We start from the raw sequence: 1,153,433 nt of genomic DNA on the forward strand, positions 1-1,153,433 counted from the left end.
GTCTGAGGGACAGAGCCACACCTAACACCCTTTCTAATCCCTGAATTGCCCCAGGCTGTAGACTCTACCAGGGGTTTTTTCAGTGGACAAGCCTTATAAGCAGCCAGCACAGAGGCTGCAGGAGGTGGGGCTCGGCGAACCTTGGCCTTTTGTGGACCTCAGCTCAGTGTGGGTAATAGTCAGCCTAGAGGTATGTCTTGGTATTTCTTTGTGCCCCTGGGCTCAGCAGAGGCAGCCACAAACTCTAGATTGCTTGTAGCTCCATGAAGGTTGCTGAGGGCCAGTCATAGGCAGTGTCCCCCACTGGTCTGTGCCAGGGTCCCTCCATGGAGGCCCAGGGCTGACACATCCAGTGGCAAGCTATGGAGAGCATCAGTTCAGGACCTAACGACTTGCTGGTGGTGTGTCCTAAGGAAGGGCTCATTGCACAATGGGCTCAGCTGAGGCGATCTCCACTTTCTGGGATCAGCACCAGCACAGTGGCTCATTACACTGGAAAGGGTGGAGCTTCACAGTCAGCTGGTCCGAGTGCTGGATATCCTTCCCAACCTTCCACAAGGGGAAAAGAGAGAGGCTTGGAGCATGAACATTTAAAGTATGGGTCCCCACAAGCCTATTGTTTGGTCTGGTTGAGGGGTTTAGCCCTTTTGGGGGAGGGCACAGTCAGCCCAAGGGGTAGACTCTCTCAATCTAATTCCCTGAGACCAGGGGCTCAACAACTAGAAGAACTTCTGCAGAGGGTACTGTTGGCCCCATTCAATCTGAGTTTGCTCTTCACCTTGCTGGGGAGAAGTCAAATTTGAGTATCCAGCAGTTGCTGAAGGATTAAGTTGTGTAGTAGGGGCCACTTTTCCCATACTGAGCTATTCACCAAAAGAAACCTGAAGAAGGGGGTACCACTAATGTTGTATTCCCAATCTCACCTGTCCTACCTCACCAAGCTTGCAAACTGTAGAGGGTTATATTGGACGAGGCCAGACTATATTATAGTCTTTCTACAGAAGAATATGGGAAGACAAGGCAGCAGCAAGAGGAGTTGGAGCAGCTAAAAAGTGGAGGCAAATTTTACAGAGCTTGGGGTTTTTATGAAGCTGCTGTCATTTCTAAGCAGGAGAAATCTGATCCTTATACACAGAATGCATCCACCCACACTACCCAGGCACAGAAAATGCAGACACAAACAGGGAACAGAGCAGTAGTTCCAGACAGGTAGCCCAGATTACAAACAATGGCTGATGCAAACCCAAGAAGACCTAGAACCAACACAACCAGTAGTGGTGGCTAGCCTGAGTTAGTTACACAAGCAGTATGCCCAAAGGAGGAGTCCAGCAGGCACCAGACACTGTGGAGAATAAATATGCCCAACAGGACAGACACTGCACAGTGTCTAAATACATATGCTTCAGGTTGATCCTTAGAACAAGCCAGCCTGAAGAGATAACAACACCCACAAATTGCCAACTTATTCAATACTCACAAACAACAGGAGGAAAATTAGTACCCTCAAGAAGTGTTCTAGAGCAAGAAACTCAGGTGGTCTGGAGATCAGTACCACTAAGCCCAACTTCCTCATAAAGACACCACAACAAATTTCAAAGTCAGACAGCACTACCTAATACACAGACAAAATGGGCAGACAAAGAAATATGATCCAAATGAATTAATAAGAGAAATCCCCTGAAAAAGAACTAAATGAAGTGAAAGTAATCAAACTATCAGAAACAGAATTAAAAATAATGATTTTTAGGATGCTTAAAGGTCTTAGAGCAACAATGAATAGTCACAATGAGAACTTAAAGAAATAACAAGCATTAAAAAGGACATTGAAATCATAAAAAAGGACAGTCAGAAATGACAAACACAATATCATAAATGAAAACTGCACTGGAAATAATCAACAGCAAGCTGGATAAAGCAGGGGAATGAATCAGTGATTTAGAGGACAATATGAATGAAAGCACAGAAGAAGAACAGAAAAAAGAAAAGAGGCTCAAAGAGACTGAGGAAACTCTAAGAGACAGAACTCTGTGACAACATAAAGAGAAACAACATCCACATCATAGGGGTACCTGAAGGAGAAGAGAATAAACAAGGAAAAGAGAACCTACTTGAAAAAAATCATAGCTGAAAATTACCCTTACCTGATGAAGTAAAAAGTCACACAAGTTCAGGAAGCACAAAAAGAGTCCCATTAAAGAGGAACCTAAGGAGGTCAACACCAAAACACATCATAATTAAAATGCCAAAGTTAAGAAACAAAGAAAGACTAGTAACAGCTGCAAGAGAAAAGCAGTTAATTACCTACAGAGCAGCCCCCATAAAGATGACATCTGATTTCTCAACAGAAAAACTTGAGGCCACAAGGAATTGGCAAGAAATATTCAAAGTGATGCAAAACAAGAACTTACAACCAAGACTACTTTAATCAGCAAGGCTATCATTTAAAATAGAAGGAGAAATAAAAAGCTTTCCTGTCAAAAAAAAAAAAAAAAAGGCTAAAGAAATTCATTAAAACCAAACCAGTACAGCAAGAAATGTTAAGGGGCCAGCTATAAAAAGATTAAATGAAAAAAAAAAATTAAAAAAGGATTGTATGATTAAAAATAAAATGGCAATAAATAAGTACATATCAATAATAACATTTGATATAAATGGATTAAATGCTCCAATCAAAAGACATAGGGAACCTGTGTGGATAAGAAAACAGAACCCATACATATGCTATCTATAAGAAACCGACTTCAGAACAAAAGATACATATATACTGAAAGTAAAGAGATAGAAAAAAGTATTTCATGCAAATGGAAATGAAAAAAAAGCTGGGGTAGCAATACTTATATCAGACAAAATAGCCTTTAAAACAAATGCTATAGTAAGAGATAAAGAAAGTCATTACATAATGATAAAAAAAGCAATACAACAGGATATAAGCATTGTAAATATTTATGTGCCTATTATAGGAGCACCTAAATATATTAAGCAGATTTTGATGGACATTTTTATGGGCAAGACCAATTGCAATACTATAATAGTAAAAAATTTTTTTTAATTTTTATTAATTTTAGTGGAGTGACATCAATAAATCAGGGTACATATGTTCAAAGAAAACATGTCCAGGTTATCTTGTCATTCAATTATGTTGCATACCCATCACCCAAAGTCAGATTGTTGTTGGTCACCTTCTATCTAGTTTTCTTTGTGCCCCTCCCCCTCCCCCTTCCTCTCTCCCTCCCTCAACTCCCCCCCCCCAACCACCATACTCTTGCCCATGTCTCTTAGTCTCATTTTTATGTCCCACCTACGTATGGAATAATGCAGTTCTTGTTTTTTATGATTTACTTATTTCACTTTGTATAATGTTATCAAGATCCCACCATTTTGTTGTAAATGATCCGATGTCATCATTTCTTATGGCTGAGTAGTATTCCATAGTGTATATGTGCGACATCTTCTTTATCCAGTCATCCATTGAAGGGCTTTTTGGTTCTTTCCATGTCTTGGCCACTGTGAACAATGCTGCAATGAACATGGGGCTGCATGAGTCTTTATGTATCAATGTCTCTCAGTTTTGGAGGTATATACCCAATAGAGGGATTGCTGGGTCATAAGGTAGTTCTATTTTCAGTTTTTTGAGGAACCACTATACTTTCTTCCATAATGGTTGCACTACTTGACATTCACAACAACGGTGAATGAAAGTTCCTTTTTCTCCACAGCCTCTCCAAAATTTGCTATTACCTGTCTTGTTAATAATAGCTAATCTAACAGGTGTGAGGTGGTATCTCATTGCAGTTTTGATTTGGATTTCCCTAATAACTAAAGAAGATGAGCATCTTTTCATATATCTGTTGGCCATTTGTATTTCTTCCTGGGAGAAGTGTCTGTTCATGTCCTCTTCCCATTTTTTTATTGGATTGTTTGTTTGTTTGTTGTTGAGTTTTTGAGTTCTTTGTATATTTTGGATATTAGACCCTTATCTGAGCTGTTTGAAAATATCATTTCCCATTTAGTTGGCTGTCTGTTTATTTTGTTGTCAGTTTCTCTTGCTGAGCAAAAACTGATGTAGTCCCATTAATTTATTTTTGCCTTCACTTCCCTTGCCTTTGGAATCAAATTCATAAAATGCTCTTTAAAACCAAAGTCCGTGAGTTTAGAACCAACGTGTACTACTATGCAATTTATTGCTTCAGGTCTTATATTCAGGACTTTGATTCATTTTTAATTAATTTTAGTACAAGGGGACAAACTGTAGTCGAGTTTCATTCTTTTGCATGTGGCTTTCCAGTTTTCCCAGCACCATTTGTTGAAGAGGCTTTCTTTTCTTCATTGTGTGTTGTTGGCCCCTTTATCGAAAATTATTTGACTATATATATGTACTTTTATTTCTGGGTTTTCTATTCTGTCCCATTGGTCTGAGTGTCTATTTTTCTGCCAATACCATGCTGTTTTGATTGTCGTGGTCCTGTAATATAGTTTGAAATCAGATATTGTAATGCTCCCAGCTTCTTTCTTTTTCTTTAGGATTGCTTTGGCTATTCGGGGTTTTTTATAGTTTCATATAATCTGGTGAGTTTTTATTCCATTTCTTTAAAAAATGTCATTGGAATTTTGATGGAAATTGCATTAAATTTGTATATTGCTTTGGGTATTATGGACATTTTGAATATATTTATTCTTCCTATCCAAGAACAAGGAATATTTTTCCATCTCATTGTATCTTTTTCAATTTCCTTTAACAATGCTTTTTAGTTTTCATTATATAGGTCCTTTACATTCTTTGTTATGTTTATTCCTAGGTATTTTTGTTGTTGTTACAATCGTGAAGGGGATTTTTTTTTTTTTTGAGTTTGTTCTCTAATGTTTCATTGTTGGCATATAGAAAGGCTATGGACTTTTGTATATTAATTTTGTATCCTGCGATCTTACTGTATTGGCTTATTGTTTCTAGTAATCTTTTTGTGGAGTCTTTGGGGTTTTAGATGTATAGGACCATATCATCTGCAAAAAGTGATACCTTTACATCTTCTTTTCTGATATGGATGACTTTTATTTCTTTATCTTGTCTGATTGCTCTGGCTAGATTCTAGCACCACGTTAAATAAGAGTGGAGAGAGTGGACACCCTGTCTTATACTGATTTAAGAAGGAAAGCCTTCAGTTTTATGCCATTTGATATGATGTTAGCTGATGGTTTATCTTATATGGCCTTTATCATGTTGAGATATTTTCCTTCTATACTCAATTTGTTGAGTGTCTGAAACATAAAATTTGTTGTATTTTATGGAATGCCTTTTCGGCATCTATTGATAAGATCATGTGGTTTTTGTTCTTTGTTTTGTTGATATGGTGTATTATGTTAATGGTTTTATGTATGTTGAACCATCCTTGAGATTCTGGGATGAATCCCACTTGATCATGATGTATTATTTTTTTAATATGTTGTTGTATTCGATTTGCCAGTATTTTGTTTAGTATTTTAGCATCTGTATTCATTAGAGATATTGGTCTGTAGTTTTCTTTTTTTCTGCCGTCCTCGCCAGGTTTTGGTATAAGGGTTATGTTGGCCTCATAAAATGTGTTTGAAAGTATTGCTTCTTCTTCAATTTTTTGGAAGACTTTGAGTAGAATAGGAACCAAATCTTCTTTGAATGTTTGATAGAATTCACTAGTATAACCGTCTGAGCCTGGACTTTCATTTTGGGGAGGTTTTTAAAAGTTTTTTCTATTTCCTCCCTGCTAATTAGTCTGTTTAGGCTTTCTGCTTCTTCTTGACTTAGCCTAGGAAGGTTGTATTGTTCTAGGAATTTATCCATTTCTTCTAGATTGTTGAATTTAGTGGCATAAAGTTTTTCATAGTATTCTACAATAATTCTTTGTATATCTATGATATTTGTGGTGATTTCTCTTCTTTCATTTTGGATTTTGTTTATTGAGTCCTTTCTTGTTTTTCCTTGGTGAGTCTTGCTAAGGGTTGGTCAATCTTGTTGATCTTTTCAAAGAACCAGCTCCTTGTTCTATTAATTTTTCTATAGTTTTTCTGTTCTCTATTACATTTATTTCTGCTCTGATTTTTATTCTCTCCTTTCTTTGGCTGGTTTTGTGTTGTCTTCGTTCTTCTTTGTGAAGAATGTTCCTTAAGGTGTGAAGTTAAGTGGTTCACTTGGGCTCTCTCTTTTTGTCCATATAGACCTGAAGTGATATGAACTTCCCTCTTATCACTGCTTTTGCTGCATCTCATAGATTCTGATATGTCGTATTGTCATTTTCATTTGTCTGTATATATCTTTTGATCTTTGCACTTATTTCTTCCTTGACCCATTCATTTTTTAAAAGTATGTTGTTTAGTTTCCACATTTTTGTGGGTTTTTTTCTCTTTTTTGCAGTTGAATTCTAGTTTCAAGGCTTTATGATCAGAAAATATCCTTGGTACAATTTCGATTTTTCTGAATTTGCTGATCTTATTTTTGTGGCCCAACATATGGTCAATTCTTCAGAATGTTCCATGTACACTAGAGAAAAATGTATATTCTGTCACTTTGGGATGAAATGTCCTGTAGATGTCTATTATATCCAGTGCTCTAGTGTTTTGCTTAAGGCCAATATATCTTTAATGATTTTCTGTTTGGATGAATGATCTAGAGCGGTCAGCGGTATATTGAGGTCTCCAAGTATGATTGTATTTTTGTTAGTTTTTGTTTTAAGGTCAATAAGTAGCTGTCTTATATATTTTGATGCTTCTTGGTTTGGTGCATATATATTAAGAATTGTTATGTCTTTTTGATTCAGTATCCCCTTAATCATTATGAAATGACCATTTTTGTCTCTGAGTACTTTTGCTGTCTTGTAGTCTTCATTATTAGATATGAGTTTTGCTACACCTGCTTTTTTTTGGATGTTATTTACTTGGAGTATTGTTTTTCAGCCTTTCACTTTGAATTTGTTTTTATCCTTGTTGCTTAGATGTGTTTCTTGTAGGCAGCATAGAGTTGAATTTTCTTTTTTAATTCATTCTGCTACTCTGTGTCTTTTTATTGGTGAGTTTAATCCATTTACATTTAGTGTAATTATTGACACTTTTGGGTTCCCTATTGCCATTTTATAAATTGCTTTCTGTTAGTTTTGTATCTTGTTTTATTCTTCTCTTTTGTTTTTCTATCTTTTGTTTTTGTCTTGTTGTATTCAATACTTTTTTCCTCTGTTGCTATCTTTTTTAAGTCGTGTGTTTCTGTGGTGGTTTTTTTTCAAGGGTGGTTACCATTAAGTAATGAAAAGGGTTCCTACCATATTCATTGTAGTACACTATCTTATGAGTACTTCTGCACTCCATCATCCTTTGTTACTCTAAATCTTCATCCTCTCCCCCCACCCCTTTTTTTTGGTTTTTGTTGTCACAGTTTAAATTTGGTTTTATTGTGTTCTTGGTGGAACTTTTACTTGTGGTTTTACTTTGTTCTTTGTATCCAGTTGGAAAACCCCCTTTAGTAATTTTTGGAGTGGGGGTTTTCTGATGATAAATTTCCTCATCTTTTCTGTATCTGTGAATGTTTTTATTTCTCCTTCATATTTGAAGGATAGCTTTGATGGGTATAGTATTCATGGCTGGAAGTTCCTGCCTTTCAGGACTTTAAATCTTGGGGTCCTCTCTCTTCTAGTTTGTAAAGTTTCTGCTGAGAAATCTGATGATTATCTAATAGGTCTTCCTTTATGTTGTATTCTTCTTTTTCCTGGCTGTTTTGAGAATTTTTTCTTTGCTGTTGTTTTGTGCCAATTTCATTATGATGTGCCTTGGAGTAGGTTTGTTGGGGTTAAGAAAACTCGGTGTTCTTTTTGCTTCTTGAACTTGAGGCTTTAGTTCTTTCCACAGGCTTGGGAAGTTCTCATCTATTATTTGTTTGAATATGTTCTCCATTCCATTTTCTCTCTCTTCTCCCTCTGATATACCTATTGTTCTTATGTTATTCTTTTTGATGGAGTCAGACAATTTCTGTAGAGCTTTCTCATTTTTTTAAATTTTTGAGTCTTTTCTTCTCTCTGTTGTGCCTCAAGTTGCTTGTCTTCTATTTCTCTAATCCTACCTTCTATCTGGCCTGTTCTATTAGCTTAGCTTGTTACCTCATTTTTCAGTTTGTCAATTGAGTTTTTCATCTCTGTTTGATTTGTTTTTATAGATTCAATTTCCTGGTGATATATTCTTTGTGTTCATTGAGTTGTTTTCTGTGCTCCCTAAATTGCCTTTCTGTGCTTTCTTGTATATCTCTGAGTATTTTTAGGATTTCTATTTTAAATTCTCTGTCATTTATCTCCAAGGCTTCCAATATATTAAATTTTTTCTCCATAGATTTTTCCTCATCTATCTGTGCTACATCTCTGTCTTTTGTATCCATGATATTCAATTTCCTTTTCCTTAATGGCATCTGAGGGTGGTTTTGTTGATATTACTAATGAGAATTAATAAGGAATAAAAAGTAAAAAAAAAATGAAATTTATTATTGCTCTTTTTTTCACTCCACTCTTTTTCCCTCATTCTTGAGAAAAAATTGTGATGAACTGTGAATTATATTGTGCTAAGAGAACAAAAACTACCTATAACCGAAGGCCTGTGTTGGGGAGAAGTGATAAAGTGGCAACAAAGGAGGTATGTACCCACAAAATGCAAAAAAAGAAAAAATTTGGATCAAGAATAAAATGACTTGCTTGTAAGTGATGGTTGACTAAGAGATATAATGAGAGAGATAAGAGGGGAACAGAAAAAAGGGAAAAAATAAAAAATTACTATTGTATTAAGTGGAGCAAAAACTGTATACAATGGAGAGCCAGGGTTGGGAACACTGCTAATGAATTAAAAAGCGAAGTAAAAGGCACCCAAAATGCCACAAAGATAAATTTGAGTCCCAAATAAAATAATTTGTTCGTGATTGAGATTAAATGAGAGGAAAAGTAAGGAGAAAAGAAGAAACTAATATAGAGGGAGAAAAAAAGAAAGAGTAAAAAACAAAAAGCAGAAAAAGAAAAAAGAGCAAAGAGAGAGAGAGAGAGAGAGTTAAGGGTTTTGGAGTGCAGCCCTCATAGAGAGAAAGGAAGAAGAAAAGAAAGAAAATGGGAAATGTAACACTTATGGGTAGTATAGTTCAAGAAAAGGAAAGAATAAGATGGGCGGAAAATAAAACGACCAAAGTGGAAGAAGAAAATAATCAAGACAAGAAGATGAAAGAAAGAAACAAACAAACAAAATAAAATGGAAAATGTTATAAAGTCTGTGGATTTTTCTTGATTTTGAGAGGTTATCTTCTTGCTTTTTCTTTTCTCACCCTCTTCCTGGTCGGTGACTCTGTACCCCAGGCACTACCCCTGTGGCACGCTTTGGTAGAGATTTGCAGTTGATAAGCCTCTATGGTGATGTCATATATTAGGCTTCACTCTTGTTGGCAGTCGAGGCTCGTTAGCATTTGCAGGCTCTGACAATGAGAGAGTCTGTTTTCACGGAGCCTCTCTCCTAGTCTTTCCTTCCTGAATTAGCAGCCTGATGATCCAGCTATGAGGTTGCTGCTGCCTCTGCCTGGAGAGTAAGAGGATCAAAGAGTTGGCAAATCCTCACTCTATCCCCACTCAGCGCAAGGCTCTGGTTAAGGCTCTGTCAGTCATAGCCTCTAGCATAATCAGGCTGGGTTGGGAGCCAATTGCTTTCAAGGCACCTTTCTGTGAGCCTCCAGGCATTTCCAGTATGCCTCAGCACTCTGTAGGACCACTTTCCCCAGGCCTTTAGCACTTTGTAACCTGTTTTGGCTGGTTAGAAAATGCCCTAGTCGCTGTTTGCAAAACAGGAGTTCTTACAAGCTGCCAAATCCTCTCTTTAATGTATAGCCCTGTGTATGAAAGCTCTACCAATCAGAAGTTGCCCCCATCTGTATGTGCATAGCCAGAGGCACTGAAAAATATCACGCCTCTTGTCTTAGATTGCTGAACTGAGAGAGATCTTGTCAGTTAGAGTCACATAGGTCAGTTGGGAGGAGAGCAGACTGTGGGTTAAGCTAATCCTTCCCGGGTCTGTTAGCTTGAATGGCTGAGTGAGGTGCCCCACCCACCCGGAGAAGTTCGGGTGTAGGTAAGTTCGCTTTCGCGCACTCCCCATGCACTGCTGTTCAGTGTGCAGGAACCACACCAAGACTCTGGTCACAGACCATGGAAAGGCCTAAGACTCTGCCCCTCTGGGAACACGGGCACCAACTCCCGGGGCACTAGGAGGAACCTCTTGCACACTATCTGCACTTGCTGACCAGGATATCGGGGCTAATGGCTGCCACCACTCGCCCGTCTTTGTCTGGGTTTGGTGCAGGCGTTAGCTTGTGTTGGCTGGGTCACCACAGGCACAGTGTTTCCTTGGCTTGGACATCTGTGCCACTGCTTGGTTCAGATGTCTGTGCTGCAGCCTGGCTCTATTCACCCACTTTGCCCACCTTAGCTCCTATTCTCTCAGTTCCAAGTGAAAGCAGCCCTTGCTTAGGTTAGTGAGGAAGGTGGAGTATTCCTTTCTCCATCTTATTTCCTTCGGGGTTGATTATATATTTAGTCAATTTTTCGCTCGATCATACCTTCATGTTCAGTGTGGGATTTCTAGATGCTCCAAGGATAGATTTTTCTGTCACTGGTTGAAGAACTTGTTGAAATTTTGGGGAGATTTATTGGTATCGCTCCTCATGATGCCATTTCTCTGACGTCACTCAAACATTTTAATACACTACTAACATCAATGGATTGATTCCCCAGACAGAAAATTAACAAAGAAACAGCAGACTTAAGGGACACACTAGATCAGAGGTCGGGAAATTTTTTGGCTGAGAGAGCCATGAACGCCACATATTTTAAAATGTAACTCTGTGAGAGTCATACAACAACCCATGTACATTACGCATTATCCAATAAAAATTTGGTGTTGTCCCAGAGGACAGCTGTGATTGGCTCCAGCCACCCACAACCATGAACATGAGTGGTAGGAAATGAACGAGTTGTAATACATGAGAATGTTTTATATTTTTAACGTTATTATTTTTTTATTAAAGATTTGTCAGTGAGCCAGATGCAGCCATCAAAAGAGCCACATCTGGCTCAGGAGCCATAGGTTCCCGACCCCTGCACTTGATCAACTGGATTTAATTGATATTTTTAAAACCTTTCACTCCAAAGCAGCAGAATATACATTCTTTTCAAGTGCTTATGGTACATTCTCTAGAATAGACCAAATGTTAGGACACAAAATAACTCTCAGTAAATTTAAGAAGATTGAAATCATATGAAGTATCTTTCTGATCACAATAGCATGAAACTAGAAATCAACTACAATGGAAAAACTGAAAAACATTCAAACACTTGGAGGTTAAATAGCACATTATTAAATAACAAATGGGTTAACAATGAGAACAAGGAAGAAATAAAAATTTTCTAGAAACAAATGAAAATAAACATACAATAACCCAAAATCTATGACACATGGCAAAAGCAGTTGTGAGAAGGAAGTTCATAGCATTACAGGCATACCTAAAGAATAAAAAAAAAAAATGCTCAAATAAATAACCTAAACCTGAACCTAAAGGAAATAGAAAAAAAATAACAAATAAAGCCCACAGGAAGTAGAACAAAGAAAATAAACAAGATCAGACTGGAAATAAGTGACATAGAGGCTAAAAAAAAAAAATACAAAAGATCAATGAAACCAAGAGCTGGTTCTCTGAAAAGGTATAAACAAGATTGATGAAACTTTAACCAGATTTATTAAAAAAAGGAAAGAGGACCCAAATAAATAAAATTAGAAATGAAAGTTGAGAAGTAACAACTGACACCACAGAAATAGAAAAAAAAATGTAAGAAAATATTATGATCTATATGCCAAAGAATTGGACAACCTAGGCAAAATGGATCAATTCCTAGAAACATACAATCTTCCCAAACTCAATCTGAAAGAATCAGGAAACCTATACAGACTAATTACAGCAAATGATATTGAAATAGTTATCAAAAATCTCCCAGCAAACCAAAGTCTTAGACCAGATGGCTTCACAGGCAAATTTTACCAAACATTCAAAGAAGAACTAACACCTATCCTTCGCAAGCCATTTAAAAAAATTTAAGAGGAGGGAAGATTTCCAAGCTCCTTTTATGAAGCAAGCACTATTTGCATTTCAAAACCAGATAAAGATACTACAAAGAAAGAAAACTATAGGCCAATATCCCTGATAAACCAAGATGCTAAAATTCTAAAAAATATTAGCAAACAAGATAGAGCAATACATTAAAAAGATCATACATCTACGAAGCGAAATAAGTAAATCAGAAAAAAACAGGAACTGTATTATTCCATACGTAGGTGGGACATAATAGTGAAACTAAGAGACATTGATAAGAGTGTGGTGGTTACGGGGGGGAGGGGGGAATAGGAGAGGGATAGGGGGTGGGGAGGGGCACAAAGAAAACAAGATAGAAGGTGACAGAGGACAATCTGACTTTGGGTGGTGGGTATGCAACATAATTGAATGACAAGATAACCTGGACTTGTTATCTTTGAATATATGTATCCTGATTTATTGATGTCACCCCATTAAAAAAATAAAATTATATTTAAAAAAAAAAAAAAAAAAAAAAAGATCATACATCATGATCAAGTGGGATTTATTTCAGGGAAGCAAAGCTGGTATAATATTCGCAAAGCAATAAATATGATTCTTCACATATTCAAAATGACAAATAAAAATTACATGAATATATCAATAGATGCAAGAAAAGCTTGATAAAATTTAGCACCCATTTATGATTAAAACTCTGAGCAAAGTGGGAATATACTTCAACATATATAACAATCTACAACCAACATCATAATCAATGAGCAAAAATTAAAAGCAATCCCCTTAAAATCAGGAACAAGACAGGGATGCCTCCTTTCACCACTCTTATTCAAGACAGTTCTGGAAGTTCTAGCCACAGCAATCAGACAAGAAGAAGAAATAAAAGGAATCCAAATTGGAAAAGAAGAAGTAAAATTGTCATTATTTGCTGATGACATGATACTGTATATAGAAAACCCTCAAGTCTCAGTCAAAACACTACTAGACCTGATAAATGAATTCGGCATGGTGGCAGGATATACAATCTATATTCAGAAATCATTTGCATTTTTATACACCAACAATAAACTGTCAGAAAGAATAATTAAGGAAACAATATCCTTCACTATTTTAACAAAAAAAGTACCTAGCAGTAAATTTAACCAAAGATATAGGACTTCTACATGGAAAATTATAAAACATTGATAAAATAAATCAAGGAAGATACAAACAAGTGGAAGCATATACTGTGTTCATAGATAGGAAAAAAAGAAACATTAAAATGTCTATACTACCCAAAGCAATCTATAGATTCAATGCAATTCCTAATAAATGCCAATGGCATACTTCAAAGATATAGACAAATATTCTAAAAATATATATGGAACCAAAAAAGAACACAAATAGCCTCAGCAATCTTGAAAATGAAGAATCAGGTCTCACACTTCCTGATATCAAGTTATATGCAAGGCCATTGTACTCAAAACAGCTTGGTACTGGCATAAGAACAGGCATACAGATCAATGGAACAAAACAGAGAACCCAGAAATAAACCCATGCCTTTATGATCAATTGATATTTGACCAAGGAGGTAAGAGCATATAATGGAGTAAAAACAGTCTCTTTAATAAATGGTTTTGGGGAAAATGGACAGGTACATGCAAAGAAAATGAAACTAGACCACCAATAAACACCATTCACAAAATAAACTCAAAATGGATAAAACTTAAATATAAGTCATGAAACCATAAACATCTTGGAAGAAAACATAAGCAGTAAACTCTCTGATATCTCTCATAGCAATATTTTTGCTGATTTATTTCCACAGGCAAGTGAAATAAAGAACAGGATGAACAAATGGGACTATATCAAACTAAAAAGCTTTTGCACAGCTAAAGACACCATTAACAAAATAAAAAGACAGCCCACACAATGGGAGAACATATTTGCCAATATATCTGATAAGGGGTTAAAAACCATAATTTATAAAGAACTTCTAAAACTCAACACCAGAAATGTAAACAGTCCAATTAAAAAAATGGGCAAAAGAACTGAATACACACTTCTCTAGAGAGGACATACAAATGGTCAATAGGCATATGAAAAAATGTGCAATATCACTAATCATCAGAGAAATGTAAATTAAAACCACAATGAATAACCACCTCACACTGTCAGAATGGCACTCATTAACAAATCAACACAGAATAAGTCCTGGCAATGGTGTGGAGAAAGGGGAAGCCTCCTGCACTGTTGGTGGGAATGCAGACTGGTGCGACCACTGTGAGGAACAGTATGGAGTTTACTCAAAAAATTAAAAATGGAATTTCCTTTTAACCCAGCTATCCCACTTTTAGAAATATACCCTAAGAATACCAAATCACTGATTCAAAAGAAGATATGCATCCCATGTTTATTGCAGCATTGTTTACAATAGCCAAGATCTGGAAACAGTCCAAGTGTCTGTCATTAGACGAGTGGACTAAAAAGCTGTGGTACATATACACAATAGAATACTACACAGCAGTGAAAACAAAGGAAATCTTACCTTGTGCAATGGCATGGATGGACCTGGAGATTATTATGCTAAGTGAAATAAATCAGGCAGAAAAAAAAGTATCATATGATCTCACTTATATGTGGGATCTAATGAACAAGGTGAACTGAGGAACAGAATAGAGGCAGAGGTGGAGTCACAGGGAGCAGAGGGACAGTTGTCAGAGGGAAGGGGGATGAGAGGACAAGATCAGAGAAGGTGAAAGGATTATTGAAAATATATATACATTAGACACAGATACAGATAACAGGCAGCAAATCCCAGAGGGATGGGGGAGGAAGTTAGAGGGAAGGGGACAAAGGGGATATAATGGGTGGGGGTGAGAGTATTATACAGAGTGGGACACTTGAATCCATGTTCACACAATAAATTAAAATTTTAATAAAAAAATAAATAAAACAAAAATTGTTATGGGCATGGAAGAAAACATTTCTTTAGGAATATTGAATTACTCAATTCAAGAAGGAGATATTATTTGGTGAACTGACTTGAATCTTCTTCATGTAATTAGAATTGTTTTATTTCCAAGTTTTGTATACATAAAGCTTATAGTTCTGCCAGTACAAACTGAGCCTAAGGTTTGACTTCTAAAGTGCACTTTCAAATCTTCAATTACTTCAAAATCCCTGGAGTCTCTATAACTCCAGTCTCTAATACTTTTATTTTAAAGGAATTGTGTGTACACGCTTTGTTCATTTAAGAATGCAAGAAAATCAACTAAAAAGATGTTCCAAGAACTTTACAGCTGAGAGTACTGAATAATATATCTGGATATATTGATCAAATAATGAAAGAGAAAAACATGGCCACCACTTTTTAATCTATTGTGAATTTGCCAAGTTTTGTTTAGAAAACATTTCTAAATGTTTCAGAAAACTTGTTATTTAGCCTGTTTGATGCTGTTTCAAATTTGCGAACAAAAGATAGCAAAATAGTGATGTTTGTAAGACTCTCCTGAGATTTAGGCCAAAAGCAGTAAGTGCTACCTAGTATCACTGAAAGAGTCATACCCCCACCTCCCGAGTTAGCCCCCGAATGCTGAGTTAGGAGCTCATAAAAAGGCTCAAAACACAGACTTCACAGATTTGGATGCAGATGAAAATATTTTTCAAAGTTCTACAAGTTTGCTTTTGCAAGAATATTTTTAAATTTCTTTGAATGTATGAAAAATAGATTTGCATGCAAGGTATAAGTAGGAAGGGCTTAAATAATACAGATCTACTTTACTAATTAAGGACTTAAAAACAGTGCTCACGGTTAATCTTAACTTTCAGAGAAGATTTCCCCCAAAGGATTGGACTCATTTGAGGCTATAAATCATTTGTACTTTATTTAACTAGACTGTGACTTTCTTAAGAATTATTGAAATGCTTGAAGTGCATAAAAAATGAATGATTCATTTTTAACATCATAAACATAAGAAACAGAGTAATAATGATCAGGTACTCTACTTTAATACAATATTTTTTGGCTTCAAAATTTTGCACAGAAGAAAGAATAGCCCATTCATTATACTTCCCAATATCGTTAGACCAAGAAAGATTCTTTATATACTGTGTTTTACACTTTCTTAAAATTTAATAACTGCAAAAGAGCAAAGGAATTAAACCTAGAATAATGCTGTGATCATCATAGTTTACATTATCTTCTTCGCAAATTCCTTAGAAGCCTTTCCAATAATCTTAGGTTATGAATAACCTGTGTACACAACTCTGCCACATTCTCATGAGTTAGGTATCCTAATTGGATGTCATTTAAGGAACTCTATATGAACAATTCTTGTTTAATCATGAGGGAAGCCCTGGGGGAAAAGTAGAACTTCTGTTTACTGTTGTCTATGATGATCTCAAATGAGGCCTCTGATGTTTATTTTCAAATTAAGTCCAAAAATGTAATTCTAGAGAAATTAACTCACATGATGTATCAACTAATATATAGTTCTTAAATCTACCCACACTATTAAGAACTGTGATATAAATTTAAGTAGAAACAAAAATGTGATTATATTATCATTCTTTATTCTCTACTTTTTAATATACTGATAATCAGTCTAAATTTTATTAAATGATTATTTTTTGCCCATTAAATCATTTTTTTAAAATTCATGTTTTCTATAGATTCAGCCATTTATCAAAATATCCTTGCAAGTACTCTAGGCGTGAAAGAACTAAGGATGGAGGATATTCATTGACTATATGCAATTCTCACACTAAATTCTGGGTGGGCACTCAGATATGCAATGTACCACCTCAAAAATGAAGATTTGGTATCATATTTATTAAGAGAGAAAATGAAGAACAAAAGTTGAATAGTGGAAATTTCAAAATGAAACATACTGAGTAAGAAATTAAAGATACAATCTAATTCAGTGATTTCAAAGTAGTAAGCACCTGAAAAAATTCTTTGATAAACATTATTTAGGCATTTTATAATATAAATCAAATGTTGACATTATATAAACTTTTCCTAAGGAAAGCATATTATTAAGATGTTTCAGGGAAAAAATAGAGATTAAGAAAGTTCTCTATGAATTGGCTTTAAAAAAAAGCATTAAAATTTTTATTAGTCCAAAATTATTACCTTCCAAATATACCAACAAGGCTTTAAAGTATCTGAGCTAGATTCCCCTTGACCAATGACCTATTTTTCAGAATCTTCCCACAAGTCCACCAAAACTGAATCTTGACTCCCACTTAAGTTTGAAAATGCAGCAATTGCCAGGAACACTACTATAAAACACAGTCACAATGGAAGTACTTTCTTTGCAGTCAACTTAAACAGTTAAACATTTTTTTTACCTCTAGAAAACATCAAGAAAAGAGATTCAACCAAGAGCTGATTTTAAAAATCTTAAATTGTATAATTAAAGTTTTTTTAATAGGCCCTGGCTGGTTGGCTCAGTTGTAAAGTGTTAGCTTGGTGTGTGGATGTCCTGGGATTGATTCCCAGTCAAGGCACACAGGAGAAGTGCCCATCTGTTTCTCAACCCCTCCCTCTCTTTCTTCTCTCTCTCTCTCTCTCTCTCTCTCTCTGTCTTCCCCTCCTGTAGCCATGGCTGATTGCAGCAAAGTTGGCCCTGGGCACTGAGGATAGTTCCATGGCTTCTCTCTCAGGAGCTAAGCAAAGCTCGGTTGCTGAGCAACAGAGCAACACCCCAGATGGGCAGAGCATCACCCCCTAATGGGCTTGCCCAGTGAATCCCCATCAGGGCATATGCAGGAGTCTGTCTCTCTGCCTCCCTGCCTCTCACTGGGAAAAAAAAGTTTATTTTAATATATTTAAAGTGAGATATACCTTTTTAAAAATTGTTAGTATTTTATTAACATTGAAGTGGGTTTGTTTGTTTTTTTACTAATTGAATTTATTGATATGACATTTATTCACAAAACTATACAGGTTTCAAGTGTACAACCCAATAAAACATCATCTACACATCACATCGTGTATGTACCCTTTGTCCCAAGCAAAGGTCCTATTCTCCCTGCTACCCCACTTTTGCCCCAATCTTTAATGTCTTAAAAGATACTGCATATGCTACAAAGTACTGGGACTAAGGCAAGTAGCCTCATCAAATAACAAGACAGATCAATTAAAACTATAAACACATGCCCAAATATTTACTTTCCCTTTGTATATGTCTTCAGTTTCATTTGAACTTGGTACTGGAAAGCACTTATTAGACAGTTTGCCTGTGAACCTGATGTCTACAGCACTGATTCTTCACCATGCAGTCAATCCTAGGAGAGCCTTTTATGCATCTTCTCTTTCCCTGAATGTCACAGGAAACCATCACTAATTACACTAACAACAGCCTGATTTCAAAAAGCCTTGAGCTGTTTTACTTCAGTTGTTTCAATCATTTACAGCCTTCCTGTTCCTTTCTCTGCCTGTGAACTGTGAGATCTGTAGCCAGCTCCTCAGTGCCACTCCGTCCAGAAAACTTCTTCCTGACTTCCTGAGGGTATTCCCCTGTGTCCATTCATCAGATCCAGGTTCTATCTCTGGTTTTCACTCCATGCTATCAGTCAATACAATCATTCGCTTCATTCAGGATATTTAGTTAGTTAGTTAGTTAGTTAAATTGTTGGTTTTGCTTAATTCATTGGTTGTTTTGGGGGTTTTGTTTTGTTTAGTTTATTTAGTCAGTTGTTTGATTTGGGGGCTTGTATATTTTGTAGATTGGAAACAAGTCATTATTTTATTAAAATATGTACAGAGGTTGGGAAGAAAATAACCACACTGAACTGTGACAATGTACAATAAAGCAAGTGCCACATACAAGCTCAACTGTCATTGGTTTCCCTGACCCAAGAGAGATGAAGAAGAGAGAAAGCCACAGAAAAGACCTTATAAAACACACAATTTTCCCTCTCTCAGTGAAAGTTGACCATGACATCTGAACCACTAAAGACAGAAGAAGGACATTGAGTTCACTGAGTGGAAAGGTGTTTTTTTTTCTTTTTGTTATGTTTTGTTTCATTTGTTTTTTGTTTTCTTCTTCTTCTTCTTCTTCTTCTTCTTCTTCTTCTTCTTCTTCTTCTTCTTCTTCATCTTTTTAAGAAACTCAATTCTTTTAAACTCTGGTGTCTTTTAAACAGTTGTCCAAACCATTAGGGAAGTAGTGGTCTACCAGCAGCTGAGCTCTACTCTCCACTAATTTTTATCCTGAAATCAGAAGTCTGTCTCTGACACAGCCAACCAAATTCATGGACAAAATCATACTTCAGATATAAACTGCTTTATGCAACACATTCTATATGAATGGGTTGAATTGGTGGTTGGATAGGTAGATGGATCACAAACACAGAAACACACAGGCATACACACATTTCTGCATGCAGATGTCAGAAAGGAAGATGGAGTCCCACATGGCACAAAATATGTTGTCTGGGACACTCACTGGATGTCATGACCCTGATGCTGCTCTTCACACAGCAGTGAGTCTACCACCCTAACCATCCTTGAGCATAATAGTGTGTCGTTCTTAAAGCTAGTGCTCCTTGGGCCTGCTAGCACGTTCCAGCAAGCACCATTACATAGAACTCCTATGCCTGACCAGGCAGTGGTGCAATGGATAGAGTGTAGAACTGCGATGCGGAAGGACCCAGGTTCGAGACCCCGAGGTCGCCAGCTTGAGCATGGGCTCATCTGGCTTGAGCAAAAAGCTCACCAGCTTGGACCCAAGGTCACTGGCTCCAGCAAAGAGTTACTCGGTCTGTTGAAGGTCTGCAGTCAAGGCACATATGAGAAAGCAATCAATGAACAACTAAGGTGTCGCAACAAAAAACTGATGATTGATGCTTCTTATCTCTCTCTGTTCTTGTCTGTCTGTCCCTATCTATCCCTCTCTCTGACTCTCTCTCTCTGTTCCTTTTAAAAAAAAATTGGAAGAACTCCCAGAAGAAGGTGTTGAGGTCCTGAGTGGCCATGAGGAAGAGGAGCTGGATACAGGTGCTGATACGAGCCTTGTCCAGGACCTTCAGGATGGTCATATCAGTGCTGAGCAAAATGAGGTAGTAGTTGGATTGCAGAAATCTAAAAAATCTGAATGGTTTTCTCATCTCAGTGATCATCCCCATCATATTTCCAGAAAATGACTTTGAGTTCTGCTCTCTTGATCATGGTGATCTTCCACTGGTTAGTTAGTCCATGGGCAGCCACCACCATGGTTTGCTCATTCACCAGGGCACTGCTGCAGAGCAGAAATAGCCCTTGTACAAGTTGCCACTGTGCACCCTGCTGGTCCTCCCATAGGAATCCACCTTTCATGGCCAGCACATTCCCTAGGTGTATGGAGCAGTGACATTCTTAACTTAGCCAGAGACTATGAAGAAAACACAAACTCAGTAAGATAAACTCAGAACATCTCATCTGAAGGAGAGTGCATCACTCGATGAGGAAAGCACAGATCTGGAAAGGTGGTCTCCATGACTGCAATGATCATCTAATCTGTCCTATTTTTCACTTTAAATATTAATCAACCACTTGACATGGCTGGCTATAAAGTATAGGGTTAAAATTTGAGGTTTTTTTAGTCCAGTAAAATCTGGATTTCCATTTAGGTACTTACTATCAATAGGACTTTCTGGACAAGTTGACTAATCTCTAAATAGCTTCAATTCTCTTGGCTGTAAAATGGCTGTAATAATAACAATCATCACATAGCATTCTTGAAGAGAAAAAATAAGAGGATATACATAAACAGTTAAACTCAAAATATCTTTATAAACATGACCACAATAATAAAACATATTGTTCTCTGGCAACAAGAATGGAGAAGGTAGATTAGTATGTACAAGAATTCAGTCAAGGATTTTTAAAGCCTTTTTCTTACTATAAGGAGTAAAATGGGGGTTGAGGGAGATCATCTGCAGTTTATTTTGAAATACATAAAATTGACACAGCATAGGAAAAACTGAAAGGAAATGCCAATAATTGTTCTTATGGGCTTTTCCCCTACTTTTCTGCATGCTTTGTATTTTCTATTAGTGTGCATGTCACATTTTCATAATAAAATATTACCATCATTTTTCAATTTTATTAAGTTCTATGTTTTTCTTTTAATACAAGAGTAATATTTTAAATAGAAACTCAAGCAGATGATCACAAAAATGATAGTATTATATGTGATTTATATCACTATGTCAATTAAAATACAAATTGAAACCTATCATAGAAGCCAAAATATTAGATTTATTGTAGACATTTTTAAACAGCTAGTTAAAACAATACATAAAATCAATGTACTCTTAAATGAAAAAAATATGTTACTGATTTTAAAAAACACAGATATAGACTTATGGGTATGTACACATTTTTTATGGAAAATAAAAAATAAGATTATATTTGTATGTATATTTTTACTTGAATTCACAATTACTTTCCTAAATTTTTCTATCTTCTATATTTTTTACTTTATTATAAGATATATATTGATTTGCTTTTTTTAAAATATAATAAGCATCTTCCCCAAGCCACAACTAAGCAAAGAAACAAATGATCTAATATGTTAAAAAAGAATTCATCAGTTTAATCTATCTCAATATGACTGGTGTGTGTCTCTGCCCAAGAAAACAGGGTTCTGGGAATGTCTAACAGAAATTCTAAAAGTGGAACTAATAGCTTGGTAATTTCTATACCATGGCATAAATTTAATCTTTTTATACAAGTATTCATTCTACAAATGCCTTATGTTCTGAGGTTGCATTCAGAAATAAGAGTATCCTAATCTGAAAAGATTTACTAATAAACTTACACCATTTCCTAAGTGACTCTAGTGTCTAGTGACTTCTGTGAGCACAGGGTTTTCTTTGATTCGGGGACATCTGATGACACTATGAATATCATTTACAAACTGAAATCAAAGTTGTTTAAAACATATTACAAAGTCTTTGAAAAATTAGACTGGTCAACAATATGACTAGAGAAAATGGAAAGAATGATAGGAAGAAGAAAAAATGATGACTGAAAAGGATTAAAGGAGACATTTAGGACAATTAATCTTCAGGACAAACAACTGTCTTAATGATTACAATATACAGTCAAATATGAAACATTAAAGATAATGTTTTCCTATCCTTTTGTGTGAAAAGTTATACCAATCAAAATTAAGCCTTGATTTATCCTCAGTCATAAAAAGACAGTATACATAATATTGCATAATATATAGTTTCTTTTTTTTTTTTTTTTGTATTTTTTCTAAAGTTGGAAACGGGGAGGCAGTCAGACTCCCGCATGCGCCCGACCAGGATCCACATAGCATGCCCACCAGGGGGCAATGCTCTGCCCACCTGGGGCATTGCTTTGTTGCAACCAGGGCCATTCTAGTGCCTGAGGCAGAGGCCATGGAGCCATCCTCAGCGCCCGGGCCAACTTTACTCCAATGGAGACTTGGCTGTGGGAGGTGAAGAGAGAGAGACAGAGAGGAAGGAGAGGGGGAGGGGTGGAGAAGCAGATGGGCGCTTCTCCTGTGTGCCCTGGCCGGGAATTGAACCCAGGACTCCTGCACGCCAGTCTGATGCTCTACCACTGAGCCAATCAGCCAGGGCCTATAGTTTTATATTTTTAATGTTTATTTTATTGATTTGAGAGAGAGAGGAAGAGGAAGAGAGAGAAAGAGAACAGGACCATCAATCTGTTTCTGCATGTGCCCTGAAGGATCAAACGAGCAACTCTGTGCTTTGGGATGATGCTCTAACCAACCAAGCCTCCAGCCACGCAGATAGTTTCATTTTTTTTTTAAGTAGCTAGAAAATATTTATTCAAACTTGAATATTCTTCAGAGAGAGTGTGGAGTAATTCTAATTATCGGAGGAAGAAATGTCACAGGGAAATAAAAGGCAGATGTTTCCCTCAGGAGCCTTCCTTTTGGCTGTTTTCATTTCGACTGGAAAGTCAAAGATATCATTTTAGAATCTTGTCTAATTTTTTTAAATTAATTTTAATGGGGTGATATTGATAAATCAGGATACATAGGTTCAGAGAAAACATCTCTAGGTTATTTTGACATTTGATTATGCTGCATTCCCATCACCCAAAGTAGATAGTTTCATTTTTTAAAGATGACATCATAATCAAAATTTTGTCTTTGACTATTTAGGATGGATATTTTTGTCTGTTTTAAGCGATCTTTTCTTTTTTTTTAAGATGTCAATTTTTTATGTGTTATAAAGACCATGAGCATATTATTTTTATAATTATAAACCTTAACAAAAGACAAACTCCCTTTGAGGAAGGAAGAAAGGATAGGAATGGAGTTAAACACCAAAGGCCAATAACTTAATCAATAATGCCTCTGTAATGAGACATTCATTAAAACCTAGAGAAGAGGTTACACAGAGCTTCTGAGTTGGTGCACACTTCAAGGTGCTGGAAGGGTGGCTCACTCAGTGAAATCACAAAGCTCTGTGCCCCTTCTCCATATCTTGCCTTACGCATCTCTTCTACTAACCTGTTTCTGAGTTGTATCCTTTATAGTAAACCAGCAACAGTAAATAAACTTTTCCCGAGTACTGTGAACTATTCTACTAATTATCAAACCTGAGGAGAGGAGAGGATCACAGAATCCCAGTATTTAGCTGGTCAGTCAGAAGTATGGGAGGCCTGGAGTTTGTGATTGTCTCTGAAGTGGGGATAGTCCTGTGAGACTAAGCCCTTAACTTGTGAGGTCTGGCACTAACTCCAAGTAGTTCGTGTCAAAATTGAATCAAATTACTGGACACCCAATCGATATCTAGGTAGTTAGAGAATTGGTAGTGAGTGAGGTAAAAAAAAAACAAAAAAAACAAAAAACCACACACATTTGGTGTCAGAAGTGGTGATAGTCAAGACAATGTTTCTCTTTAATTAGGAAAATAGTTTTGACTTCACATACTTTGAAATGGGTCTTAGGGACTCCCAGGCTTTTATGAAACATACTTTGAGAAGCTTCGCTCTATTGCAAAAGCAACCTTCACTGTTCTGCAAAATAATAAAGAACAATCGTTGCACAGAGATGAATGTGGAACCTTTTCTAGGAGGAGAAGCAGAATATTTAGAGACATTCTCAAGTGGAACAGCCACAACCTTTCTGAGTTTATAAAATAAGTAAATAGAATGCTATACATTTTAGAACCTATTCAGAATCAATTTAGTACATAAAAGAGCAGAATTTCATTTTTGAGTAAAGCAGCAATGGAGAAGCACAGTGGCAAGGGAGGGAGAAATTAATGCATGTGATGACTATTTTGTAAGCAAAAGGAAGACCATGTCTCTGCTAAATTTTCTGTCTTGTTCACTACATCTGCTCCTTAACAGCAGAAAATAATTTTTTTTAATTTTATTTATTCATTTTAGAGAGGAGAGAGAAAGGGAGAGAGAGAAACAGAGAGGGAGAGAGAGAGGAGAGAGAGACAGAGAGAGAAGGTGGGAGAAGCTGGAAGCATTAACTCCCATATGTGCCTTGACCAGGCAAGCCCAGGGTTTCGAACCAGGGACCTCAGCACTTCCAGGTCGACGCTTTATCCACTGTGCCACCACAGGTCAGGCCAGAAAATAAATTTTATTTACTTGTTAATTCCTACACCAAATGCAATAATTAGTATATAGTCAGGATTCAAAAAACACCAAATAAACAAATAAACAAGCAAAATATTCATGTGGCTATTGAACATTTGTTTGAATTCAAGATAGGCAAAACAGGAATTCATAGTTAAACTGAAAAACAGAGTTGAGATCTAAAGTAAGACCAGAAAAAAAAATGGTATAGGTAAGAAAATTCAGAGTACTTGGGAATTTCTTCCTCCTTTCATTTTTCTTTGTATTTCTTCTCAATGCACCCTACACAGCTTTTATCCTTACCTCAAGCCGACTGCTTTTAGTAATTTTGCTAATGGATTTAGGATTTAATGTTCGTAGATATATGAACAGTATACATAGGTCTAATTGAAGTTCTGAGCTCCCCTAGAAGTTCAAACTTATAATCATACAGATAAGTGAATTGCTGGTGCTGGTTAGAAAGCATAAAAGAAGGAATCACCTAATAAAATTGGACTGCTTTTGCCATTTGCAGACTGCATAAATTTTATGTTAATTATCCTCTTACATCAGATAACTCACAGCTAAAGTTGAATTAATAGTCTGTATTCTACTTACCTTAGAATTTTATGAAAAGCAAAGTGTAAAGAGAATAAAATAAATGATAAAGCCCTAAGCAAACTGAAAGCATTTTTATCTTTCACACTACCTAGTGGAGAAAGCTTAGTGCACATCTAGAGCCACGCAACAGGTGATAGAAGATTAAAGTCACACAGACAATACCTCCCTTCCCATCTGGCATAGTCAGAATAAAGCTTCACTACTCTCACGGCCCAGGACATTTTTGCTGATTTAACTCTACCTTCTCTCTCTTATGCTGTCCTACCATCCAGTAATATCATAATCAGAACAATAATAAAGAACTCAAATCAATCTCTCCATGTGAAAGATTTAGTAAAGAAGGAAAAAGAGAAGATAGCTTCTCACGCAGCACACCTTATCCCACCCTCACCACACACACACACAAACACACATACACACACACACACACACATATACAGGACTTTCTCCAGAGACCTAAGTGTTGTTGATTAATGGCTACTGTTTTTTTCTGTGGGCAAGGGTAGGAACAGGGGGAATGAGAGAAGCAACAACTTTCCCCCATATATACTACTACTTCAGTCCATTTGATTTTAAACAATAGATAGAAAATAAACATGGGAAATGTATGCCTTGAATGAAAGGCCCTTACCTCATACAAAACTGCCCAAGCATAAAAATATTTAACATGGCTGTAAACACCAAAAAAATCAGAATAGTCAGATACTTTCCTAAACTAGCTGTGAACAGCCATATGCTATTAAATTATCATTCACAAAATAAAACTAATAAATTTAGGATATTCACCTTGAAAAGAATAATAGAAAAAAAAACACTTTTTATTGCACAATAATATTTTTTGAAACAATAAAAATATTTATCTATTCCAAAACAACATCTGATGCAATTAAATGCAAAGACATTCTATTTTACTTCCTGAGAGTTGGCATTTATTCAAATAAAATGTAACATAATTCCTCTTAAATTGCTACTCTTTCAAAAATGAAAGAGCTAGAGATGTTATTCACTCCTAGAAATGAAATATTTAATCATTTCATGCAAATGATTGCATCTTGAATCCAGCATAATAAAATAATATGAATGCATTTTTTAACACAGTTGGTTTAAACTTTTCTTAAGTCTTAAAAGTTGTGTGCAAGTGACATAATCTTAGTGGTAAAACTGATGTAATTTCTGGTTTGACATATAATACAAGAGTGATGCAAACTGGGAATCTACATCCATTCCCCAAAATTTTATTTTCTAGCATAGCCACTGCTAGCTGGCTATGCAAGAAGAGTGTCAGCTCAACAAAAATTCAAAAGGGACACAAAACTTTAATTTCTCAGATGTTATATAGCATTGTGCTCTGTAAACTTCATTAATATTTAATATAAAATCTTTAATCATTATATTGTTTGAATTCCTTTGATAATACTAAACTTTGAATATAAAAGTCAATCACTCTTTGATTACCAGTAAGAGACTATAGATTGAATTTTGTAAGTTTAACAATTACACTTTAAATTTCCTTGCTAAAACTCATATTTACTATAATAAGAAAAAAGATGATTATATCTTAATAGGAACCTTAATGAGTGCTGTAAAGTAAGCAAACATATACTATGTGTACAAGTAAGCTAAACAGAATAACTACAAACATTCTCATTGGAAGTCATGGACTTTTGCTTCATTAGATCCAGATCCCAGTAAATCATTGCTCTTATACAAACAAGCTGGAGAAGCTGCAAAATCATAGTGTCTCTTGCTCTTTATCTTTTAACTCATCACAAAATTGAGTACACAAAGAAGCTTGGATGAACAAAATTCTAGTAGAAGAATTTTGTGTCTTGTAGGAGAAAAGACCTGAGGCTATTGCTATCCCTAGAACAATAACAGGAAGATAAGGTAAGCAGCCCAACCATTAATAAGCACTTAATGGCAAAGAGTGAGTAAGTATGATAGATAAACACAGGCAGACGTAATACAGGACTGCATCCTCCTGAAAACTTTTTCTCCTAGCCTCTCTGAGTGCTCATCTGCCTACATTACCAATAGGCACAGGCAGGGGAACAGATCAGGATAACTGCACACTTCTCGGAAAAGATATAAGCCATTAGACAACAGAGCTGCATAGAGTTCTGGAAGAAAATAACCACCATCCTAGATTTCTATACCTAGCAAAATTATCTGTCAAAATATGAAGCAACATAAAAACTGTTTTTCAGAAAAGTAAAAGCTGAGAAAATGTGTTGCCAGCAGACCTACAATAGGGAATTACTAGAGGTAGTTCTTCATGCTGAAAGAAAATGTTACCAGATGGAAACTTGGATCTGTAGAAAGAAGACAAGTTCTAGAAATGGCAAATACATGAATAAATATGAAAAACAGTTTGTGTTATTTGTTAACTAACTTCTTTAAAAGATAATTAAGGAGTGAACATAAAATTCACTAAAAAGATTTGAAAATGATGCTCAAATATGAAAATGTTTAATCTCACTCGAATCAGAGAAACTGAAATAGATATAATACTAAGCTATCATTTCTCATGTCAGACTGTCAAAGATAAATAGCAAGACAACACAGTCTGTTGGCAAGGTTGTGAAGAAATAGACACTGATGCATTACTCATGAGAAATAAATTTGGAGATAAATTTGGTAATATACTGATATTTAAGAAAAACTACATATACACTTATATTTTGACTCAGCAATCTTACTTGTAGGTATTACCCTGAAGATACTCTTCCAAGAATATGAAAATATATACACATAAAGTTATTTATTGTAACGATTTTTGTTTTTGCAAAATATTGTATAAAACCAAATGCCCATATCTAGGAGAGTGGTTGAATAAATTATGATACATTTATATAATGAAATACCATGCAGCTATAAAAGAATGCAAAAACTTCTCTAAAATGATTTGGAGTTATTTCTAGGGTATATTGTTAAGTGAGAAAAGCAAGATGCAAAGGAATTATCTGTAGCATTCTGTACTTTATGTAAGAAAGAAGGTAAATCTAGGATGGTTATAATTTTTAAAAAAAGATAATAATAAATAGGTGAAAATATGGAGAAATGAGTATCCTCACAGAACTGCTAGTGAGAATGTAAAATGATACAGCCACTTTGGAAAAACAGTCTGGCTGTTCCTCAGACAGTTAAACATCAAGTCATCAAATGATCCAGCAATTCCATTTCTTATCATATATCCAAGAGAAATTAAAACATATACCTACAAAAACATTTGGACACAAATGCTCATAGCAACATTATTTCTAATAGTCTTAAAGTGGAAACAACCCAAATGTCCATCAACTCATGAGTGGATAAATAAATTGTAATTTAGCCATTCAGTGGAATCTTATTCAGCCACCAAAAGAAATGAAGTACTGATCTGTTCTAATACAGATGAACTTTGAAAATATTATGTTTAAGTGCAAGAAGCTAGTTATCAAAGATCAGAGAGATTACTGGTAATCTAGGTCTGGGGATATGGAAAAATGAAGAATGACTGACCATGGGTACGGGGTTTCTTCTGGGGGTGATAAAAATTGGGTTCTAAAATTGATTATAATAATGATTGCACATGCTGTGAATATTCTAAAAGACCAATGACATATACACTTTGAATGTATTTCATAGAATGTGAATTATTTGTCAATAAAGTTGTTATAGTAAACAAAGAATAAAGGAGATACAAGAAAATATACATGTATTTGTTCATTTATGCAAAATAAATACAGAAAGGATAAATCAGAAAATAAAGAGATTTATACCTACAGAGGGTTGGTAGAAAAGAGTAGAAAGAAGAGAAAAATTGGAAAATAAAAATGATGGTGGAGATAAATCAATATTTTCTAAAATTGATTGATTGATCGATCTTATCCTGGATGCAAACATGTGGTTTCTGCCTATAGGCTTATTCTGCCTTGATTGGAAATATGTATGTTTTATTTTAATTATGCTAGAGATAATATTGATGTTTTTCAAAACATTTTAACTTAAATTCCTCTAATTATTAAATCACTAATATATGAATATTTTCCATATTCTCTGATGTAAGAGAAGAACACTTCTAAATTACATAATAAGTGCTTTTGAAACCAGTACTTAGTAAAACTTATTTGATATATTGATACTCACTGGTGAACAAGCTGGCATAAATCCAAGAAAAAAAGTGAAATCCTGATTAGATGAGATGTAAGGGAACAATATGTGGAAGAATTGTAAACTTACTGTTTAAAATTAAATCTGTTAAAGAGGTACTTGGTGTTGTATTGCTGTTACCTTTCATTTAACTAAGGGTATAGGGTAAAAGTACATTTCTTTTATTCTAACCTATGGGCCCCGGTCAAGTGACTGAAATTCTATATTCAAATAGCTGGGTTTGAGGAGAGGGGAGGGAAAGGCTCAAGGTAACTTAACAAATTCCATTTACTGAAGGCACATTCTAAGCTTCATTTTCAGCTCAGACTCCCGAAACTGACTTAGTTAATTGGGACAATTAAGAATCACCAAGGGTGTAATTGCCCCTTTCGTTTTGCTTTGGGAGGAAAGAGAGTGATTTATCTCTGAAAACAAGAGCCTAGGGGCCTGCAAAGGAAGGGTATGAGAGCATATGAGGAATATCAGGAAAATTCTTTCGTAATCAACTCGAGAAATGATACGCCTTCAGCTTCTCTCTAGGACAATAGAAATTATGGGATGTCTGAAACTGTTTTAAAAATATTACAACCTATGTCTACTTTGACAAAAGCAAAAGAGCCTGTTATCCATCTGTATCAGCTGCTACCCTTGGTCAGTGCTAGAAACATGTACGCACACACACACACACTTACACTCACCAGGATGAATAAAAAAAACTACTCTTAAGGCTTCAGTAATTGCAAATCTGATATTAATGGCATTAATTCATGGAGATATTTGAAAATGTAAACTTTACATTTTTTTTTATAATCGAATTTATTAGGGTGACACTGGGTAACATAATTACACAAGTTTCAGGTACCCAATTCTACAGCAAATCTCCCTGTACACCATATTGTGTGTTCAGTCCCCCAATTTTTTATTTATAATTCTATTATTTGAGCATATTTATTTTGTTTATTGTTACTGAAAATCACTACAGTCCCTTAAATTTTCACAGGTGGGCGGACCACATGAACATGGAAAAGATGAGGAATCCACGGCCGAATTAGCTTCCTTCATATTTGTTGTGTCTACTTAACACCAAAGTACAAATTTTAGTCAGATGTTCCACTATTTTGTCTACACGAGGCCAGACATCTGACTATGAAATCTGCCCATATCACATTGTTCTTCTCAAAAGGAGTGTTTTGCTGGATAAGAATAAAATATTATTTTTTATCTTCCATTTTGAAAACATTGAAATGCCTTCAAGTCTTTTCTTCTGGTATCAATTTCAATTTTATTTTAGGAAATTATGAACCATAAAACAACAGGTTTGATAAGATTTGTCTCTTGATTTGTTAGACCAAATTAAAATAATTTAAGTAAAAAAACAAGAATGATTTTTTTTTCTATGAGCACTTTGAGGGCTTCATGCAAGCTATAAATTTGAAAAACTGGCATAGGCATTTAGTATAGCCTTATTCTGCCTTGATCTGCCTAGTTCTGACCTTGATCTGAGCAGAAATATGAGAGATGCCCTGTGTTGAGGTATGAAAAATGACATGAGAATAAAAGAAAAGAGTAGATCCATATTAGCTATGAAAATAGAGGAAAGGAAAGTGTGAAATTGGAAAAGGTAAAATTTCTGCAGTCCTCCCTCCTGCCAAGTCATCTGTCCCCGTGATAGGAGACCTTCAAGTGAACTGTTTGAAGGCCCACAGGCAAACCGTTTAGTCTGTTCATGAGAACTGCTCATCTCCAGAGAAGGCTGTATTTAAATTTCTAGATCTGTATTCAGGAAATGTTTGATGCGAAAAATGAAGTTTGCTATTAAGCCTTGGTCAGTCTGTCATAACTTTGCTATATTTTAAGCATCATGTTGAATTTAACAAGAACTAAAAATACGTTCAGTATCACTGTAGGCACATGGCACCACATCACTGCTTTTATGGAGATCCCCTCAAAAAATATTAATATAGAACCACTGGACTTGTTAGTTGGTTCAAGCTTTTCCCCTACTAAAATGGAACACAGAATTTTTAATAATCATGATTCAACCTATGCTATACAGAGTATGTAGCCTCCAGGAAGTCTAATTTGAGTGCCACTGAAATCACGGCTCTTGTACCAGCCTAAAGTCTAAAAAAACAAGCATAGAGTAAATTTGTCTAAATGTCTCAGCTAAAATCCATGTCATTAAAAATCCTCAGCCATTAATACTTGGGCTCAGATTCATTTATCAGAATATACAGTTTGCATTGTTTTTAAAGAAAGAGGGAGACAAACAGGAAGGGAGAGAGGGGGGAGGAGAGAGATGAGAAGCATCAACTTGCAGCTGCTTTGCTTTAGTTCTTTATTTTCATATTGTCCTGCAGTGGGGACGTGTGGGAGGAGGCACTCAAGCCGAGCCAGAGAACTCTTGCTCAAGCCAGCAACTTTGGAATCATGTTGATGATACCACACTCAAGCCAAGGAGCCTGCACTCTAGCTGGCGACATTGGGGTCTCCCACCGGGGCCCTCAGCGTCTGGGATCAGTGCTCTATACTGATTAGGCTACAACTTGCATCTTAAAACATGAACAAATGAGATGTGTGATGAGGACAAATAATGCTGCAGTTACAAGCAAGAAAGATCATTGAGAAGAGGGGCATGATGAGGATGGTAATAAAAGAAGGCATATTTAGGGTAATATTATCAATTTAAAGTGGAGGAGATAGGAAAAAAGGATTAAACCACATACACCTTCACAGGACTGGCTATATTTTCTTAGCTCAAAGTAGATTCTTTTCTTCACTGAAGTTAAGAAACTAAAAGTAACCTAAAATGAAATTATTCCTCTAATATAGTCTTAAATCCTCTAAGTGGAGATGTTAGATTTTGGTGCCAGTTGTAGATTTAAACCAGTTGGCTTTTAATTTTCTTTAAAGGCAAAATGTAAATGATGACTATGTTTTTGAAAATCACTTATCATGCACTCATGTCATTTCATTTAATTTTGTGGGAAATCAATATATTTCTAATTTTCAGGAAAAAAACAATTTAAATTTGTGTCAGCCTGCCCTGATTTGAGTAGCTGGCTTTAAATTCTGCTTTTGAGATATTGGTCTTTAAAAAAAAAAAAAGGAAACAGCCTACTTAGACAATAGAACTACAAGGATTACATTCCATTTTTAGTCTCCTAAAGAATAAACCAAGTTATTACAGTCACTGATTGTTGTAGCATAAGAGAACATAATCATTCAATGGGATATTGTCAGTTCCTGAGTTCATCTTCTATTGCCACATAATTCTTAATTATTTCACTGGGGAACAAAATTTTTGTTGCATCCACAAAAACACTTGTTCTTACCTAATTCGAGTATGCTGATCTCAAATCTGACATTAGTTTTTCTCTGTAAGATACAATTTTTTTGCAATTCAAGATTTTAGGTTTTCATCATATTGTAAAATTTTCAACATTTAGTTTAACATAATGAAGTAGAATGTCTTCTTCGGCATCATCTTTGTGAAAATACAATAATTTATATAATGCAGTAATACACTAATACACTAAAAGATATGATTGCATCAGAATTTGTCTACAATTTCAAAATAGAACATATTAAAACACTTACTGTAATCATAAAATTTGCGCAAAACGCCTTGCCAGGCAGTGGCGCAGTGGATAGAGTGTCAAACTGGGATGCAGAGGATCCAGGTTTGAAACCCTGAGGTTGCCAGCTTGAGCGCGGGCTCATCTGGTTTGAGCAAAAGCTCACCAGCTTAGACCCAAGGTCGCTGGCTTGAGCAAGGGGTTACTTGGTCTGCTGAAGGCCCACAGTCAAGGCACATATAAGAAAGCAATCAATGAACAACTAAGGTGTCACAACCAAAAACTGATGATTGATGCTTCTCATCTCTCTTTGTTCCTGTTTGTCCCTATCTATCCTTCTCTCTGACTCTCTCTCTGTCTCTTTTAAAAAAAAATGCATTTGTAGCTCTTGTGTTTGTATACTTGTTGAGGACAATCTCGTTTGATGCTCCAGCAGTAGTCTGCTCATCACTAACAGCTCCAAGATTTTCGGGAAACTTATCAAGGTGACTGTTCAGGAAATGAATCTTAACGCTCATGTTACATCCAATGTCACGAAAGCCAACAGCATCCTTTGAACCAGAACTTCATAGTTTTCTGTTTTTTCATTGCCAAGGAATTTTTTTGTAACTGCCACAAAAGACTGCCATGCTGCTTTCTCCTCCTTATTCATCTTCCTGGCAAATTCTTCGTCACATACGAAGGTTTGAATTTGAGGTACACCTGCTTTTATCTTCTCGAAAGACAAGGTAGGAAAAGCAGAAATAATATGTTGAAAGCATTCACTTTCTCTATTCAAAGACTGAACAAACTGCTTCATTAAGCCAAGTTTGATGTGAAGTGGAGGAAAAATGATCCTGTCTCAATTAACTACAGGTTCATTCATAATATTTTGCATCCCTACTTCCAGAGCTTCTCGTTTCAACCACTCCTTCTGTGTCTGGTGTTTCTCCTGAGCTTGGCTGTCCCACAAACACAGAAAGCAAGGATACTTCCTGAAACCTCTCTATTGTCCTAGCAGGAAATTTACCATTTTAAGATCCACATAAATGATCCAGTTATGTTCCTCATACTTCAGAAAGTCGAGGACAATTTTTATGTCATTATAATCTTCTCACAGATGAGTTGAATAACCAATTGGAACCGCTGAAAAGAGGCAATATATGTACGTGTCACAAATGATGAAATATTGTGCCTTTGATGTTGAAGTGTGTAACAGCCACATATATAACAGAAGGTGTCAGGACTATTCTTACCTTTACGCCTACTCAAAGAAGCCATGATTCAATCTTAAAACAAAATAAGAGGGTGTTTTTATCAGATAATAATTTTTTACATTTAAAAACAACTACAATTATGTAAAAGTGATGTTTATAAAACATTAATTGCCTTGTGGTTATGTTCAATCCAAGAGTCATTGCCCTTTAACTCCAATTTAAAAACCAATGCATGCCATTAACTGTAACAAAAATAAATTAAAATTGCATAAAATCAAGAGCATGAACCAAAATATGAATTTCAGATTTGGAATCAGAGATGCAGAAATATATAGAAACAGTTCTAAAAGCTCATGCAACAGAAAATGGAAAAAAAAAATTGTTCCCCAGTGTTTTCATCTATCTTTTAAAGCAGTGCAATCTCCAACAAAATTTTCTTCATTCTTGTGATGAAATATGAAATTTAGCTTGCCATTATTAAAGAGAAAAGTTTTTTTTCTCTACCAATCTTAGATTCTCAGCTGGGCCTTTGTGACAAAAGGATTAACAATAGAAAAACAAACAGAAGTTTAATAAGACTATCTTATACACGTGAAGACATTCAGGGATGAGTAAGTCAAAGGGGTGGCTAGAACTTGGGTTTATATAGTATCTTTGCAAAGGAACAATACATTTTTGGAGAAGTGACACAACAAGAAAAAAAGACCTTAAGTCTTCACGGACAGCAAATTGTGGGATGGCAAATATATGGCAGGGTAATTGTAGATAAAGGCTAGTTAATAACGTCGCCAGCAAATAAAGATTGTCTCTGGCAATTAATTCAAGTGGTTTCCAGTAGAGATGAGGGGAAGGACATGTTTGTAAATTTATGTCCTGTTTTTAGACAAATAAGGAGGGGGCTGTGAGTTTGTTTGTTTGATTGATTGGTTTTTGGGTTTTTTTCCTGAAGCTGGAAACGGGGAGAGACAGTCAGACAGACTCCCGCATGCGCCCGACCGGGATCCACCCAGCACGCCCACCAGGGGGCGACACTCTGCCCACCAGGGGGCGTCGCTCTGTTGCGACCAGAGCCACTCTAGCACCTGGGGCAGTGGCCAAGGAGCCATCCCCAGCGCCTGGGCCATCTTTGCTCCAATGGAGCCTAGCTGCGGGAGGGGAAGAGAGAGGCAGAGAGGAAGGAGAGGGGGAGGGGTGGAGAAGCAGATGGGCGCTTCTCCTGTGTGCCCTGGCCGGGAATCAAACCCGGGACTTCTGCACGCCAGGCCGACGCTCTACCACTGAGCCAACCGGCCAGGGCCCTGATTGATTGTTTTTAATCGCTTCTTTTCAATTGCCTTCAGCTCAAAATAATACAATGACAAAGTTGCTTGTTTTGGGGTAGCAAATTCTGCTATCCCTCACATCTCTGAAGTCTTTTGAACAATAAACTTATTGTGTGATGTCATCTATACAAAATCAAGGATGTGGGGGGAATAAGAATGTTGCAGTTATATTTTTCTTTTATTTACTGAAGAGTAACCTCTGCCAACACTTTAACAACTACAATATCTGTACTTTGAGGTTTAAAATAATCTATTTTCAGTTGATGTGTTTTACTAATTATATGAGGGAATGGTTGTCTGGAGTTGCAGTTAAGTATATCTAACAGATGTTAAGTACTTTAAGAGAAGGGGATTGGCATTATTGAACATCTACTACGGGTCAAACATTAAAACTGGCACTTTAAGCATTCATCTTAATTTTCGCAACCAGCCTGTGAGATAGGTTTTTGCCTCCATTCTATAGAACAAGAAATTGAGGCTCAGAAAAGGTAAGTAGCTTGCTAAAGATCTTGGGTCTAGTAAATAGTAATTAATCAATCAGTATTGTGACTCAGGACTTTCTGATATTTATAGCCTATGCTCTTTTTATTACATTGTCAAAATCTAGTGAGTACAGGGTTCTGATAATAATAAATTATGATATTTTTTAAAGGTGAAATCTAATAGGAGATAAAAGTTTGTCTAAGACATTTTAATTGTTTAGTTTAAAAATACTAGGATACCAGAATATTCAAGAGATAAAATATAACATCAATTTGTAATTTTCTTTTTTTTTTGGGGGGGGACACAAAATTTTTAACATATTTTTATAAACATATAAATATTATTTGAAATGTTCTGTTTTCAGCTGTGGAAAATTACTAGCCAGCTGTTGCTGATCAAGTTCTTTCTTCATGGATACTTAATTGGACTACAATTTGAAGCCACCATTGTTATTTAGATGTGGCCAAATGTCTAAGAACTTGTCAATGGAATGTGGGTGAACTCAATTGCCTCATTTCCAGGTAAGGTGCATAAACCTACCTGGATAGTAATACCCAGTACACCTTAGAAGGCACGTGTTTAAGATAAAAGTATCTCTGTGAACCTGAAACCCACAAATAATTGCATGGGACAGAACTCAGAATTTTCACCACTGCTTTCACACCTTTTCATTTAAGTAAGAAATAGACATCTGTTGTATGAATTAAAATGACTCAATGTCCCACTATTCTCAGGGTAGCCCCAGTTTACACCGCTCATTAAAAGCTCTTTCTTTCTTTCTCAAAATACTCTAGGTTGAATAATAAACATGGTCTCTGTAGTATTAAGCTACAGAGATGTATACATTATGGAAAATCATATTACCTTAACTAAAACATTGGTTTATGTTTCTTTTATTCAGTTGATTTTTTTTAACATATAATAGCTAAGTAGACTATTTTTATTTTAAACATAAAAGGAAAGCAAAGGTATACACAATAAATTGTAGTTCGTTTCCTTATATATAAGACTCTAGACCCATTATGTTACTGTCAGGAAGTTAATGTATAATTAACTCCTTGGCAAATATAAGTCTTGGTATAAGACTGGCATATAGTAGTGTTTGTTTTTTTTTGTTTTTTTTTATAAATTTTTATTAATGTTAATGGGATGACATTAATAATTCAGGGTACATATATTCAAAGAAAACATGTCTAGGTTATCTTGTCATTAAATTATGTTGCATACCCCTCACCCAGAGTCAGATTGTCCTCCGTCACCCTCTGTCTAGTTTTCTCTGTGCCCCTCCCCCTCCCCCTAACTCTCTCTCTCCCTCCCTCCTGCGTCCTCCCTCCCCGCACCCCTGGTAACCACCACTCTCTTGTCCATGTCTCTTAGTCTCGTTTTTATGTTCCACCAATGTATGGAATCATGTAGTTCTTGTTTTTTTCTGATTTACTTATTTCACTCCGTATAATGTTATCAAGATCCCACCATTTTGCTGTAAATGATCTGATGTCATCATTTCTTATGGCTGAGTAGTATTCCATAGTGTATATGTGCCACATCTTCTTTATCCAGCCTTCTATTGAAGGGCTTTTTGGTTGTTTCCATGTCTTGGCCACTGTGAACAGTGCTGCAATGAACATGGGGCTACATGTGTCTTTACGTATCAAAGATTCTGAGGTTTTGGGGTATATACCCAGTAGAGGGATTGCTGGGTCATAAGGTAGTTCTATTTGCAGTTTTTTGAGGAACCACCATACTTTCCTCCATAATGGTTGTACTACTTTACATTCCCACCAACAGTGTATGAGGGTTCCTTTTTCTCCACAGCCTCTCCAACATTTGCTATTACCCGTCTTGTTGATAATAGCTAATCTAACAGGGGTGAGGTGGTATCTCATTGTAGTTTTGATTTGCATTTCTCTAATAACTAATGAAGCTGAGCATCTTTTCATATATCTGTTGGCCATTTGTATTTCTTCCTGGGAGAAGTGTCTGTTCATGTCCTCTTCCCATTTTTTTATTGGATTGTTTGTTTGTTTGTTGTTGAGTTTTATGAGTTCTTTGTAAATTTTGGATATTAGGCCCTTATCTGAGCTGTTGTTTGAAAATATCAGTTCCCATTTAGTTGGCTGTCTGTTTATTTTGCTATCAGTTTCTCTTGCTGAGCAAAAACTTTTTATTCTGATGTAGTCCCATTCATTTATCTTTGCCTTCACTTCTCTTGCCATTGGAGTCAAGTTCATAAAATGTTCTTTAAAACCCAGGTCCATGAGTTTAGTACCTATGTCTTCTTCTATGTACTTTATTGCTTCAGATCTTATATTTAGGTCTTTGATCCATTTTGAATTAATTTTAGTACACGGGGACAGGCTGTAGTCGAGTTTCATTCTTTTGCATGTGGCTTTCCAGTTTTCCCAACACCATTTGTTGAAGAGGCTTTCTTTTCTCCATTTTGTGTTGTTGGCCCCTTTATCAAATATTATTTGACCATGTATATGTGGTTTTATTTCTGGGCTTTCTATTCTGTTCCATTGGTCTGAGTGTCTATTTTTCTGCCAATACCATGCAGTTTTGATTATTGTGGCCCTATAATATAGTTTAAAGTCAGGTATTGTAATGCCCCCAGCTTCATTCTTTTTCCTTAGGATTGCTTTGGCTATTCAGGGTTTTTTATAGTTCCATATAAATCTTCTGATTTTTTGTTCCATTTCTTTAAAAAATGTCATAGGAATTTTGATGGGAATTGCATTAAATTTATATATTACTTTGAGTAATATGGCCATTTTAATTATATTTATTCTTCCTATCCAAGAACAAAGAATATTTTTCCATCTCATTGTGTCTTTTTCTATTTCTCTTAGCAATGCCTTGTAGTTTTCTTTATATTGGTCCTTTACATTCTTTGTTATGTTTATTCCTAGGTATTTTATTTTTTTTTGTTGCAATCGTGAAGGGGATTATTTTTTTGAGTTCGTTTTCTAATATTTCATTGTTGGCATATAGAAAAGCTATGGACTTTTGTATGTTAATTTTGTATCCTACGAACTTACTGTATTGGTTTATTGTTTCTAGTAATCTTTTTGTGGAGTCCTTTGGGTTTTCGATGTACAGGATCATATCATCAGCAAAAAGTGATACCTTTACTTCTTCTTTTCTGATATGGATGCCTTTTATTTCTTTGTCTTGTCTGATTGCTCTGGCCAGAACTTCTAGCACCACGTTAAATAAGAGTGGAGAGAGTGGACAACCCTGTCGTGTTCCTGATTTAAGGTAGAAAGTCCTCAGTTTTATGCCATTTAATATGATGTTGGCTGATGGTTTATCATATATGGCCTTTATCATGTTGAGATATTTTCCTTCTACATCCATTTTGTTGAGAGTCTTAAACATAAAATTGTGTTGTATTTTATCGAAAGCCTTTTCTGTGTCTATTGATAAGATCATGTGGTTTTTTTCTTTGTTTTGTTGATATGGTGTATTACATTAACTGTTTTACGTATGTTGAACCATCCTTGAGATTATTGGATGAATCCCACTTGACATGATGTATTATTTTTTTAATATGTTGTTGTATTCGATTTACCAGTATTTTGTTTAGTATTTTAGCATCTGTATTCATTAGAAATATTGGTCTGTAGTTTTCTTTCTTTGTGCCATCCTTGCCTGGTTTTGGTATGAGGGTAATGTTGGCCTCATAAAATGTGTTTGGAAGTATTGCTTCTTCTTCAATTTTTTGGAAGACTTTGAGTAGAATAGGAACCAAGTCTTCTTTGAATGTTTGATAGAATTCACTAGTATAACCGTCTGGGCCTGGACTTTTATTTTGGGGGAGGTTTTTAATAATTTTTTCTATTTCCTCCCTGCTGATTGATCTGTTTAGGCTTTCTGCTTCTTCATGACTCAGTCTAGGAAGGTTGTATTGTTCTAGGAATTTATCCATTTCTTCTAGATTGTTGTATTTGGTGGCATATAGTTTTTCATAGTATTCTACAATAATTCTTTGTATATCTATGATGTCTGTGGTGATCTCTCCTCTTTCATTTTGGATTTTATTTATTTGAGTCCTGTGTCTTTTTTCCTTGGTGAGTCTTGCCAAGGGTTTGTCGATTTTGTTGATCTTTTCAAAGAACCAGCTCCTTGTTTTATTGATTTTTTCTATAGTTTTTCTGTTCTCTATTTCATTTATTTCTGCTCTGATTTTTATTATTTTCTTTCTTCAGCTGGCTTTGGGTCGTCTTTGTTCTTCTTTTTCTAGTTCCTTAAGGTGTGAAGTTAAGTGGTTCACTTGGGCTCTCTCTTGTTTGTTCATATAGGCCTGAAGTGATATGAACATCCCTCTTATTACTGCTTTTGCTGCATCCCAGAGATTCTGATATGTCGTATTGTCATTTTCATTTGTCTGTATATATCTTTTGATCTTTGCACTTATTTCTTCCTTGACCCATTCATTTTTTAAAAGTATGTTGTTTAGTTTCCACATTTTTGTGGGGGTTTTTCTCTTTTTTGCAGTTGAATTCTAGTTTCAAGGCTTTATGATCAGAAAATATGCTTGGTACAATTTCGATTTTTCTGAATTTGCTGATCTTATTTTTGTGGCCCAACATATGGTCAATTCTTCAGAATGTTCCATGTACACTAGAGAAAAATGTATATTCTGTCACTTTGGGATGAAATGTCCTGTAGATGTCTATTATATCCAGTGCTCTAGTGTTTTGCTTAAGGCCAATATATCTTTAATGATTTTCTGTTTGGATGAACGATCTAGAGCCATCAGCGGTATATTGAGGTCTCCAAGTATGATTGTATTTTTGTCAGTTTTTGTTTTAAGGTCAATAAGTAGCTGTCTTATATATTTTGTGCTTCTTGGTTTGGTGCATATATATTAAGAATTGTTATGTCTTTTTGATTCAGTATCCCCTTAATCATTATGAAATGACCATTTTTGTCTCTGAGTACTTTTGCTGTTTTGTAGTCTTCATTATTAGATATGAGTTTTGCTACACCTGCTTTTTTTTTGGCTGTTATTTGCTTGGAGTATTGTTTTCCAGCCTTTCACTTTGAATTTGTTTTTATCCTTGTTGCTTAGATGTGTTTCTTGTAGGCAGCATAGAGTTGAATTTTCTTTTTTAATCCATTCTGCTACTCTGTGTCTTTTTATTGGTGAGTTTAATCCATTTACATTTAGTGTAATTATTGACACTTTTGGGTTCCCTATTGCCATTTTATAAATTGCTTTCTGTTAGTTTTGTATCTTGTTTGATTCTTCTCTTTTGTTTTTCTATAGTTTGATTTTGTTTGTTTGTATTCCATACTTCTTTCCTCTGTTGCTACCTTTTTTAAGTCAAGTGTTTTTGTGGTGGTTTTTTCAAGGGTGGTTACCATTAAGTAATGAAAAGGGTACCTACCATATTCATTGTAGTACCCTTTCTTATGAGTATTTCTGCGCTTCATCGTCCTTTGCTACTGTTAATCTTCATCTTTTCTCCCCTTTTTTTTCTTTTGTTGTCACAGTTTAAGCTTGGTTTTATTGTTTTCTTGGTGGAGTTGTTACTTGTGGTTTTGTTTTCTTTTGTTCTTTGAATCTGGTTGGAAAACCCCCTTTAGTATTTCCTGGAGTTGGGGCTTTCTGATGATAAATTCTCTCATCTTTTCTGTATTTGTGAATGTTTTTATATCTCCTTCATACTTGAAGGATAGCTTTGATGGGTATAGTATTCTTGGCTGAAAGTTCCTCTCTTTCAGGGCTTTAAATATTGGGGTCCACTCTCTTCTAGCTTGTAGAGTTTCTGCTGAGATATCTGATGATAATCTAATAGGCCTTCCTTTATATGTTGTATTCTTCTTTTCCTTGGCTGCCTTGAGAATTTTTTCTTTGTCATTGGTTTGTGTCATCTTCATTATGATGTGCATAATATTTTTTGGGGTTAAGAAAACTCGGTGTTCTGTTTGCTTCTTGAATTTGAGGCTTTAGTTCTTTCCACAGGCTTGGGAAGTTCTCATCTATTATTTGCTTGAGTATATTCTCCATTCCATTTTCTTTCTCTTCTCCCTCTGATATACCTATTATTCTTATGTTATTCTTTCTGATGGAGTCAGACAATTCCTGTAGGGCTTTCTCGTTTTTTATTATTTTTGAGTCTCTCTTCTTCTCTCTGTTGTGCCTCAAGTTGCTTGTCTTCTATTTCACTAATCTTATCTTCTATCTGGGCTGTTCTATTAGCTAAGCTTGTTACCTCGTTTTTCAGCTCGTGAATTGAGTTTTTCATTTCTGTTTGATTTGTTTTTATAGTTTCAATTTTCTTGGTAATATATTCTTTGTGATCATTTAGTTGTTTTCTGATTTCCCTAAATTGCCTTTCTGTGTTTTCTTGTATATCTCTGAGTATTTTTAAGATTTCTATTTTAAATTCTCTGTCATTTGGCTCCAAGGCTTCCAATATGTTAAATCTTTTCTCCATAGGCTTTTCCACATCTATTTGTGTTACCTCTCTATCTTTTGTATCCATAATATTCGATTTCCTTTTTCTTATTGGCATCTGAAGGTGGTCTTGTTGATAGTGTTAATTAGAATTAATAAAGAATAAAAAGGGAAAAAAAAAAGGAAAACACTCCACACACAAAAAAAGTAATAATTTATTATTTCCCCCTTTTTTCTTTTTCTTTCTTCTCTTCCCCTCCTCTCACCTCCTTAGGGAAATATCATGATGACCTGTGAATTATATTATGCTAAATGGAACAAAAACTGCCTATAACGGAGGGCCTGATTTGGGGTGAAGAGTTCAAGGGGCAAAAAAGGGAGTAGGGACCTACTAAATGCAAAAAAAAAAAAAAAAAAAGGAGAAAATCTTAGACAAGCATAAAATGATTTGCTTGTAAGTGATGGTCAACTAAGAGATATAATGAGAGGGATAAGAGGGAAACAGAAAAAAAGGAGAGAAAAAATAATAATATTTAAAGAAGAAAAAAATAAAAATAATAAGTAAAAATCTGTTGTATTAAGTGGAGCAAAGACTAAATACAATGGAGACTTTGGGTTGGGAGGAATGCTAGTGAGTTAAAAAGCAATGTAAAAAGTACCCAAAATGCCACAAAAACAAACAAATAAAGGAAAACCAAGAACAAAAGCAGGAAAAAAAAAGAACAAAAAAAAACCAAAAAAAATTGAGTCCCAAATTAAATAATTTGTTCGTGATTGAGGATTAAATAGGAGGAAAAGTAAAAGGAGAAAAGAAGAAACGAATAGAAAGGAAAAAATAAGAAAAAGAGAGAAACAAAGGAAGAAAAAAAGGAAAGGAAAAAAAAAAACAAATAAACAAAAGGGGAGAGAGTGAGAGTTAAGGGTTTTGGAGTGTAACCCTAAAGGAGAGTAAGGATGAAGAAAAGAAATAAAATGTAACACTCATGGGTAGTGTAGTTCAAGAAAAGGGTAGCATAAGATGGGCAGAGAATAAAAGGACCGAGGTGGAGGAAATACAAATAATAATAAAGGCAAGAAGAAAGAAGAAAGAAACAACAACAACAAAGAATTAGTGGAACAAGTTATAAAGTCTGTGGATTTTTCTTGATTTTGAGATGTTAACTTCTTCCTTTTTCTTTTCTTTCCCTCTTCTTGGTCAGTGACTCTGTATCCCAGGTTCTGCCCCTGTGTCACACTTAGGTAGGGATTTGCAGTTGATGGGATTCTATGTCAATGTCATATAATTGGCTTTAGTCTCGCTGGTAGTCAAGGCTTGTTGGCGTTTGCAGAGTCCAACAATGAGAGAGTTTGCTTTCCTGGAGTCTCTCTCCTAGTCTCCCCTTCCTGAATTAGCAGCCTGGTGATCCAGCTATGAGGCTGCCACTGCTTCTGTCTGGGGAGTAAGAGGCTCAAAGAGCTGGGAAATCCCCACTCTATCCTCACTCAGCGCAAGGCTCTGGGTAAGGCTCTGGCAGTCAGAGCCTCCAGCGTAATCAGGTGGGGCTGGGAGTCAATTGTTGTCAAGGTGACTGTTCAGTGCCTACCATTCAGTTGGACCACTCAACCCAGGCTTTCCACACTTTGTAGCCTGTTTTGGCTGGGAAGAAGATGCACTATTCGCTGCTTGCTGTATAGATCTTAATATCTGCCAAGTCCCTCTTGTTAGGTATATCCCTGAATATGGAGGCTCTGTCAATCAGAAGTTGCCCCCGCCCCTTTAGCGAAAGGCACTGAAAAATATCATGCCTCTTGTGTTGGATCGCTGAACTGGGAGAGATCTTATCAATTAGAGCCCTGTGGGTGCGTAGATTTCGTGGGTTAAGCTAATTTCAGTGATTGGATCCGCAGCTGTGCTCCAGAAAGTATTTCAGGCTGCCTGCGTGCCCCTCCCCCAATGCTTGATTGTTAGCTTGAATGGCTGGGTGAGGTGCCCCGCCCACGGAGAGAATCTCTCGACTAGGAAAGACAGGCTTGGCGCCCCTCCCGGACCGCGGCACGGGGCGCGCATGCGGTTTCTCAGTGCACGCCGGTGGCCGGGACTCTCCGGACTGCAGCATGGGGCGCGCGCACGGTTTCTCAGTGCACGCCGGTGGCCGGGACTCTCCGGACCGCGGCACGGGGCGTGGGTGCGGTTTCTCAGGGCACGCCGGCTGCCGCCAGTGCCCAGGCTGCCGCTCCCCGAGTGTGGGCGGGCAGCTGCACGTGTGGGTTGACTCACCACAGGCATACTCCCTCCTCGGCAACAGTCCTTTCGCTTTCAGTGTGTGTGTGGAACTCCGGAATGCTCCGAGGATAAATTTTTCTGTTTCTAGTTGATAAATTTGTTGAGATTTTGGGGAGATCTGACGGACGCACTGCTCACGGCGCCATTTCCGTGACGTCACTCGAGACATATAGTAGTATTCAATTAAATATTTATAGCTACAACTATTATAATTATTTCTATTATTTTCATATTTTTATTCATTATTTCTAATAATCTTCTGATAAAAATATGAATTAGTATAAACCTTTTGAAAAGTAATCTTATAAAATTAATAAATGTTCATTCATTACCTGTGTTAAATAATCTCATTTTCAAGAATCTGTTCGAAGATGGCAGAGTGTTGAGTGAGAAGCCAGTTTGTGCAGAGTTTGTGCAGGGAGAAGGAAGGAGATGGGGAACAGAGGTGAATAAGTCTGGTGAGCTAGAAACCTGTGATTCTAGGAAACTCGGATAAGTCAGTAGCTTTGTGAGCACTGAATGTGAGTGGGTTTTGGAGTCCAGTGTGTGTTTTTACTTGCCTGCCGGGTGCAAGCTAGGATTAAAGATGATGGCCCATCAAAAAAAAAAAAAAAAAGAAAGAAAAAAAAAAAAGAATCTGTTCCCTTACAGTAAAAATGTGTGATCTCTAATTTAAAAAATTTTATTTATATAAGAGGGACTTCTAAGTTTAAATAATTGAGAATTTCAAGAATAAATTTGCTAGAGGCAACACTGCATAAGGGATCAAAAAAGTTTGAAAGAGATTTGTTTCCCTGTGCTGTTCATCTCTTAATCATACCTCCCCCTGTGTCTTGACTTTACTCAGTAGAGACATTCTAACTACAAAGCCAGGGAGATGGCCACCAAGAATCTAGATCACATCCTCACAGTTCAGCAATTACAACATAATAAATCTGTCTCCTCTGACAGGTCTAGCAACAGTCTCAGGTCACTGGATTTGGTACTCATGATCATTTCTGAACCATTCTCTTCTAAGCCATGAGGATGGGTTATTCTGATTGGCCAACTTGATGTGGTTTAATGGAGTACTTGGATTGGCAAGCTTGATTTGGTTTCCACCATCCTGGTAACAGTGTTTAGGCTAAATAGACCCAAAAGTGTCACATTGAATGAGAAGAATAGTTCCTAAAAGGAAGCCAGGATGGACAGATAGACCATTCAATAACATTCCACAAAGTGATAGATGTTCATTACATTATCACTTATGTTAGTAAAAATTTCTAACAATTTTCTATCCATCAATAGAGGAATTACATAATGATAAATTATACATCTATAAGATTATGCAGGCAATTAAATAATGGCTTTGATAAACATTTAATGATTTTAAAAATATTAATGATATACTATTGTGATATTAAATCTTATAACACCTAAGTGCCACAGAGCGCCCAGATATTTGGTCAGTCATTATTCTGGGTATGTCTGTAATGGTGTTTCTGGATGAAATTAACATTGAATCAGTAGACTGAGTAAAGCAGATTTTGCGCCCCAATATGAATGAGTTCCAACCCATTGGGATGCCTAAATAGAATTAAAAGGTTAGAGTGAAGGAAAAGATACTTTCTCTGCATGACTGTCTTTAAGTTGGAACATCTGTCTTCTTCCATCTTCAGACTCAGACTCCACTTGGAACTTTCTCCATTAGCTCTCCTGGCCAACTGCAGATCATGGGACTTCCCAGTCTCCATGACTATGTAAGCTAATACCTTATAATAAATGAGTTTCTGGCCGTGTTTTTCTGGGGAACTCAGACTAATACAAAACTTTTAGTGGAAAACTTAGAATTTAATAGCAGTCTTTCAAAACATTTCATAAACTTGATATTTCATCTTTTGTTTCAACAAGCTTGATCTATTTTATATGAATAAAATGATGATCATATTCCTCTTTATGATGCTGAAGTAGACACATACACATTTTTAAAAGCATTTTGAAAGGCAAAATGTCAAATGGAGTTTAAAAAGTAAAAGGTAAGTTAAATAAGAAATTGTCTACTTCTGCCAAATGGAAAATTAGAGAGGTGCTCTCTTCCTCTGACTATAGAAAAGTTAAATTCAAAAAATACTTGAGGTAAAATGGTAGAAATATAATGAAGTAATGTTTAATTTCAGTTTAACAAGCATTTATTGTGTACCTATCCTATGGTGATACTGTGCTGGGCCCTGAATGTGTAGGGATAATAATGGCCTTGAGGAACTCACTGCCTGTGTTCACATGAAAATAAATACATAATTTAACTATACTATACTAAAGCCAAAGTTAACAATGATTAAGGATGCTAAAGAAGCACTGATGAACTCAGATTCCTTTAAAATGATTGGGTACTCCCTCTTCAAGGGTGCAATGACTGAGCTGAATTTTGAGCACTGGGTAAGGATGGGAATAAAGAGACTAGAGAATATTTCACATAGGATAAAGAGCATAAACAAGGCCACTGAGGAATAAAATATCATCTACTGCATGAGGAGCTAATTCAGTATTCTTGGACTTCAGTTGTGAAGAACAGTTGACATAAAAGGAAAAGTAAGATCCAGCTAATTGCCAACTTTATACAATACACCAAAGAAATGGAGTTTAATCTGGTAAATTATGGAGAATAGCTGATAGACTATGGTGGAATAGCAGGTTTAGTTAATAGTCATTTTAGATAGCAATGTTGGTAGCAGTATGGCTGGTAAATTTGAAAGGGGCAAACAAAGCCTTGAATATAGTTAGCATTCAAATAGAATATTTCTGGGCTTTAGAATGGGCATCATGAAGGCATACTAAGTAGTGGTAGCAGGGTTAGAGAAGAGGTGACATAATCAAAATACAATTGGTGTATCACTAACATTCACAGCTTGATTTTTAATAGAGTAATGAGATAAGTAATGGTAGAAAACAAAAGTAGTTTAGGATGACTCCTGGGTTTCTATATTGGTTGACTTGGTTTATAGCAACTTCATTAACTGGTTAATGGAGGAGCAGAATTTGGATTGAGGAGTGGGGTGAGGGAAGAAAATTAGTTTAGTTTCAGACCTATCAAATTCAAGGAGTATATTGAATATATTCTTTGAAAGTTATTTAGTATGGCTGAAATTCTAAGGAGAAGTTGAGACACAAATTTATAAACTGTTCGTGTGTAGATTTTACTCCTATCTCAAAGAACTGATACGGAGAAGGCAATGTAGAGTGGGAATAATAAGAGCTTTGGCACACAGTGAAGTAAAGTGTGAGAGGAGGGCATAAAAGAAAAGTTGTCAGAGGCAGAAGGAGAGGCAGGAAAAAGTACTGCAAAATTATCTAAAAGAATAGTTTCAGGAAATAGGTAGTAGTATAATACTGTGGCCAAATAGCTGACTTGCCACTAAAAATTTCTATTCCTCTTTCCTTAGTAGAAAGTTGTCACTGGATACCACACCAGGACTATATTTCCCAGACTCAAGTGAATTTTTGTGGTGCCACTTCACTAGTTTTCATCAATAATTTCATGCAAAAAAGAATTTAAAAGAATATATATTATCTCTTTAAGAAAACACACTTGTGACTATACACTGTCACTTCCAAGAGCCAAGGGCCCCAGTGTCTTGGCTGATGGCAGAGCAACAATAGGGAAGGAGCCACAGTCCCTGAGTCACCACTTGGAGGAAAGTCACCCTCAATTAAAACATCCACATCAGACTAAGAGGTGAGCAAGAAATAAATTTCTATTGGGTTCTAAAATTTGGAAGGGACTATTTGTCATTACAACTAGTATTATCATAAATACCATAAGTACTGAAAATTGTCCGTTTAATTTGAGCACTAGGAAATAATTGAGAACACAGGAAACAGTGGGATAGTAGCTACACAGAGATGCAAATGCAAGGAAGGATTTTGTTCTAATATTAGAACCAGAAGGAGATTTAATTACGTCTTACAGGATAAGCAGAAGAATCTGCTCAAGACAGAATGAGAGGGAATCAGTCATGAAGCAAAGATTATGGAAGAAATCCTAAGTCAGACCTTGAGTAGAAGGATAAACACCTCTTCCTCTGACTGTAAAGAATGAAGGAAGAGAGAACAGAAAGAACAGATACTGAAATAGGTCAGTCTGAGGGATACTTTAAGATTCTCATTAAATTATAACTATAATATTTATTAAGCATGAAAGTTTTACACATTTTGGCAATCAAAGGCTTGTGATAATACTTAAAAATGTGCAAACCTCATAATAAAACACATTGGAATCTGTACATCGTCATTCCCTACATAACATTACTAAAAAGGGAACCTTTCACATTCAGTTTTCTTTATCTTGCTCATTTTTATTTAATTCTCTTTTGAAAGTGATGTATATGATAAAGATCCCTTCCTACAAAACAACATTACCAAAGATCTAACATCAAATCCTGTTCAGAGAAGAGGATTGTGTATTAAAAATAATTCTGTCTAGCTTAAGATGCTTCTTTCTGACTGAGAGCAACATGACAAGGCAATCTGATGATTCTTCTTGGTAGTTTGTAATATTTCTGGCTTACAGATATATTTATCTCGACACAGCCCCACTGTTGGACTAAATCTGAAATAACGAAAATAAACTAAAAATGTCCCCAACTTCTGGAAATGATTGAAATAAATGAGCAGCTGGAGGACAGAAAGAGATAGAGGAGAAAAAGAGAAAGAAAAGCAGTGCTCAGTGTCTTTGGGATAGTGTCTGAAAGAAAATTTCCATGTATTATTACATTTTCATTATTTGACTTTTGGTAATTTATACAGTAACTATGTTTATGTGATTGGCAAGAAACCTTCTTGTTACATGAATAAGATCTGAGATCATGAAGCAACTTTATCTTGTCTTAGACGGCTCCTCTAAATACTCTATGAGTTTTCTTTTTCTTACTAGATTAAATTTCAAGCTGTTCTAACAGGTTTTCAAGTCCCTTTCAGTCACTAGAAAAGTATCATTTCAGATATGAAAATAAGCAAATCCATGAATCCAGGACAATTTTTAACATCCTTCAAGTTAAAGCTTTCTCCCTGCAGCTCAGATCTGATTCAGGCACGAAACCTTCAATAGCAAAGCATGGCACAGACATCTTCCTCCCTCTCTCTTAACTCCAGCTTCCTGAGCCTCACCAGCCAGCACCAGACGAAGCAGGGCAGGATCTTTGGGGAAACTACACACTGTTAGGGTACAAATATAGTTGTGATATGACATTAGTTTCTTCTAGATGCAGGCCACTGTCCAATCACCTCTCACTTTCATGGAGCAAGCACCCTTGTGAGGTTGTTTGTTTGTTTGTAACAGTGGACAAGAGAGCACACCCTGTGCTATGTCTCCGAGGTAGACCACATCACTTCTTCAACTGATTTTAGGCTTCTCTCTCCCCTTCAGCTGGGGGTCATTAGATGATCCTTCTCACTTATTTCTTCCATAGGTCTTTCTGTTCTTCCAGGCAGTATACATGAGCTATCTCTGGGCCCAAGAGAGAACTCACTTTTTCTTATCCAGCACTTTGGTAGAAGTGCTACTTCTCTCAGAGTACTCATTTTTCTCTTTGCTATCAGACAGGGACTCCCACCTATAATCTCCTGATAGGAGTGAGACAGCAGTCCCCCCACTTCCAGGACACATATATCAAGCCCCTAGCCCCAGGTGGTTCTTCCTTTAAAGCCCCTGACAATCCTTTCCTAGAAAATTCTCTCTCTTCTGAACCTTGTCTTAAATCCTTCTATAAACTTCCTTATAAAACCTAGTTTTAGGACAAGTCCTGGCTAAATCAATTTAACCAGAATCCTGGATATCTGATTACCCTTGATATCTGACTGAGTTATTCATCCTCCATCATCCCCCAGGTAATATCTGATCATCTCGGCTTGTCTTCAGCAAAGAATTTTTTTAGGTCAGTTTAGCCAAAACCCCAACCACCTTTCATTTCTACTGTTTCCTGCTAGTAATTTTCCATCCACTGACCCTGGCTCCTTGCTTATAAATTTCTACTTGTCCATGCTGTATTCAGAAATGACCTCAATCTCTCTCCCCCAGTATAAAATCTTATTGTAGTGATCCCTATATATAAAACAATAGTGTTGAATAAAGACTGCATTAGCATCTTTAACATCTTTAACAAGTGTCATAGAATACCTTTTTCTTTAACAGTAGTAGATGCTAGTACTAGCAGAAATGATTTATCCCTGGCACCTGATGCATATTTAGCCTCTCCCTTCCTTAAGGATATGGAGGTACTTGGCACTCCCTCTCCTCTTAAGAAAGCAAACAAGGACAGAAAGAACCCCGTTATGGCATCTTGTATATTGTTTTAACCCCCTTTCCACACTCCAGACTAGAAGTTCCATGAATACAGACCTTATATGTGCACTGTTGTGTTCCTCAGTGCCTGACAGAGTCCCTGGTACATAGTAGGTGCTCAATAAGTAAATACTTGTTAGATGAATTAATTATGTTCTATTTATTTATTTCTGAGGCACAGGGGAAAAAAGATTCTCCTTTACATGATTGCCCAAAGCAAACATTAGCAGCAAGAAAGTATGGTTTGGTTTAGGTATAGGACTGTTTATTTTTGCTTTTGCCACACAATGATAAACCCTTATATAGACTTGCATTAATTAGAGAGCTGTCCAATATATTTTCCATTATTAGTATCTGCTTAAATGAGATGATATTTAATTCCATGATTTAACTGACAGAGGAAACATTAGAGATAATCTAGCTACTTGATTTAAATGGCAAAGAATAACTGACTTTTGCAAAATCTCAAGAATAGTTGGTTCTTGGCAGGGTAGAAAGCAGAAGGCAAAACCCAGAACAGTGCTCAGTCCCATGCCAGTATGTTCCTTTCATCAAACACAAGGAAGCATCCATATTACCTCATAGATTACTTGCAAATCAAATCAAGTTAAGGTTTTTGTTTCAAAGCTAACAAGAAGCACTTTATAGATAGACCTCATCATTTACAATTTTATTAGAACAGTGGAGCTATTTTTTAAATGCATGGCTTACTCGTACAATTCCAACCAAACTGGACATATTATTTAACTGAGTCTGAAGCACATAAAAAGGATTTATTTTTCCAAATCTTTAAGGTAATTATTTAAGATAGAAGTCTGATCTTAGAAGAACTGTGTATTTCTTTTACTTTGCTTCCAGGTACTATCCTCAACAAAAAAATTACATTACTATACACCTAATAGCACAGTTTTTTTTCCTTCCACAGATTCTCCGCAGAAGCGATGGCAGAACTGGAAACCTGCTGTAGCAGTGGTGGGTTATTGCTAGCTTTTGTTCAAGGCAAAGCTTCTTTCTCATCCCCCTCTACTGGATTATAAGCAATGCATAAACATTTTACACAAGGTTGTATCTTCTCAAAACACCTAGCATAGAATAAATATTCATTAATATATTTATTGAATGAATGCAATAAAATTGAGTTTGTATAGTTTATTTCTTAAAACTAGTATTTCATCTTCTTTAAGTATTATATTGTCAATTTAAAATTTTAAGTTTTAAAAGTTGATGAAAAATCACTAATAAATTCAGAATTATTTTAATAAATAAATTCTTTTTCCCAAATTTTACTTTTTTACCATTTTATAGTATTCCTAGACTTATCCTTAATGTACCAACTAAAGAAATTACTATCCTTAGCAAGACTGCTGAAAATTTTTTTGAACATATGAAGCTCATACCAAGTTATTAATACATGATGACTTTCAGAACTCATACCACAGAACAGTTTTTCCATTCAACAGCCTTGAAGGAGGGAAACATTTAACATGATGTTGGAGACATTGACTTTTTTCAAAATCAGCTGGATTTGAATCTTTGTTCTTCCCCTCACTAGTTTATGATATAGGCAAAATAAATAATTCTCTAAATTGTAGTTTTCTTTTTATTGATTCCAGCGCATCGGCCTCAGGTGCTAAAAATAGCTCAGTTGATTTAAGCATTGGCCCCAGACAGAGGTTGCCGGCTGGATCCCAGTCGGGGCACATGCAGGAGTCTGTCTCACTATCTCCTCTCATCTCACTTAAAAAAAAAGTAACTTAGGAAAGTAAGCCCTGTACATATTGACCATGTTGCCTGGTGTACCAAAACATTTTGTTGAAATATTTGGTCATGATTATCAAAATTTAACTATTTTTGTTTACGCTCACTGTATGTTCTTGATTGAAAGGTAGCAAATCACAAAGGATCATGTACAAATGATTCCATATTGGTATTCTGAGCATCTCTGTATATGAGGAATCATGACAGGAATGTGAAGGTCCCACAAGTAAAGCTTAAGAATGTATGGTTTCAGATTCCAAGATGGCAGCCAAGTAGACAAACATACAAATTGCCACCTCCCAGGACCAAACTGAATTACAAATTAATTTAAGTACAATCATCATGAAAAACCAACTTTGGACTAAAAGAACAGAACACAGAAACCAAGGAGCACAGAAGAAACCACACCGAGACTGGCAGGAAGTACAGGGATGTGGTGGGGTTCCCTTGCTCCCAGGAATGAGGGGTGGCTGAGAGTCCAGAGGGATTCTCATTGTGGGGAGAGAGGCCCTGAGAGGTGCCGGTCCTCAGTCCCAGGACCAGAGCCCCAGCCTAAAGACCCAGAGACTGAAGGAGACAGCTTGACAGCATTGAGTGGGGAGAAGAACGTGATTTCTGTCTGCAAGAAATGGCTTGCAAGGAAGTTGCAGCCTTAAAGGGCCAATGCAGAAAATCTTGCTCACAGCCACTGACCTCAGGGACGAGGAGAGCTGAGAGTACTGGTCTGGCATGAGGACGGTAGGGTGATGGAGGCACAGGGACACAAATGATAATGGGGCGGAGAATACTTGTGCTGAGTCATTCTCCAATATGGAGGCAACCATAGACAGGGGGAGGGGCACTACCTCTGTCCAGTACAAGCGTAGCATAAGGTAAATTTGCCCACCTCCAGGAAGCTCTCCAGCTTCAATCAGCACAAAAGGTCATTTGAAAAGGAGGAGGTAAAGGGGAGGGGCAGTGGCTCAGGTTTCCTGGGACACCTGAGCTACACCTCCCCCTTCTGATACGGAGAATGCGCCCCACCCTCAGAGAGTAGCTGGGAAGACCACACCTTCTGGTCTCAGAGGTCACACTAACTGCATTCCTATGGGCTTACCATACATACAGAAAAAGAAAGAAAGAAAAGGAAAAAAAGGCCTGGATAAAGTTTCAAGTGGGGCCAAAGAGCAAGATATGCCCAATACCCCTGTCCTAAACACAGAAGTTCCTGGCTGGGCTCAGCAAACAAAGAGCAAGGAAATTAAGACTTAAGTAGCTCAACTTGTTAAGGAGAAATAAAATCTGAGCAACAAGCAGAGGCTGAGAGATAAAACCCTGGAGGAGGGGTTGCACTCCATATGCCAACCCCAGCAGCCCAATCCCAACAAACTTGCCAACCACATACAGAAAAAATAGAAAGACAGAGAAATATAATCCATATAAACCAACAAGAGAAATTCCCAGAAAAACAACTAAATGAGATGGATGTAACCATATTACCAGATGCAGAGTTAAAAATATTGATTGTTAGGATGCTTAAGGATTTTAAAGCTACAATAAGTTTTAATAAGCACCTAAATAAATTAAAAGCATCAAAAAGGAATTGGAATCATAACAAAGAATCAATCAGAAATGACAATTACAATATCAGAAATGAAGACTACACTGAAGGAATCAACAGCAGGCTGGATAAAGCAGAGAATCGAATCAGAGATTTAGAGAAAAGGATAAATAAAAACACAGAAACAGGGCATCAAAAAGAAAAAAAGCTTAAAAAGTCTTAGGAAACTGTAAGAGAACTCTGTGACAATATGAAGAGATATAACATACACCATAAGGGTTCCTAAAGAAGAAAAGAAAGAACAAGGGATAGAGAACCTGTTTTAAAAAATTACAGCTGAAAACTTTTCTAAACTGATGAAGGAAAAAGTCACACCAGTTCAAGTAGCACAAAGAGTCCCAGTAATAAGGAGTCCAATGATGCCTACATCAAGACATATCATAATTAAAATACCAAATTTAAGAGATAAAGAAAAAAATACTAAAAGCAGCAAGATAAAAGAAGTTAACAATAGAGAAGCACCCATAAGGATGACATCTGACTTCTCAACAGAAACACTTGAGGCCAGAAGGGAATAGCAAGAAATATTCAAAGTAATGCAAAACAAGAGCCTACGACCAAGACTTCTTTTTCCAGCAAAATTATAATTCAAAATTGAAGGAAAAATAAAAAGTTCCCAGACAAAAAAAAAAACTCAAGGAATTCATTACAATCAAACCAGAACTGCAAGAAATGTTAAGGGGCTTGCTGTAAAAAGAGCAAAGAAAAAAATAATCGAGAAAAAGAGGATTATAGATTTAAAGAATAAAATGCCAATAAACAACTACATATCAATTATAACCTTAAATGTAAATGGATTAAATGATCCAATCAAAAGGCATAGGGTAGCTGCATGGATAAGGAAACAGGACCTGTACATATGCTGTTTACAAAAGACCCACCTCAAAACAAAAGATACACATAGACTGAAAGTAAAGGGATGGAAAAAATATTTCACACTAACAGGAAGGAAAAAAAAAGCTGGGGTAGCAATACCAATATCCGACAAAACAAACTTTAAAACAAAGGCTATAGTAAGGGATAAAGAAGGTCACTACATAATGATAAAAGGAGCATTATAACAGGAAGATATAACTATTATAAATATATATGCGGCTAATATAGGAATACATAAATATATAAAACAGACTTTGATGGACAAAAAGGGAGAGATCAACAGCAATACTATAATAGTAGCAGATTTTAATACCCCACTAACATCAATGGAGAGAACCTCCAGACAGAAAATTAACAAAGAAACAGCAGCCTTAAATGACACACTAAATCAACTGGATTTAATAGATATTTTCAGAACCTTTCACCACAAAGCAGCAGAACATACATTCTTTTCAAGTGCCCATGGTACATTCTCTAGGATATACCACATGTTAGGACACAAAACAAGTCTTAATAAATTTAAGAAGATTGAAGTCATATCAAGCATCTTCTCTGATCACAACAGCATGAAACTAGAAATCATCTACAATAGAAAAACTAAAAAACATTCAAATACTTGGAGACTAAATAGCATGATATTAAATAATGAATGAGTTAACAATGAAATCAAGGAAGAAATCAAAAACTTTATTGAAACAAATTAAAATGAACATAAAACAACTCAAAATTTATGGACACAGCAAAAGCAATCCTGAGAGGGAAGTTCATAGCATTCCAGGCATAACTTAAGAAGCAAGAAAAAGCTCAAATTAACAACTTAACTCTGAACCTACAAAAATTTTTAAAAAAAAGCAAGTAAAGCCCAGAAGAAGTAGAAAAAAGGAAATAATAAAGATCAGAGCAGAAATAAATGACATAGAAGAAAAAAAAACCCAATACAAAAGATTAATGAAACCAAGAGCTGGTTCTTTGAAAAGGTAAACAAAATTGATCAACTTTTAACCAGAATCACCAAGAAACAAAGAGAGAGGGCTCAAATAAATAAAATTAGAAATGAGAGTGGAGAAGTAACAATTGATTGTAAGAAAATACTATGGATTGTAAGAAAATACTATGAAGAACTATATGCCAAAAAATTGGACAACCTAGATAAAATAGATAAATTCCTTGAAACATATAATCATTCAAAAATCAATCTGGAAGAATCAGAAAACCTAAACAGACTGATTACAACAAATGAGATTGAAACAGTTATCAAAAAACTCTCAACAAACAAAAGTCCTGGGCCCAATGGTTTTACAGGCAAATTTTACCAAATATTCAAAGAAGAACTAACTCCTATCCTTCTTAAGCTATGTCAAAAGATTCAAGAGGAGGGAAAACTTCCAAACTTCTTTTATGAGGCAAACATAATCCTTATTCCAAAACCAGGCAAAGACACTACCAAAAAAAAAAAAAAAAAAACCACTATAGGCCAATATTTCTGATGAACTTAGATGCTAAAATTCTCAACAAAATATTAGCAAATTGAATCCAGCAATACATAAAAAAATCATAGTGGGATTTATGATCAAGTGGGATTTATTTGGGGGAGGCAAGGCTGGTACAATATTCACAAATCAATCAATGTGATTCATCGCATAAACAAAAGGAAAGATAAAAACCACGTGATAATATCAATAGATGTAGAAAAAGCATTTGACAAAATCCAGAACCCATTATGATCAAAACTCTCAGCAAAGTGGAATACAGGAAACATAACTGAACATAATAAAGGCTATCTATGACAAACCCACAGCCAACATCATACTCAATGGGAAAAAATTAATAGCAATCCCCTTAAGATCAGGAACAAGGCAGGAGTTCCCCCTTTCACCACTCTTATTCAATATAGTTCTGGAAGTCCTAGCCACAGCAGTCAGACAAGAAAAAGAAATAAAAGGCATCCAAATTAGAAAAGAAGAAGTAAAACTTTCATTATTTGCTGATGATATGATACTGTACATATAAAACCCTAAAGTCTCGTCAAAAAACTACTGGAACTGATAAATGAATTCAGCAAGGCAGCAGGATATAAAAATCAATATTCAGAAGTCAGTGGCATTTATATACACCAACAATTAACTGTCTGAAAGAGAAATTAAAAAAAACAATACCCTTCACTACTGCAATAAAAAAAATAAAGTACCTAGGAATAAATTTAACCAAGCAGGTTAAAGACCTGTACTCAGAAAATTATAAAACATTGATAAAAGAATTGAAGGACGATACAAATAAGTGGAAGCATATACCGGTTCATGGATAGGAAGAATAAACATCATTAAAATGTCTATATCACCCAAAGCAATCTATAAATTCAATGCAATTTATAGATAAAATGTCTAGATCACCCAAATCAATCTATAAATTCAATGCAATTTCTATTAAAATACCAATGGCATACTTCAAAGATATAGAACAAATATTCCAAAAATTTATATAGAACCAAAAAGAACACAAATAGCCTCAGCAATTTTGAAAAAAAATAAATAAAGTGAAGGATATCATACTTTCTTATATCAAGTTATACTACAAGGCCATTGTACTCAAAACAGCTTGGTACTGGCATAAGAACAGGCATACAGATCAATGGAACAGAACAGAGAACCCAGAAATAAACCCACACCTTTATGAACAACTGATATTTGACAAAGGAGGTAAGAGCATACAATGGAGTAAAGACAGTTGCTTTAACAAATAGTGCTGGGGAAATTGGACAAATACATGCAAAAAATAAAACTAGACCACCAACTTACACCATTCACAAAAATTAACTCAAAATGAATAAAAGATTTGAATATAATAAAAGACTTGAAACCATGATCACTTTGGGGGGAAAAAACAGGCAGTAAGCTCTCTGACATCTCTCACAGCAATATATTTGCTGATTTGAAATAAAGGACATGATGAACAAATGGGACTTTATCAAACTATAAAGCTTTTGCACAGCAAAAGACAACATGAACAGAAAAGACAATCCAGACAATGGGAGAACATATTCGCCAACACGTCCAAGAAGGGGTTAATAACCAAAATCAATAAAGAACTTGTAAAACTCAACACCAGGAAAGTAAACAATCCCATTTAAAATTGGGCAAAAGAACTGAATAGACACTTTTCCAAAGAGGATATACAGATGGACAATGGGCATATGAATAAATTTTCAACATCACTAGTCATTAGAGAAATGCAAATTAAAACCACAATGCAATACCACCTCACACCTGTCAGAATGGTGCTAATTAACAAAATAACGCATAACAAGTGCTGGCAAGGGTGTGGAGAAAAAGGAACCCTCTTGCATTGCTGGTCGTATGCAGACTGGTGCAGCCACTGTGGAAAACAGTATGGAGATCCCTCAAAAAATTAAAAATCGAACTGCCTTTTGACCCAGCTATCCCACTTCTAGGAATATATCTTAAGAATAACAAATCACTGATTCAAAAGGATATATGCACCCCCATGTTTATTGCAGCATTGTTTACAATAGTCAAAATTTGGAAACAGCCCAAATTTCTATCAGAAGATGAGTAGATAAAAATCTGTGGCACATATACACAATTGAATACTTCACAGCCATGAAAAAGAAGGAAATCTTACCCTTTGCGACATCATGGCTGGACCTGGAGTCTATTATGCTAAGGGAGATAAGCCAGGCAGAGAAAGAAAAATATCATATGACCTCACTCATATGAGGAATCCAATGAACAATGTGAACTGAGGAACAGAAGAGAGGCATAGAAAGCATGAAAGAGTCCAGAAGGAAAGCGGTCAGAGGGAAAGAGGATGAGAGAAGGGGATCAATGAAAGGAAAGACATTAGTGAAAGTATATACACATAAAACAGAAAGATAGAAGGCAGAATAGTAAATCATGGAGGGAAGAGGGGGGATGTGGGGGAGGGGGCATAGGGGTATCAAGGAGAACACAGTGGGGGAGGAGAGGGAGGGAGATATATTTGGAAAAACACTTGTAACTATGTATACACAACAAATTAAATCAATAAAATAAATAAAACTCAAAAAAATTAAAAAAGAATGTATGGTTTCAAATGGAATATTCACATGGACAGTCAAGTACAGGTGGACAGTGATAGCAATAGATGTCAAAATCAGTATTCTGAGAAATGCTATGGCAATTTAGGGGAAAAACTGGTTCAAATAGGACTTCACCTGGAGAAGTGGCATAAGATCTGGGTCTTGAAAAACTAGTATTAATTAGGTAGAAAGCAATAGAGAGAATGAATGGCCTTGCCATCTGAGGGAATCATGTGAGGAGCTTGAAAGAAAATACAGGGAGTATTCATTGAAGTTCCTTATGTTTATAGAGTGTGGTGGCTGTTGAAAGTAGAAAAGTCAGTTGATGGACAATCACAGAGTTGCAAATGTCTTACTAAAGGAAGATGGCCTTTATTCTGAAGGCAATCAGAATCCATTGCAGGTTTCAGAAGTAACGTTTCAGTAATAAAAGACAAATAGAGAAAGAAAAACAATTTAGGGAAGAATTTATTAGAGTTACAGCATTAGAGAAATTAAAGGGTGGTGAGGGCCAGAACCACAGCTGTGGCAAAGGAAGTAGTGGGACAAGCTGGACTCAAGCAATAGATTTAGCAGCACTATATACTTCTCTGAAAACTGGCAATTAGAAGAAAAAGGAAGTCATTTACCTTGCTTTTCTATACAAATTACATTTTAAGGTAAGCAAATAGCCCTGAATAATGTGATAAAGTTAATTTTTGAGATGAATTGGAGCTAAAACATATGGTGGGCATGATAGAATTATAAATTACATTGTGTAACCCTTGATAAAATAATTAATTCAAGAAGTAATCATCGGTGGATGAAACCATTAGAAGAAAAATCTGTTGGAACTTTCTAATGAAATGTTTCAACTTTCTGGTTGTCCCACTGAAAACCAAAAACCAAAAATGTCATTCTTCCTGATATGACATAATACAAAACCCACAGCATCTTTGGTTAAGTGTCTCAGCCAAAGAACTGTGTACCTAAAGCTATCCAAGCTTCTAAAGCTGACTTCCATTTATAGAAATTGTGGAAGATAGAGGAGGAAGTTAAATGACATCACAAGAAAGCAAAAAGACAAATCTTAAATGTAAGAAATTCTACAAGACAACAATAAATTCAATTTTAGTAATAAGTACATTACATTAAAATGAGAGAGAAATCCAAAATGGCAGCAGAGTAAATAGAAACTACACTCACCTCCCCCCACAACCAAACTAGAATTACAACTAAAGTTTAGAACAATCATTCTGAATAATCAACTGAAGACTAGCTGAAGAGAAGTCTTATAACCAAGGATTTCCAGAAAAGCCACATCAAGACTGATAGGAAGGGTAGAAAAGCAAGAAGGGCTGGTCCATTTCCCATGAGTGGAGGCTGAGGTTCCAGAGGGGTATCTAAGCTCTGAGGAGGAGGGTGGCCTTACCTCTGAGAAGCATGGGGTCTAAACCCCAAGCCAGGATCCTCTGCCCAAAGCATCAGAGCTGGGAAGAGGTGCCCACATTACATCTGGCTGTGAAAAGCAGCAGTGTTTCTCTCTGTCAGGGAGAGACGGAAGTCTACTACAGACACAGGTGACCATTTAAAGGACCAATGCAAAGAATTTTATTTGCAGCCACTCACCCTGGGCTCCAGTGGCAGGAGAATGGAGAGGACCAGGGTCATGTAAGGAGAGACTAAGGTGTGTGGCTCTGGTGAGAGAACTGAAAGGACAGCCTCCGTGATCCCTGTGCTGAGTTGTTCTCCCATACAGGAGACACTATCTTCAGTGCAGCATCAGCCTGGGGGAAAGCAATAGCCCTTCCCTCTAGACTCACTCCTGCCCCACCCTGTGGAGCTTACACCCTTCTAAGGAATCAACTGTCTTGGCCAGTGTGTCGAGGACTGGGGAGAGTCAGGAGGTGTCAGTAACTGATTTGTGTGACTTTGGGATGGGGGCCATTTTCATCACTTTCCCGTGAACCTGACTGGCACATTTTTCTCACAGGAGAGTGACTAGAACAACACACAGGGCTCTGCCTGACCCATCCACTGAGCTCTAGAGTACCCACCTACCTGACTCTTAGTGTCTCCACCCCACTGAGATCAGGGCAAAATCTAGAACAGTCTGTGTTGTGTAGCTCTAGAACAAGGGCTATTTTTTCCTCACATCCCTGACTAGAATGGAGTCTTTCCTTCACACAACCAAATCTTGATCTATTTAGGTCTGGTAAACTTTGCTGGCTTCACTCTGAAAACTCCCTAAGATCTTTCCCAACATAAAAGTGTGCAAGCACACAAAAATGGCAGCTAGACTTGGTATACCTGGAGACATTTGCTGAGTAGCCTCAAACCCAGCACTGGTACCAAATTTGAATCTGTATCAATCTGGTGAACACCACTTGCACCTATCTGGTGACTCACTGTGAACTATATCATGCCACTAAAGTATCACCACAGATACTTTTAGTGACTGAGTCTAATAGGTAACTGGCAGACCAGGGAAAATGGAGGCAGATCTTGTGGTGCCTTGGTACATTTATTGACTTGCCCTAGGTCCAGTACTGGTAAAAGTCATCCTTGGTGTGCAGCTTGGTCCTTCTTGCACATACTCAGGCCCAGCAGAGGCAGCCACAAACTGTGGATTGCTTGTAGCTCCAGACAGGTTGCCCAGGACCAGTCTCAGGCAGTGTATGACATTGTCCTGCACCAGAGTCACTCCCAAGAGACCCCAAATTAACATACCCAGTGGCCCAATTCAGACATCAGAGCAGGATACAATTAGCTTCAGAAGCAGCAAATCCAAAGGGAGAGCTCAGCAAACACCACACTCAGCTGAACTAAATTCTGCTTTGTGTGGTTGGCACATGCACAGAGGCTCACACTCCATGGTGATGGTTTAGCCTCACAGTTGGCCAGTCTGAGTGTCAGTCCCGCATATGAAAGAGCCAATAGCAATCAAGACCCAATTACCACTAGAGGGTTCCCATAACACATACAAGGGACATTCCTGGAGCACCCACTTCATATGATCAAGGAGAGTGCACCACTGGATGTCACAGGACTCCTATTACGTAAGATCACCCCACAAAGACTGAGAGTCATAGCAGATCTATCTAATACATAGAAGCAAACACAAAGAGGCAGCCAAAATGAAGAAGACAAAGAAACAGGCCCCAAGTGAAAGAACATGAAAAAAATCTCAAGACTTGACCTTGAGTAGTGAACACACAATGCAATATACAGATGATGTATTGTAGAATTGTGTACCTGAAACCTGTGTAATTTTATTAGCCAATGTCACCCCAGTAAAGTCAAGAAAGAACTAAAAGAAAACATAAAACAAAAAAAAGAGCAAATGAAATGGGGGCATGCATTTATCAGATATAGAGTTTAAAGTAATGATTATAATGATGCTCAACAGCATAAAAAGGGACATAGAACCCATAAAAAAGGTCAGAAATGAATATCATATCTGAAATTAAAAATACACTGGAAGAAATACACAGTAGGTTCGATGAAGCAGAGGACTGATTCAGTGATCTGGAAGACAAGGTAGAAGAAATATCCAATCAGAACAGCAAAGAAAAAAAAAACCTGTGATACACTTGTAGCAATATTTTTTTCTGATATACCACTCAGGCAAGGAAACAAAAGAAAAAATAAACAAATAGGTCTACATCAAACTAAAATGTTTTTCACAGCAGGAAAATGATCAACAAAATAAAAAGACAACCACTAAAGGGAGAGCATATTTTCAATCCATCTGATAAGGGATAAATATCCAAATATTTATAAAGAATTTATTAAACTCAACACCAAAAATAAATAAATAAATAACACAATTAAAAATTGGAAAAGGACCTGAGTTGACACTTCTCCAAAGAGGACTTACAGATGGCCAACAGACATATAAAAAGATGCTCAATGTTACTAATCATCAGAAAAATGCAAATTAAAACCACAATGAGATGTTATTTTACACATGTCAGAAAGGCTATCTGTCAATAAATCAGCAAACAAGTGTTGGTGAGGATGCGAAGAAAAGAGAACCTTCGTCTACTGTTAGTAGAAATGCAGATTGGTGCAGCCACTGTGGGAAACTGTAAGAACTTGCCCCCAAAATAAAACTGCCTTATTACCCAGCAATTCCACTTCTGGGAATATATCTAAAGAAACCAGAAGCACTAATTCAAACTAATATATGCAACCCTATCTTCATTGCAGCATTATTTACAATAGCCAATATTTAGAAGCAGCCCAAGGGCCCATTAATAGACGAGTAGATAAAAAAGCTGTAGTTCATTTACACAATGGAGAACAACTCAGCCATAAAAAACAGACATTTTATCTTTTTTTTTTTACAATATGGATGAACATGGAGAGCTTTATGCTAAGTGAAATAAGCCAGTCAGAGAAAGACAAGTAACATAAAATTTCACTTATATCTGGAATCTAATGAACAAATTAAACTATTGTAAAATACAAAATAGAAATTCACCCATAGAAAAAAGATTGATAGCAGTCAGAGGGGAGGGGAGTTGTGGGGCTGGATGGAAAAGATGAATGGGTTTAGCAAAAAAAAAAAACAAACAAAACCCTCATAGACACAGATAACAGTAGGATGATTACATAGGAAAATGGAGGTGGGGGGTGTAAAGAGGGTATAAGGGTGATAAATGGAGATGGAAGAAGACTTGAATTGGGGTGCTGAACACACAATACAAAACACAGACGATGTATTATAGAATTGTACACCCAGATCTATATAATTTTATCAACCAATGTCACCTCAATAACAATAAAAAGAAAAAAGGAAAAATCAAATAAAGTAAAAATTACCTGAAGAAATATCTTACATTGCCCTACTGTGCAATATATAATAAAGAACATATGCAAAATATAAAACAAAAAGAGAGAGAGAACCGGATCACAATAGAGGAAGCACTAAAAGAATCAATTATGATTTGTAGAGGTTGTTTAGATTTTGATTCAAACTAATCAAATGCAAAAAGGCATTTTGTTTTAAAGTCTGGCAAAGTTTATATGGACTGATTACTAAATGATACCAAGAAAATATTATTTTTAACTAATTATATGGGATAAAAACATTGTGGTCACATAGAAAAAGGTTCACATTTTGTGGAAATGAGTACTGAAGTATGTCAGGGTGAAGGAATAGGAAACAGAAAAGACAGAGAAAACCCAAATGGCAAAATCTTAATAACTGTGAAATCTGGAGAATGGCTATATTGACGTTCCACTATAGTTCTATTCTTTGTGTATTCTTGAAAGTGTTCATGAAAAAAAAAAAGAAAACATTTTTGCTAATTATATAATTTAATGCTTTAAGTTCCATGTCTAGAAAAGCAGATGATATTTTCATGGACATTATTTTTCAAGAATATTTTCTCATTTCAGTAGTATGTGATACTCTGATCTGAAATGTTTTTAAAAACCTTATTCTCTTGCCTGACCAGGTGGTGGTGCAGTGAATAGAGCGTCAGACTGGGATGTGGAAGGACCCAGGTTCGAGACCCCAAGGTTGCCAGCTTGAGTGCGGGCTCATCTGGCTTGAGCCAAAAAAAGCTCACCAGCTTGGACCCAAGGTCGCTGGCTCGAGCAAGGGGTTCCTTGGTCTGCTGCAAGCCCGCGGTCAAGGCACATATGAGAAAGCAATTGATGAACAACTAAGGAGTCCCAACGAAAAACTGATGATTGATGCTTCTCATCTCTCTCCGTTTCTGTCTGTCTGTCCCTATCTATCCTTCTCTCTGACTCTCTCTCTGTCCCTGTAAAAATAAATAAATAAATAAATAATTTAAAAACCTTATTCTCAGCATATGTTGACCTTAACTAAGACAGAATTATTGTAGGAAATATAAGACAATTAGACAAAGGATACAAAAGAATATGGGGCCTTAAAACTGCATCAACATAGTTGTTGCTATAATTACTAAATCAACATTGTCTTGATTCTCATTTTGTTATAGACATTAATCACTACATTAGCAATGGTGTTAGATGCAAGAGAAAAGTGACCAATTTTAATGCCCACATGACAATTTTTAAAAACTGCATAACAGAAGTACTTAATTACATCTGATTCCTCTACTGCCTGAGGGTTTCCATCTATTTCAAGGGCAGCAATATTCTAGCATCTTTCAAATGATTACAGGTAAATTGCCACTGAATTTTTCTTTGTTGATTTTGGCCATTATATATTCTTCATAAAGAACCAAAATGCATCTTTTGGTAAGTCTTAGCAATCTGAGTAGTAAATGTTCTTGCACAATCCTCAAGTAGAAGATAAGCTAAACCACAAACTAGATATTTTCCCTTAATGTTAACACAATAATCTGGAATTCCAAAGATGATGAATAACCAAAAATGAAATCTAAGTGTTAGACTTTACATAATGGAATATAAGGTATCTTTGAGATAATTTTCACCAATTAATTACTTTTTAATGCATTCTAATTCAGGTAGTTGCAATTGTTAAATACTATACAAATACAACTTATTAAATGCCTTAGCAATGATGATATTATTCTCAGACTGGCATAATCAATAAATTATTGTTAATTTATTAGCCATATTATTATCTTACAATTATGCAACACTTGACAGCTTACAAACTACTTATACATATATTAACTGACTTTCATCTCACAAACAAGGAAATGTCTTCACAGAGGACTGAAAGTTCTGTTTGTCGGTTTACTGCTGATCGGAGTGAGGAGACTGAGACCCAAATTTAGAACTTGTAGCCTAAAGTTCAGTCAGTCACGCTTTTATAGTATTGGATGCCCAACATAAGGAACAGTCTTTGACACAGCCAGTACTCTAACACAATCAGAGACAAACACCTAACCTAATTTGTGGATTACAAGCCAAACAAGTGAAATTGTTCATAATAATACAAACCAAGAATTTGGAAGTAGGCCCTGGCTGGCTCCATAGTAAAGCCTCAGCCTGGCATGTAGATGTCTTGGGTTTGATTCCCAGTCAGGGCATACAGGAGAAGAACCCATTTAAAAAGCTCAGCTGCTGAGCAACAGAGCAACACCCCAGATGGGCAAAACAGCCCCCCCTAGTGGGCTTGCGGGAGTCTGTCTCTGCCTCCCTTCCTCTCACTGAATAAAAAGAGAGAGAGAGAGAATTTGTAAGTAGTCCCAAAACAGAACACGATGCATTTCTAAATTAATTTAAAAAATAAAAATACTGACTTAATCTGTTTTATTCTCTGTGTCCTTAACTCCATAAAATATGTAAGGAAGGAAGAGGTTTGTTAGGTTAAGGTTGTTAAATTTCTGTAGTTCTTGTAAGATACAACAACGGATTCCTAAGGGATTATAATAATTGGCAAAATAAAGTACAAGTAATATGCTGCATTTTGCAATATACTTTCTCACTTAGTTTTCAAGACAATCCTAAAGGGTATGTATGTTATTTTTATTGTTCTCCATTTTACAGAAAAGGAATCAGAGTCTTAGAAAGATTAATAATTTTTTCATGCCAAACAGTTAGCAGGACTAAAGCCTAGCACTGTCAAATCTTAAAACCCACATTCCTCACCACAAAACTATGCTTTTTCTCCCTTTTTCATCCCTCCTCACAAATAGTAGTAACAGCACATTCCAAACTTTTCAGATAGAAAACTTCTTCAAATGAAATAATTTATTCATTTATTTAATACATTTATTTGTGTTGAGCCTCTTTCTTGTGCATAGAAATATATTACATGGTTTCTTCTGTACAAGGTTTGCTCTGCATTTGAAAACACATACACACACAACACAGCACAATACTACTACTACCAATAATAACTCCTCATTGCTGAAATTGTACTGTGTGTCCAGTTAGTTAAATATATCCCATGTGGTAACTCATTTTATTCTCACAGCCTCGTGATAGTCAGATCATTCCATTTATCATTGAATACTGTGTTGGCTTATATTTCAGGGTAACACTAAGACTTTCTCTTTTCTGAAGTGGTATGATAATAGTTTATTTTATAATAAATTTAAACCCAAATTGCAATTTTAAGGAAGTCATTTTACAGATATTATTACTTTAAATAATTCTCAATTATGTAGCTTTGTAATTTCAATAAAAAATCATTCATTCATTCAATAAATGTTATTGAAGTACTTAAATAGTATATATATGTACAGCTTTGGGCTAGTTGCTATTAACAGTACTCAGTACAACATAAACACATCCAAGGATATTATAATCTTGTAGTATAATGATCAAAGCTGTTTGTGCACCATCAAAAATGATGTAACATGTCATCCTCCACCTTGTTTCTCCTGTGTCTACCTACCACACCCACTCATATATGGGGCCGTTAACATTCCCACAAAGCAGACTCAGGCTTATAATGTTTTCTAAGATAATCCTAAAGCATATTAGATGACAGAGACCTTGACCCACCAATTGGCAGGTCTTGGTAAGCATTTGCTTCCTACATCTAAATTTTTATGGCCAGGCATATATTTATTTAACATTTATTAGGCATTTATTATTTACCAAGAACAGTTCTAGGCCCTGACAACACAACAGTGAACAAAGCAAAGCCCTTGCCCTGATAGAGTTTGCATTCTAGTATAGGGAAACAAAAAATGCATAGTGTAACACTTTATAAAAAAAAGGGGAGGCTATAGAGAAAAACAAAAAGGATGAGGGAAAAAGAATGAAATCTTCTCCAATAAGATGAAATTTGAGGAGATGCTTGATCAAAGTGAGGGAATAAACCAAGTGGACATTGGCGGGAACAACTTTCCAGGCAAGGGATGTAGTATGCACAAAGGCCTTGATAGAAACACGTTTGGCTGCAGCTGGATGAGCAAGAGCAAAGTGTTCAGAGATGAGAGTGGAGCTGAGCAGGAATAAAACCATGGCTGATCACCTCCTGTTGCAACAAGGGCCCTCTAAAACCAAATACAGGCTGGAGAGAGATGACATAGAGGGGAACTCAGTGTGCACATAGGCCCCAAATAACACCCCCAGAATCAGAGTTGTCTCAATTTAATTTTGTGGTCTGCCTGCTTTTTTCCCCACTCAAAATCTAATTCAAAACAGTGAAATAGGAATAGGGAAGAGACAGGAATATTCTAAAGGTATAAAAATTAATTAATTAATCCATTATTAATTTTTATTTAGAAAATTAAATTTAATGGGGTGACATTGATCAATAAGAGTACATAGGTTTCAGGTAAGCTTCTCTATAGCATTTGAATTGTTGATTGCATTGTGTACCCATCAGCAGGGACCCACCCTTCAAGTCTGCATGGTTTGAATGGGGTCCAAATACCCTGCCTCACTCTTATTTCCTTTTACCTGTACCAAAACCTCCAACAAAGGGCTCTGCTATGTTGAGTAATTTTCCATAAAACAAGCCCTACCTCCCTAACCTAGCTGTTGATATCCACCTCCCATTCTCTACTCTTCTGTAGGCCTCATATCAATTACAACCTCTAAATTTTATTGTGAAACTCTTGTCTCCCTTAGGCACTGAATCTACACTACCTGACTGCCCTCCAGGACTGATATTTGAAGTATAGTGAGTCTTCCTATGTCACAATAGAATAAAGACAAGTAGCAAATTCATGTAAACAAAGTGTAATAGGCCATCACTCCAGTTGAGTAATTGGTAAAGGCTTCATAGAGTAAGTGACCATAGAATTGTCTTTGTCCTTCTGTCTATTCCAGCTCACTCAGCTGAGACCACTTGTGCCAACAGTTCTTCCCTGTCAGGTGGCTCCTGTTTTTTTCCTGATCCACAATCAATCGAGGCAGAAAATGTGCAGAACCCTCTCGTCAAATTCCATTGGTTAATGAAATTAAATCTCAACCAAGAACTGGAATATGAAGTCTTTCATTTTATCCTCTTTGCCCCTCACTCTTTACCCCTAACAGTCCCAATGATTTTGATAAGACATCCATTTAATTCAACATGGGTGCCACATAGATACATCAATGAGACCAGTGCTCCTTATCAGAGAATTATAACTTACTAAGCTGGAACCAGGCAAATATGGTTTCTTTAGTCCTTTATAATGCCTTGGTGTGAGTGATGTGAATCAGTGATAGATGAAATACCTAGTAATGTCCATTGAATGGCCATTCATTGAATAATATTGAGTAATATTATTCAACTTAAATCCTTAGTAGTTATCTTTCTTCCTCAGTGTAAGAAACTGTGTTTTATTCATTTTAATTCAGGTTAGTTCTTGACTCATAAATGATACTCAATATATGCTTAATGGATTACTGACTGAATTAATTAAATAATATAAAACCAGGTGTAGGATATGAAGTGCAGAGCTGAAGCAGTGATCTCTCAACTACAGAATTCCCTATCTGTACACGGAGTAGATATCTACCTTGTTTCTTTACTGTGTTACTTACCTACTTACCCTATCTGGTAGTTCAATTTCTTTATAGGACTGAATTCCACCCTAAAATCCAGCTACTGATTTGGCTCTGAAGGTCAACCAATTTTTAGTAACCGTTCTTTCACAGAGTTGAGTCATTCTTTGTATTCCCATCTCTTTAGCAAACTGGATTGCTCTTTTTCAAATATTTCTCAAATCAACTGCAAACCACAAGTCTTCAAGGTTGAATGCCCCCTGGAATCTGGTGGGACTTCCTGCACCTCATCTAAACCATACTTGGTTTTGTCATATCTTTGAATACTAGGCCTTAGATAATTTTTGCTGCCTCCTTGGTCAGTATCTCTATCCATCTTGTGCTTTACAAAGTGGATAAGTACCAAGGCTCAGCATTGTTTTCTCTATCATGTTTACTCAATGTGGAGGAATGAGCATATTGTATGGGGTCCTTGAAAGATGGACAGTATTTTGTTAGACATACATTTAAAGGTGTTTCAGAAAAAGAAATGAACAAGGATACAGAAACAAAAAACCCACTTGATTTCCTTAGGAAATGGAAAAGAGTCCTGTTTGGAATTTAAGATTTATTTTAGAGATTAGATAGAAATGATTAATGTGATATGAACATAGATGACTGACATAAACTTAATCCTCATATGTATAGAAATCTTGCATATGAATAAAAATTACCACCAAAGTGGATTATGAGCTTCTCTGTACATAGGATGGAACATTTTAACCTAAATAAATTAATACATTTTATAAAATAGGGTAGAAATGGAACATCTTTAAGTATGGGAGACATTCACTGGCCAAAGATTTGAAGATTACAGTTTTGGTGTAGGGTGGCAGCTAGTATAAAAATGAAAGGTGCTAAGTATTCAAAGTATACAAAGCAAAATAGATGAGTTAGACAAGACCTTCCCCTCAGCAGGTCCATTCTCCCTGATAATTCAAAATGCACAGGTGGCCCTGTGGGGGCCCCTAGTGTTCCTTAAAAATTAATTCAGTTCAGGATATTGAGGGCGCAGAATTTAATAGAATAAGCCTGCATTCAAATTTTGGTTCCTTTATTCTCAAGCTATGAGACATTATGCCATTTCTATAACCTCTCTAATATTATTTTCTCTTTTGTGAAATATAATACCTACCTCAGAGGTTAATAGAAAAAATAATCAAAGTAAAAGTGTCCAACACAGCACTTGGGACATAATATGTGCTCAGAGAATGTCAGGGTATTTATGCCCTCTTAAAAGAATATATTCTTGTTCCCACTAGGATGGTGATCACATCTGCTTTTACTATTAAATAAAGGACTAAAGAGGAAAAGTGTAATTTTGCTGTACTTTAACAATTATATCAACATTAAGAAGACTATTAATAACCATGTCATCAGTTCTAAAATATCAGAATGGTGGAATGAGAAGTAAATGAGAGAAATAGGAAAAAATACATGAGGTAAATAAGAGTCTTTGGAAAAGATCTAAATGAATGAGAAGTCCAAAAAAGTTGTTAAGGCTAATAATATATTATCCAATATGACCCTTCTTCCTTACATAAATTTTTTTTTATTCTTTTCTGGCACTTTTCAAGTCCAATTTCTTTTGTGTGCTGAGAACCTACTCCATACTCCATACTGTGTGAAGGACTCAGGAAACCTCAGCAGACAGAATGAAATCCCTATCAGTGGGAAAAGACGGCTATACATTACAATGATACGTGTAGGAGGTAATTACAAGGTGCTATGAGACCAGAGATCTGTGGCGCCTGTTTTTTCTTGAGGAATGAAGGATACTTCATAGGGGAGGTGAGAACCAAACTGAGCCTTGAAGACTGAGTACAAATTAGTCAGCTAGGTAAGAATATTTCAGTTATAATAAATAACTATTTTTTCTGTTACCCACCCAACTGTCATTACTTGTAACACACACATGCACACACACTTAAACCTTCTTTACCATTATATTGCTTCTCTTATTTTCCAGTAATTTAAATTTATTGATGGAGAAGAATATCTATTTATCAGAGACATGATTTATATCAATTATTGAGAATTCTTGGGGCTTCAAGCAGCAAATTTCATTTAAAAGATGATAACAGGTAATTGCTTCTTGTGATTGCAGCATCACCAGAAACCACTGCCTTTCACAGTAGGCCTACTGAACTGATATTAAATAAACAAGGAGATCACAAACTTAAGAGTATATCAGAATCTTTAGAGAAACAACAAAAATTCAGATGCACATTTCCCTCCAACTACATTTCTGAAACCATATCTTTGCCCAGACCCATTGAATCAGATTTTCTGGTGATAGAGATTGAGTTTGAGAAACTAAGAAATAAAACTCTCCATTTAAGTTTATAGCTTTCTTGTTAAGAAACATATACCCAGCCTGACCAGGCAGTGGTGCAGTGGATAGACTATCAGGCTGGGATGCAGAGGTCCCAGGTTCGAAACCCCAAGGTTGCTGGGTTGAGCAGGCTCATCTGGTTTGAGCATCGCTCACCAGCTTGAAGCCAAGGTTGCTGGTTTGAGCAAGGGGTCACTCGGTCTGTGGTAGCTCCCTGGTCAAGGCACATATGAGAAAGCAATCAATGAACAAGTAAGGTGCTGCAACAAAGAATTGATGCTTCTCATCTCTCTCCCTTCCTGTCTATCTGTCCCTATCTGTCTCTCTCTTTGTCTCTCTCTGTCTCTGTTACAAAAAAAAGAAATTTATACCCATATAAATTTCCATTTGTGTTTTCATTGAAACAAAATTTTTCTGTTGTGTAGACAAGCCCTTAGAGAATGGGTTTTGATATTATCCAGAGAAACAAATTTTTTAATATTGATAAATTAATGTTCAAAATCTCTAAACCATAGTTGTTAACTTAATGGAATATTTTCAAAGTAATTTTAATTTTATCTAATGAAAAATATTTTGTGTTTACACTCTCTTAATAATAGTGTCTTCTTTTACATAATTTCTAAGTACAAGAAATATAAGTAATTTCTAAAAATTGTCAGAACAGAATTTTCTCAGACTACAAATATTTATTTTTGTATCAGATCTCATTATTACAATTTGCTGAGTCAAATTGTAAAGGTTTGTAAAAAAAACCAAGCAAATATAGGTCATGTAATTTTGTTGTACACTTGAGTATTTTGAAAAAAAAATAAAGAAGACAAATTATAAAGAAATTTTATCTATTAGAAGTGGCAATCCAGATGGGGATGTAACTTAAGATGAGCCATTCTGCTCTCATTGTTGCTAAGTAATTTAATTATTTTAGTGAATGATTCTATCCTTTTATATTCTGAAACTTTAGGAAAATAGCATAAAGAAATTAGTGAAAATTCATCCATAGAGATTTAAAGTAGAATTAATTAGGCAGTATTTGGAATTGGTGTGACGTTTCTGATTTTTTTCCCCATAAAATGTATCATTATCTGTGCATTAGCTTTCTGCTACTATGTAAAAAAAAAACCCAAATACAACAATGTGCTTAAAACAACACACGTTTATTGGTTCAGTGTCTGAGGGTCAGGAGTCTAGGCTTGGCTTGGCTCAGAGTCTCATAAGGCTATAATCAAGATGCTGGCTAAGATGTGTTTTCATTTGGAGGATTGACAGGCAGAATTAACATCCAAGCTCATCCTGGTTGTTGGCAGGATTTATCTCCAAGAAGCTGTATGACTGAGGACCCACCTGTTACACGCTATATGCTGAAAGACATGCTTAAATCCTAGAGATCATTGTATTTCCTACCCGTGTGATCCTCTCCATAGAGCGTTTACAACATGGCATTTGTTCCTTCAAGGCTAGCAGGAGAATCTCTCTCTACAATCTGCTAAAATGGAGTCTTACATAATGTAACATTATTATGAAAGTGACATCTCAACACCTTTGCCATATTTGATGGCTTAACACAAGCCCTCTCCCGCTCAAAGGGAGAAGATGATACAAACAGAGAACTAAACAGGAGTCACCTTGAAGTGTGTTTTCCCAAATTAGAAATTTCATTGCCTGTTTTTAATTTAATGACTTATTGTCATCTCTGTCCTAGAATACATGTCTTGAGATCAGGAAAAAGTTCAAATAATATTGAGTGGAAACTCACTTTTTATAAATAAAATCTAGCCACAGAAACTGTCTTAATGTTTTTTTTTAAAGTTAGTTATTGATAAGTAAATAAGGCAGAAGTTTAATTCTCACACTACTGTTGGCCAAAACAAACCATCAGGGCAGCTTCGTTCTAGTCATTCACACATCCTGGTTCTTTCTATCTTTCTACTATATCATCTCAAAGGGATTATGCTGGTCTCCTTGGGAGAAATAGGACCAGGGGGTTGTGCACTTTCCAGAAAACAGGAGGAAGGAAAGAGTCAAAGTTCAAGGCAATAACTTCTGTTCAAATCTTGTTAGCTCAAAGATAGTCACAAGATCCACCACAAGGAAGCAATAAAATCTAGCTGCTGGCAGTACAGCCTTGAGCCCAGGACAAAAGGAGAAACAAATTATGGGGAACAAACCATAACCTCCTATATCAGTAAAACAGTTTATAAGAGTTTCTCATTAGGATAACAAATGAACTTCAAATTAAAGCTGCTAATGACCTCGATTATTGCACCACACCTGGAATGCAAGTATGAGTCTCCTTTGAAATGCATGTATTTGCTCACTTACAAAATAGAATTAACATGGGGTTTTCTGTGTTTGTTTTATGCAGATGAGTAATCAGAGCATGGTGTTTTTCAATATTGCCTTCTTGAGCTTAATAAGCTGCTTCTAACATGATAGTTGCGCAAACTCATATCACAATCTTCCATTTTGACCAACACAAAATCATTTTCTTAGAAAATACAATAAAAAATGTTTCTTTTATAAAACTGTAGAAAATTCTCTTCTTGAATTTTCATGGCTTTTAATTTTCAAATTCTTAATTTCCCAAATTGTACCTAATTGTGATTTACCAAAGTATTAAGTTCTTCTTTTACTACTCTCATTAGGCCTGTTATAGACAGTATGAGCAAAATTCTTTCTCTATATGCAAAATGTCATGTGGAACAAATTGTGCCCTTTATAATACAAGTTTCTGGAAGAACTAAGCAAGAGGTGTTTTTTTTTTCCCAACACAGCAAATTATTAATAGTTTTTCTCAGACTGAATATTTAACCTCCCTAAGTCACTCTACATGTTTTAGGTGCTAATTATAACAGTAAAATGTCTTTTAATGTAGTGATTATATACTCTAAGGAATCCTGATTCCACAGAAAGAATAATTTTAAGGTATAAGGAAGTACAAAGGCACTGTTTAGGACTGTAGATGAAATATAGTACCCATGTATGTATTAGTGTACTTATACGTTAGCCACAAAGAAATGGCAACTATGGCACAGGAGCAATAACAAAAGAAGGAATCCAGGCACAGCACACTTAAAAATCCATTAGTATTCAATCTAATCCCAACACACCCCCATTCATCACACACATACACATATACACCATGCTGTCTCTTACCTAGTCCTTTGTTCAAACAAACCTTCCTGTATGCCTTTGCCTTTGGGTACTCTGTTCCCCAAGCTAACTTGTACCCCTTTTTAGTACTCAGTTCAGCTATTAACTCCTCTAGGAGGTCTTTCTGGGCCCCCAAGTTTGTATTAAGTGCTCCATCTCCTACATATTTATTTGATTACATTTACTAATGTGTTGATCTCTTTTGGGGTTTCCTCCTTACTAAATTGGGAAGCCCTTGAAGGTAGCAATGTATTTTATTTCTCTTTCTAGAAAGATGCCGAATGCTATCCCTGGTAAATTAGGCAACTTAGTAAATTGGTATTAAAAAATAAATTAATGAATTAAAAATATAATATCTGTGACAATATTTAATGCCACATCTTTGAGTTGAAAGTATACTAGTTTAGGAGGCCTATGTTATCCAGAATTATTGTCAACATTAATTGCAACATATATTTCAATGTTCTGTATTACAAAAGAGGAAAGAAGAAAGTTATGTTGGTTCAGCATGTGCAGATATTTTTATGGCATAAATACACAGTTTCATCTATTTCGCCCACTCAACAAATATTTACAGAGTACCCACTGTGTGCCAGCAATAGAGACACACAGCAGAAAAAAAGAATAGATAACAATCCTTTCATAGAACAGAGGGTGTGGGGTAGGGGGGAGGTAGAGGGAGGATGAGACAAATAGTAAAAAAGAAAAATTAGTAAAATATATTTAATAGTGCTAACTGCTAAGAAGATTAGCTGGAAACATAGATATGAAACCTAGAAGTAGGGGTTGAAATTTTAAACTGAAGAGGTATTACAGGTCTTACTGAGAAAATGAATTTGAGTAAAAGACCTAAATAAAGAGGTGACAGCTGTGCACTGATATGTGAAGGAACAAATGATAGTACATGCAAGATAAGAACTGAGAAATTTATTTTAAATTTACCAACATGGAGGTTATTGTGGCCTTTCAGTGAAGTGGTAGAGATGAAAATTTGATTGAAATGTGTTCACTATAAGGTAGTTTTAGTTCATTTATAGATGAAACTAAAGGTCAAACATATTAAATAATTTGTCTAAAGAACTCATAAGATTCAAGGTTGGGATTCTAATCCAAGCCAAATCTATTTCCCCAAGAGTCCTCCAAATTAGCAAATTGTTCATTGGCTCTTTTGGCAATTGTAATAAGTTATTTGGTGACAGCTCCACTGCATAGTAAATAATTTTAAAATAATTGATACATAACTGAACATTATTTTAAAAATATAATTTAACTAAAAAGTCATTAAATGAATGACTACATAAAGATATAAATACCGATTCCAGATATTCCAAGATGGCGAAGGAGTAGGCAGACATTTAAACTGCCACCTCCCAGGACCAAATTGGATTACAACTTAATTTAAGAATAATCATCTTGAAAAACCAACTTTGGACTAAAGGAAAAGGACTCTATAACCAAGGACCACAGAAGAAATCACACTGAGACCAGCAGGAAAGGCGCAGATGCAGAAGGGCTGCCCCGCTCCCAGGAGCAAGTGGCAGCTGAGGGTCCAGAGGGACTCTCACTGTAGGAGAGTCACCCTGAGAGGTGTGGGTGCTCAGCTCCAGGCCCAGAGCCCCATCCTAGAGCCCCAGAGCCTAGAAGCGGTGCCCAGACAGCATTTGTGGTGAAAAGAGCAGGGTTTCTGTTTGTGAGAAAGAGATGTAGCTCTCAGAAACATGGACTCCAAATTAAATGCCCATGCAGAAAATCTCATTCACAGCCACTTACCCAGGGCTCCAGTGGAGGGAGAGCTGAGAGGACTAGAATTGCATGAGGCGAGTGTAAAGTTGGAAGTCCATTGGAGAGACACTGTGGGGGATAGCCACAGGTACCCCTGTGCTGAGTTATTCTCCAGTACTGCAGTCATCATCTTTCTTGAGTGGAGCAATCCCCTCTGAGCAGCATCAGCCTGGGGGAAAGCAACTGCTCTACCCTCCGGAGTCTCTCTAGCCCCAGTCATGGAGATGGGTCATTCTGAGAAGCCAGGAAGCAGGGTGTGTGTCCATGACTCAGTTTTCTGGTGTTGAGGCTGGAGCTTTCCCCATTACACTCCCGAGACTAAGACTGGTGCTTTCGCCTCATGGGGGCCCCAGTAAAAACTGTCCAGGCTGCGAGCAGACCACACCTCTGGATCTCAGAGGCCACACCCACCAGATTCATGGGACCACATCCTACTGAGATCTGTGGAAAAAATCTGGACAGACTGACACCTAGGGCCAGGGGGCAGAGCCACAGGCCCTAGTCTCTACCAGAGGTTTTTTCAGTGGCTGAGCCCAACAAGCAGCCAGCAGACAGAGGCTGCAGGAGGTGGGACTCAGGGAAATTTGGTCTTTTAAGCAGACCTTCCCCCAAGCCCAGTGTAAGTAAAAGCCAACCTAGGTGTGCAATTTGGTATTTCCCTGTACACCTGGGCCTAGCAGATGCAGCCACAATCTCTGGATAGCTTGTAGCTCCAAGAAGGTTGCTGAGAGCCAGTCACAGGCAGTGTTGCCCACTGGTCTGAACCGGGTTCTTGCTAAGGAGGCCCAGAGATGGCACATCCAAGGGCCAGCTGTGGAGAGCATCTGTTCAGGACCTAACAACCATTGCTAGAGTGGTATCCTAAGTAAGGGACCCTCACACCTGGAACAGCTGAGGTGAGTTCCACACTCTGTGATCAACACCAGCACAGTGGCTTATATGCATTGGATGAGGTGGAGCTTCACAGTTAGCCGGCCCAGGTGCTAGATATCTTGCCCCACTGGGCTAGGTTCCATAGGGGAAAGGCAGAGAGAGCGTTGGCACATCGGTATTTAAAATCTGGGTCTCTGTGAGCCGATTGTTTGGTCTGGTCGAGGCGCTTAGCCACTTTCAGGGAGGGCACAGTCAGCCTCAGGAGAAGACTCTCTTAGTCTTCCTTCCTGAACCAGGGTCTCACCAGAGGTAACTTCTGCAGAGGAGACTGTTGGCCCCAGTTGATATGAACTTGCTGCTCACCTTGTTGGGAAGAAATAAAATTTGAGTATCCAGCAGTGGCTGAGGGATTAGGCTCTGGAGTAGGGACCACTTTGCCCATACTGAGCTCCTGACCAAGAGAACCCTGCACTAATGTTGTATTCCCAACCTCAGCTGTCCTAACACATCAAGCTTGCAACCTACAGAAGGGTAGGTGGGATGAGGCCAGTCTGAACCCAGACTGTAGTCTTTCTACAGAAGACTCTGTGTGAAGACCAGGCAGCTGGAAAAGGAGGTGGAGCAGCTGAAAAGTGGAGGCAAATCTTACAGAGCTTGGGGATTTAACAGAGCTATTGTCATTTCTAAGCAGAAGGAAGCTGGTCCTTATACAAAAGATGGCCTCTCCCAGGAATAGAAAATGCAAACACAAACAGCAAAAAGAGCATTAACCTGCAGACTGCTAGCCCACAGCAGGTTACAAACAACAGCTGACACCACCCAAGAAGATTTAAAACTAACACAATTGGTAGTAAGTGGCAGATAGCCCCAATCCTAGACTCAGTTAGCTACACAAGCAGCATGCCCAAAGGAGGAGTCCAGCAGGCACTAGACACTGTGAGAACAAATATAACCAACAATACAGACAATAAACAGTGTATATTATACATGATCAAGGTTGACCCTTAGAGCCAGCCATCCTGAAGGGATAATTGTACCCATAAAAGAACCAACTGCATTCAATGGTCACATACAACAGTAGGGAATATAGTACCCTCAAGAAGCATTCCTAGAACAAGGAAAACAGGTGATCAGGAAGTCAGTACCACTGAGCCCATCCTCCTCATAAAGACACCACAAAAATTTCAAAGTCAGACAGTGCTACCTAATACACAGACAAAATGAGCAGACAAAGAAATGGGACCCAAATGAATCAACAAGAGAAATCCCCAGAAAAAAAACTAAATGAAATGGAAGTAACCAAAGTACCAGATGCAGAGTTTAAAATAATGATTCTTAAGAGGCTCAAGGATCTTAGAGCAACAATGGATGGTCATAATGAGAACCTAAATAAAGAGATAGTAAGCATCAAAAAGGACATTGAAATCATAAAAAGAACCAGTCAGTAATGACAAATACAATATCAGAAATGAAGACTGCACTAGAAGGAATCAACAACAAGCTGGTTGAAGCAGAGGATTGAATCATTGACTTAGAGAACAAGATAAACATAAGCACAGAACCAGAGCAGCAAAACAAAAAGAAGTGCAAAAAGTCTGAGGAAACTCTAAGAGACCTCTGTGACAACATGAAGAGAAACAACATCCCATCATAGGGGTTCCTGAAGGAGAAGAGAATGAAGAATGAACAAGATATAGAAAACCTGTTTGAAGAAATCAGTGGAAAATTTCCCTAAATTGATGAAGGAAAAAGTCACACAAGTTCAAGAAGCACAGAGTCCCATTAAAAAGGAACCTAAGAAGGCCAACATCAAGACACATCATAATTAAAATGCCAAAGCTAAAAGACAAAGAAAAACAAAACAAAACTAAAAGCTACAAGAGAAAAAGAGTTAATTACTTACAGAGGAGCTCTCATGAAGATGACATCTGACTTCTCAACAGAAACACATGAGGCCAGAAGGGATTGGCAAGAAATATTCAAAGTGATGCAAAACAAGAAACTTCAACCACGACTTTTTTCCCCAGCAAGACTATCATTTAAAATTGAAGGGGAGAGTGACATCAGAGAAATGGCACCATGAGGAGCACTTCTAAAACCTCTCCCCAAAATTTCAACAAGTTCTACAACCAGTGACAGAAAACTCTATCCTTAGAGCATGTGGAAGTCCCACACACTGAACACAAAGTTATGATCGAGCAAAAAATTGACTAAATATATAATCAACCCTGAAGGAAATAAGACGGAGAACGGAACACTCCACCTTCCTCACTAACTTGAGCAAGGGCTGCTTTCACATGGAACTGAGAGAAAATGGGGGCTGGGAGCATGGAGGGAACCAGTCTGGGGCACAGACATTCAAGCCGAGGAAAGAGTGTGCCTGCAGCGACTCAGCCCATGCGAGCTAATGCCGGCACCAGACCCCGGCAAAGGCTGGTGACTGGTGGCCTCCATTACCCCTGATATCCTGGTCAGCGAGTGTGGATGGTGTGCAAGAGGTTCCTCCTAGTGCCCAGAAGTGGGCACTTGTGTTCCCAGACAGAGGGGCAGGGTCAGAGGCCTCTGTGTGGGCTGTGACCAGAGTCTCAGGGTGGTCCCTGACCCCCTAACAGTGCATGGGGAGTGCGTGAAAGCAAATTTCCCTATGCCCAAACTTCTTCAGGTGGGCACGGCACCTCCACCAGGCTAACAAAGCACATTCCCCGGAAGAAAAAATACTGAAGCGCTAGGGGGAGGGGCACGCAAGCAGCTTGCAGTCTGTCTCTGGAGCAGATCTGCAATCCAATTGCTGAAAGTAGCTTAACCCACAGTCTGCTCACCTCCCAACTGACTTACACAGCTCTAATTGACAAGGTCTCTCTCAGATCAGCGATCTAAGATAGGAGACGTGATATTTTTTAGTGCCTCTTGCTATGCACGTAGGGGTGGGAGCAACTTTCTGTCAGCAATACAGAGTGAAAAACACATTGCTATGGAACAAACCTCAGAGAACACTGCAGAAGTTAGACAGGATAGGCTGCAGGCTTTTTAACAAGGAAGAAGCCTGTAGGAAACAATCCCACGGAACGCTAAGGCAAATTTAACTAGATATACCTGGGGAACTGAACAGAAGTCAACATGCCCCCCTACCTGCTTAAGCTGGTGGCTCTGATTGGCAGAGCTTTCTTTCTCAGGGCTTTACATTAAAAGGAGGGACTTGGCAGCTTTTAAGACCTCCTGTTCTACATGCAACAACTAGGGCATCTTCTTCCCAGCCAAAACAGGTTACAAAGTGCAAAAAGCCTGGGGAGAGTGGTCCCACAGAGTGCTGAGGCATACTGGACATGCGTGGAAGCTCATAGAAAGGCACCTTGAGAGCAATTGGCTCCCAGCCCTGCCTGATTACACTGGTGGCTCTGACTGACAGAGCCTTACCCAAAGCCCTGTGCTGAGTGGGGATAGAGTGGGGATTTGCCAGCTATTTGAGCCTCTTACTCTCCAGGCAGAGGCAGCAGCAACCTCATAGCTGGATCATCAGGTTGCTAATTTAGGAAGGAGAGATTAGGAGAGAGGCTCCAGGAAAATGGACTCTCCCATTGTTGGAGCCTGCAAATGCTAACAAGCCCCGACTACCAACAAGACCAAAGCCAGGTATATGACATCCCCATAGACACTCATGAACTGCAAATCTCTACCTAAGCGTTCCACAGGGGCAGAGCCTGGGGTACAGAGCCACCGAACAGGAAGAGGGAGAGGAAAGAAAAAGGAAGAAGATAATCTGTCAAAATCAAGAAAAATCCACAGACTTTATAACTTTTTCCACTACTTTTTTAATTCCTCCATCTTCTTGTCTTTATTTTTTTTCTTCTACCTGGGTCCTTTTATTCTCTGCTCATCTTATTCTTTTCTCTTCATCTTGAATTACATTACCTATAAGTGTTACATTTTCTATTTTTTTTCTTATCTTCTTCCATTCTCTCTATGAGGGTTACACTCCAAAATCCGTACCTCTCTTTTCCTTTTTATTTTTTATTTTTTCTTCTTTATTCCCTTTTTCTCTTTTTTTCTCTCTCTTTTAGTTTCGTCTTTTCTCCTTTACTTTTCCTCTCATTCAATCCTCACTCACAAATTCTTTTATTTCGGAATCAAATTTTTTCTCTGTGGCATTTTGGGTGCTTTTTACTTTGCATTTTAACTCATTAGCATTCCCCCCAACCCTGGCTCTCCATTCTATCTTGTTTTGTTCCACTTAATACAATAGTATTTTTTTTCTTTTTCTTGTTTCCCTCTTATCCCTTTCATTATATCTCTCAGTTGACCATCATTTACAAACAAATCATTTTATTCTTTATCCAAATTTTTCCTTTTTTGCATTTGGTGGATCCCTACCTCCCTTTTTGCCCCTTTATCACTTCTCCCCAACTCAAGCCCGCCATTATAGGTAGTTTTTGTTCCATTTAGCATAATATAATGTACAGTTTCTCACGGTATTTTCTCAAAGAGGTAAAGAAAAAAGGGGGAAAAAATAATAAAATTTTATTTTTTTACTTTATATTTTTTTACTTTTTTCTTCTTTATTAATTCTCATTAGTGTTATTAACAAAACCACCCTCAGATTCCATTAAGGAAAAGGAAATAGAATATCATGGATGTAAAAGACAGAGATGTAGCACAGATAGATAAGGAATAATCTATGAAAAAAAATTTAATAGATTGGAAACCTTGGAGTTAAATGACAGAGAATTTAAAATAGAGATCCTAAAAATACTCAGAGATATTCAAGAAAACACAGAAAGGCAATTTAGGGAGCTCAAAGAAAACTCAACAAACACAAAGAATATATTACCAAGGAAATTGAAGCTATGAAAACAATTCAAACAGAGATGAAAAACTCAATTCATGAACTGAAAAATGAAGTACCAATAGAAGACAAGCAACTTGAGGCACAACAGAGAGAAAAGAGACTCAAAAATTAAAAGAAATGAAAAAGCCCTACAGAAATTGTCTGACTCCATCAAAAAGATGAACATAAGAATAATAGGTATATCAGAAGGAGAAGAGAGAGAAAATGGAATGGAGAATTTATTCAAACAAATAATAGACAAGAACTTGCCAAGCCAGTAGAAAGAACTAAAGCCTCAAATTCAAGAAGCAAACAGAACACCAAGTTTTCTTAACCCCAATGAACCTACTTCAAGGCACATTATAATGAAATTGGCACGAACCAGTGACAGAAAAAATTCTCAAGGCAACCAGGGAAAAGAAGAATACAACATATAAAGAAAAGCCTATTAGATTATCATAGGATTTCTCAGCAGAAACTACAAACTAGAAGAGAGTAGACCCCAATATTTAAAGTTCTGAAAAAGAAAAACTTCCAGCCAAGAATACTATATCCATCAAAGCTATCCTTCAAACACGAAGGAGAAATAAAAACATTTACAGATACAGAAAAGATGAGGGAATTTATCATCAGAAAACACCCACTTCAGGAAACACTAAGGGGGTTTTCCAACCAGATAAAAAGAACAAAACAAAAGAATATCACAAGTAAAATCTCCACCAAGAACACAATAAAACCAAATTTAAACTGTGACAACAAAAACAAAGAAAAGGGGGGGGGGAGAAGATGTAGATTAACAGTAGTAAAGGACGATGGAGTGCAGAAGCACTCATAAGATAGTGCACTACAATGAACATGGTAGGTACCCTTTTCTGTACTTAATGGTAACCACCCCTAAAAAAACCACCACAGAAGCACATGACATAAAAAAGGTAGTAACAGAGAAAAGAAGTATGGATTACAACCAAACAAAAACAAATGATAGAAAAACAAAACAGAAGAATCAAACAGGATACAAAACTAACAAAAATTTATAAATTGGGTATAAGAAACCCTCAAGTGTCAATAATTACATTAAATGTAAATGGATTAAACTCACCATTAAAAAGACACAGAGTAGCAGATTGGATTTTAAAAATCCAACTGTAGGCTGCCTACAAGAAACACATCTAAGCAACAAGGATAAAAACGAATTCAAAGTGAAAGGCTGGAAAACAATACTCCAAGCAAATAACATACAAAAAAAGGCAGGTATAGCAATACTCATATCTAATAATGCTCACTATAAGACAGCAAAAATAATTAGAGACAAAAATGGTTATTTCATAATGATTAAGGGGACACTAAATTAAGAAGACATAACAATTCTTAATATATATGCACCAAACCAAGGAGCACCAAAATATATAGGACAAATACTGATTGACCTAAAAACAAAAACTGACAAAAATATAATTATACTTTGAGACCTCAATACACCGCTGACCGCTCTAGATCATTCATCTAAACAGAAAATCAATAAAGAGATATTGGCCTTAAACAAAACACTAGAGCAATTAGACATGATAGATAACTACAGGACATTTCATCCCAAAGCAACAGAGTATACATTTTTCTCTAGTGTACATAAAACATTCTCAAAAATTGACCATATGTTGGGCCACAAAAATAAGATCAGCAAATTCAGAAAAATTAAAATTGTACCAAGTATATTTTCTGATCACAAAGCCTTGAAACTAGATTTCAACTGTAAAAATGAGATAAAAAACCCCAAAAATGTGGAAACTAAACAACATACTTTTAAGAAATGAGTGGGTAAAAGAAGAAATAAGCGCAGAGATCAAAAGATCTATACAAATGAATATGAAAATATGACATATCAGAATATATGGGATGCAGCAAAAGGAGTAATAAGAGGAAAGTTCATATCACTTCAGGCCTATATGAACAAATAAGAGAGAGTCCAAGTAAATCACTTACTTCACACCGTAAGGAACTAAAAAAAAAGAACAAAGACAACCCAAAATCAGCCAAAGAAAGAAAATAATAAAAATCAGAGCAGAATTAAATAAAATAGAGAACAGAAAAACTATAGAAAAAATTAATAGAACAAGGAGCTGGTTCTTTGAAAAGATCAACAAAATTGACAAACTCTTGGCAAGACTCACCAAGGAAAAAAGAGAAAGGACTCATATAAACAAAATCCAAACTGAAAGAGTAGAAATCACCACAGACATCATAGATATACAAAGAATTATTGTAGAATACTACGAGAAACTATATGCCACCAAAGTCAACAATCTAGAAGAAATGGATAAATTTCTAGAACAATACAACCTTCCTAGACTGAGTCATGAAGAAGCAGAAAGCCTAAACAGACCAATTAGCAGGGAGAAAATAGAAAAAACTATTAAAAACCTCCCCAAAAATAAAAGTCCAGGCCCAGACGATTATACTAGTGAATTCTATCAAACATTTAAAGAAGACTTGGTTCCTATTCTACTCAAGGTCTTCCAAAAATTTAAGAAGAAGCAATACTTCCAAACACATTTTATGAGGCCAACATAACCCTCATACCGAAACCTGGCAAGGATGGCACAAAAAAAGAAAACTACAGACCAATATCTCTAATGAATACAGATGCTAAAATACTAAACAAAATACTAGCAAACCTAATACAACAACATATTAAAAAAATAATACATCATGATCAAGTGGGATTCATCCCGGAATGTCAAGGATGGTTCAACATACGTAAAACGGTTAACGTAATACACCATATCAACAAAACAAAGAACAAAAACCACATGATCTTATCAATAGATGCAGAAAAGGCATTTGATAAAATACAACACAACTTTATGTTTAAAACACTCAACAAAATGGGTATAGAAGGAAAATATTTCAACATGATCAAGGCCATATATTATAACCAACAGCTAACACCATATTAAATGGCATAAAACTGAAGGCTTTCCTTCTTAAATCAGGAACAAGACAGGGCTGTCCAATCTCTCCACTCTTATTTAACATGGTGCTAGAAGTTCTAGCCAGAGCAATCAGACAAGATAAAGAAATAAAGGGCATCCATATTGGAAAAGAAGATGTAAAGGTATCACTTTTTGCAGATGATATGATCCTATAAATCAAAAACCCCAAAGACTCTACAAAAAGATTAGTAGAAACAATAAGCCAATACAGTAAGGTCACAGGATAAAAAATTAATATACAAAAGTCCATAGGCTTCTTATAGATCAACAATGAAACATTAGAAAACAAACTCAAAAAAATAATCCCTGTCATGGTTACAACAAAAAAAAAAAGAAAACCTAGAAATAAACAAAAGAAAGAATGTAAAGAACCTATATAACAAAAATTACAAAGCATTCTTAAGGAAAATCAAAAAAGATAAAATGAAATGGAAAAATATTCCTTGTTTTTGGATAGGAAGAATAAATATAACCAAAATTACCATATTACCCAAAGCAATATACATATTTGATGCAATTCCCATTAAATTCCAATGACTTTTTTTTTAAAGAAATGGAACAAAAAATCATCAGATTTATATGGAACTATAAAAAAACCCAAATAGCCAAAGCAATCCTAAGGAAAAAGAATGAAGCTGGGGGCATTACAATACCTGACTTCAAATTATATTATAGAGCCACGACAACCAAAACAGCATGGTATTGGAAGAAAAATAGACACTCAGTCAGACCAATGGAACAGAATAGAGAGCCCAGAAACAAAACCACATATATATGGTCAAATAATTTTTGATAAAGGGGCCAATAACACACAATGGAGAAAAGAAAGCCTCTTCAACAAATGGTGCTGGGAAAACTGGAAAGCCACATGCAAAAGAATGAAATTCGACTACAGTTTGTCCCCTTTTACTAAAATTAATTCAAAATGGATCAAAGACCTGAAACAATAAAGTACATAGAAGAAAACATAGGTACTGAACTCGTGGACCTTGGTTTTAAAGAGCATTTTATGAATTTGACTCCAAAGGCAAGAGAAGTGAAGGCAAAGATAAATGAATGGGACTACATCAGACTAAAAAGTTTTTGCTCAGCAAGAGAAACTGACAACAAAATAAACAGATGGGCAATTAAGTGGGAAATGATATTTTCAAACAACAGCTCAGATAAGGGTCTAATATCCAAAATATACAAAGAACTCATAAAACTCAACAACAAACAATCCAATAAAAAAATGGGAAGAGGACATGAACAGACACTTCTCCTAGGAAGAAATACAAATGGCCAACAGATATATGAAAAGATGCTCATCTTCATTAGTTATTAGAGAAATGCAAATCAAAACTACGAGATACCACCTCACACCTGTTAGATTAGCTATTATCAACAAGACAGGTAATAGTAAGTGTTGGAGAGTTTGTGGAGAAAAAGGAACTCTCATCCACTGTTGGTGGGAATGTAAAGTAATACAGCCATTATGGAAGAAAGTATGGTTGTTCCTCAAAAAACTGAAAATAGAACTACCATATGACCCAGCAATCCCTCTACTGGGTATATACCCCTAAAACTCAGAGACATTGATACGTAAAAACACATGTAGCCCCATGTTCATTGCAGCATTGTTCACAGTGGCCAAAATATGGAAACAACCAAAAAGCCCTTCAATCGATGACTGGATAAAGAAGATGTGGCACATATGCACTATGGAATACTACTCAGCCATAAGAAATATAACATCAGTCATTTACAACAAAATGGGTAGATCTTGATAACATTATACAGAGTGAAATAAGTAAATGAGAAAAAACCAAGAACTGCATGATTCCGTACATAGGTGGGACATAAAAACGAGACTAAGAGACATGGACTAGAGCAGGGGTCCCCAAACTTTTTACACAGGGGGCCAGTTCACTGTCCTTTAGAGAGTTGGAGGGCCAGACTATAAAAAAAAACTATGAAGAAATCCCTATGCACACTGCACATATCTTATTTTAAAGTAAAAAAACAAAACGGGAACAAATACAATATTTAAAATAAAGAACAAGTAAATTTAAATCAACAAACTGACCAGTATTTCAATGGGAACTACGCTCCTCTCACTGACCACCAATGAAAGAGGTGCCCCTTCTGGAAGTGCGGCGGGGGCCGGATAAATGGTCTCAGGGGGCCGCATGTGGTCCGCAGGCCGTAGTTTGGGGACCCCTGGACTAGAGTGTAGTGGTTACGGGGGCGGGGAGGAAAGGGAGGGAGAGGGGTAGGGGTAGGGGTAGGGGCACAAAGAAAACCAGATAGAAGGTGACGGAGGACAATCTGACTTTGGGTGATGGGTATGCAACATAATTGAATGACATGATAACCTGGAGATGTTTTCTTTGAACGTATGTACCCTGATTTATTGATGTCACCCAATTAAAATTAATAAAAATTTATATAAAAAATAAATAAATGAAAATAAAATAAAACTGAAGAGGAAATAAAAAGCTTCCCTGACGAGAAAAAAAAATAGAAGAATTTATTAAAACCAAACCAGTACTTCAAGAAATGTTATGAGGCCTACTATAAAAAGAGCAAAGCAACAAAAAAGAAATCAAGAAAAAGAAGATTGTTGATTTAAAGAATAAAATAGCATTAAAAAGTACATGTCAATAACATAAGGTAGCTACATGGATAAGAAAATAGGACCCATACATATGCTATCTACAAAAGACCTACCTCAGAACAAACGATACACATAGACTGTAAGTGAAGGGGTGGAAAAAAGTATTTCATGCAAATAGAAATTTAAAAAAATGTAGTAGCAATACTTATATCTGACAAAGCAGCCTTTAAAACAAAGGCTACAGTAAGGGATAAAGTAAAGAAGGTCACTACATAATGATAAAGGGAGCAATCTAACAGGAGTGTATATCCATTGTAAATATTTATGTACCTAATATGGGAACACCTAAAAAATAAAACAGCTTTTAGTAGATATCAAGGACAAAATTGACAGCAATACTACAATAGTAGGAAATTTTAATACCCTAACATCAATGGATAGATCCTCCAGTCAGAAAATTAACAAAGAAACAGAGGCCTTAAATGACACTCTAGATCAATTCGATTTAATTGATATATTCAGAACCTTTTACCCCAAAGCAGCAGAATATACATTCTTTTCAAGTGCTCAACGTACATTCTCTAGGATAGACCACATGTTAGGACACAAAATAAGTCTCAATATATTTAAGAAAATTGAAATAATATCAAGCATCTTCTCTGAACACAACAGCATAAAACTAGAAATCATTCAAAATTTATGGGACCCAGCAAAAGCAGTCCTGAGAAGGAAGTTTATAGTATTACAAGCATACCTTAGAAAGCAAAAAAAGCTCAAATAAACAACCCTGCACTTGAAATAGAAAAAGAACAGCAAATAAAGCCCACAGGAAGTAGAAGAAAGTAAATAATAAAGATCAGAGCAGAAATAAATAAAATAGAGGCTGAAAAAACAATACAAAAGATCAATGATACCAAGAGCTGGTTATTTGAAAAGTTAAACAAGATTGATGAACCTTTGACCAGACTCATCAAGAAAAAAAGAGAGAGGAACCAAATAAATAAAATTAGAAATGAAAGTTGAGAAGTAACAACTGACACCACAGAAACAGAAAGGATTGTAAGAAAATATTATGAAGATCTATATGCCAAATAATTAAACAACCTAGGTAAAATGAATCAATTCCTAGAAACATATAATCTTCCAAAACTCAATCTGGAAGAACCAGAAAACCTAACCGGGCCAATTACAACAAATGAAATTGAAAGAGGTATCAAAAAACTCCCAGCAAACAAAAGTCCTGGACCGGATGTCTTCACGGGAGAATTTTGCCAAGCATTCAAAGAACTAACACCTATCCTTCTCAAGCTATTTCCAAAAATTCGAGAGGAGGGAAGATTTCCAAGCTCCTTTTATGAAGCAAGGATTATCCTCATTCCAAAACCAGATAAAGACACTACAAAGAAAAAAACTATAGGCCAGTATCCCTGATGAACATATATGTTAAAATTCTCAACAAAATATTAGCAAACCGAATAGAGCAATACATCAAAAAGATCATACATTGTGAACAAGTGGTATTTATTTCAGGGAGGCAAGGCTGGTACAATATTTACAAATTAATAAATGTGATTCATCATATAAACAAAAGGAAGTAGGAAAAATCACATGATTATATCAATAGATGTAGAAAAAACATTTGATAAAATCCAGCACCCATTTATGATCAAAATTCTCAGAAAAGCGGGAATACAGAGACCATACCTCAACACAAAAAGGCCATATATGATAAACCAATAGCCAACACCATACTCAATGGGCAAAAGTTAAAAGCAATCCCCTTAAGATCAGGAAGAAGGCAGGGGTGCTCCCTTTCACCACTCTTATTCAACATAGTTCTGGAAGTCTTATCCACAGCAGTCAGACAATAAGAAGAAATAAAGGCATCCAAATTGAAAAAGAAGAAGTAAAATTATCATTATTTGCTGATGATATGATACTGTACATAGAAAACACTCAAGTCTCAGTAAAAAAAAAAAACTATTAGACCTGACAAATGAATTCAGCAAGGTGGCAGGATATAAAATTAATATTGAGAAATTAGTAGCATTTTTATACACCACCAATAAACTGTCTGAAAGAGAAATTAAGGAAACAATACCCTTCACTATTGCAACAAAAATAAATAAATAAAATAAAATAAAGTACCTAGGAGTATATTTAGCAAAGGAGGTAAAAGACTTGTACTCAGAAAATTATAAGACATTGAAAAAAAGAAATCAAGGAAGATACAAACAAGTGGAAGCATATACTGTATTCATGGATAGGAAGAATAAATGCCATTAAAATGTCTATACTACCCATAACAGTCTATAGATTCAATGCAATTCCTATTAAATGCTAATGGCATACTTCAAAGATATAGAACAAATATTCCAAAAATTTATATGGAACCAAAAGAGAACACGAATAGCCTCAGCAATCTTGAAAATGAAGAATAAGTTGGAAGGTATCACACTCCTGATATGAAGTTATATGACAAGGCCATTGTAATCATAATAACAGCTTGGTACTGGCATAAGAACAAACATACAAATCAATGGAACAGAATAGAGAACCCAGAAATAAACCTACACCTTTATGGTCAATTGATATTTGACAAAGGTGTTCAGAGTATAGAATGGATTAAAGACAGTCTCTTTAATAAATAGTGTTGGAAAATTTAGACAGGTACATGCAAAAAAAAAACGAATCTAGACCACCAACTTATACCATTCACAAAAATAAACTCAAAATGGATAAAAGACTTAAATCTAAGTCACGAAACCATAAACATCTTGAAAGAAAACAGAGGCAGTAAAATCTCCAATATTTCTTGTAGCAATATATTTGCTGATTTATCTTCACTGACAAGTAAAATAAAGGACAAAACAAACAAATGGGACTATATCAAACTAAATTGCTTTTGCACAGCAAAAGACACCATTAACAAAATAAAAAGACAACCCATACAATGAGAGAACATATTTGCCAATATGTCTGATAAGGGGTTAATAACCCAAATTTATAAAGAACTTCTAAAACTCAACAACAGGAAGATAATCCAATTAAAAAAATAAGGAAAGGAGTTAAATAGACATTTCTTCCAAGAGGACATACAGATGGCCAATAGGCATATGAAAAAGTGATCAACCTCACTAATCATCAGAGAAAAGCAAATTAAAACCACAATGAGATACCACCTCACACTGTCAAAATGGCACTCATTAACAAATCAACACATAATAAGTGCTGGAGAGGGTGTGGAGAAAAAGGAACCCTCCTGCACTACTGGTGGGAATGCAGACTGGTGTTCTTATTCTTTAAAAGTGTGTGTGTGTGTGTGTGTGTGTGTGTGTGTGTGTGTGTGTGTATTTACTTTGCTACAGATAACTTATGGTTTTATACAATCATGAAGAGTCTGAGAATTTGGAAAGAGTTAGACATCAGTTTCCAAAGATAATACATCATGCAGATATAGTAGAAGGAGCTTTAAAAAATTATTTTCTTATGGAAAAATTTAAAAAATAAAAATATGCAAAGTTGTATAACAAATTTCATGAGCCCACCACTGAGCATCAAAAATTACTAACTCGTGGCCAATTTTGTTTTCTCTCTGTCCTAACCCACTTCCCTCTCCTCCTGTCAGGTTATTTTGAAAGAAATAGACATCAGATTATTTTATCTGTATATAGTATGAAGAAGAGAGTTATAAAAATAAGCAATTCACATGGTTTATTTCCATGATAACAAGATAAATCATTTAAGTTTATCATCTTTACTTGACAGTACCCAAGTTCAAGGTCTACAAGAATAATGGAATCTATTTTGGATGACCATATGGACTAGGGCAGATTGAATCCTGGAACACACTTTATTTCTATCTGCTCTTCAGCTTACACTTCTGGGCCCTCCATATTTTGGTCCTATCTTACAAATACAGATTCTGTGCTCTGGTCTGTTCAGTCTGCATTTCTCAGTGTGCATTTCTGTCACTCTCTTTCATTAATGCATCATTTAATGCCCTGTTTTTCTCTCTCAGGTCTAGAACACCACTGTGCCTCATTTGAAACCAACGATTATTTGCAGTTCAAGTGCAACCTCTTTCGAGAAGTCTTCCTGGAATAGTATGAATCACAGTGACCCTTCCATTTTTTACCCATATTGCTTAACTATAAGTAGTTTGACCTTCATCATGTAATATTTTATTATATGTACTCTTCAATGCACAAATATGGTTAAAAATTTCTGTTGGAAAGGATTTATAATTTATAATTGATTGAGATCTTAAACTTCATTGCTCCTGCCCCAGAACTGGTTATGTAGTATGTACTCAATAAATATGTATTCATTTATTAACAGATTTAGTGGGGTCAAATATATATATATATAGTTATTTGGCACTGGAAGTACCAGATTAAGTTTCTTAGCATATAATATATTTACTTAAATGTGGAATTTGCTTAAGTCTATCCAAAGAGAAATTTACAGCATCTCAGCAAATTTTTTAAAATCAACTCTATTTTAAACTCTTTAATTTTGAGATTTACCTAATCATGATTATAGTCCTAAAATAGATTTCTTTGTTATTTATTTCTTATAAAATCCCTGACAGTCATCTCTTTAAGAAGTACCAGGAACACTTCAGTGAAGACTGAATGTTCTCTCTTATTTCAAGAGAGTTCATCATAAATGCTGAGTAGGGGACAACCTCAAAAATAGCACTACTCAATCTATTTCATTTATATTGCAAAGTAATCAAAAATAGAATATTTTTATGTGCTGAATCAATCTGATTTCCCTATATAATTTGCCATTCATTTTTTTTTCTTTTTACACTTAAGCCTGTGATTTTAATAGTGATTATTTACGGTAACAAACATGTGAATGAAAGTGATGTGGAATTTGTGATTATTCTATTTGTCATTATTCTATTCATAGAAATAGTATGCTACTCTATGAAAATTTGGTCCTAAAATTTACTCTATAGTAAATTTAGGAAGAAAATAAGCTGGATATCTTGACAGTATTTATTAAAATATCTTGAGTAGGTGTTGACAACCTTTAGAGCTTATCATTTCCTAGACTATTTCTCAGCTGCAGACTCTTTTATAGCATGCTGACTTTTGTTCACCCTGTTCTCCCACATATTTCTCGTACCTAGTATGTATGTGTCCCTAATTACTTGTTGGGAAGAATTATTGAGGTTGTGTTAATTTTATGAAAGAGCAAAAAGGAAGATTCCTCTCTATGATAATATTTGGCAGAAAGTATTATACAATCCAAGTGAACAGATTATACCCCAACTTCAACTTTAATCTCCAATAGGAGAAGTCAAAGGGGAATGAGGGGGTTTAAGTTCCCCTCTCTAACTCCTCTCAGATACTGGAAGGTCTGAATACCAACACTAAGCAACCTCAGGTCTCAGCCCTTAGAGGAAGTATAGAAGTAGCTCTGTGGCTCAGAATCATTAAAATAAATGATACCTAAAATGTATTGAATGTCTACTATGTGTTACTGCTCTGCATACTTCTCAAGCATTATCTCATTTTAACTTAATCACAAACCTATCAGGTGGATATCATTTTATCCACCTGATGTCCACATTGTAGCTGAAGAACTGAGAGCTCTGGAGCATTAACCTAGAGCCACCACATTTAGCATTTCTTTATACTGCTTCTCTTTTATTTCAAGACCTTTTCTCTAAATAATTCCTCTCCATAGGACCTTATCTTGGCAATTATTCTCCAATGTATGTCTTGACCTGTATCCCAACCTTTTGTGGCAAGTTTTCAAAGCCTGCTCTTATAACTGCTTATGTAAGCTCATTCATTTTCCCATTATCTTAATGTAAGCAGTAGCTTTTTGTGTTACCCTTGCTCCTACTTCTCTTGTACACTGCTTGTCTTCTAACAAATAGGAGCCCTCCAAAACATGAATCTCAGTCCTAGAACTTTAAGTTAGCCTTCTCTTCCCTGATTGAAATAAAAAACGAATGTCTGCATTCGACTTTGTCCTTTGTCATGATACAAGCAATCTGCACACCCCATCCTCAGAACTAAGCTCCATACCTTAGCCTAATCTTCTGGACTCACATCTACGTGTCTAGCTCCCATTATGAACTCTTGTGGTATCACCTGGTTCTTAGTGCCTCATCTCCTTGGGGTTCAGCCAGGATGATTTTTCTCCTCAGCTCACTCAGCTTCTATCCTCACAAAGGGAAAAGTCACTGCCTGAGTCTGACAAAGTTTTCTTCCCTTCCCCTGCCCCCACCAAGAAATCTGTCTGGTTCCAAACATCAAATGTACAATACTTTAAAATTTAATATTCATTCAGCAGACGTATTACTCTTGAATAGAAGTATGAGTTGGCACCCAAAATTGTAATACAATTAAAGCTATCTTTCAGCATCCTTCGGTGTCTCCCAAATAGATAATATCTAATGAATCAACACAGCAAGGTTATCCTTAGATACAAAGAACAGTGGGGAAATGTGAACTCAACTCCCATTGGTTTTTCCTTTGGCACTTTCTCTCTCCATTATGTCCCCAATGCACAAATAACAGTTCAGATGCTTCAAGCTTTGGCATCTCAATCAGCTCTGCTTCCTTGTTGTACCACCAAATTAATTCATTTCTTCTTCTCCATTTCACTCAAAACAAACAAAAAAATACCCCTAACTTTTTCTCAACCAGAGTCCTTTGACAAACAAATCTGCACTACCATGGCAATTACTTATACCAGCTTTATACTATATCCTTCTTGCTAAGAACTATATATTTAATGAGCACAGTCAGAGAGCAAACCCCATAAGCCAAAGGAAGGTATTTTAGTTCTGAAGTTTCAGAAATGTCATAAAAGATAAATTAGAGTCAGTGAGGTTTTCTTTATGCCTCTAAATAACACCAACTAAAAACAACTATTTTTTGACCTTTAAATTATGTTTCCAAATATCATATAAACTCTCCCTTGTGTAGAGAAGAAAAATATTTCTTGAGCACTCTAAGCTTATGTACTGTGAGTTTTATGTATGCAATTTCATTTAATCCCTATTAAGAGACCTGATCCATGGGTATAATTATCCTTCATTCTTTAAACAAACTGAAGCTCAGCAAGTTTTGGTAGATCTCAAATTTTTCCAATTAAGTAATAGGCCCAGAAATATAACCCAGGTGTGCCTACCTCCCAATCATGCTTCTTATGCACACTGCTTAATTTAACCTATCCAACTGATTGGGTATATTACCTAAGTGATTGCTATATATTCTTCACATATGTGTCAAGAGCTTGTTCTTTCACTCACCTTTTAATAATAAAAGCTCCAGGAAGTAAGCACCTTGTCTTATTGTTTTATATGCCTAGTGTTTAGCACACAGCATGAAACATGCTGGAAGCTGTAGCAGGCAGAATGATGGTCCCCAAAGTTACTCATACCCTAATCCCCAGAATCTGTAAATATGCTACATTACATGGTAAAGAGGACTTTGCAAATGTGGTAAGATTATGGATCCTGAGATGGGAGATTATCCCAGATTAACCTGGTGGACACAGTCTAATCACATGAATTTTAAATGTGAAGGACCATTCCAGGATTTCCTCAAAGGGGAAGATGTAAAGACAAAAGAAAGATTAAAGGGTGATGCGACAATTTTAGCTTTGAATTTGTAAGGAAGAAGGGGTCAAAAGTCAAAGAATGCAGTCTCCTCAAGAAGCTGGAAATGCAAGGAAATATATTCTCCCCTAGAGTTTCTAGAAAGAAACATAGTCTTGATTTTAGCTCAGCGTGACCAGTGTCAGACTTCTGACCTATAGAACTGTAAGATAATACATTTGTATTCTTTTAAGCCACTAAGTTTGTGACAAATTTGTTACAACTACAGTATAAAGCTAATATAGTGGCTTAATATTTGTAGAACAAATAAATGAATTATTCTACAGGTTGACCTTGTTTTCATAAATGGGATACCCATGTCATGGGTCAAAATTACAAAGCTCTAACTTTTCTTTGGTCTTTTGTAAGTTGAGAGCTTTCCATGGAACTTGTTAAATGAGAATTTTGTGACTCAGGGAGATTTACATCTATTTATTTTTTATCTATCATGTATTTCAAACAATGTTCAAAATATATTTGTCTTGGGTAGATATAACCAAAGATTCACAAGGGCCCATATACTAAGAGCTACACACTTGATTACACTTGTTTTTGCTCTACCTGACCTGATAGTCATGTAAAACCAAGTGCTATATCAAGTTGATTGCCTTTGTCCCGAGAGAAGAAACTCATTTATTTCTTAATAGTTTCCAAATGGTTCTAAACACAAGAACAAGCTACATAGAGAAGAGTATTTGAGATTCCCAACAACATTCTCCAGTGGACACTATGATCTTCAGACATAGTAGATCACTCTCTTCCTTGCCCTGGAAATAAGAGCACTTTCCTTGTGAAAGGATAGTCTTTGTCAGAACATGCAAGACTCTATAGACACTTCTGCACATTTATTTCCTTTTAACCAGAAATTTTAAGTGAAACAATCATTAAAATATACTGCTCACAAATATTAGGGGATATTTGATCACTTTGTATTCATTTTGAAATATCCCCTAATTTTTGCGAGCAGTATATATTCTCAAGTCCCTAGATATAACTAAAAAGGTCAAAAAAGCACCCTTTTAAAAAACCACAACAGCATGTTATCTAGCAAGTGCAAAACAACCAAAACAAAAGAGTCCATAGGTGAATTTTCAAAGCCCAGGATCAAATAAGAAGGCATATCACACAAACACTTAAAGGAAAAAGTAAATTTATCCAAAGACTAAGGGGTATTTTAAACCTGTATACAAGCTTGTATGTATGTTTTTTCTTAACATCTTAGGTTTGTCTTCTGAAATTCCAGAGACAGAAGTTTTGAAAGAAGGAAAGAGAAGAAGGAAGATACAGAAGGAAGAAAGAAAAGAGAAATAAATTGTAAAAAAAAAAAGAAAGGAGGGAAAGAGATTTAGACAGTTGTATAAAGTAAAGGATATCTTATATACTGTTTTCAAAAATATACCTGGTATGGTTTTCTTGTGAGAATTGCTCCCAAAACTTTTCAAGCTGCTGTTCTATAGTGAGTTTAACACTCAATTTTTATTTAAACTTTAGCATTTATCACTCTGTATCTATATCACCCATTATCAGACTGTCTATAATAATACTGGCTCCATTTAGAGGTGTTTTTTTTTTCTTTTCCAAGTAAGAGGACAGGAGATAGAGAGACAGACTCCTGCATGCACCTCAATCAGGATCCACCTGGCATCCTCCATCTGGGGCTGATGCTCTGCCCATCTGGGGTCATGCTTGCAACCAAGCTACTTTTAGCACCTGGGGCAGAAGCTCCACAGAGCCATCCTCACACCTACAGCAATGCACTCAAAGCAATCAAGCCATGGCTGTGTGTGTGTGTGTGTGTGAGAGAGAGGGGGGGTGGAGAGGGGTAGAGAAGCAAATGGTCACTTCTTCTATGTGCCTTAACCAGTAAACGAACCTGGTACATCTAAATGTTGGGCTGACACTCTACCACTGAGCCAACCAGCCATGGCACATTTAGAGGTAATTTTAATCTTTAGTTATCAATGCTATGCATACATCTCCCCAAACAGGCAGAACAAAATGATCTGTTATTGAGAATTCTCCTTCGGGTATTCAAAGGTTATGCTGAATGAAAATAAAGCTGATGTTGTCAAGTACAAAATGAATACATGGAGAGTAATTCCAAAGAAAAGAAGAGCTGGATTTCCTGTGACTGAAATATGGGTAAGACAGAAGAGTAGCTGTTGTTCCACAAGGGAAAAGAGCCTTCCTAAGCCAAGAAAATCTGATGAGAGAGTATGGCACCTGGGTGCTGAGGGAGCTGATCATAAAAAGCTGAGGCCTTGGAAGCTTTGAGAAGGATGACAAAAGACTCACAGATTCTTAAGGAAAGTGTGACCATATTGGATCCTCATGGCTACCACTACCAGACATGCTGCAAGTCTGCTGTGCCCAAAGACAGAGCCACAGCTCCACCCCGGAGATGCATATCTCATTTACTCAGTTACTCAGTGTGTCCTCTTGAAGTATATTTCTTAAATATCAAAATGCCATAGCAGTTAATAAGTCATGTTGCTTATTTCCTCCACACCACTGCCAGCTGAGGCAGAAGAGAGCAACCTTGGGCTTCAGAGCTCCCAGAGGTGTTAGTCCATGACCAAAACTTTCTTCTCCTTTCCAGTACCTCCAATGAGGTGCCAATGGGACCCAATGTCAATGAACTGAAACACTATCTCTGTGCCGTTGCAAGACTTCTGCAACATGGTTGCTCCAATCACACACACACACACACCTACCCCCCTTTCTCTCAAGATGCATGTATACATTATAGTGACTGGTCTAGAATAAACTCCCCAATTAGCTGCCTTGCAGTACCTAAAACATCTTTCTCTCAGCACTCAGACTTTGTTGTTCAGTCTAGCTTACTCCATTTAATCCTTCTTCATTTCACTCTTAGAGGTTTCCATCTTTTTCTTCTTGCAATTGTATTTCCACTGGGTTCACCCCTTCATTTTCTGCCAAAACTGCATATGTCCAAACTCAGAGTTCAATGGTGGAGTAGAGTTATTTTCAGATAGACCTTCAGCCTCCTTCTAAATCAGTGTGTATGTTTGGTGTGGGGGTTAGGGGTGTGTCCTAAGGTGGAACTGTGCCCAACATGTTTATGGAGATGAAAGAAAGAAAGAAAGAAAGGAAGGAAGGAAGGAAGGAAGGAAGGAAGTAAGAAAGAAAGAAAGAAAGAAAGAAAGAAAGAAAGAAAGAAAGAAAGAAAGAAAGAAAGAAAGAAAGAAAGAAAAGAAAGAGAGAGAGAGAGAAAGAGAGAGAGAGAAAGGAAGGAAGGAAGGAAGGAAGGAAGGAAGGAAGGAAGGAAGGAAGGAAGGAAGGAAGGAAGGAAGGAAGGAAGGAAGGAAGGGGAGAAGGAGGGAAGGAGGGAAGGAGGGAAGGAAGAGGAGGAAGAGGAGGAAGGGAGGGAGAAGGGAGGGGGGGAGGAGGGTGGAAGGGAGGAAGAAGAAAAAAGGAGACCATTGTGGTTCTAGTTCTAGCAGAGTAAATAAAAAGAAAATGCAGTTGCCAAGAGACTGAGGAGAAATCAACTGAAGAGAGTGTGTATAGCAAAACTCATAAGGAGTTTTGCTGTGAAGAGGAGCTAAGAAAACTCTATGACACTGTTTGCCCACCTGAATAGCTTTCCACTCTGACATGTGGATTTATTTACTGGGTTTGTTTTATCAGTTTTTACCATGTTGAGGGAATAAAGATTATGGGAATCATTAGTGCTGTTTACCAAATATTTCTGGTTCTTTTTCAAGCACATAGTAGTATTAAGCTTGCTTTCTCAATATGTGACCTGCTGTGGAGTTGATGTGTGTCACCTCCGTATGGAAGCTTCCAGAATAAGTGCAGAATTCAGTATATTCTTTTTCCTCCTGCACTGGCAAACAACAGCCCTCAAAATGAGGTCTGTTCCATCAGCTTAGGAGTAAGGACACATGAACCAGGCTCTCCAATCAAGTCTTGATGATAAAATCATGTGAATAAGAAATAAACCTTTGTCGTTGAAAGCCAATAAAATCTCAGGATTGTTTGTTAACACAGATTAGCCTAATTTAACCCAACTAGCACAAGAATGTATCAAGTTTACTTATATTTTAACAATATATAGAAAAGGAAGAAAATTTAAAACCTAGTCTGCATTCAAGTTATCTTCATAAATAACCTAAAATAAGGTTAACACTATATTAATCCAACCAACTGTAATAAATTACAAAAAATTACATTCAAATGTTATCTCCTAAAGCCAGATAATGTTCTATATATGCTGTAGTTGATCGATCTATCAATAATTGAATGTAACCCCCATACAAGTGATAGTTTTAGGAAACGATCATATTGACTTCAAACTACATGATCTTCAGTGAGAATAATAACAAAATGTCATAGAGTATGTGTGTTTTGTTAGTTCCTTCAGGCTCTCCAGGATCATTTGAAGGCCTCTTCTACTCAAAAGGACAAGAAAATTATGTATTATGTTTACAAGCAATCACTGAAGCAATCACATTGGGGTAAAATTAGATCTTTCATCTCTTAATCAAAACAGATTCAGATTATTACAATGTAAATATTCCCTGAAACCAACATTAAAAAAAGAATAAAATACAACATTGACCATTTTTGGATGATCTTTTAAATAGACAGACATGACCGTGATTTGCTCGTGTTGAGTAGAGAAAAATCTTGTCTTTTGTCACCTTACAAATGGACTCTATCTTAATTATTTTAAAAGATACACACAGAGGCATGCATATTATTACAATGGATTTTCCATCCTCGGCTGTTAGATTGTGGTGTTCATTTTTGTGGTCACTTTGATGCTGCCTAGAGCTTTTTAAAATCATTTCCTGGCTGATTTGAAACCATTTCCTTTTACCATTTTTTCATCAAGGATAAAGACAAACAGTATTGATGTTCAATCATTACAACCCCTTTAACTTTTACAAACAATTTCCATTTATAGTATAAGCTAGCAGATTCACACCGTGGGAGTCTGTTTCTTTTTATAATCTCTAGGGCTTTTGCCATAGAACCCACTCCATGGAACCCATTTGCAAATTTTCTGCTTTGTGCTAACTCTCTGGCTGCTTAGTCTACAGAAACTTTCTAGTAGGAGAACCAAAAGACCACGAAGCCCTCATAGCCTCTATGGGTGGGCAGCAATGTGGACAGTGGGCAGAATAGGAGAGCTGAGTGTGTTTTGGCAGAGAGCCACATCAAGATCAGTTCTTGGCTACATTGAGAGCTACAATGTATTTATCTGTGACTGAGAGATGTATAAATTATAAATCCAGCAAAAGTGCTTAAACACAATGGTCCCCTTGTAAAAATTAATGATTCTATAGATTTTATTTGACATTGTTCTTATATAGATAGATATATGACCAAACCCTAGTGAAAATACCAACTTAAAATGCAGGTGTGATACTTACTTTATCCTCTTGGAAAATCATCTCATAGCTTTTCTAATAACTCACTTTCAAGATATTTTTCTTTCAAAATTCTTCTCCCTTTATTTTTTATTTTCCATCTTTAAAATTGGAGATATAGTGGAGGAGAATAATCTTCATTTCTCCTCTGCATGAGATTATGTTCCTAAGTGTCTGAGTGGTATTTATTGTTACAGATAGAAGCTTGAACTGCAGACCAAGATTGTCTGGGATCCCTTATTCTCCGGTCATACAATTTTACTAAGTGTCTTTGCTCAATATCTATATGTGTTTCTGTGAAAACAAAATTATTTAACAAATGTAAAGAATTTAGAACAGACTTGGTACATAGTAACTGCTATTTATTTGTACCTCATTGTTACTCATATAAAAAGTAACAATTCATTGAAGAGCATGTACTTCTAACACAATCAGTAGCAAGAAAAAGTAATTAAATTATAGTGGTAGATTTATACTGAGGATCCCTAAATTTCCCAGAATATAAGATAATTACAGACCAACTAAGAGAGAGTCACTACTTCACTAAAGAAGTTAAATGGTACTCCATACTTGTCTTTCCTTATCCACCTAATTAACCCTGATCTTTAATGTCCACATCAACTTTCACCACAATCCTCTGGACATGAGGCTGGGAAGCTCACTGAAATAAAGGCTTTGTTTGCACAGACCCATCTTATCACAATTCTCAGAGTATATAAAAGGGGCAGCAGAGGCACCTCTAAAGACGTATGCACACTTGAGAGTGCAACAATCCACAGAATAAAGTCAGCAAACAGTCCCCATTGAAGTAAAATTACTATCTAGACACTGTTCCGGAGCTCTTCAATTGGGGTACAGTTAGAAGCAAAATAGTATTATAATTTTTTATTCTGAACCTCAGTTCATTTGTTGAGTCATTAAATTAATGAAAAATGAGCTAAGCAAAGACAAATGTTGAGACTTCCACTTTCAGTAGAGAAAGACAGCAATTAGTATCATTTCTATCATTGAAGATAACTAAAAACTATGGGTAAAATATATCTTAATTCTTTTAGCTTAGATTCAAAGCTTCATTAACCTAAGTTTGTTGTTATTTGGAAGAAAGAAAGTCACTAAAACAGGACTGTGCTTTTGCAGACTACTTGCGTTGTTAATGCCCAGAACCCCAAACTTTGGATCTCTGATAAACCAGGCCCCAACTTCAGCCCCATAAACTGAAATTGAGAACTCAATGGATAGATTTTTACCTAAGGTTAGAAGCTGAAGAGAGAATTTATAAATTGAAAATAGATAAGAAAGAATTATCCAGAATATGTACAGATTGACAAAGAGATGTAAATACAGAATAGAAAGTCATAGAAGAGACAGTGAGCAGAAGGATAGGTCAGAGAGAATGAAAAAAAAGCATTTTTTTAAAGATACAACTAATTACCAGAACAAAGGAGAAACATCAATTTACAGATTCAAGGATCTCAACAAATCACTTGCTGGGTAAATAAAAAAAATCCATATTTAGAAACATCATAGTGAAATTGTAGAAAATCATAGATAAATAATATTGTCTTTTCTCACAATGTGCTTACTATCTAAGAAGTTAGGGGTCAGGGTGGGAATACAACAAGGTATTTATAAGCCTTGTTTTATGGTTCTGTTTTATTTTGATATTGCACAATCAAACTTTACACACATGTCACTGCTTCCCTATTTTTTTATGTGCAAAAAGAACAGTTTCAATTCTTTAGTTAGCTCAGAATACAATAGATCTGCAGGGAAGGTCCAGCTCTCCTGGTCTCCTTCAGTTCCCCAGGGACAATCAGAGCAGCAAATGTAAATCTGAGAAACTTAAGAAGCCCTCATCAGTTCTCAACAGCATAAAAGTATCTCACAGACTCATTTTCACATCAGCAGTCCAAAAGGGGGATTCTACAAAAAGATCTTCACACACACTATAACCATTTTGAAGGAGAAGCAAAGGTGGCATTTGTCTACCTAACAAGAATTCAATACATTTTTCTTAACATGACACACTGAACTTAACAAAGCACACATTCAAAATGCATGTAATATTTTTATTCCAAATAGAAAATAAAACAATGTCTCATAAATTCTTCTATCTTAGCACTCAGAAGAATTCTGCACAAGGAAACTGGTTGTACCTCTTGTATAGTATACTTATTACAGTATAATTTTATCATTCTTTTGCTATCCAGTGTTTTAATAGGTAGCATGATATAATGGATCCAGCAGACTCAAGTTCTAGTCCCAATTCTGTTATTTATTAGCTATGTAGCCTTATATGATTTTCTTAGTCTCTCTGGGGCTCAATTTCCTTGACAAGATATTGGTACAGTAAAAAGCAATGGGAATGAATATATGACATATACTGCTAACCCACTACTTCAAGATAATATCCTTCCCCAATACTATATAATATCTTCAATTATATATCAGACCCTGGAATCATACTGCTTAGGTTAAAATTCTTGTTCTTACACATCATATAATGATGAGCAAGTCAGTGAATCATTCCTGTGCTTTAGTTTCATCTATGAAATAAAAAATAATTATGGCATCTTACTTTTAAGTTTGTTGCAAATATAAATAAGTAAAATATGTAGAGTGCTTAGAACAAAGTTTGGCCACTAGTAAGCACTCAACTATTATTATTATCAATAGTAACAATTCCTATTATAGTGGCAATTTCATGTAGTTTGACATAATATTTATGATCTTGCCACATATCACCTGTGGGCACCTGGCCAAAGAAGAGCTAGTGAATCTCTTCCTGAGAATTCTTTTAGTTGGGACCAAGAAAAAGATAGTTGATGCTAAAAGATATAAAATTCAAAATCCATTAACAGCAATGTAAAGAGAACCAAGGAGAAATAGGTGTGGGTGGAGAAATTAAGTTTACAAACAGAGCAGAGATGTAGTATCCTAATGGATTTTAAGATCAAATTCTATCCTGCTTTCTGCAAAGCTCAGATGCAGTCTCAGAGCTTGTTCACTCTGCAATAACCCAACATACCCCCTCCCTGCCCCCGCCACCAAATTAATCTTTCTGATTAAACTTTTTTCTAATAAGTTTTCTCTTTCTTAGAACAGAAGATCTTCTACAAATATACTGTGTTCACAAGCTTTAAATTATCACATCTATGTGGAAGTATTTTCTAACTTATTAATTAAAGGAATGAATATAATGTATATAAAGATTTATTCAAAGTATCTGACACAAGAGAAAATATGAATTAATGGTCACTTTTACTCTAAGTTATCAGTTATACATACATGTTGTCAAGACATAGGATATTAGAGGGTGATATTACACCATGTGAGATGAAAATGTGATTCAAGGCAATTGAATAAAACCTCTGCTTGGCCATTATTTTGTTAGACTTCCCAGAAACCCCATCTTCAAGTTCTAGCTCTGTGAAAGTCTCCCAATTCCAACCTTCTTTAAATAACATAATCAAGTCTTAATTTATGAAATGTAATTCATCCAACACCAAGTTGTGCTTACATTAAGGCTGTGTTCCAACTCATGTGTATTAGAATTAATCATTGCATTTAGCAAGGTCACTATATAGAAGGCCAATATTATATTTCAAAGCACTTTTATGTTTATATGCCAGCAACTAATATGTATAAAGTACATTTTAGAAATGACACATTTATCATGGCAGCATGAAAAATAAAACATCTGGTAAAAAAATATACAACTTTAAGTTACCACCATCTCTACACAAAGACTACATAATATTTTTGAGAGAAATTAAGGCCTAAATAAATGGAGGGATATACTATGTACATAATTTGGAAGACTCAATGTTAATTCTCCCCACATTGATCTAAAGTGTCAATATATGTCTTCTTACCCCCAAAACTCAGTTATATTATATGAAAATGTGGTAACTTTTTCTCAGTGACCAAGAATAACTGAGATAATCTTAAAAAAGAACAAAGGTAGAGTACATATAGGTTTTATAATAAAGCTATAGTATTTAAGACAGTGTGCTACTGGTACAAGGATAGAGAAGGTCTAGAAGAGAAAGCCCAAAAGCAAATCCAGACATATAAGGATTCCTGACTTACAACAAAAATGGTAATGCAAAGTAGTGGAAAAGGATAGGCTTTTTCAATAAATGGTCCTGAGCCAATTGCAGAATCATATGCAATCAACTGAATGTTGACTTTTAACATTCATATGTGCAAAAGTAAATTCTAGATGAATTATTAATCTAAATGTTAATGGTGAAATAATAACACTTCTATAAAATAATGTAAGCAAATATCCATAAAACATATATTCATAACTCATAGACACAGTCTAGTGTGGTGCAAGCCAGAGAGAAAGGAGGGTAGGGGTTATGAGTAAGTGGGCAAAGTGGCGGGAACGAGGAGAGAAGGAGACATTGCTAGGGGCAGAGGGCACAAAACGCAGTGGGCAGATGGTGGTCTGTAGAATTGTGCACTTGAAACCTGTATGGTGTTGTGAACCAATGCCATCCCAATAAATTCAATTTTTAAAAATAATTTATAATAGGAAAAAAATCTCCTAAACAGAACATTTAAAAATTAATAATTAGAAATAAAATTTAAGTAATTCTGTTTATCAAAGGAAACCTTTAAAATATTTTAAAGATTAGACAAAGATATCAGCCTAAATCAGTGGTTCTCAAAGTGTGCGCCCTAGATTTCCAGGTGTGCCCTATGGTATTCCAGAGAAATATATGCCATTTGGGGACCAAAAATCCAAAAGGGGTTTTGGAGTTTAGATTTTAGGGGGACAGAAGTGTGGGGAATTGGCTGTAAGCTGACAATCTGTCCAACCTCCCACCTCACTTGCCTGATTAAGTTGCAAAAGGCTGTTAAGCTATGGTGCTGGATCGTTTACACTACCCTACCTTGTTCCCCGGAAAGACTGGAGGCAAGTTTCTTCTATCCCTTGTTTGGTGGAAAGTTAAGATGATATGTATGGTAAGGGTTTTCTGCACTCAACACAATTAAGAGTAAAAAGAGAAGAATTCTTCAATGTATTGATGAGAAAATGAGAATTTGTCTTTTAAATATATGCCCAAACATTGAAGAAATCGCTAGGACACATCAGGCTCACGTTTTTCATAAACACAAGAATAAAAAAACTTAACACATTCATGCCGGGACCTGCTGAATTTACTCAATCTTACTAAGAATGTATCTATATATATATAGATAACTTTTTTGTTATTTTCTTATTTTTAACCCCTCTTTTTTATGAATTCTAAAGAGCATAATTCAAAAAATGTAACATAAAAATGTTTTTTAATGTCTGAATAAATTTAATTTTGTTGTATTTATTTTTTTAATTACCATAAAAGCATGCTTGGACTTTATATTTTTTTCTTTAATATTTGACTTAATTGTTATAACACATTTCTCAGAAATTTGTATATAGTGCACCGACAATTATTTGTAGGATTTTAAATGCACCCTGAATTCAAAAGTGTGAGAACCACTGACCTAAATGCTTATAAACTACAAATGACACAAGTCAAATATAAAGAATGTCTCAGAAAAATGAACAAGTCTAAGACATTTTATAAAAAGAGATATACAAATTGCCAGTAAATACAAGAGAACATACTATTCTCATTAGTCATCCGGGGAATGCAAAGTAAAACACGAAAAACACTATACAATCCAAATTAAGTCAAATTTAGAATAGTCAAAATTAAGAAAATTGACAAAACTGATACTGAAGATATGAAAGAACTGGAAATCTTGCATAGTGAGGGGGAGAAGGCAAATTAGAAAAAAATGTTTTGACTGTATGACAGTAGGAGAAAGGAGGGAACTTTGAAAGTACTGGGCATATGCTATTTCTTGACCTGCGTGGTGGTTACTCATCCAGCTGTTTTCTTGTGATCTGTGCAAATAACAGCATGAATGTTCATTGAATATTTTTTTATTTAGAATTTTTTTACTAGCCAAGTATTTTTGTGTGTTGATTAGGTACTTGATAGTATTAATGGTGAGTTGAATTTTATTCTTTTTTTTAAATGCCAATATCACAATGGTGAAAACTTGATCTTCCCCAATAAATACAGTATATTTTTTTAAATAATATAATAAAAATTAAAAATACACAAGAAAAATATTCTACAGCTAAATTAGAAAAAATATATATGCCGATGTTTATAGATAATATTACTGCATTTTATCTTCAGCAATGCTAATCATTCTCAGGAACCGCATTTGTGGGGAATCTCTAAGAAAAGGTAAAAATAGCTGATCAAACATGCTTTCCGACCTCTGAGATAAATTAGTTAACAAAGATGTATTGGCTCCTTATCATATAAAACATGAAATACCATAGCAGTGTTTTTCAATTGCCAGACCACTAGAAATTTCATGCCAGTCCACGAAAGAGTTAACAAGCCTGACATTGTAAAGAGAATTCAAAGAAGCATAGACTTAGAATCTTCCTAGGGGATTTGAAATCTGATAGAGAAACAAATAACACTTATGTACTTTTTAAAAAGTAATTTATCAATCCAACTTATTAAACAATTATATTAAATAGTATATGTAGCAAAGGGGAAGAAATTATACATAGGGTCTGTTAAAAGAATACTTTCTAGAGTAGGTGATTTTAGCAAGGTTATGAAGATTACATTTAAGGGACATTAAACTCCAAAGGTTAATTTTTAGATAAGTTTGGAATGCTTAAAATTAAACCATCATTGAATAAAATGAATGTTGGAACCTCAGTAAGGTTAGGAGAGTAGAGAACCACTGTTGGTTTTAAGCCAAAAAATGATTGGTTTTCTCCCTCAAAGAAAAGTTAAGCACTCTTTCCTCCCATAACATGTAGTTTAGTCCAATTCTGATTTTAATTGTAGTTTCCTCTTTCTATGCTTTTCTTGCTCATTAGATAGTATCTAACCTTCTAGAAAATAGGTATCAATCAACAGTCCTCTGTTTCTCTTAGAACATCCAAATTACAGCCTTACACATGGTAAGCACTCAATAACTGTGTGTTGAATAAATTAATCAATCAATAACTAATCAATAAAGACAGGTGAAAAAGATAAAAATGCCCATTAACAAACACAATAAATCTAGAGTTGTGGCTCTAATTAGTTGTGACATTATGAAACTGAAAAAGAAATAATTGGAAATCAAACATTAAAAACAAGCCAAACAGTTTCCAAGTGAATATCAGAAAAAAGACCCCAAGTTATCTAGAGCAGCTGCTAGGGAACTTCAAAGCAGTCAACAGAGGCAGCTTAAAGAATTTTTGGCTCCTAGGTTGGTAGCAGGTATTAAATGCTTCGTTTATTGAGCACTAGTTCCTTTAGGACCACATACATTAGTATTCATGTACTTTTATCATAACTGCATTTACTTTCTTTTGGAAATTAATAGGTAAATCTAGTACTGTAATTAGTTTGGGAAGTCATGAGATAAAACATGCTCTGTAAGAAGAGGCAAATTATATACATTCAACCATTTAGCTATATTCTGCTTCGAATAATTACTACTAAAAATATGCAAAAATACACAACAAAAAGAGAAGCATTCTTTTTTCTTATAGCTTTTAACCAACTTAATTATCTTTAGAGTGGCTTTTGGTGTATTTAAATGGAGAAGCATTATTGTGCAGCTTTTGTAAAACAGACCTGAGTAAATTGTCTCCTTGACCATGATGAAGTTCTTCACCCAGTATAATATCTAGATTTTATTAGGTACTCAATAAATGTTTATTTTCTTTTTCTCCCAGGTATACTAAACCAGGTAAAACACAAGTTAATATTGTAGAGACCATGTAAAGATTTGTATTTTCCACATGGAATGTTTGTTTTAAATAACCTTGACCTTACTAAGCAAAAGGTATTATGTATATTATATTATTTAATTTTTATAATAATTAAGTTATGTTTTACAATTAAATTACAAAAATTCACTTAAATTGTTATGATAATTATATTATTTTTCGTAGCTTGACATGTAATCCTTCTCATCTTTGGCATCTTTAACTTCCTGGAATCCTATACTAAATACATTGCAAATAGATGTACTCTTTTTAGGAAGTCAGATGCATTATCCTACATTACCAACAACAAAACAACTACTGCAGAACCTTAATCACTCTAATAGAACTAAATTAACAAGGAGAAATCATTGCTTTACACCATGGCTTAAAGTTATGCAGGATATATATAATAGGAATCTGATGAAAGTCTAGTATCTGTATTACCACACACATGTACATATATAGACAACAGAATCAAATACAAAGTGTCTTAGAATAATAAAATTAAGTATGACTGGTTGAGTATTGCAGCCAATATGTAACTGTAAATACCAAAAAGAGATCCACAGGTTATACTTTTAGCAGGAAAACTAACACTATCTAGATTTCTGCTTTGGCTTTCATAGGACTCAGTGCACCTCCATAGTCAGTAATATAAAGTCATAATTGTACAGGTTTCTAAATGTCATAAGTCTAATCTGTTTCTCACCTAATTAGCCAAAATGTTAGAGACTAATTCCATTGGTGTTTTGAAATAAGTAAATACACAAATAAACAAATAAGGAGTTACTAGGAAAATGAGCTAAATTACCTCCGAGAGAATTCTGAAGTCGTATATATGCCATGTTTTCTCCCAGGTCAAGCATTTTCTTTAATGTAATTATTCATAATATGTATAGCAAGAGCTTCATTTATTATGTTCAGTAAACAAGTTTTAAATATTCTATTAAAATGCAAAGTTTTAAATTATAAATTATTTCTAGTTATTAATAGGAAAAACAGTATAAACACTACCATTCTTGCCCATGTTTATAATAGTGCCATCTAACACAACTGTCCAGTGCAACATGAGCTTTGTCTAAGCAGAATGTCAGTTATGTGCAAAGTTTCTTTTTTCCCCCTCTTCTTTCTCATTCCTTGACAACTGTTGTTTGATGGATGCTGTGTGATGGAGAATGTGGTGTTTGGTTGATGTGTGGTGAATAAGGAGAGGACTGCATTTTTAAATAAACAACAGAAATTTCTTCCTGACAAAAGAAATAAACAGTAGAATTGAACTCTCTGAATATACCTGCAGTAGATAAACAGACCACAACCATAGAAGTAAAACTTTGATTTCTCTATGACAAAATGTATCCAATAATCACTCAATGAGAGAGAATCCTTAGGTAGGAACAAATCTCAAATTTATACACATCCCTGCTGCTACTAGAATTCAAACCTCAGAGGATCCTTACTTCTGTCATGAATATTGAGTCTACAACTGAAAATAAAATACACATGGAGTTAACCATTTCTGAAAGATACAATGGATACATTGTGTGGCACCATTAGGGAGGCAGGAAGACCTTCCTGGGAAAACTGTGTTTATAGTCCATAAAGAATGCCTGCTTTAAAATAGTCACCCTAAAATTAAGAATAGTAAGAGTTCTCCTACAGTACATGAAGGCCAAGCCAGACTCACAGAGAAAATTTAAACTGCAATGTTTTTTAATCTGAAACATTTTGAGTAATTTTGAATAATTCCTAGAGTGGATTAATAACTTTAAGCATTACATGACCAAGAAAGACTCAAGAATTATGCATCTGATTTCAAGGTCAGAGGAGATTCATGGAAAAATTGCAGAAGATGCTGTTTGGAAATTAACTGTGAAGGGTTTCCAGATCTAGCCTTCCTTGAATTCAATAAGGAACCTCCTCCCCACTCCCAACTACCTTCCCAATACATTCCAAAGCACTTGAAGCCTTCTAAAATTATATTTTATCTAATCCACTAAAATGTAATAATAATATTTTCACTTTCAAAAACCATGTTTTTTATATTCACCAATGCATCTCATAAGAGGTTAATATCTAAAATTTATAAAGAACTTCTTAAACTCAACACCAAAAAACAAACAATTAAAAAATAGGCAGAGGACCTAAATAGACACTTCTCCAAAGAGGACATACAAATGTCCAATAGACATGAAAAGAGGCTCAACTCAATGTTGCTAATCATCAGAGAAATGCAAATTAAAACCACAATGAGATATCACCTCGCACCTGTAGAAATGGCTATCATCAATAATTCAACAAACAACAAGTGTTAGTGAGGATGTGGAGAAAAGGGAAACTTCATGCACTGTTGGTGGGAATGCAGACTGATGCAGCCACTATGGAAAGCACTATGGAGTTCCCTCAAAAAATTAAAAATGGAATTTATTCAAAGAAACCCAAAACACTAATTCAAAAAAAAAACCATATGCACTCCTCTGTTTATTGCATCTTGGCTATTATTTACAGTAGCCAAGATTTGGAAGCAACCCAAGTCTCCATCAGCAGATGAGGGTACATTTGCACAATGGAATACTACTTGGCCATAAAAAGGAAGGGAAGTTTATCATTTTCAACAGTGTAGATAACATGAAGAGCATGATGCTAACTAAAATAAGGCAATCAGAAAAAGACAAGTACCATATGTTTTTACTCATATATGGACTATAATGAACAAAGTGAATTAAGAAGCAAAATAGAGAGACTCATCTAGAGCAGGCTGGCAGCTGTCGGGTGGGGAGATGTTGAGTGAAGGGGATGGAGGAAGTGAGCAACAAGGACAAGGAAAAACAAAAAAAGGAAACCTCATGGACACAAACAACAGTATGGTGATTACCAGCAGGAAAGGCGGGCTGGGGGATGTTGGAGAGGGTACAGGAGGGATAAATGGTGACGGACAGAGGTTTGACTTGTGGGAGGCGGGGTAAATACACAATACAGTGTACAGAAGATGTGTTATACAATTGTGCACCTGAAACCCGTATAATGTTGTTAACCAGTCACCCTAATAAATTTAATTTTTAAAAAACAATCTTTTCTATAGGACAGGGGGTACTAAAGAGCAGATGGGCACTCCCACATTCATACATGTGTACATGCATATACACTTGATCTTAGCCAAAAGGCCGAGAAGCAATGCACACATGCGTATAAAAGCAACAGAGATAGCAAACAACTGGTTTTTCTGTTCTTTGCTGACCCAGGACTTTCATTCAGAATATAAAATGGAAAGCAAGATCAACATATGCAATATCCAGGATAAAAATTAAATTAATGATGTTAAAAAATAGTATTTCTTTTCAATCTAAAAAAATTGCAACAGTGTAAGAAATACTTAAGTTGGGTTTTTGAAAACCTACCTTTTAATCCTAAGATTGCTTTTTAACTTTTTTTTTTAATTTGACAACGACAGTGAGAGAGTCAGAGAGAGAGGGACAGATAGGGACAGACAGACAGGAAGGGAGAGAGATGAGAAGTATTAATTTTTTGTTGTGGCTCCTTAGTTGTTCATTGATTGCTTTGTCATCTGTGCCTTGACTGGGGTGCTACCTCAGAGTGAGTGACCCCTTGCTCAACCCAGCGACCTTTGGTCTCAAGCCAGCAACCATAGGGTCATGTCTACCATCCCACACTCAAGCCAGCAACCCCATGCTCCAGTTGGTGAGCCCATGCTCAAACCGGATGAGCCCACACTCAAGCCAAGGATCTCAGGGTTTCAAGCCTGGGTCCACCACATCCCAGTTCGATGCTCTATCCACTGAGACACAGCCTGGTCAGGTGCTTTTTAACTTTTGTCTAATTTCAAACTTTGAAGTAAAATTATATAGAGCTCCATCTGTCATCAATATCAAATGCATCTTGTTTTGTTTTTCCACTAATAGGATCTTGGGTATTCTTTGCTCCAATCTCTTTCAGGACTTGGAAAGTATGTACATTTTTGGCCTAATGAGAAAGTCTCAACTTAGAAATTGCCATCAACAGCATGCCTCAGAAATTATCTTTGAACTGCTCAATATTTGTTACAGTTGGAGCCAAGAAACAATGGTTAGTAATGTCTTGTGAGTATTTTTGGATTTTCATAACCACATTACATTGTATAGAATCTAGTTCAAAAGTTTTTGGAGAACCTTATTTTTACATCACATTACTCTATATTTGAGATGTAACTTAGTGATGCAATTTTCAATTTGCTTTTTTAATGATCCTTCGGCATTTATTAAATTTCAAACCTTTTTTGTTTTTTATAAATAAATGTATTCCTTCTATTTTTACAGTCAATGCTTCTATAACCTCAAGTTTTTCTCACTTTAAAAAGAATAGATAAAAATGAGGTGGTTGCCAGGGGGAGAGGAAAGAGGGTAGGAGAGTGAAGAGGGTGAAATATGTGGTGATGGACTTTGGGTGATGGACAAACAACACAATCAATGGTTCAAATGCAATAGAGATGTTCTCCTGAAACCTATGTATCCTTATTGGTCAATGTCACCTCATTAAATTTAATTTCAAAATAAAAATAAATGCAAAGAAAAACAGATTATTTTGGCCTGTTTGTAACATCTCTTACTCCAATGGTTTCTAATCATCTTTGAATTCTGTTACTGATTATATTTGAATAATCAATGCATTCCACTGCTTTCTCATCTATAATATGTATGAACTAAGTCAAATATAAATAGTCTTGTTTTTAGACTTTTCTACAATACCTTTGACATACCCAGACATACTTGTATAGAAAAGCAATCTTCAGAATTGATTGTTTCCAGTGCTATCTATGCTATGCCTTTGGTAGTATCTTCTGGATTCCAGGGTTATAACTGTGTCAGAGTTGGCTCCCTGGACATCTCGAGAATTCTTGGAAAGCAAAGGTTATAGACACATAGAAGTTTAGAGAGAGAAGACATTGTCTTTATTAAACCCTTCATCTTTCTGATGAGCAGACTAAGGCCTTAGCAGCGACAGGACATGCCCAGTGTCTAGGCTCCAGTTGATAACAGTGGAAGGCAGGGATTTGGGTAGCATTCCTTGCCTTGTTTCTGAGTTGAAGTCTAGCAAGTTAGTTAACTAGATGGTACCTTAGCCTCTTTAATTTAAAATTACAGTTTTGTGCCTGTTAGGGAAGATGTGTTTAATGAGTGAACTTTAAAACTACTTAATTTACTTAGAGAAAGAAATAATTGAACATGAACTAATGAAAAGGTTAGGAAAGAAATGATACTCAACTCTTTTCTGCCAGAGTTTAGCTCATCTTTTGCTAATTACATATCGTTCTCAAGCCTTAGTTTTCTCTTTAGAGAAATGACACAAAAAATACCTGATTAGGTTTTTCTGGCATTTACCAACCAAGAAAAGAAGTGACATATAAATACATAAAAACACAACATGCTAAGCATGTGCTGACCACTTACACAATTAGATTATTACATATAAAAGTATTTTATTATTCCACATGAAAAAATAGACTAACCTATGTGAATTTTTATGAAATTACCTTTCTAGATTATTTTATGTAAATTTTCATATTGACTACATTTACTTTCAAACATGCTTCTCCAGAGACAAAAAAAAGGGGGTGGGGAGAGAATTATGTGAATGTGGTATATATGTGTTTACATACATACACATGCAGAAACAGAGACTCCAACTTGATCTATAAACGTAGGACTTTTTTTTTTTTTTACAGAGACAAATATTCAGCCAAAGAAAGTGACAGATAGGGACAGACAGGAAGGGAGAGAGATAAGAAGCATCAATTTTTCGTTGCAGTTCCTTAGTTGTTCATTGATTGCTTTTTCATATGTGCCTTGACTGGGGGGTTACAGCAGACTGAGTGACCCCTTGCTCAAGCCCGTGACCTTTGGGCTCAAGCTAGCAACCATGGGGTCATTCATGTCTACAATCCTACGCTGATCAAGCCAGTGACCCCATGCTTAAGCTGGTGATCCCATGCTCAAGACTTGTGGTTTCAAACCTAGGTCCTCCACAACCCAGTTCAACACTCTATCTATTCCACCACCACCTCGTCAGGCTAGGACAATTTTTTATGTGAAATACTTCCACTGATCTCCAAGTTTTATAGATGAATATCTTGCATGTCTCACAGATAACTACTACTGGTGGTTATCATTATTCTACCAGTTTTCTGCAAATTTTGTAAAAACCTCACTAGAACATGATGACTAAAAATATTCAATCACTAAATGTGGGGGCACAAAACATGAGGGTAAGAGTTGTTGGGTTGCCTCAGTTCTGATCATCCTCACTCATTCTCCATTTCAGCAGCTCACTCTCCTACTCCACAGTCTACCTAGGTATTACAGACTAAATTGTGTTCCCCCAAAATTCTTCTGTTGGAGCTCTAACCGCTAATGTGACTATATTTGGAGCTAGGGTCTTTAAGGAGGTAATTAAGGTTAAATGAAGTTATAAGAGTAAAGCCCTCATCTAATGGGACTGATGTATTTATAAAAAGAGGAAGAGAAACCAGGGATGGGAGTGCACAGAAGAAAGTCCAGGTGAGGACACAGAGAGACGGCAACCATCTACAAACCTATGAAAGGCATCAGGAGAAACCAACCCTCTTGGCTCTTTGATCCTTAACTTTCAGCCTCCAGAACTGTGAGAAAATAAATGTCTGTAGTTTAAGCCACCCAGTGTGTGGCATCTTGTTATGGCATCCCTGGCTGACTAATACATCAGGCATGACCTTTCAAACCATAAGGTCTAAACACTTCTTCCACCGCGACAGATTTGGTTTCTAGTTTACCACTTTTTCACTCCCATACCTTACTCTCTAAGTTCACTAAAATCTCCAAGGCCCAGTGGTGGATTTTTCTCCTCGCTTTAGTCTTTCTCCACCTATTCATATGATAGGTCCAATCGGTAGGAAGCTTGCATATGTACTATGTGACAGTTTGTAACACATGCTAGCAGAAATAAGGGAGGAACCTATGAGCCTTCTTTTCTAAAAACCTCTTACCCATTACCCTTAACTTCTTTCCTTGCTTAATGTTTTACCCCATCTGCACTTGCCTTACTGGACCCAAAACCTGAATTGATAGCACTATTTCATTTCTCCTCTTTATCACCTATTCCAACAAAAACTGCTTAAGACGATCAAACCCTGCAGATTTGTGCTACCTATGTTTCTGTTCAATTTCCTTTCCCATTTTCCTCAATTTCAAACATTTCACTTTCTTCTTCAAACTCCGCAAGTGCTATCACCTGCTTCAGGCTTCAGCAAATGACTTTGCCTCCTGCTTCCCTGAGAAATACAGAGCTTCAGGATTCACCTTCCCAACAGCCCAAAAGGACATGAGAATTCCTGAAGTACCTCCTCAGTGTGTACGCCGATAAATCTATGGCTTATGTACGTCGTGCATTAAATTAGATTTCCCATGAATAACAAGCAAGTACATATTATTATTAATATGGCAGACATTATATTAATAATCATGCATACACCACTAGGTTCAATAAATCCTAGTGAACAGGTCTAATATTGTCCAATGGTAGTTGTTTAAAAGGGGCAAACTTTTCCATTCATTCCTGCATCCTAAAGGATATTTTGCTCAGTCTTTCCCCCTCTGCTTTTTTCACTAACTTTTTAAATATCTTGATATTATCCTGTCCCAAGCAAGAATTATTTCCCATTAATAAAACAAACAACAAAAAGCCTCAACCCTAAAATTACTTCCAGCAACCACCTTATTTCTTGTTTTCTTTCACAGCCAGACTCAGCAGAAGACATCTAAAGTTTGGTCTCGTCAATTCCTCCTCACATAGTCATAAAACCTTCCCCTAGAACCTGGCATCAGCACTACTATTCTACTAACCAGGGCTGAGCAAAAGTTTTCTGTAAATGCCAAGATAGTAAACATTTTATGTTTTGCAGGCCATATATTTTGTGTCACAGCTACTCAGTTTTGTTGTTATATAAAAACAAATATTGACAAAACATACATGATATTAGCTGTATTCCAATAAAACTTGTTATGGACATTGAAATTTGAATTTACTATAATGTTCACATATAGTAAAATATTATTATACTTTTGACTTTTTAAATAATTTAAAAATATAAAAAAGCTACCTGATCAGGCAGTGGTGCCTAATCTAACTCCAGGATAGAATATCGGCGTGGGATGCTGAGGACCCAGGTTCAGAACCCCAAGGTCACTGGCTTGAGCACAGGCTCATCCAACTTGATCATGGGCTCACCAACTTGAGCGTAGGGTTGTGGGCTTGAGCATGGGATCATAGACATGACTCCATGGTCACTGGCTTGAGCCCAAAAGTCGCTGGCTTGAAGCCTAAGGTTTCTGGCTTAACTCTAAGGTCACTGGCTTGAGCAATGGGTCACTGGCTTGGCTGGAGCCCATCGGTCTACACACATATGAGAAAGCAATCACTGAAAAACTAAGGTGCTGCAACTATGAGTTGATGTTTCTCATCTCTCTCTTTTCCTCTCTCTCTCTCTCTCTCTCTCTCTCTCATTAAAATTGTGTGTGTGTGCATGCGTACACATTCTTAGCTTATGAGCTGCACAAAAACAGTTGGTAGGTCAAATTTTGCCCATGGGCAGTAGTGTTCAAATTCCTGTACTGATCTTATTCTTTCCAGAACTACCAATGAGCATGGCGTCACCTACAAACTAACAGGTATTTGTTTCCACTATTCTTATTTTTTTATTATTATTATTATTTTTTTACAGAGACAGAGAGTGAGTCAGAGAGAGGGATAGACAGGGACAGACAGACAAGAACGGAGAGAGATGAGAAGCATCAATCATTAGTTTTTCATTGCACGTTGCAATACCTTAGTTGTTCATTGATTGCTTTCTCATATGTGCCTTGACCACGGGCCTTCAGCAGACCGAGTAACCCCTTGCTGGAGCCAATGACCTTGGGTTCAAGCTGGTGGGCTTTTCCTCAAACCAGATGAGCCTGCACTGAAGCTGGCAACCTCGGGGTCTCAAACCCGGGTCTTCTGCATCCCAGTCCAACGTTCTATCCACTGTGACACCACCTGGTCAGGCTGATTCCACTATTCTTACTCCAACTGATTTCTCTCCAGAATTGTTCTTCAAATCAATTCTTCCAAAACTCTTCTCTTCCTCACATTTATAACATAACTCTTCTCCATGTTTTATTTTTCTCCTGTCTAAACACTTTTTCTCTGATTTCCTTTCTAGGCCTCTTAAATGCCAGGGTCCTCCAGGCTTCTCCATCAGCCCCCTTCCTTCACATTAGGTCATGTACTCTTTCACTAGGTGATCTCACTCATACCCATGGCCCCAACTATAATGCACATACGATTGTCTCCCAAATCTATGGACTCATCTTTAATCCTTGATTTCTCTTCTGAACTCCAGACATGGATATTTTTATCTAGATATTCCAAATACATTCAAATGTAACTTTTCCTGGGCTGAAGCAGGCACACACCCATAAAACTTTTTGTTAATGAACAAACAAATATCCATCCATTTGTTCAAACTAAAAAACAGCCCACAAATTGTTCTACCTAGATGTCCTTGTTACTACTTTCTCTCGCCCTCCCTCATTCACACCCCCCCCCCACACACACACACACACAGCACTCACCAGTGCCATAGAAACTACCTCAAAATTTCTTATATCTATTTACTTCTCTCCAGTCCCACTACCTTCGTTCAGGTCTTGATTGTTCCTGTCCTGGAGTACTTTGCTAGCCAGTTATGCTGGTTATTTCCTATCATCCTTCTACCTCAAAGACTTTCTCTACATTTTTCTACCCTTCTCTATGCCCCAAGAGGCTAAACACTACTTACTGCACACCTACCTTTCCTTCTCTGGAGCTTCTTCTGGGTTCAGTTTCTGGTACTAGGCAGAGGGCAGGAAGCACTTCCTACTGTTGTGGTTCCCTGGGTGTTTTGCCATCCTTTGTTAATTCCCTTAACCCTGTCAACCCCCATTTAAATAGTCCTTCAGTAATCCCTCTACAGTTAAACCCTTTGAAAGTGCCATCTGTTTCCTGCCAAGACTTTAACTGAAATACAAGCTAACTCATATTCCTGGTTCCAGTATATTCCTATCCATTACATGCTACCACTAGACTAATACAGCTTAGTCACAAATCTGATTATAGTTCCTCAATGACCTACAGTGGATTTCAAGTTAAAGCCTAGCTTAGTTCACAAAGTCCTTCATGATTTGATCATATCTATCAACCTAGCCTTATTTTTCACACTACTCTTACCTTCCATAAATAGATAACTATTTTGCTGCTGTTCAAAAAAGTCATGGTGCCTGACCAGGCGGTGGTGCAGTGGATGGAGTGTCGGACTGGGATGCAGAGGACCCAGGTTCGAGAGCCCCGAGGTCCCCAGCTTGAGCGCAGGCTTGTCTGGTTTGAGCAAGGCTCACCAGCTTGAGCCCAAGGTCACTGGTTCAAGCAAGGGATTACTCGATCTGCTGAAGGCCCGCGGTCAAGGCACATATGAGAAAGCAATCAATGAACAACTAAAGTGCCACAACGAAAAACTGATGATTGATGCTTCTCATCTCTCTCCGTTCCTGTCTGTCTGTCCCTCTCTCTGACTCTCTCTCTGTCCCTGTAAAAAAAAAAAAAAAAAAAAAAAAAAAAAAAAAAAGCCATGGTATTCATTCCTTTTTTTCTTTTTATTTTATTTTCTCTTAATGGAATTCTTATTTTCTCTCCCTTCAGCTAGCTAACTCTTACTTCTTTAAAATTCAGCTCAAGTGTCCCCTCTTTGAAGGTCCCCCAGTCTCACCTATATGCCCACCAATGTATATACAGTAGTCCCCCCTTATTCACAATTTCACTTTCCATAAATTCAGTTACCCATGGTTGAGTCCAAAAATATTAAATAAAAAAAATTCAGAAATAAAGAATTCTTAAGTTTTAAATTGCACACTATTCTAAATAGTGGAATGAAATCTCTGGCTATCCCTCTTCTATCCCATCTGGGAAGTGAATCATCTCTTTGTGCAGCATATACATGCTCTATATACTTCCCACCCATTGGCCACTTAGTAGCATATAGGTTATCAAATCAACCATCATGGCATCTCAGTGCCTATGTTCAAGTAACCTTCATTTTTCTAGCCCCAAAGCACAAGAGTAGTGATGCTGGTAATTCAGGTATGCCAAAGAGAAGCCATAAAAGGTTTTCTTTAATTGAAAAGGTAAGTACAGTACAATAAGGGATTTTCAGAGAGATCACATTCACAGAAGATTTACTACAGTATATTGCTACAATTGCTCCATATTTTTATTAGTTATTATTGTTAATCTCTTACTGTAACTAATTTATGTACTAAGCTTTATCATAGGTCTGTCTAAGGATAAAACATAATATAGAGAGGTTTGGTAGTATCCATGATTTCAAGAATTCACTGGGGTCTTGTGAAGTATCCCCCACAGATAAGAGGGATTACAGTATACCTATAATATTTTTATTAGTCTTTAGTAGTAATTGTGGGTTAATATTTGTCCTCCTTCTATTATGAAACTTGAGAGCAGAGAACATAACTTATTTTCCTTTGTAGATCTAAGCTACAAAGCAGAGAAAGCCCTTGACTAGTATATCCCCTCTTTCCTGCTACCAAAAAAACAAAATAAGAGAAAGTTCTTGCTCTCTTTTTTGATCACTGTTATAAATTTCCTAAATATTTCAAAATTCTTATCTAGGACCTTAACACTTTGATGTCACTCTACAAAAAAATAATCACCAGTTAGTCTTCTCAGATTAGATTCTAAGAAATAATAGTTAAAAGAGGCTCTCTGAAGATCATATTCTTAGCAGCCACTCCTCTTGCGATAGCTAGATTGGTTTCTTTAAAGGCACATGACCAAAAACAGGAGTCTGAGAGCAATAGGAAGACATACTCAACATACTCAACAGAGCTGAGCAGGCCAGACATGTACTAGAAACGTATTTCCCAGTTTCTGACCTTGGGATTTTCACAGGGGTGTGTGTGTGTGTGTGTGTGTGTGTGTGCGCGCGCGCGCGCGCGTGTGTGTGTGCGCGCGCACGTGTGTGTGTATTTACTTGTCTTTAAGAGACTTGAGAGTCAAGTCGTTAACAGAAAGCAGGCACAAGATACTTTTAAAACATTGATTCAGTCACTGCTGTTATCACCCTGGTGTTTCACTGCATGACTTAATTAAAGAGAAAGAGACACAGACAGACAAACTGACAGAGACAGAAAAAGACAGAGAGAAGCTGACACTCACTGGTAATGTGATACTGTTGTCATTTCTTGAATGATTGATCTAATTGTCAAACTCTTCCTCTTTTTATAACAAGAGCACTTTCCCCTGTATGGAGAGTTTCCACCTCAGGCAGCAAAGGGGTGCAGCTGTGCTGCAGGGACCCTAACCATCATTTTATCACTTTCCCTCAGTCGCTGAGAGCTACTCACACCCTCATATTACATGCATGATTTTGGTTTAAATCACCATGGTAATAACTCACAGAGTTCAATAGAAAAAAAAAACTAACAATGAAAATGAACACTGAGGAAATGAGGGTTTTGTGTACTAGTTTCAATTAAACTGCTCAAAATAAATAAATACACTGTGCTTTCTCGAGTCTGTGTGTGCTGGTCTTCTTTGCCTGTAGAGATTAAGGACAAATAGGTAATAGAAAGAAAAACAAATTTACTGATTTCAAATATAGTTCAAAAATAAGAAAGCTGGTCTGCAGAGCAACAGGGGATATCAGAGCAGTGACAGAGCAATACTGTGAACCTTAAATGAAAACAAATGTTTATTTTTTAAAAGAAAAAATTTTCCCAACAGGTTAGAGTTAAATATAAAACTAGTGACTAAAATAGAGATAAAAATGCATAGGAAATAGTTAACTATGTTCTGTAAGTACAATCATGACAATATTAACGCAGGAAAAGTCTGTCTTTTAGTATTTTGGCAATAGCCTGATAAAGAACCAACAGGAGTTTTCACACAGTACCTTGAAAGCCTGTCGGATCCTTGGGGTTTCTGCAGCCAATGAAAGTTTGTCATGATGATGTAATGCTCCTGAGTTGTGCTTCAGCACCGAATATGTGGTCACCGGGTATCATGCCTGAGATATAGGTAAGTTTCTGGATCAAATCTTTCTTTCCAGCCTGTTCCCCTGCTTAAACTAATTTCAGCAGAGATCATTTGTTTCTTGTTTATTTTACTATGTCTGAACAATTTTTTTAATGTGGGCTAGGGTTATTATGGAACTGTAAAGACAGCTGGTAAACAAAATGATGAAATCTTAGAGTCAATTTTCTTCTATTATTAGTATAAAGGCTTTTAATCTTCAAGCATTTCTCATCACCTCAGAGGGAAAGAGCAGCAAACAAGGTTATGTTGTATTTGTTTAGGGAACTCTAGTCATTTAACAAGCAAGTTTTACTAGAAAGATATTTTCAGGAAAATGGAAAGATTTCTTTTTAAGGATTCACACTGACTTTAATATATTCAGTGAGTCCCATTGAACTGTAAGCAGGAAATAAAGTTTCAATATTTATTTTAAGTAGAGAATATATATGTCTTGCTCTCACAGAGTTTAAACCTCAAAGAAAGACAGAAATAGAGAGCATTCATTATTTTTTCAATATTTAATTAAGTTAAAAACAATTTTAAAAAGAAAAATTAAACTAAAGATTTAGTGACCTTTAGTGGACTAATAGTTATATTAGGTTAAATGAAGAAAAGTGAAATATAAATAAGTAAGCAATTCCAATACAAAGATGTGTAGGTACTTCTTCATATAAGCATCATTTTAAAACTTGAAGTACTTTTAAAGTTTGAACTGAGCAACTGGCACACCGAACAGAAATGTACTTTTTATTTTCTTTCCATCGTACCCTCTGCAGAGGTAGACAATTTTAAAGAATTCTTATCAATATCAGTTACACTGTATATATTCAAGCAATGTGAATTATAGAGAAATAATTAGTCAGATAACTCAAGATTTAGAAAAAGAAAAATTAGGGGTGCTCGTGGGGAAAAGAGAATGATTTGGGGAAGGGACCCCAGAGCGAGGAGGAGATTAAAGAGGCAGAAACAGAGATACCGATTGAATTATCCAGAGTGTAGCTGTCTTTCAGGTTAGTGTTACTACTGCAGCCAGATTCCGGGAAGAAAATCTAAAACAAGATTGTGGAAAAGAATTATCTTCAGCAATGAGAAAGAGCAGAAAATGTTGTGTTGTGAAATTTCTAACAGGAAAAAACGTTTGTCTTATTTTATAGAACGTGGTATCTAATGGGGGTGCTGCATGCTTCCTTTTGTTAAAAACTTCCCAGCCCTCCAGCCTGGGGGCTGCTCTGCTTCCCCCTCAGCTGAGCTTCCAGGTGCATACCACCTCCCACCCCACTGTCATTCACTCTACCCTCCCAAAGACTGTCTTCTCTCTCCCACACTTCCTTCACCCTGACATGAAACTATCCTCCTCTCTTCTGTTCCTCAGTTAACTAATTTTTCTCCCAAATCAATAATCAAAATCCCAAATATTGGATATTATAAAGTAATCTGCATTTTTTTTTAATTTGACTGGTCAGTGAACAGTGTGGACAAGGTGGAGAACAATGACAATGACAGGAAATAACCTGGTTTCTGACACAAAATGTATTTGGCTTTGGGGCCTTGGGCTACATGAAAGCCTGACCATTACACGGAGCTTTGGTGCAGCATGCTGTAGCTCATTAAGCTCAGTTCCCTATTCTCACAACGCCCCGCTGGAAGGAGAAAGGGCTTCCATGTGGAGAAGAGCACAACTCATTAGTCCCCAGGCAGGCCTTGGGAAAGGCCTAGAAGGAATCTGCTGGGGTTCTGCTTGATCTAGGAAACCTCTTTGATACTCACTCAGATTCAGCTATGCAGCAAAATTCAGGAATTTTTAAACCTCTGTTTCATAGGGGTGGTACTGCTCAAGGAAAGGCCTTAGACATGATCTGAGCACTGGTGGGGATCAATAACATGCCCTTGTGCTTCATCCTGAGCACGACGGAGCAGCTATGGCAAAGACAATCCACGGTAGATCTCTTTGTTCTCATAAGATCAGAAAGTTAGTCCAATTGCAGCAATCCTGATATCAGAAGATTACATCTATCCAAAAGACAGCAAAATCTGACAAGCAAGAAAATAAGTTTGGCTGCAAAAAATCTATTAGCATACTCCACTGCATATAACAAAATAGTTGTTAATTTTAAGAACTAGCTTTTATAATATCTTTTTTGCCCTGGCCATTTGGCTCAGAGGTAGAGCATTGGCCCAGCATGTGGATGTCCCAGGTTTGATTCCTGTCAGGGCACACAGGAGAAGCGACCATCTGCTTCTCCACCCCTCTCCCTTCTCTCTCTCTCATTCTATCTCTCTTCCCTCCCACAGTCATGGCTGGATTGGTTCCAGCAGGTGGGTCTCAGGCACTGAAGATGGCTCCCTGGTCTTTGCCTCAGGCACTAAAAAAATGGCTCCATTGCTAAGCAATGGAGCAACAACCCCAGATAGGCAGAGCAATGCCCCCCTAGAGGGCTTGCTGGGTGGATCCCCACCGGGGTGTATGCAGGAGTCTGTCTCTCTGCCTCCCCTCTTCTCACTAAAAAATAAAAAAATAAAATATCCTACTTTTTATTTCATCTGAAAAATCATTTTTTTGTTAAGTTATTACTACTTTATAAATAGAAATGGTCTAGGTTTCTTTAGTTTTTTATCTCACTTATTTATTGATAGAGATGGGGACACATCAGTGCCACTGTTAAAAGAAAAGAATGATAGTTGTCAAGGAAAAAAGGAGTTAGCTATGTCTCCCCAATGTGAATATTGGGAGATGGTGCTCTCCCTAAATGCATAGAAAATGTGGATGTGGGGGCATATGTGGTGAGGAAGGATGAGAGTTTAGTAGTTATACTCAATTAAAACTCCACAGTGAAGAGCCACTGGGCACCTACTATGTGTCAAGCACGAGTTGAGATGCTAAGTACACAGAGAAGGAGGAAGCACATTTCTATCCTTAAAAAAACTTTTGGTTTCTCTTGAGTGATTAAGTGTTGAAGAATAAATGGGTATCTGTTCAGCACAGGAAAGTATGAGTGTTTGATAAAGGAGGGTGGCTATATGTTCCAGTTTGCACAAGATGGTCCCAGTTTATGCCTCTTGTCCTGGTAAAATTATCAATAGCATTTTTGTTCATTTTCAAAAGTTCCCTGGTTTGTCCCTTATAAATGAACAATTAAAAGATGTAAAATATGCCTGACCAGGCGGTGGCGCAGTGGATAGAGAGGACTCACATTTGAAACCCCAAGGTCGCCGGCTTGAGTGTGGGCTCATCTGGTTTGAGCACAGGCTCACCAGCTTGACCATGGGGTTGCGATATTGAGCGTGGGTTTATAGACATGACCCCATGGTCTCTGACTTGAGCCCAAGGTCGCTGGCTTGAGTAAGGGGTCACTCGCTCTGCTGGAGCCCCCCATATGAGAAAGCAATCAATGAACAACTAAGGTGCTACAACGAAGAATTGACGCTTCTCATTTCTCTCTCTTCCTCTGCCACACACAAAAAAAGAAAGATGTAAAATATAAGTTACAGGAAGAGGACCATTAACCTGGGCAAGAAATTATAAGGCCCAGACCCAAGGCTGTGGTCATATGTTAGAGAGGAACAAACAACACTCACTTTCCCTTCTTTTAGAAACAGCACACCCACTTCCTTTGGAAGAATTTCTCCTGTTCCTTTGAGAGATGTCTCTGTGGGTTGGTAAATTAAGGGCCCTCTGCTTTTGCCAAGCCAAGGGGTGAGCATGTGACCAATGAGCCATTGGCCAATTCTCTCCTGGAACTTTCCCCTTAAACAGAATGATGGGATAGAGAAGAGGGAGGGAAGCTTGGAGATCACTCAGTCTAGCAGCAGCCCACTTGGCAATGCCAACAAGCAGTTCCACCTACAAAGACCCTCATAACGGTGTGACCCCTGTCATCTCTGAGTCCATTCTTCAGCCTGCCTTTCATTCTCTGAGTTTCCTCATAGCCCTCCAATAATTATCTTTTTGGTTTAAGGTAGCCAGAGTTTTGTTGTTGCTACTCACACCCAATAAACCCACACTGAAACCATTGTTGCCAATATGCTGTATTGGCGGGGAGAGTGAGGTGACATAATTACCTAGCTAGCACTTGAGCACTTTTCTTTTTACTCTGTATCTTAACCATTATTTTGGCAAGTGAACGGCATACCATAATCTCCGTCTGATGTTTTAACATAGTTTGTAAAAATGCTGTATCTAATTCATTGCTCCAATCACCATCTACCAATATATACACAGAAATGGGTTTGCTTTGTAAAAGGTAATTGTTAGTGTTAAATTTGAAGGTCTTTGCTTCTTTCTGCTGCTGAGAGTTCAGTTGACCAAGATTTCTGTTTCCTTGCCTCTTGTCATAGTTCCAGTACTACTACTCATGGGAGGTAAAAAGAAAAGGCTAAGAGTTCATTTAAAATAAACAAAACAAAACTTCACAAACAGCTCTTTCCTTGGAGGTTATTTGCCACTGAAAGGAATGCGTGTGGGTGACCAGAAGTAAGTTTTTATTTGGGTATTGTTCTCCTTTAAGCCATCAGAGGCATGAAGTGATGCCCCTGCAGTTCTTACACAGCTAGAGGGTACTGAGCAGAGATGCAACACGGGCGGAACACACTGTCCTCAGGTCGGGGGACAAATGAAAACTGGGGAGGGCAAGACGACACACTGCAATTGGCTGGCTTTTGATGCAGCATACACTCTAACGTCCTGGAATATGGAATGCAGGAAGTCTCCACAGATGCACTCTGCTGCAGTTCTTGAAAGGCAGGAACAAATTTAAACTGGGTTTTGTAAAAACAGATGACATCATTCCTGCATACTCTGCAAAGCTGCAGCCCCATTGGAACATTTCTCCCTTTCCCCCTTTGCTCTTTATGTGTCTGACTGTGAGGCTCCAGGTTTTTCGTTTGTTTGTTTTTTGTTGTTGCTGTTTTTTATGCTGCACATTCAACTGGCTAAATCTTACAGAGAATAACCTTTCATCACTTGCCTCTAAAAATAATAAAATCCAAGAAAAAAAATATAGAGGCATGTAAAAGTTCATTTAAACTCACATTCAATCTCCATGTGGCTGTTATCTGGAGGAGACATGACAGCACAGAGGAAGAATTCTAGTGATTTGAAGGAAACAATAACAACATGCTGTATTGGGGACTGTCATCATGGAAATTATTCACTGATTTATTTTGGGTGGCCTTCATTGGACAGTGCACAGTGTTTTTGATGGGAGAAAAGGATTTCCATTTAGGGGTTTTTCTGGGTTTGCATCGTTAGCTGTAAAAGTAATCAGGGATCTGTTATAGCTAAGATAGTCAGCTAAGGACTATACCAAAAGTTTTTTAAAACACAGAAAAAAAATCTCTTTCAAAATATTGTTTAAAAAGCTAGACACCTAGAAATACAATAGTGAATCTTCTTCAACATGACAAAATTTAATGAAAATTTTCTCATAAAAAAAATACTTTTTATAGTTCTTTATAGCTATAGTTAATCATACTATATGTATGTATATTTGAAAGTTGCTAAGAGAGTAAATCTTAAAAGTTTCATCACAGAGAACAAAAAAATTATAACTGTGTGATATGTTAACTAGACTTACGGTGATCATTTCACAATATCAAAACATGTTGTACACCTGGAACTAATAAAATGTTACATTATCTCAACTTAAAAGTAAATAAATAATAACAAAAACAGGTTTAATCACAGTCTTTAGCCAAAGGCTGTCCCACAAAGTTCCCTATTCATCAATGTCAGTGCTGTAAGAGCAATTCAATGGATAAGAATTTTGAGAGTCTACCATGGCTTAAAGCCTACCTGATTTTCTCAATACCACCCCCAAAGCCCAGACCTAACTATTCACCTTCCTGAAAGCAAGTTCCACAGCTAATTCTGAAAACTACTTTTCTTTATTGAACAGACTATTAAAGTCTTTTCAGTTTAATTTTCTTCAATATTATTATCAGATGGCAGACAAAAAAAAATGAATAACTACAAGGATGAACTTTATGTTAAAAGCCATATAAAAGGAGCCATATAAAGTGAGTTGTAGGCATGGCACCGTACACCCCTCAAACTTGCAGTGGTTGATTTAGAAGGCAGAGGCAAGATGACATTTGCATTTCTCTCTGAAATGAAACCAGCCCAAGGAGAATCTAAAAGAGAAATGAAGAAACAAGTCTGTATATCCATTCCTGCCCTCCCTCTTGAACACTAACTTATATTCTTGTGTCCTGTGTTGTCCATAATACCTTTGACTTTTAAATCTTAGAGGTCATCTTTGAGAACCCCATTTTTGTTCACAACCTTATGAATTAAATGATGGCTACTGTGTAGACACAAAAAAACGTTGTATACCATCAATCAAGAGCAATCTCTAAAATAAATAGAGATGCATTTACTAGTCAGAAAATGCAATAGACTAATTAAATAAGCATTTCTTTATTATCAAGGATGATATATTTTATTTTCTTTGCCCTCTTCTTTGAAATTTCCCTCTCATTCTAAAAAGATAAAACCCTAAAACAATTGAATAATTTTATTAATTCAGTTATCTGAAATTTTTTCATTTTAGCTCTTTTTCATGGAACTAAAGGCAATTTTCTCTTTTTATTTTTATTTTATTTTTTTTTTCTGTTTGGGATTATTATGTATAGCATTTGCTTCCCAGGCTGGGAAAGAGAGAAATGAGAACTTTCCAGGATTTCTTTACTTTTTCTGTTGCCTACCCTGAAACACAGGAGCTAAAAAACAGAACTAGAAGTCAGGGTTGTGGTGGCTTCTCAAGCCCTCCATTGGCCCTGAGCTAAAATAATAATAATAATAATAATAATAATAATAATAATTTTTTAAAAAGAAGTAAAAATAGGAGCATTATTTGAGAATTTCTAAGTTCAACTTCTGCTTTGAATTCTCTTCCTGGTATGTGCATGCTAGAAGTTTTACATCAAAACTGTCTATGGGATTTTCTTTCAAAATACTGTATGTCTTACACTTAAAATAGAAAAATTTGGAAAAATATTTGAAGATTAAGGAATCTAAATTCAAGTTGCTCTTGCTGTATAATCTAAGACAAGTTGATGTTATTTAGAAGATATAATTGAAATTCTACTATCAATTAAATTTGACTAAAATTTGTTACAAAAGAAACACATAATATTAAGGCAATTGTATCTATCCACTCCAATTAATGAGGCAAGGAAATAAAAAGATATTGCGAAAGGCATGTATGGGGTTCAAAGACAGAAAATCTCAGCAAAGTCTGGGTTGTAGCACATGGCTTACATTACTTTCCAATGGCTTCCCATCTCTTTCAGAGAAAGCTCAATACCCTTACAAAGACCTGAATTTCCTTCTACACTGATACTCCTTCCTGTGTAACCTCAACTTCTCCACTGTCTTTCTCATTCAATCAATTCCAGCCACACTAAACTTCTTGCTATTTATTGGACAGTCCAAATATATGTCAGCCTCGGGACCTCTGCATAAACTAATTCCTGTGAGCAGAGCAATGTTCCTCTAGATTGTCACGTGCTAGCTACTGCATTTCTTTCAGATCTCTGCTTCAAATATCATCTTTGCAGTGAGACTTTCATTGACCACATTATGTGAAATAGTAGCCTCCATTATCAGTCAACAGTACTTGCTATTTCCAGTATCCTTGATCCCCTAGACCTCTTTATTTTTTCCAGAGCGCATGTAAACACCTGACCTTCTACATATTTGATGTTTTGTTCGTTTTCTGTCTTCTCTCACTGAAAGGCAAGCTCTAATAAAGCATGGACTTGGCTTTCTTTCTGAAAGTCTACAACAATGCCCAGAATAAAGTGGAGACTCAGCAAATATTTATTGAAGAAATAAATGAACAATGAATAACCTTCCAATTTTTAAATCCTAAGATAATTTTTTATTTCTAAGACCTCTTTTATTTTTGTGTCTTCATAGAACAATCATACTTACCTTTGTTCCTGAACTTTAACTCAATGGAGTTATAATTAGGCATATTTGACATTAAAATATAAAGCTACAGGTTTTTTTATATTTAAAATTGTACATTGATGTGACTTTTTTTCAAATATAATCCTTTTTTGTTCCTTCATTATCACACATACTACCTTATCTTTTCTTTCTTTACTTTAAATAGCAGTGCCCATTGGGATGTCCAGTAAATTCTCACTCAATAATTTTCTGTATTGGATTCAATCTGTGTCTCATTTGGCTCCAGCACAAAAAGCACTCCTCCATCTTCTCTTCATTCTTAATGTTTTCCTCATTCCTGTCAATGTCTTTGAAGCCCCTAAAATTTTTTAACTTCTATCTACAATGGTCCTACATTTATTTGCATATTGCCTTTACTTTTCCTGCTGGGAACTCTTCTCTCTGAGTTTAATCCAAGTGTAATCTTTGGACAAATACGGAGGACTAAGAGTTGTCATGGAAGAATTCACACAACAATGTTTGAGCAAAGTCATTCCAGATTTTGATGAGTCATGTAAAAGATTAGCTTCAGATCAAGCTAACTTGTTTTTTTTTCCTTAATAGTAATAAGTAAGAAACATATATATGTTAAGTACCGAACTAAAGGTTAACTTATTTTTACTGTGTTTCTGAACTTTTTATGCTTTTTTAAAACAAACATAAAACTCTTTTTATAGAGCTCTAAACTTTAAAAAAAAATTAGGACATTATATTTTTTCATCTTCTATAACTTCACAAACTACCACATGCTGATAAAATCCTTTCTTCCTACTCTTAACACCCACATGGCTCTAAAACCAGTATATTAATATTGCTGTCCCATAGAACTTTCTACAATGATGGAAATGTTCTATGCTTGCACTGTTCAATATAGTAACCACTACCTATTGTGGCTGCTGAGCATCTGAAAAATGACTAGTGCAACTGAGAAACTGAGTTTTTCATTCCAGAAGAGCGTCCTTCATGAAGATAAATTTTCCCTACCGAACATGGAAAGAGTAGCCAATACACAGCCAATATTACAATTTATACCTATAGTATATGCACCTACCAACTCCTTTTCTTTTCTTCTCTTGGTCACATACTTTATTATATCACATTTTTCAGGCAAATTTCTTTTTTTTTTTTTGTCCTTTTTTTAAATTAATTTTACTAGGGTGACATCAATAAATCAGGGTACATATGTTCAAAGAAAAAATGTCCAGGTTATCTTGTCAATCAATTATGTGGCATGCCCACCACCCAAAGTCAGATTGTCCTCCATCACCTTCTATCTAGTTTTTTTTGTGCCCCTCCCCCTCTTACCATAACCACCACACTCTTATCAATGTCTCTTAGTCTTGTTTTTATGTCCCACCTACATATGGAATAATGCAATTCTTGTTTTTGACTGATTTACTTATTTCACTTCGTATAATGTTATCAAGATCCCACCATTTTGTTGTAAATGATCCGATGTCATCATTTCTTATGGCTGAGTAGTATTCCATAGTGTATATGTGCCACATCTTCTTTATCCAGTCATCTATTGAAGGGCTTTTTGGTTGTTTCCATGTCTTGGTCACTGTGAACAATGCTGCAATGAACATGGGGCTGCATGTGTCTTTACGTATCAATGTGTCTGAGTTTTGGGGGTATATACCCAGTAGAGGGATTGCTGGGTCATAAGGTAGTTCTATTTTCAGTTTTTTTAGGAACCACCATACTTTCTTCCATAATGGTTGTACTACTTTACATTCCCATCAACAGTGAATGAGGGTTCCTTTTTCTCCACAGCCTCTCCAACATTTGCTATTACCTGTCATGTAATAATAGCTAATCGAACAGGTGTGAGGTGGTATCTCATTGCAGTTTTGATTTGCATTTCTCTAATAAATAATGAAGATGAGCATCTTATCATATATCTGTTGGCCATTTGTATTTCTTCCTGGGAGAAGTGTCTGTTCATGTCCTCTTCCCACTTTTTTATTGGATTGTTTGTTTGTTGTTGAGTTTTATGAGTTCTTTGTATATTTTGGATATTAGGCCCTTATCTGAGCTGTTGTTTAAAAATATCATTTCCCATTTAGTTGGCTGTCTGTTTATTTTGTTGTCAGTTTCTCTTGCTGAGCAAAAACTTCTTAGTCTGATGTAGTCCCATTCATTTATTTTTGCCTTCACTTACCTTGCCTTTGGAGTCAAATTCATAAAATGCTCTTTAAAACCAAGGTCCATGAGTTTAGGACCTATGTCTTCTTCTACGTACTTTATTGTTTCAGGTCTTATATTTAGGTCTTTGATCCATTTTGAATTAATTTTAGTACAAGGGGACAAACTGTAGTCCAGTTTCATTCTTTTGCATGTGGCTTTCCAGTTTTCCCAGCACCATTTGTTGAAGAGGCTTTCTTTTCTCCATTGTGTGTTGTTGGCCCCTTTATCAAAAAGTATTTGACCATATATATGTGGTTTTATTTCTGGACTTTCTATTCTGTTCCATTGGTCTGAGTGTCTATTTTTCTGCCAATACCATGCTGTTTTAATTGTCATGGCTCTATAATATAGTTTGAAGTTAGGTATTGTAATGCCTCCAGCTTCGTTCTTTTTCTTTAGGATTGCTTTGGCTATTTGGGTTTTTTTATAGTTCTATATAAATCTGATGATTTTTTGCTCCATTTCTTTAAAAAAATGTCCTTGGAATTTTGATGGGAATTGCATTAAATTTGTATATTGCTTTGGGTAATATGGCCATCTTGATTATATTTATTCTTCCTATCTAAGAGCAAGGAATATTCTTCCAATTCATTGTATCTTTTTTGATTTCCCTTAACAATGGTTTGTAGTTTTCATTATATAAGTTCTTTACATTCTCTGTTATGTTTATTCTTAGGTATTTTATTTTTTTTGTTGCAATCGTGAAGGGGATTATTTTTTTGAGTTCGTTCTCAAATGTTTCATTGTTGGCATATAGAAAGGCTATGGACTTTTGTATCTTAATTTTGTATCCTGCGACTTTACTGTTTTGGCTTATTGTTTCTAGTAGTCTTTTTGTAGATTCTTTGGGGTTTCTGATGTATAGGATCATATCATCTAAAAAAAGTGATACCTTTACTTCTTTTCTGATATGAATGCCTTTTATTTCTATCTCTTGTCTGATTGCTCTGGCTAGAACCTCTAGCACAGGGGTCCCCAAACTTTTTACACAGGGGGCCAGTTCACTGTCCCTCAGACCATTGGAGGGCCGGACTATAAAAAAAACTATGAACAAATCCCTATGCACACTGCACATATCTTATTTTAAAGTAAAAAAACAAAACGGGAACAAATATAACATTTAAAATAAAGAACAAGTAAATTTAAATCAACAAACTGGCCAGTATTTCAATGGGAACTATGCTCCTCTCACTGACCACCAATGAAAGAGGTGCCCCTTCCGGAAGTGCAGTGGGGGCCGGATAAATGGCCTCAGGGGGCCGCATGTGGCCCGCGGGCCATAGTTTGGGGACCCCTGCTCTAGCACCACATTAAATAAGAGCGGAGAGAGTGGACAACCCTGTCTTGTTCCTGATTTAAGGGGGAAAGTCTTCAGTTTTGTGCCATTTAATATGATTTTGGCTGATGGTTTATCTTTTATGGCCTTTATCATGTTGAGATATTTTCCTTCTATACCCATTTTGTTGAGAGTTAAACATGAAATTGTGTTCTATTTTATCGAATGCCTTTTCTGCATCTATAGATAAGATCATGTGGTTTTTGTTCTTTGTTTTGTTGATATGGTGTATTATGTTAACCGTTTTACGTATGTTGAACTATCGTTGAGATTCTGGGATGAATCCCACTTGATCATGATGTATTATTTTTTTAATATGTTGTTGTATTCGATTTGCTAGTATTTTGTTTAGTATTTTAGCATCTGTATTCATTAGAGATATTGGTCTGTAGTTTTCTTTTTTTGTGCTGTCCTTGCCCGGTTTCGGTATAAGGGTTATGTTGGCCTCATAAAATGTGTTTGGAAGTATTGTTTCTTCTTCAATTTTTTGGAAGACTTTGAGTAGAATAGAAACCAAGTCTTCTTTAAATGTTTGATAGAATTCGCTAATATAACCGTCTGGGCATGGACTTTTATTTTTGGGGAGGTTTTTAATAGTTTTTTCTATTTCTTCCCTACTAATTGGTCTGTTTAGGCTTTCTGTTTCTTCTTGACTCAGTCTAGGAAGATTGTATTGTTTTAGGAATTTATCCATTTCTTCTAGGTTGTTGAATTTAGTGGCATATTGTTTTTCATAGTATTCTACAATAATTCTTTGTATATCTATGATGTCCGTGGTGATTTCTCCTCTTTCATTTTGGATTTTGTTTATATGAGTTCTTTCTCTTTTTTCCTTGGTAAGTCTTGCCAAGGGTTTTTCAATTTTGTTTATCTTTTCAAAGAACCAGCTCCTTGTTCTATTAATTTTTCTATAGTTTTTCTGTTCTCTATTTCATTTATTTCTGCTCTGATTTTTATTATCTCCTTTCTTCGGCTGGTTTTGGGTTGTCTTTGTTCTTCTTTTTCCAGTTCCTTAAGGTGTGAAGTTAAGTGGTTCACTTGGGCTTTCTCTTGTTTGTTCATATAGGCCTGAAGTGATATGAACTTCTCTCTTATCACTGCTTTTGCTGCATCCCATAGATTCTGATATGTCATATGGTCATTTTCATTTGTCTGTATATGTCTTTTGATCTCTGCACTTATTTCTTCTTTGACCCATTCATTTTTTTTAAAGTATGTTGTTTAGTTTCCACATTTTTGTGGGGTTTTTTCCCTCTTTTTTGCAGTTGAATTCTAGTTTCAAGGCTTTGTGATCAGAAAATATACTTGGTACAACTTTGATTTTTCTGAATTTGCTGATGTTGTTTTTGTGGTCCAACATATGGTCAATTCTTGAGAATGATCTATGTACACTGGAGAAAAATGTATACTCTGTTACTTTGGGATGAAATGTCCTATAGATGTCTATCATATCCAGGTGCTCTAGTGTTTTATTTAAGGCCAATATATCTTTATTGATCCTCTGTTTGGATTACCGATCTGGAGCCGTCAGCAGTATATTGAGGTCTCCAAGTATGATTGTATTTTTGTCAGTTTTTGTTTTAAGGTCAATAAGTAGCTGTCATATATTTTGGTGCTCCTTGGTTTGGTGCATATATATTAAGAATTATGTCTTCTTGATTCAGCATCCCCTTAATCATTATGAAATGACCATTTTTGTCTGAGTACTTTTGCTGTCTTGTACTCAGCATTATCAGATATGAGTATTGCTACTCCTGCTTTTTTTTGGATGTTATTTGCTTGGAGTATTGTTTTCCAGCCTTTCACTTTGAATTTGTTTTTATCCTAGTTGTTAAGATGAGTTTCTTGTAGGCAACATACAGTTGGATTTTCTTTTTTAATCCATTCTGCTACTCTGTGCCTTTTTATTGGTGAGTTTAATTCATTTACATTTAGTGTAATTATTGACACTTGTGAGTTCCCTATTGCCATTTTATAAATTGCTCTCTGTTAGTTTTGTGTCTTGTTTGATTTTTCTCTTTCATTTTTCTATCTTTTGTTTTTGTTTGGTTGTATTTCATACATCTTTCCTCTGTTGCTATCTTTTTTAAATCATGTGCTTCTATGGTGGTTTTTTCAATGGTGGTTACCATTAAGTAGTAAAAAAGGTTCCTACCCTGTTCCTTGTACTGCACTATCTTGTGAGTACTTTTGCACTCCATCGTCCTTTGCTACTGTTAATCTCCATCTTCTACCCCCCCCCTTTTTGTTGTTGTTGTTGTCACAGTTTAAATTTGGTTTTATTGTGTTCTTGGTGGAGCTTTTACTTGTGTTTTTGTTTTGTTCTTTTTATCTGGTTGGAAAACCCCCTTTAGTAATTCCTGGAGTGGGGGTTTTGTGATGATAAATTCCTTCATCTTTTGTGTATCTGTGCATGTTTTTATTTCTCCTTCATATTTGAAGGATAGCTTTGATCGGTATAGTATTCGTGGCTGAAAGTTCCTCTCTTTCAGGACTTTAAATATTGGGGTCCACTTTCTTCTAGCTTGTAGAGTTTCTGTTGAGAAATCTGACAATAATCTAATGGGCTTTCCTTTATATGTTGTATTCTTCTTTTCCCTGGCTGCCTTGAGAATTTTTTCTTTGTCATTTGTTTGTGCCAATTTCATTATTATGTGCCTTGGAGTAGTTTTGTTGGGGTTAAGAAATTCGGAGTCTGTTTGCTTCTTGAATTTGAGGCTTTAGTACTTTCCACAGGCTTGGGAAGTTCTCGTCTATTATTTGTTTGAATATGTTCTCCATTTCATTTTCTTTCTCTTCTCCCTCTGATATACTTATTATTCTTATGTTATTCTTTTTGATAAAGTCAGACAATTTTTGTAGGGCTTCCTCATTTTTTTTAATTTTTGAATCTCTTTCTTCTTCTCTCTGTTGTACCTCAAGTTGCTTGTCTTCTATTTCACTAACCCTACCTTCTATCTGGCCTGTTCTATTAGCTAAACTTGTTACCTCGTTTTTCAGCTTGTGAATTTAGTTTTTCATCTCTGTTTGATTTGTTTTTATAGTTTCAATTTCCTTGGTAATATATTCTTTGTGTTCATTGAGTTGTTTTCTGAGCTCCCTAAATTGCCTTTCTGTGTTTTCTTGTATGTCTCTGAGTATTTTTAGGATTTCTATTTTAAATTTTCTATCATTTAGCTCCAAGGTTTCCAATATATTAAACTTTTTCTCCATAGATTTTTCCTCATCTATCTGTACTACCTCTCTGTCTTTTGTATCCATTATATTTGATTTCCTTTTTTTTAATGGCATCTGAGGGTGGTTTTGTTGATAGTATTAAAGAGAATTAATAAAGAATAAAAAGTTAAAAAATAAAAAAGAATAAATTTAAAAAAATTATTATTCCCCCCACTTTTTTTCCCTCTCCTCTCCTCTCCCCTCCTTCTTAAGAAAATCTTGTGGTGAAGTGTGAATTATATTGTGCTAAATAGAACAAAAACTATCTATACTGGAGGGCCTGAGTTGGAGAGAAGTGAGAAAGGGGCAAAAAAGGGGTATGGACCCACAAAATGCAAAAAAGGAAAAAATTTGGGTCAAGAATAAAATGATTTGCTTTTAGGAGATGGTTGACTAAGAGATATGATGAGAGAAATAAGAAGGAAACAGGAAAAAGTGCCACAAAGAAAAATTTGAGTCCCAGATAAAATAATTTGTTCGTGATTGAGGATTGAATGAGAGGAAAAGTAAAGGAGAAAAGAAGAAACTAATATAGAGGAAGAGAAAAAAAAAAAAGAAAGGAGAAAACACAAAAAGGAGAAAAAAGAATAAAAAAAGCCTGACCTTTGTGGGCGCAGTGGATAAAGCATCGACCTGGAATGCTGAGGTCGCCGGTTCAAAACCCTGGGCCTGCCTGGTCAAGGCACATATGGGAGTTGATGCTTCCTGCTCCTCCCCCTTTCTCTCTCTCTCTCTCTCTCTCTCTCTCTCCTCTAAAATAAATAAATAAAAATTTTAAAAAAAGAATAAAAGGAGAGAGAGAGAGTTAAGGGTTTTGGAGTGCAACCCTCATAGAGAGAAAGAAAGAAGAAAGAAAAGATAATGGAAGATGTAACACTTATGGGTAGTGTAGTTCAAGGAGAGGAGAGTGTACGACCGGCAGAGAATTAAACGACCAAATTGGAAGAGGAAGAAAATAATCAAGACAAGAAGATAAGAGAAACAAATGAACAAATATAATAAAATGGGATAGGTTATAAAGTCTGTGGATTATTCTTGATTTTGAGAGGTTATCTTCTTGCTTTTTCTTTTTTCTCCCTCTTCCTGGTCAGTGACTCTGTACCCCGAGTTCTGCCCCTGTGGCACGCTTAGGTAGTGATTTGCAGTTGATAAGTCTCTATGGTGATGTCATATATTGGGCTTCAGTCTCGTTGGCAGTCGAGCCTCATTAGCATTTGCAGGCTCTGCCAATGAGAGAGTTCATGTTTCCGGAGCCTCTCTCCTAGTCTTTCCTTTCTGAATTAGTAGCCTGATGATCCAGCTATGGGGTTGCTGCTGCCTCTGCCTTCGCATTTAGTGTGGAACTTCTGGAGGCACCAAGGATAGATTTTTCTGTCTCTGGTTGAAGATCTTGTTGAATTTTGGGGGAGATTTATCGGTATCACTCCTTACGGCGCCATTTCTCTGACGTCACTCGCCAAATTTCTCAGAAAACTAAAACTACTTTGACAGCCAAGTCTCAGGTCTTGTTAACAAAAGAGTACATGTTTATCAATAATATAAGGAATTCAGGATTCACATTAACTTTGAGTTTAGAATCTTAGACACTGACTCAGCTACTGCACTAGTGGAATGTATTCTATTTCATTCCTTTGACCACATTATACAGGTTCTTATAGGCCATGATATTCAGATTTAGAATGAGAAGAGAAAGTGACATTGAGACCTTGATAGCCAGATTTGTGAAATATCACAAATGTTTGATTACATAAAATTTAAATTCTCCCATTTTGTCAATGCATTATTATTACCTGTGATATCTGACATTAGTTGAAAGTTCTCAGCATTCTTAGCAATACTGTGGAGAAAATATTAAATTACAAGTTTATCCAAATGAATTCACTAATTTAAAATATGTTTATAGCCTGACCTGTGGTGGTGCAGTGGATAAAGCGTTAACCTGGAAATGCTGAGGTCACCGGTTCGAAACCCTGGGCTTGCCTGGTCAAGGCACATATGGGAGCTGATACTTCCAGCTCCTCTCCCCTATCTCTCCTCTCTCTCTCTCTCTCTCTCTCTCTCTCTCTCTCTCCTCTCTAAAATGAATAAATAAAATAAAAATTAAAAAAAGGAAAAAAACAGTAAAATATGTTTATAAAATTATATATGATATATTTGATTCTTAAATTTTCAATATTTATATTACATAACTCTATATTATGGGTTATATCAAAATTTTATGTATATTTGCTTTCTGATATTTTATGTAAGACTGCTTTTTTATTATCTCTAGACACTAACCCTGCAAATAGTTTATTCAGTGTTGCCATGCCAGTGAATAAGGTATAAGCTCATAGCCAGACAAAATATGTTGAAAGCCTAGTGAGGAAAAACACTTGCCCACAGCTCCATGGTACTTGTTCTGCAGATCAATATTTTTGAAATAATCCCTAAACAAAACAAATTTAAAAGACAGCAACCATACTATCCTAGGAGAACTATAATACACATTGACATATTAAAGATTCTGAGTTTGGTAACAAATAAACCATTGGCTTTTCTTAAACTCAGTGTTTCTCTGTGAATTTGGCCTTAGACCATTTTATAATTCTCACCTGACATCTCTTAACAGCCTTTGGAACTAATGTTCCAGGGAATACATGTAGAGAAATGCTGTTTCAGCATTAAGGTATTCGTAGGTATAAATTTGTTTCCAAATATGCTGGCATATTTTAGATCTAGATACTTTCAACAAATTCAGAAACGTTATTGATTCTACAGATTCTAGATTTGAGGTTTCCAAGAGGTGGATAAGACCAACAATTGAATGAATGAGTGAATATAACTTCCACTTAGCATGCCTAGAGCACCCCCCTTTCCCCACTAAAAACTTTTCTCACAGTTTGTGGTTGCTTAGCTAAGAGGCTTTAAATATATTTGGGATCACAATTGCTCATCAGGCTACCAATTTTTCATTCATTGCAGACGCAATTAGTTATATGATTATTCCCTAAAATGCTCTTGTTCCCCTATTGAAAATACCTGGTGGGTCTGCTACAATTAACAGTTCTCAGAACCAGTAGCACATTGAAGTTTTATGATTTGCCTTATATTTAGCCCTCGTAGGTGATTTAGTTATGTCTGTGTAAGGACTGACTCTGAAAATGCTGTGTTGTGAAAAGGAAAAGTATCTTTGAAAGTCAAAAAGGCATCATTAAAATAGTTTTTCCTCAGGAGCTTAATGGCTCCTTCAAAAACAAATAATAAGTAAAAAGGAAAGGATATATGAGAAATCCAGATTTTAGAATTTTACAGTTCTGAGTTATGTTTTATCTACCTAAAAACTACTATCTTCAGAACACTTACATATCTGATTCTCTCAGAGAATACCTTTATCGGTTCCACAAATTTTTTTCTAGTGAAGATTTCTATCCATGCTTTTAATTTATATTTAAGTTATAACCAGGTTATGGCAAAAGGTTGTATGAGACAGTACTATATAAAAGATAAACTTCAAAGTCAGACATATGTTCAAATCCTTACTCTAACAATTATAAACTGTATAACCATGGAAAGCTATTCAACTTTTCTGAATGTCAATTTCTCTATCTGTAAAATGGGAGTTATAGCACCTACAACAAATAATCAAGGGAATTCGATGAGATAGTAAGTGGAAAGCACTTAAAACGAAGTCTGAAAAAATAGAAAAATGTGCTAGGAAATGAGCATTACTACTCAAAATCAGAGATTTCCAACCGGGTGCCCCAAGAATTTTTTAAAACATTCAATACCTTACTATTTAGTCAGGGGTACTGAACTCTTTTTCCTTACATTGTCAAATAAAAAACATGAAAACAGCCAACACAATAGCCATCTAGTGTGAATAAGTCAAAATTATACATACTTTTTTGCCTGAATGAAAAAAATGTAATATTTTTTGATGTGCCACAGAATATTAGTAATTAATTTATGTGTGCCATGAAAAAGGTTGAAAATCTCTGCTCCAAGCTACAATTTCAAGTAGAAAAACTTTCAGAATTACTTTTATCTCTATATAAAGTTTCTAGAATACAATAGTGAAGTATCCATTTCTTTAAAGTATAAATAGATACCATATTGACTACATTCCTTAGTTAAACAAATGCTCAAGTGACTAAAGATTGGGAAGTAAGAGTAAGTCCCGGCCACTGAAAGGTTAAAACCAAGTTGGGCCACAGCCACAGTGCAAATCATAACAGCACATCACAGCAAGTGTACTACGAGAGATGTGTGATGACAGTGGTGCGGGAAGACAGAAAGGGTGGCAGTTCTGCCCTAGTAAGTACCCTTGGGCTTCCCAGGGAAGAAAGAAGAGGCTCTGTGCCCTGAACTGGGGGTTTGGTGGGTGGAAGACAATGGAAGTGTCAGGAAGTAGATGTCCAGTGGAGCTGGAGAATGCACGAGCGTGGCTTGGAGGAAGGAGAAGAACAGGTTCAAAAGTGTCCATATACAAGGTTGGAGAAGTCAAAATTGATCAGACTGGAAAAAGAAAAAGTAATTAAATTACTATTTGCTATGACTGGCTTTATACTGGATGCTTTGCCTGTGCTTTTGCATCTAAATCATGTGACAACACTATGAGATAAGTAGCATTTATCTCTGTTGTGCAGAGGAAGGAAGTGTTGCTTTCAGAAGTTAAGTGAGTTACCCAAAGTTACATAAAAAGAAATGGAAGAAACTTGGATTCTAGCCCAGGTTTGTCAGCTGACAGAGCCATGCCAACCTCTATTTTAAGCAAGGAGAACCAGCAGGGGTCCGTAAAGAAGTGACTTCCAAAAACATTGTTTTTGAAAAGGAAGTACAGTGACAGAATGTAAACTGGTGGATTGGAGGGAGATGATGCTGGGGATTGGGAGGCAACTTTGAGGTCATTACAGCTTTGCAGGAGAAAGATGAGGAAGGCCCAGCCTCTGTGAGCCAGCTGCTGTGCAAATGGGGGGGTGGGGGGGTGGGGAGAAAAAATACTTGGAAAGACTCAAAGAAGCTTAGTTACCAATTGGATTGAACAAATCTCAGAATAAAATCTCTGACCCAGATGTGAGAAAATTTATGTTCATTGGAAAAATAGTGAGCTACTTCATTAAAAACGTGTTAAGTTAATTTAGAAGAGCTGAACTATACTGCTAGTCCATGACTGGTCCACCAGAAATTTCATGCCGGTCCATAAAAGAGCTAACCAATTTGATGTTGTATGAAGATGATAAACCCATTGATCTTGGTTGAATTCACTTATGCTCAGGGTGACTTCTGCCTTAGTGGTCCCTGAAATAATTTTATTTTCACCGGTGCCCTGATCTAACATGTGGTCCAAGATCAACAACTTATCATATCACCTAAAAGTTGGTTAGAAAAGGTAAATTTTATGCCCTCACTCAGGACATTCTGGAGGAATCTGCATTTTAACAAGATGTCCAGATTTAAAAAAAAACAAACACTAATCTAGGAAAATTGAGAGTAATAAAGGAGGAAAGTGTCAGAGTAGAGAGGCAATTTTCTTTAAAAAATAGGCTCTATCCCTGAATTTTGACCATGCATCTACAATCTTTCAAAACCATACTGGTTAGCATTAATTTTATTTCATATTACTTTCATCATGTTAATTAGTTTCTAGAAGAAGTAGCAGCCACAGGTGCTGACATTGCCAAGATGTAAAAGGCAGATGCTCCTTCAAATTCAGTGTTTTATAAAAGACTGCCAACTCCAAGCTGTAACCGAGTGATTAGGTAGCATTTGATCTGCTCACTTGGAATGTCAGCAAGGAGAATGCTTACGTAAGCTCTATGCTGTCTCATATTGTCCTTCAGCTGCTAGGAAAACAGAATCCCAAAGAGAGTTTATTTTATCATTATGATTGTTTGGAACAGGACAGAGCAAAAAGATCTTAAAATATTTCTGAACTTTCAATCAGATCATTCAACACATGTGTATAAATATGTGTGTAAGTTTACATAATGTTGAGAATATCTTGAACACCTTTCTGACTTTACTCTTTTTTCTCTCCTGTTATTGTTCCAAAGTCCCTAAATTGCACTCAACAATTCATGGGAATTAGAGTCAACATGAGTAGGTCTGGGAAAACCTGGAGGGAGAATAAAAATGACAGATTTCAGAAAGGGTACACCAGCTAAAAACCTTTACCCAGGATTTGCCATAGAATTCTTCTGAACCCCTGGCAGTGATTTATACCATATTCTTCTCATCTCATCTACTCAGTGAACACTGGCATCCTTCGTGTAAAGATTTGATCCTTTAGACATTAAGGGCAAATTAAAATATTACCACTTTGCTCAGTAAGAAAAGCTTAAATCCATCTTAAACTTTGGTGTAAGGCAGAGATGTTCATATCCTCTCTCTGGTCAATGTACTCACTTTCCTGTGATGGCACTGTCTTGAAGAACTAAGGGTTTCTATTGCTGTCTTCATACATTTTTCATTACCAAAGTTTTTTGAGAACATGCTATGTTCAGGCACTGTGTTAGGCTGTGAGACACAAATATGAACAAAGTCTCCACTGCTCACATGAAGCTGACATTCAAATGAGCAAAACAGATAATGAACAAATAAAAATTACAACCATAACGTATGGTCTAGTTGTGATAAGTAGCCATGAAAAAGCATAATAGTGGGAAAGAGAACTATAGGGATGCTGTTTTAGATAGGGGGTTCAGTCAGACTGCTCCAGTGAGTTGATATTTGAGCAGAGACCTTAATAAAGTAGGGGTTAGATTTGATTTAAGAGGAGAAGTGTTCCAGGAAAGAGAAACTGCAAAGGCAAAACCACATTAGGCATGTTGGGAAGTGGCAAGAGTTAAATATGGCTGGAGTAGAGACTGAAAAAAATGGCCAGCCTGGTATCAGATCATGGAGGTCCTTGAAGTACCTTGAAGGTAATAAAATAAAAACTAAAGACAAAATTTTTTTTATTTACTGAAAGGAGCAGTAAATGAAACGTATATATATATATGTTTATATATATATATATATATTAATCAGTCTAATCCTCACAATAATCTATACTTGGATATCATCTTTATCTTTTAAGAAAACTGAGGCTTAGAGGAATTAATCAACATCAACACTAAGTATTAGAGCTGGGATTTGAACTCAGGTTTGTCTAACATAGGGGCCATTGTACTTTCTACAAATGTTGTCACTATAAACTGATTTCTGGAATCAAAATTTACATACAGTTTATTGGTGGAAATTCTGTGAAGTTCAAGTACAATAAATATGGCTGTAGGTACTTCTAACTATAATAGAAGGATAGAATTATATTTTCTAGTTATTACCACAATCCAACTTTATTTTGGTCACATTTTTCATACTCTTAACACAGTAAGTTCTCACTGAATGTTCAAATCTACAATAATTTTGTACTGGCATTTATTAAGCTGTAAAATAGTCAAATGTGGATAACATGTAGTTAAGCCCTCATCAGACTCAGTGGACAATAAGCCATGATGCACAGCTGTGAAGATATTTTCATTTCAAAAACACTTGATATTAGCTACTATATTTGAGATATAGATGTTCAAAATAGTTGGTACTTCCTACTGCTTTCTAATTTACATCATCTTTGCTAATTTGCACACCTGCTTTTCTAAATTTATTTCACAATACATATATTCACTCAAGGAGTTTGGATCCAATTATACTCATCCTTTCCTATTTCATTCTCCCACCCAAGAACCCTTTCCAGTCTCTCTCTATTAAAAGCTGGCTGTTCCTTTCACGCCCTGCCCTTCTCATTGGAGCATATAATATACTGTCCTGCCTATGTAATAAATTAACTTTCAATATATACATTCTACTTCACCAGCTAACCAAAGACAGTTGACTTTGTCTTCTAAGTCTCTGAGGACCTGACTTTGCCCACTGGCCACCAGAGATTACAAATTTTAGATAGATTTTGAGACTTTTTAATTACCAACCTTTATTTCTGTGAAGTCAAATTTGAATGTCCTGTTGACCACAATATTTTTTTGAGTCCTTCAGTTATTTGAATAATTCCTAACACATGCACAACTAATCACCTTAGCTACAAGATAGCGTAGTTCTCAAATCTGTTTACAAGCATTTCCTTGGAAAAGCCCTGGAATCTGAGTGACCTGAAGCACTAAAACCTAATTGAGCTTTTTAAAAACAGAAAAACAATAAAATCCACTTAGAATAAAAATAAACCAGGTGTTCTCCCTTCTTCCAAAGACTTCTGTCCTAGAAACTGGCACATTGTAGAGCCAGCTCTTTTTAAGAAAGCTCTGCTATATGGGGTAAGTTGCTGTAAAGTAAATAGGATAGTTTTGTTTTCCATTAGCCATTGGTGATAATCTTACCCCAAATATAACCATTCTATGAACATGTCAATCAAGTTCTGTTCAACAAAACAAATTTTTTAACAAGAATTAGACATTTCTTAATTCTGCTTTTCACTGCAAATGAACCTAGTACCGGAGGTCATGTTAAGCAGGTATAAATTATATGATATAAAAGGTTTTTATTTGTTTTCAAGATGACAGTATCCAAAATACCCTATGTTTTCCAACAGTTTGTTGAAGTGCAGAAGCTAAAAACATTCTGGGCTCATAAGAACACCGCAGTGTCTCAAAGTCTCCAGAAGCACTCAGAATGACAGGGCTTTTAACCAATAAAATGAGAGATTCAAGGAACACATTGTCACGACTCAGCAAATAATAAGAAGCAGGTATAAGTATGACATCATTGAAAAACATTCTCATTGGCGGTGTTTCTGTGTGCTGGTTACTGTTCTATTTGTGGAAGCAGCAGCCTTATTCAAATTAACCTTTTCACACAGAGGGGAGGAGGGAGGTGGTGAGTAATACTCTGCAGTCTTTTCCCTGAAGGTGATGTGCTCTCAAATTCGCTTTACATTGCCTTGGAGCAGGCAAAATAAAAATAAATTCAGCTGTGGCAGTGTTTCACAGGGATAATAGCTGCTTGAATTAGATCAGGTCAATGAAAAGGAATGGGTTAGAAGCTGCTGCAGAGTTAAAACAAATTTTTGAATTTTCTCTTTGCTTTTATTCCTTCTCCTCTTATTATTTCTCCATGTGTTATTCCTAGACTCCACTGCTGCACAGACTAAACTTGGTATCCCTCCAATCAGCCATTGAAGGGAGGGATTTCTCTGAATACTAATGCTGCGAGTCTGTGTTATCTGGGGGTCTGGCAGACAGGTCAGATTAACGCATGGTTTTCTGGCATTTTAGAAATACTCAGGAGTCTGAAGCTGATGAGATAATTTAATCACATTTGCTGTAGTCTGTGAGGAACTGTCACTCTCTATCCGGTTACTGTTATATAATATAAGGCCTCCAGCTACATCAGGCATTCATGGGAAAGCCCACTGTTTTTAACTGTTAGTACTTTACTTTAATTCAGGACAGCTCCAATGAAGGGGCAGTCCATACATCCAGTCCCCTTCTAGATTGGTCTCTAGTCCTTTGTGTATATCTTTGCTTAAATTAAAATGCTTTGGGTCTTTGGCCTTAGTTTATGCCTTCAAACTTGTTTCACTCTTCTTGTCATCTACAAAGATCATTCAGGATATAAACCATGAAAATCCTGGTTTTTAGTAAATTTGCTTTAGCCATTTCTGTTTCCAATATTTATATAGTTTTCCTTCCCTTTTACCTCTTCCTTCCTACCTCAATACTCCTCTACTTGTCAGAGACAATTTTTAAAAATGTGAGTGAAAAACATTTATAGAAATTTGACAATAAACCTATTGTCCCTGCTAGAATATGGGCTGTCTTAGTCTGTTTGGGCTCCTTATAATAAAATATCACAGAGTAAATAGTTTATAAATAAGAGAAGTTTATTTCTCACAGTTCCAGAAGTCTGAGATCAGGGTAAGGTGAGGGCCTCTCTAGAGGGCCCTCCTTTCATCGTCAGGTGGTGGAAGAGGCTAAGGAGGGACATCTTTTATAAGAGCACTAATCTCACTCAACAGGGCTCTACCATCATGATTTAAGCACCTCTCAAAGCTTCCATATCCCAATTCCATTACTGTTGGGGGGGTTAGAATTTCAACATATGAATTTGGGAGGTGGAGGAGACACAAATATTCAGACTGTATCCTGGTGTTAGGCAACAATGGCTGCATTTCAGGTCAGAAACAAGTCACCACATGCAAAGCTTGCTAGCTCTCTTTGCTCCAAACTTAATACTCCTTGCTGCACTGTTACATGTCCTTAAAGAGATGTTAACCTGTGAGATCTTCGTGCTTCACTGGCCACTCCACTGAGAATATGTACAAGCTTGTCCTCAAACGCCAATGGCAACATTTCCAGAATGGCACTCAGGTGTTGATCCCATTTGGTCTCTGTGTACTTGTTTTGCCTCTCTAACTTACAAATCCTTTAAATGTATCTGGGTGTTGTAGCTGTTGTTGAGTTCTGAGAGAAACTATACAAACTCAGAAAATGGTAGTTGGTATGAAGAGAGACACAGCTCTCTGTTTCATCACTGCTGAATAAACAATGCAGGGGACAGTGGAATGCTGAGAAGCCCTGGGAAGTTTGTTGGCCAATGGGGAGCAAGTGTGGGCTGGGGCAGTGGGCAGAGCAAGGCAGGAAGTACGAGGTGCAAACTTTGTAGGTCACTGCCTCTCTCAGGACCTGGCTCTGCCTGAGCCCTGCCAGCCTTCAGCCAGAATTCAGTGAGAACTGCTCAGCTTTTTCATGGGTAGCTGTCGAATTCCCGTGAACCAGGTGTCTGGAGCAGATTCAGCATAGCTTTCTATGTCGCCAAAATCCTGCCTTCCACTTTCTGACTTCTTGCACCTTTCCCTGCCTAATCCCAGGCCTTCCTTTGAAATGAGGCTGTTCGTGGCTTACCTTGGCAAGCCATTCTGTTGAGAGGAGCTCAGAGGTTGCCGGCTTGACCTGGCGCACTATGCATTCTCAGTTTATTATGCCTGAATGCTGCATTGTTCCCTGCTGAATGAAGTTTTAGAAAATGACTTTCAGATGTTAGATTCACATTCTGGTGCTGTTTTACCCCCCTTGCCATTTATAATCTCATAAAACTCGTTATCTTTATTTGGCTCTGGACAAAACTGAAGCGACTCATAAAATAGCATCCTAGATGAGAAAAACTGATATCAATTTGAAATGCTTCAGTTTAAGACCACTACCAAATAATTTAATTATTGCTTTTCCACTGTAGTTACCTTTTAGTTTGTCTGTCTGCTTCCTTTGCTGTAACTCTCAAATCTATCGGGTTATTTTAGGCAGTGCCTGCAAATTGCTATGACCTTCTTTATCTGAACTCTGATCAGAAACCAGTCTAGTTCTCCCTAGGTTTTTTTTTTTTCCTCCCCCCATCCCCTTCAAACCAGAAAAGTAGCTGCTGAAAGCAGAACAGTTGCCATGGCAACCTCTTGGCAGCTTCCTCAGTGAGTAACAGTGTTGATTTCCCGAGGAGGCTGGGTGGGAGGGGGTGGAGCTCTGAGGAGGTAAAGGAAGGTTACTGTGCACTTAGTTAATATGCAAAACCACTTACACAGTTCTGGATGTGCAGTGAATAAGTGCAAACAGAGCCGTGCTTGACCAGCGAACATGGACTTTACACACTAGTTCATCTGTCCAAGGGTGCAGATGTTGGCTCAGAAAGAAATTTTGCAATTGGACAGTAAAGGACACAAGAAGTACTACTGCAAGAGGTTAAACACTATTTTTGTGATGGTTGCCTAATATGGAAGAAATAAACAGAAGCTGAGGTGTAATTGCCTTGCTCCTCTTTGCTTTGTTCAAAGAAAAACAGCAATCTAAATCAGAGGGATGGTGTTTTCTCTGAAATCTAGCACACTGAAGTTCAAGTTTGCATCAATTAAACTCTATGTAAGATAAACCAATATGTTCAGATATAAGCAAGTATAGCCTAATTTGGTTTATGCTTGAACAAAACATACGGCTCAAGTAGCATCTTTCACCTCCGAGTTTTCAGACAAAGAAGCAGCGTATAGTAACTTAGGGCTTGGAGTGGGGGCGGGTACTGTCAAATCTCTCTTCTCCCTCCCTCTCTCCCTCTCTCCCGGTCTCCCTCTCTCCCATTTTCCTCTCTCTCCTCCTTTAACTTGGATAGATTCCTGTTTGTTTCCTGGGGACTGAAAAGGTTGGAAATAAATCCCCAGGAAGTGCTGGGGAGACTCTAGTGCAGCGTTGTTCTGGCAGAGGTCACCTGCATGCAACTCGCAGACTGGCTGCAAGCTGAGGAGGCGAGCAGCCAGCCCCTCAGCCTGGGGCCTGTAACTCTGCATGTGGAAGAAGGGCTAGGCGGGTGGACAGCCTGCAGCAGGAGCTGAGGTCTCCCTCCCCAGCAGGTGTCACTAGGGATTTAAAGCTTACCAGACCTTTGGGACAAGGCCTAGGAAACAACCAAGTAATGATTAATGAAGCTGACTTTTAAAATATTTTTGAGAGGTTATATGCGAAATAATTCGAAGATCTCTTTCCAAGGGAAGTAAAAATGACAGCTACAGCTTGGTTTAAATGATTTTTGGGCTATTTTCTCTAAGGCTCTATCTTCATTTCTGAGCACCCCGTTCCAAAAACCAGACATGGACATAAAACTCATGAAAGGTGCACTGAATCCAACACCATGGGGAAAATACACACGCAAAACCAAAGTATGTGGAATAATCTATTATTATAGCAAAGATTCCTGTTTACAAAATGAGCCCCCAGCTTGTAACATTTTGTAATGTCAGGGTTCAGATTGGAGTTCACTGTAAAAATGCAGAGGCCCCAGAAGTTCATGTATAAGTGAGGTCAGCTTGTATTTTATCAATGGTTAATGTTTTTTTTTAACAAAGCCATATGAAGACTATTTGTACTTAAAAAACATAAATAAATAAACTGCATTGAAAATGTTACCCAATTTTGGCACTCTAGGAATGTACACATACCGTATTTTTTTGCTCATAAGATGCACATTTCCCCCCCCCCAAAAAGTGGAGGGGGAAATGCCTGTGCGTCTTATGGAGCGAAAAATACAATATTTTATTAGATATTTTAACAGACCATTTGGTTCAGAATATTTTTTTCTTATTTTTCTCCTTAAGACCCTAGGTGTGTCTTATGGTCAGGTGCATCTTATGAAGCAAAAAATACAGTAATCATTTTTTTCTCAGAATTAAGAGCAGGCAAATTTTGTCTTCTCTGAATACATTTTTGCTGTTTCCCTTTTTGCCTTGTCTTCTTGGAAGCTCAATATTAACTTTCATGGTGAATTTCAGTAGCTTCCCTTGCTTACACATTCTTCTGCAATTTCTCCTCCATGCACCTTACGTTATTTAAGTTATGGCTTCCTACCTTGATTCCCATCATGTTATAGTTCTAATACATCTGTACTTTTTATTGTGTATATTACCTCTTATTCATTTTGGTGTGATGTGCCCACTTAGAAAGAAGGGAAGGAGGAGGAGAAAGGAAAGAAGAAAAAAAGAGAGAAGGAAAAGGAACAAGTAACATGACTTTATTATCAACACTCAACATCTTATGATGAATTCATTCATCCCTTTCATGATCAGTTATCCCCTAAAAGGTAGAACAAGACAAACGGAACCCTCCAGGCATTTTCAATGCTATAAGAGAAGAGAGCTGGAAGCAGAAGAGTGTGCACAGAAGTACACCTGCTTCAGGGCTTGGTTGAGAACCATCAGTGAGTATTTATAATTCTCTTAAAGCACTTTACAAAGCTGTAGTTTTACTTGCAAACTGTCACATAGATAATAATTCTTCCCATCTCATACATTAGAAAAACTGAGGCTCATGGATATTGTCACTTAATCACACAACATATGTAACAGAATTATGATGAGGAACCAGACCCGAACTCACATCTTTGCTGCAGGTAATAACTCCAGCCTGGGAAAAATGAAAGAAAACCCAGGGCATGCAGAGACATCATGCAAAAGACCCTGTTTTTCTGTTCTTTCTCCTGGGGATGCCCTATCACACAATACCACTGAGGAAACTCTCCCACAAATAAAAACACCACTCTGCAGGTAGGAATTGTGGCAGAATTTTATTAAGATCTTAGTTGGTCATTAGATTTATTTCTGCTTTATGAGGGAAAGAATAAATGGCTTTAGTAGTATAGATGTCTACAGACCCATTTTCTAACCACAGCTCTAACCATTTCTCTAATCACTTAACTGATGTTTTAATGAGAACTATTGTTTTTATGCATTATTTATAAAGGACCACCATTACTATTAATATCACTTAGGAAAGATTCTATAAAGAGCTTTGAGATTACAGATGCAATTAATAAGAAGCCACATTCTCTATGGTGTGAAAAATATCAGATAAGCATGATATTAGACACATTTGATTTTATAAAAATGTTATAAAGGGTTGTAAGTGGATTTTACATGCCCACAAGAAATAAAAACATGAAGATTTATGTTTACAATAACTTATCCTTCTCTATATGGAGAGAAAATTGATGAGTTGAGGGGAATTTTCATATACCTCTGATCTCACGAACATGACAATGAAATGAATATATTACCTCACATTTCATGGAGGTCATGCTTACCTGAAAGGTCATATTCATAATGGATAAAAACAAACATATTTATACTTTAAAATAGAATATAGGATGATGAAGAAGTGGGAATGTTGTCATAATTCTATGACATATTGTCATAATTCTCATGGGCCTCATAGTATATTTGAGAGCTGAGCACACAGAAGTGGGGCAAAGACCCCTTTTACATGTTCTCCTTTTAATGACATTCCCATTGAAAGCATCTTCTCTGACCTCCAAAGCTGCCACTGCCTACCAGGCTTAGAGCCATAAGCTCACACTGTCTCTTTGTTAAGGAGGGATACATTAGAAGCAACGTGAGCATAGCCAGAAGAAGCAAAGCCTTGGCCTCTGACACTTCCATTCTATAAATGGAAAAGGAAGACTGACTGTGATCTCATCACCTTCAAGGCGAGGATGCTGTTCTGCCTTCTAACGAAGGGATCACCTTAGCCGAGTAGGTCAATTTACTCATCAGCATAGGGAGTCCTGTGTTTTCCAAGAAAGATCACACTGCTTTACTTGTGTTCTCTGAAAGGGGACTATTCCATAGGCTACATCATCAAATGTGAGGTTATATATATTTGGAATAACAACACTCTCACATGCCCTTCTAAGACTTTTGTTTCTGAGTCTGTTTTAAGGATTTGCCAAACCTCTTTTTTTACCTGGCATTCAGCCTCATTGTAGGACTAAAGGGCATATGTCAAATAGATAACCTGAGAACATAAAGGATGAGTCCATCTGCTACAAGATCTTGGTGTACCTGGAAAATTTTTAAGGGTTCTGAGAAACTTACAAGACTTTTTATATGTGCGTATAGATTATATTTCTGATAAAAGCCTTAATCTTATTGAAATAGTAAGAATCATTTTTTCAAGACATGTGTAGGATTTAGTTCTTTGAAAGTCTATAATTTAATCTCACGTTGGCCAGGTACATATTTTAATAGATGTAGAAACAGAAGCACAGGATTTAAGAATGGAGAAAGTCATGGAGTAAGAAATAGAAGGATCCAAAATAAAATCCAAACAGCCCTGACTTCTAGCCCAATATTGGTCTACCCATTAATGTATGCTCTTATTAATTAGTAAAAACTCAAAATACCTATGAAGGACTACTCTCATGGAAACATGGTGTGAATCTTTTGCTTATGTCTTATCTGGATGAATTGATTTTTCTGATTTATTAATGCAAGATCCATGGGTTATTTCATTGAACTTCATTTGCTTTTTTACTTGTTTTGCTCTTTTCCAAATTATGGCTCAGTCTGTAATAGCAATCCACATTCACAGAAGTTTTAGATTATGCCAATTTCTTCCTCATAGTTGTAGTAATCAAAGGAAAGCATCTTATTTACATTAAAACATCCATGAAGTAACCACTGAAAACCGATGAGTATTAAAACAAGATAGTCTTAAATTTCAGAAGACACTTTCTAACCAGCTTAGGTGATGTACACGGAGGATTTGTCTGTGGAGGTTGTAGTCTGCATTGCCTCTGGTATATATAATTGGGTAGGTTGGGAACCAGTATGCATATTGTTAGTTTCTAAAGTAGAGGAACTTTGTTCATTTTAAGTCTTTTGGGACACTTCTTAATGAATATTCTTGTTAAATGATTAGAATATGTCATTAACAATCAAAACACATTTGTGTTTTGCTGTAAGAAAATCCATGAACATACTGAAAATCAAAATATTAGTGTAGAGATAACAGACTACTAGTATAATATAATTATAAAATATCACACGAATCATACGGATAAAACAAGCCAAGGAGAGAAACATCCCCAGAGGAGCTAAATGCCTTGCCCTAAGTCCCCAGCATCCAAGAACAGACCTGAAACCACAATGAAGGTATCATCCTCTGGGATCATCTTCATGTTATCACCCTTTCTATTCAGTTTTGATTCTTCATTTCATTTCTACTCTTTGGTTTTTCTTTTTATTCTGCCCCGTAAGTTATTGTTCCTGTTTTCTTTTCTCTACATACTGGCATGCAGTCACCACTAGATTTAAGTTTTCATCACACTGTCTCTCAGAAGAGGTACCTCAGCACACTGAGGACAGGCTGGTGTGCAAAGAAAGATCTTATCATCACCCGGTAGCTGTTGGGAACCTCAGACCATCAGCACGCTTTCCTCTTTCAGTCCCCATCCTTGCAGGGGGATCCACAGAAAATTATGGCAATAATGTATGGTATTAATACTGAGGAAATACCGAGATCTGATTGCTCAGATTCAAAAACTATATAAATATAGCAAATAAAAGCACTGGATTTAAAAGTCTTCCCACCAAGACAGCATCTTAATCACACACTATCTGTTTAAGTGTGCAAAATCTTAAGGATGATTTTTCTACTAAGCTGTGAGCTCTGAAGACGAATATTAAATTAGGATTTGGGAAGGCAAGTGTGCTCCTTCATAGAAAAGCACTTTTAACATTTAATTATGAAGTTGCTTCATAAAGGAGCTTTGAGCTTGTTGCCATTAGAAACTGAGTCATACTTGTCAGGGCTGTGGTCAAACTGCAGTTTCCACCCCCTCCTTCCCCCAACCTCCTCCACTAATTGACCAACCTTACTAAGGTTGACTGGGCTGAACTTTGAGATGGTCTGGGGTGTTCAGTGGCTGTGCTGTGCTTCTGAAGGTGTGTGCACAGAAAAGACATTATTTATGAAGGCAGAAGACTTCGCTGACAAGAACTTCTGAGGAAATCTCTCAGTTGCAGAAGATAGCAATGTTTGGTAGGAACAATTTTACATCTGCTTGAAGAAAATGTCAACAGAGTTGCCATTATTTTCAAACTGTTGTGAGAGATATTGAATTATTGTGCAGGAAAAATATTTTCTGTACCCACCAAGAAGATTGCAACAATCTTCCAAAATGGAAAATGTCTTACAACCAAGCACGTAGATCAAAAATTGATTTATGTGAGCCATTGAGTTTGTACAAATTTTGACACTATTCATTTTATAGCCGTATTCCATTACTTTGGCAGAAAAAAAAATGTTTGTCTGCTTCTAGATTCCAGCTAATTTTGTAAATGTATGTATAGTTTGTATTTCATTTAAAGCAATTTAATGTATTTTACAACAAAATATATAACCTAGTACTTACTTTATTTCTATTTATCTAAGACAAAGACTAATTTTTTTACTAATAACTATATTCAGATCCAATTTTTAAATGCCTTTTATCCCTACCTGTCATGCCAACATGCTTTAATATTCCATGTTTTAATTTAATTCCATGTTTTAATTTTTATTGTTTCAGGTTTTGAAGGAAAGAGGAACCAGAATAACTTTTCACATTTCCCTCTAATAACAACACTGTAAAACTATTCCTACAGCCCACCATGCAAGGCAAATAGCATTTTCAGCAAGTGACATTTCTCCCAGGAAAACTCATAAAGTGCAGTGAGAAACCAACTGCGTGTGGGCTTCTCAAAGTGATACCTAAAGAAACATAGAGAAGAAAAATTTTAAACTTATTCTTAAAAAGAAAGTTAAAAGACTTAAAATGGGCAGGAAAGTAAAATACAGCAAAGTATGAATATATAAGAATGTGGAGGTAGAAGTCAAGGAGAAGCATAATGACCAATCATATAATGACCAATCAGTAATGGATGACAGATTTTACCTGTCAGTCATAGGAAATAGTGCCAGACCTACGAAAAGTACAGTATTCTCCCTTATCTGAGGTTTCACTCTCTCGGGTTTCAGTTACCTGTGTCAACCATGGTCCAAAAATATTAAATGGAAAAATCCAGAAGTAAAAAATCATAAGCTTTAAATTGTGTGCTGCTGCTCTGAGTAGCCGATGAAATCTTGTGATAATTGCCTCAGCTCCATCCACCTAGGACAGAACTAATCCCGTCTCATATGCTTCTGCCTGTTCATTAGTCACATAGTAGCCACCCTGTTCATCAGATTGACTGTTGCCCTACTGTAATGCTTGTGTTCAAGTAATCTTTATTTTATTTAAGAATGTCTCCTTCATCTCACTTCATCTCCTCACGTAGTTTATCATCTCACATCATCACAAGAAGGGTGAGTACAATAAGATATTTTGAGAGACCACATTCATGTAAGTTTTATTACAGTATATTGTTAAAATTTTCTTGTTTTATTAGTTATTACTGGTTAATCTCTTGTGTGCCTAATTTAGACATTAAACTTTATCATAGCTACGTATTCATAGAAAACGACATAGTATATATAAGGATCGATACTATCCAAGATTTCAGGCATCCATTGGAGGGCAGGGGTGTTGGACTATTATTCCCTGTAGTTAAGGGGGAACCAGTATAGTAACTCTCTAAGAACAGCTTCAAAGAAAGTGATATGCACTTGAATTTCTTTTCCCCTATTTTCTCAGTTTTTATGGTATAGTATTTGACCTGAAAATGCCAGTGCGATTTCTACACTCAACCCAACCTGTTTTCAAAAGTCTGTGAAGGCCCTAGCTGGTTAGCTCAATGCGTTAAGAGCGTCATCCGGCAACGACGAGGTTGCAGGTTTGATCCTCGGTCTGGGAACACACGGGGGGAGCAACCAATGAATGTACAACTGAATAGAACAATAAATGAATGCTCTCCTTCCTTCTCCCCTCACTCTCTCTTCCTCTCTCTGTCTCTAAAAAATAAATAAATATAATAAGCCCTGGTGGGATCACTCGGTTGGTTGAAGCATCATCCCAAGGGCAGCGGTTGCCAGTTCGCTTCTCCGGTCAGGGCACACACAGGAGCAGCTCAGTGTTCCCGTCTCCTTCTCCCTGCCTCTTTCAAATAAATGAATAAGTAAACAAGTGAATAAGTGAATAAATAAAAAAAAAATTTTAAAGTCTATTAAAGAAAGGAGTGTTTAAAGATAGAGGTGTTTAAAGAATAACTTTCCCTATGATTCTCACAGACTGGCTGCAAACCAAAGGCTCTTTCACTGTTGGGTCTGACCACATCTCCTAGGACATTTGCTGCCATCAACTTGCAGAAAACTAGAGAAATGACCAGAGATTGTGTTTTGGTCTCAAGATCTACTTCCTTATCATATCTCTTTCACTAGCCTCTTCTACCACACCCATATTGGTACAGCCTGTTTACACTACCATAGGATACAATCTATGTAACAGACTTCTAAACTTCTAGTGTGTATTTTTATATTACTTAAGAGTAAATCAGGTAATAGTGCAAGCTGTCTTCTCTGACCATACCTTTTGTCAGCAATCTAAAGGACAGATTTAAGTAAAAAATTGTTTCCAGTTGTTTTAGAGACTTCAACACTGTGACCAGTAGAAAGGAAGTTGGTTATTAGACCCTCTACCCAGAGAAAATATTAGACTATACCAAGTTGTAGTAATGGCTCTGGAACCTTGTGCAACTTTCTTAACTGCTCTGAGCACCTATCTTCTCATCTATAAAGGAAAATGAGAATCACTTGTAGCTTTGTGAAGATTCATACTAATTTATATGACCCATAGTAGGAATTCAATTAATGGTAACAATCATTCATATACTTACCAACCTTGCAGAATAAAGTTTTTTATTTATTTTTATTTTTTTACAGAGACAGAGAGAGATAGGGACAGACAGACAGGAACAGAGAGAGATGAGAAGCATCAATCATTAGCTTTTGTTGCTACACCTTAGTTGTTCATTGATTGATTTCTCACATGTGCCTTGACCATGGGCCTTCAGCAGACCGAGTAACCCCCTAGCTCGAGCCAGCAAACTTGGGTCCAAGCTGGTGAGCTCTGCACAAACCAGATGAACCTGTGCTCAAGCTGGCGACCTTGGGGTCTCGAACCTGGGTCCTCCACATCCCAGTCCAACACTCTATCCACTGCGCCACTGCCTGGTCAGGCAAAATTTTTTTTAAAAAAGATTTGCATGCCCATTTTCAACCCTAAGGGTATTCCACAGTGCATGGTAGCAGGAAACATTACTGCTAAGATTCATTCCTTGTCCCCTTGAGCACACCAAAGGTCTGGTGTTCTGGACTTAAGATAACATCCTTGTACATCATTCAACCTTCATAGACTTGCATCTGTTCCCATATATTTGCCCAATCCTTATATTCTTTTTGCTCATGAGAGTAAGTCCAAGCTTCTTAACATGGAATTTAAGAGTCCTTAAAATCTCAGTCCAAACAAACTTAACCACACTGTACAATGCCCATTATGTACTCTATGCTCTTACTCTATTGAGCGTACTATGGAACAACCCCCTGATATATTGTCTTGTGTTATGTCTTTTTCTTCCAGCCAAACTCTCAGACTGTCATATCATCCACCTTGTGTTCATCGGTGACAGATCTGATGTCCCCATGCTTGTTTATTTTATATTCCTCAGAGAACACTTATGACTAAAGAAGATGTCAACAAAAATTTTTTCTTTATTTCAAATTGTTAAGAGAGATACTGAATTATCATACAGAAAAAAATATTTTTCTTACCCACTAAATGTCAGAACACATTTTACCATCATAAAAAGTTAATTTTGGAATGTTTGATAACATTTCTTTCATCTAGAGTTCTAGCCAAGAACCTAAGCACAAAGAAATGAGCCAAATATATTCTATTTAGAGTTTATAAAAGGAATAGTATAGCCTGACCAGGCAGTGACGCAGTGGATAAAGCGTTGGAATGGGATGTGGAAGGACCCAGGTTTGAGACCCCGAGGTCGCCAGATTGAGCGTGGGCTCATCTGGCTTGAGCAAAAAGCTCACCAGCTGGGACCCAAGGTCGCTGGCTCCAGCAAGGGGTTACTCAGTCTGCTGAAGGCCCATGGTCAAGGCACATATGAGAAAGCAATCAATGAACAACTAAGAAGTCGCAACGTGCAACAAAAAACTAATGATTGATGCTTCTCATCTGTCTCCATTTCCTGTCTGTCCCTGTCTATCCCTCAAACTCTCTCTCTGTCTCTGTAAAAAAAAAAAATGTTTTTTTAAAAAAAAGGAATAAGCCCTGGCCGGTTGGCTCAGCGGTAGAGCGTCGGCCTAGCGTGCGGAGGACCCGGGTTCGATTCCCGGCCAGGGCACACAGGAGAAGCGCCCATTTGCTTCTCCACCCCTCCGCCGCGCTTTCCTCTCTGTCTCTCTCTTCCCCTCCCGCAGCCAAGGCTCCATTGGAGCAAAGATGGCCCGGGTGCTGGGCATGGCTCTGTGGCCTCTGCCTCAGGCGCTAGAGTGGCTCTGGTCGCAACATGGCGACGCCCAGGATGGGCAGAGCATCGCCCCTGATGGGCGTGCCGGGTGGATCCCGGTCGGGCGCATGCAGGAGTCTGTCTGACTGTCTCTCCCTGTTTCCAGCTTCAGAAAAATGAAAAAAAAAAAAAAAAAAAAAAAGGAATAGTATATATAAAAGGCATAGGTGTCTAGTATCAACTGAGTTAAAGAGTGAAAGGACTCCCTACCTCCCATTATAGTTTAACATCCTAGTTCTGGAATGAACTATCCCCAGGGGGTATTCTAAGAGGAAAAGAGTGAGTCTAGAACCTGTTTAGACAGGGTAAGCTGACTCACCAATACATGGAATTTGGTACTGAGAATACGTGATGTCTTTAATTTCTCCAACCAGTGTTTATGCCACTAGAACACTTTAGGAAGCAGTGGGGAAAGATGTGCTGCCTCTTCCTAGAGAAAGCAGCTAATGTCATTTCCCCACCAAAGAAATAAAGAAAGCCAAGGAATAAGCACTCTTCCTTAATAATAATATCATTATGTAAAATGGATATTAAAATGAGATTTCCTATGTCTTCTTTGGCTGAGGCATGAAAATAACAGATGTTCCATTTCAAAGTGAGATTTGAAAAAATAAAGATGGCAGAAAATTAACTGTATAACCCTTGAGATGATAGCATACCTTTGAAAAAGATAGAGTTGAGATCAAGTGAGATGGAATGAGGAGAAATTTTGGAGAGAGCTATAGAGGAAGGGTGTGGTGCTAATCCTCTGTCTCAAGTCAAAAGACAGTTTTAAAGGAATGACTGGAAGGATTCAGAATGTTTCCTAGGCTATTGGGGGGATACAGTGAATTAGTACCTGATTCTTGCTTAGAAACATAAAGTGTAAGAGATGGGCTGGCAGATACCTTTGTGGAAGAGTGAAATAGTTATTTCTGAATTGAGATCAGTATGTAGACCCAGAACTTATTGGGATGGGGATAGGGAGATAAAAGAGAGGAAGTGGGCAATGAATGCATGAAAGTTTCCATTGGACCAGATGTGGCCAAATAAGTGAAAGGGCAATTATGTGGGATAATCTTAGGTCCTGATCTAGAAAGTTATCCAAAGTAAGAAGAGATTATACCAGAGAGAATCTGGCAGTATCACCAGATTCCTAGAGCTGAGGGAACAGAAAATGACCAACCCAAATAAAAATAGAAGCCCTCAGCTATTTTTCCAAGCAAAGGAAGAGATGCTGGGGAAATGTGGTAAGTTGGAGGAGGGGAGGCTTTGAGGAACCCTCAAGAGCACCTATAATAAGATGTGCCTGTATTAAGCATCCACCCAGACCAAAGGAAAACACTACAGGGCTCACAGCAGTACCAGGCATGGAAGGAATAGCATGCCCCGATCTCTCTCTCCTAATTTTCTCCTCCACCAGCTCTGACCTGAAGTGAAAAGAAAATCTCATTGACAGGAGGAGGTGGAGCAGTAGTTTTGACATATTATGAAGAAGGGTATTCTAATTACCAAATTGAGAGTTTTATGGCCCTAAGAATAAATTTTTAAAGTCATAGTTCCTACCTAATTTTCATCCAAGAGAAGGAAAGGGACTAGTCCTACAGAGCTCATGTTAAGGAACTCTGAAAAATAATCACAGTTATTTTATGATTACATCTCCTGAGCCACATTTGTTTCAATAAGCTTTTTTTATTTTAATATAATATTTTACATGCCTCTCTGCCCACTTTGATATCCTTGGTAATGCTACTGTGTCTTGTTCATTTCTTTACTCTCAGTACCTAGTATAGTGACTGTACATGGTTACCAGTAAGTGTTTCAAGATAATACAAGGGAGAATACCATGACTACATGGGAAGAGGTAAAGAGAATTATTGAATGTGAATAAGGGAGGAACCACATTCTATTGGACATATTAAAAAGAACTCACAGACATGGTCCAAGTTAGATTAATATCCTTCCACCAGGTCTATATTTAGACTAACAGAATTTGAGAAAAATGTAATAGTGGGAGAAAAAAAAATTAGAGATATAGAGATGCAATTAGTCTCCAGAATTTAAAGGAATAACCATGCTATAGATAGCAATGTAAAGATATTTATAATCATTTTATAGTATATAAGTACAGAAGGCAAGAAAAGAACCACAATAAATTGGAGAGGCTGAAGCCATCAGGTTACTGGCAGATCCTGAAACAGAAGCAGATAAAATTTATTCAAAGAATGTAGACTGGGAAACACACCAGAGGTCCCCCAAGGGCATAGCTATATGCATCATCCAGAGGATGCTGCTAAATCAGAGGTCAAGTCCAATGAGGAGGGCAGTGTCTACCTAGAGCTTTTAGACTGGGTTTATTTTCCAGACATAAAAGAACTTTGCTTCTTCAGTCATCAACTTTGCAAACAAAAGAGAATTGCTCGCCCAGATAGAAAGATTTATATTAAATAAAATTGTAAGGACAAAAGACTAAGTTCAACTATGGAGAAGAATCCAAGTGGAAAAGAATGAAATGAAATAGCCTGAAAGATGGTTTTGGCTATGTCAAATCAGCTGAGTTAAATAAGATTGATAGTTATCTATTCTTCATATGATTAGTTACACCCCACATTCTCTAACTCTGTTAAAATGCATGATTTTGTTTTGTTTTGTTTTGTTTTCATTCAGATGGATGATTCTTGGGTCTTTCTGAGAAGGATGCTACCTCAGATAATATGAGAAAGGCAAGGTTTTTATCAGTGGTGAAATCTATCATGGGAAATGTTCCCAATCCTTTCAACTGGAGGTAATAAAAAGTTACTTCAATGAAGTAAAATGATAGAGACTGTTAGAATGCCTCTTTTTATAAGTTGCCTTTTGTCACAAAATAAAATTTCTCAGGATATTAGTTATAAACATTTTAGAATGATTTAAAGGGAGCCAGTTTGTATGATGGAGAAATAGCAGAAAAATTGAATGTGAAAACTCTGGAAATCTAAAAGAATTTAGGCACCAAGTAGAAATGTTGTCTACTTTTTTGTTGCATTGGATCTTTGCTGTGAAGATTAATACGGACTACAGGCTAGGAGAAAAATATAAATCACTAGAAAAGTCAAGAAATAAAAACGTATTGAATGATGGTTGGCTCAATGGTAGAATGTCGGCTTGTCCTGTGGAAGTCCCAGGTTCAGTTCTCAGTCAGGGCACACAGGAGAAGCGACCATCTGCTTTTTCACCCCCCCCCCTTTCTCTCTCTGTCTCTCTCTGTCTTTCTCTCTTTCTCTCCCACAGCCATGGCTCAATCAGTTTGAGCAAGTTGGCCCTAGGCACTGAGGATGACTCCATGGCCTCCGCCACAGGTGCTAAAATGGCTCAGTTGCAAGCAACAGAGCCCAGTCCCTAGATGGGCAGAGCATTGCCCCCTAGTGGGTTTGCTTGGTGGATCCTAGTTGGGGCACATGCGGGAGTCTGTCTCTGCCTCCCTGCCTCTCACATAAAAAAAAGTACTGAATGACTGTTTTGTGCTGTATTTTATATAATTTACCTACTTTAATTTCCATGAAAGCCCTATAAGAGATTATTATCATCATACTGTTGAGGAAACATGAGACTCAACAGGTAAAATATTTCAAGGCAATATATGTAGAAGAACCAAGATTCAAATACAACTTCTCCAAAATCAAAGACCTTGCCTTTCCCAACACCAAAACATTTGGGAGTACAAAGTGCAAACAGCAAATGAAATAGAAAACCACAAGTCATGTTTAAATGGTTAATTTAGAAAAAATTATTTTTATAATAATGAAATCAGGTTAAGATAAATATAAAAGTATCTTGAACTACAAAACAAACTTTAAATATAATGAGTGATGTATAAGACCTGGATGTGGTAAATTACAACTGCTCACAAAAATATTTTATTGCTTCATATTCATTTTGAAATAACCCCTAATTTTTGTGAGCAGTATATAACACTGTACTAAAAGACTTTAATTAGACTTAAATTACTGAAAGACAGCACTGTACAACTTTCAATTCATGCTCAAAATAATCTAGATTATTTATTCAAACATCCAAAGCCAATGGATTTTTTTAACTTGATCATATTGAAGTTTATATATAGGAAAAATATATCCAAAAATAGGCAAGAAAATTTTAAGAAAAGAAAACAAAATGGAATATGCCTAACTAGATTTTGAATATTTTTAAGGTACAACAAATAAAACAGAATTATATTTATGTGAGAAAAAGTTCGAGAGATTAAAGTGGGCAAAATGAAAGTTTTAATTCTATTTTTAATAATTTATACAAATTTTATGCAGAAAAACCCTACAAGCTTTTTTCTATGTTTATAAAGATTATTTAATAAATACTTTCAACTCAACTGATTAAACTATGAAAGAACAAAGAGTAATCCTGTTAAAAATGAAAGTCAGTCATATGATGTCTGTGATTAAAAACCCCCAGTGATTTCCCATCTTTCCCAGAGTAAAGGATTCTTAGTGACCTTAAAGGCCCCATGTAACTGGACCCACATGTTCTTCATGACTTGATCTTGTACTTCGCTCACCCTTCCATCATTCTGCCTCAAACACACTGACATCCTTGCTGGTCCTAAAACAATACATAAAGGTTCTAATTACAAGGTTCTTGCATTTGTGGTTCACTTGCCTGAAATGCTTCTTCCCAAAATATGGGTATGCCTGCCTCTTGATCTCTTCACATCTTTACTCAAATATCACCTTCTCAGTGATAACTTGCCTTATTTCCCTGAAATTATCAAAGTTCTAAGAAAGAAAATACAGGTGAATATTTACATAATTTGAAAGTAGAAAAGACTCCTTAGCAAAATTAACAAATTACTACTTAATAAATTTGACTACATAAAAATTGAAAACATTTTTATTCCAATTATGATAGGTAGAATAAAATAGCAGGCAACAAGTAGAAGTAAGATGTGCCAAACAAAGCTTAATTTCTTTCCTATAAAAAAACTAATACATATGAGAGAAATGCCAGTGTAAAAATGGGCAAAGAAATAGGAAAGAAAATTCTTATACACACCAAAAAAACAAATTCCCAACATACTTTACAAATATTCAGCATCACTGATAAGGAAATATATGAAAATTAAAATAACAACATCGTATTGCCAAAGGTAAAAAGAATGATGATAATATACAGCATTGTCAAGAATGAGGAGAAAAAGACCCTTTCCTACACAGCCAGTAGAGGTATAAATAAATACAATCTCTCTCAAGATCAAGTTGACAATGTGATTTTTTAAAATATATTTTAAATGTGCTTACCTTTTGACCCAGGAATTTCACTTCTCGAAATTAGTCACAAGGAAATAATGGGAAACAGGTGGAAAGATTTAACTACAAAGATATAGTGAAATGGCAATGTGCAACCTTAGAGGAAATAAGGAATGTAAGAGGAGGCGATGCTGGGTGTTTTTGTTTTTTCTTTTTTTCTTTTTTCTTATTATTGGCGGGGATAGAGAGAGGGGATAGCTGAGGTGATTATATGTAAATAAGCCTTAGGTCTTCTTTTTCCTTTAAGAACCATCTGGAAGTGGCAGCCGTGTTGCATCTTTACTAAAGCTAGAAGTAGTGGGCTTAAGCTTCCACATAGGGATTTCAATTAAATAAAAGAAAGTATTTCCTTACAAGAAGATTTGCAGATGTTGGCACTGAGGAAAGGGGGTGGTATAATCACATTCCCTAGAGGATTTTTACCTCAGAATTTTTTTGTCAATTTAAGATGATTTTTTTGGTTTATGCCTTAAGAAGAAGGTTTATTGTCTAACTTCATGTTCAGTCTTCTATTTTTAGTTATACTTTAATGTTTGATCAGTCCGCTGTGTGTTGTGTGTTATGGGTTTATATTAGAGTAACTTTCACCTTATTTCATTAAAATAATACTTAGAATTACTACTTATTTCCCAAATAAAACAGGTAAAAATTAGGATGGGGTATTCTGTCTTCAACCCACCAGCTGCCATGCATCACATAATCCCAGTACTATTTGAAATCCTTTTGGTGACCTTAGCTTTTCTGAGAAAATGGTAAGTCTGAAATCAATTTATCAATCCTCTGAAAGGACAAAGATATTACAAGTCCCCTTTTCAGTTACAGCAGGAGTAAATTTTTAGTTTACATAACTCATGTAGGTTGATTATTGCTATTAAAGTAGTTTTACTGAGTACTGATTGCTAAGATTATAACAAATATTAGACACAATTCTATGAGAATATAACAAAACTGAAAACAAACATTGGAAAGATCTGATATACAGAGGAAATCTCACAAATATGGGAAAAAATATTTGTCCATGCTCAAGAAATAAAGCAGAGTATCAAAACTGTTACAGGAATAAATTAACATTAAGTCAATTCTAATCATTTTTCAAAGTAGTACAGATACATTTACCAAGGGGAAAAATGAGCCTAAGGAGAAAAGAATATAAATTGCTTATATGGAAAGTAGAAGGGATATTACTGTATTATTTATACCTTAAAGAATTATATGTTCATATTTAATAAACATCAAATATTCTCATTTTTCAAACAAACAAAATCTGACATCATTTTTCTAGTTGCATTGTAGATGCATGCCACAAAATAAGGAATTCTGCAATGAATGCCTCCAATTATTTCTATCTGTAGATTTTTCAAAGCACTAAAGAGAAAACTAAAATGAGTACTATTTGAAAGAATACTAGGAGAGCACACCCTTTCCAAAAGGAAAAAGAAGACTTCATTTGTGGTTTCCCATTTAACCTAGTTCACCTTATTTTAAAGCAATATGTATTTCTTCCTTAAGTCTCAACCTTTATTATCCTTTTAAAAATGTACTCTTAATTTTATTACTTGGTCATAATGGGGCTTATCTTGCTCATAAATCTAGGTATCTGGCATATCAAGGTCTTTTTTATCTACAAATCAGATCCTTCTCTTGGCTTCAGGAAAATTTTGCTCCTCAAATTGCCTGATCTCCAACCTGACACTATTCCTCTACATTCTAAATTTGTGTGATTGAATTTTTCAAAGCAGTCTTTAATCCAGCCTCCTCCCAGTTAGATGAATTCATTCTTGTTTCTTCCAACTCTCTACTCTCACATTCTCAACTGTTCCACAGCGTCTGCCTATGTCCCCTCCTAGGTCGGTGTTACCACGTGATGCTGAGCCTCTTTTTCAGAGTTTCATAACTAATCTGTGCAATCTTATTTTCAGGCCTTTATGCATAGTCAAATTTTCTTCTCAAATATTCTAATATGACAACTATCGTACATGCAACACAACAGTTTAAGTTTAGCCATTATATAAGTACTTACTAAATTGAGTATCTATCTATTAATCACCTGATAAATTGGTAGAAATATAAAATAAATTCCATATTAGATAGGAATCCATTTGGTGAGAGTAATTATAAGTAGCTCATAAAAGTTAAAGAAAACAATACGTTAATATTCTTTACAGTCCTGATTTTCTGTCGCCATTTCTTTCTGTCTCCATTGTGAAGTACACCCCATTTTTCTTCAGTGTCAGAATTAATCACCCCAGACAGCACCATAATCTCTTCTTAACATATTAAACTTATGGTGAGGAATCTAAAAGACCACTGGCTGTCTCAGCTTCCCATTCAAACTCTTGTTATGAAGTCTAGTGGATGCATTCATCCCTTGCTTACTAAATCCTCTAACTCAGAAGTGTTTGAAGTTAGCACACTTTGGAGTACATTATGAAACTCCAAACCTTCTATCACTCCATTTCCCCAGATTTATTTATCCTGTCTATCAGATAAATGGTGTTTATATTACTTTCCTGAATACCTACTTTAATTTCACAATGGACCTGGCTGGGACTAAAAGGGTGTCTTTCATAGGCCATCCAACTATTCTATGAGTGAGATGCTTTAGGATGATTGGCTATATGACAAAACCAATAATCCCATGAGCAAGCAGCACATTGCCTGATTTCATTCACTAAAATCAATTGTGTGGCCAGAGACTTGTTGAACAAAACATTCTGGTGAAGTAAAAGGCATCTGTTAAGTCGACAATCAATGGTGCTTCCAGAAGTAGTATAATAGGTAGGAAAAGCAAATCTGTATTTTGAATGGTTTTTTTGCTCCTAGTTGGCACAAATACTTGTTGGAAACTGTGTAAAGTAATCAAACTACCAGGAGTTCCATGGAGGTCCTAGCCGCTTTGCTCAGGGTAGACTAATTCTACTGAAAAATTGAGCCCTCGGTAATGGTGATAATAAACTGAGCTTAATGTAGAGAAATCCTAATTCCTATGACTGTCATAACAAATTACCACAAATTTGATGGGTTAAAACTGTTTTCCAACTGCCAGTCTGCATACCTGTCCACCATAAATTTTGTGCCAGTCCATGAAAGAACTAACTATCTTGATACTGTATGAAGATTATAGACTCAGTGATCTTAGTTAAATTCGCTTATGTTCAGCATAATTTCTGCCTTAGTGGTCCTTGAAATAATTCTCCTATTTTCACTGGTCCCCAAGTGAAAAAAGTTAAAAACCACAGCTTTAAAACAAAGGAAATTCCATCTCTCACTCTTCAGAGGCCAGAAATCAAGGTGTCAGTAAGGCCTGTTCCTTCTGAAGGCTCTGGGGGAGAATCTTTTATTGCCTCTTCCAACTTCTGGTGACTCCATTCTCTGCCTCTATCTTCATGTGGCCTCCTCTGTGTCTGTGCCTTCTCTTAGTCACTGGGTTCAGAGTCCATTCAGATAATTCAGGGTGATCTCATCTCAGGATCCTTAACTTACATCTGCAAAGCCCCTTTTCAAATAAGGTTATATTCACAGATCCTAGGGTTGAGAACAAGGATACAGCTAGTGCTCGACTTACCACCACGACTGGTTCCAACAGACCGGTCGTAACACAATTTGGTCATAAGTTGAGTAGGCTATATGTACAGTAATATGAAATGATGTTATAAAAATATTTGTCATATTTTATCATAATTTTCTTTCATTATTGTTATATATAATTATTTTCTTCGTTCATTTTATGCCATTTGTATCATCTCTACACCATTTTGTTTCTTATTTTTACATTCGTCAGGTTTAAGTAAAACACTGCATTACCAGTACAACTGGTTTAATATTTGCAAAGACAATTTCCTCTTGGGAGACATCTTGGGAGGGGTTTATGAAAAATATCCAAGACACAAAACACAAATTGCTGTACCGAGTCTGGGATGACAGTTGAAATGGTGCACGCGGAGATGGCAGTGCTGCCAGAAGCTGGTCCACACTGTCGTACGCCCAGCTGGGTGACGCTTGCGCTGCCAGACGTGATGTGGAGCAGTCGTGGCTAGCCATTGTGGTGTAAAGTCGAATGGTCGTAAGTTGCATAGGTTGTAAATAAGTCGGTCAATATTTGTATATCTTTTGGGGGTCACTATTCAAGCCATTATAATAGGTTTCATTACTACCACCATTGCTATATCATTCATGAGACCACTAAGCAAGCACTGAAAAGAAGGGGAGAGGAAGCTGACTGACATCTAAAAAGTTGGTCATATTATCTTATTCTACTCTTAATAGATTCTTAATGAACATCTAATTGTATACAGGTACTAATATTTTCCCACACTCAGTATATCCCTATGGTATATCCACATACCTCTATCAAAATAGTCTTGTTACATTCAGATTTGTAACCACCTGCTCAAACTGTTGACCACTACCTATTGGTTTGTATTCTGTTTTTTTACAACCCTCTTTTCCTTATTATTTTTCAGTTTTATTGAGATATAATTGTCATACAACTGTTTTTTTAGTTTCAGGTATACACAAATGATTTGATACATGTATATATTGCAAAATTATTACTACAGTAATTTTAATTAACATCCATCACCTTATATAGTTACCATTATTTTTTTTTATGATGAGAACTTATAAAATCCACTCCTGGCCCTGGCTGGTGGCTCACTGGATAGAGTTTTGGTCAGGCGTATGGATGTCCCAGGTTCAATTCCTGGTCAGAGTACACGGGAAAGGTGACCATCTACTTCTCTTCCCCTTCCTCAATCCCTTCTCTCCCTCTTCCCCTCCCACAGCCAGTGGCTCAGTTGGTTTGAATATGTTAACCTTAGGCACTAAAACTAGTTCAGTTATTGAGCATTTGTCCTGGGATCACTGGATCCCAACTGGGGTGCATGAGAGAGTCTGCATCACTATCTCCCTTCTTCTCACCTTAAAAAAAATCTACTCCTTTTGCAACTTTCAAATATACAATACAGTATTATTAACTATAGTCACCACGTTGTACATTATGTCCCTAGAACTTACCTTATAACTGTATATTTTTATCTTTTGACTACTTTCACCCATTTTTCCCAAACCCCATAGTTTTTCTTATTTTTTCTTATTTTATTGAATTTATTGGGGTGATATTGGTTACCATGATTTGTGTTTTAATTTAACTCAATCCATGACTTTTCCTGGGAAAATCAAACAATAGGTACCTTCTTTTAGGACCACCACTGAACTGAGTGGTGCAATAAGTAGCAGTAGTTCTACCAAATGCTTGGCCCCAGGAAATCAGGAAGAAGTTTCTGTAAAACAGTGTCTATCTATCTATCTATCTATCTATCTATCTATCTATCTATCTATCTACCTATCTATTTATCTTCATATCCTATATATCTATCTATCTACCTATATCATGTCTCTATCTTTCTTTCTGTCTGTCTACCAATTTATCTGGTTTCTCAAGGTATTAACTCGTCATGGAAATCCACCCATGAGTCCATTCCTATGATATTGAGAGAGAGAACACCAGGGCAGCAGGAAGACACACCTGGGGATGATGAGCATTATCCTTGTGCAAATTCACTTGTGCATTCAAGATTAGCTTAGATCCATTCCTGTATATATGTTCCTATATGTATATTCTACTTGATGAGTGCTTTATAATTTAGTGGATGAGCTAATGATCACCTCATGATGGGAAGTTCAGTTCACAATATCAGGCATTAAACAATTCAAGTCATTTCTCAAAATAACAGTAGTTATTGGATGAAGAGTCCATAGCTTTTATTTCAAAAACAATACTAGGGGTCTTAGCTGTTAACTTACTATTGGGGCTCCATAATGTACCCCAATCTGTCACAAACTGTTTAAGATTCATTGAATCTGCTGGGTCATATGGGCTGTGTGATAGAGCTGATTGCCTCGCAGGCTGGACTGATTGCCAGGGGCTATATTGATTTGAGTTAGTAAGGAGACAACATCTGGAACAGCAGCTGCACTTGGAGGCATCACCTAATTAAGCTTATGATAATCCACTCTCATTCTCCAAGACCCATCTGTCTTCCCCATCAGCCTAATTGGAGAGTTAAATGGAGCTGTAATAGAAATGACCACTCCCTATCTCTCTAGTCCTTGACGGTAGCATTAATCTCTGGAATTCTACAGGAATGTGTTATTGCTTTTGGTTTACTCTTTTAGTGAGGAAAGTGAGTACCACAAACTCCATTCCAGTTCCTTCCTCTCATAACTCTTACTTATGAACCAAGAAGCAAAAGTGAGTAGCCAGCTAGTTGTCATATCTTTTCCCAGAACACACTCAAAAAATTGAAGGGAGAAAGAGGACATGTCTGCAGGTCACATAGTGCCTGTGGTGTAATGGACTTAGGGCAAGGCTCCATTTGTTACCTGACCACTAAAAGTTTCTTCTCTGATCACTGAACCCACAATCCCTTTTTTCTTTATGAAATGTGTTATTTTGGTGGCATTATCCAAATACAGGTGAAAGATCTACTTATATTCCTTTCTTACAATATATTTACACCAGAAAATGACCACAAACCTAGAAATACTGATAATGACTATATTTTCCTTTTGGTAAGTTCTGTCAATAGACAGGGAGTTCTTATTTTAAAAAAATGTATTAGAAACTTTGTGAGTTTCCCCTACATTTCAGATCTATAGACTCCATGATCAATAAACCAATGTGAACCACCCATGTGTCTCTGTTAGATAAAGCGCAACTATAGAGCCGCTGGAGGCTAAGTGTCTGACTGGCTGGTGCCCCTGCCCTCCTCCTCCCTAGGATCTTCCTATCTCCACTGTAATCAGTCAGACCATTTTAATATTAGTATCTTCCAACAATATGCCCAGCCTACAAAAAAAAAAAAAAGCCAGGCTCATATTTTGAAAATATGCTAGTGGTTCCTTCTTTGAAGTATTTCTCAAGAATTTAATAAGGAGAGGGTTTTCTGTGCCTATTTAGGGAATATAGAAAAACTTGAGATTCATGTTATAAATCTAGCCTTTTTATTCTTTTCTATATATTATAGCAAATCATTTACAGTATCTTACTTTTCTTTAGTACAATCGCCATTCACTACAGCTTCCTGTCAGTCAACTTACCTAACAATTAAAATTTCCTTGCCTTCTAAATAAATTCAGATAATTGCATCTAAAAAAAGTCATACTAACTTAAGCTATACATTTACACTCTTCAGTAAAGCCTGTTCAGAATTTAGTCCCACATATTTTCTCCTGTGTACATTATAAGATAAATTAGTAATTATATTTATTATATTGTATAATCTGTTTCCAAGGTAGACACTGTAATTGAGTGTGTTAAACTCCAACTCTAGTTACCACTTTGAGATAAATATGGGGAAAAGAGACTTAGGACCTAAAGAGGACAACAAGCTCATGCAAGGGAGTAATAGCCCCTTAAGGCAAAAAAGGTTGGGGGGATCTAATTTCGCTGCTTTGGTTGCATTGACTGTCAAGGGAAGTTTAAACAATTCAGAGTTTGTGTATATTACAAATCCTCTCATAATTCTCATTTCAATATTCAAGGTCTTGCCTGACCAGGTGGTGGCGCAGTGGGTAGAGCATCAGATTGGGATGCCGAGGACCCAGATTTGAGACCCAGAGGCCGCTAGCTTGAGCGTGGGCTCATCTGGTTTGAGCAAAGCTCACCAACTTGGAACCAAGGTCCCTGGCTCGAGCAAGGGGTTACTCAGTCTGCTGAAGGCCCACAGTCAAAGCACATATGAGAAAGCAATCAATGAACAACTAAGGTGTCGCAATGAAAAGCTGATGATTGATGCTTCTCATCTCTTCATTCCTGTCTGTCTGTCCCTGTCTATCCCTCTCTCTGACTCTCTCTCTGTCTCTGTTAAAAAAAAAAAAAAAGTCTTACTCTGACCCATTTAATACTTGAACTTTCCCAGAAGAAACCTGGAGATAGGGTATATTAGCTAATGTTTTCACTGGACAACCCCTGGACAAACTTGTCTTGTTTGGGAGGTACCTCAGCTGTACCGCTCTAGGAGTCAGAAGACTCTACTAAGCATCACCAGAGTCCCTTGAATTTAAGTTGTGACTTGGGAATTTAATATTTAAGCTTGTCATTCTCTCTTGTGAAAGCCACCTCATGGGGCTATCAGCAAAGACTCTCCCACCCCGTCTTCAGTTTCTTCATGCTCTTAACGCAACAGCAGCAAACTAATACCCAAAGCCTTATCTTCGCTGTGCACTTAATTCCAAGTAATTGCAGGAAAATGGACTGCTTCACCACTGCTTACCACAGTCTGTCACCTTTCTGTCACTGACACGTACTGCAATTTCACTGCTTTTAGTCCCAACTATGCCAGAGAACAATCCCCGATTTCCTCCTTTTCTCTTAAGTCTGGTGCATATGAGCTACTCCTGGAGCCAAGTTCCATAACAGCAAGGCTCTTTACTTCCAAGAATATAAATATACTTATTTGTAAATATGCAGTCTTATTTTGTTATTTAAAGATAGAAACTACATATAGCCTCTTATTTGATATTTTGTCCCATTATCACTTTTTCTATTTTTTTCTAATATTGTTTGACTAGTATGGGCAAATGAAATCTCCTGTCATATTCTATTAATTGTTTAAGCCAAAATATTTTTAATTTTGAGGTTTTTTATGCCTTTGTTTAGGAGATATCTGCATATATATTATGTATTTGAATATGTAAACAGATAAAATATATATAATACATTTAAAGATAATATTCTCCTATTCTGTTTATTCTGTAATTTTTTATTTTTACCAGGAAAACATAACACAGTTTAGAGTAGTTTTCTTTGTATAATGATTATTATTATTACCTGTTAAACACTAGGTCTTTTCAAAAGTGACTGTTATTTTAAAGCATATTGATATAAACTAATTACTTTGTTTTGTATTTTTATAATTTAGTTTGCTTTGCTTCCATTATCTACTTTTTTCTTCTAAATTAATGACTGCAAATCTTATACTTGTTTTTACTCTTTAAACAAATTTGTTTTCCTTGGTGTGTCTTATTAAAGCCAATTGGCAAAAAAATCCCAGTATTTTTATTTTTCCAAGCATTCCCTACACATTTAGAATTAGTGTCTATTTTCAGTACTTTCGTTATCCTCCCTAACCACAGGATATATTTCTTCATTGTTTTTCTATTTGAAACTTGATTTTATTACTTGGTCCCTCTCTGGCAATTAACTTATTCTGATTGAATTGTTGCTCTATGTCACCTGAGAGAAAGCAGCACACCTCTGGTGGCCCAAGTTATTTCTTACCAAAGCACACAATGTGGGAACTTGAAGTTATTGAGTTATTTTAGCTACAAACATTTTGAAGCTTTTACTGTATAAAGTATATTATATGTAGCACTCTAGAGGGGATACAGGAGAAACAATTTCCGTTTTCAATATATTTATAAATTTATGAAAAAATATCTAAAAGATGTAAAATCATTTTTTAAAATGTTAATCAGTCCCAAATGGTATAGTTTATTCATACATTGATTCAGCACACTTTTTCCAGTGCCTACTCAGTGCTAGTCATTGAGCCAGGTTCTAGCAGTACAATAACATCATGGTACCTGGGCTAATGGCCATGGAAGTATGTTCTGGAAGGCTGATTGAAAGTGAACAAACATGACAAGTTAGAGTACTACAAAGAACAAACATTAAATGCTCTTGGAGCAGGCAACATGGAAACCCAATGTAATCATGGGGCTTAGAAAAGGCTGCCTTGAGTTAACAGTGTTGACACTACAAAGATTAATAACATTGGAATGGCAAAGGAACTGGAATAGAATACAAGAACTGATTGGGTACTAATTAAAGGAATACTCAAACTGGGGAAGGAAAGGTTTTTGGACAGAGATAAAGCCTAAGGTGATATATAGTTCAATATTTTTCAATGAAAAATATTTTTCTAAGCATTAGCTATGTTCTCTGTGAAAAATTCTGTGTTCTAGCAAGGACATGTTAGTTGTAAATACCTGAGGAACATAGTCCAAGTGGAAGAAATAGCTTAGCCAAGAATGGAAGACAAAACTGTAAGTGGGGATTAGTTTGGTAATAGAAGTGAAGCTGATGGGTAGCATGAAATGAAGTTGCACAGAGATGAGGAAAGTCAGTACAAATAATATCTAAGAATGTGTGTTCTATAAGGTATGCATAAAAAGAATGAGAGTTAGAGGAACTGGAGGCTAGAAGGGGAATCCTGGGCACAATAAGAGTTTTATTGCCTGATTAGCTTAGGATGGCAGAGGCTGTTGGTGCCCTGCCCCCACCCCCCTGGTATCACCAGTCCCGTTTCCATATGCAGCACCTGCTACCTGCCATAGCATTTATAACTCTCTGCCCTAGGACTTTCTGTGGCCACAGGAACATGTCTGACCTAGCCAGACATTTAGGGAACTTAATACCCTTATCCAGGTGTTGGTCTACGTCAATTGTAAAGCCAGTAGCTGTGGCCACCATCACAGCCGCTTGGCCCATGCAGGTTCGCATTTGATTCGAACAGACGGTAATAAAACAATGGAGCCAAGAACTGGTGGGCCATTACCTTTAATCCTAGCTTGCACCCGGCAGGCAAGAAATACACACAGTGGGAAAATACTTCCCTTTCCATTCAGGGCTCCCAAAGCCATTGACTTATCTGAGTTTCCTAGAATCAAAGGTTTCTACCTCACCAGCCTTATTCACCTCTGTTCCCCATCTCCTTCTCTCTGCACAAACTGGCTTCTCCTTCAGCACTCCGCCATCTTGGCTGCTTCTCTTCTCCTCCATGTGGCCTTTCTCTGCTCTCCTCCAGCATGGGCTCCTCTGTCCCGTTTTATAGTCTAGAAATTAAAACCTTTAATCAAATGTACAAACAAGGAAGTCTCTGATACAAAGTCACTTATCTGAGGCATAATGGGATTCCTCATGAGAGTGCACCACCCCCTATCATGCAACAGTCAAGGGTGTGTGGAAAAGCTTAGTCTTAAAACTAAGCCTTAGGCTATAAGCACCCTGCCTGCTTACAGCCTGTTCCCTACACCCAATGCAAACTATAAGCAAGCAAACATATATATCATATTTACAAACTTATTTCACAAACATTCCACCCCTTTTGCTCACTTTACAATCTAAACCACAGGTATCTTCTATGATGGTCACTGTGCAAAGAGTGGGGTACATTTCATAAACAGAAAAAGTACAAACTACAGCAATAGGATTAACAAATCAAAAGCTATTGGTGAAATGAGAAAGCTGTCAGCAGCATCGAGAGAGGCAAATCTTTTCTCTCTGGCAAAATAGAGGCCTGAGTTTTGTCTGCAGACAGCACAGTAGCTGGTACCAAAGGCTGCCCTGAGTGGGCATACCAAACCTTATTGGCCAATACACCAGCATCTGCTGGTTCTATATGTAGTAAAATAGGAGAACTCATTATTGGCCATAAAGAAATTATGAAGGTGCCCTTCATAATACTGTGCCCCTGAGCACTCAAGGTATAATACACTTCTACCCTAGGTGGCCAGGTGCTGGTTGCCCAAGGAGTTAACTGAAAGTCCACTTCTAATACCTTTGCCCATAAGGACAGAGGAGCTCATGCTGGAGGAGAGCAGAGAAAGGCCACGTGGAGGAGAGGAGAAGCAGCCAAGATGGCGGAGTGCTGAAGGAGAAGCCAGTTTGTGCAGAGTTTGTGCAGAGAGAAGGAGATGGGGAACAGAGGTGAATAAGGCTGGTGAGGTATAAACCTTTGATTCTAGGAAACTCAGATAAGTCAGTGGCTTTGGGAGCCCTGGATGGAAAGGGAAGTGTTTTTCCACTGTGTGTATTTCTTGTTTGCCGAGTACAAGCTAGGATTAAAGGTAATGGCCCACCAGTTCTTGGCTCCATTGTTTCATTACCGTCTGTCCGAATCAAATGTGAACCTGCACTGGCCAGGTGGCTGTGATGGTGGCCGCGGCTACTGGCTTTACACCAGGAAAAGACAGAAATGGAATGCAGAGTACCACAGTTCTCTCCTCCCAGCAGCGCAGGACAACTTTGGAGCATGTTACCAAGTCTCTCGTAGCAGCTGTCTTCTCTTCTTTGTCTTACTTCCCCAGTCTTTCTGGGATTTACCTCCAAGTAAGTTGTTTATACCAAATCCTTGTGTTATGGTCTGATTCTGAAGGAAACCAAACTGAGGAAATTGAGGAAGAATAAGGAGTGTTTGGAGATGGTGACACGGATTTAGTCCCTTATCGGCTATCCAACCTATGAGTTAGTTGCCCATCCCCATACTGTACACCCAACTCTATTTTTTCCTAGTAACAAAAATGCATCTTCTGAGTTGCACTGTTTATCCACTCAATGTAGAATTGTGGACCACAAATGCTGAGAGTGACAAAGAGACATGATTCTTAATTTACAAAATTTAGAGCTTTATATAATTGTGTCCCAGTTACTGAGCTCAGGTTGTTTTGGTCACCATCTCACAGAGAATCAGCACCAAGCCACCAAGACACCTCTGCATTAATAAGGACCTAAAAGACACTTAGTCGGACCACTCACTTAAAGGTAAGGCAACTGGGGCACAAGGAAGAGAAATGACTTCAGCAAAGTCATACCCTTGGTGAGTAAAGACCTGCAAAAAAGAAGATTCTCTGTCTCTTGGTCAAGCGCACCCTAGCCCACTGCTGTCTGCCAGCAGGGAAGAGAAACCTTCAAAACAATGGGAAAGTGTTGTTTTACCATATGTGTGGAAATGAACTAAGACTATTCTGAAGGCAGTTGTTCATAGTTCTAACGAAAGAGCAGTTTTAAACACAAAAATCACGATTGATACAATTCTAAAACTTTTCCTTTTGGCAAGTGTATTTTTTTCCTGGATTGAAAGATAATAGAAGTTAATGTGTAAAAGAAGCAGTTCAGTAGCCTCAGGTAATGATAAAGTATGTATCTAAGTGACCTTTGTTATTTAATACAAACCAGACTGTTCAGCTAATACACAAAAGCAGCTGTTAGTTACTTATCAAAACACCACTCACCAAAATTCAGAAATGAAAATCAAAAAGAAGAACAAGGTTCTGATCTAGAAAAAGGCAACCATAGCACCCAGTGTTGCACTGGAGCTTGGTAGATGTTAATACAGCTGTTCTGTAAAAACTAATTTAGGTCCACAAAATCAGATGTGTATGTGCATCATTTGCATTTATCTACAACCAAAATTAATTTTCATATCAAGGTCATAGGCCCCCAGGTGACAAAACTTAATTTCCATTCAATTATGACTTTCTGCCATGGTTGCAGCTAAATTTCTGGGGGCGCTGACAAAGTACCAGGACATGAGTGGATGCTCTAGATAGCTTTCTATCTTTTTATCAGTCTGCACATTTTCCTGCTATACCAGACCATCAAGCTACATGAGGTCTTCCAGCATTCTGTGCCATCTTTACACCACTCTCAGCAGCATAGAAAATGGTTTACCTCTCCTCGTGCCACCCTGAGGAGTGTGGGGGCCCTGGCAGGTCCACCTGCCTGGACATTGGTCACCACATTTTGTCTGTTCCTGAGCCATGCCATTTCCCCAACCCCCGCTTAGGAAAGGTGGCACCAGGCTCTCTAGCAGGGGTAGTCAACCTTTTTATACCTACCGCCCACTTTTGTATCTCTGTTAGTAGTAAAATTTTCTAACCACCCACCAGTTCCACAGTAAATGGTGATTTATAAAGTAGGGAAGTAACTTTATAAAATTTATAAAGCAGAGTTACAGCAAGTTAAAGCATATAATAATAATTACTTACCAAGTACTTTATGTCATATTTTCACTAAGTTTGGCAGAATAAATCTTCATGAAACAACTTACTATAGTTAAATCTATCTTTTTCTTTATACTTTGGTTGTTCTGCTACTGCCCACCATGAAAGCTGGAATGCCCACTAGTGGGCGATAGGGACCAGGTTGACTACCACTGGACTAGTTGCTTGAATAGAGGAAGTGTTATGAAATAATAACTGCAACAATCAAAAGTGAATATTAATCAACAATTAGTATATAAAACCAGGCCCTGATCGGTGGGTCAGTGGATAAATCACCACATTGACATATGAACATCCTGGTCAGGGCACATAGGAGAAGTGACCATATGCTTCTCCTTACCTCCTGTCGTCCTTCTTTCCCTCTTCCCCACCCATACATAGCCAGTGCCCTCACTGGCTTGAGCATTGACCCCAGGTGCTAAGGATAGCTTGGTTGATTTGAGTACATCAGCCTCAGGCACTAAAATTAGTTCGGTACTTGAGCATCAGCCCAAGATGGGGTTGCTGGGTGAATCACAGTTTGGGCACATGTAGAGGTCTGCCTCACTATCTCCCCTTCTTACAACTAAAATTAAAAAATGTATAGATAGATAGATAGATAGATAGATAGATAGATAGATAGAAAGAATATATATGAACATGTCTCCAGTGACACTGATGCAAATTTTAATTCTTATTTTGCCTTTTCATGTGTGACATAAGATTTAAAGTATGATTAAAATTGAGACTGGTGAATGACAGTCTCTGAAAATCCTAGGCCTTTTCCAAAAGAGCATGGCAACAGCTGCAGAAATCTCAGAGAGAAGCAGTACTCAGAATCTTCCACTGAAAGAGAAAAACTCAATGCTGATTTTACTATATTAAACTTTAATACAGTCTCATCCATAACCACACTGGTACTCAACTTTTCATCTTCCCAAAAAGGTAAGACGGGCAAGTTTCAGTCCTTTGATTAGTAACGGACCCAGACCCACAAAGCAACACAACGGCAAATCTGGAACCATAGTGCAGGTGTCTTTACTTAAGTCATATTGTTTGTTTATTTGTCTGCTTGTTTTATATGCTTGTTTTTCTTTTTCTATTTATTTTTATTTTTTCTTTTGAGAGAGAAAGAGAGATGCGGAGGAAGACAGAGTAAGAAGCATAAACTCTTAGTTGCTTTTACTACAGTTGTACATTGAGTTTCTCATATATGCCTTGACTAGGGCTGTGCCAGTGTCCCCTTACTCAAGCCAGCAACCTTGTGCTTTTCATGCCAGCAACCTTTGGACTTAAGCTGGTGAGCTTTGGATTGTGTGGATGATTCCCCTCTCTCAAGCCAGCAACCCCTCATTAATGAGACCATGCTCAGAGCCGGCAACCTCGGAGTTTTATAACCAGCTACCTCAGTGTTTCAGGTCAACACGTTATCCACTATCCCACCAGTCAGGCTATTTTTTCTTCTTGTTTTTACTCAAAGGGCCATGCTGATCTTAGTGTTCATCATTATCAGAGACTTGAGTTATGTACCTTAATTTTAAAGCTGTTGTTCTTGACTTCTTTAAGAGGAGCTAGGTGTCCTCTCAGTAGACGAAGACAGTAAATTGGAACCTAAGAAAATTTTATTTGAAATTTATCGAAAGAAATTTTCTCCTCAGTATATATCAGCAGTTAGTGGACAGTTAGTTTTCCTGTGTACGTAACAGTCTTATTCGGCAAGAAAGCATTTTTTAGAAAATAATTTTTAGACTTGGGACACAATTTTAATTAAGTAAAAACCATTCATTATAATAGAAGCTACAAATAACTGCTCTGTTGATATTTTTCTCAGGTCAAAAATAATTTGGCAAAACACCTTCCTAAAATCATATCCATTTTTGGTCTCAATACATCATGTAGTTGAAAGCTAAATGAAATTCTGATGAGTAGCCTGCTGCTAAATGATACAACATAAAAGCTTAAGTGCCATATAATTGATAAGCAACTAAAAACTCCATTGGTCTATATACCTTAAACAAATGAGTAGAGTCCAAAAACAATGACATACCTCATCATTAATCTCAAAATTATACTCTAGCACATTTAATGGGATGTTTGTTGTTGTTTTTTCCCTTTGTGTCCAAACACCCTCCTTTATCAGGCTTGATGTCTCATTATATATATATTTAGCATCTACTTGGGACAAGTTACCATGCTAAATATTATAGGTTCTTAAAAGGGATAATAAAAATTGTCTTTTCCTTAAAGTTTACTAAATATGTATTAAAGATGTATCTTTAGAAAGCGCTAAATTTCTAAAAATAAGTTCTAGACATTACAATAAGCATTCTGATAGAGGCGAAAGTAGCCGATTCTTATAGACACCAATCTTTCCTCCTTACACTCTTCTTTTCCTTGGCCATCTCTGGCTAACAACCATGGTCACTACCATTCTGAGTGATAAAACTGTTTCCCCTTAGCTTGATTGCCCAATTATGGTCATCTTATCTTTTTGTCAATTACTCATAGTATAAACTCAATAAAGCCTGAATATTTAAATGTAGTTTATTAGCAGGTAAGAGATAACTAAAGAGGGGTAAACACACACACACACCAAACATAGCACAGGATCCCGTAGCTTAGAACGTATGTATACCTCCAGCTTGGGGAGTTGGCTCCCTGCTTAGCTCTTGATCTCACCTTTAAAGAGGCCACCTTTAAACTTTCCCATTTTGGGAGCATCCTGAAGGACTTCCAAATTCAGGGAGAAATAAACAGAATGATCATGAACTCATATATCTAGCTTTGAGCTCAGCTAGATATATGAGTTCAAATTTCAATTTGCTACGTATTAGTGTAGATTTAAATAAGTAAAATCTATCATAGTTTGGAAAATAATAATAATGTTTTCCTCACTGGGTTGGTTTTGGAATTAAGAAACAAGTACTTGGCACAGTACAGAGCATAAGTGCACAATACATGGTAATTATCATCATCATTATAATAGTGTTCATTTAAAAGCTATGAAAAGTAGCAAAGCTCGAAGTGAATGGAGTTCTCTCTCTACTTTCCCAAAGTCTGATTTCTTATTTTTATTTTCTTTCTTTTTTTTTTTTTTTTTTTGTATTTTTCTGAAGCTGGAAACGGGGAGAGACAGTCAGACAGACTCCCGCATGCGCCCCACCGGGATCCACCCAGCACGCCCACCAGGGGCGACGCTCTGCCCACCAGGGGGCGATGCTCTTCCCCTCCGAGGCGTCGCTCTGCCGCAACCAGAGCCACTCTAGCACCTGGGGCAGAGACCAAGGAGCCATCCCCGGTGCCCGGGCCATCTTTGCTCCAATGGAGCCTTGGCTGCGGGAGGGGAAGAGAGAGACTGAGAGGAAGGGAGGGGGGGTGGAGAAGCAAATGGGCGCTTCTCCTATGTGCCCTGGCCGGGAAACGAACCGGGGTCCCCCGCACGCCAGGCCGACGCTCTACCGCTGAGCCAATCGGCCAGGGCCTCTTATTTTTATTTTCTATCTCAGCATCTCCTCACCCTAATCAACTGACACCAGGAAATTCCACAATCCCGCATAACAGACTGAATGGAAATAATTGAATTACAAATGCATGAAAAGTTAAATAATAATTAATGTAAGAGATGGTTCGAGGCTTCACATGATTAATTGGTAAACACAAAATATTAGACCAGGTTTGAGAGAGAGATATTGATAAATGTGATGCTTTTGAAGAAGGCTCTTTGGTCAATAAATGGGGTGGTTGTGTCCTGGTCCAGTCTAAGAACAGTGACTAAGTGAGGTGTGTCTGAAACAAAGCCTGGGGTGAAGAGATAACATTTTTGCAGCAGGCCCTGTAATGGTGAGTAATAGCCCACATCATCATACCTAAGGACAGGTAAAGTCAATGTCTCTGCTTGCTGCCCTTTCTAAGGAGTCTGTCGGACGAGAAGCCCAGAAGTAAGAATTATTCAGTGTAAAGAAGGTTTGGGTTAATATTTATAAGCTTCTGGAAAATATTATTAAAAATGCTGCTTTTTAATATGTTTTATTGCAACTAAGGGATAATGAGAAAGAAATAAACACACACAAACCATGGCACCCAGTGGTGTGGTTTGCATGGTCCTCGGGGGAAGGAGTGTTTGCCTAAGTGAACCAGCAGCTCAGCTGTCCATTTCAGCCTGTCCCAGCCCAGCCCAGCCCCACGGCTCCTAATGATTATCTGCCATCTGTGTTCTCAGCCACACCTATCTGGGCAGTGACTGACTCAGCCTAGCAGAATTAGAAGATTTGCCCCTGCCTACTCGCAAGTGGGGTCTGGAAATTGTCCATAACTGTCTTAAGTCATAGAGCCTGGAGGTCAACAGAATCCTCTGTGCCAGGAAGAATATTACATTTCAGGTTCCCTAACTAACCCTCACTGTCATGGCCAGCTTGTCTAACTTCCCTCTCAGTTCAAGCTTGTAGTGCCTGGGTTTTCTATAGTTTCTTCCTCGGGGTGGGGCATTGGGAACCTGATTCTGAGCATCAGCCAGCCAACTTGGGAGTTGAAACTTCCTCACCTAGCAGGAAAAAGTAGAAGATGGGGGGAGGATAGGGGAATATTAATTCCCGAAAAGAAAGAGGCAGGAAAGGGGAAGCAGTGCACTAGGAACTTAGCCAGCCAGACTGTGGTTTCAGGTGGGAACTCAATCACAGTGAATCTGGAAAGTAAAAAATGCACACTACAAAATACAAAACATAGAAAATCAAAGATGAAGATAGCAAGGAAGGTTTCAGGTTAGTGAGCACTTGGTTACCTGGGTGATTTCTCCACACATGTTAGCAAGCTCAGGGCTACAGTGAAGAAGCTTGCGTTTTGTACCTAGGGCAGGGTCAGAACAGACAGGAAGTGGGCGTTGGCTGTATTCTGGGAGTAGAGATCTTGGGTACTCTTAAAAAGAACTGGGTAAGTCTGGGATTGACTTTAACAATTTTGTGGTGTGAAAACAGCAACACTTTTCATTAATTAGTCTTTAAATGTTGACATGTTTCTCTACCGCTTTTGGCAAAGCTGTCTTCTCACAACTTTTTCAGTGTAGTAACTAATGCACATAATGGTTAGAAGAAAAAACATAAAACTACACAATGCTAGGTTAGTTTTTATTGCGGCCTGGACATTTTTTGAAGTAATAAGACCACCAGTCACTAGGGTATTAGACATAATGAGACCCTGACACCCAGCACAATAACCCAATCACCAGAGTCCCTGGTCCCGGACAAGGGGTGGAGCTCCTTCACAGAGAAGCCGGCTCCGCCCCCTCTTCCGTGAAGAATCCTTCAGCGCTTCCTTCAGTAGTCTCCTATGGCTCTAGCCTTTATATTTTTCCCTGCCGCACCACTTCAGCTCACCTTTCCTCTGAGTCTTCCACGGGTGCCTTTCTGCATGCTTTCCCCTTTACAGATCTCCTTTTTCTAAGCACAAAGTTCTGTGTTTATAGAACGTGCCCCCACCTCCCTCATTTCCTGGCAGGTTAATTGTATGCTGACTTAGTCAACATTCTCTCTCAAAGTACAACTTCTTCCACTCACTTATTTTTTAATTGAAATATAGTTGACATATAACATCATATTAGTTTCAGATGTACAACTTGATTCAATATTTGTATATGTTGCAAAATGATCAACTTAATGAGTCTAATTAACAACCATCACCACATATTATTACAAACTTTTGCATATGTGTATGAAGAGAACATTTAAGATCTACTCTCTTAGCAACTTGCAACTATATAATACATTATTATTAACTACAGTCACTATACTGTACATTTGATCTCCAGGACTCATTTATTTTATAACTGGAAATTTGATGCATCCATTTGTTTATTGGTGTTATGTTCATTTGGGCCTATCTTTTGCTTTAGCTTGTCATAATGACCTCTTCTCTACAAACTTACCTCAGTACCTCAGACATATGTCATTAATGTCTCAAATATGTTACACTACTGAGCACCGGTCAAATGTCTCCAGCAAGGTTATTGTGGCTACAAATTTTGGAAATTTTGAGTGACCTGATTCCCAAAGACAGAACTTAAAATTATAGCACAGGGCAGAACAACCACCCACCCTTCCTCCTCCAACTTCAGGGAGCTTTCCCCATTGATGCAATTATTTATGGTGAACTTCCGCCTGAGCAGGCAGTGGCACAGTGGATAGAACATTGGACTGGGATGCAGAGGCCCCAGGTTCAAAACCCCGAGGTCACTAGCTTGAATGTGGGCTCATTTGGTTTGAGCAAGGCTCACCAACTTGAACCCAAGGTCACTGGCTTGGGCAAAGGGTCATTCGCTCTGCTGTAGCTCTCCTGGTCAAGGCACATATGAGAAAGCAATCAATGAACAACTACGGTGCGGCAACAAAGAATTGATGCTTCTCATCTCTCTCCCTTCCTGTCTGTCTGTCCCTTTCTGTCTCTCTCTCTGTCTGTGTTACACACACACACACACAAAAACTATTTCAGGAAATGTCTACTGACTCCCATCTACCTAGTCAGGAAATAACTGAAGATACTCCTTTGCTATCCATGTACAAAAAAAAAAAAAAAAGGAAAGGAAAAGAAAAAATCTCCAGGGAATAAATTATTTTTAAAAGTACTTCCTATGTTTTTTTTTAAAACTACTCATCACAACTTTCAGGATTCATATGTTTTCCTCAAATATAATTATAGTTGATGAAAACCAAATTTAAAATAAAAGCTTTTTGTTTTTGCCAACTCTTACCAGCTGTTTCAAGCTCCTCGAACCCATTCCGAGCCCCATTCACACCCATCCCTGGATCAAGCTATTTGAGGAAATCCTGAGAAGCCTCATGATCTAGACTCACCTGCTCCCAATGCGTCAGGGCCCAGCTCTGTGCTCTCTTTCAGCAAACATTAATTGGAGAGAGCGAGAGAGAAAATTTGTCAGAGATAGAAAGAGAGATGTTCCTGCTTTCAAAGCATTTACTATATAATGGAAATACAAGAGTTTACATTTACTTTTACTGAAGTATCAAATGTCTGCTATTTACTGTGCTAGATATTTACCTCCATTATATCACTTAATATTTGTAGGTTTTATTCAATAAAATAGAGTTTATTATTCCCACTTTAGAAAAAAACAAAACCTGAGACAGAGAGATACTAAAATAGTTGCATAGCAAATCTGAAAAGTAGTTTTGTTTTGGGCCCATGGTTGCCTGGATTTTCTCAAATAACCCATTTTCCCACCACCACCACCACTTCTCATCTTTCCAATTTATCCCCTAGTACCCCATACTCCATCAATCCTTTGGTCTCCCCCACACTGATAATCTGTTGTACCTACCACTTTTTCACTCTCCCCCACCTCTCTTCATCCCTCCTTACCTAGCGTAAATAAAATCCATGGTCAGTCATAGAAGGACTCCTTTGCAGACACCTCCAGTTTCCTTGTGGTTTGCTTCCTTTGCATGCTTACTTGGTAAAACCCCAGGCCTGCTTAACCTCAACACTCTGCCTCCTCTGTGTTTGATCCCTCCCAGCTGTTCAAGGCTGGAGACAAACATACAGCCAAGAGCACTGGTTTCTTGTGAGGCATAAACTTCAGGTCAGCCCTTAATGGTGTGCACTTTTGTGATTGCAGCAACATGTGTTTAAATGACTGGCTAGAATGTAAACTGAATGAAATAATTCCTATAACTTCCCAAGTTTCCTAAGATGAAGCCTAGCTTATTGGCTGTAATTGAATTAAATGATGAAGGCTATTTCTTTTTACTTTCCTGAAGCTCTCTTTTTCTTCCTGGTAACATGTGAATGTTACTTTTAGAACCAATGCCCACACCTCTGCTGAATTAACGAAAAGGGAAACTCAAATGGCTATGACAGAGTGTGAACAGTCTTTCTCTTGGCTAACAGTGTTGCATACATGTGTCATCAGAGAAAAATTGGCTTATCACCTACAAGTGTCCTCACATCAACAGTATTTTTGTCCTCAGCTTCTCAGGCTCAAATTCTAACGTTTTCAGGGACTCAGTGCAAATTTAAGTTCAGTGTAAACTCATGGTAACCAAACTTGAAAACAACTACAAACAGGTCTATCTCAAAGCCCCCAACACTGAAATTGGTATAATCAGTTTTCTTCCCCTATATAGAAAGCAAAATCATAAGTAAAAGTTTGATTTGTGAACTTGTTTTCAGATGAGGAGAAGTTAACTGAGTTGAGTGTATAATGCCCTTTGTACGAGGTGGCCTGGGGCCTCCGATGCCACAACAGCTTGCCAATGGGACTGCAAGTCTGACCCTCAGTTGGCCTCCATCCCTCTCTCCTTGGCACCATACTTAGATGAACACTTGTCAATATTAGGCTCCGTGATTTCCACAATAATAAATATCTCTCCCTCTAATAACGTAAACTCATTCAATCTGGTTACTGTTAAATCTCACAGACGTACAAAACATTCTGTCTGTTAAAGATAACTTGTTCTCCCCACCCCCACCCCCACCCCGCACCTTGCTCCATAATGCTTCTGTGGGCGTGGCTAAAGTTTCAGCCTTGATCCTGCCCCTGCTTCCCCAGCCCCACCTAGAAAACATGACTTGTTCTAAGTCAGAGTTTTATTCATCACTTTCATAGGTAAAGAGTCAGAGTTCAATTGTATACCACATATTTATAAATCCTGAGGGAATCTCTCTCTCTGCAACCTCCACACGCCATCAGTGGGGGATTCCAAAATAAGGAGGAGGAAAGAGTGACCGGAGGTCTGTCTTGGGAGGTACAAAAAACCAGGCAGGATGTTTATATTTCATTTCCCTTCTTCACCTATACCTAGGGCTGGTACATCTTGATGTGTGCCGGTAAACTGATTACAGAGGAAAATTCAATTAATGGTAGTAAAGATCCCCCAAATTGCTCTGCTGTCTGATATTTTTTCAAAGAGTTCTCATTACAGTGAAATGTCACTATTTAATCCGTGTCATTCTGTACAGCAGAAAACCTGTAACAAGCAAACTTTTATATTATCTTGTCTTCTTGATTCAAAGGGAATCTAAACCATCTCTGTCATCAAGAACATCTGTGATACCCATTTCACTGCAGTGTAACACTCAAGACATCAAAGATACTGTGTTCTCCGCTTTGTCTTTTCTGCGCTCTCAATTTATTTTCTTTGAAATCTGGTCAAAAGAATGTAGCTCACTGCCTCCAAACTCATTATTAGCACAATAAGATCATTTTCACAGAATGCGGTAACTATGGATAGAATTCAAACTACTGATGTCTATATTAAGATCATATTTTTCAACTGAAATAGTCTTTTTAAAAAAATTAATTAAAGAACACCCGTTAATTCCTTTGAGCATTTAGGGTTTTTTTGACATAACTCATTAACTCTTCTGACCCGCCCTCATCTTTTTAACACGGTGAAGGTGGTCGTCAGAGTAGCCGGAAGTGCTTTTTCTACTCGCCCCACACAGATGCAAACCTCAGCCTGGCACCCTGGCTTCTAATTGTGGATGTGCACACCTCTGCTGAGACACCTCCTCTCGCAGGAGGCGGCACACAGTTTCTGAGGGAAATGCCACCAAGGTGATTTTCACCATCTGTCCAACATTTCTCGGGTAGCATCATGGGCACATGTTGGAAGGAGGGGGAGACGATGCTTCCCCCACGCTGCTCTGTGCTATTTTTTCCACCCACCCAGCCAGTAAGCTGCAGAAGTCTCTGGCAAGCGGCCACTTTCAGTTTTCTCAAAAGCTGAGAGAGTGTTTCCCCTGTTTTTTGTTTTTGTTTTTTTTGTTGTTGTTTTTTTTTTTAAAGGCAAATGCTGCCTTGTTCAAGCTAATCATTACTAAGAGAATGAGAATAAGGAATCCAGCCCAATGCATTTTATGCCTAAAAAATAAGCCTGGGCAGCATTCTAAATGCTTCAACTTCTCTTTTCCAGAGGACAGGAAAGGAGCAAAGAGCACAGCAAATGGGCTCTCCTCCAAGGGAGCCGCCTACCTTCTGACACTCTGGGTACAAGAATGTGCTATTTCTACTCCATGCAGGAACTCCCAAGTGCAATGTGACCAAACCCAAGTACCAGGTGGTTATCCTTGAAAAGTACCCGGTTATCATCCACTTACAGCAGAATGCATCTGCTTTTAACAGAAGCTGATCTGAAATTGTTGACTATTTCTCTTGACATCTCTGACCTGGGTTCTGGGGCTGCTGTTGACATGTACACATTTTGAGGGGGGGGGGGGGGGCTGGCTATGGTGTTGAAGCAGGAGTATTGGGGCGCTAGTGTGGAAGAAGGCTTGTAAAAGAGAACTCCAGGAGTAAGAAAAGAGGTCCAAAGGAAGGTGAACCAACTAGGAAAACCACTAGTTAGAAAACGTGTCTGGGGAAAAGTTAATGAAAATACCCTTTCCAATGGACCTTACGTTACAATTGTTATGCTTTCTTTAAAAAAAAAACTTTACTATTAGTGTTACACTTTCATCTGCCCCAAATAAAGCTGTCCACTTTTATTTTCAAGAGGACACTTGTTCATTTCTTTCTTTAAAAAACTGTATTGGCCCTGGCCAGTTGGCTTAGTGGTAGAGCGTCGGCCTGGCTTGCGGAAATCCCGGGTTTGATTCCTGGCCAGGGCACACAGGAGAAGCGCCCATCTGCTTCTCCCCTCCCCCTCTCCTTCCTCTCTGTCTCTCTCTTCCCCTCCCGCAGCCAAGACTCCATTGGAGCAAAATTTGCCCGGGCGCTGAGGATGACTCTGTGGCCTCTGCCTCAGGCGCTAGAATGGCTCTGATTGCGGCAGAGCGACACCCCCAGATGGGCAGAGCATCGCCCCCTGGTGGGCGTGCTGAGTGGATCCCGGTCGGGCGCATGCTGGAGTCTGTCTGACTGCCTCCCTGTTTCCAGCTTCGGAAAAATACAAAAAAAAAAAAGTATTAAGTGATGTGAGATTAATAAAATACTCCAATTTTATTGCTAAAATACAATCAATAAAACACGGCAACCACACTCAACCAAAATGGAGAAAATAAAACAAGATTCTTAGGGCAATCATGTGTTACTTGTAAGCCTTGATTTATCAAATGAGAAAATAGGTCAAGAGGTTTCTAAATTTGTTTATAATGTTAACATTCTTTTTTTTTTTTAATATTTTATTTATTGATTTTTAGAGAGAGGGGAGAGAGAGAGAGAGAGAGAGAGAGAAGGGGGAGGAGCAGGAAGCATCAACTCCCATATGTGCCTTGACCAGGCAAGCCCAAGGTTTCGAACCGGCAACCTCAGTGTTCCAGGTTGACGCTTTATCCCACTGCGCCACTACAGGTCAGGCTTGTTAACATTCTTTTATAGTCCTTTCTCTTTTTTTTACTACCTCTGCTTTCTTTAGGAATCTCTCTCTCTCTCTCTCTCTCATTCTCTTTTCTCTTTCTCTTTTTTTTACCTTCTATTCAACATTTTCTTATTCTGGCTTTATATTACTTTCCTGGGCAATTCTTTCTATTCCCATGACTTTGATTTTCACGTATAGACTATGATTCTCAATTGTAAATAGATAAAAGATAGATAGACTTACTTCTTAATCAATCTCCAAACTTGATGTTCAGCTTTCTACCGAACATCTCCGCCTATCTGTCTTAAATTGATGTCCAACTTTCATATGTGAAATTAACAGTTCTTTTCTATTTTTGTATCTCCCTAAATAAATAATAATACTATCTACTCAAATACTGAAATCAAAGAGTGGAAATTTTTCTCAGTAGCTTGTATCACCATCTATTTGGTACCCTGAATAATCCCCTTTTGGGTTTTTTTTTTTTTTTCATTTGTTTGTTTATCAGCATTTTTATTGTTTTAATTTTTTAATTTTCATTTTTAATTTATTGTGTTGACATAGTTTTAAGTGTCCCACTCAATATAACAATCTCTTCATCCTCTCATATCTATATGCCTCCAATCCATCTTCCAGACTGCCAACAGAATGACCTTTTCAAATTCCAGCAATATTAATTCATTCTCCAAATTTGACACATTTAACCACAAGTTTGTTGCTGCAACCACCATCTTAAAATTTACCAGTGAATGCCATCACCCAGGTTTGCTTCTTACTCTGGAATACAAATTCACTAAGGTCCTGGCTATGTGCCAGAGGAACTGAAAACTCTAGGATAACATCATCTTGGAAGTTCATTTTACTTGATGGCAACAAATTTAAAATATCACTTTAGTATTAAAACTAATAGAATACAGAATAGAATGCAAAAATATGAAAGTTCAAATAGATTTTTCACTTTGTTGGCCCACTTCATACTATGCACCCAAAACCTATGTTGGAGGGTGAGATACTGTTTGTTCTTTCCTCTTTTGAATACTTTGGAATTCCAGAGTCAAAATTTTTGAGAAGTACTATGACTGCAGAAAAGAATTACGACACCTTAGTATAATGTTTGCAATTCATCTGGTATACACATATTATCTCAATGGTTTCAACTTCTCCTGCTACCCTCCCACCCAGGAACTCAACCATAGCAGGTTACCTTTATGTTACGTGCTATGTTGTTTCATACACAAAAGCATGAGTTAGACAGTTACCTTTATCTTAACATGCTGTTATTTCACACACAAAAAAACATGAGGTAGACACAGGTATAGAATATGGGGGAACAATGAATCATTCGTGATGATATAAACTTAGGGAATCTGGTTGAGTATAGAAAGAAATGATATTGGCAAAAGGCTAGAAATAAAAATTAGAACCAGCTTGTAAAGAGGATAATCCCCCACAGTAAGATTCAGTCTTCTGGGCCATGGGGAACCCTGAAAGTTTGAAGTGGAAGAATGACAAAATCATCTATCTTTTATAAGTAAAAGCTCTAAGCTAAACTACATTACAATACCTCTGGATTGTAACGTGGTGTATATGGTTCAAAGGCTGGAGCAGACACTCCGGGTAGTCCAAATGAAAGGTGAAATGTTTAGCCATCACTGAAGAGTTGACTCGTGGGAATATAAGTGACATTTTCACTCTAAAGGTTTGAGGTTAAAAACAAAATATTCAACCACAACAGGAACCACAACAATGATTCATTTGATAAACATCCTGTAGTAGATGTTTCAGATACCTAATTAGTGAAAGCACATTCAGTCTTCCTAACTCCAATAATTAAATTTTAAGAAATGAAACAGATCACAAGGCACTCGGCCTAGCAGTTTCAGGCATCTTTGGCATTGCATGCACCGTCTGTTCCTGTTACTTCGGATGCCCCTAGCACCCCAACCCTATTCCAACTGTGAAACCAGTGACTGTATTTCAAAACCCAGGTCAAAAAACATCTCTTTAAATAATGCCACTACCACCATTGCAATTGCATCAGGAGCCTCCTTCTCTATGTACCCAGAAGTTCTGTGTACACGTAGCCATTATGGCCTCTACTCTCTGTAATAGAATTATGTTTTTGCATATTTATCTCCCACTGTAGACTGTGAGCAACTTGAGAGTAAGGCTGCACCTTCTTCTCCTCTGTATCATCAGCAACATGCCCAAGACCTGACACAGATTAAACATATTAGTTATTAGATAAATCTGTTCAAGATTGAAAACTCCTAAAGAAACCAGCCTCAATACTTTGTTACCCCTCATGTATTCATATATATGTCAAAGGGAATGCAAGGACACACAAACTCATTTCAAAATCAATGTCTATTTTACAAGATTAAATTCTGTCCCACTGATACCTATTTCTTATGAGTAGTAATGTCATTAACAAACATTTTATATTTGATAAAAGGTTAAGTAATAATCATGCAAATGTTCAATTTTAAGTTTTTAAATTTAATTCTCCAATAACATTCTGTAAAGTGTGCAAAAGAGGTTTTAATACTCTTACTTTATAGATTTGGTAGCTGAGAATCAAAGTGAATATAAATATTCAGATTTCACTGCTAACCTCTATTAAAATGCTTTAATACATGCTATTAAAGGATTTTTATTTAATATAACATGTCAGGATAATAATATTTAAGGAGATGAAGATAACTTTGCTTGATTTTTTTCTCTTTTTTCATGGATGTGCCTCACTACTCCAAAAGAGAGAAATACTTCTCATAAAAAGAATAACTTTTTTGGCCCTGGCCGGTGGCTCAGCGGTAAAACATCGGCCGGACGTATGGAAGTCCTGGGTTCAATTCCTGGCCAGGGCACACAGGAGAAGCACCCATCAGCTTCTCCACCCTTCTCTCTCTCTCTATCTCTATCTCTATCTCTCTCTTCCCCTCCCGCAGCCAAGACTCCATTGGGACAAAGCTGGCCCGGGCGCTGAGGACAGCTCCATGGACTCTGCTCCAGGCTTTAGAATAGCTCCAACTGCAGCAGAGCAATGCCCAAGAAGGACCAAGCATCGCCCCCTGGTGGGCATGCCGAGTGGATCCTGATCGGGTGCATGTGGGAGTCTGTCTCTCTGCCTCCCCATTTTGCACTTCAGAAAAAAAATAATAACTTTTTTATTATAAAAAGAAAATGTAAATAAAAATTTATTATTATTAATAGATTAAGATTTTATCTCATTTTTCTGTACTACTTCACATATGTATTTTTTAACTATTTTCTTCTCTTTTTCCTCTGTCTGTTGTAAATATAGTCAACTAAAATATTACATCACTTTAAGTCATAAACCTAAGTCACAAATAAACTTTTAAATGAACACAGGGAAATGAAAAAAATAAACTATTACACTTCCTTTTTTTTTAACTATAACACTTTCAAATACATGCTATGCAGAGTAACTGAGATAAACTATTTATGTGTGTTATATTATAAACAATGTTTTCTGATTTTGCTTAGCAGCACCTACTCCAAATAGCCACATGCACTTTGTAACATGAATTTAATGTCTCTTCTCAAACAAGAGGAATGAAAGCCCAATTCTTGCTCTAATCCATAGTGTTAAAATATCCTCCATGGCCCTCAAAGCTCTATGATGCATCTGCCTTCATGAGTTTGGTAAACACCAAAAGTGACTGTCTTATGAAAAAATTGGGGAAGAAATGGTCATTGAATACATTTTGGTTTATTGCATCTGGACTTAATTATGATATAATTTAAAAGCATGTACATATAGAAGGTGACAGAAGACAATTTGACTTTGGGTGAGGGGTATGCAACATAATCAAATGTCAAAATAATCTGGAGATGTTTTCTCTGAACATATGTACCCTGATTTATCAATGTCACCGCATTAAAATTAATAAATTTTTTTAAAAGTATGTACATATACATATATATGTACACACACACACACATATATATACTCTATAATACTCAGAAGAGGGTTAGAGAACTACCTCTAAACCTTCAACATGACATATTGTAAATACAAACTTTTTCACAAACTCTAAATAGAAGAGAAAATATGAAAGAGAATATGGTCAATAATATAGTCAATAGCAACTTTGCACAATGATAGATGGTTACTAGACTTAGTATAATGATCACATTGTAAGAAATATAAATGTCTAATCACTATACTGTACACCTAAAACTAAAAGAATATTGTATGCCAAATATACCTTAATAAAAAAACTTTAAAAAAGAAAAACTATTTTAACTGAAATTCAAAATATAAAATATTAAGAGTTTATATCTATATATGTCTTGAGCATGGAAAAGAGATTTGGAGGCAATATCTCTGAAGAATTTTTCAGAATTGCAAATAAGTGATAAAACCTACAAAGCTTAGATAAATCAATCTACTGAACAATCTTATATTGTATAAGTTTTCCTTTTTTTGCAAAGTAAGTTTCACTTTTTCTCAATAACCTTCATATTGTGGGTATAATTCTACAAGCTTATGAAATTTAGACAGTTTTTAATGTAGCTTCCTGTATTAGGGACTGGATACAATCAGTTATTGGACATGTCCAAAGTGCCATGTAGCATTTTATGTGATTTGCCAACATAAGCTAATTTAAATGAGGTGATTATTCTTAGTCATGTTTTATAGATCTGAAAATAAGGTTCAGGAAAAAATTAACCTACTTGCTTATATTCACACAACTTTTGAAATTCATAGAGGTCAAATTTGAACCCAGATCTTTATGATCTTTAAAACCTAAATCTTTTTCATCATGTTTTGTTGTTTCTTAGAGGACCAACTCAATAGGCTGTATGTACTTTTTCTTAGAATGCATTTTTATCTATGGGTTATATTTGATATAGCAGCATTTTTACAGATATGTTCCTTGGATGGCACTTAATTTTAATAGACTTCTTTTATATCTGCTGAAAATTGCATGAAAAGAATAGAGAATTCTCATATATTCCCCTCACCACTTCACCACTTTAGTTAACCTTCTTATCAACATCTTGAATTAATGTTGTACATTGATTACAAGTGATGAGTCAATATTGCTGCTTTCATCAGAGTTTTGTAGTTTTCCTCACAAATCTTGTACATATCTTATAGATTTATATCTAAGTATTTCTTTTGTTGTGGCTAACATAAACGGTATTATGTTTTGAATTTCAAATTTCAATTGCTCATTACTAGTATATACGTAAGTAGTTGCCTTTTGGATATTAAACTTGTTCCTGAAACCTTGCTGTAATCATGTGTTAGGGTGACACTTTTAATATTATAACAGCCTGACCAGGCAGTGGCGCAGTGAATAGAGAGTCGGACTGGGATGCGGAAGACCCAGGTTCGAGACCCGAGGTCGCCAGCTTGAGCGAGGGCTCATCTGGTTTGAGCAAAAGCTCACCAGCTTGAGCCCAATGTCACTGGCTCAAGCAACGGGTTACTCGGTCTGCTGAAGGCTCATGGTCAAGGCACATTAAAAAAAAATTAGTTAATATTAAAAAAAATTTTAAATTAAAAAATATATATTATAACATATATTTGTCATAAAATGATCTGAAAATGCTCATAAGGTGACAAGCTACCTTATTATAAATGACTCTCTTCTCTTTTCTTCTAAAAAAGTGTATTCTAGATTTGAGATTAAAATTATTTTATTCATCTGTCTTCAAATAGAATATTTAGCCAGCTGAATTTAGTAGCTGAAGGATTTCTGTATACATTTTGTAAGTTATTTTTAATTGAATGTTATCATACATTTCCAAACTATCATGCATATTCAAAAATAAAGGAATTGCATTTAATTATTACACATGATGAATCTGCATGGGCAAATATGTTTCTGGAAGAACTTGCAACAATAATACTCTTTTTCATTGCTTACATAATATCCCCCAAGGCACTGTCGTGTTCCTCTTGCTGTGGAAGAGGCCTGTGCTGGAACTGTTGCCACTGCAGAAGTAGTTTTCAGGGTATGCAGTGTATAGTGCCGGTCAGAGTTGCCAGATGATAAGATCGAAATGGCCAGAAAATCCCTAAACAGTCTGCAGTGTCTTGTGCAAAAAGGTTTTGTCTCACTGATGGCTATAGCTATTCTTATAAAACTTGTGAATACCAAAAGAATAGCTTCATCAAAGTGAGCCTGTGATTTGTTCACATGTTTTGTTTAATGAGCAATCCCTTGTCTATAAACTAGGTTGGTTTACAGCAGTCCAGGCAAGAACTGGGGAATCAACATTTCTTAATGCTAAGCAAAGGTGCCCCATTATCGTTGGCAAAGACTGTATACTCTGTTATCCTGATCCACTCCTGGAAAAAGAAAATGATTCTATTGCATGTTGTCAACCTACCCAGAATGGAAAAAATTTAAAGTTCTGGCATCATGAGTAGATGCTCAGCACATTATTGTATATAAAAAATATTTTGTTTATATAAGTTGCATTCTCAGAAATTAGATACCCTCAGACTTAGGACACTTCTTGGAATCAAATGTCAAAAATATTTATTGAACAACATGTAGATTCAGAAAATTATTTAGAGCTGTGAGAGCTTGAATTAGTATGAAGACATAACATGAACAAAACAGTTTCTTTCCACAGTCCATCCAGTTCAAGCAATAGAACAAATATACCTGAAGGAGTCAACGATCAAGGTCAATTTTATGTGGCAGAGACTGAAACTGCCAACAGTTTGGCATGACAGTCTGGATGCAAAACAGAGTCAGTTACAAGGAAGCATGCAAGTCTACTTGACCGTAATTTTCCATTTAGAAAAAGAAAAGTTGTTCAAAAACGCATTTCGATATCATCTTATTCTTCTGTACACTGTGCAAGGTATAGTTTGGCTGTTGTTCTTGTCAGTTTTTTTGTTTGTTTAAGAACCCATTCTCCAGGAAGCACATGATGAAATTAACTGGGGCTCTCTCCCCTTCCCATGTTGCCACACAAACTCTTCCAAACTTAGCATTGCTCTGAAGGAAGATGATTATCTACAAGATACATTATCAACTAAAGTAAATTCATTTGTAACTCCTAGATCTTGTTATACTATGAATTCATCTAGTAAACATAGCTTTTAGAATTTTAACTTTAATACTTTATATTAATAATTCAGGCAAAAAAATTAAATGTCTTTTGAATATTTGATTGTAATAGGTTAGATGCTTTCTGCCAATTTTTCTCTGGAGTGTACAGACCTAATATAATTATGAAAACCAATAACACACACAGAGAACAATAACAAAATCATGTTTCTTAATAGTAGACCATCTTCATTCACAGATTTTAAATTTTGGTTGACTCTATTTACAAGCATATAACGATAATTCCCATGTCCAGGGTCTTGTATTGAATTGTGTGTTCTCTAAAGATGTTATGCAGGGAAGAGGCTGTTCCTTAGGAGGATCCAAGCTGGCTGCCAAGCTTCCATGTCCACTCTACAGTGTCCCATCATGTCAAATTTTGGCTTTCCCAGGAGATATTTCCAAAGATATAACATTGGAAAACCGCCCCTAGGAATAAACAAGCCAGGAGACCCCCAAACTTGTACATGCAATATGGCATAACATAAAAAACCTGCTATTTGGAGGAAGAAGGTTGACTTCAAACGTAGCCTCACAATCTCACTGCCACTGTGACCTTGGGTACATCCCTTAACCATTCTGAATCTCAGTTTACACATCTGTCCTATCTCTTTAGGTGATTATGCAAAGTTAAGATCAAAATAAGGCACTGTTAGAGATATTTAAGAGATTAAAGGAAGATGTGACAAGGGATTGGCATATTTCTTCATCCTTTTCCTTGGTTTTGAATTGCTCAACAAAATATGTTTTGAATGTCTGCTAAGTTCCATGATAAGCACTAGAGATTTACAGATAAGGTGACAGGGTCCCTGCCATATAACAAAATAACATGATCTGACTTTAGTTTATGAGGATCCCTCTGGCTGCTATTTTGAGAATGTGTGATAGAGAAGTAAAGGTAGAATCAGAGATACCTGGTTTACAGACCATTGTATCATTTCAGGCAAAACTATCATGGTGCCTTGGACAAGGATGGTGGCAGTGGAAGGGAGGAGAATTCAACTAGGATGAAGACTGATAACTGAGCTTTGGGTTTGCATGGCAAAAGAGGATTGGTTTCTTTGTGGCAGAGACAAAGTTCAATCAAAGCAGGTAACTGAGAGAGAGTTACTTAAAAGAGAATGAGAAGTCTATAGAGCATATTGGAAATATTTGGGAGGGAAGTCAATAGGAGAAGGAAAAGTAAGAGTGATAAAAGCACCAGGTTTAGGAAGACTTGTTTTGGAGGCAATGAGTAAAAGCCTGGCAGGTACAAATACACAGTATGTCCATGAGGTTGATCAACATGGGTGTGATGTCTCAGAATCTCTCATTCCAGCTACATAAGGCAGAAAATCTTTTGTTTTCACTGTTACATCCATCCAAAACCAGCTGCTATTCATTTGGCTAGGAGACTAAGTAAAACATAGTGGATCTAAAGAGGACTGAACTGAAGTAAAAGAATCCTAGCCCTCCAATAGAGTTTTTGTTAGGTAGATGAGAAGGAGGAGGAGTATATACAATTATACCTATTATTTATTGAGTACCTACTCTATTTCTGCCACATTGCATTCTCAACAAAAACCTAAAATATAGACACAATCATCTTCTCCTAAAGATGAGAAAAGTATGACTCAGAGCAATTAAATAACATATTCATCTACCTATCTTCACACAGTCAGTAAATGGCACAACTACAATTTGTCTCTTTCTCCTTTCCCATTATGCTTTGGAGGACCATGGAAGCACATCTCTTTTTAGAAGCTGAAGAGTTGGAATTAGTTGGAAACCCAACATTGGGAAGAGTGGGGAGACAGGACTAAACTAGTTTTATAAGAAATGGAACTAAATCCGGCTCAGCTGTGGCTTTTGGCCTTGACTCAGCCCTCGCGGCTTCCACAGGCTCAGCCATCGGTTGTTAGTGCGTCCAGGCTGCTCTCAGGGACCTATAAAAACATTGCAAGGTAACAGTTACCTGTAAATTTTGAAATCTAAAAGAAATCATTGTTCCAAATGACTCTCCAAGTGTTAGTAGGAGCAAGTAATTTTCTTTAATTAAGACTGTCATCCTAGGCTCTTGCTTCATCCAAATTCTCAACCGTTCAAGTCTGACAGCAATAAGAAAATGTGGCTACCATGCATCACCTCCACCTTTTTTACTTTTTACTTCTTTACTTTTACAAGCAGCTGTGCACACCATGGAGCTCAGGGAAACACAGAATTATTGCCAAGCACAGGTTAGACCTGTGAACCCTGAGTACTCAAAACCATGAATAACAAATCCAGACTCAGGGAACTTTATTTTGTCTAGGATTTTACTCTTCAAGAATGTGTTTTTCAGATTGCTTAGGGACATAATGCTTGTTATCTATTTTTTACCTTGGTTCAAAGTTTTTGTTTCTGAAAGCTATCCTTCTTAAAAGTTCACACAAGGATAGTGTAACTTCGATGGTGAGTTCCAAGATCAAGAAGCCAGGAATATAGCAACTTTATTTTGCTTAATACATAGTGACATTTCAACTAGCAACTCTAAAGGGGCTTATTTGTTTCATTGTTTATATTATTTTATAAGATGTTCTGCATTACTGTACTTTTTAGTGTGTAATTCTCTGAGTACAAGGATCTAATATATTTAACTTTGAATAGCTTCACATGTTAAAGATTCTCAATACTTGATGATGGAGATTCAGGTCATATTAAAACCATTCACTAACAATTGGAGCACTAGTGTTTGGTTTCCTTCATTTTTTTGTTTGGCCAACTTAAAGAAGGTCATGAAAATTGATAAAGCACAAAAATATAACGTTTATATTTAAAAGGCTAAACTAAGAAACACATATTAACTTATGCATTAACTACCAAGTGTCCTGATTTGGAAAGACAGTTTTGAATTCAAATACTCTGTTCCATTACTTTCATTTCAGTCAAATCAGATTGTCATAATATACATTCTAGTTTTGAATTCAGACACTGTCAATACCATAATAGGAGTGAAAAGGGACAGAGATCTTAAATCAGACAAGTTAAATTGTCATTCAAGCTCTGCTACTAATTTCTCTGTGACCTTGGAAAGGGGACTGAACATTTCTGAGCTTAATATTTTCTTATCCATGAAGTGATACAGTTGGTCTAAATGACCTCTAAAATCCTATCTTATTTCTAAAATAGTATCTATATGTAATACTTTATGGGAAAATAATACATAAATACTATTTCAAGAATGAAACCCATTATTTTAGAACATAATATGTCCAGCTTTTACTAATTTGCTTTTCCAAAATATATTATTGTCATTCTAGTCCAATAGTGACTCTCTTTCAAGTTGTCTCAAATTTTTTTATATAATATAGTTTCATAATTTTTAACATACAATACACAAGGTATGAAAAAAACACTCTATAGAAAAATGTATAGGAGAAAGATAATATTCCTCAGACATGGATAGCTATGAATCTCATCCAAATAGACAGGTAAAATAAACTTAGGGAGAAGAAAACTGACATTTAAAATTGGTAGAAATACAAGTATTTTTGCAGAAATAACATCTTATACTTCCACAGCAATCTGTCTCCTTTTCTTTCTTCCAAACACATGGAAAAAAGAAAGGCATTTCAAGTTACTGATTAACTTTAACAGACTGATCTTTGATTCTGTCTAAGGTCCAGTAAACTTGACAAGATTTCCTTCTACCAGAGACAAAAACTAAAAAAGAAATTGAACATTTTTTTAAAGATTAAATTCTCTGTTATCTTGATACATCAGCCCGAATCACATTGGATTGAACTATTTTTTTATTTGTTCTTTTCCCAGAGAAACTGGGAACTTCTGAAGGAGTTTTCTTAAATATAAAACTATATTTTATTATCAGGATAAGCCATAAATTTCCATGGTTTATGCTCTTTCTTCTGATATTTTCCACTCTAGAATGAAAGGTCTTGGATTGTGGGCAGCTGATCCTATCATCACTGGAGCGTTTGCATATTGTCAGCCTTGGCTATGGGTAGAGGTGAAGGGGATAAAACTTTAAGCAGGGGAGTCACTCAGACTGCAAATGGAAAAACCTTGATCAAGGAATCAAAATGAATACACCAAGTGACAACGAGTATAAAGCCATATATGACTTTATAATGCTTAAGAGATTAAAAATATAAAAGGGTGTAGACGCTATCTACCATTATTGGACAACTACTCTGTGAGAGGCAGCTTGGTTCAATCTGGGACAACACAAAACTGAACAAGACAGCACTTTTCTCAGATGGTTGATACGACATAAACCACAAACTCACTAATTTAAGACACAATGTTATTTAGTGCTACTACTATAGGGATATAATACTCTGTAGGTGTACAGATTGCTAATATTTGAATCATCCTTAAGATTGAGAGGATTGGCCCTGGCCAGTGGCTCATGGATAGAGCATCGACCTGGCATATGGACATCTGGGTTCAATTCCCAGTCAGGGCACACAGGAGAAGCAACTGTCTATTTCTTCTCCAACGCACCCTCTTCCCCTTTTTTACCTCTTCCCTTCCCACAGCCAGTAGCTTGGTTTGAGCATAGCCCTGGGCTCTAGGGATAGCTGGGTACTCAAGCATTGGCCCCAGATGGGGTTGCCAGGTGGATCCCGGTCAGGGCGCATGCAGAAGTCTGCCTCACTATCTCCCATCCTCTCACCTAAAAGAAAAAAATAATGTTAAGAGGATTGTGTCAGGTATGGACAAATGGGGAGGGTGTTTCAGGAGAAGGAACATTCTAATAGTCTCTGAAGAGAGCCATATTTGAGGACCAGCACTTGACGCCATATAGGATGCACGGGAAAGGAAAGAGAGCCGTTTGGAAAGGAAGGGCTTTGTGCAGTATGAAACAGGAAGTGGCTTAAAAGATTTGGGGGCAAGAAGATGATGAGACATGATTAGACCAGTGCTTAATTAAGGCAAATAACCTGAGAGCAACATGCAGAAAGCCTTGGAGAAGGGAAGACTGAAGGCAAGGAGATATGTTAGGAGGCTATTTCACTGGAATTGTGAATAACAAATGCACATTATTGCTTCCTTATCCCTACCAGCCTAGGAAAAAAGTGAATCTTCAATGTGTCAGGCACAGTGTCAGACACACAATGTCCAGGAATAAAAGTTAGGGTTCCTTCCTCAGTTTCTCAGTCTTGTTAGAAAGATATGGGTTGGTCTTTTTTTTTTTAATTGAAACCCCCAACTTTTATCATGATCAATTTGCTAATGACTTGAAAACTCCCAACCTAGTCTTTCTGCCCAGCAGACTCATATGCACACTATAGATATGTCTGCATGGACATTCCACAAACTTGTTAAATGGACACATCCTAGATCGATCTCACCTTCCTCTCTGACAATGTAGTTCTCCTATTGTCTTTCATCATTCACTCAGTTTTCTAAGTCAAAAATCTCAAAGATATTTACTATTTCTTTTTCACTGGAATTCTATATCCAAATGATTAACAAGTCCTGCCAATTCTTACTCAGAAACTTCTCTTGAGTCTGTCGTCTCCTCTCCTTTCTACACTGTTGCCTTCCTGCTTCAGAGCTCCACGAACTTTCACCTGGATTATTATATTGATTTTCTATCTGACCTTATTGCAAGCTCGTTTTTAAAGCCATCTTCCACATAGCAATCGAAAGTATACTTTAAAAAAAAAATCACTCACTTCTTAAAATTCCAGATATTTACATATGCCTAAAAAACAAAACTCAAGTTCCTGAGTATGACATGAAAGAACATTTTAAATATAACTGTAATACAACTTCCAGCAGCTAATCCACATAATACATGTTTCAGCCACATTGAATTTATCACCATCTTTGATAAACTGCCACAATAGAAGATTATCCTTTTTTGGCCATGTACATGCTATTTGCTCTGCCCCAACTGTCCCCTTTATCTCTTCTAAGTCTGGATATCTTTTCTTCTTTTTATTGTATGTATTGGGGTGACACTGCTTAAAAAAATTATACAGGTTTCAGGTGTACAATTCTCCGACACATCATCTGTGCACTGTACTGTGTGTTTGCCACCCACACACACCATTTATTCCCCTGTCCCCTCATCTGCCTCCCACTACTTCTCCTCTCTCATGGCAGTTACTCTGGACATCTCTTCTTCCTTCAAGAACCATATCTAAAATCAGCTTTTCTTCTCTGACACTGCCTGAAAAATTAGGTTCTCCTTATAATCATAAAGAACATTGTTTCTACCTTTATTTTTGCATATATTCCCATTTTATTGTAACTTGACGTGTTTATATGTCATAGCTCTTCCAACAAGCTCAGGAGTATTGGCTGGATTTCATTGTTTTTTTATCTCTCAAGTCTCAAATTAGCTTGGTAAGTGGCACTTATTCAACAAATGTTTGTTGAATGAATGACTGATTATCACTAACACTGTTGAATACTGTACAAATAAGTAATCATGTATTAGGATTAACCACAGTGTAGACTAGGACTATACACAAATTTCATGGAGAAGATGCAGGAACTAAATCTCATAGAGATTTAGGGACTCATCTGCAAGGAATATTTTGAAGAAAACATAACTGTATTCTGTTAACAACATGGCTTTGATAGCAAAGAATCAACTAACATTCTTAAGGTAGTGTAAAATCAAGACTTGTGGTGGAAGAGAAATTATTCATCCTAGTCCTGTGTATCTTCTTTGTAGAGGTGGTAATTGCAATTTTGGACTAGGAGGAAAAATATGAAAGGATCAGGTATAGAGAGAGAAGAGTATTTGCATAATCCATGTTGATGTTCAAATTTTTCCTGAATATGCCACAGTCAAAACATTTCTCATTTTGAATATAGTTGTAGTGTTATATTTTAGTTTCTGCTTAATTCTGTTATGTTATATCATTGATATTCTTTAATTGTATGCAATCAAGGAGACGGCCATTTAATAATAAGAATACTTTTCAGCTGATTAAAAGACCCAGTTTTTCTAGGTATTTTGTTTAAATAAAAGATAAAGTTGGAAACAACCTCAAAATGCCTTTTCTGTTTTATGCACTTCTTTTCCCACTTATTTGAGGATGTAACAGTGCAGATTTCAGTTACCTACCCATTCTTGAAATGGTTTTCCTGATGAAGTTAAACTGATATCTTGGCATGCTTGTTAAAATTACAACAATATTCATCTTAAATTCAAGATGTTCTTCAGAGTATTTATTCATTTTACTAGTTTTGAAGAACTGGTTATAAGATAGTTTGAGAGAGAAAAAATGCCAGAGTCTAAAATAGCACTCCACTCCAGTAGAGAGTTTACACATTTTGTTCCCAGATACCTAATGGAGATTTAAGAGTCAATTCCAAAAAGTAATGTGCTACAAGGTACTGTGGGTCTCTGAGTAGTGAACTTGGGAAGAGCTCAAGTGTTAGGGAAATGGGGACAAGGACACTTTCTCTTTTTCATCCCCATCAGCTAGCCTCAATTAATCACACAGGCTGGTTGTTTGGTTGTTTGGTTGGCTGTCCTCATAGTGTTTTGGTTTCTTCCACATAAAAATTTAAAAGATCCTGATTTTTATAATATATTTAACTAGCCCAGTGTCAGAAACCCTGAATCATGGATTCTAGGTTCTAAGAAACATATTTGTATTGTTCTGTTTTTTAATTCCATTAAGTAGTCCAGGACCTGCATAGCGTCTTCTTTGAATGAGTAGAATGAATAAAATGGTCAAAACTTTTTACATTTATGTGAATGACCAATAGGATCTTGAATACACTGTCTTATTCAAGTTATTAGTGCATGTATATTCTTAATTATTGGGAGCTGCATGAGATAGGATAAGGGTATTTATGGGAACTTAAAACCACATTTATGGCCCTGGCTGGTTGGCTCAGCGGTAGAGCGTTGGCCTGGCGTGCGGGGGACCTGGGTTCGATTCCCGGCCAGGGCACATAGGAGAAGTGCCCATTTGCTTCTCCACCCCCTCCCTCCTTCCTCTCTGTCTCTCTCTTCCCCTCCCGCAGCCAAGGCTCCATTGGAGCAAAGATGGCCCGGGCACTGGGGATGGCTCCTTGGCCTCTGCCCCAGGCGCTAGAGTGGCTCTGGTCACGGCAGAGCGACGCCCCGGAGTGGCAGAGCATCGCCCCCTGGTGGACAGAGCGTTTCCCCTGGTGGGCATGCCAGGTGGATCCCAGTCGGGCGCATGCGGGAGTCTGTCTGACTGTCTCTCCCCGTTTCCAGCTTCAGAAAAATACAAAAAACAAAAACAAAAAAAAAAACCCACCACATTTATGAGGGATTCTTTATCTTGGATGAAAGTACATAATTACTGAGGAAGATTTTGAATTGCTTCATAGGAGAAATATACAATAAGAGAAACAGGTTAGAGTTAGGAGTAAGATAAAGCTAACATTTCAGTTCTTTATTACATAAGGTCCTACACTGGTAAATGAATGAGTTTGCCTAAGAGACAATATACTGTAGGTTTGTTATTCCCCACTCCACAGATGGCAACATAGGAAAGTTTAAACAAGAGAAGTGTGTGGGTATGCATAATACAAGATTGGTGACTGCCAGTCAAACCCATGTGGCTATGGAGGCCCCAAAAACAGTCACACTCAGCTGGGCCCATTGCAACAGGATCAGCAAATAGGGTCAAAACACTAAAGCTGAAAGGAGAGCAGAAAGAACTGACTGAGAATGATTTGAGGCGGGGGATATCTTGGCATTGTTGTGACTTTGCATTGATTACCCAACACAGAAATGGTGGGAGATGACTGCTCTGAGCATTTTGTACAATGGGAAGTCCATCTTCCATTTCTATTCCATTTAGGTCATATACCTGAGAAGGGATTAATGGTTTCCAGAGGCAGTTCAATGGCAAGATCTTTAGCCCTTAACATAACAAAGTATTCCTCACTATCACTTAGAAATTGTCCTGTTGGGGAAGATCTAGAAAGGAGTCCCTAGCAGACTCTAAAGTAAATGAATACAAAAGCTATTAACTATGCAGGGTTACACAAAGGATCAGAAGAACCTAGAGAATTAGGTAGAGTCTCTCAGAAAATTTTGATAGTTCTACCTATAAACTTCCAAGTATTATTTACAATATGCATGGTTGAATCAAGTCCATATAAATCATGCTCTATAATGGAAGAACCCAATTGTATATTGTTAAGAAACTGAATTATTGGCCCTGGCCGGTTGGCTCAGCGGTAGAGCGTTGGCCTGGCGTGCGGGGGACCCGGGTTCGATTCCCGGCCAGGGCACATAGGAGAAGCGCCCATTTGCTTCTCCACCCCCCCTTCCTCTCTGTCTCTCTCTTCCCCTCCCACAGCCAAGGCTCCATTGGAGCAAAGATGGCCCGGGCGCTGGGGATGGCTCCTTGGCCTCTGCCCCAGGCGCTAGAGTGGCTCTGGTCTGGGCAGAGCCACCCCCCCGGAGGGGCAGAGCATCGCCCCCTGGTGGGCAAAGCGTCGCCCCTGGTGGGTGTGCCAGGTGGATCCCGGTCGGGTGCATGCGGGAGTCTGTCTGACTGTCTCTCCCCGTTTCGAGCTTCAGAAAAAAAATACAAAAAAAAGAAACTGAATTATTGCCTGACCAGGTGGTGGCGCAGTCGAAAGAGCATCGGAATAGAATGCGGAGGACCCAGTTTCTTTTTTTTTTAATAATTTTATTTTTTTAATGGGGCAACATCAATAAATCAGGATACATATATTCAAAGATAGCATGTCCAGGTTATCTTGTCGTTCAATTATGTTGCATACCCATCACCCAAAGTCACATTGTCCTCTGTCACCTTCTATCTAGTTTTCTTTGTGCCCCTCCCCTTCCCCCTTTCCCTCTCCCTCTCTCCCCTCCCCCCGTAACCACCACACTCTTATCAATGTCTCTTAGTCTCACTTTTATGTCCCACCTATGTATGGAAAAATGCAGTTCTTGTTTTTTTCTGATATACTTATTTCACTTCGTATAATGTTATCAAGATCCCACCATTTTGCTGTAAATGATCCGATGTCATCATTTATTATGGATGAGTAGTATTCCATAGTGAATATGTGCCACATCTTCTTTATCCAGTCATCTATTGATGGGCTTTTTGGTTGTTTCCATGTCCTGGCCACTGTGAACAATGCTGCAATAAACATGGGGCTGCATGTGTCTTTACGTATCAATGTTTCTGAGGTTTTGGGGTATATACCCAGTAGAGGGATTGCTGGGTCATAAGGTTTCTTTCTTCCATAATGGTTGTACTACTTTACATTCCCACCAATAGTGTATGAGGGTTTCTTTTTCTCCACAGTCTCTCCAACATTTGCTATTACCTGTCTTGTTAATAATAGCTAATCTAACAGGTGTGAGGTGGTATCTCATTGCAGTTTTGATTTGCATTTCTCTAATAACTAAAGAAGATGAGCATTTTTTCATATATCTGTTGGCCATTTGTATTTCTTCCTGGGAGAAGTGTCTGTTCATATCCTCTTCCCATTTTTTTATTGGATTGTTTGTTTGTTTGTTGTTGAGTTTTATGAGTTCTTTGTATATTTTGAATACTAGGCCCTTATCTGAGCTGTTGTTTGAAAATACCATTTCCCATTTAGTTGGCTGTTTGTTTATTTTGTTATCAGTTTCTCTTGCTGAGCAAAAACTTCTTAGTCTGATGTAGTCCCATTCATTAATTTTTGCCTTCACTTCTCTTGCCTTTGGAGTCAGATTCATAAAATGTTCTTTAAAACCCAGGTCCATGAGTTTAGTACCTATGTCTTCTTCTATGTACTTTATTGTTTCAGGTCTTATGTTTAGATCTTTGATCCATTTTGAGTTAATTTTAGTACAGGGGGACAACCTGTAGTCCAGTTTCATTCTTTTGCATGTGATATGATCCTATACATTGAAAACCCCAAAGAATCCACAAAAAGACTACTAGAAACAATAAGCCAATACAGTAAGGTCGCAGGATACAAAATTAACATATAGAAGTCAATAGCCTTTCTATATGCCAACAATGAAACATTTGAGAACAAACTCAAAAGAATAATCCCCTTCATGATTGCAACAAAAAAAATAAAATACTTAGGAATAAAAATAACAAAGACTGTAAAGGACTTATATAATGAAAACTATAAACCATTGTTAAGGGAAATCGTAAAAGATATAATGAGATGGAAGTATATTCCTTGTTCTTGGTTAGGAAGAATAAATATAATCAAGATGGCCATATTACCCAAAGCAATATACAAATTTAATGCAATTCCCATCAAAATTCCAAGGACATTTTTTAAAGAAATGGAGCAAAAAATCATCAGATTTATATGGAACTATAAAAAACCCCGAATAGCCAAAGCAATCCTAAAGAAAAAGAATGAAGCTGGGGGCATTACAATACCTGACTTCAAACTATATTATAGGGCCACGACAATCAAAACAGCATGGTATTGGCAGAAAAATAGACACTCAGACCAATGGAACAGAATAGAAAACCCAGAAATAAAACCACATATATATAGTCAAATAATTTTTGATAAAGGGGCCAACAACACACAATGGAGAAAAGAAAGCCTCTTCAATAAATGTGCTGGGAAAACTGGAAAGCCACATGCAAAAGAATGAAACAGGACCCAGTTTCAAAACCCTGAGGTCTCGGGCTTGAGCACAGGCTCATCCGGCTTGAACGTGGGTTCACCAGCTTGAGTGTGGGGTTGCTGGCTTGAGCGTGGGATCATTGACATGACCCCATAGTCACTGGCTTGAGCCCAAAGGTCACTGGCTTGAGCCCAAGCTCTCTGGCTTGAGCAAGGGGTCACTCAGTCTTCTGTAGCCCCCAGGTAAAAGCACATATGAGAAAGCCATCAGTGAACAACTAAGGCGCCGCAACAAAGAATTTATGCTTCTCATCTCTCTCCCTTCCTGTCTGTCTGTCCCTCTGTTTCTCTCAGGTTACTCTTCTTCCCCCTTTTCCACCACAAACATATGTAGCCTATTAAATTAAGCCATTTTGAAATTTGCAGAGCACTACAGAGAAGGTCCGAGTATTTGCTGAAGGAAAAAGGGTGGGGTATTATGTGACTGTTTTCTTCTTTTCTTGGATTATTTGATTCAAAGTACTTTTCTCTTTGTTAAAGCAACTAGATTTAACAGTTTTTTTAATCTTATAAACTAAGAAATTTATTTCTAAAATGTTAATCAGCTTTTATTAATTTCAATTGTGATTTATTCTATAGTTGTGGAGTTCCTAGTCTGTGCCAGGCACCGTGTTAAGTTCTGAGAATATATCATATTAATGAACAGGACCAACATAATTACTTTTCTCTTGAAATAAATATTTTCCTTTTATTTAATTACAAATAAATTTTACCTTTTCTTATATAGTGCAAAATTTACACCCTGTTATGTTGTTCAGCCTATTGAATTTTCTATTTGAGTGAATGAGTTTAATGGAAGCTGAGATATATAATTAAAGAGTTGCTAACCTAGAAGTTTCATCAAGAGAAATCACTAGAGCACTGTACCAAGAAACAAAAAGTGAGAAAAAAGATATAAAAGTCACAGTGAGGAAATTCCGGAAGAAGAGAGTTGAAGCAGATGCAATATTTTAAGAGATAATGTCTTAGGAATTTCCAGAACTGATGAAACACATTATATTTAAGGATCAAGTTTAAAAAGAAATTAAATCCACACTTAAACATATTTGAGCATAACTATAGAAAACCAAAGAGAAAGAATTCTTAAAAAGCACCCAATGAAAAATAGGTAAATTACCTTCAAAGAACAACAATTAGACTGGGATCTGACTTCTTAACAGTAATCTTCCTCACATGACTGTAGAATAGTTTCTTCATGGACTAATCTGAATTCTATACACAGCAGAAGTTTCATTTAGAGTAAGACTGAAATAAAGACACTTTCAGAGAAACAACTACATTAAAGAATTTTTTTAATTTTAATATATTTGTCCATAGTTCTAACCCAAATCCTATTAATTTATTTCAATGAAATAATAGGACAAACATGAAAAGATGTATATACAATGCATTATTGTTACAAGTTTGCTTACTTTACCAAAGATTTGGAAACAAGTGAAACGTACATCAATAAGGAATTATTGAAATAAAATATGATGCATTCATAATTTGCATTAAGAAGATTATATAGTTCTTTGTGTACTCAAGCAGTAGAGTAATACAACAAAAAGAAAAAAAAAGAAGTATAAAGCAGGCACTGTAACAGTATATTTCATATAATCCAATATAGATTAAAATTTTAAATTTCTATTTGCTGTAAATTTACATATCCAGAAAAATCTAGAAGGGTGTACGTATATAGTCATCACAGCTGGGGTGCAGAGTACAAAAATTTTTTCACATCTTCTGTTTTATTTGCATTTTTTACTATCATCATTTTCATTTGGTAAAACAAAAGCTTTGTAGTAAGTATCCCTATGTATTGAGACCTTTAATGTAAAAATTACTTTTACGCAGCTAACCTCATGATGTTTTAGATCTGGACTACTTAGCTCATTTGAGTAGGTCATGGTGTTAATTAAGCCTGCCCTGAAGTTTTGTTTCTTGTGTAAGTCAATTAGATCTGCACAGAGAATAAAGTGACTCTTTTGTGCGTTATCTATTAGCCCAAGGAACCAGGCTTTCAAATCTTTACCTGAGTGTCCTGGCAAGAGACATTGTGAGGATGTTGCAGGCAGAGCATAGAAAAAGAAAAAAAAAAAATCAAACTATGTGAATCCAAAGGGTAGTGGAAGTCAGCATAATTTTTACCCACAAAAATGACTCATATCTTACTTTCTTTGAAAAATCTATCTTTGGTATTCCCAGACAACCACATTTTCCAGGTTACAGTAAGTCAAGTCAAAACAAACTACATTAAGCAAGAAACTCTTATTTCTTACTACTCCCTTTCCGTTTGCCTTATTGCTTTCTCTCACTTTCTCTGCTTGAGAGGATTTCCTCTTTTTCCTCTATATCCTTTCTCATGACAAATGACCTCAGGAAACTGAGACTGACCTAACCACTATTTCTTGCCTCAAAAAGGAATTTTAAGGTTTTTGTTCTGTTGAGGGGCACCAACAGTTTTAGTACTGCATTCTTTTTTTTTTTTTTTTTTTTTTTTTTTTTATATAGTTTTATTTTTTTAATGGGGTGACATCAATAAATCAGGATACATATATTCAAAGATAACAAGTCCAGGTTATCTTGTCGTTCAATTATGTTGCATACCCACCACCCAAAGTCAGATTGTCCTCTGTCACCTTCTATCTTGTTTTCTTTGTGCCCCTCCCCTCCCCCTATCCCTCTCCCATTCCCCCCTCCCCCCCCGTAACCACCACACTCTTATAAATGTCTCTTAGTTTCACTATTATGTCCCACCTACGTATGGAATAATACCGTTCCTGGTTTTTTCTGATTTACTTATTTCGCTTCGTATCATGTTATCAAGATCCCACCATTTTGCTGTAAATGTTCCGATGTCATCATTTCTTATGGCTGAGTAGTATTCCATAGTGTATATGTGCCACATCTTCTTTATCCAGTCATCTATTGATGGGCTTTTTGGTTGTTTCCATGTCCTGGCCACTGTGAACAATGCTGCAATAAACATGGGGCTGCATGTGTCTTTACGTATCAATGTTTCTGAGTTTTTGGGATATATACCCAGTAGAGGGATTGCTGGGTCATAAGGTAGTTCTATTTTCAGTTTTTTGAGGAACCACCATACTTTCTTCCATAATGGTTGTACTACTTTACATTCCCACCAACAGTGTATGAGGGTTCCTTTTTCTCCACAGCCTCTCCAACATTTGCTGTTACCTGACTTGCTAATAACAGCTAATCGAACAGGTGTGAGGTGGTATCTCATTGCCGTTTTGATTTGCATTTCTCTAATAGCTAAAGAAGATGAGCATCTTTTCATATATCTGTTGGCCATTTGTATTTCTTCCTGGGAGAAGTGTCTATTCATATCCTCTTCCCATTTTTTTATTGGATTGTTTGTAAGGTCGCAGGATACAAAATTAACATACAGAAGTCAATAGCCTTTCTATATGCCAACAATGAAACAACTGAGAAGGAACTCAAAAGAACAATCCCCTTCACGATTGCAACAAAAAAAATAAAATACTTAGGAATAAACATAACAAAGAATGTAAAGGACTTATATAATGAAAACTATAAACCATTGTTAAGGGAAATCGAAAAAGATATAATGAGATGGAAGAATATACCTTGTTCTTGGCTAGGAAGAATAAATATAATCAAGATGGCTATATTACCCAAAGCAATATACAAATTTAATGCAATTCCCATCAAACTTCCAATGACATTTTTTAAAGAAATAGAGCAAAAAATCATCAGATTTATATGGAACTATAAAAAACCCCGAATAGCCAAAGCAATCCTAAAGAAAAAGAATGAAGCTGGGGGCATTTCAATACCTGACTTCAAACTCTATTATAGGGCCACGACAATCAAAACAGCATGGTATTGGCAGAAAAATAGACACTCAGACCAATGGAACAGAATAGAAAGTCCAGAAATAAAACCACATATATATAGTCAAATAATTTTTGATAAAGGGGCCAACAACACACAATGGAGAAAAGAAAGCCTCTTCAATAAATGGTGCTGGGAGAACTGGAAAGCCACATGCAAAAGAATGAAACTGGACTACAGTCTCTCCCCCTGTACAAAAATTAACTCAAAATGGATCAAAGATCTAAACATAAGACCTGAAACAATTAAGTACATAGAAGAAGACATAGGTACTCAACTCAGGGACCTGGGTTTTAAAGAGCATTTTATGAATTTGACTCCAATGGCAAGAGAAGTGAAGGCAAAAATTAATGAATGGGACTACATCAGACTAAGAAGTTTTTGCTCAGCAAGAGAAACTGATAACAAAATAAACAGAAAGCCAACTAAATGGGAAATGATTTTTTCAAACGACAGCTCAGATAAGGGCCTAATATCCAAAATATATAGTACTGCATTCTAATCTGACAGTTCCCAGGGTTGCAGTTTCACCCTTCAATGTCACACAAGTAAAGCATGAAAACATTTTTTGGAGGCTTGTCTAGTATGGAACATGCCATATAAGCCTACAGCTTCATTCCAATCTGAATATATCACTGTCAGTTTATAACCAGATTCATGGAAGGAATCTGAGCAACTTGTTGGATTGTTTATATTGAATATATGAAAGAGGTTGGGGTTCTACGTTCCAGCACATCATTGTGAATGGCATACTAAGTCAAGTTCTAAACAAGTCATTTCAGAATTCCAGATATTGTTTTTGTCACTGGAAAAGATATCTAGCATATGATTACATTGTAAGGAGAAACAAGATCTTATATCAATCTCCATGTTTCCTTTGTATTTGTAATTGTCCTTAGCAACGAATAATTTTTCAGTGGTCTTTGGTTTTTGAAAGCCATTTTATACATTTATAATAGTTGTACTACTAGAAGTGTTTACAGGGAATTTTTTTCCTACAAAAAAAATTCTATTTTCTAACATTTAATATTCTGATAACCAAGAAGAAAAATTTTAAGGTTCCCAGAAATTTATGACTTGAATTTTTCCTTTTAGAAATCCCTGAGTATTTCTTGAATGCATTCTTCTGGGAAATATAGAAGATATATATGTGATTCTAAAAATTCTCAAAACGTTTTATATATGCTGATTGCTAGCTAGATAATTAATTTAAAGCAATAAATTTTTATGGAAAACTATTTGAGATAAAAGTGCTGAGAGAAGATTTATTGTCCATTATTTATTTGTGAAACTCTCCTTCTTGTCGAAGTTGGTTAAGATTCCTTGTTACAGAGGATTTTAATCAGGGCAAACATACATTCTGGTATCTGAAACAGTCCTAGTTGGTTTAAGTTTGTTGTCCTCATGTAATTATTGATAGCATCCCTTTTTATTATCTGAAGTTTGAAAGAAGAATTTTATAAACACTCTAATTTTAATAGTTTAATATCTTTCCCTTTGTTATTTTTCTGAGAAAGTCTGACTACAAGAGGAGGAGACTATCTGACCCGGCTGTGGTTCTCTCCCGGGGGCATCTGCTAAGGCTCAGCCAGGGCTACCACATTGCCCACTCCTTAGGGTGCCATGCACATCATAATCTCTATGGCTATGGCCTCCACTCCTTTTCTTGTATCTTGTTGGCAAAAACATATATTTTTATGAATTCAGTTAAATTAAATAATTCAACTTTGTATTTTTTTTCTCATATGTGCTACTCTGCCCAAACCCTCCACTCAATCTTATATGATGAACAGTGTCTATCATCTCTTTTATTTTTCTTAATTTAAAATGTTTCATTCAATTACAGTTTACATTCAGGAATATTTTATGTTAGTTTCAGGCATACAACACAATGGTTGAGCAATCATATACTTTACGAAGTGTTCCTCCCCACATTTCCACTGTCCATGTGGCATCACACAGAAGTCATTATCATTTATTTATAGGAAAATTTTTTGAATGTTTCCAGACACAAAATTCAACACACAAACAATGTCTGTGTTTTGTTCACATGAGTAAGTCCAGGTTTAAGTGGGGCATAACAATCTTACAAGTTCTCTTAGGTTGTTCTGATACCTTGGGACACATCTGGCTAACAGATGCACCAAAACTAAGTCAAGAGAAAACACAGATGCTAACAGGTACAGTTCAAAGCTATGCAGCCTGATGTTGAGTGTAGTTCCCAGGGAATGAGCTTGGTGGTGTGACTTGCACTGTTCTGGGTGCATGCTTTCTCTATAATGGTTCACTGCAAAACAAACACTGAAATTATAAAAGGAAAAATATAAAATGTTGGAGCAGAAAAATAACGTAAATAAAAGATCAGAAGATATACTACCCAACAAATCAGAGTTTGAAAAAGAGAATACACTGGGGGGTGAGGGGCAAAAGAGGATATTATCAAAAATTAGTTCAAGCAAATTTTTTCAAAACTGAATAGTAAGCGTTTGCAAAAGAAATCTCAACAAAATAAATGAAAAATACCCATTTAATGCAAATTTCCACAGAGCTTTAGGAATAAGCAGAATACAGTAAGTGCTTTCTGAGAGAAATAGATTCTGAACAAATGGATCTGAAATCAGAATATCACCAGACAACTCTACAACCACACATCAAATTAGAAGATGATGAAGCAATGCCTTCAAATTTCTGAGAGAGATTTTTATTCAACCTAAAATCCTGTTCTTAACCAACCTATCAATCAATGTCAAACTATCAATCAAATCCGACAGTATATTTAAATATTTTCAGATATGAAAGCCTTAAAAATTTATCTCTCATTTCTAGAACTTACTGTACAATGAAAACATAAACTAAAATAAGAGGAAGGCACTGACTCTTCGCAATAAGGGACCCAGAACAGGAGCTCGGAGGAGCTCGGGCTGACTGCTATGCTGTAGCTCTAAAGAGAAACTAGCCCATATTGGAACAGGCAGATGGAGGCTGCAAGAATGGATGCTTGCGAGGGCGAGAGGGTAAAATTGATAAAACACCAAGTGTGTTTGACACTGAGGAAACTAGAATTCAGAAGGGTTTTTATTGATCCTTTTGAAGTTGGGGAAATTGATATAATGATTGTGATATCTAAACCTAGGCAAATTAAAAACATAGCAATTACTAACTAGGAAAAACAAAAATTGCACGAGAGATAACATAATTATATTACTTGGTCAGCCCTGAACATTATGAACATAGTTATGGTAAGATAAATGATCCAAAATTTAACAAGCTCATGAGTAACACTATATTAAAACAATAGAAAGGATACATAAGAAAGAAATATATAATAACTAAAATTGACAAGTTAAGAAACAGGATTATAAAATATACGAAAGTAAATTCCAAAAGATATAGCCAATAGCCCTGGCCAGTTGGCTCAGTGGTAGAGCGTCAGCCTGGCGTGCAGAGGTCCCGGGTTCGATTCCCAGCCAGGGCACACAGGAGAAGCTGCCATCTGCTTCTCCATCCTTCCCCCTCTCCTTCCTCTCTGTCTCTCTCTTCCCCTCCCGCAGCCAAGGCTGCATTGGAGCAAAGTTTGCCCGGGCGCTGGGGATGGCTCTATGGCCTCTGCCTCAGGCACTAGAGTGACTCTGGTTGTGGCAGAGCGACACATGGGCAGAGCATTGCTCCCTGGTGAGCATGCCAGGTGGATCCTGGTCAGGCTCATGCAGGAGTCTGTCTGACTGCCTCCCCGTTTCCAACTTCAGAAAAATTAAAAAAATTTAAAAAAAAAAGATATAACCAATAGAGCTTGTGAAAGAGCACACAGGTATAGGAAATTTTGGCCTCGGGGACTTATTTTTTAATATTGGTCTTCTAAGGGCACTTTAGTGTTTAAACTCTATACATGTATCAGTTGGAAAAAAATCAAAATATTAAAATAGAATAGAAATGAATTAAGAATTAGAGGGAAGGAAGGAAGGATGGAAGGAAAGAAGGAAGAAATTCCATAAATATATTTCATTATATCAATCAGTTAAAGGGTACGTAGAGTCAATTCTATAGATTCTGGAAAAAAAAAACCTGTTAAAATTTTATACCCACTGCAATATAAATAAAGGAAGATGAGAACAAGGGTAGTGCTCTCAACTTGAAAATTCAGCGTTTTGGTCACAATCATAGCCAATGCCTCAAACAAACAAAAAGTAATAATAAATCTATTATTGTGATAAATGGCCACAGCATATTGTTAAATAAAAAAATTTTAAGTATGCTTTTATTTATATATGTATATATGTGTGTTTGTATGTATATATATATATAATCAAACAAGAGATATAAAATTTTAGAATTATAGATAACTTGTATCTTTTATTTCTGATATATATTGTAGTTTCCTGCTATTGCAAATTTTTCTACAATTTTAAAAAAATTATTTTATATATATGTAATCTTTATTAGTACCAACCTTATTTTGAATATAGAAACTTTCTTATTTTTACTTTCTTGAAAAACATGTTATAACCTGTTTATTCTTTCTTCCTTCTGTTTATTAGTAAATATATTACAATTATTACCCTCAAAATTGGATTAAGATATTTATTTTACCATCTTTATTTTTCTGCACTCCAGAGAAGAACTGATCTCAGGGAAACCTGTGAAATTTAAAAAACTGTTTTCAATGGCTTCCTGACTTTTTTATGCCTCTCCTACAGGGTCCCGTTGGACTCTCTACAATTTTTTCTTTCATACTAATTAAGCAAGACAGGTCTGCTAAAACTGTTTTGATTTGACTTTTCATTAAGTAAGGTCTTTGTTTTTTACAAAAAGCTGTATACCTCCCAAGTTGATGCTGCCCAAGATTCTGACCTAGGACCTAGTTGATCCAATAAATACTCAGTTGCTCTTAGACTGTGAACCTATCACATCTCATTCATACCTGGTGTTAGTACTGTAGAACAATTCCATTTATTTATTTATTTACTTACTTATTTTTAGCGAGAGAGAGAGAGAGAGAGAGACAGCGACAGACAAGGACAGACAGAAAAGAAGGAGAGAGATGAGAAGCAACAACTCGTAGTTGTGGCACTTGAGTTGTTCATTGATTGCTTTCTCATAAGTGCCTTCATGAGGGTGTGGGAGAGAGGGCTCCAGGTGAGCCAGTGATCCCTTGCTCAAGCCAGCGACCTTTGGGCTCAAGCCAGCGACCATGGGGTCATGTCTATGATCCCAGACTCAAGTCGGCAACCTTAGGATTTCAAACCTGGGTCCTTGGCATCCTGAGTTGATGCTGTATCCACCATGCCACTACCTGGTCAGATTGCGGAAGAGTTCTTAATGGAACTTTAATTAATATACCTAAACTAAATTATTGATATTGTCCATTTTCTTTTTAAAATATGGCTGCTGCCCAAAGCATACTAAAATTTTTCAGCTTTCAACTGTTCACCAGTATAACCACAAACTTTTGTTCCTGCCATGTTGAGTCTTAAGTTCACCCTAAAGTAGATAACATTTCTTCCCTTAGCTATTTTAATTACATTGTCTTAGCTATTTTAATTACATAATTAAATTTTGTGTTGGAACTAATGAAACACTATATAAAAAGAGTTGTTTCTATGAAAACATTTGTGAATATCTTTAAAAGACTGCATAAAATTCAGTGTTAAAAAATAATACTATCAAATTAAATCTTAACCTAACTATAATACTAGTTTACAAAATAATACTACACCATTATTTTGCAAGTTTCTTTAGTTTTTCACTTTACTTTTAAAAAATACAGACAATAAAGCACATACTATGCATTGTGTAGGTGGTTAATATAAGAAAAAATAATATGACATATCAAAAGATCAATAAAAGAATGTAAAATTGTTTTAAAGTAAAATATTAAAAGACATATTTTAATTCCCTCCTATAACCAAATTTTTATTTGGTTAATAAATCAACTTCTAGACCAAATTGCATTAGATAAAAGAGCTCCAACTAAACATAAAAATTATTTATTTGTGTATCTGTCTCCCCTACGGGCATGTTAGCTCCTTGAGAGCAAATATCATATATTGGTCTTGTTATTCTTTGCTCTCCAGGCAAAAATAAATGTTTGCCTCCTAAAAATTTCAACAGCTCCTCCTTGGATAAATAGTATACTGTCAAATTCTTTATTTTTACATTCAAAATTTTTTATGAAATTTTTATTAAACTCTGTAAATCCAAATTGAAGCCCCTTGGTAAACTGTTCTGCTGGACTGCCTTCAAAAGAAACAAAAAACTATTTATCTGCCTTTCCTTATGTGGTTCTTCCACTTGGAATGCTCTCTTACCAATTTCAATATCCCATCCAACCATAACCTTAATTGAGACAGTCAGTCAATGTGAAGTGTTCCTCCTCTGAAATTACTTCCCTGACTCTTTCCAACTGACTTGGTGATTGGCCGTTTTCCTATTTTGGTATTGAAGCACAAGTCATGATAAGTCAGATCCTGTGGAAAATTTTGGAACTGATGGAAGTCCCATACATTGAACTGAGAAAATTGACGGGGCTCATAACTAAATGCACAAGTTCGGAAATGCCGTTGAGCAGCTGAGACACAGTACCTAGCAACATTATAAATAAAATCATGTTTCATACAAGAGCCAATCCAAGACTTTCAAAAGCTCAGAGCACAAGAAGGATAATCACAGGTGAAGAAACATAGTCATGAATATGGGCAGAAGGCTGCCATTTTCCTTGATTTGTGTTGTGAGTTCACAGACCTCAACATAGCTATAGGACCATGCAATATGTGTGACTGCTCTCCTCCCAACCTTGGTTGGGCAGGGTTAACAGGCCAACTTTGGTATGTAGAGAGTAATGAAAAAGATAGATCAAAATAGGTTTATACATACCTGTGAGCTGGCAGACAGGCAGAACTTGGAAGTCTCATCAGTACATAGTGGATACCAAGGGAACACTGGATGCAACACCAACAAAAATACTTTATAACGAGAGCACAAGAAACCAGCTGGAAACTGGGTCCCATGTCTGGAGTAGTGACTTAATTTTAAATCAGGAAGAACAGAAAATTAAAAGGAAGGCACTGGAGCTACACATAATTCTTGCATTAGAAAATGCTCAGCAAATGGTTAGATTGTAACTTGCATGGAGAGTTCAGCTAGATATTATGATCTTGGCTGATAATATTTTGTGGTTTAGCTAACATAAATATTAATAACCAGTCTCCTAAAATAGGTTTTAAAATACAGCAGGCTTTAGAATCTTTTTAACAGGTTTTGGTAAGCAGTTGGGTAAAGGAAAGCATAATTTTATTGAGCTGAGCACCTCTTGAGAAGACTTTTTATTCACAATAACAATTAAGAAAAATTTGTCAGTTACCAAGTCAGCATGTTTTGGGGCTAAGCATATGGATTTCCAGAGAATGTAGTTTTTTATGACTAGAAAAAAATCTAAGTCAACTACTCTTCAGACTTATTAACTGTTAATTAAGAACTTTAAGGCATTATTTCCAATTTGTTGCATTGGTGTTTTAAGTTTATTCATTCTCTATTTTAAAATATTGTCATGTAACTCAAATAATTTTGTAAAGAATTCATTTTAGCACAATTCTTTAAATGCAGCAAAAATCTACCTTTCTCTTCCATAAAATATTACCTGGTTTGGGACATGTTTTTCAGAGCTACAAATCAATTTCACTTATTTGATTAAAGAATTTCAAAAAATTAAGTGTCAATTCTATAGTTTGGTTCTTCTTGTTTTGTTTTATTGAATCTATTTCTTAATGTTAGTTTCTGCAAATCTTTTTAAACATTGGCAGGTGACAAATAATATACTAATTAATAATTACTGAGTACTTATTGTGTGCAAGAACTTATGCTGAACACTTTATTTCCATTATTAAATTTAATCACAAACTTTCATCAAAGATGTACTTATATTCACCATTTTGCAAATAAAGAAACTAAGTTTCATTTAGGGAAAGCCATTTGCCTAATATCATAGAGGTAGTAAGAGGTGGAGCTAGAAGTTTTAACCCAGGTTTCAAATTTTTAAGTTATACATTTAACCACTATAATGTGAGTGTGCAAGATACTTAAATGTTCTCTCTTTTCTTCATCCCTTTATACAAAAATGTTCTTTTCTTTTACAGACATTTATTAAATATTTAGTGCATTAACCAATGTACAAGGTATTCAAAAGAAATCAGAAATGGCTAAAAATCAATTCAGTGCTCAGAAGGTTATAGTAGATATTACATATTTTCCAATTAAAATGACATCTTTTTTTTTTAATGACATCTTTTTAAATAAAAAAATAGTAAAAGGTTGGATGCTTGGCCCTCAAAGTTAGCTTAGGAAATTCAGATGTTGCAGGAAGGAAATGAAGGGGCTCTCATCGCACTTCACAGAAAGTACCTTGAACATTGTGAAGAACAGAATCCCGTGTGTATTGAATACAAATGGGGTTTGTGTCATTATCCTTGGCTGTGGAACATATTTTTAATATGTTTTTCTATGTGATAAGATTGTACGTTTTTTAAGTGTTAAAACTCTTTTTATATTTCTGTACTGCCACAAAGCCCAGTGCACTGTTGTGTCACTCAGGATTGTATTTAATTGAATTAAGATATGATCTCTTATCAGTATTTAGTCTTTTTTCATGAAATACTTGGGAAATTTCTCATTTTTCTTTTGTCCACAACACTTAGGCCATTCTAAAGAAAAGCAAGCTAGAGTTTGCCCATAATTCTGATTTCCAATGCAAAAATAGCTCTGTCCCTTCTTTCTTTCTCAAAAAAGGGGTTTGTATGCCATATATATGAGATAGAGCAGACTCCTATATGCACCCCAATCAGGATCCACCTGGAAACCCCAGTCTAGGGCCAATGCTGAAATCAACTGAGCTATTTTTAGTGCCTGAGGCTGATGTGCTGGTACCAACTGAACTACCCTCAGTGCCCTAGGCCCATGCTCAAACCAACTGAGCCAATGGCCAGAGGGGAAGATGGAGAGAAGGGGGAAAGAAGCAAATGGTCGCTTCTCCTGTGCTCCTTGACCCAGGATCAAATCGGAGACATCTGCACTCTGAGCCAATGCTGTATCCACTAACCAACCAAACAGGGCCCATATGCTTTTCTTATATGATTCTAATAGGATCTCCTCATTACATTGAGTTATTAATCAAAAAGATTTTCTGATAACCCATTTTGATAAGAAAGTAGACATTTGAAAGATTACACTTTAAAGTTATATATAATCTTTTTAATGTAAAATATCACTAGCAAAAGACTCTTCAGACAAAATATATACCTTTATTAAAATATACATTCAACTGTATAGTAATGTATCTTTTTTCTTTGCTATTTACAGTTAGTGATAGAGACAGGTCACCAATAGTTCAAATTCTTGAAGTACCATGCTACAGCTCTCTGAACTGCTTGTTCAGAGATTATGTTTGTTTGCAAGATTATGTTACAAGTTTGAGAATCAGTTTTCTATTGATATTTCAAAGATCTATTCTAAACAGATTTCCCAGAGAAAACACAATTTCTTTAGTGTGTTTGATTCTAATAATTGAAACTTGTAGGATCACATTATTAATGTGAACAATGTATGTTTTCAATGTTTCATATATTTGAACTACAATGAAGATCTTCAATGTGATCATTTATAATTTTATACAAATAGAATTAACTTCTTTAAACTTAAACTAATAACTGCATTTTTTTTCTTTATTCTGTAAATTCTTCATCTTGTGTTTTTAATTTGTTCAAATTAAGCTTTAAAAACATCTAATTCAGGGAGTTAGGGGTCCTGGAAATTGGTGAAGAGTCAAACATATAAGCTTCCAGTTATAAAATAAATAAGTTCTGGGGATGTAATGTATATCATGGTAACTAAATTTAACTATACTCTATTGTATATTTGAAAGTTGCTAAGATAGTAAATTTTAAAAGTTCTAATCTCTAGAAAAAATAATTTGTAATTATGTGAGGTGCTGGATGTTAACTAAACTTATTGCAAGCATTCTGCAATATATACATATATAAATTTATTTTGTAATCCACCTTAAACTAATATAAAGTTATATTTCAATTACATCTCAGTAAAATTGGGAGGGGGGATCTAATTCAATAATGAGTCAAGATCTGTGAAATACTCCCTACAAAGGTATTTGCAGTTTATTTGTAGAGCAACAAAGTAGCAAAGCAAGAATTATATATTTTTTTATTTTTTACCATTGGCTAAGATGATAAAGTGATTTGCCCTGAATTAAGAGATCTTTATAAAATAAGAAAGGAAGAGTTGAATAGCATATACCATAGTGGTTTGAAAAGTGAACAGGCTATATAACTTAATGAATGGAATCTTCTTTCTAAAGTGGTAGAAAGAACATTCTGCATGGCAGGTCCTAAAAAAACAGGACTACTGCACTTCCCTGTCCCATACTGTGTGCTATGTATGACTTACATAAGTTTGTAAAGCAGAACAAAAGTGTCAGCTAGTATATTATCGTTGGCAAAGAGGTTGATGCCAAATGTTTAGAAACTCTTGAAAAATTGCTAACTGTTCCTGTTAAAATGCAGAAGGTTAAATGAATTTCCATTGTATTGGGTTGTAGTTTGTTTTGTTGTCCATAATTCTATGCTTAGTGAGCCTGCTGCCTCACAAGAAAAACCAACTATAGCTTAAACCATCACTTCTCACCACCGGTTCTTTCATTCTCATTCTAGAGTCAACAGTTTGTATTTACCTTGTTAGAAAATTAACAATGAAGCTCATACTCCTTGGATCTGTGGACAAAGGGAAGAGATAATTTGTATAGATTACCCAATTTCCTGTGGGTGAATGGGATAACAAAGAGAAGAGAAGAATAAAGAAAGAAAATACCAGAGTAGCCAGAGACAAATGTACCACTCAAAAGTGGTTGCCTGGAATGCAGGGAATGAAAGCCTGAGGTAATTGTTTAAAACTGAATGAGTCAATTGTTTAATCCTCTTTTAAAATATTTGAAAGGGCTATAACTTCTAAGTAAAGTCAATGTTTTTATAACCAAGATAACCGGAGTAGTACAAAGCCCTGACTTCTTCCAAATACACTTGAAATATAATTATTGTAATTAGTGTTATAAGGCTTGTTGAGTAAACCACATACTGCAAAATTTAAAAGATATTCTAAAATAGGAAGAAACATATTTAGGCTGATGAAAAGAGAGGAGACATTCTTTCTTAATAATTAGATCCTTAGATTTTTATCATGGTTGGGTTCCATGGTATAAACTTGAAGTTCTGGTTAATAAGAGGATCATAACCAAGAACAGGCAATAAAGAAAAAGAAGAGAAAAAGATCTCTTCATTATGACTATATTCAGATGTCATAAACTTGCATCTCCTGTCATTTCAGCATCAGATATTATTTAGGAGACAATGGGAAACCCAGTTTACTGCATTTGGAAGCTGTTAATTACCAGTGACAGAGTTCATACTTGACAGTTTTGTCTCACTATTCTAATCCTAAAATCTACAATCTGGAGGAAAGATTCATCCTTTTTACAACCAGCCCTGGTTCTTCATTTTTAGTGTGGGCTTCAAACTCAGCTAAGTATGTCCTCACCTTCTCTGCTCAGTAATGAGTTTCAGTCTCTAAACTTATAAATGACAAATACAAAGAACCAAGTTCTTTTTCTCTGTCCATGTGAGGGTCAGAAAGTTGCACGGGCAGGCCAAAGGAAACATCCTTAATCACACATGGTTACCAAAGCTTTATGTGTTCATATGGGTCCGAGAATGAGTTTGTTGAGTCAGAACCGGTAAACATCATTTTTGGATAACTTTTTCTTTACTCTGTACACTTGGGTGGGAAGAAGTTCACACACTGCAGTGCCCACATGCCTGGGTGGCCCTCTCACAAACCTCAATCTACATCTTAGCTTCCGGGAAAACCGAGTAAATATCAGGAGTGAAGATTCCAGTTGCCTTGGGAAAATGAGTTTTTTTTTTCACTTTACCTCAGATTTGGTTACAGAGAACTTTATCCGGAAACATTTTCTGATGCAATAAAACTGACAGTTCTTTTAATTATAAATTTATTAAGTCGGTCTAATTTGACAAAATGTATTTAGTGATTTGTCTCCTCTCCATTCTGAGCAAATTTGCTGTCAGTCTCTGCCCCTCAGGAATTCACTCTCTAGCTAGCATAGATGATCACTAGGGAAAAACTTCTAGAATATTTACACAGCAAAATATAACCAAGGACCAAAATAATATAGGGCAGCTATGTCAAGGTCAAGGGAAGTTCACTTTCTAAATATAACAATAAAGAGAAAATGGGAAGATAACTTTACAGTCATTTTCTGTCATCAGCATATGCCTAGTGATTTATTTCAGACTGGAGCTGGCTTTGTAAAAAGCCCAACAGTCAAAGGGCTGGGAAGATCTTTTGAAGTCTGCAATAGCAGTAATAAACTTGAAAGAAGTTGCTAGCAAGATGCCACACAGACCAAGGTAGCCGAAATATCCCAAATATGCAGCAATGGTGGTACAACCATCCACCCAACCACGAACTCCCAGTCCCTCCGGATGCCACAGAAACCTGGGTTCCTGAGTCATCCAAGTCATAGCCAGATTCATGCACAAAATGGGATCTTTAACATATTTTTAGACATAAAAATCACTTAAGATTTAAAGAAAAATGAAAGCCACTCAATTTATTCCTCAAAACAGCAGTGAATTCACCTCAAATGGTATGGTGAAATTCCTAAGGATCTAAATGATTTTAGTAAGAAAGATTTTGTGGTTTACAGACTGAAATTTGGGAGAAATAAATTGAAAACAGTAAGTTAATAAGGGACTCCAGAAGAGGTCTGACAGATAAATTTGCATTTACTAACAAAGTGTTTTTAAAAGAATAAGCAAACATTTTAATACTTCCGGTGTGCCAGACATTTTGCATACATTAGCTCAGTTTTTACAATACTAAGCAAACTCCCTATTCCACAGATGAAGTTTTAAAACTTGTCCAAAGTCAATATCTATAGTAAATAATAAAAGTAGGGTTTAAAACCAGGGTTGTATCATTTCAGAGCCATTCTCAGGAGGGATGACAGTGGAAGAGACTGTGGAGGGAGGCCCTGCAAAACCTCCCTTTCCTTCCTATCATATCTCCATGCTCCTGTGACCTTTCTCCGTTCAGCTTTTCAAAAACAGTGACATATATGTAGTCTCCGTGTTGTCTTTGGAAGGTATTTCTGCATCCAGTCATTCAAGCTTTGCTGCACTTATGCACTATTCGAAATGTAGTCTTTGGAGACTCCATTTTTTTTTTTTATCATTTGCCACCTGACCTGTATTGGTCCTTGGGAATGGTTGGCTGACACCGTAGCTCTCTGCTTCTGGAACCTGGGTGCTGGGACTGCCTTCGTGGTGGTAGCTGTGGTTCCCTACTATAATTAATCTCCTGTGTCCCCTGGCTGGGAGGAAGGCATTTTAAACTTCCTTTGCCAAGAAGAGTCGCTTCCTGCTTATACTTCACCAAGCCGAATACAGATTTTCACATTGCATAGAATCATAACATTTTCTGTTTTTCACCATTATGCATCTCAATAGCAGCTGCAGTTCATCAGCATTGCCATTAATTACTTTATTCTACAAGCCAGTTTGTCTTAGATCCTATCAGGAATCATAGCGAATCATAATTATTTTAAAAGCAATTTTTGTTGGATAATTAATGCTTGATTTTACCACTAGTACTGTTTATAAATCCGATGAGGGGAAATACATTTAAAAAGAAGTAGTGTTCCCTTCAAAACTCAATGTGCCACCGTCTCTTTGCCACCACCTGGTCTTCCTCCCGGGTGGAGAGAATACAGGCTCCCCAGCAATAGACTGCAACCTGCCATCTACATGAGACTCTCCAGCAATAGACTGCAACCTGCCATCTACACGAGACTCCCCAGCAATAGACTGCAACCTGCCATCTACACGAGATGACTCTCCAGCAATAGACTGCAACCTGCCATCTACACGAGACTCCCCAGCAATAGACTGCAACCTGCCATCTACACGAGATGACTCCTCAGCAATAGACTGCAACCTGCCATCTACACGAGACTCCCCAGCAATAGACTGCAACCTGCCATCTACATGAGACTCTCCAGCAATAGACTGCAACCTGCCATCTACACGAGACTCCCCAGCAATAGACTGCAACCTGCCATCTACACGAGATGACCCCCAAGTCAGTTCTCTCCAGCAAGATCTCTACTCACTCTAGATTTGTACTAGTGTTTGCAAAGAGATAGATCTCCTGGATGTTCCACACACTCTTCAAACTGAATATTCCTAAAAAGTGAATTTCAAAACCAGCTACCTCTTTTATAGTCCTGATCTTTCTTACTAGAACCCTTTCTAACCCATGTATGTAAACCAGAAATCTAAGAGCTTAATAATCAATCACTGCAGTCTCTCCTGTCGATTCCATCTCCTGTATAGCTTTCAATCAACCCCCTTCTCACCTTCTCCTGCCACTTCTTTTGTTGGCAACCTCATTGCTGAACATGCTGGTCGTGCTTCCTGTCGCCCCCACCCCCCAGACTTTTCCCATCTTCCTTCTTTTTTATGAAAGAAGCCTTAGTCTGTTTTTTGAACAAGGGCTGCCAATAAATGGACCACAGCAAACACACCTGTGCCAAGAGTCTAGCCAGTGATTAATGAGGTCACTTAACTCAGAACATTTTGTTCAAAAAAGGTAGCGGCATCTAGCAGATTAATTCCGGCCATAATTTGGATGTGGAATATGTGAGGGACTGGCCGATCCATAGAAAGAAGAGAGCAGAGCGGACATGCTGAGTGAAGCCAAGAAGTTTGTGTTAGACAAACAGAGAAGTTCGTCCTCGGAGGTGCTGAATCATAAAGGGATTGACGACTGCAAACCTGGCACACAAGTACACATAAAAGAACACCCATTTTTATTAAGAAAAGTCATCTCCATGTCTTGCAGCCAGAAGGAGGTGGCTAACACGGATAGGTCAGAGCTTTGCAGTCACTGTCTCTTTGTGGGGCTGTGGGAGGTCGGACAGCCCCTTCCGGGAGGGAGGAGCAGGCATCCACGTGCAGCCAGGATAAAGTGGACACTGCCTTGGCCAAAGCCAGACTTTGTTGATTTGCTTTGGAACAAGTCCAAGGAAGTAAGAAATGCAAGTAAAAGTCTCCCCAGCTCCCTATCTTGCTCCCTGCACTGCCCTTTCTAGAATGATAGGTGCCAATTCATTAAAAGTAGTTACTTTTAAATGGAAAATATGAAATTTCTAAGATTCTTTCAAATTACTTGTATTTCCTCTACCCCTAACCCCCACCTCTCAATGCCCATGCACTGGTTTGTCAATAAAGAAATTAAAAAGCAAAAATAAAATTACTAAATAATAGAAAATGAAACTCAAGAACACCAGAGCTGGATGACTACCTCTCATACGGTCAGACAGTCGCTTCGGGGAAGCACACGCTCTGGTCCCAGGTTGTCTGGCTGAACGCAGATAAGGCAGCACAGGGCAACCATATGACTTGGCTTCAGGAAACCCTTTCTGTTTATAACCGGTATTCTGAGACCACTTAAAATCAGATCCAAAACTAATAGTTCCCAATGCTGAATTGCAATGTCAAACTGAATTTTCTGACTTGCCAGGTTTCTATGGTTAAAATTAATGCCCTAGTTGGCAAAGAGTGTCATACCAGCAATTGGAACCATCTGAAAGGAGCCAAAACAGTCTGGATTTTCCTGACTCCTGGGTACCTTTGAATTACATCTCTGCATTCATCTGTCTTCCCCCAAGAATGGAATGAGGTACAGGCTAGTCATAAGGATTTAACCACAACATTAGATCCAATAATGTGCAAAATCAGAGCATGGAGGAAAAAAAAACACTATCAAAAAGAAAATAACTGGAGTTGTCTCAGGAGTATGGGGATGAGCTTCATGAGAATATGTAAACATGAATTTTACATTTGCTTAACAAAGGAGTACAACACATGATTTGCGATGATCTAGCCAAATGCACCCCAAGCTTGAGATGAGAAAGGCAGGAGAAGAAGCAATGGCTGTCACCTCTGCAGGCACATTCAGAACTCTATGGTACCTTGCAACCAGATGTGACTAACACAGAGAGGCCTGGCCTAGGCTTGCAGGCAACGGACCTTTAGAGAAAATGTGAATTTGATTACAGGGATGTGAAAGACGGAGGGTCCATGAGGACAACCCTTCCAAACAGTAGGTTGGAATCTACACTCTGTGGGCAACGGCACCTAGGTCCATTGTCTCCAGCCGGATCTCTGCCCTGAGCAGCTTTCTGTGGTTCCAGGGATTTACTGGGATTCATTGTGACCCAGTAACAATGAAGAGCCAGACCACCAACGGCCAATATGAAAAAAAAAAGGCGTACAGGTGATACCAGGGATAAAGATCGTTAGAGCACGCCTCTATCCTTCTCTTGATATTAAAAATAATCTAATAGAAGTCCATCTTGGGAACAAAAACTGCTTTCCTGACTAGGATTTTCAGATAGTGAAAGGAGACAGCTGTTAAAAACCACATAGATTATGCAGGTATTAAATAGAACAGCAGCACGCAGGCAGCCACAGCATTTCTAATGCTATGCAGTAAAGCCTTGCTCTCCTTTACCTGTGCTTTAGGCTCCAGAATGATAAGGGAACCAAATTAGCAGGCTGTCCAGTCAAGTTTGTCTTGGCAGGGAAAAGACTAATATGCAAAATATCTTCTAGGAATTGGAATAAGGAAAACTAAAGGAATGAGCTGTTGCATCGAGAGGAGTGTGTAACCACAGAGGAAAGCAGGAACTGTGTGAGACTGGGTTCATGTCCTCGATGTGAGATTAGCCAGTCTTGATCACTTCCATGTCTGGTTTGCATGTGAAGAGATCCCCTTTTTCCCAAGGCAAGCTGAGTTATTCTAACTAGAAGTCTCAGGTTATCACCTCTTGCCACATCTTTTACACGCTGGTCTTACATTCTTTTATCTTCAGTGTTTTCCTACTCCACTTTACCTGTCATGAAACTTTTGAATAATATTTCTAAAACAAAAATCCACTCAAGTTATTCTGCCTTCAAACCCATCCAGTACATTCAATGTGATTCTGCAGACTCTTCCGTTTCCACTCTTCGCACCCTGCTGCAGATGCCGTTGGCTCCGGTCACAGAACCATCTCAAGAACCTCAAGTGTATCAGCTCAATTGCCTTCATAAAGTTAGACATTGTTATTTTCTTCCCTCTTATCACCTCCTTCCCTTGACCTGCCTAATTCTACCAACTAGTTTCAGTGCACTCTGAATTATACAGGGCTCAGCCCCATAGATCACTGACTTGATAGGGAACTCTTCACTGACTAGACCTCAAAAAAGACGTTTCTCTTTGTTTGTTCTTCTATAGCTCTCTGCTCTCTTGGTTGGGGCACTGATTACACTGTTGTCTTTATTGACATTTCTGTATCATCCACTATCCTACAATCTCCTTAAGAGTAAAAAGAATATCTTTAAATATTTTTAAATCCTCAGCACCTGGCAAATTGGCTAGGGTGTTATAATATTTATTGAAAGATTGACTAGTGATCATTACCTATTAGATGTCAACAAATGTGAGGGCCAATAGCTGAGGGAGAGCTTTGGATCACTACAGTGAGCTCTCTGTGTAGAGTTAAGGTGCAAGTCATGCCCCACCTATTGTAGCTCATCTGTCTGAGCTTCTCAGACATTCTTCAAATGTAAGTTAAATTTGACTCCCTTCCCTCAGGCATAGTCCTATGATTTGGAATACCTCCTATCTAAACACTTATTGGGAACTTTATTGTCCATAAACATGATCATTACTCTCTAATATAATTTATTTATTTTATTTAAATGTTAGACAGTAAAACTGAAGTGTTCGAGCCAGACTTTATGTGGAGAGTACCTCTGCAGACCCTGTAGCCTCCTAATTCTGCTTATGTGTCTATTTTTTGAAATATAACATTGTTAAAATTTCCTTTTAATATTTCACTGAGCCTTTATTGAGTGTATAATAAGCCAGGCATTATTTTTATTCTGACAATTTATTGGATGTATGACAGGGTCAATAATTTATGCACTATCAGTCAAGAATGAAAGAAATGTAGTTTTTTTTATTTTTCACTTTTAATTTAAATTTTTTCTCAAGCCATCACACCGCTGGGTAATGGGAAAAAAGAACATGACTGTTGAATAACAGTGTTATCATTTCTTTTGGCAGTCACTTTGGAGTAAATTCTCAGCTTTTCTTCTCCACCTCCATTCCCAAGATGGCTCCTTGACATAGAAGGGGGTGTCGAGAATATGAATTACTGATATAGAAGGCATCTTTGGGCCATGCCCAGAGGTCCCAGATATGAATGGCCTTTGGATTCTCATTGACCTCTACAGTAATGTCTTGTCTGGATGTCCTGAGGGCCCATGGTTCTAGAGTTTGGTTCGTTAAGCTCATCAGTTCTCACACTGATTTTAAGAGAACACATTGGCTCGCTCTGGCACTGTGGGTTGAGTACCAGCCAACTCCTTCGTCAGCCTCTAGTTTAGGCCATCTACCCTGCAGCCTATGCAGTGGGGTCACTTTTTTCTTGTCCTCACAGCTGACTCATGGATTCTCCATCCATGTACATTCTATGTCCCTACTGGTCAAACACACATGGGTTTCTTCTATGGCACAAAAAAACTCAAGAATGTGGAGAGAGAAGAAGAGTAGAGAGTCTGACTCCCAGCCTCTATTTGATCCCTCTCTCAGCTCAGCCACTTGTGAGGACATCCTCTAGGTCAGGACAATGCTTGTCAGACCACAGCAGGCTCCCCTGCCCAATGCATCGCAAACAAATATTTTTGTAAAATAAAATAAAAATTGATCACTACAAATATAAAATAATGAAGAGGCACACAACACAAGCCCCACTTTCTAAAAACTATTATTTGATTCAACAGGCACAAAAATAGTTGTCTTAGTCAGTTTGGGCTTCCATAAGAAACATACCATAGACCATGCAGCTTATAAACAACAGAAATTTATTTCTCACAATTCTGAAGGCTAGAAGAGCAGGGTCAGGGTGCCAGCATGTCAAGTCCTGGGGAAGCCCTCTTCCAAGCAGTTTCTCATGGTGTCTGCAAATAGAGGAAGGCAGAGTGGATGCAAGCTGTCTCCTGGTTTTGATTAGGGCATGAATCCCATTCATGAGCTCTCCACTCTCTTAAACTCATCTCATCCTAATTACTTACCAAAGGCCTCACTTCCTAAAACCATCATATTGGAGGGTTAGGGTTTCAACATATGAATTTGGAGAGGACAACAACATTCAGTTCATAACACTAGTCTAAGAAATTGCTATAAAAGTCTTAAACGCTTGCTCCCATTTCAGAACTCATCCAGAGGTGGAGTGCAGGCCCACACCTTCTCAGGCCCATTCTTTCAGTAGTGTAGGCTTGGCATGTGCCATGTGGAACCAAACACTCTTGCAGAGGTAGTCTTTAATTCTCACAGGGCAGTGTCCAAGTCTCACTTTGCTGGATTCTGCACAGTTTCTCTTTTATAATTTTTCCAGCAGCCTTCAAACACCACGCCCAATCATACTGGCTGTCACCACACCCAGGGTTTTAGCCTCAGGGGTAAGCCAGGACACCCTCCTTTGACTGCTCTGGGCTCTCCCAGTGTCTATTTCTCAGACCAGGAGCCTCTGCACTTTCCCCTTACATTTGGGATTTATACAAAAAGCTCTCTGTGTTTGCTTTTGATATGTGAACAGGAGGGATTTTTTTCCTTTTGCTTTTTCTTCTTTTTTTTCTTTCTCTTTTTTTTCTTTTTGGCATTTCAGAAAACTATTTTCACTCTCTAAAAGGCTCAACTCTCTTGCTGGCATTTATTTTAAAAGTTGGCTTTGGGAGTCAAAGTTGATCAATGCCCTCTTTGTTCCAGATGGTACCCGCCCTCCTTCTGGAAGGACAACTGCCATTGACAAAATGGGTGGGGAGCCTCAGAGGCAAAAAAAAAAAATTGTACAGGATATGAAAATATTTTATAAAGCCTCTATTACTGACATATGGAGCAATAATGAAAGATTTTAAAACTTTTAGTCACTATTACATTATATGTGTTTGATAATTGCATTAAGCATTTATATATTCCTTTACTTTATATACTCATTTCACAATGAGAGAGGAAGAGTTTCCATGTTTTATATCTTTATATATATGGAGCCAAAACCAATATTACTAGAGAAAATAAAGTTATAAGATTTATTCAGTATGGCCTGACCAGGTGGTGGCCCAGTAGATGGAGCATCAGCCTGGGATGCAGAAGACCCAGGTTCAAAACCCCGAGGTAGATAGCTTGAGTGTGGGCTCATCCAGTTGGAGCGCAGGCTCACCAGCTCAAGTACGGGGTCGCTGGCTTGAGCCCAAGGTCGCTGACTCAGCTGGCCCCTGACTCAGCTGGTCGCTGACAAGGCATCACTGGCTCAGCTGTAGCCCCCTCCCCCAGTTAAGGCACATATGAGAAAGCAATCAATGAACAACTAAACTGATGCAACAAAAAATTGATGCCTCTCATCTTTCCCTTCTTGTCTGTCCTTACTTGTCCCTCTCTCTGTCTCGTTGTCTCACTGTCTCTCACTCTCATTAAAAAAATTAAAAGGACTTATTCAGTATGCGTGTGTGTGTGTGTGTGTGTGTGTGTGTGTGTGGGTGTGGGTGTAAACAATTGAGAGAGAATTGCTTGTTCACTGAGGGATCCTTATACACTCTGGAATTTTAACCTCACATAACAATTAATCTCTGCTTTATTCCCATGAAAATTGAGTTGCCCAGAGAAAATTGAATGGTTCTTTCTCAATACTCTATGTTTTAAAAATTATAATTTTGTAAAGACACCTGCAAAATTACATTATAGAATTCAAAATAACCATCAGAAGAAACCAGAAAATCTAAACAGTATTTATATATTCCCCTACCTGTTATCAGTTATTTATCATGACCAAATGAATAATTCTAGTCATTTGTTTTCTATCTCAATAGTTCTTATATACTTGAAAGTCGCTGAAAAAATCAATTCTACTTGTCTTAGACTTATCTCTTTAAAATCTGTAGTTGAACTCTGTTCATACTCTAGACTTTTTTTAGCCTTGTTCAAATTCCTTTTACTATTTGAAATTTTTGCTCAGGGCCTGAAATAATGAATAAATCAAATAAATATTTAACAAATTAATTAATTATTGGAAGTAAAAGCTCACCTTTCTCAAACTTTTATTGTCACTGTCCCTATTCCCATTGACCCTCCATGTGTGTGCAGTTTAAATTAAGCTAACAATGAAAAGATTTAGGAAATGCAGTTTTTTTAAAAAGTTCTAAACAAATATTGTTACATATACCTACAGTATTTCTCAACAATGTGTTTTCAGGATGTTGGTCAGAGTTCAGGTAGGAAATAGAGATCACGGTCAAATTTATATTTGGGGAGGATTTAATTTTAATTAAGGCATTACTTTCAAGGAGTATGGTCAGAATGCAGGGAATCTTCAAAAGATAGTGCAGTACCACAGGGCTGGTCACCAGGGGCATTGTTACCGTCCTCAGGCTAAAGGAAACCAGTGTACCAGAACCTCAAGACAAAGAAAGCTTACATAAAGAAAACTTAATAACTCACCATCCTCAGCAGGCTCTACCAAAAAAAAAAAGTAAAAACCAAGCTAAAGAATACAAACATATATTTCTGTCACAAAATGAAGTAGCATTTTAGAAGACATAGAGTTTATTTATCTTTTCCACTCACTACTTTTTGTCTCTCGTTGACAATATTATAAACATTGTGTGACTGTCAAGCGACTGAGCCAACCCAAAGAGATCCCTGCAGAAAGCCTGGGGAGCGAATATCCTGTCTTGACTCTCCGTTCTCCCTCTGATTGCCTTCCTGCTAGTGTTCCCCTTGGCAGACTCCATCGGAATTCAGAGACCAAGGCAGCCTTCTGCTGTTGATCAAGGGTCTAGTCTCCAGATAGGGTGCGGAAGGGTGGAAAGTGAAGCCAGAGGGATAAACACAAGACATCTAACACACTCAATTTGTTGCCTTGCAATTTACACATAATTGCATGTGTGCTCTTTAAAATAGTTTATGCACCTGATGTGTGCACAAAAAGTATGCAAGAGCTAACAAAAAGATATATGCATGCATATCAAGAGTAATATAATTTGTCTCATATTCTTCTCATAATTCCTGTAGTAACAATACTAAATACATTTTATGAGTTCTTATCATGTGCCAGGCACCATATATTATCAAGTTTGTACTAAGTATGTTGAGCTTTGTGGCCACCAGCCATAAATTGCCTCCTTAAATGTAAGGGGTTTCCCTCTGAGGGCCTTGCAGCCCAAGGTAGAAACCAGAGCTGAGTTACTCAGCCTCAGGCACATTGCCTCTGTTAGGCCAGCGAGACTCATCCAAGAGAGATGGGGTTTAGAAGACAGTGAGGAGGAAGGGAGACTACTTCAAGGTTCCCCTTTCCTGTCATGCATGATGAGAGGCCTGGTAGAGGCCAGATGGACAGGGTTCATAGCAGTAAGCATCCTTGCTTAGCTTGTAGTCTTCATGCCCAACAAGCATGTGAATTCAATTTTTTTCCTGGCTAGAAGGCCACTGTGTCTGATTTTCTGGCCCTCCCAAAGATTCTATAAACTATCTTTAATAATTTTGCTTTCGCCCTGGCCGGTTGGCTCAGTGGTAGAGCATCGGCCTGGCGTGCGGAAGTCCCGAGTTTGATTCCCGGCCAGGGTACACAGGAGAGGCGCCCATCTGCTTCTCCACCTCTCCCCCTCTCCTTTCTCTCTGTCTCTCTCCTCCCCTCCCGCAGCCGAAGCTCCATTGGAGCAAAAGATGGCCCGGGCGCTGGGGATGGCTCTTTGGCCTCTGCCCTAGGTGCTAAAGTGGCTCTTGTCGCAACAGAACGATGCCCCAGATGGGCAGAGCATCGCCCCCTGGTGGGCGTGCCGGGTGCATTTTGGTCGGGCGCATGCAGGAGTCTGTCTGACTGCCTCCCGTTTCCAGCTTCAGAAAAATACAAAAATAAAAAATAACATAATAATAATAATTTTGCTTTCAAAAATAAATGAGTTTTCTTTCTACCAAAACTAGCTAAATTAAGTTTTGTTGTTTGTAAAAATCCTTTTATAAAATCTGGGTGGCACATACTTTCAACAACATTTTAATGTAATCCTATTGTTGGCTGCAAACATGGCACCAGGTGTTAGACCGGTAAAGTCAGACCGGACCTCACCAACCTCAGTATTTCAATTCTGGCTAAGAAAGAATTCAGAGCCAAGACTCAAACTATAAGAGAGAGTTTATTTAGAAAGTCACATAGGTAGAAGTAGTGAATTATAGTAGAAGTAGTGAATTATAGGAGAAATGGGCTCAGGAAACAAGTTATTACAGAGGCAAGAAAGGGTCCCTTGAAGCTTAGGAGAGGAAGGGGAGGAGGTAGGAAGGGTGTAGGCATTCTAGCACTGGATCATATAGGCTTTTAAAGGCAGGAATTTTAGGGGAGGTCCCAGGGAAGTATCTCAATAGAATATTCATCAGCTTTTCAGATGTGTCCTTTTAGGACATGGTCAGAACCAGGGCAGGGGGTCATTAGTCAATTCAGCTGGTCCTGATGTCAGCCATGGCATCACTTCTCTGGTTTTGCTGCTTTTCTGAGCCTGGAGCTGAAACACAACTGAGGCCTATTTATTTTTTAAAGGTTAATACTTAAGGGAGTGGTGGTGCAAAAGACCACATAGGAGTCACATGAGGCCACTCTTTGGCCCCCTCTTCCTCCTCTAAGGGGCCTACCACATGACTAGCCACATGCCAGGGGAGGAGAGGTCAGAGGAGGGTCCAAATTGCATGACCAGCTATATGAAAAGTCAGGGGGTCTAAGTCACGTGACCAGCAATATACTAGGGGTGGAAAGGTTACCCCAGGGGTGAGGTCCTTATTTTCCCCATTTTGCCTGTTGTTAGGCACCTGTGGCTTTCTGACCTGGTGACCCTCTGTGCCTGACCCATCATCCTTGTTCTGCTCATGTCTATTTAATTGCCTACCACACTATGAGATATTGTTGTCAATAAAGAAACTGGAGTTTGGAAAAGTTAAGATCTCAGCATTTATATGTGTCCAAACGGTCAACCACAGAAATCCACTCCCTGCAATAGCCTGTCTGCTCATCTGCTAGCTAATTCACCTCCAGCATCAACAACAAACCTCTCAAAAGAGAGGAGTCCTGAAGGAGACATTTTAGAAAGAGGCAAGCAGATAATTATCAGTTGAGAGGCATTTATAGATTTAATTGTGTCTATAGAAAAATAATAAAAGAATTGGATTATTTTCCTATGCAAGTAGTTAAAAAAAAACAAGTGATAGTCCTGGCTGGTGGCTCAGTGGATAGAGCATTGGCCCAGTGTATGGACATTTCAGTTTCAATTCCTGGTCAGGGTACACAGGAAAAGCAACCATATTTTTCTGCCCCCTTTATTCTCCCCCCCCCCCTTCTTTCCCTCTTTTCCTCCCACACCAGTCATTCAATTGGTTCGAGCGTGGCACCAGGTGCTGAGGAGAGCTTGCCTGATATGAGCACACCAGCCTCAAGTGCTAAAAATAGCTCAGTACTCCAGCACTGGCCCTGAATGGGGTTGCCAGGTGGATTCCAGTCAAGGCACATGAGGGAGTCTGCCTCACTATCTCCTCTCCTCTCACCTAAAAAAAAAATTAAAGAGCAATGTCTGGGTATGACAACTACACCAAATCATAAACATTAGTATCTTTCTTTTGTTTTCTCCTGTCTTTGAGCATCTTTAAATATAAAATCCAGATGTCATCTAGACCAGTGGTTTTCAACCTTTTTACACTTGGGGATCTGTGAAAATAGAATTATTTCAGGAACTGCTAAGGCAGAAATCACCCTGAGCATAAGCAAATCTGACTAAGATCTTTGGGTCTATAATATTCATACAACATCAGGGTGGTTAACTCTTTCGTGGACTGACACAAAATTTCTGGCAGACTGATCCACGGACCAGTGGTTGAAAAACACTGCTCTAGACCCTTTTTGGTACTTGGAGCACAACATATATTTGATGCTACCTTCATTAATTCTTCCACAGATGACTGGCAAAAATTTCCACAAAACTCTCCTCTATCCACTCTATTTTGCTTCCTGAATTCAGGCTCTGCACACAAAAATCACCTCCTTCACCTATTTTCACCTTCCTTCCCCCTCCCCCATCCAAGAAAAAGAACTTTAGTGGAGATTTGTAGGCACAATAAAGAGTTATATCACATATCATGAACCTTTCTCACATCTTGTCTTTTCTTCTCTTTCTCTATCCTCTCTTCTCTCCTTTTTTTTTAACAGATTGTCCCAAGTTCTCCAAATCATGTTCCCTTTGGAAAAAGAGAAATAAAGTCTTTTTCCTTACAATAAACATATATATTCAAACCCATTAAAATGTTCAACAGAACAAAAGATCACCATCTGCTTAATGAGGCCCACTGTGCTCAGAAGATAATAATAAACACAAGTCAAAGGAACCGAACTAAACAACATGAGCATACATTCCTCTACAAGTACGAGTAAGACTAGTAACACTAGCGATCACTAAGGAGGGAGTGGGAATCCTGAGGGGATGTGGGCCAAGGGAGGAGTCGCTGGGGTTGGGGACAAGGGCTAGGCTTCTTCCACATCTTTATGAGCTCTTTCGGAAGGAAAGTCTCCCCCCCAAAAGACAATTTTCAACCTATTTCTAACCTGGAAGCCAATCTTTGTTGTATGTGGATCTATGGTAACAAACAATTTGAGAAGAGACAGCAAGAAGGATAAACTCTATGTCAACATAAGTGGTTTTCTTTGAAAAAAAAAAACCCTATATATTTCTAGAGACAGATTCATAAAGAACAGGCTGACAGTTGTGGGGAGGGGGGCAGGCTGGATAAGGGGGTGGAGTAATTGAGCAAAAAAAGAGAAAAAACTCATGGACATGGACAAGTGTTATGATTGGCATGGAGGGTAGAAAGGGGATAATTAGTGAGGGATGAAGGCTTGACTTGAGAGGATGAACACACAATACGGAGTACAGAGATGTGTTATAGAATTTGGGCACCTGAAACCTGTATAATAATGTTAACCAGCGTCATCCCGATAAATTCAATTAAAACATTTTATGAAGCAGTCCACAGATTTCACTAGCATCTCAAAGAGTCCATTGCAGGAAAATAATCTCAGCAATGCCTCCTCTTTAATGTAAGACAGCCAGATGCAGATAATAGCTTTGCCATTGAACTGACAACTTAGACCTATTTTATAAGTGTGTCAAACTATAGAAATCTAAAGTAATGAAACTGATTTCTCATGCCACATACAAAACCCATTTCATTACCTTGTAATCACATCTCACACTATGTGAAGCCAGAGCATAATAAACATCCATAAATCACATTACAGAGCCTTGACACTTTACACATTCATATCTTTTTAACACATCCAATGGATATTTTCAGATTTCTAAAAAATGATTTTTTAAAAAGTAAAACTAGTAGCTATAGTAATACTGTTTAAAAGGGATTATCAGGATCCTTGACTATGTTATATTGTTGCTTCTACTCCTGGTGGTTTAACAAACTGTGGTTTTTAAATATACAATTTAATTTGCAAAAGGAATTGAATTAGAACAACCAGTTAAAAGTGGTATTTTGGGGAGAGCGGAGGATGCTAACAGTTTGTTAGGTTTACTTTTATTGTAGGTCCATGTTGGTTATGTGCTTCTATTTTCCTCTTTTTATTTTTAAATAAAAGGACTAAAATATAGTAAATATTCAAGGTGCTCCTATTGATTTTTTCTTTGGCTCTTTGGAAAAGGACAAATTTCTCAAGTGCTCATGGGTTTGCTCTCTTTCTTTTAAAGGCTTAGTTATCATGAAGTTTAAGTTTTCTGTTGAGGTTTCAAAATGGACAGTAACCAAGAAGCCACGGTGTGCCCCTTAGGTGATTTTACTTAAAAAGAAAAAAGTCCCAATGCTTTAGAATTTCCCTCAAAAACGGTAATCATAAACATTTGCAAGAGGGTATTTAAATCACTCCTGTTTTTAAAGTGGAACTGGTAAAGGTAAAAATAATTTTTAAGTGGGGGATTGGGAAGGATAACATTTTACAGCTTATCTAAACCCAGTATCTCTCTCTAAATTGACCAGTCTGACACTAAGAAGTTCTGTCTCACGGGCATGAAGGAATGACTCCCTGCGTACATCAGGGGCTCGATGCCCCCTAAAACCAACCTGTGTGTGGAGGCCACGCAGCCATACAGTGGGAATTTCTACAGGGCAATCCCAGAAAACTCTCAGACCACTTATTTCCTTGTAGCAAGAGACCCGAATCCTGGCTGCTGAAATCTTGGATGTCTTATATTAAAACACGTGACTCTCCTTAACCTGAGAGGCACCTGACCTTTCAGGATAGAGGCCTTGGAGACTGAAAAGCCGGAGGGGAAACGCACCCCTCCCAGGACGGCATCAGAATGGTTTGGCGCTAGTTCACTAACCATAAGTGGCAGGAAAACAAATCTAACCCAACAAAATAAAAATGTGTTCAGAGTTTTGGGCATTTATATTCTGTAGCACTAAGGGTGGTCAGAAAGAAGCAAAACCCCATCTTGTGATAAAGCAACAAGGAATTTTAGATGTGGTTTAGCCAGATAGGAAATGATAAATCAGCCACCTGTATGCCACAGATGCCAAGCTCTCTGACTCTCCTTGCTCATTCAGAAACAGAATATACTGCTTGTCACATGCTTCACATAAAATCCTTTGAAAAAGGATTTCATTAGAGAGTTCACAATATAATGAAGCAGACATTTATTGCTAAAATGATTGCTGACCTGGCTCTTTAGTTATTTTGGTTCACATTAAGATACTCTTAGCTTCAGGCTTCAAAAGCATATTGAGTGTAAAGTAATGGGCAGCAGTGCCCTGTGTTTCCAGAGGTCATATGTAGAGCAACCCCAGACCCAAGGAACACATCTTAGAATCCTAATGTAAGTGGAAAAAAGGGTCTTTGAACAGTGAGGAAAACACTTGTTACAAAACTCAGACATTTTCTTCTGGTGAAAGGAAAAAATGGATAAGGTCTTTGGAATATTGAATTCCAGTTCTCTAATTTATAAATGTCAAGAGTCTGACCATCAGTAAAATTTATTAGTAAGATGCAAATAATATCGCCATATAAGATCTCAATAAAGAGTTAATAAGATAAGACATATAAACATCCACCTGAAACATAAAAGACACATAATAAATGGTAGCTATTATTTTGAAGACTAGGAACTTCTTTTACTCCCTTCTTCAAATTAAATAACAATATTAATTAAGGAAACAGATTAGAAGCCAGAAGGATATTCACACCATAAAAAGGAACAGTTGAAAGAAACTAAGTAGCCAGAAAAACAGCAGAGGCATAGTATTCCAAACCCAGCCCCGGTCCTAGCAAAAAGCCTCTACTCATCACTACCCCTGAAGGTGCATTGCCTGCGAACATGGAATCAGTGTTAATAATGATGACAGCTAAACGTCAAAGAAAGATTAGAAGGATTAATTTGAATATAAGTTGTAGAAGAAGGCAAAGGACGTAGGCAATATATTCTTAAATGACTTCTATGAAATTATTATCAATTAAAAAAAAAAACTATTGCTTCTTCAAGTGATCAATTTCAAATTTAAATTATACCACAGTATGATACACTGTTGTCTTGGGTTTGGCGACAGAAGCACTTATACATACATATACATATACATATACATATACATATACATATACATTTATATGTGTATATTTATGGAGCATGTATTAGTATAATTCCTGTGGAAGGTAATTTGACAATATCTATGAAATTACTAATGCACCTATACTTGACTCAAAAGTATACTTCAGGATGCATACCACAAATATACTCTCAAGTATGTGAACTTATGCTATGCCAAAATTACTCTTTTCAACAATCTTTGCAGTAGCAAAATAAAGTTAATTAATTGTGTACTAGTTAAATAAATTATGACATCTATTAAATAGAATACTTTGCACACATTAAGCAAAAAAAACGTGGAAACTCCTCAAGGGCTGTTCAAAAATAATTTCTAATATAACTTATTGAGAAAAAGAAGTAAAATTATGTATAAGATACATTAGTGGATGGAGAAAATATACATGCATATGTTGCTTATATATGAATAAACTATCACCAGAAGAATACACCAAAAATTAGCAACATTTGTTATACCAGGTGGGTAGAGAACTAAGTTGGAAGAGAGATTTTTTTTTTTAAAAATTATTCAGTTTTTAGCAGGGGTCTCAAACTGAACTCAGCATGTGGGCCGCAGAGCAAGATAACAGCCATTCGGCGGGCTGCACTAGGTCTACAAAAGGCAACTGTTACACAACACTTTTCTCACTGCAGTTGAAAACAAAAAAAAAATCAGTACAAAATTGTTTGGCGGGCCGCATGCGGCCCGCGGGCCGCGAGTTTGAGACCCCTGTGAGAGAGAGAAGGAGGGAGGAACAGGAAGCATCAACTCCCATATGTGCCTTGACCAGGCAGCCCAAGGTTTCAAACTGGCAACCTTAACATCTCAGGTCGGTGCTTTATCCACTGAGCCAACACAGGTTGAGTGGAAGAGAGATTTTTATTCTTTCGTACCTCTTGAAGTTTGAACCATGTGAATGTATTACCTATTGCAAAACAAAAACAATTTTTTGTTTCCATAGTGTACAGTGTGAACAAGGCCTACAAGAGGAGATTGACCGTGGAGGATGTTAACTGGGGGTAGTGTCACATACCAGGTCAGACACATGAAGTAAGGGAGGTACAGGTTTGTTGTCGCTGTCAGTAGGAGCAAGGCATCTCTGCAGCCTCAAGACTGTGAAGAACGTGTCAGATATAGACGTTATTTAGGAAGGAAAGCTATTGATCTAGGGTGCATTTTTATTATCTTGTTCATCTTACAAAACAAGATGAAAAACTGTTTTGATTTTTTTTTTCTATGAGCCTACCTTTGTCTATAATTTCTTTATGCCCTGAAAATCTATTACAGGGGAGGCCTGGCAAATATATTTTTTCCAAAACGTGTTTAGTAAGACAATCGTCTAACAAAAAGATCCACTAGAAAAAGGGTTCTGTGATAAAATAGGTTTGAGAAAGCCCGAGTATCATTCTCCTTGCTTGGATATCCACGAGATGCAGATGTGTTTGCAAAGTTATTTATACAAAAAGTCACTTTTTGCTTTTAAGTCAAATACCTATTAATAGTCCACGGAAACTAATATTCAAAGTGCAGGTTTAGAGGAAGTGGCCCTTGTTAGCTTTCCCAGATTTTGCCATCATGTTTTCCATGCGTAATAATTGAGCCACAGCTTCATAAATACATATTTTTGAAAGAAACAATGACATGTTTCAGTTATATTACAGCTTAATAAAGGTTATGGGACTTAGAAATTCTGGTTATTAAATTTTATTATCACTTCATGGTATTTTCAGGACAGTATTATTACATGGAAGTAATGTGTTTCTAATGTAAATTTCTGTTGGTTGATTGATATGATTTTTTATCTGTTTTGTTCACTGTTATATGTTCAACTCCTAGAACAGTGCCTAGCATATAGAAAATAGTTAAAAAGTTTTTGTTAGGTGAACAAATTAAAGCATGAATAGATTACACTAATTAATATACTTTATAATACAGTAATTATCTAAGAAGTAAGTACACAAAACTTCAAAGCTATACTCAGAATTTATGCTACCTCAAAGGGACAGTATTGTAGTCATTATGTTTGTTATATAGACGTTTTTTAAAAAGGAATTTGTCGTTTAGTAAGGTCTAGATATTAGAAAGACACTTGTATGGCATTTAGTGAACAAATGTTGAATAACTGTGTTTTCTTCTGGCTATCCCCTAATCTGCAGCAACTCTTAGCACCTTGGGACTGACCTGGTTTGAGTTTGTCAGTATCTAAAACCATGAAATGTGTCAGAGTTGAGATCATATCAAAGTCAGACAGTGCCCAAGCAGCTTAGCATATCACTGTCAACTGCCAGAATGAGGGTTTGCTGAGTCATCCTGGCATCCTTCAGGGAATAGGAAAATATTATACAACCTCTCTGGCCCTCAGTCATCCCTGGGGCAAATCAAAGTTGGGTAAATTAAGTTATGTGGCTATTTCAATCATGAAATACTTACTTACTGTCTACTAGGATCTTAATTGAGTGCTGGGTAGTAAATGAGTCCATATTGGTTCCCTAATAACAACAAAATTTCATGAGTGGTTACTATATCCTGAGAGTTGTGCGAGAACTTTACATATCTCATTCAACCTCACAGCAACCCTCTGAGGTCCTTCCCTACTCTATCATACTTTACAAATAAGGACACCATGGACACAGGAAGTTATATAGCTTGACCATGGCCACACAACTAGAATGGCAATTTTGAACCGAGGTTGACTAACTCCTAAGCCTATGATCTTAACCTCTGAATAATAAAGGAGTCCAGCCTCCTTAAAATAAGCCTATACGTCAACATTTTTACATGAGGAGAGCTAAAATTTGTTAAACATCTTCTGTGCACAAGTCCGAGGTTTTATATTTTTTCTATGGTGTCTCATTTAATAGAGCTATATAATGAAGTAGTAGAAGACAAGAATTAGGAGCACGCCTGACCTGTGGTGGCGCAGTGGATAAAGCGTCGACCTGGAAATGCTGAGGTCGCCAATTCGAAACCCTGGGCTTGCCTGGTCAAGGCACATATGGGAGTTGATGCTTCCAGCTCCTCCCCCCCTTCTCTCTCTCTCTGTCTCTCCTCTCTCTCTCTCTCTCTCTCTCTGTCTGTCTCTGTCTCTCCCTCTCCTCTCTAAAATGAATAAATAAATTTAAAAAAATTAAAAAAAAAAAAAAGAATTAGGAGCACAAGATGAGTTACCTAAAGTCCTGAGTTCAAATCCCAGCTCTGCCACTTCCTAGCTATGTCGTTGAGCAACTTACTTCACCTCTCTGTGCTGCAGTTCTCTCAGCTGTAAAAGGGGGAAGTACATACCTTAGAGAATCAGTATTATTATAAGCAATCAGTATTATATATAAGCTAATATATAAGCAAAACACTTAGACCATAGTTGGCATGTAAGCACTATATGTCTTAACTACTTTTTAAATTTAGGTAAAACAATTTAAATAAACAACTAAAAACACTTTTTTAAAAAAAATCATGGAGGTAAATGGAAGGACTGGAGAAAAGCAATACTAACTGACTTCTCTGCCCTCCACCCACCAGGGGATGTTTTGTAGCCAGTATCCTCACCTCCCAACCTTATTTAAATAGGATGTCTCTGGACCTCAGGTGCTTCTGGTCTCCAAATGCACCCTCTACCATCATCCTTCCGAGATTTTCCAAATACTTTGGCTCAAGCTCTCTCCGAACTCAAGGCTACTGCTTGGTCTTGTGGGGAGAACTCTGGCCCAGAACCGACATATTCTTCTATTATACCTGAAAATGGGGTTTGGGTTAGGTTCACAGTCTCATATAAACATTAGGGAAGAGAAAGTAAAAAGAATTGAGTTTACAAAGTGTTAAGTGAAATACATTATGATTGCTGCAGATTAAAATGAACGTATACCAGTAAAAGAAGCTATTACCAATCTTAAAACATTGCAGTTTCCTCCATATCTGCTAAGACGAAATACCTTTTGAAAGGATGACCATTAGGATTGTGTTTCTGAGTTATTTGTGCTATTTGTTTTCTAGAAGATTCTGACGATTGCTATATGATTGCACATATAAAGGATAAATTATGAACTAGCTTGTATGAAATCCTCACTGCTTTAAAGTACTTTATTAATCATTTGTTATAATAACCACCTTAGCTCATCACTGTTCTGGCTACAGAACTCCAGATGACCTACAGCGAAGTTAAGAGGTCTTACAAGTCAAAGTCATTAGTCTGGCTGGTGTTAACACCATTCCCTGCTAAAAGTTCCAAGGCTGTTATTCGACCCTTGTTGCCTCTTTCCACTGTTCTATGCTACAACTCTAACTTCTCTGGCCTTAAACTAACCCTGTCATCTTACAATGCATAATAACCTGTCAATAAAGTTAAAACTGTACTTCAAGTTGTTGTTGATCGATCCAGAAATAATTATTGTTGACTGACTGAAATGTTTACTGGTTTGCTAACTACTATATATGCCAGCCTCATTCTGACTTGATCTCATTTGTTGTTTTGGGAGCCTCTGTAATTCTAAAGTTTATTGCTATAAATTCTGAGATGATTTAAGAACATTTAGTGTTGAGTGAGAAGGACCTCTCTCTATAAGGACTTTCTTAGTCTATTTTTGGTGGAACAGAAACAAATATTTATTTTGTTATGGTGTGTTATATTTCATAAAAGGTATATTTTATAACAATGTAATATAGTTTATGACAAAGTTTAACCTAATTAAATATAGTTTATAACAAAATACATATTATTTTATAGTTGTTGTTTTTTTTCAACATAGTTTAAAGAAAATATTGGCACACATAGAGACTTTATTGGGAATCTTGACTTCATCTTGCTTGACCTGGACTAGAATAGGAAAGATAAACATTACAGAGTAAATACATTCTTAGTAGGTAGAGCCATATTTATCTACATCACTAGTAGTTGATGAAAGAAGCACTTAATACATACGTTTTGGTGGTAAAGTGTTTATATATCAAATCACTATGTAAAATTACTGTCAATTTAGTACTTCAATAGTAAAATATCCAATCTACAATTCACTTAGCAAAGTAAGGATTATACTTTTAGACAAATACAGCAGGTTTTTTTTGTTTTTTTACATAAAAACTAATTGCAAAGTTAAATATTGTTTTAAAACAGAACCAGTAAAAATATATTATTTCTGGCTAGGCCTACTACTGGTCAATAGAATTCTATTGGTTATAGTGCCGCTGACACTGTGTGTCTCAGCACCCGTGAATTGTGGCCTTCTGTGAATGCAACCCTGAGCCTACTGTGGAGCACAGAAAGCTTACATGCATAATTACAAAGTCTCCAGTAATTACAGTTTATCTCTGCATACTTTTGCACATTTTATAATGGAGAAAATATTTGCTGGAGGTAATTCTCATCAAAACATTATTTGCAAGACTGTTCCTTACACAGTTCTTTCTTAAAGCATATTACTGTGTTCCATAAATAACAGTGTTGAATATTCCAGTAACCTTGAAACGTAGTCAAGTGGGAATATTATACTCTCTTTTTCATACAGTTTAGGAAAACTAAAGCCTCTCCTGGTTTTACCATATTGAGTTAGCCAGGCTTATTTCTGGGCTTCCATAGAAGTTTGTCATCCCCCAAAGTTTGTGAACTCTATGCTAATTGAGATTATATTTTAATTATCTTTTGAAATAATACTTATTAATGATTTTCTTGGTAGAAAGCTTAGAAAATACAACATATAGAATAAAAATCTATCAGCAATTCTACTAAAACTATTTTGGTATCTTAAAGCCTTTTTATGCTTCTATTTAATGTTTTGAATATTATTGCATATCTGAGTTACCTGTAGATTATGTTAAATGTAGATTCTGATTCATAAGGGCTTGAGAATCTACATTTCTATCAAGCTTCCAGGTGACATTGAGGCTGGTGGTCCATGCATCAGACCTTGAATATCATGCCCTATATTAACGTCTGCTGTATTAGAATGCAGTATAAATGCTTGTAAAGCCTTTGACAATTGTTCTAAATATATTATATTATTAGTGAAATTTTTTTCTTTATTTAAAATTATCCTGAAATGGGGAATTGATGCATACATTAGTGGTTATGATGATGTTCTCATAACTAGAAAAAAAATGTTTGGTGATTCAAGAAAGGACATGTAAGACTCTTCTGAACAATCTGAACAATGTTCAAAGACAACTGGTGAGGAGTACGTGGTTGGTGAAGACGGCAGATTTTAAAAAGGAAATATATTAGTTAATCTCGGCCAAGCAACAGAGGTGTACGGGTGATATTAAAGACAAAAAAGCACAGAGGCGCTGGCCAGTTGGCTCAGCAGTAGAGCATTGGCCCAACGTGTGGAAGTCCCAGGTTCGATTCCCGGCCAGGGCACACAGGAGAAGCACCCATCTGCTTCTCCACCCCTCCCCCTCTCTTTCCTCTCTGTCTCTTGTTTTCCTTCCCGCAGCCACAGCTCCATTGGAGCAAAGTTGGCCCGGGCGCTGAGGATGACGACTCCATGGCCTCCACCTCAGGCACTAGAATGGCTCCGGCCTCAAGAGAGCGATGCCCCAGATGGGCCGAGCATCGCCTCCTGGTGGGCATGCCGGGTGGATCCCGCTCGGGTGCATGTGGGAGTCTGTCTGACTGCCACCCTGCTTCTAACTTTGGAAAAATAAAAAATAAATAAAGACAAAAAGGCACAAAAAGTAAGGTCTGGATAAATGCAAATTTACGACAAGTTAGGAAGACTTGAAAATGGGGAAAAGATACAAGAGTTGCCCAGAAGGCTGGGCTTTTTTGCTACTGTACTCCCTTAATGAAATGTTATCTCCTAGAGCAAATCACTAATGGCATTTGATATGCCAGCTACTGCGCTGGGTACACTCAATATTTATCAAAGGGTCATGGTGCTTTAAAAGGATTTTGTAATATTGCTTTTCTTCTACTTTATGTACAGATCCTTTGATTTAATACAATTTATTTTATTGCAGTAAGGAAAGTGACATTAGTATAGGTTGTCACCTAGACATAGAAATAATTACTATTAAACATTAAATATTGACATATGTGTTTCTCTGATAAGATTATTCTTGAATGATATGATGTGAATGAATGAGGCATACTGTTGAGCCCATTTAACCACTTAGCTTGCTATATATGTTTGTAATATGCTTGAGCAAAATAGAAGAATTATAATATCAGTTAGAATTGTATAGATATTTTACCTACCAGCCTAAGAACTAGAAATAAATTTACTCTCTTATAGTTAACAAGATCTATTGAGTAACTACTATGTAACTGATAAAGTACTAGGGAAACAGAGATGAAAAGTGGTCTTCCTCTCTACAACATAGCAGAGGAAAAGCTTCAGAAATAAATGAAAGCAACAGTTTAATAGCTGTGGTAATATTATGGGTGCAGAAGAGGGGAACTAATCACTCCTACTTGGGAAGAATCAAGTGTAATACCAAGACAGCATGACAGCTGAGAAGTAAAATGTGGATTTCTATTGTGGTTCTTCTGTGTGTCATGCATTGTGCTAAGAACTGCAGGAAATGAGGTGAAATATATAAGTTTAATATTTAGTCAATGATGTTTATAGGGTACATTATTCAATGTAATGTACTAAGTTATACTATATCTGTTTTCAAAAAGTTTATAGTCTGGTTTATGAGACAAGACATACACTTGAGTGTGTGTCTCTAGGTGTGTTAACACAAAAGTTTTTAAGTGCTAAATGAACATAGTGCAAATAAGTGATAAATAAGGGGGAGAGCAGTATGAACTCACCTGATCCAGGAAGGATACAGGGTGATGGTAGAACTTGAGTAAGACCTAGGTCCGTGGAAAGATGACTATTCTCATAGGAGAGAATGATAAGGCAGATGCATGGGCACAGGATTATATCACACAGGAAATATCAAGTGCAAGAAACAGAAAACCTAAGACAAATCGGATTAAGCACTAAAGGAAATTTGTTGTTCGTAGAACTGAAAAGTATACAGGCAGGGTAGGCTTCAATGTACTCTATCCAAAAGTCTTTGTCTCATTTCCTTGTGGTTCTCTCTGCTCTACCCTCAACTATATTCTACTTTGTTCCAGGTTGGTTTTTCTCAGAGTAGCAGAAATGGCTGTGTTGTATCAGGAGGCAAGAATGAAGGGTCACAACATTCTGGGAGTAATTCTTGAGATTCATTCATACTGAACTAACTGTCTCAGTCTATTTGCTGTTCTTCAACTTGTCCTTGTTCAGAGGGATGAAAGGTTCCGACTAGATTAGCACTGGTAGGGTCATCTTCTCAGGGTACACAAAAATTTTCCAAATAGAAATAAGGGGACTTTTCAAGGGCAGGGCAGCAAGTCTTCGTCAGCTTTATGTCACCAGCAACCAAAAAAACAGTAGGGACACAATAGACGTTCAATACATCGATGCTGTTCAATAAGTCAATGTACAAAAGAACTTTAATATGGCTATGGTAGGCACAACAAGAAAGAGATACTGAAGTTAAAAGCCCATTGTACACTTGAGGCCTGGGTTGAAAACAGTTTGGTCAAGGGCAGCATTTTCCAAAGTGTGTTCCAAGAAATACTAGTCTCACATGATGTTCTTGGAAAAAGGGTTAGTGGTCAAAACAGTTTGGGAATTGTTGCATTCAATGTCCCCCACACATGCTTCTGAAGTTTGTCATATGTATTAAGCTGTTATACACATTACTTTACAAAAGAAAAAAAGCTAATGTATTTTAACCAAGCAGTTTTCAAAATTATCTGGCATATGCCTATTCCTCAAGCTTCTCCACATAAATTTTATTAATATTTTCTGGAAGGAATATATTGGTTTCTATAAGGAAATTTATCACTTGTTCCAGCATGAGAATGCCAAGAACAGTTCTCTCTGGACCTTTCTAACAGCAAACATGACATTGCTCTTGTTTCTCTCATGTACTGTCCGCAGCAGTTGGAAGGAATTCCTGGGTTTCCTCAGGAATGGAAAGGACAGGGCGGGGCTCCTGGTCCCAGGCAGTCCTCCCCCTAAACTCCCTTCCATGAAAGGTAACTAAGTCATTCCTAGCCCCAGCCCACCCCCACACCCATCCCCACAGAGGTAACAAAATGTGAAGTAAATCCTGCCACTTCCCCGGATCACTGTAGCTGAGGCAGACCATCAGGTCTGTGGTGTTGGTAGACTGCTTACACTGATTTAAACCCAGTGCAACAATGCTGCGACCATCCGGTCTTCTAATTCTCTGCTAACTGTGAACAGAGGAAAGAAATTACTCTTGGACAAAAGTGACTCTGGGCCCTGGCCGTTTGGCTCAGTGGTAGAGCGTCGGCCTGGCGTGCAGAAGTCCTGGGTTCGATTCCCGGCCAGGGCACACAGGAGAAGCGCCCATCTGCTTCTCCACCCCTCCCCCTCTCCTTCCTCTCTGTCTCTCTCTTCCCCTCCCGCAGCTGAGGCTCCATTGGAGCAAAGATGGCCCGGGCGCTGGGGATGGCTCCTTGGCCTCTGCCCCAGGCGCTAGAGCGGCTCTGGTCGCGGCAGAGCAACGCCCGGGAGGGGCAGAGCATCGCCCCCTGGTGGGCGTGCCGGGTGGATCCCTGTTGGGCGTATGCGGGAGTCTGTCTGACTGTCTCTCCCCGTTTCCAGCTTCAGAAAAAATACAAAAAAAAAAAGTGACTCTGGCCTGACCATGCGTCGAACTGGGATGCAGAGGACCCAGGTTCGAAACCCCTGTCAGGCTCATCTGGTTTGACCACAGCTCACCAGCTTGAAACCAAGGTCACTGGCTTAAGCAAGGGGTCACTTGGGCTGCTTTTGCCCCCCACCCCCAGTCAAGGCACATATGAGAAAGCAATCAATGGACAATGAAGGAACTGCAACGAAGAATTGATGCTTCTCATCTCTCTCCCTTCTTGTTTGTCTGTCCCTCTCTCTGCCTCTCTCTGTCTCTGTCACCAAAAAAAAAAAAAAAAAAAAATGACTGGCTTTATGTGTGTAACTCTAAAAGAGACTCCTTGCTAAGAATGCCATAAGTTGCCAAAGCATTGAGAACTGAGACACTGAAGTGGCTGGTTTGAAACCCCAGGCTGGCCTGGCCAAGGCACATACAGGAAGCAATTATGAGTGGAGACTTCCCTCTCCCCTCTCCCTCTTCTCTCCCTCTTCTCTCTCTAAAATTAATAAATAAAATCTTTAAAAAATAAAAAGGATACCAAAGTTATAACTAATACAAGAAAAGGCAGTTTCCAACTTGTCTTCTCGCTGTTTTTTAAAGCAATAAATTGAGATTATAATTTTTATTATGGAAAATTTTCAAACATAAATAGAAGCAGGAGGATTGTATAAGAAAGCATCTTTGTACTCAGAACCCAGCTATCCATCTCTAACGAACAAAGTATACATGTATGCCAAAGTATCTTCAGTGCAAATAGCATATATATATATTTTTATATAAATATATATAAAATTACATTATCACACCTAACAGAATTAATAATAATTCCTTAATCATCTGATACCTAGTTTATATTCATAATTCCAAAATTATCCCAAAGGTATATTTATACAGTGTTTGTAGTCAAGTAAAATTAAAATGAAAACAAAGTGCTCACATATTTGGTTCTTATCTCTTGTGCATCATTCTCAATTCTTAGTCCCCTTTTTATTTTTTTTACTTTTGTCATTTTTTACTTTTTTTTCTTTTATGCTTGATGTACTTTCAGTATACTTGCCAGGATTTAGTGTTCTAATATAATTAAAGGACATGAAAACATCAAATAGGTAGATCATCTTTTAAAATTTGGGCAGAGTCTATACAAAGTTAAATGAAACTTAAAGTTTATCTTTCATATTTTGAATGTCACTTAAAACAAACAAGAGATAAGCTAAAGGCCTGACCAGGCAGTGGTGCAGTGAATAGGGCATTGGACTGGGACTCGGAGGACCCAGGTTCGAAACCCCGAGGTCGATGGCTTGAGTGCAGGCTCATTCGACTTGAGCATAGACTAAACAGCTTGAGTGTGGGATCAGAGACATGACTCCATGGTCGCTTACTTGAGCCCAAAGGTTGTTGGCTTGAAGCCCAAGGTTGCTGGCTTGAGCAAAGTGTCACTCAGTCTGCTGTAGCCCCTACTACCCCCGTCAAGGCACATATGAAAAAGCAATCAATGAACAATTAAGGTGCCGCAACAAAGAGTTGGTGCCTCTCATCTCCCTCCCTTCCTGTTTATCTGTCCCTGTCTGTCCCTCTCTCTCTGACTCTCTCTGTCTCTGTCAAAAAAAGAAAAAAAGAAATAAGCTAAGGAAGCATCGGTTCTCAGTAATTATTATATTTTATAATTTTATATTTACAATTTATTACTCCTATAGGTAGGACAAGACTCCACCAAAAATCTACTGATTCCTGAACATAACACTCATTTTGCATAAAATAAGTCAAAACTTTAGGAGCTCTCAAAAGGTTTGCCTATATCCATCCAGAGTTCTTAATTCATTATAAATTATTAGAGTTACATTACCCATATATGTTTTCTTTTTCATATGACATGATTAGGAAGAAACTTACAAAACAAAATCTAAAGATGATTTTCAGAAGCAGGATCCAGCCTTTTAAAAAGTTTTGCTCGTTAGCCAGCCCTGTTTCAGAAAAGCTACAAGCTAAATAGGTCATTTAATTGGCAAAGACAGTAATTTTCTTTATTTAGAAGAGATGAAGTAAGAAAGATAAATTGTGAAGAGAATTAGTAACACAATCTTACAATTGCAGGTATTTCAATTGATTAACTATCAGATCAAGTATTTTCCTAAATTCAGCAAACCAACTCAATCTGTCTTTTGACATATTCTTTGCAATGTGTTAAGGCTTTTGGCACAACCAAGAACACCAAACACTGACTATTAGTTTAGGTTTGATTTGTATGAAATTACTTTACATACAGAAATTACACATTTCTTCATAACTCTGACACCCAGTGAGTCAAAACTCTTTTTTTTCCCCCTTTTTGCTCAAACCTTTCACCCACCCAACACCCTTTTCCACACCAACAGCTGTCAGCCAGCACTCTATGGCTCTGTCTCTATTTCGCTTGTAAATTCATTTTGTCCGTTAGATTCTACATATGAGTAAAATCGTATGGTACTTGTTTTTCTCCTACTGGCTTATTTCACTTAGCATAGTGCTCTCCAGGTCCATCCATGCTATGGCAAAGTAAGATTCTTTCTTTTTACAGCCAAGTAGTATTCCCTAGTGTAAATGTGCCACATTTTCTTATCCACTCATCCACTAATGAACACTTGAGGTACTTCTAAATCTTGGCTATTGTAAGTGATGCTGCAATAAACATAGAGGTGCATATATTCTTTTAAATCAATGTTTTGAGTTTCTTTGGATAGATTCCCAGAAGTGGAATTGCTGGATTATAAGACAGTTCCATTTTTAAATTTTTTAAATGTTTATTTTATTAATTTTAGAGAGAGGAAGGAAGAGAGAGGGAGAGACAGGAACATCAATCTGTTTCTGTATGTGCCCTGACTGGGGACTGAACCAACAACGCCGGTACTTCAGAACTATGCTCTACCAACCGAGCTATCTGGCCAGGGCCATTATTAATTTTTTGAGAAAACTCCATACTGCTTTCCACAGTGGCTGCACCAATCTGCACTCCCACCAACAGTGCAGGAGGGTTTTGTTTCTCCACATCCTCATCAATACTTGTTTGTAATCAAAACTCTTTTGTAATAGCCAAGAGATGCCAGAAAGTCTGAAATAGGCACACAATTATTTATAAAGATATCTCTATTATTTTCTTCCCAATTTGTTACAACTGTGATACTTCTTAATGCTCTGACCTTTAATTGGAAGTTCTTCTATAAGTCATTTCTTTCTAACATTGGTAAGAAATTTTCTCCTCCTTTTAAGTGCAAATTAATTATATAAAACATTCATCATTACCAGATGGGAGATTGTTTGGAAAAGAGAGATTGCATACCCTCAATCTCATTTCTTAGGACATCTTAAAGGAATTTTTAGTTTAAAACTCTGTGCCTTCAGTGAAACAAGCAAGAGGGATAAAGCTGTCAGTTTTCTAGCCACATAGTATTTGCTATTTTCCAGTGTTGATCTTGATAAAGAACCTGTGCTTCATAAACCATTGAAAAACTAGAATTTAACTGGCTGGCAGAAGAACCATGGCATCGATATGTCTTTAAATGGAGGTCAGGGAGAAGTTAAATTATTGACCGAATGGGTAAAAATCTTTCTCCTGACAGATAGCCTAATTTTTTTAGTACATCTCCAGGCAAAATTGTGTGGCTACATTCACTTAAATCATTTTATTTCTACATTTTGCTTCATACTAAAGGAGGATGGGCAAGAAGAAACATCGGTGCTCGAAAAGGGCAGTTATATATAGGTAAGAACACCTTCCTTGACACATACTATTTTCAGAGAAGAAACCATCTCTCCTGCAAGAGAGAGAAAACCAATCATGTTGAATGTACACATGAGTCATCTCATGGTTTTATTCATCTCTGCTAATAGGCATATATCTCAAATTCTGCAACTATAATGGCTTCTGTCCAAACAGGCTCTCACTACATACATGAAGCTTTCTTGCATCTCTCTCTCTCTCTTTTAGGTGAGAGGAGGGAAAATAGTTAGGCAGACACCCACATGCTCCCCAACCAGGATCCACTCGGCAACCGCCATCAGGGGGCAGATGCTTAAATCAACCAAGCTACTTTTAGTGCCTCAGGCTGACCCCATCAAACAACCAAGCTTTCCTCAGTGTCCAGGGCCACACTTGAACCAATTAAGCCACTGGCTGTGGGAGAGAAAGAAGGAGAAAAGAAAGAGAGGGAGGTGGAGAGAAGCAGATGGTTGCTCCTCCTAAGTGCCCTGACCAAAACTCAAACCCAGGATGTCCATACACCTGGACATTGCTCTATCCACTGAGCCACTAGCCAGGGTGCCTTCCTCTTTTTCATAACCAAAGATTTGTGGGTCATGAAATATAAAGCCTTTGGCAAGAGGGACCTGAATGGTAGGCTGACTGTTTTGGCTGGCAGCCTAGGTTTGGGCTGTGCCCAGAGAAGGAAATCTCAAAGGAATACAAAGTTTGTAGTTCAGGGAATAGAGTAGGCACTTCTTGACACAGTAAATACTGTACTTATTGAACCAAACTGATTATATATAGTATCTTATTTTCTACTGATAAGGCAGACATTGTATTTTCTTAAAGGAAAAAAGAAACTAGATAAATGAGAAGTAACAGATTATAAAGTTCTTAGTGAAACTAGGGTTGGCATAAAAAGGTGATGTCAGTACAGGTACTTCCACTGGTTTACTAGTGAGCAAGGTATTATTGCAAGAAAAACTCTGGAACTGAAGAGGGTCAAATGGAAGACCTCCTCCTGACAAAAGGGCTGTCCTGGGCTCCATGTCAGTCAAAAGGTGGAATATGTATTAGAACAGGAAAACTGTGTCTTCAAGAACTAAGCAGAAGAGACAATAAAAATAAATTTCTATGAATAAATGAAATAGTGTTACAGGGAGATTATTTTTCTTCTGTGGTAACTTCATTCAATTTCCTGAAATTTAATATCCACTGGAGCTCTCTATTCTTGGGAGAACCACAATGATGCCCAAGGAAAGCTTCTGGGCTTTCTAAGACAGAGGTGGTCAAAACGATAAAGGTGTATTGCCCCCTTTTCAATGTGCTATGGCAGACACTGCTAATAGTTACCTGATTATTTTTGCTCAACCCTTTTTCCTTTTGAGAGAACGCTGGTTTGTTGTTGTTGTTGTTCTCTGGCTTGCCATGTGTGTAATTAAAAAAAAACTATTTTTTCCCAGCTGTACTAGCACCAGGGGACAATGTGATGAAGCAATGGACACAGCTTCACCACTGGGCAGAGCTTTGGGGAGAACACGCAAAGGCGCAGAATCAGGCAGTGCACACCTTTCGGTCCCGCCCTTTGTCTTTCATGGAGTATGCGCACTACCCCAGTTGGGGCCATGAGGTGAAAGCCCATACTGTCTCCGTCCTTTCTGGCTGCTACTGCAAATACCATAGACTGGAAGGCTCATAAATAGCACAAATGTATTGTTCACAGTTCTAAAGGCTAAAAGTTCAAGATCAGAGTGCCAGTATGGTCAAATTCTCCTGAGAGCCCTCTTCCAGGTTGCAGACTGCCAAGTCGTTGTATCCCTACATGGCAGAAGTGGCAGTGGCAGGGAGCTCTCTGGGGCCCCTTTTATTAGGGCACTAATGCCATTAATGAGTGCTCTGCGCTCATGACCTAATCATTTTCTAAGGCCCTGCCTCCTATTACTATCATCAGGGTTCAACCTATAAATTCAGCCTATGGCACAAATATTAAGAGAAATGGCAAAGCTGAAAGCGAGAAATAACTAACTCCCTGGTGGCATTGTAGAGTGCTATACCAGTCCTGGACCACCTGACTCTAATTTTCTTATGCTAAAATTTAAAAACCTTAATCTATTTAAACCTAGATTTTATTTATTTTTTTAAACCTAGATTTTAGAAATTTCTGTTGCTTGAAGGCAACCACAATCCTCAAGTATATTTTATCCATTAATACAATGTATTGCACACATTAGCTCATTAACATGTGATAATAGAAAATCCTCTGGTGTAAGAATTATTACAAGACCAAAGGGAACTACCTAGCATCAAATCTCTTCTTTAGCTTGAATTTTTCTCTCCCTCTTAAATCACAAAACCCATTTCCATTCCTCCCAAGTCTTTCTGGCCTGTCTTCTCCACCTGCACCTCCACAGCCCTCAGATCAGACTTTCCTCCCTGCACTGTCTGAGAAAAACCTCCTCATTCCTCTCTCTACTCTCAGCCTCATTCATTTATCCATGCATGCAGTGACTCTCTTGGATGTCCCGCACAATAGATGTTGGAGAAAGAGTGGTGATGTCGATAGATGTGGCTCGTGTTTTTAAACACCTTGGGTTCTTTCAACTTGGGGTCATCAGCGATCCTCCAAAAATGAATATATTATCACATTGCTTCCCATTTCAAGTCCTAAAATAATTTTCCATAACCTATGGATAAAACTAAAAACTTAAAAATTTTGTAAGTCTTTCAGAATGCTGCAATATGCTAACTTTTCAACCTCATCTTACCACCTATCACCTTTTTCCTCCCAAATTTCTTATTTTCAAGTTCACTGAACTGCTTGCTAGGTAATGTATTTAAAGCGCCTTCTGCAAGGCTAGCAAAAATAGGCACTTCGAAAACGTGGCTTGCTTTCCTCAGCCCTTCCTCAAACACACCAGACACTTTTACACCTTCTGAGTTTGCATATAATTTTGCCTGAAATTCCTTGTGTACTTTATCTCCCACAAGATCTATTCAGAGTTCAGGATTCAGCTTCAATCCCGTGAGCTCTCTAGGGACCCTCGGTAATGTGGAGAGTGGATTGTTATGCTTTATACCTTTCTTCCGCATCCTAGAACAGAGAAGTTTCTAAAAATGTTGAAAAAAAATACTTACAAGTGCACTTAATTCACTCCAAATAAATTAGTTTTCTGGTAGTTGACCATTAGTATTAAGGGAGCTTCTTTAGAACTGGCTGTGTGAGAACTTGACTGTAACAGGCTCCCAGTAACCAAAGGCAGCTAAAATGTTCCACTGTACAATTGTCTGAGATAATGATAACATCTAATACAGCAAGTGCAACTTTGCAGCAAGTTGATTTAACTAATTCAATATTTATTAAGCACCTAATGTGTGAACCTAAGTGGAGTTGTCCACAAAGTAGACAGATTAATATAAAGCAGGGGCTTTCCTGGGGAGTTAGGAGGAAAGAAAAGGTGGAAGTAAAATGAAGCAAGACAATGAAGAGTATAGATAAGAAAATAAGTTATCAAGAAGCTCCAAAATTTAGATTAGATATGGAAAGAAACAAAAACCCAAAGATACTAAAAAAACTGGGAGAAAAATCAAGATATTAAGCATCTCTGAATGCAGAGTCAGTGTGGTAGATGCAATGAGTGAACATGCAAGAAGAAGAAAAGACTGTGATCAGGAAATTGAAAATATGATGTGAAGGTTTTAGTGCTGAAACAATCTCTGGGAATGAATGAGAACATCCCCTGAGCTGTCAGGGGTATGGAGTGGAATGAGATTGCCAGTTATTGACATGAGGAGGACAAAGCACCGTGAGGCTAGAACACTGAGTTTGAGCTTGCCCACATGGAAAGAAAAGTCATCTAGAAAAATGGCTGCTCTAAGGGTAAAGATGGGTAATGTCAGCCAATGAAGGATTCTCTACATTGGTAGAAGGTCACCTATGGGGGAGAAGGGGCATAGAACATAGTCAAGCCGAATAGTTTAACTGTCATAACGATAACAACGATAAACAAACGATATTTACACGATGATGGGGGAACAATGTTTTAAAGCATTACTGAGGGTTCTCTCCTTCACAATATCACTCACACAGAGGTACCAAAGCCTACTGCTGAAAGAAAGAATGATTCGTTTTAGTTGAAAAGGCTAAAGGAAATTGTGTTCTTGGGAGAAAACTAAGTCTGAATCAAATCAAGAAGGTGTAATAAGTCTTCTACAAATATGATTAAGATGATGGAATTTTTCTTCATTGTGGAATAAGATTTCTTGAAAAATGTAAAATACTACAAGTAAGTTGAATAGTGAGAGGCTGGCCAGGGATGAGAAAACCCAGAAAAAATCAGTTTAAAATATATGAAGAGAATAGATCGCCAGAGGAATTCTCATTTTTAGCAAAGATGATGGGTTGTAAGGCACAGTGAACTCCGGGGCAGCAAGATTTTGAGGAAATGCTGGGAACAAGTGCTTTGAGGACCGGCTCAGGCTGAGTCTCAGGTATGTCCTAAAACAGGAAGTATGAGCCTTCTGTGGCTTTTGTTTTGGGTTCATAAGTGAAAATGGTTGAGAAGTTGTTGTGTCTTTAAAGAAATTCTACCCCTGGTAGACTGGAACTGAAATTACAAAATTTTAAGATTCTCATGTCCTGGTAGAAACCTCCCAATCAGATGGGTGACTTAAGCTTTTGAAGGACTATGTATGCTACAGCCTGGACTGAGTCTCACCTTGGGGATGCCGCTGCCAGTACTGGTCAGAGGTCAGGTCCAGGAAATGCAGGCTCACTCTCCAAGCCATAAAAAAGATCAGAAAATTAATTGTTGTGTCTAAAATATGGGAAGCACAGAAAAATATCTATTAAAAAATTAATATGAACTATAGGTTTTAACTTTCTGTGAGAAATTTTGATAGTACATTTTCAAATAGCTGTAAAAGATTACAGGAAATACTCGTCATTTTTTTTAACTGCCCTGTACCTGAGACACTTATCTACTTGAGTGAGTTCCCATTTTGTGAGTTAGAGTTAGAAACTCCTGTTAGCTCCTCTTTTTTCCAGTCTCCCTTGCAGGTCAAGAACATGCGTAAGTCTTAAACACAGCCCATGAGAGCCAACTTCCCATACTTTATGCTAAGATCTGGAGTATGAAATGGCATAGAAACTTTTCTTGGTGGGGAGGGGGTAGGGAATGGGGTTGCTATGGCAGCAAGATTAATTTTCCCCATGCTCCATGCTGGCAGTGCCAGCATTTTGGGCTCCAGGGCACTGTGCTTAGTGGCACTGGAAATGTGTTCTGACCCAGCCAATTCTACATATGATTTATGCCATTGTTCCTGACTATACATGCTCTGTCCTGGACTTCCATCCCCACATGAATCTTACCCAATACACTTTCAGTAAGTTCAATTTCTCCTTAAATCTGATAGATTTCGTTTTTTATCCTGGCAAACAAAAATTCTACTGATATAGCTGTTCGATGCAGAAGCAGAATGCTGAAAGTAACAGAGCCTAAAATGAGGAGTTGGGTAACAAAGAGGGTGCTGTACATGGTAGTGAGGAACTTGCCGAGGAAGTTAGTGACTCTTTTTGTGAGGTTATGAAGCAGTAGTTTAACTATCTGTTGCTCTTGAACACAGATCATGAGCCTAAGGAGACTTTGGTATTAGAGGAAATGGTAGGAACATAAGTGGAGGGATTTCTGGAAGCGTCCATGGGAAAGAAACAAGTTAAGACTAAGGATGGAACATCTTAAAAAGGGAGACAGGAGATTCAGCAGCAGCAGATAAATTCAAGCCAAAAGCAAGCTTCATCTTTTAGGTCCGTCGTCAACATTTTTTATAAAGTTCTTTCTGTCTGACAAACTGAAAAACCCAGATGGCCGAGATTGGATTATGAGTATTGCCTTCCCACCCAAGGTTATTATTTTAAATTGCCTCAGGGCAGAGGTCATTAATCTGAGGTCTAGGAGGACTGGCATGATGTAGAAGTCCCTGGCATGGAGTCAGGAATTCTCAGGCTCACAGTCTATTTCTAGAAAAGATCATTGGCTGTGTTATTAGCCCATGGAGTTGACTGGAAGCACCTGAAGCCTACTGAGTTTTTACAGGAATTATATTACCAAAGAAAGCCCAAGGTTAATAAACAATAGCCTGCGGCTACTTGGTCACTAAGGTAATTCCCAGAGTCCCTAAACTCCCACCAACAAGATACAGAATACTAAAGCTGTCCAGTCCTCAGAAAGAGTATTTTCCCCAATATTTATCTTCAATGTTGCCATAAAGGAGAATTATAAGGTCTATCGGAAAGTTTTGTCCATTTTTGGAATAAAACAAAATACAAATTTTTCTTACCGTCAATAAACTTTATTAAATAATATAATTGCCATTATTATTAATGATTTCTTGCCAGCGTGAGGGCAATTTGTATATCCCATTTTTGAAAAATGTTTTATCTTTTGATGCGAAAAATTAAACCAGTGCTTGTTTGATAGCTTCTTCATTTTTGAATTCTTTGCCCTTCAAAAAATTTTGTAAGGACAAAAACAAGTGATAGTCAGAGGGTGCTAAGTCCAGAGAATATGGTGGATGCGACAGACATGCTTCTGTAGCATTTCTTCCTTGTTGAAATTCATAAAAATTACAGTGGCGTAAATGAACTTTATCAGTAGCCATGGGTACACTATCGCTGCTCACATAAAACTAAAGTGAATCAACTTTGTTTTAGTTAATTTGCTATGTCAATATGTATACATTAAGTGATAAAAATAGAGAGGCACACATGCGCCAAATAAACATGTGCTTACGTGTCAAAACTTGTTGTGATAGAAACGGACAGAATTTTCCGGTAGACCTTATATTTTGGCCCAGATAGGGTGACTGCCATAACAAATAGACTCAATATTTAAATGTCTTGAACAGAATAGAAATTTTACTCTTATTTGTGTAACAAGGTTGAGCACAAGTGAAGAGGTAGATGGCACTGCTTTTTATCCATGCAATGATTCAAGTATTCAGGCTGAACGAGGCTCTACCATATTCAACACAATCTTTTAAGCTTATTTCACCAGGTAGTTCCACTTCAGTGAAATGGAAGGAGGAAAAAAGACCTGTAAGCACACGTGCCAGTGGTTTTATCAACCTGGAAGTGATGAATGGCACTTCCACTAATATTCTATGGGCTGGAACATAGTCTACATGGTTACAACAAAGTGCAAGGAAGACTAGGAGAAACGGCCTAGCTCTGTGCCCTGAAAAGGAAGAGTCAGGACCTGGAGAGCAGCTAGCCTGTCTGGCATAACAAAGAGAAGAAAGACCATTCTTGAGAGCAAAACTAGGGCTGTACAGCTGGGTGACCGAATATCTGACTCGACTGCCAGTTTAGGAAATCCTTGCTACTCTCATCTAATAGGATGTAAATGATTTGGACCCATGACTGTAGTCCGTTGCTTATATTGTTTCCTTTTCAGAATCATAGTTGCTTTTAGAGGGGATTAAAGGGAGAATTTACTCTATTTTATATTACATATGCTAGTGACGAACATTTGTCTTTAGCCATATGTACACAGACTGTAATAGAAGTTAAAAATAAAAGCTCAGAAATCTTGGGTGTGGAACTGGGTGTATTGACTAATGAGACTTTGGGCTGTTTCCCTGTAGGGAAGGGATGGTCTTATTTTATATAGATGTGATCACTTTTTACCAAGTGTTAATGGGTATATATACATATTTAAATGTTGACTGGGCAAAGGGTGGACCTGAGGAGGCATTTTCTATTGTCAGCCCAACATCAATTCTCCTGTTTCCTTCATTGTAACAGAGCTAAAATTTTGTTCAAGTAGCCCATTCCCTTCTTGACTTCATTCAGTCAATCATATTCATCTCATGGCCTTTGCTTGTAGTATAGGGAAGGGCATGTGATACAATTCTGGCCAATGAAACATTAGGGGAAATCAGCTGGTTGGCTTCAGAAAAAGATTTCATTACTACTATTAAAAGATTTATAGGAAACAAAGAAACTTTTCATCCATTTGACTTTGTTATGCATGAATACACTATCTGGAGCTGTGCCAACATTGTAGGACCATGAAGGGAACTGGATTGAGGCTAAGTCAACAGGAGGGTAACAGAACCTCAGTTACAATCATTGTATCATTAAGCCTTAATTAAGTGGCTTTCAGCCACTAAATAAGAGCCTCAAGACTTCTTATTCTTAAGAATAATGCATTTTTATTAGTGTTTAATACATGTGGTGTCAGGTTTTCTGTTACTTTTAGCTGCAAAACCCCGTGATAAAGATCCTTTGTGCTGTTGAGTCCCGTTATAGTCTATTACACATGGGAACCAAGGTTTAGTGCCCTGTCATAGAAAATATATTGTTTGTATCAGATAAGTGTGCACTGTCCTTGAGAGATGAATATAGTATGGGAAGCACATGTCACTATGTGTGTGTTTCATGAGGGTGACAAATTTAGTTTGATCCAACTACATTTTCTCAGCTAGTTTTCCTTGTAACTGAAAACACATATTTGATAGCCAGTTGGCTGGTGTCAGTGGTATAGTGCTTGGTCATGAAATGGATTGAAGTTATGTCAGAGTAGAGCATATTGTCTTGGCCTCATTAGGATGGTGAGCTAACCATCAGAAGTTATGCTCACTCTGAGAGAAAACTTCATTAGAAGCCCTATAACATGGTGGGAATTGAGAATTCTCCTTCAGGTTCTATTTTACACTTTGTTCTATTGCTTTGGAAAAATGAATAGCAGAAATAAGGCTTTGCAGATGTGGGAGGATTACAAGGTATTTTAAGACCCAGTGTTCTTTGTTTTGTGGTTTGTTTGTTTTCGTAGCTGGACATTTTCTATGAATGCTTCTGATGTTACTGCAGAGGATTTTCTTCTCATTGTATTATATTATACTCTACTTCCACCTTTCAATTATTGTGCATATATAATGATGAAAATACCTACTATAAATAATGCATTGACTTTTTACATCTTCTTTCCCACAAAGAGAAAAATTCAAGCTGAGCTGCAGGGAGAACCAGGTGGCAGCTGCAGCAATATCTCAGTAGACAAAGATGTATGGATTGTTTGGAAAGAAACAGCTTTGCCTCCTATTGAGATGAAATGGGAGGAAATATACATAGTAGCCACACTGATGTTCCACAATTCCACCCTATCCCACTTTTTAAAATTTTTTTATAAGACTTTATTAATTCATTTTAGAAAGAGAAAAGAGAAAGAGAGAAGGGGGGAGAAATAGGAAGCTTCAACTACCATATGTGATTTGACTAGGCAAGCCCAGCGTTTCAAACTGGCGACTTCAGTGTTCCAGGTCAATGTTTTATCCACTGCGCCACCACAGGTCAGGCCAACTACCCCCATTTTTTTTAATGTGAACTGTCTCCTAACTGAATATGTGGAACATGCAGGAATGCCAAGAACAGTCTTCCTTTGCTTTTTCTTCTTTCTCTAGAGTTTAAGAATCCTCAAGGAGATAATGGAGGCAACAGTATGAATTTTCACAACTTTGGGCAAAATAATGTGATAGTTCTACTTCTTGAGGCAGGGCAATAATTCAGGAAAATCTTTCCTCCCCTTATTTTTGAGGGATGGATTATTCTGGAAACAATATGAGATTTGAACTCGAGAGACCTGGGATGAAGTGCTAGCTTTCCATCTATGAGCTTTATAACTGTGTTTAGGTAGCTCTACCTATCTCTAAAATAAAGACAATCATGGCCAAATTATTCATTCATTGATTTATTTTCTCATATTCTCTTTCAGAACATTTGAAGCAGAGTAGAAAAAATTATATATGTCATAATCACCTGAGGCTAATGAAACAGAGCTAGAAAATGAGAAAAAAAGAGAGACAGAAAAAGTGTGGTAACTATAAAGGTTGATATACTATCCATAAATATTCATCACATTAGAATCTGAGGTTCCTGGCCCTGGCCGGTTGGCTCAGTGGTAGAGCGTCGGCCTGGCATGTAGAAGTCCCAGGTTCGATTCCCGGCCAGGGCACACAGGAGAGGTGCCCATCTGCTTCTCCACCCCTCCCCCTCTCCTTCCTCTCTGTCTCTCTCTTCCCCTCCCGCAGCTGAAGCTCCATTGGAGCAAAAGACGGCCCGGGCACTGGGGATGGCTCCTTGGCCTCTGCCCCAGGAGCTAGAGTGGCTCTGGTCACGACAGAGCGACGACCCAGATGGGCAGAGCATCGCCCCCTGGTGGGTATGCCGGGTGGATCCCAGTCGGGCGCATGCAGGAGTCTGTCTGACTGCCTCCCCGTTTCCAGCTTCAGAAAAGTACAAAAAAAAAAAAAAAGAATCTGAGGTTCCTAGAAGCCAAGACATAAAGGGAAAAATGAGGTTACATATATTTAGTTTTCATTAAGGAGAGTGGATATCAGTTCCTCTGAGGATAGATAGCATTTTCCTGGTCTTGCATTCTCAAAAACATTGAAACCTTATAAGGATAATAATGCTCAGGGTTGTTAAATACATTAAGTGTATATAAAAGTCTTAATTGCAAATAATTATTTGATATTAATTAGTATATAAATATTCATTAAACATTTTTCTAGAAACTGAATGTGAAAGCAGAAAGCAGAATTTTAACATCTTAATTCTTTTCAATGTAAAGCACTTCCGTAATATACTCTATGCTTTCCTGTCTTCTCAAGCAGATCACACAGGGTATAATACCACTTTTAGAAGGGATTTGAGAACCAATGACCATAAATATCAGTGATTGTTGTCTGCAGTATCTATAGCTGTAAATGTATATGTGAAAAAAATTATGCGGCGTATCGGGATGAGTGAAAGGACTACTCCAGTAGGTCTGACACTTGCTTTCTAAGGGGAAAAAAATCACTATTTATTTGCCTTTAAATAATTTGACTGTCATAAGGATAGAGTGAAAAATGTGAAGCTGTCAAAACCTTGGGCAGTATCACACAGATGCTTTTCTGTAAAACAAATGAGTGAACCTAAAGTTGAAGCAAGCCGCCTTCTCCCAAGTGATTTTCTTGTCCCCCAGACAATCTCTGTGGTCCTCATGTCTCTTCCCACTCAATGCCATGCAAAGCACTATCTTTCATTTCTGCATCACAACTCAGTGGTCCAGGGATGTCTTCCTGTCAGCTTAGAGTACCTCTCCTACTTCATTTACCCAATTTGAGGATGTGGTGTGTTGAAGGAGTAGTCTTCAGTACTTTTAAGAAGTTGTCTGAGGGCAAAGGGTAGTAGCTTATTCCAGTTGGTCAACATTAACAACACCTAGCAATTGCATATCAGTTTAAAGGCTCACAGAATACTTCTTTATACATAGTTTCATATAGTCTTCCCAATTACTCTGTGAGTTAGTTATTATTTCCTTTTGCAGATAAAATAAAACATTCTTGGACCTGAATCCAGCCTCTGCTCCTTGTCAGCGATGGGAGCTCAGGCAAAGTATTAAATATTTTTTATGAATCGATGACCTCACCTATAAAACGGGAATAAAGTACCTCTATTACTGGGTTCTGGTGAAGACTGAATGACATATCTGTGGAGCACCCTTTGGAGTGTCAGATGTAGAGTGACGTCTGATATAGAGTGATGACTATTATTGTTACCTGAACAGAACTCTTGCAGCTATAAAAATATTATTCATTATATCATAAAATGTTATAAGTCATTGAGAGTCACAGTCCTGGTCTAGTCAAATCTTTTCTCAGGTAATATTATTTTCTTGATAGTACTTATTTGTAATTTGAATTTGTGAACGACATTGGTTTAAAAAAAGAGTCCCCAAACACAAACCTATTTCTCCTGAAGAAACTTGTAAAATCTAGGACCCTTTCTATGAAGCTACCAAAGGTGATTAAATCTAGGGGAAAACACTTGTAGCTCCAGCCATGGTTGGTTTGTGCTCTTCACTCAGTGGGCATATGCAAGGCAGCTACAATAGAGGACTATTCATTTTAGTTCCTAATATTCTCGTATTATAGGAACCTTGACCAGTAGTGCACAATACTTTTTCATATTTGATTCATCGCAGTGGCATCGAATTATCCTGTAGGTGTCTTCCAGGTTATAATTGCCAAAATAGCCCAGCTTCTGCAGGTTGATAAATTCCTTAAAGGTGATTTTTTTTCTGGAAACAAGCCACAAACTTTTTTCAGCAGCCTCCTAATGTACTTTGTCACTAGCTATTTCCGTCTCTAATAGCACAGTTTATTTTAAATTTTCAACCACAGCCTCAAGAAAACACACACCCTGCGGTCACTGTGTCTGCTGAGATAGCCCAGCCCCTTCAGCCAGCACTAGGTCAGGCTTGGGGTGTGCTTTGATCTTTTCACTGAGAAGCACATAGTCTCTGTGTCAAATATCACCAGTGGCTCTATTTCACAAGTGGCTGTACCCAAGTTGGCATGAGGATTGGGCAGGAGTTAAAACTCAAGAGTCAGGGATAGGTGTATACAAGTAAACACTAAAAGCCAAGCATGCTTGTGCCAAAGGAAAGTTGTAATACAGGCAGCAAGATAAGATATCGAACCAGAGTCCAGGCAGGGGTCAGAGGACAGGGACCGGCTAGCTAGCAGTTAAAACTGCCATCCCTTTAATAACACGGTTCACATTGGACCACCTGTGAATAGAACATATTACAGACAGGAATATGCAGTGTCTCACAGAGGCCACTTAAAGCAGAGATGACTCAGGATGCAAAGATTTGAACACTCACTATTTTAAAGCCTCATTGGTTTAAAGCCAGTTCGTTCCAGTTTTGATATAACCATTTCAACCAATTTTGGAAATTTTTAGGTTTGAATAGGTTTCCGTTAAATTTTTACCAGTTTTGAATGATTTAAAATGCTTTGTCAATTTGTCTCAGCAACCTTTCGCTTAAATTTCATATTTTTAACACATGATTATGATAACTTAATAGATGATTGGTTTAATGCATTTTCATGTGTCTTGCATTCTTTAATGAATACTTAAACAAACCATATAAATTGATTAAATAAATGAACAAATACTCTGTGTTTGCTCCCTTTTAATAAGACATTGCTGTTCCATGGTAATAAAGGAAAGATCTGTTAGCATTTTATTATATAGATGTCAAGAACAATGAAGTGCAATGGATGATTAAATTCAATGAAGGATTAAATTAAACATGAGATTACATATAAAATCACATATGTTAGCTACTTGGTTAATATTAATTCCTTTTAGAGAAATGAGAAACTCATTTTTATCACAAATTGACATGGTTGTTTTTTCATATACCACAGGCTCACCAGTTTTGGCTAACTTTTCATTTTGTGTTGAATTCTACCACTCTTGTTTGTATGGTGTGGAGAAGGGGGGGAGTGGATAAAGAAATAATCTTTAAAATCTGTGAGGTTTTAGGTTATTTTCTTTATTTCCTTAGCTCCAGTTAGAAACAGCCTCTGGAAAAAGGAGCTCTTTCCAGTTGACCTTATACTGATTCCAATGCACCTAACACTAAACCTCTAGCCTTCTGTCCTCTTCCTCCTGGCCTCTGTATGCAAAGGAGGGAGGTGCACCAGACGATCCCAGGCTTGCCTCTCCCCATAGGATATGCTGTGGACAAGGAGGCCAGCTCAGTTATGCTCTAATGCATTCTTTGCTTGAGCACCTCTATGTGGTAACTAGCTAGATGAAGAGGCAGAGGATAAAGAGAAAAGAATAACCAAGTTACAGGGTCAGGTGCGTGAATGTGGAAGAAGAGACTGGAATTTACTAAAAAGAAAGGGTGTGAGGTGGGAAGAGAGAAAGATTGATACATAGTTCTAATGTGGTGAAAGAAAAATACATGGTTTTATTTGCCTACACTAACTTCTTTGTAATTACAAGGGTACAAACAATATGGGCCACAAATATCTATAAATAGAAAGAATGCTGAGAATGAAAATGAATGTTGGGTGGGGAAGCCTGGGTGACACAAGTCAGTGAGATAACCTGCTTCAGCAGCTGCTTGAGCATATATCTGAACGAGGTTCGAGAAGGTGTGGAAGAATACCAATGGGCTATTATAAGTATCAAGTATGCAGGGCTGCATATTTAATATTAAAACAACATAGATGGTGAGCCAGAGTGTAAATAACAACATTAAACTGAAAAATAATTAGTAAACAAAGACACGTCAGGAAAATCAGTGCAAAAATAAGATTAAAGATAAATATTGACAAAAATGTAGAGGCAAAAATATATAAAAAGTGATATAAGGTGGACTTAAGTACTGCTTTGTGACAGGAGTGAGTTAGAAGTGATCACTCTACCCTTCAATTTCTCTTTCTAGCAATTATCTGTTAGTTGCAATCTTATGATTTTACCAGGGCTTTCAATCTCATAAATATTTTCAAATGGCACATTCCATTTGTCGTCTTCTAGAGTGTATTTTAGTATTTAAAAAGAAAGTGCTTATACATTAATTCAAAATCTTATCCAAATGATATATCTTGAATTACCAACTACCAATTAAACTAGATGTGCCCTTAGATATCACGCCTTTGTGCCCACCAGGTCATCATTATTTCTTTCCTCCATGCTAAGAGAAGCATGATTTCGTAGCGAGCAGAAATTTTCTGATTTCAACCAATAAAGGATCCTAACTTAGCCACAGAGAATAAGTCATGATTGGTGTAAGTCATTTATAATAATCTCATTCCCTTTTGTTCATGGTTCAGTCTGGAAGTGACATGTGAACCAGAAATGTGGCATTTCCAATCTACCATTAAAAAAGCATACGGTAGTTAATCTTTTCCTGCCTGTGATACTAACGTAAAGACACAATGCCTGGGGATGTGGCAGCTATCTTGCAAACATTAGGCAACAAGTAACAGAAGTATGACAAAGTTGAAGGACGAAGACACTCAGACTCCCAGGTGTTCCCGTTTCATAGCTGAGGTTATTTCAACAACTACCGAGTATCAGACATGCTCTATGTGTAAGCCACTATTTAGCTGGATTTTCTGTTACTTGAACCTAAAAGTATTTAGTCTCTCGGTCATCTCTGGACTAAGCAATCAAACTCTAACCTTCACTGTCTCTTTCAGACCACATTTGTTCAGTCGTTCGAGAAACTATTTAAATAAGCCATCTCACACTAACATTATAAAAATAATGTAGCACATTCTCTTGTTGTCACCTATCTAGACAGCTTAAGCATAACACATTGTTCTACCAATATTTTCATCTGTTATCACGTTCTCCTAGAGATATAGAAATAGATATACAAGAAAATTAAAATATAAATAAATTCAGTAAAAACCTAAGTGTATGAATACATACAGATATTTAAAAATAACGTTTTCATGTTGACTATGGATTAATCACTTTATAAAATTTTTTAAAGAATTTGTAGTCATAGCTTTTCAGAGAGCCAAAAGGCCATACATATGCATCTACTTTATCTTGGAAGCAAACGAGAGAAGTAAAATGAACTATAAGTGGTCATTCAACTAGACAGTAACAAGCAGAACCAGAGTATAATTCTTCTTTCAGGCCAAAGCTTTTTTTTTTTTTTTTTTTTTTTTATACAGATATTTTCTTTTCTTTTTTTTAATTTTATTTATTTATTTATTCATTTTAGAAAGGAGAGAGAGAGGGAGAGAGAGAGAGAGAGAGAGAGAGAGAGAGAGGAGAGACAGAGAGAGAAGGGGGGGAGGAGCAGGAAGCATCAACTCCCATATGTGCCTTGACCAGGCAAGCCCAAGCCCAGGGTTTCAAACCGGAGACCTCAGCATTTCCAGGTCGACGCTTTATCCACTGCGCCACCACAGGTCAGACAGGCCAAAGCTTTTAACTCCATCATACTGACTTCCAAATGAAGACATAAAATCTCTGCCACAAGTATCAAAATCCGTTCGCATGAAAGCAGTGGCCAGATGTGTCCTTTGTTGAAATGCATCGCTTTGCCATCTTCAATGCTTCCATAGTTATTTCTTGTTCTTTTTCTTATGCATTATACTAATATTTCTTCTTTGTTCATCTTTCTTATTTTCTCTCTATTTCATTTGTTTCCTCTATTATGATTATTTAAACTTTTTCTTCCGTCTTCTTCTGATTGCCCATTTTTTATTTTACTTACTTCCTTTTACTTTTATCTCCATTCTTCCACCAAGTCCAAGCTTCTAGTCACCATCCCACTCATCCATTTTGTCTTCTAAACATAAACTTACAGAAGTTTAGCAACTCATTTACTTTCATGGGTTCTTTTTTATTTTTTTTCTCTGATATAATCTATTTTGATTTTTAATCCCTTCTCTTACACTTTTTTTTAATACACACTTTAACTTTGTATTTATTATTTTGTCCAATGTATCCTGTCATTTTTCAATGTTAGTCAAGCAGTAATATTCATAGTTACCTGGGCCTGACACTCTTGCCAATGCCACTGCATTCTGCAGTTGATGAGCAGACTTCTGTCAGGAGTGGAAAGTAAAGATTATGCAAATGCTGAGTGGCTGGGGTGGAGGCGAGGCAGTGAGGGTAAGCGAGTGGAACCCAGAGATAGGACAGCAACAAAGGAGAGAAACAGAAGAGAACACAAACAGCACGGTAGCCTACATTTCAGAACCATCTTACTTCACACACACAGACAGAGGGGAATGGGCAAGAATCAAAGTTGTTAGGACTGACTACAGAAGGAAAGCACAGGAAACCGAAAGAGGAAGGCGTAGGAAATCCCCAAATTAAAAGCATCTGGCTTAATTTAAGAACCAAACTTGAAGAGATCAGTGCTGGGGCTGAAAGAACCTCAGTTAGAGGTTAAAGATAAGAGGCGTTGGTCAAGGTCTCTTGAGTGTTTGATCAACCTGTGTTACCAAACAAGAGACACAACAGGGTTCTTTTGTAGTGTCACTCATCCAGTCTGCTTGTTAAGGAGGAGGACATTGAACCAACAACCCTGAGCAGGAGGATATTAATTTTGTCGGATACATAATTTATATCTTTCATAAGAAAGGTTCAATGCTCTTAATTTTGTTGTGATTACAGGTTTTGTTGTTTTGTGATCCTGTGGTAGAAATCTCACCCTTTGGTGAGAATGGAAGCAATGTCTCTTCCTTCCACATTTCCAGAAATCTACCCCACCAGGGAATTTGTATATATCAATATATTAAAATGAACACTACCTGAGAGTCTAAATATTTTTCTACAAAAGAAGTTTCAAAAATAATAGAAATTTAAAAATACTAGTTGAAAATAGAGTAATTTTTTGTGCATGGGGGGGTCTAAATCTCCTTGTCCTTTCTCTTATAATGACATCAGTTACTGAAGTTACAGCCCACCTTAAGTCCAGGATGATTTTTATCTCAGAATGTTAACGAATTACATCTGCAAAGACCTTATTTCCAAATTCTGAAGTTACAGGTATGTGTGAATTTGGGGAAGGGGAATACTATGCAACGCACTACAGGCAGTAACAATTTTTTACAATATGGCTCAGCACAGACTAACAAATATGCAAAAAACTCTTATTCAACCACTTTTTCCAAATTCTGCTAGTCCAGTTTAATGAAGCCTCACCAGGGTGCATCCAAAATTCACTAATGTCCCAAACTGACACCCATGTTCTGTCCTATAGACTGCTCCCACACAAATGGTGGCCTCCTAGTTATAACGCCACCTGTGTTTCCATCATGGCTGCTCCTCTGCTCCAATGAATGCCTTGGTGAACAAGACAAGAAGGAACTATTCCTTCCTTGTATCTATCAGAACTTTTGCTGTTTTCACAAAACAGTGAGCTTTGTCTACTTCTACTTTAAGTTAATTAGAGCAGACCAAAACCTAATTCCTAGTCGTCCAGTGTGTCCCCACTCTTTAACTCCCGCAACCTTTGCAAGTTTTTGCCTTTTTCAGCACATACGCTTTAAGACTCTAGGGAGTGAACCCTGTATCCTGATTTCTGAAGGTGAGGTTGCAGAGAAGTTAGTCAAAATGCTAAGTGAACCCTCCTAATTTTTTACCTCCCTCAGTCTCATTTGGCACTTACTTAAAGGCATTTTATTTGTTCTATGCCTTCTGACCTCTAGACATGCCTGAATATGTACACAAATTAGACTAAGAACTTCCATAAAAACACAGAAACTCCACTGTAGATAAGTTTCCTATTTCCTTTCTCTCCACAACAAAGAATATACAAGAAAATATCCCACTTGTTTATATTTAAGGAGCAGCTGGTTACAAGGTGGTATAAAAAAGATGGGTAGGAGAGACCTACTAGCTAGCTAGTACACTGAGTTGCATAAATGTTCTTGTGTCAATGAGATCTCTATGAGTCTAATTTTGCCTTCAGTGTATGGAAGATTAACATGACACAAACAAAGAGTATGAGGCACATACCATCAAGCCATGGTCTCAACAGTAGAGAAAAAATTATATTGCTTATATTTTTAAGTTCTGAAATTAGACTTTTAATTCTCTCTCTAGAAAATAATTCATATTAATCAAATTGGAAAGCACTTATAAATCAAAATGCCAATTTATATTAATTTACATAGAAAATATAACTGCCAGATGAATTGTACTGCTCACTTTGACTACTTGAAATAGTACCTTCTCAATAGAAATATCTCTTTGAGAAATAAAATCAAAATTAGAAGATAACTTGTGAGGCCCTGGCCAGCTAGCTTAGAAGTAGAGCATCCGCCCAGCTTGTGGAAGTTCAGGGTTCAATTCCCAGCCAAGGCACACAGGAGAAGTGACTATCTGCTTCTCCACCCCTCCCCCTCTCCTTTCTCTCTATCTCTCTCTTCCCCTCCCGCAGCCAAGGCCACATTAGAGCAAAGTTGGCCTGGGCTCTGAGGATAGCTCCATGGTCTCCACCTCAGGTGCTAGAATGGTTCCAGTTGCAACCGAGCAACACCCTAGATGGGCAGAGCATCACCCCCTAGTGGGCATGCCAGGTGAATCCCAGTAAGGCACATGCGGGAATCTGTCTCTCTGCCTCCCGGCTTCTCACTTCAGAAAACTTTTTTAAAAATAAAATAAAATAAAAAGAAGATAACGTGTGATTCTTGAATGAGATTTAAAAAATTAAAGTCCTTATGACATACAGCAACTTCTCTACCTCAAGCTTACATATGCCACACAGAATAAAATATTTCTCAGTTGCTCCATAGTGGGCTAAAGTAATAATAGAATATGTGCTTTACCCAACTATTAATTTTCAATGTTCTTTATTATTGTACAAAAGTTTAGGGGACTAAAGTTGGGTTTAGTGTCAGAATTTTCAGAATTATTACATAGCTCCCTTCCTGATTTCCAATGCCTTTTTAGCTTTTGGTTGCCCTGCTGGGAAGTTAGGAAGGTATTGCTGTCTTACCTGTGACACACTAACATGACTCATTTTAGTATGGCATTACAGTTTTGGAAAAATACCTTTTCCAAAAGGCTATATTCATTCATTTGTATAGAATTATTTGTCTGAATTATTTTCATTTCCGTCAAACTAAAGGGTACACACTCTTTTTAGAATCTGAAGTCTTGTGTATTTGACACGTAAGATCTCAAGGACAAATGTAGACACAGTGGTTTGCATTGTACTAATTCCTAGGAAGAACACAGCTGAGTGAGATATGCAAAGCACTGAGAGTCAAGATATCTGGGTTCTGCTCTCAGCTGTGCATCAGGGTGCCTGAGGCATAGGAACTGGGGGAGCTCGTTTTCCATCCCTCCTACTAGCACATAGTAGTTACTCATAGTTGTTGAATCAACAAATCTTTAATGGCTTCCTTAATTTTAAAAATTTTTACAAAATCTGGTAAATTAAAATCTAGATTGGTGAATAACTTTTTACTGATTTGTTTTTTCTCTAATAGTAAGTTTTCATTTATTCATTCAGTGAATATTCATTGCAAACAGGCTATTTATCAGGCAAGGTTCCTGACTGTGGAGAATTAATTAATATTAATATTTTCAAGCTTTTTCCTCCTAATCTATGTCTTTCTTTTCACCACGCAACACTCTAAATCCACATATGGCCTTCTCTCTATTCTAGTATTCCAATAATCTCTCTTTATAACCAACTCCCTTTATGTTTCCTTTTCCTATCATTGCCCCAAAATTATTTCTCTCTGGAACTCACATGTGTTGGAGTTTTTTTCCTCAAGAAGCCTGCCTACTGCTTTTTAATCCAAGTTCAGAAGTTCAGGAAAAGCAGATTTTAAGAGGGAAGCAAGAGTTTGAGTAAGAGACCCTGGTGCCGCTCTACCTTCCTAATCCTGGAACATGCATTGCTCACATGTGCAACAATAGAAAGTCACCCTGGCTGCTGTATCCTAGGGCTAGATTACTCCAGGAACTCAGAGAGCGCCCCGATCGCCTCCAGTTTACAAACACCCCCCACCCCTACTCCTCTCCCCTCAAATCCACCCCCACCCCTACTCCCCTCCCCGCAAATCCCCCACAGGGAGGCTGGGAAGGAATCCAGCCAAACATCCTGCCGCCACACATGTGTTCGCTCACACTTCAGCCCCCGCAGCCTTCACAGGTCGCTGCCCTGACAGGGACCTCCTGGACCACCCACAGGGCCCTCTCTGCCCTGAACTCCTGGACCTGCCTACCTTGCTCTCTCCTTCTCAGTCATGCCTGAACGTGTGCAGTCTGTGCTCCACGTATTTCCACCAATGTCATGATAAAGGAGATGTTAAAGAGAAGAACGGTTTTAAATGTTATAACATTTTTAAATGTGAGGAAGAACAAACAAACGAAGTGCAGCAGCAGCAGCAGTGTGTTCCTGAGAATGAACAGGACAGAAGCACAGGAAACTAACGGGGGCTGGGACTCTTTCAAAGCAGGTGTTGGTTGTGAGCCTACCTAATGAGACTGCAGAATGTCTACAGACAGCTTCCCCGGTCACAATTCACCAAGACCCAAGAAAACCAGAAGAATCTCAGGTCACTAAATTCTTGTGCTTAACAGTTTTCTCTGATCCAACCAATTTGCCTATCCCAGCATGCTAACATACTCTCTCCAGTATTTTAGGGCAGGAGGAAGGTTAATGGCAAGACTGGGGTAGAGTTCAGGATTTTGTAATGAATCCACAGGAAGTCTAAAGGATCAGGAGAGTATAGCCTTAAGTTGACTGTCCCCAATGATCACTGTGAGCTTCTCCCCTTTTGCTCTGTAGTTGTATTCATGTCCCTCTTATGAGCTGCTGCTCTACCTCAGGTGGGTGAGCACAATCAAGCTCCATCCTCTCCTCCACAAAAGTTAAACCACAGCTATAGAAAATTATGTTTTTCAAAATATAACAGCTGTTTCTCTATGTAATCAACTCTTAATCAATAGAATACTTGATTTTTTTAAAATTTTTTTTATTCATTTTAGAGAGGAGAGGGAGAGACAGAGAGAGGAGAGACAGAGAGAGAGAAGGGGGGAGGAGCTGGAAGCATCAACTCCCATATGTGCCTTGAGCAGGTAAGCCCAGGGTTTCAAACGGTGACCTCACCATTTCCAGGTCGACACTTTATCCACTGCGCCACCACAGGTCAGGCAGAATACTTGATTTTATAGATGCCTTCAGCTCGCTATGGGGCTCTTGGCTGTAGGATCAAATATACATAAACTAGTGTTTGACCCCTATGAGCTCTGCATGTTCCAGTTTAGAAATCTGTCACAAAGAGATAATGGGGGTGAGGATAAAGATAATATGTGCATGAGTATTTACTGAAGCATTTTATATACTTGCAAAATTTGATGAATAAGCCATATATCAATTTGTTGATAAAATAAATTCTTGTGCATACATATATATAAGACACTAGGCAGCCATTAAACTGTACATCTTTATTTGTGATACAGAAAGTCTCCTGTGAGTCGCTGTCAAATGCAAAAAAGAAACAGAACACATGTATGATCTCACTTATAAGTTTATACTAGCATATCTGCCCCCTCCACACACACACAAATACACAGAAAAATGTTAACCACAGTATTGACCACTCCCTGTGAATTTCCGAAAGTATGAAATTTCAGATGATTTCAAATTATTTTTTTCCTGTATTCTTTAAATTTTCTACAGTAAAATAGTTTTCCTTTTTTTCTTCTTCTTCTTCTTCTTCTTCTTCCACCTCCTCCTCTTCCTCTTCCCCTTCCTCCCCTCCTCTTCTCCTCCTTCTTCACCTCCTCCTCCTCCTTCTCTTCTCCTCCTTCTCCTTCTCCCCCTTCCCCTTCCCCTTCTCCTCCTTCTTCGCTTCCTCCTCCTCCTCCTCTTCTCCTTCTCCTTCTCCTTCTCCTCCTTCTCCTTCTCCTCCATCTCCTTCTCCTTCTCCTCCATCTCCTTCTCCTTCTCCTTCTCCTTCTCCTCCTTCTCCTTCTTCTTCATATCCTTCTCCTCCATCTCCTTCTCCTTCTCCTCCTTCTCCTTCTCCTCCATCTCCTTCTCCTTCTCCTCCATCTCCTTCTCCTTCTCCTTCTCCTACTTCTCCTCCTTCTCCTTCTTCTCCTTCTCCTTCTCCTCCATCTCCTTCTCCTCCTTCTCCTTCTCCTCCATCTCCTTCTCCTTCTCCTCCATCTCCTTCTCCTCCTTCTCCTCCATCTCCTTCCCCATCTCCTCCTTCTCCTTCTCCTCCTTCTCCTTCTTCTCCATCTCCTTCTCCTTCTCCTTCTCCTCCTTCTCCTTCTCCTTCTCCTCCATCTCCTTCTTCTCCATCTCCTTCTCCTCCATCTCCTTCTCCTTCTTCTCCTTCTCCTACTCCTTCTCCTTCTTCTCCATCTCCTTCTCCTCCAACTCCTTCTCCTTCTCCTCCATCTCCATCTCCTTCTCCTTCTCCTTCTTCTCCTTCTCCTTCTCCTCCTTCTCCTTCTCCTCCATCTCCTTCTCCTTCTCCTTCTCCTCCTTCTCCTTCTCCTCCATCTCCTTCTCCTTCTCCTCCTTCTCCTTCTCCTCCATCTCATTCTCCTTCTCCTCCATCTCCTTCTCCTTCTCCTTCTCCTCCTTCTCCTTCTTCTCCATCTCCTTCTCCATCTCCATCTCCTTCTCCTTCTCGTTCTCCTCCTTCTCCTTCTCCTCCATCTCCTTCTCCTTCTCCTTCTTCTTCTCCTCCTTCTCCTTCTTCTCCATCTCCTTCTCCTCCATCTCCATCTCCTTCTCCTTCTCCTTCTCCTCCTTCTCCTTCTCCTCCATCTCCTTCTCCTTCTCCTTCTCCTCCTTCTCCTTCTCCTTCTTCTCCTTCTCCTTCTCCTTCTTCTCCTTCTCCTTATCCTTCTTCTCCTTCTCCTACTCCTTCTCCTTCTTCTCCATCTCCTTCTCCTCCTTCTCCTTCTCCTCCATCTCATTCTCCTTCTCCTCCATCTCCTTCTCCTTCTCCTCCTTCTCCTTCTTCTCCATCTCCTTCTCCTCCATCTCCATCTCCATCTCCTACTCCTTCTCCTTCTTCTCCATCTCCTTCTCCTCCTTCTCCTTCTCCTCCATCTCATTCTCCTTCTCCTCCATCTCCTTCTCCTTCTCCTCCTTCTCCTTCTTCTCCATCTCCTTCTCCTCCATCTCCATCTCCTTCTCCTTCTCCTTCTCCTCCATCTCCTTCTCCTTCTTCTCCATCTCCTTCTCCTCCATCTCCATCTCCTTCTCCTTCTCCTCCATCTCCTTCTTCTCCATCTCCATCTCCTTCTCCTTCTCCTTCTCCTCCATCTCCTTCTCCTTCTCCTCCTTCTCCTTCTTCTCCATCTCCTTCTCCTCCATCTCCATCTCCTTCTCCTTCTCCTTCTCCTCCTTCTCCTTCTCCTTCTCCTCCTTCTCCTTCTTCTCCATCTCCTTCTCCTCCATCTCCATCTCCTTCTCCTTCTTCTTCTTCTCCTTCTCCTTCTCCTCCTTCTCCTTCTCCTCCATCTCCTTCTCCTTCTCCTTCTCCTTCTCCTCCTTCTCCTTCTCCTTCTCCTCCTTCTCCTTCTCCTCCATCTCCTTCTCCTATTCCTTCTCCTCCTTCTCCTTCTTCTCCATCTCCTTCTCCTCCATCTCCTTCTCCTTCTCCTCCATCTCCATCTCCTTCTCCTTCTTCTCCTTCTCCTTCTCCTCCATCTCCATCTCCTTCTCCTTCTCCTTCTCCTTCTCCTCCTTCTCCTTCTCCTTCTTCTCCTTCTCCTTATCCTTCTCCTTCTCCTTCTTCTCCTTCTCCTTCTCCTCCTTCTCCTTCTCCTTCTCCTTCTCCTCCTTCTCCTTCTCCTCCTTCTCCTTCTCCTTCTCCTCCTTCTCCTTCTCCTTCTCCTTCTTCTTCTTCTCCTTCTTTTTTATTTTAGGACCAGGGAAGAAAGAGTCCTAGCTATCTTTATTTTGAGAATAGGAAAAGGAAAAGTATATAGGCTTTAGAATTGGATGGTGGTGGGTTCAGATCCTGACTCTCACTTACTGGTTACATAACCCTGGACAAATAATTTAACTGTGCTAAGCCTCATGACATTCACTTTTACCATTACTGCTTACTTACCCCAAGGGTTGCTTCTGGACAATATGAGATAATAGTGGTGAAATGCTCTGAAATAACTTCCCATGTGTCTTTCTATGAGCTCCCTTTTTATGCTGCAGCTTTTTCTTCCACCACCAGGACTAGATGAGAGAAGCTGAGGCTCATTACCTCAGAAGAAAGGGAACATAGAAGAGAATTGTTACAACAATATAGTAGAACTGGCAGTCACCTTTTTTGTCTTCAAATTCTAAGTAAATTACTAAAAGTTTTAGAAGAGACAAAAGACTTGAAAACCAAAGTCTTACTTTAAAATTTTCCTTTTATGCTTTTTTATGTTTTCACATTATCAGTGTTACTCTTGAAATAAGGTACCTTTAATTTCAAAAGGGAGCAGTTGAACCTCAGACTTCCAAATAAATCTCTAAATAAATCAAGTTTAATTACTTGTCACAAAACACTTCTCTTACTCATTCACAAAACATTTTATTTTCCAGGCATTTTCCTAGGTGTTGGGAATGTAGCAGTGAAAAAACAAACAAAAATTCTCACTTAATTATTAAAATTTACTTTATAAAATAAGGCATGCATTCTTATAATACATACATTCATGTAAGAAGAGGTATAGACCTGAGAAGATGTGAAGTAACTGGAACTCATATAATGCTTGTGATGGATTCTAAACAAGTTCAACTTCTTTAGAAGATATTCAATAGTATGCTGCAAGGTTTAATATCTAGGTACTCGGTGACATAGAAATTCTACCCTTAGGTTATTCCCAAGAGACATAACTTACACATATATATCAGGAAGCTTAATAAGAATGTCTATAGCAAAAATGCTCTTAAGAGCAAAAAACTAAAGACAACTCAAATGTCCATAAACAGAAGAATGGATTAATGAAATGAAGTATTTTCAGACAATGACAAAAGCATATAAGCTACAACAACATACACTATTATGGATAAATCTTTGAGAGGTGATCGTGGCAGGTGGCATTTTCAAAAAATGGCCACAATAGTATTTCCAGTTCCAAATGCTCTCTCAGTACCTTATACCACTACCCTCCCTAAAACTTTCCACATCAAGAGGTGCATGCAGTCCATGGTTCCTCCTTTCGAATTTGCGTGGGTTTTTGTGACTACCTCAATTTATACAGGACAGAAACCATGTGACTTCTGCGGACTGATAATAAAAGGCAACATGGTTTCTATCCAACCTTTGAAACCCTGAGCTACCTTATATGGATTCTGAAGGCTCTAAACCCCAAGCTGGAGAAAGCCCAAGCAAAGATAACACAGAGATAGAGAAAGATGCCCTGAGAAGCTCTGCCAGCTTCAGTCCCGGTAGCTCTAGTCTTACCAGATCCACGCACCAGAAATGCGAGTGAAGATGTTTCAGAGGTGACTCCAGCCCTAGATGTCATATGACTCCAAACACATGAAAGACCTTGAGCCAGAACATCCCAACCATGCTTCTCTTGAATTCCTGATTCCAGAAATGCCATGAGATGTCTGTTTATGTTCATTAGCTATGAATGATGATTGCTATTTTAAGCCACTGAGTTTTGAAGTGACACAATGATAGAGGACCAGACCGACGATGCTGGGTGAAACCAAAAAACAAGTCTTAGAAAAATTCTTTCTTTGTGCTCAAAACTAAGTGACACAAAACAAAAAATTAATTTTTCAAAAATTAAATAAGTACTATATATATATATTTTTTTTTTTTTTTTAACAGGGACAGAGAGAGTCAGAGAGAGGGATAGACAGGGACAAACAGGAACGGAGAGAGATGAGAAGCATCAATCATCAGTTTTTTGTTGCAACACCTTAGTTGTTCATTGATTGCTTTCTTTTTTTTTTTTTTTTTTTTTCTGAAGCTGGAAACAGTCAGACAGACTCCCGCATGCGCCCGACTGGGATCCACCCGGCACGCCCACCAGGGGCGACACTCTGCCCACCAGGGGGCGATGCTCTGCCCCTCCGGGGCGTCGCTCTGCCGCGACCAGAGCCACTCTAGCACCTGGGGCAGAGGCCAAGAAGCCATCTCCAGCGTCCGGGCCATCTTTGCTCCAATGGAGCCTCGCTGCGGGAGGTGAAGAGAGACAGAGGGGAAGAGGGGGGTGGAGAAGCAAATGGGCGCTTCTTCTGTGTGCCCTGGCCGGGAATCGAACCCGGGTCCCCCGCACGCCAGGCCGACGCTCTACCGCTGAGTCAACCAGCCAGGGCTTGATTGCTTTCTCATATGTGCCTTGACCGTGGGCCTTCAGCAGACCGAGTAACCCCTTGCTCGAGCCAGTGACCTTGGGTCCAAGCTGGTGAGTTTTTGCTCAAACCAGATGAGCCCGCGCTCAAGCTGGCGACCTTGGGGTCTCGAACCTGGGTCCTCCGCATCCCAGTCCAATGCTCTATCCACTGCGCCACCACCTGGTCAGGCAATGTGTTTTAATTTTTATATTGGTATCTGCTTTTATCACATTAGACTCAATAATTATATGATTTCTACTTTGACTTGAGCACTTGAATGTGTTTTTGTTTTTTTTCTAGATATAATATTTGATATATACATTTGTTATATATATAAAACAAATATTATATATATATAACAAATATATATATATCAGATATACTCTGCTATTTATACTCTTCAAATCTTCTAGGCACTTAGTTTGGTCTGTTAGAAAGGTGAGTTAAGAATTTGTACTGCTAGGATATCTCTACATATTTTTTTGGTAATTTTTAAAATTTCTGCTTTATTACTACTTTTCTCTTGTTCCAGGGAGAGAACAAATATTTATGCCTGTATCTTTACTGTGAATTATAAACCTTCTTTGTTTAATATATGCTTTTTTGGCTTGAACCCCATTATATTTTATACTAATATCATGACCCTTGACTTCTTTAATTTTTGTTGTAAAGTTGATCATCCTTTTATTTATAATCTTTAAAAATCAGAATATTTTAAGTATGTTTCACATATAGCTTAGATTTTTTTAGCTCAGTCTGAAATCTTTATCTTTTCATAGAGAGTAAAACCTATTTGTATCTATTAATGAGTGATATCTTAATCCTGTCATTTATTCAGTCAGTTAATATTTGAGTGTCTTCTATTTGAGGCATTGTAGCTGGAAATTCAGAAATAATTATGACAGATAGATAGATAGATGTACCATCTCAAGCATCAGGAAAGTGAGTGAAGGAGTTAGTTCTATCTATCATCTATCTATCTATCTATCTACCTACCTATTCATCATCACTTCTATATTTCCACTTCTGTATAGCTTGCAATCTAATGAGAGAAGAGAAACTAAGCATGCGTTTTCAGTTTTATAGCTTATTTATTTAAGCCCTTACTGTATGGTCTATATTCTTTGTGTCTCTGTGTTTGTGCAGTTTTTCTATTATTTAGAAATTTTGTATTTTTATATTAGTGGAAACTTTATATTATAACAATATAATAGCCTTAGTTTTTTATTTCTTTAGCAAGTACTTATTAATTTTATATTATGAACAATGATAAAATTAGCGTGCTTTTTATTTCCTCTCCCCCTTCATATTTTGTCTTTGTTATGTTTTTCAATGTTTAACAGTATCATTACATTTGCTGACACTTCTATTACTTGATCTGTCAACTGTAATTGATACCATTGATTCTCAACTATCACAGATGAAGCAACCAACCAAATTACCCTAATTCCTATTTTTCTCTACCTCTCCAAATTGTCATTAATTATATTCTTTCTAAACTATTAAGCCACAGACACATATATTTGATCTATCACCACATCCCCTCACATGTGGTTCAATCTTTGCCTATACTTAAACAGATCCAATGCTCGCTGCCTGTGTACCAGCCAAAGTTTCCAAAGTCATCAAAAATGGTTAATTGGGACAGTGTTTTTTGTGTTCCTGCATGTTGAAAACAGCCTGGACAGACTTTAGGTTTTTTTTAATATGTGAAGTATAGTTTGGCTGGATATTTAATCTTTGGCTTACACATTACTCTATGAATATTGTATGAGTGTTCAAAATACTGACAGTTTGGTGCATGCTTTTTATCTGCTGGAAAAATTTGCTTAAATTTACATATTTTTACTTCTTAGAGTATCTTTTCATAATGCTGTAGCAGTTGGACTTTTGGCTGGAGGTCATGAAGTCTGGAAGGCTACCCTGGGGGGGAATTTCTCCTGTACAAACACAAAAGAAGACTATTTTCTGCAGCTTTGGCTCATCTGTGTGACTGTGTCACCCTACCTCTTCTGTTTATGAGAACCAAATAGATCTAGAGGGCTTCTGCTGTCGCCCTGCTCGGCCCAGTTCCTGACCTAGTCCTGTAAACAAGTGATGTCGTGTTTACACTGTAGGGAGAGTCCTTCATTTTCAGGAAGTGGTTCAATCTGAGCTCTGGCATCCTCTGGGCTTCTGTCCATTTGCTTCTGTGACTTTTAGTCATTCTTACACGATTTTGAAGCCAGTAGATTATATACACACACACACACACACACACACACACACACACACATATATAATTTCACAAACAAATATAGTTTTCAATGTCCATTTTTTTTTATTTCTTAGGCATTTGCCTTTTTCTTAGGAGAAGGGGCAAAAATGCTGAGTTTCACAAGCCCCTTTCATGTCAAATATTTCAATGTACTTTCAAGAACTGAACTCAGTACGAAAAAAAAGGACTGTGGGTTACAAGATCCAGAGCTTGTTATTTTCAAAGCATAGATGCTATACTATCAACTACATTGTAGAAAATCTTATGTGATGATTCTGGAGCAGTTTTCCTCAACACAAAGGAGATAAAAGAATTAGATGGCTGGAATGAATTGATTTGTAAGACACATGACTAGATCACACAGAGGCCTCTGAGAAATGTCCAGAACTCTGTCTTAATTTGGAGTCTAAATTATGAATATGATTGCAACACAAAGTCCGCATTTGGGAGAGATCTCAGAGCAGAAGGACTATGGTTTAGCTTCCCAAAATCTAAGTTGGGAAGATGAGTTTTAGAGCAGGTCTCCAACACAGTACCCAAAGAATGGGAAAGAAAAGCTAAGGAAGTTGTTTATGTAAAAAGTACCCATGGACATAGAAGTAGTACAAGCAAGAGAGAAAACAAAAATGTGTAGTTCTGAGACCACAGGCCATGGATGAAACATGAGCATCAGTAACAGATGTCAAGGCACTACCACAGGGATCAGACAGATGAACTAACTTTCTTGGATGTTACAACTTCAGATGACATTGCTTGAATCCAACAACCCTACCCAATGCCAGGATGACACAAAGGCAGCAATATTCCTCCTAACACAAGTTATTCCAGAATAGGATAAAGGAAAGGAAGGGAACAGTCAGCCAACTGAATATTTAACTTAATTTGGCTACAGATAAGTTGTAAATGACTGACCCATCTTGAGTTGCTCAGATTATCTTTCTGCCATCTTCAAAATAAGAGTTATAGAACTAAGTTAATTTCACTTGTAGAGAAATAAATGCTATTAGAATTTTGCACACGTAGATTAGTGATTGCAAACTTTCTATATCTGCTACATATGAGGACTTGTCTGAAATTCTCAGAAGTATTCAAAACATAACGGCACTATGAACTAACTCACTTCTTAGACTAAAAATGGAACAAGTCAAAACCATGATGCTATGAGATAATTGTATAGAGGAATCAAAAGTTTGGCCCACCAAACTGTGAAATTAATTTCATTGAGCAGATATTGATAGTCAGCAGAGGAACAAAAGAGAGTGGCATAGAGTTTTGTTTAAGGCCATCAGCTCTACTCGGAAATGCCAAAGAAATACTCAGAGGGAAGGCTGATTTTAGGGACTCCACCTTAGCCATCAATGTACTGATAAGAGTATGTTTGAAGAGTTTGACTTTGGAAGAAGATACAAGATCCTATGTCAAACTGGGAGAAGCCCCTGAAGAGTGGAGACACCATGACAATACAGACCCCAGGACTGATGGATATCCATCAGCCTCTAAGCCAGACTTCTAGGACATAGTGATGGGACTGTCACTATGCCTGGGAACCAGTGGACATCGCAGGAGACTTATATCAGGGCCCTATATGTGATTAACCACAACACTAAAAGAAAACTACCCTTAATTACCCCAGCTTTAGGGAAGGCCCTTCTCTAGTACTGACAAGTTAGGAGGAGAAAGCTAGCAAAAAGACATTCTGAGGAAAGCAGTGATCATTCTGCAGTGGAAACAAGTGACAGCTTCATCCATGACCCATGAATAACTCCATAATCTTAGAGTTTCTGAGAAGTATATTATGGATAAAGAAAATTTAAACAGAGACCCAGCTATGGTACTCTTGGCAAAGGATCCAAATACTTATTAGGGGAATGGAAAAAAAGGTAATTTTGAAAATTTAACCAATATTTATACAATTTATATTTGCAGTCATTCTTAAGTTCTTAAGAGTCTTAATTTCTAGACTCTATTTACCTAAAGAACAATATTTATTACCTCAAGGGAGTTACAGATTCAATATAGAACAAAAAATCACCATTTTAAGTTTGAAATAAATTTAATTTTCAAAATAAAAAATTTTTAAAAGGAGATCTTTAAAAATTTAGAGCACACAAACAGAAAGGTAAATTGACAAGGGTCATGTCTAGAAACCCAGGATGGTTGGTAATAAGTTCAGGGGGATCCCAGAGCAGAAAATTCATAGTTAGGCCTCCCCAAATGAAGCCCACAACATTTCAAATATTCTAGAGAAAATTGAAATCCAACAAAGAGTGAAATGCTATTAACTAACTTGGCTGAATAAGTCTTTGGACTCTTGGACTTTTGAGGTCCCTGACCTGAGTGTGGTGTGGGGAAAGCCAATGGGGACTTGCACTGAGAGAACAGGTGGACTGAAGGGGACCTCATGTTTAGCAAGGAAAATAAAGAAAACGTGTTACCAACTGGAGGCCCTTGGAGGGGTATGGACTCAGTAGTGGATACATCCGACACTAAAGTCCAGGCGGGTCCAAATACAACTTGCTGGACCAAATGACCCCAGAGGATAACACTTGGATCAGATGGCTCATCCCCAGGCTAGACCAATATTTTTATCAGTCCCTCCTTCAACCCCTTTCTAACCCGAGTTGTAATTCAATCCCTGGCTTTAAAGAGAATATGGGGGAGAATCGTGAACTGACTGATTTAATACCTTAAATTGACAATATTGAGTTCAGGAAATTACTAGATAAATTTGAATTGTCAATACAAAAATTTCTACCATCAAAGAAACTGGTATTTCTTCCGAGATCAGACAAGATCAGGCACCTTCATGCTGGTATGGCTGTAGACATGAGACTGGTATTTCTTAAAATGTAAGTAGATTTAGTTATAATTGGAAAAAAGACAACATTTTTATTTTTTTTATATCCAGAGTTTATGAGAAAACTAAATGCAATATATATGTTGAGAATGACAGGTACATAGCAAACATTTAATAAAGTATTGCTGTTGAGTATTATTATATCTCTCCACTTTTATTTGAATTGTATACTTTGGTTCCATCAACTTTTAGGTCTTAAGAGCCTTCCATAAAAGCAAACACCTTTAAAATGTCCTGTTAGTTTATCAGGAAGCACAAAAATACTGGCAAATAAAATCTGTGGCTCTTAGGGATATAATTAGAGGAATTTGGTGGTAAAGGTAAAGAGTAATGTTTGAGAGGGGAGCATTCTCGAAAAAAAACATCTAGTTTGTAATTTTGTCTGGAAAGGAAAACAAGCTCATCTGGCTCCAGTCACACATGAATTATTTGTACCAGGATGACATTTAAATAATTGAACATGAGAAACTTAGCTTAATATTCCTGCCAACCAGACTGTATTGAAAAACTGTCTTGGTAAATCTGGGATTGGAGTAAATGTTTTGGGTGGTCCCGTAGGCTATTTTCACCACATTGTAGGAGTCAGTGGACTGCTTTCCTCTTCATTACAGGAGTGTCCTAAAGCATCTATTTATATGCCAAAGTCAGGCCACCCTCTTTCTTGACAAATTCTGCCAAAAGTGAAACATTCTTCCCTTATTAACTTCCCCTTTTTATTCCCTAGGAGTGTCCCCACTCTTGTTTGTGTTTGTCCATCCCATCCTTTTCTTTTCAACGTGCATTTTTAACACATTGCTAAATAATTATAGATTATTTTTTATTCCTAATATTTTTGGTTGGTTACTTTTACCAGCATATATGGAGCTAGCTGTCTTTATGCTTCATGTCATTACTGTAATGATTTCAAATCACACTGGAGGTAGGTTATATCTGTCAAGTCTATTGCCTGATTCACATATTTATAAGCTTCAATAATTTCCTAGTCAAAATTTCTTCCTGTTTCCATTGACTTTCTTTTAGATTTGGGGATTTTTCTTAAGTTAAGCCTTATATAGCTTTACCTATTGACTATAAGTGCCTAATTGCATTTGATTTTTTTCTAGTTGGAACTACAATTTTAAATGTAAATGTTGATATAAAAATACCCAAAATAATGTTTTTTTCATACTATCTAAGACTTATCCATCAGAACTATTAATCTTCCATCTTTAATCTTCTCTCAGACCCTAAAGCAAATTCCCTATCCATACTTGTAATTACTTAAATGAGTTTATATATATTTATATAACTAACTGTAAATAAATCTATCAGCTGTTTTAAATCCTAAAATGAGTAATCAGGGACCAAGCATTACTATTTTTATTATAGTGTAACTGATTAATAATGATGTCAGGAGTTTGGTTTTTTAATTCAAGAAAAGAAAGCCATCTTATTTAAAATATTAATGCTACATGTATAAGTGTGAGCTTTTTCATGTATGTTATTTGAATGTGAAGAATTCCTTCAACATGTATTACAAAGTTAATTCATTCAATAATTAATCCAGAAAATATTTATTGAGTGCACACTTCTAATATTTATTGAGTGTGAATACAATAGTAAACAAAACAGACAAAAATATATGTCTTTCTGAGATTGCAATCTAGTAGGTAGAGTTAGAAAATTATATATAAACAAATTATGTTTTCTGTGATGTTGCTATATGAAGAAAAATAAAGTAGGAGATAGAGATGGATGTAATGCAGAAGTGTTTGCTATTTTGTGAAAGGTTGTCTGGGAAGATCTAACTAACATGGAAACTAGACACCAGAGGTGAGGAAATGTGACAGGCACAGAGCTAATGGCAGGGCATGCAGAGTGGAAGGAACAGTGAGTGTACAGCCATGGGGCAGTGTGATGGTGTGGTTAGCAACTCTGAGGAGGTCTGAATGGGTAGAACACTCCGATGGAGAAGACCGAGAGGCGGAATATGAACAAGTGGCAGGGAGCTCTGACATAACTGCTTTGGGAGTCTTTATAAGGACTTTACTTATAAAAAGCTAGAAGGGACACCGTTGTGAAAGTGTTGAGCCAAGGAGTGACTTAGGTTTTAAGAGGTTCCCTCTGGACAGTGTCCTGAGACATATCTGTAAGGAGAGGAGGATAAAAGCAGTGGGTCAACTAAAGAGGCCTCTGCACTTACTCAGAGGTGAAGGGTAGTGAGAGAATACCAGGTTCTGGATATAATTTGAAAGTAGAGTTAATATGACATGTTGACTAACCATGTGTGAACTATAGGAGAATGAGCCAAGAATGATACTAAGACTCTTACCCAGGCAGTAAGGGTAAAAAGGAATTGCTATTGCCAAGATAAAGAAGACCACAAGGAATAGGTTGAGGGTCAGGCTGAGCATGGATATAATCTGGAGTTCAATTTTAGACAAGTTAATTTTAGGTGCCCATTTATACATATATATATGAGCACAGCTATAGAGTAGATAGTAGAATATATAAATATGGAACTAAGGGCATCTTAAGATACACATTTGAGACTTAATCAGCATATAAATGGCATTTAAGTTCATCAAGACTGGCTGAGATCACTAAGGGAAGGGTGGAGATAGTTAAGAAATCCAACAATGAACATGGCCACTCAACCCTGGAAAAATTAGGGAAGAAAAAGAAAAGAAAGGATGTGAGAATGTGTGTTGTGGAAGGCAGGGAAAGAAAATGTTTTAAGGAGGAGATAGTTAAACTGTCACTTTATTTACCAGTCAGTGTCAGGATTAAACTTCATCTTCTCGACCTATCTGTGCCAAGTGCTGCTGATAGGTCCAGATGACGAAGGCTGAGCCTTTATCGATAGATTTAAACACTAAACATAATTGTTGTTGACCTTAACAAATGCAGTTTTAGTAGAGTGGTGGGGATAACAGTCTTACTGAATTGGTTTCAAGAGAGAATGAGAGAGGAGCAATTGAATACAGAGAAAAAAACAGAGCACTTCTTCACAGACTATTGTTATAGTGAAGAACAGAAAAGCGGGGTAGGAGCAGGAGGAGACTGGGTGGTCAGGAGAATGGTTTTAAATTTTATTTTCTAAGACTGCATAAATTATAGCATATTATATGCTAGAATGAATGATTTAGTGGAGAAGGAAAAACAGGTGATGTTGAAGTAAGGAAACAATTACTGGGGCAATATACATAAGTGAGTAAGAAGATAAGGAATTGAATGGCAAAGGTGAAGCTACTGGCTTTAGATAGTAGCCTTATAGTTTGTTCATGATATGAGGTGGAAGGAGGGGCTGTAAGGAGATGGGTTTCTGGGGTGTGAAACATAGATGTGCAACTTTACTCCTGGGGGCTTCTGTCTTCTCAGGGAAATAGGAATCAAGGCTATCCGTGAAAAATGGGGATGGAAAACCAGGTGTTGGGCTAGGAAATGTCCGAGGATTGTTGGGCAGCACTTCCATCCCAAAGGAACATTTTGGAATTAGGTTGCTTGGGAAAATATTTCCAGAGTATTCAAAAGTGTCTTTTGAAAAACCAGGTGAGTAAATATTTTGGGAATGCGTTGTATGCTATGTTGGCCCTGTTTTCCAGAGTAACAATGTGAATTAACAGGTTAACAGCTACTTCAGAATCCTCTTCAAAGAAAGATGTTTGTCATTGTGTAACCAAAATTTCCCCAAATGTTTGAGAGCATAGAATTCTTTGTGTAGCATTACCTAATAGCATCCTCCAGAACAATGTTCCATGGACTGCAGTTTGGAAAATCATTGCCACAATTAAGCATCACCAAAAGTACTCATTCAGTCCTCAAGACAGGCTCTGTCTGCATTTGCCACTATTCCATCTACAAGGGGCAAACTCTTGTCTAGATGCAAAATGTAAGAGTCTTTAAGTAAACAATTATAGAAGTGCTCACTAATCTTTTCCCTGAAGTTCCTCATTCATGAGCCGTAATGAGGGTATAAAAAGCCTTCAATGGCAATTCAGTCTAAAGGGAAGAATGTGCTGGGATCCAAGAACTCAAACCAGACGCGACAGGGTAGGTAATTTTGGCATGTCTTCAACACTTAAGTATCTAACTGTTCACAGACACATTCCCTCCACCAGATGTGGGTACAGAATACACAATGATTAAGGGGACTTGTCTGAAGTCCGTCAACCTAGGGACAAATCTCAGTTCCATCTCCTACTAGCTGTGTTACCTTGGAAACAAGTGAATGTCCATGGAACTCATTTTATCCTTTGAAAAAAAAAAATAGAAGAAGATATACCTACCTCACTGGGTATTGTGAGGATTAAATGAGAAAAAAAAAAAACATGTCAAACACTTTAGCACATTGATTTTTACATGTATGTTGTAACAAGAGAATGCACTAAGGGATAAGGAGCAGGACTTTTCTAAATTAAAAGTCCTATGAAATTATAAAGCAGCATTAGTTCTTTATTAACGATGTGGCAAAGGAAATTCAATTTAAAATGTTCTTAAACAAAACATATAACACAGATATATTTGGTTCTTAAAAGTAAGGAGCCAATCTATTGCTCATTACCAATCCCAGTATTTTGATAACAGTCTGCACCAGAGGCTTATCAAAATTGTACTGCATTATTGCAGAAAGGAATGGCTTTTCTGCTGGGTATAATAATAGTCATAAAATAATATTCTTTTATATCTGTGATCTAGCATTTCCTTTACAAGCAGGTATTACTCCTGATGGGAAAATAAAGGTTACAGACGGGTTAACTGACTTAGTGAAGGTCAACAACATGGCACAATTATTCTGTACACAGAGCAGCAGGAAAGTCTATTTCTGACATATTTATTACTCAATGGTTAAGATGTTGGCTTAATGTTTTTTTTTATTCAAAGGTCCCTGACCATTTAAACTCCTCTCCCTTTAACTTAGATGTGTTTTGCTAGCTATTAATGCCCTTTAAGTACCTGCGTTATGCTCACTTTAAGATCTGGACCTACCACTTTTTAAACAGTTCTACTTTAACACAATTCCAAGATAATTACAGCAATTGTTTTTTTTTTTTTTAAACATGTTCAAGTTAAAAATAAAACCTTCTCTTAGATTTGAAATTTTAAAGAATTAAGAGTGCTTGCTTATTGTAAGAAGATAATTCTTAGACGTTGTGACACTAAGACTGAGAAATACACTACCATTTGCAGATAGGCTTAAAATGTGTTTGAGTGTGCCTGCTATTAACCTCGGTGCTTGATCCAGGACCAGTCTCAGAAGTAGAAGCTAAAAAACCTGAAGTCTAGAGTTTATTGCCAAATCCTTAGAGAGTTGCCTATCTCCTTTCTAACTTTGAAGCTTCTAGATAAAATGGCCAAATATTTCTTTGCCCCTTGATTACATGTTACTAAATAGAAGTAATATTTATAAGTCCTGTTAGGGTTAAATTATATAAATATTAGCACATGATTGTAAGAGATACAGATTCCAAATGTGGATGTGCATGAATGGACACAAGTCAACACACATGCACAATACGAGATAGAATTACGCATGGAGCACGTCTAGATTTTCGCAGCAGACCCAGCCATATGTTTTTTGTCTAGGCGGCTGCCCAGGGAACTCATGCATGTGGATAACAGTTCTACAGGCAAAAAAAAAAACATATAAACAGTGAGTATAACTCACATGAAACAAAGAGGCATGCTAATAGCAAATTGTATCATTATAAAACACTACTCAACCAAACTCTTTTGAATGAGTAATTCTGATAAATTAATGATATATTAATATAATCACCCCAGTGTAAAATATGAGGCATTTGATCATGAAGTATTGCATAACATTTAGCACTGTAAGATATGAGAGTCACATCCTCTCCCTGACTTTTGTCTACACTTAGCTTTTTTTATTGAATTTATTAGGGTGACACTGGTTAACATAATTACATATACAGGTTTCAGGTGCCCAATTCTACAGCACATCTCTGTACACCATATTGTCTGTTTGCTTCCCCAAATTAAGTCTTTATCCATCCCCATTAATGCTCCTTATATCCTCCTCCACCTTCCCTCGTCCCAACAATCACCTCATTGTTGTTTGTGTCCACGAGTTTTTCCTTTTGACCTTTTGTGCTCTATCCTTCCACCTCCCTCACCCAGCCCCTCAGTAACTCCCCACAATAGCTGTCAGCCTTCCCTCTTTGTACGAGTCTGTCTCTATTTTGCTTGTTAGTTCATTTTGTTCATTACATTCTGCATATGAGTGAAATCATATGGTACTTGTCTTTCTCTGGCTGGCTTATTTTACTTAGCATAATGATCTCCAGGTCCATCTATGTTGTTGCAAAAGGAAAGATTTCCTTTAGTTTTATGGCCATGTAGTATTCCATTGTGTAAATGTACTACAGTTTTTTTATCTACTCATCCCCTGATGGGCACTTGGGCTGTCTCCATATCTTGGCTGTTGTAAATAATGCACAGCCCTGGTCAGATAGCTTGCTTGGTTAAAGCATTATCCCAAAGCACAGAGGTTGCTGGTTTGATCCTCTGTCAGAGCACATACAAGAACAGATCAATGTTTCTCTGTCAGGGCACATACAAGAACAGATCAATGTTTCGCTCATTCTCTCGCTCTAAAATGAATAAAAAATACATAAACGTTTATAAATAATGCTGCAATGAACATATGGGTGCATATATTCTCTCAAATTAGTATTTCACGCTTCTTAGAATAAATGCCCAGAAGTGGGATCACTGGATGAAAAGGCAGTTCCATTTTTAATTATTTGAAACAATGACATACTGCTTTCCACAGTGGCTGCACCAGTCTGCATTCCCACCAACAGAGCATGAGGGTTCTCTTTTCTCCACATCCTCGCCAGCACTTGTTGTTTGTTGATTTATTGTTGATAGCCATTCTGATAGGTGTGAGGTGATAGCTCATTGTGGTTTTAATTGGAATTTCTGTGATACACTTATTTTTATTGTAACCTTCCTAGAGTCAGCCAGGACAGTACTGAGCACTATGCCAAATAAACAGCGGTTAAAGTCTACAATAATATGTTGTTTATTTGGTCATTGCAATAGGAAAGAACTACTTCCAGCCTCAAAGAAATAAAAGGATTTAAATTCTTTTTCCTTTTATGAAATAAATAGAATGTATACTCTCTGCTTAGTGTGGGTGTAGGGTGGGTAGTTTAATAAAGCTGGAGAATTTTATTCATGTAAGACGATTCTTTTTATGTTAAAAGTAAGCCTTATGTTCTACCTGATGTTTTCTCCTGAGAAAATACAGTCACTCTGTTTAATTCAATGAAAAAAATATTTAATAATTGATGAGGATTTGTGGAGTTGAAAATTGTAAGCAAGGCAGTAATTCAATATAACAGCTCTAAAATAACTAAATAGACTTCCTCTGTTGTATTTATTTACCCTTTTTACAGCACCTATCATCTTAATACTTAGGCATAAAAATACCAGACATAATATGAGGATGAAAATATAATGATTCCATCTAATTTTTCTCTCTCAGTGAGTTGAAATATAGACAGTGTTCAGCTGTACATTTATCCCCCCATGTTACACTGCCTAGTTCCTGGGGCTAAAGAATGCCTCAGGTACAGTAAATATGTAGTGGCTGATCTGAAAGAAATATGAAGGCGTGACACTGTGTTTTAACTTAAAAATAAGTCGCTAGTTTAAATACAAATATGCAGATATACAGTAGGTATTCAAATAACATCATTTCATTCAACATTGTTTCCTTATAATGTTAATGAGATGTCACAGAAATTTAACTATTGTTTATATCAATTAGCCTATGTTAAAATGAGTTTCATGGCCCTGGCTGGTTGGCTCAGTAGAGCGTCAGCCTGGCGTGCAGGAGTCTAGGGTTCGATTCCCGGCCAGGGCACACAGGAGAAGCGCCCATCTGCTTCTCCACCCCTCCCCCTCTCCTTCCTCTCTGTTTCTCTCTTCCCCTCCTGCAGCCAAGGCTCCATTGGAGCAAAGTTTGCCTGGGCGCTGGGGATGGCTCTGTGGCCTGTCTCAGGCACTAGAATGGCTCTGGTTGCAGCAGAGCAACGCCCCAGATGGGCAGAGCATCGCCCCCTGGTGGGCATGCCGGGTGGATCCCGGTCGGGCGCATGCAGGAGTCTGTCTGACTGCCTCCCCATTTCCAACCTCAGAAAAATACAAAAAAAAAAATAATAAGTTTCATTATACAGTTTCATTTAAAGTCACAGAACCTATTGTCAATATTAAATAAGGTCTTATAGTTGTAGCAATACCTAATGCCCATGTGTTCATTTTTTCTTGTTCTGGTTTTATTCTCATTTTTTAAGAAACCATGTCTGTAATCATGATCTTATAATTTGTTGAGATTCTGAAACCCATATTCATCTGTTGAGTATGTTGAGGTTATTCAGCTCTTTTTCACCAATAAGAAATATATGAAGATGATTTATACTATAACAATTAACAATACATTATACAAAATCTGTATAATTATAATTTTGAAGATAAGGTAATATTAAAACAACAAATGCCTCAGGGTCTTCATCTTTGCAATGGGAATTGTGCTCACTCCCAAATATATTACATATTGAGTCCCAGCTACATGCTAGGTACTTTTCCACATAGTGGGCTTCAGCAGTGAACATGAGAGAAAAATCTTCTCTCCTTATGGAAATCCTACTGTAGCAGAGGCAGGCTGTAGATAGACAATAAGCAACAAATAGAAAGCAAAATATATAATATACTAGATGAGAATGTCAATCAATTGGTGCCAATCCAACGCCTACAGGACTCCCTAGTTTAGGTGAACATGTGGTGTGTTAAGAAAGAAAGTTTATGCAGTGCAAACAGCTCAACAGTGGTACCGACACTGCTGTGAAAACAGCACAACTGTAGAACAGCTCTGGGGTCAGGCCCCTCTCCAGCTGGACAGCTCTGCTCCGGCAAAATACCTTCTGTGTTTTAGCTCAGCCAGGGAAGGGCAGTGTCCTTTCTTTTATGCAAAGGGAAAGTGGGCTCCTGAAGCCAGAGGGGAGAGGGCTTATATGAACAGGAGTCACTACCCTGGACCCTGATTGGTCCATGCTCATGCAAATGAGGACTCCAACTCTTCAAAGTTTTATTGGTCCAAAAGTCACTTTCCTGATTGGTCAGAATAGAGCCACTTTGATTAGAATTGTGCAGCTCTGATTAGATGGGGAATGCCTCAGTACTATTGGTTGAAATAGGATTTCAGGAACTCCTTTATAAGGGCTGGCTCAAATGGCAAAAACACAGTGCAGGAAAGCAGTTCAGTGCAGAGGCAGGCAATCCAGTGTTGACTTCTCCATGAAGAGCGGTTTGCATGAGTGGCCCCTGTACAGAAATGGCTACTAAACCTTGTTTTTTAAAATTTGAGTCCCCCCCCCCCAAAAAAAATGTAAAAAATAAAATTTTAGCTCAGTTAGCCACTAGGAGCCTTTCTTAGTAGGTGACTATTTTTTCTCAGGGTTCACAGTAACAAGTGTCATATACAAAAAGATGAAAGTAAAGAAGCCTCTGAAGTGCTTGTGGGGCTTGCAACTTGGGGTAGTTTGGTGAGACTCACACTGAGAATGTAAAAACATGAGTACAGATTCATAGATTTCTTGTGAAGATTAAATTAATTATGTGTGATATACTTTGAACAGTGTGGCACATAGTAATGGATTAATAAACATCAGTTTATAGAAGAGGGAGTGAAATGTCAATTTATAAATTTTGGGTTGTTTGGAGAAAGGCTTTTGTTTTCCCTGCAGTGACTTTCCCTTATTAGCCATGGCCATTTTTATCTGGAATTGAGGATGAAATTGCATTTGGATTTTGCATAAAAGGTTCAAAAAATTAAATTTGTGAACTGGATAAAAATTAAAAACTGACAAACACAAGTCTTTGTGGGTAAATTATAATTTGTTCATGTCTTTAAGATGAAAAAGAGATAGAAGAAGGATGAGGATGAGCCGGAGGAGGAGGAGAGAGAAAGGAAGAAGGGAAGAAGGGAGGGCAGAAGGAAGGAGGGAAGGAAGGAAGAAGGAAGGAAGGAAGGAAGGAAGGAAGGAAGGAAGGAAGGAAGGAAGGAAGGAAGGAAGGAAGGAAGGAAGGAAAGAAGGAAGGAAGGAAAGAAGGGAGGAAGGAAGGAAGGAAAACTCTTTAATAAGTCTTTTAAGTATAAAGTTGTTTAAGTCATAGATACAGTTTATTTTAACTTTATATGCATTCTAACTTAGAAGATAGTCCAGGTAAAGCAGATGCATATCAAATCTAAGAAAATACTAATCTTTACTAATTGAATTAACTGGATCTAAACATTTTTATTGAGCTACTCTATAAAAATCTTATATATTTCTTTAGATTATTTTTCTTGACAAATAGCTCTATTATTTTAGTAGGTGACTATTATTTAGGTATTTTTAGTAGCAAACAAACACTAAACAATATTTGTATTAAAGAAGCTAATAGTTCTAGCTAACACAAAAGAAAAATAATTACTGGGCACCCACATGTACTAGGCTGTTTGGAACTTTTCATTTTCCATTAAGAAGTTTGGAGGACTTGTTGTGTGTTGGACGCTGATTTAGATACTGGTGGGATTACCGAGAAGTGGTTAGACACAATCTTGCCAAGTCTCATAGGGCTTACAGTCTTGTACAGGAAAAAATATACCATATCATTAGTTCTTCAAATCCTTATAAAGAGTGTGCCATTCCAGTTGTACAGGAAGGAAAACTCAAATCAAGAAAAATTAAGCAAACAGTTGAAGGTCAGTCAAGTGATGGGACCCGAAATCACTTTGGGACTTTTGTTTCACAGGTGTAAACTCACACTGCTGGCTCACTAATATCTGGACATAAAATACAAATGCAGTTTATATTTACTTTCTGATTGTGATCTGCTTATCCAGCTTTTAAAAATTAATATTCACTTAAGAAAAAAAAAAATAAATAAAAAAAAAAAATTAATATTCACTTCTAAAAAAATGAGAATTGATGGAGTGGAAAGATGAGCCATAATCAGAGTACGTGACCAGGTGAAAATAAGCTGAGACTCACAGTTTGAGTTAGGTAAGTCTCCCATGGATAAATCTGAAACTGACTACATTATGGTTTGTATACTTTGATGAGTATTTGTGCTTTTTTTTACCACATTGTGCAGAAAAGTGCATGTTAAAAAACATTTTAAAATCATTTTTTGTGTGTGTGACAGAGACAGAGACAGACAGAGAGAGGGACAGATAGGGACAGACAGGAAGGGAGAGAGATAAGAAGCACCAATTCTTCACTGTGGTACCTTAGTTGTTCATTGGTTGCTTTCTCTCATGTGTGCCTTGAAGGGGGGGGGGGGATGGCTACAGCAGAGCAAGTGAACCCTTGCTCAAGCCAGTGACCTTGGGCTCAAGCCAGTGACCTTGGGCTTCAAGCCAGCAACCTTTGGGCTCAAACTGGTGAGCCTTGCTCAAACCAGATGAGCTCAAGCCAGTGAACTTGGGGTTTCCAGCCTGGGTCCTCCGCGTCCCAGTCTGACACTCTATCCACTGTGCCACCACCTGGTCAGGCACAAAATCATTTTTTTTTTTGGTAGTTTATGAACTGATGTCCTTAGAATGACGGTGTCAATAACTTGTAAGCCTATGGTATCTATGGTATATTTTTCTTTTCTAGATGCCTGCCAGCAAGAATTCAATAGAGAGCTTCAGTAAAATAATGGTTTGTAATTTAATACTAAAATATTATTTAAAATTACATAGCAAAAAGGCAGACACTCAGTTTGCTGTCCCAAATTCCATCAGGATGCCCTTCTCTGTGTATACTCTCCTGTGATTAGTCCTCATAAAGCCCTGTGGTCCAGTTCTGGCCTATGAGATATAAGCAGATGATATGGGTGTGGCTACTGAAAACCTTCCTAAAAGAAATAGACTTGACCTTTACCTTAGTAAAAATTTGCTTAGTCTTCTTCCATCTTCCTAATGTGGAAGGGGAAAAGAAGTTACATAAAGAAGGGGAGCAGAAATAGAAATTGAACTTGGGGCTGTAGGGCAGTAGAGAGCAGATGCCCAGTCTTGATCTGTAGTTGCCTGCTTTTGGATTTCTTGTTTATTGGGGAGATGGGGTATACTGAAAATATGTATCTTAAGGAGACGTTAGTCAAGTGTTCTGTTGTTGGCAGATGAAAACAGAGCAATACTAATCAACACAGTGATCTTCCTTTCTCACTTCATGCCTTCTTTCCTCTTTCCCTGTTTTCATTTCATGTTATTTTATTCCTAAGTTTCTCACTAGGTTTTAATTCTCTCTATTCTTCTCCATCAGCTCTCTATTTTAGTTTCCAATATGGTAGAACTAGTTATCTATTTAGATGACTTCCAAATTTAACAAAAGTAAAAAGAAGCTAGTGTTCCTGAATTCCATGCTTTTAAGAATAGAATTCTTTTCTTTTATTACTAAGGCTTGAAATATGAGAACAGAAATTACTCATTTTCTGTTTCTTGTACCCCTTTCCCAAAGTAATAATTTGTTGAACTTTAGAGTCTGAATTTCTAAGGTACTCCACAGCTGTTCCAATGTTCATTTCTTATTGTAGCCAGACTTCCATCCTCTCAGCCAGGCTGTGGCAAGATCAATTTGGTTCCTAGAGTGAAGTTCAATCTTACCAATAAAATAATTACAATTCCAGCCATTTTTGTCTACCAATTTAAAGTTGATTTTTTTGTTTTGTTTTGTTTTATTTTAATTTCAAAGGACCAACCACCTTAGCAAGAATAGGGAAATGGCACTCTCGTGTTTGACAGAGTCATGGTAAACTGGTAAAATACTTTTGAAAAATAAATTGGCAGTATGTTTCTAAAACACTAAAAGCAAATTCATAATCTTTGTTTCAGTAACACAGCTTAAGGAAAATTATCTAAAAGAAATATATATATATGTATTTAAAAAGAAGCTATTTCCTATAATGTATATATAATTGCAAAAATTTGGTAAACTCTAGTGAAGATAATAAATAAATAGTAGCAATTAACTATTAGGAAAAATAATGATTGTTAAGAGTTAAGACTTTATGTCAAAATCAAAAATGTTAATAAAAATTGCAATAAAAGAATAAACCCCAAGTCAGAAAGTCGTTACCCCTGGAGGGACGGGATAATGATATGACTTGGATGACCATAATGTAGGACTTAGTATTGGAAATAATCTATTTTACAGCTAGACACAGGTCACAGGAGCATACCTTAACATATACATCAGTGGTCCCCAACTCCCGGGCCGCGGATGGTACTGGTTTGTGGGCCATTTGGTACCGGTCCATAGAGAAAGAATGAATAACTTACATTATTTCTGTTTTATTTATATTTAAATCTGAACGATGTTTTATTTTTTAAAAGTGACCAGATTCCCTCTGTTACATCCATCTAAGACTCACTCTTGACGCTTGTCTTGGTCACGTAATGCATTTATCTGTCCCACCATAAAGGCCAGTCCGTGAAAATATTTTCTGACATTAAACCGGTCTGTGGCCCGAAAAAGGTTGGGGTTCACATACATGAGGTATGTCATTAAAAATATTTCATTAAATTATTTTATTAAAAATAAAAATATATCATCAATCTTTTGAAGAAACTTGTAAGTACAACCTTTACCACATAGTCTTTCTTAATGTTTTCAAACAGATATAATTTCATTCAGAGTATTTTAAATGTACTTCATATTATAGTTATTCAATGGTTTTATCAACTCATCTTCATATCCTTATAATACTAAATAAAGCTTGTGCTCTGTGTATAGCATAAAATTAAAGTAATATTCTTTGAACTAAATATACTTTAGCTAAATTACATTATTTCCATGGAAGTATAATTTTGATTTATAAAATTTAAAAAGGCAATTATAAACTCAACACCAAAAAAATAAACAATCAAATTTAAAAATTGATAGAGGAGCTAAGTAGATATTTCTCCAAAGAGGACATACAGATGGTCAATAGACATATAAAAAGATGCTCAATGTCATAGATTATCAGAGAAATGCAAATTAAAACCACAATGAAATACCACCTTACACCTGTCAGAATGACTATCATCAATAAATCAATAAACGACTGTTGGCAAAGATGTGGAGAAAAGGGACCCCTCATGCACTGTTGGTAGGAATGCAGATTGGTTCAGCTGTTATGGAAAACAGTATGAAGTTTCCTCAGAAAAAATAAAAATGAAACTGCTTTATGACCCAACAATTCCACTTCTGGGAATATATTTGAAGAAAGACAAAACACTAATTTGAAAAAATATATGCACCTATGTTCACTGCAGCATAATTTACAGTAGCTGAGATGTGGAAGCAACCCAGATACTCATCAATAAATGAGTGGATAAAAAAGTGGTGCTGCATATATATACGATGGAATATTATGCAGCCATACAAAGAATGAAACGCTACCGTTTCTGACAGTATGGATGGACCTAAAAGGAATAAGTGAAATAAGCGAGTCAGAGAAAGACAAATAACCACATTATCTCACTTCTGTGTGGAATATAAAGAACAAAGTACACAAACAGAATTGAAACAGACTCATGGATACAGAGAACAAGCTGATGGTGGCCAGAGAAGGCATCGGGGCGGGAGTAGGAGAAAGGCTGGAAAAGGTAAAGGAACTAAGAAGTACAAATTGGTAGTTACAAAATGGTCATGGGTGTGTAAAGTACAGCATAGGGAATACTGTCGATAATACTGTAATAACTACATATGGTAGCAGGTGGGTACTGGAAGTATCGGGCAAGGAACATTTTGTGAAGTATATGATTGTCTACCAGGTGTCCTCAAACTAAGGCCCGTGGGCTGCATGCAGCCCCCTGAGGCCATTTATCCGGCACCCTGCCGCACTTCCAGAAGGGGCACCTCTTTCATTGGTGGTCAGTGAGAGGAGCACTGTATGTGGCGGCCCTCCAACGGTCTGAGGGACAGTGAACTGGTCCCCGGTGTAAAAAGTTTGGGGACCCCTGGAACCACTATGCTGTACACCTGAAACTAACATAAACTATTATTAAATGTAAACTGTAATTGAAAAAAAAAAGGCAAGACTAGCTATAGTTCAAATCTGATGTCTCAATTTATTATATTTAAAATGCAGATCATCTCTATTTATTATAGCTTCAACATTTGCCACCTAACAACTTGCAAAGTACCATTTTAAAAAACAAATTTGCTAGGAATTTTTCCTCTGGTATTGAAAATTTTAATTTTAATACCATATAATTCTAATTTTAAAAGAATAGAAAGCAATATAACTAAGTAATTTAAAATATTTAAAAAATTTTTTAACCACATTTTACATTCAGTACCATTTTGTAGCAGTTTCAGATGTCCAGCAAAGTGGTTGGAAAACCACGCACTCTACAGAGTGGTTCTCCCCCAGCCCCCACTGCCCCAAGTATCCACCTGGCCTCTTACCCCATTACCTTAATATTATCAACTATTTTCTTCATGCTGCAATCTGCATTTCTGTGGCTGTTCTGCAACTACCCATTTGTGCTGCTGAATCCCTTCACCTCTTTTACTCTGTCCCCCAAACCACACCCCTCTCACAACTATTTATATTTGTGTGACTGTTTCTAATTTGTTCACTAGATCCCATGTATAAGTGAAATCATATGGTATTTTTATTTCTCTTACTGGTTTATTTCACTTAGTATAATATTCTTTAGGTCCATCCATGCTGTCACAAAAGGTAAGAATTCTTTCTTTTTTACGGCTGAGTAGTATTCTATGGCGTAAATGTATCATAGCTTTTTTATCCACTCATTTACTGATGGGCACTTGGGTGCTTCCAAATCTTGGCTGTTATAAATAATAGTGCAATGAACCTAGGGTACATATAAAAGATAGAGCAAAAATAGGTTTATAATTGTGAGTACCTGAAACACCTAGTTTATTTTTGTATTATTACTTATTTATTATTATATTATTTTCCATATGAATAACTGTAAATACACTTTTGCCCCACCCTGTATTCTTTCAAATTAGTGTTTCAGGTTTATTCAGATATGATCTCAGTAATGGAATCCTAGGGTCAAAAGGCAATTCCATTTTTAATTTTTTTGAGGAACTTCTACCCCATTGATTGAATGATTTTAAATGATTAAATATGACAGGGACAATAAAATTAGGGGAAAATGCTTCAAATATGATACATTCTTGTATGTAAAAACTTCTAATGTGAAAGTCTGCTTGAGGAGTGTTGCCAAAATCAATGTTCAAAGGGTATTTCTTGATACATTGGAGTTTTGCTTCTTATTTTCAATACATGCACCCAAACAGAAGAACCAGGTTCTTTATTACATTTTTATTTTGTATATAATTATTATTTAACAAGCATTCATCCATCACGTGCTCTGTGTGAGACAGTGTGAGGGGTAAAAGATAGGCTAAATGAATGGTTAAAGTTCAGCTCTTGTTCTCAAGGTGTTACCTGTGACAGGGGAGCCAATTAATATCTAATGAAAACAGAAAGGTGTTAAGTAACTAAAGACTAAATGAAGGAATTAAAATTTTGTGGAAAATCTGAGGGAAATATCATTCAAATACATGTAAAAAATTGAGAACCAGAAAGAAGAGATGAAAAAGCAGCTGGTCAGTGGTTGAAGCACTCTTTCCATTATACCAAAAGAAGCTTTAAGAAGTGAAGGATGCCCTGACCAGGCGATGGCACAGTGGATAGAGCGTTGGACTGGGACTCAGAGGACCCAGGTTTGAGACCCCGAGGTCGCCAGCTTGAGTGCAGGCTCATCTGGTTTGAGCAAAAAAGCTCACCAGCTTGAACCCAAGGCTCGAGCAAGGGGTTACTCAGTCTGCTGTAGTCCCATGGTCAAGGCGCATATGAGAAAGCAATCAATGAACAACGAAGGTGTTGCAACGAAAAACTGATGATTGATGCTTCTCATCTCTCTCCGTTCTTGTCTGTCCCCATCTATCCTATCCCTCTCTCTGACTCTGTCTCTGTAAAAAAAAAAAAAAAAAAGTGTGAAGGATGATGTTTTGGTGAGGGATGGAATATGTATACTTGTGTGTGTGTATCATGGAATCATTTGGGAAAGATACCACAGGAGGAAATGAGGAGGACCAACAAGAGAGGGTATCTAGGATGGAGAGGGCATGGCAGGGTGTCTGCATGGGCTGGAAGGCGAAGTATGAAGCTTGCAAATCTAAGTGGAGCCCTTAACGTCATGGTATTGCATTAAAACTAATTTGTGCTGCTTCGAGTTTTTAAATATAGGTATGCTATGACTAAGGTTTTGCTGTACGTGAGGGGGTATAAATGTGAGAGAAGGAGGGGCCAGAGGTTCAGGGCTCAGGATTTGGTAGGGGATGTGGTACTGGATACGGGACACTTGAATGAAAGTGACTATGAAGGAACTTGGAAAAGAAACACATTTGTGGATATGATGGAAATGTTTAAGCTAGAAGAACCAAAAACTGTATTGATTGCAACAAAACAAAGTTATGAAATGTCATTTTCCCCTAATTTCCAGACAGTTCCTCATTCATATCAAAACATGTTGTTTACCTTGTAATCACGTAATTTCACCAGCTGTTTGCATTTGTAGCAAAGCTTTTACATGCCTTTCTCATAGTTAAACCGGAAAATTCCCTTTGCTGTACATTATTGCTGAAATATGACACATGAAAAAAATAGGTTTTGAAAACCTAATACCTGTAGTACATATTCACTTCTGGTCTAGGAAAAAATCAAGATTATATTATTTAATTTATTTAAAGCTCTGGGAATTACTTATTTTCACATCTAGTCAGTTCTAATCATTCAACACAGCTTTTATTTCTGAAAATGAATTCCATTCCTCCCACCCCAGCCCAGAAATATATTAGTGTTAAGTCATCCATGCAATTTTTGACATCACTAATCCAAAGGCTTAAGAACAGATATTGAAGAGCATCTTTTACCTTAGAAAAATCAGGGTGGGGTATAGGTATACTCTTAATACTGTAAAAGGTTTTTCTACCACTGATACTAATTTTTCAAAAAGAATATTACCACTGGTAGGTATACAAAGATTTGGCAAAAGTTTTTGGGTGGGAAACATTTACTATTACATTAACACTTAAAAGGGCCAGTTGTAAAGTATTGCTATATAATTTACAATGAATTGGACATATTATATGCTTTTGGGATGCTTATATATGCTCTTCTCTTTTCTGGTCAGAATGTCAGGTACAAGAAGTTCAATAAATGTACCATTTATAAGAAACACAGAATACCAACTTTTATCCTCTTTACTACGACATTCTTTCAGGCTTTGCAATAATAATGACTAAGTAAATGAAGTACATATAGTTGGGGAAATGGGTCATCTTTAACTCAAATCAACTTGGTTTTAAATAGAATGGAAGTATCAGATAGAATTGGATTCAACAACTACTTTATGAAATTTTATGATTCTGTAATTTCAATACATTGTCTTATGCGGTCAGAATTATACATGCTTGGTGAAATAATTTTGCCATTTTTTTCTATTTATATTTGCTCATTTTTCACATACTTGCACACACATGCAAATAGAGGAGAAAAATTTAAACATGAAGATATGTGCATATTTTTGCCAGGGTATGTGTACTTTCTCTTACTTTCTCCCCTCTGTTCTGACCTTAGTTTGTTTAAACCTAAGTTCTGCACAGATAGAATGATATGAACTCAATTGAAAATGCATGCCTGTGCACATGCACACACCCATACATAATTTCCCCTAGTACACTCCCAATAATACATTATTTTTTCATTGTTTTTGCTATTTCACACCCATTCCCAGTTGACACAATGAAGTGATTGTCACGTTTAAAGCTGTATTTTTTTCTTTCTCCCGGTTTTCTTTATACTGGGGAGTTGCCTTCCTTTAACATTTGTACTCTTTTTTAAACTCTGCAAATCTTTTTACTAACACTGATGTATTTTCTTCTTTAAACCATACTATTCAGATTCTAGATACTAACCTTGACCTACCACTAACTTCCTATCCCTCTGGAATGGAGTCTTGTATTTTATTTTCTATTTTCCATCATTATATATACACGTCCGTGGCCACTGCCATAGGCAGATATTGCAATTTGGAATGTTTTTCCGCGTGCAGAAGCCTTGCTGTAGAATATATTTATGGTCAGCCCGCCACTCAGCGCTCTTTGAGAAAGAGCTGTTAGTACAAGTGCTGCCACGATGACATAATTTCTTATAGCATCTTTCCATTCTTCAGTTAAACACATTTCCGTCACTCCCTGCCTCTCTCCCAGCCCCACCTACAGGGAAGCATTACAGTGTTTCTAGTAGAAGCAAGTTTTTCGTTTTAATATTGTTCATTTGTTGATATTCTACCGTTTCCAAACTTGTGTCTTAATGTTGTTTCTATCCCGATGTAGTGGAGCTTAAAGGACTGTTTACCCGGTGCCCAGGCTCAGCCCAGGGGGTGGGATCCAGAGCTGCTTTTTCGGGAACAGAGACCCACACCCCAGTGACACACCTTCAGGTTCCATTTTCCTTCGGAGTTCCTTATTCCCTCGCCGCACCCACACTTTCAGATGTGGCCTCCCATCGCCTTCCCGCTCCCGCTGCTTTCCTCCTCTAAGGACACTTCGTTTAAGGAGTGGTCCACAGTTTTCAACACTTTTATACTTACCTCATTTGTTTTTCGAAACCCTAGGATCATGTCAGAGACCGCTTCTCCTAATACTGTTTTATTTGTAAGACACAGGCCCACTGATTCAACCTGGCAGGACTAGAAGTGGGCTGTGTAATCATCCTCCTGTCTGGACCACCTTTCCCATCTTCCTCACACGCAGAATGTGGCAGGAGGCGGAGGACGCACCGGGCAGTACTGTACACTGCCTTTGTTTTCATTGATAACGCACACAGGGCCTTTAGAAGTGTTGGGAAAATGCCACACAAAATGTAGAACGCGGCTTTTTCCTGGCTAGAATCCGATTCCTCGCTCTCATTTCCTGTTTCTCCGCCTCTCCCTTGTTTCTCTTCTCATCCCACTTCATGTCATATTACTGCAAATTTTTCTCTTTCAACATAAACTTCCCCATAGCGGTCTTCCCATCAACGGGGCGGTTTCCCACGCGGGGCGTGCTCAAGGGAACCGTGCAGGGGTGTCCTGCACACCTGAGAGCCCCAGCGCGCTCACCTAGGTTTGCAAGAAAGTGGCGCAACGTAATCCCAATTGATGACCGCCGCGCACGTCCACCCACTGCCCCCGCCCGGCAGTCCCCTTCCGCCTCGCCTCCTCCCCGCCCCCGCCTGCCCCGGGCTCGGAGCTGAACTTGCGCCCTTCGGTCACCGCGGGAACGGCCGGGCCGCGCCGGTGCCTCCTCTCTGCTGCCCCAGAATCCCGCGGATTCGCTCCCCTGGGCACGGGGGCGGGGCGGGAGGGCCGCGGGCCAAGGCGTCAAGGACTCGGCTCCGGGCCGCTCTGCTCTCGGGGCTTCCTTCTGGGGCGCAGAGCGGCGGACCGGGCTCCCCTTCCCCGCCGCCCCTACAGCCCCCGAGGCCTCGGCTGGGGTCTGCAGTTACTGCTTCCCTCTCCTTTTGCAAGTTCGCCAGCTTTCCTAAATAACTGGCGCGGGTGTGCGCCCCTGCTCGCGGGGTTCCGAGACGCGGCGAGCGTCACCGCCTCGCCCCCATTCATCCCTCTAAGGTGAAGCGTGGAGCGGGAGAACGCCCCCGCCTCAACCGCAACGTGGAGCGCTCCCGAACCCAAACAATGATTCCACTTCCTTCCAATCCCAGCCCTCTGCCCGCCCCACCCTCGCGCGCACCCAGTGGTGAGCGTGCCGCCCGCCCGGACGGCCCAGAACCGGACCTCATTGTTGCCCCCCGCGGGCGCCAGCCAGGGCCCGGGGGCGGTCCCCAGGAACTGCCGCGCGGCCAGCCCGCAGCCTCTGCCGGCCGCCCGGGCCGGCTCCGCCCACACCTTTACAAGTTAGCTGGCGGGCGAGCCGCGGGGACAGCGTGGGCGCCCGGGCCCCTACAGATACGTCCCTCCACCCCCGGAGCGAGAGTGCTGGGGGGGGTGGCGAAAGGGCTCCGGGCTTTATTTGTCCCCGAATTCTCTTCCTAATGCTGCCCAGCACGCTCTGACACAAAAGAGGGGACTTTCTCGCAGCTCAGCGCGAGTCCTCGCCCGGGGAGTTGAAATCCGGGGGTTCCTCCCGCCGCGAGGCCCCGCGGGCTGTCCAGGGCCCGCGGCTCCCAAGGCGCGATGGTCATGTGTAGGCTATTTTGGGTGCCGCAGCAAGGTGGTGCAGGTGAAAGGCAAGCGCGGCGGAGGCCGGCGGCTGGGGGCGGGGGCAAGGGTGGGGCGGGGTGGGGCGGGGTGGAGGCTCCGCGGACCCACCCCCCAGCCCGGCGGCCCGGGCGGCGAGGCGAGGGCCAGGCAGTGGGTGTTGCCTTCTACCTCCGCGAGCGGGGAGGGGTTAGTTTCCCACAGGGGATTTCAACCATCACACTCAGAGCCCGCCTCCTAATCCTCGGGCGGAGCGGCTCCGGGGCCCCATTTTATGGCAATAAAGCGATTTAGCGCCTGCTGAGCGCGCCCCTCCCCGCCGCCGCCCCCGCCCTCGGCCCCACCCCGGGGCTCGCCCGCAGCGGCGGGGCTTTGTTTCTGGGGAGGAGGACCCGGAGCTCTTTTGTTTGGGGGTTTGGTGTTTTCACCCCCTGCACCTCACCCCGCCCCACCCCACCCCCCTCACGCCTCTCCGGTTTCCTGAGCTGCGGGCTGCAAGGCAGGAGAAGCGGCGTCTTGCAACCCCCTCGGCGGGGCCCCGGGGTAATTCGATGCGGGCCTGGCGAGGCTCCCCACGCTAGACCCGGGCTCGCGTCTCGGCAGCCTCCACCCACCGGCCCACCCTACATTTAGCGCGTCATGTGATCCGGGTAAGTCATTTGCAAGTACAACAGTTCCCTGGGTTGCCCCCCATTCATTTCCTGAGAACTGCAGAGAGCAGCTGAGAGGCTCTGCCTGTGCGTGTGCGAGTGTGCGAGTGTGCGTGTGAGTGTGCGCGGGTGACGCCGTGTGTGTGCGAGAGTGAGTGTGTGCGCGCGCGTGTGAGAGAGAGAAAGGGAGAGGGGGACTCTGTGAGGGAAAGAAAACAATTTCTCCTGCTCTGCAGCTTCTGTTCAGGTCTGTGCCGATTCCGTTTCTTATCAAAATAAACAACCCCCCTCCTCTTTTTTTTTCTTGCCATCCCAAATCAGACCGTATTCTATTAACATGTTTTATTTTCCTTCTGTCATCTGCTCAAGTTAAATCATTTTGGTTCGTCTGTGTTCTTAAAGGGGGGAAAGTGTTGGGAAGCGGGATGGGGCCCAGGGAGGGCGATGCTATTGCAAAGCAAGTAGCGTCTGTCGGATTCGTGGAGAAGAAAGAAGGAGCCACCCCGGGCCAATATATATATATTTAAATAACTTAACAAGTAACATGAATTAAGTCAATGTTTTTCTATCCCTAGTAGAATTGTTTGTAGCAGTGTTTGCCTGACAGTTGCCAAGGATGAGAAATAAAACACCAGGACTGAATTGGGGAGGGGGTTGTGGAAGTAGTTTGCCCCCAAGAATAGAGCGAGTTGGGTGAATAGCTACCGCACCGGGGCTGTGTGGGCTGTGGGTGTGCGCTGGAGCGAGTGGAAGGGAAGGGGTTAAGGCGGAGATGACACTGCTGGCGTGAATAGTGGTCCTGGTGCTACATTCATTATTGTCTCTGGTCGTAATGATGTGTAACTGTCACTTGCTACAGTGCCTTGTCCGTGGACGTAGCCACGGGCTGTCCCGTGGCTGTTATTTTCAATTACGGGGGACCTGGACGGAGTTGACAAGGGCAACTTTGCACGTCCACCCTGGTCCGCCTAGCCGGCCTGGGAGCCACTTCTTGCCTTGCAAGCTCGCTCGTAGGACTCGGACTTGACCTCCGCGACGTTAGTTGGTGTTCTTGTTAGATGCTCCCCTACGGAGAGAATCAATCCTTTTGTTAAGTAGAGAACTGCCTATTGGAACTTTGCAAACTTTTATCTTGGGGGAAAAGGGTGGGGTGCACTCAACAGTTCAGTTTCGAAGTGTATTTGCTTGGAAAAAGTATCAATTCCTTTGTTATATGCCCTGCAGCTTCCCAACCCCCTTCATCCTGCGCTTCGAGTTTTGCATACTTTAATAGTAATAGCCTTAATTCAGTTGATAAAAGCTGACTGTGTTGAGTTAAAGAGTATTAGTACAACGGAATGTGTAATCTGGATAAACAGTTTGTGTGGTTAATATTGTCAGCTCTCTAATTTAACTGTACAGATGGTTTAAGTATGTTTCTCTATGAATTGTTTTAAGCAATTCCAGTGGCTAATAGAATTCTCGGTGTAGCACTCGGATATTTTATTTTTAAATCAGCTTTAGTATTCTCTCAGTTTCCTGTAACACCGGGGAAATGAGCAACTCTATTTACATTTAGTGCATGTGCATCTAGTGGCTTTGGTAGACATCTGCCAATCAAATACACGTCATTTTGCAAATCCACCTAACCGCCTCCATGCCCTTTTCTTACTGGAGGATAGAGTTGTTTAGACACGTAAATGCTTTTACATAAATTTGGGTGTTTTTTTAAAAGGCAGTAGCCTGTGATGGGAATAGGAGTGGTCACTTTGAAGAGTGGGTGTATACCATCTTCTAACAAATGCCCTTTGGAATTGGCATTTAATACAAACAGTATTCTTCACCCCCTCCGAACCCCCCCTCCCAAAAAACCCACCTAGTTGTGCTATTTCAGACTTCATTCAAATGTTGTTTACATAAAAAAAAAAACAACGTAGGGATTGGTTATGATAAAGGGGTGTGCTTTTAGGCTGGAATATTTGACTGCAGAAGCTTTGTAGAAATAGGATGTTGAAGGACAAATATTTCAGTTGCATAAGTTATTCTTTATCGCTGCAGCCTGCTCAATTTGGCGACTGCCTGGAGTATATTAAACTGCTTTGAATTGAGGAGAGAGAAATTTGAGGATACAAGAATAGGCAGAAATTTGTAATGTATTTAGGAAAGAGGTTTATTATTCTACCTTCTAATTACTATTATGAAATATACTTAAGCTGGTAAAATTTGGAATATTTCCACATAAAATTTTTATGATTTATAAACTAAAACTATAACTAATATAGCTGTATCTGGTAAACAAACCATTCTTGAGGGGTTTCTGTTTATTTGTGAAGTGCTTCAGTTATTTATTAATGCATATTTAAAAGACACTTTGGTCAGCCAAACTTTATTTTAGAATGCTTTGTCTTACTGTTTATTAAATGGAAATTGTTGTGCTAATGAACCCTTAATATTTTTTTGCTCCACGAAGTTCCTTTTCAACAACTGAATGTCATTTGGAGAAAACTGGTCCTGGTATAGCATTCGAGACCTTGACCTTAGCAACTCTTGGCTGGTGGTTGTTTACTACAGCTGCAGCCTATGTGTGTACAGAAAGGGAAGAGACTGCAAACCCTGGTGTGCTCTCTCCCCAGGCCAAGGGGAAAACAAGCGAGGATGCTTCGTGGTCATTCCCAAGAGCACGCATGCAGCACATATATTAACAGCAGTAGTTTTCTGGTCACTTAAAAATTCGTTCTTCAGGGATTATAGTACTTCCCCTCCTCCTGTGAAAGGTAAACATGGACTTCAACAGACTCAGAGTGAGTTTAAATGTCATATCATGAAACAGGCTGTTATCAACTTAATGAAATAATTTAGTGGTAAATATAGATTTTTCTTTTTGTATTTTAAACCTATGCAAAGACACATAAGTGTGTCTCTAAGCTTAGGCTTCTAGGCCTGTACTGAGCAGTGAGATAATACTGTTAAGGTTGAATATGTAAAGGTCCTGGACATTTTCACCATTGTACAAAATGGAAAGTGTAAGATTTCATATATTTGCAAATTAACATTAGAATAATCACATAAGACTGGGGGTGTCAAATGGTTTGTTTTCTTTATATTGTGCGAGAAACATTCTTAGAATGTCACATTAATAAACTAGATGTAATTTAATATAAAATAGTTTTTTTCCTACAAAACTAGAGATGGCACAAACTCATTTGAAAAGTTTTTCTTGTTTAGAAAAGTTTCCCAACTTGTGCTGCTTCCGTATTGATTAATGAACGAGAGCTAAAAATCCCCAGTTTCATTCAGAATGGATACCATGGTTATCTTTTTCTTTTAGAAAACGACTTACAGTTTTGTAAATAATTCCTATAATAGGTTTCAGCAGCTTACCTCTATCATTTACATTTTGAACATACCATGTGATAGTAGAGTGGAAATATCTGTATCTTGCCGAATGCTTGTTTATTTTCCATTTTAAAATTTATGTTTATTTGTTTTCAGTCTATAAGTTATGCACACAGCTTTCAGTCTTAAGTATGTACAAAATGTAAGAGTAAAAATATTAAAATTAAATCACTGGCAACACCCTATAACCTCAGACTTAACTCATCCACCACAACCACCCCTCCCAAAATCAAAATGCACATAAACAGATGGGCCTTGCCCTGTGCCCAGAAGGTCAACAGCCTTAGGCTCTATGAGCCCTGCTTGGTGGTTTCTAAATCCCAAGCCTGTCCAGAGGACTCTCTGACTTCAGCTGGCCAGAATTCATTTTCAAGGCATAGACCAGCCACACCCCATCTGATGTCAGCTTTTGAGTTTTGCGGTGGAGAACACATGCTGTGGATTAAATGGTTACTTTCTCTATATATTCTCAGTAATTGTGTTACAAAAGGATTTTTCGGTTTTGGGTGCTTATTGTCATAAAAGTGGCTACTTGAGTAGTCATATTGCTTCATAAAAATTTGTTTTGGTCTAGCAGTAGATTACAGGATAGTCACCCAAAGAATTCTGTCCTGGATGGTCTTTCTTCCCCCACATTTTCCCCTCTACTTAAAGTGGTACTTTTATTTTATTGCTAATTCCATTGTATGTGTTTTAAAATATTAGTACAATAATTGGACTGGTCCAAACAGTATTGCTGTCCAGGTACAGATGGACTTGCAGAAAGCCCTTGCTACTTGCTGTACTGCTGCAGGGAAGGTGAGAGGGGAAAAGGAATGGTAGAGCTTCCGGATAGTTTTCCTACTACCCTCAGAGACTATAGAAGCTGCCACTGTTACTGGTGCTGGCGGCTGGCCTAAGCACCCAGGAATTGTGTTCCAGGTGCTACATTCACCATGTTTATCAGTATACAGCAGTACTCCCTTATCTTTAGGGGATATGTTTCAAGACCCCAGTGGACGCCTGAAACTGAGGATGGTATGGAACACCATGTATACTGTTGGCTCCTATCCATCCATATCTTTTCACTTAAAGCGCTTATGGCTTCTCTTTGGCATATCTGAATTATTATCATCACTGTTCTTGTGCTACAGTGACAGTATTAAAAAATAAGAGTTACTTGAACGCAGGCACTGTGAGACCATAACAGCAGACCTGACAACCTGGAGGGCGGGCTACTAAGGGACTAAGGGTCGGGAAGCATATACAGTGTGGATATGCTGGATAAAGAGATCAGCCACGTCCTGGGTTGGAATGACTTGGATGTTGCGAGATTTTGTCATGCTACTTAGAATAGTACATCATTTAAAATATTAATTGTTTATTTCTGGAATTTTCATGTAATGCTTTTTGACCCAGGATACTGAAACCTTAGAAAACAAAACCACAGATGAAGGGCCCTACTGTATATGGCTTTTCACAATAATTTCTGGAATGGTATATCAGTATATACTATGTATAATATATTTACCATTTTATATATGTATATATATGTGTAGATATATGTATAAATGTGTTTTTATATTTATCTATATTTGTACATATCCACAAACCATATACATTATGACTAAGAGTTATAGTAAAGAGTCCCCCCCCCACTTATAGTAAAAGGGGGGGGGACATACTGTTTTTTTCAAATTTTGTATTTAGTAATATTATTCTTGCTCTTTTTTGAGATTAATGAGCAAAGTCATCATAAAACATGGAAACAACACTATCCCCCAAAAACCAAACCAATAAACCTAATGGCAACCATGATGGATTACTGTAAAAAAATGAAATAAACTGTAAAGAATACCTTCTTTCATTGTATAGTTAACTGTCTGTTGAGATTATATAGCCTGGAATTAGTACTGATTCAAGTGGCAGAAATAACAGTTTGAGTCGAGACTCTTGCTTACTAACTCTGGATGACCTTGGTGAAACTTCTTAACTTCTCTGAGCCTGTAAGATGGGAAGAACAATATGTAGTTACTCTCTGGTGAGTAAAATGAGATAATATGTCTAAAAATTACTTTGTAAAAATGTAAAGTACTGGTTGTGGCAACTGATTGACAGAAAAACCACTCCCTACCTACTTCCTACCCTCTGCCCTAAAAGACTTGAACTTTCCAGCTTCTCAAAGTGAGCATATAAATTACACTTATATAGAAAGAATTTCTGAGTGTGGGTAGAAAACTTCTGGCAGTCAAAGGTCATGCATTCCATTCCTGTCTAACCAGAGATTTGCTCTGTGACCTTGAGAAAATCACTTTTAAAAAGTTTCTATGTAGCTGGTATAAAAGTTGCTATGAACATTATATAAAGCAGGTGAAGTATTCTGAGTTTTTCAAAAGAAAAGAAATACATGAAAATATAGTTCCTATGAACAGTTACAGAACATTGAAAATAAAGATCAACAATGATTATTTAGAGATTGTAAATCTCTAGTCTACTTCTTTAATGAGTCAACTAAAACTTCTATCAACAGGTCATTAAAAATGCCCTTAATTTTTTTATAGACTCATTAAATTTATGCTGTTATACTATAATTTAGAACAGTCTATTGAACTGAAAGTCCCCAGGTAAGCCAAGATTCTGTTGATTAAGCTATGTCTGATTTATGGCTTCAAGTTCCTTGGTAAGTCTCAAACATTGTAGTGACACAACATATGCCCAATAGAGAAATGTAGATGATGGAGATCTTGAATGGGTATTTGAAAATTTTTGAACACGTTTTATTTATATGCACACAGTTTTCTTCCATGTGCATTTCTCAAATTTTAGAGAAATTTGAGAAAATTAAGGAAAATATTAATTTATATAATTTCTCCCTAGCCACATTTTCTCCTTAGGAAACAAAACAATTTTTTTTTTTCAGACTCTGCCTAAGCACTCTGTTCTTGCAAAAGCAAAGAACAAACTCAAACTTAGCTCATCAACATAACTCATTTTAGACTCTTTCCATGTCACACATAAGCCTTGCCTAACTTCTGTTCAGTTGTAACAGTCACTGTTAGACATCACTTTTTGTGTGACTCTTATTTATCATCCTTTGCTTTAAGAATATACTGGGTTCCAGTCTGTATTCTTTGGCCCCAGAGCACAATTTCTGGTGTAATTGCTTCTTGATTTGCCTTGTCCTCTCCTGATAATAGGCCCCATGAGAGCAGGAAATGAATCTTCTTCATAGTTACTTTACTGGCTTCTAACACAGTGCCTAATACAATGACTGATTATATAGTGCTAAAATACTTATTGAAAGAACAAGTTGAGGAATGCAGTCCATATGACAACGCTTTCAGTAGCTAACTGCCAAAATCATGGTCATTTCCTACCTAAGTCTTTTTATCTCTAGGTAAATATATTCAACCCTATTAGCAGTTTCACAGTTCGCTACATTTTCTAAAATTTTTTTTTCTTCCTGCAAAATGAAACCTTGTAGTAGAGTCAAATAATGCTGAATTTGAAACCTCTAACCAGTTGTTAGCTAACTGAACAAATTAATTCTCCACGTCTTAAGTTTACTTATTGGTAAATAAAAGCGAAAACAAGAATAATGTCAACATCGCAGACTGTTTTTGAGGATTCAAATTGTGATAATGTTCAGAGAGCATCTAGTTTATAGAACCTTGTACATTCTGAATGCTTGATTATAAGTCTGTTCCAGTAGACTGATGCCTCTTTTAGAAGAGCCATTCAGAATGAATAGTAGCAACACAATAAAATAGCTACTCTTTATTGTGCAGCTACTATAATACAGAAGTTAGGCACTGTGCTTTTCATGTGTTAGCTTATTTATATGTACTCAAGTAAACAACTATGTATAGTTGACTTTCAAATAATTGAGACTTCATTTTATATGTTGAGACACCTAAAGTACCCTGTACACACTGACTTTTGGCTTATGAACATCAGCTCTTGAATACCTTTTTTATTTTAGCTGTTGTGTGATGTTGCTCTCTTTCAAAGGACATTGCCCCCAACCCCCACACCCCCTTGTGACTTTGCTCCATTTGAAAAAATATTTGAAAATTTTACTTTTGGCCTTTCATTAATAAATGAATAGAAAAAAAGGGAAAATTAAAGTGCTGCTTTTAGTTATGAGAAACAGTTTATTCATCTGATAGACAGTTGAAACAAGAAATCATTAGGTATCCTGAGAAGGGAATCTTTACTGAAAATGCTTAATGGAGTTAGCCTGATAAATTGTGAAAAATAATATCACGGATCATACAAAATGCTATATATATCTATTTTATTGTGTGTGTGACAGAGACAGAATCAGAGAGAGGGACAGATAGGGACAGGCAGACAGGAAGAGGGAGAGAGATGAGAAGCATCAATTCTTTGTTGCGACACCTTAGTAGTTCATTGATTGCTTTCTCATATGTGCCTTGACCTGGGGGCTCCAGCAGAGCGAGTGGCCCCTTGCTCAAGCCAGTGACCTTGGGTTCAAGCTGGTGAGCTGTGCTCAAACCAGATGAGCCTGTGCTCAAGCCTGTGACCCCGGGGTTTAGAACCTGGGTCTTCTGTGTCCCAGTCCGACTCTCTATTCACTGCGCCACCTCCTGGTCAGGCTATACATCTATTTTTTGATGACAGTATTTAAAAGAGTGTATATATTGAATAATTACAGATTTTATAAATTTTCTTTAGGTCTTTTAAAACATGTTTGGCCCCTTATACATATTATCAAGTTTTTAGGAATGCATTGTATATATACACATGTTGGTTAAACAAGTGTATTAGTTTTGCTCACCTTGTACTTTGCCTGATTGGTGCATGAGCAAGAGGCAGCACCATGTGTGTATAGTCTGTGAAAGGCTGCGGGGTCTTGTCCTCAGGGCGGCAGATTGTGGGATTGCCTGCCGCCATTGGGATGCCCTGACTCCTTGCTTGTCCGCTGTTGCAATGGCCCCCCATTCTCTGGCTCCACAGTTCCTTTACCGTCTGCCCTAATCCAATGGAAACCTGCACGGCCATGGCCACCGGCCTTACCACACAAAAAAAGAGATTCCTTTCTTCTTCTTCTTTTTTTTTTTTGTCACAGAGACAGAGAGAGATAGAGGGACAGATAGGGACAGACCGGAAGGGAAAGAGATGAGAAGCATCAATTCTTCGTTGCAGCACCTTTGTTGTTCATTAATTGCTTTCTCATATGTGCCTTGACCAGGGGCCACAGAGAACCAGTACCCCTTCCTCAAGCCAGTGACTTTTGGGCTCAAGCCAGCGAGCATAGGGTCATGTCTATGATTCTATGCTCATGCCAGTGACCCCATGCTCAAGCTGGTGAGCCCATATTCAAGCCGGCAACCTCGGGGTTTCGAACTTGGGTCCTCTGCATCCCAGTCTGACACTCTACTCACTGTGCCACTGCCTGGTCAGGCGAGATTTTCTTTTTCTTATTAAGAAATACTTATTGAGTACATGAGTATGATACTTTGATTTCTATTTTATAGAGGTGGAAACTGATTTTCACCAAAGTAATGCCATCATGGTTAATAGCCAGTTAGCTTTAAAGAAAAGATTTGAACTCTGGAAAGCCTTTGAACTTTTGTTGTGTTACCCAACATCTCTTCATTATTAAATAGATTTTCCAGAGTTAGTCTTATTATATAGAGTAAAGCAGAAAGTGAGAGTATTATAGTACAGATATTGTGTATAATCTAGATTATATTGACACACTACATTTACTAGAAAAGCATTAACTGCATTATTTTATTGTAGATTATATAGACATGCTGCATTTACTAGAATATAGTACATTGACTAGGACAGAAGTCGGCAAACTCAGTCAACAGAGCCAAATATCAACAATACAGTGATTGAAGTTTCTTTTGAGAGCCAAACTTTTAAACTTAAATTATACAGGTAGGGTATATTGTTATTAACTTAATTAGGGTACTCCTAAACTGTCCTTTGTGCCCGCATGTGGCATTTTGTGGAAGAGCCACACGCAAGGGGCCAAAGAGCTGCATGTGGCTTGCGAGCCGCGGTTTGTCGATCACTGGACTAAGATATTTTCTTCCATACAGAAGCCAGTTCTGTTTGCTAATGTATGTACTAAAACAAATTATGAGACCTAATCCAACAAATTTTGAAGGCAACTGCTACAGGATGTTTTATAGTGATAATAGTAGACCAGTAAATTCTGGCCAGTATGCATTTTGCTATTTGATAAAGCAATTAAAGTCAGAGGCATAATAAAATTATAAAAAGCATCTTATCTCTATAAAAAATGCCTACTTATCCAATTGACCTACACTTACGTAGCCTCTACTGTGTATCTGGAATTACATATGAAAATGGGTAGGATCTCATCGTTAATGAGCTGACGCTCAAGTAGGGAAGGCAAGACTTCTGTAGAAAATTAGAGCACAAAGTAATTTGTGATAAATGGACCAAGTTCCTTTAAACAAAATACATGGGGAAAAATTGCTTCTATCTGAGATACTAATGCTTTCAGGAATTGAGAAAAATCCTTCATGGAGATAGTTGATAGTTTACTTTTTATAGAAAAGAAAAGCAAACCTGTAAGTGGAAGAAAGTATATTAAAAAGGTATTTTGGCAACTGGGGTAGTTTCACACCCCCTTTACTGTAATTTTTTTAGATGACTTTATGGTGTTTTGGTTAAGCTTCTGTCATTTTCCAAATCACACACATAAAAATTTTTTTCCAGAAATAAATCATGTGATATACTTGCCTAGTAGGACATGCAAGGTTTAGGGAAAGTTTATTTGGGTGAAACAAAATAAAATGATTGATTAATAAAATTTTAAAAATATACTTTATATAATATTATCTAATGAATTTTTTCATATTGATGAAGAGATTTGATATATGATATTTTATTTATAAGTGATGCAAATATTAGTCTTGATCAAAAACCTTCAAATAAAGGAATAAGAATTTTTATTTATTTATTTATTTTACAGAAGAACAATGGAAGGAAACACTTGAAAACTGCTCAGTTTTACAGAAGGTCAAAGTCAATTGTTGTTTATCAGAGGTGTTGCTTGAAGGCACATTTAGAAAGAAAGTCTGCATTCAATTCATTAGATATCTAAAGAGTGAAATCTCCTGGATGTGTATTAGCTTTTCTACACACAAAAATATTTTATTTTGAGAGATTATAGAACAAGGAAGAAATGAACTCTTAGTGAGTCTATAAAGAACATTGTTGGAATGATTTTACACTGAGCTCTCTATTGGGATTATACAAAGGCTCTGGCTGAAGCAGTTGAGTTTTATTTATAAAGGGCTTGGTAATTAAGACAATTTAGAATACTTACGAAGTATGGGCAAGTAAAAAATTAGTGCATGGTCGTTTACAGAGTGGTTTTAGTTTAATCTTGACAATCCTACAAGATAGATTGAACATGTTACTATTTTATTGATGAGGAAAATTAAACCAAAGTAGGTAAAGTAACTAGACAGTGTGCGAGTCAAAACCAGAACCTTGATTTGCAACACCAGTAAAATATATATTTTTCATTTTATTCTACTGATCTCTTCCTAACTTTTACTTAGTCTTAATAAGCCAAAATTTTGAAAGTCCACATTGTACAAAAGAGGTGCCACTATCTAGTGTCTAGCTCATATGAGATGTTTATTAAATATTAATTGGGTGAATTCTTCTCTTCTTCCAAAATGCACTGTATAAAGACATTAAAAAAGCCCTACATTTGTATCAGCCCAGAGATATCAACTTAACCCTGAAATTAGAGAAATCCATAATTCTTTGAGGAAAATTAGGGAGATGGTTCATCTCTTACTGTGACCAAGACTTGTGCTGAGAATACAAAGGTAAATAAAACATAGGCTTTATCCTGAAGTGTAGGCAGACCCCGGAAAAAGCAGTGCAGCTAAGCCCAAAGGAAGGGCCATACTGGCTATTCTGGATTAGTTTATTTTCTTCATTTTAATCTTTAATGTATCTAAAAATAATACCCTGGATATTTTTAGATTTATGTTTTAGTATCTTTTAAGTATTTTTATCCTACCAGAAAAGCTTTTTCCATGTAAGCATGTAATTTTTAAGTTTTTTTCTTACAAAAAAATGTATATCACACATTTATTGTACTTAAAATGTGTATGATATACATTTTAAAAGCATTATCTCTTTTAATGTTTAATACCAGCTCAAAACTGAGCATTTATGGTGTTTATTTTTTATTTTAATGTCTTGAAGATCTAACTGGCTTAATCAAATGATTCATGAGTGGGGCAGCATCTCATCTAGCAACTGCAAAGGTACTACTACTTACGGTATTTAAATGTGAGATATATATATATATTGTGATATATATATTATTAAGAAGCAGGGAGGCAGAGGCAAACTTCCACATGTGACCAACTGGGATCCACCTGGCAAGCCCACTAGGGGGTGGTGCTCTGCAAGTCTGGGCCGCTACTCTGTTGCTTGGCACCTGAGCTATTTTAGTGCCTGAGGCAAAGGCATGGAGCCATCCTCAGCGACTAGGGCCAACTTTGCTCCTTTTGAGCCATGGCTATGGGAGAAAAAGAGGGGGGTGGGAAGAGGGGTAGAGAAGCAGATGGGTACTTCTCCTGTACCCTGACTGGGAACTGAACCCGGGACTTCCACATGCTGGGTCGATGCTCTTATCTGCTGAGCCACCAACTAGAGCCTGTATGGACATTTTAATGATGTTAATTCTTCCTATCCATGAACACAGTATGTGTATGCTTCCACTTGTGTGTACTTTCCTTAATTTCTTTTTTCCATGTCTTACAATTTTCCAAGTACAAGTCTTTTACCTCCTTGTTTAAATTTATTCCTAGGTACATTATTTTTTTGTTGTTGTTGTTCTTGCAACAGTGAAGGGTATTGTTTCATTAATTTCTCTTTCTGACAGTTTATGTTGGTGTAGAAAAATGCTACTGATTTTTGAATATCAATTTTATATCAGATCACCTTGCCAAATTCATTTATCAGGTCTAGTAGTTTTTTTGGCTGAAACTTTAGGGTTTTCTATGTACAGTATCATGTCATCAGCAAATAATGACAGTTTTACTTCTTTTCCAATTTGGATGCCTTTTATTTCTTCTTCTTGTCTGATTGCTGTGGCTAGGACTTCCAGAACTTTGTTGAATAAGAATGGTTAAAGGGAGCATCCCTGTCTTGTTTCTGATCTTAAGGGGATTACTTTTGATTTTTGCCCATTGAGTATGATATTGGCTGTTGGTTTGTCATATATAGTCCTTATTATGTTAAGGTATGTTCCCTGTATTCCCACTTTGCTGAGAGTTTTAATTATAAATGGGTGCTAGAGTTCAACAAATGCTTTTTCTGTATCTATTGATATTCCCATGTGGTTTTTTTATTCTTCATTTTGATTATGTGATGAATCACATATTTTATTGCTTTGTGAATCTTGCACCAGCCTTGTCTCCCTAGAATAGATTCCACTCAATCATGATGGCCCCTCATCTATCACAGGGATTAGGTTTCATAACCCCCCACGACAGGCGAAATTCCTCAAAGTAGCGACCTTATGTTTATTTTATTATTTATATATATTTTGAGGCTACGGTTGCAGAGCCAATCAGCACTCAGGATACAGAACACAGTGCTCTGGTTGGTTGCCTTCAGCCAATAGTGTGCTGTGTACGATCTCACGTGGGCGAACTAGCTGAAGCAGAAGCAGCTGTAGCTGTGTTTTTCGTATGTGGAAGTTTTTGTCTACTCATCTGCTGTACGTTACATATTTTATATCGATTTAATATTCTTTTAATATGTTTTAACTAATATTTTTTATATTATTTTCAATTTTTTAGGCTAGACAATGCTTATTTTACTGTAAAAATAATTAAAATAATAAATATATAAAAATACTGATATACCACAAAATCTCATGATATAGCGAAGAATCGTGATACAAAATTAGATATACATAATTTTAAAATCTGCGATACAGTGAGATTGTGAAAAGTGATCCACGATACGGTGAGGAACAACTATATATCCTCCTGTTGGATTGCTCCCTTTATCATTATGTAGTGATCTTCTTTATCCCTTACTTTGTTTTAAAGTCTGTTTTGTCAGATATAGGTATTGCTACTCCAGTTTTTTTTTTTTCATTTTCATTTGCATGAAATATTTTTTTCTATCCCTTTACTTTCATTCTATGTGTATCTTTTGTTCTGAGGAGAGTCTCTTGTAGACAGCATATATATGGGTCTTGTTTTCTTTTTCCTTTTTTCTTCTTTTCCAAGCGAGCTGAGGGGAGATAGATTCCTGTATGTGCCCTGACTGATCCACCCAGTGACCACTGTCTGGGGCAATGCTCTGCCTATCCGGGGCCACCCTCACAATTGAGTAATTTTTAGCACCTGAAGTGGAGGCTCCTCAGAGGCATTCTTAGTGCTTGAGGCCAGTTTGCAGCCATGGCTGCCGGAGGGGAAGAGAGAGAGGGAGATAGAGAGAGAAAGGAGAAGGGAAGGGGACAAGAAGCAGATGGTTGCTTCTATGTGCCCTGACCGGAATCAAACCCAGGACATCCACACGTCAGGTCAGTGTGCTACCACTGAGCCAGCTGGCCAGGGCTAGGTCTTGTTTTCTTATCCATGCAGCTACCCTTTGTCTTTGGATTGGAGCATTTACTCCATTTACATTTAAGGTTATTATTGATATGTACTTATTTTTTTTCTTTCTGCTTCTTGTAGCAGGCCCTTTGACATTTTTTACAATACTGATTTGGTTGTAATAAACTCCCTGAGACATTTTTTTTTTTGTCTAGAAGCCCTTTATTTCTCCTTCAATTTTAAATGTTACTTTTGCTAGATAGAGTAGTACTGGTTGTAGGTTCTTGTTTTGCATCATTTTGAATATTTCTTGCCGATACCTTCTGCCTAAAGTTTTTCTGTTGAGAAGTCAGATGTCAGTTTTATGGAGGTTCCTTTTTGGGTAATTAATTGCTTTTCTCTTGTAGCTTTTAGTATTCTTTATTTGACTCTTTAATTTTGACATTTTAATTATGATGTGCCTTGGTGTAGGTCTCTTTGGGTTCCTCTTTAATGGGACTCTCTGTGCTTCTTGAACTTGTGTGACTTTTTTCTTCATCAGTTTAGGGAAGTTTTTAGCTATGATTTCTTCAGACAGGTTCTCTATCCTTTATTCATTCTCTTCTTTAGGAACCTCTATGATGTGGTTGTTGTTTGTCTTCATGTTGTTGCAGAGTCCTCTTAGAGTTTCCTTAGTCATTTCTAGCCTCTTTTCTTTTTGCTGCTCTGCTTCTGTGTTTTTGTTTATCCTGTCCTCTAAATCGCTGATTTGATCCTCCACTTTATCTAGCCTGGCGTTGATTCCTTCTAGTGCATCTTCATTTCTGATATTGTATTTGCCATTTTTGACGGTTTCTTTTTTATTATTTCAGTGTTCTTTTGATGCTTGCTATCTCTTTGTATAAGTTCTCATTGTGATCATCCAATGTTGCTCTAAGAACCTTGAGCATCCTACTAACTATTATTTTAAACTCTGCATCTGGAAGTTTGGTTATTTCCATTTTATTAGTTATTTTTCTGGGGATTTCTCTTGTTGATTGATTCATTTGAGTCATATTTCTTTGCCGATTTTGTCTGTGTATTAGTTAGCTCTGTTCTGACTTTGAAATTTGTTGTGTTTTTATGAGGAAGATGAACTCGGTGATACTGACCTCCAAACCACCTAATTTCCTTGTTCTAGGGATGCTTCTTGAGGGTACTATTTACCCTCCTGTTGTATGTGGGTATTGAATGCAGTTGGCCCTTTCATGGGTGCTGTTATCCCTTCAGCCTGACTGGCTCTAAGGGTCAACCTTGATCCTGTTTATTAGACTCTGTACAGTGTCTGTCCTATTGGGTGTATTTATTCTCCTCAATGTCTGGTGCCTGCTGGACTCCTCCTTTAGGCATGCTGCTTGTGTAGTTAGCTGAGTATAGCATTGGTGCTGTCTGCCACCCACTACTGGTTGTGTTAGTTCTGAGTCTTCTTGGGTTGGCATCAGCAGTTGTTTGTAATGTGCCATGGCCTACTAGTCTGGAGCTACTGCTATATTCATTGTTTGTGTCTGCATTTTCTGTGTAGTGTGGAAGGGGCCAACCTGTTTGTAAGGATCAGGTTTTTCCTGCTTAGAGATGACAGCAGCTCTGTGAAAGTCCCAAGCTCTGTAAGATTTGCCTCCACTTTTCAGCTGCTCTCTTTCTTCTTGTAGCTGCGTGGTCTTCCCACAGAGTCTCCTGTAGAAAGACTAATGTGGGCTCTGGCCTTATCCCACCAACTCCTCTGTACATTACAAGTTTGATGGGTTAGGGCAGCTGAAGTTGGGGATACAATGTTTGTGGGACCCCCTACTTCAGGGGTCTTTTGGTCTAGAGCTTGGTATGGGGAATGTGGCCCTTACTCCAAGTCCTAACCCCTCAGACACTACTGGATACTCCAATTCTTTTTTCCCCAGCTAGGTGAGTAGCAGGTTTAGATTGGGTGGGGCTGACAGTCCCCTCTGCAGAAGTTCTTCCACCTGGGGAACCCCTGGCCTCAGGGAAGACCAAAGAGAGATCGCATCAGGAGCTGACTGTGCTCCCTCAAAAGTGGCTAAGCCCCTTAACTGGGCCCAGCAGTAAGCTCCAGGGAACCCACACCTTTAATGACCATCTTCCAAGGGGCAACTTGGCCCAGCTGGGCATGATGTCCAGGATCCAGGCTGGCCAACTGTGAAGGTCCACCCTGTCCAATGCATGCAAAAGCCACTGTGCCACGTGCTGACCACAGACAGAGGAACTCGCCTTACTTGGGCCTGATGTCTGACAAGCCCTCCCTTTGGACATTCCTCCAGCAAGGGTCATTAGGTCCTGCTCTGATGTTCTCCACAGCTGGACACTAGATGTGTTGGTCCTAGGCCTTCCTGGAGGGAACCCAGCAAAGAACAGTGAGGGATACCGCCTGTGACTGGCCTTCAGCAGCCTTCTTGGGGCTACAAGCAAACCAGAGTCTGTGGCTGCCTGTGCTAAGCCCAGGTGCATTTGGAGATACCAAGCTGCAGACCTAGGCTGGCTTTTTTTTGCACTGGGCTTTGGGATGGGATTGGTGGGAATCAGCAAAAGAGCAAAGGTTCCCTGAGCTCTGCTTCCTACAGCATCTGTCTGTTGGCTGCTTGTTGGGCTCATCCACTGTAAAAACCTCTTGTAGAGTGTAGAGCCTGAGGCAATTCAGGGATTAGGAAGGGTGGTGGGTGTGACTTCCACCTCAGGCTCCAGGTATCAATCTGACCAGACCTTTTTCATAGACCTCAGTAGGATGTGGCCATCAGTAGTCTGGTGGGTGTTCCCTCTGAGGCCCAGAGATGTGGTCTGCCCGCAATCCAGACAGAGTCTCCTACTGATGTCTCATAAATCAGAAGCACCAGTCATATTATCAAGAGACTGTGGGGAAAGCTCCTGCCTCAGCGCCAGAAAACTGAGTCACTGACAGCATCCCCTGCTTCGTGGCTGGTTTTTCAGCACAGGCCCAGTCTCCATAGGGTGAGGCGGTTGCTTTTCCCCAGGCTGATGTTACTCACGAGGGACTTCTCTGTCCAAGAAAGATAGTGACTGGCCTTGGCTGGTTGGCTCAGCGTTAGAGCCTCGGCTCTGCGTGTGGAAGTTCTGGGTTCAATATCCAGCCAGGGCACACAGAAGTGCCCATCCACTTCTTCAATCTTCCCCCTCTCCTTTCTATCTCTTTCTTCCCCTCCCATAGCTGAGGCTCCATGGGAGCAAAATTGGCCTGGGCGCTGAGGATGGCTCCATAGCCTCTGCCTCAGGCGCTAGAATGGCCCCAGTTGCAGTGGAGCAATGGCCCAGATGGGCAGAGCATCGCCTCCTGTTGGGCATGCTGGGTGGATCCTGGTCAGGCGCATGCAGGATTCTGTTTGTCTGCCGTCCCCGCTTCTCACTTGGGGGGTGGGGGGGAGAAGGAAAGATGGTGACTTTGGTATTGAAGAATGACTCAGCACGGGTTCTGGTAGCCATTCCCCATAGTGTCTCATCCTGGGCCACCAACTTCACAATCACCTCACACAACTCTAGTCCTCTCAGCCCTCCCTCCGCCAGAGCCCAGAGTAAGTGACTGTGAATGAGGTTTGCTGTGCTGGCCCTTACCCAAAGGAGGCAAGACAAAGCCTACATCTCTGAGAATACTTACAGACAGAAACCTTGTCTCTCTTCAGCGCCAAATGCTGTATTGGAGCCTCTTCTAGGTTCTGGGGCTCTAGTCTAGGGCGCCAAGTCTATGGCTTAGGACCCTCCCTTCTCGGGACAAACCTTCCCACAGTGAGAGTCCCTCTGGACTCTCAGCCGCCACTCGCTCCTGGGAACGGGACAGCCCTTCTGCATCTCCGCCTTTCCTACCAGCCTCAGTGTGGCTTCTTCTGTGATCCTTGGTTATGAACTCCTCTTCATATCATCCGAAGTTGGCTTTTCAGGGAGATAGTTCTTAAATTATTTGTTAACCAATTTGGCCCTGAGAGATGGAAGTTAGAACATCTGCCTACTCTGTTGCCATCTTGGAATATCTCCAAATAATTTATTTTTTATATAAAGTTATATTTCTAAGATTTTCATATCACTTCTTAATTTCTGTTAATGACTACTACCTATTCTTTTAAATTTTAATCACAATTATTTTAAAGTCTTGATTTAATAGTTTTACAGTTTTTGCCATCTCAGAGTCTGTTTATGTTGGTAGCTTTATCTCTTAACAATAGATAGCTTTTTTATTTGATTTTGTGGTTTGCAGTGTTTTATTGATTTCATGATGTTATATATGAAACAATAGTAGAGATGAGGTAATTACTATATAAGAAATGAACATGCCTCTTCCTCTGTGTGGTGTTTATAGAGGGACGGATGGATAAATTTGGTCAATGTGCTGAGTTACTGATTTCTTGTTGCTGTAGAACTGTCATACCACTAGAGATGCTAAATTCCCTCAGAAATGCATTGCTTTTATCTTGATACTTCTGTGAGACTTGAACCGCTACAGAGTTTTTTTTCTCGGTTTTCCTGACTCAACTCTTAGTCAGCCTTCAACTCCAGTGACACAAGGAGCCTCTTTCTGTGCTTTGGTCTCTACCCCAGGATGGGTGCCGTTGTGGATGACAAATGGGTGGGGGTTTTAGTTCCCTTGCACCAGCTTTCAATTCAGTCTTAGACAGGCCTAGTGTACTTAAGCCTGAATTGGCACTTTTTTACAGGATATCTGACCCTTTTTTTTTTTCGGTATTTTTCTGAAGTTGGAAACAGGGAGGCAGTCAGACAGACTCCGGCATGCGCCTGACTGGGATCCACCCGGCATGCCCACCAGGGGGCGATGTTCTGCCCATCTGGGGCGTCACTCTGTTGCAACCAGAGCCATTCTAGCGCCTGAGGCAGAGGCCACAGAACCATCCTCAGTGCCCGGGCAAACTTTGCTCCAATGGAGCCTTGGCGTGGGAGGGGAAGAGAGAGACAGAGAGGAAGGAGAGGGGGAGGGGTGGAGAAGCAGATGGGTGCTTCTCCTGTGTGCCCTGGCCGGGAATCGAACCCAGGATTCCCGCATGCCAGGCCGACGCTCTACCACTGAGCCAACTGGCCAGGGCTGTCCCTTCTTGTAGCAGCTAAACCCCTGCCTTGTATCATTGGAGGCAGGCTTTTGTTTCAGTGAGCTTCCTGTCGCTCCATCATATGACCAACCTCTTTTCTTGAGTCAATACCAAATTCTGGGCTTGAGTGAATTTCTTGCCTTACTCCAGGGGCAGGAGAGTTTTTCCTAGTGTTTAGTGCAGGGTCAGATGTGTGTGAATCCTGTCCATCACCCAGCAGGTGCTATTATTATTTGAACCTGGGAAGAGGCATAGGCAGAGGATTTCCTATCCCCTTCTCTCTCTCTGTTCCCTCTCCATCCCCTTCCCTCTCTCCATCCCTTTCCCCCTCCTGTTCCTCCCCTCCCCATCCTCATGCCCTTCTCCATGCCTTTCCCTATCCCCATCCTCTTCCCCTTACTCTTCCCCATCCCCACTCCCTGTCTCTATCCTCCTCCCCCTCCCTCTCCTCCCCGTTCCCCCCTCTCTACCTCCTCCCCTCCCCTTCCCCTCCACATCCCTCTTCTCCATCCCTCATCCCCATCCCAGTCCCGCTCTCTATCCTCCTCTCTGTCTCCCTCTCTGTCCTCTTCCCCTTCCCAACCCTTTCCCATCCCTTTCCCCTTCCTCTTCCCTTTCCCAACCCCTTCCCGACCCCATCCCCATCCCCATCCCAGTTTTCCCTCCCTCTCCATATCTCCTCTCCCTTCCTCCATCCCCTTCTCTCTCCTAAGAGCAGATATCTTTTTTCTCTCTGGCAGCAGTCTACCTTCCCCTGGATGGGGCAGGAGTATTTATGGCCCTTTTCCTGTGGCAGATAGTTTTTGCTTCATTTGATAGTGGAGTTTGGGATGTTAGCTGATCCGTCCCTGTGTGTCAGCACTTCCAAGGGAGGCTCTCTTAGGTTTCCTGTCCTTTTCAGTCTTTGTCTTAGCACTTGGAGGAGGCCTGCGCAGAAGAGCAGGTGTCCTTGCATCTCCTGGGATACTAAGTGACTCTCCTAGCCCTCATTCAGCTTTTAAGAATTTGTTAAAATAGCAGTAGTTTTCTTCTTTATCTACTTAAAAATTACAATAAAAATTATTGTAGTAAAAATCAACTAACAGAAATTGACTTTTAAACATACAATTCAGTAATGTCAACTATATTCACATTGTTGTGCATCATATCTTGAACTTTTTCGTTTTGCAAAACTGAAACTCCTTACTCATTGAACAACTCTCCATTTCTTTCTCAACCTGAGCCTCTGGTAACCACCATTCTGCTTTTTGTTTCTGATCTGCATTTATGACTCTTCACTCTTTTTACATGATCATGGGCAAAGGCAATGTCCTATTTCTGTGTGAAGAAGCTTGTTACCCATTGGAACACAGATCACCTGGTGATGCCAACTCTTTGATATATACCATATATATATATATGTATATGTATATGTATACACACACACACACACATATATATGACTTCATAAAGTCTTCATCTTACATTCTTTCTGGATCTGTTTAGCCTTAGAGGTGCTTAAATTTCTTTTTATTTTGGAATATTAGTTGAATTTTATGTTTTTTTTATTATCTATTATTAGTAATCTTTTCCTACTTTAGGTGACTTATAAATCATTTTATCAGAGGATTTGTTAATATTGAACTATCCTTGCATAAAGGAAAACTCCTGCTTTTTTGTATTTATTATTGTATAACTTTGCTTGATTCTGTTTGATAAGTTGGAATGATGTATAGAATATATATGTCTGTAGTCACAAGTGGGATTTGGCCATATTTTTCTTGGTGTTAGAGTTTTTAATAAACATGTTGGTGGATGCATAATTTAATTTAGAAAATATTCATGTCTTTTTATGAGGTTAATTGAGACTGTCCCTTAAAGGCTAATACTTATGTGTGAATCATTGGATCATGGCTTTTGCCCCCCCTGCCCCTGTGGTAGATATATAATTCTTCTAATCCATTTCTTCTGTGTATTTGTTCATGCAAGCTTTACATTTTTTTTTAATCAGCTTTTTTTTTTGAATCAGATTCCCGCATTGCACATTTCCTTAACAATAAAAGAAAAAATGTTTGAAATAGAATTTAAATATGGCATTATAGTTTTAGATGTACAACATAATGATTTGATCCATGTATGTATTGTAGTTACCACAGTAGGTTTAGTTAACATCTACCACCACACATAGTTACAGTGCTTCTTTTCTTGTGATGAGAACTTTTAAGGTTTATTCTCTTAGCAGCTTTCAAATATAAAATACAGTATTTTTAACTGTAGTCACCATGCTGTACATTTATGCCCAGGACTTATTTATTTCATAACTGGAAGTCTTGCCCCTCCCCTCAGGGCAACCACCAAGAATCTATAGCTTTCTCTCTGTATTTCCTATTTGCTTTATAGTTTTAAATTTATTGTCTTAGGATAATATGTAGTATTCTCTAATATGTAATTATATTTCTACTATAACACATGCAAAACTCGTTCTTTCTTATTCTGAATAGTATTTTTAGTGTTTTTATTTTCTTATATATTCTCCAAGTGTTTTGGCTGTGTGTTTTTTTTTTTTTTTTTGAATTAAAAAAACCTTTTGGATTAAAGAAAAGATTTCTGCTGTTTTCTTCTTTTTTATGACGTTTAGCTTATACTTTGTCAGTTCTCTATCCTTTTATCCCCTCCTTAGTTTTTATTTTTGTTTTTTGTATTTTTCTGAAGTTGGAAAACGGGGAGGCAGTCAGACAGACTCCCACATGCGCCCGACTGGGATCCACCCGGCATGCCCACTAGAGGGTGATGCTCTGCCCATCTGGGGGGTCGCTCTGCTGCAACCAGAGCCATTCTAGTGCCTGAGGCAGAGGCCACAGAGCTATCCTCAGCACCTGGGCAAACTTTGCTTCAGTGGAGCCTTGGCTGCGGGAGGGGAAGAGAGAGAGAGAGAGGAAGGAGAGGGGGAGGGGTGGAGAAGCAGATGGGCACTTCTCCTGTGTGCCCTGTCTGGGAATCGAACCCAGGACTCCTGCATGCCAGGTCGATGCTCTACCACTGAGCCAACCGGCCAGGGCCTCCTTAGTTCTTTTAAAATATCTCCTTTGACCATGAAGGCATTGAAGTTAGAAGTGTTGTTCCGAATATGTCCTTTATTGTATTCTGTATGTTTTTATGGAGGAATTATTCTTATTTTCATTGTTTCTAATATTTATAATTTTTCTTCATAATTTTGTTATTGTAATTTAATTTGTAACTTTATTATTGATTTCCTCTTTGATTCAAGAATTTCTAGGAATTTGTTTCTAAATTTCTGAGTGTTAACTATTTAGGTCTTTAATTTTGTTATTGCATTTTAATTATGATTTATATTCAAAGACTAATTTGTAAAAAATTCTGATATTTAAAAAACTGGTTCTTATACCTAATTATATGGTTTATTTTTACAGATGTTCTATAGATATTTGAATAAAGTATTTTCTCTATTGAGAAATATAATTCTATTTATTTATTTATGTATTTTTCTTAAGTGAGAAGCAGGGAGGTAGAGATAGATTCCCACAGGTGCCCAACCGGAATGCACCCAGCAAGACCACTAGGAGGCGATGCTCAGCCCATCTAGGGCGTTGCTCTGTTGCAACCAGAACCATTCTAGTGCCTGAGGTGAAGGCCATGGAGCCATCCTCAGCACCCAGGCAAACTTTGCTGCAATGGAGCCTTGGCTGTGGGAGGGGAAGAAAAAGGGAGGGAGAGAGAGAAAGAGAGAGAAAGAGAGAAAGAAGAGAGGGGGAAGAATGGAGAAGCAGATGGGCACCACTTCTGTGTGCCCTGGCCAGAAATCGAACCTGGGACTTCCACACGCCAGGCTAATGCTCTACCATCATTCTATTTGTAATCTCTTAAATTGAGTTGATTGATTTGCTTTAAATTACTCTATATTCTAACATTCTGTTAAATTTGGTTAATTCAAAAAGTGGTATGTTGAGTTCTGCATTCTAATCATATTTTTATATATTAACTTTTTTTTTTTTTTTTTTTTTTTTTTTTTTTTTTTTCATTTTTCTGAAGTTTGGAAACAGGGAGAGACAGTCAGACAGACTCCCGCATGCGCCCGACCGGGATCCACCCGGCACGCCCACCAGGGGCGACGCTCTGCCCACCAGGGGGCGATGCTCTGCCCATCCTGGGCGTCGCCATGTTGCGACCAGAGCCACTCTAGCGCCTGAGGCATAGGCCACAGAGCCATCCCCAGCGCCCGGGCCATCTTTGCTCCAATGGAGCCTTGGCTGCGGGAGGGGAAGAGAGAGACAGAGAGGAAAGCGCGGCGGAGGGGTGGAGAAGCAAATGGGTGCTTCTCCTGTGTGCCCTGGCCGGGAATCGAACCCGGGTCCTCCTTACGCTAGGCCGACGCTCTACCACTGAGCCAACCGGCCAGGGCTATATATTAACTTTTAAAAAAAAATTTTTATTAAAAATTGCATAATATATTATAAAACTTACTATCTTGACCATTTTTAAACATACAGTTTAGTAATGTCAAGTATATTCACATTGTCGTGCCACAGATGTCTAGGACTTTTTCATTTTGTGAACTGAAACTTTAGGTTCAGACATTTCTCCATTCCCTTTTCTCATCCCCTGGCCACCAGCATGCTGCTTTCTGTATCTATGCGTTTGTTTTTGATAGCTCACAGAAGGTAGAATCATATCTTACTTTTCTGTGTCTGGATTATTTTACCTGGATAATGTCCTCAAAGTTCATCTAAGTTGCAGCATGTATCAAGATTTCCTTTTTTTTTTTTTTCTCTGAAGCGAGAAGCAGAGAGGCAGAGAGACAGACTCCTACATGCGCCAGTCTGGGATCCACCTGGCACGCCCACTAGGGGGTGATGCTCTGCCTATTTGGGCCATTGCTCCATTGCAACCAGAGCCATTCTAGCGCCTGAGGTGGAGGCCATGGAGCCATCCTCAGCACCCGGGCCGACTTTGCTCCTGTGGAGCCTTGGCTGCAGGAGGGGAAGAGAGAGATAGAGAGGAAGGAGAGGGGGAAGGGTGGAGAAGCAGATGGGTGCTTCTCCTGTGTGCCCTGGCCGGGAATCGAACCCGGGACATCCACACAGCAGGCTGATGCTCTACCACTGACTCAACCGACCAGGACCAAGATTTCCTTCTTTTTAAGGAAGATTTACTATTTATCTACTATGTAGCACATAAACATGGGCATACAAATGTCTTTCAAGTTCCCTGCTTTAAATTCTTTTGAGTATATAACCAGAAATAGAACTTGTGTATATTTAAATTATACTGTGTTTAATTTTATAAGGAATTGCTATACTGTTTGCTGAAGCAACTGTACTATTTTGCATTTCCACCAGCAGTTCACAAGGGCTCCGGTTTCTCTACATCCTCTCTTATGCTTGCTATTTCTTTTTTTTTTTTTTTAAATAATAGCCATTCAATTGAGTGTGGAATGATATCTCATTTTGATTTTGATTTGCATTTTTCTAGTAACTAGTGATGTTGAGTATCTTTTTATGTTTTCTGGTCATTTGTATATCTTCTTTGAAGAAATACCTATTTTATTCCTTAGCCCATTTTTTAGTGGGATTTTTTTTTTCTTTTTTTTTCTTCTTTTTGTATTTTTCTTAAGCTGGAAACGGGAAGGCAGTCAGGCAGACTCCTGCATGCGCCCAACCGGGATCCGGCACGCCCACCAGGGGGCGATGCTCTGCCCATCTTGGGGCATCTCTCTGTCGCGACCAGAGCCACTCTAGCACCTGGGGCAGAGGCCAAGGAGCCATCCCCAGTGCCCGGGCCATCTTTTGCTCCAATGGAGCCTCGGCTGCGGGAGGAGAAGAGAGAGACAGAGAGGAAGGATAGGGGGAGGGGTGGAGAAGCAGATAGGCGCTTCTCCTATGTGCCCTGGCGGGGAATCGAACCCAGGACATCCGCACGCCAGGCCGACGCTCTACCACTGAGCCAACCGGCCAGGGTAATTGTTTGTATATTCTGGATATTAACCCTTTATCAGATATGAATGATTTGCAAATATTTTTCTCAATCTGTGGGTTGCATTTCCACTCCGTTGATAGTATCTTTTGAATATACAAAAGCTTTTAATTTTGCTTTAGTCTAATTTTTTGTTGTTGTTGTTGCCTATGATTTTGGTGACATAGCCAATAAATCATTGCTAAATGCATTAACATGAGCTTTCCCTCTACATTTTGTTTTAAGTTTTATTTTTTGATGTCTTCATTAAATTTTTGATAGCCTTGCTTGTAACCTGTGTATTCCTTGGCAAATACAACTCTATGACTCTTTTTAAAGTTACTCATCCTTTTTGTATTGAGTGCCATTAAAATTAAATTTATCCTAGACTGATATTAACATTGTCATTATTTTTTCTTTTTGAGGAAGAGTTTATACCTGATTTTGCCATACTGATCCACTTATTCTATATTTAGTTTCCCTTTAATAAGTTTTTAAATATATGCAGTGTTTTTTTTTAGTATCTAGGTTTTTTTTTAACTTATTACCTTGGACGTATAGTAGTCACATTTAAATAAATAACAACTGTACCTGTGTTTTCCTTAATTACAATATTTTAGTCACTTCTTTGCATAGTTTTCATTACTTCTGTGAATTTTATCAAATTGATAATTATTTCTGTTTATTTCCTGTGGGACTCCCATCAATTTTGAAGATACACTGTAGTATATGCCATATGACTAATGGTCAATATTCCTTCCCTAGCTTCATGTTTATAGCTACCGTTAGCTCAGATAGTGCTGATGTGTGAGAAAGAAAACGCACCATTTTCTTAAGACAACTCTGACAAAAAATTGCTATACTGCTATCACCAGAGTGTATTACTAACAAATATAGAAATCTCTGACGTCGATAATGTGAAGGGCCCTCTCTTAATGTGATGTCCTTATTTGGAAATAGCTTGCTGTGGTAAGAATAAGAAAACTAGATTTTTTTCATTATGTCTTGTAGTAAGGTCATTGCCTTTATTATTATTATTTATATTTTCTCTTTTGTAAGATTTCCTTATTTTGATGCCCTGGTTTGGTGGGGTACTAGGGATGTTTTATTCTAAGAATATGAGTCTGTGAATATAATGTACTTTTAGCATAGTTAACAATTTGCTAGAGATTTCTATATTAATAGTAGTTCATTGGTCTCTTTAGGTAATAATGCAAACCTTAGACAGAAAAATTACTGTAGCTCTAATTATAGTTAAAAGATGTTTTGAAATTGTTATCACAGTTTCTGACCTTAATTTGAAAATCATAGCAATCTTTGCTCTCCATATGGTTAAAATATTTTCTGAAAAGACTTTTAAAAAGTTATAAAATTTTGCCTGATCAGGTGGTGGTGCAGTGTATAGATCATCGCCTGGGATGCTGAAGAGCCAGGTTTGAAACCTGGAAATTGCCAGCTTGAGCACAGGCTCACCAGGCTTGAGTGTGGTGTTGCAAGCTTGAGTGTGGGTTCATAGACATGACCCAATGGTTGCTGGCTTGAGCCCAGAGGTCTCTGGATTGAAGCCCAAGGTCACTGGCTTGAGCAAAGGGTCACTGGCTCAGCGGGAGCTCCCTAGTCAAGGCATGTATGAGAAGGCAATCAATGAATAACTGAAGTGACTCAACAACAGGTTGATGCTTCTCATCTCTCTTCCTCTCTGTCTCTCTCTCGCTAAAAAAAAAAAATTATAAAATTTTAAATTGTATAGTGGAACAATCAGTCATGGAAATAAACTTATTCTCATTGAGTATTTATAATGTGCATAGGATTATATTAATATCCTGTCTTTGAGCTGCCGTACCAAAATGCCATAGAGTGGATGGCTTAAACAACAGAAATTTATTTTCTCACAGTTCTGGGGATTAGAAGTCTCAGACCAGTCGATGTCCAGCAGGGTTGATACCTGGTAAGGTCTTTCTTTCTGGCTTGCAGGTGGCTACCTTCTTGTGTCTTCTCATGGCAGAGAGAGAGAGAGGGAGAGAAAGGGAGAGCGATAGTTCTGGTGTTCCTTCTTATGAGGGCACCAGCCTTACTGGATTAAGGAGTACCCCTATGACTTCATTAAACCTATATTTATCTCCTCTGAGGCCCTATCTCCAACTATACAGTCATATTGGGGGTTAGCTCTTCAACATATTTACATTTTGGGTAGACACAAATATTAGTCCATAAGAGATCCAAAGCCTAAATCTTGAGAAATAAGGCTTTAACTCTTTGTTAAGTTTTCTATAAGGGGGTGTTCTTAATAGTTTGACTTTCTAGCACTCAGGTAAAATTACACATGCTTTAAAGCATCCGTGGCCATATATAAAGGCTCATCAGAGTCTTTTCAAAATTACTGTGTGAACAAAAACTGTTGGCTTGTGAGCAAGGATATATAACTTTGGGCTTTTTTTCCCTAGGAGTAAAGGAATGATCTCCAAAGATACGTTGTTGGTCGTTATGTAGAATAATTTGTAGGGTTCAGCAAGAAACTGCGGTCTAAACTTCTGGCTATGCCTCAGTGATAGCTTTTCAAACAGGATCTTAGCAAAGAGAAGGAAATAAAGGCTTTACTTTTTCTGCTTTTCTCTTTTGGGGGTTTATTTTATTTGATATAAGGTAAGAAAAATGAACACATATATTGAATGCATAATGCATTGGGTTGAATAGTGGCTCTGAAAAAGCCACTAAATCTAAATCCCAGAACATGTAAATGTTACCTTGTTTGGAAAAAGGGTCTTTGCAAATGTAAATAATGTTCTTGAGATGAAGTCATCTTGGATTAGCTGGGTGGGCCTTCAGTCAAATGATAAGTGTCCTTGTGGGTGTCTGAAGAGGAGAAGGCAGTATGAAGATGGAGGGATAGAGTAGAGTGATATGGCCACAATCCAAGGAACATCAGGATGCTAGCAGCCACCGGAAACTGGAAGAGCCAAGGGAGGAGTATCTCCTAAAGCCTTCTGAGCGAGTGTGACCCTGTCATCATCTTGAGCAGGCGTGGCCAATATACGGCCCGTGTAATGAATGTATGCGGCCCGCGAATAAAAATTTAATATTCTCCACTACTTTAAAATCTCAACTACTCAGAAGTGGAAGCATCTTTGATTATTGGAAATCGAGATATTTAAAAAGATAGTGATACGCAGAAAAGAATTTCACGTGTGACTAATCTAGGGTTAACTTCCAATAATCGGTTGAATGGATTTGCGATACTTCTTTATTTTAAAAAAAAATTCCATTATAAAGATTTACAACTTTTGTACTCGTCTGTACTCAGTATGAACTGTTTGACGTTTAGCAGTGATGTGAAACCCACGTTCTTTTAGGCGGAGTTTGCCAGTGCGCACCCAAGGTCAAACAATTTGTTATTTTTGTGGTCAAGTGTCCTGAATCAAGTGGCATTGTAGCATAGACAATAGCTGCAGTTGATAACTGAAAATGTGTCCAGGCTGTTTGTAAAACGAAGTAATTGTTTTATTTGTGATATAACCCCTTAAAGCTCATTCTATTAATTAAATATTGTTTTGATTGATTGTGATACAGTTTGGATATTTATACGGTATATAATTATATTTTTATTAAAATATATTTTTATTAAAATAATATTGTATATTAAAATTTTTTCACTCACATTTATTCATAAACAAATTACATAATAAAATTTTGTTTACTTAAATGAATCGTTTTTATATTTAACATTTTTTAATTTTAATATTTCGTCCAGCCTGTGAAAAAAAGTTTCCTTTCTAATCTGGCTCGGGGGCAAAAGCTGTTGGCCATGCCTGATCTTGATTTTGCCCTTTTGGCCTCCAGAATGGTGAGAGAATGATTTCTTTTGTTAGCCACCAAGCTTGTAATAATTTGTTAGGGCAGCCAGAGGAAACCAATCCCCTTCACTATGGGGAAGGCATTCTGCTGGATGCTTAGGGGTACAGAGTTGAGCAAGACACGGGTTTCGCTACCAGAAATTCAAAAAAAATTTAATTAAGCAAATAAAATTGTTACAATAAATTGTTTAATAAAAATTTGTACAGAGTATTCTGAAAGTGTTGAAGAGTGCAACTTTGTTAATTAACTTTGTTAATTTGGAGGATTCGTTGAGGAAGAAACTTTGCATCTGAGTTTGGTTGAGAAGGAAGAATGTGCTGGGAGAAAGGGCCTGGAGAAGGTGGAATGTGTATCAAATAGCCTGTCCTGCTTCTGTCCCCCCAGCTGTGAGATGAGCACTCTATCTAAAATCTCAGTAATTGCAGGTATTATGAGTAGAGTGGTTTCCTGAAGCCACATTGTCAACCTGAAGCTGCTATATTTGAGACTCTAGCAGTCAGTCTCTGTAGTAAATATAAAAGATATTTGAAAAATCACCCTCCATCCATGCTTCATAACTTATTCTTTGGCTCATACCCTTTGGCAGCTTCGAGCGTAGCGTGAAGTCAGTGGCCTACACATGAGGCCGTAATTATAAAGAACTCTTTATACTCTTGTGATGGCGTGGTCAACAAACTTGTGCATAAAGGGCCTAAAAGTAAATGTTTAGACTTTGCCAGCTTTATAATGTATCTGAGTGTGTGTGTGTGCATGCGATTTTTTGTGTGTGTTTGTTTAATCAAACACAAACACACATACAGCCCTTAAAAGTATATGGAGTTTACAACTTTTAACAACATAAAAGCTATTCTTGGAGATCAGGCCTTATAAAACAGGCTATGGGCTCTAAAGTCTGCTGACCCCTGTTTGTGATATGATAAGATATAATATTAGGGATCCTTTTTGCTTTTGAAAGGAGATTTAAGTATTTCTGCTATAAAGAACATATTAAATATGTGTAACTTAAAATCTGAGCCAGGCTATGATTGACTGAAATTTATGGTTTTCTAATCTTAAACAAATATTTAAGTTTACAGATGACCAGAAAGGTGCTTAAGTTTTCCTTAATATCTTTGCTTTTTAATAAATAGAACTTAGCGGCCCTCTTAGTGCAGCAGGCAGCCCATCAGTCTCATAAATGGAACTTAGAAAATATATATTTTCAAAATCCAAAAAGAAAGAGGAAGCATGCCCTCTTGATGATTAGTGTGCTAGTACTTTAAAAGACTCCATTTCTAGTATCTTGTAACACTTTCAAAAGGCGATTGCTTTTTCATTGGCACAGATATTTTCTCTATGCGAAATGTTGTGTTTACTTTTAAAGACACTGCAGAAAACTTGTGTTCTTCAGGGTGAATGATTAAGTGGACATTTAATATCATCTCTTGAAAGAGCTTGTTACTAGATTGCCTTCTCTTTTTTAACTCCTAGCTCCTGAACAGTCTCAACGTGATTGGCACTTTAAAAACTGTCAACGGATTGTTTCAGGATTATTTTAAATTCTCTTAAGGTAAGGTGGTATAGATATCTCAAAGATGACTTATTTTTAGTGCCTATAAAACAGTGACAGAGTGGATATAATAAAAACTTTACACTGCACTTAAAATGGAGAGAGTCTGAAGGATATTTCAAAAGATGTCTGACAACCTAAACTTTGATTCATACTCCAGTACAGTTTCCATGTGTTCCTTTCCCCTCCCTGCTGAGTACATAGAGTTCAAGTGAATCAATACTATTTGCTAAGGCAAAATTTTATTCTATTGGATTATATTGGATACAAATTATATTTTAGAAGTGAGTCTCAAATATAGAATTAGAATACTTACTAGTTAGTCTCTTCTGCTTTGTGTGGTGCTAATATGCTATTTCTGGACTACAGGCCCCTAAGCCCTTACCCTCAGTGTCATTCTTCTTAGTTGTAGCAACATCTGTCACTCCACTAACTTCTTTCAAAGGAAAACCCCGAGCCATTTTAAATTCAGACTAACTGTAGGATGGTTTGTGAAACCTGGCAAAAAGAATTAGAATCCTGTTTCTTCCTGGGCCTGCTTAGTTATTGAACTCTAGCACATATCTGTAAAATGGGAATAATGTCTATTTTGCATTTGTTGAGAAGATGAAAGAAGCTGTGTGCAAAGCATCATCACTGTGTCTGGCCAGTCGGTAGTAACAGGTATTATTATTAGACACTGTTCCTACTCTCCTACTAGAGGAAAAGGCGGAACACATTGGATGGCTTCTCAAGTTAAGCTGTAATCGATGTAGTAGAGGGGAAGAATGGTAATTCCTATTACAGGATCTGAGACTGCTCTGTGGAGGGATGGGAGGGATGGCGTATGAGCCGCACATTGTTGGGTGGGTTGCTTTGGAATGGGTGGAGGGAGAGGAAAGGGCTGTCTAGGCGCAGGAAGCAGCTTGAGCTCAGGGTGAGGCAGGAAGTGCTGGGTGTGTATAGGATTGAGGTCCACTGTGGCTGGTTTAGCCCACAGAAATGCTTTCTTTGGAAGTATGTAATGCTTTCATAGATTTAAGCCAACAGAGAAACATGAGAAATTTCACTTAAAAATTCTAGATTTCCTATTTTTATATTTAAGATATTTTAATATAGTTCAAGTCTTCCATTATTAAAAAAATGTCTTGGTTATTATTGCCACTTTATTCTTCCATATGATTTGAATAATTATTTTGCTCTCCTAGAGGTATGGCAATTATTTACAGTTAATTCAAACCTTATTTTATGTTGATTTTCAGTAAAATTTAGCAACTTTTATGATTTGAGTTGTATAGACATTTTATATATAAGGTCTACCGGAAAGTTCTGTCCGTTTTTGGAATAAAACAAAATACAAATTTTTCTTACCGTCAATAAACTTTATTAAATAATATAATTGCCATTATTATTAATTTCTTGCCAGCGTGAGGGCAATTTGTATATCCCATTTTTGAAAAATGTTTTATCTTTTGATGTGAAAAATTGAATCAGTGCTTGTTTGATATCTTTTTCATTTTTTAATTTTTTGCCCTTCAAAAAATTTTGTAAGGACAAAATCAAGTGATAGTCGGAGGGTGCTAAGTCCGGGGAATATGGTGGATGCGACAGACATGCTTTCTGTAGCATTTCTTCCTTGTTGAAATTCGTAAAAATTACAGTGGCGTAAATGACCTTTATCAGTAGCCATGGGTACACTCTCACTTCACACATAAGACTAATGTGAATCAACTTTGTTTTAGTTAATTTGCTACGTCAGTATGTATACATTAAGTGATAAAAATAGAGTGTCACACATGCGCCAAATAAACGTGCTTACGTGTTGAAACTTGTGATAGAAATGGACAGAACTTTTCGGTAGACGTTATATTTGTACTTGTTCTCTAAATGGTCCCCCTTGACTCTTTCTGTTTTCTAATTAGTGATTGCTAGTGTGTTCTTGTAGAAAATCTCCATTGCTTTAGATTGATATTTTTTATGTTAAAGAAGCATCATTTTCTTTTTCCACTAAGAATTATAAATAAGAATAGATTTTGAATTTTATCAAACTTATGGGCATCATATGATTTTCCTCTTTGACAGTGATGATTTAGATTATAAAAGTTGCTTTTTAGGAATAAATTCATAAGTTTTTATGTTTTTTTGTGCTCTGCAATAATTCCTACAGCATGAGAATGATCTTTTAAAAGTTCTTTTAAAATATTTTATTCTTTATAGGTTGAGAAACTTGGTTTGTAAGTACTGTATATATATTTGTTTATGATTATTTGTTTTTCCCCATCCTGCATCCCATCAGGTCTGTTTTGTAGTGATTGATCCAGTCAGATTTTCTGCTTCTTTTAAGTCAGTATTGATTGATATTCATCATTTCCTCCAAAATAATTTTGTGGCTATTTTCAAGTTTAGTAGCATAAATTTAAACATATTTTTTAAATCTCCATTTTGTACTTAAAGCAGTTTTTAATTTCTTTATTTTTATATTTTATATCTTTAAAAATAAACTAGTTTATGACCTATTATTTAAAAACTATTCAAGTTTAGTACTTATTTTCTGTTGTATAGTCTAATGCAGGGGTCCCCAAACTTTTTACACAGGGGGGGCCAGTTCACTGTCCCTCAGACCATTGGAGGGCCGGACTATAAAAAAAACTATGAACAAATCCCTATGCACACTGCACATATCTTATTTTAAAGTAAAAAAAAAAAGGGGGGGGGGGAACAAATACAATATTTAAAATAAAGAACAAGTAAATTTAAATCAACAAACTGACCAGTATTTCAATGGGAACTATGCTCCTCTCACTGACCACCAATGAAAGAGGTGCCCCTTCTGGAAGTGCGGTGGGGGCCGGATAAATGGCCTCAGGGGGCCGCAGTTTGGGGACCCCTGGTCTAATGGTACTAAGTGATTGGATTTTACATTTTGTTACTCATTTTTAGTTAGAAAATCTGATACATAAATTCTGCATTTTAGAACATATTAATTTTTTTTGACATGCTGTATGAATAATTTAGATAAAATTTTCATGTATAGCCCTGGCCGGTTGGCTCAGCGGTAGAGCGTTGGCCTAGCGTGCGGAGGACCCAGGTTCGATTCCCGGCCAGGGCACACAGGAGAAGCGCCCATTTGCTTCTCCACCCCTCCACCGCACTTTCCTCTCTCTCTCTTCCCCTCCCACAGCAAGGCTCCATTGGAGCAAAGATGGCCCGGGCGCTGGGGATGGCTCTGTGGCCTCTGCCTCAGGCGCTAGAGTGGCTCTGGTCGCAACATGGCGACGCCCAGGATGGGCAGAGCATCGCCCCCTGGTGGGCAGAGCATCGCCCCTGGTGGGCATGCCGGGTGGATCCCAGTCGGGCGCATGCGGGAGTCTGTCTGACTGTCTCTCCCTGTTTCCAGCTTCAGAAAAATGAAAAAAAAAATTTTTTCATGTATATTTAAAAACACAGTGTACTTACTCTCAGAATAAACTTTGATCTGAGTGTGTTAGCTTTTGTTATTTGCAGCTGCTTGAGTAGTTGGAGTCATTAGGAACTTTGTGGTCATCTAATTTCCTAATAGTATTGAAATACTGATCTAAAGAGATTCTAAGAATCCCAGAATGACCTAGACATGGATGAATTATTTTTATTGTTATCATAAGCATATATTCAAGAAGATAAGAGATATACTTTAAAATCATTTATAAAGAGCCCTTTTATGATCTCTATTGAGGGTTAAGCAACATGATATAGTTCCTTAGACAAAAAATGCCATAGTGAAGAAGTAGAGCATTGAAAAAATGAGACCTAATAGAACATTAAAGATTTAGCTAGCAATTTTTATGAAATAAAAATTAAAGGAACATATGTATAGTGTGTAAGCCTAAACTTTGTTACCACGACAAACCATCTAACATATCGTGTGTCTAAATATGTTTTTTTTTTGTCTTAACATTTGGTTATTTCTTCTGAAACTTAGTAGGTTGCATTTGCTATGACCATTTATTGGCTGTAGAATCTAAAGGCCCATTTATGAGCATGCTCAGTTTGCTTTCTTCTCTTTGTTCCTCATCAGGTCTTTCTCTGACCAAGTTTAGGAGCACCATCTTTTAAGCACAGGGCAAGTCTTACCACTTTTGCGTGGCTTTCCCTGATTTCTGGTTTCTAATACATGGTTTGTTTCTTTAAACTGCCTTTTATTCTTTAAATTTATACATATACGTAGACAACCTCACACTTGTACAAGTAGAGGTTAAAATAATCTAAAAAGTGATGACATAACATTCTTATTTATTCTTATTTCTATGGAAACAGTATTAAATTAAACTTATTTCTTTATTTTACCTTAGTGATACTGTGGTAAGTTTTCATTGGAAAGTTTGGAGAAAACTTGCGCAGAAACTCGACCCAGAATATTTGCTCTTAGACATTGAATCTTGAATACACGTTTGTTCCATAGAGATATCGTTATCCTTTTTTCCTTTGAGTGGTTTTGAATTGGAACTAACTCTCTTGTCAAGACTACACTATCATAATCCATAGAAAGAATAAGAATGTCTTTCTTGGATTGTTTGGCTCAGCTGTAATGCAGTGGTCAGTGGGGAGACAGATTTGAGTTGCTTAACACCTTAATGTCTTTAGAGATAGAGAAAAATAACCTAACAATATATACTTGTGTTCCAGAAGATGTCTAAAAATCATCTACTTAGCATAATGCAGTTGTCTGTTTTCTATACATATTTAGTTGGATATGATTTAATTTATAGTCTTGATACCTCAGTGGAAGGTACAGAGCTCCTCCTATGAGCAGTTTTGTAAGTATTCATTAATTTCATCTTTAGAAAAATGTCATTGTTGCTTATCAATAAGATGAACATTTTGAAAACTTTTTTTTTTTTTTTTTGCAAAAGAGAGAGAGAGAGAGAGAGAGAGATAGACAGGAAGGGAGAGAGATGAGAGGCATCCATTCTTCGTTGTGGCACTTTAGTTGTCATTAATTGCTTTCTCATCTGTGCCTTGACCTTGGGGCTCCGGCTGAGCTAGCATAGCAACCTTGGACTTCAAGCCAACAACCTTTGGGCTTACCGAGGAACCATGGGGTCATTTCTATGAACCTATGCTCAAGCTAGATGAGCCCATGCTCAAGCCAGATGATCCCATGTTCAAGCCAGATGAGCCCATGCTCAAGCCGTCAACCTCAGGGTTTCAAACCTGAGTCCTCAGCATCCCAGGCCGATTCCTATCCACTGCGCCACTGCCTAGTCAAGCCATTTTGAAAACAGTTGAACATTTGAAAATTGGAAAAAAAAGATTTATATTTTGAAATGTAGTGTTGAGTAAAAGAAATGAGAATTCAATTATAATTGTACCCTAAATTAGCCTCTTTTCTTATGTTAGAAACAATTATTGTCTTTCTGTAGCAAAGTATATTAATTATGATTTCACCAATATTAAAAATAATAAATTTTTCAGGCCCTGGCCGGTTGGCTCAGTGGTAGAGCATCGGCCTGGCGTGCAGAAGTCCCGGGTTCGATCCCGGCCAGGGCACACAGGAGAAGCGCCCATCTGCTTCTCCACCCCTCCCCCTCTCCTTCCTCTCTGTTTCTCTCTTCCCCTCCCGCAGCGAGGCTCCATTGGAGCAAAGATGGCCCGGGCACTGGGGATGGCTCCTTGGCCTCTGCCCCAGGCTTTGAAGTGGCTCTGGTCCCAACAGAGGGACGCCCTGGAGGGGCAGAGCATCGCCCCCTGGTGGGCGTGCCGGGTGGATCCCGGTTGGGCGCATGCGGGAGTCTGTCTGACTGTCTCTCCCTGTTTCCGGCTTCAGAAAAATACAAAAAAAAAAATAATAATAATAAATAAATAAATAAATAAATTTTTCAGATAATTAAATGAAAAATTTATGTTAAATATTTGAATTCAATCATAGTGTCTAAGATTAGAAAAACTTGAAAGAAGCAGCTGTTTAAATACCTGTATTGTTAAAGCATTCTCAGCTATCAGTTTAGATAGTTACTTGTTTAAAGCTCTGCAAGCATTTTCTATGTACAGATGAAATAGATGAAGCCTTTAATAGCTAGTAAGCAAAAAATGTGATCATGATATATATATAAATGACTAGTGAGTGCCGTGAGGACAGGAACAATATTTTATAAATGGCCTTGAATTCCCAGTTACAGTGGTCCAAGCTAAATAGAATAGGGATTCAATTAACTTTTGAAATTCAGTTTTATTATTTCTTTTTCAGACTGACAAGAAATTGCTATCTCATAATTACCTTAATTTTATTATAATAAGAGATGACGCTAAGAGCATCAGTGTCTCAACTTGAATTTCTCTTTTTTTTCCCCTCTTCTGGCACACTCTGTGTTTACACCTGGTATGAAAGGCATTTTTCACCCCCTCTCACCTTGCAAAAGCGTATTCCTCTTTTGGCTTTGGGGATAACACAGTGTTTTTATTATTTTATTTTCAGTGCTTGAGTATCGAATTGTTTGAACAAGCACTTCAGCCTTTGATGGAAAAGGTTCTCTTTCAGAAGCTCTGTTTCTTTAACACGTTTAGGTTGAAGGCCAAGTAATGCTGTCCCTTCCACCTGCAAACTTGGTGAGAGAAGCCAGGAATTCATTCTGTGTCCTCATTTTATATGTATTAATGAATTTACTCTTTTCCCAAAGACCTTTTCTCTCTCTTCTCTACCTTTCCTTCTTTTCCTTTGCCTGTCCAGTAATTTTTTCCTTTTGTGCATAAACTTAAGATCAAATTATCATCTTATATGATGCTTCTAATTAGACTGATTCAAATATCATAATGATATGATTTTATTGTTCTTAGCTTTGCTTCCCATTTTTCACTTCATTAATCAGATTGGTATTTTAAAAATATTAAAACAAATAGTTTACAATAATGGGGAAAATTAGAGACAAACTCAACTCTTTTTGGGGGGTTATAAAACTCATATAGTTGTATTTCTAGAAAACACTTGTATTTTAAGAATTCTGAAATGACTAAATAAGTCACTATTTCCTTTGACAGTGTATCTCCTAACCTTTCTTATAAATGATCAGAGATGCATAATTGTGTCTCTAACATTTTTTTAGAGATTTATAAATACTTTCATTCAATATATGTTGTATTTATTAAGTTAAAGGACAGACCTCTCTTTCCAGCACTGAAACAATCATTGACTTATGCTATACTTGGACCTGGTAACTATGCCTTACTGTCTTAAACAAAAGACAGACATCCAACAAATAACTTCGAAAATTAATTAAATTAACAAAAGTAGGTAAAGTGCAACAAAGGTACACAGTGCTATTGTGGAATCTATGGGGCTTAAAGGGGCAATTAACCTATGTTAGTAATGTTTCCTCATCAGGTTTAAAATATGAGAGCTTAGCTACTTTGTATTTTATCTCACAGTCACCATTGTGTTATGGTTTCCTGTGGTATTCTATTTTATATTGCTAGTCTATTGCTTCTTAAAATAAATCTAATGAATTTAGAAGTTGATAGATTTAATTAGAAACACTATGTGTAGGTTCATGAACTTATATACTAAACTAGGAAAATGCTTTCATGATAAAAAGTATTGACTTCTGAGACTATATACTAGCTCTAGCTCTATTATATTTACAGTCTGTGGTACTGGAAAAATGACGGTGCCAGGAACAGAAATTAAGAAGTTGAGAAAAATGTAGGGGAGCTAGAGACAAATACAATAAAGAAAGAAAGTGGGGTCCTGGTCATTCAAAACTTCCAGCATGTAGATTCACTGAAACCATGTGATATTGGGCAGTATTTAATTTTTCATGATCCAGAGGACACACAAGTCAAGAAATTTGGGTACCATATTCATCTTTATGAATCTCAATTTGTGTGAATGTGCAGAAGTGTCACAGTGTAATATTATGGTTGAATACCTGCCGGATAACAGAGCGTGAGTTTAATCAGTCACTGAAAATCTCTACCTGTCCACAGAGGAATACTGATGCAGTACTCAAAACTGTCTAGAAACAAAATGTGCAGATCATTCAAATAAAGTACGGGCAACTGTGACAACTCATAAGCCTTGCAAAACACCTTATCTGGGAAATTTTGGAAGTTCTTCTCTTATTGTACAGTGTATGTATGTGTTTATGTGTGTATTTTAATAACACGATAAGATAAATTTTATAACCCAATTTTGGAAAGGTAATTATTCCACTGGGAAGAATTGTTCCAATCTTTCTCATATTAAATTCACTTTGTAGGATCTATTACAATGTCATATTTTAGCTAACTCTATCTACTTCTAACAAAACTATCCTTTGTCTCTAAATCACTAGGTAAACTGTGATGCTATGATAAAATAAAGTAGGTCTCATATTGTGATGATGGATTACTTGTGTAATCATTGTACTTTATTTGATAGCATCTTAGAAGATCAAGGCTTTTGAAATTAGACAAAATTGAATGGTGGCTCACTAATACATAGTCATAGTGATTTTGAAGTTGTCTTTTCCATTTTTGATCATTTCAAGGAAGAGAAAACATTTTCCTGTTTTTGATTGTTTTCCCTCAAAAAATCTATAAAGTCAAACTAAAAAACACATTGTAACACAGCCTAATACCTCTAATGATGCTGTGGAGTTTGTTCTTCAAAATTCTCTGTGGGGTGTACCTAAGCTGTTGAGGAGACTGCCTGCTTGATCGGGACCACTAAGAGCCAGTATCTCCCTGCTCCGACTACACTCTGCTGTTTTAGATGTAAAGTACCTCTGAACAGGCATTTTCCAATGTTGTGTTGTTGATGATATTTCTTAGCACCTAGGCTGACATCTTTAAAATCACAAAAATTTTAAATCATATCATGTTTTATTTTTTTCCCTTTTCATTGAATTGATTGGTGTGACACTGGTTAACAAAATTATACAGGTTTCAGGTGCACAGATTTGCAATACAGTACATCATCTGTGTACTGATTGGTGTGTTCACCATCGCTAGTCAGGTTCAAGTCTCTGTGCATCACCATTTATACCCACTGTCCCCTCTTCCACTTCATCAAACGGAAATCGTTGGTTTAATTTGATACCATGACAAAACCCTCTGATGACCAGCTTAAAGGATACTCCTATATTTAGTAATCTCAAAAAAGTTTAAATGAAAAATTTGACAGAATGAAATTGTACAGTATCCTAGAATTTGTTTCTTTATAAAACTTTTAGAAATTACAATTAAAAAATATTTATTTAGAAATCATTTAAGATTTATAAGTTGCTGAGAGCTACGGTTGTGAGCGTCTCAGCATGAAGGCATGTGCCACCCTCCTTGCCCCCGAAGTGCCTCAGAATCCAGTGTCTGTGGTTGAGTTTGTGCCGTGTATGCCTTTGGGACTGTTGTTAGAACGTGTGCGTGTGTGTGTGTGTGTGTGTGTGTGTTTTAATTTTCAGTTTAAATCCACACTTATTTTCTTCCCCCAAAAGGGCTCACTGGCTGTCAGGGCCATGCTGGGTATTCCACAGAAGGAAAGAAGGTGGACACAGTCCCCACCCACATGACTAGAGGGTGAAACGGTTGAAATTACAGGAGATGAATTTTACAGAAAGGGAAGAAGGAATGTTATAGAAGTACATTGGAAATGCTTCCCTCGTACCCAGCACCTGGTATCTTCTTTGTTTCCAAGATCTGCTAAACAAGTTATTTCGAATTTGTGGGGTGGGAATACATTGGTGGCCAGGCTAAAGGAGTAGCTCTGAGCATCGCAGATTCTGGCTGAAGACCAGCATTTTGATCTGACGGTCTCATGTAGTATTCTTCTTTTGTCAGAGGGCACTAGTGTATGGTTTTGAGCAAAGTAAGATTTGTATTGTGAAGGTTTTAATGTTTATGGGGGTTGATGAAGGTCAAAATGATTTCTCTCAAACCATTTATAGAATGATGTTGGGTATCTAGGTTGAGTAATAAAAAAGGAGTCATAAAAGTAGACGTTCCTAACCTTCAGAAAGTAAACATGTTAATGAAACCTCACTCATTTACCTTAAAAATCCAGGCTTATGTTGTATAACTTGGTACCACTGTAAGGTTTTGGAAATAGTGTATTCTATGTGAACTTGTTTACTGGTTTGTTTAAATACAACACTTTTTTATGTTTTGAACATTATTACTTAATTATAGTTTAGTGCCATATAAGTTAACCTGGAAAAATATTTTCTAAAAAATTAATCCTCTGATGAAGACACTTTGCATAAAAATTTATAAACAAGGTTAGCAAGGTCTGATTTTCACAGTAGTGCTTTACTATGGTATTGACTAAATATCTGGGAAGTATGCATTCCCATCTTGTGGCAAAACCCATGTATGAGATTTGATATAGCCATTCGTTATTCAGTATACAGATCTCTAAGGCATTAGGTCTAAAGAGTCATAGAAGCTTAAAGGAGCTTTAGAAATCTTCTGTCATCTGTAGACAAAAGTAAAGTGACCTGCACTAGGTTTTAGAGCTTGAATGCAATAAACTCAGAGGTCCAGACAGAAATTTCGCTCTCAGGCAAAAGTTATACCCGAAGGTCCTAGATTTCTGGATTTGGTGGTGGTGGTAGTGGTAATAATAATAGTAGTAATTATTGTTACTGTTTGATTAGCAAAGCAGTTTATAATACCAAACTTTTTGTCAGGATGTAAGCAATACTGATGATTGGTAATTACCTGGACCATTTCTAGCACTTAATTAAAATGGACTCACTGTCCTCTCATCAGTGTGTAATTGCAGATTTTGAGTAGTGAGTTCAGCATTAGCCATGTATAGTATACTGAATACCTGAATTAGTATTATGGCTGAAATGGTGACATTCCTGGGACCAGGATTTCTGGAATTCTGTGAGGAGGTGAATGGGACAGAGGGAAATTTAGAGCGGCAGTGTCTAAAGATCATTTGATACCACTGGCTAATGGTGGCCCATAAGATTAGTTTAGCTGGTTGGTTGCTACATTTTTTAGTTTTCTTCCTTTTTTGGATTTATATGTATTATAAAGGGAAGAGAATAGAAAATTGAATTCTGAATATTTGCATGGTAAACCACTGAATTTTGAATATTTGCATGTTGGACTAATACATGCACCTAAAGTCAAAAGGAATATTTCAGAAGACACATTTGAAGATGCATTTTATGGAGTTGGGGCCTGCAGTATGCAGAAATAATGAGTTGCTGCCTTAGATAAAAGTTGCTTTTCATTCACACACATTTAAATCATAAAAGCACATGAATATATGTATAACATACTTATATTTTAAAGTATGCTGTGTGGTTAAATGTTTGTGCAAATAGGGAAAACTTACAAATGTGTTAAAAATGTTGGGATGTAGTGTCTGAGTCTTGTTAAGCAGCAAATCTAACAGCATATGTAGCATTTGGATCTTTGGGCCAGGATTGTGATGCTTTACAGGTGTCTGAGATTTAATAGTGGTTTTTAGAAATTTGCAAACTCCATTGTTACATTTACAACTCAACCAAGTTGTAATTTGTGCCTCAGTTTTCCTCTTTTCTGAGAGAAAATCAAGGTTGTTGGTTAAAGGAAAAGGTCAGAGCAACTTAGGTATTTGTGGAGCCAGCAAAGATGGGTCCACATTCTCAGAGTTAAAGTTTATTTGCAGATGTTTGTAGAAGGCATGCTCCACTGTACTTTCTGAAAATGCCATATCTTCATGTGCACTCAATGAGGTGAAAGGGCAACAAAAGAATTTCTTGTTTTACACGTCGTAAAACCCTTGAAAAACTACCAGTTTCGCCATCTTTGAACAATGGCTCTTGGAAACTTTGCAGAGACAAGATTGTTCTGACCTTGGTATTTTATATGTTTTTTTTTTTTTAACTGAAGTTGTATTGCCACAGTGTGAGCTAGGTGTTTTCTCTCTTTAAAGAGTTAGAAGAGGAAGAGGAGTAAATCAGCCAAGGAAAGAGATTTGGAATTTGAACCCAGAAATGTCTGACCCGCTGTTTCTAGTAAGTCCAGGTTTTAACTCTTCTTGTCTTACCTTTCACATAATGAATGAAGTTAAATGCCACAAGCTGTACGAAGCCCTCAGTTGTTCCCCAGCTTTCTGGCACGCTCTGGGCAGGCTTTCCTCTGCTCTGCCACTGCACCCAGGAGGAGACGCAGGCTGAGAAAGGGTATTCTAGCCTCCTTCCTTCTCAGTGCATTGTGATAGCCACTGAGTGCACGGGAATGTTTTCCTGCTAATAAACAGTAACCGCATGTGTGAGCCAAGGATAAAAGGAAAATGACATTAGTAGAGGGTTTTTCTTTTTTTTTTTTTTCCCCCTGCAGGTATAACCTACTTAGTTTCCTAGGAAACAGAAGCATGACTTACAAATATCAGTTTGGAAAAACTTGAAGGAAATCCTACGCCATTGATTCTGCCTTTAAAGTAGTTTTTTTTAAGAGATAAAGTTCAGTTATTGAATCCTCCCTTTTTTTCAGAGTACTCTATTTATTTATTTATTTCTTAAGACTTTATTCATTTTGGAGAGGAGAGAGAGATAGATAAAGAGAGAAAGAGAGAGAGAGAGGTGGAAGAGCAGGAAGAATCAACTCCCATATGTGCCTAGACCAGGCAAGTCCAGGGTTTCGAACCCGCGACTTCAGCGTTCCAGATTGACACTTTATCCACTGTACCACCACAGGTCAGGCCAGTCATTGAATCTTTAATGACCATGTTTTATTTAGAATGCATCTTGCATATTAGCCAGTTCTGTGGAATTTGGATTGAGGTGCATTATGATTGTAATATTTGATTGTGATATTTTCTATGCTAGAAAAATGGGGAACCTTTTTTTTTTTTTAATTCCTGTGGCTGGTTGTAGTCTTGTCAGTGATCTTACGATTTTCTGAGCATTGTGCTGGATGCCAGTGATAAGGACAGTGGGTGCAAAGGAAGCTAAGTAATTTAAGATAGAGCTTAGAGTTTAGTTAGAATTATTCTATAGGAAACTTTCAGAGTTGTTTGAACCTGGTACCTTTCAGTATCACCAATTCAGATAAAAAGTGGCTTGAGTTTTATAACTAAAAGTGGAAGAAGAGAACTTCTGAAACAACCTCTGAGCACCTGTCAGCAAATTAACATGACTGAGAGGAGCTGCTTCAGGGTGTGTGTAAACGCTGGGCCTTTTTAAATGGTAGAGGTAGCTGAGGACATGGTCGGAATCTGGGTGGGGAGAAGACTATCATCCTCAGAGGATTCCATGAAGGTGTAAGAGATACAGGGTGTGTTTCTGGGTGGGGGGAGTGGGGCACTGTGTGTCCTTGATATCACAATACCATGCTGAACACAACCCAGCACATCCAGCTCCCAGTGCAATTCTGCAATCAGATACGAGGCCTGGCACAGACCGTTCCTCACTGTAACCCGTGTTCAAAACCGTATCTCCAAGTCACTAAGAATAGTTAGGTTTTTAGTAGGTTCTTTGTAAGGAACCAGACACGTGTAACACAATTTATAAATATGGCCTTAAAAATTAGAAGAAGAAATATGGCACAGAAAATGTCTGTAACAAAAGTTCAGCCATCTTGGAGGATTTATTCCTTGAGGATTCTAGATAATTGAGGTTTTACTGAATACAATTTCATCATAAACCCCTGACATTTCTAATCTGGAATCTCATGTGGGGTTTTTAAGCATATCTCAAGAAAGACATGGATCTGAATAAAAGGGAAATGAACTGATCTTTGTTCTACCTGGAGATTTAAAAAAATGTGAACTTAAGCTGTAGGATGTATGATCAGAGTCTATAAAATGTGAACTTTATTGAACAAATCTCAGAAATGGAAATTAGAACTGAGTTTTCCTGAGAAGTCTGAAAGAGTAAATCTAAAGCAGCTGAAAGGAAATACCGGTAATACTGCATACCGTGAGTAGAGTAATTGTAGAACATTATTTATGTTGAAGTGTTTTATGCTGAAAATGCCTAATTTCAAAAATGTTTTCAAAGTATGGCCAAATTAATAAAATAGTAGCTCTAAAAGCTTTTCTTTTTAGGGGCAAGAAAAAAGAAAGTTACCAAGGCCCTGGCTGGTTGGCTCAGTGGTAGAGTGTCAGCCCGGCGTGTGGATGTCCTGGGTTCGATTACTAGTCAGGGCACATAGGACAAGCGCCCATCTGCTTCTCCACCCTTCCTCTCCCTCCCTCCCTCCCGCAGTCATGGTTCAACTGGTTCAAGCACATCTACTCTGGGTGCTGAGTATGGCTCCACGGAGCCTCCATCTCAGGTGCTAAAAATAGCTTGGTTGCGAGCATGGCCCCAAATTGGCAGAGCATCAGCTGCAGACGGGGGTTGCCGGGTCAATCCTGGTTGGGGTGCATGCAGGAGTCTGTCTCTTTATCTCTTCTCCTCTCACTTGGAAAAGAAGAAAAAACAAACAACCCCCCCAAAAAAATCCATTCACTGCGTCCTTCCTTATGTGCCAAGGATTGTGCTTCAGACTGCGGATTTCTTGCCAGTCCTTTCCCCTTAGAAATGTACAAGGTGGTGAGAAGAGATAGCCCATGTCATATATAATATAAAGGAAAGTGTAGAGTGCTGTGGAAGCCTGTTGTGTTCAGAGCATTTCTTCTCCATGAAGGCTATGTATATATGCTTTGTAAAGCTAGGAACTAATGTTTTCTCAATACCTGCAGAATGTATATTTCATAGTTATTAATAATAAAACCACTGCCCTTGCTTTCTCATCTGCCACGTGATTAAAGTATAGGCAAATTTGAATGAACAAGATTTTAAACTTGTGTTTGCATGTATTTGTCTGTGACAAATAAATATATTTATGAGTATAGTATACGTGTATAAAAGATGTATTTAAAATATATAAAATTATATAATCAGATTTATAAAATATACTGATTTAAATTCTTTTTAAAATTTATTGATTTTGAGAGAGAGGAAGGGGAGAGAGAGAGAGAAAGCAAAAGAGAAATAGAGAAAGAGAGAGAAAGAGAAATGTTGATTTCTTGTTCCACTTATTTATGCATTCATTGGTTGTATGTGCCCTGACCGGGATTGAACCCGCAACCTTCTTGTATCGGGATGACTCTGTAACCAACTGAGCTACTCTGCCAGATTTAAATTCTTGAATATATATTTCTGTAATTTTAATATGGATTATCTCCGACCTATTTTTTTCATTGTTTTCACCAATATACTTGGTGAGCTTTGAAGTATTTGGGAAAACTAGTCCTCTAAGGAAAGAATAACTTGCATATGTTTGTAATTAGTAACTTATGTTGAAATTGGAGTGGTTTAGATAGTGGGTTGCTATTTGAACCAAAATAATGCTCATTTACATTCTTTTGTGTTTTTCTTTATTTTACCTACCTAGAGAAATTGGCTTGAGGTATAATATATTGATTATAGTCCCTCTCACTATATACAGGTTTTAGATTCAATTCTTAAATTTATTTTCTTTTTTGCATGTGATGATGTATTTTGGAAAACATTAGAATTAGATTTTTTTTTTCTTTTCCAAGTGAGAGGAGCGGAGATAGAGAGACAGACTCCTGCATGTGCCCTGATGGGGATCCACCTGGCAACTCCCATCTAGGGCTGATGCTCTGCCCATCTGGGGCCATGCTTGCAACTGAGCTATTTTTAGTGCCTGAGGTGGAGGATCCATGGAACCATCCTCAGCACCTGAGGCTGATGCACTCAAACCAATTGAGAGGAAGAGAGAGAGAGAGAAAGAGAAGGGAAGGGGGAAGAATGAAGAAGCAGATGGGCACTTCTCCTGTGTGCCCTGAACGGGACTTGAACATGGGACATCCACATGCCAGGCTGACATTCTACACTGAACCAACTGGCCAGGGCCAGAATTAGAATTTAAGCTCTAAATATTCTTTAAAATTTGAGTCTAATTCCCTCATGTTATTTATAAGCAAATGTTAATGACTAGATTGTAGTTATTTACAGTTTACAAAGTTGTTTTTTATTAACAAGAACTCCAGCTTTGTTCCTTTCTATGATCTCTATATTGAAATTTCTTTATTCTTTGTGTCATGTTGTTGTTATTATTATTATTATTATTAATTTATTTTTTGAGAGAGAGAGAAAGGAAGGGAGAGAGCGGGCGAGAAGCTTCAACTCATAGTAGATTTCACTTTATTTGTGCATCGATTGCTTCTTCTATGTCCCTTGAGCTGGGCTGAGCCAGTGTCCCTTGCTCAAGTCAGCAACCTTTGGGCTCAAGGTGGGAAGCTTTTTGGGATCATGTGGATGATCCCTTGCTCAAGCCACTCATCCTGGGCTGAAGAACCCGTGCTTAGAGCCAGCAACCTTAGGGCTTCGAACCAGCAATCTCAGCATTCCAGGGTGATGCTTTTATCCACTCTGCCCTCACTGGTAAGGTGTGCGTCATGTTATTTTGGATATTTATGTCAGTAAAGGCAACTTAAAAACACAAAACAATGGAATTTCTATGGGAACTGGGAGATTTAGATTTGTGTAAGTGTCTCTGTCAAATATATATATTGGTTAATAAGTGGGAAGTAATTGTAAGAACTAACAGGCACTAGGTTTGATTTTCATAGAGGTAGTGGAGGGAAGAGGAACAGATGGACCTATTTTTGATGAGGGAAGAACACGAGCATGGGCAAATGAGGAAAATAAAGTTTTGTGCTAATGAAGAAGTAGGAAACAAGGTATATAACCCAGAAGTAGCCTTTCTTTCCCAAGTTTTTGGGTATACTGATCCCAGTCTGTCCCCAAAGGTTGATATAGTCTCCTAAAGATGTTGCTGGTGACTTTTTGTACCTCACTAGAGCAAGTGAAACAACCACAATCATTACTACTGCTCTCCAGGTTAGTCCTTAGAGGCACTTCACTTAGGCTGGTGGTGGTAGATTGTGGAGTGCTACTTTGCATTTGGGGGTGTTTAATGGAACTGTTTGAGTATGGCGGCAACGTGGTGGAAATATTAATGTGAAAATCAGCTTAATCTCAACAGCATGTGGGTTGGATTTAATGGGGAGAAATTGGAGTCAAGGAGACGCAGTAAAAAGTAAAAATTTTGGGCTAGCCTAAAATAAGGAAGTCTTAGAATGGAAGAAACACTTACATTTAAGAGCATTTTATAAAGTTGGTTGTTTTTGTTTTTTTTTACACTTCTGAGAAATCAAATGTTGAGAAAGAGAAAGGGTTCTGATGTTTTAGTATTGAGTGTTTGCACGATTGGGAGATGTCATTCACACGAGCACATTGCAGGAGAATTGATTTGCAGAGTCTGATTTTGATAATGGTCCTATTACACATATGAGCTGGTAGTAGATCCTTTGAGTAGATATATGTTTGTATCATCGGAATTATGGGACAGGAGCTCAGGTAAAATCTTTGAGTTAGAAACGGTTTTGAGAATAAAGTTCTGGGTGAAGCTTTGAGGCCATGATTTGATACATTGCAGGGAAATACAGTTTGCCTTTCTTCAAACATTGCCATTTCAACACTTCCCTCCAAGTTTATATTTCTGCTCCACTGTTAATTAGCGTTTCCAAACTATGTGATTTAACTAAATTAATATGCGTTTAATTATGAGTAAAGAAAATGAACTCAAACTGGTTTTAATAATAAAGGGAACTTTTGTTGCCTGATAATAGATAACAGTCCTCAGGATTAGTTTGATTTAACATCTCAGCAGTATCAGGAAGGACGGATCCAGTTTCCATCTCCTTGTCAGTTTTAACGTCAGTCTGGCCCCTCCTCTCAGGTGTGCAGGAGTGAGACGGAAGGTATCTGGTTTTCCAGTTTTAGTGTGACAACTTGTCTGCTGGCACCTTTCTCAATATGAGGAAGCTTCTTTCTCAAGTACCACTTGTGACAAAGACACCATGATTGACCATGACCATGGGTTTTCTGATTTATTAAGTTCTTTAATTTATTTCAGTAAAGTTTTTATAGTTTTCAGAGTATAGGTTTTGTATTTCTCTTGTTAAATTTATTCTTAATGATTTTATTATTTTTGATGCTACTGTAAATAGAGTTGTTTTTTTAATTGAGGTATAATTGACATTTAACATAATTAGTTTCAGATATACAAAATAATGATTCAGTATTTGTATATATTGTGAAATGATCAACACAGTAAGTGTAGTTAACATCTAGCACCTTACATAGTTGCAGTTTTTTGTGTGTGATGAGAACTTTGAAGATTTCCTCTCTTAGCAACTTTCACATATGCAATAAATATCACTAACTATAAGTAGAATTGTTTCCTTAATTTTATTTTTGGATTGTTTCTGCAACTAAGTGGACACACAGTTGATTTTAGTATATTGATTTTGTATCCTGTATTCTTGCTGAACTCATTTATTAGTTGATTTTTTTTTTCATTTATTAGTTCCAATCGTTAAAATGAATTCCTTAGGAATTCTCGTATACACAGAATCATGTCTTCTGTGAATAGAATTAGTTTTACTTCTTCCTTTCCGTTCTTAATGGCTTTTATTTCTTTTTCTTGCTTAACTGCCTCAACTAGAACTTTCAGTATATGGTTGAAGAGAATTGGTGAGAATAGACATTGTTGTCTTCATCCTGATCCCAGGGCCAAATTATAAAGAGAACTTCATTCTAGTCTTGAATTGTTAAGTATGATACAATTTTTTTGGTAGATGTTGTTTATCATGTTAAAAATGTTTCCTTCTATACCTAGTTTGTTGAATGTTTTCATTGTGAATGTGGTTTGGATTTTGTCAAATGCTTTTACTGTATCTATTGATGTGATGATGGTGATTTGTTTTTTAGTTTATTGATATGGTATATTACATTAATTGATTTTTAGCTGTTAAGCTACCCTTCCTTGTATACCTGGGACAAATCCTAATTGGTTATGATCCGTAATTCTTTTTATATTTTGCTAGTTTTGGTTCATTGGTATTGTGTTAAGGATTTTTATATCTTTATTTGTAAGAGATAATGGTCTGTAGTTTTCTTGTGATGTCTTGGTTGCAAATAATTCATTTTTAAATGCCTAGATATTTAGATAAATTGGAATAGTCGACATGTTATCAGTGACTAATCTGGCATTTCTTTATGAGCTTACCTAAATACACACATATTAAATACGATGGCATGTGAGTGCACAATCATCATATTTTGGAGAAGTTTGGGTGGGGAGGGGGATTGGAAAGAGACCATAGTAGAATGGCAGACTGTATTACATTCATGAACCTGGTGTGTTTTCTGCTCTCTACCTATTTGTTTATGTATGTATTTATTTGGTGAAAGTGTTTTTTGACTCTGTGTGTATGCTTCTAGAATACACTTACCCCATTATTTACCTGAAAAGCAATGACTATATTATAGTATGAATAAAGTAAAATGAATTTTTTTTGGAGATTAAGCTCAGATTTGTATTTAGGGTTTAGTACTTTTTTGATGATTAATAAGAACATGAGAATTTTATAAATGATAATTTCACAGTTCCACCAGAGGTAGTAGAATAATTTGTTGTACAGTTTTCAAGAGCTTGAAACACAATTCAGTTGCTTACAATACAATACAAAAATTAAAGCCTGTTGTCTTGGAGCATCCCAGTGTGGGTACAGTTGAAGTTTGCATATTTAATCACAATGCACTGTGAATGATTTTAACATTTCAAAGTGCTCTCTCATTTGTGATCTAATCTGGTCATTAGCAAAGCCTTGTATAAATGGTAGAATTAATATGATTTTAATTTGTTAGACAAATTCAGTCATTGAAAGATCTTAATGTTGCAGATCTATAGAGTGGCTTTGGAAAGATAGTAATTTAGATGCTTATAATCCCTGCCGTATGACACTTCTTATAAATCAAATTATGTCCATAAAAGTATCCTCTAATGACTATATTTTGATTTCTGAATGGCCCTAGTCTTTTTCTTTTTGCCTTTTGGAATGCTAGAATAGAAAGATAGCAGGAACATTGTCCCCAGCACACTTGTTTCTATGGTGGATTCATTCCTCTGAAGCAGGGGTCTCAAACTCAACTCAGCATGTGGGCCGCAGAGCAAGATCACAGCCGTTCGGTGGGTTGCACTAGGTCTACAAAAGGCAACTGTTACGCAACACTTTTCAGTGTCACAAAACGACCAGAAACTGTAGTTCGTGGATTAATCTGCGGGCTGCAAAAAATTGTTCGGCGGGCCGCATGCGGCCCGCGGGCCGCGAATTTGAGACCTCTGCCTGAAGGATGGTATTTATCCTTAGTGGGCTTTCTAGTAGGTTTGCCAAGTAGTAAAAATTGCATGGTCTTTGGGACTGAGCTTTTGTGTAATTCTTAGCAAATTTTGCCCCTTAGGATCTCACACTTCTGAGAGAGAGAGAACGGGACCATGCTTTTGCCCAGCCTGTAGGATACCACTGCCTTCTCCAATTACTCTTCCTTGTGAAGTTTCTAAGAACGAGAGTATATCATTGAAACTGCCCCGGGTCAGGCCCTCACTAGTGTTCTCCTTGTTAGGAATGCCCCTGCATGCAGAACTGGCAGTTCTTTCTTTTCTCTCACTAACTAGTTGTGTATTCGGCAGGGCTTCCTTGATAGCCCCGTTCTAGCTTCCTTTGTCCAATGGTCTGAGAAACACCACTTAATTATATTTTAGTTCCTTATGCTTTACACAGGTTTTCATTTGATGCTAACGACTGAAGAATTCTCTCTGATTTGCAAATTACAAAAAAAGAAAACAAACCCCCTGAAGCTCAGGAACTTTAATGACATGACTCGAAGCTGACACACACCAGGACTAGAAGCCTGACTTCTGCCAGTTTACAAACTCCTTGAGAACAGGGAGTACATTCTAATCACTGTTTCAGCCCCAGCACTTAGCAGGTCCTGGCACAGCTGGAGCCTTGACAGGTGTCCTATAAATGTTGGTTCCCTGCTCCGTACCTTACAGCGGCCCCAACTCTGCCACCGAGATTGCTCCGAGAAGGTTCTATACACAGGAAACCTCAGGCTCTGTTCTTTAGGGTGTAGGGGCTTCAGCTGCATTGAGGGGTGAGAAAATCCTTCCAAGATTTTTATTTTAATACCTTTTCTGCTGTTGTGTCTGTAGCTGACATAACTTCTGACAGAGGACCTGTATCAATGATCACTTCAGATGCACTTGCCCGGGTTTCTGCTTTTATGCACTGTGATGTCACAATTCATGTGGCTGCTGCTTTGTGCCTGAACTTGTCCTGGGTCTTGCTTTCTATCTACTCCTTATTCAACTAGTGGTATTACTAGAATTAACTCCAAATGAAATTATCGCCAAACAATGTCATAGTTCTCCCCTAGCATTTTCAGGTGTGTGTAAGTAAAATGTTCTAGACAGTATGTATGTTTTGGAAGACACAGGGAAAGAGGTATTATAGATATACATCTTTGAAACGAAATGCTAGCAGGTGATCATCAGCCTCTTCTCAGGCTTAAAATATCAGTGATTTCTTTAGCACATAATCAATTAAAATTTTTGATTTTTAAAATTTAAACCACTTTTATATTTACATAAAATATTAATAAATAGCTCAGTATATTTTTCATAATTTTAATGCATACATTCAGAAACCAGGCTGAAAGTAAAATTTTTCTTAAAATTTTATCCTCCTTGAGGATAATCATTGCTTAAATTACTGTTTTAGCAGGCACTGCAATCTCTATTTCAATATAGATAATTGGCTTTTTGCTTGGAAAATGAATGATACTGTTGTGGCATTGTACACCAGGTTTACCAGTAGTATGTGTTATAAGCAGAGTCCTGTGGCTAACCCCAGATGACTAAATCAGAGCTTTTTCTTTTCTTTTAATTGACAAAGTGTCTTTATTTTTTTTAACTTAAATTTATTTTTTAAAGAGAATGGAAGGGGAGGAGAGAGAGAGAGAGAGAGACAGAAACATCTATGTGTTTTCTGTATGTGCCCTGACTGGGGATCGAACCAGCAACCTCTGCGTATTGGCACAATGCTCTAACCCAGTGGTAGTCAACCTGTTCCCTACAGCCCACTAGTGGGCATTCCAGCTTTCATGGTGGGCGGTAGTGGAGCAACCAAAGTATAAATAAAAAGATAGATTTAACTATAGTAAGTTTTATAAAGATTTATTCTGCCAAATTTAGCGAAAATCTGACATAAAGTACTTGGTAAGTAATTATTATTATATGCTTTAACTTGCTGGAACTCTGCTTTATAAATTTTAGAAAGTAAAGTTACTTCCCTACTTTATAAATCAACATTACTGTGGAACCGGTGGGCGGTTACAAAATTTTACTACTAACAGAGATACAAAGTGGGCAGTAGGTATAAAAAGGTTGCCTTACCCCTGCTAACCAATCAAACTGTCTGACCAGGGCCTAATCAGAACTTCTGAAGGTGGGGCCCAGGGATTGGTATTTCTACAGGCTCCCCATTGACTGTGGTAAACTAACTCTAAAGCAAGAAACCCAGTGGCAAGTAAATAGCAGCCAAGAATTAGAGTCCCAACCATTTAAGGCTGCTTTGATATTTGTATCTGGAAATAAGGATGAAAACAACAGTAGTTACCTCAAAGAAGTGTGAGGATTCCGTGAATTATGTAATCTTATTAGCGCAGTGTCTGGTATATAGCAGGTGCTCGAGAGGTGCTGTTGGAAGCAGGAGCAGTCAGTGATGCGTGCTGCTACTGTCATTGCACCCAGATGACGTTGTACCTGATAGGACTCATAATCCCTTCAAAACAGGGATGCAAGAGTATTACCAGAAAAATAACTTTCAGGAGTTATGACATCGGTGCCAGACACTGGCAAACTGTGGCCCGCAGCCTGTTTTTGTTTATTTGTTTGTTTGTTTGTTTGCTTTTTGTATTTTTCTGAAGCTGGAAACGGGGAGAGACAGTTAGACAGACTCCCGCATGCGCCCTACCGGGATCCACCCGGCACGCCCACCAGGGGGCGACTCTCTGCCCACCAGGGGGCGTAGCTCTGTTGCCACCAGAGCCACTCTAGCGTCTGGGGCAGAGGCCAAGGAGCCATCCCCAGTGCCCGGGCCATCTTTGCTCCAATGGAGCCTCGGCTGCGGGAGGGGAAGAGAGAGAGAGAGGAAGAGAGGGGGAGGGGGGAGAAGCAGATGGGCGCTTCTCCTGTGTGCCCTGGCCGGGAATCGAACCCGGGACTCCTGCACGCCAGGCCGACGCTCTACCACTGAGGCAACCGGCCAGGGCCCCGCTTCCTGTTTTTATAAAGTTTTATTGGCATACGGTCACCCATTTGTTTAAGCGTTGCCTGTGGCTGCTTTGAACTCTGGCCCACAAAGTTGAAAATATTTCCTCTCTGGCTTATTGGAAAAGTTTGCTGACTCCTGCTCCTATACCAATGTGGATTCTTTGTTGAAAGCTGTATCCATATTAATTCATGGTACAGAGACAATCCGGTGTTGGTAACAAGAGAGTGATGGTAGCAGTGGCTGGTTTTCCTGCTTTTGGCTCCAGTGTTTCTATCACACCTCTTGCTTCAGGTATTAAAAGCCCTTCACTGGGCCTTTCTACCACTGCCTTCTCATTCCACCAAAAATCAGTGACCGGGTCCTGTATCATCTTAGCATCTGGGAAGCCGTTTGGGTGAATGCTTTGGAGACTCAAGACACAGGTGTTAAAGTCCCTACAAATAGCAACATGGGAACGGGGAATAGTGTATAGAGAACACATGGACAGACATAGTAACACGCCCAGGTGGGCTTCCTTATTGCCAAATTTGAATTCACACTGAATTCTATTGTAGAACATGTTATCATTCATCTCCTACCATTTTTAAATTAAGAACCAGAATCAAATCCAACTGACAGACCAGAAAAAACAAAATTGACATAAAATTGTAGAAGGAACTCGTTAACAATCACCATCTGATTCTTTAAACGTAAAATTCTGAATGGAAATGCATGATGAAATTTGAGGTTACATTTCACAAATTAAGGTCAACTCATAGAACTTCTGTCAACAAGCTTGGTCTCATGGTCATAGAAGCAACAGTTACTTGAAACATTTTGGTATTTTCTACCTTTTAACAGAAAAATCTCCTTTCAAAAATACTAGTTATATCCTTCGTGCATGCGGCTCTGCTGTTGTCATGGGCTTTAGTTGGAAAAGAAGCTCTGGATTGTAAGTTTCATATTCAGTTCTTAATATAATTTTATATGTCCCTTGGGACAAATGATGAGCTCGCCCCTTTTTTGTATATGTGAATGAAAACCTGACAGGCATCTACTAGTCTTCATCAAATGTGTTTGGAGAGTTTGAACAATGACAAGGCTGTTCAGTTCATGTAGGTTTGTTTCTAGATGCTTTCTCTTGATATTTCTTTCTTCTGAAGTGTTTTATGTTTTTCTTCTCTCCACGCGTGTCTCATTCCTCCTTCACTTGGCCTCCTAACTCCATTTCTGCCCTTATCTTGCTGTTTTAACTGGTGATGGTGTATGGTGTACCCCCTGAGTCCAATGCTTATGCATCATAACTAGCACAACATTTAACTTTAAAAAAAAAAAGCTTCCTGCCAAACAGTAATTAAAAGTCTTTTTATGTGCCTTTGATTAATATTTTTAATAGCTCGCTGACTCTCCAATAAGGAAGGGGAAAGAAACCCAACCCCTGTTTTCTTGGACTCTTTGTGTTGTTGCTGGCTCAGAGTGTTTGATTGTTTGATGCAGTGATAAAATTCCCCCGGTGTTTCCGACTCACTCTAAAATTGGCATACATGCACAGTATTCTTTTAGGCTTTATTGTTTCCTAAACCATCTATTTAAATACTGCTCTAAAGCTTAAAAAGCTTAAACGGAACACTGTTATTGTGGCTAAGAATAATATGTGTAATGGAGCAGTAGATTACAATTCATTACCATCTTCTTAACCACGCAGAAGCCAGCATTCCTACAAACACTCAGTAAGTCCTAGTGATCATTAACTTTTGTCAGTACCGTGGTAAATTTATAATGGTTACTTGTGGTCATTTGTTAGTGGAGTGGTGAGAAGTACTTGACCCTGAAATCCAAGGAAGCCTTTTTAAACACTGATATTTGGGGCAGAAGCAGAGGCATCCAAAGCACAATTATCAAGGGGAAATCGATTGCCTGTCACTAAACAGAGCGGGCAGTATTATCTAATGCAGTGGTTTTTACCCTTTTTACACTCGGGGACTGGTGACCCAGCCAGAAACAAACATGCCGCAAAGTTTTTCTGCGTATAACAGTGAAAACATGCAGAGCAAGCGGGTGCTTGGTTTTCGAACTCCTCATGTTTGATGCATTGAATGCTACCTAACTTTGTCCAAATACTTTTTGCCTATTGCACATGATTTGTAAATGCTCTGCACGATGCAAAAGTTGTTTGAACGAGCCTGCAAGTTCCAAAGTTATCTAAGACAGTCTCAGTAGTATCTATTTTTATCCATGATACAGGCTGATAAGTGGCAATCACTCTGAACATTAAAGCGAATTCAGCTAAGATCATTGGGTCTGTAATCTTCATTCAGCATCAGGATGTTGAACTCTTTTGCAGGCCAGCATGAAATTTCTGGCATACTGACAGTTGAAAAACACTGATCTAATGCACAGTTTTGATACATCTGTACCAGAGTGAGGAGCTTTTAGTGTATTTTTTTATATTGAGGTTTCTGCGAACTTGAGACATGTTTGTAGCCCTTTTATAGGTTTTAATGGGTGACTTGACTGTTATTCATTTTCCTTTTATTGTTTATCAGAAATCTTTATATTTTTTCATTATCCTATATTTTTATTGAATTACGAGACATAACACCACATTCACCAAGTGAACTGAATTAAATTTTTTTTTAATAATGAACTTCACAGACTTGTTCTATGACATTAAAATAGATAATTTTGTCATTTGAATTATTCTGTTACACTTTATGATCCTGTGCTTATGTTCTTCTCCTAAAATTCCCATCTGCCACTTCCTCTCTACTATATTCCCTCTTCTAACTATTCCAGCTCTCAAACCCTCATTTCTAGTTCACATGCCATCTGCTCCAAGAAGCTGTCCTGCTTTCCAAAGTCAAAGCAAATGACTTGTTTGCATTTTCATTTCTGTTCTCTTAGAGCTCTTTTACCCAGACTTCTGTATCACAGTTACTTCATTAGTTTTTAATGTTAGGCATTTTATATTAGGCTGAACCATGTGAAATTACAATGGCTCAACTATTTTTGAGTGTTAAAACATAGCAAGTTCTTGTGGTTGAACCTAATTCTTCAACATTGCATAAACTTTTGAAAATAAACTGTGGTCTGAGTTACTTAAAACTCATCTTGGACTTGGATTTATGTATCTTTCTATCCTTGAACACTTATAGAATTTTGTACATACAGGTATGATGTAGTCAAGAAATATTGAAATCGGTTGGACTATTTAAATTACTATTACTCTTTATAAGACGCTAATATTGATGATCTAGAAATATTGCCTATTACGATTGCCACACCCTTTAAAATCCATGATTTCTGAGTTCACTGTGTGTACTTTGACCAACCAATTTCAATATTATTGTTAGAAAGCTAAAGTTAAACTCTTGTCTCAAAGTCACTGTTTCTTATGTTTTCAATATACTGAATTGTGTGTTATGTGCTATTGAACTGACTCAAGTGATGTCCGTGGTGTCTTGTACTCAACAGCCCCGCTCAGCTGCTGTAGACTCATGGCTGTGGTTTCTTTCAGAAAGTCATTCTATCTCAGATTCGTTCTTCCTCTTTTCCTGCTGCCTTCTGTTTTTCCCCAGCATTGTTGTCTTTTCCAGAGAACCCACACTTCTCATGACGTTCCCAGAGTAGGACAGCTTCAGTTTTGTCGTTTCTGTCTACAGCCAGGCTTAGTTACTCTAGGACCCGCTTGTTCTTTCTGGTGGTCCAGGATATCCTTCGAGTTCTCTTTCAACATCGTATTTCATATGAAATCAATTATTTTTCTATACTGTATTACCTTTGTTGAAACATTTTTATTTTACTTTGCCTATATTTGCCTTATTTTGCTTTACTTAATGCAAAAGTAATTTTTTAAAATGTTTTAATTGTCTTCTCTCAGTATTTTTTTATCAACCTAACTCTTGGCTGAAGGTCTGTCCGTGTTCTGCCTGCCCAACAAAATGTTCTTTGACTTTCTTTGTTTAGCCTGGAAAAAAAAATCCTTTGCTTCTTTTTGAAGTGGTATTCTGTGCTTGCGAAGGGTCCAGTTAAATCATAGGAGATAAAGGTTGTACTGACAACCCTGGACATTCCCTGTCCTTTGCCAGAAATAGCAAACTAGATACTCATCTTTTACAGAAATATGTGCATGTTCCTTCTCACTAAAAACATCTTGTATTGGTTATTCTTAGAGGAGCTGGAAGTATAAGTCAGCTTGTAGTGTGGAATCTGGAATGGGGAGGATAAGAAGTAGGGTTGGAGGGGAACATGTATGGTATTGAACGAATGGAGAAAATTGTGTTTTTTAATTGAAAGATTTCTTAGTTTAAGATCTCTTAATCTTTTTCTTAGCTACTTACAGTATAGTATAATTTCTGCAAGTCATGTTTTTTTAAGTGCACTTTGACTTTTTCTTAGCTGGAAGGGTTTTACATGAGAAAAGGTAATTTTGAAATAGAAAAAATACTCAATCTGTGAATATATGGAAATATTTTACAGCATCATATATAAATATGTTTTTGTGAATTTCTTTTGTCCTTGAATCAACAGTTTTGCAATATGATACTTCTAACGAGGTAAAAATTCTGATTGACTATTTTATAAGCTATTAGACAGGTGTAGACATTTTTTATTTTTAGACAGACCCCGTTGGTTGAGGGTGGTAAGCATGAGAGAGTAGTCTGTAGAATTGAAGTTGGTAGTTTTAATAATTAAAAAATATGACTGTGATATTTTCTGGCAGGAATGGAGTAGGTGAACAAGTTATTGTACATCATATATGTGTTTCTGCTTATTCCAATGAATAATTAAAGAGATGACATCAGCTCTTATTGATTATGGGTTGTAAACTCAAGAGTAGAGATAAGTATATTCCCTGTGCACATAAAATTCATAGTTACTGTCTGTTGAGTTGATAAATAAAATATCTACTAGTGTTTAATACTGTATGAAAGCTCTGAGGAACACAGAAAAAAACATAATATTAAATATTGTTCTTGAAGTTGTAAATTAGAAGTAGAGAACAAAAATCAATGTGTATTATAAAGAATGATTAGTACTGAACTCTGTAGTAAATTTTTAATAAAAAGACAGATGAGTCAGCAGTAGTGATAATGCCATTTTCTAATTACTGAATACCTACTTTGAATCATTTATTGTGCTGAGTGTCTTACATATACTGTCTCAGTGAATCTTCATGAGAAGTGGTGGTTATTGTGTTATTTTTCATGAGAGATAATTGCGGTTCAGTATTTTTCCCAAGATCACCTAGGAATTAAGGGGCAGTGCCAGTTTATAAGACCTGTTCTGTTCAACTCTGTGACTACTTTGCTGTTTAATTGCTTTTCTATATAGTTCTCTAGAATTGGCTGGACCAGGAGTGGTCCAGGGTAAGTAGTTGTGTACCAGAGGCTCTCTGGACTCCTACAAATCCAATAGAAGACTTGGAACTCTTCCTAAAACGGAAGTGTAACACAGACACTGCTGTCAGTGGATCTGGCTCCTGGCTCCACACATTGATATTGGTTTAGTGCTGGGAAAAGGAAATTTGTAAAGTGACTTTAAGGGGCTTCAAGCTGATCAATTTCCATTGTAGGGAATACTTTACGTATACTTAGAACAGTTTTTAAAAGCAAAATGAAGTATTAAACATGGCTGCCTTTTGTGTTTGAGCTACTTCAACTTGGAAACTCATGTAATTGATAGTTCTCTGTCTGCTGGTCTTCTAGGTCCATCACCTGGGGTGATTTTAGAAAGACTGTATTAGTATCTTATAAGAGGCAATCTCCAGAAATTCTTAGGAGGTTTGTAATGGGGTTTATTTATTTATCCTTTTTTTAAACCATCTACCCTTTTTAAGCATAGAGTTCAGTAATTTATATTTACTGATGCCCAACAGACATACAGAACATTTTCATCTTGCAAAACTGAAACTCTATACCTTTGAAACAACTCCTCATTTGTCCTTCCTCCCACCCCATGCTAATAATTTTGTTTTCTGTTTACATGAATTTACCATTTTTCGATATTTAACTGAAATCATACAGTGTTTGCCTTTTTGCTACTAGCTCATTTCACTTAGCATAATGGTCATCCATTTTGTAGCATGTGATACCATGTCCTCCCTCTTAAGGCCTGAATAATCCATTGCAAACGTATACCACATTTTGTGTATCCATTCATCTGTCAAGGACATTTGTGGTACTCCCATCACTTAGCTACTGTGAATGCTGCTGCTATGAACTTGGGTGTGTCAGTATTTCCTAGAGACCCTGCTTTCAAATCTTTGAGAATTAGGATCTCTGGATTATATATATGGTAGTGGCGTTTTAAATATTTTGAAGATATGCCATAGCATATTGCACCATTTTACATTGCCACTAACAGTGCACAAGGGGTCCAGTTTCTCCATATTGTTGCCAAAAGTTGTTCATTTCTTTCTCTGTTTTATGATTTGGGGGATGATAGCCATCCCAGTGGATTTGAGGTGGCAAGAAATCTTTTGTAAGCCCACTGGTGATTTTGAGATGTGTGTGAACCGCTGTCTTAGCAGATCATTGTGTTTCAGACACTGCAGCAGTGCCAGCTTTAGAAATCAGTATGAGAATATAGAACTTTCTCTCTGGTCCAGTACTTTTTCAAACGTAAAGGTTTCTGCAGAAAAGCTACCTTACCCAGTTAACTAGTTGTATTGAATTTAGTTTCCTCTAGCTCAAAATTTTTGGCTTTGTGATTTTATCTTGCACAATTTTTTCCCTGTGGGAATATTTATTATTATAATTTTTAGTTGTGATAAAATGCAAGTGACATGAAATTTATCATCTTAAACCCTTTTAAGTGCACAGTTCAGTGACATTAAGTGCATTCAGATTTTGTATAACCATTATCACCATCCACCTCCAGAACTTTTTTTCCATTTTGCAAAACGGAAACTCTATACCCATTAGACAACAATCTCTCTTCCCTTCCCCTCCCAGCTCCTGGCAACCACCATTCGGCTTTCTGTCCGTGCATTTGAGTACTCAAGATATCTCATAAATGAAATCATACAGTTCTTTTTTGTGACGGGCTTATTTCAAATAAAAACCTTGAAAATATTTTGTGCAACATTTAAAAAATGTTTACTTAATAAACATTTACTGAGTACAGTTTTTTGGGAGGGAATGCCTTAGATCACCGCGTCTAGGATGCATATTCTCTCCTCTTCACACACTATTTACATGTTTAAAGTCAAGTTTAGTGTAAAATAGTGTAATTGACTGAGTTTTTGTTTTTTGTATGTAAAGTAATAGTACATTTTATAATTGATGGGCACTTATTTTCAATGACAGTGAGGTAGGTGATTTCTGTAAGGGAAAATGATTACCTAGAAAACATTCATTTAAGGATGTCCTTACTGTTCCCAGACTTTAAATGTTTTAATTTAACTAAAGAACAGAAAAGCTATTTGGTATCATTAATCAGTACATTCGAATCATTACTCTGAATGATTATGCTTCATTTATTTTGTGTCAGAATGTTTTCCACACAATAATAGAGAATAAAAGTGTATCATTAATTACACTTGAGCAGCTCATACATGTGTGGGTATATATATTTCCATATCATCACACAATGAGAGACATTTACTATAAGAAAGAATCCTTAGGTAAGAGTTAAAGATTTAAATAATGATATTAAATTTATACCACTTTATAATTTTAAGTAATAAGTAATGCTTGAAAAAGTTTGGAGAAACATTTTCATCTGTCTGTGTCTTCTCTTTCTAAATGAAAAGCATTTTTAATTACATGTTTTTTTGTTTTTTGTTTTTTACTTTTGGATGTAAAAGTTACGTGCTTTTGAGAAAACTGACTTTATTTTTGAAATGGCATTAATTTGCAGAGCTTCACTATGATGGGATTTCTGAAAAAAACTTAATGACTGTAAAAAAGTAGAATTCTGTGCCTAGACTTTGGGATTTGCTCCTTTACGGTAAACGTGAATCCCATCAGTCTGCTCTTCCAGGTAGCAGAACGCCGTGCCCCTCACTCACGCTCTTCCTTTGCCCCTGGCTAGCTGGGCTCCAGTCGGAAAACCACAACACAAATGAACAAAACCCAAGTGCAGAATATAATTGCAATATTATAAAAACACAGGTATCTTGCTAAGTACCAAAGGCAGAAGAAGTTAGCCAGCCCCCAGTGTGTTTTATCAGCTGTGCTTAGTTTTCACAATAAAGTAGAGGACTTAATTTGTACTTCAGTAGCTTCTTTAAAAAGACTAAGTGTGTCTCTCTTTTAGATGAAAAAATGTAGGTACAGGAAAAATGTAAGCAGTTTAAGTGAGGCTACAGGAAAAAGTGGGTGGAGAACAAAATTTTAGAGATTCTTGGAGAAAGTCATAGTCTCTGTCTGAACTCTGACCTCTTTGTAACAAAGCCAATGTAATTTCAACTTTTTTATTTTTCAAGCACCAAACCATTTTCAAATGACTTCTTAAACTTTGCTTCAGCTTATTCTTAGAGTGATTCTGATATATCATTTTCATTGAGATTTTGAGTAATCTGTCAGATCTAGGATTTGGGAATTCTGATGATTATGCCCATTTCGTTTTTACTACATCACACTTGGCTATTCACTAATAACTTAATCATGTTTCCATTTCCTGCTCCCCAATTATGATATCATTCATTTCAGTATTTTAATGTTAATTTTTATAGTTTCAATTTTTACCACAGTCTGTGATTTTAAAAAACTATTGAAGCCCAAATCCTTTCTGTATGGATAGCACCATTGATTTTAGAAGGATGGGAAAAAAGAAAAAAAAGAGATTTGCCTGACCGGGCAGTGGCGCAGTAGATAGAGCATCAGACTAGGATGCGGAGGACGCAGGTTCAAAACCCTGAGGTTGCCGGCTTGAGCGCAGGCTCACCAGCTTGAGTGTGAGGTCACTGGCTTGAGTGTGGGATCATAGACTGGGTGCTGGCTTGAGTCCAAGGTCGCTGGATTGAGCAAGGAGTCACTCACTCTGCTATAGTCCCCATCAAGGCAATATGAGAAAGCAATCCATGAACAACTAAGGTGCCGCGACCAAGAATTAATGCTTCTCGTCTCTCTCCCTTCCTGTCTCTCTGACAATCTCTCTGTCAAAAAAAGATGAGATTTAACATTAAAAAATGATTTATGTTAATATTTAGTGAGAAACAATATTTCATGTATTGTTATGTAAAAAGTCACATTTAATATAATTTAAAAATCTTTTTAAAAATTCTCTAATAGTTTTATGGAGGTATAATTCTTATACCATAAAATTCACCCATTTAAAATACGCAATTCAGTTGTTTCTAGTACATTCACATGGTTGTGTAGCAAATACCACAATTTTAGAATGTAAGAATACCTACATTTAAAAGTAGAGGTATTCAGCCTGACCAGTCAGTGGCGTAGTGGATAGAGCATTGGCCTGAAACACAGAGGACCCAGGTTCGAAACCCTGAGGTCGTTGGCTTGAGCACAGACTTATCTGGCTTGAACACAGGCACGGACTTATCTGGCTTGATCACAGGCTCTCCAGCTTGAGCGTGGGATCATAAATGAACCTATGGTCTCTGGCTCGAGCCCAAAGGTCGCTGGCCTGAGCAAGGGGTCACTCACTCTACTGGAGCCTCCTAGTCAAGGCACATATGAGAAAGCAATCAGTGAACAACTAATGTGCAGCAGCGAAGAATTTATGCCTATTCTCTGTCTCTCTCTTTCTGACTTTCCCTCTCTGTTGTCTTTCTTTCTCTTTGTTTTACCAAAAAAAAAAAAAAAAAAAAAAGTAGAGTTATTCAAGGACTTCGAGGTTGTTTTCAGTTTTTGGATGTTACCAGTAGAGGTGCTAAAAATGTTTATGTGATTGTAACAAAATAACTAATCTTCAATTAATGTCATAGTCATGTGTTTGGATACCTTTAATTATACTGTAATTATTTTTCAGCTATTTAGAGATACTTTATGCCAGTGTGCTGAGTTAGAAAATTTCAGTAAATATAAAATCCTGTGTGGTTTTTTTTTTTTTTTTTTTTTTGGTTATATCAATAATTTTTACTGTTTCTCCATTCTTCATTCATTCATTCATTCGTGAAGGGCTGGACAGACAGGAAGGGAGAGAGATGAGAAGCATCAGCTTGTAGTTGCCGCACCTTAGTTGTTCATTGATTGCTTTCTCACATGCGCCTTGATGGGGGGCTATAGCAGAGTGAGTGACCTTTTGCTCAAGCCAGCAATCTTGGGCTCGAGCCAGTGACCTTGGGTTTCAAGCCAGCGACCTTTGGGCTCAAGGCAGAGACTATGAGCTCATGTCTATGATCCCATGCTCCAGCCAGGGACCCTGTGCTCAAGCTGGTGAGCCCCTGTTCAAGCCAGATGAGCACACGCTTAGGCTGGTTTTGAGCCCGCATCCTCAGCAGCCCAGGCCGACACTCTATCCACTGTGCCGCCAGCTGGTCAGGTTTCTTCATTCTTATTTTTAAAAGTTTTTCATTTGGAAAGTCAAGTGGATGATGTTTGCTTAAACGGTTGAGTTTCCCATATTATTGTAAGGACCATAAACGTGTGTAGTAAGTAGGTTAGATTTCTGTTTAGTTCACATGGATCCTAGGCAGAAGACTTATTATTTATTGGGCAGTGGTTCTCATTATTTGATGCTGATTACAATCACATGAGTATTTAAAAATATTAGTAACTTTGCCTACTCTTCAGCAATTATAACTTAATTGGTAATTTATTCTGGCATGGGACCCAGGTGCCAATAGCTAGCAAATTATTGTTCCGTAGAAGTTCCTCCCCTCCCCTCCCCTCCCCTCCCCTCCCCTCCTCTCCCCTCCCCATTCATTAAGTGTCCACTGTCTGTTCCAGCACTGTTTTATACCCCGAGGATATAAATAAAATTTGGAGTTCTTACATTTGAGTTGGCAAAAGATGCATAATAAATATTTGTTGAATTGAATAAAATCACAGCTGAGCCCACTTGGCATACTGCTGTGCTTTGCCTCAGATCTGTTGTAGAAATCATGCCTTTTTGATATCCAGGAACATTCCAAGCATTGTCTGTCACTTCCTCATTGTCTATTGACTTCCTCTTTTATATATTGAGGAACACCCCAAATCTAGCCAGTCTTAATTCATCAGGATCAAGTTGGTTAGCACTAGTCATTTAGGTCTCACATAAATCACCAACTCACCTAGATGCCCCGTGCACCCCCTCAACAACTGAGTTTTGGGTTAGATGATAGAGACAAGGGACACCCCGACTTGTAAGTCAGAGAAGGCTCTCCAAAGAGGACTTGTGCAATTTGACCTCAAGGTCTTAGAACCTAGGCTTCTGCCAACCCCACAGTGTACTTGCTTTTCCAAGACCAGGGAAGGAGAAGGCATGGTCTGATGCCGTACTAGTTTATAAATTCGCACTGGGTTAATCATCTCTCCTGTGCTCCCCTATAGTTGCTTGGAATTTTCAGAGTTGATTGTACTTATTGAAATAAAAAAAGAAAAGAGTACTTAGAAGTAGTAGCACAATGTTTACACGTATGCCTGTGCATATGCACACTCACATTTAAGAACAAGAAACAATAGTAGAAGAAGCAATATTTTCTTTTAGTGTTTAATCAGTGATTTTTTTTAACTTGGATATTTTTTGGTTTTCCAGCCCCTTAGTATGAAGAAAGTACCTTTTGAATATAAGTAAATAGGTATGTGTTGCTGGATTTTGTATCTTGCTGTGGCGCTTCTAATGTAAATATAAAGTGAGGGAAGAAAGAAAGACTGCAAAGTTTAATAAGGCATTCCTTCTGGTTGAGTCTCTGATGACACTGTTGGCGTTATTAAGTTTATATATGCAACAGTGAATACTAATTAGAATTCACATGTAGTGGTGAATAGTATTAACCAGTCAAAGCATGCTCCGTGTGTGTGTGTGTGTGTGTGTGTGTGTGTATATATATATATATATATGGAAGAGAGAGAGGGACAGACAGACAGGAAGGGAGAGAGTTGAGAAGCATCAGTTCTTTGTTGTGATGCTTTAGTTGTTCATTGATTACTTTCTCATATGTGCGTTGACTGGGGGTCTACAGCAGACCCAGTGACCCCTTGCTCAAGCCAGCAACCTTGGGTTCAAGCCAGAGACCATGGGGTCATGTCTATGTTACCACGCTCAAGCTGGCGACCTCGTGTTCAAGCTGGTGAGCCTGCACTCAAGCCAGATGAGCCCGCTCTCAAGCTGGTTATCTTGGGGTTTTGAACTTGGGTCCTTAGCATCCCAGGCCGATGCTCTATCCACTGTGCCAGTGCCTGGTCAGGCTAGGAAAATATTTTAAGAAATACATTATACTTTTACTTTGTAAATTGAGGGGAAAACAGTAGTGTTAGGCTTGTTTGCTGGCTTAGCAGCTGCAAGCACTTTGCTTGTTCAGTGCATGTGGCAGCGCCACATGTGGATAGTTTATGTAAGGTTATGGGTGCTTGTACTCAGGTTGGATTGTGGATTGCCTGCCTACCATCGTGATGGCCTGAAAAGAGGTTTTCCCCTGCCTGACTGCTCATCCACTGTTGCGAGAATCTATTAAATGGGAACGGCCCGGCGATTTTTAGCTCTGCAGTTTCTCTACCGTCTGCCCAAATCCAATGTGGACCTGCATGGCCTCAATCACCAGCATTACAGAAATGAAGTGATAAGTTTAATTTTTGAACTTTTTATTTTAGAAAGAATTTATGGTATTCTTTGGACATGTGTATTGGTGTGTGCTTTTAAAGGATTTTGTTTGGAAACTATAAGTATACCAAAGGGGCTTCTTCTGTGTGACCGCTATTAGAACAAAGCCTGCAAATTTCAATGTCATTAAGTAAGCAGCTGGTGCAGCTGAATTCAGTGGAACAGGCATAATTATTGACTCTTTTCTCTAAAAAATGGTCTGAACAAAGCATTTCCTTAAGCAGCAATGAGCAGGACTTGGAACTTCCTATGTCTCCAGAAAGTCTTAGAAGGTTTGTGAAAGTGCAAAAGTCAATATTATTGCATGTGGTTTTTTTCCTCTACCTCCAACCCATGGTAATTGGCTTCATTTAAAAATCTTGTATCATAAAGTCATAAAATCATATGAGAATCTTTAAGCAAAAACAGCAACAAAAACACAATCAAACAACAACAGAAAACCACAAATAACCAGTTAAGTACATGCTCATATCAGCTACTCTTAAGTAATAGTTTATAATGTCACTGCGGTGTGATAAACATGAATACTGGCTAATTTAAGAAAAAAAGAAAGTTTCAAAAATTGTGGCTTACATTGTAGTGATTGTGTGCTATTTTTACGTGTTATTTTGTATCTTGTAAATAGTTAAGGGGAGTAATCTTTTATATAAATATATATGTCTTCTATAAAGATCTTGGAAATGTTAGAGATCAGAAGTTGTCCAGAATTCATTCATGCATTTCTTTTTTATAATAATCATGCTTTCATTAGTTTTCATCATAATCATGCTTCAGTTTTTCTTAATTTTTTAATTGAGATATAATTGACATATTAATTTCAGGTGTACATAATTATATAATTATTTATAATTAATGTGAATTGATCACAAAAAGTATGGATAACGTACATCACCACAGTAATTATAATTTTTTCCTGTGATGAAAAATTTTAAGATTTACTCTTAACTTCTAAGTATATAATACAGTATTATTAAGTATTATCACCATGCTGTACATTACATCCCCAGGGCTTATTTATTTTATAACTAGAAGTTTGTACCTTCTGACCTCCTTCACTGATTTTGCTAACCCCCCCTTCCTGCCTAACCTGTCTTTTTAGTGAGCATCTGCCCATACCAGTCACTCCATTAAGTGCTAACAGGTACAAATGAAAACCATGATGATAGGCAAACAGGTAAGTAAGAATACAGATGGGGTATAATTTGATGAGACACAGGAAAGTTACACAGATCTGCGTTCATCTGTTTTATTTCCAGGAAATTTCTAAATTCTGGTTACATTTCCTTTGTGAGAGAGTTTGAGGGTTCATAAGGAGGTTTGAACACTGTCCCTGCAGTCTGTAATCTACTCAATTTTTTGGTAGCTTGTCTAGTTGTTCTGAGGGGAAGGAAAATTTAGGAGATGTTTTTTATTAGATTACATTGTGTTTTAACATCTGTTAATATATGAAAAATTTCTCACTTCCCACTGTTACTGATTTAAAATAATAAAAATCACCATACAGGGTCAGACCCAGGGCCATTTAAGGAGAGCCTTGTCTCTGGTAGTACCATGATGTGTCTCTGGTAGTCTCCTTCACATAGTCCGCTAAAATCTTAAATTTTTTTAAAGAGAGAGACAGACAGACAGGGACAGACAGACAAGAAGGGAGAGAGATGAGAAGCATCAACTCATAGTTATGGCACCTTAGTTGTGCATTGATTGCTTTCTCATATGTGCCTTGATCAGGGGGCTTCAGCCGAACCAGTGACCCCTTGCTCAAGCCAGTGACCTTGGGCTTCCAGCCAGTGACTTTTGGACTCAAGCCAGCAACGATGGTTTCATTTCTATGATCCCACGCTCAAGCTGGTGAGCCCATGCTCAAGCCAGTGACCTTGAGGTTTAGAACCTGGGTCCTCAGTGTCCCAAAGCTGACACTCTATTCACTGTACCACTACCTGGTCAGGCTACATCTTAATTTCTTTAAACTCCTGGTTTCTGTTGAATCCATGATACTTTGCTATCCAGTAACTTTTTAAAACTTTATAGAACTTAAAAAAATTTAGTCTCACAGATTAAGGAATTATGTTTAAGTGAGTTTACTACCTGCCATTTGCAACAGTGAGTTTTCCTTTTTTTTAATCTTTTATTTCTCTCAGACTTTAATAATCAAGTTTTAATTAGATACAGCTGAGTGTACTACTGCCAGAATTAGATGGCTATGTTGTGTTATAAAATTCATGGCAATTATCCCATAGATTATTTGGCATACGTTTCTAGTCTGAAACACCATATTATTTTTATATAGCCTTTCTCCATTCTCATGATCATTAAATTGTAAGTAGGTATCATCTTTAACATGCATTATTTATTAAGGTCTGATTGGCTAATACTATGAAGAGCATTATAAGTCTGTAAAGGTAATGTATGTTTTATTTCAGTTCTATTAGTGTAATGTTTATATTTTTATGTATGTTAAGAGTGTGAGCCCCACCTGACCTGTGGTGGTGCAGTGGATCAAGCATCAACCTGGAATGCTGAGGTCACTGGTTCAGAACCCTGGGCTGCCTGGTCAAGGCACATATGGGAGTTGATGTTTCCTGCTCCTCCCCCCCATCTCTCTTTCTCTGTCTCCTGTAAAATGAATAAATAAATAAAAATAAAAATAAATAACTTAAAAAAAAAACAGTGTGAGCCTGACCTGTGTTGGTGCAGTGACCTGGAATGCTGAGGTCACGAGCTCAAAACTCCAGACTTGTCCAGTCAAGGCACATACGAGAAGTGAAGTAACTACTATGAGCCGATGCTTCTGCTCCTCCCCCCCCTCCCCTTTTCTCCTCTCTCTCTCTAAAATAAAAGAAGCCTGATCAGTGGTGGCACAGTGGATAGAGCATCAGCCTGGGACACTGAGGTCCAAGGTTCAAAACCCCGAGGAGGTCACTGGCTTGAGTGCGGGCTCATGTGGCTTGAGCATGGGATCATTGACATGACCCCATGTTCTTTCTCCTCCTTGAGCCCAGAGATCACTAGTTTGAAGCTCAAGGTTGCTGGCTTGAGCAAGTGTTTGCTGGCTCTGCTGGAGCCCCCCAATCAAGGCATGTATGAGAAAGCAATCAATGAACAACTCAAGTGCTGCAACTATGAGTTATTGCTTCTCATCTCTCCCTTTCTCTCTCACAGAAAAAGAAAAAAAAATGTGTTAGAGAGGTATCTTGTATGAGTTGTTCATATGACCTTTGCGCCCATTTTCTAAGTTTTTAAATAACTTTCTACCCATGATTGCATAAACATAAAAACATGTTTTTTTTCCTGCTGTGAAATTAATTCTGTTACTTATCCATAAGGGAAATGCTAGATCCACTCAGACTCTCAGTCTCCTGCATTGCCCACAGGGGGAGTTTTAGAACTTCATTGCCTTTCTCATTTCTTCTCCCTACACAGTGCCATTCTCACTCTTACAGATTATTGTCTCTGTCACCCAGACAACAGGTACCTGGAAGTCTAGCACTTCCTCATCTTCTCATTTGACCAGTTTGGGGACCTAGCGCTGTCTAGCTGCAGCCGCCTCCCCTTCCTTCTCTCTCGAAGGAAGGTGACTTCTTTTGGACTGGGGCTGTCCTGACATTGTCCTCTTCGACTTTGGTTCTTCCTGGTTTTACTGAGGTTAGTGTCTCATCGTGTCTCCCATGTCCATTTTCATGTCCATTGACGACTTCTTGGCTTAAAAAAATCTCTAAAGTTATATCATCTTATTGAAATAAAAGCTTCTTCCTTTACTTTGTTCCATGCTCTAGAAAATGCTGTTACTTTTCTTTCCCTTTAAAGGAGAGCTTCTTAAAAGAGTTCATTTCTAATGCTTCATCTTCCAATCCACACTCCCAACTCCAGGCACTTGAATTTCTGAACCTGCTATCCCATCTCAAATTACTTTGGCTAAGTGGTCCTTTAACTACTAAAAACTGATGGTTTTATAAGTGGTGGTGTTTGACCTTACTTCTACACTCGCCTTGGTTGACTACTTGCTTCTTTAATTTCCTTCTCTTGTCTCCTATATCATTCATACTCCTGCATCTTCCTTTCTGTTTTAGCCTCCTGTATGGGTTTCTTTTTTCTTTCTTGCCCCTAAAGTTGGTATATGAGTTTTATTTTTCTCCCTCCTTTCCAGATTGGTTGTTCTTTAGTCTGCCCACTTATTTCTGCATCTTCAAATTCAACCTGTGTAGTAGTGTATTCTAAATAGACATCACTACTCTCTCGTTTTATAGATCTAGATGTTCAACTTTCTTTTTTTCTTTTTAATTATTCATTTTAGAGAGGAGAGGGAGAGACAGAGAGACAGAGAGAGAGAAGGGAGGAGGAGCTGGAAGCATCAACTCCCATATGTGCCTTTGACCAGGCAAGCCCAGGGTTTTGAGCCGGCGACCTCAGCATTTCCAGGTCCATGCTTTATCCACTGCGCCACCACAGGTCAGGCAAGGGAGAGAGAGAGAAACAGAGAGAGAAGGGGGGAGGAGCTGGAAGCATCAACTCGCATATGTGCCTTGACCAGGCAAGCCCAGGGTTTCAAACCGGCGACCTCAGCATTTCCAGGTCAACGTCAACTTTCTATTAAATATCTCCTTCTGGATTTATTATAGCATTTCAAACTCAACATGTCCACAGCTATGTTATTTTTCAGTTCCTCTAAAATTCCATCATTGCCCTTTTTATTGCTGAAGCTTTGACCATCAGTATTAAATCCCTAAACCTGGGAATCACTCTTGACTCATTGTTATCCCTCATCCCTTATATCTGTCATCAGTCACCAAGTCAGGCTTATTTTGCATTATCTGTATTGTTCTTCTATTATTTTATAGTCAACCATTTTCATAAAATCATAACTATTCTCTTTCCTTCCTATATTAACTGCATTTATTTTCTAAACTTTTTGGAAAGATAACATACTGAAATGTGGGTATGGTGGTATCGTTCTTTTGTTTAAAATATATGGAATCATTATATTCTACCTACCTACCTACCTACCTACCTATCTATAGATTCCTTTTAATTTGTGATCTCATTTAACCTGCCTCTCATGGTGCAGCTCCCGCCCTACCTTGCCGTCTTTTCCACAGTGTGGGAACATTCCGTATCCAAGACCTGGGGCACTTGTTGGTGCTGCCCTCCTTTTGCGTATGTCCTCTGTCCCGATCGTGGGCGCTCAGTCTTCAGGCCTCACGTAATGTCTCACTGACACTGTCAACTCACCCTGCTGCTCTCCAGACCAAGTTAGTTTTGTATTTTCCCGACTTTTAACATTGACTTATGCTTGGTCTAATGGATAGCTAGTGTTTGTTAGCAAATCTTTCTATCCCATTAAATTTTGATGGCTGTAGGATTAAAACCTTCCTTTTTTTTTTGTATTTACAGTCCCTATTATAGTACCTGGTACATAGTAGGCATAATATTAAATAGGAGCCTTCTCGACAGAAGATATAAGAATGAGTATTTGGTCCGTTAATAAAAAAAAAAGTTTTTAAAGTAGAGGAATATAAAATGTTGTCTACACCCCTGGCTGGATGGCTCAGTTGTTTAGAGCAGTGGTTCCCAACCCCCAGGGCCACGGACCTGTAGCGGTCCGTGGGCCATTTGGTACCAGTTCACAGAGAAAGAATAAATAACTTACATTATTTCCGTTTTACTTATATTTAAGTCTGAATGATGTTTTATTTTTAAAAAATGACCAGATTCCCTCTGTTACATCCGTCTAACTCACTCTTGACACTTATCTCGGTCACATGATACATTTATCCGTCCCACCCTAAAGGCCGGTCCGTGAAAATATTTTCTGACATTAAACTGGTCCGTGGCCCAAAAAAGGTTGGGGACCACTGGGTTAGAGTGTTGTCCTGGTATGCAGAAATTGTGGGTTTAAGTCCCAGTTAGGGAACCTGCAGGAACAGATTAATGTTCCTGTCTCTCTCCCTTCTTCTCTTGCTAAAATTAATAAATAAATTAAAAAAATTAAAACAATGTCTACATATTTCAAGTTATTTATTCAAACATAAAACTTATAAATATATAATTTTTGGTGATTCTTTGATACAAAACCCAGACTTTTTTTCCATTATGGAATTACAGATGCAGTTCATTGTTATCTCTTTTGACAAAGTCACACCTGTAGTGAACTATTATTTTCAATATATATCTTTAAAGTAAAATCTTAAAAATGCTTTTGAAGGTATTTCTGTTTTAATTTTTCCCATTGTTGTACAATTGTGATGCCCACATCATATTCAATGACAGCTTTAAAAAGTTATTTAATTTTGGCATAGTCTTTGAAAAGGTTCAAAGTATTCAACTTATTTTTCATAGCAACAGTTATTGTGCTTTTTTCTTTTCCTATTTTAAGTAAAACGTTATTTAATCATATCATGTGATTATAATCAGGTATCACTGCACAGTCAGGTTTCGGATCGGAACTACTCTTACAGCCGCTGCGGCTTCTGGGGACAGCCGCTGTGACGCGCACTCAGCCCGCTCTGGAAGCAGCTCACATTCTGCGAACAGTCCAGGTGCATCGGTCAGCATGATTTACAAAGGGAACGGAGAGCATAAGTTAATCTGGACAGTTGGTTAAGTGGAAGGTGGTTAAAAGCATTCTAACATGTTCACAGATTGATGCTAAAAGGATGGTTATCTCTATTACTTGGCATTTTTGTAACGAAAAGAGCTTAATATAAACTTGTACGCTTTCCTGTGCATTCTGGCCTCCACAGCATTTATAAAAATGTTAAATACGACCACTTTGAGCACCTGTCTCCTGAAGTCCTCATGCTTATACATCTGATTCTTTGTCATTTGTCTACTGCTTTAACCATGGCTAAGTGTAATGTTTAAAACTGGTGTTTTGTTTGTTTCAGTTTCTTCGTTGCTGTCAAGTAGTATGTGTTCAACCATATTCTACCATTAATTCCTATTTGCTTTCTCCTTAATATGTCATTTTCTTTAATATTGGAAAGGCTTTCATTTGGAAAATTCCATGGTTGGACACCCTGTTAGCAACTCTATCCTTCTGTAGAGTGGCTGGTTGTAGTTAAATTTTACACTTGAGCCAACAATTTGCAAACTCCACTTTGAGACTTTTTTTTTCTTGAGAAGCAGGGAGGCAGAGAGACAGACTCTCGCATGCGCTTGACCAGGATCCACCTGGCAAGCCCCCTCTGGGGTGATGCTCTGCCCATCTAGGACCGTTGTTCCATTGCTTGGCAACCGAGCTATTTTAGCACTTGAGATGAGGCCATGGAACCATCCTCAGTACCCAGGGCCAACTTGCTCCAACAGAGCCATGGCTGTGGGAGGAGATAGAGAGAGAGAAGGGAGAGGGGGAGGGATAGAGAAGCAGATGGTCACTACTCCTATGTGCCCTGACTGAAATTGAACCTGGGACAAGCACATGCTGGGTGACGCTCTACCACTGAGTCAACTGGCCAGGGCCACTTTGAGTCTTCTATGGTGTGTAATGCTATTCAGGTTTTTGTTATGTCTAGCTTAATAATTAGGTTTAGACACTCCCTTAAATTAATCACTTTGATTTCGTTCCTGCAACCTGTTTCAAAAGATAAGGTGGTATTTGCAGTATTCTTAATGCTTTTCCTAATAAAAACCAAGCACACTGTTACTTAGTTTCTGATTTCCCCTCCACCCCCACCCCATCTCTCTCATTTTAAGTAATGCACTTGCTTTGCAGAGAATTTTACTTTATGTCCAGCCATTTTAACTTTTTAAGCAATATTTTTAATTAGCTTTAGAGCACTTGCAAGGTTACTCTCAAATTCTTTCTTGGCAGGCCCGACTATTAGTTTGTACTTGACCTGCTAGTCTTGAGCATTTACCTATAATCTTTGATAGGGCTCTTATTCCAGTTTTTGAAAAGCATTTAGCTATTTATTTTTCTTCCTACCCTGTCCTCTGAGCCACTACCCAGGGCCTGATCATTTTGATCCTTGGCAGATGTTTATCTTGGGCAATGGATAAGGTCTTTATAATGGACTTCAAAGGACCTATGGTTTATTTTCTTAAAGCTGCATATTTCCTTTTCAGGAATAAAGCCCCATTTTTAAGAGTTGACTAGTGACCTGTGGTAGCCATCTTCCAGTGCTGGAGTGGAAGTACGGTCTGGTTTGCAGGCCTCTTTTCCAGGGGGCTGCTGTCTTTCATTTTTCAATGTTAGCTAAAACTCTGCCGCCTGACACTAAGAGGCCTGTGCTGATACCGCATTGCCATTATTCTTGGTGTTTTCTTTTCACTGTCTAGAAAACTGTGAGGCTATTATTTAAAAGGATCTTAAGAGCAGTACCTCATAATTTGACTCCACAGGCTCTTTCAATATAATGTGTATATGATTCGGTAATGGCTACATTTCATAATAAAGGAAATTATTTATGGATAAAGAAAAGCGTACTGGATTATTAGAGGCAGTAGCTTAGGAAAGCAATTGTTCAAAATACTCACCGTCTGCTTCAGTAGTCTTTTTGAGAATCACAGTCCAGTCTGAAACCCATACACACAGGCATCTGCATTTCCTCTTCATAGTCTCATCTTCTCAGTATCTCCTCTCATTCTACAGTCTGTACTAGACCGTGGGTGTAGATGGACTGTATCATGTACGACAACTCACATTTTTTCTCTGTGCACCTACCTGCGTCCTGTAGGCCTTGCAGCCCCTAGACTGCCTCCCCTGATCCCATTCTATTATATCTTGGTCTCTAGGGCGTCTTCTGTGTACTGATGAGTCATTCTATCAGCTGGTTAACATGAAGAGTCTTCTCTATTTCCGTCTCCTGCTTGCTCATATCCCATCTTCATAAAACTCTGAGAGGGCCTCATCATTGCTAATTCTCACTCCTGATTTAGGAGTTAGATAGTTAGATCTAGTAAAAAACAAAAACTCAGGGAAGAACTTTAATTTCATACATCTAGACAGATTATCCAGAGCTTTCTCTATTGTCAGCCCTTGAGCAAAGGGAGAATATCCCTTCAGGTCCCCCCTGGTAGCTGGGGTCTCCGGCTCTGTTGCTAATGTACTTTCTCCACATCACTCCTACACTGCTTTATGGGTTCAGAAGCTGGGGCTTTCTCCTGAGGCAAGACAGGACTTAGTCTCTATCCCTGGTTGCTGTGCATATTCATTGCCTTAGCCTTACCCCATTTTACGGGAGACCATATAGCACCAACAATACAGATATCCTCATTCTCAAGCTAAGAAACAGAAGTCTTCGTGCAAATGGATACCTGAGGGCTACCAAATTTCCATGTCATCATTTGGACCTGGATAGCTTTCATTTCTTTTTAGGTCCTTAGAAACTCTGTATGTAAATGAGGGTCCTGATAAATTACTGTATAAATTATAATAATTTTAAGATAGTTAATTGAGTATTTCACATTTGAATTTCTCACTTTGAAAAAAATATATTTTGAATACAAACAAAATTTACTATTATAAACAGTATATAGTATATGCTGATATGTAGGTAAATCAGATATACACAGTAGTATAAAGTGTGTGCATAAGATATGAAGTAGTATGATACTTGAATGAGTATGAATCAAACAATAGTATGATGCACATATGTGTATATATGGGTGTATATATACGTATGAATCAAACACAAGTAGTGCATACTTATGAATTAGGTAATGTTTATGATTGTATATGTGTATGTGTGTGTATGAGTCCAACACAGTACTTAGTATAATGTGTATGTGTGTGTGAGAATCATACACAGAATACTATAACGTGTGTGTGTAGGTAAGAATTAGAGCCAGGCAAGGACAATGTATGTGTGCATGTGTGTGTTTGTGTATAATTTGGACACGTAGTATAATATGTATGTTTGGTTGTGTGTATGTGAATCAGATTAGTATTAACTGGAAAACATAATACAAATAAAATTTATGTTGGTTTCTAAATGATAACACCTACATGACTTGGTACAATCATATAACCTTTCCAGCACCATTAGTGAAATCCAAAATTTTTATTAGATCTGACTAAGGTCCTTTAAGGCTCTGAATTTGATGGTTACTGCAGCCACTATCACAAACTATTCCATCACTATGTGAATTATTTTATTTGTAATGACATTTATAACTGACCTTTGAGCATTCAGAATCTCCATTGTATCATTGTTTATTAGCTTCTGCAAGAGAGAGACATAACTCTAATTTCATGGTTATTTTTTCTGAACTATGCCCAAACTGATCTTGGTTATAATGGTTAAGGGACTCTAATACTTCCCTGGCTGTACTATCAAAACCAAATCTTCTCAATTAATATAAAGAAAAGATTGCAGCAATCTCTGTCTCATCTAATTAAAGCTACATGGATGCATAAAACCTAACTAAAAAGGATGGAGTGAAATTTTTGAAGTATTCATTGTTGGCAGTATGTAGATAGTACTTGTCACGTGCTAGAAACTCAGCAAATAATTGTGGAGTGAGGAAATCGTATGATCAAACGCACTTTTAAAGTTCACTGTCATGCATGTGTCCACGTGTTCTCTGAAGATTTCTTTATGATGTGTCGGTGGTTTCCCATCGTCTGGGTTGCAAGGTGCCAGTGCTGTGTAGCTGCTGTTGTAAGTGTGACGGACAGTGAGAGGACTGAGGGCTGGTGGGAGTTGAATGTTAGTGCTTTTCTCTCTTTTGGAAACGGTGATTGCACCCCTTTTAGAAGAACCATCTTAAACCAGTGAACCAAATTATTTCATTAGCTCTGTGTCCATGGAATCATATGGGAGCCTTTTTGCTGGGCATAAATCTTCTGTCCATAGGGCACTGAAGCAGTTAATCTAAATGCTCTCTTTTGGAATCAAAGTGCAGTGTGGACATAGCACTGAGTTATGATACCGGAACATCAGAAAGGTCCACCTTGTCTCATAGCGTATTCTCTTACTGGCATGTAGTAACTATAAAAGGAAGCAAAACACTCTTTAAGAGAAAATTAAAAACATTTAAAGAAAATTTGGTAATCTAATAGAGACTCTTAACACCATTTTCATCGCATGAACGCCTTACACTTGAAAAATTTTTTTTCAGAATCCACTTGAGCACTAATCATTGAAGCTTGCTGTGAGGGCAAAAAAAATGCCTTTAAAGGTCCTTGGTCATTTGAGGCTGATTAGATGTAGTGATAATGAATTCTTTTTTTGATACCTTATTTTAGCCTCTTTACTTGTGGAAAAGTAGACACAAGAAATATGACTTTAAAAATTTGGCTGATTATCAGTTATCAGAGATACTCTTTAGGAAGATATTTGGTTCTAAAATGTATGAAATACGGACATGTTATGTAAGGTTGGTTTACATACAATTTTGATATCCATGAAGTTTAGACTCTGGATGCTTGGTTGGCAATAGGTTAGCTCTTTGGGTCCAAGGCCTCCTTACAGTATTTTGACATTTTTGTATTAGGTTTGTTCTGAATCTAACCTTAGAAAGGAGACTGCTTCCATAGTCAAAATGAAACTAAATATTTATATTAGGGGATGGCGGGGAAAGAAAAAGAAAAGTCTTCCCATAGGAGCAGACTGCATGCGAGTTCTGCCAACTGGCCTGTGTGTGAGAACCAGTGAAATCATCAGGCCAGAGCTATTTTAATCCGCGGACATGGTGCTCCGAGGCAGCTGGGGGTGCTGCAGCGGGGAGGCTCCGGGACAGGGTTTCAGGAGCAGAAAGTTGAAGTATTCATTATTGTTGGCAGTATGTAGATAGTACTTGTCACGTGCTAGAAACTGCAAGAAAGAGACATAACTCTAATTTCATGGTTATTTTTTCTGACTGGTTTCCTTGCTGACTGACAGCATCACCATTTCACACGGGCTGGGACTCGGACAACTCCAGGAGGCACGTGGGCTATTGTAATGGTGACCAACTTTTTTACAGTGAAAAGGAAGACAAAAATAATTGAGGAAAACAATATCGTAAATAAAAGAAACATTTTATTCATTGTGACAATAATATACTATAATATGATAAATGCATAATAAAAACATTTATATTTTGTATTGTAATTATGCTTACATACTTATTAATTTTTAATAATGATTGTAAGAAAAAAGGACTCATTTAGATACAAATACACGCAATGGATTGACTCTGCATCGATCGTATATGGACATTTACAGATTAGTCTTCCAATATCAAAAAGGAGGACATGTAGGAGGATACTTTTTGAGGGAGGACGGAACTTACAAAAGGACAACTGTCCTCCCTAAAGGAGGACAATTGGTCACCTTGGTAATGGCCCATGCAGGAGGAGGGAGAAAGGATTTGTCGTTTACAGGGTATCTGAAGTGGTGTCTCAATATCAAGATGCCGAGACTATTTAACAGAGTAGGTAGCTATTAGTAAGGCAAATGGTGATGGCGGAAAACTACAGATGAAATTTTTTTGTTTGTATCGCAAGACAAATTTTTTTTTCTTTTACTCTAAAAGGTTCAGAAATGCAAAGCCTGCCCTTTTGCTGACAATCTTATAGGAGGTTATGAGCAAAGGGGGATGCACATCATATATAATTATCAGCATATTGAAAACCATATTGAACAGAGATTATATAGAATAGCCGCCGTGAGAGAGAAAATGCTGTTAAATTGCATTTCTCTGAAAAACAAAAGATCTCGCACATGTTAAAAAAATTTTTTTTGTAACCTGAAATTAATTTTTGTTTCCTGATTTTGAACTCTGCCTTGTGGGCTCTGTCACCTAAAGATCTTTCAGAAAAACATAAATGAATATTTGATTAGAGATCAGCTACCGGATGCTATTTTAACCACTTCTGAAATGATCTAAAAGTGTACACAGGGCTTCATCCTTTCAGAGACTTAGAAATCCAAATACATCAACCAAGAGGTGATACATTTAGAGATAATGAAATAGTAAGTGTTGAACATATAAAATCTTAACTCTTTTTCAGCTTCACTGATATGGTAGTTTAAATTCAAAAAGCGGAGGTATTCTCTGAGAAGTAGCTTCCTACCATAGTGAGTGAATCAAAGCAGACACTCTTCAGCATGAGTGCACTCAGGGGTCAGGACTATGAAAGCTGCCATGATTCGACCCTGGTTGAGCAATGGGAAGCCAGAGACAGGAAGCTGTCTTGTTTATTAGAAGAGGGGTAACCACAGTCTCAGACAGCTGAGGAAGACTGCTGCCACTTTCATTCTGAATAGCAAGGCCTAGTGCGGGTGGGGGGGGGAGGGGAAAGAAAAAGAAAACGGAAGGGGACAAAGTATTTGGTACAGGTGTTTATAAATTACTAAACTTTAGAGTTCTCTTGTTTACATCTTAAGTTTTCAGTTGGAAAGGTATTTCTTATTAACAGCAGATAAAATTTTAACAAAGTTCTCATAAAGTCAAGATATGAAAGAGTGCATGACCTTGATTCTGCGGAGTTTAGGAATTCAGAATAATACATATAACTTTAAGATAGGTGAGTATGTCCTTCAAACTGCTCCAGAAGAGATTAATTCAAAGATTACCATGTTTCAACAGGGAAAAAAAGGTCAGAATTTCCTTGGGATTGCTGGAAAGGTGGTGGTGGTGAGGTTGCAGTATAATTTTTAAATTATTATTTGATATAATTTGGGCCATCATTTGGGACATTTTTAATTACAGATGAAGACACTGAGACCCACAACTGTGTCTTTCCTACCTGAAGTCTCACAATCTGAGAAGTATCTGGAAATCAGATGAATGAATCTAAGTGAAAGTTACTGTATGTTTAATAATTGACTTGCCACTTTGCAAGGGGAAATTAAGGAAAACTGAAATATGCTTATATTAAAGCTTTTTGGGAAATAACTTATTTTTCTTCTGATACTAGAATGTACATAATCATGAAATTTGGTGTACTTTTTAAAAGCTGTGTTTGAAAAACTCACTCCTGGCTTATTGTTATGGGATCTTGGGCAACCTACTTAAAGTATTTGAGGCTAAATTTCTTAATTTGTAAAATGAATTTGATACAGATCCAAAAAGGACTGTTGTGATGTTTTGAAAGAATAGATCTGAAATGCCTAGTATGGTGCCTGATATTTGTGTGTGTGGAGAGAGAGAGAGAGAGAGCGAGAGAGAGAGAGAGAGAGAGAGAGAGAGAGAGAGATAGCAAAATAAATTGTGGACTGCTTTTGTGATGACTAATAATGTTATTTTGTAGTACTTACTATACCTCAAGGCCCTCATTGGAAAGATCCATTTTTATTTGTGTCGAAGTATTGGACCACATACAGTAACTCAAGGGCCAAGGTCTAGATTTAGCCCTCTGACCTCACCCCTGTATACTAGAAAATAATTTTCTTTCTGGTGGACTAAATAAACACTCTATCAGGAGTAAAGGTTAAGAAGTTAGATCTTGTAAATAGGGGTCAGAGAACATTGCACAGAGAGTAGATAGATAATAGGAATAACAATGCCAACTTCTCAATAGTAGGTTTTATTCACGGTAATTTTATTAAGATCTCCTCTCTTCACTCTTGGCTGAGTACAGGTGTACATTGTTATATGTGACTTTTGCATATAGTATTTATATAATGATAAAATTATAAGTTTCTTTATATCTATTTCACAGATGAGGAAACTAAGGCTCTAAGAATCTTATCAAAAATTCCATAGTTAAAGAGCGGCTGAATTAACTGTGTTTCAGTTATTTTTCTTTTCCATGTCTCCCTATCTCTCTTTCCATCTGATTCTTCCCTCGTGGCCTCCTTCCTTTTCATGTTTCATCTTTCCCTCCCTCTGCAGACCACCATTCCCCTCTTCTCCCTCATTTCCCTTGTGTATAACAAAACTAACTTTTAAGCAATTGCTCTCCCTAATAACTTTTGAATTTTTATACCAATTTTAAAAGCGGAAATATCTTCTTTTCAAAATGTTGACTCAGGTTGCCGTTGCGGTTTGTGGCGGTGATTCCATTCGCCTCCCCTGCGTGTCCACGACTAGCTATAGGAAAAGTAATTTATCTTGTTTAGAACTTGGAGGTGATCTGTTAATCTGTCATGGATAGATAACTTGAAAATTATCTTTTTCATTGCTAGACATTTCAACTTATACATAGTGAGTGCTCTGGTTTTAACAATGATCATAGTTGCTGCTATTTCAATTGCTTTGCTTTAAATTTGTCTTTTTGAAGTACAAAACCAGCTGTAACCTGTTCATTGATGGTGGTGGTGGGATTCCAGAAAATAAGTAGACTGTTTTAGAAGTAATGTGAGGAAGCTGGAGTTCCCTCCTGGTCCTGGGGTTGAGGTGGAGGAGGTCAAGGGCAGCCGGCCACTCAGCCCAGCTTCTCCCTGCCTCTTCAGCTGGTGTCCTGAGGTCTTTTGTTCCTACTGACATATGCGCACAGCCCCTTTACCTGCCTGCTTCTCCCTGCCTCTTCAGCCGGTGTCCCGAGGCTTTGTGTTCCTACTCACGCATGCGCACAGCCCCTTTACCTGCCTGGCTTTCTTTTCTTTTTAATTAAAAAGATCATGTAGAAGTAGCTTTATGAAGAGAAACAGAAAAGTTAAAAGTTCAAAAACAAAAAAGGTTGAAATTAGATGCTAGACTATGTTTTTAAAATTCCCTCATCAGGAACCAACAACTTGGGCTTGGTTGCTAATCGTACTCTGTGACTCCCTTCCTCTCTCTCTCATGTATGGCTCCCAGCAACTTCGGAAAGTAATTCTGAGTTCTTCAGTTATACAGAGCACTACACCTTTCCCTGGCTCTTGTGCCCAGACCCAGTTCTGGCTCTCTTTTTCTTTATCTAAAGCTGTGATGGCGAACCTTTTTATAAAAACCGCCCATTTTTGCAGTGCTGGTCAACCTGGTCCCTCCCGCCCACTATTGGTTGCTCCTCTATGCCCACCATGAAAGCTGGAATGCCCACTAGGTGGGGGGGGGGACCAGGTTGACCAGCACTGCAAAAGTGGGCAGTTTTTATAAAAAGGTTCACCACACGGATCTAAAGATTCATTAATATCTTATTACTCCAAGACTTCTCTTTTCCCCTTCTCCACTGGGCCACACGATGGAGGGCGAAGTTTGCAGGATTATTTTTCCACTGAGAAGAATTTCACTCTTCTGCTCTCCCAAAGAAGGCAGACATGGCTTCTAAATATTTTCCACTCCTGTTTCACATGTAGAAATAAAGCCAAAACAAATTATGGTATTCTTGGCTCTTTGGTTAAATAGATTTTGGAGGAGTTGCAGTTTATTGTAGCTTTAGAATAACACTTTCGTTTGACATTGTAGTTGGGTAACACAATTTTTATTTACACAGAATACTTTTCTGAGCCCGTTTGTAGACCAAAGCATGGCAAATACTTGAAAAAGTTTCACTTCTGTCCTCTGTGTATAAAACTCTTTCTGGTAAATAGGATTCGTATATCAATACAATCAAAGGGATATACTGCATAGTTTTACACCTAGTACCGTGTAAGTTGGATTTCTTACTTATCACACAGCATATGCAGTGTTATTAATCTTTACTATAAGTAGAATGACAAGTGAGCAATAAAAGCAGGGCCTTAACAAACTACCAGCAGACACACAGGAAAAAATATCCCCTAACAGATGCTTCAGAAAGAAGTGCCAGTCAGTGAAATTTGGGTTACATGTGTGTTGCATAACTGATGTGCTGGTGTGTATGCTCAATATGGTCTTCACTTCAAGTTCCAATGTGGGCTCTGTTCTTCTCTCCTCCGTCTCAACTTCCCCTTCCTTCCTGCCTCCCCCATATGTCTCACAGCCCCTAAATCCTACAAAGACATTTTCACTGGGTGGGAACTGCTTCACTCTTTCCTTTTCTTTACACTTTTCAGGCAGGTGCTGCACTTGTCTGTACCTGTGGCCCGAAGCACACCTATCTTGCCCTGAACTGGTTTGAGAATAGTCCTCAAAGGGGATCAGCATGGCTTGTACTCTGTCCCTATTTCCTTAGCCTCTCTTGTCCATCTCTGCAGTCCACTGTTGCTCATAGGTTTGTTTTAGCTATCGTTACCTGTGTCTGCTTAGCCAGTGCATCTCGGACTCGTTCCTGGGCCTTAACCATGCATGTATCTATCCATCCTGGTTCTGGGCTTGGTGCTTTTATATCCAGTGCTTACTGTCCACCTGCTGCCTGGACCAACTGTGTTTGGGGAAAACTGCTGCTGCTATTTTCCTTCTGTCACCGTTGCTCACCCATAGTCTGTGTGTTTAACAGAAAACCTTCTGTGGACACACGTTAGCTATCATGGGCTGAGTCACAGTGAGCTCTGCCTGCCGAGGAGTTAAGACTAGCCCAGAGGCAGAAGAAACTTGTTATGTCGGCCTGGGGAGTAGATTTAAGGGAGTGGATTGTGCCTGTAATTCATCTCCGTACTCTGGTGATGGGCCGCCTGTGCATTGCGATAGAGACCAGACCTATGGGACACGCTTTGTTGCTGTCTGCTGCCTCTTGTAAAGAACCTAGGAGGTACAGATTGAGTCTCTGCAGATACTTGATGGCAAAGTAAATGCCTTGCATTGATTTATGTTATTGTGACCCATCAGCACAAGCATTATTTTTTTTTCTTCCTCTAATAAATTGTTCTATAACCAGGGTTTTGTGTTTTAAAGACGTTTAAGTGAATGGAATAGATTTGAGAAGTGGAAGTCTGAACTTCCAACTTATTTGAGTTGAATCTATGAGACATTCTGGTAAGAGAATAAAGGGCAGAATTTGACTTACTAAAATTTCAAGTTAACTTTCACTTTTTTTTTTCAAGTTAACTTTCTGAGGTAGTTTTTTTTAACAAGATTTTTCTGACACTTAAAATTTTAGTAGTGTTGTCAATGACAGGTATCCTGGGACCGAAGAAGTTTCATTCACTGTTGCACATCTTGCTAGGTGCTCTTGAGCAAGAAATTGAACTTCTCTTCCTCTTAATTTCCCTGCTCAGAAATGTTAATCACTGTAATTACTCCCAACTCTCTTCATAGGGATGGCAGGAGTTTCTACTGTGATGTTTTGGAGTGGATGTCATGTGTAAATACCAAGTACAATATAATAGTGAAACTTACTATTTTTCTTTAAATGCCATATCTTTGCTCACTAATTTAAAGTTAGGGTAGATGTGCATTGAAGATGGTCAAGCTCGTGAGTCCTTTTTCTTAATAAGATCATAGATTTATTCCTTTTGTTTTATTTGGAAGACAAGGAACAAACAATTCCATCAACAATAGGAAGTACACTGACCACCAGCGACTGAAAGCCCTGTTGTTAACCGAGGCAGCAGAATACATAGGTGCACTAATATGTTAAAAACACCAAAATTATGTGAACGGAGAGGCAGCACATCATGAGAATGGCGCTGTCAGCAATACCTGGATTCTGATTTTGAAGCTATTTTTCATTAGCTGTGTGCCTCTGGTTGAGTCATGTGCTGTTTTCTTACTTGGAAAATGAGTTCTTTGAATTTGCTAATCCCAAGGTTCCTTTGTGTTCCCTCATCTTGAAAAAGCAAGTGTCCCCTTCTCTGCCCTTTGTTGCCAGCCTCACCCTTCGGAGTCTCAGGGTCAGGTCTTGGGCTTGGCTTGGTGCCAGGGAGTTGTTGCAGACCTCAATGAGCTGACTCTGTGGAACAAAGTGACTGATGAAAATCTTCAACTCCTGAGGACAGGGCTTTTGGCCAAAGCATCAAGTTAGATGACCACTCTGAGTTCGTTGCTTTAACTTCTGTTTGACTACCCTGGTGGTTGTCAGTCTTTGTGTCTTCCCTTTTTTATACATAGGGAAATGGAGAGAGAGAGAGAGAGAGAGAGAGAGAGAGAGAGAGAGAGAGAAAAGAGAGAGAGAAAATATTTGGGAGCCAGACATGGAATCCTTGTCTTCTGACTTCAAATCCTATGTTATTTTTACTTGATCCTAATTCTCTCTCTTTTTCTCTTTGGGAGATGGAGTTTGGTGGTGAGGGGTGATGTTTTTGACCCTCTGATGTAGATGGTTGAGTCTGTCATATTCCTCAGTTCATATTTCACCACCCTTGGGACCTGGAAGCCTCCTCTCCCGTTTCACTCATTTTGCCCCCTGTATTTTCAGCCCCCACTTCCACTCCTCTTCCCGTGGTCATGGCCTGCTCCTCACCGCCCGCCAAGTGCACTTTCCATTGCACCTGAAAGTGTTTCTGATGTACGGGGGTCCTTGCAGAATTGTCACTGGTGTTTGTATGTGTGCTTAATTTTTATAAAATTCTGTGCTGTAAAATTCATTTCTTTTTCTTACAGCTTTCACTCAATACTATGTTGGTAAGTCATATCTGTGTTGCTGTTAGCTTTCACTTTCGCCTAGTATTTTATGATATTCACGTACGCATTTTACTTTACCATCCTTACTGTATATTTCCAGAGCCTTGAACAGTTCCAAACTTGTGTCCTTATGTTAATGTAGGACACACACATACTTAATTTTACTACTTACTGCCATATTTTTATTATTTTTTCCAGAATGGCTGTACAAGTTTAAACATCCACCAGCTCTGTGTAAAATTTTCTCTTTTCCTAAATCACTTTAAAAACTTTGTGCTATTCTCCTTTCTAATTTTCATCATTCTTATATATATAAAGTAATAGGTTGTTATTTTGATGTGCGGTTTGTTTGGTTTCTAGTGAGGTTCAGTCTCTCTCCCATTATAACATCCGTTGCCCTTATGGAAATTCACACCCTCATTAACTCTTACTTTAGTTATGGAGCCTGTGCCTCTTACTTCCCGACCTCCCTTACTCAGCACTGCCAGCTTCATCCTTCTAAGACTGTCGAATTGTCAAATTGCCGCATGGTCCTCTGCACAAAGTCTCTATGGCTTCACAGTGTCTGTGGTATAAAGTAAACTCTTCTTGTGCGAGTTGCCGCCCACCCCAGCCCCATGTGCTTGGTTTCACAGGATATTTGAAGTTGCAGCCCGCAGAGCTCCCGTGGCCCCTGATCCATGCTGGGTCTCCACACTGTGCACAGGAATGCCATCCCACTTCTGTCAGGGGTCTTGTTTTTTAGTTTTGATATTTATCGAACTTTTGGATGTGCATAATTCTAATAGTCAATTTGACCAACAGCATTTATTTAGAAAAAGCATTTATTCCACACATAAATGAAATTATATGGTATTTGCCTTTCCTGACCGTCTTATATCATTTAACATAATAATCTTCAGGTCTATCCATGCTGTCTCAAAGGGTAAGATTTCCTTCTTTTCTTTTTTTAATGGCCAAGTAGTATTCCGTTGTGTAAATGTACCACAGTGTTTTTTTTTGTTTTTTTATTCCCTCATCCACTGATAGACACTCAGGCTGCTGGGTGAAAAAGGTGAAGGGATTAAGCCAAAAGAAAATGATAATAATAGCTACCCCATAGACAGACAACAGTGTGACGATTACCAGTGGGAAAGGGGCTGGAGGAGGGAGAAGAGGGTAAAGGAAGGATCAGTGGTGATGGAAGGAGACTTGACCTGGGTGGTGAACACACAATGCAATATAGAGATGATAGCTTATGGAATTGTATCTCTGGAACCTATGTACGTAATTTTATTACAATTTCACCCCGATAAATTCAGTGAAAAAAAAGAGCAGTGATTCTTTGCTTGTTTCTTTTTTCTGTTTTTTATCATTCCGTGAGGAACTACTCTTAACTGTTTTACCTGGTTTTTTTGATTTTTAAACTTTGCATCTCTAAATAACTTGTATACATTGTTTATTTTCTTTCTTTTTATTTTCTTTAGTATTAGCCCTTATCAGTGGATGTCCCAATATGTAATAGGAGGATTTAGCTCCTTTAGCCCCATGCTTCACCAAATTCAACTTTCTTGTTTCTCCAATGTAGTTACCCCAGCTTTGGCAGAGTAATGTTAAGTGTTCCCAATTACTTGTATGAGATGCTACTCACAGCTGTGCTGTATTCAATGACTACTTTCCCTTTGCTATAAGTTTTAGTGTTTGCTTCAGTCCTCCATTGTCTCATTCTCTCTGCATTCAGATTCATGAAGAGTTCTCTCAGGTTCCCCTTTGTGGAGGCTCAGCTCGGCTGTGCCTTGTACACAGCCTGTCCTGCAGACTCCACACAGCCTGTCCTGCACACTCCGCGACCATCCTTTCTTCTCTCCTGTGCCCTCTGGCTCCTCTGCTCGTGGCTCCTCCTTTTTTGTCTGCTCCCTTCCTTGCTACGCACATTCTCCTACCTGAGGAAACAGGTTGTAGGAGATAAACTTTTTGACATCTAGCATGTTTAGAATATCTTTAACTTTTACACTTGATTGATAGGGTAATTGAGTCTGGAATTTGGGATTGCAAAGGATTTTCTTTTGGGATTTTGAAGGCAATCTTCTACTCTGGTTTTCATTTGGATGACATTCTCACCCCCCCAGTACCTTTTTTTCCCCCCTAGTACTTTTATTAGTGACCTTTCTCCCTCCACTCTTGCATTTTCTCTCTGTAATCTCGTGGAAGTGTCTTATTCTGAGTGCTCTGACTTTCTCAGTGACGTGCCTTTGTGTGGTTCATTTTCATCAAGTTCTGTAATGTACTCAGCTGGCCCTATCATTTGGAAGCACAAATCCATGTTTTTCTTTCTTTCTTTCTTTCTTTCTTTCTTTCTTTCTTTCTTTCTTTCTTTCTTTCTTTCTTTCTTTCATTTCTTTTTTAAGTGAGAAATGGGGAGGCAGAGGGACAGACTCCTGCATGCACCCCAACCAAGATCCACCTGGCAAGCCCCATATTGGGTGATGCTCTGCCTATCTGGGACCGTTGCTCCGTTGCTTAGCAACCGAGCTGTTTTAGCACCTGAGACGAGGCCATGGAACCATCCTCAGTACCCGGGGCCAACTTGCTCCAACCAAGCCATGGCTGCGGGAGGAAAGGGAAAAGGGGGAAGGGGAGTGGTGGAGAATCAGTCACTTTTCCTGTGTGCCCTGACTGGGAATCGAACCTGGGACATCCACACACCTGATTGATGTTCTACCACTGAGCCAACAGGCCAGGGCCATAAACCCTTGTTTTGGGAATTTTTTTCCCCAATACAGAAATCTCTTGTTATCCAAAATAATTCATTTACTGAGTTCAGATAGAAAGCAACCAGGTAGAGACATGTCAGAGGACCCAGGGGTATTATTTTTTCCAAAGATGACTACTTCAGGTTCACTTCATCATCTAATAGTTCTTAAATCCCAGGAACGAGAGGAATGAGAGTTTGAGGTGTAAGGGGTTTCTGTTTTGTTGATCCTGTCCTCATCTCCATTTTCCATTTTCTCTTGAACTCCCATAGCCTGAAATTCTGGGTTAGAATTTCCATTTTTATTATTTTTCCCTTCTCTGTTTTGTTCTGCTATCTAAAAGATTGTGTAATCATAATTTCCCCACTCTTTTATTTAATATTTTATTTATTTATTTATTTATTTATTTTTTTCTGAAGCTGGAAACGGGGAGAGACAGTCAGACAGACTCCCGCATGCGCCCGACCGGAATCCACCCAGCACGCCCACCAGGGGCGATGCTCTGCCCATCCTGGGCATCGCCATGTTGCGACCAGAGCCACTCTAGCGCCTGGGGCAGAGGCCAAGGAGCCATCCCCAGCGCCCGGGCCATCTTTGCTCCAATGGAGCCTTGGCTGTGGGAGGGGAAGAGAGAGACAGAGAGGAAGGTGCGGCGGAGGGGTGGAGAAGCAAATGGTCGCTTCTCCTGTGTGCCCTGGCCGGGAATCGAACCCGGGTCCTCAGCACGCTAGGCCGATGCTCTACCGCTGAGCCAACCGGCCAGGGCTAATATTTTATTTTTTAATTTTTAAAAATACTTTCTTGTTTTTTTTTTCAGACTTTATTTCAGAGAGAGGAGAAGCACTAGAGAAAGAATGGGGGGTGGGCTGGGAGGTGAGCAGGAAGCATCAGTGCATAGTAGTTGCTTCTCATATGTGGCTTGACCTGGCAAGCATCAATACTTTATTTACTGCACCACCATAGGTCAGGCAATTCTTATAATAATCCTTTTAAAATAGTCTCCCCCCTCCCCCCCCCCTCCAAGTTAGAATCAGGGAGGCAGTCAGACAGACTCCCGCATGCGCCCGGCCGGATCCACATGGTGTGCCCACCAGGGGGCAATGCTCTGCCCAGCTGGGGCATTGCTACGTTGCAGCCAGAGTCATTCTAGTGCCTGAGGTGGAGACCATGGAGCCATCCTCAGCTCCCGGGCCAGTTTTGCTCCAGTGGAGCCTTGGCTGCAAGAGGAGAAGAGAGAGAGACAGAGAGGAAGGAGAGGGTGAAGGGTAGAGAAGCAGATGGGTGCTTTTCTATGTGCCCTGACCAGGAATCCAACTTGGGATTTCCACACGCTTGGCCGATGCTCTACCACTGAGCCAACCGACCAGGGCTTTGTCCTTTTCTTTTTTGAATGCGTTAATAATCTTTGTAATATCTGGTTGGAACACTAACCAGCTTCTTGATACTCTCGGCTGGTCTGTGGGCTTCTCAGCAGGGTCACCTGTCTGGGCTACTACTTGTTGAGACTGATGTCAGGGAATATCTTGAGGCTTGATTCTGGGGCTAATTAGGTTCTCCGTAGAAAGGCCTTTCAGACTCCTGCTCACAGGTAGGTGTAGGGCAGGCTGCAGTTTGCAACCTCAATAAGAAGAAAAGTGGACATCTCACACTCTGCTCCCTCCCTCCCTCTGTTCGCTCCTTCATTCTGTCCTCAGTATGATTCTTTCTTCCACATGGAGTCCCCAGTTTCCCAGTACAGGCCCCGTGTTTGACCCTCGCCGGAGAAGAAAGCCCTGTCTTCCAGGGTCGTGGAAGGTGGTCCTCTGCGTTTAGTAAGGTAGGGTATCTGGAGATCTAACTCTTACCGGGATTGTCAACCCATCTCCCTTGTTTTAGCAAATATTTCCCTCATTTCTAGAGTCATATGGAGGGAACAGCTTCCTAGATTCTGGGAGGGGTTTTTGGTTTGTTTTGTTTTTTGATGAGTCTTATTTCTTCTCAGTTTTTCTCTCATTTGGTTTGACCTCATTCAGCTTTCTAGGGCTGTTCTTCCTTCCATCTGCTATATGCCTTCTTTTTTTTTTTTTTTTTTTGCTGTTAATAACTCACATTCTATGTCTTTAAAAAAAATCTATTAACTCTAATTTTGAATTGGGGAAAGAGTAAAAGTCAATGTGTATAATGAATTTGCTCTCTACACAAAAGTCATTGTCTTGTTGACGATTTGACTTATTCTACTGTCAATCATGTATGTTTTATCATATTTTATCAAAATTTTCTATTGTTTCTTGTTTTTTATGTCTACATTTTTCTTATGTATTCTAGATTTTAATTTCTTATTGAATTTGTATTCCTTTTTTTTTTCATATATTTTTGAGGTTAAAAGCGGGAGGCAGTCAGACAGATTCACACATGCGCCTGACTGGGATCCACCTGGCATGCCCACCAGGGGGTGATGCTCAGCCCACCTGGGGAGTTTCTCTGTTGCAGCCTGAGCCATTCTAGCACCTGAGGCAGAGGCCATGGAGCCATCTCAGCGTCTGGGCCAACTTTGCTCCAATGGAGCCTTGGCTGTGGGAGGGGAAGAGAGAGAGAGGAAGAAGAGGGGAAAGGGTGAAGAAGCAGATGGGTGCTTCTCCTGTGTGCCCTGACCAGGAATTGAACTTGGGACTTCCACACGCCGGGCTGATGCTCTACTGCTGAGCCAACTGTCCAGGGCTTGGATTTGTATTTTTTTTTTTTTTTGTATTTTTCTGAAGCTGGAAACGGGGAGAGACAGTCAGACTCCCGCATGCGCCCGACCGGGATCCACCTGGCACGCCCACCAGGGGGCGACGCTCTGCCCACCAGGGGGTGATGCTCTGCCCCCCGGGGCGTCGCTCTGTCGCAACCAGAGCCACTCTAGCGCCTGGGGCAGAGGCCAAGGAGCCATCCCCAGCGCCCGGGCCATCTTTGCTCCAATGGAGCCTCGCTGCGGGAGGGGAAGAGAGAGACAGAGAAGAAGGAGAGGGGGAGGGGTGGAGAAGCAGATGGGCACTATTCCTGTGTGCCCTGGTCGGGAATCGAACTCGGGACTTCCGCACGCCAGGCTGATGCTCTACCACTGAGCCAACCGGCCAGAGCCTGGATTTGTATTCTTATGTAAACTTTTGGCTACATATAAAGGTCTATTTTCAAAATTTTAACATGTTTTTAATTAAAAAATTAAAATAATTTTTTTTATTGATTTGAGAAAGAGGGAGAGAGAGAGAGAGAGAGAGAGAGAGAGAGAGAGAGAGAGAGAAAAGCATCAACTTGTTTCATTTAGTTGTGTGCTCATTGATTGCTTCTTGTCTGTGCCTTGACCAAGGGTTGAACCTGTGACCTCTGGTGCACTGTGTCAACACTGTATCTACTGAGCCACCCAACAAGGAACAAAAGTTTTAACTTTCTAAAGTTTGAGTTAGATATTATATTGCTGGACTTTATGTTATGTGTATGTGAGAGTTCTAATATGTAAGTATTACAATGATTTAATGCCTTAAAGTTGATCTCACTTTTTAATTACAGTTCTTGAAAGAACACCTATTATGTAAGCATATGATTTGTGTAAGTTGCTCTGGTTGAAAATTATAGAAACCCAGCTATGGCAGAGGCTAGTTGTCCCACATTATCTGTTTTATTCCTCTTCTACGATAATAGAATTTTTACTTGTGTTCATTGCTACCCAGAGTGAAGATGACGTTATCTAGCTTCTAGATGTGGCCAAGCAAGTTCTAGCCAGTGAGATGTAAGTGGATTAAGTGGAGGTATGGTATAGCAGCTTCTGTGAACACACCTTCAAAGTCACCTAGTACAGCTTGACCTGTGGTGGTGCAATGGATAAAGGGTCGATCTGGAACACTGAGGTCACTGGTTCAAAAGCCTGGGCTTACCTGGTCAAGGCACATATGGGAGATGATGCTTCTTGCTCCCTGCCCCCCCCCCCCCGCTCTCAAAATGAATAAAATCTAAAAAAAAAAGAAAGAAAGAAAAAAGTCACAAAGTCACCTAGTACATTACATCTGCTCCATATCTTCATCCTTTATTTGTTTCTGTTGTGTGGACTGTGGATGTAATGGCCAGAGGTCTAGCTGCCATAGTAAACCAATGGGGTCAACGTCAGACTCTAGGCATGGTGGTACTCTGCGCTGGAATGTGATGGATTCTGTAAGAGCTGGGGAAGCAGAACTTTTGTACCAGCCTTGGACTGCTTAATTATGCAACTATGCACTCTGAATGCAAGAGATAGACACTGCAGTCATGTCTACGCTTACGTGTCTCTTTAAGTTTGCTGACATCTGCAGCTAAACCCAGTTGTAACTGATCCATCAACTCAAATTTGCGTAATCAGAAACAGGTTTATGGTCTTTTGACTTATGGAACAGGTTCATCCAAATGGTGCTGATTAAATTATATCATTAGTCCTTTGTTTTTCTATTCATTTTAAAGTTTTGTTGTTTCTGCTTGCTTCTTCTCAGTCTATTAAAATGTGGCAATAGCATGGCTTCCTCTATCATAAGAACATTTTATGTTTCCAGGAAGAGCAGACACTTTTTCTGGATAATTTAACAGTTGGACTGGTCACTCATTCCTTAAACCAATCAAGGTGACCTCAGGGGATAATGGGCAGATTGGTTACCTTAAGGTCATAGGTCACGCCTAGGCTGGAGGAGAAGGGACATCTTACCCAGACACATGGACTAAGCAGACTTTCTGTGGGGTGAAGAAGGGCTGTTCAGAGAGGATGCCTGGAAAATAAATATTGATATATGTCCAGTTGCAGTACATACAGTTAAGCTTCATACTGCTATACAGTAATTCTTAAAACCCATATATATATACACGTATATGTGTGTGTATGTGTGTGTGTATGTTAATTTCTTGCTTTTCTTTCCGTTGAAAACAGTGAGTGTTCATGTGAATAATTTATTAGAGAACCCATGACAGTAAAGAGATAAGAAATAAAGTTAATATCTGTAATGGTGTAGTAAGAAAGTATAGAGTAGTCTTTGCCTATATACAACTCAGTATTAAGATGATCAGATATAAATTATCTGTGGTAAAGAAAATAAAAAAGAAAAAATAATGTTTGTAAATAGAGATCATTCTGTTAGTGATAATTAAACATTGCTTGTTAGAGTAGTTACAGTGTATCTGAGCAAACTGGCTCAACTATAGTCCAAAAGCTACCAACCTTCTGTGATTTATTTTTAATTTGTAATCTCTTAAGAGTAACTCTTCTTTTTCTCCTGTGAGCCTCTCTAGAGGTTACACCCAATGTCATAGTTGACCCCAGCTTCTTTTTTTCAGGTGGAAAATAAATCTCTTAAGAGCCCCTCAAAATATATGGAGTATGTTTTTTCTTTTGCAAAACAAATGGGAAAGCATATTTATTTTTAATACGTACACTGTAAGTGGTGGTGTAGCCTGTGAGCAAATTAGGTACTTCTGTAAGCTTTTTACAGATGTATGATATATAAAAGCAATGCATATTTAATGTATATAATTTGAAAAGTTTGAACATATATTCACGATATCATCATGTAATTAAGGTAATATATCCATCACCTTCAAGAGTTTCCCTTTGCTTTTTGTTTTTTGCTTTGTTTTGTATGTTTTTTGTGGTGAGATCACGTAAAATGAGATTTATCCTTTCCACCTATTTAAGTGTATACCATCGTAGTGTTCACTATAGGTGCTGTATTGTATAGCAGATATCTAGAACTTACTCTTCTTGTATAAATATAACTTTATACCCAGTGAACAACAGCTTCCTTTCAAAAACCGTTTAAAAATTTAGTTTTGTGGAGAAGATGAGGCAGGCATTTAAAAAAATAAACTTTATTTAACAAAAAAGTTTTAGAGTTACAGAAACAATGTGAAGATAGTTTAGAGCAGCGGTTCTCAACCTGTGGGTCGCGACCCGCGGGGGTCGAACGACCCCTGTGTTTTGGTCGTTCGACCCCCGCGGGTCGCGACCCACAGGTTGAGAACCGCTGGTTTAGAGGATTCTTATATACCCCACACCTAGTTCACCTATTACTAACATTTTATATTTATATGGTCTGTTATAATTAGTGAACCAATATTGATGTTATTTATTTATTTATTTAATTTTACTTTCTTATGACAGAGAGAGAGGGACAGAGGAGGGGACAGATTGCGACGGACAGAGAGGAAGGGAGAGATGAGAAGCATCAGTTCTTCATTGCGGCACCTTACTTATTCATTGACTGCTTTCTCATATGTGCCTTGACGAGGGGGGTGGAGTCTCAGAGTGAGTGACCCCTTGCTCAAGCCAGCGACCTTGGGCTTCAAGCGAGCAACCATGGGGTCTTGTCTGTGATACCATGCTGAAGCCAGAAACCGCGCACTCAAGCTGGTGAGCCCGCACTCAAGCTGGATAAGCCTGTGCTCAAGCCTGCAACCTAGGGGTTTCAAATCTGGGTCCTCTGGGTCCCAGTCCAACACTCTATTCACTGCGCCACCATCTGATCATGCTATATACTGATATGTTATTAAACTAAAGTCCATCCTGGACTCAGATCTCTTTAGTTTTTACTTCTGTCCTTTTTCTGGTCTTCCCCCCCCCCCCTCCAGCATTTCTCACTACACTTTGTGGTCATTTCTCTTAGGCTTGTCTTGGCTGTGACACTTGTCACATTTTCCTTATATTTGATATTTGACAGTTTGTAGAGTACTGGTCAAATATTTTGTAGAATGTCTCTCAGTTGGTATTTGTCTAATGTTCTTCTCATGATCAGTCTGGGGATATAGGTTTTTGAGAAGAGGATCATAGAGGTAAAGTGCCATTCTCGTTACATCAAACCAACAGAGGTACATAGTGTCAAGCCCTGGCTGGGTGCTCAGTTGTTCAGAGGGTTGTCCCGATACACCAAGGTTTTGGGTTCAGTCCCCATCAGGGTGTATACAAGAATCAACAAATGAATGCATAAATAAGTTGAACAACAAAATTGATCTCTTTTTCTTCCTCTTCTCTCTCTCCAAAATCAATAAATAAAAATAAAAATAAACAACAGAAACCAAATGACATCACTGTTGATGATAGGATTTGTCAGGTTTCTTTAATGTAAAGTTACTCTCTTTCCTTCCTTCCTTACTGTTGCTCTGTGGAAAGATGTCATGTAAGGAGTGGGGAGTTAGCTTCACTTTCTTGAGGGTAAACTGCACAGAAATTGTTTGGAATTCTTCAGCTTATGAGTTTTGACTATTCTTATTTGTTTGCTTGTCTATTTATCTATTTGTCTATCCCAGGGGTCCCCAAACTACGGTCGCGGGCCACATGCGGCCCCCTGAGACCATTTATCCGGCCCACCACACTTCCGGAAGGGGCACCTCTTTCATTTGTGGTCAGTGAGAGGAGTAAAGTATGGTGTCGCTCACGTACAGTACTACTTCCGGTGACGTGGGACATATGCCTCATGGCTCTGGAAGCGCGTCCTATCACTTGTTAGGGCTAGCAGTGACAAATATGGATCTGGACATTGACCATCTCATTAGCCAAAAGCAGGACCATAGTTCTCATTGAAATACTGGTCAGTTTGTTGATTTAAATTTACTTGTTATTTATTTTAAATATTGTATTTGTTCCCGTTTTGTTTTTTTACTTTAAAATAAGATATGTGCAGTGTGCATGGGGATTTGTTTATAGTTTTTTTTTTTATAGTCTGGCCCTCCAACGGTCTGAGGGACAGTAAACTGGCTCCCTGTGTAAAAAGTTTGGGGACCCCTGGTCTATCCTATCCTATCCTACCCTACCCTATCCTTCCCCTTCTTTTTACTCTTACCCTTCTCCCTCCCTCCCTCCCTCCCTCCCTCCCTCCCTCCCTCCCTCCCTCCCTCCCTCCCTCCCTCCCTCCCTCCTTCCTCCCTCCTTCCCTCCCTCCCTCCCTTCCTCCCTCCCTCCCTCCCTCCCTCCCTCCCTCCCTCCCTCCTTCCTTCCTTCCTTTCTTCCCACTTGAGGATTTTAATTTTATTCCTTGGGTTATAATCTAATGTCATATTATTTTGTTGCTCAAATTGTTCTAGTTTTTGTCACTGGAGACACTTTTAGTTGGCCTTTGTATCCCTTTGACAAGCCCCACTACTGTGTTTTTGTTTTTTTAGTGTACTTCTCTACTTTTCTGGCACTATAGGAAGCAACATACTCATCTTGTATTTCCTGCCTCTGTCCTAGACTCAGCCATATTTCCAGGAGACTTGGTTTCTGTGATTGGAGAATGAAATTTGAGTCCAAGATCTGGTGCTAGGCGGGCCTGTTGCTGCTAGGGTGTTGCCTGTTGCTGCTAGGGTGTTGCAGAGCAGGTGTTTTCAGATCCCATTTCCCAGATGCAGAATCGGAGACTCCGAACAACAATGCTAGTAAAGGAAGAGGGTGGAGGTTGGTGGTGGTTAGAGTATGGAATCCGAGGCCTTGTTTCTGGTAATTTTTCTTCCATTCCTTTGCAGTTTGGGGATTGATAGGTTTTTCTCTCTGATATTTTTGTGAGGTGGTTTATTTTCTTAGGCACCTGATGAGTCATTTAAGGGCAAAGAGTAAGAGAGTTTTCATTACTGTTCTGACTATAGAGGTTATTCATTGATTGACCACATCTTTTTTTTTGTAGTTTTGCCAAAAATGCATGGAAATGAATCATAATCTGCTAAAGAATATTATATATTATTGGTGAAAATAAGAACAGAAGCAAAATTTCTTACAGGCTTGTTAGTAAACATAAACCCTTTAGAAGTGTTTAATGGAGTTAATGCTCTCCTGCTTCTTTCAGCCTAAACAGGGATTGATATGAGGATATGGTGATTTACCTAACTAACCACTAGATCCACTGCCCACGTTTTACAATTTTAGTCTTTATTGAAAACATTTATATATATATATTTTGTGTGTGTGTGTGTGTGTGTGTGTGTGTGTGTGTGTGTGTGACAGAGTCAGAGAGAGGGATAGATAGGGGTAGACAGGAAGGGAGAGAGATGAGAGATGAGAAGCATCAATTCTTTGTTGTGGCACCTTAGTTGTTCAGTGATTGCTTTCTTATATGTGCCTTGTCCAAGGGGCTACAGCAGACTGAGTGATCCCTTGCTCAAGCCAGTGACCTTGGGCTCAAGCTGGTGAGCCCTGCTCAAACCACATGAGCTCGTGCTCAAGCTGGCAACCTCGGGGTCTCAAACCTGGGTCCTCCGTTTCGCAGTTTGATGCTCTATCCACTGCACCACCGCCTGGTCAGGCTATATATATATATATTTATTTTTAGTGAGAGGAGAAGAGGCAGAGACAGACTTCTGAATGTGCCCCAACCAGGATCCACCCCCTGTCCCTGTGCCCCCCCTCGTCCCTGGCAAGCCCACTAGGGGGCGATGATCTGCCCATCTGGGGCCCTTGCTCTGATGCAACCAGAGCCATTTTTTAGCACCTGAGGTGGAGGCCATAGAGCCATCCTCAGTGCCCAGGGCCAACTTGCTCTAGTCGAGCCATGGCTGCAGGAGGGGAGGAGAAGAGAGAGAGAAGCGAGAGGGGGAGGGGTGGAGAAGCAGATGGACGCTTCTCCTGTGTGCCCTGACTGGAACATCCACATGCTGGGCCGATGCTCTATCACTGAGCTAACAAGCCAGGGCAAAGCAAATATTTTCTTAAATAGAGAAATACAAACCTTTGTCAGGAAACTTCCTAGGAGTAAAATTTAAACCCACCATGTCTTTTTTATAGTATAAACTACTTTTGTCTCTCTCTTCTTTTAAGTTTATTTTAATTTTTTTTTTATTCATTTTATTTTATTTTATTTTATTTTATTTTATTTTTTCGATTCCACACCAAAGCTTTATTGTCTAGCTTGGCCAAGCGGTGGCAACTCCGACAGAAATCTGAGGGAGAGCACCTATTTATTCATTTTAGAAAGGAGAGAGAGAGAAGAGAGAGTGAGACAGAGAGAGAGAAGGGGGAGGAGCTGGAAGCATCAACTCCTATATGTGCCTTGACCAGGCAAGCCCAGGGTTTTGAACCGGCAACCTCAGCATTTCCAGGTTGATGCTTTATCCACTGCACCACCACAGGTCAGGCCTACCTTTGTCTCTTTGTATTAAGTAATTAATCATTGCTTTTAGAAATGGGAGTTTGGTATCTTTTACTGGTTATCATTGTCAAGGACCAGGATACTTATATACTTTGAATTCACTATGTTTTGGTAAAACATCAAGAAACACTGAAATTATTGCATGTACTTACCCACTCACACACACATTCAAGCTAATTTCCATTTCTTCTCTGTGTTTGTAGGCTAGTTAAGATGAATTTTTTAATTGTCTCAGTTTCATTGCCCCTGTTTTATCACAGACAGAATGACCCTCAGTCACGCTACAGTGAGTTATCTTTTTCTTGTCCTCCTTCCACACGCCCTTATTTAGTCATCACTAAACATAGTCTATCCTTTTGAAGCATTTGAGTGCATTAATTTTTGATGTTTGAAATGGTTTAATTTGTCAAAGGATGAGGGTCTTAATTTTTTTTCCCATCTGGCCATTAGCAAGATAATTAGAAAAGCTTGAGTGGTGCTGGACCCTTATTTCATCCAGTCTTTCAAGTTTACAGACTTAATGAAAAAATAATATTTCATGGAAGGAAGCTCAGTTTAACCTTGTGGAGAGATTTTTCAGTCAATTAGTCAGACTCTACCTATCATGCATGGACTCTTATTTACCTTCTTCTTTCATCTTTCTCTTTTTATTTCCTTCTGTCTCCTTTTCTTCCTCCCCCTTCCCCTCCCTCTCCCCTCCCCATTCCCATTCTGTTTCTCCTTCTCCTTCTTTGGATAATCTTTTTTTTTTCTTCTGAAGTGAGAGGAGGGGAGGCTGAAGTGAGAGGAGGGGAGGCAGAGAGACGGACTCCCATATGTGCCCAACTGGGATCCACCCGCTAAGCCCACTAGGAAGTGATGCTCTGCCCATCTGGGGCGATGCTCCATTGCAACGGGAGTCATTCTAGTGCTTAAGGCAGAGGCCATGGAGCCATCCTCAGTGCCTGGGCCAACTTTGCTCCACTGGAGCCTCGTCTGCAAGAGGGGAAGAGAAAAGAGAGAAGAGAGAAAGGAGAGGGAGAAAGGTAAGAGAAACAGATGGGCGCTTCACCTGTGTGCCCTGGCCAGGAATCGAACCCGGGACTTCCACATGCTGGGCTAATGCCCTATCACTGAGCCAACCGGCCAAGGCATATTTGGATAATCTTGAAAAAGATCTTGAACAGTCTTTGTTGTTGTCTGAATTTCTGATTCTCATCTTGCTTTTTTTTTTTTTTTTTTGCATTTTTCTGAAGCTGGAAACGGGGAGGCAGTCAGACAGACTCCCACATGTGCCCGACTGGGATCCACCCGGCATGCCCACCAGGGGGCGATGCTCTGCCCATCTGGGGCGTCGCTCTGTTGCAACCAGAGCCACTCTAGCACCTGAGGCAGAGGCCAGGGAGCCATCCCCAGCGCCAGAGCCATCTTTGCTCCAATGGAGCCTTGTCTGCGGGAGGGGAAGAGAGAGACAGAGAAGAAGGAGAGGGGGAGGGGGAGAAGCGGATGGGCGCTTCTCCTGTGTGACCTGGCCGGGAATCGAATCCGGGACTCGTGCACGCCAGGCCAACGCTCTACCACTGAGCCAACCAGGCAGGGCCTCATCTTGCTTTTTTTCTTCTTAATTCACTGTGTCTCCAGTCTTATCCAGAGAGATCATTGTGCCTTCTCAGTTTTAATTAGTGCCTCAGTTAATGCTTTTCTCATATTCACTTAAATGCTTTATGAGTTCCTGTTCTCTGAAGCATAGATCTTATCTGTTTGATTGAATGACACATCGCAAATATTTAATGTTGCATATTTACGAAGACCTTCTGAATTATTTTATTACCCTTTGGACATCCTTATCAAGTTTTAATTGATATTAAGACTCAGCAATTCATTGTTTCAGTCAGTTCAGTTCAGACTGTAACTAGGTTTTTTACAGCCCTAACTCCCACAGTGTTTAACAGGGGCGAATCAAAACAGGATACTGTCCTGCCCTGACCCCTGACCCGCACCCCTTTTTGGTGTGTGCAATGTCAGTATAAGTCAGTTATCTGGGGAATTTCATTGCCGTATCTTTGATTTCGGATTCCTTTTCCATGAAGTTGGACTGTGGATGTTGGTGATCTTGATGAGTTTCAGGAAATAACAGTTGCCGCAGTCAATTGAATTAAAGCTTCTGTCCTCCCACTCATCAAAATTTTAGCCCATGTACACAGCGCTTGCATCTGAGAATATCAGTATCTTAACATGAATGTTCAAGGTCATTTCTATTTGATAAATATTTATTAATGATCTCCTGTATACAGTGTTCCCTCTGAGGCCTAGTACTCACTGAAAGGCACTTGAGGTAAGTTCCTCCACTTCAAGGCCCATGAGTGGCACGAGGTATTGTAGGGGTTCAGAGACGGTAGAGAATTAGACATAATTTATTTGAGGAAGTTGCTTTAGAGCTAAGTTGTGCAGATGGGATTTCTGTCAGAGGTGATTGAGCTGAAGGGAAAGATGTGAACAAAGGTGCGAAGGAGCAAAGGGAAGCCCAGCAGTTGAGTATGGGTGACGTGTACGTGGTGCGGAATAATTTTCAAGGCGCGGTTTGGGGTTATAGTGTGAATTTTATCATTACAAATGGAAAAGATCTCAGTTGAGAGTCATTCTCAGAACTCATAGGAACGTGGCAGCTAACAGAATGTGGAAGGTCTGGGTAGAGGAGGAGGGGTCGAGGGTGATGTCAAGCTTTTAAGTCAAGGAGACTTTGGAGAGGAATAGGATATTGTGTTTGGAAATCAAAAGAGCTGGTTTTCATCCTAAGCTGCTTTGCTAAGGCAAGCATTATCATGATACTTGGTATAAACATTTTCGAGTATCTTAGCTACTGAAAACCTGTGTTGTATGACAACATTGCATATAGGGTGTATGTTTAAGGAGAGGGGACGGTTCCCTAGAGGAATTGTGGAAAAATGCCTATCACTACTACAGCTTTGTTCCATAGTACATGTTTTGTGTCTAAATGAGGTATTCTAAGAACCTCTTATTCAATCATAAGTGGTTTGAAACATAAGTGGTTTGAAAATAAGGGAGAGAAGTTACCTGAATGTTCGTGCTGAGTTCTAGTCCATTTCATTCCTAAAACTCTTCTTGGCTTGATGGAGCGCCCCTGACCCCCCCCCCTCCCCGACCCCGCCCAGGTCTCTCCATGTCTGTCCCAGTCCAGAACTGGGATGCTCAGTGCATCCACGCACAGCATCACTTGTTTTTTCTGCAGTAGTGGGTGGTCTGTATTACACAGTCCAGTGTTGCGTACACAGGTGGCACGGACACACCTTTCTGTCTCCCCCTGTCTACGTGATGGCATGAATCCTTCTGCTTGGGTGACTGTTGAATGTTTAACGCTTGGCACTATGCCTGGTACATGGTAGACTCAAAAAAAAAGAAGTGAAGTGGTGATTTGTTCCCGTAGTCTGTGGTAGATTAAGTTTTCAGAGACATGCATGATATTCTGAATGCTGTTTTTACTAAGGAGAATTTGAATTAAGGGACCTATATGTTTGGTTTACCATTTTTATGTTTTATTATGTAGTCAAAGTCTTTTATACAAAATGTCTGTTTAAGACCACACCCAGTTTTTGACATTGCTTTTTCCCCTGTGAGAAAAAGTTTTTCTTGGCCCTTTGCACATATGAATGTATTTTAGATCAGCTTATAAAGTTCCACAAAAAACAAAGCAAAATAAAAAAACATAAGTATCACTTTTGGATTCTTATTGGGATTGCATTGAATTGATATGATTTTTTTTTTTTTTAGATAAATGACATCTTTAAAATAAAATAAAATTCAATCTTATAACTTGGTATCTCTAGTCATTTATTTAGGTCTGTTTAACATTTCTTGATAATTATTCAGGTCAAATATATTTTATTTAGTAGGAAAACAAGAAAATTTTTTATAATATATCATGTTAATTTTGCCTAAACGTCTCCTTTTCTAGTTTTATTGACATATCACTATAAGTTTAAGATGTACAGCATAATGGTTTGACTTACATATGTTGTGAAATGATTATTGCTATAAGTTTAATTAGCACCCATCATGTCATACAGAAACAACAAAATAATAGGAAAAAATGTTTTCCTTGTGATAAAAACTCTTAGAATTTACTCTCATGCATTTGTTTTTTTGGACAAGCCATAGTACACAGTTTATTCACTGATCACTATAAGGTACTGTTTACATTGAATTTTTGGATTATATATCATGTGTGAAAGGTTTGGGTCATTACAGGGTGTTGCTGTATGTAAACCACAGTTTTGTGTGGTCAGCATGGCCATCTTTGTCTCTGCCCTATGAGTCCAGTGATGATCCAAGCTGAGGCTAAAGGTAGATACAGAATTTCTATCTTTATCTTAACTGTATTACATTTTAAAACCTAACATTGTTCCTTTATCTTTTATTTTCTTGTATTTCCAAAAGCATATTTTTGTAATAAATCTTTTGGAAGGCCAAAGCATAATACTTGCTTTATTTTTAAATTTTTGATTATTTATTGATTGATTTTAGAGAGAGAGGAAGGGAGAGACAGAGACTTCAAGTTGTTGTCTACTTGGTAGTGCATTCACCAGTCCCTCTTGTACGTGCCCTGACAAGGGGTCGTACCTATAACCTGGGCCTGTCGGGATGACACTAACCAACTGAGCTACTTGGCCCGGGTCCTGGCATTACGCCTTTACTTTTAAATTTTTACAGAATTATGTTTTATTATGTAGCATTTTCCAAATATAGTATTAGAAATATGATTAAGCTAGTTTGGCAGATAGACTGATAAATTAAAGCATTGAGATATTGTTCATTGATAATTAAGCAGAATCAAGGAGAAAGTATCTCTTAATTAAAAGATTATATTAAGTTAAAATGAAATTGTTGCTTTTACAAAACTTCTCCAGGAAAGTATATAACATGCTAGTGAGTACTTGGCTATATTTTGAAAAAAAATAGTAATATCTGTTTCAGGTTAATGTTCTTTTATTATATGTGGATGTTTAAATTCTAATAATGTATTTTTTTTCCTCTGGTAGGTTATCATCCCTCAGTTTTACATCTTCTAAAGTAAACTGTAAATTTAGCTTGCACAATCTTAATGACATTTCCAAACACATCTCTCGAAAAGAAACTTAAAAGAAATACTGAGATTTTTATGTTAAACACCATGACCCTCTTTCGTGTGACCACACAAAACTTATGTCAACTATTTCTTTGTCCTTAAGTTAGACCTTCAGCAAAAACTTCTCTCCAGGATTGAGGTTTTTAATGATGTGAACCTTATTGTTAATATGACCATTTTATATTAATCATACATAATCTTTGATTTTTTGGAATAGAATGGTGATTAGAAAGACATTGGCTCTCAAATAAAGCTCAACTGTGACGTGGACCAGCTGCAGATTGCCCCGGGTCTTCTCCACATAAAGTACGATTGTACCTTCTTTTCCCTCTGTTCACTGCTTTGGTGGTGGATGACGAGGCTGTGAATTCCTCAAGATCAAAGATTATACCGTTTTATGTCTAGAGGCCCAGCATGTAGAGCAGTGCTGGGCAGCTCTATGAGCTTAATAAATGTTGGTTGACTGACTAAATTATGTATGTACGTGTGTATATATGGCAAAGTTTTTTCAACAGACAGGTTATCTTTCGAGTACATTATTTTAAAATCAATATAGGTTCATTGGAGATCACCATCCCCCAGTACAGGAAGGTTTCATCTCCCTGTGTCCCATCACCTAGGTTCCGCTCAGTGGCAACATCTTCTTGCAAGACTGTAGTACAATATCAAAACCAGGACATTGGTACAATTTGCATTCCCTCATTTGTGTGTACTTGTGTGTTTAGTTCTATGCAGTTTTGTAATCTGTGTAAATTCAATTAACCACGACCACAGTCAAGATACAGAATGGTTTCATCATCCCCACAGGCCTCTCTTGTGCTACCTTTATGGTGTGTTCCCTCCTCACCCCACCCTGTTTTTGGTGCTTTGTATTTGCTTATGCATTAACTAGGGCTTGTAAAAGAATTAATTTTTTTGTCCAAGAGGCAATGTTAGCATTACCGGTAGGTTATTTCTCAGTCTGTTGGTCATCCCTTACCCATGACTACTTTAAATATTTTTTTGTTTTAAAGAAGCATTATCTTAAAGTTGGTTTCCCCAAAGTTATCAATTGTCAACATTATCATAATGGGAATTTACTCCCATTAATCAGAACTTATAGACCACAGGATACGATCACATCAAGAAAATGTATGAAGTTGCAAGACATAAATAGTATACTAAAAATAGGGGATCCACAGCCTTAATGAGTTAAACGTGGACACGTACATTTTATAAAATGATCTTATGAGCAAAAAGTTGATGGCAGTCTTAGGTGCAATGAATTGGTGTATCCAGTGGGTTTTAATTGGCGTATGGGCGCCTTGTGCATAACTGAAGCTGTAACGATGGATCATGAATAGGCCTAGCATGTCTAAATGTGAGACTGCATGTGTTAAAGCAAAACTCCATCCCTGGGAGTGAATGCAGCAGCCTGTGCAGAAGATGTAACCACCATGTTTATAGAAGGAGGGAGGGAATTTTTAACATAGACGGAGAAAAAAAGTGATTATATTAAGATTGCTCAGGCAGTTAGCATCTGGATTCAAAATCAGGTCTGTTTTACCCAAATCTTGTGTGGGTCTTGATGCTGATTCACTTGAATTACTAGTCTAGGTATCTTAAAATCACTGTTGTCCAGAAAGAGCTCAGGTAGTGGGTGTGGCCAAATGTGTGGCCTCGGGCATGTGCTGGAGAGAGATGCAGAGTGAGAGATCCACTCAGATCTTTGGATGAAAAAGACATATAAGCCCTTGGAGTCAACTTGATCTTGGAGTCCAGTAAAGTTTTACCTGTTTATTCTCTTGATGTGCTCATGCACTTTTTTTTTTTTTTTTTAGGAAATAGTTGGGAGTTCTGAAAGTGAACATACTTTACATAAAGATGAAAATAGACAGCATGACAGAACTGACACTTGGGCTATAAATTCATTAATCTGAGAACTTCCCTTACCTTCTTATTCTTTCACATTTTATTATGCTGTAAAATAAAGCCATGGAAGTGTCTTTGGAATTTGATCATCAGGAGCGAACGGACCTTCTGCTGATTCTGCTTCTTGCTTTTCTTCCTCCCCTGCCTCCTCTTGCCCCACCCTGAGCCCCTGCTGGGTAGATGCTAGCATGAAAAACCTGTCTTGTAAAGAAAAGTGTCTAGGCGACACTCCCCAGGCCTTGGGGTAGAAAAATATTGCCACCTCCTCGGTTTTAAAAACCTTCAGTCTCTCTTGAGAACACCGTGTCCCTGTTGGGCGTGTTCCTGTGTGTGTGTGTGTGTGTGTGTGTGTGTGTGTGCACACTGAGTGGATCTGGGAGTCTGCTGGTGGGCACAGGGACACCACGTCTGGGTTAGTGTCAGGCAAGCCTTTTTAAAATAGCTTGTTTTTCATTTTTTGGAACAAAGCCTCCCTGTTCCAGCTTATTAACAATCAATTTTTAACTCTTGCAATTGATACTGTGGGAAGTTACAAAAGCCTTTATCTTTGAAGACTTTAACAATCACTTCAGAGGATTTATCTACAAACGGGAAAGAAACTGATTTACCAGTAATACAAAATCATAGGCCATAGAATATTTAACACTGAGAGAATACATTGTGGACATGACAGAAGCGGTCTGAGTGTAACCTGTGAAGTCTCAGTGAACATGCATTTCAAGATGGGTCATAGGAAGTTGAGGAGTGCTGGACATTGAAGAAAGGAGCATTCAGAGAGGCAGGCGCTGGGCTTCGGCTATATGTTAGGTGGCTAACATGCCCTAACTTTGAGGGGACATGAGGTGTTCTGGATTCAAGTCCTTCCACTTTACTAGATTTGTTAATTCAGGTTTGAGTTCCTTCTCTGACTGAAATCCTGTCCTACACTGAAGTTGTCAATACAAATTAAATGTTTATTAAATAACTCTATAGACTACAAAACTCTATACAGATTTGAGTTACTGCTGTTTGATTACCAGTATTAGAAATCATTTTTTTTTTTAATTTTTGTTGATTTTAAAGAGGGAGAGGGAGCGAGACAGAAACATCAGTCTGTTTCTGTATGAGCCCTGATCGGGGATTGAACCTGCAACCTTTGTGCATGGGGACGATGCTCTAACCGAGCTCTCTGGCCCGGGGCAGAAATCAAACGTTTTAATTTCTTTTGTGTACAATTTAAAACTGAAGAAGAACATCTGAAATATTTACATTTTTTAAGAGAGTGAAATGATACTGAAATACCACAGTCAGCTGATGCCTTTATGATGAAATATGTATTCCTCTTTCAACCCATGAGGTATGAATTTTTAGGATGATTACAATCTTCTTCAGCTTTTCTAAAAATATGCGAGAGAAAGATTTATTACTTCCAAAGAAGGACTATGTACCAGCTTTTTGTTTGGCTTCAATTCGACTTTATATTTTTCTAAGCAAAATAAACTAATGGAAACAAACAAGAAACAAAAGCCATCCCAGGACCTTCCCTCTCTTTCTGCACCACCTGTGTCAGCTGCTCCACTCTCGAGCACATCCTGTCATCCTCTCGGCCAGGCTTCCACTAATCAAATTAGTACAAATACATGTATCACCTCCAGCTGAGATCTGCTCTGGAATGAAGGGGAAGATGCTCAGCACTTTGTAACAGGGATCGCATGAAGCCATTTCCCCCGAACAAGTAATATTTGAGTCCAGATGTGGAGTGAGCTGTGGCATAAACAGGCCTGAGAAGCACAGCAGAGGTATATGGATTGGGATAAAAATGAATTGCTAAAAATATGAAGCCAGTGTATATAATGTGCCTTTTTATGGTATTTTACTCTGGAAGCTTAGATAAAGCTGATTCTGTGTTATCCTTAATACAGTGACTTGCCCAGGCATTATGCTTTGTCCAACCTGAGATATTTTCAGAAATAATGCTCTAAGATTTCAAATACATCTCCCAAATGCTTTGCTTTGTAAGAAACGGAATCAAAGTAATGTGCAAAAGGTACTAACATAAGATCTAGGTGAATACTTTTATAAATCTGTATGGAGAAAAGGTTTCTAGACTGACACCAAATCCAGAAATCCTGAATAGATTGATAGGCTTGACTGAAACATTAAACAATAAAAAATTTGTAAATTTCAGTGCCAAACCAGTGGGTCAAGAAGTACAAAGTAGAATCATTTTTTTTTCTTCTGCTTTCGGATTGGGTAAGAGTAAAAAGCTGGCTGTGGCCAATGCTGTGGCGGCCGTGGTGAGTGGGCGTGTACAAGCACTGAGGAAGCAGGTGTAAACGATAGTTTTCTATGGAAGGTAGTATAAATATTGACAACATGAGTTCACCCCTTGGTCCAGAAATTTTACATCTAGGAATTTATTTCGAAAGTGCAATTATGAATATGTATGTGCAAAGATTTGGCTATAATTATGTTCACCAGAGTTATTGTTACTAAAAGTTGTGAAGCAGTCAAAAGGTGCAGCAGTGATAATAGTTGAATAAATATGGCTCATTGATATAAGGAACACTAGGCTACTATGACTAAGAAAATATTTCTTATATTATTGATAAGTAAGTTGTGTACCAGGTATTTCCAACTGAGATAAACAGATTACAAAATGAAATTTATGTCCATGATATGCAGCAACATTGTAAATTTGCTCTGTTAGATACTTTGCTAAATGCTTTACAGTGATTATCTCATTAAAGGATCGCAACATTCCTCAGAGTAAATATTACTAACTCCATTTTACAGATTAGTAAACAGAGTCATCATGTCATGTGGCTAAATAGCTCAAGATAACAGCAGTAGGAAGTGTGGAGGCCGAATTTAAAAAGCAGCTTCCAGACTTGTACTTTTGAGTCTGTGTGTGTATGGAGATGGGCGTGCACCCAGTGCGGTCGCAGTGCTTGTACTTACTGTGTGCCACCAGCATTTCAAGTGATTTCAATCTTTCTGTTTATACCTTTATGCCTTATCTGTTTGGGGGTATGTATGTGGTACTTTACTGATCAAGAAAAAAAGCAAAACTATTTTTATATGTTTGTATTAAACAATAAATAGTGATTTTTAGAAGGGCAGGCAGCACTAGTTTTAATTTGTATGTGTGACAGATGAAGAAAAATGTACGAGTGATTCACATGTATAGTTTGCATTCTCAGTAACAGTCATGAGGTGTTGCATATTGGAAATGAGCAAATGATGTTTTTTGAGGTACTTTTTAGGGTAGATAAAAAAACTGAAGGTTAAAGAAAAAGCGAATTGAACATTAAGCATGTATATTAATTTAAAAATGTGAATACTTTTTTTTGAAAATTAAAAAGAAATAACGTGCCTGACCTGTGGTGGCACAGTGGGTAAAGTGTCGACCTGGAACGCTGAGGTCGCCGGTTCAGAGCCATGCACTTGTCTGGTCGGGGCACATGTGGGAGTTGATGCTTTCTGTTCCTCCCGGACCCTTTCTCTCTCTCACTCTCTTCTCTCTAAAATGAATGAGTGAATAAATAAATAAATAAATTCCAATGGATTAAAAAAAAGAAATAATGTTCTATCACAGTAATTTTATTTTTATTAAGAAGACATCAGGTATTTGCTGAACACCAAGAATTTCTAATAGAGAAGAATGTGACACGCAGACTTGACAATCCAGTTGTGGAAACAGAACTCAGGGAATAGGTAGTCTTTGCTACAATATACAATCAGGTGGTAGCTTGTAAACTTAAGGGGAAAATAGAGAGTTGGGTCCGTAGAGAGTTGTGAGGGTGGGGTGGTATATAAAATGGGTAAGGTTGGCTAATTTTCAGGTGTCTTTGGGAAGGTGTGTGTGTGGCGAGAGTAAGCATTGAGTTGACACTGAACCCTGGTGGGTCGGAGCTGAGTGAGTGGCAGGAATAAGAATGGGCAGAAGCGTGCAGGTGGTCAGCTCAGTAGTGGCCAGGCAGGGGCTGGGGGAAGTAAAGTAGGGGCAGGCCAGATTCTAGAGAGCTTCCGTTGTGAAGCGCTTACGGAGGAAGTTTGAGAGATACATTAAGGCTTTCAACAAAGTTTAATTATATTTGTTTTCCAAAAGTTCTCTTTAGTTTTCTATATTAAGGGAACAGTCCTTTAATCGAGAAGAATGTGTGCCTAACAGATTTGGCAGTACCTATCGCACATCACGGGTTTTATTTTCCATTGTCAAGCTGTATTTTGGTAATATATGAACAGTGTTCATGGAATTTGCATAAGAGGTAGGGAAGCTGACCAGTCTGATTGGGGTTCTGCACGCCTGTGAAACAGAGTTCTTAATTAGGAAACTCTGGTTTGGCTGGGGCTCTGCACATCATTGATTTGACTTCACACCTCAGTAAAAAGGTTTCTTCTATAATAACTCCTAAAGAGATTTATTCTTATTTGCCTAAAATAATGAATAGAAAGAGAAACATGAACACTTGAGTTTGTTGCTTAGCCTGACATTGTAAGCAGCTTGTTTTATCTGTTGAGATATGGGGTGGGGTGAAAGGTTTACAGTTGTGAGTACATGAAACACAGAGTTCATTCTTGTATTGTTATTTATTAATTGTGTTATTTTCCATATGAACAACTGGAAAGCTACGTTTGCCCCACCCTGTATATGATTATAAATAAATGAAAATTTAAAGACATGCACATTTTATTTAGAAGATTTGTACTTAGTGGGATCAAGTCTTGTGGAATGCTAAATTACCAGTTAAGTAAACTTTGAAATGCTTTTTAAAAACCTTTTTAATCTTCTTTATAAAGTTTTTGTTGATTGATTTGAGAGAGAGAGAGAGAGAAAGGGTTGGGGAGGAGCAGGAAGCATCAACTCATAGTAGTTGCTGCTTGTATGTGCCTTGACTGGACAGGCCTAGAGTTTGTTTTTTTTTTTGTTTTCTTTTTTTTAGATTTTACTTATTTATTTTAGAGAGAGGAGAGAGGGAGAAGGGGGGATGGAGCAGGAAGTATCTACCCCCATATGTGCCTTGACGAGGCAAGCCCAGGGTTTTGAACCAGCGACCTCAGTGTGCCAGGTCGATGTTTTATCTACTGTGCAAAGAGCCTTTTTAATCTTTCATTGCAAAACGGAAGAGCATCTTTAAATCTCTTAGTCTGGAAAATTGAATATTATTTTTTTGTCAGTGACAAATATTTTAGTTCACTTTGTTAAGTAACAAATATCACTAGATCTTTTGCTGTGACAGTAAAAATGTCAAATATTAAGTAATAAGTTTATGTTCTATTAACTTTTATTGTTTCATAATGTATTTATATGTGAAAGAAAGTTATCTGTGACTTGACAGGTAACATATTAAGGGCATATACAAAAAGTCATAAATTTTGGTGTGGTAAAGATCATATCTCTGACCAGGTGGTGGTGTGCAATAAGCGTGGGCCTGAAGAGCTGAGAACCCAGGTTCTAAACCAGGGGTCTCAAACTCGGGCCCGCGGGCCGCATGTGGCCCACCCACCAATTTTGTGTGGCCTGCAGACTGGCCCGCAGACTAATCCACGAAGTTTGATTAGTCTGCGGGCTGCACAAAATTGGTGGGCGGGCCGCATGCGGCCCGCGGGCCCGAGTTTGAGACTCCTGAAACCCTGAGGTCACTGGCTTGAGCCTCTGCTCATTCGGCTTGAGTGCAGAGTCGCAGGCTTGAGTGTGGGATCATAGACATGACCCCATGGTCGCTGGCTTGAGCAAGGGGTCACTTGCTTGGCTGGAGCCCCTCCCTGTTCAAGGCACATATGAGGAAGCAATTGGTGAACAACTAAGGTGCCTCAAGTATGAGGTGATGCTTCTCATCTCTTTCCCTTCCTGTCTGTCTCTGTCTGCCTCCCACCATGCAGAAAGATCACATCTCTTTCATAATAATGATGTAAATCAAGTTGATAATTTTTATTAGTAAAATAATGAACACTTTTGTTGTGCCTCACACAAAAACTAGATTATTACCAGTAACATACATCTCCTCTAAAAAAAGTAAGAGAGCACCTATGATGATAGATTCTCATAAACCTAGAATTAAGATTAATCCAATTCTCTGCACCTGAGATTCTCCCCCATCAAACTGAATCATCCTTTACTCGATATTATATATACAGTGTATTGTTGACACGACTGGTCATTCAGTACAAAGAAGACACCAACTCTTTATTTGTTGAATATAAATTTAATGTACAAAGCCATTTAGACAAAAGAAATGACTAGAATGAAACTTAAATTGCGTAAATATCAAATACAATAGCTAGACTGGTTGAGTAAGTAAATATGGGGAACTGGTTAAGAGAAGCAGCAGGGAGAAGGTGAGCAGGAATTTTGAAAGAGCAGAGAGGTGGGGATTGGTGGACACAGGAAGGTTTCCTTAGAGAAGGAAGGGTGAAGTGTTGGAGTCTGAACCCATCAAGACCTCCAGGGCTGTTTGACCTGATCTGTGTACTGTAGTTCTAGGGTATAGCATAGTGCCTTGTACATATTGGGTTCTAGGGTATAGCATAGTGCCTTGTACATACTGGTACACAATTCTTTTCTTCTTCTTCATCCTCCTCCTCTTTCTTTCTTTTTAAAATTACTTTTAATGCCTTTTAGATATTAAAAAGCGTAGAAAGTAGATTTTAGTGTAGTGTAGTGGTTCAAAATTCAGTTTGAAATTGGAGAGCTTGAAGTTGAGTCCTACCATAATTACTTGTTTACACATCTATGAGGTTAGGCAAGATCTTTACCTTAAAGTTACAGTTTCCTCATTTGTAAAGCGGTATGGGAAGATTATTTCTATCCAAACTTGTGATTTTTATGAGATAAATCTTGCAAAGCCTTCAGCACTGTATTGGCTTAAATGTTACCCTTAATTTAAGTATGAGACAGGGAGCTAGGGCAGAATGCTGCTTTTGTGGTTTGCATTACCATGTAAATGTTTCCTTTATGGTCTGCCCTAAGCTTCTGAGATGTGATGCTAAGTGCCTTGAGTATTGTCTGTAGAATACAATTATTTTCTCTTTAAATTATATTGACTGGAAGTGGGCCAGAGTCAGGGAGGGTGTTGGGGGTGAGCAGAGGACAGCCAGGTTGTTCTGGGACAGTGGGACTATCCAGATTTCTTTGTCCCTTCCACATGTAGGATTTAAAAATTTTGTTAAAACCCATCTTAGGTAGTGTGAGATATCCCTTTCTGTTGAAGGGGTTTGGTGTTTTACTGGGCCAGAGACTGATAGGAGTAAAAATACAGTCTGACCTGAGTAGAGGAGCAGAGAGGCAGTCACACAGGAGGGAAATCTCACAGAGCTGGACCGAGTACAGTCTGACCTGGGTGGAGGAGCAGAGAGGCAGTCACACAGGAGGGAAATCACACAGAGCTGGACCGAGTACAGTCTGACCTGGGTGGAGGAGCAGAGAGGCAGTCACACAGGAGGGAAATCACACAGAGCTGGACCGAGTACAGTCTGACCTGGGTGGAGGAGCAGAGAGGCAGTCACACAGGAGGGAAATCACACAGAGCTGGACCCAGGTACTGACCAGTCCTCCCAACTTTCTCCAATGGCTTCTTTTTTGCTTTATCCCAATAGACAGCCTTTCCAACTTCAGTGGACTCTATTGTTGGTCATTTTCTTTTCTGTTTTCCTGATGGCCAGTACGCCCTCTCCCACAGTGCAGAACACGCTCGCCGGCCCCACTTTTCAGCCCTGCCTCGGCTTCATTCCAGTCCAGACGTCTGTCTCGGAGGGTGTCCTGACTGACGGTTTATGTTTGGCCGTCAGTCTACCCAGGTAATTCAAGACAAACAAATTACTTAAAACATTGTAAATATAATATAAAAAGATATACTATATGGAGTTACATGGAGAAAATTCACATTTATTTATAAGAAAATACAGAATTTCAGATAACAGACCCATCTGTAGGTGAACCTGCCACAGCCCCTCTGTTTCTCCCTCTGTTTCCTTCTTACACTTCTGTCCCACTGCCTTTCACTTGGTTCTGGTGCTGCAGTTCCCCATGGTCTACAGCAGGGGTCCCCAAACTACGGCCCCGGGGGTCACATGCAGCCCCCCCCCCCCAGGCCATTTATCCGCCCCTGCTGCACTTCCGGAAGGGGCACCTCTTTCATTGGTGGTCAGTGAGAGGAGCAGAGTTCCCATTGAAATACTGGTCAGTTTGTTGATTTAAATTTACTTGTTCTTTATTTTAAATATTGTATTTGTTCCCGTGTTTTTTTTGTTTGTTTGTTTTTGTTTTTGTTTTTTTTTTACTTTAAAATAAGATATGTGCAGTGTGCATAGGGATTTGTTCATAGTTTTTTAATAGTCCGGCCCTCCAATGGTCTGAGGGACAGTGAACTGGCCCCCTGTGTAAAAAGTTTGGGGACCCCTGGTCTACAGGTAAGATTTAATAAGCCATACTGTAGATTAAGTTACAGAACTTAAGTCTGAGGGAACCATCATTTTACTTAGGAAAGGAGCTAACTTCCCAGAGATGATTAAATACAGGCTCTTCCAGAGGCTGAGACTTAACCTTCTGTGCAAAATAGATGTGCTTAGAAAAATATGTGAGAACAAATACTAAGAGTTATACTGGGCACACAAGATGGCCAAACCCGTTCATAGATCTTCCTAAATACTGTAAACCAAAATTAGTTCTAGACTGTAATAAAGAATTAGAAGCATTTATTTGAGGTAAAAGAACTTCAGCTGGGAGACACAGATTCTGGTAACAAACTAAATTTTGTTTCACTGAGACAAAGGGAAGGCTGCCTTTTATAGTGGAAGTTCCCACCTAGGTTCTCCAGTAGGTTTGTTTCATGTAAATGAGTTATCTGAACTGCAGTTCTGACTGGACGAGGCAGGTCTCAGTCTATTCCAAGGAAGACAATACCAGGGTTTGCCTGCATTGGATGACTCAGATGTCTGGAACAAGCAGAGCCTATTGCAGGAAGCCAAGTTTTCAGTCTGAGGTTCTTCCTGGTGTACAGATGACATGAGAAACCCCTGTCAGCAAATGGGCCACTAGACTCTTTATTTGTAAAAGTTAGGCCTTTATTGACCAGAGAGTGTCCATCTTTGTAAGATAAATTCTTACTTGGGGTTCACAGTACTTACCTTAGAAATCATGAGTGATTTAGACATCAAAGAAAAAAGTGAAAACATCTGGTCCAGTATATTCTGACAAATTATTCCTCGTATAGCTAGTCTGACAAAAGAGTAAATGGATCAGGAAATATACCTGTACTTATTTTATGATCTTAAAGATAAAGTATCTAGTTATAAACATTAAATAGGAGACATGTTGAAAATAAAGTAGGTGACCAATCATAATAAATTTTCTTGTCATATAGTTAAGCAAGTCTTCCATTTCCAGAAGAACAGATAGAAGCACCTGAGGAAAAGCAAATCTAGTGGGTCTATATAAAGAAATATATATATATAAAAGTACTGGTTTTGTATGGTTTGTAAATATTTAGTTTTTAAAGTTTTTGGAGAAAGTATGAAGTAAAGGATCAGAACTTGATTTAAGCCCTATTTCCATCATTTATTACTGATTGGATGGTCTTCATAAAACCTCGGACAAGTAAGACTTCCAACTTGAGCTTCGGTTTTCTCATATATAAAATGCAGTTACTAAATTTGTCTAGTTGATAGTTTTGTGCTGAATATAAAATGATAACTTTGTAAAACATCTGGCAAGGTGTCTAGGTAGTTAATATACAATAGTATATTAGTTTTAGGTGTATAGTATAGGGATTAGACATTTATGCACTTTATGAAATGATCTCGATAATTCTAGTAACTGTCACCATACTTATGATATTACATCCCTGTGACTTATTCTGTTACTGGCAGTTTGTACTTCTTAGTCCCGTCACCTTTTTCGCCCATCCTCCAACCCCCTCCACCCCGGATGTTAACTATGAATCCTAATAATAACAGTGATAATTGCAAATTCCTCTTTTATACATCATTCATTATTGCTGGTGTTTTGCCAGAGCTTTGTAGTTGGTCATGTATGCCCCTTTTAAAGTATTTTGAAAATGCTTTTTCATTATACTTTTTTTAATCATATTTCTTTTTTATGTTTATTTTGTTTTATTTTAGAGAGAGAGGAAGTGGGGTGGGGTTGGGGGAGAGAAGAACATCGACCTGTTCCTCTATGTGCCCTGACTGGGGATCAAACTGGCAACCTCTGTGCTTTGGGATGATGCTCTAACCAACTGAGCTATCCAGCTAGGGCATATTATATTTCTCTTAAAATGATGTGATGCTCTTATCTTTTTTTTCTTACTCACTGTTATTTTCTGCAGCACCTGGCAAAATGCTTTTTATTTTGTTAAAATTTTTCTTTATTGATTTTTGGAGAGAGGGGAGAAAGAGCGAAAGAGAAGGAAAGTGAGAAAGGGGGAGGAGCCAGGAGCATCTCCTTGTAATAGTTGCTTCCTGTATGTGCCTTGACCCGGAAAGCTCAGGCATTCAAACCGGCCACCTCAGCACGCCAGGTCGACACTTTACCCACTGCGCCACCGCACGTCAGGCGCAAAATGCTTTTTAAAATTCTGTTAACATGAAGACTAATTGAACATTTTAAATCTTGAAGCAACTTCCACATAAGAGCCGTGTTTATTATTTATCATTTTTAGACAAAGTCTAAGAGTGACCTATTAATCTTTATATTTTTAATAAACATTGCCATTTGAAATGTGTTTATCAATATTAGTTTTTAAAATAATATTAGGAAATAAAAATGTGTATAGAATATCTAGTTTCTCATAGAAACATTATGAAGTTATGTCAGTAATGCAAATTAGGATGGGGAGAAAAACTTACTCAGACAACCACAGCACGCTTGCCCAACAAATGTTTTTATGTATTTTACTAATGCTTCTTTACATGCAGGTCATATTTACTTAATGTTGCTTTTCCCGTCATTTTTCTTAAATGTAGTAGTTTATAATGGCAGCATAATAATCCATTACATTGTTTTATCATAATTGGCCATTTCCTTGCAGAGAACTGTTTCTGTTTCTTAGGTTACAAATGTTGTTTCACTGAGTTGTTCTTTCTTCTCCTTTCTTTTTTTGTAGAATTTATTCAGAAATGTTATTACTGGGTCAGAGACGCTCAACTATTTTCACTCTTAAAACACAAGTGCCTTTCATTTGGATTCTGGTAGTTGGCATTGCTAAAGGCATTGATGGGCAATCTTTTGAGCTTGGTGTGTCACAATTCGCCAAAAAACCGAGCATAACTTGGGTGGTGTGTCATAATTTTGCAATATTTGTAGTTTAAATAACAAAAATGTATAATTGTAATATATAACTGTATTTAAGAGACCCAAAAGTAATTATTTAACTTACCTGCTTAGTGACTTCTTTGTTCATCTGTCAGTTGGTTTCTTTTGTTGGTCTTGATATTATTTAACTTGTGTGGGGTGCCGTGAACTAAGATAAGTGAGGGGGAGGGGGAATTCTTTAACTAACCTGCTTATTAGTGACTTTTTTGTTGCTGAATTTCATTGGCTAAATCTTCAGTTGAAGGTTGGTATTTTGTACACTTCAAGCCCAAGCAAGCGCTACTAACTTCATCTGTCAATCTGTTTCTTTTGTTGGTTTTGATATTATTTAACGCTGAAAATAAGGTCTCACAAAAGTACGTAGCAGGAAAAATTGTGAGTAAAGCCATTGCTATATTTTTCAAGGTGCTAAAAGTGTCTGGTAATTGGTTCCAGGCACTCCAAATGACCTGTTCGTAGTGGCACTCCCCTTGATTCTCCAAGCGCACCTTTCCAGATTCTCAAGCTTTGACCTCAAGTCGACAAACACCTGAGCCCAGATGTTGTCTTGAAATTCTGCAAGTTGCATCTTATGTAAATTAAGATGGCTGCCGCTATTTCTAATGGTGGAAACGGTACCCATAGCACAGACCCTTGCCTCTCCCAGCCTTCCCCTCACTTATCTCAGTAATGATGGTCAATTAGAAGTCCACTACACCCCAGAATAGTAGATTGGATGATGGTTGCTGTGGTTATGTGGTTGCTGGTAATGGCGATCACAGGGCCCCCAGAGATGCGTCCCCCACAGCATTCCACTGCTCCCTGCTCCACTGTGGGAAGTGAGGTCAAAGATCCCCTAACGTTCTAACCGGAAGTCCCAGAACTAGACACTTTGTGCTGGAGTTCTGTTGTTTTGGTCTACAGACCTCCGGCACAGAGTGTCTACACTACAGCAAATGTTTTATCCTTGGCTACTGCACCTGGCCGTGCAGGAGCCGAGGATGAAATGTCCTTCTCGGCATGCAGCCCCATACTTCTCATTGAAAATGGCTATGCGTGTCAGTGCTGACACGTGTGTCATAGGTTCGCGATCATGGGCTAAAGGCAATGTATGACTAAGGTCATTTCTATCACTTTGTAGCAATGGATATAATGGGGGTTTGTTTTTAATTGACTAATTTAATTGAGGTAATATATATAATGCACTTTATATATATGCAGGAAAGGAGATGAACTTAATATACACTTAGCTCCTGATTGAAAATAGATGGTCACATTGTGTAATTTTCTGGAATTCATTTTATAGTTATAATAAAGTATGCATTGTTAGAACTAATTTAAAGAAAAACTATTAAAAAATTTCCCCATTGATTTGAGGGAAAAGAAGGGAACGGGAAAGGAGAGAAAAAGAGAGATTGAGAGTATGCAAGTGAGTGAGAAGCATCAGCAAGTTGTTCCACTTAGTTGTACCATTTTTCAGTTGTGTACTCATTGATTGCTTCTCGTATGTGCCCTGTACAGGGATCGAACCCACTAAGTCATCTGGTCAGGGCCTAAAGGAAAACTCTTTAATGCAACTTGTTGATTTTTTATATGATGAATTTGTATGCTCACAGTCGAAACTATAGGAAAATTTCAGTCTTTGAAGTTAAAAAATAAAAGCACCTTTAAAAAGTATTTCCTGCTTATAGATCCAATTACTGATTATTTGACTTAATATAACATTTGCATTAAACTCATTTCTATCTGAAGCCACAGTCACCAAATGTAGAATTGGAAACCACTGTTTTAGTTTTATGAGCATTTAAAAATAGCCTTAGGGGATCTTTATCTTGAGTTTTATTATTAAGGCAAAGGACACAAAGCCTTTCTCCTTAGCTCGTTCTCTTTTTTACCTAATTTGTAAGACAGATTTTAGTATTTACTAACATCCCTCCCCCTAGGACAAAATGTTGGCATGCTGGATGAATAGGCACAGAGGAGTAAGGGAATTTCCTTGTGCTGTATACTTAGATTTCTTTTTTTTTTTAAAGAAAGTGTGGGAACTAAAGACAAAAGAAAGTAAATATGAAGGAGGTGAAGGAGAAACACATGAAGCATGGAAGGGTATACACACTGAGTTTTCATTGCCTACACATTTCTTCTCAAATTCTTCTGTGAATTGTAAAATTGGCTATCCTTTAGATTTATTGATACACAGTTGATTTACATTTTTGGCCACATTAATTCTGTATCTCTTTTTCTTTGCTCTTTTCTTCAATCTGTTTTATTTTTAAGAAGAGCACTGTGTGGCTCTCTGGCCTTTCTGCCCTGCTGTGCTGCAGCCTGGGCCCCGCAGCTGCCCCGGGTGAATGTGCATGTGAATGTGCACCGTGCACCTCAGTGGCCCGTTTCCTGTCAGAAACCAGAGGCAGGCCCCAGCTCCTCTAGATGTCGATTCACACAGGAAAGAACCTGAGAGCATCTGAAAGTTTCAGAGGCACATGACTTCCTTGCAATACAAGGGGGTCCCTTCTTTCCTTACTCTGTGGCCTCCCCTGGGCCTGAGATTAGAGTGGTTAGAAAATTTAAAAATTGATGTAACTATATTCCAGGCACAAATTGCAGAAGATTAGAAATGATGTTCAGAATCAACTGGATCGAAATCAAGGTGAAAAAATACTGATATTTGATTCCATGTCAGAGGATTAATTTTTTTTTGTAGTAAAATATATATAACAGTATTTACCATTTTAACCATTTTTACATGTTTATTTGACAAAGTTGTAGCTTTTCACACTGTGCAAAGAACTTTTCTAAAGGATGGAAATTCAAAGATGAATAGGACCTGATTCTTGTCTTTAAATAGCGAAAGTGGAGTTAAATCCTTATATTTTCACATAACTGTATCTAATTTGGAAATAAGTTCATGTGTATGTAGATTACAAAGTTGAACACTATTTCTTCCTTTATGAATAGAAGAACTGTAAATATTACTTTACTTTTATTTTTCAATTTGGTAAAATGTACATTACATAAAATTGACCTTATAGCCTTTTTTAAGTGTACAATTTAATGTGGTTTTTATTCACTGTATAATTTAAATTTAAAGGGGAATTATCTTAAGTTTTATTAGAGAAGGATGAAGCTAAAAAAGAAGTTGATTTACCAATCTTTCACTGTTTCTGAATTGAAGTGACTGGTTTTTTTTACTCTTCTGCCTTTTATTTTTTTACACATGTAGTTTGGTATTTGAAGATTGCTAGATTCTTTTAAACCTATTTTTCCTCTAACATAGAGATTTTTTTATTTTCTCAATGTCAAAGCAAAGATAACTTTTTCATGGGTTGTATTTGCAACCTATGTGCAATCATAGTTAAATGATTTTATAAAAATAAAAATATGAAATTGACTTGTGGATACATTTCAGGTGGCACGAATTGTGATTCTTAATAAAGTCAAGTTTTGAGTAAGGGTAACCAAAATTCAGCTGCATTATTGGAAAAATCATAGCAAATCTAAATTATTTAAGAAATAATGTTTGCATTTTTCTATCATGAACTCTAAAGGAGTGATTATGTATGGCAGTAATCAGAGTAGATGCCTGATACATCTACTTGGTCTCTTCATTTAGCTATATCTGCAGTCATTTGGTTACTCATCAGATCAACCTAATTCATTTCATTTTGCTTTAACGATTGATGATATAGATATATAATCAACAATGTTTTGTGTTTATGACAATGGCTATTTATGAAAGGCAGAGCATAACTTGGTATCTGTATTCCCTTGTGTATCTCTCATGATCAATATATCATATGTTAGTAAATTATTACTATGGGCTAGGTAGGCCTAAGACAATAAAGTACCAGAACCTTTGCATCTATTTAGACTAGCCATTGATATTTTAAACTGAAAAAACCCAAGTATCCAACACGTGTAGCTTACCAGTGTTGATATCAGTTACTTGCACAGTTATGAACTTTCAAAATCACTTTGAAGATGCAGCGGTAAACGGGGTATCAGATGTATTTGGACACTTTATCCGAGTGAATTAGCAACAAAGATTCTTTAATTGGATGATAGAAGTAGCTGGAAAGGAATGGTATTTGCATAAAGGCATTTCTTTGTGCCACCTTGGATTTTTTTTTTTTATTATAGAGGTATGGTTTAATCTTACTCAAGTTATTAAACTGCTTTAAGCTTCTTTCCAAGTATCACAGCCAACTGGAAGGATTTATTTCCTTACTTGTACTAAAACACTGCTGTCAAAGTAAGCAGGGCAAGCAGTAGAGATACGGTCCCCTTGTGTTTTCAGTTTATTTGCATTTGTCATGACTTCAAAGGTATTTTAAATTCCCAAAGGAGTTTTCTTGCTTTAAACTCTTTTCTATAAATTGTTACCTGAAAGAGTTTGTAAGAGATCAAATTAAATGTCAGCCCAGTAAATAGAAGATATTGTTTCCCCTCTGAGCTATGTTATACAGGGAGATTTCTTCTGACTTATTTGTGTTTAGATCTTAATGTAGTTAGGAATATAGCAAGTTACTAAAATTTGATAAGTGTCAAGAGAGGAGGTGGGTGCTATTTTTTGTAGAGTCTCAAATATTTGAAGTCGATTGAAGCCAAAATGATTTAATTGGTAAAAATCTATTTGATTAGTTGCAGTTTCTCCTAATTTATGATGTATTAGAAAGGTGTTTTAATTTGTTTCTTCCTTAATAGATTTTATTCATAAAAACTGTAAGGTATTTTCCTGCCGAGGAAGAAAGAAGGGCGTATTCACTAAGTGCGGAATAGTAAAAGCTTTATTTAGTAGAGTGCATCCCAGACAAGGTTCTCTGATCCGCAAAACGGGCCAGAGAAGTTGTGCCGTCTCCCCTATTTAGGGGTAAGTTATAGGGTTGGTAGGGTGAAGGCGAGTTGATATGACGTGGCGAAATTTCATTGGCTGACAGTCATTCTTTTTCAAAGGGCTCCTGGGAAGTTTTCTTTTGGCGGGCATGGATGTGGGTGGTTCCAGCCGAAGTTCCCAGGCCGGGTTCCTCATGTGACCTTCCCCCATTGCCAACTGACCTCACATTCCGACCTTCTATGTTAGATAGGGGTGCTGCTATTCATCAGGCTACTTCCTGCTGGTTAGGGGCGTCAGGGGAAGGTGGTGGCTCTGAGGTGAGTCACGTGTATGGGTGTAGGAACATCTGTTTGACCGTGACTCGAGAAACCTCGCGGATGCGGCCCTGTGAGAATCTAAGAAAGAGGAGCAAATATGAGTAATATGCTGATAATTAGAAGAGGATTTAGGATAGGGGCAGCCCAGGTGAGAATGGGTGGCTGCTATCAGGAGTTAAATGGGTTGTAGGAGGAGAAATTCTTGTGCAGTTTCTCTTGCAGAGGGTTGAGGACATTGATGTTTTCTTTCATCAGGCCAGTCTCATTGAACAGCATTGCTCCGTGCTTTAAACTCACTCTGGTGGCAGGTTCCCGGTGGGAGGAACAGGAGCAATAGGGGGATGGCGTGCGAAGGGGTAAGGAAGGGGTCCCATCCACTCCCATAACTAGGGGGTCAGGAGCCCTGCAAACCCGCGTGAGTGCCAATGGCCAACGGAAGAGACCTGATGGGGGAGGGGCTTAACAGACCTGTGAGGGAACTAGAGGTCCAGAGTGTGATGGCAAAACAGAGAAAGTAGCCCCCATGTCCACAAGAAATGAGATGGACTTACCCGCTACCTGCAGTATTACCCTGGGCTTGGCGAGGGTGATGGGGGTCTCTGAGTCCAGGCAGCATCAGTTGTCCATGAGGCCGAGGCGATGGGCCCGCCTGGCTGGCCTGGCCTCCCATTTGGGCGGCTTGTCCTCCACATGGAGGTGCCGAGGAAGAGCCTGTTGCTTGAGTGACCGGGCTGCTTGAGTCAGGGCAGGGCTTAGTGGGCGGCCTCGGGCAGAGGCCCTGCCGGGCCCAGTGACCTTCTTTGCCACATTTCAAGTAAGCTCCTGTGGGATTCCTCTTTATGGCCCAGACTTGGGTCGGGCACCTCCTATGCCTTGCCCCTGTTGCTCTGCCGGCCTCAGAGCTACCACAAGAGTCAGCGTTTGGAGAGTTACCTTCTGCTGCATGCAGATCTGGTGAGTAGCCTCAGCCTTTTGCTACTAGCCATGACCATTAAAAACCTTAAATGCCATGTTCACAGGTCTCGGATAAGGGTTTGGATGTTGAGAATAAGAAGAGAGGGGGCTCCTGGGGAGTCCAGCACTAAGATCCAGCCAGAAATGCAGGAGCCAGAGGCAGGACAGGGCCAGGCCTTCCTGAAAGAAGATCGGGGTTGGGCCGTGGGGTCAGGAGCCCTGCAAACCCGCGTGAGGGCCAGTGGCCGGTGGAGGAGGGCCTGACGGGGGAGGGGCTTAAGAACACCTTGGACAAGGGAAGGGCTCCTGGCTGGCAGGGGAGGGGGCTTCCTGGAGGGAAGAGATTCAAGCGGAAGAGGTCCACAGAGGGACCAGAGAGGGGTCCAGAGAGAGGGATGCCCCCAGGGGTCGGGCAGGAGGGGGAGAGAGCTGGGGGTCAGTGAAAAAGGAAAAATCAGGAGTGGAGGGTTTAGCTGAGGTTTCTCTGGCCCAAAAGGGCCTGCGCCGTAGAACAGGCAACACAGAGATTAGGACGGGAGCGCAAATACTAGAAGTCCTGAATGTAAGAGATCTCCAACTATTTCCTGGTTCTTTGGCAATAGTTAAATTGGTGAGGGTGTTAAAATCGAAAGTCCCTTCAGGAGGCCACCTGGTTCGATTATCCACTGGGTTCTGTGGCCCGGCCACATCAGAGAAGATCAGTTTCTTCTTCTTTAGGGAGGGAGAGATTCCGGATAGGCACTCCAGGAGTGTTTTTGAGTCAGGTTTGGATTCCTGTGCCTCTGTGGCCACCCTCAGTCTTTAGAGTGATCAGAGATAAGAATTGGCATCCCCAACTCAAACTCTGGCCACCATACTGTTAGATAGAGTGGGAGTGACCAGGACATCTCCACAGGCGCATACGCACTCGGAATGGATAAGAGGTCCCTGACACAGCTGCGATTGCGGACAGGGAGTCTCAGCAGAAAGAATTGAGGGGAGACTGGAGGCAGAGGACTTACTGTACCACGTGCCAAAGTGGGTGGGAGGTCGGAGATCCTGTTCTTCCTCGGAAAGGAAGGGGAGAGGAGTGGTCCCTTGCGGACTTCAAGCTCCTCCCGGGTTTTGGCACCAAATGTAAGGTATTTCCCCCACTGAGGAAGAAAAAAGGACTTAGCTACTGAGTGTGGAATAGCAAGAGCTTTATTTAGTAGAGTGCATCCCGGCCGAAGTTCTCTGGTCTGCAAAACGGGCCAGAGAAGTCATGTGCCTCCCTATTTGGGGGTAATTTATTGGGTCGGTAGGGTGAAGGCAAGTTGATACGACATGGCAAAATTTTATTGACTGATAGACAGTCATTCTTTTTCAAAGGACTCCTGGGAAGTTTTTTTTGGTGTGCATGGGTGTGGGTGGTTCTAGCCAAAGTTCCCCCATTGCCAGCTGACCTCACAAAAACAAAATTTGGCTACAATAAATGATTCTACCTATCTCCCAAGGGGAGAGAGACAGAGATGACAGGAAGGGAGAGATATGAGAAGCATCAACTCATAGTTGCAGCACTTTAGTTGTTCATTGATTGCTTCTCACACGTGCCTTGACCTGGGGGCTCCAGCCAAGCCAGTTACCCCTTGTTCAAGTAGTGAACTTTAGACTCAAGCCAGTGACCCCATGCTCAAGCTGGTGAGCCTGTGCTCAAGCCTGCAACCTTGGGGTTTTGAACCTGGGTCCTTAGCATCTCTGGTCTGCTCAGGCAATACTAACTTATTGATAGGATACTTAAGGCCAAAGAAGATGAAATATATCAGGGGACCAACTAATTTGTACCTATAGAATTATGGTTTTGGTCAAAAAGATTTTGCATTACTTGTATTTATTATGTGTTCTCTCTTTTTTTTCCCTCTTGATTATACTCATTGATGCTGCTATCATCATGTATTTTAAAAGATCACAAGGAAGTTTTTGAGCCTGACAGTGATTCATATATTCTTTTATTTGGTTATTGAAAACAAAAATTCTGTGCTTGTGAGCTTAAATATATAAACCATTTGATGGCTAACCAGTGCACTAAATTATGGATTCTTTATTATTTTCCTGGGTATGTGAAGGTGGACTTCAGAAAGTATTTTTTCTAAATATGATTTCCCTGAACTATGACCTTGTTAGTGGTTAATTCTGCAAAGCACGTTTCCTCTATAACTTCCCCACGTCCCATTAGATTATGGGTCTGCCATTAAAGCCCTACATATGAAGCCTGACCTGTGGTGGCACAGTGGATCAAGCCTTGACCTGGAATGCTGAGGTCGCTGAGGTCGCCAGTTCAAAACCCTGGGCTTGTCTGGTCAAGGCACATATGGGAGTTGATGCTTCCTGCTCCTTCCCCCCTTCTCTCTCTCCCTCTCTGTCTCCTCTAAAATGAATAAATAAATAAAAATAATTAAAAAAACTAAAAAAACCCAAAACCTTACATATGACAGTGCATCTTTGGGGAACTACCCAAGTTTTCATATGAACTTTTGGGAGTACTGCTGTAGCTCTGACTGCTGATACATGGATCTGAAAGTTATAATACAGAGGCAACTTGATATTTTAGAGTGTCAAAGTTGGAATAGAGATTTGATTGCACTGGTGGGGACAACCTTAGGTTTTAGAATCTCTTTTCGAGTTATCTTTTCGGGGCTCTCTTAACTCAAGCTCTGTTTTTACATACCACTTCATTGTCTTTGAGATTCCCGGAAGTAAGCTTTTCTCCTACTGTCTCACAATCAACACTGATGCTTCTGACCACAGTTGCTGTTTTGCTGTTGTTGTTTTTTTTTTTATCCCTTACTGTACTGGGTTAAATGCTGTCCTCCCAAAATTCATATCCTTCTTGGAAGCTCAGACTGTGACCTTATTTGGAAAGAGGGTTGTTGCAAATATAATTGATTAAGATGAGGTCATACTGGAGTAGGGTGAGCCCTAAATCCAAAATGACTTTTGTCCTTTTAAGAGAAGAGACACAGTGCCAAAGTCATACAGAGAGTACACCGTGTAATAATGGAGGGGAAGATTGAAGTGATGTGTCTTTAGGCCAACGAATGCCAGGGATTGCTGTCAACACTAGAAACTAAGAAGAAAGCATGGGACACCTTCTCCCCTATGGCCTTTAGAGAGAGTGTGGCTCTGTCAACGCTGATTTTGGGTTTCTTGCCATGAGAACTATAAGAAAATGAGTATGTGTTGTTATAAGTTTGTGGGACTTAGTTAAAGCATCTTTAGGAAACTCATACACATGCCAGTAACCAGAGGAGTCCTGAGTTGGTCTTTTCCAAGTCTTCTTTTTTTTTTTTTTTTTGAAATTTTTCTGAAGCTGGAAACGGGGAGAGACAGACAGACTCCCGCATGCGCCCGACCGGGATCCACCTGGCACGCCCACCAGGGGGCGACGCTCTGCCCCTCTGGGGCGTCGCTCTGTTGCGACCAGAGCCACTCTAGCACCTGGGGCAGAGGCCAAAGAGCCATCCCCAGCGCCCAGGCCATTTTTGCTCCAATGGAGCCTCGGCTGTGGGAGGGGAAGAGAGAGACAGAGAGGAAGGAGAGGGGGAGGGGTGGAGAAGCAGATAGGCACTTCTCCTGTGTGCCCTGGCTGGGAATCGAACCCAGGACTTCTGCATGCCCGGCCGACGCTCTACCACTGAGCCAACCGGCCAGGGCCATCCAAGTCTTCTTGATGCAAGTATTTTAATAATTTTAGGGTTACTCAAGGGTTAATACTACTAGAAGTGGTACAAAAGTGGAATATAAAATAGGGGAAGTTATAAATAATTACAAGAACAAAACTATGGAACTGTAGTTTAAATAACTTGTTGAAACAGTTTAGTAACTTGTGGGAAAGTGTTTTCATTCTTCAGCGCTATTCAGAGATTCTAACTTACTTAGTGTGGGGTGGGGCCTGGGCATCAGTATGTTTAAAGCTTCCGAAAGCAATCTGGATAACCTGTGAAGTTAAGGTTAAGGATCATGGGTATAGAACAAGAAGTAAGCCTGACCAGGTGGTTGCACAGTGCATAGAGCCTTGGACTGGGGTGCAGAGGATCCAGGTTTGAAACCCTGAGGTTGCCAGCTTGAGCATGGGCTTATCCTGCTTGAGCATGGGTTCATCAGCTTGAGTGTGGGATCATGGAAATGAGCCCAAGGTCGCTGGCTTGAGCAAGGGGTCACTCACTCTGCTGTAGCCCACCTGTCAAGGCACATATGAGAAAGCAATCCAGAAACAACTAAAGTGCTGCAAGAAAGAATTGATGCTTCTCATCTCTCTCCCTTCCTGTCTGTATGTCCCTATCTGTTCCTCTGTCTCTCTGTCTCAGACACACACACGTGCGCGCGCGCTTGCGCGCGCGCACACGCACGCGCACACACACACACACACACACACACCCATAGGGTCTAGAACAGTGGTTCTCAGTCCTGGCTGCACATTGGAATCACTTGGGTGACTTAAAAACCTACTGGCTCTGTCTTCAGAGATGCAGATGGCTCAGAGGGAGTTTTAAAAGCTCCTAGAGAATTCTATTGTGTAGCCAAAGTTGAGAAATATTGGTCTAAAAGTGTTTATATTCCAGTGAATAGCTGGGGTATTTATAATTTTCAACTTTTTGAGAGGTTTATTTATTTATTTGTATATGTAATAGATAGATTTAGATTAATGGTAAATTCAACAACACAAGAACACATTCATTATCTGATTCTCCTCTTTTTTTTTCACAAAATAAGGCTTTTTCTCTTTAAAAAAGAGGGCCAGTAAGTTATGTGTGTGTTGGTGGAATTGTGGGTTAGTGGGATTTTTAGATTTATCCCTCTCTCTCCTATTCTCTGCACCATTTCCTACTCTTGGAAAGCCTATTGTGTGACCACATAAAGGAAATGATTGAAGTGTAACATTGAAAAAGTATAGAAAGTGAACAGATCTACAGTGGGAAGGAACAGAAGAGGAAAATGCCCTCTGGTAGAAGTGCGGAGGCAAAGAGGTGCTGTGGTGACTAAGCATGAGTGTGAAGAATGCTCACTGAGTCTGTTTACATGTGTGTGATGGACATAGGTACAGTTATCTAGCTAGCCAGGGGATAATTTTCCTTAGCACACACAAATATGTACAAGTAATAAATTATGTTCTCTTTCTGAAATTCTTTTTGCAGTGACTGTCACCATTGTATTATGTGATGTTTTCATTCCTCCAGGTATGCGGTGTACATTGTCTGTGTACATTGACATTTGGTTTGTGTCTGTAGTGGTGTTGACCAAGTGGTGTTTTAATATTCTGATGTTCCTAAGTGTCTTATTTCTAGGCCTCCATTATTGCCATTTCTTACATAGTGACAGTGTATTTAAATTAAAATGTCTAAGGAGTCATAAAAACATCAGATTTAATGTAGGTTTGTTTCACGTATAGAGCTTGGAATAAACGCCACTAGCTTGACTTTTCCTTGTGTGCTGGTTTCACTGTCCAGTTTGTATGTTTGCTAGCTTCCCGTTGACCATAAGTACCTTTCTGTTTTGTTTGTTTTTATTTCTGAACTCCACTACTAATCTGGATGCTACTCTTCAACTCTTTGAAACATATGGTCTAGCTGGTGCTACCTTTGAGGAGACCTCACTGTTGGTGAAACTCTTTGAAGTTGGTTTCTGCCATGTACACTTGATGGCTAATTGTTAGAAGTAATAATAGTCACAGCTATCTGAACTTCTTGTACGTCTACTAAGCCCTCTTGCACTATTGTACTTAATTTTCATACAAATCTTTTGAGGTGGTTGATAGCACTTCTGTTTTATTGATTGGAGACTGAAATTGAGTATTGTAATTCAGATAAAACCAGTGGCATACTGGTAAACAGCTTTCTGAAAAACAGCCCTGATTTGTTGTATTGCTGATTTCCTTAATATAAATATACCAATCATGATGGATATCGAGCTACAAAAGTGTAGTTATGAGATTGTGTAGAGATAACAAGAGTCAGCTTCTACAGATTACTAGTTGGCTCCAACCCTGCTCTGGGTTTGTACCAAAGTTAATATTTCTATTGTATTATCCATCTTTCCTTCCTCCCTGCCTTTCTTCCTGCCTACCTGCCTGCCTTCCTGCCTACCTGCCTGCCTGCCCTCGTACCTGCCTGCCTACCTGCCTACCTGCCTGCCTGCCTGCCCTCCTACCTGCCTGCCTGCCTTCCTACCTGCCTACCTACCTGCCTACCTACCTGCCTGCCTGCCTTCCTACCTGCCTACCTACCTGCCTACCTGCCTGCCTGCCTGCCTGCCCTCCTACCTGCCTGCCTGCCTTCCTACCTGCCTACCTACCTGCCTACCTGCCTGCCTGCCTGCCTTCCTACCTGCCTACCTACCTGCCTACCTACCTGCCTGCCTGCCTTCCTACCTGCCTACCTACCTGCCTACCTGCCTGCCTGCCTGCCTGCCCTCCTACCTGCCTGCCTGCCTTCCTACCTGCCTACCTGCCTGCCTGCCTGCCTGCCCTCCTACCTGCCTACCTGCCTGCCTGCCTTCCTACCTGCCTACCTACCTGCCTACCTGCCTACCTGCCTGCCTGCCTGCCTGCCCTCCTACCTGCCTACCTGCCTGCCTGCCTTCCTACCTGCCTACCTACCTGCCTACCTGCCTGCCTGCCTGTCTGCCCTCCTACCTGCCTACCTGCCTGCCTACCTGCCTACCTGCCTGCCTGCCCTCCTACCTGCCTGCCTGCCTGCCTGCCTTCCTACCTGCCTACCTACCTGCCTACCTGCCTACCTGCCTGCCTGCCTGCCTGCCTGCCCTCCTACCTGCCTACCTGCCTGCCTACCTGCCTACCTGCCTGCCTACCTGCCTACCTGCCTGCCTGCCCTCCTACCTGCCTGCCTGCCTGCCTACCTGCCTACCTGCCTACCTGCCTGCCTGCCCTCCTACCTGCCTACCTACCTGCCTACCTGCCTGCCCTCCTACCTGCCTGCCTGCCCTCCTACCTGCCTGCCTGCCTGCCTGCCTTCCTACCTACCTACCTACCTGCCTACCTGCCTACCTACCTGCCTACCTGCCTGCCTGCCTGCCCTCCTACCTGCCTACCTGCCTGCCTACCTGCCTGCCTGCCCTCCTACCTGCCTGCCTGCCTGCCTTCCTACCTGCCTACCTACCTGCCTACCTGCCTGCCTGCCTGCCTGCCCTCCTACCTGCCTGCCTACCTGCCTGCCTGCCCTCCTACCTGCCTGCCTACCTGCCTACCTGCCTGCCTGCCCTCCTACCTGCCTACCTGCCTGCCTGCCCTCCTACCTGCCCTCCTACCTGCCTGCCTACCTGCCGGTCTGCCTACCTGCCGGCCTGCCTTCCTACCTACCTACCTACCTACCTACCTGCCCTCCTACCTGCCTGCCTGCCTGCCTGCCTGCCCTCCTACCTGCCTGCCAGCCTGCCTGCCTTCCTACTTGCCTGCCTTTTAGCCTGCTTTCCTGACCTGCTGCCTTTTTTCTTCCTGCCTGCCTGCCTTCCTTCCCTCCCTTTATCCCTTCCTCTCCCTCCTTACTCACCCCAGGCATTCATTTAACAGAATCTCCTGTATCACTATCTCAAGAACATCATGTCCTATTTTTAGCCTCTTATATTTTAATTTTTTTTCAGAGACATGGAATAATCATCAACTGTCAACTTTCTTGACCCTATTGCCTTAAACTGAAGTACCTTTAATAGAATAAGATTTATTATATTAAGTCATCTCTTTTTTTTTCTTGATAAGAAGAGTGTGAGTATGCTATCAAGTTAAATATCTGATCGTTCATATGTGACTAGCAATTTTATAATCTTGTTGGTAACAAATTAAACTATTTTACTCATGACACCGGCTATTCTTTTTGAGTTTAATTCAAAATGTGTTTTTTTTTTTTCCTATGCCTCCTTTTTCTCTGCATATCATTAACCTGAAACTACCTTTCTCTAAGATAGAATTTGCTTGACACAGCTATGTGGTAGCAGACTGGGAAGTGTTCTGGATCTTGATGATAATGAGAAACCATGAAATTCGTCTGCCATCTTTCTTCACAATTGCAGAGGAAGTGGCAGGCTTCAAAATCTTCTCTTTCCTTTATTTTATATAAAAATTTATTATTATTATTATTATTATTTTCTTATTAAGTGAGAGGTGGGGAGGCAGAGAGACAGACCTCTGCATGTGCCCTGACCGGGATCCACTCGGCCAGCCCCCTACCAGGCAGTGCTCTGCCATCTGCGGCCACTGCTCCACTGCTCAGCAACCGAGCTATTTTAGTACCTGAGGCGAGGCTATGGGGCCATCCTCAGTGCCTGGGAGCAACTTGCTTAAACCAATCAAGCCATGACTGGGAAGGGAAGAGAGAATGAGAGAAGGGGGAGGGCTGAAGAAGCAGCTGGTTGCTTCTCCTGTGTGCCTTGACTGGGAATCAAACCTGGGACTTCCACACACTGGGATGATGCTCCAGCACTGAGCCAACTGGCCAGGGCCTATTATTATTATTATTATTATTTTAATGAGGGGAGAGACAGAGAGAGAGATAAGAGGGGAGAAGAGCAGGAAGCATCAACTCTCATATGTGCCTTGACCAGGCAAGCCCAGGGTTTCAAACAGGCGACCTCAGTATTGCAGGTCAACGCTTTATCCACTATACCACCATAGGTCAGGCCCTTTCCATATTTTGATGGAAGAATCTAAGCACTTATGTGATCTTCTCTCCCTTCTCTATTTCTACCTTATTATAAATCTCAGAAAACCCATGTCTTAAGAGTTTTGCTTATCCTTTCTCTGGTTATAACACTGACTTCCTTAAAAATTGGAGTGCATTCTTATTTATTTGTTTATTTTTATTAAACAAAAGGCAAGGAGGCAGACAGACAGCCTCGCACGTGAGTCCCGACTGAGATCCACCTGGCAAGCCCTCTTCCAGGTGATGTTCTGCCCATATGAGGCTGCTGTTTGTTGCTCAGCAACTGAGCTATGTTTAGCACCTGAGGCAAGGCCATGGAGCCATCCTTAGTTCCTGGGGCCAATTTGCTCTTAACCATTCGATCCATGGTTGCGATAGGGGAAGAGAGAGAAAGGAGGGAAGGGGAGGGGTGGAGAAGCAGATGGTCACTTCTCCTGTGTGCCCTAACCAGTAATCGAACCTGGGACTTCCACATACTGGGCCCATGCTCTACTGCTGAGCCAACAGGCCAGGGCTGGAGTGAATTCTTAATCACTGCATTTTGTTCAATATTCTACCCATGCTAAGAACTTCAGTGTATGTGGTGGGCATCTGTGCAGTGCTGCTGCTCTCTTTGTAGGACTGGTGCTGTAGTGATTAGGGGCCCATCTTCTTTGTTCAGAGGCGTGCTGATATGCTGGCTCAGAGTAGAAACTATTTGAACCCATCACTGGCATGGACTACTTGCCTTTTTTGCATTTCTTTGACATTATAAAGTTGCTTCAGGCCATGAATACTGCGCAATAAAAAAAATTATTAACTAAGATTTCTGAAATATCATGAATAGATATTTTAGTGGATATAAAAGTGAGGTTCGTAGTCTCCTTTGCAACCCAATTCCATGTGAGAATGACCTTGTTTCAAAGGCAGTCTGCATTTTTCTTTAGCAGCATGTCAAGCCCTTGAAGACATGGCCACAGGCTCCGGGATTTCCCACTCCACAAAATGTCATTTTATGTTTGATCCCCAAAGAGTATGGAATGGTTGAGATTTTATGACTGCCTGACACTTATATTTAACACGCTAGCCGTGACACTGAGCAGTGCGGGCAGATGGGCACAGGGACCACAGATAGAGTTTATGTCACTATTGTAGTGGAAGCTGAAAGAAAACTTAAGAGGGGTTCAGGGTAGTTTGCAGCCTAGATTATTATTTTGCTTCTGTTGAGGAAATAGTTAAAGGTGTAGGTGAGTGGATTTTATTATAAAATTGGAAGCATTTTCCACAAGAAAATAATATTCCCAGACTAGAGAATTTTTATTTCTTGGTCCAATGGCATAAACATTTGCAAAGTTTTATTGATCTGTTTCCTACTTTTATTTAAACATATAGTTCTTTTATTGCAAGGACTTGTAAGTTTAAAAGACCTATTTTGAGTAAGCGTCTTGACAGAGAAATCTAATTTTCAACGTGAACAACATAAACAGAAACTACTTTCTCTCTAAGATAGTTCTATAATAATTGTACTGATTTATGACAAATATATTTGTTATCCAAAAAGAGCACAATGAAATGGAATTTAATTACTTTATAGCCATCATACAGAGAGGTAATAGAATAGGAATAAAAATACATCTTTTTTTTAAATTCTCAGCTTTTTGTCTAATATGAAGTGTAAAGATATATACACTTTTTGTAATTTCTATTAGGTGAATAAAGCATTCATGGCATTGGTTGTTTTTTTAATCAGTAAAAAATAAAAACATAATGTACCTTTTTAAAGTAATAGGTTTTGGTGAATTTTCTATGACAAGACTAGGATATTGCCTAAATATTTGAGTGTTAAGGAGTTAAATAATTTCCAGGGAAATGGAAATGAGATGTCTGGTAAAAACTACATTTGTGAACGTTTTGAACAGTGACCCATTCCCAAAGGTGATTTTGCCTTGTTGAAATTATTATGTGTGTGGATTTATTTTGCATACCTTTTCAAAAGTAGTGTGCTTCCCCTTAGGGCGTTTTGGCATCTTAAGTCACTTTTGCAGGAGATAATTAGCCATGTATCATGCATAAGAAAGCACAATAACTGGAATGAGGGGCTGGAGAGGTAGGGAGAGCCTGAAAAATTTCTAGTGAGCAAGATTTTGAAAATGAAGAATTCATTGGTAGCAACATTATAACTAGTGTAACATTGGTAAACTGCCCCTGAAGTTTGCTTACTGAAGATGTTACCTTTATACTTTGGAACAGGAACATTAATCTGTTCCTGTATGTGCCCTGACATAGGTTCGAACCGGTAATCTTTGCACTGCCAGGTGGTGGTCTACACAGCTGAGCTGTTGGGCCAGGGCATTATGCTTTTTTCTTTTTTTAAATTAACAAAAGTAAAGAGTAATAAGTAAAGGACTTTGAAAGGTTCTCTCATGGCCTTGGTTGTTTCAGCGAATCTAATTTCTCACGTTCTCCTATGACAGTGTTCTGGGAGGTGGCACAGCGCCAGTAGGCGCCTCTGAAAACTCCGGGGGCCTCTCTCTCCCCGCACCTCCCAGTCCACAGCAGAGTCAGCAGCGTCCCTTTGCGACCACATTGGCGTGGCCTGCTCCCCCGTCTCGTACCCCCTGTTTGCTTCTCCTCTGAGGGCGGATGCTCTGTGACATGCCAGGGCTTCTGCTTTGCCGTGCCTGTCACTGCTCTTTGGCCAGGTACTTCCAGCTCAGACCGTTTGTTTGAGATGTGTGTGTAAGGATAAATATAAATACATGTGTGTTTATCCTTTCCAGTTCTTTAGACAGTTGCTAGCTTATCTCAGGAAAAACTCTTTTCTTCTTTATCTTCTATTTATAAGAGAAAGGTAATAAGCTCATTTCTGCTATTCCATCGCTTTTTATGGCAGTGTTGATCCTGTGTGTGTATATAGTCTATATTTAGTAAATAGATAAAAACAGAATTTCCCAATAAAGAGAAGAGTTAGAAATAAAATCAAGATGAGATCTCAAGTAGGACTCAAGGGACTAGTCAGGGTCAGGGAAGTTCAGACTTCCTGGAGTTGCATGAATCATCTGTGTTGACTTACATTTTTAGGTTAAGGACATTTATTTATTCACTTATTTTTAGTTCATCTTTTCACCAAAGTGCAGTCACATGCAGAAAGTGCACATACTAGAAGTGTACAAATAGATGAGCTACCACAAAGTGAACATATACACTCAGCGACCACCCAGACTTGGTCATAAAACACTATCATTGGCTGTTTCCAAAGAGTCAACTACTATCTCAACCTCCCTTGCCACAGACAACTTTCTGACCCTGAACACCACAGGAGTATATTAGGTCCTCTTGTCTGGCTTTTGTTGTTCAACACTGTGTTTTCTTTTTTTTTTTCATTTTAATAATTTTATTTTTTTAATGGGGCGACATCAATAAATCAGGATACATATATTCAAAGATAACAAGTCCAGGTTATCTTGTCGTTCAATTATGTTGCATACCCATCACCCAAAGTCAGATTGTCCTCTGTCACCTTCTATCTAGTTTTCTTTGTGCCCCTCCCCCTCCCCCTTTCCCTCTCCCTCTCCCTCTCTCTCTCCCCCCTCCCCCCCCTAACCACCACACTCTTATCAATGTCTCTTAGTCTCACTTTTATGTCCCATCTACGTATGGAATAATGCAGTTTCTGGTTTTTTCTGATTTACTTATTTCACTTCGTATAATGTTATCAAGATCCCACCATTTTGCTGTAAATGATCCGATGTCATCATTTCTTATGGCTGAGTAGTATTCCATCAACACTGTGTTTTCAATGTTCATTCATATTGTTCTTTTTCATTGCTACATCGTGTTCCACGATATGAATTTATCAAAAAGTTTCTATGAATTTGTCCATTTTACTGAGAGTGGGCATTTGGGTTTTTTTTTCCTAATATTTAGCGACACTGGAAATTTATAAATGCCTTTAAGTGCACATATGTACATATTTCTTCATGTCATAATCCTAGAAGTAAACTTGCTGATTCTTGAGAAATATATTTTCATGTTAGGAAATGTTGCCAAACAATTTTCCTAAGTGGCTCTACCAGTTTAGGTGTTCATCGATAGCATGCAGATGTTGCAGATGACCTGTATTGTTGCCATCCCCGTATTTTATTGCCTTTTTGCCATTCCCTTGGCCGTGCATCAGTGTCCTATGGTAGCTTTAGTTTACATTTTCCCAATGCTAATGTTGATGCACACCTTTCATAGATATGTTAATGGCTGTTTGGCCATCTTTTGGGAGGAACTTGTCCAAGATCTTTTGGTTCATTTAAAAAACAAAACAAAACTGGTTTGTTGGCCATTTTCCTTTTTGTATATTTCTAAAATGGAAGCAAATCCTAAATCCAGTAATTCATTTGGTGAGGAAGATGAATATTATGGAAAAATGACTCAGATAAAAGTATGTATTTGTTCATTTAACAAATGTTTATGACCATCTTTTTTTGTTCCGTATTTCATAGTGGTAAAAGACAGTATGTGTCTCTAAACAGTGTGGTGGTCTAGGTTGTTAAGTACAGAGATCTCAAGGAGACTTGGATCAGGTGTTTCGTGAATTAGGGACAGGAAGAGAGTGCAGTGAAAAAAGCATAAGTAGGGACGTATACTAGTTTTGAGTTTAAGAAAAGACTTGCCATAAAAGAAGAAAGAGTGCCAAGATTTAGATGAAAAGTAGGTGTCAGCCAGATGAAAATTAGGATGAGGATTAGTGTTTCAGGTGGAGGCAATAGAACCCTGTTTGAGAGATGGCACTTCCTGGGGAGAGAGAGTGTGCATTTGCTTGAATATGGGGAGGGGAGAGTGTTTAAAAAGTCTTAAAGTCCTCATTAATTTATTTAATGTCCCAGACTCCATATAAATCACGAGGGCATAAGGGGGGTTACAATTATTAACAACAACAATAATCACAGTAACTAATATTTACTGAGTGTTCCTGGTGTGCTGGGAACTCTGCTAAGCACTTCACCTGCATTGTTTCATTTAATTCCCATAGCCACTCTGTGACCTTGGCACTGTTTTATATTTGAGAAAATTGGGTCCTAGAAGGCTAAGTGACTTCAGGCAGCTGTAGAATGCCTTTGTGCCCACTGAAAACTGGATGTATTGAGACTTCGGAAATAGCATAAAGAATTACACATACAATTGTAATTGCATTGAGGAATACAGTAGCATTAAGTTAGATAAGGAGTTAGCTATGGCTCCATATATCGTAACAGTAAGAGGTGGAAGATACTAGAATAGATTAGAAGAACACACGTTTTCTAACATTGTTTTAAATTACAGGTAATTAATAAGAGAGTATGTATATTAGATGTGATATACTAATATAATATATAAATAATTATATTTAAAGATTCTTCTAGCCCCTATGGTAATGAAAAGGCAATAAACTATAGTAGTTAATAACAGAGAACCTAGTGTCAAAATCCTGGGGTTTGATTCCTGTCTCCAGCATTTATTATTTAACTACCCATGGCAAACTCTTAATCTCCATGCTTTATTTGTAAAAACATTGTCTTAAATCCCTACTATACTCATTTCAAAATTTGATGGTCCTGGGAGGAAAAAAATCCAAATTTGTTTTTGCTCTGTTTCCTGAAAGTTTTAATGTGCTGAATAAACACTAACTTTTAAAAATAATTATTTGCAGACTGAGACCTTGTAAAGTACATTACTTTTGGGCCTGTAGAAAATTTTTTGGATTGCACTGAAGGCACTGAAAATAGGAGGTTGTAATTGAAATGTCAGCAAATATAACTTTTACAATTCCAGTTGACGCTACTGGAATATTAAATATACCTGTTAAATACAGTTTTTCTTTCAGTGTATAAATTTTCATATGCATCCCGTATCTCTCCAGCCATATTTTCTATATCAATAGTCCCCTGTAGCAATTTTATCTTTGAAGACAAACTATTCTTGTTCAATATTTGAATAGTGATAATGAGTTTTATTCTATAAATAACAGCCTCAGTACCCTAAACTACAGCCTGCATAACTTTACCATTTGCAAGGACTACAGTACTTTATATTCCAAATAGAAATTTTAATGTTTTATTCATTAACAATAAACAAACGCAGAACACAAAGAAAACTGTTTATTGGTGTAGAAAGGGCAAATCTATCACTGTGGTAGTGGGGTGCCTGGATCCACTGAGGGGGGCAGGCCTGAGTTGCAGAAATGCAGTGTTCCAGGAGTCTTCTAGAAGAACATTTTGACCATGCAAATTATATTTGAATCAGCAATCTAAGTGGCCCAAAGCTGATAAGAATTCCAAACTCTGGAAGAATCCTTGGATATCTTATTTCATTCAGTCTAAGAGGTTCTTTTGTCTCTTCAGAAAAGTATACTAATTTCAGGTGTGCGGTTGAACATAGCCTGCTGACTGCAATTAATTCATTCTGACCCTCTTGGTTTAGCTTAAATCCTGTGATTTTTGACCTGTATTCATAATATACTGTTTGTTTAATACAAGTTCTCAAAAAAAAAAAACACCCAAAAAAAACAACTGCACCTAGAATTTATGCGTCCATAAGGAGCACCATGCTTTATTGTGTGAATTTATGTCCCTCCTGGCACACCATTGAAAAGGGCCCAGATAAATCTCATCCCTCTCTGGTTTGTAATTTCCTTGCCCTCCTAGATATTTTAACTCTGAAGGCACAACACATATCATAAACAGGCTGAGAAGTGGGTAGTTTTTTACTCTTTACCTTTTTGTCGGAATAGTGGTATGGCCAGTATTTTAAACTTTGGGAGATTCTGTACATGAGTCTTCATTTCACTAGAATATGACTGCAGGGCCACTGTTTTTCAGATGCTGAGTAGCGCTGGCCCTCTGAGAGAGTGCATCAATTGTCCCTGCCTCTTCCAGCCTTATTTTGGCCGGCCTCATAGTTCTTTTTCAGCCTCCTGGCTCCTGGTAGTATTTAGATTTGTAGCTCCCTGAGTTATTGGGCCCAGAGCTTCTCAACTGGTTCACTGTGGATTGATTGGTACTTGCTATGCTGAGATAATACTGATTTCCTTAGACATTGAGGATGATTGAACAAAAACAGACACACACACACACACACACACACACACACACACACACACTAAAAGATAAAAAAAATCCCATAGACACGAATAACAATGTGGTGATTGCAGGGATGGATGGGGCTGTTGTAGGGAAGGTATGAGGGCATAAATAGTGAGGGAAACAGACTTCACCTGGGGACGCTGATCACGTTACAGTGTACAGATAATGTATTGTAGAATTGTGCACCTGAAACCTATATAATTTTGTTAACCAGTGTGACCCCAATAAATTCAATTAAAAAAAAAAAGAGTTGGTGTGATAAAGGTTGGGATGCACTGAATTGGCCTGGCTTTCTGGTAACTACAGATCTGGCCTGGTCTGCGGAGAACTGTCAACTCTTAAAGGCCTTCTGCAGACTTAGAAGAATTAAACCCATGTGCTCTTTAACCAGGTAGCTCCTATCTCTGATGTCAAAGGTTTTAATTTGTCAGCGGAGCAATGTCTGTTGAGCATAGCGCTGCTTGTGTTGCACGATAAGGATGGGCCCCAGGCGGGCAGTGTTCTTGTTCACGGAGTACGTCTGACTGGAACCAGCAGGGTAGGGATATTTGGTAGAGATCACATGATTGACAGCATTATCTTTACATGTAACTCCGTGAAAAAATGGGGGTTAATATAGGTTATAATATGTGATTGTTTTTCCGGTGCTGCTACTTGTTTATGAAGGAGCTGCAAAAGTCCTTAAGTGTACAGTGAATTCTTTCACCACTTTTATATATTATAAAAGTTATAAATTCTGCTAATCAAATATGTATATTTCTGCCTGAGGAGAAATATACGAGGAGCCACAGTAAGACGCAGAACAGATGAAAATGTTTTTGTCAGTAGGTTTGACATTTAGAAATTCAGGAAGATTGTTTGGCCTTTCTGAATGCTGCTGTGACATAATATACTGTCTGTGTTTAGCTTAATGATGTATATATTATCTAATACATTTCTCATCCACACTGGGGTGGGTATGTGAGGCGAAATAGGCTACATTTTATTTTATCAATTTAAATACAGCTATGCTCCAGGACATAACAGTGAATGCTGGGCTATATTTCTGGTCCTCTGGGAATCTTTTAGTTTTAATAGGCTATGAGGATTATGGAAAGCCCTTGACACTTGGGTTCAGGCAAGGCTGTGTGTGAATGACTGTACTTTTGGAAGGCATACACCGCACTTTTGAGATCACTTTGCAGAGTTTTTAAAGAGCTGAAGATTGATAATCTAGTGAGATGAAAACCAGGTACCCACAAGCATTGGATACATTCTGTATAATTATAGCTTTCCAAGGAGCTAAAGATTGTGCTTAATTAACAGTACACGTTGTTTATATGTTGTACATGTTGTTACATTTACATCCAGATACATTAAATACTAGATTAAACAAAAAAACCTCTCTTTTGGGAGGTTAGTGGACAAAGTTGACCTGTCATTAAGGTCTATACAAAATACAATTAGAGGCCAGGAAAATTCTCAGTGTGTTGTACAAGGCTTTGAAATGTGGGACCTTGACCTACTGTTCAATCGAAATATAATGCAAGCAGCTTAAGTTACTTTAGAGTTCCTAATGTGATTAAACCATGTATTATTTAACCCAGTATATCCAAAATATCACTAATTTAACATATAATCGTTATAAAATGATAAATGAAATATCTTAATTCTTTTGGCAAAATCTGATGTGTATCTCACCCTTACAGAACAGCCTAGTTTGGGCCAGCCCCATTTCACATGCTCAGTGGGCACCTGACTGATGGCTACTGGAGACGCTGCTGGCCGTTCTTGGCTTTTCGTCTCTTTAGTCCTGAGAGCATAGATTTTATACTGTTCCAACTCCTACTTCCATGGTAATTTTTTTAGTATGCTGAAGTATGTGTTTTCTGAAACCTTGATTCCTCTTTTGTTTCTAACTAAACCAGGGGTTTAGTTCAAAAGAGGAGGGAGGAGGGTAAGCCCTTGTTGACTCCATGAGTGAGCGATTCAAGTTCATAGTAAAAGATACCAAAGCATGGACTTCCTATTAATGAAGGGAAGCTGTTAAAGAGGCAATAAAAGAGAGACTGTAGAAGTTATTGAAGATCGAAGTCCGACTAATTCTGGAGTGGATGTGATATTGAGTAATCAAGTTTTTAAAAACAGAGCCAAATAATGTCCAGAAACAGGAACTCTGGATACTGAAGTTTCAGAGTGATCTTACCTCTGGACTTGAGTGTATTTGAGTCATATAACTAGGAAAATTATAAACCCCATCTTCTGTGCCTCCTCTTTCTCTGTAGAGGGGGAGTATAGCACGGCATATTTATATGTGTTTTCTAGAAATATTTTTGCCTTTAGTAACTATTTCCTTGTCTTAAATCATAATTTAATAATATAGGATACCCAGACAGGTTTATGTGTTTTTTGTTTGTTTTCTTGATCTTTGGGCTCTGACAGATTCTATGGCCTGGTAATCTCGCTAGTTCTGTGTATTACCAATAAGAAAACAACTAATTTAATGACTACTATTTTTATTAGTGCCTTCTGCAAATTGCATTTTTTAGATTCTCCCGGCACAACAAACATTATGCAAGATAAGCATTATTTTAGCCATTTTTGTGGATGTTGAAAAACTGAATTTTCGAGAAATCATGACTAGGCCATGGCCATATAACTGAGAAATAGAAAAGCTGAGATTTGAATTCAGAGTTGTAGAATGCTAAATCTCATTTAGCATCTGGAGCTGAGTAAAGTAATTTAAGGAAGCTTAATCGCCTCTGATGAACTCTACAACTAACGTTCATGGCATTACAAAAACAGGAGGGCTACTTTCCAGTAACTTCTGAGGCTCCTGGGCATTCTGGGGGCATGTGGGAACCATCTTGCATCTCTGAGAAAACCCACATTAACAAGAGAATCTCTGGTAAACCAGAACTCTGCTGTACCAGACGAGCATGGAGAAATGGGAGCACTAGGAAGACTCAGACCGTCTTTGGCTCCTGGTCAGAACTGGAACGAGAACACCAGTCTCTTCAGTGGCGGCTTGGATCCACCAAGTGAACCCTGCAGGGACGATATGTGCGATTTCGGTGCCTGGTGGCACTCCTGAAAGGTGGCCACGTCTGTAACTGTAAAACTTCGTCCTGAGGGAGCACTTTCGTCAAGCTCCCAGCGCAGATGTGTCCGGCGAGAGGCACTATGGCATGAGGAAAAGAGGATGGACTTTGGGATCAAAGTGTGTTTAAAATCTGGCTGTGCAGTTCAACAGCCATCAAACTGTTTCTTTGCTTGTAAGGAGGAGGTCATTATCTCCTCCTCACAGTGAAGATTACCTAAGATAACGTGTAAAGCACCTGGCACCCTACTTGGCACATACCTGAATGATGGATTATATTTTTACTGCTCAGATACCATTATAAATAATATGCTCCTTTAAATTATACAAGACAAAGTGGCAGATACATTTCTCAGCATTCCAAAGGGCTGTGGTAGAACTGTTGGGAAAGAAATGATTTACAGTCACAGATAAACTCTGTTATAATGCAGTGCTTTATGGAACTGTGCTTGGAAGAGAAGTCCTCCCTGCTCACCTTCAGAATCTCAAGGGCATCTCCAGAGAACCATTCTGTTACTGGTGTGGGAACAGTGGAAATATTTCACCCCATCGTCCGTTTTTTTCTCCTAAGCATTTCTCTTTAGGTAACATATAATAAAGATATGTGGCATAGTAAGTTGAAATTGAGGTATTAGTTATCCGTTGTATTCCCACCCAAAGCAGGTTAGGAGCCACAGGGAATGAGAAGTTTGTTTAAATTTCCCGAGTTCACTAATTCAATTAGAACTCAAACTCTGCTAACCAATATTAATGTATTCTAATTCATAGCAGATGCCTTGCAAAGCTATGCATTTTTAGCATCTAGGATTTGTAGGACCCACAACTTTATAAATAGAAGGAGACTTAAAGATCTTTCATTTCATAGGTGTCAAAGCTGAGGCCCAGACAGGTTAGCTATGTTACCAGTGGGCACATCTGAGTTAATGGCAGTGTTGCAGTATAGTAAAGAAAGAGGGACCATATTGCTTTCTCCATCTAATTTGACATGAATCTCACGAAGTAAATTGTGTTTAGTGTCAGCTGTACAAATTCAACATGTTGCTAAGAACATTAAAACTTCAATCAAAATATATCATATAATTTGGTTAAAAACTGCTGCAAGGTGTAAAGGTAGTTATTCAGGAGAGTTGGAGTGCTGTTCTAGCTGTGTTTCAAGTGACTTGCCTACATGGGACCGAGAGTGGCTCCTGCATGCAGCCCCCTCTTAATAATTGATGTGTCTCTGGGGATTAGCTAACTTTGAAGTGACTCATGCATATACAATACTGGACACTACCCTGTAATTTGGGTAATCTGTGTTTCCACATCTGTAAAATGAGAAGGTTAATACTACGTACCGCACGGGTTTGGAGGAATATACAAGCAGGGTAGTTAGCATTTAGAGCACTTTTTCGCAAATTTAATTCTATGTATTTGCTGATTCTGTAACCACGGTTACTCCTCGTCCTCCTCTTCTGCAACTGTTGAGAGTTGAAGCCACATTACTAAGAGAACAGTTTGAATTCAGGTCTTTGACCAGCAGCTTTCCCATGCACTACCTCCCAAGATGTAGTTAGTCACCTTCGGGAATAAGTTGAGAGAATTTAAAGGATTATCCTTTTAAAATCAGGTGTTTTTTAATGATACTATATTTAAACTAAAATGTATAAATATATTTCCTGTATATGTTGGGAAAATACACGTGAGCACTTAACTGTCTTCCTCCCAATGATTAGTTGATAGTTATTTTACTTGTGAACATTTCTTAAGAATTAGAATAGAGATTAATCTATATATTATTTATATATAGAACTTATCCTGATTTTAGTACTTTAGTTTTATGTATGTCTCCAAGTAGGTTTTTATGACTGCAGTTGACTAATTTTTGTTTTGAATTATTTTTCAAAATGCTTTTAATACTCATTGGTTGCTAACTTATTTTTCAATGTCATTTGAATTTTCTGGAGTATTTTAAGAAAGATAAACATACTCGTGTAACTTATGTATACTTTAGCAATTTCTTACTGGTAAGTTTTTCCATAGATGCTAGGCTGTGTGTGTGTGCATGCATGTATATGCATACTGTCTATGGGAATATTTTTGTTGACTTATGTTTGAATAATAAGTATTTTAAAATATTTGATCTGTGACGGTCAGAGATGGCAGAAGTAATCTTAAATTATGAAACATAACACAGTTCATGATAAAGGTCTTTTAAAGTCATGTTTTTGTAGAATTAGCTTTTTTAAATCATATTTTAACATTCCTGATTTAACATACATAATATAAATCCCTATACATTGTAAGACAATTGTGTACCTAAGATACTAGAAGTTACACTTTCAGGATTGTATTTATTATTTACTTAAAATGAATCTTCTCTGCACATTACAGATGTCTCTTCCATATAAAGCCCCTCTTTGTGGCATAGGCTGGCTAGTGTAAATATACCAGTTCTAGGATGCTTATTTATATATGTGTGCATGGGTGTGCACATGCTTGTTCTTAATGTATTATTCATATTTGTACATATTGTGTGCACATGTATGTATTCATAACTGAACACATATGTATGAATGTTCTCAGATTCAGATTTAAACATACCAATTCTTAATGCATCTGTTTCCTGAAATGCCTTTTCTTCCTCATTTTTTAAGACTCAGCTTTGTTTTACCTTTTCTATGAAGCCTCTAGGGGTTCCCTCAACTTTCTACTGTACTCTGTCATTTTACCAGTGCTCCTGTGATTTATTAAAAATATCAGCTTGGCCTGACCAGTCTGTAGCGCATGGATAGATTGGGATGTGGAGGACCCAGGTTCGAAACCCTGAGGTCGCTGGCTTTAGTGCAGGCTCATCCGGCTTGAGCACAGGTTTACCAGCTTGAGCGTGGGGTTGCTGGCTTGAGCATGGGATCATAGATGTGACCCCATGGTTGCTGGCTTGAGCCCAAAGGTTGCTGGCTTGAAGCCCAAGGTCGCTGGCCTAAGCGTGTGGTTACTCATTCTGCTGTAGCCCCCCAGTCAAGGCACATATGAGAAAGCAATCAATGAACAAGCAATCAACGAACAACTAAGATGCCACAATGAAGAACTGATACTTCTCATCTCTCTCCCTTACTGTCTGTCTGTTTCTATCTCTCCCTCTCTCTGACTCTCCCTGTCTATGTCAAAAAAAAAAAAAAAAAAAAAAAGAATATTAGCTTGATATAGGCTGGAGAATATGGACTTTGATTATCGTTTTAATTGTAAAATGTGAGTATTAATCCTAGGTTATTGGAATGGCTATGTTTTTACATGAGTTTATTAAATAATATCTGTAAAAGTCCTGGTCAGTGTTAAACATATGGTAAACGTTTAGTGGATGGTTGAAATTAAACTGCTCACAAAAATCAGGGGATCAGGGAACGTGCGGATACTCCAGTACTTTCAGCCTTTTGTATAGTGCATTTTCACCAATGAAATAAAAGCTGGTTTTGCATCTCATTTGCATAATCAAACAACTTTGACATTTTGTTTGCTTTTCTGATATTCCTATTTAATTTAAAAAAAATCAAATGCTTCTTTATCATTTCATATTCATTTTGAAATATCCCCTAATTTTTGTGAGCAGTATATTTTATATTTGTCTCACCTTTGTTGTCTCTGAGCTTCTTTAAATCAGGTACTGTTCATTTTTAATATCCTCACTTCCTGGCATATTGGCAATTCGTGGATGAATTAGTAACAGAATGTTTACCGTGCAATAAATACCACTGTTGTAAATCATTGGACTTGCATCACCTGCTAGCAAGTGCTTGGATTCTATTTGAGCTGACCTCCAATTTTGTTTTGGTATTTTTCAGTTTTTAAAGATTTTTTTTCCCCTTATAAACAATCTACTTAATATATCATTTGTCATTCTCAACAAATAGTTTTTTGATTTTCTGGTATTATTTACTTATGAGAGGAACATATGGTTATGCAATCCATTTGACAGTCTACTAATTTGCTTATCATTGAGAAATACTAATTAATTATGTATTTCTTATGGCAGCCAGCTATCTGCTACAGACCATATTATGAACTGCACAGGGCAGTGATTATGATGTCTGAATGCACAAACTGGATTGATGAGTTCAGCAAGTTGAAACTCTTATTCAATAAGGCACTCAGCAGCCCATGAACTATTCATTGAAAGTATCAACTCTGTGTTTTGGTACCACTATGTCAAAATGTTGGTTAAACAACTATATTCAGTTCTTTGATCTGTCTTTCAAATTATATTTTAAAATCTTCCCATGTTAAAACTTCTTTTGGTTCAGATATGTGAAGAGATTGACTATAAAAGTATCCTAAAAATATACCAAGCCTTATATTTTCTAAGTATTGGTAAATATTTTGAGAAGGCAAATTTCAGTTAAATGTCAGCCGTAATTAAGTGTGTGCCATTTGTTCTTCTGCTCAGGTTTTACAGTTTGACGGAATGTTTTCTCCACAATTTAATAAATGTTTGTTTTATTTCACGCGAATTAATTCAAAACTGGGTAAGAGCAACATATTTTAATCAGCTATTGTTGTGATGGACTAGAAAATAAACTTTCTTCCTAAGTAAACTGCTTGTTGTGCATGTGAATGGGATTTATCTTGCTTAGCATTGGCAAGCTATACGTGGAAGCCAACAATTAATAGGAAAGCTGACTATGTATACTCTGTAATAAACAAGGTAAATTATTTTCCTTGAACATGTCGTAGATCTTTAGTATATAAAATTTGTAATTGCCCCATCATATATATACACCTAGTAGTATACTGATAGCATCTATTGAAGTGAAGTAATAGAGAAATTCTTAGGCAGTGTGAATAATGCATTTTTAATTGGTGCCAAATATGTATTTATCATGATTTTATTTTCCGTTGTTTGCGCATCTGTGCACAAATCATACAACCACATTATAGTTAACATAAAGTGCTAGGGAGAGTCCTGGGATCAGTAAATAGCTAAGCACTCTTATTAATAGATTTTAACATTTTAGCATGATGTTTTAAAACACTTGCTGATAGGATTCAGAGAAGACTATGAGTGCTCTTCTATGGAAATGCAAACTTGCATGTGGCCAAGTTCCTTTTGGCAGAATGTAGTTATATGTGAAGTAGTTTTACGTGCAAGTACAGATTGCACATGTTCATATTTTTGTTGCAATCTAAATCACATAAATTAGACATATGAAGACAGAATTTAATCATCTTGTTAGTCCTTTGCAATACAAATCAGATTTTTGACTGTGCAGTCCCGATAAAATGGCAATTACACTTGAATATAAGCATAGCATAAATTATGTTTCAAACCATTATATTGAGTATGGTGTATGTAAAAGAAACGTTCAACTCATTTGCTATGGTTCCTTTCTTTTAAATGTTTATTTGTTCTCTGCATAGAATAATGGAGTGTAATGGAATCTGAAAACAGATTAAAAGCGTAATTTCCTTGTCGGTATGCTTTGCTTTACCTCCTTTCTTTGAAAATGGGCTGTCTGTTCATTGAACTCTGTTCTTAAATGATTTTTCAAGCTTCTGGGCAAACCTTCCTCCAAATGGAACCTGAAAGTTTGCTCCTTCTTTGTTATTGTCTGCTTTTTTTCTTTTTAATTGTGGAGGATTTTTTTGAGTAGAAGCATATTTTCAGGGGAACATAAAAGTAGACATAGGGAGGAACAGTTTAATAAATGGAGAATTTTCAGTAGATTTGTATATAAAAACTCCAAGGAGATTATTGTTAAATTTGGGTTCTTAATGACCTCTGCATTCCCTTTTTCATATTTCTATTAGCTATTTCATCATTGAATTCCCTTAATGGAAGAGTTATAAACACCGTGTTGTGAGACCATCGGGTGGAGGTGCTGAGAAAAGACACATGGATTTCCATTGAACACATGTCATTCTCTATATAGAAGGAAACTTGTGTTCACATACTTCTTATTATAGTGTAGGCCATTGGTAGACTATACTAAGGTCTGTGTATTCCCAGGATCTTCCTGTGAGAAACACACGATCATTATTAAAGGTGGTAGTGAGGAAGTGCAATTTGGGCAAGAGTAGGTTGTTGCTGTTCCTAGTTCTCAGCAAAGTTTAAGTGGAAAGAAGTCAGGACACTTGATATATATGTGTATATATCAAGGTAGGTGTGTGTGTGTGTGTGTGTGTGTGTGTGTGTGTGTGATTTTATAAATCATATAAATGCAGGGAGTAGGAATAGAACTGATGTCTGTTGAACATCTTATATGTGCCAGGCAGTCTGGTGTGCATGTTGTATACATTTTCCTTTTCAATATTCCTAGCTCGCTCCCTCCCCCAACTAGGTTTTATTATACCAGTTTAATACAGAGGAAAGGGGAGGGTGTGAAAATTAAACAACTTACCCCCAAGTCCCATTCTCCCCAAATGTTAAAGCTAGTGTTCATTCTGTCTGATGTTCACACCTGGATCTTTTCCATCACAACATTCAGCCTTCTTACACATGGGGTGAGGCGTGTCATTCATCCATGTGACATCCTGAAAGTCTGGGTGTGCAAGTGTTCTTGACGTTTTCTTTTTGTCATCTGGATTGACTGATGCGTCAAAGGAGGGGTGGAACTGTGTGCTTGTTTTGTCTCAAGGAAGGGAGGTAATGCTTGAAAGTAAGGGTTATCATTTATTATAAAATATGTCCAGGTAATAATCTGCATTGAAGTTTTTTTATCTCTTTTTAAAAATTCATCAGATCTTTGGCCCTGGCCGGTTGGCTCAGCGGTAGAGCGTCGGCCTAGCGTGCGGAGGACCCGGGTTCGATTCCCGGCCAGGGCACACAGGAGAAGCGCCCATTTGCTTCTCCACCCCTCCGCCGCACTTTCCTCTCTGTCTCTCTCTTCCCCTCCCGCAGCCAAGGCTCCATTGGAGCAAAGATGGCCCGGGCGCTGGGGATGGCTCTGTGGCCTCTGCCCCAGGCGCTAGAGTGGCTCTGGTCGCAATATGGCGACGCCCAGGATGGGCAGAGCATCGCCCCCTGGTGGGCAGAGCGACGCCCCATGGTGGGCGTGCCGGGTGGATCCCGGTCGGGCGCATGCGGGAGTCTGTCTGACTGTCTCTCCCCGTTTCCAGCTTCAGAAAAAAAAAAAAAAAAAAAAAAAAATTCATCAGATCTTTGCTATGATCATCTTGTGTCAATAAATCTAATGGAAATTGGATTACTTATTATAAAAATAATTTCTCTATGGATTCCACCTACCCTAACTGAAATGATGTCTATTAAAAGTTTGAACATTCTTAAGAATTATTACTTTGCAATAAGTAATTGTGAATCATGAATTTATATGTATTTTATATGTAGATATTACTTAGAATATTATATTTTGTATTCCAAAACAGAAAATAAAAACTATTCTTTCCTATTTATTGTGAGAGGCATATCTAAAATCAGATATCCTCATGGACTTGATTTGCTGTCTACCAATGGCCTATACTAAGAAATATGTGAACACGAGTTTCCTTCTCTATAGAGAATGACAGGTTCAATGGAAATCCCTGTGTCTTTTCTCAGCAGTAAGATGTCTTATGCTGTACAAGTTAGAAGAGATACATAGTGTCACCTGTCACCTAGCAACAAGCTTACTGCTTTGTGTCTTTTCACTTTAAGTCAAAATAGGTATGAAAACCTAGTACTTAGATTTGCATTTATCTCTAGAAATATTTAGATTAACCTTCAAATATCTTTAGTTCCCAAGATAACTCACAACAGATAAAACCGAAGTAACTTTACATGAGAAAAGGCAAGTTATATATCAGAAACCTTTGATACATAGCAAGGCCAGCATGGATCTGTTCTGTAATATCTCAAACTTAAGTGCCTGTTGAGTTCCCTGACCAGCTTTAAAAAGTACGGTAACTGAAGTGAATGCGTATATAAAAGTTTATTATTTGACTTTTAAAAATCATTATTTGAAAACACAAGATCATTGCTAATGAAGCAGTGATTTGTAAAGCAGAATCTAGAAGACAGAATTCCAAATGGAATTGCTGTATCAGCACCAGAATTCAATTTACTCAAAACAGAGCAACTCAATTACCTTTGTGTGGAGAGTGGAATACCCTGACTGGTCAGATGTCTATAAACACATTTATAACCTGTTTCTTCTCTGTTTAAAGATACATTAAGGGATTCTCAGAGGAACTAGAACTAATGAACTTATGAGTCCTGAAGTATTTACAGTGTATTAAACACCAACCTTTAAAGACTGAGAACTTAATACGTGATGAAGATCTAGTACCCTATTACTACAGGGTGATATAAGGCTTGTATTCTGAGGTAATCATTCCAAAGTAATTCATTCATGGAGCTTGGGGAGCATCCACTTTCATTCTGGCCAAGGTCATTTCTGTTGTTCAAGGTAGTCTTTTATTTTATTTTATTTTATTTTATTTTATTTTTAGAGAGAGACAGACAAGGACAGAGAGGAGAAGCATCAACTCATAGTTGCAATATTTTAGTTGTTCCTTGATTGCTTTCTCATATGTGCCTTGACCAGGGGTGGGGGGTGGGGGGCTACAGCTGAGCCAGTGACCCCTTGCTTAAGCCAATGACCTTGGGGTTTCCACCTGGGTCCTCAGCATCCCAAGCCAATGCTCTGTCTACAGCACCACCCTGGCCAGGCCAATATAGTCTTTTTAAATTTTTTTAAAAGAAGCTGGCTGACCAGGTGTGGCAATTTTACAGAAAAAAACAACAGTTAAAAGGGAAAAACTTAGAAAATCATTCTCTATTGCTTGTATCTATTAAAGAGAAACAGGTGTAATTAGAATTTCTCAGACTCTTCACTAAAACACAAGCATTTACCAGTGGTTCAAGACAGCAGTATTTTTTTGGTCTAAAAGTTCACCTAAAATTCTTTCCAAAATATAAAAATTTATGCTTTTTCTTATTTGTCATTTTTTTTCTATTGAAATAAGTGACCAACACTTTGCTTTTCTTCCCTTGACAACTGAGAATTGTTTTGAAGCAAAGAAAGGGAGTACCAAAACCGTTGGTGATGAATTTTTTACCACATTGACTTTTAAAACTTCCTGGCCTTGGGAAGGTTTACTTGATAATTTCACATACCTATTTGGAAAAGCTAAGTAATCTTTTAATTAGGAAATTGATATTAACTGTTGTAGGAAATTTGCCATTTTCCTATTTTATATTGTGGCCTGATTGTGATGTGGATTTGGGAAACAACATAAAGGCCCCGTAGCATGAATAAGATAAGAGATTCATCTGTTCTGCTTTGTGGTCTTGATTTAGGGATTCTTTTTTTTCCCCCTGTTTAATACCTGGGCTGTTGATTAAAGAGTGACTGATTGCTGTACAGACATTAGTTTGATTAGGGTAGGTGGAGTAGACAAGACAGGTTATTATCCCTGCTGCTGTGGAGAAGGAAATTGGGCCTCAGAGAGGTCGAGTGATTTGCTTAAGATCACACAGCCCAGGGATGGCAAAAGTGAGACTAGGGCAGGTCTTCTCAAGTCTACACTGTGTATTTATTGTCATTGGTGCTACTTAAAGTGTTAGGGGTATAGGATGGGAGCTGCAGAGGCAGAGCTGGTCTTGAGTGCTTGCTGAGGCACTTGCAGTAAATGGAAAATAGCATTGTAACAGGCTTTCCCCAGATTGAAACCAAAGAGCTGTGTACTAAGATTTGGGACTAAGGGCATTTATAAGGACCCTGACATTATTTAACTTGTTACCTTGAGTACAAAATCGACCTCTTATGATCATCATCAAATGGATCTTAAAATAGTTCCTGTACTCAACTCATAGAACTGCTTTCAGAACAAGTGATATCATTGGGTTACCTTGTAAAGCGCCAAATGCTGTGAAAATGTGTGATACTGTATTTAGTTCAAATAATATAGTGTTTTAGCAGACTAATTGTACCTAAAAAGACAAATGACATAATTAAAGCTCTAATTATGATACTTGGGTAAGAGCTATTCACAAATGATATAAAGGAAGTTTCCCTTACTTGATTTTCCTGTCATTTTTCATTATTAGCTTTGCTCTTTCAACAGCGTCTATTGACTGCCTAAATTGTGTATTGGGGAAGAGATGTGGGAATGGCATTGTGCTAACGGCACTTGTTTCTTCTCCTGGTGGGAATATAAGTTGGTGTGGCCTGTTTAAAAAGCAATTTGGTGATATACTTTAACAGCCTGAAAAGAATTCATATTATTTTGATCCAGGAGTTATATAATTATATTCTAAGGAAATAATGAACTAGAGCAGCTAAGTATAGGATGTAGCATGACTGGGTAGGGGTGAGTGGTTGAAGTCTCCCCTGGGCTTTAACTCCCAGTCCCCGCTTTCTGATTAGAGTTGTTCTGAAGAGGGCATCCTTCCTAGCCACAGTCATTCCAGCTGGCAGAGACCCGGGTGAATACAAGATGTACACAGAAGGGCGGGTAGTTGTTGCTGGTGATAGCAATAAATCGTATCAGACAGTGGAGTATCCCTACAATGAAGTACTATAAACTAGATTAGCACTAATAAATCGACTCATATCAAAATGCTCATGGGGGTATTAAAATATGGAAAAAAAACCCCACCAAAATAACACAACCACCTTTGAGATCTGAGGAACCAGAATGTAGATTAAAAGCCAGTTTTGAACTACTGGGTACATTTTGCTAAGAAGTTGGAGCTGATTGGCTTAGCTATAGTTTGAAGAAAGGACAGTATGTGTTTGGTAAGAATGCGATTGTTGCCTGACCTGTGGTGGCGCAGTGGATAACGCATCGACCTGGAAATGCTGAGGTCGCCGGTTCGAAACCCTAGGCTTGCCTGGTCAAGACACATAGGGGAGTTGATGCTTCCAGCTCCTCCCACCTTCTCTCTCTCTCTCCCTTTCTCTCTCCTCTCTAAAAAATGAATAAAGAAAAAAAGAAAAAAAAAGATTAAAAAAAAACAAAAAACAAAACAAAACAAAACAAAAAAACCCAAAAAATGCAATTGTTTAAACGACTTCTAAATTCTTTCATGTGATTCTGTATTATGGCTTCATAATATAAAGTAGAAGAATTATACTCTAAATTTCAAGTGAATATTTCTAGTTTACCACTATTGTATTAAAATATTACATTTATATGATATTGCTTTTTAGTAGCATTTCTAGTGGTAGTAAAAGCTCTAGTATATGTTAGGAGGTGTTTTTTGAGACATGAGACCTACAAGAGAGAGACATATAGAAACAGATATATATTTAAAACTGGAATAAAATTAAAAACGAGGTCCGCTCACAGGCCAAGCCCATGGAACTTGTGAATGCTGCATTTCCTTTAGGGCCTTATGAGCAAGCGAGCTCTTCTTCTTCTTCTTCTTTTTTTTTTTAAATGAGAAGTATCAACACATAGTTGCTTCACTTTATTTCTTCATTGATTGCTTGCTGTATGTGCCTTGACCGGGCAAGCCCAGGGTTTCGAACCAGTGACCTCAGCATTCCAGGTCAAATGCTTTATCCACTGTGCCACCACAGGCCAGGTGAGCTCTCTTCTTTTGTTCGAATGTATGGAAACGCATGCAGAGGAAGCCTGGCCCAGCACTGCGGTACAGACATTGGCTCAGAATGTCTAAGGACTCCAGGCGTGGCCCCTCTTGAGTGCAATTTCAAATGAAAAGAATAAAAAATCTCAACTGCATCTAATAAGCTGGCTTAAGCAAATGCCAAAGAAAATTTGCTTCATGAAATGGAAATTCTGAACCAAATTACATAATACTCAGAAAAAAACAAATAGGGAGACTTACAAGATAGATCCAGATGGGACAAATGGTGCATTTTAATCAGAACTCTCCAATCCAGCAATGTTGAATTATATTTGGGAAGATCCAAGTGGTCCTGGAGATTTGGAAGCTTTTAGAGACCATATAAATCAGTGGTCCCCAACCCCGGGCCATGGACCAGTACCAGTCCATGGGCCATTTGGTACCAGTCTGCAGAGAAAGAATAAATAACTTACATTATTTCTGTTTTATTTATATTTAAGTCTGAACAATGTTTTATTTTTAAAAAATGACCAGATTCCCTCTGTTACGTACATCTAAGACTCACTCTTGACGTTTGTCTCGGTCACGTGATACATTTATCCGTCCCACCCTAAAGGCTGGTCCGTGAAAATATTTTCTGACATTAAACCGGTCCATGGCCCAAAAAAGGTTGGGGACCACTGATATAAATAATTACTTTATATTTGTTTAATTTTTTCAGAGGTGACATGTATTTACTTAGATGAGTTTATTTTGGGTTTGTTTGTTTTTTTTTGTATTTTTCCGAAGTAGAAGCAGGGAGGCAGTCAGACAGACTCCCCCATGCTCCCGACTGGGATCCACCCGGCATGCCCACCAGGGGGCGATGCTCTACCCATCAGGCCGTTGCTTCGTTGAGGCTGGAGCCATTCTAGTGCTTGAAGCGGAGGCCATGGAGTCGTCCTCAGCGCCCGGGCCAACTTTGCTCCAGTGGAGCCTTGGCTGAGGGAGGGGAAGAGAGAGATAGAGAGGAGAGGGGGAAGGGTAGAGAAACAGATGGGCACTTCTCCTGTGTGCCCTGGCCGGGAATCCAACCTGAGACTTCCATACGCTCTACCGCTGAGCCAACCGGCCAGGGCTTAGATCAGTTTTTAGAAGTTAACTTGGATATTGGCCAACATGGAGCCACTGAAAAGTGTCTCATTAATTATTCTGAACATTTGTATCAGCTGTAATGAGATTAGAAAGAAACATTTCCTCTGGGAAACAGAATGAGTAAGAATCTCTTAGTTGCTGAGAAAAATGGAATCAAGTGCTCCAGTTGGAGTATTAGTGAGTCCTCTTTCATATAGTAAATTCACTTTTCAACTGCTTTCTGCTGTGTGTTCTCCTCAAGCTTCTCTCTGTTGCATCTGCCCTTCTTTTCTTTTCTTTTCTTTTCTTTCTTTTTCTTTTTTGTTTTCTCCCTGATACTTGTCCAGATTTTCATTCTCTTGTCCGGGATTTGTCTCAGTGTCCTAGCTGGTGTTTCTGCCTTTCTTCCCCCATTTCTTCATTTTGCCCTTCACATAGCTGCTAAAGCTTGAGCAGGAAACCAGAATGAAATGAAGAAAAAAATATTGCTCAGCTGTTATTTTTATGTCACTCTGCTAATTAAGAACTTAAAGGATTGAAGAATTAGGATATTCTCTGTTTTTTCCCCCAATGCAAGGACTTATCAACATGTGGAACATTTTCTCATTGTGTGTTTTTGTCTGGTTTATTTGCAGGATCAATGTGACTCTAGAAACAAATGGATGAATGAATATCCATATGAAGAGGAAAACAATTAAGGTTGGTTAGTCAAGACTGTATGATTACAGTGAAAATCCAATTTTGAACCTGACTTTTGAACAGGTATTCTCCCATTAGAGCACCACCTTGTCTGAATATGAGAATGGTCAGCGCTAAGACAAATGCTTCTATCTGTACTATGTAATTTTTATTTTTATTCCCTTAAATATAAAGAAATTTATGAGGAGGCAAACTGTTTGTGCAGGTCTACCTGTCTTCAGTTTCCAGAACTCACATTGGTATTTTAAGAAACTATTTTCAGCTAGATATTAGAAAATGGTATATACCAACTGATACAACCGATCATGGGGACAAAGGCAAAAAAAGTAGTCAAATTGTATTTAATATACAGAAGTTCCTACAAGCATAATCCTAGTACCAACATTGTATGGTACATGAATGCTCTCAGGTGCTGTACCCGCAGTCTCAGCTTTCCTGAGAGGAGTAGGGTGATTGTGAAAGGATTTTAACTTTGGTTTCTCACAGACACGTAACAATATGAATGAGAAGAGGAAAGATCCAATGAATGTCAATAGTAGTAATCAAATGCTGGGTATCACTTTATTTGTGGTAGTTATTTGAGCTTTCCTTGTACTACATACTGATTTTAATATACAAATCGTAGGTAATGTTAATACAATATGTGAGACTTGCCTTCCTTTCATAAGGTTTATATACACTGAACAGGCCTAGTAGACACGCACGTGCCTTGTAATTCTTCATATAGCTGCACAACCACATAAAATTTCATCCTCTCCTTCCCCCAACTACTTCTCCTACTTTTAAACTAATATGCATTGTGCCATGTGCTTTTCTACCAGCCTGCCTTCACAGTTACTAACAAGTAATTTTTCAGGTTCTCTCTTTCACTTACTACTGCCTTCCTCCCTCCTCATTGCTAAAATTGCTCCTTTCTGTCTAGTACATGCTTGTATCTGGAAAATTTTCAGATTTCTAGAGGGAGTGTTCATTCAAAGGTGAAACAAGGGAGACTTCTGGGTGTGATTGTAATGTTCTTTTTCATGACCTCAGTCTTGCCTGTGTGGGTGCCCTTTGTGAAAATTAACTGTGCTGTGCACTTATTTGTATGTAGATCAGTAGTGTGTTAGTGAACGGGCTGGAGGGGCAGGGTCAGGAGGCTTCATCTGTAGGGTTTGTCCGTTCTGTGGTGTAAAACTCCACTAGGGCTCATTTCATAGGTTTAACAACTAGCTTGCAGGAATCCTTAATATTTAACAATTGGCTCTCGTGAGCTGGGGTTGAGCTTGCTCTATCTTGCACACCATTGGTAATTTCATTTATAAAGTAAAGTCAGACAATTTTACAGATCTCCTTAAGACACATAGGGCAAAGGTAGTAAATTTAAATTTTCCTGGTTCATCCCTATGTAAATATGCAAACCTTCACTCATTATCATGCAAACTGTATTTATCTCTTTCTTATGTATGCTGATATGTTACTTTATATTTTTGTTCAATTGTTATTAAATTTTTATGTTTCAATGGATTATTGTTAGCTTTGTAAGTTTATGCATTTTGACAGTGTCATTGTTCTGTAACTAATTTTATGGTAACTGAAGGTGATGGAAAAGGGAATCACTGTGTTACTTCTTTCCCTGAGGATAAACTCTGAAAATATTACCATGATTGACTGTAATATTTTATATGTGATTCACTCTAAATGATTGTGCCAGCTTATGTAACTCATGAGTTTATGTCTTTATAGAGGAAGGAGCAGTGAGTATTTCACTGAATATGTTTGTACCATTGAATTATTTTCTTTCTGTTGCTGTTTTTTATATTTTGGATTCATCCATATTTTCAGTCATAGATGCCTTAGAACAGAATGCATTTGATGCTTATTTTTAAGGCAGTTTGAATCTGGTGCTATTGGGTTTAAAAAGTTTTGATTCTGGGAGAAAATTACAGAGTTTGAAAATTTATCTTTCCTAAATATCTCAAATATAATGACAAGGTCAGTAAATTTTTTCCTGATTATAGAGAAGATCAGAAAATACAAGAAAGTATGAAGAGGAAAATTAAAATAAGTTTTAATAACCAGACAAAACCACTATTAATATTTGTAAAAATACTTCTGATCACATAATGTGAAAGTATGTGTGTATTTCTGTGTAAATATATACACGAACATACATAATTTTTAAATGCCATCACTTTTTTAAAGATTTAAATGTACAGAATTGATTATAGTTTGTAGAACCATATCATCATTGACTTATGCAAAATCTTTTTTTTAATCATTTTCTTTTTAAAGTTTTTAATTGAATTTATTGGAGTGACCTTGGTGAGTAAAATTATACAGGTTTCAGGCGTACAGTTCTAATAAGATATCATCTGTAATTACATTGTGTGTTCACCACCCCAAGTCAGGTCTCCCTCCATCACCATCTGTTCCCCTCTACCCGCCTCGCCCGGTATTGAGATGAAGTTTAAAAATGTTAGCAGTGAAAGCAACATTGCCACTGTCTACATAATTGAAAAGGGATTTGAAGATGGCTCATAAAACTATTTTGTACTTTTCCAGTTTGCCAGTGGTGGTAAAATCTTGCCAAGAGTCACAGAATATCGTACTGTGCCTTTGTGCTTAGGTTTTACATTTTAAACAGCCTGAATAGCATTTGCAGAATTTCTGTTGTGGCCATACCAAGAGGCTCACTTCCAGGAGCCACTTCATCTGCCTTTCTCTTAAAAACAACAACTAATATATATATATATATATAAAACATTAAGTTCTTTCTTGTATTACTTAATGTAGTATATATATATTACATTAAGTTCTTTCTTGTATTCAATTCTTAAGTTTTATCTTTTACTCGGTCTCATTGCACTTGAATTTGTCCATTTACCGCCTGCCATTAGAAAACATCAACTAAATTCTTTTTTTTTTTTTTTTTTTGTATTTTTCTGAAGCTGGAAACGGGGAGAGACAGTCAGACAGACTCCCGCATGCGCCCGACCGGGATCCATCCGGCACGCCCACCAGGGGCGAAGCTCTGCCCACCAGGGGGCGATGCTCTGCCCCTCCAGGGCGTAGCTCTGCCGCGACCAGAGCCACTCTAGCGCCTGGGGCAGAGGCCAAGGAGCCATCCCCAGTGCCTGGGCCATCTTTGCTCCAATGGAGCCTTGGCTGCAGGAGGGGAAGAGAGAGACAGAGAGGAAGGAGGGGTGGGGTGGAGAAGCAAATGGGCGCTTCTCCTATGTGCCCTGGCCAGGAATGGAACCCGGGTCCCCCGCACGCCAGGCCGACGCTCTACTGCTGAGCCAACTGGCCAGGGCCTCAACTAAATTCTTAAAAATTCCCAGTCATCCATTATTTCTTGCTCACAAATATCTGCATAAAATCTGGTCTATATAATCTCTTAAGTGCATTTCAGCAGTTGCTGCCATTGTGAGTGAGGTGGCTTCTTTGTGGACATGGCTCCACAACCTGGCTTTCTTCCACTTGTTTTCTAGCCATTGCGGTGTGTTTACACGTGCTTCTCAGCAGCTGGTTTAGAGCAGATGTCCAAACATGTGCATACATACACATTTGTGTCGCTTATCATGGTTCACGTGAAAACGTTGCTCTGTGACTACCTCTGATGAGCAGCTCCTTAAACCATCCAGTGTAGCAAAGGGTGACTGCTACTTCTTGTGTTTGGAATCTAAAAGGACAATAGCAAGACTTTCTAAGAAAGCTTTAATTCCCTATTGAAAAGGAAAACTTTGTTTCATAGTGATGGACACATATAGTGTGGTTACTTTAAATTTATTTTTCATGAAGGTCTAAATCTTCCCCCTTCACACAGGATAGAAAGATTATAGTGGCAGCCGTGCAGCCTTTCTTCCATTTTGAGCTAAGTAGACACAGTTGCTCAGAAAGCCCCAGTGGCGGAGGTGAAACATGTCGGCAGACGTTTATGTGGACGGGCTGCCTACTCTGTAAACATGAATCAGAAACGCCAAGTCAGGGCTCTGCAACTCTCCGTCTGTGTGATCTGGACCAGTGACTTCTTTCTGAATTTTACTTTTCACATCTCCAAAGTGGAGCTAATAACACCTGTCCTACCTATTTCAAGAGTTGTTATGGGAGTGAAAGAAAATATGACATATTTGTGAAAACAGTTTAAAGTTGTAGAATTCTAAAGGTTTGTGTGGTATTGATACTATTATTTTTACAGCCTAAGATAGAGATTCACGACTTTGTAGTGTGAATTTACATCATGATGTCAACACTTCTAGAATTGGAAGTGCCCTCAAAGGTCTCTGACTCTCTAGCACAGGGGTCCCCAAACTACTGGCCCATGGGCCGCATGCGGCCCCCTGAGGCCATTTATCCGGCCCCCCACCGCACTTCTGGAAAGGACACCTCTTTCATTGGTGGTCAGTGAGAAGAGCATAGTTCCCATTGAAATACTGGTCAGTTTGTTGATATAAATTTACTTGTTCTTTATTTTAAATATTGTATTTGTTCCCATTTTGGTTTTTTTTTTTACTTTAAAATAAGATATATGCAGTGTGCATAGGGATTTGTTCATAGTTTTTTTATAGTCCGGCCCTCCAACGGTCTGAGGCACAGTGAACTAGCCCCCTGTGTAAAAGTTTGGGGACCCCTGCTCTAGCATGTGCTTGGTTTGTGGTGGCCTTCTGTAAGAGTTGGTTATCTCAGCGTTACATTGAGTACTCCTTGGACTTCCCTACTGCATGTGGGCATACACTTATATATAAAAGTTCTTCCTCTTATTGAGCCAAATCAGTAGTTTTGATAACGATAGGAATTCAGCTGGTATATCATATATTTATTCATGTATCAACCTAAATTAGGTCACTCTTCTGTCAAGTCACTTCACCTTTGGTGTGTAATTTCTCTTATCTGGGAAATTGGAACAAAATGATATACAGGGAGTTGAGAAAGATTATGCAATAATTGAAGTAGAGTAATGGCTTCATTATTTGAAAAGATAATGCATTGCTCATTTAAAAAACATTAAAACGTGCAGGGCCCTCTCACCTCCCTGCCCCAAACCTATTAACATCTGGTGAACATTTACAGCATCTCTGTGTGCATATATACAAGTAAATAGAAGCAGTTTTATTGAAAAAGAATATTTATACATTATATTTCTAAAGAAGAGTTATTTTTTACTTCGCTTGTAATATATATGTGGAAGAAATAGAAAATTTAAAATGAAGGACTATAGGTGGAAAGAGACTTTGCATGGGGGGCGATGCAGTGTGTAGAGATGATGTTATATTGAGTGGGACACTTGAAACTTAAGTCAACACAATAAATTTAAAAAATAAAATAAATGAAGGACTATATATATTAATTTCTAGTTGATATCCTTTCACCGAAGTGATGCTGTTTTATTTAAGAGTTAAGGGAAAAAAACAAAACAAAACCCTAATTTTGCAAGCTCTGATAATTTTTTTCTTTTTTTTTTTTTTAACAGAGACAGAGAGAGTCAGAGAGAGGGATAGATAGGGACAGACAGACAGAAACAGAGAGAGATGAGAAGCATCAATCATCAGTTTTTTTTCTTGCGACACCTTAGTTGTTCATTGACTGCTTTCTCATATGTCCTTGACCGTGGGGTTACAGCAGACAGAGTAACCCCTTGCTCAAGCCAGCGACTTTGAGCTTTGCTCAAACCAGATGAGTCCCGCGCTCAAGCTGTCAACCTCGGGGTCTCAAACCTGGGTACTCCACATCCCAGTCCAACGCTCTATCCACTGTGCCACCACCTGGTCAGGCTAATGACATTTCTTTCTAACTACGTTTCTCTCCTGTTTTACTTCCTTTTTAAAAATGAGGTTTTTACTCTTTATTTCTGATTGTTAATCATAATTATGGAAGCTATTTCATCCTAATTTTTATTTTTGTCAGAAATATGAAAACATGGGTTTAATATTATCTGGCATCTTGTGTTACTGTGAAAGCTGACACCAAATGATATTTCACTCATTCTTGTTTTGCTTTTTGATCAGACATCCATGGACTATTTTTAGTAAGCTAGAAGTTAGTAAATTCATTGATTTTTGTCTGGTTTTCACCATGCTGTATTAGTTTTTCTTGGCTTCTGCTGTTGAAGTCTGAGAAGTAGTCTGTTTTTAGTCTTCAGATTTTAAAATTATAATTAAAATATATTTTCTATTTGTTTTGTTTTCTTCTTTAGTTACTCTAAAAATATGTATAATGTTGCACCTTGGTTTTCCATATCTGTGATCTTCATCTTTAACTTATTTTTCTTACTGTGCTTTTCCATTAAACCTTTTTTTTACTATGTTTTCAGTCAAATTCTTTATTATTTTTTCTTCCTAAAGTAGCTTTTCATCTCTGTAGTGTTTTATTTTTTGTAGTCCATTAAATTTTATTGTTTTACACAATAATGCTTTTTAAATGTAATTTTTAAATTCATTTTAATTTTTTTGGGTGACACTTTTAACAAAATTATATAGATTTTAGGTGCACAATTCTACAGCACATCATCTCTACACTGTATTGTGTGTTCACCGCCCCACGTCAAGTTTCCTTCTCTATAGTATTTTATAGCTCTGTCAGCTTATTTTCAGCTATTTCAGTTACCTTTTTTTAAAAAATTTTTATTTTTTTTATTTTTTACAGAGACAGAGAGTGAGTCAGAGAGAGGGATAGACAGGGACAGACAGACATGAACGGAAAGAGATGAGAAGTATCAATCATTAGTTTTTCGTTGCGTGTTGCAACACCTTAGTTGTTCATTGATTGCTTTCTCATATGTGCCTTGACCGCGGGTCTTCAGCAGACTGAGTAACCCCTTGCTGGAGCCAGCGACCTTGGGTTCAAGCTGGTGGGCTTTTGCTCAAACCAGATGAGCCCGCGCTCAAGCTGGTGAGCTCGGGGTCTCGAACCTGGTTCCTCTACATCCCAGTCCGACGCTCTATCCACTGCGTCACCGCCTGGTCAGGCTCAGTTACCTTTTATATTATATCATCTGAACCCTTGTATTTCTTCCTTGAACTTTTCTTTTTTTAAAGAAAGACTCTTTTGTCTGTAATTCTGTTTTGAGTCCATGACGTGTTATTTGTCTCAATTCTTCATCTGTTTCCTTGGGTAATTTCTCTTGTGATGTTTGGTCTTTTGCTTACGTTTCTCTCTTACTTTTTGGTATTTGCAGCTTTTCTGCAGAGTCCCCTTGTGGACTCTCTGCTTGTTATGTATCTTTAAATGGGGCCAGTAGTTCCTGATATTGCAAGTAGCACTGTGGGCAGGGGCAGGGACATTTTGGCTATGGGCTAGATGGGTCCAAATCTTTGATCTGAGCATATTTCAAAAACTCTCTAAATAAAGCTTGTCACTTCTAGGGTCTTCCCTCTGTTCCCATTGTACCGCAAAGCCTCTGGAGTTAAAGGTTCCCATCTCCCTTTCTTTCTGCCACTTCTAGTAGACCCCTGATGATGGAGCCTGACGGCAAAATGTGAATGTTTGCTCTCAGTACCATTTCTCTTCTTTCAATGGATAAGCCTTTATTGACTGTGTCTTGATTGAGGTCTTATGTGTCAGCTTCCAGGGCCTTCCAGATTTCACAGGCTGTGGCCAAGATGCTCTGAGATTTAAAGGAAAGGTATAAAATGCCTTAACGTTGCCAGTTTTTATTAAGCTATATTTTGGATGCATTTAAGGGACCCATAGAGAGAATTGAGTGTACATTAGCATTTAAGAACTTGGTTCTCTATTCGGGCCTCCTGGGTTTCGATCCTGACTCTGCCAGGGCTTCAGCTGGCATTTATATCTCATTGTCACCTCTGTGATGTGAGGATGAAGGTGACGATGATGATAATGCTTACTCCCTAAGGTTGTTGTGAAGATTAAAATGGGAAAAATGCTAACACAGTTGCCTATTGCCTAGCAGTTACTAAGTGCTCAGTAAAATGGCCAATTTTATTATTTTAAGGCATGCTATGTTTAGAATGTAGTTAGTTTGGTTTTAGGGAGAATTTGCAGCTCAGGCCAGTATTTGTATATTTATTTTTCCCTTGACTGGAGGTATGCTGGGATGGAACAGGATGCTTGGGGATACCAGGTATCCTATTTCATGTCACCTTCTCTTTTAGGGTCTGACTGGGGGCTTTCAAATTGTTCTATGTTTATAAGAAATAGATACATATGGCTTTCTTAAAAATTTTTAAAAAATATTTTAATTTTTTTTATAAGGGAGAGGTGGGCAGACAGAAAGACAGACTCCTGCATGCACTCTGACTGAGATCCACCCAGCAAGCCCCCTATAGTGTGATACTCTGCCCATCTGAGGCTACTGCTCTATTGCTCAGCAACCAAGCTATTTTTGCACCTGAGGCGAGGCCATGGTGCCATCCTCAGCACACGGGGCCAATGGGCTCAAACTATTTAAGCCATGGCTACAGGAAGAGGAAAAGAGAGAGAAGAGGGGTAGGGGTGGAGAAGCAGATGATCCCTTCTCCAGTATGCCCTGCCTGGGAATCGAACCCAGGAATTCCGCATGCCGGGCTGATGCTCTACCACTGAGCTGGCTTTCTCTTACAGGAAATAAAATCCTTGAAGACATTGGCTGTGCTGTGGTAGTTGGTACATGCATTATTTTCCTCACATAATGTTGACAACTTCTCTTGTATTAGTGAATTTGTATTGTATTAGTCTTCTTTAGAGAAAAAGAACCAATAGAAGAGATATGAGGTATATATGATTTATTGTCACATCATTAAGGAGACTGAGAAGTCCTGTGATCTGTAGTTCCAAGGGCCTTAGGACCAAGGAAGCCGATTATGTAAATCAAAATCCAAGGACAGGAGCAGGCACAGATCCCAGTTTAGGCAGCAGGAAGGGACTGCATTACCCCGTTGTCTCCTTTTGTTCTGTTAAGGCTCTCAACATTAGATGACGCCTGCTCACAACCTGGGAAGGGCAATCTACTTTCTGAGTCCACTGATTCGAATGCTAATCTCAACCAGAAAAACCGTCACAGACATACCCAGAAATAATGTTTAATGTGGGTACCCTGTGGCCCAGTCAGGCTGACACAGAAAATCAACCGCTACATCTATCCTCTACTGTTATTAAATCTAGCAGTCATATTTAGCATTTATTATTTGTTAGACATTGGGCTACCAAGACAAACTATATTTAGACCCTGTCTTCAATACTTCATCATCTCCGGGAGGTAAATAACTTACTAGAATTTAATGAGATTAGTGCTATATTATATTTCATAAAACCATGGTTGACTTCACATATGTAGTGACATTTGACCTGGGCCTTGAATGGCAGTATCACGTTGACTGGGAGAAATGGGAGCAACTAAGAAAAGTTACAACCTTTTGTTTAAAAAACTTTCTTAGTAAATGGAAAATTACATATACTTTTTCCTTTGGACACAAAAGTGTCCTGCAAAATTTCCTCTTGGAGTTCAGAGTAAATGGGATATCTGGTGATCTCAATATATTTCAGCTAGAATCTTTTGAGGCTCATTTATGTGTCCAAATGATATTTTGCTCTTTCTCCCTATTGTTCCCCTCCCTGTGTGTCTCTGTCTGTTTGCCTCTGTCTGTCTGTCTGTCTCTCCCTCCCTCCCTTCCTCCCTCCCCCACCCCTTTGTCTCTCTGTCTCTCCCACTCTCCGCATCTCCCTTGCTTATGTTCTCTTGGGCTCACTCTCTTCCTTGCTCTCACACTTTCATTCTCTGGTCACTTGATTATAGTATTTCATCAGCTAAGCTTTAGGTCATCATATTTAGAATACATGGTCAAAATAGTTTATATAATACATATTTTACCAGAAGATTTTAAGTGATCATAAAAATGAAATAAGCATCTTTTAAATGTAACCATTTTAGTTAACAATTTGATTTAATGAGAATATTATAGTATTAAAGCAACATAGTAATTGATTATTAAAAGCATTTATTAAAGTTTAATATCTATCTGGTTAATTTTCTGTATCAGCATCTGTACATTAAAAATAATAATAATAACCTCCTTCTCCTCTCCCAAGCTGTGTTAGCTGAGAATTAATTTCTTACAATTCTCTAAAGAGACTTGTGTTTAATAAAATCCTGAATAATTACTGACTCAACAATGAGTGCAGTTCTTTTTCTTATACATAATTTAATCCTTCAGTATACTTTACAGCCTAATAGAAGTAAGATTCACAAATATTCTAATAGAAGAGTCAATTGATTATTAATATTCAACAGCTTTGTGTTCTTGGAACTAGTTTTGGTACTAAATTCTGTGTCAGTCACATCATGCCACCAAAATAAAGGGGTGCATTTGCCTGCAGCCATCAAAGCCCTATAAGAAATGAACAGGAGCTTGCAGCACAGAAAGTATAGGTTTATTTTCAGGAAGTGGCCCACATCTGTCAACACAGGTGAGTGCTTGCTCAAAGACCTGGTTCCCCTGACTGCTTCCAGGGCATGGGCTATATAGGGAAAATCATTAATCATGGTGACTAAGGGCCATTGGGTCTGGCCATGGTCTCTATTGATTGGTCAGTACTTGGGAAGGGGTGGTTGATTGGTGCATCTGGTGCTGAGGTCAGTCGTGGCCTCATCATAGCTTTGTCTGATTTCTACTCTTTTCTGGGCCCAGAGCTGAAACATAACTGAGGCCTAGATGTTATTTCTAGTTTGATTGAAACTGTGTTTCTGGGGTCAGCAGACTCGAGGCTTGTTCTTACGATTGTTTGATGCTGATCACAATCTCTTTGTATTGAGGGCTTAGTGATTAAGCGAGTGGTCATACAGGGGAGGAAAAGGCAAGTGAGCCAGGGTGCTGGGTGAGGCCAGTTTGAATCAAAAGGGGAGAAAGGAGAAAAAGTCATATAAAAGAAATGACATTTCTATGCAGTTATAATCAGAGAAACAAAACTGTGGAGACCCGCAGGGGTCTCCAAACTTTTTACACAGGGGGCCAGTTCACTGTCCCTCAGACCATTGGAGGACTGCCAAATACAGTGGTCCTCTCACTGACCACCAATGAAAGAGGTGCCCCTTCCAGAAGTGCAGTGGGGGCTGGATAAATGGTCTCAGGGGGCCGCAGTTTGGGGACGCCTGCTAGAATACGTGATTTATCAGAATTTGGTGTCATTTAATTGTAGAAGCTAGTTTAAGCAAGTTGCTTCTGTATATTTATTGCTGGGCCTGACACATCGTAGGTCAGGCAGCCAAAAAGGCAGGTAGAGGAGGAAGTATGAGAATGCAAGGACAAACCAGAAACCGGGAGGGTGAGCGGGCCTCCACGCAGGTTCTTGGCCTATAAGCCTCCAACGTCAGGGATGCTAGGGAGTCCGGGAGAAGCCGGCAGCACCCTTCACCGAGTCCAATGCGTCATGGCTTGTGATCACATGCTGATGGACGTCCTGTGGGAGCTGCAGGAGCTGTGGGCCAACATGTCCCTGCGCCAGCAAGGTGAGCCAGCACATCAGTGACAGCGTGTTGAGCTCCGCCTGCATCTGCATTGACCTTCTGAGTGTGAAATGAATGTGACTGCTGCTGCTCGTCTGCCTTCTGCATCTCGCCAAAATGTCTCTTATCCGCCAGGAGCTATGGAACTGTGCAGGGATGCCAGTCCTGGGAAATGCAGGTTGAGCTCAGCTAGGTTGTGACAGTTCATACCCACCACTGAGTCCCACACACTGCCCAGTCTCTCCCTTCTCACGCACAGGTTGTGTGCCCCACTCTGCCCTCCACCTGAGTATCAAAAATCATTACCTTATTTGAGTCCTGTTTTCTTAATCTTGCTAATCATCTCTGTGGACCTGAAGCCCAGCCCCGGGGACCCAGGCTTGCAGTGGAGATGAGGGCCCGCACAGAGAAGGCTCATCTGTCCTGGAAAACCAGCTCTGCTCATCTCTTGAGAAACTGCAGGGTCATTTGTGGGCGCGGGTGGTACTTGACTCCGGCGTTGGCGTCAACAGTTGCTGAGACCTTTCTGCCCCTGGACTTTTGTGCATCTTACTGTTGTAGACCAATTAGGCTCAGGCCAGGATCATGTGGCCGCAGGGAGCACAGGATAGACAAACAGACCAGAACAACTGAGGGTTTTGATGTTATACATGGTGGAGATGTGTGAATTGTCTTGACATTAGGGGCTTGTCCATGTAGTACAGTTTGGAGCAAAATGATGAGTGAGAGGAGATCAAGAGTTTATAGTCAGCAAGGTTAGCGGTGAGCTTGACAGGCAGTAACTGGAAGACAGTCTCTGGAGGACAGTTAATAAGGAGGCAGGAATTAATTCAGACGAGGTGCATGAACCAGGAGGCACTAACACAGGAGAGAATGGTGGAAGGTTAGAGGGCAAAGGGCAATGTAAGTGGCACTTCCCAAGAGGAAACGGGCCGCGCCGAGACAGGCGGGGTCATGGGCAGCCGCTCTGCAGCAGGCTGGACTGGCTTCTTGTCTCACATGTCAACTCGTCTGTCTTGGTGAGCTTTCTGGAAGTCCTTGTTGAGCCATGGTACAGGCTAGGAAATCTTGTAGGATGGGCTATCCTGGAGCAAAGATAAAGGGAGCGCTTGGAGGGAGGTAAGTGAAGGTAGCCAGAGAGGCGTACTGCCTCTAATGATTCCAGGAGAAAAAAAACAAAAGCTTTTGAAATCAACCTGGTTTAAATTCCCAGAATTCCATCCATAGCCCCAGAAAAGGATATGACTTTGTTTTGTAATTTAGAGTAAATTCAGAAGTAGAATTCAAATCAGATAGAGAATAGGATAATTAGATGGCTAAAAAAAGGACCAGTTACTAACTGTACCAGTTTGTATTTATACTTTTTATATCTGTGCGTGTGTGTATGAGAGAGTGAGTGTGGGAGAGAGGTGGAGGGAGAAGAGGAAAAAGAGATTTTCTAGTTTATGGGTAAGTGCTTGATAGATTATTCTGATCTTTCATTAGTTTTTTTTTATGTAATTATTCAGTTATTTTTAAAATAAATTGCAAGTGTAATTCACATTTCTTAAACACCAGGATCATGTGACTTAAGACAGTTTTTTTCAAGTGTTGATTTCTCATGGGGTTTAATGTTGCCGGACTATGGATGTATGCGAAGGACAGAAAATCTTATCTGAAGAATGTATCTCATTTATGCTTGTAAACTCCTCTCCTCCACAATATGCTCATTTTAAATAAGAGAAAGTAGAGGGAATAGGTGGGAGTCTAGCTGCCGGACCAGATTTGTGTCCATCTGTGACAAACTTCATTAGTCTTTGAAATACCAAGGGACTTTCCTAAAGTTGCACAGTAGTTAGTCGCAGAACTATATACATCTGTTCTCTATTTTGTAACATTTATTTGTACAGTTTTTCTAAAAGTTCCAGTTAGAAGAAAATGTCCCAGTAGGGAAATTAATGTGGAGATGGTACTTGTGACAATATCTGTGTAGGAAGAGGAAAGAGTGAGTTAATTACGAGTAAAATTTCTTCTTAAAGCAACTTAATAATAGATTTATGTTTATAACTTCTGGTTCTATACTAGGACTTAAATGTATCTTGTCTAAGTAGGTAACTATTGCAGCCCTGGCTTATCTCTCAACTCTCCCTACTGAGTTTGATGAAAATGACAGTATCAGATATTCCGAGGTGCACCTGGCCTGCTGGGCAGCTCCACAGCCCAGTGCTGGCCAGCGTGGTGCCAGTGGTCAAGGGGAGGCCAAGAGAGAGAAGGCGAGAGATTTCTGTGTTACAGCTGAGGGTGAGAATTAAACTCCCTTTCCTGGTCCTAATCAGTTTTACAAGAGATGCTTATTTTTTGTTCTGCCAGAAACAAATAGGAATTTAATTTTAAGGGAAAAGTCTCTAGTGGTTTTGAATGAAACAGGGAATCTCAATCTTATTTTGTCTCTAACTCTAAAATTCAGACACTGCTAAAGCCCCAGGAGAAAGTGCTAGTGACAGCAGTCACTTTCTCCACATTGAAGTGTGTTGGCAGGGCGGACGGGAAATCTAGGTGGGAGCAGGGGTTAGCTAATTATCATTATTTTTTTTGGTTCAATTTTGTTAAGGAGTCCAGGATGCAAAATCTGTGCTTCAAAGAGATGATGCTATTGTTGGCATCAAGAGCAGCTTCTGTCTGGATAATCTTATCAAGCAATGCTGACAATTTCAGACATTTATCTTAGGAATGTAGAAATTTGGAGTTGGATGGTACTATAAGAATTATCTCATTCAGCTGGATAGTATAGTATAAGTAGGAAGAAAAAGATCAATGACAGCGCAGCTCCTCACTCAAGGTTACATAGTGCACTACAGGCTGAGAGTTTGGGAGAAACACGGGTGTAAGGAGATTATGGTTGCAATTCACAGATTTTAAGAGCCAATTTAAGCAAGTAGGTTTAACTTCTGCCCATTTCTAAATTTAAAGCAAAAGGTAACATATCTTTTTAATGAATGTTTTAATAAATGGATGGATGGAATCTGAACGGAAAGAAAAGAAAGAAAATGAGAAGACATCTCTGTTACTTTTTCCTTCCTTGAGAAACTGTTAAAGAGTATGATCCTGTATGATGGAGGACAAAGAGAGAAGATCCTGGAAAAGTGACAGGTGGATCACACAGAACCTGAAACACTGAATATTTCTTTATTAAGGCTGACTTTTTCAGTAAATAGTAGTCAAGGGAAAAGGTCGGGTTTACAGGAGTTAATTATGTGGACAGTGGCAAGGGAAGGGTTTTTCTAAACAGCTACCCTAGACAGCTGTGCTGATGACATGGCAGAATGTTCTGGATGTGCTGCTGAGGCTGTGGTTAACTATAATTACACATATGAGGAAAGAACTCTCATATGCTGAGTGTATTTATAATTACTGGACTACACATTGGTGATAGCCTAACTTTTTGATATTGAGGTATCTAGCAATGTGGCTTTTTAAAAAAATAGATAATGTAGTTTAATTTAGTAAATTGAATATTCTAAGAAATTTTCCTCTTTTTCTTATGCTTTGGTATTGCAAATTGAGTTTTGATTCTTATGTTAAAATAATTGTGTTGTGTGATGACTCGGTAGTTGTAGTAAAGCAATTCCTACCCAACTAACAGCCATTTTTTACAAAATCAGTAATTTTGAAAATTATTATTTAATCAATTCAGTGAATGTTTTCTAGTTGAAAAGTAGGTGTAGATGCTTTCTTGAAGTTATGTATATGATAGATAGAAGAAATTGCATGTAATGAAGATGTAAGTATAAGATCTGATAACAGAAAGAGACCAAACTTAAGAAATAAAAGTTTTCCAATTTTAAAAACTGTGTGTGTGTGTGTGTGTGTGTGTGTGACAGAAACAGATGAGAGACAGCGAGAGGGACAGATAGGGACAGACAGGAAGGGAGAGAGACGAGAAGCACTAATTCCTCATTGCGGCACCTTAGTTGTTCATTGATTGCTTTCTCATATGTGCCTTGATGGTGGGTGGATGGGGCTCCAGCAGACCCAGTGACCCCTTGCTCAAGCCAGCGACCTTGAGCTTCAAGACAGAGACCTTTGGGCACAAGCCAGCGACTATGGGGATATGTCTATGATCCCACGCTCAAGCCAGCGGCCTGCACTCAAGCTGGTGAGCCCGTGCTCAAGCCAGCAACCTCGAGGTTTTGAACTGGGTCTTCTGTGTCCCAGTTTGGTGCTTTATCCACTGCACCACCTCCTGGTCAGGTTTAAAAACACTTTTTGTCCCACATATGAACATCAATTTCTTTGCTTTTTGTAATGCTTTTCATCATGTGTTAAGTGCATGTTCATTAGCTCTATATTGTTTCCTTTTGCTTGTTTTGAGGCATCAAATGAGCAGTGCTATCCTATGTGTATGTTTTTGTTTTTGGTGATTGGCTATTTTATTCAAAGTTTTTGTTTTTAATATTCATCCACTTTACTGCATATAGGTAGGACTATTCATTTCCACAGCTGAATAGAATTCTAATACATGACTATACTGTAATTTATTTATTCTTCAGCAGTAGACATATCTATTCTTTCTAGCTTTTTGCAGTTTTGAACAATGCTTTTATGAACAGTCATTTAAATGTGTCCTGGGGTACAAGTAGAAGAGTTTCTATGGTGTACTGTATTTTTCGTTTCATAGACGCACCTGATCATAAGACACACCTAGGGTTTTAAGGAGGAAAATAAGAAAAAAATTTTCTGAACCAAATGGTGTGTTAAAATATTTAATAAAGTACACTTGTTTTTTGCTCCATGCATGTGCATTTTCCCCTCCACTTTTTTGGGGAAAAAAGTGCAACTTATGGAGCGAAAAATACAATATATACCCAGAAATAGAATTGGTGAATTGTAGAGTATGCACATTTTTAATCATACTAGATTATGGCCAATCGTTTTCTCATTTAATTGCAAATCTTAAATAGCACTTATTAATAATTTTATTTTCTGCACATCCTTACCTACTCATGGTGTTGGCTGACATTTCAAGTTTTGTGAGTCTATTGTGTGTTAAATAGTGTCTCCTTATGCCCTTAATTGCACTTTCCTGTCACTATTTATATGTTTAGTGGTTATTTGAGTTTCCTCTTCTGTGGAATTTTTTTTTTCACTTCTTTTGCATTTTTGTTCTATTGAACGCTGGTCTTTCCACTCCCCCAACCCCCATGGGGTAGATATTCAGACTTGATTAACTGTGTTGAAAATATTTTTTCCAAGATTATGGACTTTTGTTTTATTTTCTGTATGTTGCTTTAATTTTTAATTTTGTTGACTATATATTTGTCCTGTGGTAAGTGCTTTTTCTATCCAATTTGTTATGATAATATTTTATGCCTTATTGAACTTTGTAATATTTTATATAGGATATTTGCATCTACTTTTCTAATTGGGATTGGCCTGTAATTTTTTTAATAATCTAGCTGGTATTTTGTATCAATGTTACACTCTTTTTCTGTTCTTTGAAAGCATGTAAATAATTAGAATAATCTACTCCTTACATATTCAAGACTACCAAACCTACCTGAGACTAGTTTTTGCTTTGTGGGTAAAATCTGAACTTGAAATTTAGTTTCTTTAATGGTAGTAGACTATTTAGGTTTTCAGTTTATTCTTGAGTCAGTTTTAGTAAATTCTATATTTCTATAAATGTCTCCATTTATTTTGTTTTCAAATTTATTGGCATGAAGATTTTATTCATTTTCTAGGGCTGCAATCACAAAGTACCACAATCTTGGATGGTTTAAACAGCCGAAATGTATTTTCTAATATTCTGGAGGTTTAAAGTCCCAGATAAGGTGTTGATAAAGTTTATTTCTTCTGAGGACTTTTCCTGGGTTCATAAATGGCTGCCTTTTCTCCCTGTTCCTTTACCTTGTCTTTTTCTGTGTACCTCTGAGTTCTAATCTCTTTTCTTATAAAGACAGTAGTCATATTAGATTAGAGTCAAGTCATTTTATTATACATTTTTCTCTCAATAACATCATTAAACGTTCTGTCTCTAAATAGTCACATTCTGAGTATCAGGACTTCAACATAAGAATTTTTGGGGCCCTGGCCGGTTGGCTCAGTGGTAGAGCGTCAGCCTGGCGTGCAGAAGTCCCGGGTTCGATTTCCGGCCAGGGCACACAGGAGAGGCGCCCATTTGCTTCTCCACCCCTCCCCCTCTCCTTCCTCTCTGTCTCTCTCTTACCCTCCCGCAGCCGAGGCTCCATTGGAGCAAAGATGGCCCGGGCGCTGGGGATGGCTCCTTGGCCTCTGCCCCAGGCGCTAGAGTGGCTCTGGTCGCGACAGAGCAATGCCCCGGAGGGGCAGAGCATCGCCCCCTGGTGGGCATGCCAGGTGGATCCCCGTAGGGCGCATGCAGGAGTCTGTCTGACTGTCTCTCCCTGTTTCCAGCTTCAGAAAAATACAAAAAAAAAAAAAATTAAAAAAAAAAAAAGAACTTTTGGTATACACAGTTGGGCCTATAATAAGGATATCCACAGTTGTCCATTGATTATATTTTTAATCTTGTTGTATATGTGCTTTATCTCCCTTTACATTTCTATAGGAAACTTACACTTACGAAAAAAAAATGATCTAAAGAAAGGAATAATAGAAACAGTTGCAATGAGGGAGAAAAGAAGAGCAAGTCTTTAGTTTTTACTACTGTATTCCCCATGTATAAGATGCTCCCATGTATATGACACACTTTAATTTTGGGGCCCGAAATTTGAGAAAAAAAGTATTACTTAAAAGTTATTGAAATCAAGTTTTATTCATCATAAAATTTATACAACTCCTCGTCACTATCAAAACACCCATCCATTAGTTTGTTCTCATCTGTGTCTGATGATGAATCACTGTCTTCATATACTGCCTTGTCCTCAGTTTCATATATGGCATTTGAAATGCCACAACCATTGTATAAGATGCACCCAGTTTTTAGACCTAAAATTTTTTGAAAAAAGGTACATCTTATACATGGGGAAATATGGTAAATGAGTAATTTAGTTAGGACCAGACAGAAAGGTCAGTTTTGGTGCCATTTTACAAAGTACCTAATGCATTATGATATTAGAGTATACATAGTTCAAGGTACTTGAATTCATTCCATTAGCATACCTTGTAAAAATACATAAAAATATATATATTAACCATAAAACCACAATTAGCAGTTTGCAGATGTTTTTATTTTTGTTATTTACCCTTAATATTATTAATTCAATAATATGTTTTGGGGATGATGTTGACTATTTATTTTTTAAAAGAAATTTCAAGTTGTACTAAATTCTTGTGTTTAGAAGGGGAATGGTGGTAAATACAATGGTAGGGTCCTCCTGAAGCAGTTTGTAGGATTGACCCCTGGTCAGGGAATTTCAGGAAGAGCTTGATGTTCCTGTCACTCTCTCTCTACCTCTCTCTCAAAAAAAAAAAGAGAGAGAGAGAGAGAGAAAGAAGATAATAGGTAATGTTACACTTGCCTGGTCTCAGATATTAACAGAAATGAGTTTGTCGATATAAGAAACGTCCAAACCTGTAAGAATTTTTGTGAGTTTGCTTGAGCCAAACTGTCAACAGTTGCTGGGAAGCACAATCTCAACGGATTGAAAAAACGCCCTGGAAAGTGACAGTTTCACTGCTTATTTTATACGTCAGAATCAAAGGGGAAGACAACAGGGGTGACAGGAAACCACTTCTGATAAGGTAGGCAAGCAGGAGAAAGCAGAGTGGGGAAATTTCTGAGATTGAGTAGAAAGTAAAACGAATAGATACATACTTCTTTTACCCTGGTAGGTACAGGATAGTTAATAATCAAGGCAGCAATAACAGCGAGGGGTGTGGTCTCCTGTTCTGATGGGAGACTGTCAGGGAAAGAAGATTACTCTGCTATTTCAAAGGCTTGTTATGGTCGTGTTAAAGGTATATTATCATAGATGCAAAAAGACAAAAGACAAGCTCAATTAAGGTAAGCATAGACCTTTGTTAGAGAAAAATACTGCCCTAGGACATGACTACCCACCATGAACTTCTTTTAGTCAGGTAGTTTTAATTTCAGACTATCCTGTGTGGTTACTTTAGGTCTCCAAGTCTGCAAGGCCACTATGCAGGCCTCCCTTGAGCTTGCCAGGTTCAGCATGAGGCCCTATTTTCATCCACAGGGTGAACATTTTTATATAGAATGTCTTTCCAGGCCCTGGCAGGTTGGCTCAGCAGTAGAGTGTAGGCCTGCCATGTGGATGTCCTAGATTTGATTCCCAGTCAGGGCACACAGGAAAAGGGACCATCTGCTTCTCCCTCCCTCCCTCCCTCCCTCCCTCCTCTCTCCCTCCCTCTCTCCTTCCCTCCCTTTCCCTCTCATTCTCTTTCTCTTCCCCTCTTACAGCCATGGTTTAAATGTCAAATGGTTGGAGCAACTTGGACTGGGAACTGAGGATGGCTCCATGGCCTCATTCAGGCCCGGAAATAGCTCAGTTGCTAAGCAACGGCGCAACAGCTCCAGATGGGCAGAGCATTGCCCCATAGGGGGGTTTGCTGGGTGGATCTTAATGTGGGAGTCTGTCTGCTTCCCCGCTTCTAACTTAAGAGAAAAAAAAAAGTCTTTCCAAACTTTTTGTGTATTTTTATAAGGATAAAGGGACTTCTAGAATTATAAGGTTACTTTTGCTTTATACACTACGTATGTAGGTGATTGGACTTTTAGATTTTTAGATGAGAATACTTGATTTATTAATGAAAAAAATTGTTTTTTCAGTAAAAGGTGAAAAATTTATATGCTTTGAAGATAAATCAGAGTATGAGAATCAAGACTTTTTTAATGAGCACATAAAGAGAATGTTACAATTGAAATGTTTAGTTCTTAAGTTTCACTATTTTCTTTTACTGAATTATTGGGCAATTAACAAATTAATAGGCTGTGTAGAACTCCCTACCCAGGACCTCTGGAGAGGCAGAAAACTTGCATTGTGTTTTTAAAGTTTATCAGCTATTCAGCAGCAAAAGATGTAAATCAGTTTTATGTTTCCTCTTTATCCTTGTTCTAGTCTCTGGCTTTTTCAATTTGATTATCCCTCTTAATTTCTTTCTCAACTAGATTTCATTGTCAAGCAGTTTTAAGAAAATATCATATGTTTGCATTCTTTAAAATATTTTATGCTGGAGAATGTTAATCAGCTATTTTTATGCTCTAAAGTCAGGTTGATTTAATAAATAATTGGATCATACTTTCACTTAGAACTGTGTAGAAATATAGTGCCAAAGTACTTCTTGCATCGAATGTTCCTCAAAGAACAGGCTAGGCTGAATCTGCCCCCAACCCCCCAATCCCCACTGTGAGTGAATTGCTCTTTTCTGCTTGAATACCTGCAGAATTATATATATATATATATATATATATATATAATATATATATAATTATATATATATATTTGAAGTTCAGTGACTTAAGGATATAACTTATTTTAGATGATTCCCTATCAATATTTTTTTTGTGGAACACTGTTATTTCAACTTGTTCTTCATGTTAGGGAAAATTTATACTATTTTTATAGTTAGTTTTTGTTTGTTTGTTTTTTGTCTACAAGATCAGCAATTTTCAGTTTGTGCTTCACGTCTCCTATCTGTCTTCTTTGTATTGCCTGGAGTTGAAGTAAGCCTTTATTCTGCATCAGTAATTCAGTGTTTAGCCACATCTTCGCATATTTAGCTGTGTTTCCTCATTCCCTTGCTATTTTGTTTATTAGTACTGAGTTGATACAATTTTGGTCTTCAGTATGTTTTGATGGCTCTAAAATAATTTTTTTTTTAAAAAAAGCTTAGTTTTTTTATTTATTCATTTTAGAGAGGAGAGGGAGAGACAGAGAGAAGGGGGGAGGAGCTGGAAGCATCAACTTCCATATGTGCCTTGACCAGGCAAGCCCAGGGTTTGAACCGGCAACCTCAGCATTTCTAGGTCAACGCTTTATCCACTGCGCCACCACAGGTCAGGCCTAAAATAATTTTTAAGTTTCTCTTTTTAATATTATTTCATTTTTGATCACCTGTGTTCTGATAATCATTTTTATGGAAGTCTTCCTTTAATGTGAAACTTTGTTTTAGGTTGTATCTCTTTAAGAGTGAGTACTTTTTTCTCCCTTGCCCAGAGTTTCCTTCTTTTCCTATCTCTCTTGTATTCCTTCCTTATTTCTTTCTTTCTATCCTGTGACATGTTCATACAGTTAGTTCGTTTCTTCTTTTCATGCGAGTAGACATTCTGTTTGCTAGGGCATATTGTTGGTTAATCTTTCTTCCCTCCTTTCATTCTGTATGTAGTTGAGACCTATTTTCCCTTGGGTGCTACATTTTGAGATTTAATTTTTGTCCCTTTGATTTTGCTGTAATTTAATGTGAAGGGTGAAATGGGGCTTATCCCAAGGAAACAGAGGAAGGAAAGGGCTCTGCTGGGTTTTGTGCAAGTTGTGTCAAATGTCCTGTGTCTTCTGTCCCCATTTTGACCAGGCATGGACACTAGTGCCCTTTCAAAGACCATGCAGGTATAACACATCCTTAGAAAGGCATGCAAACTGTTTCTGTACCTTTTAGCTCAGTGGCATGAAGCCATTCCTTAGGGAGCTTGGTGATATTTCATAGGGAATGATTTTTTTTTTCTAGTACTGATATAAATCCATTTCTCACATGGGAAAAATACACACGATCTTCAGTGTGCTCCAGTGATTCATTAAGTCTTTAGAGTGTGGAAGGGCAGCGGCGGGTCATGTGAGGGCAACATTTCAGCCAGGAGTCTGTCACCTCGTATCGATCCATTGTTTCATTTATGTTCGAAGTAGCACACTGTAGCTGTGATTATTGAGAATTCCATCGGAGACATACAAGGTGATAAAATTAAACTGAAATTTATAAAAGTTAAAAAAATACTAACCTGAGTATTATCAACCACATTGATAATTTTATTGATAGGATTAATTATAGAGAGTCAAAATTTGAATACTATTTTTAAAACTTCCCTTTCATTTTTGTAGATTTGTATTTTACCACAACTATAGGATTTTGTTTTATATTTATTATCATGTATGCAGATACAACACTTAGTGACTAGAGTGTTGTTTTCTAATTTTAGAATCTTTGATTATTTGAGCATTAAGGAATATTAATGGCATTGATTTTTTTTTACTTTAATTAAATATTTTTTTAATTTTTTAGTTATAATTGATGTACAATATAATCTTAGTTCCAGGAATACAAGCCAGTGATTAGATATTATATAACTGAGTAATCATCCCAGTAACTCCAGTACCTTCTGACACCATATATAGTTATTACAGTGTTATTAACTATATGCCCTATGCTCTCTCTGTGACTATTTTTTAATTACCAATGTAATCCTAATCTTTTCACCTTTTTCACCCAGCCCCTCAAACCGTCTCCCATCAGGTAACCAGCTGTCTGACCTCTGTATCTATGAGTCTGTTTCTGTTCTGCTTGTTTACTTATTTTGTGTTTTAGATTCCACATATAAGTAAAATCATGTGACATTTCTCTGTCTGACATTATATTCAGCACAATACTCTTTAGGTCTGTGTTGTTGCAGATGGCAAGATTTTATTCTTTCTTATAGCTGTATCCATTGTATGTATCACCATTTCTTCTTCATCCATTCATCTAGTGATGGACACTTAGGTTGCTTTTATATCTTGGCTATTATAATAATTCTGCAGTGAACATTGGGGTGTCTTGTCTTTTTGAATTAGTGTTTGGGTTTTACCTAAAGTATTTATCTACTGGGTAAAGTATGCTGGGTACTTTTTTGTCTCTTTTATATAGCCTTTGTTTGGAAGTCTGCTTTGTCTGGTATAAGTATTGCTACCCCAGCTTTTTGCTTGTTGCCATTTAAATATAATATTCCATCCCTTTACTTTCAGTTTCTGTTTCTTTTGATCTGAAGTGAATCTTGTGTGGACAGCATATATAAGGGTCTAGTTTTATTCATTCAGCCTCCATAGGTGTTTTGATTAAAATATTTAATTTATTTGCATTTAAAGTAAGTATTGATAATTGCTATGTTTTTATTGCAATTTATTCATATTTAAATTTTTCTTCTTTTTCTTCTTCTTCTTCTTCTTCTTCTTTGTCATCTTCTTCTCCTCCTCCTCCTCCTTTTCTTCTTTCTTTTTCTCCTTCTTTATTCTTTCTTCTTCTTCACGCTTTAACATTTCTTTTAAAACTAGTCTGGTACTGCCTGACCAGGTGGTGGCGCAGTAGATAGAGCATCAGACTGGGATGAGGAGGACCCAGGTTTGAGACCCTGAGGTCACCAGCTTGAGTGCGGGTTCATCTGGTTTGAGCGAGTCTCACCAGCTTGGACCCAAGGTCGCTGGCTTGAGGAGGGGGTCACTTGGTCTGCTGAAGACCCACGGTCAAGGCACATATGAGAAAGCAATCAATGAACAACTAAGATGTCGCAACAAAAAAACTAATGATTGATGCTTCTCATCTCTCCGTTCCTGTCCGTCTGTTCCTATCTATCCCTCTCTCTGACTCTCTCTCTGTCTCTGTAAAAAAAACAAAATAAAAACTAGTTTGGTACTGATGAACTCTTTTAGCTTTTTCTGGTATGGAAAGCTCTTTATATGTTCTTCAATTCTAAACGATAACTTTGCTGGGTAGAGTAATGTTGGTTGTAGGTTCTTGCTTTTCAGCAGTTTGAGTATTTCTTGCCACTCCCTCTTGGCCTGCAAACTTCTGTTGAGAAATCAACTGACAGTCTTACTGGAGCTCTCTCGTAGGTAATTTTCTGTTACTTTTAAGATTCTTTCTGTGTCTTTAATCATTGGCATTTAAATTATGATGTGTCTAGGTGTGCGGCCCTTTGGGTTCATCTTGTTTGGGACTCTGCCCTCTCTGGACTTGTATGTCTATTCCTTTCACAGGTTAGGGAAGTTTTCCATCATTGTTTTCACATAGCAATTCAATTTCTTTCTCCCTCTTTTCTCCTGGCACCCCCGTGATGCAGACGTTATGCTTGAAGTTGTAGTAGAGGCTCCTTATCCTCATTTTTTAAGATTCTTTTTTCTTTCTGCTGTTTTGATTTATTTCTTCCAAATCTCATTAGATCATCTGCTTTCTCTACTGTACTGTAGATTTGCTGTAATATATTCTTTGTTTCAGTTAATTCATTCTTTATTTTTGATTGGCTCTTTTTTATGTCTTCCATCTCTGTTTTTATGTCTCATGGGTGACGTTCTCACTAAGTTTATGTACTCTTTCTCTAAGTTAATTGACCATCCTTTTAATCAATGTGTAGAACTCTGCATCTGAAGGATTGCTTGTTTCCATTTTATTTAGTGTTTTTACTGAAGTTTTGTTCTGCTTTTTCATTTGGGACGTGTTTCATTTTCTCCTTGTTTTGGTTGTCTCCCTGAGTTTGTTTCTTTCTACATATTAGATAGAGCCTCTATGTCTCCTGACCTTGGTAAAGTGGCTTTTTATAGTAGGTGTTCTGTAGGGCAGTGGTTTTCAACATCAGGGCAATTAACTCTTTTGTGAACTGGCACAAAATTTCTGTCGAACCAGCACCAGTCTGTGGACCAGCAGTTGAAAACACTGCTGTAAGGTCCAATGGTGCAGCCTTTGTGATCACCTGAGGTGGGGGCTCCAGGTGTGCCTCTCGTCTGGGCTATGCACCTCCCCCCTTTCATTGTAGTAGAGCCTTGAGTGTTTCTGGCACCTCAGTGGTGATCCCTCTTGTTTCTGTAATGGAACATTCACAAAGAAAATGTGTCAGGATAATGAAGAAAGTTTTTTTTTTATTGTCAGAATTTTTTTACCCAGATAATCCAAAATTCACAATGTTAGGAGAGGCTTAAAAATCTCATAACAATTATTATGTTATTTTTAACAGGTTTCTGTGATTTTATATACTCATACCTATTGAGTTCTGTTTTTCATCTTTTTCCCCACAGTGATCAGTCCAGAATTTTAAGGTATTTTTGTCATTACAACTTTTGGCATTACAACGATTACAGTTGACATTTCTTTTCCTGAGAGTTTTTCTGTACCATTCAATTTGATTGATTGCATAGCACCAATCATTTGGCTAGTGTCATAATGCAACCAGTTAATTAGTGAGTGGAAAAATATCAAACAAAGAAAAACTTGTAAAAACTTTTTTTTTCCTTTGCATTATCTGAGCAGGTAAAAAAAAGAAATCTGTTTGCTCTGTTCATAGGTTATATTGCCACAATGAATATCATATTTTTATTCCCATCAGTAGTTACAAAACAATCTATTGGAAAATTGGTGATGAAGAAACCGTCTATTCAGTATTAATTATTAAGGAATTCCCTTGTTTTGACTTTCAAGAGATATTCACCATATATTTTATAATCCCGGGCCTTAGAGTAATCAGCTTCATAGTTTACAGTTTAGCAACTTTTCCTAAAAATTGTCATGGAAGTAGAATTAAACTGGAAAAGAGAGACGTAGCCCAGATATATTGTATATGAATCACATTGTTGCCTAAGAACAAGGGTCCATAGATTTCCTAGTCTCTTACAGTACATTACTGGGCCCTCCTTACAGGCTGGAAGCTTATCAGAGGCTCTGTCTGCCATTTGAGTCCCGAGTTTTCTTAAGGAAGTTCACAAATTTGGATTGCTTTATGTCTTCCCCCCAAATTATTAACCTCAATATAAAACCCTCAAGTGAGCCTGTGTTTGATTGCTTATCAAAAATAGTCTCTGGCACCTGACCAAACGGTGGTGCAGTGGATAGAGCATTGGACTGGGATGTGGAGGACCCAAGTTTGAAACCCTGAGGTCACTGGCTTGAGCGCGGGCTCATCTGACTTGAGCGCGGGTTCATCAGCTTGATTACAGTGTCGCTGGCTTGAGCTTGGGATCATAGACATGAACCCATGGTCTCTGGCTTGAGCCCAAAGGTCTCTGGCTTGAGCCCAAGGTTGCTGACTTGAGCAAGGGGTCACTCGCTCTGCTGTAGTCCCCTGGTCAAGGCACATATGAGAAAGCAATCATTGAACAACCAAGGTGCCACAAAGAAGAATTGAAGCTTGTCATCTCTCTCCCTTCTTGTCTGTCGGTCCCTATCTGTCCCTGTCTCTGACTTTCTTTCTGTCTCTGTCAAAAAAAAAAGTCTCTGGCAAGTGAAGTATTTGATTTATAATGCTTAACTTCTTGATTCCTTACTTGATTGAACTTTTTTATTTTTTTGGCAAGTATTTTTATTGATACATTACATATTTTTAAAAATAGTGCAGTTTTTTCCCTTGCCAAGGTCCTGATAACTTTATCATTTTGTGGTATTTATGTTTATACTTCTTTAATATTTACAATCAGTACAATTGTAACATTGGAAACCACTAACGACCCTTTGGTTTTGCAAGGATACCCTCCCACATTTGGTATTAACTTTTTTTGCAGTTTATGCAATTTTGTTTAAAAAACATTCCTCGTCCTGCTGCTACCACCTGCCCTTGATTTAACCCACTAAAAATGGGTACTTTTGACAGCATCTGCACTGGGAAATGCTTTCCAAATAAAACATTTTTTAGAACACACAAACCATTTACTTGGGCACATCTAAGAGCTAAAATATTTGACTCAGCTGCTAGTATGTGTTTTATTGGCTAATGTTTCTACAGTGTTTTCACATTTGTATAGGCTAGTGGCCAAGTTGTCCGACAGTCTGGTACCTCTCGGGAATGGAAGTGGGTGTGTGTACAGGGAGTTGGTAGCACTACATTGCTCCTGTGTGTAGCCAGTTGGCATATGTTAGAACTGTCAGAAGTTGATGCCATCAGCCTGGTAACATATAGATACTCTCAGCTTCCTCAGTCTGCTCAAAAAGGCTTCAGATCCTTTGTGGCTTTTATCCAAGGAAATCAGAATTTGTAGAATAACTTAGTTATGTTGGATCTAAGGTAAATAAGACATTTAGTACAACTGAGATCTATGTCATGATTGTATAAAGATATGATTTTAAAAAACAATGTTTGCTGGCATTTATGGTTTATGAAGTGCATTGTCATGTGTTTTCTCATTTGATCAATCAAAACACTTGTGAGGTAGATGATGTTATATACATTTTAGAGATTAGAAATCAGTCAGAGAAACTGAAAATGTTGGTGCCATGGGTTTAATTCTCATCATTGGGTTCTAGCTTCAGTATTCTCTCTCACTGTGGCACATAGGAAATCAGGCATGGTTAAAGGGAGGGAGACTGACCTAGTGTAATACAAAATTGTATCAAGTACGTCTACGTCAAATTAAGGACCCAAGACTTCCAGCGTCAGGACTTCATTCAGCAACAAGCATTTGTTGATCCTCTCTAAGCACTATGGGATATGTAAAGTTTTGCTTACATGAAATCTGACATTATAAATAGTCTCTACATGATGAGAACAAAAATGGATAAGTGAAAATGCATGTTTGTGGATTATCTAACAGATTGACATAAATAACATTGTGTGTGTGTGTGTGTGTGTGTGGCATTAGAAGGAATAAGATGTGATGGTGGCCCTGGGAAGAAGATTTTGAGAATGGTTTGCTGTTAGTTAACTGAGATCAGTGGTGGGCTTCTGTTGCACGTATGCACTGAGTACTTTCTGTAGATGTGCTTGGTAAGCCAAGCAGTGTGCTGGGGACTGTGGATATTAAGATAATTAAGACATAGGGTTCAGCCCTGAGGAGGAATTTATAACATAGAGAACCCTTAAAACAGTAGAGGAAATGACTCTTTCAGTTTTGTAGATGCAAACGGCAGAATTTTTTCTCCCCAAAATTCAGGTTTGAAGCTCCCCTCATCCCCCTAGTGTGATGGTATTTGGAGGTGGGACCTTTATAAGGCAATTAGATCAGGAGGGTGGAACCTTCATGATGAGATTTTATCTTTAGAAGAGATGTGAGAGATCTCCTTCCCTGTGTGAGGACACAGCAAGAAGATGGCGATCTGCAAGAGAAGAAGGGAGGCCTTACCAGGAACCAAATAGACCAGCACTTTGATCTTAGACTTCTTAGCGCCACCCCCAAATTGTGAGAAACTGATTTCTGTTGTTGAAGCCACCCAGTCTGTGATATTTTGATATAGTAGCCTGAGCTGACTAAAACAGTAGAGATAGGAGGCATCTTTGCAGACCCAGATTTGAACAAGGGCTTCAAGGGTATGTAGTTCTGTCACTAAATACAGAAAGGATACTTCTCCTAAAATAAACTAAAAGTAGGCATGCCCTAATGTGTAAAGGGAATGAAAACAATTCCAGTGATTGTACATTGTTGGGGGGGATTGGAGGAGTGCTTAGAAGCTAATCTGGGACCTGTTGACAGAAATCTTCTCAAAAGTAGGATATATTGGAGGGAATTGCACATGTAGTCAGTCCAGTGGCTTTTAATTTTTTTCTGCATTTGTATCTTCCTAAGTTGAATTACTATAGTCAGTATACATTTTCATTATTCACAGTAGTTGTCTAGGATGTGTCCTAGAATCTCTGAGAAGATAGATTTGCATTCAGATCCTTCATTGATTTGGACTCATATCTCAACCCCCTACAGCTTTTCCTTTACTCTCTCTAACCCCCCCACCCCCCCACACACACATTCATGCATGCTCACACGCAGTGAGGGCCCTAACTCAGCAGAAGCCCAGTGTTTCCCTAGGATTAGAATCTTCCAGCTCCAATATGGCAGAATTGAGAATAGTTGCCATAAGCCTTGGGAAGACTGAAAATATAAATGTATATCAATATAAATACATATATTAATAGGGAAAAACCATCAGTTTATATGTTTTATAAAAATTTAATTCATTGCTGATGGAAGGTAATATTTTATAGAAATACAATTCATTGTTGATGCTGCTGTAAACTGGAAGGGAAATTGTTGTCAGCTGGGAAATCATTTAGGGGCTATTTAAGACTCAGTCACAGCGACCGGCTACCAGAAATTTCACGCTGGTCAGTAAAAGAGTTAACCACCTGATGTTGTATGAAGATTATAGACCCAGTGACCTGAGTTGACTTTGCTTATGCTTAGGGTGATTCCTACCTTAGTGATCCCCCAAATAATTCTATACTTACCTGTTCTCAAAAGTCAAAAGGTTGGATACTACTGAGTTAAATATGATGATCTGAATTAAGGCTTCAACATTAGAGATAGTAAACATAAGTGTGTGAAGAGATATTTCAGAGTTGGCATTAATACAACTTTTGGATTGATCAGGAAGTGAGAATGAATAATCAAGGGAACTCCTAGATTTCTTATTTGGTAGTAATAATATCACTAACATGCACAGAGAAAGTGGAGAAGAAAAGAAAGGTTTTGAAAGTATGCGGTCGGGAGAGAAATAAGTGAGGAGGCCTTTATGAACTTTCTTGGATATGTTTTTTTATTGATTGATTTTAGTGAGAGAGGAAGGGTGAGGGAGGGAAAGAGGGAGGGAGAGAGAGAGAGGAGCATAGATCTGGGGATAGAACCAGTAGCCTCTGCACTTCGGGATGACCCTCCAACTAACCAAGCCATCGGCCCAGGCACTTTCTTGGATACTTTTAAGCAAATCTAGAGAGCAGTTGTGATAGAGAGTAGAGATCTTGAATTCAGGAGAGAGGTGGGAGCTGGAGACGGATTGTTTGTATAGAGAGGGAATTGTGGCAGTGACTTGAATTTCCCAGGGAAGGTGTGTAGAAGGGAGAAGAGGGGCAGACTGAGGTTTGGGCTTCTCAGGCTCCTGCTGGTGGTACTGAATCATCAACCAAGTCTATTATCTTGAGGAGCATGCGGAAATATTCTCTACATTTTGCCAAGGATGTTCACAAAACATTCTTTTAGGAATGTTTTCAAGTAAGTCTTTTACCTAAACAAATATTTAATAAGGCAAAGAAAGGCTCAAAATTAGGGTACTCATTATACAATCAATTTACTGATAGCACAGATGATAACATACACAGATTTTGCTCTTGGGTGGCCTGAAATAGAACCATATCAAGTAATCAATTATTTGCATTGAAAATATTAGGTAGCCTGACCAGGTGGTGGCACAGTGGGTGGAGCATCAGACTGGGACATGGAGGACCCAGGTTCGAAACCCCAAGGTCGCTGGCTTGAGCGCGGGCTCATCCGGCTTGAGCACGGGCTCACTAGCTTGAGCGCGGGGTCACTGGCTTGAGTGTGGGATCATAGACATGACCCCATGGTCACTGGCTTGAGCTCAAGGTCAATGGCTTGAGCAAAGGGTCACTCACTCTGCTGTAACACCCTGGTCAAGGCACATATGAGAAAGCAATCACTGAACAACTAAGGTGCCACAGTGAAGAATTAATGTTTCTCGTTTCTCTCCCTTCCTCTCTGTCTGTCCCTATTTGTCTCTCTCTCTGACTCTCTATTAAAAAAAGAAAAAAACAACAAAATCACAATATCATGAAGTAAAAGCCTGGCAGACTATAACATGCGGATATATGGACTCAGACACACAGCAGCCTCAGGTCATTTAGAGTAGAGACACTTCAGTAGACCCTAAAGTTATGTATGTGTACGGTATTGCCTAGTCATTGAGGTTCATAATTATTGGTTTGGGTCATCAAGAGAATGTTAACTAATGTCTCTGACTTTTATATAAAATATATTAGGGATATTTTAATCCCGAATGGTTAATATTGTTTATTTTGAACTTAAAGTTAAAAGAAATAAACCGTTACCTGTCCAGAAAACTAATCTCTTTAAAATACAGTATTCCAAGAATACTACAATAAGTGAGGCTTATTGAGGAAAGAAAAGAGATCTCTCTTATGACCTGCTTACTCTTTCATAAAAATGATGAGACTTAGAGTTGGTACACAGAATAATATACCTTAAAGGCTGCATGGCTTTATTTAGAACTGAAGCCTTCATAAGTGTTTAAAGGAAGGAGGGATCTATGTCTTATACCTTGCTTACAAAGCTGATGGTGGCCCTGGCTGGTGGCTAAGTGGATAGAGTGTTGGCCCAGAGTATGGACATCCTGGGTTCGGTTCCTGGTCAGGGCGCACAGGAGAAAACAATGATCAGCTTCTCCCCACCTCATTTTCTTCCTTCTCTCCTTCTTCCCCTCCCATAGCCAGTGTTTTGATTAGTTGAAGCATGGCTCCAGGTGCTGAGGATGGCTCTGGGGGCTGAGGATAGCTCCATTGGAGCTTGTCAACCTTGGGTGCTAAAAATAGCTTGGTTGATTGAGCATCAGCCCCAGACAGAGGTTGCTGAGTAGATCCCAGTCGAGGTGCATGTGGGAGTCTGTCTCTTTATCTCTCCTCATCTCACTCCTTTTTTTAAAAAAAAAAAAGAAAGCTGATGGCTTAAGGCTCATTCTTGGTGGATGGCTCCAGAGCCTCAGGAAAATGTGTGATATTTTGTTGTTATTTCAGTTTTTGTTGTTGTTTTTCACTTCACTTTGCTTTAGAACTAGGTCTCTGAAACTCACATTCACACATTATTCACCTCATTCTTCTGTCTTTGCACACATCCAGACTTGATTTTTTATATAGGACTATGTAATACAACCTCAGCTGGCTCCTTCGTGTTGACATTTCTGTGGCTCTCTGCCTGGCTCAAACTCATCCTCTCGGTTTTGGTGGCTACATAACCTCATTTTAACCTGCCATTCTCAGTGCAGCCTGTTGGGCCGTCACCCTCTCTACCTTTTGCTCCTTCACTAGGCCAGGAAACTGATTCCCAAGTGTAAAATGTATTAAATTATAGACTTGGAAAATGTCACATTTGTATTCATAGGAGTTTATCAAAAAACAAAATTAGTTTTTGGCCTTTCTAAAGAAAATTAACTCGCCTGACCTGTGGTGGCACAGTGGATGAAGCGTTGACCTGGAATGCTGAGGTCACTGTTTTAAGGCCCTGGGCTTTCCTGGTCAAGGCACATATGGGAAGCAGCTGCAATTTGATGCTTCCCACCTCCCCCCACCCCCTTTCACCCCCTTTCCTTTCTCCAAAATCAGTGAATATAATCTTAAAAAAAAAAAAAGAAAACGAACTTGTCAGAATTGAATATTTTAATTTTTTTCATATGTATTATATGCCATTGAGTAGGCTCCATCCAATTCTTGGTGACTCTGAGTGAGTGATGACAACAATGTCCTGTCCTCAGCAGCCCTGTGCACTCTACAGACTCATGTCTGTGGGTCTTTATGGAGCCAGTCCATCTCATACATGGTCTTCCTCCTTTCCGGCTGCCTTCCATTTCCCAAGTATTACTTTCGTTTTTAAAGAACTCTGCTTTCTTATGATATGCCCAAAGTAAGACAATGTTAATTTTGTAGCTTTTGCCTCCAGTGATGTAGCAGGTTTAATTTGCTCTAGGACCCACTGGTTCATTTTTCTGGTGATCTGGTCCAGGGTATCTGAAGGGCTCTCCCCCAAGGGCATATTTCATGTGAATCAGTTTGATTCCTGCCAGCCTTCTTCACTGTTCAGCCTTCACCTTCACGTGCATTCGGAATACAAGGATGTAGGTGAGCGAAGCCTTGGTCTCTAATGACACACCTCTGCTGTTGCTGCTCTTTCATAATGCTCCCATTGGTGCCCTTTAACCATGTCCTGGTATTTATGTTGGTCAATATCTATAAGAGTTTTTATAAAACACATTTATAACAGTTTTATAAAACATAGGTAACAATGCGTAAGATTTTATATAAGCTCCATCATTTTCTTTCACTCATTGTGGGGTAGTTAGGTGGCTAAAATTACTTAGAATTTTTATTAAAGTGGAAAAGACAGATAGACATTACAAAATATTTACTAGCGTTCCACTGTATTTCCTGAGCAAATTGCTGGGGGTATAAATTCAAGGTCATTGTGTTTCAGTGCTGGGTATAAGACCTTAGGGTTTACTTTCTCTTGAAAAGGTAAAGGATTGTGAAGGATCAGGGGCAATGTACGGAATTGACTGTTTTGTGTGTCACTGAGTGAAAATTGTATTTTGGCTCAGCCCTTTAGCACATGGAGCAACAAAAGGCCACAGAGGTTAGAGCTGCTTTCAAGCTCTCCTGAAATGAGAATTGGCTACCATTTTCTTACAAATCCCCAAGAAAAGAGATTCCATGACCCTGGCTGACTGTGCATTTCTGAACTTCACAATCACATTGTCAGGAGTTCTTCCTAAAGCTCATTCCTAATCCTTCCTCTTTCATTTACTTTCTTTCTCTGGTCTTAGATTTTTAAAAACTTCTACTGTTTTTTTTCTCCTTCTAGTTTATCAAAATGATAATACTTATTATGTACTCATTAGAGAAATATCAGAAAACATAAAAAGACATCAGAGACAAGCAAATCTTCTATAATTTTAATTAGACTCAGAATAATGAGACAACTTCCTATATGCCTTTGTATTTTGATTTCTATACTTAAGAATATATAAAACAAACCTGTGTATATCAATAGACATATTTCTACAGCTTTTCAAATGACCCTTTGTACTATTTTATTTTAAGGCTTTATGATAATTTATTTAATCACTATCCTATATTTGGACATTTAGTTTGCTTCCAAGATTTAGTAATTACAAACAGTAGGGAAATGAATATTCTTTTGCACATCCTTAATTATTACCTTAGGATCAATTCCAAGAGTTAGAATTGCTAGAGTGAAAGGCATGTGCATTTTATGGCTTTTAATATTTTCTGCCAAATTGCTCTGCAGTTTTCAGCCCAACCGATTACAGTAGGAGAGTGACCTGTTCTTAATTAATTTACATTACAGCTACATCACAAGAACTTGGAAAAGATAGTTCACTGGCATGAGATGGTCATTTCTGAGCTTGAAAAGCATGCTATGATAGTGGCTTGATATCCATCATCCCTTTTCTCTATTGAAATTGCTGCTACTTTCATGACTTTTGGTTAGTGTGACAAATTTTAATATATTTAGTCTCTTTTGAAAAGAAAGGATGAATAGTGAAAAGAGGAATAGGAGTTTTGGAGCAAGGAGTAATCATGCATGTGAGTGTTCTCTGCAGTTCCTACCCCAGGGACATTGAATCAGCTTCCGTGATGTTTCTTTGTGAAACGCGTGCAGCAGGATCCATAAACAGCCGTGTACATATGAGTGCAAGATCTCTGCACAGGTGACCACTAGTTTTCCCATTTCTCCCATTGGGGTCTGTGAAGCTGATCAGTCTCTCTCTGTATAGGAGTGTATGGAAGTAATTAGAGGCTGGGAGCCCTGTGTATGTCAGTGAGAAAAATCAGGCTAACACAGTTTCTAAATTTTGTGGAAAAATGAAGAAATAGTCCACCAAAAATAAATTAGACTTTTAAAATGATATTTTTTATGGAGACTTGATTAAAAGTATTTCCCCCTTTTTATTTATCTGAAGTAAATATGTGAGAGAGCTATTGTCTAGGGAAAGTGCACTCTGTATGGTGGCAGCATTTATCCGTTAAAGTCTGAAGATACTTTGAATCACAGCACTGCTTTTCGTTGTAGTTTGTTGTGTTTGTAACCTAGCCATGTTGAGGGTATTTGATCCTGAGGCAAAAGCCTTTCAACTGGTATGGTATCAAGTCACAGCGGTGCCCCACAGATAGGTTACAGGTGTGCCTGAGGTATTCATCCCCTGAGCCTTTGGGACTGTCTGCCAAGGACAGCCTTGTGTGATGACTCCACAGTGCAGTAGAGCCATTACCTGTTCATTCGTTCCACAACGTAAAACAGTTGTGAAGCTCTGCTGATAGACTGGTTTTGGCCTTTGGCTTCATTAGAATATTCTCCGTCGGGTTGAAATCAGCATTAATGTGTCCGATCATCCTGACTCAGCCTGCTGTAGATTCTTCTGATACCATTCTAGGAGACTTGAGATATCCAGAAAGTTTGGAGGTACACACGGGAACCACAGTTACCTAAGATTCTCATATAGCGCTTCTGAAATTCAAGGGTACTTTTGCTCTCCTCAGTGCCCTTTGCCTCGGAAAAAAGACCTAGGCACATACAGGAAGCAACTACTATGAGTTGATGTTTTCTACTTCTTCCTCCTCCTCTCTCTAAATCAATCAATAAAAAGAATAATAAAAAATAATAAAAGATTCCTAATTCGTTTCTTTCTCTTGTGCCTGTATCTGCCCATCAAAAAGTATTCCTCATTTCTGTTACTCTGCTGTAGATCATTTGCATTTCTTTTTGAGTCTTTGTTAGAATTTTCATTTCTATGCTGACATTATTAGTCTGTTCTTGTATGTTGTCTACTTTTTAAAATTAAAACTCTTAGTATATTAATAATTTTAAAAATTCTTGGTCTAATTATGTCAACATTCTTGCCCTGTCTGACTCTGGTTCTGATGTTAGTGCTGTCTCTATTCACTGTTTTCTCCCTTTTACTATGCCTTGTAATTTTTTGTGGGAACATGACCAGGCTATACCGGATAAGATGGACTATAGTAAGTAGGCTTTTACTGATGTAATGGTAAGGTGTTGGGGGAGAAGTTCTGTAGTTTTAGGCTAGTTTTCTCTCTGGGTCAGCCTGTGCCTCTTGACTGTGTGCTTCTCCGTCTCTCTATTCGTTTAAATGGGTCAGGATGTCTAGATGGGGTTCAAGTTGTATAATTACTTTCCCACAGGTAGGCGCTAACAAGGCCTGCCCTCAGGGGAAACTTACTTCCCTTCCCTTCCCCTCCCCCTTCCCCTTCCCTTCCGGTTTCTTTTGTTAAGAGAGAGAGGGAGAGGGAGAGAGAGAGAGACAGAGCATCAATCTGTTCCTATGTGTGCCCTGACTGGGGATTGAACTGGTAACTTCTGTACTTCAGAATGGTGCTCTAACCAACTGAGCTTCCTGGCTGCTCTGGAATATTTCAAATGGAAACTCTCCCGCTGATGCAAGTATGAGGGGATTTTTCTCCAATATTCACTGGAAGAATGTGCTGCAGCTCTTAGAGATAAAACTCAGAAAGTGTGGGCACCCTGTAGAAGTGCATTCCCCTGGAGCTTTTAGCTCTCAGGCTTGTCCACCCTGAGCCTCCAGTAATTCTTCGATTACAAATCAGGTTTCTCTGCCCCAGCCCCATTCACACAGAGGTTTTTGATTTGGGAGCTTCTGAGTTGTGATCTCTGCATTCTCATCTTTCTCTACAGTTTCTCGGACAGCAGTTTGCCTCACTTCTCTCATAGATCTAATATAAGTTGTGGGTTTTGTTTATTCAGCTTTTTACATGTTGCTATGATGGATTGGCAGGCGACTTTAAGCTTTTTACATGCTGGACCAGAAACTAAAAGTCTCTGAGGATATTTTTAGTTCTTCCAAAAATACATGGTTGAGAACCCAGTTCTCTTCCTCTCAACTCTCTAGGAATTTTCTCAAATAACAATTCCAATATTGTCATCTAATCAGAGACTGTGGCCTTAACAATTAAAGGCCCAGGGACGTAGGAATTCTGCACAAAGGGCAGAGAATATAATTGTTTGTGGTGGGTAGTATATTTTGTTTAACAATCTGAAAAGTATAACTCTTTTTCTTCTATACTTTTTCTAGTTAAGAACAGAGAAGATTCAGTTTTTCATAGGACTAAAATATTTTTTTTTTAAAGATAGGAATCTTTTAAAATATACTCATTGGCTTTCATTTGTAGGGGAATAAAAATGTATATAGCCCACTGTTTCCTTTTTTAGGATGATAAATTCTTAGCACAAAATAACAGAATAATGCATCCATTTTTCTAGAACTTAAAAAACAATATATAGCATTTGCAGATTACATGGCAATATATCAGCTCTCTGTCTAAGGAAGATCTTTGCAAACATTAGTTGATAGCCCACTTGAAGCAATATAACAATTCAGTGCATCAGTTACAAATATAACTTAGACTAAGTTTCCTTTAATATCACCTACTTTTTTTTAGATTATTAGTAGTGAATTTTTAACTGTCCCATGAACACACATGCAGCTCTCTGTGCATCTGGACACGTGCCCTCTGCTGGACAGAACTGACTTCTTGTGTTGAATTTCTCTCACGTTGTTCTGTTAACCCGTTTGACTTTTTTTACCTGAAATGTGGAACCCAAGTATTTCTTTTAATTATAAAAATAATATATGAAATTCATAAAAGGTGAGGAAGTTTGTAAAAGGCAAAATGGAAAATACCACTCCACATTATTTTAGCTCTGTCTCTCTCTCTCTCTCTTTCTCCCTTTTCCTTTCCCTCCCTATGTTTAAAAATATGGAAACATATTCTTCTGTTGTTATCTCTTTTTCACTTAATTATGCTCGTTCATCTTTTTAAAGACAAAAAGCTCTGTGTCAAAAATTTCATGAATAAATATTATTCAGTGGTTTGTATGTTCCATAATCCACTCACCCACTTTCCTATTGTTTGGCATTTAGATTGATTTCGTTTTTTTAATACTGTAAGCTGCACTGTGTTACACACTTATGTATATGCTTGCTCAGTCATTTTCTTAGACTCGCATTTGTTATTCATTATTTTACTGGGATGCTAGTATACCTTGAGGTTTCTCATTCATTTTTTTTTTCTAGCTCTTCTTAGAGGGTAGTAGGCTGTCAAGTAAATGTTGAAAGAAAAAAATTGCACTTTGCAGTATTTGAGGCTGTTGTTCTTGCAGTTTTATACATGCAGAAGGGGGTGATGGCTCATAATGTTCTCATCTTTAGAAATGAACATGTACTTATGAGCAAGATAAACTTTACTGTCTTTGCCATTTTAAAATCTAGTAGCAATATCTTTGGTTTAAAGAGCATTTATCTGATACTGTGTTGAAAAATAATGCTTCTAAACTAAATCTCTTCATATTTCATTTAAATAGCCATAGAAGCGAATTATATAATAGGTAAATATATTACATGATATTATAATATTGTATATATATAGTACATGACCATATATAATATATAATATATGTATTATATATATAGATATTATATATGGCCACACATAATATGTGACATACATAGTACTTTAACTTCTTTATAAGTGACTTTTAATCCTTATGTACAGGGAGACTTAACTTAAGAATTTTCCTTTATCTGACTCTTATTCCTTAAAATGCAGTCAAAATTTTCTAAGGTGCCCTGGCCGGTTGGCTCAGCGGTAGAGCGTCGGCCTGGCGTGCAGGGGACCAAGGTTCGATTCCCGGCCAGGGCACATAGGAGAAGCGCCCATTTGCTTCTCCACCCCCACCCCCACCCCATTCCTCTCTGTCTCTCTCTTCCCCTCCTGTAGCCAAGGCTCCATTGGAGCAAAGATGGCCCGGGCGCTGGGGATGGCTCCTTGGCCTCTGCCCCAGGCGCTAGAGTGGCTCTGGTCGTAGCAGAGCGACGCCCCCTGGTGGGCAGAGCATCGCCCCTGGTGGGCAGAGCCGGGTGGATCCCGATAGGGCGCATGCGGAAGTCTATCTGACTGTCTCTCCCCATTTCCAGCTTCAGAAAAATACAAAAAAAAAAAAAAGAAAAAAAAAAAGAAAAAAAATTTTTTCTAAGGTTTCCTGATTCCCTTAAAGTTTACCTGACATCAAAGATCAGGGAGAGTTTCCTTCTGACTGGATAAGGTGAAGTTGGTTAAGACTTAGACCTAGTTAGGGGAACTGTTTCCCTCTGTCGCAAAATGTGTTTGGCAGCAGAGTGGCAAAGAGCGGTGCCAGGACTGTCGCTTCCGGGCGAGGGCTCATGGGCACAGAGAGGAAGGGTGGCTGGGACTGGCCCAGGGTGCCAGAAACACGTCATGTGAGTTAGCAAAGGGAAGGCTGCTTTCCAGCCGTGGTATTGATGTCATTCTTTGAGGGACAATTCTTAAAGCAGAAGATTTTTTTTTTTCCTTTTCCTTTTTAGGGTATATGGAGGTCAGGGATACTGAATTTGAATTATATTTGTAAATTGTGCCAGGCCCATGGAATATTTATATGGTGATGTTAACCAGTCATCTGGAATGAATTTCTGGATATTGAGAGAAAGAAGCCAGCGCTGATCATTCAAAGTTGGGTCCCCGTAATTAGATCCTGAAGTCTGGCTGATAATATCACCTGCCTGTTTTTTTAGTGGAGATACAGCTGAGATTGTGACTGTTCATTTTGTGGGACAGACTCTGACAGTGAGGACCTGTAGTATCCCTGGCCCCTGGGCAAAAAGGCCAGTGACACTCCTCCAGTTTTGTGACTTACTCAAAACTTCTCACTCTCCCCTCCACTAACCAACCCCCCATATTTTCAAAAGGATTGGGTAGAAGCTAGAGGGATACTAATGCAGGTTGGGGTCTACTGAGATGATAGCATAGATTATAGATAGAAATCCATATTTGTATTTTGAAATTTTCTAGTGATACATTAAAATTTTTTAAATGCAATAAAATTAACTTTAATAATATATTTTATTGTATTTAACCAAGTATAACAAAAATATTTCAACATGAATCAATTAAAAATTAACGGGGTATTGTACCTTTTCTTTTTCATATTAAGTCTTCAAAGTCCATTGTGTATTTTCCATATAAAGCATATCTATATTTGGACTAGTGACATTTCAGCTGCTTGATAACTATAAATGGCTGGTGGTCACCCTGACACCATAGATACAGACTCTGCATATGCTAGTGGAAATGAATTTGTGGTTTGCCTTTCCAGCATGTTCTCCCATCTTCTAAAAACATTTCTTTCTTTGAATTGGAAGTAAGGTGTTCTAGAGACCGACTACCCCTCACATCCATTATTTATTTATTTTTTTGTATAAAAGCATTCTTTTTTTTCTTTAGCAAGCATATTGCTGCAATTTGGTTAAAATAACCTGTGGTGATTTTAATTTGTTCTTTGGTCCCATGCAACTGACTCCTACAGTTACACAGGATGTGTTGTTACCAAAGGACGTAGATTGCATTTTATGTTACTTAAAAGACAACATTTCTAACAAAACTAATCAAGTACAGGCAGATTTATATTTCAGTTTATATTGTGAAATACATATTTTGTTCTTGATAGTGGAGTCAGTCCTGGTTTCTGTGAAGAATAGCAAACTATAAAATATCATCCAGCAAATCGGATGTAGAGCCAAGATTGAAGACTGTGTCTTCTAGTTTCTTGTTGAAAGTTACCATATATATTTGGATAATTACAGTTTCTTACTTTGGGAATTTTTTGAGGATAATTTGGGAGGTTCTCCCTGGCCATGTCTAAGAATGAGTCCAGAGATCTTCACTGAGTTGCTATGTAAATATTGAAATTCGTCCATTTGTTTAGGCCCTGTAGCTTGAACTAATGAACCAATTTGTAGCTCCTTTCTGGAATCTTTGCACTTGTGGGAAAATTTGGATGTGCACAAAGGGGAGAAGGAATTCAAACCAAATAATAAAACCATCTTATAAAATATTGCTAATTTCCCAGCAAGTATATTCTAAACTATGAATTTTCTTTATATTAGGCATTTTCTTTTATGAGGTCGTGCTTGTACTAACAGGGCAATGTAATTCAACATAAAAGTAAGAGTCTTTCCTAATGAGTTCATACTAGTAATTATAAAAATGCTTCATAAATGGGCACTTCCTGTCCTTCTTCCTTTCCCCCTTGTCATCTGGCAGTTTCCGAGGGCATTTGGGTTGCTGAGGTGGTGGGGGAGCGCGGCTGGGACGTGGTGGGAGGGGGCAGGGAGACTGCTCACGGACTCCCAGGGCACAGCACTGCCCACACAGAGAGTTATTGGTCTTAATGCGCAGATTGCAGATGCTGAGAAGTCCTGGTCTAACAAAATATCTGACTTACGGCCATGGACTTCTTACGTATTTATTTTCTCTATGAGCAAATTTATTTTAGTTATACTCAGTATCGAATAGCAGAAAAAGATAATAGAAACTTCCTGGGTACAATCAGTTATATAGGTTCACAATGATACTGTTTCTATTTTTATGGGGCAGGTTTATTAAGAGGCTGGCAGGAAGTAACAAGGCCTGAGTAAATACTGTGCAGTTATATAATTCCTTAGTAAAAATATAATTCAGATTTCTGTTAAATGAATTTTGTTCCTTTTCTGAATTTTATTGTGTTAAACTAGCTGTAAGAATTTTCAAAACGTGCAATACATGACTATTTAGTCAGGGACACTGACCTCTTTTCTCTTAGATTTTCAAACTAAAAAAAAAAAAAAAAGACAATTGGCAACACAAGAATAACCATCCAATATAAATGAATCCAATTTATACCTATTATTTGGTCAGAGCAGCAAAAAAAAAAAAAAAAAATTACTTTTGGTGTGCTGCAGAATTTTAGTAATTAGTTTATGTGTGCCATGAGATGAAAAAAGTTGAAAATCACTGTGTTACACTAGCATTTGAGAAATACCCATACAAGGGGAAAAAGAAATGGTGGATTTCATCGATTTACATACACACCCTGTGGGGATTCTGAGATGGGATAAAGCTGGTTGATCAAGGAGGAAGTGGAGAGATAGGTCGGGTATTCGAGCAGCGTGGGAAGTGACATAGAGGGGTTAATAATACTGGCTTCACGTTGCCCTAAACACAGGCTAACTTTAAACTTTTAGCCTCTTGGATTTATTTTATCTCCTATGTGATTCTTCTGTTTCCTTTCTTTTTTTTTTTTTTTTTGGTATTTTTTTAAAGTGAGAAGCAGGGAGGCAGAGAGACAGACTCTCGCATGCAACCGACCAACTGGGATCCACCCGGCATTCCCACTAGGGGGTGATGCTCTGCCCATCTGGGGCATCATTTCTTTGCCACCAGAGCCACTCTAGCACCTGAGGTGGAGACCATGGAGCCATCCTCAGTGCCCAGGCCAACTTTGCTCCAATGGAGCTTTGGCTGCAGGAGGGGAAGAGAGAGACAGAGAGAAAGGAAGAGGGAAAGGTGGAGAAGCAGATGGGAACTTCTCCTGTGTGCCCTGGCTGGGAATTGAACCAGGGACATCCACACACCAGGCCGACACTCTACCACTGAGCCAGCTGGCCAGGGTGATTCTTCTGTTTTCATCAAATAATTTTGCAAGTTTTTCACAGCTCAAATTACAGGCCACTCTGTAGGTCTCTTCTTCAGTAACATCTATATTAACTAGATTGAATAACAAATATCTTTCTTTAACACAGTGTATTTCTGGCCAATTATGTGACATGGAACCCTAGTATAAGGCTGGTTACACTGCATCAGAAGCACTGGTTTGCTCAGAAGGGCTGTCAGACACTTCATGGTTGTGTCCTTAGATGTCATGGGGAGGCAGGTTGTGTCCCTCTGATATCAGGCTCCATCTTCACAGTTTTAAACAGATAAAATAGTTCACTGTTGTTATTCATCCTGAGAAGTATATACTAATTATGTAGATCAGTCTTCTATTATCAGTATTTTTAACAACTCTTTCCTTTTTGCTTTTGTTATATAATAGTTTATATAGACTTATATAGACTATCTAACACATAAAACTCAGTGGATTCTGCAGGGAGTCACACAAAAATCAGATTATGACATTTGTTCCTAAAAGTAAATTTGGGAAGAATGGGCAAAATAATATTACAATTACTATTAGTAATTTAAATGATTTAATAATAACTATAATCGTTCAAGACTTGTAACATGCTGAAGCACTTTTATATACATTTTCTTGCTGAATCCTTAAAACAGTTCTGTGAGGTAGAAAGTTATCTGCATTTTACAGATAAGAAAACTGAAACAATGAGAACGTTATACAAAAGCCTGGGCTGTTGAGTTGAACCCAGGAAGTCTGTTCATGTGTCCCATGTTCTGGACAGTATTCTAACTTACACTTCTGTGCAATTGTGAATGTGTACAAAAAAGACAAGACACGGAAGATGGAGTGCTTTTAAAAAGGTAAAAGCTAAGGTTAACCGAATGCTTGGAGATGAAATTGAGTCAAGTAGAAATAAATAGGGAATAGCATTGCCAAAAAAAAGAGTCAAATTAGTTTAGAATTTGAATTCTATATAAAAATTAATTATTACGACTAAGGACATCATGTGGGAAATCTGGAAAGAAATCACAGCTAGAGGTGGGTATACTGGAAATTTGACAGAATTCATTGTGGGTTGAACTTGTGCGTGTTTGGCCATTGGCGACCGATTATGTCTTCACTGCATTCCCAGGATACAGGGCGTTCGAGAAAAAAATAGGAAATGCATGGCAATTTTACGATGTGTCTGACACAGGTGGCCACACAATTGTTGGTGTAATCTTTTAATAGCAGTTACTGTTGTTACACCTTTGACAACATGACAAACACGTACATAATGCTTTTTACTAGACAATACGTCTAGGATGAAATAAACTATGAAATTAATTTTCTTCTACTTTTTTTTAATTTAGCAAGGGGTAAGGGAGAGGAGAGAAGGACAGACAGGGACAGACAGACAGGAAGGGAGAAACTAGGCAAAACATAGTTCACGTGTTAAGTAGTTGACACATTTTTCTGACCATCGAGGAGAAACTTAAAGTTGATCATTCTCTTTTTTGTTTTTGTTAGAATAGTCACAATTTTTAAAAAAATAACTTGGATTTTTATTTCTCCTCAGAATTCTTTTACTCATTCCCAACTCTTCAGTACCATTTTTGCAGGCTGTACAGTAGACAAACACTTAACAGCCTGTGTCTTAACAAGGTAATTCAGTTTGCATTTGATAAGGAGCCACTTGACATCATAATAGACCAAGAAAGGTGGAAATATAGGTCAATAGTCATTTCCTTTGTTTCCCACAGAAAATAAATGACTTAATATTTGATAATAATCTTCATTCTCTGTAGGCACTGAAGACCAGTTATGTTTCCATTCAGTGTTCTGTGTGTTTTTTCATTACTATCCGTACAATTTTCATAAAGGGAAATGGCCAATGACTGTGTTAATGTTCAATATTCTTAAACTTGTACTTTAGCAAATATCTATTCTGTTGTGTTTTTATTTAAGTTTTGATAACTGTGACAGTCTATAAAACTGATAAATCCTAGAGACAGTATTAGTAAAAGCAGAGTTAACTCTTTAATAGCTAATAAATGGACTTATTTATATAGTGGTTGTGTGTGTGTGTGTGTTTGCTTTATTTCAACCAAACTTAATGTGTTTTCAAGTTTGGATAAATTTGACTTTATGTATCTATTATAAGACTTGAATATCCTCAGCTTAAGAGAACTCTTCTTCTATATGTAAGCAAAAGTATACTGAAATTAACCAATATGCCCAAATATTCACATACTCTTGAGTGTGACAGGTCCTATATAACAGTGGTCCCCAACCCTTTTTGGGCCACGGACCAGTTTAATGTCAGAAAATATTTTCACGGACCGGCCTTTAGGGTGGGACGGAATATATCATGTGACCGAGACAAGCATCAGGAGTGAGTCTTAGACAGATGTAACAGAGGGAATCTGGTCATTTAAAAAAAAATAAAACATCATTCAGACTTAAATATAAATAGAACGGAAATATTGTGAGTTATTTATTCTTTCTCTGCGGACCGGTACCAAATGGCCCACGGGCCGGTATTGGTCCACGGCCCAGGGGTTGGGGACCACTGCTATTTGGGATATTGGGAGAATATTTGATGTGGTTGGTTTTTCTTCCTGGGCTTCCTGCATTAACCTTCCTGTAAAACCTGGGAAAAATCAGTACCGTCCTTGACACTCAGCTCGCCTCTGAATTAACTACCATTCTCCCTCATCAGTCATCAAAGGCTGTTCATTCTTCCTATGATCTGTCTCTCAAGTATCTTTCTTCCTCTTCATTCCCACTGCCCTACCTTAGTTTAATCCCTTACCACCGCTCCACCGGGCTGTTGTGGTAGCCTGTAGGCTGGTTGCTCTTCCTTCTGCATCAAACCACATACTTTGTTTTTGTTTTTGTTTTCAGATGAGAGGAGAGGAGATAGTGAGGCAGGCTCCTGCATGCACCCCAACCAGGTTCCACACAGCAACACCTGTCTGGAACCAGTGTTCGAGTATTGAGCTATTTTTCGTGCCTAAGGCTGACACAGTCAGAACAACCTAGCTATCGTCAGCGCCCACCCCACACACGTTCAAACCTATCTAGCTGCTGACTGCAGGAAGGGAAGAGAAAGAGCAAGGGGAGAGGGAGCGGGGAAGAAGCAGATGCTCACTTCTCCTGTGTGCCCTGACCAGGAAGCGAACCCCACACATCTGTACACGGGCTGACACTCTATCCACAGAGCCACTGGCCAGGGCCTAACTGCATATGTTTATAAGCCATCTTCCAAATTAAATCTAGTGCTATCATTCTAAACACAAAGCTTAAACACATTATGCTTTCGCTTTAATAAGCCTTCAGGATTCCTCAATGCTGCCAATTGGGTGATGCTTACACATATTTCTCCCCCATTTTCCTCAGGCTTCCCTGAGGCAGGAGCCTCTTGCACTTGCAGCCCTAAGAACTAGCACATAGTAGGTGTTAAGTATTTTTGAATGGATGAATAAATAAATTACCAAAACATTTAAGATCCTTTGCTGTCTAACCCCAAGTCACCTGTCTTGTCTCATCTCCAGTTCCTTCTGCAGTGAACACTCCGTTTCAGCCATACCAAGTCCTTTTCTGGTTTTTAACCTGGCTTTTATTATCCATTCTCTGGCTTGCCCCTGTTATCTCACACTGTGTCTCACGGCTCACAGATGTGGCGTAGCTAGAATGAGGTGATTGTGGCACAGCAGTGATTTTCCCTGTGTGTTTATGGAGAAACTGGGCCTACTCACAACTCCCAAGTATATGCAGCTCTTTAGAATATGACAAAAATAACAATCTATTACAATTTGTATTAATTCTGGGGTTTGAAAGTATTATTCAGAAGATGAGATCACATGTCTAAAACATTAGTGTAAATTGTATATTGCTATGGTAATATAGAACTTTGTCAGCATAGGAAATAAAATGACATTCGCTCTCAGGAAAGAATAAGTTACTGCACGGCACACTCAGTTTCACCAGTCTCAGGAGAGTCACAGTTCCACAGTTCAGTGTGAAATACTTATGGGGGAGGTTGGGTTTTGACACCGAAGGCTGGTATTTCAGAACGAGGTAGGTATGGGTCACTGAAACATATGAATGGGATTTAAGTTGAGAGTCCCAGTGGCTCAGTAGTTTGGCTCCTGGTTCTGCCAGGGTTGTCATTCTCCGTGCTGCAAAGCTCTGAGAGATAAAAGGCTGCACCAGAACAGCCAAGTCTGTATTTGAGGTGATGTTTGTTTTGCAACATTTGAGGTCTATGCCCTTTACTAAATTGACTTACCAGTGTGAGGGTAAGTGAGCAGAGAGAAATATGCTTTTACACTAATCTAAGTGATAATAAATTAAAGGCAATGTCCAACTGGATCTCTCTTGAGTATAAAATGGAGAAGATGAAGTTCCTATATCATCCAAGTACATGAAACTATTGTTAAAATAGTGAGTGAGCCAGCAAGGATATGAGTATCTTCAAAACACTGGGTAGCAAATGTGATTACCATAGATTTCTCTGGATGTTGAATCAGCATGGGACTAACTTGCTAAATTAATTATGAAATATTTAAGGATAGAAACGCATAATTTTATCAAGCCAAGGAAATATATTGAAAGCTTGATTGAAAGAGTCGAATAACTTTGAAATTAGGGGCTTTTTTGACTACCCCTCATTATTACTCCCTAAATGTTGATGTGCACCAGAGACCAGAAATTGTGCATTTAGTTCAATGACTAAATAAGCTCAGACCTGAGAGGAATGAGAGAGAGAGAGAGAGAGAGAGAGAGGAAGAGAGAGAAGAGAGAGAGAGAGAGAGGAGAGAGAGAGGTGGTTAGGAGCTCAACTTGGGTTCAGACTCATTTGGTTTGCAACAGAGCTATACCACTTACTAACTTTGTGACTTTGGACAATTGAACCTCCTGTGTCTCAGGTGACTCATCTTCACATAATATAGCATTGACGTTTGACGTCTGGGCTTGCTGGGAGCACGGGTTCTGGTCTAAAGTAAATATGCATGTAGTAGGTGTTAGGTTTGTTTCCAAGAATAATTAAATGATTGTTGTTTTTTGCTATTACGTGATTTTTTGCATAGCAAGAAATAACTGAAACCATTGACTGAGTATAATTCTAATCTACTGTTACAGTAAACATGACTCAAGAAAGAAGAGAGGTTAACTCCTCTAAGAAGCTTTTTTTTTTTTCTTTTTTCTTTTTTAAGCAAAAGGCTAACGTCCTTGTAATCTCATTCCTTTACTTGCTATGTAGGAAAATGTACTTAAGGATGATACTTTTAACCAGTTGGCACACTTGCATTATAAACCTTTAAGAAACTTCTATGAATATGAAAATGCTTTAATCGGCCCTGACCAGTTGGCTCAGTGGTAGAGTCTCAGTCAGCGTGTGGAAATCCTGGGTTTGATTCCAGTCAGGGCACACAGGAGAAGCAACCATCTGCTTCTCCACCTCTCTACCCCTTTCCCTCAGCTATGGCTTGAATGGTTCAATCAAGTTGGTCCTGGGTGCTGAGGAAAGCTCCATGGCCTCACCTCAGGCGCTAAAATAGCTGCAGTGACCCCAGGTGGGCAGAGCATTGCCTTATAGGGGATTTGCCCGGGGATCCAAGTCAGGGATGCATGCAGGAGTCTGTCTCTCAGCCTCCGCACCTCGCACTTAATAATAAAAAAAATGTCTTAATCAACTTGGTGCAGTGAATCCTAATTGCTACTCATGTCCCTTACGTCACTGTTTAACATAGCACAGGTGTGGGTGGGATGATTCACATCTCATCACCTGTAGCCAAACAGAAAATTTAGGATGGATACATATTTTAAATGAAAGTAGCCCCATACCTTTAGAAATCAAAACACCAGTAGATGTTTTTTAGCTTATGATAGAAAGCCTTGTATAAAATAAGTCCTAATGAATATTTTTTTGACAGAGACAGAGAGACAGAGATAGGGAAAGATAGGGACAGACAGGAAGGGAGAGAGATAAGAAGCATCAATTCTTTGTTGTGACACCTTAAGTTGTTCATTGATTGCCTTTTTATATGTGCCTTGACTGGGGGGCTACAGCAGAGCAAGTGAACCCTTGCTCAAGCCAGAGACCCTGGGCTTAAAGCTAGCAACTTTGGGCTCAAGCCAGGGACCACAGGGTTAAGTCTGTGATCCCACGCTCAAGTCAGTGACCCTGTGCTCAAGCTGGTGAGTCCACGCTCAAGCCAGCGACCTCGGGGTTTCCAGCCTGGGTCCTCTGCATCCCAGTCCAGCTCTGCACTGTGCCACCACCTGGTCAGGCAGGCCTATTGAATATTGACTGCCTGACTCTGTCTTACTCCAAGTGTACAAACTAGATGACCCACAATCAGGAGGAGGAGTAGGAAAAGACATGCATTATGGAAGTACGAGACCACGTTGTACTGGCTAGCTGAAAAGTCACCCCCGTTCTATGTTTTTATGAGATAATGATCATTGAGCATCAGTCTCTTTCATTCCTGCCATATTTCATACATGATAGTTTGATTTGGTAAGATCAATGATAGTTGTGTTTATACAACTTTTGACAAGGAGTACTGTATCAGTTGGACAATTGTGTTGCAAATCTTATTGGCCAAATAGGAACATCCAGAGGACTATTCTCAATCAGTTCACATGTCAACAGCCAGCTAATAAATCTAACGGTAGCTTTTACTTCAATAAAATTTACTTGCACAAAATAACTTAAGTATTATATATACGCATGTATATATACATGTGTGTATGTATATAGACACATAAATTATATAGGGTTGTATAATATCAAAATGTTTGCTACAACATAAATATACAGAGAGGATGATGTTACTACAACTGATGACTCTGTAATTTTATTTACCTCTGGGGAATCAATTGAGCTATTGATTCCACAGCAAATGTGTTTTGATTAATATCATGGCAGGATGTGTTTGACAGCAGTTTCATATTATTAGAGTTTATTACATATTTAAAATCCACAGTCAACTGAGATTGTATATATCTGATTTTAGTTTAGAGAGATAAATCTATCAGTATTTTTTCTCAAGGACTGTATCCTCAATGCTGTATAATTTCCATGCTGTCTGTTAAAACCATATACCTTTCTGCATGGTCTGGAATATGTTGTGATGCTCAGTGCTTATGTTTATTCTAAACAGGGTTAGAATCATGAATTCAGAGATTAATATGCTTCATATATATATATATTTACAATGTAGCTTTCAGGCATTTATACAGATCGAATCTGCACTAATGGAAAGAGTTTAATAGTTAAGTAGTGGTTCCTTAGTTGTGAATATTGTTATTCCTGGCATTTATTATGTCTGCAGCCCTGGATGATCCTGGAAAATCAAGGAAAGAGAACTATTTCCAGGGAAAACTTAATTTCTTAAAATTTTTTTTGAAAATATTTTTTATTTTTTCACTTTCACATGAAACTAAAATGTATACCCTGTCTTTAGCACATGTAGAATTATTCAAGAATAACAGTAAAAAGAAAACCATCGTGAAAATGCAGGGATGTTTAAATGCACTCAGTGGAACATGAACCCAGTCAGATTTTCGTGGTTTATCGATTTTTAACCTCCGACACTCTGGTTGGCTTGCATTTTTTAGACTGATGAGTTTATCACAGCCAGTGAGGAGAATGGTTAAAGTATACCAGCTGTAAATTGGCGCAGAAGCACTAAATGGCACATTAGCCTCTAATCAGATTCTAACAGTTCATTAAACCTGCCCTTCCAGAATCACTCTTTGTTTTTTCCCCTCCTTTGCAAAGAGTCTTCCTTCCTTTTCCTCTGAGCAAGATCTCCTCTGGGGTAGGAAGCAATCTCAACTCCTCCTTCACTGTCTACCCACCAACAGCCCATGGGGTGCTTTGTTACAGGGGAAGTTGAGGGCCAGCCGCTGCTGGAGGGCTTTCCCGAGACTGGGTGGGTGGGGCAGGCCCAGCTGGCTGCCTCCACCCCGGGAGCAGGGACACAGGAGCATGAGAGGTCCATGCCTGATGTGTCAGCAACCTACCAGCCTCCATGAAAAGATTTTAAGCTTGGAACAAATTTACCCAGCTTGCCAGAAATACCAAACTTCTTTCCGCTCTGAACTATCTATTAGGATGCAAAATCCTAAAAAAATATGGACAAATTAAAAGCAAAGGATTAAAACCTAGTATCCTGCAATTTTAATAATATTGTACATTTCTAAGAAAAAAACATGATAGTCATTTTTTTTTTTGTTACCTAATAGAATTAGTAAATGTTCATTAGTTAACTCTAAAATAAACTTGCTTTTCCTTCTTGTTGATTTTTCACAGCAAATATCTGTGATAAGAGAACCTATAAATTTTATTTCTTAAGAGTATTTTACTTAAACAAAAAGAGGAGTCAGAAATAGAAACAAAGCTTCACTATACTGCACTCTGTTGGCATTATTTAGTAATAAAAACATTTAATTTATGATTTATTGATGTAGAAGTTGTTGTTATTTAACTATAGGGAAGAAAGCAGCTGCTATATGAAAGGCTAAAAACCTGAGGTCTAGGAATGGTATTAATCTTTGTCACCAAGTAGGCAAAATATTTAGAAATGGATCTCTTTTTCTTTTAATAAGACTACATAGTATCATATGTTACATTCCATAATGGAGCAAGGGAACCATTCTAAAAACTCAGTCAGATTTAGTCATTTCAATTTTCTAGTTTAGTCAATGTAGGAGGGTGAAGTTGGCATTCTAAACATGTTTTAAGACATGAACTTGATTTTGGCTTTAAGCAAGCACTGATACGAGGCTTTCTGACTACCTTCATAGGTTATTGACTTCAGAAAGAACCCCAAAGCAGTGAAAATTAGTAGAAAATAGTCTTGATTTATTCTCTATGTTAATATAGTTTGAAATTTTACTGAGCCACAATAGAAGTAAACTTTTCCTTTCATGAGGTGGCTGACATAGCACAACATATACCAGAATAAAAAAACTAATCCTTTATTCTTTGTTTATGACTTCAGCTTACAAATTCACTCTTAATCTAAGAATTATGTTAGTTGTTTTTAAAGATGTTTGGGGTTTATATGTAAATATTTTCATTTGATACCAAAATTTAATTTATCTATAACTGTATTACCTTGTATTTAATAATTTGAGAATATGTAAATTTCTTTTATCTGTTTTCTTTTTTATGGGTTTCTCTACGTAGTACAATCTCCAGAACTAAGGGAGAAAAAAACTGGCCTTTTATTTCCTTTCGCTTGTGCAAAAGTGTGATGAATTGTTCCAGCCCCATATAAATTAATGTAAGGTTTCCTTACGCTGGTTTATTAGTCTGACCTCCAACCCCGAGGTCAGAGACTCAGACTGATTAATTCAACTTCTTAGTCATTATTTCCAATGAAAGTTTAGAATGAGAAGATAATTGATAGTGCTGATATTCTCATTTCATTATACCTCATTGTTAAAAAATTAGGTTAGCAGTACTAAATGTACTACAATGAAGGCCGAGTCTACCAGACATCCTCTTCTGAATGCTTTCAAGCTGAATTTTCCTCTCTCTCTTTTTGATTCTCAGAATATCAACACCTTTGAGAACAGAATGTTAATGCTTGATGGGATGCCGGCAGTCAGAGTCAAAACAGAACTTTTGGAATCTGAACAAGGGGTAAGCAGAAGTTTCTGACGTCGCCACACCCCCTTCTCTTTATGATAGTGGCAGTCACTTCTAGAGAATCTGGACGTTAGCAGAATTTTTCACTTGCCTAAGCTTTATTCTCTTGAGTGAAATCATCTGAGACTGTGGTTGATTCTCACTCATTTGCAACCTCAAATATTACTAACTTGGAAAAGATAACTTCCTGAAATTAGGAAGGTTTAGTGATCTTATAAGAACCATATGGCTTTATATAAATTTGTGACTGTTTTGAAAAGTTAATGAAAATCCAAAGCTAAGAGAGTATTAAAAAAAGAATCGAATGGAAATATAACATCAATGTCAAATTAGCTTGGTTCTTTCTTAGGAAATTACAGCGTCTACGTATGGGAATGTTACTGTTTGTTGGATACATTTCTCTTTTGATATTTGAATTAACCCTTTCTCATGCCATGAGGAGAGGGGACAGTTCATAAAACTGCGGTAACTGAGTTTGAAAAGAGTATAAAAGCAAAAGAAAGCTTATTTAACAGTGTATAGCCAAATTGATGGATTAATGTATGGCTATTAAAAATATAAAGGGACAGGAGCATAGCTAGATTTCTTAAAAATGATGTTGGAGACTTTATTATTGTGAACATTTATAGCCTCACCAGTAAATTCATGAGAAGGGCAGTGTGCTTGATGTGTGGTGGCGCAGTGAATAAAGCAATGACCTGGAACACTGAGGTCGCCTGTTCGAAACTGTGGGCTTGCCTGGTCAAGACACATATGGGAGTTGATGCTTCCTGCTCCTTCCCCCTTCTCTCTCTCTCTCCCCCCCCTCTCTAAAATGAATTTAAAAATATACTGCTAAAAAGGGCAGTGTGATCACTTGCAGCATCAGCTGACCACATTTTGTATTTCCATGAGCAAGCATTGCTCTTTATGTGAGTGCACACTACCTACCTGTCTTATCAAACCTCCACCGCTGGGATAGGCCAGGCACCAGAAAAAGGGACATAAATTACATAAATACTTACTCTTAACCTTCTTAGTGTATTTGTTATTCAAAAACTCAAAACTAAACATTAGCATTATTTTGTAATTGAACAATCAAAATAAAACTGAAATGTGAATAAAATTTCACTGTTATAAAAATCAGCATGTATAAATTCATCTGGGATCACATTTGAAGGGTTAGAATACTTTTATACTGAAAGGTTTTTTTTTAATTTTTAGTGAGAGGAAAGGAAGCAGAAACACTCTCACATGCACCCTGACCAGGATCCACCAGGCAAGCCCACTAGAGGGCGATGCTCTGCCCATCTGGGGCCCGTGTTCCATTTGTAACAGGAACTGTTTTTTAGCGCCTGAGGCGGAAGCCATGCAGTCATCCTCAGCACCCAGGGCCAACTCGCTCTACTGATAGCTGCAGGAGGGGAGGAGAAGAGAGAGATAGAAGCTAGAGGGGGAGAGGTGGAGAAGCAAATGGGAGCTTCTCCTGTGTGCCCTGACTGGGAATCACACCCAGAACATCCACACGCCGGCCTGACGCTCTACCTCTGAGCCAACCGGCCAGGGCTGTACTGAAAGTATTTCTAATGAGGACATCTTAAGTCATGGATCTAGATGCTTGCTGGGTCTCCCCAGGACCTCCCTCATTCCCAAGCAATACGTGGCAGGAAGTGTGACATCTCAATATATACCGGTATTTCTCTTCTTTAGTGCAAGCCTGTGTTTGAAACACACCATTTTCATGTTAGGGTATCATTTCACCTTTATGTTCAGTGTTGATTGTCATAGTTCTGAAATGAATTTTGTTGACTATGTCAACCCATAACACAACTCCACAGTTTTACACATGACATAATGACTGATCACACAGAGTCAACCCAGGACTTAGGCAGTGAGCATCATGGAAGACTGTGTGGCAGTTATTAGTACTGTCTGTTCAGTGGAGATGAACCTTCTGCGAAAGCTGTGTTTTTACCTGGGTTTTCCAGCCTTACTCATTAAGTTAAATTCTGCATCCTCTAAACTAAGTAGTTCTTACCCTTTTTTTTTTAACTTAACCACAGGAAGATTTATTATATTTTAGTTGTGCTTTTTAAAAATTTAAATGCATTAGCATCATTTTAATGGAATACATTTCTGCAGAACCCATGTTTAAGTTGAACAAATGATATAGACCATAACATTTCATTCAGAGAGAATATAGTTTTTTTCCACTGCTGATGGAAAAGTGAAAAAGCGATGTATTTCACAATGTTGTGTTTTATTTCACAATACATATATTCTTCAGCTTGAATACTGGTAAATCCACTCAAGTCATGCATATTGGAGGAAGCCAAAACACAGAAAGAAGGTGGTAAATACTGCCTGGGCCACCAGAGAAAACCAGGATAGTATAGTACTGTCACCAGCCCTGGGACTTCAGTGATGTCTAAATACTTCTCTCCCTTTACTAATATTTTTCACTTTTAAAGTAAGGTTTGCATGAAAGATTTACATACAAGAAAAAAAAAGGAGCCAATATTCCCAGAGGTTTTACACTGTAAATAAGAACATCATGTTGCATTTATAGAAAGTATTTTTCTGTCCTCAAATAAGGAAAGGAAAAATTGTAGGTACATATGTTTTACTTAATGCTTGTTAATTGAAATCAATTTCCCTCCTTGTGAATGGAACTGATACTGATACTTTAACCCTAATTTAGATTGCATTTTTCGGAGGGAAGTAGAAGCGTGATTTTTTATTTTTAGTTTTTTTGTCTACTTTTAAAATACATGACAGATTTTATTCTGTTTTACAGTAAAGCTTCAGGAGATGCTGCCAGCAGTGTTTAATGAAATGTATTATGACAACTACTCTCAGAAACAATAATTTATCATTAGTAATTTGTAATACTATAAGGCAATTCTTCTTTAAAATTGGAATTAAAATCTAGAATTTTTAGTGAACTTTATTTTGATCACCTTACTAAAGTTTTTCATCAGCGATAATGGGAGTGATACATGCATATAATTTCAGATTCTAAGAACTAGTTTTAGAGAAGGGGTGCTAGAATTCTGAAGGTCTTTTTGTTTCAGTCTTTCAAGATTCTTTCCTCATTTACGGTTAAGGCTACTTGAAGTTTGATTCTTCATAAGAAAATGATAACAGTGGTGAGATTAATCACGTGTGGTTGTGGCTTTTGCAAAAGATGAGACATGTTCGTTACAATGAACAAAAAGTTATAGAAATGCATCGAGGCGTCACAACAGTGAATGAGAAAGCCCGAAGTTGGTGCATTGGTTGGCCTCTGAAATTGTTCTGGAAAACCTAGTTTTGAGACTGTTTATAAGACACAGACATTAACTTCCAGTTTCTCAGTGAGGAAGTCGCCCGCCTTTCAGACTGCAGGCAGCATCGTGAACATAGGCTGCCTTAAGTGGACCTCCTGCGTTCCTGCACCCTGAAGGCCTCTGTTTGTGCTCCTCACCTTCTTCTGTAAATAGGCCCTTAGGTCTTTTGCTGTCAGCTGGTCGCTACAGGTCCCTCCATCCCTCCAGGGAATTCAGGACTAAATGAGCACATTTTAGAGCTTCAAAAAAGACTGTGAAATAGGCCTCGGTTAGCCACTCGGCCTGTATATGTGGTCATGTTTCTTCAATCAGATTGTGAGTGCTTAGAGGGCAAAAAACATGTCTTATATTTTTCTGGTAGTTCTTGGCAAGTGGTAAGTGCTCATAACTTGCTTTATTCAGCTCTTCGAGGCATTACAACTGGCCTGGTGAAAAATATGAAACCTGTCAATAGCTAGTTATAAACCTGCTCTATCTACCTAATGGGGTTGTTGGGAATATAAAAATAAAAATTAGAGGCCCTGGCCAGTTGGCTCAGTGGTAGAGTGTCGGTCTGGCGTGCAGGAGTCCCGGGTTCGATTCCTGGCCAGGGCACACAGAAGTGCCCATCAGCTTCTCCACCCCTCCCCCTCTCCTTCCTCTCTGTCTCTCTCTTCCCCTCCCGCAGCCAAGGCTCCATTGGAACAAAGTTGGCCTGGGCGCTGAGGATGGCTCCATGGCCTCTGCCTCAGGTGCTAGAATGGCTCTGGTTGCAACAGAGCAACGCCCCAGATGGGCAGAGCATTGCCCCCTGGTAGGCATACCAGGTGGATCCTGGTCGGGTGCATGTAGGAGGAGTCTGTCTGACTGCCTCCCATTTCCAACTTCAGGAAAAAATAAAAAAATAAAAAATAAATAAAAATAAAAATTAGAAATACCTATGTTATTGGTGGCAAAGGGGAAATCTTGTACCCATGTGACCTGGATAGATACTCTGGCATAGTGATGCTGACCCTGTACCTTCCTTCAGTTTGGCGTTCTCTGACTCTTGCATCCTAGTTTTTTGGTTCCTCGATAGATAATTATTGTAGTCTCTGGAAATGTGACTTCAGCTTTCTTCAGGCTTGTTGGTAATACAGTGCATGCTGCCAGGCAGGCCATTGGAAGGGCATGCGCTCTTGTGATACACTCCTCAGCCCCGCAGGGAACGTTAGAATGACTTAGTGACCTTTGGTGCTTGTGTCCTGCCATTACAAGAACTTCCCGAGTGCTGTCAGCCATTGAATGTTCTGACATGTTATTAAGCAGAGGACTGAAACAGGGAAAGCTTCCTGGACCTGTTACACCCAGAGGTAATGAAGGCCACTGCCTCAAAGACGTGAATGGGATTGCATCCCTGGCCTTGCAGTTTACCAGGTTGAATGACTTTGGAAAGTGACTTCTTATCTGTGGGCCTCTTGGTCCTCCTCTGTACAGCGGGCCTGTTGGACACAAGGCCTTCCCAGGGTCAGCCTGACATTCTGTGACTCGGCTAAGGGGCAAGGAGTGAGAGAAAGCATTTCTAATTGTGAGTTTAAAAGTCCTGCTGCAGTGAAGCTGCCTGTGTGTGGAAGTAGAAGTGCCTAGACTTTAAAGTGAGACAGAACTGAGGTCAGATGCTTGCTCAGCCCAGCACCGTGGTGGCGTGGGTCACACTAGGGCCTCGTCTGCTTATTTCTCTTCACCTGGGAATCTAAGGGAACTACCCAACCTCCCAGGAGCCTTCTGCATGTGGTGGGTACTGAATAAATATTCTGCTTCTGAAGAAAAACAGAGATAGAAAGGGCTCCATTGTTTCAGTTGCTGTTGCTGCAGTTTTCAGAAGACATTTAGTAGAAATTTCAACATCTATGGTCATTTGTAATTCTAAAAGTAGATTTAAGGTAAATCTAAAGTTGGAGCTCTTACTTTTTTAATTTGAATTTTTATTTAAGTATATCTAGTGATATATTTTACGTTTTGATTAGATTTTGTGAAAAATGGAATAAAGAAGCCATAAATTGATAATTCATTTAACAAAACATGACGTAAGAATTTGGTGTGAGGATGGCATTTGGCAGTTCATACACTTTAATGATACTTATGGGTATATTTACAGCTGAAATGATTAAATGTCTGGGATTGGCTGCAGAACAAAAAAGACTAGATGGAGACAAACAAGGTTGGTGATGATTCCATCATTACTGAACCTCGGTGATGGGTACAAAGTGACCGCATCTGCCTAATTTTGTGTATGTTTGAAATTCTTTAAAGTAACATTTTTTTTTTTTAAAAAAGAGCTTTCTCTAAACACACACACACACACACACACGCACAGTTGTTAGGGGAAGGCGTGAAAACATTCCTCAGTCACCCTCGCTGTTTTCTAAGACCTGAAGAACCTGCCATCCTGCAGGAACTGGCTGGCCAGAGCCTCTCCACCAGCTACAACAGTGTGAAAGCCTTTGGTTACTTTGTCTCTCTTCTCTTGCAGGGGTGGGTGTCTTCTCTACCTTAGGCCAGTGAATACAGAGTGGTGGCAAAAGTGTGTGTGGGAGAGAGAGAGAGAGAGAGAGAGAGAGGGCATTTTTCAATTTTCAGTGCTTCAGGCAGGCAGTAATTATGAGGTAAAAGACCCCTCTGTGTTCATTTGGGGAGAGCCTAATGTCTCTGCCATAACCATGGAGCTGGGAGGGGTACAGGGTGGTAGCAGACAGGTATAAGTTCATTTGTATTACCCATGGTTTACTAGCAGAAAATATTCCTAGTCAGACTCGAGATCCCTCTGACCTCCCTAACTCAGGGACGGACAAAAGAGAATAATGGCCCTTTGGTCCCCTGGAGGCAGCTTATAGTAAGTGGCTCGTGCAAACCCTTCACAGGGCATTCATAGCCAGTGATGAGGACATTTCTCTATTACAGAATACTGACTAGCACCATTAAGCCAACTACATTGTAACTTCCTTAAGAGCAGAGCTTATACAGATGTACCTCCTTATTCATCATCATCCCAGCACAAGGAGTTTCTATAGACAGATCGGCAGGGCTCAAAAAATAGTGATTAATTCAGATGCTGTTTATTGTGAGGGCCAGTGTCATATTATGGAAATGAGAGGATTTTAAGATAGGTGCTATTTTGGAGAAGACACCATTCCTTAGGCTTTATTAAAAAAATAGAGGCGGTAAGTTTTGTGGCTGTAAGTAGGCGTGTGCTATGAAATGCTGCTTTAAGACAGTTGCATTGTCTGACTTGTGGTGGCGCAGTGGATAAAGTGTCAACCTGGAAACGCTGAGGATGCCGGTTCAAAACCCTGGGCTTGCCTGGTCAAGGCACATATGGGAGTTGATGCTTTCTGCTCCTCCTCCCTTTCTCTCTCTCTCTCTCTCTCTCTCTCTCTCTCTCTCTCTCTCTTTCTCTCTCTCCCCTCTCTATAATGAATAAATAAAATCTTTAAAAAAAAAAGACAGTTGCATTAAAATCCAGTAGCTTGGTGGGGGGGGGGGGGGGAGGACCCAGTAACAAACATAGCTTTTTCTGTTCCTCAGTAAAGCATCATGTTTAATTTAGCCAAGATTTAATATACACCTGTGTGTGAAAGTTTAGTAAGACAGTGTTACTTCAGTGACCTTATCGGACAAGAAAAGGCATTATAAAGATGCCACTTGCATTACCCTTTAACAGAGCCTCAGGATCAGCTCCGTACTGTATAACAACAGCCAACACAGCTAGTATGTGGGTAGAATTATCTTATACATATAAATTTGCTTATCGTTTCATATTCTCTGATGGCCCACTGTTTGAGATCTTTCGATTTGTGGTGCAGTCTTTGCACAGCACTGCCTGGCTTCAAGGAAAAACCTGCAGAATTTGTGTTACTGCTAACATGAGACCCTTTTTTTTTAAAGAGTAATAAATATCTGCACTTGCAAAACTCATATTTCAGGGAAGAGCTATCCTCCACTAGAGGAGCAGAGTTGGACTGATTTTCATAATGTCAGAATGGCCAATAAATGTATTAATAGAAAGAATTGAAAATCAATGAGCTGTGAGAGTAATTACAGATAGAACCCAAGGGAAATATAGCAGGCAGGCAACCCCTTTCCCTCGGGGCCTGCCCTGGGCAGGGCTGTGAAGTCCATAATTCTGCCTCCTTCTTTCCCGTTAGCAATGCGCTTTCTGCGTCAGCCTCATTCTCCTCCACCCACTGCAGACACTGACCCGCCGCATGGTGATGGTTCAGGGCACCAGCAGATGAGCGGTTCTAACTGCAGCCTCATTACTTGAGAATATAAAATGCGATTCTTTCCAAGAGCACCATATTTGCATTTTTGTAGGGTCAGTGCTTTGTAAAAAAGGAACACTTCTTAAAGAAATTTCATGTGTCGAGTAATTTGGGAATTTTGATTTTGGGGGAGATTAACCTTTTCAGATAGCTCAGCTTAGGCATGACTTTGTTCTCTTTCATTTACTAGTCCTTGTCGTAGAATAAAACAAAAGTCTGGACCACGAGGCATGTATTTCTCTATCAAGATGCGTTTTCTTGTGCTAACATTTGCATAGTGATTCCCAGTTCATAAAGTATCTCACAAAAATATCTTATTTAACCCTTGGGGGACTTTTGCTTCTGATCACAAGGGACTAACTGCTATGGGAATTGTTCTCCCATCATAAACAATTAGAAAACCAGACAAAATATATGTCATGTATTTCACATATTGTGTGACAGGCAGGTAAGGACTGTGACCCTGGAGAGTAGGGCCAGAGAGGAGGCAAGCTCTGTGACTGCCTCCGAAGCCTGCTGGAGGGCAGAGCAGAGAGGAGAAGCCAGACGAGGCCCAGCAGTCACAGCGAGTCAAGGGGGCAGGGATTAGAATTTGGAGAAGTCAAGGCAACTAATTTTTAAGGGGAACAGTAACAGAGGAAGGAGTTGTACAAGACAGGGCTCTCTCTGGTGATCGTTAGAGTGGTCCCCGGACGGGTTTTGCTGTGTAATGATCTGCCTGAGTGTAGAGGAAGGCAAAGAAAGAACATGGGATGCAATAGGCTGAACAATTCTTTTTTTTTTTCCTGAAGCAAGAAGCAGGGAGGCAGAAAGACAGACTCTCACATGTGCCTGACCAGGATCCATCCAGCATGCCCACCAGGGGGCCATGCTCTGCCCATCTGGGGCGTTGCTCCGTTGCAACCTGAGCCATTCTAATGCCTGAGGTAGAGGCCATGGAGCCATCCTCAGTGCCCCGGCCAACTTTGCTTCAGTGCAGCCTCGGCTGTGGGAGGGAAACAGAGAGATAGAGAGGAAGGAGAGGGGGAAGGGTGGAGAAGCAGATGGGTGCTTCTTCGTGTACCCTGGCCAGGAATCGAACCTGGGACATCCACACGCCAGGCGATGCTCTACCACTGAGCCAACCGGCCAGGGCCTGAACAATTCTTGAAGCTTCACATAAAGTCCACAAAAACCATAGTGGAGAAACCTTCATCCATGAGGCTTTTGGTGGGGTCTCAGAAGAGTCAGAGCTTAGTAATGAAGCTGAATTAGTCCCAGGATAGTCTGGTCTGGCCCTTGCCATGATAGACCTGTGAGGTAAGCTTGGAAAGGCTCAAACAGATCTGCAGGTTACATGACTGTGCCAGAATGAAATCCCACACTCGAAAGGAAGATAGCAAGGTCTGGCCCTTAGTAATGTAAAACATCACAGTGTCTGGCAGTTGATCGTGATTGATCAGACTGGTCAGACAGAGAGAGAAAAAATGAAAAAATGAACAGAGCCGCAGTGAACTTATTTCTAGTCGTCTAATACAAGTACAGTTAGATTTGCAGGAGAAGTGGCGGGTGGGGGGATCATAAAAATATTTGAATAAGTCATGGCTGGACATTATCCAGAGGTGACGAAAATTGTAAACCCACAAATCCAAGATTTTAATGAGCCCCAAGCAGAAGAAACCATCTGTCACAGGAAAGCAACAAAAGATGATAGAAATGTGAAATCTGCACCAAATAATCAAATCAGGTCCTGGCCGGGGGGATTAGTGGATAAGCACCATCCCTGTGCAAGGAGGCTGAGGGTTAGACCCCCGGGCAGAGCACGTACGAGAAGCAACCAGTGAGCACACAACCAAATGGAACAACCAAGTGAAACAACGAGTTGCCCCTTGCTCTCTCTCTTCCTCTTTCAAATCAATGGAAAAAAGTTTTAATAGCATAGTCAAAATCATGAAATGGAAAATAGAATGGTGATTGTTAGGGTTAAGTGAAGGGTGAAATGGAGAGTTCTCTGATGGATATAGTTTCAGTTTTGCAAGATGAAAAAGTGCTAGCGATTGTAAATATAGTCAACACTACTGAACTATCCAATTAATGGTTAAGAGGGTAAACTTTATGTGTTCATTACCACAATTTAATAAACAACAAAAACAAGAAAACCAGGAAACTGATGATTTATAACTGTTGTAGAGCTAGTGTGGATTACTAAAAGAGGACCTTAGCAGAAAGGGCTTTGGATAGTTCAAAAGGGAAGTAACTTAAAAAAACCTACTTGTTATAGGAACAACCACGTGTCAATAAATGGCCCTATTTTTACTTATTACGGACCCTTTTTAAATAAATGTTGGCTTTGACAATGCCCTTCTTCTGACTCAGGAAGGAGAGTTTTATATGAAAGGTGAGGTTCCTTGTCTCTAGCCATCCCAATCCTGTTGATTGCCTGTGCACAAGGCCTGTCCCTAACCAGGTCAAACCGGAATTCTTATATCTGATAAAATTATTCTTATTCAGAAGTTCCAGTATATTTAAAAAACCAGTCAAGTAGAAAATAAAAGGCATGATCATATTCTCTTGTAATAAAAGTTCTTTAAAAGAATATTTTCTTTCAGGAGCATAATAAATCTATAATAAACATTCTTTTAAACAAAAAGTAAAGGATAGAAAAAGATATATTATGTATACACTAAATAATGACACCAAAACTGTGGTGCTTGTATTAATAGTTCACAAAATAGACTTCAGAAAAAGAAATATAACCGGAGATAAAATGGAACATTTCCTAGTGATAAAGAGGGTCAGATTCATTGAAAGGGGGCATAATAGTCCTAAATGCTTTTGTACCTTAGGATACCCTTGAGTAGATATAATATTATCCCCTTTAGTAAATAAAACTGCAGAGAGCTTGTACGTCCAGGACGACACCAGCAGTAACGGGTAGAGCTGGGTGGAGTCCATTCTGAATCAGAATCTTTTCGCTGTTATGACTGTGATCGAGTGACTTTCTTTGCTGCTCAACTGAATTGTGGTAGTTATTGTAACTAATGATCACATTGGAAATGATCCTGATATCAAATGATTCCCATTAAAAATTTAATAATGTTTAAGAAGGATTTAAGCAGACCTCATGAAAAGTTTTAGATCAGTTCTCCAGTAAATGCAAATTGGTATGCAGAGGTCCAGCAGCCATGCCCACGCTCGCCCGCAGTAAAAACTCTTTAAATCTTTTTATCTCAGTTGTGTAAGATTTAGCAGATATATCTTACAGCATAAGATATGTTATTAAAATATAAAATAATGTTTTAAATTATTTAAATATAGGTAAAAATGTGAATACATCATAAACTTCCCTGGTTGTCACATGGACAATTTTTAAATTTTATTGTGTCTATTAATTACAGAAATCAAATTGAGCAGAGTTGACAACCACATATTATATTTATCTTCTAGAAAATTTCTCTTTCTGCCACAGTATTTTGGGAACCCAGAATTTCAAAAATATGTAGAACAGAGAGATGCCAACCATTGCTTTTTAAAGTTATTATCATTGCTTTACAAGTTGTGTCAGAGTTCTCACTGAGGAAAATGTATACGTTGTTACCAAGGCACACTTAACCTGGTTGCAAGTTTGGTCAGTTTAAGGTCTTGCTGAGTGGTCATTTCTGTGGCCTGTGGAAAACATGAATCTGTTTCTGATCCACTGGTCAGACCTTTTACTAGCCTAATGGAAATACTGTCAGGAGATTTTCTTAGTAAAGAGATACGTTCTTCTCAGCAATTGTAAGTAAACTCTGATGTTCACATGACTCATAGTACCCGTGATCAATTCTGTTTCCAACTCTCAAACTTGAATTCCTTTGCTGTGTTCTTCTCATAACCAATTATATTTATTTCAATGAAGCGGTGAAGATGATGATTGGGATTATTCAGTCTTAAAGCTCATGCCTGCTAAACAAGACAAATCTTATTCTTTAAAAGTAAGATAAAGTGGCCATGGCTGATTGGCTCAGTGGTAGAGCGTCGGCCTGGCGTACGGGAGTCCCGGGTTTGATTCCCAGCCAGGGCACACAGGAGAAGCGCCCATCTGCTTTTCCACCCCTCCCGCTCTCCTTCCTCTCTGTCTCTCTCTTACCCTCCTGCAGCCGAGGCTCCATTGGAGCAAAGATGGCCCGGGCGCTGAGGATGGCTCTGTGGCCTCTGCCTCAGGTGCTAGAATGGCTTTGATTGCGGCAGAGCGACGCTCCAGATGGGCAGAGCATTGCCCCCTGGTGGGCGGGCCGGGTGGATCCCGGTCGGGCGCATGCGGGAGTCTGTCTGACTGCCTCCCCGTTTCCAACTTCAGAAAAATACCAAAAAAGAAAAAGCCAAAAACCAAACCAAAACAAAACAAAAACATAAAAGTAAGATAAAGAATGTACTTTTCTAAGATGTTTTTAAATCTTAGGTTATATATTTTTTAAAAATTTTCAACCTGAAAGAAATTTATGCAGCTGTGAGTGCAAACTCTCCAAACCCCTTGGGTAAGTCGGTTATACCAAGGTAGTAGAACAAGTCTCCTGAGTCGTTCCAAGTTTGTTTGTTTGTTTCATACAAAGTTGAATATTCAAACCATTTAAAAATGGATTGTTGTCCTGGCCAGATAACTCAGTTGGTTATAGTATCATCTGGAAGCACAGACGTTACCGGTTCAATCCCCGGTCAGGGCACATACAGGTACAGATAGATGTTCCTGTCTCTCTCCTGCTCTCTCCCTTTCTTTCTCTAAAAATCAATAAAAATTTTTTTTAATTTCTTCAGTCTTTTATTGTCAACTATTTTGCAAAGTATCATTATTTTCCTAAACATCATTATTGATATTATAAATAAATATCAACAATATAGCAATACCCTTAATGCCTATTGTTTTATTAAGCCATAAAATAACTAAAGAGAAAATTATCTCTTTTTATTCAGGTGACATGACTATATGTTCTCATTTGCTTTCATCTAAATTTTATTTTCCATTATAGCTTCTGATTTCTACACTGACATTCCATAAATACATATAAGAGGAGATTTTGCCTTTATTGTTTTGGGATTATTTTCCTTGGCTATATTTACATTTTTATGCAGTGTTGATGAACTACAGGAATGTTTCTGAGAAGGATATGAAATATTTTCTTATATTTAAGTTCAGGTATAATAAAGAATATAGCATTCAGCTAGAATAAATTATATACATAATAATTAGCATACATAGTACACTGGTATTAAGCAATCAATAAAATGTGCGTACTCTTTTGATATAAAATATTGTGAATGTAAATTATAATATATATCGAGTTAGTCACATAGATACTGAAAAGAAAGTCTAACATTAATAATGCTCCAAACTTACTCTGTTCCACATGATTCCATTATAAATTTAAAAATGGTACTGTTCATCTATGTTTATACAATAGAAATAATATGTATTGATATTGTTTTATTATATACCTACTTTGCCCATAATTTATACTTAAAAATGTGTCCTTAGTTCTGTGTTGTTGGACTTTACTCTATTTTATCACATGTAATTGATTTTCAGTAAGCACAAAAAACTAGGAACAAACAGAAAAGTATTTTATTTCAAAGTTTTATTACCATAAAGATAAAGTTATATTGCCATCATCCAAAATTTTTATTTTCTTGGAAAATGATCTTTATAAAAAGTATAAGAGAACTAAAAGAGGCAAAATAATATTTGATATATAATATGGCCATATCCTAAGTTAATAGTTTTTGCTTGTTGTTATAAGGAAAATACTGTATATTCTTATGCTATAACATTTTGAAATAGTTGTGGAAAAAAGTTACTAAGTGATTGATATTCGTAGTTTTTAATTACATGACTTATCTAATCTTTATGCTTGAAAATGTCTTAGTATTATAAGAGACCTATGACCTTTTTTAGAATAAATTGTTTGCTAATATAGTGAAGTTGTTCCAATATGATCTGACCTTACTTTATGTAGCTGACATTATTCACCCAACCTTCACAGTTTACCATTAATCCGTGTGTGTGGTGGCCTTTGAGATTGCCTGACATCATGACTTTTTGTTAAAGTCCCATATTGTGCTTCCAGTCTCCTGTAGACAGAATCTTTAAAAATAGCAAACAAACAAACAAATCCCCTACAGTTTCTAGACTCTCTTGCAACTAGGATATGGACTTGTTGCCAGTAAGGTACATTAAGCACTAGAGAGATGCAAGGCTTCCTACTCATGAAAAGACTACTTGCAGTATCGGAAACTTCCGGCTCTTTGGGAGAGGAGGCTGTGACAGTCTTTCCGGCCTCAAATCCTGGAAGATGGTAGTAGTAGTGCTATTTTCATGAGCAGGCATCTGTGATGCGGTTTGGCTTTCTTCCACCCAAATTTTTTTCTGGCTATGTAGTATTCAGTTCTGGTTTTCTGACCTAATAGAAGGTTTTTGGAACTACAATTCAGAAACTATTGTAATTGTAGTTTTTGGAACTAAACTAACTAGTTCTGAAAACTACAATATAAATATCCACTTAAATTAGTGAGAGGAGTCTATTGTTTATAGTAGATGCAATAATGTATTCACTTTTCTGCTTAAACTGAGTCAGACCTCGATTACTCCCTGTGATTAAGCATATGAATACTGGAGCTAGACTGCTGTATTTATGTCCTGGTTTCAACATTCTTTCTGTACCTGAGCAAACTACTCTGTCTCTCTGTGTCTCAGTTTCTTCATATGTAAAAAGAAGATTATAATAGTGCCTACCTCATGAAGTTTTGGAGAAGATAAATATATATAATATTTATTAGTTCCTGGCTGTTGCTTTAATTTATTACCCTCTCTCTCCCTGTTGTTTATTTAAGTGATGGTTATCCTCCAAGTCCCAAGATAAAAATCACTTAGTTATGTTCTCATTGATTTCTCTCTTCTCTGTACTTTTATTATATAATCACTACCCACCCAGTTTAGCACTTACTTGAGCTCAAATTGCATTGTGTATCTTAACTCTTAGCTTGATTTTAAGTACATTTATTTGTTAATTCAGTTTCAAAAGAATCATTTATGGTGTAGGTTGTTAGGGATCAAGGTAGACAATATCCTGACTTGAAGGAACCTCAGTTTATTTGGCAGATAGTCCTAATATTGAATTTCCCAATAAGAATAGCCATAGAGTGAACCATTTGTGGACACTTCTATGTGCCTGGTCATTTATGTCATCTCATCTAACACTCCTGGTAATCCTGTATTGATCATCTCTTTTTCACCAGTGAGGACAGTTGTAATTAACATAGGTTAAGTAACTTCTGGAAGATTACCCAGCTTCTCAGTGTCAGAACCAGCTGTGTTTGAATTTAAAAAAAGAAGAATGATTTTCTGTGATACTAAGCTGCTGTTGAACAAATGCGAGTTATATCCTAAATGAAACAGTTATAGAGAATTATTGATTTTTGCAAGTCTTAAAGAATTTTTCTCATTATTTTATTATCACTTTTTCTGAAAGATATTTAATGACATAATGTTGTTCTTGGCTTCACTAAATCTGATTTGGCTAATCTTGCCTTGCATTTGCTGCTGTTGGAAATGGACCTCTGGCTTCTTCAGAGTTTGTCGTCTGAAGAAAAATGATGGCAACAGTAAAACTTTGCTTCTTTGTGTACCCCTTACATAACTCAGAGCACTTCATCGTGTATTACCATTTGAGGTGTGTATACAGTCAATGAGAAAATGAGAGTGTTGTGATCACCATTTTCTCACATGAATAATGTGACCCCTTGTGTAAATCCTAGAGATCATCAGTAGCAGTTGTGAGATTATAACCCCAGGCTTCTAACACTTTAACTGCCCACATCTTTCAGGTGCCAATATGTATACAGGGTCGGACTTCTAGCAGAGCTGTAGACAGCCAAGATCCCCAGGCGTCATCATGAATTTAAGTGGTGTGGTATATGTTAGTGTTGGGACCAAGAAGGACTGGCTGGTTGATATAGCTGGGGATGGGGCTGAGTGACGTTTCAGTCTGGGGAGGAGGTATAAAGAAGATGAAAGGACATTCTTGGGTAGGTGGAGATGGTGCGGAAAAACATTGGTGGGAATGGGGCTTCTTGTGAATAGGCTGCCACCTGAGAGCAGATTTTTCAACGTAAAGGAGGGTAAAATTCAACCTTTTGTTTGGAGAATAGAACGCAGTTACTTGTAATATGACAGGTTTCTCTCCTTCCCCCCTTCACCTCTTCAGTTGTATTATACCCCAGTTCATGCTGTGGTACTGAATTTTTTAAGCCTGTTTAGCTGTTCCAGCATTCATTTAGATAAATTTGGAATTACTGATATTTGTTAACATAAAAGCTGTGTTAAAGGTAAGTGGTAAGACATTTGAGTTTCATGCTTCATACCCTTTCAAATTCTTTATTCCATTTCATTTATCTAATATGATTTCATTACAATTCAGTAACACTGTGGGAATAATCCATGGGATTACTTTGGGTCCATTATTTCTATGGACCTGGAGAGTTATTTGAGTGCCGCTCTGTCATATTCTCAGTTAGAGTCTTAAAATGGTGTGATTGTGATTCTAGAGACTTCATTTTACTGTAATCATACAGCATTATAGTTGTGCATGAATTTCGCCTGATTCTGCGTGGCTACTATTGCTTAGGTAACTCAAGCAGAGAAACCAGATGAGCTTGAAACTGAACCATTTATTATATGTCTTTCATTAGTTAGAATGACTTAGTCTAATTAGCTTTGCAAAATAAGTTATCCTTCTGTAACACTTTTTTATTTCCCAATCATTTATTTATTTGGTCATGTACAAGAAAAACTGAAGGGGGAGGCATTGAACAGATATACGTGGGAGGACCCTGAAAATATAAAGTTACGTGTACAAGTTTTTGGAATTACACTTTATTATATACTGATGTACTTTATTAGAAGAGTTGGCTATGCTCTCCCTGAGTTCTAGTGTACATCTCTGAATCTCTTTAGCACACTTCAGAGCTTTCTTGTGCATTATAATTTGCTATTTAATCAATTCAGTGTATTAGGTGTGATATGGTTTGATAAGTATTTCTAAGGGATGTCCGGGGAATGTAGGTGTCCTAGCATGACAATGATGATCACATTATGAGCCTTGTTGAATTGGTGGAAGGATATGTCCATCTCAGGACTTGTGAACCTGGGGAATAGATAGGAGCAGTTTTCTAAGTGTGGTCTCTGACCGTGGCTGCCAAATCTCTTGGGTTCTTACCCCAGACCTACCAAATCAGATTCTCTGAGAAGAGGAAAAGACAACCTAGGTGTTCAACAAGTTCTCTCTGTCCTCCTTCTGTATTTTGGAGAACCGCTGATCCAGAGTGAGGTCATGTGGCTTCTGGTTCATTAGAGACTTCCTGGCCATTGTGCCGGGCTCGTTAGAGGACTCAGTGGCCACTGCTGTCTGGAGACATCTTAGTGATTCTTAGTACCCAGATTGGTTAGTAGATGCCTGTAAATTCTGAATGTGGCATGAAAAAAAATATATAAAACTCAGAGCCCTGGCCGGTTGGCTCAGCGGTAGAGCGTCGGCCTGGCATGCGGGGGACCCAGGTTCGATTCCCGGCCAGGGCACATAGGAGAAGAGTCCATTTGCTTCTCCACCCCCCCTCCTTCCTCTCTGTCTCTCTCTTCCCCTCCCGCAGCCAAGGCTCCATTGGAGCAAAGATGGCCCGGGCGCTGGGGATGGCTCCTTGGCCGCTGCCCCAGGCGCTAGAGTGGCTCTAGTCGCGGCAGAGCGATGCCCGGGAGGGGCAGAGCATTGCCCCCTGGTGGGCAGAGTGGCGCCCCTGGTGGGCGTGCCGGGTGGATCCCGGTGGGGCGCATGTGGGAGTCTGTCTGACTGTCTCTCCCCGGTTCCAGCTTCAGAAAAAATACAAAAAAAAAAAAAAAACCAACCCTCAGTGAGAGTTGTGAGGAAATAGCACATTAAGTGCAGTTAGTGTGATACTGATAATGCTGGGCCCGCTCCCTCCGCAGCCTCTGAGTGTTCCTGTGGAGCCACTGAGTTCCCACTGTCAGGTGCGGCGTTGTATTGTCAAGTCCTCAGCCAATTACCAGTGAATCGTGAGAAATGTACTTCACTATCTTTGAAGAAGGAGTTCACATTTTAGTCGTTGACATTTTATTTTACCTCTTCTGTACTAAGAGCGTGAATGACTCATTTAGAAGTTAAAAAATACTTGAACTGTTTAAAATATTGATGTTATAAGTGCCATAACTTAGAAGAGGAAGCATGAAAATTGGCATTTAAATGACGTCTCTAAAGACTCCACGTCTTTTGCACAGAATGAGACTCGCTGCTGGAGTGAGACTGTGCTGCCAGACCAGGAGTTCGGCTCTGAAGGCAGGCAGCAGCGTGCTGTGCTGCCAGACCAGGAGTTCGGCTCTGAAGGCAGGCAGCAGCGTGAGCCCCAGTCACCCTGCGGGGCGGGCCTCCTGCGTGTTGGCTCTGCGCTCCTGTCCCACCAGGAGCCCGAGCTCATGATTTTTCTGGGGTAACTTTTTCTAATGACTCACCTGAAGCAGTATATATATATTTTAAGTTTGTACGGAGGCCTTTTGGATGGCCTGAATGAAGTCTTGCACAGGATCTATGACAGTGCATAAAGTAGGTTGTTAACAAATGTTTACTTTTTAAAAAGTATTTATTCAGCCTGACTAGAAATCTGAAATTGTATGTGTGTGTTCCTATGACATGGTGTCGAGATACTGCTGCAGCCCAGTTCTGTCAGCTCTGATGTGGATGGTCTGTAGGGTCCACCCTTCTCCTGGCTGTAAGGGAAGATGGATTGCCTCCCCCTATCAGCTTTATAAAATGAGCATATTTTGTAAAGTTTTCCAAGACCCATGCCACACTGTTCTCCTCTCCTGTTGCCTGTCATTACCTACCCTTTCTATAATTTCTCTTTGGCAGTGCTGATTGCCTGCCTTTGTCGCTCCTTAGCAGTCAGAGTAGATACAAAAGTTGAATGTTAACATAAGAATCAAGACAAAGGCCCTGGCCGGTTGGCTCAGCAGTAGAGCGTCGGCCTGGCATGCGGGGGACCGGGGTTCGATTCCCAGCCAGGGCACACAGGAGAAGCGCCCATTTGCTTCTCCACCCCCCCCTCCTTCCTCTCTGTCTCTCTCTTCCCCTCCCGCAGCCAAGGCTCCATTGGAGCAAAGATGGCCCGGGCGCTGGCGATGGCTCCTTGGCCTCTGCCCCAGGCGCTAGAGTGGCTCTGGTCGTGGCAGAGCGACGCCCCGGAGGGGCAGAGCATCGCCCCCTGGTGGGCAGAGCGTCGCCCCTGGTGGGTGTGCCGGGTGGATCCCGGTCGGGCGCATGCGGGAGTCTGTCTGACTGTCACTCCCTGTTTCCAGCTTCAGAAAAATACAAAAAAAAAAAAAAAAAGAATCAAGACAAATACTCTGGGGAGTAGTTTTTTTAGGTGACTTTTTATTGTTTTAGGATAGACAAAGAATTGTCTCATAAATATAGTGGGAGGGGTGCCTAGCTAAAGGAAAGAGAAATAATATTTATTTAAACATTTAAATATTGGTTTTTTAAAATATGCTTCTGTCTGAACTAAGAAAATGATAGTTTTAACTTGTTTTCTAAAATAGAAATAACATTAATAACTTGAATCTCTATTTCACTTTTTCTTTTAATACTTGGAAAGTGACATTTTATTCAGCCACAGACCTAGGTAACTTGGGAATACTCTGCAGATATGGGATAAGTGGGGGACTTTTACTTTGTTAGCAAAACAGCAACATTTTATAATTTCTAACACTGATATATTATTATGCTTGGCTGCAGTCAGCTCGAGGTGAGAGCAGTATTTCTGTTGTTTGGATTTTTTAGGTTATTAGAATTATTAAGGGAAAACCTGGCAAAGCCTTTGTTAAGCAAATATTTCAAAAATTTTTTACAATAGGTTAGCTTCTGGCCTTTGCCGGTCTTTTTTACGGATACAGAGATATTATTAAGCCAACTTCAGTCATATAGTGTACTTGAAATACACATTTGACCTATTATGACATCAGGGGAATATTTGTAGGATTTCTAAAATATACCATAGAAAGGGGAAAGAAAAAACAAGCATACAACTTCCACCCTCAATTCATATTGACACATTTAAGACAAAGATGGGCAAGAATAAAGTACTTTTCAGTGTATACAGAATATAAAGGTTATATCAGTATGAACGGAAAACAAAAACTAGGGAATAAATTTATTATATATGGAATACAGGGGGTCCTCAGATGCCACACAGTTCCATTCCTACCACAGCGACAGAACCCGAATTTTGGTGTAAGTTGAAACATACCCTGGCCTAAGTTACTTACCTTTCCTAACACAGTTGTAAAATCATAATCTAGGATATAAAAACGCAACTAAGCTGCAGAAAAAGGAAAAGGACATAAATATATATATTGTACTGTACACTGTACTGTGTTAACAGAAAAAATGACAAAAATGGAGTGCAAAAAAAATTCTTTACCTTTATTCCTGTGGTTGGCTGGCACACTGGAAGGGGCATTGCAAGGTGGGAGAGAGTGACCTATTGGGAGGGGGAAGCTGGAGAGGCAGGAGACCCTGCAGAAGGTGCTGGAGATACTGGGTCAGGAGAATCAGGATTGCCTCAGGAACATGCAGGAGACGCTGGAGATGATTCTACCTGTACTACAGGTGTTTCATCTTGAGAAGCAGCTCATGTAGAGGGTACAGGATTTGTTGCAGGCCTCTCTACCTTCTTAAAGAATTGTTCCAGGATAGTCTGGAAGGTTGATGACTTCTTCTCTTCCAAAATCTGCCTATAGCATTGCAAGGCATCCATAACAGCTCTGTAGACCTTACTGAATGTGTCATCGCTGAACTTTTGCCAACCCATCCTCTACCATAGAAAAATCTTCTGCTGAAACCTTGGTAGTAAATCTCTTGGGTTCTGGGGTTTCTATCTCTTCCTCTTCACTCAGCTGCTTCTCCAGCTGAATGAGGCTGACAGCTCCTCCCATGTGATGCCAGTAGCTCTGTGACATCCTTCGTGGCAGCTCTCCTCTTCTTTGAAGCACTACCGTCTAAAGACTCTTGACTTTCACTTAGGAGCCACGATGAGGGCCAAAAAGTCACCAAACAAAGCAACACAAACGGAACACTTGCACTTTTAGCAGTCCAAAATGGGGTAAGTAAGCGTACTGGGGGACACCAACTCCCTCACTCATAAGCCACCTTACTGTGTATTCTTCCACCACGGGCAACCAAAATAGTTCACGTACATAGTCCATAAGTATGACACTAATGGTGTAAGCCAAACGCTCACATCTCCATTTTTTAAAGTTTTTATGGGAGAGAGTGTCGTAAACTAGATACATCGTATGTCAAGAATATCATAACCCGAGGACCCCGTATAAATGGAAAATAAATGGAAACTTGGTATGAAAAAAACACAACTTCATACAACAATGGAAATCCCTCAGATTTGTTGCACTTCTCAAAGCACATGACTTCTCTATGAAAGAAAAGATTTTATGCAGTTAAAAACATTATTCTAGGGGGCCAAATATTTAGTGGCAGATGATTTGACTTTGGGTGGTGGGCACATAACGTAGTGTACAGGTAATGTGTCATAGAAATGCACACTTGTACATATCTGGTGTTAGTAACCAATGTCAAATGTAATTAAAAAAAACAGCATTCTAGTTATTGGTCCTGCAAACGCATCATAGGAAGCCCACAGATTCTGAAGCTGCTTTTTTAAAAAATAACTTCTAGATGTGATTGTAGAGGTTTACTATTTCTTTTGATTTTTAACAAATGATGAGGATACTTCCATCCTCCTACAGGTAGGGTATAGTAGAGGACAACTGAAGTGACTTTGAAAGACATGGTATCCAGGAATCTTACTGTGTGGGTTTTCAGTATGTGTGTTCTTTAGTCACTGGGATAGGTACTTTTAAAATATTTGCGTTACTTTTAAACTTATCAAGTTAAAACCCTTGAGTTTTAAGATACTATTGAGGCCTGACCTGTGGTGGCGCAGTGGGATACAGCGTCGACCTGGAATACTGAGGTCGCCTGTTCGATACCCTGGGCTTGCCTGGTCAAGGCACATATGGGAGTTGATGCTTCCTGCTCCTCCCCTTTCTCTCTCTCTCTCTTTCTCTCCCCTCTCTCTGAAAATTGAATAAATAAAATCTTAAAAAAAAAAGATACTATTGAATTGACAGGGCAGGTGAGACCTGTGCTTATTAACAGATACTTTTTGTAGTCTTTTAACATTTGTGGTTACATTTGGTTCTACTTACAACATTTTCAGTTGAAGCAATTAAATATCAGAATATGTAAGTGTCCATCAGACATGAAAACCTAGGAGTATTCCTCCCACTATACAAAGATAATAAAATGTTATCTTAAATGTATTCTCTGCTATACATGTGAGATAGGAAAACATATTAATGTGTCAGTATTCATAACCACTTCTTTGTGCCAGCTTTTTATTGTGGGCTTTTGTTATACGAGTCTGGGTAACGCCAGAAAGATGATTTTTTAGAGTGGTGCTGAGAGTAGAAGTGGAGAAGCGGAAAGCTTTGCTTTCTTCTGGAAAGGGCAGAGCCCTTGCTGCCGAGTGAGAGAGTAATTGATTTTGAAAGCGTGTGCAGGGCCGGGGGCAGAGAAGTGGAGCCTACGAGCCAAAAAAAGCTTTGGCAAGTTTGGATAGAGAGTTAAAAAGTTTGGTGGATGGGGAGGAATAGATCGGCCAAGTTTTTCAGATTTTGAAAATGGGGAAAAGGACATTTTAGAAGTTTGTATTTTACAGTCACATTTGATTTTTTTTTTTTGTTTGAGAGACTTAACATTTAAGTATTAATTGAATACTAGACTGAAATTTTCTTGTGACACATGTCTATGCCTGGTCCATAAGATGGCTCACCTCCACTTACATTACAGTGTATATTTAAATATAAATGTGCACACGTGTGCACATATACTCACAACACTACATATACAAATAAACATATATGTATTTATATATATTTAAATGTATGTTATATGTCTCTGCACATACAAATTTATACATATACACAGAAATCCCAGATATGTGTATGTATTTGTATATAGGAATATTCATATGATTTACATATTTTTTTGCATAAATAAATTTGTATGCTCAAACACCAGATACTATCCACGATATTGACTGTGCTATTTTGTTAAGAAAAAGCTCTTCCAGCTACTTTGTTTTTGTAATGAGTTTGCAGGGGACGATGCCGACAGTGGAGCGTGGTCGGAGACGGAGTGTGTCCTGGCGGGAGGGCCCTCCGTGGTGTCTGGGGTCACTGCTGTGGCTGCCTGGACTTCCTTTCTTGCCGTACATTGAGCAACGTTAAGGGAGAAGGACTCGGAAGAGATAAGGAATTGATCGTAGCAGTCAGTTTAGATGGCTTTCAGATGAGGGTGGAGGAGCTAAGGACATTTCAAAGTCTGTTGGAGGGCAACCCTGATGGACCAGATATGCCTCATGTCAGGAGTGACAGCAGTCGCTTTTCAACACTGCAACTCTTTGGGGAGTTATTTTGCTTTTCATGGTGTATTGATTACAATACCCAGGATTCTGGATGCATTCAGATGGAATGTTAAGGATTAATTCAGGACAGTATGGTGTATTATGTTAATAATGTCGTTAGAAATCAAGTTGAGTAATATGCAACAATAATTAGTCAACAAGATCATTTGACCCATTAGGGCAAACTGCAAAGTGAAAACAGCCAATTTTAATTTGTTGTGGAAATTTTAAATGTTTAGGGAATTCATATCTTTAAAAAAAATAGGTTCATTTGGTGACTCTGATCTAGATTTAGTATCTGGAGAGAGACAGCTTTCTTTCCTCTGCCAAGATCAGCAGGGTCAGCAGAGAAAATGCAGGTTGTCTCTTTTATCTGGAGAGGTTGTGGACATGAGTCGTTACAGTATAGTCAGTGTTCAGTCTTGCTGTTGTAGTCAGAACTCTGTCATGGGGTCAGAATTCTGGGGCATTGATCCTATTTGTGGATAACTGCTCTAGAAATTTTCATGGAAATTCTTGGGTTGATCCTCAGTTAGGAGTTTTCTGCATTAAAGTTCTTTTTGAAACACCAGAACTTACTCTCTGAGTCCTCTGTCAATTTTGAGGTTTTCCTAAAAGCAATCCTTTGTTATCTGGGAGCCTCCTGCAATATGGACTGCACTCGCGGGTTAATTAGAGAGACTTCCATTGTCTCTCAGAAGCTCAGAGGAAAACCTGCTTTATTTGTTACTACGAACAGTTTGGTTACAGGACACCTGTTTAGCCTGTGGCATTTGGCTGGTGTTCTCTAGAACCTGATTGGTTTCAGAGTAGTCAAATCAACTATCCAGAAGTAATGGCCTGTTGTAGATCTTCAGGACTTTGGCAGCCCAGCTCAAAGGAGAGGAATTAAGAGGAAATCAAGCAGCATTAAAGAGTGTAACAGGGGTAGGGTTTAAAGCACATCAGTGGAAAACCTCAACAGCAATTAAGGTTCCCTCAACAATTCTGAAGTTCTGGCAGGAGAAACCCAGCGTCTAGCCAAACTCAGGATCAGATGGTAGGAAATAAGCCCTTGTTGGATAATTGTTTTACTGGCAGTCTTTCTTTTTTCTGGTTTTAATTGTTAAGTAGCTCTTTAAATATTGTCTTTGTATTGGGTAAAGAGCTTGAATCCAAACAAGTTTGAATCATATGTAACTCACTCTACAGAGTCTGTATGATTCTTTTTGAGTCTATTTTTTTTATTACCAAGTATGAAACTGTACTTAAAATCATTCTATGTTAGAACTATTGTACATTACTGAAGGATGAGATGAAAAAATGTACCTTAGGTTGTAGTTCATCTATATCACAGAGTGGAGAATTGAATTTTTCTAGGAGCAACTTAAAAGATAGAGCAATAGAAACAGTTGTAGAATTCCAGGAAAGGAATTTCAAGGTGGCAACACATTGCCATGGAAACAAAGATTTGAGTAGGAATGAGAAGTAGGAGAGGGAAGTGTATTTGGAAAAAATGAGGGAAGGAAAATAACTTTTAAGTTCAAGTCACTTATAACAGTGTTTGCCAAGTCAGCATTCACTTTTGTACTGCTCATTTTGGTCCTTTTCACTTAGTCTTGGGAGTAAAAATATATCCACACAGATTTTTAACTAGACTAAGCATTTAAAGATTAACTGCTCTTTAACTAGGCTAAGCTTTTTAATGACAATAAAACCCTTAGAAACTTAGGGGTCAGAAATAATACATTTTTTATTTCTCACTTGTGCCTTCACAATGGAAAAGCTCAACAAATGTTTATATTTTTCATTCAATTTTATTTCTAAAATGCCTTCCATTATAAACTAGTCATGGGGATGAATTAAGGAATATAGTTAGTAATATTGTATTAACTATGTATAGTGACTTATTAAAGTGATCTCTTTGTAAGTTATATAAATGTCTAGTCACTAAGTTTTACACCTGAAACTAATATAATATTGTGTGTCAACTGTAAATGCAAAATATTTTTTAATTATAAAAATAAAAATAATAGCCCTAGCCGGTTGGCTCAGTGGTAGAGCGTCGGCTTGGCGTGCAGGAGTCCCGGGTTCGATTCCCGGCCAGGGCACACAGGAGAGTGCCCATCTGCTTCTCCACCCCTCCCCCCCTCCTTCCTCTCTGTCTCTCTCTTCCCCTCCTGCAGCCAAGGCTCCATTGGAGCAAAGTTGGCCCGGGCGCTGAGGATGGCTCCATGACCTCTGCCTCAGGCGCTAGAATGGCTCTGGATGCAACAGAGTGACACCCCAGAGGGGCAGAGCATCGCCCCCTGGTGGGCAGAGCATCGCCCCCTGGTGGACATGCCGGGTGGATCCCGGTCAGGCGCATGCGAGAGTCTGTCTGACTGCCTCCCCGTTTCCAGCTTTGGAAAAGTGAAAAAATAAAATAAAAATAATAAAAATAATAAACCAAAACACTTTAAATTATTTTAAAAAATGCTTTCTGAGTATCATATGCAAGGCATTGCCCTATGTGCTGCAGGGACACCAACTGCAAAATACATACTCTCTGGTATGAAGAGTTTACATTCAGAAGCGGAGTGAGATTTAGTAGCTAATGTGAGTTTTAGATATAACAGTTTACATATATTATTTATTTATTCTGGTGAACCTAGGTCTTTTTGTTCTTTTCTTTAAAGAAACTCAGTCTTACCCTCATGCACTGTTAGTGGGCATGCTGATTGGTGCAGTCACTGTGGCAACCAGTATGGAATTTCCTCAATAAATTAAAAATGAAATTGCCTTGTGACTCAGAAATTCCACTTTTGGGAATATATCTGAAGAAAATCTGAAATGCCAATTTGAAAGAACTTATGTACTCCTATATCCATTGCAGTGACATTTATAGTAGCCAATATTTGGAAGCAGCCTAAATATTCATCAGTAGATGAGTGGATAAAAAAATGCCATGGTACATTTACAAATGGAATACTATTCAGCTATAAAAAGTAATGAAATCTTACCTTTTGTTTTGGATGGACCTAGAGAGTATTATGGTAAGTGAAATAAACCAGTCAGAGAAAGACTAGTACCATATAATTTACTTATATGTGGAATATAATGAACAAAATAAGCTAACCAGCAAAATAGAAATAGTCTCATAGATACAGGGAACAGACTGACAGATGTCAGAGGGGATGGAGCTGGGGGCCTGGGTAAAAATGATGAAGGGATTAAGCAAAGGAAAAAACTTATAGGCACAGACAACTGTATGGAATTGCAGGAGGAAAATGGGGTGGGAAGAAGTGGAGGAGGGCCGAGGGGGGTCAATGGTGGTGGAGGGAGACTTGGCTTGGGCAGTGAACACACAGTGCAATGTACAGGTGATGTATTGTAGAATTGTGCACCTGAAACCTGTATACTTTTATTAACCAATGTCATTCCAAAAATTCAATATAAAACATTTAAAAACAAAACAAAACAAAACAAACTCAGTTCTGAGAAAAATATGGCAATCATTAAAATAAATACAATTAAATGACAGAGTTTAACTTGGTGCCCAGTATAAACAAAAGGCCAGGCTCTTAATTATATCTAGATGTTGCTATCATATATTTATGTGATAAGCAATATGGGCAAGTACAAAAAAATGAGTATTTAAAAATAAGAGATTTCTGGCCCTGGCCAGTTGGCTCAGTGGTAGAGTGTTGGCCTGGCATGTGGAAGTCCCAGGTTCAAGTCCCGGCCAAGGCACATAGGAGAGGCGTCCATCTGCTTTTCCACCCTTCCCGTCCTCCTTCCTCTCTATCTCTCTCTTCCCATCCTGCAGCCAAGACTCCATTGGAGCAAAGTAGGCCTGGGTATGAGGACGGCTCCATGGCTTCCGCCTCAGGTGCTAGAATGGCTCTGGTCTGCAATGGAGCAATGCCCTAGATGAGCAGAGCATCGCTCCCTGGTGGGCATGCCGGGTGGATCCCAGTCGGAAACATGCTGGAGTCTGTCTGACTGCCTCCCCACTTCTAACTTCGGAAAAAAAAAATAAATAAATAAATAAAAATAAGATATCTGAGCATGTAATGATTATGTCAGAGAGAATATACTTGTTCTTAGTATTGCTGAAGTATAAAGAATAAGGGGATAGTGTGTTTGAAATTTACTCTCAAATGTTCAGGAAAAACAGATATGTTTGTACCCCCGTGTACAATTGTGAATGTGTGTACAACTGCTCACAAAAATTAGGGCACATTTTATTGCTTCATATTCATTTTGAAATATCCTCTAATTTCTGTGAGCAGTATATATATCCATATACACATTTGTATGTAAATGCATTTACACACACACACAGATGTCTGATTAAGCATATGCGTGTGATCATGTACAAATACATTTAAAAAGGACAACTTGAATCTAGGTAAAAGAGATTATGGGAATTTTTTGTATCTTGTATTTTTAATGTACATTTAAAATTATTTCAAAATAAAAGCTAACCCAAAAATGCAGAGAGGAGGTCATGAGAGAGTGTGCCATGATAACCCTTAATAACCCTTAATAACATTACCTGCATTTCTCCAATTGAAGAACGAACACAAAGATGGGGGTTCTTTCTTTTCTTTTTTTTTTTTTTTAATTTTTTATTTATTCATTTTAGAGAGGAGAGAGAGAGGAAGAGAGAGAGAGACAGAGACAGAGAGGAGAGAGAGACAGGGGGGAGGAGCTGGAAGCATCAACTCCCATATGTGCCTTGACCAGGAAAGCCCAGGGTTTCGAACCGGAGACCTCAGCATTTCCAGGTCGACGCTTTATCCACTGCGCCACCACAGGTAAGGCCAAAGATGGGGGTTCTCCACAGTGATTTCCTCCAGCCTTGTTTCAGTTTTCAGAATCATGCTTATTGTCAAAGGCCAATGAAATAATTTCACTTTTATGATCATTGTAACCTTATATTCATTTTTTTATTGAAGTAAAATTCATTTTCTCATTCAATGTAAATAATAGTTATTGCATGCCCGTTGTGTGCACTATTCTAAGTGCGGTGGCGGTGCAAGTTAGTGAATATGTGTCACTTCAGAGCAGCTCCTGGGGCTGGAACAGACTGCACAGCTCTCTGGCAGTGGAGTTTCCGTCAGGCTGAGAGTCCTTGAGAACAAGTGCCCAGTCTGCTTGTGGCTCCTAGAGCGCCCAGCAGAATGATGCGTGCAGGGACGTTGGGTCTGTCTGGGATGCAAGCCGGGGGTTTGTGCTGGTGGACCCTAGAAAATCATCAGGGCTATCGGTACAAGAGAAAGGCCTTGAATGGGAAATTCAAGGGATCAGAAGCAGAAATTAGAAATAAGTCAGAAATGGGGTTGAAAGTAGGTCAGAGGAAAGTGGTCTGGGTGTAGGCTGTGACCGTGAAGGTGCGGTGGGCCATTTATTGATGTTGGCAGAAGCGAGCCTGACAGCTTGAAGACTCAGGGCTGAGCTGGCCAGGGACCAGCAAGCATTAAATATCAATGTAGTTAATTCACAGATACACAGTGTAAATGGTTTCTTACAAAACATTTAACAGGGCTCTCCTTTTTTTTTTTACTTACTTTTTCGTTTAACCAGGAAAATGTTTATAAAGTTGTTTGAAATGCAATAAAAAATTTGACTTTCCATATTTAGAAATTTGGCATATGCTACTTATGCTGTAAACTACAGTGTGTCCATAAAGTCATGGTGCACTTTTGACCGGTCACAGGAAGGCAACAAAAGATGATAGAGATGTGAAATCTGCACCAAATAAAAGGAAAACCCTTCCAGTTTCTGTAGGATGATGTGACAGCATGTGTACATGTGCAGATGATGATGTAACACCGTGTATACAGCAGAGCAGCCCACGGCCATGCCAGTCGAGATGTGGACGGTACAGAGGAAAGTTCAGTGTGTTCTGTGGCTCGAAATTCGAATCCGTGACCAAAGTGCAATGTGAATATTGGTGCGTTTATACCAAAGCGCCACCACATAGGAATAACATTACTCGGTGGGATAAGCAGTTGAAGGAAACCGGCAGTTTGGTGGAGAAACCCCGTTCTGGTAGGCCATCAGTCAGTGATGAGTCTATAGAGGCTATATGGGATAGCTACCTAAGGAGCCCTAAAAATCTGTGCGTGAGCCCACATCGAACTGCACTGAATAGGTATGAAACTGGGGGAGTTTTCCTTTTATTTGGTGCAGATTTTACATTTCTATCGTCTTTTGTTGCTTTCCTGTGACTGGTCAAAAGTGCACCTTGACTTTTCGGACACACTGTATTAAAATTAGTGCTACAGTGAAAACGACAGATGAAAATGTATTGTAGGTAATAGTAACTCATATGTAAAAATGCTTCCTACATAGAAATATTTTAAAACTGTTTTCTTTTAAATGTATGAAAAACATGGATTCCCCCCTCCCCCAAAGTTTAAATCTGCTGTTTTGCTCATTGTCAGCATCCAGTCCGGCCCTTCCCTCTTTTTTTGCTCTGTGAGAGGCACAGCGGGTGAGAATTATCTTGTGGTTAACTTACACCAGCGGAAGGTAAAGTTTCTCTTATTCGTGCTTAGAGCCACAGAATGCTGCTTCTGTGGGCCTGCCTGCTGACCGCCAGTTCAGTAAATCAAGGTGGATGGAATGCAGACCCCGATTCATAGCTGATGATGAAAATATGGCAAACATGAGGAACAACCCAGGTTCCTGCAGCTGGACTGCGGCTCTCAGTTGTGGCCTCAGCTGGTTTTTCCTAGAACTAGTTGTACCTAAAGATTTTCTCAAAATCGAAGCCCTAAACTTACTTGGTAGATTGAAAATTGATGATTCATTGATGCATCAGGCAGGAGAGAAGAAGTGATATGAAGAAGAAAGGAAAGTCCATGAAAATGCAAGACCATGAAAATGCAAGATAGGAGTAGTTCAGCTGTGCCACAAATCCTGCTGTCCTAGTATTAAGTTTGGTGCTGAGAGTACAGTGACGACACAGTCACTGCTGAGTGCTCAGTCTGGTGGGGAAGACAGACATGTCAGAGAAGCAGATGTTATGCTCGTAGAAGATGGAGCCTCGCCTGGGAAGGAGATTGGGGAAGGATTCTTGGAGAAGGGCTTGTGAGGTTTTTTTTTTTGTTTTGTTTTTACAAGGACAGAGGAGAGTCAGAGAGAGGGATAGACAGGGACAGACAGACAGGAATGGAGAGAGATGAGAAGCATCAATCATCAGTTTTTCGTTGCAACACTGTAGTTTCTCATTGATTGCTCTCTCATATGTGCCTTGACTGTGGGCCTTCAGCAGACCGAGTAACCCCTTGCTTGAGCCAGTGACCTTGGACCCAAGCTGGTGAGCTTTTGCTCAAAACAGATGAACCCGCACTCAAGCTGGCGACCTCGGGGTCTAGAACCTGGGTCCTCTGCATCCCAGTCCAATGCTCTATCCACTGCGCCACTGCCTGGTCAGGCAGGGCTTGTGAGTTTTAATAGTTAATGAAGTAAAGAAGTGGGGGAAGTCTATTAGAGAGAGAGAATGACTTTATCTTAACTAATGGATATCTACAATACCCTATTTCCAAATTAGATCATAGTCAGAGGCACTGGAAAATATGTTGAAGTACTTTATTATTTTTTTTTACGTTTTATTTATTGATTTTAGTGAAAGAGGAAAGGAGAGAGAGACAGAGAGACAGGAACATCTATCTGTTCCCGTATGTGTCCTGACCGGGTATCAAACCGGCAGCCTCTGTGCTAACCAAACGAGCTATCTACAGGCCAGGGCTGGATGTACTTGAACATATCAGTTTGGAGGATACAATTCAATGCAAAACAGTATCCATAATGAAGTATTTAAATTTATATTTTTCCTGGATGTTGCTTAAAGGGGGCCACTCAGTGGGAACCTGTGCTTGTGTGCTTATACACCATGGCGAGTTTTCTTACAAGATCACATGAAAGAAAAATGGGCAAACTTCAATTTCATAAACTTAGAGAAAGAACACTAAACATTAACAGTGTTAGTAGCCTTCGTTAAGTAAACAATTGATAGAATTTTTCTGAGAAGTTATTTTAGAAACTACCTTTAGGGTGTAATTGTGAAGAAGCAGTGAGATCTTAGGCCTTCAGAAGATACTTCCGTGGGAAAAATAAAATATCCTAAACACATCCTCTCCTAAAATGTTTTACCTTACAGAAGTATAAAAGGCACAATAACATTGGAACAAACTATCGGGCTTCTGGTATACAAAATAAGAGTTTACTTAAAAAGTTATATTTGCTTTGAAATAAAGTGAGTCATCGAAAGAAAGCACAAAGCACAGGGTACATTTCTGTGATTCAAAACATAGGGAACGCAGGTTTTGCTATACTGTTTATATCATTTGTCATTATCTGGATATTTTTCTTCTGAAATTGCTGATGTAGTATTTGTTACATTTTTCAAAAATCTGTAATTCTTCATTTAGAATAAGTGAGTGAATGTTCGCCCCTTCATACAAATTCACTACATATGCACCTTTTTAGGAACATTTCTCTGAACTTGAAAACCCCTCTTCTGGGTGTCTCAGTTGCTGACTGCAGGACACGGTGTGGTTGTTAATCTGCCTCGTGTGTGGCAGATTTGAGACCTTGAATTGCATTGAATTGAATTTTCAAAGATTATCCTGAGGTTCAACTAAATTTATATTATTAGCCTGGGGTCATTACTTCTCTCTTATCATCTTATCTTTACCTTATGACCGAAAGCTAAAATAGCTTCCTAATGTAACTTTTTAATTTTAGTAAACCAAGAGATGAAAGATTTTTTCTAATGTATTCATCCACCATACCTTATCTTCTTAACTATTAGAGGGGACTTTTTTTATTGAGTCAAGAGTTTGCATTCATTGTCATATAGTTTAGTATTCCCATTAGATAAAAGTTTTGTGGCTAAGATTTATGTTGCCTTAATTCAAGTAGAACAACCTGTAGCTTTAGTTTATTAAATAATATTACGTTTGTGTTGTGATTACAAAATTTTGCCTAATAAATTTAGGCATTTATTAGAACCCATGATGACTAAAATCAGGATTAAATCTGCTTTTAGTTCTAGCAAGTGTTTAAACTTGTAATATTTGTGATTCCAAAAACTACAGTATGTTAAACTTGTTCTCAATCTGCCCACCCCCACCCCCACTTTTTTTTTTTTTTGAGAATAGTATTAAATAGATGGTGTTACTGTGGAGAGAACATAGATACTAAAAACAAAACAAGCTTGGAAGCTGAGCAGAGTGCAGGAGACCTAGTACAAATGAGGAATGAAAAAGTCTTGAAATTTAATACCAGCCATATACCTAACTTGTTTAACTAGTGTGAGTTCCTACTTACCCATTCATAAATGCTTATCCACTTATAATAATTCCTATTCTCATATTACTGAGCCATTGGATGTATCCAAAGGAATAAAGTTTGAAAATTTAAAATTTATAAATTAAAAAGAACTGTACAGTGTGAGGTGATGATACACAAAATAATCTAATTGAGAAGATTCTTGTAATAATAGATCAAGGAGGAATGAAAGCCTTTTTGATTTCAGCAAGCCATTGAAGAAAATCAAAAAAGGAAGTTTCCTTTAAGTCACTTGATAAGATGGAAGAATGTGGACTGAATGAAAGCAACACTAAGTAGATTCAGAAACTGTTAGACAAAATATCAATATTCAAAGATTTTTTTTATTTTTTAGCAGAAGTAAGTCATGTCTGGGACATTATGGGTGTTCAGGCATGCTGATAGATGACAGACAATTGGCTGGATCTGACAACTCTTAAACTTTCTTGACTTTGTGCTGGAAGTACTACATCTGATCTGCTAAGGCAACCCCCAGTGGGAAATGGAATCTCTTCTGATACAAGCGCCAGGACAAGGAGGAATTTGGAAACCATTCCATGTAAGCATAACTGAGGTAACAGTATTTAGTCCACAGAGGAATGGGCATATGAAGGGACTCAACAGATTTTCAGATTTTTGAAAGATTATTATAGATGATCTATATTTTATTATAAGTTCAGAACTTTGCACAAATGCTCTTTGCAATTCCTTAGTCAGTGAAGGTTAAAGGTGTTCTTTTAAGTTTACCTTCCAAAGATTTTGTAGTTCCATGGAAGAGCTCATGTGTGAGTTCTGAGTCTGCTAATCAAGGACGTATTTATTAATGATTTGCTTTCCCTTGCACGCTGAGCTTTGGAAAAGGGAAAGCTGTGTATGATCTTACGCTCTGCCATGGCCACAATGCCAGCACAGCTTACACAACTGCGCCCCGTGTCGCCGTTTATTTAATAAATATTTTATTGTGTCTTTATCATACCCCAGGCACTGTTTCAAGATGTGGGGTTAAAGCCATAAAGTAAACATACAGTAACAAACTTAATTACTTGGGGAGTGGGGAGACAATATAGAGATCGACAACTAGATAGATATCAGCTGCTCAGTGCTACAAAGGAAAGTGAAAACACTTAAGGAGGTTAAAGATGGGCAGGAGGGTGATTATAGATAACACTGCACCAAGACCTGAAGGATGGGGTGAAGCTAGCCAAGCAGATACCTAGAATGAGATCATTCCAGTCATGTGGGAAGCTAGTACGTGGGCCTTGAGAAGCAGTGTGCTTTTGTGTTTGAGGAATAGTAGAGAGACCATCGTGTCTTATCTTTTCTGCCTCTTGGCAGAATAGAGAGAGAGTGATGTGGGAAATGGTGTAACTAGAGAGAGGTTGGTGGTTGGTCGGAGGAAGGGAGGGGGTAGATCATGTGGGTCATTGTCATGATTTTGACGTTTAGTCTCAGGGGGAGCCTTGAAGGCAAATATCTCATTCAATGGGGGGAATAGAGGTACTGAATGACTAGCAAAGTAGAAGAGGCCCAAACTGTTAATGAGGAACCAGGTGTTAGTATGGTCTTTGCCATCCAGTGCCTCTGTCTTTAGCAAGCTGCTGCACTGCTGTGGATATTGATGGATTATAATTTTAAGAATGAAATAGGTGACCTATAAAGGATCTTTATGTTTCTAGTTTTTTTGTTTTTGTTTGTTTGTTTGTTTGTTTCTGAAGTGAGAAGTGGGCAGGCAGACAGAAAGACTCCCACATGTGCCTGACTGAGATCTGGGATCCACCCGGCATGCCCACCAGGGAGCGATACTCTGCCCATCTGAGCCGTTGCTTGCAACCAGAGCCATTCTAGTGCTTGAGGCATAGGCCATGGAGTCATCTTCAGTGCCTGGGCCAACTTTGCTCCAGTGGAGCCTTGGCCTGCAGGAGGGGAAGAGAGAAATAGAGAGAAGTCCCAGGAAGCACCCTGGCCAGGAATCAAACCTGGGACTTCCATACACCAAGCTGATGCTTTACTGCTGAGCCACTGACCAGGGCCTCTAGTTTTCGTTTTTTTTCAGTGAGAGGAGGGGAGATAATGAGGTAGATTCCTGCATGTACCCCGACCGGGATCCACCTGGCAATCCCTTCTGGGGCCAATGCTCCAATCAACTGAACTATCCTTAGTGCCTGAGGTCAGTGCTTAGACCAGGGGTCAGGAACAGATGTGACTGTTTTGATGGTAGCATCTGTCTTGCAGACAAATCTTTAATAAAAATAATAATAACGTTAAAAATATAAAACATTCTCATGTATTACAATCCATTTCCTACCGCTCATGTTCATGGTTGCGGGTGGCTGGAGCCAATCACAGCTGTCCTCTGGGACAACACCAAATTTTTATTGAATAGTGAGTAACATACACGGGTCGTTGTATGGCTCTCACGGAACTACATTTTAAAATATGTAGCATTTATGGCTCTTTCAGCCAAAAAGTTTCCCGACCTCTGGTAGACAGACCAAGCCACTGGCTGTGGGAGGTGAGAGGGGAGAGAATGGGAGAGAGGGAGGGGGAGGGAAGCAGATGTTCACTTCTCATGTGTGCCCTGACCAGGAATCAAACCTGGGTACACCTGCACGCTGGGCCAAGCATCTTTATGTTTTTGAAATTCTTTGATTAAGTAACATTCTATGTTAAATTTTGAATTAAAAAAAACTGTGGGAACTGAGGAAGGTAGAGAAATAAATGTTAAATAAGGAAAGTTTCATGAAAGAAAGCATGTCTGAGCTGGGCTTTAAAACTGGGCAGCCTGACCTGTGGTGGCGCAGTGGATAAAGCGTCGACCTGGAAATGCTGAGGTCTTCGGTTCAAAACCCTGGGCTTGCCAGTTAAGGCACATATGGGAGTTACCGCTTCCTGCTCCTCTCCCCCTTCTCTCTCTCTCTCTCTCTCTCTCTCTCTCTTCCCTAATATGAATAAATAAATAAAAATAACTTAAAAACAAAAACAAAAACTGGGCAGTTTTGAAATCAGTCAAGCCAAGAGGATGGGATAGTTCAGACACAGAGAGTGCTGTGTGGTGGGAAGCCGACATGCTGAGCACGGAAGACCTGAGGAGCCATAAGGAGACTGGTACAGTAGGATGAGGGAGGCCCCGAGAGAAACTGAAGTCAGATGTAAGATGTGACTATACGGAACACCAGGCAGGGAGGACAGACATGTGCCTAGTAGTGAAGAGCCATCAAATATTTCAGAGTAAAACTAACCGGCTGATGTAACAGTTTAGGAAAATAATATGGATTTTTGCTTCCAGTGATAAATATATTAGTTCAAAGCAACCACATCCTTAACCCTTTGAGTAGTACAAACGTTCATGTATGTCCTCGTGCCTCCTGACCATCCAGAGTACCTGGAACGAATTTCATTTTTTGAAAACAAAACAAAACAAAAAAAAACTCACTCTTGGGGGTCAGCGAGCATGAATAAAACTCACTATTCAACGGGTTAATAAGTATAACTTTTGATGCATTGGTAGGAATTAAGTAGTGGACTGTTTCTAAAGTGTGTGTCTTCTTCATTCCCTGTACCTAAATAGAACAAATGAGAAAAAATGAGAACTGGAATGCTGATTGTTCTGAGGGCTATCCGCATATCAAGAAGCAAGCGATGAAGAGAGAGGCTCTTAGCTTGAGATAGTCATTAAATTGGAACATTTGAAATGGACTAAAATGTCTCCAGGTCATTAGCACCCTGAATCTCGGCTGAAGCAGGCAGAAGTCCTTTTAGTTCTGATAATAGGTTTGCAGGACTTTAACAAGTTAAGATAAAGCAGGTCACAATCACTTATCACCAACTTTATGAGGAGGCAAGCTATTTTGAGGGAAAGTTAGCCAAAATAATGGAATTGAACATTTAAGAAGTTCAGATATTGGAATTACCAAATATATAAAACAGAATAGCTTTATATCATAAGTAAATGAAAAAGAAACATACAAGTGAAGAAATAATGAAAAACTATCGGACATGTTTAGGAAGATCTGGAAAAAACTAAACGGAAGCTCTAAAAATGGAAAATATTGTTGAAATATGAAAATGGAATAAAGTAGTTAAGTAAGATAAATCAGAGAGAATTGGTAAACTGGATAATATATGTAAGAATGACTCAGAAAACAATACAGAGAGAAAAGAAATGGAAACACAAAAATATCTATAGATGTGGACTGTTCTCAGACTTCGCAAAGAGGGAAGAGTGAAGGAGAGTCACTACTTGAAAACATAAACATGGTGGCTGATACATTTTTGTAATTGGTTAGATACATGAATTTAAAGATTCAAGTTGTACGAAATATCCCAAGTAGGATAAACAAAAATATTTGTAAGGAAAATCTACTTTAGTTTTTTCCTTTTGGAGCATTTGTGGACTAAAACCTGGAGTTGGGAACATAGCTAACAATTTGGTTACCATAATTATGGTGTATGAAGATGGCTTGAATTATGATATAATATAATAATGATGAGGTGATCAGCACACATTTTCTCTTTTTTTTTAAGAGAGAGAGAAATACAGGAAAAGAAATGAGAAGCATCACTCATAGTTGCAGCATTTCTTAGATGATTGATTACTTCTCATGTGCCCTGACTAGGGGGTGGGCTCCAGCTGAGTCAGTGACTGCTCAGGTCAGCAACCTTTGGGCTCAACTGAGCAATGTTGAGATCATGTTGAAGATCCTGTGCTCAAGCTGGCGACCTCAGGTTTTTGAACCTGGGATCTTAGCGTCCCAAATCGAAGCTCTATCCACTGTGCCACTGCCAGTCAGGCACAATCAACACACATTTTGAATCAAAATCCAATGTGAGAAATGAATGACCTGATTTGAGGACGAAGAAGAAGATCAATTTAAACGTGACTTTTAGTCTGGATTTTATAACTAGAACATAGGAGTTGAGAAAAACAGGGATGTTAAAATAATTGCGGGGAGAAGATGTTAGATTTTAGATAAGTTAAGTAAATTTGGAGGCATGGTGACATATTGTAATAGAAAGTTCTTGAAAAGAACCTATCTTTATGAACATTAAAAGTTTTATGTTCAATCTGAATAAAAATGCATTACGCAATCCTAAAGTTATATATCCAGAGTTAGGACAAGGATCTTTTCAGTGCAGTATTTCAGCATGTTCCCTGCTTTGGTTTATTACAATGTATAATGAAAAGGAAACAATACAATATAAATTCAGCCACTAAATTAACTGGGAGTTAAGCCTCTGGAACTGAAATTTTCTTGTTAACATGAAATAACAATGGCAAGAGTATAGGAACTAATGCAAGTAGAAATTCTTGGGCTTGGGCTCACATGTGTTGGTTTTACCCCTAAATGTGTATTTTAAAGCTCTTGTACTGTTACCTACCCAGGTGACTAATTTAGCCATTCAGTGCTTACCCATGGTGAGAACATATTTTATTATAAGAGTCTCATGAAAATTTAAAAAGGTAAATGCTGCCTCAGATTTCAGCTAGGCAGCAAAGATCGAAAGCCTTTTACTTATACAAGTAAAACAGTAATTTGAAAGTCAGAGGTGACTGAATAACAGAAGAGAATGTGAATGGCAGGTTAAATATGAATAATAAATGGATTCCTTCTAAAGAGGAAAAAAATTTCAATACCTTTAAAATCATAAATGTTTTTTTTGTTTATAATATTGCATTAAATAAGAATATATTAAGAACAAGCTTAAAATAGTTGTGTAATAGGTCTCTTACAGCCATACAAACAAAACAGATAGGTAAATGAAATAGAATCAATATTTTAGAAATCTACGAAACTCACAGTAATGGCAATCTGTGATGGAGGATGACTTTTTGCCAAGTGTAAACTGCTGTAAACCAGTGGTTGGCAAAACGCGGCTCGCGAGCCACGTGTGGCTCTTTGGCCCCTTGAGTGTGGCTCAAAGGCCAGCTTAGAAATACCCTAATTAAGTTAATAACAATGAACCCACCTATATAGTTTAAGTTTTAAAAATTTGGCCCTCAAAAAGAAATTTCGATCGTTGTACTGTTGATATTTGGCTCTGTTGACTAATGAGTTTGCCGACCACTGCTGTAAACTGAACGCCTGCTGACTGCTGAAGCACAGTTGTTTTGAGTCTGACAATGCTGGTCCACTGGCTCTGTGTATTCCGGCTACAGCCTCAATCTGAACCGCGGGAAACCATCGTGATGGCTCCCAGAGCTGTCATTTGGCTTATGCTTGGCTCACAGGCATCATTGCTAAGTTCGCCTCCACTTTTCCCACCAAATTTGTCCTGGATGTTAAAGTGGTATATCTCAATGTCATGCTAGTAAAATAGTAAACACAGGTACAAACTCAAGTACCAACATCGCATGGCAGTCCTATAGTAAAATGATCCAGAATATACTTGTAGTAATTCTTAAGAGCACTAAAATGAAGTGACATTTTCTTAGAGATAGCTGGGATTTCTAACATTACGTTTTTTGGCCTGTTTAGACCCAAATTTTACATTGAGCTAATGGAATGAAAATTAAACAAGCTGAGTAATAAACAAATACACATGAGAAACTACCTTTTCATCTGTTAGTAAAATTAATAAAGTTAAATTAGCACGTTTTTCTCTCTTCTTGATGAAAATAGCATTTACTATATTTTGAATGACCCAAGATAATAAAGAACTTCAGAGACTTTGGGGGGGAGTGATTGTTACATAAATCAACCTGCACATCCCAGAAAACAAATTCGTTGCGTCTGTGGTAGGAGGAATTGTAGGTTAGTGGGTTTTATTAATGATGGTTAATAGCTAAAATTAACATATAGAACCTTTGAACATGATTGGCACTTTTTTTCCTGAAGTCTGTAATTGAGATTATTTTGATTGCTTATTTTGATTATTGAGTCTAATTTCTAGCCCTGTCTTTGCCTTTACCTGCTCTCAAAACATTTGCTTGAAGGTTGTTGATTGCCGATGTTGTAATTGTTTAAAAATACCTGGTTGTGGTCACCCGTGATGGGGACCCCTGTCTTACATTCTCTAGTATATCTTTTGCTTGACCTTGTTATACATGCTATAGACCAGGGGTCTCAAACTCGCGGCCTGCAGACTAATCCACATTAGTCTGCGGGCCGCACAAAATTGTTCGGCGGGCCGCATGCGGCCCACGGGCCGTGAGTTTGAGAACCCTGCTATAGACTGAGCCCAAGAGCAATAGAAGATTTTGAAACTGCTGGAGCATCAACATTCCCACACATTCAATTGTTAAAGTTCAGTTGATCTACGTATTTAAGAATTGTATGAATTGGTATGTGGATCGTGTAACTTTTAAAAATAATTATGCAGGCCTACTCTTGAATTCGACTTTAGGTATAAGCCTTGTTATTCTTCATGCTAACATGAAAACCTTAGGGAGATGGCCAGATTTTTATTCCTTTAGTGCAGTGGTCGGCAAACTCATTAGTCAGCAGAGCCAAATAGCAACAGTTCAACGATTGAAATTTCTTTTGAGAGCCAAATTTTTTTAAACTTAAACTATGTAGTTAAGTGCATTTCTTATCGAGGTAGCGCCCGCACGTGGTATTTTGTAGAAGCGCCACACTCAAGGGGCCAAAGAGCCGCAGTTTGCCAACCAGGACACTAGAGTATTGTCAATTATGATGTCAAATTTATCATGACCTTTTATTTTCCTGTGCTGCTCTACTTACAGGCTTATCGTGTATTTGTGGAATGTCACACTTAATAAGATTTCAGACTCTGTGGTTCATTTTAGTGTTTCTTGCCCATGTCTTGATGTGAAAATCACTTCATCACTGTCTCAGCGTGTTCTGGCACACACAAAGGCCACACACAGACAGCATCTCCTTTTAAAAAATGGTATTGCTTTAAAAATTAATGCATCAATTAGACATCAGCCAAGTGAGAAGATAACTTCTTTTAGAGCATGTTACTTAAAACTCTTGTTAGCACAGATGAAAAAGTATAATGTCTTGATGTATGGACCAATTTTTTTTCTTTAAAAATTATAAAAATAATTTTTCAGCGGCATATGCAGAGGAACTGATCTGAGTGAAACAGCTGTGTCTTACTAGGATAAACTAATGAAGATTATATGGATAGATGCCTTAGAGATTCTCTAAAAGAAATAGCATTTAAAATTTTTTAAGTTCATCTTGTGTGAGAAGTTATTTTAGATTTATCCTTGTGTTAGAATTCCACCAATGATCTAATTCCGGTTAGATCGTCATCTTGTTGAAACTAACAGGACTATTTAGCGAGTGGATCTTTATTACTATACAATTAGAAAATATCTTTGAGAATAATATTAAAAGGATAGGAAAAAACTTTAACATTTGGATTTAACGGGATTATCACCATGTGCTGAGAAAGTTTCTTCATTGTTTGTATAAGAACATTTTCAATTGTAACGCGAGGTTATCATGCTGAATAAAGGAGCGCCGGAAGTAATACTGCAGTGAAGTCCTAGGAGAGCGCAGGCTCCGGAGTTCGGATTATTTTCACTTTCTGGCAGTCCTGTGAGCACGCCTGTGAATGTGGGCAAGTTGCTTCGGCTTCCTGAGCTTTGGTATTGCTCCTGTGAACATGGAAAGATACTCTCCTCATACCTCCTCCCAGGGCCAAATTTTAGAAATAATTGAGAGAACATATGTCAAAGGTCCTGTTCCAATGCCTGACAATCTTGAATTAAACGAATTAGGTGGGTAAAGTGACTAAGAAACACAGTGCCTGTCACAAAGTGGTGGAGTATGAAAACCTTTTATCCCCCGCCTCCTGCGGCTTCTGAATCTCCTCCCCTCTAGCACTCTCTGCACTCCTTCCCTCCTTCCCTGCCACCTGACCTGACAGGAGCATTTGGATAATAAAAGCCCAAGCAGGTTTTTTTTTTTTTATCTTACTCTTTGAGTTATCCTTTATATGATATTTAGTTAGGATTATGTGTCAAGGGCCTTAAAACAAACACATTATAATATAAGCACTCTGGATGACTAAGTCCTATTCAGTACCTATGATCTCATATGACTACTATGGATTTCTACTGAAAGTATTTACAGATATGTAAAATGAATTTGTATTTTTTAGCCTCAGGAAAGTTTATTTAATTCTTTAAAAAACTCACCTTTGAAATGATGGTGGAAAAGAACATTCCAGCTTCTTCATCCCCAATTAATGATTCTTTTTATTTTTTTAAATTTTTTAATTGATTTGAGAAAGAGGAAGGTGGAAAGGAGGGGGGAGAGAGAGAGAGAAAGAAGCATCAATTCATTGTCCCACTTTGCTGTTCCATTTAGTTGTGCAGTCATTGGTTGTTTCTTGTATGTGCCCTGATGTGGGATCGAACCTGTGACCTCAGTGCTCTGGGATGACACCCTAGCCACTGAGCAACCTGGCCAGGGCCAATGATTTTTAAAATGTTTTTCATTATTGGGTAGACCTGATGAGATTTGTTTTCCTGTTTCAAAACTGCAAATGATACCTTTACTTTAGGAAGTCCACTGACCCCCGAAGACCCTGTACTCAGAATGAAGAACAGGTATACGGAGAATTCTTTGCTGATCATTATTGCTTTGCTGCATTAGAAAAGTTTTCAGTTGAGGCCAGGGAGCAAGAAGCCATTAGTCAAGGATTACTGTCACTGAGAAGATTTGTGTTTTACATTTTGGGGAATGTTTTAGGACTGAGGACCACATATCATTTATAACCATCAGTCCAGAATGAGTTATCCTATAATTTGGGCTAATATATACCCCCAACTCAGCCCAATACGTACTTATACACACAAACACCCTTAATAACAGGTTAATGATGTGAAGGTAATGTTTCATGCTGAGGGACAAGGCGGCCTGAAGATATTTCTATGGCAACAGAAAGGCCCCTACAGATATCTGTCTTCTTAAGTTGATGCTGTTTATTAGAGAGACTGCCTGTTGTACAGACTGTAATTATCATCAGGTAAAGAAAGGTTGTTGAACGTGGGTGGACCACTTAGCAGAAGCTTTCTGACTGATTTGTTTAGCACAACTTTGAAATGAATTTCAAAGGAATAGTAAGAACCTGAGATCATTGTGCTACTTGTCTCTGTAGGTGAAGCCATAGCTAATTATAGGATGTTTGCCTAGTGCATATGAAGTTTTTGAACAGACAACATAAACAGCAACACAAAAACACAATTACAGTGAGTGGTCTGTATTGAATGGTTTTAGTGTGTATGCATTTATGCTGTTTAGAGAATTCTATTATTTCTTTCATGGGAAAAAGACTTCAGTCAAAACGGCCTTTATATTAATCAAGTTGTCATTGGTGTGTTTTTTCAGGGATAACAGTCTATGATTCAGAATTTATCTTCTGTTTCTACAACTGGGACTCAAACTTCCAAGATTTTTCTTGGTTCTTGGCATAAAATTTAAAGCAGATGGGCCAACAGAAATTTCATTCTGATTAGGATGTGTGTGGAATGGTTTTTATGCCTGCATTTATAGTTATGAGTAGCACACCTACTAAACCAGTACAATGTTCTTACTGAAAGAAAAACATATAGACCTTTGACTGATTTCGGCAGCACCCGTGAATTTTCTTCACTTTTCCTCAAAAATGAGATTTCAATTGTACTGCTGCATAAACCAATTTCTTACTATGTATGATTAGTTTTCCTTAGAAGTTAGAAACCAGTGGTTTCAGAGTCATTAATCTATATATTTAATGAGGTTTTTCATGACTAATGAGGTAGTTGCGTAAGACGTTATTTGAAAACCATGTACTCATGCCATTAAGATGCCTAAACCTTGAATAAATGAATTTCACTGAAGTTTAAAATTATGCAGTAATTTGTTACATTGAAAAAATGTATTAAGAGGCTTAGGATATGTTTTTATGCTTTATAGACACTGTTTTAGGAGTTACTGTGACTAGCAATTAATAAAACTTAGTGGAAAGAGGTGGTTAGGAATGAAATCATTTTGCCTTTGAATATTATGGAGTAGCTCGGATACAATTGTGTTTAATATGTGAGATCTAATTAGGTACCACCCCTTGGGCTAATTGTTGCCTACTTTGATAGTTTGACTTTCACATACTTGCTAACCACCCCCCCTCCATGTGATTAGATCTCTAATCAGTTTATTGAACAATCTGAATTTGGTAAAGTATAAAAAAAAATTTTATATTTTTTCTGTTTACTAGGCTCTCATTTTTATGCCTTGATATCTCTTCTCAAAAGTTTTGTATAGATTATCGGTGCCTTTTGGTTATGCAAAGAGAAAAGCTTTGAACTAATTCTGGTCTAGAAGAGGCAGAACTAGGGCCACAGGGGGCAGATAAAAGTGGTCTTATATGATTGTAGAGAACAAATACCAGTTCATAGAAGGGTTTGAAAATCATCCTAAGAGCATTAGAGAACTAATGAGACATGAATGTTGTGACATCATGAGATTTGCATTTTAGAATGATTGCTAATAGGTTGGGAGATAATAGATTAGAGAGGGCAAGGAGAAAGCAGGAAGGTTTCTTTAACAGCTATTGCAGTAACCCACATGGGACATGATGGTGGCCTGGGATAGCACAGTGTAGCTGGTGTGAATTGACATAGACAAATTAGAGAGCAGGTTGGGATGTGAAGTCGTCAGCATTTGAAAACCAGTGGCATATGGAAGGTTGAAGAAGAGGAGAGAGAGGAGTCAAGAATGAGGCATAAATTTCTGTCCTGGGATGCTAGGTAATTTGATATTGGTCTCTACTGGGATAGAGAACACTGGAAGGAGGAAGACCTGCTTAGGAAGAAGACAATGATAGATTTAGTTTTACATGATGGGAGGTCTGAAGTGCCCAAGGGCCAAAATAAATACATATGAAGATGGTAAATGGGCATTTGAGCTCTCAGGAGATAACTGGCCATCAAAGACAGATTGTGCTTGGAAAGCTGAATTTATCACCAGAGCTCTTTTTCATTCAAAATAAGAATAAGGGGACACTGTTCTTACTGATATATTGCAGGGTGTGGGTTGGTAGAGTCAACATTCATTTGGGGCAGTTCCCTCCAACCCCCCAGAAAGGATTTATTAGATGTTTTCAATATGCTATAAATTTGGTATCCTCTCTGTCCACCATAACTTAGAAATGTCAGGGTAAGTTTTGCCATAGGAAACACATGTAGAGCCTAAGTGTGGCTACCATGTCAAAGACAGACATGCCAGATCTAAAAGCAACCATTAGTTTTGCAGGCCTGTTGACTTTAGAGACTAGATATGAAAAATGATAAAAGCCTTTGCCTCGGAGGAGAACATTTTGTATTATGAGTTTAGAATTTTTCAAATGATAAAACACAGAAATTATAAAGTGAAAGTCTTCACTATTATAAATGCTGTGATCTGTTATTCTCTTGGAGGGAACCAACCATTAGCCATTGTGTTATAGCAAGAGAAAATGTTAGTCCATCATTTAGGGTACATATATATGGATTTAATGAATCTCCCTGAAGAAGAATTGTTAGGTTTTAGGGTGAAGATAAAATGTGAAGAGAATTGCTATTCTAAAGAAGAGCGTCTGGATCTAGAAATAATCTTATTAGACATTAAAATGCTTCAAGGAAGAAGCAAATTAGATGGGGGATGAAAACTCATATAAGATCTAGTTTATACTGTTCTAATGCTTTTTATATGAACTACTCCTGCATAGATTAAGCTGAATATACCACATTTTTACTGTCAGCTTTTAATAATGTCTCGGTCAAAGACTCGAGTGCTCACCAACTCTAGCAGGGTTCAACAGTCATCCTCCTCATATTGCTTGCACATAGTAGACTTTCAGAAAGATTTAATTTTCTTCCCACACATTTGCATTGCTTTAGAAAAAAAAATTCTATTTTTCAGTGTGACAGTTTGATTTCATCAGAAACTCTTTTCTCATCCAAGTATTTAAAAATCAGTTGATTAGAACTATTTGTTCAACCTAACCTGCTCTCTGAGTTATCATGAACATAAAGGCAGCAGCATGTCTTGCCTTACAGCAAAGAATTTTGATACTAATTTTTTTTGTAATGGGAAGCATGCTTGGGATATAATGCCTCAAAAACTCATCATCCATTGCAGGTACTTTGTATTCTTCCCACTTACCAGAATTCTATGTTAATTTCTCTTTGACCTTTTTGTTATGATCAAACTTCTGATCTAGGGCTGCAGACTGTAACCTAATATCAAACTATCTCATTGTCCATTTCCTCCATTCCAGTTAGAGCGAGCAGTCTTTTACTGTTCCCCGTCATTTATTTCTCCCTGGTGCATCCCTCACGTTCCTCTCATGCCCTAGGTACTGCCATTCCCTCTGGGAAACACGGCCCATAATTCACTCAGTAACCTTCCCTTCAATGTCAGCATCACTAACCAACCACTATGAAAATATGAGAATGGCTGGCATAGATTAAAGCACCTAATTTCCTCTCCTAATGTTTCAGGTCTTAAATATAATTTCATATGGGAAGAGTTCCATTACCCAGACTAAATGGACAAGAGAAAAATTGTGGTATGTGAAAAATATTACCTGGTTGGCAGCCTGAGATGTTGGCCTGAGATTACTCTACACTTTTGCACGCCATTGGAAAAATTGCTCACTCTGGGTTTTAGGCAATTTGATTTTTGTTTTTCACCGTGTAATGAGGGCACAAGTGTTCTAAGTTCTTTAGCAGTTTGAGGACTTATTAAAGTAAATTCCTTTATGACCCAGTAGTTAGGCTGTAAGTAACCTCAGCCATATAGAATCTGGGAACTGAATAAAAAGCAAGGATTCAGCAGCAAAGAAGCAGCTTTGTGTTATCCAGTAATGATGACACTTGTGTGGAAATGTTGAAGAATCACAGGACTGCTTCGACTGGTACTGTGTGATTCATAAACAGGGAATAACCACACGGAAAGAAATACTTTTGTTGTCAGTTTTTATAATAATGCCAAAATATTTTAGATATCAACCAAGAAATGTAGGAAGATTAAGAGGGAAAAGAGATAGAAGAATGAATTAAAAGAAAATCCATTGTAAATAAAGAAAACCATTACTTTGTAATCCTCTCAATACATTCTGACATTTGATAGAATTCAACAGCCATTCTTTATAAAAAATACCAAAAAACAGGACTTAGTTAATATTTGAATAGGTATTTCTTCTAGCCAATAGTTAATATATTTAATGGAAAAAAAAAACACTAGAGTTCTTTTAAAATCAGAAAATAAACAATCTGCTAGCACAATCATAATTATTGTTTTAGAAAATCTCAATGTGTACATGGAACATAAAGGAAAAGAGTAATTCTAGATAAACTTAGAAAAAAGTTTTATTATTTTCAGAGAATCTGATTAAATGCCTCAAATTAGAGAGATACGTGGTTGGAATGAAATGACTTGACTTTAGTAAGGGCGCTGAAGTAAATAGCATCTCTGTGTTTCATTAATAGCTAAATGAAAAGTATAATGGCATTTATAGTGGCAACTTCGAATGAACTAACCTAAAGGTAAATTTTCAAAGAATTAAAAAGGAGATAAGGAGAGTTCAGGTGAGTGAGTCTCTTAGATACCCATAGGTTCTAAAGACCTTGCTCTCTGCATAGTCCTTAGAGAACATTCATTTCTTTGCCAGTATGGCTAGCCCTGTATATGTGTGTGTGTGTGCCCGGCATGTGTGTGTGGTAGACATCTGGAAAGTGAAACCGGTTTTATAGATTTTGAGAAGTTTAAATGCTAATTAATCATTACTGGCGTCTCATTGTCTCTTTAAAATTATCCATTTTCTTGCAAGTTATGCTTTCCACGTTCCCTTCCCCACTGACTTCTCAGGAAGTTCAGTGAATGGGAGGTTTTGGCAGACAGCTGGGAAGGTTAAAAGAGGGGAGAAACTAGGGTTCTTTTTCCCTTTACCTGTATCTCTGTCTCCATCTCCATCTTTGTCTCTGTCTCTTACTTGGGCAGCACTTTTCCGCAGTGGATGTGGCTCTTGATTCCCCGAGGCAGCTCCCAAGGCAGCCCCTGCTGTGCTGGCAGCTCCCTTTGAATTGAGCCACCCTAGACTCTTCAAACAATCATTTTCACCCTTTGTCTTTCCAGTCCTAGGGATAACAGTGGCTTCGGGGCTTTTTGTTGTTGCTAATATGGGTTACTTCACTAGTCCCCTTTTGGCTTCTCAGCTCTGTTGTCACCCATATTAAATTTCCTGTCAAAATACCCATAACGGCACCTGTTTCTTGACTGGACCTTGATTTACAGACACACTATTGTGTTTTTCTTTGTACTTAAAATTCTATGTAGAACAATATCTGGCATATAGCAACCACTCAATATTGTTGATTGAATGTGTTCCAAAACAATGAAGCTGAGGGAAAATTAACTGGTCAAATTATTTTTAGATATTCAGTCAACGAAAGCTAATGAAAAGATCTGCCCCAAACACATAATTAAATTAGATCACATGGATAGTGTTTATTGAGTCATTAGCAAAGAGATTGGAAGGTGCCTCTCTCTCTGACCCAGTGCTAATTGGAAGAGGAACGCAGAGGCGTGGGTATCAAGAGTGCCTTTCAGAATGAGATGTCTGGAAGCCAGGTTTGGGGCTCATCAGGAGTCAGCAAAAGAGGAAACAGCTCAGAGTATTTTGTGTTTCCTTTCAGAGCTCTTTCTTCTGAACACAGTGTATATCTGAATACATTTACTTTGTCAGCAAAAGTGGTTGATTGCAATTATCTTCTTGTTTTTTATTTTAACAAAAGCAAAATATTAATTTAGTGAAGATTGTGGTAAGGAGTCTCTTCACCACACACATTTCCATCACTGGGAATGTAACCAAGGTAGATGCTGCATTGTATCCTCACAGGGGTCTCTGCAAATAGGAAGAACTCGCAGATTGCATCTCACAATCTCTACTGATCTGTAACTTCCTTTTTTACTAACGAGAATTGCTTAGACATCTTTTTCTAGCAATTCACAGTGTCATTCCGTTCATTTCGATGGCTGCATCATACCGTATTGTATGGAAGTAGCCTGGCTTATCTGTCAAATTTCTTATTGATGGGCATTGGCTTTTGGCAATGGCCTCTATCCTAGCAATTGCCAACTTTAAATAAAATAAGAGTTTGACTGTTTTGTGGGCGGTGTCTTTTGCCATAGTTTTATAATGTTAGTATTTTATATAAACATTATCTTCTAGAGTAGATAAAAACCATAGTGGCTATGAAATTTCTGCAGTTTTCAAATATGCCATAATGTATGATATATGTGGATATTTTATTCTGGCATCTTTTAAGATCTTCACTGAAAGTTCTTTTCAAAATCAGTTTTATTACTTGAGAACAGGATTATTCTTTTGCTGTAAGGAGTTTGAATTCATCCTGAAAAAGTACGATCACTATTTTCTAATAGGTTTATTCTCTTTTTCCCTCCAATGTTGTCCCATTATTTTTATGGGTTAGACCAGAGTAATATTTCAATTATAAAATAGCTCAGAAGAGATTTATGTTCATGAAGAATTTGTAAATTTTCAAATAAAATATCTAAATCTAAAGTGTTTGAATTCATAAGCTAATGCCATTAAAACAAACTGGCCCATAAGACAAATTCTTGCCACAGAATTGCTTCTTACTTCTGTATAGAAATAACATACTGTGAACAAATGCTGCTGAGAAATGGACCATGCATAGCATTAATGAGGAAATTGTGTTCTAAAAGGTTGGCAATTACATGGGAAATTACTTCAACTTTTGATTTGATATTTTAATTTAATAATTCCGTATTTTAGGCCCTGGCCGGTTGGCTCAGTGGTAGAGTGTCAGCCCAGCATGTGTATGTCTTGGGTTTGATTCCTAGTCAGGGCAGACAGGAGAAGCACCCATCTGCTTCTCCACCCCTCCCCCTCTTCCCTTCTCCCCCTCCCTCTCTCTTCTTCTTCTGCAGCCATGGCTCGATTGGAACAAGTTGGCCTCAGATGCTGAGGATAGCTCCATGGCCTCCACCTCAGGCATTAAGAAGAGGTCAGTTGCTGAGCAGTGGAGCAATGCCCCAGATGGGCAGAGCATTGCCCCCTGGTGGGCTTGCTGGGTGGATCCCAGTCAGCGCACATGCAGGAGTCTGTCTCTGCTTCCCCTCCTCTCACTGAATATAATAATTATTATAATTATTATTATTATTCAGTATTTTAACTTTTTGTTGGAAGATAATCATTACATTGTTTAGGAGTTTCTACATGTTTATTCTGCCTTACTCATAAGAAAGAGACAAACAATGCAATGATGCATGCTTAGCAAGAGAAACTTTTTTAGAAGCAAATGTAGGTAAACTAGAGTTTACTTGTTTCTGTTTTTCTTGTCATCTACATGTACAACAGCAAGTACCTCTTTAGAAGAAGTCAAAATTTGATGTATATAAGTAGGCCAACTTTGATTATAATTGTTTTGAAAGTGTATTTGTCTAGAACTCCTCATTCCCCATGTTCTAGCAGGCGTCCCCAAACTACGGCCCGCGGGCCGCATGCAGCCCCCTGAGGCCATTCATCCGGCCCCCCACCGCACTTCCGGAAGGGCCACCTCTTTCATTGGTGGTCAGTGAGAGGAGCACTGTATGTGGCGGCCCTCCAACGGTTTGAGGGACAGTGAACTGGCCCTCTGTGTAAAAAGTTTGGGGACCCCTAGAGAACTGTATTTTGAGACCTTCATTTCAATTTTAAGTTTCATATTTAAGGTAGAACTCATTCAATTACTACCACATGTTTTCATATAAAAAATTATTGAAGAGGTGACCTTTATTTGTCCCAACTTTAATGTATTCAGCTGTTCAGAGGAGAGGAGATGGTTCTTATTCTAGGTCATTCTACACAAGTGGGATTTTAATCCTTATATAGCAACAGTGTGAGAGGCAATCTACATTTTCTGAAATATATGAAAAAATATTTTAAGTAACATTTGATTTTTAATATAAAAATGTGAATCTTTTGACCAAAGTTTTATTTTTCTGATCTTTCCTAACTTACCTATACCCATAGAAATGTATTTGAATATATGTGCATCTCCTAAAAAAAGTAGAATGCCTTGACACAATATTTTTTGCTTTCAGCTTTCTATTGGAAATATTTTTTGTTTTTATCCATTTACCTTTTTTATTGTTCATGTGAAAAGAAGGGTTGGAATAGCCTATGAAAACGCATTACATATTTTGGTATTTCAGCTATAAAGTTGGAATGAAAATTATTTGAGATGTTCGCAAGGGATTTGAGAACTTTCAAAAGATGCTTATATTTTGTTTATTTTCGTTTTCAACATTTACATCATCTTTTAAAGTGTGAAATTACTAATTTCTTTTGAATTCTTTCATTAGAACAGACCATTAGGTTGTACATTGTTAAAATCTATTAAAGTAAGTGCCCATTAATTTAGTAAAGCTTTCACTAGAAAATTAAAATTAAAAATGAAGATTTTAAAAATTAAAAGCATTGGATTGTACAAGGTTAAAATCTGTTAAAGTAAGTGTTCATTAATTTTTAAAGCTTTCACTAGAAAATTAAAATCATAGTCATCATTGTTTAAAATTAAACAAAAATTTCTCCACTTTAAAGTATGTAAAGAGCCTGACCAGGTAGTGGCACAGTGAATAGAGTGTCAACCTGGGAGGAAAAGGACCCAGGTTCAAAACCCCAAGGCACCCAGCCTAAGCATGAGCTCATCTGGCTTGGGTGTGGGTTCACCAGCTTGAGCACGGGGTCACTGACTTGCGCATGGAATTATAAAAATGACCCATGGTTGCCTGACATGTGGTGGCACGGTGGATAAAGCACTGACCTAGAATTGCTGAGGTCACCGGTTCAGAACCCTGGGCTTGCCTGGTCAAGGCACATATGGGAGTTGATGCTTCCTGTTCCACCCCCCCTTCTCTCTTTCTTCTCTCTAAAATGAATAAATAAAGTCTTAAAAATAAATAAATAAATAAATAAATGTTAAAAAAAAAATGACCCATGGTCACTGGATTGAACCCAAAGGTCAATGACTTAAAATCCAAGGTCACTGTCTTAAGCAAGGGGTCACTGGCTCGGCTGAAAACCTCCCCCCCCCCATCAAGGCACATATGAGAAAGCAATCAATGAACAACTAAGGTACTGCAATGAAGAATTGACACTTCTCATCTCTCTCTCTTCCTGTCTGTCCTCCTCTCTTTCTCTCACCAAATAAATTAATAAATAGATAAATAAATAAATAAATAAATGTAAAGAGTTAAAAATAACTCAATGGGATTAAAAGGGTTAATTTTCATTTATGGGACAATCCTATTATCAACCTAATTTTTCTCCCTATTTTTAAGGAAAGAGTATTAGGGGTTATACTAGTCAGAAAGTTTTAGCAAACACATAGAAACATTATAAGGTAAACTTCTTATTGCTTGGTAGAAAGAGGCATTTTTGGTGATAACTTTTGAATTACATCCCAAAGTGAGGCTGGTAAAGTCTGCTTCCTTATATGAAACAGGATATAAAGAATTCAGTTTAGTGGGTGGGAATGAGTTAAAGGTAGTGGTAGTCAACCTGGTCCCTACCGCCCACTAGTGGGCATTCCAGCTTTCATGGTGGGCGGTAGCGGAGCAACCAAAGTATAAATAAAAAAATAGATTTAACTATAGTAAGTTGTTTTATAAAGATTTATTCTTCTGAACTTAGTGAAAATCCGACATAAAGTACACTATATGGTAATTATTATATGCTTTAACTTGCAGTAACTCTGCTTTATAAATTTTATAAAGTTACTTTTCTACTTTATAAATCACCATTACTGTGGAACCAGTGGGCAGTTAGAAAATTTCACTACTAACAGAGATACAAAAGTGGGCGGTAGGTATTAAAAGGTTGACTACTCCTGAGTTTAAAGGAAGCTTATCATCATTTATCTGATAATAAACTACAAATAAGACTATCCACACTACCCTACTGCGGCACATTTAAAGAGAAAGACTTTGTGTGTTCTCTGCTTCAGATATATTGAAGGTCAGTGTATGTCTGATAAATGAATATATTATATATTAGCTATATTCTTTTCTGTGTGTATGTGTGACAGAGAGAGTCAGAGAGTGGAATAGATACGGAACAGACTGGAAGGGAGAGAGATGAGAAGCATCAGTTCTTCGTTACAGCACCTTAGTTGTCATTGATTGCTTTCTCATATGTGCCTTGACGAGGAGGGTGGGGTCGGCTACAGCAGACTGAACACGTGCTCGAGCCAGTGACTTTGGGCTTAAGCTGGTGAGCCTTGCTCAGACCAGATGTGCCTGCGCTCAAGCTGGCGACCTCAGTGTTTTGAACCTGGGTCCTCCATGTCCCAGTCAAACGTTCTATCCATTGCGCCACCGCCTGGTCGGGCTATACTAGTTATATTTTTAATTTAGTCCCATAAACCATTACTTATAGGAAATCTCATATGAAGCAGGACTAGAGATTTATAGTTTTAATTAATTTTTTACTTTTTTATTTGGAAAAAAATGCAAACCTATTTTGTGTTAAAAAGATTCCCTCACGACCTATTTAAGTGTGATTATTTTATAATTCCTTTTATCGTGCACTAGTCTAAACAAAAGTAGAAACCTGACATTTTATTGAAATATTTGTTTAACTTATTTTATTCTTGACCCAACTTTTGTAGATTTTTTTTTAACTGCACTATCCTTGCTTATACTTTTTAAATACATAAAATGCCTCAGAAACTTTTTGATACTCTTGGGTTCTCCTGGATAAAAATAATCTCTCAAAACAATATTTCAATGTGTATTACCTTTGATGCTCTTCATTCCTTCACTCTCCACAGCAAATTCATAGCTTCTAAATATGCCTTTTATCTGAAGCCATCTTCGCATCCCTGTGCGTTCATATTCTGTGCTTATTGCCTCTTGACACGTCACTCTGATTTCCGTTCTCACTCCCTTGCACTCATTCTCTGCATAGCAGCTTTCTCTTGCAAACTTAAAACAATTCAGCATCTATTTCTCTCAGAATAAAACCCAGTTATTATTCATAAGGCCCTTTCTTATTCCCCTCTTTAAATGTCAGTTTTTTACCCACACAGCTCCCTTCCTGTTAAGCCAGTAGCCACAGCCACCATCACCGCCCCCTGGCCCATGCAGGTTCAGGTTTAAATTGGACAGATGGTAATGAAACAACGGAGCCAAGAACTGGTGGGCCATTACCTTTAATCCTAGCTTGCACCTGGCAGGCGAGAAATACACGCAGTGGGAAAACACTTCCCTTTCTATTCAGGGCTCCCAAAGCCACTGATTCATCCGAGTTTCCTAGAATCAAAGGTTTCTACCTCACTAGCTTTATTCACCTCTGTAACCCATTTTCTTCTCTCTGCACAAACTCTGCACAAAGTGGCTTCTCCTTCAGCACTCTGCCATCTTAACTGTCTCTCCTATGCAATGTTAATTGCAGGATCCAAGAGAGAGAGAGTGCCCCTGGTCTGCCCCATTTTATAGTGAAGAAATCAAAACCTTTAAGCCAATATACAAATAAGGAAGTCTCTGATACAAAGTCAGAGGCATAAATGGGATTCCTCATAAGAGGGTACCACCCCACATCATGCAACAGTCTAGGGTGGGGGGAAAAGGTTAGTTTTGAAAAGATCTTAGTATTAAAAGGGCGGGAAGGGCTTAGTCTTAAAACTAAGCCTTAGGCTATAATGACCCGGCCTGCTTACAGCCTGTCCCCCACACCCAATGCAAACTATAAGCAAGCAAACATATATATCATATTTACAAACTTATTTGACCAACACATGCCATCTCTTATTTCAGTCTTACTTCAAATGATCACTGTCACTAACCCCTTCCGTTATCACCTGTTTAAGAGGACAGCTGCTTTATTGGATGAAGAGTTGCAGCAAATGATTGGTGATGAGAGCAAGCATGGAGGCAGGAAGACGAGTTTGGAGACTTTGCAATATTAAGACAAGGTCATAGTGACTAGAAGTAGGTCTGTGATAGTAGAGATAAAGTTATGTAACCAATTTGTGATGCATTTGAAGCTTTAGTTAAAAGGTTCACCTGACCAGTGGTGGCGCAGTAGATAAAGTGTCAAGCTGAAACACTGAGGTTGCTGGTTCAAAACCCTGGGCTTGCCAGGTCAAGGCACATTTGGGAGTTGATGCTTCCTGTCCCTCCCCCCTTTCTCTCTCTCGCCTCTCTAAAATAAATAAATAAAGTCTTTAAAAAAAAGTTTCACTTACAGACTGAATTGGGGGCCAATAAAAGAGAAAGAAATCAAGACTAACCCCTTAGTTCTTTTCAAATTTCTAGGCAGATGTTGATGCCATGAGGAAGGCTGAGAGGAGATGGCTTTTTGCAGAGGAGAGCAATCCGGAATGTTGTAGTGCATTTGCTACATGTAAATACTAAGGAAAGATTTCAAATACAGCATTGGTGATGAGAATCTGTATTTTGAGGTGGAGGTTTTTTGTTTTGTTTTTTTTTTTGTATTTTTCTGAAGCTGGAAACGGGGAGAGACAGCCAGACAGACTCCCGCATGCACCCGACCGGGATCCACCCAGCACGCCCACCAGGGGCGACGCTCTGCCCACCAGGAGGTGATGCTCTGCCCCTCCGGGGCGTCGCTCTGCTGAGACCAGAGCCACTCTAGCGCCTGGGGAAGAGGCCGAGGAGCCATCCCCAGCGCCCGGGCCATCTTTGCTCCAATGGAGCCTTGGCTGCGGGAGGGGAAGAGAGACAGAGAGGAAGGAGGGGGGGGTGGAGAAGCAAATGGGCGCTTCTCCTATGTGCCCTGGCCGGGAATCGAACCCGGGTCCCCCGCACGCCAGGCCGATGCTCTACCGCTGAGCCAACCGGCCAGGGCCGAGGTGGAGGTTTTTTCAGAGATTGCCATATTGACATTTGAAATGACCAAAGAGGATGTAGATTGAGGATACAGGACTAGGCCCTGAGGCATTTCAACACTGAAAGTTTGAGCATTATATGTAGAATCAGCAGAGAAGACTAAGAAGACTGCCGGGGATATAAGCCAAAAACCTTGTATGGCCAGTAACGACCATCACAGCCAGGCAGGTGCAGGTTCCCATTAGATTCGGATAGACGCTAAAGAAACTGCGGAGCCAAGAACTGGTGGGCCGTCAGCTTTAATCCTAGCTTGCACCCGGCAGGCAAGTAAAACACACACTGGGCTCCAAAACCCACTCATTAAGTGCTCAAAAAGCTAATGACTTATCCTAGTTTCCTAAATTCAAAGGTTTCTAGCTCACTAGCCTCATTCTCCTTTGTTCCCCATCTCCTTCTCTCTTCACAAACTCTGCAAAAACTGGTTTCTGCACTCCACCATCTTGGCTGCTTCTCCTGGCCTTCTCCACATAGCCTTCTCTGCTGTCCTCTAATGCTAATCTCAGGAACCGAGAGAGCAAGCTCCCGGTCTGCCCCACTTTATAGTGTAGAAATCAAAACCTTTAATCCAATATACAAAATAGGGAAGTCTCTAATACAAAGTCACTTATCTGAGATATAATGGATTCCTTATGAGAGTGCACCATCCTACATCAAAAAGGGTGGGAAAGGCTTAGTCTTAAAACTAAGCCTTAAGCTATAAGGATCATGCCTGCTTACAGTCTGTCCCCCCACATCCAATGCAAACTATAAGCGAGCAAACATATACATCATATTTGCAAACTTATTTGATCAACAGCAAGTATAGCTCCAAGTGGCCATATCCTCTCTTGGCCTTACAGACTCCTCTACCTTTGGGGAGGGGTGTGGCAAGAGGAAGACCAGAGTAGAACCCTGGAAGGCCAAAGGCACATCCCTGATCTAAAGGGGATACTGCCTGGTAGAATAGTGAAGATGAAAGCATGTTTGGAGTGGTCCAGAGAGTTGAGGAAGTAGAGACATCCACTCTGGTTTTGAAGACAGTGAAAGTGATTATCACAGGTCTTTTAGTGACTGTCAGTGTTTAATTGTTTTGTGCATGGAACCTCAGGGACACTGGAGGAAGTGATTATAAGTGATTTGTGTGGTTGGGGAAATTTTTACTGTGTGGGCAAGACTGAAGATGAATAGGATTCAGACCACAAGAGGGTACTGACATGCCCTTCAGATGAGGGGAAGAGAAAAATACAGATACAGTTGTGATTTAGACATATCAATACATTGAAGCCTCAAAACAGGGAAGGTGCTATTAATATCCTCATTTTCCATATGAAAAAAGAGTTCCGGTTTTTTTGAGAAATGAAATTAACAGGTAATCTGAGACTTTTGTTCTGTAGACCTTTAAACACCAAGTAGGGAAGTTAAAATTTTAAAGTTGTACCCCAAAAAGCCTTTTTACACAATTGTATGAATTTAGGTGAAGGTGCTCTAGAAAGGCTGGTGCTTCTCCAGTCGCCTGTCTCTGTGGCTCAGCTGGCGCCACTGCTTTAGCAGTGTGTCCTTTATAGTCGAATAGCCACTCAGTGTAGAACAGGAGTGTGGACTGTCTCACACATTTTCACATAGCACATGCCCTGAAGTTAACTTTCCTACCAAAAAAAATAACGCTTTGTTAAAATATAAGTTATTTCATTAACTATCTAGTAGAGGCAAATGTCCTACCTTTGTTCCATTGTGCCTTATGATTGAATTTACTATGCACATGCCTGCTTTCACACCACAAGGGTTATAAGCTCCTTAGGGTAAACATAGGTATATATTCGCTTTTCCCTGGAGTGCCCTACTCACAGCTTTCCAAATAATTAGATGTTAAGTAGATTACAGGTTATATTGAATTACATTAACTACTGTGTTACTGCTGCTGAATCTCTTTCAGGTCGGCAGCATCCTCTGTCTACTTTTATGCTTGACTTTATGATGCCCTTCCCTGTCACATCTCCCTAATTTACAAAAATAAAAATAAATTCTAACTATACCATCATGTGCTCTTCCCAACTGAATGTCATTCTGTTTATGTAAAGCAAGTTCCCAGTTTGGCAAGGACATTTGAACTTACCTGTCTTCTGTTGGGCAGCGCAGCGTAAGGCTTGTATGATAGGAATTTGTGTTTCGTCTTTTTTATCAAAAAGAGGCTTTTGAGACTTTGTTAGAATCACTCATGTTTTCCTCATGCAAATAACTTTTAGTTTTAATGAATTTACTGCTGTTCTCATTGAAGTTGGTTATTAGTAAAAAGAGGTATAATAAGGCATAATCTTCAACTTTATTTAATAGCTATTGACAAACTCCAGAATCTGTAAAAAACAGGAGACAAATATAATATTGATGTTAGCCATGGTAATTATTTTAGAGAATATATTCTTCATTTAGCAATCATTCTTAAAATTACTGGATTAATAAATTTTATAATCAGGGATGACTTTTTATTTCACAAAGACAGTTTATAGAGACACTAATGTAATAATAGAATGAAAAGTACAGAATGAGTATGACTCCTAACATAGTTATTATTTGCTTGAACATGAGATAGTTCCCTAAACCAGTCTATTCTTAATCCTGATCTTTGTCTTCTTCCATAATTCATTTTTATAATATGTGAACTCCTCATGTATATTAATTTGTACTGCTTCCTATTGGAAATATTGGCAATTCTTTCAAAATGCTTATAAGACAAACTGTCAAAACATTAGACACATTGATTTTGGCTCTAATGGTTCAGATACCGTTATTTTTATTTATATCAATTCTTAGCAATAATATATGGGCTGATAGAGGCTGATTACCTCAATATCCGTTATTTCAGTTAAACAAAAATTTAAAGTCTATAAAGTTAAGTTTTATACTTGATATTTCTCATATAGACTATTTGTAAAAACAAAAGTCTTTATTAATGATTTTAAAATATTTTGTTTATAACATTTGAAATTCAGAATGATTTACTTATTTAAATTCATATGCATTTCATGTAATAAATTTTTACAAATTTGCCTGACCTGTGGTGGCGCAGTGGATAAAGCATCGACCTGGAAATGCTGAGGTCGCCGGTTCGAAACCCTGGGCTTGCCTGGTCAAGGCACATATGGGAGTTGATGCTTCCAGCTCCTTCCCCCTGTCTCTCTCTGTCTCTCTCTCTCCTCTCTAAAATGAATAAATAAAAATAAAAAATAAAAAAAATAAAAAAAATAAAAAAAAAATTTTTACAAATTTATTTCTCCATTTTAGAATATATAATATTTCTCTCTCTATGTCAGTATATTCTCTTTGACCAAAATTTGGATGAAAGTGAAAAAAAATGGCCAGAATGAAGATGGTTTAGGGAAGATAAAGTTTTGAGAAAATGTGTCATATAAGAAAGAAATCCTGCCATTCACAGCCACAGGAATGGACTTTGGTTCATTATGCCAAATGAAACATGTCAGACAGGGACGAGACAAATATTATAATCTCACTTATATGACTTAGATGTAGAACTTAAAAATAATCATAGAATCAAAGAACAGATCAGTGATTGCCAGACAGACGGGTGGCAGTTGGGCAGGATGGCCAAAGATGGTCAGAAGGTACAAACTTCCAGTTTTAAAAGAGGTAAGTTCTGGGGATGTCACGTCCAGCATGGTGTCTATAGTTAACAGTACTGTGTGGTATATTTGAGAGTTGCTAAGAGTACATTTTAGAAGTTATTACAAAGAAAAGATTGTATCTATGTACAATGACGGATGTTAACTAAACCTATTGCGATCATTTCACAATATATACACAGAGCAAATACTATGTTGTACACCTAAAACTAATACAGTGTTTTCTGTCCATCATATTTCAGTATAACTGGAGAAAATATAACTCTGAAAACAACAAAGGAATCTGTTTCATATGCGAAAGAACAACTGCTTTTAAACTTAAAGGTTTGTCTGCAGGGGTCGGTATTCCTAATGCCTGTGAGGTTGTGCAGGGGTGAGGAATCAGGAAGGCCAGTCTGGCAAAAGACAAGGAGAGCCGAGCTCGGTCCTTCATCAAGCATAACACGGCCTCACTTTGTCCTTTAAAATGCAGTGAAGGGGAGGTTAAATGAGCCAACAAGTCATTCCACAAACTCCTACTTTTAAATTCGTATGCACTTTTTAAACAAAACCACAAATCAAGCTATTTATTTCAAGTGGTGCCAGGTGAAACACCTGGTTACCCAACTTTATTTTATAATAAATTTTATTAATGTCATATAGATAACATAATGCCACAGTAGAGTTAGATTTAATTTCACTCCTTCATTAGCACTATAAGGAAAAAAGTGAAAAAAGAAACTCATGACGTTTTGCTAGGACCAGGAGCAGATTTCTAAAGTTATTAGTGAATTTGGAATGGGAAAGCAAATGTGGAGACTTGTCTTGTTTGTCAGTATAAGTTAGGCCTTTCGTACAGGGGGTACCTTTTAGTTCTGTCTATAAACTGCATAGATAAGCGACATCATTTACTTTTTAAAATAATTTATACTAATTTGTAAATCATTTTGCTATCTGAGTTACAAAAATGGAATAGTTTTCTCTAATGTACCTTTAATGTCTAAAACTGTGTATCCTTAATTTCTGTTTAATTTTCACTTGGCAGTCACTCCTGAAATTTAACTTTTGTTATTCCTAGAAAGCATGTTCATGAGTTAATGATTGTGAATAGGTATGTAAAAGAGCTCTAATCTCTTTTAACAATTTAAGTTATGGGATTGCTTAAAATTGGGTGCATGCATTTTTTTCATATAATAATATAACAGCTGTTTGCTAACATCTTTATTCTTTCTAAAGGCAGAGTTTTAAAGTTTTCATTTCTTTTTTTAAACAGGTTAGGGTGTAGTTTTCCATTTCATAATAGTTCAGTTAATTGTACTAAATTTCTGATTCAAGAAAAACACCCATTTAGAACACAGCCAAGAATCTGGAATTTAGAAATATTATCTTTGGAAGAGCAGCCCTGCTCATGCACCTGTGAAAGAAAAATCCCATCGGACTTTAAAAGCCTATTTATTCTAATTTTAGACACCAGTTTTACCACGTTTGTTCTGTGCTCCAGCTCTAAAAGCAGTTGTGAAGCAGCAAATTAGGAAGGGAATGGGTGAGTCATGGCTACAGGCATCTGGAAGCCTCTGGAAGTGACAGAGGAAACTTCATCACAGGTTGGGAGCAATTCCTCATAAGGACCAGAGACCCTACAGATACATTTTATCAACTTTTCCCCTAGACTTATAGTATGTAAAAAATTTACCATGCTGACTTGTATTATGAGGCAATGAACTACATTTGAATCTCTTTGTGTCTCTTTAACTCTTTCTTAGTCTGGCACTAATGCTAACTTTGCAGGTTTAATATATGTTCATTTGGAGAAGAAATGCAAAGTCCACAAAACATTTCCTGTTCTTAGTGCTCTGATATTGATGTTAGGCAAATAAGTTATTTTTCTCACTCTTAGTGTTAAAATGGCTGCCGCTCTCACGTGATACAGCTAATTGCCCTTCTTGCTTGGGAAGGGGCTTGGTTATGCTAATGTGTGCTGGAGGAAGGGGTTGTCCTAGGGAAAAGTTTTAAAAGGAGGAGCTAGGAGGCCATTTTGGAGGAGAGAGTGGCCATGTTCTTGTAGAGAGGAAGAGCCCATGGTGTAGTAGGTCAGGGAGGCCATGTGGAGGAGGCAGTCACAATGGTGGAATGGTGAGGTGGAAGCCTTTGATTCTAGGAAAACTTGGATGAATCATTGGCTTTGGGAGCCCTGAATGGAAAGGGAAGTGTTTTTCCCGCTGTGTGTATTTACTTGTTTGCTGGGTGTGAGCTAGGATTAAAGGAAAATGGACCACCAGTTTTTGGCTCTGCAATTTCATTACCATCTGTCTAGATCAAATGCGCACCTGCAAGAGCCAGGCGGCTGTGATGGTGGCCGTGGCTGCTGGCTCTACAATTGGGGTGGCAAAGATATAATTAAAATCCAGAGAGCCTCGTGTGAATTCCTGGTATGCACAAGTTGATGTAGACCTGAGAGAAGGACTCTTTGTGAACACTGGACAAGGAGGATCATTTTGTTAGAGAGATGGCCTGAATTGAGTTGTGTTATTTATTTTATTTTATTTATAAAATTAACTTTAACAGGGTGACATTGATCAATACAAGTACATAGGTTTCAGGTAAACATTTCTATAGCATTTGAACTGTTGATTATGTTGTATACCCATTACCCAAAGTCAAATAATTTTCCATCACCTTATATTTGTCCCTCTCTACACCCTTTCCCCCACCTCCTCCTCCACTTTTTCCAAACCCTGGTAACCACTTTGCTTTTATCTATGTCCATGAGTCTCAGTTTTATATCCCACCTATGTGTGAAATCACACAGTTCTTAGCTGTAGAGCCAGTGGACTTTGCCCTTGTGGCCATGCAGGTTCACATTGGATTCAGGCAGATGGTAAAGAAACAGCGGAGCCAAAAAATGGTGTTTATTAAAGTCTCACACCTGCCAACGAGCAAACAGGCTGGAGAAACGCTTCCCTTTCATTCAGGGCTCCCAAAGCCCTGACGCATTCTCTGGTTCCACAACCAGGAGAATCTTCTCCGATTCCTCCTAAAAATCAAAGGCCCCAACCAGCCTCAGGGGAGCTCCCAAAGCCCCTTTGCTCTGGTTCCACATCTGCACTCTTTCTTTTCTGCAAAACTGGCTTCTCCTCCAGCACTCTGCATTCTCTTTGCTTTCCCTACAAAACTGGCTGGGCCCACAAAGACACCTCTTCCAGCAAATATTAGCAAAACAATGGCCCCTCCTAAGCAGGAATGCAATACTCAATTCGCAATCAACTGCCCTGCTCAGAGGACAAGCACACACAAGTGGCTGCCCAACACCATTTTTTAACAATAAAAGTGAGCAAACTCAAAAAATATCAATTTTACAAACTCATTTGCTCAACATTAGCTTTTCCTGATTATTTCACTCAGTATAATGTTCTCAAGATCCATCGATGTTGTCGTAATGTCACTATGTCATCGTTTCTTATGAGCAGTATTACATTGTATGTATGTACCACAACTTCTTTAACCAACCCTCTATCAAGGGACACTTTGGTTGTTTCCATGCCTTGGCCACTGTGAATAATGCTATGATGAACAAAGGGGTACATGTGTTTTATGTACCAAGGTTTTCAAGTTTTGGGTTATATACCTAGTACAGTGGTACCTTGAGATACAAATTTAATTTGTTCTGTAACTGAGCTCATAAGTCAGTCAACTCATATATCAAACTGCCGATATTGGACCCGTGCGCCAACACGCCAACTAGCGGCAGCTTCCTGAATCATGACTCATATATTGGAATCTCGCTTGAATCTCTAACAAAAATATGGACCGAGTTGCAGTTCATATCTTAAAAAAAAATTCTTATGTTGGTCTGTTCATATCTCAAGGTACCACTGTAGAGGGATTGCTGGGTTATATGGTAATTATATTCTTAATTTTTTGAGAACCACCATCCTTTCTTCCATAATGGCTATACTAATTAGCATTCCCACCAGCAATGAATGAGGCTTCCTTTTTTTCTGTAGCCTCTCCAATACTTGGTATTATCTGTCTTTTTGATAATAGCCAATCTAACAGGTGTGAGGTGGTGCTGGGAAAATTGGAAAGCCACATGCAAAAAAATGAAACTTGACTCCAGTTAGTCCCTCTGCACAAAAATTAATTCAAAATGGATCAAAGACTTAAATATAAGATCTGAAACAAAAAATTACATAAAAGAAAACATATGTACTAAGCTCATGGACCTTGACTATAGAGAATAATTGATGAATTTGACCCCAAAGGCAAGGGAAGTCAAGGCAAAAATAAACAAATGGGGCTATAGCAAACTAAAAAGCTTCTGCACAGCAAAAGAAACTGACAACAAAACAAATAGGCAGCCAACTAAATAGGAGATGATATTTGCAAACAACAGCTCCAATAAGGGGTTAATATCCAAAATACATAAGGAACTCACAAAGCACAGCAAAAACAAACAAACAATCCAATTAAAAAATAGGGAGAAGACCTGAACAGACATTTCTCCCAAGAAGACATTCAAATGGCCAACAGATATATGAAAACATGCTCATCTTCACTAGCTGTTTGCAAAATACAAATCAAAACTGCAATGAATTGAGTTTTAAAGGAGGAATGGGCTTAGCCAGGCAGGGGATGTAGAGAACCATGCTCCCGGTTGGATTTTCAGGAACACTGAGAATCTTAGGAACATGGTTTATTTGAGAATCCTATGTAGTTAAGAAGTTCCTGGTCAAGTGAGATAGAGTAGGAATCAGCATTTTTTTTCTGTAAAAGGGCCAATAATAAACATGTCAGATTATGCCAGCCTTATGGACCATATGGTATGATACAGCCGTTGCTCTTTGCTATTGTATTTGCAAACTGTGGCCCCAGACGATATGTAACTGCGTGGTTGGGGCCGTGGTCCATGCTCAGAATTTACGAAACTTGTCATGCTGGGTTTTGCCTGGAGGCTCCAGCTTGCCAGACCCTCTGCTAGAGATGTTGTGAGAGTTCCATTACTATGTACTTATTTGAATAATGTTCTTGTTACTTTTGTTAATATCTTCATAGAATTGATCTGAATGGTTTAGTCTAGAGAGAATTATGAAAAGCTTTTATATATGTCCTCTTCAAAACTTTCTTTCTGTGTTTGAAGCATTACAGATTTACCGTGTTTTTAAATATCTGACATTTGCTTTCTTTTACAGAGATTTTAACATTTATTAGGAGAAAGTTATATATAGTAATTGCCTACAATGTCTCATTACCTTGGTATCTTTTGCTCTATTTTCTTTTGTTTTCCAAGTTTGGTTCACAGTCAAACTGTCACAATAAAGAGTAGCAGGAAATAACACTGATGACCTCAGGGTCATAGATGAAGACTTTATCAACAGTAAAATTTGAACTTGCTTTTGAGGTATAAGTGCAGTTTTGCCAAACAATGAAAAAAAAAATATATTTTGGGCATGAGAAATAGCACTAGCAGAAATAAAAAGATGTGGAAGGCAAGACACTATTCACTGAACATCAAGTAATCTAGAACAATAGATTTTCAATTTTTTTACACTTGAGGACCAGTGAATATGGGAGAATTATTTCAAGGACCACTAAGGAAGAAATCACTCTGAGCATAAGCAAATTCGACTAAGATATTTGGGTTTATAATCTTCATACGACATCAGGGTGGTTAACTGTTTCATGGATCAACACAAAGTTTCTGGCAGACCACAGTTAAAGACACAGACCAGCAGTTAAAAAACACTGATCTAGAACATCAGAATACTTGGAGGGTATAGTTGTGCCTAATTGACATTCTCAGTTGTTTGGGTTCATCTTGCAGCCTGTAGAAAGTTCTTACTCTTCTGCAGAACGCATTATCCCCATCACAGTCAAAATGATCCTTTGAAACAGAAATTTTATCAAATCCTTGCTGCCTGCTAAAAGATTGGCTGTGACCTGACTCCTTATGCCCTTTCTGAACTCGTTTCCTCCCATGTTTCCTGTCCCACCTCCACTGGCCCCCTTGGGATGTCCACCTCCTTGAGTATTCCCACCGTACTACCTCTTCATGGCGCTCACAGTTCCTCTGATTGGCTGTGACCTGGCTCCTTATGCCCTTTCTGAACTCATTTCCTCCCGTGTTTCCTGTTCCACCCCCACTGGCCTCCTTGGAACGTCCACCTCCTTGAGTATTCCCACCGTACTACCTCTTCATGGCGCTCACAGTTCCTCTGAAGACTCTTCATGAGGATAGCTCCAATATTGTACCCGAGTCTCAGATCCAGTCTCATTTTATCAGACAAGCCTTCTGTGGACACCCCTTCTAGATAGAAACTACTACCGTGGTAGCATGGCATCTCTCACCCCGTATCCTGCCTTACTTTTTCTTGCTAGAAAATCTCTCATTTAGAAAGTTAAATATAATTTCACTGTAAAAGTTGGACTGCAGAGTAGGTAAGTACTGTGGATCAAATGAATGAGGTAACAGGACCTTGGTTGAGGAATTAAGATAAGTGTATAGCACAGAACAAATTCTGGATACTTAGGGCCAGAAATACTTTTAAATAATAAAAGTTTGGCACCCTTTTAACATTTGTATTATTCATTCCTTTTTTAAATTAGCCAACTTAGAAGAGCTCCCACTGCCTGTCCAAATGAGGAAGTCTATTTTTATGTAAGAAACATCAAAGTTCTAAGGTTAAGTTTTATATCTATTTGGCCCCATCAGAAAATGAAAAGAGATTTTTCTTTTTTTATTAGCCTCTGTATAATTTTATGTGCTTATCCATATAGAATATAATTATATACAGAGATTATGGAGTAAGTAATTTAATTAGATTTACTTTGGGTTTTTGCTTTCTAGAACCAGGTATAAAGTCAGTGTAACTCTTGATGATTCATGAAGAGTCTAAGATTCATGAGAGATTCCCGTGAACACCTTTTCAGATCTGAAGGTCAAGAGAAAATGCCAGTAGAGCTATTATCTTTTATCATGAAATCTTTTATGACAGCTAAAATACTAAGTAGCAACTAGATTACATATAATAGGATTTATTAACTAGATAAATGTCTGTTTGAGGGGAAAATACTCCATATCCAGGAAAGGATATATCTTATTTTATATCAAGTAAGCAGTTACACGTACCCTCTGAGGCTCTCTGACTCCGACAGGGGCACAGGATAAGGTGCTAGAGTACATAGGTGAAGTTCATGAAGAAATGAATAAACAAACGATTATTTGGATTCATTCCTGCCTGAGAGCTTAGCAAACATTTTTTTAAAATCTTTATCCGTATAACAGGAAGCCATAATAAGAGAGTGTTTAGGGGAGAATATTTCAGCAATATATCACTGAATTAGAAGTAGTAATTGGTTGTTTTGATGGCTTATTTTGCTGTATCAGGCAGGTGAGACTCAACGAGATTTTGTAATTGGCTTGTACATTGTTCAAAATATTTAAAATAAAAGCATTATGAGAAATTGTATTACTTATGGTGGAAGTTGTAGTGACGAAAAGTCTCCAAGAGCAACAAGGGAAACAACTTTTTTAAAAAAACCCATAGTAATGAAAATGATTTGATGAATTGTTTCTTATAGCTGGTTCTACTCCAACAGCATACAGGACTAGGTACTCTGATAAGCCATCCTTCTACAAAACAATCAGAGAAGAGAGCAAATAATGGAGATCTTCAGGTACTTCCAGCCTTCCCAGTTGTTCTCCTCCCAATCAACACAGTGACACACACACAAAAACCAAAAACTTAGAGCATGGACTGACTGAAGTCAAGAACCAAATAGAACTCTTTTTTAAATCTTTTTTTATTTTTTATATTTTTTATTTTCCTGAAATGATAAGTGGGGAAGCAGAGAGACAGACTCCTGCATGTGCCCGACCGAGAGCCACCCGGCATGCCCACTAGCGAGCGATGCTCTGCCCATCTGGGGCATTGCTCCATTGTAACCAGAGCCATTCTAATGCCTGAGGCAGAGGCCATGGAGCCATCCTCAGTGCCCGGGCCAACTTTACTCCAATGGAGCCTTGGCTGTGGGAGGGGAATAGAAAGATAGAAAGGAGAAAGGGAAGGTGGAGAAGTAGATGGGTGCTTCTTCTGTATGCCCTGGCTAGGAATCAAACCTGGGACTTCCACACGCTTGGCTGACGCTCAATCACTGAGCCAACCAGCCAGGGTTACCAAGTGGAACTCTTAATATATATATATATATATATATATATATATATGTATGTATATATATATATGATTGATTCAATTGATAAACTATGCTTACACTGTTAACATTTAAAAAAAAGACAAATAAATTCACAAAAATAGTGAGAAAAAGACATTACTTTACAAAGAAAACACCAATAGACTGACATAAAAGTTCTTTGTATCAACAATGGAGCTAGAAAACCATAGGATCATATTTTCAAAATGCTGAGAGAAAATGTCAACGTAAAGTTATGTAGTCACTCACTATAATTCATTGAAATATCTTCCAAAAATATGGGCATAAACCAAGGACATTTTCTAGTAAACAGAAACCAAGGACCTATGTAAAGGAAATTCTAAAGTATTCAACCGGAAGAACCTCACATATTAATATTTCAGAAAGAAAATAAATGATCCCAAATGATGATCTAAAATGTATAAAGAAATGGTGACCAAAAAAGTTAATGAATATTTTATAAGTGTACACATACTTTTTCTTCTTAAAATACTAATATTAGGCCCTGGCTGGTTGGCTCACTGGTAGAGCGTCGGCCTGGCGTGCAGAGGTCCCAGGTTCGATTCCCAGCCAGGGCACACAGGAGAAGCGCCCATCTGCTTCTCCACCCCTCCCCCTCTCCTTCCTGTCTCTCTCTTCCCTTCCTGCAGCCAAGGCTCCATTGGAGCAAAGATGGCCCAGGCTCTGGGGATGACTCCTTGGCCTCTGCCCCAGGCGCTAGAGTGGCTCTGGTCGCAACAGAGCGACGCCCCAGAGGGGCAGAGCATCGCCCCCTGGTGGGCAGAGCGTCGCCCCTGGTGGGCGTGCCAGGTGGATCCCGGTCGGGCGCATGCGGGAGTCTGTCTGACTGTCTCTCCCTGTTTCCAGCTTCAGAAAAATACAAAAAAAATTTAAATAAATAAATAAAAATAAAAATATGAATATTAATATTTGATATGTAGGATTTTTATAAATATGATAGAATTATAATATTGAACTATAATAAGATTTAAGTTTGGAGAGAAAATTAGGAGTTTTCTAATGTCCTTATGTTATTTATATTTTTGACACTGTTAATGATACTTGTAAAAATTCAAGAATAGAATTACAGTATATAATTTCCAAAACTAGTAGAATGGGAAAAATGTATATGACAATAAGGAAACAAAAAGGTGTATAACCAATTCTGTCTTTTTCTGTATATTTTTAAAAAATCAAAAATGAGAATAAATAAGCAGAAAAGCAGGACAAATAGAAAGCAAAAAGTAAGATGACAAAAATAAAGCTGAATATCAGTAATAACGAATGTGGCAGGCAAAAATTAATTCTGGATGGCTCCCAAGATTTCCTGTCTGTCTCAGCCTAGGGTGCATATCCTGTATAGTCCTGGAAACTGTGTATTTGATGAATTTGATTCCAGTGATTAGGTTATATTATGTGGCACAACTGATTTTAAGAAAGGCAGATTATACACATAGATCTGATGGACTCACACATGTCTATTAAGAGCAGAGTTTTTCTAAGCTACTGTTAGAAAAGGAAGTCAGAGATATGCCACATCGCCAGGACCTTTGAGTAGCCTCTAAGAGCTAAGAGCAGTACCAGCAAAACTCTAGCAAGAACAATGGGAACCACAGCCTCAAAGAAATGAATTCTGTCAATAGCCTATGAGAGTGTGGAAGTGAATCTGTTCATATTTCCAGAAGATGACTCCTCCAGTTGAAACCTTTATTTCATCTTATGAGACCCTGAACAGAGCACCCAGCTAAAATGAGCTGGTTTTCTGAGCCATGAAAACTAAGATAATAAATTCATGTTTTAAGTCACTGAGTTTGGAGTAATTTGTTATGCAACAACAGAAAACTAATATAATAAACAAAACACAAAGCCAAAAGACATAGTTCATTAATTTGGATTTAGAAGTATAATTGTATGTTGCTTACAAAAGGCACACTAGACATAAATAAAGATGGAAAATAAAGGGATGATGATGGATTTATTATAGAAATATATCAGTTGCCTGACCTATGTGGCACAGTGGATAGAGCATTGACCTGTAATGCTGAGGTCACCGGTTCAAAACCTTGTGCTTACCTGGTCAAGGCACATACAACAAGCAACCAATGAACAACTAAAGTGAAGCAACTATGAGTTGATACTTCTCGCTCCCACCCCCATCCTCTCTCTGTAAAATCAATTTAAAAAAAATCTATCCATTTTCTTCAGGCCATTCAAATTTTTGTACAGAAAACAAAATATTGTAGAGATAGTTTCACTACATTATCAGGCTGAAATAACAATTATAAACTAATAAGCAACTAAAAAGGTTGAATGAAAATACATAAAGCAAAATGGACTGAACATTAAAAAATGGAAAAATTTTAAATTTTATTTAACCTTAGTTTTTTTAGTGAAAGAGAGCAAGACAGAAAGGGAGAGAGATGAGAAGCATCAACTCATAGTTGTGATATCTTAGTTGTTCTTTGATTGCTTCCTCATATGTGCCTTGATTGGGGGATTTCAGCTGTGCCAATGACCTTAGGCTCAAGACAGTGACCTGGGCTTCAAGCCAGTGACCTTTGTTATGGGCTTAAGCTGGGAACCCCACACTCAAGCTGGTGAGCCCATGCTCAAGCCAGCAACAACCTCAGGGTTTCAAACCTGGGTCCTCAGCATCCCAGGCTGATGCTCTATCCGCTGCACAACCGCCTGATCATGCCAGAGGTATATTTCAATATACCTTTGTCAATTATTTTTATGTCAAACAGAAAAACAAAGTAAAAGATCATAAGGATTTTTGAAATGTGATTAACATGGTAAATGGAATAAACATATATAGATCCTTGCATCATTAAATTAGAAAATAAATGTTCGGCCCTGGCCAGTTGGCTCAGTGGTAGAGCGTCGGCCTGGAAGTCCTGGGTTCGATTCCTGGCCAGGGCACACAGGAGAGGCACCCATCTGCTTCTCCACCCCTCCCCCTCTCCTTCCTCTCTGTCTCTCTCTTCCCCTCTCGCAGCAGAGGCTCCCTTGGAGCAAAAGATGGCCCGGGCGCTGGGGATGGCTCCATGGCCTCTGCCCCAGGCGCTAGAGTGGCTCTGGTCACAACAGAGCAACGCCCTGGATGGGCAGAGCATCGCCCCTTGGTGGGCGTGCCAGGTGTATCCCGGTCGGGCGCATGCGGGAGTCTGTCTGACTGCCTCCCCGTTTCCAGCTTCAGAAAAATAACAACAACAAAAAAAAAAAGAAAAGAAATGTTAGTTCAAAATTTTTAAATTTGCAAAAACATAGCAAAATATGCAATAAAATCTAGTCTTTTTAAATTTCTAAAATTGACTAGCACACAGACCACAATATCTAGCCACTGCATTTAGTTAGAAGTCAATTATGAAAAAATACACCTTGAAATTTAATATCAATATAAATAACACATGAATCAAACAAGAATTCATAATGGAATTAAAAAAATATTTAGAATTGTATATATAATGAAAATACTATATATTAAAATATATAGGATGCTGTAAAACTGGTATTTATTTATTGTTTATTTATTTATTTATTTATTTTTGGTAAGAGTCAGAGAAGGAGGGACAGATAGGGAAAGACAGACAGAAAGGGAGAAAGATAAGAAGCATCAATATTTTGTTGCAGCACCTTAGTGGTTCATTGATTGCTTTTTCATATGTGCCTTAACAGGGAGGGGGGCTACAGCAGAGCAAGTGACCCCTTGTTCAAGTCAGTGACCTTAGGATCAAGCCAGTGACCTTGGGCTTCAAGCCAGCGACCTTTGGGCTCAAGCCAGCAACCGTGGGGTCATGCCATGTCTATGATCCCATGCTCAAGCCACAACCCTGTGTTCAAGCCAGATGAGCATGTACTCAAGCGGGCGACATCAAGATTTCAAAACTGGGTCCTCTGAATCCTAGTCTGACACTCCATCCACTACGCTGCTGCCTGATCAGGCTAAAACTGGGATTTATAACCTTAAAAAAGAATGTATGCATAGTTTAGAAAAGAGGAAAAGCTAATCATGGGTTTTTATTTTATTATGATTCATATAAATTTATTTATTCAAATATGTATACTTAACTTAAATAGTTATTAAGCTTACATATATTATATTTCTGTATTTAAAATATTACAAAAGTAAATTTGATCAAAATTTATTTAAATATTTAGTAGTGATCTTCCTAAGTTGACATTAATTACTTTGCTCTCTTCAAAGAAGTATTCTTCTGCAGATGATAAAGAAAAATTATATGACCAATGTTGAAACTGAGGGAAAATAATACTCAAGTTGTTCTTAATCATATTTTTATTTTATATGTCAACATTGACATTTCTAATTAAAACCTGGTATTTAGCAATAGCTGTAGGTATTTGCAACTTGATAAAGACAAAGAGCTATGGTTCATAAAATTTCTCTTTTGGTAATATTTAATCCAACAGATAGTTTTGTGAGATCTTATTTAAAAGAAAATTATCACTGAAAATTTGAGAACTAACATTTGATACTAAGCAAAATAATAGTATTTTGAGTTGTGATAATCTGTTTTCCCACATTTCTTAGTTCCTGTGACTAGAACTGGCAGCACTCAAGGTAGGCCACTTGTCAAGTAGCTGTGTGGTATATAATGTGATGTGTCTATCTGCTTCTCAAGCCTATGCAGTGTAAAGTTGGTGCTCTGTGCTAAAGAAAATAAAAGCCCATTATCGAGAGGATTATAATTCAGAATTCACTGATATTGCTGCATTACATTTTCTTAAGTAACTGAATTTATTAGTACTAAATTTTATTGTAAAAAAGGTCACATTTGCATGACTATACAGCTTCTAGTAAGATTGACTCATTGGTTTACAATCTATTCTAATTTACTATAGTACCTAATTGCTTAAACTTATTGAACCAACATGAAACGTTTCATAAGGGATGTGTCCCTTCTTTCCTCTTTAATAAATTGAATGATTTACCTTTATGGAACTGCCTGTTTTCCCCATAAAAAGCAATGGTGTCAAGTGTCCATTAAATGGTCCCGAAGTCCAATATTCAGACAGTTTATAAATATCTATCTGAAGTCATCACAGTGTGAGCAAAACTAGGAATAAAAATTCAGAACTGCTGTTTCCGTAATAGTAGTCCACAGCTCCGGAGGCTGTGTTCTCCCGCTTGAACAGCCCTCAGCTGTACCTTTTCCACTGCCATAGTAACCTTTGGTTCTGTGACTTCTTTTTCCTAACCAAGTTCACTGTGTTCATTTGCATTTTTAATGAATTATTTTCTCCGATGCCTTTTTTAGAGTGGTGCCATATGTTTACTATTCACATTATAAATTCTGAGTGCCACTCTAATTTAGAACACTATAGCAGAGCTTTTGAATACATCATCAAGGTGAATTATTTTTAGATATTTTGAAACATTCATACAGAAAAATCCACAAAAAACAAATATAGACACAGGGAAATAATAAAGTGGAATTTTCATAACTCATTTCTCATTGCTTTGATTATAAAATGTAATTTTTGTCAGAGCCTTATTGTATAATCTGTGTTGTGTATAAGATTCATGTTGTTTCTAAACAGTAAAAAGACAACCACACCTAAAGCAAAAAAATTTTTGACAAGTAGATTTTGAGAATTGTCCTCTATTTAATTAGGCTAATGAGGAAATGGTGGAAATCTCTGGCTTTATTTAATAAAGCGTTGTCAGGAAACCTCTCTCCTCAATATTTGACACATGATTCTCTTGGCTCATTTCTTATTTAGGCTTATTCTCTCTTTTGTGTATTTTTAGAGGTTTAATCAACTAAAGTGATTTCTCTGACTACTTATTGAAGTTCTCACTTATCAGGGAAGCTGAGAGGAGAGCAAAATAGGTCAAATTGATCATTGATTAGGTTGTTTAATAGCCTATTATCAAATTGCAAAAGCTAATAAAATCTCTCATTTAGATCAGTTGCTAAATCCATTCGAATGTTTTGTGGCAAAATTAGGTGATTAGTTTTTCACCTTTGAGTTTTAATGTGATTCAACTTGCATTTGTTACACATGTGTACAAAGCTGCACACAAACACACAAATCTGATATAATGAAAATTCTTGCTTTAGGCTTAAAACTATAAAAGTATGGTTGTTAGAATCTAGATCAAGTCAGTGACCAAAGGAGGCAAGCATGAGAGAAATAAACAAATGGGATAGATATGCACGTAATAACACCAGCTCATTTCACTCATTTATTCAACAGATATCCCAGATGTTGGGAATATAACAGTGACAAAAGTAAAAATCTCTAATCTCATGAAGTTTCATTTATTATTGTTCTCTCTGACTATCTTGCTTCCAACAAGAGAAGCCGAATCTTGGAGACCTTCACTCTTGACTATATTTTCCAGAGCATTTCAAAAAATTACCAGGGTATATCTAATTCCTTCCTTTCTTCACTCCACTCACCACTTCCATACCTGCGTAAGAGGCTATCTTAGCCAAGTGAGGTATTGGAACTACTTCATAAGCAGGTAGAACAATGGCCAATTGATTGGAAAGGATTCTGGCCAAATGAATAAAAAACCGAAGTCTGCACTAATGAAGAGTTCAGGATTTAGTAATGACCAGTGGCTTCCTGGCTGCTCCCAGATTTAATCCGCTTCCTTCTCATCAGTGGAGTCTGACCCCCATTCTCTATTCTATCTTGGACAGTAATTCAGGTTCCTTCCAGGGTCCAATCTCATCTCTCTACTCTCATTTCTAGCATGTGATCATCAGCCTTATACCCTTGTTCACAGAATAGGAACTGAGGAGTCTTGGTAATTCATAAATTGACTGGAAACACTTGAGAGTTCAGAATACTGAACAGAACTCATACAAATATTGATCGACTTACGACCTATGCAATTTACGACCATTCGACTTTACGACCACAATCGCTAGCCATGACAGCTCCACGTCTGGCAGCGCAAGCGTTGCCCAGCTGGACGTACAACAGTGCAGACCAGCTTCCAGCAGCACTACCATCTCTGTGTGCACCACTTCAACTGTTATCCCAGACTCAGTATAGCAATTTGTGTTTTATGTCTTGGATATTTTTCATCAAACCCCTCCTAAGATGTCTACCAAGAGGAAATTGTCTTTGCAAATATTAAACCAGTTGTACTAGTAATGCAGTGTTTTACTGAAACCTGACGAATGTAAAAATAAGAAATAAGATGGTGTAGAGATGATACAAATGGCATAAAATGAACAAAGAAAATTATAATATATAACAATAATGAAAGAAAATTATGATAAAATATGACTTAAAGATTTTTATAACATCATTTCACAGTACTGTACATATAGCCTACTCAACTTACGACCAAATCGTGTTATGACTGGTCTGTCGGAACCAATCGTGGTCGTAAGTCGAGCACTAGCTGTAGTTTGATTTTTTTTGTTTCTATTTTTGTATTTATATATGTCATCATATTGAAAGGGATTTGAAAACCTAAATGAGAACCCTCAGCCACTGAGTCCATCTATACAGTGTGTATGTGGATGGTGCTGACATATAGGTATATAGATTAAATTTTGAAATATTCTTATAGTATGAAAGGCCAGATATAAATGAAAATCCAGACTAAAAATCTCATTCGCCACAAATAGGATGTGTCAGAATCATGTTTCTTTCTAGAGGAAGCAGGACCTAAGCACGTAAATAGTTTACAAGAAGAAACAAAACTTTCTCTAGGAAATCTTCCTTTGACTTATGACTTAATGTGATCAATTCCATGAATTTTTCATCATTCCCTTTGAATACTAAACCCTACAGAAATCTAACCTTCTATCGTATCAAAGAGGGGTATATATTTCAACTAATATAATTAGTCTCTTTGGACAGATAAAGCAATGAAAAATACAAAATTTTTCTCTCATTTATTCATCTGGTAAATATTTGTTGAGTGTGGTCCCACACTGCAAGGAGCTCAGTCTTCTAAGAGAGAGACACAACATAGATCATTTTAGAACAGCATGGTAAGTAGAGAAATTGGATGGACTCAGTGTATTATGGAATTCTAGACGAAAGCTCTTGATTGGCCTGGAGTATCAGATAAAGCATCCTGGGGCAAGATGTTTCGGAAGTACACCTAAAAATATCTAGGAGTTAGGAAAAGATTGAGTGGAGAAAAAGTGGTTGAGAGTGAATCATGTACCTCTGTTTAGAGGTAACAATGCATGAAAGGCCCAGAAGGGTCAAGAATGTATGGAAGCCACATACAGTTTGAGACAGGGAGAATGAATAGATATGAGTGGGGGTGTAGGACTGTGCAACTCCTATTTGCACCATGTTAAAGAACCTAGAATACATATGCCTGGTGATGGATAACTGTGTACTTCACTCCTTCCCTCCCTTTTACATTTCTTATCTATATCATGTTATCTCTTATCCAACTTCTAACAGTTATGTCAGTTAGAGTATAATACCAGAAACAGTAACCACTCTAATATCTGAATGGAATTTCAAACAGACAGGAATTTAATATAGCGCATTATATATTTATGTAATCCACTGAGGAGAGAGGGGTGGTAATGGGGTCTGCCCTTCTACCATTGCTCTTAGGACATATCATCATAACTGTGAAGCAGAGATTGGGAAGCTGTTACTATTGACAAAACTGCCTCTCATACAAATTAACAATTTGACCCTACAGTGTTGAGTATGGTTGCTAGTAGCCAGCAAGATGGCCTCCATCTCACTTCTAACTTCTAATGCTTGCCTGACCATCTCACTGGCAGAATCTAAAATCTTAACGTAAAAGTTTTTGCTGTATTAGCTCCTATGTTTCAGGGAGATATAAGTAAGCAGTAGCAAAGGACCATAAATAAATAATCACATCTAGTATCATATTCTGTTCTTGTTTATGTATTGTGAATTATGCTAACTGTGATTTCCCACCTCCCCTAGAACCTACTACCTTTAGTATGAGGTGACCAGAAATTTTAAAAAGGATATCGATGTGAGTGAGGAGACGGCTGGAGAGTAGAAGGACTCTGGCTGGGATAGAGAGTAAAGAAAAGTACATTTGAAGGACAAAGAGAGGGCAAGGTTTAGGAGGAAATGTTCACTGTAGCCAATTTCAGATTGTTCTCATGATTCCTTTACACGAATTCACTAATTTCCACTCTAACCTTCTGTTTTTCTCTACTTAAGTCTCATCAGAGCTCTGAAGGCAAATATTCTGCCATTATGGATGTTGTAAAGCTGAATGACCAGATAGGCATGAGGACAAAGTATGGCTTTAAAAATGTAAGACCTCAGTCTATACACATATACCCTCTGCTGTTTCCTTTAAGTGCTTTCAAGAATATCTTTATATCAGAATAAAGAGCAAGCTATGAACTTCAAAATGAGAAACATTTGAGAAGTGATTACTTTGTAGTGAATCCAAATTTGTAGTGACACGTGTGTCACAATATTATTACAAAAATCAATGAGATAATGTATAGGCTGTTAAAATCACATAACTAAAACATTAGAATATAGTTTTAGGGCATCTGGTAAATCTCTGACTAGCTACAGTTTGTTTGATTTTTATCAAATGGAAAAGGAAGCAATGAAGTTAAATTAATGATGTTCTGATTGGGTTTTGAATACAAAGGAAGAACTGCTTGGTGATGTCAAAATGATGGCAACCTGGAGAGAAATAAAATGTATATTGACGTTTGTAAATATGAAAAAAGGAAAAGCTAGACCTAGTACTGGAAGGGTGACCTCAGAAAAGCTGACTTTTTATAGTGCTGTAAATTGCAAAAAGGTACTCTTGTTCAAAATAAATGAGAGTTTCTTTGAAGTGATCTAACTGAGCAATTGTATGTCATATCAACAAACCAGAAATGAGAAAGATATTCAAAAGGAGTCAGTACGGCTCTCATAGTGTTTTTGTGGGTTTTTTTTAATTACATAAGTTAGACATGGAGAGATTTTATTTGATGGACAGAGGCAAAAAAAAAAAAAAAAGAATTACTGTGACTAACATTATTACATCTCGATAACAACTTTATTGTTTAGATAATTCACCCATAATATTTTTTTGTAGATTACTGTTGGCCTGCAGAAAGGGCTTGGCTCTTTGTTTTTGGTTTGGGAGGGTAAGTGCACACACACAGAATAGTAAACAAATTATAAGTGTGCTATTTGTGAAATTTTCACAAATTATAGATGTGCTGAACACAGACACGTAACGTAACTACCACCCAGACAAAGAAACAGGAATTGTTTTCTATTCATGTCTCATCTCAGTCATTACCTAACTTCAAGAATAAGGACTATCCTGACTTCTAAAACAATAATTTAGTTTTGCTTGTTCTTGAATTTTGTCAGGTTTTGATAACAGATATGCCAGCTTCATAAAAATGTGTTTCTGTTTTTATGCTCTACAAGATTTTATATAAATTTGGGGTTCTTAATTATTTTATAATGTATATGAAATAATTTGTGAAGTAAATCTCAGCCTAAAGTTTGTGCATGTGTTGGGGGAGGGGATTCATTTTTGTTTGTCTAGTCAAGAGGTAAAATCAATTTCTGAAATAGATATAGGACCCTTTAGATTTTGCTTTTTTCTTGTGTCAGTTTTGGTTAATTGTACTTATTAATAATTTCTCTATTTTATCAGAATTTTAAGTTTTGTTTTTTTTTATATAATTTTATTTTTTTAATGGGGTGACATCAATAAATCAGGATACATATATTCAAAGATAACAAGTCCAGGTTATCTTGTCGTTCAATTATGTTGCATACCCACCACCCAAAGTCAGATTGTCCTCTGTCACCTTCTATCTTGTTTTCTTTGTGCCCCTCCCCACCCCCTATCCCTCTCCCATTCCCCTCTCCCCCCCGTAACCACCACACTCTTATAAATGTCTCTTAGTTTCACTATTATGTCCCACCTACGTATGGAATAATACAGTTCCTGTTTTTTTCTGATTTACTTATTTCGCTTCGTATCATGTTATCAAGATCCCACCATTTTGCTGTAAATGTTCCGATGTCATCATTTCTTATGGCTGAGTAGTATTCCATAGTGTATATGTGCCACATCTTCTTTATCCAGTCATCTATTGATGGGCTTTTTGGTTGTTTCCATGTCCTGGCCACTGTGAACAATGCTGCAATAAACATGGGGCTGCATGTGTCTTTACGTATCAATGTTTCTGAGTTTTGGGGATATATACCCAGTAGAGGGATTGCTGGGTCATAAGGTAGTTCTATTTTCAGTTTTTTGAGGAGCCACCATACTTTCTTCCATAATGGTTGTACTACTTTACATTCCCACCAACAGTGTATGAGGGTTCCTTTTTCTCCACAGCCTCTCCAACATTTGCTGTTACCTGACTTGCTAATAACAGCTAATCGAACAGGTGTGAGGTGGTATCTCATTGCCGTTTTGATTTGCATTTCTCTAATAGCTAAAGAAGATGAGCATCTTCTCATATATCTGTTGGCCATTTGTATTTCTTCCTGGGAGAAGTGTCTATTCATATCCTCTTCCCATTTTTTTATTGGATTGTTTGTTTGTTTGTTGTTGAGTTTTATGAGTTCTTTGTATATTTTGGATATTAGGCCCTTATCTGAGCTGTCGTTTGAAAAAATCATTTCCCATTTAGTTGGCTTTCTGTTTATTTTGTTATCAGTTTCTCTTGCTGAGCAAAAACTTCTTAGTCTGATGTAGTCCCATTCATTAATTTTTGCCTTCACTTCTCTTGCCATTGGAGTCAAATTCATAAAATGCTCTTTAAAACCCAGGTCCCTGAGTTGAGTACCTATGTCTTCTTCTATGTACTTAATTGTTTCAGGTCTTATGTTTAGATCTTTGATCCATTTTGAGTTAATTTTTGTACAGGGGGAGAGACTGTAGTCCAGTTTCATTCTTTTGCATGTGGCTTTCCAGTTTTCCCAGCACCATTTGTTGAAGAGGCTTTCTTTTCTCCATTGTGTGTTGTTGGCCCCTTTATCAAAAATTATTTGACTATATATATGTGGTTTTATTTCTGGACTTTCTATTCTGTTCCATTGGTCTGAGTGTCTATTTTTCTGCCAATACCATGCTGTTTTGATTGTCGTGGCCCTATAATAGAGTTTGAAGTCAGGTATTGAAATGCCCCCAGCTTCATTATTTTTCTTTAGGATTGCTTTGGCTATTCGGGGTTTTTTATAGTTCCATATAAATCTGATGATTTTTTGCTCTATTTCTTTAAAAAATGTCATTGGAAGTTTGATGGGAATTGCATTAAATTTGTATATTGCTTTGGGTAATATAGCCATCTTGATTATATTTATTCTTCCTAGCCAAGAACAAGGTATATTCTTCCATCTAATTATATCTTTTTCGATTTCCCTTAACAATGGTTTATAGTTTTCATTATATAAGTCCTTTACATTCTTTGTTATGTTTATTCCTAAGTATTTTATTTTTTTTGTTGCAATCGTGAAGGGGATTATTCTTTTGAGTTCCTTCTCAGTTGTTTCATTGTTGGCATATAGAAAGGCTATTGACTTCTGTATGTTAATTTTGTATCCTGCGACCTTACTGTATTGGCTTATTGTTTCTAGTAGTCTTTTTGTGGATTCTTTGGGGTTTTCGATGTATAGTATCATATCATCTGCAAAAAGTGATACCTTTACTTCTTCTTTTCTGATATGGATGCCTTTTATTTCTTTGTCTTGTCTGATTGCTCTGGCTAGAACCTCTAGTACCACATTAAATAAGAGTGGAGAGAGTGGACAACCCTGTCTTGTTCCTGATTTAAGGGGGAAAGCCTTCAGTTTAGTGCCATTTAATATGATGTTAGCTGATGGTTTATCATATATGGCCTTTATCATGTTGAGATATTTTCCTTCTATACCCATTTTGTTGAGAGTCTTAAACATAAAATTGTGTTGTATTTTATCGAAAGCCTTTTCTGCGTCTATTGATAAGATCATGTGGTTTTTGTTCTTTGTTTTGTTGATATGGTGTATTACATTAACCGTTTTTCGTATGTTGAACCATCCTTGAGATTCTGGGATGAATCCCACTTGATCATGATGTATTATTTTTTTAATATGTTGTTGTATTCGATTTGCTAGTATTTTGTTTAGTATTTTAGCATCTGTATTCATTAGAGATATTGGTCTGTAGTTTTCTTTTTTTGTGCCATCCTTGCCTGGTTTTGGTATGAGGGTTATGTTGGCTTCGTAAAATGTGTTTGGAAGTATTGCTTCTTCTTCAATTTTTTGGAAGACTTTGAGTAGAATAGGAACCAAGTCTTCTTTGAATGTTTGATAAAATTCGCTGGTATAGCCTTCAGGGCCTGGACTTTTATTTTTGGGGAGGTTTTTAATGGTTTTTTCTATTTCTTCTCTACTGATAGGTCTGTTTAGGCTTTCTGCTTCTTCTTGACTCAGTCTAGGAAGGTTGTATTTTTCTAGGAATTTATCCATTTCTTCTAGGTTGTTGAATTTAGTAGCATAAAGTTTTTCATAGTATTCTACAATAATTCTTTGTATATCTACGGTGTCCGTGGTGATTTCTCCTCTTTCATTTTGGATTTTGTTTATATGAGTTCTTTCTCTTTTTTCCTTGGTAAGTCTTGCCAAGGGTTTGTCAATTTTGTTGATCTTTTCAAAGAACCAGCTCCTTGTTCTATTAATTTTTTCTATAGTTTTTCTGTTCTCTAATTCATTTATTTCTGCTCTGATTTTTATTATCTCCTTTCTTCGGCTGGTTTTGGGTTGTCTTTGTTCTTCTTTTTCTAGTTCCTTAAGGTGTGAAGTTAAGTGGTTCACTTGGGCTCTCTCTCTAGTTTGTTCATATATGCCTGAAGTGATATGAACTTCCCTCTTATCACTGCTTTTGCTGCATCCCATAGATTCTGATATGTCGTATTGTCATTTTCATTAGTCTGTATATATCTTTTGATCTCTGCACTTATTTCTTCTTTGACCCATTCATTTTTTAAAAGTATGTTGTTTAGTTTCCACATTTTTGTGGGAATTTTTTCCTCTTTTTTGCAGTTGAATTCTAGTTTCAAGGCTTTATGATCAGAAAATATGCTTGGTACAACTTCAATTTTTCTGAATTTGCTGATGTTGTTTTTGTGGCCCAACATATGGTCAATTCTTGAGAATGATCCATGTACACTGGAGAAAAATGTATACTCAGTCACTTTGGGATGAAATGTCCTGTAGATGTCTATCATATCCAGGTGCTCTAGTGTTTTGTTTAAGGCCACTATGTCTTTGTTGATTCTCTGTTTGGATGACCGATCTAGAGCCGTCAGCGGTGTATTGAGGTCTCCAAGTATGATTGTATTTTTGTCAGTTTTTGTTTTAAGATCAATAAGTAGCTGTCTTATATATTTTGGTGCTCCTTGGTTTGGTGCATATATATTAAGAATTGTTATGTCTTCTTGATTCAGTGTCCCCTTAGCCATTATGAAATGGCCATTTTTGTCTCTGAGTACTTTTCCTGTCTTGTAGTCAGCATTATCCGATATGAGTATTGCTACACCTGCTTTTTTTTGGATGTTATTTGCTTGGAGTATTGTTTTCCAGCCTTTCACTTTGAATTTGTTTTTATCCTTGTTACTTAGATGAGTTTCCTGTAGGCAGCATACAGTTGGATTTTCTTTTTTAATCCATTCTGCTACTCTGTGCCTTTTTATTGGTGAGTTTAATCCGTTTACATTTAGTGTAATTATTGATACTTGTGAGTTCCCTATTGCCATTTTATATCTTGCTTTCTGTTAGTTTTGTGTCTTGTTTGATCCTTCTCTTTTGTTTTTATTTGGTTGTATTCCATACATCTTTCCACTGTTGCTATCTTTTTTATCTCATGTGCTTCTGTGGTGGTTTTTTCAATGGTGGTTACCTTTGAATAATGAAAAGGGTCCCTACCCTGTTCATTGTAGCGAACTATTTTGTGAGTACTTTTGCACTCCATCGTCCTTTGCTACTGTTAATCTCCATCTTCTCCCCCTCTTTCTTTTTGTTGTTGTCACAGTTTAAATTTGGTTTTATTGTGTTCTTCTTGGAGCTTTTACTTGTGGCTCTGGTTTTTTTTGTTCTTTGTATCTGATTGGAGAACCCCCTTTAGTAATTCCTGGAGTGGGGGTTTTCTGATGATAAATTCCCTCATCTTTTCTGTATCTGTGAATGTTTTTATTTCTCCTTCATATTTGAAGGATAGCTTTGATGGGTATAGTATTCGTGGCTGAAAGTTCCTCTCTTTCAGGACTTTAAATATTGGGGTCCACTCTCTTCTAGCTTGTAGAGTTTCTGCTGAGAAATCTGATGATAATCTAATGGGCCTTCCTTTATATGTTGTATTCTTCTTTTCCCTGGCTGCCTTGAGAATTTTTTCTTTGCTGTTGGTTTGTGTCAATTTCATTATGATATGCCTTGGAGTAGGTTTGTTGGGGTTAAGAAAACTTGGAGTTCTGTTTGCTTCTTGAACTTGAGGCTTTAGTTCTTTCCACAGGCTTGGGAAGTTCTCATCTATTATTTGTTTGAGTATGTTCTCCATTCCATTTTCTCTCTCTTCTCCCTCTGATATACCTATTATTCTTATGTTTTTCTTTTTGATGGAGTCAGATAATTCTTGTAGGGCTATCTCATTTTTTTTAATTTTTGAGTCTCTTTCTTCTTCTCTCTGTTGTGCCTCAAGTTGCTTGTCTTCTATTTCACTAATCCTCTCTTCTATCTGACCTGTTCTATTAGCTAAGCTTGTTACTTCGTTTTTCAGCTCGTGAATTGAGTTTTTCATCTCTGTTTGATTTGTTTTTATAGTTTCAATTTCCTTGGACATATATTCTTTGTGTTCATTGAGTTGTTTTCTGAGCTCCCTAAATTGCCTTTCTGTGTTTTCTTGTATATCTCGGAGGATTTTTAGGATTTCTATCTTGAATTCTCTGTCATTTAGCTCCAAGGTTTCCAATATATTAAATTTTTTCTCCATAGATTTTTCCTCATCTAGCTGTGTTACCTCTCTTTCTTTTGTATCCATGATATTCGATTTTCTCTTCCTTAATGGCATCTTTGGGTGTATTGCGAAGCATCTGGAAGCTCCAAGTATAGGTTTTTCTGTTTCTGGTTGAAGATCTTGTTGAGTTTTGGGGGAGATTTATCGGTATCGCTTCCTACCCCGCCATTACTCTGACGTCATCTCCAGAATTTTAAGTTTTGTTAGCATAAATCTGTTTAAAAAATTCTCTTTTTATGCCTTTAATGTCTGTACGGTGAAAGCAGTGTTTTCAGTCCTAATATAAGTAGTGACTGCCTTCTCTCTCTTTTTTCTTTATTAGTTCTTCTATGAGTTTATTAGTTTAACAGGTGTTCAGGTTTGTAGAGGTTCTCTGTATTTTTCTCTTTTATTAATTCAGCTTTTTCTTTATTTTATTTTAGCCCTATTTAGGATTAGTTTGTTCTTCTTTTTCTAAACTTCTTTAGATATATATTTAGATAATTAATTATCAGTCTTTTCTAATATATGTTTTAAGGACATAAATTTTTATCTAATCACACCTTCAGCTATATCCCTCAGATTTCAGATACTATATTTTTATTTTTACTTAATTCAGGATATTTTCTAATTTTTTAATAATTGACCAGTCATTTGGTTGACTTCAAGATATATTGCTTAATTTCCAAGTATTTAGGAATTTTCTAGGTATCTTTTTGTAATTGATATCTAGTTTGATCTATGTGGTTAGAAAACATATGCTAAATAATTTAATTCAGGATTTATTAAAACTTGACTTTATAGCTCACTTTATGGTCAGATTTTGATAAATGTACATGAGTATTTGAAAAATGCTATTTATTGGGCAACTATCAGTACATTGTTCTAAATGGGTAGACTAAGGCAGTGGTCCCCAAACCCCAGGCCACGGACTGGTACCAGTCCGTGGTCCATTTTGTACCAGTCCCCAGAGAAAGAATAAATAACTTATATTATTTCCGTTTTATTTATATTTAAGTCTGAACGATGTTTTATTTTTAAAAAATGACCAGATTCCCTCTGTTACATCCATCTAAGACTCACTCTTGATGCTTATCTCGGTCACGTGATACATTTATCCACCCCACCCTAAAGGCCAGCCCGTGAAAATATTTTCTGACATTAAACCAGTCCGTGGTCCAAAAAAGGTTGAGGATCACTGGACTAAGGTAAATTTATTAATTGTGGGTGGGGTTCCCCATTTTATGTACTCCTACTCACTTTTTGGTTCCTTGTCTATCAATTACTGACATAGGTGTGCTAAAATACCATACTTTATTTTTTATTATAGTTCTTTATTTTTTGCTTGTTAAAACTATATTTGAAGTGGATCTAGATTGAGAATTATATAAATAGTATATTTAAAGATGTTAAAACCTGACCAGGCGGTGGCGCAGTGGATAGAGCGTCAGACTGGGATGCGGAAGACCCAGGTTTAAGACCCCAAGGTCTCCAACTTGAGCACAGGCTCATTCAATTGGAGCAAAAGCTCACTGGCTTGAGCCCAAGATCGCTGGCTCGAGCAAGGGTTTACTCGGTCTGCTGAAGGCCCGCGGTCAAGGCATATATGAGAAAGCAATCAATGAACAGCTAAGGTGTTGCAACACGCAATGAAAAACTAATGATTGATGCTTCTCATCTCTCCGTTCCTGTCTGTCTGTTCCTGTCTATCCCTCTCCCTGACTCTCTGTCTCTGTAAAAAAAAAAAAAAAGTTAAATATAACATCTTCCTTTATGTTTTTATTTGTTCCCTCTGTTCTGTATTTTATTACTCTTCCCTGCTTTCTTTGTATTAAACTAGAAATTTTCATCCCTATTTTTCCCTTTTATTAACATGTTTCAGCTTTCAATATAAATATTATTTTATTGTTTATAATGGCTTCTCCTAAACATTGCATTCCCCTTTGACTATTAATGTCCACCACAAATTAGTACTTTTACTTGTAACTAAACAATTCAACAATCTTGGGACATTATAAGTCTATATATCTACTTTATATATCCCTCCCCTTCTTTTTCTTAATTTTATTGTGATCTTTGGTAGAAAAGTATCAAAACTGACAGTTTGATATATTTTATTTTCTTTCAGCAATTTAAAAATATCCTTCCATTGTTATTTGGCTTACACCATGTTTATTGAGTAGTAATTCTTTGGTCAAACAGTAACTTCTTTAAAGGTCATTCTTTCAATGACCTCTTTTGACTAATTCCCTTTGAATTTATATTGCTTGAGATCTATAGACATTCTTGAATTTATAACTTAATATCTATCATCTATTTAAAAATTCTTGGGAATTATGTTTTTTAATGTTACTTCTACCCTACTCTCTTTTTCATTTCATCTTCTGTCTGGGCCTCCAATTACAGGCACTGAGGACCTGCCCCATTTGTCTTAACTTAAGCTTTTCCAAGTATCTCACTATCCTACCCAACCCTCCTTTCCAGACTTCATTCTGGCCAGTTTCGACTCATTCATCTTTTAGTTCCTTAATCCTTTCTTCTGTTTTTTCTCTTCTAGAATTTATATTTGGCTTTTAATTATTTTGGTAGGTTCTAATTTTAGAGTAACATTTTAGTCTTACCTTTTCCTTCAGGTATGTTACCGCAGTTATTTGAAAGCCCATGTTTGATCATTTAAAAAAATATTCTGAATCATTCATAAGGTGTTTATGTTGACGGTTTCTCTCCTTTTAGTTTTAAGTTCTTTGGAATAGTCTCCTAGAGTATTTTGTAATACTTAAATGAATTCCAGACGGTGTGGTTATGCCTGAAAAAATAAAGTAGTTGTAGATCAATGGTTCCTCTCGTTGTGTTTATTTCTTTCTCTGGATCTTGTACCAAAAGCCTTAGGTGCTTTCGTTTATCTCTGGTGTCTTAAAATTTTACCTTTTCAAATTTAATTCAGGTTTCTTTGTTCCTAGCAGAAGAGCTGATCTTATATAGATGAATTTGCCTTAGCTGAAATGAAATGTAGTCCCCTCACCCTCTATTTTATCTGCTATAAATGGGCTCATTTATTTTTAGTGTATTTACTTTGTCTTCTACCCAGGATGAAGCTCTTTATAAAAAAAATTTGTAATTTAATGCATGTTTTGAAACAATGGTGAAAAATATGTACTGTCCCTTTCTGAGAGAATGTGAGCTAGACAGCTACTCACCTATTACTTATTTATCCTGACTGACAAGAAGCACAGTCATATTTAAAGCTCACTTATCTAATTGACCTTCGTGTTTATTTTACAGGTTCACCCTTTCTTGCCATCGTTCTGTATTTTTAAATTATTATGTAATAGTATATATGTCTTTCATCATATATTTTCTATCAGGGTTCTCCCTATACATGTACTCGGATAACCGAAGCTTTTAAATCTGTTAATTCTTAATTGCTGCTTAATTTTAGATTGAACTGAAAAACCATTGCTCTTATTTGAAGTTGCCAACATTAAGTCTTCTTTACAAACTATTTTTAAGGACTTACTTTTATATACCATTTTTTTTTGGACATGTATTTTTTCATTCCTCTGTGACTTCCTCATGTCAGATATTCCAGAAAATTTAGCATAGCCTAAGTCAACTATGTGTTGATGGATTGTCCTGTTGAACAGAATTTTCAGCAAGTTCTGCTTTGGCAGTCAGACTAATTTAAAACCCTTCTGATTGAATAGATTAGATTTATATATTGAATTTATAGAAAACATTGGAATAATGTTTTCCTTTATTCATAATAAGAGTACTCATGTGTCAGTGAATGGTGTAAACTCATTCCTTTAATCTTCTACAAATGTACATCAAAGTGTTATTTTTCTCCTTCACCTTGCGGAATATTTACAACCTGGTATGATTTGTGTGTATTTCTCACAAGGTACAGTATAAATCAGTGTATTTTTTTTCATAAGAATTCAGTCCCCTTTCTTATTATATTGCTTATATTCTATCTCATCTGTTGAACAGTGAATGTATCAAAAATGTAATAGCTTATTAAAATTGAAATATAATAATTTAACCCAATTTACCAGTAAAATACAGCTCAGAAAAAAATTCTAATTGAAATGCAAGGAGAAAGGAATAGTGCCATCTCTATGTCCTCTTTCTACAAATCTGCTGTATGCTTTTGCAAATAAAGGAGTGATTAGTCAAGCTTGGATTACTGTTTAGAACTGCATTGACAAGAAATTTCCCAGGACCATTTTATGCAAATTAAAAGAACGTTTCTGTTCTTCATTCTCTTACCCTATTTATTCTGTGATATGTAGTACAGTGTTAATGAAATACTGGAGTATTGATATCAGTGGTATTTTATTTAATCCTGTTTCAGAATTTCTTATCTGTAATTCTAAAAATTCCTAAAAGTTCTGAAAAATTAACATTAAAAACCTTGTGTAGACTTAAAACCTGAGCTGCGCACATGTGCAGATATTTGTAGTCTTTACCTGTAACACTCGGTGGGAATGCTCAGTTGTGTTACTGCAGAAATAGTAATTTGTCTGAGTAGGAACTTCCACCCCAATCCCTCTTGGCAATGTGCCGCTGCCTTCCTTAAACCCCCTAAACATTTAGTATGCTGAGACACATAGTGCCCCAAGGGTTTAAAACAAGAAATTGTACATCTCTACAATTTTCCAGTTTATTTTTGATAGTTATATCACAAATAGATACACTTTCTTGTGCTAGAGCAGATTATAAACAAATTTTAATATTTGACCCTACAGTGCACTATATAATTTGTTGAATAACCAAAGGCTGTGTCTTTTTATGGAAGCTAAACTGACACAAACTATCGGCTGTAGTATTTTAGTCTTAGCACTACAGTAAAACATAAAAAATAACAGCTAGGACAGAAAAAAATGAAAACCAAAACTTACTTTACCTATTACTTTATGTCAGAAAATGTGATTCAATCATTTAATCTTCAGAACTTCCTTCAGATGTCGGTACTGTTACCTGAACCATTTTATAAGTGAGAAATTGAAGTTTAGCAAGATAAGCAACTTACTTATGGTCACTGATACAGTCCAGATTCCGGGCATAACCTAAGTCGGTGTGTCCCTCTAGCCCATGCCCTGCAAGCCTCTGCTATGGTGTTGTAATATATCCTTTTAATTAATTACATAAAGCATTGAATAAATATGCAATGCAGTTTCACAATCAGCTCTTGCTTATCTTCCTGTTGATTATCTACAGGAAAAAATGCTAATAGCAAATCAAATTTTCTTTTGTCATCCAGCACATATCTGGGAGCCTCCTTTCTGCTGTCACTTGGCTTAGTGCTCAAGAAATACAAATGAATTTTAATATGAGCCTGAGAAAAAGAGTATAATTATGGCAATAAATCTGCTGGAATCATATAATGAATTTAAAACCCAACACAAACGCTTTTTGGATTATCTGTCATTTGGGATTACTTCTACCACGATCACTTGTAAGGCTGTAGATAATTGAGCATGGGCTATTTTCACTGCAGATGAAAGTACTGATATTAAGTAGAAAATGAACTATGTAAATGTGACTTTGCTTATTTATTTAATAATTAATTTGAGGTTTCATCACAGAAATCATTTAAAGCCATAAAAACACAGATTAACTTGTACTCATGGGAATCAAAATTCTGTTTTTTGGATCAAAGCAGTGATTAATGTGCTTGATTTTAACCTTTTTCATATTTAATCAATAATAGTTTAATAATATAGAGTTGTTTTTCTAAGAGATATTATAGGGAAAACTAATAAAGAAAAATAACTAAGATATGTTTGTGAAGTTCGTGAAAGATTTTATTTAACCTTTTTGACCCTTTCTTTATTAAATATTAGTCTTCTTTAAATTGCATGAAATAAAAGGAAAAATTTTGTGGGAGGGATTACAGTCATTTCAGTCTTTCCTGATCTACTGTAGGCATACAGTATAGAATCAACTGTGGGAGTCACTATTGCAGTATAGTTGAGACTGAGAGTTTGTTGATAGAAATCACGAAAAATTATGTCTTCATGTTGCCACTTATACCTGTAGAGCCATTGACACATTTCTTAACGTGTCCCAAGTCTCTGTTTTCTGTCTATAAAATGTGATTAATAATAGTTTCCTGTATTGAGATGTTGTGAGGATTAAATGAATATACCATGTACATGTACACATGTCTATAAGTGATAAATATATATGCGATTACATCCCTATATGTGGTGATGCCTAGATTTAACTAGAAGTAGATGTCATCTGTCTGACACCCTGAATCCTTACTGGAAAGGATTAATTAATAGAGTTGGGAATCATTCACTGCACTTATGACTTAAGCTCTCTGACCCAACCCCATCTCACTTTGTTATAAAACACAAATATACAGTATCTGTACTCTTCTGTTCATGCACTTAAGCACAAGAATGAAACTAACAAAATGTAGGCATCTGAACATACACTTAAATACACATACATCTTCATAAGTAGATCAAGTTAATTTTTGTGCATATTCTTGCTACATACATTCATCCCATAATTTTAAGTGTGCTTTATGCTAAGTCACAAGACTATATATGCTAACTAGCATTCATATCAGCACATACGCCATACCAGATACCCACAGAGATGCATGTAGCAATGTTTGCATTGTATAGATATAGTTACATATGGATGAAGTCAAGGAGGAAAATTGAGAGGAAAACAAAAGAATCTAAAAGGTTTTGTTTTGTTTTGTTTTTAAAGAGAGGGGGGAAAAGAATGGTAGAGGAAAAAAGATAGTAGGAAAGGGTTGAAGCTTAGTGCCAGTTTTTTTTAACCGTGGTACTATTGATCTTTTGTCTTTGTTATGGAGACTGTCCTATTGCCCTTGCCCTGAGTGTGGTCATTAGAAGTGTCAGATGTGTAGATAAAATTGGAGACAATGGCATGGAGGTAGGCAAAAGTTCTGGTCGAGTAAGATTAGCTTAAAGGACCTGAACACAATAAGCAGACAGGATAAGAAGAGAAAAGGAAGTAGAATGAAATACACAGAAAACATGTAGTGGAGTTTGGAAGGCAGAAGGAGGAAACTCAGGATGCTGGCATAGAGCATCCCCACATACGAGGGAGTAGACAGCACTGTTCTGTGTTAATGTGGAATGGAAAAGTAACAGGGATCATATGCATACATTCATCATTGTACCTAATTATAAGATTTATAATCTTCCCTCTGTGTATAATTTACTGAATGACAGAAAAAATACAGAATCATAACTAACTTTGGTTTAAACTTGATAGACATTAAAATTAAATTTTGAAAGCAAGTTATATTTTAACTTTCTATTACTGAGATATATTTAGCAATTCTATCTATGCAGTTTCTATTGATTAAAAAAAGTAAAACACTTCAAATTAACAAATATGCAAAATGTGATTCATATGTTATGTTTTAGATCTATTGGAAGAATTCATTCTTTCTTTTCAAAATTATCTTGTAATATATTGAAACTAGTCTAACTTAAAGTTCAGTAAGAGAATTTTTTTAAATGTCAGTTAATAAACTAAACCTTTTAATAAAGGAATGAACTGTTGGAAACTTTCACCTCTAATTTTAATGTTATAATTAAATTAATGTATTTATTTATTAAGTTTTAGACATGGAGCAATTTCATAGATTTATTCACTTTTAGAGTTAATAAAGGCTTTAGGGAGCAATTAGAGCTTTAGTAATGAGCTTTAATGAGATGCTTACTTTGTATTAGGAACTAGGATAGGTGTTGGGCTCATAGCCTCATTAGAGAAAGACGGACAAGCCTTGGAGTGCTTTGGAAGCACAGAGTTGTATCTAATTCAGGACAGGTGGATTCTGGTAGGGCTGAAGTTGATAACAGATACTGTTCTAAAGCATAACTGAGGTCGTTTTCAATTAGAAATTAAAGAGATGATGAATAAACTGGTCATATGAAATAGAACTTAGGCTAGAATTCAGGCATGGAACCTTTTTACAAAAGCACATTGCCTCTCAGTTATTGTTCCATTTACCAAAGTTATATTTTATTACACAGCTTTCATCAAGGCATATACATCGTTAGCCAAAAATAAAACAATATATCTTTTTCACTGCCGAGTGTTTGGCTTAAAAGAAAAAGAAGAAATTAAGTAGATGGTAAACTGATTTATCTACTTAGGTTTCTAATTGTCCTGCTACAAATATAATTAGGCTTTAGGTTTTTTCAGTTTATTCTCTCATCTTTGTGCACTTCTTTCAAACATTTCACATACAGTGTGGCCAGGGCACAAAATGCAAATGCTCAATTCCTAAATTAAGAATGGTTTTTCTAGCCCAGGCCAGTTGGCTCAGTGGTAGAGTGTCGGCCCAGCATGTTGTGGATGTCCTGGGATCGATTCCCAGTCAGGGCACACAGGAGAAGTGACCATCTGCTTCTTTCCCTTGCCCCTTCCTTTCTTTCTCTTTTTATCTCTCTCTTTCTCTCTCTCTCTCTTCCCCTTCTGCAGCCATGGCTTGATTGACTGGAGTGAGTTGGCCCCTGTTAAGGTTGGCCATGGGCTCCACCTCAGGAGCTTAAAAAACCCCCAAAAAAACAGCTCCAGCTGCAACAGAGCAGCAGCCCCAGATAGGTAGAGCATTACCCCCAGTGGACTTGCCAGGTGGATCCCGGTTGGGGCACACATGCAGGAGTCTTTCTGCCTCCCCTCCGCTCACTAGAATGGGGTGGAGTGATTTTTCTAATTGCTGTTTTCCTAAAGCTTAATATGAAAACAAACAGGAATTAACTATGAGATATAGTATAATGTGGATTATTGCCATCTGCCTCATGCCATTAAATTTGTTATGTGTAAGATTTACTGGGGAAGTGAGTTGGTGCCTACCAGACAGCTCTCCCAACAGTGGTCATTTTTATATTCTCTTCAGTTGAGCAATGCCAAATACTAATTGCATGTGAGCTACGTGAAAAAGTCTCTCATATATAAAAACACAAAGTCTCTGTCTCCTTCTTCCAGAGCTGATGAGGGCAGAATGGGGGGAATAAATTCAGTCTTAAGAATTACTCTGAGGTTTAGATCCCAGCTCTAGATAACATGGTGGGCTTTCAACTTCTGTGGGACATTTATGAAATGAAGGGAGGAGACGATTCTTCCATATAATGTTGTAGTCAATATTAAGCATAAATGTTTATTTTTCATGATTTAATTATTTAATTTATGATTGTAAGGTACCTATAACACTTATTTGCATGTTTACTTGTTTTGCTTGTACACTCTGAAGTTGATTTAAAAAGCACAATTTTGTTTTCTCCAATTCATTTTTAGTGCCCTACAGTGTTGATAGTACAGGGTTGGAACATTTCCCATTTCATGTTTTCAGAATGCAGTTCATTAAAAAAGTAATGCAAGTCTCGCAGAGGAAGAATTACTTTTATCAGGGTAATTTTTTTGTAGCATCCTGAGGTTTATCACGGTGTGTTGCTGATTATATCAATAGTAAAATCCTCTAAACAAAGACATTGGTTGAATGAAAGTTTTTTTTTTTTTTTTTTTTTACAGAGGCAGAGATAGACAGGGACAGACAGGAACGGAGAGAGATGAGAAGCATCAATCATCGGTTTCTCGTTGCGCGTTGCGACTTCTTAGTTGTTCATTGATTGCTTTCTCATATGTGCCTTGACCGTGGGCCTTCTGCAGACCGAGTAACCCCCTGCTGGAGCCAGGGACCTTGGGTCCAAGCTGGTGAGCTCTTTGCTCAAGCCAGATGAGCCCACGCTCAAGCTGGCGACCTCGGGGTCTCGAACCTGGGTCCTTCCGCATCCCAGTCCGACGCTCTATCCACTGCGCCACCACCTGGTCAGGCATTTTTTTTTTTTTTTTTTTTTTTTTTTTTTTATCAGAAACATAAAAAGCTTTGTGGTTCCCATCCATTGGTATATAATTGTTTATATTGGTTTCTAAAGTATGAAAATGTTTGCCTGATAAACTAATGCAGCAGTTTGGGGTTTCAAGAGGAATTCATAGTTTTAATCCACTAGACTAGGGGAACTGGATTGCATCTCTTTTGTTATCAATTATATTTAGCTCTTTTCTGTAGTTTAATTCCAACTTATATAGGACCATACACATTAATTCCTGTAGAATAACCATGCCACCAGTCTAAAATTGATAGTAGTAACACCCATGACAAATTGAGCTTTTAATAAGAGTTGTTATTATCTCCTACCAACAGTAGAGTAATTTTCTTCTAATAACATGGTTCATTAGAATCTAGGGACAGAAAAACCAGATTAAAATTATAAACACCTCTACCCCTTTTGTAGAATTTTTCTTTAAAATATATTTTGTACATATTTTTATCTTTCTGAAAGTATAACACATTTATTTTTACTTTAAAAGTAGCACAGACACGCCTCACCAGGCGGTTGTGCAGTGGACAGAGCATCAGACTGGGATGCGGAGGATCCAGGTTCGAGACCCTGAGGTCACCAGCTTGAGCTCAGGCTCATCTGGCTTGGCAATAAAAAAAAGCTCACCAGCTTGGACCCAAGGTTGCTGGCTCGAGCAAGGGATTACTCGGTCTGCTGAAGGCCCATGGTCAAGGCACATATGAGAAAGCAATCAATGAACAACTAAGGTGTTGCAACGAAAAACTGATGATTGATGCTTCTCATCTCCCTCTGTTCCTGTCTGTCTGTCCCTATCTATCCCTTTCTCTGACTCTCTCTCTCTGTCCCTTTAAAAAAAGAAATAAATAAAGGAAAAGTAGCACAGACTCACTGTAGAAAATATAGAAAGCATAGGAAAAAGCACAAAAGGAAATAGAGAACACCCACATGTTCACCAAATGCAGAAACCGTTATTAATATTCTGGAGTAATTTTGCTAGCCATTTTTCTAGATTTTATATATACATAAAATGTTTTGGTAGGACAAATTTAAGTTCATTCTTTATAACCAGTTTTGTATACTAACAATATTATATGGATAATATTTTCCAATGCAGTTGAATACTGTTTTTCAAACTTGTCTGATCATTGGAATCCCGTGTGATGCCTTTTTTTTTTAAGTGAGAGGAGCAGAGATAGACTCCTGCATGTGCCCTAACCGGGATCCACTGGGCAACCCCCCCCCCCCCGCTGGGGGTCCACACTCTGCCCATCCGGGGCCATGCTCATGACTTTTTTTAGCACCTGAAGCAGAGGCTCCACCAGGGTCATACTCAGCACCCAGGGTCAACCCTAAGTTCTCTAAAGTACTGTTTGCTTGGTATTGAGGTGGTGGAAAAAATAAAAAAATATATAAATACATACATATATATGTATGTATATATATATATATAATTTTGCTAACAGAACGACCATATTTTTAAAAGCTTCTTTACAGTGCCAACACTTGAAATTTTACAATATATAACACTATCAAGTCAATATGTTATACATCTGAAACTAATACAATGTTATTTGCCAATTGTATCTCAATAAACTTTGGTTATCTCAGTCTTTCCAAGGTCAGGTTTTCTTGACTCGGAAACTTGATGTATGTCACTACTATAATATATTTATATTATTATAAACAGTAACTTTTAATAGTAAACATTTTGTGAAATCAAAAGCAAGGTTTATCTGGTAGCAGAGAAAATTAATCTGATGCATATTTTGAAATATATAACTAACACAGAACACTGATTCAGGCACTGAAGTGAGACTATGGCCTGAGGTAAATGAACTTTTTTATATCTATAAGGCATGTTTATCTCTTAAGTGAAACTTTTAATATTTTAAATGATTAGTCATTGAATAACAATAATAATTTAAAACCAAAATAACAAAAATATTTAACCATAAAATAGGAAAGATAAGCTATAACAGTTACCTCTTCTTTTTATAATTTAAAAATGTGAAAATGGTTTTGGATTATTATTGATACTTTTACAAAGAATGGTGGAGGCCCTGGCCGGTTGGCTCAGTGGTAGAGCATCGGCCTAGCGTGCGGAGGACCCGGGTTCGATTCCCGGCCAGGGCACACAGGAGAAGCGCCCATTTGCTTCTCCACCCCTCCGCCGCGCTTTCCTCTCTGTCTCTCTCTTCCCCTCCCGCAGCCAAGGCTCCATTGGAGCAGAGATGGCCCGGGCGCTGGGGATGGCTCTGTGGCCTCTGCCTCAGGCGCTAGAGTGGCTCTGGTCGCAACATGGCGACGCCCAGGATGGGCAGAGCATCGCCCCCTGGTGGGCAGAGCATCGCCCCCTGGTGGGCGTGCCGGGTGGATCCTAGTCGGGCGCATGCGGGAGTCTGTCTGACTGTCTCTCCCTGTTTCCAGCTTCAGAAAAATGCAAAAAAAAAAAAAAAAAAAAGATTAAAAAAAAAAAAAAGAATGGTGGATAAAATTGGATCTCATCACTAGCATTGATATTGAAGTCAATGCATTTTTAAAAAATAATTAATGGCTTTATTTTTTTTTATTACAGATTTAGATTTACAGAATAATTTGGCAGATTGTACCTAAGAATTCCATGAACCCAGCCTACGTCAGTGTTGCGTAGTTTCTTGTGTTATTACAGTCTTGTATTAGTGTAGCACATTTGTTACGTTTAACGACTTAGAACCTACATTGGTACATTATTATTAAGTAGAGTCCGTAGTTTACCTTAAGGCTCATTCTTTGTGTGGTCCAGTTGCGTGGGTTTTGACAAATGCGTAGTGACAGGTAAACACCATTGCGGGGACATACAGAAGAGTTCACTGCTCTGAATACCCCCTGTGTTTCATGTGTTCATCCCACCCTCTCCCCCAGGCCCCTGGCAACCACTGATCTTTTTATAAAATGTCTTTATAGTTTTGCCTTTCCAAAATGTCATGTAGTTGAAAACATGAAATTTATTTTTCGGACATCTGTGCATGTTGTGTAAGGTTCAGGCTGATAGCAGTTGTAAGAAAATAGGAACGAAACTAACTCTCTAGACTTCTTTTTTGACATTTGTTTGAGTGTTATTACTTATTTATCTCATTTGACCAGGTGAATAGGATTTAAGTGCTTTAATATCTTGAGCACAGTGTTCTTATCTAGCAAGTGTGATTCAGTATTCACCATTATATTATAATATTATTTATTTGTTAAATATTTGTATATTTACATATAAACACATTATGTTCATGTCAAAACACATTTGTCAGTATTTTTATGTGTTGGAAATGTCTGCTATTAATTTTAGAAATGCATAAACAGAATCCCCTCTATTCACCATCATATAAGAGAGTCTTTCTCGCCTCATACTACCCTACACACATGTGCCAAACCAGTTTCAGATTTGCAGTCAGCTGTTAGCACAGATTCTGATTGCTTTGCAAATATTATTCATAAAATTCCTGGGAAATAAATAGATAATGTAAAAACATAATAACTAGGAAATAAGGAGAATTTGGAATAAATTTATATATGTGGATCGAATCCTTTTTTAAGACTAGAATTTTTAGTTCACTTGTGAAAGCTTAAAAGCATTAATATAAAAGTGTAAAGAGTCCATTATGCTATGTATATGTTCTGAGTTTTCTCAAGGAATTAGACATTTCTTAAACTAACACTTGAGAGATTGATATGAAGCAATTATTAAATATTCATTCAAATAACTTCCCCTTACATGCAGTAGATAACTCATTCAATGCTTCTGAAACCGAGTTCCAGATTGGCAATGTAGGCTATTTCTACTTGCTTCCTTTTATTTATTCATCTATACTCTTAGATGAACTACAGTTTATCTCTTGTTCTTTCTCTCATTCCTTAGTATACTTGGCTTTAATTTTTTTTCTTGGTCAGTTTTATAAATTCACACTTATACAACACTTGTTTTTAAGAGTTTGTCCTTGAACATGTAAAGAATAAAAATCATTGGGCTGAAAATAAGCTAAATCATAACCATGAAGGCCCATGCAAGACAAATCTTGAAAAATTGGTTTCCTTTTTAGTAAAATAAAACAACATAGTGGAAAGTGAAGTGCAGGCTCAATTCACTAATAGATTTTCGGTGAGAGAGAGAGAGAGAGAGAGAGAGAGAGAGAAGGAGAGAGAGAGAGAAAGGGAAGGGGGGGCAGGAAGCATCAACTCCCATATGTGCCTTGACCAGGCAAGCCCAGGATTTCGAACTGGCGACCTCAGCGTTTCCAGGTCGATTCTTTATCCACTGCGCCACCACAGGTCAGGCCTGGTGCTTGGATCTTTATAATTTCACTTACTAGTGAGGGAAAGGAAGGCATGAAAGCTAAGGTATATACCTAGTGTGCATTTCTTGTAAAAAAGGAATTCAGTTTTTTAATTAAAATGTACTTCCATTTAAAATAATGCCATATAAACAATGATATCAAAATTCATCTGTGCATGCACAATAATAGCCCAGAGACTTTTGAAAGGAACTCCTCTTTTGATTGGGATATTACCCACCAGATATTAAAAAATAAAAATAAAATAAATGATGTTATGACTTAAATGCTCAAATGTTTACCAGATACAGAATCATAGATTCAGTTTATTTCCTTTTTTTAGTGAGATGCACAATAAGTTTCTTTAATCACCTTCCATAAAAATTACACATTCAGTTAATTATCAAATCAGAAGGTGAAACTTGTATAAACTAGTTTTCTACTGAGAGTCTATCTCATGATAAGACTATTAAAGAATGGCCAGCCAACAGCCCGTTACAATTATTTTAATATATTTATATATTGTTATAATGGATGCATACTGAACTACGGATTGATATATGCTATTTATATTGTGGAATTAAGAAATTAGGCCAATTCATTAAAGTATGTATTCCATCAACTGTTACGTAATCGTCTTACGGAGCAATCTAATTAAGCTAAAAAATACAGGAACAAAATAAAGTTTCAGATGACTTTCCTCTAAAATTTAAGAGAAAATGTGTTTATTTAAAAATAGCATGTAGATACACCAAGTCCTCACAATATCCTGACTTGTTCAGCCACTTCTGTAATATGTACCTGTCTGGTTGTTTATACGCTGTATCTCTGTGTGGCTGAGTGATGCGATCCTGTACCAGGATAGATGTTATGCTGAGGTCAGTAAGTGAAGTCACTCCTGAGAGTTATAGTCATAGTTTAGGTTGTGTTTAGAATTTTTAGTTCTAGAAGAGGAAACTCGGGTGCTTTTCTCCTGCAGTTCTCATTATTACTTAAAAGCACTTAATAACCTTAATTCAGTCTATACAACAATTGAATGAGTTTGGAATTAATATTACTCTTTTTTAGGTGGATAAACTCAAACCTAGAGAATTTTTTTTTAACAAAGACAGAGAGAGAGTCAGAGAGAGGGATAGACAGGGACAGACAGACAGGAACGGAGAGATGAGAAGCATCAATCATTGGTTTTTCCTTGCGCATTGCAACACCTTAATTGTTCATTGATTGCTTTCTCATACGTGCCTTGACTGTGGGCCTTCAGCAGACTGAGTAACCCCTTGCTTGAGTCAGTGACCTTGGGCTCAAGCTGGTGAGCTTTTGCTCAAACCAGATGAACCCTCGCTCAACCCAGTCCGACGCTCTATCCACTGCGCCACCGCCTGGTCAGGCAAACCTAGAGAATTTTAATGATGATACCAAGGTTGCACAGTAAATTAATGAATTTAAGTCTTTTGTGTCCAAGTCAAATTCTCTTTCCATAATGACCACACATCAGGCTATAAAGCTAAGATTCTTAGAATAGCTCAGTCAGGACCTATGTAATATTAGGCAAGTCACCTTACAATCTTTTCAAAAGACTGCCATGAGATTATATCTCAAGATTTTATAGATAATATTAAACATAATTTTTTTAAATGCTAGCTGGCTGGCTGAATAGATGAATAGATAAAAGGATAGATAGTTGGGGGCAGTGTGTGTGTGTGTTTGCACATGTGTGCATGCTTTATGCCACTTCTCTACAAATCCCTGGTGCCATCAAAGTCAAAACAAGCAGCTTATAAATCTTGGCTAACATTTAACAGAATATTGTCCAAGTAGTCCTCAACCATGACTATACATAAGAACTTCAGAAAGGCTTTCCAAAGATAGGGCAGTGTGCAGACATGTTTTCCCTTTTTAAGATCTCCTTGTGATTAAAATATATGACTAGTGTTAAAAACTTTTTATTTAACTGATAGTAATGGCTGATGTGGGAGACATATTTAATACTCTGGGTACTAACATATTGAAAGTTCTAGATCCATTTTGCATTCATTCAACAAAATGCCAAAAGGTAGAGTTACATTTTAAAAATGTTTGTTCAGGAAAATGATTATGTGATTAGAAAAGCTCCCATGTAATCCCCAGATCACTGAGAGGAGTCTGTTTACTAGAATATTATGTATTATATTTATATTATGAATAAAAGGGGCTTTAAGACTTTTGAAAAGCCTGACCAGGCGGTGGCACAGTGGAAAGGGCGTCGAACTGGGACATGGAGGACCCAAGTTCGAGACCCCGAGGTCTCCAGCTTGAGCGTGGGCTCCTGGTTTGAGCAAGTCTCACCAGCTTGAGCCCAAGGTCGCTGGCTCAAGCAAGGGGTCACTCGGTCTGCTGTAGCCCCCCTGCTCAAGGCACATATGAGAAATCAATCAATGAACAACTAAGGAGCCGCAACGAAGAATTGATGTTTCTCATCTCTGTCTGTCCCTCTCTCTGACTCTCTCTGTCTCTGCCAAAAAGAAAAAAGAAAAAAAAAGACTTCTGAAGAAAGTGATAATGTGGCAAAATAATCTGTTTATACTTATCTTTAGCTTTTCACAACACTTTTGTGTGTATTTATGCAATTATTTCTTAAGACAATTTATTTTTTTTAATTACTTGTTGCCTGACCTGTGGTGGCACAGTGGATTAAAGCGTTGACCTGGAATGCTGAGGTTTCCAGTTTGAGACCCTGGGCTTGTCTGGTCAAGGCATATATGGGAAGCAACTATATGAGTTGATGCTTTCCACTTCTTTTCCCTCTTTCTCTCTCTCCCTCCCTCTCTTTCTCCTCTCTCTAAAAATCAGTAACCAAAATTAAAAAAAAAATTTCTTGTGTACTTTTTCAAGTGATATTATATAATCTTTTGGAAAATGAAATTACTCTCATTCTTTTTGACTAAAATCCATTATTTCCTTACAATAATTTTGCCTTTAGAAAGAGTGAGATTCTTTTAGTGTTTTAAAAAAATTTGTGTTTAAAGGGTGATGAACAGCAAAAAGTCAGCTTTCCTAGGCAAAACTCTTGATGGTCTTTTTAAAAAACAAACAAACAAGAGAAACAACTGTTGGTTGTCCCTAGTGTAGTCCATCAGTGTTGTATCAAGAATTGCGCAGTTAGTGCCCTGGCCAGATGGCTCAGTTACTTAGAGTGTCATCCCAAAATGCAGTGGGCTCCTCTGGTTTGTGGGTTCAATCTCCAGCCAGGGCACACACAGTGACAGATCAGTGTTTCTCTCTCTCTCCTCACCCTCCCTTCCTCACTTTCTAAAATCAATCAATAAATTTTAAAAACCTATTCAAAAAAGAATTGCACACGTAGTAACAAAGGGCATAATTTGACTGCTTACAGTTTCTCTTCCTCATTGTGCTTACAACTTCTAACTTTTCCCTGTTATTTCTGGCCCTTGCAGTGTCCCTGCCGCTTGGTTTTCTGATAACACACCCATATCTTCTCTCACTTTCTCATACGCATACTTTCTCATACGCATAATCCTCTTATTTAACTTCCAGCTGCTCTGTGTACCTCCCTTTGGTGTTTTCCCTTGGCTTCTCTCAGCTTTCATTTTCTTTAGCTTGTCTCCTGTGCTTCCATCACCTCACTGTAGCTACACATTCGTGGATTCAAACCTCAGAGCCCATACATGTCGATGTCACACTTTCTGAAAGTAAAGGAATAATTCCGAGTGCTGATTTCAGGACCGAGCCTTTCAGGTCTTTTCTCTTTCCCGAAAGGAAGAGCAAGAGGACGTCACAGCTGATTTGAAACCATAGTCCTATAGCACTGCTGGCTTTGCCTATATGTGTGTGCAGCCTAAAGCTGGGATTATGGTGGCTATCCCGTTCACATATGATCACAGTAGAAATGATTAGTATGGAATGTGAGGATATGATATTATGTCAGCACTGCAAACGGATGAATGATACAATAAGGATTTTGTCTTCTGTATACTGATGAGCTGTTATTTTGGGCCATCCTGGCTGTATTTCAACTGCTACATATGTAAAAGGAGCCAGCATGTGCCTCTCTGATGTTTATGCTTATCTATTCATGCATAATGTGTTCAAGGTTCCAAATGAGATCATCTGTTCACAGGTTTGGTTTAGTCTTCCTCATTTTTATGAGCATTTTGTATGTTTTGGTGTGAGTTCATGCAAAGCTATGTAGTTTTCAAGTGTTTGAAAGCTCCTAGGGACTGCTAATGTCCAGTCTTCATAGCTTTCCAGTATATATATATACAACAGCATTATTCAGAGGAACACTCTCTTGTAAAACAGCTTCAGGAGTAAATATTTTTCTTAGTGAGGGACTAAGCAGATACCTTAGGAAGCTGGATTCCTATTCATAATCTATGAAATTCTATGCAGGTTGAAAAGCTCAGTGAAGCTTGATGCCTCAGAAGCTATCTCTTTAAAAATGTGTTCTGTATTGTTATAATCTGCTAAAGTAGTCTTTTGTTTACATTATAAAATGTTTCCCCATTGATGACTTACTTCTCAGCTCTTGGTTTGTAAACCTAGATAATAAACTTGTGTCTAAGTAGAGAGTAAGAAAGAAATTTTTGTGATGGAAGTAGTCATTACTTTCAATATTAGCATTTTGGATATGTGTAATACAGTAAAAAGAGAAATTAATCAAGACTATATCTAAAATCAAACTGATAACTTAGGCTTATTGACATATTTTATAATTTTAGTGACAAACCAGTTGAGATATTTTATGAAAGCAGATTTTCATAAAATGACAAAGAATTTTTGCATTTCTCTACTAATGAGAAAGAGCTTATAAATGTTCTACAAGGAAATTAGATGATAATGCTGGGAACCAATTAAAATAATATTCTAGTTAGAAGACTGGATACTGATAACAGCTTTTTATATAAAATTGTTGTTTATGGTGTTTATGGTATTTATTTTTTTCTTTTGTTTCTTAATATCTGAGATTTTAAAACTTATTTTTTAATTTCAGCACTTTAATGAAATCTTATTTAGAATTTCATGCCGGAGTTATTTTAGAAGATTCATTTTTGTATTTTCTGATTTTATCTTTTCGTGGGTCAGTAATCATGTTATCTTAGAAGCAGAAAAGCAATAAAGCATCAACTCATTTCACTTTTTAGTTGATGTGGTACCACTGTTGACTTATTTTCTTTCTTTTCTCATTGTTGCAGGTTAAAATTCCCTTATACTACTGCCTATTGTATGTTCTGAATGGAGCTATAATTCATATTTTGTAAAGAACAGATTTAAGAAACCCGTTTTGTTCCTTTAAGTGTATGCTCAAGTTTTGAGGGGGAATAGAAAACCAAAATCTTTTATTAAACAAAGAATGAAATGTACCAATTTAATATCATTTTAGACATTGTTGTTCTGATGCCATAATGAAGCTGAAAAAAAGGTTTTGGTTTTCATATAATAGAATGATCATGTCTGTTACCCTGGTCAAATTAGATAGAACCAAAATGCTCTGTTACCATCTAACCTCTCCGTTAAGGCTGATACATACATGCTCAGTGAACTCTTGAGCCGTTACAGGCCTCAGAAGTAGACATCCAATAAGTATTTGTTGAATTCATGAGTGAATAAGTGTAAGAATAAATTATATTAATGCCCAGTAATAAAATGTTGGTTCCATTATTCTGGGTAGAAGCTTAAAGTCTTTTATTATTATTATTATTATTATTATTATTTTGTTCATCAAAACTTTAAAGCATGGAATTGAATGTGGTCAAAATTACTGTCATTAAGTTAAACAAAGCAACCATAGACAATTTAAAATTTCCAGAAAATATTTTTCCTGAAGTTACTATTTCTTAAAAGGTACATTGTAGAAGCTCTGTATGTTATTTTAAGAAATGAATGTTGTCATCACTGTGACTAAGAGTTGAGATCTAATTAAGTTGTTAGAAATGGTTTGTATTTAATAATGGTAGGTGGGTGTAGGGGTTGGAGAAGTTTGTCTCTTTTTTTGATGCTTAGGAGAATTGGACGGTAGCTTTTTCCCCAAATACGAAATGATGTTGAAGGTTATCTAGTCAGAATTCTTGTTAGTTTACGGTTCAGGAACCTGAGGCTCATAAATGAAGGATGAGTCAAATCAGCAAAATGAATGTTTTTAATTAAATAGGTTGCATTTATACACTTTTAAGTAGATAATGCTTTACATACTGAACTTTTGTACTTTTTTACTCTCAACTTTAATCATGATGATTGTCACAGAGCAATCCTGGAAATATTTGGGGGACAAATTAATGTCTCATAGCAATAAGAGAAAAATTAATAAGCACTCTGGTAATGACTCTTGACTCTTTTAGCATGTGTGAGTAACAAAGGTAATTGTGTTCCTTTTTTTCCCCTACAGTCTCCCAACGTCCACAACTACCCCGACATGGAAGCTGTTCCCCTGTTGCTAAATAATGTGAAAGGGGAGCCCCCCGAGGACTCATTACCTGTAGATCACTTCCAAACACAAACTGAGCCAGTGGACTTGTCTATCAACAAAGCCAGGACATCGCCCACAGCCGTTTCCTCCTCCCCAGTGTCCATGACAGCGTCTGCCTCCTCACCTTCTTCAACTTCAACCTCTTCCTCATCTTCTAGTCGTGCAGCCTCGTCCCCAACTGTTATAACATCAGTGTCTTCAGCATCATCTTCGTCAACAGTGTTAACTCCAGGACCCCTTGTTGCCTCTGCATCTGGTGTGGGAGGCCAGCAGTTTTTGCACATTATCCATCCTGTACCACCTTCAAGCCCCATGAATTTACAGTCTAACAAACTGAGTCACGTTCACCGCATCCCCGTGGTGGTACAATCGGTGCCTGTTGTCTACACAGCCGTGCGGTCACCCGGAAATGTGAACAACACTATTGTAGTGCCGCTTTTGGAGGATGGGAGAAGTCATGGCAAAGGTAAGGGACACAAGCGAAGCCTTGATTTATGCAGCACTAGAGGTAACTATTCTTTCATTCAGTGAGCAAACCCTAAATCATATACAAATACACTACATCCAAACAAGTTCTCTGCACAACACAGAGCTATTGAAAGTAGGAACTAAACTCAAATTAGTCTATATTTTATGTATAAAGTCATTTAATGTCAGAAGTCAAATACCTAAGTTTGCAAAATAACCTTTACCTTCAAATATACAGATGGGAAGGGCAATCTATAGTTCATATAATTGCTTGTAAGTATAAACACATGAATCCCTTACAGAAATTATCCATTATGAAATTTTAAATAGTGCATCAGGATGTTTCCTCTTGCAGTTGTTCAGATTGGAACTTATTTGGATGATAACAATACAGAATGCCATGAAGTTGTAATGCTTGGAATTTCATCATTTGCTTTTAAGTAACATAAATTAAGTGACCATTAAAAGAATTTTAAAGTTAAGTGTTTGGATAAAAATATATCAGGTAGCATGAGCTCTTATCTTTTTGTAAGTCTTAAGTTATTTTCATATTAAATAGCAGGATGCTTAGTACGATGGAAATATTGCAACATGCAATATTAATATTCTCTTCTGGGTTTAGAAGGCAAAAAGATACTGTGCTGCATGACTATTTAATAATAGTTAATTAATTATATATGATAGTTTACAGCTGTTCTAGAAGTTATTTATTTACTTCTAAGCTCCTTTTCCCCTCAGTTTACTGAAGGAACTTGTTTGTAATAGCATGATGTTTTTAATATTTTTCTTCCCTTCCCATGAATCTATAAAGTAACCACTCCTTCTGTAGAAATGTAAAATGCCTATGATCCTTGATTCATTCCATTTAAACTGAATACATATGTATGTATTTTGTCATCAGAACACAGAAATAATATGGATTAAGATTATGTTGTATTACTTTTTGCTTTGAATACCATAATGTTGTTGAGGCCCATAATTAAAATATGATTGATGGACACTGCCTTCTCATAAAATGATGGTAAGCACAATTGTTTAGTTTCTTGTGTAAGGTCGACTTCAATGCATAGGCATAATATTTGATTGTGTACTTAGAGAAATTTTTGCAAAGCTATACTACAATATTGTGCATTCACCTTTGGCAAGTCAGTGTTTATGAGTCATGCTATGAGGTTTTTTCACAGCACATGAAATAAATTTTACCTTTCCAGTTTTGCCAAGTGAAAAATCTCATGACTTGTAGCCATCAGAGGTTTTAGACTGGAATCTTGAGAGGTAGACACTGTGCTTACCTGACAGTTTCTCTTTTGTGCTATTACGGACAAAGGCCAGACTAGCCTTCATGAATATAGGGATAAGAGAAAGAGCGAGTATGGACTTTACTTGAGATAAACCCTCTTTGATACTAATAATACATCTGATCAAAATAAGCCAATAGATTTGAATAATAACAATGATGTGTAATCAGTTATTTATTTTTCTGATTATAGAATTTTTCCCCACTATATTCCACTTTGAACTTTATTTTCCCCCAACTTATTCCAAACCCATTAAAATTCTACTCTAATTTCTTCTATTTTTTAAATATATTTTTTGTTTTTTTAATTTTTTAAATTACAGTTTACATTATTTTATATTAGTTTCAGGTGTACAGTGTAGTAATTATATAAATATATTTTTTTAAGAACTAGGAATTAGCAAATAGCAATAATAGAACTTGGCAAGTTACATTATTTTATAGATGTATGTATGTGTATGCTGTAGAATCCAGTCTTTGTATGATACCACGTAAGGGAAATGCTGCTTTTATTATAAAATTGATAAGGATTTTAACATTATTCATGACTTATTTATAATTTTGATACACTAATGAAGAAAATAAAGAAATATATCTTTTATTTGCCATTATTTTTTTATGGGATAAATTATTTTTATTTACAGTATTTATTAAGTATATTGCCAAAATTTAAATTTCTGGAAAATATATCTTTGCTGAAGAACTTCGTTAAAACTCAAGCTGTAATTTGTTCTCTACATGAATATATTTATTAGTTATATGTAGTATTTATTCTCAAACATTTTTTCATTTCAAAAATAGATATACAGTGTGTCCATCAAGTCATGGTGCACTTTTGACCGGTCACAGGAAAGCAACAAAAGACGATAGAAATGTGAAATCTGCACCAAATAAAAGGAAAACTCTCCCAGTTTCATATCTATTCCGTGCAGTTTGATGTAGACTCACGCACAGATTTTTTAGGGCTCCTTAGGTAGCTATCCTGTATAGCCTCTACAGACTCGTCACAGACTGATGGCCTACCAGAACAGGGTTTCTCCACCAAACTGCTTATCCCACCAAGTAATGTTATTCCTATTTGGTGGCGCTTCGTTATAAACGTGCTGATATTCACGTTGCACTTTGGTCACGGATTCGAGTTTAGCGAGCCACAGAACACACTGAACTTTCCTCTGTACTGTCCACATCTCGACTGGCATGGCCGTGGGCTGCTTCGCTGTATACACGGTGTTACATCATCATCTGCGCATGCGCACATGCTGTCACATCATCCTACAGAAACTGGGAGGGTTTTCCTTTAATTTGGTGCAGATTTCACATTTCTGTCATCTTTTGTTGCTTTCTTGTGACCGGTCAAAAGTGTACCATGACTTTACGGACACACTGTATAATCACACTTGGCTATGATGTTGGCATTAGGAGCATGTTTGAAATCACGAATGTATAAGTTAGAATTCTAATTCTCTCATTTACAGCTTTGGACTTGGGGAAGTTATTTAGGTCACTAATCTCTATTTTCTTCAGTAATAAAATGGGATTAAAAACATGATCAGTGTTTGATTAAGTAAGAGCTTATATATAAATGTCTAGCATTGATCAACTATCCATAAATGTTTTAGACTGGAATTACTTATAATAATTATACCCCCTGCAAAAAAAAAAAAATACATGTTCAGATTTTTTTCCTCTGTTTTGACAGACAGAAACTTGGAGGGAATAAAAACTTACTGAATTTAAAAATGAAAAACTCCCAAACAGTTGGTACAGAAATGCCTCTCAAAGTTGTTACTCAACAGATTGTAAGGGCTGAGAGTTTAATATGAGAAATTGTTTGGAAACATCCCATATTTTCTATTTTTATTAGTTTACATTAAGTTTTTATAATCACCATATTCTACAAATATTGCTGTAACATATAAGTTTTTTTATTGTCTAACTGATTAATTAGATGATAGTATAAGTGTATAGTGGAGGAGGTCTGCCTGCCTCACAGAAAGAATAAAGGAAAGGGCATTTTAGTAATTCTTCAAGTCTTTATTTTGCACATATGCAGCTGGGCACTGGGCCAGCGATGAAATGTCTGAGTGATAGAAGGAGCCCCTATTTTCATTCCCACTTAGGACTTGTAGTCTGGTTTGGATGAGTCAAAGAAAATGTGAAACAGGAGTTGGATTTTCAAAATGCTAGTAATAAAAATAGAAAACTAACTCATAGTGTAGATGATTATAATGGCTAATAACTTTTAAAGCTAGTCTCTGGTAAAGAAATAGATTACTCTATGTCACATTACACAAAGGACTGTCAATATACATCCATGTCTAATGATACTGTAGCATATTATGAATCATTTTTTCATTCAAGTACTTATTGAGCATCCATCATGTATCAGGCACTTTATTGGCACTAGGGATACAGTGTTGAACAAAACAGATGCTGATTCTATCTGAGTTTTTATAGTCTATTAACAGATATCAGCATTTAACACAAACACAAATAGCTAGTAATTGTAGACAGAGTTGGATGAAAACATAAGACTAGCCATGTATGTGCCCAGGCAGATAAAGAAAGTTGTGTTTGACAGAAGTATTTTTATGGAGAGTGTTGTATATGATTGGAAGACATGTTTTTACTGTGATGTTGGGGTTTGGGGATGTAGTATAAAACTTCCACTTGAGTATGCTTGACTAACAGCAACAGGGTGCAAAACAAGGACAGAACCTGGGCCCAGCCAAGTAGTTCATATTGGTCTGAAAAAATGGCAAGTTGTTAGCTAGCCCAGGGTACCAGCATACCTCATTTGGGCCTTAAAAGTAATGTGTGATATGAAGAAAAACGGCATGGCATTCTGGCAGGTACAGTAAACGAACACAATTAAGACTAGAGTTATGAGAGGGAGGATGTCAGGGAAGGTCTCCTGAGGAAGACAGTTTTTTTTTTTTGCTTGATACTAAAAGACCTAAGTAGCAGAGAGCCCCTCAAGGCAACAGTGCTGAGAGGTAGGAGACTCCATATAGAAGGAACAGCCAGTAGACTGATCTGGCCCGAGATTTTTTTTTAAATCAAGAAAGACAGGGACAGAGAGAGATAGAGACAGGCAGGCAGGAAGGGAGAGAGATGAGAGCATCAATTCTTTGTTGCAGCACCTTTGTTGTTCATTAATTGCTTTTTCATATGTGCCTTGACCAAGGGGCTCCAGCAGAGCAGGTGACCCCTTGGCTCAAGCCAGCAACCTTGGGTTCAAACCAGCGACCATGGGGTCATGTCTATGATCCCATGCTCAAGTCAGCGACCCGCACTCAAGCTGGTGCATCCACACTCAAGCTGGGTGAGCCTGCGCTCAAACAGGCAACCTCAAGGATTCAAACCTAGGTTCTCTGTGTCCCAGTCCAATACTCTATCCACTGCACCACTGCCTAGTCAGGCTGACCTGAGTTTTGTTACTAGGTAACCTGAGACATGTTCGTTATAAACAAGATCCTAAGGAATTATTGTACCTCATAAAAGAATTTCAGTCCAGCCTAGGAAAGTTTTTGGTAGATTTTATAGATTTTCATTATTATTATTTTTTACAGATATTTAATAGTTGAAAGCACAGAAGGTCTTATATCACAAATAAAGTTGTTCTCGGTCTGTTACTACCTTGATAGAAGAGTAGGGGTGTTTAGGATTTCCTTTGCTCTCTCCCTCCCTCCCTCCATCTGTCCTTTCCTTCTTCCCTCCTTCCCTCCTTCCCTCCCTCCTTCCCTCCCTCCCTCCCTCCTTCCCTCCCTCCCTCCCTTCCTCCCTCCCTCCCTCCCTTCCTTCCTTCCATTCTTTTCTTCTCTCTGCTAGTGAGGTCAGAGAAAGTTGAAAAAAGAGAGTGCAAGTGATGAGTTTCAAGTAGGTAGCCATCAATTGTATCGAAAGGGGCCAGGTAAAATAAGGACAAAGAATTGATTATTTGGTAGGCGTAGAGTTCATTGGTGACACAGTGTGTCAGTAGAGCAGTGGGTACAAAGGACTGACTGAAGTGAGCTTTTGTTCAGATGAGAGGTGAGAAAAGGGAGACTGAAAGTCTAGACAGCTCTTTCGAATAGTTTTGCTGGAAAGAGTTGTAGAGAAATAAATGACAGCTGAGGAGACTTTAAAGTTCTCAAGGGAGAATTTTAAAAAGGGGAACAGTATAGCATATTTGTAATTCTTTCAAATATAATTCAGTAGATAGTTGAAAATGGGTAATTCCAGAGAGGAAAGAGTTGTAGAAGCAAAGTCCTTAATTGGATGTTAGTTGCTTTTACTGCAGAAATAACCTGCATCTTGTAATAATTAACACAAATTCTAAAGTCATTTTATTAGACTGACAAAATTTTGAGGGAAATGAAAGAAAATGTGAAAATACAATCTACAATTGACAATGAAAAGCAAACATTTAGTAAAATTTTAGTGTCATTGGGAATTATAAAAATGATACCAGATTTAATATAAACATAAGATCAAACATTTCTCATTCATCACCTAGTAGAATATAGAGACTCATTCAAAACAAAAGATTAACCTAAAATAATTTGTATTTGCTATTTAAAAACACTTGAGTGTTAATCAATACTACATTTTGGAAATTCAGAATACTTAAAGGCAAATACCATAACAGTCTGAGAATCCAACTAAAGAGTTTTTAAAAAATGGACTTCCATCCCCACCGCCATTACCTGAGCTGGGCCTCTCTCCGTGTAGCTGGAAGAATAGACATCATTACCTCCATGTCCAGAAAGGAACCTTGAACAAGGGTGTGACTGAGTGGTGGGTCTGGAACAGTCAAAACTGAAAAGTCTGGTGTAGCCAGGTGGCTATCTCACTGTTGCCCTGACCATGATCTCATTCTTTTCTATTAGTTTATGTAGCTGGTCTGTTATTTTCTCCCTTTCCCATTATTGGCTTCTCCTTAGCCACCCAACCCCGTCACGTGACTGTTTGTCCACAGGGCTATACTGAACTAGATCACCAGGCAGGAAGAGCTCAGCCTCACTTCTCAGCAGCCACACTTTCTGTCGTGGAAGTGCATTCCCAACAGCCCCGTCTACCAGAATTTTATAAAACACATTTATTGCATTGAGACCTTTCATTGTAATGGTGTCATACCCAAAAAACAACATACTATGGGTCATAAGTATATTATTCCTGACTTAAAACTTTTATGTGATTAGGTCCCTGAGTATAAATCACATTTTTTCCCCAGAATATCTGACAAGAACATTTTGATTCTGCTGTCTGAAAACCAACCCCAGTTGGGCGTGTAATTTCTTTGGTCATCTCCTTTAAAAGAGTGTTGTTTTCTTATTATATTTAGATGAAGTGAAGAATCCTCCAAAAATAAACCTTATTTTCCTAGCACTCATTCAGGATGAGTTTCAAAGGGATGTGGCCATAAAGAAAATTTGAAACACACCCTATTTCTTCCTACAAGCTGCTGCTTTTCTCAGCAGCCTGCAGGAAGAAGCCACAAGTGTATTTTTAGTCATATGCCATTTATTTTTGTGAACGGAAATATGGTCATCACAGTGATTGCTGCAAAACTGGTTGGACGTAGCTCCTGACCATTGAATACAACTCTACTTGTACTCCCATGAAACTCCCCATTTCAGACCTGTTTATTTTACCATTTTTCTTCTGCTGTTAGCTTTCCCTCTTTGTGGTAATGATGTCTTATTTAAGATCACAGTTCATTTTGTCACTGGCTTGCTTCTTCTGTCTACCTTACACATGGTTGTCCTCTTTTAGTTCACCATTCACTGCAGTCCTGGTACCATCTGTCCATATGACCAGAATAGTCCGGGCCAGCTGACCGGTGCTTGTATGTACGGTTGTCTTTGCTTCTTGAGTGATTGAACGAGCACAGCTTCTTTTGGTAATTTATTCTTATACTGTGCTCACATCTGATAACTACTAGATACAGATTTATATTTTAATTCTGAATCTGATGTTTATAGACAGACCCTTAGTTATATCCTTTAGTTTTTTAAATGTTGCTTATTGGGAATTAGGACTGGAGAATTGCTGACTTGGGTTTCAAGCATTTAAATAGAGTCCTCCCAAATAGTACTGGCTTCTTATGCTCTCGTTTATCTGAAATACCTGTAGTCTGTTGATTCTTCCACTTCATCTGGCATAGACTGGGTGAATTCAAAGATTTGATAATAACTGACTCAGAGAGTAGACAGAAATTGCATTTTTGGTAAGAGAATTAGCAGAAAAGAAAAACCACTAAATAAACTCCTTGGGAACTGTAGAATGTCAAGGAGTAAGTCTGATTGGCTTTCCCCCATGCAGTTCAATAGTAAATAAAAGTCCAAAGGCAAAAAGAAAAACGTGGACCAGAGGGGATCCACACTAAGAGAGGGAGAGATTTCATTCATAGGTAGATATTGAGGAAATGAAGATATAGACAAGAGACAAATCCATTTGTTAGGTAAAGTAGCTAAAGAAGAGGTTAACAGAGTGGATTTATGTTCACTCTGTTATAATGTAATACCTGCCACATCATTTTTATTTGTTAGGACAAGTTTTTCCTATGGTAAAAAGATCTCATTTTTGTTTAAATAAATAAATGCTTAAATGAGATGTGTAAGTAATATAATATTATAATGTAGTAGTCTCTACATTCATTTTTACCACACTTGTAAAGTTTTCCTGGGTAATATTTAATACATTGAACATTGCATATTCGATTTTGAAAGATCTTTTATTTCTTTTGTAGTTTCATTTTATTAAGAATAATTTTTTTTCGCCCTGGCCGGTTGGCTCAGCGGTAGAGCGTCGGCCTAGCGTGCGGAGGACCCGGGTTCGATTCCCGGCCAGGGCACACAGGAGAAGCGCCCATTTGCTTCTCCACCCCTCCGCCGCGCCTTCCTCTCTGTCTCTTTCTTCCCCTCCCGCAGCCGGGGCTCCATTGGAGCAGAGATGGCCCTGGCGCTGGGGATGGCTCCTTGGCCTCTGCCTCAGGCGCTAGAGTGGCTCTGGTCGCACCATGGCGATGCCCCGGAGGGGCAGAGCATCGCCCTCTGGTAGGCAGAGCATCGCCCCTGGTGGGCGTGCCGGGTGGATCCCGGTCGGGCGCATGCGGGAGTCTGTATGACTGTCTCTCCCTGTTTCCAGCTTCAGAAAAATGCAAAAATAATAATAATAATAATAATAATAATAATAATTTTTTTCTCTCCTGAAATAATATTCTACTCAAATGTAAAGCCTCTAATTTCAACTAGTCAAGGTGCTGGTAGGCTACAAGAAATTCTTATTTTACATACTAGATTACATGTATTTATAGGATTAATATGATAATATTTGGACATATTTATCCATTGCTAGAAACTTTAGAGTATTGGAAATATATAAATATGTATATATTTAGCAAATGGGCATTTTACTCAGTAACTGTTAGTACTAGGAAAGAATAAATAAATGGAAGAAGAATATAAGGTCCAAGCAGGAAACTTGATCTTAGAAACATTGCCAGCTCTGTTTTTATTGGCCTTTGAATTATTTACAACACTCTGGCTGTGGTTTCTGCTCCCTTTTTTTCCCCTCTTATTCCCTTAATAATAGTTCTTTTTCTGTTTTAAACTGTTCCTATTTCTCGGCTCTGTCTGTCTGCCTGTTTTCCACTTTAATGGAGAATCTGATTAACTGGTATTCTGCTTTGTATTCTTTACTAAAGAATATGTTGATATTTGTCTATCCAATAAATAAAAGAACAGCTACTAATTTACAGAGTAATAATCGTGTACTCTATTTTTCCTCCAGCCACCTTTATGTGGGGGAAATGCCACTTTGATCATTGGCCAATTATGTGTGGTATTCAGGACCAGGTGGCTTCGCCATCGTTTTTCTTTTCCATTAATTAGTTCATTTATTCAACAAATGTTTTATGGTCGATTTTATGGCCAGGGATGTCCACTACTCTCAGCTATGACGATTTTTAAAATAACTCTTCTTAAAATCCAGCTCTAATTTACAATATAGTAAAACAATATTGACCCTGTGGATCATTTTTTGGTTGATGAATCTTAAAATCAATTTAGTCCATCACAATAGCACGCGCTTGTCTGTGGAGTTGTTGAAATACATATATCTTACTATAGTTCCCATGCAAAGTGTTTGAAGGAGACTACACCAGAGGTTTTGGACCTTTAACTCAACCCCTTTCCTGTATCCTTCTCTCAGTTCACATTCAATATTATTCTGAATTAGGTTCAGATGCACAGCCAAGTGGACAGAAAATCATGGACTTTACCGAGTGGTCCCCCACCGCTTCAAGTACCCATTCGGCCCAATACATAGTTACCACAATATTATTGACTGTATTTCTTACGCTCTATTTCACATCTCCATAATTATTTGTAACTCCCAATCTGTACTGCTTAATCCCGTCACCTTTTTCACCTAGTCCCTCTGCCATCACCTCTGACAGCTGTCAATCTGTTCTCTGTATCTATCAGTCTATTTCTATTCTGTTTATTCGTTTATTTTGTTCTTTAGATCCCACATATAAGTGAAATCATATGGTATTTTCTTTCTCTGTCTGACTCATGTCACTTAGCTTAACATCCTGTAGGTCCATCCTTGCCTTCTCTTTTCTGCACCTACTTTTCCAAGTATATCCCTGGTTTTTCCACTCTCTTTTCTTTGCCCTGTCACTCTCCATCTTCCTTCCATTTCCCTACCTTCTTCCTTCTCCCAATTGTTCTTCTCTATCTCCCTCTACCCCTCACCATTCTACCTTTTTCTGGATCTTGATTCTTTTTTCTCTTCCCCGTGTAACCACCTATCCTAGAGGAGATTGTTATGGAACTAAGCGATCCATATTGGAAATCACAGTCTTTGTATTGCCATCTAGTGGTAGAATTTTAAAACACTGAAACGAGTCAGAGGAAGCACTCCATGTAGTCTAGTTATTTATTCTATCATTTCCCCTGGATTTTTTCCAGGTAGCTTAGCGTTGGTTGTCAAGGCATACAGTGAATATGCCCTTTTTAAATAAAATTTAAATCTGAACTTGAAACCTAACTTATCTACTGTGCTTTTAGAGCTCTAGTATATGAATATTTGGGGAAAAAACTTAGGCCATAAAGAAAAAGCATCATTTCTATCTCCTTGTCCCACTTCCTATCCTGCACGTTTATATGTGACTGCTGTTTAGTGGAAATAAAATACTACTTTCTGCATCTGTGTTTTTATTTCATTTTGTTTTTGTAACTATGAATTATCTTTCTTGGATAAATATATATTTGCCAACTTGTGAACTATTACAAGTTTTGTTGATGTTATAGAGAAAACAATACAAAGGAAGATCTATGTCTTGAGACATTAAAAACTTGGGAAATAGGACAGAAAATAGGAGAGTTTGGTGACACTGAGATAACTGAGAATAGCCCTTGGAGAATTCATAGAGAACTGCCTTCTCAGTAGCTGGGGGCTTAGGGCAAATTCAGTACAAATAGAACAGAATTAGAAAGATAATCCCATGGTATACGAGGGAAAGACCTAGTGGGACTTGGGTGACATACAGTAAGAATAAGCTGCTCTGCTGTCAAAAACTGTGATTGCTTATATAATGTGTATGTGTTATACACATAGAGGATAAAATAGTTTGCTGTCTCCCAGAATCTATCCAAGCCTCATTAGCTACTGTTTCTTCAACACATTGCATTGTGCCCAACAGTAGTAAGTGCTCAATAAGTGACTTATTGAATGAAGAGATGAATGAACAAAGAATTAATGTAGGTACAATGTTTTGTTTGAGATGCCTATAGATGCTATGGTCCATAGGACTAAACCCTAACCATAAAAGAAGCCTTCCCTTGGGATGAAGTAGAAGCAGCAGCAACAATGAAATGATAACCAGCACGGCTTCTCACATCCCAGTTGGGCTCCTACCACTATCACACCCCAGTCTGTTGCCATTCCACCAAATAGATCTCCTGTTCCAGCCAGCATTTCCATGGATTTTCATGATAACAACTCTGCCTTTATCATGCACTTTTCATTTTCTGGAAGGCCTTTCTTTCTCTGGCAAAGCCTTCATTCAAATTTCTTCCTCTAGAAAGGCACATACCAAATTGTAAACCAACTTATTATATTTATATATAATATAATCTCTTAGCTCAATGTATTTGGCTCAAATCTAATATACTTATTATATATAATTATAATGATATCACTATTATTACCTTACTGCCTTTTCCATTGTCTGACACAAAATAAACAATTAGTGTTTGCAGAATGAATGAATATCATTCCCAGAGCTGTTCTATGTTATGTCAGTGGGGCATCTGTGATTCCGTGGTGTTCTGGAGTACATTGTTTTTGATGTTTCCCAAGTTTGCCTTATTTTATAGCACTTGATATTAAAGAATATTTAATGGTACATTATAGATGCTTGATATGATTTAGGTTTTAATAGTTTCTGGAGATGAACCCCTGTGGGTAAAAACTGTTTTTATGGCTTTCAAATGGTCTTAATGAAAAGATATTGCTGTATGGAAATTATAATCAGTTCTTATTTATTCTTTTAGTCTCAGGTAAGATATTTGACCTGTAAAAATAGGATTAATAATGCCTTTGATTACATTCAAGCAATTAATAGTGTTTACTCGGTTTCTTATATAATATATTAGTAATGCCAATTTCATTCCCCAGTCAGGGTGAAACAAATTATACCTCCTACCCCACTGCAGTTAACTGTGTCAGCCTCCTAGTACTATAAAATCTTCGTAAAATCTGAAAACTGGCGTATGGATAATCCCCCTATAAATTGTAATAAAAATTACCCCTCCAGACTCTATATTCTCTCCATTAAGTTCATATACACTATCTCTTTGAACATAAAGTTTTATGAAATAAATCGACCAGTTCTCCCGTCCTAACCAGAGAGCAAGTTGTTTTGATTTAAAAGCTGATAACGGTACAATCAGTTTTTGATGTTTGCAGTGCATTTTAAAAACATAAATTTCATGTAACAAACCTTAAGTAGAAGGAAAATGCTACTTTTATTTGCACTATGCAGTGAATGCCTCTTTGAGAGGAAGAATAAATGACATATTTACTGTGGTGGGCCCATTTGTTGCAGCCATAAAACAATGATTTGGTTTCCTTCCACAGATCTCTAATCTTAAAGGTATATTAAGCAGACCCAAGCACAAATCTAAAACAGCTTTGTGTGAATTGTTTGAAACCTTCTGTGTTTAGAAGGAATTGTCGATTCTGTGATTATATTTTTGTCTCTTCTGTGCTAAAGCTAAGGGCTCCCTAATCATCCCCGGTGTGGCCTTTGTCAGAAGTGGATGGTTTAAATCAATCCTCTATAAACACAGAGCCCCTTAAAACAGAGGAAACCTTCTAGAGACCTGGGTTGTAAATCCCAGAAGAACATGAATTAGACTCTGGAGGGAGTCATATGTTATAATGAAGGTAGAGTAGGTGGCATTAGAGGTGAAAGTTAAAGAAGCATAAGGCTTTGCTACTCGGATTAGGTAGAAGCATTCCAGACCAGACAAAGAGTAAACCATGAGGGCAAAGAATGGGAGGTACATAAAGAATGAAAAATAGTGTGATTTTATTGAATTGTAGGTTATATTGCATTCACACACACGCATTGCGCTCACACACACACATTGCATAGGGTATAAAACATGTATTGCATGCAAGATATATACCATGAATTACTTATAGGAGAGGATCTGAGTACTTCCTCTGAATGAGAAAGCCTTTGAACTCTTGGTTGCGATAGGCTTCTTACATTCTTTATGAATATGATTTTCCAGCTGTGCCTAGAGAGAAAATAGTGACTCTAAATGGCCAAGGACAAGTAAATGAGAGAACTAGTTCTTCATTTTTATTACTCGGGTCCCCTAAAATGTTTTCTCAATAGATTTTTTATGTATTCCCAATAACCACAGAAGTTTTGCAGCATTTCATGTTCTTTAGTTTTTCTTAGTAAAAGAAAACAGACCTACTGATTTTTGCATTCCCAATCTACAACCCCCTGAGAGTCATTTTTTGTTTGTTTGTTTGTTTGTTTTTACAGAGACAGAGAGTCAGAGAGAGGGATAGGCAGGGACAGACAGACAGGAATGGAGAGAGATGAGAAGCATCAATTATCAGTTTTTCATTGTGACACCTTAGTTGTTCATTGATTGCTTTCTCATATGTGCCTTGACCGTGGCCTTCAGCAGACCTAGTAACCCCTTGCTCAAGCCAGTGACCTTGGGTCTAAGCTGGTGAGCTTTGCTCAAACCAGATGAGCATGCACTCAAGCTGGCAACCTTGGGGTCTTGAACCTGGGTCCTCTGCATCCCAGTCCGACGCTCTATCCACTGCGCCACCACCTGGTCAGGCGACTCCCTGAGAGTCTTATATGTCAACTCCCTGTCCAAATTAGGAAACTGCCTTTATCTGTACATACACTGAGGTAAAAAGGTGGCAACCAACAAAGAAGCATCACAATTATTATTAAAATAAGTGTTTGAAAAATTGCAGCAAAGTCGTTCAAGCTTAGAGTAAATAAGCTTAAACAGCTCTTCAGTCCTTGGAAATTATACTTTATTACAGCATAATAATTGCTTTTGAAATCATGATCATTAGTAATAGAAGGGTAAATTATGGTCAGTTTATTTGAGGTAAGCAACAAAGTATGTAATCAATCTTCTAAAGATATTTATTAAAAATTATTTCAACAATTAAACCTGTATTGAATGCCTATATGTTATTCATGTTTTATATTATTTATTTATTTATTTATTTTTGTATTTTTCTTAAGTGGGAAGCAGAGAGGCAGAGAGACAGACTCCTGCATGTGCCTAACCGGGATCCACCCAGCAAGCCCACTAGGGGACGTTGTTCTGTTGCAACTGGAGCCATTTTAGCACCCGAGGCAAGGCCATGGTGCCATCCTCAGTGCCCAGGCCAACTTGCTCCAATGGAGCCCTGGCTGCAGCAGAGGAGGAAAGAGAGAGAAGGGGAAGGAGGAGGGATGGAGAAGCAGATGGTTGCTTCTCCTGTCCGCCCTGACCCAGAATCGAATCCAGGACATCCACACGCCAGGCCGATGCTCTACCACTGAGCCATTATATACATTATTTTTAAGTTTTACTTTAAATATAGGTATTACTTCCAGGAAAGCATCTGAGCTCTTCCCCTGCCAATCTTTTACCGAAAGAAAACTCAGATTCCTGTATCTTTCTCTACTCCTTGTAAAGTCACAGCTTAGCAGTAGTAGAGACTTCAATGAAATCAAAACTTTTTAATACTCTCAAGCCATTTTGCTATACTTGCCATGCTTAAAAAGATATGCTTTAGTTTTCTAGAAATTTTGTCAATATTAAATAGCTCAATTTCATATTTCCTCAATAAGGTACATTGAATTTTTTAAATCATTTTATTTTTTGTGAAGGTTAAAATTTGTTACATACCAAATCTATATACTGAGTATGGCAAGAGTAGGTTTACAGTTGTTTCTTTGGGAAATAATACAATAATTTATCAATAATAATAAAAGAATAAACTGTTTTACATACGATTATTATATAAGCTGGGGGCCTACTTTTCCCCCACCCTATATATAAAATTACATGTATATATATATGTGTGTGTATATATATACACACACATATATATACACACATATATATATATATATGAATTGCATATAGTAATTCCATGTTGCTGAATATTTACATTATGGTACCATGTTATGTGTTTCCATTTCTCCAGCATCTCTCAGTATTCAAAAACAACAGCCTTGAGCTGTAGGTTAACATTTTTAGATTTAGGAAAATTTTATCAAAGTGTGGTTCACTGAATTTCAGACATTGACATCTGTGTCATTTTTAGACATATCTGGTCCCTGCCTGGAGCTCTCTGGAGCAGGGATTGGCTAGACAGACATTTACCACTACACAGTAGCCATGCCTGTTCAGTCTTGCCTCGTTCTGGTGATGATTATTTCCTGAAAAACAAAGGGAAACCACAAATTAAAAATACAGCTAGCATTTATTATTACTGTTATAATTACATTTGTTTTTCTTAGATTAATGAGTTCAATAAAATTTCTGAGCACTGGCCAATAGCTAATAATCATTATAACATTACAGTTTAAGAATTACCCTAGCAGATTTAAGCAGATATTCTGAAATGCCTTCTTCAAAATTATAAAATCCATAAAATGTGTATTTGGTTACAGAGAATAGCTTCATAATAAGACCTGACGTTTTCCAGTGTATATCAGTATATCAATTTTTCTTCAGTCTCATATAGTATTTTTTCTGTTTTTGTCATTCCCTTACTGTTCCAAGATCAAGTGGTATCATGACAAGTGGTAGCAGATATTTCCCAACACATTCTCGAGGCCATGGTTATGAGGGAACACAATTCGATTATCCTCTAACAAATGAGCGCTAACTGGCAATGCACTGCTTAGCGGTGTTGTTGTGCCTATTGTATAATCTACGCTAATCGACGTAGTGTAACCTCCAGTTATGTTTTATCTCATTATCCACTTTGCAACTATGACAACTATTAAGAGGCCCATTTCCTTCCTTCTTTGACCAATTGTTATTATTTTTTATGTTAATCATGATAATAAGCCCCTTATACTTAAAAGTAACCCTGCATTTCAACTATAACTTAAACTAGTTTTAACTATATAATTTTCTATGATCTGATTTAAGTGCAAGATTACAGCTTTTTCCGTTTCCAAGTCTAAATTAGCCTCTAAATGGTTTGTAGCTATTTTTCAGTGTTGTGCTTTGTATTTTTAATTGTGATGAACATGAGGAATAGAATCATTTTTACTAACAGCAAGTATAGCTATCAAATTCAGATGCTACTTATAGACATTATTTATTCCATACTTTATTCCAGAGAAGATATAAAGAATATCAGCCATATTATTACTGTTCAGCCAGAGGGTAGTTTGTTTAGAGAGACCTTGCATATTTGTAAGGTGCTGGATACAGTGACCATCTCGTATCTGGGCATGTTAAAATGTGCTCAAAGAAGAGCTGAGTGTTGTACCTTATTTATGCATGACATATAAATATAAACAAAAATACACAAACACACCCAGAGACATGGTATATTCATATTTTTAAAAATACCTTCTGGGCCCTGGCCAGTTGGCTCAGTGTAGAGCAGGGGTCTCAAACTCAACTCAGCATGTGGGCCGCAGAGCAAGATCACAGCCGTTTGGCGGGCCGCACTAGGTCTACAAAAGGCAACTGTTACGCAACACTTTTCAGTGTCACAAAACGACCAGAAACTGTAGTTCGTGGATTAGTCTGCGCGGGCCGCGAGTTTGAGACCTCTGGTGTAGAGCATCATCCTGGCTTGTAGAAGTCTCAGGTTCAATTCCCTGCCAGGGCACACAGGAGGAATGCTCATCTGCTTCTCCACCCCTCCTCCTCTCCTTTCTTTCTCTCTCTCTTCCCATTTCGCAGCCAAAGCTCCAATGGAGTAAGGTTGGCCCAGGCACTGAGGTTGGCTCCATGGCCTCCACCTCAGGTGCTAGAATGGCTCTGGTTACAACGAAGCAATGCCCCAGATAGGCAGAGCATCATCCCCTAGTGGGTTTGCTAGGTGGATCCCGGTCGGTCGCATGAGGGAGTCTGTCTCTTTGCCTCCCTGCTTCTTACTTCAGAAAAATACAAAAAAAAAAAACCCACAAAAACAAAAAAGACCTGCCTCACCAGGCAGTGGCACAGTGGATAGAGCATCAGATTAGGACACAGAGGACCCAGGCTCGAAACCCTGAGGTCGCCGGCTTGAGCGTGGGCTCATCTGGTTTGAGCACAGCTCACCAGCTTGAACCCAAGGTTGCTAGCTTGATCAAGGGGTCACTCGTTCTGCTGGAGCCCCCCGGTCAAGGCACGTATGTGAAAGCAATCAATGAACAACTAAGGTACCACAACAAAGAATTGATGCTTTTCATCTCTCTCCCTTCCTACCTGTCTGTCCCTAGCTATTTCTCTCTGCCTCTGTCACACACACACACACACACACACACACACAACACATGCACACACACACAAAATACCTTCTAGAAACTATTTAAAAAGTAAGTAAATTTAGTTGACTTATTATAAACTTCTGAATTTTGTTCTATGTGTTGTACCATTTAAATGTCAAAAAGTCTTCATGACTATTACTTGAACATACATGATTATAGCTCCAATTTTCTTTATTTCTTACTTTCTTCTTTTTTAATTAAATCTAAATAAAAGTTGCACTACCAGATCAAAAATCTTAAGAAATTATTTTTTTAAATATTTAAATATGACCATTTTATTAACTGCTTGTCTTACCCAAGAATCGCCCAGTATATTTCTTTCCATTCACTGACTCATTTGATTAATACACATTTGTGATTTCACCATATGAGTGATGCGCAGACATTATTCACGAGAAGCTCATAGTCAAATAAATAAAAGAACAAATGTAGCGAGAAGTGTTCTGTGATACAGGTATATGTAGGCCCACAAAGGCAGACCAGGGGGGAAGGCGCGCTGAGCTCAGTGGTGGGGACGGGTGGTTCTGATCGCAGGAGAAGGGTGTTCCTCAGAGGAAACTGTTAGTTGTGTTATCCATGTACACATGAAAAAGGAAAGGCAATTTAAAAAGACACAGAATCCTAGAAATATGAAACAGCATAGTGCATCCTCTTCGATGCTAGATTATACAAATAGATAAGTTGGTTGCCTGACCTGTGGTGGCGCAGGGGATAAAGCGTCGACCTGGAAAGCTGAGGTTGCCGGTTCGAAACCCTGCACTTGTCTAGTCAAGGCACATATGAGAGTTGATGCTTCCTGCTCCTCTCCCCTTTCTTTCTCTCTCTCTCTCTCTCTCTCTCCCTCTCTCCTCTCTAAAATGGATAAATAAAAAAATTTAAAAACAAATAGATAAGTTGGTTTGGTCGAAATAAAGGCTGTCTGTACGAAGCAGAAATGAGGCTCTAGGGATATTCATGAATCTGGTTATCAAAAGTTTTATATGGCAAGCTAAGGAGCCTGTGTTTCCTGAATGCTACAGGGAGACATAGGAAGCTTGAATGCAAGGGGGAGTAACATGGTAACATTAAAACCTGTGGATAAAAGACTAAATATAGTGACAGTGAAGGAAGAGAGTGAAGTCAGGAGGCTGTTTAAGAAGCCAGGTGAGAGTTCCTTCAAGGGCAGTACAAAGGCAGGATTGATGGAAATCTGATGGACAAAATTTATTACCCAAATAGAGGTCAAAGATGAAGGAAAAAAAATAAATGTAGGGTAGTTCTTGTTTTGGCAACTGAAACATGTTGAGAAAGTTCCACGGGAGAATATATGAACTGAAAAGCCATCCTGAGAATTTTACCTAGAAAATATTGCGAAGTGGAAAAGTTGACAAAAACATGAAGGAAAAATTAAGAGAAATCAATGGAGGTGTTCCAAAATTTATCTAAAAGAACTTCTCTAAAATGGGAATAGATAGAATGCATTATCAGAGAAATGTCTGGAAATTTTGAAAAATTAAGGAAAGCCATGAATCTTAAGAGTATAAATAAATATGTATAAGTAAATCCATATCAAGACACAGAGCAGTGAAATCATCAAGCATAATTCATAAAGAAAACCTCAAAGGCTTATCTACAAAGGAATTAAAGAATGACAAATACTGTTAGAACAACAGATGTCAGAAAAGAATGCAGCGGACTCTTCAAAGGGCCGAGTTTTCCCAAGAGTTCTGTTCTCAGCCTAAGTAAATTCAATTGATAGTACAATGTTTAAATGTTTAAAAATACAGACATATATTGACTAAGAAGAGCTTATCACCCACTTGAATTTGCTGAAAGAAATAAAAGATAAAATTTTTAAAAAAATAAAAGAACCAAAAGGAAAGGTGAGCTTAGAACTGGTTTTAAAAATATAGATAAATATCTGAATAAAGAGATGAGTTTTAATTAGCTCAACCTTAAACTACAATGAAGAACATGGGGAAGATGGGCCTGTTAATTGGGAGGTCAGAGCATGCTAAATCCTTCTTGCGATTTGGAGGAGACTAGATAGAAAAGAAGACTTTAGAAAGAATTTAAAATCCGGTCATACTACGTCTTACAACAGGGGTCCCCAAACTATGGCCCGTGGGCCGCATGCGGCCCCCTGAGGCCATTTATCTGGCCCCCACTGCACTTCCGGAAGGGGCACCTCTTTCATTGGTGGTCAGTGAGAGGAGCATAGTCCCCATTGAAATACTGGTCAGTTTGTTGATTTAAATTTACTTGTTCTTTATTTTAAATATTGTATTTGTTCCCGTTTTGTTTTTTTACTTTAAAATAAGATATGTGCAGTGTGCATAGGGATTTGTTCATAGTTTTTTTTATAGTCCGGCCCTTCAATGGTCTGAGTGACAGTGAACTGGCCCCCTGTGTAAAAAGTTTGGGGACCCCTGTCTTACAACAATATGGGGAAATGGACATGTTCATACATCAGTGGGAGTGTTAATTGATTCAACCGCTTTGAAGAGTAATTAGGCAATATCTAATAAAACCAATGACCAGCATACCCCATAATTACATTACCAGGTATAGACTATGAGGGAACTTCTGATCGTTTTTCTAACAGTGTATATTATGAACAACTTAATTTCCCACCATTATAAGAATAAATAATGGTGGTTCATTTACAAAGTAAAGTACTATGCAACAATTAAAAGTATAAAATCTCAAATGTAATGTTAAGTGAAAATAACCACGTCATAGAATGCGATATCATTAAATACAGTTTTTAAAAGCTCAAAATTGTATCAGTGGTTGTTCATTGACCCACTTGCAGTTAAAGCATGAAAACTTGCATAGGAAGGGTGTATATCAGGATATTACAGAAAATAGAAACAAAATAGGGGGAAAAATACAAAGAACCAACTGTTTCTGTGATATTTTCCTTTTTTAAGTGATCTGAAGGAACTGTGGCAAATGTTAAGGTTGTTTTCATCTTTTGGGAGAATAGGTAAGTGGTCATCATATGTATGTATGGAATTTCTTAAATTAAAATGGCTTGAATTTTATAAGCAGGTGTATGCTGGCTCCTATGTTAAATGGCTCTTCATAGCTTGTCTTTTAGATACAGGATTGTTGAGCATGAGAAACACTGGGAAGAAACAATTTGCAGGATTTGTGGTAATTGAAGGAGAAATAGGACTAGAAGTTCTAACTTATTTAATTGGTAGTGTAAGTGTAGTGGACACATAAGAAGTTCTTTGATAGCATCTGAGCGAGCATGGATTCGAATGAGCCAACAGGGCCTCTCAGATCCTAGCGTGGTCTCAGGGATGACCAGTGCTCGGTGCCTAGTGGACTTGCCAGCTTTAGCGAAGGAAATCGGGGTAGGTGGTGTTCAGAGTGCACACTAATAGCACATTATAAAGTTCAGAAGTTACCCAAACATACATGTTACTGGTTTTACCCCCTCCCCAAATCTATTTATCTGTATTATTATATTCAAAGATAAAATGATCAAACTTCTCTGTTTAACACCTAAACATACTGACCTCAACCATGATACAGTCTACCAGACCTGTGCCTAGGAAAGCCCAAGACCTCACCTGCCATTATAGGCCTGGTATCTTGTTTAGGAACTCAGAGAATCCAGATGGGCTCTCATGGAGAAGTTAGTGCAAACCCAGTGTAAAGTTAGGAGAGCAAAAAAATATTAATGTGTGCCTTCTCTGCCCTCTTGCAAAGCAGCATACAATAAGTCCCTGAGTTACAAACATTCGACTAATGAACAACTCGTACTTATACAGGAGCACCATAGAAGCTATTGATAATCACCTGCAGTTGGGTATCAGTGAAAATGATATCATAGAGTTACTCAACTTCCATGGCAAAGAACTAACCAATGAAGACCTTATGAAACTAGAGAGCAGATGATAGCATTTAGAGAAGAAGACAGGGACCTAGAAATTCCAGAACCGAAAATACTTTCTAGAAAAGAGTTAGCTGATGCTTCTCATCTCACTGAAGCAGGAATGGCAAAGTTAGAGGAGCAAGATCCTGACGTGGAGAGGTTCACCAAAGTTTACTGTACCATTATCAAAGGCATGTGATGCTACAGGGCCATTTCAGATGAGAAAAAGAAAAGCTCTGTACAAACCCCCCTTGATGCTCCTTCAAGAAACTGACTCCAGCAGCAGAATCAAACCCTGACTCTGACACCAGTCCCGTCCTCTCCAGCAAGTTCATCATCTTCTGCAGCATCCAAGGTTATTTAAGGTTGTATACAAAGATGTTTAAGTATTTATGTGTGCAGAAAGGTAAAAATAAAGACTATGTTAAGACAGACATCTAAGTTTAATTTAATAGGTAAGTGTACCTATTCCAACTTACATACAAATTCAGCTTAAGGACAAACCGACAAGAACCTATCTCGTTCATAACTGGGGACTGCTTGTTCATTATAGTTGTGTTCTCAAAATACGTTTCCCATGGCCTTCTTCTAAGCAGAATTACAACCCTGATCTTCTTCATGTTGTTCCTGGAGACAGCACCACCTGCCTGTATGGGCTGCTTCCCTAACCAGAGACTCAGGAAGAGGTCTGAGAAAATGAACCCCAATGTTGTGGTCCTTCCTGAAGCCAAAAGAAGTCATAACGTCATTTACAGATGGTAGGGATCTCACCGGCTTTCTTAGAGACTAGATAGTGTATCGTCTCAAGGGGGATTTTAAGCATATTATCAAAATAATATCTATAAAAACAAACCAAAGTACATAGAGTATGTGCTTCTCATAATTGATGGAGACTAATGGAACTGTTCTTTCTTATAAAAACATACCATTCATAAGATCGATATGGGAAACACCTGTGAATCAAGTAATACAGGGCAAATTTTTCTCTGAACATGTGAACACCCACATTCTTCAGTCTAGATGGAAACAGAAGAAAAAATGTAGCAATACTTGCTTTTTGACCCAAAGATATTTACAGGCCATTTTGAAAAGCTCTTCAGCTCAAGATAGGACGATGCTATGCAGTACCCCAGAAAGAGAAGAGTCAGCGCTGTGTTTCCTGCATAAAAACAAATAACATTCCAGAGTTTTAAGTTCGCCCATTCATAGATCTAACATCTTTCTGCTTTTCACGAATGTCCCTGAAGTCTGTTAAGTAATGCTAATATTTTGCTAGGTTACATGTCTCATAGACATACAAGGTGTCATGTCATTAGTGAGCCTCTCCAACTGCAGAACTCACCTCAGTGCTGCCCTGTGTTCTCTGCTTCTTTCCTGCACAGTAATGCTTGTAAATTGTAGGGGAGTAGGAAGGCACATGTGTGTATATGTATATGTGTGTGTGTGTGTGTGTGTGTGTGTGTGTGAATTATCAAGCAATGAGAAAGAAAACTTTCATAATTTTTTTTAAAATATGTGAGGATGTGCACAAGAAATAGATCTCTGTAGAAATGTGTTGCCCTGGCCAGCTGGCTCAGTGGTAGAGTGTTGGCCTGGTATGTAGATATCCTGGGTTCATCCTGGGTTCACCTCAGGTTCAATTTCCAGTCAGGGCACACAGGAGAAGTGTCCATCTGCTTCTCAACCCCTCCCCCGGCCCCTTCTCTCTCTCTCTCTCTCTTTCCCTCCTATAGCCATTGCTCAATTGGAGCGAATTGGCCCGGGGTGCTGAGGATGGCTCCATGGCCTCTGCCTCAGGCCTAAGAATGAGTAGAGCAAATGAGTAGAGCATCACCCTATGGTGGGCTTGCCAGGTGGATCCAGGTTGGGGTGAATGTGGGAGTCTGTCTCTCTGCCTCTCCTCCTCTCACTGAATAATTTTTTTTTAAATGTGTTATGGGTAGTAGGGACAACTGTACCTATTCCTTAAGCCAAGGGAGGAGAGTTTTAAGAGGCCAGCAGTGGAAATGAAGGTAGAAAACCAAGAGTTCTGAAAACCATAGAAGTCTAATAGCGTGCATAAGTAATTCACAAATAAAGAGGATTTTGGATGGTTTTAGAACATATCTTCAAGAATTCATAGGGTCTATTGTATGTCTGAGAGAACAGATTAAATCCTGATTACATGTTCTGAAAATTACTTTTAGTCTTGCAGGTTTAAGTATAAATGACGCAGAGAGCAAAACTATCAGAAGAGGGCTGAGGGCAGCAGCAGCTCTGATTGCAAACGGACCACAGTAGTTCCTCACGCCTGTTTTTCATTAATCTTTTTAAATTGAAACTAGCAAAGACCCTTTCTATGGTAAGTTACTTACCTGCCAACTAACTGTGCATAGTATAGCTGGAAATAGAAACAAGGGTTAAATCTAAGGTAGATTTTTCTGCCCTTTCTTAAAATACATCTTACATCTAAAGCATAAGATGAGGACCATGATTCATTGATACTTAAAATTATTTTAACTAAAAAAAGATGAGGCTAAGACAACAAATAAATTAACAACAGAAAAAAAATAACAATATACCATATATGCACAATGAAATAGAGAATTTTTTTTTTTTGTATTTTTCTGAAGCTGGAAACGGGGAGAGACAGTCAGACAGACTCCTGCATGTGCTGACCGGGATCCACCTGGCACGCTCACCAGGGGGCGACGCTCTGCCCACCAGGGGGCGATGCTCTGCCCCTTCGGAGTGTCACTCTGTCGCGACCAGAGCCACTCTAGCGCCTGGGGCAGAGGCCAAGGAGCCATCCCCAGCGCCTGGGCCATCCTTGCTCCAATGGAGCCTTGCTGTGGGAGGGGAAGAGAGAGACAGAGAGGAAGGAGAGGGGGAGGGGTGGAGAAGCAGATGGGCACTTCTCCTATGTGCCCTGGCCGGGAATCGAACCCGGGACTTCTGCACGCCAGGCTGACGCTCTACCACTGAGCCAACCAGCCAGGGCCTGAAATAGAGAATTTATAGTTAAGTTGTAAAGAATTTTGTTTGTACACAATGGTATTGTCTTAACTAAATTTTAATTATTATTTATCCTTATTTTCATCATTATCATCACTTGGGCTTTTCCTCCCTACCAGACTGAAACTAAATTGTTTGGGGAAGATGGGGGCATTTAGAAGCAATCCATAAGGTGTGTGCAGTGTCTGGGCTTTTTGCTTCTGGCTCTCTGGAAGTTTAGAGGAAGTTCTTAAGGCTGCACATTTAAGAACATACAACAGTAGCCTGCCGTGTAATAAAAAGGTTCACTAATGGAGTAAAATTATTATAGCAAATCTCAGTCTATTTCTTGAAACATTCAGTTCTACCCAGCCCACAAACCAGACAATGCAAATAGAGCAAAAGGGCCAGCTAAGTGGGGAAAAAGTGAGTAAAACATAGATTAATGCCTAAAATTGTCTTCTCTTGTGCCTTACTGATGAAAATTAGTTCGGTGATCTCATTATTTCCCATATGTACTCACCACAAAAGCACTGTATTAGTATGTATTTTAAGTCATTTCTGCCTAAAGTGGATTCAGTTTGAAAGTGGAGCTGGTTGGCTAGGGTTTCGAGCAGGTGTAATGAATTGACAGAATGGGAGGATAACGGGAAATATTGGAGTGGTGTGCCCATATCTCCCAGGCTCTGAGAGCTCAAGATTCTTGGCCAGCTCTGGAGAATTATATGAGGTTACCGAGCGTGGTGTAAAAGTCCAGTTATTAATGGAAAATTTTATGAACTCTTTTTAATCACAAAAGCTTTTTGTGATCAAAGACATACTTCCAGTGAACACGAAACAATGAGTATTCTTATTCATTTTCCTTTTACGCATAAGAAAGGTCGTTTAAGTTATGGTTCTTTAGAAAATGAAATCCTGGTAGGTGTTGTGATAACCTCAACAAACATTAATTTTTAAGCTATATTTTTAAGTGACTGAATTCTTTTGTAACAGTTTCTAAGTAGTAACTCATAATATAGAAATGATAGGTATGTTGAAGTACTTAAAATATTTTCCTGAAAAGAAAAGCCCATTCAATGTACTTTAGCTAAAAAGTGAATAGAAATTATGAACATTTTAATTCCCATGTCATTCCATAGCCTATTCAAACTAAAAATATAATTATCTAAGGCTGTGCAGAGTAATAGAAATTTAATAATTGTGACTTTTCCCTTACAAATGCAAATATTAAAATATAAGGCAGAATGTAGTTGTTGAAGTACTATGTGAAGTAGACACTTTTATCATTATATTGCAGAGACTTTTGCCAACTGGGAACCACTGTGATTATTTTAAGTATAGACCTGAATTTATTACCATCATTTTCATCAATAAAAATTACATTTTACTGTGTACAAGGGAGTATATAATTGATACAGTCTCTTCTCTCAAGGAATAGACAGAATAATAAATATATGCTTAAGTATAATTCAAAATGGAAAGTGCAAGAGTGCCATAAGTACATACATACATATGTAGGTATGTATGTCTATAAACACATATGTATGTATATAAATATATGTATATATGTATATGTATATAAATATATATGTATATAAATATATATGTATATTTATATACATACATATGTATGTATATAAATTCAAACTATGGTTTTTTTTAAAAGGAGAGAATGCATTTTGTTAGAAAATGAAAGGAAGTTTCTTGATTAAGGTGTCATTTTGTAGGAAGGCTGGACTTTTGTTGACAGCATTGCAGGTGGAAGGGAATAGCCGGATCCAGCGGCTTTGGGGATAAGATGCATGAGTCCAAGTGAGAATTGGACTGTGAACTGTGGAATGGTTGGGGAGGACAGTGGAACCTTATTTGTTAGGTGTTGGGAAAAATTCAAGGTTTCTAAATAAGGAATGTTATTGAGGAAAGTCTTGCTTTCATTCAGTTACTGGAGAAACCCTATGGGATGAATGTAGCAGGACCTTGAAGAAGTTCATTAAGAAGCAGTATGACAAGGAAGGAAGGGGTTCCAGAAGAATTGTGGGTAAAAGCAATAGAAATTGGCAGCTGATTTAATAAGAAATGAATGAGAGTTTTGAACGTGGGTGGTCAAGAGAATGATGGGTCTATGAATAGAGACTTGAAAAAAGAATAGGACTCCAGTTTGAAATGACTTTCGGACATTTCAGGTGGAGAAAGGTGTCAGAAATATGAGACTGGAGTTTGGTTGGGGGTGGGGGTTAGAGCTAGGAATGGGGTTGGTTTGGTATTAGCTCCTCGGAGATAGTAACTGAAACTGTAGACATCGTGGCATTGTGTAGAGTCCTGAGAAGCTCACCAATGGAGGCAGAAAGAAGTGGGCGGGTCTAGTGGAACCTGAAGGGGAAAAGGAACATTTAGGTGTGTGCAGAGAGAAGAGATGGAGAGGAAAGTGGAAGAGATAGAAAGAGGAAGGGAGGAGAAGAAAAAGGGAGAGGGGGCGAGATAGAAAGACTCAACAGAATTAAATAATGGACAGTAAAGTCTACATGCTCAGCGAAGTAAGTCTGACGGACAAAGTCAGGAACCATGTGATTTCACTCACAGGTGGCCTATAAAACTGAGAGCAACAAATGAACAAACAAGACATACACTCATAGACAGACAACAGCATGGTGATTACCAGAGGGAAGGGGGTGGGGCAGTAGAAAAAGGAACGGGGGGTCAAATATATGGTGACGGAAGAAGATTTGACTTTGAGTGGTAAACACACCATGCAATATACAGATGATGTATTATAGAATTGCACACTTGCAGCTTGTATAATCTTATTAACCAATGTCACCCCAGTAAATTTAATAAAAGATAAAATGCCAAATGGTGTTTTATGGCAAGCCATAAGGTTTCTGTGACAACTACTCGACTCTGGCATTATAGCACTAAAGCAGCCAAGAGACAAAATAAATGGGCATGGCTGAGAGAAACTTTATTTACAAAACAAGTGGCAAGGCCAGCAGGCCTTAGTGTGCCCATCCCTGAAATCAGGGGACGGGAGAGTTTTTAGAAGAGGCCAGAAGTGAAAATGAGAGAGAACCCACAGTCTACAGAGAGGTCCAATGGCATTATAACTGAGAAGTGGACTTTGTACTAAGGAATTATAAGAACATTATGAAGTTATTTTTTAAGATAATGGGAACAGAAGCCATTACACTGTCAAGTGTGCAGATTGGAATTGGGGAAAAAATGAATAAAGTGCATATTATAGCTACACAGTAGCAACATCTTAGATTTGCATAACTGATTGAATTTTTAAGTCTTCATTTGGGGTTATATCAATCACACTTGCCACTGTGAGGCATGCAGTCTCATTAGCAGTTACAGAAGTAAAGAAAGTAAGAAACAGAGCTCAGTGGAAGCATCAGTAATCAGAATAAGACCCTGGAGAGCCAGTTGTGATCTTGGAGTTCACTATACTTTGAGTCAGGCTTTATTTACTTATGAATTTTTCTCTCATCATATATGCTTATATGCTAGAAAAACTGGACACATATTTGAACAACTGATACTCTGAAGCCAAATGAGGTCAGAATATCAGTTTTACAAATATTTTATGAAGAGCGTATTTTATCACCTTCTGGTAATAAAGTCCTGTGTTATAATATGTGCAGCCAGCTTGAGGTGCCCAAAGAGAAAAAGCTAGTGTGGTTTTAGAGAATATTAATATTAATGTCGCTGGTGATTCTCACGCACGTCTCTCTAGCTGGATCTCCCCCGTGATCCCAGCTCACATGGCCAAGGCGATCCTTATCAGATGACATAATTCAGAGCATGTCATCCTTGTGCTCAGTGCCTTCTGAGGGCTTTCCTTCCCACCCAGAACAAAACTGAAAATCCGGACCTTGTTGCCAAGCCTTTCATAGTGTGCGCATCCCCCTCTGTGCTCGTCCACTTCTCTCCGTCTCTCAGCTGCAGGGATAGCCTCCTTGCCAGGTCCTCAGACATATGACCCCCCCCCCAGAGCCCTAGTGTTATTGTTTACCACCACCACCTCATCACCCCCCCCAAAATAAACCATCTCTGTAAGCCCTCCTCAACTCCCTCAGGTCCTTGCTCAGATGTTCTTCTCTCCATGAGACCTCTCCTGACCACCCTCTCTAGAATTAACCCCTTACCTCTCAGCAGTCCCTCCCCCCTTCCCTGTTATATTTTTCTCCCTGGCATTTATCTGACAGAATATGTGTTTTTCTTATGTATCTATTTGTTATCTGACTCGTTCTAGTGTGAAAGTGGGGATTTTTATCTGCTTTCTCTGCTTTTCCCCCAATACCCAGAAGACAGCTTGGTACCTCCTAGGTGCCCAATAAGTATCTGTTAATTGGCCCTAGCTGGTTGGCTTAGTGGTAGAGCATCAGCCCAGTGTGTGGATGTCCTGGGTTTGATTCCCTGTCAGGGCACACAGGAGAAGAGCCTATCTGCTTCTCCATTCCTCCCCCTCTTGCTTCTCTCTCTCTCTCTCTCTCTCTTTTTCTCTCCCTTCCTCTCTCTCTCCCTTCCCCCTCTCCCTTTCTCTCTCTTTTCCTCTCTCTCTCTCTCTCTCTCTCCCTCCCTCCCTCTCTCCCTCTCTCCCTCTCTCCCTCCCTCCCTCCTGCAGCCATGGCTCAATTGGAGTGAGTTGGCCCCGGATGCTGAGGATGGCTCCATAGCCTCCTCCTCAGGTGCTAAGAAGAGCTCAGTTGCTGAGCAACAGAGCAACACCCCAGATGGGCAGAGCATTGTCCCCTAGTTGGCTTGCCAGGAAGATTCCGGTCAGGGTTCATGCAGGAGTCTGTCTCTGTCTCCCCTCCTCTCACTGAATAATAAAAAAATACATATATGTTAACTGAATACAGGAATGAATGTTTGGATCAAGAAAATTAGCAGTTTTATACATTACCTAATATATATTCTATGGTGGTATTTTCAGGTTAGGTACATTTTAAAAGAAAACTGCCTAATTTGGATTAGTCCAGGAGAAGGTGAGAGATTTGGAAATAGTGTTACATAAGGGATGGTGGAAGAAGCACTAAATTTACTGCCAGGGTGAGACACAGTGATGATTGACTGCTCAGCGCCAGGCAGGGTACTGAATGCTTTGCATATATCATCTCTTTGACTCACTGCAGCAGAAGTGGCAGGGCAACACTCTGAGAATGAGCTGTGGGAAATCAGTTGCCCAAGGTCAGGTGGCTACAAGCGACAGGGCCAGAAGTCACACCCAAGTTCTCTGGAGCCAGAGCCGTTTCGTCCTCCAGACACACTGCGACTGTCCTTTCTGGAGCAGCTCTAGCATCGGAGGAACAGAGGAAGACTCTTCAACCCTCTGATGCTGTGAGGCTGTGAATTCTCCCACCGCCCATTCTTCCCCCACACATCCTTTTCCCTCTCCTCCCTTCCTTCTCTCACTGTCCTGCTTTCTCGTAGAAAGAAACAGCCCTCCTGGAAGCTAAGGCTCCTCTCGCTGGGGCATGCTTCAGCCTCGGCAGGGCCAACAATGAGGGCGGCTGTGGGTAGCAGGCAGCCTGCCGGTGGCTGCAAAGGGACGGAAGAGAGGCTGACAGCACTCACACACTCCCATCCGTCCGTGCTCACCCCTCCGTTCCAGCCCTGATGGGCAGCAGTGAAAGGGATTAAAATCATTCCTTTTGTGGATCTTTCTGGTTAGGAAAGATTAGTCTGTAAGTTTCAATGTGTATTCATAGATTGCTGTATTGTACACATTTAATATGGTGACTTACGGCCCTGGCCGGTTGGCTCAGTGGTAATGCATCAGCCTGGTGTGCAGGAGTCCTGGGTTCGATTCCCGGCCAGGGCACACAGGAGAAGCGCCCATCTGCTTCTCCACCCCTCCCCCTCTCCTTCCTCTCTGTCTCTCTCTTCCCCTCCTGCAGCCAAGGCTCCATTGGAGCAAAGTTGGCCCGGGCACTGAGGATGGCTCTGTGGCCTCTGCCTCAGGCGCTAGAATGGCTCTGGTTGCAACAGAGCGGCGCCCCAGATGGGCAGAGCATCGCCCCCTGGTGGGCATGCCAGGTGGATCCCGGTCGGGCGCATGCGGGAGTCTGTCTGACTGCCTCCCTGTTTCCAACTTCAGAAAAATACAAAAATACAAAAAAAAAAATGGTGACTTATGAAAAAGCTTTCTTTCCTTTAAGAGTAGCTGTATAGGCCTATATATTTCTAAGGAAATTAGAAAAGTGTGTAATCTTTTGACAGTGCCTAGGACAAGGTGGGGGAGGTGAGCACACACACTGATGTCACTGTGTGGGTCTCAGGCCATTGTCACATGGGGGAGGGGTAAAGTTTAAACTGTCTCATGTGAATAGAGGAAAGGCAAGTATGAAATAGAGCTTTGAGTAACCACATACCTGGGGTAACCACCCAGCTGAGCCTCCAGCCACCTATGAGCTTGGGTAGAAAAGCTTTGTTCTTCTGAGCAGTCATGCCAACCAATGGCCCCTTCTAGTAGTAGCCATCTGAGGCACAATCAAGGATCAAAGAAGATTCTCCTAAAGCCGGTGTACCTGTTAAGTACATTTTGCATATTTTGGCTCCAGAAGGAAATAATATGGATTATAATATGTGGCTTTTGTTTTCCTTTTTTATATTGATAGCCACTTAAATGTATGCCACTTAAGCCCAGGCTCCCTCTTAGAAGAGAATGCAGAGGAGTGTGATGGGCCAACAACAGCTGTAGCAGCAGTTTGTCCATGTCTTTGCTAGGAAATCCCTAGATGGAGCTAGGGGAGTAACATGGTCCATTGATTCTGTATTGCTGCATAACAGATCACCCCAAAATGTACTTGATTGAAATAGCAGCTATTTTATCTGCTACAGTTTAGTAAGTCAAATATTTGGAATGGGATTAGCCAGGGCATTCTTATGCTAGCCACTCTGATAGTTGGCTGAAACATCTAGCATGGCTTACTTACATCCATTAGGGGTGCTGGCCAACTGAACAGCATGTCTCTGGGCTTCTGCAGAACAGGCAGCCGATGGAAACATCGTGGCTAGTTTCCAAAGCCATCAGAAATTGTGTGTCGTGATTTATTGGAGTGATCTTTATAGGAACAGTCTACCATAGGTGGGTATTTGAAAGTCAGAGCGAATAGGGTCCACTTCAGGTGTTTAGCAGTTATCTTCCAAGGGATTTCGTCACATTGAGTGAAGCACACAACATTGCACAATACCTACAACTCAGAGAAACGACACCTCCACCAGCAGTGGGTTGGCATACCCAGAATTGTCCAGTCCCTTTTTCATCTAAGAGCAACAGAATCTCAAGTGTAAATTCCTTTCAGCTGCATATAGATCAACTGCTCTCTACTTATAGGGATATAGCAGGGATCTCAAACTCAACTCAGCATGTGGGCCGCAGAGCAAGATCACAGCCATTCAGCAGGCCGCACTAGGTCTACAAAAGGCAACTGTTACGCAACACTTTTCTCACTGCAGTTGAAAACAAAAAAAAATCAGTACAACAAGCACAATCGTACATGCAGTTTACTCAGTGTCACAAAACGACCAGAAACTGTAGTTCACATCACAACTGCTGTTAACTAAGCTAATATCTAGCTAGGATGCTAGAGAAATGAAAAATACAAGTAGGCCCCTAGGCTTACTTAATTTTATCCAAAATATTTTGAACTTCGTGGATTAGTCTGCAGGCCGCACAAAAGTTTGAGACCCCTGGGATATAGGTATGTTTTTGGTTCTGATGCCCAGAGCACTTTTCCATTTTCTCTGAATGGGATGGGCATCCCAGAGAATAAGTGCTTCCTAAGTGAGCTGAGAAACTCAAAGACTAATGGAGGTTAACTGGGATAGGTGTCCCTATCGCACATTTAATAAGAGGAGAGTGAAATTATGCAAGTATGCAGATAAGCTAATCATCTGACTTAATCAGCGATGCAGATTTTAAAAAGCCTTTCTAATTACTTCCTCAACTTGGCTGAGGTATGGATAAAAAGAGTTTCTCAGCATGATGGTAGCAGATGTATTTCATAATATTGATTGAAAATATTGGAAAGAAATCCTCAATTATAATGTTCCTGAAAAGTACATCCAAAAAAAAAAAGATATCATATTTAACATATTTTAAACTTTCATTGAGATAAACATAACATAATTAAGATGATCAACTCTCACACCAGTTATTTGGAGTCTTTTGTATTAGCTAGACTTTAACTTTTAGAATCAGGTTATTTGTTGGTTAATTGCCTGTATCTTCTTGAGTTGTGTTACTCTGCCTATGATAGCTCTAGTTGTCTTGGACAGAATGGAACCCCCAGAGTATTTCCCTTAGCTATTTGTTAATTTGGTATCTTGGCAAAGGAATCTTAGTGCATCGTGTTTCAACAACTTTAAATGTTAAATTGTTGACATTTACAGGCATACATAACACCACACAATATGTGATTTGGAAGACTAGATAGATCTGTTACTCATTTTCTTGGCTGAATTTAAGTAGTTATGAATGATTGTTAACTGGATCATTCTATAACAGATTGCCCAAAAGAAAGTATCTATGAATTCCTGGTTGAAATGCCTATATCATCCCTGTGTCCTAGGCTATATGACTGCTGGTTATTCATTTTTACCTTACTTGGCTGTGAGCTTCAGTCTCTTTCCTGTGTATTTTGTTTAATATAAGTTATCCTGAGTCAGTTTCTGTTGCCTGCAGCCAAGATAAATCTTAAATGATGTAGTGTCTTCAGTGTGACTGAATGTTTAAGTAGTATCACAGAACTGTGTGATAACCAAGTTTCTCCAACATTCCTCTTTTAGATATCTTTTCTAAAGATCAGATAGAAAATAGTCTTTTTGTCCCACCATTTGCAGGACAAAGAAAACATTCAAAATCTCTTTATTGTCACTGCATAATTCCTGGCATTTGAGGAAGTGAGTGATGTATTTAAGGAGTTGGTGAGGACTGAGTCACATGACAGTGAATTGTTGAGTTGAGGACCAGAAAATATGAATAGTCCAATATGATTTAATCTTTTTGCGAGTGACTGAAACTAAAACATAGTTATGCAATTGGAAGTCATAAGATGTTACACTTTTCTATATCCAAACTCTTAAATCTTTAGCTTAGATTTTCTCAGCCTTGTACTCTTTATATTTTTGATTGGTTAAATCTTTGTCATAAGGAACTGACTGCCTTGGGTTTTGTGGGAAGTCTAGGAGTATCATTGAAAATGCCAGTAACATCTCCCTCTCCCCAAGTTGTGACAAATAAGAATGTCTCCAGCCTGACGAGGCAGTGGTGCAATGGATAAGAGTGTCAGACTGGGACTCAGAGGACCCAGGTTCGAAACCCCGAGGTGGTCGGCTTGAGTGCAGGATCATAGACATGACCCCATGGTTGCTGGTTTGAGCCCAAGGTCTCTGGCTTGAGCAAGGCGTCATTCACTCTGCTGTAACCCCCCAGTCAAGGCACATAGAAGAACACAATCAATGAACAACTAAAGGTGCCTCAACGAAGATGTCTGCCCCTATCTCTCCCTCTCTCTATCTCTCGCTCTGACTCTGTCACCAAAAAAAAAAAAAAAAAGTCTTCAGACATTACCAAATGTCTCTTGGGGGGAGGGAGCAAATTTGCCCTTGTTTAAGGACTACTGATTTAGGTTATTTGAGTTATTTTCTCTTTAATTAATTAACCAACGATTACTTTTCTATTCATACTGTAAATGTTAGGTAGAATCTTAAAATATTGTCTGTCTGTGGGTAAAAAATGGTGAAATACTAGCATTTCCCTGAAGTTCTACCTGATGCATGATATGCATTAAGAGAAAAAATATGAAATTGTAAATGTACCCAAATGTCATTATAACCATGATTTTTAAGTGGATTCCTTTTTTTCCCCCTTTTTTTTTTGCAAGCAGTGGTGACTTTAGAAATGTGTAGTCAGGTTTGAGGAGCAGCGCTCTGGTTGTAGCTGGCTGGTGTTGAAGCCATGTATTCTAAAAATGCAGTTGTGAAGCTAGTACAGTTCTTCTAATTTAGAGGGTGTATGAGAGTGTATGTACTTTGTGCTTGAGGCGAGGGATGATGGAAATCCTACACAGTGGTTATTAAAGCTTTCCATAAAGAGAAGGGGATAGAAATCAAACCTAATTTATGAGTTAAGGTTTGAAATGTTGTCTATAATCCTCTCATTTGAAAGGATCCAGTGGTCCTGATCAGCGGGTCTCAAATCATCAGGCTATTTCTGGCTTTGACAGGTTCACAGTGGGAGGAGAGTTATGCCTGGAAATGCCTTTGTGAGAAATGAAATCAGTACGGAGGCAGAGTACTTTTTAGCACATATAAGCATGTAATTAAAATGCTACTACTACTTCTGTCATTTTTCTACACTCAGATCACAGTAATAAACTTCAAAATGATGCTTCACTGAAGTATGAAAAATACAGAAAACTTTGAGTCTTGAAAACCTTGTTCTTCTTTAAGCTTATTGTGAGACCGAGAAGCAGGGGCAGTGAAATGGCCAGGACCCTGGCAGTAGAAGCAGGGGAAGCCGGAGGACCCAACGACAGAAACTTAGGAGCTACCTAATCAGCTTCTGACCACGCAGGAGTAGATAATATTGTGGATTTTATGGTTTCTATTCTGTAATCATGCCCTGAAACTACTGAGAGCTGGTAGAGGTTTTATAAATCAAATGAACAGAAGAAGAGTCAGTGAGTGCTCGGTACATAATATAAATTGCTTTCACTAATTCCTGGGATTTATAGAGAACTCTGTGTATGTGATACACACAGAAGAGACCTTCCATGCTTGATGTTGGTCCAGGACAAGGTTAACTTTCTGCACACTAATTTTAATTCATATATATGCCTTTTTTTCCCAGCACAAATGGACCCCCGAGGCCTATCTCCCAGACAAAGTAAAAGTGACAGTGATGATGATGACCTGCCAAATGTGACCTTAGATAGCGTTAATGAAACTGGATCTACGGCCCTTTCCATAGCCAGAGCAGTTCAAGAGTAAGTATCACGTTCTCAGGACGAAATAAGAATTGCCAAGGTGTTCAATGGATACTGGAAATAGTGGCATCTCCTGTTCCCCAGACATGTCATTCTAGCCCTACACAGGCAAACATGTCCGCATCTTTCCATTCAACCTTGCGTTCTTTGGTTAGGGGGAAGCTTGGGCTGTTTTACATAGTTGAAAATTTGTGTTTTGATTAGAAATAAGACTTCTTTTCCTCTTTTCTGATACCTCCTGCCCCTTCTCCTGAACTCTGAAAAAAAAACAACTGTTCATTCTGAATGTCACTCTCCAATTATCATCATCATTGTTATTATTCATATACAACAGCCAAGAGAAATAATATAGCAAGCACTGTGATTTTGCTAAGAAAGTATACAATAGCTTTTTTGAAATTTCAAATTTGGAAGAAAAATCAGAACCACATGTCATTTTTAAAAGGATCTTTCTTCTCTTTCCTTTTGTCGGGACCATAGGTTAGACCAGGGGTCCCCAAACTATGGCCCGTGGGCCACATGCGGCCCCCTGAGGCCATTTATCCGGCCCCCACCGCACTTCTGGAAGAAGCACCTCTTTCATTGGTGGTCAGTGAGAGGAGCATAGTTCCCATTGAAATATTGGTCAGTTTGTTGATTTAAATTTACTTGTTCTTTATTTTAAATATTGTATTTGTTCCCGTTTTGTTTTTTTACTTTAAAATAAGATATGTGCAGTGTGCATAGGAATTTGTTCATAGTTTTTTTTATAGTCCGGCCCTCCAATGGTCTGAGGGACAATGAACTGGCCCCCTGTGTAAAAAGTTTGGGGACCCCTGGGTTAGACTTTGTGCCTGTTTATTGAAAACACCTGTTTTTCTGTCATTGTCCATTCTGTATTTAGAACTGAACCTATGGCCAATCCATCTGTATTTTACCTCTAGAATAATTTTTAGTAACGTAATCTTGAAGAAGGTGAGGATATAATCTTGTTATTGCTGATTATATCTTAATTGACAGTTTACTCAAAGTGATTTTAGTTACTACCCATATAGTAATGCCTTTCTCCCCAAATATTAACTAAGTAGTTACTCTGTTCCACGTATTAAACTTTGAAATTAAGAAGAATTAGTATAACATTTTAGAATTTAAAACATATATGTATATATGTATGTACGTATAAAATGAGTAATATATCTCTATGTAATATGTATCTATTTACATTACATATGTGTGTATACTCACAAATACAGGGTGGGGCAAAAGTAGGTTTACAGTTGAGAGTACATGACACAGAGTTTGTTCTTGTAGTATTTATTATTACTGTATTATTTTCCACACAAACTGTAAAACCACTTATGCCTCACCCTGTATAGATTAGAGGAAAGTAATATGTAGAGAATCTAACATGAAATGTAGAATCAGATCTTTATTCAAGTTCATAATAGCTCTGTGACTCTTGGCAAGTTACTTAACCACTCAAATGTGTTTCTTAATCTGTAGTGAGAATATCAGAACACATAGATTACTGGACTGTTGTAAGGGTATGATACAGTTACAAGGCATAAAAAGCAAATCACAAAGTCTGAGCACATAGAGGCTTTGATTAATGGTAGAAGTAGTATTATAATTAGTGGTAGCGGTAATAGTAATAGCATGTAGTATACGTATATGACAATTAGGGAATACAAATGTCACAAGTCCCATTATTCTAATTATACAAATGAAGGCACTGAGGGCTAGAAAAGTTAAATGATTTTCCAAAGTCATATGATAAATGGTAACAAGATTAAAGTTTTGGACTTCTGACCAAAAACCGATCTTTTTCTAAAAGTTCCTGGAATGTCTGTTTCCATAATATCCTTCCACTCGAACAATTTATAAAAAACATTTTTTCAAATTTGTTCAAATAACTGATTTTGTAGTAAATTAGTTTCTCCAAAGCAAATGTCAGCCTGAGCCAGGATAGGCATTGAATCAAAGGGGTTACTGAAATTGCATTTGGGGTGGGGGCATGCCAAGTTACCTCATCGCTAGTTCAGCGATCAGCACCTGATCATGGATTTCTGTGAGCTAAATAGTAACGTCAGAGATTCCATGTTCTCATCTGGAAAATTAGACTAAATGATGACAAGCTTCTATTCTGAGGTAAATAATAAATTTCATAGACATTTTAATCCCACTGTTGTCCTGCATCATATAGCCATATATATATATATGTATTCTGTGTGTATATGTGTTTATAGATATGTGTGTTTCTTTTAATGCAAACTTTCAAATATGGAACTATGATTACTAAAATCTAAATTATTCTTACTCCATTTGGGGCTTATATAGCAAGTAATGGTATTAATTTCTTAAACATGACCTTTTTCGTGCTTCTAATAATATGTGCTTATACTATAATATTATACATTAATGTGAAACTTTTAATAAGCTCAGAAACCAGAGCTTCATTTTCACATAACCTCTCTGATGTGTTCTGTGAAAACATTTTTAAGCCACAATATTCAGTATATCCCTGTGCCTACTGTTACAAAAGTTGCACTTGCACCTAGGGAAATGACAGATTCCTTATTTATGTAAGTGTTTACATTAAACCATTAGTAAAGAATACTAAGCTGTCACCTGGGAAGTCCTTGAGTGCCAGGACCCATCAATAGTTAATTAACCATCATTCACGACTCTGTATAAACACTGGGAAGTGCAAAGGTACCTACTATTAGATAAAGCAAAAAGAATGTTTTTCAGAGACCTCTTTAATATAGGTATGTTTTAAATCTTACAATAATATACTGAGAAAAAATTTGTTCTGGGACAAATAAATAAATATATAATTCTTCCTAGAGAGTTAAAAAGTAAAAATTGTGTCCAGGGTCACTCAAAATTAACTTCCAGTTATATAATCAGGACATACCTTTCTGCTCTGCTATTCTTTAATGCATATCTGTTTGATTGATTTCTCTTTCCTTTCTTTTTGCCTTGTATCTTGATGCCTTCTATTAACTCCTAAGCTATCAAGCAAACAAACAAAATTCTAGTATACTGTGATAAATAAAATAATGCATTACATAATAAGAGGATAAAAGAATAGCTTGGCAGCCTTGGCTGGTCGGCCCAGCATGTGGATGTCCTGGATTCAATTCCTGGTCAGGCACACAGCAGAAGGGACCATCTGCTTTTCCACCCCTCCCCTTCTCCCTTCTCTCTCTCCCCCCTGCAGCTATGACTTGTTTGGTTTCAGTGCATCTGCCTCAGGCGCTGAGGATGGCTCTCTGAAGCCTCTGCCTCAGGTGCTAAAAATAGCTCGGTTGCAAACACGGCCTCAGATAGGCAGAGCACTGGCCCTAGACTGGGGTTGTTGGGTGGATACTGGTCGGAGTGTATGCAGGAGTCTGTCTCTCCATCTCCCCTCTTCTCACCTGGGAAAAGAATTTAAAAAAAGAAAAGAACAGCTTGGTATGATTAAGATGAAAGGATTTTGAAAGGCATCTGCAGATCTATTTCCTGCCCTTATAGAACTTTCCTGAAAGAGTTAGCTTGAGAAGAATGTTTGCAGGTAGAGAGGTGATGTCATCAAAGATGTATGTAACACAGTGGTAGCACCTTTTAAAAGACCTGGGCAACCAATTCGCTTTTGTCTTTCCAATTAAAGACAAAAGGAACAGGGTATTTAAGAGGAGTTCAAAGGCTTGCCTCTTATTTCATTGGCCATAACAGGAGTGTCAAGGAAGAGAAAAGGGAAGATGAGAAAAGAGGATATTAAGGAAGATTGACGCTGGAGAGGGATGAAACTGGCTTGTACTAGGCCAGCCCTTAGAGTGAGATGCCAGCCCACAGGGTAAATGTCCCCAACTGAAGCTCCCCTTTCCCATTCAGGTTCTGAGACTTGCCTCATGAAATAATCAATAGCATTTGAATTTTTAATTTGGTACTTTATTGACATGTATTTCTACAGCATAAAAGTTAATATGCTAACAAAATGTTATGCATTTTACCGGTTTTAAAAATGAACTTTTATTAAAGCTTTATTTAGTTTAAAAATCTTTCCTTTGATTTGATGCATAGAAGTTGTGAGTTAAAATTGCATACCCTGCCCCTCCCCATAATCACGTGTTCATCTTTAATAAAAAAGAACCTTGCTTAATGGCTAGAGCAGTAGCCTGAGGTCACCTTGATTTGTATAGATTTGTATAATGAGGCTACTGATCTGTGCCAGGACTAATCATTTCAACCATTGTCTTCAATTCACTTGATTCCCGTTTATCAGCACAGCATCAGTGAATTCAGTTAAATTGGAAGAAATGGCCACAGAGAGGTCCACACACAGGCTCTACCCTTATTTCAATTGTAGAAACACTGTCCAAGTCAGAAGTCATGTATTCAGTAATCATGACAAAACCAACTTCCAGCAATTCATAGAAGATGTTTAGCTTTGATCTTGTTTTTTTACCCCCAACGGTAAAATTGGGTTATTTCCCTTAACAACTTGAGAAACATAATTATGAAATTAGTGTTTGGAAAAAGAGAGGTACAGGCGCATAATTACAGCAGATTATTATAATTAACTCTTACCCTGGGCAAAACGATGATAAATTTTTTAAACAGGCAAAGTCTGGCTTTGTTATCCAGTACCTCTCATTTATGTATCACTTTTACTTCTTTTTTTCTAATTCCAAACATTCACAATCCTCATTTATTGATGTGAGTAGATTAATTAACTTTCTTCATGTTAAAGTGTAAATGAATCATGATATCTGAAATATCTGCAGCATTACCCTAAAAGGATAAGGCTATAGATGCAATACCTTCGGTGAGAGTGAAATGGGGCCGGGAGGGGGAGGGTGGAAAGAGCGGTGAAGGTGGGAAGGAGCTGCACCCGTGTTTCTCAGTGGCCATCCTGGCAGAATTGGTAGGTGCACATCACAGTTTAATGCACACCATGTCCAAGTAGTCAATCCTCTGATTTGACTATAACTCTTAGAGGGGAACAAAAGCAACATAAACTAGTACTGTTCTTAACTTTTTGCTTTGGCTAGAATCTCTGATATTTGCACCTGTTAAAAGGATATTTTTAAGTAGTTCATTGTCAATTACATTTCAGCTAATTAAAACACTTTACTGTCTTCCTCCTGTTTTATTACAGTTGACCTTTGAACTACTCATTTCTCTTATATATAGATTTTTTTCAATACTGTAAATATCTTTTCCTTGTGACTCTTAACATTCTTTTTTAGCTTACTTTATTGTAAGAATACAGTTTATAATTCATAGAACATACAAAACATATGTTAATTGACTATCTATATCATGGGTTCTCAACCTGTGGGTCGTGACCCCGGCGGGGGTCGAACGACCAAAACACAGGGGTCGCCTAAAGCCATCGGAAAATATATATTTTAAACACAGGGGTCGCCTAAAGCCATCGGAAATACATATTTTATTTTAAAATGTATTGTATAATAAATATGTATTTTCTGATGGCTTTAGGCGACCCCTGTGTTTTGGTCGTTCGACCCCCGCCGGGGTCGCGACCCACAGGTTGAGAACCGCTGATCTATATTATTAGTAATCCATCCAGTCGACAGCAGGCTATTTGTAGGTAAGTTTTGGGGGGGTGAAAAGTTTTCCTTTGGCTTTTGAGTGCACAGTAGGCAGCACCCCGATGTCTGCATTGTTCATCGATAACTGTATATTGCTCATGCAAAGTGACTCTTTTAAAGAAAAGCAATTTGTGAATTTCTGGAACTAGAGAATCTTAGCTGTACTGCATTTTCACTCAAATGCACTTTTTTTTTCCTCCTGAGAATAAGTGTTTTCATTGAATTTATTAGGTGACACTACATAGTTAACATAATTATACAGTTCAGATGCCCAATTTTACAATAGTCTCTATACACCATATTGTGTGTTTACCCCCGGGTCCAGTCTCCACCCACCACCATTTATGCCCCCCCCTACCCTCCTCCATCTTCCCCCTCCCAAATATCACCACACTGTAGTTTGTGTCCATGAGGTTTTCTGGGGGGAGGGGGGGAAGGAGCGGTTTACTCTAACCCTCACCTCCCTCACCTAGTCCCCACCCTCACCCCCATTGCTGTCAGCCTGCTGTCTTATGTATGAGTCTGTCTCTATTTTGCTTGTTATGAAAGAAGAGATATGGTAGCAAGTTAGATACACTATTGCTTCCTTCCAGCTTTGTTGCTAGTTCAAACATCAGGGTTCTTAATTTTAAAAAATAGCGTTTAATGATCAAAGAAAGTCAGAAATCTTGAGGGGTCGGTTATTTATTTTCTTCATTTTTCTTCTAACAAAGTTCTTGGACATACCTCCTGTTTCTCTCACTTAGGATTGTGTTAATGTCTTAAATTACAGCAGAAAAATAGTACTAGAGGTGAGGAAGAAAAAAAAGAATTGTTAGTGAGAGCCTCCTTTTTGGCAGGTTCTGTGAAAATTTTCAATGTTTATTTAATTCGCGCTATGATCCCATTTTTATCCTACAGATAAAGAAACGGAGGCTCAGAGAGGTTCACTGTATCCCCAGAGGCCCTACAGCTAATAATGGGCGGAGCTCGTGTTCAGCCAAGTTTGGCTGTAAACCCATGTTGCTCTGTGGAGGCAGTGCCTCTTGTTGTGCTGTGTCTTTAAAATCTCTAGACACAATAACTATCCAGAACATGCAAAGCTTGAAAAGTAAGAAAATGTTTATGAACCAATTTCAGATTTTTTCAATCTTTGAACTCATTGTTACTTAATGTAATCTGTTTTAGGAGAAAATAATTCTGTCAGATGTCTTCATAGAATTTCTTAAAGGTTTTTCTGTTCTGTAAATCCCAATATTCTTAATTCAGAATAATAACATTCATTGGATACGTTCTGATATTGGCAAATATGAAGTTTACTTAAATGTAGTAATTGATGTGTGTTTAACTGTTAATTCTGCCTAAAATTCGGTAACAATGAGTCAAGTTTAAAAGGTTAAGCAAGTCTCTACGTAATGCTTCAGATGACTTTTTAAAATTCAAAACGTTTATACTATCAGGGAAATTATAAAAACACATCTCAATTCTACCATAGGGATTAAAAAGCTGTCTATTTGCAGATAGATACATTTGACCTTAGAAAGCACACATGCACACAAAACACTTAATTGACTATAAATACCATTGTCTTACAGTTACATGCCAAACTGTGAGTTTATCTTGATATGTGAAGAAATAAAATACGAATCTATTAGAGTACGCTTTACATCAACTTCACTGTTGCTGTTATTTCATTAAAAGTGGTTATTGCTAAGGAAAATGTGTTTTCAAATGTATTTCAGTATAAACTTCAGTGCTAACATTCCTAAAACCAAAATATAAACATCCCTTTTAGAATCGCTGTCTGTCAGTCTTTAAACAGAAAAGTTTGTCGAAGTGGTACTGCATCATATTATTTTGCACCTCTTGACTGAAAGGTTTGAGAGAATTTGGGCCATGCCGCTTCCCTTAACTACTGATTAGAATAAACCCTACTGAGCTGACTGTGCCCCAAGAAAATGGCAGATAGCTCAGTGTGTCAGCTGACTTCAGCTTTTGCTCTGGGATCCTTCGATTATTGCCTCATTAAAAGAATTTATACCTTTATTTAATAAGCTTAACATGTTTGTGACACCTTCAAATTCGCATTTCATGCCTTACCAGAGAAATTTTGATGCAGAGCTTTAGACGGAAGCCAGGTTCTCTAATAGCGACTCTCTGGCAGATATGGGGGCTCCTGATGGGTAAATCCCAGAGGCTTCTCTCTGTTGCCAGGGGGAATACATACTTTCGGGTTGCACTTCTTTTGAAGGAGGTTAGAAAAAGCTACTGATTAACTGGAAATGAACACAGATGAAACCTAAAGTATATACTTAGCCTTCATCAGACCAACAGTCTTCCAAGTCTAAAAAAGAAAAATGACAAATAGTGATCACTAGTGTCATTTAAGCCCCTGGGTTTAGTAGCAACGTGGAGACTGTATACTCATATCCAGTACCTTTTATCCTTTTATCTGCTTGTGGACAGTGTTGGTCTCTTTTTAGATTAAGAAAAGTGTAATCAAGTTTGGCTAGTAATTTGAGTTTTTCCAGAATCATCAAATTAAGTCATTATTCATGTGGTGAGTAATTCATTAATTTATTCAACCCTGTATTACATGCTGGGGTAATGAATGATTCATAGTACTTGACAACCAGGAGTTCAGCATCAAACTCTATGAGATGATTTAAAGCACAATGGCATGAATACTGAAGGGCAGCAGTGAGAGAATGGTGGGGGCAGGGTGGCACGTAACACAGACTGGCACAGGTAAGAGCGTTGGCATGTGGTAGGGTGCATAAGCCCCCAACAACGGGTGCCTGAGTTTGGAAGAGAGATGGGAGAGGAAGCTGCTTGGAGAGGCAGGGAGAAGAAGGGGTCCTCATCAGGAAGGAAGAATGTATTCAGTAGACAGAGTGGGAGCCGTCGGGAGGTTTTAAGCTGGATGGTGTGCTCAAGTGTGTGTGTTACAGGTGCCAATCTCAAGGAAACTGGATGTGGTTGTGCAGATTGAGCACCGTTCATCCCAAAGAATGTCTGTGTATACATATTGACATATGGCGCATGTTGAGCTACACAGAGGGCACATAACACGTCCCTGCCGTCTTTTTCCCTTTTCTAGACTAGCATGGTGCCTGGCAAGGCAGGCAAAACCACATTTAAAATACTGGACAGTTAATCATTGATCTTGTGGTGTTTATATCCAAGTAGAGGAGGTGGGTGGAGAAGGACAGTACGCATATATTTCTGAAGAAGGTAAGTGCTGTGGAAATAAGGAAAGCAGACTTTGGGTGCTAGGCAGTATGGAGGTGGTAGGCAGAGTTTACTGTTTCACTCAAGGGATTCCGGGAAGAACTGTCATAGATGATGCTTTAGGGCGGACCTGAAGAGGTGCAGTTTAAGTCACAAGGATCTCTCAAGGAAGAGCATTCCAGGCAGAGGGAATAACAAATCTGAGGACCCTGAAGCAGGGAAGCTCTGGAATAAACAAATGAACAAGCAAACTCATTGACCAACCAAAGAACATTAATTAGAATTTCTTTAATTTTTTTCTTAATTTTTCTATTGATTTGGGAGGGGGGGGGAAGGGAGGAAACGAGAGAGAGAGAGAGACAGAGACAGAGAGAGAAGCATCAACTAGTTGTTCCACCTAGTTGTTGCATTTTAGTTGTGCATTCATTGGTTGCTTCTCACATGTTCACATGTTCACTGACCAGGAATGGAACCCATGACCTCGGCGCCCCAAGGCGACACTCTGTCCAATGAGCTACCTGGCCAGGACCTAATTGAATTCACTAATATTACAGAAGAAGCAGAGCTCCATAGAGGCCAACTAATTATTCTAACATCACATTCCTAGAGAAGGAGAGAGAGAGAGAGAGTCAGGACTGAATCTATTAATTCACTTATACTCTTCCCTACGTTATGATAAAAAAATCTTTTTTTTCCTAAGGGAATCTGCAAATAATTGTTTAACCAAAACAAAAATATGAAAAAACAAACATGTAAAAAAATTTTCTTTTACAATATTTGCTTACTTTATACATATATATATTGTTTTCTCTGGGCTCTTGAAATTTATATATCCCCTGCTGAATCAAAAATATCTATTATATTAGAAAAAAATGTATTATACATTATTGTATCTTCCAGTAGCCATTAACTACTCTGTCTCTAAAAAGGATATAACTATAGTTCCATGTGAGAGCTTATCCTGAGAATTCTTGTACATGAACCTTTTTGACCTCTAAAAAATAAAATAGCCTGACCAGTGGTGGCACAGTGGATAGAGCATCAGCCTGAAATACTGAGGTCCCAGGTTTAAAACCAAGGTTGCCAGCTAGAGCTCAGGCTCCTTGGCTTGAGTGAGGGCTCACAACCTTGAGCTTGCAGTCCCGGCTTGAGCGTGGGATCATGTCAATTGATCATGTCAAGTCAGTCTTTTGAATCCAAAGGTTGCTGGCTTTGAGCAAGGATTCACTGGCTCAGCTGGAGCCTCCCAGTCAAGGCACATATGAGAAACATTCAATAAACAACTAAAGAGAAACGAAGAGTTGATGCATCTCTTTCTCTTCTCCCTCCCTCTCTCTCTCTCTTCTCCCTCTCTCTCTCTCTTTTCCCTTCCTTTCTCTCTCCCCTCCCCCTTTCCCCCTTCCTGTTTCTCTCTCTCTCTCAAAAAATCAATAAAAAATAAAATAAAAGCTATAATATATAATCGCTAATACAGTGGTCCCTCGTCTATCACAGGGGTTAGGTTCCAGAAACCCTCCGTGATAGGTGAGAATCTGCAAAGTAGTGACCTTATATTTATTTTATTATTTATATATATGGGACACAGTGCTCTGGCTGGTCGCCTCCCATCCATCAGCCAATAGTGTGCCGTGTACACTCTCACGTGGGCAGACTAACTCAAGCGGAAGCAGCAGCGTTTTCCATAAGTACGAATCTTTGTCTACTCATCTGCTGTACACTATGTATTTTATTTCGATTTAATATTCTTTTAATATGTTTTAATTAATATAGTTTATATTTTTATATTGTTTTCAGTTTTTTAGGCTAGAAAATGCTTATTTTACCGCAAAAGTAATTAAAATAATAAATATATAAAAATACCTATATACTGCAAAATCCCATGACATAGCAAAAAGTCCACATTACAAAGTTAAATATATACAATTTAAAAATCCGCTATACAGTGAGACCGTGAAAAGTGATCTGTTATATGGCGAGGGACAATTGTACACAGATATGCTGTTTGAGAATGCTTTATATAAATATTATTTGTCATCTCTATGGTGGGCATTTTATACTCTATGCATAGTGCTAAATAATCAACTTAACACACACACCACCACAACTGAATAGTCATCTTCTTCTGATAAACTATAGGTATAAACAAACTATTCTAGCCTTCCTAAATGTTTGAACATTATTGGCTTAACTGAGTGTTGATTTGTTTTATAAAGTGCCATACCTCATTCTCTTGTGAATGTATTATTACTTCTTGGCGATCGACTTAAAAATAGAAATCAGCTTTTTAAATTTAATTAATTAATTAATTTATTTATTTATTTATTTAAGTATTTTAGTCAGAGACAAAGAGAGACAGACAGACAGGAAGAGAAAGAGCTGAGAAGCACCAGCTCATAATTGTGATACCTTAGGTGTTTATTGATTACTTTCTCTGATGTGCCTTGACCGAGAACTGCTGCTGAGCCAGCCGTTTGCTCAAGCCAGCGACCTTGAGCTTCAAGCTGGTGAGCCTGCATCAAGCCAGTGAACTCGGGTTTTCAAACCTGGGTCCTCAGCATCCCTGACTGACGCTCTATCCACTGTGACACCGCCCGTTCAGGCTGATATCAATTGTTTTAAAGCCAAACTTTTTACTTTTTTAAGTAGAGGATTCCAAAATGACATCATAAGTAAAATTCAGAAGCCACTTTTATTTGAGAGTGGCTATTTATTTTTCTACTATTTAAATTATTTTTAAATGATTCATTATTAGTAATTTATAAAATAACCCCTAATTTTAAATATAACAGTATCATGTGGTTATACAATATACGCCAAACTGATCACTAGTATTTATTTGATTTCAATTGTATGACATATTTTTTCCATGTGAGATCTTCATGTAGCTTTTTTCTTACTGTATGTTCTACTTTTAACCATATTGCAAATTTATGTACACAACTTATATTTTCTCACATATATGTTCTGAGTGTAAGTGTAAGTAGTCATTTCTCATGTATTTTTAATTGAATTTATTGGGGTGACATTAGTTAAAAGTTATACAGGTTTTCGGTGCACAATTCGACAACACATGATCTGTGCACTGTACTGTGTTCTACACCCAAGTCAGGTCCCCTTCCATCACCATGTGCCCCTCACACCTTCTTCTACCTCCCCCATCCCCTCCCTCTCATGCATTAGAGATGTGTGTTGACATAGATACTCATGAATAATGTTGAAATATTAATGTTTTTACAAGTTCCTGGAACTACTCATCACTATTTTATTTATTAATATAGTTAGAGAGAGTACACATGATAAAAAAAAAAACATACTGTAATATAGTCAAAATTAACTGAATTTACCAGGGCATAGTCTCTTTTATTTTCAGTCAAATGTTCTAGACACTCTCTCTTCTTAATACTCTTCATGAGTTATAGCCACAGTGTGCCACAATTTTTCTGTACTTTATAGCAATGGTTCCCAACCTTTTTTGGGCCACAGACCGGTTTAATGTCAGAAAATATTTTCACGGACCGGCCTTTAGGGTGGGACGGATAAATGTATCACGTGACTGAGACAAGCATCAAGAGTCAGTATTAGATGGATGTAACAGAGGGAATCTGGTCATTTTTAAAAAAATAAAACATGGTTCAGACTTAAATGTAAATAAAATGGAAATAATGTAAGTTATTTCTTCTTTCTCTGTGGAACACTACCAAATGGCCCACGGACTGGTACCAGTCCGTGGCCCGGGGTTGGGGACCACTGCTTTATAGGACTTTGCCACACACTTGAACCTCATCAAATATATTTACTTACATGCATCAAATAGAAGTTAAAAAAACATTGAAGGATCTGTTTTCATGGAGAACCTGCTGCTATATAGAAAATATGGTATAGATACAAGAAAGGTAGTTTGATAGGAGTGGGTCTTACCTGGTTGTCGTTCTACCATGGTATTTTGCCGTCTCTCTTCACAATCACATACCTGAGGGTTGCCTCCCCAAAGAAATCTGCATCGTAGCTCATTCTAAAAATTAAATCCCAAACCATATGCAGTTACTATAGCAAAAATGGCAGCACATTTTGAGAATATTTTTAATTAATCTGCTAAATTATTAGTATGAGAAAACTTTAAATTATAAAATAAAGTTAATTCTGCCACATTTTAGTTTTAAAATTATTAAATGTATCATTCCTGTTATTTTTTATCCCTACCTATAGGAAAACATATCTAAAATTTAAATGTGAAACTTCAACTAAATTTTAATGTAATTATATATTATTAGCTAAATTTATCATTTTATCGATCTGATTTTTAATATTAGATTGAGTCCAGTACTATTTCTAGATAGAATTATATATCTTTCTAAATAATTTGAATAAAATCAGTCCTATCTGTTCATCTGTCTATCTATCTACCTACTACCTATCTATCCTTCTAAATATTGGTTAGTGTTACTTTTGGCTGCAAACAAAAATAAACTTTATTAGAGAGTTCAACTGAATAATTTTTTTAGCGTAACAGGAAGTTTTGCTGTAGTCAAGACCAGAGGGTAGAGATGTTCATAATGTTCTTTTTTTTTCTTTTCTTTTTTTTATGAAGTGAGAGGCTGGGAGGCAGAGACAGATTTCCGCATGCTCCCTGACTGGGATCCATCCGGCAAGCCTCGTGCCGATCGATGCTCTGCCCATCTAGGGCTGCTGCTATGTTGCTTGGCAACCAAGCCATCTCAGCACCTGAGGCAAGGCTATAGAGCCATCCTCAGTGCCCGGGGCCAACTCACTCGAGCCAGTGGAACCATGGCTGCAGGAGGGGAAGAGAGAGAGAGGAGGAGGAGCAAGGGGAATGGTGGATAAGCAGATGGTCACTTCTCCTGTGTGCCCTGACTGGGACTCGAACCTGGGACTTCCTCGTACTGGGTCGACATTCTACCGCTGAGCCAATCAGTAAGGGCCACATAATATTCTTAAGGTTTCTTTCCTCTCTCTGTTTTGATGTTGTTTGCTTGTGGCTTTCTTCCCAATAGTCTATGAAATCTACTATATCTCCAGGTATCCTGCCCTTATTCTAGTCAGAAGTGAAGAAATAGAAGCAAACAAATTAACTATCCAGAGGAACATACAAGGCAACCAGTCATTTTATAAAGCTTTCCCATGAGCCCCACCCTGTGACATCTGCTTATATCTTATTGGCCCAAACTAGTTTGCATGGTCCCAATTATTGGACCATGGCAAGGAAAAGAACAATGTGGACAGGGACTGAGTCAGTTAACCAATAATGTCTGCCTCAAAACTTACAATTTAGTTTTAATACTTGGCCCTGGCCGTTTGGCTCAGTGGTAGAGCATCAGCCTGCCATGTGGAAGTGCTGGGTTTTATTCCCGGTCAGGGAACACAAAAGAAGTGACCATCTGCTTCTCCACCCCTCCCCTCTCCCTTCTCCCTCTCTATCTCTGTTGGAGCACGTTGGTCCCAGGTGCTGAGGATGGCTCCATGGCCTCACCTCAGGCGCTAAAATAGCTGGGTTGCCAAGTAGTGGAGCAACGGCCCCAGATGGGTAGAGCATTGCCCCGTAGGTGGCTTGCCAGGTAGATCCCAGAAGGGGTACATGTGGGAGTCTGTCTTTCTGCCTCTCCGCTTCTCACTTAAGAAAAATAAAATTAAAAATAAAAATAAAAATTTCAATACTTAAAAAAATATACATGATACCTCCCCAAGTTCAGTACCAAAGTTTTTAAAAATCAGTCATGTATTGCCACTGTAAGGCTATATAGACAACTCTTCCAAAACTCAGTGACATACTATCATAAAACATTTACTTCTCTTCCATGCATCAGCTAGCCAGCTGGGGCAGGTCTGCAGGTTGTTGGGGCCTCACTCTTCGTGTCTCTCATTTTTCTAAACCCAATAGGTAATCTAGCATGTATTTCTCATGGTAATGTCTGGAACACAAAAGGGGAAGACTACATCACTGGTCTGCCAGCATACTGTTGGCCAATGCTAGTCACATGCCCAAGTCCAGCGTGACTTACCCCAAGGGGCTAGGGAGATATATTCTCTCCGTGGAGAAGAGAAGCTTCAGGAGAGTGATGACTAAGGTACTGTTTTGGAAAAGGAAAGTTGTTTGTAGAAGCAATTAAAATTAAATATGTTACCTATTTTTTAAATCTAATTTCCCAAGTTTTAACAAATTTTAGTCATACTATCTTATAAAATTTCTCTATGGTTTTGATGAATCCCATCCATTCTTCCTTGATTCATTTAATGATGTAATTTTTAAATTAGTAATTAGTAGTACATTTATTGTGTCTTAATATTTGAATTTCATAGTGTAAATCCTTAATCTTCAGGGTTATACTCTCAAAAATGTTTTATTTCACCAAGTAGTTTTGCATTTATAAAATACAAAGCTGGACAGGCAGCCGATTTCAGCTAAATAAGCAAAATTTTTGAAATATGATAATGTTTACTCTCTAAACTCAAATTAACATTAATTATCTCGGTGCACGAAATGATTAAAAGTAACATCAGCTATTGTGCCTTTTCCCTCTGATTTCTGAAATTATGTAGCTGTGAGCTACAATACAGACAAAACACAAATAAAACAAAAAATTTAAGCTCTTATACAGATAATTGCAAATAAAATCTTTGCACTAAAATTTCATGACCTTTAAGCAAAATGTATTTTGGTCTTCAATTCGGCATCCATTCTATGTTTCACTGTATATATGTAAGCACTGTTATAAATAAGAGAAAATATGGAATAGATTCTTATAGTTTCCATTTTCTAATACAAGTATAAAACATTTTAAATTGCACATTTAGAGAAACATTTCTAATAAATAATAGGAAACTGCAATGAAGAAAATTGATTAGAAAAAATAAATGACTTTTTTTAATCAAGAGATTAAAATGTCTTCTTGTCATCTTGTGTTGGGTAAATTACACTGTGGAGTTAAAATAATTTTCACTGCAGCTTTTTTATGAAGCTTATTGTACAAGTGAAGTCAGCGGAACAGTGAAAGTTTTACAGTGTGAGGCTCTCCAGCAAAATGAGAAACTATTCAGGGAAACAAGAGTTATTGGTTTAAAAGCATGTAATGTCTTTACATACTGAAAACAGCCTGCTGTGTTTTGTTTTGTTGTTTTTTTTCAATGAATTTATAGCTTTGGCTTTTTGCTCCTATTATTTTACCCAAGTTTCCAGATTGACAACTACTTTGAAACAAATGTGGGGTTTTATAGATCTTTCCACATCCAGCTTTAAAAGATCAAGATTACACAATCGTGTTTTAAAAGGGATTGCAGGGTACCTTATTAGTCATGAAAATGAGTAACGGGTTGGTCATGTGCCTAAAAAATCAGGAAGAATATATCGGAAGTTATTGAAGTAGTTCAGACACGAGCCACTCTGGGCCTGAGCCAGAGCTCCAGTGGTGGCTTGTGACTAAGTATCAGTAACAATAGCACTAAGTGTTGTGTTCAAAGTGTAGAGCTTTGTAATGATCAGTTTATTTTTATTTGTGTTTCTCACGATGCTCTCTAATATAGTAATGATTCAATTATGTCATTTTTCAGTTAAGAAAAATAAGACTCGGAGCAATTAAGTATCTTAATTGGCATCATAGAACTAATAAGGAATATCTTTTTTTTTTTTTCTTTTTTTTTGTATTTTTCTGAAGCTGGAAACGGGGAGAGACAGCCAGACAGACTCCCGCATGCGCCCGACCGGGATCCACCCAGCACGCCCACCAGGGGCGATGCTCTGCCCACCAGGGGGCGATGCTCTGCTCCTCCGGGGCGTCGCTCTGCCGCGACCAGAGCCACTCTAGCGCCTGGGGCAGAGGCCAAGGAGCCATCCCCAGCGCCCGGGCCAACTTTGCTCCAATGGAGCCTTGGCTGCGGGAGGGGAAGAGAGAGACAGAGAGGAAGGAGGGGTGGGGTGGAGAAGCAAATGGGCGCTTCTCCTATGTGCCCTGGCCGGGAATCAAACCTGGGTCCCCCGCATGCCAGGCCGACGCTCTACCGCTGAGCCAACCAGCCAGGGCCAATAAGGAATATCTTATCTTATTGGTGCCCAATTAAATGTAATTTCCCACTATATGTTAAAAGTGCTCTTTCCTGCATTCTGTCCTGAAGGGAAAGGATTTATGATTTATATTTTAAAGAAATAATTTATTGTTTTAGTGATTATTCTAAAGGAAAAAAAATTAAAGAAGGAGGAATAGCCCAGCCTTTCAACTGAATAACGTAATTGAGAGGAATGGGTAGAGGAGTTTGATATAATGATAAAAGATTCAAATGGAACTGTCCTGGTGGTATTTGTAGATTTGAAACTGAAACTGATTAGAGGGGACTGGAAAAAAATAGGAAGGGAGTCATTGACCTAAGAACAACTAATGAGGTTTATTTATTTTTATTTTTGAGGTATTATTTATATGTAATAAAATATACTTATTTTAAGGGTACAGTTCAAATGGTTTAACAATTACGCATACTCATGTAACTATTGCCAAATCAAGATACGGAACATTCCATCACCCAGGAAGTTGCCTTGAGCCTCCTCCCCCCCCCCTCGCCCACCCAGCCCACCCAGTGAATTCACTGCCTCCCACAAACCCCCAGCCAACCACTTTCTGGTGTCTGTCACCAGGAATTCATTCTAGTCCTTTATTTATGGAATTCTGTACTCTGTATCCTTTTGTTTGTCTTCTTTCTCTCAACATGTGTTTGAGACTCTTGCATGTTGTTACATTGCTCAGTAGTATTCCACTCTATGGATGTAACGTAATTTCTTTCTTCACTCACTTCCTGATGAAATTTGGGTTGTTTCTAATTTGAGGTTATTATATTACGGCTGTGAACATGCATGTGCAACTCTTCCATGGACGTGTCTTCCTTTATCTCAGGTGACCTATCTAGGAGAGAAATTGCCAAGTCAAAGGTAGATATGTGCTCATCTTTACAGGAAACCACCAAACTGTTTTCCAGGCAGTCGTAGCTTTTTACATTCCCACCAGCTCCGGATACTCCACATCTCCAACTATCTTTTGTATTGATAGTCTTTTTTTAAATGCATTCTAAAGATGGCTTAATCTTTAAAATAGGATCTATTCAATTCTTCACAGTGAAGAACAGGATGCCAGGGACCCAGTTTTAGAGAATAACCTGCAGTAAAGAGGCAGATGAAAGAAGCAGAGTCAATCACAGGGACAGGGGCTAAGAGAAACATCAATAAAACAGGGAGGGTGATTTTCAGCCAGGTCCTGTCTGTCTTAGTTTCCAGGAGAGTGAAAAATGAGAAGTCCCTTCAGTATAGCAAAAACAAACAAACAAAAAACCCAGCTAGATCTTATTGAAATGTAAAGAAGACATAGAAGCCTGGATGCGACAGGTTAATAAGAGCAAATTGTGAGTGCTGGAAGACTAAGAAGCTATGTTTTTGCAGAAGCAAGTATAGAAATGTGGTTGTGAGAGAGATGAGAAAAATAAGATGACAACATATTAGTGACGGTCATTTATATAGACTGGAGATCAATCCCAATTGAAAAAGAAAAAGCTTGAGACAGTTATTTAAATAACTGTTTTTGGACCTGGCCGGTTGGCCAATCTGTAGAGCATCGGCTGGGCATTTGGAAGTCTCGAGTCCGGTTCCCAGTTAGGGTACGCCAGAGCAGCAACTATCTGCTTCTCCACCCCACCCCTTCTTGCTTCTCTCTCTCTTTCTCTCTCTTCTCCTCCTGCAGCCATGGCTCAAATGGTTTGAGCAAGATGGCCCCGGACACTGAGTATGGCTCCCTGGCTTTGTCTCAGGTGCTAAAATAGCTTGGTTGCCAAGCAACAGAGCAGCAGCCCCAGATGGAGAGAGCATCACCTGGCAGGGGGCTTGCTGGGTGGATCCCAGTTGGGGCAAATGCGGGAGCCTGTCTGTCTGCCTCCTCGCCTCTTACTTAATTAAAAATATAAATAAAAATAAGAATAGCAAATAATTGTATTTGAAAAATACTTTAATTATAACCTTTGTGTGTCTTGCTCTCTATATTTATATATTATGCTATATAAAAATATGTATATATTTTGTTTATTGAGTTATTATCTGAACAAATCAGTGTGGGTAGAAAGTATGCATTCTTACATTCAAAATACACTTATTCAAGGCCCAATATATTTCAGAGCTATTTTTATCTTCTCTCAATTTTTATTCTAGGTACGTTTGTCTTCTGATCCACATGAACTTTGAAATTTACCTTCCTTTCTTTGATCTCTTAACTTCAAACATGAATAAGTATTTGTAAACTTTAAACCCAAAATGTAGGTGGGTCTTGGGTCATTCTGATGGGAAAATAAGGTGCTTTTCTTTTAGCAGTAGCCCTTTCTTTTGCTAGCTCTATATTTTAAAATGCTCTAACCTTCCCATTTCTTACCAGTTAGAGATACAAGAGTCTCTTAAATATTGTCCAGATTTCTGCGCTTGAAAAATGCCTGGGCCCCACAGAGTGTTTTATATTGCATAGAACTAAGAGTATAAATCATAATCACAGATAAAATTACTGATCCACTCAGGTACTTCTCCCAGAGCACTTTAGTGACTACATTGTTCTACATAATGACGCAGCAAACATCAGAAGGGAACTGCTTTGCTCTTAGACTTCATTCATTCAGTCCTTATCGAACACTTGCCTGTGTAGAACACCATGTTCAGCTTTCAGGAGGAGACAAGTAGAGGATGTCATCTTTAACAGACCAAGAAAGAGTTCATTTTTTTTTGTCCACTGTGATATTTAGGAGATTTGTATTTGAAGAAGCTTTCCAGTGCATTAAAACTCTGCCATTGCAGTAATTTAGGTTCTCGTTCATGGACGGTCACTTTTACTGAGCATTGACTTTACACCACGACGTCAGCAGTCATGGGGCAAAGTCTACAAGATTCAAGATTGTCCTAAATGTTTTTCCAGTTTAGGAAGAAAAAAGGCATCAATACTTTCTTTTTAGCCAGTCTGATGCTTGTAAAACCCCAGAGTGTTGGCACTGAAACCGGTTATAAAGAGATACAGGAGAGCAGTCCTAACCTGGCTGTAGCTGGGAGACAGGCGGTGCAAGGGGGTGTGTTGTGCAGTGCAGAGCACAGGTAAATTAAGTAGATACATTACCTGTTACTTTAGGTAATAGATAAATGTATCAAATAAATTTGTTAATCTAATGATTTCTTAATTTTGTGGGTTAATCAAGAAGAAGGTAAACCCTGCATAGGACAGGTCAATCTAAACACTCCTTTATGATTTGTGCCCTCTACTTATAATATCCTTTTAGGACAAATGTGGGGAATTAAAGAGGATGTAAGTCAGAGTGGGACACTGACAGCTTGGAAGAGTTACAGTTTTGAAATTGCTTCATCAGGAGCAAAAGGGGAACTTAATGATGTTTCCAAAGTTCTATTTAAATAAAATAATATCCGGCCCTGGCCGGTTGGCTCAGTGGTAGAGTGTCGGCCTGGCGAGCAGGAGTCCGGGGTTCAATTCCCGGCCAGGGCACACAAGAGAAGCGCCCATCTGCTTCTCCACCCCTCCCCCCCCTTCCTCTCTGTCTCTTTCTTCCCCTCCCGCAGCCGAGGCTCCATTGGAGCAAAGATGGCCCAGGCACTGAGGATGGCTCTATGGCCTCTGCCTCTGGCACTAGAATGGCTCTGGTTGCAACAGAGCTACGCCCAGATGGGCAGAGCATCGCCCCCTGGTGGGCATGCCGGGTGGATCCCGGTCGGGTGCGTACGGGAGTCTGTCTGGCTGCTTCCCCATTTCCAACTTCAGAAAAATACAAAAAAATAATAATAATAATTAATTAATAAATAAATAAAATGATATCTGACAACAGGCACGGTTTAACTGTTTCACCTGGGATACCTATAAAGAGAACTCCACATAAACTCCTTGTATGTTTTCTTTACTGAAATATGTTCAGAGATGTGTATAACTAGGGACTTGCAATTTTTGTAAGGCTATTCCAGTATGTGACGAAGAATAGCACTTTAAAGGTGGGTTGAGGAGCTGGTCTGCTCCATTACTATCGAAGTGGACCTGGAACGCATTGCCCAACCTCTGTGAGCCTTTCCTTTTCCCAATCAGAAAACGAGGGGTTCAGACGAAATTATCGCTCGGGTCCTACTCAAGTCTGTTATGTCCCAAACTGGTGATTTACTAACATACTTGAAAGGCCTAAGCCCTCCTCAGTAAATATGACTTCTGCTAACTATCCAGTGTCTTTTACCATTTAATCTGGGGTTCCAAGGTTGTATTTCCACTCTGTTATCATGCATGATAACTATGTTTAGAATGACAGCTTCACCTAAGTAGGAGGGCATGGATTTGTGGTTTAGCACATTTTGATGCACATTTCTATCCTTGGTTTTAATAATCAGTTACTTCAATTTAAGTAATCAAGTAAGTGTTTGGAATTGAGTTTTAGAAACTGTCAAATAATATTTAATATAATGATAATAGATCATTTGTAAGAGAAAAAGTAAAACGTATCAAGAACTTCATATGTCAAAACTATTAATCATGAAGACAGTGGTTGTTAACGAAAGGAGCCTAATCCAGAAAATCATTCACATCAAGGCTCCAAGCTCATTAACCCGTATTGAGAGCGAACAAAAGGAGTTTGTCAACTATACCTCTGAGAATGAGGCGCTAACATCTGGTATCAAAGTTGCTTTTAATGATGCTTTTCAAAATAGCGCCTATAGAATCCTAGGTTTTAAGTGTTTAGGGTCCATTTTAATGATTTTTAATTATCTTTTGATTTACAATTATAGCACAATTGCATATAAGTGAAAAACTGTTGGTAGGAGTTTTACAAACTTGAAGCCTATAAGTATGTTAATTTGTACTACCAGATTATGAGGGTGGATCACAAAACATCTCCAGCCATTCTGTTCATGTGTTTAAAATTCCTGCAAACGTAATTCTTGTGTTGAACACAAGAACTTGGCAGAGTGCCTATAATGTAGCAAAACCTCAATGAATGTTAGTTGTTGCTGCTTCCAGTTATCAGTTTTTATTACATATAAAAGTTGTCACTTTGCACTAGTTCTTTTCAAATTCATTTCTACAGATGTCCACTCACATAAAATTGCACTGCAGAGTACATTACTAAAGCACACATGTGCCAGACTCAATTAAACGTCAGGCAGAGTCAGGCACATGTGTTCAGCATGTGCCCTCCCCATGGTCTGGCAGTCACTTGCATAATAACCAATGAGTGTTTAGCGTATATGACCAAAATGCTATATTAGAAATCATTTTGGTTCTTGTTTTCTAACATTAAAGATAATGACAAACAATATATACATATGTTAGAAATTTTTATTAATTAACTTCAAAACAAAATTTTATATTATTCTTTTTTAGATCTCTGGGTTCTTGTTTTATTAAGGTATAACACATAACATTGTTATATATATAGATCATAAGTGTATAGCAGAATACATTCATGTGACCTTCATAGAGCTCAAGATATAGGGTATTTTGAATACCTCAAAAGGTTTCTTATTTATTCTCACTCACTAATAATCTAAATTATTTTAGTGGAAGGTGGCCTATCACACAGTCTGACCATCTGTAACTATGAATTTCAGTGAATGCAGATTCTTTTGTACTTTCTTTTTTTTCTTTTATTTATTTATTTATTTATTTACAGAGACAGAGAGAGTCAGAGAGAGGGATAGACAGGGACAGACAGACAGGAACGGAGAGGTGAGAAGCATCAATCATTAGTGTTTCCTTACGCATTGCGACACCTTAATTGTTCATTGATTGCTTTCTCATTCGTGCCTTGACCGCGGGCCTACAGCAGACCGAGCAACCCCTTGCTCAAGCCAGGGACCTTGGCCCCAAGCTGGTGAGCTTTTGCTCAAACCAGATGAGCCCTCACTCAAGCTGGCGACCTCGGGGTCTTGAACCTGGGTCTTCCACATCCCAGTCCGACGCTCTGTCCACTGCGCCACCACCCGGTCAGGCTCTTCTGTACTTTCTAATGGAAATAAAATGCAAGATAATTTGGATGCTGCTGTTCATATTATAAAAGCTGCCCGAGTTTAGTATTTATCAAAATACATCATTGTTCTTTTTATATTCACTTCATAATAATTATTAAGGATTTTCATTTGTAAAATAGTTTTTATGACTAAATATTGCTTTTGTCTTTCTTATGCTTTGGGATTCTGTGTACAATTTAATTGTAAATAGGCTTCCAGATCTAGTAGTTTTCATCTAAAAATGGGTACGCATTCGTGTACTAGGGCTTACTGCGATGTCAGAATCAACTGAAAGAGTGGAATAGCAGCTAACGGACTGGAAATGTCATTTAACCTGCTGTCTGTCCCATAGCCATAGTGAATGACCTTCAAAGTCTGGGTTTCTTCTGATCTGTGGTGGTGCAGTGGATAGAATGTCAACCTGGAATGCTGAAGTCGCTGGTTCGAAACCCTGGGCTTGCCTGGTCAGGGCACATGTGGGACTTGATGCTTCCTTCTCCTCCTCCTCCTCCTCCTCCTCCTCCTCCTCCTCCTCCTCCTTCTTCTTCTTTGTCTTCTTTCTCTCTCTCTCTCCTCTCTAAAATGAATAAATAAACTCTTTAAAAAAAATTAAAAGACCAAAAAACTTTTTGACTTAAAAAAAATCTGAATTTCTTTGACTATTAGCCTGTGTCTGTATGACACACAGGAATAACACGCTGTGAACATGGGGAGGAAAGCAAGTGAAGACAGCTGATATAGTAGTGGCTTGCTGTGTTTAGTGCATCCTACCAACCAAGATAGCAGATTGTGGGGAAATTTTTCTGAGACTACCCCAGCATAATGCCAGTGAACTGGCTTCCTGTTTGATGGTTGTATTCTTTTGTCCACAAGGGCATCATTCCAGAACAATAGTCTGACATTTGATCTGACAATAGGATTGAATATTTTATTTCTTTACTTATTCCTTTTCCCATTTCAAAAGAGATTTCAGGATAATTTATATAAATGTATCTAGTGTTGTGTGATTGAAAAATTATTGACCAGGCGAACAAATTCAAGTTACAGAAAAAAATAATGCCAGAACAGTTAGATAAAGCTAGAAACTGTTAATACTTAGGTATGCAGAGCATGAGACTCGGCATAATAAAGAGAGGCAAGATGCTTATGTCATCCATATATAATATAAACCTTGAGGTAACTTCCGAAAAGCTTTCCTATAGGAGAGTAGCCACAAAATGGTACCCTGAAGAAGACAATGATTTTTTGGACCTTACAGCTTACTGGGAATGACAGTGTGGCAGTAAATAAAACTTCAGTTCAATGAGGAAATATAAAAACTTACATTGAAATTATGCTACAGTATCACTTATTTGTATAAAAATAGTTTAATTTCAACTGTATCATTAGATAATCGTATAACAATTGTACCTTTTATTACGTGTGAGTAGACCTATATGAATATATACTTGCATTAGTTAAATTGAATAAAAATTTCTACTTCCGGCCCTGGCCAGTTGGCTCATCAGTAGAGTGTCGGCCCGGCGTGTGGAAGTCCCGGGTTCAATTGCCAGTCAGAACACACAGGAAAAGTGACCATCTGCTTCTTCACCTTTCCCCCTCTCCTTCCTCTCTCTCTCTTCCCATCCCATAGCCAAGGCTCCATTGGAGCAAAGTTGGCCCTTTTGCTGAGGACGCCTCCATGGCCTCTGCCTCAGGTGCTAAGAATGGTTCCAGCTACAAGGGAGCAACGCCCCAGATGGGCAGAGCATCGCCCCCTGGTGGGCATGCCAGGGGGATCCCGGTCAGGAGCATGTGAGAGTCTGTCTCTGACTGCCTCCCCACTTCTAACTTTGGAAAAATACCAAAAACAGAATTCTACTCCCTGGGTATATAAAAATTGTAAATTATACGTATCTACTCACTTTGAGTATTATTTAGTTTGTATCCATTTAATTTTCAGATAACTTTTAAAAAACAAAGTAAAAATTGGGCTGTTTTAGAGCTCTTAAGAGGAATGAAAGTGATTTCTTTTTTTTTTTGACAGAGACAGAGGGACAGATAGGGACAGACAGACAGGAAGGGAGAGAGATGAGAAGCATCAATTCTTTATTGGGGCACCTTACTTGTTCATTAATTGCTTTCTAATATATGCCTTGACCAGGGGGCTCCAGCAGAGTGAGTGACCCCTTGCTCAAGCCAGCAACCTTGTGCTCAAGCCAGTGACCATGGGGTCATGACTATGGTCCCACACTCAAGCTGGTAACCTCGGGGTTTCAAAACTGGGTCGTCCGCATCCCAGTCCAGTGCTCCATCCACTGAGCCACTGCCTGGTCAGGCAAAAGTGAATTCTTTTCAATATGAATTTGAGATGCAGAATTGAGATGCAGAATGACTGTTCCGAGGGGCAGTTTCCTCCTTTTCATCAAAAATTTCAAGATCAGAATAGAAAATTTTTTTACCCACACAATGTGTTATTTTTATTTCCTGGAAGAATGGAAAAGACTTTCGTGCAAGAGAGACGAGGCTGTAGTGGAGTCCACATCCTTCTCCAGGGACGAGTGTCCTGGCTGATTTTCATTCTGCTGTGCTCTGCTGGCTCGGTTTGCGGATGCCCAGCCTCAGTACTCACAGTTGCAAAATGGAGATAAGGATTCCATCTCCTCCCTCACGGATCAGGACTATGAGGAGGGAAACTTCAGAATTAGCTGAAGAGTCCTATTTCTCTGTAAAATTGGCCCTAAATTCTCCAAGGGTACTTTCTCGGACCCCAGCACCATGCCCAGCATTTCATGCGATTGAGAGAATGCAATACCTAACCATATGTGTCTCTGTTACTTTAGGTACCTCCACCTTGGAGAGTATTGGCTGTTCTTGCTGAAAAATAGCATCAACAGGGGTCATATCACAAAATACTTGATCATTATAAGGATTAACTTTCTAATTACAAAATACTTCAATTTAAAAAATTACAAATAACTAAATTAAAGTTATAACAAATGTATTGGCCAGAGCAGACTCATGTAGGTTTTGACTTACATTTTAAAACCTTAAATTATAATAAAAACAGTAAGCTTTACTGTTTGGTCTAATATTTTAATGAAAAGGGCTATATACAATGAAAAGTTGGAATAATTAATAAAACAAAATGTAAGGATTACCTGTAAAAATCAGAAACAAGAAATTTAAAACTTATTTTTGTAAACAACTATGGATGCTAATATGGTTTTAGTTTATGAAATGAAATTTAAAAGCTAGATACCATTGCCTGACCAGGCGGTGGCGCAGTGGATAGAGCGTCGGACTGGGATGCCGAGGACCCAGGTTCGAGACCCCGAGGTCCCCAGCTTGAGTGCAGGCTCATCTGGTTTGAGCAAAGCTCACCAGCTTGGACCCAAGGTCGCTGGGTCGAGCAAGGGGTTACTTGGTCTGCTGTAGCCCCACGGTCAAGGCACATATGATAAAGCAATCAATGAACAACTAAGGTGTCGCAACGAAAAACTGATGATTGATGCTTCTCATCTCTCTCCGTTTCTGTCTGTCTGTCCGTCCCTATCTATCCCTCTCTCTGATTCTGTCTCTGTCCCTTAAAAAAAAAAAAAGAACTTAAAAAAAGCTAGGTACCATTGTGTAAACAGGGATTTGGAATGAGAAGAAGAGAATAATGTATGCTGAGCGATAATTACGGCCAGACACACCACATCCGTGTTTTCTTTTATTCTGATCACTACATGAAGTACTGTGTATTAATATTCCTTCAGGGACGTGGAGCCTAAAAGTTGAGTGAGTTTATGTAACTTGCACAAGATCATAAGTGATGTATTTTGGAACTGTAGTCCAAACCTAGCTCTGTCTGACTCTGAAACCTTCCTTTCCATTATGTTCTAGAAGAGTTCTTAGTCCCTCTGTGACCAGAATCTGACTCTCTGTCCCTGGGCAAGTCATGTAGTGTCATCCTCTGACAGGTGGAAGGTGAGCTGGGCATGGAGCGGCTTATCTCCAGAATTATTTCAGGCTCTGACTTCTATCAAGGTAGTAGGAAAAGAAATATGCTTAGATTTGGTATCATTTCTGTCTGACTGGCACTATTTCACCCAGCAAGTTCCCATAACCCTTAAGGTGCTTATTTACAGAATGAGGACTTATTCACAAAAGCAGGACTTTCGTGAGGATTGAGTGAGGTAACTAACGTATGAAAATGTTCTGTGCACTCTAAGGACTTCGCAAATAGAGAATCACGTGATCCTAGTCTTAGCCTCCCGGAAAGGCCAGTGACTGAAAAATATTTGTAGAAAAACAGGCGTGCAAACCTCCTCTTTATATGCAGGTTATGAAACCATTGTGTGTTATCCAGAGCTTTTATGTTCTTCACTCACCGTAGTGAAATAAAAATCTTTCTTAGTAGTTTTGACTTGTATCAATGACTCAAATTGTTACAACTGAAAGAAAATGGTCTTTATAGCTTTCAGAAATAGTAACAAACTATTCTGAAATGTACACAAAAATTTTCTTTAGAAGGAGCCTGGCAGTTTGCTGAGGCTACAGGTATAATGTCAACTACCAAGGCGTGAAAACTAGTCATTTCTCACTACACTGTGACTTTTCTACATACCGTAATTAGTGGAATGTGTAGGTACAGGTTTCACTGTATATGAAAAATTAAATGCGGAGAATTTCCATTTTTCTACCTGGTTACTTAATTTGAAACATAATGTATAAAGTTGAAATTTTCTGAAACTTAAATCAAAAAGATATAAAAGCAATTTCATGGAACAGAATCTTTTCAAACAGAACTAGAAAGCTTGCATGTGGAGGAAGGGAACATGATGTGTGTTTGATACAACAGAACAAAAGTGGTTTGTGCATGCCTGGCGCAGACCTGTCCTTTATAGAGCCGCTCTTAGCGGTCACTGGGAACTTCCCTGTGGTCAGATGCTGACCATCATCGCAGAAGTTAAGCCATGAAGGAAACAACTAAAATTGTGACTTTTTTCCTCTTCCTTTCTTTTTTTTTTTTTAATAGAAAGCTTATTTTGTATATTTTTCTGGGTCCGGGAAAAAGATTGATAAATACCAGTGATTTAAATCAGGCATTTCTTGTCAAAAATAAAAAAGTTAATGTCATTTTTCAGAATGCTGTTGAGATTCCCAATGTAGTAGTGTTCTGTGGGCTGGTTAATTGAAGGTGGTTTGGAATTGGTGTCCCACGTGCATGGTGAAATTTAACATGATACCTGATATTAAGAGTATGTCTGTGTTAGCCTGACCAGGCCGTGGCGCAGTGAATAGAGCATTGGACTGGGACTTGGAGGACCCAGGTTCGAGACCCTGAGGTCGCCAGCTTGAGCAAGGGGTCACTTTGTCTGCTGTAGTCCCCCAGTCAAGGCACATATGAGAAAGCAATCAATGAACAACTAAGGTGCCTCAATGAAGAGTTGATGCTTCTCATCTCTCTCCCTTCCTGTCTGTCTGTCCCTATCTGTCACAAAAAAAGAGTATGTCTGTGTTAAAAAAATTGCATGATTTACAAAGCACAGCATGTTGAAGTTCATGAAGATGTTGCATTTTTATAAAAGATAATAGGAAGGACAGAGTGACATAATTTAAATCTAATATTGGGCAAATACATTTCCAAATTGAATACTTGTGGAAGAATTCATGGTCAAAGTAAATATGTAGGGTATATATAGACCCTCTTTAAATTACACTGACATTCTTCGGTAATTTACATAAGTAAAATAGAAATATCCTATTTTTAAAACTCTTGAACCTTTATGTTGATCATGTTGTTACCTGAAAGAAAAAAAAAACCCACCATCATTTAATCCATGACTTGCTTTGCCTGGGTTCAAACAAAGAAGCAGGCATGTGTTGAACAGAGGGGACTTTCAAGGTTCCAGCTCTTCGGCACTGCTCAGCGTACAGATCACAGTAAGTCTGTCTAAGTGGCTGACCTGTTTGGCCCTGCCCAGACCAACGATGCTGTTGTAGGCACAGCCACAAACAGGATTTGCGTTAGCAGATTAGAGCCCCTGACAGTACAGCCCCTTTACACAGTAAACTTTCTCCCACTGCCTTTTTATTTATTAAATCTTATTTTTCAGTTACAGTTTTCATTCAGCATTGTTTTGTATTAGCTTCATAAGCATAGGAGTTAGATAGTCATTTACTTTACAAAGTATTGGCGCAACCAATATTTTCAGGTATATGCATCTGGCACCATACATAGTTATTACAGTGCTGTTGACCAGTGGTCCCCAACCCTCGGGCCGCAGACCGGTACCAGTCCGTGGGCCATTTGGTACCCGTCCGCAGAGAAAGAATAAATAACTTACATTATTTCCATTTTATTTATATTTAAGTCTGAACGGTGTTTTATTTTTAAAAAATGACCAGATTTCCTCTGTTACATCCAAGACTCACTCTTGACGCTTGTCTCGTAAGTTCGACAATTATATTTAAAAATACTACAGTTTTTATGCCGGTCGCATAATTTTATTTTGTGCATTTATCCGTCCCACCCTAAAGGCCGGTGTGTGAAAATATTTTCTGACATTAAACCGGTCCGTGGCCCAAAAAAGGTTGGGGACCACTGCTGTTGACTATATTTCCTGTGCTGTACTAGTCCCGTGATGATTCTGTAACTTCCAGTTAGTACCTCTGAATCCCTCTACCTTTTCCCCCAGCCCCTACAACCCCTCCTCAGTCAGCTTTCTTAACTACCATGCCAGCCACTTCTCTGATATTAAATCAACACCAGATCTGTAAATATAATAGACTCAAAACTAAAAAGCAGGTAAACTCACGTTGCCACCACTGGGTCATACTTCCTAATCAGCAGATAATTTGTGTAGTAAGTTTAACTTGTTTCTCTAGGATTCTAATAGAATGTAGTCTACTACAGCTATAATGATTTGAGTTTGTCTTGCTATTTAACAGGTGTTGCAATAGTATTCTGGTTACTTTTTATTGAAACACTTAAGCTTTTCCATTTCTTCATGATGAATATCCCTAGTTATGTACAAATTGGAAGCTGGCTGCTTTGTGATGGTCTTTATTGTCATCTTTTAGCGTTTAGCCTGTGCTCGACACCCAGATACATAGGATCCTCTTAGTAGTCATTGCCTTTGCTTAAGAGAAAAATGAGACACAGAGACACGGGGCAGCCCTGAGCGGACATCACCCCTGCAGCATGTGGACTGCAGTGGCAAGGACACGATATTCAAGGTAGCTGAGACTCTGACAGTACCTGCTGTGCTCAGGCTTTGTTCTAAATGAGCGTATGTAACTGCCCTCACTCTAAAGGTGGGAAAACTGAGGCGTAAAGATGAAGTATCTTACCCACAGATACCCCAATCATAAGTGGTAGACCTGCTGGTGATTAAGTCTGGCACTATTATAGCCTTTCCGTGAAATTTCTAAATTATTTGAACTCTCTCATCTGGAAAACTCCTCAGGGTGGGTGCATCACCAGTGCTGAGCACTGCGCCTGGCAAACAGTAGAAACTAAGACGCTGTTTTGATTTATTATTATTTTTGAGTATTGAATTATAGTTTTATCCCTGTATAACTGAATTATATTGCTTTCTTTTCCAAATCTCCAGGGCGGGAATTGTAAGAGTGAAAACAGTAGTTGGTTTTGTTTTCATTTTATTAATTCTTTTTAAATCGTTGCATTTTTTAAAATTGATTTTTAGAGAGGAGGAGGGGGGAGAGAAAGAAAAACATCTGTTTGTTGCTCAATTTAGTTGTGCGTTTGCTGGTTGCCTACTGTCTATGCCCCAACCCAGGATCACACCTGCAACCATCGGTATCAGACTTGCAACCTTGGCATTTCAGGACAGTGCTCTTACCGACAGAGCTAACCAGCAGGGCCACGGTCATCGGATTTCTATTTTACTGTTTGGCAATTTGCAGTTTTCAGGACTATGCTTTGTATTGTTTAATATACATGTGGATTTTTATTCTGTTTATTTCTAGGTTGATTTTTCTTCTTTCTGCAGATTACCTCTGGGATTCTGAAGAGTCAGACTTTATTTTTTTCAAAGCAAAAATCATGCTAAATAATAAGACTTCTTTTGTGAGCAGTTTCCAGGCCCAGCCCATTTTGTATACCATCTGTATTTAATCAGGGTTTACAAATTAAGTAAATTGCTCTAATCATATTTTGTAAAGTCAGTTTGTTTTGCTTATTTAAAAGAGAGTGATCACAATTGGTAGATTTAAATATGGGTTAATTCTATTTGATAGCCATTCATCCTCCCACATTTTCTAATAATGATGATTGAGGGGAAAAAGGCCCAACCAAATTTTGCTGAATTTTTTGAAGATGGTTTAACTTTACAAATTTCGAAAATGATACTCTCACTTGTCAAAAGTGGTATTAAGTGCATTGTTCTTGTGTTTGAGCAGGCCACATGGGAAATAAGAGTATTACAAAAAGCCCAATATAAAATTATTTGAATATTATTTTGTGTGGTTGTTTTTCCAGACAATAATCAATTCTCCAGTCTTCTGAGAGCAATTCAAATTCAATTCTGACATTAACTACACAGTGAGCACAGACCCTACAAGGTCAAGGGTCCAGTCCTCAAGGACGGCCCCATGTTCAGTGTCACCCACACTTCTGTCTGGCCAGCTACAAATTTGAGGGTTCCCATGAACCCCTCTTAGATTGAGTAATTGTGAAGAATGAATCACAGAACTTAGGACAGTGCTGTACTTATGATTGATTACCAGTTTATTATAAAGGAGGCAACTCAGGAACTGTCAAGTGAAGGAGATGCCAGGGCAGGAGGGTGCAGGACACAGGGACACAGGCACAACTATGAAATCACGGTCCACTGGTGATTAAACTCAACCTCCAGCCCCTTTTCCCTGCTCAGGGGTGGGGCTAAAAGTTTTCACCCTCTAATCACGTGTTTGTTCTTCCTGGTGGTTATGTAGGGGTCCTTACCATGGGTCACCTCGTTAACATAAACGTGGATGCAGTCAAAAGGGGTTTGTTATGAATAACAAAAGACATTGCTGTCAGTCTGAAAATTCCAAGAATTTTATGAGCTCTGTACCAGGAATCTGCTGTAAACACCAAATATGTATTTGGTGTTTTGTTATATTATATGATATATATGTAAACTAATGTGTGTATTATGAACAATATGTTGATGCACAAATTACATGGTCATTTTAAAGATAGCAGCATACGTCAGCAATGCTTATACACATAGCTCTCAATTTTAAGCAGCATCCTTTGGTAAACATGAAATTATAAGTAACTAAACTGTGCTATATACTCTACTACTGTAGCTAATCTCCACTTCACGTTTTATGTTTCAAAACAGATTTATTTCTTTGTTCATAAATAAACAGAGTGCTACATTTTTAAGAGTGTCGCCTGGGTGTCTGTTAGGACTTGAGTATCAACTCCTGGAGTGTGGCCGAGTATATATAACAGCCTCTCGAAGTTTCCTCTCCTCCTTACAAAGTGGAAATGATAATACCTACCTTATAGGTTGTTGTGCAGATGTCAGACTTTCTAGAAAAACTCTTAGCGTGGTACAAAGTTTACAGTAAACTCTCACTTTTAAAAACGATTGTGCGTTATGTAGCCGCTGAGTGGCGGAGAACATTCTCTTGCTCACTGCACCGGTTTTTCCTTCCCAGGTATTTTTGGTCTCTTTTTCTGTTTCATGGTCCATCTAACATACAGAATTAGAACTCCCATTTTCTTGAGAAAAAAAATAAAGAAAAACCAAATGATTTTTTTTGTCTGGAGTTCCAGGTATTTCTCTTATGGAAAAGATTCTCAAACAGATGTTGTTTTTCAACATTCTTTTATCCCCACTTTGAATCATTAACATTCTAAAGCTTTTTTTTTTTGTAAGTTTACCAAAAATCTGTTCTTATGATGGTCACTAATTGGCCCATATGATTGTTCTTTGTCACTGTCCTCCCTTTTAGAAATGTTCAGAGTGTTTACTTCTGATATTATCTTTTTACTACGAGTTTTCTTCTTGCTGAATTTTCCTTCCATTTCCTTGACTCTTTTTTCCCCTTCTCGCTGCCTGTAGTCAGGTATGTCTGAGTCAGCACCCCTGCATTCCTCTGTCCTTGCTGTTTTTTCTTTAGAAAACTCACCCACTTTTTCTGCTGCAGCTTTCTCCTCTGTGTTTATGAAACTCGGGTCCATTCCTGTAAGCCTACCCTCCCTCCTGAATTACAGTCATTCATTTCCAGCTGCCTGAAGTCAAACCATGTTTCCCACCATTCTGCTAGTCTCTCAAAATTTTAGTTATTCCCTTTTATCTTCCGCTATTCGGCATCAACAGGTTTTCCAATTCCGGTTATCTCCTCTGTTCTTCCCTCTCTCTTCCCTCAGGACCTCCTCAGATTAGACTTTGTCCCTTTCCACCTGAGCTACTGCAGTGTCATCGAGATTGTCGTTTCCAGTCATTCTGCACGCCACTTGCAGATGAATTCTTATGTGGTAACATTACCCCTCTGCAATGAAATCTTCCAGCAGCTTTGCACTTTCATGAGAGAGAAATCCCCAAACATCTATCGCCTGTTAACAAAGACATTCCACTTTCAGAGTGGCACCCCCTTTGGGAACGCCTCCTTCCAACTAAAGTAGTAGTAGCCCCATGCTCTATTCATCTTTCCCCCATCTTCGTCCTGTGTGCTCAGAAGTTCGTCCTCACCTGCACCCCTGCACATCTGGCTGCTGCTCTGTGCTTGCTCAGGAGCTCTGTCCTGGGAGACCTAACCCAAATCCAAGACCATTATCTTGGCATTTTTGTCTCGTCTGATCTCTTGAAGTAATGAGTGTTATTCATGAACAGCTCTTCTGTTTGGAGAACTGATGTTCTTAATCTTGTATTGTCACTATATCGCCTTGATATTACCTAAATTTGGTTGCAGGTGTTTTGAACATAGTAGTACTTAATACATTTTAATCAGTTCTTTCTGTTTATCTTTTTTTCAATCACAGTAATGGTCTGGTGCTTAATAACGAACTAAAATACCAGCGTAGTTATCTGTATCAAATTTAGAAATAAGCAAAATATCCAAACCAGCTGTGCTTTGATTTGCCTGTTTTGTTAATATAATAAGTAATACATGTTTCTGCAGGATAATTTCTAACCTCTTGCTAATAATTCAGTGCTCTGTGAAGCACCGAAGGATCGGAGGAGGCGGAACACTGCTGGCTGATTGGGGCGGGAGGGGGAGGCTGCATCTGCACGGAGCTCGCGGAAATGACGTTGACCAGTTGTAGATGGTGCATTTGGAGGTGCTTATATGGCGGGTGCGTTGCTGTTTGTCCAGTCCGTTGGTAAATTGGTGTGTGATACTTCATATACTCCTTGCCAATCTGCACAAACACCTTTAGCTCTGTGGATACTGCTTGATGTGTTTGGCAGCTCTCCGTCTCAGGTGCTAAGTCCTGAGATAAAGTGTCTCTGTATGAGCTAGTAGGTCAGTTCCTGACTCCGTGCCTTAAAGTCCTCCAAGCTTCTCAGCCATCAGTTTGGGCACTGAGCGGCTACCTCTTCTGCTGTCTGCCAGATTGCCGTGCGATCCAGTGCTGAGTTTATCTCCTGGAGGACTCCTGGATGATTTCCTTTTACTTAAATGGAGTTCACTGTTAAAAGAAGCAGGATTTACAAACACACATACACACACAATACATAAATTTATTTCTTTTAAACACATTATTTAAAATAATTAAAGATAATGCTTACATATAACTACCAGGTTAGGGGGTTAGGGTTTTTCTAGCATTTGGATTTTTTTTTTTTTTTTTTTTTGTGATAGAGACAGAGAGGGACAGATAGGGACAGACAGGAAGGAAGGGAGATGAGAAGCATCAATTCTTCATTGTGGCACCTTAGTTGTTCATTGTCATATGTGACTTGACCTGGGGGCTACAGAAGACCGAGCGACCCCTTGCTCAAGCCAATCACCTTGAGTTTAAGCCAGCAACCTTTGGGCTCAAGCCAGCGAACATGGGGTCATGTCTATGATACTACACTCAGGCCAGCGACCCTGCACCCAAGCTGGCAACCTCGGGGTTTCGAACTTGGATCCTCTGTGTCCCAGTCCAATGTTCTATCCGCTGTGTCACCGCCTGGTCAGGCTAGCACTTGAACTTTTATTGTAAATGAAGTGCAAGCAACATTTTCTTCTTAAATAGGGCTTATCATCTTTAAAGTCTAGTTTGCCATTTTTATTATGCCATAAGCCAAATGATGTAAAATTTTGTCCTATTCACAGGAAAAATGGTTCAGCCTACTGAGCTATAACACCTTCTTGAGAGAATACTATATTGTAATAGATCCATTTTGGGGTGACAAAAAGCCCACATTACATACTTTAACATTGCCTCTTTCTTTAGCCTAAATGAGGCATCTCAAAATTAATGCAGCCAGAGGCAGTAAAAGCGTTTGAAGTAATTTTTCAACAACTTACTATTCTTTCTCAACAGAGTGCACAGAATAAAAGGCATTACCATTGTGACTAATAGAATAACTACCAATCAGAATGTCTGTCAATTCATAAAATTCCTCCAGCTCAGTCCACACTAACGACTAAATTAAAGAACTTCAATTCACATGTGAAATGACAGGGACCTCAATGCACCGTCCACCAAACACTGCAAAATAATTCATCAGTCTTCTAAACATGCAAAATGAAGTGGAAAATTGAAGCAGTTACCAGGGTATGTCTGTGTACCTGTTATTGGTAATTCTGTACTTAGTGCATTCAAAACCCATGATGGCAAAAGTAGTAGAATTATTTGATGAGTCTATTTACCAAAAAAGAAAAAATGAGTATGCAAGAGAAAGTGCACACACATGGAGAGATACACTGTACACTCTGTAGTTATATATAGAATGAAAAAAACACTAAGTAAAACAGGAAAAAAGTAGTTTCTAGGAAATCTATACTGCTTATAGTCTTATCCTGGCAAAAGAATAGCACTTTAAAAATATTTTATTTTAAAATAATTTTAGGATTTAAAAGTTGTAAAAATACAAGTGTTCACCAATACCCTTAATTCACTTTTCCTAGTGTTTATATTTCACATAATCATAGTGTAATTATTCAAACCAAGAAATTCTCATTGGTTCAACACAATTAACAAAACTAGAGACCTTATTTGAATTTCACCAGTCTCTCCATAATGGCTGCTAATTTTCCACCAGTTTCTCCAGGGGTGAGGAAGCGACAGTCATGTCTGCTCTGGCCCCCTGCCTGGATGGTCCTGTGTGCAGACAGTGCTGGGTGTCCGGGCTGCGGCTCCACACAACCCGGCCTGGATGGTCCTGTGTGCAGACAGTGCTGGGTGTCCGGGCTGCGGCTCCACACAACCCGGCCTGGGTGGTCCTGTGTGCAGACAGTGCTGGGTGTCAGGGCTGCGGCTCCACACAACCCGGCCTGGGTGGTCCTGTGTGCAGACAGTGCTGGGTGTCCTGGCTGCGGCTCCACACAACCCGGCCTGGGTGGTCCTGTGTGCAGACAGTGCTGGGTGTCAGGGCTGCGGCTCCACACAACCCGGCCTGGGTGGTCCTGTGTGCAGACAGTGCTGGGTGTCCGGGCTGCGGCTCCACACAACCCGGCCTGGGTGGTCCTGTGTGCAGACAGTGCTGGGTATCAGGGCTGCGGCTCCACACAACCCGGCCTGGGTGGTCCTGTGTGCAGACAGTGCTGGGTGTCAGGGCTGCGGCTCCACACAACCCGGCCTGGGTGGTCCTGTGTGCAGACAGTGCTGGGTGTCCGGGCTGCGGCTCCACACAACCCGGCCTGGGTGGTCCTGTGTGCAGACAGTGCTGGGTGTCAGGGCTGCGGCTCCACACAACCTGGCCTGGGTGATCCTGTGTGCAGGCAGTGCTGGGTGTCAGGGCTGCGGCTCCACACAACCCGGCCTGGGTGGTCCTGTGTGCTCAGGGCTGCGGCTCCACACAACCCGGCCTGGGTGGTCCTGTGTGCAGACAGTGCTGGGTGTCAGGGCTGCGGCTCCACACAACCCGGCCTGGGTGGTCCTGTGTGCAGACAGTGCTGGGTGTCAGGGCTGTGGCTCCACACAACCCGGTTCCTGCGGGGCCAGAGCTTTTCTGGGACAACATCTGAGCCACACTCCTTTCTATTCACCACCTCTTCCACTTTGTACTTGATCTTTGTTATGTAGTAAGCACAGTAAATATAAATATTGGGTTCTGGCCGGTTGGCTCAGTGGCCTGGCGTGCGGGGGACCCGGGTTCGATTCCCGGCCAGGGCACATAGGAGAAGCGCCCATTTGCTTCTCCGCCTCCACCCCTTCCTCTCTGTCTCTCTCTTCCCCTCCCGCAGCCAGGGCTCCATTGGAGCAGGGATGGCCCGGGCACTGGGGATGGCTCCTTGGCCTCTGCCCCAGGCGCTAGAGTGGCTCTGGTCTCGGCAGAGAGATGCCCCGGAGGGGCAGAGTGTCGCCCCTGGTGGGCGTGCCGGGTGGATCCCGGTCAGGCGCATGCGGGAGTCTGCCTGGCTGTCTCTCCCCGTTTCCAGCTTCTAAAGGAGATATATATATATATATATATATATACACACACACACACACACACACACACACACACACACATATATATGTATATATGTATATATATAAATATTAAAGATATGTATTAAGTTGTTATATAGATTTACTTATTTTTTCAGATTATTGCAAAAAGAAAAAAAAATCTTAGGAAAAATTAAAAGGCTACTATTATGGGTTCTTATCATCTCCTTTTATTTATAGAGCAGTATTTAATGTGTGGCTACTTTGTACCAGACCTAGGGCCCAATACTGGGCACATACTGGAGAACTAAGAATTTCTAAGGAGAAGCAGTTCCTGCTTCTCACTGAATTATCATGTCTCTGCATGACCACAAGCCTGGTAAGTTCTGTGAAGGACAACAAAGAGAATACTAAGAGTCTGTGTGACAGAGACATAATCCTTTCTGGTGAGTCCTGCAAAGCGGAGTGACATGTGAGGTGAGAGCTGGGTAAGTTAACTCCATGAAGGGGCAGACGGCCCCACATAGCTCTATAGAAGAGGAACAACCCATGTGGAGGCACTGAGCTGCAAGGAACTGAAAGGGGGCTGGGGTGACTGCATCACAGAGAGCAGGGGACAGGGAGGGGAGCACTTTTGGAAGGTGGAGTCAGAGATGAGCAATGTCCAGATCACAGGCATTTAGGCTATGCTGAGAAATAACAATGCAGCTCTAGTGCAGCAAAGGGATGGGGGGGCGAGGTTCTGGGATTAGTACTGGTAAGAGGGTGGAAAGCCAGTAGCCACAGCCACCATCACAGCTGCCTGGCCCATGCAGGTTCACATTTGATTTGTACAGACAGTAATGAAATAATGGAGCCAAGAACTGGTGGGCCATTACCTTTAATCCTAGCTTGCACCTGGAAAGCAAGAAATACACACAGTGGGAAAACACTTCCCTTTCCATTCAGGGCTCCCAAAGCCACTGACTTATCTGAGTATTCCTAGAATCAAAGGTTTCTACCTTACCAGCCTTATTCACCTCTGTTCCCTATCTCCTCTCTGCACAAACTGGCTTCTCCTTCAGCATCCGCCATGTTGGCTGCCTCTCCTCTGCAAGGCTGATGACAGGATCTGAGCAAGAGAACCCTCCCCTCCCCCGTCTGCCTTATCTTAGAGTGTAGAAATTAAAGCCTTTAAGCCAATATATAAATAAGGAAGTCTCTGATACAAAGCCACTTATCTGAGGCATAAATGCGATTCCTCATAAAAATGTACCACTTCATGTCATGCAACAGTCAAGGGTGTGGGGGAAAGCTTAGTTTTGAAATGATTTTAGTATTAAAAGGGTGGGAAAGGCTTAGTCTTAAAACTAAGCCTTAGACTATAATGACTTTGCAGGCTTACAGCCTGTCCCCCACACCCAATGCAAACTATAAGCGAGCAGACATATACATCATATTTACACACTTATTTGACTGACAGGGGAGAATGGGTTAAAATAATTTAGAGACTGAGGAAATGAGCAGTGGAAACAATGGAGATGGTGTAGGGGACTGAAAATGGGTTGGATATGGGGAGAGAAGTTTAGTTAAGGTTGCCTCTTGGGTTTCTGGGTTGTTTACAGAAATGGTATCGGTACCATTTGCCACCTAAGGCAGTCCTGAAGGAAAAAAGATTATTTTCTGATGTGAAGGGAAGAGAAGAGAAGATCCTTTCTTACCTCCTTTAACATTGATCATGAGATCATCTGAGCCTAAATCGAGTCCTGGAACTCCAACTTCTCATCAATAAGTGGGGATCTTCAGCATTCCCTGAATGAGTAGGAGGAGAGTTTTAAGTTATCCAAGAAGATAAGAGCGTTTCCAGGGGCCCTGGCTTGGTCTGCAGCTCTTCTTGCTTAAATTCTGCCTCTCTGACACTCGGGGCTCATCTGGAATTGATATGATAAGGATGCTCACATCTCCAGCTCTCTTCTTAAAAATTTCTCCTGAACCCTAGATCTGTATATGCACCTGACCGAAGCTCACTGTATTCTTTTTAATTCTACACATGATCTTTATTCCCTGTATTGGCGCTTCTGACCACTCGTTTCAGAACTCCAGGTGTTATCCAAAAACTGTTTACTTCATTGGGCCTTTCCTCCCCACACCTTGCATATATTTTCAACAGGACCCGGGGGGACAGTTAATTTCTTAGGCATTCGTCTTCCTCTTACATCTCCCCAGTCTTCCATCACTCCCAGTGGTCCTCTGGTGGTATTGCCTGTGTAAACATGCATTCTCTGCAGGCCACGCTCTGCACTGCTGGCAAGGTGATTCTTCTAGAACACAAATCTGATTGTGTCAGTTCCAACCATGAAAGCCTCTAGTGGTTGTCCTTTAAGTCTCTGAGTTAGCCGGTTAGCCCAGTGTACAAGATCTTCCCTGATCTGTGCTGCGTTCTTACGTAATCTCCTGCCGCTCCAGGCCTGCCGGACCCTTGACTCTCGTCACCCTGAACAATTTGTAGCTTTGCTATTGGACATATCTACCCTCAATGTCTCTCTGTATTGTCCTAGAGAAACTTCCAGATCTACAAAGCTTAATTAAGATGTCCCTTTTATCTACTATTATAGTCATTTATCCCATTGTACCATGATGGTCAATTGTTTGTCGAAACTCTTGTTATACTGTAGGCTTCCTGCAGTCAGGAATCATGTTGTAATAGATGTAATATCCCTTCCGCAACACTCAGTTTACAATACTACGAGCCCAGAACAGTATCTGGCACAATAGATCTTCAATTAGTATTTGAATTGATAAGTAAATGATCGATATGCAATAATACTGGTTAAATTAAAGGTAGAAGAAAGATTGATATGACTCCATAGCTGAATGCCCCAGTTACTAACTCCTTATTCAGACAGTTATTTATTGATCTGTATTCTAACTCTGTATTAACATTCTAGTTCATCTTCTAATGTTTCTAGGCAACTTCCCCCTCATACCACAATGCACTGTCATACTTAGATGACTAATTTAGCTCCTCTTCTTGAAGTATCTTTCTACCATCATTCACTTTTATTCTGAAAGTTTCATTTATCCTTCACGTCCCAGCCTAAAGGTCTCTTCCTTTAACCTTTTCTGTTGTTTCACAGTTTGAATCAATTCTAACCCTTCTTCATACCAATACAACTTGAAATCCCTTTTAATTCTTCTACCCTATTTTATGATAGTTCCTACCTGTTTATCTCAACTAGAGCTTGAACTTCCTGCGGACAGCAATTTTGCCTCACCCACAAAGCCAGAATTCATGGAAAGTAACTGTTGAGTGTTTGTTGGATTTAATTAATTAATGTTAATCAATCATTGAAGCTCTAGGTGCTCCCGATGTGTTCTTAAGTGATTTTATGAAATAGCTCACATTTCTAAATCTGAAACTTTTTATCTTTTTTCACCATCTTTTTGCTTAACAATGGTTTATTATATGCTTATTGTGCTAAGCTCTGAGGATGGCATGGTGACTTAGGCATGACCATTGTTGTCCATCCTAGAAGTTAGAGTCCAGTAGAAAACAGGGGTGAGCACACAGCAGTTCCTTCCTCAGTGCCCACTGGTGGCTGGCAGTGGAGAAATGAGAGTGAGCAAAAGGAGGAAAGCTCTCTTATCTCCTTGGAACATACTGTCTGGCTGGAGAGACAAACAAAATAAACTAAACATACAAACAAATTTAATCTTCCATTATCAAATTCTAAGTCCTCCATGCTGTGAGAACTTGGAGTGAGTTCACCTAGGCCGGGAGGTTCAGGATGGCTTCTTAAAGTTGCCCATCAGCTAAACAGGTGACGAAGGAAGGAAGAGAGTCCTCAGTGTCGCTGCCACACAGCAAGAGGGGATGTTAGGAGAAGAGATTGGCATTAATTTATATAATTATGCAAAGCAAATGTTTTCCTTTTAGAATTCTTTATTCTGATGATGCATAGCAGAAATACATATTGCTCCCTTCAACATTTAAAAAATTTACAGTATTATAGTAGACAGTGAAAAAAATATCCCATTAATTCTATATGATGTTTAAGTTGAGCCTACTCTTCTGAAAATAACATCAATGGCTTTGCAGGAGAGAAAGAGACAAATATAATAGGAGAGGGGAGAGAACTTTAGAAAACTGTGTAGCATTCCTAATGGACATCTGATCTCTGGCTTGATGAAAGCAGAGAATAAAAAGGGCCCACTTAATTTAATCACTGGTCATACTTATTTTGATTTAGTCAAATGTATTTATGTATATTTTAATAAAAACATCCAAGCTCAGCTAAATGATCATGAGAACTTGTATTCAGTACAACTATGTGTAAGAAGGAAGCAATACCAAGAATTACTTTTAAATTATCTTTCATGTGATTCTGTATAGGAAACTACTGGTATTTCAGAATAGCTGTGAAGTTATTTCTAAATTAATCTTCCACAGATGTGGTCAACTGAGTTTTTAGAGTGTGTTTTATGTAGAATAATTGGGAAAAATTATGAATGGAAGTATGGACTACAAGTTTTATTATATAACAGAAAAATGAACTTGAGAAAATATTTGTACATAATGATTTTTCATGATCTTGATAATAAAAATCTCTAATCTCATTGAGTGAGTAATTTCCTACAATAAATATTTTATTGGTCTGTGAAATAGTAGTTTATTTTCAGCAGCCTCTCTAATATATGGAGTTAAGAGCGTGAAAGGACTCTGGGATTACTCAGTGGTGTCGCCATGTTTTGAAACTGAGATGTGGAAAGGAACACCCGTTTAAAAAAAATTTTTTTTGAAGGAAAGAATTAGGATTAATAAACCTGAGACTTGTATTCAGAGAAAATACAGGGATGGGGTGGAAACCGAAACAGAAATTTGGGGTCATTATAACATAGATGGTGTGGAAGCCCGTTAGCTGGGTGTGAGGGTGCTGTGTTGGGGACCCTTTCAGTCTGGGGAGTGAGAGTTGAAATTGGCAAGAGAAAGACATGGGAAAGAGATCCTGAGGCCACGCCAATATTTAGAATTCAAAGAATGAGAGTAGGAGATTTAAGACGAGGGAAAAAAGAGGAGGAGGAAAGCCAGAGACCAGGACTGATGCTGATTAAGAAAGCTGTTCAAGGATGGAGTGATCAGTTACGGCAGCTGCCGCTAAGAATTGAAGATGAGGGCTGGGGATTAACCACTAGATTTGAACGTGGAGGCCACTGATGATGAAGACAAGGATGATTTCATCAGGAGCGTGTGGACACAAACTGGATGGGGTTCTAGAAAAAATGGGAAGAGAAGTGGACGTATAGCTAGGATTAATTTTACCATCTAAAACTTACATGTGTTGCACATTTTGTATTTAAATAGCAACACTAGTAACAAGGAATTTTCATAGTTAAAGGGAGTACAGTGTACTTATATTACTGTGACTGTATTTCTTGTGAGTACTCACAATGCTTGCTACTTAGTCCAGTGCCAACCTCAGGCCAAGAAAAGCCTACTTTTACTTTGATCTATTTATGCTATAGAATGTACAATGGGACTTAAATAAATGCTAAACCTCTCATTAAAGCCTCTGGTGCTAATTTACTTTATTGCAACCTCTAGGATAGTGTGGAGGGCATCTACCAGTATGCACAAAAGTAGGATTGCAGTTGTAGGTACACAAAACACACGCTTTTTATTCTTGTATAATTATTTATTAATTATTTTATTGTTTTCCATACGAACAACTGTACACTTACTTTTGCCTGCCCTTGTATATGTGTTCATAAAGATGGCAAAGTAATCTGGGGTAGGACAGGTCAGCAATACCTATGTTTAAGTCCTGATTTTGCTGTTCACAAGTTGTGTGACCCTGGCAAGTTATCAAAATTCTTCTAAACCTGTTTGCTCAAAGTTAAAATGTGTATAATAAGGCTATAAGTATAAATAAGAGAATGTACCTAAAGTCCTAAGCATGGTGTCTGGCATAGTAAGGGCTCAGTAAATGGGAGTGATTTTTGTATTGCTATGATTATTGACTTGACCTTGAATGGAACATAACTGACATACGCTGCAACTTAACAAACAGGAGAGAGGTCTTCTAGTAAGTAACAGAAAAATCAGCTACCACAGAGTACGCCAGTATCTTAGAAATCACAGTATTCAGTTGATGCTACTCTTTATGTGTTCATTTCTCTTTGTTACCTCATCTTTAGTGAAGTCGTATAAGTATAGTGGTTAAGATTGCAGACTCTATAGAGGACATTTGTCATCTCAGTCCCCTGGAATAGCTAATATGTATCGACCCCTTTCTGAGCACCAACCACTGTCCTAAACACTTTACAACTGTCAACCGATTTGACTCTCCCAGGCCTAGGAGGTGCCTCTCATGACTGCCTCCATTTGCACAGATGAGAAAACTGAAGCACTGTAAGCTTAGGGAACTTGCCCTAGGATAACACTGGGTTACTACTGGTGGAGCTGGGGTTTAGTCCCAGGCACACTGCTTACACAGTTGTACCCTTTATCATTTCACTCCCATTCCACTGGGGGCTACAGGATTGCATTTAAGTTGTCACTGCTTTTCTGTGGTGGGGAGAGTAAAAAGATAGAATTGGTACCCATCACAGCAGTATATCAGTGAGCTGTGTTGGGTGTCCGAGTTTCCCAGCCCAGCTCCAACTACCAGCCATTCAGATAGGTTTATGAAGACATTGAAAAACAGAGTGTTTGCTTGACTTGTGGTGGCGCAATGGATAAAGCGTCAACTTGAAATACTGAGGTCACAGGTTCAAAACCCCAGGTCTGCCTGGTCAAGACACATATGGGAGTTGATACTTCCTGCTCCTTCCCCCTTCTCTCTCTCTCTCTCTCTCTCTCTCTCTAAAATGAATAAATAAAATCTTGTTAAAAAAAAGGAAAGGAAAATAAAGTGATCATATTCTCTTAACTATAAGTACTAGTCATTAAAACATAAGATTTGAGAGTCAGGTCCTCTGGTGCTTCTACCTAAAGAAGGGTCATTTCTGTGTTAAGATAGCTAAGACACACTCACATGATTAGCACGAAGACTAAATTAAGCCCAGCATTGGGTAAATTTATAAACATGCAGTCTGTCTCAGATAATTGAGACAGTGTATATAAATAGGAGAGTTGCTATACAGGGCCTTAATGGTATAGCTTCCTTTTTTCTGTCACGTGAATCACCAGTGTGAGCATTTCCATCTGCCATAAACTGTCAGTCTCAGAGAGCACATTGTAGCATTCACATGTTACACAACGACCAAGATTGCCCTTTTCTTCAGCTTGGTGTGTGTGTGTGGTGTATTTTTTTTTTCTTTCCATATCCAGTGGTTAGTTCTGAGGCCTGAAACCCTTAGTTATAGAACAAAGTGGCTTACCAGTAATCAAGCCTGTGTGAGGCTAAGGGAAGAATAATGAACGTTCCCTGCAAGCTTCCTGCCTCTATGCAGGTGCAGGAATCAGGGGGTCATGAATAATGCATGACATGCAGATTAGGTGGTGGTTTCTCCTACTGGGGTTTTTGACTTTGTACCTGCCTGGCTGCTCTATGTGGAAAGGAGATAGACAATGGCAAAAAGAGTCACAATAAAGACTCAACTCACAAAAACACTGCATATCCTTTTGAAGAAATAAAATTTGGGAGGTAGCTGAAATGTAAACATTTATGGTATACTTTATCAGATGAGGTAAACTTCAGGTTATTAAGTGACTTCTTTGGGGAAGGGAGAGTCACTTGTTTTACTGTTTTAAGAAACTTTATAACGATTGGTTCACACATACACACAAATCAGAAATTCTTTGAGGACTGTTGAACAGTTTCAGAAATTATCTGCTTATAGTATTTGATGTATGGATGGGTCAACGAAGTTTTGCTATGAGACACAAAATACCTAGAGAATATTATAATTGTAGGTGAAATAGATCTATTTTTCAACACTGATGTATGCAGTGAGTACCATCAACAAGAGAATATATCTTCAGATTTCAACTGGTGAGATTATCATGATGAATAGAAATACTAGGGGTTGAGGAGGAAGAAATAAGAGAAGTAAACATTTAAAGGCCATCGAGTGAATGACATAACTGTATTTGGGCTATTACTTTTTAAACTTTCTTTAGGCAGCATGACTCTTTGCCCCAGTGGGAATGTAGGGGGGATTCAAGAGGATTTCCTGCATTTCCCCTTCGGACCCGGAAGACATTTTTTGGCTTACAGTTTCATTTTGATGATTATATCTCAAGCGGACAGACTGAAAGAAAAAAAGAAAGAAGAGAAAAAATAATGAGTTTTGCTCCCTTTTGTATAATTCTTACACGTTTTTATTGCATGTTTTTCTCTCTCTCTCCCCAATTTGGGAGACTGGACTCGGAGCTGGCTTTCATTTCTAGCTGAGTCTGTCGTTTCCGCCAGGCCCCAGTTTGGCCAGATGCCAAGACCAACAGGTGATCCTTGTAGCTGCAAAACAGCAGGAAGTGGGCCTTGCTTGAATGAGACAGTTCACCAGAGGGGCTGTCTGGCCTCTCTCCATCTTTCTGCATAATTAACATTCCCCTCCCCCATGCCGAGCAGAAAATCTGTGCTGAACGGCTCAGCTGCAGCAGCCATTGAGAAGTGCTGTAAGGAAAAGAATGTTAATAAGGGGTGTTGGAAGAAATAAGCCTTCCCAATGCAAAGTGCAGCCTGGCTCTTGCCTTGACCGAAAGACTGCAGTTGGGCCTTCTGTGTGGCTGGAACTCGATAATCTGTTTTGAAATGATTTTCACGTGTTAAACGCCTATAAAAAACTGAGGTTCTAATGGATGGTTCTCACTGGACTATAATAACCGGAGTTTAAGATCCCTGTTTTCTTTCTTGTCCTGTACACAAAAGTGATGTCCGAGACATAAAGAGTGAAGATAACACAAGCTAAAGAGACTGCCTAGATCTCACAAATCCTGGTAAAGATAGAACAAAGCAGGAAGTTGGCCAAAAGGAAGCAGGAAGTAGGGTATATTGTGTTGCCAGTTAGTGATCTTCACAGAGCTGGAGGTTCAGCTGTTTAAGTTTCTTAAAACAGTAAAACAAGTGACTCTCCCTTCCCCAAAGTAGTCACTTAATAACCTGAAGATCTCATCAGTGCCTGGAAATTTAAACTATTGCCAGTGGATGACTCCGGCCCTGGAAGCTTATAAAACAGTATATGTAGTCTTTACTTCTTGATTATTTAGCTAAAGTTTTGAATTGATTTTCCTTCCTCAAAGCTGTAGAGCAGGGGTCCCCAAACTACTGGGCCGCATGAGGCCCCCTGAGGCCATTTATCTGGCCCCCGCTGCACTTCCAGAAGGGGCGCCTCTTTCCTTGGTGGTCAGTGAGAGGAGCATAGTTCCCACTGAAATACTGGTCAGTTTGTTGATTTAAATTTACTTGTTCTTTATTTTAAATATTGTATTTGTTCCCATTTTGTTTTTTTACTTTAAAATAAGATATGTGCAGTGTGCATAGGGATTTGTTCATAGTTTTTTTTTATAGTCCGGCCCTCCAACGGTCTGAGAGACAGTGAACTGGCCCCCTGTGTAAAATGTTTGGGGACCCCTGCTGTAGAGCATCACATCTAAAAGGTCTTTTTTTTTTAAAAGAAATAATTGTTTGCCCTTCTTTCCTCCCCCATTCCGATAGATTCTGTTTCTGGACATTTGGATGAAATTATTGTAGAGGAGGAAAAGAACTTTTCCTGTATCCTCGCAGGTTCTGTGTCTGGAGGGCCTGCAAATTAAACTGACAAAAGACAGCTTAGCAAGGGGAAAAAAGAAACAGTTCACATGTGCAACATGCACACATGTAAGAATACTCAGTGATAAGTAACCCAAAAACATAATTAGATGTTGGAGCTTATATACCGTTTTAACAAAGGGTGACAAATTGTGAAGAAAGGACTAGTCAAAAGAAAAGGGGTCTGGGCTTTTTGGAGGGGGGTAAATTGTAAGAAGGTGACTAGGAAATGTATGGGGACAATAATGGTAAATAAAAGTACTTTTTTAAAAAAAATTATTGATTAATTTGAAAGTGAGAGATGGGGAAGCATTCATTTTGTTCCACTTAGTTATGCATTCATTGGTCACTTCCTGTGTGTTTCCCTACAGGAGATCAAACACAGACCTTGGTGTTTTGGGACAATGCTTTAACCAACTGAGTTCACCAACCAGGGCCAGTAAATAAGGCTTTTTTATGGAAACTCATTTTAATACCATCACTGGTGATAAGAGTATTATTGATGTATTGCTCTTTCTGGTATGGGAGAAGGGGGACATCTTTACAAGTGTAAATATTCTTAACAAAACATACGTTTATGCCCTGCTATTAGGCCTATCAAGGGAAGATAGAGAGCTCTTCCTGTGCCTGCTATTTCTCAGTTACCTTTAACTCAAAATAATCCTCGTGCCAAAGTAGCATATTTTGGAGTGGCATATCTTAATTCCTTTTAGTTTCTTGCTTACTTAAGTCTAAAAGTTTAATGAGAAAATGTGCACTTAGACTGTCACTTATGTCCCCCCACCCTGGTGGGGACAGGTAGCAGAAAGGGTTCCCCAAGGGCAAGTACCACACCTTACATTATTTCAACCCACTCCTAAACCTGGCAAGGAGTACGCAGTCAGTAACTTTTTGTTAACGAAGTGAATGAAATCAGTTGATTAAAACCGGAGGTCCTGCTTTTGGGGGGATCTTCACAGAGAACATATGACAAACCCTGGTGATGTGCTACTGAAGGAAAAAGAAACAGACTGCAGGCTGGCAGGCATAGGAATTAACTACATCCATTTACTACGAGGCGATCAAGTTCTGGAGAATTCTATATTAAGCAAATCTAAAAGAGATCATTTATAAACAGGTTCCTTTTTATCTGTCCATTTGTAATAGGGAATATGCTTTTTCAATGACTGCATTGCTTTCATTTACCTACAGGGTACATCCGTCCCCAGTATCAAGGGTTCGGGGAAATCGAATGAATAATCAGAAGTTTGCTTGGTGAGTACACAGTCTAAATTATGAGAATTTTGGAGTCTTACAGGAAATTACAGTAGGGCTATGTTAAAACAAAAGGGAATTATTCCTGCTTCTCTATATAATTCGTTTCTACTAACTGAATGACGTTATCTTCCTTTCCTTTGGAAAATTTTTTTCCAGCCAAAACTCTGCAGACATGAAAACTGTGAGTTACATTATTTTCCTAACAGATATGGTATATTTCCCAGGATTGTTAACTATTTTATTATTATTATTATTTTTTTTTGTATTTTTCTGAAGTTGGAAACTGGGAGGCAGTCAGACAGACTCCCGCATACGACCGACTGGGATCCACCCAGCATGCCCACCAGGGGGCGATGCTCCGCCCATCTGGGGTGTTGCTCTGTTGCAACCAGAGCCATTCTAGTGCCTAAGGCAGAGGCCACAGAGCCATCCTCAGCTCCCGGGCCATCTTTGCTCCAATGGAGCCTTGGCTGCGGGAGGGGAAGAGAGAGAGACAGAGGAAGGAGAGGGGGAGGGGTGGAGAAGCAGATGGGTGCTTCTGTGTGCCCTGGCCGGGAATCGAACCCAGGACTCCTGCATACCAGGCTGACACTCTACCACTGAGCCAACTGGCCAGGGCCAACTATTTTATTTTTAAAGACTGTTTTCCCTTTTTAAAAAAACCTGGAAGTTTTTAAGTGAGATTTAGGCAACAATTCAGATCTTTCTCGGGTACCAATTCCCATGTCTCATTAATATTTTCATAGTAGAGTAATCTAGTATATTCATTTTGATTTTATTTTGCAAACTGGGCCTTAAATATTCGGAGATTTTACTTTTAAATTTGGGGAATACAAATATCTTCATTCACTGACTAGCTCTTGAACAAAAATATAGTTGGAAATTACCAGAAATTACCTGAAAAGTTAGTTCAACAACAAAACAGCTAGTGATTCTATAAAGAGCAATTTAAGATGTTTTATAAGAAACAAAAAACTAATTAATTAATCTAGACTTACAATCCATTTTGTTTACACTAACTACCCCTACCTATAGAAATTAGCCTTTCTATACCTAATGTATCTTTAAAAAGGAAGGAAGAAAGAATTGAACTTGAATTGTGTACTGTTTACTTGAAAGGTGAATGGAAATTCACAGATCTCTATTTTTTACATCATTGAATTGTGCTGAGAATGGGATTTTGATTAAAAACCATTGCTCTTTTAAGTATAGGAAGATGATTGCTAAAGATTGAGCTTCCAAATTAATTTTATTCCTAAATCAGGATTATTTTTAGACACAAACTAATGATTCTTTGAATTTGAATAGTACCTAATCAGCTCACCTCCCTTCCCACATTAAATCTAATTAACCCTCACAATAGCTTGGTGATGTTGTTAAATATGATGCTTTTCTTCTTTCACAGAATGGGAAGTGGAGCAAAGATGATACAGCTATGTGCTTACACACTGACTAAAAGCTGGGGCATTGGCCCTGGCCGGTTGGCTCAGCAGTAGAGCGTCCGCCTGGCGTGCGGGGGACCCGGGTTCGATTCCCGGCCAGGGCACACAGGAGAAGCGCCCATTTGCTTCTCCACCCCTCCTCCTTCCTCTCTGTCTCTCTCTTCCCCTCCCGCAGCCAAGGCTCCATTGGAGCAAAGATGGCCCGGGCGCTGGGGATGGCTTCTTGGCCGCTGCCCCAGGCACTAGAGTGGCTCTGGTTGTGGCAGAGCAATGCCCCGGAGGAGCAGAGCATCGCCCCCTGGTGGGCGTGCCGGGTGGATCCCGGTCAGGTGCATGTGGGAGTCTGTCTGACTGTCTCTCCCCATTTCCAGCTTCAGAAAAAAAAAAAAAAAAAAAAAGCTGGGGCATCCTTCATGGTTTCTCACTATCTATCTCCAGAGCATACTATTCCCTGCCAAACCTGGAAAGCTGAAGGGATAATAATGCTGATGGTCATTACATAAAAGGACAGGGAGAAATCTGGCTCTTTTTTGACTACATGGAATTGATATTCATTTTCAGTACAAGGCATAGTGCACTAAAGAAATTTTATTACATATAGAGACTGAGATGCTCACGTGAGTGAGCAACCTAAGTTAACAGAGAGTCCAACAATGTTAGTTATGAGATCCACTTTCTACAACTTATTTTTCAGTTGGATAAATGTTGAATACTGAGAAAATAACAAATATTCCTTTCTTCACTTTTTCCGGCGTATTAGAGTAACAATAACTCATTCCTGCGTAATTTATAGCACATTATTTTGGTTAGTAAGCTCAAACCACTTCTATCTCCTAAGAAATAATCCATGAAAACCAGAAAGGATTTTTACTATTAGCCTTAAGAAAATTCAACTCTTCAGCAACATTTATTTACTGTTCTTGGCTCTGTGGAAAGCACTAGATTTAGAAAGATAAATAAAACATGGTTTCTGTTCTCACGGGGCTCACTGTCTTGTAGGGCGTGTGTGTGTGTGTAGGGGGGGGTCACATATATAATATACAATATTATCTGAAATCATACAAAGAACATATGTATAATAAGATGCGAATAATGCTATGAGGAAATATATATATTGTATAGTGCTCAGAGGGAAATGTTATCAACTCTAAGACCAATTTGCGCATAGGGGAATTACCAGAAATTACCTGAAAGGTTAGTTCAGGTAGTAGGGAAGGGAAAAAGTATAAAGGCAGGAAGATGACTGTCCAAAGCCCATCCCAGAGAAGGTGTTTGGGTACAGACCCAGAATTAGTTGGAAAAGCAACGCATTGGCACAGTGCTTTCTTTATGTATATATTGAAACACATAATGAGGACCTGGAGATATTTCTAAGTAAACTACAGTAGGTGTCGACATGAATTTATTACATGTGCTCTCTTTGGTCATGAGTTAAGATTTCTATGGTGTTTGCTACTTGAATTTCCCATAAGTAAATACTGTGAGGCTGGTCTATGGAAATCAATCACCTGGCTAGAAAGAAGCCCAGTGACTCACCCAGCATCTACATCTGATAAAGTACCAGATGAGCACTTTCTACTTATTTGTGAAATATTGGTTCTGAAAATCCAGGAAGTTTACATCTCATGCTTACAATGGAGAAGAAGGGCAAATGATTCTTGCTGTCCCCAATATAGAAGTGTAGGATAATTTATAGAATTAAATGTGAAGTTCAACACTAGCTTGCCTCCAGATTGAGTCAGATCTACAAACACTGCACATGAGTGATGTTAGGTGATTTTGTGAAGTCGAGTTAGCAAGTGCTTCAATGAGGTAAAAAATATTGTTCATCAAATAAGCAGTTAAACCTGCCAGAGATGAAAAGGCCAGAATGTGTAAGTTGTGTATAGAAAATGCACAACAGTTGGTAGATTGTAACTGTCAGTGGCTGTGGACCAGCTATCAAACCAGTGTTCATCATTGAGCAAAGTGGTTTAAAGTTTTAAGTAGTGTTTTTCTTTGCATGATGTTAATATGAGAGGTGGCATCCACTGGCCTCATTCCTGTGGCAGCATTTCCTCTGGAGATGAAGAAATGTGTGGGAAAGAATTTCGGTTCAAGGCAAACAAACCTGCCAGAATGGAAATAACATGTGGTGACAAATGTATGTATGCAGGGAGGAGATGAAAGCAGCAGGATTAGGCGCCCAATGACAGCTGCTAGGATGGAGCCAGTTTGCTATAACTATCTGCTAGCTCCCAGGCACTGAAGAATGGCAATATCTTCTCGCAGGGTGTATTAGCAATCCAATAAAGAACATGGGGGTCAATGTATAAACCACAGTTCATCAAAGGTAGCAGTCCAGGCCAGACATAAACTCTTCATCAGATGGCTCTCCCCTCACAGCCACCCCACTGGAGTAATACTTGCTGATTTGCGAATTGACACAGCCTTTGAGGTTCAGCAGAGGAACTTCCTCCTTTATTTCCCGAGTCATCTCTCTCCTCTTGCCTTCACCGTGGGCCCTAAGGGGTGATTGCACCTCCCTTTGTCCAATAACTAAAACATTTTTTTTAGATCTTTGTCATGTCTTCTTGAATGTGATAATGCCAGGCAAATATTTTGCTCTATTTGGGGTAAATTGTGGGAAACGGGGGAAACCTTATTAGAGAGTTGAATATGCAGACAGACTTTGGTTCTTTACAGATCTTTTTGCATGAGGCTATTATGTTGTGATATCAAACCCTCAGAAAGTGACTGTTACCCGAGTCATTTTTTAGCTGTTCTATTTCTGAAGATATAACAGAAATCCAGACTCCCTGTTTGGTTGGAGCAAGACAGGGAGGGGCTTAGTGAGGAATATCTCTGAACTGAACACTGAAGTTGATTGAAGACTCCAAAACTGTCTAGGGTCAGTGTGAGTATTCTGAAGACATACATATTAGTATATGCTCATTTTTAGCTTTTTACCTTCCTTCTCTCCCCTCTACTTCTCCCTTCCCCCTGCTCCATTCCTAAAGTTTGAAAGATTTGGGCATATATTGTTCTTTGATGATGGTGGAAATAGTGATTACACCATACACTCAAATCATCCATCTTGAGCTGTTATGTAACAGGGGTAGTAGGTATTACATGACAGAGACTTTATGGACTTTTTATGTGATGACATAAAAAATAAAGTATTATTAATAGGCATTTTCATCAGTAAAATAGAAGAAATTTTCTCTAACCAATTGGATGTTGCCACGACCAGTCTCAGTTATGATTTATTTCTTACCAACATGCCTGAGATGCTATGTAGCTGTATACACAAAGAAGTTCCAGTTTTTAATCACATATCTATGCAAATTAGATCACATCCTGGGTGTGAATCACATTTCGCATTTGGACGGGCTGAAGTGCTGTGTCACAGATTTTTGTCGAGGGCAGGAAGAGCCTTTTCACCCTGATGTTTTACTGTTGGAGATAGGAGTGCTAAAATGAACAAAAATATTTCTGCATACAGTTGCAAATGTTAGACATTACTTCATAGGATCCCACGAGGAGATATAATAGCATGGATTTTTGTCATAAAAAAGTAATAGTTGTTTAAATCTTTGCCTTAAAAGAGGAAGACACGAAGTTGTCGACATCAGAAACTCTCAGAAAGCTGTTGCAGAACTAGTCATTTAAAGAGAGAGAGAACATTTCCAAATGTAGTAGTGATCAGTTTCAGAGCTGGATGGGAAATGTCAGCATCATCAGGGTCAGCTCAACTCCCCGCTTTCCGACATGTAACACATCAGCCGGAGGTATAAACCCGGGTCTCTGCACACCTGTCCAGTCAGATTTCTGCTACACAGCAGTTAGCTACTGCTGGAGAAATGCCGGATATTAAATAAGATGGATGTTTAATTCATTACAAGCTAAGCAGAAGGCTTTTGTCTGGGAAATTCCCGTGATATTGATGTGATGGGGAGAGAGGAAGGAGAAACAGGAGAGTCCTAATGAAGACATGGCTGCCCACTCCGATATGTGGCAGTCACTCCCCGACATGGTCACTCGTCTCGGTGTGGTTTCTTGCATGCTCATTATTTGTAGATAATATTACATTATTTTAATTACCAGATCATTCCAGTGCTTTGCTTTTCAACTTACAGGGCAAAAGTTATGATAATGTGTATGGACTTTAATAGATGATGGTCCCAGTGCCTGGCTGTTGTGGGTTTTTTTAATCATATGTGTTGATAAATAAGTAGAAGCAGGTTGCCTTTAGATTTCATTTAGAAGCACGCTCTCTTCAATGCTGGGTAGCAGGTTCAGGAAACGGGCGTCATTCATAACCAGTTTGCAGGTTCTCTGTATACATACTGAATTACAATGAAAAGAGGTGCCTCCAGGGTATTTGCTAGACTTCAAATCCCTCCAAATTCACATTTTTTTAATGTTGTAATCAGGGTCTGCTATTAAATTCTTTAACTACTTTCACCATCTCCTCAAATATAGCTTGGTGATAATTATGTATCCTTAAAATTGTGTACCATCTTTCAGATTAACCTTAGTAAAGACTTTTAGTCTAATTTTCTAAATTCACTATGATCCAGAATTTCGGCAAAAAACCTCATGATAAAAGTATTTCACATTCCTTTTAGTTACAGCTGATTTTTGTGTCTAGTAGTGTTGTAAAGTACTGCAATCCGCGGGTTACATAGAGACACCAGTCAGGTTACAGAAGAAATTTGAGGAGTTTATTAATTAGCTAGCTAGCTACATGGGGCACAGTCCCAAATCATGTAGGCCCTCTTACCGTTCTGAACCTTCTTTTATACTAAATCAAGTACTGGTTGGGTGAGTAAGGAGGGAGCATGGTACAATAGTCAATTACTAACAAGCTTACAACATCTATCTATAGGATCTATTAAAAGGAAAAAGCATTCTTACACATCAAGACTACAAGGTGACACAGTAGAGATAATTGTTTTACGTACCCAACAAAGACATTCCCAAATCTTCTAGTGTCTACCCCCATCCCTGTCGCCACAACAAAACGTTTGGCTTAGGAGAAGGAGAGAAGCTAAATGAAATTACTTTGCTAAAAGCGTCGGAGCTAGTTTATTAGGAAACCTAATAAGCTAGTCTCCACTTGCTTTAGTTTACAAGTTTTATATTGATACATATAAAGAATTTCAAAAGGGATGATTATTAGAAAGCATATAAAATGTTACAGAATACAGGTTTTTCAAGCAAGGGAGTGAGCTCGTGATCCCTTTGTCTAGGGCAGTGGTAGTCAACGTGGTCACTACTGCCCACTAGTGGGCGTTCCAGCTTTCATGGTGGGCAGTAGTGGAGCAACCAAAGTATAAATAAAAAGATAGATTTTAACTATAGTAAGTTGTTTTATAAAGATTTATTCTGCCAAACTTAGTGAAAATCCAACATAAAGTACTCGGTAAATAATTATTATTATATGCTTTAACTTGCTGTAACTCTGCTTTATAAATTTTATAAAGTAAAGTTATTTCCCTATTTTATAAATCTCCATTACTGTGGAAACGGTGGGTGGTTAGAAAATTTTACTACTAACAGAGATACTAAAGTAGGTGGTAGGTATAAAAAGGTTGACTACCCCTGGTCTGGAGGTATAAGTCACTCTCAGGACTCCAAGAGGGGAGGAAGAGTTAGAATCAGTATAGGAATCTTTAATTAAAATATGTAAACATTGTCTCCTAAAGGATCTTATTGAAGGGGAAGAGGAAGTTTTCAGATAACTTTTATCTTCTTTGCTGTCTAGCAAGTGGCCTTAGTCCTTACAGAGAACTATACTTAAACTATGATTAGTTACTAACTTTTGCCCCTTTAATCCCTTTCTCTGGGGTTTTTTTTCTTTTCAGAAAGGAGGGGTAAGGGAGCCTGACTCTTCCTCTTAAAATATTAATGTTAACAATTTTTGCAATTCTTCAACACCTTATCACAGTATTGCTTTAGTCACAATAAAGATGACTGGGGAAAATTGTAAGTTGGTTTATTTTCTACACTTATTTCCTTAAGTATTGGGGCTATAAGATTATATTGAGCTGTAAAGATCACCACTTCTGGGACATTCTCCTATTAAAAGTCCCTGAGTATTTCATTTCTACCAGCCTGCTACTCAGAACCATTTTAGTGTCTTACTGAAAATCTGTCTTAAGAACCCATAGGGCATGTCAGTGTAGTTGCTGTTGATTCCTGGCATTCTCTCAGCACTGCAGCTAGGTGAGGTACTATTGTGTAATGAAACATCTCTGTTGGTGAACTAGTTTTGGCATGACCTAGAGATATTAGTTCAGTATTCAGGATTTGTTTGGACTATATTTGTGGAAATACATGGAAACTGAACAACATGCTTCTATATAACACATAGGTCCAAGAACAAATTGCAAGAGAAATTTTAAAATATTAAATGAAAATTTGAATACAACTTCTTTTTTTTTTAATTATTTATTTATTTATTTATTTATTTATTTATTTATTTATTTTAGAAAGGAGAGAGAGGGAAAGAGAGAGAGGAGAGAGACAGAGAGAGAAGGGAGGGAGGAGCAGGAAGCATCAACTCCCATATGTGCCTTGACCAGGCAAGCCCAGGGTTTCGAACCGGCGACCTCAGCATTTCCAGGTCGACGCTTTATCCACTACGCCACCACAGGTCAGGCTGAACACAACTTCTTAAAATTTGTGAGATACATCAAAAGCAGTCCTTGGAAGGAAATTTATAGCACCAATGCATACATTAGAAAAGAAAATGATCCCAAAACAATAATCTTAAATTTCTACTTTAGGAAACCACACACACACACACACAAAGAACCAGTTAAATCCAAAGTAAGCAGCAGAAGAAAAGAAATAAAATGAATTGTTTGTAGTTCTAGGTCTTGTAGCATCTTTTTCATATAATTGTAATTTTTCTAGGTAGATTTTATATACTTTAATATGTTTGAAATGACACAATGGAGATTGATTATATATTCTGTGAAAGCTACTTAAATCACAGTGTTTTATAGAGTTTTAAATTGCACATTGTGTACTCATCTCCATCACAATTCCTTCCCTGTTAAACTATATCAGATATAGAACTTTAAAATAATGGTCGTGTTGTAATAAAACACGATGAACTAGGGGATAAGGAAGTCATTAATGAATAATGCAGAAAAAAAAGTGTCCCACTATGAAAAACTCTCTCTAATCTGTGAAAGCCCAGATCATATTGTAATTAACATATCAAATTAAAATGAAGAAGGATCTTATTTTACACTTATCCAGAGAAGCCACATTCTTTCCTAGTGTTTCATAGTCTTTTTTAATGGATATATTTGGGCTGAATAATTAGCTAATCCTAGCTGTCTTCTAAACATATATTTGAAAGAATAAAGACTGATATGGGACCCAGTGAAAAAGCCTAATGTATTCGTGAATATGCTGAGAATACCACTCAGGATAATAAACTTGAAGGGGTTCCCCTATGAAAATGCTGGGAATACCAGCAGTTTGGTTTTTGGTTTTCATCTATCAGTCATATTTGTGATGTTATCTTTCTAGCTGAGATTTCTGTGTGTGTGTGTGTGTGTGTGTGTGTGTGTGTGTGTGTATGGTCAATGAACTAGAAATTTTAAAATTATATATATACTCTCACTATAATATTTTTCTCAGCTGACCACTAGGTTTAGTAATTTTCTTAAAATTGGCTATATATTTCATTTCAAAATGGTATTGGGCCCTGGCCATTTGGCTCAGTAGTAGAACATCGGCTCCGTGTGTGGAAGTCCCAGGTTTGATGCGCAGTCAGGGCACATAGGAGAAGTGACCATCTGCTTCTCCACCCCTCCCCCTCTACTTTCTCTTTACCTCTCTCTTCCCTTTCTGCAGCCAAGGCTCCACTGAAGCAAGTTGGCCCAGGCACTGAGGATGGCTCCATGGCTTTGCCTCAGGTGTTGAAATGGCTCTAGTTGCAACAGAACAATGGCCCCAGATGGGCCGAGCATCGCCCCTTAGTGGGCTTGCCTGACGGATCCTGGTCAGGCACATGCAGGGGTCTGTCTCTCTGCCTCCCCACTTCTCACTTAAGAAAAATACAAAAAAAAAATGTTATTGAATTTATTGGGGTAATATTGGTTAATAAAATTATATAGGCTTCAGGTGTACAGTTCTATAATACACCATCTTTATACTGTATTGTGTGTTCACCACCCCAAGTCAAGTTTCCCTCCATCACCATCTATCCCTGTATTTATTACATTTCTCAGTATAGTACTAGCTTACCTGAGGTCTGTTTAGTATATTTCTATTAATCCGTTTTAGGAGAGCAACATATAGTGTGTGACATATTAATCGCCCCCCCTAAAAATTAAAGTCAGCCAGTATCGCACAGGTTTCAACATAAGTCCCAGCTATTCAGCATAAGCCCAGAGCTGATATAGTAGCTGGAGGGCTCAGGACCCTGCTTGGTTCACTGTCTACTGTAGCCATTACTTCTGTCTAAATTTTCAGTTTAGTCTCTTTTATCAGGTGGGGTTCTTTTGTTGAAAGTAATGAAACTGACTGAGTCTGGCCAACGTAAGCAAAAGGTAATTTTGCAGAAGTGCCTGAGGTAGGTTCCAGAATCAAAGGAAACGCGGAGGAGTTGGGCCTCAGGAAACAGGGAACAGGATGGCACCCTGGGTCCAGGAAGCAGCACTTAGTAAGCAGGTGCAGGCCTGGAGTGAGGCACCTGCATGCAGCTCCTTGATGCCACCTTCAAACTGCCATAGAGGAAGCCACATAATGTGAGTGGCCCCAGCCTGGCTCATGTGCTCAGCTCTGGCTGAGGGAGGGAGCTCCTTAGTTAGCAGTCCCAATAAGGCCACACATAGTGAGGACCACAGGTACTGAGGAGGGGCTAGTTTCCCCAGAGGTGTTGGCACCAAAAAAAAAAAGATACGAAAAACTACTCCTCTTTTAAACTAGCACCACTGATGGTCCCTACTTTTCAATAAACCTAAAGCTGCCATTAAAGGTAGTTAATGAAGTTGAATGTTATTCTTTGGAGAGTATAACTTCTTATATTTTGGATGATAAGGTACTCTGCAAGTAGTAACTAAAATAAATGGATCTCTTAGGTTTTACTCCTGGTTATTCAGTGGCTGAAGCTAAGAAGAATGCCAAAGTAGATAGATTCCACTCTCCTTTAAATTTACAGTTTTTGATCTTAATTCCCTCAAACCATTCATTTTTCCAGATTTCCTGCTTTAAATCACATATTTTAAAATATAGCCTTTAGTCTCTGGGTGGGTAGCTCAGTGGATAGAGCAACATCCTGGCACACCAAGATGGCAGGTTTGATCCCTGGATAAGGTACATGCTAAGAAGCAACCAATGAGTACACAACTAAATAGAACAAGTAAGTGGAACAACGAGTCAATGCTTCTCTCTCTCTTTTTCTACCCTTTCCCTCCTCTTTCCCCCTTCCTCTCAAATCAATGGAAAAAAACATACACCTTTAAAACCAAATGTACGTAATTGTGATTAGATAATATGAGAGTCAAAACAAAGGAACCCTCTATGAAATGCACAAAGCTCAAGTCTTGGATTCTGGTGTAAATTTTTCACTTATACTAAAATTAGTCTTTATTTCTATACTTCCTGTACTTCAGTATTTGTATTAATTGATTGATTGATTGATTGATTGAATGAGTGGTGTCTGACCCAAACTATGCATATTAGATCTTAGGAAGAATGCAAAAGAGATAATACTTTTTATAACATTACCTTAAAAGAAAGTGCTTCATAAACCGTAGGTATTAGCCCATAATCAGATTTCAACTCTACATAAAAGGCATCTCTTTACTACCACCTAGCTGATGCAACGGCACACCAGCAGTTATAGCCTCAGATGAAGCTATAATTTACTTCAGCTCTTTGGGTCCATCTTCACTCTAACAACTTAGAAGTCTGAGCAAGTGGGTGTATATAGATAGGACCCTGGTTCCACACACTCGGTAAACGCATGCTCCAGAAGGGGCATGTTATGTCCAAGCGGAAGTGGTCTCTTTCTAGGACCATGCAGCCAGTTGACCTCAGTTTCTGTGAAGGTTGAATCAACCAGAGGGGTCAGTATGTCACCAATCTTATCTTGATTGAGATCATTGAATCCTTTCTTCTCTCATGTAATAAACTTGGGACATCTTCATAAATGAACATACCAGGGTACATCCTTTAGAAAACAATGATTTAAATCATCCAGAGAGCTAAATTGTTGTTATTATAAAATAGAAATCTCTCCAATTCCATCTGTTTTCCCATTTCTCTACTCATTGCCTTTTTTCCTCAGAGGTCTATAAAGAAAAAGAAATATTGCTCTCTTCAGAGTTTGCAGTTAATGGGTATGGGGAAAGAAAGAAAATACCTCTCTATTATTTTTCAATTTAGACTTGAATTATTTTGCACTCTTTGAAGGACCCTGTAGCTTAACCATAAGACTAGACTGATTTCTTACAGTGAAAGTGGCTTACAGTAATCTTCCCCAAACTTTATAGGCTGTGAAGTATTTATTTGGGAAGGAGGAAGTGTGGGTTTGTATTGGAGGGCGGGAACAAAGACCTGAGGCAACCATGTTGAGATCAGAAGAAAGTTGCTGCCATCTAGCGGTAAAAAGTGATAAACGTTGAGCGTGTACTGAGACTACCCATGAAATAATCTTGAAAAGTAGACATTGATGTAGTATCATCATAAAACAGAAATGCAGCCAGTTGACTCAGTCTCTCTCTCTAAATGGAACTAGTCCCGTTATGTCTCTTAACCAGCTGGTATTGTGACAGTATTCATTGTGAGCATCTTCTGACCTTAGTGGGTTTTTCTGTTTTTGTGGACAGTAGCCTTATTATATATCATAATAATTCCTGTTAATTCATTGGACATCTTCCTCTGAGGTACTTCCTCTGTAGTACCTCACCTAGCTGCAGTGCTGAGAGAATGCCAGTTTGCTTTTATGGAAGAGTCATATTACTGTGGCTAACAGAGAACGTTTTTGCAATGATCCAGGCTATCTGATTCAGAAATTACCTCAGGAGCTGCACGAAGGCTACATTCTCCTTCAGTTGTGCGGCTGGTGCTCCTCTGGGTCACAGGACAGCGCTGATCACTGAGAAGCAGTGTGATGAGCGCAGAGAATTCTGGGAACACCATGGAGAAAAGGCTGTAAACATTTCCTAAGTGACTTTTTTGTTTCCACTAAAAAGAAGGAGGAAGAGGAGGCGGGGCCCTGAAACTCACTAGAGTTGGGCAGAAACCTAAAACCGATGCAGTATCAGTCTCAGGAATCATAGGCCATTTATCCCACTGTCATGTTGGTTATTAGGCACTTACTGTACATAGCACACTGGTGTTTTTAAAATTATTCTTGTCAGGGCGTTTTTAATGGCAAAGCCTACCTCATAAAGAAGCCTAGAGGGGCAAGAACGCTGCGCCACACATTTGGCTCCCAGTTCTCTCCTTTAGGGACTGCCATATTGCACAGCCCGGGGGGCACTGTACTCATCGCAGTCTCTCGGAAGGTGCTTCCTGGAGCACTAAAGCGAACACATTGGCATGGGAAGGTGAGGAAATAGGAAGCGAACGTGTGCGAGTCTGCACCTCTCTCCTGAATGGAACACTTGATCGGATGTTGTTGATTGTGATGATGGTTTTCTGGGCTCAAAGGGCTTCAGCAATACCAGAAGGTAGCAGCTGTACTTTTTAGAAAGTGAGGATAGCGATCAGGGTGCTCTTTCTTTGTTTTAAACCCTGCCGCTTTCTTAGGGGTGCATTAGCTGCGTCTTTTCTTGGCCTTATCTCGCTTGCCTGCCACACTTGTTCTCCTTATCCTACATTTAATCCTGTTACAGCTTACGTATCATATTTACACTCTGGTTCACTTACAAAGCTGGTCACTTTTGAAATTGCCAGAAATGATTATTATTTTTTTACCCAATTGCATTATCGCTTCTCTAAAATATTTGTTATTCATTCATTTGTCCCCTTATTCAGTAAACTTATGGCCCCCACAATGACCTGGTCCCTTTTCTGCATTCTGAGGACACTGTATTTAGTAAGACAAACAAGACGCCCCACTCCCACAGAGCTTACCATGTAGCAGAGTAAGACAGACAACTAGTGGTAAGTGCTCTGAAAATACAACGGGGATGATTGGAGATGAACAGAAAAGCCACCCAAAGGGGCTGGTCAGAAAAAAGCCTCCCAAAAGGCTGGGACCCAGGAGTTAGGATCTGACAGAGGAAGAACCAGTTGCTTGAGGATCTGAGGGAAGTTATTCCAGGTGCTAGAAACAGTCGCACAAAGGCCTGAGGGCGAGAACAAGTTGGGGACATAGAGACGTGAAGGTGAAATGACATGGTCAGAGACTTTGGTCGGGACCGAAGGACACAGGCTTGAGGGCGAGAACAAGTTGGGGACATAGAGACGTGAAGGTGAAATGACATGGTCAGAGACTTTGGTCGGGACCGAAGGACACAGGCTGCAGTCCAGGTCTGCCAGGAACCATAGGAGATGGAAATGACCAGATATGTATTTTTAAGGTTCACTCTTGCTGCTTTGTGGAGAAAAGATTAAAAGAGTGGAAGCAGAATGAGAGAATGAGTGAGGAGATCTGGGTGGTGGTGGCTGAGAAGAAAGAGGTTGGCGGCTTAGACTAGAGTGGTAGAGTGGTATCAGTGGAGAGAGAAGTGGATGAAATACGATTTGAAGGCAGTATCAATAACGGTTGCTACCGGAAGGAAATGAAAAAAGAGGAGACAAGGATGACACCTAATTTTTGTCTGAGCAACTTCTGATTGTGAGGGAACTTAAAGGAGAAGGCAAGTCTATAGATACAAAAGTGGGCACGATGGATATATACGATAAATGATGCTTACTGAAGGCATGTGTGTCTGCATATGATGATGAGGGACAGAAAAGTTTTAGAGATGAAGAAAGTCTGAGAAATGTTTGCAAGCTATCAGCTGGTGGCTGTGAAGTATAGCAGCTGAGCCACAAATGCCCACACCACAGGTCAATCAGACAGAAGCAATAATGGCGGACCTATGGCAGCCTGAGTGTGTCCACAGGAACAAACGAGGATAAGATTGTCCATTTCTTTGCCCCAGTTCTGTATATTGTCAATAGCTCACCGTAAAATGATGCCAGCTACCCCAGTATATGCCCAGACACCCAAATAAATAGATGTTAATACACTAAGACACCGTTTCCCAAAACACCAAGTATCCTGACCTCTAACAGAAAAAAAAAAACTTAGCACTGGAGAAGAATCTATTTGTTAATATCCTCTAAGCCCAATTTTCTTTCCATTACCCATCCACACAATCACCCAAGCTGGAGAAGCCTACTAGGAACTTCAACTCTGTCAAAACCAGCATCCATTTGATCACTCTGTCTAGGATTCCTTCTTCTAACTATTCCTTGGCTAACTAATGTTGGTTCTTATTTATTCCACATGCCCTCATCATCTCTTGCCTGAAATATTAACCAAAGCTTCTAACTGCCCTCTTAGGAATCTACTCTTTTTACGCCCCCCCCCCCCATGCCTGCAGTGATGTTAGTAAAATGCAAATGAGATTGCTCCTCTCTTCACAGCTCTGCCCAGCCTTACCACCCTGTAGAAGTCCAAAGCCTTTAACACAGTTTATGAGACCCTGTTCAAGACAATCCATTTCCTGCTTTCCTACCTCACTTTTCCTAAAATTTCCCCATCCTCTTTGGATGCTACCTTCCAGCCATTTGGAACTTACGTTTTTCAAAACAGCTTGATCACCAAGGAAACTAATTCTAAAATACTTAGTTTAAGAATTCTTTTCTGTACAGTCTTCCCGACAATCCTCCATGCCATCAGCCTCATCTTTCTCTCTGATTCAGTGCCACTGTCTGAACCAGATGATGATCCTTATGTAATGGATTTCCATCATCTGTTTGCCTGTACGCAATGATCTTTCCACCTTCTTGCCTCCAGATGGAAACCTTCCATTGTGAGGACTGGCATTTCCTGGTTTCTAACGTAGCACCTGGTACAGCAGGCTCAGGGCATGTGGATCAATAAAGTGAAGAATTTCTGTCAGCACTCTCTTCCTGTTGGTAGGAAAACCAAGGCCCAGAGAGTTTAATAGTTTTGTCCAAGTTAGTGTATCAGAGCTAGAATTAGAACTTGGGTCTCCTGACTTTGATAGTCTTCCCTCCACTTTTTCATGGCTGTTTTCTACCCCTTATTTAGTATTTTAAGAAAGTAGAAACATTCAGATTTGGAGGGCAACAGAAATTTTCCCATGTCAGAAACATCTTTATCTATTGGTTCTATTATCTCTACTCCTTCTCTGCTTGTTACAGTTATTATACTCAATAAAATGTTTGAACAATAATGGCAGAATAGTGACCTGAATTTCAGAGATCTGGGGCCTGTTCTGGAACTCTGTAATTATGGGATCTGGGGCGAGACTGAATCCCACACGCCTGCTCTGCCCTGTGCATCTCACGGGGATGACATGAAGTACATGGAGGAGATTAGATAGGAAAGTACTTTATACTGTGGAAGCCAAGATGCTACAAAATGCCTCAGTGGTATTATTTGTCACAGTTCACTTTCTCTTAAATGTAACCTTTTTGGTTCAGGCTTTAAAAATATAGATATTTGATAGCTCTCCTTTTCTTGTTTCCACAGAAGATTAGGATTCCAATTCTTACCTCCACCTGATTTTTCCGTTTATGCCCATCCCTCTGGTCCACTTGATTCTTAATTTAATCCTCAGGTTTATATTAACACGCTGTCTCCTCGTTTTCTACCCACCTAGTAGTTCTTCATGGCTGAGTGAAAAGAGCTTGATTAATAAAAGCTTGCCCTTTTATATTGCCTTATACTTAGTTCAATAGAAAAGGGTCACCTCCTGGACGGGCTCTGTGTGAGTAGGTTTTTTTGTTTGTTTATTTCTTTGTTTGTTTGTTTAATTCTTTATTCTTTGGGTGTGCTAATTTGATAGCTATCTTGGGGATATGAAAATCAACAATGTAGAAATTGCTAGGGGTGAGAGGACAGTGGAGGAGGTATAGCGGTGACAAATGGTGATGCACTAAGACTTGACTTGGGGTGGGGGGGGGGGGGACATACAGTACCGAATACAGAGATGTGTTGTAGGATTGAGCATCTGAAACCTGTACAGTTATGTTAACCAGTGTCACCCCGATAAATTCTGTTAAAATAAATAAGTAAAAGCAATTTGGTAATGATATTAAGAAAAAACAACAACTAGATTTTAACACCACACTTTCAGAACTACAAGCACTTACAAATATCACAACTCTGGAAATAGGATTTCGAACAAGATTTAAATGCAGGGTCTGTGGTTTAACAGGTTTAAGACAATATGACATTCTCAGATGAACAAAGACTAAATATCTTCTTTTTAATCTCTGTGAACCAGCACAACACGTACTGAATATTAAGTGGCACGTGCAAAGTGTCAGTTCTTGTTGGTGTGTAGAGTTAAATCACTGCTCTTTCTAAGAGCTAAGAAGCTGGGCCTCCCCGGGATCAGAGCAGCTATCAGTCCATGGTCCCATAGCACACACCAGAAAGTGCCTCCTGATGATAAAGGGAAGGTCATTTACCTGCTTATAAAGGAAATGTCCATCAAAGCAAATCTAGTGGCGTAATCGGCCACAGAGGGAGATGTGGGCTCTAATGTAATGAGCATAGATTTCTATTCCCCAGTAATTTTTAAGGCCTTTAAAACTGACCTGGGATGAACAAATATCAAAATTAAAGCCTAAACAACTCAGTGGGTAATACGCAGACTTTGAGATCAGCAGCCGCTAGTTCAAATGCCATCTGCTACGTTTATTGGCTGTCCAGCTTAAGCGAGTCGTCAACCTCCTCGCCATGTTTTTCTGGGGTACAGTGCAGCAAAAATGGCTTTTTCCTAGAGCTCAACAGATTAAAATCTAAATGTGTTCATTCAGGATAAAGATCTGGACAAAGTAGAATCATATATGTTAGCTATTATTGTTATTAAAATGCTAACTCCCAATTATCTACTGTGTCAGAAACAATCATCTAAACATCGTTTGTGTCTGACTTTGCCCCCTGTGTGGGTTATGTGTTACCTGATGACAGAAGACACTGGAGACAGAATTAGAAATGGGCCTGAAATTAATAATTTGCTCCCAGGCATGCCTGGTTATATTGCTAGTAAATAATTCATCCTCTGGTGGTAGAGGTAGGTCTCCAAAGTGATTCTCCACAAACACCTCATTTGTAACCCTTCTGCAAAGGGAAACAGTGAAGTCTGATTTCCTCAGGACACGAGCAGAGTACTTTGTTAGAACCACCTGCAATGACATTTTCCGTACTTAAGCTTTTTATAGTTTTCACACTTTCATCCGTATCATTTATTCCTCATCACCATTCTATGAGAACTTAAAAGAGTTTATTTTCTTAGTCTTAAAAATGAGGAGAGGCAAAAACAGAGTAGGGATTAAAGAGTCAGTCTGCTTTTCATATTTTAGTCACCACATATTATCTCTTTAACCTTAGGAAATTGTTTTGGTACAAGACCCTAATCTGTGTACAACATGGGACTTGCTATTTTTTTTTACCTGTCCCGAGGTTATTATGAGGATTAAATGTGCTAATACATATAAACCTCTAAGGACAGTATAGTATACTCAACAAATGCTGGCTGTTATTATAAGAGGATACAAAGATAGTTTATGTAGGGTCATAGCTACTATATAGCTAACAGTAATTAGCTCATTCATGTGTAGAAAGTATTTTGACTCTTACAGAGCTAGCTTCACTGAATTCCCCATTATGATTCACTAAGCTGACCTTGGTATTCCTGTTCACTCCTATTCACTTCTTAGTTACCTTTTAAATGTTCATATTCTCCAAAGGCCCATCTTACTTTGCATAATCCCCCTTAATGATAACAGCCTTCTCCACAACTTAAGCCTCTACCCTTTTGTTGAGGACAGCTTGGATTGCTCACTTCCCTCCATGAAGAATTTCTGTCACAACCTTTGAGTGCGTTCCTATGTACATATTCCTCTCTCTCTCGGAGACCAGCTCCCCAGTACCTTGCCTAAGTCTGGCCCATATATATTAGGCACTCAAGAAACATTTAAAGAATGAAGAAAGAAGGCTCAGACATGGCTTTAAACTGAAGTGTTCTAAGCCTTTTAGAATATTTTCTGGAATATTCTGAAATATTTTAAGATTTTTTTTTTCCCCAAGATTTTTCCAATTAAAATAATTTGCTAATGGAAGTCTGACATCTTTTCAGCATCTGCGGATTGCCAGGCATTATGCTAACACTGGGAATATAAGTATTCCCAAGGAGCGTCTGTCTTTGGGAGAGAGTTCAAACGTTCACGAATGAGTTAGCAAAGTTCTGTGGCTGCTCTGTGTCGATGATCTTCTCTAAAGAGCATGTCACCTCTCTGTCACAGGCAGGGCTTCTGTGCCTCACCAATTTAACATTTTTAGATATTGAATCATGCAGTAGGCCCTGGGAGTTAGCATTGCTTAAGATAATGGAATTTATGAATAAACGTTATTTTCATTTTCATTTAAAAGTTTTAAACAAATGTGTCTGTCTCCATTGCCTTTGCCCCCTTAAAGCTTCTCCTTGTGTGGCTGCCCACAGTGTAAACTGAAAAATAACTGAACTAATAAGTCCCATCACTGTTTGCCCGTGTGTACATGTACACACTCCTAACTGTGGTAACGCAATCTTGTCATTGTTGGTTTCATCTGTGGACCTTTACCAGCCTGATGCTAGTCCCGTGTGAAATGTCATTAAAATGTTGATTTTTCTCTGGCTTACAGACCGATTGTGAAGGCATCAGTACCAGCCTTTTGCTGGTGTCGTCAGCTATTAGGACATTACTATCCTTGAAATGTAAAAATGATACATCGTTTATCACATGACTGCTAATGAGTCTGTCTCCATTACTGATTCAGTTGGGTAGTGGCCTGCCCTTGACTTGTGTGCTTGCATTGCAAACTGTTGGCTATCTTCAAAAGAGCATGGGGTGAAATCAGAATCGTGGCATCTGATGTTGTTTGAAAAAGCGACTTGCTTTTGCAGGTTGGTGCTCATCAACAGATTTGGAGGCCTGCGATCCTAGAATTGATCGTTGTGTTAGTCAATAACAAGTATTAACAAGAAACATTTCTTTTTTTTTTCTTTTTTCTTTTTACTGGGCACTTTAACTTAGAATGTGAAATACAGTGATTCTTATATGTGTTAGTTTCACAAACTATGAAACTAGTCATTGTCACAGTCTGGGTATAATGTGGCCTTTGTTAGTTACTTGTTGGGGTAATAATAGTTATACTTAATATTCACAAATATGCATAGCTACAGTTATATTGGCTAGAGTATGTCTGTCAGCTCTCATTCCAGTTGACCTAGATGTCCCGTGATTCAGTGCACAGAGAGGGAGGGCAGAGCGGCTGCCCGGCTATTGGCACAGCCTGTTCGTGGTGAGCTTTCACAACGTCGTGATTTTAGTCGCAGCTGGGTTAGAGTAGTGTCACCGCTTTTGTACATGCAGCATACCCTTTAAACCAGGGGTCCCCAAACTTTTTACACAGGGGGCCAGTTCACTGTCCCTCAGACCGTTGGGGGGCCGCCTCATACAGTGCTCCTCTCACTGACCACCAGTGAAAGAGGTGCCCCTTCCGGAAGTGCGGCGGGAGCTGTATAAATGGTTTCAGGTGGCCACATGCGGCCCGCGGGCCGTAGTTTGGGGATGCCTGCTCTAAACAAATGTATATTTGTAATAGGCATTCTCTGTGTCCCCAGGGGTCAAAGAACACATGTACAGAAGTAACCCCATCACTGCAGATGCTTCATGGGAATGAGCTAATGAGCTATAATTTTAAAATAAACACAAAGACATTAACTACAACTTCTCATAAGTAAGAAATGAATAAATTCTTTATTCTAATCAATAAATAATAGCTATAATTTTAGGTTCCCATAAAAGCCACTGATTATGTTACCAGCCTTTGTCCAAAGGCTGTAGCTGGCTAAAGCTAGACGATTCCATACCTCTAGGTGCAGCCATTGCCTCAGGATTTAACACCAGGAAGCGTAAATGTCACGTTCTTCATTCATTCCCGAAATGCTAGCCCTCAGTGAAGGTTGCGCCAACTGGCTGCACTGAGAAAATAAAGAACCCCGATGAAGTACAGGGGCTCACATTCACACACGTGTGCATGGCCACACTGCCTTAGGCTGTAGTTGAATTCCTCAGTATCCTCATAGAGATGTCGCAGGAGACGAGCATGATGTTGTCAGGCGAGCCCTCAGCGCTCCTGCGGCTTTCCCTTCCTCTCTTGCATTGCCCTTGTGCCCACGTACCTGCTGCTGCAGCTCTGGGGCTCCGAAACTGCTTTCCCTGTCGTTGCTGCCGTCACCCACCCCACACTAGACCAGCTCCCATGCAGCTGACCTAGGCTCCAGGATGTCCATCACCCAGACCCCTGTCACCTGGCCTCCAGTCCTACCACTGACTTGTCAGAAGAGTTTTACAAAGACCTGTCTTGAAAAGATCCCTGCTAGAAGGAGCCTGTGCTCATCCTTTTAAAATTCTCTCATAGGAATTCCACAACCAACCTTCGGGACATTAACATAGACATTATTGATCCTTTTGTCAGTGATGAAATTAAGGGTCCAAAATAGAGAGTCAGCGATTTGTTCTGTGTAGCAAAGCCGTTGTGCACATTTAGAACTTCTTGTTCCAAATGTCATGCTGGATCTCCTAACCCACACTGCCCAAAGTCAGGCTTGAACGCTGATTGTGGAAGGAGAATTTTAAAGCAGACATGCCAGCTGTATTTTATTTCAGTACAAAGATGCCATTGACCTTGACATTTGGTTGTGTTTGAAGTATGGAAAAATATTTCTAGATGGCGGAAAGGAAAATTTCCAGATAAACATGAAAGGTTACTGAGGTTCTTGAAACTGCATTTAAAAACCTTTTTAAAGGTTTAGATTAGTTTCATCTCCAGAATGTTTGAAATACAATCCTGCCTCAAGGAACTAGTGAATTCTAAGAATTCTCAGTGTACCTCCCAGTCATATAATCTTGCTTCTTCTCTCAGACATCACAACTTTCTTAGAAACCGCCTTGATTTTTATCATGAATGCAGTAGAACTTTAAAAAAATTAAAGTGATTCTTCTGAAATTATTGGTGGTTCTGAAACAGACTGTTACCAAAACAATTTTTTAAATGTGCTCCTTGGATCTGCTTTTGTCAAATACACAAATGCATATAAACCTGTGCATATAACATAATATACACATTTTATCTCTTGTAGGTTTTTTAGAAGCCATTTCAAAGGAAGTTCCTATGTAACTTTAATTGAATGAGAAAACTTGTACTTTTTTTCTCATTCTAGTACTTTTTTCTCCCTTAATTTCTAAATGCATTCAGCTTGTTAAATAATTGTATAGTAAGTTTTTAGGCAAAGCATAATTCTCTGGTGCTTTCAGGATCTTAAAACAGTAGCCTATTTTATAAAAGACAGCACTGGTCAGATAACAGAATTGAATTCTCTACGTAAGAAGAGTTGATCCTGAGGAACACTGGTACTCTCTAAGAGTGAGTAACAGTACAATACCCAGCACATGAAATACTGACGTAATTCAAGTTCCTATTTTAAGCTCAGATTTTAGAAACAGAGTGTAGCCAGAGCTGAATAAAAGAGTAATCTACTACCAAATAAGGCTGATGTCGTTAGTCCATCTAAAATGTAACTGAGAGGGTTAATATTATTAACACTCTACTGTTGGCCCTCATTCTTTTAAAAGTTACTTAAGCTTAATTTCACTCATCTGCAAAATGGGGTGGTCATGTTATCATATAAATTTTTACAAGAACTAAATAATATGATGCATGTAAAAGAGTCAACGAAGTATCTGACAAACATTAAACTGCTCTATGAATGTTAGCTATTATGATTTCAATACCAAAAATTTCAATAAAAGGAAAGTTACTATTTGTAATACTCTTAAGTAGGGACTAAAATCTATATATACTCTAGCTTTTAAGTTTAGGTTTTATGGGAGTAAAGCTAGCAAGTAATTTCAAAGATCTAGTTTAATTCTTAAAATTTTCTGCTTTGCCAAGTGAAAAATTATGCATGTTTTACAGAACACCTTAAATATTTAGTAATCTTCCCCAAGTCTAACACCTATAGCAAGAATCTGAAATAATAAGCAGTGCTCTTTGCTCCCAACATTTTTCTCTTTGCTTATATCTCTAAACACCCAGCATTTTATTAAATTGACTTTGAGCTGTGCTCAGCAACCTCAAAGCAAGAGAAGACTCAGCAGGTTGAGCCTAAAACGCACCATGTCATTAGGCTTCCCAACCTCTCTTAAAAGGTCAGTGTAAATGGCTACAGCAATGTGAAGTCCCTTGCCACTTTTTTACATGGCCTGTTTTACCTGTATAGCAGAGGAGAACAGGGATCATCGTGGCCCTGCTCACTGCTGAGTCCCCAGAGCTTAGTGCTGTGATCACACACAGCAGGTGCGCCATGAAGGTTTGTAAAATACTAAGTGACAGATCTCACAATAATATCTTCTTGAAATTTTTGAAAGCAACAAATGTTTTTTTTTTAAACTAAACCTTACATGGGATGTTTAAAGATAAAAATAGTATTTTATTAGCATAAATTTATTTTCTCTAAATTTAGATTACCTTACTGTTTTTATGTCAACCACTGAGAGCAGTAGAGCTGTGGTTAAGCAAATGAAACTTATAATTGGGGACAAAGATGAGAGTTATAATCTTATTATCTTAGTCTTTCTTAGTTAGCCTTGTGTACTTGAAATTGAAGTAATTCAAAATGGTGACCCTGACGTTTTGAAGGTCCCATTGTACATGGTTTAAGGCAACTGTCATGGATATGAGAGAGGATGTGTTGTTGGTGTAAAGACTATATGAATAACTGTGATCCAGGGGGTTGCAATAGAAGTCTTTGCTGTAATTCTCTGTAAGTCTGAAGGCAAGTTTCTTCTCTCACAAGAACCAGAGTTTAAGGTTTTGAAATCACAGCTATATCTAACCAACCCAGAGCATGGGTCTTAGCATTGTTGGTGCAACCCACTCCCCCAAATGGGACCAATTGTTGAAGGCTCCCTGGTCCATGGGAGGGGAGGCATGGTGGGTGGCACAGCACAGAGTGCATGAGCTTTTATCACTCTCCTCTGAGCTTGTCACATTGGCGCCTTTTGTCTAATTGGGCTTTTGGTCTTTCTCTTACAAAATGCAGGAATTTTTTTTTTTCTGGTCCATGGAAACATTGTCAGGAAGACTTGGAACTTTAAAAATGGTTCGGATATCTTTAGAAAAAGTGTAACTTCTCAGAGGAAAGATGCTATAGGAACAGAAGGAGTTATCATAAACTTTTTTTGAAAATGAGATATGTAAAACTTCTGTTAGCAATTTGAGGCTGTGTCCCATTTTCTGCCTTACGTTCTGCCTTTGCTCTTGGGATTCTTAGGCCTGTCTTATGGATGTGCACATCGCATTAACACCGGGGGAAGTGTTGTCTATGTCAGGTGACTGTCTGTCAGAGCAGGCCACTACTCTTTCTCCTAGATTTTCCTAAATGTCTGCGCGCACACTGATATGCTGCAGACTCTCACACTGACATATGTTAGAGCACAAAATGCTTCCCCCTCAGGACTCATGGAGGGCGTCTCAACACTGCTTTCTCTAATCAGGCAAAGCAAGTCTCACTAGTTGCTTTGAAAGAATAAATGAAGAATTGAACTCAATTCGGTCATCTTCTTAGAGACTCACACAGAAATTTTTTCTAAAGAAGATGCTTAATTTAGCCCTCATTAATAGTTTACATAGACTGACCTGTGGTGGCACAGTGGATAAAACAGACCGGGAATCCTGAGGTCACTGGTTCAAAACCCTGGGCTTGCCCAGTCTAGGCACATATGGGAGGTGATGCTTCCTGCTCCTCCCCCTTCTCTCTCTCTCTCTCTCTCTCTCTCTCTTCTCTAAAATGAATAAATAAGGTCTTAAAAATTAAAAAAAGAAGCTTACTTATCCTTTCATCTTTTTGCTGCAGAAAAACAGGTTTCAGATAAAGTATTATATATTTTCTCAAATGCATAATATTCATGTACCGAATTAGACAAAGTAAAAGTCTTTCTAGCCTACATTAAAAGATACTCTGATTACTCAATAAACAAGAAAAATTAAACTGGTAATTAGTATGAACTTTGTATCTGATTCACAGATGTTTTCTGTAACTCATACTACTGTTATTGTTAGTAACACGTTGATTACATTAAGCTCCTTAGTGACTTGTTAGGTTTATGGATAAATCAGCTTTCTTCAAGGGCCTCAGAAGTTGCCCTCAGGTAGTCGAGGTAAAGGACCAAAGAAAAAGAAATACATTGCATTGATTATAAAATAGAGGAAGAAACCTCGGAAATTAGTGGTACATAATCATTTCTATTAAAACATTAATTTATTTTTACAAGTTAGTCTATAATAGAGAACTGCAAATCAAACAACAGGCATTGCTCTAAAATTCTTTATTTTTACTGATAATTTTATTGAATATTTTACATGTGTTAACTCATTTTATTCTACCAACATATCAAGAAGGTAGGTACTATTGTTAGCTTCAATGCATAAATGAAAAAGAGAGACTTTAAGTCACTTCCTTAGGGTCATACAGCTAGTGAATATTGGAACTAGAATTTGTAGGCTGTTAGTTCAAAAATCCGCTCTTAAAATACTGAGCCATGCTGCTTTTAAAATTTTTTTTTCAACCACAGTTTACATTCTGTATTATTCCACACCAGTTTGAGATGTACCGCAAAGTAGCTGCAAAACCATGCACTCTACAAAGTAGTGCCTGCTGTCCAAGCACCCACCTGGCCCCATACCCCATTATCTCGGTATTATAGACTGTGTTCTCTGTGCTTCAATCTGCATCTCTGTGGCTATTCTGCAACTACCAGTTTGCACTGCTGAATCCCTTTTATACCCAGCCTCCCAAACCCCCCTGTCCTCTGAAACTGTGTGTGTGTGTGTATTATATATATATATATATAAAATATATATGAGCATGCTTACTAATATATATTTTTCCCCTGGGAAAACCTTTTGTTTTGGTCACTGTCTTCCATAATAAGTATTAATACTTCATTTGTCTGCCTTACCTGCTCAGGGAATGAACCTCACCTTGCACCAATGGTGTCAGACATGTTTGAACAGTTGATCAGAACATACCTCCTTAATTCTTCATGGCAGCATCCCATCTGACAGCCAGGCTCTGTGTTGCTCTTTGGAAGCCAGCATACATATCATGTGGAGATGTACACATTACCTGTACAAAAGCCCCACAAATGCTTAGTGATATTTCACATTCCTGCATGACGATATGATCTTTAACATTTAGATATTACATCACCTATTACTTTGTAAACTTGTGGAAATTATTAGATAATGGGGGAGATCATAAAATACTGAATTCTCTAATCTGTGAATCATTTTACTGACTCTTGGAGTCGGAGAGATAGTCTTAAAGTCCTACAGTTTATAATGGCACTTGGAAGAATGAAATATTTATTATGTTGATAATTAACTCTCTGAGTTGGGAAGAATAGAATATAGTTCACAGAAACTCTTGGATTTCCAGAAACAATTTCCTAAATTATTGTCACTAGTCTGTGAAACAATTCTCAAACTGCACATTCATTTTCTCTGTAAATGAGTTACATTATGTAGGTGTTGATGGCTAGAAGACAGGTCCTTAAATGGAAGGACCAAGACAACTAACAGTTGCAATTAGTAGGGCTAATGGCTGACTATCTAGAATGAACGGAGGCTAGTTGACTTGTCTTGGGAGGAAGGAAGGAGCTGACAGTGTTAAGCTCACACATGGGTCGTTATTAAGAGGGTAGTAAAACCTCAAGTGTGGGGGGGGAATTGACACATATAAAACAAAGACATATAATTTATTACAGCGTTTAAAATCTTTATCTAGACACCTACCCATCCTTATCTCTTAATCATGCATTCTTATCCATAGTCTCAGTTTTCCCATCTGTTTGTGGGGATAATAGTGTCGATCTCATTGGGTTGTTCTGAAAATTAAATAGATCATTCTTACATAGCATATATAGGACATAGCACAGTGCTTGTCATCATTTTATTAAGTGCCGAATAAACATTAGTTTATATTCTCCCTCCTCCTGCACTCCATCAGAGGTAAATTTTGAATTTCCAGTAGATGCTCTATCCGCTTTTAACTAAATGACCCTCATTTCTTTTTGTCCAGGGACCAGTGCTAAGGTGATTCACTCAGTCTGGAGTGTGATCCTCTTCAACTCACTTTACACCTCTCTTATCTCATTCCCACTCAGTCAGGGCCTTGCTCAAATCCTGCATTCTCCTGGGTGACTTCCCAACCACCATATCTCCCAGGGGTTGCTCACTTCTCTGAATTCCTCTAATGACTCTAACAATCAATGAAACACGTATTCATTGTCCTTTCTATTGTCAGGTTTCTAAATTACATGCCTAGAAATGTGCCTTGTCATGGAACAAACTAAAGCATGTTCCTTAAGGTAGAGGTTGTGGGTATAATCCCGTGTAGCCTCCAGGTCACTGTGTGTGTCTTGCTGGGTGGCACAGTGGAATAGCAGTAAGCCTTGGGGCCAGACAGTGCCAGGCTGGAATCCCTGGCTGGAATCCCTGGCCTGCCCCTTATTTACTGTGTGATCTTGGGCAAGTTACCTTTCCTGAGCCTTATTTTCTCATCTATAAAGTGCAAATAACCTTTAGAATTTTTTTTCTAAATAGAAGCAATGTGTATGAAACACCAGGAGCAGTGCCTGGCACAAGTGAATGCTTATTATTATAGTGTTGTGATTGAGAATATATGTTAGTAGATACTTCTTTCCTTAACTGAACATTAGAGAGTAGCAACCATTGAAAAGGAAAATATGTATTTTTTTTAATTTAAGGCATCAAAGAATATTTGGCAATCTCTGATGAAAATGAAATAATAGATTAAGATTGTAAATGTTACCAGCGATTAAGCCTCTATAAGCAGATAGCCACGCCTCCCTTCAATAATTAGTGTCTCTGATTTTCATGGCACTGTTTTAAGCACTTTGGAAACAAAAAATGACTTATAAGAATAAGTCCCCACCCACAAGAAGCTTACATTCTGCTGAAGGGGACAGATGATGAACAAATATACTATATGATTGGAGTGATAAGAGATATGAAGAAAAATAAAGTAAAAGATAGTGAGAAGGTGCAGGTCTAGGGGATGGGAGTGGTGATGTAGACTGGGTGCTGGGATGTCCACTCTGAGAGAGTGACATTTGATTAGAGATATACATTAAGTGAGACCGCGATGAGATGGTAAGAAACAGTTCTGAGCAGAGGAGCAGCAAGACTGAAGGCGCCGGGTCAGAAATGTTGGCTTTATTCCGGGAACAGGTGGAAGGCTGCTGGGGCTGGAGCAGAGGGAGCTGGAGAAACGATGGTGTGTGAGGGTGCCCCTCAGGGATTTGTAGGCGATAATAACGACTTGGGGGTTTATTCCAAGAAAATGGGAAACAATTGGCGTTTTAACAGAACATTGTTTCTTTTATTTAGAAGGCTGGGAGACCACTTCACAGCCGTTAGGATAGCTGTGAATAAAGAGGTGAAAAATAATAAGGGGTAGTGAGGATGTCGAGCATTTGAAAGCCTGTGTGCTGCTGTTGAACATAAAGTGGCGCCACTGCTGTGGAAACAGATGACACTCCTTCACAGTTTGAACATAGACTGATCCTGTGATCGGGCAGTTCCGCTATGGGGCAGACAGTATATCCAAAGTACTGAGCACGAGAACAGAGAGACTTGTACAGCAGTGTCCATGGCACCGTTACTCCCAATAGCAAAAGAAGGTGGAGCAACCCAGATGTACATCAGTGGATGAACGGATAAGCAAAACGTGGTATCTGCATACAATGGAATAGTATCTGGCTTTAAAACTAAATGAAATTCTGATACATACTATACTATAAATTTTTAAAACATTATATTACATGAAATAAGCCAAACACAAAAGGACAAATACCCGTGGTGCAAAAGTAGGGTTACAGTTGTGAGTACATGAAACAGAGTTTATCCTTGTAGTATTATTTATTCAGTATTGTATTATTTTTCATACGAACAACTGTGAATCTACTTTTGCCCCTCCCTGTATTGTGTGAGTCCATCTTTCTAAGGTACCAAGAGTCTTCCAGTTCCTAGAAGTACAGTAGAAGTTACCAGGGACTGAGACAGGGGGAGGGTGAGGAGTTGTTACATAATGGGACCAGAGTTTCTGCTTAGGATGATGACAAAGTTTTGGAAGTGAATAGTGGTGATGGCTGCATAACAATGTGAATTTACTTAATGCCACTGAATTACACACTTAAAAATGATTAAAGGGATAACTTTTGTGCTACATATATTTACTGTAATAAAAAAATGACTATGGATAGGGGGAAGGGTGTGGGAGCGGGGATTCCATTTAGATGCTATAGCAGAAAGCCAAATAAAAGATGAGTATGGCTGTGATAATAGTGAGCAGTATTCAAAATCGGGCTACATTTTGAAAGTTGAGCCAATAGGTCCTGTTGTCAGATTGTAAATGGAAGGAAATAATCACAGTAGATCCCTGGTTTCTTTGCTCTGTTTTGTTTTGTTTTCTGAGATACCAAGAGAGTCGTAGTCATTTCCTGAAAGAGAGATCAGAGGAAGAAATGATTTCAGGAGGAAATGTCCTGTGTTCGGCTCTCAACATGTTAAATTAGAGATGTATAACCCAAGTGGCAGTCTGGAGCTCAGGGAAGAGGGACTTTAGAAATAAAAATGGACAACATACAAAAAAGTGGTACACAGAGCTCACTATAAGAAGCTTGGGAGTGAACACAGTCCCCCGGGAAAGAGATGAAACAGGAAGGAGAGGTGGCCAGAGGCCTGAGGTCAGGGAGCCTCCGGCATTCAGAGGACAAGAGAAGAGAAGGAACTTGGATGTGGGATGCTTTTCATTAAGACTCAGCAAATTTCTATTGAGCACATACTCTCTCTGGCTCTGTTTAGGTGATTGGGATAACAATTGCTAAAAAAAAAAAAAAAAAAAAGAAGAAGAAGAAGAAAAGAAAGAAAGAAAGAAAAAAGGCAGCACCCATCTGTTAGTTCTATACTCTTGAGCAAGTACTTTACTTGACTAAATCCCAGATCCCTTATCTATAAAATGGGGTTAATAATGAGGTTAGCACAGGGTGAAGCAATTGTAACTTCAGTCATTTCCCAAATATCTGCCTGTTCATGCAAGGTATTTTATTTTCATCACCCTAATCTTCTTATAATCCTGCATGATAGGTACTATTGTTTTAAAGAAAATGAAGGTTAGGGAAACAAATGATTTTTTCTAAGACACAGCTGAAAATTTATTGACAAGATTCTTACCCTGGTAGTTTTGAATTCATTTTTCAGTCCATTTGCTAGTTCAAGCTATTCTAACCTGAGAAACACTCAGCAAGCTGCCTGAGGCAACAGTAATTCTTCAAAAAGGTGTTCCTTTCATCCCTCATCCTCCCCTCCACTTAAGTGAATCTCTTTGAGATCCTGAAAAACAAACTCCTATAATTAAAACCAGTCAGAAAATCAATCACCCTGGTCATCAAGTATATAAACTGCCAACTGTAAACTTAGTAATATTCCTAAATGAATTTAACGAATGTTAATTAACTGAATAAACAAAAACGATGCGTTTTCATTATCATTTTCTCTACAAAGTACCTGGCCTTTAGAATTACAGATTGGCCAGCACGTAATGAAATTCCATTACCATTAAATTAAATTAATTTTATGAGCTTGCTTTCATAAAAATTCATTCAAATCATCCCTGAAAATACTTCTTTATTACCTAGTTTCTACTATCCTTTTAAATTATTGGTTGTCTAATAAATGAAAAGAAAGTGCCACTCAATTGTCCTTTAAACATAATTTCCTTGTTTATATACAGAGTAACTTTAATCATTAGCTTCTCTTATCTTGCCGTTCTTCCTGTGGACTCTAGGTTGGTTAATGACGTCACTGCTATTCTGATCACCGGGGCAAATACACTATGGTCTTCTTTCTCTCCTCCGTCCCCCTATTCCCACCATTACTAGTCAGTCACAAAAAAACTGGTAAATTTACTTCTGAAATGCCTTGGAATTGATCCCTTCTGATAAAAATTTGCTTCACGTAGAATTCACTGTTTAGGTTAGGGGTCGGGAACCTATGGCTTGTGAGCCAGATGTGGCTCTTTTGATGGCTGCATCTGGCTCGCAGACAAATCTTTAATAAAAAAAAATAATAATGTTAAAAATATAAAACATTCTCATGTATTACAATCCATTCATTTTCTACTGCTCATGTTCATGGTTGCAGGTGGCTGGAGTCAATCACAGCTGTCCTCCGGGACAACACCAAATTTTTATTGGATAATGTGTAACGTACACGGGTCGTTGTATGGCTCTGATGGAATTACATTTTAAAATATGTGGTGTTCATGGCTCTCTCAGCCTAAAATGCTCCCGACCCCTGGTTTAGGTGATGGTAATACATTGCTTTCTAATTCAATGTTTTCCAACTTCTGGTTCATAGATCAATCTGCCAGAAATTTGTTTCTGCCTAATGATGTTTGAAGATTATAGACCCAGTGATCTTAGCTGGATTCATTTATGCTCAGGGTGACTTCTGCCTTAGCGGTCCCCAAAATAATTCTCCTATTTTCACTGGAAAACCCCAAGTTTAAAAAGGTTGAAAAACCGCTACTCCAATTAATAAAGGCTTTGTCATTAATCACTTCTTCATCAATGAGTCCTACTTCCATAAGCCAGAATTTTCCTTCTAAATCTTTAAAAAAAAATTCCTGGCCCTGGCCGGTTGGCTCAGTGGTAGAGCGTCAGCCTGGCGTGCAGAGGTCCCAGGTTCGATTCCCGTCCAGGGCACACAGGAGAAGCGCCCATCTGCTTCTCCACCCCTCCCCCTCTCCTTCCTCTCTGTCTCTCTCTTCCCCTCCCGCAGCCGAGGCTCCATTGGAGCAAAGATGGCCCGGGCGCTGGGGATGGCTCCTTGGCCTCTGCCCCAGGCGCTAGAGTGGCTCTGGTCGCGACAGAGCGACGCCCCGGAGGAGCAGAGCATCGCCCCCTGGTGGGCAGAGCTTCACCCCTGGTGGGCGTGCCGGGTGGATCCCGGTCAGGCACATGCGGGAGTCTGTCTGACTGTCCCTCCCCATTTCCAGCTTCAGAAAAATACAAAAAAAAAATAAAAAAATTTCTGCCACTTCCAGGACCCACAAAATCCAGTTTTCTGTAAGTGAATACTCAAAGTCCATGGTACTGGTGCTGGCCATCTAGACTCGTCTCTTCTGCTTTCACTGTGTGCTCACTTTCCTGCATACCAGTATTCTTTAGGACTGACTTTGATGTCCTACATTGAGCTTGTCCAGATAGCCTCAAACACAATTTGGTACTCTCTCCTTTTACTCCCATAACACTGTATTATTCCTCTCTTTATCACACATCATTTTTATGGCTTGTATAATTATGATTTGCATATATAAGCTGGAGAAAATTTTATTATCTTAACAGCTGGCACTAAGTTCCTCTAGAACAAAACTCTCTTGCTGTGGAAAATGAGCCTTTAGAAAATGCTTGCAGGTAGACTGTACGCTGAACCTCACTCCCCCTTCCTAGCCAAGGACTTGGAAATAACGTCAGCCCCAGGGCTTCTGGTAGGAAAGCAGCCCTACACAGGCTAAGGGATAGAATTTGTTGTTTTCTCGTGAACAAAGATGAGATAGGGGTGAGAGAAGACATCAGAGGAGAGATGAAGGACAGAGAGGATGCCCACAGGGTGAAGAGTTGCCTGAGGCTGGAAGGGACCAGTGAGCTGCACAGAGGTAGCCAAAAGCATTTTACAAATACCATGGACACTAGGAAAAGGGGGCCAAAGCTCCAGGCATCCCTCAAGAACTACTGTATAGTAAACAGGGCTACTAAATGATCAGATGAGTTTCTGTAGTTGTTCTTGGGAAATTGAGGAAGGTGCTGATTTTAGAATTACAATTATTGTTAGTGGCCAAGATAGCCCTGAGAATATAAACCTCCCAGAAATTTACACACATCTTTTGGGGATAGGTGTTATATTTCTACATGTCATAGAATTGGCAAAGATTTGAGTCTTTTTTCATCTATTTAAAGTAGATAAATACACAACCCACAGGATTATAAACTCTCTGAAGATACCTTTGTATGCCAGTTTGCTTTCCTATGGTGAACTCACAGAAAGTATTTGTTGTTTTATTTTATTGAATCAGAAATATTAATATGAAAACGATTTATACAACTGACTACTACTAGCTTAAACTCTGATCTCACTTATTTTCTTAGCAGGAAAAAGCAAAGTTAAAAACAAACAAACAAAAAACACCAGCAGTGCAAATGATATTTAATTATCAATAAATATAGTGTAGGCAATTCAGTATTGTCATCTTGATATATTAAAAGGGAAGATGTGATATAGGAAGAAGTATAGACTAGGACTCTCCAGCTGTCATTTCCAACGTACCTAACCCTTCTGAGCTACTCTTTTCTCAGCTGTAAGACTGCCAGTAACAATATCTATTCTTCCTACACTTCCATAAGTTTTGTGATGATTTTCTAAGTGTATGTACGGTGATTGATAATACGCTATTATTTTGCCACGTGAGGTATTTTATATTACATAGTATGTTTACCATAGTAAGTTTACCAGTACACAGTGAGAGACTACTAGTAATAGCGAATAGTATTCTTGTCTTGAGAACTGTGTACAGTGTTCTACCAATAATGGAGAAGAGTGGAATTAGGAAACTAGTATTTACATGAGGCTTTAAAGCTTGCACAGTTTTATTTTTATCTAATTATTTTTCTTGGGTGAATAGAGACAAGCCAGGACTAATTTGGTGGACAGTATAGTGCCAAGATTTTAGTGCTAACATAAGGAGTACTATATGAAAGTAGGACCAGGAGCATAGAAACATCAGAAATATCAGCTCCGTAGAAGCAAGCTCAGAGCAAAAGTGATATTGGAAAGAAGGAGTAAGTATTAGCAAACAGAACAAATTGTAGGGAATGGTTCTTGGCGTAAACATGGTATCATTAAATCCAGGGTCATGCAAAAGTCAAGAACTCTTCCAACTTCTCTGAGGCCAACATTATCCTGAAGCCAAAGCCAAATAAAGTCATCACCAGAAAACTGTACAGAAATGTCCCTTATGAATATAGACTCAAGAGCCCTCAACAAAATACAAGCAAGGCTGAATCTGGCAACATATAAGAACAATTATATACCATTACCAAGTAAAGTTTAACCCAGGAATAAGGTTCGTTTGACACATGAAAATCAGTGAACATGTTACATTTTATTAACAGATTAAAAACGGGATCACATAATTATCTCAATAGATGCAGAAAAGGCATTTGGCAAAATACAACACCACGCCTTTTTATGATTAAAAAAGAGTAGGAATAGCATAGAATGTCGTCTGCCCGATAATTTCTGTGAAAAATCCTTACCTAATATACTTAATGGTGAAACACTGAATACTTGCTCTAAGGTTAGGAACAAAATGAGGATGTCCATGGTCACCACTTTGTCCAACATTCTAGCCAGGGCAATTAGAAATAAGAAAAATCTACATTAGAAAGAAAGAAGTAAATTTATCTCTATTTGCAGTTGATATGATCATGTTTATAGAAAATCCTTAAAAATCCCCCCCAAAACTATTAGAACTCAAAGAAAAGTTCAGCATGGTTGCTGGACACAAGATCAATATACAAATATCAGTTGTGTTTTTATCCACTGACAACAATCTGAAAATGAAATAAAGAAAACAATTGTTCATTTCATTTACAATAGCATGGAAAAAAAAAGAAAATACCTAGGAAAAAAAATTAGCAAAAGAAGTACAAAACGTGAACACTGAGAATTATAAAGCATTGTTATTTTTAAAAACTCAAGAAATCTTAAAGCAAAAACATTGTACATTCATGAATTGAAAAACTTAATATTGGTAAGATGCCAGTATTCCACAAAATGGTAAATGAATTCAGTAATTCCTACCAACATTTCAATGGCATTTTCTTTTGTAGAAATTGATGCACTGATCTGAAAATTATTGTGAAAATAATCTTGTAAAAAAGTAAAATGGACAAATTTGGAGAACACTTTCCAATTTCAAAATTTACCTCAAAGCTATAATCCTGACAGTTATGTCACTACAATAAGTACATACATATAGAACAAGGCATAAAAGTGAGAGCCCAGAAGTAAACCCTTACTTTTATGGTCAATTGATTTTTCACAGGGATGTCAAGACAATTTAGTGAAGAAAGAATAATCTTTTCAACAATTAATACTGGGACAACTGTATATCCCCAGGCAAGAGAATGAAATTAGAGTCTTTCCTTTCTTATTCCATACTCAAAAATTAACTCAGAATGAATCATAGATCTAAAATGATTGAGTGAAACCTATAACATTCTTAGAAGAAAACATTAGTAAAGCCATCACTGGTGTGTTGAAATCTCCAAGTATGATTGTGTTTTTTGTCTGCTGCTTTTTAAATAGATCAGTTAGTAGGTGTCTTATATATTTTGGTGCTCCCTGGTTCAGTGCATATATGAAATATCCCCAATTTTTGTGAGCAATATATATTAAGAAGTGTTATGTCTTCTTGATACAATGTCCCCTTTATCATTATAAAATGCCCATCTATTTCTCCGGTTACCTTTATTGTCCTGAAGTCAGCATTGTCAGATATGAGTATGGCTACACCTGCATTTCTTTGGATATTATTTGCTTGGAGAATTGTTTCCCAACCTTTCACTTTGAATCTACTTTTGTCCTTGTAGCTTAGATCTGTCTCTTGAAGGCAGTATATGGTTGGTTTTTACTTTTTAATCCAATCTGCTACTCTGTGCCTGTTTATTGGTGAGTTCAGTCCATTAATTTTTAGAGTAATTGACACTTGAGGATTTCTTATAGCCATTTTATGTTTTGTTTTCTGGTATCTTTGTTTTGTTTGGTTCTTCTCTTTTTTTGTTTCTGTCAATTGTTTTTGTTTGGTGGTATTCTGTACTTCTTTCCCCTATTTCTTCTTTTTTTCAGCTGTGTGTTTCAGTAGTGCCTTTTTCATGGGTGGTTACCATTTGGATATTATGAGAAAAATGTGCAAATGTACAAGAGTCCTTTGTCTTATTCGTGCTTCTGCACTCCATCCTCCTTTGCTATTGCAGATTTTTATCTCCTCCCCCTTTATGTTATTGTTGTCACAGATTATCCTTGTTTTTATTGTGACCTTGTTGGAGCTTTTACTTGTAGTTTTTATTTGTTTCATTCTTGTATCTGTTCGAATAACTCCCTTGAGTATTTCCTGCAGTGGGGGTTTTCTTGTGATAAATTCCCTCAGCTTCTATATGTCTGTAAAAGTTTTTATTTCACATTCATATTTGAACGGTAACTTTGATGGATATAGTATTCTTGGCTGGTAATTCCTCTCTTTCGGTACTTTGAATGTTTGAGTCCACTTTCTTCTGGCTTGTAGAGTTTCTGCTGAGAAGTCTGATGATAAACTAATGGGCTTTCCTTTATATGCTATGTTCTTCTTTTCCCTAGTTGCCCTGAGGATTCTTTCTTTGTCATTGATTTTTGACAATTTTATTGTGATGTGCCTTGGAGTAGATCTGTTTGGATTGTGGTAACTCGGCGTTTTGTGTGCTTCTTGGATTTGAGGCTCTAACACAGGGGTCTCAAACTCGCGGCCCGCCGAACAATTTTGTGCGGCCCGCAGACTAATCCACGAAGTTCAAAATATTTTGGATAAAATTAAGTAAGCCTAGGGGCCTACTTGTATTTTTCATTTCTCTAGCATCCTAGCTAGATATTAGCTTAGTTAACAGCAGTTGTGATGCGAACTACAGTTTCTGGTCGTTTTGTGACACTGAGTAAACTGCATGTACGATTGTGCTTGTTGTACTGATTTTTTTTGTTTTCAACTGCAGTGAGAAAAGTGTTGCATAACAGTTGCCTTTTGTAGACCTAGTGCGGCCTGCCGAATGGCTGTGATCTTGCTCTGCGGCCCACATGCTAAGTTGAGTTTGAGACCCCTGCACACTTTCCATAGGCTTGGGAAACTCTCATCAATTGTTTGTTTGAAGAGGCTCTCTATTCCCTTCACCCTCTCTTCTTCTGATATACCCATTACTCTCATATTACTCTTTCTGATGGAGTCAGACAATTTTTATAGAGTTCACTCAGTTTTTTTAATTCATGAATCTCTCTGCTCTCTTGTAGCATCTCTAGCTGCCTGTCTTCAATGTCACTGATTCTTTCCTCTATCTGGTTTGTTCTACTAGCTAAACTTTCTACCTCAGTCTTCGATTCATGTTTTGAGTTCTTCAGCTCTGTTTTTCAAGTTTCATTCTCCTTGGTGAAGTACTTTTTGTTGTTCATTAATTTGTTTTCTGAGCTTATTAAGTACCCTAATTGGTGTCTTCTCACCTCATGTTGAGTATTTTCAGAACTTCAATTTTGATTTCTGTCATTTATCTACATGGTTTCCATGTGATTGAGATATTTTTTTTCTGGAGATTTTTTATTTTCTTTCTGAACTACGTCTCTGTGTTGTGTAGCTGTGGTATTCAACTTCTTCTTCCTTGATGGCATTTGAGAGTGGTATTGTTAAGAACACTAACAAAAAAACAACTAAAAAGAATGAAAAATTAAAATAAAATAGACAATACGAATTTTTTAAAGTATGCCAAGTAAAGAATAAAAACCACAGAAAAATGTATCAGAAGCAGCATAAAATAAAAAACTAAACACCCACCAAAAAAAGAATTAAAAATATAAAAATTAAAGAAAGTGAAATTCAAAAGAGAATAAAAAGAATAAGGAAAAAAGGGGGGAAAAGGGAAAATAAATTTTGGTTTTGAGAGGTTTCTTCCAGTAGGCATTGCTGTATTACAACTGTTAGCTCTGTGAAGTTCCTGGGGTTTCCTCTGCTGAGATGTTGCTGTCACAGTGATGTGGGTGGGGCCACAGTCACGTTGGTGGGTGGGGCATGTTGTGAGGGCCTTTTGGCTTTGGCTCTACAGTCTCAGCCCTCTGGCTTTATGGCTCTGGCAACGGAGATCTCGGGCTTCTGGGCGCTCCTTGCTCTGATATCTCAACAGACCTGGTGACCAGACCTGAAAGCACTTCTGCTCTTCAGGGGAGATAGTGACTCTGGAGAGCCAGCCGTGAGTTTGTCTCTGCCACTCAGTACTGAGAGGCGAGGGAGGCAGGATGTGGCAGGCTGGGGGCCACACTTGATCTTTCTCTGTCTCTGCTGAGGGCGAGCTGCAGGCAGACCGTGGGAACACTGGCCATGACCTTGCGCTCTGGCCGCTTTAGTTTTTCTCCCTTTCTGCCCCTTGTCTCACTGCTCTTCTGGCAGACGGAGACCCAGTCAATCCGAGTTTCCCTCTCCGTACCCGTCAGACAAAATCCAGAGAGCCTGAGCTCCTGCCTCCCCCATAGTCCAGCAGAGAAATCCCCCCCCAGTCACTCCAGGTTTGTCTCCTCTCCTCTCCAAAGCCCACCATGAATGCATTTTATCTTCCGCCCCCCTTTCCAACCTGTCCCGCCTTTAGTCCATTCAATGCTCAGATCTTCCAAGCACATCTGTGAGCCCAGCTGCGGTTCTTTCGCTGCATTATACAGTGTGGCCGTAAAGTCATGGTCCGGCATTTTTGACCGGTCACAGGAAAGCAACAAAAGACAATAGAAATGTGAAATCTGTACCAAATAAAAGGAAAACCCTCCCAGTTTCTGTAAGATGATGTGACAGCATGTGCGCATGCGCAGATGATGACATAACACCGTGTATATAGCGGAGCAGCCCACGGCCATTCCAGTCAAGATATGGACGGTACAGAAGAAAGTTCAGTGTGTTCTGTGGCTCGCTAAATTCGAATCCATGACCAAAGTGCAACATGAATATCAGCGCATTTATAACGAAGCGCCACCACATAGGAATAACATTACTTGGTGGGATAAGCAGTTGAAGGAAACCAGCAGTTTGGTGGAAAAACCCCGTTCTGGTAGGCCATCAGTCAGTGACAAGTCTGTAGAGCAGGGGTCCCCAAACTTTTTACACAGGGGGCCAGTTCACTGTCCCTCAGACTGTTGGAGAGCCGGACTATAAAAAAACTATGAACAAATTCCTATGCACACTGCACATATCTTATTTTAAAGTAAAAAAACAAAACGGGAACAAATACAATATTTAAAATAAAGAACAAGTAAATTTAAATCAACAAACTGACCAATATTTCAATGGGAACTATGCTCCTCTCACTGACCACCAATGAAAGAGGTACCCTTCCAGAAGTGCGGCGGGGGCCGGATAAATGGCCTAAGGGGGCCGCAGTTTGGGGACCCCTGCTGTAGAGGCTATACGGGATAGCTACCTAAGGAGCCCTAAAAAAATCTGTGCATAAGCCCACATCGAACTGCACTGAATAGGTATGAAACTGGGAGAGTTTTCCTTTTATTTGGTGCAGATTTCACATTTCTATCGTCTTTTGTTGCTTTCCTGTGACTGGTCAAAAGTGCACCATGACTTTACAGACACACTGTAGTTGTTCTATTTGTTGAAGTTTCATGGGGAGAGATCAAGAGTATCTCTCATGCTGCAATTACTCTGACATCACCTTAAACATTTTTTAGCAGAGAGCTCAGTTCTGGCCCCAACAATCAGATGTCATGGCTGCAGATTCACAAAACTTTAATTTAGAAGTCTTCATATTAAAACCCAGATTTAAATTTTGTGCTGTTTCTCCCAGTTTGTAAGAGCAGCATCTATTCAGGGTTTTTTTGTTTTCTTATTTATCATTAATATTTTATAGAGTTCAGAAAGAATTTCATAAGGCATACATTTAAAAATTACTATTTAAAATTAAAATAATATAATTTGGGGTTGGTAGTTACAGTGGAAAATAAAAACCCCAAATCTTAACCTATTTGTGGCTGAGTTTCCTGGCAGCCAAACAAAAAAGTAAACAGGGTAGGCATTTTAGTTCTATCTGGTTTTAAAAAGTAAATAAATGTGTATATATATATATATAAATTGGTGTTGCCAAATATATTTTTCCTTCATAAGTAAGAATTCAGATTTTCTTCCTAAGTAAAAACTACAACACAGACCTTTCTACAACTTCTTTGGAAGATAGAAAAGTCCTAGTTTACAGGGTCAGGAAATGGCATCTGGTTTCAACTGTGCTACAATAGTTAGTTTTACGGTCATGGCACAGTAATTAATTTAATTAACTTTCTAAGACTCAGTTTCCTCATCTTCTAAATGACTTTTAAATATGACTTTGGATCACATTAATATACCTTTTTTACTTTTCCAACATTAATTTGGCAGAGTATTCAAAAATTAAATGAGGTTTTCAGAAAGGGAAATAAAAATACAGGTAAAAAAATTTTTCCAGGAGATGGAAAGACTTATTTTCCTTCAAAATTCAAATATATACACATTTTGAGAAATGTGTACTTATGACACCAGATAGCCCTTTTGGCCAACAAAAACTCAAGTGGAACATTACCAATGAGTTCTACTTGGTCTTGTTATTTATATATCCTCGTATGAGCTATAAAAACTGTTTCAATAATTTATGTAAGCTTAAGTACCAGATAGTTAACTGATATAATTTCAGTGCTCTTTAATAAAACAAATCTCTAGTGCAACATAGTCCTGGTTAATGATCAGCATAAAGTAGATAGAGGCTTGTTTTGATGGTCACTTCAGAAGTTTGTTTATGGTTTCATTACTGTATCTCATTAGAATTGTATAGTTGGAACATTTTATATATTTTTTAATAGTTAAAACACTGTCTTATTATGTACTGCCCTTGCCTGGGTCACATCCGTAGGACTGCCTTATTAGTGAATCCGCCTTATACTAAGATCCTTCTGAAATGGAAAAATTAACTTGTTTGTATCCAGTTCTGCCCTAGAGCAGTGTCATGGTGGGACCCCAGAGAACCAAGTATTCACGAGGTCGGCTCTTCCCCAGGCTTCTTCTTCCCTTCCTTACCCTTCACCCTTTCAAGTGGTCATTGATACGCAAGGTTCTAGAGAGGTATGCCTAAAACCATAATCTTCATTTTTGAAGAATTTGAAGTTTATCTTGAATGAAATAAAGAACTTATTTTTCTAACTTAGCACAGTTCTAGAGAATCTCAAAATCAGACGTGTCCAAGGGCCATACCAGCCAGTATGATAAATGTCCTGCGCTTCCCTTTGGAGGCAGATTGCGAGGAGCAACGCCTGCCTTAAAGGCATCCGGTTGAAATCATCTAGTTTGGACCTAGAAAGACTGTTTACGGTTCAGATAATCCATGAAAACTACAACACCCGGCATAAAAAAAAAAATATATATATATATATATATTAAACCCCAATGTTTTCTGAAGAAATTCTGTGGGAAAAGTTCATCTTGAATATTTCATAAATTATGTGTCTTCCACTTAATGTCCAGTGTAATTCAGAAATCTACACTTGTTTCAGAGCCCTTGTTTCATCCTAAATTCTGAATTGATTTTATGGGGTAAAGACTTTGAAATGCAGTGTTTTCCCAAAATTAACAATTATGAATACGTATTATATATATTTGAAGTGGGTTTTTTTTTTGTTAGCAAACAATCCTCTCTCAGTTTGTAATCTGAATTCATTATTAAAATTAATAAAACCAATCACAGCTAATACCATTAATGATTCTTTTTTTTTCTATTTTATCTTTAAATAGTTTGCTGTATACAACTTATAATTTTACTTGCTAAAATATGAATCAAAAAAGAGCAAAAAGATAGGCCTGGAACAGTTTTGAGTATTTTAATAGTCTGTAAAGTGATGAAAAAACTTAGTATCAACTGTTTTATTTAAGTAAAATCAAGATATACTGTGAATCTATCTACAGACTCATCCCAAAAAAGGCACAGTTATAAATCTATTATCTTTTAATCAGTAGGTTTTATTTGGCAAAATAACAAAATAATTACAAATACATAGTCTGTTTATATAAAAAAAAGGACCAAGTTCTAGTTGAATATATGCTAATAAGGAGCTTTTTGACACATTTTAAGCAAATATATTATTTTTGATTTATACATTTTGTGAAAATTGTTTCATTTTATTGAACCCACATTTGAACATGCTGGGATATAATGCCTTAGTCACAGCTTCTGGAAAGGTTGGCAGCTACTAATTTTATAATTTCAACCTGTTCAAAGTAGTTTTCCACAGGAAACTACAGACAGGAATGAAAGCGGACTTTATGCGGGTGAACTTGCTCTGCCTTGAAATATAGCATCTGAGGATTAGGTAGTTAGTGTATTGAAATGGCACCTTTATCCCAATTAATAAAATAGAAAAGAAATTGGCATGGTTGGATGGGAGTTAGACAGCATCTGTTATAGTATGGAAGATACAGATCCTGCTTCTGAGAGCCATCTGCTGGCCAAAATGAAGCCTGCAAAAATATGCAACTTTTTGGCTTGTTCGTGTGAATAGACTCTCTGTTATCAAGATGAAGGGAACCCCCTGATTAAGTAAAAGTTTCCTCAGTTCTTTTTATTTTGGCCTGTGGCCTTGATATTTCATTCCCACTCTGATGTTTGATTTATGAACAAAGAAGTGGTTCTTATTTACATATAAGAAACTAATTTAGAACTCCAGTAGGTGATATTTAATGTATTATTCAAAATAATTTTAAAATGAACTTTGGAAAATAGTCCAGAAATGTACTTTTAAATCTGGCCCTGGCTGGTGACTCAATGGATTGAGCATCAGCCTGGCATATGGACATCCAGGGTTCAATTCCTGGTCAGGGCACACAGGAGACGCGATCATCTGCTTCTCTCCACTCCCTCTCCCCTCTTCTCCCTCTCTTCCCCTCCCTCACCCAGTGGCTTGGCCCAGAGAGTCACCCCAGGTGCTGAAGATAGCTCAGTTGGTCTGAGCATGTCAGCCTCAGGCACTAAAAATAGCTCAGTACTAGAGCATTGGCCTCAAACAGGGTAGCCAGGTGGATCCCAGTCAGGTGCATGCGGGAGTCTGCCTCGCTATCTCCCTTCTTCTCCCATAAAAAGAAAAAACCTGAATGGTTCCCCTTTTATTAAGGTACTTCTATTGTGCAGCCAATGCAAAATCCTTTTTTGGTACAATTGTAAATAAACTAGAATTACAGGGAAGAAAGTAATTCTGTGGCCTTGATGGTCAAGGAGGACAGTCTCACACCACTGCCAAAATCCACCTTCTAAAAACATTTCCCTGGAAACAAATACATATTTTACAACAACCTTAAGAAAGTATTTTCATAGGTAGTTTAGTATTAAATAATTATGCTGAGACCCTGACCAGGTAGCTCAGTTGATAAAGTTTTGTTCTGGTGTGCTAAGGTCACAGGTTTGATCCCTAGTCAGGGCATGAAACAACAAGTTGATGCTTCTCTCTACCTCCCCCCCCCCTTAAATTAATGGAAAACTTTTTAAAAATAAACAAAAGAAACACTGAGTCACCAACACCCTTAATGGCACAGACACATCTATTACTCTGAGTCAAAAAGTGATTCTGAAAGTGATAGAAGTTTAGGGATAACTTAGTCAATTAAAACAATAATAATTATTATTATACTGAGTACCTGCCTCTACTGGCAGTATTTATAAAACAGTCTACCTTAAAATTCTTGAGAGAGGCCCTAGCCAATGGCTCAGTAGATACAGCATTGACCCGACATACAGATGTCCTGGGTTCAATTCCCAGTCAGGGCACATAGGAGAAGTGACTATCTGCTTCTCCCCCTCCTTCCCCTCCTCTCCTTCTTTCCCTCCTCTCTCTTCCTCTCCTCTCCCTCTTCCTTTCCTCTCCCTCTCCTCTCCTTCTTCCTCTCCTCTCCCTCTTCCTCTCTCTCTTCCTCTTCCTCTCCTTTCCCTCTTCTTCTCTCTTCCTCTTTCTCTCTCTCTTCCTCTTCCTCTCCTCTCCCTCTTCCTCTCTCTCTTCCTCTTCCTCTCCTCTCCCTCTTCTTCTCTCTTCCTCTCTCTCTTCCTCTTCCTCTCTCTTCCTCTTCCTCTCCTCTCTCTCTTCCTCTTCCTCTCCCTCCTCTCCTCTCTCTCTTCCTCTTCCTCTCCTCTCCCTCTTCCTCTCTCTTCCTCTTCCTCTCTCTCTTCCTCTTCCTCTCCTCTCCCTCTTCCTCTCTTCCTCTTCCTCTCTCTCTTCCTCTCCCTCTCCTCTCCCTCTTCCTCTCTCTTCCTCTTCCTCTCCTCTCCTCTCTCACTCCCTCCTCCTCTCCTCTCCCTCTTCCTATCTCTCTTCCTCTTCCTCTCCTCTCTCTCTTCCTCTCCTCTCCCTCTTCCTCTCCTCTCTCTCTTCCTCTTCCTCTCCTCTCTCTCTTCCTCTCCTCTCCCTCTTCCTCTCCTCTCCCTCTTCTTCTCCTCTCTCTTCCTATTCCTCTCCTCTTCCTCTTCCTCTTCCTCTCCTCTCCCTCTTCCTCTCCTCTCTCTTCCTGTTCCTCTCCTCTTCCTCTTCCTCTTCCTCTTCCTCTCCTCTCCCTCTTCCTCTTCTCTCTCTCTTCCTATTCCTCTCCTCTCCCTCTTCCTCTCCTCTCCCTCACCCCCTCTCACAGCCAGTGGCTGAATCAGTTCGAACATGGCCCTGGGTACTGAGGATAGTGTTGTTGGAGCACATCAGCCCTAAGGAGTTAAAAATAACTCGGTACTCAAACATTGTTTGTCAGGTGGATCCTGGTCAGGGTGCATGAGGGAGTCTGCCTCACAATCTAACCTCTCACCTTAAAAAAATTCTCAAGAGAAAAGTATATGCCGTCTTAATAGCAGGTACATTTAAAAATGCCATTTTGTGCTGTTGTTTTCTATACCTGGATTACAGAGAAAATTTAAATGATACAAATTGTTTTGTTGCTTTTTCATATTTTATAATAAGCTGGTTTTTTATCTTCCATGTCTCTGTCTTGGCATTACCCTTTACCTCTCTGTGCCTGAGTTTCCTCATCTGTAAACTAGGGAGAGTAATAATGACCTCAAAGAGCTGTGTGAAGTTGAAAGCACTTGGAGCAGTGCTTGGCATGTGCATAGGAAGCATTCTGGAAATGTCAGTTTCATCGGTATCCTCAACCATATTCCTTGGATTCTTTTGAGATTGTCTACGTGAATCTACTGAAGCACCTTCTATTCTATGGTTATCTGGGCTGGTTTTAAATTCTGGGGTGTGTGTGCCCTCTTTCCAGCCTTAAAAGAATGTCCTGGCTTTTTTTTTTCCCAACTCCTGTAGAAACTCCAATTTCAGTGAAGGGCATTTCATCCCACTAAGGTCACACGTGACAAATGGTCTTTCATTACCTGCTGATTACAGTTAACCTTAATTTCTTTCATGGCAGTCATGCAGTGCCTTCTATTTAAATAGAGCTGTTCCTGGATGTGGCTTTTCAAGCCTCTCTGGGTTTAATTCTAATTTAACTTGCCATTCCAACTGGGACTATTGTGCAACTGAAGTCATGGTTCACTCATTTGTTCTCTCTAGATCTAATTATTACTTACTCGGTGCCTAGGAGGCCCCCTCGGGCGTTCATTCACTATTCCAAATGGTCTAACCTTCTGGGGAAGGGAGTGGGCTTAGTTATTGTTTCTTTGAACTGTACAGATGTGTTTCGTACATTTTATGGGAACACACTAGCAACTGTTTACCTCTACAATTTCATCAAGTAATGCCAAGCTTATTATTAAGAATTATTGGGAGCCTCCAATGCTGGTGTACACAGTACTTACCTGTACGTTCCCATGCTTTCGAACAAGACCAGCTTTTGAGGCTCACAGGTCCATTCCCACGCAGTCGAGGATACCTTAAACACCTTCTAAACAAAGGGCACATTGCCTAGAAAGCTTGGGCAGAATAGAAAACACCGAAACGGTAATTATATCCGTTCTGTTACCCTGCTTCTGCATCCCTGAGTGAGAACAGGATGACATTGCCAGGAGTAAGGATCATCCCTTTACCCTTTTCCACTTACCTGCTTACTAGGATCAAAGGGAAGATTTTTATTGTATTCACCAGCATCCCATACATGTTCAGAAGGATCTCAGTGCCCCCTCCTCAGAATTTTCTTTGTAAACAATGCTTTAGAGCAGGCATCCCCAAACTACGGCCCGCCCGCATGTGGCCCCTTGAGGCCGTTTATCCGGCCCCCCGCCGCAGTCCCAGAAGGGGCACCTCTTTCATTGGTGGTCAGTGAGAGGAGCACTGTATGTGGCGGCCCTCCAACAGTCTGAGGGACAGTGAACTGGCCCCCTGTGTAAAAAGTTTGGGGACCTCTGCTGCCCTTCTCTAGCTTATGTACATTTGCGGTGTTCTTTGTTTTTTTATTATTATTATTATTATTATTATTATTGATTTTAGAGAGAAATAAAGGGAAAGAGAAGGACAAGAAATCAATCTCTTCCTGTATGTGCCCTGACCAAGGATTGAATTGGCATCTTCTGTGTTTGGGCTGACACTGACCAACTGAGCTATCCGGCCAGGGAAGGATGTGAGGGTTTTTTAAATATTTTTTTTTGTTTTTTAATTACAGCTGATATGTACAATATTATATTAGTTTCAGGTGTATAAACTAGTGATTAGACATTTATATAACTTAAGAAGTGATTATCCTGATAAAACTAGTACCTATCTCACACCATACATAGGAATTACAGTATTATTGACTATATTCCCTACTTCACATCCTCATTACATTCTATAATTACCAATTTGTACTTTTTAATTCAACTTTTCACCTAAACCCCCTCCCATTTGACAACCATCAAAATATTCTCTGTACCTATGAGTCTGTTTTCTGCTTATTTATTGTTTTTTAGACTCCACATATGAAATCCTATGGCATTTTTCTCTTTCTGTCTGACTTATTTCACTCAGTTCAATACCCTCTAGGCCCATCCATGTTGTTGCAAGTGGCAAGATTTCATTCTTTTTTATGGCTGAGTCATATTCCGTTATATAAATGCACCAATTCTTCTTCATCCATTTATCTGTTGATGAGCATTTAGGTTGTTTCCATATCTTGGCTATTGTAAACAATGCTGCAGTGAACATAGAGATGCATATGTCATTTTGTTTTAGTGTTTTAGGTTTCTTCAGATAAATTCCCAGTAGTGGAATTGCCGAGTCCCTCTGTATCTCTTGTTATTGCCTTTGTTTTAAAGTCCCTTCTGTCCGTTATAACTATTGCTACCCCAGTTTTTTATTTGTTTGTTTCCATTTTTAGGAAATATCTTTTTCTACCCCTTTATGTGTAGTCTATGTGTGTCTTTCAATCTGAAGTGAGTCTCTTGTAAAAAGTATGTGAAAGGCTCTTGTTTTCTTAGCTGTTCAGACACACTGTGTCTTTTAAGTGGATCATTTAAAGACAAAGAAAGAATCTTAAAGCAGCAAGAAAAAAGCAGTTAATTACCTACAAGGGAGCTCCCATAAAACTGTCAGCTGATTTCTCAACAGGAACTTTAAAGCAAAAAGAGATTGGCATGAAATATTCAAAGTGATGAAAAGTAAGGTCCTATAACCAAGATTATTCTGCTTAGCAAAGCTAACATTTTGAATCAAAGGACAGATAAGAGTTTCTTAGACAAGAAAAAGCTAAAGGAGTTCATCCCCATCAAATGAATATTGTAAGAAATGTTAAAGGGTCTTCTTTAAGAAGAAGAAAAAAAAGATAAAAAAATATGTATAACTAAATGGCAACGAATACATATTTATCAATTACTTTAAATGCAAATGTGTTAACCTTTTACATTTTCATTATGATGTGTCTTAGTGTGGGCCTCTTTGGGTTCATCTTGTTTGGGACTCTCCGTGCTTCCTGCACTTGTATATCTATTTTATTCACCAAGTTAGGGTAGTTTTCCATCATTATTTCTTCAAATAGGTTCTCGATCCCTTGATCTCTCTCTTCTTCTGGTACATGTGTTTTGTTTTTGTTTTTGTTTTTGTTTTTAAATGAGAGGAGGAGAGATAGACTTCTGCATACAACCCAACTGGGACTCCCCCCCCCCCCCCCCAGTAATCCTCATCTGGGGCCAATGCTCAAGTCAACTGAGCTATCCTCAACACCCAGGGCCAACGCTCAAACCAATCAAACCGCAGTCTACAAGAGGGGAAGAGAGAGAGAAGAGGTAGAGGCAGGGGAAGAGAAGCAGATAATCACTTTTCATGTGTGCCCTGACGGGATCAAACCTGGGACATTCACACGCCGGGCCTATGCCAGGGGTCAGGAACCTTTTTGGCTGAGAGAGCCATGAACACCACATATTTTAAAATTAGTTCCATGAGAGCCATACAACGACCCGTGTACGTTACGCATTATCCAATAAAAATTTGGTGTTGTCCCGGAGGAGCGCTGTGATTGGCTCCAGCCACCCGCAACCATGTACATGAGCAGTAGAAAGTGAATGGATTGTAATACATGAGAATGTTTTATATTTTTAACGTTATTATTTTTTTTTTATTAAAGATTTGTCTGCGAGCCAGATGCAGCCATCAGAAGAGCCACATGTGGCTTGCAAGCCATAGGTTCTCAACCCCTGACCTATGCTCTCTTATCCACTGAGCCAACCAGCCAGGGCTGGTACAAGTGGTTTTTATGATTGCCCACATTCACTGATATTTAGTGGCTCTTTGTATAGCATTTAAAATGTGAAACTTAGGGAAATGAGAAAGAGTAAGAGCAAGGAATTGAGTAACCATTATCTGAAGGTTTGCATTTAAAGGTTTCTAGTAAGAAAAAAAATTAAAGGGGTTAATAATTTGATTATATTAAATAAATAATTAGGAATACCTTACTTAATACACTTATCCATCCATTCATTCATCCTGTTTAACAAACGGACATTTCTTGTATGTCCACAATATGATCTATAATTCCTTTATTTAAGTCTTGTACTGGCCGACAAGCAAACACACAGGGAAACACACTTCCCTTTCACTCAGAGCTCACGAAGCTACTGACACCTTCTCCGGTTCCACAACCGGGAGAATCTTCTCTGGTTTTTCCTAGAATCAAAGACCCCACCAGCCGCAGTGGAGTTGCAAAAGCTCCTCACCTCTGATTCCCCATCTGCCAACATGGCTTCTTACTGTGCAAAACTGGATTCTCTCTCTTTCCCTGCCATGTAGGCTTGTCCCCCTGCCAAACTGGCTTTTCTCTCAGCACTCTGCATCCTCTCTGCTTCCACTCCGCAAAAATGACTTCCTTCTTCTCCTTCTCTCCTTTTAAAACCTTTCTAGGGCCAAAACCTCTCCTCCGGCATATATTAGCATAACAAAAGCCCTTCCAAGCAAGAAGATAATTAGCGATTTCACAGATCAGATACCTGGTGCTGCCCAGCGCCATTTGTAACAGTAAAGTGAGCAAACTCAAATAACACAAATTTTACAAACTTATTTGCCCAACAGAGTTCTTCTGCACTTTTGATCCCCTTTTATCTCAGCCCTACTTACCTTCCTACCTTCTTACCTTCTTACTTTCCTACCTTTCCACAAAGAGATCTAATAAGTGATTCTGAAAGGTATAATCTAGCCAAAGTTTCTTTGACATCTGAGGATGACTCTGCCATTTAAAAAGGGGAGCCAAGGAGAAGTCTTACCCTCGAATGTCATTTCAAAGCCAGCTTTGCTGGGTACAGCTATTCATTGCATATACCTTTTAGGAAAATTATTTTTACTTATATTGTACAGATAACTTTTTAAATGCTTGTTCTTCATAATGCCCTAAAACATTTCTCTTTAAAATGAGAAAAACAAGGGTACAAAGTTTTGTAGCATTAAACACATCCACCTAACAGGTTCTTTATTTTCATGTAAATTAAGAACTCTTGGTGAAGTAATTTCATGCCATTCTGTAGCCTTTCCTTTCCTTTCCTTTCTCTGCCCGCTGTATAGCTCAGTGGGTGATAGACTAGATAGCAGCATTACTTCACTGCTTCCTTAAAGACCTGCAGAGGAGCTTCTTGGTTTTGATTTCAGATTTACTGTTCACTTTTCTCTATATACACGAACACATAGCAAGATAAATAGCTAATATTAACTACAGGCAAAATAATATGTGTGCGTGATTGTGCATAGTTACATTTAGACTTCTACACATTAGTTTGTATAAAATATACAAGACAAAGTGTTCTTATAGACTTTGAGTTATCATTTGGAGAAAACAAATACCATATCATTTTCTGAATTTAAAAGATGTCACATATATTACAATGCAGAAGTTTCTATTTTGGGGGTTCCCCAGTGCCAAGATTCATATTTACTGTCATGACTAGATACTCAAGAAATGAATTACTCTTGCCTTATTTTTACACATACCATCTTATTTGTTCACAAGAACAACACCCTTGTCAGTACTGACTGAAGCTGTGCTTTTATTGGCAAGCCAACCACACTATTTTGACTTTTTTCACAATAGGCCTCAATCACTGCAATGAGTCAGTTGTGTGGAAAACCACAAGTCCACATTGACTGATAAGAAGGTTGGAAAAAGCTGCTTAGATGTCCCATGGTGGTTTTTTTTTTCCATTCTACTAATAGAGATCTTGCATAAAACTGTTTAGGATATAAGTAGTTAGACATCATTTATATTTGATCTTACCTAATAATATAATATATATAAAGCTTTGGTTACTGAATCTTATTACAAGTGAAAAGATACCCTGAAAACTGGAAGGGCATGTATATGGAAGGAAACATTTAAAAACAGTTGATTAAAGCAACTGTTGTTGTGAAATATTAGAAATAATCTACATGTCCATCAATTAGAAAATGGATTTTGAAACTCTGGGATGACTACTCATTGGACTATTACCATATTTCATCTAAATCAGGAATCAACCAAGTACAGCCCATGGACCAAATACAACTCACTGCTGGTTTTGTACCTAAAGTTTCACTGGAACATTCCATACTCATTTGTTTATATTTTGTCCATAGCTACTTTCATGCTACTATTCAGAGTTCATTTGTTACAACATAGACTCTCAAGATTCAGATAAAATGTGTACTATCTAATACTCCTTTACAGAAAAAAGTTTACCAACCCCTTATTTAAGTTAAAATACCATTTACTGGCCTGACCTGTGGTGGCGCAGTGGGATAAAGCGTCGACCTGGAACACTGAGGTCGCCGGTTCGAAACCTTGGGCTTGCCCGGTCAAGGCACATATGGGAGTCGAAGCTTCCTGCTCCTCCCCCTTCTCTCTCTCTCTCTGTCTCTGTCTCTCTCTCTCTCTCTCTCCTCTCTCATTAAAAAAATCAATAAATAAAATATAAAAAAAAAATACCATTTACTGTAAAATGCACCATTACTTTATGTACCATTAATAAACAAAAAATAGTATGCCAATTAAACTGACAAGCCACCAATTGTGAGAATTGTAAGAATCCTAATTTTAATGAGATTAAAAGATGAAAAAAAATCATCTTTGACTTGATTAATGTGATATTTAGCAGTTTAAATAAATAAACTACAATGTTGTATCAACATGGATAGATCTCAAATGCTTAATGTTGAGTGAAAAACAATTTGCAGAATGTAAAGAGCATATTATTTCACATCCTTAAACACAAAACAATATGCATTTCTATGACTGCAGATATGGATAGGTAAGCATAATTTAAAAGAATCGGAAGGAATTAAAGAAAACTGAGGATGGACATTTTCCCTAGGTGGAGAGGAGTTCAGGTGGCTGTGGAGGACAAGGGTAGGTTTATCTTTATCTGTAATGTTCGGTTTTTAAAAACAGGTGATTTTTTTCATACAAAATACTTTTTTAAAAGCATCAAAACATAGGAAAGCTGGGAGAAAAATATGTTAAAATATTAACAGTGGTAAATTTCTATACCAAATATGGTATAGTATAATAGAAGTATTTAATTATATTTCACTGCAATTTTTAGAAACTTGTGAATAACTAAAAGATATGAGTCATGTTTTTCATTTCTATGTCAATCAGAAAAGATTAAAGTTTGAAGAAGTGCATGTTAATCAATTACCTGGCATTACGAACTAATCCTGTTTTTCTACTGGGGTATTAGGATGAAACAACGTGCAAGTCAGGGCCAAATTTCAGAGTTAAACTATTTTTTTTCATAATGGTGGTACAGCTAATCTTTAAATACAGTGAACTTTATTCCTCACCATGAAAAAGCACCAACTGTAAAAGTTAAATGTCAGGTACAATTTACCGAACAGAAATAGCATGTCATGAGTCATGTAATTGATGTACTAATGTCACTTCTTTCAGCCTGACCTCACTTGTTTTGTACATCATGATTTTACAAGATTTTCTATGTTGTCACATGCAGTTCAGACCCTCATGTTATCTATTAAATGCTTTTATTTTGTCACTTGTCTACAGCAGGGCTTCCTAGGACATTCTCTATAAGTGTTTACAGAAGTTCAAAATGTTGAGGTATAATCACCACCAGCTTGTTTCCTATGTGACAATGGGGATCTCCTCACCTACCACTGCATTCATTTAGTTTTTGTTTTTGTCTTGTTGTTGTTTTTAAACATGTTTTTCTCTTCCTAGGAGTGTTTCACCAGAAATAGATCAAACTACCTGCCTGCGAGATTAAGAAAGGAAATGTGTCTGGGAGTTGTGGACATGGGGCCTTGCATCTGTGTGAAGACATAGACTCTGAGACTAAGGCCTCATGCCGCTGGAACCAAAACAGCGCTGTGTTCCTCAGTGCTTAACTCCACTTTTTCTTTTTCCAGTTCAATTTCACCGTTTAGTATTGAGAGCACAAGACGCCAGAGACGGTCTGAGTCCCCAGACTCCAGAAAACGGCGTATTCACAGATGTGATTTTGAGGGATGCAACAAAGTGTACACAAAAAGTTCTCACCTGAAGGCTCATCGAAGGACACACACAGGTACAGCTCCACAGGGCTTCTCCAGTGAGGGTCAGTGAGCACCCAACAAGGCCAGCTGCTCAGTTCCAGAGCCATGAGTATGCTGGAATTCTGTCGTCATACGTGCATCTTTAGTTCCTTTCTGGGCAGATGCTTTCCCCCTCTTGACTGAAAAAGGCATAAGTCTTATTGAATTTTGGCAACCAATGAAGTATTTCTTCTCTGTCCAAAGGAGTTTTATATTGGTAAGAACACAGTGGTCTAGTCTTTTTCATAATCAGCATTTCCACTTAATCATTGTCTAGTTGAACACATTTTAACATGTCCACATAGCACATTAAATGACAAGCTGAACCAAATTATTCTCTTCTTTTAAAGTTAGCATTTTAACCACCACTTAGATCGTGTATTTCTCTCTTGATCTCATTGCCCCAAGTAACCAAACAAATAAACAAAAAATAATAATGATGATGAAATTGACATCTATGTTGCACTGTGGGGGGTTTTAAAAATATTTCCATTTTTTAAAAATGATTCCATTTGATTCTCACTAGTATTTTATATATGTATGGAAAGGATTTTTAGTATTCAGAGTTACAGAGAAGGAAACTGAGACCACAAGTGATTTGTCATCATCCACCCACCTACCCGTCCATCCATCCATCCATCCACCCACCCACCCATCTATCCATCCATCCACCTACCCGTCCATCCATCCATCCATCCACCCACCCATCTATCCATCCATCCATCCATCCATCCATCCACCCATCTATCCATCCATCATCCATCTATCCATCCATCTATCCATCATCCATCCATCCATCCATCCATCCATCCATCTACCCACTCATCCATCCATCCATCCATCCACCCACCCACCCACCCACCTGTCCATCCATCCATCTACCCGTCCATCCATCCATCTACCCATCCATCCATCCACCCACCCGTCCATCCATCCACCCATTAATCCACTGATTCACCCAGTTCACTCATTCACCCACCCACCCAGGAATGAACTGATGGCCCTTCACTGAGCCTCCTACCCACCCCATCCATCCTTTACCTTGTGTGTCCCTCAGTCAGCATTCCCTGGCTTCCTTGGCTTCTGGATCCTGTTTGGTGCCAACAGTGGGGTGCTCTTGGAAGAAACTGAAGGTAGAAGGAGGACCCCACAATTATCCTACCTTTTCTAGGAAAAGTGACTGGTGACTGAAACGTGTGAAACAGAAAGAAGTAGATATAACAGGGAAATTTATTCACATTCATGGTAGCCATGCGCCACAGATCAACAAGCCCAGCCTAGCAACTGTGCTCACCAGGAGTCAGACTCCAGCACCTGCATCTAACTGAAAACTTCAAGTGTAACGGACTCCCATGGGGGTGTGTAAATAGTACTCCCATCTCAAATATATTAAAAATCTATATTAGAAATAACCACACTATATTAACTGTTTCCCAGCTGAGGTAGCAAAATCATTTAAATCGGCCGCCTTTGCCATTATTTAGTCGTGTTCTTCTATCAGACTCCTTTACGAGGACTGCTTTGGACCTCCCAGTATTGATGTAGCGCATCATTCTTCTGTGTGTGATGAAGCTATGGCATAGGAGGAGGCTTGCTTCAAGTGAGCAAAGCATTATCGAATCTGGAGTTGACATTTTTGCTTAGTTAATGCACTATACTTTTAGTACTTCTAAGATAATCAATACATTTTACCAACTGCTAAGGTCTTTCCTCCTTGTCCCCAATCCGTCCCCTTTGCCACTTAATTCCAGATTCTTCCCTCTCCATTGATTCTGAGCTTCCCCAGGAGAAATTTTCTTCTATGTTTTAGGCACTATTTTTGAATCAGTTTTTCTATTATTGAGGCAGAAAATGAATATAGAGACAGGACAGTTGAATAAGCATGTTTCATTCTACCACTAGATAGTGAACACAAATCATAGCAGTAAGTATGATCAAGTCATTGACTTTTATGGGAGCATTTCTGTTAAAAAAATAAAAGGATGACCTTTCTTCAGGTGACTCATCTATAGTGTGAGTTTCTATTTTCCTTGAACTTTCTAAAATACCTACTAGCTTCATTTCCACACAGACACCTCTATACCATTTATCCAAGTGATGAACAATGACAGAGAGGAAAAGGTGTATTTCAGCACTATTAAAGGATCTAACTTAGGGAGTTAGAGGATTGCATCTTACAGGTTTTATGGAAGCAAGGCAGACATGGTGTATGTATTGTAATTCAAAGCAATATAAAACTTGAATGCTTAAGTGGAATTAATTAGTGTGGCAATAATAAGGTGAAATTACAGACTTATAGGGTCCAAATGGTTCAGAATTTAGTTTGCTTCCTAACTAGGGGAATCCCTTGGGTGTCAACTCTCACAGAGATCAAGTCACTACTCTGCAGTTTTCTGCACACTTATGCATCTTTTTTTTTTTTGTTATCATTGATTTTAGAAAAAGGGGAAGGGAGAGAAAGAAAAACATCAATTTGTTGTTTCACTTATTTATGCATTTATTAGATGATTATTGCATGTGCCCAGACCTGGGATCGAACATGCAACCTTGGGGTATCGAGATGATGCTCTAACCAGGTGAGCTATCCAGCCAGAGCATCTGTCATTATCTCCTATATGTATGTGTGGTTCCTTCTCCAGTATTATTCACATAGTAATAACCTTCCCACCTCTCCTTAAACACTTTGAGTGTCAGAGAGCTTATTCTTTGAAAGTGGGTAAAATTTCTAAGAGCAGAGTCTTCCTTCATATAGTAAATAATTAAATATAAAATTCAGTAAAGAGATAATAGCTAGACTGATAATTCAGTGTTTTTTAATTGAGTTATAATTGACATATAATGTGGTATAAGCTTAAGGTGTACAATGTATCAATCTGATACATTTATATTTTGCATTATTATTACCACCATAGCTTAGCTAACAACTACATCATGACACAAAATTGCCATTTTTTTTTATAGGGAGTACAATTAAGATGTGGTCTCTTAGCAACTTTGAAGTTTATGATACCTTTTGTTGATTGTAATCACCATGATCTGCATTAGATTCCCAGAACTTACATATCTACTAGTTGCAAGTTTGTACCAGTAACATTCTCCCTCTAGCCATGTTGAGTTGTTTCTTACAGTGGTGTTTGGCTCTCTGACTTCTGGTGGACTGAGATAACTCCAGATATCACACTGTAATTTTCACTTCCTGGCCCTGGTGCTGCCCATGGTGCCGTGATGAACCACTGGCATCTTCGTTTCTCCAGACACCCCCAGTTCTCAGCCATGTTTTTCTCAATATATGCCAAGTTATCACTGCATCTTTTTTAAGTTTTCCACACCATAAATTGAGGGGACGGGCCTTGTTAATGGATGCCTCTTAATATAGAGGCGAAGATATTAAGTCTTTTCACAGCTAACTCACTCTGTTAGGTCATCTAAATTAAAAAAAAATGCTGAAAACTAGGTTTTGTCCATCTCCTGTACTTAGAACTGATTTCTTTTAAGCCTAAACATGCAGTGTTGCGTTTTTAGTTGGACCTGCCCTCAAGTGATGGTTTCTTCAGGAGTGCAGGCATACCTCGGAGATATTGCAGGCTCCAGAGCACCACAGGAATGTGAGTTGTAATCCTCTTGCTGATGGAGAGTCTTGCTTTCCATTCATAAGAAATGTAACATCTGTGAAATGCCATGAAGTGAAGCAGAATCAAACGAGGCATGTCTGCAGTGGGTGTCCTCTCCCGGAAGTGGTTAGCCATGGCCTGGATGATCTCTTGTGGGAGACACAGGACAGAATCGTTATCATGAAGGATGCACATACCCTTGCAAGTCTAGGAAATACTTATTCTATATCTATTTTATTGATTTGGGCCTATTATTGTGTTAAATTAAAACAACTGTGAACCCTCCCCTCATCCACCTGGCTTTTAGTGTTGTTTTTCTCTCCTTCGGTTTCTCCATTTCTGCCCAATACTGAGTAGGACAGGTTCAAGGAAAAAGCCCTGAGAGGTGGTCCTAGAGACTTCTGTCCAAGTGTTCATTAACCAGTAATTAAAAATCCACCTGATTGTCCTGCATCTACTCTAGTCTGTACTTCTCAATCTCACAGCTACATCAAAGAGTCTATGTGAAATTCCTGCTCTAAACCATGTGCAAAATCCATTCATCCACTTATCAGAGAGCTGCTACTCTGTGCAAGGCATAGTTTTGTAAACTATCAGTCAAATCAGTGTTTTTTAAAAGAAAGAATGAATTTGGTCTATTTGCAGTTGCTGGTTCAAAGTGAGCCCATACTGATACCTGATTTATAATTATTTTCAAGATTTCATAACCTTGTGTTCAAAATGAAATCAACACTAGTTCTGTTGGGATTCAGGTTAGCTTGCTTTGCTTTTAATGTCTTCTTAGCCTTACCTTTGCTTCAGGCAGATTGAGCAATTTATTTGTGTGACCAATATTAACTAATTTGAAGTTTGGGATTATAACAGATGACTGATAAGAACTACCCACATTATGGGAGGTAACTAAGTAGCAATGAGAAACTTTCTTTGAGGATGTCACATAATTTTTACCTTTAACACCTGATCTTTTTTTTTGCTTTATTAGTACATGACCAAGTCCTCTATTTAGGACTTACCCAGTAAATGAAACATTTGTAGGAGTGTGAAAGAGTAACATTTTTAGGTTATTATCAAGGAATTTAGAGTAAGAAAAGAAATGCTGAAGATGTTTTTTTAAAAGAAAAATAGTTAAGCATATTTGCATAATTGCATTAATGTGCAATTTAGGTGATAACATAAAGATTTGACCACATATTTTTAAATGCCGTTACGTTAACACCTGTCACTGTTAAATTGTTTAAGGTATGTTAAAAAGGAGGAAAAGTACATATCTCAGCAGTCACATACGGGTGATTGTCAACAGGTACATTGTTTCTGTTCATTGGTCTGACTTATGTGTGATTCATCGCCATAAAACAGTGTACAGTGTATTTACATGAATATGCAATATATATATGTAAATTAATGGTCATTTAAATCTGGGCTATACACAACTACAATGTCTGTGAATTTCCCTCATTTCACTTTATTGATTGATTTTTAGAGAGAGAGGAAAGGAAAGACAGACAGAAACTCTGATCTGTTCCTGCATGTGCCCTGACCAGAGATTGAACTCACAACCTTTGCGTATTGAGATAACACTCTAACCAACCAAGCTGTCTGGCCAGACTATTTTAAGAATTCCAATATTAAATGATTTAAGTATGAGTTTTAGGAAAAAAATATTTTATGTATTTGGCATTGCTATTTAGTATCCTCATTATTTTCTAAAAATATATGCCATAGTATTTTCTAAAATGTAGTACAGTAAGCAAGTAACCCTTAGGCACCAGGGATCCCAAGGCCACTAGATGGCGCACTACAACCATATGTTGGGTGGGTCTAGGCTAAGAGAGTCTGAAAAACGGTCAACTAGAACCCCCTAGTGGTGCGTACGACAGGAGGGGATTATCAGTGTTCCGCAGAATTTTACAATTCAATAATGAACAAGGGAAAGGCAAGAGAAAGATAAATTTAAAAGCAGAATTTTAAGAAACTGACTTCAACATATTAAACTATTCAGTTTCAAATGAATCTGAAAATATTTTATATTCCAACTTGATAGCCTGTTCTCTAATAAATCTGTGAGGTTCATTTAGCCAATCCTGTCTAATATTCATTTAATTCACATGACAACTATACCTCAATTTTTTAAATTAGTAAACATAATGGAGTCACGTTTCTTATCTCTCTGGCTCTATAAAAAAATTATTCATATATAAATTTTATATATCAAGGGGTTTAACTCATATGGAAACTTTTAAAATATGAGCCAATTTTGATTGAAAAGTCTCTAAAATATGTCCTTTCCTACTTTCACAAATGAAGAAAATGATGCATTATTTAGCTCTTCTCTGGAATGAAGCCTTTGTAATTAATATTATGTGCTATAATTAATATCTGATGATTATGCATTTGGAATACACACATGAATGCATAAACACTTCAATCCTGAATGCTTACAGATTTCAGCCGTTTTCACTTTATTTCTCGCCTCATTCCTTCCTGCTGATCTTCCTATATTTCTCGCTTCTAATTTGACATCTTATTTTACTGGAGGAGATTCTGCAATGGTTTGATGATACTCCTGCAAAGTAAAGGGCGGGCTTTGTGCCAGCTCTGCATCTTGGTCGCCTTTTGTTCACGAGTCTTGCCGTTGCTAGATCTTACCTTCGGTTGGAGGGTGCTGCCTGTACGTTCACATCTATCTTCATTAATTAAATACCTCATTCCTTATAAAACTCACGTCAGACCCCCTGTCAAGATTCATTGTTAGATTAAAGCACAGGGCTTAGTGATGCCAAGATAATTAATCACTTAAGAGCAAGCTGACATTTGTCAGGTAAAAATCCTCTCCCCATAAGTTGCTTGTAAGTCCTGGCGAACCTGTGCACAAATAGGAGCCATATTAGTACCTGCTGAGAAATAGAAAACTAGAAAAGAAATAACCCTCAATGTGGAGTCAGGAAACAAAAGTCTGAATCTGTCTTTGTTCCCTCACTGGTTGGTGAACTTAGACAAGCTGCTCTCTGAATCTCAGGTCTTCTGTTTCTTTTTTTAATTTTGAACATAAACATTGCAAGTTGTTACATAATAACTGCAAGGGACATCAGTTTTATATCCTCAGTAAATACAGTGTTTAACACATTATAGAGACTCAATAATTATTTGTTGAATGAAATTGTATACAGCTAGATATTGACATAGATATATGTTATTATTGTGAGCAATAGGTTCAAGGCAAAAAAGTTTGGATAGTGTAGTGCAGTGGTCCCCAACCTTTTTTGGGTCACGGACCGGTTTAATGTCAGAAAATATTTTCACGGACCGGCTTTTAGGGTGGGACGGATAAATGTATCATGTGACCGAGACAAGCATCAAGAATGAGTCTTAGACGGATGTAACAGAGGGAATCTGGTCATTTTTTAAAAATAAAACATCGTTCAGACTTAAATATAAATAAAACGGAAATAATGTAAGTTATTTATTCTTTCTCTGCAGACCGGTACCAAATGGCCTATGGACTGGTACCGGTCCGCGGCCTGGGGATTGGGGACCACTGGTGTAGTATATGCTTATCACAGTCACCTACCTTTGATTCCAGACTCTACTGATTTAAAATTTATATAATGTAGAAATAGAGTAAAGGTAACTGTTGTTTAATAGGCCCTTTTGATATTATTTTATTAAAATGATAGTGTTGATAAACTTTTAAAGAGTATACTTCAAATACTTAGTAAAACAATGTCTCATTTAAAAGGATCCATGTATAGACAAATTCAGTAAGACAAATATGTGTTGGGAACTTTCCATGTCTAAGGCACAATAGACATATTTTCTTGAAAAAAAGGGCGGACAGAGGCATAGCCCCATCTTCAATGAACTTGTCCGTCAGTGTACTAGATAAGATTCATGAAAATAGTCATAACAAAGGCCATGTGTGCAAAACCGTATAATAAAGGTACTGAGCAAAATGACCAAAGAAAATAAAGGCAATTGTCCTTTATGGCTAGGGAATTTGGGAACAGCTCCTAAGCTGGGCATGCAAGGCCCACTCATCCTGTTCATCTGTTCAACATCATTTGCTGACCCTTTTCCTTGTCTCCACCTAGTCCTCAGCCAGACAGATGAATGAATCTCCAGATACACCCAACTCTACGGAGTGCCTTCTCTCCCGCACACACACACACCTGAAACGCCTGCCTCACTGCCCCCTTTCTTCCTGCTTTTTTTAGTTGGTAAACAATTTTATTTTTTAAAACTGCCTCAGTGCCACCTGTTAAGTGCTCTGACCACTCTCCTTCTCTAGGCAGGTAGAATTCTATCCTCCATGACCCTAGAGCACCTGGAAATTTCCCTGGTACAGCAGCAGCAGTTCAGTGCTTAGAAAGGAAGGGATGTAGGAAACATTGGAGCAGCAGAAACAAGAGGGCGTGGCGTCTGACTGGACATGAGAGTAGGGAAGGGAGACTCCGGAGCTGTCTGGTGTGTGTGGGTAGCGGTTCAGAAGCTGTGAACAGACACGGAGACTGTCTGCGGGAGAGAGCCAGTCGTTCCTTAGGACCTGCCAGGTCCCTTGCACAGTGCTCAGCTCTGCTAGTGCTTCCGTATTTCAGTCACAACTGTAAATCTCTTGCGGGGTTAGAGCACTTGTCCCCGGTCACTTAGGAGACAAAGAGTGGAGCCAAGGTTTGGTTTCTCGAACTTGTAGTGTTGTCATTGAGGCTGCTGTCAGACAGTTTGCTAATAACCTGCCAGTCTCCTTCCGCTAGAACCACACTCCTCTGCATGGCGAGCCGGCATCCCCTACCTATTTCAGAGTAGGTCATTAAAGGACTTTGAAGTAATGAGACAGCGAGCGACTTTAAATGGTCCACTTTTAAGGCTTCTCATTAATTTGGACTGATCTTTCTTCCCAATCTACTACAATTTTACTTTGTTAGAAAGCCAATGAGAAGATAAGGACCAGAAGCATTGATAATTAAATTAACCAGGCAGCTCTGTCTGAATCTGGTTGGGGAGTTGACCACATCCTCTGAGACCCACCACGGAAAGCGTGCCGGGAGAGCCCTGAGATAGCAGCGCTGAGGGGCAGTTGGTCCTGACTCCCAGGGTTCACTGAAGGTCACCCGCCCGTGCACAGAAACACTATGGTGCACCACGGAAAGCGTGCCGGGAGAGCCCTGAGATAGCAGCGCTGAGGGGCAGTTGGTCCTGACTCCCAGGGTTCACTGAAGGTCACCCGCCCGTGCACAGAAACACTATGGTGCACCACGGAAAGCGTGCCGGGAGAGCCCTGAGATAGCAGCGCTGAGGGGCAGTTGGTCCTGACTCCCAGGGTTCACTGAACGTCAGCCGCCCGTGCACAGAAACACTATGGTGCCATCGCCGCAAAGGAAACCGAAGAGTCTGCGTCAGTAGCAAAATGATGTGAAAGTATTGCATTTGTTCCCATGTGTGGAAAAGGAGTTATTTTAACCTATCCTAGAGTTACTACTAGAGACACACCGAACCTACGGGCTGCAGCTGCCTGAATGTGGGAGGTGCCAGTGCTGTGCGCCTTTGATCCATTCTGGATTGTGAAGTGTTACCCTATTCCTTTAAAAAAATAAATAAATTCATATTTTTTTATACATTTAGAAAAGTAAATGCTTCTAAAATAGCCGCCTGATTCTTAATTGTTTGCCGTTAGCACCTAAATCATCAGGGACAGTGGAAAGCTGAGGAAGTTCTGACCGTGCTCCCGGGTTTCCTCCTTTGCTCTTGGCTTTACTTCCTCCGTGCAGCCATCGCAAACGCGTTGTAAGGTGGAACCGGGTAAAACCCCCAGCACTGGGCCTTCTTCATGCTCTGTCAAAGAGTAACTAGATTGGGATTGCTGGTCATCTTAGTCTGAATGGCAAAAATAACTATTACTCATATAAAATTTGTAGTTTCAAGAGAATGTGTAACAATAATGAGAAGTGATGTTTGTAGAAACTATATTCTCCATTAAAGAATAACTAAAAATAATGATTCTTTATAATGCTTATAATAATTCAGTAAAAATCTTGATCTCTAAGAATAAGAATAATTGTAAAGTAAATATTATCAATCACATATTCTATTACTAATTTTAAAGGTTTAAAAAGAGGTATTTGTTTGTGGACCAGTCCTCTAAAAGCACTGGTTTTAAATAAAAACCTTCCAAATTTATTTTCCTTTTCAAATATATATGTATTTAAATATTGTGTGTGTATGTGTATTTGTATAGTTTGAAATTAGTAGACTTTTTTTTAGCAGTTTTTTGGTTTACAGAAAAATGAGCAGCAAGTGTAGAGTTTCCTCCCCTAGTCCTGCTCTCCCTGATTATTAACATCTTGCATTAGTGTGGTACACTGATGAGCCAACAATGATATCTTGTCATTAACTCAGGTCCATAGTTTACATTAGGGTTCACTCTTGGTGTTGTACATTCTATGGGTTTTGACAAATACATAATGGCATGTGTTCAGCATGGCAGTATGACACAGAATAGCTTCACCGCCCTAATAGTCCTGGTGCTCTACTTACTCATTCCTCCTTGCATCTCTCCTCTACCCCTCCACCCTCATAAATCGCCAGCAAACACTGAACTTTTTGCTGTCGTCATAGTTTTGTCTTTCCCAGAATGTCATAGAGTTGGAATCATAGAGTATGTAGCTTTTTCAGACTGGCTCCTTTCACTTAGAAATATGCACTTAAGTTTCCTTCATGTCTTTACAAGGCTTGTTAGCTTTTTTTTGCTTTTTTTTTAGGTTTCAATATGTACTGTTATTTTTTTCCATTTTTTAATTTTATTTTATTGAGTGACACTGCTTTTAAAAATTATATAGGTTTCAGGCATATGATTCTGTAATACATCATCTGTACATTGCATTGTGTGTTCACACCCAAAGTCAAGTCTCCTTCCATGACCATGAATTTGACCCCTTTATTCCTTTCTACTTCCCTCTACCCGCTCCTCAAAAATAAGTATCCTAATTCATTATAATAGGATAAAGTTGTAGAATGTCTAGAATATAAATGATACTCTCTTTGTTTCACAAAAATAGATTACTCTTATGTCTCATATAGCATACTTTTAAAAGAATCAGTATTTGAATTAAGTTTCATTGATTTAGTCAGTGAGCACTTATTAGCACAGAGCACTGTGGTAGGTCCTGGGGTTACTGTGATGAACAAAGGTCAGAGCTGTTTCAGTGCCACACTGCTGCGTGGGCGGGCAGACAGGGAAGCCACCCATCACAGTGGGGTGTGATGAGTTTTAATGCAGGTGTGTTCAGGGTGCCGAATAGTGACATGGTCAGACTGCCTCTCAGGAAGTTTTCCTTTAATACAAGTGCAGACAATGAATTGGAGGAGGTAGGATGTAAGACAGGGAAACAGAACCATTAGAAGTTGGTATTGGTGACAACATAAAGAAAGGCTGGCCACCACCATCGGGGTAAACTGGAGAGGAGAGCTAGACAGCGGTTTGGAAGGCGGAACTGGCAGATGTAATAGTCAGGTTGGGGCAGGTAGAGAATAACAGATAGGAAAGGGTCCAAGAAATCTCTCCAGGTGGAGAGATTTTATGATTTGATACCTCAGTAGATGCTGTTGTCTTTTTTTCTTCCAGATAGAAAAACAAGAGGGACATGTCTTGTTCAGGTGGTAGCTAGTAAGTCAAGTTTGGGTCATGTTAGGTTGCTTTCGGCTTGCTAGTTAGAAATGTCTTGGACCCTCTACAGTGTTTAAGAGAGGGACTGAGGTGTAGCTACTTCAGAATCTTTCCCTTACAAGTTGTGGTGGGAGCCAAGGAAAACATATGCAGATGAGACGTCAAAGTCAAAACCTTGGTAAACATTTATGTAACAAGAAAAGGAAGCAGTTTCTGCAAGAGAAACTGAGGAAAAAGTAATCAGACACATAGGAAAATAAATATTGTCACTACATGGAAATAAACTCAGAACAACCGAATAAAGTACTGTCTTAGACCTTGAACTTTTTTGCTTTGAGTAAGGTATGTTTTATTACATGATAGTTTTGTTTATTTATATTTGATTTCTAGATGAGAACGCCGAAACCTCTGTGTTAACACATCGTCTGTCCTGTAATTACTAACCTACGGTCTCGATCTGCTTGTCCAGTCTGACCAGATACCCTGAACTGTGAAAGCAGTGATCTCAAGTGCTCAGAGGCATTACGGAGTGTCAGTTAAGATTATGAGCTTTAGTGTTCGACTCCCAGGGTGCAGATCCCACCTCCATCCACCACATCCTACGTCTGGGTGAAGTGGCGTTGGTGACTGCAACGGCTTCATCAGGAAGTTGTCAAAGTTAAATGAGTTCAGATCCGGAAAGCTCTCAGAGCCAAGTGTGATAAATGCAAAGTGCTATCTACTTTAACAAATATTATTTTTATCAAAGAGATCCATTATCAAATTGTATGACAAAGGTCTTGTTTACGCTTAATGAAAGAGATAGTCAATTAATTCAGTCCAGACAATTCAGTGGGGCAGAGACTAACAGGGATTACTTGTTTGATTGAATTGACAAAATCAAATGGATCAAACAAATTACAGAACAGATTGGTCTGTTTGGCCTAAAAAAAAAAAAATTGTGTTACATTTAAAATGTTAGGAAAGAAACAAGATTAGCACAGATACCACATCTAATGACCTGAAAACCTTAATTTCCTTTAAAATAGCAAAAAGGATCTATTTTTTTTAACTTCTATTATTTATACTTCTTAACAGAAACAAAAGTTTTGAGTTTCACAACTTTGAAATTAAAAATCCTTTACTGAGCACCTATCATTTGCCAGGCACATGGCCTGTGTGTTTCTAAGTTTCACAGCAGTGCTGGGGAACTGTGTTATCATTCACAGGTGAGGACCCGTGTTTCGGAAAGCTCAACTCTCTAAGCCTGAGACCGAGCTGTCAGTCAGTACTGAGCCTGCATTGGACCGTGCACTCCGCCTGGAATCAAACCCTCTTTTACGTCACCTTAGGGCCAGCAAGAAGGGAGGCAGCCCAGTCAACCCCTGGACACATCTACTTCAGGACTAGCTTTCTGTTTTCTCATTTAAAAAGTACCTCATTTCCTCCCAGATCTAAAATTCTGTGAACTTTGATGAACTAATGTAACAGAAACCAGAAGACAAGATAGGAATCTTGATCCTGATTTCTTTTCCCTCATATGCAAATACCATTCCTCAAGTGAAACAGATTGTCACAGCAAATATGTTGAGCCTTGAGTGTAATGAAGCTCATTTGTCAGTGTCTGGGGCCCCTTTTTATAAAAGTTTAAACAAGGAATCATTTCAGAAATGTATTTCTGAACCAAAGAAAATGCCTGTTTCCTGTTGCAAAAGGTGTTCCTTTTCAGTTGCTTGAAAAAAATAATAGAGAAGCTGATGTGAGAACAGGGGTGTTTGGTTTGACCCAAGCCTTTTCAAACTGCACATTCCTCTTCTGTGTATTGCTCACACATCATTTTAATATGAAAGGGCACCTGTCTTTTGTCTCAGTACCAATTTACCTTTCAGCGTTTCAGATGGTGCAATGGGAGGTACCTGAAAAAAGTTATTTTTGTTTCGTGGGTTTTGGGAATCCATTCAATACCTGGTGTTTTCTTTAGACTTTATTATGCCTTCTGCTGGGTAAATGTCATGGAAATGCATTTAGTGACTCTTAATCCTTTTCTTTAACTAAAATTGAAAGAGACAGCAGTTCTCATAATAAATCAGTTTGTTGACTGTTTCAAGAAAGAAAGCAGAAAAAAAACCCTGATGAGAGTTTTCCTTTTCCCAGGACATTTCATTAGAATTCTGTTGAAATGTGAACACACACACACACACACACACACACACACACACACACAGAGGCTAATTTATATATTTAATTATATTTAACATAAATCTCAAATGTGGAGTTAAAAAGAGTACTTTAAAATGAAAATTAACAAACCCTCTTTTTTGGTATGTTTTTTTAATCTTTACAGGACTATTTCATTTTAATAAATAGAAGCTCTTGCTATTAGTTTTAGTGAAAATTTTTATTTTTCAGAGGTTTTCATAGTTTAGTCCAGGCTTTTTGTTTTGTGGCTATATTTGTTTCTGTTTTTTTTTTTTTTTTTTTTTTTTAGAGAACTGGCAGAGGAAAGAAATAGTGCTGAAAAAATAGATTCTTCTTGTTAAATACAAAAAGTGGAAATGGCTTATGGATTTGTCATGCAACATAGAGATTTTCACTTCAGAATTGAAAACCTAGAAGTTAAGTTAATAACCCACCACCCCCAGGGCTGGTGTGGTGTTAAGCTCCCAGTTACTCAGATTGTGTGCTGTGATTCTTTTTTATAAAGTAGCAACTTAATGTCTCAATTTAATAAAAAACAAAAGTCGCTTACTAAGACTTATTGGTGAAGACATATACCATGCTGTTGCAATGTTTCCTGGAATTAATATGAGAAAAATCAAAATCGAAAATGATCTGATGCTACAGTCAAAATTTTCAGTTATTTTGGAAAATGTTAAATATATTTTCAAAGATGTCGCCACTGGGGATTCTAAGTGTCCTTGTGGGTTAGAAGAAAGGAGTCAAGACGGTGGGCAGGCTGTTTTCATTTTTAGCTTATTTCTAGGAAAAACAGTTTTGATTAATGTGTTTGCGAAATTCTAGTTCAAATGAGTTTAAGGACAATTCCCTTTTCCTGAAAACATTACTAGAAGTCGCATTTGCTGTCACTGTCATTTGGCCTAACACAGAGCAACCGTGAGCAGGAACAGCCTGGACCCCAGGAGATGCCTAACTCCTTCCATTGTCCCAACCGCATATTTCCATAAGAAAATTCTCGTGGGACATTCACCTGCCATTTTGTTTCTAGCACTGACTTTTTAGCCTGAATTAAGCTTTTCGTTTCTGGCAAGATTTTAAAGGAACAAAGGTCAAATTCCGTTTGTTCTTGATTGACTTCTTCAGGGATCATTCATGCACAGTACAATATGTCTTACAAACTTATTTATCATTTTTAGTTAGCTTTTATTCATATCACTGTTAGTTTCTGTTATCTTAATCTGTTCATAAAATTATGCCCTTTAAATTGCTTCAGAGCACAAGCATAAAATATAATGTGCCATTTAAAACAATGTAGGTAAACCAGTAAAGTTGTTTGTGTATCAATTTCTAAACCTTGGCTAGTTCAAAGAGAGCATTTATTGTTTGTTTGTTTTTTAATGGACTGCTAGGCACTAGGCAAGTATAGTAAAAACCTAGGTCTCTCTTTAGCGAGGGACAGGAACCAGCATCTGCCAGCTCAGGGTAGCCATCTCTTCTTCCCTCACCCCTGACTTTGAAAAATGGTTTGGGCCTTGGCCAGTGGTTCGCTGGATAGAGCATTGACCCAGCATATGGACATTCAGGATTCAATTCCCGGTCAGTGCACTCGGAGGAAGTGACCATCTTCTCCCTCTCCCTCCCCCTCCCGCTTGCCCTCCACAGCCAGTGGCTAGAGTGGTTTGAGCGTGGCCCCTGGCACTGAGGGTAGCTTGGTTGATCTGAGTGCTGGTAGTAGCGGGTCAACCGCAGGTGCTAAAAACAGTTCAGGGCTTGCCAGCTGGATCCCAGGCAGGTGCATGCGGGAGTCTGTCTCTCTATCTCCCCTCCTCTCACCAAAGTCAGAAAGGAAGAAAAGAGGTTTGAAGATCTTGTTTTCCTTTTTCTTTGACTTTTTATTTTTTAACATCAAAATAGAATACTGAACTTCAGCTTTATTAAGGAGGCAATGGGGGCAAGGAACATTACACATAAGATTTTTTGGATATTAAAAAGAAGATATACATTTTGTAATAAATTTTTTTTGATTAATTTTAATGGGGTGACATTGATAAATCAGGATACATATGTTCAGAGAAAACATCTCTAGGTTATTTTGACATTTGATTATGCTGCATTCCCATCACCCAAAGTCCAGTTGTCTTCCGTCACCTTCTAACTGGTTTTCTTTGTGCCCCTCCCCTCCCCCAACCCCCTCCCTTTTCTCCTCCCCCCACCCTGTAACCCCCACACTCTTGTCCATGTCTCTGAATCTCATTTTTCTGTCCCACCTATGTATGGAATCATATAGTTCTTAGTTTTTTTCTGATTTACTTATTATTTACTTATTTTGCTCAGTATAATGTTATCAAGATCCATCCATGTTGTTGTAAATGATCCGATGTCATCATTTCTTATGGCTGAGTAGTATTCCATAGTATATATGTACCAAACCTTTTTAATCCACTTGTCCTCTGATGGACACTTGGGCTGTTTCCAGATCTTCGCTATTGTGAACAATGCTGCCATAAACATGGGGGTGCATTTCTTCTTTTCAAACAGTGCTATGGTGTTCTTGGGGTATATTCCTAACAGTGGTATAGCTGGGTCAAAAGGCAGTTCGATTTTTAATTTTTTGAGGAGTCTCCATACTGTTTTCCACAGTGGCTGCACCAGTCTGCATTACCACCAGCTGTGCAGGAGGGTTCCCTTTTCTCCACATCCTCGCCAGCACTTATTCTGTGTTGTTTTGTTGATGAACACCATTCTGACTGGTGTGAGGTGATATCTCATTGTGGTTTTAATTTGCATTTCTCTAATGATTAGTGATGTTGAGCATTTTTTCATATGCCTATTGGCCATCTGTATGTCCTCTTTGGAGAAGTGTCTATTCATTTCTTTTGCCCATTTTTGGATTGGATTGTTTGTCTTCCTGGTATTAAGTTTGTAATAAAATTATTAAGAAAAGTTATTTATCACTCAAATAATTAAGTTTACTATTTTTTGTTACACTTTCTTCCTCTTACCCTCCCCAGTAGAAGTTCACATTCCTTATTATATTCCTCCATAATCACTTAGCCCCTATAACTGATAAGCTTACATATTATTTTAATTGGTTTTATTCATAAGTAGGGAAGTATATGCCTCTTATATTTTTGAGGTCCATTCCCTTGTCTTTTTTATTTTATTGAGACATAATTAACATATAACTTAGTTTCAGGTGTACAACATAATGATTTGATATATTTGTATGCTACAAAAGGATTATTCCTAGCTCACAAGCTGAACAAAGAACAGGCCACAGAATGAATTTGCCTTGGGGGCTACAGTAGATTTTGCAAGTGGAAAGGACATACATACCATTATTGAACAGCTAAAACACAAGTAGACTTATAATTTTGAGGGAGAAATCAGGTGTACAGGAAATCCATAGAACACCTGGGACAATAAGCTGTCCCTCTGGTGGTCCATACAGATCTCTAAGAAATCCTTCTTGAGATGTAACTGGAAGCTCCTGTCTCTTTCTCTTGCCCTGAATCGCCTTCCAGGCCCCTCCCAGTGATGGAGTCACTTCCTCTCCCTTGATCTAGAAAGGCCAGGTGAGGGGCCACCAGTTTGTCTAATCCAGTCGTGCCCATGTGGCACTTCCCACCCAAGCCTGACACACACATCCTCCTACCATACAGCTGAGAGGTGCTGTTCCCAATTAAGGAAAGCCTTTATTCTTTCTTTTTTAGGCCTTACACTCTGCCCGGTTCCATAGTAACACACGAGAGAACTAGGAGATGCTTGTTGTTGACAAAGAGTTAGCTACCTGAGCTCAGTGCCTCAAAGATAAAGACATGGTTTATATCAAGCTGAATTTATTTATTTATTTTTTTTAATAATTTTATTTTTTTAATGGGGTGACATCAATAAATCAGGATACATATATTCAAAGATAACAAGTCCAGGTTATCTTGTCGTTCAATTATGTTGCATACCCACCACCCAAAGTCAGATTGTCCTCTATCACCTTCTATCTTGTTTTCTTTGTGCCCCTCCCCACCCCCTATCCCTCTCCCATTCCCCCCTCCCCCCCGTAACCACCACACTCTTATCAATGTCTCTTAGTTTCACTATTATGTCTCACCTACGTATGGAATAATACAGTTCCTGTTTTTTTCTGATTTACTTATTTCGCTTCGTATCATGTTATCAAGATCCCACCATTTTGCTGTAAATGTTCCGATGTCATCATTTCTTATGGCTGAGTAGTATTCCATAGTGTATATGTGCCACATCTTCTTTATCCAGTCATCTATTGATGGGCTTTTTGGTTGTTTCCATGTCCTGGCCACTGTGAACAATGCTGCAATAAACATGGGGCTGCATGTGTCTTTACGTATCAATGTTTCTGAGTTTTTGGGATATATACCCAGTAGAGGGATTGCTGGGTCATAAGGTAGTTCTATTTTCAGTTTTTTGAGGAACCACCATACTTTCTTCCATAATGGTTGTACTACTTTACATTCCCACCAACAGTGTATGAGGGTTCCTTTTTCTCCACAGCCTCTCCAACATTTGCTATTACCTGACTTGCTAATAACATCAAGCTGAATTTATTACAACCCATGTTTGTGATGTAAATTTCAAAAAACATACTCAGATGACATGTAAATAAAGGTATGTTACCAGTTGCCATCAGTACTCTGTATAGTAGACCCTCCCCCCAATCTTTCCAAGTTAGGTTTTTTTTGCTGATTTTTATTGTTTTAATTCTGGTTAATAGACACCTGAAAAGGAAGGTTTTTGTCTCCATGAGACATCCAGAGTGAGTCCAGAGTTGAGGTTTGAGGTGAACCCAGTCAGTAGGCTTCCACTTGAAGGGGACCCTCAGAGCTTTCTGGGCCACAGGCAGGTGCATCAGTATTTCTAGATTTGACTGGTCTGAGCTATTCCCTCACTTCTGAAAGGGCCGTTTGCTAATAGATAGCATGCATTTAACAGTTGAATGAAAAACGTTGGGTCCACGTTGGTCTCCTTTTCCTGCATAGGCATTACTTATACGTCTCATTTACAGGGCTTAGTAGTTTTCTGTGTGTGTGTGTGTGTGTGTGTGTGTGTGTGTGTGTGTGTGTGTGTGAGAGAGAGAGAGAGAGAGAGAGAGTGAGTGTGTGTGTGTGTGTGTGTGTGTGGCAGTTTTATTCACTCAAGCACTTGCTTGACACCTACGCTCTGAGGATACTGAAATAGGGGAGACCTGGTCCTTGCCCTCCATGTATTCAGAAACCAGGAGAGAAGACAGGCATATAAACAAATCTCTATGATCCATTGTGATAGGTGTTTTAATACAAATAGAAAGTAATAATTTGGGAGCACCTGAGAAAGTAGAATTGTCTGAAGATGTGACAAAGCTTAGATGAAGAAAGAATTTACCATTTCACTGCTGCATAGTGAAAAACACTAGATTTGGAGACAAACACTTCTTTTTACTGGCCTTGGGCAAGTTGCATTGCTACACTGAGCCTCAGTTTTCTGATCTGTAAAGTGGGGTTAATAGTATTCTCTTTGCAGCTCTGTACATATGGATCAACAAATAATAGCTCTCTTCCCTTTACAGGCCCTTTTCACCAGAGGCCATGTGTTGCCAAGCGGCATGTTGTGGGCTATTGGATGGAAGGGGCAGAGGAGAGATCAGTTTTTGTGGGGTTGCATGGGGACAGGGCTTCCATTCTGAATGAGAGCCAGGAAAAATCACACCTGGGTCAACTATTGTCCCGTTCCCCCTGGGAGCTCATTTGGGCAATGGATAGTGTATCTTTTCCCAGCAAAGCCTTTGCATATTTTACTGTCCTTACAAGTTGACTGAGGGACCTGATCAAATGACATACTTCTTCAGACTGCTTTTCACTGTGAGCTTCTACACTAGAACCAACTCACTGATTCCTCGGGGCTCGCCCTAATTCCTAAGTCACTGAGAAAGGTATTTAAACTTTACACTATTAAGATATCTAGGATTCTTTCCCAATAGACAGGCAAAAAGTCAATCTTTATGAATAATGTGTTCTTAATACCGAATTTCTGGGGTTAGTGGAATGCTTTACATTTTAATGGAATTTTGTGTACGTTTTCAGTGACTGATAAATGGCCATTATATCCTAAAATATCCTTAAACCATGTAAGTGATGCACATTTTAGAGTATTGAAACAAAATTAATTACCCTTTATAATTCTTTGTGAGTTTCAGCCTTGGTATAATTTTTAATAGCCCATTACCAGTGGTTCTTATATCCAGCAGCTAGTAGTCTGTGCCTTTTGATATTTTCACTGCAAAGTAAGTTACCTGTAATTGAGGATGCACATGTTAACTAACTTGCCAGCCAGTGACAGCAGGAGAGACAAGACTGAAAACCCCATCTGTCTGCCCCAAACCTGCTGATGGCATGGCTAGCTTTCCTGACAGAGGATTCCCAAATGGAAAGTCCATTGAAAACAGCAGTTTTGCAATCTGTAGTGCTGGTTTGGTTATTACAGAAAAGCGATGGAACACCAAAGCGTGTGTCCCTTTGTCTCTTCCAGGGGAGAAACCCTACAAGTGCACCTGGGAAGGCTGCACCTGGAAGTTTGCTCGTTCGGATGAACTGACAAGGCATTACCGCAAACACACGGGAGTGAAGCCATTCAAGTGCGCAGACTGTGATCGCAGCTTTTCCCGGTCAGATCATTTGGCACTGCACCGCCGGAGGCATATGCTGGTGTGAGGAATGCTACCTGTCCAGCTGAGCGTAAGAGCTGGATCTCTTAGCAGCACCCAGTTCGGCAGGGCTGAATCCCCTTCACAGTGTTAACACAAAAGGGCATCACCATCCCACGATGTCTGAAACCAGAGCAGGAAAAAGAAGGAACACTTCTCCTTTCGGTCTGAAGGTAACCCCCATCGCGACTCCACGAGAAACGTCTTCACGCTGGCCTGGGGGATGGGCGACACCGCTGCTGAAGAGGCAGGCATTGTTTTCCGTGCTGTGTACTCTGCCGTTTAAAGATGTTTGTAGCTTGTACATTTTCTGAGCTGTCAGACATTTTGTTATTGATACTTTAAAGGTCGTCTACCACAAATTGATGGCTAGAGCAAGACCTTTTAAATTGGGATTATTGTCCCATCATCCCACCCCTTAACCCCTTTTGACAGAAATTTTAGTTTACCATCTGAGTAAGACAGAACCCACATCCAGTCTGTTACCAGCAAGCAGCATGAAAGTAGGAAAGAAGAAGCTGTTGGAAAGGTTCCATTACCTGAAAAGAAAGGGTCACTCAGGCAGCCCTTTGCAATAGTGATGGCGGCAACTAGATAGCGCCCGCAACTTGTCATTATGCCATGCCCTGAAGAAAACCAACATTGAATCTTTCATTTGTTTGTTGTTGATTGTTTTTGTTTTGTTTCGGTTCTGTTTTGTTCATCTGTTCGAGCAGAGGGGCAGCGACATTTCAGTCGGAGTCCAGTCCCAGTGTCTGCCCGGCATGGACTGGCACAGAGCTGTTCTGTAGTTGAATAGGAAGAGCCTGTCTAAAAAAACTACTGCCCCACTTCAAATTGCAGTGTTCTGTCACCTAGGCATCATCTCTTCCTGCCCCTAGTATTTGATTACAAGGAATCAGGGGGAAAAAAACTTTCTTAGACACACTGGCACCAAGGTAAGAAGAGGTGGGGCTGCCCAGGCAAAGTCAGTGAACATGAAAAATCAGACAAAGCAGAGATGGAAATAATGCGCCTCTTGAGGAGAAAAGCAATAATGAATAAAAGGACTTTCCTACAATAACTTCACTGAGGACTCACGTTACCAATTTTCATACTTACTAAAGGGATTGTAAAAAACACCCCAGCATTTTAGATGTCTTGGTTACATTTACAGCACTGAGGTAATCTTTCTGCTGTTTGTTGTCCTGCTTGGTTGACTACCACAATTAAAGATCATGCTCTCCTTTCCTTGTTTGAATACGGTTATTTGGTGGCTAGAAAGGCCAGGGAGGCATAGCAGGGAATTAACTCTTGGGTTAATGGGTCAGCTCTCCTTGGAACCAAGTGAATGGACAGGGAGTGCTCCCCGAGGAAAGCCTGACATGGTGCTAGTCTCCTCACTTGGAGAGCCGAGGTTAAGTGACTCTCCAATAGGTTCTTCTATACAGATTTCGTTTCCTAAACTAGATCAGGGCCCGGTGGGCCAACATTGGCTTCAGCAGGGATGTTGAACTCACTCGTCCTGTGCTGAGGGTGAAAGGAAATGACAGTCCCGTCAGCCCCCTAAAATTATAAGCCTTTTTGGCATCTAGCAAAGTATACAGTGAACAAAGCAATACATCACCAACAAGCATTCTTCCCGAAAAATTACCATATTTTTTTCCCCACAAAAAGCTGGATTTCTTTTTTCTTTTTCAGCTTTATGTGACTAAGGGGTTTGGTGAGGTGTTTAGTTATTGTTAAGATTTTTTTATAGCTTAGATATAAACGTTGCCAGCATATAGACCTTTGCAATATATTTCAATTATGAACATTTGATTTTGGGAATTACATGAATTAACCTAACGATATTTCTAGCTCATTTCTAAATGTTGGAACATTCTGAAATGATTCCCAGTTGCAGAATTAATTCTTTTAGGGTCATCTTCTTATTCAGATAATCTTATTCTGATGAAGCAAGAACTATAAACATTGAAGCAAAGACAATTTGTGTTGGATGGTATTAAAAGGAGTTTTTAAAAATGTTCAAGCAATAGCACGATTTTCAGGTCAAATCCTATCTTCAGAAATATGTGCTCTACATTTTCTGCCAGGCCTGAAAAATTCATCAGGCAATTTCCCTCCAACAAGGGCTGCAATTCAATTGACAAATAGCTTCTTTAGCTACACAATCTACTACCCACCAAGCACTGGGATTTTTTACCAACTGGCAGGTGTTTTTTTTTTATCTGTACTGTATGTAACTCCTACTTCTCGTTGCCTGTGGCCATGGAAGAAGGTTTCTTGATGCAGGCCAGCGCTGGTTAGTGGTCAGCGGTAAAGAACAGAGTGGTGAACACAGCCATAGAGCCCTCTCTGCTAGTCCCAGAACTTCGTTGGCCGGTAGTAGGTGAATCAGTCAAGGGAAATGGAGACTTGATTTCATTCTGCCTGCTTTCATAAGAAGGACCAATCCTTTTCTCTACTAAGAGATATCTGGAGAGTGTTACATTAAGAAATGGTTTTTAGAATTCATCAAACTGACAGGTAGTGGGAGCTTCCTGAGTGACAGCTTGATTTAAATTTAGCACAGAACTAAAGGAGCTGTTCCTCTCCAAAAACACAGGAAAGGTTCAGGAAAGTGTTTCTCCTCATCCCCTGGAAGTGGAAACCAGACTGAGACAGTAAGTTAGCTGATAAGACCTGTCAGTGTTACACCGTTTCCCGCTTTGACATGTCGATCGTTCTAAGGAGGGATCCCAGCACGAGCAGTGAAGGAGCTGCTGATCTAGCCCCAGGACTGAAACTTATTTGGGGCTTGTCTTGGAACATAGCAAATACTCTTTGTTGAGTTTTCTTCAAATGTTTCCTCATGAAAAGGAAAGTGGTTTAAGAGAGAAGGAATTGGATTTTTAAGTTAGGAATATCTTTAGGCGTATATTAAAAGCCTCCTTCATTTCATCTTATGTCCATTCCAGCCTCTTAAAAAGCACAGGCGATGATGAACATGATGAACAGGAAAGAAGTAGAATCTGAAGGACTCGTCAGTTCCCTACCTAGAAGCATTCTTCGGTTTTAGATTTGAAGCCGTTCAGTAGGCTTGCAGCTGGATATATATGCATGTTTGAGAACCTAAACACAGGTGGCAGCCATGGCTTGAGAAGCGACAGTAGACCTGACTACCTCTTTGCATTGTGGAGATCGAGTCCAAGGGAGTTAACATTATTTGAAAAGTTATGAGGTTCGGGCTTTGAGGTTTAAATAGATTCCCTCCTCATGTTCTGATCTTAGGTTGTTAGAGGAGAGATTCACGCTCCGGTCTTCCTCCAGTCCCACCCTACCAACTGTGAGGGGGCTCTGAGAAGCGAGCTTGATGGCTTAAGTTCTATTACAACATTTAGACTGAAATTCCTAATGGCTTTACTGGAAAGATCATAGTACTGCCTGGCATTACTTTTCAAAACACTATAAGACATTTATTTCCAAAAAGCAGTTGAATAACAGTAACATAAACCACATGGAAAAAAAAAAACACTTTTTTTTTTCACTTTAAAGTTTAAATAGAAAATAGGAAGAGGATGGTCAGGGAGGGGAAATCTTACAGAAAGCTACAGTGTTTACAATGCCAGTTCTAGATTAGAAAGGCCGTTCTCATTATGGTTGAAATTCTGAACAGCTCATACAAAGCTTGTGTTCATTTTTATACAACTTTCTTTAACTTCAAATTGCCATTTGTGTTTTAAACATAAGTATAAAATTCTGCACTTTGAAATCAGTTTATTAGAATGATAACATGTATATGGGGAAAGATGCAGTATTCCTTATTCTGTACTTTATTTATTATACTTACCAAAGCTGCAATTGAATAAATCTGGTGAGGTGAGGCCTTCCAATGTATTAATACGCCTTTGTTTTGTTGTTATGACTGCTTAGAAATGTAGCCATAATGTTGTTATAAAGGAGTCTTAACATTCTAGTGAGGACTGACAGAATTTAAGCAGTGTTAAGAATACCAGCATCCATGATACATTAAGTTATAACCTTCCTATGAGGGACTGAACATGAGATATTGCTTACAAATCACAACAGGCCCGGGAAGCCTTAATACTCATAGTCCATAGTCCAATCTACTAATTAATACTTGTAGAGTTAGGAAGTAAATGTATTGTACAACTTCACTGATCACATCTTTTCCTTCAGTTTTTCTGAGGTAGTGCATCTCATTTAAAACAAAAAATCTTTCACTGTGATTTAGTTTTGTTTTAAAATGAGGCTTGTCGAGTTGTGTCTTCCATATTACATTTCTACTTCTCCTCGCACTGCCGTCTACTTACCTGCACAGGCACCGCCAGCATATGCACACCTGTATACACACCTGTATATGCAGCAGCCAGTGGGCTCGAAATATCAACAAAACCTTTTTTAAAAAAAATGAATTTGTAATAATCCATGCTGTCTACAAATGGAAGTTATTTACCTTATTAGGGAATCAGCTTATAATGCTATATATATATGACTTTGCCTGCATTTTATAGTTAAAGAGTGTACATAAAAATTTTAAATACTCTCTATTTTCACATGTTCATTATAGAGTAATGTCTGTTTAGCAATCCATGTCCATTGGTTCTTTAAATATGCTAAATACTGTGCAGTTGCAATAGAAACTCAGATTTTCGTAAGAAAATGAACTTGAGGATACTGCATCTTTAAAAAAATAGAGTGAAGATATTTTACTGTATTCGTAACATATGTGATAGTGGAAAAAGTATTTTCAAACTCACAAGTTTTACAGAGGTTGTAAATAGTTTGATGAACTATGTTGGGAAAAAGAGCTTCTAGTTTTCATCACAATAAAAAAAGAAAACTTGTTCAGATATGCCTTGTGTATCTTACACACAATTAGCGATGTTGCCATGGGAACTCGGTCCCACTTTCTCACAGCACATTCCCTGTGCTCTAAAATGCAGTGGCCACTTGTCTCAGTTTAGCCAGAATGGTTTAAAACACAATCAAGTTATTTGAATTTGCAAACAACTGATTCCAAACTCCAAATGTCTTTACCCGAAGAAGGGAAAAATAGCTACACAGGATTTTACTTGTGCTAAAGAAAAGCATCTAACAATTGTTCTCTTTTCTCAGTTATTTTTCTCAACCAAGTAATTTTTAATAAAAACAAAACAAAACAAGAAAAATAACAAAAAACCAATACAGGTGTTTATTCTTGTTTAATTCCAGAGGGAATACTTTTAAGAGTAGCTACATGCTGACAAGATTAAGTGTTACAGATACGGCCACATGTTAAATGAATCTGTACTGGCAATAAGAACAAACTTATGCCCATTTTCAGAAATGAATTAAAAGCTGAAAGTGCCTGTCAATAAACGTTATGACCAATGAGATAGTCCTGTACTTTTACACAGCAATAATTCTTCTTCAGACTGGGTTTTTCCTCTACATTTGGGAAACACATGCCTATATGCACATAGTAAGTTGGATCTGTTCACACACCCGCAAAAATTCTCTTGTGTCTTTTTAAGTATAACCAATCTTGTTTGTGTTAGCATTTCTTAATTTAATCTGATTTACAGAATGTAAGAATGCAAATCTGAACATTAAAGTTATCCTCAACATACACTATGGCATATGGCAGTTATAATTTTGAGATAAAAGTTTCACTGTGTTTTGCCCCAAACTTAAGAAGTGCCCTGTGTGCCTCAAAAAGTTTTGCTTAGTTAAGAAAAGCCGATTTCTATAGAGCAAAACACTAGAGATGTTTGTCTTACTTTATTTTATCTACTAATATCAAATGCACACATCCATTTTTATTTTCTTTTTTCCTGATCTTTTCTGTTACCATCTCAGAACCATTTTGGAGTGAATATTGACACAGTCATTTATCCCTAAGACCTCTGCTGAGGTATAACTGACATATAGTAAGCTTAACCATTCATCAACGTTTGCAAGTGAGTCCTGAAAATTTCCAGATTTACATTTAGCATTTCACAACTTTTTCCTACGATTATCTTCCTGCTAAAAGTGGAGTCATGAATAGAAATACACGGTGAGCTTACATGGATAGACCAGAGCCCTGGAAATTCTCCAGCCCTGCCATCTCCGCACAGACCCACCCAAACAAGCTATTGAGGGCTATCAGTAAAATTATATCTTTCAGAGCCAAACATTTGGTAAGACCAGCTTAAAAAGTATAATGGTTTTAATTAAACACTCAGGCTTTAGACAGTCAAGACAACCAGCATGACAGTGTTCCCCAGGACCAGACCACAGGCCTAGAAAACCATCCACTGTGTCCTCCTCCGAGTTTCAGAAGGAGGAAGTTGCCAGGATACGGTGTAAGAGAGCCAATTATGTGTCAAAGGAGAGCGGCTGGGGCCCTTAACCTTACTGAAGTCAAGTCTTCTGATGAGGCTGCTTTCTGGAAATTGTCTGAAAGTATTAGAACAATTTGAAAGATCTAAGATTCAGCAAGTCATGAAAGAATGGCTAGTTTTTATTAAACTCTTACTATGTGCCAAGCACTGTACCAGGTAATTTTGAGACGCATTACCGCTTATCTGTACAACAATTCTACATTTTATAGGTGGGAAACTGAGGCGCGGAGAGAGGCTGAGCTGTCCTCAAACACAGAAATAGTGAATGGCACAGTGGGGTGTGAAGCTTCCCACCTCTGGCTCTGAAGCCTGTTCCTCCCACCGCGCCACGCAGCAGGTGCGCCCCAGCAGCCAGCTCTCCATAGCCAGCTCTTAAGGAGTCTTTATTACGGATGCCTAGTCATCATATTTCCCAAGTAAGATACAGGGACCTGATCTAGCACACGATTTGACAGTGGTGCAGACTATTTGATATCTGTCTTCTGGAAAGTCCCACCTTGAAGGATCACTAGAAGCAAACTGCAATAACCAGATGTCTCCCTGAACTTGTCACTACCCTCGTGTCTATCATTCTCCTCCTGAATGTTTGATCTGGTGATCCAAAATCCTCAAAACTCTTCCCTACTTCCCTAAAGCTCCTAGATTTTTAGCCGGTGTGGGGTTTTTTTATACCGCTCTGTGTATTTCTTTAGATGTACTAAAAGACTTTCTGCTTCTATAGCCCTGCTAACATCTGCGTAAGGTGCATCTGAGATTTTGACCTCCATGGAGCCAGTTGTTAACAGCAGAGCCCGTTACTGACACTTGTTAATGGGGTGACAATCACAGCGTTCAGGTGATGAGCAAGGAGAGAGAACAGACGATTCCTTTTCAGATTTCTCACCTAACAGCACCGCCGTGGAATGTGTTAAATAATCTTATAAATAATTGGTTTATAGTATTGTTAGTTTAATAGAATTTTTTTTGTGTGGGAAGCTGTCCAGCACTAGAGAAATGAAATCCCCTCCTCCTCTTCTGTGTAGAACAAGGTCTCTGACAATATTGATTCATAGAAGTACTAATGGACTTAGAAAACATTAAGAGAACATCGTTTCTCATGGTTTTTCTCTTTCTGAAAATGAATCTCCTGAATTACGATCTTTCTCCTTGTTACTTGGCTGAGGGAAGAGATAAAACTGCATAAACAAATTCCCTTCTGTGCTGCAGGCAAGTGTTCCCCGTGCACAACCCTCTCCGGAAAGGGGCTCACGGCTCGGTTCATTGTGTTTCACAGCAATAATTCCTCAACAACAAAACCACTACTTTAAATGAGTTGAAAAGAGATGAATAGTAGAAATAGTGACATAAGTACTTTTTTCATTCTAGACTTCATCTCTAGAAATTTTAAATGTTTGAGACCAGAGTCTATTCTTTGTGTAAAGCAAGAACCAGTGACCTTTTGTGTGAATTATTACATCTTGCTTTATTAAAAGCAGGTTTACCAAGACTTTTACCAAGGTCAATTTTTTTGTTAAGAAATGTGGGTGAATAGAAGAGTAGCATTTGAGTCAGATTCTAGTACCCAAATAATCAAAAAGTAAGATATTTTAAAGATATGCCATCATCTGTCCTTTCTGCTAATTTCATGTTCCAAAGATACAGCATACAGCATTCTAGATAATGCTTTTGCCCTGCTTGTGCTTCTAGTTTTCCCATAGCAGAATTTTGTAATTACATCCACACTATAGTACGTATTTTGTTTCTCAAACTTTATTACATTGGATGGGTATTGTTGAACTGGGGCACTGGTGCCTATATTCAAGGCTCTTTCCTATCAACTTGTCTGTCCACAGTTTGTTGTGTTTAATAGTTTATTTTTAAAAATCACCATCCCCCCCCCCCCCCCCATGGAATGGTGGCTGTATTGTTTTGTTCATGTCTGTGGGACATATTGCATCACATGGCAAACCAACTCTCTGTAGAAGTGAGATAACTACTTACAAAACCAGCTTGAAAACATTGTCTTGTGTATTATGTCATCCTGCATCATAATGCAATTATGTGTATCATAACATGTTCATTTAAAAAAAAAGAGAAACCAGCAAATTCATGTTTGTTCCTAGAAGAATGTACTCAGAACTCTGTGTGTTGTGAAACGATGAGAACAGACCACCTTTAAGATACTCACCCGCCACTTAAAATGACTTAGTTATAATTAGTCGTAGTCTAGACGTTGCTTTTGGTGTATGTAGGGGGGGTAAGGGGGACAATTCAAACCTCATATTCTTTTGAATAAATCTCAGTTGTATTTGAAAAAAAAAATGTGGGAATAAAAAGAAATATCATATTTAGCCAAATCAAGCAGGCATCTTTTTTCCTTTTCCGTAACACTTAGCTCATTATACATGGTGATTGGATTACAAGATCTATCTGTGTAAAAATATAAAAACAAAAACATTTTTTAGGTTACAAAAGAGTTATTCTAGGCTTGAAGCCCCTAAACAGCAAATTGGATAGCTGTGCTGTGTCCAATTCACTTAACAGATGTGATTTTACAAAAGACCCTTGGGTCTCTGGCCCCAAAGAGTTAGTGCCCAGAGGAGGTCTTGCGCCTTAGGTTAAAACCCCCCAACGACACTGGCAAGCAAACGTGTCAATTTCTTAAATCTTTATTTGGTTTTCTGTTCAGAGTTTTAATTACAAATGAATTTATTTCTCCAACTTTATCTAAAGATCTAATTTCCCAATAGTTTCCTCTGCATTTATATACTCTGTAGTGTTTAGGTAAACCCTGTTATAAGTTGATTAATATTATGTAAGTGTTGTTCTTGTATTTATGTATAGTGTATGTATTGTAAATATACTCAGAGCTTTTTTCCTTTTACTGTAAAATGGTGATTTTTTTTTTTTTTTTTGCCCTATGATAATGTAAAAGAAGACCCTCCCAATGAGATTCTCTCAGAGAATGATTATTCCAGTCTATTCTCAGAGATTTAAATGAACAAGTGTTATCGTTTTTAATGGTGTCTCAGACATATTCTGTTGGTGCATTGCTTTTCTGTATTCAATTTTCCTATGAATTGAGCTGTGAATTGAAATAGAGTTTAAACCTTTAACTGTATGCATTTGTATAATTATCTGAATGAAGGCATGAAGGTTAAATAAAGCATTTTGTATGGAACAGAACTCCCTAATTATTACTAAGGCTGACTCAGACACTTTGAAAATCATAGTTATTAACCATTCTGATTAAACCTTTGTTACGGAAAGTTTTACCATTTCTGTATACTAATTTAAAACACAGAACAAGGTAGGCTCTGTATTAAAAAATGAGCTGGGTTTTTATTTTATAACAGCCAGCACCTAAAAAGGGATTCCTAACTTAATATTTTAATGAATTTAAAACTAAAAAAGGTCTAGAAATATGAAATGATATGAAAAATACATCTTTCATGGACTAAAATGGAATCTTCATTAATTATAATTTTTGCAGACGTTGCATGACACGTAAATGTGGAATGATCCATCAAGCCCATGCCAAGCTAGGTGGTTTCTGTAAATTTTAAAGAAAACTGGATTGTAGAGGCTTTTGAAATTTATTTTTCTATTGTTTTTTTTTTTACAGAGACAGAGAGAGAGTCAGAGAGAGGGATAGATAGGGACAGACAGGAACGGAGAGAGATGAGAAGCATCAATCATTAGTGTTTTGTTGCGACACCTTAGTTGTTCAGTGATTGCTTTCTCATATGTGCCTTGATCATGGGTCTTCAGCAGACCGAGTAACCCCTTGCTCGAGCCAGTGACCTTGGGTCCAAGCTGGTGAGCTTTGCTCAAACCAGATGAGCCTGCGCTCAAGCTGGTGACCTCTGGGTCTTGAACCTGGGTCCTCCACATCCCAGTCTGACACTCTATCCACTGCACCACCGCCTGAGCAGGCAAGGCTTTTAAAATTAAGGCCAGTAATAAGTAGAATTTTAAATAGTTGCTAAAATAAACCCTTGAAAAATCTGTTTAAGTATCTTCCAATATACTATTTATTCTTCAACTGAAGATAGAAAAATTCATTCTAACTAGGGGTATGGTATATACTAATAATCATAGAGAATGGTGATACATGATAGATGATAATTAAAATATTTGAGTACTCCTAGATTCCAGGAAGGCTGATCATTCTATTTGTCCCATTTTTTCATTTAAAAAATCTTGACTATGTTCTTATGCTAATTTTACAAATTAAAAAGTGAGACACTGAGTTTAGGCAACTTTCCTAGTCAGTCTGGTTCACGTATTGGCGTCCCTGACCACTCAAAGGCTATGTGTTGAGTGATGGAAAAGAATGGAGGTTGCGAGCAGGGGTCAAGGTCAAAGAGCTAACAGCAATGAGTATCAGAGATTTTCAACAAATACCTTTGAATGTGTGTGTACAAATAAACCAGACAAAATACTATCCATTTCATATGTAGCAAACCATAGTGTAGTTTAATAACTCATAAAAATCGGAAACCGAACTTAATTTTGGCCAACTTTATCACTGGTTAAATCCATTTCCAAATGCAGGTTGAATTCTGAGACAATGTTCTGTTCCACCCGAAAACACTGTGTGGAGAGCACAGTGGCTGCAACCCATACCCATTCCCAGCAAAGCACAAGACTACTGCGTCACTAGTTGGCAGGATCGGTGTACTGTGGCTTTGACTTCCCAAATCCTGCTGCTTTGAGCCCTAGGAAACGGGTCCTAGGAGAGTGATTATTCTCTCCCAGTGAGAGCTTCCCTTTAGCAGGGGTCTCAAATTCAGGCCCGCGGGCCGCATGCGGCCCGCCCACCAATTTTGTGCAACCCGCAGACTGGCCCGCAGACTAATCCACGAAGTTTGATTAGTCTGCGGGCCGCACAAAATTGGTGGGTGGGCCGCGAGTTTGAGACCCCTACATGGCTATCCATGCTAACGGGACAAAAGAAATCATTCACTAAAAGATGATAAAATTGTTTGAAAATTAAAGAATAAACCCTCAGTACATTTTTACCAAATTCTTTGTGAAGACTTTAGTTATGCCATTTTAGAAATATCCCATTAAGGTAAAAGCCAATAAATTATTAAAGTCTATCTTGTTCTACGCTCTGGTGAAGCATGGTAGTAACTTGTAGGGCTGAACCCAATTCATTCAATTACTTCATTTTGGATACGACTAACAAAATGGTAGGTGGGCATTACATTTATGTCCTTGACCTGATTTTCTGAGAGTTCTCTTTAGGCCATGTAAGCAGCCAAACCAGCTCTCCCATCTTTGTTTTTGGTGGGTGGGTTGGTTGGTTGGTTTTCAATTCACCACAAGAGCTTTTGTCATAGGATAAACCAGTGAACAAATGACAACATTGTTTTACTCTCAAGGTAAATATTTGTCAGTATTTTTTATGCCAGTTGATTCCTGGATACTTCAACAATAGGTGGAATTATATAGATGCTAAATAATTTTATAACTTTTTCAGTCTTCACCTTTACTCTGGACATTGCACCAGATCTATGGTTTCTAACTATAGCATTGGTGGCTTCATTCTTCTTATTCTCTCCAGTGTAATGACAACAAAACAACAGCATGAAATAGTTAAAAGCCCAGAAACAGCAATATGTTTAAGATTAGAATACCTTGGGGCTTTATCAAGCAGAAAAAATATTTCAGTACTAGAACAAAATTATACTCCCTACAATATTATTTCAGTCCCAAATGGCCACTGATGATTTTCATACCATATAGTGCATTGTCTTCCCACCAAAGTTGCATGGTTTCCTTCAACACAATGAGTTCCTTGTGCTTTGTCTGAGTGCTGTCTGGATTTAATATATTTCTCTCCCAGCAGTGTAATAAGTATAATTTACATCACTTCCTGTTTAGTCTAAATTTACCAATGAACGCCTACACAGCCCATACACTTGAGTGATTGTCTATTTCTGAAATAAATTACATTTTCTTTGTACAGAAACAACTTTTACATAGTCTTTTTCTTTTATAGTTGTGTGGTGTGTGTGTGTGTGTGTGTGTGTGTGTGTGTGTGTGTAAGAAGCTCAGCTTTATGTGAGGCCATGATACATTAGCAGGTATGCTAAAAACAGGTCCACTCAGGAATACCCCTGAATTGCTTAAATAGATGTATAGCCAGCACAATGCCCCCTTTTTTCTTTGTATAGCTATGGTGTACATGCACATATTACAGTCCATTACTTTGGAGAGGATTGCAAGGTACAATAAGTCTGTGTAATGTGCTGCCATGATGTATAGGTAGGTTCCTTAGAGCTTTCAGACTGTACCAAAGATTCAGGTCAGTTCCAGCATCTCAAGGGTAGTCTTGCTGCTGCCTCAGACTCCTCTGAACTCTTTAACTTGACCATAGACCAGATGATGGGGTAGATGTAGTTAACATTATTGGTCATCTTCAGAGCCCTTAGAGCTTACATGACTGTGACCAGTACATTCTACTGCTGAACCAAGTCTGTGGACTCTACTTCACCTTTCACTGCTGATTTCAAGCCATTGCTTTATAATATGTTCAGCATGCGTCCACACAGTCAGTTGGGCATTGATGTTTATTCTTTTGTAATATATATATATATATAACAATATTATATTTCTTAAGTGATATTAAAATTATGTATTTGATATGTCTAAAACGTGCAGAATGTGTAGGAAATTTTATAAAGTTTATTTAGCTACTCATAACAAGTCAATATTTTTATAGTTAGCAGTAATAACTTTTACATACATAAAGTAATGGAAAGCACATATAGTATTTGAATTATTACACCGTTTTAGGTATTATTCTAGTTGATACGGGACATAAAAATTGTACCTCAAACATAATTTCTAACCAAAAGTAGATTACAACATACAGTACCTGGCTAGATAAACACATAGTTTCTAAAGTATAAAATACAAACGGCCAGGCAGCACTAGCATTGGCAGAGATGTTACGGAAGTGCAAAGATAGGGAGAACAGCTTCTGTAACTCAGGTAATCAGAAGGCCTTCATGTCCCCTGAGATCCATATCACACGCACATGTCAGGTCCCTGATTCCATGTCCAGTGTAAGACCAGAGCTCTCCCCGAGATTTCTGTGCACTCTGAGGGTGAGTGCAGCACCGCGGGAGGAGCGGCGGGGCTGCTGGCATTGTCACAACCGCCCGTTCTCTTAGTTCATGGGTCACTTGCCGGTCTGAAGGGTGCAGTCTCTGTTCCCCGTCCTGTCAGCCTCTTCCTTGATCTACCACACACATGCATGCACACACAGAAATTATATATTCATTGTTGGTAAGTTGAAGTGTTGTGACCCCTTAGTGGCAAGTAAATCCAATTGGTGGGTAATGATGAACATTTTCGAAAACTAAAAAAAGAATGCAATGGGATGTTATAGGACAGTGGTTTCCAACTTCTTGCACTTGGAGACTGGTGAAAATAGAATTATTTTGCGCACCCCTAAAGCTGAAAGCATCCTGAGCATAAGTGAATTCGACTAAGATAATTGGATTTATAATCTTCATGCAGTATCAGGGTGGTTAACTTCTGCAGACCAGAACAAAGTTTCTGGCCGGCCAGTCCACCGGCCTGCTCTAGGGTATGACAGATGGAAGAGGGGAAGAGAAAAGAAGGTGAAGAGCAGGTGTTGTCTCAGTACACAGGGGCATGCATGTGACACAATGCAGCTCAATGTAAAATAAAGTTTGAAAGCCTTTGGCTGACTGGCCTCTCCCCTCCCCTGCCCAACATCACCAAGGGCAAATCCAGATGCCCTCGTTTCTCTCACTGAGCAATTTATTCATTATGATGCTTAATTTTATGTGTCAACTTGGCTAGCCACAGCGGCCAGATATTAGGTCAAACATTACTCAGCAGGTTTCTGTGCGGGTGTTTTTTGGATAAGATAACATTTAAAGTAGTGGACATTTAGTTAAGCAGCTTACCCTCCATAATATGGGTGGGCCTCTTTCAATCAGTTGAAGGCCTTATTAGAACCAAGACTACCAGCCCTGGCCGGTTGGCTCAGTGGTAGAGCGTCGGCCTGGCGTGCAAGGGGTCCCGGGTTCGATTCCCGGCCAGGGCACACAGGAGAAGCGCCCATCTGCTTCTCCACCCCTTCCCCTCTCCTTCCTCTCTGTCTCTCTCTTCCCCTCCCGCAGCCGAGGCTCCATTGGAGCAGAGATGGCCCGGGCGCTGGGGATGGCTCCTTGGCCTCTGCCCCAGGCGCTGGAGTGGCTCTGGTCGCAACAGAGCGACGCCCCGGAGGGGCAGAGCATCGCCCCCTGGTGGGCAGAGCGTCGCCCCCTGCTGGGCGTGCGGGGTGGATCCCAGTCGGGCACATGCGGGAGTCTGTCTGTCTCTCCCGTTTCCAGCTTCGGAAAAATACATAAAAAAAAAAAAAGAACCGAGACTACCCTCCTCTGAGCAGGAAGGAATTAGGAATTCTGCCAGCAAACCGCCTTTGGACTTGAACCGCAACTCTCCTCAAGTCTCTAGCATGCCAGCCCACCCACCAGATTTTGGACTCACCAAGCCTCATCAGTCACGTGAGTCAATTTCTTAAATTCTCTCTCTCTCTCTCTCTTAAAAGAGAAAATAAATAAAATTTTATTAAAATAAATAAATTAAAACATTAAATCAAAAGATAAGTTTAAATAATTAACATTCACATGTCAAAATTAATATCAGGTGGCTTATCCAATTGTATTCCATAATCGTTCACTGAACCTTCCATATATCGGATATATATATACATTATATATAATATATATATACACACAGTAAAGTATAAAACTACTTTTGTCAAAAATTAGAAAATAGACTTTTATGAACATATCAAAGCACTTTATGGGGAGAGAATATTGTAAAAAGTTCAAAAATTATTAAAATTACAAGGTGCCAATTTACCTGAAAGTTTGTGCTCAGACCATGCCGGTGCCCACACTCATTAGCATCTGATTAACTTTTCATGATTTCAATCCACAAAGTTTTATGACAGTTTTTTAACTTTTTATTTCTGTGACTTCAGTACTTTTGCATCATTCCAAAGAAAATCTTTAAGACAGTTCACATTTGGAAAGCCTTAAATTGATACCATAACTCTTACATGAGTCTCTATTTAGAAAAAGCATCCACTGGATTATTTGACTGTTGCTTGGGTTTTAAAAACATATTCCATGATTAAAAACATTTTGAAACTCAGAATGATAGGTGGTGTACAAAATTCACTGAAATCAGAAAGTAAATAAATGTTTAATCACTATGTTGGACACCTGAAACTAATATAATATTGTCTGTCAAATATTAAATAAAAATTTAAAAATCAAAAAAATAAATCAAAAGAAAAATAAAATTGTTTTCTTCAAGTAAAAAAAAATCTTGACTATAATAACTCTTGCTGAGTATGTAAAACTGGAGATTAGAAACTTAATTTTCAAGTTCAAAAAGTTATTTTCTCTCAAGTCGTAGCATTCACGTGGCTTAGTCCCTTGCCCCTGTGACAGCAGGGACCTCAAAGCAAGAAGGCATGAGCTTACACAATACTTCCCCACAGCCAGGGCAAGTGGGAACAAGCCACCTCTTCATGCAGTTAATTGGTGTTTTCTTTCTTCTTCCAATTTAATGTATTTTATTCCAACATTGTCATTTCCTGTCTTTTGTGAAGGATTCTGTAATATTAGAATCATTCAGCTCAGATGGGGCCTAGAAAATTTTGCATTTCCTTTTTAAAAAGTTTTATCTTCTACACTGCACTGTGTGGCTGTCCTTATTCACATAAAACCAAAGCAATAGTCCCTCTGTTGTGATATGTCACTGTATGTGTAACTATCTTCACCAATGTGCTTAATGTATCGAATGAAGTATTTATTTAGATTGTGTGCATGTACAACAAACTGCTGATTATCACCTAGCTATTTTGCACCATGACTAGCTACTACTTCGTTTTGTCTTTGCCTTTGTTGGGGGGGACTGTGATTTGTAAAATGCTTGTCATCCATGGGGGGGAGGGTGATGAGAGGTAATATTTTCTGTGGCTCTCTAACTGGGGGAAGGTGTGCCTGTCTATTAAAACCTTTAAGACACCAAAAATGACGAAGGAAACCTTTTGACTCCTTTTCAGCATTTAATCTCTTGGCATGCTGTGTTTATAAAGACTATCACTGGACAGAGAGCAGTAATAAAGTTCAGAAGTAGATAAAAGCACAAAGAGTGAAACCAAGGTATTTGTAAAACTCTATAAATCTGTTAACCAGAGTTGCAGTTTAATCTTTACATACAGCAGAGTCTCAAGGTTAACTGCCCCATAAAGGTCCAGTTAGGCACTGGTGTTGGATGTCGCCTCACTTCCTTATCAGCGAAAGAAGGACTCTCCCGTCCTATTTCCTATAATCCTGCTTCTTCTGAATGTACTGTCAGTGAGCGATTCCTCTAACTTAGATTTTAGAAAATGCCATCAACCTGTTGACGTCAATTCACAATATGTAAGTAAAGAAGACCGAGAGCAGCCCTGGTTGTGAGTGTGATGTGGCATTTTTGATTCCACCATGAGGAGGAAAAACGACTTTTGACCGAACTTTGAAATAGATTCTTCTCCCATTTGTGCCAAAGGAGCAACAAGAAAAGGTTGTAACTGTGTTTTGAGGACAGAGGTTAAGAAAGAAACTTTTGATAAAAATAAAACAAGCGGTACAACTACAGCCTAAGTCTTTGTTACAGAAGGGGGAAGGTACTGAGAATGTTAGCACATTGGAAAGAGCATTCGCTGTAATGCAGGTGGAAGTGGTTTAGATGATGGATATTCAGTTCACCGGCAGAGTGATGCCTGCTCGTCCCCGCCTGAGGAGACCCTGGGGTGGTAACAGCACCTGCCGGGGTGTTCTGTGCTGTACGCAGGGTACGGCAGAGCCTGCCCAACGTCAGCCTCCAGTTAGGGCTGTGTGGTCATTCCCGGCTTCCCAAGTTCATAGAAGGGAAGGAGTTTCCACTTTCCTGCTCAGGAGAGAAGAGAAAGTTCAGGAAACTCAACTCCTGCCACTCTCCACGCCTGGCGTTTCCTTCCCCGAGGGAATGGGAGCCACTTGTCTGTTCTGTGAACTTGGGGGAAAGAGCGAGCACACAGCACACGGTGGCTCAGCCCCCCTCCCTCTCTCAGAACACCCTGTGCTTAGGACTCCCTGCTTCTCAATCAGATCCAAAGCAAAGATCCCTTTATCATCATCGCTGCCTTAAATTGGTTTGGGGCCGTCTCCCCGCGATCTCCCTGTAAAAGTAAAGGCAGTATTTCATTTGGTGAATGTGTACTTTAAATGTTGGAGCAAACGATGTCACAGCTACTTAAGTATGAGACAAGACCTGCCTTAAGCATACACAAATTGTAGTTACTTAATTTTAAGGTCAGCTAAAAATACCACTTCTAGCCCATCACCCTAATAAACATATTCCCCATTTGTTCATTTGGTGTTTGAAATTATACATCAGGCTGCATTTATTTGCCTAAGGTTTCTTATCACTCAGTAAGTCTGTAAGGGCAAATGTGGTAGCCTTAACAACAGTCACACCTTCATATGAACGATATAAACTTAATATGAGTCTGTACGTGTGGTGCAAAGAGCAGCTTTAGATGAAGAGGAAGACTGGAGACGGTGCAAACACTGCCCTCCTGTGATGATGCTGTTTGTGTGGTGGTTGTGGTTACTTGCAGAGGTTGGGAGTCACAGAAGTGGCCAGGTAAAGGGAGAAGTGTGCAAAGGTTCATGAGGGAGAGATAAGAGCCCTGCAAAATAACTTTACTTAGTTTATCATTTTGTTCGGGGAAATTCTGCCAAGGAGGTAAAGGACTGCAGACTCCCTGTTGAGTAGAAGCAATGGTCAAATTACATATTCACCCACCAGAGCTCACACAGTCAAATACTGGGTGGATTATTCTATCTAATACCTAGGTGGAAATTGTTTAGAGAATAAATTTTCTACAAATTGCCTTATTGAAGGTATATCTCTTATTTGAGGGTCTTGGGCAAACCAAAGTGGAATAGTTTGCTATTCAACTGCAAACTTATCAAATGCCAATTTTTTTTAAAAGAAAATAAGAAGACAAAAAATTAAAAAAAATAGTTTGGGAGAATTAGAGAATACTATTTTTTCTATAAACTTCTAGTTTTTTCTTCTAGAATTGAATGTCCCTCTGTGATATGGTTAAGAATTGGTTAAGGTACCAAAGTATAAATAACTTTTCAAAAAATTTGCTAATGCCTTGCTGGGAATATTTACATGAGAAATGTTGCATTGCAAAACAGATTCAGATTATATATTTTATATGTATATTCTTATATATAAATTTATGTTCATGAATTTATAAATACATTAACTCAGTATATTTTTTAGCTTCCTAAAAACACTCTGTGTCTGTCATTTGGGAGACACAGTTTTCTTTGGACCTTGATCAGGATGTTTTAGGGATGATAATATTAATGAGCTGAAAATTTCAGTGGGATGAATTTTCATGCTGTAGACATTCCATAAGAAAATGATAATTTTTTTTCAAGTATGTAAAGCACACATTTATTCAGCATATAAAATCCAATACCTTCAAATGTTTCTTCCCTATATTGAACAAACCCTTAAACTGTATCTAAAGGCAAGTTCCCTCTATTTTCTGGCCAATTTCCTCCAGGACTATAATCACGCCTGTTTTTACTCCGTATCCTCTATGAGCACCTCGCCAAAAGCCTTGGACTCTTGCTAACAACAGTTAACCTTTATTGGGCATTTATCATATTCCAAACACTGTGCTTAGGGCATTGCAGGATTATTATTTTTGTCTGCCCGACAATCTCACTACTAACATTTTTCTATTGTACAGATCAGGCAACTGATGTTCAAGTTTAAAGCTGAACTTCAAGTTGAAGTTTAACAAATCTGTCAAAGGTCACACAACTAGTACAGCTAGAACTAAGCCCGTGTTTTAAGCATTAGATGTTAATGAGCTCATCTGTTACAGGTGTTAAGTTGTACAATAAATAAAGAAAAAACACATGCCTGAGATATATATATATATATATATATATATATATATATATATATATATATTTTTTTTTTTTTTTTTTTTTTTTTTTTTCCCTGAAGAAAAAAAAAAGTTCACATTGTAGAGAAAAGCTCAGGATGAATCTAGACTGATCTAGACTAATACACCCTGGCTTGGTGACCAAACCCATGGCTTATTAGCAGTGTGAGTCCCATGCAAATAAGTCAGGCTTGCTGGTTTTCAGGCTATCTGTAAAATGGGGATAATGCATAGTAATGATGTCATAGGATGATTTAAATAAAATATGATATCTGAAGTTCGGATGGGGTCTGCATATTTTCCTCTTACCCCTACTCTCTTTTACCCACTACATCCACACAAAGGTATGGCTCTGTGCCTAATGGAAGCCACTGAAAGCAGAGGACACCATTTGAGGGTACTGTTTTGTTGTAGTGGTGGTTGCTGCTTACCAAATTAAAACATCTGATCTTTTATTTGCAATGCAAGAAGCCATTTCTTGTTTCAAGACAATGAATGCTCAAGCAAATATTGAAATAAGTTGGTATGCATTTGGCAAAACTTGCCATATTTCTCTTGTTTTAGATCGGTTCCTGATTTTTACCAATGACCTTTTATTCAACATAAGAGTGAATAAACCCTGGACTTTCCCAGATTAAAAATACACATAAACCTGGAAGCAGCCACCACAAAATATCACTGTGTAAACATGATAAAATGCAGAAGTAGATCATTTACATTCAATGAGTAACAAGGTATTTGCAGGAATTAGCTGTCCTTGACCAGCCCAATTCTGTTCATACACCTTATGCTTTTACTTTATTGATGCCTATAAAATAAACACTTCTTGTCTTAATGTGCCCTGGTTCAGCATTCAGCACACAAAGGGCTATATTTTATGGCTGTGAGCCACAACTCAACCTCCAGGGAAATTGTATAATTCCTTTCCCCTCACATAGCATGGTGTCTGCTGTAGGGGTTTGTGCCCCTGGGACTTTCGGTTAGAATCAATCTTTGTTGCCCAAGCGAGCTATCCCCAAATTAGGCCCCTCCCCCATCCTCTGTTCCTTCTGGCCATCTTTTGGAAGTTTTCATTACTTTGTAACATAGCTATTTTTCTGGAGAAAGAATTGAAACTCATATCTATAAGATCATAGCCCTGTGAAGATGGCAGGGAAGGAGTAGGTGTGGAGACAGTTTCTTGCTGCTTTTGCCCCTGGATAATCAGGAGTCGAATATAAAACCACAAAGAGTCTGAAGAGATCAAACTTATATTTTGAAAAATAATAATTTGATCAGCAAAGAAGGCATCAAAATCTACCCATGAGTCTAAACGGAATTTAAAAATAGTCTATTACCTCTTAGCTCCCACACATGGAGAACTTATTATGTGCCATGCTAATTATGTGCTATGTGCCTAAAATATATTGTCTTATTTAAATTTTACATATCCCTGTGAGGCAAACCTAATTATTACACCAATCTTAGAGGTAAGGACCCTTAGCCTTAAAAAAATCAAGCTGCCAAGAGACACCCGACAAGTAAGTGGCAAAACTAGAATTGTCTTCCCCCAACCCAAGCTCTTAATTGTATTGATGTTATATATAGTTATCATGGTACTCCAGTCTTAGTCAGAATCCACATCCTGGCTCACTTAAAAATAGTTCAATTTACGCGATGTGCAGTCTTTATTCAGCAGTAATTGGGTTAACCAATTTTCCCTGGTTTTATTTTCCCCTAATTTTCCTACATCTGCAGCATCTCCTAGTTTTATTTGGAGGCTTTCTAATTAAAAGAGTTCATTTTACAAGCAATTATGAAAACTTTAATTAAAAAATTTTGAGGGCTCTGGCTGGGTAGCTCAGTTGATTAGAGCATCGTCCTGACACACCAAGGGTGTGGGTTCCATCTCCAGTCAGGGTACATACAAGAATCAACCAATGGGGCCCTGGCTGGTGACTCTGTGGATAGAGCGTCAGCCTGGTGTGCTGACATCCTTGGTTTGATCCCCAGTCAAGGCATACAGAAGAAGTGACTATCTGCCTCTCTTCCCCTTCCTCTCCCACTTCTCTCTCTCTTCTCCTCTCATAGCCAGTGGCTTGATTGGTCCCAGCATTGGCCCTGGGCACTGAAAATAGCTTGGTTGGTCCAAGCATTGGCCCCAGGTGGGGGTTGCTGGGTAGATCCCAGTCAGGGTGCATATGGGAGTCTCTCCCCTCCTCTCACTTCAAAAAAAAAAAAAAAGAATTAACCAATGAATGCACAACTAAGAGGAACAACAAATTGATATTTCTCTCCCCCCTCTCTCCCTTTCTCTCTAAAAAGCAGTTTAAAAAGAATAAAAGAATAGTTTTTGAGGAACTGTGATAACCATTAAAGAAGTATAAAACACAATTCAACAAATGCTTACTGAGCCCCAGTTTTTGTTTAGACTCAAGGAATGAAATGGTGAATGTGGCTGACTGACTACACTCAGAGACGTCCAGGAGGAAAACGAGTCAAGAGAAGCAAAGTGGAGGCCGCCTGAGAGCTGCTCCAGCTGCCACAGACGTACAGCCAGAGGCACTGCATCCAAACCTGGCCGTGCAGGAGAGCCCCTGGGAAGGGGGGATACTTGTACCAACCTGAAAATAGCAAATATAAGTCAGTCAGCTAAAGAAAGGACAGGTGAAAGGGGGAAGAAAACAAGTTATTTGGGCTGGTAAAAGATAAAGCTATGTAGTTGTGGAGAAACAGAAAAAGTCGTTTCATATGGTTAGAATATAGATCAGTGGTCTCAGATTTGCTGAAAATTAAATCACCTAGCGACCTTTGAAAACTACCAATGCCCAGGTTACCTACCCTCCAAAAGAATGAAGTCAGAACTCTATTAGGATAGTTTTCAAAGAGTGGTCTAGAGGCAGATTGTAGCAGCATTGCCTAAAAACACAAATGATATTGGAGAAATGACAGAGCCATTAAAACACAGATTGCTGGGAGTCACCCCCAGGGTTTCAGATTCCAGAAGTCTAGAGGCCTGAGCATTTATATTCCTAATCAGGTCCCAGGTGATGCTGCTGTTGCTGGTCTGGGAGCCTCACTTCAAGAACCACTAGTCAAAAGTGGCACTTCTGAAACGTTGGTGTGCATATAACCACACTGAAGAAGTCTTACTGAATGCAGGTTTTGACTCAGGAGATCTAGGGTGGGGCCTGAAGTTCTGTATTTCTAGCCAACTCTCTGGTGATACCAATGCTGCTGGTCCCCAGAGGACACTTTGAGTGCAGGAGGACAAATAAGGAGAGGTGAAGCTGGAAGGGTAATTAAGACTAATTACCCTTGAAGAGTCTTATAATGTTTAGAATGATTTCAAATCAGCTATAAAAAAGTAAGATAAATCATGACACGCTCAGGGTTTATTGATTTCTTCCACCATTCTGCTTTGTCTTTCATGCATCAATTTTAGCCTATTAGAATAGTGGCCAAGAGTAATCAAAGGCTACATTCCTTTTTTGTTTCTCCTCAACATGGGAAGCAGAGAACGCTCTTATTTGTGGAATAAATCTTCCTTACTTCAGTCTTAGTTTGGCTCAACTTAGTCATCATTCCCACAGCTCCATCAATAAATGTCATCCAGCATTACTTATCTTAACCCTGGGTTCCCAAGTCAGTCATTGACGAGGGGAATGGGGTCATCATGATTGGCTAGACTAAATAGGGTTCCTTTAAAAAGCAAGGTTCAACTCCTAAAATCTTTTTACTGCTGTGTAGCAGAAAGACTGGCTTGGCAATTAGCAATGCAGGCACTAATGGACTATATATATATGTTTTAACAAGTTTTTAAATTTATTGATTTTAGTGAGAGAGAGATAAGAACATCAGTCCATTCCTGTGTGTGCCCTGACCAGGGATTGAACTGTCAACCACTGTGCTTTAGGATGATGCTCTAACCAACCAAGCTATCTGGCCAGGGTGACTATATATTATTTTTTCTGAAAACTTTTGAGAATCACTGAAGAATTTTAAGTAGAAAAGTGGTGATATCAGATGTGCCTTTGAACAAGGATACTTTTCAAATAACGTATTGGGGTAAATAACTTGTAGTGAGGCCAAAAAGCCAATAAGGAAGGTGTTAAATTCATCAAGAGTTAATGGTGTTGCCTGACCAGGCGGTGGTGCAGTGGATAGAGCATTGGACTGGGATGCAGAGGACCCAGGTTTGAGACCCCAAGGTCGCCAGCTTGAGCACGGGCTCATCTGGTTTGAGCAAAGCTCACCAGTTTGGACCCAAGGTTGCTGGCTCGAGCAAGGGGTTACTCGATCTGCTGTAGTCCCACAGTCAAGGCACGTATGAGAAAGCAATCAATGAACAACTAAGGTGTCGCAACAAAAAACTAATGATTGATACTTCTCATCTCTCTCTGTTCCTGTCTGTCTGTCCCTATCTATCCCTCTCTCTGACTCTCTCTGTCTCTGTAAAAAAAAATAAATAAAGAGTTAATGGTGGCTTTGTCTTGGGCATGATGTCGCAAATGGGAGAATCTATGACACTAGGTGATAATTTGATGTGGGTTAGGGAAAAAAGGACTTGAAGGCCACATGTTTCTGGTTTTGATAAGAAGCATATATGAAGGTTTGGCAAGGGGTCATGAGGAAAGAGAGAGAATGGAGCAAAGAGTGAGATGGGTGGAAGTTGATAGGTTCAGTTTTAAGTATATCAAATCTGAAGTGCCTAGGAGGCCTCCAGATATAATTGTCCAAAAGCAGTTCTATTACTCGTGTAGGTCTGGACTTCAATGGAAAGAATTGGGGCTAGAGATGTCTGTGTTTTATAGATGGTAGTGTAGATTGTGAAAAGAGGCCAAGACATAGGAAAGCCTAGCATTCAAGGGTAAGATACAAAAAAGGGACATTTATAAAAGAGACTAAGAAAGACCAGGTTGAGAAGCAAACAGACCGCAGAAGAACATGGTGTTGCATACACTGATAGAACAGTTTCATAAACGACACAAGTTCATAGCTAGAGAATGCTTTTAACAAGTACAGAAAAGAGTTCAGGGAATTTAGCCATCGGGACCTAATTAGATGATATATATTGGAGTGGATGAACTTACAGTAGAGGTGAAGAATGAATGATTTGAGGCAGCGGAGTTAGACAATCCTTCCGTGGTGATCAGCTGTGAAGAGTTGTAACTAAAGGGGAATGTGGGATTTTTTGTTGTCATTTTTTTGTAAAGGAGAAATCAAACAGGGAACTATTATCATACTGCAGTGATGATATTCATGAGCCGGCTCTTGAGAAAGAATCGAGTTCATCTCTTCCCAACTCTGTTATGAAACATCACATTGGTAACTTAAAATTAGACATAGTGGAATACTTTCACACACACACCCACCACCACAATTGGCAAATACTACAAATCAATGCTTCTTTCCCCTGGAGTTCTAGTTAAACATTTACTAGCATGCCAGTGCCTAATAGCATAATTTTAGAAGCTACAATTTTACATGATATTGGCTGCCCAGCAGCTGAACTCCCCTTGCTGTTGGAGATTTCCTGATTTCAAAAGTCCTGGGGAGGAACAGAGTTCATCTCCCATTTCCAAAGCTAAAAAGGTCTATGCCCCTGAGAGTCAGGATCAGGATACATGACACTCCTTGCTGGACTTCAATTCTGAAGAAAGGGATATGAATAAAAGCTGGCAGTGGAGAATTCTTTCAGTAGGGGAGGCAGCAACCTGTGGTTTGCAGAGGCACTGGTGCAGGGGGGATGCCCACTGCAGTGGCAGTGTTCCTACCATGTGTTTGCGTTAGGCTGTGGTCCTGGGTTTCAAAACTTTAAAAAAATTTTTTTCTGCTCTTCCGACACTATGTCTTTGGTTCTCTCTGCCATCTCTTACCTTCCCTATATCTCTTCAAAATATCTTTCCTTTGTGAATGCATGTAAATGTACTAGTGAACAAAACAGATGAATATCCCCACATTGATGGGGCTTACATTCCGCCCAACAACCCAGAGGCATTCTCTGTTGTTTGTAACCTTAGATTCTGATAGGTAGCAAGCCACACAATCATCAGGGATGCCCACAATCGTTGTGGCAGAGTTGTGCTCTGGGAATCAGGCTCTGAATTAGAGTTTGACTTGCAGGATGTTTATTTGTTTATTAAGAAGCGGAGAAACTGCTGTCAGAGGGAAGAGGGATGAGGGGATGGGATCAGAGAAGGTAAAGGGGTTGGTGAAATTATATACACATAACACATAGCTACAGATTACAGAACAGCAAATCCCAGAGGGATGGGGGAGGGAGTTAGGGGGAGGGAGGAAAAAAGGGTATAATGGGGGCTTGTGGTTGGGGAAGTGAGGGTGTTATATCGAGTGGGACATGTTGAACCTATGTTAACACAATAAATCTAATATAAATAAATAATAAATAGAAGTGCCCTTGGGATCAATACCAGTGAGAGGGAAGCAGAAGATGGTGAGGGGCAGTTGAACTGTGAAGTAGGCCCCACAACAGCCTCAGTTAATACCAGGGTAGCTACGGCGTTAGAAGGACCCTTACCAGTTACCCTGAACTGGGATAAGATCCCCAGCTCTCGGCCATCAGGGGAAAGGTGTGACCTCAGGCAAGGTGCCTCTTGCCAGCTGAAGCGATGCCCAAAGGGGACGACCAGCTGAAGGTTGCCTACTCACACTGTTCCCAGCAGCGGGGCAGCAGGTCCATCCTTGAAGGGAGAGCTGGGTGACACTTTACAGTGTCTTTACACACCGCTACTATTCAACATTGCAAACAGACAAACAAATAAGAATAGGAAGAAGAAATGAGATATAAAGATTAAAAAGTGAAAAAAAATTGTCATTTTCAGTCAATAAGATTGTATAAATAAAAAACCTAAGATATTCTAGAGGCAATAATACTCTACAAGATTACTTGATAGGCCCTGGCTGGTTGGCTCAGCAGAAAAGCATTGGCCAGCGTGTGGATGTCCTGGGTTTGAATCCCAGTCAGGGCACACAAGGGGAGCGACCATCTGCTTCTTCACCCTTCCCACCCTCTTTCTCTCTCTCTTCCCCTCCTGCAGCCATGGCTCAAATGGTTCAAGCAAAGTTGGCCCCAGGCACTGAGGATGGCTACAAGGCCTCACCTCAGGCACTAAAATAGCTCAGTTGGTGAGCAACACAGTAACCCAGACAGGCAGAGCATGGTCGGAGGCCTGGACCCTGGTTGGATCACATGCAGGTCTGTCTCTGCCTCCCTGCCTGTCACTTAATAAAAAAATTAAAAAAAGAAAAAAGAAAAAGATTACTTGATAGATATCAATGTGTAAATATTGATAGCCTTCTTCAACATTAGTAACAAACAAGTAAAAGTTATAATTAAAAAAATCTAATTTTCAACAATAAAAGCTATAAATAGATCTCAAAAATACATCTTAAAATATTCAAAAGATGTAAAAATTATTATTGCTTACGAGCCATTAAAGATATGAAAGAAGACACAGATAAATGGAGAAATGCACCATTTTCAAGAAAAGGAAGACAATATCTTACAGATGTCAATTACTCTACTAATTCAATGCAGTTGCAAATAGAATTCCAATGTAATATTTTCATCAGACTTTACAAATTGCTACTGAAATCCATATGAAAGAGAAAAAGTCTAAGAATACTCAGTTCCAATTCTATACTTAACATAAGTAGTAATGCTGAAAATAGAATCCAGGTAGCTTTGCTCAAAACCCATAAATTTAAGACTACCAACAGACTGGGAGATGATACTTTGTGCATATAGAGAAAAGATTGTGACACACAATATATTTGAAGACCACCTATAAATCAATAAAAAATAGACAAACACACCACCATAAAATAAACAAGAGATGTAAACAGGCAATTTACAGAAGGAAAAACAGTATAGAAAAATATAGGACAAGATACTCCGCCTCACTAGTAATTGATGTAAATAAAAATAAAAATGATTTGAAATACAATTTCAAACTGGAAGAAAAAAATAAATAAAAAAGTCTGACAATACTGCATGGCAACAAGTAAGCAGAAAAAATATCTTACCATACTGATAAAAAATAGTGGCGGTCCTGGCTGGTTGGCTCAGTGGTAGAGCGTCGGCCTGGCGTGCGGATGTCCCGGGTTCAATTCCGGGCCAGGGCACACAGGAGAAGCGCCCATCTGCTTCTCCACCCCTCCCCTCTCCTTCCTCTCTGTCTCTCTCTTCCCCTCCCACAGCCGAGGCTCCATTGGGGGAGCGACCCCAAGATGGCCGGGGCGCTGGGGATGGCTCCTTGGCCTCTGCCCCAGGCGCTAGAGTGGCTCTGGTCGCGACAGAGCGACGCCCTGGCTGGGCAGAGCATCGCCCCCTGGTGGGCGTGCCGGGTGGATCCCAGTCAGGCACATGCGGGAGTCTGTCTGACTGCCTCCCATGCGGGAGTCTGTCTGACTGCCTCCCCGTTTCCAGCTTCAGAAAAATTAAAAAAAAAAAAAAATAGTGGCCTTAGCCGGTTGGCTCAGCAGATAGAGCCTGGCGTGCCAACATCTTGGGTTCAGTCTCCAGTCAGGGCACACATGAGAAGTGACCATCTGCTTCTTTTTCCCTCTCTCTCCCGCTTCTCTCTCTCTTCCCCTCTCACAGCCAGTGGCTCTGTGGGTTCGAACCTCGGCCTCAGGCGCTAAGCATATCTCGGTTGATTCAGCATCAGCCCCAGATGGGGGTTGCCCGGTGGGTCCCTGTTGGGGTGCATGCGGGAGTCTGTCTCTCTATCTCACCTCCTTTCACTTAAAAAAAATAAGTACAACTACATTGGGGAATAATTGTGCAACCTGTAATAAAGTGTATAAGGTGCATTCCCTCTTACCCAGATTTTCTACTTCTCACCCTAGAGCTGCAGTACTCAACTGAAGCTTCTCAGAATGATCTTTAAGGCCGTTAAGAAACAGCTTTGGAGATTTTATCTTAAGAGCTCTGGAATAGGACTCCTGAGGACCATTGCCTTAGAGAAACCATCACACTTACGTGCAAGGAGACATGTTTGTAAGAACAAAAATTCGGTAACACGCCAAATTACTATTCACAAGGGAAAATCTAAAGAAAATGTGACATATTTACAGGTATAATGTAATAATGTGTATGTATATATGTACACAGAGATACACACATTTCAGAGTCATTGGAGCTGAAGCATGTTTACTTGTTAATGGAAAATGGAAGGAGCCAGGAGAGACCGAAGTTACGCAGAGGATTGGCTGCTGAAGCTAGATCCCTGACAAGGAAGGATCTATGGTCTATTTTGGAGAATGGAGCCCAATCTCAGGTGGAGGACTTGGTCTTTAGGAGGCATAGCTAAGAGGAAAGTATCACTTCTATTCTACTTGACGACTACTTGACGACCGTAAATTCAAGAATGTATTTGTTGACCTGCCCCTCTCCCAAGAGCACGCAGGGAGCACCTGCAGGTAAGCGTGCAGTGACAGTGTGGGAAGTGAGTTTGCAGGCACTCTGCCTCGCTCGGGTGGTCTCTTTTCTCAGTGAAATACGGTAAATCATCTGCTGAGGGATGCGGGGGAGGAGAAAGGCAGTCAGCAACAGTATGTCTAAGACTCAAAAGTGGTTTAAATTAATTTTTATTGTTTTTCAATTTACTTGTTGGTTAATCCAATAAAAGTGTTTTTATTTTTAAAATTAACCTTCTGTTTTTAATTATTTTCAAATCCACAGCCAAGTTTTTTTTTGTGGGTGTTTTTTTTTTTTCACTTGAGCATCTGGCATTCTGTAAACCATTGACAGGACAATCGTTTACAAAGGAATCCGTTCCTACATGTGGCTCACAACATCAGACACACATGCATCTTGGAATACTGCTACTCAGCTAGGCTTTATAGTTCCTAATCCAAGGACTTCACAATTACTCATGAACAGAAATTAATTTCTTTTTGAAACACTATGGATATTTTCAGCTCTATTGGCATTTAAAACTTGAACCAACACAACTGAACATAAGTCAGAGGCAAAGTCAAGTTAAGAAACTGCCCTTCGTGACTCAAAACCGAGGCCACACATCTTTTCCCGAGGGCGTACACAAAGGTTTGAGCTCTCTGAGTAGGCCAGCCTGAAGCATATGGATAGAATGTATTAAACAAAAGATCCAATAACAGGACTGCAGTTTTTGAAGGCCCCCCAAAAAGCAACTGAGCTAATTTTGGCATCAGCTACTTTACAAGAAAAGCTATGAGAAAAAAGGAGATCTTAAAATGTTCCTTCACTGGAGATCTATTATCAATTGCACTTACAGTTACTGAAGTCGCCCTTACAATTCTACACCTGCAGCATTGTGTGAGATAATTATTTTATTCTTTGCTCATTAAAAGAAGCAGACCTCCCAGAGAGTAATGTGCATTCTTATTTTTTTAATGGATTTATGGACTCAGAGTATTGAATACCAAATTTTCTGTGGGTTCCTGGAAAGACGCAGAGGGATTCTAACACAGACTGGTTGTCAGAGTCCAGGCGCCTTGTATCCAAGGAAATAGACTTAATTTAATCCAGGTGACCGGCTATTCAACACAATCTTTTCTTAATTAGTGGTACCTTGACCTCTTCTTGTGGAGTCTCTTTCATGATCTACATTTCTTTCCACTAACTAGTCTTATTTTCCCCACATGATTTCCCACAGTTTAATTGTAATAGAAAAAAAAATTTTTTTTTAAAGTTTCTTCAATTTGAAGTTTATCCAAGTGGCTAAGAAGCGGCAATTGTTCTTTGCACTAGTTTTATGAAGATAAAAGATAATCCCCTCCCCCAAATAAAAATTGTGAAAGGCAATTCTTGGATTTTCATAATCTCAGCAGCAACACTAGTAATAACAAATATTCAATTAAGAAAATGTCTTCCATTTCAAGTGCAGAATGTGGAATTCCAAGATAGGCCTCCAAGATTCTCAAAAGGAAGAAACTTTCTCGATATAATTAAAGTCCCCAATCAGTTTACATTAAATTAGGGAGATAATCCAGCCCTTAGAAGTCAGAAGGGTTTTCCCATTAGCCTTGATAAAGCTAATGTCGTGATGTGAAAAGGGCCATGTGTCAAGAAAGAGTGGGGACTTCTAGTTGCTGAATGCCTTAGAGCCACAGGGAATTGGATTCTACCAATAACCAGTGAGCTTGGATTAGGACTCTGAGCCTCAGAAAAGATCAGATCTCTGAACTGTGCATTGATTTCAGTCTGGGGAGACTCTCAGCAAGGATCTACCTCAGCATGTGCCCAGGCTCTTGACCCACCAACGCTGTGAGATAACAAAACTGGTGCTGTTCGTAGCCACTAAGTCTGTAGGATTTTGTTTTGTAGCAATAGAACACTAATGTGTTGAAAAAGTGCTGATCTAACTCTTAACTTTAAGGTCAAATTTAACATTTTACTCATCTTCAAGGTCCCAGGGCACGTGGGTGCAGCCTCAGTACAAAATACCCTTTTAAGAAATTGTAACTTTTGATTGTCATCTATGTAATTCTGTCAAATGCCTGAGAGAAATGAAAGGAAAGACAGTCTAAGACAGAATTCTAACCTTCTACCCTCGTGGACACAGCAGATGAAGCTTATTTTAAGGATACTATCTCGGCCTTGGCTGGTGGTTCACTGGATAGAGCATCGGGCCTGGCGTATGGACACCCCCATTCAAATCCTCATCAGGGAACACAGGAGAAGTGACTATTTGCTTCTTCTCCTCCCCTTCCCTCTTCTCTATCTCTTCCCCTCCCACACCCAGTGACTCAATGGGTTTGAGCATGGCCCTGGGTACGGAGGATAGCTCAGTTGGTCCGCATCAACCACAGGTGCTAAAGATAGCCCAGTACTCAAGCATCAGCCCTAGAGGGGAATTTCTGGGTGGATCCTGGTTGGGGCCCATTTGGGAGTCTGCCTCACTATCTCTCCTCGTCTCACCTAAAAAAAGAAAATAGATACTCTTCCATGACCATATTCAGTTCAATTCCCACTGAAGCCTGTGTGATTGAAAGCAACATTATAACAGTCATACTCTTGAAGCTACTCTGATTTAACAATGTGCTTTCAATATTTGAAACTTTACCTACTGATACACATGTGACAGACCTCACAACTGGTGTTTCTTAATCAAAGTTGAGAAATTCTTCTTTTATTAAACATTCAACTAAGACTGAGAATTTACTGTGTAAAGGATTATAATATAAAAGTGCTATAAAAGTGGTTTCCTGTTTGCTATCCAAAAATATTCGTATCATATTAATCAAAGCAAAAAGATAAGTCCTTTTTCACCTATCGACCCTTACCATATCTTTCTTAACTTTCTAGTCATTTCTTACTTTATCAAGACCTAAGTTTGGGCAAGTTCAGTCTGTAAATTCCTTAAGATTTCTCTTATTTCTCTGAGTTTATGGGAACAAACACAGCACTCAATAAGTATGGATTTGAATGAATGAATGACTGAATGGCTAATGGAAAGTGCCTTTTTCCCAAGAGGATCTGTTCAGCGATTTCTTTTGTTTGTTTTATAGTAATATATATGCATACATAATATGTACATATAGCCTGACCAGGCAGTGGTGCAGTGGATAGAACATTGGACTGGGATGTGGAGGACCCACATTCGAAACCCCGAGGTTGCCAGCTTGAGCATGGACTAATTCAGTTTGAGCATGGGCTCACCAGCTTGAGCGAGAAATCGCTGGCTTGAGTGTGAGATCATAGACATAGGCCCATGGTCGCTGGCTTGAGCCCAAGGTTGCTGGCTTGAGCAAGGGGTCACTCGCTCTGCTGCAGCCCCCTGATCAAGGTACATATGAGAAAGCAATCACTGAACAACCAAGGAGCTGCAACAAAGAACTGATGCTTCTCATCTCTCTCCCATCCTGTCTGTCTGTCCCTATCTCTCCCTCTCTCTGACTCTCTGTCAAAAAATAAATATGTACATATATATTATATATATTCATATACTCTACATGATTTATTAAAAAGAGCTATAAAAATATATTCATACTCCCTAAAATACAGTGAAGTGGCTTCTGAAACCCAAAAAAGGCTGAGTATTTTGTTTTGAAGTGGAAGGTACAAAAAATATCAGAGTGAAGTTGTAATGCCATTGCAAGCTTCAGTTATATACAAGTAGTAGGTAATTGAACTGTGTTAATTTAATATATTTTGCCTATTGGCATGTATTGTTAACTATTTAACGCCAGGGGCGTGGCCTTGGCAGGAGAGGTGAGTCTGTGGCTCGAATGCCGGTAGGCGCGACAGTGGTGCGGCCAGTATGGAAGGAGCGGGCCAGCAGAATGTCCAGAGCTGAAAGATTCTCATTTAGGAACCCTCCTTCCCTCCCTCAAGTGTATCCTTTTGTATTTGATCTTGAAAAGCTACACATTTAAAGCAATAGGATCAGTGGTAGGATTCAGCCAGTTTGCACTGGTTCAGCAAAATCGATACCTAATTTTTTGTTGAGTTCAGTGAATCGGTTGTTAAAATGGCACTTGTAATCAGGGTGTTCTCCAAGGTGGGAGCCAGGGCAGCTGCCCAATGTGGAAATCACAAATTTACATTCCTTACTCCTTTTTAACGTTCATCTGCGCAACAGCATATTCTAAGTGCCCGTAGTAATGTTCATTCCGTCCATAGGTGAAAAACATTGCAAGTGAGGATGCCACTCAAGAAACAATATGGAAATATCTTAACAGTTTTATTGCTTTTTGTCAGGTATTATTTAATATTTTTATTAATATTTTAAAATTCTTATAATATAATCTAGTTTTGTGTTCTTTTATTGTTCTTATTTAAGTATTAAATATACAAAATAATAAACTATTCTTTGGTATATTGTTTTTTTATACTTAAAATGGTCATTAGGGCAGAGAACCAGTTGTTAAATTACTTGAATCCCACCACTGAATAGGATCACTTTCAGTGTAATTGGGCCCTGAGTTTACAGAGGAATTGGGCTGGTTCTTCAAATCAGCTCTATAGGGCCTGCTGCATTCATTGTGAACATAGTTCCTGAAGACAGTTATTCTCTCTCAACAGTTACTTCTTTTTTTTTTTTTTTTTGTATTTTTCTGAAGCTGGAAACGGGGAGAGACAGACAGACTCCCGCATGTGCCCGACCGGGATCCACCCGGCATGCCCACCAGGGGCGACACTCTGCCCACCAGGGGGCGATGCTCTGCCCTTCCAGGGCATCGCTCTGTTGCGACCAGAGCCACTCTAGTGCCTGGGGCAGAGGCCAAGGAGCCATCCCCAGTGTCCCGGCCATCTTTTGCTCCAATGGAGCCTTGGCTACGGGAGGGGAAGAGAGAGACAGAGAGGAAGGAGGGGGGGGGGGGTGGTGGAGAAGCAAACGGGCACTTCTCCTATGTGCCCTGGCGGGGAATAGAACCTGGGTCCCCCGCACGCCAGGCCGACACTCTACCGCTGAGCCAACTGGCCAGGGCCTCAACAGTTACTTCTTGAATTGATTCTGAGCGGGGCACTGGGCTTAGGGGTGAACTGATGAATAAGATACACAGTCTCCCTCAATAAAGTATAATGTGGTATATAGTATGAGTTTTAATAAAGACGACTGTTGGTTACCTAATTCATCCTGGGCAGTTTAGGGATCTTTGAGCTTTCTTGAAGGAGAAGTATTAATGGGGAAGACTTGAGGCAGAGGGTGGGGTGAGGCACCAGAGGCAGTGAGAAGTGAGGAAGGGAACTGGGAATGCAGAGGGTGAAGGGGTCAGAGAAGGTGATTGCTCCGGGTCTGGCAGCTGGGTCAGTATGGATGGAGAATGGCGAAAATCCTAGTGGTGAATGGTGGGAAATGCGATTCCAGACATGGATGGGGGGGCTGTAATCTTAAAAATAAAGTGGAGCTATTGAAAAATATTATTCAAGAGCTTGACAGAATCATATTTGAGTTTTAATAAGGTCATTTCTACAAAACTATGGGGGAGGGAGTAACAATGAATTGAGAGAAACTTGTTATAAGTTGAGCACAATTATATAAATGATACGGTCTGGAACTAGGCAGTAGTAAAGGTTATAAAGAAAAGAGATACTTTGGAAATTTAAAGTATTCTTTATTGTCCACTATTTAACATTTTATATAGTAACTTGTCTGCCTTGAGTTGGAAAGGGCATAGATTTTAGAATCAGACACTCCTCAATTTAAATTTAGGTTCTCCACATATTAGCTGGGTAGAGAAATATCTCAAGTCTTTAATTTTCTTATCTATAAAATGGTGATATCCAGCTCACAAAGCTGTAAACATCGGTAACAACATATGTAAAGTACTTAGCATATAACTGAAACTTTGTGGTTAACTTGTCTTCATACTACTCACATATTATACTATTTTGTTTAGATTTCAGGAAGCTCAAAGTTAAATATAATGCTAACCAACAGAAATCATATTAGACCTCATGACCAACATATATACTTCCTCTATCTTTTAATATTTCTATTAACTTTGCTGAATATTCAGACCTTTGTTGTAAATAACATCATGTTCTTTTTGGAGGAAGAGGTGAAGAAATAGATGGATGAATGGATGGATAGATGGATGAATGTATCTATGGATGTCAGTCAGTACAACCTTAATTATAAACAAGCCCAAATTTAGTGGTTTAAAACAACAACCCCTTTTTAGCTCACAATTCAGTGTGTGTTAGCAATTTGTGCTGAAATGGTTTTTGCTAGGACATCTCACCTCTGTTTCATTTGGTGTTAGCTGGAATCAGTCGTGCTTTGTGGTCAGCTTGGAAGCCAGTGTCCTCACTTACGTTTTTGGTTATCTGTTGGCTGTTGGCAGGGACAAGGAAGGTAGCTGAGCGAGCATTACACATAGTGTAATGCTTTCACATGGTGGCTGCTGTGGGGTTTCCAAGAGCACTGAGAGGACCCCTCCCATTAAAAACACTTTTCAGGCCCCTTCATCAAGTATGCTAGTGTGCCCCTGACCAAAGCAATAAGATGCCCAATTCCAGACTGAACGAGTGAAGAAAATAAACCCCACCTTTGATAGGAGGAGCTGCAAAGTTATTTTGCAAATATTTCAAATGCATGGGAAGACTTTGTGGGCTTTTTTTTCCTTCATAGTCTATGACCATCTGGGCTAGCTTAGGCTCTTTCACAGGGTGGCTGTCACAGATTTCCTTAAACTGGGTTTCCCTAGCTATTTAACCATCACCACTCCTGTCCCTGCTATTAGAGTATCCCTAACTTCCTGTAACATCTCATTGTTTTCAGTTGCCTCTTACCTGAGAATATTTATTTTCTTTCACACCAGTCTCCTTTCCTTTCACTGGGTTTCCAAATTTGCCAGAGGTTGCTCTCCTCCAGGACAATTACCTCCTTGCTAACCCCAACTCCTTTATCACCGACACAGCAATCATTGGGACACTGAAGCTACCCACTGTGTGTGGTACAGCTAGCAGCATGCCATCTCCCCTTTTCACAGTCCCACTCTTGCTTGATGGCATACTAGTGCTGCTTGCGCCTCATAGTGTTTTGAAAACATACTTAGATATAAGCCAGATAGCCAGCTTCTCACTCCCACAAGTCACAGGTCTATGATATTGATGGAAAGTTGTGACGGGAAGACCAATCCAAGTTTATAACCAATTTATCTTCAGGTTGCCCCACCCAGTGACTAAGGCTGCCCACCTGACTCCTTCCTTTGTGCGGTTTCTTTTTTCTATAGGTTCCTTAAGATATCAATTCACTAAACATAGTCAGATATGTCTGAATCCAGAAAAGGAGGTTCCAGATGGACTTTCAATTCTATTATTGATACTTTTACAAGCAGTACTGCCAGTGCTGCTGTGATCACTACAGTGTGTCCGTAAAGTCATGGTGCACTTTTGACCGGTCACAGGAAAGCAACAAAAGATGATAGAAATGTGAGATCTGCACCTAATGAAAGGAAAACCCTCCCAGTTTCTGTAGGATGATGTGGCAGCATGTGCGCATGCGCAGATGATGACATAACACCGTGTATACAGCGGAGCAGCCCACGGCCATGCCAGTTGAGATGTGGACGGTACAGAGGAAAGTTCAGTGTGTCCTGTGGCTCGCTAAATTTGAATCCATGACCAAAGTGCAACGTGAATATCGGCACGTTTATAACAAAGCGCCACCACATAGGAATAGCATTACTCGGTGGGATAAGCAGTTGAAGGAAGCCGGCAGTTTGGTGGAGAAACCCCGTTCTGGTAGGCCATCAGTCAGTGACGAGTCTGTTGAGGCTATACGGGATAACTACCAAATAGCCCTAAAAAATCTGTGCGGGAGCCCACATCAAACTGTACTGAATAGGTATGAAAGGGGGAGAGTTTTCCTTTTATTTGGTGCAGATTTCACATTTCTATCGTCTTTTGTTGCTTTCCTGTGACCGGTCAAAAGTGTACCATGACTTTACGGACACACTGTACTTATAGTAATATTTGCCATTGAAGCCTCCTTATAACCCTGTAATGTAAGTGCTATTATTGTCCCCCAATTTGTAGATGTGAAACCTGACACTTAGCAAGAAATTAAGAAAGTTGCCCTGCATCTCATAGCCAGTACGTGGCACAGCTGGATTCAAACCCAGGCAACTCTGACTCCGAAGCTCATTCACTTAATGGCCTCTCTATATGCTGCCCTAAATGTAAATTATTCCACTGGGCATGTATTTCAGAATTTTTGCTTCAAAATTTAGGCATTAAGAATACAATGCTGAAGAGCTTTTTGTTATAGGGGGTGGGAGGATTGGGGGATGGTTGCTATAAGAAGACAACTGAAACCAACCCTGAGTAAAGAAAGTTTAAAAGCAGAAATCATAGGTAGCTATTGTAATACAATGGTACCTGTCTGGTTCTGTGGTTCTGTACTTTGTAGCATAGTGTAATGTAGTACTCTTAAGTATGCTGCTCTGTGTAGCTATGGATGTAACCATCTTCCAGAAAAGAGAGGGGGGGGGGGAAGGAACTGTGGTAGCAACAGAAAAGGGAACAACTCAGAACACATCTCAAGGACATCCATGTGATGTAAGGAAAGAGTGTGAGACATGGACTTAGATTTTCCTGGGTCTAAACACTAGTTTGTCCATTACTAGCCATGATGCTGATCAAATAACTTAAACCTAGCTCTTCTCTAATAAAAAATAGGGGGTACACCACCTTCCCTATCAGTTTGCAAACAGTAAAGAAGTTAAAGCATGCAAATCATTTTTAGCTCAGAATCACTTCTAGAATATGTTCTACTCAAAACCTATAGTTATTATTATAAACATTAACTCTTTTGAAACAAGGAAGAAAAAATAAGTAAGTTTTATAATACCAAATCAAACTAAAAAGTTTCCAGTAAACAAACACAACTTTTTTTCTTACAGTCACTATGTTACTAGCCTGTTTCTTATTTTCTTTTCCATATTTCTTTCCAATCTTTTGCTTCATTTATTCATGAGTTAGTTCTCATTTGCAAAAGCAGACTTATTTCACTTTTCCTTTCTTTTTCTTTATCCCTTCTTTCAAATACTATCCTATAAATTTTTTTCTTTTGGTGGTGACATTTACATGGTTTTTGAAGAATTTCAATGATTAGAGAATGCAACATATATGATTATCTGGTATTTACAGAGACTGGTGAACAGCTTGGAATGTCTGGAACACAGGATGTTATGGGAGAATTTCATTGTAAAGGTAATTGAGGTTAAGTGATAAAGGACAATGAATCCCAAAATAAGAAATGCAGATTTTACTGTAGGCAGTGGAGATTTTGAAGGTCTCTAAAAAGGTAAATGACATAACATATGTGTATAATAAAAGGGTAACTATGCCATCAGGGTAAAAATTAGATAAAGGTAAATAATGAATTCGAGTAACTTTGGTATCAGAGTAAAACTCAGATAACAGTGAATAATGGATTCAAATCAACAGAGACTGGAAGTAGGAAGATCATTTAGGATCATTTGAGGCCATGGCAGTAGTTCTGACAAGCTATGGGGATGGTCTGAGCCAAGGTGGAACAGTAGGAATGGAGAAGACAGAATGGATCCAACGGGCCTTTGCCAGGCTGAATTCACATTTGTCAAATATTTATGAAACATCCACTCCATAGCAATAAATGTTCTAGGCCCAAAAGACATGAAATTACTGAAGGTACTGCCCTTGGAGATGGACTCTGGGTAGTAATGACTGTACTATAGAATAATACAGCTGGGAAGGAGGAAAGGGAGCCCAGGATAGGAGCCACTCTTCGAGAGAGCACTCAGAGTGGGTGTCTGTAATCCAGCGACACAGAGAAGAGTCCATGAGGGAGCGGTCACAGGGACACAGCAGGGAAGTAGTTCAAGAAGAGGATGCAGCAGGTGCCAAGCCAGAAACTTCAGTGTGAATTTCTGAGCCAGTAAAAAGGTTAGACTCTGAAACAGGGAGCAGGAGGTGAAAGCTGTCGGAGATAATCTAGAGGGGCATCTAAGGGCTAGTTCTTGGAGGGCCTTGTAGGTCATATAGGAGTTTTGGGGTTTTACTTTGAGTTCCAGAGTAGCTGTTTTGCATGTCTCATAATTCATTTATTATTAATTAGCTTTGACACATTTAGACATGTAACTTGAACTTTTTTGAGCCTCAGTTTTCTCATCTTTTGAGTGGGCATAAAACTCTTATATGGCTGGTGTGAGTGAGCATTAAATGGCTATTGAAAAGCCCTCAAGTGTTGAGTGGGTGTGAGGATTGAATGGGTGGAGAGCAACAGTTTCCGTGTTGTTGGTCTACATAGCTAGATCATGGTGACGTTGTTCTGGAGAAAAAGAAAACATAAGAGAGCCAGATTGGTGGACAAGAGAAGGCAACAGTGAGATCATTTTGGATTGCAAGATGCTCTGTGACATTCAAGTGGTTGTCCAGGTCCTGGCTGGTTCTGTGTAGACTCAAGCAATGGTTTTCCTGGAGACATGGATTTCAGAGACCAGTGTCAGAGACATAGGGTAGCCAGTACATTTTTATATTAGTTGCTCTTCTGCATTAAAAAATCTTTTCTTTCCACTATTCCGCACATTGTCATTGTCTCCCTAAAGTTGAAAGAGAGACTCAAACTATAAAACAATTCTATAATCGCCATTCTTAATCCTCCTTTTCCTGGTGCAAATACACAAACCCCCTTTTAACCCTTTGCCTCTTGCTCCAGAGGCCATAGCAGGTGTCCTGGTGGAGACCTGGCAGCAGAAAAGACTTGGTGACTTGCCCTCCTTTCTATAGCCACTTCCAAGTTCCCCTCCAGCTGGTTCCTTTTTATTTGTTTCTGTCTTCCCAGTTCTCTTTGTGATTTCCTCCCCTTTAATGCTTTTGCCCAGGAACTGTACACTATTGTCGTTCTTTTTTTTTTTTTACAGGGACAGAGAGAGAGTCAGAGAGAAGGATAGATAGGGACAGACAGACAGGAACGAAGAGAGATGAGAAGCATCAATCATCAGTTTTTTGTTGCGACACCTTAGTTGTTCATTGATTGCTTTCTCATATGTGTCTTGACCGTGGGCCTTCAGCAGACAGAGTTGCTCGAGCCAGTGACCTTGGGTCCTTGGGTCCAAGCTGGTGAGCTTTTTTTTTTTTTGCTCAAGCCAGATGAGCTCACGCTCAAGCTGGCGACCTCGGGGTCTCGAACCTGGGTCTTTCCACATCCCAGTTCGATGCTCTATCCACTGCGCTACTGCTTGGTCAGGCACTACTGTCATTCTTCAGCTTGCAATAATATTGTCTCTCATTTTGATAGATTTGCCTGGGTTTAATTGATTCCTGACCTCATGGGTCACTGTCATTCAAATACATATCTGTGTGCATTTAAACACTACTCCATCATGACATCACTTGCCAAAGAGAGTCCCTTTCTTTACCTTGCCCAGGCAGGGCCCCTAGAATGGCTGGGGGGGTGGTTACAGAGCCCAGAGTCTGGAGCTGAGAGGGCCACCTTGCCCCCCTACTCTGTCAAGGAAGCTGCTGTGCCCACGGAGATCTCTAACATCCCCCATGTTCCTGGCCTAAACACACACTACATGCACAATCTTACTTTGTCTAACAAAGGTGTTTTCTTGCTTGAACCATAATAAATATTCACCCAACTTTTCTTATTTAATCAGATCCCGTGATTTTCCCTAAATGTCCACTTTTTTTTTTTTTTATCTTGTTTTCTTTGTGCCCCTCCCCACCCCCTATCCCTCTCCCATTCCCCCCTCCCCCCCGGTAACCACCACACTCTTATAAATGTCTCTTAGTTTTAATATTATGTCCCACCTACGTATGGAATAATACAGTTCCTGTTTTTTTCTGATTTACTTATTTCGCTTCGTATCATGTTATCAAGATCCCACCATTTTGCTGTAAATGTTCCGATGTCATCATTTCTTATGGCTGAGTAGTATTCCATAGTGTATATGTGCCACATCTTCTTTATCCAGTCTTCTATTGATGGCTTTTTGGTTGTTTCCATGTCCTGGCCACTGTGAACAATGCTGCAATAAACATGGGGCTGCATGTGTCTTTACGTATCAATGTTTCTGAGTTTTGGGGATATATACCCAGTAGAGGGATTGCTGGGTCATAAGGTAGTTCTATTTGCAGTTTTTTGAGGAACCACCATACTTTCTTCCATAATGGTTGTACTACTTTACATTCCCACCAACAGTGTATGAGGGTTCCTTTTTCTCCACAGCCTCTCCAACATTTGCTGTTACCTGACTTGCTAATAACAGCTAATCGAACAGGTGTGAGGTGGTATCTCATTGCTGTTTTGATTTGCATTTCTCTAATAGCTAAAGAAGATGAGCATCTTTTCATATATCTGTTGGCCATTTGTATTTCTTCCTGGGAGAAGTGTCTATTCATATCCTCTTCCCATTTTTTTATTGGATTGTTTGTTTGTTTGTTGTTGAGTTTTATGAGTTCTTTGTATATTTTGGATATTAGGCCCTTATCTGAGCTGTCATTTGAAAAAATCATTTCCCATTTAGTTGGCTTTCTGTTTATTTTGTTATCAGTTTCTCTTGCTGAGCAAAAACTTCTTAGTCTGATGTAGTCCCATTCATTAATTTTTGCCTTCACTTCTCTTGCCATTGGAGTCAAATTCATAAAATGCTCTTTAAAACCCAGGTCCCTGAGTTGAGTACCTATGTCTTCTTCTATGTACTTAATTGTTTCAGGTCTTATGTTTAGATCTTTGATCCATTTTGAGTTAATTTTTGTACAGGGGGAGAGACTGTAGTCCAGTTTCATTCTTTTGCATGTGGCTTAAATGTCCACTTTTAAAGTCACTTGTCACATGGTTTTATAACCAGTTATCTGTCTATTTCTGTTATCTTCTTTCTGTCTTTTTATAACACTCATCTCAAGCCAGCCCTGCTAAGTCAAGAAACTGGTCATTTTCATGTTTCTCTCTTTACCACTGGAAGAAAGCCATTGAGGATGTAGGCAGACAGGCAGCCCCTCCAGAGGAGTGCAGCCATGGTGTCAGTAGCCCAGGAGCCTGCTCCTCTGCTAGAAGTTCTCCTCACAGATCACTTGCTTTCTCCTGTCCGTGTGCCTTTGTACCTGGCTAGCCATTACAGACTGCTTTCCTCCACCTCCCAACTGCCTTAACCACCCTGGTTTTTGTTGGGCTCACCGCTCCTTGACCTCAAGTTTTGGAGGATCTGGAAACTTTTGCTAGTTAGTTCAACATGCAGTTTCACCCAAGGTAGGGGTAGGCGCCTCCGCCTGTATGCGCAAAATACTGTGTGTGTGTGTGTGTGTGTGTGTGTACACACATCCTTCACGGTGGCCCAGTACTGTATTGCCATTATCCTTGGGCTTGTCTATCTTCCCAATTAGATCATGACCTCCACCCACTGGAGATCACCTCAGTCTCCTCAGCTCTGACCCCACCATTAAGCCTGAGTAGATACTGAGAAAATACTTATGCAATGGATGTGAACATTTCTTCATTCTTTCATCATCGTGCTAACATTAGATACGCTGTTGTATATTAAGTACCTTATCCACATAAAGTATTTCTTTATTCTTACATTTACCTTCCTTTGATGTCTTTTCATCTCCTAAAACCATTTCTTATAGGAATTCTTTATTATATAAAATTTCTTTTTCATTGCCTTCATAATTTGTCTATTTTATTGTCCAGCATCACTTTTTTCTCATTTTTCTTGCATACTTTGAAGTACCTTGAGGTGTGCCTTTAGTTGTACCTGATATCTTAATCATCCTGAAATTAGTGTCCCCAAGCAGTATAGTAAGTTGTTTCAAAATTATCAAGCTGATTTTTTAAACTATCCTCATCAGGAAATCTGAGAGTCTCTGGGATTCACACCCCCTCCCCCAACTTTTATTTTAATAGCCACCTTTCAGGTGAAAGTTTATCTACCAAGTGTGTCAGGACTAAAGAAGTAAAAATTGGAGAACTATTCAATATTATATAAATGTCTCTAGACTGAATTTTAATTTTACTTGTGAGTGATTATGAAGCTCAAATCACAACTCAAAATATGCAAGAAAGAAAACTTTGTTTAATTTTAATACAAATTTTTCTCACTGGAAATAGAAATAAATTATAATCTCTTTTGGATTTCATCCTCTTTTCTAGAACTTAAAGAAGGATTTTTGGGTCCTCTGGCATCATTTCTTTCTTATGTTACTCATTCAGTCAGTGTTTGTTTAGTATGTGACAGGCAGTATTTCAGCAGGGAACAAAACTTTCTGCTTTCATGGAAACAAATATACACATACATACATATATAAGTAAATAGAGATGTGTCTACTGTTAGGTGGTGACGGATGTATAAAGGAAAATAGCTCAGGGGACAGGAAATCCCAAGTGGGGACTACTATTTCAGATAGGATAGTCAAGACTTAATTCCTCTGGTATGGTGAGATTTGAGTCATAAGGATGGGGGAGTTCTAGAAGGAAAAAGTATAGATATGCAGGTAGGAAGGGAAGATAAGACTGAGCCTCAGGGTTTCCTAGAAAGAATAGAAAAGGAGGTTTTAGTAAAAAAAAAAAAAAAGGACTAAGAAAAGATCGAGGAGGTAGGAAGAAAACCAGAAGTTTTGGAAAGCTAGAATCCTGCCTGGTGGAGAAAGTGCCTCAATGAGAAGGGAATGAGTCCCTGGCCGGTTGGCTCAGTGGTAGAGTGTCGGCCCAGTGTGTGGAAGTCCCTGGTTCGATTCCCAACCAGGGCACACAGAAGAAACGACCATCTGCTTCTCCACTCTTCCCCCTCTCCTTTCTCTCTATCTCTCACTTCCAAGGCTCCATTGGAGCAAAGTTGGCCCGGGTGCTGAGGATGGTTCTGTGGTCTCTGCCTCAGGCACTAGAGTGGCTGTGGTTGCAGCAGAGCAACAGCCCAGATGGGCAGAGCATCGCCCCCTGGTGGGTATGCCAGGTGGATCCTTGTCAGGCACTTGTGGGAGTCTGTCTCTCTGCCTCCCCACTTCTCACTTCAGAAAAATACAAAAAAAAAAGAAAAGAAAAAGAAGGGAATGAATGACAAGCTGTAATCAATGCTGCTGTTGGTTTGAGCGAGATGAGGACTGAGCATTGACCCTCTATTGAAGGTTATACTCTGAGATAACGTGTGTCCCTTAGGCCCTCTACTATTGGTCTACACAAGTACCTCTCCATTGGGTTCTATCTTTCCTACTGGCTCTGTGAGGAACCAACCTACTTCTTTCAAGCCATACTGGGATGTGGGGTCTATTGAGGCAGAGACTCTAGCTACCTAGGACAGGAGAAAGACATTTTTTCAGGAGAACCCTGAGATATTTTCTGTAGCAAACCTATACAATGGAGTGTGGGGCTCTTCCAGGTTTTCTAAAACCCATTCAAAAGACTATGCTATTTATTTATCTTCATCTTCCTCAAAAATGGGAGAGAGTAAAGCTTGGAATTCTTGTCAAAGACCAACTAACATCTAAATTCTCCTTTGATTTCCAATTCTATACCTTTCCTACAACTCAGGAAGTCTTTATTTAGTAGAAGAACATGGGGTGAAGTGGGGTGAAAACTTGTTATGTATTCTTTCTCATACATTATTTAAACTTTGAAATCTATCAGGTTTTGTCAGAATATACACTTTTACTCAGAATAAGAAGCTTTCTTACCTTGCTGTGCTAGCAACCCTTTCCTGATATGAGGAGCCCAGCATGGCAGCCTCTTGAATGCAAAGAATAATTAAAGAATAACAGAAATACGGAGGTGAGTTTTATTTTTATTCCAATATCTTTACATTTTTTTTTTTTTGTATTTTTCTGAAGCTAGAAACAGGGAGAGACAGTCAGACAGACTCCCACATGCGCCCAACCGGGATTCACCCGGCACGCCCACCAGGGAACGATGCTCTGCCCCTCTGGGGCATTGCTCTGCTGCGACCAGAGCCACTCTAGCGCTTGGGGCAGAGGCCAAGGAGCCATCCCCAGCGCCCGGGCCATCTTTGCTCCAATGGAGCCTCAGCTGCGGGAGGAGAAGAGAGAGACAGAGAGGAAGGAGAGGGGGAGGGGTGGAGAAGCAGATGGGCGCTTCTCCTGTGTGCCCTGGCCGGGAATCGAACCCGGGACTTCTGCACACCAGGCCGACCCTCTACCACTATTTACATTTTTTTAATGTAAATGTTCATCTATTTTACCTGCTGTTAGTAATGTGTATTTTGATTCTGGGGAAGTGACGTGATCTCTGCCTTCTCTTTCCTTTATTTCTCCTCCTCCGAAGAGACATTTTGCTGTGGGTCTGTCTGATTCCACACACTGAGTGGAACGTCGCTTCTAAGGGACAAGCATCCCTGTGTACAGTACTTTCCCACAGCTGTTTGCTGTCTGACGCTTTCCACCGAGAGCCAGGCCTGCTCACCTGCAGGTGAGTGCAGGCTCTTGTGACTTCATTTTGGTTCGGGCTCTCTCTCTTTTGCTATCTTCTCTTCTCCAGTTTGGTGGCTCTGCTCAGCTCAGCCCAGCTTGGTCTTGGACACTAAAAGTAAATGTGCACTTTTTTCCCATTCTGCCTTCTTTTTGTTGTTGCTGTTTATTTGCTTCCTGATATAATTTTTTGTTCTTGTTATTGGAAGAAGGACATGATTTTAGCCTTTCCTTCCTTTACAAAGTAGAACCAAGTTCTAGTTTTGGGATTGAGGTCAGAATAAAGATATAAACAAGATAGCTTTGTGGCTTGCTTTAAACCAAAGCTTTTTATTTTAAAATTTTTATAGATACATAATTTAAATAAAGAAAATTCAGCATTTTGAAGTATACAATTCAGCGGGTTTTAGTATATTTACTATGTTGTACAGCTATCATCACTATCTAATTCCAGAATATTTTCATTCCCATAAAGAAACCTCTTACCCACCAGCAGCCACTTCCCAGTTTCCCCTGCCTCAGGCCCTGGCAACGACTATTTTACTTTATGTCTCTTTGGGTTCGCCAGTTCTGTACATTTTTAGGTAAGGGGAGTCATACATATGTGGCCTTTTGTGTCTGGCTTCTTTTACTTAATATAATGATTGGATCTTATTAATTTAGGGAAAAAGAGTCTTCTGTGTAGTTCTGTTGAGTTCATTAGAAGCTGCCAATGGCCCTGGCCAGATAGCTCAGTTGGGTAGAGCTTCGCCCCAAAGCACAGAGGTTGCCGGTTTGATCCCCAGTCAGGGCACATACTGGAACAGATTGATGTTTCTGTCTCAATTGAAAAGAAAAAGTTGGCAGTGGAGTTCAGAACCCAAGACTCAGTGTATTAAGGTACAATACTGTATCTCTCAGTGCTGTGTGCCATTGTGTCATCAGTGTCCAGGGACCTGCGGTGGAGGCTGTCCGGGCCATCTGGGCATTGGGGATTTAGGAGATTTGGGCATGACACCTAATAATAGCATCCAAGAGATATTCCGTTGTACTAGAAACAAAGTGCTTTATGCCTCTTGTGGAAAACATCACTATGAGAAGAACAAAATTATATATCCTTGAACATTTTCTTGTGATATCTCTTATTTGTCCTGTTCTAATAGAATTTCCTTATTCTCCTACATCCTGGCCAAGTCTCTCTGTGTTGAAGAAATAAATTAGTAGAATTACATGATTGGAAATGACTGTCATTACTACTTTATTTTATATAACTTTAATTTTTCCTTGTATTTAAAGCTTTGATCCACGTATATATAAAGTGGGGTATATTATGTATATGTGCCTGCATGAGGACACAGGAGTGTCCCAGCTTGCATTTCTGAAGTATACATTATTGATTTCAGAAATGTCTGGTCATATCCGGCAATGTCGTGGGAAAATTCATGCAAAAAAAAATGCCTTTTTACATGGAAGCACAAGTTATGTCATGAGACAGATGTTAGCCATGGATTTGATCTAGTAGGAATGCCTGTAGGCTAGGGGCTAACAAAGGCATGTCATGCTCCCGTCAGTGGGTCAGTCCAGTCCATAGCATAGAAGCAGTGCCAGCAGCAACACTGGTATTTCTGAGAGCACCAGAGGGCCAGCTCTGCCCTCCCGGTGGCCATGGTAACTGTGAGAATTGTGAACCCAATTCAGGCAACTCTGTAGTGCTGAGCAACCCAGCAGCTGACACGAGAAGACTTGTTAGTGAGCCCACATGCGGAGACTGTTTAATAATTGGAAGTAGTCTTGAGGGGCCTGTAATAGTCTGGGAGCATGAAAACCCAAGAACAATTATCACTATGACTTTATTTTTACCCCCACACAGATGTTTTGGGCAACACTGACCAGTTTTATAGACTAAAATACAGACACACATACACAGTAATTGTTTAAATTCATAGGCTACATTTTGATACTTTCTAACCAGGGACCTCTAGTCAAGCTACCAAAAAATCATTTAAGAACAATAATGCAAATAACTGAAGAGGTTTAGTATTACTCAAGATTTTCCTTAGCCTGAAGAAGTAGCCCTGTTTTCTAAAATTCCTTATTCTCCCCTCTCCCTTTTCTCATCATTTTAAGAGACAGCATCTGATATAAAGAAACACACAAACGAACAAAAAAACAGAGTAAGAGAAATCTGAGTGGCTCTACAATTTACCAGCTGGTAATCTTGGACAAGTTAATGAACTTCTCCTAACCTTAGTGTCCTCATATGTAAAATAGGGGTACAAATCCACCTACCCCATAGGTATTTTGGGAGGTTCCACTGCGTTAGTATCTGTAAAGTGAGTAGCAAACTTCCTTGCATTGTAGGTACTGGCTCAGTAATAGCTCCCTACTCTTTCTCACTGCGGTGGGCTGGGCCCCCAGAAGAGACCACCCTGGATGGTGTTGAAATGCAAGTCCCTGCAGAGAAGGCTCAGAGGAAGGCGCAGCCAGCTTCATTAGCACAGCTTCTCTCTGGGAATTCCATCAGCTGTTGCCTCTGAGCATAATCCATCTGTTGCCCTCCTTGCCTCTTCTTTAGTATCATTGTGGCCAGATGTGACAGTTAGCCTTGGACTTCTTCCACCCAGGAAGGCGGTAAGGTCTCCCCTGGGCCACTCGTCCAGTTCCCCTGCGGCCACTCACACCGCTGCTTCGCCCTCTTTGCCGTGATACTGTGACCAGGCAGATCTCGGCCTGCCTCCCTCTCCTCTCTCCTGACTTATCATGGGTGACGCTTCTACACCAACAGGGAAAGACAGGATAAAGGGTCAGCATCTGACACTTTCCCTTCTACTCTTACAGATTCCTTCTCTCCCCTTTCCTTTCCACATCCCGCCTCCACTGATTCCTTTCTTCCATTTTCTAAGTTCTCTTTCAAGATTGATGAAGAAGAAAATAAACCTCAGGAAACAATGGATACCATTGTCTAAGTATTTCCAGAAATGACTGATTAGTAGCAACTCTGCCAAACTGAAAATAATCATAGTTTTTGGCACTCTCCGAAGTTTATGTAGACAACACTAAACAACCTTACCCTTGCATGAGAAAAGACCCAAAGATCATTCTTAAGGAAGAGTATAACCTCAATATCAGGCATTCTGTGACCTATTTTCTGGGAAGGTGATTCACTCTTTATCCGAATGTGGGGTCAGGTTACCTCACACATGTCCCTCATTATATGGCTGTGATTAAAAAAAAAAAAAAAAAAAAAAAGCGTCTGCCTTCCACTAGGCACTGAGTCTATGTCATGTTATAGTTAAAAACCCAGCTCTGGGCCTGACCTGTGGTGGCGCAGTGGATAAAGTGTCGACCTGGAAATGCTGAGGTCGCTGGTTCGAAACCCTGGGCTTGCCTGGTCAAGGCACATATGGGAGTTGATGCTTCCAGCTCCTCCCCCCTTCTGTCTCTCTCTCCTCTCTCTCCCTCTCTGTCTCTCTCTCCTCTTTAAAAATGAATAAATAAAATAAAAAAATTAAAAAAAAAAACAACCCAGCTCTGGCAGTAGGTTATTGAGATTTAAATCATTAGCTTATTGACCATAGAAAAATCAAATAAATTCTTGGTTTTCTGATATATAAAATATATTTTCTGATATATAAAATAATATTTGTTACTTCATAAGTTTGTTTGAGACTTGTGTGCTGCAATCAAGACCTGGAACATAGTAAGTATTCAAAGAGCTTTAGGTATTATTATTATGTTGTTGTTATTGATGTAATTGTTATTACTTTCTAAAATGAAGCTAGAGAAATCAACGTTGGGCTGACTACTATAATAAGCTAAGCTGGGGGAAGTAAAGGAATACATACATAATCCATCAAGGTGATGTGTGAAGATTGAGACAGTGCTTCTCAATGTCAGTGCACATCAGAATCTCCAGGAGGGCTTGTTAAGTGCAGATTGCTGGCCTCCACTCCCCGAGTTTTCGTTAGTGGGTCTGGGTGAAGAAAGGATTTGCATTTCTAACCAGTTCCCAGTTGACACTTATGCAGCTGGTCTGTGGGCCAATCTTCGAGCAGCACTAATTTAGGGTATTTCACTACTAGAAAAGGACTACGACTTTTATCAATAGTTGATAAAAAAAAAAAACATGACCACATGTTTCTGTAATTTTTTTCTGAGAAAGCAGGGTTGAGACATTGCTCGCCTGTTTTCAGTGTCCTATGAACACCCATGTTAGACCGAAGCTTCTCACCAACAGACGTAGGAACTGAGCCTCTGACGTACCCAGCACCGCGCCAGGCCCTGGAAACACAGCCACAGGCAGTGCGGGTGCTCTCTGTGCTCCAGAGCTAACGGCCTACTGGGCTGAGAGTCACTAAACAGATCATTACATGAAAGCAAACTTTCAGACACTACTGAGTAAAAAAAAATACATTTCTCATATCAACTCTGAGATAGATGGTAACAAATCTTATTGTCTCTATTTTACACCTAAGGATAACGGTACACAATCAACTCATGTTAAGGCTGGCAGAGCTTTTAGAAATCACTTTCTTAAAGTTGAATGTAAATGGAGCTAAAGGAGTTTCTCAAAGTCACAAGGGTAACTGTCATCAAAACTGAAGTGACACTTTTATTTGAATTTTTTTTTCATACTTCTGGTAATTGGAAACATGGCCTTGGTGTTTTATAGCATATATACTGTATATTAACTTACCAACTATATTCCTAAAAACAAAATAATAACAAAGGAGTTAGCAGGCAACATAAATAGACTCTGTCACACTGATTTATAGCAATATGTGGTATTTACAGTATAACTTCATTTTTACTTCTCTTGGTGGCCTAGGAGCCAGCCATTATTCTTTTTATTATATTACCTAATGGGTGTTTTTCTCTCTAAAATTTGAAATGCATCATCAAAAGGACACTTGACCATGTCTGATGAAGTCATTTATTTTTAAAATTGGGAACTTCAATTAAAGCAGTCCACAATTTTTGAAACCAAGCCACTTTTTAAATATTCACAAAAATATAATTGTGGTTCTTTTTGTAAAACACCTCTTAGTCAGGTATTCATTGACTTTTGTCAAATTTTTTCCAGTTCTAATAACAAGGAAACTAAAAAGTTTCTAGAAAGTACATAAGAAATATGGCTACTAATTAGAACACTTTAAAAGGGAGTAACAAGACCTATATACAGTGTGTCCGTAAAGTCATGGTGCATTTTTGACCGGTCACAGGAAAGCAACAAAAGACGAGAAATGTGAAATCTGTACCAAATAAAAGGAAAACCCTCCCAGTTTCTGTAGGATCATGTGGCAGCATGTGCGCATGCGCATATGATGATGTAACACCGTGTATACAGCGGAGCAGCCCACAGCCATGCCAGTTGAGATGTGGACGGTACAGAGGAAAGTTCAGGGTGTTCTGTGGCTCACTAAATTTGAATCTGTGACCAAAGTGCAACGTGAATATCGGTGCATTTATAACAAAGCGCCACCACATAGGAATAACATTACTCGGTGGGATAAGCAGTTGAAGGAAACCGGCAGTTTGGTAGAAAAACCCCGTTCTAATAGGCCATCAGTCAGTGACGAGTCTGTAGAGGCTATTACGGGATAGCTACCTAAGGAGCCCTAAAAAATCTGTGTGTGAGCCCACATCGAACTGCACTGAATAGGTATGAAACTGGGAGAGTTTTCCTTTTATTTAGTGCAGATTTCACATTTCTATCGTCTTTTGTTGCTTTCCTGTGACCGGTCAAAAGTGTACCATGACTTTACAGACACACTGTATAAGGTTACAAATTTTAGGGAATTGAACTTCTAATTTTCATCAGATGAACCCATTACATGAATTATTTTAGCTTTGGAAACTCAGTATTAGCCTCAATTAATTAATTTCGTTTCTGGTTACATGGGATTCTACTTTTCTTGCTTCAAACAAGTAGGAGTGGTGCAGCTTCTCGTCACTTACCACATCAATGTCATCACAGAGAAAATAACCAGAAGTAGCTAAAATTTTTCTAAAAAATCAAAATAGCATTATGAGAGTCAAAAGAGAATGTGGAAAATTGTCTCCTTTTACTCCTAATTAAATGGATGAAGAAACCAAGTGCCAGAGAGGAAATGACCTATGACACGTGGGCAAGCTCCGATCTCCCGATTCCCTGTCTGGTGCTATTTCCTGAAATATGGCAGTGCTAGAGTGTTTTGCAAGCTTTATTGCATTTGTACCACCTTCCCCAGTCCTATGGCTGTTCCTTAAGCCAAGTTGAAAATTTCTTGTACACAGTATCAAGGGAGAGAAGAAATTGCAAAGTCAAAAGAGTCTATTCCTCACTTTGGTATGTCATAAGCCTAGATCCTGGACCAAGACAAACAATTTGGACCAATGCATGATCATTTAAGAGCAATTCCAGCCTTGGGCCAGATAAAGATTATCTGGGAGAGACAGGAGAAGTCCAAATGGCCGGTGCAGAGAGCTGAAACATTGTTGCTTTCTAGAAAGGGGGCCTGTGACCTGCTTTTGTTTAGCTGATTACTCAGGGATAGAAGACACCACAGAAACCCTGGCTGTAGTTGGAACTTTCAAGAGCAAAGTAGACCTGAGTCCTCAAGAGGGAGCAAGTTTCCAGCGTCTTGGGCCTTCATGGCTGAGATGTTGAGCGAACAGGCCCCAAACGCCGTCCATCCTACTTCTTAGCACAGAACCAGTGGAGTGATCCTCTGTACCCAGGAGGGATGGACACAAGCAAGCGTGGGAGAGCGCCAAGAGGTCTGAGGTGGTGAGGAGGCGGAACATAGCAGTGACCTACAGGGTAAACGATGCCTGGAGACAAGACTGGGCAAGGATGCCTCACAGCGCTTGTGTGGATGTCATTCATCCCTCCCGCTCTCTGCAGGCCTCAAACCCTGTAAGGCACCCTAAACTAGCCCTATTCTTGGAGGAAGCAGAGAGTAGGTGAAGGTGCTAGATAGTCTACTAGTTAGACTGAGATAAAATTTTTAACCTTTTGGCCAAATGGAAAATAAAATAAACATTAAGTTCACTTACAAAAAAATATACAAATTTCTTATACAAAAGAATTTGTGCGTGAGTTTGTTTTTTTTTCGTTTTCATCTTTTTCTGGTTTGTTTGATTTTTTTTGTATTTTTCTGAAGTGAGAAGCAGGGAGGCAGAGAGACAGACTCCCGCATGTGCCCAATGGGGATCTACCCAAGAAGCCCACCAGGGGCGATGTTGTGCCCATCTGGGGCATTGCTCCGTTGCAGCCAGATCTATTCTAGCACCTGAGGCAGAGGCCATGGAGCCATCCTCAGTGCCCAGGCCAACTTTTGCTCCAATGGAGCCTTGGCTGCAAGAGAGGAAGAGAGAGACAGAGAAAATGTAGAGGAGGAAGGGTGGAGAAGCAAATGGGAGCTTCTCCTGTGTGCCCTGGCAGGAACTGAACCCAGGACTTCCACACACCAGGCCGACACTCGACCACTGAGCAGCCAGCCAGGGCTTGTGGGTGAGTTTTTGCCTGATATAAATATTTCTGCTTATTTGACATGAATATAGTTCCCCAAATGGCACAACAGTTCCTTCTCTGAATTCAAATTTAAAAAATAATAATGTATACCAATTAACTGGCATGTAAAGTAGCCTTAAATAACATTTTAGGAAACGTGGCAACTCCTCTTTTAAATGAAAAACTGTTGTGAAGAACAATTTATGTCTTAAAACATTTTAATGTAAAACTTGTGTTGTATTACATCTTGGATTTGAAGACTAACTCAGCCCCCTTACATTCCCGCTTACATCCTGTGTAATGAAGCTTCCAGAAACTTGACTGCAGTGAGGGCCGCTAGACCAGACCTCCCAGCTTCCTTTGAGACACACCCCCAGTTTACTCTCAGCAGAACATATTATAGTTTTCTTATTTCAATCTAAATTGACCTTTTTACTTTGCAATCTTATTGTTATTTAAACATTTCAGATGTCCCTACATTTATTTCTGAAGTGTATGCAATTACCTTTCAGCTAACATTTATCGTGCCCTTGAGGGTTACCATTGCTATCTTCTTTTTCAAAAAGGCCCTGTGGGTCTGGCCGCCTTTCCGCGTGGGAGGTGTCAGGAAGCGCCATGCCCTGCAGGTCAAAGCTGAATGAAGCTTTGGAGTCTCTCCAGGCTCTGTCACCTACCAGCTTTGGGTCTTTAGGCAACTCACTTATTCTTCCTATGCCTCAGTCTCCTCATTTGTAAAATGAAGATAATGATAGCTCCTACCTCATAGAGTTATAAGGATTAACTGTAACCCAGATAAAATACTTAGGACAATGTCTGGCCAATGGTCAGTGTTCCAGAAAAACTGACTTTACTGTAACGTGACCTGGAGGAAGGGATTTGCCACGTCGGCCCCCTCCACTGCCCCTCAACGCACTAATTTTCCCCCCACTATTTGCTATTTTATTTCTCAATAAATGTTTGTTGAATGTATTCTGAATGAACCATTTGCTTTCAATTTTCAGTTCAATAAACTTTAATTAAACCCATACCTTATGCCAGACACTATGCTAGTGAGACAAGAAAAGGAATAAAATGTAGTCTCTGTTCTTCATCTTACACTATAGAAGAGACTTATTTAATAACTTCACATATGCACACATTGAATGAAGGGAGATCAGAAACTCATTTGAAGGCTTCCTAGAGGAGGCAACCACTGACCTGAACCCTGAACAACGTGGGAGCTAGCCCGATGATGAATGGTGGCAGGTCCTTCCAGGTAGTGGGAAGAGCTCTGAAGATAGGAAGAAAAAACACCCGTGACATGTACAGGGATCAGGGCAAGAGTGCAAATGGAGATGCATACCTTAGGTCTGAACATTCAGAAGTTAAAAATCAAGCTAACAAACTGCTATATAAAATAAGTTTTATCCTTCTACCTTGACAAATATACCTTCGTAACATCCTGAATGTCTGAGTTACACATTGGAATTCTGGAACTAATTGGGAATTATATGCTAGAAAAGTGACAGTGAGGACAGAGCCAGCCCATAGCACATTTCCTCTTTTCTTACCCCTGGCTCCATCATCCAGCTATCCTCTGTTTGGGAACAATGCTTACATTTGCCCCTTTGCCAGTCCATTTCAGACCTGCCCCGAATCATGGTCTGTCCTTTGGGGCATAAACTCAAGGAAGAGACCCCTGCAGGCGCTGGAAGGACTTTAGTCTATTTGTCCAGGTCAGACAAGAGACCAGACATCAGTAGCATGCTGCACACAGAGGAAGCATGGACTCCAACTGGGTCTTACCACTTAGTCACATGGACAGTTGACCAGTGCAGAAGATCAGGGAACACAAGACGCTAGCCTTCTAAAGGGCAGAGCTCAGAACAGACACCCCACAGACCAGGGCCCAAGGGTGTTACTGAAGGGAAGTCACGCTTCTCCATCATGAGAGTATAAAGAGTCAGGCAAAAAATGGGCCAGAGGCTGGAAAGTACAGATGGGAGCCATGCATGGATGGCTTTGTAGTCCGTGCAGGCTGAACTTGAACCTGTTGAGTTTGTGGAAATATTGAAAGATTTTGTGAAAAGAAGTGTCACAATTACATTTTTTTAAGTATTATAAATTATTGGCTATAATTTGGAGGATAGATTGAAGGTCAAGAGTCAAAATAAGACTAGAAGGACCACTTTTGGAGCAGTTCAGGTGAGAGAGGACATTGAAGTCTATGGAGATAAGGCGGGTGGATTCATGTTTTGGAGGTAGCCTTGATAAAAATTCTTGTTTGGAGATGGTGATGGGAGCGTGAGGAATGAAGACAAGGAGGGCGAGAGGATGACCCGTGTTTTGGCTCAGTGGCTGTGTATTTGTATTCCAGTGCTGTCATAACAAACTACTGCAAAGTTAGCAGCTTAAAACAGCACCCATTCATTATCTCACAGTACATCTCAGCTGTGTCCCCTGCTTTCAGCCTCATAAGCTGGGTTCCTTCTATTCAAGCTGTTGGCAGGGCTCTGTTTCCTTCTGGAAAACTTGGGAATGAATCTGCATCCAAGCTCAATGAGGTTGTGGGTTAAATTCAGTTCCTTGAGGTCGCAGCACTGGGCCCCAATTCCTTGCTGACGGTCAGCCAGGAGCTGGTCTTTGCTTCTAGAGTCTGCATGAATTCCTTCTCCTGATTTTCATACGGACCCTTCCAGTGGCAGCATGTAGAATTTCTCACACTTCAAATCTCTCCAACTTCCCTTTCTGTTGCACTTTTCTGCTGCATTTCTTTTCTGCTAACTCTTCTGTAACCAGAAAAAATATTTCTCTACTTTTAAGGACTCATCGGATTAGATTGGGCTCAGCCAGTATAAGGCCGGTGGCCATGGCCAGGCAGGTTCACATTGAATTCGGGCAGATGGTAAAGGAACTGTGGAACCAGAAAATGATGGGCCATTCCATCTACTAGAGCAGGGGTCCTCAAACTATGGCTCCCTGAGGCCATTTACCCGGCCCCTGTCGCACTTCCGGAAGGGGTACCTCTTTCATTGGTGGTCAGTGAGAGGGGCACAGGATGTGGCAGCGCCACAAAGCGTGGCATTGCTCACGTACAGTACTACTTCCGGTGACGTGGGACAGACACGTCACGGCTCCGGAAGCGCGTCATATCACTTGTTACGGCTAGCAGTGACAAATATGGAACCGGACATTGACCATCTCATTAGCCAAAAGCAGGCCCATAGTTCCCATTGAAATACTGGTCAGTTTGTTGATTTAAATTTACTTGTTCTTTATTTTAAATATTGTATTTGTTCCCGTTTTGTTTTTTTACTTTAAAATAAGATATGTTCAGTGTGCATAGGGATTTGTTCATAGTTTGTTTTTTTTTATAGTCTGGCCCTCCAATGGTCTGAGGGACAGTGAACTGACCCCCTGTGTAAAAAGTTTGGAGACCCCTGTATTAGAGTCTTGCAATGGTGGATGAGCAAGCAGTCAGGGAAAACTGCTTTCCTCTCTCAGGACTGATGAGCAAACAGACTGGGGGGAAAAAAACCTTCTCCCACGAACAATAGCAAAAATAGCCTCTCCCAGTGGCAGCAGGCAATCCTCGATCTACAATCTGCCGCCCTGAGGGCAAGTACCTGCAGGCTTACATAGACTATACACATGTGGTGCTGCTCCCTGCTCGTGCACCAATCAGGCAAAGTACAAGTGAGCAAGCCTAACACACTTGTTTGCCCAACACCCAGGTAATTTGGATAATCTCCCCATTACTAGATCCTTAATCTTAATCACACCTGCAAAGTCCATTTTGCCATGTAACTCCATGTATTCCCAGGTTTCAGTGATTGGAGGGGGTGGGGGAATCTTTAATGGGACTGTTCTGCCTAGCATAGGCTGTTGAAGAGCTTCTGGAATTATTCAGTATAACTAATCTGTTTATTTGATAGATGTCCCTTGTCTCAGGCCAGTCAGGTGGTTGGTGACAGAAGTTTGGGTAAAAACCTAGCCTTCCTAATTTCTGGTCGAGGTTATCCATGACCAGACTATCTAGTAGCTCCCAACTCTACCTCTGCAACCCACCCAAATCCTGTCTATCAAATCATTTGTTTCTTTCATTGAATCCATGACACTCTAAAATGTTGTTATTTGTTTGCTAATTTACTGAATGTCTTCCCTCACAAGGTTTTAAACTCGAAATAAACTACAAATCTGAAGTAGGGATTTTGTCTGGTTTGTTCACTACTGACTCTCCAGTGCTACAGTTAGTGTTTGGTTTACAATAAGCTTCAATAAATACTTGTTGAATGAATAAATATATGAATAATGATAAGATTTTATGGGAGTATGTGAGTCTTTAGAGAAAGTAGCAACATTATGTCCAAAATTTTTTCAATCTCCATGTTGATGTCACTTGAATCTAGATCATGCTCGCTTCCAGTTCTTTTGGCAAACCGTCTTGATTTCAAATATGCATTTGTAGCATTTCCACTCAAACAATAATATCAGCATCTAAATAGTTGAGTTTCATTGTGGTTGGGTTTTCCCCAGACTATATATTAAGTTGTGCATACAGAGAAGACCATTTTAACCTTCTAAAATAATAAATCTTCCATGAATGGTACTATTAAAATAAATCAGAAATATTAAAGCATAATTTTGTTTCATATGTAACATAGTGATGAGTGTTCCTAGAGCCAGCTGGACATTTGCATGTGTTTATATTTTCTACAGTATTTTGTTATAAATTTTTACCTCTACTTAAACCTTACTTGCCATGTGGGGTTGAAAATAACTCAAGAGGTCATCTTGTCCACCTTCTCCCTTAAATCATAAATGTATGAAAACCATCCATAATGTTGGCTGAGTAGCTATTTCTTAGTCTCCAAAAAATAAGATTCCTTACCAAAAGCTCCAAGTTACACAACTATGAAAGCAAGTATATTCTTTCTATGGCTTACCCTTTCTTCCTGCATTATTTTATAGATTGCATTGACTTAATTATACTCGTTATTTATTTTAGTGAACAGAGCAATATCAAAGTAATTTATATCCTTCATTCTTCTTCAGTCTTCCATTGCAGATGATAAGTATAAAGTTAGTTTACATCCATTGGTGTTTTATTTTAAGGATTAACTACACAGTCTTCTAAGTTATAGCTTATTTATGGGACCTCAAAATGAATGCAGTTTTTAAATGAAGTCCTAATTTATAATGTGTGTAGTGATTGGGTGTCTTTTCTTCCCTGTATATTACATTCCTCAAGAAACACAAACATTTCTTTTCTGATCTCTTACTCTTCTTGGGCTTTTCTGTGGCTTATATACTAAGGGTGCCACCTAAAGTGAGTTCTATGAGACTTTTTATAAGAATGAATTTCAAATGAACTCCAGCCTGATCTGTGGTGGTGCAGTGGATAAAATGTTGATGTGGACACTGAGGTCACCAGTTCAAAACCCTGGGCTTGCCAGGTCAAGACACATATGGGAGTTGATGCTTCTTGCTCTTTCCTCCTTTCTGTCTTTTTCTCTGTCTCTCCTCTCTAAAATAAATAAATAAAGTTTAAAAATATTAAAAAAAAATAAAATGAGTTCCAAAAGCATTAAAACAATTAGCACAGCCTGTCAATATCTCTTTGAATGATTTCTGTAATCCATTTTTTTTTCTTGCTTACAAATTAATCTCTAAATCTCACACCAGAACCTTTTCATTCAACACGTTTCTGATTCCCTTTTAGTAGGTGTGTGCTTAAGACGTTGAAACTCATTTCATTACAGAAATGTACACAGCTTCTTGTAAAGGGAAATCTCATGACTGAGGAGCTGCTAGGGAAAAGCAAGCATGACTACTGACACGGAGTCTGCTGGTGACATTCGCTGAAACCTTCCTGGTTTTAACGGACTTGACATGTTCTACTACTCCAAAAAGTGTTTCACAAGCAGATAGTAGATTCAAATTTTGTTTTTAAAATTCGCTATTTTAAAAGCAATTTCAGGCTTATCTAGGGCTAAAGTACCAACCAGGACACAGTTCTTTTTTCCTTTGTATAGACTCACATTTCTTGTAGCTTTATATTCTGTCGATGTGACTTGCTACTATGTACTATTAATGGCAACACTGAAGAGCAAGCAATGCCAGGCTTGCCAGCACTGAGATGTCATTCACTAATTAGTCTTACTGTCACCTCGTTTAGGAATAATGTGTAGAGGAAAAACAAGACGGGTATCACACACACAGCTACAACCTCGGTCCTATCGCTGCTTCTGTAGTTACGGGAATCCTTTTGATGTCCTCTTAGTGTGGATGGCAACCACAACATGTACAGATAAGTGTTGTCTTATTCTCACTTTTTACCTAAAATCCAGACCTCCTCATATTTCATAATTTTTAAAAATATGAAATTGTTAGGATTTCCTGAACCCTTGTGTTGATCCTTGAACGACAAGATGAACTGGCTTTCATTATGTAATAGCAGAACATTGTTTGACCTAAAATATAAGGAAACCTGTGGATCAAAAAACAGTTCTGCCTTTACTAGATAAATATTCTGGATTATCTATACTTCACTTCAGTAGAGGTTTCTGATTCAAAAGACACACAAAAGAGTATATGAGTTCTTTTCCCAACTCCCTACACTTTTCCTTTTGTAAAGTTAGGGAAGCTTTTCCTACATTTTGTATGTTGTTGAACAGTTACTACTTGGAAATATTGCTTTTGTTCAATATTTACAGCTCATCACAATTTATGCCAAGACTGACTTTCGTTTTATGCATCTTCAGGGCTGTGTGCCCAGATCTGGAGTGGTGCTTGTTATCAAAAATACCCCTTAGGGATATCTAATACATGGTTTTTTTATAAACAATATTATCCCTTCAAAACCAGGTTCTTTTCTATTGGCTAGATAAGATATACACACAGAAACACATCATAAAACCACTATGAACTACAATTTGGCATATTATCAGTTACATAGCATTATTTCTCATTGCTATGCTTTTTTCTATACTCAATGGCATTCTCATACCCCATTGCCCTATCAGACTAAATTAGAAGCTGGAGTAAATTAGATTAGATACTAAAAAGCTATTGAAATCTGGAGAATTGACTAAATAAAGCAAAATATTTTTACCCTACTGTTAAAAAAATTGGGGCAAAATACCTCTTTTTGAATTAATTCATAGTCCAGTGTTTTCAAACATCTAAAAACATAATTAAATTACTACTATTAAAACCAAAAATATCTGTATAGTTATGAAAATAATTTTTCAGGGAGAACAAATGTGTTGATATGCATTGTATACAAAAGAGAACTAATTACCTTAATAAAAATGACTTTGAAGAGTAAAACCTGCATCTTACACTCTCTTATGCAATCCTGACAATTTACCCATGAAAATAAACTGCTTTAAAAGTAGATGGGACTGGAGAGAGAGGAGCCGGGCCTGGATCTTAGGAAACAGGAGTTAACTGGGCTACATTTCTGGTAGTTGCTGATGGCTGTGGATGGACAGGAGAGAGAGGAGCTGGGCCTGGATCTTAGGAAACAGGCGTTACCTGGGCTATAGTTGCTGATGGCTGTGGATGGACAGGAGATGGGAGAGTGAGAATGATATGATACACTTATAGTCTTCAGCACCTGGTCTGTGAGTCCTTCCCATCCAAATCTGGACATCTTTCTATCCCTCCTAAGGCATTTAGCTGGCCTTATTCCCAAGATTCATAAAGCCAAAATCCTAGCGGGCAATAACATTATGAATGGATAAAAAAAAACATAGATTGTGAAGTGTCAACACACCCATGACTATTAGTATACATCTCTCATGTGAATGTTAAGGTATGTGTTCTGATGTGGTTTTTTTATTTGAGACATCAAGGTCAAGTTTCACCAATCAGAGTCAGGAATAGATCTCACCTAAGGGATTAGATTACTCTCCTGTCCATCTTCAGGGGGAGATAGATCTCCAGATAGGACACCTGGTATGATTAATGCAACATCAAGTAAATGAGAGAAGTTAGACTTTGGGGGATTTAAGAATGTATGACTGTATTGCCACTACTAGGAATCTCATACTTTAACTAACTATGGCTTCTTGGTTCCTGATGTAGAAAGAAAGAGATTTTCCTGGGCTGAAGACTCTTGGCAGATTTTGTTGACTTAATTATACCTTTGTGCATTCTTGGATCAGGGCATGAATGTATCAAAAATACTTGTAAAGAGATTTTTTTTCTTTATTTATTGATCTGGGAGGAAGAAAGAGAGAGAGAGAAAGGAAGGGAGAAAGAGGGAGGAGAGAGAGTGGGAATCATCAATTCATACTTGCTTCATTTTAGCTGTTCATTGATTGCTTCTCATATGTGCCTTGATGGAGTGGGGGTGGGGTGAATGGATCAAGCCAAGCCAGTGACCTTCGGCTCAAACTAGTGACCTTGGGCTTTAAGCCCATGACCTTTGGGCTCAAGCCAATGGCCCTGAAGCTGGTGAGCCCACGCTTAAGACTGGTAACCTTGGATGTTAAACCAGAGACCTCAGCGTTCCTGGTCAATGCTCTATCCACTGCACCACCACCAGTCAGGCTGTAAAAAGCTTCTTTTATCTCTCTTATTTTCCTGGTCTCTCTCTCCCTCCCTCTCCCTTTCTTTCTCTCTCACACACACTTGAGCACACATGCATGAAGAAAAGAAAAACCTTTCACTCATTTTAGCATTTTTCATTTTTCTCTCAGTTCTTTACTCACCACATCACCATTATAGTGCACATCCCATAATAAGCAGCAGCAAGTATGTTACCAGCAGAGATAACAATTCTATATTTACCCAGCATTTTGGCTTCAAAGATTATATTATTTTTCATGTGAGCTTTCAGAATCTTATTACAGAAAATACATGTTCTTCATTATTGAAAACATTTCCAGATAAATCAGTACTTGAATGTGCTTGTACTAAAGTTGTCTTCTGGAATCCGCCTCGTGCTCCACATCAACAGATCAGGTGAATATTAAAGTTACATTTATCTTCTATGCCAACTAGACAAAATGTGAAGACAAACATTCTAAGAAAGAAAGGACTGCAGCTTATCGATACTAGAAAGGTATGCACAAGCAGTGTTTCCACAGTGAGGTTGTTACCGGGCTGGATCTGAAAAATGTAGGGAGAAAAACCAGTTCAGATCTTTCTGCTTAAGCGATAGACCAGCAAAGACCCTCTCACCACATTAGGAGCCCACTCTCAGCACCGCTCCAGAGCGTGGAAAGGTGTCAGCCATTGTGTGAGACACTAGGGCTAAGGAAGAGACCCCAAGCAAGCTATCCTTGATCTTTCTAGGGTCTCGTGGTCAGAGCTGTGGCAGCAGACCTCTCAGCTAGGAGAGAAACTCAGTATTACACGTGAAGCCCACTCTCAGCACCGCTCCAGAGCGTGGAAAGGTGTCAGCCATTGTGTGAGACACTAGGGCTAAGGAAGAGACCCAAGCAAGCTATCCTTGATCTTTCTAGGGTCTCGTGGTCAGAGCTGTGGCAGCAGACCTCTCAGCCAGGAGAGAAACTCAGTATTACACATGAAGCCCACTCTCAGCACCGCTCCAGAGCGTGGAAAGGTGTCAGCCGTTGTGTGAGAAACCAGGGCTAAGGAAGAGACCCAAGCAAGCTATCCTTGATCTTTCTAGGGTCTCGTGGTCAGAGCTGTGGCAGCAGACCTCTCAGCCAGGAGAGAAACTCAGTATTACACGTGAAGCCCACTCTCAGCACCGCTCCAGAGCGTGGAAAGGTGTCAGCCATTGTGTGAGACACTAGGGCTAAGGAAGAGACCCAAGCAAGCTATCCTTGATCTTTCTAGGGTCTCGTGGTCAGAGCTGTGGCAGCCTACCTCTCAGCCAGGAGAGAAACTCAGTATTACACGTGAAGCCCACTCTCAGCACCGCTCCAGAGCGTGGAAAGGTGTCAACCATTGTGTGAGAAACCAGGGCTAAGGAAGAGACCCAAGCAAGCCATCCTTTATCTTTCCAGGGTCTCGTGGTCAGAGCTGTGGCAGCCTACCTCTCAGCCAGGAGAGAAACTCAGTATTACACGTGAAGCCCACTCTCAGCACCGCTCCAGAGCGTGGAAAGGTGTCAGCCGTTGTGTGAGACACTAGGGCTAAGGAAGAGACCCAAGTAAGCCATCTTTTATCTTTCCAGGGTCTCTTGGTCAGAGCTGTGGCAGCCTACCTCTCAGCCGGGAGAGAAACTCAGCATTACACGTTAGTGTCTGCAGTCAGGCACTCTCTGTGTATGTTTCTTTTTTTAATTTTCTTTCCTTGGCCAGTGGTTAGTTCTCAACCAACCCTGAATAATAGGATTAAATGCCAGGTGAGATGCTTTATAAGCATTCAGAGACAAGGCACCACCATAGTTCTACTATATCTCGTTTTCTATAAAATCTGAGATTCAATTCTGTTTTGGGTAGAATCATGTCTTATCTCAAAAAAAAAAAAAAAAAAAAAAAAAAAGATATATTTTGGTAACTTCCATACCTCAATTACCTCAGAATGTGATCTTATTTAGAGATGGGGGTCCTTATGGAGGTAATCAATTTAAATGAAGTTATTAGGATAGGCCCTAATCCAATAAGACTGATGTCATAGAAACACATGCATAGAGGAAAGACAGTAGGAAGAAGCATAGGGAGAAGATGGCCGTCTGCAAGCCAAGGGGGGCGGCCTTAAAGGGATCTTTGCCTTTGCCCTCAGAGGGAACTAATCTTCCTGACACCTTATGAACTAATAACCTCTGGAATCGTGAGTCAATAAATTTTTGTTGTTAAAGGCACCCAGTTTATAGTACATTGTCACAGCAGCCCTAGAACACAAATACAAATTCCATCTAAGTTTTATCTCTTTAGCCAAATGGAGGAGAAATTTATGATTATAAGCACAGTCTACTTCCGTAGAATTGTGAAACATCTCCTGGATCTCCAAATCCATTGTACCGGAGACTTTCCCTTTATCCTTCTGTAGAAGGTGAAATCATATGCAAAGCACCAGGGGACTGCAGATTGGATCCTTTGTTTATCTTAAATAGGTAGATTCTGAAGGGTGCTGGATTTATCTGTTGTTTCTTTTATTTTTTAACGAAGTATATTCTGGAATTATTTGATTTCTCAGAACCTTCGCCTTCCTGCCGAAAAGAGGGTTAACATTTCTTCTTCTTTTGGTTTAAAATAAAGAGTGAGTGTAAGGTGCCTAGCATGTGCTGAATACTCAACTCAATGTATGTTAGTTTTCTTTCCCTTCTGTCCCACTTTCCCCATCAGCCAAATTAAATGAGCACTCAAAATATAAATTCATCTCTGTGACTCAAACAGCTCATCTAGAAATGAGGGTTACAATAGAACCTCCTTCAACTTTGCAAGGTGATTATATGGATGACTGAGTGATCACACGTATAACATTGGCCTGGGAACGCTGGAGCACCCAGTAACTGGTAGCCGATACTATTTCTACTATCACCACCGAATTATTAGCGTCTAATGAGAACAACAGCCACCATTTAACAACATGACCATCCTTCAGAAGATAAAAATACCAACAGGCAAAATCTAAGAAGTTAAATAAATTAATAATTATTTATCCAGACGCTTTTAGCCTTTACCTGTTTTCAGCGAACCTTTATTTTTTGTGTCAGGGACTGAACCCAGCACATGACGCCTATTTACAATAAATGAGGGATCCAATGTTTCCCCACAGAGCCCTCCCAAGCCCCTCTGTGCAATCTCATCTTAGAGAAGATTGTTCCTCATGATCAAAATTTCTCCTCAGTTGGAACCAGCTTGGCTCCAGAGATAAAGCACCAGTACCCAAAGCAAAACCCTTAAAATTAGATTTCAGAAAATTCTCTTAGAAAGTAAACAAATGTAAACAGCATTTGTTAAGAGTCAAAATCTTTCAAAATATTTTTCTTCTTGATTTAATTCTGTTAAATAGTGTGGCTCAGAAATGTTTACATAATTAGAATAATTTTCATAATAAAATTGGAATATAATAGATAAAAATAAACAATTTTTAATACAGAAGAAACAGGTGGGAAAAACATCAATAGCTTTGATCTCAGGTGTAACTTCCTATGCAAAGTCACATGGCTTCGAAGAATTACTCAGAAAAACTCCTCAGTTTTGTTTCAAGTAATCTAAATACTAACCAGAACTATTAGATAATTAGCTCATTTCTCCATTTTATGTTTATGTTTTGCTTATATTTAGACAGGCATCAGTACAGTAGGAACTCTTTTCCTGAATAAAGCTAAGAATGCTGCCCACACAATCATGAATGAGCATCATTGCCAAGGGATGAAAATCCCTCATGGGCAGTGTTATTTAGGTGGTTCTATCGCCATGGGGACGTCAAGATGGAGAACAGTGAGCATCTTGTAAGATCCTCACGTGAGGGAGGGAACCTTGCCAGAGCCTCTGCAAAGGAAAACATTGAGCATTCTACTTGCACAGGTCAATCGTGGACACAACAGAGTTTTATTCTTTTTTAAAGTCTAAAGGCAGTTTCTGTGTTTACCCTCCATACATCACTCAGTAACTTCAACATAAACTGTGCTTCCTCATGGAAACTTCTCCTCAAGTTACAAAGTACACGAAAACAAGAGGGAGGGTGTGTGTGTGGGGGGAATTCCACTCTATAGTTGGTCCACTTGTATAACTCAACAACAGTGACATTGATCAGATTTCCTCCTATGGGAAAGTTACAAGAGATGGAATTATTACCCAGTGGTATAGGCTGATTTCCACATCTCTATTTTGGGAATAAATACTCTTTAAGAAATCCTTGAGGTGAATGATTAACACACATGGATTGCCAAACAAGAAGACAGAAGGTTTGCAGACCTGGGCAGTGGAACTTCCCATCTCCTGGCTCCGGCTGAGGGGGCAGCAGTCCCCTCCGAGTCCCACAGAGCGTAATTCCCCCGCGGAGCTCCGGAGCAAGCCACTCCGGGTTGGCCTGAGGTTTCTACCAGTAATCTATAGACAGATAATGCTTTAGTGTTTGTCCAGCTTTGTCTCTGTTTTTTAAAAGAGCAATTTAATTTCAACTAACAAGTCATTTTCCGGCACGTTTAACCAAAATGAGGGCAAGTTAGATTAAAACTCTGGAAAAATTGCGTTATGTCATTTTACTGTACGAACTTTGTTATGCAGTATTTAACAAAAATTTGTTCTGCAAAAGATCGTAAGTTGAGAAACAAAGTGAGAGTGAGTAGCTTAGCCTAGAAAAAAATGTTATTAAATATAGTGATGCCAATTTAAAAACTGTTTAAAATCTATCTAAATCAATCTAGAGCAGGGGTCTCAAACTCAACTCAGCATGTGGGCCGCAGAGCAAGATCACAGCCATTCGGCGGGCCGCACTAGGTCTACAAAAGGCAACTGTTACGCAACACTTTTTCTCACTGCAGTTGAAAACAAAAAAAAATCAGTACAACAAGCACAATCGTACATGCAGTTTACTCAGTGTCACAAAACGACCAGAAACTGTAGTTCGCATCACAACTGCTGTTAACTAAGCTAATATCTAGCTAGGATGCTAGAGAAATGAAAAATACAAGTAGGCCCCTAGGCTTACTTAATTTTATCCAAAATATTTTGAACTTCGTGGATTAGTCTGCGGGCCGCGAGTTTGAGACCCCTGATCCAGAGGATCCCCTTATAGACTCTGTGTAGCCCTAATAACATGCATCCTTCTAACAGCATGAGAGAAGTCAGGGCTTTCCACTGCAGGCTTTGGAGACATGCAGCTGGGGTTGGAAACTCAATTCTGTCCGTCTTAGTGTGTGATTTTGGGGGGAAGGTATTTAACCTTTCAGAAATCATTAGTTGCTTTATCTGTAAATTGAGGGACAATAACCACCTCCCATATGCATAGACATCTTAAGCAACAGAGAATAACTCAAGAATACAAGGCCACAACAATATAATATAAGAACCTCAACAAATTTGCCACTTAGGTATTTGGCCTAGTCCTAAAGAATCTTTCACCAAAAGGCATTTGTGGCAATAAAAGCGACAAATATCACCCCCTCAAAAAAAAAAAAAAAAAAAAAGCAGGGAGGAATTTACTGAAATTTGCTTGGAATGTTAAGAGTGCAAAGTGGTAGCCCCGGTCTGGTAGTGTTGGCAACGAGGAAAGACATTGCCAGGAGCTTTAGAAGATAAAGCCGGCCTTACGGAAAGATCAGGGTCCTGGACACTCACAGCTCAGGACAGACGCTGCAGACAGCTGTGTGTGGGCCCGATCAGTGGGCGCTGGTGAGGGAGCCTTCAAAGGGCATCTTTACCATCGTAATGTGGTTGGTACAGCAGCATCAAAGAGATCTCTACAGGGACCCAGAGCAGGAGAGAGAGAAAGAACGGCAGTCGTGTGGCAAAAAAAGAGGAACAACTAACTGGGCACAGGTGAACCACTCTGGGATTCGGAATTCTGTCCTGACTGCAGTGAACCCTCGGAGAGGCGCTCCCCCACCCAGGCAGATACCTCCACCCCGTGTTCATCCCGCAGAGCCTTTGGTTGTCTGTGCCGCTGTGATGACCTACCCATACAGCTTGGAAGGACTCCCAATTTAAACATTTACAAAAAGCGAATACTTCTAATTTCAAAGATTCTTATAATACGACAATAGAAATTTTTACTTAGAGCTACAGGTTTGCAGCCCTTACCTGACTAGGCCACAATCTTTCAGTGAAGAAAACAGAAACATATTTTTGCTTGAATTTCATAGATGGACATACAACTGCAATAAATAAATAAATAGCTTGATTAGAGTCACCAAATTAAACAGTCTGTAATGGAATTGCAAAATACCCTTTCTTTAAATGCATACTTAACATTAATTTTTATGACTTTATTTAATATGGGCTTTAAATGTATAACATGGCCCAAAAGCTTAAGAAGTTTTAATTAATTTAATTAATGTTTTTAGTTTATTATTTCATGCATTTAATACTTAAATAAGAACAATAAAAAGTATACAAAACTAGATTATGTTATAAGAGTTTTAAAATAAATGATACCTAACAAAAAACAGTAAAACTGTTATTTATAATATTTCCATATTGCTTCTTGATTGGCATCCTTACTTGCAAATTTTTTCACCTATGCACCTATGGATGGAATGAACATTACTACGGGTGCTTAGAATACATTGTTATGCAGATAAATGTTAAAAAAAAGTAAGGAATGTAAATTTGTAATTTTCACATTGGATGACTGCCCAGGCACCTATCTTTGAGAAAACCTTGATTACAAGTGTCATTTTAACAACCGGTTTGCCGAACACTACAAAATATTAGGTATTGGTTCTGCTGAACCAGTGCAGACCAGCTGAATCCGACTGCTGGAAGGAGGACAGTTGGCCTAATCTCTAACAGGTGTCTCAGAAACATGCTCTCAGAGCCCATTCCTGAAGGCAGGGAAATGCTTCAAGAAAGGAGGCTGTAGCCTGGGCAGATAATTAATTTTTTTTTAACTTTCATCATCTCTAGCTTCCTCCCCTTTGGCAACTGTTATCTTGTTCTCTATACGTATATAGAGTTTTATTTAAAACAGCCTTGAAGCTTGGAAGCATTCTTTTCTTTTCTCCCCTTCTTTAGTTAATGTTACGAATCCTACTGTTTCTGTTTCAATGCCCCCTTGTTGTACCAATCTGGTCTTCATCTTCCAGCCATGACTCCTACTCTCATCACGTTGAGTGTGGCTGTTTTAACATATACTGTATAGTCAAATTCCCTCTAGGATCTCTTCTTCCCAGTTCTTCTTTTATATTGTAATCGCCACGAGGACGAGACTCTGCTCTATCCCCAGGAGTTGGATCAGAGGCATTGGCTGCTTTTGTTTTAAACAGTCTTTCAAAAATATTTGTGTAGCAAACAGTCTTTGAAGACAGAGATGGTGTCTCCCTCCTGGGAAGGGGAGACAGGCTTGTTGTTGCCCATGATAAAAGATTGGGTTCTCTAACCTCAGGGTTCCTCTCCTGGAACTCAATCCTCTGCACATTCAGCCGTCACCTAGCTCTCTGTAGAAATATCACTCTGTAGAAATGTGGCTTTTGCAGAATTAGTGCAAATGCCGATGCTTTAGCTACTGCTTCTGCTACTGCTGTCCGTGATCAACTGTCCTTTGTCTCTAAGGAGACTTGTGTCTTTGTCAGCATTCGTGGAACCGTGTAGACTTGTTATTATGCAAGCATAACATCTCAAACCCTCACAATCCATGATAATTATTAACATCATTACCATTAGAGAATGCAAATTAAAACACAATGAGCTATCACTACATATGTACTAGAATGGCCAAATTAAAAACAAACAAACAAAAACACTTGCAAGGATGCAAAGCAACTGGAACTGGTGGAAATGCAAAAAAAAGGAATAGCCACTCTGGAAAACAGTTTGCAGTTTCTTAAAAAGTTAAACATATGCTCACATATGACCCAGCAATCCCACTCAGGTATTTAGCATAAAGAAAACAAATCTTATGGTCATACAAAACCTGCACACAGATGTTTGTAGCTTCTCTATAATTGCCCCAAATTGTAAACAGCCTAAATGTTCTTCAATGGCTTCAATAAACAAATGGCACAACCATACCATGAAAAACTAGATGCTACTACAAAGGACTGAGCTATAGAAACACAACAACTTGCAAAAATCTCAAAGGCATTATTCTGAGTGAAAGAAGCAGGTAAGTCTCAAAGGTTGCACATTGATATTATTCCAATATGATATTCTCTGAAAGACAAAATGATAGGAACAGAGAACAGATTAGTGATTGCCAAGAGTTAAGGGTATGGGGAAATTGTGACTATAAGTGGGTAACATGAGGGAGGATTTTGGGGTGATAAAACTGTTCTGTGTTCTGATTGTGGTGATTACATGAATCTGTACACATGTTAAGATTTATACACTGCATAAATGTCAATTTTATCATACATTATTTTTTAAGATGATATTATAAGTTTTCACTAAAATGCTCACCAGTGTAATTCTACCCACCATTTCATAAGTTTCTAGACAAGATGTAATATTTTGGGAAATAATTAGTATGTAGTAAAATACACAGATCTTAATTATATCAGTTAACAAGTTTTACAAACATAACAGTTACATGTTTTTATTAACTTTTTCTCTTTATCTCTTTTAATCTTTTTTTAGATGTGCATGTGCACACACAAATATACTCTATATAATTAAAACTATATTGTATAATAAAGTGATTATGACATATATGCTGTTTGTGATCTGATTTTCCACATAATCATAGGTAACTGAATACTTTCTGAGCCAAATTTCAAGTCAGTGGTACTCCTACATTGGCTTAAACTGCCTAGTTTTTAGCAGACATGTAAGTTTTGACATACAATTCTAGATCTGTTTCTTTTGACAAACCTAAACCTACTGTCATTTTCTCATCATGAATGTTACTATAGCTCATCACAGTAAGGCTATGACATTATATTTCCTTCTTCTTTTATCTGTTTTTCTTTGTCCTAATTACTCTGCATTTACTCAAGCGTAAAAGGCAATAGTTTAAGTCTCAATTAATTCATCTAAACTAAGTATAGGGGGTCCTTGGGTTACGAGCTTCGACATGTGATGTTTCAAGTTTATGATGCTCACTCCCATAAAAAATTAAAAAAATTGAGACATCAATGTTTTGGCTTATGCTGTTAGCATTGTACTTACAGACTATGTAGGTGATCTAGTTTGATTTTGTGTGGCAGAAGAATACGCAGTAACGCTGCATATGAGTGAGGGAGTAGGCATCCCCCATACGCTTACCTATGCCATTTTGGACTGCTAAAAGTGCAAGTGTTCTGTTTGTGTTAGAGTAGGGTGTGTTTCAACTTACACTAAAATCTGAGTTGCATCACTGTTGTAGGAATGGAACTCTGTCGTAACCCAAGGGCCTCTTGTAAGTACTTTAAGTAGTATTTTATTTTACTTTTTGATGCATCCTTAATAAGACCCCACATTTTCATTATTTTAATACTATAAATATAGCTCCATGATATTAATTTATAGAAAGTTTTGCACTAAAACTTTATAAGCTCAGTGTTCAGTGTAAAGATTATAAAGCCAGTTATAAGTAAGTATAATGAAACATAATAAAAAGCCTTTTTATATTATATATAATACATGGCTAAAAATAAATTTCTCAAATGTATTTCATCTTTTTTCTACATACCTGTAAGGCTTTCAAATGTATTGATAAAACACTGGTTTTTAGCCAACATTAATTGTAAAAATGTACAGAAGTTTTAGGTCCAATAACTTACAGCATAATACTATCTAAAGCATGACAAAAAACCATCTAACTCAAAGGCCAAGAGAATCATAAATAAACATTAGATCTTATTTTAGCTAGACTCAAGTGAATCTGAAGTCAGAAAAAAAGGATAATCAAATAGCTTAAACAGAACATAAATGGCATGTGATAAGTTTTACTCAAAGACAATGAGAACTAAATAGAAACCAGTTCAAATAAGCACTACTCTTTTACAATTCTTTCATATTTTAACCTTGAAGAAATCTAGAGACAGGATCAAACCTGTTCTTTAACTAGTCCAGCAAGTAAAAAACATGATTGATACCGTAAAGAGAAAATCTAACCCCAGCAATTCTAGCTTTGAGAGTGAAGGTAATTTTTCAATAACAGGCATGGCATCTTTTTAATCGATTGTTTAACACTTCCCACTATCTAATTTAACACTTTCTGAGATTCGGTTAACCCAAACAGTTAACCTATTTGCCTGTTTGCTCCTTCTTTCCAGATTCAGGATGGGCTTAAAAAAAATGAGTGTCTCAAGAAAAACTCCTGCAAGTGTTTCCAAAGGTGTAGCTTTGACTTAGTCTGCTGGGAGCCTATGTAAGTCAGAAGCTCTTCCGTCTTCCTACTTTTAATTTAGTATTAAAACAACAAATTATACACATGAAATAGAGTACTCCTATAGCTGAATGAGCTTGGTTCAGTCAGATTCTTTAAGAGGTGTGACTTTCCTTGTCTGCACACGACTCCCTAGAACCCTGGCAGTGGTTGTTGAATAGGGTATACCTCACTTGCTCAGGTTTCTACTTTAATGATATTGTAAGAAGTTCCTTTATAAATATGACAAAATTAAATAGTTTGACTGAATGAATCTCTCATGTAGGTTCAACTATATGGTGTACTAAGTTAACCTAATTCTTAGGAATTAGTATATTTAAAACAAATTACAAATACACATTTAGGATAGGGATGTCCTTGTTATAACCCCTATCCCTCTTTACAAAAAAATTGGTGTCACTGGTAGTGAAGCAGGGGTGGCTAAGAGAAAGTCTTTGTTCTCTTCCTACCCAGAACCTCTTCTTTTTCAGCCATCCTGATTTTATAACATATGTTCATTGTCTTCTGGGAACTATATTGTTTAATGTACCATACTGACCTTTTATCAGGACTTGCCTACTAATGGCAGAGCAGTATCAGGCTCTTTGATTGAAAGTAATTAAGGTTCAAACTTCAGATTGCCTCCTCACCAGCTGTGTGAAACTTGAAAATCTTTGTGCCTCAGTTTCCTTGTCTATAAAATGGAAATAATACCTGCCTTATAGATCTATTGTGAAGATTAAATGAGTTGGTATGTAGAGGAAGTTATAATAAAGCCCAGTACAGTATGGGCACTACATAAATGTTATCTATTTACCAAATTGTAAACCACATAAAGCCTACTGATGCCCAGTGGTCTGGGGTGTGTGATCCCCTGGAGGAAAACATGTAAAGGAAAAAAGCAAAGGAGGTATGAGGTATGGAATAGAACTCTATGGCTCAAGTTCTAACTTCTCTGAGATTTCTTTTTTGTGAAGAACTTCTTCAGTGGGTGGAAAAATGTATCTGAACTCTCTACTTGAATAACAAGAGAGAATTTTATGCACCTCTGTGTCCTTAGTGCCTAAAACAGGGTTGAATATATAGAATAGATGCTCAGTAGATGCTTCTAAAATGAAAGTTACTATTATGAGCAATGGGAACAATTATCCAGTTCTTAGGCTGAACTCTTAATTTTTTTCTATATCTCAGTAGACATGATCAAACTAGAAGTTTGGAGAGTAATTTTTAAACAGTTTTGGAAGGCTAGGAGCCTGTAAGTAGAGGTATAATTCTAACAAATTGACCAAATGAGAATGTCACAAGAAGCAATCAACACAGGACCCAGCTTGAGAGGCTGTTGACATTCTGTGTAATTACTGCAAGTGCACCCTGGGTAGTCCACGTCATTGTAAACTGCATTTCCTACACTGTGTGGCATTAAATTAAAAGGGGAAAAATGCAATGAAGTTCTAGCCATTAGCAAAGCTGAATTGGAACTCCTAGAAATGTCAAGGAGATCTTAATTGTACTTTATATAATGGTCTCCTAGGCTAATAAGATATGATCTAAAACCATTAGGTATGAGAAGGTAAACATTTTAAGAGCACTTTTTTTGCCAAAAGGCTCTTCATCTCTATTTGACAACTCTCGTTCGGCCTTGAGGTAAAGCATTGCAGTGTTCTGAAATAACAGATATTGTTTGTGACAGAGGGAATGAGGCCCTGTGGTGTAGGAGAGTATTCAAAGATAACGTATTAAGAGCGAAGATGTCTATAAATTTGATTCTTGAGTCACACATCACATTCCCCACCTCCCACCCTGGCAGAGGGGATGGGCAGGTATGTTCTAAAAGTTATTCCCCTGTCACGTAGCATGCAATTCCAAAATGCTGGGAAACACCCATTATTCTGACAAGCTTCAGAACACATAAATCTATTTAGCTTTATAAATGACTGAAATTCATTCTCTCAAGGTCGGAACCTCGCCAACAGAAAGCTATATATTTGTCTTGTTTTTTTTTTTCAACGAGCTTCTAAGCTAAGACAGAAGAGCTTCGAATCTAAGTAGCTTAGAGATTTTACAGTTTCTGCTCTCAATTATTGATAGAAGTCACCAGCAATCAAATATCTAAGTTAATGTTTCTCTGTCCCTCTGAGCTACAAAGTCCTGTCTTCTATTTCTCATTTAAGGAGGACACTTTTTACCTTGGCTCTTGTTTCATTTAATGTTAAAATAACATGAAGAAATATATACTACTCAATAAGATATGTGTCTAAGTGTCTAGAGTCCCTTCTAACTTCTTCACCACTCAGTTCAATACTTCTAAAGAGGTAAATAAGTAGAAAAAAGTACCAAAAATTCATCTGTGAATTTTACAACTGTGTTAAATTAAAATTCGTTAAGTAAAAATGCAGTTACTAAGGCAGAATTTTACTTAAATTGTCCCTGCAGGTATAAAGGGTGAATAGCTACAATTTGTTCTGTTTGTAAACACAGTTTAGAAATCATTGTTGGGACATGTGTGCTTTGGTTCCAGTTTGTCTCAATCTTGTGTGTATTTTGGCAAGCAACCTAATACGTCTTTATTCCTTTGTTTCTCTATTTGTATGGGAAAGAACATTACCACTAAATGAAATTTGTATAATGCTTTGGGACACCTGTACATATCGTGCTGTTCTGAACAGATATTAAGATGGTATTTGTTTAATCTACTGCAGAATCAGAATAATACTTTCCTTAATGCTGGTTTGATAGTGTTTACTAAAGTGTGTTTGTTTCATTGAACATAGCTCTTGTTACATGAAATGGGCTTACTTTTGTCAAATAAATTTATGAAACCCTAAGGTAAACAAAGTTAAACTAAGGCCTTTGCTATGGGACTTCTCAAAGCATTTAATATGTTAGTGAGCATTGTGAATCTCCTAGATGGGTATGGTACGTGGTATTTCCCAAACTTGTTTAACAAAAGCAATTTATTTTATTGGCACTTATACTTTGGGGTCCTAGGAAAGCTTTTGTGAAATGCTCGGCAGAGGAATAAGCACCATCAACAAGTGCAGCCCAAAAATCCCAAGGAGGAGGCACAGTGTTGAAAGCATCTCTGTTCTTAAGCAGCCTTAGTTGACGTTACCATCATTTTCATCTACTTCTACCTAATATCAGTGTCCCCAGTAGACAGAACTCTTGGGGGCCGGGGGTGAATCTAGTATGCCTACGTAAACTTCCATTCCCACTCGTTGAGTTGTATGTTGGCCAGGATCAGTTGTGTCTTTGCAAATATTTTATCACCGTTATGCTTGTTCTTGTAATCATATAATTTAATTAAGTATTATGCCAGCCCATAGAATATGAGTATGAAAAGACAGTTGTTTTTTATGAAAACTAGATTGAATGCTTTGCTGAGACTCGTTATGGTGAGATTTTAAAATTGCTATCACATGAAGTCTATACCTGAAAGATTGAGATATTCTAAAAGATTGTGGGGAAGAAGGTCTTAAAATTGTGGAAGTCTGTACTCTGCTTTTTAAGTGATTTTTAATTCTCACTGTATACCAAAAAACCCCAGAAACTAGTAATTCAAGGTGATATGGTGTGGTTTATAGGAAGAAAGAATCAGAATTACTTTCAGAAGACCTATACTCAAAGAAATTACTTTCATTCCATGTCAAAAGATTGATGAATACAGAGGGATTATATTCAAATATCTGAATAACCAGTATGGTTTTGACAATGACCAATCAGAACAAGTTATGCCAGTGCATGTTGGCTGAATGTCAGTTCTCTCTACAAATGTTTTAGGTTAAAATATAATATTATGATAGTTTATATCATTTTAAAATAATTTCTTACTTTAGACAAATGTTTTGATTATCTGGCCAGATGCTACTCTTTTTTTTTTAAATTTTATTTATTTATTTATTTTTTACAGAGACAGAGAGTGAGTCAGAGAGAGGGATAGACAGGGACAGACAGACAGGAACGGAGAGAGATGAGAAGCATCAATCATTAGTTTTTCATTGTGCATTGCAACACCTTAGTTGTTCATTGATTGCTTTCTCACATGTGCCTTGACCGTGGGCCTCCAGCAGACCGAGCAACCCCTTGCTGGAGCCAGTAACCTTGGGTTCAAGCTGGTGGGCTCTTACTCAAACCATATGAGCCCTCACTCAAGCTGGCGACCTCGGGGTCTCGAACCTGGGTCTTCTGCATCCCAGTCCGATGCTCTATCCACTGCGCCACTGCCTGGTCAGGCCAGATGCTACTCTTGATCACCTCAGAAGATGGAATTACTTCTACTATCAACTATAAGAGGACCTAGTATAATACAGTTAACAGGGTACTTACTATCAACTATAAGAGGACCTAGTATAATACAGTTTTCAGGGTACTTACTATCAACTATAAGAGGACCCAGTATAATACAGTTTACAGGGTACTTCCACATTATCACTCCCTTTTATGATCAGAAACTGAAGAAAAGAAATTTGGCTCCTGTAAGCAAATGTCCTAAATGAAGCCCCTTTGAAGCAACCACAGAAACAGGTGGGTGTTAGAAAAACCAGAATTTAATTACATAAATAGTTTCCTTGTTAATTAGTCATTTGCTGTAAGCAAAAAGGTTGCAAAGAGAAAGAAAAAAAATAAGAAACAAGAGTGGGAAACCGGATTTCAGGTTTGGTTAGAAAAATCAGAGCATCTGTTGCCAGAGGCAGTTCCTGACATAGGTGAGTACTCAGTTGAGGGAAATTGGGGGATAGAGGCACATACTGCGTATGTGACTGCCATGATGCCTTTCACATTCTAACCATTGTCAACACACGGAGGGCCATAAGGGCTGTCCAGGCATGTTCCGGAACCACTACCCACAGCCTCATCAGTGCAGTAAGAGACTCAGAAATCAGGATTAACTCCAGACACAAAGAAGAGAAGTATCACAATAAACTCTGACTCTCCAGTGACAAAAACATGAGGTCTATCCATGTTTTTAATTAGCTGGAAATAATATAGTAGAAAATAATTTCAATGTTTTCTTAAGCAGTAAAATAATGATTTTATTAAATAAAAAATACATGGTTACACCAAGGCTTTATTCTTCTTTTCTTTTTAAAAAAATTTTATTTAGACAATTAAATTTAACAGGGTGACATTGGTCAACCAGAGTACATACATTTACAGAAAACATCTCCACATCATTTGGGCAGTCAATTATGCTGTATACCCATCGCCCAAAGTCAGATCATCCTCTGTCACCCTATATTTTGTTTCTCTTTAAGCCCCTCCCCTTTCCCCACCCTCCTCTTTTTCCTCCTATCCCCTCCCCCTGGTAATCACTGCAATTTTATCTATGTCCATGCGTCTCAACTCATTTCACTCAGTATAATGTTATCAAGGTCCATCCATGTTGTCATAAATGATACTATGTCATCATTTCTTATGGCTGAGTGGTATTCCATAGTATATATGTACCACATCTTCTTTATCCAGTCATCTATTGAAGGGCATTTTGGCTGTTTCCATGTCTTGGCCACTGTGAACAATGCTGTGATAAACATGGGGGTACATGTGTCTTTACATATCAGTGTTTTCAAGTTTTGTGAGTATAAACCCAGTAGAGGGATTGCTGGGTCATATGGTAGTTCTATTCTTAATTTTTTGAGGAACCACCATACTTTCTTCCATAATGGTTTTACTAATTTACATTCCCATCAACAGTGAAAGAGGGTTCCTTTTTCTCCACAGCCTCTCCAACACTTGTTATGACCTGTCTTGTTGATAATGGCTAATCTAACAGGTGTGAGGTGATATCAATCATCTCTTCTTTTGAAATATCAATTACTGTTCATCTTGACCTGAGAAAGTCTGTGAATTTAGAAACTACAGTTGTCACCTGGAAGTGGTACTGCCCTTGTCTCCTAGTACCTGGCTGTGAATTAGAATCATCTGGAAGCTTTAGAAAAATACTGATGACAAGAGCCACTCCCAGAGCTTCTGAGTCAGCTGGTCTGTGATACTGCTGAAACACCAGATTTTAAAAGTTTCCTGCCTCAAGTGTTGTCTATGGACCAGTGGTGTGTGCACCACCTGTTAGAAGGGCTGGGAATCTCTCTCCTAAAACTACAGAGAAGCAGAATCTGCATTGTAACAAGACACCATGTGAATCGTAGGCACACTCAAACTGAGAGCATGTAGAATAGTGTTCTTAAAAGTCTTGTGAAAGAACCTGTATTAGAATCACATTGTGTTTGTTTAATAAAATGCAGATATTTCCCCCTTATCTTAGCAGCTGAATTAGAATCTCTGGGGGAGAGGGAAGGTGTTGAGGTGGGGAGCACACGAACCTAAGGAATCAACAGTTTAACGTGACCTAGAGAATCTTATGAACATCTACGTCGAGAACAATAGGTGGCAGAAAAGGGTATAAATTTTCAGTTACGAGTAAGATTTGAGTATTTAATGTATAATAACATGGTGACGATAGTTGATAACACTGCACTGTGTAATTGAAATTTGCTAAGAAAGTAGAACTTATATGTTCTCACAAAAAATGGATAAATATTAGAGGTGTGGATGCATTAATTAATGTGTTGAGGGAGTCCTTTTGTAATGTATATGTGTATCATCACATTGTACATTTTAAATACCTTGCAACTTTATTTTCAATTATGCCTCATAAAACTGGAAGAACAGACTGAGAACGATTGTTTTAGAGGATGTGTCCTGAAACTTGCTGCTCTGGCTGAGCTTTTGGATCTGAAAGGCTGTGGAAGGGGCTGTATGCAGGGCCGAGAGGGCCTTCCTTGAGTATCACCAGGTACAGGAACTCGGTCATGAACGGCACCCTGCTTCCTAAGCCAAAATAATACTGACTTTAAATAAGCAGATGCTCAGACCATCAGTTCTGAGGAGTTTGTGTCCTCTTAGGAACAAGTCAGATTTCAGGGTATCCCCTGAGGTGCGCACCCACCTCTTCTCAAGTGCCAACAGTTAACAGAGGTTTGGGATCAGTTCCAGTGTTTTTGTTCCTCACCAGCATTTAAAATAGCCATTCTCAGAAATAAAGTTCTTTGATAGGGACCCATGAACCTCTTATAGAAATGATTGACACAGACTTATCTAAACATTTTATTTTCTACTCATACCCCAATTAAGCAAGTTCGGGCTGTGTTTCCAAATACAGAAGCAGAAGCACTCTCCTGTGATAGCTAATCTTATACAATCATGGAGGTAGCATAAATCAAAGCCCAGCCCTGGCGATGAACAACTTCTGCACTTCAAGTCTTAGATAGCATAGCCTCGGCTCCTCTTGTAGGTGTTAATATTGTCATCCAATTCCAGAATAAAAAGAATTCCACTGTAGCCTTTTTTATTCTAGTAACTCAGGAGAATATACATCAGCGATAGCCATATATCATGGGTCTAGGCAAGACCTTATTTTTGTTTTTGTATTAGTTTGTGAAAACTGCCATAACAAAGTATTACAAACTTGATGGCTTCAAAAAACAAATGTATTGTCTCACAATTCTAGAGGCTAAATATCTGAAATCAAGGTATCAGCAGGGCCATTATCTCTGAAGGATCTAGAGCAGGGGTAGTCAACCTTTTTATACCTACCGCCCACTTTTGTATCTCTGTTAGTAGTAAAATTTCCTAACCGCCCACTGGTTCCACAGTAATGGTGATTTATAAAGTAGGGAAGTAACTTTACTTTATAAAATTCATAAAGCAGAGTTACAGCCAGTTAAAGCATATAATAATACTTACTTATCAAGTACTTTATGTCGGATTTTTCCTAAGTTTGGCAGAATAAATCTTTATAAAACAACTTACTATAGTTAAATCTATCTTTTTATTTATACTTTGGTTGCTCTGCTACCACCCACCATGAAAGCTGAAATGCTCACTAGTGGGCGGTAGGGACCAGGTTGACTACCACTGATCTAGATGAAGATTTTTCTTTCTCTTTCTAGTTTCTGGAGGTCAGCAATTCATAGAAGTCCTTGTCTTTAAAGATATCATTTCAACCTCTGCTGCCATTGTTAATCATTTATTTATTTATCTATCTATCTATCTATCTATCTATCTATCTATTTATTATTTGTGTGTGTGTGTATGTGTGTGACAGAGACAGAGACAGAGAGAGGGACAGATAGGGACAGACAGACAGGAACAGAGAGAGATGAGAAGCATCAATTCTTTGTTGCAGCACCTTAGTTGTTCCTTGATTGCTTTTTCATGTGTGCCTTGAATGGGGGGGGGGGCTCCAGCCAAGCTAGTGACTCCTTGCTCAAGCCAGTGACCTTGGGCTCAAGCCAGCAACCATGAGATCATGTCTATGATCCCATGCTTAAACCAGCGACCCCGCGCTCAAGCTGGTGACCTTGGGTTTTTGAACCTGGGTCCTCTGGGTCCCATTCTGATGCTCTATTTACTGCACCACCACCTGCTCAGGCTGCTGCCATCATTATATATCATTCTCTCTGTGTGTCTTCACATTATTTTCCTTCTGAGCACGTGTCTCTATGTGCCTTCTTTTCTTTTAAGCATACCAATCAGATTGGATTAAGGGCCCACCATATTTCAGAATGACCTCATCTTAGCTTATTATATCTGCAACAATCCTATTTCCAAATAAAGTCACATACTGAAGTTCCAGGAAGGAGATGAATTCGGAGAGATACTATTCAACCCAGTATCGTTTTAATGTTATTTTAAAATTTTCATTATTTATTATTATTTTTCTCTTTTATTCTTCCTTGCATTCTTTTCCATCCTTCATGATAACAACTTTTAATTATATTAAACATGTCCTTCCATTCCACTTCTTTATTTAGATAAATATGCATCCTTGAAGATGGAATGTCATTATATTTATATAGAGTTTTTAAATGAAAATGAATTGGGTTGTTCTCTAACCCTCGTCTTGTTTCATACCTATCTCACTAATTTTTTTGTGATCTTCCATGCCAGTATATGTCTATTTAGCAAATTTCTTCTCACTGTTACACATTCCATCAGCAACGGATACCATGTATGTGCATGCATACCCTTAGTGTGGGACACCTATGTTAAAATACTTCCAACTCTTTGATGTTACAGACTACAATATTCTGCACTTGTCTTTCTCATCTGCATCTCCTGTGGACCTATGTATCATTTTATGGGATTTATACCAGAAGGAGGATTCCTCTGCTATAGCATAGGTTGAGACCTTATTTAATTTCACTGAGTTCTAACAGAGCTGTGTGAAATGACAGCACCAACCCATAGTCTTACCAGCAGTGGCTAAAATTTTCCATTTCCTTTCTTCTTTAAGACCTCATTCAACTTTCTAAATTGTGCTCATCTGATTATAAAGAGGGGTATCTCATAGCAGCTTTAATACACAATTCTCCAGTTACAAGTGAGCTTAAGCAAATCAACAATCTTTTCTCTCAATTGCCCATTTTTAATCTTTTCCCATTTTAAAAAAATTGGGTACTTTGCATTTCTCTTGCTAATTATCAGGAGTTCCATATATATTGCATATATAACCACCCTCATTTTTATATCTCTGGCTCCCCACTAACATTGCCTATACACTCCTTCGCTGAGCAGAAAATCTTAATTTTTAGCTCATTTTTTTATTTATTCACATCACATAAAATTTTTTTGCTTTTGAAAATATTTTTTTATATTTTCAGAAATCTTTAATTTTGATGTAATTAAATCTACTCCTTCTCCTTTTGGTTTTGTCTTTTTAGATCTTATCTCAGAAAATCTTCCCCATTTGCCTCATCTCCCTATCCCCAGTATCATAAAAATCATTCTCATTTAGTTTTTAAAATTTTTCATTCAAATGTATATATTTATATTTACATTTGATTTAAACTATTTCACTCTTCGATGACTTTCATATTGTTCAAAAGAGAGCTCAAAATCCCTATCATAGTGTATAAGGTTCCTCTTGAAAATTCCCCAGCAGAATTTTCTAGCTCATCTCTCAACACTTTCCATCTTTTCACATCGTAATTTGAATTGCTCACGTGTCTCTAAGTTTGCTGCACATTCCCTGGCCCTCTGGGCTTTTTGTGTGTTTCTCCCTTGGCCAGGCACACGCTCACCACAGCTTTACGGAACTGATTCCCTGTCGTCCCCCAGGGCTGGACTCGGACATCATATCCTCCAGGAAAGCTTCCTGGAGTCCAGGACTGGACTAGCTACCTCCCTGTTTGCTACCCATCCCTAGTCGTATTATAGTTCTTGTGTTTCACACTACAGAGTAACTATCAAGCTACTTGTCTGTTTCTACCATTAAATCATAAAGGATTTGAGGGAAGGGGCTAGTCATCATCTGATCCACAGTGCCTAGTCTATTGCCTGGCATGTGGATGGAACTAATAAATACTTATATAGAGAATGAATAAATAATTTTCTTAGAAATTTTATATATTCCCACTTCGGTGTATGTTCATGAGTAGATTGACATGTGTTCTAATCTTCTTTCCTGGTATAATAAAGATAATATTTTAAGGCTCTTAAATAATTTCTTAAGTCTCTTAAATAATTTTACTCCCTTCCCTCCTATGCTCCCTGGTTCCTAGTGTGTTGCTTGTCAAGAACTGTACAATAGGTACATACTAACCATTATAAAATAAAGAGTTCTGGGGATGTAATGTACAGCATGGTGACTATAGTTAATAATACTGTATTGTATATTTGAAAATTGTTAAGTTAGTAGATTTTAAAAGTTCTTATCACAAGAAAAATATTGGTACCTATGTGTGGTGATGGATGTTAACTAGATTTATTGAGGTGCTAATTTCGCAATATATGCAAATATTGAACCATATGGTATACCTGAAACTAATATAACATTATATGTCAATTATGTCTCAATCAAAGAAGAGAAAAGAACCACACAGTTCCTGCCATAATGTGGAGAAGGTTTTCTTCCTACTTATAGTAGCTTAACCATCAGGCTCCTGCACCAGGAAAAAAGAATCACCGATATGAAAGGAGTTCTGAACATTTGGGAAGAGGAAGTAGAAGTCCCACATCCTCTTTCCCAGAGTAAGTGAAGAGAAGGGGAACAAAGATAAAGAAAATAAATATAGATGTTCCTCAGCTTATCATATGTATTATATGATACATCCCACCAAACCCATTGTAAGTTGCAAATACCATAAGTCAAAAGTTCATTTAGTACACTTAGTAACCTACTGACCATCTTATCTTAGTCTAGCCTACCTTAAACATGCCCAGAACACTTACATTAGCTTATAGCTGGGCAAAATCATCTAAAAATGTCTGTTTCTTTTTAAGTCAGAAGAAGGGAGATAGTGATACGGACTTCTGTATGAGCCCCAACTGGGATCCACCCAGTCACCCGTATCTGGGGCTGATGCTCGAATCAACTGAGCTATGCTCAGTGCCTGAGACTGATGCTCGAACCAATCAAACCACTGGTTGCAGGAGGAAAGAGGGAGAGACGGGGGAGAAGGAGGTGCGAGAAGCAGATGGTCACTTCTCTTGTGTGCCCTGACTGTGACTGGAATCATACCCGGGATGCCCATATGCTGGACTGAGGTTCTAGCCACTGAGCCAACCAGCCAGGGCCTAATAATGCCTATTTTTAAATAAAGTTCTGAATATCTTACATTATTCATTAGCATATTGCTCTTGCACCACTGTAAATTCGAAAAAATTATAAATTAAACCATTGTAAGTTGGGGATACCATTTAGAGTCATTTATTTACTAATTCTTCCGCTTCAGGGAGAAATGCCTAAAATCTTACAGTATAACTGTGTACCAAATTGCCCCCAAACTTAATGACTAAAACCACAAACTTGTTTTCTGTGAGCTAGGAATCTGGGCATTCCTTAGCTAGGCCCTCTGGCTCAAGCTCTGTAACAATGCTACTGTCAAGGCGTTGGCTAAGGCTACTACTGTCTCATCTGCAGGCTCAGCGGCTCAGCTGAAAGAAAACCCACTTCTACCCTGGCCGGTTGGCTCCGTGGTAGAGCGTCGGCCTGGCGTGCAGAAGTCCCAGGTTCGATTCCCAGCCAGGGCACACAGGAGAAGCGCCCATCTGCTTCTCCACCCCTCCCCCTCTCCTTCCTCTCTGTCTCTCTCTTCCCCTCCTGCAGCTGGGGCTCCACTGGAGCAAAGATGGCCCGGGCGCTGGGGATGGCTCCTTGGCCTCTGCCCCAGGCGCTAGAGTGGCTCTGGTCTCAACAGAGCGACGCCCCGGAGGGGCAGAGCATCACCCCCTGGTGGGCGTGCCGGGTGGATCCCGGTGGGGTGCATGCAGGAGTCTGTCTGACTGTCTCTCCCCGTTTCCAGCTTCAGAAAAATACAAAAAAAAACAAACAAACAAAACAAAAACAAACAAACAAACAAGAAAAACCCCACTTCTAGGCTCACATAATAGTTTTTAGACAGAATTTAGTATCTCATGAGCAGTTAGACTGTGGGCCTCTCTTCCTTGCTGGGTGCTGGGCAGAAGCTTTTCTTAGTTATTTGGCATGTTGTCCTCTCTGTATATCACTTCACAACATGGCAAATGGCTTCAGTCAGAGTAAGCTAGTGAGAGAGCCAGAGAAAATGAGCATGGTGAAAGCCACAGTATTTTTGTAAACCTAGTCTTAGGCATGACAGCTTATTTTTAGTATAGTTCATTCAACGAGAAGCAAGTCACTAGATTCAGCCCACATTTAAGGGGAAAGAATTACATAAGAGTGTGATTATCAGAAGGTAGAGATCATTGGGTGCCATCTCATAGGCTGCCTGATGCTCAGAGGTTTATGTTAGGATAAGAAGGCCAAGAGCAATGAGGTTTTCTACCTTGCTTTCCAGTTGGAAATCTAAAAAGACATTGTTTCAGGGGACGACCCTTCCCCATTCATCCTTGTAGAGTGGCCATGAAGGAGCAAATTTTTATGATATAGAATAGTTAGGCGGAGACAGGGATGGAGTCAGTACTCTGACCCCTCCCTCTACTGCCAGGTGGGGTGGCATTAATCTAGAATTTCTTTTTTGCCAACATCCCTGCCAAAAGACTTTCATAAAAAGGGAAAAATGACTCTATTTCTCTGAGACCATGGTGTTGATACTCCATCTGGAGTGTGTAGAAAGAAAATGGGTGAGATTCCTAGAGATGGGCCCAACCATTTAAGGCTAAAGTGGGGGCAACATAAGTAAAGGGCCAGGCCCCGAACAAGTCAGTGAACAGATCCCAAGTTTCTCCTCTGAAGACCTCAGCAGTGGCTGCCAGCAGGGCCCTCAGCAGTGAGGAAGGCAGTGTCAAACTCAGAAGATGGTCCAGGCATTCGTGTGCACAGATCTAGGACTTCATTCTCCGATGCCAGATTTCTTCCACTACCACCCGACATCGCCCAAAGAAGGAGCAGATGGGCTAGGGAGAACCTGGAAGGTTAGCCTGTGTTCACAACTGACTACGTACTATCGGAAAAGACTGAGACACTTTTCAAACATAAGCTTCCCCGTTGTACACCAGGATAGGGAAAATCAGACTAACTATAGGATATAAATTAGCTACATTTTTTTGATGCCTTTGAGCTGTGGTGTTTATGTATACAACCCTTGCTATATTAGATATAGAGACTTTTTTATTCACAATCAGTTATGAAATTAATAACATATGCTCAGTAATTACTTCTAACTGCACAATACATTGAATAGAACCAATTAAAATAGATATAGTATCCGGTCTACCGGAAAGTTCTGTCCGTTTTTGGAATAAAACAAAATACAAATTTTTCTTACCGTCAATAAACTTTATTAAATAATATAATTGCCATTATTATTAATGATTTCTTGCCAGCGTGAGGGCAATTTATATATCCCATTTTTGAAAAATGTTTTATCTTTTGATGCGAAAAATTGAACCAGTGCTTGTTTGATATCTTCTTCATTTTTGAATATTTTGCCCTTCAAAAAATTTTGTAAGGACAAAAACAAGTGATAGTCGGAGGGTGCTAAGTCCGGTGAATATGGTGGATGTGACAGAATTTCCCAGCCTAGTTCTGCAATTTTTTGATGAGTCCCCAAAGCAGCATGTGGCCTGGCATTATCATGATGCAGTATGATGTTCTTCCTATTGAACATCGCCGGCCTCTTTTCTTGGACTGCTGTCTTTAAATTATTCAGTTGCTGACAATACTTCTCTGAATTGAGCTTTTCATTCGGTTTTAAAAGCTCATAATGTATTGGTCCTCGAATGTCCCACCATATACACAACATTCTCTTATTCAGAGTCAAATTTGGTTTAGAGGTGGAAGGCTTAGGTTTTCCGGGTTCACAATATGCCCTTTTCCTTACGATGTTTTCATAGGTAATCCATTTTTTATCTCCAGTTATCATCCGGTTCAAGAAGGGCTCGATTTTGCTCTGAGCAAGCAGAGATGTGCATATGACGACTCGATCATCCAAATTTTTCTGACTTAATTCATGTGGCACCCATCTTGAATATTTCCACACCAATCCTATCTTCCGAATATGGTCTGAAATGGTTTGCTGAGCTGAATTAAGCCTTTCTGTGATCTCCAATGTTGTCAGAAAAGGATCTTGCTCCAACATGGTCTTAACAACATTGTCATCGATCAAAGATGGTTGCCCAGAACATGGCTTATCAGAAAGGTCGAAATCACCTGTTTTGAATTTTTCGAACCATCTTCTGCATGTCCTATCAGAAACTGTACCTTCACCAAACATTTTCAATAAATTTCTACATGCTTCTGTAGCATTTCTTCCTTGTTGAAATTCGTATACAATACAGTGGCGTAAACGAACTTTATCAGTAGCCATGGGTACACTATCACTTCACACATAAGACTAACGTGAATCAACTTTGTTTTAGTTAATTTGCTACGTCAGTATGTATACATTAAGTGATAAAAATAGAGAGGCACACATGCGCCAAATAAACATGTGCTTACATGTCGAAACTTGTTGTGATAGAAACGGACAGAACTTTCTGGTAGACCTTATATATTCATTGAATATGCCCTAAACTACAAATAACTGTGATCTATTAGGTCTAATGTTAGGGATAACAGTGTAGAAACATAAAACATACAGCAAGACAAACATGAAAAAAAAATAAAACTTTGTATAGTCTCTGTGATAACAATAAGAGTTACTTAAAATATGGAATTGTATATTTCAATGAAGAATAATACTGACTATGATACTCAACTTGGAGGGAAACTCTCTTAGATTACGCTAGGTAAAGCTGCATTAAAAGCAAATCTTGAAATTTCAGTGACTTATTTTTTTTCTCCTTTATGCAAAGAAGATGCTTCCATTTCACCAGGACAGCATTTTTCAAATAATGCTGAGAAACTATTTCCATTTTACAGTTTTGCCACCTTGAGGTAGATCTTCCATGAGCTTTCCAGAGCAGAAGAAAGAGAGTTCTTGGAAAACTCACACTGTTCTTTTACCCTTTGTCCTGGAAGTGACTCATGTCACTATGCCTAAGTTTATTGGCCACGATTAGTCCCATGTCCCAAACTAACTGCAAAGGTGATTTGAGAAGTGCAGTCCTGGGTGCTAGAGAAGAGGGAAATGAATATGGTTAGTAAAGTAGCATTCATTGTCTCTGATAGAGAAGAGTGCAACTCAGACTATATTTGAGTTCATGGCACTTTCAGGAAGTTTAACTTTGAGTTAGGTCCTGAATGGAAATAATTTTAACTAGCTTTAAAGAGATAGCTGATAATAAAAGTGTGGGTGTTTTTTTTTGTTTTTTTTTTTTTAAATTTAAAAGGTATCTCTCAGTCTAACTTGTGGTGGTACAGTAGATAAAATGTTGACCTGGAATTCTGAGGTTGCTGATTCAAAACCCTGGGCCTGCATGGTCAGGGCACATACGGGAGTTGATGCTTCCTGCTCCTCTCCCTCTTTGCCTCTCTCTCTGTCTTTCTCCCTTCACTAAAATAATAATAAAAAATAATAATAGACCTTGGCCAGTTGGCTAAGTGGTAGAGTGTCGGCCTGATGTGTGTAAGTCCCGGGTTCGATTCCCAGTCCGGGCACACAGGAGAAGCGACCATTTGCTTCTCCACTCCTTCTCTCTCTCTCTCTCTTTCTCTCTCTTTTCCTCTCACACAGCTATGGCTTGATTGATTTGAGCAAGATAGTCCCAGGCATTGAGGATGGCTCCATGGCCTTTCCTCAGGTGCTAAAATATCTCAGTTGCTCAGCAACAGAACAGTGGCCCCAGATGGCAGAGCATCACCTGGTAGAGGGCTTGCTGCATGGATCCCAGTTGGGGTGCATGTGGGAGTCTGTCTGTCTCCCCACCTCTCACTTTATAATAAAAAAATAAGAAGAAGAGTGCACTCCAGTTTTTAAGGAAGTCAGTATTACAGCCAGAAAAAGGATAAATGAAAACCCTTAAGACATGTGCATTCTGAGATTTATAATAAGGTAGAAATGGAGAAGGGAGAGTAGATCACACAAGTGTTTAGACTCTTCCATCAAAATATGGAAAGGGCCTGACCTGTGGAGGTGCAGTGGATAAAACGTTTACCTGCAATGCTGAGATAGATCACCTGTCTGAAACTCTGAGCTTGCTTGGTTAAGACACATATATGAGTTGATGCTTCCTGCTCTTCCCCCCTTCTTTCTCTCTCTCTCTCCTCTCTAAAAATGAATTAAAAAACAAAAGTATCTCTCTTCCTTCCTCCTCTAATTCTAATGATGTCTTTTGGCCATTAATGGCCTGTGTTCCCTTCTCTCAAAGGAACTAAGCACATAATACACAATTAACAAATACACAAACTTATTGAATTAAGGGATAAAAACTTGAAACTCAATTAGCCCTGACACTTGTTTGTTTTATTTTAAAGGTTTAATGAACCTGGCCAAGTGGTGGTGCAGTAGACGGAGCATTGGACTGGGATGCTGAGGACCTAGGTTCAGAGCCCTGAACTACTGGCCTGTGTGTGGGCTCATCAGCTTGAGCCCAAGCTTGCTGTCTTGAGCCGGGGGCTGCTGGCTCATTTAAAGCCCTCCCCCCCAATCAGGGCACATATGAGAAAGCAACCAATGAACAGCTAAGGTGCCGCAACTGCGAGTTGATGCTTTTCATCTCTCTCCCTTCCTGGCTGTCTGTCCCTGTCCTTCCAGCTCTCTCCCTCTCTCGATAAAAATAAGTAAATAAAAACTAAAAAAAATAAAGATTTAATGAGGAAAGAGATAAAAGAATAAATGAATAGAAAGTTCCAGTAATAACCAACAATTTATCCAACTTTCATCTTCCTCCAAGTAGCCGTAATTAAGGGTTGATAATGTCATATCTATAATAATACCTCTATTTGTATCTCTCTTTCAACTTTGCAAAGTGTGCTACATTTGCTATCTCACTATATACTCACACTGCAAAAACAAGCAGGCATTATCCCCATTTTGCAGATTAAGAATTAGAATGCAGTGATGTTATGTGATCTGCCTCAGATCTGCAAACAGTCCTGCTGTTCTCACTGGGAACCAGGTCTCCTAACTTCCTGACCTGTGCTTAACTCACACTAGAACAGAGAGGTTCACTACAAATAGAAATCATTCTTGAACAGGTACATGCACAAAAATAAAACTAGACCACTAACTTACACCATTCACAAAAATAAATTCAAAATGGATAAAAGACTTAAATGTAAGTCACGAAACCATAAATATCTTGGAAGAAAACATAGGCAGTAAACTCTCCGATAACTCTCGTAGCAATATTTTTGCCGATTTATGTCCATGGGCAAATGAAATAAAGGACAAGATAAACAAATGACACTATATCAAACTAAAAAGCTTTTGCACAGCCAGAGACACCATGCACAAAATAAAAAGACAACCCACACAATGGGAGAACATATTTGCCAATACATCTGATAAGGGACAAATAACAAAAATTTATAAAGAACTTTTAAAAGTCAACACCAGGAAGGTAAACAATCCAATTAAAAAATGGGCAGAAGGACTGAATAGATACTTCTCTAAAGAGGACACACAGAGAGCCAATAGGCAGATGAAAAAATGTTCAACCTCACTAATCATCAGAGAAATGCAAATTAAAACCACAATGAGATAAAACCTCACACCAGTCAGAATGGCGCTCATTTACAAATCGACACAGAATAAGTGCTGGTGAGGATGTGGAGAAAAGGGAACCCTCCTGCACTGCTGGTGGGAATGCAGACTGGTGCAGCTACTGTGGAAAACAGTATGGAGATTCCTCAAAAAATTAAAAATGAATCTGCCTTTTGACCCAGCCATCCCACTTTTAGGAATATATCCCAAGAACACCATATCACCGACTGGAAAAAAGAAATACACCCCCATGTTTATGGCAACATTGTTCATAATAGCCAAGATCTGGACACAGCCCAAGAGTCTGTCAGTGGATGAGTAGATTAAAACACTGTGGGACATATACACAATGAAATACTACACGGCTGTGAAAAAGAAGGAAATCTTACCTTTTGCAATGGCATGGATGGACCTGGAGATTATTATGCTAAGTGAAATAAGCCAGGCAGAGAAAAACAAATATTCTATGACCTCACTTATATGTGGAAATAATGAACATGGTGAACTGAGGAACAGAATAGAGGTAGAGGCGGGGTCACAGGGAACAGAGGAATAGCTGTCAGAGGGAAGGGGGAGGAGTGGATGAGATCAGAGAAGGTGAAAGGATTAGTGAAATTATATATACATAACACATAGATACAGATAACAGGACAGCAAATCCCAGAGGGAAGGGGGGAGGGAATAAAGGGGAGGGAGACAAGGGGGTGAGAGGTGAGGGTGTTATATTGAGTGGGACACTTGAATCCATGTTAACGCAATAAATTAAAATTAATAAAAATTGAAAAATAAATAAATAAAATATAAATCATTCATAGAAACAAAATAATAAAGGCAACATTTTAACTTTTAACATGGAGAAATACAAGTTGGCCATAATAATGTAATAAGAGCATAATTTTCAAATACTTCATTTCAGCATGTGCAGTTTTACAAACTATTCTGAAAGTGAGTGGGCTGTAAAGGGGTTTATACAGGGGTCAGGAAAGCTTTTCTGTAAAGATCTAGCCAGATAATCAATGTGGCCACATGGTCTCTGTTGAATACTCTTCTTTGGTTTTTTTTTGTTTGTTTGTTTTGTTTTTGTTTTTTTGTATTTTTCTGAAGCTGGAAACGAGGAGAGACAGTCAGACAGACTCCCGCATGCGCCCGACCGGGATCCACCCCGCACGCCCACCAGGGGGCGATGCTCTGCCCACCAGGGGGCGATGCTCTGCCCCTCCGGGGCGTTGCTCTGTTGCGACCAGAGCCACTCTAGCGCCTGGGGCAGAGGCCAAGGAGCCATCCCCAGTGCCCGGGCCATCTTTGCTCCAATGGAGCCTCGGCTGCGGGAGGGGAAGAGAGAGACAGAGAAGAAGAAGAGGGGGAGGGGTGGAGAAGCAGATGGGCGCCTCTCCTATGTGCCCTGGCCGGGAATTGAACCCGGGACTTCTGCACGCCAGGCCGACGCTCTACCACTGAGCCAACCGGCCAGGGCCTGTTATTTCTTTTTTACAATATTTAAAAAATAATTTTAGGTTACAGGTTGTTCAAAAATAAGCCATCAGTTAGATTTGTCCCACAAGCCATGATTTAGGACACTGTCCGCAGAAGATAACTGGCAGTGACCATACGACTGACTGCTACAGTGTCAGCTTGTTGCTGCCTCCCCCTGGCGTCCGGCCTGCCTTTACCTCCTTGGCAATTTCTTTAAGGTCACAAAGTACCCACTTTCAAGTGAGATATACCACCTTTGTCTCGGAATTGCTTGTGCTGCCAGTTGACATGCAGTGTCTCCCTTCGCATACATTGCTGGTCTGTGACTTGGTTTCATGCACTTTTGTTATTTCCCCTTGCAGTTGGGAGTCATGATGCTCCTGTTTTCTAGATAACTGAACTTCTGCTGCCTACTTGCTCGTGTTGGGCCTCCTCAAAGTGTCCTCCTTACCTCGCTTTATATACTTTTCCTTCTTCTTCTTTTTTTTTTTTTTCTGAAGCTGGAAACGGGGAGAGACAGTCAGACAGACTCCCGCATGTGCCCGACCGGGATCCACCCGGCACGCCCACCAGGGGCGACGCTCTGCCCACCAGGGGGCGATGCTCTGCCCCTCCGGGCGTCGCTCTGCTGTGACCAGAGCCACTCTAGCGCCTGGGGCAGAGGCCAAGGAGCCATCCCCAGCGCCCGGGCCATCTTTGCTCCAATGGAGCCTTGGCTGCGGGAGGGGAAGAGAGAGACAGAGAGGAAGGAGAGGGGAAGGGGTGGAGAAGCAGATGGGCGCTTCTCCTGTGTGCCCTGGCTGGGAATCGAACCCGGGACCCCTGCACGCCAGGCCGACGCTCTACCACTGAGCCAACCGGCCAGGGCACTTTTCCCTCTTTTTATCTTCTTAGTTACCTCTTGTTAAAGCCCATGAGGGTGGAGCATGGCATCTCTAGAAGGTCAGTCAAGTGCACTGAATATGAGGCAGGTGATCACGAAAGGCCAGGGAGCCTCCCCAGGCCAATGCTTTTTACCCACTTGTGCCACCGCAGGTCAGGCCAGGGAGCCTCCCAGGCCTCGGTTTCCGTGTGGTGCGGGAGCCCCGGCAGGTGCAGTGGACGAGGGCAGTGCTGGAACTCTTGGAGGTCACCGATCTCAGATGATTTAGGCATGCTTGTCAGAGATGCATGCACTTCATTAACACACATGCTCTGCAATGGAAACCAATCACTTTTTTTCAAGTTTCTCCTAGTGACTTTTTAAAAAATTTTGGCTAAATTCTTTTTTCTAGACAGAACATGTTTTGTTCATTCAACAGATATCTGAAATCTGCCATAATTCAGGGAATGTATTAACTGCTAGGACACAAAGAGTATTGATACATTGTGTCCACTGAAGAAACTTCCATTTTTGAAGATTGTTAAAATACAGAATAAATACAAATATAAAGCTTTATATGGGGTGCCATAGGAGCATAGAAGACATTTCTAATTCTTCAGGGGGAAGGGACAACTAGTATAATGTCAGAAAGGAAGTGATGTCTGAGCTGAGTAGAAGAGAGAACGAGAAAAATGGTCCAGTCAGAGGGGATAATATGTGCACAGAGGTGTGGTAGAGTAAAATGTGGTCAGGAGCTAGCCAGAGCATAATGTGACTTGCACACGTGGTATCTAGGAGAGAGGGGTGGTGGTCAGGCACAAATATAGGAATGTGTCAGGTTGTACTCCATGCTGAGGCATAAAGTTTGTTCATCCTGAAGGTAATGGTAAACAAGTGTGGCAAAGCATCGGCACTATAAGGTTTGTGTTTTAAAAGGATCTGTTAGGCGCCTGATGGGTGGTGGTACAGGTCATAGAGCATTGCTGAGGTCCCAAGTTCAAAACCCCAAGGTTGCTGGCTTGAGCATGGGATCATCGACATGATCCCATGGTCGCTGGCTTGAGCCAGCCCCTCCTCTGCCAGTCAAGGCACGTATGGAAAGCAATCAATGAACAACTAAAGTGCTACAACTGCAAGTTGATGCTTCTCATCTCTCTCTCCGTCTCTGTCTCTCTCCCTCTTGCTAAAAATAAAGATCTTTTAGGCTGCGATGTGGAGGTTGGACTGATGAAATCTAAGACTGCAGCAGACAATAATTACAATTGTCTTGCAAAAGGTGGTAAATATCAGAGTTATGGCTGCTACAGAGTGGGTGGCAAAAGGGAAAGGTTTAAGAAATGCTTAGGAAACAACAGCACCTGATGATTAAATGTGAGTGTGAAATAGGGAAATATCCAGAACAATTTCCAGGTTAAGAACTTGAAAGTTTGGAGATGTTAACCAGCAACACTGGAAACACTGAGAGAGGAGCAAGGAGTGAATCAGGAGGCCAGATGAGTCATTCCATCATAGACATGCCAGATCTGAAAACCCCTGGGATGTCCAAGGGAAGAGGTTCAGAACACAGTAGGAGAAGCTGCCTTAGAGGTCAGGAACAGTGGCTCAGCTGGCTGTGTCAGTAACTAGTGATTGGTCGAGGCCACGGCTTCAGATGTGATTGTCCTAAGAGAATTTGGAGCTTGAGCAGTAAAAAGGAGCAAGGAAAACCCCAAGGAATTCCACCTTTTTAAGATGCCAGAAGAAGAGGCTACAAGAGCAATAGGAGTTCAAGAAGAAATGGCCAGAGCGATAGGAAGATAATTGGAACCATGTGCTGCTGAGGAAGGCAGGAGCGGAAAGAGTGCGAGTCCAGTTAGATAAGAAGGGAAAAATTCTCTGTAGAAAACAGGAGATCACCTGCAAGAAACAATTCAGTAAAATAATGGAACCAGAAGCAAATCGGAGGGATTTGGCCAGTAATTAATTAAAGGAGATAATATAAATATTGGAGGTAAAGTCTTCAAAAACACTTTACTTACTGTAAGGAGTTATGCAGATATATAGTAGACTTTTATCAATGTATAATCTTAGGCATAGCCTCTGGACTTGGAACTAACCTTTGAAATAATTTATCTATATTTAATTTGCATGTCTCAATGATAACAGAATCAATAATTCATAGCAGAATCTATAACAACCTCTTATTCTCAACATAAATCACCTCTACAACACTATCCGCTCTGCAGGAAACTCAATATCTTAAAATTACTCTTGTATATTTACTAAATAGCTCCAGTTATTAGAGACCCTATCAGGAATTTCTGTTTTTATGTCCTGGGGCCCCTATCTATCCCTGGACCATTTATAGTCCTTGCTTTCCCACCTGCAGGAAGACAGACATTCTTGCTCTCTGTCACTAGTCACACTGTTCCCTGGGACTTTCCCATTATCGCTGTCCCTGAGTTTGACAAGCAAGAAATCACACCCTCATCCCTCCTTTACTTGCTTTCTTCAAAGGTGATCACTTAGGTCCTTTGTGACTTAAAGGGGTTTGGGAATCTTCCTGCTAATGACTACAGAGAAATAAACAAGAGTAACAAACAAACAAACATGAGAAAATTTTAAAACTTCAGAAGTCTTAGAGTTAAGATCTTTAGTTCATGAGTGAGGTATTATCTTCTCACAGAAGAATACATGGACCTTTTCTTCTATGCCTATGTCACGACTCACGAAATCACCTCTTTCATATTCTCCCCCCCCCCCAAATTTCATGTTCTTGTGTTCTTTATGGCCTTTCTAGCAGGAGAACTCAAAGGTGACATCAAGACTGACCAAGAAGCCATCCTCTGTAACACCTCTGAGAACCTACAGGCTAGCTGATGACCCCCACTCCACTGGCCTCAGCCCTCAAAGAAATGACCACCTTTGTGTCTTTCCATATAGAGCTGAAATACACATCCTAATTCTAAAATACAAATATTTTCCATCCATTCCAGTTCAACCTCATTTGTTCATTTTACATTCTTGTTTAGTTCTTCTGTAAATTGTTGATTTAAATACAAACTAGAGCAGGACAAAGGAAAGAGGTCTGACGCATGAATGTGGGGACCATCTTCCATGTGGTGATCAACCCGCTAGCTATGTTCTTTAGAAAGAGTCACTCAAAAGTTACAGACCCATTTAACTGTTGTATAATTCAGTTTCCACTATATCGCCGTGTTCATGAAGTGGTTTGAGAAATGCTTTGCTGAAATTCAGATACACTATAATGAGAGGGGACGGTGCAGAGGTCATAAGCATGGAATCTGGAGCCACATAAACTGGTTCTGAATCCTAGCTCTTCAGTATACTAGGTTTGCGACCATGTGAAGGTTACTTAAACTCTCTGTCCCTCAGAATGCTCATCTACAAAATGAGGACAATGTAATACCACATACGGTTTTCATAAGGATTAGATAAAATAACCCACATAAAGCACTTAACAGATACTTGATAGATAGCAAGTATCCAATAAATGTTAGCTTTTTAAACCATAAAATGGTAGCTCTCGACTGGCGCCGGGAGAGAGTATTGAATAATCAGAATCTCCATGTAGAACAGGAAAGATACCTTGGGAACATGCTCTAGCTGATTCTAACACACTACTCCTCCATCTTGGTTAAGATCCAGGGGTATTTCCTTTTCTCTTTTGAGATGTGCTGTCCCATGCCACATAATGAAATTTCTATGTTTCAGTCAATGACAGATCATATATACTGCAGTACCCCATAAGATTACAATGGTTTATGAACAAAAAGTTATTTGCAATGTTGGAAGAAAAGGTTGGACTTGGCCCTGGCTGGTGGCTCAGAGGATAGAGCAATGGCCAGGCATATGGATGTCCCAGGTTTGATTTCTAGTCAGGACACACAGGAGATGCAACCATCTACTTCCTCCCCTCTCTTTCTCCCTTCCCTCTCCTTTCCTCTCTCACAGCCAGTGGCTCATTTGGTTCCAGTGTGGCCTCAGGTGCTGAGGATGGCTCTGTTGGAGTACATCAGCCTTAGGCGCTGAAAGTGGCTCAGTATTCAAGCATCAGTCCCAAATGGGGTTGCAGGGTGGATCCTGCTCAAGGTGCATGTGGGAGTCTGCGTGACTATCTCCCTTCCTCTCACCTGAAAATAAATAAATAAATAAAAGGTTGGATCCAATTATAGTGTCGAATATATTGCTAGCTCTAGGTGGTTTAAATAGCCAGCGAGCTACTCACTTGCTGTGCACCCATGACTAAGACCAGGAGCTGGTGAGAGAGCCAGGGGAAAAGGCTGGGGAGTGGGGAGCTCAGAGCCTGCCCCTGTGGGCATGTGACACACACGCGCCCACACACTTGTGTGCACACACTCATTTCCATCCATCTCTTTCTGTCTTTCTTTCCTCCCAGTCTTGTTCCCCTTCCCTTTTTTTTTCACCCCATCCTTCTTACTCTTTCTCCCTTTTATTATATATTTCTCATCTCAGTCTTCATATTTCTGGGTCTCTGTTGGTCTCTGCTATCCCTTTTTCTCTCTTTTCTTCCTTCCTTTCTCTCTTCCTCCATCCCTCCTCCTGATGTGCACACACACACTTTGTCTTTTATACCATATGATTTATTGTACCTTTGTTATGGTTAGCTGTGTTTATATAAACAAATACTTACCCTTGTGTTACACACCCTACAATATTCAGTGCAATAACATGTCCCACATATCTGCACCCTAGGAGCAATAATTTATACCATATAGCCTAGGTGTGTAGTAGGCTATACCATATAATATAAGTACACTCTATGATGTTCACACAATAACAAAATCCCCTAACAATTCATTTCTCAGAATGTATCCTCATTGTCAAGTGGTGCATGACTGATTATATTGTCATTATAAATAAAAAGAAACCAGAGTTGGTGGACTGGTGGTGGTACAGTGAATAGAGCATCAACCTGGGACCCTGAGGTCACTGGCTTGAGCACGGGCTCATCTGGCTTGAATGCAGGCTCACCCTGAGCATGGGTCACCAGCTTGAGCGTGGGATCATCAACATGACCCCATGGTCAGTTGATTGAGCTCAAAGGTCACTGACTTGAAGCCCAAGGACACTGTCTTGAGCAAGCAGTCACTGGCTTGGCTGGAGCCCCCGTCCCCCTGCCAAGGCATGTATGAGAAACAATGAAAGTATAACTAAAGTGCCGCAACTACAAGTAGATGCTTCCCATCTCTTTCCCTTTTTGTCTCTTACCCTGCCACACTCACTAAAAAAAATGAAATATGACTTTATTTGTTATGGGCTGAATGTTTTCTGTCTAAATTCATTTGTTGAAGTCTTAACCCTAGAGCTTTATAATGAGACTATATTTGAAGATAAGATCTTTAAAGAGGTGATTAAGGTAAAATGAGGTCATTAAGGTAGCCCTAATCTAATATGATTGATATACTTAGGAGAAGTGGAAATTTGAAGACAGATACAAAGGAAGGACCATATGAAGACAGGGAGAGGATGGCCAGGTGAAGCCAAGGAGACAGGCCTCACAAGAAACCAACAATGCCAGCACCCTGGTCTCAGACATCTTGTCTCCAGAATTGTGAGCAAATAATTCCTGTTAAGTCGCTCAGTCTATGGTACTTTTATGGCAACCCTAGCTATCTAATACATAATCTCATTGATTCCACTCAATGAAGGAGATTTTTAAGGATTTCCAAGCTGTTTGTTAATTCTGTCTAGAATTGTGCTAGAGTCAATAACTCAGTTTATGGCACGTGGTTTGCAAGATCTAGTTTCTTTAACTCTTTAAAGATTGGGTATATACATAGGTAGCCTTTCAGCACCTCCCTTGTCCACCCCAATTCACTGACACCAGCTCTTTTTGTATCCCAGATATAATCTGTATGGGTAATGAGAGTCAAACTCGTTTAGAGTAATTATGTACTCTCCCTTTTATCTCTTAGTCAATCTCAGGCTTCTTCACAAATCTTTTACTTCTTTTCAGTCAATCATGTGGGCAAAGATGATAAAAGAAAATTAGAATGTGAACAAGTTCATCTTCTCTCTGGCATCTTATGAAATTCTTGCTCTGAATATATTTAATTTTATAGTTATTTGAATTTTTGTCAGCTTTATCTTAATCTGGGCTTTATTCTGATGAACCTATTATAACAGGTTGGAAGCGATCTTCTGTATTTTTCCGGACTGTTTGTCTCTCCTGTTATCTTTTGTAGGATGGAAACACTGAACTCAGAGTCAAAGCATGTGAATGCCATCTATTGCTTGTAGCCTGGGTCAAGTTGCATAATCTAAATTTCTTTATCCGTGAAATATAGCTAAAAATATTTCATCTTATAAGGGAAGCCATTATAGACTTATGGTTACATTATACATGTGTGTTTGTGTGTCCTTTCTCATCTCTCCTCCATTTTAATGCAGATACCAAAAACGTCAAAGTTCCTTCCTACGCCATCATCTTTTCTTTCCTAAGCACAATTTCTTTGCTGGTAATTTTCTCTCCTCACTGAGACATAGCCCCATTTACATTCTCTGATTTAGGGTCAGAAGTTCCTTTTCTCTGTTGTAAAAACTGTTTTATACTAGTTTGTCATGCATACCTATCTTTGCATAGTATGGTGACAAGTTGCTTTCCCCTATAACCCTTAGTGGAAGGAGAAAATAAAGCACAATTTTGGCAGCAACAAACATCTTTTGATTCTTTCAGACAAAATATAAGACCCAGCTTTGTACAGAGGTTGTGTTTTACTGTTTTCACGCAAGGCATCATGGCACAGAGGAAAGAGGGCTTGCTTTCGGGTCAGCTGGACCTGAGACCCTGCTCTGCAGCTTTTAAACTCTTTGACTCTGACCAAGTTCCTGAACCTCACCTCACTAGGTCTCTCTATTTCCACACTGAAAAGTGACACTAATAATTACTGCAAGGGAATGCCCTCAGTGGCACCCTTGGAACTGTTTCCTGCTTCAACAGTGTTTAAATGCGCCTGACTAGGCAGTGGCACAGTGAATAGAGAGTCAGATTGGGATGCGGAGGACCCAGGTTTGAGACCCCGAGGTCGCTAGCTTGAGCGCGGGCTCATCTGGTTTGAGCAAAGCTCACCAGCTTGGACCCAAGGTCGCTGGCTTGAGCAACTGGTTACTCGGTCTGCTGAAGGCCCACGGTCAAGGCACATATGGGAAAGCAATCAATGAACTAAGGTGTCGCAACAAAAAACTGATGATTGATGCTTCTCATCTCTCTCCCTTCCTGTCTGTCTGTCCCTCTCTCTGACTCTCTCTCTGTCTCTGTAAAAAAAAACCCACAACAAAACAACAACAACAACAAAACAGTGTTTAAATGCAACAGACCCAGGCACGCCTTTTCTTCCAGCCTCTCATCACTTTCCAACCTCTTTTCCAGTCACCACCTTGGGAACTACCTCAGCTGTCTATGGGCTCTAAGACCAGCCAACACCAGTTTTTGAGCTTAACTTTTTATTGCTGAGCAACAATGAGCTCCCAAACTCAGAAATTATTCCAACATGTAGGCCACCATCAACCAGCTGGTCCACCTGCATCTGTGGGCTTCCTACAGCTCTCTCTCTCTCTGGGCTTCTATTTTGACCACAAGGATGTGTCTATAAAAGGCATGGGCCACTTCTTCTGCAAGTTGACTAAGGAGAATCTTGAAGGCATCAAGAAACTCTTGAAGATGCAAAACAAGTGCCGTGGCCATGCCCTTTTCCGGAACATGCAGAAGCCTTCACAAGATGGGTGGGGTAAACGCAGGACTCTGTGGAAGCTGCCGTAGTCATGGAGAAGAACCTGAGCCAGGCTCCTTTGAATCTGTACCCTGGGTTCTGCCCACACGAACCCTCAGCTCTGTGACTTCCTGAAATTCCGCTTCCTGGAGGAGGAGGAGAAACTCAACAAGAAAATGGGCAACTATCTGAGTAACCTCCGCAGGCTGGCCAGACCCCAGGCAGGGCTGGGCGAATATCTCTATGAAAGGCTCATCCTCAAGCATCACTAGGAACCTTTGGAGCCCAGAGCCTTTGAGGCCCCTTCTGCCTTCCTCTGGTGTCTGCCTTCTGCCTGAGCTTCTCCCTGCAACCACTAAGCATTTTTTAAACCACCCTGGATCCCTCTTCTATGCCTTGGACCAAACAGAAACAATAAAACTCTCTGCAGAAAAATAATAAAAATAATTACTTTGAGGGTTAAGTTATACAATGTATATGTAGTGCCAGGTATATCACACTTGCTTCATAAATATTGAACCTCTTTGTTCTACTACTACATGGTATGTGTTACATTCTCTTCTCACTCTTTTATAATTTTTCATTGAGAAAATTCCAAATCATAGTCAATAAATATTTCTTGCTTATCTGTTTTGAGAACTGAGGTAGATGTAAAAGATACAATGAAAGAAAGGTATAACTCTCCCCACCTTTCCTGCAAGGGGATTATAATCCAATTGGGGAAGTTAAACATATCTAAAAAGTAGTAAGTGGCAGAACATGACCATGCTTAGACTAAGACTAAATAATTTAATAAAAAAATTAGAAAAAAGGCTTTAAAGTGAAGAAATGAGATGAAATCATGCTAAAAACAAAATGTTGTTTTACAATATCTAGTGTTATTATTCTAAAATTATGAGTAGCTCAGTATTTAGAGGAGAAGGTAATGAATAGAAAATCAATGCAATGAAAACAGTAATTTATTCATATTTTTATTTTTTTTTAAATAAGAATACTCTAAAGGCTTATCATACTGAAATAAAATTAATTCCCTTTCAAAAGAATTTCAATTATTTCATTTTATTCTATTATATAGGATGTAGGAAAGTAGCTAAGATACAGCTTAAATTTGAAGACTTTGTTCCCTCTCATTTGAATTCAATGTAGTAAATACAAGACATAATTAGGCTAATAGTCAATAGCAACTCATTTCTTGTTGACATAGCTACATTTCTGTAAACTCTCATTATTTGTCCAGAGTCTTTAAAAAACAACAACAAAATCCGAGCTCATGACTAAGACAGTACTTACTAAAACAAGAACCAAATAAAGCTGCCTTGATCACATCCATGAGGTAATTCAGTTGAACTATATACTTCATGAAACCTGAATACAATAGTTCAAATCTCTGAATGTAGAGGGATAATCAAGGTAGAGAGTTTATTGTGGGGGCGACTAAAATTGCATAAGAGAAATAATGATCTGTCCTTTAATTACTTTCCTTTGTAGCAAGCTTAGATCAATATCAACTGTTTGTTTTATTTAAGCTCCTTTATTTTTCTTTTTTTAAAAAGACATTGCGTGACTACACAAGTACTAAGAGAGCTAAGAGAAACTCAAAAGCATTTGGCAAGTAAGGTAGAAAGCACGATAAAGTGACATAAACTTGGTCCTGCAAAGAAAGGCTTGTGCTGTGGCAAACACTTGACAGGCCATGAAGAATAAGAGACAGAATAAATGATTATCTTTTGTCTAATTTTTCTGAAGTATAGTAAAATCATGATAAATATGTGAAAATGAAAAAGTTTGAGATGATGCATGGATTGGTGTTTTTAATTAAAATTTCTGGGTGTCCCTTTAGAAGAACAATACATACAGGGGAGCCTAATTAGTTGCCACTTTTAATCTTCCTCTGGGTTCTCATTGGCCATGTGTTATTATTATTATTATTGTTTTATTTTTTGCCAAGGAAAATGAGGAAATGAATATTAGCTTTCTAAAACAAAGGATACTCCAGAAGCAAACCCAAAGTTCCCATCCCATGCCAAGTTGGAAAGAATGTATGGATGTGAAAGAAAACATCCTTTGAGGGTGGCCTGTGTTGAGGGCGCATCTTGTGATCTACTAGGGACATTGCACCTGGTTCCCAACTGATGCCACAGACAAATAAAACCACATACTTCGCTTGGGTGTGGCATCATACTGAGGCAAAGGCTTCTTTAAATTAGTTTCCTTTGAATGGGCAAATTTACACATGACTTCAAAGACAATCCAGAAACAGTCGAGGTATTCATGCTAATGCTATGAAGGACGTAGGTTCTTTTCGGGATGGCCGGAAAAGTGTCACAAACCTTCTTTAAAGAATTGTATCTCTGCATTGGTGAAGCCACTCTGTCACCACTGTGCTGAAATAGTTTTGAAAAGCGTTATGCTGCCATATTTTTGGGACATATTGTCTTGCCTCATTCCAGCCAACAATAAATTTACATGGAATATCTCTTGTGAGTCCTGACTTTGCTATTCATTGACCATATGTTTCAATTTTCTCATCACTGCCTTTCTCATGATGTTGTTATGTTGTTCAGTAAAAGTGGTAAAATACTAACTGGTACATAATCAGCACTCAGAAAATGCAGGCATTATTGTTATTGATGTATTATAAATACTATGAAGTCATATTTAATTTAAATACTCAGAGAATGAGGTATTTTGAAAATGATCAAGAATTAAATGAAAATTTCTTTTTGTCAAAAGTGATAAATGTTATTCCAATTCTTATAGAAATGTACTTATGACATTTCTTGACTTGTAAAGATAATGTCATTTCTGATGATAATTTTGCATTGTCTCAGGACATCCTTTTGAACATGACTGGTCATTATAAAATAGAACTGGAAAAGTATGGAAATTTAGAATTTACTATACATTGACCCAAGTAATCCTCTTGAGGAATTTTTAATTTTTAAATGTATATCTAATGTGAGTTTTCCCCATACAACTTGCTTTTAAAAGCAGAAAACAAGATACAAATCCAACTGGATGGTTCCACTTAGTTGGTTTAGCTCACTGAAATTTAAGTATTCTCAAATTGTTCACAATTTCTTGCATGTTTACATCCTTTGAATATGGGCTTTTAGATGAATTCCTCAAACACTGACATTTAATTTGTACTGTTTGAATCTAAATTGCTGTGTAAAAGATAGATGCTTAGAAGGCCCAGCCAAGATACACATGGTTAGAAATTTAAATACCTTATTTGATAAATTAAAATTTCAACCGAAACCCAGATAACAGAAGAAAGATGATATAATTTTAGACCCATAAGAAATTAAAAATTATAAGAGAACACTTTCCACAATTCTTTGCTAATCTACTTGAAAAACTTGATGAAGTATATGATTTTCCTAAAAAATATATAAATGTAAGAAATGAAAACAAGGAGAAGTTAAAAGAGCAACGACAAAGGAACAAATAATCACACACACAAAAATCAACAAAATTGTAAAAGAATTGTTCTTTATCCTGCACTTTCCTGTAAGTCTTATGATAACTTTCTGGACAATCTTTTTAAAATAAATTATGTTTATGCTAATAAATCTATTTCAGAGCACATATAACAATGGACATGGTAGTTTATTACATGTTGCAAGCATAATCTACTAAAATTTGGCAAAGATAACAAGCAAAAATAAGATTATAAAATACAAAGTCAAATAAAAATCCATCAGGGTATTAAAAAATAGCATTTATTTTAGTAATACAATAACAGTTCAACATTAGGAAATAGCGATTCAATATAATTGAAGAGTTGCAGTTATACCAGAGAACAAAGATCAGAGACTGATAGCCAATGAATTTTATATTTATTTAAACATTAAACATCAAATAAGACACAGTAGATTAATTAAAAACTTCTTTATTATAGACCAGTCTTTTTTTTAAATAAATTTTGAGACTTCTGAAAATATTGGGAAACCTGCTCGTCTTCACTTTTGTTTTAGTTCTATTATTAAAAAATTCTTTCACAGGTGTCAGCGTTGTTCAAAATAAGCCCTTCAAACTCAACAGTTTGTGGCTCACATGGAGACGGGAAGGACTGTTACCTGAAGTTCTGTTGGTTTTAATATACGGTTACAGGCACAATCATTTACCACTCCCCCTCTGATGTTTATGCAGCACTCTGCCTGAGTCTGCTCTCAAGGCTGAGAAGCTGTGGGCAGCACCTCTGTGTAGACATAAGCTCTAACTTGGAGTTTCTGAGGTTCCAGCTCCATTATTTTTTTTTTGATGTGAAAAAAAAATTCACTTTTTACCCTCATATGATGGTAAGTAGAAAATGTAGATTGACTGCCTAATCTCTTTAGAAAAATTTACCCTGGAAGAGAACTACAGTGTAGAAATCCTTTCTAGCAAACCTCTTGCTGTGGCTGTCTTTAGTCATTCCCATGGGCTCTCACATCTCCCGTGTCAGCTGCTCCCCTTTGTGTGGGCTCCTGTCACTAATGGCTGACAATAGCACTTCCTTTCTGCCAAATCTTCTGTAGGACAGGGTTGCCACTGTTCCTCACTTCTTCATATACCCAGAACTGCCAGAACCACATAATGACAGCACATGTCCATAGTCTTTTAAGTTGCTTGGGGAAGCAAATCTATATACATGATGCTGGGAGACATCATGGAACCACTTTTCAGTACTCATTTATGATTGCCAGAGGAAGGTTATAGATTCCCTAGCTCATTTTTAGTTTGGGGTGAGCTTTTATACTCTCCAAGAACATGCCTCCAAGGGCAAGACTATGCAGAATCTTTTACTTCCTTTTAGAAATGGTGGAAGTCAGGATACTAGAGTATTTGGCAAACAAGCCACATTCATTTTCAGGCTTTCCTCCTAGGACACTGGAAAAATAAGTACCCAAAGACTAAAAAAAAATTACCAGGTAGCCATAGTTCCACAGGATAGGCATGCAAAATAAATTCTTTGCACACTATGACACAAGTTTGAGCACATGCACACATGTACCCTGTAATGTTTGCCTCTGCATGTGTATAATACACAGAAAATATTTACTGTTCAAATCTGTGTGTTCATGTTGTGGTAAGTCCCTCAAAAGCATTTACTCCCCCCCCCCACCGTCACACACAGTATAATTAAAACTAGATCCCAAAACTAAGTCCAAGGTTTACATCTGGGGATTAAAGTACAATGATATATATAGTATGGGAACAAGAGGCAGCAATGGATACAAAAAGCACTGGGCTGAGTTTTAAAGAGGTTTAGTGTGTGCTGTCTCCTGGATATAATTCTGACTTTGATAATTTGATTTGCTTATCTAAAAAATATAAAGGACTACATATATCCAGTGGGATCACAAATGCACTCAAACTACACTCCAATGTGTAGAGAAAATGTGCTGTCTTTATTTTATCCTGTAACAAAGCTGATTTCTATCATAAGTACACACAATGCTAGGTACTAGATAATATTATAGACCAATTTAGTGCTTTCTGATGCAACAATTTAAACAATCTCATTAGGTAAATTCTCAATCTCATTCAGATAAAATGTATAGATGTTCTTTTTCCGACTCTGTTTTTCTCAAGGATAGTGTATGGACACTTAGGGATAGAAGTTGCCCAATCGGTCCTGTCCCTGTGCCCCTACATAATCTGGTGTGTCTGCTGTATGTATAACTTGTGGGCTGGTCTCTTGGTTTGACAGGGTTGGCCATGTCCCCCAAAGACATGGCTTTCCTCACCTCCTTTACGTCATAGTTGTGACTCCAAAATAAGTGAAAAGCAGACATGTTGAATGAGAGAAAACATTTTGAAACTATATATTCAATAAGGGGTTAATATCCAAAATATGCAAGAAACTCATACAACTCAATAACCAAAAAACAAATAACTTAATTTTTAAAATGGGCAGAGAGTCTGAAAAGACAGTTTTCAAAAGAAGATATACAAATGGCCAACGGGTATATGAAAAGGTGCTCAATGTCACTAATCCTCAGGAAAATACTCTACCATGTGACGTCCGATGTCATCTTGTGAGTTTCTTCATCCTGGAAATCTGGAAGAAGGAAAGAACACGTGTGGTACATTTTTTTAAAAAAACTGGCCTGGAAGTGATAACTCAGCACTTTAACTGACTTTCCACTGGCTAGGATTTAGCCACATTTAGTCACTCCTCACTGAAGGAAGCCTGGGCGTGTAGCTTCTCCATACAACCAGGAAAAGGAAGGGAACAGAATGATTGGTGGGTAAGAGTTGCTACACAGTCTGAAATAAGGTCAGCAGGCCTAGCTGTTGATATAGTATGCAGCAGGAGCTGAGATAATTAGAAAAGCCTATCTTTCTTGTAGTGACTGGCTTTCAGACCTATTTTCTCCCAATGAGCTTTTTGAAAGATCTATTTTGACACTCAAAGCTGAGTGCTTGGATTGAGATGGCCTGCAAAAGTTGATAGGAAACTCTCTATAGCAACAAGATTTATAGGATATGGATATTCACTGAAAAGACTTAAAACTTTTCTGTCTCTATCATGTTTGTTTTATACAAGGGTGTCCTAAAACTAAAATAAAATGATATACATTGTTTATAAGATAATTGCACACACCAACATTTTGTTGGTTTGACAATAAAATGTAGAATGAAATTTTTATTTCAAAAATTGGTTGATTTTGAATAACAATATATCAGTACTAGAACTATCTCCAAATGTTCCTACACACCCTAGAAGAAGCTAGAGAATGCATCATATTTACCATTACATCCCTCTCTCTTTCTACAGCATTACTTACTTATACAATAAGTATTGAGCACCTACTATATTCTATGCACCTTTTTAGATACTGGGTGCCCATCTGGAATGACTAACTCCCTTTTGTTCATGAAGACTACATTCTGTTGCATTACTTGCATTGTTGTGGGCTTATACACCAGTAGCTAGCCCAGTGTTCAAACTTTATAAATACTTGCCAAATGAGTAAGAATTGAATTAATATAAACTGTAAAATACAGGGTGGTTTTTGGTTCTTTAAACTTCTAGGAAAAAAAGGAGCATATTGAATCTGATCAAAGAAATTTGTAAAAAAAGTGAAAATATAGCACTTACTAACTATGCTCTCAGTATTTATTGCTATAATTAATAGCTATTAGGTTGTGAAAATATCTTCAGAACCAACTCACTTCTCCCACCTAATTGCTATTCAATAATAAATCATAGTTGTTAATAAAAGGTAAAGTGTATCATTGAAATGAATACAAACATAGTCTAGGGAAAATATTTAATACTCTTTTTTAATTATAAAAAAGTTTAAATATAGCCTCCAAAATTATTACCTTTCTTTCTTTTTTTGTTTCTTTCTTTCTTTCTTTTTTTGTGAGTGGGAGGATATGAGGCAGACTCCTTCATGCACCTGACGGAAGCCAGGCAGCAACCTGTCTGGGGCGAGTGCTTGAATACCAAGCTATTTTTAGCACCTGAGGCTGACTCCGGAACCAGCCAAGCTATCATTAGTGCTTGAGGCCATGTTCAAATCAATCAAGCCACTGGCTGTGGAGGGGAAGCAAGAGAGAAAGGGGAGAAGGAGAGGGAGAGGGAAAGAAGCATATGGTTGCTTCTCCTGTGTGCCCTGATCGGAAATCAAACCCAGGACATCCACATGCTGTGCCAACACTCTATTTACTGAGCCACCAGCCAGGGCCTTCAAAATTATTTTGATAACTTATATAATTTCCAGGAGAAATGTTAATGGCTTATGTACATAATTATACCTGTGGTTGTAAGTGTTTTTGTAATCAAGCAATTGTTTCATAAAAACATGTGAATACCAGCCAAATTGGTAAACAACAATAATAGAATCAGCATATAACTATCAATAGAGCACTTTTAATTCGGTTCCATACTTTCATTTCAACTTCTCATTTTATTTAGTCACTAAGTGGTTTTTAAGAAAAACAAGACAACTCTAAATGAACTTGAACTCAGGTAACATTCAGAGGTTTGCAGATTGAACTATGGAAAATTAACAATTGGAAAATGAACACTGGGAGCAGTTAGTATTGTTTCATCACTGAATTACAGTGTCACCTTGAGCAGGTTCTTTAACTGTCTTGCCCTTAATCATTTACCGTCTGTTAGATGGGAAAACTTCCTCCATGGTTTTATAAAGATTAGATAATAACTATAAAGTAATTTCTGGAATAAAGCTCTTGGCAGAGGTGCAACAGGGATAGATAATAGTTTATCATTAACCAGAAAAATGGAATTAAACTATCCAAGTCATGGGAAGCAGTAATGGCTGAGAGGTCCAGAGCATTAGATTGTGTATAAAGTGTGAATCAGTAAATATTAGGATGAACAAAGAGAATGTGATGTCTAACACTGGCCCAACATTTCTTCATGCCACAAAGACGTCTTCTACTTAAACCTGATACTTGAGTCCTGTGGTAGTCATAGAGTAGGAAAAAATTTGAAAATATGCTTTCAAGCATAAGCATTTAAACTTGTTTGGGAAACATTCATTAAAAGCATTTGTCGGGAAATGGAAGGTTTATTAAAGAGTTACTCATCCTACTTCTAGCCATTATTTCATAGACCAATCAACAGCCCGGGAAGGAGCTGTTGAAAACAATGCACAGCAGGGAATTCTGTACTTCAGAGCTGGAAAATTTGTATCTGTAGTAGGTAAGTCTCCAGTGTGATTTTCCAATAGCAATCTTTGAAGGAAGAATAACTCCCTTGAAGGAGATGAGGTCATTGAATCAGAAACAAGCGGGGGACATCTGACCTGAAAGTGAACTTAGATTAGGGAGTGAGACTATAGATTAGATCACTTCTCTGAGAGCCAACCAGGAAGTCTCCATAGGAAAAATGAAGATATAGTATTATTATTATAGAGCCAGTATATTAATTGGCCTTTATATTTATTCCAAGAAGTCAGAATCCCAGGATGGTTAGTGGATACAGGTGTGTGTTGTAGGTGTGCTTTATAAAAGTTCCATGTGAATGTGTGTGTTTTTTTTATTTCATGTGATTGTGTTCTTACTTAAAGATATTGGCTCACTTCCCTATTAAAGGAGTTCTATTGTGAATTCTTTTGTAAAGAGTAAAACTTTTGGCAGGGATAAAATTACCAACCAATTGACTCTTTTAAACGTAATATTTGTTCAAGGTGTGGTGTACCTTAATGAGTAGTAAGAAGCCTTCTATCTTGGAAAATTCAGTCAATAAATGTCTATATGAACACTTACTACATGTAAGGAATTGTGTTTGGTTTGTAAGGTATTAAAGAATGAATCAGACATCGCCTCTTACTGAGCTCACAATTTAATGTGGGGGATTGTTTCTATAAAATTAATTGTGGGAGATGGAGCATATCACATGAGCTATATTTTTTTTTTGAGAAAATGTGAAATCATGAAGAGAATGCTACTGGATAGAATTAAGAAATATTCCTTGGAGTAGGCAAAGTGTGAGGTGGACCTTAAAGAATAAGTAGGATTTTCAATAATGAAAAGGAAGAAAGGGTATCCAAGACAAAAGAAAATACAGTACCGGCTAAGCCATTATTCATGAAAACCCACTGTATATCCTAAACTCGAGGAGTGGGGCAGTGGCCAGAGTATATAAACCTGTGACGGGAGAAAGTGAACTCTGGGCTGTGCCCACCTTAATAAAAAGCTGTTACTTCCCTTCATCACATAGGTAATGAAGGATCATTAAATGTCCTTGACCATAGGAATGGCATCATTAGACTTGTGCTTTAAAGAAAATTAAACGGCAGTGTGGTGAATGAATTGCCAAGTAGAGTGTTTGTGAGCAGGGTAAATGAAGTATTTATTAGTTTGAATAATGTACATTAAAAAAAAACAAGTAAATTTATAAAGAACTCTTTAAGTGTAAATTGCTATTGTTGTTATTATGGTCCAGGGAAGAAATGATGAGTACCTAAATTATGGAAGTATCAAAGGCAACGGGAAACAACAAATGTTTGAGACATTTTAGTGGTGACAATAATAGTAATAAAAGTGAACATTTGTTGAGCAGATGCTATGTTATAGGTCCTGTTCTAAGTGCATTGTATGCAATACTTCGTTTAATTCTTACAATCCTTTAAGAAGGGTCAGACACTTGAAAGATCTGAGAACAGAGCAAAGAAAAATTAAGTAGCTTCCCGAGATTGCACATATTGGTAAAATGGTGAAGTCAGGGAGTAGATTCAGGCAGTCCGTCTCTAGATATACTCTTAGGCATAACTACAGGAGGTGATAAATTTTATATAGCAATTAAGGGATAAGAAGAGTAAAAAATCATCTACAATGGTTGTTCTCCAAGTAGCTTTTGTGATAGCAAGTTTTTCAGAATGTAATCGATGTTATACACAAAAGGGGTCCAACATCAAATAAGTACTGAGAGGAACAAAATAAACATGTTTTCTCCTGCAGCAGACTGAAAAGATGATAAAGCGCAACATAGGATATGGAGTTTCTTAAATTTAGTTAACCTTAGATTTCTTTCTCAATGTAAACCTTTGAGAGATTGTGTTTCTGGAACACAGTCTGGAAAATGCTGATGCAGAGGTCCTACTCTGGGCACAGAAGCAGGAGCAACAGTGTTGTGTATCAACGGTAAATTTGGTCCAGACATCTTGAGTGTCAGGTGCGTGAGGAGGAGATGCATAGTAAAATTTTATAGATTTGGATTTTGAGAGATACGTCAGAATTGGAGGTCTAGACATGCAAACACCTCATTTGTGGGTGACAGTGAAGACTTGAGCTTAGTGGCAATGGCTGAGCTCACTAACAGGAGTGAAAGAAAAGACCAGAGGTACCTTTGGTGCTGCCTACATGCAATGACAGTTGCTGCTTAGTTGATATTTAAATTTGACCATATTTTGTTAAATTATTATTATTATTATTATTATTATTATTATTAGTGGCAGAGACAGAGAGAGAGAGGGACAAATAGGGACAGACAGACAGGAAGGGAGAGAGATGAGAAACATTAATTCCTTGTTGCGGTTCCTTAGTTGTTCATTGATTGATTTCTCATATGTGCCTTAATGGGGAGTGGGGGTGGGGGGGAGGGGCTACAGCAAATCAAGTGACCCCTTGCTAGAGCCAGTGACCTTAGGCTCAAACTGGTGACCCTTGCTCAAACCAGATGAGCCTGCGCTCAAGCTGGCAACCTAGGAAACTCAAACCTGGGTCCTCCACATTCCAGTTCAACACTATCCATTGCGCCACCACCTGGTCAGGCTGTTAAATTATTATTATTTATATTTTTATTCATCTTTCCTCCCTCATATTCCCCTCAACATAGCACCCTCCCCCCTTCCTTTCAACTTTATCCCATCCTATCATCCCCTTTCCCTCTGTTCTCTTTTCCTCTGGTCTTTTTTATCTCTCCTCTGTCTCAGTTCCGTTCCTCAGTTCACATTATTCATTGGATTCCTCAAATGAGTGAGGTCATTCATGATATTTTTCTTTTTCTACCTGGCTTATTTCACTTAACATAATAGTTTCCATGTCCATCCATGTTGTCACAAAAGGTAAGATTTCCTTCATTTTCATGGCCCCATAGTATTCCATTGTATATATGTACCACTGCTTTTTAGTCCACTGATGGACACTTGGGCTGTTTTCAGATCTTTGCTATTGTGAACAATGCTGCCATAAACATGGGGGTACATTTCTCCTTTTGAAACAGTGCTATGGTGTTCTTAGGGTATATTCCTAAAAGTGGGATAGCTGGGTCAAAAGGCAGTTCCATTTGTAAGTTTTTGAGGAATCTCCATACTGTTTTCCACAGTGGCTGCACCAGTCTGCATTCCCACCAGCAGTGCAGGAGGGTTCCCTTTTCTCCACATCCTCACCAGCACTTATTCTGTGTTGTTTTGTTGATAAGCGCCATTCTGACTGGTGTGAGGTAATATCTCATTGTGGTTTTAATTTGCATTTCTCTAATGATTAGTGATGTTGAGCATTTTTTCATATGCTTATTGGCCATCTGTATGTCATCTTTGGAGAAGTGTCTATTCATTTCTTTTGCCCATTTTTGATTGGATTGTTTGTCTACCTGGTGTTGAGATTTACAAGTTCTTTATAAATTTTGGTTATTAACCCCTTATCAGACGTATTGTCAAATATGTTCTCCCATTATGTCGTTTGTCTTTTTATTATGTTCTTATTGTCTTTAGCTGTACAAAAGCTTTTTAGTTTGATATAGTCCCATTTGTTTATCCTGTCTTTTATTTCACTTGCCCGTGGAGATAAATCAGCAAATATATTACTGCAAGAAATATTGGAGAGCTTACTGCCTATGTTTTCTTCTAAGATGCTTATGGTTTCACGGCTTACATTTAAGTCTTTTATCCATTTTGAGTTTATTTTTGTGAATGGTGTAAGTTGGTGGTCTAGTTTCATTTTTTTTTTTTTGCAGATAGCTGTCTAGTTTTCCCAACACCATTTGTTAAAGAAACTGTCTTTACTCCATTGTATTCTCTTACCTCCTTTGTCAAATATCTGTTGTCCATAAAGGTGTGGGTTTATTTCTGGGTTCTCTGTTCTGTTCCATTGATCTATGTGCCTGTTCTTATGCCAGTACCAAGCTGTTTTGAGTACAATGGCCTTGTAGTATAACTTGATATCAGGAAGTGTGATACTTCCCACTTTATTCTTCCTTTTCAAGATTGCTTAGGCTATTCATGTTCTTTTTTTGGTTCCTTATAAATTTTTGTAATATGTGTTCTAAATCTTTGAAGTATGTCATTGGTATTTTAATTGGTATTGCATTGAATTTATAAATCACTTTGGGTAATATAGACATTTTAATGATGTTTATTCTTCCTAACCATGAGCGTGGTATATGCTTCCACTTGTTTGTACCTTCCTTGATTTCTTTTATCAATGTTTTATAATTTTCCGAGTACAGGTCTTTAATCCCCTTGGTTAAATTTACTCCTAGGTACTTTATTTTTTTGGTTACAATAGTAAAGGGGGTTGTTTCCTTAATTTCTCTTTCTGACAGTTCATTGTTGGTATATAAAAATGCCTCTGATTTCTGAGTATTAATTTTGTATCCTGCCACCTTGCTGAATTCGTTTATCAGCATGTTCATATGTATAGTTTAAACCATAAGTATTTTTAATTTTTTATTTATTCATTTTAGAGAGGAGAGAGAGAGAGAGAAAGAGAGAGAGAGAGAGAGAGAGAGAGGAGAGACAGAGAGAGAGAAGGGGAGAGGAGCAGGAAGCATCAACTCCCATATGGGCCTTGACCGGGCAAGCCCAGGGTTTCGATCCGGCGACCTCAGCATTTCCAGGTCGATGCTTTATCCACTGCGCCACCACAGGTCAGGCGAAACCATAGGTATTTTTTAATAAGAATATTCCTTCAGTATAACTGACCAAGTAAAAGTATAAATTTCTAAATTTATTAAAACATTGATCTGGTTGATCTCTCTGTCTTTGAGAAATATGATCTTTAATTTGAACAAAGTATAACTTCACCATAACTTTTTTGCAATTATGTAGACCTGTGACAAATATCACTTTACCCCATGACTGCTTTATATAAATTTAAGAAATTATTATAATTTTCTAAGTTTATAGCCTTGAATTTTAAACGAGGTCTTCTATTCATTTCACACATAGCAATAGAGATTCTTTCAAACCAAATAGTTCCAGAAGGATCTATTTTAGCAGCAACATCTGTGAACCATTCTAACGGCTTGCAATAAAAAATAAAATCATATAATATCTGACCAGAAACGACAAAAGCCAAATTGGATTTCTCCCTGGAAAATGAACTTCAAATTATGTTTTAAACCTACAGACTTTTAAGAGTTTTGTGAAATCATATTTAATTCATTGAAAAACAAGTAGTTTCAGGCAAATAGACTATTGAATCCTTGATTTCAACACTTTGAGGACATGTTTCCATTGTCAAGGCCAATGTTAACCTAAAAAGAGAGAGAATTTAGGGGAGAAAAATTTAGCTAGTTTGTTTTTTTTTTTTTCTTCCTTTTTTCATTCTGTTAACCTTTCTCTAGTTTATCTCCTATACGTTTGCTATAAGATTAAGATACCTAAAGCACAACTCTTGGACCTGTAGTTTTTCTGCTCAAAAATCTTAACGGTCTCCTCCACATAGCTTTTGAAGTCCAAACCTCTTAGACACATCTGTGTCTCTCAGGCTTTTGTGTGGCTTCCGGGTCTGATTTCCTACTGCCCTATTGCCTGTAGGATCCAGGCCAACTCTATTGCTGGTTTACCTCCCACCCTATACAAACCCTGTGTTCCCCCTTCTGCTCCTTTGCACATGTTGTTTTTCCTTCTTAGATTACTTTCTCACCTCACCAACTCCAGCTAGGAGTAAATCTCTTCTTTCATCTCCTACATGATTTCATATAAAACTCTAATGTACTTAAGCATTTTCCAGTTTGTATTACTGCTGTACAGAAAGTCCACATGATGATAAGATTTATGCAGCCTTGGGGATCAGGCAGACACTGGTTTCAAATACATTTTTTTTTTTGTCTTACTAGCTAAATGTCCTTTGGCAATTTTCTTAACCTGGCTGATCCTCCAGTTCTTTATCTATAAAATGGAGACAAAATTCCATGGGTAAGATTCTTTAGTAGGCTGCTTGGCACAAAGACATTAATATATATTCATTACATTTTCAATAAATTTCATCCTATTTTCACCTTTTGAATGGGTGCATATCAACTCCACCAAAAAGACGATAGAATTGGAAAAAATTACATACTTTATTAGGTCGTTAAAAGAATATAAAGAGATAATGTATATAAACCATTAGTATAACTTCTGGCACAGAGTAGCCATAATAAATGGAAGCTCTATTACAAATATTATAGTTTAAATGTATAAACTTTAGTAACGATGGTTTGTGTGCAGTTCATCTTTAATTTTTGCTGGTGCTTAGGTAATAGTTGGTATTCAACTATTATTCCTGGAATAATATGCTTCTATATTGTTGGGCTCAAGTCTGTGAAGTAAGAAATAATAATTTGGGCAAACTTAAAGATAGGTCTAGTTGAAAGATTTTAGAATTCAGTTCATAAACATTTGAGTAAATTTGGTACCTAATTTAACATTAAAGGACATAAAAAGCAGAGTTCAGGAGAAAAATAATATTTTTAATTTATTTTTAAAAAATTTTATAATTTAATGAAAGCATACATAACAGATAATTTACCATTTTAAACATTTTGAAAATTTTCAGTTCAGTACTTTTAAATATATACACATTATTGGTGAAATAGATCTTCAAAACTTTTCTTCTTGAGGCTCTGGCTGGCTGGCTCAGCAGTAGGGCATCACCCTAGTGTATGGAAGTCTTGGGTTCGATTCCCAGTCAGGACAGACAAGAGAAGTGACCATCTGCTTCTCCACCCCTCCCCCTTCTCTCTCTCTCTCTTCTTTCTCTCTCTTTTCTCCTTCCACAGCCATTGCTCCAATAGTTTGAGCAAGTTGGCTCCGGAGGCTGAGGATGGTTCCGTGGCCTCGCTTCAGGCACTAAAATAGTTCGGCTGCTACAACTGAGCAGTATCCCCAAACAGGCAGAGCATTGCCCGGTAGAGGGCTTGCCAGGTGGATCCTGGTCAGAGCACATGTGGGAGTCTATCTCTGCCTCCCCGCCTCTCACTTAATAATAATAATAATAATAATAATAATAATAGTAATAATAAAAGCCTGACCAGGCAGTGTCGCAGTGGATAGAGCATCGGACTGGGACACAGAAGACCTAGGTTTGAAACCCTGAGGTCAACAGCTTGAGCATGGGCTCATCTGGCTTGAGCGTGGGGTCACCGGCTTGAGCATAGGATCATAGACATGATCTTATGGTCACTGGTTTGAGCCCAAGATCACTGCCTCGAGTCCAAGGTCACTGGCTTGAGCAAGGGGTCACTCACTCTGCTGGAGCCCCCTGGTCAAGGCACATATAGGAGAGCAATCAACAAACAACTAAGGTGCCGCAACAAAGAATTGATCTCTCTTCCTTCCTGCCTGTCTGTCCCTCTCTCTCTCTCTCCCTAAAAAATAGTAATAATAAAAATATATGTAATATAATAACAATAAAAAAAACCTTTTCTTCTTGCAAATCTAACTCTGTACTTTTTAAACAACAACTCCCCTTTTCTTCTTTCCCTAACCCATGATAATCACCATTCTACTTTCTGTTTCTAAGTGGAAAACATTTTTAAAAGGAAAGAAAAGAGAAGAATTCTATCATGAGTACCTCACCCATTGATTATCATCAGAGGAAGTGGAAAACAAGAAAAACAATAAAACAGAGAGATGTCCCTAGCACAGCGAGCCTGTCACATGCTAAGTTAATTGTGACTGGAACTTGGAGCAGGCTGGTCCTTGGCTGGGAAGCCAGGGATGGATAGCAAGTCCTGTCTGGGAAGCCAGAGGTGGAGTAGGGCAGCAAGGCCAGATTCAGTTTCTGAACAGAGAAAGGCCAAGAGCTAAATTAGGGGAGGTACCAGAATTCCAGTCTGAGAACAAGCATGAGGCCCAAGCAAGAGACAGGAAAGAAATGGGAAGAAGAGATAGAAACGGGGAAAGCAATAAACGTAATTTCTATGGGTGGATTTGACTGTCCTGAGCATCTTTTAAAGGGTCAAATGTGGGCCTCTTGGTCAATAATTGAAGAGCCTATGGCACATACCCCAGGTTGGTTGAGGAAGACAGCAAATGAGGAAAGGAAAGGGCCCTATCCTACCTCTCTACCCTGACCAATTAGTTCAAATGAGAATTGAGGCTCAAATATGTTTAAGCTCAAATAAGCATATTTTTTTGGGGGGGGGGGGAGTGAAAAAGTGTTTAAAAAACAAACAAAAAACCCCACAAGATTTGTCTGGGACCCACCCATTTTCAGATGGGCCTGTTGGGGAAAGATGGTGCTTGAGAAAAACAGGAAGAAAACCTAAAACTTTTAAACTGAAAATCATGAATTCTGCATTTCTTCCTTCTAGCTCCACCTAATCTTTTTATGTGTGACCTTTGGCTGGTCCAATCGACTAGCCCTTGGCTCCCCTTTGGATCATTTTCCTCATAATTTTCAAGGACTTTGATTTCAATTTGATCCACTGGATAAAATGACATATTTTCCTGCCCTAGGAGAGTGACTATTTTAGTGTTCTGATTCTCAAAATGGTTTCATAATCATATTAAAAGCTATACTCAATGGTTCACATATCTAAAAATTGAGGTTAACCCCAAAGAACAAAACAAGATGAACTTTAATAAATGATTTAGCTGCTGTAAACAAATCAATTCCTTGATGGCGAAATACTGAAGGAACTTCCTTCTTAGTTCGTGGCTGTCTTCCCCAGAATTCCAGGGTAGATTGTGGCCTAAGAGGACAGGAGGAGCGAGAGGGGATGACAGGCTCAGAAGAGAGACGGAAACGCTCCCATTCATTCTGCAATGAACGGGCACTGCAAATATCATACAATGATGAATACACACATGTAGTTTGTTCTTTCTTTCTTTCCCTCTCTCTCTATCTCTCTCTTTTCTTTTTTTGAGTTTTCAGTCTGATGTGGAATAAGGAGTTTATATTCTAATGTAAAATACAGTATTAAACAAGTAATCCTGAAAAGAAAATGGTGACACCTTATAAGAAGTTCTAGGAAGGTAATAAACAGTGGCAGTGATATATAATAAGGACAGAGATCTTTAGGGAAGAAATACCCCTGAATGGTTCTCTTAAAGTGAGCAAATCTTTTTACATGACTGTTGTATTACAATGCCCAGCTTCTGGTTTTATCCATGGTCAGCCAGCGAGGTGCTCATGCTGTAGTCTCTAGGCAAAGAAAGGAGATTCACTCAAGTCACCTTCCCACTGCTCTACCTCAACCCCTCTAATTCCTCCTTCTTTGCCTAGAGTTCTTGTTAGTTTGTCCCCTGTGCCTTAATTTTTTATTGCTGCTGTAACAAATTACACAAGTGTATTGGCTTAACACTGCACATATTTATTACTTTATACTGTAGTTCTGTAGAACAGAATTCCTATATGGGTCTCGCTGAGATAAAAATCAAGATGTCAGCATAGCTATATCTGTTCTGGAGGCTCTAGGAATTCATTTCTTTGGCTTTCCAGCTCCTAGAGGCCCCACACCTTCCTTGGCTCACGGCCCCTTTTCTTCTCCTTCAAGGCCTTTCTGATAGTGCTTCTGTTGTCACTTGCCTTTCTCTGGTTACGTCTGAGAAAGATTCTTCATTTTTTAAAGACGTGCATTATTAGATTGGGCCCACCTGCATAATCTCCTCATTTCAAGATTCTTAACCACATCTGTAAAATCACTTTTGCTTTGTAAATTCACACACAGAATTAGGATACTCTTTGGGGACTATTATTCTGTCTACCACATGAGGTAACTAGAGTTTTCAGGTTCCATACAGGAGAACTAAAGGCTGTTTTCCTGGTAAAACAATAAGCCCCTCAGCAGTTGGTGAAGGAAATTATGGAGACAGTAGTGAAAAAAAATTCACACTAAGGTTGTAATGGCTAACAAGAGTCTATAGCTTCTTGTAGCATCAAATTATAACCTTAAAAATATTCTAACAGATCATGTTTCTGGCTGTATTATAAGTAGGTATATACTTGTTGATTTCAACTAGATTGTTCTCTTTGGAAAAGAGTTATAGTGGGGACAGAGGAGGGGGGAAAGAAAGCTTCCTATAGTTTTCTCTGCTGTAGGGAAGGGGCAGGGACTATTTTGCTTCCCCTTCCTTATCCAGTCAGTCTTGTTTGGAGCTGAGATCTAGGCAACTTGGTAGGGGCCTGTATTTAGCATCTAGCTGACTGGAGCTAATTCACCCGTGAGAGGAGGAGTTTAAAACAAGGAAATCAAGCATGAAATGGAAATACCTGTTTTACCTTTGCCTGGTGTTGGGTTCATCAACTTTTTAGACCATCTGATTGTTGATAATTCATCCTGTAGAAGCAGGAAGCACTGGCTTTTTCTGTCAAGAGCCTGAGAGCAATTTTCTATTACACATCTCTTCCTCAACTCCAATATCCGTATTTCCTTCTTCCCACATCAGAAACAGTCTAAAGCCCATTTCAGCACCTCACCCGGTGCCTGCCCGTAGTTTGTGTACTATAAATATTGGTTAGATAAATGAGGATTTTTTTTTGTCTTGGGGACCATGTTGTGATTACTGTGTGGCAGGAGTTACCATTTATTGAACACCAACTTGTACCAGGTCAGCTTTCACGTATTTTCTACATCTTCACATAGTTTTCCTTCGTTAATCTTCCCAAGATTCTTTGAGGTTGGTATTATTGTCTCTATAGTCAGAGACCTTAAGAAACTTGAGCAGGATTACACAGCTAGTGAGTAAAATAACCAGGACTCACAGTGAGGTCTGTTTGACCCCAGGCTTGTTGTTTTTTACAACTCCTCATTGCCTCCTCCTCCTGCCCATCCTGGTCCAGTGAGAACCCCAGGAGAAGCCTTAGCTAACAAATCTTCAGTCTCAGCTCTAGAATGGCAGGATGGGGAGGAGAGAGGGCTAGAAATGGTCCTGAGTCTAATCGTGAGCAAGATTGTCTTTGGGATTTATCAACTTCTCACACTATTTATGCTTAATATTTTTAATAATGCTGTAATGATTAAGTGTAGTATTCAGTGTGAGTCAGGTTAATATTTTTTTGGCAGTTTTGATTACTCTGTGGCTACCTGACTTTTGCTCTTATACATGACTGTCTGCTTAAAACACAAAAGTTTCAGTAAAACTTTAGAGGGAAGTCAATGGCCACACTGTATAACTGGGTTCTTCCTGGATTAGCCTTTAGGGGCCCTCCACTATCATCTGCTATAGCTCCTCCACCTTCTGTATGGAATTCAGAATTTTTTTAAGTCTTTAAACTATAAGAGAAAAGATGACAAAAAGATTATGATTCTTGGGGTCACTATTTTGAAATATTATTAAAAACATAATATTTGTGCTTCTGCATTGCTGGCAGTTCCAGCATCTTGCTAATAGTTTCCACCAGGTAACACAGCACTGAGCTTGCTGTTAAAATGCTGTTTCTTTCATTATCTAGAGGGAAACAGAGAAAACTGGGGGTCAAGTAAATGGATAAATCCAAAGACATTTTGAGATTACCTGAGGTTGGTTCACTATTTTTTCTTGTTAATATCACTTCTTCCTATCCTCTACTTGGAAAAAGCAGTGTGTGTATCATATGTCACAATAACTCATTTTCCTTTATGCCTTTACTATTTGTTTTAAACTAGGAGGAAAATAATTATTACTTGTAAGGACCTGTGTCCACTAAGTATTCAATATTGTCAATAGGTTCTGTGACTTTAAGCAAAATGATACGTAATGAAACCAAAAGCTATTTTACCATAGGCTAATTGATATAAACAAGAGTTGAGTTCCTACGGCATGCCATCAATGTTATAATGAAAGGACATAGAAAAAGATGACATTATTGAGGACCTGCTATATGTTTTTCATCAGTAATTTTATAAAAATCCCTTTCCCATAGAGTTTTTATGATAAATAAGCCAGTTCCTGAAAACTATCAAATGGCTTGCAATTATAAAGGATTATTTAAATGTCAAGAAATAACTCAAGCTAATCTTTTACGTGCAAATTTTGTTATTTGTTACAAGAGTGGAAATCTGAGACTCTTTGAGTTATGTATTTAAGGGTCCCAGGAGGACATATTGGATGGGAACCAATATTTGTTTCACAAGCACTTTCTGAGATTCTCTTAGACATTAAGAACTGTGTTAGGTACCAAGGATACAAAGATGAAAATGATTCTATAAATCAATCTGTCAGGACATAGTTTCCCTCTTAAATACATGCTAACCATTGGCATGTAATTTCTTGAGGCACACAGAATTACAATTTTCATAAGCACATACGAATATCCAGTTCTTTGTGAAATAGCCTTGTTGATAACATAGGTATAGAACTCAGAGTTTCTGGATTCCTACTTAAGTCAATATTTAAATATAAGATAATGAAGCCCTGGCCGGTTGGCTCAGCAGTAGAGCGTCGGCCTAGCGTGCGGAGGACCCGGGTTCGATTCCCGGCCAGGGCACACAGGAGAAGCGCCCATTTGCTTCTCCACCCCTCCGCCACGCTTTCCTCTCTGTCTCTCTCTTCCCCTCCTGCAGCCAAGGCTCCATTGGAGCAAAGATGGCCCGGGCGCTGGGGATGGCTCTGTGGCCTCTGCCTCAGGCGCTAGAGTGGCTCTGGTCGCAACATGGTGACACCCAGGATGGGCAGAGCATCGCCCCCTGGTGGGCAGAGCGTCGCCCCATGGTGGGCGTGCTGGGTGGATCCCGGTCGGGCGCATGCGGGAGTCTGTCTGACTGTCTCTCCCCGTTTCCAGCTTCAGAAAAATGAAAAAAAAAAAAGATAATGAAAAACATAGCTGTAAAAACTGCTTTGGGCTAATTCATGATAATTAATCTCTGAAGTATTATCGAAAATATTATCTGCCTACACAAAAAAGAAAACAAGGAAATACATTTGCCAAGAGAAGAGGAAGCTTGGGCGTCCACGGCGCACAGACCCTCATCTGGATGATGTTTTTGTTCTATTAACGTGCATCTGCTCTGCTGGGAGCTTCACTAGTTCCTTTTGTTAGAATCATGGCCTCCCTGCTGCCAAGCGATAAGTGGAAAGGTTTTAAAAGAGCGAGTGCTAGAGGACTGGGGAATAAGGTCAGGGAGGAAAAGAACCTGGAGACATTGGTAGGGGCATAGGACATACCCAGAAATTGAAGAAAAATTGGGTAGGGAGAGGTAGTAAAGGATAGAAAAGAGCAAATGGGGATAAGGAGAGAATTAAGGAAAAAATCCCTTAATAGAGTGATGCTGTACAGATGAGAATAAGAGGGGGGAAAAGAGAAAGGAAGATGATTAACTGTAGAGGACAGAGGCTTCAATGAGAGAGACAGAGTGAAATGCTCACAACACTTTCCCCCGGGGTTTGAGTCTGGGATCCAATGTCCATTGCTGCCACAGTCCATTAACAACACTGGCCATGGACCTGCTGATAAGGGGACAAACCTTGTCCTGAGCAAGTCGGCTGCTTTCCCTCCCCACGTTTGTGAGCCAAGCAGAAAAGTTTGATTCTACCAGCTATCCAGGAAGCTCTGCTGCCGTCTTACCTTGACCCATGGCTTTTGGAAAGCTTAAGGAATGACAGAGTTTCCTCTAGGCCAGGGGTCCCCAAACTTTTTACACAGGGGGCCAGTTCACTGTCCCTCAGACCGTTGGAGGGCCAGACTATAAAAAAAACTATGAACAAATCCCTATGCACACTGCACATATCTTATTTTAAAGTAAAAAAACAAAATGAGAACAAATACAATATTTAAAATAAAGAACAAGTAAATTTAAATCAATAAACTGACCAGTATTTCAATGGGAACTATGCTCCTCTCACTGACCACCAATGAAAGACGTGCCTCTTCCGGGAAGTGCGGTGGGGGCCAGATAAATGGCCTCAGGGGGTCGCATGCGGCCCGCGGCGGCCGTAGTTTGGGGACCCGTGCTCTAGGCTAATTGAGGCTGAGGTGGACCATGCCTAGAAACTAGAAGCTGCTCTGCTTCTCACTACCAAGAAAAGCAGTCTTACATAGAGGCGTGGATAATCTTCGATTTCCGTGACTACCCAACATAGCAAAACGAAATGTGCCTCTCCCTCTTACTTTGAAAGCAGGGATAGAGCAAGTGCTAGGTAAAAACAAAAGAGCAGAAACACAGCAGAAGGAAAGGGAACTTTATAACCTGTTGGCCATGAAGACTCTTTCCTGACTAATGAACTCTCCCAATGAAAACTTTGCCTGGAGAGTACTGCTATTGTCTTCAGGCTATACATCATGCTGCCAGTGTTTGTGAAACAGTGTTATCAGCAGGGTCGGCCAGTGAGGAAAACAAAGTACCGTTAATTTTACAGTACCTATTTAAAAACTGACAGTTTGATCTGGCTTTTATTAATAGTATTTTAAATGTAAACTGGAACAAAGTAAGTGTCTGGCACTTTGGTTGTTTGTAATGTAATGAATCAGATAATGGGCCATGTTTTTCATATTGTTGTGTTTGCCTTATGAGAGAATTGACATCATTTTTAATATTGATTTTTTTCTACCGCTATACACAGTATGTCTTTCCCTCTCATAAAAGCTTCTTTAATATCTTTTAGTAATTTTATAATTATGTCTAACAAGGTCTTGCATACCATTATTAGATTTATTCCTAGGTAGCATATATTTTTGCTATTATTAGTAATATGGCATTTTTAAAAATCAGATTTTCTACTTGTGCATAATGTAAAGTCAAATTATTACTTTCTCAATAATAACCTCTCTGGACTCTTATTATCCTAACTATCTATACATTCTCTTTGTTTATAATCCTATCATCTCTAAATAATACCAGACATGCTATTTTCTAAATCTCTCTTTCTCATCTTAATTTGCTGGATGAGTTTTACAGTTTAAATGGTGATAGTGGACATAATTTTCTGGGCCCATGTTTTCATATTTTAAAAGATGATCCAATTATTTTTATTTCTAATTTGCTGAGAGTATTTATCAACTCAGAAGTTGCTAAATTGTATCTACTTTTTGTATATAATAAGGTAACCACATAATTTTTCTTCTTTTAATCTGTTAATATTGTGAAATAATGTGTTTAAATAAATTTGTTGCTAGATTTTGGCTTACTCTATTTAAAAGAACATTTACATTTATGAGAACAAAGAAGATGTATGTATAAATTTTTATTCCTCTTATTTTTGTGAAAAGAATGAAGTTCTACATGAGCTCATACAAAGTAGCAAAGAGCTTTCCTAGTTTTAGTGTTCTTTAGAACATTTGGACTTGATAAGTTCATGAATGTTTGGTAGAAATTGTAAACTGGTCTGGGTAGTGTTTGCGATATATTCAGAAGTTGACAAAAGTAGGTTTACAGTTGTGAGTACACAAGAAACACAGAGTTAATAAAGCTATTGTAATAATTATAGCCTGCATGTCTTGTATGTATCTGCAATATATTATATATATATATATATATCTGCTTTAAAGAATGTACTACTATTCAAGTGCATTGTTGTCCTTGAGTCAGTTTGAATGTTATGATTTTTTCCAGGAAATTGGCCATTCATTCAACTATGTAGCTTTATTAGCACACAATTATTGATAGTATTTTCTTATTTTCTATCTAGGCTGCATCTGCAGTTATACCACTCCTTTGATTACTTGCAACTTTGTTTATTCTTTTATCTCTCTCTGGGTTTGTTTTTTGTTTGTTTATTTGTTTTTGTTTTTGTTTTGTTTTTGGGAGAAGTCTTCCTAAAAATTTATTTTATTAGCCTTTCTAAGAATAAGCCATTGATTTAGTTGTTTTTCTCCAAGGCATTAAATATATATATATATATGTGTGTGTGTGTGTGTGTATATATATATATATATGTGTGTGTGTGAGTATATATATATATATATATATATATATATATTTTTTTTTTTTTTTTTTTGTATTTTTCTGAAGCTGGAAACGGGGAGAGACAGTCAGACAGACTCCCGCATGAGCCCGACCGGGATCCACCCGGCACGCCCACCAGGGGCGATGCTCTGCCCACCAGAGGGCGATGCTCTGCCCCTCCGGGGCGTCGCTCTGCCGCGACCAGAGCCACTCTAGCGCCTGGGGCAGAGGCCAAGGAGCCATCCCCAGCGCCCGGGCCATCTTTGCTCCAAGGGAGCCTCGCTGCGGGAGGGGAAGAGAGAGACAGAGAGGAAGGAGGGGGGGTGGAGAAGCAGATGGGCGCTTCTCCTATGTGCCCTGGCCGGGAATCGAACCCGGGTCCCCCGCACGCCAAGCCAACGCTCTACCGCTGAGCCAACCAGCCAGGGCCCATTAAATATATTTTAATTAATTTCTGCTCTTTTTGTTTCTTCTCTTCCTTTTTTCCTTTGGGTTTACTCTATATCTTTTGTAACTTCTTGAGTTGATCATTTCATGCATTTATTTTTATTTTAACATACATTTAAAATGATTTCTTTCATTACTGATTTACTTTCTTCCCACACATTTCAATATGTGATATCTTATATTTCTGTTCTAAGTATTTTCTAATTTATATCACATCGTGATGTCCTATATTTATATTATATGCATTAGTTTCCAAATGTATGGAATTTTTCAGATATATTTTTATTAGCAATTTATAAGTTAATTGTGCTATAGTTGTGTTTTTGGGTGACAGAAAACAGTCACCCAGAGCATGGCCTAATTTCCAACTTTGATGGAGCTGAAAGGCTGATGTACTTTCAGTTTGGTCTTATCTAAACGTTATATGTCTGTCATATTCCTGAAAGGAAAGAGAAGGACCTTATATTCTTCTGGGAGAAGTGTTGAAAAATTGGGAAAAGTGGCATGGTAATTACCTCTATAAAAAATCTCTCTTCTAACCACCTGCTGTGTATAGCCTTCTTCTTTTTACTTACACATCCTTAGTGCATGCTCATCAGGGCCAGCCACTAACTGGCTACAATTTTTTTTTTTCATTTTTCCGAAGCTGGAAACGGGGAGAGACAGTCAGACAGACTCCCGCATGCGCCCGACTGGGATCCACCCGGCACGCCCACCAGGGGGCGATGCTTTGCCCACCAGGAGGCGATGCTTTGCCCCTTTGGGGCGTCGCTCTGTTGCGTCCAGAGCCATTCTAGCGCCTGAGGCAGAGGCCACAGAGCCATCCCCAGCGCCCGGGGCCATCTTTGCTCCAATGGAGCCTCGCTGCCGAAGGGGAAGAGAGAGACAGAGAAGAAGGAGAGGGGGAGAGGTGGAAAAGCAAACGGGTGCCTCTCCTGTGTGCCCTGGCCGGGAATCGAACCCGAGACTCCTGCACGCCGGGCCGACACTCTACCGCTGAGCCAACCGGCCAGGACCTACAATTTTTTAAACATTCACCTTTTCACATTAATTTCAGAGTAGTAGAAATTCTAGTATATTTCTTACCCAGATAAAAAGCTGATTTTCCTTTTAAAGCAAGAAGCAGAAACTCTTCAAGCTGTCCAGTAAGCTGCCAGGGTTTCTGAAAGGATATTATCCACAGGGCAAGTTGGTGAGGGAAGAAGAGTGGCTTCAGTTTTTTAGTAACTACTTCATAATGGGCAGAACTTAATCAGGAGGCAGTGAAGGGCTGAAGAAACTAAAGAAGGATCACTTAGTTTTGAAAAATTCAAAGCCAATTTATATATCCCCTCCTGATGAAGGAAACATTCTATAGTCACCTATATAGTTGGGCAGAGATTTGAAAAAAAATTGTCAACATTTTCTTTTTGTTTGATTGCCTTGTTTTGTGTTAGTGCTGGAGATCATTTCAGAAATCAGCCAAGGAAACTGAGTCCCAGAAAGGTTTAGGAGTTTGTCCACACTCCCAGCCCTTGTTCCTGGACAAGCCAGAAAGGGAGCACAGGGTTTTGCCTTCCTAACCACAACTGCCTCATTTGAACGTTCTTTGTAAAGTTTCTAACGAAAGATGTGAAGATGTCTTTTTTTCCACAGTTCAACATTTAGCTTGTAAATATCCTGATGAGCTACAAAACTTGGCAGAGCTGCGAATCCTGCAAAAGAGTAGGAGGTGGGAATTTTCCATACTTCTTGGATTATCAAAGACTGAAATTAATGACATATGGTATAGCTAGAGAGCCTCAGATCCTAGTGATATGATATTAAATTTTTCCCTTTTTTGTTAGAACACGAAGAAGTGGTTTTTTTTTTTTTTATTCAGTGGGAGCAAATATCTGAAATGGTATAAAAGCAACACATGGCTCTGAACCGCCATTATGGGTAAGATTGAAGGCTGTGAAAAAAATACTCAGTAATGATGAAATGCAACATAATCTATAAATCAAAGTGCATGCTGATAGAGACAAAGGAAATATCAAGCCTATTATTCTAAACCATTTAAGAACATCTTTTCAGATATGATTAAAGCCTGTAGGATCATCCTCTCCAGGTGTTCAATTCGGGACTTTTTTGCTGGGCTATGGCTGGACGGCAGCCTGTGGTGGTAGGAAGGAGAGAAGCTGAGGTCAGGCACAGGGCAGGCTGCATTGGGTCTTGCACATCACGCTAAGAGCATCTGAGAGATATTAAAGCAATGAGGAGCCAATAATGGGTTGTAAGTCAGAGAAGTAATTTAGTTAGATTTGAATTTTAAAACAATCACTCTGGCTGAAGTGTGGATGATCAATTAGTGATATGAAAGAATAGAGGCAGGAAAATCAGTTAGGAAAATATTAAAATTTCTCCCACATTAAAAAGTGATAAGGTCATAAACTGAGGCATAAAAGGGTGGAATGTAGTAGGCAGGTTTGGGCAATGTTAAGTCGGTAAAGGTTTGAACATAGGACATAGAGATGAATCTAAGAAAGTCGAGTTTGGCCCTGGATTATTTGATGGATGGATATATTATCCATCAAGCTAAAAAAGATAATAGGAGCATGTTTGAAAGAAAAAGTAAAGGTTTCTTTCTATAGGTGTTGGGTTTTACTTGCTTTGGTCTGCGAGGATGGAGAAGAAAGCAGCTGGAGGTTTGTGTTTGAAAGTGCTGAGTACATAAGTGGTTACTTGGGGGGAAAGGATGGATTTCCCAGTGAGAGAGCAGAGGGAACAAAGCCCAAGACAGAGTTCTAGCCAACAGTAACAATGAACGAAAAGAAACAATAAAGTCAGAGAGAGAAGGGGAAACAGAAAAAAGTGGTATTCTAGAAAAAAAAATAATGAGAGTGTTACAGAAACAGTTGCATTAAATACCTCAGAGAAGTCAAGCAAAATGGGTACTGAAGTCTGAAGCTTTGTATGCTAGACTAAGGAATTAGAGGGGGTGTTCCCAAACAGCTGGGTAGTTCAAAAGCAGAGGTAGTGAGAGTAATAAACTTAATGAAAGTGGTGAGAGCAATAAACTTTTGTGGTAAGTTAGAAAAGGCCAGGAAAAAGATTTTCAAAGAACACTGAGCTGAGTTAAAGAACACAAATTTGTAATGGCAAGATGAAATTGAATATAGTGGATACAGTTGTGTGGAGGAAAGGGGAGAAAGAGAGATTGAATTATTGTCCCAAGTAACAAATTCACCCTTGTAGTGACTGTAATAACTACTTTTGTCAAGTAGAGTGCCCCTTGCCCATGGACTGGAATGAATTGATGCTAACAAATTTTACTAATGAATTCTTAACTGCCCAATTACTATTTTATCAGTTACCAAAATCACTATTATCTCATGCTGAAAGTCACAATATAATGAAGTCTTATTGATTAAACTGAGAAACATGTGATCCCATTATTACTCAGTTACAAACCATTTCCCACTCCAGTTTACTCTGCTGACAATAAAGTTACCCAATAATTTTGTGGTTCATCTAGAGTCAGTATCTCATAAACTGATCTCTCCCTAAATTGAGCTCAAATCTTGGGGTTGTATCCTATCCTATTCAGGGCTTTTGGCCATTCTGTTTGGACAGGAATCTCTCTTGAAGGTGAGGGATAGAATGAAGCAAAGAGGGTAGCCCATGCTACACGCACGACTGCGTCACACTTGGGGAGTTAGAGCAGGCTTTCCAACTTTTCATGGGTATCCATTTCTCTTTTTTCTCTCATTTCTAATCTCTAACTTTTTCTGTCTGATTCTCTCCCTCTCCAATATGGTTTTTCTCCCATTATTTTGTACTCCCATTATTTTGTACTCGTGCTTCTCCTTCAATTATTTCTGTGCCTACCTGTCACATTTTGCATTGCAGATAGATACTGTGGACTTTCAGGATAAATGATCTCATGGAATCACTGTGATTCTTTCTCTTCGATGATGGCTTTTCTCTGTGAGATTGCGCTGAGATTGACCTTACAGTGAGAAATAAACATCTTTCTGTTTCATGTGTAATTTGGGAATGTACACCCTCCTTTTACTGCTCTGCTCAGACAGAGCTGCCATACATAACTCTCGCGATTGCCCATCCTTTCATCCAGGGAGTTTCCACCACTTTGAACACACAAAGATAACAGTGTGTGCGCATAGAATTGCTATATATGCTACACAAGGATCTATTTTGAGTTGCAAAGGGTATCTCTTGATGCTCATTACATCAAAGAGTAGAAGCTTTCTTATGATAGGAAAACTATCGAGTCATCAAAAAATATTGAACATAAATCAGTTAGAAACTTGGCGCATCTGTAGTTCTGGCACATAGTAGACACTCAGTTGCTATTTATGAGATGGTTGAGTAAATGATGATTTTGGATCATTATTATTAGAAATATTAAATACATATTAAAGTCATTTTATAGAATATTTCAGGTCTCCAAAGTATTTATTTTATCTTTTCATATACTCTTAAAGCTAGATGTTCTGTGGGATCATTTACGGCCTTTAGTCCATAATAATTCTTTTTAGAAATGTTGAAGACATTAATTCAGTGCATGAAAGCTTGTATATAGTTCACGGACTTTTCTGCAGTTTTTTGCCCAAATAAGGGTGTAGCCTGGAATCTCAGTTTATCACACCAAGTTCTTCACTGTGGCTCCCCTCTTACCTCGAACACACGACCCCAGAGTCACATAAACTCATCATTTATCCCCAGGACACTACTTAGCATGTGTTTGTTTATGAGCTGATCTGTAATAAGCCCACAGGAGCTCAGCAGTATAAAATTTGAAATAAATAACACCCATGGCCAAGAGTTGTCCACAAAATGAACTTTACCCCACTATTTTCATAAACCTCCAACCCCCACCTGCTGACTGCAAAGCTCTTTCGGCTTCGGGAGGGCCAGATGTTCTTTACCCTGTGTACTCAAACCACCACTCTGGACCCAGGAAAGTGAAAAGGGAACATGCTGGGGAGTCCACTGCCAAGGGCACTCCACTAGGATCCAGAAGCCTGGGAATTCTACCCTGGGGAAAGAAAGCAGGAACCTCCCAGCCAGATTCACCTCCCACCATGGGAGGTTGTTTTTAATTGTTCTTTGAAGAGCCTTTCCAAGTGGTTTAAAGCCTTGTCCGCCCACTCGAGGCAGATTTTGCTGGACTCCTGGAGCAATCATGTTTCTTCCCTGCTCTCCATTGTGGACAGAGAAACTTTGAACAGACTTCTATTTTCCACTCTCTCTTCCAGTGACAATACTCAAGTAGCTGCTGATGCGATGGTGGCTGAGATCTTTTCCATTACAAGTTTTTAACTGCGATTCACTTGTTGTTTTCAAAATATTCCTAGGGAATTTGTGTAAGTGACATCCTTGAATATTTCTTTGTATTAGTAGTGAGCATGCTTTAAGTAAGCTTTTGAGTACGCACATCCATTTAGGTTGGTGAAATCCCAACACAGTGTGTCAGCCATTCTGACACAAAGTGGTGAGTGGCCCAGGAAGCTGTCTTTTTTCACCATTTTATTTAAATTAAATTATAGCTAACAAGCTGAAATCTTGTTAATTGTCATGGTTACTTGGTCTCCGACCTGGAACAATTCTTCATGATCTCAAAACTTTTGAATAATCCTAACCAATTTGGTGGAATGACCCTCCTTTGTGTCTGATATTTTCTAATGATTTCAATCAGTGTTTTTGGCAACAATTGTACTAAAGTTATGCCATATCCTTCTCGGTGTATAATATCAAGAGGTACATGATATTGCTGTCTCATTATTGGTAATGTTAACCTCAACAACTTGATTGAAGTGGTGCCACCATGTGTCTTCACAGCAAATTTGCTATTTTTTCCCTTTGTAATTAATAAGTATCTATTCTTTAAACTTAAACCCTCTTACACTCATTTATAGTTATATTGTCTAATCTCTTTGGGCCCCAGTGTTCTCATATGTTTGCTTCTCTGGACTCGTAGATTCTCCTGCCCATGACAGTCATGAGCTGTGTATGTGTGCATGTATGTCTATATGTAGTGTGTGTGCATGTATGTTTATCCACATAGTTATATTGTCTAATCTCTTTGGGCCCCAGTGTTCTCATATGTTAGTGGAGTCATTAATCACCATTCTACGTGTCCATCAGTGTTGTAGTGAAGCGAAAATAATATAATGTGTACAAAAGGGCTTTGTCAATTATGAAAAAGTATATTAATGCCATAAACAACAATATTGGATCAACTATAAAACAAGGTTAATAAATTACACACCACTCATATTACATTCTTTCAGACTTTTGCTGAAATCAGTTTTAAGAGTGATTTAGAAATTAGTTGATAGCCATGCAAAAAAATTTATATGCTATGACTTGCTCTCATAGACCCTCCAGAATAGTTCAAATCTTCTTTAAGATTTCTAAGATTTTTACTAATTGGAAGTTCCATGGGCCTCACCTCTAAATTAATGAACACAAGGGGGAAATTCTTATATGTATTGTGATCTGGGATTACCCTATCATAATATAACAATGTGATTTCTCTTTAATTTTACAAATTAACAACTATATCCTGATTTATTAACAAAAGGATACAAAGCAGTTAAATCCTTTTATTTTTCCAGGGAGCATCCACATGTCTTGTTAGTGGAAAGTCCAGCATCTTACTCTTGAGACCTCCTGTGGAAAGCCTCCCCTCCCACACAGACACAGACTCTTTTAAGTTTAAAAGCTCAAGATTTACTTAGTCCATAAGGGAAAGAGTTTAATCCTGTATTGCTGCTCTATGTTTTACTACCATTAAATGTCATTGTTCAAAACTAGACTTGCACTGTGCCACAAAAGCATGTCCATCCTGCAGTGACATCTCATACCTCAACCAAAGAGGATCCTAAGTTCAAATGCTCAGTCATTGTTCCCAAGCCCCAATAACGTACCAGCAGAGATGGATCCTAAGGCAATTCCAATTTCAGCCACAATTTTTTTCTAAATTGACCTTCTTCTTGTATGTGTTAAGATTTTCCACCATGCCTTAATTTTTTTTGGTATGTTTCTCTTTGAAGAATCTTGATGTGATTTTCCCTTTGTGTTTATTGATTTAGATGTGAGTTCCATGGAATTTCAGATTAGCATAAATCTTAGAAATCTTTGGTCTACTTATCTTGGCCCACCCCAAGAGATAAGCAGGACTGGGATCACTTTCTCTCAAAAGTTTTTAGGTTTCCTTTGCAATTTATCAGATTCCTCTCTAGCGACCAACCAGTATACTGACTAAGAGGTATGGTGAGGTGTTAGCCTTGTTCAGGCCACAAAAGACTCCCATTATGCTCTTATCGCAGGTAAAGAATGCTCGGTAGTCACCCCATACTTATTTACCTAAGGAAACCATTTAAAAGTTTCTGGAAAATGGTCTGTTGTTTGATTTACTATTATCTAAAGTTAAAAAGAAGGGACCAGTCTCTGGCGCTTACTATACAAATTTTTATAATTAAATGTTCAAGCTTCAGATAGACATGAATATAAAAGAAGGTCATATTTCTTTGTAACATTTTCAAAATAACACTCGGCTCCTATCTACTTGTTTACCATCAGTGAGTCAACTTCAGGCCGTCTCTGGGCTATCTCGAGAGGAGAGAGGAGCGTTCGCCTGCATCTGCTGAGGTTCCGGTCCTGCCTAGTGCTCTTGTGCATTTATTCATCACACCAGCTCAGACCTTCAGTCCACAGCAGCCAGTGACCACCAATATCACAGCCTCGAGGCCTCTGAGAGGGCACTTTCCTTCCAGCAAAACAAGAGACCCAATGATAACTTTTTTGAAAGTTTTATGGAAAATATTATAGAAAGAATAAGCAAAGCTATATTACCTTACTTACAAATCTGTGAGAAAAATAAATGCTTCTATTTCTTTAAAAAATAAAACAAAAAAGATTAAAAAAAAAAAAGGAGAAAAATAGTAGGGATTATCCACATACAAAATAAATTACCAGTAGCAGTGGATGTGCTCAGACCCCTCAGCCCCAAGGCCAGGACGACATTCTTTAAGGAGTCCCTAAATGGTACTTTCCTGTCTTCCACCCAGTCTGCTGTCCTCTGGCAAAGGACAGTCAGTCAATCAACAGGTGTGCCCTCTAGCATGTCTGCTTTGCTTAGATCCCATGAGGTTTCAGAGAAAGGAGAAAAGACTCCCAGACTCTACTCCTGAACTTAACAGTCTAAAGCCCACAATCCTGACCACTTACCTGCAGACTCAATATTTGCCCCTTCCCAGTAGATAGATGGCAGATCATCCACAAATCTTAGGAGAAACCATGATACCCACCATTAGGAGTGTGGTCTGGACCTATGGCCTCAACCTGACCCATTTATGGCCCTCTAATTTTAATATATTTCTACAAATTTGGCTTATTTAGTCTTAAATAGACACCAATCTTTTGGTCCAACTTATATATCACCACACCCTATGAATTTCTTGATTCCTCCAGGGTCAGATATTTTGATACTTGGAGTCATTCTTCTCGAAATGCCTCTAACTTTCTGAGGTGTGGGGATAAGGGAACCTCTGACTAGAAATCACTCTTCGAGGTCACTCAATAATAAATATACCAGAAGAGTCTAATTCACCACAGAGAAAACAAACATTGGTCCCTGGGTAGCCACTGCTAACACATACTCTAAATTTACATTAAACAAAACTTTTCAGTTTAAAACATTTAAATCTAACTTACAGTATTCCAATTTCCCTTTAAGAACTAAGATAAAGTTCTGCTTTATCTTTTACATAACAAAAAAATGCCTATTATGGGGTTTCTCCCATTTTGCTATATAAATTTAAACCTCTATCTCTAAAGGTAGAACTTGGCTTACACCTTTTAAATGATAGTCTTCCTATATTTCTATATTCATTAATATATTTTTACAAATAATTTCAGTCGAGGGGCTGAATTCACATAGTAGGAGAATAAAGCAGGGCTTTCCTCTGGTTTCATACTCACCATAGTTGCTGTCACTCATGCATTTGCTTAAGAGCTGTTCCTTCACTTGTTGACTACCTGGAAGCCCTGTGGTCTCTGCTCTGCTCAGTGTCTTTAGTCACAGAAAAGGCCCCCAGGCCCAGGAGTTCTGCCACAGCTTGGTAAAAGTCAGAAGCACTCCAAGTGTTAGTTTACAGACTGCAGGGTGTCTACAGATCAGGAGGTTCAGAAGGGCGCCCAGCAGGGTCAGTCTACAGCAAAGCAGAGTCGAGATGGTGCTTATAATACAGTTTAACTTGGCCCTGGCCAGTTGGCTCAGTGGTAGAGCGTCAGCCTGGTGTGCAGGAGTCCCAGGTTCGATTCCCGGCCAGGGCACACAAGAGAAGCGCCCATCTGCTTCTCCACCCCTCCCCCTCTCCTTTCTCTCTGTCTCTCTCTTCCCCTCCTGCAGCAAAAGCTCCATTGGAGCAAAGTTTGCCCAGGCGCTGAGGATGGCTCTGTGGCCTCTGCCTCAGGCCCTAGAATGGCTCTGATTGCAGCAGAGCAACGCCGAGAGGGGTAGAGCATCGCCCCCTGGGGGCATGCCGGGTAGATCCCGGGGTAGATCTCATTCGGGCGCAGGCAGGAGTCTGTCTGACTGCCTCCCCATTTCCAGCTTCAGAAAAATACAAAAAACAAATAAATAAATAAATAAAATACAGTTTAACTTTTCGAACTGTCATCTGAAAGGGATGGAAAATGATCTATAATATCTTCAAACTCTAACACTTTATAACATTATAGTGCCGTTATTGATATATATATTTTTTAATTTTATATTTTTCTGAAGCTGGAAACGGGGAGAGACAGTCAGACAGACTCCCACATGCGCCCGACCGGGATCCACCCGGCACGCCCACCAGGGGCGACGCTCTGCCCACCAGGGGGTGATGCTCTGCCCCTCCGGGGCGTCGCTCTGCCGCGACCAGAGCCACTCTAGCGCCTGGGGCAGAGGCCAAGGAGCCATCCCCAGCGCCCGGGCCATCTTTGCTCCAATGGAGCCTCAGCTGCTGGAGGGGAAGAGAGAGACAGAGAGGAAGGAGGGGGGGGGGTGGAGAAGCAAATGGGCGCTTCTCCTATGTGCCCTGGCCGGGAATCGAACCCGGGTCCCCCGCATGCCAGGCCAACGCTGTACCACTGAGCCAACCGGCCAGGGCCCCTTATTGATATTTCACAGGATTTTTGTAATCTTGAAAAAGCTTTGAAAAGCCAGACTTTGTTTTTCCTTTTTGGAGGTATTGCTCTAGTGCAATAAACCTAAACAAAACAAGCTAGTTTCTGGCTGCAGTAAGGTAACCATGGCTTTACCAAAACTAAGACATGCCAACACATAGGCATAAAGAGTCTATGGAAGACTCTGAAACTAACCAAATTCCAGCTAAATTACAATTATCTTTCTGCATCCTTACATCCTTAAGAAGTTTAAGGTACTTTTTTTTTCTTTTCTTTTCTTTTTCTTTTTTTTGTGGGGGGGGAGAGAGAGGGACAGAGAGAGGGATAAACAAGGACAGTCAGGAAGGGAGAGAGATAAGAAGTATCAATTCTTCATTGCAGCTTCTTAGTTGTTCATTGATTGCTTTCTTATGTGTGCCTTGACCAGAGGGCTCCAGCAGAGCAAGTGATCCCTTGCTCAAGCCAGCAACCTTGGGCTCAGGCCAGTGACCTTGGACTTCAAGCCAGTGACCTTTGGGCTCAAGCTAGCAAACACAGGGTCATGTCTATGATCCCACGCTCAAGCCAGTGACCCTGAGCTCAAGCTGGTGAGCCTGCACTCAAGTCGGCGATGTTGAGGTTTCGAACCTGGGTCCTCTGCATCCCAGTCCAATGCTCTATCCACTGTGCCACCACCCGGTCAGGCACATATGGTACTTTTAAAGGTAGTTTATTTTGATATGATTAATAAGAAATAATGTTTTCCCTTTTTACCATGGCATTTAAAACTTGATGTAATAAGTTATCAAGTATTAAGATTACATACCCAGGCCCTGGCCGGTTGGCTCAGTGGTAGAGCATCGGCCTAGCGTGCGGAGGACCCGGGTTCGATTCCCGGCCAGGGCATACAGGAGAAGCGCCCATTTGCTTCTCCACCCCTCCGCCGCGCCTTCCTCTCTGTCTCTCTCTTCCCCTCCCGCAGCCAAGGCTCCATTGGAGCAAAGATGGCCCGGGCGCTAGGGATGGCTCTGTGGCCTCTGCCTCAGGCGCTAGAGTGGCTCTGGTCGCAACATGGCGACGCCCAGGATGGGCAGAGGGGCAGAGCATCGCCCCCTGGTGGGCAGAGCATCGCCCCTGGTGGGCGTGCCGGGTGGATCCCGGTCGGGCGCATGCGGGAGTCTGTCTGACTGTCTCTCCCTGTTTCCAGCTTCAGAAAAATGCAAAAAAAAAAAAAAAAAAAAAAAAAGATTACATACCCAAAATCTCACTGGCTATTAAGTTTGAAATATTTACCATACTAATTCCTGGCCTTAAAAAGAAAACAAAAAGACAAAACAAAACAAAAAACTGCACTAATATTCTACAAAAAGAAAAGAAAAAGATATTTCCTTTTTCAGGTGACCATTTTGTATCTGGAACAACATATTGCATTGGAAGGAAGAAAATTAATGGTTAAGACAGATAGTTATGCCTGGAGAAAAAGTATGACATCTTTCATATTCATAAATATGTAGTAAATGTGAAATAGATCTCCTTCCTATTCTCCAATTTTATGATGCTCATTCCTTTTCAGGGACATTTGCTGAATGCTATTGTCCCTTCTGGAAGGCTGTCCCACCACTCTGCCTGTCGAGGTCACCCTTCAATGAACAGGTCCAATGTTACTTTATTCAGTTTCTACACATCTTTTCATTCCTCTGTGAACTTCTATCATGGTACGCTAAATTCAATACCAGATAATTTAGCAATACATTGCTTTCTCGGTTGTCATTAATTTGGTCTTATCAACTGACTTATAAACCTGAAACTCAGGATTGAATCTGCTGCCTCTTTTATATAACCATAGCACCTCACGTAGTGCTTAGCAATAGAAGGAGTTCAATGAACATTTGATTAACTCAGGCAGAAAGAATGTATTTACACAGATCGTAACATAGACTGGATGTCTTTTGCCATACTATGGCTAAACTAATACCAGACCAATTTAGCATACTGGAAAGGAAGAAGACATGGAAACTTAACATTCTCTATCAGCAATCAGAAGGCTAATTAGCTGGCAAGTATTGTTTTTGTTTTGTTTTGTTTCCAGAGACTACTGCTGCTTAAGCTAGCCAAGACCTGCTCAGAAAACTAGGTATACACCTTGAAAGATATAGGTTTATTCCGTCTGCATTTACTGTTCAAATGTATTTTTAGGCTGGGTTGAAAATACTGAGTTCCTTTTCTGGCTCCAAATAACTTTGAGGACAGAGCACAGGGGAAATAAGCAGAATTCAGAATTTCTGAAAAATGTATTAGCTAAGGGGACCTGCTGGTGTTACCATGGGCCGTCTGATTTGACCCCGTCCTCAGCTTTAAAGGAGGAATTGTGGAATCGAAAGACTAGGCTGTAGCCAGCCAGTAAGGCAAATGAAAAAGAGTTTAAGAAAATATAGAGGTTTGGTAGCCTTCCGGAATCTAACTGAGCTAGAGTGTCCTCAGAAGCTGGGTTCCTTCCCCTGGTGGCATCGCCATATGAACAAGGGGGTACTTTAAGACACTGCTGAAGCCTAAGAAACTCTATTTACTGATAATGCATACAATACGCTCAGGTTATGCAGATAATATAGGCTGTGTATCCCTCTATGATGAGTTTTCTAGTGTTCAATATTTGAAAAATATCACACTAAAAGATTTGATGAGAAAAATGTCATAATTGGGTTGCAAACCCATTTCTAAAATGATCACCGTGTGCCCGTTTCAATTTACTACCATATTATCTGTACTTCAAAGAGATGAAACTTACAAAATTATCTCAGCCATCCCCTTCATACAGCACTGCTTTCAATAAGATCATCTTTGTGTTTCCAATGTAAATGAGTCAAACCAGAGAAAGCCTTCTTTCAGGAGATTTCCATATAGGACTGGTAGTTTGTTCCTGCTTCATGTTTTATACATGAGGCTACTGCCTAAAAAAATTTTCTGTCTACTAAACAATTTCAATAGGAAATTAAAGACTTATTTTTCCTTAGTCAGAAAAAATGTATGACAGTTGTTATAAATGAATACGCAAATGCACTTCCCATTGCCAAGATTTTCCAAAGAAAGCTTCAGTTTGCTCAAACAATAGGTTAGCTCCTGGATCTTCCAGCTACAGGAACTTGTGGTCTTCGGTAAATATTAGCAGAACAGGCCTATTCAGAAAGGCTGCACACCTGACCATCTGATCTCAGACATAATGTACCCGCACCATTTCTGGGAAAGACTGGTCTGAATTTTTTATAGGTTAGACATAATGAGCAGAGGTTCCACTTATATTTGTCCATATTTCCATCAGCAAACTAGTTTAAGTAAATTCTATTCCCTAGAAATGTATGAAAACAGCTAAGAAGATATTAAAATTTTTATATGCATTCATAAAATTTAGCAGATAATTATTACTGTAATTACTCATTTCAATTATTTTGCCATAGTAACCCCCAAGGCTAATTATATAAAATTATTTTACCATGCATATATAATCAGTGCTAATTATTTTCTTTATTACTGAAAACCATATCGTATCTCTTACTGTGAGAAAACATTTTACATTTGTAATTTGTTTATCAAATATATATTTATATGTCAGCGACTGTTAATGCATTTGTCTAAAGTATATTAAAATCTTTAATATTTATCATCAAAACAGAGCTAGAATATGTACTGAATGTCTTTGTAAGGACAAATTATAGTGGTTACAAGGATTTGACCAATGGTTTTCTGCTCTATGTTTTAAACACAACTGAGAGTTATTATCAGTCCTGTTGTGCCAGCAACAGCGAAGAGGAGAAATAGCATTTCTTAAGCATCTCCCTGGAGGAATGAGGCAAACTGCTTGACAGAACACACATAAATTTGTGTTCATGCCATCCAGTTGGTTTCACAAGACTGTCTTTATATTTGATTATTTCTCTTAGCCGTTTGTGCTTTGCACCTCCACATTTATCAGTTATGAATATATTTTTCTCTATTTGTAAAATGAAGAAATCATCCATGAATGGCTCCTTGCCAAAGAAATAAACCCAGTGAATATTTAACTGGCAAGCTTGTCTGGTTGTATTCTGGGTAGGTGACAGTTTCAAATAACATTTTCTGCCTATGTCCAACATTTAAGAGAAATGCTCATAGTTGTTGTTTTTGGACTATCCAAATAAGAAACAAGCGTGTACATTCTAGGCAGTAGGGCTAAAGGCAGCGTAAGGAAGTGGGATTCAGGTCAGTGAGGTAATTGAGGAAATGTCATGACAACCCAAATTAAAATGAGCAGCCTCACATTTGCATGTGCCAGCTGCTCCTCAGGAAATCTTTCTGGCTGCTTTTTGTTTTTATCAGACAGGATACTGTGGCTGCAAATTATATCCAACTGAAAGGGAACTGAATCACCCTCAGCAGGTATTGTAAGAGCAGAAAATCCATGGAAGGATGACATTCGGGGGAATAACCAAGAACCAACCAAAACACACATTCACACACATGCGTGCATTTTCCCATTTCTGCTGTGATGACCATAGAGATCATTTTCAAAGTTTTAAAATGGAAAGTTTCTTTTAACCTGATACCATTCTAAGTTGCTTTGTGACTTGTTTATGCATTGCACCACACAAAATGGTTCTGAAGGCCTTGGCTTTTTTCTAATGTGACTCACTTGTTCCCCAGGATGGTCCAGCCATTGAAGGGTACCTTCCCTCCATCAGCTCACGAGCTTCACAGTCTTTTAAAACCACTGTGTAAATCTATTGGGAGCCCTTCCTTGTGCCAGTCATCCAGATACCCTTTGTAGAAGCTTTTGTAAACTCATTGCGTAGGAATAAGTATCATGTCCTTCATGTGTACGTTTGTGCTTCTGTGCCTCACAGATTTGAAGGTCAGTTGCAGTGAAAGCTCTGTACTGCAGGTTCTGGTGGACCTGGCAGTGGGACAGTATCTTCAAGAAGATGTTTATACATGTGGCTTTCTAGGTGAATCTCTGGGACAGTGACTTTGGAATGGCTTTCTTCCATCAGTTGTTGGCATCTCCTGTGGCCTTTCATCAGCCCAGAACAAATTAAGTTGTTCCATAGTTGACACAGCTTCCTCCCTGCCTGTGGCAGCTGCTCAGCCAAGCAGAGTGGACTGGCCTGTTTGCTGTCTTGATGGCACAGAGCCCCGCAGAAGGGGAACAACTGTCACCAGCACAAAAGGGTTCCAAAAGATACTCGCTCTGTTCAATACACTTGTAGATTCAGTCTAGAATATAAAAGAATATGAAAACAAATGCTCCAGCTGAATCATCATATTTTTTTAATGTAAGACAGTTATTTGAAATCATAAATGGCAATCTCCTGAAAGTACGCGGGGAAATTACTTTTAATATTTCTATCATGTTAAGTTACCATAGTAATAAAATCTCACTTGGTAAGGTAGCTCTCTCAGCAGGTCATAGCTTGAAATTCTAGGTTGTAAACTTCTAAATACAAAGAAAGGCATAAGTTTATTTATTGGAGTTCAACTGTAGAAATCTGACAGCTTTGAAGACTTTAAAAGATACCAAATCAACTGCTATAAAAGAAGAACACTCCTGACAATTTAATTTGTATAGTACTACAACTGAAGAGACTATTTGGTGATTTATGAAGGGCATGTTTGTGAGCTGGGTTTTGGAATTTTTGCATGAAAGATGAATTTGTGCTCAGAATCCTTGCCTCTTCAAAGACTCATGAGTTTGGCTGTGGATACATGTAGCTTTTGGTTTGGAAACTTATAAAAGAAGCACTGGTATTTCTTAAGTATATGATTTAACTGTCAATTTCCTTTGATATATTGAATTAATGTTTTCAGTTATTTTATGTGTACTATATGTCTGTATTGGGGCATTTATCTCTATGTTTTAGAAGCATTTGGAGAGTTAAGATGATCTCCACGTAACTGTCAGCAGTTAGTAGACACCAAAGGCAACTATGCTTTTAACTTTTTCTATTACTGAGTTGCTTCATTCAACAACATCTCTTCAGTTGTAATTGATTTCCTGTAAACTGTGAACAAAATAAAGAAAAGACTGAACGAATGAAGTTAAGTGTTGCATATATCATGTTCCTGCAATGGCTGTGTAGTTCATCCTCTTCAAATAACAGGGTAGAAAAAAAAAGAAAACATGATTCCTAAAATCAAAAAGTTTCATCTAGCCTGACCTGTGGTGGTGCAGTGGATAAAGCGTCGACCTGGAAATGCTGAGGTTCCCGGTTCGAAACCCTGGGCTTGCCTGGTCAAGGCACATATGGGAGTTAATGCTTTCAGCTCCTCCCCACCTTCTCTCTCTCTCTCTCTCTCTCCTCTCTAAAATGAATAAATAAAATTAAAAAAAAAAAAGTTTCATCTATACTTGGGATGGCGAGGTGAACACACAATACAGTGTATAGAGATGTTTTGTAGATTTGGGCAACTGAAATCTGTATAATTATGTTAACTAGTGTCACCCCATTAAAATTCAATTAAATATTTTTTTAAACCTAAAAAATAGTTCACTCTAATTGGAGAAGATAAATATGCACATTTGATTCATTCAGAGACTAATTACAAAGCAGTCAGCGGGCAAGTATAAGATTGTTTAGTATAACTGAGTGTGCTGTTGCTAAAGAGATGAAAAACAGATAGCCATGAGCCTTGGGTAAGTCATGATCTTTCTCCTCCTCCTGCCTTTCATTTCAGCTGTCCTCTTACCTGGGAACTTGCTCTCCAGGAGCCCCATCACCTGTTGAACCAATACAAGGGAAACTTACAAGATCCAAGACTGGTCCCTGTATCCCCTTTGGAACCTGGAACCAAAACGTGCTTTATTTCCTTTGAGGCCGAGTATCAACTTTGCATAACCTAAAACAAAAAGAGAGTGGGACGGGTTAGGCGACTTCTACTGTCTGTCAAATCACTGCTTATCATCAACTTCTCTGCTTGCTGGTTCCATCTTAATTAGCAGAGACATCTGAGAACACAGCGAAGGGTAAGAGGCGCCTTTAGAAAGCAGTTATATTTGAATGTGAGGCATTAAAGAAATGTAGACACTCCAATCTTCAGGGCTCTGTGAGGTACACAATTATGCCTCAGGCACAAAATTTAAGTAGGCAGCAAAAATTCAATAACCAAGATAGATAATATTTTAATGTAGTACTTTTTAAAATAAAAAAAAATTATGCGAAAGTACCCATAATGAACAGAATATCAAAATTTTAAATCAAGACAGGATCAGTATTACTAATTTTTTTCTTTTTGTCTCAAGCCAATATGGCTTCTTATGACAAGTTATTAAATGTCTTTTTAAAAAATGTTTACTTTGTTCATCATAGATATTCTTGCATTAATTTTAACTTTAAAAAATATTTTACTAAAATATTATTTACTTTGATGACTAAGGTTTTTAGTACCCCCTTCAGTTTTGTGCCTGAAGTCAGTGACTCGTTTAAGTTAACCTAACTAGTACTAGCTCCAGTCCTGCTACAGGGTCATCGATAATGAACAGGAAAAGAGGGAAAAATACTTCTGTGTGATGGGCCAAGATGAAAAAAGTAGTTTGCAATAATGTCAGAACATTAAATTGAGCTTTCTTGAAATGAAGTAATGATAAATGGCCAGAAGGGAAATAATAGTCAGGGGTATAATTATACATTTGGGAATTCTCATAGCCACAAGAGGGCATCAATTAATATTTGAGAGAATATGCATTCTAAGAAAGTATGGGGAAGAAAGCACAAAGAACGAAGTATTGATCTGAGGGTGGTTCTCAGTAACAGATTTTCCTCTAGTAGATTATCACTTCAAAGTACAGCAGATCCTTTAATAATGTCTTTTAGCATCATTCCGTGATAATGTTAATGAGATGCTGTAGGAACTTAACTCTTCTTTATATCAATTAGCTCATGGTAAAATTTGTTTCATTATCTGTACTTTTGCTTAAAGTTGCAGAATCTATCAACAACATTAAGTGAGGATTTACTGTAGAATATTTTCAGGCACTGTGATTCTCAACCTTGCACATCCATCGAAGTCACCTGGAGGTGTTGTTGAAATGCAGATTACTGGGCCCCATTCTCAGGGCTCTAGTTCAGTAGATTTGGGGTAGGACCTGCGAATTTGCCTATCTAACAAGTTCCCCTGGGCTAAAATAAATGGAATCTTTACAACAAAGTGAGTTGTTTAAAAATTTGTGTAGTAAAATGTTCTATGGAGAAAACAAATTCTATTATTTCTTATTACTATAAATCTAGGAAGAAACAAAAAAATTATTCCACCACCCTTCCAAGACCAGAAAGGTATAGCAACAAAAAAGGGCTAGTTGGAGCAAAATAATAGAGTGGTGGGGACTGTAAACTGGAGAAAGCCATTTGTATCTCTGACATTCTAGACCCAGTAAGAGTATTACACTGGGTCACCTGAGGGAAAAAGGGTCAGAGGCCTGGTGATTTAAAATTTGATAAGGGGAGCAACCAAGTTCCTGGGAAATTGGTTTGATTCTTGCTACTGAGGAGGATAGAAGGATCAGTTTGCACAAGTGACGGAGGTCACAGCTTATAAAATGCAGTCCCTGGCAGGTGGAAAGACTAAGAATTAAGTCTTATGATCTTGGAAGCTTTGGTAAAGGTCCTTAAGTCATTCATGGATGGGACAACAGGTGATGCCTGACAGTTGCCCTTAGTTGAACAAATCATTAAACGTGGGCACGGCAGCATAGGCACACAGGGCTTGCGGAATGGTGCTGCTCTTTATTTTCTCCAAGATTTGTACTCAACAAATTTTGGAGTTCTTCTATGGCCCATGGTAGGGGAGAAGAACACTGAAAAATCCCTGAGTTGGACCCTCTCAGAAAACTTGGAAAATAAAAAACTCAAGCTATATTTCATATGATTTAGAAAAATGGGGAAATGTGACATTTCTTAAATTCCAGTGGCATGGAGCAACCCCATGCTTTATTCAGTCAGAGATGACAATTTGCTAGCAAACCATCTTAATTTGGGGTGCTAGCTTGACAACTGTTGGTTTATAGAGTAATCTATGGAGCCTCATGTCTCCCCGTACCCCCAGAATCTGCAAGAAACCATCCATGCTTCCTCCAGTATGAGGATATACAACCTGTTTTCCATATCAAAATGAGCGAGGCAGCTGAGAATTATAGAATATTTGGAAGCATGACATGCAAGGAACCAACAGGAAACGTATCTCATGGTTAAATATGAATGCCTGACTGTATCTCAATGTAAATAAGCTTCCATGCTGATTCTTCAAGTTCCATTGTTTGCCTTACAAACTGTGGGATAGGAAGAGATTCACGGGATGATAAAATGACCTGTGAACTGAACTAACTCAGTAGAAGCAGGGACTTAGAACTAGAGATAGGCAGATAAGCAGAAGCCATTTTCACCTTCTAGAACAGGTGTTTGCAGACTAAGCCCTTGAGCCAAATCTGGATGCCACCTGCTTCAATAAATAAAGTTTTATTAGAACACAACTACAGTCATTTGTTTACATATTGTCTATGGCTGCTTTATGGCAGAGCTGAGTGATTGTGACAGAGACTGTATGGCCCACAACACTGAAAAGATTTACGTCTGGCCCTTTACAGAAAAAAGTGCTGACCCTCTTCTAGAAAGAGAGAGAATTTAGAGGCTCCCTATTCACTAAATTCACCCAGAATGTGCTCCACTGAATTTTATTTACATCTCATAGGACATAGTATCTCAGTGATATCTAGACACAGTAGTATCTGTGACCAAATTTTAAAAAAAATATCAGTATCCTTAACCTGGTGAAATCTGACATATAGTCCCCATCTAATGGTAGTTTTCAGCCTATTTTTTAGGTTCCAATTTTAATGACTGGTTCTAAACTTCAAATCTTCCTATTCTTTTAGCTGGATTCCAAAAGCTGGCTGAATTAATGCCAAAGTCTGTCCACAGATGTAACATAAAGTAACAAGTTACTTTTTTGGCCCTGCCTGGCATACTCTGTGTAGGTAAAATGACTAAATCAGCATGTTTGTCCTTCCCATTGTATGTCCTTTCTTTCCTTGGAAAAAGATATCATCAATTGCAGTGGTGTAGTATCCTTATATTAAAGGTTATGTCCTATTAAAACCTGCCCTAACAAGAAAACACATGAAACTCACTCACAGTATAATCCAAATAATACACAACAATGCAAAATCACTTATTCAGGGGGATCAAAGTCCTAGACGCATTGGCGGGTAAGTGGGGTGCACATATTTTTCTTTTAGTCTCTCTTTTAAAGGTCAGGATATAAAAACGCAGGGGGAGAAAAGTAGGCTAGTAGCTTCCTCCCCTAAGAGCCAGTTCCTCTGTGTTTAATCTATAACCTAAGAACTTCTATATCAAAACCATCCAGAATACTTAATAAAAAACTAGATCCTGAAGCACAGTCCTGCACCAACTAAATGAGAACATCTAGAGAAAAGTCCCAGGAATCATTACTTTCAACAGCACAAGTACCTCTTTATGATTCTGAGTTGAGTCAAGTTTGAAAACCATTGCGTTGTATGTTTGCAATCACCCATTATCCTGCCCACTGCACTTGCAGCTTGATGAGCAGTAATGGTAGGCTGGAGACACTCTAGGACCTGACTTTGCTCAGTCTGGTTGGCTATTTAATGGGCCCCTGACTTGCAGGTGAGCTGATGAATTTCTCACACAAGGGTTCTCTCTGATGAGGACTGATGTAATATTTCAAAGTGTACAGCCACATTTATTATTTATTTTCACATTAACAGCACAGGACAATGATGTGAGGTAATCATTAGTATTTTTCAGGAAAGTTACCCACTTTCCTTGATTGTAAAATGGGAATTTTTGATAATGCCTATTTCAGAAGGTTGTGAGAATTGAGATAATGCACTTAAAATACATAGCATGCAGGAAGTGGTTAATATACGCCAGCAATTACTGTTGCTAATTTTATTTCACATGAGAAAGTTAAAGTCCAGGAGATTTATTAAAAAGATCAGCTACACATCTTGTAAATTTTTAAGGGGAAGTTAAGAACTCAATACTTTTTTAAGTCAGTTTTTCTTTCATCCAGAGGTTGATTTATCATTTTTCATGAAACTCAGAGAGTAAGCTTCATAATCTCTCACTTGCATGGACTTCTTTTAAGACTCTTTAGAGGCCCAAAAATATGTTCACAGAGCCAATATTTTTATGTTTGCAAGAGTTAGATAACTTAATCACAAATTGTATAGAATACTATCTCTTTCCAGTCCAACTTTGTCATGCCTTCTCTCCTTTTATTGGCATTGGAGTGGGCATAAGCATTTTAGCCTTCCAGCTAAGGGGAAATTAAGTAGGGAATGCTTTCATCTTGGATTTAGTAGGATATTATTATGTGGCTTGTAGTCACTTCTGTGTATAGTTACATCATGACTAGCAGTCTCAAAGTAGAACCGACTTCAACAAAGAATCCTACTGACCATTTTTCCAGCCCACATGACACAAGGTCTTCGTCCCAGGCTCCTGTTGTAGAAAGGTGTGCCAGAGTACCTATTCCCAGCACTGGAGGTGGGTGCACAGGGGAAGGGAGACAAATTATGAATTCTGTGGAACCAGAAACTAGTCTGTGGCAAAGTCTTACTAGAGAGTAGACAAGTAAAATTATAAATAGATGTTTCTGTTTTTTCTGATGTTTAGGCAAAACAGAGTTGTGTCCTGCCAGGAATATACTCAGTCATATAGTGTACACAATTTAAAATGTTCCACAGCTTCCCTCCCCCTTTTCTTTATGAGAATTGAAAAAAATAGAATTTATCAGAATTCTTTAATTTATAAATCACAAAAATGTAACGGTTTTGAAACCAGTGAGTACAGTACGTAAATCACATGTCTTAAACATTGCCCCCAAAATGAAATAGCTGACTAGACCAAAACTAGTTGAAAAACTAAATTACTTACTAATCATCTTTCTTCCCCCCCCCAAAAAACCCAAGTCTAGATAGCTTCACTGGTGAATCTTCTCAAATACTAAAGAAAGATATAATACTGGTCTTAATCAAATTCATTCAAAAAAATAGAGGAAGAAACACTAACTTATTTTATGTGGTCAGAATTACTCTGATGTCCAAGCCAGACAAAAACATCACAATGAAATAAAAACCATAGGACAATGTTTTTTACAAACATAGACACAAAAGTCTTTAACATATTAGCAAGCCTTTTTTTTTTTTTTGTATTTTTCTGAAGCTGGAAACGGGGAGAGACTGTCAGAAAGACTCCCGCATGCGCCTGACCGGGATCCACCCGGCACGCCCACCAGGGGCGACACTCTGCCCACCAAAGGGCGATGCTCTGCCCCTCAGGGGCGTGGCTCTGCCGCGACCAGAGCCACTCTAGCGCCTGGGGCAGAGGCCAAGGAGCCATCCCCAGCGCCCGGGCCATCTCTGCTCCAATGGAGCCTTGGCTGCGGGAGGGGAAGAGAGAGACAGAGAGGAAGGGGGGGGTGGAGAAGCAAATGGGCGCTTCTCCTGTGTGCCCTGGTCGGGAATCGAACCCGGGTCCCCCGCACGCCAGGCCAACACTCTACCGCTGAGCCAACTGGCCAGGGCCTACAGCTGAGCCAACTGGCCAGGGCCTAGCAAGCCATGTTTATCCATTTTACAGATGAGGATGCTGAGGCACCAAAATGTGTAGTACATTTCCCGTATGGTAAATTTCCAACCATATGGTAAGGCAACTAGCTGCGGTCTTTACTCTTAACTACAACTCACACTTATCTCTCAATACATACTCGCATGTGGGCGGAGGCAGTGAGGGGAGAGTGAGAGTATTTTAAAGCATAAGTTCATAGAGTGCTTTTAAAAAAAACAAAAAACATATGCTTATATACATTTTCCTGCATTGCTTTATTTTCTTTTGAGTTCTTTTTTTAATTAATTTAAATTTATTGTGTTAACTTGGATTCAAGTGTCCCATTCATTATAACTCCCTCACCCCCACTCCCTGCTTTTTAAAATAAAATATTTAAAAAAAATTTTCCATTGTCTTGAGAGAGAGAGGGAAGTTGGAGGAAGGGAGAGAGAGAGAGAGAAAAGCATCAGCTCACTGTTCCCCTCAGCTGTTATACTCAGTGGTGCGCTCACTGATGGCTTCTTGAAACGCCAGGTCGCCAATTTATCCGCTAAGCCACTCGGCCAGGGCTTTTCTGACACTGCTTTCTAATGTCCCAACAACATGTTTTAAAGATAGGATTCGCTACATAATTTTCTGGACAAAGCACGAAATGAAAATGCAAGTTCTCGTGTTTAAAAAGTATTAAGAATTTCAAGAAGGCAACAGCAGAGTATTAAACTGAGCATAGGGTCATTTTAAGCAACTGCCTGTGGTCACATGCCTCTGAAGTCAGTCCTGCATGGAGATTACAGAACCGAGTACTTTTGCTGCTAGCTTTTGCCCCAGTCCTAGCTGCTTCACACTTCCTGAGCACTAGCTGATCTTAGAAGTGGGAGCCATCTTCGTGTCATGATCCAGGAACAGACCAACTTTTCTGTTACAGTTGTTAACTTATTGAGAGAGAAGCAAGCACACCCACACAGCTCTTCTATTGACCAAGACAAAGGGAAAATGAGAGGTGGCTGCATAAATGGACAGAGATCAGGAGATTAGAAATCCGTAGTCTGCAGTGACCTCTCCTGTTATCTTTCACTTCATTTCTAGTAAAGTTCTTTTAAGTCACTAATACTGATGAGCTCATAAAACTAGCGCTAAACTCTTCCTCACTGCCTGTCCTACCCCACACCAAAACCAAAGCTATTCCTAACCTACAACATTGAAGTACAATTTATCAAGCTATTTTCCCCAAATTATGCTCAAAAATTGGATTGCTAGACTCTTAGCGGCATTTCCTATCATTTGAATTTTTTTATTTCCTTTGTGGGGGGGAAGTGGGAACCACCTGAGGGGCTTTGGCTCAGCAGACTGGCACAGATAAGACACCTTGTGGACCTGTGGCTGGAAGGTTTGCTTTGTTCTCACCTCTTCTGCATTTCCCAGCTGATGACCTACAGTGACTTAGGGAATTAATTTGATACCTTGTTCACAGGTTGATTGAACAAATAGCTAACAGCAGGGTTAACTATAACTGGAAGGACGACAGAAAATAAGGCACTGGCCAGGCAAAGAACATCCAATTCAGAGTCATCCAAAAAAAAAAAAAAAAAGTTCAGGCAAGAAAATAAAACGAGCCAAGAGGAAAATTTCCACAACATTTCCATTTGGAAGCACGATGAAACTTGTTGACTAAGGTATCGACATTATCTAGGGCATGCATTTGACAATCTGGCACAGGTGACGAAGCTGACAAACACACACGAGAAACTAGCACAACATTATCTGCAAATTGGTTGTGATTGAATACTTCATGTCATCAAGGGAATAGACGCAATGAAAGAAAAGCCTTATTGCTCTGCAAAGAAAAGAATTTCTGTCAGAAAGAGAACAGGAAATAAAAGAGAAAAATGTCTTAAGCGAGATCACTATGCATTCTGCGGAGTACATATTGTAAAAGGAAAAGGGAAAAGCAGCTTGATTCTGAAACTCTTTTCAGTGTAATTTTGTGTAAGCTGTTCTCTAAGGAGAGAGACTGAACCCTAATCAGCCAGCGTCTTCTTCCAGATGGCTCTAAGTGTGCCTTCGTCTGTTTTTTTTTCTAAGAGAGGGTGGGGATGTTTTCTTACTGTGAAGAAAGGCACATATTAAGACTTGATCAAAGGATTTTGCCAATACATATTTATAACTTAAAGAGCACTCTCAGAAGGGTTTGTAAGGGTTTTTACTTTTATCCACGCTCTGCTTGGCATTTTTGGTTCATGATTGCTGAAATGATGGCACACTTCAGTGGCATTCTGTTTCCTGAGTGACTGCCAAGTCTACAGCTTTTTTTCCCCCAAGAGGTCCTTAATCAATACGTGTTGAATGAATAAATATGAAGAGATCACATCCCCATGTTCAATGGCATGCCTGTTAGCAACATGAGAACTGCAGGAGGAAGACAAGGTTGGCATCTTTGAGCAAGGGGCCTGAGTGTGATCCTTGTCTGCACCAAACATAAGGATGTGAACACGGCAGCAAGATTTGATTCCATGGCACTTTCAACTCATGACCACTTTCAGCAGGTCTTGTGTGAGTGTGTGTGTGTGTGTGTGTGTGTGTGTACATAAACACAGTAACAGAGCCTAACCTAAAACATTGCCACAGTGCCAACCATAAGTCATCATTGCTGAAGAGATCCTGGAAGAAAGGATTCTTAAGAAAAGATTCATTGTCATTATACTTAATCATTCATTTGTTTATCCAAATATTTATTGAGCACCTACTAAGTCTCTGTCATTGTGCTAAGACCCTGAGGATATGCAAGTAAATAGAGTGACATATTCTGCCTGCCCTCAAGTTTACAATGCAGTGGGGATTTTTAATTACAATAGTTTGAGGAGGACTGTGATGCCATAGTGTGGTAATGGGAGCAATCAGATTTAGAAAATTATAAAGTATTCCCAGAGAAGAAGCAAAAACAAAAAACAAAAAAACAGACCTGAAAAATGAATATGATGCAGATCAGGCAAAAAGAGGCCAAGGATATTTCAGTAGAAGAGGATACTGTTTGCAAAAGACCACAGGAAGCCCAGGGAGAGGCATGCCGGGCCCTGAAGGAAGTTCGTGGTGACGGCAGGTAGAGTTGGGGATACAGATGAGCGATGGGAAGTTGGGACTGAAAGGGTGGAGAGGGCAGCAGGAAGACCCTGATCTTCTCTTATACTTGGCTAAGGATCTGCGTTTAATTGAATTAAATTCTGCAAACTCAGACTATGCTAAACACAAGGCTCAGTAGAAAACTGCCTCTACCATCAAGGAGTCAGTAGTAGATTATCAGGGTCCAGGGTCCATGTCAAACCACAGATAATCTGTGAGAGGATACTGCGTGCTGGTTCACAAGTGCTGGCTGGTGAAGGAAAGAATGATCTCATTCTTTCACTTGTGGATTTCAGCGTGTATGTATATATGTTTAAAACACACCAAGAGAGATTCTTGAATTCCTTATTTTCTACCAACAAATGAAAGTGAGCCGATGAAATTATGAATCAAGATTATCTCTTTTGAGTTCCAGAAATATTGAGAAGGGGGAATTCTATCACAGAGTAAAATTATAGCACGCACTTTGTGATGCAGTAACAGCAGGTGAAACTTAAGCATTCAGAGAAAGGATTTACCTCAAAGTACCTATTCTGGTTAAAGTTTGAAAATCAGAACTTCATCTGATTTTATACAGTAATTATAGAGTATCATTTTGCCCTCAATTTCTGTATGTTTGACTAATATATAATCTAAAGCAGTGGTCCCTAACCTTTTTTGGGCCATGGGCCAGTTTAATGTCAGAAAATATTTTCACAGACTGGCCTAAAGGTGGGAAGGATAAATGTATCACATGACCGAGACAAGCGTCAAGAGTGAGTCTTAGATGGAGTAACAGAAGGAATCTGGTCATATTTAAAAATAAAACATCATTCAGACTTAAATATAAATAAAACGGAAATAATATAAGTTATTTATTCTTTCTCTGCGGACCAGTACCAAATGGCCCACAGACCAGTACCGGTCCGCGGCCCGGGGGTTGGGGACCACTGATCTAAAGGACTCCCCTAGGACTTTACAAAGGTTCTCAGAAGACATTCACAATTCTGGAGATGTAAAGTGAAGGACAGGGCCTATTTTAAAGTCATGGATATTTAAACTAACATGCAGACACTAACACTAAATGCCAAGCTACTCATCATCATGCAGGAAAATTGGTGATAGTTAATACTTTCTCTTTTGTATGACTTAGGTGGGATGATAATAAGCTTTTTGATAAGTTTCTTTCAGGACCCATTCAGGTAGAATCCAAACCCAGCCTTCAGCAGATGTGTGATTTGTTGATCTCCTGAGTATGAGTTCTTTAAACAAAACCTATGCAGACAATTACAACTAAACAAACTAACTAATTAAAGTAACTTGGAAAACCAATTTAGATAGTGGTTCCCAATATCTCATCAGAAGACTTGGAGCTTCTGCAAAAACATTTCAAATCTCTGTATTCACCAAGTAGTGTCTCTATACTATACACTCAATCTTATGCAAATATTTGTGCCATTTCTTAACAATGTATTCATACAGTATTGTTTTTAATAAATAGAAAATATTTAAGGGTTATTAAATTAATAGCAATTTTTGTCATATTTTCTCAAGCAATATATTCTAAAAATACAATTGTAAGATAGCTTAAAATGTTTTTAACTTAAAAAGAATCCTCATTCTTCAGTACAGAAGGCCTGTTTAGTTTTTTCTGCAAACGAGAGAGGTATTTTTTGTTGTTCTTATTCAAAGTCCACTTATAAGCATATGATATATAACATTGCAAATAAATAGTTCAAGAATATAATTAAGCAGTACTCTAGCTGGTCTGGGTAATGTACTGTCCTCCACCTATACAAAGTCCCACAAAAATCCCAGAGCTGTTTAGAAAAAGAATATATCACTTTGTCTACTAAGAAGTGAAAACCTGTATCTCAATCTCAGTCGCAGTAACTTTCCTTGGTCTAATTTATCAGGTAATGTTATCACCTTTTTCCACTGCATGATATTTTTATGCAGTTTTTAAAGATGTAATTATTCATGTGACTCATTGCAAGCTATCTCAAATCCTTTTTGGAAGCAGGCATGGCATAAATAATAACAAACTAATTAACTTGCAATGCCATACAAGATATAGATTTCATTATAAAGCAAGAGTTCTTAAAAACATACATTTTTTTGAATCATGTGTCCCACTGGGCTGATATCTTTATCAGAATGAGGAACAAACTTGTCAATGCCAGGCAAATAAAACTAATCAGACGCTTACTGATCATTGTATATGTGCTGCTTGATGCGAGGAAAGAAAGATAAATTAGAATCACCTGTATTCGTCCTCTGTGAGCTCAGGAAATGGTGGGGTTTGGGGTAGGAGCTCACAATTTTGCTCTTGTTTGAAATGGTATACAGGCAGAGAAAAGAGAGCAGTTTTTATGGCACTTGGAGAAGTAGAAAGTGAATCAAGAATGTTTTTCTTCATCAAAGAGACATTTGAGATGTCTTGAAGGATTAGCTGTATTTTACCATGCAAAGAAGAGAGAGAGGTCACTCCAGGGAAAGGGATCAGTATGAACAGAGGCACGCTCCCAATTTTCCGTCTTCCTCTCTAGACATTTTATTAGCTCTCCCTCCTTGACCCATCTCTAAATAATTGGGGTACTCAGCACTCTAGCCTGCCCTCACTACCATCTCACACTACAAACAAGTCTTAAGCAGTCTTGTCCACACCCATGGATGGCTTGATTCCCATCTTTATGTTGATAACAACTAAATATGTATCTCCAGCCCAGATCTCTTCACTTAACTCCAGATGAATATAACCAAACCCTTGGAGACATCTCTTCTTTGGTATCTCACAGACCAAACTCAACAGACTCAACATGTTCAGAACTGAATTCATCTCTTTCTCATTCCCTTCCTTCTGTAATTTTTCTATTTTGGTTACTGGCACTATGATCCCCCAGGTGCTCACATTAAGAACCTGGGTGCCATCCATTACTCCTCCCTTTTCCTCACCCACAGCCCCCATCCAATAAATTCTCAAGTTTTGTCAGGATAGTGTCGGAAGTACTTTATGAATTTAGTTACCAACTCTTCCCTTATGCTTCCACCATACTCTAAAGTCCTAAATTATGTCTTTATTAATTCTTCTGTCCTAAATGACTGAGTAGCAACTAAACAGCAGAAGGTGAGGAGGGGGTAAATAAGAATGTGAGGCACAGTGGAAATGGTACATACTAGAAGTAAGGTCCAGTGGCTAAAGCAGGGGTAGTCATCCTTTTTATACCTACCGCCCACTTTTGTATCTCTGTTAGTAGTAAAATTTTCTAACCGCCCATGGGTTCCACAGTAATGGTAATTTATAAAGTAGGGAAGTAACTTTACTTTATAAAATTTATAAAGCAGAGTTACCGCAAGTTAAAGCATATAATAATAATTACTTACCAAGTACTTTATGTCGGATTTTCGCTAAGTTTGGCAGAATAAATCTTTATAAAACAACTTACTATAGTTAAGTCTATCTTTTTATTTATGCTTTGGTTGCTCCACTACCGCCCACCATGAAAGCTGGAATGCCCACTAGTGGGCGGTAGGGACCAGGTTGACTACCACTGGGCTAAAGGATGAAATCCATTCATCGAAATTAAAGTGACTCTGTATTCACAAGACCAGCAATATTGATAGAGGTTCTTAATGTGTTGGAAGTGAGGTTCTCTACCCTGATTTGTCTCACTTAGGGATCTCGTGACAAATATATGAGGCTTCTGTCTCAAGGACTTAAACAAAACTATTAAATTAATGAATGAATAAACCACATTTCCCCATTTGAGAACTGTTGATTTATAGCCTTTGTTCATTTATTGTTGTATATGTTGAATGAATTTATAAAAGTTGATCCTATATCAAAAGGAGTAAACCTGCTTAGGTCACATTTGGCTGCAAAAAATATTTTTGTTTGATTTGTGTGTGTTTGATTTGTGTTTGCAAATTTCTCTACGTATTCTTTTTCGCTCCCTTCCAGACATAGGGATCTTTCCTGCTTTGGCATGTGCCTTGAGTGCTTGGAAATCTCTAAGTGGACCCAGGCAAGGAAGAGCCAGCCCGGAAGGGCACTTCATATCATAGGAAGACATGTTTCGCAACTAAATACTGTCATTAAGGCAGGGCTTTTCATTTTTTTGTAAAACAATTCTACATTTTAAAACACGTTTTTCAAATGCAACATGCACTCAGTTAACTAAACATTTGGAATAAGATTTTAATATAACTCATTTCACTTGAGTATGTCTATTTTCAGAATGGCCATTGTGCCAAGGACAAGTTGATCAAGTGACTTCCCCTAAGTGTTTTGGCAATCCACCCTGAGGACAAACTGCCAATTATCAAAAGCACAATCAAGTTCCATAAAACTGAAGCCCAAGCCCACAGGGCTGATGACACCACTGACTCAAAAGCAGGTCCCCACTGTGCTCAGTGAACCTGTTTAACATCCATCTGAATGCTCTAATTTATTTAAAACAGTTATTTTTTATTATTATTAAAGTGAATCGTGGTAAAGAATGTAAATGGTTCAGAAGTGGGCATGAAAACTGACTTCCTTCTCCAGTGCAATAACTAGAACTAGAAAGAAAATGTAAAAAATTTTAATTTTGTGGAGCCCGACTCTATAAAAATAAAGTGGAAAGTGGAAATAAATGGATGACTTTCTAAGAAACGTGCAAATCATTTATAAGGCTACCCGGGAATGAAGTCACTGTAAATTCAGGGGACACTAAGCCCAAGCAGGTCCAGGTGACCTACTTCACAGAGTCACCATGCTTGCCTAATGAGATATGACACCTCCAATAAACTCGCTGTGCTGTGTCTAATAAGTGCCCAGCACTCAATATATATTTGTGGAATGAAGGAACCCACCACCAGAGTGAACCAGTAATGAACCTTGCGAGCTCACTTTCTGAAGTGTTCTCCTCTCTGCGAATATCAGCCACAGTTCTTGTGACAGCCGCCATCTGCAAGTGAGCCACTAAGAAACTTTTCCCTTCTTTAGCCCCACTGTCACTGGGATGAGAGACCGGTTCTGATCTAGTAGCAGCTTATTTTCACAACTATCCTTAGGCTTTTCTGTCCCGACTGATGGGAGGTAATTAAACCCATCCTAGTTACATTGGAATGCCATGGGTTATAAATTTTCTCCTTAACAATTGATTGAAGGTCTTTTAGGTTGTGGGGGGACAGTATAAGGACAGTGAGACCTTTTGCCTTTCATTTGGGATCGGGTGATTAAATGAATCTTCTTGTGCAGATATCTAAGTCAGCAATATTTATTTTGCATTCAATTTTAGTTTTTATATAGTTCTTACAGTAACTCCTAATTATTTAAGAATGCCGAGCAGATATTGTTCCTGTTTTCTAAGGTGCTTAAGGTTACTATCTACTCAGTCTGAGGTTTTGTTCACTAGGAAGGAGAGGAGGGAGGGGCCATGATATCTAGCAAAAGGACCCTCAGTTTATTAGGGGTGTGAATAGACAAGAATGAAAGTAGAAATTAGATTTCATCAAGAAAGGGTAAGAAAAGATTTCATCCAACAAGGCAGAAAAGAAATGTGGTCATTACGGCTGCTCAAAGATCCTTGTCAGTAAAAGGAAGAGAAAAAAAATGTACGTCTCACTATTTCAAGGAGAGGAGTAACCCTCTGTGAGTTTTATTATGTGCCTTAATTGATAGAGAGGCCTGGAAATCGAGACATCTTGGTTCTGTTCCCATAATTTCAGTGCTTTCACGTTGCTCTGACTTGATCAAAATATCCTCCATGCACAGTGGTTTAAGAGCTTTGTAACCACCATTACAGAACAAGCAATTCAAGTAAGTCATTACATTTTAAGTACTTCTTAATTCAGAAATAAAGGAACTAAATGTAGGCAGGAGATTTAAAAGTCCATAATGATATCAGCTTAAATGAGGTTTCTGGAGTTATGTTGTAAAAAATCTTCAGTGTTCTGTTATTCAACAACTGCTCAGAAAATCAGAACTCACTAGCTGACAAGAAAAGGCTGCATGTTGAAGCCCAGAACTTGCTCCAGGTAGAGCTAATTTTACCCGCTTCCTTCTCCCTTGTCCTTGCCTGAGAGAGAGGGTTCTCCAGTATCTAATCATCACACATTAATAACCTTGACCTCTATTGCGGCCAGGCCACTTAGATCTGAATTATCTAGAGCAATGGTTTTCAGTGTGGGCTGCACATTCAGATCATTTAAGGTAGTCAAAACTTACTGTTGCTCAGGCCTTAACCCAGACCATTTAAATCAGAATCTCTGGGGTGAGAGCCTTGTTATTAGCATTCTTTCTTAGGTTTTATAAAAATTATAATATACAGAAAGGATGAAGTTTGGCTCCTGACAGGAGGGAACAAGAGACATCCCCAAGATCTGATCATGACCTAGGCATTGCTTCTGGGACAGCAGGTCTCCAGGACAGTGCAATCAGCTCTGAGGGGATGACTAAAATTTGGGGCCAGACTAAATGTAGAGGCAAGTCCTAATTTGTCTTTTTCCTTCCTCCAAGGCTGAGGTGAACTCCCTTGGACTCCCCTAGTAAAAACCCAAAACCACATGGCCGGGTGGAGGCCTGAGAAATGTCTCAGGGACCATCGTCTAGTATCACACATTTAATTTCAGACTAGTTCTTTTTTTAAAAAAATTATTTATTGGTGACAGAGACAGAGAGAGAGACAGATAGTGACAGACAGGAAGCGAGAGAGATGAGAAGTATCAATTCTTCCTTGCGACTCCTTAGTCTCCTTAGTTGTTCATTGATTGCTTTCTCGTGTGCCTTATCCAGGGGACTACAGAGCTGAGGCAGTGACCCCTTGCTCAAACCAGCGACCTTGGGCTTCAAGACAGCAACCTTTGGCCTCAAGCCAGCAACCATGGGGTCATGTCTATGATCCCATGCTCAAGCCAGCGACCCTGCACTCAAGCTGGTGAGCCTGCGCTCAATCTGGCGACCTTGGGGTTTCAAACCTGGGTCCTCTGCATCCCAGTCTGGCACTCTATCCACTGTGCCACCGCTGGTCAAACTCAGACTAGTTCTTATAGAGAGGATTCCATGTGCTCAACAACTTTCATATTTCAGTTCATGTGCACATCAACCCCTTTGAGCTGGGGCCTTCTTTGTCCTGTTTTGTTTTTTCAGTTTACCCCCCCAACCACCACCCTAACTTCTGGCAACCAGTAATCTCTTCTCTGTAGATCTATGTTATGTTTTAAGACTCCACATAAAAGAGATATTTGTCTTTCTCTGGCTTATTTTTTCTAGCATCATGTCCTTAAGATCCATCCATGTTGTCACAAATAACAAGATTTCATTCTCTTTTTTTATCACTGAATAATATTATATTATATATAAAAACCATAATTTTCATTCATCCATTGCTGAACACTTAGGTTGTTTCTATATGTTAGCTAGGGTTAATAGACCACTTCACAGATGAGGAGACAATGTTGAGTGAGAGCTTCAGTAATCAACAGAAAATCATCTTTCCAGGAAGGAGCCAAGTCATGATTTAAACTTCAGTCTTTCAGATGTCAAGCCCTATCAGCCTGTGCAACGGCTCTTGCCCTCCTGCATGCCGCCCGGGGGTGGGCGAGCTTCGGCTGTGAGCAGGAGGCCAAACGGGGTGTCTCTGTGTCACTGTGATCACTGCCTCCATTTTGGAGCATGAAGCTGAGAGTTCAGACATTTTGTTGTTTTTACCCAAAAGTCAACTTCTCAAGACATTTTGATCAAGGATAAAAGAAACAATTTTCACCCAATTCTGACTTAAGTTTTGAGAATTCAGCTACTTGGGTCAATCAATATAGCCACTCTCAAATTGGAGACTCTTCTTCCTAAACCTGGGAAGAAAGGAAGGGATTCCAGGGAGGAAGGGGAGAGTCTTTACCACAGAAAAACTGTGTCCCTATACCAGGGGTCCCCAAACTATGGCCCGCGGGCCGCATGCAGCCCCCTAAGGCCATTTATCCGGCCCCCGCCACACTTCTGGAAGAAGCACCTCTTTCATTGGTGGTCATTGAGAGGAGCACATTGACCATCTCATTAGCCAAAAGCAAACCCATAGTTCCCATTGAAATACTGGTCAGTTAGTTGATTTAAATTTACTTGTTCTTTATTTTAAATATTGTATTTCTTCCCGTTTTGTTTTTTTACTTTAAAATAAGATATGTGCAGTGTGCATAGGGATTTGTTCATAGTTTTTTTATAGTCCAGCCCTCCAATGGTCTGAGGGACAGTGAACTGGTCCCCTGTGTAAAAAGTTTGGGGACCCTTGCCCTATACCCTACTCCTTAAAAAATAAGATAGGCCCTGGCTGGGGTGCTCAGTGGATAGAACGCCTCACAATGCGTCGAGTTCTCAGGTTCACCCCGTAGTCAGGGCACGGAGAAGCAAACGATCAGTGCACAACTAAATAGAACAACTGAGTAGAACAGTGAGTTGATACTTCTCTCTCTCTCTCTCTCTCTCTTTCCTCTCTCTCTCTTTTTCTCCCTTTCTCTCTCTCCTGTCTCAACTCAATGGAAAAATTTTAGGAAAAGAATAAAGATAAATAGGAGGAGACTGTCCCAGAGATTTGTGAGGAAATTGAAAGTGTCTGCTGCTTCACTGTGTGTTCCAATAATTAGAGATTGATTTATGGTCACACAATCTTTTAAATGGATGGGGCCAAACTTGATTCTCATCTGAACCTGTATTACTTTAATTATCAGAGAATGGTAGTTTTAACTGGGTCAATTAAGGGTGATTTCTGAATGGTGAACCCAAGCCTGGATTAGATATACAGGAGAGCCAGAACATAATGCATTTTTTTCTTTGATACATTTTTGTAGATAAGCATAATTACAGATATGTAACTGCCAGTTTTGTGTTTCATACCTAAAAAGCTCTGATCATTGCATGTAGGATATTTAACAGTCCAGTGACTGCATCTTTTAGCGTTTTAGTAAATATAGTATTTACAGCATTGAATAAAACTGACAGAGATGGGGAGAAAAGACGAATTTTGGCTACTTGCAGCCTGTCTAGCTAGGGCTGCTGAACGAGGGTTTGGATTCCAACCTGTGTGCTGCAAGGTGAGGATGATCTTGTCTGACAGTGGTGGTGCAGTGGATAGAGCACTGACCTGGGACACTGGGAACCCAGGTTCAAAACCCGAAGGTCGCCAGCTTGAGTGCAGGCTCACCGGCTTGAGCCCAAAAGTTGCTGGCTTGAAGGCCAAGATCACTGGCTTGAGCCCATGGTCACTGGCTTGAGCAAGAAGTCACTGACTCGGCTTGAGCCCCCAGTCGCAGCAGGGCACAGATGAGAAGCAATCAATGAACAACTAAAGTGACTCAATGACGAGTTGATGCTTCTCATCTTTTCTCTCTCTTCCTGTCTGTCTGTTTGTCTGTCTGTCTGTCTCTTTCTCACATGAACACTTAAAAAATAGGTAACATGCTCTTGGGCAACCAGGTACGGTCAGAAGTGGCCCAAGTCCTTGGTTAAGTCCCTTGCAGCATAGAGGATCCTCAGCTATGTTCCAAATACCCTTTAAGTTTACCAGTTTGTGACACAACTGTTTTTATTTTTATGAGTAACATCATGTGAAAAATGTTAGGAAGCCCCGTACACAGGAAGCAACAGCTAATGAAAAATCAAACATTGCTACTATACATGGCCCAACCCAGAGTATCGAGATTCGTTAAGGAAGCTGAGTCCCCGCTTACCCCTGGCTCAGCCCGGACTCCCCACCCCAGCATGGAGGAATCCTGCCTATCCTTTCCCAGCTTTCCGACAGGCAGGCGACAGAGGACTCCCCACCCCAGCGTGGACCAATCCTGCCGACCCTTTCCCAGCTTTCCGACAGGCGGGTGACAGAGGACTCCACACCCCAGCGTGGACCAATCCTGCCGACCCTTTCCCAGCTTTCCGACAGGCGGGCGACAGAGGACTGCCACATGAAATTCATGGGGTCCCTATGGTCAGGACAAGTAGAATTTCTCTATTTAGTCGAGGAATAAGAATGAAATGCTTGTATAGCTAATACTTAAGAGTTGATCTAAAAGAAAATGAAGAGGAATATCTGAGTTTTTTGAAAGACTGTGTTATAGGGGCAGATATATATATGGATGGCAATCAAATCTCTCTAAACATATATGCATGTATGTATTTGGCAATAAAATAAATATACACTTGCCAATAAAATATATATGCAAATTAAATACATATGGCAATTAAAATAAGTACAAATATTTGAGATTTTCAAACAGCAGCTCTTTGAAGAAATAAAATGCCCTAGAATGTTCACGCTATTACATACCCTGGCAAATAAGCATAAAGGCAACTCTTTAAGAATGAGCATCAGGGCCTGTGCTGAGTAGAAAGCATGGCATTCTAGGATTACAATGATAATTCTACTTTTACAGAATTGAGCCGTACAGCATTGTTAGTCCTAAGTGCCTTTCCCTTGGAGGTTATATAAAAGAATGACGGTATATTGAATGACCTTTAATTATTCAGTTTCCTTCTGAGGATAGTGATCTGTATTCTAGACCCAACTGTGGGTCAGAGACTGAATAAGAGAAACTCACAGAGAATAGCAGCAGAAGGACAAATAAATTGAAAAACACAAGCACTCAATCTGTTTCCTTTGGACAATTCCTTTTGCTCTTTAGGGCGCATATATATATATACATACATTTGTCTTCCCTCTCTCCACTTTTGAAATCACCAAGTCTATTAACACCAGGTGGAAGTAGAAAATTTGAATTTTAAATTGTGAAGGGCTCTGACCACTATGGGGAACGGGACGAAGCGGGTAGCAACTGGAGAGCAGAGTATCACCTTCCGAAACATACCCCGCTTCCAGCACTACAAACTCTGGGCCTTGGCAACAGGAGGTTAGCAACATGGCAGCCTGGGAGCCCCTGCCGCTGCTTTCCACGTGGGGCAGGCAGGGTTGTGGGAGGAGCTCAGCGTTTCAGAAACACACAGCCTGGCACAGTGAGTGTGGCGCTGGGGACCTGTCCTCACAGAAGTACCAGGAGGGTTCTCGAAGTACCAAGAGTTTTCTCGGTTCTTTCGCGGTCCCGGAAGGTGTGAGCTTTTGTCTCAACCAATTAAAAATAACATCTTGATTTAACAAGTAGCTGCCAAGGCTACCGGACGGTTTGTCCTCTCCAGCACTCAGCACCGTGTCCTGATCAGCCGGCACAACCCCGCATCCACCACAGGTTTGTTGGCAGGCTGGCGACAGGCACACGCCCAACTTCACACCCTGGCTCGTACACTAGAGGGTCTTCTAACCCACCCCCAACCAAATGAAAAGCATTCTTTAATGTGGGAGGTACTGCGGGAGAGGATGTTTCAAAGACCATTGACAGATGGTAAAGAAAGGCAAGTTTGGAATTTATAGAGAGGCTGTCCTAGAACAATGTTTTCAAGTTCAACCTGAGGTCAATAGCATTTGCTAGATATGAGAAACATGGAAATAAATGTTCTTTCTCTTTTCCAAGTGATTTGAGGAAAATATTCACTCTGAGAAAGCACTTCCTTATGCTTCTCAAGATGAAAAGAAGGTTTCTATTTATGTAGTATCCAAATGTCCTAGTGAGAAACAAAACTTATTTGTCAAATACACTGAACCTTCCCACCCAGATTGACTCATCCACTGTCTCATCGGCACTCTGCAATTCAGAATCTTTAAAAAGGAAAATCACTTATTTTGTTACTTTTTCTTCCCAGATAGTACTTACTCTGACTTTTGCAGCTTTACAGGTTTTTTTCTACTTCACTATGTTACTTTTAAAACCTTTTTGCTTTATTGCTAATTCCCCCCCTTCGCAGGCTCTGTTGTACAATATGGTATGTGTGTTGGCTTGTAATTTTGGAGCTAAATTTATGGGTCTGCTGTAGTTCAAATGATATTCTATTTTTGCATGTTTTATTTTTGCCTGGGCTTGATATGTTTTATGAGGTTCTTTCTTATAGTACTGGCATTCATATCTGGTATAACCAAAATTCTATCTCTTATTTAATATTCCTTCAATGTTTCAAACCTAAATATTTCTTTTGCTTTTGCATGATGTTGGAGTTTGTTGTGATTTTCTTTTTAATACCTGGAAATATTTCCTTCCACATCAGAAAGTCAAGTTTGCAAGTCTTTGGGAGTCTTTACACGTGTACTTGGCGGGCAGAGAAGAGAGTGGACCTCCTGTCCACGGAGTCCCAGAGTCCCTCTGTCCAGCTGGGGGAGGGGATGAGCTCGGAGTGGGAAGACAGAGGATCTGATTCTTTACCTCATGCTCCAAAGCACTTACCTGTCTGATTTCCCTTTTCTGCTCCAGTGAGGCGCTAGCTGCCTCGTGGCTCCCTTAGTAAACAAACAGACTGCTCCTTTCTAGGCTTCTCACATTCACAGTAAAAATGAGCCCAGCTGCGAGCGCAGAATATCTTGTACAGGCTGCCTTGACCCACCAAGGAAAATTTAAAAACAGAGGACAAAATTGTAGAGTGGTTTGGGGAAACACAGGGCAGCTCAGAAAGTTAGGTGCCTGCATCAGCCCATGGAATAAACATCTCACAAACCACTCCGCCCAAAGGAAGCTATAAAAACCTTTAATGATTCCCCAGGAGACCCTGGCCCTGCCTCTAGCTATACAACTTTGCACAAGTAACCTCTCTAGGACTGATTTTTAGATAAGCCAAAGATGAAAGGTACAACAGACTCTTCAAGCCCAACTCCTGATCTTTCTAGTATTGAAATGGAAGGTTGAAACAGTCAAGCGGCTTGCCAAGGACACAGTTAGTTAGACACAAGTCTCCTGACTGTCAATAAAAGTGATTTTTTTCACCACATCATACTTTCTCTTACCAGTAAAACCTAAGTATGTGCCTGTGTGTGTGCGGTAGGGAGGGGGGTAGCCCTAAAGTTTCCTGAAGTTTAAATGCTCTACAAGTCCATGACTGCTGAAAGCTAGGTTCAGGGCATGTAGGAAGCCTGTTCAGGGCATGTAAGAAGCATGTTCAAGGCATGTAAGAAGCATGTTCAGAGCAACCATTCTCATTCCTCTGTTTCTTTTTCATTTGTCTTCTTCCTACCTCATTTCTTCACAGGCCATCATTGCTTCATTTTCTATCCTCTTTTTCCTTCTGCTCATGATTCTGAATTTGGAAATATCTTATCAGGGTTAGAGTTTATTTTGTATAGTTTATTTCCTTTGGAGAAAAAGCACTAGAGATAACCAATTGGTAAATAAAAATTATGTCCCTTCAGAGAGAGAGAGAGAGTGTGTGTTTCCAAAGAATTTTTTTGGGAGAAATAGAATTGGAGGGGAAATAAAAATTTTGTTTTATATTTTGGGTTTCTGAGTCTTAACCATTTTTATAAAAGGGAGCTAGAAAGAAGAGTTAGGAGGCTGGCTCCCGGAAAATGCAGTATTTTAATTCAAGTGTTGTCTGAACAGAAGATGGAGCAGAGTACTCACTGTACTAATGTGAAAAAGATGAATGACACCTAGATGGGTTCTCTTCGCATCACAGACCGTGGTTAAGTGTTTTACATGCATTTGTCACTGCTATTAATGTAATCACGTAAAACTTTCTCCTGTTCTCAAGTGCTTTTTAAGTGAGCTATTTGAGCTTTTGATGCTGTAGGTTTTCCTTCTCTTTCAAAATTAGCAAAGGTAATATGTAAGCCCTGAAACTTTTCTTTTCTTTTCTTTTTTTTAATGTAAGAGCAGAGGTAAAGTCTCTGGTAGTTGGTTGGGTAAATTGAGAACGACAGGCGTTACCTTTCAAGGGCTGTTACCCGTAATTGTAATAAAAATATCCTGAGAGGATCATAAAGGATGTTGCAAGTGTTTTCTGTATTATATAATATTAATGCCAGATCATCTGCACAGGCCGTCCACAGAAGTATTCTTCCCTTACTGCATTTTCCCTCGACTCAGGAGTTCAGGTGACCTCAAGGAGAGATCCAGGTCTCTCTCAGCCATACCCAGCCCAGCAGGGGAAGCTGGAGGCCGGGACAGAGCAGTCAGAGGCTGGCCAAGAGCGGCTTTCTGAGGCCCACAGAGCTATAACGAGGAGGGGCTCCTCCACAATGGTGGAAAGCTCCCCTTTAGCCCTTCAATGCACCCCTACCCCCACCCTCAGGAGTGGAAAGGGGACCCGCCTCCTTGCTTCCTTCAACTAGAAAGATCTAGATTTGAAACTTGGCCCTTCCATTTCCTGTCACCATGACCTTAGGCAAATTACTTAACCTATCTAAGCCTCAATGCCTCCTGTAATGCCTACCTTACAGGGCTCCACCAAGAAATGCACAGGAGGCACCTTTAAAAGAAGCTGGCACCCAGATGCACGTACCACTTCATGTTTCTTATACCTGCCATTCTACTGAAGGGCCATGAAGGTACCCAAATACCCCTGACAGCCTGTTGGGCAGAAAAGATATATTTTGCTCACTTTGTTAAAGATGGCGCTGCCCACGTGGATGGGCGTCGCCTATGTGATAATATTAATTGCCTTCTTTCTTGGGAAGGGGCATGGTTATGCTAATGTGTGTTGGGGAAGGGCTTTTGTGCCAAAAGGTTTTAAAAGGTGGAGCCAGGAGGCCATTTGGAAAGAGTGATCACGTTCTTGTAAAAGGAACAGCCCATGGTGGAGCAGGGCAGGGAAGCCATGTGGAGGAGGCAGCCAAAATGGCAGAATGGGAGAAGGAGAAGCCAGTTTGTGGAGGAGAAGGCGACGGGGAACAGAGGTGAATAAGACTGGTGAGGTGGAAGCCTTTGATTCTAGGAAACCTCAGATGAGTCAGTGGCTTTGGGAGCCCTGAATGGAAAGGGAAGTGTTTCCCATTATGTGTATTTACTTGCTTGCCAGGTATGAACTAGGATTAAAGGAAAATGGCCCATTGGTTGTTGGCTTTGTTGCTTCATTACCATCAGTCCAAATTGAACCTGAACCCGCATGGGCCAGGTGGCTGTGATGGTGGCCATGAATACTGGCTCCACAAAGCCTTTTTGACTTTCTTACCCTATCATAGTTCAGAAGAAGAAAGCTCGATTTTGTTTCGTTTTGTTTTAAATTAATAGAATTTCTTTTTTAAAGAAGTTTCAGGTTTACAGAAAAATTGAACAGAAATTACAGAGATCTCATTTATTCTCCACCATACCCCCAATCCCCATATTTCTCCTACTATTAACATCTTGCATTACTATGATATATTTGTTAGAATTGACAAGCCAATATTGATATATTAATCTTAAAGTACATAGATTACATTAGAATTCACTCTTCTTTTTATACATTCTATGGATTTTGCCTTTAATTTTTTCATTGATTTGAGAGAGAGAAAGAGAGGAAGAAAGAGAGAAAGTATCAACTCATTGTTTCACTTAGTTGTGTATTTATTGATTACTTTTCATAAGTGCCCTGACAGGGATCAAACCCACAAACTTTGGTATGCCAGATTGACACTATTCACCGAGCAACCCACCCAGGGCCCATTGCATGGGTTTTGACAAATGTATAATGACATGTATCCACCATTATAGTATATACAGCAATAGTTTCACTGCCTTAAAAATCTTTTGTGCTCTACCTTTTCATCACTCCTTTCCATTTCTCAAATTTCTGGCAGCCTTTTACTGTTTCGTAATCTAAACTTTCTTGAATGTCAAACAGTTGGAATCAGACAATATTTAGCCTTTTTAGATTGGCTTCTTACACTTAGCAATATATATTTAAATTTCCTCCATTTCTTTTTGGGGCTTGATAACTCATTTTTTTTATTGCTGAATAATTTTCCATTCTATGAAGATACTACAGATTGTTTATACAATCCCCCATTGAAGGACATCTTAGTTGTTTCCAAGTTTTAGCAATAGTGAATAGACTTGCTGTCAACACTTGTGTGCAAGGTTTTGTGTGGACATAAATTTTCAATCCATTTGGGTAAATATCAAGAAGCACAATTGCTAGATAGTGTGATAAAAGTATATTTAATTTTGTAAAAAACCGCTAAACTATCATCCAAAGTGGCTATAATATTTTGCATTCTTACTAGCATTTTTGAAATGCTGAAAAATTCTTTGGATAAAAGGACACATTTCTATTATGAATTACAAACATTTTCAAGTCTCTGTATTTTGTTTGCATCCAAAAGTTGGGGTTATTTGAATTACTAAAGGACTCAAACTTATACTCCTTACATCTGAAAGTTATTTCTTCCTATTGTAAAAAGTGTAATGATCTACATGGGGAAAATATTGTTGCATGCATAACTCAAATATTTATTAAGGGCAAATTAGATAATTTTACTTTTTTTAAAATTTGAAATCCAACATACACCAAAAATGGCAGATTAATAAACAAATATGGGAACTATAAAACCAATGAGGAAAAAATATTTGTATTGAAATGATATTTTGATATGAGGAGCTAAGGAAATAGCAAATGCTACAAAGGAAAATAGTTGTTTATGAAACCAAAGTTACATTTTGCCTATTTAGGTTATTTTAAAGTCTAATGCTTTCATGTTCATTATTATACATATTTTACTGTGACCCTAAGCCAAAAGTAGATCATAAGAATGTTTAATTTTTCCTGACATCATGAGACAGGTTAAAATTAGTAGAGTCAGAGAGGAAGGGAAAGGGAAATTGAGCAGTGACTGTTTGGGGGGAGCTCTTTATTCTTAAAATAAGGGCAAGTATCTTTGAGAGATATTTCCACACATTGACTAAGAGTTGGTAGACTGCAGTGGAATGGTTTTCTTCACAAATTTCACTTCATGGCTCCTAATATAAAACTTTGGCTCCAGAAAGCCCAATTTGTGGTTGGTCAAGTAAGAACCAGGCAAACTTTTTGATGAATGTCCAGTTAGCCAATATGTCTGTGATTTGGGAAGAGTATTGAATTGCTGTTTTAAAAAAAATGGTCAAGTACCCTGAGTCAGACATTGTTGTATGTCTACTTTGCTGATCATGAAATCAAATGTATTGAGGTGAGACTAGAAAAAGGAGTACTTGACATGCCAGTGAGTAAAGTGGCCAGTCGTTAAGCTGATTCCAGGAAAGAGAAAAAAAAAAAAAAGCCTGGAGGTTCTCAGGGCAGCAGCAGAAGAGTAGGCGTGGTCTACTATGTTGCCAAAGAAGAACCCCCTGCCAACAGGACTTATCCACCAATCTTTCATCTGCCCTTCCTCTTGATACTTTCGCCTGCTTCTTATTGGCTTTTCCTAACACAGCAAGTCTTCCAAAGGCCTTTAGACCTGAGAGATGACCAGAGATGTCATTCTGTCAGGACCACAGCTGAGGGAAAGCTGGACGATCTGCAAGTATAAGCAGAAGCCGATTTGACAGATCAAACATGTTGGGTCAAAAGAAAACACAGGATAAAAATTTAAGGAGTGCTGGATTTGAGCAGGCTGTGATAGAGAAATAGGAAGAAAACTGGTTGAGTTACATCTGTTCACACCTAGTAGACTTAAAACAGAATAACTTGTCAGATTCTATAAACAGTCTTTAAAGTATCACAAATACTGATTGGTAAAAGTGGAATTGTCAAGTTTCAGCCCCTATCAACTTGAGATAATGTTCCCAGGTAGTTAGAGGAAGAGAATAAAAATCATGCTGGGCTGGGTCTGTTCCCAGCTTTGGAACTTGGCAGCTCTTTCAGTTTCACTCAAGTTCTCAGGTCAAAGGAATCAAGTAGAAGAGGTATTCATGTAAACACACCGTGTTTTCCTGTGAGTTACAGACCTACTCCAGTTATTTATTTTAGACTTGCAAAAATGTTCTCATCCCAGTAGCTTCAGGGCATGTGACAATATAAAAACCGAGACTCGTTAGAGAAAAATCTCAGTGTATTTCAGCTTTATACAGTAGCTTCCTTCTGATCCTCAGAAAACATTAAGATGAGAATTCTTGTAGATGACTTGCATTATTCCCTACTTGCTAATGAATTTTAAAAATGTTTTAGGACTATTAAAGAATAGTCTCATCAGTAGAGGATGATAATATTTCATGACACACTGTAGATTATAAAGTAGAAGCTAAAAATTTTCTCCCTGTGATTTTTCCAAAAGTTTATTTGGAGGATATGATGTCTCATTCTCCCTGTAGCTTTGCATTTTATCTGCAAGTGTGTGCTCTTTCTACAGAGTTTATCATTCACTGCATCTATTGATGAGTTAGACCTGGGAAATCCAATCCAAGGCACTGAACTCTTAGGAGAGCTGCACTTTATTTTGTTTCATTTAGAAGGCAGGACCTCTGTGGTTAGTCATCCAAATATATTATACATAAAAGAATTTGCATTAGAACTCTGACACTGCTTCTCTTTGAGAAATGGACATCTATGAGTGAAGTAATGCATCACAGATAAACTTTAGAAGATGGTTAACATTTTGGCCTTTCCAGATGTTATCACTATCTTACTTCCTTTAAGTCAATAATTTTAAAATATTTGCTTCTAGTATTATAGAATTATGATTCTGAATATTCATTGAGGGTGTGCTGGACAGTTCATACATGCTTATGGGTACCTGTGGTGTGCAATTCATAGTACTGAAGTTATTTAAAATAAAATAGTAAAATTGGGAGTTGTTGGGTAAACAAGTGTTTTTTAGGTTTGCTTGTTTGTATTGGGGCAGCGTCATGTATGTATAGTCTGTGGAAGGCTGCAGGTGCTTGCCCTCAGGGTTGCAGATTGCAAATTGTGGACTGCTTGCCTGCTGGGGAGGGACAATGGTTTGCCATTGTTTGTGGAGAAGGGGTATTTTCACTAGGCCTCTTTGGCTGGAGAATCCAGAGAGAGAAAAGGAGTGCTGAGGCTGGTGGGGGCCTGTGAGTCTGGAGAGTCCGGAAGGGGGTCAGGGTTTGGGAGCCCTGAGTGAGAGGGAAGCGGTCTTCCCTGTTTGCTCATCCACCATTAGGAGTCTTTAATACAGTGGTACCTTGAGATACGAGTTTAATTTGTTCTGTAACCAAGCTCGTAAGTCAGTCAACTCGTATTTCAAATTTCTCCCGTTTAAAATAACTGAAATAGATTTAATCCATTCCAGCCCTGTGAAACATCCTCAAACCATCCTAAATTATGAAAAAAGACGTTTTTAATTAAGAAACACACATGTATACTTTACCAGTGCATGACAAAATATATGAAATAAAAGAAAAAAAGTGTTATTTAGTACTGTATTCTTACCTTGCAGACAGATGAGTGTGGCTAACGAAGATGAATGGCGGAGGAGGAGGGAGGGAGGAAGGGATGCAGGCACTGTAGACACGTAAACTAAAACTGCACTTTCTTAGAGGAGAAATTACCATGGACACCATAGATATATAAAGAATTATTATAGAATAGTATGAAAAACTTTATGCCACTAAATTCAACAACCTAGAAGAAATGGATAAATTTCTAGAACAATACAACCTTCCTAGACTGAGTCAAGAAGAAGCAGAAAGCCTAAACAGACCTATCAGTAGAGAAGAAATAGAAAAAAACATTAAAAACCTCCCCCAAAATAAAAGTCCAGGCCCAGACGGCTATACCAGCAAATTTTATCAGACATTCAAAGAAGATTTGGTTCCTATTCTACTGAAAGTCTTCCAAAAAATTGAAGAAGAAGCAATACTTCCAAACACATTTTATGAGGCCAACATAACCCTCATACCAAAACCAGGCAAGGATGGCACAAAAAAAGAAAACTACAGACCAATATCTCTAATGAATACAGATGCTAAAATACTAAACAAAATACTAGCAAATTGAATACAACAACATATTAAAAATAATACATCATGATCCAGTGGGATTCATCCCAGAATCTCAAGGATGGTTCAACATACGTAAACCAGTTAACGTAATACACCATATCAACAAAACAAAGAACAAAAACCACATGATCTTATCAATAGACGCAGAAAAGGCTTTTGATAAAATACAACACAATTTTATGTTTAAGACTCTCAACAAAATGGGTATAGAAGGAAAATATCTTAACATGATAAAGGCCATATATGATAAACCATCAGCTAACATCATATTAAATGGCACTAAACTGAAGGCTTTCCCCCTTAAATCAGGAACAAGACAGGGTTGTCCACTCTCTCCACTCTTATTTAATGTGGTACTAGAGGTTCTAGCCAGAGCAATCAGACAAGACAAAGAAATAAAAGGCATCCATATCGGAAAAGAAGAAGTAAAGGTATCACTTTTTGCAGATGATATGATCCTATACATCGAAAACCCCAAAGAATCCACAAAAAGACTACTAGAAACAATAAGCCAATACAATAAGGTCACAGGATACAAAATTAACATACAGAAGTCAATAGCCTTTCTATATGCCAACAATGAAACATTTGAAAATGAACTCAAAAGAACAATCCCCTTCATGATTGCAACAAAAAAAATAAAATATTTAGGAATAAACATAACAAAGAATGTAAAGGACTTATATAATGAAAACTATAAACCATTGTTAAGGGAAATCGAAAAAGATATAATGAGATGGAAGAATATTCCTTGTTCTTGGTTAGGAAGAATAAATATAATCAAGATGGCCATATTACCCAAAGCAATATACAAATTTAATGCAATTCCCCTCAAAATTCCAATGACATTTTTTAAAGAAATGGAGCAAAAAATTATCAGATTTATATGGAACTATAAAAAACCCCGAATAGCCAAAGCAATCCTAAAGAAAAAGAATGAAGCTGGGGGCATTACAATACCTGACTTCAAACTATATTATAGGGCCACAACAATCAAAACAGCATGGTATTGGCAGAAAAATAGACACTCAGACCAATGGAACAGAATAGAAAAACCCAGAAATAAAACCACATATATATAGTCAAATAATTTTTGATAAAGGGGCCAACAACACACAATGGAGAAAAGAAAGCCTCTTCAATAAATGGTGCTGGGAAAACTGGAAAGCCACATGCAAAAGAATGAAACTGGGCTACAGTTTGTCCCCCTGTACTAAAATTAACTCAAAATGGATCAAAGATCTAAACATAAGACCTGAAACAATAAAGTACATAGAAAAAGGCATAGGTGCTAAACTCATGGACCTGGGTTTTAAAGAGCATTTTATAAATTTGACTCCAAAGGCAAGAGAAGTGAAGGCAAAAATTAATGAATGGGACTACATCAGACTAAGAAGTTTTTGCTCAGCAAGAGAAACTGATAACAAAATAAACAGAAAGCCAACTAAATGGGAAATGATATTTTCAAACAACAGCTCAGATAAGGGCCTAATGTCCAAAATATACAAAGAACTCATAAAACTCAACAACAAACAAACAACCCAATAAAAAAATGGGAAGAGGAGATGAACAGACACTTCTCCCAGGAAGAAATACAAATGGCCAACAGATATATGAAAAGATGCTCATCTTCTTTAGTTATTAGAGAAATGCAAATCAAAACTGCAATGAGATACCACCTCACAGCTGTTAGATTAGCTATTATTAACAAGACAGGTAATAGCAAATGTTGGAGAGGCTGTGGAGAAAAAGGAACCCTCATACACTGTTCGTGGGAATGTGAAGTAGTACAACCATTATGGAAGAAAGTATGGTGGTTCCTCAAAAAACTGCAAATAGAACTACCTTATGACCCAGCAATCCCTCTACTGGGTATATACCCCCAAAACTCAGAAACATTGATATGTAAAGACACATGCAGCCCCATGTTCATTGCAGCATTGTTCACAGTGGCCAGGACATGGAAACAACCAAAAAGCCCGTCAATAGATGACTGGATAAAGAAGATGTGGCACATATACACTATGAAATACTACTCAGCCATAAGAAATGATGACATCGGATCATTTACAGCAAAATGGTGGGATCTTGATAACATTATACGAAGTGAAATAAGTAAATCAGAAAAAAACAGGAACTGCATTATTCCATACGTAGATGGGACATAAAAGTGAGACTAAGAGACATTGATAAGAGTGTGGTGGTTACAGGGGGAGGGGGGAGAGGGAGAGGGAAAGGGGGAGGGGGAGGGGCACAAAGAAAACTAGATAGAAGGTGACAGAAGACAATCTGACTTTGGGTGTTGGGTATGCAACATAATTGAATGACAAGATAACCTGGACATGTTATCTTTGAATATATGTATCCTGATTTATTGATGTTGCCCCATTAAAAAAATAAAATTATTATAAAAATAAAAAAATAAAAAAAATAAAACTGCACTTTCTTAACACTACATGTAAACTAAAACTGCACTTTCTTTACTTAAAATAAAACCACAAAAACTTAATTGTAAAAAAATGCACTTTCTTAACTTTAAACTTAACCTAAGCTTAACATTACATATTTTTCATTCAATCATCACCTGTTTTTGCCTTTTTGGCTGCACTTTTGGCACTTTCACTTGCAGGACTTTTGAATAAAAATCTATCCAAAGAGGTTTGCTTTTGCCTGCCTTTTAAAATGTTACGGAAATGTGACAAACAAGTGTCATTAAAAAGTGCTGAAGCACGACCAGTTGAAATTTTTCAGGGTGTTTCTTTTCAATGAAACTTGAAAGCTTCTCCCACATTGCCAGCATGTTTTTAATTTCACTTGTAGAAACCACTTCCTCCGACTCTACCTCGTCCTCACTACTAATCTCTTGCAGAAGCTCCGTATGTTGCATCATCTGTAGCTCCTTCAACTCCTCAGTTGAGAGTTCCTCCTCATGTTCCTTGATGAGCTCATTTACATCACCCTCATCTACCTCTAGAACCATCGACTTCCCTAGGGACACAATCTCCTCCAACGCTTCTACCTCGGTCTCGGTTCGAATTCTTTGAAGTCCCTGTCTGCAACAACATCAGGCCATAACTTTTTCCATGCTAAGTTCAAGGTTCTTCTTGTAACCTCTTGCCATGCCAAGCCAATAATGCATCAACATATCACAATGTTGTAGTGATCTTTCCAAAACTCTCGAAGGGTTAGAATTGTATTCTCAGTCACCTCAAAGCAGCGGCAGAACAAGTGCTTCGTGTAAAGCATTTTAAAGTTGGAAATGACCTGCTAATCCATAGGTTGCAAGATTGAAGTCATGTTGGGTGGGAGTTAGAGGACTTTCACGGATTTGAACTCATCGAAAATGTCATCTTCAAGACCAGGTGGGTGGGCTGGAGCATTTTCCAGGATTAGTAATACTTTCATTGGGAGTTTATTTTCTTGAAGATATTTCTTCACTGCAGGACCAAAGATGAGATTTACCCATTCAATAAAAAACTGCCACATAACCCATGCCCTAGCATTGGCATGCCACATAACCTGCAGTTTATCTTTAAGAATCTTGTGAGTCTTAAAGGCTCGAGGATTTTCGGAATGATACACTAGCAGTGGCTTTACTTTACAGTCACCACTAGCATTTGCACACAGTGCAAGGGTCAGACGGTCCTTCATGGGTTTATGGCCTGGCAGCTTCTTCTCCTCTGCGGTGATGAAAGTCTTCTGGGCATTTTTTTTTTTCAAAACAATCTTGTTTCATCACAGTTGAACACTTGTTGGGGGATGTAGACATCCTTTGCAATAAGCGCAGCAAAACGTCCAATGTACTCCTCAGCTGCCTTAACGTCAGCACTCGCAGCTTCACCATGCCTCACCACCGAGTGGATGCCAGATCTCTTCTTGAAATTTTCAAACCAGCCATGACTTGCCTTAAACGTATCTTCTGCTGCCTCTTTTGAGATTGATGGTTCTTTCTTCTTCAAGTTGCCATAAATAATACATGCTTTTTAGCATATTATAGTCTCCATCACTGTATCTCCTGCCAGCTCTTTCTCTTTCACCCACACCAGCAGAAGCTTCTCCATTTCTTCATGGATATTTGTTCTTAATTGAGACAGACTTGTAGTTCCTTTCACTGGATTTGTGCTTTTGATGGCATCCTTTTGTTTAAGGATAGTACAAATTGTAGATGTATTATGGTCGTACAACCTTACCAGTTTAATCACTCGTACACTCCACTCATGTTTTTCTATTATTTCTTGCTTTACTTCTATTGACATCATTCTCTTCTTCTTCTCACCACTGTTCTTTACACTCACTTTCTTTGGCTCCATGACAGCACACAAAAAAGTTAGTAAAAAATGCAAAACTGATGCAAGAACAAGTACAGCGCACGAAATTCTACTGGATTCTGCAGGTAACACGTGAGAAAAAATGAGATGCTGGTGTTGTGCTGCCGATACTGGACCTGTGCGCCAGTGCACCAACTAGCAGCAGCTTCCTGAATCATGACTTGTAGCTCGGAATTTCGCTTGGATCTCAAACACAAATACAGACCGAGTTGCAGCTTGTATCTTAAAAAAAATCATATGTGGGTCTGCTCATATCTCAATTACCACTGTAAATAGAATGACCCACCATTTCCTGGTTCCACAGTTCCTTAACCACCTGCCCAAATCCAATGAGAACCTGTATGGCCATGCAGTGGCGACCACTAGCCTTACAGGAATAGAATAGTTTATCTCTTTTACAAAGTAATTTATTGGTTCTTTGGAGAAAAAAAATTAGCAGATAAAATAATGTAAGTATAATTTTAAGGCAACACTTAAACACATGCAAAATAATATGATATGGTCTTAAGGTTGTGAAGAGATGAATTAAGAAGAAACCAGAGTAGGTTGGGCTATGTTGTTATGGCTTATGGAACACCCACATTTTGACCCAGATTTTGATGTTATATAGACAGAGGGAGGCATTACAAGCAGAAGGAAGGTCATGTTAAAGCAAGAAGTACTTAGTAAATCTAGAACATAAAATTCTCAAGTTAATTAGACAAAGAATGTGTATGATATGAGTAGGAAAATGGACATAAGTAATGAACTTTTACTTTAAATGAATTTGAATATTTGTTTCAGGACAAACTTTTCTTGTTTTAGTTAAGACTTATAGATTCAAATCATGTAAATCAACTTGACACAGCTAAAATAAAAAAAAGATTTATTATATAAATACTAGAAAACACCAAAGACACTGAAAAGTCAAGGGGGGGGGTGTTAAAAAACCTATTGTGTCAGATGACGTCAGAGTAATGGCGGGGTAGGAAGCGATTCCGATAAATCTCCCCCAAAACTCAACAAGATCTTCAACCAGAAACAGAAAAACCTATACTTGGAGCCTCCAGATGCTTCGCAATACACCCAAAGGTATGGTCGAGTGAAAAATTGGCTAAATATATAACCAAACCCCAAAGGAAATAGGGAGTAAGAAATGCTCCGCCTTCCTCACTAACCTAAACAGGGCGGCTTTCTCTGGTAACTGTGAATATAGAAACTGAGGCGGGCAAAGGGGGTGAATAGATTCAGGCCACGGCACAAACGGCTGAACCAGGCTGTGGCACGGAGATCCAAGCTGAGGAAAAACTGATCCTGTGGCAACCCGGGCAATACAAGCTAACACTCGCGCCAAACCCAAACAAAGAAAGACAAGCGGGGCGGCCATTTTACCCGGTCTCCTGGTTGGTGCACAGTTAGTGGGCGAGAGATTTCTTCCTAGGCCCCGAGAGTGGGTGCCCGTGTTGCCCCACGGAGAGGCAGGGTCAGAGGCCTTTCTGTGGGCCGAGGGCAGAGTCTCTGGGCAGCCCCAGCACCCTGGGAAAGCCATGCACGGGAGGGAGTGAGAACTAATTCCAACGGTGGAAATTTTCCGTGCTGCTGGGGGTTTCACTCAGAGGGAAACGCGGCCGGCCTCATATCCTGGTTTGCGCGCGCAGATAGTGAATGAGAGATTCCTCCGAGTGCCTCTGCAGTGCGCGCCCGTGTTATTGCACAGAGGGGCAGAGTCAGGGGCCTTTGTGTGGGCCAAAGCGGAATCTCGGGCCACCCCAGCGCCTTGCAAAAGCCGCACACGGGGACGGAGCGAGACTCAATTCCAACGCTGCAACTTTTCCCTGCGGTTGGGGGTTTCACTCAGAGCGTGAGACTGCTGGCCGGATATCCTGGTCTGCGTGCGCAGCCAGTGAGTGAGAGTTTCCTCCAAGCGCCCCGGAAGTGGGCGCCCGCCTGTGTTACCGGACAGAGTGGCAGACAGAACCAGAGGTCTTTGAGTGGGCGGAAAGCCCGCCTGATTATGCTAGCAGCTCTGACTGACTGAGTGGAAATAGAGTGGGGAGTTGCCAGCTCTTTGAGCCTCTTACTATCCAGGCAGAGGCAGCAGCAACCCCATAGCTGGATTATCAGGCTACTAATTGAGGAAGGAAAGACTAGGAGAAAGGCTCCAGGAACACGGACTCTCTCACTGTCGGAGCCTATAAATGGTAATAGCCTCGACTGCCAACGAGACTAAAGCACAATACATGACATTGCCATAGGGACTTATCAACTGCAAACCTCTACCTGAGCGTGCCAAAGGGGCAGAACCCGGGGTACAGAGTCACCGACCAGGAAGAGGGAGAGAAAAGAAAAAGGAAGAAGATAACCTCTCAAAATCAAGAATAATCTGCAGACTTTATAACCTATCCCATTTTATTATATTTGTTCGTTTGTTTCTCTTATCTTCATTCTTGATACTTTTTTTCCTCCTCCAATTTGGCCGATTAACTCTCTGCAGGTCTTACTCTCTCCTCTCCTTGAACTACACTACCCATAAGTGTTACATCTCCCATTATCTTTTCTCTTCTCTTCCTTTCTTTCTATGAGGGTTACACTCCAAAACCCTTAACTCTCTCTCTCTCTCTCTCTCTCCTTTCTTTTTTCTTCTATTAGTGGTTCCCTCTTTTTTTCTCTCTCTCTCTTTCTTTTCTCCCTCTATATTAGTTTCTTCCTTTCTCCTTTACATCTCCTCTCATTCAAACCTCAATAACAAACAAATTATCTTATCTGGGACTCAAACTTATGTTTGTGGCATTTTGGGGGGGTTTTACTTCACCTTTTTAACTCACTAGCAGTGCTCCCATCCCTGGCTCTCCGTTTTATCTAGTTCTTGTTCCACTAAATACAATAGTAATTTTTTAATTTGTCTCCCCATTTTTCCATTTTCCTCTTATTCCTCTCATCATAACTCTTAGACAACCAACACCTAAAAGCAAATCATTTTATTCTTGACCCAAATTTTTTCCTTATTTGTTTTTTGTGGGTCCATACGCTCTTTTTTTTATTTTTATTTTTTTTTCTTTTTCTCGTTTTTCTTTTTTTTTGCCCCTTTATTACTTTTCCCCAATACAGGCCCTCCATCACAGGCATTGTTTGTTATAATTCACAGTTCACCACAAGATTTTCTCAAGAAAGAGGGGAGAGGAGAGGAGAGGAAAAAAGGAGGGGGGGAATAATTGCCTTTTTAAAAAAATTTTTATTTTATTTTATTTTTCTTTATTTCATTATTAATTTTTTTAAAAAAAAACAACTATTTTTTATTTTTTATTTTTTTTATTATTTTTTTAACTTTTTATTCTTTATTAAATCTCATTAATACTATCAACAAAACCACCCTCAGATGCCATTAAGGAAGAGAAAATCGAATATCATGGATACAAAAGAAAGAGAGGTAACACAGCTAGATGAGGAAAAATCTATGGAGAAAAAATTTAATATATTGGAAACCTTGGAGCTAAATGACAGAGAATTCAAGATAGAAATCCTAAAAATCCTCTGAGATATACAACAAAACATAGAAAGGCAATTTAGGGAGCTCAGAAAACAACTCAATGAACACAAAGAATATATGTCCAAGGAAATTGAAACTATAAAAACAAATCAAACAGAGATGAAAAACTCAATTCACGAGCTGAAAAATGAAGTAACAAGCTTAGCTAATAGAACAGGTCAGATAGAAGACAGGATTAGTGAAATAGAAGACAAGCAACTTGAGGCACAGCAGAGAGAAGAAGAAAGAGACTCAAAAATTAAAAAAAATGAGATAGCCCTACAAGAATTATCTGACTCCATCAAAAAGAATAACATAAGAATAATAGGTATAACAGAGGGAGAAGAGAGAGAAAATGGAATGGAGAACATACTCAAACAAATAATAGATGAGAACTTCCCAAGCCTGTGGAAAGAACTAAAGCCTTAAGTTCAAGAAGCAAACAGAACTCTGAGTTTTCTTAACCCCAACAAACCTACTCCAAGGCATATCATAATGAAATTGACACAAACCAACAGCAAAGAAAAAATTCTCAAGGCAGCCAGGGAAAAGAAGAATACAACATATAAAGGAAGGCCCATTAGATTATCATCAGATTTCTTAGCAGAAACTCTACAAGCTAGAAGAGAGTGGACCCCAATTTTTAAAGTCCTGAAAGAGAGGAACTTTCAGCCACGAATACTATACCCATCAAAGCTATCCTTCAAATATGAAGGAGAAATAAAAACATTCACAGATACAGAAAAGATGAGGGAATTTATCATCAGAAAACCCCCACTCCAGGAATTACTAAAGGGGGTTCTCCAATCAGATACAAAGAACAAAAAAAAAAAAACAGAGCCACAAGTAAAAGCTCCAAGAAGAACACAATAAAACCAAATTTAAACTGTGACAACAACAAAAAGAAAGAGGGGGAGAAGATGGAGATTAACAGTAGCAAAGGACGATGGAGTGCAAAAGTACTCACAAAATAGTTCGCTACAATGAACAGGGTAGGGACCCTTTTCATTACTCAAAGGTAACCACCATTGAAAAAACCACCACAGAAGCACATGAGATAAAAAAGATAGCAACAGAGGAAAGATGTATGGAATACAACCAAATAAAAACAAAAGATAGAAAAACGAAAGAGAAGGATCAAACAAGACACAAAACTAACAGAAAGCAAGATATAAAATGGCAATAGGGAACTCACAAGTATCAATAATTACACTAAATGTAAACGGATTAAACTCACCAATAAAAAGGCACAGAGTAGCAGAATGGATTAAAAAAGAAAATCCAACTGTATGCTACCTACAGGAAACTCATCTAAGTAACAAGGATAAAAACAAATTGAAAGTGAAAGGCTGGAAAACAATACTCCAAGCAAATAACATCCAAAAAAAAGCAGGTGTAGCAATACTCATATCGGATAATGCTGACTACAAGACAGGAAAAGTACTCAGAGACAAAAATGGCCATTTCATAATGGCTAAGGGGACACTGAATCAAGAAGACATAACAATTCTTAATATATATGCACCAAACCAAGGAGCACCAAAATATATAAGACAGCTACTTATTGATCTTAAAACAAAAACTGACAAAAACACAATCATACTTGGAGACCTCAATACACCGCTGACGGCTCTAGATCAGTCATCCAAACAGAGAATCAACAAAGACATAGTGGTCTTAAACAAAACACTAGAGCACCTGGATATGATAGACATCTACAGGACATTTCATCCCAAAGTGACTGAGTATACATTTTTCTCCAGCGTACATGGATCATTCTCAAGAATTGACCATATGTTGGGCCACAAAAACAACATCAGCAAATTCAGAAAAATTGAAGTTGTACCAAGCATATTTTCTGATCATAAAGCCTTGAAACTAGAATTCAACTGCAAAAAAGAGGAAAAAAATCCCACAAAAATGTGGAAACTAAACAACATACTTTTAAAAAATGAATGGGTCAAAGAAGTAATAAGTGCAGAGATCAAAAGATATATACAGACTAATGAAAATGACAATACGACATATCAGAATCTATGGGATGCAACAAAAGCAGTAATAAGAGGGAAGTTCATATCACTTCAGGCATATATGAACAAACAAGAGAGAGCCCAAGTGAACCACTTAACTTCCCACCTTAAGGAACTAGAAAAAGAAGAACAAAGACAACCCAAAACCAGCCGAAGAAAGGAGATAATAAAAATCAGAGCAGAAATAAATGAATTAGAGAACAGAAAAACTATAGAAAAAATTAATAGAACAAGGAGCTGGTTCTTTGAAAAGATCAACAAAATTGACAAACCCTTGGCAAGACTTACCAAGGAAAAAAGAGAAAGAACTCATATAAACAAAATCCAAAATGAAAGAGGAGAAATCACCACGGACACCGTAGATATACAAAGAATTATTGTAGAATACTATGAAAAACTTTATGCCACTAAATCAACAACCTAGAAGAAATGGATAAATTCCTAGAATAATACAACCTTCCTAGACTGAGTCAAGAAGAAGCAGAAAGCCTAAACAGACCTATCAGTAAAGATGAAATAGAAAAAAACATTAAAAACCTCCCCAAAAATAAAAGTCCAGGCCCTGACGGCTATACAAGCAAATTTTATCAAACATTCAAAGAAGACTTGGTTCCTATTCTACTCAAAGTCTTCCAAAAAATTGAAGAAGAAGCAATACTTCCAAACACATTTTATGAGGCCAACATAACCCTCATACCAAAACCAGACAAGGATGGCACAAAAAAAGAAAACTACAGACCAATATCTCTAATGAATACAGATGCTAAAATACTAAACAAAATACTAGCAAATCGAATACAACAACATATTAAAAAAATAATACATCATGATCAAGTGGGATTCATCCCAGAATCTCAAGGATGGTTCAACATACGTAAAACGGTTAACGTAATACACCATATCAACAAAACAAAGAACAAAAACCACATGATCTTATCAATAGACGCAGAAAAGGCTTTCGATAAAATACAACACAATTTTATGTTTAAGACTCTCAACAAAATGGGTATAGAAGGAAAATATCTCAACATGATAAAGGCCATATATGATAAACCATCAGCTAACATCATATTAAATGGCACTAAACTGAAGGCTTTCCCCCTTAAATCAGGAACAAGACAGGGTTGTCCACTCTCTCCACTCTTATTTAATGTGGTACTAGAAGTTCTAGCCAGAGCAATCAGACAAGACAAAGAAATAAAAGGCATCCATATCAGAAAAGAAGAAGTAAAGGTATCACTTTTTGCAGATGATATGATCCTATACATCGAAAACCCCAAAGAATCCACAAAAAGACTACTAGAAACAATAAGCCAATACAGTAAGGTCGCAGGATACAAAATTAACATACAGAAGTCAATAGCCTTTCTATATGCCAACAATGAAACAACTGAGAAGGAACTCAAAAGAATAATCCCCTTCACGATTGCAACAAAAAAAATAAAATACTTAGGAATAAACATAACAAAGAATGTAAAGGACTTATATAATGAAAACTATAAACCATTGTTAAGGGAAATCGAAAAAGATATAATGAGATGGAAGAATATTCCTTGTTCTTGGTTAGGAAGAATAAATATAATCAAGATGGCCATATTACCCAAAGCAATATACAAATTTAATGCAATTCCCATCAAACTTCCAATGACGTTTTTTAAAGAAATAGAGCAAAAAATCATCAGATTTATATGGAACTATAAAAAACCCCGAATAGCCAAAGCAATCCTAAAGAAAAAGAATGAAGCTGGGGGCATTACAATACCTGACTTCAAACTATATTATAGGGCCACGACAATCAAAACAGCATGATATTGGCAGGAAAATAGACAATCAGACCAATGGAACAGAATAGAAAGTCCAGAAATAAAACCACATATATATAGTCAAATAATTTTTGATAAAGGGGCCAACAACACACAATGGAGAAAAGAAAGCCTCTTCAATAAATGGTGCTGGGAAAACTGGAAAGCCACATGCAAAAGAATGAAACTGGACTACAGTCTCTCCCCCTGTACAAAAATTAACTCAAAATGGATCAAAGATCTAAACATAAGACCTGAAACAATTAAGTACATAGAAGAAGACATAGGTACTCAACTCATGGACCTGGGTTTTAAAGAGCATTTTATGAATTTGACTCCACAGGCAAGAGAAGTGAAGGCAAAAATTAATGAATGGGACTACATCAGACTAAGAAGTTTTTGCTCAGCAAGAGAAACTGATAACAAAATAAACAGAAAGCCAACTAAATGGGAAATGATATTTTCAAACAACAGCTCAGATAAGGGCCTAATATCCAAAATATACAAAGAACTCATAAAACTCAACAACAAACAAACAAACAATCCAATAAAAAAATGGGAAGAGGATATGAACAGACACTTCTCCCAGGAAGAAATACAAATGGCCAACAGATATATGAAAAGATGCTCATCTTCTTTAGCTATTAGAGAAATGCAAATCAAAACGGCAATGAGATACCACCTCACACCTGTTCGATTAGCTATTATTAGCAAGACAGGTAATAGCAAATGTTGGAGAGGCTGTGGAGAAAAAGGAACCCTCATACACTGTTGGTGGGAATGTAAAGTAGTACAACCATTATGGAAGAAAGTATGGTGGTTCCTCAAAAAACTGCAAATAGAACTACCTTATGACCCAGCAATCCCTCTACTGGGTATATATCCCAAAAACTCAGAAACATTGATACGTAAAGACACATGCAGCCCCATGTTTATTGCAGCATTGTTCACAGTGGCCAGGACATGGAAACAACCAAAAAGGCCATCAATAGATGACTGGATAAAGAAGATGTGGCACATATACACTATGGAATACTACTCAGCCATAAGAAATGATGACATCGGAACATTTACAGCAAAATGGTGGGATCTTGATAACATGATACGAAGCGAAATAAGTAAATCAGAAAAAACCAGGAACTGTATTATTCCATACGTAGGTGGGACATAATAGTGAAACTAAGAGACATTGATAAGAGTGTGGTGGTTACGGGGGGGAGGGGGAAATGGGAGAGGGAAAGGGGGTGGGGAGGGGCACCAAAAAAAAACAAAAACCTATTGTGAGCATTCACAATATGCTAGAAATGAAGTAGTCTCTCGAAAAGGGAAATGAGGGGAAACTCTCCAAAGCTTCTTATTCCCCACCACAGTTTTCTTCCTATTCTTTCTCTTCTCTCTCTCCCTCTGTCTTCCCAAACTATTTTCTCTGCTCCCGATCTATGTGGTAAAAGACAAAACAAAACAAAACAAAAAACATGCCCCAAGTTTACACTTTCTTTTACCATCCCATTGAGATTGGACTCCCTTGGATTTTAGTCAAGAAAGTGACTCCGCTAGGCTCAGCTGATTTCAGGTAACTGCCCCTAGACCAAAAAAACTGTTGAAAATTCTCACTGTGTATAAAGATGGCTGTCAGAAACCTGTTCCTGTGATTGAGTGGATGAAGGTAAAAGATGAATCCCAGAGAAGGGAGGTCAGATAACCCAATGTGTGTCTACTATGCTTACCCATCTAAATTCTCATTATTTTATCTACTGGGTTTACCCTTATTATAACTATGAAATATTTTCTAAATTAGACTGCTCTCATGGATTATTGGGAAGCTTGAAAATATAGACTTTATTTTTAGCTTAGCATGTCCTGTGGCCCAATCATGCCAGTAAAATAGGCTTTCAGATAGCCTGAATTCTAGAATTGGAGGAGAGGGAGTTGATGGTTCCTATAGCTCTTTATAGTAGAGACTTTTCAGTCATCTCTACTTCCTTTACTTAGCAACAAATTTATCCTTTGATCATGTCAAGTAGATTTTAACACAGTTGCATTTTTTACTTTTACTGAGTATAAGTGATATACAAAAAAATTACACATATTTAATGTATACATCTTAATGAATTTGGACATACACCTGTGAAACAATCAGCACAACCTAGGTACTAAATATATATATCATCACTTCTAAAACTTTCCTTGTTTTCTTCTGTGTTGCTGTTTTTTTGGTAAGAACACTTAATATGAGAGCTATCATTTTAATATATTTTAAAGTGCACAATACTGTATTGTTAACTATACAATTAATTTATTTTATAGGACCTTGATATAAAGAAGAAAATAAGCCTACTATGAAGAGAAATTTAGAAGTCCTTGTGTTATCTAAGATTAGATTTTAAGTGTTTCATTCATAGACATTTTATTCTGGAATTTGTTCTTGATTTATAACAAATGATCTCTTTTTTAAAAATGAGAATGAATGAAATGAAGAGCTGGTACTTTGAAAAGGTAAACAAGATCAATGAACCTTTAACCTGTCTCACCAAGAAGAAAAGAGAGAGGACTCAAATAAATAAAATCAGAAATGAGAGTGGAGAAATAACAACTGACACAACAGAAATACAAAGGATTGTAAGAAAATACTATGAAGAAGTGTATGCCAAAAAATTAGACAGCCCAGATGAAATGGACAAATTCCTTGAAACATATAATCTTTTAAAAATCAATCTGAAAGAATCAGAAAACCTAAACAGACGAATTACAACAAATGAAATCGAAACAGTTGTCAAAAAACTCTCAACAAACAAAAGCCCTGGGCCAGATGGCTTCACAAGTGAATTCTACCAAATATTCAAAGAACTAACTCCTATCCTTCTCAAGCTACTTCAAAAAATTCAAGAGGAAAGAAGACTTCCAAGCTCCTTTTATGAAGTGAGCATAATACTGATTCCAAAACCAGGCAAAGACAACACAAAGAAAAAAAAATCATAGGCCAATATCCGTGATGAATTTAGATGCTAAAATCCTCAACAATATTAGCAAACCGGATCCAGCAATAAATGGAAAAAATCATACACCATGATCAAGTGGGATTTATTCTGGGGAGGCAAGGCTGGTACAATATTCGCAAATCAATCAATGTAACTCATCACATAAACAAAAAGAAGGAGAAAAACCACATGATAATTTCAATAGATGCAGAAAAAGCATTTGAAAAAATCCAGCACCCATTCATGATTAAAACTCTCTGCAAAGTGGAAATACAGGGAACATACCTCAACATGATAAAGGCCATCTATGACAAACCTACAGCCAACATTACACTAAATGGGCAAAAATTAAAAGCAATCCCCTTAAGATCAGGAACAAGGCAGAGGTGCCCCCTTTCACCACTCTTATTCAACATAGTTCTGGAAGTCCTAGCCATAGCAATCAGATGAGAAGAAGAAATAAAAGGCATCCAAATTGGAAAAGAAGAAGTAAAACTATCATTATTTGCAGATGATATGATATTGTATATAGAAAATCCTAAAGTCTCAGTCAAAAAACTACTGGACCTGATAAATTAATTCAGCAAATTGGCAGGATATAAAATTAATACTCAGAAATCAGAGGCATTTTTATACACCAACAATGAACTGTCAGAAAGAGAAATTAAGGAAACAATCCCCTTCACTATTGCAACAAAAAAATTAAAGTACCTAGGTGTAAATTTAACCAAGGATATTAAAGACTTGTACTCGGAAAATTATAAAACATTGATAAAAGTAAGCAAAGAAGATACAAACAAGTGGAAGCATATACTGTGTACATGAATAGGAAGAATAAAAATTATTAAAATGTCTATATTACCCAAAGCAATTTATAAATTCAATGTAATACCAATTAAAATACCAATGACATACTTCAAAGATATAGAACACATATTACAAAAATTATATGGAACCAAAACAGAACACGAATAGCCTCAGCAATCTTGAAAAGGAAGAATAAAGTGGGAGATATCACACTTTCTGATATCAAGTTATACTACAAGGCCATTGTACTCAAAACAGCTTGGTACTGGCATAAGAACAGGCATATGGATAAATGGAACAGAACAGAGAACCCAGAAATAAACCCACACCTTTATGGACAACTGATCTTTGACAAAGGAGGTAAGAGCATACAATGGAGTAAAGATAGCCTCTTCAACAAATGGTGTTGGGAAAATTGGACAACTACCTGCAAAAAATGAAACTAGACCACCAACTTACACCATTCACAAAAATAAACTCAAAATGGATAAAAGACTTAAATGTTAGCTGTGAAACCATAAGCATCTTAGAAGAAAACATAAGCAGTAAGCTCTCCGACATCTCTCGCAGCAATATATTTGCCGATTTATCTCCACGGGCAAGTGAAATAAAAGACAGGATAAACAAATGGGATTCTATCAAACTAAAAGTTTTGCACAGCTAAAGACAATAAGAACAGAATAAAAAGACAAACGGCACAATGGGAGAACATATTTCACAATACGTCTGATAAGGGGTTAATAACCAAAATTTATAAAGAACTTGTAAAACTCATCACCAGGAAGATAAACAATCCATTCAAAAAATGGGCAAAATAAATGAGTAGACACTTCTCCAAAGAGGACATACAGATGGCCAATAGGCATTTAAAAAATGCTCAACATCACTAATCATTAGAGAAATGCAAATTAAAACCACAATGAGATATCACCTCACACCAGTCAGAATGGCGCTCATCAACAAAACAACACAGAATAATTGCTGGCGAGGATATGGAGAAAAAGGAACCCTCCTGCACTGCTGGTGGGAATGCAGACTGGTGTAGCCACTGTGGAAAACAGTATGGAGATTCCTCAAAAAATTAAAAGTGGAACTGCCTTTTGACCCAGCCATCCCACTTTTAGGAATATATTCCAAGAACACCATAGCACTGTTTCAAAAGGAGAAATGTACCCCCATGTTTATGGCAGCATTGTTCACAATAGCAAAGATCTGGAAACAGCTCAAGTGTCCATCAGTGGACTAAAAAGCAGTGGTACATATACACAATGGAATACTATGGGACCATGAAAACGAAGGAAATTTTACCTTTTTCAACAACATGAATGAACCTGGAAACTATTATGTTAAGTGAAATAAGCCAGGCAGAGAAAGAAAAATATCATATGACCTCACTTATTCGAGGAATCCAATGAAAATGTGAACTGAGGAACGGAATTGAGACAGAGGAGGGATCAAAGGGACCAGAAGAAAAGAGGACAGAGGGAAAGGGGATGATAGGATGGGATAAACCTGAAGGGAAGGGGGGAGGGTGCAATGGGGAGGGTGGCAAGGGACATGCTGACGGGAATACGAGGGGAGGGAGATGCATTCAGGGCGACACTAGAATTTATGTAAACACAATAAATTAAAATCAATAAAAAAATGAGAATGAGAATGAAAATGAGATATTTCTCATTGTCATAAATCTTTTTCTTGGCATGTTTACTACTATTAGAAAAAATTTTAGACCATGTTAATATATTCAGACTTAACTGACATATTTACATGTCGAATTTTTTTTTGCCATGAGAACTTCTTTGCTGCTAGTAAGAGAAAATCTACTAAATGGGTTAAGTGTTATGTCCTGCCAATGAACAGTGCTCAAATTAATTTTCTCAATATGCCTGGAAGGCTATAGGCAAGGCACTGAAATGTTTAAAGTTGTGTATATTGGTACAGTCAGCCCAAGATAAAACTTATTTCTAAATATCAAGTCAGCAATAAACTGGGTTCAAACCATAAGTCACCCACTTCTTTTTTTAAGTGAGAGGAGAGGAGACAGATAGACAGACTCTCACATGCACTCTGACCTGAGGCAAGCCCCCTACTGGCTATGCACTGCACATCTAAGGCCATTGCTCAGCAACCAAGGTATTTTTAGCACCTGAAATGATGCTGCAGGGAGCCATGTTCAGCTCCTGAAGCCAATTCAGCAGAACCAATTGAGCCATGGCTGTGGGAGGTAAAAAGAGATAAAGAGAAAAAAGGGTGGAGGGTCGAAAAGTAGATGGTCACTTCTCCTGTGTACCCTGACTGGAGTCCAAGGAGGACATCCCTACACTGGGCCACACTCAACCACTGAGCCAACCAGCCAGGGCCCTGCTCTGGTTTTTACCACTGGACTCTACTGGCTCATAGCTTTTCTTGATTCCATTCATGTCTGTCATTGATATACTAGAATACAAAGAGATAAATACTAGTGATAGATTCTACTGCTTTGAGATCTATCTTGAATTAGTGTTGCACAGTATCATATAAGAAATAATTCAGCCTCAGGATGTAATTTAATTATTCTCATGAAAGAGCATGTTAGGATTCATTTTAACATTATTTGTTCCTCTTATAAAAGGCACTAAAATAATAAAATTGCATGAGAGAGTTTTGGTTGTTGCTTTATTTCAACAAAGATAACATAAAAGAGGGGGCATTAAATTAATAAACAAAGGAAAAAGTATGTGGGCCATTGTAACTTTAATGCTATAAAAACCCTTACTAGATCTTAAAATTGAATCTCTTAGTGAGCATCATTACTGGTTTGTTCGAGTAAAGTAGGTTAACATCCAGCTTATTTTTCCCAAGACCTAACAAGGTCTGAGACTCAGGAGGCTGTGCTGTGACCAACTGGGAACTGTTCTTCCTGCAGGTCAGAACGTAAAAGGTGTACTTTTGAAAGCTTAGGTCTTACTCTGCAAGTTCTCCAAGGTTGTATGATACTGAGAAGGAAAGACAAGAGGACAGAAGACAGGAAAGCTGAGGTTTCCAACTGAAATAGGCTGAATTGTGTATCAGTCTGAAGAAACGAGAATGAGCAACTAGCCTGTGACCTCCAGGAGGCAGAAAGAGCAGCGTGCAGAGCAGCCCTGGAGGGCCAGCTTTGTGGAGGAAGAAACCCATCATCTGGTTTGCCTGATGCCTAGAAGAATGCCTGACATGTTGTTGATGCTCATTAATATTTGTTAAATAATGAATGATTTTGTGGATAAATGAATTCACAGGGGCGAATTTGTACAATTTCGCATACAAAATAGATGACCCTTTTATGACAGCCTCAGTGTGTGCTGCATGAAATGGCTTTCAAAAATATCTAACTATTCCATGTGACCCAGCCTCTGCCTCTGTTCCGTTCCTCAGTTCACTTTGTTCATTAGATTCCACATAGAAGTGAGATCATATGATATGTGTCTTTCTCTGCCTGGCTTATTTCAGTTAGCATAATAACCTCCAGCTCCATCCATGCCATCGCAAAACGTAAGATTTCCTTCTTTTTCATGGCCATGTATTGTGGAATCCATGTTAACACAATAAATTAAAATGAATAAAAATTTAAAAAATAAAGGAAATTAATAATTATCAATAAAAAGTGTCTAACTATACCAGCATGGAAATATGCTCCTAAAAAGGGTAAAAACAAGAAGGAAAAACTATGCTGTGCAAAAAAGGCCTTTCCCTCCATAGTTCATCATAATAATTATCTTCATTATAATCATAGTAATTAAGTTCCCGTTAAGCATAAGATCTGTCTCTTTTTTCTCTGCTGCTTGAGTGTACTATGTTTTCTTTATGAAGAAAACTTCAGAAATAATACCAAGTAAAATTGAATGTGTGGATTATCATAATAATAAATACACCTCCATTAAAGATATTTTCTGTAAGTATAATATTCTCTGTTTACTAATTTCTAGACTTGAACAATGTCCTGTTAACAAGATCAAACTCCTCCCTCTAATATTTGACACTCTCTTTACCCTTATCTGACCCCATCTTATGATCGCAATCTCATGTCTTTCCATGTTCACACCACACCAATTAAACTGACCTTTTCTCTTGTCTCACGCCATTTTACTTCCTAGATTTTGGTGATATTTATCCCCATATCCGGAGACCATCTCCCTTTTGTGAGTTGCTACTCTCACTTTCTCAATTCTAGTTCAAAGTGGTATCGCTCTCTGAAACTTTTGTCTGTCCAGTCATTTTTCACTAAGTTTTGATTTCATTTATAAGTTTTAAAACAAAGTCAGTGTTTTAGGTACTTTGCATAGGATATTCACGGTAGGTGTTTGATAAATATTTGTTAGTATTTTTCCAGCTGTGGTTTTGTGAGGCGTTATTTGTTTTTGTAGCTGTATTTAAAGGCAGCTATGGCCTAATCACTAGCTGGAACGCCACGAATAGCTGAGGTGTCACACGCTTCACAGGAGCACATTATGCCACACAGTTTACTCCATCCTTCTGAGGTAGGAGCATATGAACGTGGTCTGCCTGCAGCCAGTGAGTTTTGTTCATTCCAGTGTCAAATGTTATTATTTCTAAATTTCATCAAGCTTATTTATTTTTCTTTGACTTCTCTTTCTGCTGTATGACAAGGATATTAGTCGCATCAGATCAGACCTAAAAGTGTTTGCTCGAGCTTATAACTTTACAATGACCTTTTCAGAAGCAACATCTGGCTATAAGAAGGGCTTTACGGACAGCTGCAGTGGATGTTTTGCAAGTGACAGCCGGTTATCGTTGAGTTCAGACTGCTGCGGGGCTCTGCTTGTACAGTGCTTCTCTTGTCTATCATTGTCTCCTGCTCTTTAGTTGTCCTTCTCTAAGCTCTAAGTCATTCCTCTAATGATGATGGCTTATAATTAGGAAGCACTTTTATAGTCATATGTAGTCTTATGCCAAAAAAAAAAAAAAATCTAACATTATTATCAAGCATCCCATTGATAAAAAGATGATTATTGTTTATAATATAATTTATTGAAAATGCATGCTTCTGGCTTTTGGTAATAAGAGAGTAGCATATACCAGAATAATTCTCCTGTCATTGGCAATTATAAACTCTGGACCAAATATGAAACACAAATGCTTGATGTATTAAAGAGCAACCAAAAGCAGGCAGACAATGGGGACAATATGATCCTTAAAATAAGAGAAACTGGATGAGATATAAATTTTTTAGGCTTCCTTTTAAGGGCAATCCCCAGTCCGTGCAACATAAGGCATGTAGAACTCAATCAGAAAGAAGTCCTTTTGTACCAAGAAGTGAGAAGTCAGAGTTCAGGGCTGCCAGAGCAGCTGGAGCTTGAAGGATGAATTCTGCGAAGGAAGCAGTCATCAATGGGAGCAGATCTTCAAATCTGCCTACAAACTACCATCAGACTTGTCTGAACTGCACAACGAGAAACAAGAATATAACATTCCAGTGTAAATCATGTGTAGAGATGCTGAAAGAGCTGAACAGAGATTTCAACATCTGCCCACTTCTGGGAGGGACAGAATTTGACATTTATGTCCTACTAAGTTAATAGCGCTTAGTGAACATCTTGAACTTTCTATTAAAACCCCAGAAGGGCCACACCTTAGAAGGAAGACTCACATCCCAGAACTAATATTACAACTGAAATAGACCCACCCTAACAAAGCTCAAAATTAAAACCAAGTATTGACAGGATCAAGGGGATCCACAAGTAACTTAACTGCCTGCTGAACACCCCCCAATACTCTTCATGACGTTGCAGAATACAGAATCTCTATAATGTATATTCATTCACAATGACCAATATAAATATTTTAAAATTATTAAATGTACATTAAAAGTTAAATAATTATTAATTATATAAAAAATGTTAAACAAGAAAGTGTGACTCATAGTTAGAAAAAAAAGATCAATCTAAACAGATTCACAGATTACTTTGATGCTGAAATTGAGCTTTAAAATAACTGGTAAATGTATTAAATGATCTTCAAGAAAATGGATGAAAAGATAGGTAATGTCACTGGAGATGTAAAAACTCTAAAAAAGAAATAATATACATAAAATTAAAAATACAATACCTGAAGTTAAAAAAGCATTGTTGGGACCCTGACCAGGTAGCATAGTGGATAGAGCATTGTCCTGGCATGCTGAGGTCATGGGTTTGACCCCCAGTCAGAGCACATACGAGAAGCAACCAATGAGTACACAACTAAGTGGAACCGCAAGTTGATGCTTTCTCTCTCTCTCTCTCTCTCTTTCTCCCTTCCCCTTTCCCCCTCTTTTCCTCTCCCTTCTCTCTCTCTTTTTCAAATCAACAAAAGAAAAATTTTTTTAAAGCATTGTTCAGATAAACAGCAAATTGGACAATTAAGGAATAAAGAATTACAACTGAAGCACAGAAACCAAAAGATTTAAAATTATTAAACAGAACTTTAATAAGTTATATGACAGTATCAAGTGGTCAAACATACATGTACTTAGAGTCCCAGAAAGAAAGAAGATGAGGAAGAAAAATATATCTGAAGACATATTGGGCAAAATTTTTCCAATTTTTTTTTTTTTTTTTTTGTATTTTTCTGAAGCTGGAAATGGGGAGAGACAGACAGACAGACTCTCGCATGCGCCTGACCGGGATCCACCCAGCACACCCACCAGGGGGCGACGCTCTGCCCACCAGGGGGCGATGCTCTGCCCCTCCGGGGCGTCGCTCTGTTGCTACCAGAGCCACTCTAGCGCCTGGGGCAGAGGCCAAGGAGCCATTCCCAGCGCCTGGGCCATCTTTGCTCCAATGGAGCCTCGCTGCGGGAAGGGAAGAGAGAGACAGAGAGGAAGGAGAGGGGGAGGGGTGGAGAAGCAGATGGGCCCTTCTCCTGTGTGCCCTGGCCGGGAATTGAACCCGGGACTTCTGCATGCCAGGCCGATGCTCTACCACTGAGCCAACCGGCCAGGGCAATTTTTCCAAATTTGATGAAAAACTTTAACACAGAGATCTAAAAGTTCATCAAATGCCCAAAAGATTAAATTTTACACCTAGATATATTCAATAAAAACCAAAGATAAAGTCTTAAGATCAACCCTGGCTGGTTTGCTCAGTGGTGGAGCGTTGGCCTGGCGTGCAGGAGTCCCGGGTTCGATTCCCGGCCAGGGCACATAGGAGAGGCATCCATCTGCTTCTCCACCCCTCCCCCTCTCCTTCCTCTCTGTCTCTCTCTTCCCCTCCCGCAGCCAAGGCTCCACTGGAGCAAAGTTTGCCCGGGCACTGAGGATGGCTCTATAGCCTCTGACTCAGGCGCTAGAATGGCTCTGATTGCGGTAGAGCGACGCCCCAAGGTGGGCAGAGCATCGCCCCCTAGTGGGCATGCCAGGTGGATCCCGGTCGGCGCATGCAAGAGTCTGTTTGACTGCCTCCCCGTTTCCAACTTCAGAAAAATACAAAAAAAGAAAAAGAAAAAAAAAAGTCTTAAGATCGGCCAGAAAAAAAGACACATTTAATATAAAGGAAAAACAAAAAGAATACCTTTGACCTGTTATCAGAAACAAAGAAGGCTAGAAAGGAATGGAATGACATCTTTATAATTCTGAAATTGAAATACAAACAAACTGATAAGCTTAGAATTTTATGTTCTTTAAAAATAATTCAAAAATGCAGGGAAAATAAAGAAAATTTAATGGGAATGTAAATGGTGCAGGCACCATGAAAAACAGTATAGAGGTTCCTCAAAAATTAAAAGTAGAACTACCATATAATCCAGCTATTCCACTTCTGGGTATATCTCTAAAGGGGGAAAAAAAATAGGATCTTAAATAGTTATCTGTACTCTCATGTTTATTGTAGTATTATTCACAATAGCCAAGACATGGAAGCAACCTAAATTTCCATCAGAGATATGAATAAAGAAGTGATATGTGTGTGTGTGTGTGTGAATATATATATTAGAATATTATACAGACACAAGAAAGAAGGGAATCCTGCCAGTTGTGACAATATGTGTGAACCTTGAGAGCATTCTGCTAAGTGAGATAAGCCAGGCAAAAAAAGATAAATACTACATGGTATCACATATGTGAAATTTTAAAAAAATCAAAATCTTAATAACAGAGTTGAAAGGTGGTTGCCGGGCTGGGTGTGTGTGTGGGGGGCGGGGGGTAGTAGAAATAGGGAGAAATTGGTAAAAAGTACAAACATTCAGCTCTATAATATGAATAAGGTCTGAAGAGTTTATGTAAAACATGATGACTACTCTGCACTATATAATTGAAATTTTCTAAGGCAGTAGGACTTACATGTTCTCACACACAAAAGAAAAATAAACATGTGAGGTGATGGATGTGTTGGTCAATCGATGGTGGGAATTCTTTTACAATGTGTACTTATAACAAATCACCACAACATACACTTTAAATATCTCACAATTTTAATTGCCATTTATTCTTCACTAAAGCTGAAAAATAAAGAAAAATAAAAGTGGGTATAATTTGTTGCCAGTAGATTTACCCCACAAGAAAGAATAAAGGAATTCTTCAGGCTGGGGAGAAATAATACCAAATAGAAAATTTAAATTACAGGAAAGAATAAATGTTACATGACGTATCATGAAGGGTACATGGCATGATCAATATAAAAAACTATTTTTTCTTCTTTTCTCATTGTCCTACAGACAATAGCTGTTAAAACAAAAGCAAAAATAATTATTATTTCTAGGTTATATTTCACTGAGAGCTTACTTTGTACTAAGCACCATCTTGAATGTTTTACAAATATTTTTATTATTTTATTTTTTAAATTAAACTTATTCAGAGTGACATTAGTGAATAAAATAGGTTTTAAGTATACATTTCTATGATACAGGATCTATATAGTGCATTGTGTGCCCATCACCCATAGTCAAATCTCTTTCTTCACCATGTTTGACCCCTTTAACCTTTACTACCCCCAACCCCCTTCCCTCTGGTAACCACCACACTGTTGTCTGTATCTGTGAGTTTCAGTTTTATATCCTACATATGAGTGAAATCATATGGTTCTTAGCTTTTCTGACCGACTTATTTCACTTAGCATAATATTCTCAAGGTCCATCCATGTTGTTGCAAATGGCAGTATTTCATCTTGTCTTATGGCTGAGTAGTATTCCATAGTATATATGTACTGCATCTCCTTTATCCAGTCCTCTACTAAAGGGCACTTTGGTTGTTTTCATGTCTTGGCCACCATGAATAATAATACCACAATGAACAAAGTGGTGCATGTATCTTTGAGAATAAATGTTTTCAAATTTTTCAGGTAAATCCCCAGAAAAGCGATTGCTGGATTATGTATAACTCTATTTTTAATTTTTGGAGGAATCTCTGTACTGTTGTCTATAGTGGCTGTACAAGTTTATATTCCCATCAGCAGTGAATGAAGGTTGCATTTTCTCCACAACCTCTCCAACACTAATTACCTGTCTTGTTGATAATAGCCATTTTAACAGGTGTGAGGTGTTATCTCATTGTAGTTTTGATTTGCATTTCCCTAGAACTAGTGAAGTTGAACATCTTTTTATATCTCTGTTGGCCATTTGGATGTCTTCTTGGAAGAAATGTCTGTTCTGGTCCTCTGCCCATGTTTTAATTGGATTGTTTGTTTGATGTTGTGTTGTATGCGTTCTTTATATATTTTGGATATTAGCCCATTGTCAGAACTGTTGTTTGCAAATATCTTCTCCCATTCAGGTGGCTACCTTTCTCTTTTGTTGGTGGTTACTTTTGCTGTGCAGAAGCATTTTAGTTTGATATAGTGCCCTAGAGGTCAAATTCATAAAATTTTCTCTAAATCCAAGGTCCACAAGTTTAGTGACTATGTTTTCTTTTATGTAATTTATTGTTTCAGATCTTACATTTAAGTTTTTGATCCATTTTGAATTAACTTTTGTGCAGGGGGACAAACATAGTCTAGTTTATTTCTTCCTTCTATTTCTCATCATTGAGTATGATATTAGCTGAGGGTTTGTCATATATGACCTTTATTATATTGTGGTACTTTTCTTCTAAACCTAGATTAATGGTATTTTAATCATTAATGGGTGTTTTATCTTACTAAGTGTTCTTTCTGTATATATTGATAAGATCATATTATTTTATCCTTTGTTTTGTTAATGTGGTGTATTGCATTGACAATTTGCATATATTGAACAATCCTTGTGTCCTTGGAATGAACTCAACTTGGTCGTGATGTATCTTTTCTTAATGTATTGTTGTACTAGTATTTTACTTAGGATTTTTGCATCTGTATTGATCAGAGATATCAGACTGTAGTTTTCTTTTTTATGTGTTATCCTTGCCAGGTTTTGGTATCAGGGTTATGTTGGCTTCATAAAATGTGTTAGAAAGTATTGACTCTTCATCATTTTTTTTTTGGAAGAGTTTGAGAAGGATAGGTATCAAATCTTCTTTGAATGTTTGGTAGAATTCACTAGTAAAGCCATTTATTCCTGGACTTTTATTTTTTGTGGAAGATTTTTATAGTTGTTTCAAGTTCCTCACTGTTTATTGGTCTATTTAGGTTTTCCAATTCTTCATGATCCAGCCTATGAAGGTTATGTATTTCTAGGAACTTATCCATTTCTTCTAGGTTATTGAATTTGGTGGCATATAGTCTTTCATAGTACTCTAATATGAATCTTTTGTATTTCTGTGATGTTTGTGGTAACTTTTCCTCTTTTATTTCTGATTTTGATTATATGAGTCTTTTCTCTTTTTTTCTTAGTGAGTCTAGCCAGGAGTTTGTCAATTTTATTAATCTTTTCAAAGAACCAGCTCTTTGTTGTATTAATATTTGTATAGTCTTTTTGTTCTCTATTTTATTCAATTCTGCTCTAATTTTTATTATCTCCTTTCTTCTGCTGACTTTGTGCTTCTTTTGTTTTTCTTTTTCTAGTTCAAGATGTAACGTTAGATTGTTTCTTGAGATTTTTCTAGTTTCATAAAATAGACCTGTAATGATGTAAGCTGCCTCCTTATTACTGCTTTTGCTGAATCCCAGAGATTTTTTTCCATTGATTTGAGAGATGAAGAGAGAGAGGAGGTGGGGAGAAGAGAGAGAGAGAAAGAGAGAGGCATCAACTCATTGTTCTACCTAGCTGTTCCATTCAGTTATGCATTCATTAGTTGCTTCTCATATGTGCCCTCACCAGGGATTGAACTCTCAACCTCAGTGAGCTGGAACAATGCTCTTATCCACTGAACCACCTGGCCAGAGTCTGTATCCCAGAAGTTTTGATATGTTGCATTGTCATTCCCATTTCTTTCTATATATCTTTTGATCTCACCTTTTATTTCTTTTTTGACCCAGTCATTTTTTAATAGTATATTGTTTATTTTCCACATATGTGTGGGATGTTTTTACTTCTTTTTTTGCAGTTGAGTTCCAATTTCAAAGCATTGTGTTTAGAGAATATGCTTGGTATAATTTCAATTTTCTTAAATTTGTTAAGGCTAGTTTTGTGACCCAACATATAGTCTATCCTTGCACATGTTCCAGGTGCCCTGGAGAAGGATATATAATCTGATGTTCTGGGATGAAAGGCTCTGCAAATGTCAATTATGTTTATTTGGTCTAATGTATTGGTTAAGGCCCATATTTCTTTATTGATTTTCTGTTTGAATGATCAATCTCGAGCTGTCAATGGACTATTTAGCTTCCCTACTATGATTGTGTTTTTGTCAGTTTCTCTCTTTAGTTCTGTTAGTACTAGCTTTATATATTTTAGTCCTTCTTGATTGGGTGCATAAGTATTCAGAAGTGTTTTTGTTTTCTTGATATAGTCCCCTTTATTGTTATAAAATATCCATCTTTGTCTCTTGTTACTTTTGTTATTTTGAAACCTATTTTGTCAGATATAAACATAGGTACAAATCTTAATTCATATAATTCCCACAATAATACAATGAAATGCAGAGTTATATAGGAAATTGACAATGTCACAGTTTAGTAGGCATTTAAGAGTATAATGATTAAAATATGCTTTCTGGAATGAAATATATCTGGGTTCAAATGCTGTCTTTCTGCTAACCAGCTGAGTATATTTGGAAAATTTATTTAATTCTTTATACATCAGTTTTCTTGTCTAAAAAATATGCATAATAATATATCTTAAGTTGTGAAAATTATTAAAATAATGTAAAGAAAAGTATCCAAAACTAGTAAACAATCCACAAATGTTGGCTATTGTTATTATTTAATCTAAGATTGAAACTCAGTGCTGCCTGCCTATAAAGCTCATGTCCTTAACCATTGTTCCATACATATTACTTCTGTCTCTGAGAGAACAACTCAAACACCATGAAAAATAAAAAACAAAACAAAGCAAAACCCTTCTCTATCAGGGAATCAAGAGTATAGAAAATACAAAATGTTCCTGCCAAGCTAAAGAAGAAAAATCTGCTATTTTCTTTGATAGAAGACATCTGCTTTTAAAATTGGTCAACTTGAGGGTGGAAATATTTATTTTAAATACCTTTAGATACTCAAGATTCCATCTCACAAAGCCTTTTATGGTTTTGTTACAATAGCACATTTTCAGTACCAACCCAAACAAACAAACCATTACCAAATATGTGCATCTCAGAATAGCAATACTCAAATCAAGCATTTGGAATTGTTAGGAGTAACAGCATTTTACTTTTTTTGGCTAGGTATATTTTTCTAAAAAAAAATTTAACACCAAATTAATCTGATGATTCAATAAAATTACTGTCATGATTTATAAGTTATAATTTTACTTTCTTTTTGGCCCTTTGAAAGGAATCAGCAAGGAAGCTTCCTGACTACGAAATGCATATCTCTAAATAGTGGTACTAAAATTTTGTTTTGTTAGTTATAGAATATTTAAATAGCTCAATTCCAGGCCCTTAAATATTTAAAACATTAATTAGTTCATTCATTTACTTACTGAAAAAGTTTAATGAGCATCTATGATATGCCAGGCACTGTGTAAGGCATTATGGGATGTACACAGAATAGATGTCCAAAAATGACAATCTGGTAGAAGACTCAGAAGAGTATGCAAGTGATGATATATATTTAGTATGACAGCCGCTGTGATAGAAGGATTAAGACAAAAACAATAGAAAAATAGAAAAGAATTCTAAACTGGCTTCATAGTAAACTGAATATCAAAGGATGTAGAGGGGTTAATCAATTTTGTTCAAAAAAGAGTTAAGAAATACACAATCTAAACACACAAGGTCCTTAAGGAGCACAATGGTGTAATGTTTTAAACTGAAGCAATATTGAAAACTTGTAGACATTAAACTTGACAGTAACTTCTTGGATGTGACACCAGAAACATAAGCAACAGAAGCAAAAATAAACAAATGGAGGCTACATCAAACTAAAAAGCTTATGCACAGGAAAGAAAATCATCAACAAAATGAAAAGTCAACCTATAGAATGAGAGAAAATATTTTCAAACCATGTATCTGATAAGGGATTAATATCCAAAATATATAAGAACCTCCTAAATTCAATAGCAAAAACACAAAATACTTTATTAAAACATGCGCAAAAGTCCTGAATAGACTTTTCACCAAAGAAGACACACAAATGGCTAACAGGCATATGAAAAAGTGGTCAGCATCACTAATCATCAGGGAAATGCAAATCAAAATTACAGTAGGATATTACCTCACATCTGTTAGGATGCTAGTATCAAAAAAAAAAAAAAAAAAAAAAAAAACCACAGAAAGAAGAAAAGGAAATCCTTATGGATAGTTGGTAGAAATAAACATTGATGCAGCCACTATAGAAAACAGTATGGAGGTTCCTCAAAAAATTAAAAATAGATATATACCTCCAAAATTTGAAAACATTGGTACATAAGGACACATGCAGCCTCGTGTTCATCACAGCATTGTTCACGGTGGCTAAGACATGGAAACAAACAAAAAGCCCTTCGATAGAGGATTGGATAAAGAAAATGTGGTACATTTATACTATGGAATACTACTCAGCCATAAGAAATGATGGCATAGTATCATTTACGACACCATGGATGGACCTTGATAACATTATACTGAGTGAAATAAGTAAATCAGAAAAAAACAAGAACTGTATGATTTTATACACAGGAGGGACACAAAATTGAGACTCATGGACATAGATAAGAGTGCAGCGGTTACCAGGGGTAGTAGAAGGGAGTAGAAGGGAGGGGGGAGGGGTAGGGAAGGGGCATAAAGAAAATCAAATAAAAGGTGACAGAAGAAAAAAAAAAAGAATTACCATTTGACCCAGCAATCTCACTTCTGAATATATAAAAGAAATTGAGGTCAGGAACTTGAAGAGATATCTGCACTCATATCAATTGCAGCATTTTTCGTAATAGCCAAGATATGAAAGAAACTTAATAGATGAATGGATAAAGAACACATGACATACATATACATACAAGGGAATATCATTCAGCCTTCAAAAAGAAGAAAACCCTGGCCCTGACTGGGTAGCTCAATTGGTTAGAGCATCATTCCCATACACCAAGGGTGTGGATTCAATCCTTGGTCAGGGCATATATAAGAATCAACTAATGAGCCTGACCAGGCAGTGGTGCAGTAGATAGAGCATTGGACTGGGATGTGGAGGACCTAGATTTGAGACCCCGAGGTCGCCAGCTTGAGCACGGGCTCATCTGGTTGGAGCAAGGCTCACCAGCTTGAGCCCAAGGTCACTGGCTTGAGCAACGGGTCACTCGCTTTGCTGGAGCCCCTAGTCAAGGCACATATGGGAAAGAAATCAATGAACAACTAAAGTGCCTCAATAAAGAATTGATGCTTCTTATCTCTCTCCCTTCCTGTCTCTCTGTCCCTATCTGTCCCTCTCTCTGACTCTCTCTGTCTCTGTCACACACACACACACAAATCAACTAATGAATGTGAAATTAAATGGAACAGCAAAATTGCTGTTTCTTCCTTTCTTTCTCTCTCTTTCTCTCATCAAAAAAAAAAAAATTAAAAAGAAGGAAAGCCTGCTATTTGCAATAACATGGATGAACCTGGAGGGCATTGTGCTAAGTAAAGTAAGTCAGGCACAGAAGTATAAATGCTGCATGTTCCCACTTTTATAAGTAATCTAAAATAGAACTAGAGAGTAGAATTGTGATAACCGGAGACTGGGGAAGAGAGAGATGAGAGTACAAAGTTTCGGTTATGCAAGATTAGTAAATTCTAGAGATCTACTGTACAGCATAGAAATTAGAGTTAACAGCACTATTGTATACTTAAAAATTTGCTGAGAGGATAATTCTTATGTTAAATGTTCTTACCACAAAAGAAAAAATATATGTTATGGATAAATAGAGGGGAAGGGATGAAACTTTTGGAGATGATGAATAAGTTTATGGCCTGGAACATGGTGATGGTTTCACAGTGTATGTTTATTGCTAAACTCAAGTTATATATATTAAATATGTACAGTTTTTTGAATGTTGATCCAAACCTCAATAGGGTGGTTTAAAGAAGTAAAACAAATGGAAATAAAATGCAAAATATAGAATTAAAGCAACATTATATTAGGTATTAAAATGCCAATCTTAAAATTTAGCTTTTTTGGGGTGCATATTATTTTGTTATAATATCCTCTAAGTAAGTAGATAGATAGATAGATAGATAAGTAAATTAATTAGCTAAAAGCAGGACCTGGTCAGTTAGCTTGGTCTGTTAGAGCATCATCTCAAAACACCAAGGTTGCAAGTTTAATCCCCAGTCAGGCCAGTGAAAGCTCAACTAAGTGGAATAACAAATGAATGCGTACTCTCTGTCTCTCTAAAACAGGGGTCCCCAAACTTTTTACATAGGGGGCCAGTTCACTGTCCCTCAGACTGTTGGAGGGCCGGACTATAAAAAAAACCTATGAACAAATCCCTATGCACACTTGCACATATCTTATTTTAAAGTAAAAAAAAAACAAAACAGAAACAAATACAATATTTAAAATAAAGAACAAGTAAATTTAAATCAACAAACTGACCAGTATTTCAATGGGAACTATGCTCCTCTCACTGACCACCAATGAAAGAGGTACCCCTTCCAGAAGTGCGGCGGGGGCCAGATAAATGGCCTCAGGGGGCTGCATGCGGCCCGCGGGCTGTAGTTTGGGGACCCCTGCTCTAAAATCAATCTAAAAAAAGAGAAAAGCTAAAAACAAGAATAGTACTGATATTTTTAAAGTTTAAACTATGTTTTCTGTCTGACTCTCTTTCAATATTAAAGAAGTAGAGTATATCATGAAGTTGGTTTTGGCATCAGCTCAGTAACATATATTTTATAAGATCAGACTAAATCAAACAGCTTCAGAATAATAGGGATAACCTATATTAACAATGTAGAGTTACGGGTAGACAAACTTGTCACATAGTATTTCTGTTTCATTTGCTTAATTTACGATGTACTTTCTGGTCTTACCTTCACACAAGGTATAAAATGGTCTCATGTCTTATTTACCTACTTGGAACATATTTCTCACAGAGATCATGCTGCTTAAGAAAACAGGTGTTTCAGCACAAGTCCTGGGAGGCATTATTTAAACTTAATGTGATTTGCTTAAAGAATCAAGTAAAGTATGAACACTTTGTTTTGACACAGGTTACTAGATGATATTTACTTGGATTTTAGTAAGTGATGATTTGTCATAAAAAATACCCTGGACTCTTACATGAATCTGTTTAAACTTGCTAACTCTTTGAAACCACTAATGATGTCAAACTTCATCCTTTGGAGTTTGGGGTTTTGATAAGGTAGGATAAAAATCTAAAGAAAACTAACTTTCCGCCTTAACACATTGTTGGATCTCCTTAGTGAATAGAGTTCATTTCTCACATAATAACAGTGGTAATAATAATAATAAATGCCGTGGATATTCAGAGAGTACTTATTAAGGAAGAATGGAAAAGAAACAGAAAGCAGCATTTTGGTACAGAGTATTTTTGTCCCTTTCAAAGGGACTGAAAAGCAGCGGCATTGCTGAAATTGTACTTCTGAATTACTTAGTTCATCTTGCTGGGAACAGAACTAGAAAACTCAAGACAGTTAAGTCTCATTAAACTCTGGATTATCCAGTGTAGCAGGCACATCAGAGTGAAACCTACAGAAGAATGAATCTTCCTTGAGTTTTTTTTTTACTAATGAAGAAAAATCAACCTTTTAGAATTAGAGTTAAATGGTAAGTAACAATGTAATAGACGTTTCAAGTTCTAGAAGATGGATTCAGCCTGCTTCGGCTCACACTATGGCTGAGAACTGTACATGCTCCCTATTTGATGCTGAGTGAGAGGAGGTGTTAAGCTTGATTGTAAGTCCCGATTACTTGAAATATCACCTTCTCCCTGGGCTGCTTCTTCACCCTTGTGAGTAACCTTGAAATGGCCCCTCCTGACTTCAGTACAGAAAGAGCCTAGGACCACCTCCCCTTCCTGCCCCACACAGCACACACTTGGCTTTGAGAAGCTGCAGGAAGAGAGCTCTGTCATGAAAAAGCTTCATTTCTGGTAACACCTGGTAACTTCTGAAGTATATCTAATTAGTTGTCTCATTTACTATCGATCTCTACTCTTTCCTTTGCTTGGACTTCTATGAAAGCTGAGATCTTTAAATATATATGTTTAAATGGCTAGAAATATATTGAACAATTGGGTATTTTTGTACAAATATAAGCGGTAATGGTAATTATGACTGATCTGCAAAGAAGAACGTGGAATAATTTTTATTTGCTCTGAGTATAACTGTCTGATGTTAGGATTTGGCATTTCCTTGTGGGAAACCAAGTATGGGGATGTTCTGCCAAGATAAAGGAAGAAGGAAATAAGTACCGCACCCCAGTAAGACTATATAGAGGTTTTAAAAAAAACACTTTTAAAAATAGCTTGTCTGATGATAGAATCAATTGACCTTAAGGACTATTTCTTAATCCTACTGCCATGAGGTATTAGTTTCCAAAGTTACATGATTATTATTCTGACAGTAGTCCCATTTCTTTCTTTTGGGATTTCTCAAAAACCTGCTCCCAACTCAGCAATGGGCCGAGGGATAGTTTTAATGAGTCCCAGCAAGCGACTTTGAATCCGGGTCATGCCTCTCCACACTCTTGCCTTAAAAATGTCTCTCTTATTAGGGCCTCATGATTTTTTTTTTTAGGGCTCTATTAATGCTATGACAAGAAGAGATTTTTCTTTCTGCAGAGGCATCACTTATAATTTTGAGATGATTTTCCAGTTAAAGTCGTAATTACTAGCCTCAGAATTGGTAGAGATATGGTATTCTGAATCTCAGCTGATAATAACCCATCTAACATATGTAAATCACAGATAAAGGGCAAGGGAAAAATTGATTTCTGAACTTTCCATTACCAGTTTCCCTTGATTGATGTATTGAATAGATGGGCCAAAATTACATTCTGAAATTTTGGAAGGTCTTCAAAGATTGCTTTGTAGTTCCCCACAAAGATGATCTCAGAGGTAAATCTTTATAGCTGAAACAGATCTGAAAGTACTATGGGGTGTAATGCTGGTTATCCAAGGGAGATACCTATCTTCCCCCCGCCAAAGTTAGAAGCGGGAAGGCAGTCTGACTCCCACATGCGGCCAACCGGGATGCACTTGGCATGCTTACCAGGGGGCGATGCTTTGCCCATCTGGGGCGTTGCTCCATTGTGGCCAGACCTATTCTAGTGCCTGAGGCAGAGGACATGGAGTCATCCTCAGCGCCTGGGCCAACTTTTGCTCCAATGGAGTTTTGGCTGCTGGAGGGGAAGAGAGAGATAGAGAAGAAGGAGAGGGGGAAGGTTGGAGAAGCAGATGGGTGCTTCACCTGTGTGCCCTTCCCAGGAATCAAACCTGAGACTTCCACACACTGGGCCGACGCTCTACCACTGAGCCAACTGGCCAGGGCCGGTAGGTATCTTTTTTTTTTTTTTTTAATAATTTTATTTTTAATGGGGCGACATCAATAAATCAGGATACATATAGGTATCTTTTTTGACCAAAACTTGTTATAATTCTCTGTGAGAAAAGATGCATAATCTAATTTTGATAAAATGGGGAAAAGGAGTGGAATAAAAGGATTAACTATTTTTCTCTTATATAAGTATAAATGAAGGTCCACCTTATTTATTGACAGTAATTACCACTGTTTTTGCTTAATGGGACAACATTGAAGTCAGCACAGAGCCTTACCTATGGCTGCTCTGTGAGTGTACTCACTTAACAGGTACTCTAAACGCACATTATGTGTGAAACAGAGCCATTTTTTTAGAAATAGCATATAGATATGAAAGAGATAGGGCCTTGGTCCCCCATAATAAGTTAAAAATCTATCAAAGGCGTACAGTAAATAAAGATACTAAGAGTTCTCTCACAACATGGTACCAAGTCTAAGCTCCTGCCCTAAGTTTCATAAGCTAATCCTTTCTAGAAATACAATAATTACACAATATTGTTTGGAGGTGGATTATTCTATTTATCATTTGTTAGAGAAAATTTGTACATGAAATAAATGAATTAATTCAGGTTTTTGGGCAATAAACATGAGCTAATTTAGCTCCTTGTGTGTTTGTCTTATGGACTAGATATAGTTTAAAATCAGGATGATTCTAGGGTTCTAAAAGCTCTAAGGTAGCATAATAATAGATTTATGCAATATTTTTTCAATAAAGTAAGCAATACTTGAAATTTATCACCTTATTTCTACTGACTGTATTGTAGAAGTCTTAAGTTATACATTTAATGATGCTGATTGTTTGTAGGATGGTATTTGTGTCAATTTGATCATACCTTTTTAATTTGCTCATATAATGTGCCAGCACTGTCTGTGCTAGGTGTTTCAGGGCCACAAAGACAAGTAAAACAGTCTCTTACACACAAGGCTGGGACAACCACAGGAAAGGGTAGTGCAAGGAAAAATGGTAACAACAAGATGGAATTTTTGAAATAAACACTGAAACTTAGATAGGATTTCTGAAGGAGAAAGTAAGCCATAGGACACTGAGCTCTAGCAAAGGCTTGAAGGCAGTATAGTAAGGGGGGAAGAAAATGCACCACTTTGTTAGAACTAAGTCTTTTAGAAACTTTGGTCCAGTTATAAACATCAAAAAGTTTGTACCCTAACCAACATGATAATTATGGTGTTATAATCTTTCATAGAAAACAATACATGAAGGCAACGTTTCTTAAAATTTACTTTAGAATAAATTTACATTATCTATCTGCATTTGAACAAAATAGAGATTTAATTTACAAGGCATATTTTATTCAGTCTAATATTGAAATGTACATGGATTTGTAGATCCATTGGCACAATAATTTGGTTCCCTAGAACAGGGATCTTTGGCCTTCGGTTTTGAAACCACTGGTGTTGAGTATGGCAGTAATGGAAGGCAAGGCTAAGATATTATTATAGAAGGATGTTGAAAAGAGTTTGTTCTTAATTTGGAAGAAGGCTTTAAAACTATAAGGGCAGAAGTCTTCTCTGTTGTATTCACCATTGGTACACATGCTTCACAGAGTGCCTGGATCATAACACGTGCTCAACAAATAAATATTTGTTAAATAAATAAATAAACAAGTGAATGAAACCAATTATAACAACAGAGTTTCAAAAAGTACAGGGAGGCAAAAAATGTCAAGTGCTATAAAACAGCCAAGGAAGATAACAATAGAAAACCAGAAAATCAGATTGTGAATTGTAAGGGGTCTGGAACAATCTTCATAGGAGCCCTTCTTATAGAGCACCAGAAATAGAGACCAGCCTGATTAGGGTTAAAGAGATTAGTTATTGAGGAAGGTAGGGAACACACAGTTATTTCACAAAGTCCACCATCTCCTTTGGAGAAGACTTTGGCATTTTCTAGTAAAGTTGAGTTATACATATCGTATAGCTGGACTATGGGTAAGGAGGTATGGTTTCTCACTGTGGGGAATACAGCGAAGGAATATTATCAAAATCTCTGTCACATATCGTAAATGTTTAGAGGTAATGGGGCATCATGTTGGCAACTAACTCTCAAGTGCTTCAAGAAGAAAAACTGTTTTGTGCTACATCTGCCCATTTTCTAAAAAGATTGCTTTAAATTAAAAAAATAAATAATTAAAAATGATTTTAAATGAAGTTTTAAAATGCACATCAATTTTAAAAAGCTAGAGATAGGGCAAGAATTTGAGTAGGAAGCAGTGTTAAATGTGAGATTTTTGTGGGGTTTTGTATTTGGCATCATTTTTTTAGAATCAGAAGAATGTTGATATGTTTAGAGACAGTGGAGAATGATCAAATTAGAAGAGCAATATAGCTGGAAACTGTTCTAATAAATGCTTCAATCCAGCATGCTACATTTTGTGGGGAAGTAACTGACAAAGAGACCAACAGCCTCTACTTTTGCCTTCAGGAAAATGGGTTGCAAATGCCTCAAAGCAGGAACATATACCCTTCATATCTCAGAGTGACTCTAAAATGTCTTAGCAGGTGGACCGCAGACCAGGCAGGATAGGAATGAACACAACAGTTGCTAGAATTTTTAGGGCCAATGTTTCCAGTATTCCTAGTCCTCAGCGCCTACGGGAAGCTCTGATTTTGCTTTCCTCCCAGTTACAAAAACACCAAGAAAGGTCTCATTAGTGAGAGTATCATTGCTATGCATGATCAATGGCACTGTGTTTATGTTCATCACTGTGTCATTAACACTCACCAGACTGTGATCCTGTGAACAGTTTTCATAGTAATAAGAGGCCTGTTACTACTTGTTATCTAGGTCTGGCTCCAAAAAATGGGGTGCTATGGCTGTGAGATATAGACAGAGCTATGTCAGAAGTGGCTTAAATTGGCTACTACAACCAATTGTCATTTTGGGAAATTAAACAAAACAAACTGGGTTATCATCTGTTTTAGAAAAATAGTATTATAGTTTAGTCTATAACCTCCAAAAATACTGTGGCTAAGTGAGTAAATAATATCGCTCCTGTTGTTGGGATACAACCATCCATTGTGGAAGGCTGTTGTAATTCTGTTTGGGTGAAACATGTTGGCAAAGCAGGCATAACAGGTAGATTGGGAGATCATGAACAACACAAATAACATTTATTTTTTCTGGAAAAGATACATAAGATTATATGATGATTATAGGTCTTTAATCATCCCAGAGAAAACTTGAGATGATGATGAAGATTAGACAATGGCAATCTCCAGATCCTAAGAGAGAAACAACATGTGAGGATCATGAGGTTTAGATTCAGACAGTGGTTCTGTTTCATCCCAACTTGTAACTTTGAGCAAGCTAGTGAACCTCATTTTCTCCATCTGTAAAATGGGGGTAATGGTACCTTATAGGGTTTTTATAATGATTAAAGATAAATGTAGAATGACTAACTATAATTATTATCTGCTTACTCAAACCCTGGTATACTGCTTATTAGCTGTTACTGCTTCTTATATATGTTTACTGTACACAAACTACATTCTAACCAAGCAACTCCCTAACAGAGGCTTACAAACATTCACAATCCTCAAAAACAAGAAAACATACAGATTGAAAAACAAAAACACATGCCTTAAAGCCAGGTGGAGTTATCTTCCTCTAATTCTTCCTTTTTTCCCCCTAGCTGCCATTTCTCAACTTCTTGAAAAATAAAAAGAAAGAAAGAAAAAAACCAGAAAGAAAGAAGAAAGAAAGAAAGAAGAGAGAAAGAAAGAAAGAAAGAAAGAAAGAAAGAAAGAAAGAAAGAAAGAAAGAAAGAAAGAAAGAAAGAAAGAAAGAAGGAAGGAAGGAAGGAAGGAAGGAAGGAAGGAAGGAAGGAAGGAAGGAAGGAAGGAAGGAAACTATCTTATTGGGAATGGGAATTAGAAAGCCTTACATTTAATAAAAAGCAGCCAGATTAATTATAAAATCTATATCCTCTTTCTTTAACGTATCAGAGCATTTAGAGATGTGTCTAAATAAGCAGTTTCAAGAAAAGTTTATGTTAAATTTATGACAATATTCTCACATAATAGTTTATAATCTTTCTCTGAATAAGGTAGTCTCTTACCCTGGTTTGCCTAGTACACTTCCAGTTTATTCTTGTTATTCTGGTTTAGTTATCAATAATCCCTACAATTCTTTCACTCTTAAAGGTACCATAGTTTGGACAGTAAGTATAGTCGTCCTATATAAAGCATTCTACATTTGAATTTTCCTGAGAATCCAGGAAAACAATAGAATAGACACAAAGCAATAGGAGGAATTAAATGTTTTGCCTACAACTTGAGTAAATTATACAAACTGGTATCTAGACTGTGAAAAGTTTTCACAGGAGATTTTAAAGTTAATATTTTATTATTGGTTTACTTAAAGATAAAGAAAAAATAAAGATTTACAGAACCAGAAAAGGACCAGAGCATATGGAAATCTGAGCCATGTTTACTGGTGGGCAGGGCCAGTGGTGGGCAGGGCCAATGATGGGCAGGGCAGTATGGAGAACTTGGACATTAAGTGTGTCCGTGCCATTCCCTGAACTTTTTTGAAGCTCCTTCCAAGACTGATAAAAAGGATAAGAGGTATTTTAATTGACTATGAAGTGATTTTTAAAAACCTAAATAGTATTATGCAACATTTTTCTTTTTTTTCTTTTTAGTGAGAGGAGGGGAGATACAGAGACAGACTCCTGCATGCACCCCAGCTGGGATCCACCCGTCAATCCCCATGTGGTGGCAATGCTTTGCCCAATATGGGGTTGCTGGCAACTGAGCTATTTTTTTTAGCGCCTGAGGTGGAGGCTCCATAAAGCCATCCTCAGTACCCAGGGCCAATGCTCTCGAATCAATCAAGCCATGGCTGTGAGAGAGAAAGAGAGATAGAGAAAGGTGAGGCGGGAAGAAGAAGATGGTCATTCTCCTGTGCGCCCTGATTGGGAATCGAACCCAGGACTTCTACATGGTGGGTCAATGCTTTACTACTGAGCTAACTGGCCAGGGCATCTTATTTTTTTCAAAAATGCTATAGAATTTAACAATTTAGCTTATATTGAGCATTTTGAGTTCCAAAGTCCTAGATCCTATAGATGAGTACACTGTATAGAATTTTTAAATGATGTGACATGGAAAATATCCAGTGTCCAGACTGTTCTTCTTTTTCTCTCTCATTATGTCCCTCCTCACCTCCCCGCTCCATTATATCTATCAAATTTATAATATTTCAAGGAAGGGAAAGAAAAGATTATGTTTTTGCCCATTAAGAACTGAAATTTCTGGATTAATTCTAGCTTGTGAGAAAATTCAAATATATTATTTATTGTAATTTAAGTTATAGAAACAAAAAATTGATTTGAGCATTTGTTTATAAAGTATGAATACACTAATTTTTGCTATGATGTCAGCATTTCACTTTAAATAGGATTTTAAGCATTTTGCTTTTTTATATTGTCATTTACTCAGCCTTATCATTATTGAACTACTTCCAGGAAAACTAAGTGAATGTCTTGGCATGGAATAAAGACATCTAGAAGGATTACATGGCCTAACCAGGCAGTAGAGCAGTGGACAGAGCATCGGACAGGGATGTAGAGGACCCAGGTTTGAAACCCCAAGGTCGCCAGCTTGAACATGGGATCGTAGACATGACCCCATGGTCGCTGGCATGAGCCCAAAGGTCGCTAGCTTGAAACTTAAGGTTGCTGGGTTGAGCCCAAGGTTGCTGGCTTAAGTAGGGGTCACTCACTCTGCTGTAGCCTCCCAAGTCAAGGCACATATAAGAAAGCAATCAATAAACAACTAAGGTTCTACAACGAATAATTGATGCTTCTCATCGCTCTCCGTTCAAGTCTATCTGTCCCCATCTGTCCCTCTTTCTGTCTCTTTCTCTCTGTCTTTGTCACCAAAATAAAAAGGAAGAAGAGGAAGAAGAAGGAATAAATGGCTGTCAATACCAAACACCAAAATGTAGATTATTTTAAGTCTAATGAATTATTGGAAATTATAATCATAAAGTAATTATGAATTAAATATTTTCTGTCTTTCATCAAACTTGCCCTAAGTAAATCCCCATGAGTAAAAACTTATGTAAATTCCATGCTTTAAAACTGTCCAGCTTAAATCCTCTAGAAATTCAGAGAATCTTCTGTCATGAATCCATTATTATTTTCCATTATTGAATATAAAAAGAGAGTATTTATTTTTAAAAATTAGTTCAAAAGGCCTTTCTGAGCATGATACCCAAAGGAAGAAATCATTATGAAAAAGATTTTTAGATTTGATGGCATAAGATGACATCTTCTATAGACTAAAACCCACTGTAAACAAAAATCTAGAGACACAATATGTAAAATATGTGATGCATAAAAAATTATTCTACTTAATATATGAGTTCTCACAAATCAATTTTAAAGAATTGTCTCCCATAGAAAAATGGGCACAGATTTGAAAAGAGAATTTATACTATAAGGCATACACATGGAAAATAAAAAAATATATTTAATCTCATTGATAAAGAAATTCAGATTAAGTAACAATGGGATTGAGTGCTGTCACCTAGTAGACTGAGAAAGACTTTTTAGAGTCAGAATGTCTATATTGATGAAGATGAAGGAAATAAGTCACTTTTAGGCATTGCTGGTGAGCATATAAGTTGTTAAAACTTTTCTAGAGAGAAATTTACCAATATGTATCAAATGCCTTAGTGATGTACAGATCATTTCACATGGAAATTTCCCTACTAAGGATCACTTTTTGGAAATTGATTGGAGAAGAGCACAGGCTATTAAATATGAAGATATTTGTCACAGGGATTCACACATTGGCAGAAATTAGAGTCAACTGTCTATCAGTACTGAATTAGTTAAATAAATATGGTCATTTACAGATGAAATATATGCACTAAGGATGTAAATTTATATTTATTGACACACAAAAAGGTCAATAGACATTTAATTTTAAAAAGTTACAAAAAGAAGGTTTAGAGTAAGGTATACTAAAATTATATAAACAGTCATCTTTCAGTGGTAGGTTATATAGAATTTCACTTTCTCCTTTATGTGTGTCTATATTTCCTAGGTTATTTATAATAAGAATAAAAACAATAAATCTCCCCATCTTCTTATTTTAAAGGGGAAATGTCATGGTAATTCTGGCCATTTCAGTTAGGTGAGTTTGAAATTTAATTCTCTGTCCAGAAAATAGTAATATTTATATTCCAATAAAAACAAAAATGAAAGTGTGCTTCATACCTGAAGATATCAGACAATGATAATGGGAAATTTCTTCGGACAAAGGTTGTGACCTCTGCAAATGGAAAGGTAACATGAAGTGAAGTCACATGTTATGGCAATCCATTGGGAGGGGAGATGACTTAGTATCATCACACTGTTGTTATTCTGAAGGTTAGCAACTCTTGATGTTAGTCTCAGCCCTATTTTCCTTACCAGCACAAAGTAAGCCAGGTCTTGGGAATGAGGAGAAAGAGTAATTGGAGGGAATTAGGAGAAAAGGAAATGGTGACAACAATGAGAAAACCTTCCTGGCTACAGTTTAGAGAACTGTACTATCAGGCCCATAAATTTGGTGCTAATTTTGTTTGTGGAAAATCACAAAAATGAGCCCAAGTGCCTTTCCTCCAGCTCCATGCATAAATTTTAAGTCAAAATTTAGCCCAGAGGTAAGAAGAAAAAAAAGAAAGAAAAAATGAGCCAAATAAATACATGTAGCAAGCTAAATTCCTCACAAAGGGGCCTTCAGTGTTTCTATTCAGCATGAAAACATAACTTCTGGCTCTTCTACTGAAATGATTCATAAAATAAAAAAAGCTGAATATGTTTTCTTAAGAAGCAAGTCAATGTGTCAGAAAAATATGATTGTCCTAATCCAGTTTAACTTTTAACCTCAATAAATAAGCAAGAGAAGTTTGCAACCTGAACCTTCTTAGCAGTGAATGTTTCTCTTCCTTCTTGCTCCTGAAGAGTTTTTCCTTTTCATCCTGCAGATAAAAGGATATTATAATTCATCAGAATTTATCCCTACAGGAATCCAGACACCCCCAAAATATAAGCTAGTAAAAGAAATTATGAAACTTTCACAGATATTTTTTTAAAGAAGCAGGCACCCATTTGGATCCAACCTGGGTTGAGAGCAAAGGACTAATGCAAGGCCCTCTGTAAGACTTTCTCTCCCAAGATGAGGGGAAGTAGATCAGGGGACAGGATACATAACTCCACCAGTATCAGCCAGTTATGCAACCCTGAGCAAGTGCCTTCACTGCTCTAGGACTTTGTAACAAATGTGGAACACATCCCTGGTTGACAGAGGTGCAGGGTGGGAAGAGAAGGAATTTGAGGAAGGTAATCAAAAAGTACAAACTTCCAGTTATACAATATGTAAGTCCTGGGGATATAATGTACAGCATGATGACTGCAGTCAATAATACTGTATTGTATTATACATTTGGAAGCTGCTAAAAGAGTACACCTTAAAAGTTGTCATCAAAATAAAAAGAAAATGTGTTGCTATGTGTGGTGATAGATGTTAACTATATTTATTGTGGTGATTACTTCAATATATACATAAATCATTGTACACCTGAAAGTAATATAATATAATAACATATGCCAATTATTTCTCAATTATAAATATACAAAATGACATGGCATAAAAATGGTTAGAATAAATGGTTTTATTTGTGCCTAACAGTTCTAAGATCCAGTTATTTGTAATGTACTACTAAACTGGGTGAGGGGGAGAGAGGACAAAGTGAAATGCATAGCTTGATCTCATTTTTGTAAAATAATGCAAAAACAGTAATAAAACAAATTTATTCACAAGACAAAGATTAGAGTGAAACTCAATAATAATCATAGATTGCAGTTTTTTATAATTCTTCATACAAGTCCTTGATTACTATACTAATAGTATAGTGTAGTAATTAATATACTATACTACACTAGTAGTATAGTGTAACAAATAGTGTCTTCTCCCAATCTGCGGCCTGATTTATTACTTGATACTGATGTCTTTTAATGACAGCTATTAATTTTAATGCAGATCGATTTATTATTTTTTCCCTATAAATTAGCACTTTTTCTGCCCTGCTTAAGAAATCTTTGCTCATAGCAAGAATTGAAAATATCAATGGTTTAGTTTCAACCAGTAGACTAAAGGATGTGCTATATACTCAAGGAAAGTGTCACGGAGTGGCATGCCTTGTTTTAAAATGGAACTTGCATGAAGATAATAAAGGAGACGCCTTAAGGATTTGTGTTCCTTTTTTCTCTATAGATGATGACCTGTAAGTCCCTTGAGAAGTTGATTCGCTATCCTTCTTGCAGACTCTCTGATTCTCACCATGCATCTTTGGAAAATCCCCCTGTTTCGTCAACCTTGTCTCTGAATGCTCTCTCGACGATCTTTAACTGAAACTGTCTGCAGTTGCACCACACCCACTCCTCCAAGCAAGGGTGGATCCAGATTTCTGGAGTCCAGAAATGTATGCAAGTTGAGGAGTCCTTTTAAAGAAAAGAAAACAAGTAAAATAACAAAATACCCAAGACAGTGGGTAAAAATGACAAATATAACATGCCCACAGCTGCCCTGGGTGGGGCCAGTGCAAGTGAGGGGTTCTGACCACAGGTCACAACTTCTTCCACAGCATTCTTGGAGGAAGCTGTTTTGTTTTCCTACTTTTTTGTGCACAAGAGCCTGGAGTTGGGGTACACTGTGCTTTCCGAATCATTTCTTTTCCTCCTATCAAAAGTCCTCACTGCTTTGAAGTTTATGCCATTGGGCCACTCATCTACTTTTTTTCCTTGTTTTTTATTACTAACCTCTCCTTGGCCACTGGCTGTGTTTTATGGAGGATTTTAGCTCACTTAGGATTGCTCTTCCCTTAGCTCTGTCACTAATGTCCACAAAGATAATCTGTCCATTACCATGGTCTCCCATCGTCGTAAACTGCTCCTCTGATCCCATGTCCTTCTCTAGCCACCACTTTGTTTTCAGATTTCCTTCACAGCATCTCATCTCACAGGAACTTTCTAGAGTTGGTGTCTTCATTCCTCACCCCCAATTCTATCCTCAACCCTCTTCAAACAAAAGAAAGTGGCATGGCATTCTCAAGTCATTAATGAGTCTTGTGCTTCCAAAAGCAGTGATCTCTCTGTCTTCATCTTACTTGTCATTTGAGCAGCTGTTCACTCCCCCTTAAAACAAAACAAAAAACCATTTTTTCTAGGTTTCTATGGCACCACCTTCTCCTGGTTTCTTCCTACTTCCCTGCCACTTATTCTCTCCTCCCCCTCGGCCCAATCGCTAGGTATCCGAGCACTCCGTGCTAGTCCCGATTCCGGAGCCCTGTCCTCTTCACCGTCTGCGCTCACTGCTGCACTGATTTCCCAGTTTAGATCCCAGAGAGTGGATCTAAACGCCACTTACATCCCTCTGAGTAGTACAAACGTTCACATACATCCTCGTGCCTCCTGACCATCCAGAGTACGATTGATTTATTTTTAAAAATGTGTAAGGCAACATTTTAAAAAGGCAAATGTATGTTCTTCTTGTTTCCATAAATTGGTTATCAAACAAACATGATTTTAAGTGAATAAAACTAGAACTGGGACTAAATTCATTTCTTGAAAAACAAAAAACAAAAATACAACTCTCTCCCGGGATCAGCAAGTATGAAAAAGACTCACTACTCAAAGGGATATACATGTGATTCCAAAATGTATATCTTCACCCGTTCAATTTTCCCAGATCTCTGGATGCATGTCTATCTGTATTAGTTTCCTGGGGTGTTGTAACAAGGCAGCACAAATCAGGTGACGTAACAGCAGAAAGTTAATGTCTCTCAATTGTGAAGTGCAGAGTCCAAAACCACCTCAGCAGAGTTCCTCAGAGTTAGGCCTGTGAGTGAGACCTACTGCATTTCTCTCCTGTCTCCTGGTAACTTCAGACATCCTTTGGTTTATAAAATGGTATTCTCCCTATCTTCACATTACCTTCCCTTTATGGGTGTCTCTATGTCCAAACTTCCCCTTTTTATACACACACATTCACTGAATTAAGGTATACCTCATCTTAACTTGATCATCTGCAAAGAACCTATTTCCAAATAAGGTCACATTTACAAGTATCTGGGGCTAAGACTTCAAATCTTCTACAAAGATACAATTCAAGCCAAAACATCATCTGACACTGCTTGGATGGGAATGTCAAACACTATGCCCACAATAGAAATCTTGATTGATGCCTCCACCAACCAAGTTTTTCTTTAGGCTTATTTACTTTAACAACTGTTACCGTCTGCTATCATAGGTTTCATTCTTGACAATTTTTTTTTCCTCACACTCACAGCCAATATCTCAGTAAATTAACTTAGCTCCATTATACATTCTAAATATGCCCACTTCTCTCTCTCCACCACTACCATATTGAGCCATGCTATTTTTATGTCCCACTTGGACCAGTGGTGGGATTCAGCCTGTTCGTACCTGTTTGGCAGAACCTATATCTAATTTTTTGTTGAGTTTGGCAAACCAGTTGTTAAAATGGCACTTGTAATCAGGGTTCTCTCTAAGGTGGGTTTCTGAGCAGCTGCCCAATGGAAATCACAAATTTACATTCCTTACTCTTTTTTAACATTCATCTGCACAACAGTGTATTCTAAGCGCCCATAGTATTGTTCATTCTGTCCATAGGTGAAAAAAATTGCAAGAGAGGATGCCAATCAAGAAGCAATACAAAAATCGGTCCTGGCTGGTTGACTCAGTGGTCGAGCGTGGCCTGGCGTGCGGGAGTCCCGGGTTCGATTCCCGGCCAGGGCACACAGAAGCGCCCATCTGCTTCTCCACCCCTCCCCCTCTCCTTCCTCTCTGTCTCTCTCTTCCCCTCCCGCAGCCGAGGCTCCATTGGAGCAAAGATGGCCCGGGCGCTGAGGATGGCTCTGGGGCCTCTGCTTCAGGCACTAGAATGGCTCTGATTGTGGCAGAGTGATGCCCCAAGATGGGCAGAGCATCTCCCCCTGGTGGGCATGCCGGGTGGATCCCGGTCGGGTGCATGCGGGAGTCTGTCTGACTGCCCCCCCCCCCCCCCGTTTCCAACTTCAGAAAAATACAAAAAAAAAAAAAAGCAGCAATACAAAAATATTTTAAAGAACAGTTTTATTGATTTTTGTCAGATATTATTTAATATTTTTATTAATATTTTGAAACTCTTAAAACAATCTAGTTTTGTATACCTCTTTTATTGTTCTTATTTAAGTATTAAATGCATAAAATAATAAACTACCTTTCAGTATATTGTTTTTTTATAGTTAAAATGGTCATTAGGGCCTGACCTGTGGTGGCACAGTGGATAAAGTGTCAACCTGGAACGCTGAGGTCGCTGGTTCAAAACCCTGGGTTTGCCTGGTCAAGGCACATATGGGAGTTGATGCTTCCTGCTCCTCTGCCTTTGCGCGCACTCTCTCTCTCTCTCTCTCTCTCTCTCTCTCTCTCCACTCTAAAGTGAATAAATAAATAAATAAAAATTTTTTTAAATGGTCATTAGGGTGAAGAACCAGTTGTTAAATTATTTGAATCCCACCACTGACTTGGACCACTGAAATAGACACCTATTTCCATTCCTGTCTCTCCCACTACACTCCACCACAATCAACTTTTACCTTAAATTTTGTTTATTTTTGGTCAAAGTAATGCACACAATATTTTTAAAATATACAATAGTATTTAAAACCTCAGTGAAAAAATAGCAGTTCTTTATCTGATTCCTTATTGCCCCTTATTTTCTTATTTTATTTTCTGTTGTTGACCTCTACATTTCTAAATGTTATGACTTCTATTTCTTGGTTTACGAATTTAGATATTACCTATTGACTTCCTTTTATGGCTGGTGGAGATTTAGCTCTTCTATACCAACATTCCCCACTTCTACTCTTCCATTTCTCTCAGAATAGTAATATATTCTATTATCAAACAAGGTATCAGGATTTTCATTATTTTGTTCATTTAAATCTTTTTATATTCTAGAGCTAGGTAGTATTTTTGTGTGCATGTGTGTGTTTTACTTGTGGGTATGAGTAAGATTTTGAGACCTGACAGACCCAAAAGCCTGAAAATAATTTTATTTTACCATCAGACTTAATAATTTGGCTGTCTACAAAATTCTAGGTTAAAAATAATTTTCTTTGGTACTCTATCAGCATTCCTCCGCTGCCTATTTTCAGTGGCATGATTACTTTTGAAAAGTTGACTAGTATGTTAAACATTATTCCTTTGTAAACTGTTTATCTCACCCCTCTAAAAATTTATTTACCATAGTGCTTTTATATGTCTTGATGGTGTATATTGAAATAGATCTGTTTTGTTCATTCTCTTAAGAATTTATTTTAATCTAAAATTTTGTGTCCTCTAATTAGAAGAAATGTTTTAATATTATTATATCTCTCATAATATCTTCTACTATCTTTTCTTAGCTGTCTGTAATTTTCTGAGATGTTATTCACCCTAATCCTCTAAGTCTTGTCCTTTCTCTTCTTTTTTTCATTATTGTGTTTTTTGTTCTACATTTTGGAATATTTTTTTCAACTGTTTTTTGTATTTTTTATTTTAACTATTTTTTTTTACCTTTATTGGTTTCTTTCTTACAGTTTCCAGACTCCTTATTAGATATGCAATATCTTACCTTTCTAATGATATTAAAGATTTTTTTAAAAAAATAATTATGCTCTTTCTTGATTTATCTGTTTCCTCCAGCATTTTCTCTTGTTTACTTTGATTTCTCTTTACTATACTGGAGGTTATTTTTAACTAATTGTTATTATCTCTATTTTATATTTAATAGTCTTTGGAAGCCATATTGAGTCCATGGTCAGGACTGATCAAGTGGTGGGCTTTACTGCAGGCTTAATAGTCAGAGCATTATGTAAAAGTATGCTCTGGGGCTTTGCATTTCCTTTTGATAAAAACCATTTTTTAGTTTCTTGCCTCCAGAGTTTGACAAAAATTCACGCAATGGGCAAGTAAAAGGGGGTGGGAATTACCCTGCTTGACTTGCTTGGTTTAGATTAATTTTTTATTATTATCTCCAAGCTATGCATATCTGTCCTTTAGACTACCATATTCCCATGATTCCTTTATCGCTCAAGTTCAAATTCTCTATAGAATACATGTTCCTTTTCCTGATCCAGAGGTCATTACCTTGATGCCTGACTCGGCATGGGCATCGGCATATACAAACTTCCACCCCACCCCTTTATTTCTAGGCCTTAGCCCACCCCACTCTCCATGTTACCTCATAACTTCAAGTCCTAAAGAGTAGAGCTGACTCACTCCTCTTTGGTATTCTCTAAAAATGCTTTAGGTTATAATTTCCTGCTTCTGCCTAAATCAGTTATCATTCTTCCATCCATCTGCTTTCATTTTCCAAAAATATGTGGTAATGCTCTAGCTTCTGCTGTCTCCTCTCCTTTTATCATTGTTCTTAAAGTTTCATGCCTTTTCTACTCCTTTACTATTATTTCAGCAAAGTCCTTGTAATAAAAGAATACTACATGTGGTTAACTGGTCATCCTTCACATCTTTAACCAAAATAGTGACTGGGTGTTTAAAATGCTCCAATGAATTTTTATCACATCAGAGAGAAAATCCAAGATGGCTTCAAGACCCCACGTGATCCTGAATGTCTTTCCTCCATCACTTACCTCTCCTCCCCTTTCACTTGCTGCAATCGAGCACACTGACTTTCCTGTTGCTTCAAGGTTATTCTCAAATCTCCACATGGCTTGTTTCTTTCTATTATTCAGATCTCAGCTCAGATACCAACTCTCAGAAAAATTTTCCTGACTTTCCTAACCCAAAATACTGCCCCCTCAGGGCACTTTATTATATCAATTTGTTTTATTTTTTAAAATTTTCTCCAGCTGAAATTATCTTGTATATTTATGTGTTAACAAATATATCATTTTTACCCTCCTCACTAGAATGTCAACCTCATAGTGCAACAGCTCGATCAAGCTTATTCATTGCAGTGTTCCTGATAACACACTAGAGATACTCAATAAGTACTTACTAAATTATAAATCCTCAATGTTACTGTTCCCATTTACGAAACTGGACAAAATATACTTATCTCCTCTGATACAACAAAGAAATTTTGGAGAACCTTAAAAGAATGTGTCTAAAAGCTTTACTCCAAAATTTAAGATATTGTAACTTTAAAGCATTTTAATTTTTGTTCAGATTTAAAAAGCTGCTGCATAGACAACTGATGGGACCTGAAACCCTTCTGAATTACTCCCACTCACCCATCATTCCTACTACTGCCAATTTATTTATTCAATCAACAAGTGATTTATTGAGCTATTACTATGTCAGGTACTGTGCTAACTGAATATATCAATTTGAGACAGACATCATTTCTGAACTTCCCTACCAGTAAGATAAGCAGATAAAGAATAATAAATAACCCGACAAAGAAAGAAAGTTATAATAAATTTTAATAAGTCTCAGGATAAAATAAGTAAATAAGCATAGGTGAGGACCAACTTTAGATAGAGTAATCAGGGAGGATCTCTTTGAGAAGATATCAATATTCTCATAAAGAGGAGATAAATCATCTCACCAGTCACTCTCCATCTCTTGGAAATATATGGTCTCTGGTCCACTCACATGCCCCTTTCATTCTTTGTAACTGAAAGACAAACTGTAAAAGTTCCACCACCAACGTATCATTTATATAATGTAGTGTTTGGGGGGAAGGGTGGCCCTGGAGAGGAACTAAAATATGCAAATATATGCATAACAAAACCGAGAAAAAATATGCATAGCATATAGTCCTTGTTTCTGCAGCTGGTCATGAAGCATACAGTTTTCTTTTTTGCAGCTGATTTCAGGTTCCCTTTGCCCTCCACCAGCACTTCAACTGCTCTCCATTCTTAGGTTCTTGACATGGTAGGGTGCTCCACACACCCTTTTCCCTGAAGGCTCTGAGCCAATAGTGTTCTTGTCTGTGTTCAGTTGCTGTCTTCTTCCATGAACTTTAACTCCTAAATGATAAAAGTGCTAAGAAGTGCCTCTGCAAATACGCTGGGTTCCAAAGATACTGCTTTTTGCACCTATTTTTATAGAAATGACCTTATTGCCCTGGGTAATCAGGACCAATTACCAATACACTATCACTGAGTTACTGCATCACTCAATATATTAAAGTCTTCTGTGTTTGCTGTGGACAAGGAGAAAACTAGAGATGTGGGTCAGGGACCCAATATTTGGAAAAAGAATCAGGGTAGTGTATGTTATGAAAACCAAGAGAGAAGTGAGTGGTTAGAACTATCTCAGTCCTATACACTTCACGCATAAGACTGAGAACAGAACCACAGATTCAGTGACTTCTAAGAGAAGGATTTCACAGAAGAGGTGAAGGCAGGAGACAGATTTTGGAGAGTTAAGGAATGCAAGCAGGTTAAGAGGTGAAAGCAAGGGTACAGTTTGGAGGTGGGGGACTGGGCTTAGTAGATTATTAGTCATTCAAAATTATTGTCATGCCTGACCTGTGGTGGTGCAGTGGGATAAAGCATCGACCTGGAAAGCGGAGGTTGCTGGTTCGAAACCTTGGGCTTCCCCGGTCAAGGCACATATGGGAGTTGATGCTTCTTGCTCCTCCCCTTTCTCTCTCTCTCTCCCCCCCCTCTAAATATCAACAAATAAAAATTAAAAAAATAAGTAATAAATAAAAAAACTAAAAAAAAAAACCAAAATTATTGTCAGGGAAGAGAAGAAAAGAGGGCAAGGCAGGTGAGAAAATGGTGATCATAAATTTAAAGTATTTCAGTCTACCCTTTTGGGTAATTCTCTCTAGCCCTACTCTGCTCCCCTGCATAGATATTCTCTAGTGAGAGGAAATATTCCTTTTACATTGCTTTTCTCTGTCTCTCTCTCTTCCTCTCCAACTTTTCCTCTCTCTTCTCTCCTTACACCATTTCTCTCTCTATTGCTGATTTCATTGTACTTCCCAACTTGAGTTATACATCTACAGATGACTCCTATAAGCCTGTGGTTCTCAGCATGGGCCCAGTCCACACCTGCTGAATGAGAGGCTCTGAGAGGAGCCTAGCTATGTGTTAAGTGCTAAGGTGATTCTGATGCATGTTAAAACTTGATAACCACTGCCATAAGCTACATCCTAATTTCTCTGCCTTCTTCCAAGCTCAAGGTCTGGCACTCCCTGTGAACCAGACATGGCTCTCTTGGCATCTTATTTGGTATTACCTTCCGCTTTCCAAAGCCCCCAATTCTTATTTCCCCAATAGCCTTATTGTTCACTATTCCTCATTTGAAGTTTTTTTTCAAATTTCTTCATCATCTTAATCGCTTTTTATAGCATATTTAATTTTTCTATATCCCTTTTATAACAAAATTTGTTTAAAAAATAATTTTAATGCTCTGTATATGGCGTGACCAGTAAAAATTTATTCACTGTCATTTGTATTTCTTCTTGTGTCAACCATCTTTGCCAATTTAACCACTTAAGGTTTTTGTATTTTTATAAACATTAAAGCTCTTTATGTACTGGAGGCATGAATTCTGTTAATTATATTTATTACAAATATGTCCTTGTTCTGTTAGTTTTTAAAGTTTTCTTTTACTGTTTTTATTGTAATAAGTAAAAGTCAATAGTGTAATATATAATAAATCATAGATAAATGTGTGACTTTGTTCCTGTAATATTTTGCATTGTTCAGTAATTAGAAATTATCATTTCTAAAGAATTGAAATAAATTCTATGTTGTGATTTCTAGAGTTTTTCCATAGCTTAAAAAATAAGTAACACTTTCCCTGGTTCATTTTGGTATAAAGTATCCATAAGGTTTATTATACCTAAAATACTTATTAGTTAATGATTACTTTCCCAGCTGCTTTATTAAACTTCATTTTTCAGAGTCAGTAGAGTGTAAAGGTTTCTAGAGTGTGATTTCTAGAGTTTTTCCATAGCTTAAAAAATAAGTAACACTTTCCCTGGTTCCTTATGGTATAAAGTATCCATAAGGTTTATTATACCTAAAATACTTATTAGTTAATGATTACTTTCCCAGCTGCTTTATTAAACTTCATTTTTCAGAGTCAGTAGAGTGTAAAGGTTAAGATGTGGCTCTGGAGCCCCATGGTCTAGATTTAATACTAGCTTCAGCGCTGGAGGATATTGGTAAAGTTACTTCAACTTTCAGCTCCTTCCTCTCTATGTGGAACACATGAATTTAACTGCCAGCACATCGAATGTGATCAGTAATGTTAGCTATCTTCCATTTCAGAATTCATTAGCTTCCTTTTCCTCTTTTGTTGTGAATCAACACACACTGATTTTTAGTAGCATTATATTATTTTTAACTATTGTGAATTTTCAGATGCAAGCTGTTTTAAAGTGGTTTTGTCTCAACCCCATTTTCCAGAAAATCATATATAAAATGCATATGTTGTACCTGACTCCTTTGACCATGTAGCAAGGAGCTTAGTAGGTAAAAAATAACTTGAAAGAAGAAATAAGGAAGAGTTTAGAAGACACCAGTCCAGTCAGGTGGGCCTTGGCAGATGGCAACATGAATGTGATACTTACACAGGGAAGCCAGTAGGGGACAAAGGTAGAGTTTTAGTTTGGAGGGGAGGGGAGAAGGAAGACAGAGGTAGAATTTTAAATAGGGGAGAAGAAGACAGTTGAGTTTATGGGGTGTTACAGGACAGGATCTATGTAAGAAGAAAGTGAAGAGGCAAGAAAGGCAAAGAATAGAACAATAAATCATGTAAAAGAGAGCTAAACCACTGCCTACATATCTCCTTATCTTTATAGCGACTGGAAACGGGTCCAGCTAAATCTCTCAGCACTCAATAAGTAGGCTTAGCTCACACACAGCCAATGATGAGAGAGCTAGACAGTAAAACACATATCTCTACTTTTAGTGCTAAGTTCTATTCTATTTTGCCTAAGTGTTTAAATGCAAAGTTAGTGATACATTTTTTTTCTATTGGCTGGATATTCAAGTTATTATGTTTTGCTCTAAAATGTTGGAACTACTTTTTATTGATGCCTCCAAATATTTCTCAATATATATTTACATGAATTTTTAAAGTCATTTATATTATCTCAAACTTACCTAAAGCCCCTTGACCATTATTTCAGCATACTCAATCATTTTGGCGTTATTCCACATTTGAAATTATGATTTGTGTTTCTCAATAGATTTCTGCTCAAATTACATCTTGACTCCTAACTTTTATTTTACATTACCTAAGAGCACATACTGTTACCTTCAGAGGGGTAGATGCATATTGCATTGAAGAGCTATGCTAGGCCTGATTCGTGAGTTTGCCTTAAAGCCGATTTATGCCACTTAAAGTAATCCAGTATGCGCCCTGGTAATTGAAATCCTTCCATTACCCTCACTCCAGCCCATTTAAATATTTCTCTTTCAAGTACAATTACGTCAGGAGGTGAGCCAAATGCTTTGGGAAAGACATGGGCATTTCCAACAAGAGGGCTTTTGGCTGCCCACCAAAAACTTGGTGTTTATAAATGTAAGTCCAACTTTTTTCCTGCAAGTCTCCCATTTGCAAAGAGCACTACCAACCCTCCTCCTCATTCTAGGAGAATGATTGGGACTTGGGTTGACCAATGCTCGTGGTGGCAAACACTAAGAGAAGGTTAACTTGGATTTTGTAATTACTTGACTTTTTTGCTACAAGAAAACTCACCCTCCAACGCTTGCTTCTTGGCCTCAGTCTGCAATCAAAGCCTTTTACAGCACGGGAAGCAGCGTCATGTGTTTTTCAAATCTTAAACCTCATAGACGCAATTTTTAATTTGAGTACAAGCTCACTCCTTAATTACAAGATTGAATATAAACGTTTTTGTATATTAATAAAACTAACAAATTTCTATGCAAAAGCATCAGTAATTATTTTTTTAATGTGCTTAGACAGATATTTATTTGGTATTTATGTACGAGAATGCTGCTGGACCATGGCGTGCAAACTAAATAATTCAATAAAAAACATAGAGAAAACTTATGATTCTTTATTCTAATAACTGTTTTATGAAAAGCTTTTCATTTAACTCTCAAAAATGACTCACAAACTGACACTTGGATGATGCAACACAGTTATATTTAACTCTAGAACTCTCCTCAAATGCCAGGTTTCAAGTCTGCCACTAAGTAAATGTCCTTTTGGGGGCTCATTATGACTAGTCATGTCTTCCCTCAAAACAAAACTATTATGCATGTTCATTTCCTTTCTTCTCTTGGCTTTTGGCTGTCAGATTTACACCTCTTCCAAGCCATGCTACCTTGGCCTGTAGCAGCAATATCACACCCAAGCACAGGCAGCCCAAGCCTGACAGACTTTGCCAGACAGTACCTAACAAATGTTTTCTTATGTGATCGATCCAGTCAAGACATAGTCCAAAATAGGATTATAGATGAGGTTTATAATGAGCTACTGGAAGAATTATAAATAAATCAGTGATTGAAATCCTTGATTAATAATAGACCAAATTTATTGAATACAGAGAAGCTACATACAGCCAGATCACATAGACTGCCCCCCCAGTGCCAGCCCAAGGATTTGAGACAAGAGGAGTGAGGCTGTGTTGCTCCTTGGCAAAGCCTAAAAGTTAGTCAACAACAGCAGGTTTGTTATACATGAAGATAGCATTACAGCAGTCGTCATGATCTCTGCGCCCAGAGATTTAGTTAGAATCCCTACTGAAAATGCCTTAATTTCTCAGCCATAACCATCCCTCCCAAAGACGCACATTTATTAAAACACAAATAATCTTTCAGAGACAGGGTACCAAAATGCCTCAGTCTGCTTGATTTTACTAGAAAGATCGATATATAGTAGCAGGAAGCCAAACGGCTTCCATTTGTACATAAATGGAAGAAATAAGCATTGTGTTTGTCTGCCTGTGTTTCATGGGCACTAACATTTGTATTAAAATTACCCTTTAGGCTTTAGAAAAAGAGTCTTAAATGTTCTGGTAGTTTCACATTTGTGAGGTATCTGACATCTAAAATCATAAAGTTAACACTTTTAGCTCAACTAACAGTAAGTAACAAAGCATGTCCTTATTGTGAACAATATAGTGTGTGCGTGCATGTGCACACGTGTGTGTGGAGAGATAGAAAGAGGCAGACAGATGGGCTTTCGCTTATATACAGTATTAACGGGCACAGAAATCTCAGTCCAAAACTCCGAGGTATAATGCTGACAAACACTCCTTTAGTGGGTTCGAGCAGGTTATTTACTTTTTTTGTTGCTTCAGTCACAAATTTAAAATCCTAATACTAACACATCTTTCAAAATGCATATTCTCTAATTTAGTTTGAAACATTTCTGAAATATGGCCACATAAAATCTCTTCATATCTCAGCAGAACAATAGTAGGCCAAGCATGATAGTTAACCTAAAATGCAAAAAACAAGCGGTGGGGTTCAAGCAGTTAGGTTCAGAAAATAACTTTCTCAGTGTAGCCCACAAACAGAATCTCTTTGGATATTAAAATCTTTATGAATTTGTGGTATTGAAGGGCTCAGAGCTCAAATAAGTGAAATAATGTCAGAGTAGAAAATCTAATCCAATAAAACCTTATCATTGGAAAAGGAGGCCAGTGACCTGGGACTTAGTGTTTTGGGCTCTTCCCACTACAAGACTTGAACAGTAACTCGTGTCTCAGAGCCTGTGAGGCAGCCTCGTATCGAGATCTGGTGGGCCCAACTCTGCTCAGAGCCCAGAATCGCCTGCCCACTCCTTGGAGTCCAGGTGGCTCAGAATCTGGCCTACAAGTTTATTTGTTGGTCTTTTTTACTTTAAATTTTGTGAATCAAAATTATATTTTTGTCATTATTAGGAGAAATTGTGTCTTTCCAAGAAAGTTCATTCCAGAAGTAATTATTAAAGCACATTCTCAAGACTTAAAAAAGAAATTCCTAATTTTAGAAAGATCCTTGTTCCGTGACCTATGGAATAATTTAAATCTCAGTTCCCAGAATGATGAACTGCCCTTCTCTGCTCTTTGGCAGTTTTATATAGAGACTGAAATACTGTGTTTGATCATTACACAGGAGCATTATTTATGAGGAAAAAAATCCACATCTTTTTTCTTTATTCTGTCTTCTTATTCCAGGGCTGAACCCTAACCCTGAGCACTGAGACGGGAGTTTTGTAATCTTCCTCAACAAAACTTCCATGAGGAAAATCTTGGAAAGATCATCAGGGAAATTGACCTTTTCTCAGAAAGCTGAAATGAAATAAAACTATAAAGCTAAACTATTTCAGTCAGGGCAGAGAGCACTTGGGACTAATTTGCAGAGGACACAGCCTTCCCTTGGCATCTGAGCGGGCTGGGTTCCAGGATCCCAGCAGATACCAAAACCCACAGATGCTCACATCCCTCATATAACATGTTGTTCCGTTTGCACATAACCAACACACACCCTTTGGTATCCTTTAAATTATCCCTAGATTATATATTATAATACTCACTATAATGTAAATTATTATGCTGTATTGTTCAGGAAATCATTTCAAGAAAAAAAGTCTCTATATATTCAGTATAGATACAACCGTTGTAGGCCTAACTACATAGTACATGTCAACAACACATAACTTTTCTGTTTTCAGATATTTTCAATCTCTGATTGGTTTAATCCACAAATGTGGAAACTGTGCATATGGAGGTATGAAGAATTGGCAACAATGTGAATCAGGTGGGGCAGCTGACCAAATCAAGACTCCGTGAATCAGGTGCACTGAACAGTCAAGGGCAAAACAATGTCCTTTTCTTGTGTGTTTTATCTGGGTCTATAACACGGTTCTGCAGGACAGAGGAACACATTGTAAATACCTTTCTTCATTCATTTACTTAATCATTTATTCTTTCATTTATTTTTGATGTGTATATACCCTCGACAAGCCCTATATGTGTGCTTCAGGTACAAAGATAGATACAAAATAGTCTTCATTTTTAACCCTTTGAGTAGTGAGTTTTTTTCATGCTTGCTGACCCCTGGGAGTTAGATTTTTTTTTTCAAAAAATAAAATTAGTTCCAGTTCCAGTTTTATTAACTTAAAATCATGTTTGTTTGATAACCAATTTATAGAAACAAGAAGAACACACATTTGCCTTTTATTAATGTTGCCTTGCACATTTTTTTTAAATTTTATTTATTCATTTTAGAGAGGAGAGAGAGAGGGGGAGAGAGAGAGAGAGAGACAGGGGGGAGGAGCTGGAAGCATCAACTCCCATATGTGCCTTGACCAGGCAAGCCCAGGGTTTCAAACCGGCGACCTCAGCATTTCCAGGTCGACGCTTTATCCACTGCACCACCACAGGTCAGGCGCCTTGCACATTTTAAAAATAAATCGATCGTACTCTGAATGGTCAGGAGGCATGAGGATGTACATGAACGTTCATACTATTCAAAAAGTTAATGTGCGCAGAGCCTATCTCAGGAATCTTATATGCCAATACAGTACAAAGAGGTGAATACAATAAAAAAGAAAGTTTTAGACTGATGAAGCCAAAGAGAAGAGGTGTACTTGATTCAACTTAGGGGAAAGAAGATGGTGTTTGAGCCAAGTCCTGAAGACAGCTGAGCTAAGCAGGCAAATAAAAAAAGTCAGGTGAAATAGAATTTCAAAATAGCGGGGAAATCTGGGTATGAGAGCCTATGATATGTGATGTCAATGATCATATCACTCCATATGGCCATAGCGTGGAACATATGAGCGTGGCAGGAAAGATGTGGCTGCCAAAGTAGACTGAGTTCCTATCCTAAAAGGATCTCTAGGACGCTCTACATGGTCTTCATCTGGCATTAAAGGTAACAGTGAACCCAAGAGCATTTTAAGCAAATCAGTGGGATGATTATATATATATTGTTTTATATTTTTTCATTTTTTGATTTTTATTTATTATATTATAATATGTAATAATTGCATAATTCATAGTATAGTTTTACTTTTTTGAATAATTTTTTAATTCAGTACATTCACATTTAAAAAAAAATCAAAACAATCAAAAAGGTATACAATGAATTATCTCATATTTATCTCTGCCCCCAAACATCTATTGTAAATATTTCTATCAGATAAGCACTTTTCTTAGTTGTTTACAAATACAAGCAAGTATAAGCATATTCTTATTTCTTTTTTTCTTACATAAAACTTAACTTAATCTCTGCCCAGTTCTACACCTGAATTTTTAAACCTTAATAATAATACATCCTACAGATTTTTTCATTTCAATGTATAAAAATCATCCTCCGTCTTGTATAAGTGTGTTGCAGTTATAAAAGAATACTTTCACTGTAATGTATAGAAGGACTGGGGAAATAGGAAGTTGCAGGAATCTAGGCAAGACATAAGGGCCTTGAAGAGCACTCGATCTGAGAGGCTGGAGAAATACCCTGGAGACAGAACCAACAAAATTTGGAAATAAATTAGGGAGAAGGCTGTGGGATGCTGACTAGAGTAATGGTGAAGCAGTGTTAGTGAAAAAGCATTTACTGAGGTAGAACTCAATAGAGGGGCAGGTCGGGATAGGAAGGACTAGAGGAAGATGATGAGCTGATTTATCAATGTGGAATTTGTGTATCCAGCCAGAGCTGTTCGGTAGTAAATATAATGCTCAGGAGAGAGGTGAGAGGTGGATAGTTTGGAATCATTGGAATATAGTTCATGATTAAAGCCTTGGACGTGGATGAAATCATCTAGCAAGACTAGAGAACAAGAAAACAAAAGCAGGTGAAGGTAAGAATCCCCTACATTTAATAAGCAATTGAAGGAAGTAAAATAGATACTGTAAATACTACATGACATTAAAGGTTAGAACAGGTGTTTGCCAGACCTTATTTCTATGGAGGTGCTCACACAGGCAGATGTTCACACATGGATACATGTAAATGCACACACCCAGTGTTGCATGGTCAGCAGTCGTGGGAATTCACAGTCTACGTTGCCTTACTAAAGGTAGTAACATCTTAGAGCCCATATTTGAGAAACAATATCCAAAGAGAAGAGGTGCACTTTTCAGAAAAGGACGGAAAGTACCACCTTTAGATGAGGAGATGACTCCAGCGTGGGCTCTGTTCTTTTGAAGACCCTTCACTAATTAATATCCAGATCCAAGGAAAGCTAAATATATACAATGTGAAACTTAACATGATCATGTACTTAAATCTGGAAAAGGTTATATTGGCGCCATCTTGCATTGATGTTGATTAGCCACGATATGTTAAAAAGAAATTTTTAAGTAAGTTGTATAGGAAACAATCCATGAAAAATAAGACTATGATGTTTAAAGAGTTTATAAATCAAATTTCAGGGAAATAATGCCAAATGCTTTCACTTGACTTTATTATTGAGTAACTCCTTGATTTGGCTGGTTGATTTCACCTGAGATTATTTGTATGTGTGTGTGCACACATGCCAAGGCTTTAAAATGAAAAGGTTTCTTGGTAATAAAATAAGAAAAATTATGTAATACAAGTTAGGGGCAAGTTCACAAGGAAAAAAGTAAGAAAGAGAGAGAGGAGAGAGAGAGAGAAAACAAGTTTTTAGAAGTTAAATATTTAACACAGAGAGTCAGTTGTCCTCCTACCATGCCACTAAGAACTCCTCTCACCATTCCTGCAACAGTAGAAAAATAAATACCACTTTCACCTAGATGTCCCTTGTGTTCACTGGGCAGACAGGCCTCATAACTATCACAGATTATTTGGGGCCTCAGAAAAAGAATCTCAAGATAACTGGATTTGCTTGGAACCCAAGATTTCCTGGGAAAGATCTTGAACTCAGACCATAACTGGGTTCAGGGTTAGAGTGCTGTGTGTAAATAATGCCCTTTCTCCTCCGAGGGTGAAATAATGGAACCTTGGAAGTAAACAGAGAACATTACTTGACTCCCATATCTGATGCCAGAGCCCAGGACTGTCCATCATTCACCTAGCAGCCCTCTTCCCCAGGGTCCCTGTGTGTTCTGCTTGACATAAATGAAAGGACTGTGTCACTGGGCCCAGACCGCTCTGCTGTGCGATCCACTGGTGCAGAGGAGAAAGGCAACAGTGACATCACGTCCAAAAAGCAACAGACTGGCCATGGGAAGGACGTGGAATGACAGCCACTGCTTCCGGCACTGGAGCTTCCATAATTAGACCCTTTCCTATGTCTCCAACAGAAAGACACTAGTCTATGCCAACAAGGTGGCCTAGGGGACACTTCCCTAACAAATAGCTGTCCTAAGGCCTCTCAGAGATATTTATAGAAGAGAACCTATGGAAAGTCAGGACATATGTATTATCAGTGGGTGAGTAAGCTCAGAGCATAAGGATGTGGGGCATTTACTACAAGTGAGATCATGTATTCACTGATCTGGCTGGACAGCTTGGTTGGTAAGAGCACTGTCCCAATACACAGAGGTTGCCGGTTAGATACCTGGTCAGGGCACATACAGACACAGACCAATGCTTCTCTCTCTGTCTCTCTCTCTCCCTCTTCTCCTCTCTTTAAAATCAATAAGTTTAAAAAAAGTTATATATTCATCAACTTGAGAAGCCAGTAACACATATTATATTACATAATATGGACACGAGCATATTGCATAATATACATGCATGCATATTACATAATACACTTTTTATTATGTATTATGGTGCTTTTTGCCATCTGGTCTCTTATTAAAATGGAAATTGTTTTTGAAATGTGTCCTTTAATTTTAATACTATTTCAAGGTAAATGTTTACTCTATGTGTTCCCATAAGACATTCATCCAGCTTATTTGTTAAGTGATTTCCATGTGTCAGGTACTACACAAGGCGCTCGTGAGCAAATCAGACCTGATCCCCACTCTGTGCACCTTATAATCAAGATTCACTCCAAATGCCGTTTTCACTCAGTATGTTTCATTGAAATCTGAAGGTTAAAGCACATTCGTTTCTGCCTGTTTATCTTATACACATAGGAGGAAATGCTTCCAGATTTTACTGCAGCAAAACACGTAATACCAAATGGTGAAAACAAGACCAGCTTCATGGCTGTATGACCTGTGCAGTCACCCACGGCCCACCACTTGTGTAATGCTCTGTTGTCACCATTTTAAAATGGGTAATCATTTTGAGCAAGGAGACCCTGCATTTTCATTTTGCACTGGGTCCAGCAAATTATGTAGCCTGTTTCGGGTCAGAACAGTTGGCTGCTCTGTGTATAGATGGTGTGTTGCTTGTGTAAATGGGTAAAGGGTTTGTGGGTAGGGCTGCCAGATTTAACAAATAAACATACAGACACCCAGTTCTAGTGTAAGTCCCAAATATTGCACAGGATATACTTATACTAAAAATAACTCTCCACTTTCTATAGGTAATTCAAATTTAATGAGGTGTCCTGTATTTTATCTGGCAAGGTTTCTTACAGGGTAAAGGTGGTTTTAAGCCTATGGTGCCACTGTAATTATTAGTACACATTCTTTCATTCTCCTCAGCGCCTTGTTTGTAAAATAAACTGTATGGTCACTCCAGGTAACGGCCTGAGAACAACCTGATGTATATGACAAATCTGTGGCCGAGAGTGCTTGGAGAACTTTGATGGCCGAGTTTCCTGTGCTCTTGGCTTTTAGAGAGACAGACAGCAATAAAGGCTCGGGAGGGTGACAGGAGAAAGGGGACAGCTAAATGTGGGCAGTGACAAAGGCTCTCATAGAGTTAAGTAGACTTTCCAGATTTAATCATTTTGAAAATTCTTTTTAATGTGTTATAGATCAAAAAAACAAAACGATCTCATATATCATGCCTAATTGCTCATGGATAAGCCCTGTAGAGGCTTTCTTTGAATGGACAAATTCAAGAAATAAAAGAGAATGTGAAAATCATCGAGGCATCTCAAAAGAGCTGAGTCATGGAGACTTTGCCAAAATCTTGGTTGTAGAACTTTTAACTTTGCCTTTTGGACTACCAGTAAATCATATGTTTAATTCCCTATACAGTTTTTCCTTTAGATAGTGGAATCATTTGACTATGACTCAGTGATGTTGTTAATAAATATAAATCCATAGACTACTGACTCAATTCTTAATCCTTGTATTCTGGCTTCTATTGCTACAAATTTCTTAACGTCGTTCTCTGAAAATCCCCCAATTTTTTTCATTGCCAAACTCAGCACTCATTCTTCAGTCGTAGCGTTGTTTCTCCTTCTTTGGCTTCTGTGCCACTCACTCGTCTCCATCTCCTGTTTTCCTCACTTTAAGTTCCTCTTCCCTTGTCTGGCTCCACATCCGCTTCCTGTCCTTAACCACAAGCAATCTTGGCCTTTCTATCTGTTTCTTTTCTTGTTTCTGTACTCTCCCTTTGCAATCTCCTCCCTCCTCATAGCTTCAACTAACACACAATCCCTGGTGTGTTGGAGATGACCTGTCCTAACTCACGAGAGCTGCTTGTTAGCATCTCTTTTTAATTTCACATCTGTACAGTGGTCTCAGGTGGGAATAGAAAATCAGCAAATGCTACAAATGCAGCAAGCTTTCCCCCAACTCCATATGGGTTATTCAACATTTTGCAGAGTGCCATTGCCTATACCTACTACTCCAAGCCTTTTCCAATCAGGTTCCACCTATCCTGCAGCCTAATCTTCCAACTTCTCCCTTTTCTGTGTCTTCTTTTTTTTTTTGTATTTTTCTGAAGCTGGAAATGAGGAGAGACAGTCAGACAGACTCCCACATGTGCCCGACCGGGATCCACCTGGCACGCCTACCAGGGGGCGACGCTCTGCCCACCAGGGGGCGATGCTCTGCCTCTCCGGGGCGTCGCTCTGCCATAACCAGAGCCACTCTAGTGCCTGGGGCAGAGGCCAAGGAGCCATCCCCAGCACCTGGGCCATCTTTGCTCCAATGGAGCCTTGGCTGCAGGAGGGGAAGAGAGAGACAGAGAGGAAGGGGGTGGGGGGTGGAGAAGCAAATGGGTGCTTCTCCTATGTGCCCTGGCCGGGAATCAAACCCGTGTCCCCCGCATGCCAGGCCGACGCTTCACCACTGAGCCAACCGACCAGGGCTGTGTCTTCTACTCTAATCAAATGAGACTACTCTGTGCTCTTCCAATGGCTGTAAACCATCCTGAGACTTGCCTTTGACATGCCATATTCTTTACCTTCTTCGTGCTATCTTCCATCCTGTCCCCGCCTCGCCTTTTGAATATCTGTCCCAGTTGGGGCAGGGGTAAGGAGTGCTGGATCACTTCTCTGACATTTTTCACATTCTAACTTGTATTACAGTTATTTGTAGATTTGTCTTTCTCCTTTACAAAGTCAAAAGCAAATCAAAACATGAGCTAAATCTTTTTCTTTTCTTTTTTTTTTTTTTTGGGTCTGCCTGTTTGTTTTACAAAAAAATAGTATTTGTCTACTTTATGTAGCCCACTGACTTAAATAATTCATGCATCAAATACAGGTTCCTCAGTCACTAGATTTATCCAAATGGAATAGAATTCAGAGCTCATAGAATATCTTTATAGGACAATAAAATAATTTGGCTCAGAACAATTGACTTTGAATCTCTTTGATTGCATAAGTCTTTGAGAGAGATGCCAATATATTCTAATAAAACTAGGCCTTTGTTTTATTGAGAACAAGAATATTTTTAATGCAAATCACAGTAGAAAAATCCTATTAAGCTGTAACTATAAGAAGTCATTACCTACTCATGGTAAATCGCAGCTAACGTATCACATTAAATTGCTTCAACAAATGTTGAGTCCCTCCTCTATGGAAGATGCAATATTATGTGCTGCACTTCATAAAATACTCTGAATTGTCAGAAAATAGAAACCCTTCCTCAATTTTTGGTTGCTAATGGTATTGGAAACAAAGAGGATGATTCATGTAGAACAATCCATATTAAAATTTAAAATGCATTAAAATTAAATAAAGGGCATACTTCAAGAGCACATATAATTTACATTTGGGTAATAAGAGAATAGATACTTCCTTTTCAGAATTTCCCCTTGATATTCTGTCAACTCTTGATGCCTGCAGCTTATAAATGTGGTGCAGTCATAGAAACAGAATTTTAAAATCCATTTGCCTAGCCTCATTCTTTCCAAAATAAAAAAGTCTCTGTTGTATGCCTCTTTATCTATTTCCTAATAGCTTCTTTCATTTAATTTTACTGGTACTGATAATGGTTAGGGTGTGTGTGTGTGTGTGTGTGTGTGTGTGTGTGTGTGTGTGCAAGCATTCATGCTAGGAAATGTACAGCAGGGCAGTGGGGTAATTCTTGAGCTGTTACACTCTCATATTACACATACACACACACGCACACACACACACACACATGCACACACACAAAGGATTGCTTTAGGATATGGAAAATCTCTCCAAATCAATGAGATTTAAGCTAATATCATGGAAGTGGTTTGTGATAACACTGGAAACTAGGATTTCTTACAACCTAATACGTTCACACTGTGCAGAAAGCAGCCCTAAATCTGGGCTCTATGTTCTTGCAATCCTTTAGACCAGACTTTTAAACTACATCCTTGATTCAGGTGACAGGATGCAGGAGGCCTTGCCTTCAGGGGAAATTTCCTCTACCGTTTCTCAGAGGGGTTGGACTCGGCTCAGTAATTATTCTAGCTTTGGGGGAATCTTGGTTCGTGACAATTTCCAGGAAAGGGTGGTGGGTGGAAAAACAAAGTTCTTCAATTCCCAGATATATCTTGTAACTTGGAATCATTGGAAAGTGTCCAGCCTGTCTGGGGAAAGAACATCAACCCTAGCTGGTATTAGTGTCCACACTAGCAGCAAGACAGCCCCTCTTAAATCCTAGCCATGTGAGACCTGCTTCCCTTCCCATCGGCCTGACAGAACTCTGAACAATCTGCCTTGGAAAGACAGTGTGCTGGTACCAGACCCGCGCCACACAGCATGTTTGAAAATGGCACCCTTCTGGGCAGTGTAGCCTCCCCTGAGGAGGGCAGGCCAGTGAGCATGGTGCAAGTTAGATTTACCCACACCCAGCTTCCTTCTCCCGTTGGAAGGGCACAACTATCATATACAATAGCTCTGATTTTCACTGTTCATTTGCTGTTTTCATTTTCAAATATTATAGACAAAACAGCAACCGAAAGTTTGTCAAGCTCAATATTTGAAATTTTCAGCAGTACCTTGATAACATTCCATTAAGTGAGATCTTCTGATAATAAGCCCCTGATTACAGCTCTGGCTCCCCAGTTTGCCATATCCTGTCTGATTCAGACACATCATTACCAAGGTTATAAGAAGATGTAACAAAGATAAAGCCTTACTTGGTGATGACTCTTGCAGTGGTTTATCTGTAAGACATGTCAGAAAATTTCTCTAAATTATCAAATTATTTTAAGCCTGTCTTGAGTGACTTCATGTTATAATCTCTGTTCTAATCATCAGGTCATTAAATCACCTTGCAGAACAATTATTGATGTGCTCTAACATAATTCCAGGGAATTTCTCTTGAGGCCCATGGTGGTTACAAGAAAAACAACAAGTTACCTTAGCATTATGTTGGAGATACATTCCTTTTTCAGCAAAACCAACAACAAAACCCATTCAATTTTCTGTGGGAGAAGTGTCTATTGCAGGCCATCCTTGAAGGCACAAGGTCCAGAGGCCATCTCCTTGGAGGCATGAGAGAAAGGAAGTAAGCCAGAGTATCTTGTTGCCGACTAGAGAGTTAAACAAGCAGCAGAGAACTAGAAATGGGTAAGTGGGAGTCCTGTCCCCTCTGTGCCACACCTAGCATGGCGCCTGGAACAGCATAAGTGACCAGTGAGTGCTCGCTCAGTGACTGATCTGTGGGTCTGCTGCGCGGTGACCTGGTGGCACGCATCGCCATCCAAGGACTAAGTTCTTTCAGATGCAGAAAATCTCTGGAGTTTCAGCTCAGGTTAGGTCCATGCCTTCAGATACCCAGATGCTGACATTATTTTATACGTTCTCAATTGGGTTATATTTTTCTGTTTTTAACACAACGGGAATGCCAGTGATCACATATACATCACTGCATGAGCATATCCGGACAGGTTTTTTTTTTAATTAATAGCTATTTAATTTACAAAGAATGTTGGTACTATTAAGGACATGTCGGTTCCAATGGATTAGGGCAGCTCATCACATTTTATAAACTGCCAACATGTAGTGACACTTTCCTCTTTAGGATGAGTTTCATCAGACTGAAGTGCTGGTTTCTGGTTTATAATTCAATCCATTTCACTGACTCACAGAGGGTGGAGTAAAGTGACAAAGTCCTTTAGTTCTTCAGTCAGAGTTTTTCTTATTACCAGGTGATTATGCATTTATCATTTTACCACATGAGGTGCTGTGTAAAACCATGGTCAATAATTACCACCCTGCAACTGACTTTTATGTATTCCAGAACTGCCCTCACATAAATATGTCGGATCAGAGGAAACAAATAAAACGTAAGACTGTCATTAAACCGGGGAGGCTTGGAGAGACAGGGAGGGAGAAAATAACATGGCCCTGCCAGCTAGAATCCTGCCCAAAAGGAGACTCCCGCAACACTCCCCCCACCCCAGGTACATTACATACTAGTTACGTTTACTGCCTGTTGTAAAGTGATGCAAAACACCGGCCAGTCACAACATAACAAAGCATACATTGTACACACAGGATATGGGAATGTAAATATAGGAACCAAGAACTATCACTGTTGAAAGAAGATCTTAACTCATTTGTGCTGGCAACTTTCTGAATGGTCAGTTAGGTTGAGACTTCAGTCTTCCTTCTTCTTCTGTACCCCTACTCTTTTTGGAATCACTATTCTCTTGTACTGTAGCCAAAGTGGGTTCATACACCTGTTGAAGTGTGTTAAGGAGTTGAGGCCCTTTCAGTAGCTGCAGGAATACAGAGAGCAATGTGGTTGTGTGGCAGTTGGGAATTCTATAAAGAGGTACGATGATTTAACTAAATTAGAAACTCTCGTAGTGCTTTTTGTATCTAATAGATGTACTTTTCTAGTTATGCTCATTTAAGTTAAGAATAGTTTAATTTTGCATAAATTGTTGATTTAATGTTTGTGCATATGTTCAAGTATAGTTGATTCTGGAGCATCTATGTCAATAAAAGAGAAAGGTGATGATTGAAAGGGAAGGCATGAGGCCTGCCCTGTGGTGGCACAGTGGATAAAGTGTTTACCTGGAACGCGGAGGTAGCTGGTTCAAAACCCTGGGCTTGCCTGGTCAAGGCACATAAGGGAGTTGATGCTTCCTGCTCCTCCCACCCTTCTCTCTCTCTCCTTTCTCTTTAAAAATGAATAAATAAAATCTAAAATATATATATATCTATACTTTAAAAATTAAAAAAAAAAGAAAATGAAGGCATGAGAAAAATCCTGTATATTTCTCCTTGAAAAATATTTCTGGGTTTACATTTAACTATGTATATGTATATGTATGTGTATATATATATGTGTATGTATATTTTTATATGTATGTGTATATGTATATGTGTATGTGTCTGTATGTGTATGTATATGTATATGTATTATGTATATGTATGTGTATATGTATATGTATGTGTATGTGTATATGTATGTGTATGTATATGTGTATGCACGTGTACAGGTGTGCACATGCACGCATGTGTGTGTGTGTGTGTGTCTGTGTGTCTGTATGAATTTTTGGCATTTAAAATTCTTCAAACAAGATAACAAAGATCCAGTTCAGAAAAAGGTAGAGGACCAGCCATCTTCCCCATCTTATTACCTGCATAACTCTCCCCTGTTCTTCACCCCACGCACAAAGGCTGATGATGCTGCCAGTCAGTGCTGCGCGTGCTTGAGCCTAGTCAAAAGCAAATGAGAATGTGGCCATGGAAAAATGACCAGCAGACAATTAAAACTTTAGTGTCTACTGATGTTCATTTAAGAAAAAATTACTCATACACACCACAAGAATATGATCTTTTCCAGAAATAAAGTCTTCCTCTTACCTGTCTTTTTACTCTGGGTAGAGGGAGCAAAAGGAATGTCATTTCTCCTTTGACATTCTCCTACCTTGGTTATTCTAACCTTAGCTCTTTTATCAATATTTATTTTGAAAAGCAACAAAATACTAAGGTAATAGGCAGGCCATATTTATGTTGTATTTAATTTTCCCTAATCCTAAAGTAGGCTCATTCAGAATTTTAGAACTCAGTAATATTTCTACAGAGGTATTAAGTACAAACCCAATCATTTCGTCCACTAGTGCAAAGCAGCATTTCTCAGGCCCTCTTGCTCAGTTCCAACAGCTCCAGTTCTTAGAGGTATTAATGAAATCAAGTTTTTCAAACCAGATAAGTGTGGAAGCATTGCCTTCTGGACAATCTTCTTGAAATTTCTTGATGAACATTCTCATAACAAAGTCTCATGAAATTATTATTACAAAGAAACTTCTTTTCTGTAAACTCCTTTGACAAAAAAAAAACAAACCCATTTTTTTTAAAAAAAAACACCTACAGACATCTTGTAGAACTAATGTTAAAACATATTTTTGAAAAATACTGCCTGACCAGGCGGTGGAGCACTGGATAGAGCGTTGGACTGTGATGCTGAGGACCCAAGTTTGAGACCCCGAGGTCGCCAGCTTGAGTGCGGGCTTATCTGGTTTGAGCAAAGCTCACCAGCTTGGACCCAAAGTCGCTGGCTCGAGCAAGAGGTTGCTCGATCTGCTGAAGGCCCACGGTCAAGGCACATATGAGAAAGCAACCAATGAACAACTAAGGTGTCGCAACGAAAAACTAATGATTGATGCTTCTCATCTCTCTCTGTTCCTGTCTGTCCCTATCTATCCCTCTCTCTGACTCTCTCTCTGTCTCTGTAGAAAAAAAAAGAAAAATACTATTGCTTACCTTGCTGGGTAGCTCAGTTCATTAGAGCATCATCCCAATATACCAAGGTTGTGGATTCAATTCCCAGTCAGAGCACAAACAAGAATCAAGCAATATTTGCATAAATAAGTGGAACAACAAATCAATGTTTCTCTCTTTCTCTCTCAAATTAAGAAATTTTTTTTTTTAAAAAAGAAAAATACTATTGCTTTAAGAATAATAGGAGTGGGGAAACACATATTATATAAAACAAAAAGGAGAGTGTTTTAATAATATTTCAATACTTTGTTTTGAAAAAGATCATGATACATTTTCTTTAAAGTGAGAGGCAGGGAGAAAGTGAGACAGATTCTCACATGTGCCTCAACCAGGATCCACTTGGAATCTACCCGCAACCCCCATTTAGGGCTGATGCTTGAATCAACCAAGCTATTCTTAGTGCCTGAGGCTGATGCTTGGACCAACAAGCCATCCTCGGCACCAGGGCTGACGCTTAAACCAATCGAGCCATTGCCTATGAGAAAGGAAGAGGAAGAGAAGAGGAAAGCAGAGGGGTAGAGAAGCAGATGGTCACTTCTGTTGTGTATCTTGACTGCGAATTGAATGTGGGACATTCATACAGTAGGCCAGTGGTTCTCAAACTGTGCACCAGGGATGTGCCCAAAAGATTTCCAGGTGCGCCCTATGGTATTCCAGAGAAATATGTGCCTGTTGGGGACCAAAAAACCAACAAGGTTTTTGGAGTTTAGATTTTTGGGGGAAAGAGGTGTGGAGAATTGGCTGTAATCTGACAGTCTGCCCAACCCCCACCTCACCTGCCTGATTAGGTTGCAAAAGGCTGTTAAGCCTGTTAAGCTGTGGTGCTAGATTGTTTACACTACCCACCATGTTCCCTGGAAAGACTGGAGGCAAGTTTCTTCTATCTTTTGTTTGCTATAAGTTAGGATGATATGTATGGTGGGGGTTTTCTACACTCAACACAAGTAAGAGTAAAAAAGAGAGGAATTCTTCAATGTATTGACAAAGAAATGAGTTTGCCTTTCAAATATACGCCCAAACATTGAAGAAATCTCTAGAACACATCAGGTTCATGTTTCTCATAAACACAAGAATGAAAAAACTTAACACATTCATGCCGGGACCTGCCGAATTTACTAAATCTTACTAAGAATGTATCTATATATATAAAAAGATAACTTTTTTGTCTTTTTTTATTTTGTAATACATCTATTTTACAAATTCTAAAAAGCAAAACAAAAAATGTGACATAAAAATGTTTTTTAATGTCAGAATAAATTTAATTTTGTCATATTTATTTTGTTTAATTATCATAAAACACGCTTGGACTTTATATTTTTTCTTTAATATTTGACTTATTATAACATATTTCTCAGAAATTTGTATATAGTGTGCCTACAATTATTTGTAGGACTTTAAATGCACCCCGACCCCAAAAAGTGTGAGAAGCACTGCACTAGGCCAACACTCTACTCACTGAGTCAGCCAGCCAGGCCATGACATACATTTCTTATTGGGTGCCCACTTAGTCTACGCTATTCTATTGTTAGAACAATGAAGTTTTTTTTACATCATTTGGATATACCATATTGAATACAAACTGTACATTAAAAATTTAGAAACTATAATGATTGAATTTAATTTGTGAAGCTGGGAAATACCAGACCAAAATTTTTCCATTGTTATTATTCTGTGACCTATTGAGATATTTCAAGTTGAAAAAAAAGTCTCTTTCTTCCAAATTCTCATGATTGAAATATGGATGTACCATGAGCATATTTTCCTAAAATCTTTTGAAGTTTGAAATTTTCACAGGATCTCCACCATAGAATTATGGTTACTTTAGAATAAAACGTACTTGAACGGATGGACAATTTGCAGCTATTCACAGGAGGAACTGAAGGCCTAGGAGCCTGGAACACAATGCCTGTTTGCCAGGATAAAATGTTGATACACGTTTACCTTTATCTTAATAATAGAAGCATTTGTATTTCCAGGATGAGCCCTTCTGACCTAATCTGCATATCATTCTTGGTTTATTACGCACATGAGGTCATTCTTTTATTACACACGTGAGGAGACACATCTGCTTCCCTTGATCCTGCTGTGTGTTTTCAGCTCCTTGTCCTGCCCTGGGCTCCTTCAATCCCCTTTACCCCTCAGGACCCTCCCCTGGGCTCCAGCTCCCACTCTCAGCCCTGCTCACGGACTCCTCCTACAGACCACCCTGGTCAGCTATTCATCACTTGGCCAGCGCCTGCCTGGCTTTCAACTTCTTGCACCTGCAGTGTCTGGAATCACCAGTACAGCAGTACATTAATATAAACAGAAACTGATTTTAAAGAAGCATTGATTTTTAAAAATATGATAATGCTAAAAATAGAAAAAAATAACGGGTTTGAGCTTAAGGGGAAAATAACCTATTCTTATCTGTCAATTCACTTATTTTCCTAAGAGTCCTCAACATATATTTCCATTTCTTTCCTAAGCAACTGTTTCCTTTTTGGCATCTGCCAACATGACACATTTGTCTGGAGATTTTGGTAAAAATATCCAACAGAGAAAGATCCGACTCAATTTCCCTTTTCTTGTTTATCCTTTTTACTACTTCTATTAGGACTTGTCCATGGTCAGCAGGTTCAAATGCCTCGCCTAGTCTAGTGGCATTCAAAGGTTGGTCTGAAGAATCCAGGGAGGTGGGGAGACAAGACTCAGGGAGTCCATGAGGTCAAAACTATTTTTATAATATTAAGACGGTTGTTATGAACGGCTTTTTTCTTACATTCTTTCATGAGTGCACGTTTCAAAACCCACCACAAATTTCTATCGATAGAAATCTCTGATAGTAAGAACAAGTTGCCCAGGTGTAATTAATGAAAGTTGCCAGGCAATGTGCTGCATAATTTATATATACAAATATTGTTATCACAGTTCTAGGAGACAGATACTATGTCAGCTTTGCCAATGAGGTTTGAGAGGTGAATTTATACATATGTTTATCACCAGTGGTTTTATCTCTACAACTCTGAATAATCACATTATTTTCCTTTTAAGAAAAGGGCTAGCAGCTATATAAACAATCTTCTCTTTAAATTATGTGGTAATGAGGTGTTCCTCTAAATTGTGTGATAATGAAGTTTGAGTCTTTACAGGTAGAGAATTGGATGTGATGCTCTATTGATTGTGGCCAGTAATTTTCTACTAATTTGTATGCAAGCCATCAATTAGAATTCCATCCTTTTTTTGATTAGAAGGATTTTTTTTTAAGAAAGTCAGAATTCCCAACACTGAATGTTCGCAAAGTATGAGGCCCACTCTGTGATGCTGCTTCTCTGACCTGATACATACGAGTGGCAGATGTCTCTGAACGAGAGTTGTTTTACGTGGTCGTTGACATGTTAGGAGAGACTGACAGGACTGTCATTTTCTATTACACTTGGAAATGCAACCAGAGGACACTGAACAATGGGGCACTCAAAAATGAAAGTTTCAAAATTGCTGTCTGAGCATCTCACTATGGTCACAGAATTCAGTGGTATTTTTGCTGGGCTTGTGTTTTATGTTTATCAGAGTGTCTCTGCCTTATTGATCATTCATTTGGACCTGCCAATCAGCCAATATGGGTCAGATGTTTTGTTTTTTTAAAAAAAGCACTTACTGATTACATGGTACCAACCGATAAAATTCAACCTATCTGCTCAGATGCCAAGCTGCCACAGACTTTACAGTTTCGCATATTAGTTTGCTATTTAGCCCTTTAATTAGTTTTGTCTGCATGTTGGTGGTGACGGTGGCACCTGTTCTTTGACCATTGTTATGTTACTGCTGACAATAAAATCTGCTGTATAGATATGTTTAGTCAAGCATTATAAGAAGTCATGTAATTTCATATCGTAGCTTTTTTTTAATAATAAACACCTAAAAGGCTTTGTATTATATTAGAAATGGCTAATTTGAACATCTCTTTTCTAAATGTGCATTCCAGAGTTCAACTGACTCTGACTCCATTTGAATAACTCACTGTATGGCTTTCATAATAAAGTTCACTGGGGCCCATTGTTTGGGGTATTATTGACTTAACATTCATTAAGAGACACATAAAAACTTACTTCCTGCGTGTTCAGGGCATAGTGTTTAAGCTGTAAATATGGCAATATGGGTGTAAATATTGGCTTAAAACTCTTCGTTGAGTCATTAATTTCCTTTATCTTATTGTCTCTAAATCACCATTCTATTCTCTTCTGTTTAGCCTGGCCCTTGCCCAGTCTCCAAATGTGCTTTCTGAATTCCCAGTGGCAATTTTGTTGGGATTCTTCCCGAAAGAGTCAGGGGGCACCAAACTAGGATAATTTTTGTTCTCACTCTGTTCCAGACACTCCGTAGCGGCTGAACACGAAGACGGCACTCCACTGGGCTGAACTTTGATTCTTGGCAGAGGACAGCGATTTCACTGAGGGAATCCGCTCTGGTTGATGAGTCTCTAGTGTTTGTCGAGATCTCTGTGGAAATAAACATTCAGAGGGTCTTTGTGGAACAGTCCAGAAATAATTAAGCCGGGAGACCCCTACCCTTACCCCCACGGGATAAAATGTCATTATATTTTCTTTTAAGGAGTCCCTAATTGATGCCCTTGTATAAATAACTGCTATTTCCCAGTACTTTCTCTTCACCCTTTTACTGAGAAAATTACAAAAGAAAAATCAACCGAATCAAGACATAAATTCATTTTTACAGCTGAATAAGCTTTCTCTTTGGTTGTTTTAGAAATGAAATAAATGGGAAAATATTTGTTAGAGAATAATAAACACACCCAGGTATTTGCTGCTCTTCCCGGGTCGGGCTGAGATCGAAGTGGCTCGGTGAGACCACCTGTGTTTCTTGGTCCAAACCCAGCAGAGCTTCAGCATTTGTATAGTTGGTTTCAGTCCAGCGACCTGGCTACATTCTTGGATCTCTTACTCAACATGAGGCATCTAGATCACTGGAAACTTTAACAAAAACATCAACAACTGGAAGAGCCAGTTAGCCTATGGTTTGACCCCCAGCCTGCACACCCTTACATCAATCTACTTCTAATCTTCTGGGAAATTAGTTCAGCCTTGAAGGCAGGAGAAGGGCAATCTGAGGGTACAGCTGCTCAGTCTCCCATAGGAGATGAAGAATCTACAGTCACCCCGAAGCACACAGTGAGATGGTTGCTTTTTAATCTGCGTTCCACTTGGCAGAAAAGACGCCTCCATAATAACTCTAAAAGCATCAAAGACAAAGCAGCACACTCTGAAGCATTCCACGATGGAATCCAATGAAAGAAACATAACTCAGGATCATTTCAGAAGCAATTAATAAATTGCTATTCAGAAGCAGCTCCTCACGGAAGCTTGCTCTTTAGCCCAATAGTCTAAAACACATCTTGAAATCAGTAGCTGAGGAGGAAGGAAAAAGATAATAAATCTTATTTTCCACTTGTCCTCTGGTATATTTCAAATAATTTGGATATTTTCTGTAGTAGCTATTTTGGATATTTGTATTTCTTCCAAAAGTCTACTTAGTTTAGCTGCCTTTATCTAAAGAAGATGGTAAAATAGCCATATCGACTTTAATAGTAGGAAGAGTGAGCTATAGAGAAAGTCAATGTCACTACTGAGCCAGCCAGGCTCAGTCTCAAAACCCAGTCCTCACCTCACTTCCTATCTGTGTGACCCTGGGAAGGTAATTTGACCCCTTTCAGAATCAGTTTTCATTTGAAAGTAAAAAGATAGGCAGGGTAAGATTCTGGTTTCTGACAGTGCATTTCCTGAAAGCATTGGATTAATTGGTTTATGTGAAGAGTTTTACCTTTATTTATGTTTCAGAAATACTGTATTAGACAAAGTTAAATGGTGTTTTATGATAGGATTGATCACATCTTTTATAGACCAATTATTACCATAAACTTATTTGACCATGGGACCCTTATTCATGGAGCACCATGGGAATAGCATAATCTAAGGTTTCTTCCAGCTCTAAAATTCCATTTTTCAATCAAAGTAGCTAATTGCAAATTGGCATGTATACAAAGGTCATCACCACAGCCATTATTAATCATCATCGAATGATGTACTTCACATGTAAGATCATGGAACAGAGCAGGTATATATAAATATAAAATCCTACCTCAATGTGAGGGTTTCCCTATTCTCCACCTATTCTCCTCACCCTTGGGGGACTGATCTTCCATGTATACAAAGCCTTGGTCAGAGAGGTAAGGCCCCAGACTCACCGTAACGTAAACTTGTATTCCTCATTCCTGGTGTAACTCATTGCAACCTGTTATTCTCCTTCCTTCCCTATGGAGTAGTTTAAGATCTAAGGAATCAATAAGGTCTGTTTCTCTACTCAACATTGTATCTCTTACACATATATCACTTCTTTCTAGAATATAAAGTTTCATTTTTAAATATTTTAAAGCAATAGTCTTTGGTACAGCCATATTCTTTAACTAGAATAGTTTCTTAATTTAATATTCATGTATGATTGACCCATGCTTAATTGAATTTTATAAGTTTCTGTCTCCTTACTGTGATTATCACTTAGCATCACAAGTTGTAAAAGCAAAAGTGATAGTAAATGAGAAGTAATTAAATTGTCTTTCTAGTGACAATTCTGTTAGTGTGTTTTCTTATCTCAATTGTCTTCCCAAATTGTAAAAGGCATAAAATTGATCTGTGATTATTTTATGTAAATGGTAAAGAATATAAAGTTAATTAAAAGTTTAAGTAGATTAATATTTTATTTATTAATTTAAACAATTTATAAGCAAAAAAATTATAAGCATTTTCCTCGTTAACAATTACTACTTCACTTTAATGATTAAATCCATGTGTGGTTGTGCTGAGACATTTAACACAGGTGGCTATGAAAATACTCCTCTCAAATCTCCTGTTGCATGGAGTGTAATTGACTGATGGCTTCAGCTGCTGTTCTCTGCATCCACCATTGCATTTGAGCAAGGGTCATATTTCCCATGAGCATTCCTAAGAGACACAGTACTTCTTAGATAGGCAAACTTGGCTTGAAAACTATCAACCTTACCAAAACTGTTCAACTTTTTACTGTCCAAGACTTTTCCACCCAAACTTCTTTCCTTTCCTCTTTCTTTCACAAGACTGAGACCTGTATTGTGGTCAGATGGCAGATGGCTCTCCTTCCCCACTTTCCCTCACTTCTGTTTACTAAGGTAAACAGAAACCTTAGTAAATCTATTGTATTGCTAAGATTTTTACCTTGGTAAAAGATTTTACCTTGGGCCTGACCAGGTGGTGGCGCAGTGGATAGAGCGTCAGACTGGGATGCAGAAGGACCCAGGTTTGAGACCCCGAGGTCGCCAGCTTGAGCGCGGGCTCATCTGGCTTGAGCAAAGAGCTCACCAGCTTGGACCCAAGGTCGCTGGCTCCAGCAGGGGGATACTCGGTCTGCTGAAGGCCCACGGTCAAGGCACATGTGAGAAAGCAATCAATGAACAACTAAGAAGTCGCAACGCGCAACGAGAAACTGATGATTGATGCTTCTCATCTCTCTCTGTCCCTGTCTATCTCTGCCTCTGTAAAAAAAAAAAAGATTTTACCTTGGGTTCTATTTTTTTCTTTTTCTTTTTGGATTTTTTTGAAGTTGGAAATGGGGAGGCAGTCAGACAGACTCCCGCATGTGCCCAACCGGGATCCACCGGCATGCCCACCAGGGGGCGATGCTCTGCCCATCTGGGGCATTGCTCCAGTGCGGCAGGACCCATTCTAGCACCTGAGGTGGAGGCTATGGAGCCATCCTCAGCGCCTGGGCCAACTTTGCTTCAATGGAGCCTTGGCTGCAGGAGGGGAAGAGAAAGAGAGAGTGGAAGGAAAGGGGGAGGGATGGAGAAGCAGATGGGCTCTTCTCCTGTGTGCCCTGGCCCGGAATCGAACCAGAGACTTCCACACACCAGCCGACTCTCTACCACTGAGCCCACTGTCCAGGGCCTGTATTTTTCTCTCTTTTTTCATTTAAAAATTAAGTTTAATGGAGTGACATTGATCAATCTGAGTACATTGAATTCAAGTAAACATTTCTATAGCATTTGAACTTTTGATCATGTTGTGTGCCCATCGCCCAAAGGCAAATCATTTTCTGTCATTGTATGTGATAGCCTACACAAAATTCCTCTGCTAACTCTAGCCAGATTCAGTTAGCTGCTCATCAAGATGATTTACCTCCCACTAACCTCCCTCCTCACTGGTAACCACTTCATTTTTATCTATGTCCATGAGTCTCATTTTTATATCCTACCTATATGTGAACTCATATAATTCTTAGCTTTTTCTGATTTACTTATTTCACTTGGTAAAATGTTCTCAAGGTCCATTCATGTTTTTATAAATGGCAATATGTTATTATTTCTTATGGCTGAGTACTATTCTATTGTGTATATGTACCACATCTTCTTTATCCAATCCTTTATTGTCAGACACTGGTTGTTTCTCTGTCTTGACCACTTTGAATAATGCTGTGATGAATACAAGGGTGCATGTGTCTTTGTATACCAATGTTTTCAAGTTTTTTGGTAGGTATTAGGTTCTGTTTTTTAAAGTATCTCAGCTAACATGAACCAATTTCCTATTTTTGGACTTTTAAGTTATTTCAAATTGTTTCATTTGTTTGTTTTCAATAAATAGCATTACAATAAGTCTGATAAACAGCCATTGCTAATTCCTTAATAATCTTAGAACTGTAAATACTTGTGGCCAAGAAAGTATACATTTTAGGACTTTTGATACTGAAAAGTATACAATTTAGGACTTTTGATAAAAATTAACCTCCAAAAGTTATTCTAATCTGCATAACCAAAGCAAGTTACTTGTTCCTTTTGGGTTGTTCATACTTTTCCTTGGTGACTTATAAGAAAGTTTTATATAGCCTGACCTGTGGTGGCGCAGTGGATAAAGCGTCGACCTGGAAATGCTGAGGTCGCCGGTTTGAAACCCTGGGCTTGCTTGGTCAAGGCACATATGGGAGTTGATGCTTCCAGCTCCTCCCCCCCTTCTCTCTCTCTCTCCCTCTCCTCTCTAAAATGAATAAAAAAAAATAAAAAAAAGAAAGTTTTATATATTTAGAGGAATAAACTTAGTAAAATAATTGTAAATGTTAGCAGTTATTGACATAAATAACAATTTCAAGTCAAATAACCCTATTAAGCAAATTCCACCTACTGTACTAAAATTTAAAGCTCCCCCACATTCATGGATACACATACAAACTCACAATATCTAGAAGATATTGCATATTCTATTATCAAATTAAGAAAAGCAAAATAAAAAAAATTGTCTTTTGGAAGAATTCCTATGGAGCCAATAATATTATGGAGCAGCTTGGTCTCCCATTGCTGGTAAATCATCTTGGTGAGCAGCTAACAGAATCTGGGTAGAGATAGCAGAGGAATTTTGTGTGGGCATGTGCATTCATTTACTTTCCAAAATAATTCCATCTGGATGCATGAGAAATGTTCTATCTGTTTCAGCTCATTAAGAGACAAGATTCAAGCAAACATGCTTATTGATTTAACATGCTGGATCTGTGAGAAATGAGTCATCTATTGCAATTTGCTCCACCAAGTTTGGAGATGGAAGATGACCCACATGCATTTCCTGAGTTGCCTATTAATTTATAACTTAGAAAGCCATAATATTTTATTGGCTGCTCCAAATTAGGCACCTAAAGCAATTAGAAACTTGGAAGTGGGAGGGGATAAATGGTTTCAAGCTCTAACTTATTTTAATTGATTCTTTAATCATTGGGGTCAGAAACGTCAATAATTTAAAGTAAAATGGCCCTGTACAAAGACATTTTATAGAACCCTTAGTTCTGTATACTCTGAGTTTCAACTCAAAAATAGGCTTGAAAATGTGCTTTAAATAAACAGTTTAGAAGTTGTTACCCATGTATACAATGTTTATTTCCTGCTCATTTCTACAGACAGCTTTGTACTGACCAACTATTTTATTCCCAAGTCAATAACAAAAATCCTACTAAGCCCATAATGGACGGTACAGGAGCTGTGAGGAGTTACAAAGAAGGCAGGATTCCACACCCTTAGGGTCTCCCTGGCTAGTGAAAAACAGAAATGAAAATACCTAAAAACCATTTAGGTCCATTTAAAAGCTCCCAAGTATCAACTTGCTTTTAAGGGGTACTAATAGAGAAGGAGCTTAACATTTGCATTACTGAGTTGAGCAAAACAAAGGAAATGAAACACTGAGTCTATTAGAAAGAGCAATGAAGATGCAGCCCTTCAGAATGTTACATATTTATTTTCCTGGAAAATACCTATTTTAACTTTCAGTGTATCTTTTTAGGTAATAATCTATGATTATTAGTGTGTTAATAGGTTTACAACAAATTTCTCCATTTTGACTCTGACTTCTGGACCATTAACAATAGGGAGGTGTGTGTGTGTGTGTGTGTGTGTGTGTGTGTGTGTGTGTGCGCGTGCGCTGTCATTTTAATTATATGATGTGTGCTCTTACTAGAAATATTTTCAGCCTGACCTGTGGTGGCGCAGTGGATAAAGTGTCAACCTGGAATGCTGAGGTCACCGGTTTGAAGCTCTGGGCTTGCCTGGTCAAGCATCAGTGGGAACTGATGCTTCCAGATCTTCCCCTCTTCTCTCTCTCTCTTCTCTAAAATTAATAAATAAATAAAAAATATATTTCAGAAATTGTATATTTCATAGTCAGACACTGACTGTGTCAACTATATGAAATTTTAAGCAAAACCACTTGAAATAGAGTAAAGAATGTAAAACTTACATATATTTCTATATAATTGACCATGCCACTTACATTGAGATTATTTAGGACCAAATAATTTAAAATAATGTCTTTTCTATTTAAATTGTGATGACAGAAATGTATCTGTTTTTATCAAAATCCAAAGTTGGTAAACAGGATAAATGCAAGACCCCAAATGCTTGTTTGTCAAGTTGTTTGCTAAATTGTCTATCGAGTTTGGATTGGATAAATTATTATTCACTTTCTGTCCTAAACTCTTAAATTGATGCCTTCAGTGTACAAAGTTAAAGATTGTCATATCTATAACAAAAATGAGTACACTGCAAGAAAGAAAGAGTTCCAGCATGTTGTGGCTGAATAATAGCCATCCAAAGATGTCCACATCCTAATCCCCAGAACTGTGACTGTGTAATATTACATGGCAAGGGAGTAATCAAATTTGTAGATGGAGTTAAGGTTTCTAATCAGCTGACCTTAAAATAAAAAGATTATTTTAAATTAGCTGGGTGGGTCCACAGTAATCACAAAAGTCTACAACTTCAAAATCTAGAATTAACAAAATAAATATGTTCTTTAGCTATGTGGAGGTAAATATGAAAGGAACCAGTTATACAAGTTGGAAAGTGGTTTCCACTGGAGAGAAGGGTAGAGGCCATTGGGCTCCCGTACATTTCAACAAGCCTCATACAACTGCACCATACTCAGACAACATGCATGTATATAATTGTGTTCAATAAACAACCTAATAAAATTGAAATTTTACATTTAAAATAAAATACCAATGTACAGTGTGTTTTAATAGGGACCCATACCTCCCACTTCTACTAAGGTCAAAGCCTTGATCTTTCCAAGAGTTGTTGTTATTTATAAAAATTAGCCCTTAGGCCTGTTTCTCAAACTTTCGAAGTGACTTTACCATGGGATAAAGAAATCAGAAGGTTTGCATTTTACAAAGAGAATAATTAAACATACCTTAACCCTTTACCCTTCTGAGACCAACATCATTGACCCATATACTCAAAAGTCAGATAGGAATCCAGATAGTTTGTATGTTATTTGTAAACCTGGACTGAAAAACAAAGTTTGACTTTTCAGTAAAAAAAGGCTTCTTTCAAATTTCTCCAAAATCGAGACCGAGAATCAGCTGTGGGGAGAATCTGTGAAGCGGCCTGTCCACACTGGCTGAAAAGTACACCCATCACGGCCCCAAACCCAGAATGGCTTCTGACTCGTCTTTAAGTAGTAGGCGCTGGGCCCTGAGCCAGGTTTGCCCTGCATGGGGAGGTCAGACATAGGACAAGTTTGTGTCCACCCTCCAGGGAGACCAGACTGAAAAAGTGGGAGGCCTGGAGCACCTGAGCTACACGTGCAAAGCCTCCTTTCCCTACCTCAGCACATTGCTCCTGGGACTGAAGAAGAATGGGTGATGAAAGGAAAGGTGGAAGCTTTCCCCACAATTGCTTCAAGAAGTTAAAAGTTCTTGCTTTATGAGGTCAGAATAAAGGGAGCAGGAGAAATGGGTCTCTCTTATTTGTAGATCATTTCTTTCCTGTAAATCAGAAACAAAATTATTTTCTAATATGAAGTTTTGGCTTCCTTATTGTTGTGATAGCCTATAAAACAAGTAGCTGCCATCAGTCAACAGATATTTATTGAGTTAATGCCCTGCACCAGGCATTCAGAAGTGCTTCTCAGCAGAACTCACACTTATTGATGCCTAGCCATCTGACAACCTGAATCATGTTTCATTTTCTCACCCCCCCTCTCTCATCTTTGTTCTGGGAATGTTTCTCTCCTTTTCTTCCTTTTTTCAAATCGGGGTGCAGTATCTATTTGATATAATTTTAAAACAACCCAAAGTTAAATCAACAGCCAAACACTAAAATTATAAGCACAAAGTAACAAACAGGTACATTTTATAGTATGTTGTGATTTCATAATATTTTGTCTATTTTGCAGCCAGAAACAAAGCAAACAAATAAAAACTGTTCTCTATTACTCTAGAAATACCCCCTCATACCTTCTAGAACCTTTACTTTGAAGAAAACTCCTTCTTTTGAAATCATTTCTTTCCTGTAAATCAGAAACAAAATTATTTTCTAATATGAAGTTTTGGCTTCCTTATCGTTGTGATAGCCTATAAATCTGCAAGAAAGGATAAGGAAATGTTGTCAGCATCAAGGTGAACTGTGAGGAAGCAGGGCTGGTTGTCCCTGTAGTCAGTGGTGCTAGCACACTATGTTCTGTAAAGTAGGAGGAGCCCTGAGAGAAACTGAGGAGACCTACATTGTGCTTAGGCATGAAGTGCGGCTCCAGAGGTAAGATATATTGAAAACAAACAGAAGCTTTCCTTTGAGTTCTCTCTCTCTTAAGACACAGTATTGCAAAATTAAAGTGGCCCAGTGCATATGCCAACAAAGTAAGGAAAAGACCCGAATGGTTGTCCTTCCTGTGTGTCCACCATCTACCAGGCAAAAGATAGACATTGAATTTTCACAAGAACAGTTCCAGGGAGGCATTTATATCCCCTTGAACGAAAGAAGAGCAAGGTTCAAGCTGGTTAAACAACTTGTCCAGGGTCATATGGCTTGTTATACACCATACACAATTCCTAACCTTGACACAATAGATAGATTCCAAAGCCATCACTCTCTTGGTCATCCAAACTGCTAGTCAGTGTGTTAACTAGGCATTTTGAAAATGTTTGTCAAATTAATGAATAATATGTTTGCTGAAGTATTACTCAGCAATAAAAAAGAATGAAATCTTGCCATTTGTGACAACATAGATGGACCTACAGGTATTATGTTAAGTGAAATAAGACAGACAGAGAAAGACAAAAACCATATGATTTCACTTATATATTGAATCTAAAAAATGAAATAAATGAACAAACAAAACAAACTAATTCATAGATACAGAGAATAAGTTGATGGTTGCCAGATGGGAAGGAGGTTGGGGGGCATGGGTGAAAAAGGTAAAAAGGATTAAAAAGTACAAATGTCAGCTATAAGAATAGTCACAGGGATATAATGTACAGCATAGGAAATATAGTCAATAATATTGTAATAATTATATATGGTGCCAGATGGGTACTATATTTATCAGGATAATCACTTTATAAGTTATATGAATGTCTAATCACTAGTTTATACAGCTAAAACTAATATAATATTATGTGTCAGCTATAACTAATATATATATATATAATATATATATATATAAATTAATTCAGTGAGAAGAGGGATGGCAGAGAGCAGACTCCTGCATGTGCCAGGATCCACCCAAGATCTACCCAGCAAGCCCACTAGGGGGCAATGCTCTGCCCAGCTGGGGTGTTGCTCTGTTGCTCAGCAACTGAGCTCTTCTTAGTGCCTGAGACAGAGGCCATGGAGCCATCCTCAGCTCTTGGGGCAACTACAATTGAGCCATTGTTGTAGAGAAGAAAGAGAGAGAGAGAAGCTAGAAGGGGAGGGATAGAGAAGCAGATTGGTGCTTCTCCTGTGTACTCTGACTGGGGATCAAACCCAGGACATTCACACGCTGGGCTGACGCTCTACCACTGAGCCCACTGGCCAAGGCTGAAAAATAAACTAGTAAATAAATGTAACAAGTATGTTCAAGAAAGAGGGATTCCAAAATATAGGTTCACAACTATTAGAAAGAAGAAATAAATATACATAAGTCTTACGTAAGGACTTCTGCATTTTTGAAGAATGTACATCTGGAAGTGAGATTTAGTTGATGTATAGAGAAAGAAGAGCCTATGAGTAAAGAAAAGTTGCTAGACACCAACAACTATTATTAAAAGAATAATCTTCCTAGGATAGTAACAAAAGCCATTGTGGGAATATAAAAAACCAACTGAAAATAATATTAATGGGAATTTTGAAAAAAGACCACAATCCTGAAAGCTAAAATATAGATTGTTATGTCAATTCTATTTATTTCAAAGATGTTATACAATAGGATTTATGTGACTCCTAATAAACTCAAGACTATATGAAATTCTCATATGCATTGAATTTCATAAGGGCAGGCAATGGACTACATAGTTCAGCATCTTAAATGAAATTAACAAATTGATAATGATACTTATCTCTGGGGATATTAGATACTAATAACATTGCTTATTCATGTAAGTGCCAAATGCTTTTTAAATCTTACAGTTCTACTTAAATTAATACTATCCATTAATTCTATCCTATGGCATTAAGTACTACACGTTAATTATGCATCTTAGGTTGTTCCTTATAACCAGTTTTACTTGTCTTTAATTGGGCCTTCTTTTGTTTGAAAGAAGCTGGAGTGCTCTCATTAAGTTCGTTGCCTTCTTTAATTAGGTTAGCTGACTATTAAATCTAGTGCATTATCAATTCCATGATCTCCCCTGTGCCTAACACCATCTTTGATGCTGCATTTCTTACATAGAAGTAGGATAGACTTTCACCAATAATATAGTGTAGGAAGAATGTGGGGTTTCTATTTCCTTCCCAAAGATCAGCCTTCCCTACTGAGTATGCTCTTCCTCTTCCATTCCTGAACACCAGGTCACTATAGTCATCCTTACTTCTGTCATCAACACTACCTCCAGGTCCTCCCAAATGTGGAATGTGATCTACTTTTGTGGGTTTTGAGGCCAAATTGTCACTCCAAGAATATACTGAGCCCTCGCGATGAAATTTTGTCAGACATGGTTCCTGTTTTCCAGAAGGAGTTTAACCTTCTTCAGCCTGATTCCCCAGTTCTTCAAATCTTGCATTTAAACTGGCTTCCTTGCTTTTTTCCCTGCTGTAACCTGGCTCCATGGCCCTGTATATGTATGGACTTTTCTACTTAAGGTGCTTTGCTTTACAGAGTCATCCAGATCCAGTGCAAACACCACATCCTCCATGAAACCTTCCCTGATCTTTTCTCTGACTGTAATTTCTGTCTCTTCTAAACCTCCTTATCTGCACATCCCCTAAGTTAAATATCAACTGGCCCTTTTTGCTAATATTCTATGTCTTCCACATAGTGGAGTCTAATAAATATTTATTGAGAGAATGAATGAGTAAATGAATTTATAGTGTTGATCTCACTTTAGGTCACAAGAGTTACATGTTTTATTCCTGCACTGGGAAAAGAACAAAAGTGTCAATATGCACATCTCTGTCCTTCAGGCAATTTTTAGAGTAAATCCCACAACACAGACAGTCCCTGTGTGTCTACTAATTCAAATAAAAATAGTATTCTAGTCAGTGGACATTAAGTAAATGATGGCTGTGAAAAAGGTGAAGTGTGAGAATATTGTGTCAGCAGCTATGTTAAAGAATATATAAATGCTTTTTAAAATATAACTCACCATCTGATTAGGCAGTGGCGCAGTGGATAGAGTGTCAACTGGGACACAGAGGACCCAGGTTTGAAACCTCAAGGTCGCCACCTTGAGCATGGGCTCATCTGGCTTGAGTGAGGGGTCACTAGCTTGAGCCCAAAGGTTGCTGGCTTGAAGCCCAATGTTCTAGCTTGAGCCCAAGGTCACTGACTTGAGCAAGGGGTCACTCGCTCTGCTGGAGCCCCCCAATCAAGGCACATATGAGAAAACAATCACTAAATAACTAAGGAGCTGCAACGAAGAATGGATGCTTTTCATCTCTCTCCGTTCCTATCTGTCTGTACCTATCTGTCCCTCTCTCTGACTCTCTCTCTGTCTCTGTCAAATATATATATATAATTATATATAAAATATATATAAAATTATATATAAAATTCACCAATGGACCTGACCTTCTCCTTAGCTTGGCATTCTGAACTCAATTGAAGTAATAAGGTGGCCTCATAGATGGGGGGGGGGGGGTTAATTAGCCTTGATTCTGAGAATATTAAGAGGTCACAGCTCTTTACTCCCCATCTCCCCATTCAGTGACACTATAAACTGGTCAGAGAGATTTGACAAGAGAACAGCTTTCTATACCCTGTTCTCTTATGTCCTCTGTCTTCCTAGGGCCTATAGGACTGCAAAGGGTAATGGAGCAGAGGTTGTCTGCTCTGGTCAGTGCTTAATGGTCCCAGTGCCTGTAAATGGCTTCCACAATAATGGGTTAGAAAGAAGCAAATGCATAATGTCATGAAAAACACTTGATCTGAAGAATCCAACCGATCTGAATTTGAATCCTGGATCTTGTATTTTCTGAAATTCACTGCACTGATTGGAGTCTCAGCTTCATCTGGAAAAAAAGTGGGGAGTAACACCTTATACCCATAAGATTGTTAGAAGTATTTTAGTTTAGGTACATAAATGGATAGACAAACAGAAATTCTCTAGAACAACGCCTAGCATTCCATAAAAAAAGACATAGTGTTTTCAGCTTTGTCAGGAACCTTAATTGGAATGGATCCCATATTTACCAAATTTAGAACCTAAAGTAGTTTGAGATCTTAAACAAACACTGAGATCAGTATAGGTACATCAAAGTTAAGAGGCTACCCAGACAATTGTGGTAATATTAAGTAAATCAGAGATCAGGGCAGTAAATATTTATAGCAAATACAAACCAGGGTAAGCTCTATTGTGTCTTAGAAGTGAAGAGTGACTCATATGTTGCTGCATGTTCAGACAAAATGGAGTTGAGAAAGAAATCTCTTTTTATCCAGTTACTCAGTACAGATTTGGAAAAGAGATGAAACTAGTGGAAGGAAAGGGACTAGTCTAGCTAAGAATAGGTAACGTTTCCAGGAATAGGGTATGATGATTAAAAAAGAATAAGTTGATTAACTCATCTAAAATGAGAACTCACAGGGCTTACAGAATAGAAAGAAAAATGAGAAACACCTGGATTTCTTTTCCTGGTGTATGCTTGCACAATCTTTCTAGTCACATAGTCATTCTATCATTTACTCTTCCATCCATCCATCCATCCATCCATCCATCCATCCATCCATCCATCCATTTATCTATTCATTCATTCATTCATTCATGACAGGTATTTAGTAGGAACTATGTTCCTACTACCACTAAGCAGTAAGTGCTGAGAACATAATAAAGAACACTGAGGTGGGGAAACAATCTCTGTATAATTATGAAAGGATAGCTATGTGCTACAAGAAAACTCTCATTTCTCTCCTCAATACATACTCCTCTCAAAAATTAGGGGATATTTCAAAATGAATATGAAGTGATAAAAAAAACATTTTTTTTTATTAAACAAGAACATCAGAAAAGCAAATGACAAGTCAAAAAAAGTTGTTCAATTATGCAAACGCATGCAAAACCAACTTTAATTTCATTGGTGAGAACGCACTATACAAAACGCTAAAATTACTGGCGCATCTGCACGTTCCCTGATCTCCTAATTTTTGTGAGCAGTGTAATAAGGGATTTTAATAGCTAGTTATGGCTTCCATCTCCAAAGCTATGGTTATGAGTGATAAAACTCCCTTTGCCAATTTGTACGTTGGAGTTTGGCAAAGGTCATCAAACACAGAACATTGAGCATTTCCAACATTCAACCCATCTAACATCCCTGAGGGGCTGGCTATTATCTATGAGTGCACTAGTATGTACATTTGTCCCTACAAGCCTGCAGACCTACTCATACACACATGCCTGGGATTGGCACAAAGTATTCAAGGAAATGTGAACATTAGGGAAATTATTATGGGATTAAGATTATGCATTAAGGTCAATACATAAATAACTGCATCAAGTATTTGTCTCTTTTTATGCAATAACACTAACATATCCTTTTGGGACTAAATTTTTAATTTTTTTCTCTCTGATGATTAACTTTCCTTTAAATCTATGGAATAAAAAAATTTTTGTATGTTTTATGTATGAAAACAATGAGTTATTTTTTTAATCTCAAATAATTCAAAATTGTTGAAATTCCAAAACTACAAGTATCTCTTCCTTGTCATGTTTTGAGTCATTCATCTCGGATATATTGGTCACATTCCTTAAGGATGAACCTTACTTTATTAATTTCTAAAAAGTTCTCATATAAAGGTATCTGGAGTTCTGTGAGAGCTTTAGAACAAGATCAGTCTGTTCTTGACGTGACAAATTGCATGGTTTCTATGTGAACATTGCCCTTCTTCATTCAAAGTCAGATAGCATGAGAGTGGAGATGAGTCACGGTTTCCCGACACTGGTGGAACTTGTTTACATCTACAGCCCCTTAAATACCATCGGAGATGAACTTGATTCTTCCCAAGTGCAAGCAGCCTTTGGAAGATCTCATTCTAGATAAGTTTAGCAATAGAATTATATCAGTCAAAATCAGAAACGGAGCTGAGAAAGCCATTTTGTTAACCACCATGTTGTACCCAGACAAGTCAATATTTAAACTTTCTTACGCAGATGTTTATACATCAAAGCGGCTTGGTAATGTTAATTTTGGTGAGGAATATCAACATCTTGATGATACAGGTGAACATGTAGAAACGTATTTTAAATCACAATGGAAGTCACAAATAGATGCACCGGGAGCATGCCAATGCTCAGCCCTGCCGAGAAGCCCAAGAAGCCAGGCTATGTTTCTCTACTTGGTTGAAATGTTGTCATTTTTCTCAGAAGTCTCAAATTCTAAAAATATTCTATATGTTCCTTTTTTCAAAAAGACCCTGAGTGTTTGAACTATGATCCAACATATCTCAATATTTGCATAGGTAGAACTAGAATGAGTACATAGAAAGAAAATAGACGTTCAAGTCCAATAGAATTAGATTAAGACCCTCCTATATGAATTACTTAATTTTCTTCCAGCCAAATTTCATCTGATTAAAATAAAAGGATAATGAGATCTATTTCACTGAGACTTATAAAGATAAATAAAGATAACTCCATTAAGATGCCATTCCACAGATGTTAAGGTTACCATCCTCTTTCCTTCCTTAAAACTAATTGGTTCTTCTCCACAAAGATTAAATAAGGATATATTTAACATTTTTAAAAATCAAAAGAGGCCCTGGCCGGTTGGCTCAGCGGTAGAGTGTCGGCCTGGCGTGCGGGAAACCCAGGTTCAATTCCCGCCAGGGCACATAGGAGAAGCGCCCATTTGCTTCTCCACCACCACCCCCTCCTTCCTCTCTGTCTCTCTCTTCCCCTCCCGCAGCCGGGGCTCCTTTGGAGCAGGGATGGCCCAGGCCCTGGGGATGGCTCCTTGGCCTCTGCCCCAGGCGCTAGAGTGGCTCTGGTCGCGGCAGAGCGACGCCCCCTGGTGGGCAGAGCGTCGCCCCTGGTGGGCGTGCCGGGTGGATCCCGGTCGGGCGCATGCGGGAGTCTGTCTGACTGTCTCTCCCCGTTTCCAGCTTCAGAAAAATACAAAAAAAAAAAAAAAAAAATCAAAAGAAAAAAAGTAATTTTCCAAGCACATAATCACCAAAGGACAAATAAAAGCTCTAGAGCAAAGTATAGTGGTTAAGAAACTAATTTCACAAAGCTCAACTTGGAATCAGTCACCCTATAGCAAATGCCCCCAACATTGCCCCTGGTAGACACATCCCAGATTCGGCTGCAAGTTCCCCCCCTATGATAGCTGATGCTAAGAGACAGGATGTGGAGGTTGTGGAGACAGGATGAGCTTTCTCCTACAACCCATCTCTGGCCCATGCCTTCCTCCCCAACCTTCTGGGCTTAAGCAATATGAAGGCTTCTGCCTCATAATAATAACAACAGTATCATCTTCAAATCCTTTCTGAAAGATGGGATTGTATAAATGTAGAAATAAATAAATTGTAGAACTGGGAGGCGACCATAGAGTGCTATGAAAAGCGGAGTGTGCAGGGTTCGGAGTCAGAGAGATGTGCCCTCAGCCAATGCTCTCTTGTTGTGTGCCCTCCGGTGAGCTTCTTAAGCTCCCGGAGCCTCGGTTTTCTCCTTGTCACATGAAGCAATAATGGCTGTTAAAAGGCATTTTTAGGATGAAAAGAAATAGTATATATAAAATGACAGCCACATTCTCAGAACCTGGGCTGTCCTATAGATATTAGTGTACTTCAAATGCACTTCCTACATTGACCTCAAAGTAGGAAGAAGAGCAGAGAGAAGATAGAAATTTAAAGGTTCAAACAGCAAAATAATTGAAGTTTACTAGTAGTAATAGTAGCAGTAGTTATAACCTTAAAGGATGGGCAAGCAGTTAACTCGCAATCTAATGCTGATTCAGATTTAGAAACTGCATAAAATATGGTATTTTCAATGATGCCATGAAAAAAAGGAAATGAGAGTTAAGAAAAGACAAAGAACTTCATCCTTTCTCAAGCTGATTTGGACTTTATAGTGGCCTACCCAAGACAAAATACAGAAAAGGTTGGAAGTCATGTATTCAGTCAGCCCTTTAATCAATATGATACTAACAATTAGTAAGTGAAACACAAAAAGAATAGCATTGATAGTGGGATGTTTTTCTGATAATAAAAGTAAAAATCACATGTCATTTTTGAAAATTTAAGTTCAGAAGAATATAAAAACAAGAAAATAAAAAGCACCAAATTCATTTAGAGATATATCATTCATTTGTCCATTTATTCCGCAAATAAAGCCGGGCACTGATTTAAGTAATGAAGATCCAATAGGGAGCAAACAAAAAAGTTGCCACCTCTTAGAGGATTTCCATTTGGTCCCGGTGGGTGGGTGTGTGTGTGACAAAGACAATATAAATAAGACACGTGGTGGTACGTGCTGTTTTACAATGTTGTCTAAGTGGGTAGGGAAAGGAAATACTGAGATAAGGCTAGGGCATTTTTTAACATAATGGTCTCACAGGGAGATGACATGTAGGCAAATTCCTAAAGGTAGCGAAGGCACCAGCCAACCTGGTGAAGTGGACAGAAAGGTTCAGGGGAAAGGAAAGGTGTTTGGTGGGTACTAGGAATGCAAGGGGCCAGTGTGGCTGCACCCAACATTTTGAGGAGGAGAATGGTAGAGAATGAATTCAGAGAGAGAGAGAGAGAGAGAGAGAGAGAGAGGAAATGCCAATCAGGAAGGCCTTTAGAGGCCAATACATAGATCTGGCTTTGGTTTTGGAGGCTGTGTGCAGAGGAGCATCAGATCAGGAGTGGACATAATTTGAAGGCTCCCTCTGAGAAAAGAGCCCCGAGGGAGGAAGGGCTGATGCGAGGACCCCAGTAAGAGACCACTGCAGAGAGCAACGCGGGATGTGATAGAGGCTTGAACCAGAGAAGAAGCAGTTGGAGATGGTGGAAAGTGGTCAGATTCCGGATAGTTTGGAAGGGAGATGAATGGATTTACTGTTGGATTGTCTGTAGGTCTGAGAAAAAGAGACAAGTCCAGGAAAGCTTCCAGATATTTGACTGGACAACTGGATGAATGCATTTCCCCTTATTGAAATAAAGAAGACTAGAGAAGGAACAGATTTATAGATTGGCAATGGGGAGCAAAAAAACTTAGATAAGGACAGATCAAGTTTGAGATGCCTATTGGCCATCCACATGGAGATGTTTAAAAACATCACTGATATGTGAATATAGTTTATATGTTAATAACAAAGTGAGATCATATACTTTGTTCAGTTTTGAAATATCATATGAGCATTTTTTTCTTTTCTTTTTTTCTTTTTTCAGGAGAGAGAAAGGGAGATAGGGGAACAGATTCCAGCATGCACCCCGACTGGGATCTGCCTGACAACCCCTGTCTGGAGCAGATGCTCAAATCAGCCGAGCTATCCTCAGTGCCGGGGGCTACGCTCAGCCCAACTGAGCCACTGGCTGTGGGAGGAGAAGAGGGAGAGAAGGGGGAGAGGGCATGGGGGAGAACTAGATGGTTGCTTCTTCTGTGTGCCCTCACTGGGAATTGAACTCAGAATGTCCATACACCGGGCCAACACTGAGCAACTGGCCAGGGCCACAGCATTTTTTCTAACCTTAAATATTCTCCAAAAACATTATTTTTAAACTTATTATTCTACTGGTAAACTTCACCATTTAGGAATTTCCACACATTAGTTTTACATTTATTATTATTATTATATATTGTATAATGCTTTAATAAAAAACTTTGACAGCTTCTCTGATTAGCTCTTTAAGGAACACATCCAAATACAGGGTCAAGAGTGTGTGAAAACTTTTAAAACCCTTGATACATATAAAGTTATATTCCCAGTTTATATCCATTTACTCTTATGTCTGAGAGTAACTGCTTGTTTACCCGTACTTTTGCCCAAATAGAAGATTATCATTTTAAATATTTTTCCAGTTTTGTAGTAAAAATTATCTATCGACCTTTAATTTGCATTTATTTGAGTTTTAGTAAATAAGAACATTTTTTCATAAGTTTTGGTGTCTTTTGAATTTTTTCTTCTTATCCATATCCTTTAACTATATCCCTTTGGAAGTTAACATTTAACATTGAAATGATATCCATAATAACAGTTAGTAGCTCATATGAATGGGGTTAAGTGGTATGCTAAGCAATTGCCATGCAGTAATCTTCACAACCTTATTATTAATACTCAGTTTACGGACAAGGAACTTCAGGGTTAAAGAGATGGGATGACCTGTCTCACGGCACACAGCCAGTCAATGCGGGCACCAGGCTTTGACTCCGCCTCCAGCACCCACCACAAGTAATCGGATTGAGGAATCTGAGAAGAGAACAAATCCCGAGACCATAGAAAAGTTTGAAATGTAAGATCTGAATTTACTCAGGTAAGAATTTACTAGGACAAATAAATCTGTGCAGAAATGTTATGTTAGCAATTCAACTACTCAACTCAATTGAGTACCTATTAGGACAAAGGCTCACAGAAGACGCCGTGGGGAATAAATTCAAAGGCCAACTTGACCGCCCATGTCCAGCTTCTGAGCACCGCGCTGTCGCCGCAAACATGGCTGCCTGATTTCCACCTGGAAAGATCTGCAATCTTGAATTTACCTGAATTGTATGTAAATTTTAATGACTCTATTCTAAGAAGATATATTGGAAGGAAAAATGGGGTGCCCAAAAAGGTGCTTTTGAAGGATAATTTCTTTTCCTTATAGTAGATGTCCTCAAAGAATAAAACAGTGCTTAGAACTAGACTTTAATTTTTTCTTTATGTCATATTTTTTAAAAAGGACAGCGAGGTCCCCTCCTTCCTTCCCCACAGCCGCCCCGGCCTCTCTGGGTGCCCCCCCGCCCCGTGGCAGATTTTACACCCCCCAGTGCACAGTGAGCTGTGATCCTGCCCACACACATTCGGCTTCAGTAAGGCGCGCCTGCCTTTCAGGATCAAAGTTTCACTCTAAGGAAGTGGTTTTGTCTGTGGCAGTGAATCAGGGGCAGTTCCTTAACAAGAAAGAACAGGCAGAGGAATTAGGTGAGGACCCCGGAGGGTCGCACAGGTCTTTGCAGAAGCTCAGGGAAGATCCCACTGTCTCCAGGCCGTGGACACTGAAGAGGCAGCCACGAACAGGAAACCTTTTCATCACCTCTGTGTGAAGATGAACCAGAAACCGACAGTCCCTACAAACTCACATTGCTTCTAAAATTAACTGATCCCTGTGTTGGCAATCAAAAACCTTTAGGTCGGAGACAAAAATATAGTTCTTGAAGAGTTGAAAATTGAGACTGATGAAGGTACTGCAGGCCTGAAGCAGGAACCTGGCTACAGCCTTGACGGAGATCAGGGGTGTTACTGGGACATCCCGCTATGTGGCTTGGGAAGAAAATGGACGGGAATAATGCCATCTGCTTCACGGCCTGCTGGACTCATGCCTCCTTCAGTCTTCGGAAGGATGGATGTTTTGAAAAAGAACTGGATCTCAGTAAAGCTATTAAGAAAACAGTAAGGCAACTGGAAACTCCTTTAGTCAATCATAAATTTATGAGAATATAATAATAATCATAATAAAAGTAGTTGCTACTTGGTAACCCTTACTATGCACCAGGCATCGTGTTAAACAGGTCACGTAGGCTATCGTCTTTCTTACTCTTTAATAACTCTGAGTAAGATACTATTCTGATCTCTATTTCACCATATAGACATCAAGTGATGGGCACAAAGTGACCCAGCCAGGAAAATGGCAGAGTTGAGATGTAAACCCAGATCTATCTCGTGGCAAAAAGCAAGAGCTTAACTGTCACACTGACTTTCTCCTTTGAATTAAGCAAGAATAGTTTTGTTATCATTGTATTTAATTGTATTTTATAGGTTAACTATGATATGTGTTACAGATACTTTAATATATATATGTATATACATACATATAGTATATACACCTATGTATATATTTCCTCTCTCCTGTCCCATCTAACTTTCTTATTCATATTTTCTTTTTGCCTCAGTTTTCTTATTTATTTGTTCTTATTTAGTAGTCCATTTTACATCCCAAAGAGAGAGCACAAATAAATTAAACAGTTCTCTTACTTACATATATTGCTTTAAAGTCTAAGGATTAAACAAACTTAAAAAGAACAAGAATAAATGCACTCACCGCCAAGTACAAAACTAGCTCTGAAGCAAAATGTCATGAGTACTTAATAACATATTCCACATTTCAATCCTGAGTTAAAGATAAGAAGTAGAGCGTATAGCATACCTAAAATGGTCTTACCAATAACTTTTATTACTACAATAGAATCAGTTTCTCTATTTTGAAATTCTGAAGGCATTACACAGAGCAATTTCTATAAAAGCGCTTCAGTCAGCAAAAGTGATTAAGACCTTTACTATACATCTTATTCACAAGGGCCCCTGAGAGCAGAGTGCCCACTCACAATGATTAGTTAGTGGGTCAGCCTGAATCATAAGCAAGAATGCACCTGACTGAATCACCAATTCCACTTCCTGTAGCACCTGGTTTTCCTTGGACCACTGCCATTCACAAACCAACCCAGCCAAAGCCTATTTAGTTTATGAAATCTGATAAGGTCACAAGTGGAGGTAGCATGGTAGTCAGATCCACTTGAGTTTTGGTGTAAGAGTCAGGAAATCCATTACCATCTGAAACCAGCACTTGTATGTCTATACCATTTTATGATGTATGTGTCATAAGCTCCCAGTCATTTAGACAAAGCTATTCTATTGGAGCACTGGATAGCATACAGGAAACTGCTAGTATATGTCCGAGTAAATACCAGGCTGTTATATTTCAAAATGATTGAGGTACAAAGTGTCTGATAAATGTGGCTGCTGAACTTGTGAGTCATTTAACACCGTAGTTCTGGCATGAGAATGATCTTACTTGCTGGACAGCCTGAGAGCCTCTCATTGCCTCCTTCCCCAAAGTTTTGAGCCAGTCTCCTCACTTTCACCTAGAAAGAACAAGCGAGGGAACTCTAGTCTATATGAGCTGGAGAAGAAGTCACTTGAATGAAAATATTTTTAAATCGTATTTTTGTTTCAGCTTGTGAAAGGGAAGTAATAAGAGGGAGAGAGAGATTGCTCAAACTCCTGTATGTCTACATTTACCTTCGTGGATAAACCAGGCTATGAAATTTGTAGACTCAAACCACTAATTTCAGCATGCCAATGAGTGAGCCATCTCTTCTGAGTAGATTTACATTAATTCAGCTCCCAAGGACAGATCAACAAGTCATTTACAATGAAAAATTTAACTGTCAGGAAGTTTGGAATGATTGACTCGGCAGATCAATATGCTTTCTCATAGTCAAGTGATGTGGAAAGTCAAATTATCTGAAGGTTGCTTAGTGAGCATGAATGGACCCAGAACATGAGGACTGAGCGAATCGTAGGTAGCAGGAGACACTTGGCCAATAGAAGAGAATCTTGCCAAGTCTCCCATGATAATTTTAACTTTGGTGACTCAGCCTTTTCTAAATTTCTATAGTTGAAGAGACTCATTATATCCACAGATGCTTTCTCCAAGACAGCATAGAAAGGGGAGGTGTAAGTGTCCTACATACTGAGTTGTAAAAGTCATAAGCCCATTTTAGCTCTCCTTTCTGATAGTCCTCTTCAGTTCGTCTTGATTAAGGTATAGTTGACTCTAAAATCTTTTTTCACCAGATTCAGACATCTAATAACATCTACTGTGTAAGAGTTTTCCAATTTTTATTTTCAGAAAAATTGGGGAAAAAATAAGGCAACTTTATTGTCAAAATCTTTGGGAGCACCCCACCATCACTCTCAGTTATTGACAACAGCTTTTAATTTCAGTTTAAGATCTACAACTGAAAACTACCAAAACATAAGTAAATTGTGTCTATCTCTGACAAATTTTTCTAAAATATTGTATTTATTATAACATGAATTATTTTTTAGATACACACACACACACACACACACAGACATAAATATTCACAAATTTCCACACAAATGGAAAATGATGTGTATGTCATTGGCTACTCATCTTGACCTTTTCTGTAAGGCTAAAAAAAGTGAATACCTGATCAGGACCTTTGAAGGTGTTCACCCTGCAACTGCTTCACAACAGAGATTTCAAAAATCTTTGCTCAAGAATAACAACTACATTGCTAAATGGGCCATGCCTGATTGTTCTGTCTGCTTCTCTTCCTGCTTTGTGGACAAATTCTTATTTATGCAATCATGGCATTTAAGTACTGGAAGAGACCTAAAGAAATTCCAGTTAAACCTTCTGCTTCAACCCAATACCACTTCGGATTACCAGGGCTTACCTCTTCAATTTTTAAAGATTTCCTAAAGCAAAGATCTACAAGTTCCTTCCCTTGTAAGTTCTAGAGTTTAATCATGAAGTTCTTTTTAGTGTATAAACATAAGCTTTCTTGCAGCAACTTAAGCACATTTCTATTTTGATCTGTATTGAAATAGAGAACAAATACTTGTTCTTTAATAAATAACGTTCCATAGACTTGAAAACACTTAAGTTATCCTTAATTGCTTTTTTCTCTAGATTAAATTCCTCACAGTCCTTTAATTTTTTTGTCATCTCTTCTATTTCCCAACATTTTAATTATCTTTGTTTCTCCCTGGATGCTTAACAAATTTTGTAAATCCCATGTAACATACAGGGAGATCCAATTATACTTAAAATGGTGTAATAAATCTCTAATAATCTTCCCAAATAAATAATTTAACCCATCTCACATATCATTAAGTTGTGACAACATCTTCTAAGATGTTTAGGAAAGAAAAGTTACCCTGCTGACTTTCCTATGGCTTTCTTACTCATCTTCATTTTGGGGTGGCTAAAGCTTAGACTTTCCTCTAATTTCCCTTTTACCTTTAGCATATTTACCTATTCAATTAAGAATCATCAGCATTGTGTTCTACCCTACCACCTAAATTCCAAATCCTTCCAATGAGTCTGAAATCATTGCTTCAGCAGTTGGTGCTAATTCAATTAATCCAAACAGCAGGTCTTGCCTTTATGACTTCCAGTGAACATTCCCATGAACAGCTTCAACGTGGTGATTAGATTTTCATTACTACTACTCAGGAGCTGAATAGTGATTTTTAATACTCAAGTCGAGACAGAACCTTGAAGTGAGAAATTTCTAAGCAATAACAAGGAGATGCTTAGGAATGGCCCTCAAAATTACAATGAAAATAAAAAGAGAAGTGTTCTGTGATGATTATAATCTGGGAAAATTATTATTGCTGTTCTTCATGAAACTTCTTGTAGCCACAACTGCGTGAAGCTAAGATATTGGGGGATGAGTAGGAATCCAAGATAAGAATGGAAAAGGCTATAAAACTTGCTTTAATTCAAATAGCAAATCATCATCAGAAAATCAGAATGCAAACACATGTTCTCCTTGGTGTTTTTGGGTTGGGTTTCCATCATATAGTCATATCTAAGAAGCTGTATAGCTTAGCACTGAAGAGCACAGGACTGGGGATCAGATAGTCTGTGTTCAACTCCTGACTCCGTCTTGAAGAGTTCAGCTTCCTTATTCATTCTTGTCCTTTTTTTTAAATATCATATGCCAAGCATTTTTATAAGCTCTTTGCAAACATTGATTTATTTAATCCTCTTAACAATGCAAAGAGAGGGTGTTATCATGAACCCTGTTTTACAGATGGGGCAATGGAGGCCCAGGGAGATTAAGAACATTGCCCAAGGCCACACACTTAGAAAATGGCAGATTCAGGCTCTGAGCCCAGGTGGCCCAGATTCCATGTTTACTGTGAACTATTACTACTAGGGTTGTCATTAGAAGTAATGGAAATAACTTTTAATTGCCTAGCAAATGATAAATATTCAATAAATGATAGGGTTCGTGTGTTTGCGTGTGTGTGCAGTGGTTGGTGGTAGTAGTAATTGTGTTCCTAATATTATGTAGCACTTACTTCCAAGGGTGTGGTAAGAAGTGACATTGCTGATCAGTAGGGGGAGCTCTTTCCTCTGATTATATACAGGGTGGGGTAAAAGTAGGTTTACATGTGTTTGTATGGAAAATAATACAATAATTAATAAGTAATAATAGAAGAATGAACTCTGTTTTGTGTACTCACAACTGGAAACCTATTTTTGCCTCATCCTGTATACCCCCCATCTCAAACTAGCTCCCCATCATTGTGTGGTGAAGTACTTGGGTAAAGTCACATGTGTCAAATTGAAACTGAGATTTCATCCACGCTCCATCATAAGAACTTCATAAAAAGTCGATGATAATATTGAAAATTTCTGTATTTTATCAACTGCATTTGTAAAGAATCTAGCAAAATCTAATAATTATTATGTTGGTGACTCTATTCAATTGAATAAGTTATATTTGTTATATGAAAAAGATTTGAGAATAACAGGCAAAACATACTGTGCCATTATGTAGGAGCTACCAAAATATTTAGCTTACATGGTCATAGCAATTTATATTTCATTCAGTTCAAATTGTATTTACATAAATTTGCAACAGCTCTGAGTAAGGCAGGTCTACGCCCATTTAGCAGATTAGAATATCAAGTCCAGAGATATTAAATAAAGTTAAATAAACCAGGAAAAGTTATTCTTGGGATATTGGACTTTTGGATTTTTCTCTAGTGCTTTCTGCACTATCATATGTTGGCTGTCATGATCCTCTGCTGGTAACCATTCTCTCCTTCCTTCCTTCTTTTCTACTGAACTCCCCGTGGCTGAATCAAGAGGCAGGAAATCTTGGTGACAAAGAAAATTGGGTTTGAATCAATCCTGTTTCTACTACTTACCAGTTATGTGATATGTGAGCCTGGACAAATGACTCACTCCCTGTGTGCTTTGGTTTTGTTGAATGAGGATACTGGTTGGATCTATCTCATGGAATTTTTGAAGGAGATAACGACACGATCCGAATAAAGTAGATAGTCCTTCAGAGAGCATGCATTATGAAGCATTAATAAAATAAAAGCTGCTGTCTTACCCCTTCTTCCTCTTCTTGTCCTCCTCATCCCACACATTTATGGAGTACTTGTATGGAACCAGAGAGATACACTAGAAATATGAGACCTAGAAATTTAAGTTAGGCTTTCTGCTACCTGCTATACTACTAGAAAAGACCAAGCCACAAGCATCAGGGAGCTCATGAGCAGGGAGTGCACTGACACGTTCATGTTTTGATTTTCCCCAGTGGAAGTAATCGTTCATTCGTTCAACAAATGTTTATTGACCACCTACTCTGTTCAGTGTGCCAGTGCTAAGAGTTGAGGAAATAAACAATGAAGGTGAATCAGATATAGGACTAACTAAAACCCATTCAGAAACCAAGAAATATAATAAATAAATGATGGAAGGCAGAGAATATGTGCCACAAGAAGGGGTAAAATTATTTTAGAGTTCATTCATAAACTCAGTACCATAGTCATTTATTGGACAAAGCAGTTTATGTGATACAATTTTACTTTTAAAACTTTATATGAGAAAAGGAGATTATCTAGAAAGAGAAACTGGGTGATAAAAGAGGTGTTTTTCTTTCCTTTTTTTTTCTTTGTATGATATGATAATAAAATATTTTAGGCCCAGGCCGGTTGGCTCAGCGGTAGAGCGTCGGCCTGGCGTGCAGGGGACCCGGGTTCGATCCTGGCCAGGGCACATAGGAGAAGCGCCCATTTGCTTCTTCACCCCCCCCCTTCCTCTCTGTCTCTCTCCTCCCCTCCCGCAGCCAAGGCTCCATTGGAGCAAAGATGGCCCAGGCACTGTGGATGGCTCCTTGGCCTCTGCCCCAGGCGCTAGAGTGGCTCTGGTCGCAGCAGAGCAATGCCCCGTAGGGGCAGAGCATCGCCCCCTGGTGGGCAGAGCATCGCCCCTGGTGGGCATGCCGGGTGGATCCCGGTCAGGAGCATGCGGGAGTCTATCTGACTGTCTCTCCCCATTTCCAGCTTCAGAAAAATACAAAATAAATAAATAAATAAATATTTTAATTAGAGAAAGTTTTACTGAAAAAAATTTAAGTGCCTTTTATATATTTGCTAGGACCCTCAAAAAGTCCTTGTTAGGGCAAGATAATTTTGTAAAATAAATAAATAAAAAGAGTGGTGCAGTTAGGAGACTTCATCTGACCTCAGACAATTCATGTAGCTTCTTAATAATTTCAGTGTATTCTCTATAAAATGGGAAAATAATAACTACTTCACTTCAATCACAAAGATGCTAAAAAAATACAGTAACATATAGTCAATGGGAAGGTTCTATAGATTCTACTGAAAGTAAGAGATTAAATAAACCAAAGCTATTGCTTGGATAATGTGGAAAAATGGCATAGACTTTCCTTACTGGGAAAACAGAGGTCATGACTCCATATAAACAAATATTTCATGTTAGCACCTAGTAACGAAAACTGCTCCGAGGAATCCCCTTGGCGTCTTATATCTGGATCCTCTCAATACCTGCTCTGCATATGATAAAAATTCATTACTATCATTGATAGAATGGCTCTTAAAAGTTAAAATAATTTTCAGGAGCTTTGGCAAATAAGTTTTTAAATTACTATTACATAGAAGTAAATTTCAATTTCATTTCAGTTTGAAATTACTTAGTTACCAATTATTCACTCCATTCTCATATCTGAGTATTTATTGGGCTTCACATTGTTCTCTACAGAATTTTTCCCCAATAAAACACAATACATTAAAAAGTTGTCATTCCAGCCTGACCAGGCGGTGGCGCAGCGAATAGTGCTTCAGACTGGGACATGGAGGACCCAGGTTCAAAACCCCAAGGTCTCAGCCTTGAGCTCAGGCTCATCTGGTTGAGCAAGGCTCACTAGCTTAAGCCCAAGGTCGCTGGTTTGAGCAAGGGGTCACTCGGTCTGCTGTAGCCCCCCAGTCAAGGCACATATGAGAAAGCAATCAATGAACAACTAAGGTGTCACAACAAAGAATTGATGCTTCTCATCTCTCTCCCTTCCTGTCTCTGTCCCTATCTGTCCCTCTCTCTGTCTGTCTCTGTCACACAAAAAAAAAGTGTGTAATTCTGAATAGTCACAATTTTAAAAACAAAATTGGTGACCTGAAAACTAAGCTTGATTTAACTCCGATTTTCTTTCCCACCTGTACTATAATTTTTAACTAGCTTGGTGCACAGCACATAGTTGAAAATGCTACACCTGTTTGTTGAATTGACCTGGCTTTAAATTCTTAGGGCAAGAACTTGAAGTTAGACTTTCAGTGACTTTTCAGTAACTATGTTTTCGGGCAGCGGTCTCCAACCCCCAGGCCGCGGACCGGTAGCGGTCCGTGGACCATTTGGTACCAGTCCTCAGAGAAAGAATAAATAACTTACATTATTTTCGTTTTATTTATATTTAAGTCTGAACAATGTTTTATTTTTTTAAAATGACCAAATTCCCTCTGTTACATCCGTCTAAGACTCACTCTTGACGCTTGTCTCAGTCACATGATACATTTATCCATCTCACCCTAAAGGCCGGTCCGTGGCCCGAAAAAGGTTGGAGACCACTGTTTTAAGGGTTCAGGTACAACATATTAACATTGCTATTTCTTCTCTAACAAATGAGACTAGTAATGTAAATCATCTATTTAACTTGAAAAGATGTGATCAGGATTTAATTCTAACTGCTGTTAAACACTTTGGTATTTTCCGATTGTAAGAAGATGTAAGAGCACAAAGTGTGATAACCACTGATTACAGCTTTGCCTTGGGGCTTACCTACCATTCTGCTCTAGGGAAGGAGAAAGAAAAATGCAGTTTCACCTTTCCCATTCAGTGTTCTCTTTCTAATCCCCATTTACATAGAAACCTGGAATATTTTTCTGTGGATCCTTTCTTCTTTTACCTTGAAGTTAAGAGCCTAGACAAGGAAGAGAAGAGCGTGCCAGAGGAAAACTCTACTGAAATAAGCATTTGTACTTATAAAACATAGGAATAAAACAAATACTGATGTGCTTCTTAAAGGAGTTTGAAGTACGTTGCTTCTTGTGCTAAATGTCATTGCTAACTTTGCACGGTACTTCTAAAAGAAGCATAGCATGTTAAAATTTTACAGTTCTTTTAATAAAACAAAGCATTTAACTAAAGCAGAGGATGCTGATTTCTTTAATGTTTTGCTTAGAAAATCCAAACTATCTGGAAGTGTTTCCTGTAAGTTGTTGTGAGGTATTGATTGGGGAACCGGGTGAGGAGCTGGGAGGCGTAGGCCTCCCCCGTGTGAGCCCGTGTTCCACTCACAGGGCCAGCTTGGGGTTCTAAAGGAAAGGACAAACTTCTTTCTTCTTCTTATCTTATTAATATTCAACTTACAGTACAAATTCCACTTACAATCTTTCAAAGATCCTAGTATGTACAGAGAGAGTAATGAGGAGCTCTGTGGTGAATTTCTTACACAAACAATAGCAGGGAATCATTTTCATACAGTGAGCTTATGTGTGTCAAGGAAATGATGTGTAAAGGCAACAGAATAAATATCAGTAACAGCAGGGTGACGATTTTCAGAACCAGAACATAATATAACCTCTCTGGGTCTGCTGTCGCTCCCTTTAGAAGTGAGAACATAGCAGGGGCACTTGACGACTTGGAAAATATATGATTCAAGAAAAGTCCTTGATCACGCCCCTACCACCCCAGCCCCAACCTCAGTGCTCACCTCTTCTATCTCAATGACAGAAGCAGTCTATTTCATCAGCTTCAGTGATCGCTGAACGATTGCCCGTGTTCTTTATGAGCTTTAATTTAAAACACCTTACAAATGAAGAGTGTTATATATTATTTTGCAAGATTTACTTAACATGAATGCTTTATTTTAGAATTTTTTCCTTTAAAAAAAAATAGAGGAGATGGTCCAAAGTGTATAATTATGTGATGTCTACAGAAAGCATGGCTATGAAAAATAAAAGAAAAAAAAAACATCTTGAAAATTCACTCAAGCATTCTTTGGTTTTATTTGGTGATCCCCATTTAATTAAAATTTTGAGGCTATAGAATGGAATAATGCAAACTTAAAACAATAAAAATGTTAGAAATTCTTAATTATCAATGGAAGTTAAGAATCAATGTGTTGTTTCAGTTTTAGATGTTCTTATTCAACCAGGGTTACCATGCATTTTAGCTGTGGTTGCCAATTTTCATCATAAATAAAACTATACAACTTTGAAGCCTTAATGGATACAACTCAATCTCTGAAAATTCTGTAAGCACTTCAGGATCTTCACTTCCTCAGTGTCTTTATGATAATTAATAGTCATCATCGTCAGGATTCACAGATTTAGAAAATATCAAATAAGTGGGTGAAATCTTGATTACTAGGCCTGACCTGTGGTGGCGCAGTGGATAAAGTGTCGACCTGGGAACACTGAGGTCGCCGGTTCAAAACCCTGGGCTCGCCTGGCCAAGGTACATATGAGAGTTGATGCTTTCTCCTCTCCCTTCTCTCTCTCTCTCTCTCTCTCTGTCTGTCTCTCTAAACAAACAAACAAACAAACTGAATCAAGTTAAAAATAAAATATTTTTTTAAAAAAAGAAATCTTGATTACTATTGACCTAAGGATATGCCCCGGATAATTTTTTTTTTTTTGTCATTTTAAAATACTTAATATTAGCTTTGTTTGTTTGTTCTCATTTGTCTTTAGTAAAAGAGGATTTCAGAAAATCATGACAACATTGTCTGACCAGGCAGTGGCGCAGGCGATAGAGCTTTGGACTGGGACGCAGAGGACCCAGGTCTGAAGCCCTGAGGTTGTTGGCTTGAGTGTGGGCTTATCCAGCTTGAGCATAGGGTCACTGGCTTGAGCATAAGACCATAGATATGACTTCATGGTCACTGGCTTGAGAAAGGGGTCACTCGCTTTGCTATAGCCACCCCCCCACCCCCCATCAAGGCACATAAAAGAAAGCAACCAATGAACAACTAAAGAGACTAAGGTGCTGCAACAAAGAATTGATGCTTCTTATCTCTTTCCCTTTCTGCCGGTCTGTCCCTATCTGTCCCTCTCTCTGTCTCTGTCACACAAAGAAAGGAAAGAAAGAAAAGAGAAGAGAAGGAAGGAAAAGAAAAGGAAAGGAAAGAAAAGAAAAGAAAGGAAAGGAAAGGAAAAGAAAAGGAAAGAAAGGAAAAGAAAAGAAAAGAAAAGAAAAGAAAAGAAAAGAAAAGAAAAGAAAAGAAAAGAAAAGAAAAGAAAAGAAAGAAAAGAAAAGAAAAGAAAAAAGAAAAGAAAAAATCATGACAGCATTATATTGGCAGTTTAGGGTACTGGGGTCTTAATGAATAGATTTACGTTCCAGACTAAAGGAGTGAAAAGAGAGGCAATGGAGACTCTTGGGCTTTGTTTGTCAGTAACTCACAGTAGAATCTTGAGCAATTCCCTTAAACTCCCTGAATATCAGATACCTCACTGATTAAAAAAGGAAGATCAACAAGTGACCTCTTACAAATTTCACATCCCATGATTTGTGATAGGTAGGGTGTAGAAAGACACTCATGCAAGTTTTTTTTTTAATGGAATTTAGTGGAAAGATGGATTGGGTAAGGTAAGAGCCTCAATTCTAATTAGTGATGCCACTAACTAGCTGAATGATTGAGACAAATTAACCCCTTTCTGAAGCAGAAGGGAGTATAAAGAAATTAAATTAAGGTTTTAAAAGCTGAATGATTTATGCAAGTCACTTATTAACCTTTCTGGATCTCAATTTTCTCATTTGAAATGCAAAAGTGTTTGACTAAATCTCTGGAATTTTCTGGTTCTAAATTGCAATGTTATTGCATAAATGTTACAAAAATATTTAGCCATTTCTATTTCTAGATCTGTTCTGTCATTATTATAGTTAGTGTACCAGTTTCTACACTAGTCATTACAAATATTGATTAATTAGCAGTAGATAACTTCTGATCTATTCACCACTGTTCCAAATAATTAATATGGTCCAGGTGTTCATTGCCAAGATAACCAAATCTTGTTGATGAGCTATTTCATTCATTTATATTCATTGAATCCTATTCAATGAGTACTCATTGAGCTTTTCTGCTTTTTTTAAATGATGACTAAATCTTTACATTAAAATATATTTCATTTTAAAAAACAAAAACACTTACCTTCTCTGTGCTTCTTTTACTATAAAATTATGGCCACAGATATGTACCTCCATTATAGAAAGGCTTTGATGACTCAAAACATTTGTAAGGTGCATCGGGGTCCTTGATGGAAGGCACTCCATCTGTTGCAGAGTGTAATTAACATTATGAGTTTACCAAAAGAAACATAAGAGTCATTGTTAAAGAGCATCATGGGGCTGTCTCGTCCTTTAGTCATAAGACACCTCTGATGTGGAAGAAGGTAATAATTTATAATAGCAACCAAAAGTAACTTGGACATGAAAAGAGTTAGTTGTTTTAAAATTCAACACAGTCTTTTTATTAATTAGAGGAGCAGTCATGGCAATGTATTCGACATGTTTTATTTTTGAACTACTAATAAAAGCAATTAAATATCATGCTTTAGAGGACATGTTGAATTCTATGAATAATAAAGAGAGTAATGTAATATTCATTTGAATTTGGCAAGCTATACTGTAAGTTCAGTGCTGTAGATATGAAAAATTCCTATTCCTTTGGTCAAGAATGGAGAGATGCCACCTCTATCTTCTTCCATATGTGCTTTAATTCTATAACACGCTATAGCAATGTCGGGAGAAAGGATACTCATCCCAAAATTCTAATCTTGATTGTTTAGTAATTCCAAGTGAAGGGTTTCCTTAATCCCAACACCCCTTCTGCAAGGCAGGGAAAACTCTGGGCAAGTCTCAAGATCCAGAGAATGACTGTCAAATTGTTCCTTCTGATGGGTCAAGCCAAACAGCATGTACCTTTAGGAGTTTAATAAAGATTCTTTTTCTTTTTTTTAAGTGAGAAGAAAGGAGATAGTGAGACAGACTCCCTCATGAGCCCCAACCAGGATCTATCTGGTAACTCCTGTCTGGGGCTGATGCTCAAATCAATTGAGGTATTTTTAGCACCTTAGACTGACACTCAGACCACGGAGCTATCCTCAACACCCGGGCAGACGCTGGAACCAATGGAACTACTGGCTGCGGGAGGGGAAGAAGAAGAGAAGGGGGTAAGGGAGGGGTGAAGAGATAGATGGTCACTTCTTTTGTGTGCCACGACCAAAACTCAAACCCAGGATATCCATAGGCCAGGCTAACACCTTATGCACTGAGTTAACCAGCCAGGGCCAATAAAGATTCTTGATAATGTTAACGATGATGCTGAAGATGGTGTTATTATTGGGGGTATGTGATTATTTTGAAAACTTGGGGATAAGAGATAATTGTACTAAAAAATGAGCCACAGTTGACAATTTAGTGCCTCTCACCTTCAACAAAAGAAAGAGAGAAGGAAGAAAATTTCTATTCTTCCTCCAGACAAGTTCTTTTGGAGGGTAGGGTATCCAATTAGTGCCAAAAATAGAGGAAAAGAATAAATTTTCTAAGGTAAGTTTTCTAAAAAATCAATTAAATTTATATTTATCAATGTATTGTTTAAAAGCAGAGCTTGAAGTAATAAGATAAAAATAATAATAGAATGAGAATAAAATATTATACATGTCCCTTTAGATTTTGTCATGTTTCTGGCATAATTCTATGTTGTTATTAGAAGAATATGATTCTACTTTTTTATGAAATAAAAATAATTGAGGGATTTGGGGAGGGAAGAAAGGTCAATTGGTAAATCACAGGAGAGTTTTAGGGTAGTGAAGCTATTTTGTATGTTACTGTAATGGTGGATACATGGCATTATCCATAGAACTGAATAATACAAAAAGTGAAACTTAGGGTAAACTACAGACTTTAGTCAATAATGATTTATCAATATCGGATCATCAATTGTAAAAATGTACCACCATGATGCAATCTATTGTAATAGGAAATAAATAAGGGTGGAGGAGAGAGAAGGTAATGGAGACTCTTTGAACTTTCTGTTCACTTTTTCTGGAAACCTTATCTGCTTTGAAAAATAAAGTTTATTTAAGTTTTAAAAAATTAAATTATTGTCCATTCTGAAAAATAACAAAGCTTTCATGTTACTATATACACATTCAATTTATACAAAAGGAGGCCAAGGAAGTTATAACTATTTCTTTAATGTATAAGTGTATGTGACATGTTCAAAAGAAGCAATATTACTCTGGAGTTTTTAGTTTATTCTGAACTGGAAAGTGAAGATCAGTTTTTAAAGTGAAAAGCAGGGGTACAAGTGGGTGAGGTGAGGGAGTTATATTGAGTGGAATACTTTAATCCATGTTAACACAATACATTAAAATTAATTAAAAATTAAAAAAAATAAAGTGAAGAGCAGTGATGATCACCATTAAATCTACACTTCTATTTCTCAACCTAGCACCAAAGTTAAATATTTTACATTATATAATATTTCTATATATTTTTATTGATGTTGATATTCAGTAAATAAGAGAGTAGCTAGATCACACAGATGACTGAATTTTATGTTCTGAAATTTTTGTACTTCCTATTCTAGAAATCTCATGACCCAAAAGTTAAATGTCATGGGAAAGTAGACATGAATACACTGTTCTTTACGGTAAATCACCTGGAATCAAATGGTTATGGTATAGTAATAATATTTCATATTTATGCAATGTCTTTATGTCCTGAGTCATCCCACAAATGAGTAGTTCAATTAAGGCATAAAAGACAATGCCAGTTTCAAGGATCCATTGTGTTTAGACTTTAAGGATTATCAGAGCCAAAACTTAAAAACTTTGTAATGACTCAATCTATATTTAAAGTAACACTCTTATGGCCCTCCTTTAGATATCACTGTCTCCTAAGGTTGTGAGTTAAATTGCAGTCATCATCCAAAGCAGGGGTCCCCAAACTATGGCCCGTGGGCCGCATGCGGCCCCCTGAGGCCATTTATCTGGCCCCCACCGCACTTCTGGAAGGGGCACCTCTTTCATTGGTGGTCAGTGAGAGGAGCATAGTTCCCATTGAAATACTGAACAGTTTGTTGATTTAAATTTACTTGTTTTTTATTTTAAATATTGTATTTGTTCCCGTTTTGTTTTTTTACTTTAAAATAAGATATGTGCAGTGTGCATAGGGATTTGTTCATAGGTTTTTTTATAGTCCGGCCCTCCAACAGTCTGAGGGACAGTGAACTGGCCCCCTGTGTAAAAAGTTTGGGGACCCCTGATCCAAAGTGTTCTGATGTAGTCAACCCAGGAAATTAAAGAATAGGTCAGATTTGACTTTGGAATACCTCCAAGGATAACTAATCTTCTTTACTCTCAGAAACAGATTTTTGGTATCCCAACAACTCCAGCGTTTTCCTTCCTGCCCTAAAAGTTTTGCTGCTCCTGCCCCACCTCAAGTTGATTGTTTGAAAAAGAGGGCCCCACCGTGGTGACCTCCATAGACTTCCCTCCTCCAGTACCAGCCAGCGATGGACTCACTCTTCATTCACTCATTTTTTTCTTAAACTCATTCTCTCATTCATTTACTCATATAATCATTCAATAAATATGTGTTTGATGCCTACTCTAAACTAGACACCAGGCGAGGGCACCAGAATATTGCAAGCAATAAGAGAGATGTGGTCCCTGGCTTCATGGATTTTAATTTAACTAGAAAGGCTAACAGTAAACACATATCACCCAAATGAGTATTTAATTAAACCATTAATAAGTCCTATAAAGCAGTGGTCCCCAACCTTTTTTGGGCCACGAACTGGCTTAATGTCAGAAAATATTTTCACGGACCAGCCTTTAGGGTGGGACGGATAAATGTATCATGTGACCGAGACAAGCATCAAGAGTGAGTCTTAGACGGATGTAACAGAGGGAATCTGGTCATTTTTTAAAAATAAAACATTGTCCAGACTTAAATATAAATAAAATTGAAGTCATGTAAGTTATTTACTCTTTCTCTGCGGACCAGTACCAAACGGCCCACAGACCGGTACTGCTATAAAGAAAATACAGAATTCTGAGGTCATGAAAAATAGAGGGACCTACCTAAAGATGTCTGAAGATGTCTGAATAAGAGTCAGCCCAGAGAAGTTAAGGCTGTGATGTTTTTCGTTTGGCTTAACCAATCATCAACATGCTGAAAGCTGCCAGTCTTGCAACTCATCCCTTTAGGACAAAGCTCCCTATTCCTTTAAAGATGCAATTAGCTAGTCTAATTCATCAAAGTATTGATCATAGTATTGATGCCCTGTGGAAAAAGCTCCTAGAGTTACCTTCAGAAGAATCTCTTCTTTGACCAGCCCTGTATGTTCATGTCAAAGGAGACATGGAGCCACTCTGGTGTTCTTAGGCCAGTGTTTCCAAGTGGGAGAATGTGAGGTGAACTATGATAGCAGAGCAGATGGATGCTCCAATTGGGATACAGTGGTTTGTGCTGTCTCCTTACCTTTACCTGGGGTTGGACCCTACACTGAGCCTCAGACAAGTGTCACTGAGACAAAGATGGGTATTATGAGTTCATTTCAGGTCTCACAGCCAGCCCTCACCAGAAGAAAGTCACTGAAAAATTCAAAGTAACTCATCTCAATGGTGGTGACCTCTTAGGTCACCCTTTGTAGATCTTCATGAAAGACCCTCACTGTTATCTCTTGGCCTTGGGATACCTAATGAGACAGTCTTTATTGGAGCCATAAAAGTCCAGAGGGAGCCAGCAGGGTATTGATCAGCCAGCAAGCAGAACTTATCTGTACACAACTCTGGGGTAGTTTAACTCCAACGTCACTCTGTCCTATGTCTCTTCATTTTGAATATCTCATATCACAGGCAGCTGTCCACTTGCTGTTACCTGTTTGATATCAGTGTCTCCACTGCTATGTCCCACTAGTCAAAACAATATCTTCATCTTCCAATCAAAACTGACCTATGCTCTACACCACTCTCTTAAAAACCTACTATCTCTAAAGAACAATTCAATGTCACATCAATTAAGAGTTCAGCCAGTATAAATATATTGAATGATTGGATTGTTTCCCAATATCCGTGTGCAAAATGCCCTGTTTTTTGTTTGTTTGTTTGTTTGTACTTGAACTTTTCTGGTCCTCATTAAAATGGACTAGATGTGCTTTTCAGCTCTTATAATCTATACATATAAACGGGTTTAATCAAATATTATTATTATTCTCACAGATACATTTTTCCTCCCAAGAGTAATGATGCTTATAGGCCTACAACTCTTCCCAACTCTGGGTCAGCCAACAAGGTATTTAATGATCTGCCTTCTCCTCCTACTTCCTTCACTAGCACCTGCTCCTTACACTAGGACCCTTCACTTCTCCAAGTTTCTCACATGCATCTCGCTTCCCCACACATCAGAGATGTGCATATTCTGTCACTTCTGCCAGAAAGAAGGTTCTGACATTCCTTTTTGCCACACTTTTTCTTTAACTAGAAAATATTTAAAGTGCACAGAAATAATACAGAGACTAATTATTCACAACTCAGAATGAACACATTAATTTTTCTATATTTTCCACCAATCTCCTTTTAAAAAAAGTTTTTCAGACTTAGTTGAATACCTTACTTTTATCTAGCTTTCTTCCCTAGAAGAAAACACCATTCTGTGTGGTGTCTTTTGCTTTTACCTTATATGTATATATTTATAAATATTGTTTTGTGCACTGTTAAAGTTATGTATATGGAATACTCTCTGTGTATTGATCTGTTATTTGCTCTTTTTGGTTAATACATTTTCTGACATCATCTATGTTAATAACATGTGGAGCCAGTTCATTCACTTATGCCTTTATTTCCATTGTGTGAATACAGCATAATTCAATGATTTATTTAGTTACTGAATATACATTTACACTATTGCCAATTTTATGTCTTTACAAATAGCACCACAAGAACAATTCTCAAGTATCTCTTTAGCCATGTGTGACAGTTTCTCTCAAGAAAAAGACTGTACATAAGCATGGAATTACTGGGTCATAGATTACTTGTATCTTCAAATTTACTGGATATTTGAAAGTCAAATAAGTGACTAAGAATTAGTAGGCAGAATATATAAGGATTCTCTAAAACTGTGAAAGGAAAAAAAATGGTCCAGTATAAAAATGGACAAAAGGTATATATTGATATATATAACTAGGCAACTGAGTAAGGAGAAACCCCAGATGGGCAACGAATATTAGAAATATGTTCAATCAGTAGTCAGAGAAATGCACACTAAAACAAACAAACAAACTCAAAATGTGGGCCATTATTTCATCCATATCAGAGTGGCAATATTGAAACACCTGAGAAAAAGGGTGCTGAAGCAAGTATTATAAGAATCACGCCACACGATGATGATTAAGTAACATACCCTTTCTGGGACTTTGTTATTTCATTCAGAAAATGAGGACGATATCAAGAATCCTGAAAGCCCTACGTTTCCTGAACCTGCTCTCTCTGTTCAGTTGAATAAGCTTCTACCAGCACTGGACTTGGGAATGAAGGAGACATGTTACTTGTCTCACCCAATGAAGCAGGGCCTGCTAGTGTTGATGGACCTTATTTTGATGCATTCATTTGTCCTCCCCCTTCCCAAATACATAATAACTACCTACTGCATATTTTACATTTGGTAAGTCCTGGGAGGAAGAGTGAAAAATAGGAACTCCTACAGAGACCATCTTATCCTCAGAGACGTGCCGTAATGTGTAGGAGTCTAGATGGGCAATAGGAGGCAACTGGAACCAAAGTTGAATCACTGGAGAAGGGTTCCTAAGCAAAGTCACATCTAAAGGAGACTTGAAGGTTGAAGGGAATCATCCACATATAAAGAAGAGCAAATAGAACCAGGCAGAAAGCAACAAATAGCATGAGAGAAGATCGAGAAGTAAAAGAGAATATCTGAACAATGGTGTTCAAGAGGTGAAGGGTAAAGAGGTAAGGTCATGGTGTATACAGGGTCCCAGGATATACAGGCTTTGTAAGCAATGTTAAAAGATTTAGCTGTAATCCTAAATGCAAGGGAGAGCCATTGAGAGCTTAAAGACTGGCAGGTCTGAGCTACAGTTTATGAGAGCAAGGAGCCCAGCTCCAGACGTAGCCAGGAAATGGGGCAGAGCTGTGTGCTGCAAGTGCCAGAGGGGATGGAGTGAATCGTAGATCTAAAGGATTCTTAGAATCCATAGGACCTGGTCTGATGATGTGTTGAGTAAGGGAAGAAGTCAGAAGGGTTCCTAGGTTTGTGGCTTAAACAAATGTGGTAAAGGTAACACTGTTCACTAAGATGCAGGTCACAGGTCACAGGGCAGAAAGGGGGGTGTAGCTGATGACAGTTTGGGGCAAGCTGAGTTTGAGGTATCTGGGGGTATCCAAGGACAGCTATCTATCAATAGTAATTAGCTGGATACGTGACTCTGAAACCCTAATGAGTGGTGTTGCCTCGAAATTTAGAATAGAGAATCCTCAGTATAGAGTGCGCAATTGAAATTCTACTAATAGATATTGTTATCTAGCTGGGACATCGAGAATGAGAAGAGCAAAGGAGACTGAGAACAAGTTATCAGAGGGGTAGGAGAAGAAAATAGGAGAGTGTAGTTTTACACACACATACACAAAAGAGAGTAACAAGTGTCCACAGCTGCTGAGATCTATAAGAATTTGCTATCTCTTAAATATAGTTATTCTTCTTAAAGTTTGATCTCAGCAACAATAACTTTTCAGGGAAGTCCCATGATGGTTTCTGAGCTTACCCTATCCCAGAGTTGGCTTTAAGAGATCAATGTATTGGCTATACTGGAGCATTGGGGTGACCTGTGGAAAATCTGTCTCGTAATTTTGCAGTCCCCATAGGAGTGTCTGACCTGGTAGTAAGTATCATTTCTGGGTTTACCATGCTGTCATTCACACCTGCATGGTCCCCTGGAGGGAACCCTCAACTGGCTTGCCCTGCATTGCCGAACAAGAATGAACAGAGAGCTCCCAGAAGATACTATAGAGAAAAGCAAGAAAAGTGTCCTGTTAATACCAGTGGAAACTCCCGAGACACAGGCTTCATTTGGTATATTTTTAAAAATAGTCAAAAGTAATAAGGACATCTCTCCAATTTTTTTAAAAGAGAAAAAAAATGTCAGCTGAGAGCTACTCAAGATGTACCAAGAACTGTTACCTCTATCTGGGCACTTCATCTGAGGACTGTGCTCACATTGCTAGCTCTGAAGTCCTCCGAAGAACAGTGGGGCCCAGAAAGTGTTCCCTGCCTCTCTAACCCTTTCCAAGCCACGACATGGTCTCAAACGTGTACCATTCATACTCTCTAGTCCAGTCAGCTACTCACCAAACAAGTGTACACATGTCCCTGTTCAAATAAAGACCTTGACATGTTGCTGCTTCAATTATTTAAAAACAAAACAAACAAGAAAACCTCTGAGTTGTGTTTGCCGCCTCCCTACTACAAATTGCACAAGTTGCAAAGGAGGCTTGTATGGCATCTTCAAAGAATTCTGCCTCGGTGAACTCTACAGCATGGTGGCATCCACAAAACAAGAAAGAGATGATGGGGTATGAAGTTCGTGAGCTCCTGGAGAACAGGAAGTAGAGATCTTGATCCCCTGTAAATATTTCGAAAGCAATAAAAGAGAGAGGGGGTAGGGGGAATACACAATGACAATGTATGTCAAAACATTGTCACTCGAAGTGTATGTTTTAAAAGGTTAAGAGGAAGAAAAGGGCAGGCACTGTATATAGATTTTTTTAGTCATGTTTTCAAATCACTCATGGGATTGAGGTGCTGAAAGGCCTTTAGGCTGGGGATTTATGCATAATCGGATCATTCAAAAGCATATAAATGGCTGCCAGAGCAAAGCACAATGTTCACTTTTGAAATCACAAAAAAAGCTTTGTTTTAAGTAGGCTGAATTGACTAAAGTTTAGTTTCAGTGAAGCATGTTTTTGCTTTGGGTGTCATTATTTAGTTTGGCATCCTTGCCAAGGAAACCTTTTTCTTACTTAGACTGTTGTTTTTCTTTAGCTGCTACAACTGTGAAAATCGAGGCAAGATTCTGATGCTGCATATTTAAATGAGAACTGGTTCCCTGTTTACCTTTGATTCTGATGAAGGGAGTGGGGGAGCATGGGGTCTTGATGGCTTGCCAGGACTTGTAAAGCTGATAGATGTATGCCTTGTCTCTTGAGTAATCTGGAAAATCAAGTTTAGCTGGTTTGATCAAAGGGTTTGCAAGTCAGTTGAGAACACTTGCATGCAATAACTATAGATACTGTATATACATCGACCAGCCAAAGGCCAGAAAGCTAATAGCTTTGCCAGAGATAAAGGATTATGTATGTTATGCTTGTGAATACCAAAGAAAGGAATTCTCCATTTTAATATTGATGGCCAAGGTTTGTACCAGTTAGACATTCAGACAAACAAAATATTCTAAATCTTAAGGACTTAGGCATGACAAAAAAAAACTTTTTAAAATCCTGCTGCTATCTGCCCATTTTAATCCAGTGTGGCTGAGGGAATAAACTACACACTTCCTACTGACAGTTCCTCTGGAGAGAGGCGAGTGGTTTGACAGAATTACGAGTTAAAGTCTCCTGTTTTGGGAGTCCTTTTTCAGCCAAAGCTTCTCGCCGCAACACCTGCAGCGACAAGACAGTTCTGACGGAGATTGATGCACAAAGGGCCTGGCACGCATGCTCTCTCGGACATCCTCCTTCTGGGCAAGTTGGTCACGTGGGGAGTAGCTTGATTTCTCTGCCAAGAAATGATTCCCTGGATTAGAAAGCTGTATATCATGACGTGAGAAATTAGAAAAACTAAAACCAAAACAGATTTGTCAGATCATCTGCATCTGGTCTTTCCCATGAATTAACAATCCAGCTAGCTTTCAGATTTATTTAAACTCCTGTGCTTTTATTTTGATTTAACTTGCTGAAAAGACAGCACCTCTCTTGGCAAAATTATGGGCATCTAAATGATTATACCTTCTGCCAGCATTTCCTATTTTTAAGATAATATTAAATCATTCCCTAAAAGGTGAGCCCCTCAATGCCTTAGTGTGAGTGAAGAATTTTGTGGATACCTGCGAGGGACAGTCACTTCAACTGGCTTGTATAGACGCTGTTCTAGTTACTACTGTGAAGCCCCAAGCAACAACTGTTGGGGAAAGCTTTAAACACACACACACACACACACACACACACACACACACACACACACTTGGCACACTGGCCTGGCATTAAACTAAATTACAGGTACAGTGGTGACATATGTAAACGAATCTGCCAGTACAAGTTACTGAATGTTATGTGCCATGCACAATAATAGGCAATGCATTATTCAAGTTTTGTACTAATTAAAGAACAACTCTGTTGCTAAGAATCAGTGCATTAAAAACATACGTTCTTATTAACTGCGTTCCCAAGAGTTAGAAAGATGAGAGGTGGATCTCAGGTTTCAGGGACCTATTATTAGGTTCTCAAAGTATTTTTTAATCGCATGCATTTTTTAAGAGAAAGCTCGGAGTCCACAGCACATAAACAAGGTCTGATTGTGGGGCTTTTAATGGCTATCTTGGGGTTTTCTTCTTTCCGCGTTATTTTTTCTTCTCACTCCACCAAATTTCATTTCTTGGAATCAGGACCTGAACTAAAGTTAAACATCATAAAGAAATCTGCTCAGTAAAACAGGACTTTTATTGACTGAAAAGCATTTTTACAGTGTAATCTGCATTTTTGTTGGTCCTTGTGGAAAATCCCCTCTGATTGAGGGGTACTTAAAGACTTAAATATGCACATTGCCCTTGAAGCTTTCATAAGTTAAAGAAATGGGGACAGAGGTGGCAAAACTGGTATGGCTGACATCCTCTCCCCCCCCCCCCCCTGCCCCAGTCTGTTGTCACAAACAATAAAAAGACTGCTTCTATGAACAGCCCTACAACTTGGCTTCATCATCCTTCCTGGCCCCTAGATCTGGGGGACTTGTGCTCTGCCCCACAGTGAAACACGGGCAGAGCAGAGCAGCTGAGCCAGCTCTGCTGAAAGGACCTCTTCCCAGAATCTCTGGCTCATCAACATTTTTACTCATAGTCTTTCCATCTTCTCAGTCTTCCCCAGCTTTTGCACACCATCTTCCCAACCTTTTCCTTTTTTTTGAATTATTTTTTTATTTTCTAAGATTTTATTTATTCATTTTAGAGAGGGGGGAGAGAGAGAGAGAGGATGAGGAGGAGTAGAAAGTATCAACTCCCATATGTGCCTTGACCAGGCAAGCCCAGGGTTTCAAACCGGCAACCTCAGCATTCCAGTTAACAGTTTATCCACTGCACCACCACAGGTCAAGCAAACTTTTTCTTTTTAATACTTTTTTTTTAATTTCTCAAGACTCATTTATTTGAACAACTTCATCAGAAGTTCCACTTGAGCCCATGGTTCCATAGGGCCCTTCCTTTTCTCTCAACCTCAAATGGCTGAAACTAAAAAGCACTCCTTGTCCCATCATTTTGGAAACTATTTAGAAATCTCTAACAGTCCCAAACCACGGTCTTGGTTTCTCTGTGTGCCTTTTTCTGCTCTCTTCATCATCATCCCAAGACATTCATGGAGTCCTCCAACACGGATTGGCACTAACGGGACCACCTACTTTTGACATTGTTGTCTGCTCTCTCCCTGCTTTTGTTTCCCTAGCATCAACTCACAGTCCGTTTTCTTTCCCGGAGTCCCTTCTGTCTCTGTGCTCTCCCCTTCAGTGCCTCCCCCTCCCCGAGTGCTCCTCCTCCCTCTGCTCCTGACCCTGTTCCTGCCTTCCTGAACTTTGTCAAGTGTTTTTCATTCCCAAGCCACATTTTTTTAGTCTCTCTCACCCTCTTTTCTTCACTTACAGGACCTGCTTTCTTTACCCCAAAACTTTTCTCCCCTTTCCGCTTATGTAGAATCCAACATGGAAAGAGATATTCTAACTCCAGATCTATCAACACCCAGAACAGCAAATGGCAAAGCCGAGACATAACTTCCTTTTCTTTTAGAACAGCTTCTGAATATAGTTGGCAGCAAAATTTTCTGTATTTTCCTTTTAAATTGTAACTTTAAGTAAGTTGTGAGGCATCACAATTTTTTCCATAGATTGACCAACTATGCCTTCCAGAGCATTGTTTACAGATCCTCCCTTTAGCTGAGCTGCCTTAGTAATGTGGCATTGGCTGGAAGGCCAAAGATTGCTCTTAACACACACTTGGGTTTATTCTTCTAACAGGATTTATTCAGTTATGTATTGAAAGACATTTTAAATCTAATTGTTGATTTTTCACATAAGCAGCATCTTCCTGTTAATAATTATAACCTACAACTCCTTAAGTCATTTGACTGTCTTATTAAAATACAGACACCTAGAATTTTTTAGAAAAGATTTGCTTTATTTTATATTAACAATATTTTCTGTTATCAGGTTTTAAATTTACCCAGTAAAAACCTTGAGCCTACCACCAAAAACATACTTTCTTTTTGATCAGACATACCTAGATCATAAAACATAAGTCCACAGCAAGCACTGAATTTAAAAATAAAATATAAACACCTTATGTACTAAACTGAGTCATCATTTTTTCTTAAATTTTACCTAATTCTACATCCATTTTCATGAAAATTCTCCCTAATTTTTACCCAAAACCTTATGTTCTTTCTGAGCCACAGGTGGAAATTCCAGTTTCCTGTTGTCCACCTTCACCTAAACCTACCCTTACCAACAGTGGATCCAAAATAAAACTTTCTTCCCAATCTGCTGCTCATATAGACTACAGCCTATAAGAGCTCCAAGCATATCGCCATGGCCAGCTGGCTTAGTAGGTAAAGCATCAACCCAGCATGCCCCAGAGAGCCAAAGGTCACAGGTTCGACCCCTGGTCAGGGCACAAGGAAGAAGCAATCAATGAGTACACAACTAAATGGAACAACTAAGTGAAACAACAAGTCGACGCTTCTATCTCCTTTCCTCTCTCTAATCAATGGAAAAAATAGAAAATAAAAAATAGAAGAACTCCTGGCCCTGGCCGGTTGGCTCAGTGGTAGAGCGTTGGCCTGGCATGCAGGAGTCCCGGGTTTGATTCCCAACCAGGGCACACAGGAGAAGCACCCATCTGCTTCTCCACCCCTCCCCCTCTCCTTCCTCTCTGTCTCTCTCTTCCCCTCCCGCAGCCAAGGCTCCATTGGAGCAAAGTTGGCCCCAGGCACTGAGGATGGCTCCATAGCCTCTGCCTCAGGTGCTAAGAATGGCTCTGGTTGCAATGGAGCAATGTCCCAGATGGACAAAGCATTGCCCCCTGGTGGGCCTGCTGGGTGGATCCCTGTCGGGCACATGCGGGAGTCTGTCTGACTGCCTCCCCATTTCCAACTTCAGAAAAATACAAAAAAAAAAAAAAAATAGAAGAACTCCAAGCATAGGGTGACAATGCTCCGGAGACACCAAGGACGGAGGCACATACACCATCTCAGATGGTGGAGGAAGGCTTCACCTGGAGGTGTTTACTGGAGAGAATTTTTAAAGAATGAAGACAAATTCCCCGGGAGATCATTTCAGGCACCAAATGTATACGATCAGGGCAGAATCACAAATTCAAAAAGCCTCTGGCTCATTTCTATTCCCACATTTCATACTCTAGTTCTGGTCTTCATCAAAGCTTCTCTGGTCTTCAGATTGGTCTCCTCAGCTCCAGTTTCCTATCCCCAACTCATCCCCACATACATTCATCTTCTACCCTTCTCTACCAAGGCTACATGGGCCAGCCAAACTTAAACACTCCCTATCATATTGCTTCTGTACTCTGAAAGCCTTTTATTCCTTCTCTGGTTATAGAAGTTCTATGTAGCACTCACTTATTTGAAGCCTTTCTGTGTCCTCCAGACAAAATTAATGCTACTTTCTTTCATGCTTTTATGTTATATAGCACTTGCCACAGCCATACCTATAGAAGACTTAGTTGTATACTTGTGGGTCTCCTCCACCAGATTATAAACTCCTTCAGAATAGGGACTATATCATATCCATCTGTGCCTCTCTGGTAGTGCCTAAGACAGTGCTTTGTGGCGAGTTCTTCATTATTGCCTATTGAATTGAATTGAATAAATGGTTACTGAATGAAAAAAGTTACACATCATTTTGTCTACATAATTATAGCTAATCTGATACAGGTGGTTGCTATGCAATTCTTTTGGTTTCCAAGTCTCAACTTGCTATTGAATCTTTTGTAGATTTCCTGACATTATTTTTTGTATTACTAGGATTTAGTGGTATAAAAATATGATCTAACAATTTGACTTATTGTAAAAGTATTTTCTTATTTTTGTAATGTGTGTATAGTAAAGGTTGCAGTTGTACATTAGTCTTCCATCTTAATAAGCAAAGTCTTAGGTTACGTTCTTCCTTTTGCCCTTTGATGTCAGGCCTTTAAACTCAAAAGGAACAATTTTATTCTTACATAAGATGATAAAAATTACACTACAGATGCATCTTGTGCCCACAATAAATAAATTTCCAATAGTCTGTGCAGTAAAAAATAAAGAATTTTGTAGATGGTTGTATCTTGCACTAAATCTCCAACAACTTAAACATTTCTTTAATGAATAAAGCGAAAATAAAAATGTTGTTTATATGTGGCCACAACCACATTAGAATAAATAAAATATTAGTTAGGGGAGCTGGATTTACCGGACCTATTTCCAGGGTACAGACAGTAGCCACCTGGACTTCTCAGCTCTCCAATTAGGGGACATCTTAATGGGATGGGGCCACATCAGCCAATGGAATATTTTTAGTCACTGACTCTATAACTTCAGCCTTACAGGAAAATTCTGTGTTGTCGCTGAGCCACTTAGATCAGTCCTATGCCTATGTGAAGACCTGAAGTTCCTATTTATCTTCTTGTTTATTTTATAGTAAATGCTTTTGGTATTTCAAAACAAATTATATACAGCTAATTTCAAACAGAAATAAAAAAATTAATAAGCATGTCTTACCTTATCTATACATTGATTAAAATATGGTCTTTAATTTGGAAGTCCTTTCTTTGTTTCAAAGATTTAAGAGAGTCCTTTTGTTTATTGAATTATGCCAAAACTAATGATCAAAATGCTTGACAAATAATCTGAAAATTTAATAGACTCAAGTGAAGAAGTATGCTACAGGCTTTTAAAATACAATTTATGTGTTTTAATCACAGATCTTATTGATTTTAATCAAATATATAGATCTCTAGGAACCCAATCTTATTTATCTGACATAATTATCATTCCAAATGAAAATAATTTTTGACCTTTAAAGACATCTCTTTGTTTATATGAAGAGCATGTTATTCCATGTTCTGTGCAGACTAGAATTAATAGAAAGCATAAGACAAGGACCTTACATAAAATGGAGTGTGACAGACAACAATAATTACTGGAGTTTGGGATGCGGAGGACTGAAGCCCCTTGACTTTCTTTGTGGGTGTCGGGGCAGAAAAAGAATACTTGGTTAATCGTGACATGTTTAGGAATCAAAGAAAAGAGTAACGGAATAGCAGTAGAGAGTTTATGATGAGGAACAGGACCGTAGGGACAGACCTGAGTGTGGGGAGTAGGGGTGAGACCTGCAGACTGCAGAGTAGTGGGGAAAAGCCTCTGGCTATGCAAGGGATAGAAATGAGATTGAGTCCATTCAGGAGCTTGGTGCCTGAGTCTGCACGAAGACCTCAAGCAAAGGATTTGAACTTTGTGAGCATCCATTTACCAGATTCAGCTCTTACAAACCATAAAACACTTCACATATGCAAATCAATGTTATTAATGATCATATTAAAACATTTTCCTGCTTAAAAATCCTCCAGGGACTTCCTTTTGCATTTACAATAATATCTAAATTTATCATGATCTACATATAATAACAAGCTCTGGGACCTGCCCGCTCTTCAGCACCAGTTATTTCTGCTGCTCAATTTTCTTCAGCCATAACGGTCTCCTTTCCTACGCCCCAATGTGCCAAGCTCTACTACATCATCCGAACTTTCTGTTTCTTCTGCTAATCCCTCTTTTAGCATGTCTCTCTGTTTCTCTGTCTCTCTTTCTCTCTCTCTCTCTTCTCACCCCACCTCTACCCCAATTCAAAAAACTCTAACACCTCACGAGACTTTCTTTGGCCACTTTCTCTAAAATAAGATCCCCAAGGCTTCTCTGTGTCCGCCATCTTATTTAGTTTCTCCACAGCACTTGACTACAATCTGAAATTACTTAGTTATTTGTTTCTTTGTTGCGTATTGGCTTCTGCATCAATTTCTTAAATTTTACTGCATCATTCTCATCCCCACTGAATAACAAAACAAAAGCTCCATGACTCATATCTCTCTACAGTTGTTTTTATTGCAAAACTCATTGAAAGGCTTTCTGGGCTTGCTAGCTCTGCTTTCTGCTCTCCCATTCTCTCTTGAAGTTACTCCAGTCAGGCCTTCATCCTCACACTCCATGAGACTGCTCTTATCAATGTTACTAATGACCCCATATTGCCAAACACAAAGCACGATACTGGTTTTTCATCTTCCTTTTATCCATGGCATTTGACAACATCCATTGCCTCCTCTGTATTCTTCCTTAATGTCTAGAACTCCGTTTTCTGTAATTCTCCTGCAACTTCACAGGCTGATCTAATCCTTCTGTGTTAGGTCCTCATTGTCTAAAAGTCAGACTCAAGCTTTGGACCTCTCCTCTATCTATACTCACTCTCCAGCTCACCATATTCAGTCGAATGGCTTTAATATTATCCATGTGTTTTGGTGCTAGTCATCATGTCCCCTCTCCATAGGAAGTTTTATTTTCTAGATGGGCCCTGTCACTCACAACATAGTTGTTTCTGTATCTAATATTATTTAGCAAAACCATCTAATTATACTATTTAGGCAGTTGTACTGTGGTGCTTCACCATGGTGGAAACATTAGATTAAAAAAAAAACATAATAAAAACCTCAGTGAACACTTAGATTTCCTGTAATTCTATGTTAAAAACAACAAACAAATAAACATGAGAAACAGAGATGTCAAACGACATCTTAAAACAACACAGCCGCACATCTAAGACAAGTATTTGAGATTTCTGACTCATTAAATTTCTAAAGAAATGTTTTTTTCTGATATCTGGTAGTGTCTGAATTCCTGCATGAAAATGTGTTTAAACATCAAATATTATGGAACTTCAAAACTAGCAGTGATCTTACTCATCATATCAATTCAATCTCTTTGTCAATGGGGATGCTGTTGTGAAGGTCCCACTGCTATGGAAGGCAGAAGAGATATATCTCACTGCCAGCTACGGGTTTGGACGTTCGAGCACAGAGACTGATTAGATGACAGGTTTCTTGAAATGCAGTCTATGCTTTTAAACCACTATTGATCTAAATTCTGCCTTCCCTTTTATTTGTCTTTCTTCATTTATCTCAGGGTATTTCTCTCCTCTCATTCATTATTAGTAAGGGTTATTTCACCTGCTATTTTTTTGAAGCCTCGCTGTTCTGAAATGTCACATGTAAGAGTATTTATTTTGGCTTGAGAGCACTTTCCCTTCACAGTGGCCTATCCTACTCAGTAACATTTTGTTCAGATTGTTAGGTTGTCAACTTAGAATGTCTGATGACAAAATGTTGACGTGTTGCTTGTTTATATGCTGTCATGGTATTTTCTAATTGGATGGCTTGAAAATAACAGTTTATTATTCCCTGGATCACTTCCACCATCTTTTTCAATGTACTTTCTGGGCAATCCCACTGGTTGTTGACTGATGTCAAAACACTCTAACCTGTTATATCCTACTATGTTTGTTGCTTTTTAATTTCTTAGAGTTACACTTGATCAGGAAATGCCAGGTTTCCTGCCTTCACAGTCCATCCCTGACAGCAACCTTGTTCTCTAGTAACACTTTACCTTGAATTTGCCTTAGCCCGAATTAACTTATTTAAAAAGTCTATGATGACCTGCAATGTCTTCATGAATTATAACAGGTTATTATAGTTCTTTAGTTGATCATGCCTTTGCTTACTCTACAATATTGGACATGGCATTTGTAGTTCTTTTATTATTCTAAAGGTGGCCAAAATACCACGATTCTTTCTTAGAAGAACTTCCTTTCTTTGTCTTTAATTGGTTCCTGTTTTCTCAGTTCCCAATTTGGAGATAATTTTCAAATTTCATTTCTCCAAGACCAGTGAAAGTCCTACTTCAAAATAACTGTTTCTTATTGTTTTTAATAGAGTATCTTTAGAGAGAGAGAGGAAGGGAGATGAACAAAGGCAGAGAGAGAGAGAAACACTATTTGTTGTTCCACCTATTCATGCCATCATTGGTTGGTTCCGGTACGTGCCCTAACTGGGGATGGAACCCATACCCTCGGCATGTCAGGCTGATGTTCCAAACAACTGATCTACCTGGCCAGGACCCAAAATACCTGTTTTTATATCAATCAATTTTCCTTCCTTCTTACCTAGTAAGTTCCTTGCCTTCTTTCCATTCTACCATATTCCTGATTTAGAAAATTACTTCTTTGCTAAACCCTGCCTCTCCAGCACACTTAGGTTTCTCCATTGAATTGTTCTGCCTCTTCTGCTTTCCAAAGGGGCATCTTGCAAACCCATCTGCCTTCCTGCTGGCTTCCATCCTTTTCTTTTGATTGTCAAACTTCTCACCTGCTGCCTTCTGCCCCTCCTGCTGCCATCTCTTCTCGCCTTGGTCTCTCTTCAGTCCACCATGTTTCTGAAATAGCCTATTCACAAGTTAACAGTGACCTCTTTATCAACAAATCCAGTGGCCTTGGCATATTCCTTAGATGCCTTGTAGTCTCTCTCTGCAGACTAGATCCTGCACCCATGAAAGGGAGCTCCCTTCTCTGTGTGTTTGCCATACCCCTTGGTTTCTCCTTCCACCCTGCCGTTTCTATCTTGTTTCCTTCCAGGCTCCTCCAACCTTTCTCACTCCTCAAGGTATGAGGTCCTTCTGGGCGGAGCCTCGCTCTCTGAGCCTCCATCACTACCTCAGCAATCTCGTGGTACAGGCTACCTGCAAAATAGCATATTTAGAATTGAACTCCACTCTACCCTCTGACAACTGGCTGCCCTTTTATACAATACATACTTCTCGATTAATAGATCACCGTTTCCTAAGTCAAAGGATCTCAAAAGTTCAGAATTACCTCTTACCTTTACCTGCTTACTATTATTCAATCAGTTGTAAAGTTCTATTTTTCTTCTATACAAAATCTCTTAAATCTAACCCCCTGTTTTGGTGTTATCTCCATTATGACCATTATAATCTGAACATGTAACTGGTCATGCTAGATTTAATGCAATAGCTTTCTAAGCACTGTTCTTTTCTGTACCTCCATCCCACCCCCTACTCTATGTTTTACATTATTATCCTGTCATGTTTTGTTATGGCAGTTCTTTACCATGTCACTGTCCACATCAAATACCATCTCGCTTACCTATGGACACACATCGTTACTTTCTTTCATTTGCCATTTACTAAATAGCACTTTAATAAGCACTTAATTTATGCATTATGTCCATTAAAACACATGCACATCCACACATCTCTCAAAGGAATAATTATTATTAGCATTTTATACATGAAGAATTTGAGGATTACGAAGATATTTTCTTGCCCAAAGCAAAATAATGGGTAGGTAACTGTTTTAGGATTCAAACTCCGAGCTCAAAAGTGGTTCTTACTACTTCAGGTATATTGTTAGGTATTTATGATAAATAACCTAGCTTTTGATGATGTTTGCATTTTTTTCCAGCTTTATTGCAATATAATAGACAAGTAAAACTGCATATATTTAAGATTTACAATGTTATGGTTTGCTATATGAATGATTATGAAATGATTACCACTATGAAGCTAATTAATAAATATATTTATCACCTGACATAATTATGTTTGCATATGTTTGGTAAGAAAATTTAGGATAACTTCTTTTGGCAAATTTTAAGTATGTAATACAGTATTATTAACTATATCCACCATGCTGTGAAATGGATCTCTGGAACTTACTCTTTCCACATAATTGAATCTTTGTTCTCTTTGACCAACATCTCCACATTCCCCCCAGCAATGTACGCTCTTCATCAATGGCCTGACCCTGCATTTGTGATCTAGTGGCTCAAGAAGACACAAAGTGGAATATATCCAAATAATATGCAACTTCACACTAAGCCTATCAGATCTATTTTAATAGCCTATAAACTTTATCATTTTAAAAAACACTACTAATATTATATCTCTCAATTCAAATCTCCTTTATTTCCTAAAGTGAAAATAACCAATGAGATGAACTCTGTTATAAGCATTAGAAACTTACTGGGGCTAAAAAAAAAAAAAAATCACAGTAGACATACAGAGAATCAAACAGCAGAAATAAAATAAATATACAATATTTTATCTCTCAATTTTCCTTTTATCTGTCTTAATAAAATTTGTTAAAGCAATTCTGGATGATGACAGAGCAATGACTTGAAGGCTCCCAGAAAAGTGGCTCTGTCTGGGGCGACAGTCTCCACAACCAAACTAAACGCCTGCTAAAGTGACATAAAATGTTTTCTTTACAGCTTTATTGACCTAATTGACTAATACAAGCATATTTATTTAAAGTGCGTGTGATAATGGTGTATACATATTCATTGTGAATTATTACTACTGGCAAGTTAATTAATACCCATCACCTCACATAGTTACCTTTTGTGTGTGGGGGCTAAGAAGGTTAAATAACCACTTTTTTCAGCAAATTTCAAGTATACAATACAATATTATTAATTATAGTCACCACACTATACAGTAGATCCTCAGAACTGATTCATCTTCTAACTGAAAAGTTGTGCTTTTTACCCACACTCCCCCTTTCCCTCGCCTCTCAGCCGCTGGCATCTACCAATCTATTCTCTGTTTCTATGACTTTGATTTTTTTTGCGTCTACATATCGGTTTACTATTCAGTATGTGTCTTCCTTTGTTCCTTCAGCATAATGCCCTCCAGATTCATCCATAATTTATGGATTTCCAAATAGCAGGATTTCCTTTTTTTTTTAATGGCTAAAAATATTTCATTGTATATCACGTATTTTTTATTCATTCATTCATTAATGGACACTGGGTTGTTTCCATCTCTTGGCTATTCTGAATAATGCTGTAATGAACATGGAGGTACAGATATCTCTTTGGGATAGTGGTTTCATTTTCTTCGGATATTTACCAAAAGCCTCTGTACTGTTTTACACAGTGGCTGCGCCAGTTTACATTCTCACCAATACTGCATTAGAGTTCCCTTTCTCCACACCTTTATCAACACCTACCTCTTGTCTAACAGCTTGTCTAACAGCTATTCTAACAGGTGTAAGGCCATATCTTATTGGGGTTTTGACTTGCATTTACCTGATGATTATTGATATTGAACACATTTTCATGTATCTGTTGGCCATTTTGCATGGGGTTTTTTTTTTTTGGAAAATGTCTATTTAGTTCCTCTGCCCATTTTAAAATCAGATTTTTAATTTTTTGCTGTTGAGTTGTATGAGTTCCTTATATATTTTGGCTATTAACCCCTTGTATATGGTTTGCAAATATTTTTTCCCATTCCCTCTGTTCCCTATTGAGTCTGTTGACTGTTTCTTTTGTGCAGAAGACTTTTACTTTAATGTAGTCCCACTTGTTTATCTTTGCTTTTGTTACCTTTGTTCTTGGTGTCAAATATCTGTCTTCTTTTGTAGCTCACTGAGCTTTCTTCAAACAATTTTTAAAAATTCATTATCTTTCACTTACTTGCTTCCACTTCCTTAAGGTCAATTACTGAAAATTTCTTTGCTCCTTTGTTGATGTCTTGTTTTCTTGAATTTTCGTGTTTCTTGTAGCCTTGCAATGACATTTATACATTTGTTGGAATGGTGACCTCTTCACAAGGTTGTGGTTTTGGTGAGTAAAGATCTTCACCTATAAGTGGGTGCAACGGTGCTGGCTGGCTGAATTATGGCAGTTCCTGATCAGAGGAATGCCCAGTGCTATAGTCTCTGTACAGACCTGTGGGCTTGTAAGTGCTGGTGATGGCTGCAGGGGTCCTCCATAGCCAGGACTCTATCTGCAATAGTGGCAAAAACTTTGGAGGTCTTTGGTTATGAAGGCTGCTGGGGACCATCTGGTCCTTTTTCCTCCTGCAGTGAATGGCATTTCTCAGGGGATCCCTCGTGGAGCACAAGGGCTGGTGGAGTGATAGCAACTTCAGGTTCTGAGCTGCTGGCTTACAGCGGCAGTGACTTGGGCGCCTGAGACACAGGCAAGCGCAGAGCAGCCCTGCAGCCATGGTCCAGAGCGCTGGCTGGGGAAGAGCAGCCACAGAGCCAGAGTGGAAAAGGGGTGCATGTGGCGCAGCTGTGGCTCTGGAACCCAGCATGAGTGCGGGGTTTTAAAGGGCAGTCCTGGCCCTAGGATGGCAAATAGCCTTATGGAGGCCACATAGCAGCATTTTTTTTCTCCAGAGGAACTACGATAGTCGTCAGTTACTTCAGTGGAAAAAGCTACCAGTGTCCTTTGAGGAGCAGGTCACTTGGGTTTATGCCAATAGATGTTATTGGGTTGGTTCTCTCTATGAAAGCTGTGAGGGGTATAGCTGTTATGAAGACTGACGAGGTCCTCATTGACAAAGATTGCCAGGTCCCCTACAGAGCAAGTAACTGGGACCATGGTGGCATCTACTGTGTGGCTGATACTGATTACACAGCTCACTTCTTTGTTCCCAGCCACTTCCAGGTAGCTCAGCTAAGCTGATCTCCCAGCAATCCTTTCTGCACACTTAGTCTCCATTTTTGGCTCTACTGTGTGGCTGTGGCTTCTTTCTTGGACTCTTGAGCCCTCCCAGCACTACTCTGCCATCTTGTTGACACTGACTACAGTTGTTGTTTGTTTGTTTTTCCAGCACAGTCTAATCTATTGATTAGTTAAGAGATTGTCTAAATAAAAAAATTAATTGATCAGATCTTCCAGTTGTCTCATGACCACTGTTTCTTCATTCACTGATTTGCCCAAACTTGTCTCGAGCTCTGCCCCCACTACCACGACCTCACTTTCAGACTTCCTCTCTCTTCACTTGAATTTCTCCACAACAGTCCACCTGGTTTCCAGGCTCTTCCCTTCAAATCAAGCCTCCACAGAGCCCCAGGAACCCTGTCTAAAGTTTATAACTGAAAATCTTATTTCATGGTTTCTCATCCTCCTGAAGTTTTCTAAGACTAACATTTCAACCCTTGAGGCTGGCATACAAAGCCCTTTGCCATCTGACTCTTGCTGTTATGTCTAAACCTATATCTGTCCATCTTCCTCCACATATCTTGGCTTTTTAACATTCAGGAGAGTACTAGGTTGTTCATGCCATTGCCCTTTATAATACCATAGTTGAGATCAACATACAATACTATATGCAAACTGTAAAGCTCAATCAAATGTTAGAGCACGTAAGAGTTTTTATATGTAGGTGAGTGAACCTCTAATGCGTGGTGCCGCTTGCTGACAGCTGCAGTTATCTGAGTCTGGTATTTCCCATGAACCTTATTCCTGTCTATAAATCTTTTTCGTAGAAAAGAAAGGCGCCTGGCTCTCAGCAATGTGGTTAGCATGAAATCAACGAGCTCGTCGGGGATTTGCCCATCTCTACAGGACAGAGAACAAATTCCTACTGTTTGTCAGCTTTCTGTGAATTTATAAAAACAAGTTTCCCAGACATTAAGGTACAAAACTCAGATGTAGTAGTAGAAAAAAAAATCAGAGTACAAAAAGGCATTCAATTCTCTTGGAAACACTGTGCTTATTAAAGGCATAAACACTAGGTACAGAGAGTTCAGTAATCTTTTTCCTAAGGGCAATAATAGTTTTTACATTACAAAATCAAATGGTTGTTCTTTATTTGAAGGCTGGAAATAAAGTGCCAGTTCAGAGAGGAAACAAAGTGTAACCAAGTCAAATACTTGCTTCTGAATGGAGGGTCAGTCCTTTTCCATTTTTAGTAGCCTTCATCCAAATGTACTTACAACAGAGCCTGCTTTTACTCCTACGTCTCCAGGTCGCATATCTTTATCATTGGTTGAGATTCTGGCATAATTACAGAAACCCATCAGCTCACTTGATCTTCAGTTACTTTGGCTATTCCTGTGAGATTTATAAGGAAGCCAGCTCTGCACCCAACTTAGCACCACAGTGAGCGTTTCCACAGAGCCATCACCCTGCTATGTTCTCGTGAAAATTACAGTATTAGTAAGCAATAAAATTAGACCCGGCAACTACTTCCTCAGGAAAGAAAAGGGAAATTAAGTAAAGAGACTATGCTTTGAGTTACTTTATATCAGTGATTTCCCATATAAATAATACTCAAAAGTATTTACTTTTGAAGGCAGTGGATTACCACCACCACATTACAGCTTAGCATGCCATGCCCACATGGGAAGTGTTTTGTCCAAGCTCCTGCAGTTAGCAAGCAGCAGAACCAGGATACAAACTGAAATCCAAAGGACTTATTCTTTCTCTTCCATGCCAACCACTTCCCAGAAAAGAAGCATAGACCTATTGTGATGTAGTTAATTTCTAGCAAACCATAAATCTAAATATGGAAACTGATTCTCAGCAACTCCTGTGGCCTCTTTGTGTCGTGACTAACGAGATGTAGCATTTGGAGAACAGGTAACCACATCTCATGCCTCCCATTTTTGTTCTCTAGTGAACGTTACTGCAATGATAATGACCCTCTAAATTCTAGGTTTTGATCTTTTTGAAAGGTGTTTATAACTCAACAAATATCACTAGGACAAGTGGAGGCAGTGACAGGAAGACATTAGGTATAGAAAAGAGATTACCTTAAAAGAAAAACCACCCTTGCTTCACTGTTGCACAATATCTTTAACTTCAAATAAAATCCTCTCTTTCAGCATTGCATTGTGATGAACGGTGAAATACAAAGGAATTACCCTTGTATTATCTCTACTGGTATTACAAGTTTGGACTACAATCTTTAGTAGCATCCTTTATAAACTCAAAGTCAGCATTTCATAGCACCCAGAGGTCAATGTATTATTGACCTTTTGTTGTTGCTTAGCTATCTTTCCCCAAATGGCCCTCTCCAAATACTCTTTCACTCGAAGTGTCCATTGTGTATGCCACACTATACAAAGACATATAAAAGACATATTATACACTGGGCTATACCTCCAAAGTCAACCACTTCATACATCTCTACTATTTTCACTGTAATATAAACAAACATTATCTACCTAGTATACTGCAACAGCCTTCTGACTGGTATCAGTCATTCAAAAATGGAAATTAAACTTTAACACACCCTTTCTTAAGATCTTTCAATGACTGCCCATTGCAACTACCACAAAGATCAAAGGTTTTACCTTGTCCTATAAGAACTGCTTGATGTGATTCCTGCTCTGCTCCAGTCACACGAGAAACTTTATCCTGCAAGTTCCCTTCGCCCGAAGTACTCTTGCCCCAAATCTGCACGTCTGGGTTTCTCTGCCATCATTCCAGCTCACCCGAAATGTTATCTTCTCAGTGAGACCCCTCTTGAAGATCCCATTTTATTTATTTATTTATTTATTTATTTATTTATTTATTTATTTATTTATCTGAAGTGAGAAGCAGAGAGGCAGAGAGACAGACTCCCACATGCACACGACTGGGATCCACCTGTCAAGCCCACCAGGGGACGATACTCTGCCCATCTGGGGCATTGCTCCATTGTAACTGGAGCCATTCTGGCTCCTGAGGCAAAGACCATGGAGCCATCCTCAACGCCTGGGCCAACTTTGCTCCACTGGAGTCTTGGTTGTGGGAGGGGAAGGGAGAGACAGAGAGGAAGGAGAAGAGGAGGGGTGAAAAGCAAATGAGTGCCTCTCCTGTGTGCTCTGGCTGAGAATCAAACCCCGGACTTCCACATACTGGGCCAACGCTCTACCGCTGAGCCAGCTGGCCAGGTCAAGATCTCATTTTAAATGTAAATTAACTTTTTACAATGTTTTCCTCTTTAAATATTAGTTTAAGCATTTATTACTATATGAAATAATTTTTAAATTATTTAGCATACATTTCTATTGCTAGAATGTCAATCCCCTGAGCATAGTGAACTTGTTAATTTTATTTTCCACTGATCCCAGGGCCTAAACAGAATCTGGTTCACCAAGGTACTCAAGCAATTCACTTATTTAAAGTATGCAATTCAATGATTTTTTTTGGTATATTCAGAGTCATGTAGCCATCGCCATAATCAATTTTAGAACATTTCCATCACCCTCAAAAGATATCCTATACCCATTAACAGTAATTCTTCATTCTTCCCCCATCCCCAAACACAAACTTTAAAAACAAAAACAATGGTAAGAAAAGTAATGAAGGGGCAAGGGGATAGAAACTAAAGGCAGAAAAAATGTCAAGAAGGAGTAAGAAAACACAGGCAAAGCCATATATATATATAATATATATATAATATATATATATATATATATAATATATATATATGGAGATAAATAAATGGTTAATTCCTGATCAATGTGTCTGCAAGGATCCTGGTGATGCTAGCACCAATGTAAGCTTACTTCCCTAACTGGTAGTACTATTCTTGTGAGGAGAGAAAACACAGATAATAGTTAACGGATTCAATATCATAACGGGTTTAAACATAACTTGGCAGAGTACAGTGGTATAATGAGATAGGAACAGACCAATATACAAATTTTTAAGATACGAGCTGCAACTCGGTCCGCATTTTTGTTCAAGATCCAAGTGAAATTCTGAGATCGAAAAGCTGCCGCTAGTTGGCGTGTTGGCGCACGGGTCCAGTATCGGCAGTTTGATATACGAGTTGACTGACTTACAAGCTTGGTTACAGAACGAATTAAATTCGTATCTCAAGGTACCACTGTATAACAGAAATGTGGCTGAATTACCAGCCTGTTGACCACTACTCTGTTGATTAAAGCCACTTACAGGGTGGGGGAGAGGAGGGGGGGGGAGAAGAAGGGAGAGTTACAAAGAAAACCAGTTAGAAGGTGACGGAAAACAATTGAACTTTGGGTGATGGGAATGCAGCATAATCAAATGTCAAAATAACTTAGAGATGTTTTCTCTGAACATATGTACCCTGATTTATCAATGTCACCCCATTAAAAAAAAGTTGCTATAGTACACTGATTACTCTAAATTGTTTTTCTGAGGCACTAATCATCAAAAACTACGACCAAGCCACCAAAAACCATCATACAAAAATAGAGTAAATGCCCTGGCCGGTTGGCTCAGTGGTAGAGCGTCGGCCTGGCGTGCAGGGGTCCTGTGTTCGATTCCCGGCCAGGGCTCACAGGAGGGGCGCCCATCTGCTTCTCCACCCCTCCCCCTCTCCTTCCTCTCTGTCTCTCTCTTCCCCTCCCGCAGCGAGGCTCCATTGGAGCAAAGATGGCCCAGGCGCTGGGGATGGCTCCTTGGCCTCTGCCCCAGGCGCTAGAGTGGCTCTGGTCGCGGCAGAGCAACGCCCCGGAGGGGCAGAGCATCACCCCCTGGTGGGCGTGCCAGGTGGATCCCGGTCTGGCGCATGCGGGAGTCTGTCTGACTGTCTCTTCCCGTTTCCAGCTTCGGAAAAATACAAAATAAATAAATAAATAAATAGAGTAAATGTTGATTGCTTTTACTGTTGTTTACCAAAAAAAAAAAAAAAAAAGTTGCCAAGACCGGAAAAATTAACAAGTTGAAATATTTTTTCTGTAGCCCGAAAGGAATCCCCATTCCTGATCTTCTGGGTTGTTAAAATGAATTATACAACATTTTCCCATCATATTGGCAGGAATATGTACAATTCAAACATCTGAAAAGCCTCTTTATTTTTACACTATTTTCTCCCACATCTGATTCGATAATTTAAGAAAGGTTACTCTGGGACAAAGGGTCACAGAATACTGTTCCGGCACCTTGACCTTCCACCTTCACATGTTTAGGAAACGCGTGGTAGTTAATGTTAGCCCGCCCAAGTTGAAATCTATGACTAAAATTTGGCCAGCTGCAATCAAACTCCCCTTAATCTAAACTTTTGTACCTTTCAGAACCACAGATGTTTAACTCTTTGGAGATAAGACAAAATAAAACACCTAGAAACAAAATTTCCATAAGCCCAACTTTCTCAAGTTTTTACATAATTGCCACTGGTTCAAAAGGAAGTGAAACTTATGTGATGTGTAGCTGGAAAAATCAATGCAATACTGTAGAAATGCATGTAAGATATCAATTGTTAAGGAGGGCTCCCTTAAAGACTGTGTTGCTAGGTGGTTGATAAATAAAAACAAACAAGGTTAACTGCAGAAAAACTGAGTCTGAACATGACTTCTTGGATAGGGAAATCAACAAAATGCCAGATAGTGAGGTAAGAAGAATGAGATTAAACATGCAAAGTTTACTTGTATTTTTTTAAAACAAGTAATTACACAAAGACAGGTGCAGTGAGAAGTCACTGGTGTAGAAAATGGGAGACTAGGAAGATGAGAGGAAGTTTGTTTTAAAGGTGGGGTTAAAAGGAAAGGGTTGAATCAGTGACACAATCGTCCCGTATTTGTTCTTCTGCAGTTTGCTCTGCGGAATGGCCTCAGGCTCTTCGTACACAACCAGCTCTTTGTAGGAAAACTGTACTTTTGAGCTTGAACCAGGTTTCTCACAGCTTCCTACCAGATGCCAGGACAACAACTCTGTGAACAAACAACAGGTCTCTTGGGTTACTCCATGCAAACTGGAAGATTGACACCCGTATGCAATGATGTTGTTCTAAACAGCTCCCCATTGGCTGCCGGAGAAAACCAATTCCCAAAGTGGTTGTGTATTCAAGACATTTTCCAATCAAACCTCAACAGCTTAACTTCTACTTCTCCCTGATGCAGACTGCTTCGTTTTCCCTAACTGGTGGGTCTACTATCATCTTCTCCAGCCTCAAGACACAGGCTGCACTTCTTCTTCCGGAACACCTGCCTGGAACCTCTCCATCTTTCCAAATCTAATCTATCTTTAAGAAATTTCTCAAGTCCCACCTCTTTGGTGAGAAGTCTTAGCTCACTACAGCCTAAAGGAATCTCTTTCCTCCCATAACCTTTAGCGGCTATTGTCTGTGGTCAGAGAGATATAGCATACTTGTGCAGTCAGTGTTGCTGTGACGTTATGTATCTGTCCAACCCAGCTACAAAATCCCTAAAGACAGGAACTAACCATCACTTATTCATGTTTTTACACCCTCACATAGAGAGGGCCCAACACATAGTTGGTGTTCAATAAATATTTGTTGAGAGTTTTATATAGAATGGAAAAGACAAGCCCATGTATTGGGGAACAGACAGCTACTATGACCACCTGCACTGCAATGGCTGAGACTGTCAGTTTTAGCAGGAGGCAGTCCTTCTCATTGTCCTTCAGAGCCAGGCTGATACAGCTCCACTATATTCAACAGATGGCTTCCAGGGCTAGTTTAATGGCATTCATCCCAGCCAGTAGGAAGAAAGGAAAAAGTGGAGATTCAGTACCAGAGATATTCCTTCAGAAAAAGAGTGAGAAGCTGCACACACAAATTTTGAGCACGTTTCTTTGCCTGAAACCTAGCAGCAGAGGAAGCTGAGAATTGCAGTGCTGAGCTGGGCAGCCACATTCCAGAGGCAGCTCTGTTATCAGGGGAGGAGAGAAGAGGTTTCCATGGACAAGTGGTATCCTAGACACAGACACTCTGGGCACCTGTCCCATATGCACACCTAGTGAACTTTTTTATCTAATGACAAAGAGTGTCCTCTAGGCTGGAATCAGGCTTTCTATGAAATGTCAACTTCTTGTAATCTAAGGATGAATCTCATCTCTCCCTGCCCAGATCTCACCACAGAGTGCCAAGAACCACCATATACTCCAGCCAGATGGAGTGCTCCCTCTCTCCTCTTTCTTAGCAGAGGAGGAAATGTCTGGCCCCTAACCTCTCCATTGTGAGCCCAATGGAAAAATGACTGCTGTTCACCAGCTCCCCTCTCATCTGCAATCTCATCAAGGGTCTGAGATCAGTGAGGATTCATTCCCCTTGCTGCTGACTATCAAAGAGACTGAAAAGCCCTGTGCCTCTCACTTTACTGTAATGTTACGTCACCATAGCCACACCTGCCTACTAAGCTTTATAATCAGTGTGCCCAGACCAGCGGCTCCTACCTACTTACACTTATTTAGAAGCCGTCCCAGTAAGTACATAATTTTAATTCAATTTGACCACATATAATGAGCAAAGCTATTTAGATCTACTATGTAGATACTGAGATTTTCAAAAGCCACAACTCCTGCCCTGAAGTTGTTTAGAATCCCCTAAAGGAGACAGATATGTGCAAATAACTCTATTACAAAACTCATTTGGCCAACTCTAGCCAGAGATACAAACAAGTGCTGTGAGACTGTGGCCAAAAGAGTAATCAATTCTAACTAGATGGCTAGGGAAGACTTCAAAACATGTTTAGATAAAAAGGCTTTCAGAGCCTTGAAGGATGAGTCAAATTTTAACAAGTGGCAGAGAAAGAAAGTACCATTCCAGGTGGAGCATGAGTGAAGGCACAGCAAGATAAGAGAAATGGGCAGGGCTGGGGTGAAGGGCGCAGAGAGGAGATCTGGGCAGACATACTGTATTTCCCCATGTAGAAGATGCACATTTTTTTGGAAAATTTGGGGTCTAAAAACTGAATGCATCTTATTCCAGTGGTTGTAGTTTTTTAACTTGAATTTCCCTCTTGAGGAGTATGAATTTTATGCTGAATGAAACTTGAGTTCAATAACTTTATATAATACACTTTTTCAAATTTCAGGCCCCAAAATTAAGGTGCGTCTTAGACATGGGGGTGTCTTATAACTGGGGAAACACGGTAGGTATGGTAGGAATGGCTTTGAGGGCATGCAAACCCAAACCTTTGGACTAGCAAAGACCAAGGGTTTCTGAGGAGTGTGGTAACTTGATTGATTCCAGGTAGAAGGAAGACAGCTCTACCAATGGTGAGATGGTGAGACGGTGAGGTAGAGAAGAGGGAAGAACAGTGGACATCCATACTAACACTTAACTGAGCACCAACGACCCAAGCCGTGTGCTAAGAACTTCATTGGCATGCTCCTATTTAGGAAGCAAGTCTTATTATGATTTCTCTATTCCAGATGGGTAATGACAGAAGTCATACACAATGCAAAAGCAGGATTAGACCGCAGTATGTTCTAACTGTAGAGCCTGAGTGCTTTGCCGGTAACCAGTGCACTATCATCCTGTCAGCATGGTAGTAGTCCAGCCTGGCGACATGGAGGGCTCGTGGGAGCAGGCGCTCTGGAGGGTGGGCACTGAATGCAGTTGTCAGTGAGGGATCAAAGGGCACTCAGGACGGTGATTGGAAGGAGCATGAGACTAGAAGCGGGGGGGGGGGGGGGCAATAATAAACTCTGCTCAGATTCATGGAGTTCCAGGTGGCTTGAAAGGAAAACTACAGGGACCACCTACTATCCCTGAGAGAGCTGGGGCCAGAATCAAAAGGGAAGCAGACATACTGGCAAGTTTTGGCATTCATAGCTGTTGATATTGTGCACAAGAAAATCAACCAGCATGTGGACAACAAGGCAAGAAAGCAAGTGGTTGCCTGGGCAAGCTCTGGTCAACTGATTGGGAAGAAAAATTCAACTTGATTGACAGGCGTGCATTATACTGATAAACAGAACTTGGTTCAACTTTAAAGGCATGCTATGAATTATCACTTTGCATACCAAAATATTCATATATCTTGGGAAAGTATAAAAAATTATATTTTTCCTTTCAAACAGTGGAATGTAAAACACCCATCAAATCCTCCTGCATGGCGCCTGAGTAAGTGTATTCCTTGTTATTTCATTTAAGCTGCTAAATATCTATTAGAGTAAAATTATGGGCTCTTTGCATGTGGAGTTTCCACTTGTAGCTTCCTGAGCACTGAAGCAATAAAAGTGATGCTGAGCGCTTCACTTTGTAAGGCATGTCTGCTTCAGGACACTGATTGCCAAGCGAGTGGTGGACAGTCCCTTAGGGCAGTGGTCCCCAACCTCCCCAACCCCCGGGCCGCGGACCAGTACTGGTCCGTGGGCCATTTGGTACCGGTCCGCAGAGAAAGAATAACTAACTAACATTATTTCCGTTTTATTTATATTTAAGTCTGAACGATGTTTTGTTTTTTAAAAATGACCAGATTAGCCCTGGCCGGTTGGCTCAGCGGTAGAGCATCGGCCTGGCGTGCAGGAGTCCTGGGTTCGATTCCCGGCCAGGGCACACAGGAGAAGCGCCCATCTGCTTCTCCACCCCTCCCCCTCTCCTTCCTCTCTGTCTCTCTCTTCCCCTCCCGCAGCTGAGGCTCCATTGGAGTAAAGATGGCCGGGGCGCTGAGGATGGCTCTGTGGCCTCTGCCTCAGGCGCTAGAATGGCTCTGGATGCAACAGAGCAATGCCCCAGAGGGGCAGAACATCGCCCCCTGGTGGGCATGCCGGGTGGATCCCGGTCGGGCACATGCGGGAGTCTGTCTGACTGCCTCCCTGTTTCCAGCTTCGGAAAAATGAAAAAAATAAATAAATAAAAATAAATAAAAATGACCAGATTCCCTCTGTTACATCCGTCTAAGACTCACTCTTGACGCTTGTCTCGGTCACATGATACATTTATCCATCCCACACTAAAGGCCGGTTTGTGAAAAAAATTTCTGACATTAAATTGGTCCGTGGCCCAAAAAAGGTTGGGGACCACTGGCTTAGGGAAACTGTTTCCTCTGTGTACTAACCAGAGGGATCATAGAACAAAAAAGATAGCCCAGATCTTGGATAGACATAATGACAAAACAAAGCCATTCGCTGATGATTCGCCATTAGACTTTCTTTGAGAAAAACCTGAAGACACTGGCAATTGGAACTTCCTAAGGATCTCACTCGAGAGTTTCACTCTGACCCAGGGGCTGCGCTCTCCAGAAATGGCCCACCCACCTGACAAGTCAGGATGACACCGTTCTCCATAAGCTCTTTCTACTTATCTCCAGCGGGTATTTCATGTTTTTCAGGTGAGCCACCTATGGCCTTTGCTAAGCCGTGAATGGAAGTGGAGGGTGGGAGTAGAACTCAAAGGCTTAGAAAAAGGAAAACAACTGTTCTCTTTATTCAGCTGTACTTTCTCACCACATATAATGAACAAATACAAGTAAGACATTAAGATCAGCAGCTTTATCAAAGCACGGAGCTGTCAGGTTATGGGGGAGGAAATTTGCCAAATCAGAACACTTTCAGTATAAAAACTAGAATATGAATTAAGCTATCACTCAAAAAAAGCTGAATGCATCTGAAACCAAAGTACACTGTCAGCCACCTCCACTTGCTCCAGGCGCTGATGCCTTGATTAGCTATGCAAGAAGCTACCTGCTATTTTAGAATTATACGAAGTCACCTCAGGGTATCTACAAGCTTCTCACGCACAAGATACTAACTTTTTTTTCCTCCTTCTTCTTGGCTTAGAGCGCGGTTGTTGCTACATCCAGGTAGTACTATATCATGGATTGTTATTGCATAAGCTGTCATTAAGGCAGCTTGCCTTCGCACAGAAGAATCAGTCTGCAAACAATAATGGTTTGTTGCTAAAACCCCCTAAGATTCAAAAACATCTAGCTTTTTTTTTTTTCCAGGTAGTAAGTATCCCCCTAGAAGATTAGGCAACTGAAAGCTTAACTCCTAATGAGGATTAAAAAAATAATAATAATAGAGAACATTCCCTCCACTTTGGGGTTTTTTTTTTTTTTAAATAAATTACCTTCTCTCCTGAAATAGTAAGTAAATTTATAGGAGCAAAGACTAGCTCACAGGACAGGTACCTAAGCAGCGAAGCCACCGGTGTAAGAGCATTGCAGGGACTGTGCAGTGTAACATGTTTCTACCTGAGGGATGTAGATTCTGTTTTGATATTGGACTGCTTATAAACATTTTTAGATGAAAATGTGATCATGAAAGTGAGAGACTGACAGCTCCATCTTCAAAAGCCAAGGTTAATAAGGGCCTTTGTATACTTTCCCAAATAAATACAGAGCACAGTTAACCTTTGACCTGCAATGCCCTTAATCTTTCAGCCCCAAGCTGCTCCTGGGAAGGGTGTAGCCATTCTGCCAAACGAGCTGTGCCAGAAAGAGTGCTGAGCACTCACTACGGTTTAGACCGAAACCACCTTAATCACTCACCTCGCATCTTGCCAGATTTTCAGAGTGTAACTATTCAAACTGTTCTTAGATTTCTCAGGCTTAATCTTCCCCACAAGAAAGGAGGAGAGCACTACAGCTCTGCTGCTGCCCAGCCTTTTAGCTCAGGGCATTTCCCAGCTCTAACTCCTGGCAGCACCATAAAAAGACACAGACAGAGTACTGCTCTGACTGGGCGCCCACCGCTCTCAACTCAGACTGGGATCCCTTTCTACGAGCCTCTGAGCTTGCTCCCCACCATTGTTAGCAGGTATGACCTATAAATCCAATCTTCCCCCAGGCCTCGATAAAACTTTCTTTGCCACACATGCAATTATTAAGCATGCAATTTATATTTCCAGGTGCAAAAATGTGTCATGCAAATCTCTTTGACCTGAAGTAACCGAATACACCTTAGAAACATGACTCTACTGCTTACTCAATGGATCCACAGTAAACGTCATCCATCGCATCTGTTTCTGAAACCAAGGCTAACTTCTTGTTCCACTCCTGTGACGTGAAGACTATTTGGTTACTTAATGATTCTGACCCAGGCTGTTCTCATCATATTAGCTGGGGGAAAAGAATGGATATGAAATGGTTATCACTACATTTATTTCACAACTAAGCCAAATGCTCTAAAGCACAGCTCTGATGTCAGCTTTTCAGCTGATTAGTGAAAATTTGGAGGGAGAGAAGAAACTAGAGATTCTTCCACTGTGAAGAGTCTCTAATGGACCAGCATGGGAAGTTGAGTGTCCCAGAAAGATTAGACAGTCACAATCCTTGACCAGCCAGACGACTATTAATTCTCCACAGCATGCTGGAAAATGTGAGAGCACTTTTCTAGCCCTACTTCTGAGGCAGAGCAGTCATCAGTGGAAGGTCCATAAGTACTTCCTCTATTAATATTATCTCAGTTTCAGGGAACATTAGGTGAATGTGTTTGAAAGGCTCTCCCCCCCCCCCCATCCCTGGAATCAAAGAGAACACTTTGCCATTGGCTAATTACTTATTTATTCATTCAACAAATATTTATTCATAGTGTACTAAGTTCTTGGGTACATGCGTCGTTACACAGGAAACACACTATAGCAGGAAATAGCCAAATGCTAGTTTCTGTCTCTCTTCTCTCCAGGTAAATTCGTTCTACTTGAAAACAGTAAACTGACAAGTAGTCCTTTCAGAATTGCTTTTACCTAAATTCAAGCTGTGACATAAAGGGTTAGGGAAGGCTCCAAAGTGCTGATTCCTTTTTCAAATTATATCATTTCTAAGTGGATACTGACGACCAGAGTTAAGGTAGGGCAGCCTTCCATATCCGAGAAGTAAAGCTCACTGGACTGTCTGACATTTCCTCACAGCATTTCTTAACATAGAGTATCATTACATTTAAAAACAAGTTATAGCAGATTCTTTTCTCTTTGGTCTTTAGGGGTAATTGGGCACATATAAATGGCATTTTTTTTTTCTCATAATGAAAAAAGTGACACAGATTTGATCAGTAGCATTTTATTACAAAATCAACAGGTAATAATTACCTAGGTGACTCACGATGAAGTGTTCTTAGTCTATCTAAAAAGGAAGAAAGGTTTATTAAAGTTCAGGTGTACAAAGCACAAATCTACAAGCCTAAGTTTTTTTAAAAATTGCCCAATTTCGTGGAGCATATGTTCCCTTAAAATATGATTCTTCCCAAGACTTTCTGAATGCACAGTGTAAGTCAGCCACGTGAAGGGGAGCAGAGTAGTGAAAAGACAGAAATCACGCCGCTCTTCTCTGTCTACCACGGGCCAACAGGGGTTGGGTTCCAAACGTTTACTATTCTGAAGATGTACTTCAGAACACAAGCATAAACACGAGCATAAACACAGAAACACGAGTGTGAAATTCTCAGAGTGAAGACAGCCTCAGAATAAGAACCTTCCAAAGGGTCGCTGAGGACCTTCCGAAGGGTAACTCATGCCGTTCTTTGTGACTTCTCTTCCTTCCCCTCGGCAGCCTCGAACATGAGACGTCACTGCCTTAGCCCAAACCAAGTGATCCAAAGGCTGATAGGAGAATAAAGGGTCACTAGGTAAACACACGCTAGCAGAAGTTCTTTCTGAAGGGGATTGAGTATCTTTAATCCTGTATGCTGGCCTCCAGATGATTTATGGCTCTTATTTTCTTTTCTCTCTTTCCTTGTAGAGCTTGCCAAAGTAGACTTGCACTCTGCCTTGAAGCATGCAAACACAGAGTTCTACCTTCCGTGATGGGTCGGATTCTTGCCAAGGGAAAGCTTTAATGACAAAGTAATGCTCTGAGGGAAGGACAGGGTGATCATCTAAGGGACTGAGAGAAGCACTCCTGAGTGTTCCTTTCACCGTTAGAGTTTAGAAAACTAAGAGCTAAGCCGTGATCTTCCCTCCACACCCATTACTGTCCCCGCCCTCCCCCAGTCTTGACTCAGTTACAACAGAAAAACTGCATATATGTTAAGACTGATTTGATTCATTTTGGGTAGGGGATCGAAAAACCTGCCTCATCGTCCTTCGGTTCTGCTTTACTTTCAATGACAAGGAGCTGTCTGTCTGCATTCTCTCATCTTCTCCCTCCCTCAATCATAAAAGCGTTAGCCTTATGCCAGATTGTGGAGTCAGTCAACTATGTCTCCAGCAGCCAGTCGTGTGCACTTGTGAGTTCTTCCCCATCCCTACCTGCCGGAGCCTTCCAGACCTGCTCAGGCATCCTGTTCAGCTGGGGATGTGATAAACATGTGTATTCTAAACAGCAAGAGACCTTTCTTCTTTTCATGCCTACACTTACAGGAGGAACTTCCAAATTTCTCTCCCCTTCCCAGATCTTTACCCTGTGTTGCAAAGCTACAGATTAAATAGTTTATTGGATATTTTCACAGGAATACCCAATAGTTTCCCTTAGAAACTTATCTTCTGTATTGACTGGAGAAGCAGTCTACTTTCCCATAACCACATCAGCAACCGGAGAGAGTTGCACTACACTCTATTCTTTCCTTCACCACAGCAGTTATTTCCAATTTCTATCCTACTTTTAATTCAACAAATATTTATAGAGTGCCCACTCTATGCCAGGAGTTTTTACCGGCTCTTAAGATTTATCAACAAGCAAAATGGGGAAGATCCCTGCCCTCCTGAAGTTTTACATGCAAGTTTTGGGAGATCAAACTATTATAGAATGGTGATGATGATAATGATGGTGATGATAGATGGTAAACGGTGTCTTAGAAGAAGAGAAGTGCAATGGGAAGAAAATTGTTAAGTAGAGCAGAGCTCAGAGGATTGGGAATGAAAGTACAGATGAGCAGTGGGCGAAGGTGGGTGAAATTTTTAATGAAGAGGGCAAGTGAGCCTCCTTGAGACGTGCAGGCCACTACTGTTACCTGGGGCAGAATGCTCCTGTTAGAGGGAACAGCCAGTGCACAGGCTCTGTAACGGGAATAGTCCTGCTCTGTTCAGGGAAGAGCAAGGAGGCCAGTGTGGCTGCAGCTAGTGAAAGACGGGAGAACAGTGCCAGAGATACCAGCGGGGAACCGGCCAGATGGTGGGTGGTCTTCTGTAGCAGTGTAAGAAATCTGTTAGGCTTTTAGCTTAAATCTAATGCGGAAGACTTACAGGGTTTTATTTTATACTTATAAAAAAATTAGCCTGGTTACTACATTGAAAACTGACTTTGAGAGAGCAAGAATATAAGTAAAAAACAAACAAAATCTCACAAATGAACAAAAATAACCAATTTGGAGGTTATTACAATAATCTAAGTGATAGGTAATATCTTAAATCAAAGTGGTTTCAATAAAGGTTATAAGAAGTGACCAAATTCTACATAAATTTTGAAAGGAAGTCCAACAATGTTTCATTTTTCTTTTTGTCTTATTCTTCTTTTTCTTTTGAAATAATTTTAGCTTGGCCGCTGGTGGCACAGTGGATAAAGAGTTGACCTAGAATGCTGAGGTCACTAGTTTAAAACTTGGGGCTTCCCTGGTCAAGGCATATATGGAAGTTGATGCTCCCTGCTCCTCCCCCTTCTCTCTCTTTCTCTCTCTCCTCTCTAAAATGAATAAATAAAATCTTCTAAAAAAGATTTTAAAAAATAATAATTTTAGACTTACAAAAATGTGGCAAAAATGTATAGTTCTCATATACCCTGCACTCAGCTTCCACAAATGTTAATAATTTATAGAAACTATTGTGTAATGCTTAAACCCAGAAAATTAACATTGATACAATACCATTAACTAAATTACAAACTTTACTTGACTGTCTCCATTTTTTTCCAATGTTCACTTTTGTTGTTGCTGTTGCAGGATCTACTCCAGGATCCCACTGGATTTAGTTGTGTGTCTCCTTAGTTTCCTCCAATCTGTGACACACAGTTCCTGTTTTTTCCTTGTTTCATGACAATGGCACTTTTGATGAATAATGATTTTGTAGAATATGCCAACATTTAGGTCTGATATTTTATCATTATGGGATTTCATTTTGTCAAGACTATAACAGAAATTATATATGTTGGTTGCTGTGCATCACATCAGAGTTTATATGAGACAGATGTGTGTTATTAATTGGTGGTGTTAATCTACAATAAGATTTCTTGACAGATTGAAATGTGGTGAATAAGAGAATGAGAGAAGTCAAGGACTTCAAGACTTTTGTTCTGATCAACTACAAAAAAAAGGGGTTATTAATAGAGATAGATAAAGCCAGTTTAGAGAAGATGAGAGAGCTTTGAACATGTGAAGTTAGAGGTGTCTATTATAAATCCAAGTGGAGGTTTCAAATAGGCAATTGGATATAGAAGTTTGGAGTTTGAGAAAGAGGTTAGGCTAAAGAAACAAACTGAGAAATTATCAGCCTATGGGTGGTTTTTATAGTAGCTGTAAGTTTGAATTAGTTCAACAAAGGAGAAAGTAAAATAGGAAAGTGAAGAATAAGGAGAGAGCCCTGGGACATTCCAACATTAGATACTTGGTGAGAAAAGGAAAAACTTGCAAAAGATATTAAGAAATAGCAACTAGTAAAATATCAGGAAACCCTCTTGATTAATTTTTTATTCTCTCCTCTCCATCTTTACTCTCATGAACTTAATCTAAGTCAGGTCTACCCCTTTGAGATTCAGTTTTTATATGGAAAATGGTGTTTAAAATAGCTTCTAATTTATGTTTTATGTGAGAATTAGGCGAGACAATATCTGTAAATTATTTGCACACTTGGAAAACGCTAGCTATTGTAGTCATTATTGTTTTTTCTGTCTCTTTCAGCAGACTATGGACATCTTAATGGCTGAGACAGTTTTCTTTATTCTACTACCTAGTGCACCATTAGTATGTTATTAATTATCCATAAATGATTCTTGAATGAATAGAGAAAAGAAGAAAAAAATTAAGGTCACTGCTTAACCCAAAAAGTGAATTCTTAAGCAATTCCAAACACAATGGCATTTATGATAAAAGTAGATTTTGCAGAGAGCTCTCCCTAATGCCTCTCAATACATCCAACCTGAGTGAGCATCTCGGTGTTGATATTTACACTCTGTGTCCTGAGTGGAGAAAAGTTGCAACAGAGCTCAGGCTGACTCTTTCCTGGAACTTTCCCTCCTGGCATTTACCCCTTCAGGGTTTGTGGGCCACATTAATCTCTTCCAATGACAACTCCATCAAGAGTAGTTCTTACCTATTGACATCTGGAATAGAAGGACACAATTTACCTTGGACAGATTAATTAATCCTTTTTTATCTCAGTGGTTATATTTGTAAAAATAAATATGGTGTCTCTTCTATTAGAATTACTTAGCAAGACCATCTCTTCAGGTCCTTTCTTAATAGACAATAAAGTGACGAGAAATATAACTCAGTATTATGTTATTGTTGTATATTTGATGGTTAAGTGGGCAGGTAGAGGGAGCAGATGCCTACCAAGGCACTTTCCAGTGTTATAGTACTAAATATAATTGTAATTTTTAAGTATTAAGTAAGTATTAATATTAGCATATACGTAAGAATTTATAAAAAAAAATACAGGGACTCAAGTTCTTCTGGTTCTAAGAAGTGTTCTTCTCCACTGCACCATGCTAAACAAATAAGGTAAAAGAAAATCTACCATGAGTAGAAGAGAAAACAGTGTTCAGGTGAACTTTGGGTAGAAAAAGTCATGAGGCTCTGCTTTTGCCATCTGAAGGGACTCCTAGAATATTCTAGTACTCTACTATCCTAAGTTTCCATTATAGGAAAACTTCAAATGTATTTACATAATTAAAACTAGGCATTTATGCAATATGTACCTGTGATTTTTCCCCCCTAGGTCAGTGTAAAGCCAGTAGCCTCGGCCATCACCACAGCCGCTTGGCCTATGCAGGTTCTCATTAGATTTGGACAGATGGTAATGAAACAATGGAGCCAAGAACTGGTGGGCCATTAGCTTTAATCCTAGCTTGCACCCAGCAGGCAAGAAATATACACAGTGGGAAAACACTTCCCTTTCTATTCAAAGCCACCGACTTATCCGAGTTTCCTAGAATCAAAGTTTCTAGCTCACCAGACTTATTCACCTCTGTTCTCCATCTCCTTCTCTCTGCACAAACTCTGCACAAATTGGCTTCTCCTTTAGCATTCTGCCATCTTGGCTGCTTTTCCTCTCCTCCTCATGGCCTTTATCTGCTGTCCTTTCTCTGCTCTCTCCTCTAATGCTAATCTCAGGAACCAAGAGAGCAAGCTCCTGGTCTGCCCCAGTTTATAGTGCAGAAATCAAAACCTTTAATCCAATATACAAACAAGAAAGTCTGTGATACAAAGTCACTTACCTGAGGCATAATGGGATTTCTTATGAGAGTGCACCACCCCACATCATGCAATCAGTCAAGGGTGTGGAGCAGGGGTCCCCAAACTTTTTACACAGGGGCCAGTTCACTGTCCCTCAGACTGTTGGAGGGCTGTACTATAAAAAAACTATGAACAAATCCCTATGCACACTGCACATATCTTATTTTAAAGTAAAAAAACAAAACAGGAACAAATACAATATTTAAAATAAAGAACAAGTAAATTTAAATCAACAAACTGACCAGTATTTCAATGGGAACTATGCTTCTCTCACTGACCACCAATGAAAGAGGTGCCCCTTCTGGAAGTGCGCGGGGTGGATAAATGGCCTCAGGGGGCTGCATGTGGCCCACAGGCATAGTTAGGGGACCCCTGGTGTGGAGAAAAGCTTAGTCTTAAAACTAAGCCTTAGGCTATCACCACCCTGCCTGCTTACAGCCTGTCCCTCACACCCAATGCAGACTTTAAAAGAACAAACATATATCATATTTAAAAACTTATTTGACCAACAGTCAGTGTTACAAATTTGTTTGTTTTTAATGTTTCCTCCATAATCACCATCGTACTTTTAACAATGAGGGGATAAAAAGAAAGACAGAAGAAATCAAGGACACTGATGTTCAGAATTTCCTCTATAGGGAACAGTAGAACTAGAACACAACTAATAAGAACGTTTCTCAGTAGTTAGTTTTCAGTTAGATTTGGTTTGGTTTTGGTTCCTATGTTCCACTTTACAGGGAAAGAAGCTTAAGTAGAAAACAAGGATATACCAGAGATTTAACCTCTACCTCAAAAGGGCAATTTCTAGAGTAAATCTCCCCCTATATGCACTCAGGGTTCAATTAGCTCTATCATCTATGCCTACACGTACTTGGCTGTACAACGAGAATTCTTATCTTTAATCATGACCTGGGGGCACTGTAAGATAATCATTAAATGTATTCACTAAACTGTACTTACTAGGGCAGAAAATTGGAATAGCATACTTCAGAAAGATTATTTTAAACAAGGTTTGAAATTTAAAAATGGTTTTCTAGTTAATCTGCAGTTAATTAAAAAATTTTTTACTCTATCACACCACTGCAGTTTATAGTAGAAGATAACACGAAATGAAAAGCATTTGTCTCCATATGATTCATTTTAGCAAACATTCATTCAGTGCTAGGTATTTTGTTAGTTTCCAGCAGAATATGAAAATAAGTATGAAACTGCCCTACCATTTAGAACAGGGTAGCAATCTACAGCTCACAGACCAAGCCTGTGTTTGTATGGTCCACGAGATAAGAATAGTTTTACATTTTTTTTTAATGTTTTGGGGGGTGTCAAAAGAAAAATACTTTGTGACATGTGGGACTTATATGTAATTCAAGTTTATGTCCATAAATAAAGTTTTATAGGAGCATATCCACATTCATTCCTTTACATTTCATATGTGGATGCTTTCACACTGATGTGGCTAAGTTGAGTAGTTGACACAGAGACCACTTGACCCGCAAAGCCCTCTATAGAGAAAGTTTGCCAACCCCTGCTTGAGAAACTTACAGTCTCTAGTGGGGCAGAGGTATGCATTGGCACTTAATTTTCATAATATTGTCAGTGCTATAATATAGGTATAATAACAGAAGGAAAAGTTATTCCTTCTATCTGTATAAGTCTGAATTTAATTAGTACATTTAATAGAATGGAGGCAATGAAGGTGATCCCAAGCAAGGACATGGAGAGTGGGAGCATAACGTAGAAACGGAGAAGAACCAACTCCTGTGTGTCTGGGAGAGATTGGGGAAGGAGTGTAGAAGGAGGTAGGGGATGAGTCTAAGAAAGTACATGAAATCAGATTAAGATTCCTGTTCTGGTCAAGGATTACTGTCACCTGCAGATGGTCACAAAAGATTTTTAAAATAGAAGTGCTTGATCAGATCTGAGTTTTCGAAAGATAACTCCAGCAGAAGGGTGGGGAGATGGAGAGAATAGAGGCAGAGAAACCAGATAAAGGGTATTGCAAAAACCCAGGTTAAAGATGCTGATCTAACTTAAGACATTATGTCACAGGAGGGCAGAGTGGAGTCCAGAAGGACAAAAGCATTTCAGACCAACCACACTGGTGACCTACTAGTTTTGAAAAAGAGAGAAAAACATCAAGGTGACATGAGACGTGGCTAAATTTCTGAACTGAGAGAAAAATACTGTCCAAATATGAGTTCTTCGGAGAAACGGCCCAGTCTGTCTCTTCCATTGCTCTCCTCCAGGATGTGAAACAGTGACTGACTCTCTGTGCCCAGGAAGTATTTGCAGAATGAGTAAATCAACGAATGCCATGAAGCAAGATAGGAAACCAAGAAGAAAAGTGACGTTGATAGAAATGTTTGGAGCTTTCCCACATCTCTTTTCAGTGAGAATAAGATAACACGTTCTATTGTGGATAAGTCAGTCTTGAATGCCTGCAGACATCTGGGTAGAGTGGTCGGTAAGGCATTTTGGAATACAGGTCCAATGCTTCACTGAGAGACCCTGATGACCTTGAAGGTCAGTGGTATAGAGGCACTTGATGAACCCATGGAGTAGGTAAGAGTATTTCAGTTAATTTGATTTTAAAATACCATACTTGTATGTCTTTTTCCTGTTTAGATTATAAAATAATCTTGTTAGATTGAATAGGCACTATGTATCCTCACAGCCTGAGTTTATTTTACCATTAAAAAAAATTTAGCAACCAACTTGCTGCTATAGCCTTTCAAAGACATAAATAAATTAGTTAAAAAGGAAAGAAAGATATTGACTATATTTTAAAATGTCTTGAAATGATTTAGTGTCTTTTGCTATAATACTAAAAAAAAAAAAAAGCAAAGTTGTAGTGATCTTAGTATTCAAAAATAACACCAATATCAATTTTTTTTTAAGCGAGAGGAGGGGAGCTACTGAGACAGACTTCCACATGTGCCCAGACTGGGATCCACTGGTAACCCTCATATGGGACTGATGCTTGAATCAAGCAAGCTATCCTCAGTGTTTGTGGCCAACGTTCAAAACAATCAACACACTGGCTATGAAAGGAGAAGAAAGAGAGAAGGGGAAGAGAGAGGGGAAGAGCAGATGGTAGCTTTTTACGTGTGCCCTGACTAGGGTTCAAACCCCAGATGTCCTCACTTTGGACCAATGCTCTATCCATTGAGGCAGTGGGCCAGGATCTTTTTTTAAAATATATTTTATTTTATTTATTTATTTTTTACCAATGTCCAATTTTTAACTAAATTAAAAAAATTAATGAAGGGCATGAAACCTAGAATTTTTTAAATATGATGTTAAGCATTCAGCAAGCAGAAACAAAAATTCTTGATCACATTGCAACTTGACACACAAAGACTTGTTACATCCTACTGTTACTGGAAAGTGAAGCAGAACTCCAATTGCCCAGGGCGACATTGCTTGGGTGTGGTTCATCAGCCAGGTAAAATCACAAGGCAGAAAAGGATGATAAGATTTGGTTTCCTTCTCTTACTGTATGACAATTGGGGGTGTTTGTGAAACACAGAAGTACAAAATTTGAAACATATTTTAATACTGCTGGACTTCCCATTCTTTAATCTAATGGTGTGTCTTATACATTTTCAAGACAAGGGTACTATTTGATGTGTTCTCTAAACTTATTTGACCACGAAGTAATTTTATTCAAAGTATCTAATAGAAGTATTTCACCACAGAACTCACGTTAGTAAACAAGATACTAATTATCTCCAAGAGTTACACACTTCATTGTGGGCAATTTCACCCACCGCCATCATTCAATAACCATTTACTTGCTGATGATGAGAAAATTTCTATATTTAGTCAAGTTCTTTTTCTCTTGAGCTTTGTAAAGCCAGGAGCCAGGGCCAGGGCCACTATCACAGCAGCCTTCTGGCCTATGCAGGTTCGCATCGAATTCGGACAGTCGGTAAAGAAACAACAGAGCCACAAACTGATGGGCCATAGTCTTTAATTCTAGCTTGCACCCGGCGGGCAAGTAAAAAATACACACTGGGCTCCAAAACCCAATCACATTCAGTGCTCACAAAGCCACTGACTTATCCGAGTTTCCTAGAATCAAAGGTTTCTAGCTCACCAGCCTTATTCTCCTCAGTTCCCCATCTCCTTCCTTATCCCAGATACAAACTCTACACAAACTGGCATCTCACTCAGCACTCCGCCATCTTAGCTGCTTCTCCTGGCCTCCTCCACGTGGCCTCCTTCTGCTTTCTGCTCTGCTCTCTCCTCTAATGATAATCTCAGGAACCAAGAGCCAAGTCCCGTTCTGCCCCCATTTTATAGTGTAGCTTCACAACCTTTAATCCAATATACAAAATAGGGAAGTCTCTAATACAAAGTCACTTTCTGAGGCATGATTGGATTGTACCACCCCACATCAAAAAGGGTGGGAAAGGCTTAATCCCAAAACCAAGCCCCAGGCTACAAGGATTCTCAACACACATTAATATCACCTGGGCGACGGCCTCCATCTTTAACAAAGTGAGCATAATACATTTTATCTGCCCAACAAGCTTCAAATGTGTCTTATGGATGACACCATTTGAATGTCCTGCATGCACAGTAAAAAAAAATCTAGATGTTGAAATCTGAAATCCGATTGACCTGTGGTGGCGCAGTGGATAAAGTGTCAACCTGGAATGCTGAGGTTGCTGGTTTGAAACCCTAGGCTCGCCTGGTCAAGATACATATGAAAGTTGCTTCCTGCTCTTCTCCCTCTCTTTCTCTTCTCTCTAAAATGAATAAGTATTAAAAAAAAATCAACATTTCCATCTATGCTTCTGCCCACTATGCACACATACCCACTCACTTTCACATATAACCTTCCCGTGAGTACTCAGTCTCAGGAAATAATACTATCAATTGGCTAATTGCTTAAACAAGAAATCTGGGAGAAATCTTAGAATTATTTTTCCTCCACATCACTGACAGCTTTTTACAAAAGCCTGATGTGATGATTTCTGAAATATCTCTTAATTCAAGCCCTATCTTCTCACAGGCCCTACCTTCCTGATTCATGCAATGGTCTCTAACAGGTTTCCAGTCTTGCTTCCTTCTAGTTCATTCTTTATGACATACACAGAGGTTACACAGGTTCATACAATTGTCAAAACTCATGATACAGAAATGCTCAAGATGTGTGTATTTTATTTTATGTAAATTATACTTTAATAAACATAAATATTTCAGTGGTTTGTTACCAAGCAATTCAAGTACCTTTAAATAAGAAAATATAAGTTAATTACTGATTCTTTAATGTAAATCATTGCTAAAATAATAATTTTGATTAATGAATTAAATGAATCACCTAAGATCTGCTGTCATTAATCAGTGGTCGTCTCATGGTTGTAAGTGCCAATAAAACTCAAACAAATCAGAATAGTACATGCCTAATGTTGGGCAGATAAAATATATTATGCTCACTTTGTTAAAGATGGCGCTGCCCACATGGAAGCCCGTTGCCCAGGTGATTGCTTGGGATGGGCGTGATTGTATTAATGTGTGTTGGGGGTGGGCTGTGGGCAGGCAGGATCCTTATAGCCTGGGGCTAGGTTTTAGGACTAAGCCTTTCCCACCATTTTTGATGTCGGATGGTACAATCCCATCATGCCTCAGATAAATGACTTTGTATCAGAGACTTCCTTGTTTGTATATTGGATTAAAGGTTTTGATTTCTACACTATAAAATGGGGGCAGACCTGGAGCTTGCTCTCTCTTGGTTCCTGAAATTAGCATTAGAGAGGAGAGCAGAGAAAGGCCATGTGGAGGAGGCCAGGAGAAGCAGCCAAGATGGTGGAGTGTTGAGTGAGAAGCCAGTTTGTGCAGAGTTTGTGCAGGGAGAAGGAAGGAGATGGGGAACAGAGGTGAATAAGGCTGGTGAGCTGGAAACCTTTGATTCTAGAAAACTCGGATAAGTCAGTAGCTTTGTGAGCACTGAATGAGTGGGTTTTGGAGCCCAGTGTGTGTTTTACTTGCCCGCCGGGTGCAAGCTAGAATTACAGATGATGGCCTACCAGTTTTTGGCTCCATTGTTTCTTTACCAACTGTCCGAATCCAATGCGAACCTGCATGGGCCTGGCAGCTGTGACAGTGGCTGTGGCCACTGGCTTTACACCTAATAAAAAGTAAACACATATGTAAACCTCAACTCTGTTAGGTAAGATAGCTCAGAATGAATACTTCACCCCTAAAGCAGAGCCAGGTTTGGCTGAAGGACTATAATATTGCAGCCCCAGAGCTGCCTTTTCACCAGTTTAAGAAGGAAAGGGCTAGGAATTAGATGCAAATTTTCCCCTACATCACATTCCATTATATATTTGGAAAAACACCCCTTACAGGCTGTGTTAAAAGCCATAAAGAAAACAGGTTTTTTTCCCCCAGAAATCCCTTTTCCCTCTAATCCACATCTTTAACCCTGATACTGTCACACGTATAGGAAAAATATTCTACAACATTTCCAAGAGAACTTATTATTTTTCCTTTACTCTGAATTCCTTCCAACAAAGTCCATATATTCTTGACCCAAAAGGCAAAGTATAAATGTCATATTAATTAAAAGGCTATAACAAAAACCAAAATAAGAATGGCTTAACCAAGTTACAAGTTTAGCTTCTTCTTGGAAGAGTCCCGTGGAAGATTCCAGGGCTGGTAGGGATATATCCGAATCCTGAGAACTCAGGACTTTTCACAGGATCTGCCAGCTTCAGCAAGCAGCTTCCCTCTCTTGGTCCAGTGGCAGTGTTAATATTTATGATGATTAATTTTCATGTGTCAGCTTGCCTGGATTACAAGTTGTATATAAATCTGGTCAAACATTATTTTGGGTATGTCTATGAGGGAGTTTTGGGGTGAGATTAACATTTGAGTCAGGAGACTTGAGTAAAGCAGATAGCTCTCCTGAATGTAGGTGGCCTTCACCCAGCCAGTCGAATGCCTGAATGGGACAAAAAGGCTGACCCTCCCACAAATGAGAAAGAATTCTTCTATATCTGATGGGAAACTCGGATAAGTCAGTAGCTTTGACATCCCATCAAACTGGGATGTCAGTCTTTTCCTGCCTTTAGTCTCAAAGTGGGACTGGAACGTACATCTTTGGCTATCCTGATTCTCAAACCGTCAGACACAGACCGAGGTTATATCGTCAGCTCTCCTAAGGTTCCAGCTTGCCAGCTGCAGATGTTGAGACATCTCACCAATTACTTATAATAAATCTCTCTCTGAATACACACACACAAACACACACACATAAACATGCACACTTTTGGTTCTGTTTCTCTGGAGAACCTAGACTAAAACAGATTTTGGTACCACAAGTAATTCTAGAGAAATTGAATTTTACGGAGGAGTTTTCTAAATTTTTTTCTGGGGTTTCTAGAATTGACTCTCTAATTTGATTAGATTGAAAGATGCAAATTACTCTATTTTTAGTTCTAACGAGAACAGTGATAATCCATAGACTGAATTGGCCATTGAGATATGCAAACTATCCCCATTGGATACTCCTAATCAATCATGGATAAGAAGCAAGGAGCTGGGTGACTGTGTATATGACATTCAAACATTTTTGGAAAAGTTATAATATAGAAAGATTGCCTGGTTGCTCTTAATGATACGGGACAAAGCAGTGAAAGAAAAAGATTCAGCTCAGGGATTCAAGTTCCCAGCTCTGCATAAATGACCGCAAAGCTTCTCTGTGTGCCCTAAAGGAACTTTATCTCCTGTAGCCATAGGGTGAAGATTGCTGAAAACCCAACACAGGATCTTATCTAGTGACTGGTTCTGTTAAAGTGAACAACTTTTTTTACAATGAAAAGGAGGACAAAAATAAATGGGAGAAAACAATATCGTAAATAAAAGAAACATTTTATTCATTGCAACAATAATACACTATAATATGATAAATGCATAATAAAAACATTTGTAATATTTTATATTGTAATTATGCTTACATGCCTATTAATTTTTAATTATAATTGTAAGAAAAAAATACTCATTTAGATACAAATATGTCACATCACATGCAATGGATCAACTCTGCACTGATCGAATACGGACATTTACATATTAGTCTTCCAATATCAAAAAGGAGGACATGTAGGAGGACACTTTTCAAGGGAGGACAGAACTTACAAAAGAAGGACTGTCCTCCCTAAAGGAGGACGATTGGTCACCTTAGTTACAATGCACGTTGAACTCCCAGCTTCACAGGGTGTCTCTGTTAAAGTCAAGGCATGGATCAGGAAAGAATGAGATTTTGCAAGCTGGAAAGGGGATGTGTGGGTAGACTTTGATAAAGCTGAGGACATTAATGTCTCAAATTCTAATGAGTTTTCTTTGCCAGGAAAAGCAGCCTCCTCGCCCCTCCCTAATGGGATTAACACTGCATTGCCTGAGAAAACTGTAATGGAGTCTCATGAGGCAGGGGCCATAAAAGACAGTCTTGATTTCCCTCCGAACCCATCCCTACCACTCCTTTTTGCTTCTACACTTACGACTAGACTCTTGTCCCAGCAGGCCCTCAAGGTGAGGTACAAAGTGTGACCCATAAAGAGGTACGCTATACCCCAAAAGAACTACTTGAGTTTTATAATTTATACACACAGAAAGCTGAGGAACATGTGTAGGACTAGATAGTGAAGATGTAGGATAATGGTGGAACATAAATTTAGATCAGGCTAAATTTATTGATATGGTCTCACTAAGCTGAGAATCTGCTTTTAATGTTACAGCTTAGGAGGGTTAAGCAAGATTCTAACTGGTTGGTTGGCTGAAACACGGACCAAAAGGTGGTCCACAGTATATAAATTAGAAATACCAAACTTGCTTTGATTGAATGTTGAAGAAAGGATTCGAAGGCTTGGGGAGACTAGAATCTTGGAGTGGGTTTGTCACGCAAGGTCTTCTTTCCCATACTGAAAGGGTCTAGAAAACATTCTTTTACCATCCTTGAAGAACTCTCTGTAATCATACTTTTCTGTAGGCCAGAAACTGAAGTTTCTATACTCACTGAATTGAAAAACCTAAATGCAATGGGAATAATTGAATCCCAGGGTGGGAAATGCCAAGTGGCAGCATTCATCTGCCAGAAAAGAAGTGGGTGCAGAGTGAGAGCAACTATTGTCTGACTTGTGAATATGGCATTGGTTACTTGATCATGGTGCTCCTAGAAGTGAAATGGATAGAAAGCCTACTAAATTTCTCCTCACTCTGTGTAAGCAGAAAAGTCAGGTGAACAAAAGTTTAATCTGAATCATAAAAACAGAGAGCTATGCCCCTCAATCAATTTCCACAGTTGGACCAGTTTATAGACTCAGAACCCCTGGGGAAGGAATCTGGTAAACTGCCAGAAATGTATGATGTTAATTTTTCTCCAGCCTTCCCTGATAGGAGGATCAACAACCCTTTACCAGGGTAATTTTGCCTTTCAGGAACAACTGGACACTGGCTCTGAACCAACACTAATATCAAAAGATCCAAAACATCATTGGAGCCCCCCATCACAGACGGGGCTTTAGAGGTCAGAAAGTCAATGAAGTTTGAGCTCAGATCCATCCCATAATGAGCCAGTGGGACTCTGAACCCATCCTATAGCTATTTTCTCAACAGGTATACTTAGCAGCTGGTAGAATCTCCACATGGGTTCCTTGACCTATGAAATGAAGGCTATTATGGTGGAGAAGGCCAAGTGGAGCCACTAGAATTGCCTTTATCTAGGAAAATAATAAAGCAAAAACAATACTCTATTCCTGGAGAGATCATAGATATTATTACCAACACCAAGGACTTGAATATTCCAGGGGTGGTGATTTCCACCCCATTCCCACTCAACTCATATATTTAGTCTGTGCAGAAGGATTTGATGAGCAGGAAACAGGCACAATTCTCAGGCCCCTATACACTTCATGTATTGTTACCTCTGATTCTTTCAGTTGGTTCTTTCTCCAGGCTTATTTATTTCCTGACCAGTACTCAGTAGCATACTTGAGGGAGATATTTTGCAGGTGTTTTAGTAAACAAAATCAAATTAATATAAAATGTAAAAAGGAAACTAAGAGTGAGTTAGGTGTAAGCAGTTATGCTCTTTTGAGATAACACCATATGTTTCAACTGTGTGACAATACCAGGAATGAATTAATGCGATTAACTATATTTTATGTAAAAGCTCACTATGTAAGGCCCAATTACCAAGGTGTAATGGGTTTACTCCCTTTTCTGTTAACTCCATCTGTCAATTTTGTCAAGACCATGTGTGAGTTGTGTTTGAAGTATGATAATGTAACTCTATGATGTGACCAGTAGCCAAATCAGATCAAAGTAGCTGGTGGATAGACTCCACGTCGCCCACCGAGACCCCTTGGCAACTGCCATGAAGCACTCTGCCTCTCCAAGCAAGTTTGTTCAGGGCCCCACCAAAGCGAGGACCTAGACTTAGCTGGCCACTTGTCTTAACTGTGGAGTGAATTAAAGTCTATTATATTTAGCTTGCTCTGAGTGTCTTTGCCTATTCAATTGACTCTTAATTACTGTAACTCATATCATGAAATATTAACAAACCCAACTAGGATAAAATAATATTTTATCACCACAGCAGGGCTCCAGGATTCACCCATTCTGAAGTTCTTTCCTCTCCGGTTACTCTTCTATCTTGAGAAGTCTAGCCACTTTGGCATCCCTGATTCTCAGCTATGTATCCTCCACTCAGAAGGTCCTCTGGGTTCTGCCCTGGTTCTCCCTCCCTATTCTGCAGCTTGGAAACACTCTCGAGGCAATAAGGCAGGACAATTAGAGGGCTTATCTTTCTTGTTTTCAGTTTCTCAGGAATTACTCTCCATTGTTGACCAATGTTCAATGTCTTGAAAATGGTTGTTTCTTACATGTTGTCCATTTTGTTTTAGTTGTGTCATGCAAGAGAGAAAACCCAGTCCATCTAGACTGAAGACAGAAGTTCTTATTGTATGAATTTTAATAAACTGTCATAGGAACAAAGAGAAGGGAAAGACTTGCAACATGGGAAATTTTATAATAGTTGGCAAAGAAGTAAAATTGAGTTATTTATAGATTAGTAGAATTTTCCAAGGTATAAAAGGTGCAATCATGGAAGCATGTGGTTGATTCTGGAAAGGTTGAATAGTTCAAGGCAGCTGAACAGAGGTGGGAATTAGAGTAGCAATGATTACTCTGAAGAAGAAGATTGAGTCTAAAATATCAAAAATTCAAAGTTTTAACATATACTGATAAACAAAATAATACTGTATTTAAGTGATTAGTATGATGACTGGAACTTACTAAATGCTAAATAATGACAGCTTTTCCATGTCTTAACATCACTGAAAACAAATATTTTATTATTTTAATGCTATTCCATTTCTAGTAACCTAGACTTTAAATTTTATGAAGTTAGGGACTATGTTTTCCTTGGTGAACAATAAATATTCAGCACCTACTGAGGGTCTAGCACATTTGTATTCAATAGGTGTGCAACAATGATTTTAAATACATAAATAAACAACAATAAATCAACAAATATTTTTATGTAGTAAAATAATACAATAACCTTTGTTTCTTAGGCATTATGAAGAAAATGCTTAAATAGATTCAGTGTTTTGGAGAATAGAGAAAGACAGCTATGTATAGTAAGATAAAATAAAGATAAGGTAATATTTAAAGAGGTAGTAGTGAAAATTTCTTCAGAATTAATAAGAGAAACAAACCTCAAGAAGTCTAATAAATTCCATGCATGATAAATAAAATGAAACTTGTACCTTGACTCACCAGAAGGAAACTGCAAGATACTAAGGAAAATGAGTAAGTCTTAAATGAGTGAATGAATAACAATAAAAATCTTTTTAAAAGTGAAAAACATATTTCTTACCAATGAACAACAGTGATATTGATTTTTGATTTATTCATGCAATAATGAAAGTCAGAAAACATGGGAATGGCTAAACCTAGAATTCCCATAAAGCATTCAAGACATTTTCAGACATAAGGAGAAAAAATGTATCTCCAATAAACCTACTATAATGGAAATTATAAGAATGTGTTTCAGGAATAAAGACAATAATCCCAAAGTTAGATGTGAGTTACAAGAAGAAATAGCAAATAAAAATGTTGAATATGTGAGTAATTTGAATAAATGTTGACTACATAAAAGGGCAATAATATTGTCTAAAGTATGAGAGTGGGGGAGAAAGATTTATCCTAGAACAATGATAATTAATATTAATCTTTTCAAGATCATTGTATTTTTTAAGATATACAGATATTAATTACTTCTGTTTTGTTTAATGCTTACTTAATCACCAAATAATATAAATAGATTGGTAATGATAAACAGAAAAGTGAGAAAATTTTTCAAACTATTCAAAGGAAGTTAAGACTGAACAAAAGGAAATATAGAAAAAATAGAAAGCATGGTATAAGACAGTAGAGATAAACTTAAGCATGTCAGTCATCACAATTAATGTAAGTTGACTAAAATCCAATTTAAAAACAGAGTAACAAATAATCTTTTAAAAATTCAGCTCTATGCTTTTTACAAGAGAAACATCTAAAATATGAGTATAAAAATGTCAAGAGAAAGGTGATTTTATGGCAAAAAGTATTACTAGAGATAAAAATGATGGAAGGCTTAATTCACCAATAATAACATTTTTTAATTTGTAAACACTTAATTGCATCTTCAAAATATATAAGAAATTGACACACCTGCATTACCTTGGAAGATTTAACATATATGTCAACAACTGACACATTAAAAATAAAAACTAGTTCATAGACTTAGATTTGAAGACAATGATTTTATGAACTTATAGAGAACATTGTGCCCATCAGTTTGATGATACATTATCTTCAAACACATATAGAATATTTTCAAAAACTGACAATGAAATTTGAACATAAAATATATCTCATTGAATTTCAAAGAATTAGTAAAAGAAAAGAAAACAAAACATGCATTTAGGAATTTAAAAACAGATTTTAAAATAAGGCATGGGTCCAAGAAGAAAATATGTTGGAAATTAGAAAACATTTCAAATTCAATGTTTAAAAAAAGTACTACATCTAAAAACTTATCAGATGCAGCTCAAATGATACTAGAGAGAAATCTATAACCTTAAATGTTTATGTTAGGAAAAAGGAATTAAAAATTAAAGGGCAAAATATCCAACACAAGAAATTATAAAAATAGCAATAAGTAAACACAAAGAAAGTTTAGAATATAATAAAAATTATTGATAAAAATAAACTAATAATAAATATAGAATAATTTAAATGTAAATATAAAAGATCAACAATTCAAAGTTGATTCTTTGAGCAAATTAAATAAAATTAACAATCTCAGAGATTGATTTTTCAAACTTGAGTTTGAAAAAAAGATATAGAAAGAATATCAGATATAAAGAAGCAAAATGAGCCCTGGCCAGTTGGCTCACTGGTAGAGTGTTGGCCTGGCATGTGGGTGTCCCAGGTTTGATTCCTAGGTAGGGCACACAGGAGAAGCGACCATCTGCTTCTCCACTCCTCCCTCTCTTGCTTCTCACTCTCTCTCTCTCTCTCTCTCTCTTCCCTTCCCACAGCCATGTCTTGATTGGCTCGAGTGAATTAGCCTCAGATAGCTCCATGGCCTCCACTTCAGACACTAAATAAAATGGCCTGGTTGCTGAACAACAGAGCAGTGGACCCAGATGGGCAGAGCATTACCCCCTATTGGGATTGCTGGATGGATTCTGGTCAGGGCACATGTGGGAGTCTCTGCCTCCCCTCCTTGCACTAAAAACAAAGAAACAAACAAAAGAAGCAAAATGAAAAGTGGAAGAGGAACATTATTAAAAATAAAGTATGACTTTTAAAAATACCATATTTCCCCATGTATAAGACTCATCCTTTTCTAAAAAATTTGGGGTCTAAAACTGGATGCATCTTATACAGTGGTTGTAGATTTTTTTACTTGCATTTTCTGCTTTTTCACATTTGTTTTTGTGCTCATTGTTGAATACAGCGATTAGTCATCAGATCAAGATGAGGACAAGCTAATGGATGGGAGTTTTGACAGTGATGAGGAGTTGTATGAATTTTATGATGAATAAAACTTGAGTTTGATAATTTTATGTAATACATTTTTTTCAAATTTTAAGCCCCCAAATTAAGGTGCATCTTATACATGGGAGCATCTTATACATGGGGAAATATGATAGATTATGAGAAAATATTATGATCATTTTAATTCTAAATGATCCCAAATATGATTAGGGAACAGAGGTTTTTAAGCTACTACTTCCCCCTTCCAACTCCCTCTGAGATAACATAGCTTATTTTCATAACTGATATATTCAGAGAGCCAAGGATCAGATCATCAAATTTCCCTGCAAACAAATTTGAGTGGAATTTATATATCATAGCTATGGTCACTGTGTACCTTCCCACAGTGAGTAACTTTGTTCTTGAAACAAACTCAATTTTTCTCTAGCTTGTCAACATCATAACAGCCAAGAAGAAAACCAAAGAAAAACATGCCCTTCTCTTAACAGTTAGCAGATTGATGAGGCAGCAATATTACAGTGATGGCCATTATTCTACTCACAAACAGAGTTGGAGTTGGAAATAGAGAAATAATAAGTGAGATTTATTTTTTGTTTCTTCTGTCATTTTTTTTCCTGTTTATATTTATTTATTTATTTCCTGGTTTCACAACCATATTCTTAAACCATATGGAAATAGTGAAAATTAAAGCACAGATTACACCTACTCTTTGCTGGGAAAATAAGTCACTATTTAAACTGTATTTCTGGCCCTGGCCATTTGGCTCAACGGTAGGACATTGGCCTGATGTGTGTAAGTCCTGGGTTCAAGTCAGGACACACACAAAAAGCACCCATCTTCTTCTCCACCCCTCCCTCTCTCTCTCCCTCTCCCATTCTCTTTCTCTCTCTCTCTCTTTCCCTCCTGCAGCCACGGCTTGATTGGAGTGAGTTGGCCCTGAGCACTGAGGATGGCTTAATGGCCTCCACCTCAGGTGCTAAAATAGCTCTGTAGCCGAGCAATGGAGTTGCAGCCCAGCCCAGTAGAGCATCACCTGGTAGGGGCTTGCCAGGTAGATCCCAGTCAGGGTTCATGGGGGAGTCTGTCTCTGCCTCCACATCTTTTTAATAACAAATAAAAAAATAAATAAAAAACTGTATTTCCTTTCAAACAAAGTATTGTGAAGTTGCTTAGTTAACATTTTATTAAGTTAAAAACACACATTTTTTTAAACTACATAATTCTTTTCTTAAAAATCTAATAAACTTTAAATACTGAAAATTGAAATAAGACCCTTAATGGGTTGACTCAGACCCTTTTACACATGAACTTATTTTACAAGTTTATGTGTATTTATCTTAGCAAACATTTAACGTCTCCCTTCAGATGAAGGTGTCACTTGTAGTCATGGGTCTTCATGGGCAAGAGAGTTTCTGAGGTGTCTAATATAAACAGTTTCAGATTTAGCTCAGATTACAGATTCAAGTGAACACAGCATGGAAGCATGTGAGATAGAGATGGAGGCCACAGCACCTGGGAACATAGTATCATATAAAGACATGCCCTGGAGTTAGGGTTTAATGCCCAGCTCTGCTTCTTATTAAATCCTTGACCATGATCAGTTGGTTGAAGTGTTGTCCCAGAGCACAGAGGCTGCTGGTTCAATTCCTCAGTCAGGGCACATATAGGAGCAGCTTGATGTTTCTGTCTCTCTAACCCTGCCTCTCTCAAAAAATAAAAATAAAAATAAAAAATCCTTGACTATGAAAAAGCCCCATAACCTTATTATGCCTTATTTTTCCAACTGTAAAATGAGGATAATAATAATACCTACATATAAATATATAACAGTTAGCATTCAATAAATATCTGCCATTATTAGTAATATCACCAAGATCATCTTGTAAAGTAGTCTGAAATGGGTCATGTCTGAGTACCTGAGTATGTCTTATATTCTAGGTGAAATATGCCTAGTATCACTGACCACATTTGATTTAAATGGTCACATGACTATGCCTTAAGCCCGTGATGACGAAACCATGACACGCGTGTCAGCACTGACACGCATAGCCATTTTCAATGACACGTGGCTGCATGCAGCCGCATACCAGAGAAGTATAGGGCCACATGCCAAGAAGGGCTCCTGCATGGCCAGGTGCAGTAGCTGAGGATAAAACATTTGCTGTAGTGTAGACACTCTGTGCCAGAGGTCTGTAGGCCAGAACAACAGAACTCCGGCCCAGAGCGTCTAGTTCTGGGACTTCCAGTTAGGCTGTTAGGGGATCTTTGACCTCACTTCCTGCCAGCACAACTGGGAGCAGTGGAATGCCATAGGGGACACATCTCTGGGGGCCCTGTGATCGCCATTACCAGCAACCACATAACCACAGCAACCATCATCCAATCTACTGTTCTGGGGTGTCGGGGATTTCTAATTGACCATCATTACTGAGATAAGTGAGGGGGAGGCTGGGAGAGGCAGGGCCTGTGCTATGGGTGCTGTTTCCTGCCATTAGAAATAGCGGCAGCCATCTTAATTTACATAAGATGCAACTTGCAGAATTTCAAGACAGCATCTGGGCTCAGGTGTTTGTTGACTTGAGGTCAAAGCTTGAGATTCTGGAAAGGTGATGCTTGGAGAATCAAGATGAGTGCCACTACGAACAGGAAATTTGGAGTGCCTGGAACCGATTACCAGACACTTTTAGCACCCTGAAAAATATAGCAATGGCTTTACTCACAATTTTTCCCTCTACATACTTTGTGAAATCTTATTCTCAGCGTTAAATAATATCAAAACCAACAAAAGAAACAGATTGACAGATGAAGTTAGTAGCGCTTGCTTGGGCTTGAAGTGTACAAAATACCAACCTTCAACTGAAGATTTAGCCAATGAAATTCAGCAACAAAAAAGTCACTAATAGGCAAGTTAGTTAAAGAATTCCCTCCTTCTCACTTATCTTAGCTCACGGCACCCCACACAAGTTAAATAATATCAAGACCGACAAAAGAAACCGATTGACAGATGAACAAAGAAGTCACTAAGCAGGTAAGTTAAATAATTAGTTTTTGGTTTATTAAATACAGTTATATATTACAATTATATATTTTTGTTATTTAAACTATAAATAACACAAAATTATAGTTTTTTTCTCGAAGTGACACACCACCCAAGTTATGCTCAGTTTTTTGGCGAATTTTGACACACCAAGCTCAAAGATTGCTCATCACTGCTTTAAGCACTATGCTTTGAAGTAGCATGATAATTTTCATGATCCTGTTTATATGTTTTTCTTTTTTTCATATTTTTTATGTATTAATTTTTAGAGAAAGGAGCAAGAGAGAGAGAGAGAGAGAGAGAGAGAAGGAGGGATGGAGGAGTGAGAAGCATCAACTCATAGTTGTTTCTCACATATGCCTTGACCAAGCAAGCCCGTGTTTTAAGCCAGCGACCTCAGCATGCAGGTTGACGCTTTATCCACTGCGCCACCACAGATCAGGCATATATGTTTTTCAATGAAGAGAAAAATTCTTCTAACTATAACTTAGTTTAGAGAATGATAATTTGGAGGGAAAGACTATTATTTGACTCTTGCTGTTCCCAACTTAGCATACTTCTGCTGAGTCACCATTGTGCTGCCTCCCACGTCACCATTGCGCAGGGTCAGTAAGGAAATTCACATGTATACAAGAATATGAGACATAAAATGTACCTTCTTTGACAACTTTCACAGATATAATACAGAGCCACAAAGAATTACAAAATAAAATTTCATCAAGAGCAGAATGCAGCCTGACCAGGCACTGGCACAGTGAATAGAGTGTCAGACTGGGATGCGGAGGACCCAGGTTTGAAACTCCAAGGTTGCTTGCTTGAGCCCAGGCTAAACAGCTTGAGCGTGAGATCATAGACATGACCCATGGTCACTGGCTTGAAGCCCAAGGTTGTTGCCTTAAGGAAGGGGTCACTTTATCTGCTGTACCCCCACACTCCCCATCAAGGCACATATGAGAAAGCAATCATTGAACAACTAAGGTCCCAGAACAAAGAACTGATGCTTCTTATCTCTCTCTCCCTTCTTTTTTTTAATTTTATTTTTTTTAATTTATGATTTTAATTTGTGTTTACATAAATTCAAGTGTCCCACAGCATATATCTCTCCCCACCGCCTTGTTCCTCTCAGACCCCACCATTCCCTTCCCCCCCCCAATGCCTTTCTCTCTTCCCTCCAGGATTTGCTGTCCTGTTCTCTATAATGCTGTGTTATGTATATATAATTTAATTAATCTCTTTCCCTTCTCTGATCCCATCTTCTCTTCTACTTTCCTCTGACCGCTTTCCCTCTGGTCCCTTTGATCCCACCTCTGCCTCTGTTCCATTGCTCAGTTCAAATTGTTCATTGGCTTCCTCAAATGAGTGAGGTCATATGATATTTTTCTTTCTCTGCCTGGCTTATTTCACTTAGCATGATAGGTTCCAGGTCCATCCATGTTGTTGCGAAAGGCAAGATTTCCTTCTTCCTCACGGCTGCATAGTATTCCATTGTGTATATGTACCACTGCTTATTAATCCACTCATCCACTAAAGGACACTTGGGCTGTTTTCAGATCTTGGCTATTGTAAACAATGCTGCAATAAACATGGGGGTACATTTCTTCTTTTGAATCATTGATGTAGTATTAATAAGATATATTCCTAAAAGTGGGATAGCTGGGTCAAAAGGCAGTTCCATTTTTAATTTTTTGAGGAATCTCCATACTGTCTTCCACAGTGCCTGCACTAGTCTGCATTCCCACCAGCAGTGCAAGAAGGTTCCCTTTCCTCCACATCCTCACCAGCACTTATTATGTGCTGTTTTGTTAATAAGCACCATTCTGACAGGTATGAGGTGGTATCTCATTTTAATTTGCATTTCTCAAATGATTAGTGATGTTAAACATTTTTTCATGTGCCTATTGACCATCTGTATGTCCTCTTTGGAGAAATGTCTATTCATTCCTTTTGCCCATTTTTTGATTGGATTGTTTATCTTCCTGGTGTTGACTTTTACAAGTTCTTTATAAATTTTGCTTATTAACCCCTATCAGAGGTATTGGTGAATATATTCTCCCATTGTGTGAGTTGTCTTTTTATTTTGTTAATGGTGTTTTTTGCTGTGCAAAAGCTTCTTAGTTTCATATAGTCCAATTTGTTCATCCTGTCCTTTATTACACTTGCTCGTAGAGATAAATCAGCAAAAATATTGCTAATGAGAGATATTGGAGATTTACTGCCTATGTTTTTTTCCAAGATGTTTATGGTTTCATGACTTACATTTAAGTCTTTTATCAATTTTCAGTTTATTTTTGTGAATGGTGTAAGTTGATGTTCCAGTTTTATTTTTTTGCAAGTACCTGTCCAATTTTCCCAACACCATTTGTTAAAGAGACTGTCTTTACTCCATTGTATGCTCTTACCTCCTTTGTCAAATATCAATTGTTCATATAGGTGTGGGTTTATTTCTGGGTTCTATGTTCTGTTCCATTGATCTGTATGCCTGTTCTTATGCCAGTACCAAGCTGTTTTGAGTATGATGGCCTTATAGTATAACTTGATATCAGTAAGTGTGATACCTCCCACTTTATTCTTTTTTTTCAGAATTGCTGAGGTTATTCGTGTTCTTTTTTGGTCCAATATAAATTTTTGGAATATGTGTTCTATATCTTTGAAGTATGTCATTGGTATTTTAATAGGAACTGCATTGAATTTATAGATTGCTTTGGGTAATATAGACATTTTAATAATGTTTGTTCTTCCTATCCATGAACACAGTATATGCTTCCACTTGTTTGTATCTTCCTTGACTTCCTTTATCAATGTTTTATAATTTTCCAAGTACAAGTCTTTAACCTCGTTGGTTAAATTTACTCCTAGGTAGTTTATATTTTGTTGTTGTTGCAATAGTTAGGGGGATTGTTTTCTTAATTTCTCTTTCAGACATTTCATTGTTGCTGTATAAAAATGCCACTGATTTCTGAATATTGATTTTATATTCTGCCACCTTGCTGAATTCATATATCAGGGCCAGTAGTTTTTTGACTGAGACTTTAGGGTTTTCTATGTACAGTATCATATCATCAGCAAATAATGATAGTTTTACTTCTTCTTTTCCAATTCTGATGCCTTTTATCTCTTTTTCTTGCCTGATTGCTGTGGCTAGGACTTCCAGAACTATGTTGAATAAGAGTGGTGAAAGAGGGTACCCCTGCCTTGTTCCTGATTTTAAAGGGATTGCTTTTAACTTTTGCCCATTGTTTATGATGTTGGCTTTGGTTTTGTCATAGATGGCCTTTATCATGTTGAGGTATAATCCCTGTATTCCCACTTTGCTGAGAGTTTTGATAATAAATAGGTGCTGGATTTTATCAAATGCCTTTTCTACATCTTTTGATATTATCATGTGATTTTTATCCTTTCTTTTTTTTATGTGTTGAATCACATTGATTGATTTGCGGATATTGTACCAGCCTTGTCTCCCTAGAATAAATTTCACCTGATCATGTTGTGTGATTTCTTTCATATATTGCTGGATCTGGTTTGCTAATATTTTGTTGAGAATTTTAGCATCTAAGTTCATCAGGGATATTGGTCTATAGTTTTGTGGGGGGGTTATTTTTAGTGTCTTTGCCTGGTTTTGGCATCAGTATTATGCTCACCTGATAAAAGGAGTTTGGAAGTCTTCCCTCCTCTTGAATTTTTTAAAATAGCTTGAAAAGGATAGTAGTTACTTCTTCTTTGAATATTTGGTAAAATTCGCCCATGAAGCCATCTGGCCCAGGACTTTTGTTTGTTGGGACTGTTTTGATAACTGTTTCAATCTCATTTGATAAAATCAGTCTGTTTAGTAGGTTTTCTGATTCTTCTATATTGACTTTTGTAAGATGATATGTTTCAAGAAATTTGTTCATTTCATCTAGGTTGTCTAATTTTATGGCATACAGTTCTTCATAGTATTTTCTTATAATCCCTTGTATTTCTGCTGTCAGTTGTTACTTTTCCTCTCTCATTTCTAATTTTATTTATTTGAGTCCTCTCTCCTTTTTTCTCAGTTAGTCTGGTTAAAGGTTCATCTATCTTGTTTACCTTTTTAAAGAACCACCTCTTGGTTTCATTGATCCTCTGAATTTTTTTTTAGCCTCTATGTCATTTATTTTCGCTCTGATCTTTATTATTTTGTTCCTCTACTTCCTCTGGGTTTTACTTGCTGGTCTTTTTCTAGTTCTTTTACATGCAGGGTTAAATTGTTTATTTAAGCTTTTTCTAGCTTCTTAAGGTATGCCTGTAGTGCTATGAACTTTCCTCTCAGGACTGCTTTTGCTGTGTCCTATAAATTTTGAGTTGTTGTATGTCTGTTTTTATTTGTTTCAAGGTAATTTTTTAATTCTTCCTTGATCCTATTGTCAAACCATTCATTATTTAATAACATGCCATTTAGTTTCCAAATGTTTAAGTGTTTTTCAGTTTTTCTATTGTAGTTGATTTCTAGTTTCATGCCATTGTGAACCGAGAAGATGCTTGGTATGGTTTAAATCTTCTTAAATTTGTTGAGACTTGTTTGTTGTGTCCTAGCATGTGATCTATCCTAGAGAATGTACCGTGAGCACTTGAAAAGAATGTATATTCTGCTGCTTTAGTGTGTAAGGTTCTGAAGATATGTATTAAATCTAGTTGATCTAGTGTGTCCTTTAAGTCTGCTGTTTCTTTGTTAATTTTTTCTTGAGGATCTATCCAGTGATGTTAGTGGTGTATTAAAATCCCCTACTATTATAGTATTACTGTTGATCTCGCCCTCTATGCCCATCAAAATCTGTTTTATATATTTAGGTGCTTCTATATTTGGTGCATAGATATTTATAATGGTTATATCTTTCTGTTGGACTGCTTCCTTTATCATTATGTAGTGACCTACTTTATGCCTTACTATAGCCTTTGTTTTAAAGTCTATTTTGTCTGATTAAAGTATTTCTACCCCAGCATTTTTTTTTCATTTCCATTTACATGAAATATTTTTTTTCAATCCTTTTACATTCAGTCTATGTGTATCTTTTGTTTTGAGGTGGGTCTCTTATAGACATTGTATGTACGGGTCCTGTTTTCTTATCCATGCAGCTACTCTATGTCTTTTGATTGTAGCATTTAATCCATTTACATTTAAAGTTATTATTGATGTGTAGTTGTTTATTGCCATTTTATTCTTTACATCTACATTACTCTTTTACTAGATTTCTCCCCACCTTTGTTCTGTTTACAGCAGGCCCCTTAACGTTTCTCTTAACATTGGTTTGGTCATAATGAATTTCTTGAGTTCTTTTTGTCTGGGAAGCTTTTTATTTCTCCTTCAATTTAAATGATAGCCTTGCTGGATAGAGGAGTCTTGGTTTTAGGCTCTTGTTTTGCATTACTTTGAATATTTCTTGCCATTCCCTTCTGGCCTCTAATGTTTCTGTTGAGGAGTCAGATGTCATCCTTATGGGGGCTCCTCTGTAGGTAATTGACTGCTTTTCTTTTACAGCTTTTAGTATTCTTTTTTTAATCTCTTAATTGTTGTATTTTAATTATGATGTGTCTTGGTGTTGGCCTCTTTGGGTTCATCCTTAATGGGACTCTCCGTGCTTCTTGAACTTGTGTGACTTTTTTCTCCATCAATTTAGGAAAGTTTTCAGCTATGATTTCTTCAATCAGATTCTCTATCCCTTGTTCTTTCTTTTCTCCTTCAGGAACCCCTATGATGCAGATGTTATTTCTCTTCATGTTGTCACAGAGCTCTCTTAGAGTTTCCTCAGACTTTTTCCCTTGTTCTTTTTCCTGTTCTGCTTTCATGTTTTTGTTTATTTTTTCATCTAACTTGCTGATTCGATCCTCAGCTTCATCCATCCTGCTATTAATTTCTTCCATTGTGGTCTTCATTTATGATATTGTATTTGTCATTTTTGACTGATTCTTTTTTATTATTTCAATGTCCTTTTTTATACCTGCTATCTATTTAGGTGCTTATAATGTCCATCCATTGTTGCTCTAAGATCTTAGAGCATCCTATCATTATTTTAAACTCTGCATCCAGTAATTTTGTTATTTCTGTCTCATTCAAATCTTTTTCTAGGAATTTCTCTTGTTGATTCATTTGAGTTGTATTTCTCTGCCTTCCAATTTTGTCTATGTATAATAAGGGTGTGGCTACAGGAGTCCAATGAGTGTGGCCTTTGTGTTCCCTAGGTGTGGTCTGTCTGCAGGCCCACCACCCTCTCTGCCACTGCCTCAGGAATTCTGGCATGGGAGTTGTAGGCACTGACCTGCTGTGGTGGTTGCTGCAGTTTTCTCCTCACCTTCACAGGAAGGATTGTGTTTGCATGTCCCAGCTGCAAACACAATCTCTGCACCACCCCTGAGGGTGGGTCTGTGCTCATGCACCTGGGCTGTAAGCCCTGGCCAGCCCCCTGCCTCAGTCCCGCCCCTTCAGGTGGGACTGCACTGAGGTCCAGGCTACAAGCCTTGGCTGGCCCTTGGCCTTTGCCCCGCCCCCATGGGCAGGGCTCTGCTCCTGCACCCAGCCACAATTCTCAGCCAGTTCCTTGTCTTTCACCTTGCCCCTGTGGGCAGGACTGCAGGCAGGACAGCTCTTACACTCTCAGCCCACAGCCACAGATGCACCACTTTTGTGCACCCCTTCCATCGCAGTCCTCCCTCTGGTGAGCACTCAACAGAGTGAGGGTACACTCAGCAATGAACACTCAGCTCACTCTGGTGACCACTCAGCAGCTCAGACCTTAGCACTCAATACTGTATCCCTGATGGCTCCCTGCTTCTAAGTGATTTTTTGCTCTGACTGCAGCAGGAGAGCTTCTGTTTAGCTGGTGACCTGCTTCCCTTTGCTGGTATTGCTGGTTCCAGGAAAAATATTCACTATAGATTTGAGGAGTGACTCAGCCCAGGGCTTAGGGTGGCTGTCCCTCAAAATGTTTCTCCCTATGCCTCCTAAATTACACTCTCATCCTGCTACTCTGGTCCTATCAGCTCTCTCTGTCCCCTGGAGACCTGGGTGAGTGGTTGTGAAAGAGGTTTTCTATGCAGACCCTTTAAGATGAATCCTGGGTCTGAGAAATCTGTCTCTTGCAAACAGTATCCTGGCTTGTTTTGCAGCCAGATACTGTCCATATGCCTCTTTGAGGCTCTGGGGCTGCAGGCTGGGGCTTTGTTCCTGGGGCTCAGGGCCCTCTCCTCTTCACTAAACTCACCATCTGCCACGCGAGTCCCTCTGGTCTGCCGCTCGCTCCTGGAAGCTGGGCACCCTCTCTGCATTTCTGCTTTTCCTACCAGTCTCAGTGTGGCTTCTTCAGTGCTCCTTGATTAAAAAGTCCTCTTAGTTTAGTTCAAAGTTGGTTTTTCCAGATGACTGTTCTTAAAGTTAAGTTGTAATCCACTTTGGTTCTGGGAGGTGGAAGTTGGTACATCTGCCTACTTCATCACCATCTTGCCGCCTCCCATCTCTCTCCCTTTTTGTCTGTCTCTAGCTGTCCCTCTCTCTGACTCTCTCTCTGTCTCTGTCAAAAAAAGAGCAAAATGCATATGAAGATATAGCAATGATATAGTTAACAAGTTGTAAAGGTCACAGTAATTCAAGAATTTCTTCTTTCCTACACTAGAGAAAACATTTCAATGCTGGTGCACCTTCTTCCACACCTGTATCTCCACCACACATACCTCCCCAGAAGAAGGACTAGCCCCAATTTGTGTGGGAGGTGGGGGGCTAGCAGTGTGGGAGTGCTGTGACAGAAGAGAACTCCTCCTAAAGAGTAAGCACAGGAATTCAGCCCAGTCCTGACCCTGATAGGAGTAAGAAATCAAGACGGTGTGGGTCGGACAGTGATTATAAATATAAATGTAAATATAAATATATTATATATAAACAGAAAACTCAGAATGCTTGAAAGTTTTCAGAGTATCAAGAATCAGATCTTCCATCTACTAATAGACAGTATTCTTACCAAAGTAAACCCCTAAACTGCAATTTGAAAAATGTCTATTTTCAGACACAACTTCCTACATTTCCTTCTGTTCATTTTCTTCCACTTTAGAGATGGCCTTTCAAAAAAATATTCCATACCAACCAAAGGAAATCAGTGTCTGTGCTACAATGCCTATGGCCAGGCACAATCTTTGGTATCTCAGGTGTATCACAAATGATCTATTCTGAGATTACTTAACTTAGGCACCCACCTCAAAATCAATCAGTATAGCAACTGGACAGTGTTGACTGAGAAGCAGTATCATGGAATGCTCTGGAGAAGAGCCATCATGACTCCAAGAGGTTCCCTTTGCCTTATCAAGATCCTCATCTAGAGGACAATTGCCTGAGTGTTGTTACAGAGAACATATATTTATACAGAGAAGCAAAGAGGAGGAGCACATACCAGACTAGCGGAATATGGGGTGATGCGAGAGGCTCAGAAAAACTCTTGCTGAAGCTATCGACTTCCAATCCTGACTCCACAGATAGCTCCCATTAACATCCTTTCTTCCACCTAGCCTTGAAAGAATCACTCTTCAATCCCCAAAATTCCACAAATATTGCCCTTTGCCTATCATTACAGCCTGGAAAATATTGTTTTCCTTCATGATACTTTGAGAGCTAAATTATGAAGTTCCCTCCCATATATACTATTTCCACACTCCAATCTCTGTGTTAGCTGAGACTCTGATAAAATACTAGTAAGCACTTATCTGATATACATACACAGTGACCAGACAAATTAATACTTAAATTTTAATTATTGGATAAAGCAAGTAATATATTACAATTTAAAGTTGTGTCTCTATTGAAGATTTCTTGCTAACATGGGGAAAATAGTATTTCAGAAATTTCAAAACCATTATGAGTCATAAACAGATTAGAAATTCCTTAATATAAAATAACCTTGGCCCAACATCTATTAACATATGGCTGTCCACTTAAGAATTTGGTCAAACTCCAAGTCTTAGCTTTCATAACTTGTTGTAGGTAAGTGAAAGAACTTTTGATGCTTTTAAAGAAGTGTTTCATTGTAATTTAGATGAATAAGATTAAAGGCCATAGCCTGACCAGGTGATGGCACAGTGGATAGAGCATTGGACTGGGACACAGAGGACCCAGGTTTGAAACCAAGGTCGCTGGCTTAAGTGCAGGCTCACTAGCTTGAGTGTGGGGTTGCTGGCTTAGCCCAAAGGTCGCTGGCTTAAAGACCAACGTCGCTGGCTTGAGCCCAAGGTTGCTGGCTTGAGCAAAGGGTCACTCGCTCTGCTGTAGCCCCCAGTCAAGACACATATGAGAAGGCAATCAATGAACAGCTAAGGTGCCGCAGTGAAGAATTGATGCTTCTCATCTCTCTCCTTTCCTGTCTGTCTGTCCTTATCTGTCCCTCTCTCTGTTTCACCTTCTGTCTCTGTCACAAACAAACAAGATTAAAGGCCATAAACATTTTCACTAAAAACTCTATTTTCTCAAAGTATATAGTACAATGAAAATAACATCATTATGGTTAGGCCTGAAACATTTTTTAACACAATTTCATAAAACCTAGATGTAATAAGAAAGAAATCATTAATAAGTTTGGTTTTCTTTGGACATTTTACCAAAGCCTTGTTTTCTTTTCCTCGTTAGCAATTTCATGGGAGGCAGGGTAGTGTAGGAAGGCAGAGTAGCAATTCTCTCTGCATTTATCTGATTTCATGCCTGCTTCTCGATGAGAATGGGTGACATTCTTTGCATTATATTTGTGCGTAATTATAAAGGCTGTTGCTAATTATTTCTAAGAACTTTCATATCTGCTTTGCATTTTCAGCACAAGACGAGAAAGATTTGATTCATCTGAAAGAAATCGAGTTGGTTTTGATTTACCCTAGAATTTAACACTGCAAAAACTTACTTTATTTTTGTTTCTCAGAATGTGTTCTGACAGTGTACATAATTTATGCTTAATACCCAAACAAAGATTACATTGTCTTAAACTATATAAATTAATTTCAGGGGGCTCAGGGTTGAATTTGACTATAAGCAGTCATATTTGATAGGTTCAGAGCTTCAAAACATGTACTCCCCAGAAATTTCTTTCAACCATAAGCCTTTAACATTATATTGAGAAACAAAAGATGCAGATTAGAAAATTGCATTATTTAAAATAGATGGTACAGAAATATATGGGCTTATTTTAATTATAATTTATGGAAAATGTTTATTAGAAACTTAAAGATACACCATTAGTTTATTATTAAAAAACAAATAAGTAAACAAAAAATAGAAAATAACAAGTGCTGCCAAGTATGTGGAGAAATTAGAACCCTTGTTCATTGTGGTGGGAATATAAAATGATATAGCAACAGCTATAGAAAACAGTTTTGTGGTCTCTCAAAAATTTAAAAATAGTAGCCCTGATCAGTTGGCTCAGTGGTAGGGTGTCGTCCTGGCATGTGGACATCCCAGGTTTGATTCCCAGTCAGGGCACATAGGAGAAGTGCCCATCAGATTCTCTACCCTTCCCCTTCTCGCTTCTCTCTCTCTCTCTCTCTCTCTCACTCTCCCCCCCCCTCCTGCAGCCATGGCTCAATTGGAGTGTGTTGCTCCCAGGCACTGAGGATGGCTCCATGACCTTTGCCTCAGGTGCTAAAAGAGCTTGGTTGCTGAGCAATGGAGCTGTTGCCCAGCCCAACAGACCATCACCTGGTAGGGGTTTACTGGGTGGATCCGGTCAGGGCTCATGGGGTAGACTATCTCTCTGCCTCCACTCCTCTCACTGAATAAAAAAAATTCTTTTAATAGAATTATTATGATTCAGCTATCCCACTCCTGGATATATATACCCAGAAGAATTGAAAGCAGGGACGCAAGCAGATACTCGTACACCAGTGTTTATAACAGCATAGCCAAAAGGTGAAAACAACCCAAATGTCAATCAATAAAAAAATGAATAAACAAAACATTGTATCTACATACAATAAAAAAAATTTCAGCCTAAAAAGTAATGGAATTTTGATACATGCTACAACATGATTGAATCGTGAAAACACTATGCTAAGTGAAACAAGCTAGACACAAAAGGGGAAATGTATGATTGCATTTATATGAGATACCTAGAATACTGAAATTCCTGGAATCAGAAGATAGAATAGAGGTGACCAGATGCTGGGGGAGAAGGAAATGAAAGGTTATTATTTAATGGGTACAGAATTGCTGTTCTAAATAATGAAAAACTTATGCACAACACTGTGATTGAACTTAATGCCACTAAATTGTATACTTAAAAATGGTTAAAATGGTAAATTTTATTTTATGTATATTTGATCACAATAGAAAAATTAGACAGCCTTTAAAATGTAAAGAAATGAAATTTAGTTTCTTCAAAATTAAGTCAGACACCATCTATATCGCTAACCTCTTCTGCTGTTGCAGGAGAAAGAATGTCAGCAAGAAAGCGTGGGCCATCAATGCTAGAGGTAGGCTCATGGGCACAGACTCTGGCCTGTCTGCATCTGCTCAGAGAATCAGTCAGTTCTATAGCCATGGCACATGGAAAAATCACTTTTTGATGGATCAAGTAGTTTACTTTCCAAGCAATTGTTTCATTGTCTTGAATATAAAGCCAAGAAATTAAGAAATGTATACAGTTACTCTTAGACTACAAATTATTTCTCTTTATCATTTTCCCTCAGAGAACACTATAATTCATTTGTTAAACTATTTTATTTTTGTCATATAAATGTACACGCACAGACACCTAAACTGATATAAAAAAATATATGTTTTGCAGAAAATGATCGGATCATAGAGCCATGCTTTCTAGCTTCCTAATCTCAGATAAATCCATATCTCCAGAGCCTTGGTTTCCTAATCTGTAAAATGGGAATAAATACACCAACACAACAGGATCAGCCAATGAATGGAATGAAAGCATGTGAGAGCACCACCTCCAGCACATTCTGAGGACCCAAATATTTTCTGACTAAGTGAGTGAATATAAATGAAGCAACTGGGAGAGCAAAGGAAAAGAGGAATGTTAAGACTTTCTTTAAGCACCAGATTCATGTAAGTCGTTAGCACATGATTTCATCTGATCTGTGGAAGCTTTTAAGCAAAATGGGTGTGGAGATTTACAAGATTGGGCCTGAAATGAACTGATGCACTCAGACATACTATATGTTGTACTAATTCTAAAATAATCAAAGCAAAAATAAACAAAATGACACCCGTAAAATACACAGACAAGATGATACAGGAAAAACCACATATAATTGGATAATCACCACCACAACTGCGAAGAGCAAGCATTGTGAATCACAAAACATTTGTTTGCTATGCTTTCTTTCTTTCTTTTTCTCCCTGCTTTTATGGGAAAAGGAGTTTGTTTTTCTTCAAAATAATAACACTGGTTTGTGAGTTTGAATTGATTTTCTTTTTCCACTCTGTGTGTAAAAAGGTCGCAGTAACTACCAACACAAGTATGAAAGGGTAATCATTTCCGGCTCTGGAAATTTGATTGTTGAAAAAAGGAAGAAAAGAGACCACCTTGTATCACTGAAGACAAAATAAAGAAAACATTACATGTTTCCAACCTGCATGTCATAAGGAATTTTGATCACTTTGGCATTGGTGTTAGAGAAAATGTTGTGGTAATATTTGTTTTCCTGATAGTTCAAAAGTTATTTCTTATATCAAAAAAAAAAAAAAAAAAAAGAAAGAAAGAAAGAAAAGAAAAAAGGAACATACCTCCCCTGACAAAAAGTTTGAATACAAAAGTAAACAATCTGTTGAATTGTTTTACAGTAACTTGACTAAACTCTGGCGGTTCTCTAATTTAAACTATGTGAAATTTAAGGTTGCATAATGGTAATGACAACATGGGCTCTGCCAAAGAAACAATATTTTGCTCAGATCCATGGCAATGTCACAGTCGTCACACGTATGGAACAAACCTCTAGAACATTAGGTCATATTTACCTCATCAAGTAAAGTCAGAAAGAATAACTGAAGATTATTATAGTATAGAAGTTTAATAAATTTATTTTTAACTCACTTCTCACTCTTCTAAATAATTAATTTAGTCCTGATGCCTGAATTATATTTTCTTAATAATCTATATGAGGTGTTTTTTAAATGTATTTGCAGTAAGAGATCATATCAGTTCATTCAAAAGGGATGAAATAGTTTTATTTTCTATGTGTAAATGTCATCTACTTTAGATTAAACTCTACAAAGGATATAAATGTCTTGCCTGATTTCTATAAGATTTTATTCACAAAACTAATTTATTCATATCTGCTCAGAATAAATATTAAAAGATAATATATCTACTTGGATCAGAAAGTACAGTAGCGTCAGGTTCAACGATATTATTTAGATTGCTAAAATTGTAATCCTATTCACTTATCAAAAAATAAATACAAGAATTTTTAGTTTTAGATGTCAGCTTTTAAGAGAAAAGTCCTTAAAGAAGTTTACTTTTTATTTTAAGCTACTCTTTTGTTTAAAAAAAATGGAAGAAACATATATATATTTATATGATTTTGTCATTAAATAAATGAAGATATGAAAAATACTTGTACTATAATTAAATTGTTAGACCAATATTTAAGAGAAATAGAATCAGCTAAGTGAAGAGTTTAGAAAGGGAAGCAGCTTCACATTCTCAAAGAGTGCCACTCTGATGGGGATACTTGCTATAAATCTTTCTCATTCACTCAATTTCTTTCTTTTTATTTTTACAGAGACAGAGAGAGAGTCAGAGAGAGGGATAAATAGGGACAGATAGACAGGAAAAGAAAGATGAGAAGCATCAATCATTAGTTTTTTGTTGCAACACCTTAGTTGTTCATTGATTGTTTTCTCATTTGTGCCTTGACCGTGGGGCTACAGCAGACCAAGTAATCCCTTGCTCAAGCCAGCGACCTTGGGTCCAAGCTGGTGAGCTTTTTGCTCAAACCAGATGAGCCCTCGCTCAAGCTGGCAACCTCAGGTTCTCAAACCTGGGTCCTCTGCATCCCAGTTCGACGCTCTATCCACTGTGCCACTGCCTGGTCAGGTTCTCATTCACTAAATTTCTTAATGGAGAGAGTTCTATACACTAGCCTCAAACTACAGCAGATGAGAAACTAGTATTAACTTTGACATTTACATAACTGTTACTTTCTCTAGAACAGAAAATCAAAAGTATTGTATTTATTTGGACTTAAAATGATGGTAGCACCTAATAATAACAAAAAGGATGACTAAACAAGTACAAAGTTTTTAAAGGCATTTTTAGTCAAGAGATGGAGTCAATAGTATTCTATCTCTTTTCAAAACTGAAAAAAAAAAGAGAGAGACAGATAACCAATATAACATCAGAAGAGAGCTCTTCTTTGAGAAAGAACGTTCTAGTGGAAAGCTTCTAATAGAAGAGCTCCTTCAGTCATTAAATAGGTAGGAACTCACTCTGCTCTAGCCAAGGAAGAACCTATCTAACCAGAATACTGAATCTCAATCAGGACATCTGAGAGAATCTGAAGGCCTTTTTGATGTTACCACTGAGGGGAAGTGGGTGGTGGAGAGGTCTCCTGGCACCCAGGGGGTGGAAGAGGACAGGGATGCTGCTAAACGTATTACAATGCACAAGACACTACTCCCCCCACAGAAAGAGTATCTTGCCCAAAATGTCAGCAGCACTGAGGTCGAGAAATTTTTAATTAGAATGATATAGGACAGGCGCAAATAAAACTTTCTGTAAAACACCAGATAATGTTTTAGCTTTGTCACCATTATAGTCTCTGGCTCAACTATTCAACTCTGCTTCTGCAGCATGAAAAGAGCCATAGGCTATAATGAATGGCACAGCTCTGCGCCAATAAAGTTGTATTTACAAAACAAGGGGTAGGACCCATTTGGCCTTCCTGGTTTAGTTTGCTGACTGCTATATCAGTCTTTTCACCCTGAAAGAGTCCTCTAATTCTTATTTCTGGAATTGGAAAAAATTCTTATTATTGTGATGACTCTTTGATAGTATGAGTCAAACTTTAGGAGTCACATCCAAGATGAGACAAAATCTGTATGTTCTAGCAAAAAAAAAATTAAATTGTGAATGGCAGTCACAAATATTTTAAAATTTACTCTCTACTTTGAAAGGGAATAACCTTACCATTAAGATTTTATATCGCCTGACCTGTGGTGGTGCAGTGGATAAAGCATCGACCTGGAACACTGAGGTCACTGGTTCAAAACCCTGGCTTGCCTGGTCAAGGCACATATGGGAGTTGATTCTTCCTGCACCTCCCCCCTTCTCTCTCTTTCTCTAAAATGAATAAATTTTAAAAAATTTTAAAAAATAAAAGGTTTTGTAACCCTGTTTGCTTGGCTCAGTGGTAGAGCATCTGCCCAGCCTGTGGAAGTCCTGGATTCAATTTCTGGTCAGGGCACACAGGAGAAGTGTTCATCTGCTTCTCCACCTCTCCCCCATCTCTCTCTTTTCCTCTCTCTCCTCCCCTCCCACAGCCATGGCTCGAATGGTTTGAGCATTTTGGCCCCAGACAATGAGTATGGCTCCATGGCCTCACCTCAGGCATTGAAGTAGCTCAGTTGCTGAGCAACAAAGCAGTGGTCCCAGATGGGCAGAGCATTGCCTGGTAGAGGGCTTGCCAGGTGTATCTTGTGGGATCAGGGTGCTTGTGGGAGTCTGTTTCTGCCTTCCTGCATCTCGCCTCTCACTTAATAAAAAATAAATAAACAAATAAATTTAAAAGAATATTTTATAGGCCCCGGCTGGTTGGCTCAGTGGTAGAGCATTGACCTGGAGTGTGGAAGTCTCAGGTCCAATTCCTGATCAGAGCACACAGGAGAAGTGACCATCTGCTCCTCCTTGCTTCCTCCTCCCCTTTCTCTCTCTTTTTCTCTCTTCTCCTCTTGCAGCCATGGCTCAAATGATTCAAGCATGTTGACCCCAGGTGCTGAGGATGGTCCTGTGGAGCCTCTGTCTCAGGTACTAAAAAAAGCTCAGTTGCCAGCATGGGCCCCAGATGGGCAGAATATTGGTACCAGGTAGTGGTCACTGGGTATCGCTGGGTGGATCTCAGTTGGCACATGTGGGAGTCTGTCTCTCTGTCTCGCCTCTCATTTAAAAAAAAAAAAAGATTTTATAAAATGGATTTAAAGATTAGACAACTTAAAAAAAATTGGCAGCCCTGGCTGGTAGAGCATCGGCCTGGTGTGTGGAAGTCCCAGGTTCAATTCCTGGTCAGGGCACACAGAGGAAGCACCATCTGCTTCTCCACCCCTCCCCCTCTCCTTCCTCTCTATCTCTCTCTTCCCCTCCGGCAGCCAAGGCTCCATTGGAGCCAAGTTGGCCCAGGTGCTGAGGACGGCTCCATGACCTCTGCCTAAGGCACTAGAATGGCTCTGGCCGCAACGGAGCAACGCCCCATATGGGCAGAGCATTGCCCCCCGGTGTGCATGCAGGTGGATTCTGGTTGGGCACATGTAGGAGTTTGACTGCTTCCCTGCTTCTAACTTCAGGAAAAAAAAATGACAAATGAACAAACAAGTATAGATATATACACTAGTTCTCTAAACCAGAAATTCTTAGTCTATAGGTCACAGTACCATGGAAAGTCCACAGATAGATTCAGGGGTTTATAAACTTGCTGAAATTGTATGTAAAATATTGTAGGTATGTAGTATGTATGTGCATTCTCATGATATCCTGGGCCTCCTGAAAATTTAAGAGTCATTACTAAACCACACAAGCTATTTCAGAGAGTATGTTTTCAAGAATGGACTACTACTTGGAGGATGCCAGCATGATAAAAACACTGCACAAAAGCAGATTGGCCCTGTGTCTTACAGACTAAACTGGTTGTTGCAGATTACCACATAGTTTCTGATCAACTACACGAAACTTGGCCTACAATTTGTGTTATACTCAATTTGGCCAAATGGCGAAGGCACATTTCTGAGTCTAAAGTCTTACTATTTGTTCTTTTTTAGTGCTTTGTTCAAAAAGAAAGCATTCAAAGATAAATATATAGAGTGACATAGTGTAAATTTTTAAAAGATGAGAAAGATAGAGGTAAAGAGAGAAGATGCAGGGACATAAGGTCAGGCCAGTAATAGAAAGGTTTGCACCCCAAACTCCTTCACATATTGTATCAGACATGTCATTGGATTTCGGGTGCTTCTGTTTCTTAATCTTTAGAACTGAAATAGATGGTTTCTACATGACATTTTTCTTATACTCAGGATTTATCAGCGGTATAGTAATCAGTCAACAAACATTTACTAAATCTCCATTGTGAATATGGCATTTTATTAGGTAGTACGCTGAGTCAGAAGTTTCGCCTGCTGAATCATTAACCTCACTTCCTGTATTAAGTGTGATCTTTTGGGAGGTTCTTCTGTCATCTGGTCCCACAGTAATCAGCTTATGAAATCAGATTTAAATTGTTTCCTGACTAAAGAAAGTTCACCTGAGTCTCTTCAGAATGACAAAGCAAGGGATGGGAGAAAGAGTGATAAATGGGAGAAACAACAGATACTTTGAATTAAAAAAAAAACCAGTGACTCACAAATGCTATTTCTTTTAGATATTATAAAACATTAGATTTGGAAAATAACAAAGGAATAGACATAAAATGGGAATGAAATTCGGCAAAGCTTCAACACAAGTTATTGGAGTCATCAACCTGGGAAAAATAAACAATATCCTTTTCTTTGGAGAAAGAGTGGGATATCAGGCAAGAAGAAAAAATGAAGAAATTCTCCTTTAAGACTTAAACTGCCAAATAAACAGTAGTGGTTGTGCCAACGCTCCTTCTTCTAATCTTGTACAGCTTTTTACTCAGGTGCTCCATTGAGTTTAAAGCTGCCATTTGACTGGTTGGGAAATCCCTCCATCCACAGCATACTAAGTCAGAATCTGACCATTCCACTTTTCCACTTTCTGATTTTCTTGGGTAAGGTTAAATTGCTGAATCATTGTGATGCCCCTGAAGAATATAGGCATCCTTTAAATTATGGAACATCATTACATCTAGTGCTGTACGACAGGGAAGTAGAACTCCAAGCACTGAGCATTTAGTCTCTATTTTTATGGTTGTTACCATGCTGTCACAAACAAAAATCGATGATGAATGAATTAAGTTAATTTATCTCATGCAATATCATTAGTCACTTCCTAGTTTCTGGAGCTCCCTAAAGCAAAAAGAGAATAAAATTTCAAAATATTACATTGCTATTCAGTTTTATAGATATCAAGTTTGTACAGGCACATAAATCAGAATCTATTCAAAGTAAGAAGCAGATGTTTGAATTATTCCAACAAAGTAGAATCATCTTTTCTCTCTCCCATGCTACAGATCCACAGCCTTTTCATAAGTATGAAAGCTGAAAAAAGGATTGGGATTCATCATTTAGGTGACTTCTATTCCCTTTGAGTTTTTCCCACCAAAGTGGTGGGACCTGAGGACATTACATTATTTCCATAACTATGACAATGTGGCAAGCAGTCCCACTGTTCACTGACGCAGAAGTAGGCAGAAACCAACACCACTGAATTTTTTAAACCATGAGAATCTTTCCTTTCAGCATTTTATTCTAAGTTATCCTTCCAACTAAAATGAAGAACATAGTGAGAGAAAAGAAAATTAATAATATGAAGGAATACACAGAGGCCACAAAACAGGTCTTCATCTGAGATTATTTTCAGCCAACCTTTTTAAAATTTTTATTTTTATTTTCGTTTTAGTTTTACACTTTGCCTTTTTTTCCCCATAAGGTAGCCTGCAGACTTTCACACAGTTCAGGGCCATTATGACAAATGATTATAAGATTACAGTGAGTGTGTCTGAACAATATAAAATGAATCAAATGATGCCATTGCTAAAGAGTTGTTTCCCAATACAATGCTTCTTAACAGCTTAAATATTTATCTATTTTTGTCTACTCCCTACTCTGAGAGATCAGGGGAAACAGAGCTTGTGTTTGTTATTTTTACATGGCCCAAAACTCCCAATACACTCTGTATGCAGCAGCAGCGCTTTAATAATTAATAACAATAAACAGGAGCTTTCCTACCATGCAGACTGCAGGCATATGTCACAGCAGCAACACATTAGTGAGCCACTCTTATTCTGATTTACTTTCATATGTAAGGAGATTATCATCCTTACACAGAATACAAAATGAATACTTCTTATGCTGAATCATTATTTTAAATATCTTAATAAAAAAAATTTTCAACAACAAAAAAAAATACCATAAACCAGCTTAACTTCTTTCTAATAAAATGTTAGAATGATGCTTAAGTTGAATCTCAGATGTGAATTAATATATAGTAGTGCAGAATTTAAAATTTAACAAGGATATCTGGAAAACTAACTTGCACAATTATCTTAAGATATTACCAAAACAATGTCAATACATTTGAGCAGTACAACAGATTTTCTGCTATTTTATAAATTTTTGTTTTGGTAAAACTGCTAAAATTATGAGGAAAAAAATCACATTTTTCTATCTATAACACCCAGAAAAAAGAATATGACTCTGAAAATGTTTTTTAGAAATACAAGGGAACTACAAAATATCAAAGTATTGATCAGCTGGAATAGCTTCACAGATAAGCATTATGTCTTTCATGCATCTAATTCTAATTTTTTTAATTTTTTTTAATTTATTCATTTTAGAGAGGAGAGGGAGAGACAGAGGGAGAGAGAGAGAGGAGAGAGAGAGAGAGAAGGGGGGGAGGAGCTGGAAGCATCAACTCCCATATGTGCCTTGACCAGGCAAGCCCAGGGTTTCGAACTGGCGACTTTAGCATTTCCAGGTCGACGCTTTATCCACTGCACCACCACAGGTCAGGCCTTTTTTTGATTTTTTTAAAATTTTTATTTATTTATTAATTCTAATTCTATGCATCATGACAGCCGGAATTATCTTTTTAATTCTCTATATCCTTAGTGGACAGCTCAATATAAGACACAGAAGAGCTCTTCAGAAGTTATTTAATAAGTAAATGAATGAATGATTTGGTGAACTGAAATAATATCTTTCATTCATCAAAATGCTGAAGTAGCAATAGAAAGTATGCTTGAAGTTCTCTTTCAAACTCAGGTATATTAACAGATTTAGTCAGTTCCAGCAATATGCATCTATCAAGGTTGTACTTGTCAAATCAACAAGGTAGGACTGAGGTGCAATTTGTGACCATAGCTAGCTAAACCAGTCCTACAAACTTTGTCCCCCCAGGAGCTTTGGGGGTTGCCTTTGTTAGGGCAGGTCTTGAATTGGTCTTACTTGAGGTGCTGTCTTTTCTGGGCTCCAGGGCGATGTTGTGATCTCTCCCCTTGGCAGGGCTGGAACTCCAGGATCTTTCTCTATACCTGTCCCTCAGCCTGCTTAAGCCGGCGTCCCCAAACTATGGCCCGCGGGCCACATGCGGCCCCCTGAGGCCATTTATCTGGCCCCCTGCCGCACTTCCAGAAGGAGCACCTCTTTCATTGGTGGTCAGTGAGAGGAGCACTGTATGTGGCGGCCCTCCAACGGTCTGAGGGACAGTGAATTGGCCCCCTGTGTAAAAAGTTTGGGGACCCCTGCGAGTGCATTCTGCTCTCAATCCTGTAGCAGCTGCACTCTATTAAGTGTCAGGTGGTCTCACCCTGCTCCTGATGACCAGCCCAACTCTCAGCCACAGAGTCATGGGTGACCCCAACATGAACTCCTGGATCCCCTCATTTCTGTTGTTCAGCCTCATAGATTCCAGTCATTTCAGGTATTCCAAACTCTGACCTCTGTCTCCTCAGCTTAATGTAATCACCATGCTCAGCTCAGACTTCAACTCTCTGAATCACAGTAAGAAAGTTATTCCAAACAGAACAGGTGATCGTGAGCATCTCAAACGGTTTCTTACCTCAAAGTCGACTGTTGAAAAACAGTAGTCTTGCATGCTTCACCAATTTGATAGTTGTTTATAGTGGGAAGGCTAGTTCAGTACCAGGTACTACCTCATAGCTAGAAATAGCATAAAATGAAAAGAAAGAACGAAAAGACAGGAAAGGATAGGAATATTACAGAATGGAATGAATTGAAATAAATGAAATAGAATATAAAATAGGCAACATATCTTCAGCAAAGATAAATACTCTTGTATGAAGTTTTAATTTTAGTTAAATATTCATATGTGTACTGAAAATCAAAGTAAAAAAATTCTTACTGTGGTTCACAAAAATTTTTTTTGAAACTCATTGTATCAGAAGGGAGTGAAATGGGAATGGAAAGAGACTGCGTGGGACCAAGGGGGGCACGATGCAGGTGGTTGAGGGTTTTATATCAAGTGGGATGTTTACAACCATGTTAACACAATAAATTAAAAACTGAAAAAAAAATCATTGTATAGGATCAAAACCCATGACGCTCTTTTCTTCAATTCAGAGTTGAATTCATTGCAGACACGGTGTTAATTCAGAAATGGTTTTTCAAGATTAATATAAAAATCAAATATTTGTCTTTTCAACAAAAATATTACAAAGTACTTAGATAATTTGACTTAATCTCATTGTAAAAGAAATGATTTTATGTAGGAGAATAAATCCATCACTCTCCTTATGTAATATCTTTCATTGATTCTCTATTATTTACCCTGTGCCTCCTACATTGTAACATGCATTTGAATCGCCTGGGACCCTTGTTGCAATGCTGATTCTGATTCAGTAAATCTAAGGCAGAGCTTGAGGTTCTGCATCTCACGAGTTCCTGGGTGATGCCAATACTCCTGTTCCATGGGCAGAGGCCAGCGAGTTTTTTTGGAAAGAGCAAATTGTAAATATTTGAGGCTTTTAAGCCACATGCAATTTTTATCTCTCCTCCTCCACCACCACCACCCCTACCTTCTTCTTCTAAAACAATTTTTTGAAAATGTAAAAACTTTTCCTAGCTCTTTGACTTTATAAAACAGTGCACTGGCCTACAGGTTGTAGTTAGCAGACACTGATCTAGAGCAGTCTTGGCCAAGAGAAATACAATGCAAGCCACAAATATAACTTTAAATTTCCAAGTAACCATGTTTTATAAAAAGTACAAAGAAGCAGGTGAAATTAATTTTAATGATATGTTTTTATTCAATCCAAGATATCCAAAATATTATTTTTCAACATATAATCAGTATAAAAATTACTAGATAGTTTGCATTTTTTTCAGACAGAAATTTTTAAAAATCAATATGTATTTTACTTACAGCTTATTTTGATTTGGACTAACCACATTTTCAGTGCTCAGTAACCACATGGGATCTAGAGGATCTAGAATAAAAAGTTCAAAATTCTCTTTCTGGCATATGATGCCCTTCATGATCTGAGTCTGCTTACCTTTCTGGTTTCGTGTTCTACATAAGTTTCAACCATATCCATTTGACATTCTAGCCAGACCGTGCAGTTTATTCCTTGAATATGTGGTTTCCTCTCCTTAAAATGCCCTCATTCCACTTGACTCCTACCTGAAACATTTACTCACCTTTTCCCTAAACTGATGTAATTACAATAGAATTAAATGCTTTAAGAGGACACTAGCAACTTATAAAAAAATATGTGTAATGCTACATAAATAAATGCTGATGAAATTGCACAGTCCTAAATTTAAAATAAAGTACTGACACATTGGTAAGTTAATTATTACTTATTTTAATGTTATTATGAAGATATTACTATAACACTAATATTAGAGTTCTATTTGAAGGGAAACACTTGTTTTTCTTCCTTTTATAAAACAATCTTTTTTTTCCAAATCATTTGAAATGTAGTTACTTATTACCACAGCATTTCCAAATATGTTTGATGTCACTACTTCTATTTAATAATCACGAAAGCTAAGACTTTCAGGACATTACATGACCTTGTCATGAACTCAGTAAATATACTGAAATAAAAACTCTTTGAAAATAAATACTTCGCAACTACCTGGGACAGCACAACTGTATGTAGAAGATGCAGATCCGTCGGGATAACTTCTGAGGTAAGAAGAGTGGTGTACTCCTGGCAACAAACGTTTGCTGCCACCAATTCAGGGCCAGCAGGAAACTCCCAGTACAGAGTGCAGTGAAAGGAGGGTCTTTATTTAGGTGAACAGTTTGCAAACTGGGGAAACACAGCTTCTGGTGGAAACCAAAAGTATGCTCCCCCAAGGGAGAGACCTGCTTATATGGAGACAGTGCTGCCCTGGACCCAATTTGTTCCAGTTTATCCAAAGTTGCACAGTTTGATTGGTCTATATAGCACTGATCTGTTTGGTAAGAATCAAGTGTATCGCTGGATCATTACCAGGCTGCTCTGATTGGTAGATAAAGATGCAAATGAGGATATAGTTGTTTGGCTTCTACTGGATGAGGCAGGTTTCAGCCCATTGGTCAGAATGTGATTCCAGGAACTGCTTTATATGCGTTGGCTCAGATGGCAGGAACACAGTGCAGGAGGCTTGGCAGCCCAGTCTGTGGCTTTTCTCTGAAATGCAGCATGTGTGAGTGGCTCCAGTAAACAATGGCTGCTAGACTCTGCTTATAAATTTGGGCTCAGTTAATCCAAGTTCTTTTTGACAGGTTTATTCTTTCTCTGGATCAAGACTTCAAAGACTCTGATACTATGAATTTAATTCCAATTTTTGTCCCTAAAAAAGTTATGAACAACCATACCCTCGTTTCCTCAACTGTAAGGAGGATCATAACAATAATACTGACCTCTCAGGATCATAGCAATAACAAAATAACATGAGTTTTATTATGCAAAATTTCCCTCTAAACTTTTGTTTCTATGACCTGAGCATATTTGTAACCAAGTCAGATCTTCACGCAACAGTCTTACCTCGGAGATGCAGTCTAGGACAGAGAATTGTTCCCTAAAGAGATCGAAGGAGGTGCATTGCGAGTGTTCATTTAAGAATCATTTTAAGCCTATGAACTTTGGTTAATATCAATGATGCTGATAGCTGGCTGCCCATTAGCATTTCCAGGGTACTTATAAAGATATCAATACCCAACCAATGACACTGAAACCTCTGGGGGTGTGGGCTAAGCATAGGTTATTTTTCAATGTTTCCTTCTTCTCCTCTCACCCTATGTGATTCTAATGTATTGTCAAGTTGAGAATTACTGAGTCTATCAGCCTTGGCTTTTTTATTTGCAAAATACTGTTGATTCTTGAACGTGGCTTTGAACTGCATGAGTCTACTTATATCTAGATTTTTTTCAATAAATAATATACATGTATTTTCTCTTTCTTATAATTTTCTTATTTTTTTCTCTAGCTTACTGTATTATAAGAATACAGTATATAATACCCATAACATATAAAATATGTATTAATTGTTTATAAGTAAGGCTTCTAGCCAACAGGAAGCTATTAGTAATTTTCTGGGGAGTCAAAAGTTAAATGTACATTTTCAACTGTGTGGAGATTTATACACCTACCCCACACGTTGTTCAAGGGTCAACTGTACAAATAATTCCTTGCTCATAAATTGTTGTAAAGATTAAAGAAGACAATGTATATAAAGCACCTGGCACATTTTAGAAATTTGACAAGAATTCTTTCTTATCCTCATGCTCCTTCAATTAATTTCCTTACTCTCCACTAATTGCTTGGATACTAGGCCTGTTTTCTTCTCAAATAATGCTTTTTCAATAGGTTTATTTGTTTCTTTTAGTTGAAACAGATAGGTAGCTTTTAGCAGTAATTCACCCTCAACTGACATGAAGAGTATTATACATTCCCCTACCTGCAAGCAGAGCTGCCCTAAGCAGAGATAGGCTATTAAAGGAGGCCTCTCCCTCCCCACTTCTGGGTAACCCTTGAACACTCCCAGAAAGATGTCCCCTCACCCTTGAGAATACAGTAACTATCAATGATTTCTGCATCAGAATCTCCTGAAATGTCTTTAAAATGCAGATTCATGAACCCTATCCTCACCTACTGAATCATTGTCTGGGGATGTAATTCTTGCAACTGCCTTTTTAACAGCTTCTCTGGTGATGCTTACGCATGGTAACATTTGAGAAATGTTGGCACAGAGGAAAGCAACAGCTATAGATACCTTGAAAATGTTTTTTGTTTTGTTTTGTTTTGTTTTTGTTCTCACCGTGTCTTGAGACTGGACGAGCTCTTAAATATCAATATCTTGTTTTATAAGAAAGGCTCCAACTTTCCAAAATCACCAATCTGGTGGCACCATATACCTTAAAGCAAGTGACTACCAACTCTTCTTTTAAAAAAGGCAACAATGTTTACATTGGTAACTCCATGAAGATACAGTTCTACACTGGCCAGATCTGTGCATACACAGCTTTGCTTCTTCTCTCTCACACCTCCTTTTATAAAGGCAATTTCTTCTCTAACATTTGGGAACATATCTGACTTTACAAATTAAGGGAATGGTCGGTAGTCAAGGACAGCCTCACGTGCACAGCAGATTTTAAATATATAACTGAGCAAAAAAAAAGATATTTCTACACAGGCTATCACAGATTTGGAAATGATTTACTTTGAAAGACCTGAGATTGTTAGGACAAAAGTTCCTTGCATACAGGTAAATGATTGTCAGAGCTAGGGGACTGCTAAATCACAGTCCCACACAAGTGATACATCATCCCAGCTAACTGACTCAGATTGGTGAGAAAAGACTTATCCGTTCACAATCATCTGTTCACAATTCAAAAGAACCAATTCAACAAGCAATGAAAACCAAGAGCACTGGTATTATTAGAAGAATCCCTGTGATAGTCATAGGTTTGGAATTCGTAAATGTACATCTACAGCTACAAGGAGCATTATCCTTGTTTACTTAACTTGGCTTCCTACTATTATTGCTTTCATTTTTATTATGAAGTGTTTTTACATTTCTAAAGCTTGATTCATTAAGTAATTGCCATCCTCCTATCTGGGTCATTGGTCATATTTATTGCAAAAGAAAAATACAAATCATTATTCAAGAGCAAATTCCACATATTTTCCACTTCCTAAACTTTTCAACCTCTCTTATTTTGTGCAGGGTTGATTCGTTCCAAGGAACAGCACATTCCCCAGAGGTAATCAGACTGAAGCAGGAGAGGAACAGAGTTGGTCTTCAACAAACAGGTCCACAGACTCCATAGTTTTAGGCTTTATTTCTAAGTGTTAGAAGTTTTTAAAATAAATTAAAATCACCCTGACTCCTAAATCATAAGGAGATTCACACGCACACACGCTCGCACTTCTCTTTTCTCTTCTTGTTCGCAGAATAAGCAGAACATTGTTTTTGACTGTTCACTTCACTGTTGAAGAAAACATTAATAAAACATAGGAAGATGAATGGATCACATCACTGACTTAACCTGCCCATGTAGATTGAGAAGACTATACAGTTTACAAAGTAATGAATAGCCTAGAGTTTTTGTGTGGAAAGTGTTCCTGTTTGTAGATAAGGTACACAGCATTCTTCTTGTCCTTCCCTTTTGTTTTTTATTCCATTCTTTCTTCCACTGCAGTGGAAGAAACTGTGGTTCCCTCAAGCCCAGTATCATCTCCCCCTGTAAGTTCAGTTATGATGATCGGTTATCTATCAAGCCTAATTGTTCCCTTTTATCAGGCAGAAAACAAGGTAATGACAACTAAGACACATGCAGGGTCAATGAGACATTTGGACCTATATTGACAAAGAAGGCATGGGTTGAGCCCCTGAGAGAAGATGCAGAATGATGCTGCCTGGGTTCCCCTCTGACGACACCACGGTCTCTTTGTACTCTTGAGGAACCCAGTTCCGTGCAGACATTTCACTGTATGTGGGCAATTTCCTCACTGCCATTGCTTCTCAGAGAGCCAATGACACTAGAAACTAGACTATCACAATCCTAACCTATTGGAGCCTTAATGAATCATAGGCCATAAGAGAGCACATGGGAGCAGCCTCTGGGGAAAAAGAGAGGAAGTCCTGAGACACAGGTCATTCTTGCTATTTTGCTTAACCGTGTCATAAACCATGTCATAAAAGAGAATAACAAAATAATGGAACGACATGTCCTTCCACACCATTGTGGTGTCCCAGAACCCTTCCAGTGCCCAGTGCAAGTACAAGGAAGAGTGTAAACTCACTCTGACCTAGTTTTGCATTTCAGATAAACAATTCACTAGTTAAATGAGCCTCTTTGGATCTCTGTAATATCACTTGAAGAACAGGATAATGATATGAACCTTACCCACCATGTTTTGAGCATAAGAGATAACAGAAGTAAATGTCCGGAAGGTAGTCAGAAAAGAGCTCTGCCATTACTGCTTGGCTATTTTAGCCCTACAGAGGGTTCAGGCCTCACATCTTAGAGTTTGAAGAGACTTGTCTATTTCAACAATGTAGTAACATCTTTTCTAACATCTCTGATAACAGTTTGAATATTTTCTCCTCAGATTGACAATCTAAGTCCACTATTGGTTCTGTAAAGCAAAAATGATTAATTAACATTCATCTATTTGGAAAATTAGAAAACTTTCAAGTGAGGCTATTCAAATGGATTCAAAATATAGATGAGTTTTGAGCAAGGTTGAATAAATGAGACAGTGAAGTGTTAAGGAGTGACCACCTACGTCATAAAATGCATTAAATTCCTTGGGGGGGAAACATGCTTTTATACCCAGAAAATAGCACATTAATGCCAAAATTAAATGGGTTTATGTTTAACTGTCATTGCACATTTTCTGATCACAGTTTGAGGTAATAAACTTAATAGATTTTTCCTTTAAATGCTTCCTAGGTTCTACATATGAAAATATTTGATTATTCAAAAGTTGTCTTTGTTATTTAATTTTTACGAGATGGGGTGCGTTCAGGATGGTAGGGCCGTAGACTGTTATTTAATTTTTAAGAAGTGGTTTTGTATCATGCTTATCCTCCTGCTCCATCCAACATACCCATTCAAAAATGAAAAAATTTACCTTTCAGCAGAATCAGATCCATAGTTAAAAAACAACCTTAATAGACATTCTGTGCTGGTACAACTGTGTTCAAATAAAAACATCATACCAGAGGGCTGAGTCAAGGGCAGACAGCTACACACATTCTGCAGCCAGAACACTTGTCAATTCCCAAGGCTTGATAAATGTGATCTTTGAAACCCACTTGACCATGGGAAAAATGCTTCTGAGATTACTCTAATGCCACCAGATGATAACTGACCTCACATATTAGAAATAGGTGAAAAGTCTGGGCCATCTGCAAATAAACTGTGGCTCTGTTACATCTTTTTTTATGAAATGGACTTAAGTTTAGGTGTACCCACACTTGAGAATGATACTAAAGTAGCCACCCTTAGAAAAAAAAGTATCACCTTGTTCAAACCATTTGAACATTAGCCTTAAATAGTGTTCTTTATACTTTGCTTACAGCTATGACTCAAGAGGATAGCTAATATCAAAATAATTACAGAAGTAATTATTTTAATATTAGAACTGGAGTCTAGAAAATTGATTAGATGAATTTGCTATTTTTAACACATAAGTTGATTGTTCTTTGCACAGGGAATAATTTATGAAGTTGAAAAAGTGAATATGGCTTTTTATATTTACCCTTTTCTTGTTATCAAAACTGGCAGTCATAACAATTATGTACTATTTAGAAACGGCAACCATATTAACAAATTTCACAATAGTTACTGAATCTACTCCACACCAAAACTGAATCAAATTGAAGTCACTTTGCTTAATAGGAGAAAAGAAACAAGAAACAAATTTGATTAGACATACCAAAGAATAAGCTTTATTCCTGGGTACTCAGCTTTTCTTTGTTTTGTTTTGGGATTTGGTTTTGAGTTATCATTTGTACACAGTGAAATGTACCAACTTTTAGTGTGCAGCTCAAGCAGTTTTTAAGATGTATAACTCAGTAGTAACCACTAGCTAGATTAAGACAAGGAATATTTTCACCACCTCCTCGTCAAAGAAGTTCTCAGTTCTATAACATAACTTGGCTTTTCTCCATACTTTTCATTTATTCCTTTGTTTTAGAAATAAATAAATACATATACCAAAAAGGCTTTCATTCAATAATTATAGCACAAATTTAGAGTGCTAATCGCTGAGAATATAAACATAAAAATGGTAATTGCCCTTGCCTTAAAGTTCTCTCAGTCTTTTGTTATTTGAGAATTTCAAAGAAGTATATTTTTAATATTTAAAGCACACCTTTTCAAGGTGCTCAACATCACCAATCACCAGGGAAATGCAAATCAAAAGCACAATGAGATAGCACCTCACCCCTGTTAGAATGGTTGTCGTCAAAAAGACAAGATGAGGATCTGGAGGAAAAGGAACACTTGTACGCTGTTGGTAGAAAAATAAATTAGAACAGCTATTATGGAAAACAGTGTGGAAGTTCCTCAAAATTAAAAATAGAACTGTCTTATGATCCAGCAATCCCTCTTTTGGGTACATATTAGAAGGAAATGAAATTGGTATCTTGAAGAGACATCTGCAGTTTCATGTTGATTGCAGCATTATTTACAATAACCAAGATATGAGAACAAGTTAAGTTTTCATCAACATTTTATATATATGAATATTATTCAGCTTTAAAAAGAATGAAATCCTGTCATTTGTGACAACATGAATGAAACTTGGGGTCATTATGTTAAGTAAAACAACCTGAACAAAGAAAGACAAATACAACATGGTATCACTTAGAGGAGGAATCTTAAAAAAATTCAGCCTGATCAGGTGGTAGTACAGTGGATAGAGCGTTAGCCTGGGACACTGAGGACCCAGGTTCAAAATACCGAGGTCGCCGGCTTGAGTGTAGGATCATAGACATGACCCCAGGGTCTCTGGCTTGAGCCCAAAGGTCACTGGATTGAAGCCCATGGTCACTAGTTTGAGCAAAGAGTCACTGGCTCAGCTGAAGCCCCCCGGTCAAGGCACATATGAGAAAGCAATCAATGAACAACTAAGGTGCTACAATTATGAGTTGATGCTTCTCATCTCTCTCCATTTATGTCTGTCTGTCCTTGTCTGTCTGTATCTCTCTCTCTCTCTCTCTCTCTCTTGCTGAAAACAAAAACAAACAAATAAAAAGTGTTTGAGTATTGAATTTACAGAAGTAGAATAGAATGATGGTGTTGCTAAGAGCTGGGATATTAGTCAAAGGGTACAAACTTTCAATTATACAGTGAATAAGTTCTGAAGATCTAATGTACAGCATGGTGACTTAGTTAATAATATTATATTGTATACTTGAAATTTGCTAAGATCTTAAGAGTTCGTGCACACACAAAAAGGTAACTAACAATGTGAGGTGATTGATATGTTAATTAACTTGATTGTGGTAAATATTTCACAGTGTATATGTGTATTAAATCACAGTGTACACTTATAATATATAAAATTTTGTTTGTCAGTTACACCTCAATAAAAGTGGTGGCGGGAACCACATTTTTCAGCAATGTAATAGATTCCTGGATCAGGGATCCTACTGTAGATACTGACTACATAAACTACCAGAAATGTGAGTAATCTGCCCCACAAAATGCTCTATCTACCCCCCTCCAAAAAAAGGTAGGTTTTTTTTCATGTGCAAGATTTATCATTTGCAAATACTTTTCTTGAACATCAGTAAGGTTTAAACCATTTTCTTATTCAAAACTTGCACTGGCCTTCCCACGTTCCACTGTTACATAGTCCCTCATAAGCACACTCTCAAATAGTCATTCTTCTTTCAGTTGTTCCAGAACCTATTTCTGACAAGGTGAACAGGCCCTCAGAGATCACAACAAAATCTTATAAAATAGTAAAAAATAAAGAGAAATAGAAAATAAAACTGCTTGTCAATTTCACTGTCTCAGTTTTAGACTCATAATTATTTTTAGTAACATGTTTGCCTTGAATTATTTTCATTATATCTCTTAATTTCAGTGTTAGAATAATAATCTTTTCTAGAGTATTTTTTTTCCTTCCTCTTCTAATCAATTGTTTATTTTGTTTGTTTTTTTATTTATGATTTTAATTTATTGTGTTTACAAAGATTCAAGTGTCCCACCGAATGCATCTCCCTCCATGCACGTTTCCCTCGGGACCACCCTTTGCCCCTCCCCCAATGCCTTCCCCTCTTCCCTCCAGGATTTGCTGTCCTGTTCTCTATAATGCTGTGTTATATATATATATAATTTCATTAATCTCTTTCCCTTCTCTGATCCCATCTTGTCTTCTACTTTCCTCTGACCAGTTTCCATCTGGACCCATTGATCCTGCCTCTGCCTCTGTTCTGTTCCTCTGTTCACATTGTTCATTGGCTTCCTCAAATGAGTGAGGTCATATGATATTTTTCTTTCTCTGCCTGGCTTATTTCACTTAACATAATAGTTTCCAGGTCCATCCACGTTGTTGCAAAAGGTAAGACTTCCTTCTTCCTCACGGTTGCGTAGTATTCCATTGTGTATACGTACCACCACTTTTTAATCCATTTGTCCACTGAAGGACATTTGGGATGTTTCCAGATCTTGGCTAATATAAACAATGCTGCAATAACATGGGGGTACATTTCTTCTTTTGAATCAGTGATTTGGTATTCGTAGGATATATTCCTAAAAGTGGGATAGCTGAGTCAAAGGGCAGTTCCATTTTTAATTTTTTGAGTAATCTCCATACTGTTTTCCACGTGGCTGCACCAGTCTGCATTCCCACCAGCAGTGCAGGAGGCTTCCCTTTTCTCCACATCCTCGCCAGCACTTATTCTGTGTTGTTTTGTTGATGAGCACCATTCTGGCTGGTGTGAAGTGATATCTCATTGTGGATTTAATTTGCATTTCTCTAACAATTAGTGATGTTGAACATTTTTTCATATGCCTATTGGCCATCTGTATGTCCTCTTTGGAGAAGTGTCTATTCATTTCTTTTGCACATTTTTTGACTGGATTGTTTACCTTCCTGGTGATGAGTTTTACAAGTTCTTTATAAATTTTGGTTATTAACCCCTTATCCAGATGTATTACTGAATATATTCTCCCATTGTGTGAATTGTCTTTTTATTTTGTTAATGGTGTCTTTTGCTGTGCAAAAGCTTTTTAGTTTGATATAGTCCCATTTGTTCATCCTGTTCTTTCTTTCACTTGCCTGTGGAGATAAATCAGCAAAAATATTGCTAATGAGAGCTATCAGAGAGTTTACTACCTATGTTTGCTTCCAAGATGTTTATGGTTTCATGACTTACATTTAAGTCTTTTATCAATTTTCAGTTTATTTTTGTGAATGGTGTAAGTTGATGTTTCAGTTTTATTTTTTTGCAGGTACCTGTCCAATTTTCCCAACATCATTTGTTAAAGAGACTGTCTTACTCCATTGTATACTCTTACCTCCTTTGTCAAATATCAATTGTTCATATAGGTGTGGGTTTCTTTCTGGGTTCTCTGTTCTGTTCCATTGATCTGTATGCCTGTTTTAATGCCGGTACTAATCTGTTTTGAGTATGATGACCTTGTAGTATAACTTGATATCAGGAAGTGTGACACCCTCCACTTTATTCTTCTTTTTCAGAATTGCTGAGGTTATTCGTGTTCTTTTTTGGTCCAATATAAATTTTTAGAATATTTGTTCTATATCATTGAAGTATGTCTTTGCTGTTTTAATAGAAACTGCATTGAATTTATAGATTGCTTTGGGTAATATAGTCATTTTAATGATGTTTGTTCTTCCTATCCATGAACACAGTATATGCCCCACTTGTTTGTATCTTCCTTAATTTCCTTTATCAATGTTTTATAATTTTCCAAGTACAAGTCTTTAACCACTTTGGTTAAATTTACTCCTAGGTAGTTTGTTTGTTTGTTTATTTTTGCAATAATAAAGGGGATTGTTTTCTTAATTTCTCTTTCAGACAGTTCATTGTTGGTGTATAAAAATGCAACTGATTTCTGAATATTGATTTTATATCCTGCCATTTTGCTGAATTAATTTATCAGGTCCAGTAGTTTTTTGACTGAGACTTTAGGGTTTTCTATGTACAGTGTCATATCATCAGCAAATAATGATACTTTTATTTCTTTTTTTCCAATACAGATGCCTTTTATCTCTTCTTCTTGTCTGATTGCTGTGGCTAGGACTTCCAGAACTATGTTGAATAAGAGTGATGAAAGGGGGCACCCCTGCCTTGATCCTGATCTTAAGGGGATTTCTTTTAGATTTGTCCATTGAGTATGATGTTGACTGTGGGCCTGTCATAGATGGCCTTTATCATGTTGAGGATGACCTCTGTATCCCCACTTTGCTGAAAGTTTTGATCATAAATGAGTGCTAGATTTTATCAAATGCTTTTTCTGCATCTATTGATATTATCATGTGATTTTTATCTTTTTTTTTTGTTTATGTTTTGAATCACATTGATTGATTTGTGGATATTGCACCAACCTTGTCTCCCCAGAATAAATCCCACCTGATCATGATGTATGATTTTTTTCATATATTGCTGGATCTGGTTTGCTAATATTTTGTTGAGAATTTTAGCATCTAAGTTCATCAAAAATATTGGTCTATAGTTTTCTTTCTTTGTAGTGTCTTTGCCTGGTTTTGTCATCAGTATTATGCTCACCTCATAAAAAAATTTGGAAGTCTTCCCTCCTCTTGAATTTTCTGAAATAGCTTGAGAAAAATAGGAATTAGTTCTTCTTTGAATATTTGGTAAAATTTGCCAGTGAAACCATCTGGCCCAGGACTTTTGTTTGTTGGGAGTGTTTTGATAACTGTTTCAATCTCATTTGATGAAATCAGTCTGTTTAGGTTTTCTAATTCTTCTATATTGATTTTTTAAAATAAATTTTTATTAATGTTAATGGGGTGACATCAATAAATCAGGGTACATATATTCAAAGAAAACATGTCCAGATTATCTTGTCATTCACTTATGTTGCATACCCATCACCCAAAGTCAGATTGTCCTCCATCAACTTTTGTCTAGTTTTCTTTGTGCCCCTCCCCCTCCCCCTCCCCCTCTCCTCCTTCCCTCCAGCGACCCCCCTCCCCCCCCACCCCCGGTAACCACCACACTCTTGTCCATGTCTCTTAGTCTCGTTTTTATGTCCCACCAATGTATGGAATCATGTAGTTCTTGGTTTTTTCTGATTTACTAATTTCACTCCATATAATGTTATCAAGATCCCACCATTTTGTTGTAAATGATCCGATGCCATCATTTCTTATGGCTGAGTAGTATTCCATAGTGTATATGTGCCACATCTTCTTTATCCAGCCTTCTATTGAAGGGCTTTTTGGTTGTTTCCATGTCTTGGCCACTGTGATCTATATTGATTTTTGAAAGATTATATGTTTCGAGGAATTTGTTGATTTCCCCTAGGATGTCTAATATTATGGCATACAGTTCATCATAGTATTTTCTTACAATCCTTTGTATTTCTGTTGTGTCAGTTGTTACTTATCCTCTCTCATTTCTAATTTTATTTATTTGAGTCCTCTCTCTTTTTTTCTTGGTGAGTCTGGTTAAAGGTTCATCTATCTTGTTTACCTTTTCAAAGAACCACCTCTTGGTTTTATTGATCCTCTGTATTGTTTTTTAACCTCTATGTTATTTATTTTTGCTCTGATCTTTATTATTTCCTTCCTTCTACTTCCTCTGGGTTTTACTTGCTTTTTTTTCCATTTCTTTTACATGCAGGATTAAATTGTTTATTTAAGCTTTTTCTAGCTTCTTAAGGTATGCCTGTACGAACTTCCCTCTCAGGACTGCTTTTGCTGTGTCCTATAAATTTTGAGTTGTTGTATGTCTGTTTTCATTTGTTTCAAGGAAATTTTTTATTTCTTCCTTGATCTCATTGTTAACCCATTCATTATTTAATTACATGCTATTTAGTTTCCAAGTGTTTGAGTGTTTTTCAGTTTTTCTATGGTAGTTGATTTCTCATTTCATGCCATTGTGAACCAAGAATATGCTCGATATGATTTCAACCTTCTTAAATTTGTTGAGACTTGTTTTGTGTCCTAGCATGTGGTTTATTCTAGAGAATGTACCATGATCACTTGAAAAGAATGTATATTCTGCTGCTTTAATGTGAAAGGTTTTGAAAATATGTATTAAATCCAGTTGATCCTGTGTGTCCTTTAAGTCTGCTGTTTCTTTGTTAATTTTTTTCTTGAGGATCTATCCAGTGATGTTAGTGGTGTATTAAAATCCCCTACTATTATAGTATTGCTGTTAATCTCTCCTTTTATGTCCATCAAAATCTGCTTTATATATTTAGGTGCTCCTATATAAGGTGCATTGATGTTTATAATTGTTATATCTTCCTGTTGGATTGCTTCCTTTATCATTATGTAATGAACTTCTTTATCCCTTACTATAGCCTTTATTTTAAAGTATATTTTTTTAGATATAAGTATTTCTACCCCAGCTTTTTTTTTCATTTCCATTTGCATAAAATATTTTTTTCCATCCTTTTACTTTCAGTCTCTGTGTATCATGTTTTGTTTTGTTTTTGAGGTGGATCTCTTGTAGACAGCATATGTACGGTTCCTGTTTTCTTATCCATGCAGCTACCCTATGTCTTTTGATTGTAGCATTTAATCCATTTGCATTTAAGGTTATTATTGATATGTAGTTGTTTATTGCCATGTTATTCTTTAAATCAATAGTTCTCTTTTACTAGGTCCCCCTCCCTTTGTTCTGTTTACAGGAGGCCTCTTAACATTTCTTGTAGCATTGGTTTGGTTATAATGAATTCTTTGAGTTCTTTTTGTCTGGGAAGCTTTTTATTTCTCCTTCAATTTTAAAGGATAGCCTCGCTGGATAGAGAAATCTTGGTTGTAAGCTCTTGTTTTGTATTACTTTGGATATCTTTTGCCATTCCATCTGGCCTCTAATGTTTCTGTTGAGAAGTCAGATGTCATCCTTATGGGGGCTCTTCTGTAGGTAATTGCTTTTCTCTTACACCTTTTAGTGTTCTTTTTTTATCTCTTAATTTTTGTATTTTAATTATGATGTGTCTTGCTGCTAGGTTCATCCTTAAACTTCTTGAACTTGTGTGACCTTTTCCTTCATCAATTTAGAGAAGTTTTCAGCTATGATTTCTTCGATCAGATTCTCTATCCCTTGATCTTTCTCTTCTTCAGGAAACCTTATGATGCAGATATTGTTTCTCTTCATGTTGTCGTAGAGTTCTCTTAGAGTTTCCTCAGACTTTTTGAGCCTCTTTTTTTTTTTGCTCTGCTTCCATGCTTTCATTTATCTTGTTTCTAAATTGCTGACTTGATCCTCAGCTTCATCCATCCTGCTTTTAATTCCTTCTAGTGTGGTCTTCATTTCTGATACTGTATTTGTCATTTCTGACTAGATCCTTTTTATTATTTCAATGTTATTTTTGATACTTGCTGTCTATTTAGGTGCTCGTTATGTCCATCCACTGTTGCTTAAGATCTTTGAGCATCCTAAAAATCATTATTTTAAACTCTGCATTTGGTAATTTGGTTATTTCCATCTCATTCAGATATTTTTCTGGGGATTTCTCTTGTTAATTTATTTGGATTGCATTTCTCTGCATTTCCATTTTGTCTGTGTATAAGAAGGGTGTGGCCATAGGAGTCTGATGGGTGTGGCCTCTGAGTTCCCAAAGTGTGGTCTATCTGCAAACCTGCCTTCCCTCTTCTGCTGCCTTGGGCATTCAGGCTCAGGCTTTTCAGCGCCAGCCTGCCGCTGCAGTCACTGTGGCTTCCACCCCACCCTTAAAGGCGGGACCGTTCTTGCTCATTATGGCCACAAGCTTTATTCCCGCAGGCAGGGCTGCACTTTCACACCAAGCCTTAAGATTCAGGCAGTTCCCCTGCTTCCGCCTTGCCCCTGTGGGCAGGACTGCAAGCAGGACCGCTCTCACATGCCTGGCCCACAATCACAGGTTGGACGGCTTTTGTGTGTCCTGTCTGCAGCCATGGCCGGCTCCCAGCCTTTGCCCCTGGCTTCTGCCCCTGCCAGTGGGACCACGCTCCCATGTCCCGCTGCTGTCTGCCCTCTGGCAAGCACTCAGCAGTGTGGAGGTGGCAATGTAGCTCAGACCTTAGCACTCAATACTGTATTCGTGATGGCTCCCTGCTTCTAAGCAATTCTTTGCTCTGACTGCATCAGGAGAGCTTCTGTTTGGCTGGTGACCTGCTTCCCTTTGCTGGTATTCCTGGTTCCAGGAAAAATATTCATTTTAGATTTGGGGAGTGACTCATCCCAGGAGTTATGGTGGCTGTCCCTCAAAGTATTTCTCCCTGTGTCTCCTAGATTATACTCTCTTCCTGCTACTCTGGTCCTCTCAACTCTCTCTGTCCCCCAGAGCCCTGGATGAGTGGTTGTGAAAGAGGTTTTCTGTGTGGTCCCTTTAAGACAAATCTTAGGTCTGAGAAATCTGTCTCTTTCTTGCAAATAGTATCCCGGCTTGTTTTACAGGTAAATACTGTCTGTATGCCTCTTCTGTGCTTTGGGGCTGCAGGCTACGGCTTTGGTCCTGAGGCCAAGGACCTTCCCCTCTCCAGGAAACTCCCCTCCCATCATGGAGTCCCTCTGGGCTGCTCCTCATTCTAGGGAGCTCTAGAGTATTTTTATTTTATTTATTTTTTTAGTTTTGGTTCATAGTTCTTTTTCTCCCACTTTGAGTTGAATACTTAAATTATGTTCTTCCATTCTTATCATATAATGTAGGTCTATGAATTTACTTCTGAGTAGAAATTTGGTACCCCTAGATTTTTTTCCAAATAGGTTCTAACCAAATCCTTTCCAAATATTTTAAAAATAAAAAATACTTTGCAATCCTGGAGGGAAGGGGGAAGGCATTGGGGGAGGGGGTATGGGGGGGCTGAGAAGGAATAAGGGGGTGGGGGAGATATATTTGGAGAAACACTTGAATCTATGTGAACACAAATTAAAATTACAAATTTAAAAAAATACTTTGCAAATGACACTCACTGAAATTATTATTGTCTATTTGGAAAGGATTTGGTTTTGTTCAAAATTTTACTATTTATTTATTGTTTATTTTCTGTAGTCAGAAAATGTGTTTCATTTTTAGGGCTTTTCACATACACATATGAAAAAATAGATCATCAACTTTTGAAAATTGCTATAGTTTCCTGAAAAGAATTGTAGTTTATATTGCTTACTATATAATTATTAATTCATGCTCATTAATTACATTCTTCAGATTCTGTATACCCTCTTTTTTGGAGTAGGGAACAAAATGAGGTATTGTTTCTGTCAATTTCTCTTATTTTTCTGTAAAGTTTCTTTCCATATATTTTTCTCCATTGTTATTCAGCAATATAAATTTAAATTTAATCTAATTAATGATTTTGTCATACAAAATATTGTTATCTCTATTTTCTTTTTGTTACTCTTATTTACTGATAAACTTTTGGTCATTGTTATTTTGAACTCTGAGTGTCTTGGACATCTTATGTAGTTTTTAAATCATTCACATATACTGATATAGCGGATGTGTTTAATCATTTTAAATCTTGTTTGTACTCAAATCTCTCCATTTCTGTCCATTATTGTCTGTTTCATTGCATTGTACTCATTTCTCTCCATTATTGAGTGGGCATTATTGAAAGAAATTGAAAAAGACACAATGAAATGGAAAAACATTCCATGTTCATGGATTGGAAGAATTAACAGAGTTAAAATGTCCATATTATCAAAAGCAATATACAAACTTAAGGCAATCCTCATCAAAAGCCCAATGTCACTTTTTAAAGAAATAGAACAAAAAAATTACCAGGTTTGGATGGAACCATAAAAAAACTTAAGCCAAAACAATCCTAAGAAAAAAGAATGATGAAGGTATCGCACTACCTGACTTCAAATTATACTATAGAGCCACAATAATCAAAACAGCATGATATTGGCAGAAAAACAGACATACAGACCAATGGAACAGAATCGAGAGCCCAGAAATAAAACCACATATATATGGACACATCATCTTTGACAAAGGAGCCAAAAACACACAATGGAGAGAAGAAGCTTCTTCAATCAATGGTGCTAGAAAAACTGGAAAGCCACATGCAAAAGAATAAAACTTGACTACAGTTTATCCCCCTGCACAAAAAATTAATTCAAAATGGATCAGAGACCTAAATATAAGATCTGAAACAATAAATTACAAAGAAGAAAACATAGATACTAAGCTCATGGACTTTGGCTGTAGAGAACAATTTATGAATTTAATCCCAAGGATAAGGGAAGTAAAGGCAAAAATGAATAAATGGGACTATATCAAACTAAAAAGTTTCTGCACAGCAAAAGAAACTGACAACAAAACAAACAGGCAGCCAACTAAATGAGAGATGATATTTGCAAACAACAGCTCTGAGAAGGGGTTAATATCCAAAAAAAATAAAGAACTCACAAAGCTCAGCAAGCAACAAGCAAGCAGTCCAATTAAAAAATGGGGATGTGACCTGACCTGTGATAGTGCAGTGGATAAAGCATCAAGCTGGAATGTTGAGGTTGCTGGTTCAAAACCCTAGGCTTGCCTGGTCAAGGCACATATGGAAGTTGATGCTTCCTGCTCCTCTCCCCTTTCTCTCGCTCTCTCCTTTCTCTCTCCAAAAAAAATGAATAAAAATATAAAAAAAAAATTAAAAAAAATTGAGGATGCCTGACCAGGCAGTGGTGCAGTGAATAAACAGAGTGTCGAACTGGGATGCAGAGGACCCAGATTCGAAACCCTGAGGTTGCCAGCATGAGCAGGGGCTCATCTGGTTTGAGCAAGGCTCACCAGCTTGAGCCCAAGGTTGCTGGCTTGAACAAGGGGTCACTCACTCTGCTGTAGCCCCCAACCCCATCAAGGCACATATGAGAAAGCAATCAATGAACAACTAAGGTGCTGCTACAAAGAATTGATGCATCTTATCTCTCTCAGACCTTCCTGTCTATCTGTCCCTATCTGTCCCTCTCTCTGTCTCTCTCTCTCTCTGTCACACACACACAATAAGTTTTGGAATTAAAACCAAAAATTTCCCAGAAAAAGATTAACTTTGGCCCTGATATTTACTGAATCTTTGGGAAGGTCACGCTGCATATTGGTTTCTCTGTCTGTGACATCTGAGACAGTCTTCCTATAAATTGGTGTTTGTTGGTAATCTTTGCAGTCCCTTGGTCTATAGATGTGCCACTCCAATCTCTGCATCCATTTTCACATGCTTGTCTTCTACCTGCGTGTCTCTTGTCTTTTATGTGGACACTAGTTTTTACTGGATTCTGGACCACCCTAATAAACTCAGCTTGATTATATCTGCAAATTTTTAAATAAGGTCACAGATACTGAGGGTTAGGGCTTCAAAATATTTTAGGGGTATTTACAATTCAGTTCATAACAGTAATTTAGGATGGCAGCCAAATGAATGAGGTACTAAACCTCACAGCTGGGCAGACTTCCTTATTCAGTGATGGTGCTCTATTTTAAGGCAGGACTGTCCATGTCAAGGAGAACTTAGGGCAGTGGTTCTCAAAGTGTGTGCCAGGGTGCACTGGTGCACCCTAGAAGATTTCCAGGTGTGCCCTATAATATTCCAGAGAAATATGTGCCTGTTGGGGACCAAAAAACCAACAGAATTTTGGAATTTAGATTTTGGGGGGACAGAGGTGTGGATAATTGGCTGTAAGCTGACAGTCTGCCCAACCCCCCACCTCACTTGCCTGATTAAGTTGCAAAAGGCTATTAAGCTGTGGTGCTGGATTGTTTACACTACCCCCCATGTTCCCTGGAAAGACTGGAGGGAAGTTTCTTTTATTCTTTTTTTGGTGTAAAGTTAAGATGATATGTTGATTTGCTAATAGCCTCATTTTGCCCTATAAATAAAGCATGATGAGCTTTTGGGGCATGCTTTGTTCTTGCCAGCAGCAATTACAGGGCCCTCCTGACCCCATATTTTCTTAATTCCGTGTATTTTCTTAACTCCACACCATTCCCACTCAGGACCTGGAATTACTAGCTGCACTGGTTCACAGCATGTGCCCAGATATAAAAATAAATATAGTTACCCTATTATACCATTTCATTATGGAAATACCACTCTTTTTGTTAACACATCATTATTATATTTATTATTAACACATCATTATATTACATTATTTTTAGATAAATACACCCAAAAAATGGATAGATTTCTCAAAAAGAAGCGTGATATTGAAGAATCCAATTCTGAAAGTGAGCAAAACTTAAGTGTAAATAAAATAGGACTTAAAGGCTGATAGGCTGAATTTAATTTATAGCATTTTCCATCACTTAACACTGACCAATACGATTGGATTAGAAACCCATTCATGGAAGCTTCAAGTGATTTTGGTTTAACATTAACAGAGAAGAACTGGCAGCTATATCCACTGATCGTGAATTGATGATTAAACATAAGAAATTTTCTCTTGAAGCCTTTTGGATTTCTATAAAAGAAGAATATGTGGCAATATCTAAAAAAGATTTGGACATTTTACTACAATTTTCAACATCCTATTTATGTGAATTAGGGTTTTCTACCCTCAACACAATTAAGAATAAAAAGAGAGGGATTCTTCAATGTATTGATGAGGAAATGAGAGTTTGCCTTTCAAACATATGCCCAAACATTGAAGAAATTGCTAGAACACATCAGGCTCATGTTTCTCATAAACACAAGAATTAAAAACCACATTTATGCTGGGACCTGCTAAATTTATTAAATCTTACTAAGAATGTATCTATATCTATAAAAAGATAACTTTTTGTTGTTTTTTTATTTTTTAACTCGTCTTTTTTACAAATACTAAAAAGCATAACTCAACAAATGTAACATCAAAATGTTTTTTAATGTCAGAATAGTGCCTGACCTGTGGTGGCGCAGTGGATAAATTTAATTTTGTCATATTTATTTTGTTTAATTACCATAAAAGCATGCTTGGACTTTATTTTTTCTTTAATATTTGACTTAATTATTATAACATATTTTTCAGAAATTTGTATATGTGTGCCTACAATTATTTGTAGGATTTTCAATGTGCCCTGACTTCAAAAAGTTTGACTTAGGGTATGAAGAATAGAGAGAGCCTGTACTTCCTCGGATTATTAACTCTCAAAAAGGAAAATCATGCTGCAGAGCTAAACATGACCATTCCTTTACATTAAATTAGCATAAGCCAGTCTCCTCCAGAGAGAAGTGAGTAAAGGGTGGAGAGAGACTGAAAGAGTCTACATGAAAGGAAACATCAAGAGTGGGGAAGAAGCGCTCCCTCAACACAAATGTCAAAAATAAATTTGGATAAAATCTATAGAATGTTTTTTAAAGTAGAGAATTTATAACAATATCTTTATCCTGAAACTCCAATTATATTTATAAGTCTAGGAAATCAGGGGTGAATTTTTCATCTTGTCTAGGTAAACTCAAACTTAAAATCATTCTTAACTTTGGTAACCACAGAAATATATATTGTAAAATATACAGTGGTACCTTGAGATATGAATTTAATTCGTTCTGTAACCGAGCTTGTAAGTCAGTCAACTCATATATCAAACTGCCGATACTGGATCCATGCACCAACTAGTGGCAGCTTCCCAAATCACGACTCGTATCTTGGAATTTTGCTCAGATCTTGAACAAAAATACGGACTGAGTCGCAGCTTGTATTTTAAAAAATTCATATGTTGGTCTGTTCATATCTCAAGGTACCACTGTATGTGATTTTTAAACTGAAATGTAATGATGTAATGATTATAAAAATTAAAACATTGACTACAGAGCCTCTGAAAATACTTTATAAAAGGAAAAAAATCATAGTTTATTATAGAATAAAAACAAAACATCCAAGATTCAACAAGAACACAAACAAGATTTATTTATTTATATTCTTCAGCATTTTATTTTAATTTTTTAATTTTTTAATTTTATTTAGAAAATTAACTTTAACACAGTGACATTGATTAATAAGAGTACATAGGTTTCAGGTAAACATTTCTATAGCATTTGAACTGTTGATTATGTTGTATACCCATCACTCAAAGTCAAATCATTTTCCTTTGCCTTATATTTGTCCCTCTCTACACCTTCCCCACATCCTCTCTCCCATCTCCCTCCCCAACCCCCCCTTCCTCCTTATAACTACTTCACTTTTATCTATGTCCATGAGTCTCAGTTTTATATCCCAGCTATGTGTGAAATCCTACAGTTCTTAGCCTTTTCTGATTTACTTATTTCATTCAGTATAACATTTTCAAGGTCTATTCATATTGTTGTAAATGTCATTGTGTCACTATTTCTTACAGCTGAGTAGTATTTCATTGTATATATGTACCACAGCTTCTTTATCCAATCCTCTATTGAGGGACACTTAAGATGTTTCCATGTCTTGACCACTGTGAGTAGCACTGTGGTAAACATGGGGGTGTCTGTGTCTTTATGGGTAGATATCCAGTAGAGGGATTGCTGGGTCACATGGTAATTCTATTTTTAATTTTTTAAGGAACCACCAGCTGTAAATAAGGGATTCTTTTTCTCCACAGCCTCTCCAACACTTGTTATTACCTGTTTTGTTGATAATAGTCAATCTAACAGGTGTGAAGTAGTATCTCATTGTAGTTGTGATTTCCATTTCTCAAATAGCTAGTGAAGATGAGCATCTTTTCATATATCTGTTGACCATCTGTATGTCTTCTTGGGAGAAGTGTCTGTTCAGATTCTCTCCCCCCCCCCCTTTTTTTGTGCCAGAGACCTTGTAAACATCCTCCTGGAGATTTCTGTTCTCTGTCTAGCTAGATTGATCACTATTCAACCTCTCTACACAGCTATCATTCAGAAATCTCCCATTATTTTTCTATCTCTTTTTTGTACTGCATCTCCTGTTACCTGAGTCCCACATTATCATCGTCTTCATTTACTCCCTTCTTTTAGTAGAGTTTGTCCTCCAGAAGCTTACTGAGAACATATGTATAAAATAGGATATTTGAAATTGTTATTCAACTCTTAACCTGATTGTTAGTTTGGCTGAAAAAATGATTCTAGTATATAAATTACTTTCCTTCATAGTTTTGAAGGCAATGCATCATTATGTTCAAGCTTCCAATGTTGTTACTAGGAAATAGGCAGCCCAGGGCTGGGTGAGAACGGTGGAGGGATTCAGCAAAAAAAAAGAGAGAGAGAGAGAAACAAAACTCATTGACATGACAACAGTGTGGTGCTTGCCTTGCAGGAGGCCTGGGATGGGTGGGGATAGGATGAGGTAGAGGAAGGTGGGAGAAGGTATGGGGGAATAAATGGTGATGGACTGAGACTTGACTTTGGGAGGTGAACACACATTACAGTGTAGTGATGTGTTGTAGAACTGTACATCTGAAACCTGTATAATTTTGTTAGCCAGTGTCACCCTAATAAATTTAACTAAAAAAAAAACAAAACTGGCAGCCACTTTAACTTCTAATATTTTATATGATGCTTTTACTCTCTTAAAGCTTGCAGGCCTTTCTCTTTTTTTCCCAAGTGTCCTAATACAGTGATATTAGAGTTACTTCACTCCCATGGCAAAGAACTAACCGAGGAAGAACCTTACAGAACTAGAGCAGCAGATGACAGCATTTAGGGAAGAAGGCAGGGACCTAGAAACTCCAGAACCGAAAAAGTTTTCTACAAGAGTTAGTTGATGCTTCTCGTCTCATTGAAGCAGGAATGGCAAGAGCAAGATCCTGATACAGAGAGGTTCACCAAAGTTTACTATACAGTAACTGAAGGCCTGATGAGAAAAAGAAAAGCTCTGTACAAACCCCCCTTGATGCTACTTCAAGAAACTGACTCCAGCAGCAGAATCAAACCCTGACTCTGACACCAGTCCCATCCTCTCCAGCAAGTCCATCATCTTCTGCATCATCCGAGATTGTTTAAGGTTGTATAAGAAGATGTTTAAGTATTTATATGAAGAGAAAGGTAAAAATAAACACTATGTTAAGACAAACATCTAAGTTGCATTTAATAGGTAAATAT

The 1,153,433-nt window shown here is 38.5% G+C and overlaps 1 protein-coding gene, 2 long non-coding RNA genes, 1 other non-coding gene and 1 pseudogene across 5 annotated transcripts; 4 read left to right on the forward strand and 1 right to left on the reverse strand.

The window, feature by feature from the left end:
• Positions 1–112,020: 112,020 nt before the first annotated feature.
• Positions 112,021–112,212, reverse strand: LOC136404552 (U2 spliceosomal RNA). The gene has a single exon (XR_010751297.1). It is a non-coding gene; the product is annotated as a U2 spliceosomal RNA (small nuclear RNA).
• A 195,296-nt stretch (positions 112,213–307,508) lies between these two features.
• On the forward strand, positions 307,509–784,133 carry KLF12 (KLF transcription factor 12). Of its 2 annotated transcripts, XM_066380776.1 has the most exons (8): positions 307,509–307,666; positions 462,189–462,252; positions 514,166–514,255; positions 617,890–618,436; positions 653,471–653,606; positions 701,850–701,912; positions 754,317–754,474; positions 774,444–784,133. In XM_066380776.1, the coding sequence occupies exons 2-8, from the start codon at positions 462,220–462,222 to the stop codon at positions 774,623–774,625; spliced, it is 1,209 nt and encodes a 402-aa protein (XP_066236873.1). In that variant the 5' UTR covers positions 307,509–307,666; positions 462,189–462,219; the 3' UTR covers positions 774,626–784,133. The 2 variants fall into 2 exon arrangements, with proteins under 2 accessions (XP_066236873.1, XP_066236875.1); XM_066380778.1 differs by lacking the exon at positions 462,189–462,252.
• Positions 784,134–789,363: 5,230 nt separating this feature from the next.
• On the forward strand, positions 789,364–820,433 carry LOC136402852 (uncharacterized). The gene is made up of 4 exons (XR_010751046.1): positions 789,364–789,502; positions 807,629–807,706; positions 819,063–819,203; positions 820,332–820,433. It is a non-coding gene; the product is annotated as an uncharacterized lncRNA (long non-coding RNA).
• A 47,591-nt stretch (positions 820,434–868,024) lies between these two features.
• Positions 868,025–875,256, forward strand: LOC136404177 (ferritin light chain pseudogene; annotated as a pseudogene).
• Positions 875,257–883,172: 7,916 nt separating this feature from the next.
• On the forward strand, positions 883,173–1,018,882 carry LOC136404393 (uncharacterized). The gene is made up of 4 exons (XR_010751240.1): positions 883,173–883,274; positions 894,398–894,464; positions 1,001,948–1,002,070; positions 1,018,566–1,018,882. It is a non-coding gene; the product is annotated as an uncharacterized lncRNA (long non-coding RNA).
• The last annotated feature ends 134,551 nt before the right edge of the window (positions 1,018,883–1,153,433 follow it).

This window comes from Saccopteryx leptura, chromosome 4, assembly GCF_036850995.1.
Source record: "Saccopteryx leptura isolate mSacLep1 chromosome 4, mSacLep1_pri_phased_curated, whole genome shotgun sequence".
Classification (NCBI taxonomy): Eukaryota; Metazoa; Chordata; class Mammalia; order Chiroptera; family Emballonuridae; genus Saccopteryx; species Saccopteryx leptura.

What these genes read in the sequence shown, in the direction of transcription:
- KLF12 (XM_066380776.1), top strand. Translation starts at nt 462,220, where the DNA reads ATGAATATCCATATGAAGAGGAAAACAATTAAG. An exon ending in AATAATCAGAAGTTTGCTTG is followed by an intron (nt 701,913 to 754,316) that starts GTGAGTACACAG and finishes TTCTTTTTCCAG; the next exon opens with TTCAATTTCACCGTTTAGTA. An exon ending in TCATCGAAGGACACACACAG is followed by an intron (nt 754,475 to 774,443) that starts GTACAGCTCCAC and finishes TGTCTCTTCCAG; the next exon opens with GGGAGAAACCCTACAAGTGC.